Genomic DNA, 1,080,000 nt, shown 5'->3' with positions numbered 1-1,080,000 from the left:
TCTGCAGCAGACAGATGGTCATTTCCGGAGGGTGGGATTGTACTGTGTATCTGTCTGGAGGGTTTGCCAAATGGGATCCCAAGCTGTTTTGTTGCGTGCAGTAACAAGCTGTACCAGTGCATGCTCCGCAATATTTTCCCACCTCTCTGAAAGACTATACAGAACCATTAGAATGTGAACCAGCAGTTTCGAAGATTCAGTTTTTACCACAAGATCATAAGAATACTTAATGCCTGTTCACTAACAACACTATCATACTGATAATTGCATGAGTGCACCTTTAACTTTACTTTTAATTACACATTTTATTAATTACATAAAAAAAAGTTTCATTTTTAAAAAAGAATGTTAAGGTAGTCTAATATATAGATGATCTAAGGAAGAAGCAGTAAAAATAGATCACAAAAATGTTTTAGACAGTTAGAGGGGCCCAAATGTTTGCACAATACGGTATACATACATGCAGCTATATAAAATATTGATCCACTGTATATAAAATAAGGCTACATATTCCTGACATTTCTTCATCGTTTCCTACTTTTATGTGGAGCTGATGTGCCTGATCAACCCAGCTCTAAACCTGCACCTAATGCACAGTCAAACCCTTTGGTTCAAATCTTCTTTTATCTTTTCACCTTCGCTTTGGCCAACCTTGCCTTCGGTTCTCCTGTACTTCTATCACTCGTTTGCCAATATATTTGTCACTCCTATTTACATGTCCTAATACCTATGAAAGTATAGGAAAGTAGGTTGTAGTATCTCCCACTTTTGTTGTACTTGTGATTATCTCATTTCTTATTCTGTCCATTTTTGTAACTACACAAATTCATTTCAACACTCTCAATTCTACCACATCCAACTCCATCCCCTGTGCTCCCTTAACTATGTCTCAGCTCCATACATCATTGCTGGTCTCACCACCGTCTTAAAAACTGTACCTTTAACCTTTGCCTTAACTCTTCGATCAAACAATACTTCTGATACATTCCTCCAATAATTCCATCTACACTGCACTATTATGGATTATTTCTGCATCTAATTTTCCAACTTAGGCTACAAATGATTCAAGATATATAAATTTATTCACTTCTCCCTGCATTTTAACTTCAGAACCCTGATCAACATTAAATCTCAAATCTTTGTGTTAATCTTCAATACTGTTTTCCAAAGATCAAGCAAAAATACATTGACTATATGGCAATCTCAGGACCCAGAGGCCTACAAAAATCCAACCTCAACAAAAAGTAAAATGTTTAAATAAAAAATAAATAAAAATCGTGAGTGGTCTCCCCTAGACTTTCTTGTATTCTGAGATATGGGGAAAGATATTTGAGGATTAAACTGCAAGACAATGATTATATTGTTATTATGTACATTAAAGAACCATCAACAACAAATCAAATAATATATTGAACAATTATTACAAAAGTAAAGTTGAATAAATCTGCAGCTGTATGAATGGTAAAGTACCACTTCGAGGTAACAAATTGCCCAAAAGTTGACAGAAATCTACATTTTGTACCTAATACTGGTATGCAAAATTTGGTTGACCTAATCGAAAGCGTACTCAACTGATCGCGTTTACACATACACACAAAGACAGAGACACAGACATAATTCCAAAAGTGGTATTTTTGGACTCAGGGAGGTCTAAAATGTTGAGATTCATCAAAATCTCGAAACAGAATTTTTGGAGGATTCCAATACTTTCCCTATACGTCATATACGAGAAAGTAAAAAAGAAACAGGCACAATGTTTGATAATGGGAAAGTTCAATATCAGTGGTGGCAGAATAGCACAGATAGCATATCTGACTTCAAGTGAGTGACATTATGGTTTGAGTCCTGATTTTATGCTATTTTTAAATCTAAAACATTTTGTATAACAATGAATATGAAGAATAAATCAATTATTCTATCAATTACCATTTATATGACCAAATTATATCATAACTTAACATTTTTCATTATGGTAACATACAAAAGATACTACCATATTGTTTTACGAGGTGAAAAGTGAAAGTGTTCAGAGCACTGAGGCTTCACTCAGTGAAGAGCACTATACAAAAACAAACTGAATTGAACTGATAATTATGGGATACAGTAAACAAAAAAATATATATTTTTTCCCAAATAGAAAATATTTACCATGTACCTTAGCACTGTAACAATATTTAACCATTACCAAGGGTCAATGTTGTCAATTTTGGCTTTTCTGTAATGTCTGGTAATTGTAAAAGGGAGGTGGGCATCAACACACCCATTTTGTTATTAGATAGACATTAATAAATGAAATCAAATACCCCTACTGATTTTAAGCTGTTAAAGCCAACAGTTTAAAAAGTGCCATATTAAAAGACATCCTGTGACTTTGCTGCAGTTCATTGAAAGAAAGAGATATAAAACAATCGTTACATTCTTTACATCACATAAAAACTTTCAATTAGGCTTAATGATTGTGCTTAAATTAACACAAAATGACAGTAATTAGCCTGTTCATTATCTCAGTTGTAAAGAATCAACTTTCTTTTTTTAATCTTTTATGGGTAAAAGTTAGTTTTCAAATTAAAGCAGAACATGATACCTAACCTCACCTCATTATTAAACATAAAAGGTATAAACTAGCTTTGTTAAAGGTTAAACACACAATAACAAATATTTCTTTCCCAATTATTTTCAATTACCTGTTTCTAAATAACTTTTTTTATTAATTCATCTAAAAATAGTTTACTTACTTTTCTCTGTCTGTTTTGTAGATACGTGCTATTTCAGGAACTAATGGGTCATCTGGATTTGGATCACACAACAGTGAACAAATTGACAAAAGAACTGTAAGAAAAAGGAAATTAAGACTTTATATATGTAGTGCTTTTGTTCTAAGCAATATACAAATTATAAAAACTATTTATGTACTTAATATTCTATATTGAGACAGTTGTAGGTGAATCTCACAGTGAGTCACTGGCAGGTTTAGCAAGCCACCTCCATTACAGGCCTTAAATACATCAGCTAAAAAGAATCAGAATTTTTTTTCTTAATAAAATGCATCTGTATTTTTGTAACTTAAAAAAAAAAACTGAGTTAGTTTTATAAGTAATAATATCAGAAAAGTTAATCAAAAATATACAGTAAATTTTATCATATTGCAAGATTCCCTCCATGCACACCAATATAATCAAACATTCTTAAATTACTTTTATACATGAGAAGGGGAAGGGAAATTGAACATGGAAGCTTAACAGAGAATGCAAAAGATGAAAATCTTAAATGTAAACAGAACCAAATATCCTCCTTCATACTTGTGTGTATACTGCGAGTCAGATGCAAGAATAAACATAAAAACAAAAAGAAAGCAACCTTCTCAAATTTAGCAATGGTATGGGATGCAGTGATGCCACACCTATTGAGTTTTTATCCTCCCTGTGCTTTAAACTGTGTAGTCACTGCTGCACTGTACCTCTGAGGACTCTTTCTTCACCAATGTAACCACAAGGGAGGCAGGAATTCTGCTTGAAAGGGCAGACAATATAAGAGAAACTGAGGGAGAAAGGAGAAGGAGGGAGTAAAACAAAAGAGTAAGGAATCTTTTGCGTGACAGCTGGCTGGTCAAAGCCCAGTGATTTATATTTCTCTTAGTTTTGTTGGATATTAAAGACCAAGTATGGTACAGCTTAGCATCTACAGTGGTAACATTACTGAAGAACCTACAAGATATCAATGGAATTGACTAATGTAATGGTAGTAGACAATTGTTCTAGCGATACAGGGACAAGCACCAAGTTAGGGTTTCTCATCCCAGATTATAATGGCAAAAATCGACTTGTTATAAGACTGACTGTGGCATCATCGTAATCCTTCACTTTTTACAGTTAGCAAGTGTGTATATCACTTTATTTAATACACTCTCTATATGGCTGCATTTCACTTTATTCTTATTTAAGGAACCAAGGCAGCAATTTAAAATGATCAAGGCCATGTTCAACAACAATTACCTTAGGAAAGCCCCAAGAAATTGCTTTTTACTTTCCAAGCTTTAACCCAGATATCTTAGCATGTGGGGCACCAGCAAAGCAGTGCTTTGTGTGATGTGCTATTTATAGACAATGGACAAAACTACATTAACTTATAAATAATTAAATTAGGAATTAAGCTAAATTTCTGTGTTGCAACGCTTGTACTGCTATGAACTACAAATTCAATACTTTTTGGGGGAGGTGGACAGGTTACATAAATTAAAAAAAATTTAAAACAAAAATAAACCATGAGAGAGAAAATAAAACAAACAATTACAGAAGAATAGTCCCACCTCTACTACAACACAAATTCTTCTATGAACACCACCTAATTGGTAATTAATGTATTCTGTCTCCATTACCAAATCAGGATGTACAAGAAATGAGGCTTGCTGTTATGTGAAGACATTTACCTCTAAATGATGTTACATGCTTTACCTTTTGAGATGGTTAATGCGGGTGACCATTGCGATCGCAGAATATCGAGACAAATGCTGCCATTGCTGTTGATATTTGGATGGTAGATTCTTGTTGTAAATGCAACCTATGACGAGAGAGAAAACTGCTTAAGATGTAGGAAGATGAATATAAAAGAGCAGAAGCTACCTATAAACCTCACCTTTGGTGGCTTGAAAGGATAATCTGTTGGAAAATGAATTGTCAAGAAAAAAACACCGCCCTGGTAAGGACTGTCATTCTGTAAAGGAGGAAAAAGGAAAAAAAAGATTGGCACACAAACCATACTATGTGTTGGGTAATCACAGTCTGTCTTTTTCTGGCTATTCAATTCATCATTAAAAATGTATTAAATATTTCATAACAGCAACACACACCTGTTTAATGTGAAAAGGTAACTGTGACAGTGGATATCCCAAAGGGCTAAATTTTAAGATGTTTCAATACTCAGAACTTAAGATTTGGCAATTGCGTGAATGTTGCAGATATCTACTTCATAAAAGCTTTGCTCACATAACGTGGGGCAACAAAACATACTCATTATGAAAGGATAATTTACTACCATACAAACACTTAAGAATGAGTGTCATATAAAGTTGCATTAAATGTTCATTTTTAGTACATTAAATATTTACATGTTGGATTTCAGAAATTCGATCAGGGATTAAGTAAATAAAATTCTTAATCCTTACTCTTAAGGAGAAAAAAGAAAACACACTCAATCATATGAATTACATAAAACTGATAAAACTCTCACTTACTGGTCCCATTATTGTGGCTTGCCAGTGGAACACTACAAATTAAATTAAAAAACACAGTAAGAATATGCATTTCTGGAAAAAAAATAGAACCATTAAGATGTCATAGTCAAAAAAAAAAAAAAAGTAGATGTGAAAATATCAAACGTATTAGAAAAAATCTTCCTCAAGAAATGTTATTTTACAAATGGACTTGTTTAAAGCAGCAACACCTTTTCATATATTAAATATACCCTGCTTAAAATTTGGTAGCACTGACATCTCTCTGGATTCTGCACTCACTGGGGGAAAGAAAAGGGTAGTTTTACTTCCATATAAATAAGAGTTTGGTGACAAGGTCAAATATTTATTATCAAGTTATGTTGGTATTCTAATTCTGTGATGTTCAAAATGTCAAGGAAAGTTGATTTTAGCAAGGTGTCTGTCCGCTTACAATTAAATTTTTTACCAGAAAATTATGCATTTTGTTATGTTGTTTAGGGCTCTTGGATGATAGTAAATATTAGTGCAAGAAGCTTCTAAGATATCCACTCTGTATCTGGAGACCTACAGTGCATCCGGAAAGTATTCACAGCGCATCACTTTTTCCACATTTTGTTATGTTACAGCCTTATTCCAAAATGGATTAAATTCATTTTTTTCCCTCAGAATTCTACACACAACACCCCACAATGACAACGTGAAAAAAGTTTACATGAGGTTTATGCAAATTTATTAAAAATAAAAAAATTGAGAAAGCACATGTACATAAGTATTCACAGCTTTTGCTCAATACTTTGTCGATGCACCTTTGGCAGCAATTACAGCCTCAAGTCTTTTTGAATATGATGCCACAAGCTTGGCACACCTATCCTTGGCCAGTTTCACCCATTCTTCTTTGCAGCACCTCTCAAGCTCCATCAGGTTGGATGGGAAGCATCGGTGCACAGCCATTTTAAGATCTCTCCAGAGATGTTCAATCGGATTCAAGTCTGGGCTCTGGCTGGGCCACTCAAGGACATTCACAGAGTTGTCCTGAAGCCACTCCTTTGATATCTCGGCTGTGTGCTTAGGGTCGTTGTCCTGCTGAAAGATGAACCGTCGCCCCAGTCTGAGGTCAAGAGCGCTCTGGAGCAGGTTTTCATCCAGGATGTCTCTGTACATTGCTGCAGTCATTTTTCCCCTTTATCTTGACTAGTCTCCCAGTTCCTGCCGCTGAAAAACATCCCCACAGCATGATGCTGCCACCACTATGCTTCACTGTAGGGATGGTATTAGCCTGGTGATGAGCAGTGCCTGGTTTCCTCCAAACGGGACACCTGGTATTCACACAAAAGAGTTCAATTTTTGTCTCATCAGACCAGAGAATTTTGTTTCTCATGGTCAGAGTCCTTCAGGTGCCTTTTGGCAAACTCCAGGCGGGCTGCCATCTGCCTTTTACTAAGGAGTGGCTTCAGTCTGGCCACTCTACCATAAAGGCCTGATTGGTGAATTGCTGCAGAGATGGTTGTCCTTCTGGAATGTTCTCCTCTCTCCACAGAGGACCTCTGGAGCTCTGGCAGAGTGACCATCGGGTTCTTGGTCACCTCCCTGACTAAGGCTCTTCTCCCCCGATTGCTCAGTTAAGATGGCCAGCCAGCTCTAGGAAGAGTCTTGGTGGTTTCAAACTTCTTCCACTTATGGATGATGGAGGCCACTGTGCTCAATGGGACCTTCAAAGCAGTAGAAATTTTTCTGTAACCTTCTGCAGATTTCTGCCTCGAGAAAATCCTGTCTCGGGGGTCTACAGACAATTCCTTTGACTTCATGCTTGGTTTGTGCTCTGACATGAACTGTCAACTGTGGGACCTTATATAGACAGGTGTGTGCCTTTCCATATCATGTCCAATCAACTGAATTTACCACAGGTGGACTCCAATTAAGCTGCAGAAACATCTCAAGGATGATCAGGGGAAACAGGATGCACCTGAGCTCAATTTTGAGCTTCATGGCAAAGGCTGTGAATACTTATGTACATGTGCTTTCTCAGTTTTTTATTTTTAATATATTTTCAAAAACCTCAAGTAAACTTTTTCATGTTGTCATTATGGGGTGTTGTGTGTAGAATTCCGAGGAAAAAAATGAATTAAATCCAATTTGGAATAAGTCTGTAACATAACAAAATGTGGAAAAAGTGATGCGCTGTGAATAATTTCTGGATGCACTGTATGTACAACAATAAACTTCTGAAAAAGTTGTCCTTTCTTATTCAAACAAGGTGGCTTGTGTTTGCCTTGTTACAGACTCAAGACCTATTGTTTTAGGTCAATTATGGAGTAGTACTTATTCCCATATAATTCTGAGACATTCCCAATAATGACTGTCATAAAAAAAATCTGATTTACCTAGGTTTTCTGCAGTTTGCTTCAATTAGTTATGAATTCAGGCCTACTGAGTTACAATAATAATGTGTACACACACACACACACACACAAAAACAACACAATTTATAAAAGGGAGTGAATATAGTTGACTAATTGCCCTAAGTGCAGGCTCCAAGGGTTTCCTGGTGCTCAAACACCCCCAACATTTTATTGCTTTCCAGTTGAAAAAATCGTTTACCTAAGCTGGTCTGCTACTATTGTGCATTGCTAACTTGTCTGTTTAGTCTTATGTACTGGGTGTGGGGAAAGTCAATTCTCAGATGCACAGCGTTTCCCTGTATTGAACGATTCTGCATCAATGCACACAACTCCATAATCCACTTTTTATATGGGCTTATGAATGAACTGGAAAATATGTACAGTATAAACCATATCAGACAAAAATATAGTACAACAGGACTAAAGAGGTAAACAAAACAAACAGTGCATCCTCAGATCAATGGACTTCAGGAACAATGGACAACAACTAAATAAATATAGATTTAAAAAAAAAATAGAAAGTTTAATAACAAAAAAGTAGACATACTGTATACACAGTGAAAACACTAAACAAATCCACACATACACACAAATGTAACCTACTTCACAGCATGCATCAGTCCTATCAATCAGATCAAGACCCTGAGCCTGAGTCGAGTGCTGAGCTTGATCTGATTTTTTTCTGCCAAGTATCGGATAGGAATTGACTCTATTAAGTGTTTTATCTAAAAGTGTGTAGGTCAAGCCAACAATGAGATTTTACTATAATTAAGAATGAACTAATGGAGTTTACCATTAGGACACTGAAGTAAGAACTACTGAAAATGGGGTACTGCAGTCAGACTTGAATAACAAAATTATTGTCAATAGTAGTAGCCATTATTAATATTAGAATGCATTGGTCAGAGATTCCAAACTTTTGAATGTTATACATTCTTTCTTAGAAATGACTGCACAATATTGTGACCACGAAAAGATAGGAGGAAGCAGAAAGCATCTCCTGTGCTCACACTGAGTAGGCTTCATAACGCCAAATATTTCAAGTGTAAAGCAGACAGTCAGATATACTTGACAACTGAACTTAAAACTGAAAATTTCAAAACACCTTCACTGCTTTGCGTGTCACTGTGTTGTTTCATAGATGAATGGATCGGACTTCCATCTAACTTGGCTATGTTACCCTGAAAGTATTTTCAGTTGGATAGTTTATATGTGTCAACGATACAAAAGCAAAAAGGTTACAGTCTAATAAAGGTGAAAAATTTTTTTAAAATATGTAACTATTTTTTTTTCTATTGTGGGCTGCATGCACATTTTAAAAACACAGGTTTTTGCTATATACTATGATACCCACTATTCTAAATCTTAAGCACATTACTAACCTCGCCCCAAAACCAATACTTTTTATACAGTTGTGGTCAGCATGGATCCCCTTGTATTTTAGGTACATTATATTCAATATCTTGAGAAATTATTTGAATAGTGCCAATCTTTGATCAGAATATTAGACTGTCCAAAGTTACACAACTAAAGAGAATGTTTTCTCCAAGTAGATTCTAGCAAAAATAAATCTTGCCTTTTTACATTTATCCTTCAACAGTGGCACCCATCTTTGAATTTCACCCATAAAGCCTTTCTTGGTTTAGTGTGAAGTGTATGGTAGAGGCTGAAATCATCACCCCTTATTGCTCCACGTCAATTATAACTTCTCTATATGTTTTATGGGGTGTTTATGAACAGTTTACAAGCAGCTTTAAAAATGACTTTGATCATTTTTTCTCTTCCAAGCAGCCACCGTCTTAAAATTGGAAACAAGAACGGCAAGTGCCTCTGAAAAACTGTCCTGTACACTTCTGCATTATGGCATTTGGTGATAATAGCTTTTGGATGATCTAAGAAGGCTCTTTTAGTGTCAAAATATTCAATAAAAAAGCAAGAAAAGAAAATAACTTTACTAAAGTCTCTGTTGATGGTTCACAATTTTTTCCAGTTGTAAACTTTATTTACATAATCTTAGCGAGTCTTGAGCAGTCATGTAGTTTGTCATCCACAGTGACTCTGTCAGATCAATCTGTGACTCATCCCAACTAAATAAAACAGGTCTGATAAGGTCTTAAGTTAAAGGGTGTGTGTGTGTAATTCTGTGTGCAAAACAGCTGATAACTAATGAGCATTAATCTATAAGTAGAATGCATAAAATTCAGCCATGAAGAATTAGGAATGTAGAGCTTTTGGAATGCGCAAACAATGGTTGAGCTCGTCATATATGGAAGGTGTATTTAAAAGCACGGGAGTGTTCAGACAGCACGTTAATTATCAATCTCATGGCAGTGTAGAAATAAGAAAATGAGTCATGTAATTTGTCATTCCATTATCCTATTCGTATGACATCCACAAGGCAATAAGATGTGATACATTCCCTGACAAGAGGCCATGTAATGTGCCATTGGCTTAAGCAATAAAGCCATCATTGTCTTGTTAATCAATGGCTAATTCATGTCATTGGAGTACTTGAGATTTGTTCCAGGCAAATTTAAATTTTACAGCAATGAAAATCTAGCTCTTCATATCAAACCGATCTGAGTCAGGCAAAGATTTAACCTAATTGTGTGATGGCAACTTCTCATTTTTTTACTACTTTAACACACTTCCTTTTTGAAATTTTACTATATGATCCTGTGGTGCTCTGTACCAAACAAATGAGTACACATTGAGTAAAGCCATGTCAATGCTAACTTCCCCTCCCCCCATAGGTATTTAAAAACATATAACTAACACCAGTGTCACAAATGCTGACCAAACAACTGTACAAAGGCTACTTTTTGGAAACTGAAACCAATACATTGTAAACCATACCCCTCTTACTTAATGTCCTTTATGTCATAGTCAATTACTAAAAAGCAACATTCATTTTCACGGTAGGTATCCAGATCTGGCTCACCAGAATCACTGGACAGAACACAGGAATAATCCCTGGATGGAATTCCAGCATATTATACAACTTTAGACTAACTAATTAAGACAACCTGCACATCTTTAGGATGTTTTTGGGAGTGCAGGTAAAATGGAAAGACCTCTCTCCAATCAGACATAACCCTCTTCTATGGAAAGGCGGCCTTATTTGTGAGTTCTACTATTCCTTTAAATGGCACCAGGCTACATCTAACTGGTGCAAGATAACTTGTATACTACTGCTTTCACTATTGCAGCAGACAGGGAAAAACACAGCATTTTTATACAAAATAATGAAAATTTGTAACAAATGCCTGGGAAGCTCTTTCCTTTACAATGGTAGGGTGAAGAAAACAGGTGAAGTGTCTAGTAAACATACTAGCTGCTCCCCAAACTTACATGCATCATGCTTCATTATTTTCTCTCCTGTGCATACCCTTGAAGGCTGCAAATGTGCACAGTTGGCTAAATGAAAGTGAAAATGAGGTTGCTAATAAACTTGCATGAATGCTTGACGTTAGAAAGTTAAACCTGAAAACACCGGGAATCGAATGTACCTGGATGAAACATTGAGATAGCTTAACTGTTAGCTAAATTACATTCTTAGCCATCTTCTTGATGAATCACAAACAGTAAAACTATCAATATTAAAGAATGTGCACAATGACTAAGTATATATATATATATTTTTTTTTTAGAGAAGCTGCCATGTAAATCGACATTTGATATGTTACGACCATATGTGAAAAATTAGATGTGAACAACCAAAGGCTTGCCATGATGGACAGAGATGATATACCATTACATGAAATGTACATGCAATCAAGCATAGCTTTTGACAGTTTGGCTCTCCTGACAGATGACAGCAGGTTCCTTTAAATGGTCTATTCCTTGGGTTGTATAGTACTTTATGTTCTATGAAATGATACAATAGTAAACATGACCGTTGCTCTAAGTTCCAAATTACCATTTGAGCCTAAACACTACAGCACAATTAGGGATCACACAAGCACCTTTTTTTCCTTATGGCACACTTCCCACATATAGAAAGAGAAATCTAAGCACTTTTTTTTTTTTTTAAATGACCATGTTCTGAAAAACAAAAACAAAAAAAAACTAATACCACAATATAACTCTTGCTACTACTATTATCACTGTCACTCTGAAAAATTCCAATTGTTTGTATTTATTCATACAAATCCTTTCTATTTTGTATAACACTAATAATTCAAACAATGCAATGGAATATGTAGTTTTTTACTAATTCAGATTATGCAATGACATAACACAGGCAGTGTAAAAAGGCACAAAAGAGGTTTCATTACTGAAGTAGCAACTTTTAAGCTTAATACTGTATATTAATCTTTTAATATTAAATATTAAAAAGGTTTGGAGTCAATATTACAAGAAATTCTAGTTACGTTGCTGTATCCACAATAGGCATGTTTAATTGTTTGACAAAATTTTTGAACAATGCCAAATCAGAAATACACATACATAATGCTTAATTAATAATCAAACTGACTTTATGTAATGATGGAATGGCAACAGTCATCTTCAAGATCAACTAGTGCACTAATTATCAAAATAGGAAAACTCTACTTACTATCATCTCCAACAGGTCCTGCAGAACACTGAGCTGGTGGATCACGTGCCAAGTCATTTAGCTCCTTCACAAAAGTACAAAAAACAATTTATTAAAAAAAGTACTGTACACTTAAATTTATTTAAAAATATTAATAAATTTAACTGGTTAAATTCCTTCTGAGCATATTTAAAAGCAAGCTAAACATTGTAAATTTAATAAAAACACACTCAATTCAATTTGCAATATTTATATGAAAAATTTTCAAACAATGTAGTTAAAAGTGCTTTACAAGATGTCAAAGGGAAAGTTACAAGAAAAAAAATAAGATTAGGTAAGAGAATGAGTAAGTAACAGAAAATAAATCTATACAATCTTATCATAAAACATAGATATATAATTAGTAGAAGGTTAGCATCTTTATATACAATATCACAATGTAAATCTCTAAAAATGAGTCCAGTGATAAGTTCAGATGGCCAGTAGGACAGGAAAAAACAAAAGTTCAGTTTTATTAGATTTACATACATCCTTACATACCACAAAGGACTTTATAAAAAAGGTAATATAATCAAATGCAAGCACTGTATTTTAAATCAATATTTAGTCTCAGAAAGGATAACCACGTGTTAATTTATTGAATAATTTGATATCTATAGAGACAAACCTTAGAAAAACTAATAAAAATTGTTCTATTTTAAAACTTTCCAGAATATTTGAAAATAGAGCATAAAATAAACCAGGGCTTGAATTTTGGTGTGGCATTTCAAGTATTGCACCTGTTACTTAAAACGTAGAGTGGAAAACAAAATATCCCACTGCAGTTTCAAGATAAAAATAAGCTTTTCATTAATGTTACTTTCATCCCATTATGAAACTAGTCGAGAAATAAAAAAAAAAAAAAAATACACAATTAATGCATACTTAAAAAATGCAATGATGACAATTCAACTGTCAGTTGCAATCGTTTTAGCTTGTAATGTCATACAGTAAGATAAAATAGAGATTAAAGAGCTAATCAAGTGCCATACATAGCCCTGGTTAATAATAAAAAAAATTCTCTCTTATCCTCCTATTGTTATGAAGATGGCTTATAGTTCAACCAAACTTTCATATTTTTAGCAAGCATTTAGAGTTCAGGGTCTCTGGAAACATGGGCCTCTTCTGAGTGCACCTGGCACAAGATAGGATCCAGCCTTGGATGGGGCACCACACTCACCTACTGTATATTCAGACATCTGTCTACTATGGTGAGAAATTAGTTGCTTTAGAAGTTAAGCATTTGAAAATGTTATTCGTTGGGTTTTGGAAGTCAAAGTAATACCAATTAACAAAACAAGTAAAATGAAACCAGTGCATCGAAACCCCATACTATAAGTACAGTATTTGCATGGTATGGGATTAAATGAGCTCTCCAGTTAGGAGTAATTATTGTACTTGTAGTTCAATACTTTGGCTAATTCTGGATTAGTACATAGGCATAAGCGACAGCAACGTCTGTTCATTTATGTGAGGCAGGCCTGAAAGCAGAACTCTATTATTTTAATCTTTAAGAGGCAAGTTTAATTTCACAAAAATATCCTTAAAGTTGAAGCAAACCAAGAAAAAAAGAGATCGTGATTTGTAAAATCAACACAACAGGGGGTTCATGTACAAAAGGTGCGTACGCACAGAAATGTTGCGTACGAACGTTTCCATGGTCAAATCAAAATGTATAAAACCTAACCTTGGCGTAAAGCCACGCACATTTCCACAGTACCTCGTACCCTGGCGTGTACACAAGTTCTCTTCTCGGCACCCGGAGTCAAAGCAGTGCTACTGTTCATGTTTGGTTACCCTTTCTTTTTCAGATCCACATCCCTGACACAGCTTTGTAAATACACTGAAATTAACCGCATATTGTTTATTAGTTTAATGCATCTGATTGTAATTAACCAGTAACAATATAATGGTCCACAGAATGGTCAAACTATTCTAAATACAATAGCTGCTTTAGCATTGTTACTCTCAATGCACCTTTTCTTCTTATTTCAGCTGTTCCCATTAGGGGCTGCCACAGCGGATCATCTGTTTCCATATTACTCTCACTGCACCACTCAGAGTATTTATATCACTGTATCCGAGTGGGGAATCAATGTATAGACCTCGCGGTTCAGAAACAGATGTCAGTCCATCAGGTGCTCCTTGAAGAACTGTTTGTACTTATTAGTACAATTACCTCACTGTAAACTTGCACTCTAGTTATAATATTGCACAACCTGAGCCACTTTATAAAGCGCGTATTTACATATGATGACGATATAATTTTTAAGATGAAATGCAGCAAAATATGTTTATTATACAGATAAAACTTTAACTTCATTTAAATAATCTATATTGTTAATAATTAAACATGCCAGGATACGATGCTGCAGCGCTAGCGAGGAGCTTGCGCTCCGTTCACAAATTGTTCTTGCCTCACGCTGTGTTCTTGCTTGCGCGGGCGCGACACTGGAAGGACAGATGGATAGAATAATTAAACACGTACTACGAAGACATTTCAATGTTACTTAAAAGTTTTGAAGAATCGGCGTTCTGAATGGCTTAACGTCTACTACAGAGCTGATTGTGTGGCGATGGGTATTTGGAGAAAGAAAAGGAAGGACAGGAATTAGGGGTTAGTACGTTTGAAAGAGACAGTACTGCTACAATAAAGTATTTCATAGAAGGTCGTGCACGGCGCAGCAAGCATCTTATGTGAGACATGAACACTGCGCCACCTTGTTCCCATGTTTAATAACATGATTAACTCACGTATACATCTCAGTATTTTAATTATTCAGAGAGTTGTAATATCACAAATGTAATGGATTCTGTGTCCTGTCGGAGGAAGAGAAAGCCGGAAGCACGCAGTGATTCACAGACAGAGCACATAGAAGATCAAATACAAAACAAAGCATTTAACATGCTACTTTAGTTACAATGGGATTTGAGAAACTAGTAAATTAAACGATTTTAAGATGAAGTTTATGATGTTTTACTTTAATGACAAAATAAATTGTGTGATTAAAGTGGAAATTTCCAGATTAAAGTTGACATTTCAAGCTTCTAGCCACTGTGTGCATATTTTTTTTTTCTCTGTACCCTAATAAGCTTTCATATGACACTCAGACTGTGGGCTATGACTCGCCTTTTCACGGAGACTTTGATATCTGACAACTACTTTTTTATTTTGGGCTCTTTGCGACTTTGTGAACTTGAGCTTTCGAGTTTCTCCGACACTCAATCAACTTCCTTTTGTTGATTATATCACTGTTTAAACCAACAAGTAGAACATTTTTCTTTGCCTCCACTTGGTATTTGCTGAAATTCTTCTATTTCCCCCCATGCTTTTCCCCATTGTCTTTTCACGGAAGGCTGAGCTTAAGGGCTATTTATGCTGATTTGCATATTCAAAGAGGCGTAATTCTGGGAGGAGTTGGGGCGGGACAGCAGGTGCATGCACGTGCGTTACTTTTTATGCTGACCGGGATTTATTTAGCGGAAGAACGAGGAAGTTGGCGTATGCACAGATTTCTGCATCTGGAATTTTTTGTGCGTTAAGCACAATTCCGCTTTTGTCCATATGCCATGTTGTAGTGTGAATTCTACGCATGGCGTTATACCTGAGGCCCCAGGTCTCTGGATCAGGAGCGTCTTACGTGGGCTAAGGAGAAAACGGACTGGGATGTTGCTCAGTGGTCCAAAGTCCTCTTTTCAGATGAAAGTAAATTTTGCATTTCATTTGGAAATCAAGGTCCCAGAGTCTGGAGGAAGAGTGGAGAGGCACAGAATCCAAGTTGCTTGAGTTCCAGTGTGAAGTTTCCACAGTCAGTGATGATTTGGGGAGTCATGACATCTGCTGGTGTTGGTCCATTGTATTTTATCAAGTCCAAAGTCAGCGCAGCCATCTACTAGGACATTTTAGAGCACTTCATGGTTCCCCCTGCTGACAAGCTTTATGGAGAAGCTGATTTCATTTTCCAGCAGGACTATCTATGTAATGACCATGGTATCACTGTGCTTGATTGGCCAGCAAACTCGCCTGACCTAAACCCCATAAAGACTCTATGGGGTATTGTCAAGTGGAAGATGAGAGACACTAAACCCAACAATGCAGATGAGCTTAAGGCCGCTATCAAAGCATCCTGGGCTTCTAGAACACCTCAGCAGTGCCACAAGCCGATTGCCTCCATGCCACTCTACTGATGCAGTAATTCATGCAAAAGGAGTCCCAACCAAGTATTGGGTGTGTACATGGACATACTTTTCAGTAGGCCAACATTTCTGTATTAAAAATCTTTATTGGTCTTCTGTAATACTCAAATTTTCTGAGATACTGAATTTTGAGTTTTCATTACCAATAGGCCATAATCAGAAAAATGAAAAGAAATAAAACACTTGAAATATATCACTCTGTGTGTAATGAATTTATATAATATACAACTTTCACTTTTTGAATTGAATTACTGAAATACATAAAGTTTTCAATGATATTCTAATTTATTGAGATGCACCTGTAGACATATCTTGCAAAAGCGTTAGACCCGACAATTAGTTGGGCTGTAAAAGTGCCAACAGTGTCAAGTGTTGCTCAGGCAACGGTGCAGACATGTCTTCTCCTAGCCTCATAATGGTGTCTCATAAGAAATGTTTTTCAGAAGCCCAGGTATTGCACGCTTTTGACAGTGATATGAGAAGTGATGGCAAATGGAATCTGTCTTTAGGCAGTGAAATTGCAACGGACAGTGAAACCAAAAGTGATTCTGATGAACCCAAACGTGACGCTTGTGTCAATCACACATGTGCAGTGTGCTGTTTAAAAGCTGATCAGTCTGGAAAGAAAATCTGCAAGGAATCACGCTGTTATTGTCCCAACTGACACTGGATTGCCAATTTCACTGTGCTTCAAAATATACCACACAAACACAATTTGATAGTATATATGGTATTACCATTTTTTATTATTAATATTCAACATTATTTCTATCATTACACTTTCTACTGTACACTTCTGACTTTGTACGTTTAGTGCGTTGCAGGTTTTACAGAAGATCAGATTTAATAAATACGTAATTTTTTAAGCAGAAAATGCTTATTACTTGTTTTTTCAATAAAAAATACAACAACAACAAAAATAAAAAATATAACACTAATGAGGTTGATGACATTAGAGACCATAATGCTCAACATATTTTCCACTTTTCATGGTTTTAATCACTTTCATTAAAATACAGTTATATTTTAAATCTCTTATTTATATAGGTCACTCTCCTTTGAGTTGTTACGCTATGACATAACAGCCTTCACTTGTGCCTCCACAACTGAAGAAATTACTTGGGTGCTGGAGGGGATAGTTGAAAGAAGTAAATAAACTCACAGGAAACAATGCACAGTACGCCAAACCTGTGGGGCACTGCTGTGAGCAAGTATTTCTAATCCCGAGCAGACCTCCACATCAGAATTTTCTGTTATGAAAGTGTACTAGCACCCTGCCTCTAGCTAACATATCACTGATCACAACATTTCAGTAAATATGAAAATTACTTCAAAAGACCTTATTTAGTGTATGCTTTGACTGGGTTCTGCTACATAGTAGCACAACTGTGTGCATTTTTTTTAATAATGGATACATCATGTGCAAATACTTGGTACCAAAACCAAAATATTTGTATAGGTTAATATCCACCAAATAATGACAGCTATTTTTAACACTAGAATTACCAGAGCCTACGAAAAAACTCATACATCTGTCCCAACTTAAATCGCTTCAAACCTCTCCATCAGCATCTTTTGTTCTGTAAATGTGTCGATAAGCAGCAAGCGGCCTACTATCACATCCCCCACCGCCACACAGTTTTCTCAGCTCAAGTCTGTTTACCTGCGTGTCAGTTGCTTAGAGTTGTATAGAGTGAGAAGTCAAGCAAAATGACACCTTTTATAAATACTATATAGTTATTTGGAACACATGCATTTCATGTGTTCCGTGTCTACAACATTCTATATAAACACATCATTAAAACAGAAACGTTTTTCATGTTTTAGTAATAATTGACAAAATGTAGAAATGAAGTGTATAATGTGTGAAACCTGAAGTCCAAATACCAAATAAACACTTTCACAAAAGGTACAAATAACAGAACAAATGCGCTTCTATTCAAGAATATACCTGCAGAAAAAGAACCTGCGTTAAGGTGCGACATTGACACGCATTTGCTACAATCGCTTCAGTGGCACAATGGTATCAACTGTTGACTGATAATCAAAACTTCACAGGTTCGAGACCGGACAAGTCCATTTTGAGAAGTGCGCTGCTCTTATTCTTACATGTGTTCCAAATAACGATATAGCATGTATAAAAGGTGTCATTTTGCTTGACTTCTCACTCTATACATCTTTAAGCAACTGACACACAGGTAAACAGATTTGAGCTGAGAAAACTGTGTGGCGGTGGGAAGATGTGATAGTAGGCTGCTTGCTGCTTCGACACATTTACAGGACAAAAGACGCTGATGGAGAGGTGCGAATCGATTTAAGGTGGGACGGATATACGGGTTTTTCGTAGGCACTGGTAATTCTAGAGTTAAAGAAAAAGATGCCAGATTTCCTACACTGAAAAATGAGACAATGGTGGCATTTGATCCTATGTACTATAAATGAGAACTTTATGGACTTCTGGACATTCTGCATTAGTTTTAGAAAGAATGAAATTATCTTCATCCATTTCTTACTTACACATGCACCCATACTAAATGAATAACACTGACATTTTCTTTCCAATAACCGAAAAAACAAATACCACTTAATTAAAACCACCAAAAATAAAAATACCTGTGGCACATGAGTCATTAGACATTTAGATTATTCAGAAGCAATCGCATTTAAAAGGTTCTGTAGCAAAATGTTTGAGTACATGCAATAATTGATGAAAAATGTTGCCTTCCTTCCCATTTTTTTTTTTATAGTAATTGTGAAGCAATGTCTTGGCTATCTTTATAATTTTGCATTAAATGCATCTCACATAGACACTGTAAAGCTAGTACTTGCGTTGTCAAAAATAAGCTTATATCAGAAATGGTTAACTAAACTGCATCATCCATCATAATATCTGCAGTATCTTGCATCTCAATCACCTCCCATTTTATTCATATACTAGCATAGCAAAAACCTTATTATTAAAATGGGCACAATGAGTTTGTTTTGATCACATATAAATGTAAAGAATTATTTGTTATTACTATTGTGCATTTAGAAACTGTTCACCTGATATGCTAGCCTTTTTGTTTTTCTTTCTTTGTGCTTCTGGTTGCCTTTGTTCATCTAAAATACAGCCTTCTTGTGGACGCATGAAGGCACTGCACACAGGCACTGAAGCAGGATGTTTTGTTGTTTTACTTATACAGATGTGATGTATTTGCTTTCCCGGCTTTCATCACAATTTAGCCATGTGGATTTAAAGCACTTTTTTTTTTTGCATGTTTTGTCACATTGGAGGTTAGGCAGCTGTTAACTTATCATAGTTACAGTATTATTGTTAGAAATCGGTAGAACTATCGTTAAACCATTTTAGTGTCTAGCTAGTGTTAAATGTTTAAAATACTGACTTGTAAAACTTACTATGGAATAAACAGTAATTATGAATTGAGAAATCACATGGTGTGAAAAATTTCTAGATTTTAATCTACCAAAACAGTAGATCCATTATATTCAGGTGAAGGCTGGTTTTCGTATCAGAGCTATATTATACCTGAAAATGATAGAAATCTATTATTATATTATTTGTATTTAAATTGAAGTAGAATTATACCTTTTTCATGTTAACCTGCGTAGGATTTAAAAGTAAATGCATGATTCTGCATTCCCAGCCTTGTAAATAATAACTTAAATGCATCCAAATTATCTCATAAAAAATGTACTTCAATTAAAAAAACAGCAGGTTATTCCTTAACCTTGCAAGATGATAGAAATACAACATACGAATATTTTAATAAATGTTTAAAGTCACAATAAGGAACTATAAATTATAGATAATAAAAATCAAGAACTTAGACTGCAGATATTTAACACAAATATAACCCTATACTGTAATTTTTAACAGTGATTAAACAGCTAGCACTTAGAACAGCTAGATTATTACCTTCTCCAAAAAAGAAAACCTATTTGAACTAAACTGCTATAAACTAAAACATATTCTCAAACAAATTAATCAGCAGATGGCTAGACTATTAAATCATATCTCAAAAATTCTTTGTTGAAATATTTCCATCCCTTAAATGGCTGCTATGGATAAATTTAAGCACTGTATCTATTGATTTGAGCCCTGCATGTTTTAGAATTCTTTAAAATTAAAAAAAAATTGCTAGACATATTTTTGGAATTTATTAGCTTGGGTAATTAAGAAGGTATAAGAAAACACTACTGCAGTGCAAATATGACAGTGATTTTAAGATTGATTATACATGTAATTGTCTTATACATTGCAATTATGCACCCAAAACGTAAAAAAGACCCCTCTTCACCAGTTTGTATCCTGAAGTATTTTTCAAGAATACTCTTTTTCAAATACATTTCAAATTTTTTCTACTTTTATTGAATTTTGTTACTTTTGTTTTATAGTAATATTGGTTTTATGTTGTGTAATTGGGTCAGGGTATATTGTTAAGAACACCTGGTTTGTGTGATTGCTATATCCCCACAAGGGCTAGCAGCAGAGAAGGGGAGACGGTATCTGCTTCAGTGATTAGCAAAGGTGCAGCTAAGGTCTGAAGACAACCTGTCCACATGGAGGTAAAGCTGTATAAAACGGATATAACTAGCATGCCTACAAACAAAACAGTCAATGGTAGCTACACCATAGGTGAACGAAACTAATGAACAGAGGAACTTGCATGAGGATATACTTACTATTAACTACAATAAGGGCACCTGGTGTGGGTGGATTGCCATATTCCCAAAGGGGTTAGCAGCTGAGGAAACACATTTTGAAGAAGCAGTAGTGCAGTGAGAGGTCATTTGCTTTGGTGACAGGCATAGGAATAGCTCTGAAGACAATTATTTGATTTGCTTATGCAGAGCTAGAAAGTCTCTTTGTGTGAACCAGCTGTACACATGTGGTTCTATAAAGCAGCTATGTTAAAGTGCAGGTAAATTTCCACAACAATGCAATCCTTTATTCAGTTAAACATATAGCTTGTTAAAACAAGAGTCACAGACAAACGCTATAGAAAGATAAATGAACTGTGTATCCTCTGTCATACGGAGTAAAGCAGCATATTTAAAATACAAATTACCATTTCTTTGAGATTTTACATGTTTTACGGATTTACATCAGAGCACACATGTACATCTGAACTAATCCCACTTAATCACTTATTATTGATGAACTAGCAAAATACACACACACACACATATATACACATATACACATACATACAGATAAATATAAATCTATACTAATAAAAGGCGAAGCCCTTACTGATTGACTCATCACTAATTCTCCAAGTTCCCGTGTGGGTAGAAGGCTGAAATTTGGCAGGCTCATTCCTTACAGCTTACTTACAAAAGTTGGGCAGGTTTTATTTCGAAATTCTACGCGTAATGGTCATAACTGGAAACTATTTTTCTCCATCTACTGTAATGGAGTGGAGCTCAAAAGCCGTGGGGGCGGAGTTTCGTGTGACATCATCATGCCTCCCACGTAATCACGTAAACGGACTGTCAACGCAGTGCATAGAAAACCAGGAAGAGCTCCAAAAAGCGCTGAAGAAAACATGCATTATATAATTGAGAAGGCAGCGAAACAATAAGAAGCGAGCGAGTGACATATACAACCATATTCATGAGTGCTGCTACTTCGGAAACAAAGCACGATGTAAACCTAAAGTTTAAATTAAGTTCATAGACAGGCTCCGCTGGCGTTTGTCATGCCCACAAGTACTGCAGGATACAAGTTTAATGAGAGGACGCAGGATATAAACGAGAGTTTTGATCACTTTGTAACTAAGTTAAAATTGCACGTGAAGGGCTATGCTTATGCAAATTCCGAGAGACTGTGTTTGTGGGGGATTGACAGTTAAGGCGGGTGGGGAGTCACGTCATCATCTCCCCTCCCATTCACCTCATTTCGCTCTGAGCGGAGCTCCGCAGCTAATGCAAACTTTCAATTAAAATTTAAAACAATAATTACATTTTTAAAACAATACATTATTCAAATATACTTTAAACTCAGATTTGTTCAGGCAAGTTTCCTTTTACAGTATACTGGAAGTAAAATTGATGTGTATTTAAACTAAAAAGTGCAACTAAAAAAAATATTATTTTAATATTTATTATTATTATTATTTAAGTTTTTGTAAGTTGTTACCAGATTTCACTTATGCAGGTCTAGCCAGCAGTATTTGCATGAGCATACACATTAGCAGATGCGGGTGGGTAGCTCATATGTAGCTGGTTCCTGGTTTCTGTTCTGGTTTTAAAGTATTACATAAAAAGAGATTTACTTGAGATTACAGTAAGAAATACTATATAGAACCTTCCGTTTCCCAATAATGTATACACTTCTCCAGAAGCTTTTGAATTATGACAAAATAGAAAAGAAATTTCATGCTCCTTCTCAAGTAATGGAAGAAAAAACAAGCATCGATATCAATGTAGCCATTTACATGTAGACTTAGTCAAACATTTCAATTCAAATGAAGCTATGATGTATTTGCATGTCCAATCAACAGTGACATTTCAAACTTAACTGAACACTTTTTAAAAATACTGTTTTACTAATATGAAAGAACAATGTGCTTTGAGACTTTACTGACATACCAAAAGTTAAAAATCACACCATGTGTACATAAGACAGTCAATCAAAGGCTGAAAACAAAGAAAGATTCTGTATAACAGGGATGCACTAGGATCAAGTAATGTGGTGCTGGTATTTCTTACTTTTTAAAAATAAACTTTAAAAAAGTAGCACTTTTGCAAGTAACTTGTCTGAATTTTACCACCCTGTTTGAACCATATACATAACTATAAAGGATATTAAAGTGGTGTGAAATTCAAAACTGACTCTTCACTTCCTCAGCTTTATGCAATTGATTCTTGTAAATATTTATCAGATGTTTATTTCAGCCTAGAGAAATCCATTTCAAAGCACAAAAGTGCTTTAAGTGTGTGGTGTTTGAAGACATTCTTTCATACTTATCCATCTAAAAAATTCATCTCATTTGAATAGGAATTCAATTTGGGTTTTGACTTGTCAAAAACTCTCCCATTATTATTATTTTTTTTTTTATTCGTCGGTAAGGAACAAGCCACTCAGATGTAGTAAATACCATCAGAAGACTAATCAGCTACATGAAATGTCTAATTTAGTTTTCAGAGCTTGGATTTCAGCATGTGATTGCAGGAAGACACACCTTTCACTTTCATATCTAGCAGGATTAAATATAGATAGTAAAGTTGGGAAATCCTGATGATCTTTCAAAACAGGAAAGCTTTCTTTAATTGAATATTTTACCCCTTTACAAGTTAAAAAATGTAATCATATATGTTCATTTAGTGTACAAAAATGTACAGTTGATGTCAGAACTTTACATACACTTAAGAGTAAATTCCTTAAAACTCATTTTATAACCCTTTATATCACTATATAAAGTGAAATACTATGTCTGCGAACGGTTCCGGGACAGAGATCTTCCGGTTCCGGATGAGAGTACATTGTGTGGCTGCCGCTTCTCACTGGTGTCTTTTTGCTATTTTGCTGTTACTACGTCCTGTGCCTTGCTTTATATTTTAATGGACGGATTCTCACTGGATTAATACTGGAGCTTTTGTCAAGTTTTATTCAGTGCGCTGCCTATACTCCACAAGCCCTCTCCCCTGTACTCTCCCTAAGCCAGTATGGTTGGTGAGTAAGTCTACTTTCTTAGTTGTCAAAGATTTAGACTTTCTTAGCTGAGTTTGTTTACTTCTCAACTGGAGTTAGTTTATGGGTTCTGGCTAACATGGTGGTAACTATTATTGCTTTTTCTTAAGATGAGTACCTACTCTTCAACACAATTATGCGCTTAGCGTATGCACTCCAGACTGGATGCGGTGACTTATGGCTTATGCATGGAGCTTGGCATTGCTCTTCCGTGGTATATACACCACTCCTCTCTGTGTCATTTTAATATTACCTCTGCATCCGCCAACACTATTTCCACGATTTGTTCTGATAGTCTTTTTGAGAATACAGGTCTATCTGCAGGACAATTGAGTAGGCAGAATAATTGGCCAAAACACCTGTGGCAAATGCCAGATTGAAGTAACAAAGGTTTACAATCTGACATAAACCTCCACTGTGTGCACCTGAAATCACTGGAAAGGATTCGCTGCACATTATATTAATCTACAGGCCTCCTAAGCTTCAGCTGGATTTTTTTCTCTCAACTTTATGAAATACTCTTGTCTGTGGCATGTCTACTGCTGTTATTTTGCTTGGTGACCTTAATATTAATGTGGATTCTGAATGTCCATCTGCTTGTGAGCTACATTCAGAACAGGATTTTTTCAGTTTTGTGCAGCATGTTGGTTTTTCAACTCATGCTAATGGCCATATTCTGGATCTTGTATGTTGCACTGGTCTGCAGAATGTCTGTACAGCTGGTACAATTGTTGGTATCTCAGATCACAAGCTGATTGAACTTAGTTTCACTTAATACCTCCCTAAAATAAGTCTAAAATCTAAAATAACCTATCGTAATATCAAGAACATTGATCAGTTATCCTTCTCTGTTGTCTGTTGTTGCTTCCTGTCTCCATGATGCTTCTGGGTTGTCTTGCCCTCTGTAGATTTTCTCTCTAAATAATTCCACATTGTCACAAATTGTGGATCATTAAGCACCTATTAAATCCTTGACTGTTCCTACTACCTGGTCATCTCAATGGTTTACAACAGAACTGCGTACCATGAAACAAACTGGTCACCACTTGGAAAGGCTCTAGAAGAAAACTGGTCTGGCTGTTCACACACTGGCTTACACTGAAAACCAGAAGGAATACAGATGTGCCTTATTGGCTGCACGTTCAAAATACTATTCCACTCTTATTGATTTTGGTACTTGTCGCCAGAGATCTCTTTTTAATACAGTTAACCGACTTTGTCAACCTGCTATTAAACATCCTTATTTCTCTGTTGAGCACTGTAATCTTTTTTTGGACGATTTTCGGTCAAAAAATTATGAACATATATTAAGGTTTCTCTACTAACCATTCATCTTTGCCAATAGATTATACTTCAAAATCTACAGTTTAACTAAATTTAATCCCACTACAGCAACTTATATTGCTGAATATCTAAACTAAATCAATCTACCTGCCACCTAGAACCTGCACCTACTTTACTTATTAAGGCGTGCACCGACAATCTTTCTACTCCTATTTCTCACTTTATCAACTGTGTTGTTCCAAGTGATTTAAAAACTGCTGCTGTAACCCATTTTAAAAAAACCTGGTTCAGATCCATTACAGCTAAAATGTTATCACCCAATTTTTAATCTTCCATTTATGGCTAAGATCTTAGAAAATGTTGTTGCTGCTCAACTCGATGATTATTTAAACTTGCATAACCTGCTTGAGGCTTTTCAATCTGGATTCAGAGCTCTACATAGCACTGAAACTGCTTTACTTAAGGTAACCAATGACTTGCTTATAACCGCAGATTCTGGGATGGCCACTATTCTAGTTCTCCTTGACTGAAGTGCAGGGTTTGATACATTTAACCATAACATTTTACTGTCCCAACTTTCAGCTATTGGTATTTCTGGTGCTGCTCTTTCTTGGTTCACATCATACCTCAGTGATCGCCAGCACTACATCTTCATTAGGGAATACAAAGCTGCCACTACTTCATTCACACAGGGTATCCCTTAAGGGTCAGTTCTAGGTCCAATCCTCTTTAACATCTATGCGCTCCAATTAGGTGAGATTATTTATTGGTATGGTTTAAGCTTCCACTGCTATGCCGATGACACACAACGCTATGTAAGTGCTGATGCAACTACATCTTCACCTGTTGCACTGACTAACTGCATTCGGGAAATCAATCATTGGATGACAGAAAATATTTTACATCTCAATCCTGATAAAACAAAAATCTTATTACTGGGTACCAAATATGTCCTCACTACCCCTTCATCGGCTAAAAATTGACGTTGATGGGATCCTGATTGAACCCTCAGCATCAGTCCGTAATTTGGGTGTCATCTTTGATCAGCTTCTTACTTTTCAACCACACATTAGCTCAAGAGTACAGACAGCAGTTTTTCATCTCCGTAACATTGCTCATCTGCATTCTTTCCTCATCGTGAAAGATACTGAAATACTCATTCATGCTTTCATCACTACCCGTCTGGACTTTGCAATGCACTGTTTTATGGCCTCCCGACTAAATATATCAATAGATTAGTGCTGGGCAGAATACAGGTTCACACTGAAAAACGTTTTTTATTTTGTTGATATGGGTTTTTTTTATACCGCAATACTGGTTTAAATTGCCTAAACAATGTTCGGAATGTGGTGCAGCGGGAAGCTGTTTAAGGGGGACCTTTTTCACTGCTACACCTCTAAACACACACCACAGAGGTGTTGCGCGGGGGCTCTTTTTTACTGCTACACCTCTAAACAAGCATACAACAGAGTACATGCGTTAGTAGAGGTTTCACGTAGTGAAAATGGACAGAGAACATTCCAAAACTGAAGCTGTAGCAGACGATAAAGTTGAACATGACACAGAGTAACTTTTGCTGGAAAAAGGAGTCACGTCTGTTGTTTGGAGATACTTTGAATTTAAAAGGTCAGATGTGGACCATTATGTTCAAATGTGTGAATTTTCTCTCTATACTATACTGTTTCTATACTACTACTGCAAGCCAAGTTGTATTTTTTTCAATACTATGTAATAGTGTGACGTCATGCTGACTTTATTCTTGTAATTTGTTTTTAAAGTAGAACATCGTAAACTAAACTTCATCTTAAAATTAATATTTAATTTACTAGATTTTATCAAACCCCATCAAAAGTTATGTAGCACATTAACTGCTTTGTGTTGTGTTCCCGGAGCCATGTTAATCGCTACGTGCTTCTTAAACTGACTTTCTCTTACACTAAGTGGAGGCATAGACAGCACACAGAATGCATTAATTTCATGATATTCCTGCTCCCTGAACATGTAGAATGCTAAGATACAGTACATCTGGAAAGTATTCACAGCGCATCACTTTTTCCACATTGTTATGTTGCAGCCTTATTCCAAAATTGATTAAATTCATTTTTTTCCTCAGAATTCTACACACAACACAATGTGAAAAAAGTTTACTTGAGGTTTTTGCAAATTTACTAAAAATAAAAAAACTGAGAAATCACATGTACATAAGTATTCACAGCCTTTGCTCAATACTTTGTCGATGCACCTTTGGCAACAATTACAGCCTCAAGTCTCTTGGAATATGATGCCACAAGCTTGGCACACCTATTCTTGGCCAGATTCGCCCATTCCTCTTTGCAGCACCTCTCAAGCTCCATCAGGATGGATGGGCACAAAGTATATGTCTCAAACAACATGCCCAATTTATAGCTTATTGGTATAAAATCTGGAGGGATTATAAAAGTGAGTTTAAAGAATTCACTCAATTTCACAATTTCTGACTTCAGGTCAGGTCCCGTGAGCCAGATCAACCTTGTGGAATCACCCCACATGGCCGTAGTGCTGTAAATGACACTACCTCACAATGCAGTTAATGTGCCTCACGGGCATCCATGAGTAGCCACTCCCTCGACACAAAGTCAATCCAGCAGTACCCAAGGTTTCTCCAAAGACACACAGCACTGAAGGACACTAGTCTTAGTCTCGGGTCACTGGATGGCGTCCAAGTCTCGCAACCATATAGCAAAATAGGAAGCACCAGCACTCTAAAGACTTGGACCTTCCATCTTTCTGCAAAGATATTGGGAGAGCCACACACACATTCCATTTGACACCTTTAATTAATTCAGACCTTTTAATATTAGATAGATAGCCAGAACTTTTATTTTTGTCCTTTAATTAAAAGACACAGTTTTCGTTTGGACAGAGAGATTGTTTTAAATGCAGAAACTTACATTTGGAATTGGAAAAAGAAAAATTTTAGCTTAACAGCCAAATGCGTCTTTTACTCATTAACATGTATTCAATTGACAAGATCAATTAAATCGACTGTGTCATATATATATATATATATATATATATATATATATATATATATATATATATATATATATATATATATATATATATATATATATGTATGTGAAAGAAATGGTGAAAACTACTTTTTTTAAATTAAGTTTCACACATGCACATTACAGAAAAAAATGAAGATATGACAGTTTGTAATTACGAGGAACATTTTATTTCCATTAATGTCATATATATGGATACTTATTTTTAAAAAAACATAATTTTGTAAAATTAAGGAAGATTTATTTATTTTAGTAATTTTATGGTTACTGAACAATAAGTCTTCATAATTTTCTTTTGTTAATAAAAATACCACTAGTGGGTCTATAGTTTAATTATAAAAATATTCTAATATAGGACATCAGGCTTCCATTATGGTTATGCAGGAACTTGGAGTAAAAAGTTTTTCAAAGGGCTAAAGAAAAGAAAAAAAAATTTAGAATTGGTATCAGCCAATCTAGTAACATGAAATCAGTAATTGGAAATCGTCCTTATAAAGCCTGCTCAAACCATCCATGGTTAAAAGCCACATAAACACTGCATCAAGAGAATCACAGTAGCAAAATTGAGATAGTAAGCAGAATACAGCTTGGAGTGATGGTTGAGGTGAAGGCTGGTCGAATTGTCATAACTCCACCCACAACATAAGCTGTGGGGAGACATTTGAACAGACAACATTCTTACTTCAAGAAAAATAGTTCCAAGAATTTGTGATAAAATAATTATTATAGTTTCCTTTCATTATGACAAGGATACCTATAAAAGCAGAAGGTATGTTTCCTTAAATTGAAACCTTTGATGCTTTAAAGTGGATGTATTTGGTATTAAGGCTTTTGCATTCAGCTATGGACCCATGAACCCTTATTACATTGTAATTTGCAAGAATTGACAAGTTTTTTTTTTGTTTTTTTTTTTAATTTATAAAAAGCTCTTCACTTTAAAATTTTATGTGGCAAATAATTTTCCATGACTGTGAAGAAACAGGAAAAAAAAAAACACACTTATCTTTTAATAAAACTATGCTGAAAATATGTTGATCACCCTGTCGCCAATTTTGTAGTTACATGAACAACAACATTTATTTATATAGCACATTTTCATACAAAAGGCAGCTCGAAGTGCTTTTTTTTTGTTTTTTAATTGAGCAGTTAGACAATATCATACACAAGATCCAGAAATACAATACTGCCAGCTGAACACTCCAAAGGAGCAGCTGTTACCACTAACATTCATTATGTACACAATTCAGAATGACATCTACTACAGTCAGCAAGTTTTCAAAGCCCAGAAAAACCGCCAAATTCATAAACTAAAAATACCTGCATAACCCTCTGCGATTGGATTAAAAAAAACAAACCAAAAAAAAAAGGCTTTTTTTTTAAAGAACATGAACTAGATCAGACAATGCAAACGTTAGACTATGTACAACATTTTCCTCGAAATCCTACATTTCATCAGAAATCAAATCACCCACAAAATTGGCCTTTGTGATTCTTCAAGGGAAAAAAGTTGACAATAAGCAAAACTTTTCATACAAAAGGAGAAAAACAGTCACTCGGTTCTTTTTCGTCTTGCTTGTTCAAATATCCATTTCGAACTGGGCATCATCAGCTGGCATTTCTTTTTCAGGCTCTTCAATCTCCTTGAGTTCCTCAAGTTTGGAAAGTGGAGAGAGCCGAGGTACAGTGACACCAGCACCCTGTGAGAGGCAGCATGGAGGTGTCCGCGCAATTGGTGAATTTCTGCATTCAAGGAGGAATTTGCGGTCATAAATGATGTGGGTCACATGAAGCCACACAAAAATTTAATTCAGACCTTTCTCCTGACTTAGTAGGGATAAAAAAAATCAACCAGTTAGAGACGGTTCCCTCTCTTAACAGTGCTTAATTTGTACCACTTATAAAATAAAGTGAAATTTATCTGGGAGTCATGCCTGTACCTCTTCTTTGTGTCTAGTTAATTTGGATAACATACAAACAGATGGCAAATTAACTATAAGCCATAGAGGATTAATTTAAACCTTCATATATTAATGGCATATATGGCTTATTGTTTAATATATCAGAATGAATATCTCAACATTTCCTTCTGAATGTACAGTACATCAAGAATGTGCCTAAAATACTGTAGTGGAGAGTTCAACTTAAGGGACCTTCAGAACTGTTATTTTTAAAAACAAATTAGGTAGATTGCAACAATTTTGATATGTACAAACTATTCAGCCCAGTCCAATATGGTTTAATAATCACTTACTAAAGATAAAGTTGTGTTCCAGCTACATACAATCCTCAGATTGCTATGCTATGTTGCTGAGAGGGGATACACTCAGCTATCAGAATGAGTAAGATACAGAAGGAACAATGGTACAGTTGCTGGAAGATGTCTGGGAATATGATAATAGTGTACATATGGAAATTTGGGGAGAAAAGAAAAAAAAAAAAACAAAGACAACCATAATCGCTCAGTATGCATTGTGGGTGGTAATGCAAGATTATGGGGAAACACACGAGAGAGGCACTTATTTCTTCCCTATGTTAGGAATTCTCTAAATTTTTAGTCTGAGGGCCCAAATAACAATAATCGTTACTATCCTGGGACCCAAGAAGAGAACTAATATCATGAAGTCAGCAGACCCATAAAATAGAGCCATATATAAAACACTGTACATGATTTTGCTTATTTTCAAGCATCTCTCACAAGAACATTACCAAAAAAAAAAAAAAAAAAAAAGAAAATCAATCATATTTAATAGAACAGTTATCATTCAAAAAATGGAACAGATTCTTGAGATATATCACTGCCAGTGTAAATGTTTAGTATAAGCTTTAGTCATAGGACAGAAAAAAAAATCTGGGAGGAGTGGCATGAGTATATGGAAAGCCCAAGCCCAAGTGAGTAATGAGGATAGCTGAGAACAACTGAGGGAGGTCCCTGTCCAGAAGACTTTAAACTCCAACATCCAAAATTGCTTTTCTCACATCCCGGGGGAGACTGGGACCTCCATTGTGGAAGCAGCTGCAAACAGCTGCAGCCTGAAGGCCATAGGTGCCTCTAGAGATGGCAATCCCAAGGAACCAATGGTGGCTTTCTCATAGCTTCATTTTAGTGTAACCCCGATATTCTGCATATGCATTTAATTATAACTTTTTTTGATGGCTCCAAAATCAGTACTAACCCATACTTTGTCTGCTGTTCTTTTTCTGGTTTCCTGTGGTGGCGATCTGCACCCCCACCTCCTGGTCAAAGCACCGTGCAGTCCCTACATTGATGGACTGAAGGCCAGAGGTCCACATGAGCATCATCGTCTAATTCTTCCATGTGTAGCCTGAAAACCATGAGGACTGATTTAGATTATTTATGTTAGGTAGAATGCCAAGTGGGGGCTTAGCAGTCTCATGGCCTTGTAACCCCTGCAGATTTTGTTTTTTTCTCCAGCCCTCTGAAGTTTTTGATTTTTCTGTCCTCCCTGGCCATCAGGCCTTACTTTAATTCTGTGTTAATTAGTATTGCCTAATTTTTATTTTTTTCCTTTCTTCATCTTTCTTCACTTTGAGCTACATCATTTATATAAAAATGTGCTATAGACATAAATAATGTTGACAGCAGAGGCAAGGGATGCCATCAGGCTAAAAAAAAAAAAAAGGATGCATTCTGTGCAATGTTAGCACAGGAGACTCCCAAAACAGCAGAGGGGTACCGACAGGCCAAAAGGGCTGCAGCCTTGCAGTCAGGGGAGCAATAACCCAGGTGTAGGAGGAGTTCAAAGAGACCATAGAAAGAGACTACTGATTGGGCTCAAACAGGCTCGGGCAAACTGTCAGGCAACTCAGAAAGGGAAGGTAATGATTCACCCAAGCTGTTATCAGCAAGGGTGGAGAAGTACTGACTCAGACTGAGGATGTTGTCTGGCGGTGGAAGAAAAACTATGAGGATCATCCTGAACCTGATGGAAAACACTAGAAGCTGTTGGAGAATCAATGCCCATCTGCCGGAGGAAGGTCACTGAGGTAGGTTAAGCAACTCCACAATGTCAACAGCAGTGGGTTGGATGAGATCCAGCCAGAAACACTGAAGACTCTGGACAATATTTGCTGTCATGGCTTACACAAAATGTTGTGTGGTCATCAGGAGGTGTGCCTCTGGAGTTGCAGACCAGGGTGGTAGTCTCCATTTTTAAAAAGGAGGATAGAAGGGTGTGCTCCAACTATCGGAGAATCATACTCCTCAGCCTCTATGTAAAAGCTTATGCCAGGATACTAGAAAGGAGACGCCACACAGTCATGAAACCACAGATCCAGGAGGAGCAATGTAGATTCCATCTATGAAGAATAAATGGTGGACCAGTTTTTACCCTCCTGAGGATTCTGGAGGGGGGCATGGGATTACAACCAATCAGTCTACAAGTGTTTTGTGGACTTAAAGAAGTTATAGGACTGTGTTCCTCGGGATTCTATGGGGAAAGCTGGGAGAATAAGGAGTTCTGGGGGCCCTAAGGAATATTTTGTCCCTACATACTCATAGTAAAACATGAGCACTGTTACCAGTAGGTGTGGGACTCCACTATTGCTGTGCTTCCTGTCCTGTTTCAGAAACTGCCAAGCTGCTGGGAATTTCATACGCAACCATTTCTATTATTAACACAGAAATCTGAAAAAGGGGAACTATCCAGTGAGCGGCACTTCTTTGGGTGATAATGTATTGTTCATGACGGAGGTCAGAGGAGAATGGCCAGATTGGTTTGAGGTGACAGAAAGGCAACAGTAACTTAGACAACCACTTCTTACAACCTTGTTATGCAGAAAAGCATCTCTGAATGCACAACATATCAAACCCTGAAGCAGATGGGCTACAGCAGTAGGTGACCTCACCTGCTGCAGTTCCTATTAGCTACAAACAGGCAAATGAGGCTACAATTTGGACAGCTCACCAAAACTGGACAATACAAGATTGGAAAAATGAGAAGTCTTGACTTCTGCTGCAATATACAGATACAGTGGTGTGAAAAACTATTTTCCCCCTTCCTGATTTATTATTCTTTTGCATGTTTGTCAAACAAAATGTTTCTGATCATCAAACCTACATGGCCCTGTGTGAAAAAGTAATTGCCCCCTTGTTAAAAAATAACCTAACTGTGGTTATCACACCTGAGTTCAATTTCCGTAGCCACCCCCAGGCCTGATTACTGCCACACCTGTTTCAATCAAGAAATCACTTAAATAGGAGCTGCCTGACACAGAGAAGTAGACCAAAAGCACCTCAAAAGATAGATAGGATAGATACTTTATTAATCCCAAGGGGAAATTCACATAATCCAGCAGCAGTATACTGATACTATTTAATTTAATATTGTTTCTTTGTAATAAAAATGAAAAAAAGAAAAAAATTAAAATAAAATTAATGATAGCATTTACTCCCCCGGGTGGAATTGAAGAGTCGCATAGTGTGGGGGAGGAACGATCTCTTTAGTCTGTCAGTGGAGCAGGACAGTGACAAAAGTCTGTCACTGAAGCTACTCCTCTGTCTGGAGATGACACTGTTAAGTGGATGCAGTGGATTATTCATGATTGACAGGAGTTTGCTTAGTGCCCGTCTCTCTGCCACAGATGTTAAACTGTCCAACTTTAATCCTACAATAGAGCCTGCCTTCTTAACAAGTTTGTCCAGGCGTGAGGCGTCTTTCATCTTTATGCTGCCACCCCAGCACACCACCGCGTAGAAGAGGGCACTCGCCACAACCGTCTGGTAGAACATCTGCAGCATCTTACTGCAGATGTTGAAGGATGCCAACCTTCTCAGAAAGTATAGTCTGCTCTGACCTTTCTTACATAGAGCATCAGTATTGGCAGTCCAGTCCAATTTGTCATCCAGCTGCACTCCCAGATATTTAAAGGTCTGCACCCTCTGCACACAGTCACCTCTGATGATCACAGGGTCCATGAGGGGCCTAGGCCTCCTAAAATCCACCACCAGCTCCTTGGTCTTGTTGGTGTTAAGGTGTAAGTGGTTTGAGTCGCACCATTTAACAAAGTCTTTGATTAACTTTCTGTACTCCTCCTCCTGCCCACACCTGATGCAGCCCACAATAGCAGTGTCATCAGCGAACTTTTGCACGTGGCAGGACTCCGAGTCATATTGGAAGTCTGATGTATATAGATTGAACAGGACCGAGAAAGTACAGTCCCTCGGCGCCCTGTATTGCTGAACACAATGTCAGACCTGCAGTTCCCAAGACGCATATTGAGGTCTGTCTGTAAGATAGTCCACGATCCATGCCACCAGGTGTGAGTCTACTCCCATCTCAGTCAGCTTGTCTCTAAGGAGCAGAGGTTGGATGGTGTTGAAGGCGCTAGAGAAGTCCAAAACATAATTCTTACAGCACCACTGCCTCTGTCCAGGTGGGAGAGGGATCGGTGTAGCATATAGATGATGGCATCCTCCGCTCCCACCTTCTCCTGGTATGCGAACTGCAGAGGGTCGAGGGCGGACGGACCTGTGGCCTCAGGTGGTGAAGCAGCAGCCGCTCCATGGTCTTCATCAGATGTGACGTCAGAGCAACAGGCCGGAAGTCATTCAGCTCACTAGGACGTGATACCTTTGGGACAGGGGTGATACAAGATGTTTTCCAAAGCCTTGGGACTCTCCCCTGTTCCAGGCTCAGGTTGAAGATGCGCTGTAGAGGACTCCCCAGTTCCAACGCACATGCCTTCAGCAGTCGTGGCGATACACCATCTGGACCCGCTGCTTTGCTGGCACGAAGTCTTTTCAGCTCTCTGCTCACATGGGCTGCTGTAATTGTGGGTGGGGATGTCTCACCTATGCTGGTATCAGCAGAAGGATGGTTGGAGGATGCAGTACTCCGAGGTGAGAGTGGGTTACTGTGATCAAACCTATTAAAGAAGTTGTTCATTTGGTTTGCTCTCTCCACGTCTGTCTCGATGGCGGCACCCCGCTTTGAGCTGCAGCCAGTGATAATCTTCATCCCATCCCACACTTCCTTCATGCTGTTGTTCTGCAACTTCTGCTCCAGCTTTCTCCTGTACTGCTCTTTCGCCCCTGAGCTGGACTCGAGTTCCTTCTGCACGCTTGAGCTCATGCTGATCACCACCTTTAAAAGCCCTTTTCTTCTGGTTCAAAAGGCCCTTGATGTCACTTGTAACCCATGGCTTGTTGTTAGCATAGCAGCATACTGTTCTTACTGGAACTACAATGTCCATACAGAAGTTGATGTAATCAGTTGTGCATTCAACAGCCTCTTCAATGTTCTCACTATGTGACCCAAGCTAGACATCATGCCAAGATCCAAAGAAATTAAGGAACAAATGAGAACAGAAGTAATTGAGATCTATCAGTCTGGTAAAGGTTATAAAGCCATTTCTAAAGCTTTGGAACGCCAGCGAACCACAGTAAGAGCCATTATCCACAAATGGCAACAACATGGAACAGTGGTGAACCTTCCCAGGAGTGGCCGGCCGACCAAAATTACCCCAAGAGTGCAGAGACGACTCATCCGAGAGGTCACAAAAGACCCCAGGACAACGTCTAAAGAACTGCAGGCCTCACTTGCCTCAATTAAGGTCAGTGTTCACGACTCCACCATAAGAAAGAGACTGGGCAAAAACGGCCTGCATGGCAGATTTCAAAGACGCAAACCACTGTTAAGCAAAAAGCACATTAGGGCTCATCTCAATTTTGCTAAGAAACATCTCAATGATTGCCAAGACTTTTGGGAAAATACCTTGTGGACTGATGAGACAAAAGTTGAACTTTTTGGAAGGCAAATGTCCCGTTACATTTGGCGTAAAAGGAACACAGCATTTCAGAAAAAGAACATCATACCAACAGTAAAATATGGTGGTGTTAGTGTGATGGTCTGGGGTTATTTTGCTGCTTCAGGACCTGGAAGGCTTGCTGTGATAGATGGAACCATGAATTCTACTGTCTACCAAAAAATCCTGAAGGAGAATGTCCGGCCATCTGTTCGTCAACTCAAGCTGAAGCACTCTTGGGTGCTGCAACAGGACAATGACCCAAAACACACCAGCAAATCGACCTCTGAATGGCTGAAGAAAAACAAAATGAAGACTTTGGAGTGGCCTAGTCAAAGTCCTGACCTGAATCCAATTTAGATGCTATGGCATGACCTTAAAAAGGCAGTTCATGCTAGAAAACCCTCAAATAAAGCTGAATTACAACAATTCTGCAAAGATGAGTGGGCAAAAATTCCCCAAGAGCGCTGCAAAAGACTCACTGCAAGTTATTGCAAACACTTGATTGCAGTTATTACTGCTAAGGGTGGCCCAACCAGTTATTAGGTTCAGGGGGCAATTACTTTTTCACACAGGGCCATGTAGGTTTGGATTTTTTTTCTCCCTAAATAATAAAAAACATCATTTAAAAACTGCATTTTGTGTTTACTTGTGTTATATTTGACTAATGGTTAAATGTGTTTGATGATCAGAAACATTTTGTGTGACAAACATGCAAAAGAATAAGAAATCAGGAAGGGGGCAAATAGTTTTTCACACCACTGTAAATCAGAATTTGGCATCAACAACATGAAAGCATGGATCCATCCTGTCTTTTATCAACAGATCAGGCTGGAGGTGGTGGTGTAATAGTGTGGGGGATATCTTCTTGGCACCCTTTGACCAATTGAACATGTTTAAATGGCACAGCCTACTTCTGATTGCTACATCCACCAGGATAACGTGCCATGTCACAAAGCTCTAATCATCTCAAACTGGTTTCTTGAACATGATAATGGGTTCACTGTACTCCAATGACCTCCACAGTGGTCAAGGAGCACCTTTGGGATGTGGTGGAATAGGAGACTTGCATCATGAATGTGGAACTAACAAATCTGCAGCAACTGCATGAAGCTATCACGTCAATGTGGACTAAAATTCCTCAGGAATGTTTCCAGAACCTTTTTGAATATATGCAATGAAGAATTACAGCAGTTCTAAAGGATAAAGGGGGTCCAATATATACATATATACACACACAAACTCAAATATTTAATCATTTCACTCTATTCACTCATCATCATCATCCACTAATCATCACATCCTTGTGCTGCAAACGTTTTATCTTCAACATTTCAAAGTAGCATTGCAGTTCTTTCACCAATCACCTCAAATCTTGTTGGTGTCCCTTCCAGTTTTTAATAAGTGCCTTTTCTTGTAAGTTATCTCAGATTGACTGTTTAACCAGTTGTGGGAGGGAACATGGAATCATTTGGAATTTTATTTTATTTATTTATTTTAAGTATTTTTGTGCCGTAGTAACAAAGTGTTGCATCAACAGCGTTGTTTCACATAGTACTACAATATATACTGTAGTATACTGAAGAGAGGGCAGTGTATCACTCTGCACAGAATTTGCTCTTGGCCAAAAATTGGCTAGTTTTACTAAACAATTATGTGGCAAATATTCACAAACACGTCTGTGACCCAATATGGGTCATGACCCCATGTTTTAAGAAACACTGCCCTATATGAACATAGTGAGAACTGTGTCAGAATACTTGCCATTAAGTCAGATTTGTTCACTGTGGGTATCAGACTCTTAAGGTTGTCTCGTCACCCCTGTCGGTTCTGGTTTTCACAGACAGGATATCAAGAAGCAGACGTGGATTTTGGGGTTTCCAGCTGGGCAGGCAACAGGTAGCATCATTGCTTTGTGCAGATGATGATGTCCTCTTTGACCTTTGCCACACACATAAGTAATTCAGTGTGGAGTGTGAAGCAGTAGGGAGGACTATCATTACCTCTAAATCAGAGGTCATGGTTCTCTCTAAGAAAAGAATGGATTACTCTCCATTTGTGGAGCGGATAAATGCCCTTAGTGGGGCACAAGAATTATCTTGGGATCTTCTTCACAAGTCATGAAAGCAGGGAATAGGAGATCAACAAGCAGACTGGATCAGTGGTCTTTAGTGGTGAAGCAGGAACCGAGTTTAAAGATAAAACTCTCGGTTTACCAATTTATATATTTCCCTGCCCTCACCTATGATAATGAACTATGGGCAAAAATGTTTATTTGCAGGTTTGCTGTGTTGACACTGCGCAATGAGGTGAGAAGCTCAGCAATTTGGGAGAACCTCAAAACAGAGTCACTACTTTTGTGGATCGAGGTGGGGTGATCTGGCCATGTCATAAAGATGCCCCCCACAGACAGTTCCCCTGGTGTTGATTCAGGCTCATGAGAACCTGTGGCAGACCCAGGACACACTGAAGGGACTATATCTCTTGGCTGTATTAGGAACACCTCCGAATTCCCCAAGAAGCACTGGAATCTATGGCTGGGGAGAAGGGGACACCTGGGAATTCCCCAAGAAGCACTGGAATTTGTAGCTGGGGACAAGGAAGTACAGGCTGACGAGCCTGGCCTAGCCTGCTACCGCTGCAACACGCCCCAGGAACTGTGGTCTGAGAAATCAGATGAAGAAGATAGAGGTTATTTACAGTATTTATAATCAAGCCACAAGCAAAAATGGATTACATAGAAATATGAATATACCAAAAAAGCTAAAACCACCATGTAAACCTGAATAAAATAGAAAAAGTTAGGAACTTTTAATAGTTAATCATTACTGGCAGTGGAAACACTGACAAGTCACTTCATGTGCTTACAGAGTGGCACCGATAACAAGTACTTCATTATCTAGGCTATGGCTGGATGGTTTAATAATACAAATGCTCCTAGGAAAGAACAAAGAAATTTTATAAAATAAGTCAACATATTTTCTACAAGACTGAGCATAAATACAGATTTTTGTTTAATTACAGAATAGCCATTAACCAAAAAGAAATGTTAACATTTATCATACAATTACCGTAGATACTCGCGTATTAGTCAATCTCGCAGATAAGTTGAGTGTATTTTTAAGCCGAAAATTACGAAATTTGTTATGACCCGCGTATGTCGAGGGTTTTTTCATGGCCCGCTGTCTTAATAAGTACAGTCTTCTCACCAATACCTGCTACAGTTCGATTCCCCAGCATATCAAATGTCATTGGGTCTTCATCCATGTTACTGAGATCAAAGTCATGCCTTTGTCTTTGCTGGATAATACATTTATGAAAGGAACTGGCCTTTTCTTCTACATCTTTCGACAGCTTCTGCGCGATTTCTGTTCGCTGACGAAGGCACATCCCATATCTGTTCATAAACCGCGTACACCTGCCAGCCGATACATGAAATTCCAACAAAGGCTTATGTGATGTTATGGGTCCACAGCTCTCTTAGCAAAGGCCGTTTTAGTTTTTAAATAAATAATCTCCGCTCTCGCGACTTAGCGAGCCTCAGGGTGATCTGCGGTGTGGGCGTTTCTCACCTAGTGCACAGGTGAGGGACTGCCCATATCCGTGATTGTTCCTGTGGCTAATGTGCTGCAGCTGTTATGTCCTCTCTGCATATAAAGAAAAGCGAGAGTCAGTTAGAGAGGAAGGAAAAACGGAGTAAAAAAAACACACAAGGAAGAGAAAGACAGACGGAGGTGGCTGGAGAAAGCAAGAGAGAGAGAGAGAGAGAGAGAGGGTGTGCGAATGGGCGAGCGAGCGAACCGCGGGCGTGGAAGCCAAAACGGAGTAGAAAAACAAAAACAAGGAAGAGAGAGAGACGGAGGGGGCTAGAGAGAGAGAGAGAGAGAGAGACGGAGGGGGCTAGAGAAAGAGAGAGAGACGGAGGGGGCTAGAGAGAGACAGACACGGTGCGTTTGAGCGGAGCGTGGAAGCCAAAACGGAATAAAATAAATAAAATAAAAACAAGGAAGAGAAAGACAGACAGACAGAGGGGGCTGGAAAAAGCAGGAGAGAGAGGCGCGTGTGGCGCGAGCGAGCAGTGCTCGCAGAGCAGCTGTGTGGAAGCCTGGGTGCTAGGCGGGTTTTAAAGGATTGTTTTTCTATTTTATTGATTTTTAAACCTCCACGTTTGCTTTATGGATTATTTATTTAATGAAGAGTTCTTTCTAATCACTGCACTGTTTACTTTGAAGACTGATTTTGATTGACTGTTTTAAATAAAAGCACTGTGCCATTACCCAAATTCTATGGAAAATTGTGTTGCCCCGCGTATAAGTCGACCCTGTTTTTTTGAATGAATTTTAAGGCAAACATTTTTCGACTTATACGCGAGCATCTACGGTAATCTAAATTTTCCGAACTAGTCTGTATTTCAACAAAAATGAAAAAAAAATTGCAATGCCCAATTCTCAGTTACTGCAAGCATGTAGTTAACACAACAACCTCAAAACAGAATGCCATGTTCACCAACTTGAACCTTTGCAATGAAATTAAATTACAAATTTTCCTTAATTAAAAACTACTGAAATCATACAAATAGATACCTTAAAAGGATTACAACTGAAAATTACACAAACTTCACCCAAAAGCAGACAGGTCAAAAAAAACAACCTCTTAAGTTCTAAATACATACATATCACTACACCTTATTACTAGGAGGAAAAAAAAAAAAAACACCCATAAGCAAAATCACAAACATGCAGACTGCTATGTTCATTCATGCTAGGCGAGTTTACAGCATTTACTATGTTTTTCATGATGGCATTCAAAGCTGTTCGTATAAATGTAATTATTAGTTCACGAATTTCATATTAGAAATGTGTTCATTCAAATATATTAAACATGGGCTATGACTAAGTTCCTAAATGATACTAGCAAGTACCTTTTTCATGAGAAAGTTTCTTAAACTTTCATACATTATCAGGTTTGGCTTGTGATAAAAAATTTTGGTTCACTGCATAAAGACAGTACAACAATATTAACAACTTCTCCTGTATTTTTTAAATAACACTTTCAGTTCTGTAGATTGAGTTCCAGAAAACTAACGTCTGCCTAACACTACAAACAACCTTGGCTCAACCAAAATAATGCCATTTTTTTGTCCCTTTTTTGCTATAGGCTATGTATTCTATCATATGCGTAAACAATTTCTAATTCAAAATGCATTACAATGAAATAAGTAAAATGCAAAAATTGGTGCTGTCGATGTGTTTCCTCTGTAATATCTCTAGTAATTCATCAAACAGCAGACAGATGAACCACCAGAAACATTAGTATTACTAGAGAAATATAGCTGGTGTGTACAACAACAAATATCATGTCAAGTCTAGCTGGTGTGTACAACAACAAATATCACGTCAATCACTTTCACATAAATTGAAGGGAGATAAGAAAAAATCTGTTTCCCCCCCAGAGTTTCAAACAATGGACAAATACAACATACTTAATAATCATAATGTAATGATTGGTGGATCATATACAGGAATTTTGCTATATGCGACGCTTAACCAGGTATGGACCATGTAAATGCTAGTTATAAAAAACTTCTGTGCAAATTCACATTCATTTTAAATATAAAAAGGAACCCTGCAAGTAAACCCAAATACTTAAACTGCAAACATCAAAATTTGAGATGCTCCAATCGATCTGCCACCGATTTATATCAGCTAGTTTTCATTTCACTTGACTTGATTAGTAATTGGTAACTTGGCTGATACATCAGACATATATGCTGTCTAGATGAACTGTGTAAAAGAGAAGGGACCAACAGACAGAGATGTGCATCATCATCTGAAATTCAAAGAGAAGCTGCTTTAATGAGTTTAGAGCTTTTCATTTTGTCCTTTAATTAACATGAACACTCCTTGGGAGAGTGTGGATAGTGTATGAACCTGTGTTTAGACATTTACATTTTGAATTAAAAGAACAAAAAACAGATAAAGAAGAATTTGTCCTCACTGCTTTGTAAACAGGCTTGTTAGGTTAAGAGACAAATAGGGCTAAAATACTTGTAAACCCGTTAAAATATATTAGCCTTCTACCTTCTTGATAAACAGCTTATGAAGATTTTACTTAATCATGGCTTGTAATTGACATATTTTAAGGCATACATATTATGCATGAATGTTTTGAGTATAAAGTTTTGTTTGTTTAGAAAGTATTAAAGGGGATTTTATTTTAGTATTTTTATGACGACTTAACCCTTAAACTGCCGGAACAGGCTAGTAGGTTCCCAGTGCAATTTGCTAGTACACCGGAGCACAGTATATCTGGCGATACACATTTGGCGACATACATTCATTGAACTCCGCAACCAGTTAAAGTTGGTTTCCAGTGCAATCTGCCAGCACAGTGGAGCCGAGTATATTCGGTGATGTACAGTGAACAACCAGCTATAGTCGTTTCCCAGTGCAATTTGCCAGCACGCCGAAGCTGATCAGTCAGTGCCGTACATTTGTTGAGCAGCCAGCTCATGACCACTGCCGCTCCCTGTAGCATCACTGTCCCTGGGATTCAGCAGCTGCACTAGACTTGCCTGCACGCATCAGCGTTGACCTCTGTGTGCTTGCGTGCAGCCAGTTCAAGTGCAGCTGGCTTGGTGATTTACTGAATTTCATCAATGGTGTCTGTTGCACCTTGCACATATTGTTCCAGTAGTTTTTTTTTGTTATGCTCTTTGCATGGACAAAAAATGTGCTCCATTAAAATTTTACTTTTTCTTAGTGAATTGTGATGTTTACTTAAAAAAGTGCAGCAAAAAGTATTTGGTGTCCAGGGGTGCATTAACCCCCAAGTATGTAGCAGTTTAAGGGTTAACAATAAACCTACAGATTTCAATGCAATTAATATAAAAAAAAAAAATGAAAATAAAAAAGTACACGTAAAATCTGTGGCCTACAGTATAAATATAAAAATGGGAAAACACTAGTACTGATTAAATTCATTATGGACCACAATCTCTGTATGTTACACTTATTAGAAAATGCCAAAAAATAATGAATTTGCATCTCTAAATCATATGACTCCATCTGGAAATGTTTACTTACAGTCCGAGTCAGGGCAACAGTGTGATCGTAATTGTTAGATCTGAAATGATCATTAAAAGAATTGAATGTCAAGTGAGTTTCATTGTTTATCATTCAACAAAATACAATGAGTCTTTTAAAGTGATCTGACTGAATGTTCTCTTTTCACAGACAGTTTTTGTTGTGGGTGATTTAAAATCTACATTGTAGTCAGGCTGTTCAGACTGTTCACTTGGTATGTTTATAGCCAATTCAAAACATAGTTTCAAAAATCATAACTAGAACTAAAACGTTCAACCAATAACCCCAGTTATTAAACAATTTTCCTGGCTTCAAATTAAGTTTAGTGTTAAATTTCATGTCCTTCTTCTTAAGCCCTAAGGTGTGAATGGATTAGGCCCACCTCTGTTCTACTGAACTTAACCTGTGTCTATCCTCTGGGTATATATTGCAATTTTCAAGAGCTTTTAGCTATTAAACACTGAAACATACCCATGAAAATTAGAGAAACAAAATGGTCTTAGACCGTAAAAGGCTGAAGACCCATTTTAGCATAGCATGCTCTGATGGGAGATGCCGTTGAGGTTGTATTGTTCTCGTGAATTTCCTTCAAATTAAATGTAATTATTTTTGTTTTGCAATTACTAGGTCTTATCCGTTTTCTTTCTCTTCTTGGTGTCTGTGGCGGAAAATGCTCGCTGGAGAAACTGTCATTGCATAATAAGTACATATTCATATCTCTTCTATCCAAATTAAACTGTCATGTAACTACTGGAAGAACAATCATTATTAGAATGAAGTCAATATATGACAATGGGAATTTGGAGTTCAAAGAAAATTCCCCTTAAAAAAACACACAAACAAAAAATAAGAGAACACTGAATCATAACAGTCTAACACCAAGTCAATTAAGCTTCAGGAATATCAATCTGCTACGGCGGGCTGGTGCCCTGCCTGGGGTTTGTTTCCTGCCTTGCGCCCTGTGTTAGCTGGGATTGGGTCCAGCAGACCTCCTTGACCCTGTAGTTAGGATATAGCGGGTTGGATAATGGATGGGATGGATGGAATATCAATCTGTCCAGTTAGAAAGTATAAGTGATTGTAAATTAATTACACCTGCTTTGGCGGAAATGAAATTAACAACAGGTGCACTGGAGAGACAATAGCAAGACAACCTCCATAAAAGAAATGGTTTTGCAGCTGATAGACAGAATTAATTGCTCTCTCCTTATCCTTCCTGATTAGTTCTTATCTAGTTTTGCATTTTGTTAGTGTCCTTGTCGCTACTGGTAGCATGAAGCAGTACCTGCAGACAATTCAGGTTGCACATGTAGTCAGCTCCTCCAGGATGGCCATTCCATGTGTGCTGTCGCAAGGAGGTTTGCTGCGCCACCCAGCACAGTCTCAACAGCCTGGAAGAAATACTAGTAAATGGTCAATTACATGAGGCGAGCTGGACAGGGCTGTAAAAGGACATCAGCACAGCAAAATGACCAGTACCAGGCTCCCTTGTGGAAGGAGGAACAGAAGGAGCACTGCCAGAGCCTTACAAAATCACTTTTAGCTGGCTACTGGTATCCATGTTTCTGACCAAGCTGTCAGAAACCGCCCCCATGAGGGTAGCATGAGGGTCAATATTCTCTAGTGAGACCTGTGCTCACAGCCCTTCACTGTGCAGCCATGGTGAATGTTGTGCAGCCTGCAACAACATCCTGTATGACCGGTTTGATGGTGGGTCAGCAATATTCTGGAGAGGCATAGCTTGGAGGGTCGCACAGACCACCACATGGTAGGCAACGGAACTCTCATTACTGCTAGGTACCAGGATGAAATCCCCAGAGCGATTGTCAGACATTACGCTGGTGCAGTGAACCCTGGGATCCTGCTGGTGCAGGAGAGTGCCCTGGCTAATGTAGCCATAGTGTGTAGGCAGTTCCTGAATGACGAAGGTATTGATGCCATTGACCAGCATGCACATTCCTGAGACCTGAATCCAATTGGGAACATCTGGGATGTTACATATCGGTGCATTCAACACTGTCAAGCAGCACCACAGACTGTGCTGGAGCACACTAACAACAATTGGCTATATTATAAATCAGAAAAGGAAAAAATGTAAATTTAGTATTTAGAATACTGGAAATATTTAATGAAAGAGTAAAAAGTGAACATTTTAGCTATGAACTTTTATCAAGAAAGATATTGGCAATGGAGAAACTAAATCGACACCTGAAATGTTGCGTTTCTAACTTTTTTTAAAATGGAATACAATGTTACCTTTTATAGTTCAATCTGCCTTCACACTATAGTCTATAAACTGAAAAGAATAACAGGGCTGTAAAAGTTTACCCTCTGCATGATTCAGGACAAGTCACAAGTAAGGTCACGCATTTATAACGGTACTGGAAAAATACTGAAAACCCCAAATTTTAAAACAGTATGGCACCAGCACTGCATTTTTCTACATAAGAAGTAAATATCAGCTTCTCCCTACAAATGCCTCCCCCCACCCCCCATCCCACAATAAACACAACTTCGTTAAGGCAAGCAATTGTGCAGCGCAACAGGAAGTTTGGGGTAAGACAAGAGGATGTTTGGAGTTACCCGTTATTTGCTTTAGAACCGTTTTAATGCTGGTAATGATATCAGAAAGCCAATTCTGATATCAAAATCAAAATTTCAGTACTGATCCAGCACTACATACAAGTAGATATCCCACAGCATTATGGATTACTGTCAAATGCATATACACATCCTACAGAATATAAAGAGTTCCGAGTAGAGATAACATTGTGGAAAACTAAACCTTTCCCACTGAACAAGGTTTCTGTAGTTGCTAGAAACTATCCCATAAAAAACTGACATGACACTTTAGACATTCATAAGAATGAAAGGCTATTCTGTTCCCTGCTTCAGTATGGACTACAAGAAGGCACACTCCCTGTTATATATCCCGTTAGACGCTGTGATAATTTTAGGAGCAGAGTGTGCCTTGTCTGGAGCTGGGGGAAGAAAAGGCCTTCTTAATCTTACAATAGTGGCAATGGTACCAGGTGGACAGATAATGCTTTCTAAAACATGCAGTTGAAGGGCTACCTGAACAGATTTGGACAAAGTGACTCCAGAGACCTGAATTCATAGCCAGCTGATGGCTTACGCAACCTAGGCTACTGCCTAAGGCCCAGAGCTTCCAGGTTTGGAGGTCCACAATCAAAGTAACCCCCTTTACATGGACCACCTGCTTGCATTTTGGCAGTATGGTGCCACAGGCAAGCAGACCAATAAAAAGTGGGTATACTTAGGTGGGAGGCATTTGATTGGGTCACTCTTATAAAGTGACATTTTGTAGGTAGCTTATCTGATCACTAGGGGCCAGCAGGTTAGTGTCAACTTATCATGGTGATACCTGACTTGCAGCAAGCAGCATGTGTTTTCCTATCTGAGATAAGACGTGGCTTTAAAATATAAACTACAAAATTAGATATTAATCTGGTACCACCTTCCTATATGCAGCAGCTAACTATTAAATTATTTTACTAGGTAACCCACATAAGGGATTTCTCTACATCATGGAATACTCCACGAGTAAAGCTGCATCTCACTTTGAATGAAAGACAACTGATCTGCAAATTATTGAACTAAATCCATTGGAAATATCTACAAAGGAAGACTTGTCAAGTGTGAGATGACAAAACAGGGCTAGAACTAACACCACTTGTTCACTTGTTTAAAAAAAAAAAACACCATTCCCCGCTGTCATATGTTAAGTCTGTTGCATTTCCCCTAGCAGCCGCTTTTTCACATTTATTGATCAATCAGTCCGATCTTCACTCTTTGCTTCAAATAAGTAATTTATGCAAGAGCATATAGAACATATCGAGAGTGGTGCCAGCACCCACATGAGCTACCTTGGCAATACAATTTAAAATGAGCTCAATAATTCAAAAAATGAGAAGGTAATTGAGCATACAGTGAGTGACATCAAGCAGTCCAAATATTACTGCATTATTTTGTATTGCACACCTGATTTTAGCCAGGAGGATCAACAACATTAATAAGAGGAACTGTAACACTGGAGGAAGTTCCCAGGAATAAAAAAGCATTTTATGCGATTCTCTCCAGCAACATAGAGAACAAGGAGACTTTGTCTCCTTTTGCTTTGGATAGACTTAAGGAACTAAATATTCTTTTTGAAGACTGCAAAGATCAATCATTTGTTACTGGAACAAACATGAAGAGGAGAAACAAAGATGTGCAGGATAGACTGCTACAGAAAAAAATCCCTGAGCTTTCTTTGTGCCATGTGCTGCCCACAACCTAAGTTTAGTGGTAGCTAATGCAGCCAGCAGCTCAAGAGATGCTATTGCCTTCTTTGGATATCTGCAAAAGCTTTACGGCTTCTTTTCAGCTGTACCTCAAAAAGGTGGAGTATTTGAATGAAACAAATATCACAATACATGATTGCATTGTGCTATTCGAGGCCCCACAGAAAAACCTTGATACAGTCGCAAACTTGTGGGGCACTGCCTATAGTTACAATAGAAGGAAGAAGCTGTCTGCTTGAAGTAAGGTACAAAGAACACATAGGGATGACAACAGTGAACGCTGAAAAAAAGAAAACTGCGGTGTTTAAGGAAAGATCCATATGAGCGATGGGAAAGGCCCCATGGAAGACACAGAGAAGGAGGGCAAATGTAAAAAAGTACAAAAAGTACACATTTTCACAAAATGAATTTCTTTTATTTTGCAACTTTTCTCATTGCCAATAAAAATGATTTTTGAGTTTCTAGAATACAGTTGTGTTTTCAATTTGCAAAATGTGGACAGCCTTCTCATTTTATCCGTTTTCCCCCTCAAGAATAACTGAAAGTGATATCTGTAATGAAATACTTAAATCATAAAATAAAATGATTTTTTTGCCATATCGGTAAACCCTAACACAGATAAAAAATTGTCACCTGACAAGTGTTTGTGGGTGGTACCATTGAACTGTCACAGTATAAAAATACATTTTACTAGCGCCAAAATACACTCCTGGGCAACAAGCAATTCAAGCACAAGATTTTTCATTACCAAAATCTACTTCTGTTGCAGCAATCTGTATTAATGTTTTAAATAATGCCCGGTATGGAGTACTCAGACAACAGAAACTAATATTAAAATCACCAGCTCCAATGCATGATGAAAATTACACTAACCTTACTATAATAACAATTAATTCAAGATTTGGTCTTTATGGTGGATTACCAAGTGCTGAACAGCACTAATAAAATGATTACTGTAACGCAACAAATACAAGCGGTATTACTGGTAGGACACAATTTTCTGAGTCCCTATAAAAAGCAAAACGATCCAGGAGAATCTGCAATTTACTAAAACACATGGGGGTATGGAATCCGCTTTTTTTCCTAAAATGAGACTCCTGAGACATACCCATATGATATTCAGCTGATGTAACAATAATAAAGACATTAAAAAACACTGCTTCCAGCTTATTATGGGCACATATTTTTTCAGAAGCATTGATTTAAACCATAGTTTAGCAAAAAATGTATGCATTGTACATGTTAAGAGTAAACAAATGGATAATGGATATGTAGAATACACAACACGAGTTACTTGAGACCCCCTTCCCCAGATGTTTTGATATTATTTATGGTTGTACACAGGGCTGTGGAGTCATTAAACAAACCTTCAACTAACTCCTATTCATCCATTTGTAATTAGACTAATATATTTAAAATGTTAATTGAAAGCACTCAACATACAAGATACAATGCATTTTATCACTGCCAACACGAACCATTAGGCTACTTTTTAGCACTCTAAACTGTTAAAGTTGGGGTTAAAAGCCGTAGCAATGTTGGTTTAGCTTACAAATGCTGAGTAATAGTAAACAAAAGATTAAACTCATACAATTTTTTTTTTTAAAAATCTATATTTTACTTCAAAAGTCTAAAAGAAAAAAATACGAAATATATGAATTTGGAAATTTTAAAACATTACATTAATTTAGTCAACATTGGAAAAAAAGGACAAACTGTCTCCAGTAACCCAATAATTGCTTCCAGCTACATCTCCACAGCCCTGGTTGTATAGCAACCACTAGTTTGTATCATACATTTTATTGTCATTCTCCAAGAAAATATGAGATTAAAAATGGTTTTCAGTAATCACCACAGAACACATTGGGTAAGTAATGAAAAAATATATAATTTTGAGTGAAGTATTCCTTTAAAAACAAGTGGATATGGGCAGCATAATAACTTGGCAATAAGCAACATTGCCAGTTACTGCTGGGAGTTTGCAAGTATTCATTTGGAGTTTTTTTTTTCCCTGTTCTTCCCACATCCCAAAGACATGTATACATTGGCTCATGATCAGTTAATGCTGAGCAATCTAGGTGTGCAACACCTCAGGATTACTATACCTGGGCAGTCTTTAAATACCCTGCAAATAAAACTGTGGATATGAAAATTGCGTTGAGCATAAATATATTTATACATAGCATCATTTAAATGTGTAAAAAATTACACACGTCTAGGATAGCATTATAAAAAGAACACCTCTACTAAACATATTACAATACACATCAAGACATTACAACTTGATCAATAAGCACAAAGTAGTTTAGTGGTGTTGCCAAACAGTGTTTCATCCACAATTGGGGGCACATCAACATTTCTACACTCCACTTTAACATAGTGTTTTAACTACTGTAAAAGTAAATTATTCACGGATACACACACATATACATACATAAACACACACACACACACACACACATATATATATTAGCTGTAATTCTACAATGTCAAAATAAAAAGCCTGATATAAACTGGAGCAGACTCTCCTGCAGTTACAATGTTCGAATATTATTAATAATTATTATTAATATAATGTGTGATAAAACATCTTGTACATCAACCTCGGTGCGGGTTATTGTTGGCTTTGTCCGCCTCCGACAAAGTTTAGTAAGGCAAAGTGAAGGCATAATTTTAAGAGGCGTTATCTTACAGTCATTTTCAGTTTCGATTTTAGATTACAAAGTTCTGCCTTGTGAAATGCTTACAGATTTCTAGTAAAAAATATATACATACATACATAATATATATATATATATATATATATACACACACACAACCAACAGAGAAGGCCTTGGTAGTCACCCAATTTCAAAGTCGTGCTTTTCTGTTCTCTGGCCACATCCTCTTTCCACACACGTGTTCGTTTACGGAAGTGAATGACAACATATTTGAAATTATTTATATAATATTAGGCAAGCTTTTAATTTTCGTATTGTGACGCTCACAGTTATTGTAATCGCCAAAGACGGGCTAAAAAATGTAAGATCTCGGCACTTGAACAAGGCCCAACTTTTTTCATGAGAAGTTCTAATCATGACGATGCAGCACCTATTGGCTTAGAACTACTCAGGCATTTTACTGACTGGATTTCTACTCTTGCTGCCTTTTTAACGGTAACACATAAACCTTTTTCCTTTCAAATACGCTTCAAATTCACACAGAAGCAGACACTACAAAGAAGTAACCCCTTCTTGCTTTTTAGACTTCATCTGCCATGACTCTTAAACAGATGATACTAAACCCACATATTTTAAGTTAGTTAAGGAAATTCCAATCAACGGATACTAAAAGATAACATAATAAACCACTGAACCCACTCAAAGTCAAAATCTTAAGCTTGTAAGACAAAAGGTTTCTTCGTTACAGGAAAATAAAATCAGCAATAACTTGAAGGTCGTTTCCAATTAAGTATCACAGTAATCTCCGATTTTTAAGCGAGATTTTAAAATCCTTTGAGTTGTCTTCTTACCTTGTGAATTCTTTTCAAGGCCATTGTTGTTGCTTGTGTGGCTGTCACTGAAAACGTGTATTTTATTCGCTTAAAATGGCGCTTACTTCCTCCACTGCAGGCTCTCCTTCGATTGTAAAAAAAGTGGCCCACAATATATTAAACGGACTGACAATGAAGCAGACAGAAATGGTACATAAACTTAGGTCACTATCCACAGAAGTGTGGTTTTATTTGTTGTCGGCTAAATTTGACAATAAAGTCCTTCCTCCTGCAGGCAGCAGCTACCGCATTACCCAAACAACGCTGCTTCGCACCCTTCCGCCAGCCTCTGTGCAGAGCTCAGACTAATAGAGCAAACAGCCTACCAAGCGACGCCATTTCGGCTCTGAAAGAAGGGCCACATGGTCGTGTAGGCGGAGCCGATATGGCGCCTGCAGTCTGTTACTTCATCTTTCAGCATTGCTGTGTTTATAGCAGCAAGAGTTAAAAGGATACAAATTAAGCTAAGGTGACAGACCATGTTTCCCCTGTTTTTCCTTTTAAAGCTAGTACTCTTGTTTTATAAGATGACTGCATACATTGGTAGTACAAAACAAACATAATTAAAAAAAAAAAAATTATAGCAGTCAGAAGATGACCTGAGATACCGGATGGAAACCTGCAATATTACAAGAATACGAAATTCTTCAGGGCCATCTTAACAGCAACATAGATCGCTAGGCAAAGAAGTGAGCTTGGGCCCCTGTTTTGATATCAAAAAAGAAACATACATAGGCATCAAAAACATTGTGGGCCATTAAGCTCCTGGGTCCCCAAACCGGTTGTCCATTGTGTCCAAACGTTAAGACGGCCTATGACAGTTTTATAAGAGTGATGTGCAAATCTACCAGTGAATATCGTGTACTAAAATGGTAAGAAATAAATAATTTGGGCTTCTTAAAATCTTCAAAGTTTAAAAAACAAATGAATACAAAATTTATTTTACCTAAATATCATTTTAATTCATCGGAATAGCAACTAGTACAACTACACTAATTTTAGAATTGGCAATTAATTTAACACACACATCTCTTGTCAAAGAAAACTGAAGAACCTAAGGAATGCTCACACTAACAAGGAGATGACTCCAAAGAGATAGTGGCTTGACTGGAAACCTAACCAAGGCCTATAAATACTGTAAGGAATGACAAGTATGGGCTGGAATCCCGACTGGGACAGGGCATGGTTCACTACCCAGCCTGGAGGCCAATTTTAATTAAGAAACAGGGGAGACACAGTGTTCAGCGCAGTGGCTTCCCAGATATGCTAGAAGGCAGTACACTCAGACCAAGATTATCATACGGATACCTACAAAGCTTAATAGGAACTGTAGTCCTGTGAATAATATGTAGTAATTGGGCATTAAAAAGTTGGTATGACACAGGAAAATTACATCGCAAAAGGAGGTGACTATGTAGAAAAGTGATGTCATTTGTTTTTGAAATTTTCAATAAAAAGAGTTAAAAAAAAAGTGCGGAAACATTTTGAACATCTCTCATATATATATATATATATATATATATATATATATATATTGTGGAGGACTGCCGGCTTTGTGTTCCGGCCCTCACCCCCAGGCCGCCAGAAGGAGTTCTCCCGACAGCAGGATTGTGCCCCGAGTTCCAGCAGGGCCTCATGGAATATGTAGTGTTTTTACACAGCCCTGCTGGATACCATGGGGCCACCGGGAGTTGCTGTAGGGGGGCTCGTGGGCTCATGTGTGCCCTATAATGAACGACGTGCTCCCGGGTTGAAAAAAAGGACTGTTTACCCTGACCCGGAAGTAATAAAGAACTGTGGACTAATTGGGCAGGAACACCTCCGGGTCAGGGGCTATAAAAAGACTATGGGCCAGTCCAGACACTGAGCTGAGCTGGGAGGTAGGAGGGCAAAGAGTCTGGGCGAGGAGGAGAGAGAATATTATTGTTATTGTTGATTATTGAGTAGTGTGGAGGGTGCTTTGTGCACATTATTGTTAATCAATAAAAAGTCTTGGACTTTTATCCAGTGTCTGGAGCCGTACCCGAGGGTTCAAGGGAGCACTAGCGCCCCCAACTGCCACACTGCCACGGTTTATAGGGCACACATGAGCCCACGAGCCCCCCTACAGCGACTCCTGGTGGCCCCCATGGTATCCAGCAGGGCTGTATAAAAACACTACATAGTCCATGAGGCCCTGCTGGAACTCGGGGCACGATCCTGCTGTCGGGAGAGCTCCTCCTGGCGGCCTGGGGGTGAGGGCCGGAACACAAAGCCGGCAGTCCTCCACAATATTTACTAGCAAAACACCTGCGCTTCGCAGCGGCGAAGTACTGCCTTAAAATTTTTATTAAGAAGAAAATTAAACCTTTTAAACTGAGGGAAAATATACCAATAATTATTTGTTAAGGATCTCTTTGTATACCACATTTTGAGTTCGGCCCTCCGGTTGTAATATGACCAAGCTGTGCGCTGAGCTTACTCTTGAGCATGCAACGTACAGTTGGCCATGTGAACAGTAATCTTGTCTCAAATCTCACAGCTTGGATTGCTGCTGTCATAATCGGTTTGAGTTTCATGGTTTGTTTCAATTACGACAGTATTTGCAGGACTTGTGTTGAAGTGACATTCGGCATCTGTCAAGCGTTGTAAGCATACATCCGGTTTAATCAATAACTTCACATCCAGCTTTTAAGAGTTTAAACATTCATAAACATCAAAATGCCCACTACTGAAATTGTCACCTGTGAGTCTAAGATGTTTAAGAGGCACTGGCAGTTGTCGAAAGGTGTAAAATATTTGGCCATTTCGGTACACTTGAAAGCGACAACCGAACAATTCAGTGGCAGCCATCAACTCACATGCACAACCATAGGTGAAGGGCTTAAGCATTTCACTCTTATAGTGCTCCTGTGCAGTATAATTATCTCCTGTACCATCATCAGTCCACACCTTGAATCTGTCCCAGTTATTCAATACATAAGACACAATGTTCCTCCGGATATCAAGAGTGAGCCTGATATGGCCGTGCAATATGTAACACAGAGAATGGAAAAGGCAGGTGCCATCTCCGGGCATGGAAACCACTCAGTAAGTGACAGTTCTTTGATCGATGGTGATCACCTCGATAGACATGTTAATGGGAGTACGGTTACAATGATAAAGGAAATGGGTACCTGAACAATGTAAAGTAAGTCTAAAATACCCACACAATAACTATAATCGTAATAAACAAACAATAAAACAGCAGGGAAGCCGTGGATTAAATAAAAAGGCTGTAGTTATCAGCAGGGAGACGTGAATCCCGTGGCGAAGCAAGGAAGGGAATGTAGATACCGGAGCAACGGAAGGCCTTATATAGGCAGTCAGTCAACAACGTGGGAGGCGTTGGGATGGGGAGCCAGCACCACCTCACAAGGTGACCGAGCTGCAGGCTATGGACGTATATATGTATGTAAGTAGGATTCAGTTAGCGTTAGGAACCTGCGTACCAAATTTCTTGAAGATGGGCCCATAAGTAACAAAGACCGTTGAAAAGTTCAATATAGTGGCCGACAGTGGCATCATACCACCAAAATAAGTACGTACATTGGTTTCTGTTAGCGCAGGGAAGCCGCCTACCAAATTTCGTGAAGATGGGGCCATAAATAAGAAAGTTCAGCATGGCGGACATTGTCGACCGTTACTCGTAGAATTTCGAAATGAAACCTGCTTAACTGTTGTAAGTAATGCCCACCGAAATAAGTACCGAATTTCAGCCTTCTACCTACACGGGAAGTTGGAGAATTAGTGACATTGGAAAGTTCAATATGGCGGCTGTCTGTGGCGTCATACCACCGAAATAAGTACGTACATTGGTTTCGGTTAGCGCAGGGAAGCCGCCTACCAAATTTCGTGAAGGTGGGGCCATAAATTAGAAAGTTCAACATGGCTGACGCTGTCGACTGTTATGACCGTTATGACCGTTACGTGTAGAATTTCGAAATGAAACCTGCTGGTATTATTAGTCTTTTTTTCTACATTCAGAAAAGCACAACAGCATGATTTTACATTTATAAAACATTTAGAAATATTTCTGCTTTTGCTATAGATTTAAATGTTTAACTCTCTTTTGTTGATTTCATTATATTTTACCCTTTCTCTGTGCAGTTTTCCCCCTTCATTGTATCTTATTAATAACAATTGTAAAAGAGAGATCAGAAACACGCATAAAGGTTTGGGGTTTCCGGCCCCGTATACTGCAAAATTATCCACAATCAAAAAATTTGCGCGTGACATGACCGCCCTTCAGCCCAGACCCATCAGGTCGGGCGGACCGAACCGAGAGGTCGTGAATACGGGAGAGGGCATCGGCATTGTCCTGATGGTTACCCCGCGATGAGTGATGGTGAACTTATACGGTTGCAAATTCAGAAACCACCTGGTGACTCGTGGATTCGACTCCCTGTGTAGTGACATCCACTGAAGAGCAGCGTGATCAGTCACTAGAGTGAATTCGCGACCCAACAGGTAGTAGCGTAAATGAGTCACCGCCCACTTAATGGCCAAGGCTTCACTCTCCACTGCCGCATACCTGGTCTCCTGATCCAGCAGTTTCCAGCTCAAGTACATTACGGGGTGCTCGACACCATCGATACTTTGGCTCAACCCGGCGTCCAGGCCTGTGTCCGAAGCATCGGTCTGAAGAAGAAAAGGAAGAGTAAAATCAGGGGTTCTCAAAATCGGTGCCGAGGTCAGGGCCTTTTTCAAATCACTGAATGCTTGTCCCGCCTTGTCGTTCCATACCACGTATAAGGGAGCACCTTTCTTCGTTAAATCAGTCAAGGGTGCTGCCCTTTCGGAGAAGCGGGGCACGAACCGGCGGTAGTACCCCGCTAACCTCAAGAAAGCCTGCACCTGTCTCTTGGTATGAGAATGTCTTTTATTTTCGAACATTGTGGTTTCACCTGTCCTCGTCCCACCACATAGCCTAAATACTTGGCCTCCTTTAAACCAAAGAAACACTTACGGGGATTTATGCGGAGACCGGCCTTCGCTAGTGTCGCGAGGACAGCAGATACCTGCAATAGATGCTCCTTCCAGGTGTCGGAATAGATGACTACATCATCCAGGTAGGCGGCACTATAGGACTGGTGGGGCTTTAGCACTCTATCCACCAGACGCTGAAAAGTCGCTGGGGCCCCGTGCAGTCCAAATGGAAGGACCTTGTATTGCCAATGTCCACTTGGGGTGCTGAAAGCAGTTTTCTCCTTGGCAGATGCCGCTAAGGGAATTTGCCAGTACCCTTTTGTCATGTCAAGGGTAGTCAGATATCGAGCCGTACCCAAGCGCTCAATAAGGTCATCTATCCGGGGCATCGGGTAGGCATCGAACTTGGAGACTTGATTTAGACGTCTGAAGTCATTACAAAATCTCCAGGAGCGGTCGGATTTAGATACGAGGACGATTGTACTGGACCAGGGACTATGGCTCTCTTCAATAATATCCATGTCCAACATCCGTTGATCCTCAAGTTCCACCTCGGCTCGTTTTGCTTCCGGGAGTCTATAGGGTCTCTCCCGGACTATGACCCAGGGTGCCATGATGAAATCAGCGAAGTCCGGCCTGGTGCCTTGCTCACTACTTCAGGAACGGCCAAGATTGCCCGAGTTAAATCCTACCGTTGTAGGGGGGTCGCCGAGGTTAAGGGCAGGTGTGCACGTGAATAGGGAGAGGGATCTACGCGTCTCCGGAGACTCCTCCCTGTCTTTCCAAGGTTTTAACAAATTCACATATTAGATCCTCTCGCCCGGTCGACGGTTTGGTTGTTTAGCCTAATGATGAACGAGCCCCTTTCTCTCCTTAACCTCGTATGGTCCTTGCCAGTGAGCCAGTAATTTAGAGTGGGAGGTAGGAACGAGCAGCATCACTCGATCCCCCGTGTGGAACTCCCGGAGTACCGCGTTGCGGTTGTAGCACCGAGCTTGCGCTGCTTGCGCACGAGTCACGTGTTCCTTTAGGAGTGGCCTGATTTTATTGAGCCTGCCGCGCAGTTGCGCCACATACTCTAATATATTCGTGGATGGTAGGGCCTCTGCTTCCCAGCCTTCTTTTATTATATCCAATAGTCCTCGGGGTTGTCGTCCATACAATAACTCAAAAGGGGAGAAACCCATGGAGGCCTGGGGTACTTCCCGGTAAGCAAAAAGCACAAGAGGTAATAGTTGGTCCCTCTTCCTACCGTCCACGCTGACTACCTTGTGTAGCATCTGTGTAAGAGTCTGGTTAAATCGTTCAACCAACCCTGATGATAGACAGACGTCTTCAGGTGCTTAATACGGAGTTACCTGGCAACCTCCCTGAACGTATCCGAGGTAAAGGGCGTACCCTGGTCCGTGAGGACTTCTTTGGGTATTCCCACTCTAAAAAACAGGTTGACCAATTCCCGTGCGGTTTGTTTTTTGTATTAACGGAGCGCAGAGGAACCACCTCTGGATACCGGGTTGCGTAGTCAACCACGACCAATATATATTTATGGCCACGATTTGAGGGTTCCAGGGGTCCGACCAAATCCACCCCTATTCTGTCGAAGGGAATATCAATAAGTGGAATGGGGATGAGAGGAGCAGGGTCCCTCCTAGGTATCTGGCGTATCTGACACTCCGGGCAGGACTGGCAGAAACGCCGGACCTCCTCATTAATCCCGGGCCAGTAAAAGCGGAGCTTTATCTGCTCCAAAGTCTTCTTGGCCTCGAGGTGGGCGCCTAAGAGGTGAGCATGAGCTAATTTGCATATCTCCCGCCGGAAGGTACGCGGGACTAGCAGCAATTTCCGCACCTCACCCTCGTGGGTCGCAACTCTATATAACAGATCGTTCTCCATAACAAAAAAAGGTTTGCGTGGTATGGAATCGTCAGCCTGTGGACCGCCGGGGACAATGATAGCATTCCAGGCAAATCTCAGGGAATAGTCATTCCACTGTTCCCTTTTGAATGACGCAGGCGTGGATCGAAATTGCTATTCTAGGCTATTCAGATGGTCTTGTGTGTCAGCAACCAGGAGTGCTCCCTGACTCGTGCCCTCCCCGGCGGATACTTCCGGGTCATGAACCGTCGCCAGAGAAACGTCCCCCGGAGGACCTGCGTCATTAGTGTCTAGCCTAGAGCACGGCATGGGGACCACGGGAAGGGAGCCCTGCCCCTTCATAACCAGACCCAATGAGGCCCCGGGAGCGGTGTAAGTTCTACCGCAGATTCTGGGCGACCAGTCTTGTCCCAAAATCACCGGAAAGTGGGTTTGGGTAACTCGGCGACCGGCAAACGAGTCAAGTCCCCTTTCCAGGTGATGTAGCACTCCGCGGAGCAATAAGACCTGGTCTTCCTATGTACACAAGTGACTTGTAAATGTTGGGTTAGCAACTGTCGCGGTAAAACATAACGGCGAGCAACAATAGTAATGTTGCTGCCAGAATCAAACAGAGCCATCATCGAGTGCCCATTCACTAACACCGCTCCCGTATTAGGACTTGCCAGGGGATGCAACAGGGCACAGTACCTTTCTGTTGTAGCCCAGGTGCAGTCCATTGGCTCCGTGTTGAGCGGGCACGTAGGTAGGTGGTGGCCGACCTCACCGCACTTGAAACAGCGCGGGGAGGCCAGCTTCTCTTTAGGTTTCGGCGGCACTTCCGCAGCGCGTCGAGTGGGCTCGGGGTGCTGACACATCCCTGTCGGTACCCGCGAGCTTGCCTTTCTGACCCCCTGGCTCGGAAAACCGCGAGCTGACACTCGAGGACTTCCAGGAGACCCTGCATGTCCTTGAAAGGATGGCGCCAGACCTGCTGGGCGAGGAAACTTGGCATCGCGTTGACCAGGCCCTCACAGGCCACCTGTTCTACCACTTTCCGGGCTTGGGGACCTTCGGGCCCATAGCCAACGTCCCATCTTGCCCCAGAAGTCGAATGCCTGAGCTCGGGCCGGTTTGTCAGGGTCAAACTGCCAGTTCCTCCATTCACTCGCCTGCTGGCCCGGCGTAATGCCATAGCTTGCCAGGATCTCCTGTTTTAGGTTGTCATAGTCCGTGGCCTCCTCCTCGGGGAGGTCATAATAAGCCTGCTGTGCGGGTCCCTTTAGGTAGTGTGCCAAGATGGATGCCCACTCAGACCGCTGCCACTGGTTCTGGGTGGCCATCCTTTCAAAGATGCCCAAATATGACTCCATGTCATCGGCCTCCGACATTGGAACAAGGGAGGTGGCATCGGTCGAGGCGGGTCTGGTCTTACCGTCTGCGCGGTGGCCAACCTGGATTTTGTTTCTTCTAATTCACGGTTCGTCGCGGCTTGCGCTCTCGGTAGGGACTGGATCTGCGCTGACGGTCCTTGCAACACGGAGTTCAGGTCTTGTCCTTCCGACATTCTCTCGGACACTCTCTCCTGCTGACTATGCCACTGTAAAGAGATCAAAACCTCACATAAAGGTTTGGGGTTTCCGGCCCCGTATACTGAAAAACGATCCACAATAACAAAAATGTTCCGGTCAAAAAATACATAAACAGATTGGATATTGATGGCGCCGGAGGAGTATTTCTGTAGGAGGGGCCGGAAGTGGAGGAATGCTGGGTAGGAGCCGTGGTGGATGATGGGATTGCTGACGTCATGGGTAATGGACAGAGGAAGGGCGGAAGTAGCGTACTGCGGGAAGCTGTAGAAGGTAGGCTCATGGCGGCGGGTGTCTTTTTTTCTGTAAGAAACAAAGAGAGAAAGGTTAGTACCCCGCCACTCCCTCCTGGCATATGATTTCCTGATCGTATTAAGGTCCGTCCGCGGTCCCCTACTCACGCGTGCATGACACAATTAAAACCGAGCAGAGCAGACACCCAGGCAAGCAACACTGAATAATCAAAGGCTACTTTAGTATCAGACCCACTAATTAGTAAATAATGGATTAATTAAACAAATTAGAAGACCTAGAAAAGTAGAATGAAAATCAAGATGAAATTATTGTTAAAAGAAAATATATATATATTTTACCAAACTTAGTTTTCTTATTTCTATGTTGTTCCGAAAACACAGAACTTGGGAAATAACGCATCACTTAATTAGCCCAGGAGTCCAATTAAAAACAAAAACTGGTTGGAACAAAAACCTGCAGCGACAGGATATACAGTACTGTATACATATTAGTACAAGAACTAAGTTACTGAAATGACCATGGACAAAAATGGGTATTCGCAGCAACAGTATAATTTATTGGATTCCTTTTATATGGAGCATCTAAATATGGTGATTAAAAGGAAGAACTGATGTACTGCTTTTTCTTTCTCTGTAACAATAGTTTAATGTCTGAATGAAGTCTTTGAATTTACCAAGTTATCGGCCCTTGACACTTTTTTCTGAACTAAAGGCTGAAAACTCAGGAGTAGACAAAAAATGACCCATGTTTATGTTTTCACTGTCAAACCAAATACCATTATTTTGTTCTTGTATGTCCTTCCTCGTGTCCTTCCTGTATCTCAACAGCTCTTTGTTTGAGCAAGTTTGTTGAGAAATTAAAGTCAAGTCCTATTTTTTCTAACATTGAAATGTTTTGAAATGTTTATAGGCATGCTTTTGTTGGTAGCAATTGGGTATGAAAAAAATCATCTATTTTCCAGAGAATGTGTACTTCCCCAAAAATCCAAATACTAATAAATTGCTTAAAGTATTAAAAAGTCTAGTCCCAGATCAATATTCTCATAGGTGTGCTGGCCACCCAAATCAACTGTGGATGCCAAACATCACAACTCAGTCAAATAATGGCAATTCTACCAAAATATGAGCGAAGGCATGAAAATGAATCCATCATAGGTAATGAAACATCCAGTTCAAAGTACATCAAGTGCAACTGATGGACACTGAATATACTAAAGGGAAAGGGAAAAGTATAATAACTGCCAAATAAATTAATTTCCACAATTTTTAGAAAACTGTATGTGCTGCTTCAGTTGCAGCTCTAACGAGAGTTTCCTATACTAAAATACTGAGTCTCTTAAATAACGAGACTAATGGGTTTGCACCAAAATTTGTACAATGATCATTTCAGAGATTGCGTTGCTGAATGGTTAATGTGTGAGCTTACTTCAGTTTTACTTTGTCTGGACATTTTAAGTAGGCTTTCATCTTTGATCACAGCATTTGCTCTGTTATTAAGTTCTGTAAGGTGCCTCTTTACAGTTTTATACAGTGTAGACAAATAGGCACTGAAACATAAAAACAAGTAGGCTTTCAATGGTCTAGTCAAATGGCTTTATTCTCTGGGAACCGTAAGAGATGAGTTGTAGGCTGAGCAATAGTCTGGGTTATCAGCTTCCTGGTTGGATGGGGAAATGACAGACATATTACAGTAGCTGCTGTGTGACCTCCTTCCTGTGCATGGCCCTCAAAATCAGTTCCTGTATGCACAAAAAAGGATTTTAGTTCAGCTTTAAGATTAATTGGAAGCCAATCTATTGATTTAAGAACTGGATTTATTTAGTTGTACTTGTTGGTTCTGGTTATATTCAAATCAATTACAAAGTAGTCCTGCAGTGGGTTGGCACCCTGCTCAGGATTGGTTCCTGCCTTGTGCCCTGTGTTGGCTGGGATTGGCTCCAGCAGACCCCCGTAACCCTGTATTCGGAATCAGCGGGTTAGAAAATGGATGGATGGATGGATTACAAAGTAGTAAGCAATTTGAACAGCCTGACAATAAGCATAATAGTCAATTCTGCTTGAAAGAATTGAATAAGCAGATTTTAGGGACTGCAAAATTAAATGTTTATACCGTGTCAAAAGTAACACTTATTTTGGCTGTTTCAGCAAAGCTAAAGTTGTAGCCCTTTAAATTAGAGTTATTCCAAAATCTGAATCTGCTAAATTAAAATGAACTAGGTTCTAAAGAGGTTGTGCAAACATGAACAAAAGCCTGAAAACTTACAGAAAAAAAGTTTTTTTTCTCCAGGTTAGAATGTTCTCAGTTATTGATTTTCAGCTTGAGACTGCATGCATATTGTAAAACAGAGCATCCAAGCTGTTTTTTAAGAAAAAAAATTGTGAGATTCTGCCACTTTTGTCATTTAATACAGTATTCGTTTTTACAATGTTAATCCTGCAGTTGAAAGGGGTCAGTTGAATATTGGGCCAAAAATCAGTTTTTAATATTGTGAAAGCCTAAGTTATAATTTCTAGATACAACTGAGACCATTTTATATTACTTACAATAGTGTTCATTAAGAGGATGAGAAGGTTTGAGGTACTAATTTAATAATGAGAAATATTTTCAAAACTGTTGACTTGTTCCAAATATGTGAAGGAATATTAGATACAAATGCTGATGAAATCTATTGCTACAGACTTGGTAGAATAAGAAACATGTGAGAGCATAGAGGAGAAGGCAGCCTGTCCTAATATAAGCCATAAAGCAAAGAAGCTAAGAAGATACAGTGAAGAGAGAAGTCTGTGGAAAATAGGGAAAACTGCTGGGAAAGAGAAAAAAATAGTCAGATGGTTATCTAGGTTATCTTCATGATTTTCTCATAGAATGTCTTTTGAGACACTACATCAACACGAATATTAAAATTAAAATAACAGTCAAGCAAATTCTGAGAGGTAAAGATGTACATCAAATTTAAGAATGAAGTAACTATTAGATATACAAAAAGATAAATATATATTATAACAAGCAACAACAACTGCTCTCAAATACAGTACACACCAGAATGACTAAAAAGAAAGAAAACTTCACCCTTGGCAAGTGATCAAAAGAGCAGTCAAAGTCACAGTGAGGAAGTAAAGGTGTTTTGCTGTAGGTACAAAGGAGCCCTGGTAGCACTTTTAAATACTCTTCTCCAGAATAATTTGCGGAATGATAGTACTTTCACCACCATTATTTTATTACATTAAAAACTCATAACTGAATACATTTACAGGTTTTTAGTATTTTATTTTTCCAGTGATACACAGGTTTATTTTCCAGTAATTGGAATGGGGTGATTTTTATTTTGGTATGAGATCAGTGAATTGCCATATCATCTGAGCATTTTAGGACATAAAGAATTGGAGCAAAGTGCGTGTTCTTTTCTCCTTCCTTTTTGCTAGTTTGTACCTTTGAGAGAATGTGGCATTGTGGGAAGTAGATACCTTATTTTCATCCTTTCTGAACTGGAGAAATGTATTTACTGTATGCAAGCTCTATCATGACGTGTCTATCAGATGCAGTTTTACATAAGTACTCCACTTCAAATCAGTGGGGAGATATTTTAAGAATTGCTAAGATGTGTAAGCTGAATGCAAATGCATTAACACATACATCATTATTTGTTATATGTTATGAATTAATTAACTTGTTGGATATCAGTAATCTCCTTTCATTACATTTCTCATTATCCTTTTATATCCTCTTCCTAATACAGTTAAGACTATTGGATGTTTGTTGATATACTGAGTTTATTCTTCTTCATTTCAAAAGAATTAAAAGTTGATAGGATGCAGGTCGTGGATATTGGTATACTGGACCATTTCTACATATTTTTTGATGTAGAAATATGGCTAACTTCAACTAATGAAAAGCATATTGTTAAAAAATATTAATTTGATAATTTGCATCTTCATTGTTTCCTAAAATCCTAAACAATCACTCCAATTGCAGTGCTTACCTTAATATAGCTGGCAGTATAACCAGTATTATATGTTGGAAAATTGGAATGCTGTGGTTAGGGCTGCAGCTGACACAGTGAACCCTGAAAATACTATTAAGAAATCCTCTAGCACTGTCATACATTGGAAGAACAAAAGATTGTCTGATTTAAAGAGAACGTGCTGGAGAGATACATTTAATTGGAGAAAAACTAAATTAACAGTCCACTATGAAAATTTGGAGGCACAAATAACTGATCCAAGAGTTTTATCCTCAACTATTGATCAGCTTTTAAACCCAGCTCACTCAATAGAATGCCTCCTAAAAACTACTAGGGAAACTTGTGAGGCTTTTGCTATATTTTTTCAAACACAAAATGGATATTAGAAATAATATAGTACATCACCCCAAAGTTAATCCTATTGCACTCTGGCATGCCCGTTTAAGACAGTTAAATTATTTCACTGGAATAAATCTGCTCAAACTACGTGGAATAATTTTTCAACTGAAACCTTCCACCTACGTCTTTGACCCAACACCATCAGGCTTTCTCAAAGAAGTCTCTGATGTGCTAATTGATAGTGTACTTGACATAGTGAAATCATCATTAGATACAGGGTCTTCCCAGACTGTCTAAAGACTGCAGATGTTAAACCCCTGCTCAAGAACAATAATCTTGACTCCCATGTCTTTGACAGCTTTAGACCGATTTCTAACCTGTCTTTGTTAACTAAAATTCTAGAAAAGGCAGTTTTTAAGTAGCTACATGATTACTTGAATAAACACCCTATTCTTGACAAGTTTCAATCAGGTTTTAGAACCAATCATAGTACAGAAAGTACACTGGTTAAAGTAAATGATTCACAGGTTAATGCAGAAAGAGGCCATATACTGTATCTGTTCTTGTTCTCTTAGACTTAAATGCAGCATTTGACACCATAAACTACAGTATTCTTATAAATCACCTTAGACAATAGGTGGGCTACTCCGGTAGTGTCTTAAATTTGTTTCAGTCTTATTTAACAAGCAGAAAATTCTTTTTTAGCTGTAATGATTGTACTTCACAGATCCGTGAAATTGTATATGGTGTATCAAAAGGAAAGGTATTCTGGGTCCACTGCTTTTTTTAATCTACATGCTTCCATTAGGTCAGATTGTCTCAAAGCACAGGGTGAGCTACCACAGCTATGCAGATGGCACACAGCTGTATTTAACTATAGCTCCTGATAACATTGATGCTCTTGGCTCTCTGGTCCAAAGTCTTAGCCATATTTCTGATTGGATAAATGATATAACTTTCTTAAGTAAATAATCAAAAAGCAGAAATTTTAGTGATTGGCAAATATGGAAATAGTGATGGTATTAAAAAATTAACTTGATCCCTTAGGTTTAACAGTCAAGGAAAAGGAATTTAAGGGTAATCATTGACTCTGACCTAAACTTTAAATTGCATATTAACCAGATTACTAGGAATGTATTTTTTCACTTAAGGAATACAGCAAAAGTTGCTAAAAAATAAATTCACACTTTTGTTTTTAGTCAACTGAATTACTCTGTTGTGGCGAAAAATTGTCACCACATTTTTACCTGAAATGAAGGCTGTTAGCACACAGGATAGGCAAACAGAGTTTATAACTTTATTGCAATAAAACAATGACACTGACTCAACCCAGTTTGGCCAAATCAGATTGAGCCCCAAACAGTTCAGAACTCAAAGCTTATATAGTAATTTCTTATCACTCCGACCTCGCTCAAAATAGCTCATTTGCTGTTTTTCTCTGACTCCCCTCTGCACCTGTTCGGCCAATATCTTGAGTTCTCATGGGAACCATTATTATCTCCTGACTTCCCCCTGCAGCTGGCCTCCAGTATTTTTACTGTCTATTGTCCATCTTAGTTTCTGTTTTGCTTATTTTTTATTGACCAAGCCCGGTACAGACGTTCCCTCTCTTCCATTTATGGTCTTCCTCTTGTCACTTCCCCTTCCTTGTCCTTCAAGCTAGTTTATTTGGTGCCCAAAGCTAAGCTTTTATTAAAAAGAAATATGGCATATGCCTTTATTTAATCATTTGCTTGGCATGCTTGACTTGCTTTAATTTCTGCGCTAAAGTTAATTCTAATATATTTTTCTATATTTATTTATGCTAGTGTATTTTTTATTCTCCATACATTACATCATCTTTACCTTGGTAGTAGCAATGCCTTTTGCTGTTTCAGCCGATTCACTATTCCAACTGGCTTCTTACGTGCCTATCAGGCCCATTTTTCACTGATATCGTTCCTCAGCATCCTAACTTTTTGAACACAGGTGCACACGTCCCCCCTTCTCCTGTCCTCAATTTGTTCTGTGCATCATTCTTTTTCTATCCTGTCCTTCCTTTCCCACATTAGTAATTCTGCTTCAAGCTTAAAAAATAATGCAATATGACTGATGTTTTTTATTTAACTATTTGCTTGACATATCTTATTTGGTTGACATTCTAATTTATGCTAAATCTAATGTTTCAGAAGCTGTTAATTACTTTTATGGCTATTTATGCTAATATATACATTTTTCTGTTCCATATAATGCACTCCTAACAGGACTACCTAAGAAATGCATCGATCGGTTGCAATTAGTGCAGAATGCAAGAAGCTTAACCAGAAAAGGAAATCTGAGCAGATCTCACCTGTGCACATTATTACATTGGTTACCCATGTCATTTAGAATTAAAATACTACTAATGGTGTATTAACTTAACTAATCTTGCCCCTTCCTATATTTTGTAATGCCTTTCCCCCTACACTCCAAGTTGTTACCGTAGATCTTCTAATGGTGGTCTGCCAATAATTCCAAGAGCCAAGCTTAAAAGAAGTTGTGATGCAGGCTTTTACTGCTTTGCACTAAAAATCTGGTGTAAATAACAGATAGTAATTCGCCAGGCTAATACTGTAGAACATTTTAAAAAACTGCTAAAAAACATTTTTTTAATTTGACGTTTTTGAAGCTACATTTTAGTTATACTCCAAATAGACAATATAGTCTGTGATATAATAAACAGGCCAAAACCCAGAAAAAGAGTTGGGGAAGCTTCCCCGTATAATGTCCGGCGGGCAGAGTAGTCAAAAAAAGACTGATAAAGTGGTCAAAAATTGAAAAAACATCTGACAATCTAGTCAAGATAATCGGTGCTATTTAAATAATGGTGGCAGGAATGAAGTTGAGGGTAGAAAGGAAGCAATGTCATCATGGCTGGCTGGAAGTGATGTTATCAAGGTTGGCCAGAAGTGACGTCATCAAGGGTGGACTGGAAGTGATGTCATCTTGGCTGGCCGGAAATGTTATGTAATTAAGGGTGGGCCGGAATTGATGCCATCCTGGTTGGCGGGAAGTGACGTCATCAGAGGTAAGTCCGAAATGGCATCTTTATGAGGAGCCAGAAGCAATGTTAACAGATGGGACTGCCAGAGCCGGCCCTAGACAATTTCAGGTGCGAAGCAAAGGCCCGACCCCTGCAGCTAGGGGGTCCGGGGCAGAGCTCCGGCTGCCAAGCAATTTCCTGCATTCTGAGCTGCAGAAATGCGTTTTCCCGGCATCTACAACCATCACTTTTTGACGATTTCCATTTGACACTGACAACCGTAACCGTAACACACTGACAGGAGCCAAATTTGCAGGCTGCTTTATTTCTCTTAGCAGAAGTTCTTGTGCACGCTTATCAATGGTACATCCTGCCTTCAACTGATTTTGAAGTTCCAACCAATCCTTAAAGGCACGTATATGGTTGGCAGATATTTTGTGACTGCACACATCTCGGGACAAATTTCTCCAATCACCACAACCATCAGTAGTCAATTTGATCTGGAGGATAACTTGCAGTAGAAACAAAAAACTGCATTTTTGTTCTTTGAGTAAACATCCCAGGGCCTGTCAACAAATTCTCCATTTGGTAATTTTCTGGAATAAAAGGAATCAGAAAAATGGCGCCCATCATCATTCATCGGATATTTAATCCTGGTTTCACGAAAGGGCCCCTTTTGGACTAGGAAGACATGTTCCTTGTCGGTGATTGCTGCACCCCACAAACCTGGATCTCTCCAACTAAAGGAATCAAAATCATTATCAGCCTTGTCGTGATCTTTTTCTTTCTGGTTAGAAACCAAAATGTCTGGCAACATTGCTGAACCTGATGAAAAACCCATGTCCATGTCATCGGCTTCTGACTCCTCGGAGTCGGATACAGGTTTGTGGGGATTGGACAGCGTTGAGGTATCTTTGACTAATGGAAGTTCAGTCCTGGTGCTAGTGCTGCTGCTGCTGCTAGAGCTAACCGTTTTCGTTAGGAAGCGTTGCAAAGCGCCTTTTTGGATAGCGAAGAATTAATCTTTCGCTGCTTTTTCTTTACTTTTTCAGCACCTGATTTATATTTCTTTGGCGGTGGAACTGAAGACATTTGGAATACAATAATTTCAAACTGTGGAAATTCGGCAAGGCCTATCTACTATCTACAAGACGTTCTTTCTAACAAAATTGAAATATATTGATATGAAGGAAAGTGATGGCTTTACCAAGAGAAGGGCCCCTTTTATGTTCTGTCGAGAATGCAGTGTGGCAGAGCGTCCCTGACTGAAGCGTAAGTGAGCCATGGAGGCGGCAACAGTGTGCGGGCCTGAGTGAAGCGTAATGAAGATTGGAGTGCCGAGTGGAGATGTACACGTGGAGTAATTAGTTGATGGAATATGTTGCCCGTGAATTACATATATATATAAATTAGTAATAGAGGTTGCAGTGAAGGAGTCTGTTCCTCCATTGGGCCCTCCGCAGCAGCGTCGCATCACAGAAAAAAAAACTTTGGGTGCAGTGGGCCCCCTCCAGCTGTGGGCCCGAAGCGGTCGCTTTGTTCGCTTCGCCCTAAGACCAGCTCTGGGACTGCGGTGGAAAAAGAATAGTTAATCCTCTGTTGGTCTGTTAAAAAAGGGAGAAAGGCATTAGCGCTCCATTCTAATCCCTTATCTTTGATTATTTTATACTCACTTGGACCCTTTAGCTGCCCCCTAAGTGCACATGTGTGACAAGCAATAGAATTATCATATTCTTGAAGAATTTGCAGTCTTTACTAATCTCTTCTTTTGTCTGCTGTCTTTTCTGGTTCTTCTGGGGTGGCAACGTGCAGCCACCTATGATGCTGAAATTTGCCTCATGATATTGTATATAAGAACGCTACTCTTCTATAGTTATATATCTATTTTTTTTAAGATTGTATACATTAGTTTTTTCTTTGTTACTTATTTTTAATGTTCTTACCTTATCTTATTTGGTTTTCTTTTCTTGTAACTTTCTCTTTGACAAAGCACTTTGGATCTACATTGTTTGTAAGAAAATGTGCTATATAAATAAATGGTGTTGTTTTTGTGGTTATGTTTAATCTTAGTTTTTAAGGTCAAGCAAAACTAGTGTCCTACTTTTCCTGCAGGACAAACAACTATGCAAGATAATTAATCAGTAAAAGTTTGTACTCTACTCCTTATATAGTAAATAATAGAACTGTGATAATGGCAAAAAATATTTCCAAGTTGGCTGTACCTTATTCTACTGCTGAGACAGAATGAGGTAGAGAGAAAGGCAATGAAGGGAGAGATAGGTTACCTGAACTTCTAGCTATAAGGTATGCTCAGAAGGTCTGTAACTCTTGTGTTACGTCACAGAGGACTGGAAGGAGCCCGGTATTTTTCCATGTAGCTACCTAGACCCTGACTGAAGTATGTGGGACAGTGTGGCCACTTTAAAATGTGAAGCTAAGAAACTGGCTTTGATGGGGGCATGTCATTTAACCACTATTTAAAATTTAGAAGTTCAGGGAGATTGGGTTCTGCTAGAAGAAAACTCAAGCTGTTGTCTGGGCCAGTGTTGGACCTAATTTTGAAGTCAGTAGTAAAGAATTACTACCAGGAGATTGAGGCTGGAGTCACAAGTAATTAGGGGGGAAAAGGCATTGCAATCATAGGATGTAAGCAAACCCAAGAAAAATAATACTGAGAGCTTGTTTTGGATGAAGGCAGGTTTAGAAAAGTGATTGTTGGATGTGTGAAATTATAGTTGGTGAACACTGTCATATTACCAGAGCTCAAAACTTTCAAACTCTGTTATAACTATTATTTTTAAATAAATGATTTCACTATTCACAGACATATTTGGAAGAATAGGCTCAGTATGAAGTGTTGACTTGACACTTTTGCAAATTGGATATGCTCTAAATGTGACAGTCAGTTGATCATCCATTAAATAAATGGGTGAGCAGATTCTGTCACCCTGCATAACCTGAACATTTTTTACACAGGCTAGCATGCTTTATGCTGATACAATGGAGAATGATGGCCCTTTCAAGTTGCTTTGTGGTGTAGAGTGGGAATGCCATACTTTTTATAAGGAAAAGGGTTATGTATTTATGGGACTTAGCAATGCACCAAATATCTTTTAAATTATCTTATACTCTTGTGTTAAACTCTGTTTATGGTATATGTTAATATGGAGAAAACTAATTTTTCGGCAAGAGCTCTTTTCTGCCTTACAGTAAATCCTGCTGGGTCGGACTAGTCTCCTGTGATCCTGCCACAATGGATTAGATTAAGTAATTATCCTTTTCAAAATTATTTTAGTCAAGAAAATGAAATGTATTACACAGTTCTTTCTAAGTACTCCATCTAGTCCTAAAGTATAAGTAAATTTGACTTTGTTCTTGTGGCATTACAGCCGGGTCCCTCCCATGGCTGGGGTTCATATTCTTCTGTTATGCCTGTTTTGTTTCATTGTTGATTCTTTGATTTGTGTAAATGTTACTTTTGTAACAGCAAAATAACAATTAAAAACAATTATTCATTTCATTATTAAATCTACGAAGAAATTACAATTTAATGAAGATTTGTGAAGAAGAATAGTGGAAAAACATCACTCCAATGGACATTATGCATACACAGTAATGCCCCTTATGGATTGGCCAATACTTCAGAAAGGATTCCAATCCTTTGTCAATGATATATTCAGGATATTCAGGGATGTTTTAGTTTTTGTATACATCAATGATATGATATGATTCATTTGTAATCTTAGAAAAACTAGTAAAACATATCTGTGAAGATCTTTCTTATTTACCTAAAAATAAATTATAGACACAGCTATAGTCTTTTTTCTTTGCTATAGAATAACTTTCTCTGGATCAAGATTGGAAACCATCAACTTCTATTAAACAAATAAAGTACATTTTAGTTTTTAAAATTATTATAGACAATATAATAACCATTCCTGGGAACCTGTTTTTGATACACTTCATCTATTCATTTTTATGGATTTCACCCAGATAAACCAGATGTACAAGTATTGAGCCCACATATATCTAGGTTGCAGTTTGTCCATTTTGAATTCCTTTTTGTTTTTTTGATTCTCATTATTCAATAATTTTAGTGTTTTTCTGGTATCACCAAAATGTTTCTTATTTTGATTTGGTTGCCACCATTTTTTAGATCTTTGCATGGCTATAGCCATATTGTTCATGGTTGCTGTGCCATTTACAGTAGCATAATATCTTGCATCAGTTCATCCCACCTATATAAAACAGCACACATAGTTTCTGGCATTCTTGCTTGGATGTCATCGATCTGTACAACTTTTACATTAGGATTTAGTTAGGAGCAAAAATTACAAATAATGGCATGGCTATGTTCTTTTGGCTAAATTTTCAATTTGTTCTTTTGGTTTTATGTGTCCGTGTTAAGAGCAATGAGGATTACTATTCCCCATCTCCTTGCAGAAGGCATTGTTGCAATGAATAATTAAGAAAGTAAACTCAATAACTTAACATAATGTTAAAGTGTTTATAGCAAACTCAACTTAATCATCATATTAAAACTTTGCTAAGTTCTTCTTATATGCTCGATGCAATATCTTATTTAGAAAAATACTCTTTTTGTAAAGTATGTTGAATTTTCTTTGTGTCTGGTGCCACTAGTGTGATTTTGCCTTTGACTTTGCAGTTTTTATGTGTGTCCAGGTGGAGCCATAATTTTTCTATACTATTTTTTAGTGGTCTTTTAAGTGACCCATTAGTTGATTTTTCTGTTATGCAATTTTTCAGCTTAACCTTCATTATTATTATGAATTATGTTAATTACTTATCTAAAATACAACTTTGTACTTTGAACAGAAATTGAAAATTTTGAATACTCATTTTTATTTTGGGTTTTTCATTGTGAGTGTTTGATTTTTTAATTTTGAGATATCATTTGATCCTTTGATGGTTGTACTGTATGCAAATTTGTTAAATGATCTTTATTTTGAGCAATTTTGTTATATTATTTTTGGTTGACATTTTAACATCACTGGTGCTGGCAGCTTATGATAAACATGGTCTCTTCTGTGCAGCCTCATGTAAGGATTACTGGAGGCCATCTTCTTTCTTGGCCACCACCTAAAACAACTAACACAAGCCATGATCCTTCTCAAGTCTGCCAGTAGTCACATACCCAGGTCAATGAATTTAAGGAGAGGAGTTGTTGTCTTACATTTTGCTCTTTAAGTGCTTGATCATTTCTCTCTCACTCACTCATTCACTCACTCACATGTATACACACACACACCCTCTGTATGGCTTCTCAGGATGGCTCTGCCTCTGGTGACAGTGTCTCTCCCAGGTCTGCATAGCCCCACCAGTAATTTCAATGCATGCAACTGCTAAAAATGCTTGTGATTTTGGTTCTGTCTGTTCACTCAGTTTACTAACTTAGTCTGTTCTCAGATTATTATTTTTACCAACTCCTATGACTTTTTCTTCCCCAGTCATTTTTACTCCACATTTCTTAAAGATCCTAGCATACACGGAATTACACTATCCTGAAAATTTTTTGATATAAATTAATGATACTTCCATTTGTAGAGTAGTCAGCCTTGGAACAACATAATTTTAGATTCCCTCCACAGGGCCAGGATATGCTTCTCATCCAACAGTACTGTTTATTGCAAGGGTGTATCAGTGAACTTTATTAAGCTGTCCTCACATTCAAGCAGTTATGGAATCCAGTTTCTCTACCCAAATACATTAATCAGTGTCTTTGGCTTCTTAGTGGGACAATGATAAGACGTCTTACATTTGTGTTTCTGCTTTGTTTCCAGAAGCTTCCAGATATACAGATTTCTATTACACTGCTTCTACAAAAAAGAAAAATACAATGAATGAATAATTAATAGAAATGTGAAAACACTAGGAAATAAAAAAGGAAAGAGAAGGCATCACTCTTCCTTTAAATACATGGTGCCATCTCATTACAGTATATTGTATGAGGAGGGCTACCAGTCATAGAATGTTCCTTGGTACTCCGCAAAAGGCAGGGTGTATGATTTTCTAAGTGAAGTTCTAAACATAAGATTTTATTTTTGTTCTTTATCTAAAAGACCAACACTAGAAGTACCATATTCTTAAAAAACTGGGCAGAGATACCAAGCATACCTACATGTGTTGTGATCAATCAGTTTGGCTTCCATATCACACGAACAATGACAACCTTTCCTCTGTCAACACATGGCCTACACTGCACACATCATCATCACTTCTAATATAAACATCAGAGGTTATGATGATTAAATTATTACCTTTTATACTATATTTTATATAGTAGCATTTTTTGCAAGGCAGGAACCAACTTTGACTGGCATGTCAGCCCATTACATGGCATATTCACATGCAAGCCCACACTTACTCACAAGAAACCAATATAGAATCACCAGTTAATCCAAGATGCATTTCTCTGGTATTTTAAAGAAAGCACATGGAGGTGAAAAAAAATTCAGATTTGGGAAGAACATGCAAACAATAAACAGATAGTGACTAATTCAGGATTTAAACCCAAGTCTTCAAAAGTTGTGAGGCAGCAGTACTAATGCTTGTTCTGTTCTGCTTATTGTCATGTGAAATGTAGATTTTGCTCGAGTTTGTGGCGTGGGTGTTATGGCTTGGGCATGTATGGCTGCCATAGATACTGGCACACCTATCTTCTTTGATGATGTAACTGCCGACAGGAGTATAGAAACATCTTGGTGCAGGGTAGAAGGGTATAGGTTTATGGGGCATTGGGACTCCTTTTGGAACAGATGGGACCTGTTCCGCCGTGATGGGTTACATCTGAACCGGAGGGGCACCAATGTATTGGGGAGGCGTATGTGTAGGCTAGTCGAGGATTGTTTAAACTAGGGAATGGGGGGGCAGGGAGTTTAGGACAGGCCAGATTTAGATCTATACATGGAAGAACAAACAATGGTGTAGAAATAAAAATGCATAGTAATGTAAATTCTAAGCAAACACGTAAATGTAGATGGATTAACACATTAAAAATAGCTTGCCTTAATGCTAGAAGTATCAAAAATAAGGTAAGTGAGTTGGAGTTGTATGTAGCAGAGCATAATTATGATATTATAGCAATAACGGAAACCTGGCTAAATAACAAAGATGGGGATGAGTGTAACATAGAGGGATACACATTTTTTAGGAAGGATAGACAGAACAGAAAAGGAGGTGGGGTTGCTGTTTATGCCAAACAGGGTTTAAATGTAAGTCATCTTCAGTTGGATGATGAGCCCCATCTTAGTGAGGACATGTGGCTTCGCCTGGAAAATATTAGGGAAAAGGTCTTATTTTAGGAGTGTGTTATAGACCACCCAATTCAGACAGTAATTTCAACACACATCTTTTTAGTAATATCAAAAAGGCAAGTTTACAGGGAGATATTATAGTCATGGGGGACTTTAATTATCCAAATATTAACTGGGATAACCTTACAGATGGAGGAGCACAAGAGCAGGAGTTTTAGAAGTAATCAGCGACTGTTTGTTACCACAGCATGTTAAAGCACCAACAAGGGGTGAAGCCTGTCTGGATTTAGTATTCTGTAATAATCAGGATAGAATTGAGGGTGTAGAGGTGATTGAACCACTAGGGTCAAGTGACCATAATGTAATACAATTCTCAGTATTTTGTAAGAGTACAGATGCAAAGACTAAAATTGTTAAGTTGAACTTTGTTAGGGCTAATTTTGAGCAGATGCGACAAAGTCTAAGTAGGATAGACTGGGATAAGCTTTTAAATGTGGAGACAGTCGAGGAGCAGTGGAACAGGTTTAAAATGTTTTACATGTAATGCAGGACAGATACATACCTAAATTTGGAAGTAATAGGAAACTAAAAAAAACTCCACGATGGATTAATAAAGATTTAAAAAAGAAGTTGCAAAGGAAAAACTGCTGTATAAGGCATATAAGACTAATGACTGCAAAGAGAATAATAGCGCGTATGAGAACATGAGGGCAACCATTAAGAAGGATATCAGAGAGGCTAAAAGACAGTTGGAGAGGAATATAGCAGATAAGGAAAGAAGACCCCAAGAGATTCTTTCAGTATTTTAGTAGTAAAAGAACAGTTAAGGAGGAGGTCAAGTTCATCAGGAATAGTAAAGGGGAATTAAAAGATACAGACAATGAAATAGCGGATGCCCTAAACTTATATTTTTCTGAGGTGTTTACAAGTGAGCAAGTGGATAACCTCCAGAGGTAAACACTACTAAGGAGGTACTGAGGGATTTGGAAATTGTAGAGGGAGAAGTGCTGCTCAGATTAAATAAGATGAAATCAAACAAATCACCAGGCCCAGATAATATTTATCCTCGTGTTCTTAAGGAGGCTAGTGAGTTCAGATATAAACCCTTGACACATATTTTTAGGAAGTCACTGTGCACTGGAGAGATTCCAAAGGACTGGAAAATGGCAAATATCATCCCATTATATAAAAAGGGTGACAGGGCAGATCCAAGCAACTATAGGCCAGTAAGCTTAACAAGCATCACAGGAAAATTAATGGAAGGAATTATTAAGGATAAGATTGAGCAACACATGGCAAGGACAGGAGTTATTCTGAACAGTCAGCATGGGTTCAGAAGAGGGAGGTCGTGTTTTACTAACATGTTGGAATTCTATGAGGAGGCAACAAAAGGATACGATCAAAGTGGAGCTTATGATATTATTTATCTGGACTTTCAGAAAGCATTTGATAAGGTGCCACATGAGAGGTTGGGCATCAAGTTAAAAGAAGTGGGAGTTCAGGGTGATGTTTTTAGATGGGTGCAGAATTGGCTCAGACACAGGAAGCAGAGGGTGATGGTGCGAGGAACCTCATCAGAACTGGCGATGTTAAGAGTGGTGTTCCACAGGGGTCAGTGCTAGGGCGCTGCTATTTTTAATATATATAAATGATTTAGATAGGAATATAAGTAACAAGCTGGTTAAGTTTGCAGATGATACCAAGATAGGTGGATTAGCAGATAATTTGGAATCCGTTATATCATTACAGAAGGACTTGGATAGCATACAGGCTTGGGCAGATTTGTGGCAGATGAAATTTAATGTCAGTAAATGTAAAGTATTCAACATAGGAAGTAAAAATATTAGGTTTGAATACACAATGATGGTCGGAAAATCGAGAGTACACTTTATGAGAAGGATTTAGGAGTCATAGTGGACTCTAAGCTATCAACTTCCCAACAGTGTTCAGAAGCCATTAAGAAGGCTAACAGAATGTTAGGTTATATAGCACGATCTGTGGAGTACAAGTCCAAGGAGGTTATGCTCTACCTTTATAATGTACTGGTGAGGCCTCATCTTGAGTACTGTGTGCAGTTTTGGTCTCCAGGCTACAAAAGGACATAGCAGCACTAGAAAAGGTCCAGAGAAGAGCGACTAGGCTGATTCCAGGGCTACAGGGGTTGAATTATGAGGAAAGATTAAAAGAGCTGAGCCTTTACAGTTTAAGCAAAAGAAGATTAAGAGATGACATGATTGAAGTGTTTGAAATTATGAAGGGAATTAGTACAGTGGATCGAGACTTGTATTTTAAAATGAGTTAATCAAGAACACAGGGACACAGTTGGAAACTTGTTAAGGGTAAATTTGCACAAACATTGGGAAGTTTTTCTTTACACAGAGAGAGACTTGGAATAAGCTACCAAGTAGTGTGGTAGACAGTAAGAAGTTAGGGACTTTCAAAACTCGACTTGAAGTTTTCTTGGAGGAAATAAGTGGATAGAACTGGCAAGCTTTGTTGGGCTGAATGGCCTGTTCTCGTCTAGAGTGTTCTAATGTTCTAATGTTCTAATGTTCTAATCTTAACTGCTCAACTCCCAGTAAATGCATCCAAATTCATTGGATGGCACTTCATCCTACAACATGATAATGATTTCAAACATACAACTAAGGCTACACAGAAACAAAGAAAAATTCTTGAATGACCAAGCCATTCACCTGATTTAAATTCATTTGAGCATGCCTTCCATATGCTGAAAAACTTAATGGAATCAGCTCTCAAAACAAGCAGGAACTGAAGATGGCTATGTGAGAGGCTTGGCAGAGCATCACCACACAAGATCCTCAGCACTTGGTGATGTCTATGAATCAAAGACTTCAAGCAGTCATTGCATGCAAGGATTACACAACAAAGTATTCAATATGGCTGCTTTAGTATACCTACCATTGCTATGTCCCCAACATTATGGCTCCTGAAATGGGGGGATCATGTATGAAAAGTGTTGTAAGTTCTACATGATGTGACCGAAATGTATGGAAATACCCTTAAATGAAAGTCTGCAATGTGCACTTTAATCACGTCTGAATTGTTTGATTTGTAATTTTAAATTGTGGAGCAGTGGGATAAATCAAGGAAAAATGTGTCTTTGTCACAAATATTATGGAGGGCACTGTAAGTGTATATTTGAGGTTTGCTGCTTGCAACTGTCCTTCTTTGCTTTGTTTAGCTTTATAAATGTAGGTCAAGTGGAATACTTTTTAAATTGGTAGCCTGAACAGTCCATCAGCACTTAGGGAATCATCTGTGTCTGGGTCCAAGCTTACCAAAGGCATGATAAAATGATTCTGAAGTTTCAATCACTCCTTTGCTTTAAGAGGAAAGGGAGGAGGAAATTATTAAATGCATAATGCAAGTATATTACAGAGGCACTCAGGGAGTAAAATGTACGGTCCTTTGGGGAACCATACTCATTAAAAACATACAGTATAATGTGGCTAGTAAGACACTATTGTCCCAATGGGAACTACAGACAAACCCCCAGTATACAATACAAATCCATGATGCAATAATTGTAATATAGTTTCTGAGGTAAAAGACACAACAGCATATAGGGTGAATGCTATAGCCAAAATTTGTGCTGTTTATATCACTAATGAAGTGGGGTAGACTCTTTTATCCATGTAACGTTATGTCACTGTCTGCAAATCAACCAAACAAAAACCAAGCAGCCAAGAACAGGTAGCAGGTGGAGGGCATGGTTAGCAGCAGCCAGCACGATAACAAGGAGATTACAGTCAAAAGAAACACCTGACAAACATTATGACACTTTTTGAATTGTTTCTAAACATTTACTCAATGCATTTGCATACAATTTGATTATGTTTTTATACTTTACAAGAACTTTAAATAGACCTTAAACTATTTATATGAAAATACAACAAAGCAGTTTAAAGAAATTAGTTGTGGATTGTTAATATTTGTTATTACACATGTTTTGAAGAATGTCTTTGTGTAAAATAAAGTACATATATTTTTTAATATGTCTATATTGTTCCTATGTGAATACATTTTTACACGATTAATTTTTTTTTGATATTTAATATTTTTTTAGTTTTGCTCAGGCGACATGGACCATGGTCAAAGTTGCTATCAATTTTCCAGAGTTTAGGTTTTTCATTGTACTGTTTTTAGCTTTAAAATAGAACACACTAAAAATGATTTTTCAGTTGTAGTGTTTTTTTGTTAGGAACCCTTCAATGGATGTACAGCACATGAAACACAGGACGGCTACTGCTTTTATGCATTTTTTACTTTTATCTTGTTGTTTTCCAGCATCCTAAAAATAAGTCAAGAAATAGTGATAGCTGTTGTTTTTAAAACCAGAAATTAATTAAAATCAATGGTAGGCTGAAAACACTGTAAAAAAGATTGCTTTGCCTTCTGTAGCCTTTGAAGTTTTCAGGTTTAGTTTGTGGCATTAATCCTTCCATGTCCACAGGCCATCCCTCCATAATTCCACAGTGCTGTATGGATCCTTTCCTTGCTGTATGTATGCATACACAACAGTTTTGGTCCTTTCTAGCCCTTCCATTTTGGTCTGTGCAAGGTAGATAGCTTTTTGCGGTTCTTCCTGTAAATAATGGGAATAAAGCATGTGTGTAGTCTGGGACTATTTTATTTTGGAAATACACTGCATATTTTTCAGATGACTAGGTAAAGGCCAGAAATGTGTCACGAGCCAGTGATCACTGCTCACTTACAAGTGGAAAAGCATAGTGGTGTGCACAAAATGATTGTTTTATTTGTAGAAACATTTTAATAGTACACATGCCACTGGATGCCAGATATTATTGCCAAGATCAGGTTTCCTCTTACCACCTGCTGAGGCTCCCACACTTTAGAAGCAGACGTGCAAGCAACCTGAGCGTTTTAAACCTCATTGGAATCCATCCATTATTAGGACACTGTTCCCTGCCTTTATGACCTTTATACTCATTGATCACTAAACCCTGAAATCTCATTAAAAAAGAAAATCAAGACAGTAAGAAAGCTTTCCAGTTACAGTAAGAGGAGTACAAATAAAATTACACAATGACAACCTAGGAACATTTTAAGTAGCCTCTCACAAAATGCAAAACAAGGCTTAATTAATTTAAATGGCAAGCATACCTTGTGCCTATTGCCAAACTCTGGTATGTGGAACATTTATGAATAAAATAACTAAATGGACTTAAAACAGTTAAATTACTTTCTCTCATGTAACACACATTATCTAAATATATAATTCACTAAGGCAAGACACCCATGGAAAGGCAAGACACCCATGGAAAACACGCTGAAAGGGGAGTGGATTCACTAAGCCGCCGACATGCCACGCCCACCAACTCCAAGACCATTGGATACGACGACAACTCGCAGAGCCACGCCCACCAATTCGGATGCGACACAGAAAGAATGGCGTCATTTATATTCGTCTGTCGTAGAGGCCTCATGTACCTCCGAGCCACCTTGACTGTTCATAGAGGCATGTTTCTCACGGAGGTGAGTCACCATATGCAGTGTGTAAAACGGTTTGCAAGGGGTATCCCATGGGATCCTTAAAACAATCCTTTACAACTGAGGTTAAAACACAATGAAGTAAGCAGTCTTTAAAAACCGAGTTTTCGGTTACGACGCATGACCTTGTGCACCATAGCAAACTGTTTTACACGCTACATACAGCAATTCGCATCCACGACAAACATGCGTCTTCTTCACTCATGGACAATTATATGTTGCTCTCTCCAGACTTCCATCTTTTCATTCACTTTCTGTTGTATCCGCAAACCCTCCGTTTTTAGATAAATGTGTCTTTCCAGAAGTGTTCAACCATCAATAAATAATTATGCGGTGTTTGTTATGCCGCGGGTTCACTATTGTGTTGTATTTTGCTCTCTCCAGAGTTCCATCTTTTCATTCACTTACTGTTGTATTCTCACACCAACCCGTTTTAGACAACCGTGCCTTTCCAGAAGTGTTTAGCATTCAATAAATAATTATGCATGAGATTGAGCGTGTGTCTACCCGGCGCAGAGAGGCGTGAGTAAGCCGTTGAACCCCATTTGGGCTGCAAACCGTGGAATTCCCACTAAGTGCGACTTATACACTCCCACTGGTTACGTCCCTACCCTTTGTACACACCCCTCTCCCACCTTGCTACTACCGTGGTCAGGTGTCTTGGTGGATTATATATAGAAAAGCAGCCAAAACCGCACAGAGCAATGAAACGTCTACGTGAGTCACAGGTGCATCTGGACTGTGTAAAGACAACAACGACTCAAGTGACGAGTTGGAGGTGGGCACATGAGCAGGCAGTGCATACTGAACGAGAAATCAGCAGACTAGCATGACGGAGGGAGCTGAATGGACGTCCTTCTCCTCTCCTCCCGTTCCACACTCCGCGACTAAGTGCCGTGCATCCCCATCCCTCCTTCTGGTAGGAGAAGGCGCGATGGTGGTCCGCCAGTTTTCAGTCACAGATGATTGTGTGTTGGTTCGTTCCGTGCTTTGTTACAATGTTGCTTTTCTTGCTGATTTATTACATTACTGATTTTTCAAATGTTAATTTTCTCCCAGTGCTTAAAAATCATTAAAAAAAGTCCTGATTATGCGGCGTACCATGGGTTGGCTAGTACTATAATATTTTACTATGTTAAAAGTTAATTATGTTTTTAATTGTTCAATATATATCAAATAATAGGCATTTCTGTTGTAAAATAAAGTCAAACAGTAAATTTGCAATTTGTACTTTGATTTCAAATTTGTTTATCGCAAGAGTCTTTTTAAAAGCATTTGGTTGACATATTGGGGAAACATATTGGGTTTCCTCTTCTCTGGCTTGCATCTTATGTTCTTGTGTTCAAATAAGGCATATTTGACGTGTTATACATGTTACACCTTTCTGTGCATTCATAACTTCATAAGTCAGTCAGTCAGTCATTTTCCAACCCGTAATATCCTAACACAGGGTCACGGGGGTCTGCTACAGCCAATCCCAGCAAGCACAGGGTGCAAGGCAGGAACAAACCCCGGGCAGGGTGCCAGCCCACCACAGGGCACACACACACTCACACATCAAGCACACACTAGGGACAAGTTAGAATCGCCAATGCACCTAACCTGCATGTCCTTGGACTGTGGGAGGAAACCGGAGCACCCGGAGGAAACCCATACAGCCATGGGGAGAACATGCAAACTCCATGCAGGGAGGACCCAGGAAGCGAACCCAGGCCTCCTTACTACGAAGCAGCATCACGACCACTGCACCACCGTGCTCCCCTATATATATATATCCATCCCCCATGGCTCCACCCGGCTCCTTACTCCTGACATCACACTTTCTATGCTTTCCCCTCCCCTCAGCCTGCAGCCTCTGCCTCGAATTAGTGCTAGTATATCGCTCCTGTAAGCGAACTATGATTTTTAGTGCAATGAGAGATACTGCAAAATCACTAGCTAAATGGCTGTATGAAATGCCCTGAGGCTGGCGCATAAGCGAGGAGGGCTCCGCTCCCTCGCCTTGGCCTGCTGCGTGTCTGTCAGATTTGCGCAAATAAATCAGTACCACAAGTGAACTATGATACATAGGACAATGAGAGAAGTTAAGTATTGAATAGCGGACAGACATACAGACAAACAGACAGACAGACATTGGATTTTATATATACTAGGGGCCTTCACTTCGCTTTCCAACCCCCGTTTTTGTTTTTCCGGAGACAAACTTATTAGATTTTTTTTTCTGTAAAAACAAAATTTTGAATCTTTCCAGTCCCGATGTGCTGAATCTTTTTTTTTTTTTTTTTTTAATTTTATTAATTTTATTGCAATCATTCCATACAAATCAATCAATTTTTACAAAAAGTAAAATTAAGAACAAGTCGACCCCGACCCCTGAGAGAGAGAGAGACCAAGGAAAACGGCGTAAAACTTAAGGCTTGTAAACATACCTAAATTAATAAGTTTGATAAGCCAATAGAGATGAATGGAGAAGACAAAGAAATACAGAAATAATTGCTTCCTCTGTGCTTTAAGAGCTTATTTTAAAATATTACTGATTAGATCCTGCCATGTTTTGAAAAAAATATGTACAGATCATCTAACTGAGTATTTAATTTTTTCCAATATTAAATAGTATAAAACATCGGTTTCCCACTGACTTTAAAGAGGAGAGTTTGGGTTCTTCCAGTTTAGCAGAATAAGTCTGCGTGCGAAAAGTGTAGTGAATGCAATCACAGTTTGTTTGTCCTTCTCCACTTTAAACCCATCTGGAAGAACACCAAACACAGCTCTTAATGGGTTAGGAGGGATTGAGACACCAAGGCTGCCTGAAAGGTAGTTAAAAATTTTGGTCCAGAATGATGTTAATTTGGTGCAGGCCCAGAACACGTGACCCAGTGAGGATGGGACTTGATTGCAGCGTTCACAGGTTGGATCTTGCCCTGGAAACATTTTGGAGAGTTTTAGACGAGACAGATGTGCTCGATATATAATTTTGAGTTGAATAATTGTATGCTTTGCACATATGGAGCTCGATTGAATTCTCCGCATTGCTATTTTCCACTCCTTTTCTGATATATTAATTGAGAGATCTTTTTCCCATTGTCCTCTTGGATCTTTGAAAGAGAGGGACTGTAAAATGATTTTATATATATGGTGTCTGAGTCCTTGAGATTGAGCAATATTTTTTCCAGCATGGATGAGGGTGCAAGATGAGGGAAATCAGGAAGGTTCTGTTTAACAAAGTTCCTAATTTGAAGATAGTGAAAGAAATGTGTAGCTGGAATGTTACATTTGGAATGTAATTGTTCATAGGATGCAAAGACGTTGTCTATATAAAGATTTCTAAGCAAGTTAATCCCAAATTTTTTCCAGATATTAAAAACTGCTTATGTTTGCGAATGTTGAAAGAGGTGGTTCTCTTGCAGAGGTGCCACAGATAAAAGCTTCTCCATCTTAAAATGCTTTCTACATTGGTTCCATATTATAAGTGAATGAAGCACAATTGGATTATTAGTATATTGCCGATAACTTGCATTTATTAGGGCACAGAGCAGGGAATATAAAGAAGCGAGGATGTATTTGTCTCTAGGAAGAAACTGATTTGTTTGGATATAAATTCTGTACAATTCTGCGAGGTGAGTGTGTGGGGCATAATAACTTTAGCTCCAAGATCAGAGGTGCATGGTCAGAAATAACAATAGCATCATATTTACAAGATTTAATCATAGCCAAGAAGTTATTATCTATAAAGAAATAATCAATCCTTGAGTAGCAATGATGTACTGGTGACATGCTGAATCTTTTTAATGAGGACAGTGAGACATGTGTTTAATGAGTTTGTACCATAATTCAGGATAACTTTCTCCGTTTAGAATTTCAGCACAGAGAAAAGGATCTACATCATCAGCAGTTAATTATTTTTTTGCAAAGTATCCAATAAATGCATGTGAGGTAAACCACGTTTTTGAAATTCTTTTGACTTAAACTTCAAAGCCTTACAATATTTATATACTTCTGACGTATCACTTATGTACATATATTCAATCTCTATTCACCTTTTCGTTATTTCTCCAAGTAATAATTTCTCTTTCTTTGCGATGATTACTTTCTTTTTTTTGACACTGTCGTTTTTTTCTGCTTTCATATTCTGTTTCCCGCTTAAGTTTTTTTTGAGTCTTTTGAATTCGTTTTCATTATCTCTAACCTGCTCTGCATGTGTTTGGCCCCCTTGTTTTTTAACCTTTTTATGATGTTTTACTTTGTTTTCTACTCTGTCTTTTATTTCTGATCCTGCTTTTTTGTTAATGACACCTGGTCCGTGGTGATTATTTTCCCTTTTTCGAGTAATAATTTCCGTTTGTTTGCACTCCTGCGATCTTTAGTTTCTTTTTTAATACTTTCTAATTTTCCTACTTTCATATTCTTTAACTTTCTCCACATGTGTATCACGGCAACTATTTTTTTTTTTGAGCCTTTCGAATTCCACTGCTTTTATAATTTCTAACCTGCTCTGCATGTGTATAGCGCAAACGTCCCGATTGGACATGCTTTTTTTTCAGTTGCACTTGTTCCGGGCTGATAATTACTTTCCTTATTATCTGAATTTGCACCTAGATTATTCTTTTTCTTTTTTGTCTCTCAAACGCTTTTGAGTCTCTTTTCTCTGCGCTGCTTTCTTCTTCACTTTGTTGTGTATGTTTCATTTATAACGTATTGTCCTTATACACTTTATATGCGTTGAGAGCCCTGGATCTGTGTGTGCTCAAAGCCAAAATACGACTGAGTGTGTTTGCTGGCTGCCCTTGCTCTTATTTATTTGTAAGTAGGGCGTGTTTTACAAGAATCTCATGTTCTAAGTCATCGGGTAAATCTCTTGGCACAAAGTCTCATGTTTAAGGTCCCCGCAAGACGCTCCGTGGCCAGTCTCTCTAGTATCGTGGGTCTTTTAAGTGTCTTCCATGATCTTAACATGAAGATCACGTATCATCGCCCTATTCTCCAGGATTTTATTTTATAACTAGCAGAATACCCGCGCTTCGCAGCGGAGAAGTAGTGTGTTAAAGAAGGTACGAAAAAGAAAAGGAAAAATTTTAAAAATAACGTAACATGATTGTTAATGTAATTGATTTGTCATTGATATGAGTGTTGTTCTCCTATCTATCTATCTATCTATTTATCTATCTATATATACTGTATATATATATATATATATGTTGTTCTCATATCTATCTATATATATATATATATATCTCTATCTATATATATATATATATATATATATATATATATATATAGATATATATATATATACCAGCTTGCAGAAAGAAGTAGTGTGTTAAAGAAGTTATGAAAAAGAAAAGGAAACATTTTAAAAATAATGTAACATGATTGTCAAAGTAATTGTTTTGTGTATTTGGTGGCAGCGTCACAAAGTTTTTTTCGTCTAGCTGCATCAGAAAATGTACCACGACGTCTGACACGCCTCCTTTTTACTGTTTTCTCACAGCTTGGATTGCTGCTGTCATATATATACACACACACACACACACACATACATACATACATACATACATACATACATATATATATATATACACATATATATACACATACATATCTTCATATCTACATATCTATATACATATCTACATATACACATATATATATATATATATACACTAGCAAAATACCCGCGCTTCGCAGCGGAGAAGTAGTGTGTTAAAGAAGCAATGAAAAAGAAAAGGAAACATTTTGAGAATAACGTAACCTGATTGTCAATGTAATTGTTTTGTCACTGTTGTGAGTGATGAGTGTTGTTGTCATATATATAAACATATATATATATATATACATATCTATACATATACACATATATACATACATATATATATCTACATATATACACACACATACATACATACACACACATATATACACACAAATACATATATATATATATACATACATACACACACACATATATAAACATATATATACATATACATACATATCTACATATATACACACACAGCTATTTCGTATCAGTGCAATACGATGTTTGTTAAAACGGTTGACTCCCGCTCTTACGTGCAATAACAAATCAAATCATTCAGTTGTCTTTGCTCATATGTCATTTTAGAGCTGGACGCCTGGCATCTTTTTTTGGCCACAAGTTTGTTTCTGTTTGGTGTGAAGTTCTGTGTTGTGGAGATTCTCAGGATGGACTGCAGGTGCTCATCAGTGAGGCGACTCCTGTGTGCTGTTTTGTTAGTCTTTATCACTGAGAAGAGCTTCTCACACAGATATGTGCTACCAAACATGCACAAGGTTCGAGCCGCATGTAGACGGACTTTTTTTGTTCTTCAAAGTCACCAAAGCGCCGTGCAAACTCAGTGCGCAATAACTCTAGCCGCAATAACTTGCAGCATCATAAGGTAGACTTGATTAACGCGTAAGTGTTCGGCAAGGCAGCTGAAGCGCTGCATTATGGGATCTGTAGTTTATTGTGTTACCAGCGCTTCATATACCCGGGCCATTAATAACAATAATACAGTATATAAAATGATCTCACGGGCGGATATAATTACACGCCGGGCGGATGTGGTCCGCCCTTGAGTTTGACACATATGGACTAAATAGAACTTGAAAAGATATATTTTTTCAAATGTGATCGCGCAATTCAGATAGAGTTGACGTGCACTACAGCCTGCATGCCTCAATGAGTCATCCTCCCCTCGCTCTTACTTTTTTACCATTCATCTAATGAATACACTGAGTATGGCTTTACCAAAACAATCATTGATGGCGAATAAAGTATCCATTATTCGAGTATGTAGATCGGTATATATATATATACATATATATATACCCGCGTATCGCAGCAGAGAAGTAGTGTGTTAAAAAAGGTAGAAAAAGAAAAGGGAACATTTTAAAAATAACGTAACATGACTGTCAATATACAGTATTTGTTTTGTGTTACTGAGTGTTGCTGTCATCAAGGATTTGATTATCATTATTTCTTTCAATCAGGTTCGTATTTGTAGGATGTGTTGTGTTCAAGTTACATTCCGTGTTTGTCAATCGTTGTAAAGATGACAGGTTTCATTCATCGATTCGTTTCTTACTGCATCAATAAACAGCTCGTCTTCTTCTTTATCTGAGACCTGACACACTGCATGCACGGATTTTTTTACACTGTCTTCCTTTAGCGGGACATTGACTTTTTCCACCGTGTGCTTTGTTTCCGCAGTAGCTGGATTTATGAATATGCTTATCAGACGCTTCATATTTTTTGCTGCCTTTTCAATTGTGTAATTCGGTTTTTGTTCAGCGCTCTTTGGAACTGCTGCTTTTTATCTGTGCACTGCGTCAGTTCACGTGAGCCACTCGGTGTACATGCATCGAAGGTTCCCAGCTGTGCTGGTGCCATCTCGTGCTATGTCCATGGCTGTATTTAATGTTACCTTAGTCCTGGCACTTAAAACTTTCTCTCGCAGTTTCGCTGAGTTTGTGTCAAACACCACCCTGACCATCTCATCTTCCTCTCCATAAGCACAGTCCTTCACCCGTGAATATTTACCCGTGGCAGTTTGCTATTGGATTGCCGCTGACGGATGGCCTTATATGGGCAGGCACTAAATTACAAGCGCCAGCGCAGCCTGTCTATGAACTTAATTTAAAGTGTAGGTTTACATCGTGCTTTGTTTCCAGTAGCAGAACTCATGAATATGGTTGTATATGTCACTCGCCGCTTCTTATTGTTTCGCTGCCTTCTCAATTATATAATGCATGTTTTCTTCAGCGCTTTTTTGAGGTCTTCCTGGTTTTCTATGTACTGCGTGATTACGTGGGAGGCGTGATGATGTCACACGAAACTCCGCCCTCATGGCGTTGAAGCTCATCTCCATTACAGTAAATGGAGAAAAACTGCTTCCAGTTATGACCATTACGCGTAGAATTTCGATATAAAACCTGCCCAACTTTTGTAAGGAAGCTGTAAGGAATGAACCTGCCAAATTTCAGCCTTCCACCCACACGGGAAGTTGGAGAATTAGTGATGAGTGAGTGAGTGAGTGAGGGCTTTGCCTTTTATTAGTATAGATATATATATATTATATATATATATCTATATATATATATATGTTGTTCTCATACCTATCTATATATATATATCTCTATCTATCTATATATATATATATACCCGCGCTTGGCAGCGGAGAAGTAGTGTGTTAAAGAAGGAAAGAGAAAGAAAAGGAAACATTTTGAAAATAACATAACATGATTGTCAATGTAATTGTTTTGTCACTGTTATGAGTGTCGCTGTGATATATATATATAGCAAAATACCCACGCTTCGCAGCGATGTCATGTGTTAAAGAAGTTATGAAAAAGAAAAGCTAACATTTTAAAAATAATGTAACATGATTGTCAAAGTAATTGTTTTATGTATTTGGCGGCAGCGTCACAAAGTTGTTTTCGGTAGCTGCATCAGAAAATGTACCACGACGTCTGACACAACTCCTTTTTACTGTTTTCTCACAGCTTGGATTGCTGCTGTCATATATACACACACACACACACACACACATACATACATACATACATACATACATACATACATACATACATAAATACATACATACATATATATATATACACATACATATCTTCATATCTACATATCTATATACATATCTACATATACACATATATATATACATACCTATCTACATCATATATACACACACATACATACATACACACACACAAATTATATATATTTGTGTATGTATGTATGTATGTATATGTGTGTGTGTGTGTGTGTATATATATGTATATATATATATATTAGTTTTGTGTCCTTTGCAGTGTTAAGAGAGAAAGGCTTTGGTTTGGGATAAAAGGAAAAAAGGTTTAAAGAAAGTAAAGTTGCCTTTTTCTTTTATATAGTATAGAGAGATGTGTTCGCTGACGTTATGATCGCCTTTTGAGGACAGTCGCGGTGGGTCTTGTGTAGACTGGTGAGATGTCACCGCCATTAATCGGCTGTGATGGCACTGTCAGTCCTCCACTCCTGTGCGTGTCTTCATAATCCGAGCTGAGGACCTCATAATCGTATACTGTACGTGCAAAAGAAAGTGGGAATCGCCTTAATATTATTTTGCCGTGGTGTAGAAAAGGGGTCCCATGTTTGCACTTGTCTGGGCTATAGTGCAGGGGGAGGATGAAAAAAAATTAAAAGTGCTCACTTTGACTTAAGGCAGAAGCACAGTCAGCGTCTCAAAGGCCGGCACAGCTATGCACGCAGCTGGCTGCTCGACTTTTGCTGGGCAGGAGACCCCAATTTTTGCAGACACGTTCATGATATCAAAAGTCTCAGCGCTCTTTGGAGGTCATTCATATATTATATATATAGCAAAATACCAGCGCCTACAGCGGAGAAGTAGTGTGTTAAAGAAGTAATGAAAAGAAAAGGAAACCTTTTAATAATAGCGTAACATGATTGACATTGTCATGAGTGTTGCTGTCATATATATGCCTGCCTAAATAAGTCACCTCGCTTTGCTCTTACTTTTTTACCGTTTATTTAATCATGGGTAGTGGCGAAAAAATTATAAAATGGAAGGAGGATGGCTTTACCAAAACAATTATTGATGGCGAATCGATTATTCATAAAGCTTTAATTGGTGATCTGTTTTTCTGTGTTAACCTCATATTTTTTCATACTTCTTCTCAAACTAAGGTGGTGCGAGGGTAAAATGAATTGGGATGCGCTGATCAATGTAATCGTTGTACCAGGAAATCATGCATTGACAAAAGCTCCCCTTTGCTTGTAATGCAAAGTGTGATTAAATGCATTATTTTTAAAGCGTTATGGAGCACATGCATCGAAGCTTCTCAGCTGTGCTTGTGCTAAGAAAAGGAAAGATTTTAAAAATAACGTAACACGATTGTCAATGTGACCTTTTGTAAGTAGTGCCTGGAGGATTCAGTGTGGAGAAACTCTAGAGACAGCGTGTGTATTAACTTGTGGATTTTTCTGTGAGTATTTGGTGGCAGTCTGACGAAGTTGCTTCGAAGGCGGCGTTAGCTGAGCTCAGCTCAGAGCGAAATGAGATGAATGGGAGGAGATGATGGCGTGACTCCCCACCCGCCTTAACTGTCAATCCCCACAAACACAGTCTCGGAATTTGCATAAGCACACCCCTTCACCTACAATTTTAACTTAGTTACAAAGTGATCAAAACTCGTTTATATCCTCGTCCTCTCATTAAACTTGTATCCCGCATTACCTGTGGGCATGTGAAGCGCCAGCGGTAGCCTGTCTATGAACTTAATTTAAAGTTTAGGTTTACGCCGTGCTTTCTTTCCGAAGTAGCAGCACTCATGAATATGGTTGTATATGTCACTTTCGCTTCGCTTCTTATTGTTTCGCTGCCTTCTCAATTATATAATGTATGTTTTCTTAAGCGCTTTTTGGAGGTCTTCCTGGTTTTCTACGCACTGCGTTGACAGTCAGTTCACGTGATTACGTGGGAGGCGTGATGATGTCACACGAAACTCCGCCCCGTCTTTCCAGCTCAACTCTATTACAGTTAATGGAGAAAAATACCTTCCAGTTATGACCATTAGGCGTAGAATTTCGAAATGAAACCTGCCCAACTTTTGTAAGTAAGCTGTAAGGAATGAGCCTGCCAAATTTCAGCCTTCTACCTACACGGGAAGTTGGAGAATTAGTGATGAGTGAGTGAGTGAGTGAGTGAGTGAGTGAATGAGTGAGTGAGTGAATGAGTGAGTGAGTGAGTGAGTGAGGGCTTTGCCTTTTATTAGTATAGATACCCGCACTTGGCAGCGGAGAAATACAAAGAAAAGGAAACATTTTAATAATAACGTAACATGATTGACAATGTAATTGTTTTGTCATTGTCATGAGTGCTGCTGGCATATATATATATATATATATGTTGTCACGCACGCGCGAGTAGGAGGCCGTGGACGGATTCGAGCGCACCTGGGAACGTGTTCGCCGTCAGGGAATGGCGGGGTACTAACTTTCTCCCTCTGCTTCCTCATAGGAAAAAAGACCTCCCTCCGCCATAGCTGACTGCTGACCGCAGTACGGCACTTCCGCCCTTCCTCCGCCATCTTGCCCTGACGTCATCCTTCCCGTCCTCCCTCACGGTCCTTCCCAGCATTCCTCCACTTCCGGCTCCTCCCTTATAAAATGGCCACGGACGCCATGGTTCGGCGTCACGCTTATGAACGTTTATGTTTATTATTCTGACCTGTTTTCTTATTTTTGTCTGCAGTGGAATCCAGACAATATACGGGGCCGGAGAACCCCAAACCTCTTTGCTGTCTCCTGCTCCATTTATTACAATGTATATACACACAGACACACACATATATAAACATATATATACACATCAAATATATATATACATACATATATACATATACACATATACAAATATAGACATATATATATACATATATACACATATATATACACAGTTATATATATATATACATATATATATATACACACACACACAACATATACATATACATATATATACACACACACACATATACATATACATATACATATACATATATATATATATATATATATATATATATATTGTCATGCATCTTGAGTAGGAGGCTGGCGGACCCGAAATTGCTTCGAAGGACGTTTGCCGGTAGGGAATGGAGGGGTACTAACCTTTCTGCTCTCTCTTCCAGGAAAAAGATGCTCCGCCATCGTAACCTGACCGCACCACGTCCACTTCCGCCCTTCCTCCGCCATCTTCCCCTGACGTCAGGAATCCCGTCATCCCTCACGCCTCCTTCCCAGCATTCCTCCACTTCCGGCTCCTCCTATATAAAAATGGCCGCCGGCGCATGTGAAGGCGTCGCGCGTATGAACAGTTGTTTATTGTTTGTAACCCTGACCTTTGATTTGATTTATTCACAGTATACGGGGCCGGAAACCCCAACCCTTTACGCTGTGTTCTGTCTTTATTTTACAATATATATATATATATAGCAAAATACCCGCGCTTCGCAGCGGAGAAGTAGCATGTTAAAGAAGCAATGAAAAAGAAAAGGAAACATTTTGAAAATAACTTAACATGATTGTCAATGTAATTGTTTTGTCACTGTTCTGAGGGATGAGTGTTGCTGTCATATATATATATATATATATATATATTGTGAAACCTGGCCCCGGCACAGACAGACGGACATCATTTTTGCACCCACACACCGTTTATTTACACTATTTACAATCATATAAAATGTCACGTGCTCTCCACGAACCCCAGTGCCTCTTGCACTGATTTCCCAAAGTCCAGGGCCCACAGTCTCTGTGCCTTTGTCCTGGCAGCCTCCTGTCCGCTCTCCAGCTCAGTCCTTCTGCCTCCCGACTTCCACCAATCACTGGAGGGAGGCCCCTAAATAAGGCTCCCGGATGAGCCCCAGGTGCTTCCGCCATCTGCTCCTTGCCCGCCCCAGCGTGGCGGAAGTGTCGGCTGCCTTCCTGGCAGCTCTCCGGCGCCACACAAAGTCTTCCCCGGCACTTCCTGGTGTGGCGGAAGTGCCGGGCTCCGGGATAGTAGGCACCGGCGCGCCTGGCGGTGGCCACGGGTCCCTACAGGGCTGGGCTTCAAAGCCCTGTACCCGAGCCCCTGCCTAACCAGGACGGACGCCCCACTCTGTCTGGAGGAGGCACTGCGCCCTCCTCCGGTCCTCAAGCGTCCGGCGGGCTCCTGCCCGACCGGCAACCGCGCGGGATAAACCGGCATCGGGCGCCGCCTGGCGGTGACCATGGCCCCTACAGGGAAGGGCTTCCATGCCCTCAACCCGTGGCCCCAACAGAACCAGGACGGGCGCCTCGCGGTCTGGAGGAGGCACAAGCCCTCCTCCGTCCTCCTGCGTCCCGGCCGAACTCCCCGGCCAGCCAGCCTAATATATATATACATACATATATACCTGTATATATATACATACATATATACACATACATCCACATATATATATATATCTACATATACATACATACATATACATACACACACATATATATAAACATGTATATACATACATATCTACATATATACATATACACACACACACACACACATATATATATATATATATATATATATATATATATATTGTGGTGTTTATTCTTCCCAAAGAAGACAGCACAAACAAAAACAAAGTTTTGGGGACCGTCCCCATATATTGTCATCCAGACAATAAAGAATGTAAATGATTCAGAGTTTCCAAAAGTAAAACAGTGAACAACTTTCTTTGACAAAATGGCGGCTTTATACAGAACAGGATTATGGTACAGGAAATGGTTGGCAGGAAGTGACGTTGGAAACAGGAACCGGAAACAACGTCATCATGATTGGGCGGAAGTGAGGTGGATTGATGGAGCCGAAGTGACATCATCATGGTTGGCGGAAGTGACGTCGTCCGGCCATTTTGGAACCTGGAAGTGGAGGAACTATTTTTCTTCAGGTGTTCTGTTGACCAAAAGAGATTTGGGTAAGTACCACGTGATAACCCTCTATCTGCGATGTTTCACTCACCTTTAGGCTCTTTGACTGCCTCCTAATCGCACATGTGTGACATGACCCCCCCCTCAGCCCAGACCCATCGGGTTGGGCGACCTACACAGAGAGGTCGTGGACACGAGAGAGCATCTGCGTTGGCTTGCAAGGAACCTCTACGATAAATGACACTGAAACGATAAGGTTGAAGATCAAAACCACCTAGTGATGCGAGGGTTAGACTCCGATGAAGGGACATCCACTGTAAAGCAGCATGATCCGTCACCAGAGTAAACTCACGCCCCAATAGGTAGTACCTCAAAGGCGTGACAGCCCACTTAATCGCCAAGGCTTCTCGCTCCACGCAGCATACTTGGTCTCCGGTCCAGCAGTTTCCGGCTCAGGTACATAACAGGGTGTTCAGCACCATCAACGCATTGGCTCAGCACAGCACCCAAACCTGTGACCGATGCGTCGGTCTGGAGGGTGAAAGGAACAGAAAAATCAGGAGAACTTAAGACAGGTGCTGAAGTAAGGGCCAATTTTAAGTCACTGAATGCTTTATCAACCGAAATGTCCCATACCACTTTTAAAGGTGCGCGTTTCCTTGTTAAATCAGATAAGGCGCAGCTATTTCTGAGAAATGCGGTACAAAGCGCGATAGTAACCTGCCAATCCCAAAATGCTTGAACTTGCCTCTTATTCATCGGACGGGCCAATTCAAAATGGCATCAATTTTAGAACATTGTGGTTTAACAACACCCCCTCCTACTAGGTAGCCTAAATATTTGGCTTCTCTTAACCCACAAAAACATTTCTTCGGATTAATTCAAGACCAGCAGGCGCTAGCGTGGAGAGTATTGTTTGAACCTGCCATACATGATCCTTCCACGTGCTGGAATAAATGACAACATCATCTAGGTAGGCAGCACTATATGAATTGTGGGGCCGTAGCAGTGTGTCTACCAGGCGTTGGAAGGTAGCTGGTGCCCGTGCAAGCCAAAAGGAAGGACCCTGTATTGCCAATGTCCACTGGGAGTACTAAAAGCGTTTTTTTCTTTGGCGGAGTCCGTTAAGGGAATTTGCCAATACCCTTTGGTCATGTCAAGAGTAGTTAGGAATTGAGCGTTCCCCAGCCAATCAAGTAAATCATCTATCCGCGGCATGGGATACGCATCAAATTTAGAGACCTGATTAAGTTGACGAAAGTCATTACAGAACCTCCACGACCCATCAGGTTTAGAAACTAAGACAATTGGACTAGACCAAGGGCTATAGCTCTTCAATAACCCCAATTCCAGCATTCGTCTAATTTCCAACTCTACTTCCGCTTTCTTTGCCTCCGGGAGCCTATAAGGTCTCTCTCTGACAATCACTCCAGGGTCAGTAATAATGTCGTGAACAATCAGCGCAGTGCGTCCAGGTAACTCGTCCACAACTTTAGGGACAGACAAGATAGCCGTCTCGAGATCTTGTCGTTGTTTAAATGTCAAATCGGGGCCAAAATTAAGGTGGGCACATGACATAAAAGAGAACGAGGCTGATTGGACGAGGGATCAGGTCCCTGTCCTTCCATGGTTTCAGCAAATTAATATGATACACTCGTTCAGTCGTCGCGATTAGGTTGTTTAACCAAATAATCAACGAGACCTTTTCTTTCTTTAATTTCATAAGGGCCTTGCCAATGTGCTAACAACTTTGAATGAGAAGTTGGGACAAGCACCATTACACGATCACCCGGGACAAATTCTCGAATGGTGGTGTTTCGGTTATAATAACGGGACTGCGCTGCTTGTGCCTTTTCCAAATTTTCTTTTAGAATAGGTCTGATTTTCTCTAATCTATCGCGTAATTGTGCGATATATTCAAGAATATTTGAAGTAGGGAGGACCTCCTCTTCCCATCCTTCTTTTAACATATCCAAAAGCCCCCTGGGTTGTCTTCCATATAATAATTCAAAGGAGAGAAACCAGTGAGGTCTGAGGACTTCCGATAAGCAAACAAAGCGAGAGGAAGCAACTGATCCCAGTTTCTTCCATCCTCGTTAACTACCTTGCGTAACATCTGTTTTAAAGTTTGATTAAACGCTCCACCAACCCGTCAGTTTGGGGATGATAGACAGACGTTTTCAGATGTTTTATTCGGAGTAATTTGGCTACTTCCCTGAACGTCTCCAAGTGAAAGGAGTCCCTTGGTCCGTTAAAACCTCTTTGGGGATCCCAACACGGGCGAATATCCCTACTAATTCCCGTGCGATGTTTTTCGTATTAGCTGAGCGCAACGGAACAGCTTCCGGAAAATGAGTGGCATAATCTACCAGCACCAAAATATATTTAAAACCTTTTAACGAGGGTTCCAATGGTCCTACGAGATCGACACCGAATCGTTCAAAAGGGATATCAATAAGGGGAAGGGGAACGAGAGGAGCTCGCGTCCTTCTTGGAATCTGGCGAAGTTGACACTCCGGACATGAAGTGCAAAATTGCCGGACCTCCTCGTTAATTCCCGGCCAATAGAATTGGAGTTTTATTCTCTCTAATGTTTTTTCGGAGCCTAAGTGGGCTCCTAGAAGGTGAGCGTGTGCTAATTCACACACCTTTCGCCGAAAGTGCGTGGAATCAACAACAGTGCTCGCACTTCTCCCTCATGTTCTGCCACTCTATATAATAATTTGTTTTTAAGTACAAAGAACGGCATCGGTGGCATGGGATCCAGGGTTGTATAACCCTCGGTAGATACTATTGCATTCCTAATATTTTTTAAGGAATCATCGTTCCATTGTTCTCTTTTAAAAGACGATGGTGTTAATAGAAATTGGGCAGTTAAGTCTTGTATTGGGTCTTGTGCGACCTCAAGGGGTGTGGTTTCAGTCACCACGTCCTCGTGGAGCCACCCCATGATACAAGGCAGGGACCCAGAAAAAATTATTTTGTGGTTGGCCCAGCACAGAAGGAGCGCCCACACATTTGCCGCGGGGGCGGTGCACACGCAAGCCCTGACGAGAGATCCTACAGACCGCTACCAGACCGCTGAGGACTTGTTCTCACCTGGTGCGGAAGAAAGACAATGGACAAGGCAAGAAAGCAGCGGGCTCTGACGAATGTGCCAGGGCTGGAGGCACCCGGGATGGCGTGCCGCCCAGTGAGGCCATGCCGAGGACATTTCCTCAGACAGACGGGATCCGGGAGGTAAGCTCCCTGCTTGCCGGCAACCAGCCCTGGGTGGCCACATGTGTTTTGTGTTTGCAGAGCAGGGGCTGCCTGGATCCGTGTCAGTGGCGGGCGCATGTCGGTTTGCGGGGCTCCAGCGGCACTGCAGCGGCTGTGAGAGCTGCAGAGAGGGAGCCGCTGCAGCTTGAGAAAGCCCAAACACACCACGGCACCAGGAAGATGACAAGCAACATGGTCGTGGACCGGAAGTCCCCCCCCGAGACAGGCACGGGATTGGAAAGTGTGTCTTGCGTGCCCGCCAATGACTGCAGAGAGGCGGGACCAAGGAATGTCTATCTCGGGCCATGGAAGGACCTGATTGGGTCAGAGGAAGAGGCCCATGGGAAGTCGCTGGCGTGTGTTGCTGATGGACAGGTAAGCTCACCGTCACCTAACTTCCTGTCCTTTCCGGCTGCTTTGTGTGAGCTGGAGGCCTGCCTTCAGCCCGCAGAGCAGAAGCTTTCGCAGGTGCTGAGTGCCCTCCATGTGGAGTTGCAGAAGCTGGAGGGGAAGGCAGTCACGTACACCCAGGCGTTTGAGTTGGATGTCGCTCCCGCTGAGCGATCAAGTAGCGGGAGTGACCAAGGGAAAGCGTCTGGCCGCAGAGAGGGCGCGGAAAGGCAACCGAAGTCGGGAGACTTGGTGCTGGAATCCCCAATGTGGGCGAACTGGCCGTTGTGGGAATCCAAGTCTCCGAGGCTGGGTTGAGTGCCAGACCGAAGCCAGGGATCGGGAGGTCTCCAGTCTCGTGTGAGAGTGAAGGGAAGAGGGCAGCTGCAGCATGAGAGTGGCTCCCCTGTTGCGAAGCCTGGACAGGGAGAAGCAGGGGAGTTGCAAGTTAAATGATGCACCGGGCTTTTTGTTTGTTTGTTTTAAAGACTGTTCCCAAAGAAACATTTACCTCGTTTTAAAGGACTGTGTTTTTTTCTACTTGATTTTAACCTCCACGTTTTATGGATTATTTATTTATTGAAAGAAAGAACTGCACTTTATGAACACTGTTTATTTTGTTGACTGTTTTAAATAAAAGCACTGTTGCACTTTTTCAACCATCCCCCTGCTCAGATGTTTATTGCCTCCACTGACTAGCTCATCGGTAACATTACCGACGGTGTTGGGTTGAAGGACTCCCGAACAGCAATGGGAGTGTGGAGCCAGAACCCACATCGTCACATGGACAAGCAGTAGGACCTGCTTCGTTGGGGACCTGCCCTCATGGGACAGGCCGTTTGGCCAGAGGACTCTTCACTGGCGATTGGGTGCTGCCACAGCTGGCGGAGGCTATGGAGGTGCGAGTGGCTCTGACCAAAGGGGCACAAAAACCTCAGAGGAGGTGCCAAAGATGTAGGCCCCGGGTGCCAGTAGGAGGGGGAGTGCTGCCTGTGAGAGGTACCGGAGGATGGCAGATGGTGGCGTCCAGGTGGTGTCTCCACTCCTATTTCTGTTTGTTTGACAAGACCGGACCCTGGCGCTTCAGGAGTAGGACCCACTTCGGGAGTAAGCTGCCCTCCCGGGACATGCCGCTCCACTCAACGGGTCTTCGCTGGCGGTGGGGCACTGTCAGAGATGGCTGGGGTGGCGACCTTGCCGGGACGCCCAGGAAGACCGGAAGAGGGCTTACGTCCATCTCAGACCACGTGGGGGCACCCCTGTGCCTTGGGAGCCCTGGACGGATGTGGCAGAAGTGCCGGGGGGAAGAGAAGCAGGGACACCGGAGGGCTTCCGGGTACGCAGCCTGCACTTCCACCACGACTGGGTAGTGTCAGTGGAAAATTGCAGGGAAGCACCAGGAGCACATCCAGGTGGCCTGAAGAAGGAAGGCATTGTTGTGGCCAGGACTTTTGGGGATTGTTATGCACCTTGTAAATAATGGACTGTGTAAATAAATGTGTGTTGCGTGACATTAACGTGTCCACCTTTCTGCGTCCGGGCTGGCTATTATATATATTTACATAAACAAGCAATGGGTGAATCCAGAACTTTGACAATATTTTTCAAAGGCTCATTTTGCTTTCATAAAATGATGTGATCAAATGTGTCCAATATTCGTACTTTTTCAAAAATTACAATAATGTTCATCACAAATGTATAAAATCGTCAACCAGTCAATGTGGATGTAGGCCATTTTAGTTATGATGCAAAGTGAAAAAAAAATTATAAGTGAGTAGCCATAGAACCCTGATTATTTAAAATGACTCAGTACTGATATGCTTCTGTTTGTTCAAACAGCCTTTGTATTGTGTTTCAATTCACAAACAAGTGGACATTATAAAATTTTATACTTAGTGAATAATGAGTCAGTTCAGATCTCAGGCTGGTCACAGTCTGTGTGCAGTTTGCATATTCTCAAGATATCTCCATGGGTTTTTACTCGTGCACAAAGATGTGTGTTGTAGGCTATTTGGGATCTCTGGTACCTCCAGACCCTAATATTGGATAAAATGAGTTCAGCAGATTAAAGAAATTCTGATTGATTGATTGATTGTTTGGCCAAACTATATACTTAGAGTATACTGTATATAAAACACAAACTAGTATTAATTCATTTATAAATACCTGATTTTTCATAGCTTCTAATTATGTGTTAGTGTTAAATTACCTGCACAGCTAAACAATTTTAATGACTGAATGAATGACTTAATTAAATATAGTGTTAAGGTGTTTAATGTATTTCAGCAGAAAGTGTAAAACGGGTCAGAGTTTCCTTCTGGATAGCTCTACACAGAAATAGAGTGATGCAAGTTGCTACCCCAACGGCGGAACACAACAGTGACAAATTCTGGCAGTTTAATACAGCCAGTTATTTGCTAAAGCACACTAATATTTGCTTTAGAGCTTCTTACTGGTGCCCCATTGAGGACTGCTTCCTGCCCTGCACCAAATGCTGCTGGGATAGACTGTAGCCCTCCCACTATCACAATTTGGTTTAAATGAGTTTTGCAAATGACTGGACAATTAATTTAAAAAAAAAAACAAAAAACTATGTAATATAATACTTTTTATTATTTTCTCTTGCAATACTTGCTCTTCACATAATGGCTAAATTCCTGGTGTCTTTCAGTAATGTTTATGATATAGAATATTTGGATAATATTTTGAGTGAACATGTTTGCTGTAAAAGGTAATACAATCTCCTTAGTTGTGTTTATTTAATTGTTCTCCATGTAAAACCATTTAAAGCCACTGGGGGATGCTCAATGAATGAAGAATGCAGTATACAGTATGTTCATGTGGTTAACCCACTTAAATGATTTCTGAATAAAACACTCAATTTAGCTTTAGCAGCCCTGCTACAGCAGATAAATCTGGATTTAAAACTTATTGCTGACCCTAGCGTAATTGTTAATATTGTTTTATACAGCCTTCTAGTCACTGAAAATCTGTATAAACCAGTTAAATTGATTCTCATGCAAAGAAGTCCAATTTTTTGAAAACGTTTCTGTGGGTGTTGAACTGAAATTGTAATGGAATACTCTGAATGAAAACTGATACTCTGAACATATTTATCATTTTTCTTTTAGTTATAGAGGTACTCAGCAGCACAGGTATATATTATATTCATATTTTTCAAATGTGAATTTACAAGAAAGGCTTTACTTCTGCCCTCATGACCCTACCTGGATTAAACAGTTATTGATAATGAATGAATGAATGAACAGTAGGAAATGGAAAGAAAATGTAAAAAATTATGTAAATATAAAAAATCCATCCATCCATCCATTATCCAACCAACTACATCCTAACTACAGGGTCACGGGGGTCTGCTGGTGCCAATCCCAGCCAACACAGGGCGCAAATCAGGAAACAAACCCCGGGCAGGGCGCCGGCCCACCATAGAATATAAAAAATGTTATTATAATATCAGATCAAACAATCTAAGTTAATCATAAATATACTACACTGTATCCATGTTACATTACAACCATTTTATTTCTTTAGCATCAATACAATACTGCATGTCATAAAACAGTATTTTCCTTAATTTAGACAAAACTTTTTGAAAATTAAAACTTATTACATATACATAAAGGGAGCATAATTTATGGAACAGTTTATCTTTATGAAGGTTGTTAAAACTAAATAATGCATCTTTAGAAAGTAATGTTTCTGCATTCTAATGATCAAAACAGCTCAAAACTTGGAAATTGTCCATGTTGGGAAAACATAAAAAAAAATTAACCTACGGCATACCAACTAAATAAAATCTGTAAAAAATAATATGTTCTGATTATATTTTCAGACTTTAGCAACTGAATTGTAATTAACAATTAACTATACCAATAAATAACTGAAGGCTTTATTTTGATTTCTGTTACTTAAATCATAATAAAGGTGTTCATAAAATACAAGGTTTAGACTTTAACAGATATTTACTGTGTATATACATTCAGAGTTGATTAATTGACTTGTTGCTTTTTTAATTAATTCACTTTTAATTAAAAACATTCCTTACTTGTTGTGTTCACTTTAAAAACACAGTAGGCCAATGATGTTGGGTAACAATGTTCTAAGTAAATTTATTATATTCTTTATTCTGTATGCACAAATGTGTGCAAACGCATTTTTTTAAGCAGCAAGGCAAGATTTTTTCCAACATGCATGAATGCTAAATCTCTATGCAGCGTCAAGTTTTGAGTATTGTCAGGGCCGGATTTAGACTTGATAAGGCCCTAAGCTATTTGAGACATGGGGCCCTTTATAAGTCCAGATATTCTATGTAAGTGCCAAATATGATTTGTTTTAGGGGCCCCCAAGAAGGCGGGGGCCCTAAGCTATAGCTTGTGTAGCTTCTACATAAATCCTGCACTGAGTATTGTTTTCTCTGTCAAATACTTGTTTAATAGTAAAACATGTCTAAATTAAAAGGGTATCCAATTTCATGGGTATACTCAGGCCTTTGAGCTGGATAATAAACTTCAACCAAGTGAAGGTTTTTATTTTTACAGCTAGATAAAATTTACTTTTAATACATATACATGTATATTACATATTATACCAACATCAACTGAAAATGTAGTTTTCATACAGTTTAACACGTTTGTTATGCAAAGGCTGCACACAGGCAAGTTGAAATATGCAACAGAAACTCTGAACATGCTCCTATTAAGAGAAAGGCAACCCTTTTGAATGCAGTTTTAGAAAGATAAAACGAGCCCAAACTGCAACTACCTCACACAAACCTGCCTGTATAACATGGAGCTTACATTTTAAAATAAAAGCATAGAGAGATATGTAAAGGACTGAGGGAAATGAGCGAACTTATCACTCCATAAGTAAAAATTAGACATTTAGCCAATAATAGTGAATAAATATGAGGAGTTAAGAACACGATTTTCATTTTTTAAGTATGGATTTTACATGTTGTTTGTATTTTTTTTTTTGGTTCTGTGTGTTCACAAGTTCTCTCAAAAAATAACTGACAGCTCTAAAGTGAGACTTTGCAATGGACTTGCACCCTGTGTAGGATTGGTTCCTTTTTTGTGATCATTGCTGACACTGCTAACAACTGAATTTGGATTATATAAGTTAAGGTAAATGAGTTGATAATTTTAAAGGCCTATTACTGTCTAATATCAGAATGGCAATACCAATATCCATGGGCAACGTAGACATAGTTAATTGTTGTCATTTGGTAGTAGCAATGACATCTGCCATATCATTGGCTTTCAGGAAATTACACGTGAAATGAGACTTATTCAGATATATTTCTTCCTTTCACTGTCATCTTACTGTGACATTCCATGTCAATTTTGATCTGCCCTTTTGGTCTAATGAAAAGGATCAAAAAACTATTTGTTGTTGAAGAGGGGGATAGTCATCTTGGATCAACAATATCCTGATTCACCTTGCTTGTGTGAGTCATCAGGTATATGAAGATCAAGGAGTGCAAAGTAAACTGCTTGGAACATTTTCTTGCCATTTACCTGTGATATGTGTAAAATAAGGGCAGAGCAGTGGCTCTGAGGCTAGCAATATGCACCGGCAATGAGAAGGTTGCCGGTCTGAATCCCGAAAAACACCACTACTCTGCTGGGCCCTTGAGCAAGGCCTTTAACCTGCAATTGCTTTGTCCTGGGTATGACGTTAATCTGCATCCAGTCCTACAAGAAGGTCCTCCAACTTACTAGGAAAACATGGGGGTTGGTGGCAGGATTTACACTCCACTCATCATACAAAAACCTGCCCTGCACTGCTCTTGGGTCCCAATCCAGGTGGTTTGTCATGTGTTGGGTGTGGCAATGTGCTGTATTCAATGCTTGCTCACAACCTTATATTAAATGTGAGGCTTCTACTTATTTTTAATTTCATAAAATGGAGCTGTAACTATTCATACTAAATATGTTAATTAATATTTTTTCTGCTGTTTCTATTCATAGAGACTCTATTGTTAGTTCTGCTGTGTCTCATATCCAGTGTTCTAGGTTCAAACCCTTGCTTAGTCAATTTCTTCAAGGAGTTCACACAGGTTTCTACTGGTACACTGGTTTCCTTTCCACCTCTTAAAGACGTGTGTTGGGTTAACGTAGCCACTATAAATTGGCTCAACTTGAGGTTGAATGTCTGTGTGTGCATGAGTGGGCTCTGCAATATGAATATTATCCTGTCTAGTGTTGGTTCCTGCCTTGCTCAAAATTCCATTGGCACAGAACCAAATGACCCTAAATTAGATAGTGTAGATTTGAAAATATAATGTTATCTGTTATCTTGCTGCATAGGAGCAACTCAGTGTTACGGAGGTTAAAACTGGAAGCAGATAATAACTTGGCCAATGTCCCTGTGAAGTTTGCTCATTCTTCCCAAGTCAGCATGTGTTTTTCTCTGGGTTGTCCGTTTTTGGTCTCATGTCCCAAGATTAATTGAGTACTCTAAATTGCCCCCATTGGATTGTGCACTAGTTTGCACTGTGATGGATTGGCACCTTGGTCTGGTTCCTTCCAGTGCTGCAAGGATGGGATCGGACCCCTGGAATACAGAACTGGTTTAAGTTGGTTTGGTAATGGAAAGTGTAAGATAATCAAAGGATAATGATAAAGAGTGTTGGTAACCCTGCATAACTGAATGGAAAGAAAATGAAAAAAAAATAAATACACAATAATTGTGAAGAGGTCTTTTCAGGCTCGAGTTCAAGACAGAAACGTCAAATCACTTTTGGTTTTCAGTCCTCCCAGCAGGAAGAGGCAAGTCCAAGTGAACAGATAACAGAAATGATGTCAATGGTGTTATAGACGTCAAATATTAGGACACAGTCGCCAACACCTGGTGGGGCAGTAGAATTACAATCACTAGACTGCTTCACCTGTCCCCTATGCACACGTGTGTGAGAAGAGAAAAAAACTATATTTCATTTCATGTACAATTAGATGTAAGCAATGAACCTTGAGATCATAGAATATGGTTGTTTAGAAAATTGCAAAGCATAGAGTAACATATTTATATACTGTATTAGCTCTTATAGAATCTGTATATGAAAGGTACTGTATCTTGCTGCATATTAAAACAAAATGAGAGAACTACAACATAAAAATCAGGTTTGAGGAGGTAACACTTTTAAGAATTACATGTATCTGTCCAAACCGACTTGCAAATCAGAATCCAGTTGTTTACTTACTCATACAATGGCAGGAAAGATTAATAGTAGAAGTCATACTGTTATGTGTCCAGAGTACAAGTGAAATTCTTACTTGAATGTCTGACCAACATGCAACACGTCACAATTCTCTGGCACCATGATAAACAAGAATACATTAAGGCTAGATGACTTTCTAAAGACCACATAGTGTATCAGCAGAGTCCGGCAGTATATTAACTTGAATTCATTACAAGAATCAGGAAAAAAAACTGTGTAGAAACTGCTTTTAATTTTAGATTCAATTTTCTCTTAAAATAAAAATTCTCAATGCAATTCAATTAACCGTATTTGTTATATTAGCTGAAACCATTTCTACTCAGACCCACCTTTTTATTTTTATATGTGAGCCAAAAGATTATTTTGACTTCAAACACTTGCAAAGAGAAACCTGGGCAATAACCTATAAACTGTCTGCAGTTGCTAAGGGTAACCAAAGCATATGACTGTATGATACAGGAGGAGTAACACTTTCTGCATGGTAACTTGTATAAAGGGAGGCAAGTAAAGGAGAGAGAGTGAGAATGAGTGAGAGAGAGAGAGAGAGGAAAGAAAAAGTGCCATGCAAAAAAAGCTGGTGAGAAATGACGCCATCTTAAGTTTATAGACAAGATAACAAGAGAAGCATTAGCCATGCCTCAGTTAAAACAAGCACCAGTGAAATGCTAAGTAAGATGAAGGAGAAAAAAAAAGAATTCTACTATATTTTCATTCAAGTTGGAAATGCTGACGACATTTTAAAATATTTTAATTCACAAGAAGTTACTGGTGTGTTTACCAACCACCTAACTTGGAGTACTACTATTTAGATTTATGAAAACGGCATTTTCCTCTGACTGCAAAATCCAAGATGTCAGATATTGTCTTACCATAGCAACTGAAGCAGAGCCTAGAGCTTATTAATAAGTTGATATATGAGAGACAAAATTCTCTGCTGCCATTTAATATTATATTTTAAATTCTAATATAAATGACCAGCAAAATCAAAAGATTCACATCAACAAAGGTAATGATTATTCTTCAAATCCTACATTCAGTTAGGGGAATGTGTAGGTGTATTTACTGAAAAAAAAATCTCTTGCATGTAACTGAGTGGGAGGAAACTGCTTATGAGCTGAAGAAATACTGTCTGCCTGAAGTCTAAAATCTTGAGGGAATGAATAGTAGCGTCATTTGATTTGGGATCCTTCACAAATCCTACTTTTAAGAAAAAGATCAACAAAAGCTATTGTTGGTCTTTTTGAATCATGTAATTATTATAGGGTGCAAACAAAAAAATATATCAAAGACTATAAATTTGAATAACCAATCTAATGGAAATTTTCACTTTTTTCAGGAACAGTTTAGTGCTGTCTCCCTTACTGCTCCAGGGCAAAGGATTTCAAATCCAAACCAGTTACTGTATGTGTTGAGTTTCTTTGCTCTTCCTGTGTCCACGTGAAATGATTTTTGGGTGATCCATTTTAGATAGATAGATAGATAGATAGATAGATAGATAGATAGATAGATAGATAGATAGATAGATAGATAGATAGATAGATAGATAGATAGATACTTTATTAATCCCAAGGGGAAATTCACATAATCCAGCAGCAGTATACTGATACAAAGAAACAATATTAAATTAAAGAGCTTGGAGAAGGTGGAGGACTGCAGTGGATGCCTTGGCTGCAGCAGAGCTGGATGACACAGTGGTAGAGGAAAGCTGTTGTGAATCTCTCCATGATTCATCTGCTCAAGGAGTCACTGAAAACTTCATGGAACCTCTAGAGGGTGCTACTTTGTCTTATAAAGCAGCCGATTTCTGGTCTTGGCCATTCAGACTCGTCCTTCCCTCTGCTCCCACCTTGAGTGTGACTATTAAAGCCAGTGGATTACAGAGATTGGGTTCAGTTTTTACTGTTTTGCAGTTAAAGTTCAGGATCAGCAACTACAAAGTGGAAACAAATCAATTTGATGAAGGAGTTGCATCAATCCGAGCCACAGGTGGGAAATTCAATAGGGGGTTGGAAAAGGTTTGCATTTGTTCTTATAGTGTGATGGAATTTGACTGAGAATATCTTTAAATAATTTCATACCGACAATTTTTCTTCCCACATCAAGACAAAGTGATTGATAGCTTGACTATTGACTCTGAATTGGCTTCATATGAATAAGAGTGTGGGTCAGACCTCTAATGAACTGGGGCTTCCTTCAGTCTTGTGCCCAATGGATGAGGATCCACCACCTCATTACATTAAAGCGGATGTAAAAATGGACGGGAGTGTACAAAATTCTTCACTATCTTGCAGTTCATGTCAAGGGCAAAATCATTCCTTTTGAAAGAAATTAACATCCACTTTTTGCTATATAGGGTGAATAATTAGTAAAACTAATTGTTATAATTTCTGTATTTCCAAAATAAGAAAACAGCTGGACTACTTTGGCTAAACACTGATGACTAAATGACCATTTCCCTTATTTCTCAGTTTATCAAAGACATGTACAGTAGTTAATCAGTAGATCTATCCAATCTTAGTTTTTTTTTCCAGATCCTCTTTAGATCAGTAAATAAGAGCCAGAATGTGAGATTTTCAAATATTATTTTCAGATGTAATTCCAAGCCACATTTTCGAGTATTGCAGAAGCTTTTATTTTTGCTGTATTTCCATTGATCTAAAGGGGTGCCAGTGCCAGTAATGTAAATTAGGAACTACCAATAGACATCACTTGACAAGATATTTTGTCTAGAAAACAAAATCTTAACCGTACAAAATGTTAGGTGAAAATGTGATAAGTGGGATAGCAAGTACAGTGTATAAAATTGTTTCCTCACAGCTATTGAACTTGTGTTTAATTCCTTCATGCCTTGTTCTCTTTATGCAGTTTACATGCTTACTTTTTGTTAATTGAATATGTCATGTCAGGGAATGGGATCCTAGCCATTGCATCACTGTGAAGGGCCATTTGTTAACAACATTTGATGTTTAAAGGCACTTTCTCACATTACAGTGTACAGTGTCAATCATTTTCTGAACAGATAATATAATTTTGTTTCAAGAACATGGGCACTCTTATTCACAACACCCATTGTCAGAGTCACCAGTTAACCTGTCACATACATATCTGAGATAGATAGAATATGTAATTGTCACACTGACAGTGGCTGGGCTGGTATTAAAATTAAGTCTCCATGACCTGTGAGACTTTAGAACTACTACACCAACTAGCACAAAATGTGGTCAATAAATTGCATTATATTATACTGTGTTAAGTACATGGAATTACCCACAATCTTCTTATTTCCACACTATCACACATTAACTGGCCAAAATGTATCCCTAAATATTTGTGTAGCCACCGATGTATAAGGCAAAGTCAGGCACGGGTAAGACGCGTGTCAAAGAAATCTCACAGTCCAAAAGTTAATTTTAAAACATTTAGTGAAAGTTAAAAGCAAATAATCCACACAAGAATAAAAAGAAAAATAGTTACACACATAGAATAAAGGCAAAAAAGGAAAAAATGGATCTTCTATGAATTTAGCTTTTCTTGAGAAGCTTTGGTTATTTCTATACTTAAAGGTTCTTAATTTCTTCTTCTGTATGCCTTAAACATACGGTTCAACACTTAAATCTTCTATTTTACGAGTTACTTCACACTCAAAAGGCCCGTAGGCCGTTGGCACATAGACATGCGCCCAGGCACGGTCACGTGCGCAAGCATGAACAAGAGCACAAACAAGAACACGGTTAAAAACCGTATGCCTCTGTACCTTACACAAGGCGAGGCTAGACACTAACTGGAGATTATTGTTTTAGTCAAAACTGTTAGAAATGGCAGGAGAATATCATCACAATTCTATTCACGGGGGTTATAGGAACCTCCCATATCTTATGCATTATCATCTAGTAAAATATTCATGAATTTTATAGAACTAGGAAAATGGCTCTTACACATCTGGCCCCTAATTGTTTATGCTAGGGCAGAAATCAATTACTTAACTTTACTTAATAAGAGCCTTCATTACTTTACCAAACTTAAAACAAATCTTAAGAAGCTTAAACTTATTTTCTACTGTACTATAAAAACACAAATACTAAACTTAAAAAATTTTAAAGATTACTAACTCTAATGTATAAACACAAGCACTAAATTTAGGAAACTTTAAATTTACGTATGAAAAAAAAAAAAAAGAGTCATTTTAATCATTGTTGCTTCCTGGAGCAGGCACAGTTTGTTCACAAGTCTGTCCAGTGTGCTGGTCTGGATCTGCACACAAACTCTTCTGACTGCCCCTTTTGCAATTGGCATTGTCCTTACCCAGGAGTTTCAGGGTGTAGCATCTTGTAATTACACCCACAATGTCCAATTTCTTTATGAACTTGTTGCATAATGAGAGTAGCAATATGTGAATGATTGCAGGATGGTTTGCCTCTTCTGGCATTGCTGATTAGCTGAGCCTTCCTCGAACTCTCAATATTCCATCTTGGAGGACTGGGTCCAGTTTGTTTATTTTACCTGTCTTTACAAGCTGATTTTTGTGTGAGGCTTTAACTTCCTCTGGGTAAGCTTGTAGTTAACTGAGGCGAATAAGTTTGTCTTTTGCTTTAGACAAGTCATTTAGAGACAGTGGCTTTAGTCTCATTGTCGATTTGTATTCCTTCATATGTTTCGCGATCAGCATCTTGTGTCTTTCCGGGCTGTGTCCAGATTGGCTAACTGTATATTGAATTGCCTTTCTTTCTTCTTTCAAACGCATTAGCACTTCTTTAAACTTAAGGAACCAAGCTATTGTTTTCTTTAATTTGTACCATTCTGAGTAGTACTCTATAAGTCTTTTTACTGGTTCAGTTTTTTCTTCTACATTTACAAAATTTACTACGCACCTTTTGATTTCCGGATCGTCGCTAGTAGACAAGTCCACCTCATCCGGTCTCTTAGGCCATTCGTGCTCTGGCTGTAGTAGTAAATTCGGGCTTTGTATCCAAGTCTTACTTTTGAAGAAGCTTTCTATTGTCAAACCTCTTGATGCCTGATCCGCAGGATTTCGCGCAGATGCGACGCATCTCCATTGCGAGGGATGCGTGTGCTCTCTTTATCACTGCGCTTCTGTTGGCAACAAAGGTTTTGTAGCGTGCACTTTCATTTGCGATTGACTCTTGCAGGGGAATCTGCAGTTCACGTTTTAACATTTTGTCCATTTTGACTGCAACCACTGCTGCTGTAAGTTCCAACCTTGGTATAGTGGCAGATTTTAGTGGTGCCACTCTTGATTTCCCCATTAGAAATGAACAATGTCTCTCATTTTCTTTGTTAGTCAAAAGGAGGTAGGAAACAGTGCCATACCCGTTTTCTGAAGCATCTCCAAAATGATGCATTTGTGCAGTCATTATTTGACCAAATCCAGGCGGTTTAAAGCACCTGTCTACATTGTAATCCACAAGTAGCTGCAAATCGTCCATCCATTTTTTCCAATGCCGAACGTACTTAGCTTCCACTTCTTGATCCCAAGCATATTTTTCTTTACACATCTCTTAGAATAAGCTTGGCAGGCAATATGACTGGCACTAAAAATCCATGTGGGTCATATATTGAACTGACCACTGACAGAATGCCACGTCTTAGCAGGCTTATCTTGCAGCTTTACCTGGAACTTGAAACTGTCAGTCTGTGTGCACAATTGAACACCCAAAGCTCTTTCAACTGGTAGCAGATCATGGCTTAAGTCCAAGTCTTTTTGATCTAGTGCCCTGTCTTCTTCAGGGATTGACAGCAAAACTGCTCTGCTGTTACTTATCCATTTTGTAAGATAAAATCCTCCCTTTAAGCACAAGGCTTGAAGATCTTTGGCCAATTTTATGACTTGTTCTTCTGTAGCAACTGACTTTAAACAGTCATCAATATAGAAATTATTTAACACAGCGTTAACTGCTTCCTCTGGAGCTGTGCCTCTTGCATCCTCTGCTGTTCTACTTAAGGCATAAGAGGCACAACTGGGCGACGAAGTAGCACCAAAAAGATGCACTGTCATTTTGTATTCCTCAAGTTGTTTAGATTACCTTCAGGCCACCACAGAAAACGAAGAAGATCCATGTCTTTTTCTGGTACTTTCACTTGATAGAACATTGATTTAATGTCCGCCATGAGTGCGATTGGTTCCACTCTGAATCTTGTAAGAGCACCAATGAGTGTATTAGTTAAATCAGGTCCTTTCAGCAACTGTTCATTTAGAGAAAAACCTTGATAAGTGGCTGTACAATCAAACACCACTCTTATTTTGTTTTTCTTTGGATGATACACTCCATGATGAGGGATGTACCATTTTTTTTTTCTTTTTCAAGGTTACGCTGTTCAGTGGGTATCTTTATGGCATATCCTTTGTCTAAAATGTCTTTCATGAACGCTTTATAATCCTCATGGAACGTCGGATACCTTGTAAGTTTCCTTTAAGTCCAATAGCACGTTGTTTTGCAACACAATGATTGTTTGGAACTTTAAGTGTTTCATCTTTAAAGGGCAGATTAATTCAATAGTGTCCGTTCACTTGCAGTATCTGAGGCTATGCGCATGAATTTAATGTCTTCCTGTGACATTTCCTCTTTTTCCTCACAGTCGCGTTCTGGAAAGTCTATGTTGTATTGCTTGAGTAACATTTGTTCTGCTTCCTTTATTGTCACACAATGACTGAACATCTTTCTACACTTTCGTTGTCTGACTCCTTTGTATAGCAAGTAACAGTCCATCCTAGAACTGTTCTCGTTGAAAAAGGTCCATCTCCTTCGCTATGTATGATTTCCCATGGCTCCAAGAGTTTACGAGAGTCTGTACCAATTAATAAACCTACTTCTGCGTTTATTTGGGGTAGGTGCACATCTTTAAGGTAAGGCCATTTCATAATATCTTCTTGAGTAAGAATTTTATCTTTATTTCCAGGTATAACAGTTGCTGTACGTACCTCTGGTAAGTCATAAAACGTGTTTTCTTCTAGCCCACAGACTTGTAACTCTGTTAAGATTTTACATTTTAATGGTTTTTCTAGATTGTCTAGAGTGTTGAGATACAGATGCGATTTTCTTCCTGAGAGGTTTAATTGTTCTCTTAAGTTCTCTGTGCAAAATGTGGCTGAGCTACATGGGGCTATTAGAGCATATGTTTCAATATATTTTTCATTCCCTTTGGATTTGACTTTAACTGGGACCGCAGCTATGACATTATTTCCGGTCCCGGTAGCCATACAAGACTCTTGCGGTGTTATGGGCGCATTCGTAGAAGAAGCGCTTTTCAGTTTCGATTTAGAGCTCTCTTCTTTAAAGGATTTAGCTTTATCCTTTTCTTTATTTATATGTAAAATAGCTGGATGAAAATGAGAGCATATGCTACATTTAATTTTTTCTTCACAATTTTTGCTAAGATGTCCTTGTTTTAGACATTTAAAGCATAAGCCCTTGGATTTTAAAAAGTGAATTTTACCATCATAAGTTAATGTCTGAATTGCGTTGCAGTCATTAAGATCATGCTTTTTGTCACAGAAAAAACAGTGCTTACCGTGTATACGTTCAGTTGTCTCCTTTTTATTTCCTTTGTCAACAGTAGCAGCAAAATTAGAGACAAAGTTGCCACTTCTCATTCCGCCTTTTGCAGGATATTTTTCGTGATCAGTCTTTTCTTTTTCCCTTTTGAAGGTATAGCTTGAATAGCAAGCACCATACATTAGATCCAGAGAAGCTATGAGCCGATCTTCTAAGAATCTATATAAGTCAGCGAGACCTGGTCTTCTTCTTTCTTTACTTTCGATCTTTGTTGCTTTATTTTGCCAGAGCTCTCGTAGTTCTTGGGGAAGCTTTGATGACATAATGCGGATATTTAAGTTGTTTTCGAATTCGTGTCCGTTCTTTAAGCCCGACATAACACTTTTACAATTGCCAATGAAGAGCGTGTATGCCTTTAAGCTATCTACATCTCCTGATTTCAGTTGTGGCCACTTCCTGATTTTCTTCATGTAAGCATTTCCTATTTGAACGTGGTTTCCATAAAATGTTTCTAACATTCTTCTGGTATTTCTATATCCCTCTTCTGGCGGCAAGTATGCGTTATTCTGAGCAATGTTTCTAGGTTCGCCTTTGGTGAATTGTACCAAATACTCTAGTTTGTTACCAGGATCACTCACTTCTTGGTCGATGACTCGATCAAATGCTCTTATAAAGTCCACATATTTCAAGGGATCGCCGTCAAATATTGGGATCTTTTTGTGTGGCACATAAGGCGCTTGTGTCTTATACTGTTGTTCTTTCTGTTGATCGTAGCGCTTATCATAAAGCGATTGTTGAAGAGGTGCTGGCGCTTTATTTTCCTGCTGATAAAGTGATTGCTGGGGATTTTTTTTACTTTCGTTGTTACGTGAAAAGTCACGAATACTTGCTTCTTGTGGTTTTGTGCTTCTTACATCTGGTTTCTGAGGGACATTACTAGAATTGAGTTTATCTGAACTTCGATAGCGTCTTTTAAGAACTCCAACTTTTGCTTCGGATTCTGCTATAGCTGCCTCCAATTCCAATTGATCTCTTTTAGTCTTCAGCTGTGCTTTCAACTGTGCTTCTTCTATATCTAGAGCCTGTTGCTTTCTTTGATTCTCTGCTTTGATTAACAACACAGCGTGTGCTGCCTCTTGAGATCTGATGACACTACTAGAAGTAGACGTTGAGCTTGCATGACTTTTACTTTGAATGGAAATCTGTGGGATAATGTCTTCTGGAGAAACGTCAGGAATGTTATTCGTCGTTCTGTAATCCTTGAATTGGTTAACCGAAAGGTCAGGCTGTTGATCGAACCTTTTATTATGGCGTACTTCCAGAACCCGTTCCATTATATTTTCCGAAAATGAGAGCACGAAGGTTTGCTTTCTTTTATAATCCAAGGCAATTTCAAACTTTTAGTCCTAGGCAGGTTCAGATCTTAAGCAGGTTTCAAAACTTAAGGCAGGTTTTTAACTTTAGTGTATAGCCGCCGATGTATAAGGCGAAGTAAGGCACGGGTAAGACGCGTGTCAAAGAAATTTCACAGTCCAAAAGTTTGTTTTAAAATATTTAGTGAAAGTTAAAAGCAAATAATCCACACAAGAATAAAAAGAAAAATAATTACACAATAGAATAAAGGCAAAACAATGGAAAAAAATTGATCTTCTATAAATTTAGCTTTTCTTGAGAAGCTTTGGTTATTTCTATACTTAAAGGTTCATAATTTCTTCTTCTGTATGCCTTAAACATACGGTTCAACACTTAAATCTTCTAGTTTACGAGTTACTTCACACTCAAAAGGCCCGTAGGTCGTTGGCACATAGACAATGCGCCCAGGCACGGTCACGTGCGCAAGCATGAACAAGAGCACAAACAAGAACACGGTTAAAAACCGTATGCCTCTGTACCTTACACAAGGCGAGGCTAGACACTAACTGGAGATTAATTGTTTTAGTCAAAACTGTTAGAAATGACAGGAAAATACCAACACAATTCTATTCACGGGGGTTATAGGAACCTCCCATATTTTATGCATTATGAATTTTATAGAACTAGGAAAATGGCTCTTACAATTTGAACAGTAAAACAAATTTCACAGTTTTGGCTCTGTATTCCACAACAATGGATTTGAAATAAAGCAATGATTATGTGATTGAAGTGTAGATTTTCAGCTTTAATTTAAGGGGTTTACCAAAAATATCATATGTACCATTTAGGAATGACAAATATTTTTATACATGGTCACCCTATTTTCTGGGGCTCAAAAGTATTTGGACATTTGAGTGACAAGCTGTTCCATAGCAAGGTGGAAGCAGTTCCTTCATTATTTCATTAATTATTTAGCAGGTAAAATGTCTGGAATTGATTCCAAGTGTGGAATTTGCATTTGGAAAAGGTCACTGTGAATTCTCAATATGAGGTCCAAAGAGCTGTCCATGCAAGTAAAAATAGTCCATCCCTTTAAAGTGATAGCAGAAACACGAGGAGTGGTCAAATAAACTATTTGAAACATTCCTAAAAAGAAGGAATGCACCGGTGAACTCAGCAACACCAGAAGGTCTGGACAATCATGGAAGAAAACTGTGCTGGATGATTGCAGAATTCTTTCCTTGGTGAAGGAGAAACCCTTCACAACATTTTGCCAAACTAAGAACACTGTCCAGGAGGTATACTTATCATTGCCAAAGTCTGCAATCAAAAGAAATCTTCATGAAAGTAAAGACAGTGGGTTTAAGACAAAGTGCAAACCACTGGTAAAACTCAAGCATAGGAAGGGCAGATTAAACTTTTAAAAGCCTGTCCAGTTCTGGAACAATTTTCTTTGGACAAAGGAAGCTAAGATCAGTATATAACAGAATGTTGGAAAGACAAGAGTATGGAGAAGAGAAGAAACTCAATGAATACCACATCATCTGTGAAACATGGTGGAGGCAGTGTTATGGTATGGGCATCCCTGACTGCCGATGGAAGTGACAGTCACTAGTGCTAATAATGATTTGAAAGCTGGTATAAGTAGTACGATGAATTTTGAAGTGTACAGGGTTCTACTATGTGCTCAGATTCTGCCAAATGCTGCAAAACTGATACGATGACACTTCATAGTACAGATGAACAATAAGCTGAATCATACTGTGAAAGCAAACCAAGTGCTTTTCAACGCAAAGTAGTGGAAGATTGATCAAAGGCCAAGTCAATCAACTGAGCTCAGCTTAATTGGACATGCATTTCACTAGTTCTAGACAAAACTGATAGCAGAATGTCCAACAAACAAGCAGCCACTAAAGACAGCTGAAGTAAAAGCTTAGCAAAGTCTCACTAGGGTGGAAACCCAGCACTTGGAGACGTCCATAGGATCTAGACTTCGGGCAATCATTGACTGAAAAGGATTTTCAATCAAATATTGAAAATGATCATTACATTTAGATTACAGTCATGGCCGAAATTTTCGGCACCCCTGGAATTTTCCCAGAAAATGCACCATTTCTCCCAGAAAATTGTTGCAATTACAAATGTTTTGGTATACACATGTTTATTTCCTTTATATGCATTGGAACAACACAAAAAAAACAGAGAAAAAAGCCAAATCTGACATCATTTCACACAAAACTCAAAAACTGGCCTGGACAAAATTATTGGCACCCTCAACTTAATACTTTGTTGCATGCCCTTTGGAAAAAATAACTGAAATCAAGTGCTTCCTATAACCATCAACAAGCTCGTTACATCTCTCAACTGGAATTTCCGACCACTCTTCTTTTGCAAACTGCTCAAGGTCTCTCAGATTTGATGGGTGCCTTCTCCCAACAGCAATTTTGAGATCTCTCCATAAGTGTTCAGTCAGATTTAGATCCGGACTCATTGCTGGCCATTTCAGAACTCTCCAGCGCTTTGTCTTCAACCATTTCTGGGTGCTTTTAGAGGTATATTTGGGGTCATTGTCCTGCTGGAACACCCATGACCTCTGACGCAGACCCAGCTTTCTGACACTGGGCCCTGCATTGTGCCCCAATGTCTTTTGGTAGTCTTCAGATTTCATGATGCCTTGCACACAGTCAAGGCATCCAGTGCCAGAGGCAGCAAAACATTCCCAAAACATCTTAGAACCTCCACCATGTTTGACTGTAGGTACTGTGTTCTTTTCTTTGTAGGCCTCATTCTGTTTTCTGTAAACAGTAGAATGATGAGCTTTACCAAAAAGCTCTACCTTGGTCTCATCTGTCCACAAGATGTTCGCCCAGAAGGATTTTGGCTTCCTCAAGTGCATTTTGGCAAACTCCAGTCTGTCTTTTTTATGTTTCTGTGTCAGCAGTGGGGTCCTCCTGGCTCTCCTGCCATAGTGCTTCATTTTGTTCAGATGTTGACGGATAGTTCAAGCTGACACTGTTGCACCCTGAGTCTGCAGAACAGCTTAAATATGTTTTGAAGTTGATTGGGGCTGTTTATCTACCATTTGGACTATACTTCGTTGCAGTCTTTTATCAGTTTTTCTCTTCCGTCCATGTCCAGGGAGATTAGCTACAGTGCCATGTGTTGTGAACTTCTTGATTATGTTGCGCACTGTGGACAAACAAACATGAAGATCTCTGGAGATGGACTTGAAGCCTTGAGATTGTTGATATTTTTCCACAATTTTTGTTCTCAAGTCCTAAGACAATTCTCTGCTCTTCTTTCTGTTCTCCATGCTTAGTGTGGCACACTCAGACACACAACAGAAAGGTTGAGTCAACGTTTCTCCATTTTAACTGGCTTCAGGTGGGATTGCTATATTGCCAGCACCTGTTTCTTGCCACAGGTGAGTTCAAACGCGCATCATATGCTTGAAATAAAACGATTTACCCACAAATTTGAAAAGGTGCCAATCATTTTGTCTGGCCCATTTTTGGAGCTCTGCATGACATGATGTCAAATTTGGCTCTTTTTCTCTGTTTTTTTTGTGTTGTTCCGATGCACATAAAGGAAATAAACATGTGTATACCAAAACATTTGTTATTGCAACAATTTTCTGGGAGAAATGGTGCATTTTCTGGGAAAATTCCAGGGGTGCCGATTATTTCACTATGACTGTATGTTAGTTTGTCCAAATACTTTTGAGCTCCTGAAAATTGGATGACCATGTATAAAAATATTTGTCATTATTCAATGGCTCATATGATATTTTTGGTAAACCCCTTAAATTAAAGTTGAAATTCTACACTTCACTCACATAATCGTTTCTTTATTTCAAATCCATTGTTGTGGAATACAGAGCCAAAATTATTACATTTGTTCTAGTGTTCAAATATTTAGGGATACGTTTTGGCCAAAATTATGAAAATGGTGACACTGTCCAAATACTTATGGATTGGACTGTATTTAGGATTGGGCACTGCAGTTGTCTAGTGTTTCATCCATGGTTGTGTCCTGCTTTGCCCTCAATGCTGCACTGGATTAAGAGGGTTTGAAAATATTATATTTTCTGTTAAGTTAACCCTTCTAAGAGTATACAAGGTTGTTAAGGCAAGGGTGAAATTTAGTCACATGCTTCAAAGCAAGTGTACTTCTCTGATAGATGATCTTGGGTAGCCAGCCTTGACAGTTGTTGCCACATCAATTCATCTGACGCATCGCTTCATCATTATTCTCCAATGATATTATTTTCCATGCTGTAGCTAAATATATTTCTTTGACTGCTGGTTTGCACACTTATTTCAGTTCCATGCAACTAGACATGTAGGGTACTTTTTGTATTGTAAAACTATTCACTTATTTAATAAAAGTGACAAACATTTATTTTTAATCAGGAAAAATATTTAAAATAATATGACATTATTTCCATTTTTTCTTTTTTTAAAGTGTTTGTTATTAAAATTATCTTGATAATGATTCAAAGTTTTCTTCTTGTGTTAATAATGAAACTAATAAATATATTCATTAATAAACATGCATGGTAAACATAAAAAATATCAAGGGATTAATTTTTAGTATACCATTTTGCATGTTGATTTACAACAATAGCTTTTGAATTAATTCAGTAAATCCTCCATTTTGTGAAATTATATTTTTACAGCTTGGCTGCCTCTAGTGTAAAGTAAACAGAAGCTTATCTTTCACTATATCTTACAGTGCGTTACTATGGTGATGCAATAAATACATTTGCCAGAAGAGGATTGCTTTACTAGATCCCTTCAGCCCTTTGAATTTCCCATTCATAGATACACAACAAACGCACAAAACAGCTACTACTCATTTTTAATGGAATCAGCAATGCCTGGGACACAAGGACAAGTCAAGATGCTAAATTATTGTTGCCATAATGTTGCTGTTACTCATAGTCTGCACTATGCATTTTCCTTCTCTGTTATTAAACACTAATTAAAGTTTATTTGGAACAGCATGATGTTATCCGCCTCAGTATACTTAAGGTCTAGGATTGACTTAATTTGGAGTCTTCATGTTCTGTTCATGTTCATGTGTCAAAAAGAAAAATGCTATTTCATTTCCAAAATAATTTCTTATAACATACTGTCCGAATGATAGGAATTTCTTCATTTTCATAGTCTATTTTGTGTCCTGTGTACAGAAAAGATTTAAGTCAATGCATTTTTGTCACTGATAGCATTTCATTTCCCAAAACATACTACAGACCAGTGGCACTTATGTGTCACATCATGAAGCCCTTTGAGAGACATAGTGTGGACTATATGGGCTGTCTTGTGGTTGACCACCCAGACCCACTACAGTTTGTATATCAGAAAAAGATTGGAGTGGTCCATTTCTACAAGTACTTGGTGGTCCACAATAATGACAGGGTGGACTGGTCTCAGAACACAGAAGAATTATATAAAAAAGGGCAGAGCAGGCTCTTTTTCCTTAGTAGATTGTGTTCCTCTAATGTGGGAAGGGACATCCTCCACATCTCCTATATCTCTGTGATGGCCAGTGTGATTTTGTATACTGAGGTGTGCTGGGATGGAAATATCATTTCAAGACAGGCCCACCGAATCAACAAGCTAATTAAAAGGGCAAGCTCAGTTATGGGATGCAAGTGAATCCCCTGGAGGTCACAGAGAAGGAGAGAATTAAAACAAAACTGAGTTCCATTTTGAACAATGATGCACATTCTCTTTCTGACACACTAACACTGAGGACTTAAATTATTCAGCAGAAGTGTGTCAAGAAACGCTACCGGGGCTTCTTAATACAACCATGATTACACCTGCCTAATGCCTCACTGCTACTGTGACAGCCAAGTCAGGGAGAAATAAAGTTCTATCTATCTATCTATCTATCTATCTATCTATCTATCTATCTATCTATCTATCTATCTATCTATAAGACATGTGTGTTAGAAGTAAAATTGATTGCCAATGTGTCTTATGTTTATGAAATAATACCGTGTGAATTCATCCATTCATCTGTCCATCTTCTAAACCAACTTATTCAGAGCAGGGTTGCATTGAAGCTGAATCCTATCCCAGGGAGCATCAGGCACAAAGCAGAAACAATCCTTGGACAGGGCACCAGCTGATAGTAATGTGAACACATCCACAAACCCGCACACACACCCACACACACACCAGGGCAAATGTAGAATTGCCACTCCACTTAACTTGCATGTTGTGGGTTGTCAGATAAAACCACAGAACCCAGAGGAAATCCTTCTGGACATGTGGAGAGCATGCAGACTCCACGCAGGGAGCATCCATGACCTTAACCCCGGTGTCCTTTTTGCAAGGCAGCAGAACCACTACTACGCCTCTGTGCCACACTCAGAGCTAAAGCTACATAAACATCAAATTACTTTACTATTACAAAACTATAGAAATTGTCATTTCCTGTCACTTCACACTATTGGAAAGGCATAAAGCTTAAACAGAGGAAAGAAAATAGAAATCTGACTTCTTCACAGGTGTTAGCTGCAAAGGTGACTTAGCAAAGAGTCAGCACAGAATTTGATGGGACTGAGGGCAATGCTGAAGGAGTTCACAACAGCCAAGAGGTCCAGTTCTTTTGCTGGAACAGATAAAATATTTAAATTATTTTAGAAGTTCTTCACACATAGGAGATCAAAAGACTTTGTATTCTTTGGTGATAAAAGATGTTGATGAAAATGTCTTATGTGTTCAACTCTCACAGTTGAATAGAACCGGAAATATGAGGCAGTATAAGTGACATTTGAAATGTGTAGATTTGCTAATGAAGCATCTTGTATGAAAGAGTTAGATTTAATATATGCAACCAGAAGAAATCAGAAATAGTTATGGATGACTTAATCATTGGAGTAAGAAAAAATAGATTATTAGAGCAGCTACAATTAGATACACATCTCCACTTACCTTTGGAGGTTTTTGGAGGAAGATTAAAGAAATAAATAGCCTTTCTCCTAATACATGAACACACTGATCTAGATAATCATAAACGTCCATCCATCCTTCCAGCCACAAAAATCAGAAATCTGGGAAATAAACAAAATCATGTTTAAATGGAAATAACACAGATATCTGCACACTCCAAAAAAGCTGTGACTGCTGTATTAATTCAGCAGAAAACAAAGAAAAAAATAAAAGAGACTGAGATAAGACAATGCAAAAACAAGGGATGGGTTGTCAACACTGCATGATTCTTCACAAGCTGTTAGTGATCAGGATAGTATAGCAGATAGAATTATCAGAGTTTATTAGGTAAATGAAGAAAACAGAATTAAAATGAATAGATACTACACAGGTATCAGCCTTTTCTAGTAATCAATCAAAATATAAATGAAGCAATCTCTCTATTATAAAAAAAAAAACTTGCAATGAGACGTGATCTTTTGAAGAGAGACAGAGCGACACTTTCACATCTTGTGAGACAGGCAAGTCACATCTTACAACCTTTGGAAGCAAGTCCTGTGATACACATGCAGAGAAGGTTAGAGAAAATAGAAGTAGGAAAATTCGAAAGTTTAAAAAAAAATGAGAGCAAAGATTACAGTAGCACAAACAAGAGGAAAATATTACTTGGTGAAACAACACAACAGCGAAAAGATATCGAATTGTGTTTGAGGATGTCTGGGTGAAAAGAGAGACAAGGCATTGACTTTAAAACATTTGAAGTGCCACACGAAATGCAGATCACACCGCACAGGAGCAGCAGCAAGCCAGCAGCTGATCGAGCAAAGAGGTGGTTAAAAAAACAACTGTTATTTGATTCCCATTGCATCACCATTAAAGATGGGTTTCGGAAGGGGCCACCGTGTCTCTTTGGGGTGCGTTCAGCCCCGCTCTTCACAACGGAGTGTGGCGCTTGGCGGGGAGCGGGGGGGTGGTTGGGTTGCTAGGGGTTGGCGAGCAAAGCAATACAGTAAATATGATGAGATTTTTTAATGTACAACTGAAAGTGAAGAAAAAATAAAATATGATCTCTATATGTGATGTTACATTTCAGACTATATTTTTTGTTCTTAGATACGTTTCATCTCACTAAAGTATAACTAATCCCTTGATTGCTTACTTTAATATTGCTGTAACCAGGAAAAAGACTCCCTCTACACACATTTGTGATTCCTGACTTATCGTTGTACTGTTTGTGCAATTATGAAGTCTCTGGCACACTTCTATCATCATATCTTGAATATTTAAATATTACTTGTGGTGCATTAAACCATTTCAGATTGTTATTCATTTTTTTCTGATCTGTTTCAGCCTTTACCTAATAAATACTCTGGGAAAAGGCAAAAAATTTAACATCTAAATAACAGCAGTATTTGTATACTTATGACACTCATGTATCAGCTAAGAGGTCATCTTAAGGCCGTGTCACATTACGTGACTTTTGTGGTGATTTTCAGTCCTAGTGTTCATTTACACAATCTTTGTCAGTTGGAGGCAGTCAGCAGCGAGCTGCCATTACCCACTGTCGCTTAATGTGACATACCCCATGACTCACTCCAACTGGCCTGTGACTCATTTTATCTTTGTGCATGAGAGTGGACAACCAATAAATGCCAGAGTACAATGCATACAAGTATAATACAGTGTAGTGGAATAAGGAACGTGGACAGAATTAGAAGAGAAGATTATCAGACTGATGTCTTGTGTTTTATGTACCACAACAGAATGGAAAAAAGAAAAAAAGGGCAGAGATTGTGACTGAACTCGCTCTAGCTGTTAACTCTTCATACTGTACCTGCTGCTTCAGGTAGCATGTTATTGGGTATCAGAAAAAAGGCAGAGATAAACTGTGCTGTAAAGTCAACACATCCATCCATCCATCCATTATCCAACCTGCTATATCCTAACTACAGGGTCATGGGGGTCTACTGGAGCCAATCCCAGCCAACACAGGGCACAAGGCAGGAAACAAACCCCAGGCAGGGCGCCAGCCCACCACAGGGCAAAGTCAACACACTGTTTGTAAATTTGATATGCCCAGTAATTTTGTAAACTGATACAGTCTGGTGACGCAATGGCATTGCAATGAATGTATGTAATGATATATAACAGACACTGTTGTTGCAAAATGTCTCCCTCTTGTTCTGTTTATTGACATATGGTATTGTTACAACTTAGTTCAATACTGTAGCATTTAATTTTATTTTTGATTTTCTATTTGTTATTTTTTCCCATTCTTAGGTTGTATGTTGATAAAGTCATGGTTCTGCCATTTTAGTTTGGATTTTGATTGCTATGATACCGCACACTACTGCATGTGTGTTACTGAATGTTAGCTATCTTATTTATCCACATCTTGCAATTACACGCACATTGTAAAATTGTTTATATATGACATTTTTGAACAAAAAAACACTTAAGCTCAGCACTTGTTTTTCATGTGTAACAGTCTTTTTAAAACCTCAGGGGATGGTTTCCTCTCAAAGGACCAACTCACAGTAAACTTGCTGTTGGTTTTGTCATTATTTGCTTCCATGTTTATATTAGAACTCACATAGGTGAGCAGAAAACATATCCTTATCACAAGGAAAATAGTGCCAGGAATATGCAATAAAATGATTATTTCCAGATCCCTTTTGTTGTCACAAACATAAGTGGGCAACATGGAAGGCTTGGATCAACACTCGACAAATGTCTTGGCTTAAAAAGGTGATGTAATTAGTAAGCTATTCCTCCATGTCCTATACTTTTCACTATAAAGTGCCAATGCAGGCAAGATACTTTTTAAATCTTATATAAAGTGCTTAGCTTTAGAACACAATTTTTTATGGCAAATGCATATATACTATGTCTGTGAAGAAATAACTTTGAATTGAAAAATACCCACTGTGCCCTTTAAGGCCTAGCCTCATGCGCTATTTTTGTCTGAACTTTGTTTTAAAAGGTCTACATTTTGTTTAGTTTAAGTGTTTCTGACATTTTCTGTTTGATGCTGTTTTTGACTTTTGGTCTGATTTTCTTTTGCTTGTTATTTGATCTTATATAGCTGAACAGTTTTGCTTCCTAATTTCTAAGAACTTTGTTAATCAGCCTCTCCCCAATACAGAGTACTTTTCCTTGTTTGCCCATATAAGACACCCGCACCCCTCTAGTAAAGATACTGGCTTTTTGGGTTACTTTTGGTGAATGACCTAATGTTGTGAAATGTAGGAATTTGACACCTGGATTTAGTAAGGGTATCAGAAGAAAAAATACTTTACACATTTTGTTTTATTTTTGAGATTCTTGTTAATATGAATCACTCAGTGAGTTGAATCTGTTTTGTCAAGCAACACCTATCATATTTCTGGGTTTCCACAAATGTATCTGAAGGGCTGCAGTCCCATAATGTTAAGCTGTTGTGACAGATAGGGGGCGCTATCGCTCCCTTGAACCCTCAGACACCAGGTAAAAGTCCAATAAGTTGACTTTATTATTAGTAACAGTGCACAAAGCACCCTCCTCTGCACAATACTCATAAATAATACAATAATTCTCAATAACCACAATAATCAATCCTCTACTCTCCCAGACGCGTTGCCACCCTTCCACCCAGCTCAGCTCACCGTCTGGGATTTCCCATAGTCCTTTTATATTCCCTGACCCGGAAGTGTTTCCAATCCCTCAGTCCTTATGATCTCCTATCACTTCTGGGTCAGATAAAAATCCTCTTCTTCATCCCGGAGTGTAGGGCAGATAGTCACTGCTCCTCCTTGCAGCGCCTTCTAGCGGCCCCCGTGGTATCCAGCAGGGCTGTAAAGGAAAACTCCAATGCCCATAATTCCCTGCTGACATTCGGGACACCTCCATGCTGCAGGGAGGGCTCCACCTGGCGGCCTAGGGGTATTGGCTGGGATGAATGGTCGGCCATATTCCACACTGTGCTGTGGCTCTTTTTTTTATTTGTAATTTCTAATTTGTTTATTCTCATGCATGAGTTCTTTATTAGTTTTCTGACCTTTCAAGGTGTGTGAGCCTGTTGGATACAACTTATCAACACCTTGTTCCTTTTTTTCCTATCTGTACAGTCAGCCAGCTAACATCCAATTAGTAACTGTCTGCTTTCAATGCTACTGCCTTATCCTCCTAGGTATAACTGTTATGGCTACAGATAAAAGATCAGCCAAAAGGTGGTAAGATTAGATGGACTGGAAAATGAAAATTATTTGCAAGGGAGAGAGACAAAGAATAGTCATGGGAACAGGGTGGGTGGAAAGCCAAGTTCTAAAAGCACAAAATGTTATCCAAAAAAGTCAAAACTACCAGGGCCAGCACCTAATATAATTTCTTTGACTTTTAAGGCAAAACATACTGGAAAGAAAAAAGATTGTGTCTTCAATCCAATATATGGATTAAGGGAACAGTGCACCACAATCTTTTATAGGCGGGATGTGATGTCAAAAGGTGCCATGTTACCTCCGTATCACATGACTCACAATGGATATCGCAATTGCAAAAAATATGGCCACAGACATGTGGAAAAAGCGTCTAAATTGTGGCAAACATACAACAAACAGAACACCAATGCACAAATCAAAATAATAATAAATGGTATAAGCAATTACAATAACAAAGTAAAAATGTATGCAAAAAAGATTTTCAAAACCATGATCACAACAGCATTATGCATTGTGTGTCTTTCCAGTCTTTCTGCTGCCTAGTATTGCTGCTTTTTCTTCTGTGCTGTCTGCAATTAAGTTGAGGTTACTGCACCTAAAAACAGTTCAAATACTATAATAAATAAATACTCTTTAAAAATAATTTGGACCTCTGAGAACATGCTGTTTATGAACCCTGCTTTGCATTTTTAACCAAGATGTTGCCAAGTGTTTAGATACTTCACCCCAACACACAAATTATATCATAAGTCCAACAAACGTAAAGGAACAAAAACATTTCATTTTTATTCACCCAAATGGACTGTGGTAAGTACTGGTGAGTTATCAAGCTTAGGTCAGCTGGATTTTAAGTTTGTTTGTTTCCCTAACAACTATGGAATCTGCATAAACTGTTTTCCATTTTTATTGTCAACTGAATTTAGATTAGGTTCCTTTATTTTAATTTAATTTGTATTACATCTCTGTTTATGCCAAGATTAAAACCTGAAGCAATGTAAAAATTAAAAATACTTACAAACATTTTTTTTATATTTATATCACATACATACATACATACATACAGTACATAGAGTGGGTTTGAAAGTATTAAAATCCCTTACACTATCTACATACTTAATTGTGTTGTAGATTTAACCCTAATTGGATACAATTGCCCTCGTTACCCATCATTCTACACTCTTCTTCTTTTGTAGGCTGCTCCCGTTAGGGCTTGCAACAGCGGATCATCTTTTTCCATAGCCCATCATTCTACACTCAATTACCCATAATGACAACATGTCTTCAGAAAAGTTTGCAAATTTATCAATAATCAAAAACTGAAGTCTGTCATTTCTATAAATATTCAGACTTATTGCTGTAACACTCCAGATTGTGGTCAAGTGCAAACTGTTTGCTGTAATTACCTTTGAATTGTGTCTAGACCTTGATTGGCGCTCACCTGTGGTTAATTAAATCGACTGGACATAGATTATAAAAGTACACCAGAATACTTATGTACATGTGATTTCTCAGTTTTTTTATTTTTAATAAATTTGCAAAAACCTCAAGTAAACTTTTTTCACATTGTCATTATGGGGTGTTGTGTGTAGAATTCTGAGGAAAAAAAATGAATTTAATCCATTTTGGAATAAGGCTGTAACATAACAAAATGTGGAAAAAGTGATGCGCTGTGAATACTTTCCGGATGCACTGTATATAAGATCCCAGAATTCACACTGCATGTCAGGCTAAAAACCATGCCATGAAATTGAAGGAACTCTCTGTAGCTCTCCATGATAAAATTGAAGTGAGGAATCGATCAGGGCAAGGGTTATAAACCCATTACAAAAGCTTTGAGTGGTCCCAGAAGCACAGTGGTCACAATAATTTTGATATGGGGAAAGGTTGGAATCATCAGAAATCTTCCTAGAGTTGATCATCTGGCCTGAGTAACTGGGCAAGAAGGACCTCAGTCAGGGAGATGACCAAGAATCCAATTGTCACTGTAACAGAGCTTCAGAAGCCCTCTGCTGAGACAAAAAAAACATTCACAAGGATGATCAACAGCACTCAATTAATTAAGCAGTTATGGTAGATTGGCTAGACAGATGTCACCCTTCAGTTTAAGATATATGACAGTTTAAAGGACTCTGAGACAATGAGGAGAAAGATTGTCTGGTCTGATGAAACCAAAATATAAGTCTTTAGGCAAAAGTCCAACTACTATGTCTGATAACGACGAATTACTGCTCATTATCTGCCTAATATAATCCCTACAGTGAAGCATGATTGAGTCAGCATTATACTATGTGGGTGCTTCTTAGTGGCAGGGTCATGGAGACTGGATGAATGAAGCCAAATATAGAGAGGTCCTTGAAGAAAACCTGCTGCAGAGTGCACATGGCCTCAGACTGGGGCAACAGTTCACCTTTCAGCATTACAATGACCTGAAACATACAGCCAAAACAATGCTGAAGTGGCTTCAGGATAATTCTCTGAATGTCCTTGAGTGGCCCAGTCAAAGCCAAGATTTAAACGTCATAAAGCATTTGTGGAGAGACCTGAATTTGGCAGTTTATAGACACTTCCCATCCAGTCTAATGGAGCTTAAGAGAATCTGCCAGGAAGACTGGGATAAACTTCCCAAATCCACATGTGCAACCATTGTCAATACTTACCCAAGAAGACCTGAAGCTGTAATTGCTGCTAAAAGGGCTTCTACAAAGTACTATAATGTATTTTGGAATACATACGTGAAAATGAGATTTCAATTTTTGATTTTTAATAAATTAAGAAACTTTTCTGAAAATATGTTTTCTCTTTGTCATTATGGGTTATTGACTGTAGACTGATGAGCAAAAAGACAAATTTATTCATTTAGAATTAAATATACAACATAATAAAGTTTGCAGAAAGGGAAGAGCTCTGAATACTTTCTGAATCCATTATACAAACATGAATTATCAGAACCACTTAATCCAATTTAGGGCCGCAGGATCCTGAGGTTCTATTCCAGCAGCACCAAGTGCAAAGAAGAAAATAATACAGCACACAAATATGCAGATCCAAATTTAACAACACTGAACCAGTTTAGTGTTGCCAACTAATGTTGTTGGGTATTCAGGTAGAAAACTAGAGTCCTTTTAGGAAAAACTATTACAGATACAGGAAAAATGTGCAGACATCACATAAATAGCAACTTCATGGATCTATGTGACTGTAGTGATAACCACTGCACCTAGTGACATGCGGTGAGGTTCATGACTGGTGAGGCACTGACTCCTTCAGAGTGAGATTTACAAATATATGAACACCAAAGAGTAGCTTATTCACCATTCAATTGGCGGCATGCACATTGACTATTATTTTTCATATCTCATCAGCATTTCTTTGCATACACACATATGTACAGTACATATTTGGTTAAAAAATAACATTACATTTATAGCAGCGAGAGAAAGAGCGGACAGAGCACATTTGCTCTGCACCCTCCATGTGTTCTAAATTTGCCATTGCAGTTCCACAATTCATACTTATTCAATACAAATGAAAGTTTAAAGTGGTGTACAAAAAAACGGATTTCAATTTTGACCTTGATTGAAATATTTAGTTGTTTTTAAATGATGCTTTAATCAATTGTTCAACAAAAGGATAACAAAAAAAAAAGACTTTTGTTTAAGGTCAAAATTTAGTTTTTAAATATTGGATTGTTTTTTTTTCTTATTCTGATCCCATTTTTTATAAAATTGAAAATTGTTTATGGTCCTACCTTTATTTGTAAATGAAGTCCATGCACCTATCCTTATCCACGAAAATCTCCGTCACTTTCTCATAAAAGTCCTCCTTATTTTCGTTTAGTTTTAAATGTCTTAATCTTCTATTTTGGCAGTCAGTTGGAACAAAAAAAAAAAAAAATGGATCACTGCAGTGCACTTGATTTTCTGATATTGCTAACTTATTGGTGCCCAGAGCCTCTCCGTAGAAGAACAGTGGCAACATGCAACTGTTGGGCTCACATGCGCCCCCTTCAGTGCAGCATGATACTGTCTGCCTCACCTTGTACCTTTTCAGTGAGGTTTTATGTCTGATAAGCAAGACTAAATATGTCACACACATTCATTAAAGATCTTAGCCAGACTGTGGAAAGTCAGGGTGTATAATAAACGTGTTTGCAAACATTATATTGGTGACATACAGACAGACAGCAACAGACACACGCCAATTGCATTCATCAACCCCGTGTGTGAGGGATAGCGCAGTCCGAAGTGAGGCTCGGCTCGTTGCTCGAGCACCTCAGTTTTCTCCCCTGTATCTGAACAGGAAATGCACAAATTTAGCTATTTTGACTATATAAATGATAAAACAAATTTATAGCACAGACTAGTGGATACATATATTTTATGTTACCATTATTAGTTTTTTTACTTTTCATGATGACAGGTGAGGCTCTGCCTCCCCTGACCACAAGTCCCTGACTGCACCACCATGTTAACTCCTTTACAGGTACATATGCATATTACAGGATATTAGCATTTAGATATTTTTTGCTATTACTATGACATGGTTGAGGGAAGGGCTTTTATCCTTTAAAGACACTTAGAGATATGTCACTGAGAACTTTGATCTTCACGTTGGACTTCCCATGGCAATATGTAGAAAATTATGGTTCTGAATAAATTTAGTTGAACTTTGGCTCTTAAAAAGAAATTGGTAGAACCATTTCTGCAGCCAAAACTGGGAATAGTGTTTTCTTTTTGAGTGCCTTAGGGCTAAGATAATTCACATAGCCCAAATCCTCTCTGCCTGAAGGCGTGGGCTCACCAACCCAGGTCACTGGGTCAGGTTTAATGTTACATTGATAACAGCAAAGAGAAGAATTATTAGAGACATACATGGACTTGGCATTGGAAATTGATTATTTGAAAAGGAAATTAAGCTTATTTGGTAGTGAAGAAGTGTAAATAAAGATGGATTTGCCTCAATGCACAGCATTGACTCTAGATGTTGGTGTCTCTTTTTCTACTGGAGTTTATTAGCAGGAAACCCCGAGTTGGATACTGTACAAGGAAATCACATCAAGATCTACCCCATTTCAGACATTTGTACTGTTGTAACTTCTGGTAATCATTCTTAAACAATAACCTAGATTACAAGAGCCTTGAGAAGCCTTTTATTTACAGCATGAGCTAATAGGAGAACTTTTGCATTTGTGTGCCCATAGACTGCCTCTGTACAGGAAGCGATGTACTTCTTAGTAACATCAGCTCATTTAGTCCCCACCTTTTACGCACTACCATCACTACACTCCACCTATTCACAGTGCAAATGCTGCTGACTGCACCAAGTGTTTCCCCAAGGAATTTAAAAGACTCTAGATGCAGACCCCCAGAGCTCCACTCCATTGAGGAGGTTGTAACTTTATATTATACGTCAGTGATAACATGTGGTTACACTATGGGTAAGATTAGGGTGGGGGAGGGTTATCCAACTCAAATCAAGTATAACAAGTGACAAAAACCTGCAATCCAGTTGGTTGTCCAGTGGAACTACCGAATTCCAGAGCTGCAGAGGCCTGCTGCTGGACACATCTGGTGGAATCACACCACAAGCTATTCCAGTATAGACACTTGCACTGTGGTAACTGGTAGTTGCCAGTCACAAACATTTAATTACAAAGGCCCTCAGAAACAGCTCCTTTACTTTGTGGGCTAATAGGAGAGTTCCTGCCTCTGTGAACTTCTAAGTGCTGCAAGTGAAACACTTCCTGATGGCACTGGCTAAGTTGTCTCTTTCACTCAGCCTTCACCTTTTGTACAGTACCACTTTTTCAGTATTGGTAGACAAAAGAGTTACTTCAAGGCTTATTCATACCTATGTGTTTTCCTACATGTTTTTTGCAGCAATGTAATGCAGGTTAGCTGCAGTACTCCACTAAAATCCGTTACATTTTATGGACCCTGGTCACATCACTGCAAAGGTGTGGTATGTTTTTAAAAAAATGTGACTTCACTGTCACCGGCATGAATTCTTAAAAAACATATTTTTAGATATCTATATACATTTTACATAAAAAGATGAACTAAAAAAAATTTACTGTTTGGTAGAAAATATAAAATATGACAATGCACTGCAATTTTGCATGGCATGACTAACACGTGCAGGACAAAGCCATGCCAACAAATGCACAGAGCATCAAATGTGCTCATATTTAAGGTAAATCCTCACCTTTTCTACCATGTATTTATTTTTTAAATTACATTTCCAGTAAAATTTCTGTGATGGTAAATCACAATTCATGAGATGCGTTATTGAAATTATATTTACATGTACACTGTACACGCAATGGAGAAATTATTACTTTATTTTTCAAAAAATTAAACATTATTGAGAACAATTGTCTCATGTGCTTTTGCTGTTATGTGGTAATTTTCATTCTTCATGCCTTTTGCAGATATCCTGTTTTTCAGACTAGTCAAGTTCAGCTCTTCCTTTGATGAGTTCAGTGGTCTAACATGTGCTATTGTGTATGTGTGTTTTAACCTAACCAATATCACGTATCAGCTTTGTGTAGTAGTTTTATATTATCTGTCGTAAATTATTTCACTATTTATTAAGCCAACAGTACATGAACTACATCAATTTACTTGAATTTTTACCTGCATGCAGGGGTATGCTGAGCTACAGAATAGACATTCATTTTGTATGCTTGTTTATTATTTCAGTTTTATCTTTTTAATTTAACTTAATTATATGATCTTCTTTGTAACTGAACAGTATATTTAGTACTGGGTGTTGGATTAGTGTCACCTCATCAGGATTTGATCATCACAACCTGTGCTTAGCTTCTTCGCAGTGCTAACCTTAAGCATTGCATTGTGTTAGGTGAGGTTTTGTTTGTTGTAGTCTGTTGCATATGCATTCTCAGGCTTATTTTCTCAAAAATAAAGTCACAGTCCTGGAGAATCAAAAATACTGTGGATGTTATGTGTATTGCAACTACTTGTTGTATCCCATGTGCAAATCTAGTGCTCCCATGATCAATTAGATCTGGCAATGACCCTATGTGACATACTGCATATTTTCTGAATAAAGACACTCACACAAACATACTTCCATGTATATTAGTGTGTTTTGTTTCTGTAGGAAAATGCACAACAACACAGGAATCCCACAACTAGTTGTTCTTTAGCATCCTCCACTCAAGTTAACAAAGGAAAACCACTGTTTTTGTGTATTTGTCAAACAACTATTTCTCATACTCTGCTTTCTTGTAGCCAGTGGAAATATTTTTCTTCTACCAGTCCTATATAAAGGGTATATCTGTACTGCCCCTTACTCAAGAAGCCAGCTTCAGGAATTCATTAATGACTTTACTAGTTTTTTAGAAATCAGTCCTTCTGTCATCTTTGTAGGACTTAAATCATCTGCCTATTATAAACCCATTAACTTCTTCTCTGCAGCTCCTTTCATTCCTGGCATGCAAAAAATTCTCCACCTCTTTCACAGTTCTTTAGATTATGCTGCCACTGCAGTGCTAATTTCAACTTCTGTAATGAAGCACTCACAATAAGGAATTTCTTCTTTGATAGAAAATACTCTCCTTGTATTATAGACAAGGCCCTCAATCAAGCTAGGAGTACACCTTGTGATATCCAGTCTAAGAGGAACCCCAATAATGAAACCCCCATCCCACTGGTCCTCCCAATCCACCCTAGCACCCTCTTTCTCCCACAGGTCATCAAATATAATTTGCCTATTTTCCTTTTACCTAACCCTTTCTGGACCACCTAACCTATACAAAATTCTCATCTGCAGCTCACTTAAGAAAGCAGAGCCACATTCCTCACCAGGTACTGTGAGCTGTGTCATTTGTAAATATGTCGCCTGCAATACCTGTGTATTTGGTTGCTCTGGTAAATTCAATATTAAATAACAGGCTTCTTGCCCGTTTATAAATGTTATCTACTGCATTTCTTGTAGTACGTGTCCAGTCAGGTACATAGGTGAATCAGCGAGATGGCTTGCAAATCATTTCAGAGATCAGGTTCGAGTCTTAAGATCAAAATTCTTATAAAGCCTATTGTAGAACACTTCACATCTCATGATCATAACCACATTGAGCTCTCTCGTTGTGTACTTTCAAAGGTCTTTAAAGAAAAACAGAAAAAGCTAAGCTCATTCTCACCCTGTGACAACATATAGTATTTCTCCAGGCCTCAATGAGCGACTAATTTTATAATTTCTCTCTTTATCTTTTCTAATGGCAGTATTTTCATGCCTACTCTCATCTTTTGTCCTTTCATCTATCCTGGCATTGTTCAATCTTTCCCTCATATAAACGTTACCTGCTCATTCCTTTTCAGTTGCACACCTGATGAACAATAAGTCTTTAAGTCTTATTTAATTTCCTGCCTAGAAATAACCTCTAGTCTTTTTTTTCCTTAAATGCTGATGCAATCCTACACTAACTTCATCACAACCCATTACCTGTCAGAAAATCTTTAATAATACATTTTTTCTAACAATGTTCTCTGTTTATCAAACAATGCCTAAATAACATTATACTACATACATTATTTTGTAACACAGAAAATACCTGCAAAATGTTTAGTGTCTTAATGGTAAACACTTTAGAATGCTGAAAACATTTTATGAGGAGAACTCTCATTACACCCAGAATATTGCCATTGTTTTGAAAATGTTAAATGTATTAATAACAAAGCAAACAAGGGATAAAGAAACAAAGAAAGAAGAAAATGTTCAAAAACATGAAAAATAAATCTTTACTGCCAGTGTACCACCAGAACTGGAAACTAGCAGTCCACAAGGGCACATAGGAAAGCAGGACTATTAGATGAGAGGAGATATCACTGTCTGCCAACAGACAGAAGTCAAAAGCCAGAAGGTCAGGAAATTTTGAATAGCCAAAGCCCAAAATAGTTGCCAAAAATCACACAATAATCCTCCTTTTAAAGCTGGTTAATCACAAAGGTTTTTTATTTAGAAACCCAACACTTTGGTCATCCTCATACTCAGTTTGCTACATTTTTAGCCTTTTTAAACTTATTTTTCTTGTTTATTATTTTTATTATTAATCTACCAACATCATTTTGTTTCTTGTTTTGGCATTGTTGCTGACAGTTTTTTTGATCTTTACATGTTTGCAAGTAAATTCGGTTATGGCTGCTATGACTGTTGCCAGTCACATGACAAAGAAGTCATGTAATGCATTACAAGGTGTATAAGATAGTGGTGTACTACTTCTGGCATTCAGTCAGCCTTTTTTTGCTATGATTGTTCAATTTGTCAATACAGATAGTAGAGATCTATTAACAGGACCAGGCGATAGGCAAAAGTAATGTGATGTCAAAAAACAAAACTGGAATATAATAATGAATACAGACCAAAGAGAAGGTAAGGGGCAGTGCCATATCCATCTTCAGAAGCATCTCCATAATGATGCATTTGTGCAGACATTATATGACCGTGTCCAGTCAGTTTAATGCACCTGCTAACATTGTTATCCACAATTAGCTACAAATGACCCCACATTTTGAGACCAATATGCAACCCAAAAATCAAAGTAATAAAGAATTGCAAAACAAAACAGTTGCCATTAGGTTAAAGAAAAGCTAACTAAACTGTCTGCAAAAATTTAATAGAACCCATCATTATTCTGTGCACTTCCAGAATAAATAAATACCAATGCCTAACTGACAACCTGATGTTGCATCATAGGTATTGTCTTGATCAGTGGTTCCCGAACTCGCTCCTGGGGACACCCTGTGGCTGCAGGTTTTTGTTCCAACCAGATTCACAATTGGTGATAATAATCGATAACAACTGATCTCATTTAATTAGCTGGTCTTTTTCATTCTTCTCTTATTCTGCATTCAGAAAAACACAACAGTATGGATTTTACATTTAGACGACATATCTCAATTTTTGTCTAAAGCCATACATGCTTAACTCTCTTTTGTTATTTTCCTATTATTTTCCCCTTTTGTGTTGTTTGCTCCCTTCATTTATCCCTAATAGTGACAATTAACAACCAGCAGACACCCGGGATGATGAAAGCAGCAATGACTTCAGTGTCAGACCCGCTAATTACTAAATAATTAATTAAATAACCAGAACACTTTGAAAAGCAGAATAAAAATCAGGTTGAAAATACTGTTTACGACTTAAAAAAGCTATATATTTCCCATATAACTGCTTATTACATTTTAATAAAAATCTACCTAACTTACTTTTGTCATTTCTACATTGACTGACTTAATTAGGCTAAGAGTCCAATGAAAAACAGAAGTTGGTTGGAACAAAAACCTGCAGCGACAGGGGGTCCCCAGGACCGAGTATGGGAACCACTAGTCTAGATCCAGGCCTGGAGGGATGTCTCTTTTTCCTAAGCTAAAAGCTGAGAGATATAAAGGCAATGGTGACCTTAGGGCCATTAATGTTCACTGTGCAGTTCCTAATCTCTGATCCTAGCATGTGGTGTTGAGGTTTTATCAGCTATTGTCTCATAGATCTTTAATTAATACTGACCACAACAACATTCTGTCACTTTATCTTAATTGGATTACACCATTATCTTTACTCTATTAGCATCCAATTTAGGTGTTATTTTGACACTAGTGTGTACTTTAAAATGGCCATAACAAAATATCCAAAACATGTTTTTTCAATCTTAAAAATGTTTGCAAGTTATGGCATTTTGTAAATATGAAAGATACTGAGAAATTAATTCATGCATTTATTTTTAGTAGAATTGAAGATTGCAAAGATGATCTGCTGTGGTAACCCCTAACGGGAGCAGCCGAAAGAAGAAGAAGAAGAGAATTGACCATTGCAATGCATTATTCACTGGCTGTTCAAATCATTCTTTGGGAAGCTTTTGGTTAATTCAAAATGCTGCTGCAAGAATTATTACACAAACCAGAAAATTAGAACATATAACTCCAGTTCTCAAGTCCTTACACTGGCTTCCAGTTAAGCTTAGGGATGATTTCTAGATACTCCTTTAATGTGTCCTCACATGTTTAATTATTAACAATATAGATTATTTAAATGATGTTAACATTTTATCTGTATAATGTAATAAACATATTTTGCTGCATTTCATCTTAAAAATTATACCGTCATCATATGTAAATACGTGCTTTATAAAGTGGCGCAGGTTGTGCAATATTATAAGTTGTAATAAGGTTTCTTTTGAAAAAGAATAATATTTCCACAAAGAAAAAGTTTTGGGGACCGTCCCCATATATTGTCGTCCAGACAATCAAAGAAAACACGATTCACAGTCTTAAATAAAACAATGAACAATTTTCTTGAGAAAAAATGGCGACTTTATAGAGGGAAGGATTATGGGACAGGAAATGGTTGGCAGTAAGTGACGTCTTGAAACAGGAACCGGAAGTGACGTCATCGGGATGGGACGGAGGTGATGTGAATTGATGGAGCCGGAAGTGACGTCATCATGGTGGAACCGGAAGTGACGTCGTCACGGTCATTTTGGAATCCGGAAGTGGAGGAGTTATTTTTCTTCCAGTTTTCTGTCGGGCAAAAGAGATTTAGGTAAGTACCATGTGACAACCCTCTATCTCGCGATGTTTCACTCACCTTTAGGCTCTTTGACTGCCTCCTAATCGCACATGTGTGACATGACCCCCCTCAGCCCAGACCCTCGGGTCGGGCGACCTGCACCGAGAGGTCGTGGACACGAGAGAGAGCATCTGCGTTGGCCTGCAAGGAACCTTTACGATAAATGACATTGAAGCGATAAGGTTGAAGATTCAAAACCACCTAGTGACGCGAGGTTAGACTCCCGATGAAGGGACATCCACTGTAAAGCGGCATGATCCGTCACCAGAGTAAACTCCCGCCCCAGTAGGTAGTACCTCAAAGGACGTAACAGCCCACTTAATCGCCAAGGCTTCTCGCTCCACCAGCATACTTGGTCTCGGTCCAGCAGTTTCCGGCTCAGGTACATAACAGGGTGTTCAGCACCATCAGCGCATTGGCTCAGCACGGCACCCAAGCCTGTGGCGTCGTCGGTCTGGAGGAGAAAGGAATAGAAAAATCAGGAGATCGTAAAACAGGTGCTGAAGTAAGGGCCAACTTTAAGTCACCGAATGCCTTTTCAACCGAAACATCCCATACCACTTTTAAAGGTGCTCGTTTCCTTGTCAAATTAGATAAGGGCAGCAATTTCTGAGAAATGAGGTACAAAGCGCGATAGTAACCTGCCAATCCCAAAATGCTTGTACCTGCGCTTATTCATCGGACGGGGCCAATTAAGAATGGCATCAATTTTGGAACATTGTGGTTTAACAACACCCCCTCCTACTAGGTAGCCCAAATATTTGGCTTCTTTAATCCAAAAACATTTCTTTGGATTAATTCGAAGACCAGCATTAGCTAGCGTGGAGAGTATTGTTTAACCTGCAGACATGATCCTTCCGTGCTGGAATAAATGACCACATCATCTAGGTAGGCAGCTATATGAATTGTGGGGCCTTAGCAGTGTGTCTACCAGGCGTTGGAAAGTAGCTGGTGCCCGTGCAAGCCAAAAGGAAGGACCCTGTACTGCCAATGTCCACTGGGTACTAAAAGCGTTTTTCTTTGGCGAGTCCGCTAAGGAATTTGCCAATACCCTTCGTCATGTCAAGAGTAGTTAGGAATTGAGCGTTCCCCAGCCGATCAAGTAAATCATCTATCCGCGGCATGGGATACGCATCAAATTTAGAGACCTGATTAAGTCGACGAAAGTCATTACAAAACCTCCATGACCCATCAGGTTTAGAAACTAAGACAATTGGACTAGACCAAGGGCTATGGCTTTCCTCAATAACCCCTAATTCTAGCATTCGTCTAATTTCCAACTCTACTTCCGCTTTCTTTGCCTCCAGGAGCCTATAAGGTCTCTCTCTGACAATCACTCCAGGGTTAGTAATAATATCATGAACAATCAACGCAGTACGTCCTGGTATCTCGTCCACAACTTTAGGGACAGACAAGATAGCCGTCTCGAGATCTTGTCGTTGTTTGAATGTCAAATCGGGGCCAAAATTGAGATGGGCACATGACATAAAAGAGAACGAGGCTGATTGGACGAGGGATCAGGTTCCCTGTCCTTCCATGGTTTCAGCAAATTAATATGATATACTCGTTCAGTAGGTCGCCGATTAGGTTGTTTAACCAAATAATCAACGAGACCTTTTCTTTCTTTAATTTCATAAGGGCCTTGCCAATGTGCTAACAACTTTGAATGAGAAGTTGGGACGAGTACCATCACACGATCACCCGGGACAAACTCCCGAATGGTGGTGTTTCGGTTATAATAACGGACTGCGCTGCTTGTGCCTTTTCCAAATTTTCTTTTAGAATGGTCTGATTTTCTCTAGTCTATCGCGTAATTGCGCGATATATTCAGAATATTTGAAGTTGGGAGGACCTCCTCTTCCCATCCTTCTTTTAGCATATCCAAAAGTCCTCTGGGTTGTCTTCCATATAATAATTCAAAGGGAGAAAACCAGTAGAGGTCTGAGGACTTCCGATAGGCAAACAAAGCGAGAGGAAGCAACTGATCCCAGTTTCTTCCATCCTCGTTAACTACCTTGCGTAACATCTGTTTCAAAGTTTGATTAAAGCGTTCTACCAATCCGTCAGTTTGGGGATGATAGACAGACGTTTTCAGATGTTTTATTCTGAGTAATTTGGCTACTTACCTGAACGTCTCCGAAGTGAAAGGAGTCCCTTGGTCCGTTAAAACCTCTTTGGGGATCCCAACACGAGTGAATATCCCTATTAATTCCCGTGTGATGTTTTTTGTATTAGCTGAGCGCAAAGGAACAGCTTCCGGAAAGCGAGTGGCATAATCTACTAGCACCAAAATATATTTAAAACCTTTTAACGAGGGTTCCAATGGTCCTACAGATCGATACCGACTGTTCAAAGGGATATCAATAAGGGAAGGGGAACGAGAGGAGCTCGCGTCCTTCTAGGAATCTGGCGAAGTTGACACTCGGACAGAAGCGCAAAATCGCGGACCTCCTCGTTAATTCCGGCCAATAGAATCGGAGCTTTATTCTCTCTACGTTTTCGAGCCTAAATGGGCTCCTAGAAGGTGAGCGTGTGCTAATTCACACACTTTTCACCGAAAGTGCGTGGAATTAACAACAACGTTCGCACTTCTCCCTCGTGATCTGCCACTCTATATAATAATTCATTTTTTAATACAAAGAACGGCATCGGTGGCATGGGATCCAGGGTTGTATAACCCTCGGTAGATACTACTGCATTCCTAATATTTTTTAAGGAATCATCGTTCCATTGTTCCCTTTTAAAAGATGATGGTGTTAATAGGAATTGAGCAGTTAAATCTTGTATAGGGTCTTGTGCGACCTTAAGGGCGTGGTTTCTGTCTCCACGTCTTCTCGTTAACTGCTGGTTCCGCAGAGGTCGATGGGACATCAATTTCTTCACATTGGGTACCCATATGGGTCCGTGCTACTGTGGGACATGGCGTGGAGGCAGTCGGAGCAGTTTTCTCCATTACTAAGCCCAAATGTTTCGGAGGTACAGTTACGTTATTACCGCTGGTAATATTATTCCAGTCTCTACCCAATATAACTGGAAAAGGGGGATCCGGTAATACAGCCATGGCCATACTTGTTAGGTGATGATTCACGGATATTACGCATCTGGCGTTTTATAATACTGATATCCCCATGAATACATTTTAGACTAGTTTTATCCTAGTCCACTGTTGCGGTAAAGCGAAGCGGGTGGCAACAATGGAAATGTTACTCCCGGAATCAAACATTGCTCTTACCTTCCTGCCATTTATAATAACTGCACCTGTATATGGAAGAGATAAAGGATTAGTCACAGTGGCACAATACCTTTCTCCCTTAACTAATGAGCAATCCATGGCTCGATGGTACAGTTAGGGGACAGATGTCCAATCTCCCCACACTTGAAACAGCGGGGAAGACTAGCACCTCTGTCCCGCTTATGGACGGCAGGCTCGGGAGCTTTTCGGGTGGGCTCAGGAGTTGCCCCACATGCCTGTTGGGTTCGACGAGAGAACCGTTCCGATTTCCCTGATTTGCAAGCCGCCCAACGACGCTCCGTGATCTGGATCAAGGAGTCCATGTCCTCAAAATTATGTTTCCGGACTTGCTGGGCGATATGGTCAGGAGGGCATGCACAAAAGTCTCATGCGAGCAGTTCAGCCATTTTATGGGAATTATTGATATCGGGCCGTAGCCAGCGACATACTTTTCCCCAGGCTTCAAAGCCCTGGGTTCTTATGGGTCTGTCGGGATCAAACTGCCACTCCCTCCATTCTCTCGCCTGCTGCTCCAGGGATACGCCGTAGCGTTTGAAGACCTCCTTTTTTAAAGCGTCATAATCAGCAGCCTGCTCCTCAGTTAGATCGTAATAAGCTCTCTGCGCCGTTCCCTTCAGGTAGGAGCCAGTATGTACGCCCATTCCGACCTCGCCATGCGTTCCGCTTAGCGGTACGCTCGAAAATCAAAAAGTATGTCTCAATGTCATCTGACTCTGTTAGTGTTGCTATAGCAACAGGTGGTGGCGGCGACCTCCATCCGTGTACTTGCAGTAGCAGCAGCAGCACGAGCGTTGGCTTCAGCTACTTGGGTCCTTGTTTCCCCCATCTGTAGCTTCAGGGTTTGCAGATCTGTCATGATGGTGCTCAAAATGGAATTAAGGTCCTGTTCCTCCGACATCTTTTAAACTTGACGAAGAACAATCCTGCCGACTACGCCAATGTAATAAGGTTTCTTTTGAAAAAGAATATTTCCACAAAGAAAAAGTTTTGGGGACCGTCCCCATATATTGTCGTCCAGACAATCAAAGAAAACACGATTCACAGTCTTAAATAAAACAATGAACAATTTTCTTGAGAAAAAATGGCGACTTTATAGAGGGAAGGATTATGGGACAGGAAATGGTTGGCAGTAAGTGACGTCTTGAAACAGGAACCGGAAGTGACGTCATCGGGATGGGACGGAGGTGATGTGAATTGATGGAGCCGGAAGTGACGTCATCATGGTGGAACCGGAAGTGACGTCGTCGCAGCCATTTTGGAATCCGGAAGTGGAGGAGTTATTTTTCTTCCAGTTTTCTGTCGGGCAAAAGAGATTTAGGTAAGTACCACGTGACAACCCTCTATCTCGCGATGTTTCACTCACCTTTAGGCTCTTTGACTGCCTCCTAATCGCACATGTGTGACAAAGTGTAGTGCAAGTTTACAGTGAGGTAATTGTACTACAAGTTCTACAAGGAGCACTTGATGGGCTGATTGAGTACGTTTGTAGCTCTTGGGATGAAACTCTTTCTGAACCGCAATGTCAGTACAGGAAAGGTTCTGAAGCGTTTGCCGCATGAGAGCAGTTCAATAGACAGCATGGCTGAGGCAGCGTGAACTAGATGCTGTATACCAATAATTCTCTTTCCGATCAGGATGCACACTCAGATACAGTGGGATAAATAGTTTGAGTGGTGCATTGAGAGGAACAACGCTAAAGCAGCTATGGTATCTGGAATAGTTTGGCCATTCTGTGGACCATTATATTGTTATAGGTTAATTACAATCAGATGCCTTAAACTAATAAACAATATGCGGTTAATTTCAGTGTATTTGATAAAGCTGTGTCAGGGATGTGGATCTAAAAAAGAAACAGAAACCACACTGGAACAAAAGCACTGCTTTGATGCTGGGTGCCCGCAGTTTGCAAAACTGAGCAGAGAACTTGCATACGCCAAGCATTTAGCTAGCGTGATAATGTGCGTGGCTTTATGCCAAGTTTAGGTTTTATACATCGCGATTTGAGAGTGGAAACAGGCTTACGTAACATTTTTGTGCATACACACCATTTATACATGAGCCCCATGTGATGGAGAGGCAAAATATCAGGGCTGGGGGAAAAAATATCTATACAACAAAATTTTGTTGCCACAGTTAAGATATTGCAAGATAAAGGCATAGGATGCAAGACCATAAAATTAAAGGGGACAGAAAGAGGAAAGTTTTTAAATGGTTAGAGATGTTATGAAAGGACCTGTATATAATTAATTCACCAACTAACAAACAGCAACCTGAAATGTTAGAATAGAAAATAACAAGCAAGAGGCTCAAACTACTAAAGAATATTTTACTGTCTAAATGTTGCATGGATACAAACCACAAAGTGTCACCATGTTTTATAACAGAACTGTGATAATGTTAGAAATCATAACTTCTTGTGGTCAATGAGTAGCAATGGTGCCATTGTTAACAACAAAAAAGTCACAAAATGATAGCCCCATATCTTTAAAATACTCAACAAAAAAAAGGTCTGTGTAAAAAAGTACAAAACATAATGTTTAAAATTTAGAACATTTTTCTAATGCAAAATATAGTTTAAATAAACGTTTAAATAGCATTAACACACAGAACAATTAGCAATTCTGACAAAAAAGGTAAAAATGGCCAAAGATGATAATCCAAACTCAAAGCCAAAAGCTTTGACTTCAAAAAGTCTTTTAGTTTTTCGAAAACTGTAGCCATTTGTTGTCCAAAATCATGCCTAGCAAATAGCAGGTCATTACCTTTTATACTTCCTAGTTGATGACATCATGTCTGTTATGATTGGATTCCTTTTTCATATTTTTCAAAAAATGTTTCTGTATCGATTTTGGTAATCTGACACACATTTTGTTTGTTTATTTCACTGATTTTGTTTTTGACACCCAATTGTGAGTTGTCTCCATCGTTTTGATGGTTAGCAATTTTTTTGGGATTTGTCTACCATTTTACTTTTCCTGCATATTGCAATTTTGGAGTCCCTGCTGTTAGGGCAAATGTGCTCATTGTTAGGGCTGTGTCCTTTGAAGATGTGACATGACATAATGGGTTGAAAAGTTTTCCAGGAAATCACTTCCTCATTCAAGTTGCAGATTCAAAACCATTTTACAATTTCTCTTTCAAACTTTTTTTGCTAAACGATTTTAGGTTAGGGGAGACATGGTGGCGCAGCGGGTAACACTGATGCCTCGCAGTTAAGAGATCCGGGTTGGCTTCGCGGGTCCTCCCAGCATGGAGTTTGCGTGTTCTCCCTGTGTCTGCATGGGTTTCCTCCGGGTACACCGGTTTTCTCCCACAGTCCAAAGGCATGCAGGTTAGGTTCATTGGTGATTCTAAACTGTCCCCAGTGTGTGTGCTTGATGGATGTGTGTGTGTGTGTGTGTGTGTGCCCTGTAGCAGGCTGGCACCCTGCCTGGGGTTTGTTTCCTGCCTTGCACCCTGTGTTGGCTGGGATTGGCTCCAGTAGACCCCCGTGACCCTGTAGTTATGATATAGCGGGTTGGATGATGGATGGATGTATGGATGATTTTTGGTTAACAGCTTCTTCACTCTGATTTATTTACTACAAGCAGCTTTAGCGCTTGTACTTTTTGAACTCCCAGGCTTTCGGCTTTTCTCATGACTCATTCTCAAACCCAGTTTGCTTGAAAGCATTACACTGACAATTCAGTTCCTGGTGTCACATTATGGCAACAGCTTCACATTGCTAAGAACTATATAGCCATCGAGTCACAAAATGGCAGTGGCCACAATACACAAAATGGCCAAATTTAAAAACAAAGTAATAAAATGGCTACAAATAAACAACATAATATTGATAATAATTACAGTACATTATGTACAGAAATTGAAAAATGTATTTCCAAATCTCCCTAAATCCTAACATTATTATAATTCTGGTTTTATAATCTTATGCTATGATGTGTAGAATCCAAAGCCTGTATGGTGAAGATTTCACAACTATTTTTTTAAATTATTAGGAGCTTATAGATCATATCCAATTTGCACTGTATATGCCTGATTATAACAAAATAATGCTCACAGTTCACACAGTGGCTGCATATCTCTAAATACAGACGTGCACTGGAACAGGTGTGTTCAAAATACACTAAGGGGACACTTTTGTTCCAGTCATATCACCAGTTCTACATTTCTCTTGGTTTCTGCCCTTTAATCAAATGGATTCCTCCAAACAGGGAGTCTTATACCAAATTCTGGGGGCACTTCCCACCAAGCCCCATAATTACTTTTTGTTGCGGTCCGGTGCCGCTAGGATAGTTACATTTTCTTTGAAATTGGGAGTAACTGTAGATGTGAGTGGTGTTTTGAGGCAATGAAACTTGACATTCTCTAATCTGGATAGATAAAAGCTGACACACAAACGCTGGTGAATCTACCTTCTTCATATCTCACCATTACTTGTTTTTTTTATTCAGTTTATTGATTGTTCCTGCTCACGCTGAATTAGTATGCACCTTATGGTCTAAGATGTCAAAAAAAACCAGAGACATAGGTATATATGATATTTGTAATTATTCATTTTATGACCTGTATAGTAAATTTCGGAAAACACTGTGGCAAGGATGCAACATTATTCATATTCATTCGCATAACGTCTTGTACTTGTAATTGGTGACCGCGTTTTTTTTTTTTCGATCTTGCCAGTCTCCACGTTGCTGTGTGGGGCTGTTTCTTTTGTGCTCCAGGACATGCAGAGGAAAGAACAGTACAGAATGGTCAGTTCAGCGCTATATACAATCATCAAATTCAAATGTTAACAGTTCACACACACGCAAGGACCGTTCTTCCTACATTTACGACATGTGTACCTGTTGCAATGTACACACTTCTCTCTATGCTGTGGTTCCTATTACATTGAAAGGGTACCTGACACTGACTCAGTTTACTTCCTGGGGAAAGCGGCTGTCTTGGAACAGAAGTTTGTCGACGTTGCATCCTCCTTTTCTTTTTCCATCACCTTTTCAGAAAGATGCGATGACGAAGTTCCTCTGCAAGGTGCGCCATGAACACTCTTTTTTTCTCAGTGGCCCTCGTGCATGCCTCTTGCACAGTACATGTGCATTGATCGCTGCCAGGTCAAGCTTGTTATAGCACACAGCAACTGGCTACCTGCGTAAAAAGCTCATGCCTTCTGGTGCATGATGTCAACGCAGCACGGGGAAAAAAAGAAAAACAAATATATGAGACATTGGGTATAAACTTATGATACTTGTAAAAGTTAGCTTTTTTCGGTTTTATTCTCTCAATCACGATGAAGTTCTAACCCCCTACACAACCCCCGATCTGACTGTAACTAACAGCACCTATGAATTCACACCCGATCTGACGCTGTTCGTTTTCAAATAATATTGCATTAGTGCAATGTTGTTTTCTGATTGGTACTATTCAGGTCATAAAATGATTTCTTCAAAATGTCAACAACACTTATGTTCAAGTAGTGCTAGTGAGCAGTGTGTAGGCAACATTACATTTGTGTGTGTTTTTTCTTTCTTTTCTCCTGAGCTATGAAATGCTGCTTCAGTTTGCTCCCCCCACAAAAAGAAAAACTGTACCGCTGACCATATTCTTTTCACCAGTGACCACTGTCTCTTATCCTGTTTTACCCTCATCCTCTCTCTCGTTCAGCCCGGCATGTATTCCATCATTGTCTCCCTGGCTCACCCTTCTCAGGTCTCGCAGTCAGCAGAGACATCACCATATGTGGTCCCTTTTGCCTACGGATTTAGCCATGACTCTCTCCTTTGTCTGCCATGACACCCCAAACCGCCTCTCCCGTCATCTTTATCCTTAAAAATGCTGCCACCTTTTGGATCCCTAGGGAGACTTCTATTGTTCCCCACTACTCCGAACTGTTCAGTGGGGAACCGATCTACCTGTTGAACGTTCATTGCTCATTCCTCCAAGGGTCCTGACCGCTTACCTCCACTCCTGCGTACTGGCTGACTGGCTACTACCTTCACCTTCTACTCACCTACTCTTTCTTTCAAACTCATCACAACAGCTCATCCCACTGCTGGCACCAAAATGTGACACCCTGCACCTGGCACCTCTGCGCATGTTCAAACTCTGAGCATCTGTAATGCAACCGAATGCATCAGTGGTGTAAATTGCAGGCACATAACCCAAAAGATATTCAAAGAAAATAAATCTTTGTTAAAGTGCCAGCAAGAAAGAAAAAACTCTTGTGTTCTAGTGTGCACTTCAAATTATATACAGTCCTCAGCAATGACACTGAATTAATATTTCTCTGTTATATAAAAAATAAACCCTGGGACGAGACGAGACTTTTTAGCTTCCCACAAGACATGACTTTTTCAGAGAGATCATTTCAAGTCCCGCAAGACGAGACTTTGTGCCAAGAGATTTAAACACGCCCGGGGCCAGAAATAAAAGCAAAAGAGTAGATGACAATGTAGAACGTCATAAAGAGGTTCAAAAACGTTGGCACGATACACATGCAGAGTAGGTTAGAGATAATGAAAGTACTAAAATTCAAAAGTCTCAAAAAAATGATAGTAAAGATCACATTAACACAAACAAACGGAAATTATTATTCGATGAAATAACAGAACAGCGAAAAGAGATTGAATATATTGTTCGGATTTAACATTTAAGTTGGAGACTTGTAGATCTTCTAATTCATGTTGCCATCAGGGAAAAGTAGTGTTTCTTCCCAATGACGAGGCGTATCCATGAGAATTAAAAGATCTGTTGTTTTGTGAAAGTTGTCACACACGCGTGTTTAGGAGGCAACTAAAGGGCTTTAATTCCACGTTAGGCCAGGGTGTGGCAAAGTGTACTAATTCTCTTGCAGACCATTCTTGGGAAATCCCGCCTGTTTCTGGGGCAGTCAATGACGTCACTTCCAGTTCTGGACCTGATGACATCACTTCCTTTACTGTCCTTTAAAGCTGCCATCTTGCTTCCAGTATATCAGTTCTGTTTTGGACTCAGTTGTGTGAACATGTCTGTTCGTGCTAATCATTTTTGCAGCCAGGAAATATTATACCAGTGGCTGCCCCATACCTTTGAAATGTGTTTTTGTCATTCTTGTGGCAAAGTGAAATTTACATACAGAGATGCAAAGTGGCTGGTGCATAGCGCAGGCCAGGGGGGTTGGCGAGCAAAGTGAGCAGGGGACGAAGCCCCCTAGTGTATGTATATATATATATATATATATATATATATATATATATATATATATATATATATATATATATATATATATATATATATATATATATATATATATATATATATATATATATATACACACACACATATCCTCTTTAATAAAACCCCTGTGTGTGTCCAGGTGTCCGTGTGTGTGTGTCTTCTAGTGAAGTGCGCATGTGCTGGGCCACACGGCACGTGTTCAGTCTCTTCCTGTGCATTACCTGTGCAGAGAGAGAGACAGACACACACACACACACACAGGAGCACGAGAGACAGACACACACACAGGTGCACGCGAGACAGACACACACACACTGGCACGTGCGAGACAGACACACACACAAAGACACACGCACAGACGTGCGCGAGACAGACACACAGGCTCATGCGAGACATACACACACACACACACACACACGCACACACACACACACGAGACACACACACACAGGCGCGCATGAGACAGACACACACACAAGTGCGCGAAAGACACACACACACACAGACGCGCGCAAGAGAGACACACACACAGGTGCGCGTGAGACAGACACACACAGGTGCAAAAGAGACGCACACACACACACACAGGCGCGCGCGCGAGAGAGAGACAGACAGACACACACACACACACAGGCAAGAGAAACACACACACAGACACAGAGGCGCACGCTTAAGAGAGACACACACACGCTAGAGACAGACACACACACGCAGGCCCTCAAGAGAGACACACACACACAGGCGCGCACGTGCATTGTTGCAATGTTGCTTTTCTTGGTTGTTTATTAAATTACGGATTTTTCAAATGTTCATTTTTTTCCCTGTGCTTAAAACTCATTAAAAAAAGTGTTTTTAGCGAGCGGGTTGTAAGGCTATAGCATGAACTCTTGCAGTGTTAGTTTTCTCTGTTGTTCAAGGTTTTCTTAGTGTTATTCAATGTTTTTACATTTAGTTTACTATAATGCTGTGCATTCAATGATGTAATTAACTATATCTGTGCTTAAAAACTTAAAAAAATATATATTTACATACAGTTCATACGGTCTGGAACGGATTAATTGTATTTACATACAATCCTATGAGGGAAATTACTTCGGTTCACGACCAAATCGGGTTGCTACCAGAGTTTTGGAATGAATTATGGCTGTGAACCGAGGTTCCACAGTATTACTGTCAGACAAAATTACAGGCATTTTATGGAAATACAAACCAGTATTGCTGAGAGAGAAAATTAAAGGCACACAATACAGTGACGCATATTACAGCCAAATACAAGGTCCCTTGCCATTTAATATAGACTGTTCCTACTAATGTTCATGCACTACTGTTCTAGCGCCCGTTATTGTAACGGGCTTAATGTCTAGTATATATATATATATATATATATATATATATATATATATATATATATATATATATATATATATATATATATATAAAACAGGCGGCTGGCGTTCATGCCCAGCCGGGATGCCCCTGCACACTATATTCAGGGGGAGCAGCTCTGGACAGTGCAATACCTCCCCCTGGACGCTAGATGGCCGACCCCCTGTGGTGGAGCTGTGCCTCGGTTTCCCACAGGGCTCCCTGGGAGGTTTAAGTCCAATCTAGCCTTTCTATTCTTGAGGCTTATGAGTGGCTTGCACCTTGCAGTGCACCCTCTGTGTTTACTTTCATGCAGTGTTCTCTTAATGGAAGACTTGGATATCGATACACCGACCCCCTGGTGAGTGTTGTTCACTTTGCTGGCTGTTGTGAAGGGGTTTCTCTTCACCACAGAAATGATTCTGCGATCATCCACCACTGTTGTCTTCTGTGGAAGTCCAGGTATTTTTGCATTGCCGAGTTCACCAGTGCTTGCTTTCTTTCTCAGGATGTACCAAACTGTAGATTTTGCCACTCGTAATATTGTAGCAATTTCTCGGATGGCTTTTTTCTGTTTTTGCAGCTTAAGGATGGCTTCTTTCACCTGCATAAAGAGCATCTTAGACCACATGTTGTCTGTTCACAGCAAAATCTTCCACATGCAAGTGCCACACCTCAAATCAACTCCAGGCCTTTTATCTGCTTAATTGATAATGACAAAACGATGGACTTGCCCACACCTGCCCATGAAATAGCCTTTGAGTCAATTGTTCGATTACTTTTGAGCCCCTGAAATGAAGGGATTGTGTTTAAAAAATGCTTTAGTTGCCTCACATTTTTATGTAATTTTTTTGTTCAACCCACTGAATTAAAGCTAAAAGTCTGCACGTCAACTGTATCTGAGTTGTTTCATTTAAAATTCATTGTGGTAATGTACAGAACCAAAATTAGAAAAAAGTTGTCCCTGTCCAAATATTTATGGACCCAACTGTACATATATATTGTGGAAGCTGGCCCAGACAAGCAGACATGTTTGAATCACCCCACAAACACTTTTATTTTGGTGCTCCTTATTTACAATTGTGCTCTCAAGTTCCCAAGTCCCCAAAGTCCTGGCCACAACAATGCCTCACTCTCTTCAGGCCTCCTCCTTGCCTCCTCAACCAAGCTCTGTCCTTCTCCTCACCCGACTCCAGCCATCACATGAAGGGACGCGGCCCCCTTTATAAAACTCCGGATGTGCTCCAGGTGCCTCCCGGCAATCTTCGACCGGCACTCCCCAGTGTGGCGGAAGTGCTGGCTGCATACCCAGAAGCACTCTGGGTGTCCCCAGTCCTCTTCCTGCCAGCACTTCTGGGTGTGGCGGAAATGCTGAGGTACAGGGCTCTCCAGGCACCGGGGCGACCAGGGTGGTCACCCCTTCGTGGTCCGCAGGAGGTGCGTCCCGGCTGGGTACCACCCTCAGCCGCATGCAATATATATATATATATATATATAGTAAGATGGATGCTATGTGTAAAACACAAGAAGTCTTTTATTTTTCTTCACCTGTTGGACACGTCTTCCCTGCGAACCCCACAGGCATTACATAGTCGCAAAGCACTTAAATCACAGAATAAACCCTCTTCCTCTGGCACCACCACTCCTCCCAGACAACCTCCTCCTCCTCTTCCTCCCAATTCTGGGCCTGAGTGGTGGTTGCCGGCCCTTTTTATAGCCCACCCGAAAGTGCTTCAGCTGCTTGATCGCCTGCTTCTGATTTCACTTCCGGGCGGGGCTGTAGAGTTGTCCAGGCTGGTATAGGATCCCATGCGGCACCCCCTGGCGGCCTCCTCAGATCCCAACAGGGCTGTGGAGAACTCCATCTCCCATGGAGTCCTGCAGGAAACTGAGGCACCATCCTCAGCCAGGGAGGCTGCCACCAAGCGTCCATTGGGAGGTATTGAGTAGTCCATGATTGCTCCCCTGGAACATGTGTAGAAGGGGTGTCTTGCCCGTGCATGGGACCCAGCTGCCCGCCACATTGCCGGTCTCTCAGATGAGCCCCATTTTCTTCTTCCGGGTCCTCCTCTTTCTCTGGGGTGCACTGAGAGTCCGAGTCACTCTATAGGAAGAAGAGGGACCCTTCACCATCTGCACCCCTTTAAACGGCCGCGAGACCGGAGCTAGCAATCGGGGAAAGGTTGTTTGGCAGCCGACATCCACCAGGTGCCTCCTTGCCACGCTGTCGGTCATCGCAGCAGCGTATCATGTAATGGGCGGAGTGGCCTGGCAAGCAGTACTGATCATGACTGCGGCTGTTGTGCTCCGCCCTCCCCTTTCCTCTATGGGACAGGCCTCACTCACCTGTACCATTGTGTCCTGCAGCCTGGAGAATGACATACCACGCATCCAAAGCCACTCGATAATGGCTCCCAATGGGGCGCCAAGCTTCTTTTCTAATCCCTCCTTCGTTTCCTACAGTAACTGAAATACTTTAGTAAGGGACTGCAGGGGTAGGATGACAGCTTCCACCTCCCGTGCAGTCCATGAAAAGTTAGTGTTTTCAGTTGGTGATGGACTTGGGCTCCCCTCGTCCTCACCCGCCCACCGCAAGCCATCGAGGCCCTGCGGGATCCCCACATGCCCCTTCGGGTAATCCCAAGGTTTGGGGAGAAGGTCCATCGTTCCTGCCTGCCAAACTTCCTCAGCTTGGCAACTGACACATGCCCCCCCTTTACCTGCTTCAGGGAGGAGCTCCCGCTCCTCTAGCAGGGACACCATGTCGGGAAGGTCGTCCGGGCTCTCCTCTTCCAGCCGATGGATCGAGACGAAGGGAGGACACAGCTCAGCCTGGCTCTCTCCCGAGCTCGCTCTGTCACCACACCATGGACACACGTCCTCAGGCCACCTCAGGTGCTTTGTCTTTCGCCATCTAGGAGGTAGGCTGACGCGAACGCAGAAAAACCTTCCCGCAGCCCTTCACCCTTGGGCCCATCACCTACATATAAAATGAATGAATAAACTTTTATTTATTATTCAGCTGGAGGGCACGTCTTCCCCGTGTCCCCCAGCCACAACGCAGTCCCAAAAAGACAACCACACATAGTAAAGCACTCTCCTTCTGCACCACCACCACTCCTCCCAGACAACTTTGTCTTACTCCAACTGAAACTGTCAACTGAGTGGTGGTTGCTGGCTCCTTTTATTGGGCACCAGGAAGTGCTCCAGGTGCTTGATTGCCGACATCCGACTGCACTTCTAGTGCACTAGTGTGATGAAACTATTGCGCAGAAGGGTCCAGCAGCTCCTGCTGCAGCACCCCCTGGTGGCGCCTGCGGAACCCAACAGGGCTGCACAAAACTCCAACACCCATGAAGCCTTGGGGGAGTCTGAGGCACCGCTGCAACCCAAGGAGGGGCTGCAGGGATGTCCCAGCCGGGCATGGGCCCTGGCCATCCATCACAATATATATATCCCGTGTGTATGGGAGGCAGCTAAAGGGCTTGAGTAAGGGCAATTCCGAGTCAGAATGGCATGTGTCAGAGTGCACTGATTCTTTTTCTCACTTTCCTACAGACCATGCACGGGAGATTCCACCTGGCCCTGTTGACGTCACTTCTGGGTCCGACCCTATGGAGGAAGAACTTGTTGTCTCCAGCCCCTTTGATGTCATGTCCGGGCTCGAGCCTATGGCTGAAGATCTTTATGAGCCCGACCCCTTTGACTTCACTTTCTGTCTTCCCCTTTAAAAGCTTCCATCTTTTCCTTATTCCCTCAGTTCTGTTTTGGACTGAGTTTTGTGCACATCAGTGCTGTATAACATTTTGCGACTTAGCAGCCAGGATGCCAAATATACAGGTGGCTGCCCCAAACCTTGCTATGACTCTGTGTGAAGTTTCTGACAATGTATATTTATATATCTTATATATAAACATCTACGTGTGGAACTGTGTGTGTCTATCCGGCCCAGAAATGAAACTCCGAGGAAACAGAAAACTAAATGTCTACGCGTGGAAGTGTGTCTGTTTGTTCGGCCCAGAAGTGTGAGGCTACTACAGCATGAAGTTCAGAGAACCATCAAGGCCCCAAGTCAACGATTTGGAAGAAGAAAGTGACTCTGTTGCCAAAGTAAAACCGCAGAAAAAAGAGAGAAACTCTCATGCATGCGATACGAGCACATCGGCAAAACAAATCCTCCTAGGAGAGAGATGCATAGAGTAGCTCATATAGTAACAGGCAGTTTCTGGGTCCCAGAATAAAAATGACGTTGTACAAAAACCTGTTGACAGAGAAGGTACTGTTGTTCATTTTATAACAAAGGCTTAGGAAACAACCATCGCAGTATAACGAAAATAGCAAGGTGTATGGGAGGCTGCAGGCAGTGTGGGGAAGGGTTTGGAAGAGGATGAATAGGAATTAAGAAATACCGTGTCGGCTGCGTGTGGGCGGAACTGGTTTTAAAGAGGAGCCGGAGGCAGCGTGGGGAAGGGTTTGGAAGAGGACAAATAGGAATCGAGAAATGCCGTGTCTCGGCTGCGTGTGGGCGGGACCGGTTTTGAAGTGGAAGCAGGACGAACCACAAGATATATATATTTATATTTGTTGCTGGAAATCTACAAACAGAGGAATAATTCATCTTGAAACAGTTTATTATTCCTAAGCTTTCAATTCCTTTTAGAAGCCATTATCAGAGGAAAATGACTAGACATACAGGAATCCAAGGCAATATACAGTAAATAAGGATAGGCGGGTAGGTGGATATAGGATGTGGAATTAATGAGGTGGGGTTTGGAGGGTGTTAGTCATAAAGTCTTGTTTATTATGTGCATGTTCTTTTTTTCAAGTGTGCATATTCTGGGTTCACGTCCAAATGTCTGTTCATTTTTTAAACATAAAATAAACAATATTAGAAATAATATAGTACATCCACCCAAAGTTATTCCAATTGAATCCCCAGATTCCCTTTTTAAGCAAGTTAAATTCTTTCACTGGAATAGATCTATTACATTGAATAATTTCTCAACTAAAATCCTCCAACTGTGTCCTTGACCCAATACCAAAAGACTTTTTTAAAGAAGTCTTGGATGTCCTAATTGATAGTGTATTTGACATAGTTAACTCTTCATTAGATATGGTGGTCCTCTCTGACTGTATTTAGACTGCATTTGTTAAACGCCAGCTCAAGAAAATAATCTCTGCTCCTCTGTTTTTGATAATTTTAAACCAATTTCTAACCTTTCTTTCTTATGTAAAATTCAAGAGAAGGCAGTAATTGAGAAGCTTAATGATTACTTGAATAAACATTCTTTTCTTGATAAGGTTCAGTCAGGCTTTAGAACAAATCAAAGTATAGACACTGTAAATGATTTGTGGGTTAATGCAGACAGAGGTCATATATCTGTTCTTATTCTCTTAGACTTCAGTGTAGCATTTGACACCATAGACTACAGTAAATTGGGTGGGCCTCTCTGGCAATGTCTTAAATTGGTTTTAGTCTTACTTAACAGGCAGAAAATTCTTTGTTAGTTGTGGTGATTGTACTTTGGAGACCCATGATATTGTATGTGGTATACCACATGAAGCTGTTCTGGGTCAGCTGCTTTTTTCAATCTACTGTACATGCTTCCATTAGGTCAGATTATCTCCAAGCACAAGGCAAGGTGAGCTACCACAGCTATGTAGATGGCACACAGCCATATTATCTATAGCTCCAGATAACCCTGATGGTCTTGGCTGTCTGATCCAAAGTCTTAGCAGTATTTCTGATTGGATGAGTAGAAACTTTCTCAAACTAAATAAGGAAAAACAGATTAGCAAACATGGATATAGCAAGGGCATTCGAAATTAACTTGATACCATAGGTTGAAAAATCATGGGGGAGGTGAAGAATTTAGGGGTAATCATTGACTCTGACCTAATTTTTAAATCGCATATTAACCAGATTACTAGGGCTGCATTTTTTCACTTAAGGAATATAACAAAAGTTATACCTCTTATAACTGTACAAGACACTGAAAAATGAATTCATGCTTTTGTTTTTAGTCGACTAAATTACTGCAGTGCACTCCTAATAGGACTACCTAAGAAAGACATGAATCAGTTACAATTAGTGCAGAAGACAGCAGCCAGAATCTTAGGAAAATCTTAGCACATCTCACCAGTTTTAGCACTGTTACATTGGTTAGCCATGTCATTCAGAATTGACTTTAAAATACTACTAATGGTTTACAATGCCTTAAATAACCTTGCTCCATCCTATATTTTGGAATGCATATCCCCCTACACTCCATGTTGTGACTTCAAATGGAGGTCTGATTATAATTCCAAGAGCCAGGCTTAAAAGAAGTGTTGAGGCAACCTTTTGCTGTTATGCACCTTGTCACACACGTGCAATTAGGAGACAGTTTAATAAGTGCATGTTCCCGCCGGACTGGGTGTTGGCGCTGTCCTCTAACTCTTTCTCTTCCGCTCCTACAGAAAAAACGATAAACCGTCAACCTAACATCACTTCCGATTCCCAGTAGACCACCTAGCACTGCTTCCTGTTCCAGTCCCAAGAACCCACCTACTCCTGATGTCATATCCAGTCCCAAGATGCCACTCTACCATTACATCACTTCCTGTTCTCTGACTATATGTGTTAGCCTTTTTGTTAAACTCTTCAGTTCTGTTTTGGACTCCTGTCTGTAAAGATATATCTCCGTATCAGCCGTTTCAAGTATACAGGGTGGATTCCCTACTCTTTCACATGGTTTTGTGTCTTTTTTTACAACCTAAAATCTGGAATACTTTACCTACAAAAATTTGCCAAGCTAATGCTGTGGAACATTTTAAAAAACTGCTGGGACCTGGACTTTTTTTTTCCAACACCTGCACCTTGTAGCTGGGTTTTATTATTTCCAAAATGCTGGCTTACACATGAACTAAATACTTAAACATTATGCTGTGGTCACAGCCGTGGATTAATTGGGTTTGAAAATGCATTGATAGATGGCGTAGGGATTCCATTTGCAGCACAACACCTGTAGTCAACAAGTCTGCACTGCAGTTGTGGTAGACAAGATTACAAGCAAACTTTAAAGGTCTTTGAATAGTTTTGAGTTTCATATATATGTAATGCCATTAATCCAACCATTGATTTTCACTGTGTATTAGGAGACATAAACTAATTTCGGTGCTGATGTCTACCATTCATTATTATGTGGGCAGAAGCAGAGTCTGGAGTGGAAGTAAAGATTTTCTTTTCACAACTGCATTGCACACACAACATCTTTACCATCTGGCAAAACTTCACCACCCATCCCTTAAATTTGTCATGTTTCATCTATATCCTGTTTTTTGATGCTAAATTTGTATATCTTCTGAATAAGGTGAAATACAAAAGGGAGACTTTTTGAAGCATGAGACAAGGCAGGAAGATACGCTGCACCGGTATTGAACAGTAAATGTGAATAAGATTTATTATGAGTTGCTAAACTGATGAAATATTGGAAGGTCAGTATATTTGAATAAAATTTGTTATGAGTTCCAAAGCTGATGTAATACTGGAAGGTCTGCTCTAGCTGAAGTGCTTATCTAGGGAATGCAAGACTGCATTAGGTCTGAGCAGAAAGAGAGTGGCCTGGGAAATAATGGTCTTCTTGGCATTAGCTGCTAAAATACAACACTTGCTGTGTTATTTATCTCTCTTGACTTGCGGGGTTTTTCTTGTGCAATTTTAAGTCTCTGAGACCCAGATGCTTTTCCAAAGAGCTTTCAATCTTTGCAACTGCAGGCATGTTATTACGGTTGAATTCTGCCTTTATTACTCTGCACAGAATGCCATGTTTAAGAACATTTGTGTAACTGGAAAAGTGAAAAATTCTGTTCATTTTAAGTTCAAACATTTAACCTCTGGTGGATACATGCTGTACAGATACTCTTTATACTGGCAGATATCATAGGAAGAAAAGAACATTTCAGAAGATATTGGTTGCCTCCAGCTGGTGCTGTTTACTCCTAAATATTTCTTTTAGTGAAATGAAGCTTTAGGTCCTGATTGCTTGCTCATCTAGGAGCAGGCAGTGTAGAAGGTTGACAACATTGGCACATATAAATGGAAAGATGTCACATTTCCTATTCTTTTTCTGAAAAAATGTTGGAAATGTATGTAAAATAAAGCATTATTATTTATAATTTAAAGCATCAATATAGCAGAAAGTATTTTTTTATCAGTCTTATTCACAATGCCTCTTAATAGTTTATTTAACAAAGTTTAGCAAATCAGGGAGACTCCTAAGTCTTGGGATTCTGTTTTCTGCTGCCTCCAGGGCAATGTTAAAAAAAATAACACCCCTGTTACACAGTACTTTATATTATTATTTTAGTTACATATTACAATGTTTGACCAATTCTAAAAATATAACACAGTGCCATGCCCATTCAGACATCTGCATCCATTGTACAATCTTCAAAAAATGGTTCTTTATTGGCTCCTTATAGTTCTTTACTGGTTTATATGGTTCCTTGTAGAACTATTGCTTGACAAAGCACCGTTTAAATTTGAGACTTGTTTCATTTCATATGAATTTAGTTCTTTGTGCTTCGAAAATCCTCTTAATATGTGGAAAAGAGCTGAAATCTTTAATGTACAGTAGGCTACCTACTGGGATGTGCGGTCAGGGGAGGCACCTCACTGATCATCATGAAAGTAAAAAAACATAATAATGATAACATAAAATAAATTTTTCCACTGGTCTGTGCTATAAATTTGTTTTCTGTATGATGCCAATAATTTTGATCTTTTTTATAGTCAAAATCGCTGAATTTGTGCATTTCCTGTTCAAGTACAGGAGAGAAACGCGAGGTGTGGCAGTAACAAGCCTCACCTCACCTCAGACTGCGCTTTCCCATACACACTGGGTTGATGCATGCAATTGGTGTTTGCAGACGAGTTTATTATACATCCTGACTTTCCACAGTCTGGCTAATATCTTTAATGAATGTGTGTGATGTATTTAGTCTTTCTGATCGGACATAAAACCACAGTGAAAAGGCACACTGCGAGGCAGACAGTACTGTGCCACCATGAAGGAGGAGAATGTGAGCACAACAGGTGCGCAGAGGCTCTGGGTGCCAATAAGTTAGAGATATCAGCAAGTCAAGTGCACTGCAGTCCGTATATTTTTATTTTTTGTTCTGACTGACTACCAAAATAAAACAACAACAACAATTATTTATATAGCACATTTTCATACAAACAATGCAGCTCAAAGAGCTTTACATGATGAAGAAAGAGAAAAAAGATAAAATAAATAAGAATTAAAATAAAGGAACACTAATTAACATAGAATAAAAGTAAAGTCCGATGGTCAGGGAGGACAGAAAAAACAAAAAAAAAAACTCCAGATGGCTGGAGAAAAAAATAAAATCTGCAGGGGTTTCTGAGGCCTCGAGACCGCCCAGCCCCCTCAAGGCATAAAACTAACATAAATAATCAGTCCTCATTGTATTCAGGGTTCTCATGGAAGAACATGATGATGATGGTCATGTGGACTTCTGGCCTTTAATCCATCAATGTAGGGACATCACGGTGCTTTGATCAGGTGGTGATGGCACAGGTTGCCACCCCAGAAAACCGGAAAAAGAACAGAAGAGAAAGCAGGGGTTAGTAAAGATTTTGAATATGAATACCATGATTAATAATGATAATTAATTGAATATACAGAGCATCAGGATTAAACTAAGATGAAGCTATGAGAAAGCCATGTTAAAGTAATGTGTTTCTAACAGTTTTTTAAAGTCCTCCACCGTATTAGCCTGGCGATTTCCTATTGGCAAGCTATTCCAGATTTTAGGTGCATAACAGCATAAGGCCGCCTCACCACTTCTTTTAAGTTTAGCTCTTGGAATTCTAAGCAGACACTCGTTTGAAGATCTAAGGTTACGATTTGGGGTGTAAGGAGTAAGACATTCCGGAATATAAACTGGAACGAGATTATTTAAGACTTTGTAAACCATAAGCAGTATTTTAAAGTCAATTCTAAATGCCACAGGTAACCAGTGTAGTGACATCAAAACTGGGGTGATGAGCTTGGATTTTCTTTTTCTAGTTAAGATTCTAGCACCTGCACTCTGTACTAGTCTTTTTTGGGTAGTCCTGAGAGGTGAGTGTTACAGTAATCTAGTCGACTGAAAACAAAAGCGTGGATTAATTTCTCAGCATCTTTCAGTGATATAAGGGGTCTAACTTTTGCTCTGTTTCTTAAATGGAAAAATGCTGTCCTATTAATCTGATTAATATGTGATTTAAAATTCAGGTCAGAGTCAATAGTTACCCCTAAATTCTTTACCTCCGTCTTGACTTTTAATCCTAATACATCTATCTTATTTCTAATAACCTCATTATATCCATTATTGCCAGTCACTAAACTTTGTGTTTTCTCTTTATTTAGTTTGAGAAAATTATCACTCATCCATTCAGAAACATAAGTAAGCCATTGTGTCGTCAGACGCTATTGATAACTACAGTTGTGTGTCATCAGCATAGCTATGGTAGCTCATGTTATGCCCCAAAATAATCTGACCTAATGGAAGCATGTAAATTGAAAAGAGCAGCGGACCCAGGATAGAGCCTTGTGGAACACCATATAGAATATCATGGGTCTTTGAAGTATAATTACCACAATTTACAAGGTATTTTCTACCTGCCAGGTAGGATTCAAACCAATTTAAGACATTGCCAGAGAGGCCCACCCATTGACTAAGGCTAAGAATATTTTGATCAATGGTATTGAATGTGGCACTCAGATCTAAGAGGATAAGAACAGATAAACGGCCTTTGCATTTATCCACAAGTCATTTACTACTTTAACGAGTGCAGTTTCTGTACTGTGATTTGTTCTGAAGATTAAGACTTTTAAAAACTAAAAGAAAATTAGGAGGACTTTTACAAGAAAGTGACCGATATTTTCGCATAGAAGGATAGGCGCATAGACTTCATTTACAAATACAGACCGTTTTCAATTTTATAAAAAATGTTATCAGACTAAGAAAAAACAATCCAATATTTAAAAATAAAAATTTGTCCTTAAATAAAATATTATTTTGTTTTTCTTGTTATCCTTTTGTTGAGCAGTCTGTATTAAAATTGCTTAAAGCATTAGAATAAAAAGCTTTTTTAAAAAAAAACTAAATATTTCAATTAAGGTCAAAATTTAAATCCGTTGTTTTTGTTTTCCACTCTATACTTTATTTTTGTATTGAATAAGTATGAATTGTGGAATTGCAACGGCAAATTTAGAACACATGGAAGGTGTAGAGCAAATGAGCTCTCTCCACTCTCTCTCACCGCTATAAATGTAACATTCTTTCTTAGCCAAATATGAACCTTACCTATGTGTGTGTAAAGAATGCTGATGAGATATGAAACATAACTAGTAGTCAATGTGAATGCTGCCAAATGAATAGTGAATAAGCTACTTTTTTGGGTTCATATATTTGTAAATCTTGTTGTGAAGGAGTCAGTGCCTCACCAGCCATGAACCTCGCCACACGCCACTGGCTACTTAGCAGAACACTAACGATTAAGAAGACCTGGACTTAACCTGTGTTATTGTAAGCAGTGAAAGCACTTTTAAAATCATAAGCCATTGGGATTTCACAAATCTTTTCACTATTATTTACTGTATGATGCTTGTTACAGATTGTGATAAATAAAGGTTCTTTTGGAACCTTCATTTAAACAGAACTTTGTGGAACCAAAAGTGGTTCCCCTTTGGCATCACTCTAAAGGCCCACTCTTTATTCTTAAGGGGGTAAATGGACTGGTACGTTTCACTGGTTTAATGGACTAATTATGTAGTATTTAAAAACTATTGCATAAAAATAAGTAATACACTACAGCCGAATTATTAAAAAAATTAGTCTTGTATAGGCAGCACAGTTTTTCTCGCACTTCCCTAAAGTCAGATGTGTTAATGCAATTGTCAATTTACAGAGTGGACTCTGTGATGGAGTCAGGGTTGTTTTCTGCTTTGATGCCTGTAGTGCCTGGATGGGCTCTAGCCTCTTGCAGTCCTGAGATGGATGAAGTTGGGTTGAAAATGTAACATTTGTAAACCTTGGAAAAGCATCTTTCCCCCTTGTTCATTGGTCAAGAGTCTTGTCTTTAATTCAAAATGTTATTCCTTTGAGGCTTTAGTTTCCTGAATGTGATAATACAATACAGTACAATACAATTTATTTTTGTATAGCCCAAAATTACACAAGAAGTGCCGCAATGGTCTTTAACAGGCTCTGCCTCTTGACAGCTCCCCAGCCTTGACTTTCTAAGAAGACAAGGAAAAATTCTCAAAAAACCCTTGAAGGGAAAAAATGGAAGAAACCTTAGGAAAGGCATTTCAAAGAGAGACCCCTTTTCAGGTAGGTTGGGCGTGCAGTGGATCTCAAAAAGAAGGTGGTCAATACAATACAAGACACAGATCAGAACAAATCTTCAATCTATAATAATAAAAGGCAAAGCACTCACTCACTCACTCACTCACTCACTCACCACTAATTCTCCAACTTCCCGTGTAGGTAGAAGGTTGAAATTTGGAAGGCTTATTCCTTACAGCTTACTTACAAAAGTTAAGCAGGTTTCATTTCGAAATTCATAACGGTCGATAACGGTCGACAACGTCCGCCATGTTGAACTTTCTTATTTATGGCGCCATCTTCTCGAAATTTGGTAGGCGGCTTCCCTGCGCTAACCGAAACCAATGTACGTACTTATTTCGATGGTATGATGCCACTGTCGGCCGCCATATTGAAGTTTCCAATGTCACTAATTCTCCAACTTCTCGCGTAGGTAGAAGGCTGAAATTTGGCAGGCTCATTCCTTACAGCTTACTTACAAAAGTTAAGCTGGTTTCATTTCAAAATTTTATGTGTAACGGTCATAATGGTTGACCATGTTGAACTTTCTTATTTATGGCCCCATCTTCATGAAATTTGGTAGGTGGCTTCCTGCGCTAACCAAAACCAATGTACGCATACTTATTTCAGTGGTATGATGCCACTGTCGGCCGCCATATTGAAGTTTCCAATGTCACTAATTCTCCAACTTCTCGTGTAGGTAGAAGGCTGAAATTTGGCAGGCTCATTCCTTACAGATTACTTACAAAAGTTAAGCAGGTTACATTTCGAAATTCTACGTGTAACGGTCATAATGGTCGACAACGTCTGCCATGTTAAACTTTTTTATTTATGGCCCCATCTTCATGAAATTCGGTAGGTGGCTTCCCTGCGCTAACCGAAACCAATGTACGTACTTATTTCAGTTGTATGATGCCACTGTTGGCCGCCATATTGAATTTTTCAATGGTCTTTGTTACTTATGGGCCCATCTTCAAGAAATTTGGTACGCGGGTTCCCAACGCTAACTGAATCCTACTTACGTACATATATACGTCCATAGTCTGCAGCTCGGTCACTGTGTGAGGCGGTGTTGGGTCCCACATCCCAATGCATCCCACGTTGTTGGCTGCCTGCCTATATAAGGCCGTCCATCACTCCAGTCTCTACATTCCCTTCCTTGCTTCGCCACGGGATTCACGTCTCCCTGCTGATAACTACAGCCTTTTTTATTTAATCCACAGCTTCTCCAGTGTTTTATTGTTCATTTATTACGATTATAGTTATTGTGTGGCTATTTTAGACTTACTTTACATTGTTCAGGTGTACATTTCCTTTATCATTCCAACCACACGCCCATTAACATGTCTATCGAGGTGATCACCATCGATCAAAGAACTGTCACTTACCGAGTGGTTTCCATGCCCGGAGATGGCACCTACCTTTTCCATTCTCTTTTACATATTGCACGGCCATATCAGGCTCACTCTTGAACATTGTATCTTATGTATTGAATGACTGGGACAGGTTCAAGGTGTGGACTGATGACGGTACAGGAGATAATTATACTACACAGGAGCACTATAAGAGTGAAATGCTTAAGCCCTTCACCTATGGTTCTGCATGTGAGTTGATGGCTGCCGCTGAATTGTTTGGTTGTCGCTTTCAAGTGTACCGAAATGGCCAAATATTTTACACCTTTCGACAACCGCCAATGCCTCTTAAACATCTTAGATTGACAGGTGACGATTTCAGTAGTGGACACTTTGATGTTTATGAATGCTTAAACTCTCAAAAGCTCAAAAGTTATCGATAAAACCAGAGACTGGGCGGTCTCTAGGTCTGGAATCCCTACAGATTTTTTTTTTTTTTTCTCCAGCCTTTGGAGTTTTTTTTTTGTTTTTTCTGTCCAACCTGGCCATCGGACCTTACTTATTCTATGTTAATTAATGTTGACTTAGGTTTATTTTTTATTGTGTCTCTTTATTTTTCTATTCTTCATTTTGTAAAGCACTTTGAGCTACATTTTTTTTGTATGAAAATGTGCTATATAAATAAACGTTGATTGATTGATTGAAAACCGGTTGTATACTTACAACGCTTGACAGATGCCGAATGTCTCTTCAACACAAGTCCTACAAATACTGTCGTAATTGAAACAATCCATGAAACTCAACCCGATTATGACAGCAGCAGAGATTGAAACAAGATTACTGTTCACATGGCCAACTGTACGTTGCATGCTCAAGAGTAAGCTCAGCGCACAGCTTGGTCATATTACAACCGGAGGGCCGAACTGACAACGTGGCATACAAAGAGATCATTAAGAAATAATTATTGGTATATTTTCCCTCAGTTTAAAAAGGTTTAATTTTCTTCTTAATAAAAATTTTATGGCAGTACTTCGCCGCTGCGAAGCGCGGGTATTTTGCTAGTACAGTATAAAAATAAAAACTTTACAAGTAAGGACCAGAATTTAACAGTAGATGATATCACATAATATGATTTGGACATTATGATATGCGCTGATTACTCAAAAACTATATATTTAATATTATTGTAGCACAAAAGCATGCAGTTTTTAAGTTTTGAGTATATGACTATATAACTAAGGTGAGTATTATATAACATGAGTAGCATGAATTTTTTTTTTTCCCATGGATGTTTTTCGAATTGTTTGTCATTTTACAGCATTGGTCGCTATTGGCATCTATTATATCACAAACTTTTTTTCTCCATTCTGCATAAAACATGAGATTATTTTTTTCAGCCTACACTACAAGCTACATGGGAAACACATTAAGAAAATTACATTTTTGTGTGAAGCATTACTTTAAGGATGTTTTATGTGTGCTCTATCTATTTTGCAGATATACTCTTTGCAGTATGATGCTCCTGTTTCATAAAAACACAGAGCTATGGCGCAGAAAAAAAACAAAAAAATAATTTCAGTTGATTGCTGGTTTTGCACTGCCCAGCAAACACTTGGTTAGTGCTGCTATGGGACAGCTCAAGAGTCTTGTGTTTGAGTCTGTAGTCTGTGTGTTCTTTCTTAGTTACCGTGGCTTCTGACACCTTAAAATGGTGTCACACACGTGCGCTTAGGAGGCAATCAACAGGTCCAGAGGTGAGTGAATGGTTACAAGATGAGGGGTTGTATGATGGTGCTAATGCCTCTCTTTCTAACCCTGCAGAACTAAAGAAGAAAAATAATTATTACACACCTGAAACAACTCACAGTTCAGAAAACAGTTTATCACACATTTCCGGTCCTGCCATGATGACATCACTTCTGGCTCCCGTTGATGACATCACTTCCTGTTTTTACCATTTCCTGTAGCTATTTTGTCATTGTATAAAAAGTCGACAGAACTAGGGAATCCATTCCCAGACGGGTTTATCTATTCCCGGGAACACAGTGCACGGGTACCTCACATGTGAACAGTTTTAGAACGACCGACACTTATTTTTAATAAAACTATTGCAATATGTTGACAACAATAAAAGACTAACCTTATCTACAAGCAGTTCATGTTGTCATATAAGTACATGTATCTAGTTCAAGGGTGCCCACACTTTTTTGGCTTGCGAGCTACTTTTAAAATGACCAGGTCGTAATGATCTACCTACATTAAAAATGCTATATATATCTATATCTATATATCTCTCTCTCTCTCTCTCTCTCTCTATATATATATATATATATATATATATATATATATATATATATATATATATATATATACACTCATCTAAAGGATTATTAGGAACACCATACTAATACGGTGTTTGACCCCCTTTTGCCTTCAGAACTGCCTTAATTCTACGTGGCATTGATTCAACAAGGTGCTGAAAGCATTCTTTAGAAATGTTGGCCCATATTGATAGGATAGCATCTTGCAGTTGATGGAGATTTGTGGGATGCACATCCAGGGCACGAAGCTCCGTTCCACCACATCCCAAAGATGCTCTATTGGGTTGAGATCTGGTGACTGTGGGGCCTTTTTAGTACAGTGAACTCATTGTCATGTTCAAGAAACCAATTTTAAATGATTCGAGCTTTGTGACATGGTGCATTATCCTGCTGGAAGTAGCCATCAGAGGATGGGTACATGGTGGTCATGAATGGATGGATGGACATGGTCAGAAACAATGCTCAGGTAGCCCGTGGCATTTAAACGATGCCCAATTGGCAATAAGGGGCCTAAAGTGTGCCAAGAAAACATCCCCCACACCATTACACCACCACCAGCAGCCTGCACAGTGGTAACAAGGCATGATGGATCCATGTTCTCATTCTGTTTACGCCAAATTCTGACTTTACCATTTGAATGTCTCAACAGAAATCGAGACTCATCAGACCAGGCAACATTTTTCCAGTCTTCAACTGTCCAATTTTGGTGAGCTCGTGCAAATTGTAGCCTCTTTTTCCTATTTGTAGTGGAGATGAGTGGTACCCGGTGGGGTCTTCTGCTGTTGTAGCCCATCTGCCTCAAGGTTGTGCGTGTTGTGGCTTCACAAATGCTTTGCTGCATACCTCGGTTGTAACAAGTGGTTATTTCAGTCAAAGTTGTTCTTCTATCAGCTTGAATCAGTCGGCCCAATCTCCTCTGACCTCTAGCATCAACAAGGCATTTTCGCCCACAGGACTGCTGCATACTGGATGTTTTTCCCTTTTCACACCATTCTTTGTAAACCCTAGAAATGGTTATGCGTGAAAATCCCAGTAACTGAGCAGATTATGAAATACTCAGACAGGCCCGTCTGGCACCAACAACCATGCCACGCTCAAAATTGCTTAACTCACCTTTCTTTCCCATTTTGACATTCAGTTTGGAGTTCAGGAGATTGTCTTGACCAGGACCACACCCCTAAATGCATTGATTGAAGCAACTGCCATGTGATTAATTGATTAGATAATCCCTTTACGTTGCTCCACGGTGTGTGGTTTGTTTATGTGACAGCATGTAGATCGGGGTAATTGCATTCATGGCATTCGTAGTCTGAATCACAATCTGATTGTATGGGTGGTTACCTACAAGGTAACGCTTGTTTCGGCAAACATCCGACACGGTGCCCTCTTCAGTTGTAAGAAGCAGATCATAGAATGTTGCAAAGTTTTACTGTCAAATAATGCAAAGAGTATGCGACACGTGTTTCGCCTTAATTCTGGGCTCATCAGGCGTACACACTCACTGCACGTCAGCGTCAGAGGCAAAGCCACGATGTGTGGTTCATTTATTTGACTGCATGTAGATTGGGGTAATTACATTCATGGCATTTGTAGTCAGAATCACAATCTGAATGTATTGGTGCATTTGGTATTACCAGTGTGTTAGAAGGAAAGAGATCTCAGACTAGCTGCCCTGTATGTCAATCAAGTGACAAATGCCATAGGGAGGACATATGATAGACTAACGTTTAAAAAAAATGTTTTTTTAATGCAACGCGATCTACCTGATCAGATAATGATACACTTGTTCTAAACAACGCCCGTGCTTGCCATTGCTCTGAAACACCGCCATTTCAGCATTTACTGATGCATCCAGTTTCTTGTCATCATTCTGTAATGGCAAGTTTCTTGGCACAGATAATGCGGATGCAACAGACTGACGCATTGCAATTTCAAGTTGCTGTTCAAAGCTGTTGTCTGACAGACGTCAATGAAGTCTGCCCCGTCCCGGCATTCGTGAGCGGCAGAGTGCAGACTCTTCCTAGTCCACTGTACTCAGTCTTAGTCAGAGCTGAGAGACTGACGACTGCTGCTGGTTGACTGAATCAATCTGAAAAACACTACACTGTGGGCCAAAAAACCATGCCACTTAATTATTTTCAACTATAACTCTGTTATTTCTTGATCGATTTTTACACTTTTACACGCTATATATGCAAGCTTGGCCATTCCCGGTTTCCCTGGAATTACAGCAGTTTCATTCCTGGGAATGCGGGAATAAAAAATGTATGTCCAGGAATCGGAAGCCCGGGAATGGATTCCCTAGCCAGAACCTCCATCTTATGTTGAATGTCTGATAAAAATGTATTTATCATCTTGACCAAATCAAGTGCAATATTATATGGGGCAAATCCCCAACCCTTCATAATTATTTCTTGTGACTTATTATCATCACAATGGTTTGATTCTAAACTTCAGGTGTTGCTCTTTCAATTTCAGCAGTTTATAGCCATGGATTTTCCTGACTAGCAGGTGGTTACGAGGCTGTCAGTTTACTTAATGCTAAAATGTGTATTGCTGTATTTTCTCAGATTATGATGACGGCATATGGTATTTAATGGCAGTCGAGACAGAGCAGGCACCAGCATCCTATTGTTTGATTGTTTTTTGTAAGACGAAACAGTACATGAATTTGCACGTCTTGCTAGTCATTACTAAAAGAGGAACGTGTCAGGTAGGTTAATGTTAAAGCAGTCTGCACACGCAAAGGAAAATTCTAGTATGGCCTTACCAGAATTTTTGCACCACAAATGCTTCTTTTCCTAACTTAATTCAAACTGCTGATATGTCTTGGGTTCTCGGTTCAAAAATTACCACCTATGGTTTGTGGTATAGCAGGTCCATGGCTCAAAAACTGTCTGTTTTAATAAATAAATAATGAACATGCTGGGGAGTGAGAGTAGGTGCGAGCAGTCTGCCAAAGATGTCCTGTCTCTGGGTTGGCATAAGGCGGTCAGTGCATTGTCCAGGGCATTAATCAGGCAATCGCACCTGTAACAGCTCCCCGGCCTATTAAAAGGAACGAAAGATCAAAAAATAAGTAGTAAGAGTCAAGAAAAGAGAGTGGAGGTTAAAAGATGGGAGAAGAAGCAGGCAGGAGCAAGAGAGAGGAAAAAAACTGGTGAACAGAATGGAAGCAGGTGGACGGGATTGAAGCCCTAAGAGAAGCACATGGCCATCGCTCAGTAGTGAGTTGTGGGTTGCTCCTGTTGAGCATCTTTGGGAGGAGGACCAACCATTATGCTCTTGTGGTGCTCTCACCAGGAGGAGCCTTTGAGACATCAGTGGTAAGAGTACAGAGCGCCCGCACTGGGTGGAGCCTGGATAGGCAACGGTTCAGGCGGAGCAAAGCAAAGTGGTTGCCTGCAGAACCATGGGAAAGGTGGCGGGGACATGGGCCAGATGAGATGGGTGTCTGCACCTGCTGGTAGACGTCTCTCCAGGCTGCAATGTCTGAATAGGATAAGCCAGGGAGGTGTAAGAGCTTATGGCTTTTATAATGAGTGTCCTGCATTGTGTTGTTTTAACCTTGTTTTTAACTGATTTATCTATTTATTGATTTTAATCTCCACAAAAACACTTTTTATGGATTATTTATTGTACCTTTCTGAGCACTGCACTTTGGGACACTTGTTTTGTGGATTTTTTTTTTTTAGTAAAAGCACTTGCACTTTTCACCATCCCCTTGCTTGGTGTGTTTTGTCCTAATCTGCCATGCTCATTCCGGTCATGACTTTGACGGTGTTGGATTCAAGAGGCACCCAATAGCGAAGAGGGAGCTACTAAGGTCTAATTTTGGTAGGCAGTGTGATGTAGTTGATAAGGCTTTGAACCAACAACTTCAGAGCCTGAGGTTGTGTGTCTGCTGCTGACACTGTATGGCCATGAGCAAGCCACTTCACCTGACTGTACTACAACTGGAAAACAATAAAAGAAATGTGACCAATTGCATCTAAAATTTTGTATGGCACCTTAGATAAAGGCTTCATTCAAATAATAAGTAATAAAATATTATTAGGTCACTGGATCTGGATACTGTTTAACATGCTATACACAACTGTCAACAAGTAAAACATTTTTGCATTTAATCAATTACTGCTTTTTCCTAGTGACTTTTCTTTTGTTTCTAATTTACAGAAAAGCATATTCTTTTGAATTGAAATGGGTAATCTGTAGGAATAATGGGAAATTTGAGTATACTGTATGTTGTAGGAGGCACATAGGATGGACAAGCACCCCAGCCAGGAGTCAAAAAAATCTCTTACCCAGACAGGATGCCCTGTGGGAACATAAAGGCATCCCGGCCAAGAAAAGGAAGGGAGTCACACCTGGATTAAGCAGTTTTAATAGGTGGACAGACATCCCGGCCAGGAAGCACAAAATAAATGGACAAGTGCCCTGACCGGATATGGACTTCATAACTTCCCTGGTCACAATAGAAGAAGAGGGCAGGGAATGACTATATCTGGAGGATGTTTATTCACCCCAGATGCTAGATGGCAGCAGACCTCCTTATCAGTGCCCATTTAGTAACCAGCAGGGAACGCTGGGAGTTATAGTCTGGCAACACTTTCCTGCTGGGGTCCATGGGTGCTACAAGGAGGGCACTGCAGGGAGATGCACTACCCAGAATATGGGGCTTTCATATGACCTGGAAGTACTTCCAGCAGGTATTGGCCCTGGCACCAGAAGTACTTCCGGGTCCTCAGTGATAGAGACTACACTCTCTTTTCCAGGTGAGTCAGAATTGGGAGGATGTAGAGCAACACTTGACTGGAGGAAGGCCGTGCGTTTAGAAGAGCAGTGAGAAGAAGAGGGGTATTGTGGAGAAAAAGAGAGAGAATCTGTGATTTGTGCTTTGTGTTTACAACATTTTGAAGGTTTTTGTGGTGAATAAACCATCCATTATTTAAACCTGGGACTCTCTGTGTCTTCGTGTTGGGGTTCGGGGCCCACTGACAGCTTGGTTCCATGGCAATATTATTATAATTATTAGATGTTTATGTCATTTGTTTGTTTATGCTATTCACCCAAGTACATTATTTCTTTTTGTGTTTTTCATCAGTTGTATGTAGTCTTCCCTTTAAAGTCTGCAGATGCAAATGTATACTCGAAGCTGTTCTTGCAGTGAATATACTGTACATAAGTGCCGGTACCCAGTGTGCTACACTGATATATCAACAGTAGCTTTGAGCATCGTGACAGGATTTCTGTGGCTTCCCCATTAAACATTCAAGTGCCGATGCTGGGGTATTGTGTAATTTAAGCCCTGCAATTGAAGAATGGGGGTAAGACGAGTCATTTACCCTTATAGGTTTTAGCACCATGAGCAGGGGCCGGATGTCAACAGAGTGAAACAGATAATCAGGATGAGAGCCTGTACACATCTAAGAAAAACAAAAAACATCACTTACTAGCGATCTTCTTCCTTGAGCTTCACCCAACTTTTCTCTTTCCATTTCTCTTTTTTTTTTCCTGTCCAGGACATTACCCATCTTCAGTCATCTATCCACCCTATTGATTAGTGGTGCTATCTGTGTGGCCCATAAATCACTTCTACTCAGTCCTTCATTTGCATAAAGCATGGCCTCAGTGCAGCGAAGAGCATGTAAGTTAGCATAAAATTAATAGCTATCAACAAATAAAAAAACAAATGTTGACTAATTCTTTTTTTTATAATGTCACCAAATTTCAATCAAATCTTCCAAAGCATTTTTGAGATTTTAGGGTATTTATGCATTGTAGGAGGGGTTTATCCCCAATATTCATATAAAAAAAGACTCTTCCTTAGCTGATACCTATTGCCCTAGATTTTTGATTTTTTTTTTTAATTTTGATATACCCTATGTGACAGATTAGGACCATAGCGCTCCCTTGAACCCCTGTTCACGACTCCAGACACCAGGTAAAAGTCCAAACGATGACTTTATTAAATTGCCACAGTGCACAAAGCACCCTCTCCTCCACTATACTCATACAAATCACAATAAACACAATGATCCAATCCTCCAATTTCCAGACGCGTTACCACCCTTCCACCCAGCTCAGCCCCCCGTCTGGGAGCTCCCATAGTCCTTTTTTTCTCCCTGACCCGGAAGTGTTCCCAATCCCCAGTCCATGTAATTCAATATCACTTCCGGGTCAGGTACAAGTCCTTCTTCTTCACCCTGGAAGCACGTCGCTCTTCCTTTGACGCACTTCCGGGTTATAGGGCACAAAGAAGTCTTCGGTCCTCCTTGCAGCTCCCTCTTGCGGCCCCTGTGGTACCCAGCAGGGCTGAGGATAAAAACTACAAAGTCCATGACTCCCTGCTGGTCTTCGGGGCACCTCCATACTGCAGGGAGGGTTCCGTCTGGCGGCCTGGGGCCTGGGGATGACAAGTCGGCCAAATACCACACCTATTAATCCTTTAGATATCCCATTATGTCAAATTTAATCTTTTTAACTAAACAGGAAATAAGTGTTTTTGTTGATAAGGGAGGGAGTCAGTCAGTCAACTTTGTTTTTTTGTATATAGATAACAATATTTAAGCATATAAATGTGGAAGAAAATCCTTACTTGATCCTGTTTTATCAGATTCTCCTCTCATATTCTCTTTTAAACGTTTTGGTTACTCAAACATCCATCCATTATCCAACCCGGTATATCTGAACTACAGGGTCACGGGGGTTTTTGCTAATTACCAGAGAAATGGATATGACACTGCGATATTTGTTCCTCTTAATCGTTACAACAACAAGAACATTCTTGTATAGCTCAAAATCACACAAGGAGGGCCTGTTTTTTGACAGTCCAGCCTTGACTCCCTAAGAAGACAAGAAAAAATTCCCAAAAAACATACCCTTCTACAGTAGAAATCTTAGAAGAAGAAATCTTTGGAAAAGCAATTCAGAAAGTAACCCTTTTCTAGGTAGGTTGGGTATGCAATCAAATCAAAAAATGAGCTAAACACAATACACAAATCAGAACACAAGTGAACCTCTTCACAGAGCTAGGCAGCCAATCTATCATTGTCACTTCAGAAATATAATACAACAGTATAATAGTAATGGTACAAACTATAAGGTAAAATGCAAGAATAGATTATATCACTCACTAAATACAGAACTATCACATATAAGGATACAGATTTGTTCAGAGTCCTGGAGACCTCGGGCAACAAGCTGCCCCCATCCTACTGGAATTCCATACCTGAGTCAGTGCTGAGCCAGTCTGATGAAAGGACCCTTCTATCCGATGATTCCAGTGCTCCTTTATCTGAGATGACTTTTTCAAAGACAGGCAACACAACTTGCAGTATCCAGCCATTCAGCAGCTCTACTCAGGGTATGCTAAACTGAAATAGTGAGTCTTCAGCTGGGATTTAAAAGCTGAGACTGAAAGTGCACCTTATATTGTAGCAGACCATTCTATAGCTTCATGACCCTGCAACTAAAGGTGCAACATTACACGATCATAATTTATAGCCACATTAGATATAAGGTTGCCAAATTCAAGATTCTCTGGATGTTAAACTAGGCTATAGGTTCACCTTCCAACAGGACAATGACAAAGCAAAAACAACACAGGGGGGCTAAGTGTCAACTCTCTGAATGTCCTTGAGATGCCCAGCCAAAAGCCGGACTTGAACCCAATGGAACATTTCAGAAGAGACCTGAAAATAGCAGTCTACTGATGGTCTCCATCCAAGGTGACAGAGCTCCAGAGGATTGTCAGTGAAGAACAGTAGAATATTCCCAAATTCAAGTGTGCATTGCTCATTGTGTTAAACCCAAGAAGACTCTGTGCTGTAATCGCTACCAAAGGTGATTCATCTAAATCAAAAGTCTAAATACTTCTGCTATTGAGATATTTCATTTTTATTTTTAGTAACTGCAATTCAAAACCCCCATTTTCGAGTTCTCATTCTTGGGTATTGAGTGTTGCTTGTTGTGGAGAAAAACTAATTTAAATAATTTTAGCATAATGCTGCAGTTTAACATTATATGAAAAATATTAATTGGTTGGAATACTTTCTGAATGCATAGTATATGTCTGAATTGCCATTTAAAGCATAAATCACAGGGTCATCCTGATTACTGAACAGATGTGCCACCCACTAAAAGCTGCTGTACGTTCACAAATAATATTTCTTCTATTTCATTTGCAGTCTTTTGTGACATGTATGTTGTTTTTATTATTGTTAATATGATTCCTAGCATTATTGTTTAAGTAATCTGGCATTATTGGTGTTCTGTAAGTGATGCCATGACTATAATTATTTGGATAGGTTTATATGGATGAATTTAAATCATCATAGAATGTGGTTATGGTTACCAGAACGTAATTTATTTGCCTCTTTTCTGATCTGAAGGAAGAACTGTGACCCCAACCTGACTCTTCCTAGTAGCACAACCTTTATAAGGTCAGCCCAGGCCACTGACTCAGTGAATTCTAGACACAGATGAAAGCAACATAACTCAATCTTTTGCTCAAACCACATACAATCATCACTGCAGATATGTATAATTGGTTGACATTTCAAAATCATTTTTTTCCAGATGTTCCTAACATATGTTTTACATTTTAGGTGTTTGTGGCATATTTTAAAGTATTGGGTTGTTGAAATTACAACATCTAAGAACAGTCAGAAGCATGTTCTTTGAAAACATATTTATAGGCCTTGGCACTTACTGTGTTGTACTTTACGTATTGTGAAATAAACATCTCTGGGATATATGTTGATGTATGGAATATTTATTTATAGAATGAAGAGTATTCTGTCACAACTAGGCAACTGGCCAGAAAAATGATGAGCACAGAGGCCCGGGAAAAGAAATGTTAACCAAAAAACAAAGTGAAAGATCAAAACCAAAATCACACAGCTCCGCCATTAGCACCCTGTTCTCTTCACAGATAAGAGCAGGTTCACACTGAACACATGTGACAGACGTGGTACAGACTAGAGACTCCATGGTGAACGTTAAGCAGCCTGCAACATAATCCAGCATGACCGGTTTGGTGGTGGGTGAGTGATCGTCTTAGGCTAGGCAACAATACCCTGACTGTTCTTAGGAACCAGGATGACATCGTCAGAGCCATTGTCAGACCTTATGTTGGTGCCATGGACCATGGGGTCCTCCTGGTGCAGGACAATGCCCAGCCTCATATGACCAGAGTGTGTGGGCAGTTTACTGGATGATGATGGTATTTATACCATTGACTGGCCCACATTTGTCCCAGCTCTCCTCGTGTAATGACCCATCTACTGGTATCTCCTCCACGCTCTTGAGACTTTGCTAGGAGACACAGCAAACCTTCTTGATTTGGCACGCATGGATGTGCCATTTTGTAGAAGCTGGATTATCTGCGCAACTTGAATCGGCTGTGCGTACCACCTCATGCAACAAGTAGTGAAAACTGTAGCAAAACGCAAAACTAGAGAAGAAACAGGAAGGATAAGGAGAGAGCAATTGTCTGTAACCATCACCTGCAAAGCCATTCCCTTTATGAAGGTTGTCTTGCTGTTGCCTCTCCACTGTACCTGTTGTCACTTTCATTTGCAGGAAAGCAGGAGAAGCTGATTCACAGTCGCTTATGATTTCTAACTTGACAGACTGATATCCCCGAAGCTTCCCTTCATTTATTTGAGCAGTCTATATTGCCGATGAATTGTCTAAATTAAAATTGCAGCACCTCAACTTCAGAACTGAACAGATTTGAGATACAAAATGCAAATCACTATAACATGGAAAGAATACTCAACACACTCTGAATGACTTGAACTACACACCACACATCCAGTAGCAGCACTAACAACCATGCAGTATGACTTTCGTTCCACATCAGGATTCTATACTTCTATGAAAGAGGAACATCATACTGCTGGATTCTTTTTCACATGATGCATTCCTGATATTGGACTCTTTTTTTTGCAAATGATTGCAGTTTTGTGACCATTTGTCTGGCCTGTGCTGCATGGCCAGGACTGGGAAAAGCTTAAACATGACTCAAAAAAACAAAAACATGTGGTCTTTCTTTTAATACTTGGGGGCTTTGCCCCATTCTCGCTTTGCTTGCCAACGTCCACCATCTCAACCGTCCTCCCCACCCCGGCCTGCGCTATGCACAAGCCTCTTCCTGTCTCTACCACTCACGTTGTGAAGAGGGGGCTGAACGCATCCCAAGGAGATGCCAATGGTGATACAATAGGAAACAAATACAGTTTTTTTTACCTCCTCTTTGCTTGATCAGCTGCTGGCTTGCTACTGCTGCCGTGTCATGTGATCTGCATCGCACATGGTGCTTCAAGCGTTTAAAAGCCTGTACAGCAGCTGTCCTTTTGTCTCACTGTCTTGTCTCTCTTCTCCCCAAGACGTCCTCAGCTCCTGTTGGGGGTCCCATTCCCGAGGCACACCCCTATGAAGAAGAAGATTTCCTGTTCTTTTGAGAGACGGAACTGTCCCCTCTGACTACACATGGAGCTCAATTCACTCATGAAAGAGACTTATGTTTGTTTGAAGTGTCTAAATAACGTCTCTGTCTCTAAAATCTCCTGTGTATCTGTGCAAATCTGTGATCCAAGCGTGACAGCGTATGTGGATTTCGCTTTCACCAAACAACAAATCTTTTAATTCTCGCGGATACGCCTCATCATTGGGAAGAAACACTACTTTTCCCTGATAGCACCCCTGAATTAGACAATCTACAAGTCTCCAACTTAAAGTTTAAATCCAAACAATATATTCGATCTCTTTTCGCTGTTCCGTTATTTCATTGAGTAATAATTTCCATTTGTTTGTGCTAATGGGATCTTTACTATAATTTTTTGGAGACTTTCGAATTTTCTTACTTCCATTATATCTAACCTGCTCTGCATGTGTATCGCTCCAACTTTTTTGAATTCTTTGCAATGCTCTACTTTGTCATCTACTCTTTGTCTCACGGGACGTGAAAGTGTCTCTCTGCGAAAGTCATGTCTCGTTTCTCTGAAAAAGTCTCGTCTCTTCCCAAGATTTTTTTATCTATTTTTTTTTATCTTTTTTACATAATAGAGAGATGGGTGATGCCCTTCAAGCCTCATCACTATACTAGAAAATTCAGCTTGGACATGTGCACATACATACTCAAATGTATAAGGCACTTTCCCACTGCAGGAACTTTTTTCAGGAATCAGGGACTTTTTAGAATCACAGGAACTTTTGTAGCGTTCCCACTGGGGGAATTTGAGCCATTTGCTGCTCCTGGTAAATGCTTCCTGGTATTTTTTTTAACTTGTACTCCTGGGTATGTATCTTTCATTTAACCAGGAACTATCATGGGTGTGGCTCAAGTGATGAATTGTGTTGATTGGTTGACCACAAGCACTGACGCTATCTTACAAATCCATTTATATTTGAATTCTTTTGAATATGGAGTGCCACACTTCACACCTTCCAGGTGTGTTGTGGCATGCACCACATCAAAGCAATAATCTCCCCCATGAAGTCACAATCTCTTTGTAGCAATAAGGTTTGGTGGTCCTCTGTAAACTCCTTTGCATCGCATCAGTCTTCATACCTGTCTAACTCATTAAAACAATAAGTGTGTGTTACCCTGTGGACTGTTGAATGCACCTCATTTTTCACTGCATTTCTCTTCTTTGCATGTGACATATTTTGAATAACGGTTACAGTTCCAGTTCTGCGATGTGAACAAAACCCACTAAAGTGGTCATAGACTATTAATGGCCCTGCCACTACATCATACAGGAACTCACTATTAAAAACAAAGATCCTGCAGCACTAAAGCACCTATAGACAACACTGCAGGGCCAACTAGTCCAGCCCCAGCTGGAAATATGCTTACAGTGCCTGGCATGAAAACAATTTCACCTGGCAAGAGGCAGTATTTTTCTAGATAAGTAATTGCACTGAGAATACGTTAGAGAAATGGGAGAAAGGTAAGAAAGGCAAGCATTTAATTAATAATTTAACTTATTGAGGGAAGCTTATTACTTATTTTGCATGACATCTGGTGGAGCTATTGAATCAGAAGTCATTTAAATGAATTACTTTTCAGTGAGTAGGTGGCACAGTGGCACAGGTATAGCAGTACTTTCTCACAGTAAGGAGACCAGAGTTTGTGTCCCAGATCTCCTTACTGCATGGAATTTGCATGTTCTCCCCATGTGGGTTTCATTCCACAGCCCAAAGAAATGTAGGTTGGGTGGGTTGTTGACACGAAATTTGCCATACTGTGTGTGTGTGTGTGTGAGTGTGTTCTTTTGTGATGGACTGGCACTCTGTCCAGGAGTTTTTTCCTGCACAAGTTTTTTCCTGCCTTGTACACTATGGTTGCAGGAATAGGCTCCAGCCCTATGCAATGGTGCTCAGAATTTAGTAGGCTTAGAATATGGTATGGTATTGTGTATTTACATTAATGCTTTAAAGGTACAGTTTTAAAAATACAAGACATACATTCTTAGCTACAGGATATGATTAATAAATTTAATCAAATATTTTTAAAACTAATAATAATGATAATAATAATAATTCTTTACATTTATATAGCTCTTTTCTCAGTACTCAAAATGCTTCAGTGAATGGGTGAGCTATTTCAACCATCACCAATGTTCGGCATCCACATGGATGAATGGACGTCAGTCATTTTGCCCCAGTATGCTCACCTCACGACACGTTAGCTGTTAGGTGGTGAAGTGGTGAGAGAAAGAGCCAGTTAGAGATAGTGGATGATTATGGGTCCAGAATGACTAAGTGGGCAATTTAACAAGGACATCGAGATATATCCTAGTCTTTACGAAGGATGCCCAGGGATTCTTTATGACCGCAGAGAGTCAGGACCTCGGTTTTGCCTCTCATCCGAAGGACACCACTACTTTTTACAGCACAATCCCCTCACTGCTTCGGGACATTGAAATTCACATTTAGACCACAGGTTAAGCACCCTCTGCTGGCCTATAAATGTTAGGAAAGAGAAACCCTAAAATTATTTAGCATATTGTGACAGTAGATGGCGCTATAACAGCGCTTAACCCAACACAGACAGACGCAGGAGGCACACTTATAAAAACAAAATGTTTTATTTTCTTTTCTTCGCCTGTGGGCAACACCTTTCCCATTTCCCACAGGCACAACACAGTCCCAATAAGCACTATCAGAACACACAACACTCTTCTTCTCTTTTGTCTCCTCCACTCCTCCCAGCAAGCTTCACCTCCCTCCTCCCGACTCTGGCTCACCGAGTAGTCTCTATTGGCCCCTTATATAAGTCACCCGGAAGTGCTCCAGGTGTTTGTTGCCCCAATTCCAGCTGCACTTCCGGGTGTGGCAGAAGAACAACCCACACAGGCTCAGGAACAGCTGCAGCGGCCCCTGGTGGCACCCCCAGATCCCAACAAGGCTGTAGATAACTCCATCTCCCATGAAGCCCTGGAGGAGTCCGAGGCACCACTGCAATACCATGGGGGCTGCCATCTAGTGTCCTGGGGGAGGTACTGTTCTGCCCATACTTGCTCCCCCGTTCCTCTCAGTGAAGAGGCATCCCGGCCGGACAAGGACCCCGGTCATCTGTGACAATATTTATAAATAGATAATAATTAGTTTGCAAGTCTCTCCACCACACATTTTCTGTATATTTTAATATTTTAGTAGTGCAGACATGTTTGTTTAACAAGAAGTGGAGGTATCATATATTTTTCATCATATCTAGGTGACCTGGACTTTGACTTCTTTACAGAACATGAAAACACAACAGAACTTGACTGATATGAAAAGACACTATTTAAATATAAGCATACTGAATATTTTGTAAGTCCACCAAAGACATATATGTAACATCTAACCATGCGTATTTTTAATATGGCAAAATATTATGAGCCAAATTTTAATAGAAGATATAGAATAAATATATGTAGTTTGAAACTTCAAAAAAATGTAGATTAATAACATGTGCTAATAAATTTCTCATGCTGTTTTAAAAGAAAGATCTCCAAAAGTAATGTGATATGACCTCTTCATTAATTGACGTAAAACCTTTTGATTTTTAATACAATGGAAACATCTCAGCATTTCTCTTTCATTATTTATTCATGCAGCCAAAACTCAAGTGACATTAACCTGCTTAATTTTGGGAATCTTTTTGCAATTTAAGAAGTTCTCATGAATTGTATTGTTTTTGAGAGCTTAAGCACAATTTTATTACATTAGTAGAAACACTAATACATTTGCAAGATAAGTATATGGAGCTGACAGAATTTAATTTAATAAGCTACCTTGGTACAGTGTGGAAAATGTCATCCAGCACATATTCATATTTTGAATTAATGTTTCAGATATTACTAGTGTATTGCACATTTGACCAGAAGATGTTTAGTAAGAGGCAAAGATACCTCTGTTTTTGCTGTGAGGTCAAAAATAGCAGGGGCCATTTTGCCGAGCTAACCTGGCTATAACCTGTGATTTTCTGCCATTTAAGTATTCAAAACATGTTGAAATGTATCAAGGTGCTATTTCTTGCATCTTTGCAGAGGTCTAATTCTGTGTCTTAGGGATGTCATTTACCTAAAGGGGCATAAAAGAGCACCCAGAATGCAAATAACAATGACAATGACAGCTTCAGCTATGGTGCAGAGAGATGTAAAATAGAAAAGATTTTATGTCAGTAGCTGTTATGTTCAGTTCTGGGGCACACTGTGGCTGTAGGTTTTTGCTCAAAGCAGTTTCACATTGAGTCAATTCACCTCTAATTGATCTCATTGTTTTCTCTTATTCTTTATACAGAAAAAAACACAATTTTCTGTGATTTACATTTACAAGAAATATGTTTATTTTTCCTATAGATTTAAATACACAACTCTGTTTTGTGCTTTTCAAATTAATTTTGTTAGTCTGTGGAGTGTGTTAGGTTAATTGTACCAAAATAAATGACAATTACTGATGAGTGGAATAGATACCAGGGCAAACGACCCTCCATGTCTGCAGCTACTTCATTCTCACTCCCACTAGCATGCTTATTAGTAAATAGTTTTTAAAAAAACAGAACACCCACAAAAATGAAATGAAAAGCATGATAGTAATTATATAGTGGCCCTGAAGTGCAAGTGGAAAGGAATTAAAACAAGTGGTGCACACAAAATGAGAGATGGCACATGGAAAATAGGATGGGTGTCAGCATTAAATTATTGTGATTGGTGTTTTCTGCGACTTGGGGGACATTTCCAGTATATGTTTAAACTGGGTTTTTTAAACCAAGGAATATGTCTCCGAGGTTGATTTTTAGTTTCTCCTGAGAGATTGGAATGTTTTTTATGCTATCCCACAATCCCACAATGCTATTTTGTTTATGGCCACTGTCATTTTGCTGTGATCACATCAGGTGTTGTTATGGCAATTTATTTGGTGAGTGATTCTTTATTCCTGGGTAATGCATGGGTAATAAATGTCTCTTTGGTTTTTGTTAAATGTTTTTTAATAGGAAATATATTTGTTTGGTTTTTTGGTAACAACTACTTGTATTTCTGACCATGTAATATAAAACAAAAAAAAACGTGGCACGGACAAACTACAAACTTGCAAACATCAGACCCATCTTTACATGTTGTTTGGACGCAAATCTATTTCATCCTTCAGCATATTGTTTCTTGTATGTGTGTGACGATGTGGGTTTGCTGCATGCTCCCATCGTCTGTCCGGGAGTCCTTGAACCCTGCACCATCGGTAATATTGCCAATGGGCACGGCAGTGAAGCACAACAAATGGAGCAAGGGGATGGTGTTAAATGTGCAAAAGTGTTTTTATTAAAATCAATAACAAATTGTCCAAATTAAATAAAGTGCAGTGCTTTTCAAAAATCTTCAATAAATAAATAATCCATTTAAACAGTGGAGGTTAAAAATTCGATAGAAAAAACAACAATCCTTTAAAACAACAAGGTCAAAGCAACGCTGGAAGCAGTCCTTTAAAAACTCCCCTGCTTCTCCCATCGGGCTTTGCAATAGGATAGCCGCCATACCTGCAGCTGACCTTCTTTCCACATAACTGATCTGGTGGTCTTCTGATCCCTGGTTCCGGTTCACCTCACCTAGATCGAGACTTGGCTTCCCTGATGACCAGGACGCTCACATCAGGGAATTCACCGCCCAAGCCTCCCGACTCCCTCTGCCTTCTCTGCCTTACACGGCCACTGCTGGTCACTCCTGTTCCTTCATTAAATGCTCAGCGGGAGCAACCACTACCAACTGCCCTAGGTGTTGGCCAAACACACCTGCTAGGGCTCACTGTCCAGCTGCCTACGAGCACTCACTTGCTCACTCTTGCTCACGCTGGCTCTCTCTCCTCGCTGCTTCCTGCAACCTCCGTTCTTCCTTTTCTTTCTCGTTTTCCTCCCTAGCTGCCTCGCGCTACTCTTTATAATGGGGATGTGATTCAACTGTGGCAATCAGCAGCTCCCGGGAACAATTACGCATGTGGACCATTTCTCACCTTTACACTTAGACGAGAAATGCCCACATCACAAATTCCCCAGGACCCTGCTTCAGCCACACAACCACGCCCTCACTAAGCCGTGAGTGCGGGTGATTATTTATTTAAAACTGGCCTTTTTGATGGGAGCTGTGGACCCACTATACCACAATGTGCCATCTATTCTTCAAGGTTTGATGAATAGTGTTTTGCTTCACTCTGGTTATTTTTCCATCTTTCATCTTTTATAGCTTACGACAATGTCCGATTCTAATCTTGGTTTTTTTTGTAGCATCAATATGTGACAAAGTGGCCATTTTACTGTGTAAATAAACTGCTTATTACTCAACAAGCCCCCTTCCTTTGACACTTGATGGCCAGAAATCAGATCTTTTGACATGAGTGAACACAGCTAGGTTTAATTCCATCAGTACTGTTTGTTTTGATTTAATTTCCTTCTTTCAATCTTTTTTGTTTGTAGGTTCCCTTGCCCTCTTATTTATTCACTATTTATGTTTTTATATTAGCTGTAATTTCACCAACTGACTTTCCCCATGATTATATATTGAAGACTTTCCCTATTTTTACTAAGTAATATTTGTTTTGGTTTTAAATCTCTTCTTCTGACTTGTTGCTTTTAAATTGTAGTTTTGATTTTAGATTTTTGTGGTGTCTTTATAAGAAAAATCCTCATGCAAGCATTCAGAAAGAACTAATTTGTTGAATAAAGGAGAACACCACTTCAGTATATGGAGTACATCTGGTTTTTAAAAGAAAAGTTCAGGATTTTAAAGGGAAAAAAATATGTTGTGTGTGTGTATATAACCATCATATTGTTAAAAGTTATGATGCCCATTGCCAATTATATGAACACTGTGTGTGTGCTATCATGTAACTGGAGCAAGGGTATCATTTGTTATTCTCAATTTAAGAGGCTGGCATGCTGCTTTCAGTACCTTAACTTTAAGATGAACTAAGAAATTCAAAACAATTCCTGTCAGTTGCCTTTTTATCACAGAACTTTTGCCTACTAACAGTTTTGACCTTTGAGTTCTGCTCCTCATCTACTTGATGTCTGGGTTCTGATTGATGGGAGTTTCACTGTTTTTGGCTTTAGACTTCTGATTTGTGTTTTTTGTCTTTACGACTTTTTTTTTTATTTCCTGATCATTTTACTTTTTGTTTGAAAGACTTTGAACTGCTCGTTTTCATTATGCCAAAGTTCTTAATACTAAAACAAAAAAAAAATTGTAAGTGCAATGTTAATAACTCAAAACATTAAGAAGACCAAACTAAAACTAAATGGTCAGAAGACGACTAAATTATAAAAAGCAAAAAGGAGCATAAGTGTAGAGTTGGCATCTCAGACAAACTAGCTAATAATTCCAGTGTTACGCACAGACTGGTCTGAACCAGAATAAAAGAGAGGTAGGCTTGGAAGAATGGAAAAGCGCTTTCTGAAAAGGAATGCGAGACCTGATCAGAAGCCAGAAAGTCCAACCAAATCCTCAAACTAATCACAGGAACAATGAGAGAATCAAAGTCAGGAAATGAGCGGAATTTTCTGGTCGCTAAAGTGATCAAAAAAGGATTTCTCTAACTAAAAACAAACTCAAGCACCCTAAAGCTAGGATGAACTGAATGTTGCATTGCTGGCTTAAATAGTCATCACATGATGGGGTCAACATTCATCACATTGTATCAATCAGCATCGCGGCAAGCAAACAACTAACCCTTGAACCTTGAAAAAATACTGCAAAATGGTGACAAGATGGCCAACAAGGCTAACAAAATAGTGTCAAATTGATAGCTTTAAGTAAATAATATAAAAAATAAGAAAAAGGCAATGTGTGAAAATGAACTAAAGGAACCCAAAATTCACAGAATTGTTAAAAAAAGATTTTATTATAAAACGTACAGCAATTCACTTTTACTTAATGTCAAATTCTCTCCTTTTGAGTTGCAATATGCTCCTGTCAATGCTTCTCCCATTCCTGTTAGCATTTCTTGAACTTATGTTTTGTTACTGTATCTAGAGACTTCAATAGCTCTATTTTTTCCTTCATTCAGTCTCAATTTTATTTAATTTCAGAAACAGAAGAAGTCGCAGGGAGTGATATCAGAAAAATACAGGGGATGTGAATCAAAACCTCTTCATCTGATATGCAATGCAATGTGTGCAAGTGTGCTTTCTGAAATGTAGTTTTGTGTGTGACAACTACAGACATTTTTTTCTGTTGATTTCCTGTAGACACCTTAGTAATTCAATATAATGTCCCTGATAAATTGTTCATTAACAAGTCTGTTAATGCTGAAAAACAAAATAGGGCCTGCGCTGCCTTGAAAGCTTGCATATCTGTTCAGTTAGTCAAAAAAGGTGTCATTTTGCTTCACTTCTCATTGGATAATTAATCAAAAACTAACCTTTGACTTTGCTATGCTTAAAGAATCTTTGGTTTTCTCACTTTTTGCTAGGTTCTTTAGACTCTTGAGTTTTGTCATGTTTTGAATTTTGTTACAAGACTTGTTAGACTTTTCATTTAGATTAAAATTCCATCTCCTGGTGCAGCCTCTTCTTGCCATGTGCTTGCCACTTTCCACCTAGATGCAGAAAATGACCTAATTAGTGTTATAATGTGGAGTCCTTTATATGGCGAAAGGGGTGTGAGGCCTCAAAATCACTTCACAGCTCAGGTCTGGGCCTCCTTTGCCTTTGTGGAATAGACCTCACCACAGTAGACTTAATCCTAGTTCCAGTGGCTTGCCTCAGGCTTCACAGGCACAAAAAGGGCATTGAGCCTTAAAAATAAAGTAAAATGTCACAAAAAATATAACAAAAGCCCAACAAGAGGAGAGATGGCTGTAAACCATTGACTTGTATAAATGTTTTTATTTTTTTTCTTTCCCTTCCATCAGCTGGTCACCGATGATGAGGTCACCAAATGTTCACATCTAGCCCTGTCTGTTGTTAAATCAACTGCTTGCCGCAGACTAATGTGTAATTCAAGGTCTTCAATGATGTTATCAATCCAGCGTTTTTGTTGTCGTCCTCTAGATCTTCTTCCTGTTATGTAGCAGTGCATGACTCTTTGTGGTAGCTGTCTTCCGTCCATTCTGTTGACATGCCCAAACCACAGGAGTCGGTGCTTGCGAATTCGTTCACTTAGCGTTTGTTCTTGCTGTGGTCTGTTTCTTATTTCTTTCTTTCTTATTTTGTTACTTTAAGACGCGTCCATAGCCAGCTCATTTCTGCGACTTCTATTCTTCTTTCATCTACCTTTCTTAGGCACCAGCATTCTGATCCGTACAGCAAAACTGGAATAACCAATGTTTCAAACATTAATAATTTTGTACTGATTCCTATATTCTTGGATTTCCACAATTTGTTTAGTTCTCCAAATACTGCAGAAGCTAGTCCAATTCTGTATTCTTGTATAAAATAGGATCTCTATAAATATAAGACTTCATAACAAAAAACAGAAATATGGTCAAAATATTAAGCAGAGCAAGAAAGGCACAAAAAAAGGATTTCCCTGAAAGGCAATCCACAGCAAACACGTCCAATCCACAGACCAAAAGAAGAATCCAATAACACAGAGAAAGATAATTTAAAAATCATTAAATCCAAACAAAATGCAAAACTTATATGAAACTCCACTATAAATAAATCAGCTTTCAACTTAACATTGCATCACATACTCAAAGACATGAATGGAAATTAAGGGGGAGTGCACTTAAGACTGAAGTCAGGAAGCATTTCTTAATGCAAAGAATTGTGGGAATCTGGAACTACTGTAATAGAAGAATGTAGTTGAAGCAGAAACCTTGACAACCTTTCAAAAGAATCTGGAAGAGCTAATGGGACATCTTAGCCAGACAAACTGGATGGTCTCCTCTTGTTTGTCAAATTTCTTATGTTCTTATGTCCTATGAATCATCAGTGACTCCTGAGTTTCCTACTCAGGCACCACCCACAAAATACAAGGAAAAAACACATTCAAAGAGACAACAACAACAACATTTATTTATATAGCATGTTTTCATACAAATAATGTAGCTCAAAGTGCTTTACATGATGAAGAAAGAGAAAAAAGACAAAATAAATAAGAATTAAAATTAGGGAGCACTAATTAACGTAGAATAAAAGTAATGTCCATTGGCCAGGGAGGACAGAAGAAAAAAAAAAAAACTCCAGACGGCTGGAGAAAAAAAAAATCTGCAGGGGTTCTGAGGCCACAAAACCACCCAGCCCCCTCTAGGCATAAACCTAACATAAATTACCTCAATCAGTCCTCATTGTATTCAGGGTTCTCATGGAAGAATTTGATGATGATGGTCATGTGGACTTCTGGCCTTTAATCCATCAATGTAAGGACATCACGGTGCTTTGATTAGGTGGTGGTGGAGGCACTGATCGCCACCACAGAAAACCAGAAAAAAAACAGAAGAGAAAGTAGGAGTTAGTATGGATTTTGGAGCCACAATGAATAATAATGATAATTAATTGAATATGCAGAGCATCAGGATTTAACTAAGATGAAGCTATGGAAAGCCATGTTAAAGTAATGTGTTTTCCGCAGTGCTCCACTGTATTAGCCTGGTGAATTCCTATTGGCAAGCTATTCCAGATTTGGGGTGCATAACAGCAGAAGGCCGCCTCACCAATTCTTTTAAGTTTAGCTCTTGGAATTCTAAGTAGGCACTCATTTCAAGATCTAAGGTTACGATTTGGAGTGGAAGGTGTAAGACATTCTGAAATATAAGATGGAACGAGATTATTTAAGGCTTTGTAAACCATAAGCAGTATTTTAAAGTCAATTCTGAATGACACAGGTAACCAACGTAGTGACATCAAAACTCGGGTGACATGCTCAGATTTTTGTTTCCGAGTTAAGACTCTAGCAGCTGCATTCTGCACTAGTTACAGTCAATTTATGTCTTTTTGGGTAGTCCTGAGAGGAGTGCATTACAGTAATCTAGCCGACTGAAAATAAAAGCGTGAACTAATTTTTCAGCATCTTGCAATGTTATAAGAGGTCTAACTTTCACTATACACTCACCTAAAGGATTATTACGAACACCATACTAATACGGTGTTTGACCCCCTTTCGCCTTCAGAACTGCCTTAATTCTACGTGGCATTGATTCAACAAGGTGCTGAAAGCATTCTTTAGAAATGCTGGCCCATATTGATAGGATAGCATCTTGCAGTTGATAGAGATTTGTGGGATGCACATCCAGGGCACGAAGCTCCTGTTCCACCATATCCCAAAGATGCTCTATTGGGTTGAGATCTGGTGACTGTGGGGGCCATTTTAGTACAGTGAACTCATTGTCATGTTCAAGAAACCAATTTGAAATGATTCGAGCTTTGTGACATGGTGCATTATCCTGCTGGAAGTAGCCATCAGAGGATGGGTACATGGTGGTCATGAAGGGATGGACATGGTCAGAAACATTGCTCAGGTAGCCCGTGGCATTTAAATGATGCCCAATTGGCACTAAGGGGCCTAAAGTGTGCCAAGAAAACATCCCCCACACCATTACACCACCACCACCAGCCTGCACAGTGGTAACAAGGCATGATGGATCCATGTTCTCATTCTGTTTACGCCAAATTCTGACTCTACCATTTGAATGTCTCAACAGAAATCGAGACTCATCAGACCAGGCAACATTTTTCCAGTCTTCAATTGTCCAATTTTGGTGAGCTCGTGCAAATTGTAGCCTCTTTTTCCTATTCGTAGTGGAGATGAGTGGTACCCGGTGGGGTCTTCTGCTGTTGTAGGCCATCCGCCTCAAGGTTGTGCATGTTGTGGCTTCACAAATGCTTTGCTGCATACCTCAGTTGTAACGAGTGGTAATTTCAGTCAAAGTTGCTCTTCTATCAGCTTGAATCAGTCGTCCCATTCTCCTCTGACCTCTAGCATCAACAAGGCATTTTCGCCCACAGGACTGCTGCATACTGGATGTTTTTTCCCTTTACACACCATTCTTTGTAAACCCTAGAAATGGTTGTGCGTGAAAATCTCAGTAACTGAGCAGATTGTGAAATACTCAGACCGGCCCGTCTGGCACCAACAACCATGCCACACTCAAAATTGCTTAAATCACCTTTCTTTCCCATTCTGACATTCAGTTTGGAGTTCAGGAGATTGTCTTGACCAGGACCTCACCCCTAAATGCACTGAAGCAACTGCCATGTGATTGGTGGATTAGATAATTGATTAGATAAGTGATTAGATAATGAGACATTGAACAGGTGTTCCTAATAATCCTATTGGTGAGTGTATTTCTTAAGTGAAAAAATGCTGTCCTATTACTCTAATTAATATGTGATTTAAAATTCAGGTCAGAGTCAATAGTTACCCTAAATTCTTTACCTCCGTCTTGACTTTTAATCCTAGTGCATCAAGTTTATTTCTAATAACCTCATTATATCCATTATTGCCAATCACTAAAATTTCTGTTTTCTCTTTATTTAGTTTGAGAAAATTCGGAAACACAAGTAACTGTCAGTGAATCAAGAGTGTCTGGGTCGTCAGGCGCTATTGATAAATACAATTGTGTGTTATCAGCATAGCTATGGTAGCTCACGTTATGCCCCGAGATAATCTGACCTAACGGAAGCATATACAAGACAGCATACAGTAAACCAATATTAAGCAAAATTGACAAAATAACAAAAAAATGTGAAATATAATAATACAAAGACAACAAAATAAAATATATAAACACAAATTAATCTATGACAATTAGGGATCTTGCCCATTAACGTAACAAACAACAATGACATAATTAAAATAATGGGGAATAAACTAAACTAAAAGAGGAGCTGAAAGAAAAGAATAGTGAATTTTTAAAACAACAGAATAGATCAATAACATTTGGAAAGGTAGGAAAGAAACAAAACGAAAGAAAAATTGCAGGGTGAGACCCATGAGGACATTTATCAATACCAATTAGCCAATCATAGAGCTGCAATTCAATATTAATAACATGCAGACAAGATTGGAGGCCTAGTTGTTCTTTAACAAACATTATAATGGGTAAGACTCATAATTTTTGAAACTTTGATTATGGTTTGATTGTTTTAGCATCTCAGAAACAATTGCTTTCCTTCTATTTTATACATTACAGTACATAGAGAATACAGATTATAGCAGGATAAACAAAAAAGCATGCCCTGAGTTGCTGTAAAGGGAATAATTACCATTTTAATGAAAGAGGTCAAATGAGGATGAACAGACTGGTTGAGAGAAGAACAGCAAGTCCCATGAATAAATGTTAGGGGTGAGGCGCAACCTGGTTATCCCAATTTAATCAAAATTTTAAAATAATCAAACAAAAGTAGCTGTTCTGGGTCCAAAACAAAACACAAGAGTCCAAAAGCCAAACAAAGGAGAAGTCAGGCATTGTAGTGTTTCTGTCAGTCGCTAGGGTGGTGCTCCATCCTGCAGTGGGCTCTGTTCGCAGTGTGATGCCTCTTTCTGAAGGCCTCAGGATTTATAGGTGGGGGCCTGGAAAGGGTGAAGTCAATTGCCCTCACTGGGCATCTCCTCAGTATGGTGGAAAGGACATAGTCATCGCAAGCGCTCCCTCTTGACTTGGGGCAGTAGGACATACCTCACCTGAGCGTGGACAGTGATCAATTGACGCACTATGTGACACTATGCATAATGCACTCAAATAACAGCTGCCCAGCTATTGTGATAGTAAAAAGACAGCATTTGGAGCTCATGGCAGTTCTCCTGTCACTGTAGCTAACAAATTAGATTGCAGTATTTACAGTTAGTTATATCTTTAAGGCAAATGTGTTTTCTCCTATTGTTAAGATATTCTAAAGGTAATTTCTGTCACATCCATATATCAAAACCCCTAGAGACCAATGCCTTAATAAGGCCTTTGCATCATTTGAGTGGCTGTCAGGTTAAGGCAACTTGTCTCAAAAAAACACAATTTTATTATTTGCAGCTGTGAGTGGGTTTTGTCAGATCTGAAGAAGGTAGTGTGTTCAGCTGACACAATACATTGTTTGCCAAAAATCTGTAGGCAGATGCAGAGAGTAAGGAGAGAGTGCAATTTTTTTATTTGAGTTTTAGTTGATTGCTTCTTTGCAAGCCTGTTATGTTATTAATGAAACATAATGTATTTTCAAGTGACCTCAACTTATTTCTACTCATGGCCATTTTTAAAATGGCAGCATTGTTAACCAAAGCATCTCGGAAGGCAACAGAAAGCCCTATTTTTGCTTATCTGATTTTAATGAAATACTTGTACAAGCAGGAACATTCATCCAGGTTCTTGTCAGCTGAGGTGAACACCCATCTGAGTTCTTTTGATTAGAACCTAACCAGCCTCTTATTCTTTAAATGCAGACTCACATTTCATACTGTTATCATGTCTAAAGTTTTAATTAATTAGGCTTTATTCTAATGGCATTCATGCACAAGTATACAGAGGCATTAAATAACATCCCACCTGCACTTAAGTGTAACATACAATTAGTGGTTTTATATATACACTTGGGGGTTCAACATGGTGTGAAACAAGTCAGTACCTGATTGATTAGGGATTGAGTAAAAAATCCGCTAAGAGCAATAAATGCAATGATAAATAATAATAGACAGGACACATATTACTGCAAATTAAACAGGTTGGTGTTGAGATTTGAGAAGCATGATGGAAAAAAATGGTTTCACAGTCAAGATGCTCTGGTCAAAGAGTCCATAAGAGAGATGAGAGAGGTCCTCCACAATGTTGGAAGTCCTACGATCTTATGTTTCTATAAGGTGACCTGAATGAAAAAGGGAGAGATCCCAGTGATATTGTCACTGTGTTTCCCATCTGCTGCAGTGTCTAGAATTCTAGGGTCTTTTAATTCTGATGCCAGATCCAGCCAATCAGGACACTCTGTGGAATTTTTATCCAGTCAGTGAGTCTGGAATGCCTGTCACTAACCTAAGCCTATTAGAGAAATATTGCAAGACATCTGCAAAAAGTCTGTGTGCTATCATTGACAATAGTCTTAGATTGGATAAGCAGATAAACTCCGTAGTAAGAAGCTGCTTTTTCCAGTTAAGAATCATTTCAAAAATCAAGCCTTTTCTTTGTTTTGCTGATTTGGAAAAAGTTCTTCATGCTCTTGTGTCTTGATCATTGTAAGTCATTGTACAGTGGTGTCTGTCAAAGACTTTTCTCTCACTTCCAGTTGGTCCAAAACTCTGCTGAAAGGCCCTTAACTGGGTCTTGTAAGCGTGAGCACATCACTCCTATTTTGGCTTCACTTCATTGGTTTCCCGTCAGTCTTAGAATTGATTTTAAAATTTCATTGCACACTTTTCAATATTTAAATGATCTGGCCCTGGCTTATCTATCTGTCCTCCTTGTCTCTTATGCTCCTTCTCGATCCCTGAGATTGTCTGACCAGTTGCTACTGGCCTTACCATGATCAAGGCGAAAGAAATGGGTTGATCATGCTTTTGTAATGACTGCTCCTCAGCTCTGGAACAGCTTGTCGCTTCAGATAAGAGCAGCTCCAACCCTGTCAATTTTTAATTCTTTCCTGAAAACATATTTTCTCTCCCTGTTTTTTAGTTGCTCATGATGTTTTTATGTGCTGTTAATTGTTATTTGTCAATTGTTTATTGTTTTTATTTACTTGTTTTCATTAATTTTATCTGTCACTCTTTTTGATTTTATTTATCTGATTTATTTTTATTTATTTTATTGTTTTCTTGTCCAGCACTTTGTAAACCATTTCTGTGGCCTTAAATGTGCTCTATAAATAAATTTTGACCTGACTAGACTTTTATGGAATGTGGTGAAGGGATGGCACTTGATCTTCTCAGCTGCAGCAGGAAGTGGAGAAGCTCCAGCACGTTCTTTGCTGAGGAGATTGTATTGAGTGTTCTGATGAGGTCATCCCCCAGGTATACAGAGCAAAATGTAATGCTTCTGATGGACTCCATCACAGAGCCATTCATGTCCAATGGGGAGTAACAAGCATGACCCTTCCTAAAGTATACAGTTAACTCTTTTATTTTATTTTTATATTGTTGCTGTTGCACCAGTTTGCTAGCTACTATACTTCCTATCTGCATGTCACTCCCTCATCTTTTCTCATGAGGCCCATTAATGTTTTGTCAACTTTAATGTTGCTGTTTGAGTTGTACTTTGCAATGCAGTTGTTAGTCAATAGGGTGAATAGAAGTGGGTTCAGGAAATAGCCCTAGTGGGTGCTGGTGCTCAGTGTGGTGGTGTCACTTAATTCCAATGCCGACTGTCTGGTGTCTCTTGGCCAGGAAGTCCAGGATCGAACTGCAAAAAGTTATAAAAAAAGTGTTAAAGCCCAGTAGGCTTAATTTCCCTTTCAGCTTTGGAGGCATGATGAATTTGAACTGAAATTAATGAACAGCATCTTTACATAGGTGACATTTTTGTCCAAGGCTAGGTACATAGAATAGGATATTGTAATGGTTGGAGCAGTAAGCAAACTTAATTGAGTCATGTGTGTCTGAGATCAGTTTTAATATGCTTCATAATTAGCTGTTCTTGCTCCTACTCTGTTCAATGGTTGTATGAACTGGGTGTTGGGCAAGGTCGTGGGGTCCAGCAGCTGTGGGGCATCTGTTGGTGAAGAAAGATTCACGGATCTTGACTTTGCTGACAATGCTGTGATCTTCGCGGAGTCAATGGAGGCTCTGATCGGGGGTGAGTGTCTAGGCTTGCGAGTGTCCTGGATAAAAACCAAGATCCAGGCCTTTAATGACCTCTTAGGCACAGCCATCAGCAGTGTGTGTGTTTGCGAAGAGAGTGTTGACCTTGTTGAGAGGTTTACTTACCTTGGCAGTGACATTCATGTCTCTGGTGACTCTTCCTGTGAAGTCAGTAGAAGGATTGGGAGAGCATGGGGGGTCATGAAGTCGCTGGAAAGGGGTGTGTGGCGTTCCCAATATCTATGCAAAAGGACGAAGGTCCAAGTCTTTAGAGACCTGGTGCTTCCTGCCTTGCTATGTGGTTGTGAGACATGTACGCTATCCAGTGACCTGAGACGAAGACTGGACTCCTTTGGTACTGTGTCTCTCCGGAAAATCCTTGGGTACCATTGGTTTACCTTCATGTCGAATGAGCTGTTGCTCATGAAGTCCCGAATGAGGCACATTGCCTGCATCGTGAGGGAGCGTCAGTTACGGCACTACGGCCATGTGGCACCTTTCCTCGCGGGTGATCCGGCCCATAAGATCCTCATTGTTGGGGACCCAAGTGGATGGACCAGGCCAAGGGGTCACTCACGTAACACCTGGCTGCGGCAGATGGAGGGTCATTTCCGGAGGGTGGGACTGGACCGTCTGCCTGGGTGTTGCCAACCAGGATCCCGAGTTGTTTTGCTATGTAGTGGGTGTGGCAACGCACTGTACTTGTGCATGCTCCCCAACTTGACTTGACTTGATAATTAGCCTCATAATGACAAATAATTAGCCTCATAATGACAAAGTGTGAGTCTCACTCTGCATTATGGAAGGAGACAGTTAATTTCTTTGGAACAAGTATACTGGTGGTAGACTTGAAGTATTTGGTGATGACAGCCTGGGTTGGGGGCATATAAAAGATGTCTGTGAGGACATCTGCCAGCTGGCCTTCACAATTCCTGACCACATGGCCGAGTATTGCAAAGATTCAATTTCTAAAGAATTCTCCCCACTTCAGCAGGAGAAGTGATGTTTCTTGTAAGGACACAATTCATTTCCTCAAACTATGTATAGAAGTTGTTCAGCACATGAGTGCGGAGCATTAATGCCACAGGTGTGTGATGAGGTCTTATAATCATTAATCACCTGAATGCTCTGACATATTTTCCATCCATACATGTGCTTTGCTGTCCTGATAACTTGCCTTTAGTCTTCTGAGGAATTCATTGTCCCCTAATCTGAAGGCAACATCATGGGTTTTCAGTAGCCCACATACTTCATTGGTGATGATGGTCTTGGAGGCAGTTATATCATCTCTGCCTTTGTTAATGTAACTAGTGACAGATGATGCATAATCCTGTAACTTGGTGATATGTCTATGCATGGCAGTCTCCTTGACCATATTCTAATCTGTGGGATGAAAACAGCACTGAGGCAGCACTTTCTGGCCATATTCTCAGAGCTGACTCTACCACTTGGGTGAACTAGGTGGTTGTGTGGGAGCAGCATTAAGACAATACAGCCCTTGACTTACAAGCACTCAGGCTCCATATAACTTGTTCGACTCCCATTAACCCTATTAAATTGTCTTATTGTCAGACGATTTACACAAGTCCATTTTGGTGGTTTTCCATATCCCAAGATACACCACCATTATTTTCACAAAAGCACCCTTTTTTTATCTAGTGACCTTGTTTTTATACTTTTTTTGGGTGCAAGTTCTTAGTTTTACTTTTGTTTAGTATTGTTTTCCTTTCAGAAAGTTTGTTCTTTATCATTTTTTTCCATCTGCATTTTGACATTGGGTTGATGCAGATTATCAATACGCATATTCTTTTTTTCTTTCCGTGTCTTTAATTTGCATGCACAGTACATTGCAAGTACTAGCAGCTTTAGAATGATGAATCTGACAATATGAGAAACAACAATACTCCAAGGCAGCAGGTCAGCCTAATCGGTAAATTGGTCAGCCTGGACTTATAACATTAATATTTCTTGAACTGCAAATTTAATATTAGGAATGTTATGCCTGTTTTATTTTACTATAATGATTATTATTAATCTGTATTAGTATTCACCTGAATAATAGTGAATCCTCTTTAATAAAGCCCTTGTGTGTGTCCAGGTGTCCGTGTGTGTCTTCTGGTGAAGTGCGCATGCGCGGGGCCACACTGCACGTGTTCAGTCTCTTCCTGTGCATTCCCTGGGCAGAGAGAGAGACAGATACACACACAGGCGCGCGCGAGTCACACACACATAGGCACACGTGAGACACACACACACAGGCACGCGCGAGACACACACACACACAGGCACACGGGACAGACAGACACACACACACACAGGCGAGAGACAGACAGACACACACACAGACACAGAGGCGCGCGCTTAAGAGACACACACACGCAGACCTGCGAGAGAGACACACACACACACACACACACGTGCATTGTTGCAATGTTACTTTTCTTGGTTGCGGGTCATAAGGCTGTAAATTCTTGCAGTGTTAGTTTTCTCTGTTGCTCAAGGTTTTCTTAGTGTTATTCAATGTTTTTACATTTAGTTTACTATTACACTGTGCTTTCTATGGTATAGTTAACTATATTTGTGCTTAAAAAATTTTAAAAAATATATATTTACATACAGTTCATATGGTCTGGAACGGATTAATTGCATTTACATACAATCCTATGGGGGAAATTACTTCGGTTCATGACCAAATCAGGTTACAACCAGAGTTTTGGAACGAATTATGGTCGTGAACCGAGGTTCCACTGTATTACTGTCAGACAAAATTACAGGCATTTTACAGAAATACAAACCAGTATTACTGAGAGAGAAAATTAAAGGCACACTATACAGTGACACATATTACAGCCACATACAAGGTCCCTTGCCATTTAATATAGACTGTTCATATAAATGTTTATGCACTACTGTTCTAGCGCCCGTTATTTTAACGGGCTTAATGTCTAGTATTATAGAAAAACCCTATCATACAACGTAGCAGTTATTTGTATACTTCATCTATCTATATATCTATGATTCTTATAGCTTTCAGCAACCCAATCAGTGGATTCTAAACAAGAAAAAAGCAGTTTTGAATTTCAGTAATCTGTATTTTTATTAGTGTAAAAAAGTTTCATTAAACAGTATTATTAGTAGTATTTTTCTTTTTAAAATGCAACTACCATCAATCAATTGAATTGGGCGTTGGGCACCATTGTGAACTTGAACCCGGACACAGGCAGACAGACATCTTAAATTCACCACACACTTGTTTATTTACACTATTTACAGCAGTCCCGCGCTCAAATCCCCAGTGCCTCTTGCACCGATTTCCCCAAGTCAAGGCCTTACAATGCCTCTCTCTTCCTTCAGGCCTTACAATGCCTCTCTCTCTCTCTTCTGGCCGCCTCCAGTCCTCCCGCTAGCTCCGTCCTCTTCCACCCGACTTCCGCCCTAGACTGAAGGGAGGTGGCCCCTTATATACTGCTCCCGGATGAGCACCAGGTGTTTACGGCATTCCCTCCTTGGCCACGCCCCAGCGTGGCGGAAGTGCTGGCTGTCCTCCCGGCAGCTCTCCGGGCGCCACAATAAGTCTTCCCCCCAGCACTTCCTTGTTTGGCTCCAGGGTTCCTCAGGCTCCAGTGCGCCCCCAATACAACCAGGGCGATCGCCCCCTTGCGGTCTGGAGGAGGCACAAGCCCTCCTCTGGTCTTCCTGGGCGTCCCGGCCGGGCTCCATCCCCGGCCAGGGACCTTACGGGATAAACCGGCATCGGGGCGCCACCTGGCGGTGACCGCGGGTCCCTACAGGGTTGGGCTTCTAAGCCCTGTACCCGAGGCCCCCAACATAACCAGGACGGACGACCCCTCGCGGTCTGGAGGAGGCACAAGCCCTGGGCTCCAGCCCCAGCCGGGGACCACACTGGACATCCACGGAAGACAACAGTGGTGGATGATCGCAGAATTAATTCCATGGTGAAGAGAAACCCTCTCACAGCAGCCAACCAAGTGAACAACACTCTCCAGGGGTAGGTGTATCGATATCCAGGTCTACCATAAAGAGAAGACTGGATGAAAGTAAATACAGAGGGTGCACTGCAAGGTGCAAGCCACTCATAAGCATCAAGAATAGAATGGCTAGATTGGACTTGGCTAAAGAACGTCTAAAAAAGCCAGCACAGTTCTGGAAAAACATTCTTTGGACAGATGAAAACCAAGATCAACCTCTACCAGAATGATGGCAAGAAAAAAGTATGGAGTAGGTGTGGAACAGCTCATTATCCAAAGCATACCACATCATCTGTAAAGCACGGTGGAGGCAGTGCGATGGCTTGGGTGTGCATGGCTGCCAGTGGCTCTGGGACACTTGTGTTTATTGATGATGTGACACAGGACAGAAGCAGCTGAATGAATTCTGAGGTGTTCAGAGACATACTGTCTGCTCAAATCCAGATAAATGCAGTCAAATTGATTGGGCGGTGTTTCATCATACAGATGGACAATGACCCAAAATATACAGCCAAAGCAACCCAGGAGTTTATTAAAGCAAAGAAGTGGAAAATTCTTGAATGGCCATGTCAGTCACTTGATCTTAACCCAATTGAGCATGCATTTCACTTGTTGAAGACTAAACTTCGGACAGAAAGGCCCACAAACAAACAGCAACTGAAAGCCGCTGCAGTAAAGGCCTGGCAGAGCATTAAAAAGGAGGAAACCCAGCATCTGGTGATGTCCATGAGTTCAAGACTTCAGGCTGTCATTGCCAGCAAAGGGTTTTCAACCAAGTATTAGAAATGAGCATTTTATTTCCAGATATTTAATTTGTTAAATTACTTTTGAGGCCCTGAAATGAAGGGATTGTGTTAAAAAAATGCTTTAGTTTCCTCACATTTTTATGCAATCATTTTGTTCAACCCACTGAATTAAAGCTGAAAGTCTGCACATCAACTGCATCTGAGTTGTTTCATTTAAAATTCATTGTGGTAATGTACAGAACCAAAATTAGCAAAAAGTTGTCTCTGTTCAAATATTTATAGACCTAACTATATGTATTCACCATTGTTTGTTAATGAGACATTTTAGTTTGTGTGGAAATGGTCAGTCCATTCAGCCGAACGGCCACGTCTGGGTTGTTTTAATGAAGAAACAATTTAACAAAAATAAAAAGTCCACTGTCTTGCACTGTGCAAATGGATGTAGATGGGTGTACTCCAATTTGTTGTTTGATGGGTGGTGTGGAAGACGAATGTTCTCCTCCTTCCCTTGTACTAATTCATGTCTGAGAAGTAAGCTTTAGGAAACCATGTAATAGCATGCTTTGTTTTAGCAAACAGGAAAATATTTGTCCAAAGGACTCAAGGTCTAAGCATTCCACACTTGAGTCTGCCTTATCACGTTTTCCCTTAGCTTATATCTGAACGCCATAACAAAAGGGGCCAAGAAATCAAGTTGCCTAAGGGGCGTTGAAGGGGCTCAAGGATTGTGTATAATAAAGTGTTGACTGTTACATTTCATAATGATATTAAATCACGCATTCTAGGGGTATAAAAACTTGCCCCACCCAACAGACAGGGTTAAGAAGAGCACTGGCGCTGTCATGTATTATTGATTGTCTGCTTTTCTGAAACTCTTCTCACTGTGACTCTGCAAAATAAAGCTGCTTTATAACCACACCTGCTGTCTGGTCTGAAGTCTTCGTCCACAGTGGACACTGGAAAGCATAATGGACAAAAGAGGTGGCGTGGTAGGATTAGCCTTTAGATTGTTGTGGATGCTGGGCTGATTGCCACGTTTCTGTTTCTCTGAACACTAACAGTGGCACCTCCCCAGTCGTTACTGTGATCTTCAATCTCATTTCCATACCTGCTCAGCTATGACTTGGCTACACAGATGTTACACAGGTTCTCCATCACCAAAGCTTTCCAAAATTCAGAGGTGTCTGTCAATCAAAGATTTGTGAAATGGTGTTCCTGATACTGATCTTTGGCAAATGTTTTGTTGAATTATGACAAGAAATAACATTTAACATACTTGAAGATATAGATTCCCTAAAGCACTTTTTGCATTTAGATGGTGTTTTACTTGGTTCTGTTCCTATATGTGAAATGTATTTGGAACACAGGGAGAACCATTGGAAAGGAAATTAAAAATTCTAAATGCCTAACTGCATGGTCTTCATCTTTTTCACAAAGGAACTGTAAATGTAATGGGCAGGTTAAGCTACTGAATGTCCTTAGAAAGTTCTAGTCCAGTCAAAAAAGACTAGATTCAGTCACATGTCTCCAGGAGGGTATAAAGGGAAACAAGGAAGAAGGGAAGGGAAGGGAATCCAGTTCTATGGAGGTTAATACACAGGAGAGTTTCTGGTAGCTTTGAAAGTGAATATAATGCAATCTACAAAAATTCAATTTTTACTTACTTAGAATCCATAATGCTTTTTGTGGTAATGTTTGCATAAAGAAAAATGTTTTAGGATCATAGCCAGACACATCTTGTAGTATGTAGGTATCAAGAGCAATTCACTTCAAATCAAATGGAGACAGTAATGCATCTTTAATTGGGGTTGCCAACAACCATTTGTTTGTACAAACCTAGAAAAAGAAAGTTCATTTTGCCTTTATTTGGTGATGGAATCCAAAAAAGGGGCTGCGTCAGGCCCACAAATTATCCATCCACCTGGACTTCAGATAAGTAATCTGCATGAAACTATAGTCATATGAAAAAAATTGGGAACCCCTCTCAGCCTGCATAATAATTTACTCTTCTTTCAACAAAAAAGATAACAGTGGTATCCTAGGAACATTTGAGTACTGGGGTGTTTTCCAAACAAAGATTTTTAGTGAAGTAGTATTTAGTTGTATGAAATTAAATCAAATTTGAAAAACTGGCTGTGCAAAAGTTTGGGTACCCTTGTAATTTTGCTGATTTTAATGCATGTAACTGCTCAATACTGATTACTTGCAACACCAAATTGGTTGGATTAGCTCGTTAAGCCTTGAACTTTATGGACAGGTGTAACCAATCATAAGAAAAGGTATTTAAGGTGGTCAATTGCAAGTTGTACTTCCCTTTGAATCTCCTCTGAAGAGTGACAGCATGGGATCCTCAAAGCAACTCTCAAAAGATCTGAAAACAAAGATTGTTCAGTATCATGGTTTAGGGAAAGGCTACAAAAAGCTATCTCAGAGGTTTAAACTGTCAGTTTCAACTGTAAGGAATGTAATCAGGAAATGGAAGGCCACAGGCACAGTTGCTGTTAAACCCAGGTCTGGCAGGCCAAGAAAAATACAGGAGCAGCATATGCGCAGGATTGTGAGAATGGTTACAGACAACCCACAGATCACCTCCAAAGACCTGCAAGAACATCTTGCTGCAGATGGTGTAACATCGTTCAACAATTCAGCGCAATTTGCACAAAGAACATCTGTATGGCAGGGTGATGAGAAAGAAGCCCTTTCTGCACTCACACCACAAACAGAGTATGCAAATGCTCATTTAGACATGCCAGATTCATTCTGGAACAAAGTGCTTTGGACTGATGAGACAAAAATGGAGTTATTTGGTCATAACAAAAAGCTCTTTGCATGGTGAAGGAAGAACACCGCATTCCAAGAAAAACACCTGATACCTATTGTCAAATTTGTTGGAGGTTCCATCATGCTGTGGGTCAGTGTGGCTAGTTCAGGGACTGGGGCCCTTGTTAAAGTCGAGGGTTGGATAAAATTAAACCCAATATCAACAAATTCTTCAGGATAATGTTCAAGCATCAGTCACAAAGATGAATTTAAGCAGGGGTTGGATATTCCCCAACAACGACCCAAAACACAGTTCGAAATCTACAAAGGTATTCATGCAGAGGAAGAAGTACAATGTTCTGGAATGGCCATCACAGTCCCCTGACTTGAATATCATCGAAAATCTATGGGATGATTTGAAGCAGGCTGTCCATGCTCGGCAGCCATCAAATTTAACTGAACTGGAGAAATTTTGTATGGAAGAATGGTCAAAAATACCTTCATCCATTATCCAGACACTCATCAAAGGCTATAGGAGGCGTCTAGAGGCTGTTATATTTACAAAAGGAGGCTCAACTAAGCATTGATGTAATATCTTTGTTGGCGTGCCTAAAATGTATGCACCTGTCTAATTTTGTTATGATACATATTGCATATTTTCTGTTAATCCAATACACTTAATGTCACTGCTGAAATAGTACTGTTTCCATAAGGCATGTCATATATTAAAAGGAAGTTGCTACTTTGAAAGCTCAACCAATGATAAACAAAAATCCAAAGAATTGAGAGGGGTTCCCAAACTTTTTCATATGACTGTAAGTACTAAATGTGTGGCACTGGTCAGTTTTTGGATATAAGACCACCACGGAAAATGTTTGAACTGCTGCTGGAAGAGGTGTTGGTGAGGGCAGCAGGGTGAGCTTGCCCTGTGTTCTTTGTGTGGATCCTAGTGCTCCAGTGCATTAGAAACATACTGTGCTGTAGAAATTGACACTGTCTATGGTGTACAAAACATAGGTCCTTTCCAAAAAATGGGTTGTCTTCTAATATTCCAGATAAATTGTCCACCACACCCTGGTTATTCTGTCCCCCTAATCACCCCCTGTCCCTAATTGGCCTAACATCTCTCTCACGCCTAATAGCTAATGTGTGAAGAGCATACTGTCCCAAAAATGGTTGCCAATGCATCATTCAGGTGGATTCTGCACATTGGTGGTGGTTGAAATGGTTTCCCTATGTCTATGAAAAACTCTTTGAGTAGGTGTGAAAAGCACTTTATAAAGGAAATTAATTATTATTACTATTGTTAATATTATGTGTCCTTACTCTTGTGAACCTGGGATTCAACCTCAGATGTAAAAGGAGTCTGCAAAGATTCCCATTTCATTTTGTGATGGGCAATTCATACATGATTCAATCTTTTTGAACAATTCTTTTCAGTGAATAATATTTTTTGATATTTTCAATGCATTCAGTATCATCCAGCCATGTCCTTTAAGGGGTAAACTCAGAGATATGCAGGTGGATGAGCCTATGGTGTCCTGAATAATAGAATATGTGTCTGGCAGACCACAGTTTGTGAGACTCAAGGACTTTATTTCTGATACGGATGTGAGCAACACTGGAGAACCACAAAGACAGTCCTGTCTCCTTTTCTCTTCACTTTGTACACCTTCGACTATAAATATAACAGCAGATCATGTCAATTGCAGAAATTGTTAGATGTTTCTGCACTTATGATGTGTATTGATTAAGGAGATGAGACGATAGGAGTCAGGGGGAGAACTTATTTTCTTGGTACAAAGAGAATTGTCTGCATCTTAACATCAGTAAAACTAAGGAACTGCTTATTGACTTTCACGTCTATATCAATAATGACAGGTTGGACTGGACTCAGAACACAGAGGAACTATATAAGAAAGGGTAGAGCAAGCATTTTTCCTTAGGAGATTGCATTCCTTTAATGTGGAAAGTAACATCCTTCTCATCTTCCATAAGTCTGTGATGGCCATTGTGATATTCTACGTTGCGGTGTGCTGGGCTGGTAACATCACTTCAAGAGAGGCCCACCGAATCAATAAGTTAATTAAAAGAACGGGCTCTGTTATTGGACACACTCTGGACCCCCAGGGAGGTAGTAGCGAGGGAGAGAATTAAAACAAAACTGAATGCCATTATGAATAGTGCTGCACATCCTCTCTCTGACACACCAACACTAAGGACTTTCAGGCAATGAATTATTCAGCAGAAGTGTGTCAAGAAATGTACAGGGGCTCCTTTATACCAATAGTAATACATCTGCAAATTTTCTTACTGGGGCTGTGACAGTGTGTGAATATTTATTTATGTACTTATCAAACTATTCACGTATAAATTTATTTAAAGAGCTTTTATAAAAAGTCACATTTCCCCCTTGGACCAGATAAAGTTCTGTTTATCAGCTGGAACAAATCGGTTGGTGGAGCTCAATGGAATTAGTGCTAAAGTGAATGAGTGTCCTGCATTTCAACATCATTGTCTTCCACTTTGCTGCTGCTGCCTGCTGGTGGATGTATAAAGCGCTTGCGCAAGAGCCGCATGACTCATGAGCCTTGACTCATTTGGTTCGTGAATGAGTCACTACGCTAGAATCAGTCAAATTCACGTTAATTTCTTTTGTGAACAAGTCACTGAGAATCAGCCTAACGATTCTCATTCATTTAATTTGAAAGAATCATTACGAGTCACATAATTCTCATTCACTTGGGATTCTGTAATGTAATGTCTTATTTTAACATTTAATTATCTTAAATGTTTTATCATGCTTTGTGTATGGAAACAAGACAATGGCCTCCCACAATCCAAAGACATGCAGGTTAGGAGGATTGGCGATTCTCAATTGGCCCTAGTGTGTGCTTGGTGTGTGGGTGTGTTTGTGTGTGTCCTGCGGTGGGTTGGCACCCTGCCCAGGATTGGTTCCTGCCTTGCCTTGTGCCCTGTGTTGGCTGGGATTGGCTCCAGCAGACCCCCGTGACCCTATTCGGATTCAGCGGGTTAGAAAATGGATGGATGAACAAGACAATGGCATATGAAATACCATGTTTAATATATAATCATATACAGTATTTATAGATAATGATTTAAATACATATTAACAAACAATAGCATTAATTATGTACGTATATAAACACATATGTATATATATACATACATAATTAATATGTATATAGATAGATCGATAGATAAATAGATACAGTATATGAATGTAATGAAAGAATTATTAAAATATATATTTGTGATGTGATCAGAGGGGCCCACAGGAACTCACACCCACCTCCCCACCTTGAACTATAGTATAAGCTAAACCTAAAAATGAAACATATGAATCAAAAGAATTGATCGCTTAAACGCGTAGTTCAAAAATATCGATTCAGTAAATTGAATTGAAATGCCCATCACTAATTTCCCTTTGTTACAGGTACTCCTGATTGCAGATTTTGTATGTGGTACTTTACATCTAGAGAATACCATTGTAGTTAATATAAAAGTTAAGATTTAATATTAGATGGGCAAACTATGATGAGTGTTTACAGATTACTATAAGTTAAATACTTACTTTTTTGGACTCTTCGTTAAATTCTTTCGGATTCCAAAATTCCAGTAGTCATCTAAGCTTTACTTTTGTAAGTAATCTGTTTACTGTACATATCTGCATATTTTTTAATGTTGTATTCATGCATTAATTATATCCATTATAGGTCTAAGAATTTATTTCTGAGTTAAAGTTAAAGTAAAAAAATAAACAAATGGCTGATGTCTACAACAGCATGAATGACTATGTTATTAGCTGCTCCAAGATTAAATTATCAATCAATTCCTACACATTAGTGTTGTGCTGTAATTCTTATACATTGTTTCAGGGAGCTGGAGCGTACACTGGATAATGTAAGTATTAAAAATTAATGTAAGTCTAGATGAAAAGAATACTTTTTATGAAACCATCTATTCATCTTCTGAATTTTCTTATCACAGAATGCATTATTATTCATAAATGATATACTTATTATTTTTATTAGTATTTATAGGATAGTTGTACACACATCATACAAATGCTACACTATGAGAAGTTTATTTATATAGGTTAGATCAACAATTCTGGCACAACCACCATTAAATTGATTTGAAATGGTAAAAAAAAAAGTCTCTCAAATATAGCATCAAAATGCAGAAGGTTCAGAGAAAAAAAACAACTCAGGGCTCCCAATTAAGAGTTGGACATATTCTTCTTAAAAAGGTCCACTATTTCCAGAATATGTCCCAGCACAGTAACCCAACGCTTGCCAAATCTTTGCCCTGCATTTATATTTTTCACTTTTCTCAGTTTCCAGAAAGAAAAACATTAATGTTTATACCATTTAAAGACCTTTCTTATGTCTTCCTTCATTAATGTTCTTTCATACTGTTCCACTTCTTAGTTAACAGTACAACTATTAAATCTCAGTATCTGCCTTGTTAGTCCTTTTTGTGAGTAATGCAAAGAGATCCATTACCTCCAGATAGCATGATGGGGGCAGCGGTCCAGGTGGGGCTTTGACAGTTTGTTTTGTAAACATAACCTCTCATTTCCAATATACTGTAACCAAGCATTCTACTTGCTTTCTTGATGGTATCTAAATGTTTTCTAAAGGGGTGGCCTGCCAGTGCAGATGAGATGCCTCATTTTCATTGTATGGTTTGATTACTTGCTGTAAGGCGTTTACCTTGAAAAAACTTCATTCTTCTCCGTCCCATCCATATACCTTTATCTACAATAGAAACACAAGTTGAAACTGCATTCTAATTATGAATAATAATGATAAGAATCATAATGTTCTGTACTTGTTTTCTTTAACTACTGTTTATATGTAATTGTAAATGTAAATTTATTGCCGACACATGGCTTTTAAAGTTTTAAGTTTATAAATATATTTTATATGGCATACTTCAATAAATGTTGTTTTGCAGGCAGATATATACACCAGGGCAAAAAAGTACTTACAATGTGTATATTATTATTGTAATAAAGTGACCCTAAATCTTACTGGAAGTCCTCTCACCTGTTTTATACCAGGATCATTCCTCTCTTCTTGAATGTTCTAATTTTCTAATCATGTTTTCAACCTTATATAGACATACACCTTATAGGAAGGCATAGCTAACCAAACAAGCCCAATACTTTAATGAGCTGTTATTCTCATGACCATTCTGTGGGGATCACATGAATGTGCAATTATCTATCTATCTATCTATCTATCTATCTATCTATCTATCTATCTATCTATCTATCTATCTATCTATCTATCTATCTATCTATCTATCTATCTATCTATCTATCTACAGTGGTGCTTGAAAGTTTGTGAACCCTTTAGAATTTTCTATATTTCTGCATAAATATCACCTAAAACATCATCAGATTTTCATTCAAGTGCTAAAAGTCGATAAAGAGAAACCAGTTAAACAAATGAGACAAAAATATTATACTTGGTCATATATTTATTGAGGAAAATGATCGAATATTACATATTTGTGAGTGGCAAAAGTATGTGAACGTCTAGGATTAGCAGTTAGTTTGAAGGTGAAATTAGAGTCAGGTGTTTTCAATCAATGGGATGACAATCAGGTGTGAGTGGGCACCCTGTGTTATTTAAAGAACAGGATCTATCAAAGTCTGCTCTTCACAACACATGTTTGTGGAAGTGTATCATGGCACGAACAAAGGAGATTTCTGAGGACCTTAGAAAAAGAGTTGTTGATGCTCATCAGGCTGGAAAAGGTTACAAAACCATCTCTAAAGAGTTTGGACTCCACCAATCCACAGTCAGACAGATTGTGTACAAATGGAGGAAATTCAAGACCATTGTTACCCTCCCCAGGAGTGGTTGACCAACAAAGATCACTCCAAGAGCAAGGCATGTAATAGTCGGCGAGGTCACAAAGGACCCCAGGATAACTTTTAAGCAACTGAAGGCATCTCTCACATTGGTTCATGTTTATGAGTCCACCATCAGAAGAACACTGAACAACAATGGTGTGCATGGCAGGGTTGCAAGGAGAAAGCCACTGCTCTCCAAAAAAAACATTGCTGCTCGTCTGCAGTTTGCTAAAGATCACGTGGACAAACCAGAAGGCTATTGGAAGAATGTTTTGTGGACGGATGAAACCAAAATAGAACTTTTTGGTTTAAATGAAAAGCGTTATGTTTGGAGAAAGGAAAACACTGCATTCCAGCATAAGAACCTTATCCCATCTGTGAAACATGGTGGTGGTTGTATCATGGTTTGGGCCTGTTTTGCTGCATCTGGGCCAGGGTGGCTTGCCTTCATTAATGGAACAATGAATTCTGAATTATATCAGAGAATTCTAAAGGAAAATCTCAGGACATCAGTCCATGAACTGAATCTCAAGAGAAGGTGGGTCATGCAGCAAGACAACGACCCTCAGCAGACAAAGAATGGTTAAAGAACAATAAAGTTAATGTTTTCGAATGGCCAAGTCAAAGTCCTGACCTTAATCCAATTGAAATGTTGTGGAAGCGAGCAGTTAATGTGAGGAAACCCACCAACATCCCAGAGTTGAAGCTGTTTGGTACGGAGGAATCTCCAAGCCGGTGTGCAGGAATGATCAAAAGTTACCGAAATGTTTAGTTGCAGTTATTGCTGCAAAGGGGTTAGGGTACTGAATACTGAAATACAGATACTGAAAGCAAAGGTTCACATACTTTTGCCACTCACAAATATGTAATATTCGATCATTTTCCTCAATAAATAAATGACCAAGTGTAATATTTTTGTCTCATTTGTTTAACTGGTTTCTCTTTATCTACTTTTAGGACTTGAGTGAAAATCTGATGATGTTTTAGGTGATATTTATGCAGAAATATAGAAAATTCTAAAGGGTTCGCAAACTTTCAAGCACCACTCTATCTATCTATCTATCTATCTACCTATCTACCTATCTATCTATCACTTTAAAGTAGATACAGTTGAAGTTTATCACTTCCTTGTGGCAGACTGGCTGTAACCATTATATTTAGTGAGATTTTGGGGAAAAACCATAACTTTATATGACAGGAAAATGAGACAAATGTAGAACAAGCAACGGCCCAGTGGCTAGGTACTGTGCATTTTGCAGACTGTGTCTGCTCTACCTTTCACTTTCAAACAACTGTGTGCCTTATGATGTGATGAAAATCTATTTATCTACCGGAAATGCATGGCTGCTAATGCAATGTTTTGGCCCCAGTTAGTAAAACATAATTAACTTTTGGGCTTATCACTCTGTCATTAAAGAAAGTTTCCAGTTCCTAAGATTTTTCTATCAATAGCCCACCACTCTTCTAAAATTAAACCGTGGTGGGCCTGGGCATATTATTATAATGATGTGCTCTTTCGCTTGTTGGACATATCAGGGTTTTATCTGCAATGATGAAATAAAGTCAATTGTGTTTCACTTTGTTGGGACATTTTTAAACAAAATGCATTTAGCCTATTTTGATCTGCGTTCTCTGCTTTGTTTTATTCTTCTAATAGAGTTTAGCATACCTATCTGAAAACTGAGTTTTTATTTTCTGTTCACTTATGGCCTCTTTCATAAGGTTCTGTTCTGATTTCCCAACTAAAGCCTCCTGAGGTTAATTAACTTCAAATCTCTCACCATTTCGTGAGTCTCAGTCTCTTATACTTAAATGTCTTTGCCTTCCAATGTATTTTTTTGTACAGATCTTCTTGTAATAAACTTGCTAAGCACCTTTACTCTGGCTTTACTATTTACTGCTCTGCATACATTTTAGAAATTTGTTGCCACTCACCTTGCTTTTGTGGGTAGTACAGAAAAGGTTTGGCGTTACTTGTTTCTCCATCGGAACGCCGACGTAGTTGGACATAAACAGAAACGGGATTGTTGATATAAATGTCAAAGTATTTTGGTGTTTTGAAAACAATGGCATACTACAATTAGAAATTAGAAAGATAATTAAAATCAAAACATTTTTAGGCTTAAATAAAGTCTATACTTTAGAAAGATGTAAATTAAAAGCATTTTAATAAGTTATTCAATTTTATTTTAAGATAACAACAAATTCACTTAATTGGAAAATCTATTGAAAGGTGAACTGAGAAATTCTCCTTTAAGATTCTAGTTCAAGATATTTTTAAACATTTAAAATGACATAAATCTTAAAATGTTTTACTTGAATTTTGTTTTTTGGTTATCCTCTAAAATGTTAGGGTATTTGACCCCCTGATCCTCTTCTTTTGCAATGCCTGTCAATGTGGGTTACAGAATGTTTTTTTGAAAAGAGCAGAATGTGGATCTCATCGCAACAACAGCAGGTGTTTGCAGCATGTCATGAAGCAGAGTGAGAGGGTGAGACATCGTAGTACACAGCAAACAAAACTGAGTGCTTTTAATATACAGTTGTGAAGACAGATGTGGTATGAAAGCAAGCCAGAGTATTAGTGGTGATGAAAATGTGTTCTCGCCGAGTTGTTAGAGCTCAGTGAAGTGATGGCAGCTGCTTGTGGAGCTCTTTTTTTTAACTCTGAAAAGTCTTAGAGAATGCTCATCAAGTAAAATTGTTTCCATTAATACTAAATATTATACAATAACATCTGTAATATTTTCTGTAGAATGTTATGAATGCTTATCCTAATTTAGATTTGGCCAAGCTTCTGGTGCTATCAAATGCATAAAGCAAATGAGGAAATTCAGGTCAATTGACTCCCAAACATGGTGCTAGGAAGTTCACTGTGGCCTCTAGTTTAGCTGCAGCTAGTGACAGTAAGGTTTTAATTTTAAATTAGTGTAGATTTTAACTGTTTTTTATGTTCATTTGTATAGCGCTAAAGCGAACAGTATTTCACTTGGACATCAGTCTACTCTCATCACAACACCAATTAAACTAGTCCATTAGTGAAAACAAGTGTCTCAAAAGGAAAGCTTTACATTGCTTATTTTAATATTAATGACAATTTCAAATCATTCTCTTTTTTATCCAGCAATGTTTTATTTTGATATTTGTAAAATAAGCAATATCATATAAAATGAAAAACTGTTTATTAGATTTTTGTTTCTGACCTATCAATGAATTGTCCTATTGATTTGGATAACCCCAAAAGAAGACTAATAGATTAATAATTCATTATGACCTCCATTATGGTTGTGAACTTGGCATAACAGAGTGGCTTAGATACACACAAGTGATCCCTGGAACTATGCCTTCAGGGCCTTGAGTAACTGTTAGAGAGGGTCCAGACAATTAGTAATCAAACATCTGCCCACCATCATGGTTCAAATTAAAATACATGGAACCACTCCTGAAATTGGGATACCAGTGACTTAATGACTTGGTGACTTACACAGTTCAATCAGGCATACTCTAAAGAAGGGGAAGGGATTAGATGTAATGGCAGTTGAGTGACAAGCATTTATGAGATAGATCCAGACATTGTGGAACATGACATTGTAAAGTAGCTCACTATAGAGTTAAAAAGCTTGGGCAGGAGGTTGAAAGTTCCTGGCTTGTTATAGTTTGGCACACATATTTCATTAAGAAGGATGTTGTCTCTGTTCTGCTCTAGATTCACCCCAGAGAGGTAGACCTGGGTGGGTATGGTATACCTCTTAAGACCTGAGGAACACATATCAGTGAATGTTCCAATTACTTCCTGACAGTTTTGTTCAAATAACTTCTAGAAACTGTTCAGAGGCCATTAAGATGGTTAACATAATGTTAGGTTATATAGTGGCCTAATGTGTAGAGTACAAGTCCAAGGAGGTTGTGCTCAAGCTTTATAACGCACTGGTAAGACCTCATCTGGAGCATTTTGTACAGTTTTAGTCACCGGAATACAAAGAGAACATAGTAGTGTTAGACAGGGTCCAGAGAAGAAGAAGAAGGCAGATTCCAGGGATACAGGGGATGAATTATGAGGAAAGATTAAAAGAGCTGAGCCTTTTCAGTTTAAGCAAAATGAGATTAAAGGGAGACATGACTGAAGAGTTTAAAATTATGAAGAAATTTAGTACAGTGGATCGAGACTGTTTCTTTAAAATGAGTTCATCAAGAACATGGGGACAGAGTTGGAAACTTGTTAAGGTTAAATTTCACACAAACATTAGGTTGTTTTTATTCCCACAGAGATCCAAAGACACATAAAACATGTTGTCAAGTAATATTGTAGAGAGTAGGACTTTAGGGACTTTCAAAACTAAACTTGATGTTATTTTAGAAGAATTAAGTGGATAGAACTGGCAAGCTTTGTTGGACTGAATAGCCTGTTTGTGTCTAGATTGTTCCAATGTTCTTCCACTGAGAAATCAGGCAGATATTTATAAAAAAAGATCATCAGATGAAACATTGTCAAAAGGTTAAGCAAAGTTTGCTAATTAAAATTCAAATCCAATCTGTCATCAAAGTCTAAATGGAGTTCCAAAAATCAAATTCAACCCACTAGGGCTTTAGCCAGAAAATCATTAATCAAAATTAACTCAGCACAGTAAAGATTTTTATCCACAAACACAGATAACCATGATTATTAGGTCTTAATGTAGGCCTTTATAGCTAATCATCACTGACATTACACACTGCATTCTGTGAGTCATCTGTGCCTAGCAATGCTGCAGTTACTGCAGCCATAATCTTGGAACTCCAGAATGGTATTGCTGCAGACCAGAGACATTGTAGGTGGATTGAGGAGAATAACTGTCAATCAAATTTAAGTTCAGCACTACTTTTGGAGCTCTGGAGGTGTGTAGCTAGACCAGTATTGTCAAGTCCATGATTTTCTCACCCAATTGAGAAAAAAATCAGCTTTTGTGGGTTGCTTTTTTTTTTGGGCTACTCCAAGAGGTAATTCTAGCTCACCAACTCCTCTCCTCCTTCCAAGTCTAATATTTCTGACTGCTGCACACTATGGACATCGACGAGAACTAGCTCTTGGGCTCCATATAGGTTTTGACCAGCACTGACTGCAGCAATTTACTTTACAGAAAAAGTTTGAACTTCTGACTGCCATTGATGCTGGCAAAGAGAAAAAAGATGTCATCAAATTTCACATTCGACAGTCAGCTTTGTTAGCTGGATGTGCAGGAAGACTGCGCTTTGTGCAATCTCTATTATAATGAAATTCCTGTTAAAAGGAATTGTTTTTTCAGTCCCAAGCACTTCATTCTAACGCAATTTGACTTTTATTTACATGCCTAAAGACAGTAAAGTTGTGATTTTAGACTAGATAGAGGTTACATTCATATAGTAGGCTTCCTGTGAATAATTATGCAATATCATATGGTGAAATGAAATGCATCTGAAATGTCTACTGCCTAAATAATATTGAAGCAGTCACATCACCACATGACCTCAGCAAAGCTTGCCATCTTCTGTAGAGTCACCTAAATAAAAGGTTTCCTTTCTGTAGAATGCAAAGTGGCACATCATTTCATGTCTTCTTCTTGATAACAGATAACAGGCATTCTGCACACAGAACTGTGTTTGGTGAGGAAACCACACGATCATTGCAAAGACAGTCATGCACATATGCAGCTCTTGTTCACCCTCCATGCTGATTTTTCCAGGGGAAAAAATGTTTTTTCCCAGTGAGAGGTCCATGACACACTCAGAAGGTGTTTACATTTACATTTTAGTTTGCTTAAAAGTGCTTAACAAAGTGAAAAAAGTAACTAATGAAAACACTTTAAAGAAACCTGTACAACACAATGAAATGGACAAAATTTATATACAGTACATACATATATACTGCACAAAAAATGAAACTTCTGGGATATTAATCTGGTCAGTTAAGTAGTAGAGGGCATTGTTAATCAATTTCTGCTGCTTTGGTGTTAATGAAATTAAGAACAGGTGCACTAGAGGGGCAACAATGAGATGACCCCCAAAACAGGAATGGTTCAACAGGTGGATGCCACTGATATTTTTCCCTCCTCATCTTTTCTGACTGTTTTCTCACGAGTTTTGCATTTGGCTATGGTCAGTGTCACTACTGGTAGCATGAGGCGATACCTGGACCCTACAGAGGTTGCACAGGTAGTCCAACTTTTCCAGGATGGCACATCAATACGTACCATTGCCAGAAGGTTTGCTGTGTCTCTCAGCCTAGTTTCAAGGGCATGGAGGAGATTCCTGGAGAAAGGCAGTTATTCTAGGAGAGCTGGACAGGGCCATAGATGGTCCTTCACTCATCAGCAGGACTGGCATCTGCTCCTCTGGACAAGGAGGAACAGGATGAGCACTGCCAGAGCCCTACAAAATGACCTCCAGCAGGCCACTGGTGTGAATGTCTCTGACCAAGCAATCAGAAACAGACTCATGAGGGTGGCCTGTGGGCCTGACGTCCTCTAGCAGGCCCTGTGCTCACTGCCTGGCACCGTGGAGCTCGATTGGCATTTGCCATAGAATATCAGAATTGGCAGGTCCACCAATGGCGCCCTGTGCTTTTCAAAGATGAGAGCAGGTTCACCCTGAGCACATGTGACAGATGTGAAAGGGTCTGGAGAAGCCGTGGAGAATGTCATGTTGCCTTTAACATCATTCAGCATGACTGGTTTGGTGATGGGTCAGTGATAGTCTGGGGAGGCATATCCATGGAGGGACACACAGACCTCTACAGGCTAGACAATGGCACCTTGACTGCCAATAGGTATTGGATTTAAATCCTTGGACCCATTGCCAGACCTTATGCTATTGCAGTAGGACCTGGGTTCCTCCTGGTGCACGGCAATGCCTGGCCTCATGTAGCGAGAGTATGCAGGCAGTTCCTGGAAGATGAAGGAATTGATACCATTGACTGGCCTCCATACTCGCCTGACCTAAGCCCAATAGAACACCTCTGGGACGTTATGTTTCGGTCTGTGCGACGCCACCAGGTTGCACATCAGACTGTCCAGGAGCTCCATCATGCCCTGGTCCAGATCTAGGAGAAGATCCCCCAGGACACCATCTGTCGTCTAATTAGGAGCATGTCCCGATGTTGTCAGCCATGCATACAACAACATGCGGGGTCTATACAAACTACTGAGTGTGATTTTGCTGCAATGAAATTTTGGCAAAATAGACTAGCCTGCCGCATCATTTTTTCACTTTGATTTTCAGGGTGTCTTTGAATTCAACCCTCTGTTGGTTGATAATTTTCATTTCCATCAAACAATGTGGCATCCTTTTGTTCCTAACATATTACCCAGTCTCTATCAGTATAGATATCCAGCATGATGTTTTATCCATTGAGATCTGATGTGTTTTCAAACTGTTCCTTTAATTTGTTTCAGCTGTTTATATATATGTCCTAGTGTGCTTCGCTCACCAACCCCTCCCCCCAGTCAGCGATTCGTGCCACTCTGAACACAACCGAAGGAGACACAGTCGCTCCTCCAAAACCTCTCTTAAATGGGGGTACAATTAGAAACAAATATCAGTTGTTGTTTTGGCTTGTTGCTGCTGCCGTGCCGCATGGTCTGCATTTTGTGCAACCTCTTTTCACTGTTCCGTTATTTCACCGAGTAATATTTTCAATATGTTTGCACTAATGCGATCTTTATTCTTATTTTTTTGAGACTTATGAATTTTCCTACTTCCATTATCTCTAACCTGCTCTGCATGTGTATCATGGTGCTTGCTTCCAAAGGTTAGAAGTATGACGTGACTTGACTGTCACATGGGACGTGAAAGTGTCTCTCGGTCTCTGTTCAAAAGATCACGTCTCATCCCTGAGAAAGTCTCGCCGCAAGTTTTTTTTATAATAGAGAGATATGTAGTAAAAGTTAATATTTTGAAAGATGATATTCTGAGTCTAGGGAGGGAACAGAGCTGAGATATGGAAACAATAACACAATTTTTTTAAACTTCATTTTGTTAAAATTTGTTATATTTTGATAACATTCTTCTTTTATAATAGGTAATGTGTGAAACCTTTTCGGCGCTTAACACATAACCCTGTGTAACTTTAGAACATTATCTTTTCATTTTTATTTAAAATTGTATACAAGATTAGTGGTATACAGTTACAAAAATGTAAAAATGTCAGTAGTACTGCCTTACACTCCAGTGACCTAGTTTCAAATTCTGGTTTCAACACTGTTACTGTCACTGCTGTGGTGTTTATATGTTCTCTGTATATCTGTCTGGGTTTTTTCCAGATGCACCAGTTTTCTTTAAACATTCCAAAAATGAAGACTGTTAAGCTAAATGGGTAAGCTAATTTAACTGTTTGGCTTAGTGTTGTGTTATCAATGGACATCTCCTCCAGAGTTGATGTTTGCCACATGATTAATATCGCCAGGGTAGGATATGCTGCCACAGCTCTTTACTGAAATAAGTGAATGAATGGGTGATAAAATAAATTAAGCTCCTGTTTAAGATACATTACTTGTCTGTGAACGTCTGTGGGTCCAAATTTTCCAAATCCTTCCCAAAGCAGTTCATTTTCATTTTCTTGATAGAATCTCACCTGTATGTCATCTATGGGAAAAAATATAAATGAAACCTTTTTGTTTTCATCCTATTAGTGCATAGATTTTGAATAATTAGAAAATAGAACTATTTTTCTCTTCATATCATGATAATTTAAACGCTTTTCCAAATTTCCAAGAGCAAGAACACTGAAGTTAAAACATCATCATTACAGCAGCATAAGCATGGTGGGCACTGTTTGGGACACAAAACTCACATCTGTAATCCATGCAAGTGCTCAGCTTTGTGCTGTGCTGTTTTTGTTCTCTACTTCCAGTCTGCACAATTTGTAGTGAAAATAAAATAACTGCAACAGTGGTATAGTGCATACATTTATCTAATAACTGTTTACTTTCTACAGTTACTTCATTGATCGTGTTACAACTGACTACAAAAAGGGCTAAGTAAATACTTGAGATGAACGCATGTATTTCTGTAACTTGCTGTCTACATTACTGAAACAGTGCAAAGTTAAGGAGACCTTTTAATATGAGGCATTTGGGGGAAAACTAATTCATTAATCTGTTTCAAGCAGAAATAATAAACTGTTCAAATCAGTCAATTACTGCAGTATTCACAGTTGATTCAAAAGGCAATTACAATGTGTCATGGTATAACTAGGATTATTGCCCAGGCTAAAGTTTTTGTGTTTTTATTTAAATATAATTCTGCATATTATGTTATTTGTTCTGTTTTTGGTTTTGTTTTGTATTTGGTAATTTTATGATTTTCTTTGTTATTTTACTCTATGCAGTGATCTGTCTTTGCTTCCTGTCGGTAAAACTTAAGAAGGAGGGACCACCTAATCAGACAGCTGGGGTTGTGGCCAAAACAGCATTTGAGCCAAGGATACACTTCTTGTGTGTAATAATTCAAAAGCCTGAAGTTAAAATATGCCGATCAACAAAACCTGTATTTGAAATGCCTTATAAACCATCTTTTACATGGATCATGAGTGGAAAATGTTTTAGCTTAATTTTAAGGTGTTCGCGCTATTTTCACAACAGACCTTTTTCTTTGTACAGTAGTGAGAGATCTTTTTTGCAAATAAACTCATTCTCTATACTTTGCATGCCTAAGCAGAATATTGTTGTTGGCAAATCACATGGATGGAAAGGTCATTTGAGAAGGAAGCAAAGTAGCTGGACCTCGTACAATTACTCAGCTGGCCATATCTTTACTGAATGACAGGAAAAGATTTTGGTAGCTGATCAAAAGTGGCTACAGTCTGCAAACTGGTAAAAAACTAACACTATAAAATGGGTCAGGATACCAACTATTATTAAACTCTTTGTTTTTTGAATATTGATCTATCCTTCTTGATTTTGTCAACCACCTTCTGTTAAAACCATTTGACTTTACTTGCTTGCAATAGCTCTTTATATATTTTTTTTTAAATCAATTATGTTTCTTATTATTATTCAGAAAAACTATGTATGATATATTTTTCTGTGTATATTTTTGTGCTGATTGTATGTAAACACAGTAATTACACTTAAATATTTCTATTTCCTTTAATAGATAGTATTTATTGATTGCTACATATCGTAATGCTCAAGAGTTGTGTTTAGATCCTTTTACTTGACATTATCCTTAGTAGGTTCAACTTATCTTTATTATTATTATTTTTGGCAATTGTATAAGCAGTTTAACAATAGGTGGTCTCCTGCCCTCATTTTTCTAGTGTCAATTTCACTGCAAGACACCCATCATTATATAAACTGAATGATGTTTCTAATTAATGGTAGAAAACAAAGCCTACTTATATGCTTTTATTTTTATTTTTAAATGCTGCATTTCTAATTTTTGTTTTCACATTTTCTTAGTTTTACCTTAATATGTGAAATACCTTATATTTCAAAAAATATTTGGATGTTAGAAAAAAGTTTTTAATTTTTCTTCCTCCTCTGCTTCTCTTTTTCACTTTGTTTCAAAATAAATAGTTGAAGGATCAAACGTTTTAATATTTCACTTGGCATATTGTGTTCTGATGGTAATCAAGTATGATTCTAAGGTTTTACATTGCATACTATGCCCCCGTCTTTCTTTATCATTCCTAATTTGTGATGCTGCTCTGTGGCTTGGCTGCTAATTGTATACTCTTACACTACTTGCTGTTTGTGTCTTATGCCTATTCAAGTTTAGTCAAATTGTAAAGAACGATGGTTTCAAGCAAGTTGCGAGGCACAATACACGATTGTGATGAGCAGGGAGGTACCCATTTGTCTTATTTAAAAAGAAAATGTGGTGAGTGTTACTTGTTAATATAATGTCCAGGCGGTTCGGGGTGTGGTGGGTGAGGCAATGCGCTATCAGCTCATACTCCCATCCTCCATATAATGTGTTATTTTTGGCCCTCAATATAATTGACTTTAATGCTCCTGCTGTAAACCCTTTTCATAAATGAATGCATGCAAGAAGAACCGACACATTTGAGAATTATCAACAAGTTTGGAAATTAAGAGTAGCATGCCGCCATCTTATATAGGAGAGAAGAAATTACATAACATGACCAGTAAAAGGCAGAGCAACCATAAACAATATGGCCACCACACTCCAAAAATACAGAAGATGGTCTGTCAACCAAATGTTAGTACAAAATGGTTCCATAGTGATTTCACGAAAGTAATGATAAAATGATTCCAAAACTCTAAAATCATGACAATTATCACTTTATATTCAGAACAAGACTCAAAAAAGTATAGAATGTATTACTTTTTAATGTTACATTCTCTATTGATATTTAGATTTGCGAGCATTGGCATTATTAAACTTTTACCCTGACAGATCCCTGTTAATACAGATTAATCTTTCTTATTTCATAGGCTGTCAATTCTTTTTCGTATTTTTTAGAGAAGATCACAAAAGGTTCCTACAAAAAAGATGAAGAATGACCGACAACCTGTTGCCACCAGTCCTTAAAACATTACATTTGAACATTACAATGAGAAAAAGACATTTAACTTGATATAGCAAATTTAATCAAGATAAAATTTGAAGTCCCCCAAGTACTACTATCTACCAGTTGACTTGGTAACTAGTTCAATGTGTCTATGGTTCTCTGTGTGACAAAAATGTTTCTAATTCCTATATTAAACCTAACCTTAACAAGTTACTGTCTGTACTCACATGTTGTTCTTGAAGAACTAATTTTAAAGTAATAACTGTGATCTAGCATACAGATTCCCTTAATAATTATGCATATGTCAACCATGTCATCTTTTAATCTATGTTTAAAATTCAATCTTTTTACATAGCTCATACCTTGCTTTCTTGACTGGTATCAGCCTCTCTGGACTTACTCCACTGCTATTATCTCTTTTTTACAATTTGAAGACCAAAACTGCCTCTGGTGTCACAGATGAGACCTCAGAAGCATGCTTAAGCATAGCATCCCTCTACTTGTACTTAGCCATCTTTATTGCTCTTGTACACCATCTGTCACATGTACTCACAAATATTTAACCTTTGCACATGAGCATTTTAACCATGAAACCATGGTTCAAATGCAGAGATCCAGCTAACTATAATAACTGTTAAAAAGTAATTGCAAGTATGGTCAAATAACCAAGGCAAATAATAGTGTGATCCTATTGTTGTCAGTTGGAAGAATCCTAAACTTTTTATGGAGTGTACAGCTTGAATCCTTATATTTACACAGGGGACAATATATCCATCTAGCCATTTATCCATTCTTCCATTACAAAACTAAACTTATTGCATCTACGATCTACATGAAAAGTGGAACTACAACGTGAAACATTATTACCTTGTGGTGTTGGGGATTTGAGCAAAGGAAAAAATATCTATCAATATATATATATCATTTCACAGAACATTAACATTAGTCAAAACATAAAATCCAGTCATTGAAAAATCTATGCAATAAAGAACTGAAATGTGAAAGCATATTAAAAAAATGAATATGCAATTATTAGTGATCAGCCTGCATTGTATCTGGTAACTAATAAGACAGATTGCAATAAGTGGCAAGATTCTTCACACTAATAATTTTTTTGGGAAAGAACATTGGAAAGTAACTGCAATAAAATCTTACTTTAATGATCAAGCATGATAAAATTTCCATGTATTGGCTCTGTTAGGGAGATCTATTTGAAGCACTGTAATTCCTCAGATGTAAAAGGCATAGAATTACTGTACAGTAAAAGAAATTGACATAACTTGAACTCATTCACTTTTTTAATTTATGAATTGGTAGCACTAATTTATTTAAAAACCTCAATTCCCTTAAATATGTGTAATCTTCACACAGTTTTCTTATAAGTACCAAAGCATAAAAGTTACTAATCTCCCTGTTGAAGCAGAATGGCTGACAAATCATCCAGGCTGCGTCTTCTGTTCATACCTTTTTGGACTTTGTCACACAGGAGGAATACTTCTTCTCCTCCAGCCACTGAGCCTGAAGTCTTGTCCATTCTTAATATATTCAAATTTGATGCATTAGGAGCCTCTGTATTAAAAATACAAAAAGAGAAACTTAATAAGGCTATTTTAAAAAAAAAACCTTTATTAATGTTTCCAAATTTTAATTGAAAATAGTTTCACATTTATTTCTTATCTCGGGATTTGGATATTTGAAACCTATTAGGTGTTTCAGGTAAATTATCAGATAATTAGAATGTGAAAGAATTCCATTAGAATTTGCAATTAGTGAGCATCCATTTATCTCAGGACACTTTTTCTTAAATAATATTTATATTAAACAGAAATGTAGAGATTGCTCAGCTGCTTTTAAACATTATAGGTGCTTTGGTAAATGTGTTTGTTGGACTTAACATCACCTAGGCTCCCAAATAAAATATTTTCTTTAACAGAAGCTATTTTTTCCATGACATTTTTAAATAATGTTTAATGACATTTTAATATTTTGAACAATTTAACTGAAAGTATGTTGTATGGTTTCCATTAAATAAAATGGAGTTATGTAGGTATGAGTGGGTCCTCGTCTTCTTTTGTACTTTCTAGTATACGAAGTATAAGGAAAGTACTGTAATAGTCCCAAAATTCGATGTCAAGATTTTCATGAATCTCAACATTTTAGTGACCCGACATTTGCGCGATAGACATATGAGCGCCGACAAAATAGCGCCGATTAAAACGCGAAAGTTTCATTAAATATGAATTACTAGTTTAAAGCATATATAATAGTGTTTATTTTATAAGTCAGTATTATGAGACGCGGCATGCCATCAGCACGGCACGCAGATAGTCCTTAAGATCACTCCCTGCATATGTAGGAAGAATTGCAGCAAGACGTCTTGATAGTTGAGCGTATTTAGACTTGCTGGCTGCCTCACTGCTGGTAATTCCGCTTTGTATACGACGCGTTATGCCAACCCTAGACTTAGTTATTTGTACGCGGCATGCCATCAGCAGTTATAACAGTTATAACCTAGCACATAATGTGTACATAATGCGCACGTACGCGTCCCACTCTCTTGGCCTCTCTCGTGATTTTGTTGTGGTGATTTTGTCGGCGCGCATTTGTCGAAAACCAGTTAGCGGGTTTGTCAGCGTTCATTTGTCCGTCACGGTTTTGTCGGGGCTCATATGTCTATCGTGCTTTTGTTGGTGAACCGATCTGACATCTGTCTACTACCCTCCTTGAGAGCAAAGGAAAAAAAGATTTAATACTGAAGCACCATAACATTAGTTATGATTCAGCAACACATGGCCTGCCAGATTCTAAACAACAACTTCTGAATTGTTACTCATAAAGTGATTTTTTGGTAATTTTCAGTTAAAGAGGATGTCCTTTTGACATTGTGCTAAGGTAGATGTGTTTTCCATCTGAGCAAGACTAGACTGCATGGTAACAGTGTAGTGTAAGTTATCAAAATAGACTGTTCATAAAGCTGTAATGTCCAATCAGGTGTTAGACTAGGTATTATTGTGAATGCAAGTCTGACTGATAAATCAGCAAAGATTTCCAATGCATGATTCCCAATGAAGCAGGTGCTTGACAATGTCCCATGGGGACTTCAGTTGGATATGTTTTGAGTTGACAGTCAAAGAAGTGTGCAATGTATACATTTGTGTTGCGTTAAACCATGTTTCACACAGTATGAGTGTATTTTATTGGAAGTTGGCTTCTATTCATTATGTTCTAGTGCTACCTAAGATTATATAAAGGTACTGTATATTCTTTTTAAAATACTTGTGTAATCTGGGAATCCTACCTACATCTTAATCACAAATAGAACATTTTAAAGTAGACAACAAATGAAGATAAATATAATGTTTCTTTAAGCAAAGTCTCTAATTTGCCTGTAGTGAAAGAAATCTTTGTTAAATGGTTACATTTGAGGACTGCTAGCAAAGCCAGTTCCTCCATTTAGGAAAACTAGGCAGCTAGCAATATTTGGAGAGGGAAGGGGCATTTTACAATACAATCTTTCACGTATAAACACTTGGACTCAGTACTGTAGACTGATTTTTATATTGTTTTATATCATTTTTGCATACTAGAGATGTTTGGTCTTAATGTCTGACAGCATACATGAGGTCTTCCAAATTCCACGATACATCATACTCAGGTTCTGTAGTTTCCGGTGCAGCTACGTAGTTTTAGATTTCTTGTCATGGGTGCTGCCTTGTCATAAACCAGGCTTACAATATATATAATAATCCAACAGTAAAATTAACAGTGATGATCTTTATATATAATACGTTACCGTGGCTGTCCGTTTATCTGTCCAGGATTTTAAATCACCTGTAGCTCGCAAACCATTTAACCTATTGACCTGAAATTTGGTACACATATACTACGTGACGTCTACTATACGCTTTTGGGGTGATGATTGACTTCCAATGTTATTCCTCTTTTTATTTTTATTTTATTGTAGAATCAACTCTCGGCTGTACGCAGCAGGACGGCTGTGCAGCACATGCATACAGGTGCATTCTCATACAGGTACGTTCTCATTCCCTACCATCTTTGCCGTTACTTCCCCTACCTCTTCATATCTTAAATCATTCTTGAGGCAGATTGAAGACTTAAGTGCCAGCTTAACTGAAAAATTAAAGAAAACGTACTAAGTAATTGCAACACAAACGCGGACGAAAGAAGAAAAGAAGCAGGCCACTAAGGTGGAGAAAGGAAGAGTTGCTCAGGACGCAGCAAGCGCATCAACCTCTGAGCAAACAAATACTAAACATGCAGAAGAAGAGTATGAAAACTATGAATGCTCAAGTCAAGTGTATTCAGTGCACATTATCGTGCAGTGCACCATTACTGGTAATGATAATAAGTGTCAAACTGGCACAGAAGAAACAGACATGGAAATAAAAACAAACGGTCAAAATGGCAACATGACTACAAGTCTTGTATGCATTACTACAGGCTGATTTAATTCAAACTATAACCATCTTCTAAATGGCCTTACATTAACACTTGCATTAAAACATGGCCAATATTGTTCTCTATTTTTTGTTGCTATCTATAAGATTTCCTCCTATCATGCTGGAAAAACTCTCTGAAGTTATCCCACACTGGCACCTTTTTATGATGCGTTTGAGGAGAACTTCTTAATATAGTAAGCGTTCCCACACTGGCATCTTTTATAATATGTTCATCGAAACAATGGTGAGGTTATACTTAGGCAGGGAGCAGAACAGAAAGAAAGCTTGTGACTTAAATCATTTCTTGGATTAATGACATAATATTGTCAGTACCATAACAATGTTTATCATTATATATAGCAATTGTCAATAATAATTCATAATAATTATTTTGATTTATATAGTGCTTTTCTCTCTACTCACAGCACAAATTGGGAGCCCCTTCAACCACCACTAACTGCTTTAACAGTTATTACCTTTAATGGCTTAGCTTACAACTGAACTGGTTTTTCTGTTTTCAGGTCGGTGAATCTGCACTTAATAGGACTGTATTCAAAATCTCTACATTCTTCTTACACAATAAAAAGGTATTTGTGTAGTGACTTAAGAAAAGTATTTTAAATAACTTGTTTTGTTTCACAGATTTTAGAATTTCGTGGTTTGGCAATTGGTTGGCTTGCTAACGGTTCCCCAGCTTTTGTATGCAGTACTTACTTTGCCTGTTTTCGTTCCCACATGAAATAAGCACTTTTCACCTTTGGAAGCTGTGTATTCTGTCACTTACTTTTTAGTGTTTGCTAAAATGGGAAATGAGGGCACACATGAGTAAACTTAAAATTGGTGTACAGTGATCCCTCGCTATATCGCGCTTCGACTTTCGCGGCTTCACTCCATCGCGGATTTTAAATGTAAGCATATCTAAATATATATCACTGATTTTTTTCGCTGGTTCGCGGTTTCTGCGGACAATGGGTCTTTTAATTTAGGTAACATGCTTCCTCAGTTTGTTTGCCCAGTTGATTTCATACAAGGGACGCTTTTGGCGGATGGCTTAGAAGCTACCCAATCAGAGCATGTATTACATATTAAATAAAACTCCTCAATGATATACGATGTGCTTCCCGCGCGGTGCTTGATTGTTTGCTTTTTCTCTCTCACTCTCTCTGCCTGATGGAGGGGGTGTGAGCAGAGGGGCTGTTTGCCTAGAGGATACGGACGCTCCTCTACAAAATGCCACTTTATCGCGGTGCTTTGGCATACTTAAAACCATAAAAGCACTTATTGATTTTTTGATTGTTTGCTTTACTCTCGTGCTCTCTCTCTCTGACATTCTCTGCCCCTGACGTTTACTTCTTTGAAGAGGAAGATATGTTTGCATTCTTTTAATTGTGAGAAAGAAATGTCATCTCTGTCTTGTAATGAAGCACAGTTTAAACTTTTGACTAAAGGGTGTTATTCCATGTCTAGGGGGCTCTAATAATGTTAACAGTGTGGGAGAGTTTATAAGGGCTTAAAATTTATAAAAATAACCATACAAACATATGGTTTCTACTTCGTGGATTTTCATCTATCGCGGGGGGTTCTGGAACGCAACCCCCGCGATCGAGGAGGGATTACTGTACTCAGCATTGTGCAAATCAGTCATTTACGATTCAAATGCCTTTTTACTCTGTTTCCTTTTTAACAAGTTGCAATGAGGCTGATGGCCTTTAAAAACAAAGAGAATCTGGCAAAATTAACAAGCAAGTCAAAATCCTTTACATTTTCTTTGCTCCTGCCTTCTGGCATGGAGTAAGTGATTAAATGTTTCTGATTATTTATACTAAATGTTTACTACATTCTTTGTATTTTAACATCCCTAGTTTGTGTTTGTTCTTATTTTCCTTTGTATTTTTGATTTAATCCTTAAATATATAGAAGAACATTGGTATATAATTTGGGGCTTCATGATTCAGGCTGGTCCATTTTGACCTGTGCAGGCCGTGAAGTCTGCTTTTTGAGTTGGGGCTCAGGCTTGCTCTTGTTTTACAGGAGTGCTCATGAGTTTTGTTTAAAATCTGTTCTCGACTATGAAAACTGACACATCATAACAAACATTGATAAACCTTACTGTTAACCAAAGGAATTATGTTGTTAAAAGAAAACACAATGATTTACTTCCTTTACTAAATGGTTGAAAGGCAAGTTTTGGAAACATTTGGAAACAGCCAAAATGCACATAGGTATTGTAAGTCGAAGGGCATTGAGCAAAACAACAGACAGGACATCAGGGATGGAAATAAAGAAAAACAGCCAAGCTAGTTATGTTTAATTTAATTATAAGTTATCGTATATAGATCAGCGTCTTCTTAATATGTTTCTGCACCTGACTTATTACAAGGAGGCACCTGCTGGGCTGAGTTCCTACTCTGGGAATTAAATAGTGAACTAGATTTTTTTCTTCACAGGTTTGCATAAACTTTGTGACAGGTATTATAAAACCAGTTTATGCTTTGTCACAGAAGTGTATCCTTGCTATCTCTTAAAAATATAATAATGGCTGTTTCCCACAGTAAGGAAGCATGCATACTTTTCTCAACTCCACCGCTTTATGAAAAAATAATCATGGTTAGAATAATCTGTAGTTATGGCTCCCTCATAATGGTATGTTCAAATAAAATTACCTTTTGCTCTCATTTTAGCAACCACCTCTTTTTAATAATATCTGCACTGGTGTATTACATCATAAAAAAACAACAAAATTATCTCATGTGGTAAAAAGTGTCAATGAAAGTGTAGGTAAGCCACCGCCCAAACATATAAAAATAAATTCTGAGTTTTTCACTTACTCTTGAGTCAAAGACAGGGTGAAATAAAATGGAAATTCAGCACAGTCTGTTGTCATCAGTTACCTTCAATTTTATGTAAATAGCGCTTGAGAAGATGGTTGCTGCTGAAAAGTACAGACTCTTCAGCCTTTTCTCTGTTTTAATTACTGTCTTTCATCTCTCTCTGGAGGGACGTAAATTATGCCATCCCTTCTAAAATCTTTAATGTGACTTTTTACCTTGATAGGTGTAATGTATGCTTCATAAAGGAACTGTCATGAAACTGCAAAATAGACTGAGTGAATGAGCAAGAACATAAAGGATAAGGAGAAAATATCTAGAACAGACAAGAATGAACTTGAAAGCAGTAGAAAAATTATATTTGACAAGAAAGATTTAGACATACAAGATGATATGGTGGCAGCAAGAAATTTTTTCAGATAGGTAGTGTGAAAGGTATAGATTATCCTAATAAACTCTATAAAGGCTCTAAGAAAGAAGTGTATAAAAAAATAATAAAATAAAATAAAAACTGCATATTTAAAGCATAGAGTTGTGTCAATACATGGAGTGGGAGAAGCCCTTAAAAGAATTATGCATAATGATATTTGAACAGAAATGTGCACTTGCCAGAACGATTAGTGTAATTTTGCCAGAATTAGGAATAGTGTTTAAGATCTCAGATCTTCAAACACTAACACCCTCAATGTTCTGAGGGAGAAACATTAAAGAAGTGGTGATGCTGCCTTTTTATACTAATAGAATATTTGATCGACAGAGGTAGGCTTGGTTCTTGAACATTTCAGAAAATTGCTCAAAGCTTACTTTTTGAATTTGGTCTTTTCATTACTTTTTTTCTAACACAGTGATTTTATAAGACTAAAATGTTTCTTTATTATTATGCATTTGAAGCTTTAAATTTATAGTATTCACTGTAGCCATCATAGCTATTTTCTTAGACATAACTATTTCACAGTTTTCATTATTAATATTTAATTTCTCCAGCACAAATCACTACTTTTTCCTTCTCTTTTTATCATCCTGTGGTGGCACTTTGCACCACTAACCAAAGTACTCTGCAACTTTCAGTTTTGAATAGAATAAATGATACTACAACTAAGATGACATGTATGGCATCAGTTCTTCAAGAACACTGAATCATTCCAATACAACTCAGAGTCCTGCCACGTGCCAAGGTTCGCTGACGACACTGCTATTGTGGGCTGAATCAGGAGTGGGCAGGAGGAGGAGTATAAGAACCTAATCAAGGACTTTATTAAATGGTGCGACTCAAACCACCTACAACTGAACACCAGCAAAACCAAGGAGCTTGTGGTGAATTTTAGGAGGCCCAGGCCCCTCATCGACCCCGTGATCATCAGAAGTGATTGTGTGCAGAGAATGCAAACCAATAAATACCGGGAGTGCAGCTGGATGATAAATTGGACTGGACTGCCAATACTGATGCTCTGTGTAAGAGAGAACAGAGTCAACTATACTTCCCTAGAAGGCTGGCATCCTTCAACATCTGCAATAAGATGCTGCAGATGTTCTGTCAGACGGTGGTGGCGAGCGCCCTCTTCTACACAGTGGTGTGCTGGGGAGGCAGCATAAAGAAGAAGGACACCTCACAACTGGACAAACTGGTGTGGAAGGCAGGCTCTATTATAGGCATGGAGCTGGACAGTCTGACATCTGTGGCGGAGCGACAGGCGCTGAGCAGGCTCCTGTCAATCATGGAGAATCCACTGCATCCGCTGAACAGTATCATTTCCAGACAGAGGAGCAGCTTCAGCGACAGACAGCTGTCACTGTCCTGCTCCTCTGACAGACTGAGGAGATCGTTCCTCCCCCACACTACACGACTCTTCAATTCCACTGGGAGGGGTAAACATTAACATTATACAAAGTTATTGTCTGTTATACAGTACCTGCCTTTCACTCTCCACCGTGCATTTTTAACTTGCACTGCATTTTCATCAATATTTAATTAATATTGTTTTTAACAGTATGCTGCTGCTGAGGTATGTGAATTTCCCCTTGGGGATTAATAAAATATCTATCTATTTATCTATATATCTATCTATCTGTCTGTCTATAAACATTAATGAAATGAACATTAATTTATTATTTTTATTTTATTTTTGGTTTATTTTCTCCAGCATCTGTGCCAGTTAGAGTTTTTGCTCTCCTCTCTTCCCTGTCCAATTGACCATTGTATTGTGACGGTCCAGGTTGCTCCACTGTTCCTAGTGCTTCCAGGAGCCTCTTTAAGCCTCAACCATCGATAATCATAGGCTGAGATGAGCCAGGCAAATGAGGGCACACAGTCTGCAAGGGTTGGTGCAAAAGTAGTTCAGTGCTTTTATTTAAAACCAAACAGAAGTGTTCAACAGTGCAGTGCATTAAAAAATCTTCCCAATAAATGGATAATCCAATAAAATCCTGTGAACGTGGAGGTTTAAAGTCAACTAAATATATTCCAATAAAACGAGATTAAAATCAAGGTTTGCTCTTTGCTCCCCCCACGCCACAATCCATCAGGCTTTCGTGGGAGCCTCCCAGAGCACTTGCTCGCTCCTGCTCCATTACTGCTCAGCAGGAGCAGCCTCCATGACCCAAAAAGCACTGGCCAAGTGCTTCTCTTGAGCTCACTTTCCTGTCCTTCCTGCATGATTGTACCTGCCTCTGTCCTGTTCCTGCCCTTGTCTCTTCTCGTTCACCTCCATACTTCATCCTTGTTTTTATTATGTACTTGTACTTGTGCACAGGTTCCACTTACTGTATATCCTGTCTAATTGGGTACAGATGTGATACTCTGCTTCCTCCGAGGTGTGAATGCGGCACCCCCCTGGAATGACATGAGTTGGCGCACACCCACACCCGATTGGAGCCTGCACACTCTGGGACACGATTATTTATTTAAAAATTGCACTTTGCTGTGGACGCTTCATCACACACATATATTTTTAGACTGACTACTGGCTTTTGTCTTTAAAACCAAGATTTTCTTCTTTCTATTGACATTTCTCTCCTGTCTTTTGTAGTTCACTTTGAACTTCAGTTTGGAACAAAAATGCGTTAGAAATAAATGTTAAGATGCTTCTGATAAGGTTAGGATGAAAGTCAAGATATTCTGTTGTGATAATGTCAATTTGAATCAAATTTTAAAAATGTATCAGCTACAATGAGGAACTTTTAATTGATTAAATATAGTTTATTTAAAAAAAAACTTTTGGACACTAACAAACTGGATAAAAACTAAATGACATTCTGAAGAAAATAGAAGGGCACTGGAAGAAAAAAAGCTTATTAGCACACAATAGAGATATAGCTCAATAGAAAGAGGTGGACAGGTCTGGAGAAGTTTAAAGCAGGGTTAACTTACTTTTGTCTGAGGCAATAAAGTACAATATTGTTTGAGGTACATGAGGTGAAAAAAGAGGACAGACATGGTAAGGGATTCTGATGCTGCAAAATTCTAATAATTCAGAAGTATGTCATCAAATCTAAAGAAATGCTCAAAACAATATTTTTTTATATGTTATACATTTGCAGTGATAGGTGATAAAACCTTTTAATCTCATTTAGAGGAGAACAGACATATTTGTAACAGAATGGGACCCAATGGTGATTGACACAGGACAATAGCAAATGATACCTGAAACACCCATGAAAACAAAACCTCATGTTAGTCATGATACATAATCCATGCATCACATCAAACAGTTTTATGCTCACAATGTACAAAACACATATATTTTTTGCTAAAAAATATTTTTAAATACTGTAAATAATTCAGGAAAATGTCAACAAGCAAGAAGCCCCTCAGTAGGCATCACAATTTTGAATTGAAGACAGGACTCAAAACCCATGGATAAGGTGGGGAAACAGGTCTTCAATTCAAAAAAAGAATTTCTGAATGGAAAATTCCTTTAACTAATTACAGGCAACTGGTAATGTAGAGTTAATATTAAAGTGCTTAAAGATGTATTCAACAAGAAGAAGAGAACAAGGTTGTTAAGTAAGGCTGAAAATATGAAAGTCAAGAAGATAATTATGGCAGTAGTATAGAGTTGCATTTTTTGGGCAAACCCATTTAGCCTTATTTTTCCACAGCTTTGCAATTGTTAGTCTTCTTTTGTTTGTATAAATAAAGCATGTATTTATTAAGATTCTTCATTTGCCTTTGTTAGTTTAAGTCAGAGGTTTGTGGTTATCCTCTTTCGTAAATGTTATTTTTGTGTTTTTAAAGTATTTTTGGAAAGCCAGAGATGTAATCCTGACCTTTTGAGTTTGGGGTCAGGTTGCCTGGGGTAGGGCCTATTTCTGAGGGTAACCAGCAAGTCAGCAAGGTTTTCATTTATTTTGACGACTGAACACTCTTATTGACAGTTTTGTGTGACTGATTCACAATATATGGGATGCTACTTTAAAAGGCAAGTTTTTGATGTCCAATCTGAATTGTAAGAAAAGAAATACTTGCATTTTGCCAGGAGGAGGAATGTAGAAGCATATTAGAAGGAAGTGTTCAATAGGGCATCCTGTAAAAAGTGTGGTTTAGACTTATATAAGGAGGTTGAAAGATGAAAGAATCAGAGTAAGGTGCCATACCTTAGGCTGAATAATGGCCAAGGCAATACAGTGATCCCTTGCTATATCGCGCTTCGACTTTCATGTCTTGGAGCACAGTTTAAACGTTTGACTAAAGGGTGTTATTTCATGTCTAGAAGGCTCTAATAATGTTAAAAAATGTATTTAGAAGGTCATAAACAGGTTTTCTATGCTCTAACTGCGAAAATATTAGATTTATAAATAAAGAATCCTGCTTCGTGGAAATTCATTTATCTGTCTGGAGCGGATTAACCATGATAAATGAGGGTTTACTGTATAACTGTGTGGAGAATATTTATAAACAGTGTGGGAGAGTGTCTAAGGGCTTAAAATATATAAAAATAACGATTCAAACATATGGTTTCTACTTCGCGGATTTTCACCTATCGTGGGGGATTCTGGAACGCAACCCCCGCAATCGAGGAGGGATTACTGTACTATACAAAAAGGAACAAAAAAATGTTCAACACAGAAGAGTAGAGGGTTTTGGGAGACCCAACTTCACAGGTCCATGCCCCACCATTCCAGTAATATTGCTGGTCCTCTTGCCTACTTCTTCATATTGCTCTCATTGTTTCTTTCTTCTCTTTTGAGTTTTCTTCTTACATTCCTGTTTGTGAAGCCCATACCATTTCAATCCACTACTGACTCCACGCTAACCTAACAGGTGGTGAAAAGGAGGTTGTATGTTCCAAATAAAAGAAATACTTCTAAGAACAGCCTTGGACCCTAGGGTTATGGATGGCATCTGGAAACCCTGGTGGCCATCTCCTTGGATTCCATGAAGCAGGCCCAGGTGTCTCTTCTGTCTTGATCCCCAGCACCTATTTAAATACCTGACAACTCTTAGGTCAACTGACATTTATAATGGGTAACAGGTCGGCATGGGACAGTACGCTTAGCCCACAATGCAAATAATATTGCAATTTAGGCTTCACAATACAGTATTCCCACAATTTGAAAATTTCATAAAAGAAATGTACTGAAATGTTAATGTTACTTATTATTGGACATTCCTAAATCAAAACACTGTAAAATGAATTAAAAAATAGTTTTTAACGTGAATTTTTGTAAGCTTTTTTTTAATCTTTAATATAAAATTTTTGCAGCACAGTAACATAAGACATATTGCATGTTGATAAGCACGTGCAAGTAAGAATTTCATGGAACTCTATACCCTACAGACATTTTTGTTTTGTGAATCAAACATTGCTCCAACAATGGCTGCCCTTTTGTTTCCTGCTTGAATGTCTTAGTGATATGTTAGCCTTGTGTCCTGACTTCATCTGTGAAGAACTTATAATTTTACATTTCCTTTTAAGAAAATGTCAATGTCAACACTCAGCATGAAGCCGAGACTTCTCTGCTGTTACCGTATCACCGACACTTAAAACAATCCCTCTTTGGGAACAAATGTAGTGTAGCAGGGACAGACATGACCAGAAAAACAAGTATTGGGAATTTGGCTGCTTTCTCTTGCCACCATGCTAGAGGACAGCTGCAGTAAAATTCTTCCTTGCTGTAATCTACCCCTATTTCTGAATCAGTATCAGTGGATAGTGTATGAACGTCTTGACCACTCATTCACATCTGTGAACGGCAGTACCTGCAATTTGTAGCTTTGTGTTTTGCTGGTCCCAATCGATTTGAAAACAAGTTTGTGAACGCAGTGGTGCATCTATAAAACAATGTTGCTCGTCCGAGGATGTGACTTCCTAAACTAAGTATGTATGCAAAACACTTAACTTGCAGTCCTGGCTTGCAGTTCATGTACTGTACAGTGATGTCTATTATGTGTGCCAAAAACGTACACTTTCACATTATTATACCAAAGGTGAATAACAATTCTACCAAAGTGCAGTCAATCTAGCATGTTGGCATGTAACTTTGTTCTAGTTTTTGTTTTTAATCCCCTGCATTCAATAAAGCATGTTTTCATCTGAATTTGCTTTATTTCAGTTATGTGGTAATGTTGTACAGTACACAATATACAGTATATTAAGGCCAGTTTTGGTATTGCCAGTATTTTGCATCATGAAATTCCATAGAACTAAATTGTGTCTCATGCCTTTATAGCATGACTTCTCATCTGCTGCCTGTTGGGCTGAGAGAATCCTACTCAGTTACATAGGATTTCACTTTCCAGAGTAAGTAACTGCAGTACTACTCCCATTATTAATTCATAATGCCCCCTTGGGTGGTGCTTTATTAGCACAGAATTTGGATTTGAAAGTATTAACAGCACTAAGGCCAATTACAGTCTAATTATCATCCTGAAAAACTCTAATCCCAATGCCGTAATTTGCACCAACAATATCAACTGTGATTTCTTCACTATAGAATGTGGAACCTTAGCATAACTGCCTTCATTCCCATTTCTTTTTACCACTAGAATTCAGTGACTTACAATTAGTTAGTGAAATTAGGCAAAAATCCAGGGAATTATAAGTCTTAGTCTCCCTTTATACTGCTGATTAGATTATTTAGCACTAAATATGTAGACCCATTGCTTCCACATGTGTGAAGTATAATAGATGAGTTCCTCATGATTTCTGGGCCTAATATTAATGTGTGAGAATATTTTCTTCTGTGAAAACCCCATGTGAGTGAGTGAGTTTAATCTTGAACATTTTCCCTTTGTGGTCTTGCTTTAGTTTACATATAAGGGTGTTGTCACCGATTCTGTTCATAAGTTTAATGGACAGAATTTCTAAGCTGAGCCAAGGAGCAGAGGGGGTCGGTGACCTCAGAATCTCGTCTCTGCTATTTGCGGATGACGTGTTTTTGTTGGCTCCATCAGACAGTGACCTCCAGCTCTCACTGGAGCGGTTCGCAGCTAAGTGTGAAGCCGCGGGGATGAGAGTCAGCACCTCTAAATCCGAGGCCATGGTTCTCAGCCGGAAAAAGGGTGGAATGCTGTCTCTGGGTTGGGAACACATTACTGCCTCAAGTGGAGTTCAAGTATCTTGGGATCTTGTTCACGAGTGAGGGAAGAATGGAGCAGGAGGTTGACAGATAGATTGGTGCAGCATCCGCAGTGATGCAGGCTCTGCAACGGTGAAGAGAGAGCTGAGCCTAAAGGCAAGGCTGTCGATTTACCAGTCAATCTACATTCCTACCTTCACCTACGGCCACGAGCTATGGGTAGTGACCGAAAGAACGAGATCGCGAATACAAGCGGCTGAAATGAGTTTCCTCCGCAGGGTGTCTGGGCTTTCCCTTAAAGATAGGATGAGGAGTTCATTTATCCGGGAGAGACTCAGAGTAGAGTCACTGCTCCTCCGCATTGAGAGGAGTCAGTTGAGGTGGTTCGGGCATCTGGTCAGGGTGCCCCTTGGACGCCTCCTTGGGGGGTGTTCTGGGCATGCCCCAATGGGAGAAGGCCACGGGACAGACCCAGGACACAATGGAGGGATTATATCTCCTCCTGGAGGAGGTGGCTGGGGAGAGGAAGGTCTGGGCTTCCCTGCTTAGGCTGCTGCCCCCGTGACCCGACCTCGGATAAGCAGTGGATAATGGATGGAAGGATGGATGTTATAATTACACAGTGCTTTAAAAATCTATTCAGATTTTATTTTAATAGCCTTCTGGAATGTATCAAAGAAGAAAGAGCAAGCAGGGCTTATATCCTTTCACATTAATTGAGAAGAACTACTATTAAATTAGTGATTGTGCCTAAATTCTTATACCTCTTTCAGTACACTACTGTGAATATAAATAAAATGTTCAGAACATGGATTTTACATTATTGTTTATTTAGAATTCATTTAACGACTTACAGCTGGCAAATGCCTGGTTTTGCTCAAATTTCAATTTTAGTGCTAATAGTAACATCAATACATTAAAACTTTGGTAATATGTGTATCACACTGGACCCATGCCTGCATGGCAAGCCATCAAAAAAACTTCCTACACTTCTTCCTCAATGAAAGTATTACTTTTTGGACCAGTGTTCACAAAATGTCATAAACATAGCACAATTCATGTGTTTCAATAATAATTGCGAATCTCTTCGCAGTGCAGGCAAAACCTGAATAAGGAAGCATAATAGATGCAGTATTTAAAATACGGCATATGTTTGCAATCAAGACCCTTATAGACTTGCATAATAGTAATATAGTTCAATTTTATAAACAACTGTACTTTTAGTAAAACTTCTTACAAAGTACATTTTCCATTCACACAAATCAGAAATTTGCTTAAAGTAACACAACTGACTTCCTTAATCTTCCTTAATAACTTCACTAAAAAATGTTCATACTAATACACTCCAGGCTATCCCAGTACATTGTTAAAATGTAATTTAAGACTGGGCTGGAAACTGGAACTTAGAAATAAAATTTCATATAACAAGCGGAAATCAGGTGGAAACAAAATACATTGGCATGTGATAATGTGAACACAGATTTCTACATTGCTCATACAGCACCTCATCAAACCTCAGCTTACCTATGTTACATGTTCAGGAGTCACCCTCAGCCTCAACCATTCTGAGGAATCCTTCTTACTTTGATTTACTTCGTAAGTCCCCATCCTCTAAAAACTCAGTTTAGGGCAATAGCACTGTAGACGCAGAGTACTTGCTCAATAAACTATTGACATAGCCTTTCCAGCATTACTAGTTCACTGACACATTCTGTTTAATTGGAGGAATCCCAACCTACTAAATTGGAAAAAAAATACATTCTATATTACTGACAGAGAAAGTTAAGTTCACTTTCAATGGACAACTGAAGAATGACATGGAATGTGGATCTGGGAGTATTTTCTAGTTAGAGAGCTGAGCTGACATGCCAGTACTACTCCTGGGCCTGTCTTTAAAATGTGTCCTCCATCTCTGCCAAAAATTCAGGAGTGCAGAAGGACAATGCTCGCTTGGAAGAGGATGGAGCGGACAGGAATAGAGAGCTATTGTTTTGCCTCTTGCAGGGATTATTAGGAGTGCATTAACATATGGCTTTAAAATGTACTAGCCAACCCACGGGGTACCATACGCCGCATAATCAGGCCAGTTTTTTAATGATTTTTAAGCACAGGGAGAAAATTAACATTTGAAAAATCGGTTATGTAATAAATCAGCAAGAAAAGCAACATTGTAACCATGCACGGAACGAATCAACACACAATCGTCCGTGACTGAAAACTGGCGGACCGTCCTCGCGCCTTCTCCTGCCAGACGGAGAGATGGGGGAGCACGGCGCGGAGTGTGGAATGGGAGGAGAGGGGAATGACGTCCATTCAGCTCCGTCCGTCATGCTAGTCTGATGATTTCTTGTTCAGTATGCACTGCCCGCTCATGTGCCCACCTCCAACTCGTCACTTGAGTCGTCGTCTCGATGTACCTGTGAGTGACGCAGACTTTTCATTGCTCTGTGCGGTTTTGGCTGCTTTTCTATATATAATCCACCAAGACACCAGACCATGGTAGTAGCGAGGTGGGAGGGGGGTGTGTACAAAGGGTTGGGACGCAACCAGTGGGAGCGTATGAGTCGCACTTAGTGGGAATTCTACGGTTTGCAGCCCGAATGGGGTTCAACGTCTTACCCACACCGGGTAGACACATGCTCAATGTCATGCATAATTATTTATTGAATGCTAAACACTTCCGGAAAGACACGGTTGTCTAAAACGGGTTGGTGTGAGAATACAACAGTAAACGAATGAAAAGATGGAACTCTGGAGAGAGCAAAATACAACACAATAGTGAACCCGCGGCATAACAAATACCGCATAATTATTTATTGATGGTTGAACACTTCTGGAAAGACACAGTTGTCTAAAAAGGGAGGGTTTGAGGATACAACAGAAAGTGAATGAAAAGATGGAACTCTAGACTTTTCATTGCTCTGTGCGGTTTTGGCTGCCTTTCTATATATAATCCAACCAAGACACCTGACCACGGTAGTAGCGAGGGGGGTGTGAACAAAGTGCAGGAGCATCTAAGAAGACGCATGTTTGTCACGGAAGCAAATTGCTGTATGTAGCGTGTAAAACAGTTTGCTATGGTGCACGCGGTCGTGCGTCGTAACTGAAAACTCGGTTTTTAAAGACTGCTTACTTTATTGTGTTTTAACCTCAGTTGTAAAGGAATGTTTTAAGGACCCCATGGAATACCCCTCGGTTTTGGCTGCTTTTCTATGTATAATCCACCAAGATACCCGACCACGGTAGGAGGGGGGTGTGCACAAAGGGTTGGGATGTAATGAGTGGGAGTGTATGAGTCACACTTAGTGGGAATTCCACGGCTTGCAGCCCGAAAGGGGTTCAACGGCCTACCCACGCCTCTCTGCGCCGGGTAGACACACGCTCAATCTCATGCATAAATATTTATTGAATGCTAAACACTTCTGGAAAGACACGGATGTCTAAAACGGGTTGGTGTGAGAATACAACAGTAAGTAAATGAAAAGATGGAACTCTGGAGAGAGCAAAATACAACACAATAGTGAACCTGCGTCATAACAAATGCTGCGTGGCTCAGACGTGCATGTGGACTCTTACCACAGACGAAAGGGACTAACTGGGTGGTCGATGAGTTTTTGCGTCCGGGCAAATGGGCAGGAAGTGTGAATGCCTAGAGAGCAAGGGTAGACGCCGGCCGGTGAAAAGGAGTGTTGGTGGGCAGGAAAACGTCTTCCGTGTTCCTGCAGGAGCATCTAAGAAGACGCATGTTTGTCGCGGATGCGAATAGCTGTATGTAGCATGTAAAACTGTTTGCTATGGTGCACGAGGTCGTGTGTCGTAACCGAAAAGCCGGTTTTTAAAGACTGCTTACTTCATTGTGCTTTAACCTCAGTTGTAAAGGATTGTTTTAAGGATCCCATGGGATACCCCTCGCAAACCGTTTCACACGCTGCATATGGCGATTCACCTCCGCGAGAAACATAACTCTATGAACAGTCAACGTAGCTCGGAGGTGCATGACATGCACATGACATTAACCTGACCTGCACTGCACTGCATGTGGCCTCTACAACCGCCGAATATAAATGACGCCATTTTTTCTGTGTCGTCGCGTCCGAGTTGGTGGGCGTGGATCTGCAAGTTGTCGTTGTATCCAATGGTCTTGGAGTTGGTGGGCGTGGCTTCTTCCTGCGTGCGCCATAGGTGTCTTACTTGTCGGCGGGTTAGTGAATCCACGCCCCTTCCGGCATGCTTTCCATGGTTGTCTTGCCTTTCCGGTGTGCTTTCCATAGTTGTCTTGCCTTAGTGAATTATATATATAGATTTTGTCCAAAAAATTAATTTTTCTAGGACCAGAACTGGTTCCTGATGTACTGTATTTGTGTCAGGGTACTGAGTTATGAGACCCCACCTATGCTTCACAACTGTATGTAGTATTAAACTTGTTCCTTCCAAAAATTACCTTAAATGGTACATCAAATACATGATGACAGCAACCATTAGTTACTGTACCTTTCTAAACAAATATAACAGAATTTTTAAAAAACATTTATGAATTTGTATGAAAGTGTGATTTTTTTCATTATTTGATTCATTATTTGAGTCTGTTTTCTGAATAGATGTAAAATTGAACTTTTAAGACTCAGAAGAACAGGTGAAATACCCTTTGTGTTTATCTGCACTTGTCACATTATAGCTATGAAACATAGTATTTTCATTATTTTTCATACTCTAAACTTTTTTATTTTATTATCACTCAACATCAATTGATATTTACCATGTTTAAAGCTTTACTTGTGTTAATTTTCATCTAAGAGTATTTTTATATGCTTTTTGGAAGTCTTTTGCTTTGTCTATATTCTGTATAAGTATGGATAATATTAGTATTTAAATTAATTATAAATTACTGTTTACTGTAGATAAAGTGAAAAAAAGGTTTTCAAGAATATATGGAAAATATAAATATATAAAAAATACTTTTTGAACATACTGCTGTCATAGATTGGTCCAGACACAACTGGCTCCAGCATGCGAGTGAAGTGTCCATTCTCATCTGGTAAATAAGCAGTAAACATAAGACGTACAACTGAAAGATCCATTTTCTTAGCCCTCTGCTCTGCTGCTTTGCGGATGCTTTCTCGATCTTCTCCTGGAGGCAAAAAATACACAATCCCATGCAAAACTTTTTCCTATGAATGATTTGCTAATTAGGTGTTGACTAAGTGTTAAACTGACAGCCAGAAGCAAATCAAACATATTAGACCTTAATATATAAGAGGGTGGTTCTAAAATTTCAGGCACACACTTATGAATGAGCTACAGTTTACTTTGAAAAACCGTTACAAAATGCTATTTTTTAAATTGTGCAAGCATTTCCTTACTAGTAAGTTCTTTATTTTCAAGTAACCCACAGTTTTCCTTCATCCATCCTTGGATAAGCTGTTCTTCTAACACATCCACAGCAATTCTCCTTGGAACATGTAGGATTCCTAAATTAGGGAAGCTTAAAAACATGCAAAATTAGACTTTAGTATAATCATTTGAATATTGACTCAGTCACTGGATAAAGTTTGCAGTTTTCTCATGGTTTTCTCTGAGAACATTCCAAAGATATATGTTAGGTTATTTGGCAACTTAAAATTAATATGAATAAGTGTGGGGGTGGGACAGTGTGCTCTGTAATGAGCTGGGCCCCCCATTACACTGAACTGGAATCAGTGCAATAAGATTGAAATGATTGTAATCTTCTAAAGAGTAATGAATGTATGTTGGATTTCTAATAATGAAACTCCAAGTTACACAATATATACAGTACTACAGTATATACAGCAGTACAAAGAAGAATGGTGCTGAAAGCAGTATACTACCGGTATTTGTTCTTTTATCCTTAAGTCAATTTGAGAATTAGTAGAATCTATAAATACCTGTCAAGTGCATGTTCCAAATATTTCTGTTTTATAATAATTCATAATTTTGTAATATTTAATAATATTTGATATACATCACATATATCACATGCAAAGCATTAATATGTTGGTTTTAGGCTTTACCAAGCAATATTATAACCTACTAGCCAACCCGCGGTGTACTATACGCCACATAATTAGGCTGGTTTTTCAATGATTTTTAAGCAAAAGGGAGAAAATTAACATTTGAAAAATCGGTAATGTAATAAATCAGCAAGAAAAGCAGCATTGTAACAATGCACAGAACGAACCAACACACAATCGTCCGTGACTGAAAACTGGCGGACCGCCATCGTGCCTTCTCTTCCCAGATGGAGGGATGGGGTGGACGGCGCTCAGGCGTGGAGGGTGGAACGGGAGGAGAGGAGAAGGACGTCCTTTCTGCTCCTTCCGTGTAAAACAGTTCGCTATGGTGCACGCGGTCGTGCGTCATAACCGAAAACTCGGCTTTTAAAGACTGCATACTTCATTGTGTTTTAACCTCAGTTGTAAAGGATTGTTTTAAGGATCCCATGGGATACCCCTCGCAAACCGTTTTACACGCTGCATATGGCGATTCACCTCCACGAGAAACATGCCTCTATAAACAGTCAACGTGGTTCGGAGGTACATGTGGCCTCTACGACAGACGAATATAAATGACGCCGTTTTTTCTGTGTCGTCGCGTCCAAGTTGGTGGGCGTGGCTCTGCGAGTTGTCGTCATATCCAATGATCTTGGAGTTGGTGGGTGTGGTTCCTTCCTGCATGCGCCATAGGTGTCTAACTTGTTGGCGGCTTAGTGAATCCACGCCCCTTCCAGCGTGCTTTTCATGGGTGTCTTGCCTTAGTGAATTATATATATAGATGGTAAATTTGGAACTGAGGTGAAAAGTCATGAGCACTTTGTGTTATCAGTCACCCCCTATAATCCTTAGTCATATAATTTGATTCTGCCAGAGGCAGCAGAATTCAACAAAGGCAGTGGTAAAATTTAACATGCTCTCCAACTAGGCATCTTGTCAAGTCATGTAGTTTGTTGCCAGCTTCAAGCACTAGAAGACCAACAGAACGTGGCTACACCCTAAATTCTGAAGTCAAAAACAGACAGTGAACAAGATTAAATCCATTCTTTAGCACAGTGAAAATAAAATAAATAAATAAAGTTCCATGAGTGCAGTTATGTAGTACTAGCCTTAGATATTTTTAAATCCCAGGGCATTCAGTGCAAGAAATATCGCTGATTTGTTATTTTTATTTTGCACCAGTTTTATCTCTGGACCAAATGTACTTATAAATGGAGAGACAACAAAATTCTTTGTAGATATAGATTTATTTATATGAAACCCAATGCAGTCACAGCCAAAAGAACAAGTACATTTTGACAAGGAAACAGCATTAAAACACTACTCTCACTTACTCTTTTGCTAATATGATCAATTAACCTAAACTAATCTGAATGTGCTCAACCATCACATCTTGTTGGAGGTGAAGGGCAGTATATTATCTCCATAGCTGGGATCTTCTAACAAGACTACTTTTAACGTAGCACAGCTGTATGGTGTAGATGTAATAAACTTAAATGACCAATAAAGACCTGAAATCATTTACTTATTTGGTTGATGCCTTTACCCAAAGGTGTCTGGAAACATTTGAAACACAATTACTTATATTTCATTACTACATTGTTTTTCCAATTGCAATACAGGCAAGTCAAGTGACTTGCTCACGGTCACACAGTGTCAGTAGCATGATCTGAACCCACAACTTCAGGGTTAGAAATCTAAAGCCTTAACCACTACACCACACTGCCCCCAGTCAAATCATTGTATAGTCATGACTGTGTTGTGATAAAGTGCCCACATATAAATAAGCAATGTTCGACCAGACAAACTGGAATCCCAAGGTATTTGTGACTGACAGATGTTTCCACAAGGACAGAGCTCTAAGTCAAACTCTAAGCCAAAACCAGAATATTTTCCTAAATAAATAAAAGTTCTCCCCTCTTTGCAACCAATGTTTAGACATTTCATTGTGCATGTAGTCTTCTTTTATAGCATGTTAATAACCACTTAACCAGGCGGTCCCAACAAAATAAAGGTAGAAAATAAAAAAATAATAATCTAAAATGGCCAAAAACAATAGACCAGCATCATAATTAAGTGCCATCAGGTTGTATCAGGAAAGGTCAGCTTCCTACTGATTACTCACTTTTGCTTACAATTCTCTTATACAGCTCAGATTCATTATAAAATACATAACCTGGTGTTCTTTATCCAATGTGACTTTATTCTGTGTCGCAATTAAAATTGCACACTATACAGAATGCCTTATTTTATCTTATTTGAAAATATGCCAACCATTACAAATTACCAAAATGATTGAATAAATCGTGTCCAGTCTGTCACTGATTATAGCCTTGACTGTTAGGCAGTTATGTTTAATTTATATATGCACACAAGGCTGTAAACACAGCATACTAAATACATAGTATTGACAGCAGACACTTCCCTTTTGGCTACTGACTAAAGCAAAAAGGTTATTAGATCTGGTAATTTTTGAAGCTTAATTATTATTATTTTATGCAGGGTTCAGTAAGAAACAAATTACTGTCTAATTATTGGATTTCAAGATAATTGCACCAATGATGTCATACTGATCACTGGTCAGTCACACATTTGCTTCAAATGACCATGCCATTGCTGAGGATATGTGTTCATGTGTTCAGTACAGTGAGTGTTTCAAGTGCCTGAAATTTGCTCAAAGTGAAGACAAAATAAACTGCAGGAATTTTTTTAAGCATTTCTAAATATGTAAGACTGGGAATTCATATAGGACTGACCTATAGCTCATTTTGTGTAGTCTTTGTAAACAGATCTTTTGTTGCTGAATTTCAAGTTAAGTGAACTTTATTGTCATATGCACATTGTGTTTATAGTACAACAAAAATCTTACTTGTGTGTCTTCTCGGAACAGTTGTCAATAATACAATACCAACAAAAAACATACACGCATACAAAGTATATATACACACTGTTTGTTAAGTTTCAATATTTATTCTTATAACTGTCCAGCATTCTTATGGCCTATGGAAAGAAACTGTACTTAAATATAAATCTTTGTCTAAGATAAATACAACTGCTAAATAAATTAATAATATTAATAATAATCATAATAATCATAATAAATCTAGCTCACATAAATGGAATCTCTTGATCTATTGGACATCTCGCAGGCTCGTGGATATCTTATGACATCCTTCCATATGGAAGGCCACTAAAAATATCCATCCATCCATTTTCCAACTCGTTGAATGCGAACACAGGGGTCTGCTGGAGCCAATCCCAGGCAACACAGGGCGTAAGGCAGAAACCAATCCCGGGCAGGGCGCCAGCCCACCGCAGGACACACACATCCACTAGGGACAATTTAGAATTGCCAATCCACTTAACCTGCATGTTTTTGGACTGTGGGAGGAAACCCAGGCAGACCATGCAAACTCCATGCAGGGAGGACCCAGGAAGCGAACCTGGGTCTCCTAACTGCAAGGCAGCAGCGCTAACACTGCACCACTTTGCTGCTCCTCACTAAAAAATATCTTTTCATTAATTCTAAAGAATCCCTGCATGCTCAGCTAGAGTTGACTCATTCCCCCATTGAAGCACTTTAGGTTAACTAGTATCAGAAACATATTCTAGTCCAGCTGGAGTCTGCTCTATTATTGGTCGATTCCCCCTGGAATTTTCTAACTCCCTAACTTAGTCACTAATTTCAACCACAGTGATTGCTGCAACAAACTTATCAGATGGTATTATGGATTAAAAAGCAAAAACAAGCATCAGCATGCCTGACAAGTGTTAAGCCTCCTGGCAGATTTTTAAATAAGCCAAATGCTTGGAATAAGTTTATTTATAAAAGAAAATAGGTTATTCAGGTCCCTTAAGCCAGTGGCACCACTTCTCTAAAGCAAGCTTTGTTGTTAACAAATCGTAATCACCAACATCATAGTTTTGCTCTGAGTATGTTTTTTTAGGAAAGGGTACATGGGTATACCCTACCTGTGTCTTGAAATTTTCTTGTATAAAATTGTCCCCACACCTACACTAGGAGCATCTGCCTCATGTTTAGAAGGTATGGAGCTGCCAGAATGACTTAGAGTATATGGTGAGGTGAACAATTCTTTAAATGTAACAACACTTCTTGAGGTTTTTTTTTTTTTTAATGAGCATTCCAGGAACCATTTTAGTAAAGGAAGCAGCAGATGCAATAATGAACCAAACTTCCTAATAATTCTCAGATAATCATTGGCAAATCCAACATATTTCTGACTTTGATTAATGGAAGTAGGAGGTTCCAGGTTTCTATATTGACTTAATCTTGGTATAATCCACTTTTGGCTCAGAGTGCAACATTTCAAACACTAGAAAAACTACTGATTGCATGTGGGATTCACATTTCTCAAACTGCACAAAGATTATTCTTCTGAAGCATGGGCAAAACTTCCTTAACACACTCTATGCGTTTTCCTTGATAAATGAGAAAATCAAAATATTATCAATGCACAACACAAAAACTCCTAACATCATCTAAAATATATCATTTACACAAGCCTGAAACACTGCAGGGGTGTTAGCAGGACCACATGGCATCCTGAAGTGACTGATGGAAGCCAGTCTTTAAACTCAGCACCCTCACTAATTCAAACTAAATTAAATTAAGTTGACTCCATTACTTAAGTAAGCAAAGAAGAAATAATGGAAATGATAATTATTTTTAACTGTAATTTTGATGACCTCCCTACAATTAGCGCATGGCGGTAAACACTATGTCTACAAAAAAGCAGATGCTTATTTGACTGTTAAATGGTCTGATGAATCCATTAACTAGATTTTCCTTAATATAAAATCCTACATTCAGGATGTGAGAGGACATAGATTTTATCCCTTGGGTAGCACAGCACCTGGTAACAGATCTGTTGCACAACTGTAAGAATAATGTGAGTGCAAAATCAAAGATCTCCACTTACTAAATCCATGTGCAAGAGTGCTTCATAATCCTGATGTAATATGTCTGACAAAATAAAATGCAGATCTGTGCCTGTACTTATCAGGTATCCCATAATAGGAAAACATTCTTAACTGGCTCCAAAAAATCAGAGTGACGCAAATTAAGTCCTACTCTTAGGAGTAAGAGTATACGCATTTTATCAGTTTTCCTAATCTAGGAAGATACTCCTAGCTTCACCAGGATTTAGGAGAGCACATGAGCTTTCCTAACTCGCTAGGAGCTGCCAGAAGATGGCATTCAGGCAGAGAGCATCATACACATTCCAGTAAAGTGTGAAAGTTTTGAAAACTCTGGACAACAATGAACTCATAGAAAGATATTGATTTCACAGACATGGAATAATATCCAGAAGAAATCTTGCACGTTATGTGGTTGCTTCATCTACATGGAGAAGCCATGTGCTTTTGGTCAAAATGAAAATGTTGGTAAAATGTACGTTTTTTGGCCATGGGGAAAATGCAGCTTTGTAATAGTATGATTTGCATAAGTGACCACTGGCTTAAATCTTTGTGGGATACCACTCCCCACCTTCTGGCTCATTTTATTTTTATATGTGATGATCTTAGAGTGTAAATATATGCATGGACAACATAGGCATGACACCCTGGATCCTGTGATGGACTTAATCTGGTAATGCTATAACTCATTTTCTTAATTATGTAGATAATACAGAAGAGTCAATACTTGTTATTCATTATGCACCCAGCTATTCCTAATAATGAATTTATCAGTCACCAAACTGTATAAAATACCTGGTGGGACAATATTCAAAAGGAACGTCTCATCGCAGACATCTAAGTAGAGCACAGGCACTATATAATACATATCGTGAGAGATATCATATCAGATCTGGAGAACACCCACAAAGATACCTCTACAACATTCTGAAGGAATATAGTATGGAGGAAACAATCAGCATCTTTTACTGCATACTGTTCAAAACCCATGGTCTAGCAGTTTCTTCATCAGAGACAACAGACTGTGCTTTTTTTTAAAGATAATTAATAATATTTAAATATATGTTGATACATATTGTTCTATTTCTTATATTACACAGTCTAAATATTTCCAGCACTTGTCTTTTTGTGTACCATTGAGTTAAATAGTTCAGTATCATGCTATACTACTGTCCAAATATAAAATACAGTTTTGTTATTTTTTAATGGCATATTTGTGCTTTTTCATGTCCATAAGTCTATCTGATGTATATGCCATTCGTTTTGTAACACTACCTAACGTACTAAGTCTGTTAAGTGTTCTCAGGAGGTGGTCTAAGTTAGTGGACAACTTTACTCCCTTTCTCCAACTCCAAGCATCACATTGCAACTGCACTTAGTCTTGGTCTTGGTCTGCTGCTAGTCCAAGACTCTAAAGGACACTGTGCTAAATGCTAAATCCAAAAGTTAGTCTTGTTACCTTCGATATGTACTAAGATCAGACCAGCAGAGGATCATCTCTAGTTCCGAGCACACTGACATTGACCCTTTATGTTCTGTTGTTTCTAAAACAAATACTTTTTTTTTCATGGTGAAGACCTCCATAACAGAGTAACAAATAAAACGTGGCTCAACCTAATGCTCAGATGAATGAATCTACTAGAAAAAAATTTTGAATACAAACTGGCACCATTAATTATTTTGTGATGCTTTCTTATAGGTGACACCTGTTTACCATGATTCTAAATAAAGATTGCTCTGTAACGCTAATCCATCGCCAATGCATTATCTTAAACTACCAAAAGAAAAGCAATACTTTCACACTAATAAATTGTAAAACAACTTTTACACTTTATAAATTAATCTTAGTGTTTCTCATTTATTTTGGCAAAGAAAATCTCTTAATTTGATTAATTTGTTTTGCTGGACAAATAATTTCAACCCAGTCCCAATTAAAATAACTCCTGGTATTGGATCTGCTCTGGAATACTACACATATACAGTATGCATTATAATAAATAATTAAAAAATGTCTGCACCTCTAGGTCACTCATGTATAAATCCAAGTATTCTGTTGTGCAGACTGAAGAGGAATGATTAGGGTTGATTCAATCTTTGACCAGGAGATGCAAGAAATTTTAACAACTAAATAGAATCGTGGTTAAAAAACAAAAGGAAACATCAAATCTACCATCAAAACCAAGTCTGAAACCAAAGTAACTTTCTGAAGATATGAAGCAAAATCCTTCACTCTTATGTGGGTATTTCTCTTAACTCACAGTAATAACTGTGGTTTGTTTCTTTTTCTCTTCAATCCAGTCATTTGGCTGGTGACACACATCATCACTATAAAACAACATGGCACAGACCATCAAAAAAAAAAATCACAAAATTGTGGTGACCATGAAAAAAACATCTAAGATAATGTCAATTAAAAAATGTGAAATGCAAGTCTAAAATTCCAAAAATTAAATTCAATGAATCTAATGACGCAAAACACTTTCCTTATAATTTATTTCAGTGTTATCCATCTAATTTATCTAATCTTAAAAATCTGTATTGTAATGCCATCTTTATCGCCCACATATCAAACGTTTTGTTTATCAGAAAGATGTATCGTGAAATGTAGAAGAGTGCCATCTTCTTTCTACTACAGATGAGTTTTTAGTTGACAGGTAGAGGCTAAACACTACAGATACTCTTGAAGAGTATACAATGCTGAAGCAGTTGACTAACTAACGTCAGACTGTCAAATATGGTAGCATGGTTATTAAAATGGTCATTGAAAGGTTATGTTTGGATCTTGTGAAATATGGAAAATTCTTAAAAAGGGTAATAAAACAATACCCATTTTGAAAGAACCAGCAAACTCCATGGACAGTAAAAGGCACACCAGGTTGAGAACTGAAGCAGCTACCACCCAAGTAAATAGATTTCACTGTTTTTCAGCATTGTACTCTGCAAAAAAAATGAGAACTCCTGGCATTTTACTTAAAAATAATTTGGATTGATAGCTAGCAACTGACCAGTTTATCAGAATTTACCTTGCAGTCATATTGTCTGGATTTACATAGCCCACACAGACTCCATTTTCACATTGCTTGCCTACTACGCTGTCGGCATGTAGCAGTGGTGGCTCATCTGTAGTGACACATTGGACTATGATTTTAGCAGGTCCTTCATAGTTGAATATCTGAATAAAAAAATGAAAAAATTAGGATTTTTGACAGTGTCTCATCTTTTTTTCCACTTTTATTCATAATTACTCCTGTAACAAGAAGACTAAAATATTAATGATAACAAATGTCATCCAAGGAAAAAATGCTGCTTAAAGCTTTGCTTATTTAGTATGATAATTTGATCTACAGCTAGTTGGAAAAGACTAATCAAAGGTAATTGAAGTGGTGATGTCTTGTTGAAAACGATCCCATTTAAACAACTCTAACTAGAACTTTTTACTCTCAGCTTTAGTACTTTTGGACTAACATTTATTATGGCAATCCTAGAATTCTCTTTTTAGATGTAAAACGCAAATAATAAATAAAATACTGCACATTTTAGTTATACTTAAACCAGCTAATCATGCTGCATTTTAATTTATGAAGTACATTGTATCACTTGTATCGTACTGGAAAAAGCTGTATAAAAGCTGTATCATTATACTGTAGTTGTTCTGTCTAGCACAAAAGCAGATTGGATAATATTGTTGGGTTAGAAGCAGCACATAAATAGTAAAAAGGTGAGGCCTTCATAAAAGACCCACAAAAACAGGCAAGAGTCCAAAAAGGAATGCCCCAAAGTAAGTTTTATCATAGTGTAGCCTGACAAGCTTCACGCTTGTGTAAGTCTTAAAATGGAGATATGACTTTTAAAAGCACATCATGAGAAGTGAAACAAAATGACACCTTGGCTAACTGAACAGATTACAATATGCAAGCTGTCAAGGCAACTCAGGCCCCTTCTTCATGCAAGTTGTAGTAGGTGTCATTTTGTGTCACTTCTCATTGCATCCATAATGGCTAACATGGTACAACCCCTATTACTAAAGGTAAACCCTAAAATTCCAGTTTGTACAGAGACACATTCCTCCTTAATCTTTATTAAAGGTGGATGTATTAATATAATAGCAAAAAAAAAAAGTACTCAAAAATATCAAAAAAGGAGGCAAAGGCCATCTACAGCTAATAAAGTCCAATCTACAATCCTTAAATCATAATTCCAAGAAACAAGAGCACAATTAAATCACAAAACAGAGAACCAGACAAAGAAATAGCAATTATAACTCACCCACTTCCATACCACATGCAATGTACCAGGAGGGATTGCATTTCATATGTGCTTTTATTGGAATGGGACATCCTGAACAGTGATGGACTCACAAAGCACAACAATCAAGACAGAACATACTGTCATACACAGAAACTAAATAACATTCAAACATCAAAACTAAACACTAAACTTGTACTTAAAAATTCAAAGCCAATAATTCTTTAATCACAAAATCTTAACCATAAGCACTTGCTAAATATCTTGGTTTCTAATTGTATTCCCAGATGACCAGGGTTTTCACATGTTGACCTTTATATTATTTTGATGGTGATACCATTTTCAGCCCACTTCCACTCTGCTTTAGCTAGCAGTGTTGTGGCAACTGCACCAGAAAATGGCGGTGCCCATAACAAACAAAATGGCATCGGGAAAAGATGTGAATATGTTTCACATATAATAAAATAAAACTGAAACAAAAAAAAACTAATGACTAGAAATTAATTCAACAGTTCAAACAAAAATAATCTATTGAATAATAAAACACTATGGCCTGTGTATGTGGGTGTCCTGTCCCTCCTTGCAATCTGATTGTTCAGTTTGGCTTTGGGTGTGACATTGATCTGCATCCAGCCACGCATGTAGGCACTCCAACCCGCAGAGAAAAACCTGGGGGTTGGTGGCAGAATTGGCACTCCAGCCACTATAAAAAAAATTCATACTGTTCCACTACATCTGAACTAGTGTGGTGTTGAGGTGTCATCTGTTGCATAGCTGCACTTGTGTCCTAATCTGGGATCCTGAGGTTGTTTGGCATGTGGTGGGTGCTGCAATGCATTGTATCAGCACATGCTCCTAACCTCTCCTCTCTCTATTATTAATGTAACTAGCAAAATACCCGCATTTCACAGTGGAGAAGTAGTGTGTTAAAGAAGTTATGAAAAAGAAAAGGAAACATTTTAAATATAACATAACCTGATTGTCAATGTAATTGTTTTGTCACAGTTATGAGTGTTGCTGTCATCAAGGATTTGATTATCATTATTTCTTTCAATCAGGTTCGTATTTGGAGGACGTGGTGTTTTGAAGTTACATTCTGTGTTTGTCAACCGTTGTAACGATAACAAGTTTCATTCATCGAAGTGTTCACTACGCATATCGCTACTCGTGAATGTAAGATGTTTAACATTTACGTTAACGTACCATGGTGTGACGTAAGGGGAGCTGACTGTAAAAAGGCAAGGAGGCGCGTATTTTGAACGAAAAGTGAGAAGACAACAAAGGAGCGGAAAAGTGAGAAGGTAAACTGTTTAAATAAAGAGCTAGGAAGGTGAATGGAAAGAAGCAGCCAGCGGTAAAGCAAGGAAGACTTCATAATAAGGACGGTTCGGTGCACGTAGAAGGTGTAACCATAAGATTGTTAAGCCTTATGGTAATGTTCCCGCATGGAGGATTTAGAGAGATGCACTGAGAGAAGTATAATCTGAACCTCTCTACAGTTTTGTTTATTTTCGGGTTGTAATGTTCATCAAATTTACATATCATCTGGTCCAGTGGCGGACCATGCATTTCACACCTAGGCCTTCAGTAGTGCTCCGTCTGAATCAACCTGCCCCTCAAAAACTAATTTATGGTTGTAAAAACCACTTTAATATGCAGAAACATAGTATAAAGAGCCGCTGCATCGCAGATAGATAACTCCTGTAGCCACAATAAATGCCTTTATTGAATAGACAAACCAGGGGTGAACAAGTTCCTTTCTACTGCACATAAAAAACATCAATAATAACTCATAAACTTGCAATATTATTTAGGAAATTCACAACATTTTACTAACCAAAAATTTGGATTATTTGTAAACAAAATCCATCCTCCTCTCTTTCCTCAAAAACAGTTCAATTACTCTGTCGTACAGATTATCCATGCGCTTCAGTTCCATCAAAAAGTCCCTTTTTATCGCCATTGAAGCTAATGCTGAAAGTCAAACCTGCCCTGTCGTATTTCTGGCATAAGTTTTAATTCGCTTTAGGGCTGAAAATGTCCGCTCAACAGAAGCAGTGTACACGGAATGGTCACCGCCAAATATACCAATGTGTACAGCTGCCCCATGCTCTCATTCAGATTTTTCTGATAAAGGAAGTCAAGGAGATCAGTGGGAGATTTTCCTGCAAAATCATCCATGGCATACATTACAGTCAGTTCTGTTTTTAGCTGAGACAGATCAAAAACTGCTCCGTGGTTCTTGTGTTAAACTGGAGAAGGCTGCATGCGGGACAATTTTTCTTGTATTCCCGAAACTTCTGGGGGTTGAGGAGCGTGACAAACATCAGGTTTTCGTGGTCTTGAAATCTGGTCTGTGTCTGGCAAATAATATTGTCCAGAATTGTGCCATGGAGTTGATGGTAGTGCGCGCAAGGATCTTGCGTTCGGAGCGCCTACGGTGAATTCAGTGGCCTTGTAGAGTTCCTGATATCAGCTTCTATCCAATCAATGGGTCTGAATACGGTGACGTTGCCGTACGCCTGCTAGAGGGCCCTACTGACACCAACTCAAAATCTGATTGGTTGAAGGAACAGTTTAATCGACATTTATTCTGTGTTAGAGGGCTTGCAGAACGGATTGTGAAGGCCTCTCTGCAATGCAACAAATGATGGCTGAAATGTGATTGGTTAAATGCTTTAATACGAAAATACATGTCTAGAAGCAGCACAACCATCGGAAAAGCTATGAAAGGAAGCAGACAGACTATTTGGAATTATTTAATAAGTATTCATGGACAAAATATAATTAATATCAGTTTCTGATTCAGAAATTGGCACTTAAAAGTTTCTCTCGCACTTTCGCTGAGGGAGGGTTTCCGTAGTAGCTGCACTTATGAATATGCTAAGCACAGTCCTTCACCCGCGAATATTTACCTTATATGGGTAGGCACTCAATTACATGGGAGGTGTGATGATGTGAGACGCAACTCCGCCTCACACGGCGACCGAGCTGCAGGCTATGGCCATATACAGTATACGGACGAAAGTAGGTTCCAGTGATGACTGTTACACGTAGAATTTCGAAATGAAACCTGCATAACTTTTGTAAGCAAGCTGTAATGAATGAGCCTGCCAAATTTCAGCCTTCCACCTACACGGGAAGTTGGAGAATTAGTGATGAGTGAGTCAGTGAGTGAGTGAGTCAGTCAGTGAGGGCTTTACCTTTTATTAGTATAGATATAATAACAACAATTCCCACTATTTGTGTATAATTACAGAAATAAACGTGTTGATCCTATTAATTAAATAGCAGGAAATAATTTCCATAATGAGGCTCAAAATACCTTAATAGTTGGATATGTCTTTCTATTTTTCTCACTGGAGACTCCCTGTAAAACTCCATGCGTTGGTCCTTCACATCCATAGCGAAAGCGGAATCCTCTCTAGGAAAGAGTGAAACTTTAATAACGAATTGTAAATCTGCTATAATGCTTCTAATGCCTCACAATGAAGGTAATCTAAGCTGGCCAGTACATGACAATATTTACAGTATCAGTATGGTGAATTTACCAAAGTACATGCAAGATGCGATTGGACTGGTTTATTTTTCACACTTTAGTCCACTATTTGTAAGCAAATTTCATTGAAATAAAATATTTTCATGCATATTTTGGCCTAAATCTAAATCATTTATTAAAAAATCATATCACTTATAACTAGTGGATTTTGTATTAATTCCTTTAGTCTTGGTTTGTTTCATTTCAGATGTTGAAAATTAGGAGGAGTTGGAGGAGAACCCCCACACCTTTTTTCACATAGCAGAGGTGGTCTTGGAGGTAGCATCCCCAAAACCTAAACTAAATTCAAAGTTTATAAACTTCAAGTAGAAAAACTTTTTTTTAAATAAATAAAGTAAATGCCTGCCATAAGCAAATAGACATTTTGGTAATTTAGTAAAGAGATAATATGTAATCAATGTTGCTTTTTTATTAAAGTTTAACTACAGTGACTTTTGCATTTGAAAATTGTGAACTTTTAAAGCTTAAAGTTTGAACTTTGGATTGAATCGCAAAACACTTTCTTTGAAAGTCCAAAATGCTATCTGAATTTTTTGAACTTCTGAGCAGTTGTTTGCCAGTTGTTGATACCTGCAATAAAACTTTGAACTTTAAAAGTTTGAAGCTGAATAGTTTAGATTCACTCACAACCTAATCATCTCTTAAGACTAATGAGTGCAAAATGTCCACTAAATTTCTTAAGATCAGTTCCATTATTTTTCAAGTTACAGTGTTCATGTTTACTCCAGACGCACAAACACACCAAACCACAGACACATGGACACACATAATTTCAAAAATACTCAAAACATGTTTTGGGTATTTTAAAAAGTGTTTTTTGTTGATATTTTTCACTGTGACACTGATTTAGACCCATCCATCCACTTTCATGACCCGGCAAGCATAGGTCACAAGGGAGGAACAACATGTGGTCAGTGTCCCAGCCTGTTGCAGACTGGACACACACACACACACACGCACACACACACACACACACACACACACACACACTAGGGTCCATTTAACAATGCTAATTCATCTGACCTGCATGTCTTTGGACCGTGTGAGGAAACAAAACCTGGAAGAAACCGATGCAGACCTGAGGAGAACATGCAAACTTTACATGGGGAGCACTTGGGATGTGAACCCCAGTCTCCTGCTTGAGAGGCAGCATAGAACTGTCTGGGCATTTCGAATCTAGCCTATTTCTACAGATTTTGCTATGTGTCATGTTTGCACTTATTAAACTCAAATAAAACATTTTTATATCATATATATGTACAGTATATAGAATCACTGACAGTTATAAAAATGTAAATATATGGGGTTCTTTTCAAATCATTTCTAGTATGATAATTAATGAAGCCACACTGTTTTAGCGATCCTTATAAATTAAAATGAGGACATAATCAAAAAAGCTATGCAGCTCGGAGTAGAGGCTAAGGCGCTCACCTTAAAATTATTGGTTTACCCCCTGCCTCATCCTTAATGGATGACTTCAAGCAAAAGTCATTTAACCTGCTTAAGCTTCAATTGTAAAACAGAAAACACAAGAAAACAAAACCGCTGTAGTCCTGTACTTCAAAAGCCCCTTGGGACATTGCTCATTGTAGGACAAAGCTACTTTAAATAAAGGCTCTTTGCTGTTAAGAGGAGGCAATTCAGCTCTGATAGGTTGACAAAATACACTTAGTTCCACTATTTACTAGATTCATATCCAAGGCTGAAGGAAAACTCCTAGAGGAGTTTTCAACACATCTCAACACTGTTTAAGGCTCCCCTTAAGTAAGGCACAGCATTACAACAGCAGTTTAAAGAATATTTTATCCACATGGCCCTTTAAATAATGTGGCTGGACTGAAGGAGTTAAAGCTGCCATAGAAAATTTTGTAGCTATTCAAAATAACCAATAATTCTTGAAAAATATTTTATCATATATTTGGTAGGTGCCTCTCTCTAGAATCATGGTGGATGACAAGAGTTTACAAATTTACTTTTTATAGTAAAAGTGTAAGTAAATAAGGGGGCTTCAGGGGTTGAAGGAGTAGGATTTAAACCAGTGCCTGTGTATTTAAAAGTCCAGTGCTCTAACGACATTGCCTCTCATACACATACTGTGTTTGATGCCAGCGGGTGCAACACAATCATTCATTCATTTATTTTTTTTTAACCTCGACTTCCATTACAGGGACTTGGTGAGACAGAAATTGTCTTATTTATTCATCGGTACACAGCAGGAACCAAACCCTGCACAGGATGCAAGTCCACCTGAAGGCTCACCCTACATTCTGTCAATTCTCTCAGTGAACCTATTGACGTGACTTTGAACAAGCAGAATATGCAACCAGGAAGTTCAAGTGCCTTGACCCAGTATCTAAAAAATGTATGTTTTGCATGTACCCGTGTTGCTGATGTGACATAAAACAACGCTGCTGACATACCTGTCTGGGCTGTTCAGTTATCTTAACATATGGGCCCAGTCCTACAAAACAAATGATCAAAAAGAAATATGCAAGTTAAAATATTACATTGATATTTTTAAATAATTTATTGTTTGTTGTTTTCCAAAAATGAGAAAGGCAAAAAGTTTATATGAACAAAAAATTGTTTGTCACCAGTTGATCTCACTCAGGAAATTCATGCAAACTCTGCAAAGCAGAAAATCCTTTATAAAAAAATAAAGTCTACAAGACACCATAAATTAATTACAACTCTGGCTAAATAAATGAAATCCTTTGGTACTGTGAATACTGTTTGAAAGCCTATAATTACATCTGAAACACAAAACTACATTTTCTGCTAAATTAATTACCATCATGCATTGTATAAAGTTTATCATATAAAAGATGGCCCACCAATTCTAAATAAATTGTAAACTGTATTGTTATTTTTGTAAGTTGTATTTTACATTCCACAGTAAATTGGATGCACAACTCTCTTAAATATCAGGCGATATGCAAGCGAACAAGGGGTGTTTAAACACCCTGACTATACACATCTACTCATCAAACCCCATAGCTATTACAAACAAAGTACAGTGGAACCTCGGGTCACAAACATCTTTGAACACGTACAAATCAGCTTATGACCAAAACGTTTGCCAAACTTTTGCCTCTGTTCATGACCACACACTCAGGTGACGTACAAGCCAGTTTCCCTTCTGGTTCATACGCACCGATGATTTCCGCATGTGTTCAGTCTCTCCCTGTGCATTCGCTCTAAACTCTTTGTGCTCTATTTCGTTTCCCTTCCGGCTCGTATGCGCCGATGATTTCCACACATGTTCAGTCTCTCCTTGTACTGTACATTGTTCTCGGTGCATCACACAGAGGGACTCTCCCTCAAAACTGTAACCTCCTCTCAACCCAGCTTCCTCCTGTGGTATAGCAGGTCCACAGCTCCCGGACAGTTTTAATAAATAATCACCGCACACGCGGCTTAGCAAGTGGGCGTCATGGTGTGTGGCCAAAGCAGTTCTTGAGGAGTTCGTGATGTGAGCGTTTCTCACCTAAGTGCACTGGTGAGAAGCAGTCCACATCCGTAATTGTTCCCAGGAGCTGCTGATTGCCACGACTACTACGTCCTCTTCATAAATAGAAGCGTGAGTTGGCTAAAGGGAAAAAGAAGAGAACAGAACAGGAGGTTGTAGGAGAAGGCAGGAAGCAGGAGGAGAAAGCCAGTGCAGGAAAGAGAGAGAGACAGAGAGAGCGAGCGAGCGAATGAGCGAGCAACTGCGAGAGAGAGAGAGAACAAGCGAGCGCAGGCTCGCGTGCAGCTGAGCAGGGAGCCTGGGTGTTTGTCTCAGTGTTATTCAATGTTTTTACATTTAGTTTACTATTACACTGTGCATTCTATGGTATAATTAACTATTTTTATGCTTAAAAATCTTTAAAGAAAATATATTTACATACAGTTTATACGGTCTGGAATGGATTAAGTGTATTTACATACAATCCTATGGGGGAAATTACTTCAGGTCACGACCAAATCGGGTTATGACCACAGTTTTGGAACAAATTACAGTCATGAACCGAGGTTCCACTGTGCACTTATATAGCAAGTGTCAGAAACACGCACATGGGAGACAACGTAAGGATTTAACTGGGGGTAAGATGTAGAGTCAAGGGTTGACAAACGGTAGTTATTGCCTTTTCCAGAAGGAAAGCCCACCAGAATGAAAGACTAAGACTCCGCCCATTTCCGGTGCTACAACATGCTCTCCTGCAGATCTCATTTCTGCCTGAGATCCCGCCCTTTCCTGCCTTGTATCTATAAACCCAGAACACTACAACCTCCTGATCTGTCACTATTTTTGATTCAGTCCTTTAGGATAACTCGTTTCAAAGTTCATTTTGTTTGTTGCCGACAATATATGAGGTGGATCCTCCATACCATTATCTGCTTTCTTTGTTTATTCCACACAAGATAAAATAAATTTAGACTTCAAAGTCATAACAGATATGAAAGTGGAGATGTGAAGTATTATAGGATAGGCTCCACACCAGACCAGACATGACTAACACCAGAGCTCCATTTGTTAATAGGAGTGAAGACTTTAACGTTTGGTTTGAAAGAAACAGTAAACATTTCAAGGAAAAGCAAACACAGGAAAAGGGTTTCAGGTAATGGTTTTCTGATCATTATTAAAAACATTAGGTTCATAATAGTTTTTCAAAGCCAGATGTGATTCTGAAATGTGAATACACATCTGGAGACAATTCATTAAAAAGTGTGTAGAGAATATCAGCAAATTCCTGCGCTACAAAGACTTCATCCACAGAGCTTCTTCCTAAAATACCCATCACCAATTTCCTCAGTCTGTGCATTTCGCACAACTGCTGCTGTGGTTTTGAGGGAGAGAGCAAAAGATACTGAACAAAAGGCTTTCAACTTAAAAAGCTAAAATTGCTGTTATCCATTCAAATGTACAAGGTAACTGAGGCTTAATAATTCATTTGCATATTGTAATGAGTGCTGCCACAGTGGAGACAGACACACAGACACAGACCACCGTAGCCACCAGGCTGCACACATTTGAGAAGTGCCACTGTCTGCTACAATATCTTACTGTTATTTTAACTTTTGCATCACTATATGACATAACAACAGCACACAGAGTTTAGAGAAGCATTGTGGTCTATGAATACACAATGCGTTAAAACACTGTGATCATTTTGTCATGGCATGTTTGCATTTCCAGCCAGAGTAATGTTGAATTTCTTTAGTTACTCATTTAGACATGCAGTCAGAAGGTGGGTGATGTGCATCCTTGTCTGTGCTTTATTGGTGTTGTTAGGCAGATTTGTTGAGTTGTGTTGAGTACTGAAATCTGCATCTCCTGTGGCTCTTTGTTATCAGCTCTCTTAATGGCAGTCCTTTTGATGGAGTGTGACAGACCGTTTACTTGACATGCATATTTTACTGTTCGTATTTTCATGAATATAGCTGCCAGTTTTTCAAGCTTACATTGACTCCTTTACTTTTGTTGTAATGATCAGCAGAGAGCACACACAGCACCTGTGACACCATATCATTCACATTTACCATTCAAATGCCACTATTGTCACAAAAAGGTTTTTCCCTGGCATCAGCTTATGTTTATTTTTAAATCAGGTTGTGTTTATTTTTAATATGTGCTATGTGCTCTCTACACACGCAACACACATTTAAATGTTCAGTTGTCCTGTTTTAGAAGAATCTTCGATTGTAGACAGTTCATCGTAAATATAAGCTTGCTCTCTGCTAGACCAGGTTAATTAAATCTTTGGAATACAAAATCACCGTCCTTACTTTGTGGTGTTAGAATGATTTAAAAATATGACATTCAGTGAGCCATCTAATTGCACCCCATCCTCCCCCCCCACCCCTTCAGTTATAAGCAAAATCCATTCATGGCTGTCAGCTTCAGTGAGATTAGGTCAGTAATAATATTTTTTTCGTATAATCTGTAAATAAAAAGTATTGACCTCTTGGACGTTTTCACATTTTATCATTATGCAACACTGAAACATATTGGCTTTAATTTGGCTTTTATGACACTGATGAACAGAAAAAGACTATTTAGTGTTGAATTATAAAGACAGATCCTTGCAATATGTTCTAAATCAATTACAAATAAAAACACAGAATTATTAATTGCATAACTATTCACCCATACACCTAAATCACCACTGAGGCAACCAGTTGGTTTTATTAGTTGCCTTATTAGTCCAAGGGAGATCACTTGTCTGTAGTCAGGAGGGTTCCATTGATTGTAATAAAAACTTCTTGTCTGTAAAGTCCATCTTGTGGTGAGTCAGTATTTTGGTCTAACCTACACGATGTAGACAATAAGAACGGTCTAAGAACTCAGTGAGAGGGTGTTTAAAAAAGAGTAAAAAAAAAAAGACAAGAAAATATCCCTTGCATTACAGATAAAACAAGCATCTATATATATAATTCACTAAGGTAAGACACCCATGGAAAGCACACCGGAACGGGCGTGGATTCACTAAACCGCCGACAAGTAAGATACCTATGGCGCATGCAGGAAAGAACCACACCCACCAACTCCAAGACCATTGGATACGACGACAACTCGCAGAGCCACGCCCACCAACTCGGACGCGACAACACAGAAAAAACAGCGTCATTTATATTTGTCTGTCGTAGAGGCCGCATGCACCACCAAGCCATGTTGACTGTTCATAGAGGCATGTTTCTCGGCGGTGAATCGCCATATGCAGCGTGTAAAACGGTTTGAGGGTATCCCATGGGATCCTTAAAACAATCCTTTACAACTGAGGTTAAAACACAATGAAGTAAGCAGTCTTTAAAAACCGAGTTTTCGGTTACGACACACAACCGCATGCACCATAGCAAACTGTTTTACACGGAGGGAATGGAGTGGACGTCCTTCTCCTGTCCTCCCGTTGCACCCTCCGTGCCTGAGCGCTGTCCACCCCCATCCCTCTGTCTGGGAGGAGAAGGCACGATGGTGGTCCGCCAGTTTCCAGTCACGGACGATTGTGTGTTGGTTCGTTCTGTGCATTGTTACAATGTTGCTTTTCTTGCTGATTTATTACATTACCGATTTTTCAAATGTTAATTTTCCCCCTGTGCTTAAAAAGCATTAAGAAACCGGCCTGATTATGCGGCGTATGGTACGCCGTGGGTTGGCTAGTTAAGAAATAGAAAGCACGGCACAGCTGAAACAGGTCATTCACAAAAACTGAGTGACTGTGCATGAAGAAGACTAGTGAGGTGGACCATCAGGATACCTACATATTATAACTCTGGATGAGTCGCAAGCTAAACAGTCCCAGAGCTTGAGTAGTTTTGCAATGAAGAATGGGAAAAAAGTGCAGTGCCCAGATGTTCAAAGCTGGAGAACAGCAAACTGTGCACATAGACTCAAGCCTGTCATGGTTGGCAATGGTACATTTACTGACTGCTCACTTGAAGGTGAATCCATAATCACTTATTTTGTATTTTATATTTGTAATTCATTTAGACCTCTTTGCTGATATCTGTTTACACTTTGACATTAAAGAGTCTTTTTCTGTTGTTAAATGTCAAAAATGTCCAATTAAATTTGCTGTGACTCTATGTTGCATAATGAAAAAATGAGAAAACTTCCAAGGGGATCAGTCCTTTCAACTGACTTTGCACCATTGGCCTAATTATTAACATATGAAAACAGATCTGGGTCCCAATAAATTCAGTGAGGTGACAGAAGTTCATAATATTTGGTACATTGCTGCACCTAGAATTGTTACATCTATGCATCCATCCATCCATCCTCTTCCGCTTATCCGGGGTCGGGTTGCGGGGGTAGTAGCTTGAGTAGAGAGGCCCAGAATTCCCTCTCCCCGGAGACATAGTCCCTCCAGCGTGTCCTGGGTCTTCCCCGGGGCCTCCTCCCGGTTGGACGTGCCTGGAACACCTCACCAGGGAGGCGTCCAGGAGGCATCCTGATCAGATGCCCGAGCCACCTCATCTGACTCCTCTCGATGCGGTGGAGTAGCGGCTCTACTCTGAGCCCCTCCCGGATGACTGAGCTTCTCACCCTATCTTTAAGGGAAAGCCCGGACACCCTGCAGAGGAAACTCATTTTAGCCGCTTGTATTCACGATCTCGTTCTTTCAGTCACTACCCATTGCTCATGACCATAGGTGAGGGTAGGAACGTAGATCGACTGGTAAATTGAGAGCTTTGCCTTACGGCTCAGCTCTTTTTTCACCACGACAGACCGATGCAGAGACCGCATCACTGCGGATGACACACCGAACCGCCTGTCGATCTCACGACCCATTCGTCCCTCACTCGTGAACAAGACCCCAAGATACTTGAACTCCTCCACTTGTGGCAGGATCTCTCCCCCAACCCTGAGAGGGCACTCCACCCTTTTCTGGCTGAGGACCAAGGTCTCGGATTTGGAGGTGCTAATTCTCATCCCAGCCGCTTCACACTCAAGTGCGAACCGTTCCAGAGAGAGCTGAAGATCACGGCCTAATGAAGCAAACAGGACAACATCATTTGCAAAAAGCAGTGACCCAATCCTTAGTCCACCAAACCGGACCCCTTCAACACCCTGGCTGCATCTAGAAATTCTGTCCATAAAAGTTATGAACAGAATTGGTGACAAAGGGCAGCCCCAGCGGAGTCCAACTCTTACTGGAAACGGGCTCAACTTACTGCCAGCAATGCGGACCAAGCTCTGATACCGGTTGTACAGGGACCGAGCAGCTCTTATCAGGGGACCCGGTACCCCATACTCCCAGAGCACCCCCCACAGGATTCCCTGAGGGACACGGTCGAACACCTTTTCCAAGTCCACAAAACACATGTAGACTGGTTGGGCAAACTCCCATGCACCCTCCAGGATTCTGCTAAGGGTGTGGAGGTGGTCCACTGGACAAAAACCACAATGTTCCTCCTGAATCCGAGGTTCGACTATCCGATGGACCCTCCTCTCCAGAACCCCCGAATAGACTTTTCCAGTGAGGCTGAGGAGTGTGATCCCTCTGTAGTTGGAACACACCCTCCGCTCCCCCTTTTTAAAGAGGGGGACCACCACCCCGGTCTGCCAATCCAGAAGTACTGTCCCCAATGTCCATGCGATGTTGCAGAGACGTGTCAACCAAGACAGTCCAACAACATCCAGAGATGGGAGAGCCCACCTTAGAGTCCCCAGGCTCTACTTCCTCATTGGAAGGCATGTTAGTGGGATTGAGGAGGTCTTCGAAGTACTCCTCCCACCAACCCACAACGTCCCGAGTTGAGGTCAGCAACGCACCATCCCCACCATATACGGTGTTGACACTGCACTGCTTCCCCCTCCTGAGACGCCGGACAGTGGACCAGAATCTCCTCGAAGCCGTCCGAAAGTCGTTCTCCATGGCCTCTCCAAACTCCTCCCATGCCCGAGTTTTTGCCTCAGCAACCACCGAAGCCGCATTCCAATTGGCCTGCCGGTACCTATCAGCTGCCTCCAGACACCCAAAGGACAAAAAGGTCCTATAGGACTTCTTCTTCAGCTTGACGGCATCCCTCACCGCCGGTGTCCACCAACGGGTTTGGGGATTGCCGCCACGACAGGCACCGACCACCTTACAGCCACAGCTCCAGTCAGCTGCCTCAACAATAGAGGCAAGGAACATGGCCCATTCGGAATCAATGTCCCCCACCTCCCTCGGGACGTGGTCAAAGTTCTGCCGAAGGTGGGAGTTGAAGCTACTTCTGACAGGGGACACTGCCAGCCATTCCCAGCAGACCCTCACAACACGTTTGGGCCTACCAGGCCTGACCGGCATCTTCCCCCACCATCAAAGCCAACTCACCACCAGGTGGTGATCAGTTGACAGCTCCGCCCCTCTCTTCACCCGAGTGTCCAAGACATGTGGCCACAAGTCCAACAACACGACCACAAAGTCGATCGTCAAACTGAGGCCTAGGGTGTCCTGGTGCCAAGTGCACATATGAACACCCTTATGCTTGAACATGGTGTTTGTTATGGACAATCCGTGACGAGCACAGAAGTCCAATAACAAAACACCGCTCGGGTTCAGATCGGGGGGGGGCATTCCTCCCAATCATGCCCTTCCAGGTCTCAATGTCATTGCCCACGTGAGCATTGAAGTCTCCCAGCAGAACAAGGGAGTCCCCAGAAGGTATGCCCTCTAGCACCCCCTCCAGAGACTCCAAAAATGGAGTCCTCATGGGCTCACCACCTATGGGAGGGGCCAAGGAGGTCAGGTGCAGTGTGAGTTGGGTGGTGGCCGAAGGCGGGGACCTTGGCGGTCTGATCCTCGGCTACAGAAACTGGCTCTTGGGACGTGGAATGTCACCTCTCTGAAGGGGAAGGAGCCTGAGCTAGTACGCAAGGTTGAGAAGTTCCGGCTAGATATAATCGGACTCACCTCGACGCACAGCTTGGACTCTGGAACCAATCTCCTTGAGAGGGGCTGGACTCTATCACTCTGGAGTTGCCCCCGGTGAGAGGCGCCGAGCAGGTATGGGCATACTTATTGCCCCCCGACTTGGAGCCTGTGCATTGGGGTTTACCCCAGTGGACGAGAGGGTGGCCTCCCTTCGCCTTTGGGTGGGGGGAAGGGTCCTGACTGTTGTTTGTGTGTATGCGCCGAACCGCCGTTTGAAGTATCCACATCTATGCAGTTCATAATAAACTAAAAGTAAGAGTTTTGTTGTACTCATTAACACTAGAATTACCAGAGCCTACGAAAAAATTTGTAGATCTGTCCCACCTTAAATCGCTTCGCACCTCTCCGTCAGCGTCTTTTGTCCTGTAAATGTGTTGATAAGCAGCAAACAGCAAGCAGCCTGCTATCACATCCCCCCACCCCACACAGTTTTCTCAGCTCAAGTCTGTTTACTTGCGTGTCAGTTGCTTAGAGTTGTATAGAGTGAGAAGTCAAGCAAAATTACATCTTTTATAAATACTAGATCGTTATTTGGAACACATACTTTCATGTGTGTTCCATGTCTACAACGATCAATATAAACACATCGTTAAAACAGAAAAGTTGTTCATGTTTTAGTAATAATTGACAAAATGTAGACATGAAATATAACAGAACAAGTGTGTCAATGTTGCACCCTAACGCGGGTTATTTTTCTGCAGTTATATTCTTGAATAGAAGCGCACTTGTTCTGTAATATTTGTACCTTTTGTGAAAGTGTTTCTTTGATATTTGGACTTCAGGCTTCATACATTATACACTTCATGCCTACATTTTGTCAGTTATTACTTATTACTTAAGGTGGGACGGATCTACGAGTTTTTTTATAGGCTCTGGTAATTCTAGTGTTAATCACAAATTTGCAGTTTTGCAGAGTGACTACTGTTCATCAAATATGAAATCTGGACTAAGGCATCTTGTGTCCAATATATTTTACACAGTGCACATGGCGTGAAGCTCTCAAATGCACTGCAGGATTGGAAGATGTCAAAATAATTCAAAATATCAAAAAAAAATTATACTGTATGTGAGATGCATTAAGTATGATTAGAACAATGCAATAGTCCCTTGCTTGCATTGCACAGACTAGATGGAGTCGTACAGTACCAACAACAGACCATTAATTCAACACGGGGAAATCAATGCAACATCATGTATGTATTATACTGTACATCAGATGACATACTGTACTTCAGAAACTCGCAAGCACTTAGCTGGCAGTATGAGTGGATGTTTTGTAGCCTCATGGACTGAGGAAGTAAAAACGATCCCTGAATCTTGTGGCGTGAGATGGTTCAATACCATATGAAATAATACTGGTAGCCTTTGTATTTCAAAGTACAGTGTTTTGACTCTGTTGAAGTAAGAGCTATTGTTGAATCTTAACATGTACTTCATATATTGCACAATGGTATAAAACTATTACACAATTTTTGTGTGGTTTCAATTTTGTGAAATATAACTTAAGTAAGATCACTTACTTATTTCAGGATCAACTTCAGAGAAGTTCATTATCTGAATACTACAGCAAACCTCCATCTGAAATAAGAAATGGATGTTTTAATAATAAGTATCATATCCACAGTCTGATAAGTCATGTAGGTTGTGTTACACCGACAGTTTCTTTCAGTACAATTCCTGGCATAACATCTCTCTCATAAGGGAGAGTCCAGGGGATTCATTTCTACAATTGTAACATCCGTCATCTTACACCAGCATGTAAGTGGACCTTTCCTTTTGCTAGTAACAACTGAATTGTTTAGCAGTTTTCTGTGGGACTTCCTGTTGCCTTTTAAAACCTTGGTGGTGCCCTTGCCAGTCAGAAACCCCATCCCATTGACACAGTTTTTTTTTCCTGTGGGATAAAAAGCAAAACTGTACATGAAATTTAGTTCTTGAAGTTGATCTGAGGTCAGTATCAATTCTACTACTATTCCAATTTACAGAATGCAACCAAGTTGTGTGGAGACTCAGAGTGAATTTTTGAAGATCTATTCATCATTATCAAATTTTGCCAAATGCAAACAACAGTAGGTGAAAAGTGATTGATAATACAGTTCACTGAAACTACAAAGAGCCACCATGGTTAATACAATTTAATTGGAAATGTTTTTGAGCAAGGAAAGGCTAAGCAATGAAACTAATACATGTATTGGCATGACTAAAAAGCGGTCACCATATATTAGTGTCAACAAAGATTTATGGGGCCAAAAAAACAAAATGCACTCTGTCTTCCCTGTTATTACCTTTGCTTACAATGGTCTTCAAATGACCATTTAGGCTCTTACTCTAAGGCTCAGAAGTACAAGTATGTAGAGTTGCTGAAAAAAATGAAACTCTTAAAAGACAAAAAAGTGGAAAAAGATTTTAGGGAACACCCAATGATCCTTCCGCACTCCTTGGAACTTTTGCTAAGAAGAGCATTTTTTGTAATAAATATTTTTATTGATAAAGAATCTTCATCTGATTTTTTATGTTCACAATCCAAAAAGGCTGATGAATCCTTCCTCTTGTGAGGACTTTTTCATCCATCCATCCATTATCCAACCCGCTATATCCTAACTACAGGGTCATGGGGGTCTGCTGGAGCCAATCCCAGCCAATACAGGGCACAAGGCAGGAATCAAACCCCGGGCAGGGTGCCAGCCCACCACAAGACACACACACACACCAAGCACACACTACGGACAATTTAGGAATGCCAATGTACCTAACCTGCATGTCTTTGGAAGGAAACCGGAGCACCTGCAGGAAACCCATGCAGACACAGGGAGAACATGCAAATTCCACACAGGGAGAACCCAGGAAGCGAACGCAGGTCTCCTAACTGTGAGGCAGCAGCGCTACCATTTCGCCACCCATGAGGACTTTTTGCTATAGTTTATTGAGACTATGCTGGGTTCTCCCAAGTTCATCACAATTTCAAGCAGGCTGAATAAATTAGAAAGATTTGTTTAATTCCTTCACTTTCTGAATTGGCAGGTTCATTACACATCTTGCTGTTGCAGTGGTTATACTAAAGTCCTAATTTCAAGATAGGCAAAATCCCTCGTGAATTAGATTGCTACTGTTCCATGCCGCTTGGAAGTCTTGCTTGTAATTTTGCAATTCTGTAATTTTAAAATCAGAGGATGTAGATTTCATGTCTATGAAGCAGGATGCCATGCTGGCCTTGGTAATTCTATCATTGGCAGAACCATAAGAGGCTTCTCTGTTAGATTGTGGAGTTCAGAGTGGGGTCTTCAAAAGGAAAACTGTCATAACAGGAACGACTAGGCCCAGGTAAGTTCAGCATAATTATTTTTAATATGGTTTTTGAGGAATTATGATAGAGTTCTTTTTATTTGTTGTGGTGTGTAAATAAAGGGAAAACTCCAAACTAAGCCATTACCCTGGGGAATCATGTAATTCTCCCCAAAGTTTAAAGCTAAGGGTAGAGCCAAAGGCAAAGCCAATTTAAATATTTTAGGGAGCACAAAGTGTCTTTCCCTAATGGTCATAAAGAGTGGAAATCACTAATGGCAACCCCTTGTTCTTAAACAGCTTTGCATGTTTTGTGCTACAAATTGACACATATGTGGTTGAAGCCCCGCAACAGAAAAGGTGTATCTAGAAATTGGTTTGATAACAGCACTAAATGTAACAAAACAATGCAACAAAAAACAAATGCAATGAAAAAAATATTCACAACATACCAGAACACTGATCAGCTGCAATTCTTGGCAGGTGCCTGATTCACAAAGATTTTAAACTATAACCAATCACTACGATATCAGTACTTCCATCCATCCATTATCCAACCCACTATATCCTGACTGCAGGGTCACGGGGGTCTGCTGGATCCAATCCCAGCCAACACAGGGCGCAAGGCAGGAAATAAACCCCAGGCAGGGTGCCAACCCACCGCAGATATCAGTACTTGTCCAGAGTAAATAAGAGCTCAGCAAAAGGTGCTTGAGAGAGAAATAACCATGTAGAGACAGGGGAACATGTAATCTCCACAAAGACGATGAATGGACACTGGATTCAAACTTAAGACACAGGATCCATGAAGCAGCAGTGGTAACTACTGCATCAATGTGCATCCTAACAATTAGTATAATGTTTTCTGGAATGTGTGGTTTAATTATGAATAAAACGTATGTCAAAATTTCATTTATCATGGTACTTGACAAAAAGTTTATATCATTTAACAACAAACTGATTATTTTTTTTAACTATTTAAAAATAACATTTTCAAATCTGGGCGGCACGGTGGCGCAGTGGTAGCGCTGCTGCCTCGCAGTTAGGAGACCTGGGTTCGCTTCCCAGGTCCTCCCTGCGTGGAGTTTGCATGTTCTCCCCGTGTCTGCGTGGGTTTCCTCCGGCGCTCCGGTTTCCTCCCACAATCCAAAGACATGCAGGTTAGGTGGATTGGCAATTCTAAATTGGCCCGGGTGTGTTTGTGTGTGTCCTGCGGTAGGCTGGCACCCTGCCCAGGATTGGTCCCTGCCTTGTGCCCTGTGTTGGCTGGGATTGGCTCCAGCAGACCCCCGTGACCCTGTATTCGGATTCAGCGGGTTAGAAAATGGATGGATGGATTTTCAAATCTGCTTCTACCAACTGAACTGGTTTAAACAGGTTTGCTAATTTTATGTTATGTTATTAATTTTAAATGTATACTGTTGGTGAGAACTTGACAAGATTTTATAGGCCTATCAAATAAAACTTTGTTCACATTGAATTTTTATACTATCATTTTTTCCGCAGAGCCAATGGTGCAGGTGGAGGGCCTTCCAACCCAAAGGTCCCCCTCATCAGACCTCTACAAAGGCAGCTACAAAATATATTTTGAATTTTTGTGCATTTTTACATTAAACAAAACAATGAGAAGCTTCTATGTCATGTTGTTTGATGTTACAGTTAACAGATGTGTGTGCGGTAATACTTGAAATCTGTAAAGGTTAGCAAGTAGAAAAGAAAAAGTTGTATCATGATATAAAAATAGAATGTCTAAGCTCTTCTCAAAGCAAGCAATTGGCACAACAAACATTGCCAAACTATATCTAAGATAGCATCTATTCTTAAATCATCGATGGAAGATCGAACTTGCTAAATGCTACGAATGAGTTTCATAACAGGAGATTACTGTACGTCAGGCAAATCAAGCATCATAGCAAGCTTGACAGGAAAGGCTTCTTCTCCTTGTCCTCTTTGCCCACCACATCCGATTGCAGATGACCACAAGCCTGTTATTAAAGAAGTGCAGAGCAACCTAACAGCCCCTAGACCCAGGTATAAATGACAAAATGCATTATTTGAATAGAAAAAAGTAAATAATAATATCGGTTTCTAAAAATGTTTCATACAATAACACCATAATAGTTTCCCCCGATTTGCAACCCAGCAAATAGTGGAGATTTAATTAAATTTGATATCCTAGAAAATATTTCTTTGAATAGTTACTGACTTAAGTGGACAGGTAGGTAATTTTGAAATATAGTAGAATATTCAGGCAGTGTTTTTCTAGGGACAATTTTGCTCTACGCCAGTGCCGACAGCCTCAGTTATTTCCTGCACTGCACCCAGTACTGCTGGCATAGACTCTTGTTCATTGTATTCCTAAATTGGATAAAATGAATCTATTTGCATGGTGAACAGTTTTGTTACATTAATACATTTGCCAACCTGCTTTCACAAGTCATTGCTTTGGTTTTTCAGTGTTTGTCCTCATAACATGAATGACCTGAATAACGGACCTTTTATCTAGTAGTTACTGTATGAATAGCTACTATGTACTATATACTACTATGTACAGCTATACTGTAGGTGACACATATAATGGAGCCCTCTGTTTCTCTTCTAGCTGCGTTGGTGGTGCTACTTATGGAGGATTAGAAAATGCCCACTCGAGATTTACTTATCAAAATAAACATAATTTGTAAGTGCATCTCCAGTTTTAGGTAAGATATGCCTGTATCACGTATGCTATACGAGATTGGTTAGATATACACATTTTCTGTTGCATTGGTTTGTTTTATGTTTTGGGGAGCCTTAGGCAAGGTAATATACATGGACACAAATCACATAACACAGTTCTAAATTCATAACACTAAACTACCCTTTTTTTCTGGAATACTTAAATCTGTCATATGGCACAAATATGTCAGGTTTCATTGTCTTTCAGTACTCTGTTTCCAAGGAAGCTTATTTTGTCAGCAATGGCTATAATTATGTTTTACATAGCAGGATTCTGTGGCAGGCTTAATTTTTTTGTAAAAAGTCACAGAAAATCAAATTTAGCACATTATGGCAAATATGACTTAGTGTAAAGCAAAAAAGACTATTTTTTTAATTTTAGGTAATATAACTATATAAAACTACTAGCTGTGTTACTCGGCTTCACTTGGGAAATTTCGTAAAACAATGGGGCCTCAGTTATACTGCTGTCATTTAGTCAAGTGTATCAAAAGTACTATGTAACTAAGTGCTTTTTTGTATATAATATATGTAGTTTTATTTTTCAGGACTACTAAAAAAAACTAATACTATTGACAGGCAGTGAGGTGTAGTAGATAAGGCTTTGGGATTTTGAGCTGGAGCTTTCTGTCAACTTTCCCATTAGAACTTTAAGCACCACCATTTAAGAACGGTGCTGGAGTTTTGTGTGATTCAAGTTGATGAAGAGAGAATAAGAGAGTTATCTTTGGAGTTACAAGTGCCATGTCTGGGGGCTGGAGGTAGAATAGATAATTATGATGAGTGTCAGTAGGCTAGAAAGCACTTTCAGTATACATCTAAGTGTATCAGTAATCAAAAGCAAACAAATTGAGAGGTACCAGTCCACTTCAACCCCCGATGCAAAGAAGTTTGGGGAGCATTAGAGTGGGTGGGGTGTCACCATTCAAAGCAAGTAGATGCAGGAGGATAGTGGTCCCCTTCCAAAGTTTATAGATGCGAACGTATATTATAATGGGTATATTATAATATTGAGGGACCATTAAATTTAAATCTATGCCATCATTGCAGAAGCACTTCTAGGATTTACAGGGATCAGGGTCTCCATCCCTTCTGCGATTGCCATGCACAATCTTATATGTATATGAAATCGAAAAGCCTTTGGGATTTTGCAGACCTTCACTTAATGATGTAACATTGATCAGGGGCTATACTGTATATCATGAATAAAAAGATGAGGGGATTAATGCTATTGTCACATATATAATCTAGATAAAGATACAATAGATCATGGGTATCGGAGGACACCACTTCTGTCTGTACTTCTCTCTCACTCCCTTTATGCATCTTGTGAAGCAACACCTTTTTACAGCCACAGTGCCTGGCTCTGACACTTGAGGTACAGTGTACTTGGTAACTATTGACATTGCATCCTCTTTGAGCATCATTGAACTTTCTCCTTCCATTTCATACCTTAGTGTTGATGCCAAAGGTAATCATGTGTCTATCTTCCTGTCCAGGACACCACATCTTCTTCAGTTGTTCATCCACTCTATTCATTAGCATTGCTGTACATTACATTAATTGCTTCAACTCCATTCTTTGTTTGCATAAAGCACGCTATCAGTGAAGCACAGAGTATACAAGTTAGCAGAATATTAACAAAAATCAGTTTACTTATATCTACAACCTACTGTATTCTGAAGAAGATCATGATTTATTTATTTCTATCGCGACAATGTTTCCTTTCCCATTTCAGCACTGCTGTGTTAGGTTTTTGTTTTTACAGTCTCCATGGTGATCTTTCCCAGAATACCCAGGGTTGCACTCATTTGTGGTGTCAACAATACAAAGATCACCCCTCTGGGGTATCTGAGCTTGACAGATAAACCTTATTTTGCTGCATCAAATTTATTCTTTACTGCTTTTTCAAATCCCTGGTCTTGTTTTTTAAATTGCGTTTTGACTTTAAAGATTTTCTTGTCTCCCAGTTTTGAACTTTGGCCAATATTTTGACTTTTGATTCTCCTGGACATTTTCATTTCCTTTTAACTGTCTTTCATGAGTCAGTTTAACAGGACTCTGGACTGGAGATGACATCAGGCACCCCTCACTCTACTGCCATCCAGAACCAAGCTACAGACAAGTCAAATAAAAGTGTGTCATTCAACCAAATGTTGATGTTTATATGCATTTATATGTTAAGTGTAAGTGTAGGTTAAGATAAGTTAAGTATAAGTTTATTAGACTCAGAAAGAGTCTAATAAACCTATACTATCTTAGTGGATATCACATACTGCATAATTTACACAATATTTTTTGTTGAGTTTAGTGTGCTTTAAATGAAGCACTGGCACTTAGAGAAAAACACAAAAGCCTATACATGCTTGGCATTCAGTAATAAAACACAAACTCTGTGATAATAAGTGATGATCAGCAAATTTCTCCAAAACATTATTACGCAGCAAATTTGCTGTGTTTGTGTTCGCCCTTGTTCGTCGAATTGTTTACTGATAATTCGGATGTTTTAGGATAATTTTATTTTATTTATTATTATTTTTTTTATACCATTGCTTTGCGAGGCCAGTGTGACATCCTCAGGAGCTGTAACAACCAATATTGATGGAACCGACCCTCGGGTGTATAATGCTGATCATTTGCATTACAGACTCTGTGGGACGAGTTATTTGAGCTTATAGCCAAATGTGCAGGTTAATCTTTGAGTTCCATGTCAATATAGGAGATGGGGGTACGTGCCCTGTGCATGCACAATATTTAGCCACGTTGCGGGGAAAGAGTGAAAACATACCTTGAAGGAGCCTGAAACAAAACAGAGGAGACTCTATGAAATAATAATAATAATAATAATAACAAAAGATGTCTTACTATTTACAAGATGTTTCTATCATTTTGATAGAATATAAAGTGTAAAGCATCAGCACAGACATTTTAGAGAGCCTTCAGTGTGACTTCAAAAAACAGAATGAGACAGTGGTTTCAGTCATGACACGCCACTTTGAATTTTATGTCTTTAAAAGACCTACATATCTTTTCTGATGTTTGACTACGATTTCAGCATTTCCATTTTGTTTTGATGAAATATATGATTTTGTGTTTCTGACTGCATTCTTTCTTCTTTGGTCTCATGGACACACGGTGGTGCATTGCTTGGCACTGCTGCTGCTGCACAGCTCAGGTCACCTTTTTGGCCACAATAATCAGTCCAGTATAGTTGGCAAACGTTTCCCTGGCCCTCTGGGACACTTTAAAGACGGCTGCACCATTATAATCCAGTATAATCCAGTCAAATCTAGTTCGGTTAGTCCTTTCCCATTGACTTTAAGGCAGTTCGCCAAGTTCGGTGAATATTACAAATATTTCCGTGATTTCGGGTAACTCAGGCAATGTTTGCTCATCACTAGTGATAACACATTAAGAAATAACACAATCATCATTTGGCTCCCTTTCTTGGCACCAAGTGATTTGTCATGTTTTGGGTACATTTAGTAATTTTCCTGAGCTTTTTAGATGTTTTCTGCAGGTAAAATCCATATTTGTCTTGCTGGAGAATCTCTGGGTAATTGTATTTTCAGTATTGGAAGCTTTATTCGAAATATGAAATTTCTATTTTTTATTTTTACCATAATGCCATTTCATTTTTCACAAACATCCCATTTTATTGCTCAGTTGTAGTACATAATGAGAGGTTGCTATAGGGCTGTGCCCACACAGGTTGAACTGGATGGTGCTATCAACATGACACTCTATAAACCAGACTCATGGACTCATTCACTTTCCATGCTGGTATACAGTACATCAAAAGATCTCTTACACTATTTCAACAGTTGATTTCTTTGTTTACAACTCCTTACTTTGTTTCTGACTGCAAGATTTCCTGCTTCCTTTTTTACATGAAAGGACTATTGGTTTTTCTAGGTTTCAACCTTAGCCTGTATGACTATGATTCATTTTCTAATCCTCAGTCTGCTTGACTTGTTGCTGGCAGAACATGATCACAAAAATCACAGTCACAAATTCCTTTGAGCTAAGTCTGTCTTCACTGAATTGGACAAAAAGTATGGCACTGAATTATGTTGATGCTCATCATAAGTGTTGCAACTGTTGGTGCTCACAAGTTGTGCTATAAACGTCCATCACTGAGGTGTTCTTGACTGATTCGTTAGAGCTATAAACAAAACCATTACAGCCAACAGCAATATTTCTGTTTTATATCCTAACCCAACCATCAATATAAGCCACCAGCTCTCATCAAGCTCTCACCAAGTCTAAATACTGTATAATATCATATCTGTGCACTAGCAGCTAGAGTAGCCTTCAAAGTGGTCTCCTTGCATTGAGTTAGACAACATTACCATTGCTGGAAAAATACCTGGAACTCTGTTTCTGGAATAGTCTTGAGTTCCTTTGTCTCATTACTCAGAAATGTCTGAAAATCTTTATCCTTTCATGGTAGTTTTAATTTTTGTAAAGAGCCAAAAATCACAAGGGGCTCAGTCAGGTTATTAGGATGGAAACCTATTTCTTAGCCAGAAAGTCATGAACACTAAGCTCACCATGTCTTCTTGGAGCACTGTCATGATAGACTATCCACTTCTGATGTTGTTGTTCGCATCTTCTTCCCCTCCTGGAACCTTTTATGCTAGACACTCAAAGACACTTGACATTTCCATAGCATCCTCTCCATACACCACTTTCAACACCTCCACTACATTCCGGGCCATTCACGTAATTAAATTGTCACACCTTGTGCATTATTTTTAGAGGCCAAGAAAGAGTTGAAAAGATATAAAATAAATCTGGATCATGATAGATAGATATACAGTACATGTGCAAATGAAGCTTTACAAGTGGATATAAAGCGGATACACCTAGCATTCATGCATACACCATGGCTAGCTATAACTGTGTAGTGTAGGTGAAGCAAAATAATAAACAAAATTAGTATTTTTGTAGAAGTAGGCAAGTCTGTATTGGGCAGAAAGGTGGTGTTGAAATATTTTAGCACAGGAGTCCAAGATCTAATTGAACTATCTGCTCTGTGGGATGGCCAATCAGTGCCTTCAGACTGAAACTCTGTGAACACTATAATGTAACCACAAGGGGGCACCAGAAAGCCCCAAAGTAAAGACACAGCAATACACCACACGTTCTATGAATAAAATAAAGGCTTTTTATTCTCTCACAAGGCATTTCTTCACAAACCTCTCAATAATAAGCCACAAAATGCAATAAATGAGCAGATTCCAGTTCTTCCTCTTTCTCTCCTCCTCTGAGTTTTGCCTTTCTTTGAGGCCGGTCCCGGGACTGCATCCAGTGCCGTTTTGTTTCCTCTAGAAAGCACTTTCGGGCCATAGACAAAGTAGGGTGGTCCTCCCCTGACATTGCCCCTACCAATCCCATGGGACCCTTACAGGGCTGCACTTCTGGACTCCATTTCCCTAGCAGATGTCCTGACTGGGTTCTCATACAAGAACCACTGCCATCTAGCACATGGGAATGGAAAAACACTCAAGTTCCAGCCTCCGCTGGTCCTTCTATTATTTTATACCAGCTGGGAACAGAGTTATCTTTCTGCCCAGCTGGCTAATTTGTCCATCACTCCCTGGCCGGGATCCCCATTCTACTCCTCCAATACATATATATTACGTATATATATAATCCAACATCTGTCTATTTGACTAGTTCCCTACCTAGTGGCAGCCGGCCCGTGGGGGCCGGGCGTGTTTTCTTTTTTACAGGCAGGGACTTCCCGGATCCGCGTCAGTGGCGGGTGCATGTCGGTCTGCGGGGCTTCGACAGCACGGCGGCAGCCGCGAGGGCTGCGGAGGAGGAGACACTGCAGCTCGAGAGGCGCTGGCAACAACACGGCTGCTGGCAAGCACGTCGCCGCCGCAGAAGGGGACACAAGATGGCCGCGGACCAGAAGTCCCTCCCCCTGACAGGCACGCGATGGGACAGTGTGTCTTGCGTGCCCGCCAATGACCGTACAGAGGCGGGCCCAAGGAATGTCCATCACGGGCAGGGGGTAGTCCCGATTGGGCCAGAGAAGGAGGCCCACAGGAAGTTGTCAGCATCGGAGACTGATGAACAGGTAGGCTCCGCGCCGGCTGAATGTCTGTCTTTGTCGGCTGCTCTGACGAAGTTGGAGGCGTGCCTTCGGGCCGCGGAGCAGTCTTTGTTGCAGATGCTACGTGCCATCCGGGCTGAAGTACTGGTACTGGAGAGGAAGGCGCTCGCGGCGCTGAAGGTGTTTCGATCGACAACGGGACGGCGCGACGCTGGAATCTCCAGCCGGAGGTGTACGGCGGAGACAGTGAGTACAGCCGACTCTGTACAGCATGCAGGAGGGTCTGCTGAACATGGCTGTGATGCCAAAGACCAGCTTCAAGTAAGCAGCCCTCCGACAGGAGGTGCAGCGCCGTGGGCTGTATGCGCGGCGAGGGGGGAGTCCGTGAGGACGCTGAATGGACACGGGCTGCTAAGTGCCCCGGGTCCTAGCGCCCTCCGCCCCGAGTCGGCTGCAGTCTTGCGCCGCACTGTAGGGACGCAGATGGGAAAGAGGCGCTTTCTTTTTCATAAGGAGTCTCAAACCGTCATGGCATCCCAGAGTGAAAGGAGGAATAAGAGGCTGGGTGCCGATTCCTCCGATATGTTGGGACGCGGTGCTGGGTGCACGCGTCCGGGTAGTGGCCGCCCTCTGCGGGGGCAGAGGGAATCCCTGAGGCTGGCGGAGAGAGCGCAGGCAGTGCCGGCGGTTCCATCATCAAGAGGGACACGGAAGCCGCAGAGAGGGTGCCGAACAGGCAAGTGCCGGGGTGCCGAATGGAGGGGGGAATGCTGCCAGTGCGTGGCACAGAAAGGGTGCCTTGGCAGCGGTTCTGCCCCTGTGTTCTTCTCTATTGCAGGGACAGACCCCGGGCGAACAGTAGGACCCCCTTCGTTGGGGACCTGCCCTCAGATGTCGGACCGTCTGCTGAAGGATCTCTCTGCTGGTGTGCGGGTGCCACCACGGCTGGAGGAGGCTGCAAGGGAGCGAGTGACTCCGACCAAAGGGGCGCAGAGGCCTCGGAGGGGGTGCCGAACGAGGGGGGAGCGCAACCTGTGCAAGGCGCAGGGGAGCACCAAGTGGTGGTGCTCAGGCCGAGTCTCCGCCCCTGTCCCTGCTTGGAGAGTGGGACCGGACCCCGGCTGTCCTGGAGTAGGACCCACTTCGTGGCTGTGCTGCCCTTGTGGGACGGGTCGCTCTTTCCCCCGAGTGGTCTTCGCTGGCTGTGGGGCACTGTCAGGGATGCCAGGGGCAACGACCCGGCCAGGATGCCGTGAGGAACCGGAAGATGGTCAAAGCCCACCCTGGATCACGTGGTGGCCGCCTTCCTGGTTGTTCTGGGGGCCACGGGTTGAGGGCATGGAAGCCCTACCCTGTAGGGGCCCGTGGTCACCGCCAGGAGGCGCCCCAATGCCTTGGGGACCTGTTGCCCCAGCACTTCCGCCACACCAGAAAGTGCTGGGGGGGAAGACTTTGGGAAACACCCGGGGAGCTGCCGGGAGGACAGCCGGCACTTCCGCCACGCTGGGCCGTGGTCAAGCAAGGAATGCCGGGAACACCTGGTGCTCATCCGGGGACTGTGTAAAAGGGGCCGTCTCCATTCATTCAGCGCTGGAGTCGGGAGGAGGCAGGACGAAGCACAGATGAGGTGTGGAGGCGGCCCGAAGAGAGGCATTGTGGCCAGGACTGAGTGTGTTGGGGTGTATTGTGCACTGAACTGGGTCTGTGTGACCAATTTAATAAAACAACATGTCCGCCTGTCTGTGTCCGGGTCGAGTCCACAATATAAACTGCTCAAAAAAATTAAAGGAACACTTTGAAAACACATCAGATCTCAATGGGAAAAAGAAATTTTCCTGGATATCTATACTGATATAGACTGGGTAATGTGTTGGGAACGAAAGGATGCCACATCGTTTGATGGAAATGAAAATGATCAACCTACAGAGCCCTGAATTCAAAGACGCCCCAAAAATCAGAGTGAAAAAATTATGTGGCAGGCTAGTCCATTTTGCCAAAATTTAATTGTAGCAACTCAAAATTGTACGCAGCACTTTGTATGGCCCCTGTGTTCTTGTATACATGCCTGACAACATCGGTGCATGCTTCTAATGAGATGACAGATGGTGTTGTGGGGGATCTCCTTCCATAACATAATGTCCCAGAGGTGTTCTATTGGATTTAGGTCAGGAAAGTGTGGCGGCCAGTCAATGGTATCAATTCCTTCATCCTCCAGGAACTGCCTGCATACTCTCACCACATGAGGCCAGGAATTGTCGTGCACCAGCAGCCACTGTACCAGCATAGGGTCTGACAATGGGTCCAAGGATTTCATCCTGATACCTAATGGCAGCCAATGTGCCTTTGTCAAGCCTGTAGCGGTCTGTTTGACCCTCCATGGATATGCCTCCCCAGACAATCATTAACCCACCACCAAACTGCTCATGCTGAATGATGTTACAGGTAGCATAATGTTCTCCATGGCTTCTCCAGACCCTTTCACTTCTGTCACGTGCTCAGGGTGAACCTGCTCTCATCTGTAAAAAGCACAGGGCACCAGTGGTGCATCTGCCAATTCTGGTATTCTATGGCGAATGCCAATCGAGCTGCATGCTGCTGGGCAGTGAGCTCAGGGCCCATTAGAGGAAATGGGGCCCTTGGGTCACCCTCATGAAGTCTTTCTGGTTGTTTGGTCAGAGACATTCACACCAGTGGCCTGCTGGAGGTCATTTTGTAGGGCTCTGGCAGTGCTCATCCTGTTCCTCCTGCCCAAAGGAGCAGATACTGGTCCTGCTGATGGGTTATGGACCTTCTATGGCCCTCTCCAGCTCTCCTAGAGTAACTGCTTGTCTCCTAGAATCTCCTCCATGCCCTTGAGACTGTGCAGGGAGACACAGCAAACCTTCTGGCAATGACACGTATTGATGTGCCATCCTGGAGAAGTTGGACTACCTGTGCAACCTCTGTAGGGTCCAGGTATCGCCTCATGCTACCAGTAGTGACACTGACTGTAGCCAAATGCAAAACTAGTGAAGAAACAGTCAGAAAAGATGAGGAGGGAAAAATGTCAGTGGCCTCCACCTGTTAAACCATTCCTGTTTTGGGGGTCATCTCATTGTTGCCCCTCTAGTGCATCTGTTGTTAATTTCATTAACACCACAGCAGCTGAAACTGATTAACAACCCCTCTGCTACTTAACTGACCAGATTAATATCCCATAAGTTTCATTGACTTTATGCTATACTCTGATTAAAAAGTGTTCCTTTAATTCTTTTGAGCAGTATATATATATATATACTAGCAGAATACCCGCGCTTCGCAGCAGGGAAGTAGTGTGTTAAAGAAGGTATGAAAAAGAAAAGGAAAAATTTTTAAAATAACATAACATGATTGTTAATGTAATTGTTTTGTTATTGATATGAGTGTTGTTCTCATTTCTATATATATATATATATATATATATATATATATATATATCTATATCTACAGTATATCTATATATATATATATATATATATCTATATATATATATATATATATATATATATATATATATATATAGCAAAATACCAGCTTGGCAGCGGAGAAGTAGTGTGTTAAAGAAGGAAAGAGAAACAAAAGGAAACATTTTGAAAATAACGTAACATGATTGTCAATGTAATTGTTTTGTCACTGTTAGGAGTGTCGCTGTGATATATATATATACTGTATATAGCAAAATACCCGCGATTCGCAGCGATGTCGTGTGTTAGTTATGAAGTTATGAAAAAGAAAAGGAAACATTTTAAAAATAATGTAACATGATTGTTAAAGTAATTGTTTTGTGTATTTGGCGGCAACGTCACAAAGTTGTTTTCATCTAGCTGCATCAGAAAATGTACCACGACGTCTGACACGCCTCCTTTTTACTGTTTTCTCACAGCTTGGATTGCTGCTGTCATAATGGGTTTGAGTCTACATATATATATATATATATATATATATACATACATATATATATACATACATATATATACACATACATATCTTTATATCTATATACATATATACATATCTACATATACATATATATATATATATATATATATACTCAGCAAAAAAAGAAACGTCCCTTTTCAGGACTGTGTATTTCAACAATAATGTTTTAAAAATCCAAATAACTTTACAGATCGTCATTGTAAAGGGTTTAAACAATGTTTTCCATGCATGTTCAATTAACCATAATCAATTAATTAACATGCATCTGTGGAATGGTCGTAAGACCTTAACAGCTTACAGAAAGTAGGCATTTAAGGTCACAGTTCTAAAAACGCAGGACACTAAAGAGACTTGTCTACCGACTGTGAAAAACACCCAAAGAAAGATGCCCAGGGTCCCTGCTCATCTGCGTGAACGTGCATTAGGCATGCTGCAGGGAGGCATGAGGACTGCTGATGTGGCTAGGGCAATAAATTGCCATGTCCGCACTGTGAGATGCCTAAGACAGCGCTACAGGGGAGACAGGAAGGACAGCTGATCATCCTCGCAGTGGAAGAGCCCGGATCTCAATCCCATTGAGCACGTCTGGGACCTGTTGGATCGCAGGGTGAGGGCTAGGGCCATTCCCCCCAGAAATGTCCAGGAACTTGCAGGTGCCTTGGTGGAAGAGTGGGGTAACATCTCACAGCAAGAACTGACAAATCTGGTCCAGTCCATGAGGAGGAGATGCACTGCAGTATTTCAAGCAGCTGGTGACCACACCAGATACTAACTGGTACTTTTGATTTTGAGCCTCCCTTCATTCAGGGACACATTGTGAAACATTTTTAGTTTATGTCTAACGGTGTTGACTCTATTAGTGTTCATACAAATATTTACACATTAAGTTTACTGAAAGTAAAAACAGTTGAAAGTCAGAGGACGTTTCTTTTTTTGCTGAGTATATAGACATACCTATCTAGATCATATATACACACACATACATACATACACACACACAAATTATATATACTGTATGTGTGTCTGTATGTATGTATGTGTGTGTGTATACTGTATATATATATAATGTAGACAGGTGTGTGTGTGTGTGTGTGTGTGTGTATATATATATATATATATATATATATATATATACTAGCAGAATACCAGCTTAGGAGAAGTAGTGTGTTAAAGAAGTTATGAAAAGAAAAGCAAACATTTTAAAAATAACGTAAGATGATTGTTAATTTAATTGTTTTGTCATTGATATGAGTGTTGTTGTCATATCTATCTATTTATATTATATATATATATATATATATTTATATTATATATATATAGCAAAATACCTGCGATTGGCAGCGAGAAGTAAAAAGAAAAGGAAACATTTTAATAATAACGTAACATGATTGACAATGTAATTGTTTTGTCATTATCATGAGTGTTGCTGGCATATATATATATATATATATATATATATATATATATATATATATATATATATATACATATACACACATAAATATATATACATATACATATATACACATACTGTATATATACATACTGTATATACAACATATACATATCTACATATATACTGTATATACACATATATATACAAATCTACATATATATATCTACATATATATATATTAGGTGGGACTCGATTAAAAAATTAATCCAATTAATTAGAGGCTGTGTAAGAATTAATCTTGATTAATCGTATGTAATCGCACACGTAAATTTGCCCCAAATCGCAAATGTTTTTTTTTATTTAAAACGGTTTTAGTGGGCTTACAGAATCAAATAATAGACATGGACATGAATATTGTAAACTGAAGCTGTTTTAAAAAAAAAGCTTTAAACTGCATTTGAATTCAAAACAGAAACAAAAATATCATCCCTGGTTAAAATTGGGCAGACTTAAAAATAAAGTGGTAGTTTAAGTACTTTAAGTACATTTTCAGAATAGTATTGTCTTTAAATAATAATAACCAAAATTTCAACATAAAGTGCAGTTTTCTTCTTAAAAAATAAGTCGGAAACATAAAAGGTAATTTGACCAGCTTACTCTTTAAACTCTGAGTAACATTAGCCAAAATTATTTTGTACATTAGGCTAAAACAGTGTGATCATTGAACATTTTGTAATTAGATGTATTTAGAATTACTAACGGTCACGGAAGTCCAATGATCCCCAGTAAGAGCCACAAAGTCCGCTTTCTGTAATGCATCTAATTTTGCTTGCTTTTCAGTGTGCACAAAACCATGCTTTTATCAAGGCTTCGCCGGGTAGTCGAAATGATCAGTCGTGAGGAACGCGCTTTATTCCGACTCTAACATTTTTGTAGCTGTGATGTGTGCATCAGTGTAATGGATGTGCCAGGAAATCATGCATTGACAAAAGTTCCCGTTGCTTGGAATTGAAAGTGTGATTAAATGCGTTATTTTTTAACGCGTTATGGAGTACATGCATCGAAGCTTCTCAGCTGTGCTTGTGCTAAGAAAGGGAAAATTTTAAAAATAACGTAACATGATTCTGTTAACCTAATATTTTTCATACGTCCCAAACCAAGGAGATGCGAAGGTAAAATGAATCGGTAGCGCGTACATAGTCAGTACACCCTCTCGAATCGAACCTCAATGTCGGCGTTAGAGGCTTAAGACTCTACAATTAGCCACAGCGTGTGGCTTGTCTATGCTAAAGTATGTATTGTAGATCGGGTATATATATACATTTATATATATATACCCGTGTACCGCAGTGGAGAAGTAGAAGTTATGAAAAAGGGAACATTTTAAAAATAACGTAACATGATTGTCAATATACAGTAATTGTTTTGTGAGTGTTATTGAATGTTGCTGTCATCAAGGATTTGATTATCATTATTTCTTTCAATCAGGCTCGTATTTGTAGGATGTGTTCAAGTTACATTCCGTGTTTGTCAATCGTTGTAAAGATAAGAGGTTTCATTCATCGATTAGTTCCTTACTGCATCAATAAACAGCTCGTCTTCCTTTTTATCTGTGATGTGACAAACTGCATGCACGGGTTTTTTTACACTGTCTTCCTTTAGCAGGACATTCACTTTTTCCACCGTGTGCTTTGTTTCCGCAGTAGCTGCACTTATGAATATGATTGTATGTATAAGACGCTTCATATTTTTTTGCTGCCTTCTCAATTGTGTAATTCGGTTTTTGTTCAGCACTCTTTGGAACTGTTGCTTTTTGTCTGCGCATTGCGTCAGTTCACGTGAGCCGCTTGGTGTTCTTGCATCGAAGGTTCCCAGCTGTGCTGGTGCCATCTCGTGTAATGTCAGCTAAGACCCGGCACTTAAAAGTTTCTCTCGCAGTTTCAATGAGTTTGTGCCAAACACCACCCTGACCATCTCATCTTCCTCTGCATAAGCACAGTCCTTCACCCGTGAACATTTACCGGCAGTGTTTGTACTGATGGATGGACGGCCTTATATGGGCAGGCACTAAATTACAAACGCTAGTGGCAGCCTGTCTATGAACTTAATTTAATATAAACTTACGGTTCACGCCGTGCTTTGTTTCCGCATATGCATCATTTGCTTCATAATGTTTTTCTGCCTTCTCAATTGTGAAATGGCGTTTTGTGCTTGGAGTTCTTCCTTGTTCACTACGTACTTACGTAGGAGGCGTGATGATGTCACACGAAACTCCCCCACGCCATCTCCAACTCAAGACTCCATTACATTATATGGGGAAAAATAGCTTCCAGTTATGACCCTTATGCGTAGAATTTCGAAATGAAACCTGCCCAACTTTTGTAAGTAAGCTGTAAGGAATAAGCCTGCCAAATTTCAGCCTTCTACCTACACGGCAAGTTGGAGAATTAGTGATGAGTCAGTGAGTGAGTGAGTCAGTGAGTGAGTGAGTGAGGGCTTTGCCTTTTATTAGTATAGATACACATACATACAAACATACACACAGGTATGTGTACATATATGTATGTGTCTATATGTGTGTGTATAGCTTTGGTCACTGAGTGCAAGGGAAAAATAATAAAATGTAGTCTATAAGTTATTAAACAGTAAAACATTAACGCTTTTAAGAAGTACAGGTACATTGAGCACTACTGGAGTGGTTGCGGGTAAACTAAATTTTAAAGACTGTGTAACACAACAGGTAAGTAGTACTAACAGCAGCTAAAATGTATATGGATCATCTCTCGGTAGTAGATCCCTTTTGAAAGGCGCTACACGACGGCTGTGGTATAGAAATTACATTTTCTATGTGAACGTTCAAATTTCTGCCTCTGGTAATGTGCCTTACCGGCATTACCAGCAATTAAAGAAAATTAGATTTGTGTCCTCTGCAGCGTTAAGAGAGAAAGGCTTTGGTTTGGGATAAAAGGAAAAAAGGTGTAAAGAAAGGAAAGTTGCCTTTTTCTTTTATATAGTATAGAGAGATGTGTTCGCTGATGATATAATCGCCTTTTGGGGACAGTCGCGGTGGATCTTGTGTAGACTGGTGAGCCGTCCCTGCCATTAATTGGCTGTGATGGCACTGTCAGTCCTCCACTCCTGTGCGTGTCTTCATAATCCGAGCTGACAACCTCATAATCGTATACGTGCACATGAAAGTGCGAATCACCTTGATATTATTTTGCCGTGGTGTAGAAAAGGGGTCCCGTGTTTGCACTTGTCTGGGCTATAGCTCAGGGGGAGGATGAAAAAAATTAAAAGTGCTCACTTTGACTTAAGGCAGAAGCGCAGTCAGCATCTCAAAGGACGGCACAGCTATGCTGCTGCGGCTGCTCGACTTTTGCAGGGCAGGAGACCCCAGTTTTTGCAGACACGTTCATGATATCAAAAGTCTCAGCGCTCTTTGGAGGATATATGTATATATAGCAAAATACCCGCACCTCGCAACGGAAAAGTAGTGTGTTAAAAAAGTAATGAAAAAGAAAAAGGAAACATTTTAATAATAACGTAACATGATTGACATTGTCATGAGTGTTGCTGTCATATATATTCCTGCCTAAATAAGTCACCCTCGCTTCGCTCTTACTTTTTTACCATTCATTTAATCATGGCTTGTGGTGGAAAAATTATAAAATGGAAGGAGGATGGCTTTACCAAAACAATTATTGAGGGTGAATCGATTATTCATAAAGCTTGAATTGGTGATCTGTTTTTCTGTGTTAACCTCATATTTTTTCATACTTCTTTTCAAACCAAGGTGGTGCGAGGATAAAATGAATCGGGATGCACTGATCAATGTAATCGGTGTACCAGGAAATCATGCATTGACAAAAGTTCCCCTTTGCTTGTAATGCAAAGTGTGATTAAATGCATTATTTTTTAACGCATTATGGAGCACATGCATCAAAGCTTCTTAGCTGTGCTTGTGCTAAGAAAAGGAAAGATTTTAAAAATAACGTAACACGATTGTCAATGTGACCTTTTGTAAGTAGTGCCTGGAGGATTCAGTGTGGAGAAACTCTAGAGACAGTGTGTGTATTAACTTGTGGATTTGGTGGCAGTGTCACAAAGTCACTTCTGTAAGACTGCGTTGGCTGCGGACGCTCAGCTCAGAGCGAAATGAGGTAAATGGGAGGGGAGATGATGACGTGACTCCCCCACCCGCCTTAACTGTCAATCCCCACAAACACAGTCTCTCGGAATTTGCATAAGCACAGCCCTTCACCTGCAATTTTAACTTAGTTATAAAGTGATCAAAACTCTCGTTTATATCCTGCGTGCTCTCATTAAACTTGTATCCCGCATTATCTGTGGGCATGAGAAACGCCAGCAGCAGCGTGTCTATGAACTTACTTTAAACTAGGTTTACACCATGCTTTCTGTCCGAAGTAGCAGCACTCATGAATATGGTTGTATATGTCACTCACTCGCTTATTATTGTTTCGCTGCCTTCTCAATTATATAATGCATGTTTTCTTCAGCGCTTTTTGGACGTCTTCCTGGTTTTCTACGCACTGCGTTGACAGTCAGTTCACGTGATTACGTGGGAGGCGTGATGATGTGACACAAAACTCCGCCCCCCACGGCTTTCGAGCTCAACTCCATTACAGTAAATGGAGAAAAATACCTTCCAGTTATGACCATTATGCGTAGAATTTCGAAATGAAACCTGCCCAACTTTTGTAAGTAAGCTGTACGGAATGAGCCTGCCAAATTTCAGCCTTCTACCCACACGGGAACTTGGAGAATTAGTCAGTGAGTCAGTCAGTCAGTCAGTCAGTCAGTCAGTGAGGGCTTTGCCTTTTATTAGTATATATATATATATATATATATATATATATACTAGCAAAATATCCAAGCTTACGAGAGAAGTAGTGTGTTAAAGAAGCAATGAAAAGAAAAGGAAACATTTTGAAAATAACGTAACATGATTGTCAATGTATTGTTTTGTCACTGTTGTGAGTGATGAGTGTTGTTGTCATATATATATATATATATATATATATATATAAATATAAATATATATATATTTACACACACACACAAACATATATATATACATATCTATACATATACACATACATATACATACACACATACATACACACACATATATACACACAAATACATATATATATATACATACACACACACATATATAAACATATATATACATATACATACATATCTACATATATACACACACAGCTATTTCAGATCAGTGCAATACGCTGTTTGTTAAAACGGATGACACCCGCTCTTACGTGCAAGTCTGCGTGGATATTATGAACTATCGATTTGTTCAAGTTCTATTTAAATTTTAAATAGAAGGAATTTTTATTTAGTCGACAGAAATATCTTTGGTAGGAATGGTAAAACAGACAGGAATATTATTCCTGAATAAATCAACTCAAACCTTAAACAACTTATAATATTTTGCTCTCCATAAAAATATATCCTGTCTAAATTATACAAGTTAGAAATAAAGTAAACATTAAAAGAACAAACATTCAAATTTCTTTACTCTTATGTAATTTTATATTTTATAAAAATAAACTTAGATTTTAAATATCCCAAAAGATTTTGCTCTCCATAAAAATATATCCTGTCAAAATTATACAAATTCAAATATGAACATGCTGCATAACAAAACCTGGAAATATAAATAAAATGTGTTCCTTTCAGCAATAACAAATCAAATCATTCAGTTGTCTTTGCTCATATGTCATTTTAGAGCTGGACGCCTGGCATCTTTTTTTGGCCACAGGTTCGTTTCTGTTTGGTGTGAGGTTCTGTGTTGTGGAGATTCTCAGGATGGATTGCAGGTGCTCATCAGTGAGGCGACTCCTGTGTGCTGTTTTGTTAGTCTTTATCACTGAGAAGAGCTTCTCACACAGATATGTGCTACCAAACATGCACAAGGTTCGAGCCGCATGTAGACGGACTTTTTGTTCTTCAAAGTCACCAAAGCGCCGTGCAAACTCAGTGCGCTCAGTTTATCAGCAAAGTGCGTGTTTGGGAACACCGTAGTGACGACTTGGTTTAACATTACTTGGTAATAGGGAAAGTGGGGCAAGTGGTTGTGTCTCCCATAAAAGCAGCTTCAATTGAAATCACTTTGTGATTGTGCACGGTAAAACGTCCGCTGAAGTGTCAGATTCTTATTTAATTCTTCTGCTTTCTGTATCTTCTGCATTGCATTCAGGTCTTTCAGGTTACCCTGATGTTTTGTTTTATAGTGCCGTCTTAGATTAAATTCTGTAATTACAGCCACATTAGCTCCACAAATGAGACACACGGGTTCAGTAAACATATACTCAGCCTCCCATCGGTTTTTAAAGGCTCTATTTTCAGAATCAACTTTTCTCTTCAGCATCGTGTGAGCTAGCTTCGCAATAACTTGCAGCATCTTAAGGTAGACTTGATTAACGCGTAACTGTTCGGCAAGGCAGCTGAAGCGCTGCATTATGGGATCTGTAGTTTATTGTGTTACCAGCGCTTCATATACCCGGCTTTAATAACAATAATACAGTATATAAAATGATCTCGGGCGGATATAATTACACGCCGGGCGGATGTGGCCCGCCCTTGAGTTTGACACATATGGACTAAATAGAACTTGAAAAGATATATTTTTTCAAATGTGATCGCGCAATTCAGATAGAGTTGACGCGACTACAGCCTGCATGCCTCAATAAGTCATCCTCCCTTGCCCTTACTTTTTACCGCTCATCTAATGAATACACTGAGTATGGCTTTACCAAAACAATCATTGATGGCGAATAAAGTATCCATTATTCGAGTATGTAGATCGGGTTATATATATATATACATATATATATACCCGCGTATCGCAGCGAGAAGTAGTGTGTTAAAAAGCTAGAAAAGAAAAGGGAACATTTTAAAAATAACGTAACATGACTGTCAATATACAGTATTTGTTTTGTGAGTGTTACTGAGTGTTGCTGTCATCAAGGATTTGATTATCATTATTTCTTTCAATCTGGTTCGTATTTGTAGGATGTGTTGTGTTCAAGTTACATTCCGTGTTTGTCAATCGCTGTAAAGATGACAGGTTTCATTCATCGATTCGTTTCTTACTGCATCAATAAACAGCTCGTCTTCTTCTTTATCTGAGACCTGACACACTGCATGCACGGGTTTTTTACACTGTCTTCCTTTAGCGGACATTGACTTTTTCCAACGTGTGCTTTGTTTCCGCAGTAGTTGGATTTATGAATATGCTTGTATGTATGAGACGCTTCATATTTTTGCTGCCTTTTCAATTGTGTAATTCGGTTTTGTTCAGCGCTTTTGGAACTGTTGCCTTTTATCTGTGCACTGCGTCAGTTCACGTGAGCCACTCGGTGTACATGCATCGAAGGTTCCCAGCTGTGCTGGTGCCATCTCGTGCTATGTCCATGGCTGTATTTAATGTTACCTTAGTCCTGGCACTTAAAACTTTCTCTCGCAGTTTCGCTGAGTTTGTGTCAAACACCACCCTGACCATCTCATCTTCCTCTCCATAAGCACAGTCCTTCACCCGTGAATATTTACCCGTGGCAGTTTGCTATTGGATTGCCGCTGACGGACGGCCTTATATGGGCAGGCACTAAATTACAAACGCCAGCGGCAGCCTGTCTATGAACTTAATTTAAAGTGTAGGTTTACATCGTGCTTTGTTTCCGAAGTAGCAGAACTCATGAATATGGTTGTATATGTCACTCGCTCGCTTCTTATTGTTTCGCTGCCTTCTCAATTATATAATGCATGTTTTCTTCAGCGCTTTTTGAGGTCTTCCTGGTTTTCTATGTACTGCGTGATTACGTGGGAGGCGTGATGATGTCACACGAAACTCCGCCCCCACGGCGTTGAAGCTCATCTCCATTACAGTAAATGGAGAAAAACTGCTTCCAGTTATGACCATTACGCGTAGAATTTCGATATAAAACCTGCCCAACTTTTGTAAGGAAGCTGTAAGGAATGAACCTGCCAAATTTCAGCCTTCCACCCACACGGGAAGTTGGAGAATTAGTGATGAGTGAGTGAGTGAGTGAGGGCTTTGCCTTTTATTAGTATAGATATATGTTTGTATTGCACCATGAAGTGCATATGTCTGTGTTATTGCCTTTTGGTTTGGGATTTCTAAAAAGCAGTGTTAATGTTTGTAATGTGCTATCTGTTGTAATGGCAAATGCAATGCATTTTACTACTAAAAATGTTTGTAATGCACCATCTTTTAGAGTGACACAGACACAGCAGCCAAACGAACACACAGATACTTATTTTTTTATTATGGTGGATTTTTTTAAAATGATTGTTAGTTTGTGGCCACCTGTTGTATTTTGTTTGTGGCTATTGTTCTGTCTTTTGTTGTTTGAAGCATGGAGGCTCAAGTCACATTTTTGGCCCCAATAGTCAGTCCAACAGAGATGACAGACACTTCTCTAGCATTTTGGGAAACTTAAAAGACCATTGTAGCATTACAATCCACTTATAATTAATTCAGTTTCTCTTTCCTGTTTGACTTTTCAGAGTTTAGCGAAGTTCCTGAAAATGTCTGATTTTTTGAACTGACAGTGAAGGGAGTCATGAGTTTAAATACTTATGTTCCATGACTTTAAATCAGTATAAATGAGAAGGTCACATAAGCAGACATAACTAGACAGTATGTTCAATAAATATTTGTTTACATCAAAAATGTCATTTGTAAAAGTCATTGCTATCACCGGAAGTGCAAAGCAAGGCAGAAATTATTTTGTTTTTCAAATATGCCACACTGCACAGAGATGAATAAACTGTCTACCGATATTTCATAAGTGTTATGAAGACCAAAAGAGTCTTTTGTTAAGATCTTGCTATATAAGAGTAAATGAGTAACAGATGCATTCATATAGCACGTAAACTAAAGTGTTACCACCTCTTTTGCTGTCTGGGTAATTCTGATTGTTTTTTCATAGTGCGTGTACTCTCTTCAAGTACCTGCAAATACACCCAACCTACTGATATTTTCAGTTTTGATTAATTTGTGACTTTATGTCCCTTTAATTGAAAAGCAGATCATAAAATGAAAGGATGTTTACTACTTGCTTACTTAAACTTGGTTGTTTATGTAGATGGCTCCTTTTCTTCTGCATATCAATCTCCTTTGTGTTCACTGACCTGAACAGTGGGGAACAATCCCAGCCTTGGAGGACCAAAGTTGTTGCCTTCTTTTTACCAGCTTAATCAAGAAAGAATAACCTTAAATAAAATAATAGCCAGTGATGTTTAACTGGACATAGCTGCAGCAGACCACTGCACAAGTCTGCAAAGATAACTCTGCATTCAAGAGAAGCAATGAACCACTGCCACATCTAGGCAGAGTTGTAGGTGATAATGGAAGCAGATGCACTCTGGTGGAACATGGTTTTCTTAAAACTATCCAATAATTGTATTCTTCAAAGGTCAGATGAAATTTCATTTAATAATTTAGTTGCATTATTAGGCAAGCTGCTTGAAGGACTAATTCCTTGCATATTTAATGTAGTTTTTTTTCCTAAAAGAACCCTTTGTATATGTGTGCTTTCACTGTCTCACTGCTCAGGGAGTAACACTACCTGTTCACCTCGCTAGCTGATTAAACAATAGTCTTAATCATTTTTGTCATTTGGTAACATTGGTCAAAAGGTATTGAAAAAGCATCAATGTGATGTACCCATTTTAAGAGAGCTTCAGAAGTATAGCCTAGGGATGCAAGCCTAAGGCATTATTCTCACATTAACACTTTACCATTAGCACTCAATCTGACAGTATGTCTTAGAGCTGCAACAAGAGAATGAGATACTTCAACAAAAATGAAGAGAAGAAGAAAGCATCACATTTAAGGACTCTCAACCCAGACTCTGATGTTCATGTCCAAGGTAGCGAGGCAGCACTGGTATCTACCGTATCACAGGTTACCAGTTCTAATATATTTAGCTGAAGTTAGTTCCTGAATCTGTTCCTAGCAGGTTGGTAAGTACTGACTTGTGAAAGGACTATTTAAATTATAGTATGAAGAGCATTTTCATACAAAACATAAGCTCTGTGGTTCATATTGTACTCATGAATGCCCACAAGTGTAAATGTCCAAATGTTGACATGCTTTGGTAAGTTTATTTTGAAGAGACTTAATAACATGGGCCTTCTTCATGGTTGAACAGATGTGTTTTCTATCTACTTGCATTATTTTTGGTGCACATCTGGTGATATCTTCTATCTGTTATGTCAACATAAATATTTTTTTTCCTACAAGCTTTGTTTGTTGTATATGACCATAAATGAATGTCATGGAGTGACTGGCCACTATTAGCAGATACATTTAGTGAATGAATGCAAATAATAGGTAATTGACGAAAATGGCATAGTATATCCCAAGAATGTGGACTACAAATCCTGGCCAAACAGCACCAAACTAAGAGGAAAGGAAGCTAAGTAGCCAAAATAGCAGAAAGGTGAATAATCAAGAACATATTAAAAAGATAAAATGAAATGAGAAAGTATTGACACTGAAGTTTATTAAATTTATGAAGGGGGATAGGCACCAGCTCCCTGGGACCCAGAACTGCATAAAGGCTTTGAAAATGAATGGACGAGCAATAAAACTTCTTTTCAAATAATATGCAATAAACATTTTCCATTTCACTTTAACATAGAGGCACAATGGTTATTCCCACCATCTTGAAAATGTGGAATCAATCCTGTTGGTGTTGTCCATATGTGCATGAGTTTTCTCGGCTCAATATTAATACGTTAATCTCTTTAGCAGTTCTAATTTGAACCAAGACGCATGAGAGGATATGTCTGGGAGTGTGGACTGAAGTGGACTGGCATCCAGTTATTGGCCAGATTATGCAGGCTATTCATGATTGTTTAATTGGAAAATTATAACAGGTGATCACTACCATTGCAAGTAAGTCTGTATGAGAGATTCTTATTTTTGAAAATTATTATTATGAAATTATAAACTTAAAAAACACATTTTGTTGATATTGCATTTTACTGCACTTTTTAAATGATTTTCCGGCAACAATGCAAATTTTAGTAAAATGTTTTATACACTGAACCTCTGTTTTAGACATTTCTTGTTTTTCCATTTTTCTTTATCTTTAAGTCTGATTTTACTGAACTACAGAGTTTATAAATATTTTAACCCCATATAAATACAAAAATTTTCTTTCAGACGTTTGCACGTTCACCTCATTAACTTCAAGATTTTTTATTTTCAATTGTTTTGTCGTAACATGTGATAACAGAAACTCATACATTTAAATATTGATATATGCTGGGTTAATTATATTTGAAGAGGTTTCAAATATAAAATGACCTTAAGAACAATTGATTTCTCTGTCCATTTTCTGAGCAACCTGCTTATTCCGATACAGGGAATTGGCAGCTATGTTGGCAACATCCGATTCAAGGCAACAACCAGCTCTAGTTGGCATGCTAGTCTGTCAACAGGGCACACTGCACATGCACCAATATTCAAATTTATAGTCATCAGTTACCACACAGAAACAGTGTCTCTGAGTCCAAGAGAAAACCAGAACACCCAGAGAAATACGTTCATGTACAGATAGATCAGGTAGACTCAATTCAAACAAAAGCGGGACAGGATCTAATGATGATCATTATTATGTGGTGTGAGAGACTGTGTAAAAATTGCTAAGAAAATACAGAAAAGAAGGTTAAAATGGTATGCGTGTGCGATGACAATAAAGGAATAAATGTGGGGAGAAGAATCATGGATATGGAGGTGTCAGGTTGGAGGAAAAGATGATGAATAAAGAAAAAGTGGATGGACTGTGTGAAGGAGGACCTAAGGGAGAAAAGAAGGTAATGTACAGCCAATGAGAACGGAGGAGGTTGGTCAAATATGGTAACCACACAAGAGGGAAAAACCTTAGAAGAAAGACAGGTTGTGAGTCACTGTGCTCTGTGATGCAATGGTGTCCCATGTGGGTTTGGTTCATAACTTTCACCCAAAGAGACCAATAACAGCCAACAGTTCTTGTTATCCTTGCTTGAAGAAGTGGATTCAACTAGATGGATATTGTGATAAAAGTAGGAACATTCACTTAGATTTGTAAATTAAAATAAGATTAGATATTTTATTGGCCTTCATGTCTGAACTGTGATTATTTTGTGCCTCTGACTGTTTCGCAATGTGACAAAATAAAGAGAACTGCAGTAGAAAGATATTGGGCCAGTGTTAGAGTTCTTCATTTTAGCTTTTAAAAAACTTGTTCTGACCTCAATTGCCTTGATTGAAAAGGCATCCAGAAAATAAAAACGGATAATATCATAAGATTCTCATACCATCTTAATTTAATTAAAGTTTGTGGATGGACCAAGGCCTATCCAGGCAGCATTATGTACCAGGTACGAGCCAGCCATGGTCCTTTGCTGGGTCATTTAAACACTCACATCTACACTGACACAGGTCCATGGCATCAGAGATTGTCTTGCTGATTTACAAGAGGACACTGAGGATGATAAGATAGTCCTCCATTTTTATATGCAAGATCTTCTCATGGGAAGTCTCCAATGTTTTGAGATACTGTAGCTTTTGTGAGCTGGCTGTGTTGTAGTTCATAATGAAAAGGCAGAATATAGGTTTCCATACTAAAGTTATGGTCATGAATTAACTGTTTCTTCTGGTGACCAATAAGTCTACTTGCAGTTTTCAAATGCTGATATTTTTTCTTTGGTAACATTAACTTTATGGGACAAATCAATACCAAAGTAATTGCTACATTTTGCCATATGCAGGAACTGTTTTTGAATCTTCAATGTTTGTATTTCATTTTGAATATGTATTTCCAAACAAAAATATTGATCTTGTGTATTATGTTGTAAATGCACAATTTTTAAAACTGTTTTAGTGACATTACAGAATCAGAATCAGAATCACAGTTATTGGCCAAGTATGCTCACATACAAGGTGTTTGACTCCATTTTTTGATGCCTCACCAAGTACAGTTACATGACAGACCTACAAACACCTGAAAGGCAGTGTAAGACATTCTGAAATAAATAATTATTTAAGCATTAGCCATATGTACGAATATTGAAACATATTGGTATGGAGCCCAGAATGGGCAAGAACAGCTGAATTATCCATTTTTGAGATTGATGGCTATTTATCTTAAATTACTGTAAATCTGTTCTATGTTCATTAATATCAATAATGTGATCCTTAAGCAGCTTGCAAAATATATGGTAAGTAATTTCATGCATTTTTTCAATTATTGTTTAGAACCTACTACAGTTTTTCTCAGTTGCTTTGATGCATTTCTCACAACAGACTTAACATTTGCATAACAGCGAGTGCATTTCTCAAAACACTTAGTGCAAATGGCAAAACATCATGGATGACCAGCAAAAGCAGGTAACCTCTTCAAAATCCTTAATCCATGCCTCAAAAACAAGTATTTACATCGCTGAATATGTCAGTGCCATCAAAATGCCAAGTCCATGAATCATCGTCCACGGACATGACAGCCAAAATGTAAAGTCATGTTATTACAGTTTTTCTCGATTGGTTTGGCTCATTTCTTGAAACAGAAATTACATTCTTAAAACTATAAGATCATTTGGCCAAACAGTCTTACAGTTCTGCGCAACATTACAGCTCACTAGCAAAAGGTCATATCTTTCCCAAAACTGTTCATACATGCTTCAAAATAGATTCCTTTCCCATATAAAGAGTCAGTACCATCAAAATGTCAAAGATCTTTCTCAATTGCGTTGGCTCATTTGCATTCACTTAGTGCGTTTTTCCAAAATAACCTGGATGGTTTAGCACAACACCATGGATCACCTGCAAAAGCTCGTATCTCTCCCAAAATAGTTTACCTATGTGTCAAAACTAAATTCCTTTTCCATTTAAATAGTTAGTGCCCCCAAAATGCATCGTCCCTTTGGCATCGTGTAAGCACTGCAAGTCAAAATGCCTAGATGTTTTGTCACTATGGCAGAGGTCTAGCCAACAGAATACAATTATGTATAAAACTGAAAAAAAAAGGATTTTACAGTAAGAGCAGCCTCCAAAGTTTGACATCAGACACACTGCACTCCTACTTCCAAGGAAATTGTAATCATTTTCATTGACACACATAAAGTAACTTCCATACATTAGAGTACATAAAAATGTATACAGTATTCTGTACATGTACGAAATATAAACACAAACAAAAACAAGAAAAATTATATCTAGCCTACAGTAGGGCTTACAGTAAATAAAGTTTCACAACTAAGGTAACTTTCACTGGTTGTTGTCGTCACCGTCCCTCTCCTGGCCACCATCCTCATCCTCCTGGCCATCCAGCGCTGCTCTCTGTTTGGCCATAGATTCTCATCCACATCGCAGCGGATATTTTCCCTTGCGATGCAGCGAGGGAAGAAACGGCGAATGTCTCAACCATCCCCTACACTGATCCCCTGTAATGTCCTCACATGCAGCATCCATTGCATGGAGCAGGGATCTCTGGTCTTGAGCCTGATGTTCATAGACTTTCCACCTCCAAGCAGAAAAAAATTCCTCAATGGGATTAAGGAAAGGAGAGTATGGTGGTAGTAGCTCCATGAGCATCCTTGGATGGGTGGTGAACCAGGCCCTGATGAGCGGCCCACGGTGGAAATTTACATTGTCCCACACGATCACATAGTGTGGTAGGTGAGGCCCTTCGAGACCTCTCTCATTTTCTGGGATCAGATGTGTATAAAGACGGTCCAAGAAAATGAGGAGCTTTTGAGTGTTATATGGGCCTAAACTGGGGATGTGTGTGGCCACACCATTCTCAGATATGGCAGCACACATTGTTAAATTGCCCCCTCGCTGGCCTGGGACATCCACCGTGGCCTGACTTACATGCACATACTGGTACCGCAGCTCTTTCACTCTGTCAGAATTCCTCTCAAATGGTACCCTGTAAATCTGCTTCATGGTCATCTGATGCTTCTTCAATACCCGGTCTATTGTGGAGATGCTGATAGAGTTGACATTTTGGAATATGGCATTGTCTTGAAGGATTGCATCACGGATCTGTCTCAAAGTGAGAGCATTATTTGCAATCACCATGTTACAGATCTCTTGTTCTTGTTGTTCATTGAGAAGTTTTCTTCTGCCACCCATGTGAGGTTGTCGTCCAATCCTAGACGTAGAAGTCAAAGGACAACACTGTATGACAATTCGTAATGTATGCCGTATTTGTTACAGAATGAGTTACTGTACTGTAACATCATATTGCAACATCACATTGAGGTAATATATTACAGTACTGTAGGCCTACACACACACACACGGAATGAAGAGTTTATACATGTCTTGCTTTACAGTATGCACAGTACTGTATACTGTAATGACTCCATCATTGACTGAGTACATACCTGTTTTCCCTGCGAAAGGTTTGGATGATGGAGGAGACAGTAGAGCGAGGCACATTAGGCTGCACTCGGCGCCCAGCCTCTGCCATTGTCAGGCGATGGTTAACCACATGGTCTACAATTGTGGCCCGAGGACAGCCGGTGTCTTCGTGCTCCTCGGCCTCTTCCCCTTCTTCTTCTTCTTCTTCTTCTTCTTCTTCTTCTTCTTCTTCTTCTTCTTCTTCTTCTTCTTCTTCTTCTTCTTCTTCTTCTTCTTCTTCTTCTTCTTCTTCTTCTTCTTCTTCTTCTTCTTCTTCTTCTTCTTCTTCTTCTTCTTCTTCTTCTTCTTCTTCTTCTTCTTCTTCTTCTTCTTCTTCTTCTTCTAGCAGGAGGTTGCCCTTCTTGATTTACTTGGTGAGGTACCTCCATGTTCAAATGGTACTGGCCCTAGCCAAGCTCTATATATACACGTTTGGCAGCATTCACAACAATAGACAGCACCTGTCAGGTAACTAAACAAACTGTTTGGTTGGTCATCTGAGATGTGGGAAACTCCTCCTGCGTTGGTCAAGTTCTAATTTCACCTGATTGTCAATTACTGTCATGAATTTATCAAATGTTCCAAGAAATTCATATATGGTGTTCATGGTATTATGTTCTTGACTAATTTTGACAATTGAACAGACTATTGTGCATATGATGACTTACACGATGAAATCATGCTGACATGTTTTGGAGAGAACAACCATTAGACTGAGAATCAACTAATCAGTTTAGATCAGCAAGATCTATTTATTTGGAAAATGTGCTAAATGTGGGCTTATTGTGCTAACTGCAGGCTACTTGTACTTAACCATTTGCAAAGATGCACTGAGACACTTGAGACATGTACTAAGGCATTTGCAATTTGATGAAATCAATGAGAAATGCCATTCTGTTGTGAACATTTGCAAGGTGGTTTGGAGATCTGTCCATGTTATTTTGAGAATGTCATCTCGGTTTCAAGAAATGAGCCAAACCAATCGAGAAAAACTGTAATATAAAATTGGCACAATCTAAACATTTTCTGATGCACAAAACATCTACAAAACACCGATTGCAGGAGATTGATTCAAGAAGAATATTTTATTGATTGCACAGGTATATGGTGACATACCATGCACTGCACTTGGAGTCTAGCAAAAAATGCATTTCAATACTTTATGCATAACATATGAAATAAAGGGAAAAAAAATTACATACTGAAATGTGTATTTTGATATTGTTTGCCATTGATGATATTGTTCCATTTGCACTAAGTGTTTTGAGAAATGCACTCGCTGTTATGCAAATGTTAAGTCTGTTGTGAGAAATGCACCAAAGCAACTGAGGCTGATTGATCTAAGATCTCACACCTGCCCCGAATAATGTGTCACCTGAGAACAATTTAAGGTGGTGCAGGAATCATTAGTATTGTGAATACAAACCAAAAAAAGTTTTATAGAAACCTATAAAATACACTTGACAGCCAATGATATCTTGTTGAACACTTTTGACTGCAATGACTTACACAATGAAAAAATGACAAGTTTGTCTGGAGTGTAAGACTATGCAAAAGAGGGCTACACAATGCATTTTGATCATCATGACATAAGCAACCGCTGATGCATGATATAGCTGAGAATTGCGCATAAGCATCTGCCTGAGTGAACTAAAGCAATTGCAAAATGACGAAAACACCCAGAAATTGCTGTTATGATGTGCACAACTGACTAAAGGTTGTGGGAATTGAACGAGCAGTTTTGAGAACTGCAGTTCTGTTGTAAGAAATGCACCAAAGCAACTGAGAAAAACTGTAATTCAAGGCATGCACCACAACTATATCAGAGCCACTCAATTGCAGGGTACATGTCCATACTTACTAATGCCAAACCAATTTTAGTTGACAATCATCCTTACACATAAATCATTAGGAAGAAATCTATAGTAACTCAGAAAAGGCCAAGCAGACTTCAAAAAGAACTTTCATACTTCACACCAAACATGACTAGATATGGTATTTTCACCCGGGGCTGCATTGTGCTACCCCACACAGTAATTAAGCTAGTAACAAATACAGTGTTAATTCAGTGTTAAAAATGAAGTTGTTAATCTTAACTTAATGTTTAATAAAGCCTTTCTTTCTTTCATTCTTTCTTTCTTTCTTTCTAGTCACAAATTACAGTTTCCATAATTTCAAACACTGTCACGCTTGGCAAGTTTCTGTGTTTATGTTTCTTCTGGTATGACAAGAAAAGAGAAGTGAAAGAGAGAACACCTGCTTTCCATGCAGAATTATTGGTACTTGTAGTTTAGATTATGTATATTCAAATTATTTTTCCAAAGCTCAATAAAGTACACTTTAAGTTTGACTTAGGTTATAGATTTTCAATATTTATGAGTTTAAATATTTGTTTTCCTCCCATTTCAGAGCCAACATTGATTCTTTCATTGTAACTGGTACAGTAAAAAATGCAATTGCAACGTAAATTATAGGAAATTATACCAAATGTTTGATTGAATCTCCAGTCCATAATCACTTTTACAAAGAAAAAAATTAAATAGTTTTACAGCTATCAATATACTAATTAGGTTTGTTTCTGATCTTTGTAAATCTACATCATTATATTTAAATTGCTCATTTCAGTAATAAATACACATTATAAAGCACATTTAACTGTTCTACAGTATTTATTTATTTTATTTCCCTGTTAACTGTGCTTTAATAAAAAGTATCATGAGCAAAATATGCTAAAATATAACTAAAATGAAGCTTGAGGAATATATATAAAGTAGTCTTAGCAGCCCACAGAACATTATGTTTAAAAAATACTTGCTAAAATGTAATGGTAATGGTAATGTAAAATCAGAGCTTGTAAAGAACCAGGAAGTATTTTTTACTGTTTGCACTATAAAGAATGTCAAAAACGTTAAAGTAGATTTAGTCATTAACATACTTTGACATTGATCTATTTTAAATAGAGCTAAATTCTCAACCTAAAACATTAAGGCATGCATAGATAGATAGATAGATAGATAGATAGATGTGAAAGGAGAACTATAATATATGCTGGATAGACAGATAGATATACAAGGAGTTATATAATAGGTAGATAGGTGTGAAAGAAACCATTACATAGATAGTTACCCACCTTATTTGCAGTGCCACACATCATAAACCCACGAAGCACAAATAACCTTTCTGAGTGAATGTCTGAAACCAGAGATAAACTCTGACAGCTGTTCTGTTCAGCTGTGACTAGTTGATACATAATAATCAGAGTTCTAAATATCAGGTGTCTGCTTTTACAAATGCACAGTCGTGGAAATCATGAAGTTCTTTTTTTTCACTCTTTTTGACATATTAATCCAAAGAATTTATTATTCCATTTGAGCGGTATTTATTATTTGTTATGAGTTACATTAAAATATTCCATTTAAAATGTGGTTATACAGTTTATACAATTTATAAAACCTGTGAGGCAATGAACAGCTGAAATGGAGGAATCACTACAGGACTATGTTAACACCACAGACTGGATTATGTTTAGATGCCTGCTGTGACTCGATGAGCTGAGTGATACAGTAACATTTTATATTCATTTTTGTGAGAGTGTCTGCATCTGTTAAAGATCATTATTATTACATTTATTAAAAAAAACAATAAATTCTGCTACAATAGAGAAATAAAATAATTATGGAATAGCAAGGATTTTAAGTTTTAGCAGGAGTAAATAGGCTGAATTTAAGAACAAGTTGCAAAATAAAGTAATACATAGCAGAGGTAAGGTCTTCAGTTAACCATTGACTGAAAAAAAGTTAAACATACTGTGTCTGTCGATAATCTCTCACTACCAGACAAACTAAATGAATTCTATTGAACAGTTGATATGTAAAATAAGATCAAGCAGCAGGCTGAACAGAATCATTAAGATGTGAGCCTTCAACCGACCTTTATTATTTACACAGCTCATTGCTCGTATTAAATTAACTTCAGTGAACAATGTTTCCATGAATATACTTATAGTAGTAGGTTGTTGTACCATGTTAGTCATTATGGATGCAATGAGAAGTCAAACAAAATGACACCTTTTATTGGCTAAAAGAACAGATTACAGTGTGCAAGCATTTGAGGCAGCTAAGGCCCCTTCTTCAGGTAAGATCTCTTCTCATTACACTGTAAGATTTTGCTGGCTAGGATCATGGTGTAAAGTGACTTTGCAGCATACAGAACAATAAGAATGCACATGGCCCTGACCTTGTTTCCATGTGTCTACTGAAGCTTTGTCCTATTCAGCCTGCTGCTATTTTCATATTTTGATCTTTCAGTTAATTGTCAAATTTCCAAATTGCTTAAAGGTGGCCACAGTTGTATCTGTGTAAAAGACATCTACTGTGTGTTGTCTCAATGACTATTCAAATGTCACCTTGACATATGTCATAGTGAAAACATTTGAACAACGCATGGCCTATTGCAGAAATAGATCAATTGGAGATGCAGGGTCCCTGGGCTTTAATGACAATCTTTACCATCTAGATAGAATCACTGAAAGATTATTCCTGGATCTTTACATTGATTTACAGCTCTGTCGTTAACACAATTAGACGTATCCAAATTTTTGTCAAAGTGACTGACATGACAGTGCTTATTAGCTTAAATTGAAGGACAACCTGTCTAAGGCTATTCATCTACAGTACAGGTACACCACAACGTTGTTTTTTATCCTTTATTCGTTGTACACAAACATGTGTGTTTCACATACAAACTTGCCACCATCTTAAAACAAATAATGAAGAGTCTGTATGTAAAAATTAGGCAAATTAACTTGGTGTTGCCTAAATAATCTGGAATTAAATGGCAAGAAAATAAAAGAAGTGGTCCTAAATCACTTTCACATTTATATATCCATAGTTGTAGTGGTAACAGAGAATTTTGAATAGCACCAGTATTTTGAGTATTCTAACATGTCAGGACATCGCATCTGTTATGGTCAAGAAAGATCACCAGCAACTGTTCATTTTGAAACAGTCAAAACGTTTAGAGTGTTACAGGAGGTAATGGATATTTTCCACAGGTCCATTATTGACCTTCTCAATGATAGTTCCGTATTACAATCTCCCTGCAATCTGACTGCCAAGGAAAGGAAGCCCTTAGAGAGAGGGGTAAGCATTGCTTACAAAATCATTGCTCACCACATCCCACTGCAGATGTTAAAACCTTTTCTGATCTGTCAACTCTGTGTTCAGTCTCCTTCCGTCTGGAAAACATCTCAAGCCAATCTCGACCCAGGATGACTAGATTTAATATTTATTAACAGATATGAGATTCATTAACTTATCTTTTTATAAATAATTTAATAGATTTGCCTAGGTGTGCTTTTATTAAATTGGTTGATAGGAGGCTGATAGAGAATGGTTAAAACATAAGAAATTTAACAAATGAGAGGAGGCCATTCAGTCCATTAGGCTTGGTGGTTTAGCTAATAGAGAAGCTGAACCCAAAATCTCATCCAGATTTCTAATTCAGCTACTCATTTTTTCCAGATTCCCACTACTCCTTGCATGAAGAAGTGCTAATTGGTTTCTATCTTAACAACATTTCTCCTTGATTTCCAATGCACTCCCCCTTAATTTCTTAATTTCATTACTTTTCATTGTCTTTGTCCTTATGTTGTCAATGTTTACATTGATGTTTTATTTGTATGAGCTTCACCAAATTAATTTCAAATCAAAAGACGTGGATATGGCAATAAAGTATTTCTTACTTAAACACAAAACAGAAAGTTATGCTGAAGTACGACAATTCTTAATGAATCATGCTACTGTTTATGTTGTTGTTTTCTCTGTGTCATACGCAGAACAAACACAGATTTCAAGTAAAATTCTTCTTCACCTTGATGACTTTGTTATATTGTTTTTTGGATATATTTGTCTGCGATATCAAATGTGTGGCCTTGTATTCATTGTCTGTTGTTTCTTATACAACTATCATTAATCTGTGGCAAGCATCTAAGTAAGAATCTCATTGTACTGAGTATACAGGATAATAATCTTGAGGTGCTGCATGCTTGTTGAACTAGATTGCCGTAAATACAGTGTCAAGTACATTTTTATTTTAGCAAACCATAATTGCTTCCATAGTTAAAACAAAATTGGAGAACAAAATAAACCAGATCTATTGCAATTTTCCTTCTACTTCTCAATCATTCTTTCATATTAATTTTCCTGCTCTGGTTACAAAACTTAAACTTTGTTTTACATCTGTTGACTCCCTTTCTGTCGCAGAACTCATCATTAAAGCTAATCTTTCCCTCTGTCGGCTGTCCCTGCCTGCTTGATCTGTAGTCAATATTCCAATTGCCATAATAATTAATACATTTTTATATTTTAGTTGTGTTCCTATTGCCCTTAAAACCTCTCATGTTTGCAATATTCTTAAAAAACCTGAGTTGCATCTCCTTACAATTATAGACCTATCTCAAATCTTTCTTTTCTAGCTAAAGTGATGGTAAGCATGGTAGCTATGCAGCTTCAGACCTTTCTTAATGATAACACTTTATAAGCCCTTTCAATGTTGCTCCCATACACACCTCAGCACTGAGACAGCTCTTCTGCATGTTGTTAATGATCTTCTCCGGTTTGCTAATAGTGGTTCTCTCAATATTCTTCCCCTCCTTGACTTACGTGCAGCATTTGACACTGTTAATCATGATGTACTTATTTCCCATCTCTCCTCTTTTGGTTTTGCTGGCATAGCCTCGCAGTGGTTCAGGTTGTATCTTACAAACAGACAACATTTATCACACTAGGTCCACACAAGTCCTCCATCTCTCCTGTTATGTCAGGGTTCAGTTGTTGGGCCCCTTCTTTTTTTAATCTACATTCTTCCTCCTGGTTAAATTATTTGTAGCCTTAACTTTTACCATTATGTTATTGTTCAGTTATATCTTAATATACACTCTTCCACAGACTCTCCTCCCAATATATTAATGGATTGTAATTCAGATTTAAAACTTGGATATTGGATTACTTTCTTAAGCTAAACACTGACAAAACTGAAGTTTACTGGTCAGTCATAAATCCTTACTATCTAAATCATCTAATTTTTCGGTTGCTGTGGACAGTGTGCTTGTTAAACCTGAATTTTTGGTGTAATATTTGACCCATTACTTAATTGTGATTACTTATTTACAAGTCCCTCACCAAGATTGCATTGTTTCATCTCTGTAACATCACTTGTCTTCAACTGTTTCTTACGTGTAACAACACACAAACATTGGTTCATACTTTCATTATAGGTCAAAACTGCTATCTGCTGTGGATATCTGATTAGCTCTCTCTTTTTATCTAAATATTTTTCCCTCACCTTCACTTCACCTTTTCTAAATCTTAATGCATTCAGATTAAGTAAGTATTTCTCTTGTTTTATTTCTCACTCTTCTAACTGTGCACAACTCTTGAAACATAAGGGAATAACTGCATTTAATTTTCTTGTAGTTCCTCAAATCACAATTATTTGTTGCTGAAATTCATGATATTTTCACAAATACTACTATATATGTTTTTATTCACATCTTACATAAGTAAAGTGTTATTGGCATTTTTGTCAATGTTAGCTTTACAATACACTGCCAGAAAAAAAAAACTAAAAAGTTCAAAACATCTGCACTGACTGATAAAGTGCTTATTTGTATGTTAGACTCCATTCTACCAATTAACAGTTTTAGAGACAATTGGTTAGGTGTATGAAGGGTGTACTTCCAATCTTTCATTTGTTAATGACCTGCAAAGATTTGGATTTGGGTATTTAAGAGCTCATTTGCTAATTAGTACACAGTGGCACTGATGGAACTAATCTTCTGTAGCTTTTTCTGTTATTTGCACCTATGTTCGCTCTTAGATAATTGTCACTGTTTATATGCAATTAAAACAACAATAACTACAGGAAAAAAAGTCTTTTGAAAGGAGACTTTGGGCTGCATTAATTGTTCCTTGTTTAAGGCATGAACAATTAGTGTGCCATGAGAAAACCCTGTGTAAAATAATGTTTGCCCTGAATGCATAATCAAAATATAACAAAACCAGTAACAACGTACTGCATGACAACGTACAGTGAATACACTTGACTTGAGCATTCATAGTTTTCATACTCTTTCTCTGTATGTTTGGCATTTGTTTGCTCAGAGGTTGATACATTTGCTGCTTCCTGAGCAGCTCTTCTTTTCTCCACCATAACAGCCCACTTCTTGTTTTCTTTTGTCGTAATCTTTTCACGTTAAAACTGATTAAGTCATTGTTTGTGTTGCAATTACTTAATACCTTTTCCTTAATTTTTCACTTAAGCTGGCACATAAGTCTTCACTGCCTCAAGAATGATTTAAGATTTGAAGAGGTAGGGGAAGTGACGGCGAAGTTGGTAGGGATGAGAATCAGATGCTGCCTTTTGCCGAGAGCTGATTCTACGATAAGATAAAATAAAAATAAAAAGAGGAATAACCCTGGAGGTGAATCATAACATTCAAAGTGGATAGTAGATGTCAAGTAGTATATGTGCACCAAATTTCAGGTCAATAGATCAAACGGTTTGCGAGGTACGGGTGATTTAAAATCCGGGACAGACAAGTGGACAGCCACGGTAGTGTATTATATAAGAAGATTCTCACAACCCATTTGTAGTTCAGGACTGAAAGGTGTTCCTTAAAACAATGACAGACACATTTTTTCCTAGTCCTTTATTGGGATAAAAAGGAAAAAAAAAACAAGGAATGAATATTTGGTTCATTGCTTGTTGTGTTCTTGTGCAAAAAGGAGTAAGACAAGCCAGAAAATAAAAGAACTAACCTAACTTCAAGAATCCAAGACTTCCTAAACTGGATATCCTTAGGCCATTAGGGGTGACATATTACAAAGACAACACACATGTATCAAAGACTGAAGTCTGGTTCTATGACATGGAATGTAAGCACATGCAAATGTCCCCTTTAACATGGAGTCACACCAACCTGATACTCCAGCACAGTCCATAGCATGGCATATTGGTCTCAAATGCTCCTTACGACCCTCCTGTCTGCAACCACTCTTGGTGAATTTCTCTATCATCTACTGTGACATCCCAGTAAGCCAGCTTTACTTGTTGGTCAGTCACTGGTTTGATTTAAAGCAATACAGTATAGTTTCCTTTTAAAGGGTCAATTAACAGAATTTATTTAGCTGTTTGGTTCATTCTTCATCTTTTTTTCCAATTAGTGGCAATCTTCCATTGTTTTAAGAGATCCAAGGTGACCACCATGTCAAATAGAGCCATGTGGTTTGGAGTGTGTCATTAGGACTTTGTGTCTATTTTGATATATAATAAAAACACATCTGAAAACATAGATTCTGGATACTCCAGGACACACATTTAAAAGCACCAAGAAGAATTCTTTAGTTATTTTCTTCAATACAGTGCACAAAACACCGCACACTCCAGAATTCTCCAATACTAATAATAATTACAATAATCGATAATCACAATAACAATCCTCCACTCCCAGCAGCTTAGTCACTCAACCTCCCAACTCCGGCTCCGCTTGCTGGGTTTCCCATAGTCCTTTAAATAGTCTGTGACCCGGAAGTACTCCTTGTCTTCTTCTGGGTAAATGCCACATCCTCAGTTCTAAAATAGCCCGGAAGTACTGCGGGCTACAGTCGTTGTGACTCTGAAGTACTTCTGGGTTGTAGTAACAATACAAGTCCCCACGTTCTTTGTGAGCTTCCTCTGGCGGCACCTACGGCCCCCAAACAGGGCTGAGGAAACGGACTCCATGTCCCAGGATACCCTGAGGGAATCCGGGGAAGCTGCCACCTAGTGTCCCGGGGGAGGCAGAAAAGCCTGCCATCCTCCATTCTTCTTGAACAGCCGGCTGTCTATCACACCATGCTATTTTATTACACAAGTTGGAAAATTATATTGGGTTGTCAGACACTGCCCTTGTCTGGCTTAGGTCTTATTGTCAAATCAATTTCAGTATGTACAGAAATGTGCTAGCAGTGCTCCATCATTGTACTCAGAAGTTAAGTATGGTGCCCCACAGAATTCAGTACTAGGACCTTTACTGTTTTCACTTTACATACTTCCATTGGAAATTATCATTAGAAAATATAACATTAATTTTCACTTGTATGCAGATGACACCCAATTGTATCTTTATTTTAGGCCGAATTACATTTTTTCAACAGTAACCTTAATGAATTTTGTCAACGGGTCAAAGGTGTGAATAGATGAGAATTACTTGTAGCCCAGTTTTAGACTCTACTACAGAATGCCCAGGAGGGGGTAGATGGCTAGTTGGCCGAGGTCTCCAGGATGGTGACTGGGTTTGTCTTTGACTTTCTCTCTTATAACTGACTGTGGATCCTCCAGAGGTTTATTTTTCCCAATGATGGAGATGTTTGGAGCTTTTGATTCCTCTTCTCTGTTGTCAACTGGCCATAGCTCAACAATTAATGGGCAGATATTGTTGGTTTCCATTTATGTTAAACAGTTTCTACTTTTTTCTGTGTGTTTTAACAAAATCTTTATGTGTACTTATTCTGTATTTAGTAATTAGTAAAATGTAGAATTGCAAATTTATATGAGAATTTGTTACATCACTCTGCACTTGTACTTAGTGAAGAGCTCTATACAAAAATAAACTGAACTTAAATCGAAAGACAGTATATTATAATAAAAGCTAGAAATGAGCTGGGATCTTCATAAAGTCCTTTTTACAACTATAAGAGTTCAGTCAGAATACTCATGTGAGGAGAAATAGGCATAAGCGTATCTTGTGGACTTCTTATTGTATGCTTTTCTCCACCAGTCACTTTTAGCTCATTATATCAGATACAGTCTGCATACAGAGCCACTCCTCAATGTGCATCATCCTCAAACTCTGGCCTTTACGTTGTCTCACCAGCTGAGTTCTTATCCAACTTGAAGCTCACTGACCATGTAGCTAGGAAAGAGCTTTTAAACACAGGCTTATTTTTTACTTCTGACATCCCATATGACACCACAAAACCCTACTGTCATGATGATATAATGTTCCCTTGTAGCACCAGGTGTTTCTGCATATCCCCATCACCATCGTTGCTTCCTAAAAAAGTCCATGCCGCATTTTTCAGTATGAACTCTCAATATATGTACTCAACCTGTATACGCACCATAACAATTTGGGAAACCGTCAGTACAGTAATTAAAGTTCATTTACTCTGCTTCTTTAAAGCCCAACCTATCTATTTAGGGATTGTAGAATCCAACAATTCTAAAAATGACACCTGTTTTTTGTGTACAAGGTATTTTGAACAAAAAATGTTAACATTATGCTCTTTGTCTTATCATGGATGCAACCATTTCAAAGCAATCAATATTTCCCAGAATGATAATAATAATAATAACAACAACAACAACAACAATAATCATTCATTTTATTTATATAGCGACTTTCCTATGCTCAAGACATGGGAATCAGGACAGTGTCACACATGTGACATCACTAGAGCAACCATATAAAGGTCTATGCATGCATTTATGAAAGTTCACTTTTATTATTAAGTACTTCATGTTTTGGTTTATGATTTATAATTTAGAGGACAGATCAACTTGACTTTTAGTACTGAACTTTGCTCATTCCTCATTATGTCATTTTTTTCCTGGTCATTTTGATTAAAATCCCATACTGTCTTGCTCTGAGTAAGTATAGCATGACTATACACAGGGCAACATCTTGGCCAATTTCTAAATCTGATGCAGTTTGCAAGTTGCTGGCATTTGGGTTAAGCCACTTGTGAATGTAATATAAGGCAGCAAAATAAGTAGGCTGATGCATTCATAATAAAGGAAGAAGTCTGATGGCACAATACAGGATATCTGCCACTAGGAGGACAGATGACCGCTGCTTCAAACTGATCTTTCAAGCATTGTAGCAAGTCTAAAGATTCAGCGTTCTGTGTTAATGCAAGATTGACAGTAGCTGTTTGATGTGGCTATATTGAGAAGCAGATGATGATCTGTTAGACTGACTGAAATACTTGAGGAGGTCAGTCATTTTGATGTGAGAAAAGAGCAAATGCCTTGAGCAGTTTCAGCATTAACATAATTGGAAAATGTCATGTGTGGAAATGATGAAACTGGTAGTGTAGAAAGGGAAGAGGGTAGGGCTCAGCACAGGCATTGTAAAAATTAAATAGTACTTCTTCATGACAGTCTGTAAGATCTTCCAGACACGTTAAGCTTGTATCACATCAGGGCAGATCCAGTAATGCCTCTTTTGTTTGCTGTAGCTCAATCAGGAAAAACTGCAGATTCATTCTTTCTGAATGCTTCATACAAGTTATGGAGGATAAGAACATGTGAAAGGGAGGCAGGTCTGGGTGACTAATGTCCATAGTGACAGACAGAACAGGTGAGCAAGCTAGCTATCTTCACCAAATGATACTGTGGGCACTTGTTTGCATAGATAGGCCCAGAAAGGCTAATAAGTGTTAATTGTTTTGTGTTTTATATTGTCATTGTCGTTAAATCCATTTGTGGTACTAATCTTGTGTTTAATTCATATGGTGTAATTAGAAAAATAAAAAATCATATGCTCTTTTATATAGTGTGGATCATTGTAAAGAATGGGAAACCAAAGGCAGAATTAGAAACAGAGATTAAACCATAGTTGTATAACCAGCAAAATATATAATATAACCATATATAACCATGTACAGTATATCACAATTATATAACCATATATACACAGCAAAAACCTCAAGAAGCAGAAATTAAATTCATAGTCAAAAAGAAAGGAAACAAAATCAAAAACCTAAATACCAGCAAAATAAGAGATGTTACAAAGTAGTCTAAAAAAGTCTATGTTGAAGACGATGAAGATGAAAATTTCACAACAGTATTAAGATCCCACTCCCAATGACCTCACCAACAGCTCTTCCAGCACCAACCCAAGGTTTACTGGTTGGTCTCCCATCCAAGTATTGGCCAGGCCCAAACATGCTTAGCTTCAGGTGGATTAACTTTTTTGAAGTGCATTTGGTATGGCAGCCTTTTGGCAAGTTTGAAGGTAATGTCCTGCCATTTTGGACTGTAATAAATTAAGCTAATGTTTGGCATAGACAGCTATATATAAATCTGGTGAATTACATTATATTTTGAAATATTCCCAGGGGCTTCATTTTATGTATAATTTTAATTCCATATTTTCTAGGGTTCTGGAATGTGCATGCTTCAGTTAAGAGAGTTATCACTACACATTCTTGCAGTTAATGGTGAATGCTTGTGAGTACTGTACATACACATTTTTATAACTGCCAAATCCAGAAGTTACAGTAACAATTTGTGCTAAATGGGCTAATTCTTTTCATGATTTTGTGCTTAGATTGGGAACCGCAGAATGCCTGTTCCTGATAAACAGATTTTATCTTCATGAAATTCTGTCCAAAGGTTATTAAATTTATTTTTTTAAGCTGCAAACTTTGCCTCTAATTTCAACAAAAATGATGCTTAGAGGGGCAGCACGGTGGAGCAGTGGGTAGTGCTGCTGCCTCGCAGTTAGGAGACCCAGGTTCACTTCCCGAGTCCTCCTTGCATGGAGTCTGCATGTTCTCCCCATGTCTGTGTGGGTTTCCTCTGTGTATTCCGGTTTCCTCCCACAGGTGGATTGCATTGGCAATTCTAAATTGTCCCTAGTGTGTGCTTGGTGTGGGTGTGTGCACCCTGTGGTGGGCTGGCACCCTGCCTGGGGTTTGTTTCCTGTCCTGTGTTGGCTGAGTTTGGCTCCAGCAGACCCCCATGACCCTGCAGTTAGGATATAGTGGGATGGATGATGCTCAGAAATTACTGTGATATATATAGTAGCATAGGTATGCCTAGAACCCAATTTGTTGCTTCAAACATTCAGAGGTTGGAGTATATCTGGGTAATATATACAGGATGCAGTCCTGGGAAAGAGTAAATAGTTCTGATGCACAGTTAACATATCCTCAAACCTGATACACTGAGATTACTGCAGGGCTCCCTACTTCAGGACTGGGCATCTGGTAATGATATAAAGATAATTAAAAATCACTCTAAGCTGATTTTAATCTGTATTTGCATCAACGTCTAAAAAGCAGAACTGCTTTATCACATAATGGACTTGAATAAATGTCTCCCGGCAAGAAACGGTAAAAGCTACTAATTAGTTTTACTCATGCAAACACACCATCCTCAAATGTTCTCTTTTTTCTGTACTATTTTCTCAACAAAAGTGACTTATATCTACTAAAGAAAAATCAGATTTTGTTTTATGGTGTTACATTCTATTTCCAATTGTATTAGCTGTATCACTTTATCTGTTTTTTTAATATTTTTGTTAATGTACTGATTGGTTGACCACAAGCACTGGAATCTGTTAGTGCTTTGGACTTCGGATTGGTGAAGATAAAGCATTGTATTTTGTGCCACATAACTCTTCACTCTGCCTCCCTGGTGCGCTGTAGCATGCACTGCATTAAAACAAACTTCTCCTCCATGAAGTCATGATTATTTCAAAGCAGTAAGGTGGGGGGATCCCACATGAACTCCTGATCATGCCGCACTTTGCGCAGCATCACTCTCTATAGCCACCTCTGATGTGCACTGCACTATGCACTGAATTGAAGCAATAATCCACTTCATGAAGTCACAGTTGCTTTAAAGCAACGAGGTGTGAGGGGGTGTATTATTGTGATATTTCCCTCTACTTACCCTTTACTTGTTTTTTTCAGGGATAAGTGTATTCATCAGATTCATTAGCGAGTTGGTCTACTGTCACACCTTAAGATTAGCACACACACACATACATACATATAAGCATACACACAGATCCTAACCACAAAATTACCGTATGTAAGAAGTATACACATGCACGTTATTCCCTAGCACTTTAACCCACACAAGTACCGTATGAAAGACACGTGCACAGTCTGCTTTCCCTAGTACTCGAAGGGACTTACTTATCATAGGCACAAACAACATGCAATGTCTTAGATAATATCTCAGACCTAAATATTACCTTTGCTCTCCAAGAATGTACTCAAACATACAAAGGCTCAACATCCCTGGCTATAGGCCATTTATCAACCAGTGAATGTGTTACTTTAACACACTGTTCATTATTGGAAAGAGCTCTATATCCTCAGCTCGATAACCCTTGCAGATCGGATCATATGGCACCTTCTACTGCTCCAGGTGCTCAAAAAAATTACCTTATTACCTCAATCACTCTACATATGAAGACAAAGTATAGAAAGTTAAAAGCAATGTGTTATTTATTAAAGAGCAATAATACCAGTAAAGAAAAGCATAAAAGTAAATGTGGATAGAAAAGTCTGGATATATATAGTCTTTAAAAAAAATTACGAAAAGTTAAAAATGCCAAAGATGAATGTCACAGGGCAGCATTGATCTAGCAATCGAAGTTGTTCATGAGATCCTTTAGCTGACGATCAGATGAAAGCAGTTTCACATGGTTGGTGCCCTCTCTGTTCTCCTCTGTGGATGTCGCTCTCAGACAAGACATATTTATTATAGAATTTCCATGGGGGTTTCGTAACGTGATTATTACATACTCTGATTAGGCTGGCTAGATGAATCTGCTCAGATTGTTTAATCTATTAGAGTAGTCCATTTCCCAAACAATAAAGTTTTTGATGTTTTAAGAGCCTTCCTTTCCCAAGCTATAAACCAGTTTAGTCCTGGTGCTCATCTCTTCACAGGTGATAAAATCATCAATACAGCCTGAGGCATCTCCTGAATTCCTGCTCAGTTCAAACAGATGTTACTGTGATTGATACTGGCACAATGCACGAAAAAAGAATGCTTTGATGTTAAACTGCCCATGCAAGTGTCCTGTATTTAAGATTATCTTGTTTGGCGTGAGCAAAGTATACAGTATTTAAAATACAGACAAGAATTTTCATATTTTGCACGCCACATTGGGGGGGAGTTTGTGGCCCCACATGCACTTCCGCTTGTGCCACACTTTACTGTTTGCGTCGCACCAAATCACTTTTCTTTGCACATCACAAATTTTGCATAAAGGTTGTAGTTCCTGCTGTACAGTGAGAACGCGACACATGAAAGTGACCAGTGTCTGCAAGTGGCCCAGGGCCTACATCATAAAGGAACTGATTGCTTGCTGAAAACAAAGTTCCTGCAGTGGGAAAACGCTAACTGGTTACACGGTCCCTCCTTATATCTCGTTTCTTGTATGCTTTGCCATTTGTCTGTTGACTGCAGCTCTTCTTCTGCATTTCAGGTTCATTGCAGATTGAAAAACGGATCAAAAACCTTATAAGTCTTATAGAAAGGGACTGTAAAATGAAGTGCTATCCAATAGACTGAACATCTAAATCTAGTAGGCTGTATAGTTACAAAGCCAAATTTATAAATTGCTTTTGTTAATGCCACTTGCAATTTGATATTTTTGTTCTATTTTACTGCCAGAGATTGAGAAAACTCGTTTTTTTTCAGCTATGTCAATTAAAGGTGTAAGCTACAGTGATGGTCATACTTGGATGAAGTCTGAAGCTAGTGGACCATAGTCCTAGATGCACATGCATTGCAATTGTGATCTGTATATGCCTAAAGGTTTTAAATGTAAAAATATGCAACCATGATTAGTGACAAAGGTGTAACATATACAGTAACTGTGGTCTACAAGAAAAGAATGTGTGAACTTGATAAAAGCGGATTTATATTCTAAGGAGAAGTGTCCCCAAAATCCTTTCCCATAAAGAAAACATCGGCACTGCAATAGTGTAAGTAGAGACATTGAATTTTATAGTGTGACAAAGTAGGATATAATTTCTTTCTATCTACTGATTTATCTATTTACAGTATCTCTTTTATTGTACTGTATATAGTGCCTGTCTGTCTGTCTTAGCTATCAAAACATTTATGAATGGATATGTCAGGTCAAAACCATGCCACAAAGAATGATAATAGCCTTATGATATGAAAGTAATTTTAAATGATTGCAGAATGATAGAAATGTTCATTTGCAAGACAGCATCATAGGAAGGACTTTGATATACAATCTCATATACGGAAATGTATCCTTAGTATAAATGTGTCCTAACTATTAATGTATTACCATATGTTTACATGTTTCTGTAGCTATAAACTCTATCTCATGTTGATTAAAAGCAAAAATAATTTCAATAAAATATGTTATGATTCTATATTGCAAAACAATACATTATGAAAGAAGCCAAAATGCTGATTACTCTTTGTAGGAGCACCATGTACTGTACTTTAGTATATCGTTATTTATCAAGGGAAAGGAAATTTAGCATTCAACAGGGCTTCAATTATCGTAGTGCAATGTGAATATAAACATATTCCGTTTTTTTAATATGTAGTATCTAATACGCAAGATAAATATTTAACAAGACTAGCATTTTTATTTTGTAGAATGGTCCAAGAACAAAATAGTATTTTTTTTTTTACCATGCTAAAGTTATGCTTCAATCACAAGAGCCAGGAACATTACACAGTGGTGCTTAAACATTAGGCATAATTCAATGAGCTTCTATCAAAATACTGTCTGCCTCAGCTAACAAAAACATAACTTATCTTTAATGAAATAAGGATAAAAACAATCTTGCTGCCCACAGAGAACACATCTTAGCATAATGTTGTCTGCTGAACATGAAGGATAATTTGCAAGGGTTGCAAGGGTTGCTATGATCACCATATTGCTGTAAGTAGCTTACATTATTGCTGGTTCACAGTTGCATTTCACTGTAATGAATTGTTACCAATTCTGTCTCTTATGTGCATCTGAGAGAGTGAAATTATGGAATGGGGTTGTTTCAAGGACAATAAGCTCTGCTTTGTCTCGGTTTTGCCAATATAAACAGTTCAGTTGCTTTGTTTCTTAAGACTGTTGAAATCACTGTATCTATGGGACAGCTAATTTTCTGTGAGTATACACATTTCCTTAAACCAGTCAATCTCCTATATATATAGGGATTAATAAAGTTTACCTAATCTAATCTAGTTATAGTACAACAGACGTATTACTACATTTTAAGAAGTCAAAGTTTATCAATTTTACAGTTTTGGTTTATTAATTAAACAGAGAGAATGATAAAAATAGATGTACAATCTTCAAAATTTATAAGATGATAGGTAATTGTTTAACTTATAACTTTAAGTTATATAAAATAGTTCCTGCGTTAAAGGTTTTGCATCAACAAAATGTTTTTTCCAAAAATAAAACCAAACAGAAAATATACAAAGCATTACACATTCTGTCTAGAAAATTAAATAATAGACAGATTATGGCACTGGTGGCTAAGAGAGAGACCGTCACATTCACAATCCCCCTCTCTAGGTTTCATGAATGCAAAGTTTAAAGTAATTGCTCCAGAATGTCTGGGGAAATGTGAATATGTGACTGTGTAGTTTCCAACCCACCTTTCTTGGTCAATAAAGAAAATGATGACTTCACTATTTTTAACTTAATTCTAGGCAGACATAAAATAAATAAAAAATAAATAAATATTATAAGCAACATTTATGGACAACCTGCTGGCATATAAGTCTGTCCTAGATTCATTATGAAAAATAAATGCACATAGACATCTACACATGACAGAAAAATACAAGACAGAACCATTATTGTTAGCAATGTTTAACAAAGCTGATTTTAATGAATGATTGAAATGGATGTCTCGATTAAAATTTCAGAAAATTAATGAGATTCAGCCATTCATAAAATACACTCTCTATCAATATGTGCCAAGTACACCATAAATCAGTTAATATTGTTCATCATTCGCATGTATCAAGTCTAGGATGTACAAGGGACACGTCCAACATGTGAGTAATATAACCAAGTACTGTACTTGCATTACTAGATCAGATGTGCTGGAAATGCCATATACTTAAACCATTTTGAACAAAAATGCTTGCATATCTTTCAGATGGCTGTGGATTTAAAATAATTCCTAAAGCATTAGCAGCAATATTTACAATAATACCACATTGAATAAAAGTGGGATATGGAAAATCAGTTTTAACACACCTATATCACACTACTTTCACCACTTGCTTAATTTGAAAAATTCCAATACTAAACTTTGATGGGAAGGTGATGTTCAACTACATAGTATATATAAGAATATATATTAATTTAGTGCTGCTAAAATTTGGTATAAAAAAGTCAGTCAGATGTTGATTTCATTAATTGATATTTCATTATTTAATGACCTCTGCTCCAGGAAAATGTTAATATGGGTTTATCTTTGACTTACCTCAACATACAGGTATATCTACAGTAGCTTAACAGATTCATAGATCCTCAGGACAAAGTATTTTTAACTGCTAAAAGAAAATGAATGCACTATACAGGAATGTGGAATATGCACAATTGTACATCCGCAAATCCAAAAACGTTGCATAAAATATAAATAAAAAAAAAAAATGCAATGATTTGCAAATCTCATAAACCCATATTTTATTCACAGCAGAACATATAAAAAATATCAGATGTTTAAACTGAGAAAATGTACCATTCTAAGAAAACAATAAGGTAATTTTGAATTTCACATCTCAAAAGAGTTGGGACAAAGTCATGTTTATGACTGTGTAGCATTCCCTCTTCTTTTAACAACAGTCCATAAATGTCTGGGAACTGAAAAGACCAGTTGCTGTTCCTTTGGGAGAGTAATGTTTTCTCATTCTTGTCTTTTTTCTTGTATGTTATCAATTGGTGAAAGGTTTGGACTACAAGCAGGCCAGTTCAGCACCTGGACTCTTCTACCATGCTGTTGTATTAGATACAGTATGCAGTTTAGCATTGTCTTGTGGAAATATGCAAGGCCTTCCCAGAAAAAGACATTGTCTGGATGGGAGCATATGTTGTTCTAAAACCTGTATATAACTTTCAGTATTGATGGTGCCTTTCCAGATGTTCAGGCTAATACACCCCCATACCATCAGAGATGCAGGCTTTTGAACTGAGCACTGATAACAAACCAGATGGATCCTCCCCTCTTTAGTCCGGAGGATGCTGCATCCATGATTTCCAAAAAGATTTTCAAATTTCAAACCAAAGAACAGTTTTCTACTTTGCCTTAATCCATTTCAAATGAGCTTTGGCCCAGAGAAGATGTCAGCGTTTCTGGATCATGTTCACATATGGCTTCTTTGAATGATAGAGTTTTAACCTGCATTTGGGAAAGGTACAGCAAACTGTGTTCACAGACAATGATTTCTGGAGGTGCTCCTGAGCCCATGCAGTGGTTTCCATGGCAGAATCATTCGAGCTGCCTGGGGGCCCAAAGATCACGAGCATCCAATATTGATGTTCAGTCTTATCTTGTGCATGCAGAGATTTCTCCAGATTCTTGGAATCTTTTGATAATATTATGTACTGAAGATGATTAGCTATTCAAAATTTTAACAACTTTACGTTGAGGAACATTATTCTGAAATTGTTCCAATTGTAGTTTTTTGCAGACTGATGAACCTCTGCCTATCTTAACTTCTGACCGACTCTGCCTGCCTAAGATGCTCTTTTTATACCTAATCATGTTGCCAATTAACCTACTAAGTTGCAAAATATTCCTCCAGCTGTTTCTTTTTAGTGACCCTTACTTTTCCAGCCTTCTTTTGCCCCATCCGAACTTTCTTCAGATGTGTTTCTGCCATCCCATTCAAAATGAGGTCATATTTTTTATGAAAAAGTAAAATTTCTCACGTTCAACATTTGATATGTTTTCTATGTTCTATTGTAAATAAAATATGGGTTTATGAGATATGTAAATCATTACATTCTGTGTTTATTTACATTTTACACAGCATCCCAACTTTTTTTGGAATTGAAGTTGTAATTAGAAAGCTCACTTCACCAGTTAAACAAACAATATGAACTTAAAACCAAATTGCATTTCCAGTAATGCGCTTTACCTCATAACTGATGCAAAAACTGCAAAAGATTTTTTTGAAAATTACAAAACTGCTGTTTTTATTCCCAGTTATAGCAGTTCAATGCAGAGCAGAGTCAGCGTAAACAGAAAGGAGGATCACTTAAGTTATGCTGATGTGTAGCTTTTGGTGTAAATTAGCAATCCGTGTGCTTTATCTAACCACTGATAAAATACAACTACTTTTAATGACACAAAAAAAGAAGGAAAAAGTATTTCAAATCCTTTCATCTAAATCTAAGAGGGTGGGCCAATTTAGTCAAGGGGCCTTAATATTTTCCCCAAAAGGCAACCCATGGCAGTGGGCCTGGCCTATGATGAGGTAAAAATTAAAGGAGAAGGTCCATAATCCGTATAAGTCAGTTATTGTTTCACAAAGGTGGTACATACATTATGCATTTGCCACGCAAAATTGTCTTCCAAAGTTCAGTGTTTTGTACGAATTTTAAAAATACCTCTGCTGCACTGCCATTTTACATTAGAATTCACTGGGAAAACAAAAGCCTTAAAACTTACTGAAGCCATAAAGATATCTTTGCCTTAAGATTGAACGTTGTAAAAAGGAAGTGACTCGACACACGTAAAAAGGTTTGGGGCAGCCACCCGTATATTATTCCTAGCTGCAAAGGTTTGGTTTTCCAATCAAGAGAGTAGTTGATTGTGCAGAGTCCAAAACAGAACTGGTGAAGGTTTGAAAAGATGGCGGTTTTAAATGGTCAGACAGGAAGTGATGTATGTTAACTGGAAGTGATGTAGGTTGAACGGAAGTGATGTTTCTCTGACATCAGACTGGTAGCCAGGACCGAAAGTGACAATCTTCTGGGCGCCAGAACTGGAAGTGACATTCTTCTAGGCGCCGGAACTGGAAGTGACGTTTTTCTAGGCGCCGGAACTGCAAGTGACATTCTTGATTCAGATAGGTTTTCCCGCGGCTGGTCTGTAGAGATAGCAGGAAAAGGTTTAATGCACCCCGCCCTCCCCTGGCCTGGCGTGGAATTACCTTTACTTGGTCCACACAACGTCCTCCTATTCGCATGTTTGTGACATGGCGACATGTAACATTTTTTCGGGTTGATACGAAGCCCAGCTTTTGCCTATGTCCGCAATACAGCTTCAACCTGCAGTATGTGTTCCTCCTAGGTGTTGGAATAGATGACAATGTCATCCAAGTATTCAGCACTGTATGAATTATGAGGACGGAGCACTTTATCCACCTGACGTTGGAAGGTCGCAGGTGCCCCATGTAATCGAAATGGGAGGACACGATACTGCCAGTGACTGCTAGGGGTGCTGAACGCTGTCTTTTCCTTAGCGGAGTCCGTTAAGGTAGCCTGCCAGTACCCCTTAGTCATATCTAAAGTAGTCAAAAATTTGGCATGTCCTAGCCGCTCGAGGAGGTCATCAACGCGCGGCATCGGATAGGCGTCAAATTGGGAGATTTGGTTAAGCCGACGGAAGTCATTGCAAAACCTCCAACTTCCATCAGGCTTACTGACCATAACGATAGGACTGGACCAGGGACTATAACTTTCCTCAATTACACCTAGCTCCAGCATTTATCTGATTTCCAACTCCACTTCAGCCTTTTTTGCCTCGGGAATTCTGTATGGGCGTTCTCAGACTATAACCCCAGGTTTCGTCACAATGTCATGTGTAGCCAGGGATGTCTGACCTGGCTTTTCACTGACTACCTTAGGGACAGACAGGATAACTGCTTCAAGCTCCTGACATTGTTGGCGAGTCAAATTATCTCCGAAATTAAGGTGTAATTGATGAGCGAAGAGAGAGCGGAGCTGTCCGGAGGAGGGTTTGGAATCCCTGTCCTTCCACGGTTTCAGCAGATTGATATGATAAATCCGCTCGCTAGGTCGACGATTTGGTTGTTTCACCAAATAGTCGACCAGCCCCTTCCTCTCCTTAATTTCATAAGGGCCTTGCCAATGAGCCAGTAATTTGGAATGAGAGGTAGGAACTAAAACCATGACACGATCTCCTGGGTGGAACTCCCGCAGAGACGTACTCCATTATAGCATCGGGCCTGAGCTGCTTGCGCCTTCTCCGTATGTGTTTTTAATATGGGTCTAATTTTCTCAAATCTATTGCGTAACTGTGCGATATACTCTAATATATTTGTTGATGAGAGGGCCTCTTTCTCCCATCCTTCTTTTAGAATGTCTAATATGCCCTGGGGTTGTCATCCATATAGCAATTCAAAAGGTGAGAACCCCATGGAGGCTTGTGGAACTTCCCGATATGCAAAAAGGACGAGGGGGAGGAGCTGATCCCAGTTCCTTCCATCCTCATTGACTACCTTACGCAACATCTGTTTGAGAGTTTGATTAAACCTCTCTACAAGACCATCGGTTTGAGGATGATATACCGCGGTCTTTAAGTGTTTTATTTGAAGTAGCTTGGCAGTCTCCCTGAACGTCTGCGAGGTGAAAGGAGTCCCTTGATCCATCAGGATTTCTTTAGGGATTCCGACATGTGCAAATACCCCAACTAATTCCCGTGCGATAGCTTTTGAAGTAGCTGAGCACAGTGGAACAGCCTCTGGAAACCGGGTAGCATAATCTACCAGGACCGCAGTACTAACAACAGTGACCTCATCTGTCCCTCATGCCCTGCCACCCGGTATAAAAGATCATTATTAAGCACAAAGTGAGGACCCTGTGGCAATGGATGCGAGGTGCGTTGGCCGTCTATTAGAACAACTGCATTCTTTGCAAATTTAAGGGAGTCGTCATTCCATTGCTCCCTTTTAAATGAAGCCGGTGTCTGCCTGAATTGAAACTGCAGACTTGAGAGAGGATCGGATTCGACTTCAAGGGGCGGGTTTTCGTCCCGAGCCGTCGTAGCGCTTGCTGATGACGTCTCGGGTTGCGACGTCCCTGGTGTTTCTTCGTCATCACCAGAGGCCGAAGTCCGCTCCTCTGCCGACTGTAAACACGGCATGGAGGAAGTTGAGGGCATAGAATCAGCGTCCGTGACTAGACCTAGTGATCGAGGAGAAGAAGTGCCTGTATCAACGCTATTTATGTTGACCCAATCTCTTCCTAGTATCACGGGAAAAGGAGGATTATCCATCACGGCCACCATTAACTTTTTAACTATGCCGTCCTGACAGATGAAGCAGTTGGCGGATCGATAATACCGAACATCCCCGTGAATACAGGTAATGCAGGTCTTATTCTTACACCATTGTTGCGGTAATATCAAATGGCAAGCAACAATGGAAATGTTACTGCCGGAATCAAATAAAGCGATTACTTTAATTCCGTTAACTAGCACTTCTCCCGTATGTAAATAGGCCAGTGGATTAGCGAGAGCGTACCGTGCCTCCTCCCACATCACCCCGCAGACCCCTTTGTTGCTTTGCAGGGCCTGCCGGAGCGTCCTAGGGTCCACTCCAACATGCTTCGCATTATAACCGCAGGACTCTATATTAGGGATGCAAGAATGCCGGGTTCACACGAGTCCCGTTCTGACACTCCCAAGCCGGTTTCTGCCCTGAGGTGGTCTATTGTCCCGGCTAGCGCGACAATATCTGTATATCCCCAGGCTGGCTGGGCGATTTTTCCAGGTAAGCTGTTGAGGAGTAAGGCGCAGGCCACCTGCTCCGCTATTTGGTGGCTGAATTTTTTATGGGGTTGTAACCAACCAACCACCTTAGCCCATAAAGCCACGGCCTGTTTTTTAGTAGCCTTAGCTAAATTAATTTTCCAGGCCATTATGTTTTTCACCTGGCAGCCTGGGTTTCTCCCACCTTTATTAAAGGGCTTGCCCTTCGTGGGATAAGTAGGGGCAGTCCCCACACCCGGGAGGCCATAATAAGCACTCAATGCATTCCCTGACGCACTTGGCTCTAGTCTGTGGGTCCCAGGGCTATTTTTACCCGGACCTTTTACAGAATGATGGGTCGAAGCATATTTAAGGTTTCCCCAGCACGCCCCAACTGACGCCCACTCTGCAACTCGGGAGTGGTACTTACCCATCTGATGTTTTCTTGGATTATAAGTGTGTGTCGAGCCTAGGTTTGGGTTTGCCTTCCGTTCTCTCCAGGAGGCCATCATCCTGCCGACTACGCCACTGTAAAAAGGAAGAGACTCGACACATGTAAAAAGGTTTGGGGCAGCCACCCGTATATTATTCCTAGCTGCAAAGGTTTGGTTTTCCAATCAAGAGAGTAGTTGATTGTGCAGAGTCCAAAACAGAACTGGTGAAGGTTTGAAAAGATGTCGGTTTTAAATGGACAGGAAGTGATGTATGTTAACTGTAAGTGATGTGGGTTGCCCGGAAGTGATGTTTCTCTGACATCAGCCTGGGAGCTGGGACCGGAAGTGACAATCTTCTGGGCGCCGGAACTGGAAGTGACGTTCTTCTAGGTGCCGGAACTGGAAGTGACGTTCTTCTAGGCAACGGAACTAGAAGTGACGTTTTTCTAGGCGCCGGAACTGCAAGTGACATTCTTGATTCAGATAGGTTTTCCCGCGGCTGGTCTGTAGAGATAGCAGGAGAAGGTTTAATGCACCCCGCCCTTTCCTGGTCTGGCGTGGAGTTACCTTTACTTGGTCCACACAACGTCCTCCTATTCGCACGTGTGTGACAACGTGTATTGCAAAACAACTTGTCCATGTTGTTTTTAGAAGGTAAAAATGCAAAACACAAATCATCGTTGTGAGATTCTACAATTTTAAAAGGAGACTGTGCAAACTGCTGTCATTCCACAGCATCTTTCAACTTAGTGATGTGGATTCACCAAGTAAAGTCATCATTGTTACTGAAACTGAATGTTGCTGCCTTGATGTAAATTGCTCTCTCTGTTCTGCAGGCAATAATAACTGAAAAAGGCACACTTACAATCACTTATAATATGTCACTATATACCTTTAGAAGCTCATTTCACTCCTCAGTCCTCAGCTGTCTTTCCTGCCTCATAGTGCCAGGGCCTGCAATCATTTTACATGCTCTCCTCAGGTACAGTATTTATGGATTGATTGTTATTTGAAACCACTATGTGCTTTTTGACTACACTGCCACTTAGTGTGAATCTCATTCTGTAGGGTTTGTAAAATAAAAGAATACAAATAGCAAAAAGTAACTGCTGCTTAGGAAAAAATCATGATATGAGCACACGTCTGTCTGATGTTGCAAGAGATAGCAGAACATAACTATTTAAAAAATAGAATTGCATTATAAGCAGAATTTAACTTGCTGCTGATGGTAATTGGGTTGTCATAACTTCACTTGTGATGGAGTCTGTAAGCAGAGAAGTCAAAAGTGAATGTATTCTTACCTTAAGAAAAACAGTTCCAAGAATCTGCGATAAAATCATTATTTTTAGAATCTCTTTGTTATTTACAAGGGTGCCTCATAAACGTGAATGGCATATTTTCCTAAATCAAAACCTTTGCTGCTTCAAAGTGGATATATTCAATATGTTTTAAGGCTTGTGTTTTACAGCAGTATTCGTATCCCATGAATTCAAACTAAAATGCCAGTGCGGGCAAGATATTTTTTGAAATTTATAGAAAAATCTAGACTTCAGAACACATTTTCACATGGCAAATGGATATATGTACTATCTTTGTGAAGAAATAACTTTGACTTTGAGAATCACCAAACTTATCCTGTAAAGTACTGAGAAGAATGATCCTAAATTGTTGAACAGACAACAACAGAAAAGGATTTTACTTCATTGTAAGGCAAACTGAATATGAACAGAGTTTTCACATATTTTCATATTAGAAAATACTTGCTTATAAAAAGATAAATATAACTACATGGTAAACCCATTTATAAAATCTTCATGGTAAATTGTATTATAAAGGGTAATGAGCAATAAAACTGGATTTTGGCATAACTTATGGCGCTTTTCCACTGCATAGTACGGCACGACACGGTTCAGTTCAGCTCACTTTTGGGGGGTTTTCCACTGGGAATAGTACCGGGTACCTGATCCTTTTTTTAGTACCACCTCAGCCGAGGTTCCAAGCGCCCAACCGTTACCAAAACGTGACGTGTAAACTCTGCTGGTCACTGATTGGCCGGAGAAAATCGTCATTACTGCGTCACTGGCTATTCTTTTCTTTAAAGGTACACACACGCGGAAGTTTGTGTCCCGTCTCTCCATCGCTGGACGCAGTTTGTTGCATAAGTGGATGAATGTTTCTTCAGACATTCGAAAGTTCTCCAGCCACTGAGTGTTTGTAAAACCGGGAACAATCACATCCCACCACTCTGAAGCACGGTTAAATGTCCAAACAGATGGTCTGTTGCGGCGACTTTTTTGCAAAATGTGGAAGATCTGTAATATACAGAATCAGCATTTTAATGTTACACTGACAGCTAAGTTCATTTTATGCTTTGCAACAGTGATAAAAGTTAGTGATGTGCTTTTTTTAGATGCTTACCCTTGCGCGTCGTCGAGCTAAAGTGTTGTCGTTGTCTGCGTGTTGTTGTAAAAGTTCCACGCTGTCACGGCAGTAGAGGCGGCGCAACTATAACGACACGTGAATAATCCCGCCCACTCTAAAGCGGCACTAAACTGCAGTCGAAACGCAAACCGAGCCGAACTGAGCCGAACCAAGGTGAGCTGTACTGAACCGTACTATGCAGTGGAAAAGCGCCATTAGCAGGTTTAGGATTTCTTTTAGCTTCTTTTGTCATTTCTTGTTTTGTCATTTTCTGTTTTATTTCTTCATGGGGTGGCATGTTGATGCGGTGGTAGCACTTCCATGTTCTCCTTGTGTCCATGTGGGTTTCCTGCAGGTTTAATGCTTTCTTCTTATAGTCCAAAGATATGCAGGTTTGGTAAATTGGTGTTGCTAAATTATCACCCTGTCCTAGTATTGCTCCTGCCTTTCACCCAATGATTGCTAAGATAATTAATAAAATAAGTGAGTTTGGAAGATGGATGGATTTCTCTACTGCATCACCCCACTCCTTATATCATACTTTAGCACAGTAAAGTCAGGTTATTTGTTGACTCCAGATTTCCATGGTGTGAGTGTGAGCATGGTTGTGTGTGTGAGTGGGCCTTGTCCTGAGCCATTTTTCTCTCTTATCCCATTGCTGCTGGACAAGACCCCAGATCACTTCAACCCTGGATTGGTTGAAACTGGTTTGAGGATGTCCTGATATCTGGGAAACTATTTGACTAATAGTTTTATTGCTAGAAGATTTAGTTTTCCCAAATATTATTGAAGGCTGAGCTGGCAAAAATCACAGCATTTTTATCTGTAGATAATGAATTTTCCAAACCTCCTGCTTAAGTACTTCACAGCAATGTTGCAGTCAAGTTCCAGCCACACTGGGCCATGTGTTTGGGCCTGTACCAAATTAACATCAGTTTGGACAAAAACTCTCAGATAGCCAGGGAATCACAATCCCTCCTAGTTCACCAACAACTGTGATTGGTGTACTTCTAGATGGGCTTAAAGTGGAGAGGGACAAACAAACTGTAGTTGCCGTTACTTTACTATTGGCACGTAGACTTATCTTGCTCAACTGGAAGAATCATAACTCACCTCTTTTAAGTCAGTGGATAACTGATGTTACATATTATTTGAAATTGGAAAAAATCAAATCACATAGAAGATCTGTACAAAACATTTTCAAAACCTGGTAGGATCTGATAAATAACATTTTAGAATAAGCATTTAAATTGAGGAAGTGGATTCTCTCTCCTCTTTTTCTATTCTATCTGTTTATTTACATATTTTTACTATTATTAAAGTGCTACTCTGCTGACCTAGCTCTCTTTCTAATGGACGGGGGTCCATTTGTTTCAAACCAGTTTTGTTAAACTTGACTTGCTATGTATGGAATGATATTTTTTTTTGACTTTTAATAAAGTAAGATCTAAAAAAAAAAAAAAGTAGTTAGGTCAGATGTTGAGTCCTGGTTACACGGCTATGAGGTTTTCCAGTCATTCACATCTGGAATAAGCTGCCAATTGTATAATATACTATGATAATATTATAATATATAACATGATAATATGATAACCCAAGGAATACCTAAAAGCAAATGTTGTGACCAGATGAAAACAGACCAGGGATGCCAGCCCTGTTTAATCGCAAAAATAGAAATAAAAGAAATATTGCCTGTAGGTAGTCAGGTGGATGAGGCTTCAACTGCCCAAAATCACACAACAGCTGGAGCTCTGTCTCATTGAGGTTCAGGTTCAGAATGAATGCCTCCTTCCAGGGACTGCCTATTTTTATGGCATCTAGGGCATAAGGGGTGGAGCCTTGTCTGGGTGTTTGTAGGCAGGGCTAGGCATGGTTCTGGGACTTCTTCCCAGAACTGTGGTTGAGAGAGAAAAGATAGGTTAGTGCCAGTGCCCCCTCTTGTCCCAAGGTGGTATCACTTACTTTTTTAGAGCCCCAAAGGTGGTTCTCAGCCATACATGCGTGACAATGTCATTCTCCTTGAGTATTTTAAAAATTTTCATTTTATTTTTTGCCCACAAATGCTTTAATTCAATATTCTTCATTGAATCAAGACTTGTTTTTTCTGATACCAGAGATCACATTGTTGCCTGAATCATGATTTTTTTTGCTGCTTTCTTTCTTTTTTACCTCATGTTGTGTAAAATTAAGTATCACTGACACATTTTGAATAACTGAAACCAATTGTAAAACTTTCTTTGTGCCATACAAAAATAAAAACGTAATATGGTAGGGAATTTTGTAATTTCGTAAGGAACTTTATACTATATGCTTAATTTAAAATGCATTAATACTAATACTGAAAATCTAAAAGCCACCTCAACAACCAGGAAAAACATCCATTTATTTTATTATTGTGTTATTTTTTTCTGCAGATATAAATAGCTTTTTGGCAAGTATATTTATGTGAAATCCATTTTGTTCCTTTTCATAGTGCAAAAATGTCCCCAGATAGATGTAGCATTTCAACAGCTGAAAACATAAGGCAGCTTAAAGAATTGTGTTTTGTGAAGACACTTTTTGTTCTTTTGTTGGCAACGTGTTACACAAAATTGGCAAAAGGATAATTATTTTGCATTACCAATCAGTCTTTGTACATGCTTGCTCTTTTAAAATGTACAAATAATAATATAATACAACTCTCCATGCGAAATGCAAAGCATTTGAATGGATGTGGATGTTTGTTGGTGTTTGACTTCAAATAATGAATGCAATCAACTGAGTTTTTTTTCTAACAATACTGAGCTGAGGTATTGTTGCTGAAATAAAATGAGTCTACTAAATGTGTGCCTTTTGTGGGCAAATTAAATTGTAAAAATATTACCAGTTTGTTCAGTTAAAATCTAGAAAATGTGTAAAAGAAGTATTTGGTGTAAAGTGATTGTAAAATTATGTAGGTCTATTGCGAATATACAGTATAATAATAAAAATAAAAGGATATTTCAAAGTGTTAGGGTCCCAGGTGGGTAGAGTGTATGGCGAACGCCCCTTCACTTTATATTCAGGGGGAGCAGACATGGACTGTGCAATACCTCCCCCTGGACGCTAGATGGCAGCCCCCCTTGGGTTGGAGCAGAGCCTTGGTTTCCCGCAGGGCTCCATAGAAACTGGAGTTTGATGCAGCCCTGTTGGGTCCTGCAGGCACTGCCAAGGGATGCTGCAGCGGGGACTCCTGAGCCCTTGTGAACAGTCTTTTCACCACACCCAGAAGTGCAGCCAGAATACGGCAATCAACCACCTGGAGCATTTCTGGGTGCCTGATAAAAGGGGCCAGCAGCTACCACTCAAGGAGCCAGAGTCGGGAGGAGGAGGACGAGGTTGCCTGGAAGGAGTGGTGGAAGAAGAATAGTGTGCCTTTTGTTGTTGTTTTGTGCTTTGTGGGATTGTGCTGTGCCTGTGGGACACGGGGAAGACGTGCCCCACAGGTGAAGACAATAAATTTGTTTTATTTTTATGTGTGCCTCCCTGTCTGTTTGTGCCGGGTCGGGCACCGATATATTCTTATATATATATATATTCTTATTTTCTGTCATGTTTGTAATTCTGGGTTCCACCAGGAGTCAGTATAACTAGTAGCCAGCTAGCAGATTATAGGAAACCCCGAAGAAAAGTTTATTAAACAAGAGATAAACAGGTGTCATCAACATTGGTGAACCCAACATACCATACCCTGTATCACTCCCAATCCAAAGAGCCACCGCTCTTTTTAAACCCCTTGCCCAGCCAATGGTGTTTAGTCCTTTCAACCACTCAAATTTAAATTCTCCTGCGTGCATCACAGCACTTCTGGTATATACATTACAACAATGAATTTCTTTTTGAAGTTTCTCCTATTCCTTGATGATTGGTGTCACAGATGTGTGACTGGGGATCCTCTTCTGAGCTTGACTGAGGTATGCGATGTCTCTCCAGGAAGAGAGGGAGTGGAGATGCTAATGCTAAAGGTATCTTGTCTTTCCCCCACAGCTCCAAGAAGACACCCAGTGAAGTCACCCAAACCCAACCATGACACCCTTAGCAGGCCTTATCCCTTCTGTTCAGTACACTATAAAAAGGAATGGCCCCAGAAGGTGGCATCTCACTTATGATCAGGTCTTGAGTCTGAACAAGCTCCCAAGTGAGAACCAAGGAAATACGATAGAGAGAACAATACACAAGCTGATTTTGAGATAAGCATCTTTAATGTTGTGCTTCTGCGCACCCTTTTGTCATTTGTTTTTGTCACAATTAATCAAGGCTACCAAGTAGCCACCCCAATGATTCTCACTGTTGTGATCTGATTTTCTACCACTGGTCACACTGGAAATGACAGTTTACCTTGAGGGTGAAAGCGGTGTCATCCATCTTCTTCAGGGAAAGGTTCTTCCAAACTGAGGGCAGAAGTGCAACTGTGGTTAGTAATGGTGTAACATTCTTCTATTTTTCCCCCTATATGGCCCCTATAATCTTGTAAGAGACGTTCTAGTCCCCTATGTAGTGTCATTAACTCCACACAGATCCATAGCAAGGTTTGAGGCAGCCACCCGTATAATTGGTATCCTGGCTGCAAAGTCGTGAATATGTTGCACAGCACTGATGTGCACAGAACTGAGGGAATAGGGAAAAGGTGGAGGCTTTTAAAGGGGAAGACAGGAAGTGTGGTCAAAGGGGTCAGGCTCATAAGGGTCTTCATTCATAGGCTCGAGCCCGGACATGACATCATAGGGGCCAGAGCCGGCAAGGTCTTCTTCTATAGGCTCAGACCGGGAAGTGACGTCAAGAGGGCCAGGTAGAATCTCCCATGAATGGTCTGCAGGACTGGGAGAAAAAGAGTCACTTCTGCCACATCTCGGTCTGATTTGGAATTGCCCTTACACAAGCCCTTTAGCTGCCTCCCATGCGCACGTGTGTGACAGTATCTATATATTTACTTCTCTTTAAAAGGTTACTGAGAGTGGTGTTGCAGCTTATAAAGTTAAATCCCAATGTACTTTATTATTAGAATTCCACACATTCTGCCTGATCCAAATGTAGGTGGGTTTTTTGAACCCTGCTTTACCATGGTTTAGTTTTTCATACCTCAGTCCTTTTTCTAGCTTTTGCCTCCTTTTTTAAATCATTGGAAAAATAATCTTCGACACAGACATTCCTAAAATGATTCAAAAAATCTGAGACACTATGAACCGTAGACAGTGTCACACACATGTCAGTAGGAGGACGTTGTATTGACCAAGTGAAGGTAATTCCATGCCAGGCCAAGGGGTGGCGGGGAGCACTAAACTTTCTCTTATCTCTGCAGACCAGCTGCAGGAAAACCTGTCTGACTCAGCATTGAAGACGTCACTTTCCGGCACCCAGCATGATATCATTTCCGGTCTCGGTGCCCAGAAGAACATCACTTCTGGTTCAACCGTCCAGAAGAATGTAACTTCCGGTTCTGATCCACAGACTGACGTCAGAAGAATGCCACTTCCGGTTACCCTAAGTCACTTCTGGCTCCTACACATCACTTCTGGTTTGATCCTTTAAAGCCACCATCTTTGCAAACCTTTAGCAATTCAATTCTGAACTCCAACAGAGAAACATCTCTTGTTAAAAATCAACCAGTTGCAGCCAGGGATAACATATAGATGACTGCCCCAAATCTTTTCAAGTGTGTCGAGCCTGATCATTTTCACAACAGTTATTAACAATCAGACATTAAAGAGCACTACCATTTTTTCTTGCACGGTGATACCCACTTACATGAATAGGAGCCTGGGATTGCTGCTATGCTATCAAAGATGAATAATAAAAAAGTGGCATTCATAGAAACAAAAATGCACTAGCAATACTCTGAAAAAGTGATAAAAAATAATATTTTGAATTTAATAAGGAGTAGATGGGTGACATGATATGATATAGCACTGTCCAGTTTAGAAGCTGTTGATCTGTAATCTCATTTTATCTAGTTTACTATAAAGGACATTCCTAATGCAATTAGTACTAATATTAAGAGGAATTTAAGAAATCTGAAATGGCATATTTGTCAAGTTAGTTATTGTTCTGTACTTTAATGTTTTGATCAGCTTTAAGCTATACACCTTACTACATTTTAGCATATGCTGACTGGTAGGCTTGCAGTTTTGTTGATCTCCATTTATGCTTCTAATATAAGATGTTTATTTCCACTTAGCCAAGATGAACCTGTTTTCACTTAGATCACCTTCATTTTGAGAGGGAAAGCTTCATCTAATGTCTCTTTCGCATATGAATTGTAGTTGTAGATGTGTTGAACTTATGATTTCATAAAGAACAAAGTAAATGAAAAAAAATTAAATAATGTCTACAACAGATTAATTAAAAGGATAAATAATTAATTTTTGAATGCTAATTATGTGAGTGATAATTAAATTCAAAGTATATTAATCAGAGTATGCAGGACCTTTCCCAGTTTGGAAGCACCGTACAGAATCAATTAGTGAGAGTAAACTTTTACTGAGAGTGTTAATTTCCAGATGAAAGTCACCCATTAAGAATACTTTAGCATAACTGAGAAGTAATTTGAATAAAAAGTTGATAAATATATCGAGTATGACAGCTCGTGCAGCTGTGTCAGATTACTGGGGTCAAATCCCACTATTTACTGTACACTGGTAGTGTGGAGTCTGCACATCCTACCAATGTCTGCATGGGTTTTCTCTCACATCCCAAAGACATAAAAGTTAGACTGACTTGTGACTATAAATTGGTTTTGTCTTATGACTGTGGGGATGCCCTATAGTAGACTGGCACCCCGTTCCAGGCAAGGGTTCTGACTTGCAGTTAATATGGCTACTCCTGGCATAATATTGGAATAAACAAGTTCCAAAATCAAAGGATGAATATTTGTTATTTTGTTCTTTTTGCAAGTTCCTTAAATTAAAGAAACAGTGGTTTCTCATAAGTATATTTCATTAGTTATGTGTGAAGATTTAAACAAAATCAGAAAAGAGATCAAAATAAGCATTCTTGTGTGGTGTTCCCCTTATTTCTGTATTTTGATGTGACTTGTTCTGTTTCACACACTTGGTCTTTTGCTTGTAGGCTTTGTGGGGTGGGTGACAGGTGCAATGGGTTGTTCACTATTAGTGGGTTTGGATTGCTGACTGTATCTGGGATTGTTTGAAGTGGAGTTTGTAAGGGGAGTCCTGTTGTCTGTTTTGTTGGTGGGCCACAACTGTATTGTGTTACATGCCTCCTTTTTGGCTTCTTTACTTCCATTGAGTCTGAAATATTGTTTGCTACTTGTAGCAGTGAAAGTCATTACGTAGGTCCTGTTATGTGATGACTATTGTGGATAGATATCAGTTTTTTTAACAGGTCATTTCATGTTCTCTTCTTTCATCTTTCCAGTTTTAGATTTTTTCCCCAGTAACTTTACTCTTGACATTATTAAATATTGTTATGACATCATTACACCTTTTTTTAGTAGTCACCACAATTTTGCCACCTGTGGACACGGAAGTAACGTGACAAATGATGTCATTGTGTCCCACCTATTTATGATAGCAACACATATGGTTTAGTGTGCTATTGACCCCTTTCAGCTTTCAAATTACTCTTTGTCTTGTTTAGTGTGAGCGGTAGATAAAATGCACAATTAAGAAGGTTTAGAGTTAGGATTTTTTGTCCATCTGCGCTGACTTTCATTCTGATACGCATGGTGGTTTTGATGATTGACTCTCTAATTTTTTTCTTGGTTTTTGTCTTTCTGCCCCATACTCATTTTTTTTAATGTGTTAATCTCTTTTAATGTGTTCTTTATTTATTTTTTTGTGTAAATATTTGCTGCAAACTGAGTCACAACACTGAAGAAGAGTTCTGTTCGGAAAATTATGCTTTGCTTTATTTATTCCCCAGCTCTTTATCAGTCTTCATTTCTGCCATATTTAATTATTATAATCTTAAATCTGAAAGACTACACAATTATTATGAATGAAAATTAATTTCTGGAAGCCTTATTAAACAAGTATCCAGTTTCCCCCTGCCAATACATTCCACACTTGACCTTTGTATTATCGTGAAGTTTGTGGGACTTTCCAGGTACATTTTTCAGGTTCATCTACTCCCACCCTTCACGCACACACAGATACACACTCATACACGTAGCTATCTTATCCAGACAAAGTCTCAAATGGTGCTAATTGGCACTCACTCTGCAATATTCCACATGAGATTCCCTATATAGGGATTCACTGTCATGGCAATTAACAAACTGGTTATTATCGCAATACAGATTTAAACACAACTCTTTTGGTTATATACTATTTACCAAGCAAACAATGTCTTGCTTTTACCTCAGTTTTTATAATTCTTGAGGATTGACATCAATAGCCTTGTTAAACACTGCAGGCAAAAAAGCAACAACACTTGCCACCCCCTTATTATTTCAATCACTCTAGATTAAAGACAAAGTACAAAACATATAAACAAACCGTGGTATTTATTAATGAATAACAATATAAGAACACAATTTATTTCTTGTATAGCCCAAAATCACACAAGGAATGCCTCAATTGGCTTTAACAAGCCATGTTTTTTGACAGCCAGCTTTGACTCGCTAAGAAGACAAGAATAAACTCTCCTAAAAAAACCCTTGTGGGGAAATAAAATTGGATGAAATCTTAGGAAATGCAATTCAAAGAGACACCCCCTTCCAGGGAGGTTTGGACATGAAATGGGTGTCACAAAATGGGGTAAAAAACAATGCACAAAACAGAACGTGAGTAATACTCTGCACAGAGCTAGATGGCCAATCTATCACTGCCACAATACAATAGTACAAACTACTAGTAAAAACTCTGCAGTGGATTAATAAAGAGCTAAAAAAGAAGCTTCAAAGGAAAAAATAGCTGCATAAGGTGTATAAGATAAATCACTCCAATGTGAAGCGCATTGAGACCATGAGTGAACCCATTATGAAGGAAGGATATTAGGGACACTAAAAGAAAGAGAGGAATATAGCAGATAATACAAAAAATGACCCACAGATATTCTTTCAGTGTTTTAGAAGTAAAAGAACAGTCAAGGAGAAAGTGAAGTACATCAAGAACAGTAAACGATAATTAAAAAATACAGAGAGTGAAATAGCGGTTGCTCTAAACTCACGTTCTCACCAGTTAACTTAGATTAAATAGGCTGAAATCAAACCAACCTCCAGGACCAGGAAATATTTACCCTCAAGTTCTTAAATAGTTTAGCGAGTACATATGTAGACCCTTGACGCAAATTTTTTAGGAAGTCGCTGCACACTGGGGAAATTCCAAAGGTCTTGAAAATGGCAATATTATCCCGTTATACAAAAAGGGTGATCAGGCAGATCTAAGCAACTATAAGCCAGTAAGCTTAACGAGCATAACAGGAAAATTAATGGAAGGAATTATCAAGGATAAGATTGAGCAAGACATGGCAGGAACAGGAATTTTACTGAATAGTCAGCGTGTGTACAGAAGACTAACATTAGGAAGCAACAAACAGATATGATCAAAGTGGAGAATATGATTATTTATCTGGACTTTTAGAAAACATTTAATAAGGTGCAACATGAGAGGATGGGCATCAAACTAAAAGAAGTGGGAGTTCATGGTGATGTTTGTAAATTGCTGCAAAATTGGATCAGACAGAGAAAGCAGAGGGTTATGGCGCTTGGAACCTTATCAGAATTGGCTAATGTTATTAGTGGTGTTTCAGAGGGGTCAGTATTAGGGCTGTTGCTATTCTTAATACAGTACTGTATATATGAATGATTTGGATAGGAATGTAAGCAACAAACTGGTTATTTATAGATAATACCAAGATAGGTGGATTGGTAGATAATTGAGAATCTGTTGAATCATTCCAGAGGAACAGCATTTTTGTGGCAGTTTAAATGTAATGTAAGTAAATGTAAATTATTACATGTAGGAAGTAGAAATTTTAGGTTGGAATACACAATGGGAGGTCTAAAAAATGAAAGTACACCTTATGAGAAGGATTTAGGAATTGTAGTAGAATCTGTACTATCAATTTCCAGAGAGAATTCAGAAGTCAATAAGAAAACTAACAGAATGTTTAGTCATATAACACAAGGTGTAGAGTACAAGTTCAAGAAAGTTATGCTCAATCCTTATAATGCACTGGTGATGCCTCCTCAGGAGTACTGTGTACAGTTTTGGGCTATAGGGGATGAATTATGAAGAAAGATTAAAATAGGTAAGCATTTTCAGTTTAAGCAAAAGAAGATTAAGATGAGACATGACTGAAGTGTTTAAAATTATGACAGAATTAGTACAGTACAGTAGTAGATCATGACTTCACACAGAGAGCCATAGACACATGGACTGAGCTACAAAGTAGTGTGATAGACAGTAGGACTTTAGGGACTTTCAAAACTAGACTTGATGTTATTTTAGAAGAAATAAGTGGATGGGACTGACAGGCTTTGTTGGGCTGAATGGACTATTCTCGTCTAGATTGTTCAAATGTTCTAAAAGGCAAAATGTAAGAACAGATTATACCACTCACTAAATACAGAAATCACACATATGAGGATAAAGATTTATAAAAATACATCAAAAACAAAGTAGAAACTAATTAACAAGAATGAAACATAATAATATCTGCCCATCAACTAACTGTAAAACCAATTCTACAATTACCAAATAAAAATTAAAGGAAAATATAAAAGAAATTAACATAGATAGCTAAGTCTGGATAGAAACAGTCTTGAAAAACTTTACAAAAAATCAGAAATGTCAAGGATTGGATGTAGTCCTTGGCAGCTTTTGATTAGGTCAGAGTTATTCATAGGTTTCATTTTGATGTCGCTTCCTATGTCTTTGCTTTTCTGTCATCCTTTCTTTGGTCCCTTGAATAAGCAATATTTATGTTAAAATGCACATGTGGGATCCTGAGACATGTGACATTACACATTTCATTGGCTAGCTTGTCCTTATGATGAATGACACTGATCAGGGTGTTTTATTTTTTAAGTAAGTACCACCATACTTCCATTCTCAAACAATAAAATAATTTTGTAATTCCTAATTCTATGGCATCCATCCTTTCCTAGTTTATAAACTTATTTGAAACAGGTTCTTTGGCTCTGTGGCATGTATTTATCTTTTTTTTCTCTCCAACAATAAGCTGTAATTCAGACTAGTACAACACAGGAAAAATGTACAAGAAAGGATGCTTGCAATGTCTGTTAAAAAAGTCCTGTAAATGTACTTCATCCTGCTTCATTTGAACAAAATAATTAAAACTTAATATAATCAAAAATTAAAAATTTGACACTACACAGCATGTTTTTAATCTCAGTTTCTGATCGATTCTTTTCACTTGTTTAATCTCTCTGCTATAATATTTTCACTCTTTTCTACCCAGCATCACTCTCATTTTTAAATGACTACATATCATATCTGTTAGGAACTAATATAAGATTATATTAATTCTTTTCAGAGATATTTTTATTTTAATGTTATTTTAGTCATTTTTTTGTTTCTTTTGCACAAACATTTTGTTAATGGTTTTATTGAAGGGCACCACATTTTGAGTTTCATTTGAGTTTCCATATTACATTGTGGTCGATGATTTGGACATTTGGTAGTATGCACTGATTTGTGTCCAAACATTTAATTAAACAAAGAGAGAAACATTTGAAAGTTTAATACAAGAGCACTTCATTTAAAAACTACTTTTAGTGTTTAATGTGAAACTGAGTTTGAAAACAAACTATGAGTTCACATTTTAGGTTAATATTTTGGTTTTGGTGTTTAGTCCTTGGCTGTTTCTTGACCATTCTTTTGAATGTCCCCTAATCTGGTTCGTCTACCATGTTTTCCACCTCTCCTGATGTCAACAGTGGCCATGGTCACAATTGAGTGTAAGGTGTATATAGGCCCTATCTGATTCTCTCAGTACAGCAATGTGGCCTTCCTTCAATGGCCTCTATCTCTGAAAAGTCTGCTTTTATAATTTATCTGTTTCTTCTCTAAAAATTTCAATTATCAGCATACTGAGTTTAAATTTGTAAAGTGACTTTATCTCAACTTATGCATTTGCTATACCTTTCCCAACAGTCATTAATGCCCCTGGCACTGTTCTTAACACATTCTGGGACAGCTCCTCTGATTTCTGGTTTGAGATCTCTGACGCTGTCTTCTATTATCACTTTCTCTGTTAATTTTCCTTTCTTGCCTAATATATTTTTTTTCCAGGACCTTTTGCACTTTGTCTCAGCTTTGTTCCAACAAATGTTATTCTCCCTGGGTTATGATCAATTATTGGTAAGCCAGCACCAGCCTCTTTGTGGAAATCTTTGAACTCCTTTTCTTTTAATGTCTGGAAAATCTCTTTCTTTAATTTACTGTTTCTTGAATTTACACATAGATCAACAGGTCATCAGCCTGCAATATTAAGAAGTGACAATTTGCACTGTAATTTATTTGGGATCTTGATGACCGAAAATTGGTGTCATGGCTCTTAACTTAACGTTTACATTTAACTGTGTGTTATTTTTTTATTTGGACATGTTATGCATGCTGACCCTGTCCTAGGATTGTATGGCCATCATTGACCCTGAATCCTCTTAAGACATCTTATCACTTTTGCAAAAGTGCATTTTGCATGTAACATTGTAAACATTTTAATTTCAGCTAACAGCGCATGGCTTCTCTCCGTAGACAAAGTGATCACATAATTTATAAGATTTGTTAAGAATACTATTGTATCTCTGTCAGATTAATATCTTTTTATGAGTTCTTTGTTGGCCAGTGTTTCAAAAACATTCGACCTTTCCTGGAAAGTACATGCAAATTGTTGCCTGAATGCCATCTTCTGGTAGCTCCTAGCGTGTTAGGACAGCTCATTAGTTCTCCTAAAACTTTGTAAAAATAAAAGTGATCTCTTAAATTAGAAAATTAATAAAATGCTTTTACTACTATTCCTAAAACTAAGACCAAATTTGTGTCACTGAGATTTTTGACCCAGTTAAAACACTGATTTTTCAGTTTCTGGCTATAGCTTGGCATTCCTTCATGATTGTGACACAATACTGTAATACTGAGTTTATTACTTGAAAGTCACTGTTTTTTCTTATTTTTATCAAGTGAACATTCACTGATTTTATTTCTTGAATCCAATGTTACACATTCTTGTTTATCTACATATAATTTATCAATGGATAAATGAAAAAACACCAGTTATGATACATTTTAAATAATATTATTTGTGACTCTCATTTACAAGTCAGTAAATTTAGAATAACATGTCCAGAGATTAGCAAAGGTAACAGAAGCTTCAGAAATAAAATTAGATTCTAATATTAGGTGTGCACATATTAGCAATCATAACTGCCTTCAAGTCCTGGCTAAGAACCTTTACATATAAAAAATCGTTTGTGTGAGATTTTTCAAAGCGGTCTTGTTACCGACCATGTTCCAAAGATGTGCTGGTTAGGTTAATAAACCTAATATCAGGAATTGTGAATATATGAGCTAAATACATCTTGCAGTGGACTGGCATCTGTGTTGGGTTGGTTCCTCCCTTCTGACTTACACAGATCCAATACATGCCATACCTGTACTGAAATAAGTGGATTCAAAAGTTAAAAGGTGACTCCTTGTAAATATCAAATCCATGTACAGCAAGTTGCCAGTTAAGGTGTGTTCAAGAAGGAATGAAATAAATAAAAGCCTGGTTACATGATGATAGAGTTTGGTTTCAATTCTAAGTCCTGTAGGACCACTTACTGTACATTAGAATGTCTCACCTAGATCTGAACAGGCTCTCACTGAGTTCTCTTAGCAAAGAAGATGTGGATATTGTTATATAGGAGCACAGGGGAGATACCAGAGTTTAAAAATAGTAGGATATTGATGAAAATACAAGTGCATGCTGGGGTCAACATGCAGAGATAGAAATTACTTTCTACAGCTCAGCGTTGATGACTATGTTTTCGCATTTAACCATATTGAAGGTTATACTATATACTTATAAGGCTTGATCTTTGTTGAAAAACATATATTTTAACAGGAAATTAGAGTCTGTTCTATAATTTAAGCTGTAAACAACAACAGCATATGTAACATTTCTCTATACTGAACAGTGGATTCTGAAAGTAGTCAGACCCCCTTCACTTTCTGCTCACTTTATTGTGTTGTCGATTTAATTTTAATTGGATAAATTTAACTATTTCTGCCCATCAATCAACACTCAATAACCCATAATGACAAAGTGAAACCAGAAAGGCATACAAATGTATTAAAAATGTAAAACTGAAATCTCTCATTCAAGTAAATAGTCAGACCCTTAATTCAGTACTTTGTAGAAGCCCCTTAGACAGCAATTACAGCTTTGAGTCTTCTTGGGTAAGTCTCCACAACAGTGGTGTCGAAATAGAGTGCCAGAGTGACTGCAGATTTTCATTCTAACAATCTTCCTAATTAGTGACCACTTTTTGCAGCTAATTAACCTTGCCTTAGGTTTAATTCACTTGACTCAGGCCCCTTAGTTGTTTATTTTTTCCTTACTTAGCAGCCAAACAATAATGAGACACAAAACAAGCCACCACATGAACAGCTCACCTGTATCTACAACATAATATCTGAAAATAAGGAAAGGCAAAGATGTCAGTAAGGTCACCAAACATTTTGATGGTGTTCTTAGAAAAAACATAAAATCAACAGTTTTGGAAACTGAATGAGAGCAGCAACAAGCCATGGAATTAAATAATTGGTTTAATTAACAACTAGAATTTGCATTTCATTAAGAAACTGGTTCAGAATGAAATTGGTTGGAGTTTGATACCTCAATTTAGCTGATCATCTGTTGGCTTGTTTCACGTCTTCTGTTTGGCTGTCACACAATGAAGAAAAGAATCAATTCAGAGGAGAGAATCCTTAAAAAGCAAGCCTATTAAAATAAATGGAAAAAAGTTAATTAGCAGTGAAAATTGGTCACTGATTAGGGAGAAGGGTTAGAATGAAAACCTGCAACCACTGCTGCTCTCCAGGCCTGCAGTTCAAAACCCCTGCTCTACAAGATTTGCTCACCTAGATTTAGGCAGTTTATCCCATTCTTCCTGGCAGGTCCTATAAATTTGATGGGAAGTGTTTGTAAAGTTCCACCTTCAGGTCTCTCCACAAATGTTCTATAGGGTTTAAGTCTGGGGTTTGGCTTGGACACTCAGGGACAGTCAGAGACTTGTCCTGAAGCCACTCCAGTGTTGTATGGGCTGTATGCTTCGGGTCATAGTCATGTTGAAAGGTGTACCATGACCCCAGTCTGCTGTAGGGGTCTGAAGCAGGTTTTCTTCAAAGACCTCTCTGAATTTGATTGCATTCATTCTTCCCTCTGTTCTAACCAGTCTCCTTGTCCTTGCTGCTGGAAGCACCCTCATGATGCAGCAGTCACCATGCTTCACCGTAAAGGTGGTATTAAGCACCTATTACAGGAGTGCCTGGTTTTCTCTAAACATAGTGCCTGAATTTCTGCCGAAAAAGTTCAATTTTTGTCTCATCACAGCAGAGAATCTTTAAAATGTCATTTGGCAAGCTCCAAGAGGGGTGTCATATGCCTTTTACTCAAGAAAAGCTTTTGTCACAAACACCTGATTGATGGAATAGTGCTGAGAAGGTTGTCCTTCTGATAGGTTTTCCCATCTCAGTAGGTGACTTCTGAATTTCTGTTAGAGAAACCTTCCATGCCAATCAAGGCCCTTCTTGCCTGGTTACTCGGTTTGGCCAGATGGCCAACTCTAGGATGCATTTTGATGATTCGAAACATTATTCAATTGTATAGGCCACTGTATTTCTGGGAATACTTAAACTTTAGAAATGGTTATATACCCTCCTCCTAATCTATGCCTCAACACAATTTGATCATGAATGTTTACAGAGAGTTCCTTGAACTTTCCATGGTTTTTGTCCTGATATGTGAATTGTTGGACCCTATATGCACAGGTGTGTCCTTTTTGAACAATGTCCAATCAATTAAATTTTCCACAGGTGGACTCCAATCAAGTTCTAGGCACATCTCAAGGATGATTAAAATAAACATGATGCACCTGACCACAATTGGGAGTGCCAGGGTCTGACTACTTATACTGTATAAATGAGAGGTTCCAGTTTTTGGTTTTTAATAAATTTGCATACCTTTATGAAAGCAGGTTTACACTTCCATCCATCCATTTTCCAACCCGCTGAATCCGAACACAGGGTCACGGGTGTGCTTGGAGCCAATCCCAGCCAACACAGGGCACAAGGCAGGAACCAATCCTGGGCAGCGTGCCAACCCACCGCAAGACACACACAAACACACCCACACACCAAGCACACACTAGGGCCAATTTTTTAGAATCGCCAATCCACCTAACCGGCATGTCTTTGGACTATGGGAGGAAACCGTAGCGCCGGGAGAAAACCCATGCAGATATTCTTCCCATCTATCATCACTCAACCCGTAATGACAATTACAATTAAAAATTATAAATTAAAAATATAAAATCGATTAATTAAATAAATTTAAAAATTATAATGTGATTAATTGTATAGAGAGTGAAGGGGTCTGAACATTTTCTAAATCCACTATATAAGACAAAGTAATACACAAGTTTGTATCACACAGTTTAAAGACATTACGTTTTTACTCTACTCCCCTTTATTTAGATTATTTAAGAAAATCAGTGATAGCCAAAGTGTTTGTCTAAAACGATTTCAAACTATTTCATATTTTCATGTGAACTGTATTAATTCAAGATAACTAAAATTAGGCATTTGTCCTAATAATTCTCTTGCAAGAATGTTTTAATCTAACCTGTAATTGAGCAAATATAAAGTTAAGCAATTTTAGGGAACTGAAGGTATGTGGCAAGTATTTGGGGTGAATAGAAATCAAACATTTACAGCAACAGATCCTGAGGGAGTAACATTAACTATATTAGACCTCAAATAATCTATTGAAAAAGAATTTTTGGCATTCACTCTTACTCATCAAGCTCTGCCTTTTCTCCCTGAAAGCATTATGTAAAGCCTTTTTGGTATAATATATTGAGATATTTTTACATCTGGGTTTGCTCTGGTTTGAGATTTTTTAACCCTTTGAAGATTCTGCTATTTTAACAATCCACATAACTTATGTGCCCAATTCACATTCCTTTTAGAGGGGGAAATGGGAATGTGGCCAGGAAGGGCATAGAGCTTTTGTGGAAGCAAGAAATAGTTGGTGGAAGTGCAATGGAAATTTGTTAGTAGCGGCTTGCAGCAGGCACACCTCCTACTGCAATTCTTCAACAATCTCATTCATAAAGTGACTATTCATTCACTCCCTCTGATATTTCAGCATTTATCAACATGAATGTGATGTACAGTACAGTCAAATGTCATAGATTAGAGAATTTAAATGAAAAAAATGTTAACTGATGGGAATAATTTTCATTTTCAGTTGGATTCCTGTGATCTTATGCCAAAATAGTTTGATTACATCAGTGTAACATATTTACTTATATTCTTTGATCTTCTTAATCCAGTTCAGGGTCGTGTAGGCTGAAGCCTATTCTAGAAGCATTGGGGATAATACAGGTACACTCCTAAAAGAAAGAGCAAAAGTCCACAGCAGGGCCTACTCAATCACACGCATGCAAACGTCACACACCCACACACAAGCACACACATACCAAAAGCCAATTTGAAATTTCATGTTTGCCGTTTCTATTAATTAATAAACCGATCTACTGTGTATGTCATCTTTCAATCATAACACTTTTGAAATGAAAGCTTCAGTCTGACAGGAAATAGTAAAAGTACAGCAGACATTCATTTTGATAATGTAAAATACTGTATATTCACCTATAATTGTTTTTTGATAATTTAATACTGTATATATTCACCTATAATTGTTGCTTGAATGGTTGCTTGAAAGATACTGCTGAACAGTGTTTTTCTAATTTTTAGATATAATTAATTTTATTTTTTCACCATTTTCTGATTTTAGTTTTTATTTAGTTTTTCATTCTATTTTTTATTTGATGTTAGTCTTTCAGTAATTAAAGAATCATTTTCTGTTGATGTCAAAAAAGCCAAATGAAATTCATTGTGATTCAATGTTATATTACAGGGGTGAGCAACATCGGTCCTTGGGGACTGCTGTGGCTGCAAGTTTATGTTTCAACCTAATTTCCTAATGAGAAGTCAATTATTGCTGATCAAGCACATATTTCTCAAGCAACATTTGTATGTTTCATTTTAGTTATCTCGCTTATTAACATTTTCCACCCTTAATTGCTTATTTTTAGTCTTAAACAGCTGTATTGGCTGTTTTTAATTGCTCCTTATTAGCAATAAGATGCAAATGACAAAGGAACCAGCAGTTCTCCATCTAATCTGTCTCCAGTTGTAATTGTGTGAATTCATCATGAACTATCTAGTTTAATGAAATATTTGGAACTGAAACTGAAGAGAAAAAAGTGAAGGACTGAGAATTATTCATCTATTTTAGGCAGAGAAAGTGTATCACAGGGTGTCAAGAGAAGAGTTATGGTACTGTATGAGGAGGTTGGAATAGCAGAAAAGTATCTGAGGGTGATACAGGATATGTATTAAAACTGTGTGACTGTGGTGTGCAGTTGGTATAATAGTCTGTTTCAAGGTGAGAGTAGGATTACATTAAGGATCAGCTCTAAGCCATTTCCTATTTGCAGTGGTGATGGACAGGTTAACAGATGAGGTCAGACAGAAGTATCCATGGTCTATGATGTTAACAGATGTCATTGTGACCTGTAGTAAGAGTAGATAGCAGGTTGAGGTGAACCTTTAAAGGTGGAGGTACACACTGGAAAGAAGGGAAAGGAGAATCAGTAGGAGTAAGACGGAGTACATGTGCGTAAATGAGAAAGAAGGTGGTGGAAGGATGCTACAGCAAGGACCAGAGGTGGTGAAGGTAAACAAATTTAAATAGTTAGGTTCAAAAGTCCAAAGCAACAGAGTTTACGGCAAAGAGCTGAAGAAGACAATGCAGGCAGGGTGGACTGGGTGGAGAAGAGTGGCAGGAGTAGTTTGTAATAGAAGACTAACTGCAAGAGTGAATGGGAAGGTCTATAAAATGGTAGTGAGACCAGCAGTGTTGTATGGTTTGGAGATGGTGACACTGACAAAAACACAAGAGGCAGAGCTGGAAGTGGCAGAATTGAAGATGCTACGATTTTCAGTTGTGGCAATGAGGGTAGAGAGGATGAGAAATGAGTATATTATAGGGCCAACAGAGGTACAGCAGTTTGGTGACTAAGTGAGAGAAGCTAGATTGAGATGGTTTAGGCTTGTGCAGAGAAAAGATGAGAGGTATGTCGGGGAAAGAATGTAGAGGATGGAATTGCCAGGCAAGAGGAAAAGGGAAAGGCCAAGGATGAGGTTAAAGGATGTGGTGAGGGAGGACATGAAGGCAGTTGATGTGGCAGAAAATGATGTAAAAGATAGGGATAAATGGTGACAGATGATCTGCTGTGGCAATCCCTAAATAGGAGCAGCTGAAAGAATAAGAAGGATTCAAATCATTTGGATGATATCCCTGGAAAGGAAAAAAATCTACAATATAAGAATGATCACACATAGCACAATAAAAACACGAACAAGCCGTGAAATTAAATAAGATCTAGTATTAGTAAGGATTGGCTTCTAAATTAAAAATTGGGTTGGAACAAAAACCTGCATTCACTGCAGCCCTACAGGACTGACATTGCTCACCACTGTTGTATAACAATAAAATGTGAAAACTTCCAAAGGGGTGAATACTTTTTTATAAACCACTGTATCATCTGTTGTGGCAGTTAATATTTAATATTGTATTCATTGTGTTTGTATTTATTATCTGTTGATTTTATTTTGCTACAGTTACCAGCCTAAGGTAGACTAACAGGAGCTTCCTGCAGATGTGGGGAAATGCTGGTCATTCTAAATGTCTTCCTTACCACTTTATTCATTTTCTACAGCTTAAAAGTTTTATAGAAACAAATGCCATCCAGAACTCCTTTTAATGAACTTGAGTGCATAGGTATTCATTATTGCCTTGCTGAGTCACTCAGCAATGGGGTAACTGATGATGGAAGCAAGAATGAGTAATACAGAAATCTACTTTTATGACCCTGTACAATAGCAGCAGAGTGATTAAGTGTATTTCAATTGTTTTGAATGGCAGCATCAATTTTTAGAGACCACAATGCTCTCTCACGCTCTGAAAAGAATTAAAAAAAACTTTTCAAATATTTCCCAGTCCACCAAAGTAACATATATCCTTGTATGACTAGCAACATGGAACATAAGGTGATGATCTTTTCTGAACACCTCCCGCAGGGGCCTTCTGCAGTAGATTGAGTTGCAGATTACTTAGTCTCTGCCCTTAAAGGAAATGGCTCATAAGCAGTAGTGATATTTTCAAGCAAAAGGACTTACAAATCATGCTTACCTCTTTTAGTTTTGGTGGCTTTTATGAATGTAGTTTTTACTGTGTCATGCACAAACACTTTGGAGTCATCATCAGGGCTCTAGGAAGGAAAGCACTTCCACCCCAAACCAAGAGGAGGTGCAATTAATGCATTGTTCCTCTCTGTCCACAGTCCAGAAGCTTCAGGACCAGAAGAGCCATGACATGACTTCCACCTCCACCACAGTCTCCCACCACTTCTGGAAAGTCAATCTAAAAGGAATATGGCTACCGAAAGTCAGCGTTCATTTTGAACCAGGAGACCAACCTGGCCTCTAGGCATTCCCTACTTATTCTTTGGAAGCATTTCTGTCTTTTGCACCCTTGTGTGCCTTTTCATTTGATTTAACTCATTTTTGACCTTATTAAATGTGGTTGTCAGCAGACTCCCTAAAAGTCTTTTTTTTGAACCTATGTTTTCTTGTTACAGCTGATACAGCCTTATTGACTCATCTGTTGGACTAACCTTGAATACTTGCAGTGAGAGGGGCAGCACGGTGGCGCAGTGGTAGCATTGCAGCCTCGCAGTAAGGAGACCTGGGTTCGCTTCCTGGGTCCTCCCTGTGTGGTGTTTACATGTTCTTCCCGTGTCTATGTGGGTTTCCTCCGGGTGCTCTGGTTTCCTCCCATAGTCCACTGAAGATGCATTGTGCATTGGTGATCCTAAATTGTCCCTAGTGTGTGTATGTGTGTGCCCTGCGGTGGACTGGCGCCCTGCCCGGGGTTTGTTCCTGCCTTGCACCCTGTGCTGGCTGGGATTGGCTCTGGGAAACCCCCATGACCCTGTGTTAGGATAGCGGGTTGGAAAATGACTGACTTGCAGAGAGGTGTAGTGGTTAAGGCTTTGTCTTCCAATCCCTGAAGTTGTGTGTTCAAGTCCTTCTTCTGACACTGTGACTATGAAAAAGTTGGCTTCAACTGAAAAAAAAACAAAAAAAAAAGGTAAATGAAGCGTTACAAGGTGTTAAATAAATCTAAACAAACAATTCTTGGTGTTTAAAAATAATTTTAAAAAAATTTGTGCACTGCTGGTTTTTGCAATACAATATTGCGTCCTTGCAAATAAAAAATCTATAGCCAGAGATCACATCATTGCTTTGGTCAGGCTTGATATCACCACCCATTAGTACTCCAGCCCTCCACCCCATATGCACATAAAAAAAAATAAAAAACAAAACTTGCTACATTTTCATTTGAGGAGTAAATTAAATGACCATAATGAGAATGTGATGAGTTCTGCCACCAAATACTGTATATACAGTGAGCCCTGTACTTTCTCTCAGTCTTTAGGCAGCACCACCTTATAGCTAATTTGGATACATAATTAGCCATGTGCTGTCCTTATATATAAATATAAGAAATCTGGAAAATAAGAGGAGACCATTCAGTCCATCAAGTTTGTTTGTGAAGCTAATAGCTAAGCTGTCCAAATATCTTATTCAGATACTTATTAATAGACTGCCAAGGTTTCTGTTTCAACTACGTAACCTTAGTTTGTTTCAGAGTCAGAACAAGCTTTGAAGAAGCCTTACCCTTCCCTTCAGTATGCGATCCTTTGAAGTATTAAAAATATTAAAAGTGGCGGTTTGTAATGTGGGGTACTGGGGTGCTAGGACGGCTGTCACCCAAATAATTTTAAAACTCTACTTAAATTAAATAGGTTCATGTGAAATAATCATGATATGAATGTGTTTATTTCCACAATGTGTCTCATGTCATTGCATGTCAATATCTATTAAAAAACGGTTTAGACTTGCATTTGTTTAATTTCTGTGTGAATAAAATAAAATTCCATGTGAATACCTGTATTTCCGGGGTGAAGGACACAGGTCAAGTGAGAGTCCATGTAAGTCTTTGACTTTTTGGCAAACAGGTGATCTGAGGCTGCCCTTTCATTGGTTGCTTTCAGATTTTTCCTGGGTACGCAGCTCTCTGGGCCCCACATTTATTGGTAGTGAATTAGTGTTGTTTAAGATTTTTTATTATGATGTGATTGGATAACATATCATGTAACGTCAGTGGTTCACAGTTCACACCCGCCTTTAATGTTACGTACCAACAAATAAGCGAACACGACTTTAAGAAGATGGCAATTTCAGAAAGCAAAAAAAAATCTGTATATTCTTTAATGAAATGTCATTTCATAAAATTGTTCACTTGAAGAAGAAAAAAAGAAGATAAAGGAGCTTGGAGTGGAGTGACTTGACTTAAGAATTCAGCAGCGGGCAAGTGATCAAGGGCGAGTTTACACAGAGACTTTTTCCAACTCTTGGCTAACTGGGTGTGGTGTAAGTAATGGCTTTTTTTCTGTCCCAGTTTTCTGTTTCAAAGTGTTGGTAATGAAGTGTTGTGGACAACGACGAGAGTACGAGATCTAAAACATCTTTCTGAGAATTGCAAGTGCCTGAAAGAAGCCTCAGTCATCTATATACTGCGAAGGCGTGACCACGGGGGGGCTGGGGTGGGCACTGCCCCCCCAGAGAAAAGCCATGCCCACCCTGCGAAATGCTCTGTCTGTCCAATGAAAACTCTGGAGAAGAATAACCTTTAATTTTCAAAGTTCACTTCGCCGCACATTTTGCAGCACGTTTTGAACCTGTTGACCGCATTCTTTAATTAAAGCAGCATATACGTTCCATTCTTCTTTTATTTTCTGGTTGGTAACACCAAAGGCTATGCATATGTGGCTTATTAAAAAGCAGACATCTTAACCTCTGTCCCGCCGCAAGCTGCTGGCTCCACGGTTGAGCCCAGCACCGCTGCTACCAACATGGAGCACAGGGCACCCACGTCGGGAACTGAAACTCCAAAAGATGTAGATAAGCCTACACAATCCTCCACCTCTGCGCCCGTGTCGAGTACTCCAAACCTCTGCCTTCAACAAAATATACAGTCCGGTCTGCCTGACTTAAATATGGATAGCCCATCCCAGCCAATTTTAATTAATTATCCCAAGCGCGCATTCGGAAAGACACTCAGATGTTTTAGTGCAAGCTGGTATCAGTCTCGACCATGGCTTGAATATTCTGTTGTCCGTGATGCCAGCTTTTGCTTTGCCTGCTGCAAATTTAGTATTTCCAATTCAGACCGCGAGAACATATTTACCAAACACGGCTACACTAATTGGAAAAAGCTCTAGAAAGAGACGGTGGCGGCTTCCACAAACACGCATCTAGTATCCTGCACATCGGAGCTATGTCTGCATGGCAAGAGTATCGGCGCCGGGCAGAGACAGGTGAAAGCATAGTTCAACTACTGGCTCCAGCCAAAGATAGAAAACAATAGATATTATGCGAAAAGCATTGGGGAGGCCGTTCAGTTCCTTGCAGTCAAAAAAACTGGTACCGCGTGGTCACAATCACGAAGGTGGGGAGGAGGGACTTTTCCTTAAGTTCTTTGATTACACCATCAAAAAAGATGCCAAACTTGCAGAAATTGTAAAATACATCCCAGACAATGCTAAATATACTCATCCAATGTAATACAAAATGAAATAATTGAGACTCTTGCCAAAATGGTGGTAAAAGATATCAGGACCAAATATGAAAAAGCTGACTCATGGACTTTGCATTAAAAGTGATGGTACCAGGGATTGCTGTAACATTGAGAATTTGTCTGTAGTGATTAGATTTGTCCAGAACTCCATTCCTGAAGAACACCTGACTGGCTTTATTCAACTGATTCAATATTCAGCTTGATGCTGAATATATTTGTAACCAAATTCTGTCACATCTCTCTGAGCTAGGTTACAACCCAGACAATTTAGTGTGTCAGTGTTTTGATGGTGCTTCTGTCATGTCTGGGGCAAGGGGTGGTGTCCAGGCTTTGTTACAAAAAAAAGTTGGTAAGTACATTCCATATGTACACTGCTACAATCACCAGCTCCATTTAGCAGTGATCTTTAGCAGTGATACATGCAATGGAATCAGAACCTCTGTCTAAGAAGTTCTTTGACTGGTCAAATTCATTGAACACATTTTGTCACAGACATTATGTTTCACACACATACAATACACCCACACTGAAAAGACTTCTAGAAATATGATGGACTAGTCATTATGATGTCACAAAGTCCATTGTCAACAATGAGGAAGCTATAAGGGGGCTTCTCTCAGAGGTAGCAGAGGCTGACACTGCCCCTTTTGAAATTTGCATAGAGGCTTGTGGTCTTTTGACCCAATAAAAACTCAGAATTTCTTCAGTACAGGAAAATTCCTCCTTCATGTGCTTAGTGTGCTGAAACCAGCCAATGCAATTCTACAGGCACATGCAGTGGATTTGTGCACTGCTGGGGTGGTGGTGACAGCTTTACTGGCCGCACTAAAGGAGATGAGATGCCACTCATTCTGGGAGAAGCACTTCTCTCAGTGTGAAAGTAGGCCTACCAATTCGCTCAAAAGGAAACGTAAAGTTAATTCACAGCTTCAAGATAATATTGTTGTATCTACGCTTGGGCACGGTGACTCTGAGGAACAAATTGCTCCTAATCAGACTTTTAAAAGGGCTATGTTCTGCATTCTTGATAGAGCTATTGTGGAAATGGAGACAAGATTCTCTCAGAGAAATGTTGAATTTTTGAGGGCCACATCGCTTCTCCTGCCAAAATCAGAATTATTTCTTGATCATTCTCTCCTGAAACCACTTCAGGCACTTGCAGGCACAGAGCAAAACAGCATGAGCTTGCAAAATGAAATTGCTGTGGCAAAAGCAATGTTGATCAATAAACTGCCAGTTGATGCTAATCTCTCTGAAGCATGCAAATGCTTTCAGCAGTACAAAGAGGCCTTACCTATATTGCATTCGCTATATGTCACAGCACTCATCAATGGTGCGTCTTCAGCTGCATGCGAGAACTCTTTCTCTACTTTGAACCGCATTCTCACTTCACTCCGCCAAACAATGCTACATTCAAGGAAGAGAAATTTAGTCATTCTGGCACATGAGAAAAACATCACAGAATATCTAGACACGATTGAATTTATTTCAGAATTTGCCAAGAGTAACTGCAGACTGGTCCTGTAGATAATATCCAGGTTAAACACTGGAAACTGATATCCTATAGCCTCCCTAATGACTACAATGAGCCACGTTTCTGTTCTTGCTCTCATATGTTGTATACATTTGACTTTATTGATATTTACCTTGTAGATGTAGTTCTATATTTGTTCACAAAAAATAATAATACAAGTTCTATTGCCTCTGTTAATTTTATTGAACAATAGGTTATGATTTACTGTATGCCACAATTTTTGCTTTTATATGTTATATAAAACTATGTTGTTATTATTATTTGACCCCCCTACAAAAATGGGGATGGATGGATGGATATTTTTTGCCCCCCCAGACAAGACAAATGCCCACCCACACATGATGTTCTGGTCACACCTCTGATATACTGTGTGTATATATATATATATATATATATATATATATATATATATATATATATATATATACTCTAATTAAAGTTGTAAAATACGCTTTGTTTTGAAAATTTGTTTGCCGGAAAAATCAAATGAGGTACGCCTAAGAGCTGAGTTCACGTCTCACAGCCCCATTTAAATAGGAAGCTCTTCATTACATTGGCCGAAAAGGTCTATTTCAAGCACAGATCAGTACCATGATAACAAAATCATTTCAAGGACTTAAAAAAAACAAATAATTCTTTGCAAAGAAAGTATGGATTTCACAAACATAGAATTTGTAGCCCGATTCGATCGGGCTCCCAGTCGCTAGTATACATATATATATATATTGTGACAGATAGGGCGTGCTCTCGCTCCCTTGAACCCCTGTCCACGACTCCAGACACCAGATAAAAGTCCAATAATCGACTTTATTTAATCGCCACAGTGCACAAAGCACCCTCTTCTCCACAATACTCATAAACAAATCACTAACTACAATAATAAACAATCCTCCAGCTCCCAGACGCGTTGCCACCCTTCCACCCAGCTCAGCTCGCTGTCTGGGAGCTCTCACAGTCCTTTTATATTCACTGACCTGGAAGTGTTCCCAATCCCCAGTCCATGTGATCCTGTATCACTTCCGGGTCAGCTAAAAGTTCTTTTCTTCACCCGGAAGCACGTCGCTCTTCCCTTGACGAACTTCTGGGTCATAGGGCACAAATAAGTCTTTGGTCCTCCCTGCAGCTCCCTCTTGCGGCCCCTGTGGTATCCAGCAGGGCTGAGGATATTAACTACATACTCCCTGCTGGTCTTCGGGGCACCTCCATACTGCAGGGAGGGCTCCATCTGGTGGCCTGGGTGTATTGGCCGAGATGACAAGCCGGCCACATCTCACAATATATATATATATATATATATATATATATATATATATATATATATACATTTTTTTTAACTTTTTAACTTTTCAGAACCATAAACTGCAACCATATTTATTATATTTACACTCTTGAACTAAATTACCAAGGCTAGTATCATCAAAAAAACAAAACAAACAACAACAACAAAATCGAAGTATAATATCTCTTACATTTACCCATGATTCTACTTTACCCTGTTTTTGATAAAGCGTGCAAACAATGCAATGTTACTATCCAATGAATACACTGTGTAATTTTTTTTTTTTAAAGCTGTGGGGAACTTTTTTAGCATAGCAGGAGCAGGAGCAGGACCAACAGGATTTGTGGAGTTTTAACGCATGTTTTAATATAAGCCCATTTTAGAGATATTTATGCAGTACTTTGAAATAAGTCTAAACCAGTGCATTTAAAGTCGACATGTACAATCGTGTTTAATTTGACTTTGTCCCTGTTCGAGTCTCCTATTCTGCACCATTTTGAGGATTATTCTTTTGATTAGTATTGCAGGATTACTTTGTAGCCTACAATTTTTGCCCTCTTCTCTCCAATGTTTATGACATGTCGGTGCACATGGTATATATTCAGATTATAGAATTTTGTAACGTTTTGTTAATTTCTGGAATCTGTTTATGGTTCATTGAAAATCCTTTCAGGATGCAGAACAAAGTCTGAAACTAACAAAATTGTTTAGACAAGTATATGGAGATTAGTTTCGTATTACACATTTGAATTGTTTTTAATGCCTATTTTGTGTTTTATTGTTTTTAAAGTTAATCATCTTTTATTTTTTCATGGGTTTTTTTTTCTAAAGGTAAAATATTTTACTTTTTCCATTGCTCAGAGAATGCACTGTACTGTGAAGCTTGTAAAGCAATACATAATAAATGTAAAATTAAAATTAAAAGTATTGCCTCATGTCCAGTAAAGTGTAATCTCGGATTCGTGGGTTGGTGGTTAAAGGGCAGCGAAAACTGACAGGATATTTGCCCTGGATACACGGGGAAACAACAACAACAGCTGTGTCTGGAGCTACAACTTCAAATATTTTGTTAGTGGACATTTGTTGTATTTTGTTTGTGATTATCATTTTATCTGTTTTTTTTTTTTGTTGTTGTTTGAATCACAGTGGAGCAGTGGTTAGCACTGCTGCCTAAAATAATCAATCCAACATAGTTTTTACATGCTTTTCTAGCCCCCAGGGAGTTCAGTGAAGTTTCCAAACATTTCCATGATCTCACTGAACATATGACAAAGGAAACTCCACTCATCACTAGTCATTATCACTGTCATACATAACTTTTAGGGAGGTTAAATGCTCTCCCATGCATGAGTTTTCTGCGGGTTACCTGATCTAGTAATTATGAGTAAGAGTGCATATTATCACATCATGGCAAAAAACAAATATGTCGGCATGCATTGAAATTTGTCAGAATATTCAAAATTTACAGTAAAGTCGGGTAAAGGATTTCTTTGATTACAAATTTTGCATGCTATTTTTGTGACTAGCTGAATGGGTTCTCACTGATATTGTTACATAAATGCACAGTGTTCAGGGTTGTTGTGTGAAAGAACAGATCCAGTTGACGACTTTAAGATAAGAAACAAAGTCAAAATGAGTAAACCGTCAAAATTGGGAAGAAAAATCAAAAAAAGGTTAACTGGAATCAAAGGGAAAAGACAATGTCATGGCTAAAAGGACGTCATAACAAAATTTAACAGAAATCCTACAGTTATGCCTTGTAAAATGAAACTTGTTGAGATGATTCAAAGGCTAGAATATCCACTGTAGGATACAGACAAGTAATCAGGTCTCCTATTTATATATCACATCCTGAGACGTCATTGCCATGATGAAAGCAGTAATATAACCAAATTCAAAGTGTTGTTTCAGTAAACAAAAAATAAATGGTAACAAATCATTTTCAAAATTAAACTTGAAACTAGTGTCCAATATAGAATGTATACATCTGAAAATCATTAAGCACAAATGTATGTAAATCTTAACTACTGTATATTATACACATTGCATTGTAAGTAAGCCATCTACTTACTGATACACTGTTTTATTTAATTTTTTTTTTTCTTCAAAGAAACAGCTTCAATGACTAGCCTTCATTCATCGGGCATAATAGTGACAAAAAGCCACATGGGTTAACAAGGTACCAATCTGTAAATTCAGTATGCATAAACTTGTTACAGGGCTAAATACTTTTTGTCATCTTTATTGATCAACTTCGGTTCAATTATTTCTCTCAGTGTGTTGTCCTTTTACAGAATTATGAATTGTTAATTGTGTAAAAGTAACAACTTGTTGAAATAGAATAAAGGAAGACATGTAATTGAGAGTTGCTGACCCTCTGAGGTGAGACTTCTTTTTTCAGTTAAATATTTCCAGGGCACTTTTCTTTAGAGAGAACTTTAGACCTCTGTTGTGTCTCCATCTTGTTTTCATTCCACAACTTATGTCATCTTGATCACACCTGCTAAAACAGTTTTTTAATGATGGCTGTAAGGGCTGAGGGACTTTGTGGAGGGACTGCATGTAACCCCTATATTCAGCTCACTGGATCTCTGGAGTGGTTAGTGGTAGGTGCTGATAGAGGAGGGTAGCAAGTTGTCATAACCCTGAAAGGCATTTTGAAGTTTAGAGTCATGCTATTTTGGCTTGAGAATGCTTGAGCCAGTTTCCAGGGCCTTATAGAACACGTTCTGAAGGCGTTCTGAAGAAACACCGCTTAGTGTATATAGGTAACATGGTTATTTTCTCCCTTTCAGTAGAACAACATCTCCAGGACCTGGAACAGATCTTCTATAGACTGTAGCAAGCACACCTGATACTGAACATGAAGGACTGTCACTTCCTTCAACCCCAAATCAACTTCCTGGGGCATGTGGTGTTACCCAGAGGAATGGAGGTGGAGAAGATACTCACCATTAGGGGTGATTTTACACCCACTGACCTAAATGGAGTGCAACGCCCCCTTGGGTTGATATTACCATACAAGTTCACCAAGGATGGTTCATATTGCACCCCCTCTGATCCATCTGAAGAAAACAAGTGGTGCCATTTTCTAGGTGGAGTTGAATTTGAAGTATTCATGGATCACAATGCTCTGACTTGGGTGTTTAATCACCAGAAGATGTTTTCCCGGATCACCAGGTGGATGCTCCGCCTCCATTGTTTTCTTTCAAAGTGTTATACAGGAAGGCCAGTGGTAACATCATACAGGATGTATTTATATATCTGTTGTGACGGAAACTTCCAGGTTAAGTGCTAGGCCATTGCACGTGGTCTGTCTGCCAACCAGCCCCTGAGCTTACTACACATTGCTTGAGAATGATGCATCAGTCCTGTTTGCCAGGAGGTTAGCCAGAGGATGCAGAGAACACATTGCGACCAAGTGTACTTTACAGATCTCCAAGGTGTATTATATTGATCTATTCCATCTCCTCTTTGGGGGTTGAAGCTCCAAATAGTTGTGCTAGAGAAGTATATCCCAGAGTTTCTGGTATTCTATCACAATACTCCTTTCAGGGGACACCATGGCTGCATGATGACCTTGCTTAAGATCTTAGAAGTTGCTTGGCAGCTCACTGTTTGCAAGGATGATGTAGCATGTTAAGACCTTTAGCAAATGTCAGTAATTTAAAGCAACACCTGGTAGTTCTGCTGGAGTTTTCCAATGAGTAATTGCTGAAGGTCCCAGGTAGATATTAGTAATGGACCTTATGGAGCCACTTCCCGCCACACCTTCACAGAGGTATGTCATGATGGTAGTGATAGATCATTTCTTGAAATGAGTGAAGTTGTTTGCATCGATATGCTAAAACTAGTAAAATCTGATCCATCCTGAAAAATGTGATTTTTTTTTTATATACTTGTTAGGTTGTGGCAAATACTGTATATCATGTCAGTTCAAGGTCTGCGGTGCAAAAGCTTTGTCAAGAAGGAGCCCTACTTAATCTGGGGAGTACTAAAAAAGCTGTCCGCTGCATACCATCCCTAGGTTAATCTGTTGGAATGAGTGAATTGGACCATAAACACCATGATGGCCTACTATGTGGGTAACTGCCATCAGGACTGTGACAAATGGCTTCCTAAGCTTTGGTTTGCCTTGAACATTGCTGTGCATAAAGCTACTGGAGAAACATCTGCTTTGTTTGCACTGTGCAGACATTTAAAAGTACCACTAGACTGGCTTGTATCTCCATCTCCTGTCACTAAACCATATAAAAGCCTGGAACAAGCAAGGCAGGGAGTCCAGCAGAGACGGGTGAGCTTGACATCCAGATACACCAAATATTGCAATTTCTGTCACCGAGATGTGCATCCACCATCTTTTTATGTCACACAGCATTTCTTTCCCAAGCAAGCAAGTAAGTGAACAGGTTAAGAGCATGCACTGATTACAGGAACAGCCAGAATTATAAAACAAATAGGACCCATTAATTTCCAGATACAAAGGATAACATGGCCAGATTGCTGATTAGACAAACATGTGGCCATTGTCAAGACTGGAAGTTGGGGAATGTGGTGCTACATTATTTTTTTTTATCATTTGTATTGTTTTATTCAATTGTTTCTGTAAGCCATCTGTCCTTTTTACAGAATTGTGAGCTTTTCATTGTATAAAACCAAACACCCATGAAAATAGAAAGGGGGAAGACATAGAGTTGAGAGCTGTTGACTCTTGGAGGTGGGACTATCTAATTCAGGTAAAAAAGATTTCCAGGTTACTTCTATTTAAAGAGAACTTTATACCTTAATCTCCTTTCCATCTTGATTTAACTCCACAGCTTTTGCCATTTTGATTGAATGTGCTAAAATAGTTCTTGATGACAGCTACCAGGGCAGAGGGACTCTCAGAATCCACCACTGCACAGTTTTCTGTTTTCAAATATTGGTGAGACTGTTCTGTTTTAGTTTATGGTTGCTTCATAATTACTCCCATTCATTATGCATTCATATTACTTCCAAGTATTTATTTTCAATCTGGAATTTGTGTGTTTAGTTTAGGACTTTTTTTATATTGTAGTGACCTGGGAATGTGAGCGACGGAGGAATTAAATTAGCCTTTTAATGCCAATTGCTAATCAATAACCATAATAAATGGGAGTTGGTATTTTCAGCACTGTATTAACCAACAGTTTAGGTCTTCAGAGGTGCCACACACTTCCAGCTGCTTGTCCCTTTTGTCCTGCTCCACCTCACCCGATATCAGACACAACCTGTATGCTACACTTTTTCCCTAGCTTTCTGTGAGCCATCCAGATTCCAGGGTTCACTCCGATGTTTACCAGTGGCATCACATCAAAGCTCATGGGTTTCATCATCTGGGAGATGAGTCTGATCAACGTTCTCTATCTGCACTATCCTTACTTGCTACCTACAGGCTGCTATATAGCTTCCCCTGATACTTCCATCCCTCAAGACTGCTTGCTGCCACCTGAAGAACATATCCCCCTGATGTCCGTATCCAATGTTCGTTACAATATGTATTATATGTAATGGTTATTTGGGGGTAATGGGGGAGTATTTTTTTGTACTGATAATAAGGTGAGGTTAGGAGCATGCACTGATACAGCACGTTGTAACTCTCACCACCATCCCAAATTAGGACCTGAGTCTGTATTGACTATATACAGTATAGTGTTTTTTTAGCTGAGAGGACAAGAAAAGGCAATTTCCTGTTGTGAACATAAATATTTGGTTCTTATTTATTAATTTACTAATTTATTTTTGGGATACTTTATGTTGTCTGTATTTACATGCAGTATTTTCACCTTTATTTGCAATATATTCAGCTTTCACTTTTATATTTTGTGATTTAGTCTCTTTTTGCCATCAATTGAAGAAATAAGATTGGGAAACTTGTGAGTGCAGAGCATGGTTGACTTGGCCAACCAAGGTATTTTGAGCCAATCATTACAAACTGATTCCACTATAGACCAAGTCTATCCATAAACAGTCTTGACAGTAAATTTTACGAGTACCGAGTACAGATAGAATACATGTCATGGATAACAGACCGATTTCCTAAAATAAAATTTAATTTTTGTTCAATGATATTCTTCTGCTTACAGCATGGGCAACCTCAAAGCAATTATGGAGGGCCATTTTAACAGAAACCTGCCTTTGGACACTGAAGGGCCCAGCATGTTGTATAAATTGCCTTGTCATCTAAAGGAAGATATGGGCTGAAATCTCACTGGTTGGAAGATCGTGCATGTAGAGTTTGACACAGAGAAACAGAACTGGTAGTGAGTGATGGTATTTTATAGTGGGCCAAGTGTGTTAACCACTCCACCTGGTACATGTAATGCTAAGCCCACAGAACAACATAAGTGCATTTTTGTTCTCTGTTTTTTTATTTAACAATGATGTGTCACTCCCTGTAACTACTGTATTAATCCTTTGTGTATTTTTGAAAATGTAACGTGTAAGACATTTTTCAAAAGGGAGGTGTCAGTTTTGTCATCCTTGTTTGTTTAGTTCTTAACCAAGTTGCCACAAAGTCTCACATGGCTTGTTTTTAAAAGCCTTCAAGATATCCACCTTCACTATGCCACTTGGTAGTTTGTTCTAGATTTCCAGTAGTCCCACTGTCAACAAGAGCTTCCAGGTTTCAATGTTAAATTTATTTATTCTTAATTTTCACCCCTGTCCTCACGTGTTTTCCACATCAGTGATTCCCAAGTTCATTCCTGTGGGACCTGTGTCTGAGGGTTTTTATTTCAAATGTTTTCACATGTAGAATAAAGGACAAATGCTGGTTCAAAATTTGAGGGACAAAGACCGAACTCCTAACTTACAGAACAAACTTACAAACACAAAAATACTTGGCTACTGCTGTTAATAATTTTATAGCTACTTTAGTGAAGTATATCTCTGCAGCACTCTCGTTCTTCAGCTTACTTCGATGTCAGTCCAAAACAAAAGCCCAAGACTTTTGTCAGTTGGTACTTTATTTGGCTCTGTAGGGGCAGGGCATGGGAGAATTATGTGGTCAGGCCTCCTTTGACTACTGTTGTTCTGAATTGCAGAGGGAAAGAGAAGGTGGTAGGTGAAAGTGTCCCCCTCTCTTCTCCTACCATTATCACTTACCTCATTAGAGACATGAAGGTGACCCTTATGGACACAGTGCATCACTGTTACTTTTAACTTATCTCAATGTTTGTAAGTTGTCATTTTCTTTCTGAACTATTTATATTTTTGCCAAGACTTTAAATACTTGAGTTTCCTGGGCAAATTTCTTTTTAAATTAATTTTAAGGAAAGATGCAATTGAAACTACCTACCTGCTTAACTAGGACATCCTGCCAGCACATTTCAATTTGAAAATTAGGTCATATATAACATTTCACTCTATAGTTTGTTCTCCTATAACAGTTTAGAAATAGGAAATCCCATGTCTTTGAACATAATATCTACCCACGGCTCTTAATGTTAAACTATTTTTAACCTTTGGGTGGTACTTAATGGCATATGGGTATGTACTGTGTATCAGTGTGCTCATTGGTGTAATTGAATTGCTTACTAGCAATTACATGTAAATGAACCTGAATGATAAAAGGAGTGGTTTTCAAGGTTTGCTCTGGAGAACATTGCTGCTTGCGAAGCGCCGTCAACTAGTGTAATAAAAGGATGTCCATTTTGAAATTCATTTGTAACGATGACACAAGGCTCTTCCCTATTTATGGTGTATTTTCCCGTAGCATTTACCCTTTTCTATAGAACATGCACACTTAATTATGTTCTGAAGGTGGAGCAGTTACTTCAGTGCGTTGTTTACATATAAGAAACAAAAATGAGCAGAAAACATAAAACAGCAGTAAAGTAATTGGTCCATTTAGCATTCAATGTTATTTGCACCACTGTCTGCTCTGCTCATCGTTAATCAGGATATGAGGAGAATTTGGGAAGGATACTATACAGAAAGTGTCAAATGAAATGTAAACATTTAAAACTTTGCCAAAGAATACAGTTATTTACAAATTTCTTAGGCCAGCTTACTAAATAATGAAATTAATTTCAAGTTAGAATGACACACTGACTTTGAAATTTATTGGAGTAAAATTTAAAACGTCATAAGTGTACAGTCTATATTACTGTATTATTTATATATATACTGTATATAATATATTGGCCTATATAATACTAGCGAATGGGAGCCCGTTTGAATCGGGCTGCAAATTCTACGTTTGTGAAATCCATACTTTCTCTGCAAAGAATTATTTGTTTTTTTAAGTCCTTGAAATGATTTTGTTATCATGGCACTGATTTGTGTGTAAAACAGACCTTTTCGGTTGATGTAATGAAGAGCTTCCTGTTTAAACGGGGCTGCGAGACGTGAACTCAGCTCTTCGGCGCTGCTCATTTGTTTTTGTCCAGCAAACAGATTTTCAAAACAAACCGTATTTTACGACTCTAAGCAGAGTCGGAGTAATAATTATGTTGCCGTGGTCATTTTAGATCTGAGATTACCTAAAATTTAAACAATGACTGTTGTTAATACCCAGCCGTCATTACTCAGTTTGCCAATAGATGTCAGAAGGACGGATGCCAAAACCGAACTGCCCAAAGATTGATTTCGATGTACTAAGCAAATGGCGATACGTTCTAAATTACTTACGGTTCCGTAAGTCGACGATGTTAGTCCCGGAAAGTACGCCCCACCAAACCAATGTTCCAAAAACCAACCGAACTTACCGTGATCTGCTCGAACCAACACCGACTTACTATTGTAAGTATTGAGGCGAACACCATACATACGGATAGTATCAAATTATATATAAGGATATCAGTCAGTCAGTCATTGCCCAACCCGCTGTATCTTAACACAGGGTCACAGGGGTCTGCTGGAGCCAATCCCAGGGCGCAAGGCAGGAACAAATCTTGGACAGGGTGTCAGCCCAACGCAGGGCACACATACCCACACTAGGGACAATTTAGGATCACCAATGCACCTAACCTGCATGTCTTTAAACTGTGGGAGGAAACCGGAGCACCCGGAGAAAACCCACGGAGACACGGGGAGAACATGCAAACTCCACGCAGGGAGGACCCGGGAAGCGAATCCCAGGTCTCTTTACTGTGAGGCAGCAGCGCTACCACTGCCCTCTATTTACTTATATATGTATATATTTGTTTTCTAACAATGGAAATACGAAACAAAACAATGCATTTACAACATGCATTCACAAGAGAAAAACAACGTACCAATAATTTCAAAGCAACATAGTTCAGGTCTTAGTGTTTCATGCTTTCCTGAGATATATATGCTTTGAAATTAGCAAATACTACATTGTTTAAAATCGGACATCACACATTAGGTACTGGTATACTTTTTTATCCTAATCTAGAGTGTCTTCTGAAATAATACTGTTTATATTACTGCTGCAAAGAGAAACACAATATGAGCATAGTTTTGAAAAGGACAGTTTCATATGGAGAACTAATAGGATGGACTATTCCCAAAAGAAGAATTCTTATAGGATTAGTTTAAACCCTTTTTAATACTAGCCCGAATCCCAGGATATAAATACAGAACTGTACAAGACTTTCTCATTGGAGAAGTAATCATAAGATAGAAAGAACTCTTTATAAAGCAAACGTCGTTATTTGACAACTCTGAATGGGCCAGGTGTGTTTGTGTGCCCTGTGATAGATTGGTGCACTGTCAGGGTTGGTTCCCATCTTGTACCACAGCCAAGATATGCTTTAGTTTCTTGTAACCATGAATTTGGTTCCAAGGGTACAAAAAAGGCATATATATATATATATATATATATATATATATATATATATATATATATATATATATATATATATATATATATTTTTTTTTCTTTTTTCATTTTCTTTGTTGGGGGATACAGTGACACATCGGGATAAAGGTTACCTTTCATAATGAGAGTCACTATGATGTATAATGTATCTTACTATAAATCCATTACTTAGACGACGGAATCACTCGCCTTAATTCTTTAAGATCGGCTTTGATATTTCTTTGTGGTTTCAAGTCATAAATCATCTGGTGGTTCTTTCGGTGTAGTCTTTGGACGGCAATGCATTTTTTGAACGATTTTTGGGCGCATTTGTTACAGGTTTCATTCTGCTCATGACGTGAACCTGGAAGTCACGGACTCATCTATTTAGTTGAGTGCCGCCTTTTGACAGTTTCAGCAGGTGAATTCTAGGCTATTTTCCCACTGTTAAACATGTGGGGGGAAACGAGTTTCCCATGAATTCTGCTCACATGTAGGAAATGAATGAGGCCTGATTAATGCCGAATATGCAAGTGATACATAAATGCATAGATCTCTCCCTTTTTTAAATTTTGCTTTATTATTATTTTTTGCACCCTAAGAGTCACGGCTTCTGGGTTGTGCTCGCTAATGGCCACTTCCCCCGTGTGCGCGGAGTTGCCGCGTACGTGCCTCAACAATGGGCAGCAGTGGGGAGCAACATGCCATGAAATCAGAAAACATGGCGTGTTTCCTGGGAAACCCCGGCTTTGCTTCCACCTGATGGCAGTATGAGGCAGCCCCTGGAAGCAATTGCGTGGGAGTTCCCTAGTTCGCCATGTCAGGGTGGCGCAGTGGCTCAGGATCTCCTAGCATCCATCCATCCATCCATCCTCCCCCACACGGCGGCATCCATCCCCGCTCCGGGTAGCAGCAGCAGTGCCGAGGCGGAGAGACAGAGAGACACGCACCGAGTGATGCTCCTGCCCCAACCGCGTCCTCCACCAGCTAAAGCGCGCAACTGATAGGGATAAAGACACTTGCCACAAACCAGACTCCGCTCATGAAGATGTCTAACGTAGACATGGTCTTATCTACTACAGACAGGGTGGTCAAATGTAAGTACACGGATGCTTTTTAATCGAACCGCTTTAAGAATGAAATCAAAGGAAGCAAACAGGAAAACAGCACGACGGTTTGTTTTATTTTAAACCTGGACATTAACAGCGACACGAAGTCCATCCTGCGGGAAGATACTCAGATGTGTGCTATGTATGATAAATGTATGCACATTTTTTACATTGTTATATACGTAGATAATTTTGTTGTCATTGATTTACGTCTCATGGATACGCGACAAATTATGCAAATCTGTGCTCAGAGAGCATTTGCTCAGAAGGTGCTGGGCGAAGGCAGTGATGCAGCAGGATTTTGAGGCAGAATGGCAGCGGCAGAGCTGTAAGCCATAAAATACGTGGAGCGAGCGGCTGTGCACAGAAGGGCAGCTGAATGCAGCTTTTGTATGGTGGTTTGATTTGTGGCTCTGGAGTATCACATCGATTCTGTCCTCTCGGTTGAACGTAGGAGGGCAACCCGTATTATTATGGCGATGGCTTTTATTATTACCGGAGCAATGCTTTGAAAGTTAAAAGATATATAGGCTCATGTGTGGATGTACGCGTAGTCATATCCGTCAGTACTAGTGTGCGTGTGTAGTACGGTCAGCTTCAGGTACCGACCAGGTTATTCATGGCCACGGAGTGGCACTCAATCTGGGGCTAACGGAGTCGCCGGTCGAGCCGATTGTCTCGGCAGCGGCAGGCGCGCTTGTCTGATGTGCAGAAGCCGCACTGTTTAGCTTTGTGCCCCCTTTAACATTGAAAGAAGCTCCAGAGTAGGTACGGCGTGTTTTGCATGAAAATATATTTTTATAGAGTTAAGTGTATATACGCGTTTCGCCTCAGATTGCATAATTCGTAGAGGTTATCTAGTTCTGCACATTGTGAGAACTGTACATACAGTGTGATCCGGAAGAATGGAGGCGTAACAGTGACGAGAAGAGCGTTACTGTGAGATCTAGTTAAGATCGTCTCGGATTCTGATCACTTCACATTTTTATAATTGAAATGCGGTAGAATTAGTAATGTTCAGAGGATCACACAGCTCCTTATTTGATGCAGTGATAGGTGCCGTTTGCCGGAACGAAGAGCCTTGTTACAGTGTTAAGAATAGGACTTGTTCATTTGAGTGTACTGTTTGTTTTTAAATTTGATTTTTCAGTTGCCTGAGAGAGTATTGATACGCGTGCGGGGGCAGTGTTGAAGCAGAGACTGAACACAGATAGATAGACAGATAGATTTAGATAGATAATCTATCTATCTATCTATCTATCTATCTATCTATCTATCTATCTATCTATCTATCTATCTATCTATCTATCTATCAGCAAAATCGACCCTGTTAAACAGTGTTGTGTGTGTGTGTATAATATATAGTTGTGTGTGTGTATATATGTATATGGAAACTTTTTCTATACAGTATACACTTTTAGCACTGTAAGAATCTATCAGTCATTGTATATAGTGCCTTCCAAATTATTGTACTTTTATTATTTTTGAATAAAGTATACAATCAATAAGATTATTCTAGAAAATATAATGATTATTTGATTGGAATTACTATATGTATTTTTCATTTTTGGCAAATGCATTGTTTAACTGTACCTTAGAATTCAATTTTGAATCATCATTGAATAGAGTTTGCCAGCAGAGTTTCTAAAGCATTATTACAAAATGTGCTGTCATGCCCCATTGATATTATTAATCAAGTCATTATTCCAATTTGAGACTTTATTGTTTTTTGTGTGATGTGTAGTGCTCCTGGGCCAGGTCTCGGTGCTGCATGCTAAAATAAATTGTTTCTGTTTCATTATGTCCTTGGTTGTTGACAAAAGAAGTTTATTTCCTGTTAATTGTGCTGTTTCATTTTTTCTTCTATTTGAGATTTTATTGATGGAGAGGAGGACATACTTGTATGTTCAAAACACATAAACATCTTAAAGATGGAGCTTTTTAAAATTCTGTCTCATCTATCTATATAGATAATATAAATTTGAAACAACTCAAATCACTTAAACTCTCATATTAATATCTATTAGGACTAATCTTTTTGGTTACTTGTGTGTGGGCAGTTTTGATAAGCTAGTCTTCTGTAGAACTTTAAAGTGTGGAAAAGAAGAAAGAAAATTCTACTGGCAGCAGCTCTTTGGAGTCATTGATTGAATACCATGTACCTTAACTGATGACTGATTGGCTGCTAAGTGGAGCCAACAAGAAAAGGGCACTGGCGTTGCAGCCCTCCATATTTTAATACATTCTATTGCATCCTGAGCATAATTATCAGTGACATTTCTAACAAGTAAATGGTTGTATGCGCCCTAGTAAGGCTGAGGAGAAAGTGAAGGTAGATTATATTCATTAAACTATTTAAGAAATTTAGTATTGGGATTGAAATTGTGAGTGGACATACATTATTTAGTGACTGCTCAACACACATTGGACATCTCTTAAGATTTTTCTGCAGTACTAAGGAGGTTTTCCCATCATGCTGTATATATTCACTTTCAGTTAATATCCATTTGGGAATCGAAAATGTGTGAATGTGTAGGTGGCTGTGTGAGGAAGCCCTACAATGGTGTGGCTACATGCTGACTTGAGCCCAGTATTGCTGAGATAGACTTGACTCCAGTGACTTTGAACTTTGTACAGAACAGGAACCAATTCAGGAAGGGCCTCCAGTCCATTGCAGGGTAAACCTGTTCTTGCTAGGGGAATAAACAGTTGTATTGTATAAGGAAAGTCACAGAGAAAAACCTCTCAGACCCACAAGAGCATGTTTAAGCTCCACAAAGATACAGAATTTGAGTCTTGTGGCTGTGTCATGAAACATCCTAGTAATCTGGTATTATTATATAATCTGAGTAAAAGTAGGTGCTATTCGGTATTCTGTAGTGAACAATGAACTTGGTTGTAGAACATTAAATTCCCCAAAAAAGGGGTTAAATTAATTATTTAAATAACCAGCAAATGTGTTACTATTTACTCTAAATTGGACTAAGCGAATCTGAAAATGTTATGCAATGTCAAGCTGAAATATTTTTTTCTAATTTGCAAAATAAGACCAGTCTGTTTATCTACTTGTTACTGCTTGCATTTGCTTGGTTATGTTAGGACAAGCAATTATGATGATGGATGGCTGAAATTTACACTTTATACATTATACCCCAATATATACTGTATATAATATTCCAAACTAAATTCAGACTCCTTGTATGGAATCAATTTCTCTTCATTATAAGCGTCATGTTTGCTGCCAGATTCTGAGTTCACAGAGGTATATTATTTGTTTGAAGTTAGACAATTTCTCCCGTGAATTCTGTTTGGTTTAGCTTTGTAAAAGAATTTTTTTTTTCTTAATAGGGAACTTCTTAGAGCATACTGTGCTCTCCAGCCAATGTTGGAAGTATAATTTAATTTTTTTATGAATGAGTATTTTTTTTTTCTTTCAAGAGTAAACATTCTCTTGACTGGTCAACTTTTCTCAGCAGTGTTGTGTAGTTGGTGAAGTGTTGCCTGTTAAGTCCAAACCACTGAATAAATGTATAATTCTGAGCATTTAGTCTATATGTACACAAAAAACAACACAAACAAACTGTGGTAGAGTGATCTGTTTTAAAAAGCACTAAAAGTTATCCAGGAAAAAGCAGGGGAACATGTAGTACTACAATTGTTCCTTACCTTTCAGATTGTCACAGCACTACTCATTGAAGCTATGAAGGCATTCTTATATGGTTGACATCGAATTTGCAATACACTATAAGAAAAGGCACGCAAAGAGAGGAGACCTGCTGACTAGGAGGTTTTTCAAGCTCAAAGTGAAGATTCTGCAGGATGTTAGCATAAAGCACAGTGGAATTGTCTCATAAATATTGTCTGCTGTTACTTCTCATTTAGACCTTTGACGGTGAGATCTTTATACATGTAAGGATTTGCTTTCTGGTCACTATATGACCTCAGATTGAAGAAGTTAAGCTGTTAGCAATTAGTAATCTGCTTTGTGATTCAGCTGGGCTGTGTAGTCATTGGCAGTTGTGGAGTGTGTGAATATTTGCAATTACATTTAATAAATCATAGATGAAATTGCTACCATAAGTTATAATGAAAGTCATTATTTTGGATTTGTGATATGTATGTGTATATGTTTATAATATATGTATATGTATATGCGTATATATGTGTACATGGGGTGTATATATATATATATATATATATATATATATATATATATATATATAATGTGTTATTAGTGATTATGTTTGTTGAACAGTAAGTACAGGATTTGGAGAATTGTCCACATTTTTTCTAGAAGTTTTTTTTTTAAACTGAAAACTGTTTGATATAATGCAACAGTTGCATCTGTTCTGTGATTTTGTCCTTTCATTAATTCTTGTTTGCAACTGTTTTGCCCCAGTTAGGTTAACCATATTCTGGCATATTCTGGTAGAGTTTTGTATGGGTCCAGTTATTAAGAACCACATCTATTTAACTGCATCTGAACCACAGCTCTCAATTAAGAGTTAATTGAAGCTTTAACTGGAACCGATTCGCTAATTTAAGAACAGCAATCAAACCACACACGCAAATATTCATGATTAGAAACAATTACTAGTGTCCAATATCAGTAATCTGGGCAATGGTATTATATTTACATACCACGTTACAGGCACCACAAAGTTAGCTTGTATTCCTCTTCAGTATAACAGGTTAGGTGTTAATGAAAATCAACCACCCCCATTGGGAATGAAACATGAGGCATTTTTAGAGTTCTGTACATGTTACATGTCAAAAACTGTCATTTTTAACTGGCAAGTAATGCACCTTATGAAAATAACAGATGCATAATATGTAAACTACTATATATATCTAACAAACTATTCATGGATACACAAGTTCATAAACAGTTACTTATAATTTAAAATTTACAGAGATAATTTTAATATATGGCCCAACATATTTTTCTGAACTTAAACTTGCTTAACAATTCAAGTTAAAGGACTAGGTGCTGCCATAAAGCATAGCAGCAAAATAAAAAAAAAAAAATCCCTGGGCAGTCTTCCCACCTCTGCCTACTGTTAAATATACTGTGCACCTTGAATAGATATATCCCTTTGCACCAATTCCTCTCTCCAGGCAATACACTCAACTTAGTTCCTGTACAATGGTATTAACATGTTCATTTTAAGCAAAACTTTAGTTTTGAATTCACTGGTATTTCCTCACACTGCTCTTCTGGTTCAGATTTGGTGGGAGCCACAGCTTATCTCAGCAGCAGTGGGCAAAAGAAGGCATCAAACTGGACTGCATACTATATTATGGTGGGCAATAAACAAATATGTTTTAATTATTTCCTGTAGCAAACATGAAAAATGATGTTCATGTATTCTTTATCAGTGTTGTTACTACTGAAATTGTTTAAAGCGTTTTTTTGAGGCACTGTGGTAATGCGGTGCTTATTGCTACTGCTTTGTGAATCCAGCATACTGGATTCAAATTGTCAATGTGGTATGAGTGTGGGGTTTCTCCCAATTCCCCATGTCTGTGTGGATACTCTGTTTTTTACCTTTGATATCTCTACAAACCAGGCAATGCATGTAAGAATTTTATTGCACTCTCTGCATGTAGCAATAATGACCCTATAAACCTATAAGCTGAACCTTGTGTGAATGTGATTGTAGGTACGAGTGGGTCCTCGTCTTCTTTTGTACTTTCTAGTATACGAAGTATAAGGAAAGTACTGTAATAGTCCCAAAATTCGATGTCAAGATTTTTATGAATCTCAACATTTTAGTGACCCGACATTTGCGCGATAGACATATGAGCGCCGATAAAATAGCACCCATTAAAACGCGGAGTCAAAATTGCGCCGACAAAATCGCGAAAGTTTCGTTAAATATGAATTACTAGTTTAAAGCATATATAATAATGTTTATTTTAGAAATCAATATTATGAGACACAGCACGCAGATAGTCCTTAAGATCACGCCCTGCATATGTAGGAAGAATTGCAGCAAGATGTCTTGATAGTTGAGCGTATTTAGACTTGCTGGCTGCCTGACTGCTGGTAATTCCACTTTGTATACGACGCGTTATGCCAACCCTGGACTGAGTTATTTGTTTGCGGCATGCCATCAGCACGGCACACAGATAGTCCTTAAGATCACGCCCTGCATATGTAGGAAGAATTGCAGCAAGATGTCTTGATAGTTGAGCATATTTAGACTTGCTGGCTGCCTGACTGCTGGTAATTCCGTTTTGTATATGACGTGTTATGCCAACCCTCGACTGAGTTATTTGTTTGCGGCATGCCATCAGCAATACATTCTCGCATGTTCCACATGGTGATAGGAAACAACGGGTTGGCTCGTCGATTGCGTCTCAATCGACCAACGTAATTGTCCTCCCAGTAATCATAAACATTCTGAAGATTGTCAGGTCTACTCTTGCTCAGTTCATCGAAAGCGAACCCAACATCTTCCGGAGGAACGAAACTCAGTGCAATTAGCATCTTTGAATACAGTTATAACCTAGCACATAATGTGAACATAATGCACACGTACGCGTCCCACTCCCTTGGCCTTTCTCGCGATTTTGTCGTGGCGATTTTGTCGGCACGCATTTGTCGAAAACCAGTTAGCGAGTTTGTCGGCGCTTTTTTGTCCGTCGTGGTTTTGTCGGCGCTCATATGTCTATCGCGCTTTTGTTAACGTTTTAGACCTCCCTGACTTTCTTGTATTATACGAAGTTTTAGGGAAAGTATTGGAATCCTCCAAAAATTCCATTTTGAGATATTGACGAATCTCTACATTTCAGACCTCCCTGTGTTAGAAAATACAATTTTGGAATTATATTTGTGTGTCTGTGTGTGTGTTTTTCTATCAACTTTTGGGCTATTTTTGGGTACTTTACCTTTTATTCATCCAACTGCAGAGTTCAATGTATTGAACTTTTATAGTAATTGTTCAATATAGTATTAATTTGATTTGATATGTTATTGATAGTGCTTTAATGTACATAATATAAAAATATAATGTTTGTCTTGTGGTTTACTCCTCAAATATCCATCCTCGTAGCTGAGTATATGAGAAAGTCTAGGGGAGACCATTCCTGATTTTTTTTTCTCCTTTTCCTTTGGCAGTATTTGTTTCTAATTTAATGGAAAAATGTGTCATGGTTGGTGTGTTATTCAGTCTGGCAGCACTCAATATTTTAGTTTATCTTAACTGCCCGGAGATCTGCTCTGTGGCTGTAATAAACTTGTACTCTTTGCCACAATTTGCAAACAGTGTTTTCTTTTATATTTTTTTTCTTCCATCAATAATGACACTGAAGTGTCTCCCTGCATTGGAAGTAATGCCAAAATTATTATTATTACTTTGATACTCTTCCGGATTAATTTTGCTTTAATTTCATTGCCCATTTTGTATTAAAAAATACGCTGAAGGTGCCAGGAGCAGGTGATCGGCTTTCCTGTTAGATAATGGGCATCACATAGTAGCAGAAGTTTTGTTCAGCTCCTCCTAGTATTGTTTATACTAGCTTGCTGTGTTGTCAGAGGGAAGGGGAAAAAAGAAACATATTATAGAAAACAGCAATGCATTGTTATTGTATTGTGAAAGGTTTTTAACTGGACCCAATCTGCTTTTTCAAAATTTTGGACCATATCCGAAACTTCAAAAAAATAAGTCCTAAAATTACTGATCTAAAGCCTGACTCTGTCTTCTAGTGATTACTGTGTTATCACAATGCACATTACACATGAAACAGTTATGGGAAGGTGAAAAGATCACCATTCCACCAAGCAGTCTAGTTGCTAACTTTATAAATGAGAATGCTTGTTTTTGTGACTACTGCGTATTGTAGGACAATGAGTGTGTAAAAGCTAACTATTCATTTTCTTATCTACAACAAGGTTACAGGAAGCTGGTGCCTAACTTGACAGCATTAGATAAAAAGTGTAAAAAACACCGGGAGGGGTTGTTGGTCTAACTATCATTAGGATGTGGAAGGAATGCTGGTATAAAGTTACTTCATGGCTTGACTATTGTTCACTTTCTTCACTAGGTTATGCTTATGGTTGTTTGTGTCAATTAGTTGCATTTTACCAAAGTTTCATTTCTGCATACAAATTGATTTCTCTCTCACCCAAATCACAATATGTTTATTTTTTTTAGACTTTTTCTTGACTTCACCTGGTCATATGGCAGTTAATACAGGATGCTTTTCCTGCGACATTGTTCTTACTGGTTTTATTTCAAAATTATGAAGTCCTCCTGAGAACTGGGCTTGACTGGCCTACAAATTTAAAATAACTGACCCAAATAAAGTGGCACAATGTGATTTTCAAGCCTGAACATGCGTTTTTGATTATGCAAGGAATTAAATGGGGCAATCTACTATACATGCATAAAGTGAGAAAGTTTATTAAGGAAAAAATAACATTCTCACAAAACTGAAAGAAAACTTAACAGCAGTGTTTAAATTGTAACAGTTCAGAATAATTTAAGCTAGTTCTATAAAAAAGACTTTTTAGCATAATGTTCTCTGCGTCAATAATACATGCATAATGTACTGTAGACAGATATTATGACCAGATTTGTGAAACTCATCTATTATTTAATTTTCTCATTTTGACACATAGTGATCAGTCCAATGAATTCAGATACGAGATCCCTTATCACCTGCAATCACTCAGCAGTGTTGTAGAAAAACACCCCAATTAACTCTGATTCAATTCTGCATGTTTGAACTAGCTAGCTATGCACCAGGCATTTTTCCAAATATTCTCAACTGAAAATCTCACAAGCACTACTAGATGCTTGTGATGTAAGCACCTCTTCAGCATGGTAAACTAAATGTTCTATGCCTAACCCTACAACCCATTAAAACAAACTGATTAAAATGATTGAGTTAAAGTAAGGGTCATAATAAATTGCCCTGCAATGGACACCATCCTACTTGGAGCCTGAGGTTGCCTCTCTACATTACTAAAATGAATAAATCAGTTTGAAAAGTGGATGTATGAATGGAACGGATATGTAATAATCAATAATGGTCAGCTTTTGAAATGTATTCCTCTAGAATATAACTGCATCATTATTTGCTGCTTCTATAAAGATAAAAAAAAAAACTTCATGTGTTTGAATAGTAATCAACGGTTATAATTTTAAAAAAAGCTTTAGTTAAATAAACAACATCTTTAATATATTATTATCTGAAATATAATCACCAGGTTTGTTCTTTTTTATATAAATCAGAGAAATCCCATAGCTGTTTAAAACCAGGCTTGGTCTTTATTTTCAAGGTGTTTTCTATGGCTCTGGGGTGCGAGTGACAAGGTGGTGTATTGGTTAATGCTGCAGCCCCACAGCTCCAGGCAAACTATGACTGAGTGCTGACCTGGTCACTTTGCATGTTGTTCTAACCACAGGGGTTTTCTTTTTTTCAGTAGCTTCAGTTTCTCCCCCCATCCTAATGCAGATCAGACTAACAGGAAATTATAATGTTACCCAGTTTGAGCAAATTTTGGTATGTGAATGAGTGTGCTCAGCAGTGGATTGGCTTCAGCTCCCTGTGATCTTGTGATACTGTAGAATGGGTAGTGTCCGAAATGAATATTAGGTTGATGGATCTGTCATGCAGTTAGTACAATGTAGTTGATCGTGCATTGAAAATTACAATCAGTTGGAGTGATGAGGTAATAGGATAAGCAGTTTCAGAAATGATGGATGCATATCTAAATAGCTTCCCAGTTTTACTGTTGTAAGCTCTAAACCCCTTTTTTACATTCTTGCCCAGCCATAATTTTATGTTCTAGTGTGCTTGCATTTATGGGGCAATATGAGAGGTATTCTTTCACACTCAAGTAGTGAAATGTCCAAGGTTTGGGCTTACCCGAATTGAGCCAAGTTGTACTTTTGCATCACCTTATCCCTGGTGTACAAGTATGTCGGCAGCACTAATCATTTAAAGTCTATTTAGTATTTTTAGGAGACCTTGACGTATGTGATCCATCCTGTGGTTAGTTAGAATCACGTATTGCATATGAAAGGAACTGTATTTGTGTGTTACTTTATAGAAGTTGGAGGGACTCTGCAGCCAAATAATGCCTACAGGTGTCCACACTGAATTGAAAAATTATTAATATCCCAACTGATTTAAGCTAACCTGTGCAATAATTTCTGCTTCTCAGTTGCATCTTTCATGGCTACTGTGTATCACAATGTATCCGTTATTTACAGAGATGCTTCTCACACCACAAGCCAGATGCTGCTATTATATGCTTTCCTCTAAACTGACTTCTTCAGTTCCAGTACCCTTGTGTTGCTCAGTACTATGGATCCAGTACAATTTGTTCTAGATATTATAAAAAAAAAAATCTGCAAATTTATCAGATATCTGCTGTTAGATTCCTTTTGCAACATGAATGCAAGATAAAAATTAACATGCAGTCACCTTAGCTGGCTAATATTTATCATGTTATTAATGTATTTACTCTAATCATATATAAATAATTAAGAATTTTAGGCTGAAAATGGTGTGAGCGGAGCGTGTGCAATGTGGACCATTGGGGTAGACTTCCAGTCATTAATTCATACTGATAGTAACCACTTCTTTTGATTTCAAAACCTGCCTAATATATATGGGTTAGTAGGCAGCTTGGGAATAGCTTGAGAAAACAATCGGTCAGACTTTTTTTAGGGTAACTAAAACATGACATCAGTAAAACTGTGCTTGAAAGGAAAACTTTACAAGTTTACAAACAAGGTAAGACAAGTTATTCTTTCTTGTTTGTTGCATAGTTGGAGTGATGAGATACAGTTTTTGGGCTGTTTGAGCTATGACTTTCTACATTAGTTTATCCTAAAATGTGATAGTTATTAGTGTTGCTGTCTTGCAGCTCCAGAGATCTAAATAGGCCACGTGTGAGTGTGTGCATCAGTGTACCCAGTGTCAGCCTGGCATCCTGTTTAGTTTGGGCCTTTCTTCATGGCTGAAATCCTCTATAGGTTTTGTTCCTTCTCTAAGGACAATTTTTTTTATAGTGAAATCCAGATACCTGACCCTGTGTTGGTGAAAACAGGATCAGATTTAGAATTTCTGAGGGGATGGGATGTAATCTTTATCAAAATCTTAATATAATTGGAGAATGTGATCAAGCTAGTAACTCACAAATAATGGGCACTTTTTCATGATAGTATTTAAAACATTGATCAAATATATTCACTTTTATTTCTCAGTGTTGCTGTAGTTAATTCATTCAGTTATGTCATTTACTCATTTTGAAGAGTACATTTAAACTGCAAGGCTTTGTTCCAGACTTGTACACTCCTTAAGCCAGTGTTATGTTTAATAATTCATGCTTGGTGCGAGGAGCTGCACCACAAAAATGGAGACGCGTCCCTGCGCATACTAGCTGGTAAAAACCAAGAAAGTACATTCTGGATCATTCTTTGCCTGTTTTTACCTGGTCACCTTGTTCAAAGCTTCCATTTATTCCTTGCACCTTGTCTTCTCTGTGTGTTGCATGGTTCCATTCAGGGTGTCACTGTCAGACATTGTTCAAACAAACAAGTCATGTTGGCAGCTTTTTAGGACTGTAGTTTTTTTAATGCTGCTGGAATAAGCTTTGACCCTCCTTGATGATGAACTGGATAGAGCAGATACCTGCTCTAGCTGTATAAATGTAATCATTTTCAGTTCTTCAACACAGATCCTGGGTTTGGACTGTAACTATCGACTTGTTGGGTTCTTCCACATTCAACTGGTGAAAGGGGTCTGAGCTTTCAGGGAATATGGCCACTCTTCACTGGAGTAATGATTATTTAGTTAATTTCTCTCCACTTTGAATCCATAAGCAGGACTGTCTCCTTCTGTTAGTAATTGCTTGAAGCCATATGGTGTTTAGTTATCCATCCATCCATTATCCAACCCACTATATCCTACAGGGTCACGGGGGTCTGTTGGAGCCAATCCCAGCCTACCATAGGGTGCACAAACACACACTCACACCCACACACCAAGCACACACTAGGAACAATTTAGAATCACCAATGCACCTAACCTGCATATCTTTGGAGTACCCAGAGGAAACTCACACAGACACGGGGAGAACATGCAAACTCCACGCAGGAAGAACTCGGGAAGCGAACCCGGGTCTCCTAACTGCGAGGCAGCAGCGCTACCCACTGCGCCACCGTGCCGCCGTTTAGTTAACCAGTTCATTGTGTATATTTTTTTAATATAGAAAATGACCAATACAATCAATGTGAAATATTAAAGAGCTATCTACTCCTCTCAAGTTCATAAAACGTATGCATAAGTGGCTTGGTGTTGCAGTAGTTAATGATGCTCCCTCTCATTTCTATGGATAAGGCTACTATTGCCAATTTAAATATTCTTGCCTTTCCACTATAATTAACATAATTGAGAGTATTCAGCCAAAGGACTGAAGACCTATTCAGTATGACATGCCCTCACTATATAAAACCTATTTTGGAAAGTTGAGATAATGTGTATATGAAAGAATGGATTATTTGTGACATTAAGGTTTCTTAAGAGTTGATAAGCGGTTTGATTCTATCCTACATCAAGCTCATGTTAAATGTTTATTTTTGCACTGTAATTTCTATTTTACCTGTTAAGTTGTTACAACACTCTGAGTGTACATGCAGTGAAAAGCTCCATACAGAAATAAAGTTAATTTTTGGTACTGCTCATCCTGCTCACTAATCCTATAGTCCTCTGTCACAGCCTTGACATTATACTCACCAGCATCCTGCTTTTAAATCTTGCATCTCTCCTGTGATAAAGAAAATAATTTTTGTCATCTATAAAATGCTGCCAGAGACCAATTACTAATGCATGATATGATACAGTTAACACTTTAATATACATGTTTTTTTATTCCAAGATCATTATTTCTTCGACGTGCATGTCAAGAGTCATTATTTTACAATGCTTTGTTATCAGGAAAACATTATTTGTCATCCATAACACAATTATATGGTTGAAGTGACAGATAAATGTATTTTTTCTTGAATCTCAAATTTAAGGTAAAGTACAATACAAGCTAGTTATCAAAATAGTTTCACATTGACCGGGGCCACTGTTCCAGAGAAGAAACTCTTCTATCAGTCTTAAAATCTTTGAACAAGAACTCTTGTCCCATTTGCCCTAACAAGTTCATCTTTGCCACATTTTAAAGCAATTTCACACAAAAACATTTTTAACTGTGGTGGGTTGGCACCCTGCTCAGGATTGGTTCCTGCCTTGTGCCCTGTGTTGGCTGGGATTGGCTCCAGCAGACCCCGTGACCCTGTGTTCGGATTCAGCGGGTTGGAAAATGGATGGATGAACATTTTTAAACTCTTGAATGGCAGTTTGGCCCACGAACCACGTGATTCACTAACAGAAACTAAATCTGGTGTTTGTGTCTAAATAATATCAATTTTCAAATGTTTTTTGTCAATAACTAAATACCTGTTCAGTGGTTGTGGTGTATAGCCACTTAAGGTACAGTTGTAAACACTTCAAAAGGACCAGACAAAAAACATGATCACAAGTATAAAATACAGTATATCACCTGATAAAAACTATTACTATATATCATTTTTATTAACGATTTCCAAATTAAACACAATGTTAATGTTTTCTAGACATTCACAACATTTTAGCAGCTTAAAGAAAATAGGCCTGCAAAATAAATGACGGTTTTAGTGCATAAATCATTTGTTTATCCTTCCCCAAATTACTTTTCCTAGTATATATTGTGCATCCTGTGGGGATATGATAAAAGATACAATCTTGTAGAAAAACACTATTATGATATTTTATATAAATATAAAAGAGAGACTGACTTTAGCGCAACATATAGAGTGTTTTTTATTTCAGTAACCATTTTTTGCTTATAACAAAAGTTGGCAGGTGCAAAGAAGTCCTAGCTAAGCAGAACTAAGCATTTGTTGCCAAAGGAGGCACAACCACTTATTCCTTTGTGCCATGCTTACCTGGTAAACTCGATCAAGTGTAGATAAAGGATATTAGGACTTTATTCATGACTTCAGTAAATCCTGTTTTTGTAATTCTCCGCAATCTCAGTTCAAGCAAATTCAGCAGGTGCTTTGGAAATGGGACCAAGACAGGAGTTTGGATCAGTTTCATACTTTTACAAGTTTTTAGAGTGGATGACTGTGTCACTCTAATACATGTAGCTCTTCTTAAAAACAGCAAATGACTAAACAGCCAGACACATTGCTGTTTCTGATTTATGTTTTGTGTTTACCTTGAAATTTAGGTTTTTTGCTACATTATGTCATTCTGTAGTAACATCAAGGATGAAGATGAAGAAACAATTGTTTATTCAATGCAGTGCTTCTGAAAGATAAAATGTTCAAATGAAATGGCTTTATGTGTTGCTTGTATACTCAGCCAGTGAAGAGGGTGAATAAAACAAAAAAGAAAAACATCTGCCCAACTGGGCTGAATCGCAAGGAAGCAAAGATCTTTTATGAATATGTATAGGGTAAACTGTATTGTTTGGGGGATCTGATGGAATGCTGGCATGAGTTTTAATGCAGACTCCTGAATGACTAATGATAGCATTAGCTTGAGGTCGAAGTTGCCATGGAACTGTGTATCTTATAGTAGTTATCACTGTTGCACCAGAATTTATTACCAGTGATTATTTGACTGTCTATTGTGTCTCATTTAAGTTGCTTCAAGTGTTTGAGTCGTATCCATTAAAAAAAAAAAAAAATGTTTTCTGAACTTGCTAATTTAAAAATAAGGCTGTGAAGAGAAGCAGCATATCCCAGCAGCTTTGGGGAAAAAGCAGAAATCATCCTCAGATAGGAGACTGACTCATTATAGGTCTGGAAAAACAAGGCTTTGTGTTTCTAAATTAACCTTGCCACTTGTATTAGAAATACATACATTTCTGTGATTATTCTGTATTAAAAAATTGTGCGAATAATTTAAATTACATGATTGTATTGAGAGGCAGTACTGCAATATTGAAGTTTTTTTCTTGCAGTCCTCAGAAGACCTTTCAGCAAAACAGGGGAAATCTCAAGCACAAGCATTGTAGAGCTGCAGGCAAAATTAAATTTCATTAACATCAGTTAACATACAAAATGACTGAATAAATTAAAGAAAATGTAAGTGTAATCTACTTCTAAAAGTAGGCTATTTCAGAATGCTTTTATCATACAATGTGTGCGAAAGTGCATTGGAGTGTGTTTAGGGCAGGTGTTTTCAGCTGTTTGATTTGGATAGATGAACTTGGAACTGCAGTAAATTCTTGTTTAATGCTCACAAAAATTAATCAAGGCCTTTGTCTGGCAGGCATAGATTTTTTTTTCTTGTGATGAAATGCTATAATTGCCCACGTTTGTCTTTCTGCTGTTTGAGAAAGACCACACCAGTCATGTGTCTCAGTGTCTTAACATTATGAAGCTATTGTACTGTGACACAATGTAAAAGATAAAAGTGATATCTTGTCAATATGCTTCAGGTTAATTAGAATTAGATTTATAATATTGTTTGAGGATCCTGATGTGGAAGGTTAGTCAGTGTTTCTTATTGTGGTATCCTCTCCTCCCCTTGAAGTTATATAGGGTTCTTAATGCAATGTTATTCATACTGAGTTATACATCATTATATGTGTGTTTTATGCACATTCTTAATGTATAATAAATGATAAATAATTGTGTGAAAAAGAATATCTTTTTTTAAATAAGAACATTATCAAAGATAGGGGGAGCTCTTGTACCATTATTAAAATTGGAATCATACTAAGGAGACCAAAATGGTAAGAGTTAATGAAAATAAATATAAAGTGTAACAAGGGGCAAATCACTATATCAATAATAAAGAGCAACAATAATTGCCTAATGATTATATGGCCCTTTATAGCATCATTTTTCCTGTTCTTGACTGTTTTAGTGGTGATTATTCCATTTGCTCACATAGCCCAAACTTAAACATATCTTAAGCATTCCTTTAGCTCTCCTCCTTCCACTGATGCTGGCCAGTTTTCTCCACCACTCGGCATTACCCCTAGCTGTCCTCCCAGTTTTATTTTTGATTAAACTCTGTTGAAAACTTGTCTTTAAAGACCCATTTCAGGATCAATTTAGGGTTTTTTTTTACAATTGTTACTTGCATGTCTCTTCAGAATAATAGAAACCTTTCAAATTAGTGGATGGAATCTCCAACTGAATCTGCTGGTGTGAGTGTGAAAGGTCTTGAGCTATTTACTAGAATGTAGGATAGAGAAATGCAAATGTGAAGAATGGCTGAGGTCTTTAATCAGACTGTTCTTCTTAGGCAGAATGTGTTATGTATGTCTGGAACAGAAGGCCGCTGATACTATTCTGTGCTGCCTTCATTCCATGTTATTTCTAGGTTCAGGACAATACAATATATGTGGTAGGAACTTCAGAATGTGGCTCCCTCTGGTAGTGCCAGGTGTCTGTACATCCTTGAGTTACCTATTGTTCAGCCCCTGAACACAGACAGATAGACACCAAATGTCCAAAACACACACGTTTAATTTCTTTTCCTTAACACCACCACACAGTGCCTTAATAGCCACAAATGCTCACAGTCCCTTCTTTTCACAAGTCTGTCGCCGTCACTCCTCCTCTCACAAGCTCTGTCTTCTTCCTCCTGAATATGGCTCGACCAAGGGAATGAGGCAGCCTCCTTGATACTGTCCCAGATGTGCCCCTGGTGCTTCGTGACAATCTTCCAGTGGCACTTCCTGGTGTGGCAGAATTGCTGCATGAGCACCCAGAAGCACTCCGGGTGTGCCTAGAATTTCTTCCAGCAGCACTTCAGAGTGTAGCAGAAGTGCTGCAATCCAGGGTTCCACAATCCTTTGGGCGCCGCCTGATGGGGGCCACAGGCCCCAACAGGGTTGACCTTCCATGCTCTGATCCCATGGCCCCCATGCAGACCAGGGCGGCTGCCTTCTCATGGTCCAGGGGAGGTATTGTCCCCAGCCATCCACCATACTATAAACCCTAAAGGGCTAGGAGTTGTGGACAAACAGCAGGCTGTTTGCCCTACACTGGTTGGGAAATATTGATGCTTCTTATTTATACTTTCTGTCTGAGACTGTTGGTAGTTACAAAGTTAAAAACTCTGCCATGTTGTGTTCACTGCACTCAGACATTGTGTATTGACATTTTGTTACCCTCCACCAGTCCAATCCCCTTTTTTTGAAATCTGACAGTCATCATGACTTTCATCCTGGCCACCTATTAGAGACAAGAGAAATTTTGAAACCGCATCATGACTGTTTGAACCTACACTTCCCTTTCATCTACCCTCTCACAACAGCATATTTAAAAATGTAAAGAAACTAACTTTTGTTTAATTTAGCATAAAGCCAAGAAACGTTTACATGCATGCAGTCTTACAATCTTTAAAAAAAAAAACCTCTGCCCTCTTGCCATTTTTTTATCAGTTGTGCAGCCTGGAATTTTGTTGATTTAAATTTATTAGCTTTGCTTCAGAGTTAAACATTGCTTGTTTTACAGAGATTTTCCTTGACAAGAAGAAAATATTCCAATTATGCTGTCATTTATTTTTAAACTCGTACAGTTCATGGTTGAGGAGGGTGTCAGTATTGTGCAAATTGTGTAAATGGGTGCTAATGATAAATTAATACAAATTAAATTAAAAAAAAAAATGGTATTTTAAGTATTTATACCTAGGTCCAGTACATTGGTCAGCCAACCTTTGTCTTTAGTAATTCTTTGGGCCCTATATATTATGATGGCACAGTGTTTGCTAATTCCACTTTCAATTTAGTTTATTCATATCAAGTAATTGGAGAATAATAAAAGACAGTAACTTTCAGGTCTTGGTACAAAATTTAGATGGTGTTAAGTTGTGTCTCCCTATAAGTGAGACATTTAAGGAAATGTATTTTTCATTTTGATCCACTGCAAAGTTGGTCTGGCAGGATATTTTGGATCACCCTCCTTTCCCAACATAAACCTCTTCCTCTGTGTCAGCTTTCTGGCAAAGAGTTGAATGTCTTTTTATAGTATTTATTATTATTGCACCCGTTTAATCAGTTCTACAGTCCTGACAAGAGTCTTCCCACCATATTAAATAGTGTTACCATACTGGTTTGCACTCAGGCCTGGAAGGTGCTTAACACAGTTTCAGAAGTTGCAGGTAAGTATACTAGTCTACTTCAGATAAACAGACAGGTGAAAATAATTAAAATGTTGATTGAAACCACCTAATCTCTGAGCTTAGTTTATATCAATATCTGTCAACGTGATGACACATTATATTCTCAAGGTGTGTAAAAACTAACCAAGACACTACATAACGTTTAGTAGCTAGATGTCACTAGCATATTTTACTAATGATCTGAGCAGTACTCTGTCTGTTGGGCACTGTGGAAGGATTAGGCTATTTCTCACTTACTGTGGGAATAGCCACTTTCAAATGCAGAAGATTCTGTCAAGAGTGGGTGGAGAAGAGTTGGTGGAAATGTTATTAAAATGCCAGACACCAATGTGTGAAATGGCCAGATAGATGATATAGAGACATGGTTGAGCGAGCTAAGGGTCAGGATATACGAGTCTGAATAAAAACAAATAGAGCGGGTTAGTGGCTTTTAAAAAGGTCACAGCATGAGAAATAATTGTAGGAAAAGGATAAAAATAAAGCTTAGCTCAAAATATGAGAATGCCGATCCAAAACGCAAGGAACAAAATGAAAAACTAAGCCAATTGACCTGCAGAAAGGCCAAGCCTTAGTGACTTTGCTTAAACATTAGGCGGTTAAACTCAAGTGGTCCCAAGAGATGCTTAAGTAATTGTCCTTACTACAAAATGGCAAGTGAGACCCGTGTTAATAGTTAAAAATCAATCAATGGTCATGACCAAGGTTGTGGTCATATGTAAGGCATTACATGTATGAGTGACCCCAACAACAGTGCTAATTACTGCATTTACTTTCTGTTCATAGCTACTGCATATTAGCATCTATTCACTCTGTTTGAACAGACACAAAGTGTTACAGCTGTAGGACAGTGGAGTTCAGAGTGTCATGATTTGATGGCAAAAATACACAGCCATAGTTTAAAATGCAAATAAATTATTATTAAAGAATAACTGTTATATGATGCCTGTTATCAAATTAAGCATAGCAATTATTTAAATATATAATTTTTATTCATGCATAAAATAACCTTTTTAAATCTGTTCAATTCGGTTCAGAGTTGAGGTGGCTCTCAGCCTGTGCTGGAAACCTGTGATGCAAAGCAGGAGCTGTTTGGGGACAAAGTGGTGGTTGATTGTAGCAAGTCGTGAATATTATTTGTTTAGCAGGAAAAGCTAATTATTTGACATTTACAAAACTGGCAGTCTGTAAACCAGTCTTTTTTCATCCATAACAATATTTTGGTGTTGGCTCACATGTGACTTTCTCTTTAGGCTCTTGCATTTGCTACCTTTATGGCTTTATGTTTGATTGATTTTTATTTATTTATTTTCAAAACCTTTCACATCTTAAGTTTTCTTTTGCCCATGGAATTAGCTATTTTAGCTCACCCATGCACCATTTTTCTTGCACCATCTTCTGCCAGTGTGTCCTCACTAACCTAATAGAGGGTGCTTACAGATTCTAAGAACATTATCTTATTTGAGAATAACACACTTCTCCATGTGAATGTTATCAGGTGCCCCTTCCTGTTCATTTTTAATTTTAATGAGTATATGCTAATTTTTACTGTGACATCCAACTCGAGCAACATCATGGACTGGTATAGCGTTCTAAGGTGTGGCTAATTTAGAGACCTATCTCTTGATCAGTTCCAGAGATATGGTATGTTGCTGCCTTTAGAGTATTTTTTTTCTGAATTCATCTTATCCCTAGCATTATTAGTTATATATAACACTTGCTTTGGCTGTGGTTATGTAGCAAAATGTTAAATACATTAAAGCAAAAAGTAGAGTATGATTAATTCCTTTTTTTGAATAATAAAACATGTATTCTGTTTGATATTTAGGCTTTGTAAATGTCTTACAGTATGTGTGAAGGTAAGAAAAAAACAGTACTTTCCTCCAAGAATTTTATAAGTAGTAGATTTTCTGGATTGCCGGAGTGCACCTTTCATCACATATGCTGAAACACTAGAGATGAAGACAAGAAAGTGTTAAGGGATCATTATTATTTGGCAAATAAAGTACCTCGGTGATTGTTTTAACTTTTCCTTTACATGCAGGAATGGGATTTAAGAAATTACAGTAGCTAAGGGCAACTGATTTGGTTAAAAAATCAATAAATTAACTAAGAGAGTGTAGGCTGTGGAATGTACAAATCTGCACGATTGTCATCACTAACAAGGCATTAGTAGAAGATTGTGTGACTTTAACGTTACGGGTTAATTCCCAAATGTGCAAGTGAAGACAAAAGTAGCATGAGAGGCTTGAGTTTGAAACATGGTCAATATGTCCTTCAGTATTCTGATAATCAGTGTCAAAGGAGTTCTTGCCTGTTCCCTCACCAACAATCAAAACTGAAAAATGCTACAATTTTCCTGTTCATTTGAAATGCTGCATTCTTTTCTAGATTACTTTCACCCCAGAAAATTGTAAATGTGACCCCCTTGAGACCACTTTATAGCATTTCAATTTGCTGAACCACAGTATACAGTATATCTGATTTCAGGTCAGTCTGATTATATGGATCTTTTTAAAAGACTTTTTTGTGAAATCAGTGGCTGAATGTATATAAGGCTTGCTTAAAGGAATACATTTGTAGCCTCAAAGGGTGGTGGGTTTTACAGGTGCCAAATGTTGAGTCTTACAAGATAAAACCTCTGAGCAGTCTCTGACAATTTTATGGCAGGAAAACAAAGTATGTTTTTGAAAGTGAGGGAAATTAGAATATGAAGTAACTAAAAGAGCCCCTAACTTTGGAAAGTAAAGGGAGGTGACAGGTACAAGATGTCAGCTGAAGACAACTCATTCAGGCCAGGGGTGTTTTAGGATGAACTCTCACCTCCAAGTCACTGAGGTGAGAAAGATGCTGCTGTAATGAGTTTGTGCTCATAAATGTTAGTAGATTTTGGAAAATTAAGCCGTATAACGGATCAAGTTTGACTTATAGTTGGTCTAAGCCTGGATATGTGTGGGTATACCATGGGTACCTGAGGGCAGTCTGTAAAACAGCACAGAAATTATGAACATGGAAGGATGCACAAAGGGGGGCAGTAACAATTCCTTAGTAAAGTATGTTTTGTTTTCTTAAAAGCTGATGTATTATAACATTTTCAGAGTAATGTTGCATAATGGCTGTCATAGTATTAAGATTAGCTCCGTACTTAGCCATATGTTAATATAAAAAATATAGTTTTTATAAATTTTATGTTTAATTATATGAAATCAAGCAAATAATCCAAAATGTATTACAGTCATACAGCTGCTTTTAGTTCTGTGACAACAGTATTGCATACGCTGTCCTCATTTGCTACAAGTGTTTTTACTGATATGAGTTATGTTTGTGATTGTCTTCTGTGGCATAAGTAACATTTACCTAGGGTGATGATATTTTCTCTGGGAACATTTTTGTTTAAAGGTCTGTTGAGAGTTTACCTGACTACAGTGTGTATCATTGCTGTTTGAATTGTTCCCAGGGACTTTGAGGTAGGGTGGCTAATTGACACAAGATTCAGTAGGTCTCCAGGGGAGTAAAAACGGGTAAATCCTTTTGAGAAAACTAGCAGCAACTACAGTGGCTGCACATGAGCACCATTCTACAGCCTACTTTTGTACCCACAACATCTGCTTTGAAAATAATAAAAAAATCTGCATTTTTTATACAGATGCATAGTTATCAACTTACAACTGATTAAAATGTATATTCAGTCCAGTTAATTTACATATACTGTACTGTAGCTATGATGCAAGTTTAGGAATATAACTAACACTACAGTGGTAGACTGCTGTGTTTTTGTTCAGCTAGGAGAATCACAACCCACTTATCACCTAGTACTGTACAATGGGAAAGGGATATACTATCTTACTTCAAAAACGTGGAGCAATCCAGACTTTTTACAGTTTACCAGACACTTGTGAATGTCGTCTTCAGTACAGTTCAGTAAATGAACCTGCTGTCCCTTTTCTAACCTTTTGGATATTTTGGTATCTCTGACTAATTACTTTTTATTCAAACTTTCTCTTCTTTTCTTCTACTTTTGGCATGTGAATTTATTGCCAATAAATTAATTTCAAATAAACCAACGCATTATTTTAAAATATTTTTTAACTATTGGTATCAATAGCTAGTACCCAGTATCAATAATCAAACAATATTAATGCATCAAATTGAAATCGCTATTTTAAAGAAAATAGCAATATGGAATGTCAGTAATGTTGTCAGTTCTAGCAAAGCTATTTCTGAACCTGAGATTAAGGAACCAATGGATATCAAAGGAAAAATATATATTTTTTAAACTTTCCCTACATATTCTACATGTATGATATATACTATATAAAAATATGTATGCATAAATGAATATGCATTTGTAAATGTATGTGTATGTATATTGTAATAGGAAAGGACCAGGACAAGCTAAGCAATTGGTAAAATCCCTTTTTAATAAATGAAAAGAAAATAAATGCTAAAATAAACAGCGTCAGCCATCAGTTATACAAAAGTCAGTACCTTATAGAAAAATATACTCTGAGTAAGAGCTCCTTCTTCCTCAGCTACAGGTCCTTGAACTGGTCAGTTTATATTGGGAGGATTTCAGAAGGGGTGCGGCTGTGGAGGAAATGATATCAGAACTGCACTGGAAAGGAGAGAAGGTGTTAACAACCACATCCCTTCTTGGTAAGGAGTGACATTGTTTACCGTATTAGAACCCTGTAGGTTTTCATAAAGCTCTCATGTCTTATAATGTACAGAATATACATGTGTAAAAGAACACAAACAGATGGATCAGAGTGGCTATGATCATGGGCTATAAATTGTTCTGCAGTAGGCTTTGTAAGGTCTTTGACCTTAGTTGCTCAAATGTGCTCCCTCTAATGGCCTGGTAGTTACCTCCATGTTTCACCAATAAGTAGAGGAATAAACCAGAGAAGACCATTCATTCAATTGAGCCCGTTTGTTTAGCTATTAGCTAAGTTATCTTAATATCTCATTGAGATGCTTCTTAAAGGATGTTAAGTTTCCAGCTTCAACCTATGCTCAATGTAAGCTGTGCACCTTTTTTCAGGGTGTTGCACAGTGCTTTCAAACTGCCGCACAACTGTTATCCCTTTTGCCCTTCTCCGGCACATCACAGTTTAGCTGCTGTGCACTATTGCACTATTCACCTGCCCATGGTCATCCATTATTGTTAATGTACCTGCTGTGCTTGAAACACCACGGTGGACCCCAACCCACCAGCTCGTCAATTGTGTGACGGTGCTTTGTGTCAATCAAAGTTTCAAGAGGACCAGATACTCATAGACTTGATTTTGGTTCTTTGTGGATCCCACTCTACCCTCTGCTCGTCAAATCATGTCTTAGTGTCCCAAAGCTTCAAGGGGGAGCTTGTAGAATAAATCTGTATTAGATGGTGAGTATTAGCACATTTGTTATTCATATCCATTCAGTACAAAAAAAAAATTAAGAGGGAGTATTTGCTTCAACAACATGAAACCATAGTTTGTCCTTATTCCTGTGACTCTCTGTGGAAATATTTGCTTCCTGGATTCAGTCAAAGTGGACTTTCCACTGGTGTTCTCAAGTACTGTACATGATTCACCCTAAAGTTAAATTAATGCTCTATTGGAAGGATCATTCTGCAATATTGAGGTTTTGTTTGATGACCTATAGGAGACACAGAGTGTTAGGATGAAATGGGAGGGCCAGTGGGATTCAATTATTTGGGTTCTTTTGAGTGTGAATGTTGTGAGGTTGAGAGAGAGAGAGAGCAAGTACTCCTATTTTGCCTTTACATTTCCAGTAAGTTTATACACTTCAGTCATCCTTGAACATGATTCAACCACTTTTGGAGTGGTGTCTGTGTGTCAGGATGAGAGCTGATAGATACAATAACTCAAAACTGAACTACTTAACCAGAACAACACTTGGCACAGGTATTAGTACTGTAAAAAGTATGAAGCCAATTGATGTGCAATATCACCTTAGTAGATTTTGATCTAGAATAATTTTTTTATTTACAGCACACTTAGAAAGGAGGATATACATTTTTTTATCAAAATGTGATTTTTTTCCTTTTCATTCAATATTTTACTGCTAAAATCATAGCTTTGTAGGTAAGTGACGTACTGAACAAATACTTTTTTAAATTCATAATAATGTTCTTGAAAAAGTGCACACATGTGTGTTAAAATATGCCCACTGGCTATAAGCTGTTACCAACGAGTATAGATTAAAAGGTTGAATTTTGTCTTGAACTGCACAAAGAAATTCAGCTGAAGTATTTGACCTTATAAATCATGCAGATAATGTTACTATGGGGTTCAGATTCACAAACAAGTAACCTAAAAGGCAGACCTTTAATGGCAAGATAAGGACTGGGCACATGCCATTCTTTCAGAGGGAAGGCTGAACTGGAGAACAGCAAGGTCAAAGAGTAGCTTTTCAGTTGAATTTCTAGAAAGCACATCTACAGTATTAAAACGCCTACTTCCCTGGATGACCAAAGTGCGTTACATGGCTTTTAGTAGGCGTACTTGGCTAAATGGCCTTTTTGTGTTCTGAAACACCTTTTATTCGTTTGACAGTTTTGCTTGGTGGTAAATGCTAGAATGGATTTTTTCTTTCCATTTCACTTGGTGCTCTGCATTTTTATTTTATAAATGCACCCTGCATGTACCTGTCCCTTGCTCTGTAGATTTGACTGGACTGATTGAATACATTTATCACAATGCTGTGTGCAGCTGGCAGCTCCCAACTTAGGAACTTTTCCGACTCCACATATTTTTTTTTGCTGTACATGTGGTTAAAGTTTTTTTCACCTTGTCAGCCACAACAAGCTGACATTTTTGCTTCTGCTTAATAATATTTAATATTTATATAATATAATTATAATTAGATAGAATTACTTATTAATTAGAATAAATAAGTACAGCACAAGCATAGACCTATTTTACTTGGTCACCACATCTTTTTTTATTACTAGCCTGTTAATAGTGAGTCAGTATGGTGGTACATTAGTTATGTTTTCTGAGCCATAACTTGTTAGGTTCAATTTCTAATTTTATATTAGTTTTCTCCTTTATCTCTAGTTTTCTGTCATGTGACACAGACATGTGGATAGGGCAAGCATCTCTAAATGACACTCTTCTAAAAGCTCATGCAAGTGTAACTGAGTTTGTGTGTAGCTGGATGCCTTCTATGCAGTTGTTAGCCTTTCATCTGTTGCTTTCAACTTAACATTCAGCTTTAAGCAGCCATGACCAGGAAATGCATATTAAGAATCAGTTGCATATATGAGGCTGGGTATTGTCGTGCACCAGGAGGGACCCAGGACCCCACTGCACCAGCATAGTGTCTGACAATGGGTCCAAGGATTTCAACCCAATACCTAATGGCAGTCAAGGTGCTGTTGTCTAGCCTGTAGAGGTCTGTGCACCCCTCCATGGATATGCCTCCCCAGACCATCACTGACTCCCCACCAAACAGGTCATGCAGAACGATGTTACAGGCATCATAACATTCTCCACGACTTCTCCAGACCCTTTCACCTCAGGGTGAACCTGCTCTCATTTGAGAAATCCACAGGGCAGCAGTGGTGTACCTGCCAATTCTGGCATTCTGTGGCAAAAGCCAATCAAGTTCCACGGTGCCAGGCAGTGAGCACAGGGCGCACTAGAGGACATAGGGCCCACAAGCCACCCTCATGAAGTCTGTTTCTGAATGTTTGGTCAGAGACATTCACACCAGTGAACCTTCTAGCAATGGCATGTATTGATGTGCCATCCTGGAAAAGTTGGACTACTTGTGCAACCTCTGTAGGGTCCAGGTATTGCCTCATGCTACCAGTAGTGACACTGACCATAGCCAAATGGAAAACTAGTGAAAAAACAGTCAGAAAAGATGTGGAGGGAAAAATGTCAATTGTCTCCACCTGTTAAACTATTCCTGTTATGGGGGATCATCTCATTGTTGCCCCTGTACTGCACCTGTTGTTAATTTCATTAACACCAAAGCAGCTGAAACTGATTAACAACCCCGTCTGCTACTTAACTGACCAAATCAATATCCCAGAAGTTTCATTGACTTGATGATATACTGTACTCTGATTAAAAAGTGTTCCTTTAATTTTTTTGAGCAGTATATTTTATTGTTATCCATATTACAGTAATGTAATATCTTTAAAAATATGAAACTGTTTTTTCATGGAGTCAGTTTATTGATGTTTCTTTTTTAGTGTCGATATTGTGTTAAGTGATATTATTCTAAGCCCAGATCACGGGGGTCTGGTATGACTCCTTAGGGTAGTGGATTAGTAGTGTAATAATATATAAAAGCAACAGGAGCAGCACCTTTAGGTAGTACAAACTGTTTAAAACAACAACTACCTTAGCACCAAGAGAAAAGGAGATGGATTTGTCAAAGATGAGGTGCACCCTGTGGAGATGAAGAAGCTATCAAGAGCACAGATGACAGGGGAAAAGACACCTTTGTTTTTAGTGGCATAGTATGCTGCATAGTTCACTTAGTAATGATGTGAGAAAAAGTATATGTGTGTAAGTTGAGCTCAAGGGTTGCTTTTGTTTATTTTGTATTGTATTTTGCATTTTGTGAGCGTGATACGTTAATGTTAAAGATAAAAAAGTAAAGCCCTAACTTTTCACACATTTAACATGTTGCAATTAAAGAAATGTGAAAACAAGCTTCTGTAATTGAAACTGGACATTTTTGATTTTCTTCTTTCCCCAAGGAGAATACACAGCTGAATTAGCATTTTTTTCAAGATAAGGTTGTTGAAATATTCATATTTAGTTGAGGTAATTGGAAGTCTTGCCCATAAATAAATAAAGCTTATTCATTCATTTTCTGAATTTACTTCTTCTAGTATTGGATTGTGGAGAGTCAGAACCTGTGATAGGTGTATTGGGTACAAAGCAGGAGCACAGGGTGGCACATTCATGCATACCCAGACACTCAGTGATACAAGGTCAATTCATTCCCTCATTTTCCACACCAGTTTATTGCAATGCAAAGTCAAAGAAGGCCAGAACCATTTCTATGGTATGTAGTATGTAGTGCAGGAAGCACCTACGGGTATGATGACAGTCTATTGTAGAGCACGCTCCTAATGAGAAAAATTTAGAGCTGCCAGTCAAGTTAAGCTATACTCTATTTTTTTGCTATGTGGGAAGAACCTGATACACTCCAAATAAAATCCAGTACCCCAGGACACTGTAACTACATGAAATTTGAAAATGAGAAAAAAACAACCCATACAGGTACTGACTGTGCTTGAATTTAGACCCAAGTTTTATGAGCTGTGAGACCACATGTCATTTTGCTGCATCAGACAACTTTCTCAGACCTGTTTAGTCTAGTTCAGGGTCATGGGAGAAACAAAAAAACAGTCCTAGTAACACTGGATGCAAAACAGGACCTCTCATTGTCTTTACAAGACACCTTTCCATCACAGGGCCAATTTATGCACACATCTATTCTCACATGGGGTCAATTAACAATCACCAGTTATCCCAGCCTGCATGTTTTTGGGATGTGGAGTCAAAGCAAAGTACCTGGAGGAAAACTGGGTACATTAGGAGATTTCCACATGGATGAGAACCAGGTACAAGGTTTGAATTTGGGAACCTGGGTCAATAAGGCAGCATCACTATTCACCATGTCAGGCTAATGAAGAAAGACACATTTATTAAAAGAAGGAACGTGTTTAGTAATGCCCTATAAATAGATGTGTGTTAGTTGTCTAGTAACAGTTTTAGCCACTTTAACAAAAGACTAACCATATGTAAAATTAAATTCATCATGTCATCAGCAGTGTTAGTTGGATGCTTCCTCAGCTGGAATGAAAAACACAATCAAAGAGTAAAAAATGTACAAGCATGTTTGAATTTACAAGTCAAGGGATGGATGTAAATAATAAATGAAATGCACAAAGCCTCTTAGCAAAACTTCTGAATATCATGGCTCGTGAACACCATTTAAAATGTCAAACTGCCTGGCTGTGTTCCTTCTGTGAGATTAGCCATGAGGCATTCTCACTGTGCCAGTGTACAATTTAACCCATGCAACCATGGAGCAAGGCATTCTTTGCAAACATAACCCACATTATATTTTATAGAATTTATTTATATTGTGCAGAGTAGCAGTAGTACAGAGTACAGTGAAATGCTTACTTGAATGTTTGATAAAAATGTATTTAAATACATAACTTCATTTTATTTAGAAAAAGCAAATCGGCTTACTTGATCTACCTCCACCTTCCCCCAGTTTCCATTCATTCCGGTATTCTCCATAGTTTGTCATGGAGGCATTGCAGAACAAGAGCACAAACTCTCTAGGCTGAACTCTGTGCCCAGAAATGATAGGCCTAGTGTTTTCTTCCTGTGTAAGGTTATGTAGTAACATCCTTGTCTGGACAAATATTATGAGAGGAAGACCCTCTTGTCATTTTTGAATGTATCAGATGTACTGTACCTGAAGGCAAAGAAAATGGAAGATGTCTGTTAAAACCACGTTTTACAGATTTTCAACTACATTTCCACATTGGACTCTGATGAAACCATGTCCATTTCTTATCTTGTATTGAACACCAGAGCTATTTTCTAAAAAGAACACCATGATTACTCAAACAGATAAACCATAAAAAAATACTGCATACCAACAAATTTCCAGTTGTTCAGAAAACCTTATGACATGTTTTACAGGCTACAAACACTTAAAACAACAATGGAATTTCTGTTTTATAGCAAGTGCAATGGCATGCATACAGTTTGGTTTATAACCTTATTGCACAAACTTTGCATTATTTTAAATTGATTTATAAATTAACAAATAACCCGTAAACTCAAAAACACTTTGCCTTCCACCAATTCTTCCAATCCATTGTACCTGAGCCTTTGGCAGATGTGGACTAATCAGCTATTTATTGTTGTGACACCATGAATGTGTGACATGGTGCAGCAACATATCTAATGTCATTGTGGTCATGGTGTAGGAGTTAAACAGATCTACCATGTTGTTGTATTATCAAGAAAATGACATTCTTTTTGCATGTGACATTTCAATGAATGCTCCTCTATCTGTTTATCTAATAACTGTTAAAGAAGCAGCTTTAATGCACGCTATTGAAACTTTTTTCAGGGGGAGCAGCCATGGACTTTGCAACAACTCCCCCTGGATGCTAGTTGGCAACCTCCCTGGGTTGGAGCAGTGCCTCGGTTTCCCGCAAGGCTCCATGGGAATTGGAGTTGGGTGTAGCCCTGTTGGGTCCCGCAGGTGCCGCCAGGGGGTGCTGCAGCGGGGACTCCTGAGCCCTTATGGGCAGTGTTTTCGCCACACCCAGAAGTGCAGCTGGAACTCAGCAATCAACCACCTGGAGCACTTCCGGGTGGACTATAAAAGGGACCAGCAGCCACCACTTAGGGACCCTGAGTCGGGAGGCGGAGGATTATGCTTGCCAGAAGGAGTGGTGGTGGAAAGAGGAAGAGTGTTTTGTTTTGGTGGTCTGCTTTGGGACTGTGTTGTGCCTGTGAGACACAAGGAGGACGTGGCCCACAGGTGAAGAAATTTAAATAAAACATTTATTTGCTTTTATTACTGTTCATCCCGTGTCTGTCTGTGTCAGGTCAGGCGCCAATATAGCACCATTTGTTACTATATATATATATATATATATATATATATATATATATATATATATATATATATAACTCTCTTGATAAGTGCCTTTATTTTGGTTATGAAATATTTTGATTGACAAGGTGAAGGTTTTTGTGAAGTGACTGTAGCATGATATATTTACTATAAGTGAAATATTTCCCAAATTTAAGAGATACCTATTCATAAAATACATTTATATTGTAGTACTTGCATTTTCTGCACAGAACAAATGATTCTTGAGATTGCTCTCATGTTTTTAGTATTAAAATAGATATTTTATTGGAATTTACTTTTGGAAGAATCATGTAATTAGGATCTGTAATTGCATGAGAAAGTTGTATTGGATGGCATGTGTCAGACTTCTTAGTGATTGCATATACAATGGAGCACAAATGCCTAATAGTACAGTATGATTATTCTTTGGGATATGATGTACTTTCAAGGACACCATCCAGGGTTGATTCATGCCTTGCGCTTGGTGCTGCCCCCGGGGACATTATAATTAAATTTAGCACATTTGGAAATGCATATGTGCATGGAAGTGAAGTAGTTATACTGTATAGTAATCTGGGTTCTGTTACTTTGATAATGGGATAAGGAGTGATCTGGTTGCTTGAACAGTGAAACAACATCACTACCCTGATTTGATGAATATTGATCATTGCTTCTTTGGCTAAGGGAAAATTCTTGAGGCTCATTAGCCCAGGTTATTTGCTTTTTTTCCATCTGCACAAAAAAAAACTGTTTTTGGTTTCTGTCTCTTGGGGATATAACCTGTGGCGGGTGTTAGACAGTTGTTTTAAAATGTATTTTATGGTCCAACATAATATGAGATTATTACTGAGACACCTCATTTTAATGTGATTTTTTAATGTAAATAGTAATGGTGTGGGTATGTTTTATTCATAAATTGTTTAATTTGCATTTCTATGCCATTATATGATACTGAAAGTTCCTGGATTTTGTAGCTATTCCCAGAACATGGCTCTGAAACCAATAGGATGCAATGGATGTGTGCATATTAGTTGGCTTTCCTGAAATTTAGCATAACATTCTTGAGCCAGTCTATCCTGGCAGTACATGGCACTGGACAGGAGGAACCCCTGAACAGGCTGTTAGTCCATCGCAAGGATCACTTGTATGAACTCATTTAGATTACAACTAAACATGACAAGCACGTCTATGGAGAAAGCAAAGTACTTGGAAGCAAACCCACACATACATATATGTCTATATAATATACAAACAGTCATTATTCATCTGTTACATGAAGTATAACTTATTAATTAGTGTATGGTGTATAACTTTCTACATAGTATAAGATGGGTTTCTAGACAGCATTCAAGAGCTACACAGAATGTTCGCGGAATAGGGAAAAAGACATTGGCACTTCAGGTCTCCGCTCAACTCAGGTGCTCCAAATTTATACTGTAGCTACAGGTAAATGGGGATTACAAATAATTAGTTCTTGCTGTGAATTGGGGTTTAAATTGCTTTTTGTTTTTATTGGGCATCTTTTGCTATATTGGTTTTTGTATTATTCCATCCATTTGTTTTCTACACTCACTTGCTCACTAGGATGACATGGTTGTGCAGGATTTGGCACTCCTACCTGGGTTCATATCCTAAGCTTGTTCATGGTCTGTGAATTTACACATTCTCCCAGTGTCTGCTTGCGTTTTCCCCCAGGTGCTATGGTTTTATTCCCACATTTCCGCAAAGACATGAGCGTTAGGTTAATTGGTGACTCGAAACTGACCCTTTGTGATTGTGAGAGTGGGCCACGTGATGGACTGGTGCCCTGTCTAAGAGTGTTTCTTGCATTGTGCCCAGTACTGACAGAATCAGCTCTGTTACCATGGTTTTGAGAATGTCCTGTTTCTTTTTTTTTTTTTTAAAGTGAGGACCACTGGACTATAACAACAGCAGTAGATTATGTTAGGCCTAAGCAATATAGAGGTCTCTAGCTCAATGGAGGACACATGCATACACCTGCATTCAAGTCGATTTAAAGTTTCCAGTAATCTTAATAGTATGTCATGTCAACAAAAGGGCACCTGTATAAGCATCATATGATCTGTTTATGAGGAGGGTTAAGGATGATACAGATAGTGGAGGTTTTCTTCAAGGTCTTGTTAAGGAGTTTGCGTAGAGGAGCTGGTGAGATTTACGAATGGATTGACAAAGTGGTAGTAGTACTGTTGACAGAGTAGTTAAAGAGGAAGCTAAGTCCTTGGATGAAGTTTTCAATTTACTTCTCAGTCTTATGACAAGCTTTGGACTAATTAAATCTGATTGTACAAACAAATGGCTGAAATTAGATTCATATGCAGGGCGTTTTGATGATTCTCATTGTGAGAGTCTGGGATCTACTGTGATGTTTTGGGCACCTGACATGCATTAGCCTGATTCTCTTATGTTAGCCGTATGTGGGACTGTCCACTGGGAAGGTTAATTCTTACAGCTGGTATGGGAGCAAATACAGAAAGGAAGTTTGGTTTAACAATGTGACAATACCCCAAGCTAATGATACAAAAGACAAAAATGGATGTGATAAAACACTGCTCTGAACAAAATGTCAGTGTCAAGCATGAATTATCAGTGGTCATCCAGAGGTTTGGCGGTGCTTATCTCAGTATTGAGGAAATGATCTAAGACAGGAATTAAAAGGAGAAATCACATATATGTGCAGATACTGTGCTTCAGAATTTCTTAATCGATACGAAATGACAAGAAAAATGTATGTGTGTAAAAAATATAGATTGGCAATTAAACTGCTTACTTACCTTTTTAAATCTTTAGCATTTAGACACCAAAAGTGTATTATACTATAATTTATGTTTATTTAGTGGTTTTTGATTATTTAATTCTATAGAACTATTTCTCATTACATTTGTATTTTGATGCTAATATGGCAGCATGTGATGACAGGCCTATAGCCATTAAAAGGCTTTAAGTCAGGCCGTCAAAGCCAGTCACTCAGTATCAGCAGTGATCTGCCAGTGAGAGGGAAATGAGTGCAGGCAGCCTACACTGACTGGATCCTCCATATTATAAAAGGGAAGCCTACATATGGGATTTGACCTCAGGATTATGACATTTGTGTTTGAATCGCCATGATTCATTTAAAAATTATTCAATTTAACTTGTTTAGGTAAAGTGCACTTTTTTTGCCAGGGTTTATAAATAGTTAACATAAAGTTAAAGGCAAAATTCATATATCCCTACAGTACTTCATAATATTTAATATACTACATATGAACATATAAATCATGTGTAGATAGATTGCATTCTTGATTAAGTTTTTAGAACCCCCAAAAGTGGTAAAGTAGGTAAATAATAATGTAAAGGCTAAGCTACTTTGCAGTTGGCAACAGAGGACAGAAAAAAATCTAATTTATACAGAACTGGACAAGATTAGCATCTCGTGATCCACAATTCTTAGACACACTGACCAACCAACCCTTCCCAAAGTCCAGATTTTAATGAATTTGAGAAAGGTTTGAAGTTGGGTCAGCAACTTTTGATATTGTTGTATCTTTTGTGTCCAGAACATATATAACATGTACTGTCTTAGAGAGGAAAATAGTTTTATTAATGAACCTAGGTGTCCTGCACAGTCACTTTTCTCCAAGACCATTAGCACTTGCTCTTCAAGATTCAATTCTTTTGTCTTTGGGTCGCAGGTTGACTTAACAGCCTTTCATACTGAGAAATATGTAATAGTTTCTTGTATATATGTTACATACATGTTATTTTCAATTTATATTATGTATTTATTGCCTTATATCAACTTGAATTTAAAACCAACTTTGGATTTGGACTATATGTTACCTGATTGCTAGTTTATGACAATAAGCCTTTTAATTTTATTTTGTGTGTGGTATTCATTAGCACCGTGTTCATTAAGTTAATTGACAGAAAGCTTGCTGCTTAATGAGCGGTGGTCTTTTCAGACTTCTTCCAGGGGATTTCTATAAATGAACATAGCAAGAAAGATTCTTTTCAAGTGATATTTTCATGTTTAAAATTCTAAGGACAAAATGTGCATTTTAATTTATTCACAATGTACAAGAGAGATTTCCTATGCAAGAATAATCGGTGTGAAATTTTAATTCTCACTCTATGGGTTTGTTTGCCAGACATTTCATAGGTTAAAATGAAAAACATAAAATATCTTCACCTACAGGTGAAGAGGCACAAAGCCTTATGCATTATTAATCTTTGTAATATGCTGCAGTACTCTAAGAAACCTAATGACCCTCAACCTTTTTCTGTACTGGATTTCATTTTTCATTAAAAATAAAGAAACAGGCCATAGGTTCAGACGATGTCAAGTACTACAAAGGTTATCAGGGAATGTATAAATTGAAAAAAGAAACAGTGAATTGAGAAGCGAAGTGGCTCGTTGAAGAAAGCAGTAGCTTCAAAGATTTATATTTGCATTTTGGTTATAGTAAGCTATGCAATTAGTTTTATTCTAAACATCAGAAATATTCATCCATTCATTCTTTTTTCTGGTCCTGCATTTCAATTACAGGGTCATGAATTGACAAAGTCCACCCCAGCAGCATTTGGTGCTCAACCATGAACCATGAAAAGGCTGGCAGGCTTTTGCAGGGTATACTCATATATACAGGTCTAGTTTAGATTTTGTGAATGGATGGATTACAGGGGTGCCTGCAGGAAACCAGCTCATGTGCACATAAGGAGTAGATTTAAACCTGACACCCTGGAGATGAGAGGTAACAGTACTAACCAGTTTGCTGCCACACTGGAAATTTAATGTTTTATTGTTACATACAGTATGTTGTTTCATTCATTCATTTTATCAATTTTATTCTAATTTTCCTTTTAAAGGGTAACAGTGGCCACATATCACAGATGCTAATGGATACTTTCCCATTGGAAACATTATAGCAGTCACAATGAATACCTAGCTGATCCAACCACAATTTGAAAAATACTATCACCAGTTTACCACTTTATTTTTTTCTGTGGAGAGAAAGGACACTCTCCTTAATCCCAGCCAACTAGTAATCCATAGAAACAAATACTAAATCCATTGTAAAATAATAATAAACTGTAAATAACAAATAAACACAAAAAACAGTAATATACATTGATCAAAATAGCAAAAGCACATTCGATAAGCAGTCTTGAAAAAGTAAACATTAATGAGTGTAATTTGAGTCCCAATACCAGAAAATTAGTATATGAAAAATGAGGGTATTGATGAACAGCTTTTTATAAGGTCAAAACAGAATGTTCCTACCAGGTTCTAAAAGAATCTTAACGGTACCATCAAGGTGGTATTCTTTAGAGTTTCAGAAGCCTACTCCCACTCTGAGAATGCTGAAAATCTCCAAAGCACATAGAAGACCACACATAAAATAACCATTAGATGAAACTGGTCCTGATACTTCTTAAATACACGGCTTCCTTTCATCTGTTGTACAGTCTTAGTTTCTCCTTTCTTGTTCTTTTCCTTCACAGTTTGCCATTGCCAATAGACAAATAGAAAACAATTTTCTCCTAGACAGGAGGTTTCAATGAATGAGCACCACATTTAGGGGCAAACTCATTCATAGGAACAGATGGGAATAGGAGCACAACACAGTAGCACAGTAATGTATGTCTTCTGTCTCCTTCTTGGCAATTTTATTTGCTCTCAGGAAAACCTTGGGTCTGACTTCTGCAAACGAGAAATATCTGTGCCTGGAACATTCTTCATGGGGGATGCCAAGGTGGCATCAACATATACTAATACCCAGGTTTTAGAATGACCAGGCAATCTAACCAAAACGTTATTGGGCATGTGAAAGTAAAACTGTAGTGCCTGGAGGTAAACCCATACAGACATGGAAAGAATATGCAGACCCTCAACAGACCACAGCTAGATATGGAATTCAGACTCAGGATACTTTATCAGTGAAGTGGCAGTACTATCCACTGTCACACCATGCCACTCCTTAACTAGTGACAGCTAATATTTTGTTTGAAATTAGGTGGCAATTTTTTCTGACCAAGTGTAGGTAAGTGTTTGTGTTGGATGAACCAAAGGATGAGACAGAACTAGCCTGGTTTACAAAGAAGATACCAGGGATGGGTGTTCAGTGATGGGTCCTGTGCTGCTGACTGATGGAGCTCTCAATTTAGCTCATCCTGCAGAGTGCTTGCTACTGCCCCAGAGACTGTGGGTTTGCACCTCGCTACCAGTAATTCACCAAAGTGCAAATCTTTGAACTGTGATGCTAGTCCACATCAGTTGATGTAGCGATCTGGGAAATAATCAGAAAAAGGATAATCAGGAGGTCTGCAGCCAGTCTTTATTGCTTTTAGAATAGTCATATACAACCAAAGTGATCATAATGTCCACTACACAGATTGACTTTGTTTCAGTCCAATGCAAAAAAGTGTGAACATAGCTTTCATACTGATGAACTTTGCCATTGTATACAGTAGAAATGGGTTGATCGAGCATTTGCATTGCAAGCAGAATTGTATTTGTTTTCCCCCTTCTTTGCCTGTTTTCATCTCAACATCACTGAGTGCCAGTAAGAATGGCTGGAGAGGTGGGAATAGTGGGGATAATGGGAAAGATGGGTGATTTATACTTTGGCTTCTTATAACTATGGTCATTTTTGCTTTAGCAGACAGGCCTTTAATCATATAAAATGAGTGGTGGGTTGTCAATGTGATATGTGTAGCTCTACCTAGATAAGTTGTAGCAATTGAATTATAGTAAACTCTCTCTCAGTAAATGCATTTCATTTTTAGTTTGTCTTCAATTCAAGAGTATATTTTCATATCAAAGTGACTGGCAGGTTTTTCTCCAATAAAATAACTGAAATTCTCCGCCTGTCACAGGTTAGTTACTGTGGAGCACATTGATTGCAAGCGATGCAATTGGAAGTGTTCCTAACCTGCTTTGCTGTGTGGGAGTTTAGTTATTGTTGACAAAAGAAAAGGGGCTTTCTTTGTGTGCACCAGAGAATTTGTTACAGTTCATACATCAATACAAAGCAGATAGACTTTTACATATAGCTGAAAAAAATCTTTTATAGTTAGAAGTATATACACTTAAGCAACTGCCTGCACGTAATGTCTGACTAGCTAGCCCCATATAAATCACTGAGACTAGAGGTATGACTCATCTGCTTGTGTGTCTTGAGATCACTAAAGTTCAGACAGGCAGGTGGCTTCAAAAACAATGGGTTTCCTCACCAAGGCTTATTTTTAGTCAGAAAACTTAGTATTTTGTTCTTCAAAACTGTTTTATATTTTCACAGAGATGCTTTTGGCATATGAACATGTAAATGATTTTTTTCTTGTGTTTTTTATTAGAGGCATTGCAGCTATTTGTATTGTAATGTTTGTACACTATGCAGTACTTCACAGATTTATATATTCTGAAAGAACAATGCCTGGCCTTCACTTAGCCATATGGAGCAAGCATGATGAACACAGAATGTTCAGGCAATTTTTAATTTCGCAACTTATTCTTTCTGACATATTAAGGAGTTTTTAAATTTTCAGTAGATAAAAGAATCTGTCAGTCTCTCAAATCATTTGTTAATTCTGCTGTTTTCAGCTAAATAGAAAAAGAGATTCAGAGTTAAAGTGGATTAAGAGAATGTACTGATAAGGTTCAATTTAAAGTGTATGACTGTTTTCAGTTTCTGTGAAACTGTTGTCCAAACCACTGAAGGTTTTGTAATGTTATGTGTTATAGGTAACTAAAATGAAAATCTGTTCATGTGAAAATTAGACATGTAGTAAGCGAAAGATGCGTGTGGGTGTGTGTATATGGACAAGTCCCCTCTGCTCACGTTCGACCACAGCCATTAATTAGTACATGTGCGCACTTTTAAATTTTAATGGTGTTTCTATGCACCTCAGTTCTCACTACAAAAGACCTGTGTGCAGCAAACACCACTGCACAACATCAACATTGTGCTAATGACACATATGAAGAGACACAACGTTGAAAGGAAGCAAACTCCTTGGCTTAACAACATGCAAGTGAAACACCTTGGGAATGGAGGTCAAAGCTTGAAGTGTTCACTGAAATCATTGTCTTTGTGGAGGTATTTTCTTGAGACAAAGTGTAATAGGTCTCCTGTCACAAGTGTCTTCTTATGACAGTCAGTGGGCAGCAAGCACAGGTGGGTCCACATCCTCTGCCCTGGGTAATTCTTAAGAGATGACCGACACCTCTCCAAGTTCATAAATATAGTAAAACTGCTAGGGAGTCTTTGGGTTGTTTTTTGTCCCGAATACCACACTCAGCTAGTATCATACGTTTAGAGCCTTTTTTTTTTTCCTTTTCATCAACATTTTTCCTAAGAAAACTAATGTACACCTCAGCAATATTCGGTACAATGTGTATCAAAACTCAGCCATTTTACTGCAAAATATTAGTATCATTATCTGTTGTGAACAGATAACGTAAAAAGAGAATAAATTGTTGGGCCACCAGAAGGTGATCCCTGTATAATTGATGGGGAGTGAAGGTAGTACAACAATCAAGGTAATATCTTTCCAGATGCAAGTCCAAAACGAGACTGAATAAAGATGATGGTGGAGCAGGTTATAATGCAGAAGAGGTGGAAGGGGCAGGTTCATCCATCCATCCATCTGTCCTCTTCCGCTTATCCGAGGTCGGGTTGCGGGGGCAGCAGCTTAAGCGGAGAGGCTCAGACTTCCCTCTCCCCGGCCACTTCTTCCAGCTCTTCCGGGAGAATCCCAAGGCGTTCCCAGGCCAGCCGGGAGACGTAGTCCCTCCAGCGTGTCCTGGGTCTTCCCCGGGGCCTCCTCCCGGTTGGACGTGCCCGGAACACCTCACCAGGGAGGCATCCAGGAGGCATCCTGATCAGATCAGCAGGTTCAGCCAACTTGAAAACCACAAGTGACATCAGTCCTCATTGTGCCATTGGTGATGGTGCATCCCTCGATGGGGTGGAATTATCATTTTGCAAGCCCTGAAGATGTCTGCTAAGTGCACGTGTGTGACACTGTCTTTAAAAAAAATAAATCATATAACTCAGGCACTAATATATCCACAAACACTGCATAAAATTCTTTCTATACTTTAGTCAAAATTAACAGGAAAGTTCTGCCCCTTATTCAGTGGTTAATTTGAAAGGTCCAGGTTGCTACAGCAGCACCATGGATAATGGGCATTTTAAACATGGGTTGATTTTGAACTGTTTTTGAATTTCTTGCAGCCAGGGAGAAATCATTTCAGAACATTCATAGGTTGTTAAAATATATTTCCACATCTTTGGAAACCTCAAATGATGCTATCAGTGAGAAAAATGATTTTTGAAGGATGATGAGGTTATGAAAGTGAAGAAGAGGTTGCAATTCAGACTGGCACTTAAAGGGGGTACATTCTCTTGGTTTTTGAGGGCAAAAGGCTGTTGAAGCTGATGAGGACTGATTGATGGAAATGATTTTGACAGTTATTCTAGGAGTTTGTTTAAATAATTATATATTACATAAATAGGTAGCAATAAAAAATATTGAGCTGTGTATGTTTTTTGGTAACCCTTGCATGCTGTTTTGTATATTGGATATACCTTCAAAACAAAGTCTTCATATACTGTTCTACTGTAGATATATGGCAACAACTGTCTTCTTGAATTTATAATTTGCTTTGGTTAAAGTGACAGCTAAATAAATAAATGTAATTATATAGCATAATACAATACGCAGCATAACAAACTTGAGCATGAAAAATATCCAGTGTGGCTTTATAACAACATTGGTGGCCATGAATAACATTACATTGTATTTTTACATTGGTTATTAAACACGGTTGTTTTATTTGAAAGTAATCATGAAACAGTATAGCAGCATTAGATTTAGCATATAAAGGCACTGTTATCTTTCTGGAAAATTGACTGGACAATGCAACTTCAGATTAGTAAAATAATTGAGACAATACAGGATGATGATTAAAAAAATGTATGAAAACCAATAATGTAAGGTTCAGAGGGTTCATGTGGTAAATTTTTTTCTGTTCTAAATTACATACTGTATATGATACATGACAGCAATTTTGCCTGTTATGTGAAAACTGAGGGACTCCCAGTAAATCCTTTTGCAACCCTGTTCAAAATAAGTGAGACAGTGAATCAAAAAAAAAAAAAAGCGTGTGTGCATATACAGGTAAAATTCCATTAAAACGAAATCCCAGGGACCTAAAAAATATTTTGTTGTAACGAAAATTTTGTTGTAATGAGATTCTATATTTGTTACTATAGTACTTTCTTTAACTTGTGTCCAGGCATTTGCAATAATTTCAATAGCTTCTTTCGCGTTCATTTTAATCTCCTCCAGCCTACAAGTTATTCTGCTGAGAATTTTTCTCAGTATTTCTTTGCGATAATATATTTTCAGGGTGCGAGTAATGCCTCCAATACGCACATGTGTGACAATATATATATATATATATATATATATATATATATATATACTAATAAAAGGTAAAGCCCTCACTGGCTGACTGACTCACTGACTCACTCATCACTAATTCTCCAACTTCCCGTGTAGGTAAAAAGCTGAAATTTGGCAGGTTTCATTTCGAAATTCTACGCTTAACGGTCATAACCGAATCCTACTTACATTCATATATATGGCCATAGCCTGCAGATCAGTCGCCGTGTGAGGCGGAGTTGCGTCCCCCATCACCACGCCTCCCACATAGTTGGCTGCCTATATTGCGTCCCCCATACCCACGCCTCCCACGTAATTGAGTGCCTGCCCATATAAGGCCGTCCGTCAGCAGCAATCCAATAGACATACTGCAGCTAAATATTTGCAGGCAAATCAAAAAGTTAATACCGGGAATGCCTGTTAAACATCTTAGATTCACGAGTAGCAATTTGGGTGGTGAGATGTCTGTCGAGGTGATCACTGTAATATTTATATGCCATTGAAATGTATTATTATCAGGCATGGTTTAGGCACCTATGTCATCAGGAAGGCACCAGAAAAAGGGACCTCAAGGTTACTATTATGGAAGTTAATTTAGAGCAGTGATGCCATGAATGTAAGAGCTGTAATAAATAAAGTTTCCCTGCATACTTTAAAAGAAAGTCTCGCCATCATTTCATTTTTCACGATTTGTGAAAACAAGACATGGTGTCAGAATAGAGGACAGTCATGGATTTTGTTGTAGTTCCCTCGCCACGAATTGACAGGGATTCTCTTAACCTGCCGGGAGAATGGAAAAAAGTTCTGACAGCACGTGGAGCTGATGTTTTCTGGCCCGCTAAAAGGCAAAGACGAGAGTGAGAAATGCAGCTACCTACTCCTGTGGACTGGGGAAAAAGGGAGAGACATTTTTAACACATGGACTCTCACCCAGGAGGAAGCCAGGGTACTGAAAACTTATTATGACCGTTTTGTCATGCCTAAGACGAATACGATATTCGCGAGATACAAGTTTAATGAGAAGACGCAGGGTATAAAAGAGACTTTTGATCACTTTGTAACGGAGTTAAAATTGCTGGTGAAGGACTGTGCTTATGCAAACGAAGATGAGATGGTCAGGGATAGAATAGTATTTGGCACAAACTCAGCGAAAGTGCGACAGAAACTTTTAAGTGCCAGGTCTGAGCTAACATTAAATAAAGCCATGGACATCGCAAGATCACATGAGATAGCACAAGCACAGCTGAGAACCTTCTGACTGTGAACGCAGTACGCAGACAACAAGCAAGAGCTCCAAAGAGCGCTGAACAAAAAACGCATTACACAATTGAGAAGGCAGCAAAAGAATATGAAGTGTGTGACGCATACAAGCATATTCATAAGTGCAGCTACTGCAGAAACAAAGCACACGGTGGAAAAAGTCAATGTCCAGCTAAAGGAAGACAGTGTAAAAAATGTGGTAAATTGAACCACTTTGCTAAAGTTTGTAGGACTGGGAAAGGTAAACCCGTGCATGCAGTGTGTGATGTCTCAGATAAAGAGGAAGATGAGCTGTTTATTGATGCAGTAAAAAAGGAACAACCCTCTGAAGCTGAACAAGCCTTGGTAGACATATCAATAGGAAAGCAAGGTGTAAAGCTTAAGTTTAAATTCAGTTCATAGACACACTGCTGCTAAATATTCGCAGGCAAATCCACAACTTAATACCGGGAATGCCTGTTAAACATCTTAGATTCACGAGTACTGATTTGGGTAGTGAAAATTTCGATGAATGAAACCTGTTATCTTTACAACAGTTGACAAACACGGAATGTAACTTGAACACAACACATCCTCCAAATACGAACCTGATTGAAAAAAATAATTATAATCAAATCCTTGATGACAGCAACACTCATAACAGTCACAAAACAATTACATTCACAATCATGTTACGTTATTTTTAAAATGTTTCCTTTTCTTTTTCATAACTTCTTTAACACACTACTTCTCCGCTGCGAATCACGGGTATTTTGCTAGTATAATATATAATACACAGACACACACACTGAATAAAATATACCCTTAGTGATTTATGATGCGCCTGAAAGTTGATACCTTAAAATCTCAAAATTTAGGTGATGTTAATTCAGTGTTACAAACTATAGTAGCTTGTGTGCAAAAGTATTTAATGTTGCCTAAGATCCATAAACATGACCTATTTCTGGCCCAAACATATTTTTCCTTTTTTTAGCTATAGGTCTATCTCGCTCTCTTGTTGATTTATAATGCAGTAAAACAAGTTCCCTTCATCTTCTCCCTCTGCTGGAGTGAGCATCTGCTTTGAACATTTCCCAGGCAGCATGTGGAGTGAGCATATCCCCATTTAGAGCAGCTGAACACGGGAGGACACAAATATTTGGATCAGGAAATCCTTACTGTATTATTTAGCGGAATATCAACAGGAGTCCTACAGATCTGTAAGATTCTGACAGGGTTAGGTTACTATAGAGACAGGTAATGCTTTTGTTCTCATATTTTCTTTTCCAGATGTAAATTTGTTAAGGGTTGAGTTGAGGGCAAAGCTTAAACTCAAAGTTTTTATAATAAATCAAGTTTGAAACGTGAACAGAGTTCAAATCTAAGTTATCCCTGCTCATTTCATTCTGTCTTAAATGCTTATGGTAGTATACCAACAAAAACTTGCTTGTCAAGAAAATACAATTGAAGGTCCTTGGGTCAAAATGTGGTAGAAGTGCATCAAACTGAATTGGTGCACAGATCATCTAATATTTAGGTACTTTGTAGTAATTTTCTGGCACCCTGCAGGTATTATACTGGTTTTTCAATTTTTATGTAATATTGCTACATAACTATAGTATTTTTAATGGTTTTTAATCTTTTTCTTTGAAGCACAGGGGTTATATTGTGACATGTGTGGTCACTTAATACTACTACTACTACAACTACTACTTAACTAATACTAATACTACTAATAACTGTGACAAATGGTTACCTAGCTACTCTAGGACTTTCTATAATTTCCTTAATTAAGTTGTCGCAAGTATTGTTAGTCGATGTACAGGTAGGTGGTATAACCTGCTTGGCATTGCTGCCTGTCGCACCTCCTCCGGTGCCCATGGGTCAGCTGCAGGGTCTTCAGCTAGGAACCACCATTCACCAACGTTTTGCTCCTTTAATCGCTAGAACGCCTCCTGGTGGTGGAGCAGTGACAGGGACGTCTCCCTGTCACCCCCTGCAGCTGTTATTGGGGTTATTTGTTCTTTCCCCAGCTCCTGTCCTTTCTCCTCAACCAGAGCCAAAAGCTGCCTTTCTCTGCCTCTTCTGCCAGATCTTTAATAGCCTTTCTTAGGTTCCTTCCAGTCACCCCTGCGTCCCTCAGGAGGCGTGTGGTTGACAGCCCCACATACCCTCGGCATCCCACCTCCACTGGGTAGATGGTGGTCTTCCAGCTGGCCTCCCTGCACTCCTCAGCCAGCTCGAGTACTTGGCCTTCTTGCTCGGCGGCCTCTATCTCCCCTTCAGATGGAACGGTCAGCTCAATGAGGTGCACCGATCTTACTTTGGTGGACCACACCACAATATCAGGGCGGAGAGATGTAGTTGTTATCTCCGTGGGGAACCTCAGCTGTTTGTTGAGGTCAACCCTCATGTTCCACTCTTGGTCGGGGGAAAAAGGCCTCGACATCTCTCTTGGCCTGGTGTAACTTTGTCCCCCTTCCGTGACGAAGCTGGTACAGTCCTCTGATAGTGGTGGTCCTGTGCTGCCCTGTCGACGCCCCTCCAGCACCTCAGCCAGTTTCCTCAGGACTTGGTGCGTGCGCCATCTGTAGCGCCCTGGGAAAGTGCGATCTTGCAGCCTGACAAGATGTGCTGGAGACTTGCATTGGGCGCGTTGCAGAGTGCGCAGCTTTCCTCATTCCCAAACCACTGGTTGAGGTTGCGAGGACAGGGAAGCGTGTCGTAAGTTGCACGAATCAGGAAGCTGACCCTTGCCTGTGGGATCCTCCACAGATCCGACCAACTGATGTTCCGGCTGACGACTCCCTCCCAGGTTGTCCAGCCTCCTTGTCGGCCCTGCGACACGGCCTTGATCTTGTAGCGCTCTTCCTCTGTCCTCGACACCTCTGCCACCACCATCTCCTTCCTCTCCTTGCAGTTAGCCTTAGACCAGAACCGTGGCGCTTCTCCCCATCCTAGCCCTGCTCTTCCGACCTGGACTCTGCCCATGATCTCCTGGTGTTGCAGCCTGCTGATGGCTTGGTCAACCTCCGCTTGGGCATTCCACTTAGAAGAATATTGCTCTATAAAATGTTGTTTACATTGTGATTACCACATTTTTTCATTATAATCTAATCAATTTTAAAATAATAAAGACTAATGTCAGTATTTTCAATTTTAATGTAAGATTATAATGTCAGTAGCACTGCTGCCTCGCAGTTAGGAGACCTTGGTTCACTTCCAGGGTCCTCCCTGCGTGGAGTTTGCATGTTCTGCCTGTGTCTGTGTGGGTTTCCTCTGGGTGCTCTGGTTTTCTCCCACAATCCAAAGATATGCAGGTTAGGTGGATTGGTGATCCTAAATTGTCCCTTGTGTGTGCTTGGTGTGTGGGTGTGTGTGTGTGTGCCCTGCGGTGGGCTGCTGCACTGCCCGGGGTTTGTTTCCTGCCTTGCGCCCTGTGTTGGCTGGGATTGGCTCCAGCAGACCCCTGTGACCCTGTAGTTAGGATATAGTGGGTTGGATAATGGATGGATAGATGGATTACAATGTCAGTCAGCGTTGTTAAAATATTTTGTTTCATTTTTTAAGTATTCTAAAATGGATAAAACTAAGAAATATCATGCTTTTTTGGAAATGTTTCTGAAGGGGATGTCAGTACTCCTTGGTTTATTCACTACAAGCTACTTTTAACTTATTTTAATCCTGACCCTGAGCTATATAATTTAAACTTGATATCTGAACGGTAATTTACCTTAAGACATTTGTAACAAGTATCTGTTTTCAATTCTTATAAGACAGTGACTATGTTTTATGTTCATAATCACCCACATTTCCTTCTTTCACATGTAACGTTCCTTCTTTTCCTTTAGATAAATATTAGAACATAAGAATTTAGACAAATGAGAGGAGACCATTCAGTCCATCAAGCCCCATTGTTTAGCTAATAGCTAAGCTGTCCCAATATCTCATCCAAATTTTTCTTAAAGGATGTCAAGGTCTCTTCTTCTACTCCATATCTCAGTAGCTTATTCCAGAGCCCCACAACTGTTTGTGCAAAGAAATGCTTCCTGGCTTCAGTTTTAAATACACTTCCCCTTAATTTCCATTGATTTCCTTGACTACGTGATTCTCCCTTAAGCTGAAAGATTGTTGCAGAATCTACTTTATCAATGCCTTTGAGGACTTTAAGTACTTGGATTAGGTCCTCACACCACCTTCTCTGCTAAACAGGTTTAATTCCCTGAGTTTGTCATAGTAGGACATGTCCTTAAGTCCTGGGATACACTTGGTTGTTCTTCCAGTGCTGCTGTGTCTTTCTTATACCATGGTGACCTGAAATGCACACAATACTCTAGATGCAGTCTTGATATTGCATTATCTAGTTTGAGCATAATGACTCTTTACTTAAAATCAGCAGTTTTTATGATATTAATTAGCATATTTTTTGCCTTTTTAATTTCTTCTGTGCATTGTTTAGTCAATGAAAATGTTCTAGCAACATAGAACAATAAATCATTTTCAGAGGTTGCTTCCTGTATGACAGTGTCTGACATATTGTATTTATATCTTTGTTCCTTTTACCCATGTGTAGCATTTTGCACTTTCCTACATTTAAAGTGCATTTTCCAGCTGTTTGCCCAGTTATGAAGGAAGTCCAGGTCATTTTCAATTCTTTTTGCTGCTTTCTTAGTGTTTGCCATGCCTCCATTTTAGTGTCACCTGTGAATTTCACAAGTTTACTAACTATACCAGAATCTATGTCATTAATATAAATCAGAAAAAGTAATGGTCTTGGGACAGACCCCTGAGGGACCCCACTGATGACCTTGCTCCATGTGAAGCATTCTTCTCTATTTGTACTATTTGTCTCCTGCCGATTAACCAACTAAAGATCCAGATTTATAGGTTACCTCTGATTCCTACAGCTTCTAGTTTCACAATTAATCTTTGTTGTATGACTGTATCAAACGCTTTTTGTAAGTCAAGTTAAAGTATGCTTTTTTTTTCCAACCGTTCGGGTTGCTTTTTTTAAAAAAAAAAACCTAAAAGATTGGTTTGGCAGGATCTTCCTCTCATCAACCCATAGAAAATAACTATTTAGAATATAATTTTCATTTAGGTAATTTTCTATTTTATTTCTCATTATACTTCCATAATTTTGCATGGCTCCGAAGTAAGGCTAATTGGTCTGTAATTTCTAGGATCCATAGTTTTGCCCTGTTTGAAGAAGTCACATTTGCAGCTTTCCAGTACTCCATTACTTCTCCTTTCTGAAATATGCATAATAAGAGTTTATAGATGAGGTCTTTTTTTTTTTTTCAGTACAGTCGGTAAGATCTCATCAGGTCCAGGGGCCTCATGTATAATGCCGTGCATAGAATTCACACTATTACAGTTCGTACGCACAAAAAACCCAGATGCATAAATCTGTGCGAAAGCCGACTTCCACGTTCTTCCGCTCCATAAATCCCGGTCAACATGAAACGTAACGCATATGCATGTGCCTGCTGTCCCGCCCCAACTCCTCCAAGAATTACGCCTCTTTGAATATGCAAATCAATATAAATAGCCCTTAAGCTCAGCCGTCTGTGAAAAGACAACGGCAAAAGCACGTGGGAAAATAGAAGAATTGCAGCAAATACGAAGTGGAGGCAAGGAAAAACATACTATTTATTGGTTTAAAAAGTGGTATAAACAACAAAAGGAAGTTGATTGAGTGACATAGAGTGTCGGAGAAACTCAAAAGCTCAAGTTCACAAAGTCGCACAGTGCCCGAAATAAAAAAGTTGTCAGATTTCAAAGTCACCCTGAAAAGGCAAGTTGTAGCCCACCGTCTGAGTGTCATATGAAAGCTTATTAGGGTACAGAGAAAAAAACAAAATAGGCACACAGTGGGAAAAAAGCACAAAATGGCAACTTTAATCTCGAAATTTCCACTTTAATCACGTAGTTTCTTTTGTCATTTAAGTACTGTAGAACATCATAAACTTCATCTTAAAATTGTTTCATTTACTAGTTTCTCAAATCCCTTCGTAACTAAAGAAGCACATTAAATGCTTTGTTTTGTATTTGATCTTCTATGTGCTCTATTTGTGTGACTCACTACGTGCTTCTGGGCTTTTTCTTCCTCTGACAGGGCACAGAATCTATTACATTTGTAATATTACAGCTCTCTGAATAATTAAAATACTGAGATGTATATGTGATATCATTTTCATAATGATAGGAGATAAAGCATGTTATTAAACATGGGAACACAGTGGCATAGTGATTGTTCCTGCCTCACGCAAGATCTTCGATGAACGAATTTATTGCAGCCGTATTGTCTCTTTCAAACGTACTAACCTCCAATTCCTGTCCTTCCTTTTCTTTCTCCAAATACCCAATCACCACACAATCAGCTCTGTAATAGACGTTAAGCCATCTGTAAGCTTACAACGCTGATTCTTCAAAACCTTTAAGGAACATTGAAATATTTTCGTAGTACATGTTTAATTATTCTATCCATCTATCCTTCCAGTGTCGCGCTAGCCACAGCAAGAATACAGCGCAAGGCAGGAACAATCCTTGAATGGAGCACTAGCTCCTCGCTAGCACTGCAGCACTGTGTCCTCAAATGTTTAATTATTAACAATATATTATTTAAATGAAGTTAAAGTTTTATCCGTATAATATAATAAACATATTTTGCTGCATTTCATCTTAAAAATGATATCGTCATCATATGTAAATACGCACTTTATAAAGTGGCTCAGGTTGTGCAATATTATAACTGTATCGCAAGTTTACAGTGAGATAATTGTACTAATAAGTACAAAGCGTTCTACAAGGAGCACCTTATGGACTGATTGAGTGCGTTTATAGTTCTTGGAATGAAACTGTTTCTGAACCGCGAGGAAAGGCTCTGAAGCGTTTGCCATATGAGAGCAGTTCAATAGGCAGCATGGCTAAGGCAGCATGTGCTTGATGCTGTATCCCGATAATTCTCTTTCCAATCAGGTGCTGAGGTGTGATTCCCCACACAGATACAGTGAAATATATACTCCGAGAGGTGCAGTGAGAGTAATATGGAAAAAGATGATCCACTATGGCAGCCCCTAACAGGAGCAGCTAAAAGAAGAAAAAGAACGTGCAGTGAGAGTAACAACACTAAAGCAGCTATGGTATTTAGAATACTTTGACTATTCCCTGGACCATTATATTGTTATGGGTTAATTACAATCAGATGCCTTAAACTAATAAACAATATGCATTTAGTTTCAGTGTATATAATAAAGCCATGTCAGGGATGTGGATCTAAAAAAGAAAGGGTAACCACACAGGAACAGTAGCACTGCTTTGACGCTGGGTGCTGCCGGTTTGCAAAACCGACAGGAGAGCTTGTGTACGACAGGGTTGGAGCTACTGTGAAAATGCGCGTGGCTTTACGCCAAGTTTAGGTTTTATACATTGAGATTTGAGCATGAAAACATTCATACGCAACATTTTTGTGCTTACGCACCGTTTATACATGAGGCTCCAGGTGTTTTATTAGTGTTTTAACATATTGAGGGCTTGACGCACATCTGACTCCTTTATTTAAAGTTTATTTGCTATTTTCTTTGCCTTTCCAATTCCATTTGAGTTCCTAAGGTTTCTTAAATTCTCTTATATCGTCATTTTACTGGAGTAGTCCTGTAAAAATTTCTGGTCTTCCTTGCACGTGATCTCAAAGCACTTCTGGGTGTGGAAGAAGCCCCATGAAGTTGGGCCAGTCCCTGCAGTAACCACAGAACCTAACAGGACTGAGTCAAACTCCATGTCCCATGCTGTCTTGTAGGAATCCGAGGCTCTGCTGCAACCTATGGGGGGGCTGCCATTAAATACTCTAGGGGAGATGATGCCCTCTGCATGCTCTCTCCCTAGGTCCTTCTGTTCCGAGGGTGTCTTGGCCGGGTAAAGACACAGGCCATCTCTCACAGTAGATACTTCCTCTTCCCCATAAAGTCTGATTTCCTCAAGTTGTAAATTTTTGTTTTGGTCTGTTTTTAAAGATTATCTCAAATTTGACAATGTATTGATCACTACTTCTTAAAAGTATCAATATGTTCTGCTTTTGTTACTCTCTCTTTTTTGTTTGAAAAGGTGAGATCTAGACAGGCATTGTCACATGTTTTGTTGCCTTTAGTTAATGCATTTTATTTCTAATACTTCTCGCATTAAGGGGTACACAATTTAAACGAGGAAAGTTACTTTTTGTGTTTTTAACTGAGTTTTCTTTAGGTCAGGTTTATTTATTAATTTCAATCTAGTTTAAATGTCTTCTCACTTACCTAAAGATTATAGCTCCAATAATGTTTGTCCCTTGCTCTTGTAGATGTAGTCCATCAGTAAAGGAAATGTTTATGGTAAAAGGCATTCCAGTGGCTGATAAAGGTAAATAAAACCTTCTTGTTCACATCTTGCCTTCATCCATGCATTATGGCTGAATATTAAATTATGTTCATGTAATCTTTTTCCTGGTACTGGAAGGATTTCAGAGAAAATTATTGATTTTGAATTGGTCTTTAGCTTGTCTCAAAGTTCCCTAAATCTGTTTTGTAGAGAACACACACTTGTCTTTCCAATATACTGTAATTTGTTTCAACCTACAACCAAGGGATCTTCACCTGCCCTTGCCAGTAACTGGTCCACTTTTTGGCTTATGTGGGAAACTGTCAATCCTGGTAAGCAGCATACTGTGGTTGACTCCTGCTGTCTACTGCATATTGAGCAAAATATAGCCAGTAACCAGCTTTTAAGATTATTGTCATGTGTACTAATGTGAGTTCAACTCCAAACTTGGAATTAGGCATCACTTGGTGTCATGCTGAGTCCTCCCATGTAAAGGCACCAACAACACAGAAGGAAGTGCGCCAAAATCAGTTAAACCTTAGTTCTTTGATATTATTTTTGTGCATGAATTGTGCTTATTTTTTACATTTACACTGTGTTCCCTTCTTTGTTTAATTAAAGTCTACTAAGAATTTTGTGGTTCATTTTAGGCTTACGTTATCATGCCGATTATTTGTAAAAGAAGTCTCAATCCAATTTAGTTCAATACATATTATCATTGTTATAAACCTAACTTCTACATTTTTGAATGGTTTGACTACAAAAGGTATAATGGAGTAACTGGCACCATACACATACAGTATAGATATGTTACTCCCCCAGTAGTTGCTATTGCACCATCAGATAAGCTTCTTTATTGCTGAGTTGAGTACAACAATGTATGTCACTTCAAATACAAATTTAAATTTTATAAACAAAATGTGACTAGTATACTACTGGTATATGCCGCGACTTAAGATGATTGATGGTAAATAATACATTGGCATTCATTTTTAAGCTTAACAACTATAAGTGGGAGTGCGTTATGTACAGGTTTTTGTGGTATATCAGATGAAAGTCATCTTCTGGGATTAATTTTGAAAAAAAAGATATATTGGTATGTTATAAATTAGTGGAGAATGTTCACATATACTTGAACCAAAAGCGTGCAAATCTGTGTGATCGTGGGGGCTTTATTGGGTGTAAATTTTTGTTTATTAGGAACATGTTCTTCTTAGGTTTGCATATGCTGGATTTATGTCCAAATGTCTGTTGATGGCGTTCTCATTTGATAGCCAAGATTCAGCCAGCTCTCTGGCACTTTTAGTACTGGCTTTAAATTTTACTTGCACATTGTTCCAGTTAAATGTAGGCCTATGTCCTGTTGATTTCACTCCCTTATCACCACAAGGTGTCTGAAGGTGCAGCACGAATCCTGTGTTTTCAGAAATATACAGCTCTGCAGAGCATTTTGAAAAGTCTCTATTTTCAGGGTTTGAAAATGGCATGTTAATGTGGACAAAAGTTAAAAATGGAGACTAATGTCTGTGTTTTTAACCGAAAATGTAGTAGTGTGTATGTAGCCTGTGGTAAAAGGACACATATCTAGGGAATATAAAAAAGCAATTACTAAAATAAAGTGGACTATCTAGTGTTTTTATGCAATAATAACAAACTTTTTTGGAATGTTAAAAAAAACTGAAAAGTTTATATTTGGCTTTCAGACAAATTTCAATAGATTCATCATGTTATAAATAGTGACTAAATATCTATACAATAATAATTAAGAGGAATATAGTGTAAATACTAATTACAATCAGTGCTTATTTCTCCTCAGTAAATTCAGACTATTCAAAGTGGTCTAGGACCTCATGTTTTCTTTTATCACAACACAATCTAGTCTATCATCACTTTCAGCTCCATTGCCTACTTTATTGATATGACAAATCAAAATTTTAAAAAGCTCCAACAGGTTAACATGCAGGAAAATATATTGGTGCTGGTGAGGATATTTTGATATCTGTGCCACGCATTGATGATGTAAAAATCAGAAATAATCTTGGCTGTAAACTGACATCTATTATTACATGCTGTTTTGCTCTTGTGCTTGTGGATTAAACTGGGAAGACAAATTTAATGTTTAGTTATGTCAATATAACTTTTAAAATTCAAACCTTAGATTTGAAAGAGATCTCCACAAACATAGAAATGATACTCTAGAAAGTGCCTGGAGATGGGCACTTTGAGTAGTTGACCTCTCTTTTTAATGTATTTGTCTTGGGATTGGGCCATCTGACGCTAACAACAGACTACTTCTCATGTGACTCCTCATCATGTAAGAGAAAGAAGGAAATGCAATTAATTGTAACAAGAGGAGGAATGATTTGCATTTGTTATGGCGCTCAGGATATTACCCGTTGTATTAATTAATCTCATTGGGTTGGAAAAGGTTTTGTTTGTACTGTTTATTTTTGGACTATGCTTAAGTTACAGCTTATCTCACATTCAGTTTAATTTGCATCCATGTACCGAGACTATCAGAGAAAAAAATATGACAATAAAATATGAGACTAGTTTGTATTGTCTCATTTTTGATATTCCTGGATGTCACACAACATACCCATGAGAGCAGTTCTAGGACTTTGCACAGTTAGGAAAAGGTGCTGGTACATGGGAATACCTATTGATTTGAGCTGTGGTGAGTCCAGGAGTCAAAAGGACGTAAATTTCCCCTGGAAGCTGAACTACATTAAACATAGCTGCTGACTCGTGAACCTGATTTTATGATGGTTGGGAGGAAATTAAACATTGCTGTCTGGTGATGGCTTAAGTGTCTCACTTTGAAGTTTGCTATAGCAGTTTGGAGGTGAGATTTTCATGGACAAGAAGGGAAAGCATTTCACTTGCCCCTGATCACCTACTTTTAAGGGATCTTAGCACCTTTTATATAAGTGTCTGTTGGCTTCAGTAGATAGAATGAGAATATGGACTACAGGTCTTAGTAGCTGATTACCTTTTATTATGACTCTTTCATCCATCCATACATTTATCCATTGTCTAACCCACTGATCCAGTTTGTGCTTATGGGAAATGGGTGCCTGTCTTGGCAGAATTTAGTACAAAGTAAGAACCAATTCTGGATGAAACACCAGTCCATCAGAGAGTACATTCATACTTCTTAAATCTGATGATCACAGTAACAGAGTAGGCAAAACATTGAGTAACCTAAATACATTAACAGCATTAATGAGAATTCTTCTCAGTCAAAGCAAAAAAATGTAATAATGACCCACCTTAATAAAAAGGATATGTATCTGTGTGTTCATCCGATTGCTATGTTTCTTTCATTTCAACAGGTCATGCATCACAGACATTTGTTGTAATAAAATTCATTGCATTTGTCATTCCAACAGATCAGAAACATTAACACTGTTTTTACAAATTTCACATCAAATGTCATATAACAGACTTTTGCATTGCATTTGGCATTCTAACCAATGGGACATCAAATGTTTATAGTGATGCATTTTTTTACTACAAATGTTTGTGATGTGGCATCTGTTGGCATAACGAATGCAATGCATTTTATTTCTATATGCATCACAAAATACATTCCAATTCATGGTGCCCTGCAAACATTAATGCAGAATAAGCTAAGATCTACTTTGATTTCAGACCATCTTCAACGGTAGCACAGCTATTACAAAACATAAAAGTATGTGAGCATGCATGGAAGTAAAGAAGTAAAAAGGATTCATAATAAACTAAACTGTATTTAATGCTGCTGCTCTACAGCTCCAGAGTTTCAGGTTCAATTTCTGGCTTGGGATGTTTTTTTTTTTTGGTATTCAGCTTTGCTCTCAGTTCCTAAAGAAATTGGCTAATACTGTTGTATGCCCAATGTTGCAGGCTAGTTTTTAGCACCCCAAAATTCTACATGTTGATTAAGAATTTGTGAAAATTAATGGATGAGTTAATTAATTCATAGGTTCATAAATTGTCAAAAATATGATTGAGAGTTGGAGAATTGTCTTGATTCAAATTGTTATCCTTCCATTTTCTAAATTGACTTTTACATTACATGGTTACAGGGTTCAAAAGCACATTCAAGCAGCAATAGTGCAAACAAAATCGATCCTAAGGGTTTATTTGTCTCTATGTTCTGCATGCTTATTTTTAACAATATTTATAAGATTACTTACCAGGTTAGGAGCAAAGTGCTGTTTTGATTCTGACATGTTTTCAGGTAGAGCAAATGATTTTAGAATTAATGATTTTGCATTTTAGTAGGTAATGTAGTTAAAGTGGATAAAGCAATACAGTATAGCCTTTTCCCTAACAATATTTTAATGTTTGACCAAGAACGGATTGCTTAACCCAGCATTGCTTTGGTTTTAGGAATGTTTAAAAACATTGCCAATGCGCACCTGTAATTTTTAAGCTTTTTTAGAAAAACTAATAATAAACATAAAAGGTATGGAAGTGCTTTTAACTAGCATAATTCAATGTACGTTAATTTGATAGGTGATGTTGTTTCTTTAGATATGGCTATCAAAGTAAGAACTCTATTTATGGCTTACTTAGAGGGAACAGCATCTTTGTAATCCAGAGGTCCCGGTTCACAACTGGGAGAATGGGCAAATGCCACTTAGGCTGGGATTTGAATGTGGGACTTCAGAGCTGTAACGACCATGCCATTCTAAGTGCACATTATAAAAGGGGTGGAGAGCATAACTTGGCAGCACAATCTTTCATTTTTAATGTAAGCAGAAGTTCATCATGCATATTTTACTTGACAGCAGCACATCATAAATTACTTAGCAAAAATTAGATGAGCCTCTGTGTATGAAAAGACCAGCTATATAACGTACTTTAAAGTGACCCTTATGAAACTGTTTTATGATACTGCTTCATTTGATGTCATGTATGTTTCAGGCATGACAGAAGTAGCAGGACTAAACAGGCACCGACCATAATGAAGAACATGAGTAGGTGTATTTCATACCCAGTGACCATATGTGTGTACATTTACTGTCTTGTCTGAACATATTTAATATACTGTAGTGTTGTTTGTAAATATTACTTTATAATTAATTTCACTGAAGCTTAACATTGCTATTAAAATGCATAAACTTGTAGCAGTGTGGTCTCATTTTGACAAATTAGATTTTGTTAGATAGTTAATCCAGTAATCATCCAGCCATCTATTTTTAAATTGCTTTTTTCCATTATTGGGTTAGGGAAATCAAAGCCTTTTCTTGATACATGGCAGTCATCAACTCTAGATGAAATGCTGGTTCCTTACAGGTCACGTCCATGGGCCAAATTTCAGATGACATTGAGTGTAATGCACATATCTTTGAGACTGGAAGAACACTGCTGTGGACCTAGTTAGAAAATATAAATTCTTTGCAGATGTGTTCAGCCTCGGAAATTAATTCCAGTTACCAGACACAACACGCATGTACAGAAGGTGTCACAATAAGCTCTGCAAGCACTTGTGTGCTTCAGTCCTTCTCTGGATCTACTGTATTTAGAAGACAGAGGAATGCTATTAATAAAGCATCTTCACAAAAGGATGCAGGAGGCTGGTGATGTGTTGCATGTAGGCTGGACACGTAAGTAAGAATTTCATTTAACTGTATACACGTGACAGTACTACTATTACTACAACTATACTACTACAACTACACCAATTAGATGCAGTTTATACTAAAGCAGGTTTTAACACCTAAATAAATACTATAGCTTAAACATTGGATTTTAGATTTTCTGTCCATTTCTGCAGACATTATGGCATTTAGCTTTCCCTGTCTTGTTGGAGTGGGAGGCTGGCTGTGAGCATGTACTGTCAGGGACATCAATACTTTATTGCCACAAAAAATATTTCTACAGTAGGAAGAATTGAACACAATTCAGAACAAGATATACAAATAATGTAATGTCTGTTAAAATATTACTTTTGACTCACTGATTATGTGCTTATACTTTTGGGCTTTAGTGTAATATATATGAAAATATTACTTTAGAAGGCATCTAAATATCTGTGACACTCTATCACTTGGTGCAATGTGTTATGCCATTTCATCTTCTAATGAGTAATACTGTGTGATGTATATATCAGGTTTTATCAGTTTCTGCTGATGATAATGAAAATATCACAATTAGAGTAGCAAGTTTTCATTCCCAGGCTCATTTGGCAAATGACATTGGCTTTTATTGGCAAAATAATGTAACGAAGCATTGCAGCAGTTAATAAAATGCATGAGAAGCTCTTGCCTTTTAAAGTTGGCATCATTAGCAGGAATGTTGGGAAAGTTATATTTTAAAAGAGCCATATTGACAGAAAAATACAAAATGAACACAGTGTATACCTTATCAAACATTTGGAATCCTGACTCACTGTGGTATAAATACTGTATATTCCTTATACTTTTTACTTCTATTAATTTGATTTCTTTCTCATTCTTTTGACAATTCCTTGATTTGGTAGGGGAAATTGTAAGCTTTGCAGATATTAGTTGTAGGCATAGTCTCTGTAATTTTTATGCAAAGCATTTCAAAATCCTGTATTATATTATTCATTTATTCATCATTTAAGTTGAAAAATGGTTAATCATTAGGCTTTCCATTAGTGCCCTTGTCCAGATATTTTGAAGTATTTAATGGTCCAATAAAAATCTAATGACCCATTTTTTTAATGTATGTCACTTTCTGTGACAATTAAATTCAATTTATTTTATTCTTAAATGCTCTTCTGTTTAAGAGCCTATTGTGATATAAAATAATTACAAATATAGTATGAATAAAAGAATGCAACATTAACCCCAAAAGTAATGTTTATCATAAATAGAGAAACATAATAAAATATGTAAAAAAAATAGCAGACAATTACTAGTAGTACAGTGATTTTTTTGTTAGCATGTTTGACCATCATGTTAATTGTTGCCACATTCTCCTTTAATACGATAAACAAGAATAGAGTGAACTATGAATAATATTCAACAATTACTATCACATTTTAAAAGTTCAATCTAATTTTTATACTCAACAGTAACAAAGGTCTATGAGATCTTGACATTTGAGGGTGCAAGAAGAAACTTTTGACAGAGGTGAATGAGATTACAGTACTTTTTCTCCTCATAACACAAAATTAGGTTTGAGTTCAAGATGTGTACACAAATTAAATCATTGTACTCCAAGCTCACAATCACCAGTTCATATTTATAATATAAATATCAATATTGTTTTTTTCTTTTAGAACATGAATCTGACAGGGTATCTGTACTACCATCACCGTCACCACCTGCTTTCATAAAAAAATAAATAAAACAGGTATTCAAAGAATCGAAAGGGAAGCGTTAGAAAAAAATATATAATTTTTGTGCAGGTTGACATTATATTATTATATATATATATATATATATTATTATATGTTATATTACTGACCATACTCCTCACCTTTCATATGTACTTAATGTACTGGAGAAGTTTTACAAAGATTTAAAAGTCAAGATTAATTTCCAGTGAATAACCTTACACTCTATCTAAGTTTAACCAGTTTTCTTTAATGGTCTCATAGCAGTGGACACACTGTACCTAAAAAAACAATTACATGGTGATTTAAAGACCTACATTTAACTTTAGTGACCTGATGGAAAGTGTTCAAGAGGATACCTATTTCTGAAATTATACTTATTAGGTGTGGTAAAGACATAGCCAGCATGATGCCAGGGCCCTCACAGCACCTTACAGTTGGGATTGATGAATGAAGACTTTGGTTTAAAGAGACACAGGAGTGCACTTACTGCTGTGCACACAAATTTCTCTCTGAATAACAACTGTTTTGTTCATTGAAATAGTAGGATTTAATGTATAGTGAATGGAAAGCAAAACAGGTGAGTACGTACGTGCTGACGTTTGGTGGGTGTCACACTGAGGCTAAGTTTGATTGGTTTTCTGTCACTGCCTCACAGCAGTGGACATACCTAAAAAAAACAATTACATGATGATTTACAGGTCTGCATTTAACCTTACTGAACTGATGGAAAATATTAGAGGATATCTGCTGCTGAAATTATACAGTGCATCCAGAAAGTATTCACAGTGCATCACTTTTTCCACATTTTGTTATGTTACAGCCTTATTCCAAAATTGATTAAATTCATTTTTTTCCTCAGAATTCTACACACAACACCCCATAATGACAACGTGAAAAAAGTTTACTCGAGGTTCTTGCAAATTTAAAAATAAAAAAAAATGAGAAATCAGATGTACATACTGTAAGTATTCACAGCTTTTGCTCAATACTTTGTTGATTCACCTTTGGCAGCAATTACAGTCTCAATTCTTTTTGAATATGATGCCACAAGCTTGGCACACCTATCCTTGGCCAGTTTCGCCCATTCCTCATTGCAGCACCTCTCAGGCTCCATCAGGTTGGATGGGAAGCGTTGGTGCACAACCATTTTAAGATCTCTCCAGAGATGTTCAATCGGATTCAAGTCTGGGCTCTGGCTGGGCCACTCAAGGACATTCACAGAGTTGTCCTGAAGCCACTCCTTTGATATTTTGGCTGTGTGCTTAGGGTTGTTGTCCTGCTGAAAGATGAACCGTCGCCCCAGTCTGAGGTCAAGAGCGCTCTGGAGCAGGTTTTCATCCAGGATGTCTCTGTACATTGCTGCAGTCATCTTTCCCTTTATCCTGACTAGTCTCCCAGTTCCTGCCGCTGATAAACATCCCCACAGCATGATGCTGCCACCACCATGCTTCACTGTAGGGATGGTATTGGCCTGGTGATGAGTGGTGCCTGGTTTCCTCCAAACGTGACGCCTGGCATTTACACCAAAGAGTTCAATTTTTGTCTCATCAGACCAGAGAATTTTGTTTCTCGTGGTCTGAGAGTCCTTCAGGTGCCTTTTGGCAAACTCCAGGCGGGCTGCCATGTGCCTTTTACTAAGGGGTGGCTTCCGTCTGGCCACTCTACCATACAGGCCTAATTGGTGGATTGCTGCAGAGATGGTTGTCCTTCTGGAAGGTTCTCCTCTCTCCACAGAGGACCTCAGGAGCTCTGACAGAGTGACCATCAGATTCTTGGTCACCTCTCTGACTAAGGCCCTTCTCCCTCGATCGCTCAGTTTAGATGGCCGGCCAGCTCTAGGAAGAGCCCTGGTGGTTTGGAACTTCTTCCACTTATGGATGATGGAGGCCACTGTGCCTTCAAAGCAGCAGAAATTTTTCGGTAACCTTCCCCAGATTTGTGCCTCGAGACAATCCTGTCTCGGAGGTCTACAGACAATTCCTTTGATTTCATGCTTGGTTTGTGCTCTGACATGAACTGTCAACTGTGGGACCTTATATAGACAGGTGTGTGCCTTTCCAAATCATGTCCAATCAACTGAATTTACCACAGGTGGACTCCAATTAAGCTACAGAAACATCTCAAGGATGATCAAGGGAAAGAGGATGCACCTGAGCTCAATTTTGAGGTTCATGGCAAAGGCTGTGAATACTTATTTACATGTGCTTTCTCAATTTTTTATTTTTAATAAATTTGCAAAAACCTTAAGTAAACTTTTTTCACGTTGTCATTATATGGTGTTGTGTGTAGAATTCTGAAGAAAACAATGAATTTAATCCATTTTGGAATAAGGCCGTAACATAACAAAATGTGGAAAAAGTGATGCGCTGCGAATACTTTCCGGATGCACTGTACTTACTAGGTACAGTAAAGTTACAGCTAGTTCAGGTATCACCAACCTATACTGCTACTTTCAAAACAGTGCAAATCCAGATAAACTGAGCCAACTCATTATAATAATGAGTCAAAGTCAGTCATTGATAAAATACATCTTTATTCAAGCTGTGTAAAACATGGTCTAATTTAACATGAAATTGTACACTGTGGACATCTTCCTCAACCTAGATGATCCAAAATGTACCCAAGTCAATCCCTAATTATAAGCAATTTTATCAGATGTCTCCGGTCAGACTGCATGTTTCAGTAATGTCTGATATCCTAGTGGAATAAAACCTTTTCTTTATCAGATGGTTCTGGAATTCTAACAATCCTTAATCCTTACATAGCATTGTTTAGGGCAGTAGTATTAAATAGGCAAATTTGAGTCTGTATCCAGGCCCAACACAATTTAATAAGTTATTTTAGTTTTATCATCAGTATAGAGAAAAAAATTCAAGCACTACATAAGCTATCTGTCTTAAGTATTTGTTGGTTTGTGTTTTTGTATCTGGTCAAATCATTAAACCCGCAACGCTCTGAATGTGCATTTGATGACCACTGCTCAAGCCCCGAGTCTGACACTTTAGACAGCATTAGCAAGCTATTTGTCACTGGTTAAAAATCATGGAAAAAGTAAAATGGCATGTTCTAAAATCCTCAGTGTAATAAAAAGGAAACTTGACAGTGAATGCCATGCATTTAAGGATGAGAGGACTGAAAACTATGCCTTCATTCTTTCAGGAAAAAAAAACACAAAACAGATGCACTTTAGTTAGTATTGTAACAAATGGCAATGTGAAATGCCACTATGACACCAAATATAGATATTTTAAGGAAAGTTGTCCCCAGTGCTCAGACATAATAGCCACACAGTTAAACCACTTGAAATCATTGTCAAACTACAAGCACAATAATTATTTAAACAAATATACAGCAAGAGAGGGCAAAGGAGACCTCGCTATTAATCACATGGTTTTTGGGCATGTGTTTTTCTGATATTAAAAAATAATGTATATCAAAAGTGACAGAAGCCATGGTTGATAGAAAATAAATACTGCAGATTATATGACTGAAAAAAAATCAAAAACCTTGTTTAGATTCCAGTATAGTAAGATGAGCTGAAATAACTGCTGAAGGGTCACTTAAGCAACTTAGCCGTGCCATTGATAAAGCACAGTTCCTTTCATTAGCTGTGAATGGATCAATGGACTTCACAGCAAAAGGACAAGTGATGTTGTTTATTAGATTTTATGATTTAGAAAAGGCATAGTTTTGAGAACCTGTTTTAGGCCTGAAAACCCTTCATGATGAGACAGGAGGGGTAGGACCTTGTGAAGCAATAATGCTTATGCCAAGACAAAGAATCATAGACATGAAGCATGTGCTGTCCATAGCTGCTGATGGAGCACAATCCATGATAGAGAAAGAGAAAGGATGGTCGAAATGCTTGAAAGATCTCCACTCAGGCATGAAATTATGTCACTGCATAATCCACCAGTTTTGTGTGCCAATCTAGGAAAAATGTACTCGGAAGTCATGACAACAGTGCTGAAACTTGACAGTTATTTAAAAGCTTCATCTGCACTGCAGTAGTGTTTGCTGCACACATCCAGACAGAGGTTGGTGCAGCATTTGATGATTTACCACAATAACATTAGGTGGTTTAGAAGAGGAAGAGTACTGAAACATTGCAAGGTAATTCAGAAAGAACTGCTCCTTTTTTGTGTCGGAACAAGAGTGTGCAAAAGCTAAACAGTTCGTGAATTGTCCTCCAGAATGAGAGAAACTGAAAGTTGTAGCTTTTTTGTCTAATATAACATCCCACCTCAATGACAGAAATGTCAAGCTCCCAGGCAGAAACAACACAGTACTGTATGTGACCTCGTGTTAGTAGTAGCATATTCTTGCAGTGGAAAAACTGAAGGTATTTAAATTGTTTCCCAAAACATTTGATTCACCATTCGACAGAAAGAATTTTGCTGGATCAACATTATTATTGGATGGAATATTAAGGCCCAACTGGGGATTAAAGAGTACCCAGTTTGAGAACCTAAGAATTGCATTTCTTCTGTTTTTCTCTTGTCATCATCTGGCTGTGATCTGCAGTGAATACTGGAACAGTTCACAGTTTAGATTGATGTGTCTAGTATAAGAGTAAGTACCTCACAATCTAAGGTCATTCTTTGATCCTGAGAAGTGACAGCTTGTTTTCTCCAGGTCCTGGATAGGCATCCACGCCAAATAGAGGAGTTCAGTTATCTCTTTTTTTTTACCATTCAGGGAAGAAGTGACCATAAGATTGACAAAAAAAATAAGTGCAGTGGTGCAGTTTAGTGGACGTTGAACTGGACTGTATTGATAAAGTAGGTCCTCGACCAAAGATTTTGATTTACTAATCGGTCTAGTCCTCTTCCTCACCTATGGTCATGAGCTCTGTGTAGTTACGAAGAGAATGAAATTACAAGTACAGGTGGCTGAAATGAGCTTGCTGCACATGGTTTATGAGCCCACTCTCCGCTATTGGTTGAACCAGTTCTTCAAAAGGACCTAGTTGAGGTATAGTATTTTGGGTGTACTGTATAGTTAAAAACACCTTCCATGGATATAGTTCAATGCTCAGCGCAACTGTACAGTAGATTACTCAAGTTCAGTGCAGGACACATTGGGAAGGTTATATCTCCCTCCCTCCTAAGGAGGTGTGGAAAGAAGTTGCTGAAGATAAGGTCAGCCTAGCTCAGCATGTTGTTACTGTGACTTTCACCTGAAAAAGAAGAGAGAAAATGATGATGATAAAGTGATGCTGATAATGCATGAATTTGAGTGAGTAAGAAATCAGTTGTACTTGTAACTTGGGTCAATCAGAACGGAAGTAAAATTTCCCCCTGAGGACAAATAAAGTTCCATCTATTACTAAAGCTAATAATATTAAGGATAAAGGTAATAATTTGTTTAATAAAGGTAATAATCATTTTTTAATTATGTCTGGGAAATAGACTACTCTTCAACAGCATTTATCAAAAGTTTATAGGATACTTCTGAAACAAAGCACTCGAGCAGCAGAAATATCTGTACAGCATAACAAACAGTGTAGAGGGTGCATTCAGAATGAAGAACTCTGGGGGAATGCAATTTGCTAGAAGCAAATGAATTTCGTAGAAAGTTTTTATAATGAGTACAATAGAAGGCATGTTCTTTTAAAGCATACAGAATAAATAGTGGTAAAGCAAATGTGCAATACTTGTTGGTCAAAGAACAGTAAGTAGTTAAGAGAAGCTGAACCAAAAAATCAGGTCTTCACCTGTATAATAGCTAGTAAAAATGTGCTAGAATTATCTTTCAATTTTCTGACTTACACAAGTAGTCAAAAAGAAAAAAAAATTAGTTGTTTTTTGAAAAGGCCAGAAAAGGCTGTTATTTTCTTGTATGGTGTCCCATAATGAGTGCAGTCATGTCAGAAGTGAGAATGTGTAAGAAACTGCTTTTGAAAATGACATTGCATGGCATGTTGACTGAACAATGCAATTTTTCAGACAGGTGTCACTTCCTTTAAGCCAAATGCAAAGACTCTTGGACAGTTGCCTGTACACCTGATGATTAACCTCAAGGAAATCCCATTTGTGTCAAGACGGAGGAATCCCCATCCATTCACACATTTGCTTTGGTCTTTTGTACAATGATACAATCAATTGAGAGTAGGTTTGCAATAATAAAGATAGGTGCAACTCTCAAAGTAAATAAAGCAAGTTCTTTTGGAATTTGAATATGAAATGAATCAAATAAAACTAAATGAAATAAATATACAATTATAGTGTAAATATCTAGACCCCATTAGGTATACCAAGCTCAGTTTTCAATTTTCTTTACGCATTACCCATATATGAAATATAGAGTTTACAAATATCCTAAGCAGCTTTCAATGGGGTATCTAGTATTTTCTCAAAGGAAACAAATGCAGACTGGGTTTATTGAGCTTGTCAAATTTCTTCTTCAGTTTTTTTTTTCTATTGTGCTTTGATATTCTGTATATTATTCCACATTAATGCAATAACAGTACTTACAATTTTTTTTATTCTAAATTGTTTTGAAGTCAAACCTTTAACATCTACAGCAGTTTATATTTAGCGGCTTCTCAGAAGGTTTTGAAGTGCACAGCCTACATGATTATTTTAAGCAAATCCCTTGTTCAAGGACTTGCATCTCTCTTTTAGTCTTTGGTTCAGGGAGCTGCACTGATGGCGCTTTCCCACACCCACTTAAAACACCCCTTTTATGTGATTGAGATGCAAGTCCTTAAGCTAAAATAATATACAGTAACTAAAAATTTAAGAAGCAATTATTCATCAAAATTAGATTTCACCTTTTAATTAGGATTAATCAATGGGGACCTGTGGGAAAATATGCCTCTGTCAGCTAAATGCAGAGTGATCTGACCTAAAAACCATCTACCATTGCGTAAAATGTCTGTCTTTAATAAAGAATGGAGGAACAAATAGTCTACAATCAAAGTTTAGAAGAAAGCCTTTAGTGCAAAATGAGTAGCTAAACCCTAATTTATTAAATTGAGATTTGTTTTCAGCCATTCCTAGAATATTTCAGAAATTCATTGAAGAGTTATTGTGCAGTAAGCACGTTTTATTTGTTCAGAATGTTTTTGCCAATTAATTTCTTTACATCATGGTAGTTAGCAACATTGCCTCAGAACTCCAGTGTACAAGTTTAAAGCTCAGTCCTGGTGCTGTCTATGTGGATTTTGTTTAGGTTTTCTGACAACCGCAAACTGGCACAATCCGAGTAAGTGTGGGTGAGTGTACCCTACACTAGACTGGCAATACAGTGTTGATTCTGGTCTCAACTGCCAGAATAGACTCTTATATTCAGTATACATATAGCCTTATGTATATTTTCATTAATTGTATTATTTGTAGCTTTTCATAGTCTTTATTTAACAGTTTCAATTTATGCTCTAATATTATATAAATAATTGTACTTTATCTTTCTCCTGGTTATTTTAAAATATAAATCTAATTTTACATTATTCATGTGGTGCATTATAGACACATTTGGCATCCATATCAACCAGCTGGCCAACATTGCATAATTTGGTCAGGGAAAAATATTCAGATTTCCTATTTTTTTGCAATTTTTGTGCTTAGCTTAAATGTTAAGTTACATATTACATTGTATTTTAACTTGCCATTTAGATTTCTCAGTTACTGTACTTGTGTCTATGTCTTGTGTGCTCATTTGGTTCTGCTTGTTATGAAAGGCGTTATGTAACCTAAAGATTGCTTGACTGATGTAGCAATGTTACAGAAGCTGAGGTTTAAATCACCCTAATAAAACAGCTACTTTTTTACTCTCATACAATTCAACTAAATACTAACACATAACACCTCTGGTTTAATATCTTTCTGTGGGCGCTGCATCGCGTCTACTTTCGATTTTTAAGTGAGATCATTGGTACTAATTCAAACCACAAAGTCTTGAAAGGTGTTTATTAAGAAATCTAGGAGAACTGAAGCAAAGACACACATATTGAAGCTTGACAATATTACAAAACTAGAATAACTGTGACAAGGACAGGCCATTCAGTCCAACAAAGCTCACCAATAATATTATTTTGCTTTCTTTTTTTGTCACCATCGTTATAACTTTCTATCCAGTTTCAATTACCACATATAAAACATTAATGCAAAATGATTTTTAGCATTTTTTTTTTAATCAATTTATTTTAGCTATGGTACCTAATTATGATTAAGTTTTCATTTTTTGAGTAATATTTGTTTTCATTTTGTTTTGTGATCAACTATTTATTAAATAAAGATAAATAGTCAAGTTTCAATTATGTTGCCTATTCAAAATTTAATAAAATGAATGATATTCTGATTACATAGAATTTTTCAATAAAAGAAAGGCACATGTTTTTTTTTTGTCATTTTTACCATCTTTAAAACTAACTTCATCAAGGAGTCAAGAGCTTTTGCCAGTAGTGGGCTAATAAATCCATGCAAATCATCATTAATTGTCTTCTCTTTTTCTTGTTCTTGAATACAATTTCCATTTTAGCCTATGGCATGAGTAGCCGATGCATTTCTTTCAACCATTTAAGTAAAACATTTTTTACTGTCTGAGATACCAGCTGCAGAATATCTTTGTTGTGGGGTGAACTGTTCAGATTTTCTTTTTCTCTTTAGAAGGATTTGCAAAGTTCAGGGTGATGATTAAAGTAATATGAAACAAGCTAGAAAATGTACACGCTGCATAGCATTCAGGTACATTCAGGGACTATGATTTAAAAGTTGGTGCATATTACATTTTTCAGATACTTCTTTAAAGAATTACTCATTACTTTTTTTGTTTGTTAAATATTTTTGTAACATGTAATATATGCTATAAGATGAATTAAACACATTTTGTAACTGTGTTTTACAATATCATAAAGCTACAAATGAACCCCACATATGCCCAAGGGGGTTCAGTAGCTTTCATAGACAGCAACATCTAATTCAAGTGATGTAAAAATGGCATTGCTTGATGTGCTGTTGTTAGTTGTAAAAGGTCTGTGATTAAGTTTTGTTCAAATTACTTAAGCATAACATTTTTAAAATAAGTACACAATAGAGAATTAAAGTCTGTGTTTACGTCTCAAGGTTAAATTGTTGGCCACTTCAGAACAAAAAAGAAAACAGGGGCCTCATGCATAAACGCTGTGTATGCCCAAAAAATGCTGCATACGTCCATTCCCACGCTCACTTCAAAATGTATAAAAACTAAACTTGGTGTGATGCTACTCACATTTTCACGGCAGCCTCAGACCAGGCATATGCACATTTTTGCGTGGTTTTGTAAATGGGCGGCACCCAGTGTCAAAACAATGCTACTGTTTCTGTGTGATTTCCTTTTCTTTTTCAGATTCACATCCATGACTCTGGCTTTATCAAGTACACTGAAATTAATTGCATATTGTTTACAAATTTAAGGCACTTAAATGTAATCAATCTGTAACAATATAATGATGCACGGAATGGCCAAACTATTCCAACTACCATAGCTTTTGTAGACTTAGGAAGACTTAGTAAATGGAAGAATTGGAAGTCAGCGCATATTTAGAGATCATACCAATTTCTTGTACCATAATGATGACTGGCTTCTAAGTTGATTTAGTTTTCCAAGAGCTCCTTTTTGAGGTGTGTGCTGAACTGGGGCAGGCTTTACGAAGGCAGACTTTGAGGAGTTGTGCTGTACCTGTTCCTTTGCAAGTTTTTTCCAGTCTTGGGTTTTTAGCCACAAGATGTTTTTTCAACATGAACTGGCTGACCAATCAGGTGTTTTCAGTCATCAATGAGTCGCGCCATGCCAGCTGTATGGAATGTATTTTTCTTACACTGTGGTTGAACGAGCACATCAAACATCAAACTGTAATTCGCAGCAACGTGTGGTTTCCTAAATGTAATAGGAGTGGTTGACTGCACTCCATTGATATAAAGGCGCTTTCAGAGAATGAATCTGCTTATGTAAATAGAAAACATTTCAACCCTATTAATGTGAAAATTATCTGTGATGCTAAAATGTGTCTCATTAACGTTGTGGTGAGATGGCCTGGCTCATTCATTCTGAGAAATAGTATTGTTGGGAATAAACTTGAAAATGGTGTTGTGTGTGATGGCTGGCTTCTCAGTAAAATAAGACATTTAATATTACCCCTTTGGTCACAATTGCAATTTATCTGTATGATGTAACCATATAACATGGTTACTTAGGTGATACCGAATACATGCTGAAGACATGACTTCTCACCCCACTCAAAAACCCACTGACTGAATCAGAATGACGTTATAATGACCTCTACTCTAGGGCTTGGGCAGTAGTAGAACATTCTATAGGGTAGCTTAAGGGCCGTTGGTGCTGCTTGGATAAGACTGTTGGAGTGCTGCTGTATAGGCCACAGAAAGTGTGTCGCATTGTGCAAGCTTGTAGTGTGCTGCATAATGTGGCATACAATCGTGGCTTGCCCATTCCTGAAGAGATGCGGTATGATGAATCTCACCCTCACCCACCAAATGATCAGCCAAATCAGACCATGTTACAACTTTGTTTGAATGTAATTAGCATTTCTTTTTTTAACCAATTCATTTAATTTGTGGTCAATATCACATAGTACAGCATTTCTTTTCCCACATCTCTTACAGCCTCCACTATTACATTTTGTGACACCAGAACAGCATCCATCAGCAGATGGTTACCCAGCAGTTTCTGAGTCAGTGATGTGTGTGCAGCCAGCGCCTGAAAATGGGTTCACGACAGAAGCACCATCACTGCCTGGAGTTGCGTCCCCGGCACAGGGATCACCTTTTGTAATATTGTTTGAAACAGAATAAGCAGTAATACTGCATCTGCAGTCTGCTAGTTTTGTTTTATTAAACATGCAGATTATTTATAATATTATGGCTAATGGTAATCGAAAAACAAAATAAATCTCCCCCTCAACCGCTGGTAAAATGCCAGTTATAAGTGTCTCAATTGCAGTAGCTAGCTGCTCGAACAGTGTGAGCCCCGGAATTCTGCTCCCTCCAGAGGTGTTGAAACTTGGATGGAAGGCTGCAACTTGCCTTTTCACAACTTCTTTATTTTGGGCACTGTGCGGCTTTCTGAACTTGAACTTTTGAGTGCCTCCACCATGCATTACCACTCCATCAGTTTCCTTTTGTTGTTTGTACCACTGCTTAAGCCACCAAATAGTATGTTTTTCCTTGCCTCCACTTCACTGAGCTGAACCTCCATTTCACATTCACTGAAATTCTTTTTTATGTGTGCTTTTGCCATTTTCTTTGAACAGAACACTGAATGGAAGGGGCTATTTATATTGATTTGCATATTCAAATAGGCATAATTCTGGGAGGAGTCAGGGCGGGGCTGTAGGTTTATGCATGCAAGTTAAAATTCATGTTGATTCAGATTTATAAAGGGAAAGTGCATTGAACTTTGCTTATGCACAGTTTTATGCATCTGAATTTTTTGGTGCGTATGTTCATTTCTAGCTTTGACTGTACAGCAAGTTTTAGTGTAAATACTTTGTAAGGCATTATACATGTGGCCCCAGGTCTGGAGTCTTGCTGATAAATTGTAGTGTCAAAGGAATATTGAATTACTAGCAGAATACCCGCGCTTCGCAGCGGAGAAGTAGTGTGTTAAAGAAGTTATGAAAAAGAAAAGGAAAAATTTTAAAAATAATGTAACATAATTGTTAATGTAATTGTTTTGTCATTGATATGAGTGTTGCTGTCATATATATATATATATACACACAGACACACACACATACATATAAACATTTATACATAGACATACCTGTATATACATATAAACATATCTACATATACACATATCCACACATACACATATCTATAGATATATACATATACACATCTACATATATATACATATATACTGTAATGGATGGCCGGTTTCATATTCTGGCCCTCACCCCCAGGCCGCCAGAAGGAGCTCTCCCGAGAGCAGGTACAGGCCCCGAATTCCAGCAGGGCCTCATGGACTATGTAGTTGTTAAGCACAGCCCTGCTGGATACCTTGGGGGCCACTGGGAGTCGCTGTCGGGAGGCCAGTGGACTCGCTTGCGCACTATGACCCGGAAGTTCGTCACAGGAAGAGCGACGGGCTTCCGGGGTGAGGAAAAGCATTGTTTACCCTGACTCGGAAGGAATAAGGACTTGTGGACTGTTGGATTGGGCACACTTCCGGGACAGGGAGTATAAAAGGACTGTGGGAGCTCCCAGACGGCGAGCTGAGCTGGGTGGTAGGAGGGCAACGCGTCTGGGAGTGGAGGATTGGTTTATTGATTTATTATTAGAGTATTGTGATTGTTTATGAGTAGTGTACAGTGGAGGGTGCTTAGTGAACGTAATTATTGTAATAAAAATAATTATTGTTGGACTTTTACCTGGTGTTTGGCGTAGTACCTGAGGGTTCAAGGGAGCGATAGCGCCCCCTACTGCGACACTGGCGTAGTCAGCAGGATTCTCTGGCGTCTGTTGGCAGGGGACCTGCATTTAAAACAAATTGTGTGTACGCAGACGACCCTAAGAAGGTGAAAACACTACCCTCTACAGAGAGCGCTGCAACAACAGGCCTCCTTCAACATCGGTACGTGATGGTGAAAAAATCTGGGAAGAAGAATGGGGATCGCCCAGCAAAACAACCCCTAGAGAATACCGTGAGTATGTGGACTTACCTGACAGGCAGTGAGGAAGACAGGGCGCGGTTTAAAGCCGAGCAGAACCAACTGGGGCAGCAAACGGAATGCGGTAAGATTGCGACTCCAGAAGATTACTGGATCGCTTACGCTCCGAGGTGTGTACTGGAAAAACATCTGAAGCGCCGGAGGCATTTTTTTCATATTTTGCAGAGGCCTGCCTGCAGAAAGCAAACGGTGAATCGGACGACGCCTACCTCACACCTAGGCAAGATGGCTGCGATAGGAAGAAGTTGAGCCAGTCTAGGAGTCTCCAAGGTGAAAGCCTATTGGTTGACGATAGTCACCTGGACTATCCTGGGGCAGGACGGGTAAGCCATAGACAAAATACGGCGTCAACTGACCAGGAAGAGACGGTCCTATTCGCCGAATATGGGCACGTGATCTCCCCAGATGGATTGTGGGAAGGAGAAGGTCCACTATCTTGCATAGGTGAGGTCGTCGCTTCCTCGATGGAATCGAGCTCCCTGAAGGGGAAGGGTGAGGCAGGCGAAGCCCCAAATTCCAGCAGGGCCTCATAGACAATGTTGTTTTTATGCACAGCCCTGCTGAATACCTTGGGGGCCACTGGGAGTCGCTGTCGGGAGGCCAGTGGACTCGCTTGCGCACTATGACCCGGAAATTCGTCACAGGAAGAGCGACGGGCTTCCGGGGTGAGCAAAAGCATTATTTACCCTGACCTGGAAGGAATAAGGACTTGTGGACTGTTGGATTGGGAACACTTCCGGGTCAGGGAGTATAAAAGGACTGTAGGAGCTCCCAGACGGGGAGCTGAACTGGGTGGTAGGAGGGCAACGCGTCTGGGAGTGGGGGATTGGTTTATTGATTTATTATTAGAGTATTGTGATTGTTTATGAGTAGTGTGGAGTGGAGGGTGCTTAGTGTAAGAAAGGTCAGAGCAGACTATACTTTCTTAGAAGGTTGGCATCCTTCAACATCTGCAGTAAGATGCTGCAGATGTTCTACCAGACGGTTGTGGCGAGTGCCCTCTTCTACGCGGTGGTGTGCTGGGGTGGCAGCATAAAGATGAAAGACGCCTCACGCCTGGACAAACTTGTTAAGAAGGCAGACTCTATTGTAGGATTAAAGTTGGACAGTTTAACATCTGTGGCAGAGCGACGGGCACTAAGCAAACTCCTGTCAATCATGGATAATCCACTGCATCCACTTAACAGTGTCATTTCCAGGCAGAGGAGTAGCTTCAGTGACAGACTTTTGTCACTGTCCTGCTCCACTGACAGACTGAGGAGATCGTTCCTCCCCCACACTATGCGACTCTTCAATTCCACCCGGGGGAGTAAATGCTAACGTTAATTTTATTTTAATTTTTTTCATTTTATTACTATTTAATTTAATATTGTTTCTTTGTATCAGTATACTGCTGCTGGATTATGTGAATTTCCCCTTGGGAATTAATAAAGTATCTATCTATCTATCTATCTATCTATCTATCTATCTATCTATCTATCTATCTAGTGCACGTAATTATTGTAATAAAAATAATTATTGTTGGACTTTTACCTGGTGTTTGGCGTGGTACCTGAGGGTTCAAGGGAGCAATAGCGCCCCCTACTGCGACAATACATATACACATCTACATATTGTCAGGGATGCCAGGGGCCATGACCCGGCCGGGATGCCAGGAGGGACCGGAAGAGGGTCAGAGCCCTGCCTGGACCACGGGGTTCGCCTTCGGGTTGCTTTGGGAGCCACGGGTCAAGGGCTTGGAAGCTCTTCCCTGTAGGGGCCCGTGGCCACCGCCAGGAGGCCCCAATGCCTTGGGATTTGTTTCCCAGCACTCCTGCCACACCAGGAAGTGCTGGGGAAGACTTTGGACGGTGCCCGGGGAGCAGCCGGGAGGACAGCCGACACTTCCGCCACGCTGGGGCGTGGCCAGAAGATTGCCGGGAACACCTGGGGCTCATCCGGGTCCTCCATAAAAGGGGCCGTCTCCCGTCATTCAGGGCTGGAGTCGGGTGGAAGGAGGACGAAGCTGTGGAGAGTGGAGGCGGCCCGAAGAAAGGCATTGTGGCCAGGACTTTTGTGTTTGAGTGTTTGGGGTATTTGTGCACGTGACGGGGTCTTTGTGACCATTGATTGGGGTCTTGGTGACCTTATCATTATTGTAAATATTCTGTAAATAAACGTGTGGTGGTTTTGACAACAACATGTCCGCCTGTCTGTGCCCGGGTACCGTTCACATCTGGCGTAGTCGGCAGGATGCTCCGCCTGTTTCAAGGCGGAGACCTGTTCATAAAAACATTGTTGTGGACGGCCCGGTGCAGCAGGGGACCCCACCCACGTACCGCGGGTGCTGCGTGCACACAGCCCCGCTGGGTAAAGGAACCCCACGGACCGCCAGGGGTCCGCAGGAGGGCCGTTATTCCCTGAAGCGGGCGGGCGGCGTGCATTGGAAGAGTGCAGCGTTCTCCAACGAGCGCGCCGTTACTGGAGGCGCCCGGGACGGCATGGCGTCCAGAGAGGCCACGCCGAGGACGTTCCTCGGTTTGACGGGACCTGGGAGGTGAGTTCCCTGCCTATCGGCAGCCGGCCCTTGGGGGCCGGGCGTGTGTTTTGTTTTTCAGGCAGGGACCTCCCGGATCCACGTCAGTGGCGGGGGCATGCTGGGTTTGCGGGGCTCCGGCAGCACAGCGGCAGCCGCGAGGGCTGCGAAGGAGGAGACGCTGCAGCTCGAGAGGCGCTGGCAACAGCGAGGCTGCCGGCAAGCACGCCGCCGCCGCAGAAGGGAGCCAAGATGGCAGCGACCGGAAGTCCCTCCCCTGACAGGCACGCCATTGGGCGGTGTGTCTTGCGTGCCCGCCGATGACTGTAGAGAGGCGGGACCAGGGAATGTCCATCACGGGCAGGGGGGAGACCCGATTGGGCCGGAGGAGAAGGCCCACAGGAAGTGGCCGGCGTCGGAGGCCGACAGTCAGGTAGGCTCCGCGGCGGTTAACTTCCTGTCTTTGCCGACTGCTTTGGCGGAGCTGGAGGCGTCCCTTCAGCCCGCCGGGCAGCGTGTGTTACAGGTGCTATGTGCCCTCCGGGCTGAGGTGCTGGTACTGGAGAGGAAGGCGCCGGGCGCTGAGAACGCTTCTATCGACAACGGACGGCGCTGACGCTGGAATCTCCAGCCGAGAGGTACAGCGGAGACGGTGAGTACAGCCGACTCCGTAAAGCATATGGGAGGGTCTGCTGAAAAAGGCTGTGAAGACAATGAGCAGTTCCGAGTAAGCAGCCCTCCGACAGGAGGTGCGGCGCCGCGGACTGCATGCGCGGCGAGGGGGGAGTCCGTGAGGACGCTGAAGGGAACGGGCTGCTAAGTGCCCGGGTCCTAGCGCCCTCGCCCGAAGTCGGCTGCGGTCTTGCGCCGACTATAGGGACGCAGACGGGACAGAGGCGCATTTTATTCCATAAGGAGTCTCAAACCGCCATGGCGTCCCAGAGTGAACGGAGGAATAAGAGGCTGGGTGCCGATTCCTCCGATATGTTACGGACGCAGACGGGAAAGGGGCTCGTGTTGAGTAATACGGAGCCGCATATCGTCAAGGCGTCCGAAAGTAAAGGGAGGATTAAGAGGCTGGGTGCCGATTCCTCCGATAAGGTGAGACGCGTTGCTGGGTGCACGCGTGTGGCTGGCTGCCCTCTGGGAGAGCAGAGGGAATCCCTGAGGCCGGGCGGAGAGGGAGCGGGCGGTGCCGGCGACTCCATCGTTGAGAGGGACACGGAAGCCGCGGAGAGGGTGCCGATCAGGCAAGTGCCGGGGTGCCGGTTGGAGGGGGGACGCTGCCCGTGCGGGCACGAGCTGGGTGCTTTGGCAGCGGTTCTGCCCCTGTGTTCTCTTTGTAGGGACGGACCCGGCGAGTTGAAGGAGCCCTTCGGCGGAACAGCCCTCTGATGTCGGGCCGTCTGCAGAATGATCTTTCTGTCGGTGCGCAGGTGCGCCCACAGCTGGAGGAGCCAACGGGGGAACGAGTGGCTCAGAACAAAGGGGCGTGGAGGTCCCGGAGGGGGTGCCTACCGAGGAGGCCCCGGGGTGCCGGTAAAAGGGGGGAGCACAACCTGTGCGAGGCACAGGGATGCACCATGGGTTGGTGCGCAGATTGTGTCTCCGCCCCTGTCCCTGCTAGGAGTGCGGGCCGGACCCCGGCTATCCTCGAGTGGGACCCGTTTCGGAGCTCTGCTGCCCTCGCGGGACGGGTCGCTCTTGCCCACGAGTGGTCTTCGCTGGCTGTGGGGCACTGTCAGGGATGCCAGGGGCCATGACCCGGCCGGGATGCCAGGAGGGACCGGAAGAGGGTCAGAGCCCTGCCTGGACCACGTGGGGTTCGCCTTCCGGGTTGCTTTGGGGGCCACGGGTCAAGGGCTTGGAAGCTCTTCCCTGTAGGGGCCCGTGGCCACCGCCAGGAGGCGCCCAATGCCTTGGGGATTTGTTTCCCCAGCACTCCTGCCACACCAGGAAGTGCTGGGGGGAAGACTTTGGACGGTGCCCGGGGAGCAGCCGGGAGGACAGCCGACACTTCCGCCACGCTGGGCGTGGCCAGAAGATTGCCCGGGAACACCTGGGGCTCATCCGGGTCCTCCATAAAAGGGGCCGTCTCCCGTCATTCAGGGCTGGAGTCGGGTGGAAGGAGGACGAAGCTGTGGAGAGTGGAGGCGGCCCGAAGAAAGGCATTGTGGCCAGGACTTTTGTGTTTGAGTGTTTGGGGTATTTGTGCACGTGACGGGGTCTTTGTGACCATTGATTGGGGTCTTGGTGACCTTATCATTATTGTAAATATTCTGTAAATAAACGTGTGGTGGTTTTGACAACAACATGTCCGCCTGTCTGTGCCCGGGTACCGTTCACAATATATATACATATAATTTATACACACAAATATACATATATACATACATACAGATAAATATACTGTACATATACACACACACACACACATACATTATATTATATATATATATTTGCAGAGGAGAAGTAGTGTGTTAAAGAAGTAATGAAAAAGAAAAGGAAACATTTTGAAAATAATGTCACATGATTGTCAATGTAATGAATGTAATTGTTTTGTCACTGTTATCTATATCTATATATCTATGTATCTATATATAATGTATATATATATACAGTGGAACCTTGGTATACGTCCTTAATTCGTTCCAGACTCTTTGACTTATACCAAACAGGACGTATACCAAACAAATTTTTCCCATAAGAAATAATGGGAAAATGATTAATCCGTTCCCATGAAAAAAAAAATCCTATTGCTATTAGCATATTATACAATGATGGGGTTGTATAAAATAATTTAAACACTGCTTAATACTAAAATACATAAATACAAAAGCAATTAGATGAAATAAATGAAAATTTTACCTCACTTTACTTTTTAATAACATCTTTGTTTTACCACAATCGTAGATACCGTCGTTCTCGGCAAACGGTATGCAACAGCCATGTCCCGGATACGCATGCCACCTTCATACTTTTCAACAATCAATTCAAATTTACATGAAAAACACAAAATCACGTTGTGACGATGCAGGTTTGCTGTATGCTCCCATCTGCTGCCCGGGAGCCCTTGAATCCTACACCGTCGGTAATGTGCCTCACTGCTAACCTCATCGGTAAAGCAAGGGGATGGTGAAAAAGTGCAAAGTGCTTTTATTAAAACAATTAACAAAACAAGGTGTTCAAATTAAAGTGCAGTCTCCAAAGTTCCAATAAATAATCCATAAAATCAGAAGTGAAACGTGGAGGTTAAAAACAATAGAAAAAAAAACAAGAAGAAGCCCGGTGCCTTTTTACCTGGCGGCCCCCCTGCTTCCCAACAGGGGAATCGCCCTACTTGCAACTGACATTAACTCTTGCCTACTTCGCTCGCTCGCTCTCTCTCTCTCTCTCTCACTCACTCAACCTCCCGTCCGTTCTTTCTTTTTAATCCCCTTCTAGCTGACTCGCGCTTCTGTTTATCAAGATAAGCAGCCCCAGGAACAATCATGAATGCGGACGGTCCCTCACAAGTGCACTTTGGTGAGAAACGCCCACATCGCTAATCGCCCTGACAACCTTCAGCCACATAACCACCACGCCCCCTCACCAAGCTGCGAGCATGGTGATTATTTATTTTAAAGCTGGACTTTGACAGGAGCTGTGGACCCGCTATATCACACACGTGAAAGTTCACAGAGAGTTATAGCGAGGGTTGTTCACTGAATGCTAGCAACTGGCGCACAAACGGTCATGGGCAGTCGTGGCTTTGTCTCGAGAGAGGTAAACAAGGTTAGCACGTGAGTCGTATTCCAAACAAAGGTCGTATACCAAGCAACATTTTTCGTGTCCAAAGAGGACGTATACCAAGTTGGACTTATTCCAAAGCAGACGTATACCAAGGTACCACTGTGCATGTGTATACAGTATATATATATATATATATATATATATATATATATATATATATATATATATATATCCTTTGGGGTGCGAGCAGCTGTTGCTGGGGGTGCCAGAATCCATCGAGGAGGAAAAATAAAAAAAAAAACGGATGACTCTTGCTCTTATGTGCACTTACTGTAGTGCTGCGTGGGTATTATGAAGTATCGTATCTGTTCAAGTTCTATTTAAATTTTAAATATAAGTCATTTTTATTTAGTCGACAGAAATATGTTTGGTAGGAATGAAAGGTAAATTTAGTCAGCATTGCATAAATTTTTCTTCACCATAGAAATTTAAAGAGTAAATTCAACTTACATTCCTACCAAAGATATTTCTGTCGACTAAATAGGACCTATTTATATCCAAATTCGAGCTATTGAGCTGTCGCCTGCGCGACTAGATATGTCACCCTAACTTCGCTCTTACTTTTTTACTGTTCATGTAATCATGGCTAGTCGCGAAAAAATTAGAACATGGAAGGAGGATGACACTGGGTATGGCTTTACGAAAATAATTATTGATGGCGAATAAAGTATCCATTATTCATAAAGCTTCAATCGGTGATCTTTTTTTCTGCGTTAACCTCATATTTTTTCATACTTCTTCTCAAACCAAGGGGGTGCGAGGGTAAAATGAATCGGGAGATGCTGATTTATATACAGTATATTGAATATACTGAAATAGTTTCACTGCGTTCAATGGCGTCGTAGACCTTCTCATATCGGCTTCTATCCAATCAATGAGTCTGAATACGGTGACGTTGCCGTACACCTGCTAAAGGGCCCTACTGACACTAACTCAAAATCTGACTGGTTGAAGCAATAGGTTAATCGACATTTATTCTCTGTTAGAGTGCCTCCACGACAGATTCTGAAAGCCTCTCTGCCTGGCAACAAATGACGGCTGAAATGTGATTGGTTAAATATTTTAATACGAAACTCCGCCTCCCACGGCTATCGAGCTGCATTCTATTACAGTATATATGGACTAAAGTATATTCCAGTTATGACCATTATGCGTAGAATTTCGAAATGAAACCTACCCAACCTTTGTAAGTAAGCTGTAAGGAATAAGCCTGCCAAATTTCAGCCTTCTACCTACACGGGAAGTTGGAGAATTAGTGATGAGTGAGTGAGTCAGTGAGTGAGTTAGTGAGTGAGTGAGGGCTTTGCCTTTTATTAGTATAGATTAGTTAATGAAGTTTTCTTTAAAAATGTAAAAGTTCTATTTTTATATAACAAAAGGGATCCCAAAAAATGTAATGCCAAATAACCACTCTAACATGTATTTAGTGCAGTAAATATAATCGTCCTTCTCAGTTATAGTAATAATACCACACCACTCAAGTTACACATTTAATGCTAACATAAATACAATAGTGAAATTACAAAAAGAAATAAAAGTATAAATGCCAAGATGACCAATACTAGCATAATATCACAATCAACATTATTCTATGCAAAGAACAAAAAACTGCTTTAAGTTCCCAATCTAGCTGCTAATATTAGTAAATGCCCAATAATTTATTAAAATTATCCAAATAACTAAGAGCTTGGAAAGGAACTCATTATTGCATACCAAAGGTTTTAATACTAATCTTAATAATTTTAATTTCAGTCTCAATATACACAGAAAGCAGGTGTTTGGATAAATCGTAACCCAAGCTCACATAGTTGTATGTTATACTACTAAGCAACTCTTTCACCATACGCAAGCTGTGATCCTGTATTTGCTCCACAATTATCCTCTTTGTGTACTGTAGACTCTGTACACCATAGCATGGTCCTTGCTGTACGACGATCTGCCCATATATCAACTGCAGTTCCCTTTCTAAACCCATCCTCTGTTTACGGGAGCAGCACCTTTCCCAAGTAATTATTTATTTCAAGCAACTTTTAGATGTAGGTTGACAAATTCTGTTCTTTACAATAATGATGTGCAGGTAATGTAGCTATGAATGTGCATTTAATGAAATGTAAATACTTAATACACATTTGTTTACTCTGTGCTAACAGACTGTCCTTCTTATAATTCCTTTACTCTTCCATTTCTTTCCAGATAAGTGATTTTTTTTTGTTTTTTACATTTACATTTTACTTACCTCAAGCAGCAGGAAACATGAACTGATATATGAGCGGTTTGTGTGTGCACAATTTCTTCAGAGTTTTGACTGTTACTGGTGATCTAAGTGGCAGTCAGATAAGTAAAAATGGAAAATATATAAAATATTCAAGTTGGTGTATACACTTTAAGGTGAATTTAAAAACAGTTAACTAATCCATAATCCAAAGTTGCGAGGAATGTTTCTACATTTTATGATATATGTGTTTGCAAATATAGCAGTGGTTTTCAAAGGAAGGTTTTGAAATTTCAGACATCTCCACGGAAATTTCCCTGAAATTGGTCAAAATTTGAAAAAGTCCACTTCACTTGTGAACAAGTTGTTTCATGTGGACAGACAGACGTAGTTATCGCAGAAGGTACTTTTCAAATTATATGTGAACATACTTAAAGAATAAAAATTCACATTAATAACATGTTCTCATGACTTGCAGTTATAGGGAACAACTCATGAATATCGGCAAAGAAGGGCCAATAAATGGGGAGACATATTTTTCTTTATGCTTGAGATACCATACATCCATAACTTGAAAGGTACTCTTAATCATGATAGAGTGTTTATATCAAAATTTAACTTCACTGTTGTTTTATGCTACAATGAAATCAGATTCGTCAATTTTAGGGGCAGTTTAAATGATTGCTCTGTTTTTGGATTTTATTAACTAATGTGTTCTAAAAATTCAGGAACAAAATTTATGCTAATCTAAGAGTGTTTACTCTGCTTAATTCTTTGTACTGTTACTTTTTACAAATACGGTGCTTACATTGCTTATGATTTATACAGAAGAATACAAAGGATATAAGTGTAAAAGGAAAATCCATCTATTTTGAAATGCCTTTTTTGTGTGTATAGATAGATTTAAATATATAGTGCATATTTTATGATTTCTTTTCTGTTTTAAAATTATTTTTTGTATACAATGTGTGTATAGTAATTATTCAGGTTTTCTGATGCTCCATTATTTTCAGTTAAGGCAGCTTTCAACTTCCTAGTTTATAAAAGTGACAGATTTTAGTGCAATATTCAAGAATCTTGGGCTGTACACAATTGGAATGAGCTGTAATTGTTGAAATGTAAAGAAGTTAGCCAGGGTCATAAGTAAAGAAATAGAGAAAAAAATCGCTACAACTGCCAGTCTGCACTAGAATGTTAAATGTAGATTCATATCTGCTTAATTATTTCTTGGACAGCATTGAAATAATTTGTATGGCTGACAGTGGTAATTAGCAAGACTCCAGTCTTTTAATCAGTTACATGACACCGAGCAGTTGATGTCCAGTTTCTCAGAGGGACAAATAACTTTCAGTTTTAAGTGAGACTAGGCAATAACAAGACTGTGCTAAGATAGCCATCCAGCTTCGAGCTATTCTAGCATCTAAAGCAGTTGAACACCATCCAGGCCTTGCAATTGTTCCTCAAGAATGAGTCGTTCCAACTAAGTGATAGCTATAAGCTTGCACTGATTAAGTCCCTACCCTTTGTACATACTGCTCATCAATATTATGGATTGGATGGTTTGATGAGGTTTTTGTATCAGCCCTGCTGTGGTCATTTGGACCCTCTGGCTGAGTGCCAGGAATGCAATTGAATTTGAGTATCTGCAGAAAGTAAAAAAGTTATGGAGCATAAGTGCAAATATTTTATTTATTTTAGTTTTTTTTGTTTTTTTTTTACATGGCCGTTTTCTTTTAGAACATTCATTTTGTTTTTTTAGTTTTGTACACAATAAGCATCTGCTGCTGAACCAACAGAGTGGAAGCAAAGCTTACTTATAAAAACATTCAATAATACATTTGAAATGGTTTGAAATTACCAGCTCATTTAGAAAGACTTGAATTTTTTTGTCATGTAAGAGAAATCATTTTACACAATAGCGATTGATGAAGGATGCTTCATTTTATAAAGTGCAGGCACTCTAGTAGATTAATGAAATAAGCAAACATTAATCATATTAAACATATACTGTATTTCTTCATTTATTCTTCAAAGGTTTCTGTACAAATATAGCACGATATTAACAAGTTGTCATACCATGTCCATATCAGACTTGTTTTAAACTTTTTATTTAGTATAGAGCCATACACTTCACAATCCCCTTCTCAATTAAGTAATGGCTTGACATTTAATTTATTGTACTATATTCTGTTTGCTATGCAAATGGTTTTTATATCTTTTATGGGCTAATGCAAGAGCAAACCATGAAATAGTAATTAAATTATTGCTACCTTGTAGCAATGCTGACTTAGGTTTATCTCAATAATTTAGTGGAGTCAATAATTTAGTTTTGCCCAGTAAGGACTGCTTGTATTAAGACACAATAATTTATGATACTAAGGAAGGTCTACTTTAATTTAATTTTCTTGATTCTCAAGTTCACACATTTATAGCTGCTTACCCAGAGCAAAAATTATGATTTCCATTGTCTGTGAACATACACTTACTGGAGTGATAGACCATAAGACAAATAATAAGGATTCTTTACCACACAGTAGGTAGATGCATTCAAATGCAATGATAATAAACTGTTTCTGCATTCTTGAGCGTGAAGTTGCTTTGCTGAGGATTGATACTACATCCTGTTTCTAATAAAAATTGAATAAAATGATGTCTAATTAAGCTGTGAGTTCACTCAAAGGCAGCATTTGGCCTCTGATCGATAAACTAAATGAACTCAAGTCAGACACAGGGAAATCCTTGGAAATGGTCTCCAAATCCTTGGCATTAATACTACATTTTGGAATACCCAATTTTCCTGGAAGCTACTCCCCTCAACATTTTTTCTCACAGTAAATGTCTCTCTGAATTCAAGTTGTATCCCTTAATTGTATCCCTTTATCAAGATGCTGCTGTTGATGACCATTTAAAAAAAATTGTTAGTTGTGATTTTCATGACATTTTATTTTTAGTGTACTTGTAATAGTTTGTGGTTGGCTTCTACAGTTCAGGGTGTCAACTCCAAATGTCTTTGAAAGGTTTAAGATTGTTTGTGACATCCTGAATTAGACCTATTCCTGCATTTGTAACCATGCACATATGTATTCTTTGCTTACTTAAGCAGCCTGGGATGGGGTAATCAAATTATACCATAACACTGATTAACAAGTGCTCACAATTGTGTCAATCTGCCTAATTTAAAAAACAAAAAAATAAGACATTGATAAGATGACATGATTTAATCTTGAAAGAACTGATTGGAGAGCATGTGATATGCTCATTTCTTGATAAACGGACAAATCAAAAACAATAAAAGCATAAAAAGAAATCATATTGAAAATGTATTTCTTAGATTATTTAGGATGAGGAATGCAAATTATGATCTTAGATGTTCACGTACACTTTTTCCCCCTCCCCATTTGTTTTCTATTCATTAATACTACCATGAGGTCTACAGAAAGGTTTGTATATTTTCTTAGTTTATTTCAAATTTAAATGAATGTGTAGACATTGTCTTGAATAAGGAGGGTCAAAAAAGGGATAGATTGATGGTTACTATATAAAAATATAACTTTGGAAGCCAACATTCTCAGTTACTATATAAGTGAGACGTTCAAGCTACAGCTATACACCAAAGACTACAAACTGTAGTGATAATGTAGACAGCCTCCAAAATGAGATGGATGAATTTAATCACAATAATTAGATCAAGCTCTGGAGTTAGACTAGCTCTTATTCATTGATTTATGAATCTAATTTAAATTCCTTAAGTTGCAGAAGTGACAGTGAAATCTTTCAATGCTTGGCCTAGTCTCTGCTTTTTGTCTTACCAGCTTGTGAAGCACTTTGGCATGTACTGACGTAGAGTAGCTGGCCTACATATGGCTTTGACACATGTGAAATTTCACCTTTGTGCTGGAATCTTGTATAGTCTCATAAGCATTGAACTGTACAGCAAAACAACTTATTTAGTGGCTCTTTTATACACTTCAGCATCTTACTGGAAGACAATAGCTTCACAGGTATATTTAGACAACATTTAGAAGACATTAGCTGAAGAATCTTTAAGCAGTGCCATTATTTCCAAGAAACTCCTTTTAAAAATAAAGATATATTAATATAATGAGTTATGTCTATACAATAATACAATGTCTATGAATAGAAATAATAATGATGTCTTGTGGTAAATCTATTTCTCCCTAAAATTGCTATAGAATATAACTAAAGCATCATGGCTTTATGTGTGTGCACATATACTCAGCAAAAAAAGAAACGTCCTCTGACTTTCAACTGTTTTTACTTTCAGTAAACTTAATGTGTAAATATTTGTATGAACACTAAAAGAGTCAACACCATAAGACATAAACTAAAAATGTTTCACAATGTGTCCCTGAATGAAGGGAGGCTCAAAATCAAAAGTACCAGTCAGTATCTGGTGTGGCCACCAGCTGCTTGAAATACTGCAGTGCATCTCCTCCTCATGGACTGGACCAGATTTGTCAGTTCTTGCTGTGAGATGTTACCCCACTCTTCCACCAAGGCACCTGCAAGTTCCTGGACATTTCTGGGGGGAATGGCTCTAGCCCTCACCCTGCGATCCAACAGGTCCCAGACGTGCTCAATTCCTTTGACGATAAACACAAATCCGTCCATCACCCCTGGTGAGACAAAACCGTGACTCATCAGTGAAGAGCACTTTTTGCCACTCCTGTCTGGTCCAGCGAAGGTGGGTTTGTGCCCATAGGCGGCGTTGTTGCTGGTGATGTCTGGTAAGGACCTGCCTTACAATAGGCCTACAAGGCCTCAGTCCAGCCTCTCTCAGCTTATTGCGGACAGTCTGAGCACTGATGGAGGGATTGTGTGTTCCTGGTGTGACTCGGGCAGTTGTTGTGGTCATCCTGTACCTGTCACGCAGGTGTGATATTCGGATGTACCGATCCTGTGCAGGTGATGTTACACGTGGTCTTCCACTGTGAGGATAATCAGCTGTCCTTCCTGTCTCCCTGTAGCGCTGCCTTAGGCGTCTCACAGTGCGGACATGGCAATTTATTGCCCTAGCCACATCAGCAGTCCTCATGCCTCCCTGCAGCATGCCTAATGCACGTTCACGCAGATGAGCAGGGACCCTGGGCATCTTTCTTTGGGTGTTTTTCACAGTCGGTAGACAAGTCTCTTTAGTGTCCTGCATTTTTAGAACTGTGACCTTAAATGCCTACTTTCTGTAAGCTGTTAAGGTCTTAACGACCATTCCACAGGTGCATGTTAATTAATTGATTATGATTAATTGAACATGCATGGAAAACATTGTTTAAACCCTTTACAATGAAGATCTGTAAAGTTATTTGGATTTTTAAAACATTATTGTTGAAATACACAGTCCTGAAAAAGGGACGCTTCTTTTTTTGCTGAGTATACATTATAAATAACGTTCTGATTTCAAACATTGAATAAAAATATTAGAGACAGTAGTGGCAATAACAATCAGTGGTAGAGCATAACATATAGCATTTTACATTGCATTATGATCTTATAATTAAGAAATGTGGCTGCTTAAATATTGAAAACCTCGGTTCTCAGTAGCACAAATCCATATGAGGAAACAACATATTTTTATTAATAATGATCTTGACAAAAGCTCAAAAGACACCGTACTCTAAATTAAAATTAATGGCTAATGTAATCCATCCATCCATTATCCAACCCGCTATATCCTAACTACAGGGTCACGGGGGTCTGCTGGAGCCAATCCCAGCCAACACAGGGTGCAAGACAGGAAACAAACCCTGGGCAGGGTGCCATGGCACACACCCATACACCCACATACCAAGCACACACTAGGGACAATTTAGGATCGCCAGTCCACCTAACCTACATGTCTTTGGACTATGGGAGGAAACGGGAGCACCCGGAGGAAACCCACACAGACACGGGGAGAACAAGCAAACTCGGAAGCGAACCCGGGTCTCCTAACTGCGAGGCAGAGGCACTACCACTGTGCCACTGGGCTATTGTAAATATGTGTAAATATATGCACAAGAAAAAGCAAATAATACAGGGGAAAACATTAATAATTGACAAAATGCGCAATTTAATAATTATAAAAAACAAAACAATTTTAATCTTTAAATAACTTTATTTGAAGTCTAAGCTTTGTGGACTTCATTAAGTGGGAAGTTTGGAAGCAAGAGGACCCTTGCTGTAACAGGATCATTCCCCAGAGCTGTTAGAAGAAAGCAACAACAACAACAACATTTATTTATATAGCACATTTTCATACAAACAATGTAGCTCAAAGTGCTATACATGATGAAGAAAGGTAAAAAAAAGACAGAATAAATAATTTAAATTAGGGAACACTAATTAACATAGAATAGAAGTAAGGTCCAATGGCCATGGAGGACAGAAAAAAAAAAAACTCCAGACGGCTGGAGAAAAAAATAAAATCTGCAGGGGTTCCAGGCCACGAGGCAGCCCAGCGCCATCTAGGCATTCTACCTAACATAAATGACCTCAATCAGTCCTGATTGTATTCAGGGTTCACATGGAAGTGTCTGATGATGATGGACATGTGGACTTCTGGCCTTTAATCCATCAATGTAAGGACATCACGGTGCTTTGATTAGGTTGTGGTGGAACCGGAAAAAGAACAGAAGAGAAAGTAGGGGTTAGTACGGATTTTGGAGCCACCATGAATAATAATGATAATTAATTGAATATACAGAGCATCAGAATTAAACTAAGATGAAGCTATGAGAAAGCCATGTTAAAGTAATATGTTTTCAGCAGTGTTTTAAAGTGCTCTACTGTATTAGCCTGACAGATTCATATTGGAAAGCTGTTCCAGATTTTAGGTGCATAACAGCAGAACACCGCCTCACCCCTTCTTTTAAGTTTAGCTCTTGGAATTCTAAGTAGACACGCATTTGAAGATCTAAGGTTACGATTTGGAGTGTAAGGTATAAGACATTCCAAAATATAAGATGGAGTGAGATTATTTAAGGATTTAAACCAAACCAAAAGCAGTATTTTAAAGTCAATTCTAAATGACTCAGATAACCAATGTAGTGGCATCAAAACTGGGGTGATGTGTTCAGATTTTTGTTTCCGAGTTAAGATTCTAGTAGCTGCATTCTGCACAAGTTGCAATTGATTGATGTCTTTTTTGGGTAGTCCTGAGAGGAGTGCGTTACAGTAATCTAGCCGACCGAAAACAAAAGCGTTAAGTAATTGTTCAGCATCTTGCAGAGGTCTAACTTTTACTATATTTCTTAAGTGAAAAAATGCTGTCCTAGTAATCTGATTAATATGTGATTTAAAATTCAGGTCAGAGTCAATAGTTACCCCTAAATTCTTTACCTCCATCTTGACTTTTAATCCTAATGCATCGTTTGTTTCTAATAACCTCGTTATATCCATTATTGCCAATCACTGAAATTTCTGTTTTCTCTTTATTTAGTTTGAGAAAATTACTACTCATCCATTCAGAAACACAAGTGCGACATTGTGTCAGTGAATCAAGAGTGTCTGGGTCGTCAGGTGCTATTGACAAATACAGCTGTTTGTTATCAGCATAGCTGTGGTAGCTCACATTATGCTCCGAGATAATCTGACATAGCGGAAGCATGTAAATCGAAAAGAGCAGCGGACCCAGGATAGAGCCTAGTGGAACACCATATAGAATATCATGTGTCTTTGAAGTATAATTACCACAACCAACAAAGAAAACATTTAGTGTATATTTCAAATTCCCAGAAGCAGATGACCTCAGCTACCTAGTAGACTTGTATGCTTGTAGAAAATCAAGCAGGCAAGAAGAAGAAAAGCCATTCAGTGATTTATAAATTTGGAAGCATGGCAAACAGTCCTTAATCAGCACAGTTTGCATGGAATCAAGTTAAGAGTGAGTAAAAGGGAAGTCATTACTTATTTTATGTCATAATAGCCAAAAGATGAAACACTGTGTAGAATATCAGCAAGAGCTACGTAATCAAAATAGGTGGCGACAGAATTATCAGGGGAATTACCCACCAGATTTGAGATGGTAGATATCAGTTGTGGTATATGGCCGGCCAGTCATCCCAGCCAATCCCCCTAAGCCGCCAGATGGAGCTGTCCCTGTAGCATGGAGGTGCCCAGAAGACCAGCAGGGTTCCGAGTCACATGGACAAGAGGAATGATGTGCTTTCGGGGTGAAGAAAAAGGATTTTTATCTGACCCGGAAGTGTTCCTAGTCACGTGGACAGAGAGGGTGAAACACTTCCGGGTCAAGGACTATAAAGGACTGTGGGAAATCCTCAGATGTCGAGCTGAGCAGGGTGGAAGGGTGGCAACGCGTCTGGGAGTAGTGGATTGTATTATTGAGTATTGGTTATTGTTATTTATGAGTATTGTGGAGAGGAGGGTGCTTTGTGCACTGTGCAGTATTAATAAAGTCAATTATTGGACTTTTATCTGGTGTCTGACATCTTGGTCAAGGGTTCAAGGGAGCGGTGGCTAATTAGTGGCTAATTTCAGTCTTTAAAGAAATGTAAAATTGAATTGCAGTGCTTAATGTAACCTAATTGCTCACAAGAATCAAAGGGGAGGTGTCAATCATAATCCGTTGAATTTTTTAAAATTTGTACTTGAGACAGGCGTGAAAAATACAAGTAGGTGTTTCTAGCACAAAATAGATCTGACCTCTCAAACTCTACACACCCTAAGGGACCCATGACTAAAAATCTCAAAAGAGATAAGGGAACAATGAAAACTCCTGGTTAAAAAAGTCTTTCTTGTATTATTAATGTTTAATAAAAAATGGTCCAAAGAAGGAATAAAACAAGGTCTTTGTTTAAAGCAAAGGTAACCAATAACAAAATGTTGCTTTAAAACGTAATCCAAAAGTAAAATGGCCAAAGTCCAAAAAAAGTAATAAAGTCAAAAAGCAAGAGCAAACATTTGCATAAATCAAACATGGCAGCACTTATAGGCTAAGGGAATTAAAGGAAAAGAAGCCATACAAGAAAAGTGCCTGCTAATGCCCGAGTCCTCTCAGTGCATTATAAAGGTTGGTCCCTCAGCTGGGTGCCCTACCACCTTAGTTACAACAAACAGAGAACAAGGCACATAAGATAAAGAATTATTAAAAACATACAGTTATCACTGTCTACATGATCTGCCCATTGTGTATACAAAGAAGAATCTGAAGCTAGCCCCAATTTTGTATCTAGCGTGTTTTTTCCATATGATCACTACACTTGCTTTTTCTAGTGCTTATTTTCTTGAAAAATGTAATCTACTAGGTTATTTTGAATAGAATGGCTGCTTATGGAAGGCTGTCACATGTAGTCATATCTTAGAAACACATTAGGAGAATAGTTTAAAAAAATAACTGCAGCCATCGTGGTTAGCTACAGTAGGCTCAAAGTTATATATACTTACTGTATATAACCCATACTTTGGTTTCTGTTCCGCCCCTCTCCGCTCCCTTTTCTGCTCTCTACTGTGAAAGAAATGTAATGCATACCTGGTATCTTTGAGAAAAAGCTGTGGCTTCCAGGCAGGGATGTTGTACTACAAGGCCAAAGAGAAGAGTGATGTTCTGTCACACTAGGCAGACTATTTATAAATAAAAATATTATGCGGAAAATATTCCGTAGCCCAAGGAAGCTTGAAAGAGTACAAAAAGCTAAAGGAGTTTCCTGAAAGCGCAATCCCACAGCAAACAAAAGTCCCAAAATGCAATACAAAAAATTGTTAAAAAAAAAGGAGCAAAGGCATAAAAAATTAGAAATCCACAAAATCACATAGTTAATCAGAAATCCAACAAAACTTACCAACACAAGTGCATTCAATGCACCACATGGAACTGTGGGTTTTCCTCAGTTTTTATAGTACTGGGAGCAGTCACTTGACGGTGATGGGCAGGTGGCCTCTCCACAAAATACATGGTTCATAAAAAGGATACACGGACATATACAAAACTAGATTATGAACAATGTTAACATAACAAAATAAACAAAACAATCATAAATAAGGATTTTGAGTCCTTCTGGCTGAAACATTACAGATCTAACATAGAAATAAGAACTAAATCTCTATAAAACCATACTCCTCTGTTGGAGCTGCATTTCTCCCAAATGAACCTGCATATCTGAATGAGGCAGTCATTCAAAAATATTCTGTAAGTTTTTTTTTTTTTGTTCTGCTGCATTAACCTGATGCTTCCATCAGCAGGAAACACAATATTAAATTGTTTTTTTTAATCACTCATGCAGCAATGCAGGTTTATGACTGTAGAAGCTGGGATGGGTTGCAATGATGAAGTAGTCTGTTCAGCGTCTCCAAGTATTGAATTGAAAAAAACTTTAGAAAATGGGTGAACAATAAAATGTACTGTAACTAGGTGTGAAATAAAAATAAAATTGAAATACAAACTGCAGTTATTCTGTCGATACATTGTGTATTCCTTTACATTTGAGTGTAATACAGTTTATTAGAAAGGAAAACACAGTAAATTCATCCACCATACCTGTTTAATTCAGTTTCACAGTTGCAGAGAACTGTGAACTATCCTGCCAGCTTCAGATATAAGACAGGAACCAACCTTAGGTGGAATGCTCATACATTGCAAGGCATACTTACATGGATGGAGCCAATGTAGAGCTGCCTGTTAGGCTGACATGTACATACACCTTTGAGGCTTCAGAGGCAAGCCACGGTTCCTTGAAGACTCGAACCCAGAGGAAACAAACAATCTTCACCCAAACATTGACTAAGCCGAGATTCAGGCATAGCTTCATAGCGCTGGAAGGAAGCAGATGAAAACCACTGTGCCGCCATGCCACTCGCAAATATGAACTAACATTAAATGTAGTAATAATATGAAAAATACAGTAAATGTTGTTCTGTGTGATTATCAAATAATCAAGAGCATTTTAACATTGACCTATGCATGTTCACTTTTTATTAAATAAATAACAGTCAAGTAAAAATCTGTTACATGTTGTTTATCATTTAAGAGTTGTAGTTGTTTTCTTATGAGTCAAACTACTGTATAGGACTGAGAGAAGATGCACTTACTTTCTTACATGAGCACGTATTATAGCGAGTTCCTGCGCCTGTGTGCCATATTGTAAAAACATACTAGATAATTTGGTACTTTTAAATTGACCTGGTGTGCATTAGTGGGTATAGGCACTGTATGTGTGTATAAATGTGCCTTGTCATAGATTGGCACGCCTGTCTTTGGCCTGATGCTGCTAAATTAAGGTTTTGGCCCCCTGGGGCCTATGACTGGATAAGGCAGGTTTAGAAATAAGAAAGCTAAAAAAAACTAAGAATAGGATACAGAGAGATCAAGGCCCATGACCAGGTAATGGACAGAAACTAATCAAAATTACCTCTAAACAAGCTTATCTAAGTAGTGGTTCACAGAAGGGGATGAAGAGAAATCCTACAGCCTGACAACAGCATGCATATTATTATTATTTGAGTAGACAGGGTATATGAAGATATTTTAGCTCATGTGAATCTTAGAATCATAATAGGCTTGAGAATTGCATTGTGATCATTGTGCCATGTATAGTACAATGGTTGCTGGCACCCATGCCCTCTGCAAGATGAAAGCTAGAGCTTTACAGTGATTTTAAGCATGAAAAAAGAATTAAAATGATTCCTATCTAGTGATATGCATTTACATTTATATTTATTTGCTTGGAAAAACGATTTTATCCAAAGCATCTTAACAACAAAAGTAAGCATAATTGAGTAAGACTTGTTTGTTCAACAAGTGTAATAGGGCAGCTAACAAAAGTTGATTGCCACAAGTAAAAAGATGTAACAACTAATAATTCACAATCATGGGTTAAAATCAATAAAGCAACAACAAATTAACCAACCAACAATGTAAAAGAGTTTTTTTAGTTTTTTTCTACTTCTTCAATGAATTAGACGGATATTCACTGAACAGATTGCTTTTTAAATACATTGAAGAAGTCAGCAGTACGGATAAAGGTAGGCAGCTAATTCCACCAGTTGGGAACTACACAGGAAAAGAGTCTGGATTGAGACTTGACAGCACGCAGAGGTGGCATAACCCGACCCTATTCACGGGGGTGTAGGAGCATAGCACCTCACCAATGCTGACCCACTGACTATTCTTTAGGTAAGCATCAGTAGGCATCATTAATGCACACAGCTACAGGCAGCCAGTGTAGTGACCCAAAGAGAGAAGTGACGTGTCCGTCTCAGCTGGTTAAATACAAGACGGGCCACTGCATTCTGGGTCATCTGCAGCAGCTTAATGCGCATATGCCGGTACTCCTTCCAGAACCAAGTTGCAGTAGTCCACAAGTGACAAGACCAGACCCTGGACCAGAAGTTGTGCGCATGCTCTGTTAGATAAGGTCTGATCAGTGGAAATTGTACAACATGACCTTGCATGAATGAGAAATGGTAGAAATGTTGTCAGAAAAAGAAAACTGCTCATCAGTCGACACTGCAATGGATTTTTTCGTTCTTTATTTCGCCTTATATAATTTATTGTATTAGGAATTTCATTTTTGCATACCCCTTGTGGTCAGAGCACAGGGTCAGTCATTGTACAGCACCCCTAGAGCAATTGCAGGTTAATGGCCTTGCTCAAGACCCCAGCAGAGTAGGTTTTATTTTGGTAGTAATGGGGATTTGAACCAGCAACCTTCCAGATACCGGCACAGATCCTTTGCCTCCGAGCTACCACTCCGCCCCAATTCGGTGTGTACAGACTTGACAGTAAGCCAGACTGTACAGAGAAAGGGATCGCAAGAATTTCAGTTTTTTTACCAGGTTGAGCTGTAGATGGTGGTCCTTCATCCAGGTTTAGATATCAGTAAGACATGCAGAGACTCTAGCTGAATACTGTATTGTCCTTTGGAGGGAGCAACAGGTACAGCTGTGTATCATCAGCATAGCACTGATAAGAGAACTCATGGGATTGGATGATGGAACCCAGCAAGATAGTGTAGAGAGAGAAAAGTAGAGGACCAAGCATCAGTCCTTGGGGAATACCTGTGCATGTCCGATGTGCCTTTGACAACTCTCCTCACCAGGACATGCTGTAGTATCTGCCCGAGATGTAGGATCTAAACCATCTGAGGTGGCGGGAAATGAGCCTGAGCTGAGTGAGGTGTTAATGATGTGTGTGATTTTGGGATTTGAGGGGATAGGGTGAAGTGGACAGTAGGGGGGTGACTGGAGAAGACTTCGGAAATGTCAGTGGCAGAGAGTGGAGAGAATGTGTAGGATGTTGGGTGTTTTTGGATGGAGGCAGAATAGGTGGCAGCGACGCTGAAAACAGACTGCCTATGGCAGCCGTCCAATCCTGAAAAAAGTTGGCAAGTCATCAGCAGACAAAGAGGTTGGGGGAGGAGGGTTAAGAAGGGAAGTGAATATGTGTGTCGGTGGTGCTGTTAATTTTATGCTTACATACATCCTACTAGATAACTTCTAATAACATCCTAAAAGTGACAAAGACATATTTCATGTTATCTGACCATAACCACAGTGAATAGTTTGTGTTCTGTTTCAAGAGGTCAGAATCACCTTCATCCATCAATCTATCAATTTTCTGAACCCTTACACTTGGGGAATTCCAAAAAACACTTATTTTTAAGAAGTGACTTCAATTATCTTGTCTGTTCATCCTTTATCATCGTACTTATGCCTTTCTTACTTTAGCTGGCCTGCTGTACTGCATTCCCCACTCTCTACATATCCTTTTATGATTAGTCTGTTGTTCATTGTGTATTTATTGCATATAGATATAATGGTCCTCTGGCTGTTTCAAATGCAGTGTGTTAATTAATTTCAGTTTGTTTAAAAACTATTGTTAGTGTTGAGTGGATTAAAATTTTAAAGCAATAAAATATATACAGAATATGAATATAATTTTGTGGTGATAAGTCAATGAAATTACCATATAAATCTGTGTGGCTGATGTGCCTTTTTGTTTGTAACCACATGCTGACAGCTTTGCTATCCAAAGAAAGGTCATGTCTGTAATAATTACTCCAAAACAGGGTGAACACAGGTAACCACTGTGCCTCTAAAGCTCTACAGTGCATAATAGGCATTAATGTATATTTCTCAGTTTCATAGGCATTTCCATTTGTATTCTCACCATCTTATTATAACTGTTTCACTTTTTTTTAGAAGATACTAAGTAAAAATATTGGTTTCTATATATTTAATAAGTGTAAAAGGAAAATGATTAATTCAGCCTAAAAGTAAAAAAAAAAAAAAAAAAAAAGACACAACATTTCATAAATAAAGAATAAAGAATCCACCATCAGTCAGTCAAACCCAATTAATCTGTGGACATTCTATGAAAATAAAGAGTTTATGTATTTCATAGACCAAATCATAGAAATATTTGTTTGAACAAATAAAATGGAAAAATTAAAAATTTATCAAGATTTACTATAAACTGCACAGTCAGGATTGTATATGCTATTCTTTCAACTAATGTGCATGCATAGTGACAAAGTAAAAAGTTTTGTAAGGCCAAGAAAAAGAAGAGGTGGACACCTGGACACTAATGTACATCAGCATGTCCAAAAAATAAGCAGGGGATCATGCCAATGTAACAATTATATAATCGTTACTACATGGTAGTGGAACACTGCAAGATTTTAGGTCTGTTATGGGCTCATGTCGTCTATAACTCTATTGGATAATACAGGTGTAATCCTGTAACACAAATAACACTTTATAGTGCTCTACTCAAACTCAGAGGGGTTGATTTTTCATTTACTTTTACACTGTTGGCCCAAGTATAGATTAACAGAAATACTTTTGTAAACCTTTCCAACGTCTTAAAATTCACCAGTTTCTCTTCTCATATCCACAGAAAGCTCCATTTATAGGGTAGCAGGCTCGGTTAACAATTTTTTTGCATTTGTTTTGTTTCCTTAAGGACAGCTGACTATCATTTAATATCATTTATCTGCCTATCACAAATAACCCCATTAATACATGAATAAAGCAGTTTAATCGCAGGAGGTCACATAATATTGCTAACAAAGACAATTGAAGAAAGGAATGAACATAAAAGATAAATGATGGTTCACATATTACTGTGCTAAGTAAATGACAAACTGTTTTGGGATTTATTTGTATAATTAACTGAATTGAATGTACAATGTCCTGTCTTCTTTATTTGTAATTGTGAAAGTGATTGGTATCTGTTTTGGCCATATTTTCATTTTTTTTCTTGATCCAGCCTCATTCACCCACCGGGGTTAATTGGGTTTTGTTTCTGAGGTGAAAAAGATTTAAACAGTGAATCATGCGAATTTAAATTTAAAACGATAAATAAAATTTATTGGATTAAAAAACAAAATGAAAGGTTCTTTACTTAGAGTATAAAGCTATTGATATACAGGACTGAGTTGACGCTGCAACAAAAAATTCTCTGCCCACACTAACGTTTTCACGTCGTTTACGAAAGTATCTCAGTCCACAGTAGGATTGTAATGCCTCTGGCCGCAGGATTTATCACAAAACTGTGAAGACTGGAAAATGACTTGCTGTTTATGCATATATGCAGCATTCAAACTGTACAAAATGCAATTTAGATGGATACAGGTAAGCAGCACAGAAAGGGTAATGGAAAGTAACTTGTCTACGACTGGGATAGGATTTACTTCTGTAAAGGATGACCAGTTAGGGAATGAGATGTTGCACTGAGCTGGACCCGGTCATGGAAGGGTCATGTAATAAGCCTGAACCAATCAGAACACCATTAGAGTCTGCATTTTCAACTTCCAACACTGCAACACTGTGTGGTCAGTTTCAAAATTAAATGGACTTGGAGAGCTTTTTCAAAAGGTTTTCTTTTCTGGATTTAAAATTGCTGGGGTTGTGAGGATTAAAGGTAAAACTGGATATTAATACCTGCGTTTTTAAAAAGAGTGTTTTAAGCCTGATCTAAATGAACACAAGGTTTTGGTATTGAAGTGGTGGTGTAACTAGATGTCCAGTTTTCTGAAATTTCACTTCAGAGCGGAGAAACTACCACTTTATTTCTAGAAATTACAAGATAAAATATTTCAAATTAGACCTGACATGACTGTGGCTGAGGGTCATGCTTACAAGAGTACCAAAATGTGCTTAAGGTAATTAGTCTGTATATTCATGTACAGGCCAATATTTAACAAAACAAAAATTTATTTAATCATTTAGAATTGTTACTGGTAGAGCTGTCAAAATGGGTTAATTGGTTAAGTAGAAATTTGGAGACTATACAAGTAACCAGTGGGCTCTGTGATGGATTGATGCTTCAATTAAGATGCTTCTTACCCTGTAAGTACAACTTACCTCAGGTATTAACTAGATCAAGTCCAAAAACATCAGCCATCACACTGCTGATTTTAGTTATTCCTTTGTGTTGGGAATTTTGTCACACACAAACTAGTTTATTCAACTGTTAAGAAATATAACAGAGTTTTGTTTCTGCAATGTATATCCTAATTGAAGGGATTTCCGGACTGAAAGTGGGCCAGATGCACGGGTGTACTTGTCTTGATAGGGCTGTTACTGTATTAGGAGAGGGGGCAGTAAGTTAATTATCCACATCTACTACTCTGCACAGAATGGTAGAGCCTCCCCTTTTACAGATTGAATAGTTGTGTTTACTTTACAATCATTTTTAAGCAATTACAAACATATTCCAGTTCTGAATGGCTGCAAATGTAAGCACATTTAGACTTTGCTACAAAGCCAGTGAGGCCAGAATCGACTTTGTTTCCTGTGTCCCTGAATTAGAAAAAACTGAAAATATTATGTTTTATGTAACCAGCAAAAAAGTGACTGTCTAGTCCGTAATTACACAGGGAAGGCAGTAAACAATAAAGATTTTAGTTGCAGGGTTCAGTGACATAATCAATAGCAGGTCCCAAAATGTATGCACACTTAGAACATCTGAAACGCAACATCCCCTTTATATGTTTCTTATCAGTAACAAAAGAATAGAAGATAATTGTGGACAGAGAGAGAGAGAGAGAGAGATGCTAAACAAGGTCTCAGAGAAATAAAAACAATATATAAAGTAAATATATCTAGAGAGCTTGAAATTTGACAAAGAGTGAGAATGGGAGATGAAGGACAGCATGTACAGACTCTGTCTTGCCATAGGAGAATGATAAAGCAAAAAAAGTTAAGGAATAGGAGAATAAAGAGCAATATTTTGTTAAAGTTTAGGACTAGCTATGTAAAACAAAGGCAAAATTTAAGAGGAATGAAAACTGATGATAAGGTAACCTGAACTGTAATTTAAAAACCGCAAGTGGTGGTGGAGCAGGAGGTCTTAATGGAGCAGTGGCCGGCCTGTGTGAAACCTCGGAAATTTAATATTATCTTCTTTATTGAGTTATAGCTTTACTTATTTCTAATAATTTCTTAGTTTCATTAGTGCATTGCTATTCATTTTTAATGTTCAGGTCATTTATGCACTCCTAGTGAGTCAATGAAGTATCCATGAATCAACTTATCCAATATTTGTACAATAATAATTTTATTCTGTTCAGGAGTGTTTCAAAATTATTCAGAACTTTGTCCATGTTTTGTATCTACAGTATAGAGATAACAGAGTGATGGAAATAGCAGCAGGATGTTTAAGATGACGCTCACTTTTTACACATTTATTCTGAAAGTTTCCAAAAGAAATTTTGGAAGAATTTTTTAGGAGCAGTTCTTGAGAACATGAAGCCATTTTTGAGGAAAAAAGGTGCACATGAGGAAAGGTAAAATGTTGGCCCAAAAACTAGAAAGGTGGTGCAAAGATATGCATATTTGTTAAAGGTCCGGGTGATACATGTAAGTGCCTGAAAGGGTTGTTATTATTAATAAGAAAAAGATAACATCCGCAAATACTCAAGCAGAGGAGCTAAGAAGCATAAGGCAAGCTTTAACGTTTGCCAAGCTCCTAAAAGAATATGTTGAATTCATTAGTCCTGATATTCATCATGAAGTGCCAACTAAGGGGAAAGGATTTTGCCAGATTGAAATAGCAAGGCATATGGATTAATTGGGAACATAAATAAATGATAGTGGGCTGTGCTCTTCTTGGCCCTAGGTAGTGTGATGCAGTATAGCAGTGAAATTCTCTGCTCAATTTTAACCCTTGTTGAGCTTTTTAAACAATTTTTGCTTGCTTGCTGAAATTAGAACATTAGAAAAATTATGATGAGAACAGGCCATGCAGCCCAACAAGATCTTCTTTAATAAGATTATACAAAAAACATCAAGTTGAGATTTGAAGGTCCCTAAAGGACCGCTGTCTACTTGGTATGAGTTTATTCCATATGTCCTCATGTTCATATGCTTCTGATGTCCATGCTTCAAATCAGTTATAATGTTATTTTCAATTTATGTTGTCATTTATACAAACCAGAGCTATTTGAAAGCTACACAAATACTTGTGTTTATTTTAGAATTTGGGTGTTTTCGTGTTTTATTCCAGCACTGTACAAATGAGTGTATGTATTTATTTTTAAAGGAATGGTATGATGGCATTAAGGATTCGCTAAGATGCAGTGAGATGCTTTTATGATATTGATAAAAGAAAAAAATAAGTTAAACACTTCAGAATCCTCATTAAAACTCTAATTACAGGAGAAAGCCTTTAGAGACAAGACATTGCTCAGTCTGTATCTACATTTTTGATATGGGTTTGTATGCTTTATTTAGCACTGCATCTAAATTATTTAAGCATCCAGTGGCAGCTGTTTCACTGCACTGTGGTTTCTTACATAACCCGCTGTCCCTGTGTTCTAATAAAGAGATGCAGAAGAGCAGCATAAAGATACAGAGTGAGATGACTTGGATTCATGGATAATCATCCCACTGTCAGTTTGACACACAAATGTATTTCATTTTAAAAGGAATACTTAAATCTTTTCACATATACTGCTTAGAGCAAGTACCTTGCATTTTTATTCTAGTTTATGCAAGTAGTAAATACAGTAGTGTTCTAATTATTCGATATTAAAGTCTTAAAATAATTAGTATAGTATGTTTCCTTTATGACTTCGGCTCCTACAACCGAGTCACTGAGTAGTACCTACTTAAACAGACGTGAAATAGGAATTGCTGGTAATGGCTGGGAAGCCCAGTGACACTTCTGACATGCAGCCAGAGTGTTCAGGTTTTGCCACGGCACTTAATTTATGTATTATTAGGGGGCTGCGCCCCCTGCTCACTTCGCTAGCCCACCCCCATGTTTGGTTTACCGGATATACAATTTAACGAGATTATTATTTTCATGGGAACTGTTACATATGCATTATTTTCACTTTTACTTTAAAAAGTTTTGTATAAACAATACTTGTCCTTTATGTCCGGCCCCGGGCGTTATTACATCTCTTTCTCGCAGGATATATAGCGCTGCTCGCATTGTGAATGGGGGGCTGCTGAACGCACGCTAAGGAGATGCCTTCGGATCATCTGTTGTCTTTCTGCTGGTGAGCTGCCTGTTCTGCTTGTCACATGTCGTTGTTGTAATAGCTGGGAGCACATCATGCCTGTCTGCCAAAAGCAATCAAACAACTGCTAGGTTAGATGTCTGTGGACTTGTTTTAAATTATGACTCACTGCCTTGTCTCGCGTGACGTTGTAAAAACAATACTTGTCCTTTATTTCCACCCCCGGGCGTGGCTAAATCGCTTTCTCGCAGGACGTGTAACACTGCTTGCGTTGTGAAGGTTGGGGCAGCGTCGATCATTTTAAAATCTGTACAGCTGCTGTCCTTTTTGCCACTTCGTGTCTCTGCTGCTCGCGTTGTGATTGCATCTCCATGATAAAAAATATATACCTGATCGAATTGTGTTTTCTTTGAAATTAAACTTGTTGTTGCTTTAACACAGATTATGGATAGATTCTCATAGTATATGGTCCATTATTGTGTAAATCTATATTTTGTGCATTGAATGATGCAAAGGTGAAAATACTTTGTTTTCTGCTCTTTTGCCTTTTATTTCTGACCTCGCTTTGTCCTGCTATTTTTTCAGTTACACCTGGTCCTGATGATTTATTTCCTTTTGTTTGTGCTAATGCAATCTTTACTGTCTTTTTTTTGATACTGTAGTGACTGACGTAATAAAGTGTCACAAAAGTTTTACTTGAACAATCACCGATTTCGTAACCCCAAACACAACTTTCTAGACCCACCATGACACCGACCCCCCCACCCCCCACACCGCATCAATCAATACCCCGCTAACAGTCTTCTGTGCAGTACTCCACCCTGCCTCAATTGGACCTAGCAGTCACTTAAAACAAAAAAGGCTTCAACCTGACTGGGACGCTACAATACTTTCAAATTTTACTGCTTTCACATTCTTTACCTTTCTCTGCATGTGTATCGCACCATCATTTGTTTCTCTCCAACGCTTTTGGTACTCTTTTCTCTGAGCTGCTCTTTCTTCTTTGCTTAGTCATTGATGTTTCATCTAGAACGTATTGTCTTTATACGGTTTATATGTGTTGAGAGCACAGGATCTGTGTGTGCTACGTGCCTTTACATGACTGAGTCTTTTGCTGGCTGTGCTCTTATTTGATATTGTTTGTGTCTCATGGGTCTTTTAAGTGTCTTCCGAGAACTTCTGAGAAGATCATGCCTCGTCGCCCTGTTTTTCCTTTCCAGGATTTTTTTTATAATAGAGAGGCATGTTCCCTGTGCCTAGTTTTTATATAGGTTTCTTGTTTTCACTTTTATTGTGCAAGGACTTTGAATTAGATTGATTGCAATTTTAAATTGACCATGCATGAAAACGTGTGCTCTATGATGACCCTTCCTAGTATGGCGCTTATCTTTCAAGGTATCACAGATCTCACTTGGGGTATACATTCACACCCATGGGGCCAGTTTAGAGTCACCAGTTTAACCCAACATACATGTTTTTGGGAGGAGAGTGAAAAAATGGGTAGATGAGGGAGATCATTCCAACCTCACACGAATGAGCATTGGGTTTTAAGCCAGGATAATGAATCTGTGAGGAGACAGTTTTACCCACTGCATCGTCATGGCTCCCCCCATATGTTGATTAAAATGAATTTATATGTTGTACATACTTCATATTAAAAAACCTGTACTTAGGTAGGGGCAACAGAAAGTAAATTTTAGAAAACTTAAAGAGGCAGGTAACCACCAGATCTAAAAGAGTAGAAGATACATTTATTCAGAAAGTGAAATATCACTTGCTTTCTTCATTTTGGCACAATGTCCGAAGTTGGCTCCTGCTTTATACCTGATGCTTTTGGGAGAGGCTCTGGCTCTCTTTGAGCCTAAAAAAACTGGATTAAGTAAATTGATAGATAGAGGCATGAAAAAGAATGAGTGATGCTGAGTATTGATTTCAGTGTTGAGAAAACTAAAACTAAACTTAAATTAAACTAAACTAAAAGAAGTGGGAGTTCAGGGTGATGTTTTTAGATGGGTGCAGAATTGGCTCAGACACAACAAGTAGAGGGTGATGGTGTGAGGAACCTCGTCAGAATTGGCTGATGTTAAGAGTGGTGTTCCACAGGGGTCAGTGCTAGGGCCGCTGCTATTTTTAATGTATATAAATGATTTAGATAGGAATATAAGTAACAAGCTAGTTAAGTCTGCAGATGATACCAAGATAGGTGGATTAGCAGATAATTTGGAATCTGTTATATCACTACAGGAGGACTTGGATTGCATATAGGCTTGGACAAATTTGTGGCAGATTAAATTTAATGTCAGTAAATGCAAAGTATTACACATAGGAAGTAAAAATGTTAGGTTGGAATACACAATGGGTGGTCGTAAAATCGACCATACACCTTCTGAAAAGGATTTAGGAGTCATAGTGGACACTAAGCTATCGACTTCCCGACAGTGTTCAAAATGCAAACAGAATGTTAGGTTATATAACATGATGTGTGGAGTACAAGTCCAAGGAGGTTATGCTCATGCTTTATAATGCACTGGTGAGGCCTCATCTATTGTATTCCCATCTTGTATTGTGTGCAGTTTTGGTCTCCAGGCTACAAAAAGAACATAGCAGCACTAGAAGAGCAACTAGCCTGATTCCATGTCTACAGGGGTTGAATTATGAGGAAAGATTAAAAGAGCTGAGCTTATACAGGTTAAGCAAAAGAAGATTAAGAGGTGACATTATTGAACTGTTTAAAATTATGATGGGAATTAGTACAGTGGATCGACACATTTTATAGCGAGTTCATCAAGAGGGTAAATTTCACACAAACATTAGGAAGTTTTTCTTAATACAAAGAACGATAGACACTTAGAATAAGCTAACAAGTAGTGTGGCATACAGTAAGACTTCAGGGACTTTCAAAACACGATTCGATGTTTGTTTGGAAGAAATAAGTGGATAGGACTGGCGAGCTTTGTTGGGCTGAATTCCCTGTTCTCATCTAGATTTTTTTAATTTACAGTGGAGATTTAATGATGTTAATCCTGTGGCTTCTCCAACATGATCATATAAGCTCTATTTATTACCATATTTAATACATATATTTGTTAATAGCAGAATGGAAAATCAAGATTATTTTTAAATTTACAATATCAAAAGACTTAAAAGCAAATTACTAACTTTTGGATTCTGAGACAAATGTAAACTGAGCCTTGGTTCTAATTAACCAAATTGCTAATTAGAAAGTTAATTAGTCAGAAAAGTTTCTATCCAAAAGCCAGAGTTGTTTATTATTATTATTATTATTATTATTATTTTACAATTACCTCGTCTTGTGTATCATGTTAATCTGCATTCAGCCCTGCAACTTTGAGGGACAACTTGGAGGTTGGTGGCAGGATTGGCAAAAAAAACCTCACACTATTCCAGTGTGCTGCTGAAGTGTCACTCGCTGTACTCGGGCCCCAATCCAGGTGGTTTATTGTGTGGTGGGTGTGGCAATGAGCTATCAATGCAGCTCCCAACCCCCCAAGTGTAAAGAAAGGAAAATAGGCAAAATCAGAGGCAAAAACAGCAAGCCGCCTCTATTACGGCTTTCCAGGTATGGGATTAAAGATTCAGAAAAATAGTGTTGCCTTAAACGTATATAACAAAAAACAAATGTAATGCTTGGTACAGTATGTGCTTAAGCAAGGGATGCAAAATCTTGGAGAATGCTACCTTAGAACATGGCATTTAAGAAAATCAGACAAAGAAATCTGCTCAAATAATTTTATTTACCCTCTATATTGTGTAGTTTGCTTCTTCTTCACTTTTCATTTATAATAGGTTTAGGACAACATAATTATTCTATCTTTTTAAAAATGTTCAAAATAATTCTTAATGGTAGGTAGCAATATTTCATATCTATTTTAACAAGCAATTTACTGCAGAAAAAGCTGTTATCCCTGCCTTTTTTCAGTCAAATATAATTATTGGTCAAGTGGAATAACTCAGAAACTGTAAAATACAGTCATTTTCAGAATAAAGCAGCAAGTTTGCTTAAAGATATTGAAAGTAATTCACTGAGTACATTTATAAATGTTGAAAAGCTGAAAATAAATGGTGAGACAGTGGGCTTAATCTCTGCTCTAGTAATTTAAGGCCCAACCAGTTGTTCCTTCTATGTTGACTGTTTTTGTTAGGCATACTTGGCAAACTGTTTCTTTGAAAATTTCTTTTAAAATTTATAGTTGGAATTCCAGGATGGAGGCCATTAAAACAATGTCAGTGTAGATGAATGTTATGTTGAAAATTAGGAAACTAAGATAGACTTTTATTTATTATAAAAAGATTGAGATGTGGACATTTTTAATAGTTGAATAACATATTGCAAAATTCAATGAGTGCAGTAAATGCTCCTTCATTATTTATGTCATGTTCAGTTATGGCCTATGTTGTTCATTTAATGTAGAGAATGAAAGCGTCTTCTCCATATCTGGGAAAATGCCAAGGCAAAAAGTTAAGTCCATTAGGAGAAAACAAAAGAAATGATATAATCAAAAAACTTTGGCTATCCCACCAGGCCTGCCTAGCATAGACATTTTCTGTCTTTTATGTCAGGTGGGGTGGCTCTTCCATTTGTCCAACTACCAAGTTCTGTCAAAGCACACTCCCTTCTTACCTCTTTGTCTGTGTCTCATGATCCTGCCATCTGTTGTTGCTTATCTGTAAGCCTTTACTTCAAGAGATCTTCTAACACTAACTTTAGAAGTCTTTAGCTCCAAGAAAAAAAATTGAAATCCTATCCAGCACTCAAACACCAGAATCCTTTGTAGATCAGCTATATTTTTTGGTTAGAGAGATGGCAGGCTAGAGCTGCCTGTAGTTGCCTCCTTCAGCCTATTACAGCCCCCAAAAAAGGACATGTCTCCAGGGCTCTTCTGCTATGCATTTTCATAAAGGACAACACAGTACCATTTTTCTTTATGAAGAACTATCACTTGCATTCTGTAATCACAATGTTGTCCTTCCAGTCTTTCATGACCTTATTCTCTGTTCTATCTAGTCAGAAACCTAATTTCATAGTGGATTGTTCTGGAGGAATATTACAAATGTCCTCCTAAATGACACTCAAAATTTTCTTGCTCAGTTGCCTTTGGACATTGGGCTTTTGGGACATCTTATTCAGAGGCAGGGCATAACCTTTTCTATGGCCTCCTCCTTTAGTCTTTGGCATAGGAGAGATTTCTAGATATGGGATTATTCTATCATGCCAATTATGAGCCTTTTTTCTTCTTCTGTGCCAGTCTAATACAATATCTGCCACTGGCAACCCTTAACAGTGTGAGTTGATAGCTGATTTGCTTGTGCATGCCTAGTGGTTCAATGAGTCTCAGAACACTGACTGTTAATGACATGACTAAAATGGTGTCTCTTAGGCCATTTACTGATATGTCAGTCTGACTTACACTTCTGTCCATTAATTCAACTTTCTCATATGTCGGTATTCCTAGCACGTACGGTAATCTTGTGTATTGCTCTTCCATTTTATTTTCTGGTCAGTCTAGTTATTCTTCTTTCAAGCCTGTTATACTGTAAAAGTAGATAATCATGAGTCCCAGCTGAGGGGAAACAGCCACCATTTACTTCAGGTACAGTTGGTATTCAGGGAGCCTTGTCCTCATTGTGTAACTTTATTAAGAAACTTCTGTACACTGCAATCAAATATAATGCATATTGTGCTCTGGTGCTTTGGTTCTCGTATCTAGTCATTTTTATTGCCCAATTTTATTTTCCTTATTTCATTTAAAGCTTATGTGCTTCTAGATGGGTCATAAACCATTGTGAACAGGAACAACAGCAAGTCATCCACCTTGTAATAGTCCAGTTGCAGTTGTCTATTTAGGTGTTATGTAGCATTTTTCTTCGTAAGACCATTTTTTATAAATTCTGCAGTGTTTTGTTGATCACCACAGACCTCCTTTTTTGAGCAAGTTCCCTTGGTTACACTTTTCAGCTGTATACTTCTGATTCTTTTAACCCCTGAAGGAGAGCTCTTAAGGAGGCTTACAGCTGGCATAAGGCTCCAGTAAGAAATGCAGAATGTTTGTGACTGGTGAAGGAACGCCTACTTGCCACTATTTGGATAGAGTATTTTTTTATTTGATATAGGGACAATGTCCTTTAAAAATATATGTGGATTGAGGCCATTTATGCTGATTTATTTCGTTTTCAGACATTTCTGTTAACACATTCAAGTGGGCCTCAAGAAAGCAAATGTGCATGTGTGGGTCTCATGCAAAAGATCTGATTATTGCAGTATTTGAAAATTAACAGTCACCTAAAAATATTTTCCCCAAATCTTCAACTCACAAAAATATGCATTTAAGTTCAAAAACTGTTGGCAAGATGAATGAGGAAAAAGGGTAACTGTCTGTTTTAAGTAGTGTGATCTAGGTTACAGCAATACTGTTTAATCATGCAATTCCTTGGCACTTGCAAATGAGGAAAGCAAATGGTTGCTCTTCAAATCAAGCTGATGATACTACCATAAGAAACACCTACTCAAATGCCAACAAGAAGTAACATTGCAACAAGGTTCTTCTTTTTATTTTTTTGTCCTTTAATTCCCTGTGCTGTGCAGTAAATACATTCATTACTTTAATACTTGAAATTAGAGCCATTCAGATCAGCCCTATTTAAATGGTGTGGTAAGCTGCAAATCAGTAGAAAGTAGGCTGTTGCAAATCAGTATGTGTATGTTTTAACCTGGAATTAAATGAATGCTTTAAAATGTATTAAAATATATAAAATAGTTTTTAATAGATTGCAAAAAGCATATAGTTACTGACCTGTTGAAAGCCAGGAAAACATTAAAGTGATTATTAAAACCTAAGTCTGTAAGATTAGGGGGCTTCCAAATTACTGGTCATGTCACATATAACTATATAGTAGATTCTGAGATAATAAACACAGAAGCTTTAAATGGTTAAACAATAGTGTTCACATCAGTAAATCAGCAACAACAGAGTTCAAAAATACAGGACAGGTCAGTTTTAGGGTTTTGTCAAAGATAACTGACAAAAGACATTAAGGTCCATACCTACTGGACATGTCTGAATTTTATTGTTAGTAGATTCACACAATACTAAACATGCTAATTTTAAATCAACAGAATAGAAATATCAGCTTTAATTAGGTAGAAAACACCATACACATCATAACCAGCATACTCAAACAGTAGTGAAAATTGTAGCTTTAGATGGGCAGCAGGGCTCCATAAGTAGTGTCATGTAATTTCCTAACCTGCTTAATCCAGACCAGGGTCAGAGGGTTGCCAGAGCCTGTCTTAGCTAGCATAAGGCAGCAGCCCAACACAGGGCAAACACACACACATGGCACAAGTTCTACCACTGCACAACTGTACTGTAGTGGACCCTAATTATTAGCAAAATATACAAGCTACTGACACAACAATAATTCTTGCACTGCCCCTACTAGTAGAAGTAGACACATGATTGGTTGGGGATTTACCCATTTTGAAATATCGGTTGTGAGGCAAAATCTAAAGGAGGATGAGTCTTGATCTTGGTCACTGTACTGTTTACAGTATGTAAACAAATGTCTGTTCAGTTTTGACATGAATGGGCCATTCATGTCCAGCAGAGTTTAGAAATCCTATACACCTAATTTCTCTAAAATGACTTTGAATTGAGTTTTGAGGGTCCCCAAAGCATTGCTGTCTGTCAGTCTACCTGGTAACTTGTTCCATGTGTCTATGATTCTCAGTGTGAAATAAACTTTATAAAGTGTGTGTGAAATCCACAATTAACAAGTTCTCATCCGTCTGCCCACATCACTGTACCTTTGATACTTAATACAAAAATATTCATAAAATGGACCTAATAATCATATTGAAATATCATAACACAGGATAGTAAAATATTTTTTCCAAAAAAATCTTGATGATATAATCACATGTCCCTTGCACAGTTTGAGACCCACCATATGCAGCTCAGGACATGCACAGCCTTAACCAACCTGTATGCTGAACATCAGTGTGACCATTTGAGGACCCAGTCCAAAGCTGGTGGAGGTTGAATGGGATAGGATGTGTTCAGGAATCACATTTATAAAACACTGATAAGTATAGTTCTTATTAAAATAATGAATATTTGTTAGAACTATTCTCTAAAAAGAGAGCAAAGTGAAATACCTTAAAAATGAAATGGATATAAATGTAATGTTTTCATTTACACTATAGTAAAAATTAACTTAATAGTAACACTTGCTAAATCATGTCAACAAGCTGGTTTGCTGAAGTAGAAAGAAGGGGATTAAATAGGCAAAACTAGAAAATGGCCATGATTTACTGTTGCCAAAGGTCTGCTCTGGTTCATTTAACATTTACCAGGGTCAGCATTTGTAACTGAAAATATTTTTGTACCAGGAAATGCTTGAACCTCCAGTCTTTCAAGAAAGGTGGTTCATGTGCTACTTATGAATCACAGTACCCCATGTCACTCTGACAAGTGTGCCACAACCTCTTTTGTACCCTAACGGTGTGTATGATGCATTTATGATTAAAATGATCAGTCAGCTTGTGCAATGTGCTTCACTGTCTGCAGACATCACAGTGGTTCTTTTACTTTCAGCAATGCCAGATGCCCTCACTGCTGTTCTTTTCTTGTTAACAATGACATGCAGCTAAGCCACCTCTTGCTGTGAGAAGGCCCTGAAGCCCAATCCCATGGTCAAGGTAGCCCACAACTCCAATACTTGGGTTGTGTTACATGTACAGAATCCTGTCATAACCTCTCAATTAAGGCCAAGATTTAGGTTCAAGATCCAGTGGTTTGTCATGCATGATAGACAAACAATCCTTAGAAGTTTATATATTGTGGCCACCAGAAGGTGTTCCAGCTCCCCAAATACCAACACGCACAGGCTCAAACATAAGTTACAAGCACACAAAGGCTTTTTATTGTGGGAAACTCTTACAGCAACTATTTCCCAGGTTATAACCAAGCATAATACAGATAGCACACAGCAACTCAGTATTTTTGTCTCTGTGCCTCCTCCGTTCCTACTGGTAATCTTCATCCTCCTCCTCCTGACTCTGGCTCCTGGAGTTGTGGCAAGCAGCTCCTTTTATGTTACACCCAGAAACACTTCTGGTGTCCCAAAACCATGGTTCGAAAGTGCTACTGGGTGAGGTGGGAGCCCAACAAAGAACGGCTCACCAGTCTCTGCAGCACCCATGGAACTTAACTGGGCTGGGCTGAGCTGACAAACTCAAATTCCCAGTCTACCCTGTGGAAATCTGTGGCCTTGCCATACCCCAGTGGGGCTGCCATGTAACGGTTCAGGTGAGAGAATACCCTGTATTTGTCCTTTCATGCCATGGGCATCCAGGCTGGGTAAGGATCCCAGCTGCCCTTCATAATACATAGATATATACAGTATGCTACTTGTACACAAGGATATAATTTAATGATCTAGCACTCCCCGTATAATCATATTTAATGTCATAACCCAACTTGCATTTGCTGTAAAAAAAAAAAATTAAACTCCTTACCATGACATTTGCCCTTGTTAAATCAAGTGTAATCATAATTTTAGTTTTTAAGAATTAAGTTGTATTTTCTGTTGTTTACATTTTGAAAAGCAGGCAGTAATTACACGTCAATGCATGGCTTCCTGTGTGGATTTGTTATCTGCAAGTATGAACCCCACTGGTTGTACTGTAATGATCTGCTAAAGAAAGAAATAAGTGAGGAAGAACGCTTGAAGACTTGCACAACCCTAAGAAGCAGCTGCTTTAAAAAAATAGGAAATGTAATGTGAAAGATGTGCACAGTATTTTTTTTAATATATTTACATCACCTCAATGCCAGTTTATTTTAAAGAAAAATGCAATAACAAAAAACATTACAGTGATGCAGGCTATGCCCCCTTGCCCACTACCTAGAGGCAGCTCCCCCAGCTGTCTGAGTACCACTTGCATTTCAAATCTTAAAGAGAAACACATGGTATAGTGCAGAGGACTAACCTCCCAGAATCATCTGACTTCTTAGACTACATTGAGCATTCTGGTTAATTACTAGGTCATATTCAATGCTTTCATCTGTAAAGCAAATTACCATTTTCACATTTTAACGCCACTGACATAAGATCAACAGTGGTTTACAGCAATTAAAGTTGTACAGCAGCTTGTATCAGATGGCATGTCTTTTGATATTATGTTAGTCTGCTGAGCAGACCTGCTCTCCTGCTGTGGTGTCACCACATTTTTATAAAGAGGAATTATTAAAGGATTGCATGGGAACAAAATTAAACCAGAAGAATCATTTACCCTTAGTGTCATTCTCATTTGAATTTAAACCCTTGGTGATATCTTTTACTATTAGTCTTCAGACAGGTGGGCTTTTGTGTGTCTAATATTGGGATCAGAAACAATGCATTTTTTTTCTTTTCTTTCTACTGCAAGCATTTTTTGTTTCTTTTAATGCCAACCATGAACAGCACCACCATGTTATCACACTAGAGCAGTCAAAGTGATGAATGTGGGCCTGTCAAAATGCCTTTCTTGCCATTTGTAGTTTACAGTAATAATTATGCAGTTTTGGTTAAAGTATACAGAAAATGTTTTTTACATTTAAAAACTGTTGTTTTGGGTAGCTTGGTGCAAGGGCCCATTATCAAGCACTTATCAAAGGAATTCAATTAGGAAAACATTAATTTGTGATGAGTAACTGCCACAAAGACTTAGCCAAAAAACGTTGTATGTGAAAAATGCTTTATATACTTGTATATTATTCTCTTCAACACATACAGTCTATAGGAACAGGAAAAAAAACCTGAAGCGTTTAAGTAAATAGTAATAAACTTTCTGTGAATCATTAGAGCAAGGCAGTCTACGACATGGTCTTTAAATAGCAGAATGTGATGCAAATGAACTTTAAATATTTCTTCCTGAATCCTGTCATTTTTTTACATCCTTCACTCTGTGTTCACAGCTCCATTCCCACATTTTAATTCTTTCAGATGTGCTCAGTATGCAGGGGTGGGCAATATAAAGGTTTGGGAGTGACTGCTGACCCCTAGGGATTTATTTGTACTTGTCTTCCTGATTTTCTAAATCACACCACACTCTATCTTTCCCTTTAATCTGAGCTTCCCAAATAGAACACAGTGGGTTCTTGAAGTGTAAGGGTGTGTCAGGCTTGTTAAGGTTGTTAGGGATGGTACACCTCATCAAGCCCCACAAAATATCTCCAAAAAAGAGAAAGAGAAACATTCTATTAAGAGGAAAGGTTCATCTCATGCTAGTCTGGCAACACAGAGTCCAATAGTGGACTTGAGGTACTATACTTATACTTCAAGTACAACAGGCACAAGCACCAGTTTAGAAGGAGAGCGAAGCCAGACAAGCCTAGCATGAGGTTGTAAGGCCTCTTGGCCTCCAAGTGTTTGCTGCCTGGAGAAACTAAAATCAGGTCACTCAGTCCAGGGGGAGCTTTTGATGAACTGGTAGGCAATCCCATGTGAGAGGCCACCTGAGAGATGTAGATATGTGTAGGCAAGTGAAGGCTCAGTGGTGTAGTGCTTCCATGAGCCACAAGGAGAAGATCTAGACTAGTGTGTAATAAAATAAGATAGTTGCTGTCCCTGGGATAGTTGTGATCACACTGAGCTCTAACCTTGACTGTACAAAATGACACAAACTTGACAAGTCATAGGAAGGTTTAGGGCAGCCACCCATATAATTGGTATCCTTGCTAACAAAATCGTAAAAATGTTACACACCACTGATCTGCAGAAAAACCAATCCAAAACAGAACTGAGGGAATAGGGAAAAGGTGGAGGCTTTTAAAGGGGAAGACAGGAAGTGAAGTCAAAAGGGTCGGGCTCATAAGGGTCTTCAACCATAGGCTTGAGTCCAGATGTGACATCACAGGGGCCAGACCTGGCAAGGTCTTCTTTCATAGGCTCAGACCCGGAAGTGACGTCAAGAGGGCCAGGTGGAATCTCCCGTGAATGGTCAGTCAGTGCACTCTGCCACATCACGGTTTGATTCGAAATTGCCCTTATTCAAGCCCTTTAGCTGCCTCCCATGCGCACTTGTGTGACAAAGATTAGTTGTCTTTAGAATTTTTGGCACACAACTAAATTGGTGATAGTGGCCATTGCTCTCTTTTTATTTCTTCTGACCTACCATCAGCTCAAACATTCATGATTAGACAAACAGCATGTAAGGCGGAGGCGGAGCACAGGCCTGGGTCAGACAAAAAAAAAAACTGCCAAATGCTTAATAAGATTACAATATGAGGAAAGATTAGAGGAGCTGATTTTTTTTTTAGTTTAAGTACAAATTAAGAGCTATCATAGTATGTTTTTAAGATTATCGGTGGAATTATGTGGGCAGATGACATTTGTTACGGCAGATCAGATCAGATCAGGAAGACAAAAGTTTTGAATTAAGGCACTTATTTATACTCACTAATCATGAGGCTGGAGACTGGAAAGGTGTTGTATGCTCATTAGCACATACAAGAAAGAATGTCACTGTGCATGTGATATAAGAAACTCCACCCACAAACTCCATGTGTTCTCCCTAATAGTCATGTTGATACTTTTCTAATTGTGCCCATTGAGTAATGTTCTAAATTAGTCGATGAGTGACAGCTGTATTTGTTGTCAAACTGTTATGTTCATTTATCATGAGTCGGCAGCAGACTGGAACAAAAAAATACTAGCCTTGGGCTTGATTCAGGTTTTACTGAAAGAGAGCCTATTTCTTTTTTTTTTTTTTTTGAGGAAACAATGCTCATATTTACCTTTCAAATTTGATCAATGTCTCACATCAATCAACCTTAAAAAATGTGGGATGGTAAAACCCTTTGGGGGGAACAAAGACAAAATGAAGACTAATGGAACTCTCTAACCGTAGAATATGGAGGTTGGAAAACCCCTCCAGCGCACAAGGCTTGCCGTGTGATTGAGAATCCTTCATGCTTCTGAATTATTAATGTTGTATATTTTGGTGTAAATTGTATCCAAGAAAACCTACAAGTTTAAGATACAAGACAGTTCTTTACACATTGATGTCTGTTTGAGCATTTCAGAGACGAAAATGTCATAAAACTCCTAATCCGGGCAATGCCTCTCCCTCCACACTAAGATAGTGTGCCTATCAGTTAGCACCTGTATTGACAGAACTTTTCACTCAGTTTTTGGCTCAAGCAATGTCCCTGCGTGTTTCAAAGACTCCACAATCATCACTGTGCCTAAGAAGCAAAATACTTATAGGCATGTAAGTGATTACATGCCTGTAGCACTGACCTCTGTAATACTGAAGACTTTTGAATGTCTGATTCATCAACCATCTCAAATCTGTCACAAATTCTCTCCTTGACCTACAACAGTTTGCTTAACCATGCCAACTGTTCAGTTGAGGATGCAGTGAACATGGCTCTGCACTACATGTTGAAGTGTTTAGACTCACTAGCTACTAGTACTTAGGCTAGAATCTTATTGGAAGTTTTCAGTTGTACATTTAATGTAATCATACCAGAGCCTCTCCATAGCAAACGTTTCAGTGTGGATGTGGACTTATGACACATCTCTGGATCTCTGATTCTCTTATTAATGTATATCAGACAGTGAAGATAGTTGGGGACAGCGGCCCTAAGAACAGGTTCCCCTGAGGACTGTGTTCTGTCTGTTCTTCTTTTCTCTTTCTCTACACCAATGACTGCACCTCAGGTGACCCATCTGGTAAACTGCTGAAGTGATTGCAGACTGGGATGAGGTATAATTTTGGAGGGAGACAGATTATCTTAACTTGAATTTCCTGAAAACAGTAGAGATAACTGTGGGTTTTAGAGGAGACTACTCAGCTCCCACTCCCTGGTTATAAATAAATTATGCCACTGTCAAGCACGTGAAATCATTTAAATTTCATACCACAACTAACACTCTCAATCTGAAATGGGATAAAAACATAACTGTTCTTTTTAAAAAGGCACAGCAGCAGGTGCTCCTTCTCTTCAACTTAAAAAATTAACCTGCCATATTCGGTGCTGGTGTAGTTTTATAGAGCCAACATTGAAAGCATCTTCACTTTGTACGTAACAGTCTGGTATGGTGATGCATCTGCTCACACAAAACAAACTACAGTATGTTATTTGGAGAGCAGAACAAATTGTAGGAAAAAAAATGGACTCCATTGAGGTCCTGTACATATTACGGGTCAGGAACCAACTGGAAATATAAATAAAGACTACATTTACCTGAGCAACCATCTCTCTTGATTATTAACACTGAAGAAACACTAAACATCACTAAAGGCAAGCACTACTGTACTATACTGCAGTCACTATGACTAATGAGAGTCTCTGATTCACCACTGTCTTTTCTTTGTTTCTGTACTCATCCATTCAATATAAGTTATATTGGTTTTGTTTTATTTTATATAGGGCTTGCTTAATATATTACTGGGTAGGAGTGCACATGTACTTCACTATATTGTTTTATATGTATATATTTTTGCACATATTTTTATTTACCACTGTATAAAATGTTGCAATGGTGTCATGTATTACATACTATGTTTTTAATTGTATCTAGTTTGTGATATGTATGGGTGTAACATCAAGAGAAATTCCTAGCAACTATTTTGCTTGGCAGTTAACAAACTATATGTAAATAAAAAAATAATAAAGTTCAAGTTCACAAATTTTTTTGTAACTGATAACCAAGCTGGTTAATTGAAAAATGGTCACATATGTCAAAGGCTGTAAACAAAATGGCAATCTTTCAGTTTTCATAATAAACCCCCAACTATCCATCCATCCATTTTCCAACCAGCTGAATCCGAACACAGGGTCACGGGGGTCTGCTGGAGCCAATCCCAGCCAACACAGGGCACAAGTCAGGAACCAATCCTGGGCAGGGTGCCAACCTACCGCAGGACACACACAAACACACCCATACACCAAGCACACACTAGGGCCAATTTAGAACCCCCAACTATTTAAGTTTTTAAATCTTTGATTAAAACATATTGTTAGTTACTTGTGTTTAGGTAATCTTAAAATTTCATTCTTTGTCTTTGTTGTCTTTTAGTCCCTAATTGCATACTTAATATTATACATGCCAGGCTTTTACTGTACTTTTTGTTTTGTGGTTACCCTTTATTTTTAGTGTTTTATTTCCTCTTTTAGTTTACTCTTTTCTATTTTTTCTTTAATCCACTGCTAGGCTGTTTTAAATGTGTCAGATAAATAAATTTGACTTTAGCTGACTCAAGTTAAATTTAGCCCTATACCAGTTTGGTACCCCCTAATCCACCATTATTCTAAAGCATCATACTGTACCTAAAGAAATATGTGCAGTTGTGTATTTACATCCTGAGTGTATATAAACGCTTAGTAATGCCATAATTAGAACAGTAGTACTGAATAGAAGCCATCACCTTGTACAGTGTACAGAGTTGGTTGGTATTCACTGTTTTTGGCCTGAGATGTAACTCTTGCGTTTGGCAAATCGTGTTAGTGAAAAAAGAATTGATTAATCTCCAGTTATTTGATACCCATGAACAAAGGTTGCCTGGCTTACCCACAAATTACATTCCTTTGCCTTTCAGTCTTGGGTATCCTAGTAATATATACATTTTCTTTTTTTTTTTTTGGTGCTTATTGAAGGCAAATTTATAAGGCTGGATACCTTTCCTGTCAGCTATGTGTTTAATCACATTTTGTGACACCAATTGAAAAGGTTGTCTTATTCTAACCTAACATTATTGAGGTGTAAAACCCGACTAGTTTTGATTAACTGAAATGTCAAATGTCATTTCAGTTAAACAGTTCTTAACAAAGACAGCCTAACAGATTTGTGCTTATTCCAACTTGCGCCTTCATGTGATTCTTCTTGCCTCCTGTCTCTGCGAATATCAATTCTGTTTCTTTATCATATACCCACTCAAGCTGTTAAAATCCAGCACACATAGAATTTTAACACAGAATATTAAAAAAGCCTGTATAATCAGGACAATTTGCTTCTGTAATTAAAAATATTAAAATTAATTTGTTAGATTATTTAAAAGGTTTTTTAGTTGTCAAAATGACTTTAGGACCAAAGCTATAAAGCACTTTGTCATGTCTCAGCCTATGTTACAGCTACTGAGTTCCCAGAGTGGAATCACACCTCGGACATCTAGTGCATAAGACAGAGGAATAAGGGCTGGAATCCACTGCTTAATCTGTTCTACATTACATTCTGGTAGCTTCCTCACACATCCAATTGCAAGTCCTTTTCTTCTGTAGGTGGAAGTGCCATCATTGAAGCCTCTGCATTAGGCCTGTGCTGCCTTCCCCTTAGAAAGATATTTTGTTAGCAGTCCTGATGTCTTGTATTGCCAAGGAAAAGCTGATGGTAGTTGTTTTATATATTGTATAATGTTGTATAATATTAAATGATGATAATAGTGCAGAGTATTCATTATATTTACCCATACTGCAGGGTGCACTGTAACTCCTAAGATGCTGTTTTATGCCCAGTACACATTGCAGAATAATCTCCCCAATTTTAGGTCAGATGCAACACTTATGGCAGTTGCAAAAGGCGTTCCTGTTTCAGTCAGGTCTTAAATGATTATCTTCCAGTATTATCCTGTAATGTGAGGTATGTAGCCATTAATTTTAACCTTCTCAATTTACTTACAATCCACTGGTGGCAACTCCCATTTTAATATTTACAACTTCAAATCTTGTAGCATGGAATCAGTTTTTTTATATGCAGTGCATATTACATCGACAGCTAATGACATCGACAGAGGTCGACAGCTAATGATTTAAATATAAGTGGCAGTGAAGAAAGAAGATGTTTTCTTCTAAATGAGATGGACTGCAGAAATGGAAGATAAATAGAATTGTGAGATCATTGTAAGTGCTTCCGGTATCCCATAAAACTTATCAGAACCGATAAAGAAAGGAGTTGGGCAGGAGTTGTTACTTCATTGGGTACAAGATATTTAAGGTGCCATCTAAAAAATCTTCCCGTCTATTACAGGCATTAGCAGAACGTCCTAGTAAACAATATAAAAAGGCACTACTCATTCTAAATATTACTTTAAATTACTAGGACATTACAGTTGTAAACACCAAGTCCATGAATAGGATGTACACGATTGTTAGGTCAAAAGATATACTTCCATATATATATCTGCTATTGTGGAAAAAAGATAGCAAACATCAAGGATTTATCCATTTTCTGATCCCACATTTTCCATTTAAAATTCACAAGAATCCAAAGCCTATCCTAGCAACATCACTCAGGTACAACCCAATAATAGTTGGGATACTAGTACATCACTGGGAAATACACACCATTCCAGGATGCTGTTGATTGACTATAGCTCTGCCTTCAACACCATTGTGCACTCAGCCCTGGTCTTCAAGCTCAGAGACCTTGGTCTGAGCAATTCATTTTGTGGTTGGGTGTTTGACTTCCTGACAAATATGCCCCAGTCAGTGAGGATTGCAAACGAGAATACCTCCTTGTTCAATCGATTTTTTTTTTTTTTGCAATGCTGCTGCCTCAGCCCATTGTTAATCAGTCTTTTCACCTATGAGTGTGTAGCAAAACATCAGAGCAACAACATCATCTAGTTTGCGGATGACACCACTGTGATTGGCCTCATCCGTGGCAATGATGAGGCTTCCTGTAGAAGGGAGGTAAAAGATCTGACTTGTAGGGAGCCATAAAAACAAACTCTCCCTCACAAAACAAAGGAGGTCATTGTTAACTTCAGGAAGAACAAAGGCAATTATGCTCTACTCCACATCAATGGCTCCCCTGTGCATACAGTTAGCAGCTTCACGTTTCTGGGTGTCCAGATCACCAACTGCCTTTCGTGGTGTGTCAACTCCACCTGCATCCTCAAAGTCTCAGCAAAGCCTGTTTTTCTTAAGGCGGCCAAAAGGCTTTGGGGTGGGAGCCAAAATACTGTACCAGTGAACTTCTACCATTGCAGTATTGAAAGTATCCTGACTGGATCCATCATGGTGTGGTTTGGTAACCTGACATGTCAGCACCACAAATTCCCCCAAAGGACTGTCTTTACAGATTCTAAACTCAATTGGGTTGACCTGCCAAAGCTTCATATCACTTACTCCTCCAGGTATCATCATCACTGATGATAGCCATCCAGCTCATCCCCCATTTTCACTTCTGAAAGCGTCAGTGGTACCATCCAGTTTGAAGTAGGAGAAATATCCACAATTAATTTCATCTTATTCATATGTTTTGTGTTACTTTCTGCTGCCTGTTTACTTGTAAAATGTGAAATCTACGACAAATTGCTATGCCATTCTGAATGTGATGCATGCAATTGTACTTTACAGATGTATAGCTCTTGGTTAAACCTTGGTTTTGTAAAATGTTAACCTGCATGTAATTTGCATAGGTTTTTAAACCCTGCTTTTCTCATTTTATGTGTTTACCATCCATTCAGTCTTTGTCCTTGTATCATTCATGCTGAACAATTAATAATCTAGCGAAGTGTACATAAAATAAATATAATAGTAAAGTCCAGAACCTATGTGCTTTTGTCAATAAATTAAGCATCATATTTAACTTGCATTGTAGCTAATAGAAAAAAATAGCTTTTAGACATATGTCATAGAGATTGTGCTTATAAAATTATTGAAAGGCTTTCTGTTTGTTGCATTGTTCAACTTTTACTTTATTCATTCAGCCCAGTGGTTGTCCTTTCTCTGTCGGATTGCACTTACTGTAGCTGCATTCTAACTCCCATTGTGCTTTTATCTTTTTAATTGTGTTTAATAATGGCAAAAAATCATTTTCACAGAAGCATCAGTGCATGAAATATAAAGGCATGCCTACCCTTTATTCATTTGATCCATTTTAAAATCAGAAATGGTTGCAACCCTTGCACCAGTGAAGACCCAGTAGAAACCATAGTTTTATTTTCATTATTTATTTGTTTGTGGCCTGACCACACATAGATTAATCTTTTGAAAAGGTCTATACATAATATTAATATGCCTCTTTAATATGCAGGCACCAGGTTGACATGAAGCATCTGTCACTTATAATTAAAACTGTCAACTGAAGTACAAACTTCATCATCAGCCAGTGACTAAGGCGCTGAACTATGAAGCAAGTCTTTTAACTCTCCAACATCTGAATTGTGGAGAGGAGCAGTACTGTGTTTGTAAATATGGATGAAAACCTAGGAAGGATTAAATCACTTGGGTCTGTGGCTTAACTTAATATTTCTTGCATCATTGTTGTACATACAAACAACAACAACAACAGCAACATTTATTTATATAGCACATTTTCATACAAATAATGTAGCTCAAAGTGCTTTATATGAAAAAGAAAAAGAGAAAAAAAGACAAAGTAAGAATTAAAATAAGACAAAACTCATTAACATAGAATAAAAGTAAGGTCCGATAGCCAGGGAGGACAGAAAAAAACAAAAAAAACTCCAGACAGCTGGAGAAAAAATAAAATCTGCAGGGGTTCCAGACCATGAGACCGCCCTGTCCCCTCTGGGCATTCTACCTAACATAAATGATCACTCCTCATTGTATTCAGGGTTCTCATGGAAGGACTTGATGATGATGGCCATGCAGACTTCTGGCCTTTAATCCATCAAAGTAGGAACATCATGGTGCTTTGATTAAGTGGTGGTGGTGCAGGTCGCCATCACAGAAAACCGGGAAAAGAACAGAAGAGAGAGTAGGGGTTAGTAGGGATTTTGGAGCCACCATGAATAGTTATGATAATTAATTGAATAAACAGACCATCAGAATTAAATTAAAATGAAGTTATTAAAAAGCGTAAATGTGTTTTCAGCAGTGTTTTAAAGTGCTCCACTGTATTAGCCTGGCGTATTCCTATTGGCAAGCTATTCCAGATTTTAGGTGCATAACAGCAGAAGACCGCCTCACCACTTCTTTTAAGTTTAGCTCTTAGAATTCTAAGCAGTCACTCATTTGAAGATCTAAGGTTACGATTTGGAATATAAGGTGTCAAACATTCCGATATATAAGCTGGAACGAGATTATTTAAGGCTTTGTAAACCATAAGCAGTATTTTAAAGTCAATTCTGAATGACACAGGTAAGCAGTGTAGCGACATCAAAACTGGAGAGATGTGCTCAGAGTTAGGATTCTAGCAGCTGCATTCTGCACTAGTTGCAAATGATTTATGTCTTTTTTGGGTAGTCCCGAGAGGAGTACGTTACAGTAATCTAGTCGACTGAAAACAAAAACGCGTGAACTAATTTCTCAGCATCTTTCAATGATATAAGAGGTCTAACTTTTGCTATATTTCTTAAGTGAATAAATGCTGTCCTAGTGATCACTATTAGCTAACAAAAGTAATATCATTTAATATATTGCCATAGTGAACTTAAATTAAAATTCAAATGTTATAGTTTATCCATGCTATTGCAGTTGGACTATGTAGTATTACTAGTATACTGTATTATTGTTTAGCTAATTTGGCATTTGGGTACTTTTGATAACAGAGTATGGCAAGATTTGTTTATAGGTTACCTTTTAATTTTATTTATAGTAGGCATGTACTAGCCATTGTGGTGTGTGCTTTTTTTTAAGATGTTCATGCAAGAAGTACATAAATCAGCAAGTCAGTCTTGATAAAGTTTATCAGTCCACAATGGGAAGTCAACCGTGACACTCATTATTGTCTCTGGTTTATTAAACTAAACAATCAGTCTGACACTGCTAACACTACACCAGCTAATGTTGCTAGCACTTCATTTTTAGACTGTATTTTAGGAGCTGTTAACCTTCCTGCTGAGCCTGCCTAGCACAATATATATATACCCAAACGCTCTAGGTCTACAGAAGAACAGGCTGATTCTGCTATGAACTCAATCTGCAGTAATATATATGCTCATATTACTAACCAGCACTGAAAGAAAGAAAGAGAAAAAAGAAAAGAGAGAAAGAGAAAGACCAAAAAAATAAAAAATAGAAAAAAGAAAAAAAAGAGAGAGAAATAAGAATAAGAAAGAGAGAGAGAGAGAAGAGCAAAAAAGAGAGAGGGAAAGAAAGAAAAGAGAGAGAAAAAGAAAGAAAGAAAGACTTGATGGTACTCCTTTTCTTTCTGTGCATCAAAGTTGGACATAAAGAGTCACCATCTTTCTAAAATGGGGGTGTTATGTATAGTAGCTGAATATGAGGGCAAGCTCAGTTATGGGACACACTTTGGACCCCCTGGAGATAGTAGCAAAGGGGAAAATTAAAACTGAATGTCATTATGAACAAAGCTGCACATCCTCTCTCTGACACACTAACACTGAGGACTTTCAGCCAATGAATTATTAAGCAGAAGTGTGTCAAGAAATGCTATGGGGCTCCTTTATACCAACAGCAATATGCCTGCCTAATGCCTCAGTGCCTGCCAAGTCAGAAGTGTTTTACATTTTCTTCTTTTTTAGTCATTCCACTGTGTGTTTAGACTATTGTGTGTGTGTGTCTGTGTATATATAGTATATTTTTATTTAAAGAGCTTCTGTAAAAAGCCAAATTTCTCCTTGGGGACAAATAAAGATCCATCTGTCTGTCTATCTGTCCTAGGGGTGGATTAACACAAAAGTAAAAATTCAATACACAAAAAGAGTTCTGGAAAAAATCATGTTTGATTTCATAGTATATTGCTATATATATATAGAAGTAGTCAAGATCACACAGACAAGACAAAGGATTTTCCTCCAACACTGTTGATAGCAATTTGAATTAACTAACAGAAATGTCTGTTTCTTTCAGAGCTTCTCCTTTTCTTGCCAGCCTTCCTTATTTTTTGTTTTATGTGACCCGACTCCCTGGGGGCCTAACCCCCAACACCATTATGGTCAGGAGTGAACTCCCATAAGTGTAATGGCATAAGTATCCTAAAGTTACTCAGTATGTCCTACTTACTCATGAGATCAGTTATTTTCATCAGTGGAAAATACAACACATCTGTCATCTTGTGCATGCTTACAGTGCATTTTCCACAATATCTCCTTAGAGTCATCATTTTAGTAGAATGTAAGGTTGTCTTTTTTATATACCACACTACCTTGTCAATGTTAACATCTTCATATATTTATCACAAAGCTGCTTGTTCCTTCATGACATAAGGAGCCAACCCAAGGCTTGATGAATTTTCACCTATATAGTGTAGGTTTATACTCTGCCCTGCAATATTCAAACTTGAACCCTTACTATTTAAATTTACTCAGTCTCTGAAATACTTTATTTTCTCAAATTTTGTGGTTATAAAAATGCAAGTGATGATTCTGTAGATTGAATTGTTCAACAGTCATGAATATTTACCCAATTATGCCATGGGTACACAGATAGTTTGCTAAGTGCACTTAGTGTATGTACAATTTTATACCAGGAGACGATTATTTGGAAATACAAATAACAAAAAAAAAATCATGTAAGCCCTTGTCTCAAATCTTTACATTTTCCTTCCATTTCAAATAAATTAATCAGCCAGTAAAAATCCAAACTGGAATTCTCCTCTGACATGTTATGATGTTTGGCGTCCAGATTATGTGTGTTGGCGAGGATGTACTTTACTTAGTTGAGTCCAGCATACTGTGCATCTGCACGGTCCAAGGTGTTCTTTTTTTGCCATTGTACCTTGGTTTATTGTTTCTATATTTCCTTAAACTTTTTACAGCCTTTTGTGTCTTCTCTTGCTCAGACCTGCAGTTCAATCTGGTTGATCATCCATTTGGTAGAGTTAAAAAGAAACAATAAAATATACTATAATTCATTGTACACAATTTTAAAGAGGGTTCTCTTCTTCTATTTAAGCAATTAATCATAATTCAGGAATGACTTTTAGAGAAATATTGACTGCAACAAAAGACAACATCAGTTATTAGTGCATGTGGTGGAAGAAAACACAAACAGGAAAGCCTTAGTTATGATATGTGATCCTGTATGATGGTGTTACTTTAGGTTGAGTTCAGAAAAGACCTCTTCCCCTATTCTACTACAGTGGCAGGGTTTTTGTCTCCTGCAGAGGCACCACGTAAGATGTTACAAAGCTGATTCAAGCACAGTTCTTCAGGCTCCTTGCCATTTAAACTCACACATGTCTTTTGGTTGAGATCACTAAACCTGCATCTTTTCCAACAGAGAGATAAACAAGACTGTGCTGTTATATAATAACATTGTCTTTCATTGCTTTGCATGGCAATACTGAATTTTATAAGTATCAAATGAAGTAGAAGATGAGGTTTAGAAAATGCAATAGCTCAATAAATATATGAATACAAATTTTTAGTTTTAGATAATATAAACATTTGGCTTCATTTATTTAAATTTTGTATATTTCCATATTTGTTCCTGTGAATAAAGAATGCACCTGTGATTCATTACAAAAAATGTGTATAAATACAATTTGATTGTGTAATAGTATATATTTTGAAGAATCACACATGATAATAAACAATATAATTCATAAGTAACATAAAGAACAAGAAATTCCATATCTTTGGAATAGGATTGAGAAAAAACAAGAAAAACTCTTCTGTCTAAAGGTTAAAAACAACAAAAAAAAAAAACTTGATGATGGATATTGTTTCACTCCAATCTGTCAGGAATTCACTTTTCTTCTAGATTTTCTTAATTCTTTGCTTTTGCTTTAGTATTTTTTTAATCTGCTTATTCACTGTAAGCCCATGAGAAGTTTGAGCCTATCTTGACAAAATTAGTAGCTCACCAACATGCATTCATCTCTGGTCAGTTCAGGTTTGCCAGTGTGTGTATATACTGTATATGCCCAGGAAATGTGCAGTTTTCTGGTGATTTAATGATGTGGCCATTGAAATGGATGCTATGTAAGATCTCTATAATGGCCAATGACAGTTGGGTTAGTGTCAGAAATGATGACCATTCATCCATTCTCTTTTTAAAACCAATTTGTCCACTGCAGGGCATACTTAATCAGAATGTTGTTGAGCTGTAGTGAGCTGTAGGAGGACACCAGAGATTTACTTTTGGTTTTAAATACTGTATGCAAGATTGTGATTATTTTTAAGATCTATTCCAGGTTGGGATTTTTGAAAAGTAATGACACTTAGTTGACATTCTTGCACCTCCCTACTTTTAGGACTGGTGGGTTGGGTGTTTTGGTATAAAGAGGGATGTAATTTACACCCTCTAATTAACTCGGCAATACCGTGGACACATTGTTTGACTTCTAGCTGTCACTCCATAGCTTACAAAAGTGTATATAATCTGACATAAAAGCTAATATCTTGGTTTGTGAATGGGTGGCTCAGGGATGTGGAGGAAATTCAGGACCTTTTTATATTTTATCTCTAATGGGAATGTTCCTGTAGCCAATGTACCGGAATGGCAGATAGCAGCTTATCGTTTTCTTTCAAAAGGATGAGCATGAACTTGAAATACTCCTTGTCTCTGGACAACTGTATTTTCTGTATCTTCCAACAAGAGAAGACCAGCTATCATGAATTATTTGGTGCTTGTTGATTTTTATATGTACAGTAAGTGTGCAAAATATTCAAATGAAATTGGTCACTTGGCTAACAATAATAATCAAATTCAAATGTATTTTAATTTGTCGGGAATTATGAAAAAAACATTAAGTACTGATCAGCACAAGAGAAAAAGATCTACTGTAGCATTTTTATGCACAAGGTACATGATGTGCACAGCACTAATTTGAATTATTTCTTTTACATAAAAAGGTGATGAATTCTATTATTTGCATAAGAATTCTCCTTTGTGTATGTTACACACAAGTGACAAATAGGCCCCTTGCCATTTTTAATGTGACAGTCAAATGACAGGTATTCAGGAAGGATTGGAATGATAACCATGAATAGAGAATTTAGGATTAAAAGAAAGAAATGCAGAGTGCCATTGTGACAAAAGTGAAACAGACAACTTAGACCTTCTTCACTCATATGAGCTCTTTTACAGCATGGCTCCTTGCTGGGTCACCTAGATATGCAGACTTCACATTCCATGTAAAGTAGCATAATACTGTAGTTTGTATAATGGCTAAAGAATTAAAGTTTCATAAATAAATAAAAAATTTAAAGATGCTTCTGTAAATTTCAAGTTCCTATCCTTAGCTACACTTAATCTTGAATGCCACCACACCCCAGTTTTCTGCACGCCTGTTTTCCAGCACTGCCCCTGCACCATCAGGTAAACCCGAGTTATGACTAGCAAAATGCACTGCACTAATGATATCCATCTCCTTTCCTTGAACAGTCAGAAGAGACTGTAAATTCCAACAGTCCCTTTATTCCAAATTCTTACCAACTACAAATACGATTTATACTGCTGACTTTATTCTGCTGAGCTTTTTGGCTAATAAAACCTGCATTCTTTCAAATCAATTTTTAACGTCACCCATAGTTTATTTACATGACTAAATTATTAGAGCTATCCTAGTTGATAACTGAAACTGGCAGGCTATGAAGGCAGTCTTGAGCCGCTTTTTACTCATGCCTAAAATGAAAATGATAGAGGTGCATTATAAGTCACTATTTTGCATTTAGAGAGCACTTGGATGAAATATTTTCTGTTTGTGCTTAATTATTTTTGAAAGTTTTTATATTGAATGTCAAACAGTTACAAGGGGATTTAAAATTGGTTTATGTTAAGATGTTTTCCCTTATCTGGCAGGGTATGATACACTCGCTCGCCCTGGCTTTCTCCCATTCTTGCCCTTCTGCTCTCTCTCCTTTAACCTCCATCTTTTCTTCCTAAGTTTCCAGATGAACTCTCTCTCTTTTACTGGCATTTCCCTATATGCATCCATGGATGCAGCACCTCAATTGTGAGCGACAGAAAGCCAATGGAGCGATCAAGACAGATCATACCCACACAAGTAGGCGTGCTCTTTCTCAGTCACCCCACCAACCACCCATAGTCGCGTGAGCATGCACACCCATGGAGATCAAGCCAGCTATTTAATTATTCCACCAGTTGTACGGGAAAGCGCCATGCATCTGGTGGCACAGGTCCATGGCATGGCCCTATCACTGCACTAAAATCAAAAATAATAAAAGCATTAAAACCAAATCCTTCCCTAAAACAAACCCAAGACCCCTTTTGCAAAACCCAAACATTAAAAGAACAAGATCATTAAAGTGACAATTAAAACACTCAATCAATAAATAGTCCAATAAAAAGCTCAAATCTTAAAATGTCCTTCTCGGGCTTGACCTCTTAGGTTCCTTTAATAGTCGGGCAACTATCCCACATCCTGTTTCCTTCTCCAGTTCTTCATTCCTCATTACCTCAGCTCATCCCACCACTGCCACCAAATGTTGTGGTGTGGGTTGGCTTCATGGTCCCATTCTTCTTTTAGGGAAACTTGGACCTGCCACCATTGATAGTCATGAAACCGAGTGAGCCAGGTAGATGAGACATATGAATCCAGACAAGGGGTAGGTGTAAAAGTGAGCAAGTGCTTTTATAAAAAAAATATTTTTTCTAAGGACCACCACCCACCTCATAGGTATAATAACCTGTTAATCCCTCATATTCATATTGATTTCACCTAATTTACAGAGCTGTCATGTTAAGAAAACTTGTGATGATCAATCGCCATCTAGGTGTGGGTGCTGAGTATAGATGCATCTTGTGATGCATTTAACAATTTTGGTGTTGCTGTGATTTGTAATTATAATTGATTTTAATTTAATAGTTTTTGTTACAAAATAAACCATAAATAACCAAAAGACGGACACAATTGCTGCCAGAAAGCATAGTAGAAACTTATAGAAAGCATGAGGAGTATTTCACAAGTCAATAAAGGTGGTAGGAGTGGAAGTTTCTAGGAAATTGGCAGGGATTGTAATAAGTGAGATTGTTACTTTAAAAAATGAGACTTAAAAGAATCTGGCATGACCACATACTGTAATTTCGGGTGAACTTTTATTATCTGTTCCTTGTGGAGAGTGTTAGAGGTAAACAGAAAGAAGAGAAGCAAAATGACACATTTTATTGGTTGGCTGAGCAGATTACAATATGCAAGCTTTCACAGCACCTCAGGCCCCTTTTTCAGGCAAGGTGGGCTCCCACAAAAGCTTGCATATTGTAATCTTCAGCCTGAGCCTGGAACAGGGGAGAGTCCCGAGGCTTTGGAAAACATCTTGCATCACCCCAGTCCCAAAGGCATCACGTCCTAGTGAGCTGAACAACATCCGGTCTGTCACTCTGCTGTCACATGTGATGAAGACCATGGAGCGGCTGCTGCTTCACCACCTGAGGCCATAGGTCCGCCACACTCTCGACCCTCTGCAGTTTGCATACCAGGAAAAGGTAGGAGCGGAGGATGCCATCATCTATATGCTACACCGATCCCTCTCCCACTTGGACAGAGGCAGTGGTAGTGTAAGAATTATGTTTCTGGACTTCTCTAGCGCCTTCAACACTGTCCAACTTCTGCTACTTAGGGACAAGCTGACAGAAATGGGAACAGATTCATACCTGGTATCATGGATCGTGGACTATCTTAAAGACAGACTTCAGTATGTGCGTCTCGGGAACTGCAGGTCTGACATTGTGGTCAGCAACACAGGAGCGCCACAGGGGACTGTACTTTCTCCGGTCTTGTTCAGCCTATATACATCGGCCTTCCAATACAACTCGGAGTCCTGCCACATGCAAAAGTTTGCAGACGGCACTGCTATCGTGTGCTGCTTCAGGAGTGGGCAGGAGGAGGAGTATAGGAAACTAATCAAGGACTTTGTTAAATGGTGCGACTCAAACCACCTACAACTGAACACCAGCAAAACCAAGGAGCTGGTGGTGGATTTTAGGAGGTCCAGGCCCCTCATGGACCCCGTAATCATCAGAGGTGACTGTGTGCACCCTCTTCTACATGGTGGTGTCCTGGGGAGGCAGCATAAAGAAGAGGGATGCCTCACGCCTGGACAAACTGTTGAGGAAGGCAGGGTCTATTGTAGACACGGAGCTGGACAGTTTGACATCCATGGCAGAGCGATGGGCACTGAGCAGGCTCCTGTCAATAATGGAAAATCCACTGCATCCACTGAACAGGATCATCTCCAGACAAAGGAGCAGCTTCAGCAACAGACTGCTGTGACTGTCCTGCTCCACTGACAGACTGAGGAGATCGTTCCTCCCCCACACTATGCGACTCTTCAATTCCACCCGGGGGGGGTAAACGTTAATATTATACAAAATTATTGTCTGTCTGTTATACCTTCATTGTTATCACTCTTTTTTTTTTAATATTGTTCTTTATCAGTATGCTGCTGCTGGAGTATGTAAATTTCCCCTTGGGAATAATAAAGTATCTATCTATATATCTATTAACATAGTTAGCCAATATCAGCTGTTATTTTTCTTCTCTTCTCATTGCACCCATAAATGCATAACATGGTACACCATTCTAAAACTACAGAGGTCAATACATACGTTTTCAACAAATCTTAGTGTTTAACATCTGATTGCTTGTTCTTTGTATATTGTTTTTATTATTATTCTTACTATTCATGCTGTTATTAATAGCTGACTTGGTGAAGCTGCTGAAGTTTCCTGACCATATTACAGAAACTTCACTCAGGATGGATGTTGTCCTTTCTTCAGTGTTTTAAAAAAATGTTGCTGCTATGGAGCTGGCAGTTCTCTGGGAGGACCACATTTAGGAGGTGAATGAGATGGAGCTGGTTGAACAGTGGTGGAGGCAAAGCTGAAAGGCTTGTTGTGAGCCCATTGAAGTAGGGTGCAGGAGTTTTGTCAGCCACTCACTCTGCAGAGTCTACACTCTACTAGCCCTCCAGGAGGGGTGATCCATGGACCAGTGCTGCAGGGACAAAACCTGGAGTTGGATTAATCCCAGCTGATTTACCTGGGCAAGGGTGTTTGATATTGAAAGACTCAAAACACCCAAAGACCCGAGGTCACTGATGATGGATGTGTCTCAGTGTATCCTCAGAATATATGTCTTATCTACAGTCGTCATACTGTATTATTATTTTTGCTAGCAGATACCATTTAAAAAATGTTGGGAACAAGTACCTTGAATAGACAGATATATTACTTGTATGTGTGGTGAACAGCAAGTTGTTTCTGCACCCTAGCAGCCTCTCAGGGTGTTTTACAGGCTCCTTGATTTTCAAAGCTTACTTTGGCTAACAGCTTTTCATGTTGATACTGCAGTAACCTCTTCTATAGTCTGACTGCTCAGGAAAAGCTGGCAAAGCTCTCTCATTCCTTTAGTATTTTGAACGCGATGCTCTTCCACTTTTTGTAGTGTTTAGTTTGTTGCTCTTAGCTTAGTCATTGTCTGAGCTTCGCACTTCCAAGATGATACCTTTATTTTATGTTCGGTGATGGCATCTGTTTGAAATAATAAATATCCATAAGTAAAGATATTGCTCAGACGGAGTATAGTTTGTAAGTGTAACTGTGAGTGGACCCAGTGATCGACTGGTGCTTTGTATAGGGTTAGTTTCTGCCTTGTGCCCAATGCTGCCGTAGTGGACTCCAGCCCCAACAAACCTCGTACTTAATATTGGATTTAGCATGTTAGAGAATATCATGCTATTGTTATTACTGTATTTATTATAATTTTTGTTACCTTTATCCATCCTTCTTTTAAACCAGCGTTATACTGCAGCCTTCCAGGATTCCAGAACCCTTCCCAGGATTATGTGACTTAAGCTAAAAATAGTCCTTTGTGTTGCGATTTAACTTTTAAGTTTTTTTTTTATCCCCTCATGCAAACAAAGCAAATGCCATTGCATGTAATTGAGATTGTCTTGACATCACTGTGCTCATTAATTTCATCTTCTCAAATTTGTCCCTATTGTATAGTGAAAACAAAAATAACTCTAAAACAAAATACACATGAGGTTCATGCAGAAGCTTGTGAAGTGTTTACTGTACGAGTTTCAAATAACAGGAATAACCATGCTTGGGTCATACATCTTGGTATGTAGGCTAGTGTCACTCAAAAACACAAAGTAAGCTGTTAAAAGATTACCACAAGTGACAAAAAGAATAATCATGAAAAGACACTGTAATGTAATGACGAGCACAGTTCCAATATTTTGTATTGGTAATTAACAGTTCAAACTTAAGGAACAGTCAACAATTTTTTCTTCATTTGTATAGACAATATGCAAACATTACATAAAAGTAATTTGCAAAATCGTTGATATGCATCACAATGCCTTTGGACACAACCCTCATGTGCAATTTGTTTATGGATTTGCATTTTTGTTAAAAAAAATCCTGGAAAGATGTTTTGCCAAATATTACTGTAACTATAGGAAAAAAGAACGTGGATGGAAGGAAGAAACTGCATAAGGGATTTTTTGATATTGGTGATAGTGACGGTGTGAAATCCTAAATCACACGACTTCACTTCCTGTCTGGACCCCACAAGTCAAGCTGGTGAAATGGGGGGGGGTTTAAATTGGTCTTAGTCAGGACCTTAACACTGTACTTGCTGCTATGGGTGGCCTTACTAGGAGTTCATGATTCTCAACAGCATCACTCAGGGGATCATGGATCACGCAAACCACTCCACCATGTTGACACAGTGGAGGGGATATTTTTTGCAAAGAGAAGGCACAGAGTTACTACCCATATCACGTTGACCTTTCATTCTCTCCTCTTACTGTAGATTCTGCTTTTTTTTTAATGACCACATCCTTTTCCTCTGTTGACAGTTGTTTCATGTCTGGCTGTAAATGTCTTTTTTGATAAAGTTGTTACTTGTTCCTTCTTTTCTTGATTGTCATCTGATCCACTACTGCCTTTTACCCAACTTAACTGCAGCTATCACTTTCTGTTTTCCAGAAACAGAACAGCCGGTCCTTCTTATATAAATGCTCTAAGCAGCTGTGTAATATTATTTAATAACGTCAATGTTTCAGATGCAGTGTACTAGATCACTAAATTATCTTACTTTTAATTAATCTTTTTCTCTTTCAGAGGCACAGGCCTAATCTTATATTTCATTGCTTTTAAGAAACATTTTGCTTTTTCCCCCCCGTTTGTGAAATCTACTGCTTTTATAACATCTTTATTTCTAGAATAGAGGTGGCCTTAAATGACTAAGGGATTTGTCTGACATAGGCTTTTTGGTGTTAAGCTTTTCTAAAAACATTGTTTTAATTACTGTTACTTTCAATACTGTATTTGGTTTACTTTCATAAAAAATTCCATTGTGAATTTGACTGAAAATGAGAGCTGGACTCACACAAGACAAAAACTGAACTCTGGCTGCTATTAGCATCAGTGTATTACAATTAAAAGAATTTCAAACCTCTTACAAAACAGTTCTGTGAATAATTCATGCTGTGGGGCTACCGAATTGCCACTGACTCTGGACCCTTTATTAAAATGAAGTATTGATACTTGAAGTATCAAGAAAGTTTCATCAAAGCATAGCTCTGCCCTTCCAGCATGACAAAGATAGTAAAACTACTTTTGAGTTACCAAACAGATGATTAACTGTCAATAACATAGACATTTTCTATTGGATACCTCAGCCAAAACTCAAAAACCTGAAGGAAAGCAGGAACTTCCCTTTCATCTATTGCAGTTAGGATACAATGTGTCTCCCCATGACCTTGATCTCATTTAATTGGGTATATGTGCTAAAAGTATTGGAAAACCTTATTAGAATGAACATTGTTACAAGCAATATAGTTCTTAGTTGCTATCTAAAATCAAGGAAGCTAAACATGGCCAGTCAGTTCCCACAGTAGCTATGCCATTTTATGATTCCAATTGATTGTATTTGCCCCAAATAGTTTAAGTAAACATGTAACCGCTTAATGCAGGTGCTTGATAACATTACGTATAGGTTTGATTTTACCTTGGGTACATATTACACCATTTTAGATGAGATATATGTGAACAGTAAGCAATTGAATGGTTGGTATATATATTGAAGTAGAATGTATTTGGGGAGTCTTTTTCTAAAATTTTAATTGAGAGATCTTTTTCCCTAAGATCATAAAGAGATTAGTTCCATCCTGAATCTTCATCCAAGGTATTCAGTATCACCTCAGGGATTAGATATGAGTGAATGAAGAAGGAAGTTGGGTAGATCTGTTCAATATTTTTTCCATATCTTTAGTAAATGATGAAATAAATGAATTTCTTGCAAATTATTTATAATTATTATTATTACTAGAGCACAGACCAAGGACAACAATGAAGATTTAGGACAAGTTTTCTTTCCCTTACTAACCAAGCAGGTGTAATGTTGTGAACTTCTCCTAATTTCCAATATTTTATTGTACAAATAAGGGAAAGTTAACGACGCCCATACCTTTTACAGTTTTTGATATCTGTTGGGGGTTGGGAACATGCACGGTAGAGTCTCCTTTTTTTAATCAATGCCTGTTTTGAGCCCCAGATAATTGCTGTTACAATTTTGACTCAGGTTTTATTAATATGTGTAGTGATGCTCTGAAAGTGGTATAAAAAGCTTTGGAAGGATATTGATTTTAACAATATTGATTCTTCCAGACAAAGCAAGTTGGAGGGAATACCATCTACTAATTTGTTTCCATCATGCTACTGAAATTGTGTTTAAGGAGATCTGTCCTTGTAGTGTAATTATAATTCTCAATTATTTAAACTGTTCTAATAAAATCTGCAAACGTGATCAAGTTTACTCTAGCATTCAACAGCATTCTGTGGAAACACATGCTTTGATTGAAATGAATTTTGCTTTCAGAGATCTTATGAAAGCAAGTATGATCCTACATATTAAATTGATCGGTATGAACTCCTCAGACTTCCATGTAATCAAAATCCACCAGTTTGAATTCATGTGGTACTAGAAGCTTGATTTTTTTTCTTGTATATACTCCATGGATTTGATATACAAGAAAAAAGTAGCTGCCAGTCTTAAAACTGCAAGGTACTTGAACAGCACTCAGTGAACCATCTGGGATTAGAAAGTAAGACAACAGTATGGGAAGTATGGGAATGCTTATGATCCCTATTATCTCTGACTTTTTCTTGAGAATCACTGGTGATAATAAACAACCGCTGTGTTTCAGCAGATTTATTTAAAGTAATCCAATATTCTTTTAAAGATATGGACTAAGGCTTCTGGACTATTGAAAAGTCATTTAATCCAAGGAGATATATTGGAACCAAAACCAGATTTGCACAATGCGGTAAATAGGTTTCCCCATTCAGCTCTATCAGAGGCTTTTACTGCATCCAAAGATAAATGATTTTGTAGGGCAGTGGGGAAGAGAAGCAAAAGAGAGAGAGTTATTTTTTTCTTTTTTCGTTCTGCTTTATTATTTAATGTTTTAGTTATTCTACAGGCTACAAATGCCAGCAGTGAAAGAAACTGGTGATAAAGTTAAAATTTAAAACAACTGATGCCAGAAAATGTTTCCTAAAAGGAAGAAACAGTATACATCTCATCAATTAATATATTGAATAGAGCATTAAAGGCCTCAAACATAACCATAACAGAAAATGTGCTGCTACATATCATGTTTTTACAGGAGACACACTTAAAAGAGTTTTTACATGTGATGATTCAATTTCTAAGGTTTACAGTATTTAATGTTTTAAAGTGAAATTCCAAAGCTAAATTTAACTACATCTTATTATTTATTCTTTACTCACGCGATGTTGCTGAATTTGTCATGTGGCAGAGCCTTAGCCTTCAATCGATACAAAAAAAAAATAGCAGTAGCAGTAGTTAGTTTTAAATAAAGTAGGTAATAGCAGTTGGATCTGTGTTCTGGTTACTAATGTTGATTTTCAATTTTGTTTTTACTTTTTAGTTTCTGGCTACTTAGTTTCATTTGGGTCTCCCAGTATTCTGACCCTTGCTTGTTTTGACCTTGACATTTTGTTACTTAATCATCTCCCTGTTGCCTTATGTTCATAATAATTTTTGGGCATCCTGTGGGTCTTTTTATGGTATATGATCTGTACAAATCAATCTTAATATAAATGTATTGAATATGAGAGAATTCATGCTTAAGTAACAGTAATTCCCAGGGTGTGCACTCATAACCTTGTAACAGCTGTAGATTTTGTGTATTAACTTCGTCATCCAGATGTGTGAACACATTCTTTCTTTTCATCAGTACATTAGAGTGACTGAAGAATTGTTTTTTATTCATGATAACTTACAATCCTCCATTAAATTGCAAATATGAAGTTACTGTTATCTTTGACCATGCTCTGGTTATTTTGGACCTCAGATCATTATGTTCTATAAATCCAGTTTACAACTGCCATCCATCTTAGCCTATTAATGTAAGTCGATGAGGACTTTATAGAATTCATTTCCACACCAACTGAGGTTTTTTCAAGTATCAATATACCAATAAGAATATACCAATGTTTCCTATCATGCTACAAAATCTTATTTCAGAATTGTCCTAATCCACAACTGTACTCCATGATACATTACGTTCATTAATGGTACATGAAGGGTTCCCTAAAAGCTTTTAATTTAATAGATCTATAGGTGAGTGGCAATTGAGCCACTCCGGTTAGACAAAGACTCCTTTGCTTACATAGACATAAATAAGAAACAGCAGCTAAACAGAACTTAGGCATCTGAAAGACAGAATAAACAACTTATCGCATGGTCAGACCTATACAACATTTTAGGTGAGGCTGGAAAAAAAATACTTTATTCTATAATTGCAATATAATGTGTGTGTATATATACATATATATATATATATATATATACACTGCTCAAAACAATTAAAGGAACAACTTGAAAACACATCAGATCTCAATGGGAAAAAAATCATGCTGGATATCTATACTAATATGTACTAGGTAATGTGTTAGGAACGAAAGGATGCCATATTGTTTGATGGAAATGACAGTTATCAACCTACAGATGGCTAAATTCAAAGATATCTCGAAAAAAGTGAAAAAATGCAGCAGTCTAGTCTATTTTGCCAAAATTTCAATCCAACAACTCAAAATCGTACTCGGTAGTTTGTATGGCCCCCATTTGCTTGTATGCATACCTGACAACATCAGGGCATGCTCCTAATGAGACGACGGATGGTGTCCTGAGGGATCTCCTCCTCAATCTGGACCAGGGCATCACTGAACTCCTGGACAGTCTGAGGTGCAACCTGGTGGCGATGGATAGACCAAAACATAATGTCCTAGAGGTGTTCTATTGGGTTTAGATCAGGTGAGCATGGGGGCCAGTCAATGGTATCAATTCCTTCATCCTCCAGGAACTACCTTCATACTCTTGCCACATGAGGCTGGGCATTGCCATGCACCAGGAGGAACCCAGGACTCCCTGAATCAGCATAGGGTCTGACAATGGGTCCAAGGATTTCATCCTGAAACCTAATGGCAGTCAAGGCTCTGTTGTCTAGCCTGTAGAGGTCTGTGTGTCCCTCCATGGATATGCCTACCCAGGGCATCACTGACCCACCACCAAACCGGTCATGGTGAATGATGTCACAGGCAGTATAACGTAATCCACAGCTTCTCCAGACCATTCACGTCTGCCACATGTGCTCAGGGTGAACCTGCTCTCATCTGTGAAAAGCACAGGGTGCCAGTGGTGGACCTGCCAATTCTGGTATTCTATGGCAAATGCCAATCGAGCTCCACAGTACCAAGCAGTGATCACAGGACCCACCAGAGGACGTCGGGCATTCCGGCCACCCTCATGAAGTCTGTTTCTGATTTTTTGGTCAGAGACATTCGCACCAGTGGCCTGCTGGAGGTCATTTTGTGGGGCTCTGGCAATGCTCATCCTGTTCCTCCTTGCTCAAAGGAGCAGATACTGGTCCTGCAGATGGGTTAAGGACCTTCTATGGCCCTATCCAGCTCTCCTAGAGTAACTGCCTATCTCCTGGAATCTCCTCCATTCCCTTGAGACTGTGCTGGGAGACACAGCAAACCTTCTGGCAATAGCACATATTGCTGTGCCATCCTGGAGAAGTGGGACTACTACCTGTACCTCTGTAGGGTCCAGGTATCGCCTCATGCTACCAGTAGTGACACTGACTGTAGCCAAATGCAAAACTAATGAAGAAACAGTCAGAAAAGATGAGGAGGGAAAAAATGTCAGTGGTCTCCACCTGTTAAACCATTCCTGTTTTGGGGGTTGTCTCATTGTTGCCCCTCTAGTGCTCCTGTTGTTAATTTAATTAACACCAAAGTAGATGAAGCTGATTAACAACCCCCTCTGCTACTTCACTGACCAGATCAATATCCCATAATTTTTATTGACTTGATGTTATACTCTGATTCAAAAGTGTTTCTTTAATTTTTTTTAGCAGTACAGTATATATACTGTATAATGGATCCACAAGAGGCGGGGCCACCTGCCTGTCCATTAGCACAAGGAACTGCCTTCAGCCCCATAAAGGCTGGGGCAACCGACAATTCCTTTCTGGCTCAAATGAATGTGGCTTGAGAGTGGTGAAAATCTTTGTTTGTGATTATTCTAAGCTCATTGTGAATTTACAGGATTTTTGATGTCTCTAGTCTGTGTTTTGAATATTCTTTGGATTTATCATTTTGGCTTCTTAACCGTAGGCCTTTTGAGTTTCACGGAACTTGCTTCTGTTCAGAACATTTTTGTAAGTATAAATCTTTTATTTTATAAAGATCCTGTTTGCCCTATTACTAGTCGGGGTTTGATGGTAACATCCCCTTAGTGGGCATTTTTCAATGTTTTTGGCACTTAGGTGCTTGGGAACTCTTTAAATCATAACATTATATACTGTATATACTGTTGTTATACAGTATGTCATGTATGTATATATAAATAAATAATATAAAAAATTACATACAAAATGATTTCTGTGTCAAGGGCTACAACAATGTTTTTGATATCATCACAAAAATGATAGGAGTGCATCACGGCTACTCAATTCATCAAATCAAGCCTGGTTTCCCAGTATATTGTTTTCCTTGTCCTTCATTTTTCCCTTGCTTTTCTAACAATTTTGAACCTGAATTTTTGGTTTATTGTCGACATCAGCATGTGTTTGCGTGCATCTGTTTACCCACAGTTTAATGTGGGGATTTGCACATCATTTGCCAAATATCCAAACCCAGGAAGTAATTTAATGTGAAGGCGTCAAGCCAAGATACAAATTTTTAGTTGTGAAGAATTCTGAAATTCAGGTGAATATGATTCCATTTTTTATAGTTTCGTAGTCAATATTACTAATACACATTATAATTTTGAATTACCTGGGTGTTTATCTCAAACCAACATTAATGGGTTTTGTTTTTTCCAAGTGTAAATATTATGGATTATGTGAATACAAGTCTGTCACAGTCACACCACATTAAGATCTGCATTAGATTTATTAACCCCAGCTAACATATTTATGCTAGAAAATAAAGGAGAAAATGGAATATATTTTCCTGTGCTAAATGGCTTGATGCAATGTTATGCAATATATGCTTTTATTGTATATATGTGTATATATATATATATATATATATATATATATATATATATATATATATATATATATAATTATGTAAAAAAAATGAAAATGCATTATGAATAGGACATGTTGTTCATATTCTCAAACTTTTATGTGCTATATGGGTTAAACCTGCAGTCAAAGAAATCTCTTGGAAATATGAGTAATTTGCTTCTAAAATGCACCTGGCATCTTGCATCCCCTGGGAGTCTAACAAGTTAAAAGATTATTGTCTGCTGGTCATTGGGTGGGTGGAATCTTTTTTCTATAAAAATTAGGTTAGGTGTTAGAAAATTCAGTCTCTGTTTGACGAGGAAGCAGGATGACCCAGCTGTCCATACCACTGGTGTGTGATCAGAGTCTGGGCAGACTGGGATTTCTTAGCTTTCAGAGTGTGACTCCTTAAAATTGCTACGGTTGCTCAGCAACAGTGGCCATGGTTCCAATTCGTGATCTTTCATTTTTCATCTCTGTACAGACAGTAGCTGAAAATTTCCAGTCATTTTAATTGCAAGAATATTTTAAATGTTTAAGAAATGTCTGTCTTTTCCTGGAAAAATAAAAACCACTGGAAAGGTAATACAGATTCCACAATAATAGGCAAGCAGATACAGTTGACTGCCTTTTTAATCCAGGTGCAACAGGACCACATCATTCAGGACTATTAGTCTGCCCATCACGGAAATGAAAACAGGCTGGAAGGCATTAAGCAGAACTCTCCAGCAATACTGTGCCCTTGACAGATTGTAATGCTGTACAGTTAAATTAAAATAAAAGGAGCAATTGTAATATTTCCTGTAAATGATAGCTGACGTGACATCATGTAGTTTTTCTCTGGCTCTTCAAAAATTACTTTCTGAAGTCCTGCAGCATTATCTGGTTGTCAGATTTGCACATTAACTAGTACTTTTATTTATTTATTTATTTTTTTAATTCAAGTAATTTTTTTTAGTCCCTAGTGTATAGGTTATTGACAACCCGTTACCTCAGTCAGTTGCAGGTTATGGAATACATTTCTGTATCCAGGAAGCATGGTGGGGCAATGCTTAGTGATGCTGCTTTACTACCTTTAAGATGCTGGATTCGAATTGTGGGCCATTTATTGCCGTGTGGAGTTCACATGTTCCATCTATGTCCAAGTGGGTTTTCTTGTGGTACTTTAGTTTCCTTCCAATCTAAAATGCATTCATGTAGACACATGAGTTGCCCATAAACATTTATTAGATCCTTTGACACTGATATGATTTAGAAAGATGTTGCCAATGGATGTATTTATGGATATTGTATGGGAATGTGTTTAAGTGATTCTTCCACCTGACTGGTGCTGCTAGAATAGACTTCAGCTTGTGGCATCATCAATCAGAAAATGGGTCAATGGGCAGATTACAGTATAGAAAATGAAAACTAAAGATAAACACCGGCAAAAGAGCATAAAAGTTATGCTACATTTTTATTTGATGACACAAAGGCAACATAGCAGAAATTTCAGAAAGCAAAGAACTCATGAAAAGAAATAAATTCTACAGGTTTCCTAATCCTATGGGCAATGCTTCTTTCCATTTATCATGCAGTTAAGTCAAGCTTGTATTTTCAAAATAAGGTGTCATGGTTGCAGTGTAGACTAAGGTGCAATGTTCATGTAAGGTGACTTTGATGCCAGCAGGGTTATATGAATTTGGAGATTTTACTTTGTGGAGTCTGTGTTGTATGCAAGTTTCAGCAGCATTTTAGTTATTTTTCATCACATAAGGTTCAAGAAATAAATATTAGGCCTACAACAGGAATAAAAAGTCTGAAATAGTGTAAAACGCCCTAATTCAGGGTGTTCTTAAGAAATGTAATGATTTACATTTACATAATGTAATAAATAAGTATAGTTTTGTCAAATATTAGAAATATTGATGTGTGTTTCAATTTAAATGTTTGGAGTCTATAAATATTTTGATTGTATTAGAAATCTGCCGTTTTCATCCTCTGGTAGAGCTCTTTGGAAGGCTAGATCCTTAGTAAAGGATCAAAAATCAAAAGTAACATCATATTCTAATGGCTGAAAACAATAGCCCATATGTTAATGTTTGAAATTTGACATTTTTAACCTTCAAGGAGTGGCTTTGAGAGGGCTAGGACCACCAGTAAAAAAAACAAATATCAAAAAGATTTTCATATTCATGATCATCAACCTAAAAATAGCATAAAATGACACTCCACATGTCATTATTATCAATTCATTTTTTTTTTAAGTTTACATTTGGCCCCTCATAACCCATTAGGGGTGGAACCCCTGGGGTCATTTGATGCGTTGTGCACAATTTCAAGTCCATCTGATCATTTTTGTTAAAGACATCTATTGCTTTACCCTTTATCATAAGGTTGTAATTTCCTGCACAAAATATAGCCCACAAATGGCATACAAATTCATTTTTGGGGGGCCAGAAATAGGGGAAAACCCCAAAAGTTAAATCTCTTTCATAATCAGACATCAAGATGAGTCAAACAGTATATTATATGGGGGGATTTTCTTGCACTTGGTGAATCAGGGGATGCCAGAGGAAAAAAACGAAGTGATTTCAAAGGGTTTAGAAGTAATTCTTACGTACAAACACAATAAGTCTGTGCATAAATTGTTTACAAAAAAAGGGCAATATGTTTTTTTTTTTTTTGGAATAGATGAATTATATGTTCTGGTAGGTGTAACTACTGGTTCTAAAGACTAATGGAGATGGACTTGCTTGATGTAAGCATGCTGATCTACATTTTCCATGTTCCTTATCTTACAATGCCTAATCAGTCTTGTTGCCTTAGTTATAGTTATAATTACAATTTCAAGGTATTTGTTATATCAGGACCTAAGTGAGTAACCTATACTGTATGTGGCCAACCATGTGGCCCTGAAAAGAGTTATGTGTTAATAAAGGCTACATCTGTAGTAAGAAGCGACTTTTTGCCCACTACTCCTCTGATGATAATTATTCATTCTAAAATCTTAAATATTAATTATTACAAATAATTTTTTTTTTTGGCTTATTTGATTGTTTGGTAAATGGCTTCATGATACTATATACCTAGTAGAGGTGCTAAAAACTGAAAATTGTGCATTGGTTTAAAATATATATGGAAAAAAGTCCTTTTTTTCTCTGTTGCAAAACCTTTTACAGAAACACATTAGACTGCCACTATCCTTTGAAATTAGTCACTGTAGCGTAATTTAAGGCAACATTCAAAGGTGTTTATAAATAGTATATGGACACCTCACTAGCACAAAAAAGAGTGAAAGCCAGGAAGATAATACTGTACCTTTTTGTTGAAGTATGAGATATATTGTAAACAAGTGGCAGGTGTAGTAGTAGGGCTCCTGAACTCAGAATAATGCTAACAAAGCTAAAAATGAGCTAAAAACATGTCCTTATTACTAATGGACAAAAAAGCACAAAGAGAGGGATGAACAAAAATGTATGGGAGTGGTTCATAATAAACAGAAGAGACCACAAACCCTTCTACTTTTCCTCATGGGGCTTCTTACACATTGTCCACCAGGTGGAGCTGCTGGTTTACTTTCCGACCACTCCAGTCACTCCATTAATCTTGCTTCTTGTTTCTTTCTCAGTTCCCCTCACTTAGTGGGGCTCTACTTAGAGGCAATTTTATGCAGTGTCTAGGGGCCACTTAAGGCCAGGCCCTGGAATCACAGGATCAGGAGCAGCTCTAGATTTGCCACAGGATCACTAAAGCACAGCTCCTTGTAATAGTACCTGTTGTCCCTTCACCCCTGAGATGCTCATAAGCCCTAAAGGGCCAGTGGCTGTAAACAAAACTCAAGCTACCATCTGTATGTTTTGGACAGCACAGTCTTGTATTCATTTGAGTGATTAGGAGGTATTTTTGATTCTGATGCCTATCCCCAGGTGTATGTGGTTTATTAAGACACTGATGGTCATGCACTCCACAGTTGTTGCCTGTCACCCAGCATTGAGTAGGAGCAGTTACTGCACCCAACTCATCAGACAGTTCTGCTTAAGTGTTAGTCCCTGCCAGACACTTGTCTGGATCACCTGTTACATATAGAGTCAGTGTTGCTTCTTGGTGGTGCTTTTACATACCTACATTTGTATCTTCTGTTTTATGCACAATAATGAAAACAGCTAGAATTTTATTCCATTTCAGTATCATGAAAATAAGTTTAGACATTTTAAGTTTTTGCCCAAAAATGACCTTTTCATATAGTGCATTCTATTTTCAAAATTTTATATCGTTGAAACATTAATTACTGTACACCTATTAGCCTCAACATTAAAGTCACCAGCCTAATATTGTGTAGGTCCCACTAGGGCTGCAAAAACAGATATGATCTCTTGAGTCATGGAATCCAAAAGACCTCTGAAGGTGCTCTGTGGAATCTGGCACCATGATTTTTGCAGCAGGTCCTGAAAGTCCTGTAATATACGAGGTGGAGGCTCCATGAATTAGACTCGTTTTTCCTGCATGTCCCACTGGTGCTTCAACAGATTGTGACCTTGGGAATTTGAAGGACAAGCCAACACCTCAAACTATTCCTGAACACGTTTTGCAGTGTGGCAGGTCGCATTACCCTGGTAAGAGAAGACACTGCCGTTAGTGAATACCACTGCCATGAAAGGTGTATGTGGTCTACAACAACCTTTAAGTAGGTGGTATATGTCAAAGTAACATCTACATACATGTCAGGACCCAAGAACAGAACATTGCCCTGAGCTTCACAAGCCTTCAGGTAAACAACAAACACACACCCAGCTGTCTACATGACATAAAAGATAATGTGATTCATCAGACCAGGCCACCTTTTTTCATTGCTCGATGGTCCAGTTCTGATGTGCCAATTTTAGATGCTTTCTGCAGCTATGCAGACCCATATGCAGTAAGCTATGACACATTGTGTGTTCTGACACCTGTCTCTCGTGGCCAGCACCAACCTTTTCACCAGTTTGTGTTACAGTGGTTCTTCTGTGGGACTCCTACAGTAGCTTTTGTGTGCGATCAAACCAGACAGACTAGTCTTCGTTCCCCACAGGCATCGGTGAGCCTCGGGTACCATGACCCTGTCGGTGGTTCACTGGAGAGATACTAACCACTGCACAGTGGGAACACTCCACAAGACCTGCCGGTTTGGAAATCTCAAACCCAGTCGTTTAGCCATTACAGTTTGGCGCTTGTTAAAGTCACTCAGGTCCTTACACTTGCCCATTTTTCCTGTTTCCAACACATCACCTTCAAGAACTGACTGTTCACTTGCAGCCCAATCAATGTCATCCAATTCACCAGTCAGTGGTTTTAATGTTGTGTGTAGACTGGTGAATATAGTACAGATGGAAGATATAAGTATTTTTTAAACGTTCAGAAGAATTACTTATGAGCTCTTTTTTATTTGTTTGTTTTTTTTGTTTTTTTTTGTCTCGTGCCTCCTGATCACTGGTATGAGAAAACTATCACTTACAATATGCTGTTCGACTTGTTGTGAAGTCTTGTTATGCAAGAATTTACACCCTTAAGATAAACAGTAAACCAAAAGGTATCTTCAACAAGAATGATCAGAAGATCTTGAAGTTGTGCTTGACTTATCTACTAACTCCTGGGGTTGACATACTAATGTAATACAAGGGTTGAAAGTTACTTCTTTTCACAAAACTTCAAAAAAATGGGGATTAGTAATAGAGGCATGTGGAGTATCACTTTTTTGTAATTTCAAGGCTGCTAATAATGAATCCTTCTATTTAAAAGCAGTCGGGATTGTCCTTCCGTCCCGTGAGTGCTACGCAGGCGTGGAGTTTCACACACGCCCCGTCCATTTTGCAATGCACGATGGGATTTGTAGTTTTGTTTTTCCAGTTAAAAGATGATTTTCTACTCCAGACTGTGCGATATCTACTTCTTCTTTCTTACTATATAAAAGCGGTCAGGATTGTCCTTCCGTCCCGTGAGTGGAAAGCGTAGCAGTATTCCGCTTATCACAGACTTACTACTTGCAGCTTGCAGTACGAAGCGACATGATGTGAGCAGAGTTCTGGTGCTCCCATCGTTCCCTTGCTTTTGTGCGCAATGTGCTGGAAAAATAGACAAAATTATGTCTCTGGAAATAATTAATGTTGATGGAGTACAAATGCCTCACCGCGTAGTAAATATCAGGGGGGTTCAAAAGGGCGACCTCAATATAGAAAAAAAGTTAAAATATTATCACAAAAATAACAGAAACTACGAGTATTAAAGTAATACTGCTCAAATGCAATATAACTAAATTAATGAGTTTGTATAAAATACCAAATTGATCTACATATTGAATTGCCTTTAGAAGTGGTCAACTTAAAAGTCGGTCGCCTTAAAAGGCGGGTCAGCCTAGTGGGTTAATATTTATTGATAGTTGATTCTTTAAAGGTGTTCCTAGCCCTCTAAGAGCCACTGCCAGAAGGTTTCAAGGTCACTGATAACAAATATGGGGTTATTTTTGATTTTCAATTGTTTACTAAGGATTTAACCCTCTATGGACTTGATTACTGCGGTGGGCTGGCACCCTGCCCGGGGTTTGTTTTTCTGCCTTGCTCCCTGTGTTGGCTGGGATTGGCTCCAGCAGACCCCCATGACCCTGTAGTTAGGATATAGCGGGTTGGATAATGGATGGATGGATGGATGGACTTGATTTGGGGGTAAAATATGACCAAATTTCTGTTAACAATCAATATAATATTTAGAGTTGAAACATTTGAATTGAAGCCCACATTTTAATATTACATGTAACTTGCAAACGTAAATGCTTCATTTTAAACTTGTATGCTTATGTAGCTCCTTATTGGACTAAATAACACATTTAAGCAGAAAATGCTTCTGTATATACAATATTTTGAGTAGACATTCTGTCATTATTGGAAATTAGCTTTTCTTACTTAATGTATGAAAAACTTTTAATTTATATTTTGCTCTCACAAGACCAAAAAACATATGGTTTGCCATGTGTAAAAACTCACAACGATAAATAAATGGCAAAAATATTTAAAGCTGGCTGAGGGAAGGAGATGGAAGAAATAGCACACATGCTTGTACACACAAATATAGTAAGAAAATGAATGAAATAATATGATTATAAACACACGCATCTGCATTGGCTTTAAAATCTGTCATTTTTAAATGGGTTGTCCAATTGTGAGAGTCTATTGTGTGTTTATTAGTATCTCCATATTACCTGTATTCATTTCTGTATCCTGCATAGCTTTGTGCTATATGCTGCTTGAGAATATACGTGTGAGATTTAAATTTGTGAAATCTAAAGTGGCCTCCATTAGCCATACATTGATAGGAGGATTACACTAAGACATTTACTATTGATAAAAATTGCAAGCATACTGTATATTAAGACCTTTGACCAAATATTTGAATTCAATTTATGCAAAGGTGCAAGAGGCTAAAAGGTTCTTTAAAATAAAGCAGGGATATCTCACACAAAAAAGCTGCAATTATTTTTTTATTTCAAGTGCTCTTTATGCATGCCTGTGTAATAAAACACAGATAGTCTTACCACACAACAATGTCTTATTAAGTGCTGCAAGCTAGCATGGTCACAGTATTTGACTGCAATCAGGTCTGCAGTAATTGCTTCAGAGAAAATTTTTAGACATTTTGTGAATGAGGCTTAATCACAAGTCACATCTTAAGAACTGTGGAAGACAACTGATTTAGAGAAATTAAGATCTGATTTTAAGCTGTTTTATACAGAAATATTTAACAAAATGTACAATAAATAAATAATATGAATGTATTTATCCTAGTATTGGTATGTGTAAATTCAGGGTTCTCTGTTTTTACTGCTTGAACAAACTGTGGATCAAAAGTGAATCTAATATGTAGAGACTTAAAAATTCTTTGTTTTTTTCTATATTGCTGTACACAGCCATTCCATTTTTATCTTGTAACTTGATATTTCATAAGTGTTGAGAGTATGAAGCAGAGTACAAAATGAACTTTTAAGTCAAGGGACTTGAAAGGGGTTTTATAAGTAGCATAAAGCAGTGTGAATGAGAATGAGAGATGTTCTGCTCAAATTTAGCAGTGTAGCATGACATTAGGTGGATATTACACAACTCCTAAGGTTGGTGCTGTAAGAAGTGAATGTTGTATTTTACAGCAAATGAAGGCTAATGTATACAAAAATCTCAAAGTAAGACATAGTGTGTATGAAGATTTTCTGTCATGAATGAGTAAGGTGTTTTATGGTAATTTACACTCACTGCAGCTGTTTTAAAGGAAATAATATAAACCAGTACTTTGATATTTAGTCAAACACCTACTAGAACATAAAGTTTGCACTGTAAAATTAGTCCGTCTATCTTCTTTGTAAAATAAATGCTCCTTCTTGAAGCCTTGAATAACCTTTCCCACCGCTTCCAGCCACTACTGTCCATGAGAACATCTGTCCTGTTAATCCTATTGATCAGTCAGTAGCTCCTTTAGCACATACAGACTGTCCCAGGAATTTATTAGTAAATTTACAGGTCATGATTCATAGTCATTTTAGCATGATTTGCTAAGATGAATTAGTCCTAGGAGAATAAATTTAATAAAGTAAGTTTTTGATTAGGTCCATAGTGCAAATATTCATTATTTGAGGTGTTAAGTTAGCTAATTGAAAAAAAGTCTGGAAAGTGGATGGTGTCCTAAATAAGATATTTACTCTATATGCAAGCCAAAAAAAAAGAAATAGTTAGGGAATTCCAAGAAAACAGTAAAGATCATCAAATTCTTCCAAACTGAAGTTGTCATATATGAGTGTAGTCAACCTGAGAAATTAATAGATGTGCTTACAAGTGCGAACAACCATATCCCAGGATAGCAAGCTAACCCCACAAAGCCACGTGTTGTATATGTAAAAGTGGCCGAAATTTCAGAGGAATAAAAATAGGATGACCATATGGCACATGAGGTCCTGTGTATGAGATTTCACAGATGGCAATATGTGTTTTTCATTTCATTTTTTCTTATATTATTTTTGAGAGCTAGCACTATTCTTCCATTATCTGCATTTACTTATATACTTATATTTACATTATATATTTACATATATATATAAATAGATTATATTACAATTTACAAAGACAGTTTCGCTTTGATGGTGCTGATCACAGTCATTCGCAAAGATTTCCACTCTGCCATGAACCGAGGGGGACTCAAAGTGTCACAAACAGTGCAAGAAGAGAGGACGCCGCCCAAAACTGCAAAGCTCTCGACCCGGCGGAGCAGCCCGACATTCCGCGCCTCCCAGCGTCCACTTTATTCTCAGGACTCCGCATCGCTGAAGATGGTGTCGTCTTCATATTGTTTACAGCTAGGCACAGTTAAAAAGTAGAAAGACGCAAAGCTGTTTTCCTCATCTCTTCTACTATCATGTACTGCCAATTAAAAAAAAGTTATAATGTGTTAGTTTCCGCGACAGTCACGTGGACAAATAAATAAAACTTCTCTGTCAGAACACACCTGGCGGCGGATGGCTCAGTGCTAGAGTCCAGAGAGGAGGGCTGGGAGAGGGTGACACAGAGGCGCACTTCTATGGGATAGATCGGCGTGTTTTTGTTTACTTCTTTTCAATATTAGTAAAATAACTCACACAAATAATAACAATTCGTAAAGACAATATAAAAATGGCATCCACAAATGAAGTGATTAGTTCCTGTATTATAATGTTCTGTGGTCATACGTAATTTCCATTACATCTGTCTCTCGCAGGACATATAATGCTGCTCGCGTTGTGAAGGGGGGGGTGGCTGAACGCACACTAAGGATATGCCATTTGATCATCTGCTGTCTTTCTGCTGCTGGTGAGCTGCCTGCTTGTCACATGTTGTTGTTTTAAGAGCTGTGAGCACATGATGTGTGTCTGCCAAAAGCAATCCAACAACTGCTAGGTTAGATGTCCATCGACTTGTTTTAAATGATGGCTCACTGCCTTGTCTTGCGTGACGTTGTAAAAACAATAGTTGTCCTTTATTTCTGGCCCCGGGCGTGGTTAAATGTCTTTCTCACAGGACGTATAACACTGCTCGCGTTGTGAAGGGGAGGCAGCGTTGATCATATTAAAGCCTATACTGCCGCTGTCCTTTTTGCCACTTCGTGTCTCTGCTGCTCACGTTGTGATCACTTCTCCATGATCATAAATATACACCTGACCGAATTATGTTTTCTTTGAAATGAAACTTGTCATTGCTATAACTGGTGCTGGACCACAGATTCTCGTAGTATATGGTCCATTAGTGTGTAAATCTAGGTTTTATGCATTGAATGATGCAAAGGCGAAAAGACTTTATTTTCTGCGCTTTGCCCTTTATCTCTGACCTCGCTCTGTCCTGCTATTTGTTCAATTACTCATGGTCCTGATGATTAATTTCCTTTTGTTTACGCTAATGCGATCTACTATCTTTTTTTGGATACTGTAGCGACTGACGTAATAAAGTTTCACAAAAGTTTTACTTGAGCAATCACTGACTTCGTAACTCCAAACACAACTTTCTAGCACCCTCTCCAACCCCTCATCTCCCAGGTCTCACCAAATTTACCATATCAATCAATACCCCGCTATCAGTCTTCCGTGCTGTACTCCACCTTCCCTCAATTGGACCTAACAGTCACTTAAAACAAAAAAGGTTTCAACCTGGCTGGGACGCTACAATACTTTCTTATATATTATATACAGTATATATATATATATATATATATATATATATATATATATATATATAAATATATATAAACTCACAAATTATAATATTGACAGTAAAAGCAACAAATCATAATTGAAAAATAAGCATTATATTGAGTTACTTGTCAAAAGATGTAAATATCAGTGCTGACAATGACTTCAGCAACATAGGCATAAAGTTTATAGAATTATGATTCTGGAAAAGTAAATTTAGTATGTGCTGGTAAAACTTAAGAATACACAGCTTTTGTAAATCCATGATATACGGTATAAGAAAAAGTCCACTGTGTTGTTACATCACCACAGTGGTTTTCATACACATGGTGCAGGTCATGAGTGCAAATTCACTGACCTGCACTCAACATATTATGAACTATGACAATATGGTGATCATTTTCACAAAAAGAGGACAGGAGATGTCCATGTACACAGTCAATATTTCTGATGTTAATAAGTTAGATAGACTATGACATTATAAAATTTGCTGTCAGTGTGTTACCATACCATTTTCTTAGCCCACTTAATCCCGCGCAGAGTCACAAATTCATATAAAATATAAATTACAAAAGAAACACGGCTGAAGAAATGTCTGTCATTTTAGTATTTATATTTAATGTAAATACCTTCAGTAGCATTATGTGGGCCAAGGCTAATTCTAGAAATCTCTTGCCAGTGAGCTCTTTTCATTGCTTATACTTTTTACAAATGCATGGTACTTAAACTGAACTTTGTGGTAAAATGAAAGATAACCCCACCTTGAAAAAGTTACACTTATTCTTAATTTGTTAGAAGACATAAAATACAAAAGGATGTAAAATAACCAAGATGCAACTCATCTTTATATTGTGGTCATCATCCATATACTAAATGGATAAAAATGTTCTATTACTGTTCTTCTTGGAGATGTTGGTAATTTAGTGCAGTTTATCAAATGTGCTCATTTTATTTCTTTTAGATTTTATTTCTTTTTAGATGGGTAATTTTATCACTGCTTAGATGTTATGTGAGAATGTAGTTAAATATCCAGAGAACATACAATCAAGTGAAAGAGGTTTGCTGTGATGTATTACAGTGCATGCTATCCACAGGTTCTGAAAAGCATTTTTGAGAATTGTGATTTAGAGAACCTAATAAGCCATTTAGTTCTTTTCAACTTCTCAACAGTAAGCTTGGTTATAATGTTTGCCATTATTGCTAGAAAGTACTGCCTGTTCTAAATTAGCATGGCCTCAAGTGCAAGATTACTTTTGGTTTCTTTCCACTCTAAAGAGTCAGCTGGCGTAGTAGCAGGTTATTACAGTTGTATGGCATTTATTAACTGAAAGATTGCAATATATAGAAACCACTCGGAGTTCAGGCCTAGAGACATCTTTCCCTTTTTTGAACTGTCATATAACATGGGCTAAGAACAGATGGCTTTCATTTCATTAAGAGAAGTTTTATTGTTGCCATGTGCTTATACTACCCACTAGCAAGAAACAATGACACTCACCAGAGACCCCTGGGCTTTAGGTTTTGCACCCATAGTGACTTAATTTATTTAAGGAAGAATATGCTATTGAAACTCCATATTCTGTCTCTCTTACCCCTAATAATGACTCTTATTATCATCATTATTATTATTATTACTATCAATATAGGTTTATATGGCCATTATTGTCTTGTACACTGTATAGTGATTTTTAATTGTGTGGAGTTTTTTTTTATTATTAATATCATCATTCGTGTTGTTTTTCAAACACCATATTCCTTTACAGTCTTCCATTTCGCATCAGATACTCAAGGTAGCACTTTTATCTTCTGGATCAAGCATTAAACCAGAAATGTTGTACCTGCTTACTTCTGGTCAAATACAATAGCTCTGCACATAGCTTTTGTCATTTTTTTGTTTATGCTAATTACACATTAAAAAAGAATGAATATTTGTTTTTATTTTGTTTGTTTAAATGTGTTCACTTCAATTGTTTGAAATGAGTGACTAGCTCAACATAATTCAGGCAGATTAATTTCCTTTTTTATAGATAGGAAGTATTAGGGGGTTTTGTGCCTTGTCATTGTGACTGACGCCTCATAAGTAAAACACATAGGGGCAATACTGAACAAGCAAGGCTAATGGGACTGGTGACACCCTGCTACCAAAAACAAAGAGCAGACAACCTGATAGCTGGTCATTGGTTCCTAATGGTGTAGTTAAACCAAGAACACCTAGATGTCATCATGAGCAGGATTCTGTGGAGAGTTATGGGTCATACCTGAAGTAACTCTAGTGATGTTTAAACCCATTCCTTACCATTTCTAAATGACTCTGAGTTAAAAGAGGAGTTGGTTGAAGGTTCACAGAATCTGTAGAAAAAGTAGACAATAAGTTGTGATAAAGGATAGTTTTATGAAGATGTTTAGGCTATCCAACCAGGTAGTCAGTAAAAACATTGATGTAAAAAAAATGTCCAAGAGCATGGTTAAGCTTAGGGCTTGACGGTTTGCATCATTAGGAGGAGGACAACTTTTGGATATAAGTATTAATGGGTGATTAATGTTTTTTCACACTCATTTTTTTTTTTTTTGGTATTTGCTTCCATAATTTACAAATGTTATGGTGACATAATCATTAGCGTTGTTGCCTAATGGATCCAGCTTTCTAGGTTGAAATACTGACTGTATGGAATCTGGAAATGTCTTCATGAGCTTCTCTTTGTGTACCCTGGTTTTACATACATATCGTAAAAATGGTAGTTCTAAGATTGCATCATTTTGATGTGTGCCTGTGCATAACATGGCTTCCTGCCCAGGATTGGTTTTTGCCTTACCCCCAGTACTGGTGAGATATGTTTCACACTCCTTGACACTGAACTTGATTAGACTGGTTCAATGATAAATAGATGCATTACTCAGTATTTTACTTTTGGCCATAAGTATTCTGCTATCTTTTATATCTACAAAATGGCTATATCACTATAAACATCACTGCTATATTTTCTGTGGTCACCTTTCTTATGCACTGTTATGAGATCGAGTTCAAACATGGTGAAAAGGTGTGAGACCTCCAAAAGAACCTATTTAAGCAGGCTAGGACCTCCACTAGCCAGGCTAGATGAGACTCACTCCATCCGGCTCACTCCAAACTACAGGCTTCAGCCTAACTAAGCCCAAAAATGGAGGATTGGGATAAGGGTTCACAAATAAACTTAAATGTTCAAAAATGCCTTAGAAAAGGGAGGAGCCTCTGACAAATTTCAGCTTGCAATGAAAAGGCAAATGATTGTGTTTTGTAAATGAAAGTATTTTTTGAAAGAAAAAGAAATCATTACCTCAAAAAAGTAAAAAGGTTTTCCTAAAGCAAACAAATCTCAAAATGCTATTTTCAAGGACAGAATCAAATAAGCAGTAACAAAACAGACAGAAAAAAACAATGAGAAACAGTACACACTCTGAACTCTTTGCAAACTGAATGCACTGCTCCTGAGCTCCCATTTTCCCAGCATCTTGGGACAGCAAACCCTTGTGGGCTGACCTTTGTACTATTGTATTATAGTTCAATCTTTGTTTTTAAGATTAGTGATAGAACTCGTCACTGACTCTAATATGACATAGTTTTCTACTAAACTCGAACTGAGCAACCTGCTGTTCATTTATTTTTCAATCCTGCTATGCTGAGGCACTGTAGATGTACAGTATTTGATGTTGTAAAAGTCTTATCCCTATTTTAGTTCTTATTAATATTTGTAGAGGTTCCCTGGCTTTACAAGTAACATTGTTCTCATTTAAAAGAAAATCTGATGTAGAGATGTTTGACAAGGAATATTAAAACTGAGAATTCTGCAGATAATTAATTTACATCCTAGCCCTATCTTAAGCTCTTCAGATAATGCCATAATGCATAAAGTCATCTATTTAAAATAAAAGTGTAAGACACTGCATTAAATTTAAGTTAATCAAATATTTATCAGGAAATACTGCATAGTCCATTCATTTTGCCCAACCTTTTCTTCAGCCCACATATGCCATTACAGGATCAAAGGGAGCTAGACCCTATTATGAGATGGCCAGCATTTATTTAATTTAATTTATTTAATTGTTAATGTTTATATTTTGTTTGTGTTTTCATTCTATTTAACTATTTTTTCTAAAAGTATTGTTTTGTTGAGTTACTATTATGTATTACTACTGTGCAAGTTTTAAAAAGAATAATGTTGAAAATGTTTAATACTGTTAAACAGTACTACTTAGCCTATCTGTTGAGCTGAAGGAGTCATTGCCACCAGGAGCTGCAACTATTTAAAAGCCCAGCAATGCACAAGATGGCTGCTGTGACGTTAGGATTTACTTCTGTCTTTCTGATCTGATTTGGATTTTTCATTTGTAAGAACTTAAGTTAAGTTGATTTTCTGGCTTTGGATTTTGAGTTATTTAAGGATTTCTGTTTTTGGATCATATTCTAGCTCTCTTTGTTTCAAGTTTGATGCCTTTTGATACCTTTTGTTTTGATTTTTGTAATTTCTTAAATACTAGGGGGCACCGCCCTCTGTTCGCTTCGCTTGTCCACCCCCAGATTTGGTTTACTGAATATACAATTTAAAGAGATTGTTATTTTCATCTGAATTGTTACATATACATTATTTTCACTTTTACTTTAAAATTTTTGTAAAAACAATACTTGTCCTTTATTTCTGGCTCTGGGCTTGGTTAAATCTTTCTCGCAGGACGTATAATGCTGCTTGTGTTGTGAAAGGCGTGCGCACGCACGCTAAGGAGATGCTGTCGGATAATCTGTTGTCTTTCTGCTGCTGCTGCTCGCGAGCTGCATGTTCTTTTGGTCACGCTGCACATCGATCATTCAAAAACCTGTACTGCAGCTGTCCTTTTGCCACTTTGCATTTCTGCCACTCGCATTGTGTTTGGGGGGGTTGGGGGATTGAACGCATGCTAAGGAAAAGTAGTAGGATTGTCATCTGCTGGCTTTCTGGTGCTGCTGCTGCTGCTGGCAAGCTGCATGTTTTGCTTGTCACTTGTTATTGTTTTAAGAGCTGGGAGCACATGATGTTTGTCTGTCAAAGGCATTCCAATAACTGCTTGGTTAGATGTCCTTGAACTTGTTTTAAATGTGGTCTCACTGCCTTGTCTCGCGTGACATTAAAGTGTATCTCGCGCGGACATCAAATTGTCTTCTGAGAAGATCACGTCTTGTCTCCCTCCCAGGATTTTTTTTATAATAGAGAGATACTTAATAAGGAAGGATCAGTTTCAGCTGCACAAAGACTGGACTGGCCAAATATTTCATTCCAGCGTTACAAAGAAAACTAGAGGTATGGGAATTCTTACACATAGAACAGTCCCATTTGTAGCATCAGATGTAGTATCTGATCCTGAGGGGAGATATGTGATTGGCATAGGTAATTTATATAACTGTAAAGTGATTTTAATAAATATTTATGCATCTAATGTGAATGATAGGGAATTCATGTAAAATGTATTTGTATCCATTTCCAATGTGAACACTCATAAATTTATAATGGCTGGGGACTTTAATTGTGTTTTAAATCCAGACCAAGATAGGACTCCTGCCACAGGGTGATGACATCTAACACTGCAAAGACAAATACACAGTTTGTAACTGACCACAACTTATCAGACCCCTGGAGATTTCTAAACCCAAACTCAAGGGCATATTCCTTCTACTCACCAGTGCATCATTGCTACTCAAGAATTGATTATTTCTTTATAGATAACAACTTCTTGCCTACGATTAAATCTTCTAAGTACGATGCTATTGTTATTTCTGACCATGCCCCCTTGATTTTGGAGTTAAAATCACTATACCCCACATGCTCATCTTGCATATGGCATCTTAATCTACTTTTATTAGCAGACAAGGACTGTACAGGGTCTCTGTTTTTCACCCATTGAATGATTGTGCATTTCCCTGGAGTGCTCGGATATTGTTTCTCAAATGCCTAACGTGACAACTTAAAGGAGCACCATCAAAAATTACTCTTCCAATAAATATAGCAAATCAGTTTTTTTAGAGAAAAATAAACCCTCAGAGGTTTCTGCAGGAACACTCTGGGAAACCCTGAAGGCCTTCTTAAGAGGACAGATTATCTTATATCGTTCCCACTAAAATACTGTACATTGGAAACCAAGAAGGTATCAGAGCTAATCAATGGAATTACTAGAATAGATCAAGAACATGCCAGGTTTCCAAGTGAGATGCTTCATAGGAAAAGGCAAGCTCTACATTCAGAGCTGAACCTCTTAGCAACTAAAGAAATTGAACAACTCATACTTAAATCAAGACATCATTATTATAAACATGGAAAGAAAGCCAATAAGATCTTAGCTCAACAAATCCACAAGCAAGAAATTTGCAAGGCAATCACCAGCACAAAATGAGACAAAATTATTGACCATAAAAATATAATCCACACATTTAGAGACTACTATAAATCCTTATTCTCTACTGAGATTAAAGAAGACAAGACACAATCTAAGGCATTTCTGGACACATTACAGATACCACAAATAGATACTCTTGGATACTCTAATTGGATAAACCTCTGGCACTATCAAAATTACTAGATGCAATAAACTCACTGCAGAGTGGGAAAGCCGCAGGCCCTGATGGCTACCCCTGCCGAATTTTATAAAAAAATCTCAACTTACCTAGCTCCACTTCTATTAGTAACATTTACAGAAGCTAGAGAAAATAAAATTCTACCTAAAACTTTTCGCCAAGCATTAATTACTGTCTTTCCTAAACAAAATATGGACTTATTAAAATGTGCATTGTAGAGACCAATCTCACTTCTGAATAACAATGTTAAGATACACTACAAAGTCCTAGCTAGAAGGATGGAGAAAGTGCTGCCTTTGGTTATATCACAAGACCAAACTGGATTTATTAAAGGCAGACACTTAGCTTCCAATCTTCAATGCCTGTTTAATGTAATATATTCACCAACAAAGTCAAACACCCTGGAGATATTGGATGCAGAAAAAGCATTTGACATGATTGAATGGAACCACCTTTTCACTACATTGGAGAAATTTGGGTTTTACCTGAACATTTGTGCATGGATCAAATTACTGTATACCAATCTTGAAGCTTCAGTTTGTATTAACAACATCAATTCAGACAACTTTAAACTACAGCGTAGTACCAGGCAAGGATGCCCCTTGTCACCACTGCTTTTTGCAATCGTCATTGAGCCACTTGCAATTCACTGTCGAAATGCTATTGAGATAAAGGGGGTTGGTTATCAGAGAAGGACTGGAACAGAAAGTTTCTCTATATGCAGATGATATGGTGCCGTACTGTATATATCATACCCACAAAATACTGTGCCTGCAGTCCTAACAGCACTAACAAAATTTCAAAAGATTTCTGGTCTCAGAATCAATTTGAATAAAAGTGTGCTCTTCCCAGTGAATTCTAAAGCATACAATATTAGATTGGATACCTACCCTTTTATCATCGCAGATCAGTTTAAATACCTAGGGGTAAACATCACAAGTAGACATAAAGCTCTTTATCAACAAAATTTTGCCGCCTGTATGGAAAAAATTAAGCAAGACTTGCATAGATGGTCAACCCTTCATCTCAGTTTAGCTGGAAGAAATAACATTGTAATTTACAATGTAATTAACATTGTAACAAGATAAATATCCTTCCTAAGCTTCCCTTTTTATTTCAAAACATTCCAATATACATCAATAGATAATTTTTTAAGCAATTACACTCAACCATAACCTCATTTATTTGGAATTCAAAACATCCACGTATCCAAAGGGCGACCCTACGTAGACCTAAGACGGAAGACAGCATGGCTCTACCTAACTTTTAATTTTATTACTGGGCAGCAAACATACAAACTATAAAAACCTGGACATGGACAGAAATAGACAAGCACACACAGGCTTGTTCCGCAGTACTTTTTTATATTCCTTGCTTTGTACCCCTATAAATACAAGTTATCGTCAATATACTAACAACCCAATTGTGCTTCACTCAATCAGAATATGGAACCAATGTAGGAAGTATTTTAAGATAGATAAGCTTTTATCTGTGGCACCTCCGCACGAGAACCACCTCTTCCTACCCGCTCAAATATATGCAGTTTTTATACCTGGAAAACATCTGGGATTAAATTACTTAGATACCTGTACATAAACAATGTTTTTGCTTCCTACAAACAATTACACTCCAAATTTAAATTACCAGCAACACATTTCTTTCACTACCTTCAGATTCGAAACTCTGTTAAACAGAACTTGTCCAATTTTCCCCATCTCCCACCTGCCTCTATACCGGAAAAAATATTGCTCAGTCTTGAGGACTCAGACAGCATTTCTGTAATATATAAAACTATTTTACAGTCCCTCCCTTTCAAAGATCCAAGAGAAAAGTGCAAAAAGGATCTCTTACTCAATATTTCAGAAAAGAAGTGAAAAGTAGCAATGCACAGAATTCACTCGCGCTCCATATGCACAAAGCATAGAATTATTCAACTTAAAATGATATATCGAGCGCATCTACCTCATTTAAAATTATCCAAAATGTTTCAATGGCAAAATCCAATCTGCAAACGCTGCAATCGAGCTCCGGCCTCGCTGGGTCACATGTTTTGGGCCTGCACCAAATTAACATCATTTTGGGCCAAAATCTTTAAATGCCTTTCAAACAGCTTGGATGTCACAATCCCTCCTAATCCACTAACAGCTGTGTTTAGTGTACTTCCTGATGGGCTTAAAGTGGAGAAGGACAAACAAATTGTAATCGACTTTACTTCACTACTGGCACGTGGACTTATCCTGCTCAATTGGAAGAATCCTAACTCTCCTATTCTAAGTCAGTGGGTAACTGATGTTATATACTATTTGAAACTGGGAAATATCAAATTCACACTTAGAGGATCTGTACAAAACTTTTTCAAAACCTGGCAGGATCTAATCAATAACATTTTAGAATAAGCATTTAAATTGATGAAGCAAGTTCTCTCCCCTCTTTTACTCCATTGATCTCTATTCATTTATTTTTTTTCTATTTATTTGTCTTTACTAACAAAGTTTATAGTACACAATTCACAATCTGCTAAATAACTTTTACTTTTTTATGTGTAATTCTGGTAAAAGCCATTTGGATGGGAAGCAATAAAAGCTAATGATAACTTTATTGTCATTTGCTGTAATGCATTTTATTCTTTTCAAATATTGTGTAGTTGCCAAATATGAATTTTACTGGTAAGAATTACCAAGTGCTTCTTGTTCTGGCAGGCTTGCAGTAGTTTTGAGAAAAAGAAAAAGGAAAAAAACAAAAGACAAGTTCAGATGCTGAGTCTTTGCATAAAAAAATGTGAAAATGTGCCTTTCCATTTCAGAATGCTCTTTACATTTAACTGACAGCAGAGAAAAATGAGCAGAAAAGCACAGTTTGGCTTGTAGTAAGACAACCCGAGTGCCACTCCCAAACAGCCTATGTAGGCAAAGCTGAACACATGAGGCCCAAAGCTGCTCATTAACCTAATGTTTCAAGGTTGTTATGATGTGTAACCCAAGTGTATTGTTAAGAAGCCGTCTGAATTGCTGGTTCTGTAGCATGTGATCCCTTAAGATCAGAGAGCTCTGGACCAGCTGGGCATTTGATGTGAGATCCTATCTGAAATATGAGAAGCGAAATACCTGGTTATTGTGTTTGCTTCAGGGCGCTCAGCAGACTAATCGCTTCTGTCAGACTCCATGGATTTTGTGTCTGGGTTTGCATTGGGATCTTGGCTAGGTGGCTCCCAACGGATGCGAGGAAGCTTTAGCACATTTAAGATAGAGTTTGAAAGCTGATGAATTAGAAAGCTTCTCTAGCTATTTAGAAATGTAAATCAATGTCATTCTTGTGTACTTTCCAATAAAACATAACATAAAATAACAATTCAGGGTCACAAGGGGCCAAAGCCTATCCTTGCAGCATCAATCAAACAGTCTTAAGTTAACTGGTGAAGAAAAGTCTTTAAAAAAAAACATAACTCATATAGCAAAAATGAGCTCATCTCTTAGTGAGACATTGGACTATATTGTTTATTACTTACCGAGTACACTTTGAGGACCTTAAGTTAAACACTTGGGTACTGAATGCCTGGGGAGAATTTCTTAAATCACATATGTAATAGCGGTCTTCTGGGTGCACATTTATGAGGACTGCAGCAGTAGGCTAGACACTCTTCTGTGTGCTTTACAAACCACTTTCTTCTCTCCTGGCAGTCAGTGACATTCGGGAGTTGCTGCATGGTAATCATGGAGGTAATGCAGCCGTGGATAGATTGTCTTGATGGGAAACTCACTTATGAGCAGCAATTTTAAAGTAGTTCCTGTTATCAAGCTAGCAAATAGAAAAATCTCCTTTGAATGTGCCAATTTTGGCTGGTAAGCGGGCCTAAAAGGCTGCAATTTAAGACTTGTTAAAAGTAAACTAACTAGATGTTTCAAGAATATTTTCCCCATTTTGAAATGGGTTCTGAATGCAGGCCTGTACAATCAGTCTTTTTTGCCATCTCATTTGTTCATCCATTAATTTGTGTAATTGTGCTTTGTGATCAGTAGAGGGTGTCTTTGAGTTGACCTGGTTCAAGCTAAGAATGGTGCTACAGTAGTCTATATAAAAAGTAAGATTAATCAAAAATACATATACTGGACAATTAAACTTCAGAATTAAAATATAAAGCACAAAATAAACTAAGAAACAAACACTTGTTCCAAACATCAACTTCATAATTTTCTCCATCTCTGTCTCATAATACATCTGATAAATCTTATCACGTTGCCCCTCGCCTCTGTTCCTCTTCCCTCCAAGTTCACCAAGACTTTGACCGCAAACACTTTTAAGGCCCATCAAGGGAATCACTTCTGGTGAAACCCTTCTAGAAGTTTACATACAGCCCCAAGTGTCCCTGTCCCAGGCCTAGTAACCCCTCAGAGGCCCGACTAACATAACACCGAGCAGTGAGACTTACATCACACAGGTGGCCTCCCTAATAAGAACTAATATTCCCAGTACATATTTGTCACCCTCTTCTGTTCTTCGTTTACTTCTGTGCTACTGCTACCAACTTTTTATGGGTGCCTTACACAATTATGAGCTATAGTGCTTCTTTATGGTGGCCACAAAAAGTGTCATTCATGCACAGTCCTGCTCTTTTCCTTTTTGCTGTAGCACCAGACAAAACAGCACCCAGTTTATGGTAGGCTAAAGTAGGCACAGGGTTTGGTTTTCATTGTACCCAGTCATTTTAGCAAAGGCTTATGTGTGTTTTTTACTGTATGTGTTTAGTTTAGTTTTTTGTTTTTGAGAACAAACTGAGAATTCTGTATGAGACTAACATTGGAGCTACTTTTTCTACATTGATTTTTAAAAATTTTCCAGAATTGTAACTCACAGACCTGTATTCTGGCTGGACTCTTCCATAGAGATAGGGTGAGAAGCACACAAATCCAGAAGAGGCTCAGAATAGAGCCTCCACGCGGAGAGGAGCCATTTGAGGTGGTTCAGACATTTATAGGCATATCCAGCTGGGAGAAGTCCAAGGGCTCGCTAGGAAGATAATATTGCTCAGATGGCCTGGGAACGCCATGGATCCAACATTATGAGTTGGCAAGTGTAGCTTCAGAAAGGAAGTATGGGCCTCACTGCTAAGTCTTGCATATTTAAAACATGCACATTTAGTTGATTATCAGGTGCTTTAATCCACACCGATTTACAAAAGAGTTCAGCATAACTGAGTAAACATCACTCTTAGAACTGTTTTGAAACAAGTGTTACAGGCCGAGGTTATAACACTGATCTTCACAAGTGAAGAGCTTTAAACTAAACAGAATGCTAAGCTGGTTAATCTTTACTTATTTACAGGAACCTATTAAAGCCATAATAAATTAAACAGATTCACAGAACAAGATTGTCTTCAAACAATTCTTAAACACATTGAAGGAGTGAGCAGTTCAGATAGAAGTGGCCAGCTCATTACATGAAGAGTTTGGATTGAGATTTGATGTCATGCAGAGACCACCATCACCAGACACCATTTACTAGTAGATCTGAGTGAGTGAGAAGGAGCATTGAACCTCATGAGGGCCTTCAGAATGAATAGGTGCTGGCCTATTGATTAGTCTGTAGACAAGCAGAGTTTGAATTTAATGTATGCTACTACAGGGAGGTAGTGCTGTGACCTGAAAAAGGATTAGCATGCGCCTGTGTTGGTTGGATGAACACAAGATGTGCCACTGCATTTTAAATCATCAGCAGTGGCTTGATAGCACACGCAGCCAGTGCTGCGACCTGTAAAGAGAAACAACATGCCCCCATCTCGCTTGGATGAACACAAGATGTGCCACTGTTTACTGGTACCTCTGCCAGTAACTTGTAATAGACCAGGCATGATGACAAGACCAAAGCCTGGACCAGATATTGTGCTGCATACTCAGTCAGATACGGTCTGATCTTATGCATATTATATATGTGAATAACAGATCATTGCCGTGTGATTAGTGACCGATAGCTAGTCACTGATCACCACTCCAAGGTTTCATACTGAATTGATGGTGATTTGCCAAGCTGAACAGAGATTGGGTGGCTGGGATTCATAACATAATATTCTCAAACCTGTTTAGTCAAATTCAGGATAGTTGGGAGATGGAGCATATCTTTGCAAAATTGGATAGAAGGCAGGAACTAACCAGAGCTGTAAGACCTAACTTAATGCAGGTTAAGTTTTAGAGCAGTGTCTAGAATTTTGAGTTCACAGTCTAAGTGCAGAAACAAGAAACATCTGAGTAGTCCTGGATACTTTGACTGACAAGAAAGGCAAGTTACAAGCATTGTGTAAGAAAATGACAACTGGCTGCCAGTTTATCTCTGCATGAACCAAGTTGAGTAACTGAGCTTGAATTTGATTGTCATCTTCTAACAAAGACCAAAGGGCGTTTCCAGTTTCTATAAACACTTTTAGGAAAATGTGAATACCATTTGCTACACAGCAAAATCACCAGTGTTAACACTTTAGGTGGGTTCACACTTTCTGTATATACATTTTTAAAGGAGAGGCAATTAAACACAGGCAGTGTTCCTAAGTACTTGATATTTGTCATGCATACAGTGAAGGAAAGTTTTACTTGAGGTGTAAATTAGATGGGAAACTAGAGTTCTGAAATGTAGGTATAGATCTCTACTTCTGAAGAAACAGTGGAGATGCAAAGAATACCAGAGATACAACTATCAAAAGGCAAACTCACTGTGTGTGCCTTGAAAGCCAGCGTTAGTACCCAATGTTGAACTGGCATCACTGTCTCGAGTAAATAATGCTGACATGTCCACTGACAAAATAAAAAAAGCAACTTGCTGTAAACAGACAACGGTGGCTGCCAAGGGGGTTTAAGCATGGCCAGTAGCTTTATCCACATATTCGTACTTCTACATCCATGAGATTTCTGGTGAAACACAATGTCTGGTCAACATAAATATTTGCTGCATAAATAACACTGTGCAGTGAATATAACCCATGAGTAGGTCTACAGTGTCTTCATTGTATAAAATTACATCATTTGTTTTCAGTCCATCCAATGATTAATTTATTAAGCCTGCTATTCTAAAATAATCAGGCCACCAAATTATAAGCAAACCCATCACCCAATCATCCATTTTCTGACCCTGATCATTTCGGTACAGAAGCACGTGGGACCAGTGTTTATTTCGAGAACTGATACCAACACCAATGTTTTTGATGTAAATCCTATTTCAAACATTAATATTCAGCTCTATGTCCTTGTGAATTTATTAAAGTAACTAATAATTTTCACAGTTTTGCTGATTCATTAATCTCCTTAAAGTTTTGCTATGTTGTGCATTCTATGCAGTCTCTATAACATTAGACTGGGCAATAATATATAATTGTTTAGTTTCATATTTATTTAAGAATTTAGCCAATTCATTCATTCAGGACCAGAGACATACATAACCACATTGTAAAAAAGATAACATCTGCTGAACCGCACCTTTAGAAATTTTTAATTTGCCATCATTTTCTAGCAATTATACAGTAGGCCCATTTCTTTAATATTTTAAAAATAATTTTTCCAATGAGAAAATATCAATTTGTTGTAGTACAAGTAATGTATAAAATGAAACAAATTAAACAATTTTCAGTATCCTTTTCAAATATAATTATCACCTACAATAAAATAAAAGGGTATAAAAATAAGTGCAAAAATAGATGTTTTGATCCTGAGGAAAAGAAAAATCTACATTGCGTGCCAGTCTTTGGGCTGATAATATGAGCTGAGCCCAAAGGAAGTTGTGTGCCTGTAAAAAATTAAAATGTCTAATTTGGCCAATTAAGTTAATTGAGAGCTCTGGTCAGAATTTTAAAGGAAGATACTAGAACCCTTGAGGACTTAACGAATGACATCACTAGGAGCAGATCTGCTCTTATCACTAGAATATTTGGTGACAATAATTATTAACCTTCAGGTTACTGCTGCAACTTTGATATTTTGCCTCGAGTTTAACTTTATGAATTCAGTTACTCCTATATTGCAATTAGTTTGTAATTTTTAATAGCAAAATTGGTGTATGAGGCATTTTTATATGATTAGCACAACTATGTGACCATATTACAAATGCAGAGTATTTGCCTGAAATATTCAAAAAATAACCCTTACACCTACCATAGATTTTTAATATGTATGTTTCAGTAGCAACAGGACTCCTTTTCCAGCAGTTTGGAATGGTCCTGGCATCTATTATTATTACATGTAACAAACAGATCATTGTAAAATAACATTCTCACACTTGTGTAATATAATTAAGTGGGACAAGGAGGCGGAGCATCTGGCACACAGCAGATACCACCCTAGTCAAGGCACCACTACTTCACAGAGTTGTCAATGTAGAGGACACTAGATGCCATTTGCAGCATGCTATTATATATATAAATAACCAAAAAATGTAAATAAATGTAACATTAACCTTCATTCTGAAAATAGACCTTTTGGAAAATCCTAAAAATTGCTCATTTAGTAACAACTTTAAAATATACTGTGGGCTGTAGATGCAGCCTCAATGCAGTGTTTCATTTTCCTAATAAAGTACTTTCATCGCCATAACTAAGGTTCATTTGCTCTGTACATCTTCAGATTATTGTTCCCATAATTTTGTGAGCTGTTGAATGTTTCATCGAGAAATAATTACGTAAAATCCTTTTGCAATGCTCGATATTGTTTCTGAGTTCTGCCAGGGGAATTCATTAGATGAACAAATTATTTCCTTTGGAGAACCTTCAAATATATTACTTTAGAATAAACAGTTATAGTTCACAAATGTTATTAGGATGGAAATGATGTGTTATGTGAAACAAGAGAAATGAAAAGAAGGGTGAAACCTGGAAATGAAAACATGAAGATTGAAGCGAAAGACATAACTAGGAGGACAGGGAGAGAGAAAATAACAAAGCCAAAATATTTAATCAAACTTGTAGAAGAAAAAGACACAACTGAAAATTAAAATAGAAATTCAGAACTAAGTAGCATGACACATTGAAGTGTTTTTTTTTATCCAAACAAAGATAACGAAATATGCATTGTGCAGTATATACTGTAGCATGATGCACTAAAAACACACTCACAGAAAGCGGGGCAAATGTCTTGACAACCAATTCACAAAATTCATTGCACATCGGAAAGGAAAGTAGTGACCCAGTAAATAAGGTACACAATGGAAAATGAAATACATCTTACAACAGTGGTGGGTCTCATCAGTTATGGGAATGAGTCAGCTAACAGAATGGAGATACAATAATTGGCAGACTGGAGCAAGTGCAACAATCTTGTCTGTTAATGTAGATAAGATCAAAGAGATGATGGTTGACTTCAAGAAGGCCCATGCTATCCACAACTTACTGCAAGTTGAGGGTTCTGTGGTGGAGCTGGACAAGGGCATCAGATTCCTTAGTGTGCTCCTGGCAGTTGACCTTACTTGGTCAGTTAACACCTCCTCCATAACCAAGAAGATACACCAACACCTCCATTTCCTTCGGTGGCAAAAGAAGTCAAGCCTACCTCCCCCCATTCTCACCACATTTTACCAGGGTATCATCAATTGCGTCACTGGTATGGGAACCACAGTATCTCTGACCGTAAGGTCCACAACAGATGGTGTACATAGCAGAAAATACATTGCAACCCCTCTGCCTTCCATTATAGACATCTGTACAAAATGTTGCATTTGCAAAGCCCACAGCATTATGGAGGACTGCTTCCACCCCTCTTATGGTCTCTTTGCCCCACGTATGTCTGGCAAAGGGTACTGTAGAATTCGAACCAGTTCAGCCAGGTTCTGCAACAGCTTCTACCCCTAGACTGTCTGGACTCTGAGCTCTGGGATGCCTCTCTGCCCTCAGGTCTGCTCCTAGTAGTTTATTTATATGCAGTAATTAATTGCACCTGTTACCACTGTTGTGTTTTATTATTAGTTGTTGTATTATTTATTACTATTTCAAATTATTGCTATCTATTAACTTACCTATTATTTATTATTAAATTATTTGTTTTTACCTGTCTTGCACTTGTCCTGTGTTTATGTATATTTTGCACCATGATCCAGGAAAATGTGCATGGATGGTATGACAATAAAAACCACTTGACTTGACACTTAATTTGATCTTTCCTTAGAGACAGAAAACACTGAACATACAGAACCTCAGCCCAAATTCAAAACAAAAAAAAAAAACTCAAGTTAGCAGCATTCTAGAAGAGATGAATCTATTTGGTCCCTTGCCATTTATAACAGGCAAAGCCACATTTTTGCTAACCTAGACCAGCTGCTTGCTGTCACTCTCCGTTACATTGTACAGTATTACTTAATGAATGAGTGTTGCCACAGTAATGTTTCAGAAATTTCATTTTTGAAACAAAACTGTGATAATGTAACAGTCAAGAACAAATCCTGTGCTTCCCTTCATGGTCCTGCTATTTTTCGCATTAGGGTGAAGTACTGCAGCCCATCCTCACCTTCATAAGATGACACCTTCTCAGAACGCTTCCTTTCTTTAGCTTCTGAGGATGGAAATCAAGAGTCACTCTGTCAAGCTCAAGTCAAGAGTTATAAAATCAGAATGAGCTAATTAGAGAAGAACCCAAACAAGTATTTTCATTGATTCTAAGTTCCTAAATTAAAAGTCCACAATCCAAACAGGAAAGGAGATCAAAAAACACAAAGACTGGCGATCAAAATCACTGTGTATAATAAAAGAATTGAAAAATGCAGGCAGAAGGTTCAAAACACTAAACACAAGGGGAGACCGCCTGAGGGAGCTTGGTTAAAGGCATTTACAGGACACAATACTAATTAAAGTATGTAAGACAGGCTGCTTCCTTTATTTTCCTCATCCTTTCCATGAAATAACTAGGTCTAGGCCCCATCTTGACAACTATATAATACTAGCCGGAGCCCACCGTAGCATACGGCGGTGTAAGAATAAGAATGGAAAACAGTGAGAAAGGAATTCAGTATACCAAAGGCTTAGGAAACCACCGTTGCAGTATAACGAAAATAGCAAGGAGCGAAACCAATGCCTATCGTCGAGAGAGTACCTTCCTGTAGCAGGCTACTGAAAACATAGACATATATAGATAGATGCTCTATTCACTGTGTTGCCCAGTCGACACGATAAGTCAGTGCGTCCGCCGTATTGCGAGTGGTAAAAGTGCCATTTAAACTAATACAGGTAGACGTGGAAACCGGGTTTTCTGATGAAAACACAATAACGTTTAATCGTTTACATGCAATTATTTATATCCATTTATACACTAAATGTGTGCGTATCCCATGGTCTTAGAGTTGGTGGGCGTGGCTCCGTGAGTTGGTGAGCGTGGCTCTCTGTCTTGCGTGCGCTCTCTGTCTTGCTTGCCCTTAGTTAGAGTTGGCGGGCGGGGCTCTGTGAATTGGCGATCATGGCTCTCTGTATTGCGTGCGGTGTAAAGTCAACGTGGCTCAGAGGTGCATGTGGACTTTTGCACAGATGAAAGCGACTGAGGCTGTGTTTGGTGAGTTGTTGTGTGCCTCGAGAGTGACGCTGGACTCGGGAGGATGGTTATAGTTGGCATGCGTGGCTCTGTCATGCGTATCCCATGACACGGTAGAAGGGTTACATTTGGCGGGCGGGGCTCTGTCGAGCGTATCCCATGGTCTTAGAGTTGGCGTGCGGGACTCTGTCTTGCTTGCGCTCACTGTCTTGCGTGCCCTCAGTGTCTTGCTTGCGCTCAGTGTCTTGCGTGCCCTTAGTGAATTATATCCATAGATAACAAAATATACCCCACGTAAACAGCTTGGTTTAAAGAATGGTGAACCACTTATATAAACAGTAACCAAAAATGAAACAAATAATACTTTTAGTGTTTCCAAAAACATGTATTTTATTAATCACTTTCAAAAAGGACGTATATTTAAGGACAGAGCTACGTTGGAGATAATGACTGATGATGATAATCAGTGGTAACACTTTAATCATCTTCAATACAGTTTCAGTGAAGTGAGCTTTAAAAAGTATTAGTCCCCTGTCTGATTTTTCATAGTTTCTTTGAAGATATTCCAATGTAAATGATAATGAGATGTTCAGATGATATCTAATATTCAATAACAGTAACCGCAAGTGAACAACTACAATATTTTGATATTCAGTCAGCTTAGTTTTAACAAAAAGTTACACAACAGCTACTTTCTCTTATAAAAATTTAATTGTCCTCTTTAACTCAATAACCAGTTCTGCCTTTAGCAGAAATACCAGCAATGTGAGGTTTCCTTTAGCTAAGGGTTAGTATCTCAAAGTACTGTTAATGAAGTTTGCTTCACACTTCCTTGAAGAACTCAGTGACACAGAGTAGGCTTTGTCTAGGCCATTAAAAAAAATTCTGTTTTTTCCTCATAAGATCTGTTGTTGACCTACTTGTGAGTTGGAGATCATTTTTTTGTAACATGACCCAGGTATTCTACAGCTTCAGCTTACATGTACTGTATATTTCTTTCCGACAGGTTTTGTTGTGAGCACATTTTTTGCTTTTTGTCATTTGTTTTATTTCATTCTTACACTAGTAATGCAAGGACCTTCAGAAAGGTGGTGCATGCTCCTCTCACGAAGAACAGCACCCCAGGTCTCTCTGCCAAGGTGGCGGCAATGTCCTTCACTGCCATCCGATGTTGCCGTGGCTCTTTTCCTGAATGACATACTACATATTTGTGTGGTAAGCCCAATAACAAGACAGAGGAAGCCCATACCTTTAGTTCTTTGGTCTTATCTGACAGTGTTTGCCTGGTGCTTGCTATAAAAATAATCAGATGTCCTGTGCAATGTGCTTCACTGCCAACAGAGCTGGATGCAGTGCCTTTTCTTATACCCAATGTCATGTGCCCATCCCGCTCTGCTTTTTCTATTAGGTGCACATGTTGCTCTTTTTCTGTCAGCTACAGTGCATGACTGTGTCTAGGCTTGCTGTGTGTGGGTCTGGAAGTCCAATTTCATGGCTGAGGCAGCTCGCATATCCAATTTTTTGATTATGTTATGTGTATCAGCCTCATTAAGACTAAGGTCATGGTTGAAGTCCCAGGGATTTGCAAGTGTTTGTGTGACAGACAGACAACCATTGACATTTTACACGTAAAAATTAAAAAGATTGTTCTAAGGATCTGAGAAAGCTGACACATAATGATATAATGATGTGATCTTGTGATTCAATAAATGTGTTACATTGCTATTTTATGTGGTCATGGTAGCTGTTTCACCCCACCTGTAAAAGTAGGATGTGAACTCCTTCATTTTGACACGACTCTTTGCATCTAAACAATTTCATTGCCTGAGCTTTTATACTTTGCATTTTGGTAGTTTATTTTGTGTGCCTAATTTTGCTTCTGACATTTATTCTACAACTGTGTGTATGACTTGGGCATTTTTTTTCTCTCCAAGCAAATAAAAGCAAGTCAGTTCATACTGAACATCAAGATAATAATGATTGTGTTTATCAACATTGAAAAACTTGTTAATAATAAGTTTATTCCCCGTGAACAAACTGTTAATCAGCAATACTACACTGATTTGCTTACGTGTCTGAAGGAAGGAATCAGAAAAAAAGAAAGAAACGTATGCAAAACTTCATTTTGCAGTATGACAGTGATCCTGCATACACTGTGTTATCAGAGTTTTTGACCAAAAACAATGTGGTTGTTGCCAACCAAAAAAAATTCACCAAGTCTTGCTCCCTGTGATTTCTTCTTCTTCCCACAATTAAAATTGAGACTGAAGGGAAGACAATTTGCTATCATGGAGGAAATTGAGGAAAAAAAATCAGGAGGGCCTAGATATGGTGACAAAAGACGAGTGCACCAAAGTTTCCAGCAATTGAAGAATCGCAGGGACACATGTATTGCATCTTAAAGAGAGTATGTTAACTAATAGACTAAATTAGAATTGCTGTAAGTTGCACAATAAAGGTTTTTCTTTAACAATCCCTGGATTTGATGCCCCATATGCAGTTCCTACTCTGTATATAATTTTGTTTTATTATTATTAATTTTTTAGAAGCCTGTTAGGCAGTTTCAAAGATTGGTAATGCCCAAATCATAATACTACCAGGCACCAAGCTTGACCACATTTGACAGCATTCCATACGTCAATATACAAGATATTGTTTATGCTTGACTTCTTTCTGTCTGTGAAGGTATCTTCTATAGATCCTTAGATGTTGTCCTATCATTTTTTGTGTTTCTCATAAGAGATTTTACATTTTTATGGGTTAGATTAGACGAGGGTTGATCACTACTGAGAGGACTCAGTAGTATTCCAAACTGTTTTGGACAGCATGGGTCAGGATATTGTGGTTTTGAGCCCCAGCATTTTAAAAAAGTTCCAGAACACACTCTGGAGGTAGTAGCAAAGGAGAGAATTAAAACAAAACTTAGTGCCATTATGAACTAAGCTACATGTCCTGTCTCTGCCACTAGCATGGAGTACTTTCAACCAACAAATTACTGAGCAGGTATATGTCAAGAAACACTGCTGGGACTCCTTTATACCAAGAGCAATATGCCTGCATAATGCCTCACTGTGATTGTTACTGTCAAGTCAGAAGTTTTTCTTTCTTTTTAGACTAGTGGGCTTTGCCCCCTATTCGCTTTGCTTGCCAACTCCCCGGCCTGCTCTACACGCCAACCACTTTGCGTCTCTGCCGCTCACATATGTGGATTTCACTTTCACCAAACAACAAATCTTTTAATTCTCACCGGATACGCCTCTTCATTGGGAAGAAACACTACTTTTTCCTGACGACAACATGAATTAGATGATGTACAAGTCTCCGACTTAAAGTTTAAATCCAAACAATATCTGATTACTTCTGTCTTAACACCTATGTCCATATATTCTCTTTTTGCTGTTCCATTATTTCACCGAGTAATAATTTCCATTTGTTTCCGCTAATGCAATCTTTACTATCATTTTTTGAGACTTTCGAATTTTAGTACTTTAATAATCTCTAACCTGCTGTGCATTTGTATCGCGCCAGCGTTTTTGAACCTCTTTACAACGTTCTACTTTGTCATCTACACTTTGTCTTTTATTTCTGGCCCTGGGCGTGGTTAAATCTCTTGGCACAAAGTCTTGTCTCGCAGGAAATTAAATTATCTGTTTGAAAAAGTCATGTCTCATCCCAAGATTTTTTTTTTTATATAATAGAGAGATATCTTCCTTTTCATTCATTCTGGGGTGTGTTCAGACTGTGTGTGTTTCTATCTATATGTTTATCTGTCTGCCTTTTTTTAGACTGAGGGAAAGTAGCTTCAGGAACTGTGGCTTTGTAGAATCTGTGTACTACCAGCTTCATCCTGAAAGTAACCATAAAAGTTCTTCAGGTTTGTATTGGACGGTTATGCTGTTAAATCAGCCTGACATTTTAACAAAGTATTCAAATAGTGGTCTATAATTACTCCATCTCTTAAACCTGGATGATTTTTCTTAAGGGGGATGTAATGATTTTACACATGTGTGAACATGCAGACAATACGGTCTTTTAACAATAAATATGAAAAGAGTTCCAAACTTTAATGTCATGTTAGTCCTTTATAGACAGTTACGAGCCAGGACAATAACCATCCAAATTCATTGATAGGTGCATGTACCTTTTCACAATCCTGTATACTTTTTTATATTGATTCTAATTAGAAGCAAACAACATTGCATACAGTCAAATCAAACTTAAAGTAAAATTTAGCCCTCACCCAAGAGAAAGAGAAGACAACAACCAAAGCTACTCTTTGAAAGCAGCAAGAAAGGAAGAGTATCCTTTGCCTGAAATGGAACCTTTTTCTAATATATTATTGATTAGCCTAGACCCAGCAATTTTTTTAAAAAGTTTTGGACAGATCCTCTTAAGTGAGAATTTGATTTTTTCCAATTCCAAATAGTATAGAACATCAACTTACTTACGACTTGAAAGTGGTGGGGTGGGATTCTTCTTGAACAAGATGAAGTCCATGTGCTAGTAGTGAGGTAAAGGCAATTACAGTTTGTTTGTCCTTCTCCACTTTAAGGCTGTCTGAGAGTACACTAAACACAACTGTTAATGGGTTTGGAGTGATAGTGAAACCAAGGCATTCAAAGATTTGTGTCCAAATTGTTATTTTGGTGCATGCCCAGAACATGGGACCCAGTGAGGCTGGAGCTGGATTACAACATTCATAGGTTGAACCTTGCCCTGGAAACATTTTGGACAATTTTAAATGAAATAAATGCACTTGATAAAAGATTTTAAGTTAAATGATTGAATCCTTTGTGCATATGGAGCTAGTGTGTATTCTGTGCATGGCTGCCTTCCACTCCTTTCTGAAATATTAAGTAATCCTTTCCAAAATGAAACCTGGGGTCTTTGAATGGAAGGGACTTTAAAATATTTTTATAAATTGTAGAGATGCTATCTAAGTCTTCAAGACTGATCAGTATTTCTCCTGGAATAGAACTAGGTAGAAGGTGAGGAAAATTGGGCAGGTTCTGTTTAGAAAAGTTTATAGCTTGAAAGTAGTGGAAGAATTGTGTTGATGAAAAGTTACATTTGAAGCGTAATTGTTCGTACGATGCGAAGGCATCATCTGTGTATTAGTCTCAGAGTGCTTTAATTCCAGACATTTTCCAAACATTATTATATATGTCTAAGAGGGTGGAAAAAGGTGGTTGTCATGTAGATGTGCAACAGATAAAATCCTCTGTCTTAAAGTGCTTCCTACATTGCTTCCATATTCTGAGAGAATGAAGGGCAATTGGATTATTAGTACATTGATGATAATTTATATTAACTGGGACACAGAGCAGGGAATATAAGGAAATACTGCAAGATTTTAGTTCTAGTAATTCTTGTAAGCACAATTTACTAGTCTTATATTAAACAAATGTTAGAAGGTTAGAAGTGTCTACCTTTAATAAATCTGGTTTGGTCTTGTGATATTACAGAAGGATGCACTTTCTCAATTCTTCTAGCTAGAACTTTGAAGAGTATCTTAACATTTTTATTCAGAAAAGAAATTGTAAGATGCACATTGTAGTAAGTCTTTATGTTTCTTAGGAAAGATGATAATCACTGCTTGATGAAAAGTTTGAAGTAGAACTGTGGATGACTTTAGCTTCTATAAAAATTGCTAGTAATAGTGGAGCTAACTTATTTGAAATTTTACAAAATTCCACTGGATAGCCGTCTGAGCCAGCTACTTTTCCACTTTGGAGTGAGTTTATAGCATCTGGTAATTCTGAAAGCATCAGAGATTTATCCAGTTCCACATCAATAAGAATATCTAGCTGTATTATTAGTAATGAATCAAAAAACTTAGACTGTGTCCTATCTTCTTTAAACTGAGTACAATTTAAGGACTTGTAATACTCTCTAAATGTGCAAGTTATATTTTTATGGTCAATACTTTTGTTTCTGTCTGTGTTGGTAATTTCTGCTTGTGGATTTGTTGGTTTAAGATCTTATTGGTCTTCTCTCTGTGTTAATAATGATGATGTGATTGAAAGATGAGCTGTTCCATTTCTTTAGTAGTCGAGAGGTTAAATTCTGATTGCAAAGCCCGTCTTTTTGTATAATGTGCCTCATTTTGAGACCTGACTTATTCTAGATCTACTCTGGTAATTTTGCTGATTAACTCAGATGCCTTCTTGGTTTCCAATTTATTTTTGTAAGAAAGATATGAAATAATCTGTCCTCTTAAAAATGCCTTCAGAGTTTCCCAGAGTATACCTGCTGAGGCCTATGAGGATGCATTTGTCTCAGGAAAATAATCAATTTGCTTGGATATGAATATTGTACAAATCACATCGGCTAATGACAGGGGGTTAAGTCGCCAGCTATGAGATAAGTGTGTAGGATGCAGTAATTTAAGCTCCATAATCAGAGGGGAATGGTCAGAGATAACAATAGCATTGAACTTACAAGATTTGATAGCAGACAAAAAATTATTGTCTATGAGGAAATAATCAGTTATTGAGTAACTAGTAAGAAGGAGTATGTTCTAAGGTTAGGATTTAAAAACCTCCTTGGATCTGATAAGGTAAGGTAATCCATTTCAAACTGTGTAATTATCTTTGCAGTGTTAGATGTTATTGCATCTGTAGCTGAGGATCTATCCAGGCCATTATAATTTTGTGAGTGTTCATATTAGGGATAGATGCACATACATTTTGGAAGAAATCTCTATCATCGATGTTAGATGCATAGATATTAATCAAAATCACTTAATTCAGATATTATATTTGACACTACAAATTGAATAGTTATGTGTATTAAGTTTCCCACACCCCTAGTTTTCTTTGCATAGCTGGAGTAAAAACGTTGGCCTGTTCACTCTCTTTGCAAGCAAAACTAATCCTTGCTTAATAATTGAGTCTCATGTAAAATACTATCAGGCATTTAGACCTGTTAAGTGAAAGAGTACTTTATTTCTCTTTAATTCATTATTGATGCCGTTAATATTCCAGCTCACAAAGTTCGCTATTGGTAATAGAAACATTGCTTCTGAACTTATGTTGACATTTTCTAGTCTTAGGTTAAGGTCATGCATTGTTGCATGTTATAGCTTTGACATAGATTTCATATTATTGCCAGGCGTTATGGCAATGGAGCCTATTGTTATGTCATTGTAGCATAGATTTGCTCTCTTTCTCTCCCCCCTTCCCTCCCATTTTGCCTCTGCAAGTGAGACAAACAACACTTCACAAAGAGATATCAATATATTAATTAAAAAAAGGAAACAGATGGCCGAAAAATATAATATACTTTATAGTTATGGGAAATGTCACATTACAAACGATCGAGGTCCAAGTCTCCAGTTATTTTAGAGAATAGTTCATCTATAAGTTTCACTGGGTTTGGACTGTCCCATTTTTTCAGGAAGACCTTCAATTCTGATGTTCTTCCTTTTATATCTATCTTCAAGCACAGGTAGTTTGTTAGCAGGCATTTTGCATCCTGATTTTTGCAGCCATTGCTTTTTCATAAACATTTGCTTAACATCTTCAAGCTGAGTAGAAAGTATCCCAATTTTACTTTCAGACTTTCTTGCGTTTTCCTGTATTTTATCATCAATTTTTTGTATAATCAAATCCTCTCACAATGAGTAAATACAGGATACCTCCGAATGATAATAAAAAAAGGTAAAATAACACATCTTCGAAGGGAGATCCCTCTACACATCCATCTCCTAAAATGGACGAGACCAGTCCTGCATTCTTTCTAAACACTTGTTTAAATCCTAAATTTATTATTTGTTTGAGGTCCCTTAAATAAAGGGTGTATGTTCCTGCCATTAGATTATGTTAAGAATTTTTGGATGATCTCAAAATGTTAGACTAACATGATTAGGAGCAATCGATGAGTGAACCTACACTTGTACTTTAGGGAAAGCCATGTCATTAAGCTGAGGGGATGTCATTGGGATTTGCTGAACAGGAGCACAACCTGCAAACAGACAAGAACATTATCTTTAAGTATGTTGTCGCAATGAACCGACTGAGCTTTCTCATTATGTATTTTAAAAGACTATGCAAATAATATAATCTGTAAGCCTCTATGAATCTGTTAAAACTTGCACATCTTACACTTTTATAAGCACTTGGCAAATCAAATGTTAAAAATAAATATATAATAACATGTTAAGATGGTACATTTTTCAAGGTTGTTTTATTGGAAGTAAATAAATTATTCATGCAACTAAATGCTTTAGGAACACATTTCTAAAAGCATTTTATACAAATGCAACTGGCATTAGTGTAGAATGATTATTTAAAGCTGTCATGTTGAAACTATACTAGACTTGCCATGTTTCTTCTTTTCTTTTCATATTCTTCCTTTAATACAATTAGTTTATTTAATTACAGAAGAAGCAAAAATCTGCACTGATGCTAATCATATAAAACATTCTGAGTTGGGCAAATATTCAGTTTGTAGCAAATTAATTCTTCTATTATGTGTAGCCTAACTGCCACATGATCAAGAATTTTAGTGTTTCGAATGGAGAGGTCAAGACATAACCTCAAAGCTTCAAAGATGAAATCACAGTAAGGCTGGATGAAGGAGTGAATGAATGTAGTTTTAAGAAATTAGATAAATGTACATAAATCAAGCTCCTTGATTAGCCTTGGACATTAAATACAAAATGGGTCTGCCATTCTAGAATTTCTTTGTTGGTATAAATTAGCTTATCTTAGGCTGAAGCTGAAAAGATTTTCATAGATAGTATATTGTAAAAATAAGATGAATCTTTAGCTGTTGTAACAGGCTAGTACTCATTCGTATTGAGAATAGAGTTATGGAAAATGGAGAGGTGGTTATCTTTTCAGTAAGGAGATAACTCTGAGAAGTTCAAGAATGTTATAAGACAATATAAAGAAAAAACTAGAGAGGGGGTTAAGGTGCAGAATACAGCTGAACTGTGTGATATAAATATAATGATGACATACTGCACACAAATACAGAGAGGAATGCTGAAAGAGCTGGTATTGAGTTTACACCAAGCATGGAACTAGAGGTAAGCACTAAGAGGTATAAATGGATTTATTTCAGATCTGAATATAAAGGATAAAGTTGTTGAACATTATCGTTACTGATAACATAGCAAGATATATTTATTTAGTCGATTTATTAAGTCATGGAAGAATATAGAGCAAGAAAACCCTGGCAAAAATATATAGTATATGAATTTGCCAAAGGTAAGATGGAGAACATTCGGCAGATATAAAAAAACAACAATACAGGTGATTGTGCTTTGAAAGAAGGAAATACAAGTATGATGGTTTATACCTAATCGAGATGGCCTAATCATGCTCTTTGGGAATATAGTTGGGTTTTCTTCCCACTTATTGGTTCCTCCAAAAACCACCACCTTTTACTTCTCTGAAATTGCTTGAACAGTTTATTTGATGGCTATTCAGTAGTCTCTTTACAAAATATTAACTTCTGCTAAAGTAATAATTTTCTTGATTGTGGCATTGAATTCAACAAAATTATGTCCCTAATTTCTGAAAAACCTGTTTAGGTTATAATCATGACATTCTGGTTTAAAGGCATCATTTAGAAAGAATAAAATTTAGACCTTCATTGCTCTCCTCATCTACAGCCACTTTCCATAGTTCAGCTGCACATATTCAGCCTCTTATTCATTCAGCTGAACGTGGGCAAAGGAGACTTCCCTAATCCTAGCTACATAAGCTTACCTGTGCTTGTTGCTTAAAAATGTTCATATTTAAGATTGGGTCAATTTCTTATGGCATTCACCATCTTATTGTACTCCTTGAGCACATTTCTGTCCCAAGGCACGTACTTCTGAGGATGGCTGGCCAACTGTCCTCTGTATGCAGCATAATGTATGATTTGACTAACTTTCAAAATCCTGGGTGCACAAAATCTCTGTAGAATTGTCTAAAACTGCTAGGATCCCCATCATGAAAGAACATGTATTTGTTATATTCTTTCCAAACAGTGTTTTCCAGGTAGTCTCCCCCAGCCCAGTTTTCAGAGTTGATAGTCCAAAATTTGGAGTACTACTGCTCTGCTCATGTCATTAATTAAAAATATTGGCAAATGCAAGGTTAATTTCACATGTTTTTTGAGCCTTTTAAGTCAATCGGGCAATCAGTCTTTAATTTGTATAGTGCTTTACAAATGAGTGAGTCCATTTGTTTTGACAAAAATATAATATGATAAATGCCATAAAACCCACTAGATCACATTGGCAATTTTTATCTCACCTATTTTTAACCTTTAGTCTGGCTAATTGTACTTTGTAAAAAATAAAAAAGACCCAATTCATTTATTGACTAATGGATTGATTCATGTTTAGAATGGTTTCTTTAAAATACATATTTTACTTGACATGTCATCCTTTATTCCATGATGAAAAGAGCAGTGATATCCATATTAGGTATACAATGGAATACAACATTTATTCGCATTGTTTTTATATAGAGAAAAAGAAGACAAAGAAGAAGAAGAAAAACAAAGTATGCATAAAGAGAAGCATTATATTTAACACTGAGAGAAAAAGACTGTAAATAAATCCAATTGAATAAATTAAAAGAAGGACACATGTAGTGATAGTTTGATTGAAAGGGTACTATATAAAATGAACAATGAGATAAATTCAAATAAGGATGGATGGTAACATGTTCCAAGATTGATAGATGGATTTCTGTAACTGTCACTAGAAAGCTAAATCAATAGACAACATGAAAGGCACCACATGCTATAGATCAACGTGTCCAACACCGATCATTTAGGGCTACAGTGGCACATCTGCTATAGATAGAGAGAAAAAGCACTATGTAAAAATAAAGAAGGATGGATGGATGGGGTCCAATAGAAAAATAACTATATAATAATAATGTAATATTAAAAGCAAAGTTGCATAAATAGACAGAGGATGATGAGAACAGTATGTGTTATGCAAAGAATGAGGTTACATTCAAAATATTGTGAAAAATTCCAAGGAATGCGCTCTGTAAAACATAGAGAGATAGAATAATGTATAGATAGAAAAGAAACTGCACTTGTGCGGATACAGTATATCAGAAAGAAGGTATGTAAAAATGAAGATTTAGATAGATGAATATTACACAAATTTATTTTAAAATAACTGAAAAGCATTGTGTTGGAAAATAAATGAAGAATAAACGGGTGTATTTTAATAAGTGACAATCATTTGGTTCAGCCATATCCCAATGAAACAACTTTCCTCAAACAACACTTCCAAATCGTGGATGCCAGAGTCTGAACTGCATGATCAAATGTAACTGTGCAGAAAGAAAAAAGTACCATCTCAAAAGGTTGCCGATAATTGCTATGCATAGCCTCCTAATTGCTACAGTTCAAGATCAAATGTGTGCAACAGAACAAGCAGAAACCTAAGTCAAAGGTACAGCATGCTTATGGGGCAGAGATAAAACAAAGAGGAAATAAATTGTCACAGACTTAATAGAAGAATGTCACTGGGACAGGTGGGCCTTTGAATTGTTGTGACAGCAATTAACTGAGTTTTTGAATGTGGGCGTTAAGAGAGGGCACACATAGTGACCACAAAGGGTAATGTAGCACAGCACTGCATGTTACGTCAGTTTAAATAAGGCAAGCTGGATAGGCAGAGTTATTATGGTGTACCTGAATTCAAAATATGCAAGTGGATAATCTGAAAAGATTACACTGACATGATCACACAAGGTATTATATACTCCTGGCTACTAGAATGTGTCAGTACTCTTTAAGTGGCTTTTTGAGTTAGTTGTAGAGAATCGGTATACATCTTTTTTTGAATTTGCAAGAATGTCATTGAAGAGGGAACGGCAGCAGCCAAATAAAATACTGCAAAAATATACCAGTATATCTTTTTGTATGGAATAGAGAGACTAGATCTAATAAAACTGCAATTTCATGACACTTCAATATACTTTATTAGTGTTGCTAATAAGATACTTGCAGAATGCATTTTTATTAGTTCTCCCAAAGCAAATTTGATGAGATTCATGCAAAATGAGACTCAAAGCAGATAAATATTTGCGTCTAGGGCCAACATGAAAGTGTTCATATTTCTTGAGCTTCATATCCTAAGCTGCACAAAAGTTAAAACAGCACTGTAAATTATTTTTGGGATCTAAATTACCTGAAGTCATAGTAGGCTATAAATGTGCTTTTGATGCTTTCTGGTTTTTAAATAATTAAAAACTGTATATGAAGCAAATTAAATAATTTATTTAGTTTGAGGCACAGAAGCTCTTTATCAGTAGACTCTAAGATTCCTGCGGAAATGTTATTCTTAAATACGGCCCCCTTCCAGAAAACTGTCATTATCTTTTGCTGGGCTACGAAGTTGCAACACCATTTTTTATTACATGCTCCTTAAAACACTTAGAAAGTATGGTTTAATTATATATAAATTGTTTCTTATTAAATAAAAATATACTTCACTGGCAGTCCTACTAAAGCTTACATAAAAAATCTATTTTAACATCTTGCTTATATTCAGTTTATCTCCCCTATAAGTCTTCTCGGAGCACACATATTAATAAGGTTCCATTATACAGAATATCAATATTTATGCAACTCTAGCAAGGCAAGTATAAAATAATTAGTTGATACCAAGTATAGAGCTCTTAAACTGTAAAGTCGGCAAGCAGAGTAAGACTAAGTGTACTGGGAGATAAAAGGATAATGAGACAGAAAAGACAGAGAAAACGTAAGAGACACTTTACAGTGAATGTTTCAAACAATGGAGAATTAATAAAGTTAATATAGAGGATGTGGGATTAGCCATGAAACCAAAAGGTTGCCGCTTCAATATCTCCCCCTAACTGTGACCCTAATTATGTCACTTGTACATCTATGTATGATTGTTAAAAGTAATGTAAAGATCCACCATCTTGGAAAGAGGTGTCAGCCACATACATAATATTAATAATTTAAATGGTGCAGTAGATTGAACTTGTTCTTTGCAGACACAGAGACCTGAGTTCAGACCCGTGTCTCTGAAGACTGCATGTCCTCCTGATTTTTTGTGGGTGTTTCTCAGGGACGTCGGTTCTCATCACTGTTATAAACATGCAAGTTATGTTGACTGTCAGTTCTAAAAGGCATGCAGATTAGGTGGACCGGTGGCACTAAATTGGCTTTAGTGTGTGTGCTCACCCTGTGATGGACTGCTATCCTGTCCAAGGATTTCTCTTGCCTTGTGGCTTATGCTTGCTGGGTTAGGCTCCTCCTACCTGCAACCATAATCAGGATTAAGCAGGTTTAGAAAATGGTATGATATTGTGAGTATATTCATATCTATCTATCCACATTTCCTGTCCAGACCAGGCGTCAGAGTAGCACACAAGCCTACAAACATTCTGCATACAGTCCTTTTTAATGTAATAGCAGGAAATTGGCAGCAGATTCATGTGATTCATGTGCAGCTGTATACGTGGGACAAACATCAAAAAACACATTCCACACATATGCAAGAACATCACAATGCAGTCAAAAGAAAGGACCTCCAGTCTCTGAATTGCATACACACAAATTTGACTGGACACACACTTAAATGGGACTTGGTGCAAGTAAAATGTAAGGCTAATACTAGAAGTGCCAAAGAGCTGGCTTAATCGTGCCTCTATAATGAAAACACCATTATTAGACATTTGGATATGAACCCAACATATGCAGGCTTGAAAAGAACAACATGCAAATAATAAATAAGACTTTATGACTAACACCTTCCAAGCCCCACCCCATCATTCTCTACATCCACCTACACTCCCCTCATTATTTGCTATATACGAGTATTGCCTTGGATTCCAATAAGTCTAATCATGTTCCTCTGATGATTATTCCTGGTAGGAATCAAAAGCTTGGAAATAAAAAACTGCTTTAAGATACGCAATTCATTTTCTCCCTTTGTGAATTTCCAGCTACACGATATGCAAACTGTGTCACAGACCTTCGCTTCCATACATATCTATCTATATCTATAGATACACATGCATATGTGAGGGTAAACCAAAAAAGTAAAGGTAATTTGAAAATTATGCTAATTACAACAGATAGAAGCTGTTGCAATACAACAGATTTACAGTCGCTTATGGGTAGTTTGAATATGCTCTGCCATTAGTATAGCTGAAGCCAAGGCCAAATGAACTTGAATGCTTCACTGCAGGATTGCACCATTGAGGAGCATACTGTAGTGAGATTTCTTTGGGCAAGGATGAATGAAGCATGTTAGCTTGTTTTGATCAATACACGTTTTGGTTATCCATCGTTTGTAAACAATACCCCCCAAGTTGTCAGGCACTATGGCACGTGCAGATCCATAGCTGATATTTAAATGTGCAATGTAATCCATTTGTCTTCTCTGATGAGGGCATTCATCATGTCGATGTGGGCTTGTGTGCACAGTGTTGATAGTCAACCACATTTCAGCTTTGTGTTTTACACTGGTTCTTTCAGTTTTAAACCTTTCTACCCATTGATCAACTATTTGTTGAATGATGTTGTTTTCATTTCCATACTGAGCCTACATCCTTCACCGAATTTCAACAGGTTTCACTCTCTCTGTCCAAAGAAATCTCACTATGGCATGTTGTTCAACAATGGTGCAATCTTGCAGCAGAGCATTTGTGTTCATTTAACTTTGGCAACAACTAGACTAACGGCAGAGTGCTACACTGCATGAATTTGAACTAACTGTATGCCCTTGTCAATTTTATATATCACACCAGCCTCTATCCATTTTGTTTTTCCATTTTCAAATTGCCTTTTGCTTACCCCTGTGCGTGTGTGTGTGTGCGCTGTGTGATCTTTGGGACAAAAACCAAACCCAAAGTCTTCCTAGCAGTTTTACTATATTCATGAACTTGGAGAGGCGTCAACTAACTCTTAAGAATGAGGACATGGATCCACCTATGTTTTCTACCCCACTGGCTTTCGTAAGACAACACTGGTGATACCATATCTTAGCCGTATCACTTGCATATAAGCCTTATTAATCTTTGTCTCAAGAAAATACCTCCGGATAGACAATGTTTTTAGTGAAAACCTCAAGCCTTCCCCTCCATTGCTAAGGTGTTTCACTTACACATTGTTGGGGTACAGCATTTGCTTCTTTTCAACATTGTGTCTCTTCATCTGTGTCATATAGCAAAACGTCATTGTTGCATGGTGGCATTTGCTGCACATGGGTCTTATGTAGTGAGGTGCATGCAAGCACTGAAAAAATGTAAAAGTGTATGCATGCACCATCTAGTGTATATGGTTGAGTGTGAGCAGCCTGCTTCATACACACACACATAAGAGTCTTTCTTTTAAATATGTCTAATAGTATATAATAAAACACTAAAGTCTATGCATCTAGTTCTTCTGAGCAATCTGATTGGTCAGTTTGGATTGGGTGTGATTGGTCAGTTTGGCTTTTGGCGACAAAAAAAGGAAATGCAAATGTGAAATGCACGTGTAGGGAAAACAGCATGAGAGGCATGCAGAGAGTAGCCTTCAAAGACACCAAGTATAAAAACGTACAGGTGTGTGTGTGTGTGTATGTATGTATATATATATATATATATATATATATACTAGCAAAATACCAGCTTAGCAGATGGCGAAGTACTGCTTTAAAATTTTTATTAAGAAGAAAATTAAACCTTTTTAAACTGAGGGGAAAATATACCAATAATTATTTGTTAAGGATCTCTTTGTATACCACATTGTGAGTTCGGCCCTCCAGTTGTAATATGACCAAGCTGTGCGCTGAGGTTACTCTTGAGCATGCAACGTACAGTTGGCCATGTGAACAGTAATCTTGTTTCAAATCTCAAAGCTTGGATTGCTGCTGTCATAATCGGTTTGAGTTTCACGGTTTGTTTCAATTACGACAGTATTTGTAGGACTTGTGTTGAAGAGACATTCGGCATCTATCAAGCGTTGTAAGTATACAACCGGTTTCATCGATAACTTCACATCCAGCTTTTGAGAGTTTAAACATTCATAAACATCAAAGTCTCCACTACTGAAATCGTCACCTGTGAATCTAAGATGTTTAAGAACCGCATTGGCGGTTGTCGAAAGGTGTAAAATATTTGGCCATTTCGGTACACTTGAAAGCGACAACCAAACAATTCAGCGGCAGCCATCATCTCACATGCAGATCCATAGGTGAAGGGCTTAAGCATTTCACTCTTATAGTGCTCCTGTGTAGTATTGTTATCTCCTGTACCGTCATCAGTCCACACCTTGAACCTGTCCCAGTCATTCAATACATAAGACACAATGTTCCTCCGGATATCAAGAGTGAGCCTGATATGGTCGTGCAATATGTAACAAAGAGAATGGAAAAGGTAGGTGCCTTCTTCGGGCATGGAAACCACTCGGTAATTGACAGTTCTCTTTGATCAATGGTGATCACCTCGATAGACATGTTAATGGGGGTATGGTTGGAATGATAAAGGAAATGTGTACCTGAACAATGTTAAGTCTAAAATACCTACACAATAACTAAAGTGTCGTAATAAATGAACAATAAAACAGCGGAGAAGCCGTGGATTAAATAAAAAGGCTGTAGTTATCAGCCGGGAGACGTGAATCCCGTGGCGAAGCAAGGAAGGGAAAGTAGAGACTGGAGCGATAGACGGCTTTATATAGGCAGGCAGCCAACAATGTGGGAGGCATTGGGATGGGGACCCAACGCCGCCTCACACGGTGACTGAGCAGCAGGCTATGGACGTATATATGTACGTAAGTAGGATTCAGTTAGCATTGGGAACCAACAGCGTACCAAATTTCTTGAAGATGGGCCCATAAGTAACAAAGACCATTGAAAAGTTCAATATGGCGGCCGACAGTGGCATCATACCACCACAATAAGTACGTACATTGGTTTCGGTTAGTGCAGAGAAGCCGCCTACCAAATTTCGTGAAGATGGGGCCATAAATAAGAAAGTTCAACATGGCGTACGTTGTTGACCGTTATGCGTAGAATTTCAAAATGAAACCTGCTTAACCTTTGTAAGTAACCTGTAAGGAATGAACCTGCCAAATTTCTGCCTTCTACCTACACGGGAACTTGGAGAATTAATGACATTGAAAACTTCAATATGGCGGCCGACAGTGGCATCATACCACTGAAATAAGTACGTACATCGGTTTTGGTTAGCGCAGGGAAGCCATGTACCAAATTTCGTGAATATGGGGCCATAAATAAGAAAGTTCAACATGGCGTACGTTGTTGACTGTTACGCGTAGAATTTCGAAATGAAACCTGTTAACTTTTGTAAGTAAGCTATAAGGAATGAGCCTGCCAAATTTCAGCCTTCTACCTACACGGGAAGTTGGAGAATTAGTGACGTTGGAAAGTTCAATATGGTGGCTGACAGTAGCGTCATACCACCTAAATAAGTACGTACATCGGTTTTGGTTAGCGCAGGGAAGCCACCTACCAAATTTCCTGACGATGGGGCCATAAATAAGAAAGTTCAACATGGCGTACGTTGTTGACCGTTATGCGTAGAATTTCAAAATGAAACCTGCTTAACCTTTGTAAGTAAGCTGTAAGGAATGAGCCTGCCAAATTTCTGCCTTCTACCTACACGGGAACTTGGAGAATTAATGACATTGAAAACTTCAATATGGCGGCCGACAGTGGCATCATACCACTGAAATAAGTATGTACATTGGTTTCGATTAGCGCAGGGAAGCCGCCTACCAAATTTCGTGAATATGGGGCCATAAATAAGAAAGTTCAACATGGCGTACGTTGTTGACTGTTACGCGTAGAATTTCGAAATGAAACCTGTTAACTTTTGTAAGTAAGCTATAAGGAATGAGCCTGCCAAATTTCAGCCTTCTACCTACACGGGAAATTGGAGAATTAGTGACGTTGGAAAGTTCAATATGGTGGCTGACAGTAGCGTCATACCACCGAAATAAGTACGTACATCGGTTTTGGCTAGTATGACGCCACTGTCGGCCGCCATATTGAAACTTTCCAACGTCACTAATTCTCCAACTTCCCATGTAGGTAGAAGGCTGACCCTCAAATAAGGCTGAATTACAACAATTCTGCAAAGATGAGTGGGCCAAAATTCCTCCAGAGCGCTGTAAAAGACTCATTGCAAGTTATCAAATGCTTGATTGCAGTTATTGCTGCTAAGGGTGGCCCAACCAGTTATTAGGTTCAGGGGGCAATTACTTTTTCACACAGGGCCATGTAGGTTTGGATTTTTTCTCCCTAAATAATAAAACCATCATTTAAAAACTGCATTTTGTGTTTACTTGTGTTATATTTGACTAATGGTTAAATGTGTTTGATGATCAGAAACATTTTGTGTGACAAACATGCAAAGGAATAAGAAATCAGGAAGGGGGCAAATAGTTTTTCACACCACTGTATATATATATATATATATATATATATATATATAAAGTTTATAGTGTATGTATGCTGCAAATGTGTTACATGCTTTGTGTTTTCTGTTCTTAATTATTGTCCCCTCTTCTTAGGAGACATGCAGATACAGTAAAATGTATTTGTACTGAATACATATAACATTAAACTTGACTTGAAAAGATGTATATTAGAAAAGGAAGAAATGAATGATTGAATGAATGAATGTATGTGAAACAATTGATACAAAAGCAAGAAAATGGAAGATGTTGAATGGTTTTCATTTACAAAACAAAACTTACTTCAATAAATTAATGGTTTTCAAAAAAACTTCATTAATTCCAGTGCACAATCAGCTGCTTTTTAAACATTATTCTTTTACTTAAGAATGCTTTAAAAAAATCAAGATACAAATAATGAATTTGAGTGCTTAGCAATTCAGTCTGTGTAGACTTGTGCAAACTGAAAAAGTAGGTTAATGCCACCTTCTCTTCTTGTCACTACCTAAGATTTTTTTTCTTAGTAATTTAAGGATGTCTGAATGCTTCAACAAACATTGGTCATTTATATTGACTGTCCATTAATTTACAGTTTGGTCAGCACAGCTCTTGTTAGGAATGTTTTTGACTCTCATGGCGCGGTGGCATTTAGAAATCACATTTATTAGCTTGTTAGGCTGAACTCTTTATTGTTCCCAGGGGGCAATTTAATGTAAGGAAAATCCATAAGCAAACAAACCACATAAACAAGTAAAAAATTACAATTGCTGAAAGGAAAGAACAGTAATCATTGGGCCAGCAAGTACTGTATATACAGTAGCCACTGCTATAATTAGAACTTATTTTTTTTAAGAATTGGTACTGTGACATTGCATAATCCAATTTTATAAATGAAAATATACACAAAACATGTCACATGAATGCAAGGCTGACCATAGGATTGTTACTTTTTTACATACTATAATTTGTCCGTATGTTTCAGCTGATTTTTAATCATCAGCGTTAGATTTATTAAGCAGTAGAAAAAACAAAAGCAAATTCAGCTTAAGACCAATTATTTTTTGTGACTAGTAAAAAATCATGATTGAAAATTGTTGCTCATATTTCTATAGGACTTATAGGTTTAATTTTTTAAATATTTGTTTCAAAGAGCAATCTAATATTTTAATAAAACATTACAATTGCATACTGTTTTATAAAGAATTGGAAAAAGCAATTAAAAGGATGACTATTATGTTGAAAAACATACATGTTATGGTAGCTGAGGCAGAGAATCTTAAATTGTCATATTTTTCAAGTAAATATATAAATAAGCACTTTATATTTCTAAACGATCTATAGAGTCATTGTGTACAGTACACTATTCTATGTTAAACATACTGGCTTTAATCTTTTGTGTAATAAGTGTCAATATTTTATGCAGAATTATTATGGGAATAGAAGGCTTTATCAGGCAATACTGCATTATTAACAGTTGAGATTTATTTTTAAATGAGTACAATAAAGAGTAGTAAGAATAATTATTGAAAAAGACTCCTTTGAAAATCTCAAAAAAAGTAATTTTGCAAACACATCAATCATTTATATTTCTTAACTGAAAATATACAATATCAAGCTAAAAACAGCTTATATGTCCATTACTCTTTGTTTAGATAGCAAATTATTTTAAAAATCATAAAAGCTATATATTGTCTTCATATCCTGGAGGTGGCAAATGATCAGGATCAGGCCCAGGTCGATTTCTGCCTATAGGAGCAAATGGATCAAAGCGAGCTCCTGGTGGAACAGAGCCTGGAGGAAGACCCCCCTGGGTACCTTGTGCAGGATCAAAGCCACCTTTTGGAAAACCGGAATGCAATGGATCAACTATCATTCCCCCTTCACATCCTCCAAAAGGATCCAGGTCAGCTCCTCCTGCTGCAAATGGATTTGGGTTATCAGACCTTATTGGATCTGAGTTCCGGGGTGAACCACGTGCAGAACTGGGATGTGCATCTTGATCAAATTGGGATCCACTGGACTTTCTGCGAGTTTTCCTAGAGCTACCTGTGGAATCTGCCCTTTTAGAAACAGTGGGTTGAACAACTAATTTTACTAGATTTTTCAGTTGTGCCATATTTTTGTAAACCCTGCCAAAATCCTGAAGATGTTCTATATCAATGTGCTCAGTCAGATTTATTGTCAAATTAGCAACTTGTTCAGATCTGGAGGTTAACATATTTATAATGAGACTTGTATCAACTAAAACTGCTTTTATGAGGATTTCGTTCTTTTCATCATCTGACTGATAGCGTAAAGTGTATAGTTCCTTGCTACTGTTCCAGTTTTCAGGCAGAAGCTCAGATTTCACATCTGTAGTCGTTGACCTGTCTCCTATACCCAAGCACCTAAAGTCAGCCTGCAACAATTCCCAGTGCACAAAGCACACTATGGCATCCTGTGGAGTGGTGATGTCATGGCGGACAGAGTGGTAGAGCACCTCCAGTCCTGCCATCTGTACCACAATGATTTGTTTATGCCTTCAGATTAAATGGAATCCCAGTATGCTGCCATCAAAAGAAAAGTACACAGACTCAAACAAAAGTCTGGAAATGCTATTCATCAAAAGACATGCAGTTTCATTCCTACCTCATGCAGCGCACTTAGCCAGAACATATGAGCCGAGTGACACACACAAGAGTGAACATTGATTCTTATACTGACCTTATTGATAAAAAAAAAACAAATCTCATGAGATAATGAAACCCAACCCACTTCTGAGGGGAGGAGATATCAAGAAAGAAGGTGGGTGGAGCAAAGAGAAGATGAGTGGGTGTGGCAGTTATGATTTTACCAATGAACTACAAGTGATTTGATCCAAGTAAAGAGAATTATGCTTAAAAAATACATATATATAATGTTAATTAGTGTAACATTTATAGTAAAAATGCATATTACAGGAGAGATACCCAGTGGAGATAATGCAGTTTATAATTAAGGTTAATATTTTAATTAGCAATGTATAATTCCAATGAATTTTTTTTAAATCCATCTTCTCAATCCGTTGATGTGATGGCTTTTACAGCACAAGTCTATTAGAAGAAACATATTGTCATTTACAAGTAATATGGACAGAAGCTTATTTTGTTCAAGGCAATTATTAATGTGTAATGAACCCTGCCAACCCTGTAATTAGTTTATGCAGGTTTAAAGATGTATTGATATTATAATGTTCTTCATTCACAATGAGAAGAGTCAACATCATGGCAAAAGTGGTTAGCAGTCAAGATGAACAAATCGACAAACTGAACTAGCAGGTAAAGCGTGGTTTGCCACTTTTGCACTTTTTTTTTTATGTCCTAACGTCTTATATTAGTGCAAAGCCTTCTGTGTACTTAGAAAAGGATGTTGCTTTGTTTTCAAAGCGTATGACAGTGCTAGCATATTTCATTTTTGCTACCTGTCAACCTTATGATATGGTTTTGGCTTTATGCGATTCATTAGTTCCTACCCGCTTTATCTTTCTGTTGTAGTATTTGACTGATCTGTAGGTGTATTATGCTGACATAAAACAATGTACTGCAGTTGTTTTTAATATAAAATAAATGAAGCAACCATTATAAAGGGTTAAATTTACAAGCACAATATTCATTACTTGATTACTTTAGTAAAGGATTTCTGAATGGCTTACTTATGTGAGCAATGTGAGTAAAATATTTCCAAATTGACAATTAACAAATGCCTAGGATTTCAACACTCTGGTAAGTTACCATTAACATTCTAAATGGCGTCACAAAAAAAGCCAACAACTTCTTCAGGAAATAAGACATGGCACAATAAATGTCCAAATTAGATTCCTTGACTTCAGAAACCAGAGGTCCAGAAACTTGCATAGAAAAGTCACAAACACGTTAATAAAATACACAACTCACAATACTTGTTGTTTTTATCCTCTTTGCACTTGTCCATCCCAGTCATGAATACTGATACCCCGGCAGAACAGGAGGATGCCAGGGCTGTGGGTACCCAGGACATAACAGTCAAATAATGTGAAAAGAACAGGTCTCACCCTGGTTTAGTGGGGTCAGATGTGTATTCTCAAATGAAAATACACATGTGGGAGAACTTGATAAAAAGTTTGTACTGAATAGTGGCAAAGTCTGGTGCTGAAAATGTTCTGCCCACAAGATTTCTCCATAAAAACCCATCTCCGGTTACCTGTATTCTATGCACTTTAAATATTAAGGGTTGCAGTGTCTAATTCCTCTTCATGTATTAGACAAAACTGTAAAATTATTGTGGAAGACTGAGAGAGAGAGAGAGAGAGAGAGAGAGAGAGAGAAACTGAACATGAAAGAAAATAGAAATTCAAGGTGACTAAACCTTAATGATGAATGTATATGATGTTTGACAAGTGCTTCTGTCTGCAATGATACCTTTCTGTCATTTTTAACATTGCATCACTGTACAGCATAACAACAGCAAACAGAATTTAGATAAATGTTGTGGTCTGTATATACTAAGTGTTAAAATGCTATGGCTATATTCTGACGTGGCTGCTGTGAAGCCTTGTCTGTGGGTCTACTGGAGTGAGTTGAGTAGTGTTAGGCTCATTTAATGATTTTGAGTGTTTTGAATATGTTTTCTGCTTCGGTGTTATGGCCCAGAATCACACTGCTCTTTTACTCTGACTTCCCTGTACTCATTCCATACTGTTCACGCACACTTCCCTGCTCCCTCTCCTCTGCACCTGTGCTGCAGCTGCCCCGTGTGACTCCTGCACTCCGTCACCAATGCCGAGCAGAACTTTCTAGTTCTGCCATTCCACAACTTTCCATACTCAAACCCGTCTCACGCACTTCTTCCACCCTTTTACTGGGACTTCCTCCTCTCGCTTAGATGTTTCACTTGTATAATATACTGTGCCTTCTGAAGCACAGTGCTTAGTAGCTGTTCAGCCACATGGCCCTCTGCATCTCCAGCCTGATCAATACATTATTATTGATATGTAATGTCTGTCTATTATAAAAAAAAAATCTTGGAAGGAAACGGTACGTGATTTTCTCGAAGACACTTTAACGTCCCGTGAGACAAGACAGTGAGACAAAAGGACAGCTGCTGCACAGGCTTTTAAATGATTGACACGCAAGCAGAGCACGCAGCTTGGCAGCAGCAGCAAGACAGCAAAACAGCAGCTGATCTGATCGCATCAACTTAGCGTGCATTCAGCCCCCCCTTCACAACGCGAGCGGCAGAGATATGAAGTGGCTGGTGCCCAGCACGCCCTGTGGGGGGGAAGGGGGTGAGCTAGGAGGGGGCATAACCCTCTAGCTAAAAAAAACACGAAAATGCCTTTCTGAGCAAAGCACTTCCTGAGGTGTTTGCCCCGCTGCTAACCCTAGATACATACAATATATATATATAAATGCAAGGGAAATGTATGTGCAGATTTATAAAAAGAGCCAAATATAAATTTCCGTTGCATTCACAATCAGCTACAACATTTAAGCCGCCTGTCAAATATTGGGGTGGTCCAATCTCATACCATCAGTGAGGAATGGACTCCACAAGACCTCTAAAGTTGTCCTGTGGTATCTGGTACCAAGACATTACAAGCAAATCCTTGAAGTCCTGTAAGTTGTGAGGTTGGACCTCCATGGATTGGACTTGTTCTTCTAGCACAACTCACAGATACTTGATCGGAAATCTGGAAAATTGTGAGGTCAAGTAAACACTCTGACATGTTCCTCAAACCATTCCTGAACATTTTTTGTAGTGTGGCATAGCACATTATGCTTTTGAAAGAAGCCACTGTCAACAAGGAATACTGTTAACACAAAGGCATGTACATGGTTGTCAACAATCTTTAGGTAAGGTGGTACATGGCAAAATAACATCCACATAAATTTCAGGACCCAAGGTTTCCCAGCAGAACATTGCCCAGAGTATCACACTGCCTCCACTGGCTTTCCTTCTTCCCGTAGTGTATCCTGCTGCTATCTCTTCATCAGGAAACCGATGCACACACACCCAGCCATCAACACAATCTTTAAGAAACCAAGATATATGAGACCATTCCACCTTCTTTCATCACTCTATGGTCCATTGCTGACACTTGTGCCCTTTGCAGGTGCTTTTGCTGGCAGAGAGGGGTCAGTATGGGTACTCTGACCAGTCTGTTGCTACGTAGCCCCAAAAACAGCAAACTTCGATGCACTGTGTGTTCTGACATCATTCTCTCATGGCTAGGGTTTTTCAGCAATTTGTGCTACAAGTACAGTAGCTCTACTGTGAGCCATATAGGCTAGCCTTTGCTCCTCACATGTCTCAAAGAGACTTGGACACATACAACCCTAATAATTGTCATTATTTGCACCACTTTTTTCAGGTACTAATGACTGCATACAACAAACACCCCACAAGACCTTCCTTTTTGAAGGTGCTCTGACCCAGTTGTCTAGCCATCATAATTTGGGCCTTGTCAAAGTCGTTCAGATCTTACACTTGCCCATTTTTCCTGCTTGCAACACATCACCTTCAAGAACATACTGTTCACTTACTGTCTAATACATCCCGCCCCTTGACAGGTGTCACAGTAACAAGATAATCATTGTTATTCACTTCACCTTTCGCTGGTTTTAATATTATGGCTGATTGGTGTATATAGAAGTAGTTCAGCTTGTAATGGAAATATGTGACTTTCTCTCTTTCAGAGAGGTTATACATCTGGCAAAATATGAAGGTAATTCTCTGTGTGTGTTTTGTTCTGTACAAAATTTTATCTGCTGACACAGGTATACAAAGATTAGAGAATTGAAGAATATGAAAGGAAAACAGGCTTGACTAGCATCACAGTGATAGATGTGTTAATGTTTCTACCTTTCAGCTCCATACTGGAGTAAATCCCAGTCGAGGCTTAGTTAGTATGTAGTTTGCACACTGGGGCTGGGGTATCTTGAATTTCAAGAGGAATTGGCATATGTTGTTTTTTTAACCAAGGTTTAGACAAAAATCATACTACTCTTCTGAAATCACTGCTGCCTTTTTTAACTTTGTCCTTCTGCCAAACTGTCAACGTTGTAAGGGCACAGAGCCATTGAATTGCTCCATTACCTGCCAATGATAAAGTGTATCTCTCTTTTTAAAAAAAGAGAACTACTTCTACCCAATTAGTTAAAGAGCAAGGCACACAGACAAGTGAATATTCAATCCGAGTGAAAATGTCATCCAATGAGTTGTTTCAGTGTTGAACAGCCAGCGGGCGAGTCCCATCATCAAGGAAGGAGAAGATAACATGGACATCGTTTAAGCTAGCAAATTTGAATCTCACAGAATTAAATCAATTAATTAAAACAGAAATGAGTGCAAAAACCCTACAGAAAATAACCTCTCAAATCAATGTTCTTGCAACAGAGTGAAGATTGTACAAATTGTAGCACTATGCAGGATTATATTTTTCACATGTTCAAAGGCCATGTGCTGTAACAGGCAGAAAGAATTTTAACAGTGACAAGACTTAGAGTGAACTGTAATTACGGATGTAGGATGATGTGGGTCAGAAAATTGCCTCTTGTCTTGTTTCACTCCAGTGTCAGAGGTTTGCCTTACTTTATAAGCTTGTCTGAATTTTAACTGCCATTGATATCTGCTCTTTCAATTTTGGGCATAATGTCATTATTGACACCTAGGAGGAAAATGAACAGTCCAATAAAAAAAACCTATTGTGACTGAACTCACAAGGAGAGCAGGTTGATTATCTGCAATAAATGGCTATGCCAAGATGTTATTTGCGTCTACAGTATGAGAAGGGCACAGAAAGGAGACAAGTGGTCATCTTCAGTTGTTATATAGATGGCAGAACTTTGCAGGTGCTGCTCTGGATTCCAAACAAGGATGACTGGTTTTGTAACATTTGCAATCTTCTTCTGCATCTTTTTACTGATTTAATGGATGTATGGTGTTTTTTGATCAAGTTACCTGTTACTTGTTAATACAGGAGGGCTGGTTTGAAATGTTTAATATGTTTTGTAATGCTGAGTTTCATTAGCAGAGCAGATCACTTAACCATCGACTTCTAGCACATCTCAAGGCAACTCAACACAGCCATATTTAACTTAACATCAAAATATTCTTATTATATAAGATTTAGGGCACAGATAGGGTGACTAGTAGGGGGCACTGCAGCACCCCAGACACAAGTCCCAGGTGCAAATGCAGTTTATTACAATCAAACATTATAAAGATAGCTTTACAATAATGGCACAACACAATTCTTTCTTTCTTTCTTTCTTTCTTTCTTTCTTTCTTTCTGGGCTTTGTTTATTCTGCACACCCAAATCCAGCTTGCCTGGATGAGGTCTATTGGTTTGTTTTATCTATGACCTGGGAGCACTTTTGGTGCATTGTCTGCTGGAAGCATTTCCATGTAAAATGACATTCCATTAAAATAGGGATTGTGAATCCCAGCAGCGCCCCTGGCAGCTCTCACCTAACCCCTTGGGACCTCAGATCCCAGTATGCCTTGCATATGCCCATGTGGTAATCCTAACCCAAGGTTGCTGCTGTCTAATGTATGAGCATGTAGTCAGAGCAGGTTAACTCCCCCCAATTCTACCATTATATTAGCCTCCCGTCCAGGTAAGGAACCCAAACCTATCCTGGCAGGGGCGCCTGTGTAAGTAATCATCTGGAAGGGAACATCCTTTCTTCCTGCTTTTTTTCTTCTCCTGCCTTTCTGGCCATGCAAAGAACTGGAACCTATCCCTGCAGAGATGACAGCCATTGCCTGCTGTCTGTTACGACAGATAGACAGATGGATAGATGCATGTAAATGTAACATTCATCCATGTAACTGTCTTTATCAGTATTGGATTCAGGCTTGTCCATCCAATGGCACATATGGTTTCTCATGCAAATAGTGAACCACTGTGCCACTGTTAAACATAAAACATTGACCAACCTGTTTAGTCCAAGACAGGGTTGAAGGCATACACATTTTATCTTAGATGCTTTGGACAAGAAGCAGAAAGCAAACCTTTAAGGGGCACAAGTACATCATAAGATCCACTCAAACATATTCCACTCACACATACTCACACATAATTGCAATTTCTTCCAACATACATTATAGGTCTAGGAGGAACACAGTAGTGCCCACAGAGAAAGGAAGAAATACAAAAGCCATATAGGTAGCAACCAGGCCTGTGAATCCAACTGAGAAAGCTGAATTGATGATGCAGCAGTACTAGCCATTGTGCCACCATGCCACCCGCCCCTGAAAACATATCAGCAAAGTGCAAACTATTTTAAGTGCTTTCAGTAAGTATAATGCCCTACCTAACTACAAATAACTAAGAAATGTAATTTTACCATAAATAACAGGAAAACCTATGTTGTAGCTATGCTTGCATATTAGTGTTAACATAAACAAACCATCAGAAAATACTATGTGAAGCAACCCAAGCATTTGCAAGGAAGCACCAGGTTTCATTAATGACGTGGTTACCAATCACCCACTTTCTGGCCTCTGGACTTCACTGCGTTGCAATGAATATAGTGACCTACAGGGTTACAATCAAGTGCCAATATTTACAATTCCACAGCTATTCATCTTGGGACATACCTTAATGAAACCACTTCACTTCTGTGGCAGCTGCTTAAAGGATGAAAGGAAGGATGATCTTCTTTAGTTACAAATTCAAAAAAAATGCAAATGATGTGTACAGATAAAAAAAAAATCTGTTTAATGACTTAGGCTGATTCAGTCACAAGCCATAAAATCTTTGTGAAAGTAATAATGCAAATAAATCAGTGTTCTAGTGTTATCTTAAAAATATCATACTTTAGTTACAATAAAAAATATTGTGCGTTTCATTTAGTGTTATGTGAAACCAATGGAAAATATTACAATAACTTGGAGGAAAATGCCACTGGAGGACTGTTCTCTTTTCAGTCAGAGGAGGAGGCAGGGAGGGTCGTCCTTCTTCTGAATGGGACCCTGGTCTGGACCAACTGTACAGTACATGAAGAAGTTGTTGCCAGGTTTCAGTTTTAATTAAAATATATTTATGGATCAGTTTTTCAGTATATGCAAACTAAAAGAAGGAGAAAAAAAGTGTGAAGTGTTTTTGCAACCTATTACACTTCTCCCTGTTGTTTTGGGGATTGGCTCTGGCAAAGCGTGACTCCTAGTAGATTGAACAGGTAATGAAAATGGATGGATGGATGGCCTGATGAAGTCTGAAGATTAATATGACACTCTGCACAGTATATTAGACTTCCATTAATCAGAACTTAAAAAAAGCTGACAGAAATGATCTATGTCATAGATTTCCATTATGCTTATATGTCACATAGTAAATTATTAATGGTGTACTGTATATTTGGATGTGGACCCTTGGCACTTCTGCATAATATGAGTGGAATCTAGAAAACAATGAAAGGTGTGACTAACAGAGAAGAAAGAGTAAAATAAATATACAAGATATACTTATATGTTGTGATGCATGGCAGATCTGGAACCCTTTAAGGCAGAAGAGCTGGGACCCCAATGAGGCTCCCCAGTAAATACATTTCAGTGCAGTCGAAACGGTCCTAAGAGACTCCAAGAAAGTGAGAACTGCACAGTATAATGCGAGTCTGAACAAGGCCAATGGTAAACAAAAGTGTAGCCCCCCCACAAAGGTGCAGTGGGGTGGTGCCAAGCATGTTTGACTATGTAAGTGTATTTTTTTATTTTTCTGGATATGCCTCTTAATGCTAGGCATTTTAAAGCAGTGAATAATTTCACTTATTTTAGTAGTCTTGTTTAATAGGTCATTTTCTTGTCAACACTGGCAATATCTTTAGGAAGATCTGAATCAATGCCTGTGGTGGGCTGGCGCCCTGCCTGGGGTTTGTTTCCTGCCTTGCGCCCTGTGTTGGCTGGGATTGGCTCCAGCAGACCCCCATGACCCTGTAGTTAGGATAGAGCGGGTTGGATAATGGATGGATGAATCAATGCACTCACAGAGATGTATGACAACATTGAACTTGCCCTGTACCCTGTTACTCTACAAAGGAATCAATGGTTTTGAATTCTACTGGGACCCCTTTTATGAGGTGATTTGGGTGGGATGACAAGGTTGTTTTACTCCTTTTAGTATTTGATCTGCTATTTTTTTCCAAAAATCAATTTTGGTACCTGTTGCTTTCATGTTCAAAATTTAACATCAGAATAACAATTCACAAAAAAATGACCTGTCCAGAATTCTATTCATATCTAGGATGCATACTTGGAGTCTAAGCTCAAGTCACATGACGTAAGCTGTGATAGTAAGCATGTTCTATAGTTGTATTTCAACTTGTTTTATGATTGTTTTCAGTTTAGCATTACAAATTTGAAGTCTGTTTATTTTAACTAATTTTGAGAAAGTCTATTTTCTTTAAGTTTTTGTTTTGCGGAGCTCCAAGTAGCATCTTGTGACCATCTTAGTTGTGTTTCTGGCATCCTGAGGATGTCATCAGTCAGTCAGTCATTTTCCAATCCACTATATCCTAACACAGGATCACGGGGGTCTGCTGGAGCCAATCCCAGCCAACACAGGGTGCAAGGCAGGAACAAACCCCAGGCAGGGCATACACACACACACACCAAGCACACACTAGGGACAATTTAGGATCGCCAATGCACCTAACCTGCATGTCTTTTGACTGTGGGAGGAAACCCACGCAGACACGGGGATAACATGCAGACTCCACGCAGGGAGGACCCAGGAAGCGAACCCAGGTCTTCTTACTGTGGGGCAGCAGCGCTACCACTGCGACACCGTGTTGCCATCCTGAGAAGGTAATGCTATAAATATGGCAACATCACGACTCTCGGTATTCCTCAGTGGATACACGTAATTCAGTTCCAATTTCAAATAGGCTCTAGCTCTAGGGTTGTGTTTATTTCATTTGCTGTTGACTTTCATTTTGGGTTTGCAATTTGGTTTTGGTAGGACGATCTTTTTCAGTAAAGGCCCCTGCCTGTCCTTGACTACGATTTTTGATCTGTGTGGTCATTTCTTGCTGCATCTTTTGCTCACCTTAATCCCAGGAAACTCTGTATCTCGTAACAGTCAGCATTGTCTGTATATTAAGTCAGAAAGAGAAACAATAATTCTCTGGCAGTATAAAAGAGCAACTTTCAAGAGCCTGTTATTATTTGTTACTGATTAATTTTATTTTATTTTATTTTTGGAATATTTTTTATTTATATTTACACCGTTAATAATTTTTGTTGTTTTCATAACAGCACTGTGTTGCCATTTTGTTTACCTTTTTCATGTGGCCATCACCTGTTTTGTGCAATTTTCTTGATTAGAACTGACATGTTGTCTATAACAATTGTTGCTGGTTGTGAGATGATGGCTGCAGCATGAACCATCAACACATCTCCTCTATAGCAGGTGACTAGGCACTCAGTAAGGTGTGCAAATTTTCAAATATGAAAGGGAAAACTCAACTAAAGTCCTACAATTAAACAAAAATATGTTAGGGAATTGTATGTTGTTTTTTTTTTGCTCACTCTCTGTGATTTCTCTCGTAGTTAATCTTGCTTTCAAGGGTAGCACTCTGGTAGACTGTTTTGTCTCCCCTGAAAGATGCAGCAAGCCCAAGCTGCTTAATTCACCTTCCAGTCCTTTTGTGGATGTTCTTTTGTCAAATAGGAACTTGACAGCAACCAACTTGGAGTAGTGGCAATAGGGACAAAACAAACTGCTCTGCCATCAAGCAAGAATTGCTGCAGATAGTCAGTGCAGACTCAACAATCCATTTATGAACGAACATTCAGAAGGGAACTGTATACTTAGATTTCTGGTGCAGAGCACCACAGAAAAGGCTCTTGCTAACAGCTATTCACAAATCAGCACAGTAACTATGGATGCAGAGCCACATACATCAGAATGTTGAGATATGGAAATACTGTATGTTATCTAGTCTGGTAAGTTACATTTCTGCTTTTACTCCCTTGATGTGAGGTAACGGGTACATTGTAAACCACTTGAAGCTTTAGGGTGCTGAGCAAGGTGCTGTTCAAGTGTGAAAAGATTCTTTGATGTTCTGGGGGTTGTTTCAGTTATGAGGCAATGGGTTGTTTGGTTGTGTAAACACTGCACTTCAGCCAAAAGGGCTGCATTGGGCTTCTGGGTGACACTGTGCTACCTTTTGTACTTCATCTCCATAGTCAACACAGAATTGCGACCCTGGTATTCTAAGGTGACAACAGTGTGTCATTGGCACAAAGAATACTCTGAAGCATTCCACAGATGCACAAAATCTGAAGCATTCCACAGATCCACAAATCCACATATTTAAATCCCATAGAAAAATCTGTGAGACTAAGTATTTGGAGCAATGAGTGTAACACTGGTGGAGCCATCCAACTAATGTGGCTGAACTACAGGATTTGGTCCTGGAAGAGTGAATAAAAATTGATGTCACCTACATCCGCAAACTGGTGCTGTCCATGACAGACAAAACTGCAGCTGTTCTTTGGTGCCCCAGAGGAGTTATACAGTCATGGCCGAAATTATCGGCACTCCTGGAATTTTCCCAGAAAATGCACCATTTCTCCCAGAAAACTGTTGCAGTTACAAATGTTTTGGTATACACATGTTTATTTCCTTTATGTGCATTGGAACAACACAAAAAAACTGAGAAAAAAAGCCAAATCTGACATCATTTCACACAAAACTCAAAAACCGGGCTGGACAAAATTATTGGCACTCTCGACTTAATATTTGGTTGCACGCACTTTGGAAAAAATAACTGCAATCAAGCGCTTCCTATAACCATCAACATGCTTGTTACACCTCTCAACTGGAATTTCCGACCACTCTTCTTTTGCAAACTGCTTAAGGTCTCTCAGATTTGAAGGGCACCTTCTCCTAACAGCAATTTTGAGATCTCTCCATAAGTGTTCATTTGGATTTAGATCCTAACTCATTGCTGGCCACTTCAGAACTCTCCAGCGCTTTGTCTTCAACCATTTCTGGGTGCTTTTAGGGGTATGTTTGAGGTCATTGTCCTGCTGGAACACCCATGACCTCTGACTCAGACCCAGCTTTCTGACACTGGGCCCTACATTGCACCCCCAATATCTTTTGGTAGTCTTCAGATTTCATGATGCCTTGCACACAGTCAAAGCATCCAGTGCCAGAGGCGGCAAAACATCCCCAAAACATCTTAGAACCTCCACCATGTTTGACTGTAGGTACTGTGTTCTTTTCTTTGTAGGCCTCATTCTGTTTTCTGTAAACAGTAGAATGATGAGCTTTACCAAAAAGCTCTACCTTCGTCTCATCTGTCCACAAGACGTTCACCCAGAAGGATTTTGGCTTCCTCAAGTGCATTTTGGCAAACTCCAGTTTGTCTTTTTTATGTTTCTGTGTCAGCAGTGGGGTCCTCCTGGCTCTCTTGCCATAGTGTTTCATTTCATTCAGATGTCAAACTGACACTGTTGCACCCTGAGTCTGCAGAACAGCTTGAATATGTTTTGAAGTTGATTGGGGCTGTTTATCTACCATTTGGACTATACTTCGTTGCAGTCTTTTATCAGTTTTTCTCTTCCGTCCATGTCCAGGGAGATTAGCTACAGTGCCATGTGTTGTGAACTTCTTGATTATGTTGCGCACAGTGGACAAAGGAACACGAAGATCTCTGGAGATGGACTTGTAGCCTTGAGATTGTTGATATTTTTCCACAATTTTTGTTCTCAACTCCTCAGAGAATTCTCTGCTCAACAGAAAGGTTCAGTCAACTTTTCTCCATTTTAACTGGCTTCAGGTGTGATTGCTATATTGCCAGCACCTGTTTCTTGCCACAGGTGAGTTCAAACGAGCATCATATGCTTGAAATAAAACAATTTCCCCACAATTTTGAAAAGGTGCCAATCATTTTGTCTGGCCCATTTTTGGAGCTCTGTGTAACGTGATGTCAGATTTGGCTTTTCTTCTCTGTTTTTTTGTGTTGTTCCAATGCACATAAAGGAAATAAACGTGTATATCAAAACATTTGTAATTGCAACAATTTTCTGGCAGAAATGGTGCATTTTCTGGGAAAATCCCAGGGATGCCGATAATTTCGGCCATGACTATATGTAATTAGATAAGATATAGCTGGGAAGACCAGTTTTTCTGTGTGGTGAGTTTATGATCCCATTATCTCCTCATCTTCCACAATTATGTGAGAAATTACATAAGCGACTATAAAATGTATCCTTACCTTGAGAAAAATAGTACCAGGAATATACGATAAAATGATTATGTCCCTTTTGTTGTCACAAACTTGCATTGGAAACACGGAAGACAAGTTTTCTTTTATCGAAATTCAAAAAGGACGTATTTAGTACATTTTTATGCTCTTATTTTCTGTTGGAGCCCCATAGTATTCATTGCAAAATGCCAGAACTGGATATGTATATATATTTTTTTAATTTATAGGAAACGTTTAACTTTAGAACACAGTTTCATGTGGTAAATACATATATATTGTACCATGTTTGTTAAGATATAACTTTAACTTGAAAAATACCAAACATATCCCTTAACAAAATTCAGAGCCTATTTTATGTGCAGGCCTGGATTTACTAAAGTGCCTCTGAGGTTATTCTAAGTAAAATATTTTGCACAATAAATATTTCTCTTTTGGTACTCTTATATGGTCTGTGTCATACAACACTAATCCATACAGTACTTAATAAATCAAAGCATTTTATTTTGTGTGATTTAATTCAGTGAGCCACAAAATCTATACTAATAAAAGGCAAAGCCTTCACTGACTGACTGACTCACTGATTCACTCACTCACTCACTCATCACTAATTCTCCAACTTTCCGTGTAGGTAGAAGGCTGAAATTTGGCAGGCTCATTCCTTACAGCTTACTTACAAAAGTTGGGCAGGTTTCATTTCGAAATTCTATGCATAATGGTCATAACTGGAACCTATTTTTGCCCATATACTGTAATAGACTGCAGCTCAATGGCCGTGGGAGGCGGAGTTGCGTGTCGCGTCATCACGCCTCCCACGTAATTGAGTGCCTGCCCATATAAGGTCAATATTCGCGGGTGAAGGACTGTCCTTATACAAACGATCTTCGATGCATGTACTCCGAGCGGCTTATGTGAACTGACTGTGAACGCAGTACACATACAAGCATATTCATAAGTGCAGCTACTGCGGAAACAAAGCACACGGTGGAAAAAGTCAATGTCGTCAATATTCGCGGGTGAAGGACTGTGCTTATGCAAACAACCTTCGATGCATGTGCTCCAAGCGGCTCACGTGAACTGACTGTCAACGCAGTACGCATACAAGCATATTTATAAGTGCAGCTATTGCAGAAACAAAGCACACGGTGGAAAAAGTCAATGTCCAGCTAAAGGAAGACAGTGTAAAAAAAACCCATGCATGCAGTGTGTGATGTCTCAGATAAGAGTACCGATGGGTAGTGAATGAAACCTGTTATCTTTACAACGGTTGACAGACACAGAATGTAACTTGAACACAACACATCCTCCAAATACAAACCTGATTGAAAGAAATAATGATAATCAAATCCTTGATGACAGCAACACTCATAACAGTCACAAAATAATTACATTTACAATCATGTTATGTTATTTTTAAAATGTTCCATTTTTTTTTCATCACTACTTCTCCGCTGCAAATCGTGGGTATTTTGCTATATATATAAATATATATATATGTTTAGATGTATGTGTGTGTGTGTATACATATATATATATATATATGACAGCATATATATATGCCAGCAACACTCATGACAATGACAAAACAATTACATCATTGTTACGTTATTTTTAAAATGTTTCCTTTTCTTTTTCATTTCTTCTTTAACACACTACTTCTCTGCTGCGAAGCACAGGCATTTTGCTAGTTAACAATATATGAGAATACAGGAAATGAAATACACTGCCAAGAAAATGTATAATGCAAACTAAAAATGTATATAATTCTGCACTTTAACAAATTAAAACAAGTCTTTTTTATTTTTATTTATTCCGTTTTTTTACTGTTTCAATTTTTTAATGTTTTGGGATTAATGGGCATTTCTACAAAAATATGTCTTTTTTATTTGAAGTTTCACAAAAAGCATCTATATATATAATTCACTAAGACAGAGAGCCACGCCCGCCAACTCTAAGACCATGAGATACGCTCGACAGAGCCCCGCCCACCAACTGTAACTAAGGGCAAGCAAGACAGAGCGCACATAAGACAGAGAGCCACGCCCACCAACTCACAAAGCCCCGCCCACCAACTCTAAGACCAAGGGATACGTATAACAGAGCCCCGCCCACCATCTCTAATCCTACTTCCATGTCCACCGTCGCTCGCGATCAAACAGCAATAATTAGCAAACAAACAAAGATAACTGGCAGTAACATTGCAAAATTCACAACTGGTATGCCAGTTTGAAAAGATTTTTGTTTTGAGGGTAGTTTTAAAATGTGTTATTGAATCGACCTGATGTATATGAGAGAGAAGAGAATTCCTGAGTTGAGGAGCACTATGAGAGACGCTCGAGCTCACATAGCACAGAGTTTGATGTATTGTACAGAAAGTACAGCTACAGATGAGAAAGAGTGAGCGAGACGAGTGTCAGTCTGTAGGAGATCAGTGAGGTTGTGGAGAGCTTTAAATGTTAAGAGCGGTATTTAGTATTGTATTCTGTAATTAACAGGGAGCCAGTGAAGTTGAGAGAGAATAGGTGTAGTATGTTCAGTGGATTTAGAACAGCAGGTTATTATCCTGGCAGCAGAATTTTGAATAAATTTTAAGCGATGGATAAGTTTTTGTGGGATGACAGATAGAATACCATTACAGTAATCTATACGTGAGGTGACTCGGGCATTAACCAATACTTTAGTATTGTGTTGTGTAAGAACAGGACAAAGTCTAGAAAGGTTTCGGAAATGGAAGAAAGCAGTCTGAGTCACAGCCTTTGCTCAATACTTTGTTGATGCACCTTTGGCAGCAATTACAGCCTAAAGTCTTTTTGAATATGATGCCACAAGTTTGGCACAGCTATCCTTGGCCAGTTTCGCCCATTCCTCTTTGCAGAATCTCTCAAGCTCCATCAGGTTGGATGGGAAGTGTCAGCGCACAGCCATTTTAAGATCTCACCAGAGATGTTCAATTGGATTTAAGTCTGGGCTCTGTCTGGGCCTCTCAAGGACATTCACAGAGTTGTCCTGAAGCCACTCCTTTGATATCTTGGCTGTGTGCTTAGGGTTGTTGTCCTGCTGAAAGATGAACCGTCGCCCCAGTCTGAGGTCAAGAGCGCTCTGGAGCAGGTTTTCATCCAGGATGTCTCTGTACATTGCCGCAGTCATCTTTCCCTTTATCCTGACTAGTCACCCAGTTCCTGCCACTGAAAAACATCCCCACAGCATGATGCTGCCACCACTATGCTTCACTGTAGGGATGGCATTGGCCTGGTGATGAGCGGTGCCTGGTTTCCTCCAAACGTGATGCCTGGCATTCACACCAAAGAGTTCAATCTTTGTCTCATCAGAACAGAGAATTTTGTTTCTCATGGTCTGAGAGTCCTTCAGGTGCGGGCTGCCATGTGCCTTTTACTAAGGAGTGGCTTCCGTCTGGCCACTCTACTATACAGGCCAGATTGGTGGATTGCTGCAGAGATGGATGTCCTTCTGGAAGGCTCTCCTCTCTCCACAGAGAACCTCTGGAGCTCTGACAGAGTTGGTCACCTTCCTGACTAAGGCCCTTCTCCCCTGATCGCTCAGTTTAGATGGCCGGCCAGCTCTAGGAAGAGTCCTGGTGGTTTCGAACTTCTTCCACTTACAGATGATGAAGGCCACTGTGCTCATTAGGACCTTCAAAGCAGCAGAAATATTTCTGTAACCTTCCCCAGATTTGTGCCTCGAGACAATCCTGTCTCGGAGGTCTACAGACAATTCCTTTGATTTTATGCTTGGTTTGTGCTCTGACATGAACTGTCAACTGTGGGACCTTATATAGACAGATGTGTGCCTTTCCAAATAATGTCCAATCACCTGAATTTACCACAGGTGGACTCCAATTAAGCTGCAGAAACATCTCAAGGATGATCAGGGGAAACAAGATGCACCTGAGCTCAAGTTTGAGCTTCATGGCAAAGGCTGTGAATACTTATGTACATGTGATTTCTCAGTTTGTTTTATTTTTAATAAAGTAAACTCAAGTAAACTTTTTTCACGTTGTCATTATGGGGTGTTGTGTGTAGAATTCTGAGGAAAAAAATTAATTTAATCCATTTTGGAATAAGGCTGTAACATAACAAAATGTGGAAAAAGTGATGCGCTGTGAATACTTTCTGGATGCACTGTATGTCTATGTTTTCCGTAGCCTGCTACAGGAAGGTACTCTCTCGACCATTGGCGTTGGTTTCGCTCCTTGCTATTTTCGTTATACTGCGACGGTGGTTTCCTAAGCCTTTGTTATACTGAATTCCTTTCTCACCAATTTTCCATTCCTGTTCTTACACCGCCATATGCTATGGTGGGCTTCAGCTAGTTTTCAATAATATCTTAAAATGTTACTTTTTTTGGTCACATTTATTCTATTTTCTTGCAGAGCACAGTGAGCTCCATCAATTTTCAAGACAAATTCATCTAATTAAGGGCACAACACGTCAAAAGACAGCATGGAAGATACCAGACAGCATTTAGAACCAATAACAAATGTCCCAAAGATCATCAGCATTGCAATGAGTCAGACAATAAGCATTAATATCATAGGCTGAATAAGTAAAAGTCAGTTTTAGAAAACACAAGCAGGGAGATACTGATGAGTCAGGATTTGAATATCAGGACCAAAGGAGCTTTATAGACAGGTTTTGAAGAGGTGCCCCAAAGGTGAAGGAGAATTAGTAATGTCATAAACTATAATGAGCAAATCAGGGTAAGCAGCCCTTTCAGTTACAGGAAGACTTTTTAAGTAAATAGCCGTAGCTAGACAAAAGGTCTTCTGTACAGTTTTAAACATTAAGGGGACGATCCAAAGTTATTTTTGTGATTTGTTCATTCTGTCTTTCATGATTTATTTTCATTTACATGCACAATGGTGCACTTTTTTTTTTCAAAGCTTATGTTTGATTTAATTTCATTTCCTGTACCTAGCCATCATCTGTGAGGAGTCTTCATGTCCTCCCTCCATCTACATAAAAAAAAACAATTGTCCTGTCATATATTAGTACAGTAAACTCACATCTATAATAATAGATAGCTCAACTAATGCAAATCTGTTTTGGTGAACATCAAAGCTAAATCTGCTTGTTACCTCTTAACGTGTCAATTACAATTTTAAATAATTTTTAAATTAGGCAGATATTACCTGCTTGCTTCAGCTCTCTAACTGGAATTTTAAACTAATTATGCAACAGCATGTTATTTCTTGTACATAGACAGATTTTGCATGACGTAATTTTGTTAAAACAGTAAGTCTGTCTTGACCTGATATAAGAAAAATCCTTGCATCTCTCTTGTCTTTCTAAAATGAGGTGTGCATACAAAAACACTTTTCTACAGTTTTTTTTTCCCTTTTTCTTGTTTATGTTTACAGGAGTTACTTTACTTAAACTACCTCCCCATTAAGGGCTGCTTCCTGTCTGACACTCAATTTTGCTGTTTTAGATTCTAACCGCCCATGACCCCAAACTGGGTAGATGGCTGCAAAAACATTGAAGGAAGAATAATTTTCTTAATGTGTCTCTTTTACATTTATACTGACAGTTTCAGGATCTTCTGGAGGTATGAAAAATCAAGCTAGAAATAAAGGTTTATGAGGACACTCTATTGAAAAGGTCAAACATTTCTTCTACCTTGGAGGCCTAATCAGAAAAGACTCTAAATGACACCAAGAACTAAAAATATGGATAGAAATAGAAAAGTAGACATTTTACAAAAAATGTAAGTGTTGCAGAGGAGGTCTAAATAGCAGTCTGAAGAAAAGTCATTGGTGTCAACCATACTACATTTATGGGACAAAATATATGCAATGAGGAAGACAGACATCAAAGGACTGAAGCATCCGGGTTATGGTCCATTCATTGAATCCATTTAATCTGCATGTGTTATAGTTTTCCTGATGAAAGAATTTTAGGCAGTTTTTTTTTTTTAATTTTGCTTTCTAGTTAATTTTTTGGATTTGGTGACAGTGTTACTGACATGCCGATTCTGATTTTTTTTTTCTTCTTCTAGTCCTTACACTTCACATCTGCTAATAGGTTTCTTTTTAGCTGAATGAAACCTGGGGCTGGAATTTGTCTTAAATGGCACAATGCAATATAAAAATTCTTAAGTTATGATAAGTTAATATCTAATATACTGTATCCAATAAGAAAAAAATAGTATATTTCACTTAAATCTTTTGTGGTTGTGAAAATGACACTCAACACTTGGTGGAATTCATACTAATATGTGCTAAAATATTGGGGCAACATCTAGTGGTTTTGCTTTCAAGAACTTGTCACTGAAGCATTAACATTGTGCTTTCACAGAAAAAAATGATTTATTAAACTTTCCTGCATTGACAAAACATGTTGAACACTTTTACTTCTCAAATACTCATAAAAGTGCAGATTTAATTACTAAAAAGGTATAAAAATCCTGCAGTGCTCTCAACCAACACCTTTCTATTTTTTTTAAATGCCTGTGGCCTTGTTTCTTTTTCTTTTTCTTCTCTTGTTTATTGTGGCTCAGACCAGACTTATACTTCACATGAAGACAAACATTCCAGACCAGGATTGCATAAAGTACTTGCAGTTGCATGAAAGCATTGCAAACAAATGTAATGAGTGATTTTAGTTGAGCTTTCTGTAATACAAAATTCTTTTAAACTTTGATCTATAACAAAAAGAAAGACGTAAAGCATGGGTTTTTCAATTTTCTCTATGATTACATCATTTAGTGCACAATTGCAATATAAAATTTTGTATAAATCAGCCTTCTAACACATATGGACAGCTGAAGGGGAAGAGATAGAGGCAGACTAAATTGTAGCCATGGTTTCCCAGACTCATTTATAAAATATTGCATGAATTTTAGTATGAAAATATGCATATATAAAAAAATCAGATTTATAAACCTGGCATATGCACATTTCTACACTGATTTGTCCTTTATAAATCTCGATCACCTTGTAAAACATCCATATATGGAACATGCTAATCAGCCTTATACATATGCAATCACATGGCTGCAGAACTTCATTGGCTAGTAGAGTAGGCCTCCACTTGACACATCGAGACAACACTACTGGCATTCAAGAAGATGAGGCTGAACTCTACAACTAAGAGTGCCAGATTATAGGTGGCATTACAGAGCCTTTGCATTCTGGGGGTCAGAGAAGGGTGTAAGGTGTCAGCGTCTGACCAGGTAGCTGCAATTACCTGGCACATGTAATGAAATTCATGGTCTTGTCCAAATTCCCATATCTTAGACAGCTCAAGGAAAAGCAACAAAATTCCTGATACTTTTCCTTAGTGTATCAGTCATACATCACAGCAGAAAATATTCCAGAACCATACTATGTTGATTTTACCTCATCTCCAGTCAATACAAAAGAGAGTCAAATAAATTTATCTACTGATCTGGTTTGAGCATCTATCTCTGGGACATAAAATATTTAATTTATGATTCTTGTTTCAACTTTTCGACACTATTAAGCAGTGGCTGCACGTGGGTTTGTCAGTTGAATACAGAGTTATAATCCTGTTTATTTTCTAAATACTGTCAGTTGCATAAAATTAAGATTACATGATTGTTTGTAGATATAGGAAGGAAAGTTAAAGAAGGCAAGAAACTATGGAATGATTGTTGGAGATTATCAAGTGGGGCAGGCTGATTTCTTGCTGGAACAGAATTAATCTCCATTAGTTCTCTTGGCCTTCCACACCAACCTCTTAATTCATCCCAGATTTCTGTTTCTTTAGCCAAAATTGTTCCAGTGGATCAAGCCATCCTGTCAGGACAACAGATGGCTTGCATTTCTGCAGATATTGTATTTTCATTTAAGCATCAGGAGCTATTTGGGCCTTCAAAGCTGGCATCCAATTTTCCCACTGTAGTTAGGCTTTCTGGGGAGACTGCAGGAACTAATAGATCTTTTGAAAAATATGACATAATTGCAGATTTTATCCGCTCTGGATTAATATTCTCTTCCTCAATTTCGTCCTGCTCAGCTTTCTTAAAAGAGGTGAAAATAATAGCTGACTTTATTATCTTCCGCAGTTCTTCTATATTCTTGTAGACTTTGTTAAAATTGTGAAGGTGATTTGGATTTACAAACTCCAACAGCTCAAGTGTCAAGTCAGGAACTTCTTTTTGCCTTAGTGCTGCTAAATTAATCAGACGATCCTCTTCCATGATGGCTCTCATGAGAAGGATGTTTTTGCATTTATGGGACTGATAACGTAGGGTGTATGTGTTTTTTCCTTTGTTCCAGTTGACTGGCAATAATTCAGATCTCTTGTCCTTAATCCCTGGTTTTTCTCCATTCCCAAGACACTTATACCCAGCCTTCACCAGCTCCCAATGCACAAAACATACCAGAGCATCTTGTGGGGTGGCAATGTCATTGATGACATAGTTGTAGAGCACCTCTAGACCTGCCATCTTCAATATGATGACGATGATTGCACACTGTGGAGTGAAAGGGGAGAAACATCTGCAACTGAGATGTCTTAACTGTGCATTCACCCTGGAAAGAATGCAAATGCCAACTGACAAAAAAGAGCTGTGCTGTGCATATTTGAATTATTATGAGTCATGTGAGAATTAGCCCCTCCCATTGCTTAGGGAAGCATTTCTATAGGACAAAGGAGGTGGAGAAAGGAGCAGTCAGCTTGGAGGACTTGGAGGTTCAATTTATGAATGTGGCACAAGTTTAAGAGATGATTTGCCATCTTTTTATTGTTCTGTAAGCCCCTTTCATGCAAATGCGCCATTTAGAAGCATTTTTCTTTCACATCTCTAGTTAACTTAGAGAAGAAAGGCAAAAAACTGTCTAATCTATGTTGTAGGCAGAGGTGTAAAATAATAAAATACAACTGCTTCATTATTTAAGTACATTTTTAAACTAATTGTACTTAAGTAAATTTCATTTAGGGCTACTTTTGCTTTTACCCCGCTACATTTTTAGTGCTTACTGCTTAGTTCACTGCATTTTCAAGCAAATCGTCTTTACTCATTGCACAGACCAAAGTATTATAAATGTATAAAAGAGACTGATCAGGTGTGTTGTTCACTTATTGCAGCGTTGCTCAGATACGGCCAGTAGAATGCCATATATCATTCAAAAATAAAAGCGCAATGGCTCTCCTTTCAGTGCTGATTTGGTAGGTTGTTCCCAGCTTCCTGCACACTACTGAGACATGAAAAGTGAATGTGCTCTCTCCCTTTGGTTGTATTTGAAAACCACACCTAAAGACAGCTCTGCTTTAAATTTAATGTGAGAGCTAATAAAACTTTCCTTCAACCAGAGATAAGTATTTTTGTTGCTACACTATGGAATCTTTCTGTCTGTTTATCTAACTTGAAGATATATTTACCTTACTGATGATATGTTGTCGCAATAGCAGTCCTGTTTAGTATAAAAGGAACTACAGGCTCAGACATATGATATATGTACTGGTTCGAAGAGCCGATTGAGTGAACCTACCATCTTTGGGATTATCACTGAACATCTCTAAGTCAGTATCCTTCTTAAACATGGCGAAATACGCCTGGTGGTGGATCACTCTTTCTAATTGATAATGGCTTTGATAGGTTCTTGCAGTAACTAATAAAGTGCAACTAGCTCTTCACTTGTGATGACTGTCCTAAACAGTTCCCCAAACAGATGTTACTTGATTGTGTTGAGCTCGTTTGTAAAGTTTCTTTCAATACAACCATCTGCTAAGCAAGCAAATGTAAATTATTGGCTCATGTGTCAATGAAGGATGCAGCTATCTACGAGGAATAATGTGAATCACAGGACACATTGATCATAGATACTTTGAATAAATAAAACCTTTTCCTTCTCATTTTATAGGCAAAAAATGACTATTTTTCATTTTTACTACTTGATGCTTATGACAAGCTATTATAAACATTTCAAACAGAGCCTAAAAAATGTATATAGTACATGAGGGTTTTACAGTGGCATTGATTTTCAAATTTTTTTCAGATTCCATTATGGGTATTGTCTGTGTGGAGTTCTGTGTGCATCTATGTAGGTTTTTATCTAATTTCACTAGTTTTACTCCGCTATCCGAAAGTATAAATTTTATGTTAATTGGCAATTTTAAAGTATCCCAGTGTGAGCGAGTAAGTAATTACAGTAAGTGAGTGGGGGTGTGAGCAGGAGTGTACTCTGTGATGATCTGGCATCACATTCCGTTTTGGTTTGTCTCCTGTGCCCAATGATGTCAAGATAGTGTCAGGACCCAAAAACCCTGAACTAAGTTTGGTGTAATGCATAAATTAATTTATATGTATATGTGAGTGTGGGTGAATTAACATCCCTTTTTATTCACGCAGAATAAAACATTAAGACAGTCAGACATAGAAAGTCCTCCAAATCATGCATCTAATGAAATTCTTCATTTTTCACAGAAATTCCATTAAAAGGTTACAATATTTATTATAATTTCACAGAGTTGAGTGTAATAACAACACTAAATGAACCGTATCTACATGTACTTTTTAGATTTTTGCTTTTGTTTTTTCATAAACAGTTTATGAGAGGAGCACAGACCTCAGTCATTAAAGGAGACATTTAACCATAATGGCAGATCTGTGCCCTCAGTATAAATAAGCCTGTACTGTCGGAACAGATTACTTTGATATTATGTCATCCAGTCGCTATAGCTGCATACTTTATATATCAGAATTTAAGATTAATCTAAATTCTGATACTGTATATAAATTCATAATACAAATTACTTTGTAACATCATTTGTTGCATTTGAATGCTTACAAATACACAAACATTAAACAATTTTAGAGTTCCTTTATACTAATAACATGTAGTAGCACTCCAGAGGTATCTGACAGCTTTGCAAAGTTCTCATTGATTTCATAAAGTGCTGGGTCCTACTTGTGTGTACTCTGGTGAACATTAAGACTAAGGCCGTTGATAGAAACCCTCCTGCAGTGGGTCACACGTATCAAGTGCCTTTGGATGAACCTGCTTTCACAGTCTGTGTGTTCCTAGGAATGACCTTTTGATCACTCTCAAGAGACGGGCTGCTTCACGGTGGGCTTTATTATCACATATGCACTAACAACATGGGTATGCAGAGCTGCATGTTGTATCTGGATATCCTTCTTCCCACATATTGTATTTAAATAGAATGCGATGTGATATTTCAGAAGACACTGATTTCTAAACTAGATAAGAACTTGTGCTATATTGGATTTTAGTTTTCTTCAATGCAACCCTAACTGGGTTTCTTTCATATGACTGGCACTCTTGGCACAGGTTGCTTTCCATGCCCTACACTCCACAGAGACAAAATAACAAATGTGTTACATAAATGTGTTAGAGATGGGCTCTTTTATTTTGGTGACATGACACACTTTTGTTTCAGTGGATAAGTGGTTAAGTGAACTTAGTCTGTTCCAAAATGCACACTCATAGTTAAAAGTCAGGGTCCTCACTTAAACAGATAAAGTTGTATAAAATGGACATTTGGGGAACTGAGGGATACCAATTATATTAAGAGCAGGTGTGGTCATTGATTTAACAAAGCAATTAACATCCTGTCATTGTGCTTAAGATTATGTACTGTAGAAAAAGGCTGGGCAGACTCAATATGTTAACTCGCAGAGGAAATTTCACTGACTTTGAGGTGATGGTTGAGACATGTTAGAAAGAAATCTTTTAGAGGAAAAGACTGCTCAATTTACAGATATTTCGCAAGAAACTATGGCTGTGGTGTTAGTAGCATTGAAGCCAGAAAGAATGAATATCAGTCTTGGTTAACTGGGGAGAAAGTAGAAAGACAATCCTTGCCCATGATGCATGTGCATTGGCTGAAAATAAAAGGAAGAACAAGAAAAGCTGCCTTGACTCATTTCCCTATACGAACAAAGCATTTCCTCAAGTCCAGACAAGTCCAAGTCACAGAGGCAGTGTATTTACCTCTTATTACCCCCAAAGCTGGGTCAAGTAGTAGAAGGTCAGATAACTCCATATGGCATACACTACAAAGGAAATGTATCGCCCCAATATGCTTTTTCCATTTTGAAGGGTTACTTTGGCCCAGAAGTACACATTTTGAGGGTATGATATACCTTTATCAATAAATACCAAGTTGTCTGATGTGACCATATTTCTGTGATGCTACTGGGACCTTCCGTGATAACAAATGACATTGTATGGTCAGTGAAAGAGCATGTCAACAATGTAAACCATATGCTATGGTCATTGTAGTCACTAGATTTCAACCTGTTTGGGCACTTACTGGAAATAATGGCATGGCACTCGAGAGGTGATTTTTCATCACAACCTCCAAAACACCAAATGATCAAATTCTGATAAAAGTGTTTTTTCCAACCAGTACAGATTCATACATCCCATAGTGATTGCTCTTGCTGGCCCTTCATAATATTAGGACATGTGTCCTTTACTTTGTCAGTTACTGGTAATTCATTGTTCAAAGTCCATTTCTTCTACCTGTAAAACTGAACATTGTCACTGAAATTCTGAAATTCCTTTAACCTTACTATGAGAGAAATTAAATCTCTTCAGATTTACTTTAAGCGTTTTCTTGAGCTATCTGGAATGAACATAAGAAAGATGGTTGTATAAATAGAAAGCTGTAAGATTGTGTAGATTTGTAGTATGGGCTGGTCTTTCTTTCTTTCTTTTTTTTTTAACCACTACTTCCCAATAACCACCCATCCATTTTTAAAATAATAAAAGCAAGGTTCATAATTCAAGCTATATAATTCTTTCTGAAGCAAAACATTAATTATTAAAGGTTTCAAGTATGCATGCAGATCACGTTGACTTTCCCCTTCAAAAAATGTGTTTCCTTTTCTATCAGAATTTCAAATTTGGTGCTCAGCATTTCTAGGTCACATTTACTTTAATGCAGGAGAGAATGTGATAACTGCAATGGTGTGACATGTTATGTACGTCTCAAGGTATCTGACACACTAAATTAATCTTCAATTTGAAACAAGATTACCTTGGTTAATGGATACCTCTCCCTGTTACTGAAGACGATGGAACCAAATTAATTTATCCAGCTGGCTGACAGTCAAACGTAGAGTTTTATTTGATCCCCCTATTTTTATCTGTTAATCAGCTCAGTTCACAGCGGTAGTTTTCTGTGGAAAATAAATTAGCCCCCTTTCGGGGGGTAGACCTTTGTTGAAAAATTTTTGGGGTGTTGGAAAAATTCTTGAAAAAAGTGCAATCAAGCTCCAAAATACAACATGCCAATAATTTTTAAGAAAATGAATAGCTTGATGCTGTATTTATCTCAGGCTTCTAGTTGTCCTTTATAAGGAGGTGCATTCTCTGATAAAGTTGTCCTGTTTCAGGATAGTATGGTTTCTTCTCTCTCCACTGCAGGCACATTTGACCTAAAAGGCTCATACTGTAACCTTGTGGTAATTAGACCACGTTAAATTAAATTTGATTAGGTTGCAGCTGATGAAATACAGTATGCATGCCATAAAACAGAGTTCATGTACAGGATTTGAGATGGGGCAGCAATGAAGAGCCTGATCTCTGATTGTTTTAGAATGATTTCCTTGGAAAATGTAAGCTGACATTAAAGGGTAGCCGAAAATAACAGTCAAATACCTCTTGTCGCTGGATTCACTATCACAAAGATCGTAAAGCACTGCAGAGGGTGGTGAAGGAGGCACAGAATATTACCGGCACCCTGCTGCCATCTATTCAGGCTGTACAAAATACTCGCTGCCTTATAAAAGCAAACACGATAATTAAAGACCTCAGCCATCTCACTGTAGAGAACTACTGGCACTCTTTCACTAGATTCAAGGACTGTTTCTATGCACAGATTGTAAGATTGCTGAACAGTCAATTATAAGAATGCTATGAATACTTTTGATTTATTTTTTTATATTTTGTATGGTATTTTTGGAAACTGCTCGGAGTAGTCATGTTAATAAGAATTTGATTGTACTATGTATGTACACATGACAATAAACTTGACTTGACATTGATTCATATTATGAACTTCTTAACTCAAGAGCTTATTGGATATTCTTCTTCATCTTTTCACACTTCTGTGGTGGTTTGATGTTCTTGATCAGTCTTCTCAAAACAGTTCAGTCCTCGCCAACAAAGCCCTTTTCCTTCAGACCTTCTTTTACTTTATTTATCCACCTCTGCTTTGGCTTCCCTCACTTTCTCTCCCGCTGTACTTCCATTCCCATCACTTTTTTACCCACATATTCATTGTCTCTCCTCATCACATTTCCATACCACTTCAACCTACTTTCCTTTACTTTTTTTGATATCTCTTCCACTTTGTTGTTCCTGTGATTGTCTCATTTCTTATTCTGTCCTTTTTTTTGTAACTCCACACATCAATGTCAACATTCTCATTTTTGCCATATCTAACTTCTTCTCCTGCACTCTCTTTACTGCTCATGTCTCAGTTCCATACATCATTGCTGGTCATACCACTGTCTTAAAAATATTACCTTTAACCTTCACCATAATTTTTCGATAACACAGTACTCCTGACACGTTCTTAAACTTCTTCCATCAACACTGCAGTGTATGGGTTATCTTTGCATTTAGTTTTCCACCTCAGGCTACCACTGATTTTAGATATTTAAATTGTCCCGAGCCTAGATAAATAGAAAGGATTAGCGTCAGGAAGGGCATCTGGCTGTAAAACTTTAGCCAAACCGTAATGTCAGAATCAATCCAATCAGCTTCAGAAAGATTTATGAGAACTTCAGCATTTATTCACTGAACAAAGTATAATAGTCATAATGTCAGCCAAAACAGATACCACACAGAAATGAGACCTTTTATTGTTTTCATGCCTGCAAGCTTCTGACTTAATAAAAAAAAAACAAAAGCAGAGTTCCTACAGAACGGCAGTAAATGAACCCTGGTCCTTGAGGCACAACTGATGGAATGCCATTCTGATCTCAGCTTTATATTTAAATGTCTTTTCAGTTGGTTTACATGGCTGTTTCACAGTTCCAAAGTCCTGGGTTTGAATCCCAGGAAAGGCACTGTTTGTCTGTGTAAACTTTGTACAATCTGTGATAATATTTGTGAGACTGTGTCCTGTGATGGATTGGATATTCTTCCAGAGGTGGTTCCTGCCCTGCACCTTTTGGTTTCAGAATACATTTTGGGCAGCATGACTCTGGAATTTGATAATTGATGGATTGATGAAACAAAGCATTTCCCTTTTTAGGAATAAAAAGCAAATAGGGGCTAGGTCTGCTCTTGACTATCATGACCTACAACTGCCTGAAGAAGATATGATGTTAAATTCTTATCTTCCTCATTGAGCTGTTTGGAATATAATATTAAAACATATTATTTAGAAGCCTTCTTCCCACAATTATCACAGCATATTCTTGCAGGAAATAAATATTTTATCACCTTTTTAAAGAGTCATCCCACAAAGAGGCAAACTGTTCCTGATATTTAAATGATTTGGTTTGTATAAAACATGCTTGTTAATACAGTTGGCCTACATTTATCTTTTTTTACTGTCGCTTTTACCTAATGTGATTTACACATCATGTATTTATTCAATCGTAGAAGAGGCAGGTTAAGTGACTTGCCGAGAGCCACAAAGTGGGCCAGTGTGGGGAACTGAACTGGCTGCCCTGCAACTAAAATGGGTCAAGGCAGATACAAGAAATGGATGACCAGATGGCAGCACAGTTCTGCTGCCTCATACATGTGAAATCCCAAGTTGAAATTCCGTGAGGAGAAAATCTGTGAGGATTTTTGTGTATTCTCCCAGGGTATATGTCGGTTTCTTTCCAGCTGCTACAGTTTTTCCTCCTAAGATTACAAAGACATTCATGTCATCTTACTTTGAGGTTCCATTGGTCCCAAATGGGAGAACATGAGCTCATGCAAGAATGAGCCCTGCCATCAACTGGTGCCCATTGCTGCTGAGTGAGGCTCCTGCACCTAAAGGACTAGACAGTTCAGGTGTACTTGAGGATGGGTGGATTTTCATTACAAAAAACAGCATTTTATTTCCTATTTTTATAATTAGTAAAATTCAAACTCAAACACTATACACTGCATTCTCATAGAAATTGCATAAGATTTGTATACTTTGTGGTTCAAGATATAATTTTATCTTGATACATCTGGGATTGAAATATTAGGAATTGTAAAAAGGTTTCGGTCTTTTCACTTATTGCAGAAAATGTAATGGATAGGTCACTTTATTTATTGTGTTTAAGCTACAGTTCTGCCAACACAATGGCCATCTGCAGATGGGATCAGATTCTCCCATAAGATGGAAAATACACATGCGTGAAAGTCTTACAAATGAACGCTGCCTGATGTTCTTGAAAATAAAGACCTTAAAGCTATTAAGGAGATAAAAGAATGATCAGGCATATGGCAGTTATTTCCCATTGTCGATGTTAAAACAGGAGTGAAGCTGCCATTTTTTTTTGTGAATTACTTCACCCAGTAGCCACAAGGCAGAAACCTCAGAATGCTTTCAGTGAGAGCACATGGAACTGAGGTTGGTTCTGTTTGAGGGTGGGTGGGTGGAATGAAACGTTTAGAGATGTTTAGAAAGTAGGCAGGAGCACAATTAAAGAAACAGTTCTAAACTGTTTATAGCATACGACTTACTTTAAAGACAGGTAACAGAACAAATTTTAAAATATTTGACATGTTTTGCCTTATGTATATCCTCAGCATTCCTCTTGCTCCTTTCCTTTGTACTCTCCTGTGTCTCCCTGTGCTGCTTCTCTCGATCATGTTCCTGTAAAGCCTGCTTCTTAGACTCTGTGCTTTTGACTTGAGTTGTTCGCCTCCTGTCTGTTTTTTGACTACCACCAATGATAGATGGGCCTCCATTACCTGCTATGAAAACATCATTCATATTCTTGCAAATACTTCACATCTTTCAAGGCGAGTCTCAGTGTTCTTCCTAGGCCTTTCCTTAGTTTTCCTTTGTGTCTCAGCCTGTCTTGCCCAATGCTTCCTGTCGCAATCACATTTGACGGAGCAACCAAAGTAAAACTGACTAATCGGATCAAAGCCGAACTGTCCACTTAGATTGCTTGGTGGTATTGGACACACACACATACACACACACCCTGACAGTAGTGTTTTATTATGTAGTAGATGACCTCTGTGTCATTTCATAGCAGTATTGTTGCATATGTAATTATTTTTGCTACTAATTGTGGTGTTCTTATAAAGCAGTATATGTGTTTAATGATGGATTGACTGATATGACACAGTGCTTATGGGCTCTAAGACTACATTACTGTCTACATTAAGTCATCAGTGTGTTTTTGCATAACCTTCAGCTGACTGATACCCTTATTAGAGTGCGTACCTGTAGAAATAACCTCCATGGTCTCTGGACGCTTTTCAGTAACTATTAAAAATTAACAGTCCACTGACTTTATCAAAGCTCGCCCAGTTCATATTCTGTAAACCTACCTAATATTAGAGAATGTTCTGTAGGGAATGAGGTTTTCTTCTTGTCACATTTTTTTTTCACAAGGCTTGTTTGTTTCTGCTTATTTATGTATCAAGCACTGACAAGTGATTTACTTAAAAATCTTTTCAGAATGTTTTGTTTCATTTGTTTGGTAGTTTTCATCTTGGATGCTTGGCTTTTTATTGCAAGCTCTTTCTTCACAAAAGTTGAAGGAGATAAAACTACTGTCAGAGACGAAATGATTAATTTGATTAATGTGCAGAAAGGATCAATGTGTTCCCTGGTACTTATTTCAGTATTACCCTAGCAGGTACTTTAATAAATGCAGTTATTTCTTCTGGTAAATATTCACAGTGTGTTCTGCTTGGTGTGACACTGATATTTAATTTATAGAGTATCCATCCATCCATCTATCTATCTATCTATCCATCCATCCTTGTTAGACATATGGACAGGAGTCAGTGTGGCTCACATGTGTGATTGTTATAGTGTTTCCAGTGAGAAATAACAATATAACATTATAAAACTCTTATTTAAACCTCTGTACAGCAAAGGTATTCCTACAGGGATGGAAGCTTGCTCATACACATAATACATAATATTTTTTTAATAAGCTTTTATTTATTTTTTTTTTTGTAGCCGTCCCATTTCCTTTAAGCCATCGTCTTACAATGAAAGAAGTGTTTGACTGCGAGGGAAAGCCACGGGTTGACCTCCTAAAGGCTCATCTGACAAAAGAGGGTCGTGTTGAGGAAGCAGTGGCCCTGAGAATAATCAATGAAGGTGCTGCCATCCTTCGCCAAGAAAAAACTATGCTGGACATTGAGGCTCCTGTAACAGGTAAGTCCATTTTCAGAAGCTAATGTGTTTTTTTTTTTGTGTGTTGACATTAATAAGCTGCTTCTTCCTTGTGTGAATGCCATTTTTATTCAATTACCATCTAAACCTAAATTATATGTGTAACTGTAATTAAAACTGAAACCTTCTGAGACTTCTCAGTCTCAGTTATCTTTCAAGTGTATCAAGCAGTAGCAAATAAATTAATCATAGATGTAAATACATTTTCACTTACCAGCATCTACAGATTGATTATATGGAGAAACATGATGAACTTTACTAACAGTATTGTAGTATTTTAGCCCGAGTTTGTTACATGTTGACCAACGTTCATGCACCCTATGTTTAGTGCATATACATGTGTGAAAATATGTACACCCTATCCACTTAAGCATGATTATGAGTGATGCCTGCACAGTCTATCAACTCTAGGTACTCCAACTAGGAACTCACAAGCTTTGGCTTAAACAGACCAGATAAGTCTTCTCTACACACTGGAGGCTGGTACACCTTACCTATGTCCACTTAGTATGTGCTGCTCACTATTGAAGACTTTTTTAATGAGACACATAAGTGTGCAAAGATTGTCGCGAGACCATAAAAAGATCAGGAGGTGATAAATGCAGATATACTCATATTCAAGACCTGGGAGTTTGTAAACATAAGGCAACCAAGAAACCAGAGGGCAAAATAAGAATCAAAAGTGAGGGCTAAAAGGAAAATCATAACCAAAAATAACATCTGATACTAGGGCCTACTTGGTGAAAAAGCTAGACATTTCAAGACATTGTTTATCCTCTGAAGGATAGAGTATAATGTGACTGCTACCATATTTACAATATCACGTCCTTGATTTATCAAAGCCACAGTCACAAATAAAACTTCATCAAAACAAATTGAATCTAAAAATAAACCATAGAAACTGAATACTGCTAATATAAAAATATAATCAGTCAAAATACACATACAGAACACATTCATTATCACAGTGGGAAAGAAGCAGCAATCTACCCATACCAGGTGCCCTGTGTTTATTTTATTACTTCAATCACCCATGATGTGCAAACAAAGTATAATAGTTTTAAAACAAAGCAGAATATATTAAAATATATGAATATTAGAAAAAAGCAATGAATAATATAGAAATATAAATTAATATATTGCTTTGTTGAGTATCAAAATCTGGATGTAAAGCCCCCGTGGCCATCCAAAGGCTTCACACCAGCAAATAAAAAGGAGGATGCTTTTAATAATGATATGAAAGCTGAAGAACTGCACAAGGAATAGTATCTGCATGAGGAAGTGTCCTTAAAGGCAGTTTGTTGAAATTTGTAAGCCAAGCTGACACATGGATGATATCTCCCTGCTCTAGCTGAATGGAGTTTCTTTCTGCCACCATGAGGCTGTTTGTTCTTTATGCCTATATTTCTGTGGTGTTTTGGAACCCTTGATGTTTTCTTCTGGTAATTGGCTAATCGTTTTATTGTTTGATAGCTTTACTTAGCATTTCGTCTTATATTTTTTACAAAATCTGTTTATGTTCACTCCATTGTCTTGCCTAGAACTAGAATGAATTAGGAGGCTGGGAGAAATCTGTGAGGATAGAAGATATAACATGGTCAAAAATCCAAGCCAAAATTCTAAATCAGAGATCTAATCTATCTTTCACCTAAGCCAATACAGAAACCAAAGTTTGTTGTCAAAAGTCAAAGCCTAAGATCAGTATAATGAAAGTATACAGTATGCAAAGTACTGAAAGTATAGAAACACTTCCAGCATCATCACACTGAGCACTGGAGTGCCGCAGGGCTGCGTGCTTAGTCCACTGCTCTTCACCCTGCTGACTCACGACTGCACAGCCACGCACAACACCAACCACATCATCAAGTTTGCGGATGATACGACGGTGCTGGGACTGATAAGCAGGGATGATGAAACAGCATACAGAGATGAGATGGAACGGCTGTCTGCATGGTGTGAAAACAACAATCTATCTCTCAATGTCAACAAGACAAAAGAGATAATCATGGACTTCAGAAAATCACATCCTGCCCACATCCCACTCAGCATCACCAGTTTAGATGTGGAGACTGTTAGGAGTACCAGGTCCCTCAATGTGCACATAACTGAGGAACTTGCGTGGATGCATAACACCTCTTCACTAGTCAAGAAAGCCCAGCAAAGACTATACTTCCTGAGGCAGCTGAACCGAGCAAGTCTCCCCCCTTCCATCCTCACCACGTACTACAGAGGCACCATTAAGAGTGTTTTGACCAGCTGCATCACTGTCTAATATGGCAACTGCAACATATCCGATGGCAACTGCAACATTTCCGACCGCAAGTGCCTGCAAAGGATAGTGAAGATAGCAGAGAACATTATTAGGGTGCCTCTCCTTTCACTACAGGAAATATTTTACAAATGCAGTGTCCGCAAGGCCTGCAGCATTGTGCAGGAACCCTTACACCCCTCACATGGACTTTTCACACTTCTGCCATCCAAGAGAAGATACTGCAGCATCAGAGCCAGATCTGCCAGGCTGCAGGATAGTTTTTACCCCCAAGCTGTCAGACTCCTTAACACCATGCTGCCCCCTGGGATCTTCCACACTGCTTTAACCACCTCTAAAAACAGAACTTTTATGCATGCAAGCCACTTTCCTGCAAAGACTAGTGTGCATATAAAAAAGAACTGAAAATCTCATACTGACCTCTAATTATTTTGACATACAGTACTTGATATCCTTCTGCTGTGAAACATTCTGACCTATCATTGTTTACACATGTCTTAAACAACTACTTTCATACACTAATAATTTCTGGAGAGCAGTGGAAGCAGCCTGAAGAAGAGAAAGGCAGTGTGAGAAAGGCCTGGACTTTGAGGTGAAGTGGGTTGTGTACACTTTATTAATTGTAAATAGTTGTAAATAAACGTGTGGTGGTGATTAAGAACATGTCTACCTGTCTGTGTCCGGGGCATAGTCCACAGTATCTAGATTGCAAATACCATACATTGCATCAATGTTCATATTGCTTACTACACATCAATATTGCTGCTACTTCTTTGTCTTGTCTTTCCACAATGTCTTGTCTATGTTTTAATTTTAAATTTAAATTTTAATTCTATTTTTAATAATTTTTAATTTATTATTTGCACTTCATGTTGTTACACTGTGGACCCTGAACTTCGCAATTACGTCTATCTGTATACTTGTATATGACTGAGAAGTCAATAAAGTTCGCTTTGACTTTTGAATTGAAATTCATCCATTAATTCTCAGGTTTTATCTGTAATCTCAGATGGCCTGGATCAGTCTGGCCATCTGGTCAGTCTGATGCAGACTTCTTAGACACAATACATACATAAATCAAGAAATATGCTGAGCTATGCTTAATGAGTAAAGTATTCTGTGAGTATGAATAGCAAAGTAAAAGTTCAGGTTCATATACAGTTCATCATAGTATTGAGTTGCTAATAAAATTTTAACTTCAATACCGCAACCAGCTTTTAGACATCAATACCGGTACCAAAACGGTTCTTAGATGCTTAGTTCCCCTGGCTCTCACACACACATAACTTCCTGCTGCTACTTACACATGTACCTGCCTACTTTGTCACACTCATAACAAGGAGATTGGTGGTCCCTCTAAGTTTCCAGCACATTATATAAAGATATTGTTTCATAGAGTGTTGTCTCTCAAAGTGATTTGAGCACAAAGATTGTCATATATTATATTGGAGAGCTTGGGGTTAGATTGGCCTTGGAGATCTAATCACTCTACACACAACATCAATGTGCCTGCATGCAACAACTTACTTCTTAGTACTGAAATTAGCATAAAGCTTGTGTAGTACCATTTTAAAATTTGTATAGTTTGGTATACTGGTATTCAGCACAACACTAGTTCATCACAGCAAGTCTAAAGATTATGTAGCTGAGGCAGACTGCAGCTTGCTTTTAAATACAGTACATGTAGTTCCAAAGCTACAAAGAGAACATTGGTAATTTTTTTTAAAGAAAGCTGGAGTGGATTTGAGGTTATATATTAGTAAAGGTGCAGGCAAGTGTTGAGGGTAGATAATGCCACAAGCTGTTTATGTAACAAAACAAAGACAAAATCCCATGGTTTTGTTTTTTAACAAAAGCTAGTCACAACTTATATATTTAATTTTGCAAATATAACAAGTAACAGTAATATAATTCTCTATTTCACAAAATTGCACTTACAAGCATGGATCAGATTAACTGATAAAAAAGATACTTTTCTATGTCAATCCAACCAATCCCTAAACAGATTAAATGTATAAGTATAGAACACTGCATTCAAGTGTGACATTTGAAAGCATAAATTGTACATTTCAGTTGTTCCCAGTGCTCCTGAACAGTATCTGCCCCCTTCATGAACCTGTAGTGAGAAAATAGGTTTGGAAAACAGATACACATGCATCAGAATTTCAGGTATTGATATAAATTGTATATTCTCTTCCAAAGTGACCAGTCTCTGTGTGACGTACTAGTAACAAATTAAAATCATGCTGGGCACCTAGTAAAATATTCCTTAAATAAAGACTAGCAGTTGTAATACCTTGAGAGTATGCCTGATTTGTTTGGATGTATAGCATGTAGTTGACAAATTACCAATGCAAGTAACAGTAAACCTCATCTAATTCTTTTTGCCAAAAAAACAATTTTATTATATTATTATTACTGTAAAATAGCAATTATAGAGAAGTATAGAGAATTGTAATCCAGTTATTAAAATACTTCAAAATCCATAGAAGTCAACAACTACAAAATAAAAATGCCACCTAGCTAACAAGTACATTTTCTACATCCAGTAACTTAACCACAAGCAGGCATTAGTGAGCTTAGAGAAATGGATTATGTTGAACAGCCCTCAGGGGTTGTGTTGGTATTTACCCTTTATGTAGTCTATTTAGTCTGGACAGATTAATTTAGCAAATGCTGGATCTACTGAACAATCTTTATAAATCAGCTTTATCTCACAGTTTAGAAGAGATATGGGTCTAAAGCTGCAGTACAACAAATTGCATTATCCTTTGTATTATTAAAACCTAAACAGATAAGGGCTATCACTGGGTTATACAAGATTGTACAGCTTTAGGTAATGCTACTTGCTATGTCCTACAAAAAAGTAATAATGTGACTATTGTAAAACACAGGAACACATCAGAAAGAGATGGAGCATATAGGTGAACCCCCTATATTGTGATGTACAAAAACAGAATCAAAAGGGTCAGAAAAAAAGATGCAAGCCTTCTTCAGACTGCCCAAGATGGGGAGGATGCTTGTTATCATGGCTTATAACCGGACGGGGTGGGTTCAGGAGGTCGTAAACCGAATGTGACGTCAAGGATGGAAAAACCATTAGTCATCTTTCCTGCAGAGGGAGGAATATAGAAGGCATGAGTGCCACCCTCTGAATTGGAGTGTAATAATTACTGAAAGAGCCCTGAGGCTCACATATGTAATATATATTATATATAGATATAGATAGATATAAATATATAGATACAGATATATGTTGTAAAATAGGCCAATTTTTATATTATGAGTTCAAGTGGCAGTAAGACGAGTTTCCTGCCGGATGAACACGTAAGTAATGTCAAAGATGTAGTAGCTGTCAATCTTCCATTTTGCAGAGGGAGGGGAAAAGAAGGCATTAGGACACTGTGCCAACCCCTGGTCTGATGTAATTAAAATCACCAAAGCCCTTAAATTGTCTCCCATGCTCCAGTGCATGATTAATATGTGAATGTGTGTGTGTGTGTGTATATACAGTATGTTGTGAAAATAACCAGCCTCAAGACAGGAAAAACATTTTTAGGGCAGTCACCCATATATTGTCCCTGGTGGCAAAATGGGTAAATGAAAGAGCACTATGTGCATCGTCTAGTTCCAGACTGAACTGCCTTAGTGTTCCAAACATGGTGGCTTTAAAGGCCAGGACTGGAAGTGACATGGTGGAACTGTGGGCACCGGAACCAGAGGTGATGTCTTCAAGGTTGAATTAGGCAGGTTTTCCCATGTTTGGTCTGTAGAGATAACAGAAGAAGGTTTAGTGCTCCCCACCACCCCCTGGCCTGGCAATGCCTTCCCTTCACCCATATAGCTTCCTCCTACTCGCACGTGTGTGACAATGTATACATAATATGTTGTAGTTTGCCTGTGCTGTTTGTTTTGGTTGAATATTTGTTATACAGTATGTGTAACCAGTTTTTTGTACATTCTGCTCCATTTAAATTTTTTATTTCTTTTTTTATAGTGTGACAAGTGAAGTTTTGTAATAGTTCATTTTGCCTTTAAGAGATGCTTTGCTTTCCAAATTTTGCACAGATTTACCAAAGCTGGAAGAGAGCATTTGGGAGTTTTATGCAAATTTTACAATTTTTGTAATTTTCCTCCTGGCTTTTTGTATGCAAAAAGATAGGAGTTACATGCCTAGTGTTAGAGTAAGTGGGCTGTTAGATTTGTAGTTAAAATCTGTTTGTAAGTTGACAAGAGATTAAGAAGTTGTGCTTGGATGAATTTTGACTATACTTGTTTGACTCCCTGGTTGTTCATTTACAGTATAAACAATTTGTAATAGAGACAAGTTTCTCCAAGTTCATTTTAGCTACTTTCCTGCACAAGCACTATTGTTAAATTACTGGGTGGGCATTGTTTCTGGAAAATATTCATGTTACTCATTTATAAGTTCTTCTTATTCAATAATAAAGCCTTCATCTATAATTTGTGGAAGTTTATTGAGTGCAGAAAAAGGCAGAAAAAATATTTTACTTTATATATTACTTTATTTTGGGCATTTACTATAGATATATAATAGTATACAGGTGGTCCTCGGGTTACAATGTCACGACATTTCAAGTTTACAACACTCACTCCCATAAAAACTTTTTAAAAATTGAGACGTGAGAAGGAATACAGGTATAAAGATTTTTTTTACACTCTTTTTTCTGTTACTACAGTACGGTGTACAGTACAGTATATGTATGTCCTTTTCCTTTTTCTGTGGCTTAGTTGTGTTTTTATGTTCTAGATTATGATTTTGCAAATGTGTTAGAATAAGTAAGTGACATAGGCTAGGGTATGTTTCGACTTACACCAAAATTCGGGTTACATCACTGTTGTAGGAATGGAACTGTGTTGTAACCTGAGGACCCCCTGCAGTAAGTTATCATTGTTATTAATACAATAGTGAATGAAATAGTTAATTTAGTACATTATACAGTACATCGAATGCTGTTCATAAATGTTTTTATTTTTTAGCATTCCAACTAAGTATGATATGCCTCATTAGGATATTAAATATTTTCTCTTAATTTTTATTGCACAAAAGTTAATATACAAATAGCATAGATTGCAGACTAAAGTATGGCTAAAGGAAATAATTTTACAGCAGGCATATTAAAAGATCAAGAGTTTAATTGAAAAGAAGACTTGACTAGTGCTACCCACACAAGGTTTTAAACACTAAAGTGTACAATTTAAAAAGTTCATGTGAAGCACATTTCTCTCATGAGACATCCCTCTGGATGGCTGGCACCTGCTACATATATATACAACATGTGGTCACATATTCAAATTCTGCAACATGATACCCAAAACTACTTTATAAATCTCTCCTTAAATTTGATTCTAAAAATGCTTGATCATTCTTCTTCAGTGCTGCAGGTGTGGATATCAGGGGCAAAATGAACATCAGGTGAACAGAAGGCCAAAAGTCCCTAACACCTCAAATATGGATGAAAAGGGTCCTTGAGAGGTTAGTGTAGGCATTTGGGCATCTCACGTGGATAAGATCTTAAGTTAAATGAGGTCTACTACTTAGTTCTGTATGCAAGGATTTAGAAAGTTTGCCAAAATGGGGTTGTACAGCTCTGACAGCAATGAAACAGAACAGGAAGTAGTATGACTTGCTTATCTGGGAGAGGAGGATAGGCTCTAAAAGGCCATCATTAGTTCATTGATATGTTATAGTTATACTGGCAAAAGGCATCACTTAATGGCACTCAAAAACTTTATAATGTTATCACTGCTCATAGTATAAGTAAGACAGGTCAAACCACCCTCTATCACCACTTAGTTTTTTGGGTCAAAATGTGTTATCGTCATCTAAAATATTTATTTTTGTTATATAATCTCTACATATAATGCAATAAAACATCTGGGCCCTCATGCAGAACACCTTGCAAAGAATTCATACTAAAACATGGCATACAGACAAAACTAAAAACGTGCATATGCACAGAAATATTCAGATGCAAAAAACTGGATGTAAGCAAAGTTTTAAGCACTTTCCCTTTATAGATCCCAATCAACATGATTGTAACGTACATGCACAAACCTATATCTCCACCCCATCTTGCACAGCGTGGCGGTGGCACTCAGAAGTTTGAGTTCATAAAGTTGCACAGTGCTCAAAATAAAAAAGAAGTAATCAGATATCAAAGACGACACAGACAAGCAAGTCTAAGCCCATGGTCTGAGTGTCATAGGGCCACAGAGAAAAAGAAAAAAAAATAGTACAGTGAAGAAAAAAAAGGTCTATATCGAGATTAAAGTCAAAATTTCGATTTTAACCTCAATTTCCACTTTAATCATAGGTTTATTTGGTCTTTACAGTAGAACGTTGTAAACTTCATCTTAAAATTGATGTTTAATTTAATAGTTTCCCAAACCACATTGTAACAAAAGTAGCATGTTAAATACTTTGCATTCTAAGTGTTCTCCGACACAGTCATTAATCGCTACATGCTTCTTAAGCGGACTTTCTCTTACACTGACAGAAGCGCACAGACAGGGATTTCCACACAGAACACATTACATTCATGATATAGGTCTCTGGACATTTTAGAATACTAAGATGTATACTTGATATCATTTTCATGATGAAATGCCTGGTGTCCCTTGCAAGGATTATTTCTGCCTCACACATGATGCTTGTTGGGACAGGTGTTCTTATTCTGGCTGGAATAATGCATAACAAATATTTTTCAATGTTTCTTAATATTTCTGAACACTCAGTATTCTACATTTATCTAGTTCAGCTAGTTTTACTATAACAAAGACAATTATTGTGTGCTTATTGGTCATGTGGGGAATGAAAATGGAAGGATATGAACTGGGGTTTATTAATTTGGTACATTACATAAAGACACCACGGTTGCAATAAAGAAGAACATCCAATAAACATCCATTAAATTCCCAGGACACCTTGCCACGATATCTCTAAAAAGTGATTGCAAAAGCAGCTGTACGTTCAATTCAGAGAACATTTTATGAACAATTAGTGTCTGCAATAAATATAAAACTTAGACCGTTGATTCTTCAAAATTTTTAAAGAGCACTGAAAAATCTTTGTTATACATGTTTAAATACTCTGTCCATTCAGAAACGATGCCAGTCCCAGCAAGCATCAAGTGCAAAGCAGGAATAATCCCAAGATGGGGCACCAGCTCATCATGGGTTGAATATAAACACACACATACTGTGCACTAGTAGTATTAATTTAGCATCACCAAATTCCATAACCCACATGCCTTTGGAAGGAAACTGAAACACACAGAGGAAACTTACTAGGAAAAGATACAAACTTCAGGCAGGGGATACCCAGGGTGTAACACCCTTACTGAGAGGCAGCAGCGCTTCTGCCGTACCACCGTACCTCCTGTATGTTTAATTATTAACAGTATACATTATTTAAATGAAGTTAACAATTTATCTGTAAAATGTGATATACACACTTTAATGCATTTCATCATAAAAATGATATCAGCTATACATCGTAGTATTCTAACAGCACACAGGTCCAAGAGGATAGCTCATGGAAATCTAAATCGACTTAGAAGCCAGTCATCATCATGGGACAAGTATCATTACAGAATGATTCCAGTCAAGTCTCTTAAATTTGTAAACGATATACAATTAATTTTGGTGTATAATGGATGCAAATATGAAAAAGAGAGGGAAACCACATAGAAACAGCAGTACTGCATTGATGTTGGATGCTGCCCATTTACAAAACTAAGTAGAAATATGTGTTTGCAGGGTCTGAAGCTGTCATGAAAATATGTGTAGCTTTGTGCAAAGTTTAGTTTTTATACATCTCAGTGTGAGAGTGTAAATGGGCTTATGCAACATTTTTGTGTCTACGCATCATTTGCACATGAGACCGCAGGTGTCTGTACCCAGACATGATGTGGTGTAGCACCCATAGAATACAGATGCTACAATGTCTGATGAATAGTGGAAACAAGAAACACAGATGTAAGAACTAGAATGTCCAATGAAAAAACGGCAACAAGAGCCAAAGAAAGATGTCTGAAAGAGTAGTCTGATGAACAAATGCAACAAGACGCACGAAGAAAGAGGGTTGTAAGGGCTAGCATATGTGGTGAACAGAGGTTTGTAAATCCACAATGTGATTGAAACAGATGGACTTACCCTTGTACCACTAATCCTGTTTTAATAAATGGGTATTTCGCTAGGTTAGTGTAAAAACCTAATATCTGGAGCTACTTTCTTGGTTGTAGTTGAATATGTTATTTGCCATATGTAACTATTCATTCATTCATTGTCTGATCTATCTTATTCCAGTATTGGGCCCTAGAGAGTTGGAGAACTGACTGCTAGTCAGGGATGATATAGTCCACAGGATGCCACATACACTCACATACAAGTTTAAATAACATGTACTATTTTGAGGTGGCTTATAAAAACTGGACTATCCTGATATCATCAATAGTGAACAACAGTTCTATTGTGGCAACCCATACACAACCAGTACACTTGAACCCTGATTTGAATTTCATCAAGTAGTACCAATTAAAATATCCCAATGTAAAAATTAAAGAGGAAATATGCTTAAAAAGGAGATGAAATTGTCCAATGTGCAACACAACAAAAATGTGGCAGGCACTAAAGTATGTAGTACAATACGTTTGATATTTTACAGATGTAGATAGCAGTCAGACAGTTGGAGTGCCCCAGCTGTTCATGACACATGTAGAGTGGTCTTCAACTGCTGGCTGATTATTCCTTTGGAAATAGAGGATGCTTTATTCAATTAACCATTCATTGAACCCACTCAATGTAATTAACATTTATTGTTTGGCTCTAAATATGTTGTCTATGGGTGGTTTTTTTTTTCTTTTTCTTTTTTTTCCCCAAGTTCTTAAAAATAATCGAAAGCATTTTAAAGACAAAATTTCATGGCTAAAAGATATTTATTAGGACCAGATCAGTTGTAATGCTAAGTCAACCTGTGATATCTTCTTCTTTTTAATGAAGTATAATACATCACAGCTAATTTTGAGAATAAAGTGATTTTTTGGGCTTAGGAATGCTCTGTACAATATTAATTGATTCTACACTATTAAAATTGACGTTTACCACTGGACTGGTTTTATAAATTGTACTGTATATCCTCTATATTAATTTAAAATATATATATTTTTATCATCACATTTCTAGATATATATTTACTTCTTTGAAAGATTCAGTACATTTCAATTACATTATACAGGCACAGAATTGATTGGAATTTATATTATGGACTGACTTAGAAACCAACTCTGAACAGACTTAACCCTTGAAGAAAAGTCTGTGGTTGGTGTTCTTAATGGCTTGTCATGAGGGATGAGTGTAGACACTGTGTGAACACTCATAATATTAAAGCTTTATGATAAATATAGAATGTATTTAGATTAGATCAGATAAACTTTATTAAATCCCAAGGGGAAATTTAGCCCCTTTAGGCAGTGGGAAAATGCACCAGATATAATATTAGTGTTGCTTTAATGACAGATAGATAGATAGATAGATAGATAGATAGATAGATAGATAGATAGATAGATAGATAGATAGATAGATAGATAGATAGATACTTTATCAATCCCCAAGGGGAAATTCACATACTCTAGCAGCAGCATACTGATAAAAACAATATTAATTAAATAAAAATACAGTGCAACTTAAAAAAAATGTAAGATGGAGAGTGCAAAGGCAGGTATAACAGTCAAGAACATTGTATAATAATGTTAACGTTTACACCCCCAGGTGGAATTGAAGAGTCGCATAGTGTGGGGGGAGGAGCAATCTCCTCAGTTGGTCAGTGGAGCAGGACAGTGACAGCAGTCTGTCACTGAAGCTGCTCCTCTGTCTGGAGATGATACTGTTCAGTGGATGCAGTGGATTCTCCATGATTGACAGGAGCCTGCCTGTCAAGATGTCAAACTGCCCAACTCCATGCCTACAATAGAGCCTGCCTTCCTCACCAGTTTGTCCAGGTGTGAGGCATCCCTCTTCTTTATGCTGCCTCCCCAGCACACCACCGCGTAGAAGAGGGTGCTCGCCTCAACCGTCTGATAGAACATCTGCAGCATCTTATTGCAGATGTTGAAGGACGCCAGCCTTCTAAGGAAGTATAGTCGGCTCTGTCCTTTCTTGGACAGAGCATCAGTGTTGGCAGTCCAGTCCAATTTATCATCCAGCTGCACTCCCATGTATTTATTGGTCTGCACTCTCTGCACACAGTCACCTCTGATGATCACGGGGTCCATGAGGGGCCTGGGCCTCCTAAAATCCACCACCTTGGTCCTTGGTTTTGCTGTTGTTCAGTTGTAGGTGGTTTGTCACACCATTTAACAAAGTCCTTGATTAGCTTCCTATACTCCTCCTCCTGCCCACTCCTTATACAGCCCACGATAGCAGTGTCGTTATCGAACTTTTGCATGTAGCAGGACTCTGAGTTGCATTGGAAGTCTGATGTATATAGGCTGAACAGGATTGGAAAAAGCACAGTCCCCTGCGGCTGCTGACCACAATGTCAGACCTGCAGTTCCAGAGACGCACATACTGAGGTCTGTCTGTAAGATAGTTCACGATCCATACAACCAGGTATGAATCTACTCCCATCTCTGTCAGCTTGTCCCTAAAAAGCAGAGGTTGGATGGTGTTGAAGTCGCTAGAGAAGTCCAGCAACATAATTCTTACTGCACCACTGGGTCATATATAAAAGGAGCAGCTCTGCCTCACCCAGGTGGAGGATGGACAAAACTCATCTGGGAGGAGTAGAGAAAGAGAGAGATAGAGGAGAGGATATGTTGTATTGTATTGTATTTTCTACAAGAAGGCTGTGTTGAAGACATTTTATTGTAGTGAACCTTTCATCTGAACCCAGGACTTGTGTCTGCGAGGTTTTATCTGGGGTTTGGGGCTCTGTGGTGTCCCCTTCAGGTCACAGTGTATATATGGGTCCACTCTTTCCATATGTATACTGTTTTAAGTGTTTGTTTGGCACTTAAAAGAGTTCATTTTACACTACTGATTTTGCTGATAAGATTTTGTTGGTACGAATGACTGTGATAACTTGTAGGCTCCAGCTCAATATAATTCCAAACTGGAATAACTGTTTCAGAAAATGAATAAATAATAGTCTTGACTTGAAAAATGGGCACATTTGGTAAGTTTTCAAGTTTTTCCTCCATTCTCCATTCCCTCCATTATAAATCAGCAGGAAAGTTATTTTTTTAATTTATAGAAAGCGATTAACATTAGAGCACAATTTTGCATGTCAAATTAATATATAGCATGTTTATGAAGAAATAACTTTGACTTGAAAATACCAAACTTTACCATTAAATTCCACATTGTATTATCGGCAAGGGCTGTTTTCTAATTAGGAAACTGGTTGGAATGAAAACCTGCAGTCAGTGTGGCCCTCCCTGTTACATGTGATTAGTCATAGAGAAGAGGAACTTATCATTAACATCATCATCAGAAGATGAATCTCTGGTACAATAGGAACTTGGGCAAGTTTCTACCTTTTTGCTTAGTTTTTGGTTCTTCAACTGTATCCAGCTGGCATGGTTTGGAGAAAAGATCCAAAGGATAGATTGCTTGATAAGTCACAACAAGATAGCACTTAAAAATGTAAAAATTGAGATAAATAAACAGAAAATGCAAATTGCTGCAACAGCCCTTTACCACATTTTCCAATAAATAGTGTGTGTGTCCCTCTCTCTCATTTTTTGTTTATTTCCAGAATATTCTGCCAAGTTTTATGTTACTATCATTTATTGTCAGCTATTTATTGCCAGGTTGACATAGGATGTCATGTATTGGTGGCAAAATTAAATTTATCAAACAAGTCTATTTACTTCATTAGAGGAGGCTAGGTATTATACTCGAAGGCCTATTGTGGGGCACATTTATTTAAAAGAATCAATGCTCATACCTGGACAATTTAATGTCACTAATTAAACTAGCACTCACGTTTTTCAGAGACCAAATACACAATCACAAACAAAGAGAATCAAGCTCTAGAGCCAAGAGGCAATAGTGCCAAAAAGAATATCACCTTGTTGCTTGGAAATTAAAATTAAGATTTTTAGTCTTCATTTTAGTAATGACTATTCACTCTCAAGAGATTAAATAAAAATAGTGAGCCTCAAGAAAATATACATATATGTATTAATTTTAAAACCATGTGAAAAAATATGGTGAAGTTTTTTCTAGATACAGTATGTTGTCAAAGCTCATGAGAATTTCAAAAACTCTGCTAATTAGGTCCTGAAGAGGTGGAAGCTCAGTTCTTGCTAATGTAAATGTTCATTAAAAAAAGCAGCTGCTTTTTGAGAGAAATGGCAAACTATTTAGAAATATAAAAATATCGCCTTGCTTTGAAGTTCACAATGCAACTGATTGCTTACTAGGACAGAGGAAGGCCATTATTACCTCACCTTTTAGTTAGACTTATTAAAGTGTAGAAAGTGTACATCTTCAAAAAAATCTATATGGCATAAAATCTAGAAGAGTATCTATACTAATAAAAGGCAAAGCCCTCACTCACTGACTCACTCACTCACTCATCTCTAATTCTCCAACTTCCCGTGTAGGTAGAAGGCTGAAATTTGGCAGGCTCATTCCTTACAGCTTACTTACAAAAGTTGGGCAGGTTTCATTTTGAAATTCTACACGTAATGGTCATAACTGGAACCTATTTTTCTCCATATACTGTAATGGACGTTAGCTCGACAGTCGTGGGGGGGCGGAGCTGCGTGTGACATTTCACGCCTCCCACGTAATCACGTGAACTGACTGTGACCGCAGTACGTAGAAAAGAAGGAAGAGCTCCCAACAATAAAACAGCGGAGACCCATGGATTAAATAAAAAGGCTGCTTAGTTGGCGAAGCAAGGAAAAACGACGGCCTTATATGCCGTTTGTTTATAAAACAGTGGAGAAGCTGTGTAAAGGCTGCTTCACAAAAAAACAGCGGAGCGCCTTATATGGGCAGGCAGTCAGCCAAAGAAGGGAATCAATAAATAACTATAATCGTAATAAAGGAACAAAAAATAGTGTAGAACCCGCGAATTAAATAAAGGAAATGGGTACTTGAACAGTAAACTAAGTCTAAAATAGCTACACAATAACTATAACGATCGTAATAAACGAACAACAAAACAGTAGAGAACCGCAAAGCAAGGAGAATAAAACAGCGGAGAAGCTGTGTAAAGGCTGCCTCACAAAAAAACAGCAGAGCGCCTTATATGGGCAGGCAGTCAGCCAAAGAAGGCAATCAATAAATAACTATAATCGTAATAAAGGAACAAAAAAATAACGGAGAACCCGCAGATTAAATAAAGGAAATGGGTATCTGAACAGTAAACTAAGTCTAAAATAGCTACACAATAACTATAACAATCGTAATAAACGAACAATAAAACAGCAGAGAACCGCAAAGCAAGAAGAAAGGACGGACTTATATGGCATTCGTTTATAACACAGCGAAGAAGCTGTGTAAAGGCTGCTTCACAAAAAAACTGAGAGCGCCTTATATGGGCAGGCAGTCAGGCAAAGAAAGGGAATCAAATAACTATATTTGTAATAAACAAACAAAACAACAGCAGAAAAGCCGCAGATTAAATAAAGGAAATGGGTACCTGAACAGTAAACTAAGTGTAAAATACCTACACAATAAATATAACAATCATAATAAATGAACAATAAAACAGCGGAGAACCCGTGCATTAAATAAAAAGGCTGCTTCGTTGGCGAAGCAAGGAAAAAGGACTTTCTTATGTGTCGTTCGTTTATAAAACAGTGCAGAAGCTGTGAGAAAGCTGCTTCCTTGGCGAAGCAAGGAAAGGAATGAACACACCGTAGCGAAGAATGGCCTTATATGGGCAGGCAGTCAATTACATGGGAGGCGTGCTGAGTAGCGCAGCAGTCTTACTTATGAATATGCTAAGCACAGTCCTTCACCCACGAATATATTTTACACCTTTGGAGAACCGCCAATGCCTCTTAAACATCTTAGATTCACAGGTGACGATTTCAGTAGTGGACACTTTGATGTTTATGAATAATTAAACTCTCAAAAGCTGGATGTGAAGTTATGAATGAAACCGGTTGTATGCTTACAACGCTTGACAGATGCCGAATGTCACTTCAATACAACAAATCCTGCAAATACTAACGTAATTGAAACAAACCATGAAACTCAAACCGATTATGACGGCAGCAATCCAAGCTGTGAGATTTGTAACAAGATTACTGTTCACATGGCCAACTGTACGTTGCATGCTCAAGAGTAAGCTCAGCGCACAGCTTGGTCATATTACAACCGGAGGGCCGAACTCACAATGTGGTATACAAAGAGATCCTTAACAAATAATTATTGGTAATTTTCCCTCAGTTTAAAAAGGTTTAATTTTCTTCTTAATAAAAATTTTAAGGCAGTATTACAGCAAAGCTGGTATTTTGCTATATATATATATATATATATATATATACTAGAGAATACCAAGGCTTCAAGAGAGAAGTAGTGTGTTAAAGAAGGTACGAAAAGAAAAGGAAAAATTTGAAAAATAACGTAACTTGATTGTTAATGTAATTGTTTTGTCATTGACATGAGTGTTGTTCTCATATCAATCTATCTATATATATACATATGTTGTTCTCATATCTATCTATATATATATATATATATATCTATATATATATATATATGTTGTTCTCATATCTATCTATATATATATATATATATATATATATATATATATATATATATATATACCCGCTTGGCAGCGGAGAAGTAATGTGTTAAAGAAGGAAAGAGAAAGAAAAGGAAACATTTTGAAAATAACGTAACATGATTGTCAAAGTAATTGTTTTGTCACTGTTATGAGTGTCGCTGTGATATATATACAGTATATATATAGCAAAATACCCGCGCTTCGCAGCGATGTCATGTGTTAAAGAAGTTATGAAAAAGAAAAGGAAACATTTTAAAAATAATGTAACATGATTGTCAAAGTAATTGTTTTGTGTATTTGCCGGCAGCGCCACAAAGTTTTTCGTCTAGCTGCATCAGAAAATGTACCACAACGTCTGACACGCCTCCTTTTTAGTGTTTTCTCACAGCTTGGATTGCTGCTGTCATATATATATACACACACACACACACAAACACACACACACACATACATACATATATATACACATACATATCTTCATATCTACATATCTATATACATATCTACATATACACATATATATATATATACCTATCTACATCATATATACACACACATACATACATACACACACACAAATTATATATATGTGTGTATGTATGTTTTATATATATATATATATATATATATATATATATATATAATGTAGATAGGGGTGTGTGTGTTTATATATATATATACACATACATACATATATATACACATACATACATATATATACACATACATATACTTGTGTGTATGTTTGTATGTGTCTATATGTGTGTGTATAGCTTTGGTCACTGAGTGCAAGGGAAAAATAATAAAATATAGTCTATAAGTTATTAAACAGTAAAACATTAACGTTTTAAGAAGTACAGGTACATTGAGCACTACTGGAGTGGTTATGGTAAACTACATTTTAAAGACTGTGTAACACAACAGGTAAGTAACTAACAGCAGCTAAAATGTATATGGATCATCTCTCGGTAGTAGATCCCTTTTGAAAGGCGCTACACGACAGCTGTGGTATAGAAATTACATTTTCTATGTGAACGTTCAAATTTGTGCCTGTGGTAATGTGCCTTACCGGCATTTAAACAAAATTAGTTTTGTGTCCTCTGCAGTGTTAAGAGAGAAAGGCTTTGGTTTGGGATAAAAGGAAAAAAGGTGTAAAGAAAGGAAAGTTGCCTTTTTCTTTTATATAGTATAGAGAGATGTGTTCGCTGACGTTATGATCGCCTTTTGGGGACAGTTGCGGTGGGAATTGTGTAGACTGGTGAGACGTCCCCGCCATTAATAGGCTGTGATGGCACTGTCAGTCCTCCACTCGTGTGCGTGTCTTCATAATCCGAGGTGAGGACCTGATAATCGTATACGTGCACAAGAAAGTGCGAATCGCCTTAATATTAGTTTGCAGCGGTGTAGAAAAGGGGTCCTGTGTTTGCACTTGTCTGGGCTATAGCGCAGGGGGAGGGTGAAAAAAATTAAAAGTGCTCACTTTGACTTAACGCAGAAGCGCAGTCAGCGTCTTAAAGGCCGGCACAGCTATGCACGCGCGCTGGCTGCTCGACTTTTGCTGGGCAGGAGACCACAGTTTTGCAGACACGCTCATGATATCAAAAGTCTCAGCGCTCTTTGGAGGTCATTCATATATTATATATATATAGCAAAATACCCGCGCCTCACAGCGGAGAAGTAGTGTGTTAAAGAAGTAATGAAAAAGAAAAGGAAACATTTTAATAATAACGTAACATGATTGACATTGTCATGAGTGTTGCTGTCATATATATGCCTGCCTAAATAAGTCACCCTCGCTTTGCTTACTTTATTTACCGTTCATTAATCATGGCTATTGGCGGAAAAATTATAAAATGGAAGGAGGATGGCTTTACCAAAACAATTATTGATGGCGAATCGATTATTCATAAAGCTTGAATTGGTGATGTTTTTCTGTGTTAACCTCATATTTTTTCAGACTTTTTCTCAAACTAAGGTGGTGCGAGGGTAAAATGAATCAGGATGCGCTGATCAATGTAATCGTGTACAGTACCAGGAAATCATGCATTGACAAAAGCTCCCCTTTGCTTGTAATGCAAAGTGTGATTAAATGCATTATTTTTTAACGCGTTATAGAGCACATGCATCGAAGCTTTTCAGCTGTGCTTGTGCTAAGAAAAGGAAAGATTTTAAAAATAACGTAACACGATTGTCAATGTGACCTTTTGTAAGTAGTGCCTGGAGGATTCAGTGTGGAGAAACTCGAGAGATAGTGTGTGTATTAACTTGTGGATTTTTCTGTGAGTATTTGGTGGCAGTGTGACGAAGTTGCTTCGAAAGACGGCGCCGCGGAGCTCAGCTCAGACCGAAATTAGATGAATGGGAGGGGAGATGATAATGTGACTCCCCCACCCGCCTTAACTGTCAATCCCCCACAAACACAGTCTCTCGGAATTTGCATAAGCACACCCCTTCACCTACAATTTTAACTTAGTTACAAAGTGATCAAAACTCTCGCTTATATCCCGCCCCTCTCATTAAACTTGTATCCCGCATTACCTGTGGGCATGTGAAACGCCAGCGGTAGCCTGTCTATGAACTTAATTTAAAGTTTAGGTTTACACCTTTCTTTCTTTCTGAGGCAGCAGCACTCATGAATATGGTAGTATATGTCACTAGCTCGCTTCTTATTTTTTTTCGCTGCCTTCTCAATTATATAATGCATGTTTTCTTAAGCGCTTTTTGGAGGTCTTCCTGGTTTTCTACGCACTCCGTTGACAATCAGTTCACGTGATTACGTGGGAGGCGTGATGATGTCACACGAAAATCCGCCCCCCCACGTCATTCCAGCTCAATTCCATTACAGTTAATGGAGAAAATTACCTTCCAGTTATGACCATTAGGCGTAGAATTTCGAAATGAAACCTGCCTAACTTTTGTAAGTAAGCTGTAAGGAATAAGCCAGCCAAATTTCAGCCTTCTACCTACACGGGAAGTTGGAGAATTAGTGATGAGTGAGTGAGTGAGTGAGTGAGTGAGTGAGTGAGTGAGGGCTTTGCCTTTTATTAGTATAGATATATTTATATGACAGCAACACTCATAACAGTGACAAAACAATTACATTGATTACATTGACAATCATGTTACATTATTTTCAAAATGTTTCCTTTTCTTTTTCATTACTTCTTTAACACACTATTTCTCGGCTGCAAAGCGTGGGTATTTTGCTATATATGTATATGTTTATATATGTATATGTGTATATATATGCATATATATGTATATATATATGTGTGTGTGTGTGTGTATATATATGTTTATATGCGTGTGTGTGTGTGTATATATATATATATATTGTAAAGGACCGAGGAGACAGTAGCAAGGGTTGGGGTTTTCCGGCCCCGTATATTGTACACAATCAAAAAAACGGGTCAAAATTACAAACAAAACAGTTCATAATGCGCGACGCCGACTCCTGGCGTTGCGGCCATTTTATTGGGGAGGAGCCGGAAGTGGAGGAATGTCGGGAAGGACCGCAAGGGAGGATGGGAAGGATGACGTCAGGGCAAGATGGCGGAGGAAGGGCGGAAGTATCGCACTGCGGTCAATCCAGGCCTATGGTGCAGGAAGGTCTTTCTTTCTATGAGGAAGCAGAGGGAGAAAGTTAATACCCCACCATTCCCTGGCGGCGAGTGGTTTCCCAGGTGCTATCGAATCAATCCGCTGCCTCCTACTCTACAAGTGCGACACCATCCCCCTTAGCCCAGGACCGCCAGGTCGGGCGGACCTAACCGAGAGGTCGTGAATACGAGAGAGGGCATCGGCATTGGCCTGAAGGGTGCCCCCCGATAAGTGACAGTGAACTTATACGGCTGTAAGTCCAGGAACCACCTGGTGACCCGCGGATTCGACTCTTTGTGTAGGGACATCCACTGAAGTGCAGCGGATCAGTCACCAGAGCGAATCGCACCCAGCAGGTAGTACGGAGGTGGGTCACTGCCCACTTAATGGCCAAGGCCTCCCTCTCCACTGCCGCGCACGGGTCCCCGTCCATCAGTTTCCGCTAAGGTACATCACAGGGTGCTCGACACCATCGACGCTTTGGCTCAGCACGGCACCCAGGCCTGTGTCCGGCGCCGGTCTGGAGAATAAACGGAGCCCAAAATCGGGCGTCCGTAACACAGGTGCCGACGTTAGGGCCTTCTTTAGGTCACTGAACGCTGTTCTGCTTTGTCGGTCCACACCACGTATAGGGAGCCTTTTGTCAGGTCAGTCAAGGGTGCTGCTCTTCGAGAAACGGGAACAAACCGGCGGTAGTAACCGCAAGCCCCAAGAAAGCCTGCACCTGTTTCTTGGTACTCGGACGGGCCATTCTAAGATGTCTTTAACTTTGAGCTCTGTGGCCGCACCTGTCCTTGTCCCACGAGGTAGCCTAAATATTTGGCCTCCTTTAATCCAAAAACACTTCCGGGGTTTATGCGGAGGCCGGCTTTAGCCAGTGTTCGGAGGACAGCTGCGACCTGCAGTAGATGCTCCTCCCAGGTGCCGGAATAGATGACAACGCCATCCAGGTAGGCGGCGCTATAGGACTGGTGGGGCTTCAGCACTCTATCTACCAGACGCTGAAGGTCGCCGGGCCCCGCAGCCCAAATGGGAGGACCTTGTACTGCCAGTGCCCGCTAGGGGTGCTAAAGGCCGCTTTCTCCTTTGCGGATGCCGCTTAAAGGAATTTGCCAATACCCTTTGTCATGTCAAGGGTAGTCAGATATCGAGCCGCACTCCAGCCGCCAAGGAGGTCGCCAATGCGGGCATGGGGTAGGCATCGAACTTGGAGATCTGATTCAGACGCCTAAAGTCATTACAGAACCTCCAGGAGCCGCCTGGCTTGGAGACGAGGACAATAGGGCTGGACCAGGGACTATGGCTCTCTTCAATTATGTCCATGTCCAACATACGCTTCACCTCCAGTTCGACCTCTGCGCTTTTGCCTCCGGAGTCGGTAGGGCCTCTCCCGGACGACACCCCGGCCCGTGACTATATCGCGCTCAATCAGCGGTCCGCCGGGTGACTCGCCACTACCTCGGGATGGCTCGGAGTGTTTGGGCTAACTCCTGCCGCTGCTTGGGGTCAGCTCTTCGCCGAGGTTAAGGGCAGTTGTGCTTGCGAAAAGGGAGAGTGACCTACGGAGCTGGGAGCTCCTCTCTCTCTCCAGGGCTTTAACAGGTTGACATGATAGATCCTTCACCGGTCGACGCATTGGGCTGTTTCACCAAATAGTCGACGCAGTCCTTTCTCTCCTTAACCTCGTAAGGCCCTTGCCAGTGAGCGAGCAGCTTCGAAAGTGGGAGGTCGGACGAGCACCATAACTCGTCCCCGGCGAACTCCCTGAGGACGGAGTTGCGGTTGTAACACCGGCCTGCGCTGCTTGCGCACGAGTCACGCGCTCTTTTAGGAGGGGCCTGATCTTTGTGAGTCGGTCGCGCAGTTGCGCCACGCATCAAAATGTTAGAGGAGGGAAGAGCCTCGCCTCCCAGCCTTCTTTAGGATGTCGAGGATTCCCCGGGTTGTCGCCCGTATAGTAATTCAAAAGGGGAGAAGCCGTAGAGGCCTGGGGTACCTCCCGGTAGGCAAAAGCACGAGCGGGAGGAGCTGGTCCCAGTTCCTGCCGCCCGCTGACTACCTTGCGGAGCATCTGCTTAAGCGCCTGATTAAATCGCTCACCAACCCGCCAGTTTGCGGGTGATAGACTGACGCTTTCAGGTGCTTTATCTGCAGTAATTTGGCTACCTCCTTGAACGTATCCAAGTGAAGGGCGCACCCTGGTCCGTGAGGACCTCCTTGGGTATGCCCACGCGGAAAACAAGTTAACCAGTTCCCGCGCGATGCTTTTAGTATTAGCGAGCGCAGGGGAACCGCCTCTGGGTACCGGGTGGCATAGTCCACCATGACTAGGATATACTTGTGGCCACGGGTTGAGGGCTCCAGGGTCCCACCAAATCGACCCCTATCCTTTCAAAGGGGATGTCCACGAGGGGAATAGGGACTAGAGGAGCACGGTCCCTCCTAGGAATCTGGCGGGTCTGGCACTCCGACAGGATTGACAGAACCGCCGACCTCCTCATTGATCCCAGGCCAGTAAAAGCGGAGCTTAATCCTTCCAGTGTTTTTCGCCCCGAGGTGGGCCTAGGAGGTGAGCATGTGCCAACTCGCATATCTCCCGCCGGAAGGTACGCTGAATTAGCAACAACTTCCGCGACCTCGCCTCATGGGTAGCCACCGGTACAACAGATCATTCTCAAGGACAAAGAAGGGTTCCCGCGGTGTGGATCCGCCCGCTGTGAGCTGTTAGGCAGAACGATCGCATTCCGGGCAAAGCGCAGGGAGTCATCATTCCACTGCTCCCTCTTAAAGGAGGCCGGCGTGGACCGAAATTGATGGTCCAGGCCGCCGAGAGGGTCTTGGGGCCTGGGCCCGGGAAGAGTTCCCTGGCTAGTCCCTTCTCCGCGGAATCTTCCGGTCAAGGTCCGTAGCCACGAAAGGTCCCCGAGACACCAGCCCATAGGGCCTGCCCTTGTGCACGGCGTGGAGGCCGCGGGAGGGGTGCCTTTTCCCCTCATGACAAGATCCAACGAGGCCCCGAGCGCGAATGGCTTACCGCTGATTCTTTTAGACCAGTCTTGTCCCAGAATCACTGGGAAGGGGGTCAGGTAACACAGCGACCGCCATTTGATTGGTTCCCCTTCCAGGTAACATAGCAGTGAGCGAACGATATGACCTAGTCCCCCATGCACACAGGTAACCAACAAGTGCTGTTTTAACCACTGTTGCGGTAAGACGAAACGGCGAGCAACAATGGTAATGTTGCTGCCGGAATCAAACAAAGCCACCACGGCGCGCCCATTTAGCAACACCACTCCCGATTCGACTCGCCAAGGGATGCGGCGGGTACAATACCTCTCCGATGATGTCCAGCTGCAGTCCATAGGCTCCGGGCGATGTGATGGGGCAGTTTGGCAGCAGGTGGCCGGTCTCGCCACACTTGAAACAGCGCGGACCCGCCTCTCTGGCTCTGGCTGGCGCTTCTGCAGCGCGCCGAGGGGCTCGGGTGGCCGCCCGCCCCTGCCGGTTCCCGCGAGCAGGCTTTTCTGACCCCCCAAGTCGGAGGACCGCCAACTGACGCTCCAAGACGTCGAGGAGGCCCGACATGTTCTGATAGGCGTGTCCCCGGACCTGCTGGGCGAGGGAACTGGGCATCGATTGACCAGGCCTTCACAGGCCACCCGCCGACCACTTTCCGCCTGCCGGGCTCTCTGGCCGTAGCCAGCGCCCATCTTGCCCCAGAACTCAACGCCTGGGCGCGAAGCGGGCTTTTCGGGTCAAAGACCCAGTTCCGCCATTCGCCGCCTGCTGGCCCGGCTAATGCCGTAAGCGGCCAGTATTTCGGGCTTGAGGAGGTCGTAATTAGCGCCTCCTCCTCAGGGAGGTCATAATAGGCCGCAGCGCTGGTCCTTCAGGTATGGCGCCAAGATGGACGCCACTGACCGCTGCCACTGCTCCGGTGGCCGCCCTCTCAAACATGCCCAGGTAGGCATCGACGCCCTCCGGGGCCCATCGGTACCATAGGATGAGGCGGCTGCCTGGGCGGGTCTGGTCTCGCCCGCTGGGCTTCCACTAACCTGGCCTCGTGGCCTCCAGCTCCCGGTGGTAGCGGCTTGCGCTTGCTGCAGGGCCTGGAGCTGGGCGCTCATTCCCTGCAGCACGGTGTTCAGGTCCTGTCCCTCCGCATTCCGGGATCTCTATCCTGCCGCTACGCCACTTGTAAAGGACCGAGGAGACAGTAGCAAGGGTTGGGGTTTTCCGGCCCCGTATATTGTACACACAATCAAAAAAAACGGGTCAAAATTACAAACAAAACAGTTCATATGCGCGCCGACTCCTGGCGCCGCGCCATTTTATTGGGGAGGAGCCGGAAGTGGAGGAATGTCGGGAAGGACCGCAAGGGAGGATGGGAAGGATGACGCCAGGGCAAGATGGCGGAGGAAGGGCGGAAGTATCGCACTGCGGTCAATCCAGGCCTATGGTGCAGGAAGGTCTTTCTTTCTATGAGGAAGCAGAGGGAGAAAGTTAATACCCCACCATTCCCTGGCGGCAGTGGTTTCCCAGGTGCTATCGAATCAATCCAGCCTCCTACTCACAAGTATGTGACAATATATATATATATATATATATATATATATGCCAGCAACACTCATGACAATGACAAAACAATTACATTGTCAATCATGTTACGTTATTATTAAAATGTTTCCTTTTCTTTTCATTACTTTAACACACTACTCTCCCATGCTGGTATTTTGCTATCCATAATATAAAGAATAACAAGTCATGAAAAATGAGGAGTTGGTTGAAGGCAAAGATAATTTATTTACTCCAACTTCAAAATATTAGCAATGTCTTCTCCAGATGCCTTGATTAATTGATTTATAGACTATTAGGAGTCTGTGTCTGCATCTTTACTTCCTTTCATTTCCTCCTCATAAGGATTACACAACTGGTAATATAAGCTCTGCCTCTTACACTGGAGCACACATTGCAGCAACTCTGTCAGTGCCGATATATGGGAGAAGTCTGCAGCTCCACCTTTCCTTTCTGCTGGTTTTTGCCAAATGCCACTTCATAATACACCAGTTCATGCATACAGAACCTTAGTTTCATGGCTGTGTAACACACATATTTGCAAGTTGAAGCTTTTCAAGAACTAACCAAGTATTTGGACAGCAAATACACTGTCATATCAGTGGCTTAAAAAAATCAATAATGTGATGCTAAATCTGAGTGCTTTTAGCCGAAGAACCCATGTTAAGCTATAATTTACTTACTTTGTCTGCATCTTTCTGCCTGAACAGTTATTGGGAAAATATAAGCAAAGCTATGCACTGGGTGATTTCATTTTGGATATAATACAGTATATTTCAGTGTTTTAGGATGTTACAGTATTTCTTGTTACTATTTCATCATACACATGCTGCAGCTCTGCTTAGTCATAAAAGACCCCTGGGCATTCTTTGTAAAGAATAGGGTGTACCCCAATGTCCAGACTAAATTATCCACCTTGTGCGACTGTGCAGGTCTGCTCTTTGCTCCTACTTCCATAATGGGAGCTTCTTGAACCCGACAGAACTGGATGAACGTGGTAGATGACAAAACACACCAAGCAAGGGGCTGGTGAAAAGTGCAAGTGCTTTTATTAAAATAAATCCACAAAACAAATGTTCCAAAAAGTGCAGTCCTCCAAACAGCCAATAAATAATTCATAAAATGAGGTTAAAATTCAGGCAAGAGTCTTTTAAATTCTCATCCCTGGTGCTTCCCTCTTAAAACCGATGCCTCTCCGGCTTACCATACTCAGAACTTGCAGCACGGAGAGATATTTACCAACAGGCGCAGACATCTTTCGAAACTGGCCCATGTCCCCACCGCCCAATCCACGGCGTTCCATGGGGAGCCACCGGACCCTGCTCCTGCACCCACCACTGCTAATGCAGACTCCACCTGGTAAAAGCGCCCTGTCCTCCCGCCACTGCCAGTCACAGGCTCTATCCAGTGAGAGGATCCTCCCGAGTTTTACAATCACTCCTGCTCCTGGCTACTTAGCAGGAGTGATCCTCATGCCCCCTCCTGAGCGCTGGCCATGCGTTACCTCCTGGGGCACCATTCCCATCTGCCTGCTTCCACTCTAAGCAACAGCCGGCTGCTGCTCCTGTATTTCTCTTAGTCCTTTAACCTACACTCTCTTTTGTTCCATTTCTCTTTCTCACACTCCCCTTTATAGGCTGGGGAGCTGTTGCAGGTGCAATTCCCTGATTGCCATCCAGGGCTGATAATAAGGCAATCAGACTGCCCACACATGCCGGCAAGGCAACGCACGGATGGCTGACCACCTCGCACCAATCTGGAGACTGGGCGTCTTTGGCAGACCGTTCTCACCTGCTCCCACTTCTCAGTGTGAGCACGTTCATTATTTATTTATATGACCAGTTTGTCTGAGCCGCCGACCAGCTATACCACACCTTGGATTGATCATTCAGGCCTTCTAATCATCCCCTGTTCCTAATTGGCTAACTACCTCTCACCCCTTCACCACCTAATAGTTAATGCGTGGTTAGTATCCTGGTACAAAAATGGCTGCCATCACATAATTCAGGTGGATGCTGCACATTGGTGGTGGCTGAAGTGGCTTCCCATTCACTATACAAAATGCTTTGTGTAGTGAGAAAATTTCAATATAAACATAAAGAATTATTATTTGCAGATTCTCTGTCATGTTGTATAGCAATGGAAGTAAATGTACATATGTTCTGGCTCCTTGTGACACTAACATTGGACCAAGCAGAATACATTTGGGGTGAAATTTAAATTAAAAGCAAAACTATAATGTGCCAATCACATATTGTGCACCTTAGCAAAACAGTCTCAAGGACATGAAGTAGCTTCCCATTTTAATACTGGTGAAAATAAGGGAGTCTTGTGAATCTTTTCCAATATAATATTACCGTCTCCATTGTATTCACCTAGCGCAGAGAGACAAATATTTTTGTTGACTCATAAATAAATGTCTATGAGGATATTGGTTTGAATAATGAGGAGTTTTATGTGGTTATGATTTAAGGATGTTGAAAATTTGTTCTTTCGCTCATCATCGATCTACTGCATTATGAGCTGAAGAGAAGCCATGAAAGCAAAGCAGATAATATTTAAGATAGTGATGAGTGTTCTTTCTGTTTGTTCAAGACATAATTTGATTTACTGCAATGCCTTCTAGTAATCCAGTAATGCTTTCTAATCCACTGTTTTAAGATTAATAAATGCAGAGGTGCTTTGCATTGACTAGCCATCTTGTTTAGCCCTCTGGGCTGTAAACCTTGTAATCCCATTTCTCTAAACTTACTTTAACACTTTAAAATGAAAAAATGTGCCACTGAATAAAAATCAAATTCCAAGACATAAGAATAAATTAAAACGGGCAGTTGTTAATTGCATAAATAATGATTAGCAGGGGTTTAAACCAAAGACAAATTATTTTTTAATATGATAAAAAGGTGAATAACATGAGAGAGTCAATCATTGGCTCAGTGTGTTTTTTTTAAAATAATATTAATGAATTCTTGCCTTGTTTTAGCAATGTTTTGGACATATCTTCTAAGCGAGAATTTGATTTTCTCTAATGTGAGATAATCTAGAGCAGGTATGGAGAACTCCAGGCCTGGGGTGCCACAGTGGCTGCAGGTTTTCATTCTAACCCGTTTCCTAATCAGTGACCAGTTTTCACTGCTAATTAACTTTTTCCCCATCACTTTAATACCCCTGTTAGAAGAGTTCAGCCCTCTGAATTGATTTCTTTCTTCATTAAATGACAGCCAAGCAGAAATGAGATGTGAAACGAGCTAACAGGTGACAGCTAAACTGGGGTTTCAAACTCCAACCAATTTCACTCCAATCACTTTGTTAATGAGAAGCCAGTGCTTGCTGTTAATTAATTTAATTCCTTGGCTTGTTGCTGCTCTCATTCTGCCACAGCACACATTTCGAGAACTGTTTTTTTATTCTTTCTAAGAGCACCGTCAAAATGTTTTGGTGACCTGAGAGATCAACCTTACCAAGACCATCACCTCTCTTTATTTCAGATATTGTGTAATAGGCACAGGGGAGCTGGTCATGTAGTGGCTTGTTTTGTGTCTCATTATTGTTTGGCTGCTAATTAAAGAAAAAGAAACAACTATGGGGCCTGAGTCAAGTTAATTAAAAGAAGCAATCAGCAGCAAAAACTGGTCACTAATTAAGAAGATGGTAAGAATGAAAACCTGCAGCCACTGCGCACACAAGGCCTGGAGTTCGCCACCACTGATCTAGAGCGTTGCTGACCCGCTACGTTTTAGAAGGTAGGGTGGGATTCTTCCACTTGAGCAAGATAAGTCTGCATGCTCATAGTGCGGTAGAGGATAAAATCAGTTTATCCTTTTGTGCTTGAATGCCCTCCAGGAGTATGCCAAACAATGCTGTTAATGGATTAGGAGTGATTAAAACATTGAGGCTGTCTAATAGGGTGTAAACGTTTTTGTTCAAAATGATGTCAATATAGTGCATCTCCAGAACTCATGTCATAAAGAAGCTTGAGTTAGATGGAGGCACTAGTAGGTTGGGTCTTACCCTGGTACAATTTGGACAAATTTAAGCAAGGTAAATGTGATTGATCAAAGACCTTTAATTAAATTATGTAATAAAGAGCTAGAGTGTATTCTATGTATGGCTCAGTTCCACTTCTTTTCTGGGTACTTTTGATTTAAAGATTTCATTTAAAGTTAGGAATATGACTTGAAAACCTATATCATGTTTCTGCCTCTAACAAAGTATGACGGCCTTGTGATAAAAATGGCAGTAATGAGAATCCACAGAATCAATTTTATGATTCACATTATACTGGTTATTCATTTTTAATTTAAAAAACATTGTTTACTCAAAACCATTTAATCCAATTCAGGGTTTTGAGTAGCCAAAGCCTATCCCAGCAACACTGGGTTCAAAGTAGGAGACAGTCCTTAGCGGGCACTAGTCCCCACTTCCTCAGACACAGAATTAACACAGTACAGGCTCAGAGCCTATAAACAGAAATTATTTTTATACATGAACAGTGGCAAATTGTTCAAAATTCCAAGTTGTGACAATTATTAATGTGACAAAAGGGCAGAGACTGAATACAATTTGAAGGCACTGTAGATGGGTAGGTAGACAGAGAGATTGAACCATATTTAATGATTCAGTAGATAGATAATGTGACCACTAGGGGGCATTGCAGCGCTCCAGGCGCAACTGCACAGACAGAAGTCCTGGTATAATAAAAAGGTTTTATTCTCACAAATGCCTTTCGAAAATGCTTAACCAGTGGTACAAGCACAACACAATTCTTTCTGTGTCTCTATCTCTTTTGTTTTTCTCCTCCAACACCTCCCAGGCAAGCTTTGTCCATCCTCCACACCCAACTGAAGGACTGACCTCCCATCCAGGTAAGGAACCTTGCCCCATACCAGCTGGGAAACCATCACAAACGCGCTGTCCATCAAGATAGATAGATAGATACAGTAGATAGATAACCACACAGAGTTGTTGTATCTGCCTGCTGTACAATAAAATATATTTAGTGGAGTATGAAGTTAGTTTACTTTCATATACTTTATTTTCTAGAACATCATACACATAAAACAGAAGAGTAAAGGTGAACTCATAGCATGTAGGAGTTGGGTAATAATACAGTGGGAGAGACTGGGTGCCATAAAAGTAAATAAACGTTCCCGATAGCTACTTAACGATCCAGCAGAATTCCTTCAGCTAAATAGTGAATCACATACTGAAGAAAAATGGTTTAAATTTAGTGTATTTAATACTGAAGCCATGAAACACTTCTTCATGCAGTGAACTGTGGGAATCTGGTGCAAACTATTGAGTCCTGTAGTTGAAACATACATCTTGTGAACCTTTAAAATGTTTCCTTACAAGTTAACTATTAGCTAGGAAATGAGCTTGATGGATAGAATGGTGTTTCGTTTATCAAACTTCTGTTCTTACTGTATTTTGTTATTGACAACTGTAATCTAGCATAGCGTATGGTATGCCTCATTCAGCATTGCAACCTGTTTTGTGGCATCCATGATCTTGGATTGGATTAAATGAGTTTAGTAATGGGTATATGAATAGAAGGCCTGACAGGAGACGTTTAGAGTGTGAACCCAAATAAACACAGTGAAATCATGTTTGGGGCTGGAGTTCAATGCCTTTGAAGCAGCTGTGTCATCAGGTTGGCTTTAATTTCCGATTTTATTGGAAACCTGATCATATTGCTCAGCCTGATCAGGAGAACGGGCAAATCAGTAAATTCCTTTAGTATGGTTAAATATGTTGCTGAAATGAACAGTGTCAACGGCACCCGGGCACAGACAGGCAGACATCTTGTTTTGCACAAACCACCACACGTTTATTTACAATATTTACAGTAATTGGTCACTAAGACCCCAGTTCATTGGTCACACAGACCTCAATTATGGTCACTCAGACCTCAGTCACGTGCACAAACAAACCCCAAATAGTCCTGGCCACAATGCCTTGTCTTCGGGCCGCCTCCACACTCCTCTTGCTTCGTCCTCCTTCCACCCGACTCCAGCCCCGAATGAACGGAGACGGCCCCTTTTATAGATGACCCGGATGAGCACCTGGTGTTCCCGGCATTCCTTCTCTGACCACGCCCCAGCGTGGCGGAAGTGCCGGCTGTCCTCCCGGCTGCTCTCCGGGCGCCATCATAAACCTTCCCCCCAGCACTTCCTGGTGTGGCGGAAGCGCTGGGTTAACAAGTCCCCAAGGCATTGGGGTGCCTCCTGGCGGTGACCACGGGCCCCTACAGGGAAAGGCTTCCATGCCCTTGACCCGTGATCCCCAAAGCAACCCGGAAGGCGAACCCCACGTGATCCAGGCCGGGCTCTGACCCTCTTCCGGTCCCTCCTGGCGTCCCGGCTGGGTCATGGCCCCTGGCATCCCTGACAACAGTTATATTGGTTTTAAATCCATCCATTTTTAGTCCCATGTATTCCAGTTATAAATTCCCAATAATTGACTAGAACGAGTTTATTAAAATTATTAGCAATAATTTGAGTAGTGTAAGGTGCATTACAATTTGACCCCAGGTATTAAAATAAAGCCACCTAATTATAAAGGTGCCAAATTGTTCAATCATAATGTGTTTTTACTTTCACAAACTAAACCAGTAATTTGGATATCAGAACATTTATTCAGAGTACACTTTTGTTTAACCTGAAAATCTCAAAATGAATTAGAATTTTTAATTAAAATGAATTGCTAATTGTTGTTAGGTGTAATGTTTAGAAGACATATTAAAATTACTTTAAATTAGTTTTAATAAAAGAAACGTGTAATCTCACATCTATGAGCAGTCTGCCGAGGCTAATCAGAAATTTTTTTTCATTCTCATTTGATTTAGGAAGTCTCTGGTGGAATCTGTTTGACTACTGTGAAAATTAATTTTATGGGTGAACTGCTTTTCAAACCTCTTTAGCTTTTGACAATGTGTGAATGCTTAACTAACCAATAGCCTTTGGTTTCAATTTGGGTTGCTTTGCTGTAATGTCATGAGGTCGCTATGGTATTTTTATTATTACATTAAAGTTTATCTTTTTTTTTTATTATTGCTTTTAAAATGTTACTCATCACTCCCTTAAAAAAGTATTTCTTTTGTAGGCCCGTGTCTCATTTATTTTGTAGCAGACACGAAGATTTAAACATTTTTATGTCAGTAATTTTTATGGTGCAAAGTCTAAGATTCAGTGTCTTAATGCCTCACAGTTTGCAACATTATGTCATTTCACATTTTTAAATTAACAGTAATTTATTTAATAACAGGTTCATTTCTGTTTTATTGTTCATCAGCATATGATTATGTGTATACAGTAAATGCCATATCAGTATTATAGTTTACTGCTATCATTTTATATTTCTAAATGTCTGCACATATTCTGAAATTAAATTAAATTTGAAAACAGTAGTAAACTGGGCCCACATGATTTTCTGGCTATGATTACGCTTAAAGTGAACTAGTTATGGTGTCTAGGTGAGGCGCTAGTCCACTACTGAGCATGCCCAATGTGCTTTTCTACTCTTTGGTGTGCTGAGCTGGTAACATCACTTCAACAGAGGCCTGCCAAATCAACAAGCTATTTAAAAGGGCAGGCTCAGTTATGGGACACACTGTGGACCCCCTGGAGGTCATAGCGAGGAATTTAAACAAAACAGAGTGCCATTATGAACAATGCTGCATATCCTTTCTCCGACACAGTAACATTGAGGACTTTCATCAGAAGTGTGTCAAGAAATATTGCTAGGACTCCATTCATATTTACGGCAATATGCCTTTATAACGCCACACAGAAACTGCTCTTTTTATCTTTAGCCAAGTCAGAAGTCTTTTTTCTTTTTAGTAATTCTTGCATGTATTTAATTGGATGTTATTGTTGTCTTTTATAATATTTATTTATTTATTTATTTATTTGTTGACCTTCTGTTAAATCAACATTCTCTATCTATCTATCTATCTATCTATCTATCTATCTATCTATCTATCTATCTATCTATCTATCTATCTATCTAAGCCCACTTTCTCCTAGGAATATATATATAAAGGTATGTCTGTCTGTCTGTCTGTCTGTATGTCTATTTGTTTGTCTAATATTTACGTAATTTGGATGTGGAAGAAAACTAGTGCATCTGGAAGATAAACCTGTGTTTATATATTGGGAGCAGATACACATACTACTCAGGCACCACTTAGGCCAGGAACAAGATCCAGATGCCTGGAGCTATAACGCAACAACCTAACATGTCATCCTAACATACAGTATGTCTTTTGAATATTAATATTCTTAAAAAAACTTTGATATATGTAAGTAACAGAAAATCTGTTTTAAAGCAGGCCATTTGTGCCATATACATGCTAAAGCATAATCTGTTTCTAAATCTACTGTACTATAGCTAACACTTTGGCATTGAAAGCTCCCTTTTAAGAAGTGCTCTGCATCAGCGACGTTTTAATTCTTTACAATAGGTGACTGCCTGCAATAAGTTATACATCCAAATGACATCTGCTACTCTGTTAAATATTTTCATACTTTTCATTTATTTATCAAAACCCCTTAATCCAGTTTTTTTTCATGGAATGGCGAAGTGTTATTTTTGCAGCCGTTGGTGCAAGTCTGGGAGTAGCCTTGGAAGAAATGCTACATTATTGCGGGGTATGATGATTTGCTCACCCATTTTAAAGTCAGAAGTCAACCTAATATGCATGTTTTATGGGATGCAGGATTAAAATGGAGTGATTCGAGTGAAATCCCAGACACAGGAAGATTGTGTAATCTCCAAAAATACAATAACCAGGCCATTATTTAGAACCAGCCTCCAATCATAAACACGAAGCGAGGGAGAGAAAATCATAGGCTACTATACATATGTAATAATAATAATTATATTTCACTACATTAAATAGCCTGCTATTGACAAAACTTGACAAAATAACAGATATTCTGTAATAAAAAAGATGAAATAGTGCAGTAGCCAGCATGCTCTTGGTGTTCATGGTGGTCTGTTAGGTTGCATTTGTCATCCATCCATTTTCCAACCTGCTGAATCCAAACACTGGGTCACGGGGGTCTGCTGGAGCCAATCCCAGCCAACACAGGGCACGAACCAATCCTGGGCAGGGTGCCAACCCACCGCAGGACACACACAAACACACACCAGGGCCAATTTAGAATCAGGACCACCTAACCTGCATGTCTTTGGACTGCGGGAGGAAACCCACGCAGACACAGGGAGAACATGCAAACTCCACACAGGGAGGACCCGGGAAGTGAACCCAGGTCTCCTAACTGTGAGGCAGCAGTGCTACCCACTGCGCCACTGTGCCACCCCTAGCAAATTTTTTTTTATTAATTTTACTCATACAACAAGTACTCAATTTTTAGTATACACTCATATTAGGTTTAGATAGCTTACAAAACTGAGCAGAATAGTCAAACGAAAAACTGGATATAAGACAAAAGTTGAAAATTTCCAATACTGAGTTTCTTTAGCAGTGGTCTGAATATAGCTTTAATTTCACATGGTATTATAGAAAGTCCAGCCTATGCAGTACAGACAATTCAGCTTAGTTTTACCACTGTGACTTTTCTCTAGCACTACTCTAGCAGATTTAGAATTGAGGGGACAATTAACCTACTGCCCCCATGGTTGGCATCAATGCAAAGTACCATTTTAAATATTTCCTCTTTGTGTAAATATTGCTTTTTGTTTCTTGTTTGAAAAAGAATCATGTTCATTTACTTCCTTTCATATACAAGACATCCTAGCAAAAAAAGATAGATAAGTAAAACACAAAACATCATTGGGAACCAACAGCAGAAGAATGCTCTACACTAAGCAATATATAAAGAAATACACAAATGCAGGTTGGGTCATTTATCTAATTTTAGTAATGAATATTTCTTCAAGTGTTATTTGGTTTATTATTATTACTGTGTCAATTCCAGTACTTTTACATTTTAAGCAAAGCCAAGTGAGGAATGTGTCTACGATATGAGTGTATCTGCTATTACTGACTGAAACATAACTGACAGAAATACAAGCACAGCAGAGGGTTACTCTCCGCCATCTGTTCATGAAATTCCTTCACTGCAGATTTTAACTGGGACAGAGATACAAATGCAGTGAGAAATAGGTGAAGTTGCAAAAGCACTTTGACGTAGCCAACTTGGATCCAAAATAATCCCTGTAACAGAATGGAGGGCCAACAACTGAGAGAGGTGACACAGACTGTAATTAGCCACTAAATTATGTAATTTAAATAAGCACTTCCCTCACTACCTTTAGGTGAATTATTAGTTGAGAGTAAATATACACCAAGAACCAAAAAAAAGGAATTGCATGTTTGTTTGTTTTTTCTTCTTTTCTTAATCTACAGTAGTTTATGTTCACACACACCAGTCTGAAAGCCTGCCAAGACTTCACATCCAGTAAAAATGCAGAATACTGCTAAGCAGTGAGTGTTAGATCAGGGAACAAAATCAGAACACATAAATGACCTTTCAGAAAGGTACAGGTCAGTAGATGAGTTGCCAGCCAAACTGTCCTGCATGTAGGGTAGAAGCTGGACCTGGACAGCGTCTCTTTTTTGTCTACTTGAGCACTGGACCATCTTTACCTGCTTTCTTTTAGTGGGGAAATATCTTGTCTTTTTGATAAATAAACCAGTTTGCTTTGCCTAACTCCTCACTTCTGGCTCTGCCATGGCTTCTGTTTTCACATTTAAAGGAGGCCTCTCTGAGAGAGACTGTGGCCACAATTAAACACACTTGCCTGTTTCTTCTCCTAGCCAGGTAGTACAGCCCATGATGATCATAGCACTGGTCAAGATGAAATGGCAGTTATACATTTTTTTTCCATTGAAAAAGTCTCAGATTGAAGTCATGCACTAGAATTCTTCACACATTGTGCCCACATAGCTGTAGAAGCATTTGGGTAGAGAATGGTGAAAGAGCATAAAGTGGTAGATCCTAAAAAGTGTCTGTGATATTTTGAAATCCTAGTGTGAAGTGTATTTTTTTTCTTAGCTGACTGCATTAAAAATATTAATTAAAAAGATTAGGTCTGCCTAGGAAATCAAAGATATTGTATGGTTAATCTGTATCATGAAATGTCTGACTTATAACCTTGGATCAGGCATTTCTGTAAAATGTGTTTTTTTTACATGATGAGAAAAAGGTGCACCTTTCTTGCAAACCCTTAAATGTGTGCTCTGTTGTCATCAATGATATTGTCATCTCACTGAAATACCATCTTGTGATGGCACATATTCTTATTTACCTTCTGTTTAATGTTGCAAAGGACTTCTAAAGTGTGCCGTAGTGTCTCTGTCTGCCATAGGGTCTTACATTCTGCCTTGGGAAATCTTTCAGCTTTCATTTCATTTTACTACTAAACTTGGGTTTCTATTACTTCAGATGGAGCCTTATAACAAGTATGGAGACCACCCCTACACTTTTAAATATGGAATCCACTAGAAACTGTCATGTCTGCCTGGGCCAGAATAAGTCATTATAGTTTAGATCACATGGAATCTCCCACCAAAAGAAGTGTCACATCAAGCTAGCAAAATATGTAGACTAAACATTTAATTGTACACTGTAGGTTTTACTCCAGGGCATTAAACTGTTAATGTTCATAAAGTCATCTGTCTGAGCAATAAACATAGGCACCTGCATGACAAACCACTTTGAGCTACCAACTGAGTACTACTGAACGTCCAAACCTCAGCTACATTGTTACTTGTTTTGTCTACGATACTGTATGTTGCTCATTTATTTGATGTTTATCTATTTATTTCTAATTTAATACAGTTAAATATTTATTAATATTTACAGCTTTTTAATTTTCCACTGTACTGTTTAATAATTTGTTTCTACTGTGTTGTTATATTATGTACTTTTATTTTTGCTGCATGTTTCTGCACCAGTGGATCTAGCAGCAGTGATCAAATTTTTATCATGCAAGCATGAACAGGTCTGTTACCAAGCAAACCTGATACTGTATGACCTGCTTCAGTAAAATTCCAAATGCCAAAATGGTAGATAAGACAAACACCCCCTGAAACCTGCCCTCAACCCTGCCCCAGAGAAAAAAAAAGGAGAGCAACACCCTAACCCCATATCTTTAAGGATAATTGAAAGTATGCTAGCGGTGAATTGATTTCTAATTATCTGGGTGCATAATAGTTGTGTTTGTTCTTGTCAGATTTTAATTTTACTTTGTGATGACTGGTTAATCCTTTCCACTGAAAGTTTAAGATAAGACAAATTAAGAAAGGTAGCTTTACAATAGGAAAAGTAAGATGCATGGATACTCTTCTACTAGAATTTTAGTGTTATTTTACCTACTTTTGTTTCAAGTAAAATGAGCCTTTTCTGGTTTAGGTTAAGAGGTAATAAGGAAAGATCAAAGAGTAGAAATATGCAAGGAGAAAGAGGCATCTTTTTGGAGAGCACAGAGAACATAAATTTAAAATGGCTGCACAGAAGTTAACAACTGTAAGGCAATTCCAGAAGATATGAATAAAGTTACAGAGAATTTGACCATAACAGAATGGATAAAAAGGATCCGGAGACAACCCCATGATATAGCACCTTTAAGGGGAGATATGCAGTGGCATGCAAAAGTATTCAAATCCTTTGAAAGCCATCATATTTTTTACATAACAAAAGATTTGTACGCATATTTATCAATGCAGTATTTTTAATGTGAAAATGTACAACAATACATTTCCAAAGTCAATATAAACCATTTTCTCTAGATATTTAGCTGAAGAAAAAAAACTCAAAGGTTAGTGTTTGCTTAAGTATTTAAACCTCTGTGTATTGGAAGCACCAGTAACAGTGTATTTTCAAAACAGATTAAATCCTGTTCATGGACATAAGGAGAATATCATGCTTTCCATATAAAAAAAAAGATATTGTTTTAGTTAAAAAAAAAACAGAAACACACACACATCAGATCTCAATGGGAAAAAATCATACTAGATATCTATACTGATATGGACTGGGCAATGTGTTAGGAATGAAAGGATGCCACATTGTTTGATGGAAATAAAAAATTTAAACCTACAAAGGGCTGAATTCAAAGACACCCCCAAAATCAAATTGAAAAAGTGATGTGGCAGGCTAGTCTATTTTGGCGAAATTTCATTGCAGCAACTCAAAATCGTACTCAGTAGGTTGTATGGCCCCCACGTGCTTGTATTCTTGCCTGACAATGTCGGGGCATACTCCTGAGATGACGGTTGGTGTCCTGGGGCATCTCCTCCCAGATCAATGGAGCAAATACCGGTTCTGCTGATGGGTTAAAGACCTTCTATGGCCCTGTCCAGCTCTCCTAGAGTAACTGCCTGTCTCCTGGAATCTCCTCCATGCCGTTGAGACTGTGCTGGGAGACACAGCAAACCTTCTGGCAATGGCATGTATTGATGTGCCATCCTGGAGAAGTTGGATTACCTATGCAACGTCTGTAGGGTCCCAGTATTGCCTCTTGCTACCAGCAGTGACACTGACCATAGCCAAATACAATACTAGTAAAAAAAACAGTCAGAAAAGATGAAGAGAGAGAAATGTCAGTGGCCTCCACCTGTTAAACCATTCCTGTTTTGGGGGTCGTCTCATTATTGCCCCTCTAGTGCACCTTTTGTTAATTTCATTAACACCAAAGCAGCTGAAACTGATTAACAACCCCCTCTGCTACTTAACCTTTAATTTTTTGACCAGTATATTTATTAATATTATTAAATTATATAAATGATATATTATTAATTATTAAATAATTCTATACATAGTTATTATTTTTTTATTTGTTCATTATATATATTTGTGTTTATTTAATTATTTATTTCTTGAACATACCAGTTTTGATTCAAGGGTCTAGTAGGAAACAACATTTCTGTACCCAAGCCCTGGCTCATAATACAGCCCCTACATGAAATTGAAGCACTTGAGAAAAGACTGAAGAAGCCTCTTGTTTAATGTCTTGTCCTATTTAATCACCTGGCACTATTTCTCAGCGTCTGTCCAGTCCTGTAAGTGAATTAAAGACAAATCCTCTTCATCCTTCCTGCACATAGCTATAGATTTTTGTGACAATAATGACCCAAAAGTAAACTAGTAATCTGAGTAATTCTACATTTTGGTTGCATAGGAGGAAGGAATGTGATATGTTTTGTGGCAGACGAGCAGGGACCTTGCCTCACCGGGATGCTTGGATCAGGGAAGGACCGGGAAAGGGGCAATATATTCCCTGGGCGCAAGAGGGTAGCACCCCTGATTTCCAAGGACCATGGATACGGAGCTGGGAAGCTCAACCTTGTGGGGGTTCGTGGCCAAACCCAGGGGGCGCCTGGATGGTTCCTGAGCCCTGGAGGACAGCACTTCTGCCACACCAGGAAGTGCTGCCGTTCCAGGAACTGTGTACGGCTGGAGTGCTTCCGGGTGCAAGGGCAGCACTTTCGCCACACCAGGAAGTGCTGCCGGAAGACCATCACCGAGCACCTAGGCACATCCGGGGCATGATAAAAGGGGCCAGCTCACTCCCTTCGAGGAGCCAGAGTTGGGAGGCAGGAAGACAGAGCATGCGAGAGAGGAGTGGAGGCAGCAGTAGAGAGACAAAGGACTGAGTAGTCATGCATGAGTTGCTGGAACCACTGTTGTAAATATTGTAAAATAAACCGTGTGTTGTGGACATTGGTGTCGTGTCTGTCCATGGCCGGGCTATCTATTACAGTTTCTAACTATTAACTTCAAACTCATCCTTCTTTAGAAAGACCTGGCTGTCATTTTTGGTCCCACCTGTGTTTGACCTGAAGCCTAAATTATTACTATGTGTCAGCTGGGAGACAGAAAGAGTTCATTTGTGTACATAATGCTGAGTATATACTGTACTTTTCATAATATGAAAAAAGTGTTTGTGTGCTAAACATGTGGAGGGCATAAATGCGAACTAGATCATACAATATCTGCTCTATTGACATGAATAATATAAGCTATCTTATGCCACAAGGTATAAAAACTATGTCAATAGTTTATCGATAAGGAACCATAATCAGTTGTTTTAGAACGTAGAACATTTGACAAGTGAGAGTGGCCGTTTGTTCTTTAAGTTGGTTTGATAACCTAATAGCTAATTTGTCCCGGTATCTCATTTTGAAATCTCTGTTTCAAGTGTACAAGTTTGACCTTTTGTTTGAAGACGTGCAGTCTCATTTCAGTTGTGAATGTGCTTCTATTTCATTTCTGCTGGTGTGGTTAAGTACTTAATCATTTAACTGGTGAACTTTAGTGATGCCTTTGAGAATTTCCACCTAGCCCTGTCTGTTCACAACTTAACAAGGTTTGTACCTTGTGGCCTTCAGTCCTGAGACACATTTCCTACTAAGAGCTCTTTGTCTTTTTGTTAGCCTGGTGGCCTAAACTATCACAGTACATACAATTACACAGTTTTTAACATTTTGTATTCTCATTGCTTTTTGCGCTATAACTCAATGCTTTGTTTGCTTTGTTCTTGCTTCTGCATTTTAGATAGATGGATAGATAGATAGAACAAACTTTTTTGTCCCGAGGAGGAAATTTGACATACATAAATAGGCTGATTATTAAATAAATAAACATACACACTTTGGTCTGAACACACACCAGAATTATTATAAAGCAAGGAAATTAAAAAGAAAGAAAAGTTCTGACTTTGCTGTCACAATGAGGCATTATGCAGATTTATTGCTGGTGGTATAAAGGAGCCCCCATAGCATTTCTTGACATACTTTTGCTGGATAATTTGTTGGTTAAAAGTCCTCAGTGGTGTGGTGTCAGAAAGAGGATGTGCTGCATTGTTCATAATGACACTCAGTTTTGTTTTAATTCTCTGGTTTGCTACGACCTCCCAGGGGCTCCTGTAACTGAGCCTGCCCTTTTTAATTAGCTTATTGAATTAGTGGGCATCTCTTGAAGTGGTGTTACCACCCAGCACACCAGAGCGTACAAAATCACACTAGCCTTTACAGAGTTGTAGAAGATGTGAAGGATGTCACTTTGCACATTAAAGAGCCTGCTCTGCCCTTTCTTACATAGTTCTCCTGTGTTCTGAAACCAGTCCAATCTTTCATTAAAGTGGATCCCCAAGTACTTGCAGGAGTGGACCAACTCTACATCCACTCCTTGAATAGTGACTGGATATAGAGGCTCTATGATGCAATGAAAGACAATGACCAGTTCCTTGGTTTTGGTGATGTTAAGATACAGACAATTCTTTTTACACCAAGAAAGAAATCTCTCCACCTGACTTCTATACACTGTCTCATCCCCTTTATCAGTACCCCCCATAAGTGCAGAATTACCTGAGAATTTCTGCATGTGACATGCTCTGTTGTTAAATTTGTAGTACAAGGTGTACAGAGTGATTAGAAAAGGATGCAGGACTGTCCCTTGTCGTGCTACAGTGTTGTTCACATCCACATCAGGTACACCACCTCAAAAACTGCAGTCTTCCTGACAGATAGTCCATTATCCATGACACCACAGGCTCATCCAACTGCGTATCTCTGAGTTTACCCCGTTACGGGGATGGTTGGAGAAATTAAAAAACATAATCCTTACAGTGCTGCCAGTTTTGTCCAGATGGCAATAAGCCTAGTAGAGCAGATAGATACAGTAATTGTATTCTATACTCTAATCTTTGTCCAATACGTTAACTGCAGTGGGTCCAGGGTGTCTACCACATGAGGACTTGTATAGTCTAAGACAAGGCTGTCAAAGTTGTCCATGATGTGAGATATAAGTGCCACTGGTCTGTAGTCATTGGGTGAAGAGGAACTGTCTTCCTTTCAACAAGAAAAATGAAGGATGTTTTCCACAACAGTGGCACATTTTGAAGCCTTAGGGACAGACTAAACAGGTGACAGAGGACACAATGGAGTGAGTCAGCACAGGCCTTAAAAATCTGAGTACTAACTCCATCTGGTCCAGCAGCTTTTCGTGTGGTTAACTTCCTCAGTTGTTTGCTTACTTGTTGTTCCGATTTGGACAGTCCACACTTATAGTCAAAGGCAAACTTTTTATTGGCCTTTCCAGTTGACGTGGTAGGAGTGTTTGACGTACTAGGGATGGTGTGAACAGACTGGTCATTGGAAGAAGGTGGCAGTGTAAGAGAAAATCTATTAAATAAATTGATTCAGGGTGTTAGCTTTGTCTACATCCCCTTCTAAAACATGAACCCTGGATTGCTTGAGCCTTGTATAATGTATATACCCAGTCCATTTGAGATATCCATCATGTTATTCTGAGTGAGTTTGTTTTTTATTTAAGCTTTGTAACCATCCTTTCCTTCACTCAGCTTTTTCTTTAGCACATGCTATATGTCCTTTAGAGCCTCTTTGTCACCAAATTTGAATGCTCTCTTTGTCTCATTCAGGAAAACGTTTAGCTCCTTAGTAATCCAGGACTTGCTGTTGGGAAAGCAATGAACTGTCTTTGTGGGTACCACTCTGTCGACACAGCAGTTAATACAGTCTGTGATGCAGTAACTGAGTCCATAGGTATCATCCTCATGTGACTCGAACATCATTTCCCAGTCTGTTATTTGGAAGCAGTCATTCAGAGCCATTTAAGCCTCCAAGCTTCATTTCTTCACTATTCCAGTGGTAACAGGATCCCATTTAATAACAGGCTTGTGTTTGTATGTGGGAATAAGATGAACCAGGTTGTGGTCAGAGTTGCCTAAAGGAGCCAGTAGAATACACTTAAAGGCATCTTTAACATTTGAATATAGCAGCTTGTTGTTTCCTCGAGTATGGCCAATCACAAACAGATAGAAGTTTGTCATTGTTTCTTCCAAAGTCACATGGTTGAAGTCACCACATATTATAACTGCAGGGTCAGAGAGACTCATCATTACAGTGTTGGGGACAGAATGAATCATTACCATTGCTAGGTCCCCATTTGTGGCAGGAGCAATATAAATGTTACTAAGGATGATGTAACTTATCTCCCTGAACAAATTCTGACAGCTAGAATTTCAGTGTCTGTGTTACAAACTGTTATAACTGTAATATGCTCTCTTTTACACCTTTCCTCTTCACATAGATGACCAGTCCCCCTCCTGTCTTTTTTCCACACCATGCTGGGTCTCTGTCTTCTAGAATAAGATGAAATCCGTTTGGAATTAAAATAGTTTCAGGTATATCTGGTTAAAGCCAGCTCTCTGTAAAGCCCAAAATGCCACTATACTTGTATGCTCCATGGCCTGCTTTAAGCACAGAGAGTTCATCCATCTTATTTGACAGTGATCAAATATTTCCTGTTACAATAAATGTTGGACCAGATCTAAAACCTTTTTGCTTTGCTTTTACTCTCACGCCGGCATGTTGCCCTCTCCGTGTGTGGACAAACAGCTCCTGTGGTGAAGTGTAACTGAACAGCTTAGGTGCTTGTGATCACAGTGCAAGTACCTGATTACAGGACTATTAAATACACCCCACTTTTATTTTGTCAGTGTCTCTTACTCTTTCAGGTGTTGCAGGTATACTGCAGCCTTTGAATCTTCTTCACAACTCCATCCAATTTCACAGCAGGTTTTGAAGTGAAGTCAAGACAAGCTGTCTTCTGGGTTTGCGTGCATTGCAGTTTGTCAGCAAATTTAAAATCTATTTAAAATCTATTTATCTGATTTATAGTGGCTGCTGTCAGTGACAAGCCAGAAGCCAGATCAATTCCAATTTTAAATAAGAATAACATTGAGAAATACCGAGCTTCTATAAAAGGGCTGCTGCTTGCACAGTGCCTGGAATGGATGATTACTGACTGTTGAGCCAAACTGAATCCCTGAATCTTTTTATCTTAAAGAAATGTTATACTGAACTTGACATGGGCTGGAGTCCAATCCAGGTTTGTTCCCTGCATTGTGATCATTTCCATTAAAACAACTTATTGTGGCCCAGAATGGGATATAATGGGATTAGAAATTACAAGGATGCTTTAAGGACATAGGCTGTTTTAGTAATATGCTGCTTTTAGCATCCCAAACAGACAGACATGATAACATGTACCAGATGAACTGCCCTCCTGCGGGAGACAGTTTGATCTGTACCAGCCATTGAAAGGCAGGTAGACAATTAGGGCTAATTCAGGCCGCTGGTCTGCTCAGGTAGATGTCACACTGTTTCCTAATGAATGCCCAAAGGATAGAAGAAGATGGAGGAACGACCTGAGAGGGACTGTAAACATGGCTATAGTCATCCCACAAGTTGTCAGTGAGAGTGAGAGCCCAGGTATGTGTCTTTTAGCTATGGTGAGAATCAGTGAAGTTTTCTATAATTTATTGAAACGGTTCCACACAGCATAAAGACAAAAATCAACAATTTCTTTTGTGTATTATAATGGAAAACATTTTCAATTTAGAAAGTGTGTCTTTAGCATTGCAACCGCAGTGCTAGAGTAACCAAATATTGAACTAGTTTGAGCACTGCAGGACAGGTATGACCGTGACATAGGTTACATCAGTCAAACAAACAGGCAGTTTATTCCAAAACTAATGTTTCATTACTGTGGCTGTCCTAAATCAATGTGGAGCCCAGCTTGTCTGTGATGGCTTGGCCACCACTGCATATTACTTATTGTTATATAGGTTTTCTATTCTTGTGTTATTTTTTTCATGCAATGTTATTATAATGAAGGGCACAGTTACTGCTGTCTTACAGATCCAGCGTGCATACTAATCCCTTATTTGGTTGCTGTCTGTGTTCAGTTTGACCCTTCTCCCCTTGTGGGTTTTTCTTTGGATTCCCCTGTCTTCCTCCCACATCTCCAAAGATGTGCGTGTAAGGTAAATTAGTTCCCAATATGAGTTTGAGTATAGATGTGCGCATGAATGGGCTCTGCGGTGGTCTGCTGTCTTATGCAGGGTTGGACCCAATGCTGCCAGTTTAGGCTGTGGCCCACTGCATCGCTAAAGTAGATTAAGTGGGTTCATAAAGTATGTTGTTATTTTATTTTGTTAGTGTGCCCTCCCTTTGCTCAGATTGCTTTAGAATCAATTAGTTCTTTTATTATTTTATTTACAGTATATACTTAGTATGCTAATTTTTTATTCATATTACTTTTTTGAAATCCTGTTAAAAATGGAAAGTGTGCTGACACAGAGGACAGCACTGCTGCCTGACAACTGAAGGTGGTCAAGCTAAAATCCTGGGTCAGATGTGTCAAACTCAAGACAAAGCAAATTCAGCAGGGTTCACTCATCACTATATGTGGCAATATATGGGTGACTTGTGACAATAACATTTCCATTCAAAATGTGTAGATCAAAATTCTTTATATGAATGTAATAAAAAAAATACATACAAAAATAAAGAAGTAAAATAAATAGAAAATTACACACTTAAGATAAACAAATATGGAATAAGCAGGGTCCTTAAGTATGGCTAATTGTTCTTAACTAAACAGATTTTTTAAATCTGTCTAATGATTAAATGGTAAATCCGATGCTATGGTCAGTTGGCCAGGGATAAGAGGGAAATGAAAACTCCAGCAAGTGAGATGAGGCAAGAAAACAAACAAAAAAAAACTTCAGCGTGTCCAAAGCCAAAAGACCACCCAGTCGCCACTGGACATTCTACTGAAAATAAAACTGCTAAATAAGTGCTATGATCTTAGAAGATAAGATACAGAGCCATTCAATAATATTCTCCGACAAAGTTTAAAGATGTTTTAGTGCAAAAAAGTATTTTAAACAGTAATAAGGTCTCAACAAATATCCAGACTGTTCATATTCCGTGGCAAGTGCTACCCAAAAGTAAGGAAATATTTCAGAATTTTTTTACACTAATTGACTGTTAATATTATATTCATTGTAAAGTTACATTACAAATATAACCCAAAAGTGTATATAATCATAATAAGCATTAGGGAGCTGGCTGTGTTCCTTAGCTTAAACAACTGTAATTACAAAAAATAGTCATTTGCTTTGCTATTACATGGTAAGACAGGAGATGTACAACTATCTGTAGAACTGTACATTGCACCTACAGTACAAAAAAACACTTGACTTCATACATTACATCACGGGTTATTGCACTTTATCAAGGAACTGATTTGTAAAATGAAACTACAGTACTGTATTGTGTCTCGTGTAAATCCACAAAGATCTTTAGTGACATGTGCAGTTATGTTGTTATAGATTTCGGTGTTTGCCAACTGAAAAAATACTCCTGAATATGCCAGTCATGTGTCTAGGCACCGAACAAAGTTTGACGTAACCCAGTGAGTAGTCACTGCATATCGTTACACAAACACATGCATGTGTCTGCAGTGAAAAGTCATAGGCTGAGATACTGTAAGGTACATTGCCTGACAAATAACTGTAGAGTTTGAAAAGGTCAACACGTCACATGGAAGCCTGCATTTGGTTTTGAATGTATGAGGTGTATATTACAATTTAGATTTCTAATACAGCAGGCCTGAGTAACACTGCTGTCAAACAACTCAAGCCTTCTGTGTTTGAATCCTGGCCTGGTCATTGTCTGAGTGTAGATTGCATGAATGAATGAACTGATGCCCAGTTTTAGTTTGTCCCTGATGCTGCCCCTGTACTGACCCTGTACTAAATTAAGCACATTTGATGATGGATAGATTTCCAAAAATAAAAATTTTCATAGTAGTGACAGAAAACATTTCAATTAGTTTGAGTGCAGCACTTAGTGTTTCTGCGCCAGAAAGACTAGTTATCATTGTGTTATAAAGTATAACGACAATAAATTGAACTGAAATACAGACATTATTGCTGTAACTTTAAAATTCATTTGCAAACAGTTTCAATTTTGTTTTTAAGTGAACCTTACTAACCCACCTCAACATTACATTTTAGCCTTTATCAGGCCATATGGCCCCCAGTACAAGCTGCTTTCCAAGCTTTCTTCACTCTCAAGTCACAAGGTAATGCAGAGATTGTATTTTTGACAATTTGGCACTTACCCTCCCTATGGTACAGACATTGAGCAGGGCTACTTGCAGTTAGTTTCATCTACTGCCTGTGTGGGTGCAATTTATTTCAGTGATTACCTAGAATTGTATAAGCTTTAATCATAACGGGTAGAGTGCTATTTTAGTATGGCCAAGGGCTAGATATAGCTTCAAATACTGCCCAGTTCAACACATTTCACTTTCTACAATTGACCATAAATTAATTAAGTATTAATCATTGTTCCAGGTGGAATGTTGTGTTAGCTGTCACACATGACCAATTGCAGTTTCTGTAAGGTCTGAAAAAGGTGCTACCCTTCAAAGAACAGATGTTAAAATTATATCCCGTAAAAGGGCAGTCGAAAAAGCAACCAGGAAATGAGTGCTTAGGCAACATAATGGTCAAATATGTAGGCCAGTTCATAACTAAAAAGTCTATACAATAGTAAAACAAATAAAGCAATTCTAAGTCTTACAGGATTATGCCACTGGTGTAAGCCTGGCCTGAGTTATGTTACAGCCTGTTTTATTCCCTAGTTAATGTTTATCTTCTGTCCTATGGACATGTTCATTGTTTTTGAGTTATTATTTGTCAGCTGCTTTTTGTATCTATCAAAATTTTATTCATAATGTTATGTTTATTTAATATATAAGTTGTTCTCTTATGTTCCTCGTGTTCTGTGGGTGGAATGCCAAGAGGCAGGTCCACGTTGATGTCACTGATGAGGGGCCTCCATCTGTCTTTATATTCTGACAGAAGACTTGGTTCCCAGTAGCCGTTCACTGGATTTTACGTAGTGAAAATAAACAGTGTGTTGATTTTTCTGCTTTTCTGAATCTTTATCTATTCTTTTGGGATCTGGACTTGCTTTGTGTATCCTTTTGTGGCACATCTTTTTAACTTTTTTCCATTTTTTCTTTTTTTTTTTGTTTATTCTAAATAAATCTTTCTATTGTAAAGATTCTTCATTATTCAAGCTAGAGGTTTTACAGTTTATCCACTCTGCCTCTGGAGTTTGGGGTCAGGCTGGCAGGGGTGAGGCATATCTTGAGGTAGCTCAGTGAAGGTCTTGGCTTAGTTTGTGGGTCTTTTTCAAGGCTGTCCACCCTTTTCGCTACATTTATGTCACCTGTTCACAATAGTCACGATGCAATTAAATTGTTTTAGGGGTTATACTGTACACTTGTACATCCAATAAATTTAAACACTGTACCATAAATGTGGCACAAGATTTCAGGGTTGTTATTCTTGACACTTTTATTGAAATTCATTTAATTGGATAAATTCCCCCTCACTAATTTACAACTAGGCTACAACTCATCAAAATTGATTATTTGTTTTTCTCTCCTCCACGGCTGACAGACTTTGCTTATATTAGATGTGTTATTATATTCTGGGCTAACCCTGTACTTTGTAATCACTTAAACTGTATATTATGCAATTCTTTGTAAGTCTCCTTGGATAAATGTTTCTGCTAAATCGATACATACATAATGCAAAGTTGACTGAATGACTTATACTTTTACTTATCGAAACAAACATGATTTCCCATTTAGTTAAAAAGCTGAAATTTGGGCACTAGGTATCTGCTAAGAAAGAATATTTCAATATATCAGTATTTAAAGGTAACTATACAATAGGAAAACTAAGTACGCCAAATACACTTTTGCATTTGAGTTTTGTTTATCAGCTCTGACAAGTGATCATTCAGAGAAATAGGACTTGCAATTCATTAAAATGTGGCAAGCAGAAGAGCGCTACTGAACAAACTGTAGCTGTACTGTAATGGAAAAGAGAAATGGGGAAGGTGAAGAAGGGCAGCTACCCTGCACAGATAAATGAGACAGGGTTATGAGTTGCAATGAAAATGAGCTGTGATGTGGACAAAGGACACTTGGACAAAGTTCAAAGAAGGCGTGGTTAGCAAATAACCCAAGGAGGCCATGGTAAGCTAGAAATTATCTCTAAATGGTAATTTGGCTTGCAACAGCCTCCTTGAGTACAACCAATACTCCCTGTTCTGTCAGCTTATTCTTACTTCTTGTGATACAATACAAAATTCATACAAATTCAAGAGCCCATTTCAAACCCTGGGTACAACACTGTGGTGTTATAGGTCCACAGCTCTCTCTCAGCAGAGGCCAGTTTTTTAAATAAATAATCACCACGCTTGCGGCTTAGTGAGGGGACATGGTGGCTGTAGCGGATCTCAGGGCGCTCTGCAGTGTGGGTGTTTCTCACCTAGTGCACAGGTGAGGGACTGCCCACATCAGTGATTGTTCCTGGGGTTGCTAATGTGCTGCAGCTGCTATGGCCCCTCTCAATATATAGAAGCATGAGTCGGCTGGAAGGGAGAGAACTAAAAAGAAAAGAGAGACGGAGGTTGCTGGAAGGAGGCAGGAGAAAGCTGGTGAGAAGAGAGAGAGCCGCTCGCAGGCAGCTGTGTGGAAGCCTGGGTGTTAGGCCGACACCTGGGTGTCGTAGTAGTGGTCGCTCCCGCTGAGTGAGCATGTAGCAGGAGTGACCAATAAAGAAGAAAGACTGTCCGCGTAAAGCTGGGATGGTAGCGGGAGTCGGGAGGCTTGGTGGAGAAGTCCTTGGTGTGAGCGTCCTGGTTACCAAGGATTCCAAGTCTCAGGCCTGGGATGAGTCCCAGACCGAAGCCAGGATCGGGAGGGCTCCAGACATGTGTTGAAAGAAATAAAGGACAGCTGCAGAGAGAGCGTCTCACCGGCTGCAGGGCCCAAACAGGATAAGCAGGTGGGACGCTAGTGTAGAAGAAGCACCAGGCATGTCATTGTGTTTAGAGAGGACTGCTTCCAGCGTTGTTTCAACCTCGTTTTTAAAGAATTGTTTTTGTATTGTTTTTAACCTCCACGATTTTCTTTGTTTTAATGGATTATTAAATGAATGGATGAATCACTGCACTTTAATTGAACACTTTGTTTTTGTTTGTTGACTATGTTAAATAAAAGCACTTTGCACTTTTTACATCATCCCCTTGCTGTTGTTACCTCACTGTCTCGCTCATCTCAGTTATAACTGTCGACGGTGTTGGGTTCAAGGGCTCCCAAACAGCCGATGGGAGCATGAAGCTGAACCCGCATCGTCACAAACACAAGTCAGAAGAAAAAGCAATACTTAGTCAGTTTAAATGCTTTTGCAGCTCTATAAAGGGGGTTCCCAATGGGCAGAACATAGAGGAGGTGGACATTGTACATGAAACACACAAATGTGCAGCCTGTAAACATCAATACTGTACGCAATATGTTAAAGTAAATCTTGATTCAATGTATATTGATTTTGATCTAAAACTTTTCAACAGTATAAGATTCAGATCAATGTGCTACATTCAATTTGACTGAAGCTACTATTTTTGCAGGATCTGCTTCAGGTTCAAATTATAGTTATACAGGGTGGCGCAGGAAAATGGGAAATTTTGGAACTAGGTGTTGGTCACCCAGGGTGTCAGCAATTGGTTGGGACTGATGTGACCTCGTTTAGAACCACTTGCCATTAGTTATAATGGAGTAGTGGAGTGGTGCACACTGAGCATTTGCTGTTAAAGCCTTTTATAAGAATGATGATAGTGTGACTTCTGCGCAAAGGGAAGTACAGTGTCATTACCAGTTAGGACATCATTATTGTGTCCCGTCTGCTCATGCAATTACAACATGGGAGCATACCATATTTCCCCAACAAAACTCTAAGATAAGCCGCCCCATGTTATTAGCTGCCGCTTTACTAAATTTACCAATCTGAAGTAAAAACATCTAATTTGGCACGCCCCTGTAGGCCTTTGCAACTCTATAGTGACATTATAGTTCAGCGTGAACAATTAAACGGATAAAATTTTGCACTTACCAATATCATGCCCAAATGCAAGTCCTACATTGCAGAATTTAAGCTCCAGGTCGTTGCTTTCATGAAAGAAAATGGCAATCGTTCAGCTGGATGCCATTTTGAAGTAGATGAAAAACAAGTGCAAAATTGGCGGATAGATGAGGAAGCTTTGCACGTGCTTCTGCCACATACGCGTGCAAGTCGTACAAGTAAAGCCAATTGGCCAAACTTGGAAAAGCGACTTAAAGAATGGATTCTCACACAGCATGAGGACAATTGGATAGTTTCAACAATAGCCATCAAAATGGAATCAACAAGGAATGGCGACTGAAATGTTTTTAGACAGGCCGTCCCATATACGCAGGTTTGTAAAATTAATGTATACGCTGCGGCCTATTGTTGGGGAAATACAGTAGTTTCTAAGAAACGGGTTCAGCCTTATTACAGATGTCCCCAGGTGGTGTTCAAATGGCCCACACATCAGAGAATATTGAGGCTGTTCAAGCTGCCATTGTGAGGAGACATCGCAGCTCTGTTCAACGTCATGCATCATCGCTACAGTTGAGATGATGAAGTGTGCAAAGAATACTGCATGAGTTGAAGTTCCACCCCTACAAACTGCAGATTGTGCAGGAACTGAAACCCAATGGCCACGTGTTGTGTCAACAGTTTTGTGAACAACTTTTGGCTAAAGTAAACGAGGATGGCAATTTCATTAACAACTTGTGGATGTCGAACGAAGCCCATTTTCACCTTAACAGATACGTTAACAAACAGAATTTGCATTACTGGGCACAGGAAAATTCTTTTGAGCTTCACCAGCATCCATTACACAGCACCAAGGTTACAGTATGGTGTGCTGTGTCATTACATGTTGTCATATGCTCTTACTTTTTTGAAAATGTGGAGGGCATTGCAACCACAGTTACATCCGATCGGTATGTTGCTACAGTATGCTTGAAACATTTTTTGTGTGGAGCTTGAACTTCGCACATCTGAATATTGAAAATATGTGGTTTCAACAGGATGGAACCACTTTGCATACTGCCCAACAATCGATGGCAGCTATTCAGTGATTGTTTGGAAGGTGCGTCATTTCACACAGCATTGACATTCCATGGCCTTTGAGTTCCCCAAATCTCACTGTTTATTTTTTTCTGTGGGGACATCTTAAAAGCCAAGCGTACTGCACATGTTCTGCAATCATTAATGTATTAAAAAGGTGGAAGTCACTGGTATTCTTCTTGATATGTTACAGTGAGCAATGCAGAATTTCCACAACAGTCTGTCAGAATGTGTACAGAGACACACCTTCATGGTGTTTTCTTCAAAACATAAAATGAATATTGAATGAATATTGATTACCATCATTAATTGCATATCCTGTACAATAAATGTCATCATTAGATGTATTTTGTAATGTGTTTATTCATGAATTGAGCGTCAATTGAAAATGTCCCGTTTCCCTGCACCATCCTGTATGTAAAACTCACATTATTTCTTCTAAGTACCTGTTTCAAATTAAAATAATACAGTTTCCTATAAAATTGTGTTTTGCAGTGACCATCAACAAAAGTAAAATAACTAGGAATAGCAAGAATTGATCAATGGCAGGGAATTGTATTTAGTAAGAGTAATAGGCTCCAGTGAATTAATTATATGAGCCCCTAGGGCTACAACAAATACTGTATACAGAAAACTAACAAAAGAATTAGTTACTGACATAGTAAGTAGATTAACCTCATAGATTAACCCTCAGCACTATATCCAAGCCTTGTTGTCTTAAAAAGTTTCCCATGCAAAACCAGGGAACACAGCTAGTAAAGAATAATAATATACCAGTCGAATTACATGACATAACATATCAAAACATTTCATAAGTTGCATAATCCAATTTAGGGTCACCTGGGGCAGACCCTATCCCAGTAGCATCATGCATAAGGCAAAAAACAACCCTTGACAGAGCATCTCTAGCATGGCTCTATCACACACACTCCCACACTCATATCCATATGGGCCAATTAAGAAGTGACGATCAACATCTTTAGGAAATGAGAAGAAACTTGTGTACTCAGAGGAAATTTCACAGAGGAGAATAAGCAAACTCCGTATAGACAAAGAAGGAGTTCTTGTTCTTACTATTGTTCTTCTCACACTTCTGTGTGGGGTCGATGTACTTGATCAACTTTCTCCATAAAGTTCAACTTTCTCCTTCATCTCCTCACCAGTCAAACCCTTTTCCTTCAGGTCTTCTTTTATTTTATCAGTCCTCCTTCACTTTGGCCTTCCTTGCTTTCTCTTCCCCTGTACTTCAATTTCCATCACTCATTTGCCTGAAAATTCATTGTCTGTCCTCATTGCATGTCCATACCACTTCAACCTACTTTCCCAACTTTCTTAAATAGCGCTCCCATGTTTGCTCTTTGGTCTGATTGTCTCATCTCTTATTCTGTTTTTTTTTTTTTTTGTAACTCTACACATCCATTTTAACATTTCCATTTCTTTTACATCCAACTTCTCCTGCATTCCCTTTATGGCCCATGTCTCAGCTCCACACATCATTGCTGATCTTACCAGTGTCTTAAAAACCTTACCTTTTAACTTTCACCTTAATTCTTTGATTGAACAATAGTTCCAATGTCTTCATCTAATTCTTCCATCCACACTGCACTCACATAGACCGTGATGGAGTGTGAGACTCAAACTAAAGCTGTTGGATCCATGAACCCGTAGTGCTAACTGCCAAGCCATTTTGCCACTCCATATCCAAATTACTTTACAAAAGTAAACTGTATTCAGTCTTTACCAATACAGTAGTGGCATTGCTATGCCACCCAAGGACAGTTTTAATGGAATACCTCACTGGGGTCACAGGAATGATACAGAAGACACCTGTGTTCATTGGGCTTACTGCTATACTTATACTCATGCTATATTTTATGTGCAGCAGATTTCTCAAAGGGGATTTACTCAGTAATAAAGTCTTAAATAAAACCATCGTGTCGAAAAACATAATGAGATACACATGCTTTCATTCCTGTCAAGGATCCAATGTTTATATTATATACAGTAAGCCTCCTTTTCCCCTCCGACAGAAGCAAGCGACTTTTAGTGTGTGATTTTCTGTCAAAAGGAGACCTCTGTGAATCCAGATCTATTCCAGTGGTTCCTTGACTGATGACAGCTCTAAATTAAATAGTGCAATCTGACTACTTGTTTTCCTCTGGTTACATTTATCTGTTCTTAAATATGGCTGTCAAAATTCAAGTACAGAGAATTGGGTAAAGGACGAAGTGCAATATTATTTATTATTTTAACTCCCATAGTATATCAAGAATGTATTTAAATAATCTTATCATTTCCTTGCCATAAAATGTGCTTTCCTATTTCCTTTATTCTAACCATATTGCTTGTATTCACATATTCCTGTTACTCCTATACATATATCATCTATGTAGAAATATCAAAACATTGTTTTATTGAATATAAAAATAAAATCTCTTTTAAGAAAGTGTTGATACTTGTGTTTAGGCTACATTATACTGGCTTCATGCTTTCTTTTAAAAGACTGTAGGGTCTCTTTAAATTAACAACATCTCTGGCCTGTTCAGAAAACCACAGAGACTCACTGAAATGTGTCTGTAGCGATTCTTGTTGCCTTACCTGTTGTTTTTCTCTGCTTGTTTAGAGAAAATTGCTCCATGTCTGATTTTCTGTTCCTGTTCAGTTCACATTATAATTTGCCTTTGCTTTTCACACACTCCTCAGATGCTGTTGTTTAATCCTCTTCAGCGACACAGAAGTAGGTCAGCCCTCCTAAGAACAAAACCTCTCATGCTGATTTAATGGTGGAACTGATTCATATACAGTAGGTTGCTAATGTTAACTGCTGCATGCGCTGTGACATAAGTTACTCCTTCCCTGCCATGATAATCCTCAATGAGAACAAGTGAACATCTTAATGTTCTTTGTTTTATTTTTATATTGTGTCACTAGCCTTGCAAATGCTGTAACACAGGGAAGTAACAAAGAAGAAATCTGAAGAAAGATATAAAACATAAAAGCCAATTTGAGTTTCCCTTCAGTGTTTTTGAATGGATTCTCACATTCTCACTTATCACCCTTTATTTTGCTTCTCGCCTAACCAGGCCATTTTTCAGTCTTGCTGTCTGTCCTGCTGTGTCTAGGGAGCAGGTTCATTTTTCACATTTGTTTAGTTATGGCATTGTGTAAAACCGTCTTAAGCAACACACCAAGTGACCTCTGATCAGTCCAGTTGTAATTTGACCAAGGGCAGAGCCCTAATGTATTATATGCTTAGAGTGGTAGTCTTTCTCATAAGTACTCCTTGTGGCTTATGCTTTTAGGTTGTCCCAAAACCAACTGGTGCATGTGAAGTGAGCCTTCATCCTCTGTTTAAACATGGACATCTCTTTATAATGGCTGTATATTTTTTGCTGCAATAGAAATTAGTATAATTTGTGACAATTACCTGCTGTAAAACTGCAGGCAGGGAGTGGAAAATGTGTAGGTGTTGTGATGTGATCTAAGAGCATGTCACAAACTTATCTGCTATAATTATGACAGAAAAAGATGAATCCATATCAGAGATCTCCAATCTCTGCAGTGCTCTACCTGAATAATGGGATCCAGCCAATTACATTATGCCATTTGTCTGCTGTCATTCTTGTCATTCTTCCTCCTTATTGTTTGAGGCATTGTTTCTATACATCTCTCAACATCAAGATCAACTAACACAATAGGAAACTATTAATTTATGTCTAATATCACAATCAGAGGTCACTACCTATATTTTAAGCAGCTTAATGGACCCATGATACATTTCAGCCCCAGCTACACCACAGAGAGCTGGACACCCAGAGAAAATGTGAACAGGCTGCTAAAACATTAAGCCAGCAGGCCTCTATTGAATCCCTTACTCTTCAGTTATGATGTCCCATAAATCAGAGTAATGGTGGGAAAGAGAAAGATGGTTCAACCCATACTGTCCACTGGCAGTTCAACTGCAGTCCAACTGAAATGAGCTACTCACCCGCATTTCTGGTCTTTTCCAGAGCCGTTGATCCCACATGAGAGGTGCATCAGGGCAGAGAAGTCATCTGCAATTAGTCTGGGGATATTTGCACTGGTAGCTGAAAGTGTTTTTATATTAGTCTGTATTGTCACAGTATAGGGGTGTGTGAGTGTGAGTATATGTGTGCTCTGCTATGTTGTATTCAGAGTTGATTCTTGCATTGGACCCAGTGCTGCTAAGATAGGCAGTAATCTGGCTGTTCTATAACACCATAATTTATTTTTATCCCAAGTTCTTTGTTATTTGAATAGGTAACCTTAATGTGATGAGCCATATTGTGACAAAACAATAAATATTTTAATTTACTCTCATATGACCAACTTTTGTTTTGTATAATCATGCCTGTAATCAAACATCCTTGTATTTTGTCACAGAGAAAGCAGAGGCACAAGACTATCTTCTCCAAGGTAGTTCGCTAATATGGTCGTTGCATCAGACTTTGCTGTCACTTATTGTCCAGTTGAAGTGTAAGACTGATAAAAATAAAAGGTGAAAGTGCTTGGATCTCTGCCATTTCAAACAGCCTGGCCCCAAGGATCATCAGGCTGAATAGCAAGCTCAAGTGTTTGGGAGAAAGTGGCACTCCATTCCACAGTGATGGTGACTCCTTTGGATTCCCAAGTGTAGTGTCAGTGTTTTTTTTTTAGCTTTTTCAGACCCTCTAGAAGTTGACCTGGTCAGTCTAGATACCCTTGTAATAGAACAGCAGCATAAGGCTAGAAAGGTTCGAGATCACCAGGACTGGTAAATTATTACTGTCTATTAACCATTTCATGCCACCTGTTATGATGTATCATTCAATACCATCTATGGTATGTTTTGGGCTCCTTATGCTATCTTTGTTTTTTACTTCTGTTTATTAATTGATTAAATGAGGTGTTTCTGGGCAAGAATTTCAATATACTTGTGCCATAAGGCAAACAAATAACAACAAAGTGGTTTAAATTCAACAACATTAACTGTTTTCACATTGGTTTTATGAATGTTGTCATGAAACTGTAATAACAGGAAAGTTGATATTGCCTTAAAATTGCATTAAATCAAATTATCCTAGCTGCTGTAGGTATATAGAAAATGTTTAAGCTTCCATGTGTGTTATGGTCACAACTGCTTTTAGAGAGCTACTTGTCAAGTTGAGCTAAAAAAGGAGATAACTGGGCATGGAGTACTTGAGCTACTAATACTGCCAGAGTACTTGACAGTCATATGAGAAACTAAGTAGGGCAGATAGTGAATCCTTGATGTTCTTACAGTAATTTCAAGTTTTCAGTCTGAAGTGGTGACCTGTTGGGTAGGCCAATTGGAGTACCCCCTAGGTAGACATCCAAATCTTGTGACAGAGTGCGTACCTCAATGCGTTCTGACAAATGCAAAGATGTAGCGTTCTGTGTGAGTTGACAGGTAATAGAGCTGATGATTTGAAGGGTTCACAAAATTAATGAATTAAGTTACCATTAACAATCTTCCATCTCTGTCTGTGACTTGACTCATGTTGTACTTGACCAGTCTGGAACACCACTGGCTCACATTCCATGATTTTTTGCTAACATATTAAAAGACCTCTCTGTTAGAACCATAGGTATGATCTTCTTAAGAGGCAGTAGAAGTATACTGCAAAAACTGCACCCAAATCTGCTTCTTAGAAGTAAATCAAGGATCTTTCATTCTCATTCCAGCATCCGTACACAGAAACAAACTTTGATACTTAACCATACAAAGATAAGATGCTCTGTGTAAGAAAGGTCAGAGCTGACTATACTTCCTTAGAAGGCTGGCGTCCTTCAACATCTGCAATAAGATGCTGCAGATGTTCTACCAGACGGTTGTGGCGCGTGCCCTCTTCTACGCGGTGGTGTGCTGGGGAGGCAGCATAAAGAAGAAGAACGCCTCACACCTGGACAAACTTGTGAGGAAGGCAGGCTCTATTGTAGGAATGAAGCTGAACAGTTTAAAATCTGTGGCAGAGCGACGGACGCTGAGCAGGCTTCCTGTCAATCATGGAGAATCCACTGCATCCACTGAACAGTGTCATCTCCAGGCAGAGAAGCAGCTTCAGCAACGACTGCTGTCACTGTCCTGCTCCACTGACAGACTGAGGAGATTGTTCCTCCCCCACACTATGTGACTCTTCAATTCGACCCGGGGGGGGTAAACGTTAACATTATTCAAAGTTATTGGCTATTTTTGCTTGCATTTTTATTACTCTTTAATTTAATATTGTTCTTTGTATCAGTATGCTGCTGCTGGATTATCTGAATTTCCCCTTGGGATTAATAAAGTATCTATCTATCTATCTATCTATCTATCTATCTATCTATCTATCTATCTATCTATCTATCTATCTATCTATCTATCTACTGATAGCTATTGTATGACTTTCATGGCAGGTTTCCTGGTGACTCTTTCCAATAAAGCCATCCTCACATTGCTCGACTTCTAATGGTGGGGTATATCAAATTTGCATACCAGAGTTGTTGATCTTATCACAGGATGATATCAATTTAAATGACTGAAATTTGCTGCCCATGTCACATTTACTGACTGAGTGCTGATCTTTCAGCACTGCAGTGCTCACCTGTTTTTGACAACCAAAAGCATGCTGTCTGATAGACCCGGCACTGTAGATAGGGTTAACATCTACGCAGCATCTTTAGCTGCATTTCTTTTTTTTTTTTTTCATCAGACAAGCTTCTGTTCTTTTTGTAAGGTCCAAAACACCAGTGTTCCTTATTCCTTGTCACTCCATTAAATGGATTATACAGTACTTCCAAATAAGCATTCATTGGCTTTCAGCTGTCATGCACACAGAACGTATCCCTACAACTAAAGGCAAAATCAAGCCGGTTTAATTTTATGGGAGTGAGTCACAGAATAGTGGAAGTGACTCACTGGGTATGTCACGATAGGCAGGGTGTGCTCCGCCGGCTGTCTCTGACTCACTAAGATTTAAATCACTGGAAAAGTTACATAATGTGACATAGCTTTAAGAAAACGAATAACCACACAAAGTCACCATCTTTTGAGAATTCCTATATGACATCAACATACTTGCGTGTTCTCCAGATGTGTCTCCATCAGAAAATTTGTGGAGCAATATGAGATATCCGTTATAGTTCATGGCATGTTATCTGTAGACCATTGATGTCATGAAACAGCAGTTTGGAATGCTTTCTTCAAAGGGCCACATAACATCGTTTCGCACTTGCAGGATGCCAAGATAGGATTTACCGTAGCTACCTGTTTTTTTTTTTAATATAACACTAATCATCTATGCATGTAGCCTGATTCTGGACATATTGTTACTTCCTACTTCTCCCATTTAATGGCAGTTGTTTTGTCACATGACTTGATGATAGTTTGAACCTCTACTTTGGGGTGTGGCTGTTTTTTGTCATAGTATGGGTCATGCAGTATAATGGTAAGCCGTGAGGTGGCAGCAAAGTGTCATATAAGAAAGTAGAACATTTTAAAAGCTTCTCGTGATTGTAAAAAGTAAAAGTTCCAGATGGCAGGCATATGCACAATCTTCAATGTCTTAATCCAAGTAAAAGCTATAAATTTGTGAAAAAGGATGAGAATGTGAGAAAGGTTTTAAAGGAGAACTTTCCAGTCAGCCTAACAGACTTCAAGCATACTTTTTCATGTAGCAATATCACCAAGTGCTTCCTCAGTTGCTTTCATTAAGTTAGCCTTTATACACTATGCCAAACCTTTGGAAAATGTAGTTGAGATTTGAAGGCCTAAAGGCCTGTCATACACATTAATTTGTCTATAGTCTATGTGAATAAATATTTTCTAATGTTTGTGTAAGATTTGCTCTATTATCTTTCATCTGTAATCTTACTGAAGAACACCTTGTAAAGTAACACCTGACATCTCCCCTCCTAATTCATTTCATAATTCTGAAAACATAAGTCTTGTCACTTTTCATTTCCTTCAAATTGCCATCACAAATCATGGCTCACAGTCCTGAACTTCTACCAACACTATTATGACCAATTTGACATAGGGACATGAAAGCTGCACACATCCAGTTGCTCATCTTAATCACTTCTGAACACTTTCAGTGATGAGTCTATTAGGACTCAGCAGCCTTTCTTCTGAGGTGTAATTTGACGTTTCTAATGTTTACTTTCCACATGTAGAAATTATAAAAAGCTTTTTAAAGATCAAGTCAAATAATATCGTATGCATCACTTATCAGGCTTTCTCATAAAATTGGAAAAATTGAAGTCATCAGCCTAAATCCACATTGATGGTTTCATTAATACTAATTAATAATACTTATTAATGTATTAGTAATACATTTGTTGTACCTGAAGTGACAATCTGTGCCACAAGGCTTATTCACACTTAGACAAAGCTGGCGACACTGTGAGGATTCTGTTTTTTGATTTATCCAGTGCCTTCATTAACATCCAGCCATCCCTGTTAAGGGGTAAACTCAGAGATATCCAGGTGGATGACCCTATGGTGTTCTGGATAATGGACTATCTGTCCAGCAGAATGCAGTTTGTGAGACTCAAGGGCTGTCTTTCTGATATGGATGTGAGCGACAGTTGAGTACCACTAGTAACAGTCCTGTTCTGTCTCCTTTTTTCTTCACTCTTCTCAGACTATACATATAAAATCAGGGCACTTGCAGAAGTTGTTGAGATCCTCAAATGATTTTGCACGTACGGGGCATATTGATAATAGAGATGAGAAGGAGTTTACAGTTCAGATGGAGAACTTTGTTTCTTGGTACAAAGAGAATTGTCTTCATCTTAACAGTAGCAAAATCAAGAAACTGGTTATTGACTTTCACTGCACCAAAGAACCTCTATGTCCAATTACTTTGTACAATTTAGGGAGTGGATGTAGAAGTGATTCACTCCTTCAAGAACTTGGGGGTCCACATCAATGACAGGTTGGACTGGTCTCCTAACACAGAGGAACTGTATAAGAAAGGGAAGAGCAGGGTCTTGTTCTTAGGAGACTGCATCCCTTTAATATGTGTAGTGACGTACTTCATATCTTCTACATCTCTGTGATGGCCAGTGCAGTTTTCTACACTGTGGTGTGCTGGGCTGGTAACATTTCTTCAAGAGAGGCCCACTGAATCAACAAGCTAATCAAAAGGGCACTTAAGGGACACACTGTGGATCCCCTGAAGGTAGCAGCAAAGGACAGAATGAAGCAAAACCGAGTGCCAATATGAACAATGTTGCACATCCTCTCCATGACACACTAACACAGAACTTTCAGCCAACGGATTATTCAGCTGAAGTGTGTCAAGAAATGGTATGTGTAACCATTTTTAAGACATGATTCCAGTTATGAAAGTAATACTGAGCAGTGTGCTGGAAACAAGACCTACAAGTAATATAAAAGATGACAAGTTACTAGACTTTTGAAACAGCTGACTACTGAAATGTCAAACACCACTTTGAGATGTTTACATGAATATGGGAGACAGAACAGAAGAAAATGGTGCTGAGCCCAAAGAAGGGACAGAGTTGTTAGACAGAAATCTAATAGAAGAGAAATGCTGTTGAAAGAAATGTCAGTGGGGAAAAGAAAAATCATTGCCATTTAAGTAAAACTAGAGAGAGAGAGAGAGAGAGTACTGAATGCAATTAAAGTAAAGGATTTCTTATGAGGCACTGGATGGAAGAGACAACGTAAGGAAAGAAAAGAAGCAAATCTTGTAAGCAAAGGGAAAAGTGAACAGCTAAAGAGCAAATTCTAGATTTGTGTTAACTTTACAGATATTGGAGATTCATAGAGTACTGTCCCTCAGTATAATCTGATGATTAACTGTAAAGCAGTGCAATTTGAAGTTGTGACTGTGTCCCCAAAGAGCATTCCCAGCTATGGGATTCTTTTCTAACATATGCCTTCTGGCAGCATTCAGTGGATCTGTAGAATTGTTGATAGTCAGATAGGACTAAATTTACTGTAAATATAATATGACTGGGAGTGGTGCAGCGGTTGGCACTGTCACCTCACAGCTTTTGAGGCCGAGGATCAATCACCGACTTGCAATTTTCCTATCAGGAGTTGGCAAGATCTTCTTATTGTGTGGCTGTTTTCCTCCCACATTCCAGAGGCAAGCAAGGTACATTAAGTGCACCCTGTAAATTGGCCTGGACACGAGAGGAATGAACTGCAGCACAGCTTATGATGTAGGGCTGAGAATTATACATATTTGGCATATTTCTCTGTAAAGGTACATAGACTTTTTTGAATTAGACTAGAGGCAATGTGCATCTGTATGCAGTGCACTGAATTTGTAATCTGCTCTTTTCTCACCTTTCTCTGTTGTTAAATGGGTATAATTTTGCCTGTCAAAGCATCTTGTAACCAACAGAGAAAAGCATTCCTTGTAACAGAATCAAGTGTTTACTGTAAAGCGTTAAAAGTGAAACTGCTGAAAGGTGACTCAACCATAAACGTAATTATTTATGGAGTGTTATGAGAATCAGTTGTGTTTTGTGTCGTAACAAATCACATTGAGTATGAGTGCTGACATTGTCCAATGTTCCTTAGTTTTCTTTGTTGGTATATATAAAGATTGCCAAAAGAATTGTCTTGGAGTTTGCATAATTATTATAGTCATACTTGAGGGATCATGGGATTTTTTTTTTTTTTACTCTTTTCCTATTTAGTTACAGATTTAGGCATTGCAAGTGATAAATACCTCATACATTTTGGCGGAATCTTCTCATTACTGAAAATTAAAATAGTAAGCTGGGAAAAGAAGTTAATATTTATATGTATATATCTATGGATCTATGGATGTCACTCTAAAAGTGCTGTATTCAGAATCTCCTAACTGTTAATAAGGGAATTTGATATAAATGAAAGAAGTATAGAGCAGCAGTTCTCAAAATCAAACATACAGCAGGCTACCTACAGCCAACAGTCACCTCATGTTAACCTCTGTGGTGATGAGGAGTCTGGAGAAACAGGTCATGATCCACATTAACCACAATAACTGCCACTTCTTTTAAAGAAACATGTACTCCTAAATATTATAAAGATTATACCAAAGAAAGAAGATGAGCAAAAGTGGTCTGGGTGATGTATCATCAGCACATTTAGACCCAGTCAGGTACTGCTTGTTAATATAGATGTAAACAGATGTACTTTGATTTAGCTAGAAATTGTAGCCATTTTCCCTCCACATTATGTTGAGTTTGGTCCTAAGGTAACTGCTGGCCTTCCCAACCCACTGCAATGTCACAGAAAAGAAAAGCTGATAAACAAGGAAGACAATTTTAAAGAAATGCAAGGCTGAAAATACAATTGTGATGAGCATAACAGTTCCTGTATGTTATGTTTGTAAAGTAGTTGTTTGTTGTCCAGGCCAAGTTGGGTATATATTATAAAGTGTAATTTTTGGTCCTCAATAAAACTGAAGCTCGTTCATCTGTATACATAAAGGAGAGTTGGGATGCGAGAGACTGTGTTTGTGTGTTTGTGGAGGGATTGAGAGTTAAGGCCGGTGGGGGAGTCACGTGATCATCTCCCCTCCCATTCACGTCATTTCACTCATTTCATTTCACTCCGAGCTGAGCTCCGCTGCTGACGCGGTCTTGCAGTTCTTTTTCCTTAGTTTTTAGTGCTTTCATCTTTACTAATTTACTGTTTAGTACACGCGGTACTTACACAGTCACTCATAAAAGGGGAGAAGACTCCGTGTAAGAAATGGGTATTGAAACTACCTTGGAAGGCATGCAATCAACGAGGCCATTAAACAGATCTCAAGAGAGGTCTTCCAGGTTGGAAAAAAAACGCTTGGCTGCCAGAACCAGGTGGTTAAACAAATCTAAAGAAGACAGGATTTCTAGATTGGGAAAAGGGCGATTGGCTGCCGAAACCAGGCAGTTAAAAGAATCTGAAAAAGACAGGACATCTAGATTGGAAAAACCATGGTCCGCTGCCGAAACTAGCCGGTTAAATGTGCAGCAAAGCCCGCCAGGTCTGCTAGTAATTCATAAAACCAATTAAATGCCATCTTTTCATCTCAGTAATTAAAGACGTTTACTAAAATACCCTAACTTTATAAAGAAAAAAGTTTCCAAATGTCACGTTTTTGTACAGCTGCTACACATTTTGAACACTGCCATGTCCTGCAGGTCAATTTTGACCCACCGTATTGCTATATCTCTTAAGCTTCTCTAAAAGCTAAGTTTTCCCCTTGGGACAATAAAGTAATGTCTATCTATCTGTTTATCTATTTTAGTGGTTCTACACTTCAATTTTAGTCCATTTTATTTTCCAATTGATGTTTTTTTTTTTTACACCCCATAAAAACATTCTAAATGTTACCTGTTCTAAAACTTATGTAGAGTAATCACTGCTACAGGTTAAGATGATCAATCAGTATAAAATAGGTTCAGGGTGAAAATTCTGACATCCAGAGAATCTAAAAATGGGCATCAATTCTGGGTCAATTATATTCTCATAGAAGTAATGAGGCTGCCTCCTGAAAGTTCATCCCCAGTGGCAACCTGAGTCCCCTACTAACAGGCCTGTCTGTTTAGGCAGCAGCTCCCTGACAACCCTGCAGGAGCCCAGTCTGGTAGCCTTAGAGACATTGTGCCCCAATACAGTATTATGTGTAGTTAAATTCATCTAAAGCATTCAGTATTGATTACAGAATATTTTCACCAGTTGCTATTAGGACTCAACTAGAAGCTCAACCCAAGATCAAAGTATTGTACCACGATGATGCCAATGCATTCTTTAAAAAGACCAAATTCTTACAATACACCAGTGTGCACATGTTCCCAAAAATATACAATATATTGTAGCATAACATAAACATGGGGCAAATAAAACGCTGGAAAAAGTAAAATTATTCTTTTTTATTCGGATTTTACATAAAGGCAAAACACCTGTGAATAAATAATGTACTATGATGGCAATAGCAATAAAAGCAACAGCTCTCAAAAATGATGGAGTACTACACGCATAGTGCACAATTTAAAAATCCCCACAGTCCATTATTATCTGACAGTAAATAGTCTCAAGTAGGCTGTTCTGTAATGATTGTTTGATGTCACTATTAGTCATTGTTATCATCTAAGTGTACAGTTGTTTCCCAGAGGGTATAATTCATGATTCTCAAAATGTCAACACAGGTATCAAAATATTAGCTATTCAGCTCTAAAATAATCAAAATGATAAAGAACATAATATTTATAGAGTAACATCATATCAATAATACAGATGGATAAAAATGCCTGTGTCCTGCATTGTGTATTTGGTTTACTGGCTGGCTCAACATATTTTATGTTAGGGTCATCTTCACATAAACAGTTATGCTTGAAAGTTTGTGAACCCTTTAGAATTTTCTATATTTCTGCATAAATATGACCTAAAACATCATCCGATTTTCACTCGTCTTAAAAGTAAATAAAAAGAAAACATTTAAACAAATGAGACAAAAATATTATACTTGGTCATTTATTTATTAAGGGAAATGATTGAATATTACATATTTGTGAGTGGCAAAAGTATGTTAACCTTTGCTTTCAGTGTGACCCCCCCTTTGCAGCAATAACTGCAACTAAACGTTTCCGGTAACTTTTGATCATTGTGCACACCGGCTTGGAGGAATTTTAGCCCATTCCTCCATACAGAACAGCTTCAACTCTGGGATGTTGGTGGGTTTCCTCACATTAACTGCTCACTTCAGGTCCTTCCACAACATTTCGATTGGATTAAGGTCAGGACTTTGACTTGGCCATTCCAAAACATTAACTTTATTCTTCTTTAACCATTGTTTGGTAGAACGACTTGTGTGCTTAGGGTCATTGTCTTGCTGCATGACCCACCTTCTCTTGAGATTCAGTTCATGGACAGATGTCCTGACATTTTCCTTTAGAATTCTCCTATATAGTTCAGAATTCATTGTTCCATCAATGAAGGCAAGCTGTCCTGGCCCAGATGCACCAAAACAGGCCCAAACCATGATACTACCACCACCATGTTTCACAGATGGGATAAGGTTCTTATGCTGGAATGCAGTGTTTTCCTTTCTCCAAACATAACGCTTTTCATTTAAACCAAAAAATTCTATTTTGGTCTCATTCTTCCACAAACCATTCTTCCAATAGCCTTCTGGTTTGTCCACGTGATCTTTAGCAAACTGCAGACGAGCAGCAATGTTTTTTTTGGAGAGCAGTGGCTTTCTCCTTGTAACCCTGCCATGCACACCATTGTTGTTCAGTGTTCTCCTGATGGTGGATTTATAAACATGAGCATTAGCCAATGTGAGAGATGCCTTCAGTTGCTTAGAAGTTACCCTGGGGTCCTTTGTGACCTCGCCGACTATTACATGCCTTGCTCTTGGAGTGATCTTTGTTGGTCGACCACTCCTGGGGAGGGTAACAATGGTCTTGAATTTCCTCCATTTGTACACAATCTGTCTGACTGTGGATTGGTGGAGTCCAAACTCTTTAGAGATGGTTTTGTAACCTTTTCCAGCCTGATGAGCATCAACAACTCTTTTTTTGAGGTCCTCAGAAATCTCCTTTGTTCGTGCCATATACCTCCACAAATATGTGTTGTGAAGAGCAGACTTTGATAGATCCCTGTTCTTTAAATAACACAGGGTGCCCATTGACACCTGATTGTCATCCCATTGATTGAAAACACCTGACTTTAATTTCACCGTCAAACTAACTGCTAATCCTAGAGGTTCACATACTTTTGCCACTCACAAATATCTAATATTCAATCATTTTCCTCAATAAATAAATGACCAAGTATAATATTTTTGTCTAATTTGTTTAACTGGTTTCTCTTTATCTACTTTTAGGACTTGAGTTAAAATCTGATGATGTTTTAGGTGCAGAAATATAGAAAATTCTAAAGGGTTCACAAACTTTCAAGCACAACTGTAATTTTATCTGAATCCTGTAGGAAAAAGTCTTCAGATGGCACAAGGAAATAACAGGACATCTCCGGAAACTATATAAAACACATCTTCTCTCTTGCAGGCAGCAACTAGTAGGCTGGGCATGAGCCATCAGGTAGCAGTCAGTATGAGGGACAGGCATTACAGAGTTTAATTTAATTTATGTCAGAAAAAAACCTTTAATAGTTGTGAAGGAGAGAATGAGACATACACACCAAATTTTATTTGTCCTTCTTCTAAGTTCAAGTGTCAACAAAAACTACTGAGGGACATCAACATGGAGTCTTCAACATCCTGTACTTTCAGGATAAATCTCATTTTCGAAATTGAATAATGATCCAATGGCTAGAGAGTCCTCTGTAGCCATTTGGTTCAGTATGCACATTCAAAATAAAACTAAAAGGGGTAGCAAAGCATAGCAGAGGTTAGGTTATCAATGGAATGCAAAAGGGATGAGCATGGAAAAAGATTCTCTAAATTAGTAGTAGTATTGTCACTTGTGCAGAGTACAGAACACCTACATGTCCAGCCATCATGCCACATGGTGCCATACTACATTGCTGTGATAAACAAGAATGTATTAAAATACAGAACTTCTGTTTATTAAACAAAAATCCCATATCAGCTTATCTGATGTACTCCTGTTTAATAACATGAAGCAAAGACTGGTGTTAAGAAAGAACACATGGCATACATTTTTGACTTTGACTCTGTGTTTTGGAGTAGAATCCCCTGGCTTGGCTGACAGATCTGTTCATATATATATATATATATATATATATATATATATATATATATATATATATATATATATATATATATATATATATATATACATATTACATATTTATTAATATGTGTGTCTGTTTATGTATACACACTCAAAGTAGTGTTGCCTAGGGTTTTAATTGGAAGAGGATTGAAAAGCAAGATATTCATCAAGTTCTCTTGAGACGCCCAATACCAAAATGGGACTGTGCCAGTCCAGTACAGCATAGAATCACAGGGATCCGCAGTAATTTTAAAATGAAAAGAACAATTTGGCAAAATGAAAGGAATCTGTACTATTAGTATGGATTCTCATTTGTCATATTTCGTTAAGGGCATGACCTCTTGTTCTATCCCTAAGCCAAACTGGTCGGACTGTCTTTCATTTTCATCCAGTCAGCTCTAAAATTCATCTTGACAGTGTAAAGAAGAGACTTGATGTTCAATAACATATTCAATATCAGTAGTGCTACTATCACTACATCAAGGTGCCATAGAGCCTGTACTCTTAAATTGGATTATCCCCAAGTTGTCCTTTGATTTACATGAACATATGTAAGTGCTTGTATGAATAATTACACACTGACAGTACAGTAAGGGGTATGTTATCCCAGACATCATCCTCAATACAACTTTCTGAAGCCTGTGACACCAAAGCATGTGGCTAATGTGCCATTTCTACATGTCAGTAGGCAACCCAACCATTATACTGTATAACATCTGAAAATAAGAAAAATGTGAATGCCAAAACAAACAGTATAACCTAAGCAATCTCTAGCTCTAAGTGGCATTCAGCAGAGGATGGCATGAAATACCTGTTTCAAGGTCTGCAACACTTGGAGCACAATGAGGGTTCAGTCCCCCAATGCTGAAATACATACAAACAAATAGACAAAATTCTGTTATGAATCTGAAGTGGGAAAATTTATTGTATTTAGACTAAATGCAATCTCTGATCCCAATTCATTAAGAGCCTTGAGTTAGTTGTGGGGTTATGACCATTTCAAGTGGTTAGCACTTTTAACTACTACAAAGACAGAGCACTGGGATGTTTTGATGGTGTTTTAATGATGAGAGGTTATGCTTGTGATTACATCTTTCAATAAATAACAATGAAGAACATAAGGCCCCACCCAGTTCAGTATGGAGAGAAAAAAATTAGAGGAACATTTTGAATAAGTGAAACGTTAAACAGGACATACAGGACTCGAACCCACCGTATTTGCTGCAAAAGTAACTTCACTAACCTCTACAGCTTGTGTGATGCTGTTTATCTGAGTCTGGTCACACTTTAGAATTCTGATCCTGAGGCACCCAGTGGTGAAACCAGTGGGGCCAATTCCATATTTATATGACAAAATCTTGACATGATCAAAAGTTCCTTTATGGTAAATTTCACAGTTGTGGCTTGAACAACAAAGCTCTGCATCAAGAACAAACAAACAGGAATTGTACCTTAAAGAAAGAGAGAGGTATACAGTGTGATAAAAAAATAATTGCATGTAGAATAAATGTGCATGACATCTAGGATACAGAGTTGGTAATAATTAAATAAGACATTATTCCAGAACCACGAAAAACAAACGAGCATCTCTCCATCATTACATGGAGTCATGAAGGATGGTGTCCTGTGAAACATCCAAATCATTGTACAACTGCTGTTGCAGGGAGATAGAGGGTAGAATGTCCCCAAGTATCCCATACACACTCTTTTGAAGATGAATGCTTGTATTTTATCAGTTTTTCACTAATGAAACCAAAAGGAAACCGACATGCCAGAATGAGAAGCAATTGGTGTATGAGATGAAACTCACAATGTACCTTTCTGTCACCCTGTTTAATGTCCTGCATCATGTCACCAAGAACCATGGTAGTGTCCACTAACTATACCACTACACTCGACTAAGGGAGTGACTATATCAAATGTTTGTGCTCATAAAAGATTTAAGTTTGGAAGTAGCAGAATTCTAGTATTGCATAGAGTCACCAGATGATTCATGATTCATGATGTAGACAGATTGTAAACATGATGATTAGACAGAGTCAAATTATAGGGGTCTGGGGTCTTTCATCTACAAGCAAGAAGAAGTATAGCAGGTTCTGGGCCCAAACAAAGAATTCACGCTGGCACACACAGAACATGATATGTGAAATATCTGGGAATGTAAGAATATGAGGTGGTGGTGGTGGTGGTTAGGACACAGGAATTGATAGCATTGAAGAAAGTGAGGAGGAAACTAGAGAGCAGAAAGCCAGAACATGAGGACAAAACTAATACATGTGGATCAATGAACCTGAGACACCATGGAGGCAGAAGATACAGAAGGTTGTAATTGGATTATGAGACATTAGTAAGTATTCTTGTTGGATGGAAGCTAAGTATGGACAGACATTTTCATGCAAATGACACAGGCCCTTGTCAAAGTATCACTTTTGTGGACTATCTAACAGTAATAAGCACTATAGTGGTATCCAGATATGGTTGGAAATGCTGACCCTCACCATTACTATTCTATAGATTGTGGTTTGAAAATAATGTCTGGACTTATACCTATTGCTCACATCTTCTCTCCATGTGAAAGCTGATATGGTCAATTCCCAAAGGGTAGCGGATCTCCTAGGTGTAGATGATCATATTACACATCAGGGTGTTCAATACCTATGCATTTACTAATCACAACTAGTCAAAGTCAGACCTCTGTGATTTGTTGCCCTGTGGTCCAGGGTGTTAATCACTGATCTCCAAAGTGTGACACATTTGTAAGATGGTCAACAACATTGAACAGTGCATTGTGAAATTCTGCCACATAATGTGTGTGTGTTAGTCTTAGGGATCTTTAGATATGTAGATCTTTTTTAAATTGCATCAGAGGTTTCCCACAACTATTGTCATCTAAATTGTCTCAGTATAACAATAGGCTGCTCTGAATACCAGTTCTGGCAAAAACTAGTGAGTCGTCCCAAACTGAGCTCATATAGTTGTTTCTATTAAAGATGAACTCATCATCAAGGAATTGTATGTGTTCTCTTATAGAAGCTCACCATGATGTAGTCCTACTTGCTTACTGCCTACGTATGATGAGCCCAACATGTGGCCTTCTAGTGGTAGCTGTGAACATTGCATCACATTGTACTGTAACTGTTTTGTTTTAGTCATTATTTTAGAAAAGAAAAGAAAAGAAAATACTTCATTTCTAGGAGCTGTTTATAATTAGATCAGCAGGAATAAAATCATGGCTTTTTTATTTATGTTGAAAGTTTAATTTGGGTGTAATATTTCTTATCGATTTTACAGTGTATGTTTCAGTCATTGCAGTATGTCTCAATCTTCATACATCTAACATGCCAAACAGAAACCATCTAAAATGCAGTGAATGTCCTAAAAAGATGAATTAAATGTGATGTATTTATTCTGAAAACATAACTTGTAATTTGCAGAGCTAAAGCACATTTTTGTTAAAATACAGTACATTTTAGTTGATATATTTCTTCATTGCTCTACCAGTGCAAAACAATATGTGTGTTCTTCTTAGCATGAACAAAATTAATTTTAATACTATTAATGGCACCAATTATCAAGAGAAATGTGGAGAGATGTTTATGACAGGAAGTCTTTAAAAATAAAACGTGTGTAGTCCTAGGAGAAAAGCTAAAATGCCCACATTTCCTCAGTGTGATGAGCATTCTCTAACATTTTCTTTTTGAAATAATTTAACTTCCTTTTGAGGCGTCTTGAAATCCATTAACACCTGTAGTGACAGTTACTTCATCCAAAACCTCTCAAGGAGGCAACACACGACAAGAGCCTTATCCATAGTTTTTTGAGGCCGACAGTCATTATTTCACTCTGTTCTCTGTGCATTTCACACTATTAAATTGAAAATTGTCACATGGAAAAAGAGATTATAGTATATCACGAATAACACTAAAAAGTAAGCCAAAAAAAAACAAAATCTGCCCACGCTCTTAAGGCTGAGTTATGCTTTTCTGGATAGCTTGAGGCAATTCAAAGTTGTGGTTTTATTTAATTGAAGCTTTAAAATCTTTGAAATGTTCAGGAGAAAAAAAGTAGGTTAATATGCAAAACGAAGACTGGGATTTAAACAAGATGAGCAAACCTATAGCATGAACCAACACTTCAAACAAAGACAATTTGGATTTTCCTTTTACCATGTGTGTATTTAAAATACAGTCAGATGCATCACAAAGTAAAACATTTCCATTATAAATGTATTGCTTTTTTCAATATTACTGTGATTTCCCTTTTTTTGAAAACAGATAGATTAACTGTAGTCGTAGTAGCACTAGTAATAATGTTATTTGTAAACAGTACAGTGAAATTCTTACTTCTATGCCCAACTGACATGCACTTCTCCAGCACCATGATAAAAAAGAATGTATTAAAGTCAGAGCTTCATTTTATTTACTAGAAAACAAAAATCAGCTTACCTACTATCATAACAATGTATGTTTTAGGAGACAAGATACATTCAAACTAACTTACATTATATGAATGTAACAGACTTTTTTTCACATTTTCATTCAATGGGTTTCAGAGTTAAGAAAGGAAAATAAAGCCTATTCATTCCTGAAATATATTCCTCACAAAACAAAATAAGCCCAGAAATACATTGTACAAAAAACTCAATTTATTTCTATTCCAAAACTGTAGGTAGAAACAATTGAATTATTTGTACACCATGGCAAGGAGCCATGCAGATTATCAATGGTGTCCTGTTGCATATCCACCTAAGAATTATGCAAATGTCAATTTAGGGGAAATAACAGGCCACAGAGGGTGATGAGCATTCCAGATTGCCCCACATAATAATACAGGATCTTTTGCCTTTTCAGTTTTCTGGACCTTCTGACTTTACTGTAGTACTGCATTCTTGAAAAAAAGGAAAATTTCCCCCCAAACATACTAACACTAAAAAGTTTTCTTTCAGATCATCTATGTGTCTTTTATTTTTTAGATAAGATTAGCTAATAAAATAATATAGAATAATAAAATAGAAAATTTGTCTTAATAGCTCATCCACATATTTTTAAAATTTATTAAGGTGTCCGCTTCAACTACATGACTCCAGATTCCCATGACTCATTATGTAAAGAAGTATTTCCTGGCATCAGCCTTAAATAACTCCCTCTTAAATTCCAGTGTTGTCATTGAATACCTGATTCTCTTTTTAACTGGATGAATTCTGAAGGATCGATGCCTTGGAGAATCAGGCAGATTTAATGATCTGGATTAGGCCTGGCCAGGATTAAAGGGGTTTAATTCCCAGGGCCTGTCAGAGTAGAGCCCACCCTTTAGTTCCAGGATTTGCTTAAATTGCTCACCTCTGCACAGTGTCTAGTGTGATTATTTCTTTGTTGTAGCATAGTGATGAGAACAGGATGCAGTAGTACAGATGCAGTCTCAATGCACATTCTAAGCATGAGTATTTTGTGCTGCAGCTCCATAGTTATAGATATTTCCAAGATTTACTTTGATGTAAAATCACTAATGTACTATTACTGTATTGGTGGACTACTGTGTTCACAGTTGATAGGTTGATGAGTCAAAGTTTTTTGTTTTTTATTTTCAGAAATGTACAATGCGCAATTTTTGAATCAGATTCTCATCTTTTACCTGGTGTAGTTGCATGTAGAGTTGTCATGCTGTAAGTTGAACGGATCAACTGTAGTGTCTTCAGAATACCTGGATGTTTAGAATTCTAGTCTTCCACATGCTTAATTTGTTACTTTCTTGCTGGAAATAATTCATCTCTGGGCTGAAATCTGACCTACATATTATTTATGGTATATTACATTTATACATTTAAATACATCTTTGTGTTACCTGTACATATTATGCACTGATGCAGCATAAAAACACTTTGATTAGCATGATCAAAACTTCATTATGCTCAGCTCAAAACCATCCTGAGTATTATCTTGCTGGGCTGAATGGTCTGTTCTGTAGGGCACAACCTAAAATGAAAATATTCAACTTATCCGAAAGTGAATGCTTACATTTTTATCAAATTAATACATTTTGAATTTGTTTTAAATTATATTTAATGTTTTGTCAGAAATTAAGGTTCTTTAAAAAACACTTCAAATGTTAACATTACATACTGTTCTCTGTCTGTGAAGCTGGTGTGTCTGCAAATAGTGTCCTGTGCTGAAAGTTTTTGCATCTGTTCAGGGTGGTGAAGAGAACATCTTTTTCTAGTCGAGTGGGTTAGCAAATCAGACATGTGACATAAAATCTCAAAATCCATTTGAGAAGAACACACTCGGCAGAAAGTTAAATGTTATGGAATCAGGACCAGATTATACAAAGATTCTGATAAAGCAGCAGTTGGGTGACTTTGGCAAAGTTTATTTGAGAACGTTCTGTCAATATGAGGACAAGTTCGTTCTTGCAAACAACCTGTGACAGAGATACTGAGAGGACTTCAAATCCCAGCAGTCAGCCGTAGAGCAAGGATTGATGGTGGGGAATCACCCAGTTTTAAGAGAGTCTGCATTCAGGGGGGCTGTGTATGTCTTTCTGACATCTCAATACATGTGTCACAAAAGCTGGACATCCTGCTTAATGCCTAAACTGTACAAAGTGACGTGGTTTTTGTTTGCACAGTATATATCTGTGAATGATGTGATTTGTCTACTTAAGATATACATATCCAAAGTAATATTGTTCTCCATAACTGATTTATTGCATATTCCGTTGAACCAGAGTTAGATTTCAGTTCTCAGCCAACACTGAACAGTAACAGGGCTTTATAATTACAATGGGGTATTTTGTATACTACTTGAAATTCCATAATATTAAGATATAATATCATTGTCTACATGTTGTGTTACACCAGCCATCCCTTTCTAAGGAAATGATGCTACACCTCTAAGAACAACCCTCAGCTTTGTCTTCTGAAACTTTTATTTTCATTTTCTATCTTTATGCTCAGTGTAACTTTTTTATCTTAAAGAAATATTGCTTTCTGTAGTATGTAAATTGTCATTGTGCTGGGTGCTTGCAAGTCTGACTGAGGGGCTGGAACCAATTGGTACTGCATTATTTTAGACTTGTACTTAAGATTTTAGCATATTTGCAACCTGAACTTTTAGTTTAGTCATGAGGATACAGCCCTTATTGTCAGCATCAAAATGAGGACCACTTAAAAGTTATGAAATGCTTGGTACCATTTGCTTTACTAAAGGTAGGCACGGTAATTTAAAAAAAGAAAGCCGATCAAAATTAGGAATGCATCAAGCACAAGACAATATGCTGATCAGAACAGGGATGAGAAGGACTGCCTGATGGCACTAAATGTGAAAAAGCCACCATGGAAGTCTTGTGTGTGCTACTTTCACTTCACATAAAAGAAGCTAGCAGTACGATGCCTCTTTCCACAGCAAGACTCTGAACTCCTTTGAAACAGAACAGATGTTCAGGTGTTTTTTTTCAGTTGTTTGCCGACCATGCACTGCCCAGTAAACATCTGGTTACACAGTGGTTAGCACAGCTACAGGAAAGCCCAGAGTTGTACAGTTTGTGTAATCTCCATGATCTGACCGTGTTAATGGGGTATGTCCCTTTTCATTTCAAAGCTAATTGATACTGAGTTTAAGGTGTTGATGTTCCAGTTTAGGCAAATCATGGGAAATATATTTATCTGGGCAGCAAGTGGTTGCAAGACTCTCAGTTTACTTACCTATATTATGCAGGGGTGTGCATTATTTTTTTGAGCTGAAACGCTAGATATAATTTATTCTCACTAAATATAGAAATCTTAGTTAAAGCACACAAGACCGCTTAAATATTGTCTTACAGTATTCTGACAATTTTATGTTTCAAAGTATGAGAAACAGTTCTGCTTGACAGTCCTACCCAGAACTGGTCCTCTTAATAACATCCATATATACTGTATATTTAATTGAGGCCATGGCTTTCAAATTACATCTTTTACACTAGTTTTCTGATTCTATCTTCACTATGTCAACATCATTATTAGTATACTTCATAAAACCACATTAACTTGGCCTAAAGACTTTTAATGCCCAATTTTGGGTTTGTGCCTAATTAGTACTATGGTAGTCTCTGGACACACATGATGCCTTGGTGGTATGAGCAGGTTGGAGAAATAATGGATGGATGGATAAAGTCAATTAAACAGACACCCTAGAGCAACTTATACCATAATTAGTGTGTTCCAAATCTTTTCTGACTGTGAAATTCTGAAAAATCCTTCAGTGTTCACTCTCTAAAAAAGCTGGTACCAGCAACAATTATAATTCAGTCTACAAATTTCACTATAAAAGATGTTTCAAATTCTATGAATATCTGGTCTATGTGAAATTGTCAAATTTGTCAAGTTCTCTGTTATTCTTCACTTAAACGATATGTTGGCAGGTTTCTTTTGTTTCGATTTTATGGAGCTGCACTTAATGTCTGTTGCTAGGTAACCCACTAACACATGTCATTCTGTTCTGTGGCAGTGAAGTTAAACTTTTAGATTGCCAGGTTTGCCTGATGATGATGATGCAGTAGTCTCTTGGGAGGGACTGGGTCAAAGTGTAGCCCTTCATCCATAGCCACAGTGTCCCGACCTTCCTGTGAAGCTTTGTGCCAAAGAAAGAAAGCAGAGAACTTGGCCTTTAAGAAACTGATGTTATGGATATTGAGTAGTGTTTGTAAAAATTCTCTAATTTTTGGATAACTAGTGTATTACTACCAGTGCCTTTTCTGCTAGAGGCTTACATAAAGAAGTGTCATTTTAGGTTTATGCCTGTGATGTTCTGGGTTGTGAGGACTGTTTGGTGCTACATTTGGGCAGATTGGCCTCTGTAGTCTGCCTAACAGAATTGATTGAAGATGTTATTATTGACCTGCCAATAAAAAAAGCCTGGGAAGCATTGTTAGGATCATGTTTTAAACATTTTTTAAGTGTATTCAACACCATACAGCCTGTATTGTTATATGGGGGTGCATCTGGACAACAGCTGGGAATAGGCTACCAACACTGAGGCTCTGTAAAAGAAGGTTTAGAGTCCCGTCTCTTTTAGCATGTGCAGTCTTTTGTGCTGCAGTTCTTCGATCAATAACATGACTACAGGTGAGACCAGAAAACTGAAGAAACAAACTGATCTGGAGTACTGCCTCTGTCCTGGAAGTCAGATTAGTCTCTATGTAGGAAATAGTTAAGAGAAGCATACTTATCAAACTTCATACTTATCAAACATTCTGGACAATGACACTTATCCTATCCATGGTATTTGGACCATAATATCTTTTGATTTATATTAAACAGTTTTTACAATACAATACAGTTTACAATATAAGCTAAAATCTACTGTGTTGTGAAAAAGTATTTGCTTCCTTTGGCATATCCTCTATTTTTTGTACTGTATATTTGCCACAATGAGCAGCTTTAGATCTTTAGACGCAATGTAATATCGTATAAAGAAAACCTTAGTAAACATATAACACCTTTTCAAAACTGATACTTAATATATTTCAGTAATGAAGTGTACTGCCCATATGAGAAGCTAATTGCTCCCTTAGTTACTCTCTCAAACAGCTAACTTAAGTTAATTAGTCTCAGCAGACTGAACACAGCCACACCTGAGTACAGCCAGCCCTGTTGAATCGAAATCCCACGGTATATTGACCCTTACCATGATAGTGATGTTTCTAGAAGAACACTGTGTCTTGATTAAAGGAAATTCCAGATGACATGAAGGAAGAAAAAGTTGCTTAAACTTAGTAAATGGTTATAGATCCATCTCTAAAGTTCTGAGAAGCACTTACACTACAGTGACAGTTGTTTTCTGGAGAACATTTGGAACAGTGAGAAACTGTCCTAGAAAAGACATAGGATCTTAGAAGAACATCCAAAAAACCACAGGACTCTACTGCAAGTAAAAATGGAATTCAAGGCAGAATTTCCTGCTATCCAAGGCATCTGTGTTTGTCTTCATTTGCAAAGGGACAGATGGATGATTTCTAAGCCTTTGAGAATAATGTTCTATGGAAGGACGAGTCAAAAGTAGAACTCTTTGGATGAGACAGGGCCCACCATGTCTCGCTTACAGTTAATGCAGTGTGCAACAGTAACAACATCTCAGCATCCTGCTTCACTATGTTTCATCAAGACATAGGTACATTGCTTTAATTTGTGGATTTTTTTGGAGTTTCTTTATATTTTTCTTTCCCCAAAAAGCACATAATGCCGGTTGTTGATTGGCACTGTGTACTTAATGGTGATATGTAGGTAGACAACAGTGCTGGCTTTTTAAAAATTCAAGTATGTGAATTGACAAACATGTAGTAGATATGTAGTATAATCAGTTTATTTTAGATGTATGTCACATGTGGTGTTTACAGTAAAACAAAGTGCATGTTTTATGAAGTATATCATTCTGGCCTGCTTCACAGATTATGTCTAATTGAACCTCATTATAGGTGGTGATAAGACAAACAACTGATTTTCCTTTCATATGTTTTGTGCTTGATTTTGCAATATTGAAACTCACTGAAAACAGTTATTTGGGAGCTTTCAAAGGCTTTTTTGTAGAAAGAATGGAACGGTGCCATAAGGATATGACAATGCTGCATAAGCCACTTTTGGATCCATACATTTCTCAGGAGATGGCCCATATTAAAATAAACCAGGGAAAGGTGTCTTTCATAAATGAAACATAACTAAATGTAATCCAAGGAGGCAAAGAAAGTGTTGTTACAAAGTGATTGAACGGCAAAAAAAATGCAAAAGCCGCTTTGTTTGATGACATCCTGCTTTTGCTGATGCTCCTATTTACACAGTCTGGGCACTGATCAAATCATCCTGCTAGGAACTGTTGTACCGGTGTTGGCATTGCCAATGCGATAAATATCTAGGGAGCATGGGGAGGGGGTTTATAGATACAGTGCAGCCAAAAATTGTTTGTACATTGTGAAAAAATTATCAAAAATGGAAATGAAATTAAAAATATTGAAGAAAAAAATTAAAAATTGTCTCAATCCTATTGAGCACCTCTAGGATGAAATGAAAAGGAAATGCTCAGCAGACCCACCAAGCAACAAACAGAATTTGAAAGACATGCTCCAGCACACATGGAACAGCCTTGACCCAGCCATTTGCAACACCCTTATTGAAAGCACGCCCAGGAGGCTGCATGCTGTTATTGCTGCCAAAAGGAGGGCACTCCAAATACTGAGCAGGACTTTGAGAAAACTCCAATGGCCAAGTGTACAAATAATTGTTTGAAAGCAATAAATTACATAATTTGAAAACACCTCCAGATTATCTTTTGAATAAAAGTCTGTCTTGTTTCTTTACATAACACTTAAGTAATTGTAGCATTTTAGACAGTTTTTAAAGTTTCCTCTTCAATATCCTCAATTTCACATACATTTTTGACCATTTTTTCAGTGTACAAATAATGTTTAGCTGTACTGTATAACATGTGAAATAATTTTCTTTCTGGATCAATTGTGCAAATTTGACTGGTCGAGAAATAGCATCATTTAGTATGGCACCATACATACTGAGGAGGCATTTTCTCACAATTATGACTTAGTATCTCGTAATTAAGAGATAAGGATGTTGTAAATATGCCTTAGCATCTCATAATCACAAGACAAGATCTTGTAATTACGAGATAAGGATCTCGTAATTATGACTTAGTATCTCAAAATGACAAGATAAGAACTCATAATTATCTAATCTTATAATTATGAGATCTTCATGTAATTACGAGATCTTACGAGATATTAAGTCATAATTACAAGATCTTGTAATTATTAGGTACTAAGTCAGAATAACAAGATCCTTATCTCATAACTATGAGATACTAAGTCATAATTTCATGAAAATGCCCCCCAGTGTTTTTTCTATAATGAGTGCAATGGGATTCCATAGTTTACTGCTTCTTTTCACAAAGTGAAATTCTAAGTTTTCCTGCCGAGTCATTTTCTGGAATCACTGGCACATCATTATTGGCTTAAAATAGCCCAGGTCTGGAACCATGAGGTCCCCTGGTTTCACAGTCTGTGCACATGAGCACCGACGATGCTCAGCCAGCCAGTGTTGTGCAAATCACCATTAGTGTGTGTCGGCATGTTTCTTTTCCTGTCAGGTATGTAACATGAACAAGCATTAGAGCAGTTGGTGCAGGCACCTCTCATGAAGTATAACACTCCCTGTCACTCTGCCGAAATGACTGTAATGGCGTTCCGTTGCCAAGGTTGGCTTCATGCCAGACTTATGACGTGATCACTCAGCTGTAGTTGATGTATCAGTGATATCACATATTGCACCAGTGGCCTGTCCTATTAGTGGTGCACGGGGGCACACCCTTAATCTATGGGTTGCGTTCAAATCAGACCAGGGATATGAATGGTCAGCCGCACTTGCCGCGTCAGCTATGAGGCTTATCATGCTGTGGTGCTGTTTCCTGTCATTGGTGTGCACAGCTGTATTGTCAGGTAAGTTGAATATCAGCATGGTGCTCTGCTGTACATATCCTGTCAGGCCATACATGCAGTGACATGCTGCCCCATCTGTGCCAGCTGTGAAAAAGACTAAAAGCAGAATTTCACTCCTGCTGTGCTCCGATCTCCCAATTCTTGGGTTGCACTGCATGTCATAGGATAACCTATCAATTGAGACCAGGATCAAGCTTCAAAAGCCAGGGGTGTGTAAATTTCTGCATGACAGACAAACAACCCGTACAATTTTATATATATTGGACTATCCTATCTGTGCCAAATTCACTAGTTAAAATTAAATTGTCTCAGGAAACTTGAATTTTTTGTCTATGATAAGTGAAGCATTCAAGAATGTGCTCAAAGGCATATTCTTCATATTACATGATACTGACTTGGATAACATCCTAGTAAAACTATTTATCAATTTACTACTTAGCAAACGATATTGTAGCATTCAAGAGTATAAAATAGTTTTTACTGCTGGATCTTTAAATGGTTAAATCACATGTAGTCAAATTCATGATCAAGCCTTCATCATGTAAGTAGTAGCATCACCAATTCCACAGCTCTGTTAGTTGCATTGTCTGTTTCTTATTCTGCCTGATGCTTATAAGGTAGGTATTTATTTTAATTCGTTTCAGATTTATTGCATTTTGTTTTTGTCATTGTTTGTTTGATACATAGTATTTTGTTCTATATTGTTGCTTCATGTTTTTACACCAGTGGAACTAGCAACAAATGCTTATTGTATTGTAAAGTTAATTGAATTGAGTTTATTTCAAATTGTGCAGATATCTGCAAGTCTATTTTGAGTAATCTTCAAACTGTTCATTGTATTTAATATTCCTTCATCTATCCATAAAATGGGTTGTCAGGGGGTTCATGTCTTATACCCAATGCCACTAGAATAGGCTCCTTTTCACATGACCCTGTACTAGATTGATCCGATTCAACAATTAGATGAGTGAATGGATGTTCCTTTGTGATGTTTCCTATAATTTCCGTACAGACTGGCAACATTTAATTTTCTTGAGCTCTGTGCACTTATTGCAAAGGCAGTCAGAAATGTAAAATATTATTAAAATTTCCTTTTCAAATCATGCAGTCTGCTGACTCTTCAACAAAGCATCTCAACTTCATAAATAATAAGTATTCAGCATGGATGTATAAACAAATGAAATCTAAACACTATTGTTTAGTAAAATAATTTTTCATGCTAGAGTGAAACAGTTATTCAGAGGAGTATTTTTATTAAAGACGAAGATGTGAAAACTACAATATCACATAGCTTCTCTTCACTTTACATTGAATGCATAATTCAGAACTTCATAAGACTGTTAAGGCCGATGCTGAATTTCAGATATTAAATTAGAGATACATGAATTCATTATTTTGTACATTTGCAATGTCAGCAGCAGCATATGCCAAACAGGGTCTTGCCCCCAAAATTGGAGGCTAGTTCATCAGAGTTTTGAAACCATTCACATATAGAGAAAGCAGCTTAACTGAAAGAATAGTGTGGGATTTTTGGAAGAAACTGCTCTTTACAGAGCAAATACATGCAGCAAAACAGGGATTATTGTTAGACTTGAATTCTGGTCCCAAATGCTGTGAAGCAGCAGCACTTTCCAACATCTCATGTTATTTTTGTGGGTTTTTTTTCTTCAGAATTCATGTTTCTTTGAAATACTTTCACATAATGTGCTTATTCCAGAAGAATCAACATGGTAACACGTCTATGATCTAAAGGATATCATACATGGATATTGTGAAGAAAACACAAAGAGCACAGATAAAGGTTTGGGGACTCCACCCCATATACTGTAGAGAAACACTGATATAAGTAGTCATAAAGGACTGAGTCAAAAAAATAGACTGAGGAGGGGAGTGCAGGGTTGAGGTTTTATAGGAAGAGGGCAGGAAGAGGCGGGTTTTCAACCAGAAGTGAGGTCTGTTGGAGGGCGTGAAGTTGATGAGGAAGTGGGTGGAGTCTCATTTGTTTTTTCCTTCCAGAGGCCTATAGAAGAAGAAGAAAAGACATTAGTACCATTTATCAAGCCCTGTCTCTGGCTTTTAGTCCTAGCTAAGTTCTTAGACTGCCTCCCATGCGCACATGTGTGACAATATAAAGAAACATGATTTCAGAAACTAAAACACTGTAGTTATAACTAGATCTGGTTTCCATTCTAGTAATCAAGCAGAATGTTGAAAATTAGTTTCATTTGAGGTATCTTCCTTATCATTCATCCAATCACTGAAAAAACTTTTTTCCTTGAGTAGTTCACTTTGACTTATAGCCTATCTTGTCATCATCAGGCACGAGGCAGACGTCAACCCTCAATGGATCACAACTCTCTTCTAAGGCATGGTCACAATTTCTCTTTCATGGTGGGACAGTTTAGAGTTGTTATGCACAAGTTTTGGAAGTGAAGATTGGAGTAGTAGTAGAAAAACCCCACACTCTTGGAACTCCTAGCAAAAACATTTATGGCAGTATCATCAACAACACCAACAGCTGCTATTTTTGATGATGAGAAATAGTGATACAGTATTAATTATCCAAATATGAAACACAGAAACTAAATATTTCGATGAGAACAAGGACAAGATTTTGTAGATTTGCTAAATGGCTGTTTTGCAGTTTGTACCACAGCATTTGTCTATACTTCACAGAGTAAAGAGAATTGTAAGGAAACGATGTTCATTATGTTATTAAAACATAGCACGTAAGGTTTACAAAAGAAAACAGATTAGTTAAGTATATGATTATATGATTTGTTCAGTAAGGTAAAAACTAAGTTGTCCTTCTTGGTTCTTGAAGTGACATTAGACTCATCTATTGCAGGTTTCATTACTATAGCAAAAACCTACCTCATATATCCTCTGTGTTTCATTATGAGGGGTTGTGGGGCTGCAGAATATTCTGTCAGCATCAGGTACAGGACAGTAACTGACATTAGACAAGATGGCCACTTGTGGTAGGGCGGCACTCTGCCTGGACCATTTTCCAGTAGTACAGTATTGACCTTTAATCAAACAGGCATATTTACAGGAGGAAAACCTGAGTGCCAAGAGGCATAAGAGTAATGTGAAAAAAGACAGTGACCAGATCCAGAATGTTGTGAGGTCGCAGAATCAACCACTCTATTCCTAAATTAGGTCTACACAAATTCCATTTCTACTGAAGACTGAATGGAAAGAGCAAGATTCAAAACGGGCACACCGTTTGGTCCAGGGATGCACCTGTTTGCTCATGCCTTGGCAGTTTCAAAAGCCACAAAGTCAGTTTCCATGAGCAGTGATAAAAATGGTACAGTACTACAGCCTGACATTTTATTAGCCTTATTATAATATTCTGCACATTCTGTGATGGAGGGTAGCACTCGGTCAAGAGAAAAGGTAAGAAGCAAATACTGCTTGCAGAGTTTTGACCTCCAGAAATGAATTTCTGCACTCCAAAAAGATGAAAGTTACTCTTTCTTTTGTTTAATATCCATTAAGTTTGCAGTAATTCACAATTTATGTTGTCTGACTTGGTGTACTATATTTATAGAGAAAAGATAACCACAAACCTTTCCATGATGAACTGCCATTTTCAAGGTGTGTATTCATTCATCTACTTAAATATTTCACAGTTTCATAGGAATCGAAATCCATTTCTGAACACACTGTGGGCAAGGAAGGTATTATTCTAAAACAAAACACCAGCTCAAGTCCATAACAAGTGCATACATTGACTACTTTTTCATACTGTCTGTTCGATTATGTATATTCCTATCTCAGAAACACAAGTACAAAACAATAATGATAGTTTGTCTTCTCCTGGTTGCTCTTGCTTCAGTGGCCAAAGCAATGCTTTCTTTTGAAATTTTACACGCCCATTAGTGAAGTTTTACAGGAACAGCAAAACGAGGTGCAATCTGTGTTTCTGAACTTCTTTCAAAACCTTGAATCTGAGCTTCAATGATCAGATTAATCAGATTATTGACCATATTGCTGGCTTTCTTTAGCTAGAAACACGTGTTGTTTTGTGCACCTTAGTTTTAAGATAAACTGGTTCTCCACAGCGCAAGATTTCCTCACCAGAGAAAAGCAGGACATAGCCCTAAAATTCAAGGGTGCATCTTTCATGGATAGTAAAGTACTTTGTTAACATATTTCTAGTTAATATTTAGCCATATTCCTGTGTCTACATACAGTATGTCTAACTGCCTGGATGATCATTAGTGTAAGTCTTATAAAAGTGCATTTTTAGTCACTACCATTATAGAGGATGTGATATGGTGCCTCTTGATAGTCTAGAACAGGGGTAGGCAAAGTCTGTCCTATTGGGCTGCAGTGGCTGCAGGTTTTCATTCCAAAACAGTTGCTTAATTAGAAACTAATACTTTATTTTCTTTCCAAGGAAATCATCCTAATGATTTGAAGCCTAAAATTGATCATTTTAGTCTGTTACATTTTTCTTTTAAGTCTTTTAGTAAATCAAATAGTGCATGATGAATCCACACAGGTGCAAATGGGAACAAGTTAGATGGAGAACTGCTGACTCCTTTGTCATTTGCATCTTATTGTTAATAAGAAGCCATTAAACACTGTGTTCAAGACTGAAATAAGCAATTAAGGATGGGGAACCTTAACAAGAGACCACTAAAATGAAGAATCAAAATGTCACTTGAGCAATAAGTGCTTCCATAACAATAACTGACTTCTCATTAAGAAACTGGCTTGGAACAAAAACCTGCAGCCACAGTGGCCCTCCAGGACTGATGTTGCCTACCCCTGGTCTAGAATATGTAAAGTTACCTGACCTTGGTAAAAAGTACTGTTATCAGCTATAGAGAGCAGCTTATTTAGCAGATGGCTGTCATCATTAGGTTCATAGTACAAGTCTCCCACACAGAAATTCTTTTTTTTTTTGACTGAGAAAAGAGTTTAGCCTAATTGTAACTTTGGGGAAGGGTTGTGGTGACATGTAGAATAAGGCAGAGTGACTACACTATAGTTATCTGATTTGTACTCCTGATGAAATTAAAGTCTGTTTTATTAGGGTAAAATACGTTGTCAGCTGGGTACACAAAATTATCAAAGATTAAATATAAAACAAATTCAAAAGAGTAAAACTATACAGATGGTTGAAGATTGGTGATGAAATCAGGGAAAGAATATCACACCAAAAATTAGAAAAACAGGATAACTAATAAAATAAAGAGATTTCCTAACAATACATAAAGAGACTGTGGAAACAGTTAAAAAAAAGAATAGTAGGTTTGTACAGAACAAGTGTAAAAGGCATAATTAATTTATTTATTACACTGGTAAATGCACAACTGAAATACCATGGACAGTTTTCGACTCCACCCAAAAGTAAGATGATATTTGAGAAAATCAAGAGGTGACATGCTAGACTAATTCTACAACTACAGTGTATGAATTATAATCAATGACTAAAGAAAATGAATATTTTCACAAGTAAAATATAGCCTGAATAAAGACCGGAAAAAAGTTTTAAAACATTAAAAGTAGTTAATACCAGCTTTCATTGTAAAGACATTTTTCAGAGCATGCACAATTAAAAACTAACTTTTGTAAACAGGCCAGCTAGTGCAATTGGTGAAATTAGTAACTTGAGGACAGTTTTTAATTTAAATAAATATTGTTTCAAACACAATATGCAAACAGAAAATAACCAGTTTACTGATGCCTGATTCTGCTTGCAATAACACACATGGTTTGTTTTTCATTAGCATAGTACACTAAGGTCTCTTGACAATTTGGAGGAAAGTTTAAAATTTTGTTCATTGATAATTTACTCCATTTATGTATGGCACAAGGAGTTTACTTTTTGAGATGTTAGGTGCCAGCAGTTTCAAACCTGCCTATCAATTCTTAAATGATATGTACAAGTATGTGCACACAGTTACCCACTACATTCATTATTGAGGGAAACCAACTCAGGGCAGTCTTACCTGGGGGCCTTGTAGCTCTCTTCACATTCTTTTTAGTCTTGTTGTCTGATGATCCACACTTCTAAATAAGAAAACCAGCAAAAATGGGTCTATTATTGTGACTGTTATTTGAGCTAGCTCAGTGGACACTCGACTGAGTGTAAGAAAGAGGGATATTTCAGTATCTTTGAAAATTATTTTTATATTACATCTTTTTCTTTCTCTGCTGTCTTGACTGTAAGGGGAGGGAGGTCTGATCTAATTTGAAAAAGATGATGCTCTGTAGGTCTAATGTATATGTCTTACTGATTTGTAATTCATTCTTTGTAATGCTACTCTTAAAATTACTAAGATATAATAAGGACTAATAAAAGTATTCACAGTATGGTCCAAACGTCTGATAGGTACACTTGTTATATCAGGTCTTCTCAGCTGGGATTTATTGAGTCTTCTTCCATTTTTAAAAAAGGGTGAGATTGCAAAAAATATTCCATATACTGTAGATATACTTAATCCTATTTCAAACAGTCATAGCCCATAGTTGCAAAGCCTTTACCTATGTATAACACAAAGTGAAAATGTGGACTATGCTTTGAATGATACAGTATTTGTACATGTTTAAACTTTCCTTTGAGAGATTTTAGGGTCATCTCCATTAAAAAAAAACTCTTTTCAGCAATAAGAAAATCCCTGTTAATTGATTTTTGGTTTCTTAACCAGTAGGATGGTAAGAGGTTGATTTTTTTTCAGTCTGTACTGAGTGGCAAATTTGATTAAGATCAGTGTATCCATTCATAAGTTATATAAGCCACAGATGTGCACAAACACACATGTTTTACATTGCAAATGGCAAAAGTCCTGCCAGGTCCATAAAAATATATTTACAGATATGCAAAATTTTTTGTCTGCATTACAGCAGTAATGTAGGCACATTTGACCATATTTCTATTATGCAGGGGAAATTAAAAAGATAACATTGCTTCTAACTCTTGGATTGCAATGGACCTGACCAATCCAGGCAGACCGGTCCCACATTATGACCACCAATGACTTATCTGGATGACTGTTTAATTCCAGGATCCCACCCACGACTCGCCATCTCCGAGTTATTGTACACCTGTTAAACTTTCCTCACCATTCAATAAACAAACAGTGAGACAAAACATGAAACTCTTAAAATATGTCATCTATGTATATAATTCACTAAGGGCACGCAAGACAGAGAGCGCATGCAAGACAGAGAGCCACGCCCGCCAACTCACAGAGCCCTGCCCGGCAACTCTAAGACCATGAGATACACTCGACAGAGCCCCGCCCACCAACTGTAACTAAGGGCAAGCAAGACAGAGAGCGCACACAAGACAGAGAGCCATGCCCACCAACTCTAAGACCATGGGATCCGCTCGACAGAGCCCCGCCTGCCATCTCCAATCCTACTTCCATGTCCACCGTCGCTTTCGATCAAACAGCAATAATTAGCAAACAAACAAAGATAACTGGCAGTAACTGTGCAAAATTCACAATTGGTATGCCAGTTTGAAAAGAAGTTTTGAGGATAGTTTTAAAATGTGTTATTGAATCGAGCTGATGTATATGACAGAGAAGAGTTGAGGAGCACTATGAGAGACGCTCGAGCTCCCATAGCAAAGAGTTTGATGTGTGGTACAGAAAGTACAGCTGCAGATGAGAATCTGAGCGAGAGAGGAGTGTCAGTCTGTAGGAGATCAGTGAGGTTGTGGAGAGCTTTAAATGTTAAGAGCGGCATATAGTATTGTATTCTGTAGTTAACAGGGAGCCAGTAAAGTTTAGAGAGAATAGGTGTAGTATGTTCAGTGGATTTAGAACAGCAGGTTGTTTTCCTGGCAGCAGAATTTTGAATAAATTGTAAGTGATGGATATGATTTTGTGGGATGACAGATAGAATACCATTACAGTAATCTATACGTAAGGTGACTCGGGCATTAACCAATACTTTAGTACTGTGTTGCGTAAGAACAGGACAAAGTCTAGAAATGCTTCAGAGATGGAAGAAAGCAGTCCGAGTCACAGCCTTTGCTCAATACTTTGTCGATGCACCTTTGGCAGCAATTACAGCCTCAAGTCTTTTTGAATATTATGCCACAAGTTTGGCACAGCTATCCTTGGCCAGTTTCGCCCATTCCTCTTTGCAGCACCTCTCAAGCTCCATCAGGTTGGATGGGAAATGTTACTTATACTGATGGAATTATTTAATAATAATAATAATAAAAATATTAATTATTATTAATATTATTATTATTTATTTAATAATTGCCATTATTAGTGTATAAATGGATATAAATAATTGCATGTAAATGATTCGCCAAAATCTGTTGTATGTAAACGATACTGTTTAAAAAGTTATTGTTTTTTCGTCAGAAAACCTGGTTTCCACGTCTACCTGTATTAGTTTAAATGGCACTTTTACCACTCGCAATAGGGCGGACATGCTGACTTATCGTGTCGACTGAGCAATACAGTGAATGCGGCGTCTATCAATTGTGAAAGATAGGGGGCGCTATCGCTCCCTTGAACCCTTGTCCAAGACGCCAGACACCAGATAAAAGTCCAAAAGTAGACTGTATTTATACTGCACAGTGCACAAAGCGCCCTCTCCTTCACAATACTCATTAAATAATAAACAATAACCACAATAATCAATCCTCCACTCTCAGACACATTGCCACCCTTCCACCCAGCTCAGCTCACCATCTGGGAGCTCCCACAATCCTTTTATACTCCCTGACCCGGAAGTGTTCCACTCCCCAATCCATGTGATCTCCTATCACTTCCGGGTCAGGTCAAAAGTCCTTTTCTTCACCTCGGAAGCACGTCATTCACCTTGTCCATGTAACTCGGACGTACTTCCGGGGCATAGGGTAAATAAACGCTGTTCCTTCCTGCAGCGCCTTCTAGCGGCCCCTGTGTTATCCAGCAGGCTGTAAAGGAAAACTCCAATGTCCATAATTCCCTGCTGGCATTCGGGGCACCTCCATGCTGCAGGGAGGGCTCCACCTAGCAGCCTGGGGGTATTGGCCAGGATGAATGGCCGGCCATGTTCCACATTATATATGTCTATGTTTTCCGTAGCCTGCTACAGGAAAGTACTCTCTTGACCATTAGCATTGGTTTCACTCCTTGCTATTTTCGTTATTCTGCGATGGTGGTTTCCTAAGCCTTTGTTATACTGAATTTTTTTCTCACCGTTTTCCGTTCCTATTCTTACAGCACCGTATGCTACAGGGGGCTTCAGCTAGTATTGAATATTACCTACAAATCAGTAAAAATGCACACAATCAAATTTCTTTCCTCTCAGTCCTTATTCCATTATAACATTTCATATTCTTTGCTGGAAACTTAATGAACACTAGAGCAGACACTACAGCTCTTGTCCCAATGACGTGGTGACACAGACATCCTGGCATCCATTTTCTTCAAGTTGTAGATATCTTAGAATGTATACGGCCTTTTGGTGACCTGCTTAATCCATTCTGTTTATCCTGCTCTGTTTGGCTTCCCACTTTCAGTTTCATACTGCAGTTAATGAATGGCAACTCCGTAACAAAGTTTCAAATGTTTTATCTTTAGTCCTATACTCTCTCGATCACTGAATTCAGGAAAATAACAAGTACAGTATGAATCTGTGGAGCCAAACTATGAATGAAAAGCATCATCTTGTTTTCCTTTGAACTTCTCTCCATTACTTTCTTATGATTTGGTTTTTCCCTGCCCTCTAGCAAGCCTGCTTTTTTACCAAGTCCTTTAGTCATCTGTTGCAGTCATTGCCACATTTCTCATTTACATGGCAGGCAAACTGGGCCAATTTTGAGAATGTTAAAACGATAAGTGAAACCTAAATCTATGTGGGCAGCAGACTTCTATAAAGCAGAATTCTATGATGATACTTTGAATGGTTCGTGTGGTTGATCAGTATATGGGGAGGCACTGTAGCTAAATAAGCATTTAAAAGATGGGAAGAATTAACTGCTTTCAGCTATACTTCACCTTAATTAGATTCAAGGGCAAGAACATCGTGACAAAAGAATCTTCCCTGAAATATTTTATAAAGGATGTGCATTTCTGAGAAACAGGGCTGTTCGCTTCACAGGCTACTCAATCAAAAACAATGAAAACAATTGCAGTGGTCCAGTGCCACTAAGATTCAAACCATTGAAGAGACAGTGATTAATTTATTTTTTTGGTGGAGATTCCAGGGACGCACCCAGCTTTGGCCCGATTCTCACACACTCACAAGCAGAAACAAAAAACGCCAGAGGTGATAAAACAACAAATAAAGAATGTATTAAACAATAATAAATAAATGAAAACAACGATCCCACCCCAGTTCCCCTTACAGTGATGTACAATAAACATGAAAACAAACCACAACAATAAACATTCACTAAAAAGTCCATGGAAAACTGCAATGGATGAAATGCAATGATGGAGATAGATTGTCCAGAAATCAGCACGTTGAATGGAAATGTAAAGATAGTTCTACCGGTATTTCCTGACGAAATGAAGACGGATGAATGGGATCGTGAGCGCTGCTTTCTTCACAGGATGGCAACAAATCCTCGGACAGTCCTCATATGCAGGAAGACACCAGACAAACCATAGCCCAAAACAAGAGACAATCCAGGACAAAACAAGAATCCACAGGAGTCAAAACTGAAGGTAGGCAGACAGGAACTTCAGACATGAAACACAAAATACTTCTCTTTTTTGGTATCACTCTGCCCCTTTTAAATGTCGCACTGGCCTACTTGTACCCAACACCCCCTGCACCCTAAGTAGATAACCAATAAGCGTCTCTGCAGGGACTGCTGGGAGTTGAAGTTTCAATCAGGTGCAAACAGGTGATTTACAAAAATGTATCATTGTATAGCATGTCTGGAATAATGTGGTGTTGATCTTTGGATGAGGGAAAACATTCTTAGACATCTAATTGTCAATTTTTTTCTTCAAGTATAATGTTTTAATACATTAGAATTATACTTGACTAATAGCATCATATAGATCCCAGAGGAAACACTAGCATGATTGCAAAAGACACACAATTTGGAAAACTGGTGCCATCTTGTATGATTCCGAGAGTAAGGTGAATTTGAATTATCAGCTTTTGAATGAAACTTAATACGTTTTCAAATGGTCGATAGTGTTGTAAAGGGTGTCCTGAGATTTTTCAGGTAAGCAAAACAGAACTTTCAAGGTACAATAGTTTTATTCACTAGTCATGGCACATCATTAGTTGCACGTTGATTAACATATGCAAGTAAGAATTTCAGCGTACTCCACACACTTGAAAACAATGACCATATAAACCTGTTATGATTTAATTCTAGAAATATACAATTGCCTGTGTCATAGTGAAATCTTTTTTCAGTCAAAGCATCAGATGCACGCATAAAGCTCAAAAGATCTGTACTGCAGTTGGAGAAGGTTTAGCTGAAGAAAAGTTAGACTATCATTACTTCCAGAGAAAATGGCAAATCTCAGAATTTCTGCTGTAATCTGTTTTCACTTACCAGTGCATAAATGTAATATATTTATATCTCCAGGTCAGACAATTTGACATGGAGACTGGTTGTAGACTCTCAGTTCATATATGAGCTACTTCACGCTCCAAACCTTCACGCGAAAATTACTTTTAAAACACATTGAAATGAGACCATTTTAGCCATTATGTAAGCAAAGCTCTTTGATAACGTATTAAATATTTTAAAACGTTCCCTGAAATTTTCACATTTCTTAAACTTATGTTATAATACATTAAAATATCAGACACTAACCTGAAAAGAAAGGTGTGAAGATGAAAAAATACAACTGCTAATTTACTTATTTTTACAGCATTGCTTTTTTTATTTAAAACAACACTGATGTCCCAAGTACCTATAAAAATAAGGTGGATAATACACAGTTGACTAATTTTTCTTCAGGTTTCTTATTTAAACATTTGAAGAGTGCTGTTGTCAGCTATTATGATCTATCCGCCCTTCCAGTTACTGCATCCTGGGGAGCCGCAGCTTATCATGGCAGCACTTCTCCAGCACTGGGCGCACTCATGAACACATCCAGATTCTCTTAACACTAGGCCAATTTAGATCTGCAAATCAGCTTAACAAGGATATCTTTAGGGTATGGAAGGAGTATTCTAATGATCAGAATAAACCGTTCCAGTCTAATTAAGGGCCAGCCATGGCTCCCATTCTGAATGGTCAGTTAGCAAACAGAAAATTTGGCTCTTGCATTGTTTTGCTGCCACAGCATTTTTCAGTAGCGGTTGAAACTTCTCCTCTGTCATCTGAATGCATGTTTAGTTATTTCTGCTACTGAATTTAAATAGTGTGTTTCAGTCAAGGTCACTTTATTTCTGTTAATAATTTCTGATCTGTCACCCTTGTTCTTTAGAAATTCCACACTAATTGAATTTAGGCCCCTTCTTTGTTGCTGTCTCATATACTTATTTCAATTTGGCTAGATTAACTGTAAATTTAGTATTTTGTGTCATATCTGAGTTGATGGCTTTCAGTTTTACTCAGCTCTCAGTACCAATTCTGCTGAAGACCTATCTTTACTCTTTCACTGTTTAAAAAAAAATCTGCACCTTAATGAATTCCAGTGTTTGGCATCTCCGTGTTAGTAAAGATGAGCTAATGTGAGAAACACTGTGAAACTCTTTAGCTTAAAAAATACAATGAAATGAGTTCAATGAATTTCCCCTTAGAGCATGCAGGAGCTATATTTTGATGCACATTTTCAACTTATCCACACATCCTCTGATTGAACCTTGAGAAAAAGAAGAAGCAGCATTCAAGTTCACAACTGGCGACTTCACCAATGACAGTTAACCTAATGTGCAGGTCTTTCGGGTCTGGGAGGAAATTGGAGTACCAGAAGGAAAGCAGAAATACTTTATACAGTGACTGGATTAGAAATAAAACCAGGGTCTCATAAGGCTGTGAAAAAGCAGTACAAATTACCATAGCGCCATTATAAACACACATATCAGAATCCATTATTATACAAAACTCTAAAGACCTTTCTGGCACTGAAACTCTAATTCACTCTTTTATTTTTTTTATTGTGAACTTATGATACTTTTTCTATAACAGCCATCTCAGGCATTTCTCTGCGTAAACTCAACATGGTGCAAAATTCAGTTGTCTCCTGATTCACACAAGGCTAGCAAAGTCCAGCTTGAAATCATTTGTTCTTCCTTCTTGTTGATTAGCATATTAAGTACAACATTTCATCTTAAACATTACAACTCTAAATGTCTATTGTATTTGTCATCTTTAATATCCCTGTATGTACCTATAAGAGCCATTTGTTCTGTTAATAGCCACATTCTGTGTGTTCCATTGTCAAGTACAAAACTAGTGTGGAATGTTCTTGTAAGTAATGCTGTACCTCATTCCCTCATAGTGCTAGGAAGATGTATGTAAATCAAGAGAAATCTGTTCGGTCTGTTCAGAGCTATTCATATAATCTCTAAATCATCCTTTAATTTTGATGTTTATATATTTTTGTTTTTTTTACTTATTCTCAACTTATTTATTGCATGTTATTTTTAGACACTTCTTGTATTTTATGCTAAGTACCTTTTACACTTTTTATGTGAATGAGCACTAAAATATAATCTCAGACACAAGAATAAAAAGATAGGATTGAAATGCATGTTACCTGCACACAGTTTAGCTGTTGCTAAAATAAACGTTTATTTTATGTAGACCACTTCAAGGCACTTTACAAATACAAATACATGATAAAGCTCAAATCGCTGAAGATCATAGAGCAGACCTGAGGTAGGAGTTGAATCTCATGATTTAGGCTTCAATTTTTTGTAAGGCACAAAACCAGACTGTCAATTAAAATAAATAATTAGTTAATACATGGCATCAGAAGTCATCTATTGATAATACTGTTTATTTACATAATTCCAAAAGTAAATACCATAAATATGACTGAAATTACTGAAAAATAATGTTGACAAATGATGTGGCAGGGCTGTGGGCTGGATGTGGTTCTAAAATTTGTAAAGACAGCTTTTGAAATTGAATGGCTTTCCATCTCATATTCCTGGTGGTAGCTTAAGCTTCTAAAGTAAATCATTTTTTTCTATAAGCAATGGATATACAGTAATTACAGTTTGATAAATACAAATGCATGGTAAAATTTTATAGTTAGCTCATATAATATGCCACCTTTAAATATTATTAAAGTGAATATCTCGGTAAGTGGGAGAAAAATGTTATTAAAGTGTGTGGCAGTAGGGGGCGCTAGTGCTCCCTTGAACCCTCAGGTACAACTCCAGACACCAGGTAAAAGTCCAAGACTCTTTATTATTTTTCACAGTGCACCAAGCACCTTCCACACTACTCATAAATCCACCAATAACTAACTCACACAATAAACTCTCCTCCTCGCCCAGACAATTGCTCCTCTACCTCCCAGCTCAGCTCATTGACTGGACTGAGGCACCGCCCTTTTATAACCCCTGACCCGGAGGTGTTCCTGTCCCAACAGTCCACAGTTCCTTATTCCTTCCGGGTCAGGGCAATCAGTCCTTTACTTCAACCCGGGAGCACGTTGTTCCTTCCCGTCACATGACCGTGACGTACTCCCGGGTCATAAGGCACAAAAGAGCCCATAAGCCCCCCCACGGCGACTCCTGGTGGCCCCCAAGGTATCCAGCAGGGCTGTGTAAAACCACTACATAGTCCATAAGGCCCTGCTGGAACTCGGGGTACGATCCTGCTGTCAGGAGAGCTCCTCCTGGTGGCCTGGGGGTGAGGGCCAGAGCACGAAGCCAGCAGTCCTCCACAAGTGTTACTTTTTTACTTTAATAAAACATAATCTGCGTGTAGGCTCAGCAACTGAATAACTGAGTTGTCACATATTACTGTGTAATGGTAAGTTGCATAGCAAAATATAAACCATGAAGTAAATACTCTTATTAACTTAGAATAAGGAGCTGATATAAATCTAAATGTTTCATATTTTGTTTGTTGGTATTTAAGAAATAATCATATTTCAATGATCAGTTTTTTGAACATTCTATTGGCGTTACAGACTTGCAGAGAGCTAGTCTTGCTAATGTTGAATACAAGGCAGGAAGCAAACAGGACACTAGTTTCTCACTGGACATATTATCATACAAGCCCAAACTCATAACTTGATCCATGAAAAGGTGTCTCAGCCCAGGCCCCCTGCCTGAAAGGTTGGGGTGTCCTCATTAATATTAAAAACCGGAGCCTTAGCTAAACCCAACACAAATTATTGTGTTGTAAATAATGTTATATGCACACAGTGCAATAAAGTTATTACTATTGTGTCTGATGTTCTACAAATGAAAACAAATATTGGCATTTGGTTGAATAACACCCTTTTTTTAATGAAAAGCCTGGCTGGTTCTCTCTAGGGGGATTGTTGAGTGTAGGTGTGGTTAGGTTGAATTGGGGAGAAGGAGCTTGATGTCCCTGTCCAGACTGACACACACTAGACTACATTAGATTCACCAGCTAACTAAATATCCATGATTTTTGAAATGTCAGAGGCAATTGAAATACTTTGATACAGTCAGGTCCATAATCATTTGGACAGTGACACAGTTTTCATAATTTTGGCTCTGCACACCTCCACAATGGATTTGAAATTAAGCAATCATTATGGGATTGAAGTGTAGACTTTCAGCTTTCATTGAAGGGGATTATCAAAAATATTATGTGAGCCATTTAGACATGGCAGAAGTTTTTATACATGGTCTCAATATTTTGTATTTGGACAAACTAACATAATCATAAATGTAATGATCATTTTCAATATTTGGTTGAGTGACAGCCTACAAATGTACATTTTACGTGCTGCATTGTGCACAGGGCTGTCAATGACTGCCTGAAGTTTGGGACCCATGAACATCTCCAAGCGCTGGGTTTCCACCCTGGTGATACTTTGCCTGGCCATTAGTGCAGCTGTCTTCAGTTGCTGCTTGTTCGTCAGAGTTTCTGCCATCAGTTTTGTCTTCAGCAAGTGAAATGCATATCCAATTGGGTTGACTGAAAATTGTGTCACTGTCCAAATACTTATGAACTTAACTGTAAAGCCTCATAAACACAGAAAGAATCTGCAAAGCCCCCACTTACAGTGGTTGGGCCTGAGCTTTTAAAGAGCCTGGAGCTTTGAGACAACATAATTAACCACTTCAGAGCTATGAGGAAATAAGTACTCACCCTCAAAAACAGGTGCATCTTTTACCTTACGTGAACACGTCCAAATCTGATTCTTATTTGAATACTAGCAATATATTTAATATGCCTAAACTAATAAATAATATTGAAATATTATAATGTGAAATTATTCAATCAATAAAAATGAACAATGCAGTTTAACTGGGCAAAAATACTGTACTTCTGAAATAATTTAATTGAAAATTCATAGGTTATAGGAGATTCTGTCTCCTTGTGATTCTGTCTAAAACTAGCAGATAAGGCGAATGGATGTGCTGATCTTCAAAGCCACTTTTGGCAGCCATGTTTTATAATAACAATGTGGATAATTTTTAAATAAAGGCAACATGTATCTTTGAGCCAATAGCTTGCATACAACATCTCTTACTTCCTCAGCCCAATCTGTTGCAATACAGGAATGGACGTGTGCTCTTTTTAACACAATCTAATAGGTATCTACAGCATTGTGCTGAATTGACCACCCATGTTTATCTTTGACCAAATAAGACTGCTCCAACCGATCTAATCAAATGTAATATTTCTAGCCTGTGCTGATAACTGGCACACCACAAAGCTACATTTTGCAGGCACACTACATTTCCACAAATCATGCCAGACATTTTTACTGTAAAAATAGCTTGTTTAAATAAAACAAACAAACAGCCTGCCACAGCATAAGACACATAGTGAGTTCCTAATTTTGTTATCCCAAATTGTCACATGGTGCTTCAAGAGAATGAGAAACTATGCAGTTCAAAGGCAATAATAATAATTTTGTGTAGCAAATAAGAGATAAGATATGCATTAATCTCCTTTCTGATTTTATGCAGTCAAAGAGCTGAGCATTTTAATTTTTCTCTCATAGTTGTTTGTTACAGATATATACACACTGAACAAATTATTAGGAACACCTATACACCTACATATCTGTGCAATTATCTAATCAGCCGGACATGTTGCAGCAGTGCAATGCATAAAATAAGCAGAAACAGGTGAAGAGCGACATTTGATGTTCACATCAAACACAAGAATGGGAAAGAAAGTAACCTCAGTGGTTTCGACCCTTGTATGATTGTTGGTACCAGTTGGACTTGTTTGAGTATTTCTGTAACTGCTGATCTCCTGGAATTTTCACACACAACAGGCTATGGTAACTCAGATAACCAGTTTGTACAAATGAGGTGAGTAGAAAAGCATCTCAGAATGCACAGTTCGGAACTTGACATGGATGGGAAACAACAGCAGAAGACCATGTCATGTTCCTCTCCTGTCACTCAAGAACAGAAAGCTGAGACAGCAGTTGACACAGATTCACTAAAACTGGGCAGTTGATGACTGTACAAAACGTAGCCTGGTCTGATGAATCTTGATTTCTGCTGAGGCATATTGATAGTAGGGTCAGAATTTGGTGCCAACTGCATGAATCCATGCACCCAACCTGCCTCTTGTCAACAATACAGGCAGGTGGTCATAATTTAATAGTGTACAGTTTTTTTGTAATGGTTTTTGGCACATGTTGGGTCTGTTAATACCAATAAATGATTGGTTTGACCTATTTGAGTATTACTGATGACCATGTGCCTTCATAGTCACACTTTGTCCATCTTCTATTGGCTACATGATAATGCATCATGTCACAAAGCAAAGTTGTCTCAAACTGGTTTCTTGAACATGATAATGAGTTCAGTTTTCTTCAGTGTGCTTCCCAAACACCAAATCTGAATTCAGTAGATCACCTTTGGGTGGTGGTAGAACAGGAGGTACGCAGTATGAATGTGCAGCTGACAAATCTACAGTAATAGTGTGATGCAATCGTGTCAACATTGACCAGAATCCTGTGGATTTCATGCCATGAAGAACTGAGGTTGTTTTGAGAGCAAATGTAAGCCCTACCTAGTAATAGTACAGTGCCCCTAATTATTTGCCGAGTGTATGTATCTGTGAGAACCTAGATTCTCAAATGCCATTTTTCAATTATAACCTGGAAAAATCTGAAACCAGGCTAAGCTAGCTTCCTGAATTATTGTCACTGCTGCTTTCGTCAAAATCTCCATGGAGGAGTCACCCATAAAATTGTTGCTGGCTTGGTTTCTGCTTTTTCAACCTGGTGCACATTTAACAAGGCCACGGTGACTTTCCTAAAGCATTGTTGCCAAGTATTTGGTGAGCTATTTATAAATAATGTATATCTTTAATTTCTCAGTTGATAATGCAATGGTTTACATTTGGTCCCTGCATTCAGCTCCTGGATTACCAATTGTATGTGGAGGCTTGCATGTTTTCCACTGTTTGCTTTTTCAGGACATGACATTTTTATGTGGAAGCTGTGTATCATGCATTAGTCGTTAACTCTAAGTTGTCCAAGTAAGAATGAGTATTATGTTGAGAGATTAAATGTAATGTACGTATTGATCACAACCTGAGAATGCCAAGAGGTCAGTTGGTATGTGTGTCAGTGGTAAGAATGTCTGTCACAACATTTAGGGTGTAGCCTTCCTGCCAAGTCTGTGCAGCACAATGGCCAGATAAATACAAAGCCTTTTTCACATCTACCTTTAAGAATACTAGGCTCATCCTCAAGCTATATATTTATCGTAATCAGGTAAGAAACTCTGAAAATATATGGACGCTCGATGATTTTTTTGTGGATTAAAAACACAAGTAGAGCTTTTGAAACTATATGGCATATATTTTCACCCTTATCAGCACTGAGTTTTGCAATCACTTTCTTATGCAATCCAGACAGTTAGTAATGACGATGCATTCATGAAGTTAAATTGCCGCTCACTCCAGGAGCGATGCTCAGTAAGTACAAGAACATCTGCCGTTACAAATTGTGTCAGTTTAGCTTATTACTCATTCAGATGGAGATCCCTATTTGGATATAAATGAAGATTAAAGTAATCAAGGCTATTACCATATTATTGTTGCATATGTAGAAGTACAAATTATTTTAAAATTAAAATTAAAATAGCCCCAGTGGAATGCAAACTGCTGTTTTTGTGATTCTCCTTGTCACTCTGTAATTATTAACGGAACATTTAGATGATGGGTTGCTTGTCAGAGGAGGACGCAGTAAATCCTAATCCACCTGAGGCACAGTGTAGTACAGTACTCATAGGTTTTATTATTTTCCATTTTTCCAAAAATCAGAACTGAATGTGATATGAATTTTAAAAAGTCATTTTTATTTGGTTCATATTGATAGACAAAGTGGACTGTCAGTACAGAAAATTCTTCATAATGTTGCCTCAGCTCCTTAATGTTTGTTCTGTAATGTAAATTAAATAAACATCAGGATCTGTGTTTGCAAACAAATAAATAAATTGACATATTTTAATATAGGTTTATTAAAGTAATTGCATTTTTGGAGCTGCACACCTGCATGCACAAAACATTCAGTCTTTCATTCCCTGAGAACTCAGCTTTTAATAATTCTCTTTTAGGGGCATCAAGTTATTTAACTCTACTTTCCCTGACCAAGAAGAATAATAGGAATTAACATTCTGTCTTTGTTCTTTATCTTTTTTAAAGCCTTGTGCTTTTAATAGTGTCATCTGCTGCCTAGATTTTAAACTTGTACTGATGCCATCACATCTTTATTTCTGCTTTAAAAGACTGAAATAACATATCCTGACTGGAAATCTGCATGCTAGCTTATTGCTTTTGATATTTAGTATGTAGTATTCATAATATCATCATTAACTTTATATTGTATATAGTGTTGTGGTGATCTCACATATTTTACTGTCTGTTAAATGTTACTATTCTATTCATGGCTGTAACAACAAGACAGTTTCCTACCAATTATTTCTCTTAAATTGTTAAAAGCAGTGAAGGCTACTACTGACAGCACTTATCATTCCCTTTACTTTGAACTTTTTGTTGTCGTAGTTTAATTCAAGACTTCTCCACCTGATGAGTTATATCTATATATGTGCTGGTGAATATAGGAGCATATTTGCTGGTCCACAGGATGCAAAGAATAACTAGTAGGTCTCCTCACATTATAGAAATAGACATTGAGTATAATTAAGGATGGTTACTAATATGTTCAGTGTGGTCCGGAAAGGCTAGCCACAGCACTAACATTGGATTAAGTAGGTTCAGAAATTGGAAATTTCAAAATCTAAAAGACAATGTATTTCTTGTTATGTGCCTTTGGAGTATTGCCTGTAAAACACAATGGTGAATGAGAAAATGCCTTCAACTTACAAGTGAAGATTGCTTTTAAGATCATTTGACATTTAAGCATGAAATTTATTGGTATGTTTTTTTTTATATTCATGAACTGTGTTTTATCATGTTCCTCTTTTAATCTCATGAGTCTGTGTATTAGTGTACAGCACTATTTTAATGGTTAAAACTTGCCAAATCATGGGCTGTGAAACCCCACGCACAAGGCTACTTTTCAGCCTATTGTAGTTTGTGATATTACACTTTCCATAACTTATCTAGTGAGATTTACTACAAAGGAATGTGGTGCATGGTATGTTTTGGTCAAAACATCCAAATCAGAATGAGATTGTATTCTGTACAATTAATCTGAACTGGACTGATTATACCACATTACATTTTTTGTTAATCAATAAAACACCATTGGCCACAAGCATGTGGTTACCAAGTTCGTAAATCCACAACACACTCTGTGTTTTGTGAATTTGGTCGTAGCATGGTGAGTGCATGTACAATAAGAAAATACTGAAGAAATTTAAAAAAATACAGGTTACACAATAGGTCTAAACCATGAGAAACAGAATAAAGTGGCATAACCCAATTAGTTTCTTCTTCTTTTTTTTTTTTTGAACTGCATACTGATTCACTGTCGTTTAGGATATGGTAGTGAGAAAGAGAATAAGGATTGGGTGTTTGAGTGCATAAAATTGTCTAATTAATGTATTGTTTCTTGAGAGTAAACATTCATTCAAGTTCATAATATGATGGGCCAGTTCTACTTTTAGAAATTAATGCTAATGCAGAGGTTTGATTCATAGCAATTTTAAATGAGCTTTGAATTATTTGTAATCATCTTTATGACATTACTGATGTACTTTAGGTGCTGTCTTTTGTGTACTGCCACCTCTAACCCGCCATGCAGCCCCTTACTGCAGATTCTTTCCGTGGTTTATGAGCCACATAAGATGACTGTAGCCTTTTCTCAGCAAGAAACTGAAAGCCTAAATTAAATATGAAACAAACATTTGGTAGCTTTAAAGGCCAAACAGTTCAACATAAATGTAACCTGTATAGATAAATTTATTATAAAGAATTAAGGGTTAGCTGTGTTATGATAACCAAAAACTCCATCTAAATGGTCTGTCCTGTTTTTAAGCGGTGCATAGTGTTAATTTAAAGTGCATTTGGGAAAATGAAATCAGTTAAGTGGACCAGTACAGACTACCCTGCTAGGATTTTCTACTTGTCTTACTGCTGGTGAATTAGCATTAGGTTTAGGGTTTCCAAATCTAGTTTTAACATGTATTCTTCACTTACTTTTTTTTTTCTTACACCCTGTGGCCAAAACTAACATTGACATCGACAGTAATGATAGCAACACACAACATTGTGTTTACAAGCTAAATTGGGCAAGAATATCATTTTCAATCTGTTTTTGTTTTTAATTCCACATGAAATATTATACAAGCACTGATTAAAAACCAGGTGTCAGCAATCTTAAAAATGCATCTAAGTTTTTGCTATAATAATACTTTGATGCAAGGAAGTAGAATGTTTCTCTTTATTGGTGGTGGCAGGGTAATTTGTTCTTCTCTCTCTCGCAGCTCCAGTGACAAAGATCTGATTAAAAGCTCAGACACTGTGTGGCTATGTCCCCTGCATTCACTAAACACACTGATTTATGCCATGTGCTGCCTGCCACCTTAGGCTCCAGTTCCCTCTTGTCTGTTCAGAAATTGAATATTTGGGGTAAGGGTCTTAATAAACCACTTCTACATCTCTTCCATTTTGATGAAATATCTTTGTCAAAGATATTCCTTTTCCTAAGTAGCTGTTTTTTAAAACACTTTGATCAAAGTCAGTGCTGGTGACTCTGGGGGTGCAGTATTATGTGGATGCATTGCACCGTTTGTGAAATTGTGAATTACCATACAGCAGATCATTTCAGTAGCACTAAATGTTCTAGGCAACAGAAGCACTGAGGCTAGCCACACTCCCACTCTGGTGATCTCGGGGACTCCAGCAAAACTGCTGTTCATATCCAGCTACACATCACATTCTCTACCAAGTGATCCTCGAGTATTAAAACTGTGCTTGGATGGGAAGCTATTAAGTAAATCTTTTGATCCTTAGGATTTGAAAGGCGCAAGCAACAGCTAGGTATTAAGATTCAGGACAATTCGTAATGGCCGTGAGACTTCATTGTAATCTTGAATCTTCAAAGAGAAGAATTTCTTTCTATCGATTTCTCTTCTTCTTTTGTTTAGCTGCACCAAAATCTTTTTGACAATTACATTTGTAATTATTTGGTAAGGACTCTTGAAGAGTCTGCATTTTCAGTAAGTTTAAAAATATGAATAAATTAATGTACACCTTTTTAACACTTTTATAACAATATTATAATTATGAATTACGTTCATATTTTTATAAATACAAGCCACTAGTTACATATAAGCTTTAAGTATGAAAATTCAGCAAATTCACGCTTTGTACTATTCACTTTACTGTGCTTTTAAATCATTGCTATTCCCACTTTTGTTAATGGGTCTCTTTTCACCACTTCTAAAACAGCACATTTAGACACATCTCGGTGGAGTGAAACAAATGTTTTTCTGCAGCCTTTTTCTGCAGGCTTTATTATGTAACACATTTAGCCAAAAAAGAAGAAATAACATGGCAGAGTGAGATGAAAAAAATAATGCTACGTTTTGGGGGAAGAAAAGAGTCAGAAGTAAACTGACTCATTAGCTATTTAGTAAATGACAGTAGCATTTTATGAAAATTAATAAAAATGCCTCTTTTTAATGCATTAGCAGCCATAGAAATGCATACAAATAATACCCAGGATTGTATGATTACATCCTAAATAATAAAGCTATGTATGAAGCATCAACAAAAATTATATTATATTATATTGTACTAGGGAGTTCGCCCCCTGCTAGCTTTGCTCGCCAACCCCCACGGCCTGCGCTGCGCGCCAGTGACTTCACGTCACTGCTGCTTGTATTGTGAAGAGAGGGGCTGAACGCACTCCAAGGAGATGCGGCCGCTCCTCCGAAACCCGTTCTTAAACGGTAATACAATGGGAAACAGTTTTTTTTTTACCTCCTCTTTGCTTAATAAGCTGCTGGTTTGCTGCTGCTGCTGTGCCATGTCATCTGTATCTTGCGTGGCACTTCAAACATTTAAAAGCCTGTACACCATCTGTACAACTCTTTGTGTTTTATTTCCAGCCCCGGGGGTGGTTAAATCTCTTGGTACAAAGTCTTGTCTCGTGGGACGTGAGTTCTTGATTTTATTTAGTTTATAATTTAAAAACGGAATAAGAATCTGAAAATCTAACAACATCACATTAAAGTTCGATAAATTCTAAAAAGAATGATACTTTTAGGTTTAGGATTTTATATTGAGAGAGTAGATTATATTATATTATGCTCCATGATAGTCTTGTGCTTCATCCACAGTTGGTTCAACTGGTGCACCCAGGGCTACCAGCATATACTGTAGCACCCCACACAACTAGGGAATTAAGCCAGCTCATAAAATGAATGGGCTACATTATTCATTCATCCATTTTCTAATCCACTTATCATGAATAACATTTTTAAACCACATGGGGCAGTTCAGGGTCAAGGAGGAGCAGGAACCCATTCTGGTCCCACCAAACACACAGCCAGGAACAGCCTTAGATAAGGTACCCATCCGTTATAGGAGCACAGTCTCACAGCAGGCTAGTTAATCTAACTTGTGCATTTTGGAGATGTGAGAGAAAAACCAACAAAGGGACAGGAGAATCTGTAAACTTTACATAGTCAATGACCAGATGCAATATTCAAATCCAGTGTGCTGAATCCTAATCGCTACTCCAACATGCCTTAAATTGTATTATACGACCATAAGCTGGTTTGAGAATATTATGGAATTCTTGTTTATCATGGCACTGGAGTGTGACAACGTGTTGCATGTGTTTTGGATGTAAGAATTTCACCGTGCTCTGTAAATGTGTCAATATTATGATTATATTTAATTTGTTTTGAATCATGTATCTAAAGTAATAATAATAATAATAATACATTTTATTTATATTGCGCTTTATATTTAATAATCTCAAAGTGCTACAAAATAAGAATAAATTAACAAACAAGATAATCTATAGAAATAATTTAACAAAATGCCTTTCTAAAAAGATACGTTTTTAGGTTTCGTTTGAAAGCTTCAGTCGACTGTTGGGCTCTCAGGTAGTCAGGGAGAGAATTCCACAGCCTCGGCGCCACCGAAGAAAAGGCCCTATCACCCATACTGCTAAGCTTAGTTCTAGGAACTTGAAGAGTGTTAGTATGAGCAGAGCAAAGGGTGCGTAAGGAAGTATGAGGGATAAGGAGTTCCTGTAGAAACAGGGGAGCAGATCCATAGATGCACTGATGGGTAAGGAGGGAAACCTTGTACTGTACTCAATTCTAAGTGGTACAGGGAGCCAGTGAAGGGTTTTCAAGATAGGAGTGATGTGGCTATGCTTTTGCACCCTCGTCAGGATCCTGGCAGCGCTGTTCTGAATGTACTGGAGTCTCTGGATAAAGTATGCATAGCTTAAATATACATTGCAGAGTTTTAAAATCACAAAAATGCAACAATGCACCAAACTCTTAGGGGGATTAGTTTCAAAGATTTTTAGTCATCTTGATTGGGTGTGGACAATGGCTGCCTACGTTTCCCTTTAGCACACCAATTTCCTCTTGCCTTCTGTCTCTCTGCTTTATACATTTACAGTACTTCCCGATAACAGTTCATTTTTCCCAAGCGGAGACCACAATTCTGCTTGAGTAACAATACCTTAACATTAACCTCAAAACACCTGTATCCAGCAAGGAGACATGCTGCCCACAGTGTGCATTCCTTATGATGTACAGTTACATGGTTTAAAAAGGCAGGATCAGACAAGTTGCAGTTATTCCTCCCTTGATATTCCTCCTGCCACTTATAAAGAAGACGGTGTAGTGCTGGCCCCATCTTCAAGCTCTGTGACAATGGTTCCTTTTGGAGTTAAGGAATGAGAGTCCTATAACTGTTAAACTGGGTGTCATTGTTGTTCCCATGCAATCTCTTACCAGACCCTTTTCAGTCTCATTCTCACACCTATATTCTATTCATGCTCCACAAAGGCCTGATCATTCATTCCTAGTGCAATTTTACTCTCTTCTGTTTGCTCCTCTTTCTCAAAACCAGAAATCTACACTTTGGGTTCCAGCAGTGGCATTTTTGGCATCAGAATTCTGTTGGGGCCATACCAGAATTTTTAAACAGCATGTGTGTAGATTTCTGTAATGCATAGTAAATATTAAAATGTCTAACTAATAATGTCTGTACCTCTTTTGCGAATGACTAGTGAGATATGAAAGTTCAAACACCTGTCGCATTACCAAAAAAATACAGAAAATCATTCAAACAATTGGTTGCTGGTTCTTGGTCTATCTCAACTGGCATCACATCATTGTGATACCCTCTGACATTATCTTCATCTGACAAAACACAGATTTAAATGCCAAGTAAAGTGAGAGCCTTGTAGCCACCTGCTGCTTAGAAAAATATATTGGATATGAACTAACGAAATTGAAATGGCAGCACCTCAAATTTAGAATCAAACAGCTTTGAGATGAAAATGGCTTGACAAGCCACGATAACATATAAGGAATGTGCAGACTACTCAGACTATACATATGATAGCAGCATTACCTACCATGAAGGAAGACATTTGCTTGTCAATCTGATGCCAACAAACAGTTGAAAAAAAAAAATTTCTTCATACACACCTATTCTTTCTTATAGTTTGCAATTCTTCGAATATCAGACTGCTGGCTTCCTTTCCGCATGGTGGAATGAGCACATATACACTTACATGGCTTTTTCAAATTTAGCACAGCCCTCCTCAGCATAATATGTTTGGAATGGTACATTCCTGGTATTAATCGCCTCCCTTTTTTTCTTTTTTTTATTACCGTAATTACCTTTAAGGAAGCAAACAATGCTGGACTTTTCACTGCTGTGCTGCATGATCGCAACTGGGGAAAGCTAGAACTGGAAGGACAAATATAAGATGTGAAAAAGGGACAACAGGGCAATGACCTTCAAGTACCATTGCTAAACTGGAAAATTCAGGTTGCACATGCAAAAATACACCCAAGAGTATAGAGACCAACTGCAGGGCCAACAAAGCTAGCCCTATGAGTCGGAAACAGACTTGCAGCACCTGACATATACTGCATTTACATACTGTACACACATTGAACATATGATCGAAAGTTTTAAAAATACCTAAGAAGACAAAGCTGAGGGTTGTTATAAATATTAATAATAACTAGCAACACTCAGAGCTCTGGTCCTTAGAGAAAGGTGGATCATGCGAAATACAGTTCCCCGGGTCACTCCGCCAAGGTTGTTGCAAAGCCCTTCTTTGCTATTCACCACAGCACTCCTGAATCCTAATAATGTGGCAGAGGAAGCCTGCACCTCTAATTCTTTGGTCATTTATGACTTTCTGTTGTGCTCGGAGTGTATGACTGACACTTGTAATGAAAACGATCAGTCAGCTTGTGCAATGTACTTCACTGTCTGCAGAGCTCACCAAAGTTCTTTTTTTTTTATTTTATCTGATTCCTGCCTGTGGCTCATGCTGCTATGCTTTTTCTGTCATCCATTATACGTGGCCTCATTCACTTGTTATGAGAAGGACACAAAGCCCAATTTTGTGGCCAAGGTAGCCCCATGTCCAATTCATGAGTCATGTAACATGGAATAAACTCTCAATGAAGACCAAGAACACAATTCAAGGCTCAGGGGTTTGCAAGTTATTGTATGACAGACAAACAACCCTCTAACATTTGAAATATATACATTTAAATTACTAAGCTTGTTACTTATTTTGTACAATATCTAGTGGTGCTTTTCCTCAACTGCTGCTTAACACTTGAATCCTACACTTCAAGTCAAGATTATACTGTAACATATGAAAACATTTTCTTTTTTAGCTGTCTGTTCAGTATTTCTTGCCTCACATTTCCTCTGTCATTCTAAATTTACACAGATCATTGTAGACACGGAACATGCATGAAATGTATATATTTCAAATCATAATCTTTCATTACCTGTATAATTTCTTACAAACTGATTGCAAGATAAACACTTCAACACACACTTGAACTGTGAGGGCAATGCCTGCATCTGACTGAATGTGGGGTGGGGGATGTAGCAGGCTGCGTTCTATTATTCCACACATTTGCAAAACAAAAGCGGGCTATTAGCGTAGTGATGAGCTATGAGTTTCTTGGTGTATGTCAGGAAAGTTTAAGGAGGTTAGGAACAATAAAAAAAATCATAAGCTTCAGGAATTCTACTGTTAATGCATAAATGTCATTGGGTTCCAGCCATGTTGCTTGGTCATGTAGCCACATGACAGTGGACAAAGTAAAAGTGATTGAATAACACTAGAATCCCCAAAGCCTACGAAAAAACTTGTAATCCCGGGCCACCTTATTCAGGGAAAGATCCCATTCGTCCGAAGGGAGAAAGACTTTCCGAGACTAAGGTCATAAAGTTTATGAAACTATAACAACTGCTGCATAAAGTGCGACAGGAGCTTCAACCTACAGCTAAAGTCTTTCACGTACTGAAGTAGCATTGCACATGCACTCTGTCAGCATGCCTGTGTCAATCAAACACAGGAAGCTCTGCAGTCTACTTGTAACTTTACACTGTAGGGAGATAAGTAAACAAATCAAGGTAAATAACATTCAATGTGTCTTTTATATGAGTAGCATATACTGTAAATGTTTTTCATATAAAGACCATCACAAAACATAATTACAAACAGAACTTTGCACGATACCTTGGCGAGCTCGGCATGCCCTGCTGTTTCGCAGATTGACCAATAATATATACTGGCAAGACGACACCCAACCTCTTGCTGCATCCTAACAGTGCCATCATTCACCTTTACCCCAGTGCAGGTGCATTGTTCTTATGTGTGAGTTGATGTTTCTTGCTGGGAGGGCTTCTGTTCTCTTTTTCCATAGTAGAACCCTTACAGCTTACTACTCAAAACAGTAATTCTGTTTAGCGGCCGGACTCAAAACCACGACCTATCGATTATAAGTCAGCATTTCTTACTGCTGCTCCACCCAAGCGGTTGTGTCAGCGTCATACCCTAACCAGATTTCTTTTTCGTTTATATTTATAAAAGTGCACTTGTTTTGGTATGTGTGTTTGTTAAAGTGTTTATTTGATATTTGGACTTCACTCTTCATTCATTTATGTCAAAATTTTTTCGTTAGTATTAAAACATGAAAAAAGTTTGTTTTAGGTATGTGTTCAACATTTCCTGCATTTCTTGCATTTCCTGTCATTCAACATTTACATATACACATGATATGCATGTATTCCAAATAATGATATAATATTTACCCTATACAATTACTGGCAACTCACACCCAGATAAACAAGACGAGCTGGGAGAATATTTTTCCTGAGTTGCGCTGCGGCAGTGAGGGAATGGGATAGCAGGCTGCTTGTTGCTTGTGCTGATTAACACATTTACAAAACAAAAGATGCTAATGGAGAGGTGCAAAAGAAATTTAAGGTGGCCCGGGATTATGATTTTTTCCGTGGGCTTCAGGGATTCTAGTGTTAAAGAATAAAAGTGGTAAAGTAATGAAAAAACATCTAAATATTTTCTTTCTTATAAGCAATTTTTGTTTTATCATTGCAATCCGGAGTGTTGGGATCATACACATTTAGACACATTTCTAGAGCATCCAAAACTAGCCACCCCAGTCTTATAAATGCCATCACAGTAAGACTTGGAATGCTGCAGCTTTAGGAAAATAAATCAGTCCATTTTAAGACCAATTTTACCCTTTCCCATAATTTCATCAGCAGCATTAGCATGTTCAATTCAGATACCTATCTGTCATAATTTACTGTTTCTGATTTTTTTTCCTTCTGCTGAATTGTTATTTTGTAGCTTTTGTTGATATCACAGTTTCCTAATAGGAGAGCCCTTGAATTCCAATGTACTTCTTGTTATAGCTGCATTATTTCCTAATACTATGAAAATAAACACTTACCTTGTACAGTATTTCTGCATAACTGCCATAGTACATCTTAAACTTCCCGAGCATTGCTGAATTATAACAGTTTGAGAGGTAGACTACTGAAAGCATTCAGTTGACTTTAAGAGATTGTATGGGTACAGTTTTGTTAATAACTACAAAAGATGAAAACGTTTATACAAATTTGAAACCTCAGTTGGTGCAGTTGTGCTCTCAGTGGCAGAGCAAGGTCAGCACTGATAAATTACATCATTGAGTAAGCACACATTATCAAGAAGGCAAATACATGCAGCAACTTGAGTCAGTCCCCTTGGACTTTCCTGAAGAATCCATGTGCAGAACATACAGCTACTTCAGAAGTGAAATTAAGCTAGTAGGGTTGTTTGAAATAAGGAGGTAAGAAGACGTTTTTTTTGCCCATACCAGTTCAGTCAGTGCAAGTCAGTCAGGTCCCAGGCTGTTTTGATGATTTTGGAGTGGCTGCTGCAGAAACTACAATATTTTATAAGCACTGTTATATTTATCTTTCAGGACTACACAGAAAACCCAAGAACCCATTCCTACATTCAAACAAGGAATATACTAGGTACACACATTTCCTGCTGTTTCTGTCAAATGAATCAAACTTTCCTCAGCTTCTACTCATTAATTCTAATATACTTCCTAGTCCTTGAAAGTTTATCTTGTTTACATTTTTCAGGAATGTGAGAATTATATGGGCTGTAAAACAAACTATAAAAATTATGTTACCCATGTTTTTCTAAAAATAGTTCTGATTTTAAGAGCTTTCATTATCGTTGCTCTTTATCATTTCCAAATAGTGATTGATAGGAACATTTTTGCATCATTTAATTCAAGCAAATTCAGTAAATGGGGCTAATGAAAATGAAGGTGCAGTGGGCAGTATCTCTTTCCCTCCGTCCCTTTAAGTTCAGTACGGTGTACCTTGTGTATACAGTTTGTTTGCTCTCCCTTTGTTTTCATGTTTCTTACCCAAAATGTTTTGTTAGATTGAGAAGGATAACAAAATTGCCCCAATGAGAGTTTATAAGAAAAATGTGATTTTGTGTATCTGCTAGATCCAATCGGGGCTCTAACTAGTGTGAGCCACCAGGGGGGCGTACAGCTCCACAAACCTAGACCCAACAGACACAGAGCCCAGTATTGCCACACAGCACCCATTTATGTTAAGTTTGAAAGCGATTTTACTTTGCTCCCCACTACACAACATAGTACAGTATAAAGCAGCAATACACTGATACTGTCTTCTTTCTTTTCCTTTCCTTTCCTTCTTTCGTCTCCACTCCTCCTCCAGCCAGCTTCGTCCACCTCCTCCCGACTCTGGCTCCTCGAATGTAGTGAGGCGGCTCCTTTTATTCTACTCCTGTGAGTGCTCCAGGTGACTCACCAGTATTACCTAGAATCATTCCCAGGTGTTGTGGAAGTCCATTGTAGAGCTCTGCAGCTCCCCCTGGCAGCCCCCATGGAATCCAACAGGGCTGTGCCAAACTCCAAGTCCCGGCGTGGCCTGTGGGAATCCGTGGTGCCACAGCCTCTCCAGAAGGGATGCCCTCTAGCATCCCAGGAGAGGTAGTACCTTGGAGATGCTGTCTTCCCTGGTATTTCCATCTAGCTGGCATCCTGGCTGGGTAATGGCCGAGGTCGCCCGTCACACTAGTTAAATCCTCGACTAAGATAACGTCTGTATGGAAAATGGATAAATCGATGAAAACATTTACAAATAATAGATTTGAATCTCTATATCACATCATGACCTATTACAAATTTGACTTTGCAGTAAAGAAAGGCAGTATCAAAAACATAAAGCCATATGCTGTAGATATTGGAACTTAAAAAGACATGCGGGTTGTCTGATTAATGACTTTAAATTGGCTTGTTTTTTGTGAATCTGGGTACTGAGGTTTCCTCCCACAGTCCAAAGACATGCAGGTTAGGTACATTGGTGATTCTAAATTGTCCCTAGTGTGGGTGTGTGTGTGTGTGTGTGCGTGCCCTGCAGTGGGCTAGCGCCCTGCCCGGGGTTTGTTTCCTGCCTTGTGCCTTGTGTTTGCTGGGATTGGCTCCAGCAGACCCCCATGACCCTGTAGTTATGATATAGCGGGTTGGATAATGGATGGATGGATGGATGATGTACCCAGTGATACACCAACACCCTGTCAAGGACTAGTAGATAGGATATCATTGGGTTTCTGTTGTTCCTGGAACCACATCAAAGTAGGGGCTGCATAGAAAGTTGTACAGTTCTCCTGTTTTAAGTAAAAAAGGCCTTTCTTTCATCATTCATTAAAATTCATACAAAATCTTAGAAGCTTGAAGGAAATAAAAAAAAAATCTCTTATCATTTAAATTCCTTTAGTAAGCATAATTTTATGAACTGTTATTAAAGCATTTTACATTGAGTTCTTTTCTGCATTCAGACCCTGATTTATGATGACTGAGATTTTTAAGCACATTGGTTGCAGGTTGAAGCCCTGGAATGATAGCTGTAATGTTCCGGGGACAAAAGAAACCCAACGACAGGGATGTTTTCTGCCTTACAACAGATGTTGCCAAGTCAGACTTCAGTGCTCACATCACTACAGACTGTATCACTGAAACAATTAGAGGTAAGGAGACTTAACTCACAGTTCACGTGAGCAGATCAGGTGTGTAGGTAATAACTATGAAGACTGAACAGATCAGAGTGCTTCCCTAATGTGTCAGGTTTTAAACACCTGATGCTGACTTTTGTCGCTAACAAGATACAAGGCACTGAAGTGATGACAAACGGGCATACTGTAATCTTTGCAAACTTATACGTACAACCTAGTTTATTAACCCTATACCGCAATTTTACTATAGATTTATGCATTAGACAATGTGTACCCCTGCTTAAATTCATTGGACTAAGTATTGACTGCATATGTAATGTAAAATTCCCAAGTGAGCAGTGTGAGACAGAACAGGTGGTGTGAAAGTGAGGCAATGGACAGTATAGAAAAGATTGTTAAATTCGACACTCTCAAGTTAATTTCGTTCCTCCTGGTATTTTTATTTCTGCATATTCCGAGATTTCAGCTGCAGCTGCTATCTTTTGCAGTCAAACGTTCTTTCTCCCCTTTATAAAATCTAAATGTTGTGCAGGAAGATTGTGTTTAGTTGTGATAAAATTGTGGTAAAATTCTTCTTTGGTCATTTTTTCCACACATCACAAAAACATACAGTAAGGTCAAGCTTCCCAATTCAAAAATCTATTACAGAGTACTCTGACAAAATAGTATATATACTGTATAGTTTTAAAGTATTATGAACAAATCCTCTTGTGTCTTTAATCTGTAACTAGTATATCAGAACAAGTGTTTTTGAGAACAAGCCAATAAGCTTTGTGGCAGATGCCTGGGGGGTGGGAGAGAACTGGAAGAGGGCCTACACCCACCTCAGACCACATGGGGGCGACCACCCTGGTTGCTATGGGTACCACAGGTACAGAACTTTGAATCTCGACCCTGTAGGGGCCCGTGGTCACCACCAGGGGGCACCCCAATGCCTTGGGGACCCTGGACCTCAGCACTTCCGCCACACCTGGAAGTACTGTGGGGAAGAAGTGTAGGGTCACCCGGAGTGCTTCCGGGGACACAGCTGGCGCTTCCACCACACTGGGGCATGTCGGTGGAAGATTGCCGGAGCATACCTGGAGCACATCTGGGTGCTTATAAAAGGGGCCACCTCCCTTCAAACAATGACTTGAGTCGGGTGGAAGCAGGAGGAGGTCTGGAAGGAGGCGAAGGGGCGGCCTGAAGAAGTGAAGGCATTGTGTGTGTTGGCCAGGACTTTGGAGACTTTTGGGGACTGTGGCACTTTAATGTAAATAAACGTGTGTGGGGTAATTTAGACTTATATGTCTGCCTGTGTCTGAGCCAAGTTCCACAGCTTAAAATAGTTCCTTTCAAAAGTTCAATTCCTTTCAACTTCTTTTATGCAAAACAATGAAGAGCGAGATTTAAAGTTCCACAAAGTGACACATTCAACTGGGGATCAACAGAGTTCTATTTTAGCAGAAGAAACTTAGGAAAATGTATGTAAATAAGATGCATGAAAACCTTTTGCAATGGCCAAAACTGACCTTTGATTTTTGTGCATTTCAGCTGAAAATGTGTCAAAAAAGAGGATCAGTTTGAAAAACAGCCTACTGTTCATCCTCATCCATGTCTATTATTTTTGCAGTACTACTTTCTGGTAGAATGGAGTTTGAAAGAGAGGAGTAATATGGTAAGGAATGTGGCCTTGGATGTGGTTTCCTGTTCCTGTTTTAGATAGATAGATAGATAGATAGATAGATAGATAGATAGATACTTTATTAATCCCAAGGGGAAATTCACATAATCCAGCAGCAGTATATTGATACAAAGAAACAATATTAAATTAAATAGTAATAAAAATGAAAAAAATTAAAATAAAATTAATGATAGCATTTACTCCCCCGGGTGGAATTGAAGAGTCGCATAGTGTTGGGGAGGAACTATCTCCTCAGTCTGTCAGTGGAGCAGGACAGTGACAAAAGTCACTGAAGCTACTCCTCTGCCTGGAGATGACACTGTTAAGTGGATGCAGTGGATTCTTCATGATTGACAGGAGTTTGCTTAGTGCCCGTCGCTCTGCCACAGATGTTAAACTGTCCAACTTTACTCCTATAATAGAGCCTGCCTTCTTAACAAGTTTGTCCAGGCGTGAGGCGTCTTTCATCTTTATGCTGCCACCCCAGCACACCACCGCGTAGAAGAGGGCACTCGCCACAACCGTCTGGTAGAACATCTGCAGCATCTCACTGCAGATGTTGAAAGATGCCAAACTTCTCAGAAAGTATAGTCTGCTCTGACCTTTCTTACATAGAGCATCAGTATTGGCAGTCCAGTCCAATTTGTCATCCAGCTGCACTCCCAGATATTTATAGGTCTGCACCCTCTGCACACAGTCACCTCTGATGATCACAGGGTCCATGAGGGGCCTAGGCCTCCTAAAATCCACCACCAGCTCCTTGGTCTTGCTGGTGTTGAGGTGTAAGTGGTTTGAGTCGCACCATTTAACAAAGTCTTTGATTAACTTTCTGTACTCCTCCTCTTCCCACTCCTGATGCAGCCCACAATAGCAGTGTCATCAGCGAACTTTTGCATATGGCAGGACTCCGAATCGTATTGGAAGTCTGATGTATATAGATTGAACAGGACCGGAGAAAGTACAGTCCCCTGCGGCGCCCCTGTATTACTGAACACAATGTCAGACCTGCAGTTCCCAAGACGCACATATTGAGGTCTGTCTGTAAGATAGTCCACAATCCATGCCACCAGGTGTGAGTCTACTCCCATCTCAGTCAGCTTGTCTCTAAGGAGCAGAGGTTGGATGGTGTTGAAGGCGCTAGAGAAGTCCAAAAACATAATTCTTACAGCACCACTGCCTCTGTCCAGGTGGGAGAGGGATCGGTGAAGCATATAGATGATGGCATCCTCCGCTCCCACCTTCTCCTGGTATGCAAACTGCAGAGGGTCGAGGCGTGGCGGACCTGTGGCCTCAGGTGGTGAAGCAGCAGCCGCTCCATAGTCTTCATCAGATGTGACGTCAGAGCAACAGGCCGGAAGTCATTCAGCTCACTAGGACGTGATACCTTTGGGACAGGGGTGATACAAGATGTTTTCCAAAGCCTTGTGACTCTCCCCTGTTCCAGGCTCAGGTTGAAGATGCGCTGTAGAGGACTCCCCAGTTCCAACGCACAGGCCTTCAGCAATCGTGGCGATACACCATCTGGACCCACTGCTTTGCTGGCACAAAGTCTTTTCAGCTCTCTGCTCACCTGGGCTGCTGTAATTGTGGGTGGGGATGTCTCACCTATGCTTGTATCAGCAGAAGGATGGTTGGAGGATGCAGTACATTTTAATGCAGTGCATTAAAGAAGTTGTTCATTTGGTTTGCTCTCTCCACGTCTGTCTCGATGGCGGCACCCCGCTTCGAGCTGCAGCCAGTGATAATCTTCATCCCATCCCACACTTCCTTCATGCTGTTGTTCTGCAACTTCTGCTCCAGCCTTCTCCTGTACTGCTCTTTCGCCGCCCTGAGCTGGACTCGGAGTTCCTTCTGCACGCACTTGAGCTCATGCTGATCACCACCTTTAAAAGCCCTTTTCTTCTGGTTCAAAAGGCCCTTGATGTCACTTGTTTTGAGATTAACCATGATTTTATTTTAAGTGCATTATTTAGGAAGCCTCAAAAATAAATACCCACCAGTAAATGTAGTTAAGATTATTTAAATCTTTATTAATATAGAGCTTTGGATGAAACTTGCAAGCAAGTCTAAACAAAGGATTTGAAAACAATCTAAATAATTTAAATCACTAAAACAAATATCCATACTTTCAGTTTTTTTTTTTTAAAGTATGTCTAACAGAATTCAGAGTTACAGTGGCTGGAGACTATTCCAACAATAGTGCACTGCAGAGAATCCTAGGTCATTTGTTTGTGATGTACTGTACAAAATTCGTGTATATGTGAAAACAAAAATACATAAAATAAAAGATTTGCCTTGAGAGTTGTCATAGTGCTCTGCACTGTTCAAGAACTAAATAATTTCTGTTATTGCACTGCATTTCTGGGGTGGCAATGATAGATTGGCCATCTAGCTCTGTGAAGATGATTAGTTGCGTTCTGTTTTATGTATGTATTTACCCCACTTTTTGACACCCACTGCATGCCCAACCCAACTGGAAGGGACCTCTCTCAAACTTGTTAAGAAGGCAGGCTCTATTGTAAGTTGGACAGTTAGCGACAGGCACTAAGCAAACTCCTGTCAATCATAAAGAATCCACTGCATCCACTGAACAGGATCATCTCCAGACAGAGGAGTAGCTTCAGCGACAGACTGAGGAGATCATTCCTCCCCCACACTATGCGACTCTTCAATTCCACCCGGGGGAGTAAATGCTAACATTACTCAAAGTTATTGTCTGCTTTTACATGCATTTTTATTACTATTTAATTTAATATTGTTTTTGTATCAGTATACTGCTGCTGGATTATGTGAATTTCCCCTTGGGATTAAAAAAGTATCTATCTATCTATCTATCTATCTATCTATCTATCTATCTATCTATCTATCTATCTATCTGAATTGCTTTTACCAAGATTTCTTTCATTTTTTTCCCCCTTTTCTTGCTTTCTTAGAGGCTGAGGGGCTACCCAAAAACAGGGTCTTGTAAAGCCCATTGACACATCCCTTATGTGATTTTGGGCTATAAATGAAATACACTGTTGTTGTTGATTTGAAAGTGAAAACTGACAATTTTCTCCATTATTCCATACATTTTCCAGCTTCCTTAATCCAAATTTACAGTGTATCCCACCAAAAACAAGGAGGGGACCAGTTCTGAATAGGGAGACAGGTAATTCCAAGAAGTTAAATTGTAGTTAATAACTTGTCCTCATTAAACTTTAATAGGATCACCTAATTTAATAAAGATATAGTGAGTAAATACACAGGCTGACATGTTTCATTTCACCCCGTTGCTGCTACAAATGCTTGAAGAAGTTGTAATGACATTTCCCTTTCTTTCATATGCAGGATGTAATTTCCAATGAATTAATTTGTTGCATAGACTTGATGAGAGTCTTCTTTTAAAAGTTCAACAACTTTATTTCAAACAACAATAACAAATTAATCTTATAACAGTTTATAAATATTAAGACACGGTCAAAGTCTATACTGCTCCATTTCATTCTGCCCACCAAAATTCCCCCCTCTCACATCTGGAATGACACAACACATATCTCGCATGCGCACAAGAACTCTCACTGAAACACATGAAATCAACAATGGTGCATTTACACATATTTAAAAACTACTCGTTTAAATTAAAAGGTTCACTTACATTACAGAAGTGGGTGGTTTTTATATATTATCCTACTGTAGAAATGGTGTAAGTTGACCGAGAATTATTTGATTTATTTTTGTCAGCAGATAATATATAATTTCCATAATATTGATATAAAAATAAACAGTAGTTAATGCTGTTTAAATTATTTTGGCATGTTAAAGTTATTTTAAAATAATATGCTATCCAAATGATTTTTAGATATAACAGATAACTGTTAATTAATAATTGGTATGATTAAATTCATGGATTATGACCATGCGCTGCATATACCCTAAGATAGTCTAGTATCCCTCCATGACTATCGCCAGTTTGCAATACTGCTAAGTAATGGCAGAAAAGATTTGAAACAGCTGAAATAAAGCATTTGCAACTATCTATGTATGCTAAAATGTGGCTTGAACCCATGTGCGGGGTGCTTGCCTATCCTTCTCCCAACAATTTCTATTCGCCACACTCTCTAGTCAAGGATTTTGTGTCTGTGAGGAGACTTTAAAACACTTCCTGGAGGTTCCAGCCAAATCCCAGAACCACTTTCAGCGTCTGTGACACTCTTGTGGTTCATGATGTCCCTGCACCTTAAAGGGTCAGGACTCCAGGGCAGCTCCTAGCACAGTCCTGTACACTCCTTTCTGGGTCTCTTTACCCCCGAGCGTTCCCCCTTCAGTGTTTCTTGCCAGCCTCATTCTCTTTTTAAGGAGAGTGTCAAGTGTTCCTGGCATGTGTAGGAATTTGTGCCTCCAGCATCCTCTGTCCTGCTAGTATTTGTGACCCTGGCACCAACTTGCCAGCAGGGCACCCCTGTACTCCAGTAAGTGCACCAAATACTCATTTGACATACCAATTTATTACTGCTTAATGTTGTTTAACCATTTTTAAAATACTTTATCTTTTAATCTGATTCAGTTTATTTCTAAAATGATATATAATGAAGCATAACTGTCTGAGCAAATTTATAGTTCAACAAGTTTTGATAATATTTTCTGTTTTGTGGCTTGTCTAATTGTATTTGGTCATAGATGCTAAGCTTCATTGAACATAGCATAATTGTAGCAGGGAGATCATGAACACAGTAAGTAGTCAAAATCAGTATTCCTTAAATGTCTGCAGCAGCCAGTGCTCTCATTCTAACAATACTATGAATGAGCAGCTCTAATATTTAACTGTGGGCTGTCAATCCCATTTATCAATTTTCTGCTGTTATCATTACTGAGTTGTTGAACTGCAGAGACCTGTCGTACAAGTACAAGGATCTAGTCGTGGATGGGATGCTGGTCCTTCAAATGCCAGCCATAAGCTTATTGGCATATTGAGTCTCTGGTTAACTTACCACACTATTCTTAAGGATGGTGGAAAAGGAAAGTGTACCTCAAGAAGAATATGCCATCTAAAAATCAATAGTGACCAGGCAAGAATTCACTCCTAGGACTGTGGAGCTATGAGGCAAAAGAAACACTAGTGCTAGATCAATACTAAAGTGTTGCCTTTAGTTTTGATACCAGCTTTTGTACCAGCGCCGAAGCAAATAACAGATAACTACCCCAACTCCAGCTCCCTGGTTTGTCCACATGCACGCCTAGCTACTCTTTTGCAACTAGGAGCAGGGTGTGGGAAAGGTGGTTGGTCCCCTTCAGAGTTTCCATCACACTAATATAAATGAATAGCTTCACAGAGCAGTCCCTCTAGATATTTTGAGCACAATGACATATTTATATCATACTGAGAAGCATGTTGGGGGTTAGGGTGGACTTGGTGACTTCACCCTTGGACCACTGATCAAGTTCATGTACAACAGCGTCTGAGGTGGCTGTATGCAACCATTTACCTCCAGTACAAAAATTAGCATAAGGGTGGTATAGCATCATTTTAAACATTGGGGTTTTTCGTACTTTTTCAGTACCAGTATGCCATGCAACATTAGGAAGTACTTTTGAGTTCTTAGTCATCTACTATATGCATCTTTCTGGGAAGAAACTGGGGTCTAGGGAAACCAGTCAGATGGAACATCAAAGTAAAAACAGTTAATGAAGTTTAAATTAATAAAAACTAATGCAAAACAAAAGTATTTTCTGAGGTATTTAATTGTTAAATATACTGAAGTTTTCCTAAGGGTTTTTCCACAACAATTTAGGTAATGGCAGCATAACTGATCATGTGGTACGAAAGTGGATTACCATGGTGTCAGACAGAGGCAGCATGTTGTACATTGCTTGGACATGCAAGAAGAATTTGTGCTCTGTACATGTGATATGGCAATACTACTTTCACTAGAACTACACCAAATCAGACAAACGACTTTAGGCCATAATGGCTGGAAGGAATTTGTCCAGCATTGTACTTGCACCTAGTATTACTTTATTAGGATACACTACAGTGCTCGGAGATGAGACAATTCCTCAAGCTTGATTTGTAACAATGTCAAGTAATATGCGTCCATCCATCCATCCATTATCCAACACGCTTTATCCTAACTACAGGGTCACGGGGGTCTGCTGGAGCCAATCCCAGCCAACACAGGGCGCAAGGCAGGAAACAAACCCTGGGCAGGGCGCCAGCCCACCGCAGGGTGCGCACACACACACCCACGGGACAATTTAGAATCGCCAATGCACCTAACCTGCGTGTCTTTGGGAGGAAACTGGAGCACTCGGAGGAAACCCACGCAGACACGGGGAGAACATGCAAATTCCACACAGGGAGGACCCAGGAAGCGAACCCGGCTCTCCTAACTGCAAGGCAGCAGCGCTACCCACTGCGCCACTGTGCCGCCCAGGTAATATGCATTTGAAAGGAAATAATAAGCTGATTTGAGATCACATGTAATGGCACAAATTAATTTTTAAAGAAAAACACTGACTTTTAAATTTCTTGCTGAACAATTTTTGTGTTAGAAGAGACACAAAACTTCCACATACAGAAAAGGAGTTGGTACTCAGTAATAAAACAGATTTATTCTCATTTTCTTTAACTGTTATTAGCAAAATGTAAGAGCAAAATAGAAGATCTGTCTCAGATGGAGTCTCCTGTGATGGATGCCACCCTTTTCCATAAAATTATATCACAGCAGGTTGTGCTTTCTTTCATTCAGAAACTCTGCTCCTACTCAGACAAAGGAAGGAGAGTTTAAATAAGGAGAATGACGCCTATAGAGCGCCCTCCACATGGAGTGCAGAAATATCTCACCCCCACCCCCATATTTCTAGTTTTTCATCACACTTAGATTTGTCAGGAAAACCTACTCGTTTTATGACCAGGTGAGGTGAGTACTTGCTGTAGGCATGTAAGGGAAAGGTGAAGAACCATTTGAATTAATTGAAAGAAAGGAAGTTATTCTGTAAGATGGAGAGATGTGGAATATTTAATTTATTGCAGATCTGAAATATTCACAGAACTGCTATTTGTGATACAAGTGAGAAGCAGCGCTCACAGCTTCTCCGGTATAAAATGTAGCATTTTTTCCACTGGCAGCACTTCTCCCCTTAAGCCATACACAAACTGTAAATTCTCCCACACACATCTGTGGGCTTTGAGCAATGCTACCAGATGAGCGCATGTGAGGGAGTCGAATGTGACTGGAGACGTTTTTCTCTGCGTTTTTAGTTATTTAGGGCTTTCAGCACCGCACAAGCCAAATGAGCAATTAGCTGGAAATTCATTTTGGAAACCCAGTTGCTAGGATACAGGTAAAAGGAAGGACTGTGAAGGCAAAGAAGGGTATCATTCTGTTTTACCAGTTCATTATACAGCTCAATTTGAATTATGGCTACATCATGGTTTATATGAAGCAAATTCATTATTTTCTTTAACTCATGATTGTTTCTGGTATGTCGTCTTTCAAGACATTTATTTTCATAAAAATAAATTGTGGTAAAATGTTCTGTACAGAAAAATAAGTAATAAACCCAAAACTATTGTGAAGATGCCTGTGGTCAATCTTTTATCTTATAGTTTAAGAATCTTGTATTTTATGTATTTGTTTCTGATCTCATGATCTCATTTTCTCAGTTTCTTCCATGAAGCCAGGCAGTCAGGTCAAAGGCACTATGTTTGATATTTACAGTAACTGTTGATTTGTTTTTATGCATATATGTTTAAGACTATAAATGAAGAAAAAATAATGTTCTTCATAAAAGTGTAGACATTATTTCCACACATGCTGATAAATCTGCATTGCCTTCTTTTTAATTGGAAAAAATGAAAATTTTAAAGGAGCCCTAGAACAATAATATGTATTCTTATAGCTATAGCCATATATGCCTGTCCATCTCAGATGATAACAGTAGTTAATTATATGAGGAAGGAAGCAAAAATTAAAGGCAACTTACCCTTTAATACAGGTTACTGTGAGCAGATGAACATAAGTAATATCACTTCTCAACATAGTCTCCCTGCAGGTCGATGCACTTACTGTATTGTTCCACTAACTGCTTCATTCATTGTTGAGAAGAAGCTTTTTGGCTGCTCCTGAATCCACGTCTGCACCACTTGCTCAGAGGAGAACATGCCACCACACAGAGCCTCTTTAAAGTGGAGAAAAGATGTGATAGTTGAATGATGTTAGATCATTAAGCTGTTTGGCTACCCATTTTATGTCAAACTTTATGGTACCCCAAGTCATTGTGCACTAGGGCACATACAGATCCATAACTGATATCCAAATGTGCGGCAACAGCAGAGAGCGTAATTTGTTGGTCTTATCTGATGAAGGTATTGTGAGTGAGAGATATTGATGGTATATCAGATCAAGCTTCATCGGTTACACTTGTTCTTCCCACATTAGGTATTCATCCATCCATCCATCCATCCTCCAACCCGCTTAATCCAAACACTGGGACACGGGGGTCTGCTGGAGCCAATCCCAGACAACACAGGGCACAAGGCAGGAATCAATCCTCGGCAGGGTGCCAGTCCACCGCAGGACACACACAAAAACACATCCACACACCAAGCACACACTAGGGCCAATTTAGAATCGCCAATCCACCTAACCTGCATGTCTTTGGACTGTGGGAGGAAACCCACGCAGACACGGGGAGAACATGCAAACTCCACGCAGGGAAGACCCGGGAAGCGAACCCGGGTCTCCTAACTGCGAGGCAGCAGCGCTACCACTGCGGCACCGTGCCGCCCTTAGGTATTCATATCCATACATAAACTTCTCATTTAGTCATGCTGCTTTCACTTTTGTACTGAGCCAACATCCTTTAGTGAATTTCAGCAGGTTTCACTCCCTCTGCCCAAAGAAATCTTAATATGGTAAGTTGTTTGACAATGGTGCAATCCCACAGTTGAAGTGTCCATGTTCAGGTGACCTATGGTTGAGCCACACTGCGGCAGAGCGCTGAACTCTGCATGTTTGAACTTGTGAATGTGTTGTAGTGCATCAGCTCCATTTACTTTTTGATTTACCCTCCTATTATACCACTCTCAAACCCATTTAATACTATTCAGAGTCTAGTGGCGGAGCAAATTCCAGGATCACTGAGCGCAAGTCAAGAAACAGGCATGGACAGAGCTTCAGTCCATCTCATAACCCAATCACATGCACTCATCCCATGCTCAGCCCATTGAGAGATGCCAATTAGTCAAACCTGCACTTCTTTGCAAAAGTTAGGAGATACAGGGAGAGCAACTGAACACAATTTCAATTTTGAATTTGTGAAGTAGTAGCACTCATGCCACACCTAATAACAACAGTAATAATAACAATGATAATTACCTACTTGTTATTTTTACACTATTCTTATTCATCTCTCAGCTGAGTAATTTATTCAGTCTGATTGTTCTCCCCTCATAGCATGTATGGACATATAAGCAACTTTGTGATGATACTGTGTGTCAATTTCCTGAATTCACTTTCCAATATATAGTTATAGGAAGCTGAAATGAATCACTGCTCTTGTACAGACCAAGAGCCATCTTTGTGAAACAAATCATAAGGTCTCATTATCATCAATACAAACTGATATATGCATACAGTCACTCAAGTTGTGCCAACTTAGTGTCTCCAATGGACTTAGCAAGTCTTTTAAATGTAAAAGGAAAATTGAGAATGGGAAAGCATGTAAACTCCACATAGCGAGTGCCTACAATTACACAGATCTCTGTGAGGGAGCAGCATCAGCCACTGCATTATTTTCAGAAATTAATTTTAAATGTGAAATACAGAAATTACATTATTCTATAAACATATTGCTATCGTCAAAGTCAAAAGTGTTTGTTTTTATTGGATCTCGGGCTACTTCTCAGTTAAACAGACAGATCATCTGCTTGTGGTGAATTTTTCATAATCATGAGGATAATTTTATTGTATCATCTCAGTAATTAGTATCAATAATTATGTATTAATATCAGCACATTAACTTGCTTTGATTTCATGCACACATTAAACACATGAAATAATATGTTGTGATATCACATCTGCATACATCTTTTCTGTACAGTGCATCTAGATGTTGTCTTAATGTGGCCTAAACAGCATTAGCAATAATGATAATATGCAAAGTTTATGTCTTGTAGCTGATTTTCTTCCTAATTCAAAGTGTAGCCTTTTGGGGACACTGCATTCACACAGGATTATTTGCTTCCAACTGTTTCATGAACATCTCTTTCACTTTATTTCTTTACCATTAATATATCTATATCTGTACAGTAAAAAGCACAGTTCTGAGAATGAAAGGATAGATTCATTTGACTGTTCTAAAATATTGTACATTTTTTTGTACAATAGATGCAGAGGCTGACAGTTTATTCCATATTTCATCATGTAAAGGAAAACTGACTCTGTCTGTGGATGAAGCAGCTGGGGTTAATGCTTTGCTTTATGAACATTTGGCTTATGCTGCCACCTCTTGGGAATGGATTAATGTGCATAGATCTAGGCATTAGTTTGAATTGTACAAAAATCAGAGAGAACATTTATAATCATACATCTCAAACAGTGATTTACAAGAAAATTAAATGAGTTATGTATTCATTTTTTAAGTAAAACATTAATAAATGAAGTAACATATATTTCATATTTGTATTTTAGGTAAAGAAATATATGAATGTATAAATATTTTTTTTTAATTCAGAAAACCATAATTTATTTCAATTATAAAAATATTTTTTGTCAACCTTAAAAAAAGGGGCCACTTGTATATTTTTATGCAAACATGTAACATGTTTGTCAAAGTGTTTTACTGTTATAAATTAAAATTTATTATCTATATTATGAGAGGTGATCCGAAAAGTTTTTATCCTGGCCTATTTAGAAAAACAACACGTTTAGTTTATCAGCATTATGAACACAAATACACATTCACAAAGCTCTTCTATGCCACTCGAACAGTACTTCAAACATTGTTTGTAGAACCACTATTATAGAGCTGACTTGACATTTTCATCACTGGCATAGTACGTCTCATGGACGTAGCCATTTAAATTGGGGAACAGGTGGCAGTCACATGTGGCCAAGGCCAGTGGTTAGGGTCGGAGTCGCAACTCATCGACTTCAGTTTTACAGGTAGCCTCTGAAACTTGTGCCATGTAAGATTTCCACACCACTTTCCTGATTGCTAGAAATGATAAAGCAAATCAGTGAAATATTGGCCAGATATGTGGCATTTTGAGGTGTGTAATGAATATGGACTTATACCGTTATTCTCCACATGATTTTTCCTAACACTTAGTTGAATCTTGATTTTTTTTTGTGTTTAAAAATCACAATTCTTTCTTTGTTTCAAATGTTTGGTCTTTGAGTCATACTCAAGTCAGGTCAGGTTAAGGAGCATACACTGGTACAGCAGGTTGCCACAACCACCACATGGTGAAATAGCTCCGGATCTTGGTTGGTAACTCCCCAGGCGGATACGTGGTCCAGTCCCACCTTCTGGAAATGACCCTCTATGTGATGCAGCCAGGTGTTACGTGGGTGTCCCATTGGCCTGGTCCAGCCATTCAGGTCCTCAACAAATGAGGATCATGCGAGCTGGATGATCCTCTGGGAATCACGCCACATGGCCGTAGTGCCGTAACTGACGCTCCCTCACAATGCAGGTAATGTGCCTCATTTGGGTCTCCATGAGCAATTGCTCATTCAAAACAAAGTCAAACTAGCAGTACCCAAGGATTATCCAAAGAGACACAGCACCAAAGGTGTCTCTGATCACTGGATAGCGCCCATGTCTCGCAAACATATAGCAACACTGGAAGTACCAGGACTCTAAAGACTTGGACCTTCATACTTTTGCATAGATATCGGGAGCGCCACACACCCCTTTCCAGCGACCTCATGAACCCCCCATGCTCTCCCAATCCGTCTACTGACTTTATAGGAAGAGTCACCAGAGACATGAATTTCACTTCTGAGATAAGTAAACCTCTCGACAAGGTCCACACTCTCTTTGCAGACAGACACACTGCTGATGGCTATACCTAAGAGGTTATTAAAGGCCTGGATCTTGGTTTTTATTCAGGACACTTGCAAGCCCAGACTCCTCACTCAGTCTCTCAAGAGCCCTGATCAGAGCCTCCATTGATCAATGAGTCATACTTATGTTTCAAGTTTCATCTAACACTTTGTATGTTATTTTCTCATGTTCATGTCAATTTGAAGAATGGACTCAGCTGACCCATAACTAATCTCTGTATTGTGTGCCATCTACCACACCATTGTTCACCATTGCAATTTACTTCAGCATGCCAAAATGTTCTTCTGTTGTTAATGTCGAAGGTCAGATAGAGCTTAGGTCATCTTTGAGATTCGGTCATAAAGGAATTCTGAAGTTCATCTGTTGAATGATTCACATGAAGATGACTGGTCATAATAAATAATGACTCATCTACAAAGACTTTTTAAAGGTAAAGTGTTCTATACCATTAAAAATCCAATCATAACCTGATATTAGACTTTATATTTTTCAGCAACTATATTGACTTGCTACTGAAAAAAGGTACATACACACTAAATCTCAAATCCTAGAATATTTTAGTATATAGGAGTTAATTTTTGGTCACCTATAAAATCAAGTAAGTAGAGTCATGCTCAAAAATGTTTTAATCACTCCTCCTATTGTTGTTAATGGTGTCACAATAGCACAGAGGTGAGCACTTCTGCCTTACAGAAGCATCTTCATGGGTTTAGATCTCAGCTGCTGTCTTTCTAGAGTTTGCCCGTTTTCATGTAGCTGTGAGTCTTTCTCCTGGTAATAAGTTTTGGTGATTAATCCTCAGAAACATGTTAATTGGCAACTCTTAGTTAGTAAACTATATATCCTGTGATGTTATGCTCAAAGTTGAATAGGCACCAGCTGCCCATGACTCTGAACTAAATTTATCAGATTAAAGAACTGAATCTTACAATTTGTTTGTGTTGTACATTTTAAACCCCAGCCCAGTTACTATCATGTGGAATCTGCATGTTCCACCAATGCCTGTATAACTTTTCTTTGGTTGGCTCTATTTTTTTTCCTCCTATACAGTTAAGACATACATATTAAAGTTAACTGACCACTCTTGTTTGGCCATTTTGTGGGTTAATATGCATTCTAGTGGACTGTCACCTCATCCAGGGTTGGTTCCAGTCTTATTCCTGATACAGACAAATCAGACACTGGATTCTTACAAACCTTACCTGAGTAATTGGGTTAAAAACAAATTGATAGATGCAAAAATCTGACATGTTAGAAGAGGAAACCTTTATACAAAACACCCTCACAAAGTCCTATACAGGCTGTAATCCCCAATCATCACTTTGAGCAGCTTGCCTAATTCTCAAAACGTATGTCTTCTCCCTCTCTTTCCTTGAATGCCACAGCACAAAAATACTGGAACTTAAGAGTTACTCAGAAATGCCCAGGCCTTCCACTGATTCTGTCATTTGGCAAAGAACTTCATATGGCTAACATGCATCTCTATACTCCCTGTTCTGAAGACTGAGCAGTCTTCCATCTGGCAGTAGACCATGTGCAAATGCTAGCAGAAACATACAGAGTTAGCCTACTTACTACGGCAGAATAACAAACACCTGTACTTGCTTATGTCCAAAACATCAAGTTATTAATGGAATTGTACTGATATATGATCTATACATACATCAAATGATTTTTGATTTTACCTGTAATATTACTAGTAGTAGGAGTTTCTTCAGATGTGGCAGTACGGTGGTGCAGTGTTTATTGTGATCAAGAGTCCTGACCTAGACAGACTATGTGATGTTTTCATTACATTAGCATTAGAACAGTTGTGTCACGAACAGGCCTTTTAGCACCACTAGCTTGTCCATCCTATTCCCCTAGATTGTCCAAAAAACCTCAAGGTCCTGCTCTACACCACTGTACTTGGTAATTTATTCCACGTGTCTTTGGTTCCTTGTGTTATAAAAAAAGGTCTAACATTTGTGCAAAATCTTTCCTTAAGTTTTCTTTTTTTATTATTTAATTTTATTTGTATTATTTGAAGAAAACACCATTCCATACAATCATGTGGAACCTAACAGACCATAATTCACTCCCCGCCCAAGAGAAAGACAGGAGAGACTACCATCCATCCATTATCCAACCCGCTACATCCTAACTACAGGGTCATGGGGGTCTGCTGGAGCCAATCCCAGCCAACACGGGGCGCAAGGCAGGAAACAAATCCCGGGCAGGGTGACAGCCCACCACAGAGGAGAGACTACAACATGTGCAAATCCTTAAAAAAGAAAGGAGAATGTCCCTGTCTCCACTATACATGCTTATTCTAAGATTTGATTAGTTAGGTCTTGCCATATTTTAAAAATGTTTTGAACAGATCCTCTAAGTGAGAATTTTTTTCCCAATTTCAAATAGATTAGAACATCAGTTACTCACTGACTTATAACAGTTGGGCTGGGATTCTTCCAGTTAGCAAGAGTCTTAACATCTACATGCTAGTTGTAGTGGTACAAGCAATTACATTGACCTTCTCCACTTTAAACCCATCTGAGAGTACACCAAGCACAGCTGTTAATGGGTAAATAGTGATTGTGAACCAAGGTTGTCTGATAGGCATTCAAAGGTTTTTGTCCAGAATAATGTTAATTTGTTGTGAGCGAAAAACATGTAGCCCAGTGAAGCTGGAGCTAAATTGCAACATTCACAGGTTGAATCTTGCTCTGGATACATTTTTGACAATTTTAAACAAGCTAAATGTGCTTGATAAAAGACTTTAATCTGGATGATTGAATGCTTTGTGCATATAGAGCTGGAGTGTATTCTGTGCATGGCTGCTGTCCATTCCTTTTCAATGATGTTAAGTGAAAGATCCTTTTCCCACTGTTTAGGATCTTTGAAGGGAACTGTTTTTATACAGTATATTGTTGAGATGCTGTCTAAGTCTTCAAGACTGATCAGCATTTCTTCTGGAACAGAAATGGGTGGTAGGTGTGGAAAATTTTGCAAAGTTTCTGATTTGAAAGTAGTATTTATTTTGTCATTTGTTGATATTTTCTGTTTTTATTTGATTTTATATCCAATTTGTATTTTTTCATTTAAGCATTTTTTAATATAGTGTACTTATATACTTGAATGTAATTCAGATCACATTAGCACATGTAGATGTTTTTCTTTAATATACATATGCATGCTTTATTTATTTTTTTAAATTACTTATTTTTTTGAACATTTATATTTTTAATTGTAACTTTCAACTCTTATCTTGGCTTTGCAATGGCATTATGATATAGTTTTCTACATGGACTGTGGACATGGACATCTAGACTGTGTTGTGCCCTGTGTGGAAGGTTCATGTACCCTCTCTTAGCCTCTTCCTCTTCTTCACGCCTGTTAGTTTGTCCTATTTGCCATCTAATTATGTTATATTCAGTGATTAACTAGAGTTCTTACTTTGTACAGCGACACATTTATACAACATTCAAATGACCCCACTTTGATTAAACAGTAGTAAGAACATTTTGTCTTCTTTCCCATTAATCCTTACCTGATTATCTTGCCACAGCAACTGATTGCCAGTTGAACTGAGGGCGTTCTGATTTTCTCTGAAAATGTTAAAATGCATTACATAAAGAAATGTTGTGTATCAGTATGGCACAGTAAACTGGGTCAATCTAATTTCAAAGAAACAGGTAAAGCAGAGAACACCCTTACCACCAAATGATATTAAAAGAAATAATGAATAAACAGCCTGGGCAACCCCAGGAGAAAGCTGCAGCCCAACCATCAGGCCAAAAATCAAATGTTAGAAAATCAAGGTCTCAATGTCATCAACCGTCTATTTCTTAATGCTGGAGAAGGATGACCCATTAATCTGTGACACAGAAAGTCCAGGAAGTATCAGGTTATAAAAGAAGGCTTTTTGGAAGAAAGAGTGATGTTTTTAAAAATGATATTTCATGATAGAGTGGTAGAGGCTGAAAGGTTGCATTGCCTAATTGAGTGCAAAGGCTTACAGGCTCCTTTACGCAAAGCATTACACAAGAGTGACTGCAGAGAAAGGGAACAAGCAAAAAGTAAGCAGGAGGAGAGGAAAGAGAAGATAACAGCACTTCTCATTTTTTAAGAAATGATGTAAAGTGCATAATTTACCAGAGTTTGAAAAAAAAATTAGGTAAAGCAAAACAACCCTCCCTTTGTGTTTCCCCACAGACTCCTTTGTCACCATGTGGAAACTGACACCATATATCAGAAGTTCCGGGTGTTTGCTTCGTAGTGTGGCAACGAGGCTATAGAACGCAGACCTGTCCGGGTTCACACAGGTCCCGTTCTGGTTCACCCAAGTAGGTCTCCACTCTGATTTCCTCTATGATCTCTATTAGAGAGACCATGTTTTTAAATGGCTGTCCCCATCCCAGCTGGGTAAGATTGTCAGAGAGGGCTCTAAGCAGTAAGGACAGGCAATTTGTTCCACAATTTGTAGGGAGTTATTTTGTTCTGGCCATAGCCAGCACCCGACTTTGGTCCATAGGCAGTATGCCTGTGGAGCAGTGGGCAATTGAGAGTTAAACTCCCATTGGAATAGTTTGCTCACCTGCCGAACTGGGGCATTCCCACCTTTAGCAAAGGGATTTTCCTTTGTGGGATTTAGCAGAGCGGTGTCTTTTCTCGGGAGCCCATAATAAGTCCTGCATGTGTTCCCTTTTAAGCCTAGCTCTCGCCCGTAGACCCCTTGATCACATGCCCAGTGATCTAGGGTACACCCCTGGATCGAAATCGCCCCCCAGGTTCTCCTTTCCCACAAAACCCGTCTCCAGCTCAACAACTCAGGAACGGTACTCTCCCACCTGGCCCATTAAAGGCTGAAAGTCTCAATGGTGTGACAAGGCTGTCTTTGGGTTAGCTCCTGGTTTCAAGAGGAGGCATTCATCCTGCCTACTACACCAATGTGAAAATAATCAGCCTAGACACACAGAAAAAGGTCTGGGGCAGCCACCTGTATACTTAATTCCTGGCTGCAAAAGGGCAAATACAAGTAAAGTTGTGAACAGGTTTGAGTCCAAAACAGAATTGAATACATGTGGAGGTTGTCTTGCTTTTAAAGTAGGTCTGTGGAAGTGACATCACCTGGGGGCTGGAATTGGAACTGCGTTCTTGGGGCTGGAACTGGAAGTGACATCTTCAGAGCCAGACTTAGGCAGAATTTCCTGTATTTGATCTGCAGAAATATCAGGGGAATGATTAGTGTACCCCGCCACCCCCTGGTTTGGCATGGACTTACCTTTGATTGGTCCCTCTAGCTGCCTCCCATGCACACATGTGACATTATACAGTGGTGTGAAAAACTATTTGCCCCCTTCCTGATTTCTTATTCTTTTGCATGTTTGTCACACAAAATGTTTCTGATCATCAAACACATTTAACCATTAGCCAAATATAACACAAGTAAACACAAAATGCAGTTTTTAAATGATGGTTTTTATTATTTAGGGAGAAAAAAAACTGGTTGGGCCACCCTTAGCAGCAATAACTGCAATCAAGCATTTACGATAACTCGCAGTGAGTCTTTTACAGCGCTCTGGAGGAATTTTGGCCCACTCATCTTTGCAGAAATGTTGTAATTCAGCTTTATTTGAGGGTTTTCTAGCATGAACCGCCTTTTTAAGGTCATGCCATAGCATCTCAATTGGATTCAGGTCAGGACTTTGACTAGGCAACTCCAAAGTCTTCGTGTTTTGGGTCATTGTCCTGTTGCAGCACCCAAGATCGTTTCAGCTTGAGTTGACGAACAGATGGCCGGACATTCTCCTTCAGGATTTTTTGGTAGACAGTAGAATTCATGGTTCCATCTATCACAGCAAGCCTTCCAGGTCCTGAAGCAGCAAAACAACCCCAGACCATCACACTACCACCACCATATTTTACTGTTGGTATGATGTTCTTTTTCTGAAATGCTGTGTTCCTTTTACGCCAGATGTAACGGGACATTTGCCTTCCAAAAAGTTCAACTTTTGTCTCATCAGTCCACAAGGTATTTTTCCAAAAGTCTTGGCAATCATTGAGATGTTTCTTAGCAAAATTGAGACGAGCTCTCATGTTCTTTTTGCTTAACAGTCGTTTGCGTCTTGGAAATCTGCCATGCAGGCCGTTTTTGCCCAGTCTCTTTTTTATGGTGGAGTTGTGAACACTGACCTTAATTGAGGCAAGTGAGGCCTGCAGTTCTTTAGACGTTGTCCTGGGGTCTTTGTGACCTCTCGGATGAGTCGTCTCTGCGCTCTTGGGGTAATTTTGGTCGGCCGGCCACTCCAGGGAAGGTTCACCACTGTTCCATGTTTTTGCCATTTGCGGATAATGGCTCTCACTGTGGTTTGCTGGAGTCCCAAAGCTTTAGAAATGGCTTTATAACCTTTACCAGACTGATAGATCTCAATTACTTCTGTTCTCATTTGTTCCTGAATTTCTTTGGATCTTGGCATGATGTCTAGCTTTTGAGGTGCTTTTGGTCTACTTCTCTGTGTCAGGCAGCTCCTATTTAAGTGATTTCTTGATTGAAACAGGTGTGGCAGTAATCAGGCCTGGGGGTGGCTACAGAAATTGAACTCAGGTGTGATACACCACAGTTAGGTTATTTTTGAACAAGGGGGCAATTACTTTTTCACACAGGGCCATGTAGGTTTGGATTTTTTTTCTCTCTAAATAATAAAAACCATCATTTAAAAACTGCATTTTGTGTTTACTTGTGTTATATTTGACTAATGGTTAAATGTGTTTGATGATCAGAAACATTTTGTGTGACAAACATGCAAAAGAATAAGAAATCAGGAAGGGGGCAAATAGTTTTTCACACCACTGTATGTATATATGCAAATATTTATAGATATTAAATAAATGCAACAAGTTGCAATTTCAGTGGATTGTGTCTCATATTTTGTAAAAACTCGCAAAGTATTCTCATCCTCCTCAGGAAAAATGATTGTTGGTGTTTATATTAGTTTGATGTGTCCAGATCCAGTTAATAGCATACAGTAAAGTATGTAACCTAGTAAAGTCAACATCAGAGTAAAAAGCATTATTTCAGAAGGAACCCAGTGAACATACTTCAAACCAATGCAAAATTTTAAGACAATAGTACTCCAGTACAAACAAAAAAAAAAAAAACGGGTTGTATTGTAATATTTGAAGTAGAGTAACCTACATACAGGTATATGTAAGTGCTAGTGGTAGTCTTGGAAATGTAAAGGAACTCAAAGACTTACAGCCACAGCAGGATAATAATTAAAAATGTTTAGCTGAATCCAGTGTAAACCACAATGCAAAACAATTTCAGGTAGATGCGATACCCTGCAATCGTTTTTAATGATAATTAGTTTTTGATTATAATTCCATTAATCATGACTCTCATTTACAAAATAAATCACACAATGCTATGGTGGTCAGGTATGTGAATAATTATTTGCAGTATTTACAATTACAATATGTACAATATAATGATTAAATAAGAAAACTCAGTAAAACTTTGCCTTATTAACTATTATAGAAAGATATTGATAAATCATGTGGTGTCCACATCCCACATGTGAAATTTAGGAGTTTCTCAAAGACAGTTATTAATACTATGTTTGCATGAAAAAAAAACACATTTTAGCATATACTGTACATACGCCAGTTTAATCTTCACAGCATCCTAAATGTGTTTTTTCTTATTTATTCAAAAAAGTAACACAAATATTTTACTATAGTTTTTGTTAGATCACATGTATTACCATTAGTTCATATAAACTGAACAGAAAGTGCCTCTTATAAGCTGTTTTGCAAACACAGGCTGTTGTTTGTATGTTAAATGGTTTTGCTTGCCATGTCAGTTTATATGTCTTTATATGTTTTCTCTTTGTAATAATGTAATGTGATTCCATATAGTCCTGTTTCTGTATGTAAATATAAAAATAGGCAATATAAATGAAGAATTTTAACATAGTAAATGTTCAAAATCATAACATCCAAAGGTAAAAGGCTTTATAAGGATGATGTATCCATTATAATTTTATACACAATATCTAAAAGTTTGTTCTTGTCTTTTATAACATTTCTGTACCTTTCTCAAGTGAAATAATGAATTTCATATTCAGTCAACACATGGGAAACATATTGAAGACGGCTTCTGTCTTTTGCAACCAAGTGGTGTTTTCTTCATAAAAAAATCGTTATATATAATGCAAATACTACAGCTGTTGCACTCTCCATTTCAAAGAAAAGCTGCAGAAAAGAATATGTTACTACTTAGTGAGGTCAGACTTCATCAGTGTAATTTGACCATTTGATGATGTGACGTATGATCCACAGTTGTATCCTCCATACTTCTTCATTCCATCCCACTGCTTGAAAGAAAGCTTTTCAGCCTCATTGAAATACAGAGCAAGGGGGTATGGAATGCTCTCTGCTTAACAAGTGGCTCAGGTATATTTAGATCATCAAATTACACATGGATTATATTAGCATGCTTAAACTTAGAGTTATTATTGTCACCTAGTGACTTGGATGTGTTGAGTCATGGGATAAAATACCAATAACCCTGTATATGCTTTTTGCTGATTACATTCTGTTGTGTAACACCAAAAAACAGGAAGCAGAGAGGAAGCTGGAAAAATGGAGAAGGGCTTTGGAAAATAGAGGGTTGAAGATAAATAGGCAGAAGACAGAATATATGTGGTGTAGTGATGATCAGGATTCAGAAGTTAGCCGGCATTAACAGCTATTCAAAAGAGTGGATACATTTACAGTATATATCTAGGATCACTGGTACCCCAAGAGGGAAAACTTGATGCAGAGATAGCCCATGTAGTGCAGTGTGGATGGAACAACTGTAAGAATGTATCAGAAGTATGGTTTGATCAAAGGATTAAGGTGAAAGTTAAAGGTACGATTTTTAAGACAATGATAAGACCAGCAATGATGTTTGGAGCTGAGACATGGACAGTAAAGGGAGTGCAGGAGAAGTAGTTAGATGTGGCAGAAATGAGAATGTTGAGATGAATGTAAAAAGGACAGAATTAGATATCAGACAATCAGAGATACAATAAAAGTGGGATAGATATCTAAGAAAGTAAAGGAAAGTATGTGGAAGTGGTATAGACATGTGATGAAGAGATACAGTGATTATGTGGGCAAGAGTGTAATGGGAATGGAAGTACAAGGGAAAGAGAGAGTGAGGGAGGCCAAAGTGGAGATGGATGGACTTAATGAAAGAAGATTTGAAGGAAAAGGCTCTGACTGGGGAGGAGGGACAGGACTGAGCTGTATGGATTAAATACATCTACACCACATATAAGTGGGAAAAGATGAAGAGGAAGAAGTAGCTTATCAACCAATCAAAACTCATGTGAAGATGTGCAATTTTTCAGTTTTACTGTGCTATACTGTGCATCACTGAAACCTAGCAGTATGTTTCTATGAACCACATCATTACCCAAGTCTTTTTTGGCTTATTAGGTGACATGTACAGTATGAACCTAAAACACATGTAAAGGTATTTTTTTCCCAATAAGGAACAATTTGTAAAGCAGTTTATAATTTTTTAAAAGTCATCATTTATATTGGATGCAAAATCTTTGCACACAATAAACTATCATCTGCCCAGAGAACATTGTCTCACATGCCTCATTGCATATCTAGTAGAGCTCTAGAAAGTTTCAGTAATGAAAACAGAGACTTCTATCCTAACCTCCCACACAGGTCATGTTTGCTCAGTATTTTTTTCCGACAGTTGATTCATACACACTGATCACAGAGGGAAATGCTTTTAAATGCTTTCTTGCTGACCTGAGATTCTTAGAGACTATCTGTAGAAGTTTCTGTGAAAAGAAATTTGTAACCCCTCTAGGGTCACATTGGCATCAGTAATCCTTCATCTGCGAGCCTGTTGAAACTCTGTTCATTGTAACCTGATATATTACCACTCACCTTTATTGCATAAGGCAAAATATACCAAGTTCTGATCTTGTTCATCCTAATGCAAACTGTGATTTGTTTATAGGATAAAAATAATCCAGTTAGCTGAACTTGTTTTCTTCCATAAAGTTGCATTTCTCTAGATTTTTCAAACTAATCATTTTAAAGGGCTACTAAATTACCACTTGTAGTTAAGAGTCTGAATTGCCACTTGAGCAAGAGGACTTCTTACTAGCTCGGTTGACTCAGAGCATTTGCAGCAGAGCCTCACAGAAATGCCGTTGTGTCTTATTCATAGATTAGTACTGCAGGCCCCCCTCCACTTCCATGGAGCCCTGGAGTGAGGAAATGCAGTAGCAGTTCATTCTCTACACCCCTAGTAAGGGGTACAGTGAATTAACTGTTTTCTTCATGATAGTGGCCATATTTTTATCTGTATTGTGAACTTTTGAACACTTGGATCATAACTGTGGATGTCATTGTGTCTTCCTTTTTTATACAATTTTTAATGTATATGCTGTGAATATCAATATTTATGAGTATATATAGCCTGCATGTATTTATAACTATTTCATTTAGTGGTTTTAATGATAGAATATTGATGCATGTTCTTCACCCCCTGAAGTCTGCACCAGTGTTCACAATGTTATTTCATTCCGTAATGGAAGCCAAAAAACTATTTAATAAGGAGTTATTGAAAATTTGGTTGTTACACAAATCAGTAGTTCTTCACTTTTTTTGGGTGGATTAGAAACAGTAAGTGTATCCCTGTGAACTGGGATTAGAATAGGGTCAGCATGCATGTCATAAACAGTGACCACAGGAGGCTAGCATCAAGAAGGGCATTTGGCTATAAATATTTATGTTCCAATACATCCTGAAATTTGGGGGCAGCTGGCTAACCTGAAAAAATTGCTGTTACACAGTCAGAGAGAGAGACAGAAAGCTTTTTGCTTTGTTCGTAAAGGAGTAGAAAATATATATTTTTTTAATTTTACAGGTCTGAAGCTGTTTATTATATAATGCCTGTACTAGAAGAAGGAGGCTTATAACAACAGACTCGTTTAAACTGTTTGTAATCTGTTGTTTCATCTGACTGAATATTGTACTGTAAACTGCCCTGTAGTTGTGTTTAGTGGTGCTAAATATGGGTAATTGTGGGGTCTTACTGTGGCTGTGCTATATAGTTTGTTTTGTGTGTTAAATGCATCTGCTTTATTATACTTTTGTTTTGTAAACGTATAATTCATCTCTTTAATGACTATTCATTTTGTATGGTGTCTCTTTTGGAATCAAACAGATATTTTTGCCTTAGGGGTTGGCATTGCTCTGTTCTTTGAATTATTCACCCTCCAAATACTAGAAACAAATATACCATTTTGCCAAGTTATTGGTTAGGATGATCGGTAATTACAGTTTGTCTCCCATGCTCATGGTATGGACCACGTTCACATCTAGTGAATGACTTGAGATAAGGACACTGACTGCATGAAGTAAAATGCAACTGACTCTAAGTAGTTGTCATCATTTGGATCCTAAAAATGCTGTAATTACAAACTGACTGATTTATGGTATTTTTCAAGATCTGCAGAGTCACTGGTGGACTAGGGTGAATGTGGCATTCAAGTGGGCTGCATGTGGCAGGATGGAGTGTTTGATTCAGTTGATTTTTCTGTTTTCATATATTGCTGTCTATACTGGAGAAGTGTGAAAACAAGAAAAACAGGCTGTCAGAATTTCATTTTCCAAGTTCTTATACAAATTATTACATTATATTTTGTTTTTACCCATATTAAAGGCAAAAACACTTTATAGGGCATACACATTTTAAGAAATACAATCTATCAAGGTTTACCAAGTGCATGGAACTTTGTTTTTGTTAGAATCACGACCTGTTTGTGAAAAAATGTCTAAGACACCAGCACATTTCACAGTTGAAGTTGTGTTTTGATGTCTTTTCTGCTCACCAGGCTGACAGAAGACCTAGATATGTAGAGCTTATTTAAGTAGAGCAGGCTGTGATTCATCCTCTGAGTTTATTTGTTTCATTGCTCTGGAGCCTATAGAAAATGTGTCTTGCAACATACTGTAAGTGGTATTAAAAACCACTTATTCAGATTTTTTTTATTAATGTTTTCTAGTGACCACATTGGGCAGCTATTATTATTAAAGGACAAAGTTAACTGTTCTCTCATTCTTCTGTCTGATATAATGATTCTTGCAAATAAAGGCAAATGACTCTAGTTCTTATTGTCCTTTTACCCATGTTTATGCCTATTACTGGCTACCTTTTCATTGGCATGTCTGTCAAGTGGTGTTCCTGTTGTTTAGATCCTTTTTTTCAGTCTCTTTTTTTCAGTCTCACTTTCTCATAAAACATAGCAGCACATTTGATATATTCCTAAGATTTTCATTAAATGTGAAACCATTAGCCAAAATTTAATGTTTTTTGATCATTTGTGTCATGTTATAGGCAGGGCATGTGCTCCCTGGCTTTAGATTCTTTTCTGTGTTTTGTTTATTCTGTAATGTATTACTTTAATGTATTTATTATATTTATATATTTTCAACCACTTTTCTGTTGAATAATTATATACGATCTATGTATTAGATGTTCTCCTGTGTCCCATGTCTTTTGTGGGTGGATCCTCAAGAGGTGGGTCAACCCTGACATCACAGCTGGAGGACCGCCCTCAGCCAATATATTATGATCCTGGCGAATGGAGCTTTCAGTAGTTAAGGACTGCTTTTTCATTTTAATGTTTTTCTGGTTTTGGATTTATTGCCTCTCTTTATTGGTTTCTGATTTCTGGATTGTGGAAATGAACTTGTTTGCTATGGCCTACCTTTTTTAGTTTTCCTTTTTTGCCTTTTTTCTATTTTTGTTCTTCTTTGGCTTATTAAAAAAATGGCATTTTTGGTGTTTACAATATTTTAATCATTTTATGAGTATTTGGAACTCTTACAGCCAGTTCCCAATTTTGGGTCTGTACAGACCTGTCAGTAAAGGCTTTGTGTAGGCCTATTTTTAGACAGTTTCACTATTTTGAGAATGATTGAATCAATAATTTGATGCATGCGAATCATGGTCCTTAAAATGAACTCCTGCTTAACTCAAACCTGTGAGACAAGTACGCCTAAAACTACCTCCAGCTATCCACCAGTGTCTGTCTGTAAAGGAACTCAGGCAAAAAAATGGCAATTATTTTATCCCTTAATCAATATAATTAGTTTATAATATGTACATGGTTTAGTTTTATCTGAATGTTTTGAAAAGTTGTTACTACCCTTGTAAGAAGTTCAGTTACTGTGGTGTGAACGGAAAAGGACATGAAAGCCATGGAAACCTATTTCAATATTTATTTAGTATATAGGAGCATCAATAGTAATAACTTTATCTTTATGTTTTTGGAAATTGAGTTTGTTTAGCGTAGCTCCATTCCCATAAAATAACCAATGCCAGAACCCAATTTTGCTCTGGTGGTTATTTAACATTTTATTCAGAGTTTCAAACAGTTCTTTTAATACACAGCACTTCATAAATGTAGACCCCGGGACCATTAAGTTAATAACTAGAATACTTGTATTCTCCATCCATTTCATAGCCGATGGAAACAGGCATCTAACAATATGCCTATGGTACTAAGTCCTGGCTAACTTTCTTGGGGTTCTCATTAGGATGTGTCTGTAGCAAACGTTTGCACTTAAATATGGGCCGAGTGAAAAAGGTGTCATGTTAGGTGTTTGTTTGAAATTGTGTGGCAAGCTGCCCTTTTTAAAGGGTCAGATCAAATACTTGAATAGAATAATCTGTACAGCCAGTATGAAGTCAAAGCAAGCTGCAGTCAGCTATACTTAGTACACAGAGAGCATTTAGAGGTTTTTTGTTCTGGTTTTAATGTTTTAACCTTGAGATCTTTTATTTTAGGTCAAGTATATAGCAGAAGGACTGCGTGGATGGCTGCCTCTCTGATGAGCCATCTTCTTGAAAACAGATTACATTAAGGCTGTCTTTTCATCTGTTTATTTAATATACGTGTAACTGTAGGAGTTTCCACAATGCAAGCATATCCTGAAATCTGCAGATGTCTCTCTTATTATTGGTCTTTTAAAAGATAACACAGAGTGTCATGGACATATTGTTGATGGTTTTGTTAAGTAATTTGAACAATCATTATTCTAGTTGATTTAGGAGTTCTGATGAACTGTAGTTACTGCAGTGAACCGCTAGAATTCAATATTCTTAATTGTAAAACATCAAGGCATGTTTTCTGATTATAACATAGTAATTGTGAAACATTCCTCAAAGGTGTTTGTTATATTTGACTAGAGCTGATTTTTGTCCACTTAAAATGCTAAGAAGAATATCACATCTTCACTTGACACATCCTGTGATGTTTAGGTTGCTTATTATGCAAGCATTTTGTACATTTTAGAATTAGTAAACCATTGTTAGTGAGTTTGGACTTTGTATTTACAAATAAGTATTTACTTATTGCCTAGTGTATTCTCTAGCCTTAAAGAATTTCCTGGGGGTCCTGACTTCCACAGAGAGGGCAGTATTACCATACTTCAGCTTGAAAATAATCATACCCTGCCCATGAGGTATTACAAGCCTGAAAGTTAGTAAATCACCTCACCATCTTTTAACAAAAAAACATTAACTAGGGGTATTTTGAATGTAATGGCATAGTTATGCAGTTATGTAAGGAGATGCTACAAAATCCCCAATGAAGCCTTTGTGTAGCTTCTTTTAATTATATTTCACCATTTTTTTTTTTTTGGTTGACATCGTTTGGATCACTTCTCTACATTCTTATAAAAAGTGAATAAATCTTGATATTAATATTTGGATTGGCATAGTAAAGGTATAAACTGAGAACTAAAAGTATGTTAAAGTTTAATATGAGTCTCAATAAAAGTAAGAAATACCGACAATGAAAAACTACAAGATCAGGATTGAGCACCCCTAGTATACAGAATCCATGAAAAAGATTTCTAGGGGGTTCAAAGGTTCCATCCATCCATCCATCCATTATCCAACCCGGCTATATCCAAACTATAGGGTCACGGGTAGATTTTGATGCAAGGGAGTGAATAACAGACTGTTGTTCCTTCTCCAAATTTTATGTATCTAACATCTTAATGTCCCTTCATATCAAACCCATTTCACTCACCTCCTCTTGTTCTGCTTTAGAAGAAACAGCCAAAGGGTTGAAAGAGGACTAATACTTTGGCTTCCTCAACACCTAACCGGCTTTAATTATTCTACATGCTTCATCGTGCTACACCAAGGCCAGGAGAACTCCGGCAATAATTTGTAATCATTTTTTTTGTGTTATCCCCTGTGCTTCACCACCATCCTCAATGACGAGGGCCTAGGAAAACAATTCTTTTAACATTTTTGTTTTAAGTTTCTCCTGTTTGCTTAATCTAGATTTAGAAAATCCTGCTGAAAACTGCATAACTTTTAACATCTTATTTTTTCTTTTCTATTTCAGTTTGTGGAGACATACACGGTCAGTTTTTCGACCTGATGAAACTGTTTGAAGTTGGTGGATCCCCTGCCACCACCCGCTACCTCTTCCTAGGAGATTATGTCGATAGGGGGTACTTTAGCATTGAGGTGAGAATAACCTTGTGGCGCTGTTGATCATGTAATTGTATGCATGGCTGACTGTATGTCATGAATTGTTTCTAAAATATTAAGTGTACATGTAGAAAGACAGTATGTGTGTGCATTTTTTACAGTGCCCTATTTCTGTTGGTATACTAAACTGAGAGACATGAACTATATCTACAGAAGTAACAAAGTCAAGTTGAATGAAATAGGTTTTTTTGGCCCTGAAAAATCAATGAAAGGGTTGAAAGAAATTTATCTGAATACATTGCTTGAGCAATTTACATTTTCTAGATTAAAAACAAACATCAACATGTTAGTGGCATTCTAAGTTTTGAGATAAGGAGTACTTTCTTTTAAAAAAAATTTTGCAAGACTCTCTTTAAGGATGCGATAAACAGACAAGAGTTCATGCTTTTCATGTCCTATTTTAACAAACAGAAAATGTGACTCTATTGCCTAGTAGTGGGTGCAATATATTACTATGACAATATTCTGTATTGATTGCAAAATATAGTGTGTTCTTCATATACTGTACTGTATTTTATAAGAAGCTTTAACATATATGCAAATTAGAAAATATATAAAGCCAAAGTACACAATGTATCATTATGGTTGCTATTTTTTTACATAGAGCTGGACCTAAGCGGCTGCATTTGGACAACTAGATTAACTTTTATTATTTAATGGAAATGGAATATTACATGCATCTCCTTTTATATTTCAGTGTGTTTTATATCTCTGGTCACTGAAAATCCTCTATCCAAAGACATTATTTTTACTGCGAGGGAATCATGAATGTAGACATTTGACAGAATATTTCACTTTTAAACAAGAATGTAAGTATACATCATAAAAAAGTATATACTGTAATTGGTTACCCAAGTGGAATGAGTTTTCAATGGGCAAAAAAGGCTGTAATATGGTACAAGACAGGGTCCGACAGTGAGTGACTGAAGTCAGTGTTGTGTTTATATAGACTGCCCAAGTCTGTAAGGCCCTTAAATGTAGCCAGTTCTCTATAAGGAGTTTCTCTGAAGGTATCAGTGCATTGAAGGTGACATAGCAGTCCAGAAATTATCCACTTTGATTCCCTAAAATTGTCTGCCTGACACAAGAGTACCACCACAGGAGGCAACTGATGACATGTTGGGTAAATCAGAGAGCAGACAGGCTTGAAGTTCTGCAGTTGATGGCAGTAGCTAGAAGATGACAACACGGTATGACATCCCTGACCCTAAAAGCCCTGGTGATGGCCTTATAACTAACCCTAATGTGGTATTTAAGAGGATAATTCCTGCTAGTGTGCAATGATTCTAATTTCAGAAGAATAGTAGGGTGAAGGAATTTTGCTAATGGGGCCCATGAGTATAGAAAACTATATAAAGACAATGTGGTGAATGGGTAAGCACTTTACCCGTTATTTAGTTACAAATTTTTGTTTTTGTGAGCATTTGACTTTGTATTCCACCTATTTCTTCCTTGTTTTTTAATTCATTTCTAAATATCATTAGATATTTAGAACTCTTCGATATTTTTTATATTATCCAGTCCACTAGGAGGAACCCTCCAGTAATACTGATATACACATCTGTATATAATATATATAAAGCTCAAAAACTGTGTTTGTATGTGTGTGTATATATATATATATATATATATATATATATATATATATATATATATATATATATATATATATATATATATATATATACTGTATATATATATACAGTATTACATACACACACACACACACACGCACTCATACAGTGTATGTATGTGTGTCTGGTACACAAATCCAGGATGTTAGATCAGTCTCTGGCAAAATTTGTATGCCTCTTTCATTTGATCTGGGGAGACTGTAGACTATGTAACAACCCAAAATTCTGACCCTGGGGTATACCTTTAGGTTGTTTTTTTCCCTTTTTACTACAGTTTAAAGGACAGTGCCACCTGCTGGATCAAAGCAAGCAAGACACCAGAACAAACTGATAGCAGTTCTGGGTGCTGCTTCTTGTTTTATATATAATTTAGTTGTAAGGTTTTGCAAGGTATTTTTTCATTTCAACAATGTTATCATGCATGAGCACAGTTGCAGTGTGAAGTGGAATATGCCACTTGATCAGATTTTTGAATTCTCTCTTCTTGTGTTCAAAAGAAAGGGAAAGCCCTGTGAAGCTACAATACTCAGATTACACAAAAATGGCAAAGAGGACACCCCTTTCTTTGACATCATTAATAAAGCACATATTCACATACTAAATAAATTAAATAAATAAAATGCTTAGGGAAGCATACAGTATTTTCTTCTTGCCTCTCACATTATTCAGCCCCACACTACACACTATAGAATAACATGTCTGATTCAGATAAGCTCAGCTGGTCATTTCTGTCCAACACAGCTAAGCCTTTGCAATTGCAGAATGATATCTTTCAACACCGGACCTGTGAAAGTGCTGCTGGGTCCTTCTGTTAGCAATGAAAATTTTAGCACCAGGCAAGAGCAAGACTTCAGCATGGCCACAGGCATAATTTCATATGTACAGGCCTATACTGCCACCAAGTGGATTATAATGCTTTGATTTTTTTTCTCTGAAAATGCACATAACAAAGCATTTCATCATTTAGCAAGAAAAGAAAGGAAAAAATACCTGGTAGCACGTACTGAAGCTACTTCTATTGCCCAAGGATATTCTGAGTGCATTTCCTTGATCTCTGGGTGCACCTTTCATGTAGAACTATGCTATTTTTTCCCTTGATATCATTTTCCTTTGGTTTCTGAGCTTCATAAAAAAAATAGAAGCATTAGGAAAAAATGAAGAAAAAATGCCTAGAAAAGTTCCTGTGGGTAAAAAACAGGCACAAAAAAAAATTAGGGAGGTCCTGTGGGTAATTAAAAAAGACGCATTGTTTCCTCTGAATTTGTCTCTGCTTTTTTCAGGTAAAATAAAATATTCGGAACAAGTGTATGACTCGTGTATGGACGCCTTTGACTGCCTGCCACTGGCAGCCCTGATGAATCAGCAATTCTTGTGTGTGCATGGAGGATTATCACCAGAAATACACACCTTAGATGACATTAAAAAGGTAAATCTTTTAAAAAATTCCAGCTTCCCTGTGTGATATGCATAGTATCAGTCAAAGAAAGGCACAACTTTCTGTTATTATGTTTATTTCAATATTTAATCTAGTCTTGGGAACACCTGATTTGCCTTTGATGCTACTGTGCTGACACCAACTGTCATTTGCTTCTTCTTTGTCTTGGCTCTAGTGCAGTTTAATAAAAACTACTTTTAGTGCTGCTTTCGAATAATACTAATAAACAGAATGTACATGTTTTATGAGATATTTGCTTTGAAATTTTATAACCTTTAAGTGAAAAATGTTGCTTTATAGATGTTAGTGATGGCTTGACATACGTAATGCATTGTTTACAATGTAATTATGGAATAGCCAGTCAGATGTGAGTGACTGTGCAGGGACTTCATTTTGTTCTGTGTATTTGTTGTACAGTATGTATGAGCAGTGTTAAATGAGGCAAACAATATGGATGTGCATTCTATAATTGGCATTACTGTAGATAGTTGAAACAAAGAAAAAAAATGAATTACATGTATAAATTACAATAAGCTACCTAATGAGCACCACAAACCTCCATAACCCCAACTCACCCTAATTGGTCCAAAGTTTGGTTACCCTATCCTACAGCATTTTACACATGCAAACATCTAGTATATTAGTATGCATGTATATATTTTTTTACAACTGGTGCTAAAGCAGGAAACTTACCTGGGATAACAGAACTGTCAGCCCAGGGAGACCACGCTGTCTGTGACATTGCCTAGGGCTATGCTGATGTCAAAAGATTGGACTGGAAAAGAGCAAAAATAATGGCCAAGAAGCAGACCTCTTATTCCTTGCTTGGAATGTGGAAGAGTCAGGGTACCATCACTCCTGTAAAGACATTAGCAATGCCATTTTCCACCTGAAGCAGATTTCAATGATTGTGCTTCACTCCGTCACAAGTAAAGAACTACTGAGGCTCCCCATGTATAAAAAGTTGTGATTGTTTGGGAAAAGGCAAGACCAAACAGTCCCAAAAGTGGTTTTGAGTGCTGGAGGTCTGACATATTTTGTTTTAGGGCTGTTCTAAAGAGTAGTTGATGGCATAGGAAAGAGTTATAATATCTTTTACAAACACTAAAGTATTAGTTAAAATTCTTAGTCAAAATTATAAAGTTGTAAGCAAACTAAAGCTATATCTTTTTTGTTTAGTCTTTATTTGATTTAGTTTAAAGCTATCACAGGTGTTTATTTGAATGACCAAAATTTCAGATGTGTGTTTTATAGTAAAGATGCAATGACATCAAGCATTGTGTCAGCCCATATAGCTAGCAGTAGACATCACTGTCATCAAAAATATGGTGGATCCCACGAAAATAGTGTTCAGAATGACAGCCCCCATTGAGAAACTCAAAACAAAATGCCAGTGTGATGACATCGCAGACATCTAAATTAATAACAATCTATACATTCAAAAATTATATAAAGCAGACATCTAAATTAATAACAATCTATACATTCAAAAATTATATAAAATGAATCAGGACTCTATTTAATGAGTTCCTGGCATGAGGGATGGTTGTGATGGGAAGCCAATATAGAGATGTTGCAGGAATGAAGCACAATACCACATGTGGTCAAGACTGAAAATGGGGGTGCCATAGTTATGGGTTCCAAAAGGCTAATCCCTGTCATTACTTCTTTCGTCTGTCCCCAGAAGTAAGAAATCATGAATTGTCACTGTAACCTCTTGCTGAAGACTCAAAGGGATGTTTGATAATGAGTTACCGTGGTCACTAAAGTTGAATGCTTGGTTCAGGTGTACAGAAGGGTACCAATGGTTAGTCTCTGTAAGCAAGGATGCCATATTTTATCCTGATCTTATAAACTGCTTTGGGTAAAGGCATTTGTCATATTTATAATAATAACAATATCAGGGAGCATGCGGTGGCAATCCATAGGACACAGTGGCCGAAAGGTGTCAGGGAGAGGGTGCTCTCACCAAAATTAAAGGACAGCAAAGTGCAGGCTGCAATTCCTTTACCTTAACTATGAAACTTGCACAATATAGCTGAAGGGGCACCTTCAAAGATGAAGCTGGGATAGGAAATAAGATAGATGCAAATTTAACCCAAGAGAATTGAAAAATAATAAAGACACTACCATTACCTTTCTATAACATCAATATCTAGGTTTTGAAGGGTAGTAGTACTTCAAGATGCATCCTACCAGAACACAGTTTTAAAAGAAAAGAATTATCTGCTGTAGCTGTATAGCTTTGGTAAATAAACTAACTCTATATGTCATATCTAGGCCTTATTTGCTAAAAAAGAAAACACCCAAAAGTTGATGTGCTGTTACAGGAAGAGAATATTATAGTCGTGTATAATTCGGTCAACCACGGACAAGGAATATTGTGTGTTGGGAACTTCACAAGACACTCGGCCTTCATTGACAGAAATAAAGCAAAGGTTTTCCTACTGTGTTATAGCCGTAGTTCTAGTGTTGTCCTTGCTTGATCATGAAATCCATATTAACAAAAAAATTCCGACAGGAACAGTACAGTTAGATGTATGCAAACATCCTACTGAAAATGCTTCCTCTTTGCTCCTCATTTTGTGTTTTAATTTCTGAAAATACTAATTTGTTTTTACTAAATTCTAAGCAGGGGAAGTTTATATTGAAAGAAAAGGATAGCTGCCCAAGAGAAATGGCCAGAAGGAATTGAGAACAACATAATGAAGGGACACACAGATGTTTGAAAAGAAGGACCACAGTGAAGATAAAATAAAAATGGGCCTATGAGAAAATCAAAATTGAGACTGGTCAGTTTTTATTTGGGTATAAAACCTGTATTGAAGGTTACTGGCTCTCAAGAAACATTACAAATCATTTGTATGGATTTCAGATTTGCTAGACTCATGGATATGAGCATCAAGATATTAAAAATAACAAGACATTTGACTCTTTTAACACTGAATTTATTTTAGACAAAAATTCCATTTTAAAGCTTATGAAAGCTTCTCAGGCCATGCCTGAAGTGTAAATTTCAAATATATTCCTAAGGTTTGTTTGAATTCTTTTGTCTCTGAGTTACCCTGTATGCATATATTGTACTCATTTGCATTTAGTCACCTTTAACTCTTTCAGGGCTGATGTCGACTTTTGTCAAAATGAGGAGTTGATGATGGTAATCAACTGTAAACTGTGACAAAACCATCCGTTATGTTGGACTCTCATTACTAGAAGGAAAGTTAGATTCATTGGTTTGACTTAGATTCCATGTGCTCACGTGAGTAGCAAGGCGCACACAACAGCAAAAATGGCACTGACATCTGGCGAGAGATCAAAATACTCTGTGGATGATGTCTTGCCTATTATCTCTGAACTGGACTATGACTTATCAGACTCAGATTTTGATATAAGTGATTGAAAACGAATGTGAGGTTCCAGCTTCAGCTGATCGGTCCCCAGCTAGTTGTGCTACTGACAATGTTCGCCAGGGAGGACTGCCACTTAAAAATCAGATTGTAATGCACTGCGACCGTGACTGCCGCTGCTGAAGTCCCAGCCATACAAAGACAGCCTGGAAGCGAGTCTGCTGCACATTCTTAGCAAATTGGCAGCCACAGCATGCAGCAACAGACGTTTTATGTTGATTTCATTGTGAAACCATCGTTTCTTTGGAAAAAATATTCAGCCCTCAAAGAGTTAATAAATATTTATTTATATAGTTATTTTTTTTATTTATCACTACATTTACCATTTTGTTGCTAATACTGTACTATGAAAAAAAAGATGTGATTATCTGAGCGTTCTCTTTACAAAAGATGTATGTTTTACTAAACTGGTTGAGCAGATAGATAGATAGATAGATAGATAGATAGATAGATAGATAGATAGATAGGGGAGTGGATCACATACATTTTGCCCTAGAATTTTATTCTATGTCTACTGCATTAATGTGAGGGAACAAAAGTACAAATTTCAGATTTCCAGTCATTCATTTTTCAAAAAAACTATACATTATAAAGACAATTTTCTGTTTCATTAAAGACAGTAACTTACTAAGTAAAAGCTCACTTTTCAGATCAAAGCATGTTTACTCTATAAGCCTGCAGCCCAGTGCATGACTAAACAAATATAACAAACAGGTGCTAATGATCAATGACATAATGAGTTGATTGAATCAGACCAATTAACAGAAACACAAATGGATACAGAAGGAATCAGACAGGGCAAAGAACAAACAAACTAAAAGGTGAAGGTGTGGCCAATGTGTTTAGCCTTCAAATTTCAGTTCTTACACAATGCTAAAGGTATATGTTCTGTGAGCACTGCATACTGTGCCAACAAAGGCAAATCTTTAATAAAAAAAAAAAGTTAAACATTGTATTATAGGTAATACTTCTTATAATTTAAAACTTTGATAGCATGTTGCTTTTTAGTTTTTCATTTTTTCCATTTTAGATAATTGCTATATAAATAAATGTCAAACATTTAAGGTTAAATGCGACTATATAAAATAGACACCAGCCTTATATGGGATGCCGGTCTATCCCAAAGTACATACAGGTTGGTTTGCAGTAATTATAATAACTGTAGGGTGTATAAACAGCAGAAATGCTCACATTAATGATAGCATGTGAAATATCAACAAAATGTAAACATTTGATGCCACAGAGTGACAGAAAATGCATACCAGGTCTACAAATAAATCTGAACAGAATATTAAAGAGAGACAAAGTATTATATTCCATACAGATTTGTTATTTCCACCAAGGGTTTAGTTTCTTATTGGAATGCCGATATGTACTGTACATACTGTAGTACTTGTTTAAATTACATTCAGTATTGACACATGAACCTACTTGTAAATATTGTCAGTTCCACTAATTGATGGATGATCTGCTCTGTGCAGCATTGCGCTGCAGGTTTAATTTTTCTGGGACCTAATTTCAACCAGATTACTTACTTCTTGGTTTTTGATGCTACTTGGATAGTGACTGATTTGCAGCAACACTAAAATTTCATTAAGAGGGTTAAGTTAATTTATTGGATTGTCTAAGAATGTTGCATTGCATAGTTGTAGTCAAAACTGCACTGTACAAAAAGTTAACATTGTTTTCTTTAATCACTAACGCCTTCCTTTTTCAGAAACCATATACAGGACATCATCAGTAAGAATGATTTAACTTATATTTTCAGGCATACGCATTTGGATATGGTAGTTACACATGGTAGGCAGGTATTCCCAGTATGCCAGTCAAGTAGGATCATTTTTAAGTAAGACTAGGCTCTGCAATGACAGATTCATAGTAGCTCTTTCCTTTTTGGACCTGCCTGGGTTTGTTTGCATTACGTGCTGATTTGGTTTTGAGGCTCCCTGTCAACAGTTTAACTTGGGCTGCTCAGCAGTTTGCTTAGTAACTGATGATTTTTTTTTTCTTTTCATTTTTCCATGCATCAATACCAATAAAACACTATGCTGTTATGTTAAGAATTGTGTACTCGTGTTTGCATATTGCTAGTGTTCTGTGGGACTTTCATTAAAAAGAATAAAAGTCAAGCTAGATCTACTGCTGTAACTGCCTGTTAACAGTTTCACACAGTAATTATAAGCTGAACAAAATTCACAGCATAACCAACAATAAAAATGTACGGTCACCTTAGCTATGTGAATAAAGAGACTGTGATGTAGATTTTTGCTTGGTATGGACAAAAGGCAGTGTGTCTGTATCCAGAATAGCAAAGAGAGTTCTGGTAAATGTCAAATTACAAAGGAACATTGAAACGCCAACCCTCAAGGGCACTCTTTGACTTTTAGTAGAGTTGTAGGCAATAAAACTTATATATACAGGGTTAGACACTTTTTGATTGCTAAGGGTATTGTGGATGAAAAAGGAGCTGATTTTCAGAAAACACTAAAATCGCTTCTCAGTTTACTTCAGACTGAAAAGCTAGAGTCTACATTAAAACTGGAAAACGTTTTTGAGCAATTTTATTGTCCATAATGTCAATATGAAAGTAGAATTAAAAGACAATGGGTAATACTACTGTTTATTGCTAAGAACATATCTTCAGTTGTATTGTAAATGCTAAGTAATAAAATACTGAATATGAAATTAACAGATCGGCTAAATACCAATTGATATATGAACTCCTGAAGATGAGAATTATAACGTACAGTATATAGTTACCAGAATTAAAATATTTCCTCTATCTACAGAATAATTGAAAAAGTAGCCCTCATATTGTACACACTGACATGACCTTCATGACAAACCCATCTGTTAATTGCCGTGTTGACTTATGAGAACTTCTTCCCATTCCATCCCCAGTGTCAGTAACTATCTCTGTGGTATGGTCAGAAAGGTTTCTTCAATACACTACATTAGTAACAGCACCAGTAGTATGTCTCCTTTTTACCAATTTCTGAACTGTGCTTTTCACAGAAAATCTATGGGATATTGCTTTACAAATACACTAAGTGTCCACTTGAAAGAGCCTTTAAGAACTTACAGCTTCATAATCAATATATGCTATTCCAATGAATATAGCATGTCTTCTCTCCAGGAAGCACAGGAACTTCCCATTGGACTTACTTGACTACATTCGATGTTTCAAAAAATCCACGCACGACCTTGTATAACTGCTCGACTCATTTAGCCACCATGAATGTTCCATCTCAGTAATATTGCCTGTATTGATATTTTTTTTTGACTGTAAACATACACCACTTTAAAAGTTAATTGGATATATTGTTCAATAGATTCCCTTTTGGCATGACACTGGAACCTACCTAATGGAACCTTTGTCCCAATAAAAAATGATATGGGTTGTCCCGGGTTATTTAAGACAATAAAGCCGTACTATCCACACTAACACTGAGTATTTGGGTTACACATTATTTAATTGAAATGGTACAAATAGATAGATATTATCAGCCTTCAGATGAATGCCAGAGGTATGTGGTACATGAGCTGCATAGGGTATCATCAACAATCTAGTAATAGTTTGAGCTACAGCTTAAAGTGTATAGATTAACTCTTTCAGGGCTGATGTCGACTTTTGTCAAAATTCAGGGGTAAACTGTGACAAAACTCGTCCTTACGTTTTAGTTCAACTCTCTTTGCTAGAAGGACTGTTACATAGCTTTGTTGATTTTACTTTGATTCCATACGCATGCATGAGTAGCAAAGAACAAACAACCTCTAAAATGGCATCGACATCTGGCGAGAGACCAAAGCGAATGTGCAAAGCAAAATATTCCATGGATGTTTTATGTAATTCCGTTAAACAGGACTCTGACTTGTCAAACTCTGAGTTTGATGCAAGTGATCTGGAGATGGTTATCGAAAACGAAAGTGAGGTACCAGCATCATCTGATCGGTCCCCAGCTTATTGTGGAGCTGAACACTTTCGTGTAGCTGATGCGCCTACAGCAGCGTTCACCTGGGAGGACCAAGACTTATGATGATAAGAGGTACAAACCATATTGCGTCACTCTGCGAACGCCACCCACCTGCTGTGTGAAGACAACCAGGCTGCTGGCCCACTGTGCATTCCTGCTGGCTATTGAGGCGCCCCCCACAGCCACTGCTGCCAGAGATGCCGAACAGGTGCCAACAGCAGCCACAGCACATAGCAACAGACATTTTATGTTGACTTATGTGTGAAACCATTGCTTTGCATGCTTTTCAGAAAACTGAGTTTTTTGGAAAAAATATTCAGCCCTCAAAGAGTTAAATAGTACTGCCCTACTTGTCTACAATTACTAAACACATTTTATTTCATTATTATTGATAGCAATGTCCCATCCATAAATTATTTCATGCAGGGTTGTGGGTAAACAGGAGCCTATCCCAGCAAGCACACGGCGTAAAGCAACAACAATCCCTGGATAGGATGAACATACCCAACACACTTATGCCAATTTTGCATCTTTTGACTGTGGGAGGAAACCAAAGCACACAGATGAATCCCACGCAGACAGTGGGTGAATATAAAAACTCCACATAGGGAGAACCCAGGACATTATCTCTCAACTATCTTTATTGTTAGGAAGCAGCACTAGCACTTTATTGGTATAGGTACTATGTAGTTCTTTAAAAGAAACAAAAAGACCCACGCAGAACTCTGTTAACAACTGGTGGGCAATCTTTTTGAAAGAGGGGTAAGTGATGTGACTGAGAGAAAAGTCTGATGAGAGTGAACTTCAGGTTCACGTGACTAGGAAATGGGGACACAGTTTATAGTATGTCAGAGGCCTTGAAGAAGTTATTACTCCCTTTATTCTGCTAATTAGAACAGTATGGTATTGGGTGTCATTATTAAAAATTACTCTGATAAGTGACTTAGCTCTGGCAGATAGAGGATTTGTTTTTATTAGAAAGGTGGATTGTGAAAATTCACTTTTATAGCTGTTGAATTAGACATCTCTGAAGTATATTCTGTTATTTTATTAAAGGTATTTAATGCAGAAAAAAGATTTTACATTTTTTCCCATCATTTGAATATTTTAGTATGTTTTGCCATTTGTGAACCTCTAGTTAGGACAAAGGGGTCAAGTATGGACCTTTTTGCAAGCGTGGGCTCTAAATTAGTATTCCTTACCGTAAGTGTTATCAAAAATGTTGACCTGCTATTATGGGTTTTGTTTTTATTTTGAGAAAATAACTCCTTGTCTCTTTCAGTAAATCAATAAGTGTACTCCATTCTGTAGAGTTAATGATAATGTGTCTGTTTTAGGTATTGAGGTTACAGTGACTACCCAAGAGGAGAGGAAAGGTTTTAGCTATGTTTAAGAGAGAACAGTAAAGTAGGTCATATCGATACATTGAGGTAATATTCAGCATTGATTTCAAAAAGCTTCTAGTGGAAACTAAAGATGGCTGGTCAAGTTTTTTTAACTAGGCCATGGATATGAACAATAGCATGTATTTGGCACAGAAATGTTGTAAAAGAAGAAGCAGTTTAAGTCAGTTTTAGAGGGAGCATGTCTGTGATCTTTATTGGAAAAAGAAAAAAATGTTTACGCCTTTCATGGGGTAAAATGAATTATGCCTTAAAGGTGTAAGCAAGTTACATTTTTCTTTTTCTAAAAATTGTCACTTTGAAGGATATTAAAAAAAGTTGTCCTTTAGCTCTTAGACTTCAAATATTTTACTGCCACTTTAAATCCTATATTCTTTTCTGTCCTGTGCTTAACTATGAAATACAACAGAAGCTCTCTTTCTCCCTAAATGATTATATTTTACTCAATTCCAAACTACTTGTTGGGTTTTTGGGGGGGTTGTCTTGTTGATTAGCTGATTAGTTGATTGAATGGTGTGCTTAGATTAATTACATGTGGTCAAATGGGACTTACTCTCGTATCTTGAATAGAGGCATGCAATGGAAGTGACCAGAAGTATCACGTTAACCTTAAACAGGCCTCTCCACAAGGCATACATCTACTAGAGAACACTGGCTTAGCTGACTAACCAGGCAGAACAAAGTGACATTAAGATGAACAAAAGAAATTGTGAGACTTGATGTGTATTGCTAAAAACACTAGAAATGGCAGAAGAATCTTGGCCTGACCGCTTTAAACATAGCTATGCTAATCCTTCAAGAAAAGTGTGCTTTTCTTCGCGGGTTATTTGCTGCTGTTTGTTTTATGTTTTGACTCATTTTTTACTCATACTGGTCTAACGAAGCTTGACATTAAATGGAATACAAAATAGTTGAATTCAGCAGGAATTTAAGTTACCAATGCTTTAAAAACCGTGAAGAATCCAGGATAGAAATTAAACTACAGAAAGCTTTGGATAATCTTCTACTCCTAACCTGTCCATCTAGCTGCTGGTATTGTGTATCGCATAGAGGGAGAATGTTGTACATCTGTGGCTTTGATGCCCTGTGTACTTAGTTTGTATTAATATGACTAGAGTATGCAATCTAAATGTGATCTTCTTGATCAACAACAATGAAGTAACTCTCAATCATTTTATAGTTAGACAGGTTTAAAGAGCCACCAGCGTTTGGGCCCATGTGTGACCTATTATGGTCAGATCCCTTAGAGGACTTTGGAAATGAAAAGACCCAAGAATATTTCAGCCACAACACCGTCAGAGGCTGTTCCTATTTCTACAGGTAAGACTATTGTTTATTAATTTTGTCAATATATTGTTTTGCTGACAAATTTATTGACGGTGCCAAGCTGCTTAGCAGTTTTATATACACTTTTTTTCAGAATCAGAAGTCAAAGATTTGCAGAGGAGAATATCTAATAGATTTTCATTCAAAAAATCTATTATTAGAGAGCTCAGTAGTTGTTAGGAAGCAGGAATTCAACATTCTGTTGAAGATCTAGGCCCTCTTAGGCATGTTGTTCTTTTTGCAGAGTTCTCAGATTTTGGTATGTCTATTTATCTATTTGTGTTACCCCACAGTGTTTTTGGTAGCAACCTTTGCATTATTGACTTGCATTCTGCTTCAGTCCTGTGACCTTGGTAAATGTGATTTTATGTTTTTCCCCTGGCCCACCATAGACTGTAATTATGTAGTTTATGGCCACACATTTTCATCTCATCAGTAGGGTAAAAGGAAGAAATGTATATTTGTACTAGGGCATCCCCCCGCTCGCTTCGCTCGCTAACCCCAAGTCACACGCCAGCCACTTCGCATCTCTGCTGCTCACATTGTGAAGAGGGGGGCTGAACGCAACCCAAGGAGGCGCGGTAGCTCCTCCAAAACCCCCTCTTAAAACGGTGATACAATGGGAAACAAATACATTTTTTTTTACCTCCTCTTTGCTCGATCAGCGGCTGGCTTGCGGCTGCGGCATCTGCATTTCGCATGGCACTTCCAACATTTAAAAGCCTGTACAACAGCTATCCTACTCTTTGTCTTTTATTTCTAGTCCCGGGCACAGTTAAATCTCTTGACACAATGTCTCATCTCGCGGGATGTGACTTCTTGATATTTTTTTGTTTATAATTTAAAAACGGAATAAGAATCTGATAATCTAACAACATCTCATTAAAGTTCAATAAATTCTGAAAACAATGATACCAAACATATATATGTAGGTTTTCAAATAAGCCAGACTTAAAGCATGACAAAAAAGTCACATAAAATTGTTGCACAAAATCGTTGCACTTTTAGGCTTAGGATTTTATATATAGAGAGTAGATTTTTTTAGCCCAGATGAATCTTGAGAATAGCAGGTCCAGAGAAATTCAAAATTTAACCTTTAGTACATTAAAAGTAACTAACAATGTCCCTTTTTCCAATTGAAATCAGAGGCTTAGTGAATGAAATGCAAACAACAACTGGATGTTTAAAAGGAAGCAACCTGTGTAGGGCCGGGGTTGTCTTATACGTTATCTTGATGAAATGATCAAGATAACTTTATTCCATCAGGCAATGTACCAGAATCACAATATTTTCCCAACTCATTTGACACGTAATACATTTTACTTACCTATGCCCAGGGTTAAAAGCCGAGTGGCAGAGTGTTGCCAGCTGTTGGAGGAGCTGTCATGTTCACTAGCAGATTGTGAGCCTATGTAAAACAAAGTGGAGGTCTTGTGATATTCATTTGGTTCTTAGTGGACGCATATATAAAATATGCATAAAGCATTTAGCAGACAAAAGCTCCAGCAGGCTGTCGGCACCAGCATTCCAATAGAAAAAACCAAGGCCCTATAAAGTGCAAACAGCACGGCAAACCAAGGTTAGTGTGAAAATCACAACAGGAATGGTATGACAAGAAGGTAGTTATTTCAGTTGTTTTAATAAACAAATCTGTAATCCAAAAAAAACAGGAAGATAGTATAAAAACAAAATTCATAAGGGCAGTTATGCAAAATCTGAAAAGCAGACAGAGAGTCATAAACTGTCAATCAGAACAGATAAAAACATAACATCAAAAGAGTAAATCCACAACAAAAGCATAAGACAAAGGAGATGAAAACTCAGAAATCAAATGAACTCCTAATGGTATCTGCCACACTGGTAAGCAAACTCAGTGGTGAAGTGATAAACCCTCACAAATTGCTGTCTTTGTTTACCTTTTCCAACTCACTATGTGATTACTGTAAAATAAACTGCCATAGATAACAGCAGGAAGGGCTGGAGCAAATAGCATGCAAAAGGAAGGGCTAGCCAAATCCTTAGAAATGTTCTGGCCTAGGCTCCAACTGTGATTGTTCTTTTCAGGTGTTTCTCAGGACATTTAAAGCACGCATGCTCTCTCCATATATCGTACCTCATTCATTTCAAGCTGTACTTAACTGGTCTAGATATCTAATGATTAAGGCTAGGGAGTTAATCGAAGGAGTACAGTAATCCCTCCTCGATCGCGGGGGTTGCATTCCAGAACCCCCTCGCGATAGGTGAAAATCCGCGAAGTAGAAATCATATGTTTGTATGGTTATTTTTATATATTTTAAGCCCTTAGAAACTCTCCCACAATGTTTATAAATATTCTCCGCACAGTTATACAGTAAACCCTCGTTTATCGCGGTTAATCCGCTCCAGACAGATAAATGAATTTCCACAACGTAGGATTCTTTATTTATAAATCTAATATTTTCGCAGTTAGAGCATAGAAAACCTGTTTATGACCTTCTAAATACTTTTTTAACATTATCAGAACCCTCTAGACATGAAATAACACCCTTTAGTCAAAAGTTTAAACTGCGCTCCATGATCAAGACAGAGATGACAGTTCTTTCTCACAATTAAAAGAATGCAAACATACTGTATCTTCCCCTTCAAAGGAGTGCCATCAGGAGCAGAGAATGTCAGAGAGAGAGAGAAAAGTAAACAAAAATCAATAGGGCTGTTGGGCTTTTAAGTAAATGAAGCACCGTGATAAAGCCGATGCAATGAAGGGATCAATGTGAAGGTAGTCTTTCTGCATTTTTCAGAAGAGCGTCCGTATCTTCTAAGCAAACAGCCCCTCTGCTCATACACCCTCCGTCAGGAGCAGAGAATGTCAGAGAGAGTGAGAGAGACAGAGAAAAGCAAACAATCAAAAATCAATACGGGCTGTTAGAGTTTTGAAGTTTGCGAAGCACCGCGCAGGAAGCATATCGTATATCATTGAGGAGTTTTATTTAATACGTAATACGTGCTCTGATTCGGTAGCTTCTCAGCCTTCCTCCAATAGTGTCCCTTGTATGAAATCAACTGGGCAAACAAACTGAGAAAGCGTGTACCATAAATTAAAAGACCCATTGTCCGCAGAAATCCGCGAACCAGCGAAAAATGTGTGATATATATTTAGATATGCTTACATTTAAAATCCGCAATGGAGTGAAGCCGCGAAAGTCGGAGCGCGATATAGCGAGGAATCACTGTAATACCTTTCGACATGGCTCTGAGAATGCAGTGTGGCTTCCATTGTTTGTGCCTCCTTGTCCTTTTTAGTGCTTTGGTATTTCGTTTTTGGGAATTCTAGTCATGATTATGGCTTATGGTTTTGAATTTGCAGTTTTGGATGAATTAGTATTTAACGTTTAAAGTTTTTGAAATCACTGAGCATTTTTTAGATTTATTTTGTTTTATAAGAATAACTAAATATAGTATTCAAGTATTGGTTTTATGCGTTGTGAAAGATAAAATATTTCTGAATCATTATATCCCAGTAGTGTGTAAAGATCTTTAACTTGTTCATGAATAATCATGCTTTCACTTAACCTCTGTAATGATGTTCATTAATAACTGCATACTATTAGGAGTGGCTGTACTCCAAAGCATGATATGTAGTATGATCACCTTGTTATTATACTGTCGCTTCAGAATTTTTGTCATTAGAGTTGGGCAGTCATTTAATATAACTTACAGCTACTACAATTGGAGATGTGCCTGACACAAAGAAAGCTGTGGGAGGAAGTGGCTGAAGGAGAGCAATTTTGTTTGAGACTTTCTTATTAACTTTATTTTTATTCTGATTTTATGTGGTTTTCTGCATAGTAAAGTTTACTTTTTCTTGAATTCCATTTTTACTTTCCCACATCCACTACAGGGCCTTGAGTTTATTCTAAGATAAAGGCAGGGGATTAAAAATGAAGAATTTAGATTATCATTTAGTCACTACAGTGATTGTGTAATACAAATACGCCAAGTTCATTTTTTTTTCTACACTGCAATCAGTATAAATTATTTAACAAGATAAAATGGCCTGTAACAATATGGATGTTATGAAGACTGGCCAAGCAAACTATGAATGTGTGTCATCTGTTTCCATGTCTAGGGAATATAACATGGGCCCCTGGTGATTTGCAGATTCATTTGTCTTGCTCTATTTTTTTATTTTTTTTTTAAACTTGCAAACGCATGTCACATCTAATTGCATATAATTTTACAGCCTTAGCCTACTTTGTGAGCATCAGGGGAATTAAATAAAGAGGACACATACCTATAAATGCCTTACACTTTCAGGTATTAAGCCTTTCCTTTTTCTACAAATGTTGTTTTTTCCAATTTTAATATTTTAAATGCCCATCAATTTTGCAGCACCATATGCCACCAGAAACACAGTAGATGAGAACAGTCCAACCTCACAGATTGGTTGTATATGCAGACAGCTGGCTTAATGCAATCCCCTGAAGAGGCATTCCGTATCATAACAAAAAGCCTGCCATTCCATCTAATCACACCATGAGCCATTCAATTCACATGGTGATGCTGCAATCTAAAATGGATTTATTACTGTATACACACCATTGCACCCATCAGTTGGCTCCTTGTGATCTAAGGCTGACTTCTTTGCGTCGGTTTTACAGGGAGACATTTTCTTAAGAAGCTTTTCTTCTTATTTTTTTTTCAAAGGCACAGTGTTCCAGTCAACTCTGGACTCCTGGTGCTGTTTCCGTGTGGGTGGTGCGTGAAATGGTGTGATATGCTTTCTGTGTCAGTGTACAAAATATACTAACAAGTTTATGTGTTTGTTGTTTGACTTTCAGAAAACGAGAGTTTAATCAAAATTCCTTGACAACTGTTAAATTGCTAAACACAATATACTGTACCACAGTAATCTATATGAAGCGAAATGTCGCTGTTACTTTTTATACTTTGCCTAAATTACAATAGTGGGATTTATAAGATTGTGCTTTAACAAGTGAATATCAAAAGCTTCATTTATGATTTTCTAAAATCACTAATAGCATTAATAACATCTGCCAAGCAACAGAAAACAACATTGTTCTTCTTTCAAATATTCTCCTTGTGCATCATTCAAACTTGCTTGCTCTTTCTTATTCAGCTTCACTGTTTTTTTAAGGGTGTCTCACAAATTGCTTCCAAAAATCCATATGTTTTAGGGTTGCAGAGAGCCAGAAGCAAACCTAGCAGGAAAAACTTTAGGCAGGAACTCGCCTTAGTGGCATATCAGTCCGGCACAGAGCATGTCAACACTCACATTGGGCAAATTTAAATTTGCCAGTTAACCTCACCTTTGCTTATTTAGAGTGCCTGTAGAAATATCATAAACATGGCAAAAATGAGCAAAATCCACACAAGAGAGTGAACTGCCCAGTGCTCAAATTCATATCTAACCATTGCACTGCTCTTTTGCCGAAAACATTTCACATGTTATATTAAATTAGATGGAAGTGAAATATTAAAAGTAGATGTTTTCAGATAGCAAGAAGAAACTCACACACAGTTACAGTATGTCATTGCACAATTTAATTTCGGGGTGAAATGCACCATTTGTTATCTTATGCAACTGCATCACAGATGGAGTCTTGTTGTTCACTTTAACTGCAACCATTCTTCATAATCAGTAAGTGTTCCCTAACATACTGGTACCCTTTCCAGTTTTGGTTACTTCGTTGAGCGCAGTGTTGCTCAGAATCAGATTATGTGGGTTCTAAAATGGATGTACAAATGCGGTTTGTGGTGTTTTCTCAAACAGTTTTGTGGCAATTCTGTGTTACTGTTATTATACTCACAGATTTCATATTGTGACCCAAGTTCACTTTCTCTCTCTGTTTCTCTTTCTCTCTCCTTTTTTTTCCTTATGCAGCTACCCTGCTGTATGCGAGTTTCTACAGAACAATAATTTATTATCAGTTATCCGAGCTCATGAGGCACAAGATGCTGGGTATGTTAAAGGTTTACCTCCATTATTGTGTCGTTAGCCTGCACTGCTGCATCTTTTATTTTCCCAGTTTCAGTACTAACCATGAAGGATGATGCAGACACTTTTAGCATATGAGGAATGCATCTTAAATTTTCTGAGGTGAGAGTCATTCAGTATTAATAAAGGTTGTATCTGGAGCATCCCCAGATTCTTATACAGCATCACTCCTTTTTCTTACAACCATACTGCCATTCATTAAAACTCCAAGTAGTCCATTAGCTTCAAACAGCACTGAGATTAGGAATGAGGAATCTAGGTGATCATATTTAAATGTGCTTCATGTTTAAGTTTCTCATATGCACTGCAGTTCAGAGATATTACTTTTGCATGTTGTCTGACATGCACATAAAGAAATATATTCAAAAGAAATAATCATAACAGCAGACATATAATAATAACAGCAACCACAAGTACAATACAAAGTGAATGGAGAATTTGAATGACAAAGCATTGCCATTGTGATAAATTGAGGAAATAGATAGGAGCTAGAAATTATTGAGGCAGAAAATCTTTACTGTTTTGCAGTGTCTATGTTCTTTTAATTTTTGTGGCAAACTGTTATGATTTATCTGTACTAAATTGTACATTTACAATTTTTAAATTCTGCAGTGTTCTCCTTTTGTTTTATTTTGGGTGCTAATTTTATGTCATCATCCTAAAAAAAAGAACAACTCACCTGCTGGTAACAGAAGTGAGGAGCTGCTAACTGTTTTATTTCTTTTTATGTCTTTCCTCATCAGCTATAGGATGTATCGGAAAAGTCAAACCACAGGCTTCCCTTCCCTAATCACCATTTTCTCAGCACCAAACTACCTTGATGTTTACAATAACAAAGGTGAGTCTCCACCTAGCATTTCTATACTAATGGCAGAGTTCTTTGCTTTTTTCATATAATAACACGTTATAGCCACTTTGTATGAGAAGTAGTTCTGATGTTATGCCACAAAAGCCTTCCTTGTTGAATTTTGAATCCATTGAAATAGCTACTTGTGTTTTTGTATGGAAGAAAACATATTTTTGCCTTGTGTAGAGGAAAGAGAAGGCAGAGACTAAGCAAACTCCCAAAGTATTAGGCCCTATGTCCTCTGCTGCCCTACACCTCTAAAATTCACAGACAGTTGGTAAGTGCAGCGAAGTTTTGTCATAAATAAATTAATAAAGTAAAAATATGAAAAGTAGGTTCCTTTTCTGATATCATGAATAGTATTCCTAGAAGCAAAATAAACACAGTGAAATGTTTATAGGTCAACCAGATCAAAATGCATGAAATGTAGTATTTCTCTTTTATTACTGTGTATATTTTGTGCATTTTTTATGAATGTGTTCAGTGAAATTAATTTATTTTTCCAATATAGGGGGTCTGACACGAAAACAACTAACAGTAACAGGTTTATTATTGTAGCTGGGTCTTTATGGGTGTGAGAAATGTTCCTGCTGTAATTTGATTTTTTTTTATAATGAAAATGTGTACAAGTCTGTTGATGGGAACGGGGCTTAGGCATTAAACATTTATGCTAAGAGGTTATGGTTCATTAAATGGCCACACCTAATCCTAGGCTAAATGCTATTAAACTCTAAAAATCTTTAATTCATAAATACTGCACATTTTATAAAATAAGTACAACTGACAATAGTCCTAAAACTGCATTTATGGTTTAAATGCAAGTAGTGAGATAAAAAGGAGCCACAATTTAGTGATGACTCAAGTTACTGCGACCAATACAGTATTCAGCTTTAGATTCTTTATGGAGACATATGGTCTCCATATACTTATATTAGATGGTTTCATATTATCTACTGTTAATAATACACAGGAAAAAATGACTAAAGTGTAAGTGAATAAAATGTCTAGCATGACTTTTGCCTAGAGACATTTATCTGTGAATAGCTACCTTTTGCACGTCTATAATATTACAAAATAAATAGCTAGACATCTGGCAAGTGTTGTTTTTATGATGCCACACATTTTGGTGCCCTACAAAATGAAACAAAAATCAATCAATTCAATAGAATTGTCTCTGTTTTTGTATTGAAAATGATTAAGCTGTTGCAGAAGAAAAAACATTTTTTGTCATTAAGCTTTAGATCTGTAATATGTTAAAGAAACAATAGATGGTCCTTCAAGTAGCAATGTTGTGGGTACATTAAATGTGTGCATTATTTATAATGTGTGTGTACATTTGATGAGCTTTTATATTAAAATTATATATTTTTTTCTTTATTTGCATTACCCTCATTTGTGTACCACAGTTCCTCATTCATTGCACAGTTCTCATTGCTATGAATGTTGATAAATTATGAGACTCCACTTGAGCTGGAATTCTGGTATTTGTTGATTTGTTAGTTTTCCAAAACTATGTATTCCGTTTTAGGTTTCTACTAAAACATAGGACAGGAACCAACCTTGGACACAAAATTAAGCCATTAGGGGTACACTCACTCTTAATCATACACAATCTAACTAATCTCCATGTCTCAGGGATGATTGCAGTATTCTGAGAAAAGCCCCTTAGAATTGGGGCAAACATGCAAATTACACACAGACAGTGACATCACAATGATTTTCAACAAAGACTCTGTCATGACCATTTGGAGCAAACTGTGCTTTTCGCTGGGGAAGGTGTTAGATATTCTTTTTACTGGTGAATAGCAAAGGCAGATCTAAACATAGCTATAGTATATAACATGGTTGCCAGGAGCGTGTGGCCATGCCTCTGTGATGTCACTTGTCTTGGGCCACACCCCCATGCAATGGATTGCAACAAGGACATGCGCAATGGGGTGGCTGCAGTGGCACAAGCGCATGTCTCTTTCCTGTAATTGGCCCAATTGCCCTTTTCTTCTATTAGTACGTAATTGATTGTTTCCAAGTGCAAGTGTATGCCTCCTTTTTGTTGTTAAGGTGGATATGCCACTCTGTATTGTACCATGTCACAATAAAGTATGGTCTATGATAATTACTGTTATTAATTCTACAAAAAAATATAAAATATTTGTATCGTGGTCGAGTAGGTTTGTGTTATATTTTGACATAGCAGGTAGCTGTAATGTCTGCATACATGCTTCATATATTCACTTTGCCTATAATACCCTCTTTTCAGCTTGTTAGAGATTTATTAAATAAGTGTTTTTCACAATGCATTTTCTAACAGTTGAAAGGTCTGAGAAACAAGCAAAGCATCTTAAAACCACAGGTGTCTATAACGGTGTGTCTCCCTGTCTGCATGTGTGTCTGCTTGGTCCTAGTTGAAAAGAATGTGACCCGACATTTGCGCGATAGACATATGAGCGCCAACAAAATAGTGCCGATTAAAACGCGGCGTCAAAATCACACCGACAAAATCACGAAAGTTTCATTAAATATGAATTACTAGTTTAAAGCATATATAATAATGTTTATTTTAGAAGTCAATATTATGAGACGTGGCATGGCATCGGCACGGCACGCAGATAGTCCTTAAAACCACGCCCTGCATATTTAGGAAGAATTGCAGCAAGACGTCTTGATAGTTGAACGTATTTAGACTTGCTGGCTGCCTGACTCAAGAGCACCTGGCTGCAGCCACTGTGGAGCTCCACAGTAAGCGGAAACACGTGACCTCCACAGTCGGCGGAGACCGCCTTCAAGCATTCACGCATGCGTTAAACAGATTGGGCTGCACCGTAAAGTGTGTGATGACGTAGCCTTTCAATACGCACGCGCACGCAGATCGGGCAGGCAACGAGAGAGGTCTGGCTGCGGCCACTGTGGAGTATGGAGGAATATTTCGGACAAAATGAAATAAATAAATAAATGCGTAAATAAATAAAAGTACTGTGAAATGTGAGCATAAATAAATAAATGTATCATGAAATGATAGCATAAATAAATAAATGTGTCACGAAATATGTTTTTCGTTGCTTATTTATTTATTTAATTTTGTCCGTAACATTCCTGCAAACCGTCATGAAATACGGCTTGAAATAAAACTGTCACTTTCACTCGTCAAAGTTGAGAGGATGGGCTCTAACACGCCCTCTAGTTACTGATTGGTGAATCGATAGCACAAGAATGAATTAGAAAAATGCTTACTACTGCCGATGAAATGGATTCTGCCGAAGATATTACGTATTTCAGAGAGAGAATTGAAGATTTATCGGAAGAAATTACAATGTTGGCGGCCCTTTAGACTCCGATATGGATGAAACTATTTTTGAAATTATCAAAGAACAGGTGGAACGGACTCGACTACACTCCAGTTCAGGTGACGCAGTTCCCTGCTCTGGACGTCCATCCTTTGACATTCCAGCTGAGTCAATTGAACACCTTCTGTTATGCGGTTTAAAAGTACGACAGATTGCAGATCTATATGGTGTATCGGAGAAGACGATCACAAGGCGAATGAGCCAGTTTGATATACGGTAAACTGCAACTAATATTTTGAACTGAGTATTTGACCCTTGTTTTACGAGTATAAAGTCAGGTGCATATTCGCAGCTACTTTTCAAACAACTGTACAGCTCTGATCAGTGGTAAAGTTGTTCAGTTCAAAATATTAGTTGACGCTGCTTTGGGCATTCCATGTCAAAGTACCTAAACTAATACAGCCGTTGCAGCTTACCGTATATCAAACTGGCTCATTTGCCTTGTGATCGTCTTCTCCGATACACCATATAGATCTGCAATCTGTCGTACTTTTAAACCGCATAACAGAAGGTGTTCTATTAACTCAGCTGGAATGTCAAAGGATGGACGTCCAGAGCAGGGAACTGCGTCACCTGAACTGGAGTGTAGTCGAGTCTGTTCCACCTGTTCTTTGATAATTTCAAAAATAGTTTAATCTAAATCGGAGTCTAAAAGGGCCGTCAACATTGTAATTTCTTCCGATAAATCTTCAATTCTCTCTCTGAAATACGTAATATCTTCGGCAGAATCCATTTCATCGGCAGTAGTAAGCATTTTTCTAATTCATTCTTGTGCTATCGATTCACCAATCAGTAACTAGAGGGCGTGTTAGAGCCCATCCTCTCAACTTTGACGAGTGAAAGTGACAGTTTTATTTCAAGCCGTATTTCATGACGGTTTGCAGGAATGTTACGGACAAAATTAAATAAATAAATAAGCAACGAAAAACATATTTCGTGACACATTTATTTATTTATGCTATCATTTCATGATACATTTATTTATTTATGCTCACATTTCACAGTACTTTTATTTATTCACGCATTTATTTATTTATTTAATTTTGTCCGAAATATTCCTCCATATCTCAGGGTGTTTTACAAAGACGCCTTGAAATAACATTAAAAACATCACTACGAACAAATGTATTATAAATATGAACTATAGCAGCAAGCAACTTACTGTAAAAAAAAATTGATCAAATAGATTGGTTTAAGTGATAATAGCACATTTCCTTAATTTAAGTCTGTGGATATAAAGTTAAACTTATTTGTAAGATTAATAGCCATTGGAATAAATGAGTATTTGAACCAGTGGCTTTATGCTCTTCATTTCTTCGGCATCTGACCTGATTGCACAACTCAGAACGAATTAAAGAATTTTAACAAGTGGACAGTAACAGCACTAAGGACAGGGACAGTCAGCGACACAGTGTTCTTTTCTTTTTTTTGAAAAAGGATCATACATTTCTTTAAAAACTGGTTGGATACGTTAGGTTTTATAAACCTGATGCCTTAAGACAAATGGCAGTTTTATTAATAATAACTGATGTCTAAAGATATCTTTAAACAAACACAATTTCCTCATAAGAGGGAAGTTGCAACAATAGATCAAAACGGAAAGGAAACTTTATATGATTTACATGAGTGGGAAAATAAAACACTACATACTTTATATAATATATATATAGTACAGTACCTGCCAAATAATACAAAGAGTACACCGCATGTGTTTCGCCCTAATTGGGGCTTATCAGGTGTGCACACCTAAGCTTCCTCTTACGGCGGTTGAACATTGGACATCAACGTTACGCCACAAAGGCTGCTTCGTTTATTTTGCGCGATTAATATTTTCATTTTGGTCAACTAATGTGGAACTAAAATTAATAATATACTGTAATGTCAAATTGTACATCATGCACAGTTCCGATTGGGCCGTAAAGTGGATATTTTTGTTTTTAATATTTTTTTCATTAAACGCATGCGGTGTGTGTCACTACGTGATTCCCGTTGCCGGCCCGATCTGCGTGCACGTGCGTATTGAAAGGCTACGTCATCACACACTTAACGGTGCGGCCCAATCTGTTTAACGCATGCGTGAATGCTTGAAGGCGGTTTCCGCCGACTGTGGAGGTCACGTGTTTCCGCTTACTGTGGAGCTCCACAGTGGCTGCAGCCAGACCCCTCTCGCCTGACTGCTGGTAATTCCGCTTTGTACACGACGCGTTATGCCAACCCTCGACTGAGTTATTTGTTCACGGCATTGCATCAGCAGTTACAACAGTTATAACCTAGCACATAATGTGTACATAATGCGCACGTACGTGTCTCACTCTCTTGGCCTCTCTCGCGATTTTGTTGTGGTGATTTTGTCGGCGAGCATTTGCCGAAAATCAGTTAGCAGGTTTGTCGGCGCTCATTTGTCCGTCAAGGTTTTGTCGGGGCTCATATGTCTATCGCGCTTTTGTCGGTGAACCGAAAAGAAAGAGACTGACAAAGCTGAGGATGTTTAATTCTGCATACACCTGACTAATGAATAGTGCCCAAGCAATGATGGGCATGTTCAATGGGTATGATGCTAATTTAGTGTTTCCAGCACTGTTTCGGTTTCCAAAAATTAATGTCTTATTTACTGTATTAGCAACTACTGCTTAACAAAGTATTCTAAGCTCAATTTGATTATGTCCAAACTCAGAAATCTATATGGAAAGAAATGGCTCTCTAGTCTTCTGATTCTGCTGGGAAACATGTCTCTATTAACAAAGAGGCAATCGTTGCAGTCAGTGAAAACATTGTCCAATAGAAAGATTCTCCTACAAAACCCAAAATATGACAACACCTAGAAAACAAAAAGGTGGTATTAATGAGAAATCTTAAAACATAGTATATAAAAACATTTTACATTGTACTTCAAGGTTCCATATCAATACATTTACTTTTCTTTGTTTAAAGGCAAATGATAGAAAGAATAGTGATCTATGGTATCGAATGATCAGTTCTAGTGGCACTTTATGGAGGATGATGTGAACTCTTGCTGTTAAGGTCTCTTTGGTATTTCACATAACTAGATGGAAATTCTTTTATTTGCAGTTTAATTTTGTTAAGATGGGTTACTGTACATTAGGAAAATAAATTAGAGGCTTTGTAGTCTTCTTTCTGATAATCTAATGTAATAAGCAATCATGGACAATTATTTTTGCTGGTTTGAGAATATTGTAAAGCCCCTGAAGTTAAATCCAAATGTTCAGTGAAATTAAAAAAACAGAACTAAAAGTGTGCACGAATTTGTGTCCAGTATGAAGATACAACAGATCTTTTCCTGTATAATGCCCTTTCTGTCTCTTTGACCCACTGCCCATCAAAATGTCTGTGTAAGTCTGTGCATCCCAGTGGTGACACTTGATGAATTCATAACTATGTGGCTCAACCAAAGAAAATCTAAAATAACAAAAATAATATAGAAACTATAAGGTTTCATATTAACTTCCGACTCTGTGTGGGAGCCATACTAACCTCTGTATCACTTTGACTTTCCTACTGAAATTGCTATGTAAAATAAAGACTGATTAATTGAATCTGAAGCGCCTTATCATATATATTCTCCAAGTTATGATTTGTCAGCTACAGTATTAAAATGTATGACTGTTCAAAAAGCATTTGTAGATGTTAGGTATGGTACAAGTCCATATTAGTGTCTTTGAAAAATACAAAGTTTGGTAAAACCTACAACTTCACTCCCACCCTTCACCCTTTCCTCTACACTGAATGTTCCCTCATGCTTATGGTGCACTGCAAGATGGTGATCTATAAAACAGAAAGACAATATAGGATAGCAGTACAACAAATGCAGCATGTGTGGGCACACATTCCGTCATCTTCCCTTAGGGTCTGACATGATTTTTCTTTGCTTGTTTCACATGTTCAAGAATGATGTCTTAAATTCCTGATAATGTACACTTCTGCGGTGGGTTGGCACCCTGCCCAGGATTGGTTCCTGCCTTGTGCCCTGTGTTGGCTGGGATTGGCTCCAGCAGACCCCCGTGACCCTGTGTTCGGATTCAGCGGGTTAGAAAATGAATGAATAATGTACACTTTTTATTTCAGGTTTCCTTTCAGCATGTAATTGACAGCATATTAGACTGCTGTCTTTTGTATAGGACTGAACACACTTGCATGTGTATGTTAAAAGCACAAAGTAATGAAGTTAAGAGTTGTTTTTTTTTTGTTTTTTTAAGCAATTACCTTATTAAAATGGCAAAAGATATTTCAGCTATGAATATGGTGTTTTCCACTTCTCTTATCAACTTTTTTGTGACAATGGTTGATGTTGTGTTGCAGTGTTTAATTCTTCTGGTTTAATAAATCTCAGAACTGTTAATTTTAATATTTAACACTAAGCAGTTGTTTATCAGCCTTTTTCATTGCTCTTGCAAACATGCTGATTTGAGTTTATGCAAATTTGGCAGTGCCAGCAGGGGTTATTCATATTGTAAAAATCAAGGGACTTTGGGACCATATTTGGTTATTCGTGTTCTGGTCTCTGTCCAAAGTGCTGAAAAGTAGCTGCATGATGCAGATACTCTGAACCATCTTCCAAGTCACCTAAATGTTATTTATTTGGTAGCTTGTTTGAGCAAAAGAAATTAAGCATTATTTCATTGATTAAGCCAGTGGATTTTTAACTATATTTAGTATGCAAAGCAATTAAATGTTTAGTTAACAGTATATACAACTTGGGGCAGTATTATATAGTAGTATTTTATGTGCCTCATATTTTAATACACTGTATGTCTAAAGTTTTGAAACAGATGGTGAAGGACATAGTCTCAATAACCTTCAAAAATTCCTCTACTCTGTAACTGGAATGATCAAAAGTATCAAGGCAAAGGCATTGAGCTTTTCATTCATTAATTTTCATATTCTTATCAGTAAACAGTAACGAGCATAGCATGTGTTTAAAGCGAGGAATATGTCCTGGATAAATTACCAGTCTACAACTGGACAGGAATTGAAAAAATTATCAACATAAGGTAAAATGTGAAATAAATTCCAGAAACTGCAAACAAGTAACATCACACTACATACAAGAGCTGTTCAACTAAGCTAAAACTGAAGAAATCAATCCAACAAATAATTAGAATGTGTGATATCTGACTTACAGCAGAGGTACCACAAGCTGAGGATTCTTACTTGTTATTTGCAGGGATTCAATTGAATATAATATTTTATTCATACATTTCAAGTAGGCTAATCCGTTCTTCACCAAATGGGTGCTATTCCATGTTTTAGAAAATGAAGATAAACACCCATTTTGTGGTATGATAAATGTAAATGCTACAATAAATATTTCTCTTTCTCTCCACACTCCTAGCTGTCTGACACTTGCAGTTTGCAGTTTTTTTTTTCCATTTTCAAAGTGCACAGTTTCAGTAAATAGCTGTGAAACTTAAATATGAGCCACATATCTGAAAAGCCCATTGCCAAGTATTACATAATGAGAAAAAAAGGTTAGTTGCTCCAGCCCAGAGATTTTTTATCATATTTACGATCCATGGCAGAATAAGATCTATTTTTAACCTACCTTTCCCTAAATCACAGGTAAATCTGCTTTAATAGTGAAAATAGTTTAAAACATGATTGCATGTTGGGTGATACTGAACATTTGTTCTGCTGCAATTATGGATTTTGAAGAAAAATATATAAAAAATGTAAGTTTTAAAATTGAAAGTAATTTTACAATACTGAGGCCCCTAACAATGACTGAGACAGCTGTGGTATGCCTCCCTTTGATTCATCTTTTCTAAAATGCATGTGAGTATGATTCATTTACTTTCATTTCTCTTTCATATTGCATTACTCACAAACTACAGCAGGATATCCCTAGCTTGAAATATGCTGTATACTAGTGGGGAATGTGCTGCCTTGTACTTTCAAGCCAATCTCTTTAGCCACTGGAGCGCAATAGCTACCAAAACCAGAAGGTCGTTTGATATTAAAGTTAACTTGTTTACACTTTTAAATCAACATAAAATGAAACAATCCTTTTATTCAGTATGGCCTTAATCTTTGTATATTTAATGCAGTTTCCACATTAATGCATTTTATGTTTTCGTCCTCCAGGATCAATACCGTTATGGTAGTTGGAATACATAGATGACACAACCATTGATGATGTATTTGCGGAATGTCACATAGACAGTGAGTTTTCTCAAAATTGCAGGCTGCATCATTTTGTCATAGTAAGAGGCCAGAGGTCTCATTTGTAAAACTTTGTTGGATTCAAGCGTTGTAAGTGTGTGTATATGGTAAGAACCCTGCCTGATTGTCACTCCGAAACAATATCTGGACTATGCTAATCAACCTTACACATACTTGACATGATGCTGCAAATATTCAGTGGCTGGTAGAGCAGCCTCCCTCTTGAAGTATCACTGTTCTATGCTGTGCTCCACAACTGATTGCAAAGAATGTGCAGCAGCCACTCCTTTGTATTCTATTGGTCTGGGAAAGACATAAGGTGCCATCATCTGAGTGGTTAAGGCATTATGAAACATTGAGGGTTTAGCCAGTTACCTTACCAGCAAGCCAGCCAACAGGTACATTGTCTACTTTGCCCCAAAATAAATGAATCATGGGCAGTCTCATCATGGCTTCACAGATGACGTATGCAGTAATGGAATTTAACTGCTTACATTGATAAAAGTAGCTTCTTTCTCCTAGTTGGCCTTATTGAAATATGAGTGCAGTAAAGTGCTCTGATATTACGAAAACCGGACACAGCTGCAGATTTCCTTTTTTCGTTCCAACTAGCAGTGCTAACTATTTACAATGGGTTGAAATCTATATAATCAACATAGACCATAGCATTAATGTTTGCAGTTCATCGTCCACTGGGATATATTTTGTAATGCAAGCAGTGATGAAATTCATTGCATTTGTCATTAGAACAGGAGGTGCATCACAAACATTTGTAGTAATAAAATGCATTGCTGCAGACATTTGTGATGCACCACCTGTTGGAATGACAAATGCAAAGCAAGTGTCTCTGAAATATGCCATTTGGTATGGGATTCTTAAAGGCCGTGCTAATGTTTGTGATGCACTGCCTGTTGGAATGGCATTTTATTACTACAAATGTTTATGATGCTGTACCTGGAATAATTTTATTTAAGTGGATTTTTTTTTGTTGGCAAAAACATTTAATATTTTATGCATGTGTACCCACACCATATGAATGTAGCTCATTGTTGATCGGTTAATAGCTTCCAGTTCAGCGGGTATGATGGAGTGAAACTTAGCTGAGATATTTCTGACCTATCAGCTAGTTCCCTGAGAAGTGACAACAGGTCGTCTATATAAACTGATGACAAATCAAACAAAGTCCTTTGTTGCAAATAAGCTACATTGGCTGTCTTAAAGGGGATCTGAAACAGAGTCTGTACTTCATATTCATAACTTTTGAGGTTAAATATTTTAAGACCCAAATCTTTTAAGTAAATGTAATAGTAAATTTACCTTAATTGTACTTAATTTGAATACAGTAGAATGTAGCTTTAACATAGATAATGGAAGATTGATTTTACCCCATAAGCTAACAAATTAATGGAATGTTACTAATATTCAGCCATTTTTCTGCTTTTAGTCATTGCAGTGCTCTCAAGATTGTAGTTAGACAACTAGAATGAAATATTAAATGCTACACAAAAAGGCATTAAGGGGACAGAGGTTTCTGAATGAATGTACGTATATCAAATCTAGGTCTTAGGGTATGTGATAACTAAAAGAAAATCAAAGCCGAATGAAAGAACCTAGACAAGAAGATCTTTTTTTTTTTTTTTGCATTATTAATTCTCTTCATTATTTTTTATGTGAAACGTTTTGTTTAAATGTTTAAAATGAAGACACTTGGACAGAGTAGTGTTTTTGTACAACAACTGCTAGAAAGCCTTTCTGGTAGATGCATTTTGAACTATTTGTAAACCCTTAACAAATGCAGCTACAAATACCTTTGTCATGTCAACACACAACATAATAACGGCTTGGCGATCAGTTATAATATGTGCGAGTTATCATTAATATGGTTTCCCTTCTTGATCAAGGGTGTTGTCATTTCCCAGTTTCTCCAAAATGCTGCTTATGCTCGGGTCAGAGATGCCATAAATATATGCAACCTTTTCTGTCAAGTTTTCGTTTGCAAATCCCAACGTTTGAGTGGAAAAGAGGAACATTTCAAGCCTTTTTTTTGTGTGTGCGAAAGTTTTTTATATTTGTCCCCTGGTGCCTTGCAATGATAGTTCCTGCCTTGTGTCTGTTGCCTTAAATGGTAAAGAGGTGAAAAATATACATAATGTCATAGATCTACTCGTAGCCTAAAACGATAACACCTTTGAACTGCCCCACACGTTCTCCTGCACCATTACCTAATGTTAGATGTGCCTTCACACATTATCAATAATGATCTTTAAGCAAGGCTGACTTTGTAGAAAATCACTTAACTATGTGAGGTTTTGAAGACATGTAACCGAGAGAGGCTGTGAAGGAACACCCTGAGCAAGTGTGACAATAATCTGTAAAACTCTTAATAGTCATAACCTATAACCCTAAATTTAAACATAAAATATAACAAATTTATTTATTAAATGCAAGAATGCCTTTTAAATAATTTACATTAGGAATAAATAAAAAAAATGAAATCCATAGAATTAATAGAGAAAAAAGAAAGTTTTCATTAAGCCATCCAATGAACCACCTCCCAAAAGAAGCTCAAAAGCAACAGTAAAATGTAAAGAAAAAGACAGGAACTTAACTCTGAATACACAACTTTCAAAAAGTATTTGGATGAGATATTGGGGTAATTTAAACTATTAGCTAGAATCCAAATGCAAAATGGATTCTGAAATGCAAAATATAACACAGATGAGGCACTGTTAATGCCCTGGCACATTACACAACTTTTTCAGCAAGTTTCAATCACAAACTTCATTTACATAACCTTAGCTAGTTAGATTTAGATTCAGCACACTCTCTCAACTTTCAGTTGAGTAGTGTAACATACCCAGTGACTTGGTCAACCAAATAGCAACCAAACCAAGCAGGTTTGATTTTGTCTTAAGTTGTAAGGGTGGGCTCTGGGTGTGTGAGAGTTGCGAACCAGTGAGCTCTCAGCCGAAAATACATTGCTTATAATGCAGCTACAAGGAATAAGAAGATCAGGGGCCCCATGTATAAATGGTGTGTATGCAAGAAAAATGTTGCGTAAGCCTGTTTCCATGCTCAAATCTCGATGTATAAAACCTAAACTTGGCGTACAGCCACGAACATTTTCACGCTAGCTCAAACCTTGACATACGCAAGTTTTTCACTCAGTTTTGCAAACTGGTGCCACCCAGTGTCAAAGTAGTGCTACTGTTCCTGTGTGGTTTCCCTTTCTTTTCAGATGCACATCCCTGGCGCGGCTTTATCAAATACACTGAAATTAACCGCATATTGTTTATTAGTTTAATGCATCTGATTGTAATTAACCTGTAACAATATAATGGTCCATGGTCTGGCCAAACTATTCCAAATACCATAGCTGCTTTAGCATTGTTACTCTCACTGCACCTTCTTCTTCTTCCAGCTGCTTCTGTTAGGGTTGCCACAGCGGATCATCTTTTTCCATATTACTGTCACTGCACCACTCGGAGTATTTATATCACTGAGTGTCTGAGTGGAGAATCACAGCTCTACAGCAGCTGATCGGAAAGAGAATTATCAATATACAGCATCAAGCACACGCCGCCTCAGCCATGCTGCCTAATTGAACTGCTCACATACGGGAAATGCTTCAGAGCCTTTCCTGTACGGACATCGCGGTTCAAAAACAGTTTCATCCCAAAAACTATAAACACACTCAATCAGTGCATCAAGTGCTCCTTGTAGAACTGTTTGTACTTATAAGTACAATAACCTCACTGTAAACTTGCACTGCAGTTATAATATTGCACAACCTGAGTCACTTTATAAAACGTGTATTTACATATGATGACGATATCATTTTTAAGATGAAATGCAACAAAATATGTTTATTACATTATACAGATAAAATGTTAACATCATTTAAATAATCTATATTGATAATAATTAAACATGTGAGGATGCTTTGTTGCAGCGCTAACTAGTTCAGGGATTGTTCCTGCCTTGAGCTGTATTCTTGCTGGGGCTGGCGTGACACTGGAAGGATAGATGGATAGAATAATTAAACATGTACTGTGAAGATATTTCAATATTCCTTAAAAGTTTTGAAGAATCAGCATTCTCAGCTTACAGATGGATTCACATCTGTTACAGAGCTGATTGTGTGGTGATTGGTTACTTGGAGAAAGAAAAGGAAAGACAGGAATTGGAGGTTAGTACGTTTGAAAGAGACTTTACTGCTGCAATAAATTAGTTCATCGAAGGTCATGCATGGCGCAGCAGCATCTTGTTTGAGACAGGAACAATCTCTGGATATGGCGCCAGCTCGTCACTATCACTGTGCCACCGTGTTCCCATGTTTAATAACATGCTTTAACTACTATCATCATGAAAATAATATCAAGTATACATCTCAGTATTTAAATTATTCAGAGAGGTGTAATATCATGAACGTAATGGATTCTGTGTCCTGTCGGAGAAAGAGAAAGCCCGTTTAAGAAGCACGTAGTGATTCACACACATAGAGCACATAGAAGAACACATACAAAACAAAGCATTTAACGTGCTAATTTAGTTACGATGGTATTTGAGAAACTAGTAAATTAAACAATTTAAAGATGAAATTTATGATGTTCTACTTTAATGACAAAATAAAATATGTGATTAAAGTGGAAATTTCGAGAATAAAGTTGACATTTCAATCTTTTTTCTCACTGTGTCCCTATTTTTTTTTTCATTTCTCTGTACCCTAATAAGCTTTCATATGACATTCAGACGGTGGGCTACGACCGCCTTTTCACTGCGACTTTGATATCTGACAACTTCTTTTTTATTTCGGCACCTTGCAACTTTGTGAACTTGACCTTTCAAGTTTCTCTGACATTTTATGTCACTTGATCAACTTCCTTTTGTTGTTTATACCACTGTTTAAAGCAACAAGTAGTATATTTTTCCTTGCCTCAACTTGGTATTTGGTGAAATTCTTCTATTTTCCCCCATGTTTTTGTCATTGCCTTTACACAGAATGCTGAGTTTAAGGGCTATTTATATTGATTTGCATATTCAAAAAGGCGTAATTCTGGGAGGAGTTGGGGTGGGGCAGCAGGCACGTGCACGAGCATTACTTTTCATGCTAACCTGGATTTATGTACCGGAAGAATGTAGAAGTTGGCGTTTGCACAGATTTATGCATCTGGATTTTTTTTTTGCATGCGCACATTTCCACTTTTGTCCTTACGCAATGTTTTGGTGTGAATTCAACGCATGGCGTTATGCATGAGGCCCCAGGTGTTTTGGACTTCACAAACATAAGAGGGACTCATCTATGTGATATCTGATGTTTTACATACCACCACAAAAAGGGATAAAAAAAGGCCAGAGATTACAGGTAAACATTTGTACAGTACTATTGAATGTTCGCAAAAGGAGAAAGCCTTGTTGCACTTTGAAAATGTGAAACTGCACTGGAAAGTCATCATGGAGTCGTGTAAACTGTCATGCCAATAAATATTGAGTCATGTTATCTGACATCCTCAGGCAATGAGATCACCAAATATAGTCATCAAGTTTGACATACCCTCCAACTATAAGTTGTGTAATGTGATGCCAGTTTTAGAGTGCACACTCTTTTATTTGCTCCACCACCTTAAGGTGCTGGTCTCAAAAGCAAAGCCTGAAAAAATTGGAAAGAAGTCAGAACACAAATGGAATGGAGGAGATTAACAGTTGTAAATATGTGGCATGGTAACACAGTGGTTATGCTGTGGCTTCATAGATCCAGTGTCCTAAATTCAAATCTCACATCTCATTAATATCTATGTGGAGTTTGCATGTTCTAACAATGTATGTGGGTGGGTTTTCCTCCTATAAGAAGACATGCAGTTTAGGTTAACTGACATCCTTAAATTAACCCCAGTTTGAATGTGTCAGTGAGTGGGAAATAAACTAGCACCCTGTCAAGGGCCATTTTTTGCCTTATACACGCATGAACCTAATCTGGATTAAAAGAGTTTCCAAGAATAAAAAATTGATTTACAGTAATCAGAATTTTAAATTCATATCACTTCACCAGACATTAGACTTCAATTATATTTCCCCTTTATTTGGCCCAGACCTCATCACTAGTACTCCCACCATGTTATAAGGAGACCTATAATATATAGTGTCACATACCCCAATACTGAAGGAAGGAGACTAGTCTCTGGGTGTGAATCTTGCTCATTCAAGAGTGAACAGTGTTTCACAAATATGGTTCAACTTTGGATTGTGTTTTATCAGTTCTTGTCTTTCAAATCTCAAATTCAGTGGAAATAAAATGCTCTTTCTTTTCCAAATGAGTCAATAAATTAATTAAAATCAATTTTTTATATTGTGTTTTATCAAGAACTAGCCGTTCCCCGCGGATCCGCTGGCCTAGTAGTGAAAATGGACAAACTTTAAAAATCAATAAACAAAAAGGTATAGCTAACTAAGCGGAGGCAAGTTACGCTCCAAAATACAGAGGTAGACCGACTCCCCACTCCTGACGTTACGCTTCACCCTTCCCTCGGCATGCAGCCTCTGTCTCAGATTAGCACAAATATATCACTCCTTCAAGTGAACTATGATTCTTAGCGCAATGAGAGTAGTCGCAAAATCAATCGGATTGTTCAAGCAAATTCTAGAAAAAAACCCAATCTAAATCCATTAAGTAGTTCTCTTGTTCGCTAGCTAAGCGGATGTCAGATACACCCTGAGGCTGGCGCATGAGTGAGAAGGTCCCCGCCACTCTCCCCTCAGCCTGCTGCGTCTCTCTCGCATTAGCGCAAATATATCGCTTCTTCAAGTGAACTATGATACTTAGCACAATGAGAGATGTCGCAAAATCAACCAAAATGTTTAAGCAAATTATAGAAGAAACACCCAATCTAAATCCGTTAAGTAGTTCTCTCGTGAAAAGCAGACAGACAGATGTTGTATTTTTTACATATAGAAATATATAAAATGTGCTTTACCAAACAGAACAGTAGAAAGCACATAAAAAATTAAACAAGGGAAAAGGTTATATTAAATATTAAAGCATAACATCAGAAAAAGAGAGTGGAATATTGATGTGAATATTGAGAAAGGCAAACTTTTACATTTATTTTTGGTGCTGAATTAAATACTACTAATATTTAATACTACTAAATAAAAGTGCTTGAATCCAGTTAAGTAGATAACCAGGGTAACTTATTCATCTGAATAAGCAAATAATTAGAGAAGCAAATCTGTCTTTACTAAAAGCTAAAGCATAAAAACAATAAACTATATATACTGTACAATCAGCATTCAAACCAGTAGTGTTACCTTAGCTAAAGTGAAGATGAGTAACACATTTCATAGAATTAATATCCAGGAATGTCTATAATAAATGGTTAAATAGGGTTGATAAAGAAAATGTACTTTATTCCTTATGCTCAGAAAGAAGTTCATCAGATTCACTGTAAATCTACAAGAATCAAATGTTTTTATCTAATCTTTCTTTGTTTATAGATTTATGGATATGTCTGTGAGCATTCCCCAAGATGGAGTGGCATCGCCCGCCTCCAGGATTGAGCACTGGCTCTTCATGACCCTGAACTAGATTAGCAGATTAGAAAAGACTAGTAAATTAATGGATAAATTGTTATAAGTAACTTAATTTTTTTATCTGTCTTTTGACTCAAATAGTATCAAATTTAGGTTGTTTCTCTATAAAAAATATACAGAAAAATAAATGTATTTGTTTGTTTTAAGATGGTCAGATCATTGGATTACTGTTCGTCAGTTAATTAAAAATAGTACACCTAGGATCATAACTAAACAAGGTGAAATATACCATTCTTGCTCTCATCTCTGTAAATTGTCTTTAAGTTAAATTTAGAAACACTTTGAAATTCCAACCTTTGTTGTATAAAGCTATGATTTTTCCCCACTTTGTCTTACATAACCCATTAATTAATACTCTCCTTGGTGTACCTACACACAAGGTGAAGTCATTCTTAAAATTTCAAGAGTAAATAAAACTACTGTAATAAATAGAACTTTATTAGTGACCCACAACATCTGGAATGATCTTCCTGACACTATAGCAGGTACCTCACTTGTCACCACTTTTAAATCAAGTGTGAAGATCCATTATTTAGAATTGAGTCATTCCTCATATTGCATTAGGCTTGTTTTTGACTATAACTGGACCATTTGTAGTGACTTTACTTCTGAGTAAACTAGACTGATTCAGCTATTATATAACTGTTGTAAAAGATGCAACAGTAAGCAGCATAAAAGTTTGGGGTTATCAGGCCCCATATATTGTACACAATCCACAATTAAAGAAAAACTTTGGTCAAAAATACAAACACAAATATGTTCATATGCGCGACGCCATACTAGGCGTTGGCGGCCATTTTATAAGGGAGGAGCCGGAAGTGGAGGAATGCAGGGAAGGAACCGTGAGGGAGGATGGGACTGATGACATCAGGAAAGATGGTGGAGGAAGTGCGGAAGTAAGCGTACTGCAGGAAGGCTTATGATGGCAGAGCATCTTTTTTCCTGGAAGAAATCAAAGGAGAAAGGTTAGTACCCCGCCACTCCCTGCTGGCGAACATCTTCCGAAGCGGTTTAAGGTCCATCCGCGGTCTCCTATTCGCCCGTGCATGACACAACCCATAAAGACCGTCAGGTCGGGCGGACCTAACCGAGAGGTCGTGGAGGCGAGAGAGGGCATCGGCATTGGCCTGAAGGTTGCCGCGACGATAAGTGACCGTGAACTTATAGGGTTGTAGGTCCAGAAACCACCTGGTGACCCGTGGATTCGACTCTTTGTGAAGGGACATCCACTGAAGCGCAGCATGATCAGTCACTAGAGTGAATTCGAAACCCAACAGGTAGTAACGGAGATGAGTCACCGCCCACTTAATGGCCAAGGCTTCCCTCTCCACTGCCGCATACCTGGTCTCTCGGTCCAGCAGTTTCTGGCTTAGGTACATCACGGGGTGTTCAACACCATCAACGCTTTGGCTCAATATGGCGCCCAAGCCTGTGTCCGAAGCGTCGGTCTGGAGGATAAAAGGAAGCCCAAAATCAGGGGTCCTTAATACAGGTGCCGACGTTAGGGCCTTTTTTAGGTCACTGAATGCATGTTCCGCCTTGTCGTTCCATACCACGTATAGGGGAGCGCCCTTCTTTGTTAAATTGGTCAAGGGTGCTGCCCTTTCGGAGAAAGCCTGCACCTGTCTCTTGGTATTCGGACGGGGCCATTCCAGGATGTCTTTGACTTTGGAACATTGGGGTCTCACCTGTCCGCGTCCCACAAGGTAGCCTAAATATTTGGCCTCCTTTAAGCCAAAAAAACATTTACGGGGGTTAATGCGGAGGCCGGCTTTAGCCAGTGTTGCGAGGACAGCAGAGACCTGCAATAGATGCTCCTCCCAGGTGCCGGAATAGATGACGACGTCATCCAGGTAGGCGGCACTATAGGACTGGTGGGGCTTCAGCACTCTATCCACCAGACGTTGAAATGTCGCTGGGGCCCCATACAGCCCAAATGAGAGGACCTTGTATTGCCAATGTCCACTAGGGGTGCTAAAGCCCGTTTTTTTGTTTTGCAGATGCCGTTAAGGGAATTTGCCAATACCCTTTCGTCATGTCAAGAGTAGTCAAGTATCGAGCTGCACCCAGCCGCTCAAGTAGGTCATCAATGCGGGGCATCGGGTAGGCGTCGAACTTGGAGACCTGATTCAGACGTCTAAAGTCATTACAGAACCTCCAGGAGCCGTCTGGCTTGGAAACGAGGACGATAGGACTGGACCAAGGACTATGGCTTTCCTCAATAATGTCCATATCCAACATCCGTTGCACCTCCAGTTCCACTTCGGCGCGTTTTGCCTCCGGGAGTCTATAGGGCCTCTCCTGGACGATTACTCCGAGGTCCGTGACTATATCGTGCGCAATCAGCGAGGTCCGGCCCGGTGACTCAATCACTACTTCGGGGACGGTCTGGATTGCCTGGGTTGCCTCCTGCCGCTGTAAGGGGGTCAGCTCGTCACCGAGGTTAAGGGCAGACGTGCTAGCGAATAGGGAGAGGGATCTACGAGTGTCGGGAGACTCCTCCCTGTCCTTCCAAGGTTTTAACAAATTGACATGGTAGATCCTCTTGCTCGGCCGACGATTAGGTTGTTTAACTAAATAGTAGACGAGCCCCTTTCTTTCCTTAACTTCGTATGGCCCCTGCCAGTGAGCTAGCAATTTGGAATGGGAGGTAGGAACGAGCACCATCTGTGGTATAGCGGGTCCACAGCTTACTGAACAAAGGCCATTCATTTTTAAATAAATAATCCCCGCTCTCGCGGCGGCATAGCGAGAGGGCATTGGGCCATGGCGAGCCGCGGGATGCTCGGGGTGTGGGCATTTCTCACCGAGTGCACAGGTGAGGAACTGCCCACATCCATGATTGCTCCCTGTGGTATAGCGGGTCCACAGCTCATTGAGCAAAGGCCATTCATTTTTAAATAAATAATCCCCGCTCTCGCGGCGGCGTAGCGAGAGGGCGTTGGGCCATGACGAGCCGCGGGACGCACGGGGTGTGGGCGTTTCTCACCGAGTGCACAGGTGAGGAACTGCCGATATCTGTGATTGCTCCCGTGGCTAATAGGTTACAGCTGTCATGGTCCTTCTTCATTTAAAAAAGAAGCGTGAGTCGGTCGGGAGAGAAATGAAAGAAAAAGAGGGAGGAAAAAGAACGAAGGAGAAGGAAGAGAACAGAGGTTAGAGGGAAGGATGAAGCAGGCGAGCAAGTCGGTGCAGGAGGAAGCAGGCGAGCGAACGCTCGCAGGCAGCTGAAGGCCGCCTGGATGTTTGGCCAACACCCGGGAGAAGTGGTTGTGGTCGCCCCCGCGGAAGATTGTTTTGTAGGGCGGGAGTGACTCGGAAGGCGCAGGACTCTCCGCAGGAGTCGGGACTTGGGACGCGGTGTCCCTAACATGAGAGCCTTGGCCGTTAAGGGATTACCAAGTCACTGTCTGGAGGAGCCGACCGGAGCCAAGCATCGGTGAGGCAACTGACAGCAGTAGCAGTAGTAGGAAGAAGGTCAGCTGCAGAGTGAGTGTCTCCCTTGTTGCCGGGCCCTGATGGGTGAAGCAAGAGGGACGCTAGTTTTACATGAAGGCACCGGGTTTGTCAATTGTTTGTTTTTTAAACTGCTTCCTGATCGTTTTAACCTCGTTTTAAAAGGATTGTTTTTATAATGGTTTTAACCTCCACATTTCTTTTATGGATTATTTATTTATTTAATGAAGAACTTTAAATTACTGCACTATTTATTTGAACACCTGTTTTGTTGACTGTGTTAAATAAAAGCACTGTTTCACTTTTAACCATCCCCTTGCTCAGATGCTCAATTTGAAGGCAATACACTGACTAGCTCATCGGTAACATTACCGACGGTGTTGGGTTGAAGGGCTCCCGAACAGCAATGGGAGTGTGGAGCCAGAACCCACATCGTCATACTCCCGTGGCTAATAGGTTACAGCTGTCATGGTCCTTCTCCATTTAAAAGAAGCGCGAGTCGGTCGGGAAAGGAAGGAAGGAGAAAAAGGGGGAAGTAGTGAGGAGAAGAAGAGGGAGGAATGAGAGGATGAAAGAAAAAGAGTAAGGAAAGAAAAAGGAAGAAAAGAAAGAGAGAAGGAAATGGAGGTTGGAAGCAGGAAGGAGAGAAAACGCAAGCAATGTGGTGCAGGAGGAAGCGAGCAAATGCTCGCATGCAGCTGAAGGCCGCCTGGGTGTTTGGCCAACACCCGGGAGAAGTGTTTGTGGTCACCCCGCAGAAGATTGTTTTGAAGCGCTCACCGATGTGCCTGCGCCATTAGGGCCTGCTCCAGAGCACGCCGTGGAAAACGCGGGAAGGGTGCCTCGCCCCCTCATAACCAGACCTAGTGAGGCCCTGGGAGCGGTGTTTGTCTTTCCGCGTTTTCTGTGTGACCAGTCTTGTCCCAAAATCACAGGATAGGGGGGTTCGGGCAACACCGCGACCATCAAGTTGTATAACTGCCCCTTCCAGGTGATATAACAGTGAGCGGAACGGTAAGACTTGGTCTCCCCATGCACACAAGTGACTTGCCAATGCTGTTTAAGCCACTGTCGCGGTAATACATAACGGCGAGCAACAATGGTAATGTTGCTGTCGGAGTCAAATAAAGCCACCACCGAGTGCCCGTTCAATAACACCACTCCCGTGTTTGGACTTGCCAGCGGGTGCGATGGAGTACAGTACCTTACCGCGGTGGCCCAGGTGCAGTCCATCGGCTCCGAGGTGGTGTTGAGAGGACAGGTCGGCAGTAGGTGTCCGGTCTCACCGCACTTGTAACAGCGCGGAGAGGCCGGCTTTTCTTTAGATCTCTGCGGCGCTTCCGCAGCGCGTTGAGAGGGCTTAGGGGTGGCCGCCCGTCCCTGTCGGTTCCCACGAGCTTGCCGTTCCGACCCCCCGGCTTGGTAGACCGCGAGCTGATGCTCCAGGACTTCCAGGAGTCCTGGCATGTCCTTATAGGGGTGGCGCCGGACCTGCTGGGCGAAGTAGCTTGGCATGGCATTCACCAGGCCCTCACAGGCCACTTGCTCCATGACCTTCCGGGCTTGGGGACCCTCGGGCCGTAGCCAGCGTCCCATCTTCCCCCAGAAGTCGAAGGCCTGTGCTCGGGCCGGCTTTTCAGGGTCGAACTGCCAGCTCCTCCATTCGCTCGCCTGCTGGCCCGGCGTGATGCCGTAGCGTGCCAGGATCTCCTGTTTTAAGAGGTCGTAACTCGCGGCCTCCTCCTCGGGGAGATCATAATAAGCCCGCTGCACGGGTCCCTTCAGGTAGGGCACCAGAATGGACGCCCACTCGGACCGCTGCCACTCGTTCCGGGTGGCCGTCCGTTCAAATATGCCCAGGTATGACTCGATGTCGTCAGCCTCTGTCATAGGCACCAGAGGCGGAGGCGTTGGACGAGGGTCGGGCCTTACCCTCCGGGCTTCTGCCAACCTGGCCTTGGTTTCCTCCAACTCCCGGGTGGTAGCGGCTTGCGCTTACTGCAGGGACAGGATCTGGGCATTCATCCCCTGCAGCACGGTGTTGAGGTCCTGTCCTTCGGTCATCTTTTTCGGACTTCTATCCTGCCGACTACGCCAGTGTAAAAGATGCAACAGTAAGCAGCATAAAGGTTTGGAGTTATCCGGCCCCATATATTGTACACAATCCACAATTCAAGAAAAACTCCGGTCAAAAATACAAACACAAATATGTTCATATGCTCGACGCCATACTAGGCATCGGTGGCCATTTTATAAGGGAGGAGCCGGAAGTGGAGGAATGCTGGGAAGGAACCGTGAGAGAGGATGGGACTGATGACGTCAGGAAAGATGGCGGAGGAAGGGCGGAAGTAAGCGTACTGCGGGAAGGCTTATGATGGTGGAGCGTCTTTTTTCCTGGAAGAAATCAAAGGAGAAAGGTTAGTACCCCGCCACTCCCTGCCGGCGAACGTCTTCCGAAGTGGTTTAAGGTCCGTCCGCGGTCTCCTATTCGCGCGTGCGTGACACTGTCCAGACGCAATTCTGTCTGAAGAGCCATTTACATGGTTCTAAGATGTTGTGGAACCTTAAGTCCAGAGCGCTTAATTTCACCAGGCTTACCCTTACAGGCTGAACAAAATATTCCATTAAGTTGGGATGTGAGTTAGGATAAAGGCTCACTGGCAGTGCTGTGGTTGTAGAGGAAAAGACTATATTATTAGGAGTGTTTATTGTGGTTTGTTCATGGGAAACTGAACAAGCTGGATAGATAGGAGTTAACGTATTGAACAAGATAAGAGCATTGACCCTCTAATACAACCCCAATTCCAAAAAAGGTGGAGCACTGTGTAAAATGTAACTAAAAACAGAATTCAATGATTTGCAAATCTCATAAACCCATATTGTATTCAAAATAGAACATAGAAAACATATCAAATGTTTAAACTGAGAAAATGTACCATTTTAAGAAAAGAATAAGGTCATTTTGAATTTGAGGGCTCAACACGTCTCAGAAAAGTTGGGACAGGGTCATATTTACCACTTTGTGGCATTCCCTGTTCTTTTAACAGTCTGTGAACTGAGGAGACCAGTTGCTGGACATTTGAGAGAGAAATGTTATCTCATTCTTGTCTGATACAGGATTCTAGCAGCTTTGCAGTCCTGAGTTTTTTTTGTCAGATTTTTTTGTTTCATGATGCGCCAAATGTTATCAATTGGTGAAAGGTCTGGACTGCAGGCAGGCCAGTTCAGCACATGGACTTTTCTACTATAAAGCCATGCTGTTGTAATATATGCAGTATGTGGTTTAGCATTGTCTTGCTGAAACATGCAAGGCATTCCCTTAAAAATATGGGAGCATATGTTGCTTTAAAACCTGTATAAACCTTTCAACATTGATGGTGCCTTTCCAAATGTGCAAGCTTTCAATTCCATAGGCACTAAGGCTCCCCCATGCCATCAGAGATGCAGGCTTTTGAAATGAGCATTGATAACAAGCAGAATGATCCCACTCCACTTTTTAGTCTGGAGGACATGACGTCCATGTTTTCCAAAAAGAATTTAGAATTTCAATTTGTGTGACCACAGAACAGTTTTCACTTTGCCTCAGTCTGTTTTAAATGAGCTTTGGCCCAGAGAAGATGGTGGCATTTTTGGATCATGTTCACATGATCATCATCTTCTTTGGATGATAGAGCTTTAACCTGCATTTGTGGAAGGCACAGCAAAGTGTGCTCACAGACAACAATTTCTGGAAGTGTTTCTGAGCCCAGCCTGTGATTTCCATAGCAGAGTCATGCAAACCGCCTGAAGGCCCAAAGATCACGGGCATCCAATATTGATTTTTGACCTTGTCCCTTGCGCACAGACATTTCTCCAGATTTTCAGAATCTTTTGATGATATTATGTTTTATAGATAATAAGATATTCAAAGTCTTCACAACTTTACATTGAGGAACATTGTTCTAAATTTGTTCCACAATTTGTAGACGCAGTTTTTTGTAGATTGGTGAACCTCTGCCTATCTTTACTTCTGAGAGACTCTGCCTCTCTTTTTATACCCAATCATGTTACTGACCTGTTGCCAATTAACCTACTTATTTACCAAGTGTTCCTCCAGCTGTTTCTCTTTAGTACCACTTACTTTTTCAGCCTAATTTTGCCCCATCCCAACTGTTTTATGACATGTTGCTGCCACCAAATTCAAAATGAGGTAATAGTTTTCATGGAATAGTAAAATGTCTCACTTTTAACATTTCATATGTTTTCTATGTTCTGTTGTGAACAAAATATGGGTTTATACGATTTGCAAATCATTGCATTGTACTTTTAAATCATTCTTCTTTTGTATTTTCTTAATAGAAAACATTATTAATATGTACAATGTATGTATAAGCTATTTTTGTTCACTTTGTCCGGCATTGATGGCTCCCATATCATATACAGTATATTGGTTAAATGGCAGTCTAAATTGGCCTGATGTTTTTTAACATGCTCAGCTGTGCACCATGTTCAGGTGTTAAACATACCAAATACTTTACTCTCAGAAGTATAGCTATGAACAGTTTCCCCAAGTTAAAACAGAGTGAAGCGACTTTATACATCAGATGAGCTGTTTGAAATCAGCTCTAAACATTACTGAAACTCAAGGTAGAAATGTAAGAACTAGAGTTATACTATTATACCTTCTAGTTCTATAGCGTTTTACCGTTTACTGGCAGTCTAACATAATCAATCATTGAATACAGTGGTGTCGTCAGCTGTGCTAAAAGTCATTATTAGGATTCGGTGTTAAGTTTGTTTTTATTCTTTGACTATGGCCGGACTGAAATTTTTTAGATTTTAAGGTAACATATTTTTTTCAAGAGAGAGCAAACAATAATATGAAATAGGTATACAGTTATCCCTTGTAATATGGAGGAGTTAGGGGTGCAGGACAAATGCGAAAATTTGCAAATACGTTTTTGGCCAATGATTCCTATATATTCTAAGTTTACTGTATTAAATAAGATGTGCAAGATAGAATGATCCCTGCACAAGAAAATCACATATGAGGCTGGCTGCTGTGACAAAGATGCGTGGCGTCCCCCAGATAAAGTGCGTAGTTCTACAGTACTTAAGTAAACTAACTTTTTACAAAATTTAACTTATGATAAATGTGTGTATACATATGATAGTAAACAACAAAAATGACTAATATTATAGATACAAATAAATCCAAAAAAAACCTAAGTACAAAATAATAAATATTCATGACAGAGTCCAGTCTCACAGATGCACGTAGTATACAGTAGGTATGAAATCAAATCCCCTGTGAAACAGCCTCCTGAAAGTTATGTAAAATTTGTGCAACCATGATACCAATATACAGGAAGATTTGTTGAAGTTGGGAGCACTCCAAGACAAAGACCTTTTCCAACCCAGACAAAATCACATGATCAAGAACATGAATCCACAGAAAACTGTAATCCATTGGATAATTGTAATCCAGTTGTGCAGTGAAGCATTGGAACAAAAAGACATCTCTGATTGTGACCCTGACAGCTTCTTATGGCTCCCTAGTGCCCTCATCTTTCACCTAGCAGCCCTCGTGGTAACCAGCGAAGCTGCCCAATGATGCAGTAGTCCCAGGGTTGCTAGGATGTGCAGCCCATTTAAGTAGCGCTGCTGCAGCATCATCTATGGTTTTCTGCAATAGGTCACAAAACTCGCAAAATAATTCTATTTAATTATTGATGACAAACCTGTGAACATGCTCTGTGGTTAAGTTTTTGCGTTGGTAACTAGAAGGTTGCAGGCTCAAATCCCCTTAAAGGCATAGGGGATTCTACTCCATTGGGCACTTGAGCAAGGCCCTTAACCTGAAAATTTCTCCAGGGGTGCTGTACAATGGCTGACCCTGTGCTCTAACTCTCAAAGGTCATGTGAAAAGACAATTTTTCCATGGGGATTAATTAATTGTATCAAAATCAAAAAAAAATGTGAATCACAAGGAAGGACCTGTATCATTTTTGGAATGTTGAAGATTTAAATCAATATTTTATTACAGCAAAGTTTTACATGTCATTACCTTGAATTAGTGAAAGTGCTTTGAAAAGATTCATTATATTTACCATGAGATCTTCAAGTATAGGAAGTTTTTCAAATCATATATTTAGAACTGAGTTCCGTGGATAGATTGGTAATTTAATTTTAAAAATAAGTACTGTGTACTTTTTTGCCATCTACATGTTACTTTACCTACCAACCTTTTCAGCTCAATGATATTTCTTCATTTTCTTAGTCTCTGTTCCACAATTTGTGTTCTCAATGGATATGGCATACATGTAACTGGCTTCAGGTATAAAGAATATCCTGGTGTCATGATCTCAAGTGGTTTTTGATTGATCTCTTTGTTGGTGTGTTTTACTCATATTTTATAATCTTTCAACTGTGTCTTCGATTACATTATTTAATGTTTGTATGCTACTCTGAATGCTATTGAAGTCTTCCCATAACAGTGATGCTGGACTATATGTACATTTAGTACTATTTGTTGGTTTAAACAGTGGTATAAACAACAAAAGGAAGTTGATCGAGTGACATAGAGTGTCGGAGAAACTCGAAAGTTCAAGTTCACAAAGTCACATAGTGCCCGAAATAAAAAGGAAGTTGCCATGAAAAGGGGAGTCCTAGCACACCATTTGAGTGTCATATGAAAGCTTATTAGGGTACAGCGAGAAGAAAAAAAAATAGGGACACATTATGAAAAAAACTCGAAATGCCAACTTTAATCTCGAAATTTCCACTTTAATTACGTAGTTTATTTTGTCATTAAAGTAGAACATCATAAACTTCATCTTAAAATCGTTTAATTTACTAGTTTCTCAAATCCCAAAGTAAATAAAGTAAAGCACATTAAATGCTTTGTGTTTGTATGTGTTCTTCTATGTGTTCTATGTGTGTTAATCACTACGTTCTTCTTAAACAGGCTTTTTCTTCCTCCAACAGGACACAGAATCCATTACATTTGTGATATTACAGCTCTCTGAATAATTGAAATACTGAGATATATACTTGGTATCATTTTCATGATGATAGGAATTAAAGCAGGTATTAAACATGGGGAACATGGTGGTGCAGTGATTGTTCATGTCTCACGCAAGATACTTGCTGCGCCATGAGCAACCTTCAATGAAATAATTTATTGCAGCAGTACTGTTTCTTTCAAACGTGCTATTTTTCATATGAGAGCAGTTCAGATAGGCAGCATGGCTGAGGCAGCGTGTGCTTGATGCTGTATACCGATAATTTTCTTACTGATCAGCTGCTGTAGAGCTGTGATTCCACACTCAGATACAGTGATTTTCACACTCTGAGTGGTGCAGTGATTGTAATATGGATTAAGATGATCCATTGAGGCAACCCCTAATAGGAGCAGCTGAAAGAAGAAGAAGAAGGTGCAGTGAGAGTAACAACGCTAAAGCAGCTATGGTATTTGGAATACTTTGGCTGTTCCATGGACCATTATATTGTTACAGGTTAATTACAATCAGATGCCTTAAACTAATAAACAATATGCGATTAATTTCAGTTTATATGATAACGCCGCGTCAGGGATGTGGATCTAAAAAAGAAAGGGAAACCACACTTAAACAAAAGCACTGCTTTGACGCTGGGTGCTGCCAGTTTACAAAACCGAGCAGAGAACTTGCGTACACCAGTGTTTGTGTGTGTGTGTGGCTTTATGCCAAGTTTAGGTTTTATACATTGAGATTTGAGCGTGGAAACAGGAGTATGCAACATTGTTGTGCGTGGGGCCCCATTATTTCACTGCTCTGCCGCAGAATCAGGTCTCAACCAATGCAGCCTGGCCCTAAACTCAAAAGAAAGTCCTCAAGGCCTGCACAATTCCAAAATAGGATTTAGGCTTAAAATGCTACAAAATACTCTTAATGCACAATAATACCCTTTAAGGAAAAGAATAACCAAAAGCACCTGTCTTAAAGAGATAAAACAAAGCAATGATCTTAAAACTACAAAGGATTCATTAATTATCAGATGAACAACAAAAATGGCAAGGTACGGAGAAAACAAAAACACAAAAAATATAAAGAAAAAAGGGTTTGCTTAAAAAAGCTACCCAAAGCTATCAAGTCTAATCCATAATCCTGAAATCCTCAAGCATCAATTACTGTAATTCATTATATATTGATCTTCCTCCCAGATCTCTCAGTAAATTGCAATATATCCAATATTCAGCAGTCAGGCTAATCAACCATATCAGGAAATCTACACATGTCATCTCTGTTCTTTTCCAGTTACAATGGCTTCCTGTAATCACTTGTGTTCAATTTAAACTCCTCACACTTACTTTCAAAGAACTCAATGGCCTTGCCCCCTCCTGCATTTCACCTTTTCTTCAATCTTATTTCAGGTCCTCTGATCCCAGTTTTTTTCTGTTCTTCTCACAAAATAGTCCTCTACTGGTGCAAGGTTATTTAGTGGGGCTGCTCCCAAACTGTGGCACACTCTTCCTCAATCTCTCCACAATTGTACAAGCCTTTTCTTTTTCAAATCCAAACATATCTGTTCAATGAATATTACAATTTCTTTATTAAGACCTAACATTTTATATTCTTTATGTAAAATTCTTATGTTATGTTTAAGCTATTTATACTTTTTATTTGTATTGTGACCTTGGGTTCTGTTCAAATACAACTTTGGTGCAAATGAAAGTGACAGGTACACTGGGGAGGCAACAGCAAGACACCCCACAAAAAGGGAATGATTTTACAGGTGATGGACACAGACAATTGCTCTCTCCTTATCCTTCCTAACTGATTTTTCTCTAGTTTTGCATTTTGCTAGTGTCCTTGTCACTACTAGTAGTATGATGTGGTATCTGCAGCCGATTCAAGTTTTACAAGTAGTCCAGATCCTCCAGGATGACACTTCCATCGCAAGAAGGTTTGTTGTTTTTCCCAGTACAGTCTCACAAGCATGGAGGAGATACCAGGAGATGGGCCATTACATGAGGAGAGCTGGAGAGGGCCATAGAAGAGCATCAACTCAGCAGCAGGTATCAGTATCTGCTCCTTTGTGCGAGGAGGAACACTGCTAGAGCCTTACTAAATGACCTCCAGCTGGCTACTGGTGTGCATGTTTCTGACCAGCTGTGAGAAACAGACTCCATGAGGATGGCATGTGGCCCTGACGTCCTCTAGTGGGACATGTGCCCACAGCTCGTTACCATGCAGCTCAATGGGCATTCACCAGAGAATACACAATTGGCAGCTCCAACACTGGCACTCTGTTGTCCTCACAGACGAGAGCAGGTTCACTCTGAGCACATGTGACAGATGTGAAAGAGTCTGGAGATGCTGTGGTGAACACTATGCAGAATGCAGCATCATCTAACATGACCAGATTAGCGGTGGGTCAGTGTTGGCCTGGGGAGGCATATCCTTCAACGGTCGCACAGACATCCATGTGCCAAGCAAGTGGTACCCTGACTGCTTTTAGGTACCATAATAAAATTCTCAGAACCATTGTCAGAACTTACATTGGTTCAGTTGACCCTGGGTTCCTCCTGGTGCAGGGCAATGCAGGGACTCATGTGGCTAGAGTGTGTAGACAGTTTCTGGATGATGAAGACACTGATGCCATTGACGGGCCCACACGTTCCTTAGACCTGAATCCAGTTGAGAACCTCTGGGACATTATATATTGGTGCATCTAATGCCGCCAAGTAGCGCTACCAACTGTCCAAGAGCTCAGGGATGCCTTGATCAAGATCTGGAAGGAGATCCCCCAGAACACTGTCTATAAGCAGCATGCTCAGACATTGTTGGGAGTGCATACAGGCACAAGGGGGCGTAACACACTGCAGAATCACATTATGAATTGTTATGATGAAATTCACACAAGTTGGATCAGCCTGTGCTTTCAATTTTTGACTTTGATTTTTGGTGTGATGTTGAATCCAGTCCTCAGTGGGTTGGTGATTTTGGGTTTCATTGACTGTTATTATATCATATTTTTCTCAACATATTGAACAGTATTAATTAGTAAAGAATTTTCATTGCAATCCAATATGTGATTTAAGTGTTCCCTTCATCTTTTTTTGAGTGTTATATTTAAACAACACATTATTAGCAAAAATTACATAATAACAAAAATAAAATATGAAAAATAATTTAAAAACAAATGTAAAAAGCAAAATAAACATGCCAGGGAACAAGACCTGGCTGAAACATAACAGGCAGGAAGAGAATCATTTTAAAAGCCCTGAGAGTATTTCTGTCGTAGTAGTTTGTACATCAGAGAAGCACCTCTGGGTTAGATAACTCCTTCAGCATTCAGTGAATCTGATTTCCAGGACCCCAACCCAGTGCCTTCTGAGGTCAACAGGACTAATCACAGTTCCCTTGCTCCCCTGCTGGAACTCAAACCGCAGCAGTACTAGAGGAGCATTGTCCCTTTCATTGTTACTTTCAGTCACCACCTACAAGTCACCCATGCTAGCATATCCCCTTTACAAACCCTGAGCCTAAACATCCCAACCCTTTTTTTGCCAAGGAAAACACCAGTATGACCCATTGTACACAAACTTAACTAAAAACTCGTTTTGCATTTGGATGGGACATTTTACATGTAGATAATGAAATTTTAGAGTAAGTACAGGCTCACTGATGCTTATATTATAAAATGAATATATGCTGTATAAAATATTAAGGATTATGTCAGTGTCTCACGTGATTACTTGTGAATTATTGGGGATAGCACCTAATCTTCATCATAATTGAAAGCTTATAATGTGATACAAGCTGGTGGAGAGAGAAATATGGTTGGGGCAACCTGCACAAAGTTTTTTGGGTTTGCATCTTTCCTACAGCAAATTGAATAGGGAAACTGATTAAGAAGGTGACATGGCAGAAAGAAAAAGGAAGCCATCAACATCTGCTGAGTGTGAAGAAGATTGCACAAGCAGCGTCAGTACGCCAGTTACTAGCATTCAGTTAACAACCCGCGCGCTACCCTTGTTTACCTCTCTCGAGACAAAGCCACGACTGCCCACGAGCGTCAGTACGCCAGTTGCTAGCATTCAGTGAACAACCCGCGCAATAACTCTCTGTGAATGTTCACATGATTTTGTGTTTTTTCGCATAAATTTGAATTGATTGTTGAAAAGTATGAAGGTGGCATGCATATCTGGGACTTGGCTGCTGCATACCGTATGCCGAGAACAACGGTATCTACTATTGTGAAAAACAAAGACGTTATTAAGAAGTAAAGTGAGATTAAATTTTCACTTATTTCATCTAATTGCTTTTGTATTTATGTATTTTAGTATTAAGCAGTGTTTGAATTATTTTATACAACCCCATCAATGTGTAATATGCCAATAACAATAGAATTTTTTTTTCATAGGAAAGGATTAATCATTTTCCCTTTATTTCTTATGGGAAAATTTTTTTGGTATATGTCCTGTTTGGTAGTCCAAGGATCTGGAACGGATTAAGGATGTATACTGAGGTAGCACTGTATATTGTAATGAAGCAAAATATTATACTAACATATCACCATCAAAAGCATGCTCAGTAGGAAATCTGTACCTTTTCTCCATGACTATGTGGGTTTTAACCAGTATTCTTTCTCATCCCAATGTTGTGCTTTTTGCCACAGGTTAATTGTTCACTCTAAATCGGACCAGTGTGAGTAGTAGTGAGTGATATGTGTGTGTGTTTGTACCCTGGACAACCTCTATAAGGTTACTTGCTCCACACTGGAACATGCAGGGGTAAGCTCAGGCTCCCTACACTGGATTTTTTGGTATTTTTAATATGCCAAATACAACAAAGTAAAGGTGCATTTGGTTGCACAGATTGTATTATTTCAAACTAATTTAGGTTCTCATTGTAGCTGATCATGATCCCAGATCCAATTCCTGTATTTGTTTCTCGGATTTGATGTGTGCTTGACCTATATTGTGTGCTCCTGTATGTAGATGTTGCTTTGTTTAACTATTTGTTATTGTGTTAGAGCTATAAACTAATACAAGTGCTCTTGTAAAAAAATTAATTGAACACTTTGGCTATGCAGGGGGTCCGATGTGTTTTCAAACCTGTTTAACCCTGCTTAGGTTCATGAAGTCTAGAGACTATCCTGATAGCAGCATATGGTCACACAAAATGGACACAGAAATTCTGTTTCAGGTTTAGGCCCTTTCCTGTCTGGGTGCCAATGGGATGCCAATCACTACTGCTTTCAGCTGTGTTATTTATTTTGAAAATGATGTATCCAAAGCTGCCTTTCTTCACACTCTCTGCATCAAAAAATAATTAAAAAAAAGTGTGGAATAGATGATGAGTCATTTGAAGATGGAATTAGCAGTAAAACCCAAGCTTAAGGTGACCTTTATAATATAATTAGGAAAAATTTGGCATTTAAATTAATATTTGTCAGTCTTTTCTGATGTATTTGAAAATAATAAATCTGCAATGATAATTCTGCTTCTTACACAATATTATTTGTGACCTTGTATTAGGTTGTTTGGGTAGAAAGACAAAATAGTAGGAGGAATATGGCAGCTTTTACATTTTTGCATGTTGAACAAACAGAGCTGCTGCAGTTGTGTATTAAAGAGACAGAGGCACATCTAATCATACCATCTCATTATCTTCTTTTTACTGGATTGAAGTTTGCAGCATGACAACCAAAAGTTCAAAGCCAATTGAACTTAACCCCTAAGTCTTTGGGATGTGATAGAATAAAGGGAGAGTGCGGTATCCCAGGTGGGAGCTGGGACTGATCTAGCCTGATATTGCACATACACATGCACACCACTGCAGCTTAGGGGATCTCCTATACACAGAAATAGGGAACGTCTCCTTTTATCGTTTACTAAGGTGCAGAGATATTTTTTGATTTGATATACTTGATGGGAGAGCATATTTTGAAACCCATTGGGCCTGGCCACAACACCTCAAAGCAAAGAGCCAAGCACTCCAGATAGGCTTTGACTGGATTGTGATTCAGACCTGGAGCTGTGAGGCAGCAGAGCTAACTACTGTTGCACTGTAGATATACAACCTTCAGAGATGTCAGAGCTTTGCTCACTTTAAGAGTTTTAATTTCTGGAGCCATTTTGTTCAAGGCATTACTGCCCAGGCTGCCTGCAAAGCCTAACGTCCACCTTGTCCCCACTCTTTTGTTGTGTGATATACAGGCCTACCATTAGAAGGGAAAAATAATGTCAGAAACTCATAACTTATTCATCATATTTCTTTGCTATTAGAAATCAGAAGGAAACACAATGTAATAATGAAGCGACCCCTGCTTTTGCTGCTGTTGCATGAATCCATATACTGACGACTATGTGGGCGGCTTATTATTATTCTTAAGACTCTTTTGATTCAGATTTCCTCGGCCGAGAAGTGACAGTTATGCTTCCTCCCCCACTTCTTGCAAATTGGCGGAAAAATGATTTGATCAGTGAGAATGTGCCTTTGGGACAGGCAGATTTACATTAAAATGCTGGGCAGTGCTTTATAGGTACATTAACTGTAAGTCAGACCATCTTTCTTTCCTTCTTGACCAATATAATTTCATTGCTGGACAACATAAAGACACCTGCTGTGTAGTAAGATATAGCTGGCAGTCAAGTGTGGGTTAAGAGAGCTACATTTTGAATCCAGGAGAATGCATTTTCGATTAAGGCATTTGATTGTGTGCTTGAAGCTGCTCTCTGAGGTAAAAGAAGATGCCATTTATAAAACCTCAGCATGTCTGAGAGAGTACTAATGGCACATGGTGTACAACTTTAGGACAGTTTGTTATAAAAGAACTTTCCAATAAACAACACCTAGAATTTCCTTTAACCACACTTCTGCACAGAATTGGATATTGCTTTGGCTCCCTGTTCACTCATCTGTCATAGACTTCAGAATTTATAAAAATGTAAACTTTAAAAACAGCAATGGAATTAAACATTTCATTTAGCCTAGGTTTATACTATTCATTATTTCAGTGATTGGCAGAGAAGGTGATGCAGTGCGTATTCCTGCTATCTAATAGATCCAGTGTTCCGGGTTCAAATTGTACATCCAGGTATTGTTTATATGAAGTTTGCTTATTCCCATGTCTGAATGGGTTTTCCTCCTTGAACTCCAGTTTACTTCCCATATGCTGAAAGATGCACTGGTTTAGTTGATTGTGGATTCCAAACTGGCTGTGGGTATGGGTTGGTATATAATAAAATGGCACCCTGTCCAGAGGTGTCTACTGTTTGGAATCGAGTTCTGCCAGAACAGGCTTCAGCTCCCAGTGACTCAAACTTGGATGAAGTGGGTTTGAAAGTATTATTTTAGTGATGTATATAGGTCAATGACCAATTTTAAAGTTACTTAATAACAGGGATGTTTTAATAATACCACTCATACCTGGATTATGGATTTATTTTAGTGAGCACTGCTCAAATATTGCCTTTGAAAAACTATTTCTAACCACATACAGCATTTTCATAACTTATGTGCCAGATTGGATTCAAGTGGAGGAAGAGGTACTGTACAGCATTCTGGAACAATTCCTCTGTTTGTTTAATGAGGGATAAGCACAGTCAGTGTTTATGACAAGCTGAATGAAGACATACAACACTTTTCTGTACCCACTTATTCTATGGCAGCATCATAAAAATAATGTAGCTGCATAAAGCACAAGGTAAGAATCAGGTGGGGTGACAGTACATCACAGGGTATAGTGATAATTAAATATTATGAGTTCATCTGATTTGCACATCATTATCATGTAATTAAGCTACAGCGTCCAGCGACAAAGGTGGCACAGTAGTAGCACTGCTGCCTCACAGTATAGAGACCGGGGTTCATGTCCCAGGTCCTCTCTGCATGGAATTTTGCTAGATCTAAAACCTAATGCCTCAACTACTTCATTAAGCCATGCACTTTTTATGTAAGAGTTTTTGTTTAGTTCATGCCTTTAGTGATACACAACATAGTACATTTTAGTACAGTACATTAATTTTCATGAAATTTTTGCGTTTGAAGCATTGCTCATGGTAGCACAGGAAGTCAGAGGTGAGAACTGAACCTTGATGTTTTTATACCTTAGCCACCGGACCACATTGTCTGACCCCTACCTTTCTGGTCAGGGTAATGGGGAATCAGAGCCCATCATGGCATCAACAGGTTTAAACCAAGAACCGAGCAAGTAAGCAACTATTTTAAAAGGCAATAAAATGTAATTAAGAGGGTAAGGTGGGGTCACTTCCACCGTAAAATGCCCATATTCTGGTTTTATTCTCATTGAACATGCCTGCTTTATTGAGATTCTTGTTCACCCGTGTTCACATGACACTTCTTCAAATTTGCTTAGTTGGAGTTTATTAAGGAAGTGTGTGCTAGAGTGCCTTGTGATTATCAACTAGCTCCTACCTGGTAAATTTTGCTGCTTGGAGAGGCTCCAGCTCTCTGCAACCATAGCCAGGAACTGCCACCTCATAGGAAATGCTTTTGATGTGGAATCTGCCCAGCCTTAATAAATAAAAAGGTTTCCTGAGAGAATTGATTACTTTTTAGGGTCAATAAGAGTAAGTTAGTCATAGATTGTTTAAACTAGGGTATGAATATAACATATAAGATTACACATTTTTTAGGAAGGACACACAAACAGAAAATGAGATGGGGTTGCTGTTTACATCAAACAGAATTTACATACAAGTCCTCTTCAGTTGGACAATGAACCCATCTTAGTGAGGACACGTGGCTTTGTCTGGAAAGCATTAGGGAAAGATACCTAATTTTAGGAGTATGTTAAAGACTGCAAAATGTCTAAACACTAGCGTGGAGAGTCGCTCGCATACTGAAGATTCCATAGCTGTAGGTGGTAATTGCCCCCGCAAGTTTTGTGGCATTACACATATACTTTGTCAGCATGCCCATGTCGATCAAACACAGGAGGCTATGCAGTCTACTTGTGACTTTACTTTAGTAAATAAATCAAGGTAAATAACATTCGATGTGGCTTTTATATAAGTAACAAATAAATGTTTTTTTTTATATAAAGACCATCACAAAACATAATCACAAACAGAACTCAGCATGCCTTGCTCATCCTCATCTGAGTTCAATTCTGTTATAGCACATCTTTATTTGAAAACAGCAGTGTCAGATCGGGAGGAGCATGAACTTGACTGAGAGAATAAAACTGAAAAAAGATACCCTTTACAAGTACCATATATTTACACCGGCTGTTACAGACTTAAAACAAATATATGTTTTTATTGTGTAATAGTAGCAATAAGAGCAGCTCACTATTCAAAAAGTTAATTCTGGGAAGCGGCCGGGATTCGGGATTAAACCCACTACCTTTTGACTATGAATCAGCATTTCTTACCACTGTACCACCAAAGCGATCATGTTGATGCTGTACTCTAACCCGATTTCTTTTCTTCGGTTATATTCCTGGATAAAAGCACACTTGATTTGTTATACGTGTACCTTTTGTGAATATATATGTAAACTTCAGTCTTCACACATTATACATTTCATGTCAAAAATTGTCGTTAGTACTAGAATATGAACAAAGTTTGTGTTTTAGGTATGTGTTCAACATTTCTCCTATTTCCTGTCATCCTACATTTACATAGATTGTTGTAGACACAGAACACACATGAAATGCATGAGTTCCAAATAACAATATATTAGGGGGGATGGGACAGCAGTCTGCTTGCTGCTTGTGCTGATTGACACATTTACAAAGCAAAAACTGCTGATAGAGAGGTGCGAAGGAATTTAACGTGTGCTGGGATTACAAGTTTTTTCATAGGCTTCAGGGATTCTAGTGTTAATAATATATACCTACATTTTCTCTAATAAAAACTGGCAATTAGCATGTTATAAATTACAAGTACTGTATAACAGTTTAACTTGGATAACACTATCACTGAAAATTTGAAACAGTATTTTAAGTAGATTTTGTTCTGTTTACATGCTGACGTTTATATTTGGTAATCACAGATGTGATTATGATAATAAACAAGTCTATACTAAATGCTTTTTCTCTAATATTGCAACTGCATGTTTAAAAATTAATATTTTAGATGGAGTATTGATATTTAAGCAGTGTACTGTATAATGCAGGGAGTGCTTCTACCCACATCTTGTGTTACTCTTTAAAAGAAAATGTTTGTTAGGCCTTTTTGCGCCCTACCCATCACCCAATTGCCTGGGCATCTAAAAGAAATCATACTAAAGGATACTAAGCAAGTTAATTTACTAGTAATCACTTGCACTTCCAAGTATCAAGAGCTGAGGGAAACCTATGGCAGACAGTCTTGGTTGCTGGGCTATCAAGGTAACCTGTGCCAACTAAGAGAAGTAGAGGGTCTTGTCACAAGTATAATGTTTCAAGGTGCAGGATGTCCATACGTTAGCTTCACTTTGTCAGGGCAGGTGCCTACAGTAGTATATCACACATACAGTATACCACTCAACCCTTGTAGGTATTTACATTATTTAATTAGTTAAATACATGTGTGCATCGACTCTGACTGGCTGGAGACAACCATTATGTTTACTGGTGCCTTCTTCACACCCTAAACTACATGCCAGGTGCAGGTGCAGGTGCAGGTGCAGGGTACAGTCCTGTTCCCAGTCTTATCCATCCTATCTACTAAATGGTATGCCTTGCCCAACAGATTTCTACTGAAAACTTGAAGCATTTTTGGGCCTATGGTCAGCTTTTCAGCGATCACTTCTTCCATTACATTACATTTCCATAATATTTTATGCAAATATGTTAACACTTTTGTTATTTTTCATTTTTTAAGCATTTGTCTTTATCACCTTTCAAATCTTAACAGTAAAACTGGATCCTTTTTTACTTTTTGATAGTGCAGTTCTGGCACCTTAGCTGATTTAATCATAGTGATCTGTGGTGAGGACTGAGCCAGTATTTTTAAATGTTAGAGCTCAGTATTGGGGCAACCATTCTGAAAAAATATGGACATTACATACAGTAAATACTCTAAATACCTTGCTTGAAATATTACATTCTTATTTCAAGAAACGTCTATGAGGATAAGAAGCTTTTATAGAAGTTCACCTTCTGAAACTCAGACTCTAATTACAAGACTTAAAGTGCTAAAACCAACTATGGTGTCAGAGAAATTGTAAAAAACTTCCAAGTGTCAAGTATATAGTCTGACATGCAAATAAGAAGTTCACTTATATGTGACAATACTTCTGCTACTACATACAGTATACTACCACATTCTTTATTATTTAATTGAATGTATTCTTATACAGTGCCTTCCTTACACCTAGATTGGTGTGTATTATAGAAATTAGAACACAAAGTTATGGCGTAAAAATGAACAACAGTATTAGAAAATATACAGTATATTTAGTTTAAATCTTTAAAAGATTTCAGCTACCCACAATCACACATGATTAGGTGGATCAGAAAATTGATTGAAGGGAGGTGCAGAAAATGAAAAATTCATGTAATTAACCCTGCCTTTTGCTAGGTCTTGTGTTTCATTGCATTTGCAGTACTTTCTTATTTTTTATCTATGTTTACTTCCTAGCTGACTTCAACGATTTTGCCTTTTTTTTAAGCTAAAAGTGGTGAGGACAATGTTGTGATATGTCTAGTGAGACTGAGAGCCACTAGACCCATCAGATTGATTGTTTAGCTACAGACTGCAAAACAAACCAAAAACAAAACAAAAGAATGGTATTTTGGAAGAACACATTTGTATTATTACAGCTCATATTTGTAAAAGATGATGGTAAATGGCAGTATATTATGAAAATGCTGGATTTCACACTGATAATAATCTTGTTTGGAATGTTAATGTGAAAATTGTCAACACTAAATACAATCAATTTTGTTCTCATCTGTAATCTCTTTTAACACGGACATTGCCACTGCCTATGAGCCAGTTTGACATCACACTTTTTTTTTTTAAAGGGGCTCAAAATCAAGTCGAATGAAGTGACTTTATTGTCATACTACCCATACACAATACTGCAGCATACAGTGGCAAAAAATAAAATACAAAGTTTTAAGAGATGCCAGCAAATTGTAAGACAGCCACCCAAGATCATGGAGGTTGACACAAATTACTTTGTGTGGGTGTGGTAGAGGATATTAATGAAGAAATCACGAAAAGTTTGCATAGAACAGCCACCCATTACATGTAGCACTTCAAGGATATATAAAATTTCTTTTTTGTATAATTTTTTGATGTAATAAACTATTATGCTTATCGTATTTTTTAAATAGGTTTTTGTGCGACTCTAGGAAACCACTCCTTTAGTTTATGAAACCCAATAATACCACTTCTGCAAAATCTATTCACCTAAAATGCTACACGTCCTCTAGGAAATACCACACAACATTGTTTTCAGTATCATATGTAAATCATCTGTCCCCTGGTCATGTTTATTGATACGTAGCTTTTATGCTTAAAAATGCTATTTACATGAACGTGCTATATGAAATTGAGTTTCAGTCTGACAAATGACTTTAATCAATCAAGACTACGACTACCAGGATTCAGAAGCTGATAGATGTGTGAACTTATGTTGCTGACATTTTAAGTCATCAACAGTAGTCTGAGATTTATGTCTAAGTTTGTTTGTGATAAATTGATTGTTTTTTGGGCTTAAGTGTAATGGAAGGATTATCAATGACCTTTTGTTGTATATTTATCTTGGTGTTTTATTTCTAACAGTTTCACCAAATTAAATTCCATGCATCTGGTGTTAGCATGGCAATAAGGTATATATAATTTATTACAGGCTACATCAGACAACACGCACAGAATGTTTTCTTACACTTTAGAGGCTGACGAATGAACGGGAGACTACTTCCTATAATATCATACTACTGTTGTGCTTTAAACAATAACTACTCACAGGAAGCCATTACACAGACACAATAGTACAAGTAAAGCAACTCAAGTCAAGTTCTACTGAAAATGTAACACGTTTTGAACTGTTTTGCATCATTTTTGTTAAAATCTACACAGCAAGAATATGTTGCCTACACAAACTTTTGTTTGACATCAATGCAGAGTAATAAATCTTGCTGCATTTGTGCTTTTTTATCATTAGCTGCAGTACTCAAGTATGAAAATAACGTAATGAACATCCGACAGTTTAACTGCTCACCTCACCCGTACTGGCTTCCAAACTTCATGGATGTTTTTACTTGGTCTTTGCCTTTTGTTGGTGAAAAAGGTAAGTGAAAATATACTTACACTTCAGGAAAACTATTACTGTTTCCTTCAATTCAACTACTTAACATTGAGTAAAAATACATTTACACATTTTTTTCAGTTTTTCTTTCTGATTTTATTATTCTTGAAAAATATATTTTTAACATCTACTTTACTTTTCAGTTTGTAGTGTCTACTATATATTTTACATCACCATTAAGTACAACTGTAATCTGTAGAAGCAGATTGTTGCTCAGATCATAGTAATCTGAATCAGATATGTACATTTATACAAAAGTGACCCAACATTGTGTAGCAAAGTAAGATGTAAATAATTGTCTTATTGTGTGTGTGAAAATGTAAAATGTAAAATTTCATAGTGGTACATACTCACAGCCTCATTTACAAAACGATCTGTATAAACTAATTGAGTCTTTTGCAAGTACTCCAGAATATGTCAGTATGACCAGATCTCACTAAACACCCAAGTCCTGTCTCGACTTTGGTGTTTGCAGCTCTGTCCCCCTTTCTGTCAGTTTCACCTCATGGTGCTGGCCCTGCAGCTGCCTGCACTGATGCCTAATAGCTGTGTCATAGTATTTTTTCACTGTGAAAAGACAATAAAAAGTATAAAATAAGTATTTGGCAACAGATGTCTTTTCTGAAAGCTATCATGTCACATACAGTAAGTTGCTCTAACACTAATGCAAGTACAACTGCCTTGCATGTGAATAACAAATGAAAGTATGTACTGCATGCTTTATTTACACCAAGCATTTAGCTTTTGATCTGATGACATAATACGCTTATCTTTAAAGAAACGGAGTAGCAGCAATTTAAGTCAACATAAGAACCAGAAATGTTCAGCGTTGAAAAATGGAAAATTACTTTGCTCTTTATAATTACATGTCATCGAAACATTAGCAGGCTATTCACAATTTAGTACTATCTTAAAATATGGGAACCTAGCAAAAACATATATTTAAGTACATGAAAATTTATTTTGAGATTACATGCATTTATTGTTATTCATTGCTGCTATAAGGATAATTTTTTTCCATTTTTGTTTTTAATTTGTATACCAACATTTTTGGCTAGAGAAGTTTTGTAACTGTTAAAAATACTGCTGTATATCAAAAATGGATATATTTACAGATGACTGATGGTTGATTAGAAAAGTGCATGTGAATCCAGTAAATATTCCTTATATGAAATGGTTCTGCTTGAAGCAAGTATAATAACATAAAAGTGGTATAAAATAAATATGGAGTCATTGGTAGACTTTGGCATTTTGCTGTCTCTTGCTGATGAGCAACTCACAGCCTTTCAATAAGTAAAGAAACAGAGTTCAGTAATATCTACTGTATAGTTGGGTTTTGATGAATAACTTTAAAACTCAAATTGTAACAACAGCAATAGTTGCTTTTTATCACAATATTTTAATTTTGTTTCACACCGCATTGATAATACTATGGAGTAAAATGTGTTAGCTATTGCTTCCCAACAACCAGCCCATAGAATATTTTGCTGGTCCTCGAAAATCAATGAATTCTCAGGTTGTTTTTTAACCAATGTGAGCACTTTTCAGATGACATTTTCAACAAGCAATTACATTCCTCTCTCTGATCTAATGTCAGTAAATGGAGAAATTAAATTCCAGGGGGTACTTCACCCCCCCAACCCCCTGCTATCCAATCTAATGTTGGTAAATCTGAACTCTCAAATCTCTACTCTGTTAGGAAATCACAGTTAAAAAGAGAATACTTGCACTTGGGTGTCTCCACTTCAGATACTAGTTGGATAAATTGTGATATAGAGTGAATAATTTTATTATATTCTCCACATCCCTGCTCCAGAAATATTTTCTCAGTCTTCTTCAAGTCCATAAGTCAAAAAGGTTGAAAATTGATGGTCTGTCCTATTTGTCATTATTGAAAATTTTGTACACTTAACCAACAGTTTTGCTGTTTTTTTCCCATTTCCCATCAATGATCTTTCTTATAATTACATGGGCAGAAAACAATTTAAAAAGTGACATAACTGTTCCTAAATTGTCCCTAGTGTGTTCTTGGTGTGTGGGTGTGGGTGTGTGCCCTGCGGTGGGCTGGCACCCTGCCTGGGGTTTGTTCCTGCCTTGCACCCTGTACTGGCTGGGATTGGTCCAGCAGACCCCCTCCAGCATGACCCTGTGTTAGGATATAGCGGGTTGGAAAATGACTGACTGACTGACATAACTGTATGTGCTGCCTTCAATATGTAAGAAAATGTATGTGATCATACATCCTGCCAGTAATCAAGTGCAATTAATTATACCATAATTACCCATACTTTATAATTCAGTGACGTATACTCATTTCATAAATGTGGCTTTGAATTATCTTTTGCCATTGTTTATGATAGAATTTATATTCACATCCACATATGTTCAGATAAATGAGGGTCTTTGTGTCTACTGGAAGCAGACAGTGATTAAATAAATTTGTTGTTACCCCATTGTAACAATCGCCTTAAAAAGAGTACGATTGCTACACTTTCTCCACTTGAAATGGTACCAGATGATATTCAAAAGATACATCAGCATTAAAAATATTCAGTCCTCGACCCCTCTTCCCCCTTCACTGTGCCCGTTACACTATGCATCACAATCTATCACCTTTCTCTTCATTTGTTGATGGTAAAGAACATTGATGGTGTTGATTAATAACAAATTATATACCATATACAGTAGATGGTAATGTCCAGTCATTTTATACAGTCCTTTATCTCACACATTGACTCAACAGAAAGTGTGTAATTACTTATTATTTTTTTACTTATGTGATAACTGTAATGTAACTCAGAATTTTTTTCATATTTAGATCTTTTGTTTTGAAGCTTCTCTCATCCATTGTTTGTGATCTCATGTTCCCTGCTTTTATCATATAAATTTGACAAAAAAGTCTCTCTTTTCAGTTACAGAGATGCTGGTGAATGTCTTAAATATTTGTTCTGATGATGAACTCATGAATGATGGCGATGAAATATTTGATGGTAGGAATAAATTCAGTATGCTGCAGTTAACTTTTATAATTTTTTTCAGTTGTGGCAAAAAAGGAAAAACCTTTACAAATAAGTTTAATGTCATTGTCCTAGACTAGTTGCAGTTTTAATCACAACTATAACTAATATGTGTTTGCTAATGACCAATACTAGCGTTTTCTTCTGTCCAAATGCTGATTTAGTCACTGTGAAGGACCAGATAGAAATTCCAGTACTACTTCATGTTTTATATGGGAATCGACACATTTTTGTTGCTGCTTTTCCCTAAATACAACTGTAGTATTTAGTTTTACTGACAGAAGATGATTCCTCCAATATGGGCTTTCTTCATTCATCCATCCAACCATTTTCTAAACCCATTCATTCAGAGAAGCATCACAGGAGCATATCCAAGCAAGCATGAGGCACAAAGCATGCACAATCCCAGTCCATAGTTTGGTGAACACACACACACATACACACACCCCTAGAGCCAGTTCATCATCGCCAGTCCAACTAACCTGCATGTCTTTTGAACTGTGGGAGAAATCCAGAGCGCCATGTAAATAATATGTAAACAGCGCAGAGGGGGCATCTAGAACTTGAACCACAGCCTCCTTCTTTGAAGGCAGCAGCACTACCACTCTACCTCTTTCTTCAATTAATTCTTCTTTTACTAGCAATTAACCTTTACTAATTTATTTCTGTCTTCATTTAGCTAATGCTGCTGCAGCACGAAAAGAGGTTATTAGGAACAAAATTAGAGCTATTGGCAAGATGGCCAAAATGTTTTCTGTGCTAAGGTATGTGGACATAGTTTTTTCGTAAAGTTTTACAGAGTATTCATGAACTTTAATTTTTAGAGTAAAATACTTTCAAAAAGTGTATTTTTTGTCAACACTATATGGACATTCACTAACCAAAATTACTGATTTTTAATCTTCAGGCCTAAAAACTTACATTTACCATGAATGTGATCCTATAAAATGCAATTTGTTTTTGAATATCTTAAAACACTACAGTTATTTACAAATATCTTGACAGCTCATATTGACTGTATACAGTATGCTGCAAAGTCAAATTACTAGGAACAACCCTCTAAACTATACATTAGGTCACATCTTTTTTGATATGATAATATTGAATACATTTGACTCTATGATAATAGCTGGTGACAGACTAGCCAATGGAAGCACCTCAGACCTTCTTAAGTTTCCAAGTGTAATAGTTTTTTGTTAAGGTGTAATGATTCACAGAATGTATGATGTGATTTAAAGTGATATAGTGCTACTACAATCCAATATATTTTCAGTACAGCAAAAACAAGGAGTGTCCAGAGAATGTGCCTTATATTTTTGTTATAGATTTATTACAACAAAATTAGAAAAGTATACTATTTGAAGCCTTGGAAGCAATAGAGTTTCTCAGCAGAATATGTAGCACAAAACAAAAGCAGTGCATAATAAAGCAACAAAAACAGTCCAATATGTTGACAAAAAACAAGGGTAAAGTTTGTTGTCGGGCCAGGTTTTCACAAACATGACACTCAAAGGGGGGCTTATCTAAAGCACATACTTTTTGCTTTGCACCCTCCCATTACCTATCATCTGTGGGGGAGGAGCAAAAGCTTTAGATTCGTCAAAAATTTCAATCTGCAGTTTTCGACAGATCTCAACATTTTAGGCTCTCCTGATACTGAAAACTGGGTGCGTGTCTGTCATAGTTTCTTGAGGACGGTCTAGAGCAGTGGTGGCGAACCTATGGCACGCGTGCCAAAGGGGGCACTCAGAGCCCTCTCAGTGGGCACGCGCGGCGTCGCCCGAGCACAGAGTTCGTTACTATAAAGCCAGAGGAATGCGGGCCAGGCTGCTCCCTCACCGCTCCCCTCTTCACGCGCCGGAGGACTTTTCTCACCTCACCCGCCCTCTGCCCAGCAGCCCAATGGGAGCGCTTCCTTCCTCTCCTGTCTGGGGTAAGGCGGGCGGCACACATGCTGCTTGAGGGTGCGGCACGGACTGCAGCCTTTTGAGTCTGTGATTCCCGTGGTAGGGTTGGAGGGGATGTGGTATAACGGGTCCACAGCTCAAAATTGAAAAGGCCAGTTTTAACAGATAATTGCCGCACTCGCGGCTTAAAGGGGGTTATGGTAGAGTGGCCGGAGCGGTTTCCGGGAGCTTTGTGATGCGGGCAGTCCTCGCTTAAGCGCACAGGTGAGGAGTCATCCGCATCTGTAATTATTGCCGGGAGTTGGTAATCGCCACACCTGATCCACGACCCCGTAATATATAATGGAAGCTTTGGGGGCGGAGCTTAATAGGGAAGACCTGCGTGAAACATTTGAGAGGATCGAAGGGATGACAAAGGACAGCACAGTTAGTTATTAAAATGAAATCCTTAAAGTGTGGAATTCTCTGCCAAATAATCTTAAGTCAATGAAGGCACTTGAGATTGCTTTCCTTAGATAGATAGATAGATAGATAGACTTTGTTTGGAACATCTTATGCTTGTGTGCAGCTGTTTTCAGCTTTGAATTAAATCAAATCTGACACCAGAAACAGACTAACAGATGACCTGAGTGCTGCATGTGTTGCTCTCAAGCTTACAAAGTATGAGCCAAGGTTAGACAAATTATCAGCATGCATACAACAGCAAAAAGCACATTAATTGTTCAAAAGCATACCGAATGCAAACTTTTACCTTTCAACAAAAAGTTGTTTGTATCATTGAAAGCTCTGTTATTATGTTTTTCTTTTAAGACAAAAGATGTTAATGTATGAGTTGCTTTTCTAAACTAAAAGCTCAGTAGATAGATAGACAGACAGAGCATCAGTATTGGCAGTTCAGTCCAATTTATCATCCAGCTGCACTCCCAGGTATTTATAGGTCTGTACCCTCTGCGCACACTCACCTCTGATGATCACGGGGTCCATGAGGGGCCTGGTCCTCCTAAAATCCACCACCAGCTCCTTGGTTATGCTGGTGTTCAGTTTTAGGTGGTAGTCAGATTAAATTGCCATGTTGGCACTTTGCGATAAATAAGTGGGTTTTGGATTGCAGTTTGGGCACTTGGTTTCTAAATGGTTCGCCATCACTGGTCTAGAGCTAAAACGGTTGGACGAAAGAATACCAAACTCAAAACGTAAGCCTGTTAAAAGATGATGATATGCTGATTAGTTTTTGAGCCAAATCATGCAAGAGAAAGAGGCACTCTGGAGGAACCCTCAAATACAGTAATTCTGCAATTAATTATGAATTCTTCTTGGCAACTGCTATTGTAAAGGCCTATTTTATGATTAGAAACATCAACATCAGAGCGGTAAATAATTACTGGGATGTTATAGAATAGTTTGGTTAACTTGATTCCTAGGACACAAAGCCTACTGAAGCTTTTGGCCAAATTTTTTAAAATTGTTATTAGATAGTGTGTTGTTACAGTCAGTTAGCCTAGAGCTTCAAAAGTCTAGAGCAACAGCTAGCACTTTTGACAGTTCTCTTTCAAGTTGATTTTGTTGGCATTGTGTCCAATTAAAGAATTACATTCATACTAAATTGTGGGTGAGATGGATTTGTGTAACATGACTCAAGCACATCTAATATGTTCTTGAAACCAGCATTTTCTAGTAAGGTAGAGGGTCTCATATCTGCTGCTATAAACATTCTGATTGCTGTAACAATTTCTTTAGCCCTGATTAAATCAGCCAGAAAAGGCTGCCTAAAACTTCTCGGGAAGTTGATGATGCTTTGTGTGTTATTCTGGTTCCATCGACTGACAAAGATGGGTGATGTCTGTGCAAATAAGTGGGCATGTTTGTGGTATTTGCACTGGTGTATGCTACTCTTATTTAGCATATTCAGAACTCTAACTTTTTGATCCTCCACTTAATGGCCATCACTGTCATAAATTATAAGGGGTCGAAAGTGCTACCTAATGTGACATCTTACAGATACTGAGGAATCTTCAAGTTCATGTTCCTGCTAACTGTAGCAATTGCAGTCTTCCACAAAGTAATCTAGCAACTCACTGCTTGGTTTTTTTTTTCTTCTCCTATAGCAGGTTTGATAGGAAATAAGGTTTTTCAGAGAGGGAGTGGCGGCTCTCACAGAACTTACTTGGTTAAATTTTTAACACACTTCATGTAACACATGCAGCATGTTATTTTACAAGCTATATTTTATCTATTCTGTACAGCGTGTTGTTAATTTTGCCCCACGTTTTGAATCGAGAGTTTGATATTGAATGATATAAAACAATACAGCATATTGTTACACCCCTAGTGTTTAGGATGTTTAGAAAGTGCATGAATAAAAACTAAAAAACACTTTTTGGTGATAACGTGGTTAGGAACAATTGAAATTAGGGGATGCAGAACAAGAATAGTTGTGCAGACTGACAATTAGCCCAGAAATGCAGAAAAATTTGTTTAGTGTATGGTTGGCGTGAAGACAAACTTACCATTATGCCTAACAGTCCTTATTCTAGATAGGATATAGCAGGAGTCAACTCCACTGTGATTAGCAAACAAATAAAAAAGAAAACATACTGTACATAAGAACTACACTAGAAAACTAGCTATGGGCAAATGAAGAGTTAGAAAGCATTGCCTGATCAGACTAATCCCTTATCCGTTTGGACCATATACTGTATATTAGGGAAGCAGGGCATGTCAGAAGCAGTATTAGGCAATGGACCCATTATGTCTGATGCAGATTAGTTGGTTGGAGGCCATTAGTTCTACTTGTGACACCAAAATGTATGTCCAGATGGATTCAAAATGATCTGAGGGCAAAAACATGGCCAGTCAAGTGTATACAGTTGACTTTAGTACATATTGCTTAAGATTCTCATGCAATCACTCCACATTTTTAAAAGTTCCCTGTTTTTCTGTCTATTAAACTGTATTTTAAAAATGTTTATATTGGATGTGTTATCTTAAAAATCTATTACTGATCTGTATTTCCAGGTAAAATATTACATTTTATCTTTTGGCTAATAAACTTTGTTGGTCCAACTGTATTTTTTCAATAGAGAGGAGAGTGAAAATGTTTTGACGTTAAAGGGTTTGACCCCGACTGGAATGCTGCCAAGTGGTGTTCTGTCTGGAGGCAAGCAAACATTACAAAGTGGTGAGTACACCCGCTAACTTGCAGTCTGTTCGTTTTTAAAGTAACCAATAAATTGATATCTGAAAAACAGCACATATCACTAGTGCAAGAATTGATCATCCTGTTTTAAAATATCTGTTGATTTCCCCAAGGGTCTCATAGTGCAAAATAATACAAGTCTCACTCAAGGTCCATTTGGAAAGTTTCTCTAGGAAGGAAGACATATCATTGTTTGATTTTTTTACCTTTTCCTTTATCATTTATTGGTATGTTTACTTTGTTTAAATTGTTTTGCTATACAAAAATAAATCAGTCCAACAAAAAACATTTGTACATTTTTTAAAACTCATTTAAGATTATGATTATACAGTATATATACTTGGCAGTTATTTCAAAGTATTTTGTTTCCATATTGACTCTCCAGCAGTGTAACAAATTAACCAGGCAAGAAGGAGAAAATCAGAGAAGAAATACTGCAAATACATTAACTGGTGAATGAGGCAAGGCTATGAGCTATTCTCCGAGTTATTCCCCCTGCTCTTTTGTCTGTTTATTAATATCCAAAAAGGCACCAGCCCTTAATTTCTGTACATTATTGTATATGTCAGCAATACTGTGACATATATTCAACTACTACATTACTCTTCTTATTTCAGCAATAGTACCATAACTTGGTATTAGCTTACAAAAAATATTGCCAAATATACACTGACTTTCTCCAAATCTTTCAGTAGCTTTGTACTGTCTTTATACAACAGATTATAAAGGTACATTTTGTGATTAAGAAAATCTTTTGAATAATCTATAAGATGGTGAACAAAACAAATATTTGTTAAATCAGTGAAAAGATAGGTTAAATGGTTGCTTGTGACTGACAGCACTTTAAGCCATTATGCAGTGCTATCATGAGGTCAGCCATTTTGTTTTTGTCATGCCATTTCTAAGCAAATAAAAAAGCAAAAATGTAAAATAAAAAATTCCAAAAGCAGAATGATTTGAATAAATATTGAGGTTATAGTGTAACTTATGTAAAAAGGTCAAATATTTCAGATTTTATTTTTTTTAGTAATTACAAGTACATATGTAAAACTTGGAGTTTGGAGTAGGAATAATGTTACATGATATTTTCTTTTTTAATTTTTCAGTTAATAGTTTTAGATTGCTACCTCCAAAACAAAGTACTGCAATAAGAATTTAATAAAGTAGTTAATTTAACCATGTTATTTATGATGCTCTCATGCCACCTAGTGACCAAATCACAAACAGAAAATTCTGGATTTTTTTTTGGCCTTTGGCACACTATATTAATCCCTGAGGGGATACTGTCTTAATAATTAGAATTCAGACTTCTGTGAAGATTTCGAATTTGGAATATTCATATTAAGGTTTCTTCCAATTTTCATTTTTTCTTTTATACATTTTCTAATTTATAGTACATTTTTATTTTAATTTAGTCAACCGTGCACATTCTTAAATACTGATGAACAGGGCCAGCCATGTGTTTGGTCCCATGTTAAAATGCCACTAAGAAGCTTGTGACATATCATTTCAGACCCTTTCGCATGTAACATTTTGCTGAAGGGTAAAGTTAAAAAAAAAGGCAAGTGCAGAACATCGAGGTGTGGGTTCTGACACTTTATTTCTTCCAGGTTACAACATATCTCTAGGCAAGGTATGAGAATTTTCCGAAAGTAGTCTAATTCCTTTATACTTTAGTGTTCCAGCTTCATCTGGTTTATTAATATGAAACTTGCTTTAGCCTTTGACTGGACTCGTATCTTGATTAAACAATTCATTTCTGTGGAGATTGTGATTCATTGCTCACGGACTAAAAAATAAAGCACTGGAGCCATAAAGAGAGTTACAGATTTTAGACACAAAAATGGGTGACTGCAGCAGGAGTGACGGTAGCAACTGCCCAGAGAAGCATTACAATATGTGTCCCTGCTAAACAGAAAAGGACAGAGTCAGTTTTTTGCAGGTATCAAGAGTACCTGAAAATATTGAAAAAGACAGAGAGATAAGTCACATATGTGGAGATTCTAGAGCTGCCCTGAAACTGCAGCCTAGAGTGGCCACAATACTTTTGAGTTAACCCTTGGCACTCACATGTAAGTTGATTGTTTTTGTTTTATTTTACATAGCAACTTTCATAGGCCTTAAAGTGCAGTACCAGATCTGAATCTTTTAAAATCTCTAATAACAATGTGTTTGTTGTTCTGAAAAGGTAAGCTAATGGCAAATATTGGGACAGAATAAATACATTTGTTAGGGAAATATAGATGCGTCTAAGATTTTGGGCCTTGCATGAGGATCTTCATTGATTGATTTCTGCTATTTTTCTAATGTGTTTTTTTTTATAAAATAGAAATTGTACAGGCTTACATAATATGTTGTGAAATTTGCTCCTCTTTAACAGTCTATTAATACAGGAGCTACAAATGTAATCATATTTAAATGTACCAAGAATTTAAATAGAATAGTGTATACAAAAGGCTGTTAGTCAGACATTTTCAAAGAATACACCCAACACAGAAAATGGGAATTTGAAACATCTTAAATAATTTTAAATGTTCATGTTTTCATAGTTAGGATATTATTTAGTATTCCAGTAGCTATAGTCATTTGAAAAAGTAAGTATACCTCTTGAATTATGTTGACATTAAGATTTGATTATCATTTAAACAGTATCTTTAGATAAAAGTGTTATTGAAAAAAGCAATGAAAATTTGAGTTTGCAATAATTTATTCAATGAAAAATTAACAGATATGCCATTTCCATCTATGAAAAACATAAGCACACCTTTCGCTCTAATAGCTTGATATTGCCCCCTCAAGTGGACATTTCCTATAACTGTCTACAAGTCTCTTCCTTCAGCTGGGAGAAAGTTTTTCCTACTCCTCCGTGCAGATTTTTTAAGTGGTGTCTTGCACACACAACCTATTTAAAATCCCCCCACAACATCTCAATGGGATTTAGATCCAGGATTTGACTTGGCTTTTCCGGGTCCTAACATTTCCACCACCATTCTTTACAGATGGTATCAGATTTTTCTGGTCAAATGTCTTTGATTTTCACCAAAAAGGTCTTCTGATACTATAGACAAATACCTATGTTTTCCATATCTGTCCACAGCACAATGTTCTGTTGTGTAGGTGTTCATGAGCAAACTTTAGTCTTGCCCTGTTGTTCTTTGTGGATAGCAATGGTTTCCACCTGACACACCTCCCATGCAGATATAATTTTGTAGCCTCTTTCTAAAGGTAAACTAATGCACTTTGACATCAGCAGAGGTAAGAGCTACCTGTAGGTCCCATGATGAAACGTTGGGGTTCTTGGAAACTCCTTTTAGCATCTTACACTCTGCTATTGGCACTGGTCTGGTCAAGATGTCATTTGTTTGAAATCTTCTCCACTTGTAGATGATCATACGAATAGTGGAATTGGTGATTTTCAATTGTGTGGAGATCTTTTTAAATCCCTTCCCAGATAAACAGGAATCTATAATCTTCTTTCTCAAGGCCACAGAGAGCTCTTTCAGTCTAAACATGGAGATAACACACACTTCATCGACAAACAAAAATATAAACTAAATGTTTGAAATTTAAATAAGAAAGGTTCCTCCATGATCCTTAAGAATTATGTTATAATAATTTGTACCTGATTCTAATTTTAGGTATTTGAGGTAGTGATTAGTAGGGCTGTACTTACTCTTTAAACATGTGAAATTTGCATTTAAGTGCGTTTATACAATGAACGAGAATGTAAGACGTAAATGTGGTGTGAACGATAAGGGGCGCTCTCGCTCCCTTGAACCCCTGTCCACCACTCCAGACACCAGGTAAAAGTCCAAATGTTGACTTTATTTTTCTTCCACAGTGCACAAAGCACACTCTCCACCACAATACTCATATAAATCACAATAATAACAAATAACCAATCCTCCAGCTCCCAGACGCTTAGCCACCCTGCCTCCCAACTCAGCTCGTCTGTCTGGGAGCTCCCACAGTCCTTTTATATCCCCCGACCCGGAAGTGTCCCCAATCCAACAGTCCACAAGTCCTTATTCCTTCCAGGTCAGGGTAAACAATGCTTTTTCTCACCCCGGAAGCCCGTCGCTCTTCCTATGACGAACTTCCAGGTCATAGGGCACAAAGAACTTCGGTCCTCCCTGCAGCTCCCTCTCGTGGCCCCCATGGCATCCAGCAGGGCGGTGCATAAAAACTCCATTGTCCATGATGCCCTGCTGGTCTTCTGGGGACCTCCATGCTGCAAGGAGGGCTCCACCTGGCGGCTTAGGGGTATTGGCCGGGGTACATGGCCGGCCATATCTTACAGTGGTATTATGTTTTTTATATTATATCACCATCTGAAGATACTGTTTAAATGAAGATCGATTCATGATATGTCCACATATCTAAAAAAGAAAAACATTTCATGGGTTGTACTTACATTATCACTATTTCCATCATCAAGAATGCTGAAAGGTCGGTTTTCAAGTTTCTACTGATAAATTTGTTTAGCATTTGTTTAAATTGGGACTATATTGACTTTCAGTCTCTGCTGTTTATGGCTATGGGTGGGGGGGGATGTCAGTCTTTAAGTAATTGTTGAGGTTGGTTGGAAACTCTAAATTGGCCTGATACATGTCAGTGTATCCTGTGTTGTTCTGGCAGCCTGTTCTGTGTATTGAAATAACAGGGTGGTTGAAATAATATTGTCTCAGTCATTAGTCCAGGTTCTCTTTGGACTCTAATTTGTGTTGCTGTGCTGTAATATTCAGCACTAGCTCATTGATTCGTTGAGCCGACTAGTACCACTGTGTTGAAATAAGCCTGATATTTTTTATGATCAATTACCGCTTTAATTAAATTTCATCGTGTGTGATTACTAGACATGCTGAGCAGTACTGACGCAAATATTAGGCAAAAACAGGAATTTGTCACAAACTGATACAGACTTTTAATTAAGTCATGTTGTTGGTGCTCTTTCTTTGATCTTTTCAGTCTGTTGCAGCTTTATGTGGCTGTTAGAATGCTTTTGTCCAGATAATATAAATTAAATCTCCATAACAACTTTCTTCATTATGTAACTATATATAAGTTTCATTACTAAACTACTTGTCTATGCTCTTCTTCAGACTATAATGAATGATCCTTAATCATATTCTGAGTAACTACTTAAGTGTAACTTATTATTAAAATGTCTACTGATACTTGCTACAAGTTAGAAAAAGATGTGTACACTCAGTGGAGTCTTGTTGGCTCACTTTCTCAGGTACAACTGCTTGTTTATGCAAATAGCCTGTTCCTACAAACGGTATCTAATGTAGCAGAAACTTTATATAATAACATGCAGCCATATACATTTTAATTATTGATAGGGCAAACCTTAGAATGGAAAAAACACATCAGGTGAACAGCAGTTCTGTAAGCACAAGTACCTTGTTTATAAGAGGTCAGAGGAGATGAGAAGACTCTTTCAAGTTAAACAAAGGATTACAAACACTTAACTCTTTACAACGGTGTTGTACAGAAGGGCATTGTTGGATGCATGACCCATTGGATGTGCATAAACAGATGGGCTGCAGCAGAAGAAGACCACACTAGCTTCAAGTCCTGTCAGCTGCAACATGAAAAGAAGACTAAAATGGACACATGGCCATCAAATGACGAAGACTGGAGAGATCATCTCTTGATCTGACAAATCTTGACTTCTTTTGCAACATGCAGATGGCTGGATCAGAATTTGCCATTAATAGCATAAAACCTATTGATCCATCCTGTATTATGTCAAGCATACTGGTAGCATAATAGAGAGGAAAAATGTTTTCTCAGAACACATTAGGCTTCATAGTACAAATTAAGTGCCACTTACAAGCTACAGCATGCCTAAGAATAGTTACTGACCATTTTAATTCCTTTACGCCCACAGTCTACCCTCCCTTTTACAAATGAATACTTCCAGTAGGATAGTGTGTCATGTCACAAAGCATGCAACACCCTGACTCCTTTCCCAAACCTTCAGTATACTCCAATGACCCTTGCAATTAACAGACTCTAAGGTCAATATTGCACCTTTAGAACACATTGGAATGGGAGATTTGCATGAAGATGTAGTTAAAAAATCTGCAGGAAATGTACAATGCTGTCCAGTTAGCACTGACCAATATCCATAATATTTTCAGCAGCTTGTTGAATCCGTCTCTCAAATAATTCAGCCTATTTTGAAGGCAAGATGGGTTCCCACCTGGTATTATATACTGTAAGTTTGCTTAATAAAGTGGTTACTGAGTATATTATTGCTTTTTCAACTGTACACTCAAAGCTTCTGGCAATGTTTTATAAGGACTGTCATGAATTCATGAATAAGATATCACAATAAAAATAATCTGAACTGTAGGCTTCTGTTTAGCTTTGTGTTGAAGTGTGTTGTACATGTTAAAAGCAATGGAAATTACAATTCACAGTTACTAACCTGATGATGTGTCATTTTTTCAAACTTTTCAGCTATATGTAGAATGGGAAATTTCTTCCAGACCTCAGGCTTTAATTCTGTGGAGAAACAAGTTCTTCATAAAATAGGAAAGACTGTTGTCTGCAATGCCGGAATATTACCTGTGTAACCTTCTACATAATAATCATCAAAATGTGTAGTGAATAGTAAACTAGTCTGAGTGCAAGTCAACTGCATCCCATTTTACACTGATAATAAATGTACCTTCGTACTTCAGTCCTGAGATTTCATGTTTGTTTTCTGCTTTTCTTCGCATGCAATTCTTCTCTTCAGCTACAATTGAGGCTATTGAGGCCATTGAGACTGTTGAGGATGGGGAAGGTAATGCTGTGTCTAATTGTGGTAGTGTCGTGTACTAAATGTGGTGAATTCCTTTATCAAGGCATCTTATGCATTGTTTATCACTGCATGCTTTCTTTTTTTTAAGACATTTTTAATGAACTTCACACATTTTCAGCTTTTACAGTAGATGATCACATCAATACATTAGTTACATATATATTTATGTATATGTAATATATAATGTGTGTATAATTAATAATATATAATATACACAAGTATATTATATGACTATGCAATAGGTGTGGATTATAAAACCATTAAATATGACTATTTTAAGATTTCTTTTGTAGCTCTCATAAGCACAAGTTAATACTCTGACTTGAAAGGAGGCACACCACATAGTAAAAAGAGAAATACAAAATTAACTGTTCACAGGTAAACACATATAACAGTCAACCACACATCATAGGAAATCATTTTTAATAATAATAAGTTGTTAATCTCAAAAATGAGTGACTCTTATATGGCACATTTCTGGAATTTCAAATCACAGTTCCCAACAATCATGTAAAATACAAAGTTTAAAAGCAATTCTTAAAATGACTTTGTATTTGGAGGCAGATTGTCCTAACCAGTTTTCTTGCATGTATGTTGGTGATTTATCACCCAGTCATCTACAGACTGCTTCAAATTATACTTTTCTTGGCAATTCAGTTAGACTGGTCATCATAGCTGGTCAGTCACATCTAATATTTAATAGCCTGTGTACATTTACACTGATATTTCTGTTAATTAGCTTGTATTACCTATCAGACTGGAAGGTGAATCTGTAAAAGTATGGGACAGAGAACAAAAAAGAAAGGAAGGAAAACAATGGAAATGCGTATTTCTTTAAATTGAACATCAGTATTCATCGGTTTTCATTTCCCAGCAGGGTTTCAAAAGTGAAGAATAGTCTTCCTATGCAAAAAAGTCATGGTATTTGTAGAGCATCTGCAGTTTCATTACTAGGAAAAAAAATGTTTTCATAAAGGCCCAAGGTCAGTGTGAGAGAATTATAAAATAATTTAAGTACCTAGGGTCTTGAAACAAGCTGGTAAGGACTTATTGATATACAGTAATGTCTAATTGTATTCTGGTGCTATCCATGAGAAACCAATAGCATTATTTAAATTAACTTCAAATACCATTACTAATATAGATGCGGTGCATTTACCTGAATAAATCCCAGATCCTGTCCTTGATGGCCTTTGAAAAACAAACTGTGCAACCCATCATTTTACCTTTTAAATTTGTGGATTAGTCAATTATAACAGGGATGGTGTCTGACCACCTGTCTGATATAGTCACCATTCTGGGGTAAATGTGTCCTGCAGGGATGAACTGATGATTTTTATTTTAATTTCTCACATAGACAAAGTGCATAGTTCTGGTGAAACAGTTTTTCTCTAGGAATATTTCCACTGATCTATGCTATGCACATTTATTATTTTTGCCATTTATTGTGCTATCCAGTAAATATGCCTTCACTGTTTAATTTATTTGTGTGTATGTGTACTACATATCAAATAAATGTAAGGCTTTAGGAAAAATGCTAAAGTGTATTTTTAATACAGTGAATGCAAGTCCAAAGCACAATTGAAACACAGATTGTGTTGTTTTCAAGTATAGCCTAGAAATGCATTGTGAATTAGAAGTAGGGAGTGGATCAGTGACCTGGTAGTTTAAGAACCAGGCTCTTAACTTGAAGGGCGAATTGCCACCTTTTACAATTCAAAAACATAACAACTGATCTGTTTAGAATGAATACTGGAATTTAAGAACATAAAAAGTTTCAAAATAGAAAAGAGATTTATAAATAAATATGAATCTCAAAATGCACAACTGCTCATTTTTAGATATACATTAAGCATTTCATTTATTTTGTTTACTGAATTCCAAAAGCAAATGCTTTCATAACATACCCAATATTTGTAATCTGCTTCAAAATCAAAAGGAACCAAATGAAATATTAACTGATTGTTTGGGTCAGCCATTTGACTTCAGGAAATTGGAAGTTCGATGAGGCTGAGAATCTGAATCAGCTAAATAAATGTGCCTCAGCATCATAATAATAATGCATCACATAATGTCAATGAAATTACCTTAAGAAAAGCCTATTGCATAAATCCAACATATTGTACTGGACTTTTTTAGTGCATGTGAACTCTGTATGACTGACCTCAGAAATGTTAACATGTCTATTATTTATATAATTTCTGTCAGATTTAACATGCTGTAGTTATTATGTTAGTGAATAAGAATCTGAAAATTTGGATTTTGAACATGAGGTAATAATTTGTAAAAAGAATCACAAGAGAGTAACATACTGAAATGTTGTCAAAAATGTGTAGAAACATCTGACTGTTATTACCTATACAGTAAATGCAGATTTGACGGAAGATACACACTTGTCCATAATTATGCATTCTCATATATTTCTTAATGTACTAGAATAGTATCATATCAGTACATATGCTAAAGAAAACCTAGAAATTACATCATTTCATTCTCCTCAAATTGAAAACCAACTGCGGAGTTTCTACTATGCCAAACCCAAAGAGCGTATCCAGTGCCGGATTTAGACTTGATAAGGCCCTAAGCTATTTGAGACACGGGGCCCTTTATAAGTATATATGACAATTGCTCACTCGGACAATTTGTTTTGGGGGCCCCCAAGAAGGCGGGGGCCCTAAGCTATAGCTTATGTAGCTTATACGTAAATCCTGCACTGAGCGTATCACATATGATTTGGGGATAGCTAAAGTTATTTTTATTGATGTATAAATGCTCATATGATTGTAGGCTAATAAAAATTAAGTTTGCTTTAAGAATTACATGAGTTAACATTATTCAATCTATAATAAAAGAAAGCTTATCATCATCATACTAAATCTTATTATGTATTGTGCATGAGCTCTATGAGCTCTTTATGATCTATGCAGACAAGTGGCATGGAGTTTTTTGTAATTGAGATGGACTGAGCTGGTTTGCTAATGGCTGACAAAATATGGTTTGTGTCTGTGCCAAGCGCTCAAGTCCTTTAATTTTTAATACTAAAAGATATTTGTAAAACTTGGTGCCTCAATAGATGCTGACAGGCTATTCTGGCATTGAACTAAGTGTATAAACCTTCAGCCTTCATAAATCTGCATTGCTCAGACATACTACCATCATATTTAAAGCTATAATAGGAGAATAACTGGAAAGTGATTTCAAGTGAAATTCTCAGTGCAGTAACCCATTATAGTCAATGAATGCAGGGCTTAACATTAACTTTTCAGATCGTGTTGCATATAGTCAACAAAGCAAAAGATACTTTGACAATGAAAACTACACGAGTGTGACATTCTCTATAGGTTTTAAAATAAACACAATTATTTCCCATGCACTCAAAAATCAAGCAGTTGTGTAATAAATGCTCTTTATGCTTATTTTTGTCACTGTTTTCGCTATTCCAAAGATGGATTATTTAAAACATGGTAAAATTTCAAATGAGGAATTCAAAGTATTAATTGATTCTCAGAAATATTTATAATAATTTTATACATATCTTGTTATGTAAAATTTTGCTATACTCTTGCAAAACGCATTACCATTTCAAAGATATTCTTTAGGCGTTACAGTATACTCTATCATTTAGTTTTTAAGAAACAAGAAAAGCACAGAATTGAGAGAAAAAAAACATTACAACTATTACATTCAAGGATGGCTGAAGTACTAGGAGTTTCTTAAAATATTTTCTTAGATTATTAAAAATCTGAGTGGAAGGCTACTTCACTCAAAATATGTACGGCTAAAGTAAAGTGAAAGTTCCGTATAGTGGCTTTCGGCCACAAAATAACCTAAAAAATCGACCTTTATAATAAAAATGAATGCCCACTCTCTGTTTGATTACAATGTAACTTAAGAAAACTAATCCAAAAAATATATGAACTCATCATAATCAATAGAATTTTTGAACACCACGTCAGATGGCATTATACTGTAACAACCTCAATTAATTACATGATATAATTAAAAGAAAATGTGTTATTTGTTCACTCAGTTTCAAAATTGTTGAATTATAGAGGAAATTTGAAAGGGGCAAGTACTTTTTCACTGTTCCATGGATAAGTGCTTTTGAAATTGGCAGTACTCCCAATATATAGTGACATTTTGGGCAATAATCATGTAGTGAATGGAAGCTTCTATCTTACACAGACAAACAAATAAAAAGAGCTCCACATTTGTTTGTTATAATTGTCTTTATCGAAGACAGCAGCTAGAATTTGGCACAATACTTTATCATCCAAGCCTACAATCTTTTTTATGAAACACAAATCTAACACATAAGGTTTATCAAAACTGATTTTTGTGCTGGCAAAAAAACCAAACCCAGTAGTGAATCTAATGTGAGTCAGGAATCAGCTGAACAACATAATCAGTTGCTTAGTATTATCTAAAGAATACAGTAAACTAACATGAATTTTACAGTGTTTCACATAATCGTATGGTACTTCAATTAAAAATATTTTTATTTTTCTGTGTGTATTAGTCCAAATTGTTCTAATACACTGATTGTGTCTTCCAAAATCTGCGTACATTAAATAATTCCTTCAGAGCACATTCTCCTAACAGAATCTCAACATTTTGAAAGATTTACAGTTTGATGAACGGAAATATTTTTGAAAAAACATTTAAATCTATTCAGTCTGCTTTTTGATTGTATGTCATTTTTAGTTTGGCTAACATACCGGTAAGTAAAAAAAAAAATTATATGCATTCAACATTTTACACACAAAATAAAACCTTTCCGCTACACTGTTAAACGTGTGTCTCCTTAATTTTTGTAACTTGTTTTATTTTTTATTTTTAAATATTTTCTGTGTGTCCAATGTGTTGTAAAAGTAAATATAATCCTAATCATTATCAATAGGGTGACTCACTCAGTTATATTTATCTTTGATAGTCACATAAAGCTTATTTTTTTTCCTAAGACTGCAAAACAAGTTTAATTCAGGTAGGCACAACTTACTTTGAAATTTTAGAATGCTAGGTTACATCTCATGGTAAAATGATAACACATCACTGTTAGAGAACTAACGAGAGCCAATCGTGCATTCACATAGACGTTAGAACTGGTTGGATCAGAATTTCAAAGCTGATTATTCCCTGATGGCTAAATCAACAACAACAACATTTTGTTTCTTGCGTAGCCCAAAAATCACACAAAGAATGCCTTAATGGGCTTTAACGGGCCCTCTTTTTTGACAACCCCACAGCCTTGACTCTTATCTAATCAACCATTAGAAGCAGGAACTCCTCCAGCAATGTATGCTTTAGGTTTCCATATTTTGTGTTAATGTTAGATGTGCACTGTGTATTGTATTGTGTCCTCATTTCCAAGTTTCCTGTTGTAGATACAGTATTTTCTTTTGTGCATTTGGCTCAGTCCATCTTTTCGAGCTTTGTGCTATAAGTAATCAAGTGCTGTGCTTCCTTACTTTCTCAAGCTTCTCCCAGTATGTTTTAACGCTAAATCTGAACAATGATTTTATCTTAATATGCAACTAAGTGAGATGAGTATCTTACTCTCAAATTAAGCTGATCCACTTTGTAATTATTATTTTTTTTTATTTTTAGTCGAGCTTTATAAGCGATCGTGTCAGAGATCTATTAAAAGTAGGTAACTACTTTATCTTTTGTTTTTTTTTTGTTTTTACAATTTGCAAAAAGCAGACATACTTTTTGTGTAAATTTGAAGTAGAGAACTAAACCAGAAAACAAGCTTGTGGAGTGTGGATGGGAGATCAAGAGTGTTCTGCTTCATTAAAACTAGTATTGGGTCCTAATTTGAGTGAGTTTCATCTTTCACATGGGCCTGTGAAAACCATTTCACCAAGTCAATGTCTTTCATTTTACAAAAAATGAGTTTAGAATAGATGAACGAAAAAATAAAACTGAAATTAAGTCAGAATATTTGCTTGAAATGGAGCATAGCGACTACTTCTACTTCTCATTAGAAGTTCTAAAGTACAATACTAATGTGCGCGCTTCTACAATACTAATTAGTATTGTCAATACTGACAATACTAATGTGCGCGCGTCTAGTTAGTAGTTTTTAGTGTGCAGGAAATTGAAGGATTATAATATTTCATCCAGTTACTGTACATAGTTTGGTGATGTCGCCAGTATTGTTTTATCCCTTACTGTTACAGTGCTGTCAGCACATATACAGTCATTACAGTCATATCTTTACCTTTTTCCCCCCCAGATCATTGTGCTTTTTTTTTTTTTAAATGAAATGTTGTAGAAGTGTGTTTTGCTGTTCGTTTGTTTTTATTTTTTCCTATTTTTTTTTTCTTGATTTAATCATGAAGCGATTGATAAATTGTGAAAATTCCAAAATACCCTACAGAAGAAATTAAAACCCTGCGTTTGTGCATCAGTCTTTTTCCTGTACAAAACAGCTAATACTGATATAAACAGGTGCATTTGTAAAAGCATCTTCCAAGAATAAGAAAGTATAGGGTGGTCCAGATCTAATTATGCAATTTTCATTATGCTATAACTTATTAAGTTTATTGCATAGAGAATTCACAAAAAATTCTTTTTGTTGCCGATAGATGGCAGCACCTGCCCTGCATTCCAAAATGGCGGGGAGACGGTTGTCAGTCGAATAGCGGGTGCAATGTGTTCGCCTTTTTTTAATAATTGCATAATTAGATCTGGACCACCCTGTACCAAGTGGATTTCATGCCCAAACTTTTGCATACTTGATTATCGTTAATGTAAAAATTATAATAATTCCAAATTTTCTCATTTTATTTCATCAGGTTTTTGCTGAGGACTTTTTCATGCGTTTTATTGCCAGATACAAGAAACGTATATGTATCTGTTGGGCTATTTCACACTTCATTGAAGTGATTTTGCCCATTCTCTCCCACTTTATCTGACTAACTCTTTTTATAAATTCTCCCTAGCAATCCGAGGATTTTCGCCACAGCATAAAATTAGCAGTTTTGAGGAAGCAAAAGGCTTGGATCGCATCAATGAGAGAATGCCACCAAGGAAGGATGCAGTTAACAACGTTGGTCATTCTATGGGAAAAATGAATATGTCCGAGTCTAATGGGACAGATGATAATAGTAATATACAGTGATTGGGTTTGTGAAATTCCTGAAGAGCTGAACTTTGTCGTTTAAGATCTCCAAATGAATATTTCTGCTTGAACTGAAATTAGACATCTTCACAACTCACCCTACTTTAGAGACGTTTTCGTCGTCTTGCTGCAAAGAGAGAATATGAGCTAACTTCTTACAGGGTGACACTGGACAAGTAAGTGATACCAATTTCAGCAAGAAATGTATTCAGACAGCAGTCTGAGACTGCATAGGCATTTCTTTGTTCTCATGCCCCTCCCAAACCTCTCCCAGAATTAAGAATGATTTGATGTCATTTTCTGTAATTCATTAAGTCGCTTCACAATAATGCATTCATAGGTGCATTTGCAGTATTCTGCACCTTCTATTTGAAAATTAAACAAAGATTTCATTCATAAACATCTTATACAAATGACCTTGCTGTTGAATATGTTTTGCTACTAGTATTACTAAAGGGGAAAATGAAATGTGTACAATTTCAATAATATTTACAATGTAATCTTACCAGAAACTTATGTTTTGTAAAATGACTTTTATCCGCCCCCTTGTTTTCATTTGCAGAAGAGTTGGCAGTTCTTTTAATAAGCCAATGTCAATCATGTTGCTTCGAGTCAGCATTAAATGCAGTTTCGTTGCTACATTGTCACGATATATCTATTTGTTTTTCACTTGCCTGTAATTAAAAACTGCACACAGTATGTTTTGCAAACCTATTTACCATGCAGTAAATGAAATATTAATAATTTGTACAGCATCTATAGAACGCATCTATGCATGCGGTTAAGTTTCTTATTGATATGTGAAATTATATTTGTGCTGTGTTTCAATATAGTAGTTCTGAATAATTTCCCGCTTTATACTATCTTTGTAAATTCAGTTTTTAGTTATTGGTTTTTGCTGTACAGGCATTGAAGTTCTTTTCAGAAATGTTGAATTTAACTGTATTTTTTATGTTCTGTTATTGTACAGAAGTGTTCAATAGTGTGAATGAACATATTCCGTGAAAAGCAACATTTTCGGCTGCCAGTGCATGATCGCATGGTTTATTAAAATGTAAACGAACTAGGCACGCTGCCGTGCCTCACGTATAAAAAAAAGAAAGAAAAAACTGAAGCTTACCATTTGTTTCCTTCCACTCTTTTACAATCCTTGTTTTGTCCAAATGTGTTTACTTTAAAAGAAATTTCATGGAACTTAACTTGTGGCATTTTTCTTGTATTTTTTCTGGACCTACGTTTTCGCATATGCCTTCTTAAACACGGACATTGTAAGCATGCCCTATGGGAAGAAACACTTTTTTACTCTTGAATAAAATATGCATGAATCATTTATGTTTTTGTCTGTTTATTTTTCATAATGCCAAACTCTTCTCTCGTTAAAAAAAAAAAAAATAAGGGTTACAGCTACCTGAATCCTATTCCTACCAATGGTCTACATTGCCCTTATTTTTTAGACCCCCTTATGAATGTTGTCCTGGGGTCCTATCTACACAGAGTAAGTGTCGCTCACACTAGTGTTTGGAAAACAATCATTTTGACACATTTTAGAGAATTGCACACCCTGGGGAGACTACCTAACAGGCTTTCCCTTTCCACGTTTTGTGGTTTGAAATTCTCATGTTGAATGAAAACGTAAGAAATGAGGAAGTCTGAATATGCAAATGGGTTGTTATCAGATTGGCAACTATGAATAGGGCTGTTGAAAAGTATACATGCATGGGTTCTGTGTCCAAGAATTAATGTAGATGCCATTATGCAAGATAACTTCATTTTTATTTATGCTAGATTCTCAAAACCATGAGACCACTTGAAATTTACCAAAAACATAACCGACTGTTTTAATCTCTTCCCAGTGTGCCTGAGCCTTGCCAGAAGGAAATGACTCACTTGTACTGTATTTAAACAATGGTCTCACTTCCATACTGAATCCAGGCAAATACTGTACTTGGTTCCGGGCAACATTAAGACTTGGTGTATATTTATCTTAGGTGTAGTAGATGGTACCAATAGCCATGATAAAAAATACAATTTCATATTGTCAGCTGTGAACAAATCTATCAACTGGGCTACGCAAAATTAGTAAGACAGAGCAAGAAATAAATTCAAAACTCATTGCCTTGCCTGGCACTAAATAACATGAAAACACATTGGAAAGATGAAAACAGAAGGGCTTTTATGAAATGCCACTTGGTGTAATTTTAAAACACTAGTAACCATCTTCCTCAGTCTTAAAAGCAACATCCAGTGGTAACACCAGGGTCGGGTCTGTTCAGGGAAAAGAGAGCCCGACTCTCAGAACAAATTCTGGTTTGCTATTGCGTAATGTCACACCAGTGGATAAACTGCTTCCGGAATAAAGGATTTCAGTCAGCTCACACAATCCCAGATAAGTTGATCTGGAATAGCAGGCCTTCATTGCAGAATTTTAAAGCCCTTACAAGTCAAGCATTGAACAGTCAATCAACCACAGACTAAAGTCTGAGAATCAGAGGGAACAACCTTCACGCTAGCAAAACAAGAGGTGCAGGTGTCCGTGCATTAAGATTATCGACATATTCGACAAAGGAGGAGGAACAAAGCAGCAGCAGCCAATGAAAGGGAGACGATGTGGAAGAGTATAACTAATAGAGTGAATGCATTAAACAGTTCATTAGTGAAATCTATACAAACTGTGTTGGTACATTTTTAAATTGTGCAAAGTGTACAAAAGGTAAATGTGAAGATATTATTCTGTTTGAAAAGTTATATGCTCACATGTTAACATTGCATTCTATTTTTGTAATATCAATGATAGCTAAAAAGTCAAAGACCTATGACATTAAGTGTTTGGCATATATAGCGTTGCTGTAACTGTCGTAACTGTGAGAGATGTCGAACATCATCCATCTTGCATTGAACACTCTGTTGTCTGGTAATCGCATGCCAAAAGAAACAAAATGTTCATTATTGCCATGTACAAATCAATAACAGAAGACTCACAGTGCCCACCCTTTGAACCGTAACCAGTCCTGTTAAAAAGTAAAATCCCAAATATTTGGCTTCAACATTTGCACAGTAATTACGCATGTGGCTCCTCGTATTATTTTACAAATGGATTAAAAAGACACATTGATATTTCACTGAGTGTTTGATATTCATATTAGCACTTAAATAATCATAATCATTAAAGCTATCATATGAACTACAGTACAAGGCAGAAATAATATTGTGGCCTTATTCCGTTACAGAACCTCACATCAAAACTGCATTATTTAGCATATTGTGTGCAGGTATTCGCTGAAATGGAGACTCTTGTGATGTTTTTCTTTAAAAGTCGAGGGACACCACAGAAGGGCAGAAGGTGGTCGGCTTGTCCCAATAGCCAGTCTATTATCAGTTATTTCTCAGAAGTTAACAACATAGTTGTTTAAATCTGATTGCCCACCCTTGTTCTCTTTGGCGTCTCTATTTGATGGTGGTTATTTATTTCTGTGTGTGTGTGAGCAGATGCCGCTTCAATGTCAGGCAACCTTTGGCAATCACTTAGCCAATATGTGTGGCATCTCAAATATTGTGAAGAAAACTGCCCTTTACAAAAAAAGAAAAATAAAATGACCGAAAATGTCCATGATTTGCATCAGCAGGAATTCCACAATAGAGGAAGTGAAAAAGATGCACAAGCATTCACCATAAACTGAATTCTGGTTTTTAAAAGGGCCATCATGAAAAGATGTAATTTTCCAATTGGGCACCAGGATGCAAGAAATAATGACTGGTAATCTGGGATTTTCCAGCTAACGGCTTTTTGTTTTCTTCAGGGTTCTGTAATTATCAATTGAAAAGCATGTGTCAGCCATTATACTGTACTTCTTTATAACCAGTAATAAGTGTGTGAATGTGTGACTAACTAGTAGCTGGGGGGAGAGAAAACATGAAATAGAATGGGGAGTGTATAAGGTAGTACATAACAATATTATACATACTTTAGAACCCAAAACATTGCCAGGTTAATTAACCCAGAAATTTGAAAACAATCACTAAAAAATACTTCCTGGTTAAGAAGAAGTGTGTATATGGTTGAGGTCTGCATAAGATATCGATGAAGTCTGAAAGTTTTTAGTTTGTTCATAAGCTGATTTTTTTTTTAAATGCTATAAAACCCACTTTCAAATCTATTTTAACCTCCTTGGTGTTAACCCCAAGCGTGAGTCAGGCTCAGAATTCTATATAAATGTGGTTAAGACCAAGTCAAACTCTAGGTGATACGCTCTAGGTGATACGTGATGATCTACTTTACACTGTTAAGCCTGAATAACTCTCGGGACGGTATTCTGCTGCCATCTAGTGGACATAATATCACAATGCAAGTAAGTCATGAATCTTTCTGTGCTTTCTGCATTATGGTAACTCGTCAATACTTATAAGGAGGGCAGAGCCTCCAACCAAAAACACAATGCCAAATGAAAAGCCGTCAAACCAGTTGTAAAATGAACTGAAACTGAACCATTGCTCAAATCGAGCGATAGTGACAATGATGTGAATCGGTCATTAGACATTAACACGGACCAAGAAACTGATACACGTTCAGTAGATTATGACGTACAGAGTTTCAGTGATGTTTGTTTTTGGTGTTGGTTTCATACTGCTACTGACAATTCTGCACCTCCTTGTTATCCATTTATGAGTAGCCCAAGCCAGGTCTTGTGATCATGATTTTCTGGACCATTTACAATTTGTCAGTGATATCTGGGTGGAGAAAATAGTTGCTAAAATGAACTGTTATACTGGGCAATGTTGGAAAAGCCACAATAAACCATTTGCTTGTCACAGTCATTTGGCTGATAACATGTGGGAGTTTTCTGTCTCCTGATGCTGCAGGGCATAATGGATAAACCAGTCCAGATATGGTACTGATCCACAAACTGGCTATTGTAGACACCTATTTTTGTTAATGTTATGAATGAGTGCTTTTTTTCCACTCCTTATGAAGTACCTGCCTTTCCCTAATTATGATGACAGTCATGAAGCCACCCAGCACTGAAACTGTACAAACTGTGTGATGTGTATCAGGCAATCAACAAAAATATGCAGAAGATGAACTAACATAAGTATTAACAAAGAGTTGCATAGGTTACAAGGGAAGACTGACATGGATACAATACATTGCTTCCAAACGGGCACCATTCAATATCACATTCTACATGCTGTGTAAAGCAAGTTCTGCGTACATCTAGAACTCAAAACCTTTCATCGGCATAGGAACCTGGTGGGTTGGCAAGTACTGTATGGTCAATATGATCATGTGCAGGGCCTGCACTGACATTCATCCCTATCATGCACAAGCAACAGAAAATATATTTCAAAACGTTTCTTGACATTTGCTCAAATGGCATTTGCTCATGCTTGTTTCCGACCATATCACGTATACTACATCTGTGCAGCAGTGGATACTAGACAAGCGTTTCCTACTAAGATTATGCTGATGTTTTAGTCTTTACAAATTTCTGTTACACATAATATTTTTTCCAAGGGTAAGCAAACTGCTAAGGAGATTAATTTAAGTATATGCAACAGCACCTTCTACTTTCAGCAAAAAATGCTTAACAGTTTCCCTAGAGTAGCTTCCTTGATTTAAATCTGCCCAATTTTTAGACATTTTTCAAATAATTAATCTTGCAACATACACATAAAGTTAAACTTTGCCCCAATGGAAGTTTGAATGAAATTGTAACAGTTTTGCTTTTATCATTAATAATCTCTCTCATTCGTCAAATATCTCAATGGCCTTACTGTCATCATAAAGAATATATCTTTTTTTCTTTTTTTTTTCCCAAAGAAAGCAAAGCTTTGTCTTGGAGCTCAATGTTGTCCCTTCAACACCTTATCCTCAAATGTGAGTTTACTAGTAAAGCGAAGCTTCCACTTTCTCGCTTGAACCAAGGATTCCTGTATTAGGCCTCAGGGTTTTGTTCTTGAATAAAAAACATTACTAATACATCTCCGGTATCTGGCACTGTTCCACTTGACTATAAAATGCCTACTTTTATCCATCAATCCATTATCCAACCCACTATATCCTAACTATAGGGTCACGGAAGTCTGCTGAGGCCAATCCCAGCCAACACAGGGCGCAAGGCAGGAAACAAACCCGGGGCAGGGCGCCAGCCCACTGCAGGCCTACTTTTATACCAATTAGAAAAAAGGATTCATTTGCAGCAGCACCAATGAGCTAGGCAGTGAGGCACAACAAAGCAAGGGGATGATGCAAAAGTGTAAAGTGCCTTTATTTAAAACACCAAAACTCAAAACAGTGTTCAAATTAAAGTGCAGTCAGTCAAATATAAGTAATTAAATAAATAATCCGTAAAAACAAGTGAAAAGGTGGAGGTTAAAATCCATTAGAAAAAAAAATACAATGAGGTTAAAACAATGGCTGGAAGCTGTCCCTTTAAACAAATCAGCACGGTGCCTTTCTTCTACTGGGGACTTCCCTGCTTCTCCTGTCCAGGCTATGCACCAGGGGAGCCACCCTACCTGCAGCTGACCTTCTCTCTGCCTTCTACTGCTGGTTCGTTCGCCTCACCGATCCCTGGCTCTGGTAGGCTTTACCAAACTGCGACTTGGGCTCCCCAGCGACTAGGGCACTCACGCTGGGGCTTTCACGTCCCAAGTCCCGATTCGCGCTGCCTTCTCTGCCTTATTGCGGTGAGCCATCCTCCTTCGGGTCACTCCTGCTCTTCAAAATGCTCAGCGGGAGCGACCACAATCGACTGCTCCCAGGGTGCTGGCCAAACACCTAGGCTGTCTGCTCAGCTGCCCGTGACCCTGCGCTCGCTCGCTCGCTCGCTCTCTGTTGCACCGGCTTTCCTCTTCCTGCTTCCAGCCTTCTTCTCCTGCAATCTCCTTTCGTCTTTGTCCTATTCTTTTCTTATTTCCCTAGCCGCCTATTACGGGGATGTGGATCAGCATCAAACACTCCTGCCCCTTTTTACCCTCAAGATATTTTACAGGGCTCGTCAGTAGTTGATTGCCTTACCCATATTGATGCCTGACTGAGACAAAACTCTCTGAAACTTCAGGAAGACAAAATTGATGTGTTTTCTAATAGGTGCTAAAACATTACTTCTTCCTGTGAACGCATTCAGCACATTATCAAAGCTGCACTTTAAAAGGTCAGGACAATACCTCAACTAACTTGCAGTGTGGACCAGTGGGGACTGGCATGTACAGTCTGTAGACACCATAGACGAAAAAACAACCATCACAATAATTTATAGGATCAAAGCAATGCTATTTGAAACGTTCTTAGTTAAGCACTCAAATCCAACAAAATAACAATGAGGCTTTACCAACATACTTAGGCTTTGAATCCTGTGTTGACTTAAAAGAAATGAGTAGAAAAGGTACTGTTTCTGCCAAAATATTATCCCTAAAGTCAAAAAGGGAGGGATATCTTCATAGCCCCAAGTAAATCACACCAATTTATAGCTACGCAGCCAATTCAGTTTGTCTGCATGCACTATGTAGGACAGCACAGTGGCACAGGAACATCATTACAATCATTTAGTGTAAATAGCACATAACTGGTCTTTCTTTTAATTCAAAGAAGATTAATAAGTTGTAATATTTGTTAATCTATAATAATAAAAGGCAAAGCCCTCACTGACTGACTGACTGACTGACTGACTCACCACTAATTCTCCAACTTCCCATGTAGGTAGAAAGCTGAAATTTGGCAGGCGTATTCCTTACAGCTTACTTACAAAAGTTAAGCAGGTTTCATTTCGAAATTCTACACATAACGGTCATAACAGTCGATAACGGTCAACAACGTCCGCCATGTTGAACTTTCTTATTTATGGCCCCATCTTCATGAAATTTGGTAGGCGGCTTCCCTGCGCTAACCGAAACCGATGTACTTACTTATTTCGATGGTATGACGCCACTGTCAGCTGCCATATTGCACTTTCCAACGTCACCAATTTTCAAACTTCCTGTCTAGGTAGAAGGCTGACCCCATCTTCACAAAATTTGGTAGGTGGCTTCCCTGCGCTAACGCAAACCGATGTACGTACTTATTTCGGTGGTATGACGCCACTGTCGGCCGCCATATTGAATTTTCCAAACGTCACTAATTCTCCAACTTCCCGTATAGGTAGAAGGCTGAAATTCTAGGCGTAACTGTTATAACGATCAACAACCTCCGCCATATTGAACTTTCTTATTCATGGCCCCATCTTCACGAAATTTGGTAGGCGGCTTCCCTGCGCTAACTGAAACCAATGTACATACTTATTTCGTTGGTATGACACCACTGTCGGCCGCCATATTGAACTTTCCAACGTCACTAATTCTCCAACTTCCCGTGTAGGTAGAAGGCTGACATTTGGCAGGCCCATTCCTTACAGCTTACTTACAAAAATTAAGCAGGTTTCATTTCGAAATTCTACGCGTAATGGTCATAACGGTCAACAACGTCCGCCATGTTCAACTTTCTTATTTACGGCCCCATCTTCACGAAATTTGGTAGGTGGCTTCCCTGAGCTAACTGAAACCAATGTACGTACTTCTTTCGGTGGTATGACGCCACTGTCAGCCGCCATATTGAATTTTCCAACATCACTAATTCTCCAACTTCCCATATAGGTAGAAGGCTGAAATTTGGCAGGCTCATTCCTTACAGCTTACTTACAAAAGTTAAGCAGGTTTCATTTCGAAATTCTACGCGTAATGGTCATAACGGTCAACAACGTCCGCCATGTTGAACTTTCTTATTTATGGCCCCATCTTCTCGAAATTTGGTAGGCGGCTTACCTGCACTAACCAAAACCAATATACGTACTTATTTCGGTGGTATGATGCCACTGTCGGCCGCCATATTGAACTTTTCAACAGTCTTTGTTACTTATGGGCCCATCTTCAAGGAATTTGGTACATTAGTTCCCAACGCTAACTGAATCCTACTTACGTACATATATACGTCCATAGCCTGCAGCTCGGTCACCGTGTGAGGCGACGTTGGGTCCCCCATCTCAACGCCTCCCACATTGTTGCCTGCCTGCCTATATAAGGCCATCCGTCGCTCCAGTCTCTACATTCCCTTCCTTGCTTCGCCACGGATTCACGTCTCCCTACTGATAACTACATCCTTTTGTTTAATCCACGGCTTCTCCGCTGTTTTATTGTTTGTTTATTACAATTATAGTTATTGTATAGGTATTTTACACTTACTTTACATTGTTCAGGTACCCATTTCCTTTAACATTCCAACCCCCATTACCATGTCTATCGAGATGATCACCATCGATCAAAGAACTATCACTTACCGAGTGGTTTCCATGCCCGGAGATGGCACCTACCTTTTCCATTCTGTTTGTTACATATTGCACGACCATATCAGGCTCACTCTTGATATCCGGAGGAACATTGTGTCTTATGTATTGAATGACTGGGACAGGTTCAAGGTGTGGACTGATGACGGTACAGGAGATAATTATACTACACTGGAGCACTAGAAGAGTGAAATGCTTAAGCCCTTCACCTATGGTTCTGCATGTGAGTTGATGGCTGCCGCTGAATTGTTCGGTTGTCGCTTTCAAGTGTACCGAAATGGCCAAATATTTTACACCTTTTGACAACCGCCAATGCCTCTTAAACATCTTAGATTCACAGGTGACAATGTCAGTAGTGGACACTTTGATGTTTATGAATGTTTAAACTCTCAAAAGCTGGATGTGACTTTATCTCTGAAACCGGTTCTGTGCTTACAATGCTTGACAGATGCCGAATGTCACTTCAATACAACAAATCCTGCAAATACTGTCATAATTGAAACAAACCATGAAACTCAAACCGATCATGACAGCAGCAATCCAAGCTGTGAGATTTGAGACAAGATTACTGTTCACATGGCCAACTGTAAGTTGCATGCTCAAGAGTAAGCTCAGCGCACAGCTTGGCCATATTACAACCGGAGGGCCGAATTCATAATGTGGTATACAAAGAGATCCTTAACAAATAATTATTGGCATATTTTCCCTCAGTTTAAAAAGGTTAAATTTTCTTCTTAATAAAAATTTTAATGCAGTACTTTGCCACTGCGAAGCGCGGGTATTTTGCTAGTATTTACAATAAAAGCCACCCCAAAACCAGAGCAAAGAAAACTATTTGGACATAATATGAAAAGAACATTTTTTGTGTGGGAAAAATTACAGTTATTGCACAAAAATAATGACTGCATTCCACCAGTATCATTGTGCTCATAAGTACTTCAGGCTCTTGTGACACCCAGTGAGAGAGCAGGTCAGCAAGCATGTAGCGTGCTGTCAAGTGTCGAAAACTAAATAGGTGTTATATGGATGTAAACTACCTCACAACACACAAAGTACTACATGTATGTTGGTAATTGCTCTCAATAGATGAGCAAAGCACGCACTTGTATAAGGACAATAATGCTCTCTCTCTCTCTCTCTCTATATATATATATATATATATATATACAGTACGTATATATATATCCATCCATCATCCAACCCGCTATATCCTAACTACAGGGTCATGGGAATCTGCTGGAGCCAATCTCAGCCAACACAGGGCGCAAGGCAGGAAACAAACCCCAGGCAGGGCGCCAGCCCACCACAGACAACAATTTTATGTCACATTTTTTGTCACACTTTAAATCAGGCTTATTTTAAAACCAACATATATATGTTTGGTATCATTCTTTCCAGAATTTATAGAACTTCAATGTGATGTTGTTAGATTTTCAGATTCCATTTTTAAGTTATAAACTAAAAAATATCAAGAACGAGACAAGACTTTGTGCCAAGAGATTTATCCATGCCCGAGGCCAGAAATAAGCCAAAGAGTAGCACAGTTGCTGTACAAGCTTTTAAATGTTCGAAGCACCACATGAACAGCAGCTGATCGAGCAAAGAGAAGGTAAAAACAACTGTATTTGTTACCCATTGTATCACCGTTTAAGAGGGGGTTTCGGAGGAGCGACCGCATCTCCTTGGGTTGCATTCAGTCCCCTTCTTCTCAATGCAGAGATGCTAAGTGGCTGGCATATAGCGCAGGCCAGTGGGGTTGGTGAATGAAGTGAGCAGGGGGTAAGCCCTCTAGTATGTATGTATATATATATTTTTTAGTTTTTTTTTTTAAGTTGGTGGGAATAAGGTTCTGTATATTGCTATGAACTGTTACTTTATCAACAAGTAAAACCCTATTGTGTTACTGGTATTTTCATCACAATCTTACAGCAACATCATAGCAGCACATTTTAATAGCAATAAATAACTGATATTTTTGGCATGAAAATTCTAGTGGACCACAAGAACCTGTAAGGGAGACAAAGACGACTATCACAAAAGGGGGAGCCATTCTGAGAAGCTCTGCAGAAGGGGTGTGTTTGTGTGTGTGAATCTGTGTGCGAGAGAGTGACAAAGAGAGAGCTGCAGTATCTTTAACTAATGAATTAATTTAAGAATATTTAGTGAATTCAATAAATAAAACTCCCCAAACACCTGACACAACAGGCACAGGCTCAAAACTTTATTTTCAAGGGGGAAATCCTTTTCCTTTGTTCCCTAACAATGCAAAGTATAAAGCACAGTATGAAGAAAACAGCACTTTATCTTCTTTCTTTCTCTTCCTCTTTTTTCTGTCTCTTCTGCCTCCAGTCCTCCTGGCAAGTGTCGTCCTCTCCCTCCCAACTCTGGCTCCTCAAATTAGAGAATGGCAGCTTCTTGTATAGCGCATCTGAAATTGCTCCAGATGTCCCATGATCTCCTTCCAGCAGTACTTCTGGGTGTGGCAGAAGTGCTGTAGTAAAGGGCTCAGCAGTTATCTATGCACACCCTGGCAGTGACCACGGACCCCAACAGGGCTGAGCTTCCAAGCTCGTGGCACTAAATCAAGGCAGAGTGGCTTCCCTCTGCCATTCTGGGAGAGGTACTGCCCTGTACAAGCCCTCTCCCCTGGTCCTTCCATCATGAAGGCATCCCGGCTGGTTATGAGCCCCAGCTGTCCATCACAATATCTACCATCATACCTTCCTGATGTGGTAACAATTGGCTAATTCAATCTTGCCCATCCTTTTCCCTGCAGTGAGGGATACTTAAGAGAGTTGGTGAAGCACATAGAAAACAGCACCAATTAGAGCTACTTAGTATTTTAAATTCATTAGACTGGGTATGTGAAGATTTGTTGTGGGACTTGTCTCTAAAAGCTGGTCTTACTCTTGGGAGGCATATTTATTGAAATGTTTTTTGATATTCTTTATATATTTTTGGATATTACTAATTATTTTTTCAGATCATATTTTTTGTGGCCTTGTAGGCCGAAGTCTCCCAGTTTCCAGGAGTCAGACTCCCCTAGGGTGAGATAATTAGGATTCTGGCCTATTTTTTGTGTATATTTTTGAAGGCCTCACCCATTTTGCTATTATGTGGTGCTAGAATCACAACACAGCATTCTTGTACTAGGCTTCTCCATTTTCATTTTGTGAAATTGGATGCTGGACTGTGAAGACATTCAAGACATTGACTTACATACAGGTAAGAAAATTCTAGTTAAGTGAGTAAATATAAAGTGATTACAAGAATTTAAACACTACTTTGTTATGGGAAATGTAATTAGGCTATAATAATGCATTGCTGTGTACCATGTTAGTTCCTAATTTTAACATAACAAACTAAACAGAAGAAAACAGAACATATGTAATGGCGCCCAAACCAACACAAAACCCACTGCAGCCTTCCACCCTCTCCTAAGTGGAGGAAAACAAACAAAAAGCTAATGTATAATAGGAGATGTACTGCATGTAGTATGGTTTATGTTTGTAAAAACAGAAGTTCCAAAAACAAGAGATCATTCAGTGCATCAAGTTTGTTTGGTTATCTAAGTTGCCTCAAAATCTCATCCAAATACTTTTTAAAAAATTGTCAGTTTCTGGTTCCACTACGTGAGACATAATGTTGTTCCAGAATTTTAAGCCTGGTTTATACTTACCGCGTAAAGCCACAGACCAGAAAGTGCATGCATGTTGAGCAACCAAAATGGCCAGTCTGATTGGCGCATTGATTGGCTTTTTCAAAGAAGGCTCAGATGTCCTAGTTGATAGTGTACTTGACATAGTAAACTTATCATTAGATTCACGGGTCTTCATTGACTGTCTTAAGCCTGCAATTGTTAAATTGTTTTTGATAACATTAGACCAATTTCTAACCTACCTCTCTTAAGTAATATTCTAAAAAAATCAGTAATTGAGCAGCTAAATAATTACTTGGTTCCACATTCTATTCATGCCAAGTTTCATTCAGGTTTTATAACAAATCACAGTACAGAGACTGCACTGGTTAAAGTAGTAAATGATTTGCAGGTTAATGCGAATGGTTTCAGTGTATCTTTTCTTGTTCCTTTAGACTTAAGTGCAGCATTTGACACCTAAATAACACTATTTTTATAAATCACTAGATTAATATAAATAACTCCTAATAGGACTATCTAAGAAAGACACCAATCTATTGCAATTAGTGCAGAAGGCAGCAGGCAGAATCTTAACTAGGTAAAGAAAATTTGAACACATTTAATCGGTTTTAGCATCATTACATTGGTTAGTCATGTCATTCAGATCTGACTTTAAAACACTATTAATGGTTTACAAAGCCTTAAATTAACATTGCACCATCCTATATTTTGGAATTCCTATCCCCTGCACTCCAAGTCATAACCTTAGATCATTGAATGAAAGTCTGCTTATTATTCCAAGAGCTAAACTTAAAAGAAGCGGTGAAGTGGCCTTTTGCTGTTTGGAGAGGTTCTTTTGTAATTGTAATTTTGTAATTGCGGCGTGTTACATAACCGAAATCTATAGAGATATTATAATAAAAGACAATACCCCTCCCTTAATGATATGGCGGCAAGAAATCACATAGGAGAAATAACAGCTTTCTTTAATGATGACTTATGCTGCATAACAGACGAAGGAAGCCAATTGCAAGAACCCAGTTCGGCAGTGGTGGCCCGATGTGTAGATTCTGCCGTTTTTGCCACTGCTACAAAGGTGTGCCGGGCAATGTTCCAAGGTTTTATACTCTTTCTTCATGTGCAGGCCCCCACTTAGGTGAATAATACAATTCCAAACAAGGCAAAAAGTATACAGATTCATGCTGACTCTGACAGACGAAAAATAGTGCACGCTTCCCCAGCTGTCTTTATCTGTCTTGTCTTATGCTTTGCCTAGCAGCTCTAAATGATGAGCCCCTGTGCTAAATGTGTCAACTGTTCATGTGATTAGAAAGAAAAATAGATGTATAAAATATATTTGCACTGAGCACTGTGAAATATTAAACATATACACTTATTACAGGATCATTCTAAAAAACACTGCTAAAACCCATTATTTTATTATGGTATTTTTGTAGGTACATTTTAAATGTAATCCTGACAGACTATATGGGCATAGAATCTTCATATTTTTAAGGGATCCGCAATCCTATTATTCTCTGCTGTCTTTTGTGGTTCTCCTGTGGTGACGATCTGTGCCACCAACAACTGATCAAGGCACCATTCCAGCCCCCTCCTTTGATGGACTGAAGGCGGGTGTCCCAGCTCTCCACAATACCAACATCATCTAATTCTATCATGTGAAGCCTGAAAATAAGGAGGATGGATTTAAGAATCATTTGTGTTAGGTCGAGTGCCCAGTGGGGGCTGGATGGTCTTTTTGGCCTTGAAAGCCCTGCAGATTTTGGCTTTGGGTTTTTTTTCTTCAGCCTAACTGAAGTTTATTTTTGTTTTCTTCTCTCTCCCAGCCATCTGACCTTACACTTTTCATTGTTACTTACTCTTTAATATTATTGCCTTATCTTATTAGTTTTTTGTTTCATGTAAAACTTTCTTGTTGTCCTTTTGTAAAGCACTTTGAGCTACATTGCTTATATAAAAATGTGCTATATAAATAAATAGTCATACAGTGACAATGTTTGGTCAATGTCACAGTGCTAATAATGTCACAGCAGAAGATATGAGACTCTTTTTATTAAAAGAAGAGTTGTACCTGCTATAAACGACTTTAAGAGGAAGAAAAGGAGAATGTGGAGTGTCAGACTTATTGACAATGAACAAAAGTCCAGTGTAATACTCTCTTAAATAGGGAACCTACATGATGAACACATGCATTTCAAACGTTTTTGCAGGTCTTCTTTGCATTCTGATGACCTGTTGAGTTATTTTCTGCCCTTCATTCATCATTCTGGCAGCAGCATAACCAGCCTCTCCTTGAAATTCACCATTTTGGATACATGACTGCCACCTCCACTGCAATGCATAGTGACAAAAATTTTCATGTGCAGCAAGCAAGTCAGACTCATGCAGGGGTGTGTCTCAAAAATCTGACATTATTTTAGCCGTGTGGCCCTCACACCCTGCGTGGGCACTTCAAGTATAAACTAAGCTTTCTGTAAACCGGGGCACATTTTATAAGTTGCCTTGATTAAAGGTTGCTGCTGAATAAATAATGATGAATCTGACTAAGGGGTTTTGCTGAATCATTTTGGATGAAAATAAAGTAACTCTTATATGCATTACACTGAAAAAAGTATAACACTGATGTTGTTCATTCAATGTAAATTTTCTCTTTCAAGCAGTTTAAGATTAGTCATTTAGTGTTGTAGCTTGAAATATTTGGTTTCAGATCTCAATCAAAGTAAAAAAAAATATTTTTACCAAAGTAAGTTATCGTGGAGGGAATAAACATAAAAATCCTATTTCAGTTTACCTAATATTTTAGGTTGTTCGTGTGCATTGTTTGAGGGGCTGTTTGTATATTCTTCCGGCCGAACTTTCCAGCGTGATGGCTTTCCAACTGCCAAACAAGAACAACTTAAAAAATGATTTACTTCAGTATAAAACAAATGAATTGCACCCAATCACTCTAAATGATTTGCCTTAACTTAAAAATTGTGGGATCAATAAGCTAAAAAGAATTATATTGGTTCAGTTTGAAAATATTAAGTGTGAATCATTACCTTACTTTTTTCAGTGAGCAGACACTGAATAACACCTTGGTTAGGACTGATGGAGGATGAATAAAAATTAACACCTTGGGCATCCTAAGATTGCATGTCTCAGAAGAAAAGACTTCAACTTAGATAAAGAAAGTGATTTTATTATGTGAGGGTATTTCACTAAATGAGTCATTTAAATTGAAACTTGCCTCAGAGACACTCCCAAATGCATTTGGCTGAATCTGGATGTAAGTGTTCACCAAGTGCCAACTGTTCCATTTTACTTTTAATAAACATGGTTATGCAGAGAAACTGCACAGGAACATGCTGTAATTCCAGTAAGTAAATTAATTTGTTTTATATTTTGTCTTTGTAGTTTCATTGTTTTGTTCAGAAAGAAGAATGTTTAAAGATATGTCTGAGACTTGTGCAGTTTTACAGTCAATAAAGAGTGAGCTCACCATCTAGTTAACTAAAATGCTAAATTGATTCTGTAGACACAAAATATAACTTTATTTTTGTTAGGTTTTCTATTTTAAATGTTATTTGGTCTTCATTATAAAAATGATGCAACAAATTTAAAAGAGTGTGACCCTGATGCTCTTTTGTAACAGTGTAGTGCTTTTAGTATGTTTTATCTTTCCACATCTATAAGAAAATAATATCTTTCCAATCAGTAGAACTATTGTTTAGTGGTAAAATCACAGTTCATGACAGGTTTATAGGATAATTAGATTAGAAAACAGATGGAAAAATGGATGGATATTGAAGGCCAGCTTAGCAAGGTTACTTTTAGAGGAGGGATTGACTTAAGAGCAATGGACATCGGAATATCCTATGAAGAGTAGGAAACAAAGATCTACAAAAGGAGATGGACAGTCAGAGGCATTATGCTTTGTTACTGCAGGGGCTGCTAAAGACATAGATGTTCTAAGGACATCATCCATGGGGGAGTGTCAAGAGACCAGTCAAACCTTTGCAGACCAGAGGAGACACAGTATGCTATAAGGGACAAGGTTGCTACCCAATCCTGAGAGCTGAATAGTCAGGAGATACCACAGGAACACAACCCTTTAATAACACAATGTGTTCAACAAACTGGTTGCTCCATAGGCTGTTAAACACCAGTGAACTGAAGACCAGAAGTTTGTATGGGTCATCTCTAATTCCAGTTGTGACTTTAGCCTGGAAGTAACCTCTAGGTTGAGTTTAAAAGCCAGTCCCTGATAGAGACTCACTGAATCTGTAGGCAAGCTGTGGCACAGGCTCAAACGCCAGAGACATAGTGCACCAAAAAATCTGAATAAGCAGTAGAGGAGTATGAGGTTGACATTACTTATATTTTGAAGGTGAGCAGACCACCCCACCACCAAACAGACAGAAACAGACCTTTACATAGCCGCAGACATTTACTTGGTGCTTCTTTTTATTTGTTCCTATTGTGTTTTCTCAATGTGTTGGATAGTAAATGTGTTCTAGGCAAGTTTTGAAGGTTGATGGCTTTCCCTTGAACCGAATGTTACTTACATCCACTTTTTAAATGAAATAGTTCACCCTAGCTCTAAGCCTGCAGTCTCAAACATTCTCTTTTTTTGCAATACACAAGGATACTTTTTTCTGTCATAGGCACATGGGAGTTTATTCAGTCTACAAGTTTGAGCTGACATAAACAAAATTGATTATGGCATGATAGCACAGTGGTTAACACTGCTGCCTAGATAGATAGATAGATAGATAGATAGATAGATAGATAGATAGATAGATAGATAGATAGATAGATAGATAGATAGATAGATACTTTATTAATCCCCAAGGGGAAATTCACATACTCCAGCAGCAGCATACTGATAAAAACAATATTAAATTAAAGAGTGATAAAAATGCAGTTCAAGTTAAAAAATGCAGGGAAGAGAGTGCAAGGCAGGTATAACAGTCAATAACATTGTATAATAATGTTAACGTTTAAGGGGTGGAATTGAAGAGTCACTTGGTGTGGGGGAGGAACGATCTCCTCAGTTCCTCAGTCTGTCAGTGGAGCAGGGCGGTGACAGCAGTCTGTCGCTGAAGCTGCTCCTCTGTCTGGAGATGATACTGTTCAGTGGATTCAGTGGATTCTCCATGATTGACAGGAGTCTGCTCAGTGCCTGTCGCTCTGCCACGGATGTCAAACTGTCCGCTCCGTGCCTACAATACAGCCTGCCTTCCTCACCAGTTTGTCCAGGTGTGAGGCATCTCTCTTCTTTATGCTGCCTCCTCAGCACACCACCACGTAAAAGAGAGAGCTCGCCACAACTCTCTAATAGATCTTATTGCAGATGTTGAAGGATGCCAGCCTTCTAAGGAAGTATAGTCGGCTCTGTCCTGTCTTACACAGAGCATCAGTATTGGCAGTCTAGTCCAATTTATCATCCAGCTGCACTCCCAGGTATTTATAGGTCTGTACCCTCTGCACACTGTCTCCTCTGATGATCACTGGGTCCATGAGGGGCCTGGGCCTCCTAAAATCCACCACCATCTCTTTTGTATTGCTGGTGTTCACTTGTAGGTGGTTTGAGTTGCACCATTTAACAAAGTCCTTGATTATGTTCCTATACTCCTCCTTCTGCCCATTCTTGATGCAGCCCACGATAGCAGTGTCATCTGCAAACTTTTGCACGTGGCAGGACTCCAAGTTGTATTGGAAGTCTGATGTATATAGGCTGAACAGGACCAGAGAAAGTACAGTCCCCTGTGGTGCTCCTGTGCTGCTGACCACAATGTCAGACTTGAAGTTTCCAAGACGCACATAGTGAGGTCTGTCTGTAAGATAGTCCATGATCCATGCTACCAGGTATGAATCTACTCCCATCTCTGTCAGTTTGTCCCTAAGGAGCAGAGGTTGGATGGTGTTGAAGGCGCTAGAGAAGTCCAGAAACATAATTCTTACTGCACCACTGTCTCTGTCCAAGTGGAAGAGGGATCGGTGTAGCATATAGATGATGGCTTCCTCCGCTCCAGCCTTCTCTTGGTATGCGAACTGCAGAGGGTCGAGGGCATGGCAGACCTGTGGCCTCAGGTCATGAAGCAGCAGCCGGTCCATGGTCTTCATCACATGTGACGTCAGAGTGACAGGCCGGAAGTCATTCAGCTCACTAGGACGTGAAACCTTTGGGACTGGGGTGATGCAAGATGTTTTCCAAAGCCTCGAGACTGTCCCTTGTTCCAGGCTCAGGTTGAAGATGTGCTGTAGAGGACTCCCCAGCTGCAACGCACAGGCCTTCAACAGACGTTGCGATACTCCATCTGGACTCACTGCTTTGCTGGCATGAAGTCTCCTCAGCTCTCTGCTTACCTGGGCTGCTGTAATTGTGGGTGGGGGGAAACTTTCTCCAATGCTGGTAATGAGCAGAATGATGGGTGGAGGATGCAGTACTCTGAGTTGAAAGTGGGTTAGTGTGGTCAGACCTGTTAAACAAGTTGTTCATCAGGTGTTGCTCTCTCCGCGTCTCTCTCGATGGAGGCACCCCGCTTCGAGTTACAGCCGGTTCATCCCATCCCACACTTCCTTCACGCTGTTATTCTGCAGCTTTCTGCTAAATGCATCAAGCATCCAGGGTTTGAATCCCCGTGCCCTGTTTGGGTGTGTGGCTAAGCAAGAATGAGCCAAGAATTTGACTGATGCCTCAACCAATATCCGTTATTTTGTTATTGCCCTGCACCCAATGTTGCTGGTGGTGGGCTTCAGCCTCAAATAATTAGAGGTTTGAGAATTAAATTCTTAATTATTTCATTTTCGTAGCAACAGTTAATTAGAAATGAGTGATAAATAACACAGCTAGCATTTAATCTGGCACCATTTTTACTTGCATGTGTTTGGGTGTATTAGTAAAATAATCAAAAATGAAAAAATAAGAGAAAGTAGCAAAGTATAATAGACACCTATGGAAATTCCAATTGGAACACAGTCATTCAACTGCACATACCTGGCCAATTCAGATAGCGGTGTGCCAGCCACCTGCGGCTAGGAAGCACCTCCAAGTGGCCATGCCCATGATTGTGCCAGAAACGCAGAGAAAAACACATTTCACAAGCCTTCAGAAATGCCTACGTAGTACAGACCATGAATGCAACACTCCGTGTAGCACAGCAACTATCAATCCACAATGCAGCACACTGTAGTGTGTCTATAAGTGGTGGTAGTAGTCTATGAAATTGTCACAACAAGGTAAATCTCCTCATGCTCTTTTACCATTTGCTCCCCTCTCATGCTAATCCTGTCACTCAGCTCTCTAACAAGGTAAATTTCTTGGTTTGAAAATCTGTCCCAACTGATTTTGTAATTGAATAGCCCTGGCATATACCATTAACACAAAATTCTTTTAGAATTTGAGCACGGCATGAGTCTACAGCATCAGTAACCCATCACAATCACCCTATATTTTCACTTTGTTTGGTTTATACTCATATATACTGTGAGGTCTGGCTGCTGCAAATAAAAGACAGCAGCATCCAATCCATCAGGTCAGGTGAGTTTGGGGAACATGCACTGGTACAGCACATTGCCGCATCATATGCACACATAGTATATACATTTGTATAGAAGAAATGAAAATAGCAGCTTCTGTCACTCATAACATTCCTGCGTAATGGCTGGTGTTAATTAACCAGTAAATGTCACCTTTATCTAAAAACATCTGTGATTTATTGAGCCAGATAAACAATGAACAAGTAACTCAACATGAAAGAAGTGAGGTATTGTTTCAGTTTCCTCAGTCAGCTTATCCACATTAATAAGAAACACTCATGGCACATACAGCATTAAACAGAAAGGATTTCAAGATGCAAGCAAGACTTGAAGGTATCCAAGCTGGGGACCTGAGGGGTGGTGTTCTGCAGCAGTTTGCAGATGCTTTTGGGACAAAAATATCACTGTAGGTTGTGGTAGAGCAGCTTTGAATTCAGAAGGATACAAAACCTCAGTGCTTTAGTCACAAATCAGGGTAGGGGTAGCATTAGTACAGTGCCAGCACTAGTGAAGTGGTAGTCAGGACTTTGGGAGAAACCTTTATTTTATTAGTCAATCTATTTGCACTGTCATCTTTGGTAATAAGCTTAGAAATGTCAAATGATATTCAGGATATGAGCAACCAAAAAGAGGTTTCTCAGCTTCTGGTGTGTTGGGGGGGTGGGGGTGTGTGGTGATCAACTTCTAATAAAAAGCAGAGATCACAAAAATCCATGAAAATATCAGAATAGTGCCTTTGCTTCTCTGTACCAAAGAAGCATGGACATCTGGAAAGGTTAGTCCCTTGGTGCCTCCGACAGGAAGTGGGAAGCATGGATTCTTTTTCTCATTGTGTTTCTCTCTCTCTCTCTCTCTCGGTGGTCTAACCACAATTGGAAATTCCCGAAAAAAGCTGGAGTTTTTCACTTGGCGTAAGAGGGTTTGGTCTGTTATTTAGTTTCTATTTCTACTACAACATATGTCTAGGAAATGAAAGGAAAGGAAACTAAAAGTATTTCAAGTGCACACTACTCATAACCTCAAAATGTCCACTTTATTCCTTAAACACATAATAATTCTCATTAGTTACAGAGCACCGCCCTAATATTAGCTCATCCCTTTTCTTAAACATACAAAGTTAACTAATGGTATGTCTGCTTAGGATCGAAAAGATTTGTTTTTTCCTCAAATCAATAAAAATGACCCATGCTTTAATGTGTAGTGTACTCATATTTATGTTATAGTGATATTTCTCACCGCTTCATTAAACTGCATACAAAAATGTTTACATTTTGTAATGCATCATTTGCAGTATACATATCATAGTTATTCAAAATTCAGTTTAGTACAGGGATTTACATTTTTCTACCTAGAGGCATGTTTTTTGTTTAGCAGTGATGAGTATGGCCTCACAGTTTCAGCAATCCAAGTTCACTATGAGGTTTTCTTAGCTCCGGACTTGTTTTTTTTTTTTAAGTGAACTAGGACGACCAGATGCCTTTTTTTCCTAAGGACAGTCCTTTTTTTTAGCTCTAAACTACCGGTCCAGCCAGGATTTATAAAATTCCTAATATCGTCCAAGATTTTGTTTTACTCCCTACTCAAACTGTATAAACAAACATTGGCCTATATACTTTCATTTATGTGCTACTGGAAAATATTTTGAACCTGACAATTTGACTCAGCGTTGAGCTCTGTGAACAGGGCAGAGTCATTTTAAAATGAAACACCAAATCAGAAGTATCCAACACGGTATATCCTAACTACAGGGTCACGGAGGTCTGCTGGAACCAATCCCAGCCAACACAGAAAACAAACCCCAGGTAGGGTGCCAGCCCACCGCAGGGTACACACACCTAGCACACACTAGAGACAATTTAGAATCGCCAATGATCACCTAACCTGCATGTCTTTGGACTGTGGGAGGAAACCGGAGCACCTGGAGGAAACCCAAGCAGGCACAGGGAGAACATGCAAACTCCACACAGGGATGACCCAAGAAGCGAACCTGGGTCTCCTAACTGCGAGGTAGCAGCGCTACCACTGCGCCAACCCAAATCAGAAGTACAAAGCGAAAATGTAAATTTACACACAAGTCAGTAAATAAATACCATGTTTTCGATATAGCTGCAGTGAGTGTGAAGCTGAATGCACAAGCTGTAGAGCAGACACATACTGTACATGGCAGCAGCAAGTAAGGAGACTAGCGACTTACAAGCTCATGTTCACTGTTATGGGAGAGAACTTGTCAGCAAAACGTTAAGACTATTTTGTGGGACCAGCAGGGAAAACAGAGGATGCTGTCACTGAACTGAGAGTGCATTTCACACAGTTATGAATCACAATAGTTAGATCAGTGGGGAGCCTAGTGGATGACGTACCCAAACTAGGGAGTGTGTGGCTATTTTTATGTCCATGAGAAATAATAATGTTTAACTTATTCTATTATGTTCCAAAATGTTTAATTAAAGTTGGTCATTTTCACAACCAGAATGTCTAAGTTACAATGGATGTAACAATCTTCATTTGCCCCTTAGATGTTAAGATTTGTTTTTGAGTTAAAAGGAAAAAATGTTTTTTTTCCTTTTTCTCATTATGGAAAAGAAGTAATAATACTGCAACTATTGAAAAAGCTTACTAAGAAGTTTAAATTTATGGAATATTTGATTAGAAGAAGCATGTGTCAGTTACCCCAATGTCCCCACCAATACCCCGTCCTCTTTTTAAAACAGCAAAAATATATGGTTATGCTAAGAGCAGCCTGGTTTCATACGACATTTTGGTTAACAGGCAACTGTAAACTGAACCAGTAAGAGCAGGTGTGAGATGGTGTCCTCTGTAGAATGATGGCTCCTGGCTTTGGCCCAGTGCTTCTGGAATATGTTCTGTCTCCTCATGACCCTGTAATGGAAAAAGTAAGAATGGAAAAATATATAAACTCAAGAAGATCATTTCAGTTCCCATTTACAAAAATAGAATCTTAAGGTGCTTTAACAACAAACAACACTTTCAGTACTAAGAAATCTGAAAGCATTCATATTTGGCTTTGTCACTCTTGCCAGGTTTATTCTCTGTCTACATCACTGTCTACTTGTACAAAACTCAGGAAGGAGGATCTAAACTGGTAAAAATCAACGTGCTGTTGCTCTAGTCCTATGGCATGTCTTTAAAGCACTTAATCACCTTTTTGATATAAAAATTCAAATCACTAATACCATATGTGTTTACATTTGATAATGCAAGATGTCAGCATTTTAAAAGTTGATGTAATATTTTAATATCAATATTATTAATTTTTATATCACGTATAAACACACACTTTAACAAATGTAAGAAAGGATACATTATTTGGTTCTTCTTTTAAAAGGCTGAGGGTAGGAATTGCAGTATAAAATGACTTTATATTTTAAGTCAATATCACACTTTTAAAATCTGATACCACAGTTCAGAACATCAATATCACGGTTTGAAAATATGAGAATTTCATATGTACTTTTTAAAGTTTGACCGTAAGTGCTTTGGTCCAATATCAAGATTAAAATTATGAAAACTTGACATCAGATTTTAAAAAATATATAAATGTTCAGAATCTTTATTTCAAAATTAAAAACATAGACAATGAACACTACACTTCACATACGACTGAACACCCTTCTTTCAATCAGCTCCATGTCCCATGTGCTCCATGTGTGGAGCTTGCATGTTTTTCTTGTGTCTGCATCAGTTTCTCTAAGTGTTCCAGTGCCCCCCCACAATTCAAAAACCTGAAATGTCAGGTGTACTATCGTTGTTAAATTGGCTGTAGCATGAGTACATGTTGTTCGCCCTGCGATGCACTGGCTCCCTGTCCATGGATTGTTCCTTCCTAGAGCTTGCTGAGATAGCCTACAACTTCTCTGTGATCTTGCCCTGGATACACAGGTTAAGAAGATAGACAGACTGATGGAATATGATCTCTATTAAGGACAACTGTGCATTTAACAAAAGTATCATATTCGTTAAATTGAATGTCCAAGTTGCAAGATTCGAAAATTGCATTTAATACCAAAATGAATATATTTCTAGTTGTTGATATTGTAAAAAGTTGATAACATTTCATGAAACATTGAAAAATCCGATTTCAAATTTGGCAGTGTGATAATACCAAATTAAAAAGGAATGATATCATTAATGATTTAAAGTTAAAACGACTAGTTGCCACACGAAGCTTTCGGAGGCACTGTCCTGCCAGATAAGTAACCTGAGGAAAGACACGCCTTAAAGGTAACAACACAACACAGAGTAGGGAAAAATTCAGTCACCCCGTTTGCGATTGTTTTTTTGTCAACACCGCCTAGAAATATCTAATTTGCATAACCCCACCCATCCCTAAAAGACCTCTCTTTCAAATATCCAATCAGAAGCACAACTCCTCTCAGTTATGGTTCCCTCACTAAATGAATTTACTTACAGCTCCTCGGAGATTTAAATGAAAAAAGGTGCGGAACGATGTTTCAGGTTAGTAAAAACAGTTCACTAATACAGATAAACATGTGTGTTCATTTACCGTAGCATTACTTGTTTTTAATTTGAAAAAAGAAAAATTCCACTCATAATTACTTGTATGTCCTGTCGAAGAAACTGTATGCGTTATTATTTTAGACAATTTTGTAATTGGCCTCATGTGGTTCCGGGGAGCAGACGAAACATGTTACGTGCAGACTGAACATTATTAAAGTACACAACAGTTACCAAAATAAATAGAGTATTCCGTGTGACGACTTAACATTAAAGTCATATGTTGCGGTTTTAAAACTTGACAGCAAACGGAGTACCTTTGTCTTTCAGTATACAGTTTACAGTAGTGAGTAGGCGAAACACAGTTTATTCTTGTGTTATTTTTGTTTATTAATTAATTCATTATGTATTTGTGTTATTGGTCTCTTATTTGTCTTTTTCTTATTAGTGTTATTAAAGTGTGTTTGAGTGTAGCCATCATAACCTGCATGTCTTTTTACATACGAACAGCCTTTTTTTTGTATCAGACTGCTGCTGGATTATGTGAATTTCCCGTTGGGATTAATAAAGTATCTATCTATCTATCTATCTATCTATCTATCTATCTATCTATCTATCTATCTATCTATCTATCTATCTATCTATCTAAACCTACTTTTGCCTACCCTTGTATTTTAGTAATACATACTGTCTGAGTGTGAGACTGGAAAACGAAACTAACGTCCATGTTGTCTCCACTTCGAAATTTGCTCAGATCGATTTGCACAGAGAGAAATGGCGTTTATGTCACTAAGGTTAACCATCGAGAGACGTGCTCCGTTTTCATCTGCAGGTGAGACGTAATCCGGTTAATTCCTGCTTGGGGACAAATAAAGTATAATCTTATGTATAAATGCATGCTAGGTAATACGTGGGACGTTCAAAAAGTTTCCGCACTTCTGTATTTTCGTTGGAAACGGTAAAGGCGGGAGGAGTCGTAATTGGGCATTAAAAAGCTGGTACGACGCTGGGAAAATTGCATCGCACACGAAGGTGACTTCGTAGAAAATTGATGCAATTTGTTTTTGAAACGCTTAATAAATAGAGTTTAAAAAATTGCGGAAACTTTGAACGCTCCTCGTATATATTTATAGGGGCAGACTGTATACCGAGTCTTCTTAGGGTGGAGAAACAGCGCCCACCTCATACCTCCTGTCTTTATTAATTTCACTGCAAAATTTTAAGTCTCTTCGGTTTCCAAGTAATCAGAAAATCACAACTTAGTACGAATATCGTCCATTGCTACAACGTTTTTAAGCGTGACTAATAAAATAAAGGCAGCAATAACGTCTTACTATAATTTGGGATAAACAATTAGCCATCTACTTTATGTGCCCGCGTCTTTTCATTCAGGGCTGTGGAGACTCGTATAATATAGGCGGCTGCATAAACGTATCCGTCCACTCAGAATTATTTTTCCAAAGAAAAGCAGTTTCAATCGCTTATCTTCAAAGTGTTATCTGTTAAAGCTTTATTTAACTTTGCACCACCATGTTAAAGCAGATTCGGTTAATACTACATTTTATTTGGGGGGCTCATAGGTAATATCTGATTAACTATGAGACCCCAACTTTTCTTTCTCATCTTTCTATTTTAAGAGCGAATTTTACCTAAGAGATAAACACACAGAGTCTTCCAAGGCAGCAGTGGTACACAACAGGATCAAATACTGGACCATATGCTAGTCCGGTCCTTCTTTACCCTAATGCGCGGGTTCAACAAAGGTTGATTTTTTCCATCCATGTTCGCAAATGGAAGGCAATTTTTGTTGTTAATTAAATGTATAATTTAATTAGGTCACTTATTCCTGTTCTCATCAGACGACTTTTTCGGCGATCTTTCAGTTGTAGCCTTCATTTACATAATCTTAGCCAATCGGAGGTAGCTGGCAGCACGCTCCCATAAATCCGATCACCGAATGTGTCATACCCAAAGACTGAGACCAACTATTCTAAATAAAATAAAAGAAGTTTATTTTCTCCTTGTTCACAGGAGTGAGCTCTCTGCGTGTAAGAGTTGAGAACAAATAAGCGTTAAGCCGACAGTATAGAATTTAGCAACACATAATAAGGAACACGCGTGTTTTGAACCTGACAAATGAAAGGGCCAGGATACCTGGCAGTTTCTCAAACTAAACCAATTTCTGCATTGTTTTTTTAATTATCCATGTCAGTTTTTTTTAAAAGATATTTCTAAAGTCTTGACAATAATGCTTTTTTTACCCCGTCAGTTTGTATAAGTTTTTAAATGTATTTTAAAGTCATACTCTTTCTTGTAATCACAGTGCTGTACAGTTGACAGCAGTTGAGCATTATTCTTTTCTAGCGCTACCTTTACTTTATATGAATTCTTTCTGCACGTGTATGTGTAAATGACAAAAGCAACAGTAATTTTTGATTGCATTTATACATCTGTGCAACAAAAGCTCTGAAGAAGTACAGGACATTTCTAAATCACACCTATTCATCTATTGTCTGAACCCACTTTTTCTTTGACATGGCTTTATCAGACTTGTGCCTCTCCAGTGCAAGTCTTTGTGGTATTGGATGAAGCTGGAATATATACAGAAGTGTTTAGAGAGAAGGTGCAATATACAATTTGCAATGTACATATACAATAACTGTTCTTAACACAGATTCTTGGAGTTGAGCTAGCAACATTGCTGCAAAACTGTAAATCATAGGTTGCATATTTCAGACTTTGCAGACTAACAGAAAGAAAGAGGCACTCAGAAGATGATCAACCAGAAAATCACTATTTTAACAAAACTGAAACAATTCTTAAAAGTTAGCAACAGAGTATGAAATCGCAAAACGTGATCATCTGTTAATATGCAGTGATAGGCTGGGAGCATCTAGCAAAAACTCTGTCAAATGAGTATAACAACAACAACAACATTTATTTATATAGCATATTTTCATACAAATAATGTAGCTTACAGTGCTTTACATGATGAAGAATTAAAATGAGAAAACACTGATTAACACAGAATAAAAGTAAGGTCCAATGGCCAGGGAGGACAGAAAAAACAAAAAAAAAAACTCCAGACGGCCGGAGAAAAAATAAAATCTGCAGGGGTTCCTGGCCACAAGACCGCCCAGCCCCCTCTGGGCATTCTACCTAAGATAAATGATCAGTCCTCATTGTATTCAGGGTTCTCATGGAAGGACTTGATGATGTCAGTCACATGGACTTCTGGCCTTTAATCCATCAATGTAGGGACACCACAGTGCTTTGATTAGGTGGTGATGGCGCAGATCGCCACCACAGAAAACCCGAAAAAGAACAGAAAATAGAGTAGGGGTTAGTACAGATTTTGAAGCCACCATGAATAGTAATGATAATTAATTGAATATACAGAGTATCAGGATTAAACTAAAATGAAGTTATGAGAAAGCCATGTTAAAGTAATGTGTTTTCAGCAGTGTTTTAAAGTGCTCTACTGTATTAGCCTGGCAAATTCCTATTGGCAGGCTATTCCAGATTTTAGGTGCATAGCAGCAGAAGGCCGCCTCACCACTTCTTTTAAGCTTAGCTCTTGGAATTGTAAGCAGACACTCATTTGAGGATCTGAGGTTACAATTTGGAATATAAGGTGTCAGACATTCCGATATATAAGATGGAGCGAGATTATTTAAGGCTTTGTAAACCATAAGCAGAATTTTAAAGTCAATTCTGAAAAACACAGGTAACCAGTGTAGTGACATCAAAACTGGAGAAATGTGTTCGGATTTTCTTTTCCTAGTTAGGATTCTAGCAGCTGCATTCTGCACTCGTTGCAAACGATTGATGTCTTTTTTGGGTAGTCCTGAGAGGAGTGCGTTACAGTAATCTAGTCGACTGAAAACAAAAGTGTGAACTAATTTCTCAGCATCTTTCAATGATATAAGAGGTCTAACTTTTGCTATATAGTATAGTGTGGAACATGTAAAGATAACCTTAACTTTAAACAAGATGAGTTTCATGCTTTCACTTAAAACAGATTTGACAAAATACAACTAATACTGCAGGTTTACTCTTGGGGATCCCATAACTCAATAAATCTAAGACACTACACTAGAAGGGTGTCCAAATTCAGCAAGTAATTGGGCAAAAATGCGCTTAGGAGTTTGTAGCTGCACAAGTGTTTGTCCTGATTTTCCTCAGTCCATATTTTTTACCCATTTGAGCATAACATATATACTCAGCAAAAAAAGAAACATCCCTTTTTCAGGACTGTGTATTTCAACAATAATGTTTTAAAAATCCAAATAACTTTACAGATCTTCATTGTAAAGGGTTTAAACAATGTTTTCCATGCATGTTCAATTAACCATAATCAATTAATTAACATGCACCTGTGGAATGGTCGTTAAGACCTTAACAGCTTACAGAAAGTAGGCATTTAAGGTCACAGTTCTAAAAACGCAGGACACTAAAGAGACTTGTCTACCGACTGTGAAAAACACCCAAAGAAAGATGCCCAGGGTCCCTGCTCATCTGCGTGAACGTGCATTAGGCATGCTGCAGGGAGGCATGAGGACTGCTGATGTGGCTAGGGCAATAAATTGCCATGTCCGCACTGTGAGATGCCTAAGACAGCGCTACAGGGAGACAGGAAGGACTGCTGATCATCCTTGCAGTGGAAGAGCCCGGATCTCAATCCCATTGAGCACGTCTGGGACCTGTTGGATCGCAGGGTGAGGGCTAGGGCCATTCCCCCCAGATGTGTCCAGGAACTTGCAGGTGCTTTGGTGGAAGAGTGGGGTAACATCTCACAGCACAGGTGAAAAGTCGACTATGAAACCTCGGACTATTATCATTTTTTTTTTTTCAGTACATCAAGTATCTGAGTCTGCCAGCAGGTAAAGGCTTGCGGTTCTGAGTGTTACCAGATTTCACTTTTTATGAGAAAACTGATAGTATCTGATCTATTTCTAACAGCTTTGTAATGTCAAAAAAGTACCCTGTACATAGTTACTTTTTCTTAAAGGCCAACAAAGAGCTGCATCTAATTATTACAGTAAGCAAGAGTATAAACTATGCAAAATACTTTTAAATTTACATAAAATCTGTGTTAAAGAATAAAACATTACAGACCTCATAGATTTTTTTGTCAAGTATTCATTTTGTTTTTTTCAGGTTAAATTGTCCTTCTGACCTACTGACAGAAATGTAGTTCCAGAACTACTATTAAAAAATAATGCATGCATTCTGTTTGTAAAGATGTACATCTTCTTCCATGTAAATCAATCAATCAATCATTCAACATTTATTTATATAGCACATATTCATACAAAAAAATGTAGCTCAAAGTGCTTTACAAAATGAATAGAAAAATAGAAGACACAATAAAAAATAAACATAAGTCAACATTAATTAACATAGAATAAGAGTAAGGTCCGATGGCCAGGGTGGACAGAAAAACAAAAAAACTCCAAAGGCCGGAGAAAAAATAAAATCTGTAGGGGTTCCAGACCAAGAGACCGCCCAGTCCCCTCTGGGCAATCTACCTAACATAAGTCAAACAGTCTTTGTATTTAGGGTTTTCATGGAAGGACCTGATGATGATGGTCACGTAGACTTCTGGCTTTCAGTCCATCAATGTTGGTGCATCATGATGCTTTGAGTAGATAGCAGGCCGCCACCACAAAGAAACCGGAAAAAGAAACAGAAGAGAGAGTAAAATGGTCTGTGCTTGTGTACTCAGTGCAGTAAGTCAGAAATTCTTTTTGTTTAAGCAGTTTCTTTGGGTGCTTTGGATCTATCCAGGGTTGATTGTAGATAAAGGTCATTGCTTTGTTTGAGCTAGCCTAAAGAATTTTTAATGGCAGTGTTAGGCCGGAGTTATACTTCACATGACGCATGCTGCAGCGGACGCTCCTGCTACGCAAGCGTTGTAGTGTTTATACTTGGGCGCGTACTTTATGTAAATCTGGAGGAATCCACCAGGTGGCAGTGCGAGATATTATCGCGGTGAGAACATGTTCGGCTTCTCTGTGTTGTGAATTGCCTAAAACACCTATTAAATTCCGATAACACCTTACCGCAATATCTCTGAAAAGGATGTTTATTGATTAAATCCATAAATCCAGGGATGTATGTGTCCATTCCAGGAAGCATTGGGCACGAGTGAGAAACAGTCCCTTGACGAGGCCTCAGCTCATCGCAAGGTGAATACAAGCACACACATACACTAGCGTCATTTTAGCGGCACCAAATCCCCAAATCTGCATATCTTTGGAAGGAAACTGGAGCACAGTGTGGAATACCAGCAACATAACTCCCTGCGAGACACCGTGACACCCCCATGTGTGTAATTATTCCCCCATGTGTGTATTTATTAACAGTATTCATTATTTAAACGAAATTATATGTAAAATGTAACATACACATTTTAATGCATTTTATCATGAAAGTGATATCAAGTATAAATCTAAAGATTCTAAATGTGCAGAGAGTTGGAATATCATACATTTAATTTGTTCTGTTTGGCGATCTATTGCTGCTTTCCGCTGCTGAAGCAAAATGCCGACATACAGATGCATTCGTGGTGCTTTTATATTCAAGCGTCACATATTCCCGATCATAAGACACGATACATTTTAAAAGTCTCACATACCATCTTTTGTGCCATCTATTTTTATTGTTTTACTTTACCTGCTGTCAGGTCCAAGAAGCTCATAGCGATTAAAAACTGGGATGACGTTTACGACCGTCTGCTTTAATGATAAAGTAAACTACGAGGTTAAAGTGGACATTTCGAGATTAAAGCCGAAATTTCCACTTTAATCACAAAATACACGTTTTCACCGTGTCCTTTATTTTTTTCTCAGTGGCTCAAATATAACGCTATACATTATGTTGCTGTTGTTAAGTTGCAAAAATTAAAACATAAAAAAGACATATATAAATGACACGATACATTTTAAAAGTCTCACATACCATCTTTTGTGCCATCTATTTTTTTTTTTTTTTGCAACTTCACATCGGCTACATAATGTATAGCGCTGTATTTGAGCCATTCATCAAACAGCAAAGTGCGCACATCGATCCCCGAAGGATCTCCATAGAGGCTTGCTGTCACATGTAGATAGTAAACAGAGACTCTGACGTCCACGTCCCCGACTTTTAGCACACTCGCCCCGACTTTTGCTGGTACTGCAACTCGCGCGCGCTAGTTAATTTCTGAGGACCTGCTCAGAGGACGCGTGAAATGAATGCTGGGAACGCGTGGCAGCCATGATGCGGGCGCGTACACGTTCTGAGCGTGAAGTATAAATGAGCCCTTAGAAGCCTGCAAGTTTTTGAAACATCAGGGAATTCTTGACCTGTGCTTGTATCATTTATTCCTACACATTCTAAGTCTGCAGTCTATTGCTTACTTTGTATATACAGGTAAAATTCCGTTACAACAAACTGCCAGGGACCTAAAAAATATTTCACTGTAATGAAAATTTGGTTGTAATGAGATTCTGTATTTGTCACTATAGTGCTTTCTTTCACTTGCGTCCAGGCATTTGCAATCATTTCAATAGCTTCTTTCACGTTAATTTTAATCTCCTTCTGTCTACAAGTTATGCTGTCAAGAATGTTTCTTAGCATTTCCTTGCAATAATACATTGATGCCCAAATCCAAAGGCTGAAGCACTGCTGTGCAATTGGGTGGGAGCAATTCAACACAGACATTATCTACTGTAAATGTGAAAGCATGTTGTGGGCAGCAGTTACCAATCAGAAGCCAAATCATACTTTTCTTCTTCTTCATATTGTGAGGATTCTGAACTGTTTTAGGATCCCCCCACCCAACGGGAACGACATGCTGAAGTGCGTCCCGAAGCGTGATTGCCGCGTCTGTGGAAGACTGTCCGTTGCCGGGGCAGGGCAACAGTAGGCTCACAGTGCTGCAGTGAAGCACCAATAGAAACAAATCCTAATGTCTTGCACCCCAAAACATGAGGCTTAGTCTCAGTAATTTAGCAAAAACAGCTTTATTCAACTTGAAACAAGAACAGCAGGGTTATTTATTGTAGCAGAATCTGCCACTCTCCTATACACAGACACAGCAATCAGGCAGGGACGTGGCCAGGTTAGTGACCAAATTATATTGTTCCCTGCATTTACAATGTTCCTTGCATCATCCATCAAGAAATCTTTTCTGTTTGCTTCGGTGAAGAGCCGCCCCAGAGCTATGAACCTGCTGTTGCTCCGGCAATGGATATACAGTCTTCCACAGACGCGGTGATCGGACTTCGGGATGCTCTTCGGCATGTTGTCCAGCTGGGGTATGTCCCAAGGGAATTTAGAAACCTCAGGTTTTCTTGAATGAGTGCCGCATTAATAACAATGTTTCACTGAACCACATAAAAACGGCTTTTTCGGCGTCTTCAAATGCAGCAGGTCGCATACATTTGCAACACGAGAGTTTTCTTCTTTTTCTGCTCGGTCTTTCAAAAATGTTGACAGCATCGATAGCGAAATTCTGAATTTGCTAGCAACGTCTTTTTTTCTTTTTGCCGCATTCAGGAGCTGCAAAAATTTTATGTTTTATTTTCTAATATGAACTGTTATCGTTTTTTTGTGTCTGCCGTTTCTATAGGAGGGTGACAATGAGTTAAATTCCAGTAGATGTTTTTCATATGTTGACGAGCAATAAGCAAAAGGTATCACTGAAAACCACCGAAAACAAAAACCGCAAAAAACAGTACAGGAAAGTTCGAAGAAAGAAATTTTTTTTTTATAGTGTTTCTGTTTGGGGGATCGTTGTGCACAACTGAGCTGCGACCACAGAACTAGCTGCTCTGCGGATGATTCATTCAGGCATTTCAAGGTCTTTTGGGCACTTCGTTGTAATGAAAGTATCTGCTGAATGTACTTTATAGTAACAAGATTTCTATAGACTCTGTCTTATGCGGAAACTGTCGGGACCATAAAAATACTTCGTTGTAATGAAAATTTAATTGTAAAGATTTTCGTTGTAATGGAATTTTGCCTGTACTTGCTAATGTATCATTCTGCAAAATAAGGATATAATGGGACTCTGTATGCCACAATATACTTATACTCTGCAAAAACCTTAAATACTAGTTGATTGAATTACTTTTTTTTTTTCATTTGACTAAGGTCAATGAAAGGGTCATTTTAAACAAAATCTCTAGTCCGAAACAGCCAAAATCCTGAAATCTTTTATTATCTGACCATTATTTTTATTATAGTTGAGTGGTGCACATGACTTTGCTAGTGTTGAATCTTTTTTTTTTTTTTATTTTCTTATTTGCATTCATTCATTGCTTTCATTATTCTTAAATATTGATGTCTGAAATGAAGGAGAAGAGCAAAATGTACATTGTACTGTCTGTTGCATGTGCACACATATAATAATTTATCTTCCTGTAATTCCAGTTCAGAGCCTAAAAGTAATTTTAGTGTAGGAGGTTTAAAGTTTCACTGCTTCTGAGCCTTTGCATTTATTTCAAACATTTATTGGCATTGTCCACATGATCAGAACACGATCCAGCATGTTTTTTCGTTTTTTTAAGTTTGTGAATAGTGTAATGCAACTTTACTTGCTGAATTTTTAAATCAACTTAAAGGTATCTTGTTACAAAAAAATTTAAAAGTATCAATTTATATTATAAACATGAAAAATTCTGAGTGATTCCAACTCTACTGTATATCCATCCTCAGAAAAACATAGCCATGGCCACTGATTGATTTAAAACAAACGTATATCCTGTCTTCAAAATTAATAAAAAAAAGATTAGTTATATAACTAGTAAGCACTTTTAATAGCATACGAAATAATACTGGAAAAATCACAAGGCTTGCATATAAAGTTACTGTGAAACACAGGATCATTTGTAGGATTCATAATAATTTTAAAAAATAAATCCCAGAGTGCTTAATTTGGAATCATCTAAGGGAATATGCCTGTAAAATTCCATATGTAATCATTTATCCCTGACCACTTATACAATACAATGTTACTTTTAACACTATTATTAATTTTATTAATAATGTAAATATTGTTTGCTGTTCAACATAACAACTACATTTCTGGAATTTCTAATCTTGTATTTCTGCAATATGAATGAACATTGAAGACATTATGAAATAAGAAAATATGTTCCATGTATTTTCAAAGAAGGCCTAGAGAAGATTATTTGAAGAACAGTTTATTACCCAGTTTTTAGGAAACTTTATATCAGAGTAAGTATTAAATCATTTTAATCAAATTAACTTGCAACTTAAAGTTATTTTATACTGATGTATTCTTATAAACTACAAGTGCTGTTTATAACTGTTTCGATTTAATACATCTTGATTTTTTCTTATTATTGCCGTAGATCTTCCTGTTGCCTCTCTTGAGTCTTCTTTGCCAATAAAGTTTATAGGTGTGACTTGATATATGCTAACAGTGTACTGTCTTTGAGCCTAGTGCAAAAGGTTAATGTCTCAGAGTAGTGGCTACCATTATCATTTAGGCTGAAAACCTTATACAGAATCCTTTATAATAATAAAAAAATTTTATATAGTACATGTTGTGCATAGGTACATCAAAAGTTGCTTCACAAGCAGTACAAGCAATAATAGAACCTATAAACAGGTGTCCAAATAAACATACATTAAAGGCATTTAAAAGACAAATAATAAAATAGGCTTTTAAAGTTTCCTGTTTTTAATAATAAACACTAAACCTTAACCAGCAAATACTGTCTCCTCATTATGATACTCCAACAGAACATTCAAAATTTTATCACAACTTGTTAACATGGTATAATGGAAGCTGCAAAACAATCTATAGATGGCCCTGTGAGACCTAACAATGTGGTTGCCATATACAGGAGTTCTGTTAAACTATTGAAAAAAAAGAGACAGTGTACTTAGAATATATTAAGACAACAGAATATTTATAAATATAAAAAAATTATCTGCATTTTGAAGAAAGCAGTATTACTTTACATAAAATCAAAGCGTTTCAACTTCAACTTGGTTTTACAGGATAACTAAAAGCAGTACCAGAGAACACTACTCTGTAGCATAGCCCACAGTTTCTAAACTGACTTTAGATTATATCCACAGTAGGATTTGCCCAGTTTTCACCTGTGGTAGGTGAAAAACTGTTAGTAATTTCAATCAAATTCAGGAATGTTACCAGTAATTTTTGCAGAGTTAAATAGGATAAACACATGCCGCTACAACCTGTTACTTAATGTCATTTGTAGATTTAGCCAACCAGTTTTAAGTTATGCTCTTATTCGCGTCACAGTATCTTGAATTTAGTAGTCTACCATAGTAAGAATCTTGACATTTCGAGGAAACCCCTATAAACACAACAATTACATGGAAACTCCACTTAGTAGTCACCCATACTTGTCAATGAACCTAGGCCTATGAGATATAAATGAAATGTTACTTAATAAGTTTAGTTGCGGGCAAGGTTTGAAATATCCCAGGATATGCTTCATAACTCATGTACTATTAGATCTAATACATTACTTCTAACATATGCTATCTGTACATGAACAGGGCCTGTGAGTTACCGTTGCAGTGTAATACTGGTTGAGTATCCCTAGTCCGTGTTTTATAAAACATTGCTTGAATTCAAGCGTGAAAATATGTGTATGCCAAAAAAACATGAAAATACATATACGAAAAAGTCTAATATATGAAACCCGTCATATGCATATTTCTGTGCAATTTACCTTTATACATCTCAATCATCTTGTAAAATGTGTCCCATGTGAAGCTTAGAGCACTGTGTATCAACAACACACAATTGACAATCTCAGGGTTTAGGGGATTGGGTACCGCCAGGAAGCATTGAGCACTGCTAAGCAATGAAACATAGTCAACAAGCTTTGTCCCCCATGAAGTTCAAAAGTTCTGCCCAGCACTGAGGGAACACAGATTGTAGTGCCTCTCCTCAGTGTACTGTGTTAATAGAATGTCACTTCTTACGGCTAACAAAATCAGCGTGATTGACTCTGGGTGCCCTTGTTGCAATGCAAGTTCAGTAAAGTGCTCTGATTTCCTTAGAAATAACGGACACTGCTGCCAAATGCCTTTTTATGTTGGCAGAATTATGTTATAATAACCACAGGAAAGGGGTGTGTGGCATTCCCATCATCTATGCAAAAGGAAGGTCCAAGTTTTTAGAGTCCTGGTGCGTCCTATCTTGCTGTACGGTTGTGAGACACGGACAATATCCAGTGACCTGAGACGAAGACTGGATTCCTTTAGTATTGTGTCTTTTTAAAGAATCCTTGGGAACTACTGGTTTGACTTTGCTTTGAATAAGTGGTTGCTCAGGGAGACCCAAATGAGGCACATTAACCTGCATTGTGAGGGAGCTCACTTACTGCACTGCTCCCATGTGGCCTGTTTCCCCATGGGTGATCCGGTTCTCAGGATACTCATTATATAAGACCTAAGTGGCTAGACCAGGCCAAGGGGATGCCCACATAACACCTGGCTGCGGCAGATAGTTGGTCTTTTCCGGAGGGTGGGACTGGACTGTGTGTCTGCTTGGGGGGTTGCCAACCAGGATCCCAAGCTTTTTCGTCATATGGTGGTTGCAGCAATGTGCTGTACCAGTGGCTACTCCCCAACCTGACCTGACCAATACCAAATACCCATACCAAATGAAAACTGAATGAAGTGGCTCAGTGGTCAGTTAATGGCTTCTAGCAAAATGGACATGATAAAAGAGATATTCCTGACCTATCGACCAGTTGACAACTAAAACTTTTGACTAACGAAAAAAACAAAAAAGAAATTCAGTGCAAATAAGCAGCATTGGCCCTCTTAAAAGACAACTAAAATAGCATCTATACATCATACTTGCGGTTTAATATGTTTGTCACATAAACACACATTATAATAATGGTGATATGATTTATTATACACTTGAGTTATAATTTAGCTGGTTTGGCTGCATTTCCATACTTGATCAAGGGTGTCCCCATATATTCATAATGTACTATATAGGTAAATATTTAAACATCCGTAAATATCCTAAATTCTTTTAGTCCCCTGCATTTTGGATTAGGGATACTCAACCTTTAAATTAATAATAATTTTTTTGGTCTCGTCCGATGCGAGAGATGGACGTCTGAAGTGGAGCTCCGCTAGCAGCGGTGTTATTTTTCATATTATTTGCTTATTATCCTGAGATATCTTGTATTTATTCAACCTGAGAGGGACTGCTACAGTATATGTAAGCACATATAAACATGGCCAACAAGAAGGGGGGTCCGAAAGAATCGAAGACTAAAGCTACATCCAAGCTACGATCAGCAAGCCCTAGTTCGAGATACGGCCTCTCAGAGACAGACCTGGATCAGATGGGCGAAAGTACAGACTCCTCGGGACCACGGTCCGCTACATCGTCGCCGGCTGAGAGTGAAAAGGGGAGCGAGGGTACAATCGTGAGTGCAGATCTGGATAGCTCGCCGATCGGAGAAGATCACCTGAAGCTGGAAAGGGCCTTGAAGTCCGCGGCTTCAATTACGCAACTACGCAAGCCGGGAGCAGCAGGGACACCGGCTTCAGCAGAGCCTGCTGCTTCATCTTCGGTACAAAAAAGCACAATTGAACTATCTGAACTGAAGGTGCTGCTCGCTGAGCTCACGCAAGATATAAAGAAAAGCGAGAAGGCTAATGAGAAAGCAACGGCAAAGGCACTTGAGAGACTGAAACAGGATTTGAAACAGGAGATGGAAAGGCTGCGTCAAGAGGTGCAACTTGAGCGACAGGTGCTGGGTAAAATTGAAGAGCGCATTCAGGAAAACTCGGTTAAACTGAGCACGCTTACTGATCAATTGGAGGATCTCAAGGAGACATTCACGTATCGGATTGAAATGGCCGAAAAGGCAGCTGCCAGTGCCGAGGAAAAAGCAGTTAATGTCAGCTCCGAATGCAAAAAACTCGGAGACAGACTGGCTGCTTTGGAAGATGGGAGTAGAAGGTATAATGTCAGAATTGAAGGTCTGCCTGAGAATCGAGAAAGTTCAAACCCTGTGAAATTCGCAGCTGAACTTTTTTCTAAAATAATCGGGAGGACTTTAAAGCAGAATCTGAGATAGCAGCGCTTACAGCGTCGCGATCAAACACCGTTAGACCCGACCAAGATCTTTTATAGTTCGTTTTGAGCGATTATCATTTAAGCTAGAGGTGATGGCACTCCTCAGAAAAAGGAAGATATTATATATGAAAATAACCACATTCGTATCTTCCTGACTTCTCTCCAGCAACAGCTACTAAGCGCAGCCTTCTATAACATTAAACAGCGGTTACGGCAAGCCAGCGTCAAATACAGCCTCTTGTATCCGGCAAAACTGAAAGTGGAATGGCAGGGTCAATTCTATGTCTTCACTAGCAAGGAAGAAGCAGAAAAGGAATTAAGAAAGCTGATCCCGGACTATTCTGATACATAATAGTGAGTCATGGCGTTAATGATATAGCAATGATTAATAATCTACTGTCTGATCTATTTGTTTTAAAATACGGGTTTTATCAGCATATATTCTCATTATTACTTAGTATTACTAGGGCTATCTGTTTATGTTTTATTGTGCTTAATTACTTTTTTTTTTTTTTTTTCTTTTTCTTTTCTAATTATTTCATCTTACCCTAAACGAGACTGTTCAATATCATACCCTTGGTTTATTGTTATTGCTATTACTGCATTAAGACTTGTTATGCTTATTCTGGACACATTTTAACACCATCCCCGGGTTTATTATCTGGGTGTATCATCTTAATGCACTAAAATTGCTGAAGACTATATATATATTTTAAGTGCAAAATTCTTTTTTTTTTTTTCTTTTAAAGACTATATTGGTAACAGATATCTCTATCTTTTAACCCTAAAGCGCCGCTGCATGGGGCTTGTTTTGCTTTGGACGTGCTCTGTCTCTGGGTATGTCAGAGGACTGGGACTATGTGAAGTGGGTTTTAGCCTCATTGGGGAGGCAAAAGGGAGGGTGGGGGTTAAGGGGGAGAGAAAGAGAGCAGGCTTGATCTATACCTAATCTATCCTCAAATCTTTATAATTATAACTACCAACGTAATAATAAGCTGCATGGCAACAACTCTAGGGGAAATAGGAAATTAAGACCAAAGCTTTCTCACTTCCAGTTAAGACTATAAAATGACATCAAAAACTCAGAATCAGTGTCTCCATGATGGGACAGTTAACCGTAAGCTGGAATGTTAAAGGCCTGAATCACGAATTAAAGAGAAAGAAAGTACACTCTCACCTAACAGGTCTAAATGCTAAAATAGTATTTTTACAGGAAACCCACTTACTAAGCAAGGATCAGTTCCGGCTGCAAAAAGACTGGACTGGCCAAATGTTCCATTCTAGTTTTACAAAGAAAACTAGAAGGGTGGGAATTCTCATACATAGAACAGTACCATTTGTAGCATCAGATGTAGTATTGGATCCTGAAGGGAGATATGTAATGGTCATGGGAGACTTATCTAACTGTAAAATGATTTTGATAAATGTTTATGCACCTAATGTTGATGATAAGGAATTTATACAAAATTTATTTGCATCCATTCCCAATCTGAACACTCATAAAGTTATAATGGCTGGGGACTTTAATTGTGTTTTAAATCCACTTTTAGATAGACTTCCTCCACAGGGGGAACAGTATCTAACACTGCAAAGATAATTACAAAGTTTATAACTGATCACAACTTATCAGATCCCTGGAGGTTTTTAAACCCAAATTCAAGAACATATTCTTTCTACTCACCAGTACATCATTGCTACTCAAGGATTGATTACTTCTTTATAGACAATAACTTCTTGCCTAAGATTAAATCTTGTAAATACGATGCTATTGTTATTTCTGACCATGCACCTATGATCTTGGAGCTAAAATTACTAAGCCCCATACACTCACCCGCAGATGGCCTCAACCGCTTCTATTAGCTGACGAGAATTGTACTGAATTTATATCCAAACAAATCAAATTCTTTCTAGAGACAAATACATCCCCGAGATCTCTGCAGGAATACTCTGGGAAACTCTTAAGGCCTTCTTAAGAGGACAGATTATCTCATATCTTTCCCACAGAAATAAATCCGAAGCCAAGAAAGTAGCAGAGATAAAAAGCGAAATTACTAAAATAGATGAAGAACATGCCAGACTACCAAGCGAGACTCTACATAGGAGGAGGCAGGCTCTACATTCAGAATTAAACCTCTTGACAACTAAAGAAACTGAACAACTAATTTACAAATCCAGACATCATTACTATGAACATGGAGAGAAAGCTAATAAGCTTTTAGCTCAACAAATTCACAAGCAAGAAGTGCAATGCAATCTCGTAATTACTAACACGAATGGAGATAAAATCATCGAACACAAAAATATAATGCACACTTTCAGAGACTACTATAAATCCCTATATACTACTGAGTTTAAAGAAGACAATACACAATCTAATGCATTTCTGGATACATTACAGATACCACAAATAGACGCTTTTAGTGTGGAGGAACTTGATAAACCTCTGGCATTATCAGAATTACTAGATGCTATAAAGTCACTCCAAGGTGGAAAAGCAGCAGGCCCTGATGGCTACCCTGCAGAGTTTTACAAGAAATTCTCCGCTCAGCTAGCTCCCTCCTATTAGCAACATTTACAGAAGCCAGAGATAACCAATCTCTTCCACAAACCTTTCGCCAAGCACTAATCACTGTCTTTCCAAAACAAAATAAGGACTTATTACAATGTGCATCATACAGACCAATTTCACTTCTGAATAACGACGTTAAAATACTCTCTAAAATCATAGCTAGAAGGATGGAGAAAGTGCTCCCCTCGTTAATATCACAAGACCAAACTGGATTTATTAGGGGCCGACACTTATCTTCAAATCTTCGACGCCTGTTTAATGTAATATACTCACCAACTAAATCAAACACCCCAGAAATATTATTATCATTGGATGCAGAAAAAGCATTCGACATGATTGAATGGTAATACCTTTTACTACATTGGAGAAGTTTGGGTTTGGCCCAACATTTGTGCATGGATTAAATTACTGTATACTAACCCAGAAGCTTCAGTTTGCATCAATAACATTTGCTCAGACTACTTTAAACTAGAGCGTGGCACTAGACAAGGATGCCCTTGTCACCACTGCTGTTTGCATTGCCATTGAACCACTGGCAATACATTGTCGAAATACTGATCAGATAAAGGGGATTAGCAGAGAAGGACTGGAACAGAAAATCTCATTATATGCAGATGACATGGTACTGTATATATCGGACCCAGAAAATTCTGTGCCTGCAGTCTTAGCAGCACTCACAGAATTTCAAAAGATCTCTGGTCTCAGAATTAATCTGAATAAAAGTGTACTCTTTCCAGTGAATTCTCAAGCATATAATATTAGATTAGACACCCTACCTTTTATCATTGCAGAACAGTTTAAATACCTCGGGTAAACATCACAAGTAAACATAAAGCTCTTTATCAACAAAATTTCGCGTCTGCATGGAAAAAATTAAACAAGACTTGCATAGATGGTCAACCCTTCATCTCACACTAGCTGGAAGAATTAACACTGTTAAGATGAATATTCTTCCTAAGCTCCTTTTTTTATTTCAAAACATCCCAATATACATTAATAAATCATTCTTTAAGCAATTAGATTCAACAATAACCTCATTTATTTGGAATTCAAAACATCCACGCATCAAAAGAGCGACCCTACAAAGACAAAAGGCAGAAGGTGGCATGGCTCTACCTAACTTCCAGTTTTATTACTGGGCAGCAAATATACAGGCGATAAGAACCTGGACACAAATAGAAGAACATACACAGGCTTGGACCGCAATAGAAGTAAAATCCTGCAGTACTTCTTTGTATTCCTTGCTCTGTGCTCCAATAAACACACGTTATCGGCAATACACTAATAACCCAATTGTGCTCCACTCACTTAGAATCTGGAACCAATGTAGAAAGCATTTTAAGACGGAGAAGCTTCTATCTGTGGCACCTCTGCAAGAGAACCACCTCTTTCAACCTTCACAAACATATGCAGTTTTAATATCTGGAAAAATTTGGAATTAACTTGCTTAGAGATCTTTATATAGACAACGTCTTTGCATCCTATGAACAATTACATTCCAAATTTAACATTCCAGCTACACATTTCTTTCACTATCTTCAAATCAGGAACTTTGTTAAACAGAACCTTCCAGATTTTCCTCATCTTGCACCCTCATCCATGCTGGAAAAATATTGCTCAATTTCAAGGAGTTAGACTCCATCTCTACAATATATAAAATCCTTTTACAATCCCTTCCTTTCAAAGATCCAAGAGGACACTGGGAAAAGATCTCTCAATTAATATATCAGAAAAGGAGTGGAAAGTAGCAATGCAGAGAATTCACTCAAGCTCCATATGCGCAAAGCATACAATTATACAACTCAAAATTATATATCGAGCACATCTGTCTCGACTAAAACTCTCCAAAATGTTTCCAGGGCATGATCCAACCTGCGAACGTTGCAACCAAGTCCCAGCCTCACTAGGTCACATGTTCTGGGCCTGCACCAAATTAACATTATTCTGGACAAAAATTTTAATTACCTCTCAGACAGCCTTGGACTCACAATCCCTCCTAACCCATTAACAGCTGTGTTTGGGGTTCTTCCAGAGGGTTTAAAGTGGAGAAAGACAAACAAATTGTGATTGCATTCACTACACTGTTGGCACGCAGACTTATTCTGATAAACTGGAAGAACCCAAACTCTCCTCTTTTAAGTCAGTGGGAAACTGATGTGTTATATTATTTGAAATTGGAAAAAATCAAATACTCAGTTAGAGGATCTGTACAGACTTTTTTCAAAACATGGCAGGATCTAATCAGTAATATTTTAAAATAAGTTCATAAAGCACAGAGAATTTTTAATTTAGGTATGTTTACAAGCCTTAAATTTAACGTTTTGGCTTGCTCTCTCTCTCAGGGTGGGGATCGATCTGTTCTTAACTCAATTTTTCTTTTTGTAAAATCTTGATTGCTTTGTATGGATTGTAATAAAATTAAAGAAAATAAAAAAAAAAATAAAAAAAAATAAAAAAAAAATGAATAACCAACTTCATCACCACATTATACCAGTCATTCAGTGAGATACAGCATCCAGTCAGAAAAACAACCTGATCGATTCCTGTAAAATGTAAATGCTATCAAAAAATTAGGATAACCATCACCTTTGTCAGCCTCCTGTCTGATATTTATAGCTCTTTGAATGTACTGTTTTAATAATATTATTATTAAATATAATCTTTTTCCCTACCTAGATGTCATGCCACTTGAGTGACTCGGACAATCCTAATATTGTTCCAAAGCCACGTGGAAATTCTCCAAAAGTCATCGCTACAGCCCTTGCCATTTTGTGTCTATTATACATTTACATCTATCAAGAAGAACACGATGTAAAAAATATGCTAAGAAATAGTTTTTGTATTACATTTTTTTCATATACATCAAAAGGAATATGTAATTGTGTAGAGGAACGCAGGCATCATTTTCAACCAAGGTGAGTTTTGATGGTGTAGAATCATAAAAGCTCTGTGGCACTTTTATTTCTAAGCAGGTCAGTTTTAATTTTAGCAATTTCACTTTTTGTAAAGCTCAAGTAGTCTGGGGATTCAGCATTCTGAGGAGATGCACAAATGGCTCCAGTTATGCAGTATTTTTAGTTCTATATTTTTAAACAAAAATTGTTGTATCAGGTTTCACTAATAGTAGATTATTTTGCTGCATAAGAGACATTGGAGACAAACACAGATGTGCTTGTGTGGAGGATATTCAATAGATTCAGGTGCTATGATTTATTGCATCCAATAAGCCATGTATTACTGGGTTCTTCTATGAAGAAATCGGTTCCTCTGCATTGTGCTACTGAAAAGGTATTCATAGGTTTACAATCCAGTTCCTCAATTCACGTGTAAACTGTATTTCCTTTTGCCAGTTGCCCAGTAATACTGTTTACCTTCAGCAGTCAACCAATACTGATTTATAGTGTTACATTTTTAACAGGAATTGATAAAATCTAACATACAGTAGTTCAAACTTTCTCTTATGTGCATAGCCTTATTTTTCCTTTAAATTAGCATTCAAGTGTATTACATTTTTAATAGATTGAACTGATTTTAACATCACAGCCAATTTATCATAGAATATGTTAACTCTTTTAGACTTGATTTGCAAAGTTTTCTCATTTATTTCATATACAATAATTTTTTGATTTTTTCCAAGGTTATTAAATGATGGTGCATTCTTACACGATTTATTGTGTAACCTTATGTCCTTTGGTATAACATCTTTTATTATGCTGGTACATGATACTAACACATCAGTATACATTTAAATTAATTAATTATAGGAAATAAAGCATTGTTTGATTTGTGTTAAGTAAAAGAGCTATTAATTATTTAAAAGTACTATTGGAATGTTTATTGTGCATAATAAATTTAAATAAAAGGAAAACCTAACTTGTTCCTTGATTTTGCAGGTATGGAGGGAGTTATCCGAAACTTTTGAAAGCCTGCTTCTTCGGGAAAACTGTTTTTTGTATTTTTCTGGCTATCTTCATTTTGCTTTTCACACCATTTAAGGTTCAAGACATAGTGCAGATCAGTCTTGGATGCTGTTGTTTTCTGATATTCTATGTTGCAGGTTTTTTTGTAAGTAACTGATTCTAAAAGTACAGCATTTCTTTAATTGAAACACTTGTCTCTTTAGGTATGTTTTGTAACATTGTACAAGTAGTAGTAGAAATCACAGAATTTTTAAACGTGATATTTGGTCTGTAAAGCCTAGTTTGATATTTATTTCCACATGACTGAAAACTGTTTGCTTTCTTGATATGTTCATTTTCATTGCTCTTTAGTGAATCTAGTGTTTTCAAGCAATTTACTGCTTCCATTGGAAGTTGTTCAAATGAAATTCTTTATTAAATGTTGGCATAATTTGTAGCATTAAGATCCAGTTCTGTCTCTATTATTAACAATAACACATTTTATTTAAATGTGTTTTTTTTTACACTGAAAACCACACCCACCTGTCCATTTAGTAAACACTGTTAATCCAAATTTAGGACTGCAGCGAGGTACAGCATATCCTTGCAGCATCAGATGCAAGGAAACTGCACTGGACATGGCACCAGTCCCTTACACTGCGCACTCACGAATACATACATATCAGTCCTACCAGTAATATTTAGACAAGTCAGTTACCATAGTCTGCAATTCTTTGGTAGTAGTTGTATCAAGGTAAAAAACGATTTACATTCCTAATAGACTTTGACTAAACCATTATTCAACCCGCTCTCCTGGAGATATGACATAGAGCGTGATTAGCATTTCTGTCTTCCAGACCACCTTCTACTATATAAGTAAAAAGTCACTAACAGGGAGGTCATTCATGATGTTTATGTAAATAGCTAACCCAAGACACTATACAGTACATGGGAGATAGCCATCCAACTTTTTACTAAGCCCACATGACTTGTTGTGGTACTGATGATAATCACAAGCTTTTTGCACTTGACTCGTGTTGTTATCTCTCAGATAAATCAGGATACCTAAAAGCACGAACTGCCTGCTTTTCATTTTTCAGTCGTTCTAATTATTACATTACCTTTACATTAACTTATTTGGCTGATGCCTTTATCCAAGGCGACTTACAACATTTCTGATACAATTTGATACATTTCTTTTGGTTTTCCAATTGGAGCACAGGCAGGTCAAGTGACTTGCTCGGGGTCACACAGCATCAGTAGAAGAATTTGAACCCCCACCCTCATGGTTTGAAGTCTACTTCATTGTACATTTGTTTTCATTTTAACACATAATTAAGGGATATGATAAGATGAATGTCTGTTTTAGGGAAACCTTTTAATATGCGTCCAGATCTCATTTCTCCAATAGTTTAATTTAACAAAAAAGAGTAAAGACTTACATTTGAATTTTTGACACTAAAGGTAACAGGCATTACCACTTCAAATGCTTTATTTTGGTTCTTTTAGTAAATCAGTATGTTCCCTTCATTAATAAAGGTGCCATCATCCCAAAGGTACAGCATGTGTTCAAAGAACCAACTGATTGGCACTATCTTACAGTTGCTGCCTTTGTTTGACTATTAATATGAAATTGGATTTAAATAAAAGACTGTGTATATCACCTTACACCAAGGTGTTTATATTTTGTATGATGATATCTGTTTCTATCCCACCCATCTAGGGTCCAACTGAAGTAGAGATATCTCAGATCTGTGAAATAAATAAGAAAAATGTTGCTCACGGCTTAGCTTGGTCATTTTATATTGGATATTTAAAGAAGGTCCTACCTAGTGAGTACAGTACTACATATTTTAATTAAAATATATATTTTTTAGTAATTCAATATGATTATTAACCGGAGGTGTTTTATATTGGGAAGTGTCTAAGCTAAGCACCAACTCTAGTCAACAATTCAAGAGGCAAACAAACACAAACAAACAAGTCTCATGCTTATTTTAGCAAATACAAGTGTATGGTTTCCTGTGAATGTTTCTACTTGTCAGTTTAAATTTGAACAGTTTTTTTTTCAATTTGTGTGAATAATGTTCCTATTTATGCACTTTAGAAAAGCTATTGAAGCAAAACGTTATCTCTGTCCTGAAGAACATTAGGCAAGACCTTTTGAAGTTGTCTGTATTTTGATTATACACAATACATCCATCCATCCATTTCCTAACCCGCTGAATCCAAATAGGGTCACGGGGGTCTGCTGGAGCCAATCCCAGCCAACACAGGGCACAAGGCAGGAACCAATCCCGGGCAGGGTGCCAACCCACTGCAGGACACACACAAACACACCCACACACCAAGCACACACTAGGGCCAATTTAGAATCGCCAATCCACCTAACCTGCATGTCTTTGGATTGTGGGAGGAAACCGAGCGCCGGAGGAAACCCACGCAGACACGGGGAGAACATGCAAACTCCACACAGGGAGGACCCGGGTCTCCTAACTGCGAGGCAGCAGCGCTACCACTGCGCCACCGTGCCGCCCTACACAATACAGTATTAGTTAATATTGTTAAAAAAAGAATATTTTAAAATGTTTCTATTTTCCATTTCTATAACTAAATCCTTACTGAAGACTCATGTGGAATTATATACTCATTTATTTGGAAAAAGAAACAATCTTGATTGAGAAAAGTCACTCCTTCAAATAGCTAACACAGAGAGAGGATTGACACTAGTAAAATTCCTATCTACCTGGGTAATAAATATTTGGACAGTGGGGTTCAGGTGTTAATTCTGTCACATCTCTTACTGGCATTGGCTTTTAAGGAAAAGAGCATGTAATTTCTCCCTCTGCATGTGCTAACAAAAATTTAATAGCTGAAATTCATTTGATATTATTATATATTGTGTTTTAATGTGAACGTCAGTTGTATCCTTAAAATCAACTCATATGTTTCCTCTTTGTAGCAATATCTAGTATTTAGTTTCTCACATAAGCATGGCATTTTAGTATCATTTGAACAGCTCTTTGAATAATGCAATTTGCTATAAAGATATTATTTGAAAATCAGAGTACCTTATCTTTTATAGAAAGATCCATTGTGTACAACAGAGAATGTATTGTTAAACAACCATACAGATAACAGGAGTTCACAAAACCATCATCATGCTTAACAAGATAACTCACCCTTCTACCAAAAATAAATCTGCTTAAGTAGTTCCTTATTGTTTTTAAGCTTCATTTTAGAAGATTCAATGTAGCTGGTCTTGTTGACATTTGGAGTATCTGTACATTCCTTCCAACATCACATGCAGCCGGAGAGTGCTTTGGTCAGATGACGCCAGTGCAGAAAACCTGAAAACAAAGAAAAGTAAATGTTATAATTATTGCAGATCTATGAAGTATAGATCAGTACATATAATGATCTATTAGAAGTGGTGCTAAACAACAGCTATGAAAAAGTCAAATTAAAAAAAACTAGGGTTTTAAGAGTTTTTAAAAATACTTCGCTGTATTAACCTAGTATATCTCTAATTTTAAGATATAACATATACAGTTATGTCCATAAATATTTGGACAGAGACAACTTTTTTCTAATTTTGGTTCTGCACATTACCACAATGAATTTTATACTGTAAATGGAACAACTCAGATGCAGTTGAAGTGCAGACTTTCAGCTTTAATTCAGTGGGCCTGAACAAAACGATTGCATAAAAATGTGAGGCAACTAAAGCATTTTTTTAACACAATCCCTTTATTTCAGGGGCTCAGAAGTAATTGGACAGTTGACTCAAAGGCTATTTCATGTGCAAGTGTGGGCAAGTCTGTCGTTATGTTATTATCAATTAAGCAGATAAAAGGTCTGGAGTTGATTTGAGATGTGGTGCTTGCATGTGGAAGATTTTGCTGTGAACAGACAACATGCGGTCAAAGGAGCTCTCCATGCAGGTGAAAGAAGCCATCCTTAAGCTGTGAAAACAGTAAAAACCCATCCGTGAAATTGCTACAATTTTATGAGTGGCAAAATCTATAGTTTGGTACATCCTGAGAAAGAAAGCAAGCACTGGTGAACTCAGCAACGCAAAAAGACCTGGACATCCACGGAAGACAACAGTGGTGGATGATCGCAGAATCGTTTCATGATACAGGTGGACAATGACCAAAAACATACAGCCAAAGCAACCCAGGAGTTTATTAAAGCAAAGAAGTGGAAAATTCTTGAATGGCCAAGTCAGTCACCCGATCTTAAACCAATTGAGCATGCATTTCACTTGTTGAAGACTAAACTTCGGACAGAAAGGTCCACAAACAAACAGCAACTGAAAGCCGCTGCAGTAAAGGCCTGGCAGAACATTAAAAAGGAGGAAACCCAGCATCTGGTGATGTCCTTGAGTTCAAGACTTCAGGCTATCATTGCCAGCAAAGGGTTTTCAACCAAGTATTAGAAATGAACATTTTATTTCCAGTTATTTGATTTGTCCAATTACTTTTGAGCACCTGAAATAAAGGGATTGTGTTAAAAAAAGGCTTTAGTTGCCTCACATTTTTATGCAATCTTTTTGTTCAACCCACTGAATTAAATCTGAAAGTCTGCACTTCAGCTGCATCTGAGTTGTTTCATTTAAAATTCATTGTGGTAATGTACAGAACCAAAATTATAAAAAAGTTGTCTGTGTCCATATATTTATGGACCTAGCTGTATACTACGTTTTTGTTTGGCTTTTGGAGTAATAAGGAAAAAAAATTCTTATGGATCTGAGATTACAATAAGGAATATAAGGGGACTACAAAGTATAAGAAGGAGAAGGATTATTCGTAGCTGTATATACCATTAATAGGTTATTAAAATCAATTCTAAAGGACACAGTTAACCAATGTAATGATGCTAAGACCAGTGAGATGTGCTCAAAAATTAAGCTTTTTATAAATAATAGTACTTGTACATTTGGAGAATTGATAGACGTACGAAAAGGTTGTCTTGTATTTACTGCTGCATATAAAGGTACAAACATTTACTAAACATGTCCTATTTTTGCTACAGGATTAGAAAACTCAATTAAGGCTTACCATGCAGAAAAAGGCAATTCAATTCTACGATACAAAGATACTCGGAAAGTGCACATTCTGATTCCATTAGACTGTCACATTCCAGATGAGATAAGCAAGGAAGATGATAATATACATTTTCTTGACAACCTTCCTGACACACAGTTAAATGTTGCTGGAGTTATGAAACGAAGCTACAAACACAGTGTCTATGAAATTTTTGATGAAAGTAAAAGGGTAGGTTTATCACATTTTTTTCAATGTGGAAGAACTATCTGGAAAATGGAAAGGCAAATATTTTTTATTGATTTTGTCACTAATTTCTCTTTTTCCAGCAGGGGATGCTAGCCTCCTTGGAATTTAGTCCTTTTAAATATAATGACAGAGTTAATGTTGCATGTAAAACACAGTGCTGATGGTCAATAAATATAATGACAAGCACCCAAAATTGTCATCCATATGGAGGTTTTCTTTAGCTTATGATGGCTTGGTTTATCCAGTGGTAGGCCATCCCACCTTCTGGATTTCTGTGTGTTTGTTGTAAAAACAACTAATCAGATAAAGACAAATTCCTAAGAGTATTCAGAATACATTCAACATTCCTAGTCTGACAAGAATTCATGTGTTTTTCTGGATAAGCTCCAGCCTGTTCATTGAATGTCCTATCACATGCAGTATTTACCTTTCAGTTACAAGGTTTGTTTTTATAACAAATAACATGTTCTCTCTATATAAAAATAAATCAATAAACAAATATACTTGCAGATCACACTGGCACATAAATGAATAATAACAGAAACTAAAAGGGGAGCTTAATAAATGCCAGTTTGATTTGATTTAAATAAAAGTAAATAGAAATATTTCTTGCTGTTTACACTGGTCACTACGAAAAGTATGCTAATTTCAGTGTTCTGTTGGTTGTGTATTTAAACAGTTTCCTGTTTCAGTGTTTATCTCTTCTGAAATATTCTGAATTTATTTTATAATGTTAAAACTTTCAGTTGAGTTAAATATGAAAGAGAGGTTTTTTCCTAAACTTAAGTGTTCTCTTGTTTCCATGTTTTAGCCTCATTACTGTATTGTTGAATATGCAACACCCCTAGCGTCCTTGTATGAGATGTCCAAAGATTCACAGGCAGCCTTCAGCAGTCAGGACCGACTTGAACAGACAAAACTATTTTACAGAACACTGAAAGATATTCTTGAGGACTCCAAGGAGTGCGGAAATCTCTACAGACTGGTATTATTAAATGGTAAGTTGCAAAGTTATTATCATAAGTGAAAATTAAAACGAAGACTCAAACTTTTAATTAAAAAATACTTTTGTAAACTGAAATAAAATACTTAGCAAAACTGATGAAAAGATGAAAAACTAAAACTATACATAACTGTTACAGTAGCTGAAAACACTAACTGAAATAAAATAATAAATTACCAAAAATATGTTTAGCTTTCATCACAGTCGGCTTAATGCATGGGCTAACCCTGGACTACAGTGACCCCAAAATTAATTGAAATATTTAAATAAATAGTTTTTCCTTGTTTTTCAAAGAAATATTCCCACCGTTAGATTGATCAATCGAAACCTTTATAAATCTTTTACCATTGTCTCTGACATAATTCTTTCACCACTAGTCACACATGCAATCCCCAAGGTTTTGTGTCTGCTGTGAGCTGTAGCTAGTAATGGAGGACAGTGTTTGATACAACATTTGCTTCATTGGGTTGTGCTGAATAGTAGCCATTGGAACATAAAGCTTCTGAAGAAGAAAGTGATCTGTTGTGTTATAATATTGACAGACTAATAGATTCTCATTCTAGTGATAGTAGAGCAGGCATGTCAAACTCACTACCATTGGTGGGCCGCTTTGACTGCCATTGGTGGGCCGCTTTGACTGCCATACGTCCGGGGCGCACTGTAACAAATACTGTTATAATATTATACAATGCTTTCTTTCCAATATTGAAACAGCATACAATTAGAGTCTTATAAGGACTTATCTAAGATGCTATTATTATATTATATTCATTGCTTATATAGGAGTCTTACAGTGTGAGATCTATTTATTTTGTCCCGACACTTGGCATCTCTTGTTAGTAACCAGTTTGTCAATATCAGGCTTGAAATCTTGTGCAGCTACAACTTTTATGAGGGATGAAAGGTGCTCGACAGTACGTCTTGAATGATGTGAGGTTTTGGTAGATTTCATTAATGAAAACAATTGCTTACAAAGGTAAGTGTTTCAGAACATAGACAGTACTCTTGATGCCAACTTACGGATCTGCACATACGAGGGTGGCAGGTAAGCATTACAAGTCTGGCACACCAACTTCGTTGTATTTTGCCTTGAGAATAGAATTCAATCAATTCCATTTGGATATTCTCAGGCGCATTCTCAACATCGTAAGAGAATGGCGCAAAGTCCTGTTCGTGTGAACTGAAATCACGAAAACGCTCACTGAATTCATTGCTCAGTAATTCAAGTTGGAAAACAAATCCTTCAATAATCTAATTTTACTTTACTAAGTTTACTTCAAAGTTTATATTGTAAAATAAGCCGATACGCAAAAAGCCACCTGACCTACACTAATTTTACAAACTCAAAATCACAAAAATATGTTAATAAACAACTCTCCAACTTCTCTCATCCATTTCAGATCTTCAGCTATAGTCTGCACTAACTGTTCGTTACAACACTAGCACAAAATTACATAAAACTAGAGCAAAAAAACGTGAAAATATGCGAGCTACAGTATTACTACTCGTGATGGTCAGTTCTGCTCAGTGGCCAGTCTCAGCAGCCCAGCCAGTAGTGTAACCTAGCAGGGCAGCTCTAGGCTCGTGGAGGCCGTGGGCAGAGAAAGAATCGGTGGCCCCTTTGCCCGCCAATGTCAATATTGTATCTTATGCACGGCGGATGGCCACGTCCTTTGCGGACACTGCACAGCCGCCTCGTGCTCATGACATGCTGCTGCGTGTCCATAACTTGAAAACCAAGTGGCAGCCCATGATATTCTCATTACGGCAGAACATTATAATACTACATATAGCTTACTGTTCCAACTCTAGCGACATTAGTAAATACAGTGTACTAATTAACGAGAAACACAATGTTTTTCAGCCACATTGCCGTCAGCTGTGTCGTTATTTTCTCTTTCTGTTTTATATTCAATATATATTGGCATGGCGGCCCTGTGCAGGTGCACAGTTTGCACATGCCTAAAGCCACACCTGCTGCCTATGGAGGAATATTTCGGACAAAAATAAATAAATGTGCAAATAAGTACTGTGAAATGTGAGCATAAATAAATAAATGTGTCATGAAATGAGAGCGTAAATAAATAAATATGTCATGAAATGAGAGCATAAATAAATAAATGTGTCTTTGTGACTTTGCCACTGATCAGAGCTGTAAAGTTGTTTGAAAAAGTAGCTGCAAATATGCACCTGACTTTAGACTCGTAAAACAAGGGTCAAATATTCAGCTCAAAATATTACTTGGCACTGCTTTGGGCATTCCATGTCAAAGTACCTAAACTAATACAGCCGTTGCAGCTTACCGTATATCAAACTGGCTCATTCGCCTTGTGATCGTCTTCCCCAATACACCATATAGATCTGCAATCTGTCGTACTTTTAGACCGCATAACAGAAAGTGTTCTATTGACTCAGCTGGAATGTCAAAGGATGGACGTCCAGAGCAGGGAACTGCGTCACCTGCACTGAAGTGTAGTTGAGTCCGTTCCACCAGTTCTTCGATATTTTCAAAATTAGTTTCATCTATATCGGAGTCTAAAAGAGCTGCCAACATTGTAATTTCTTCCGATAAATCTTCAATTCTCTCTCTGAAATACGTAATATATTCGGCAGAATCCATTTCATTGGCAGTATTAAGCATTTTTCTAATTAATTCTTGTGCTATCGATTCACCAATCAATAACTAGAGGGTGTGTTAGAGCCCACCCTCTCAACTTTGACGAGTGAAAGTGACAGTTTTATTTCATGATGGTTTGGAGGAATGTTACGGACAAAATTAAATAAATAAATAAGCAACAAAAAACATATTTCGTGACACATTTATTTATTTATGCTCTCATTTTATGACATATTTATTTACAGTATTTAGGCTCTCATTTCATGACACATTTATTTATTTATGCTCACATTTCACAGTACTTTTATTTATTTCAACATTTTATTTATTTAATTTTATCCGAAATATTCCTCCATAGCTGCCCGCTGCTGTAGCCTAGCACTTCAGTTGTGACGTTGCGGCTCATTAACTTTGGTCAAGGGTCGTGGCTATACTAGCAGATGACGTTTCCGGTACCGTAATGCCATGGAAAAACACACTTTTGTCAGAAGGCAGAAATGATTCGATCACAAACGATAATAATAATTTTGTACAAGTTCAGTGCTAACTAGGCTCTGTCATGCGGGCCGCACAGATTTCTGTTGCGGGCCGCGTGTTTGACATGCCTGTAGTAGAGCATATGAAGGTGATAAATTTGTTCAACCAGTAAATTATAATGCAGCTTTTTGATATGTATGATGTCTCAAAAGTTCTGAGCAACTTTTTAATGCTGTCCTTCACTGAATCTCCAAGAACGTGTGACAGTAGAAGACAGGTGGGCACACTGGACAAGTTAATGTGACAGTGCAAGATCATCTGTTGACATGACAGAAGAAAGGTGAACTTCTAAAATTTTGCAGTAGAACCTTTCATTGCCAAACAAGAATTCCCTTTCTTGGGGTTAACTCTGTTATTCAGTGTGTACTCTGTCTGCATCTCTGTGTTTGGGGTACATCTCGAGGCACGTATAAAATTAAATACATTTTTATTTTTCTTCAGCTATGAGACACGTCTTCCTCGTGTCTCACTAGCCCAACACAGTCCCAAGCACACAATACACTTTCCTCTTCTCCCTCCACCACTCCTCACCAAGCTTTGTCCTCCTTCCATCTGACTCTGGCCACTGAGTGGTGGTCGCTGGCTCCTTTTATAATTAACCCGGAAGTGCTCCAGGTGCTTGATCCCTCATTTCCTGCTTCACTTCCGGGTATAATGGATTGGCTGCCCTCACGGGCTCAGGAGTCCCAAATATAGCGCCCCCTGGTGGTACCTGCTGCACCCAACTCCAATTCCCAGGATGCCCTGCGGGAACCCGATATACTGTTTCACCCCAAGGAGGTGGCCAACTAGCGTTCAGGGGGAGGTATTGCAACGTCCATGGCTGTTCCCCTTGAATATAGTGTGCAGGGGCGTCCCAGCTAGGTAAGGGCGCCAAGCCCCTGTCACAGTGTGTACTGTGTCTTTACATCTCTCTCAGAATTTCAATCTATGTATAAGTTATGGCCTTTTAGACATAATTGTGCCTGAGCCCAACAGTGACAGTGATGGTTATGAAGTCTGTGAGGCAGAAGGGGTAGATCCAGGAACCGTAAGTGATGTCATGTTTTTTAGGTTTGCAGAGAGAAGGGGAAAAGAGTTACAAGCTGATAAGCCCTGAAGTTGTCTCCCATGCACATTTGTGTGACAACATGCAGAGCAATTGAAGCCCAATTCTAGGCTGCATATGTGGTCTGTTGTCAGTTATGACGAGTTACAGGCTTTCGTAGCTCTTTTTGTATTTCAAGGCATAATTCAAAAGCCTGGAGTTGACATAGGCCAGTCAGCAGATCCTTAGTGAAAAATGTTTCAGGTTACTAATATACAGAGAGATTCGCCTGAGCCTAGATATCCAAACAAAATGTTGTTGTTTACAGATCACTTATGCTTTGGATAGGTCATTTAGCAATCAATCAATCAATCAATCAACATTTATTTATATAGCACATTTTCATACAAAAAAATGTAGCTCAAAGTGCTTTACAAAATTAATAGAAAAATAGAAGACACAATATAAAATAAACATAAGTCAACATTAATTAACATAGAATAAGTAAGGTCCGATGGCCAGGGTGGACAATAATGCAATAAGTACCTCATACCAATACTGAGTTGGCAGTATCTCTGCTGAACTACAAGCAAACTTTATTGTTAGCTTGATAAACGTACTTAGCATTGGCAATCTGGGAAAAAAACTAATATTGTTAATTTTTTTTCTTTTATTGCTTTTATTTTTGTTAAATTTTACAAACATGCATGAAAACGCCGGATATTGTCAAAATAATTCAGGGCCACAATAATGTTTTTCAATAATTTTCCCTCATTCTCCTTTTGCTCTTTCTCAATATTCTGTATATGGTTGAGGATTTTACTCTCTTTGTTCTTAGTATTTGACATATTGTACAATGCTTGTACAGTACATGTTGTACAAGAACTTATGGTTCTTGTGTTGTGCTCTGATGGCTATCAAGTATAATGTTAAGCTCATTTTCTCTGTTCTTTAACTACTCTGTCCATGTTTAGTGACAATTCAAGTCTACATTACTCTTAAGCATTGATATTACATATTTGTTTTACTGTGGTTCCCTCATTACAGATTTTTGTTATCATCTCTCTCAGAACACAGTAGAATCTATTATGTGATTGTTTTTCATGCCTTTTCAGACCTGCAGGTGACAGAATTCTGTATATAAACTTATTATTTATTGAGACGATATAACAAGTGAATAATAAAGTCCTGTATGGGTGTTTTTGAATACAACATTGAAAGCAGCAATAGTAAATGCATTGTCTTACAGCAGTAGAGTAATAATTCCAGTAACCAAGTTAATCCACAGAGGTCATAAGCCAATTTGTGATGACTACTTCTAAACAAAGAAAAAGAAAGTTTGGTAAGCGGCAACACTCAGAGTGCACATGCAAGTCCAAGTTCACTAACATCATGCTGGCAAAGTGCAGCAGCTTGGGGAACAAAGTAAGTCAAACACAAAAAAATGCAGAGGAGCACAAGTTAATTTGTATTTTGAAATTGGCATGCCCACAAGACTATGTGACATGCCATTGTTTAGAAAATGTACTCCTTCTCTAAGTCCTATTTTTAACAAGCTGTGTGCTGCATGAGTAAATGTTATGGTGGCAATGTAGATAAATAAATTGTACAATGGAGAAAGATGTATCCTTGTCCGTTACGTTTTTTGCTATATTAGGTTACTTCAGCCAATTGTTATTTGCTTTATTCTAGTTAAATATGATTTGATAATTTGCATGAAAAGTGCATTTTGTTAGTTCAAATTACTGAGAAATATAAGCATCTTCAGAAATTGCTACTAAGCAGATCTGATTTTGTTTTTGATTGTTTTAAATGGGACATATTTATAGGATTCTACTAAGAAGAAACTAAGAAGAAACAAATATTACAACACTTCTGTGTGATTGTGATCTAAAACTAAACTCCATAATATCTCTTTCATCATATCATAATTAACTATAACTAAACTGAAACTATTATACTGTATATAAATAAAATAGAAATGTGTTTGTGAAATAAAAACTAAGCTAAAAATAAAAACTGAGCATTATGAACAACCACAACAAAAGTGAATTTCCAAAAATCAGAAATAATATAGGAGTAAAATGAGAAAAAAAGCAAACTGGTAACTTTTCTTCATATTGCTAAATTTACTGCATGATATACAGAGTGATGTCTTGTCAAATTGTCGGGTGAAGTGAAGTTTGATAATTCAGTGTTTGACAATAACAATATTAATGCTAAAAATAATGAACAGTTTTACCAGCATGTTGTTTTGTCTCACTCCTATGTCAAATGTATTTTTAGTATTCCACAGTGCATACAGCATTAATCATTAGATTTCTTTTGCACCTTCTGTTCGCCTTTATATGTTTGTTTGTTTTTCATTTTGAAAAGGCATTGTCATGGTGCCTGAAAGGTGCCTTTGAGTCAGCAACCAAAACATGAGCATACCATATATAAATGTTTTAGTTTATCCTTAGAGGATTTTCCCCTTAATCATTGCATGTATTTGTACACAGGAGAGGGTCCCAACTGGAGAATAATTTAACAGAATAAGGGAACTCTGCTTCTGATTAAATATCTGTGATCTTTTTCTCTAGATAACAAGAGAGGTGAAGATCCTCACTATATTTCCAAAGAAATTATTAAACATCTAAAACAGCAGATAACTGAAGAGTATTCTGTGGAAGAAGAAGGTCAACAGCTTCAAGACAATTTCTCTACAGAACTGTCATGCGCCCCTGAACTAATGATTAGTAATGACAGTAACAGTGATTTTCCTCGATCTCTCAAACCTTAACTAGAAAATGTTTTTCTATCAGTTTATAAAATGTAAAATTCTATATGAAACTTAGAACCTTCAACATCAGCTATTTTTTTTTATAAAAAACAAGTTATTTATTGAATGATGTAACATAGGGGTGTGGGGGGCAAATGGAAAATGAGTAACCTCCATGCAGACTGTGAACAGGCCTGTGATTCAAACCAAAAATGCTGAAACTTTGAAGACAAAGCAATACCAATTATTATGTCACCCCCAGAAAAGGAAATTCATTTCACCATCTATATGGAATGTAAATTACATAAATATCAGGTAATAAGCACATACATAAACAGTTGTAATTGTAGTGATGAACATACTGTATGCAAGAGCCCATTACTGTTATCAAACGCAACTGACAAAATATAATTTAGCATACTTCCCGTAAAAGAGTCAAAAAGAGAAATGGCATGTACAGGTGTTGGCTATTTCTTGACTGATATAAATATGTCAATTCTCCTTTTATTTCCCTAAACAAATTGTTTCTCTTTCATTCTTTGCTTTGTATTATTTTCTACTTAAATCAATGTCCTTAACCTTTCCCCCTAAATACTGAATTTTCATAAATTTTTGAATATCCTGTTTTAATTTTCGTTGTTGTACTCTATATTCCACTGGCTCACTTTTTCTTTGTAAATTAAACCTTTTTATACATTCTACTCCAACCTTTGTGTATTCCTGCTTACTGTTAACAGGTATGATCCTGAAATACAAGTGGTATAGGGTCTGAGATCTAGGATTGATAGCTCTTCTTGGCTTCAGTGGCTAAGGTTGAAGGCTTGCCCTGTGACTGCACATACAATTAAAGTATCAGTAGATGTGTACTACAGTAAGTATCATTCCAAACCACCATTAACCTTAAAAATTGTAGGTAAGTACTGGTATCCCTTCCAGAGCTTCCTCCTACCTTGCTGCTGCAAGTACACGAAAGTGGATTTATAAGTTATGTGTAGCTTGATCCTTACACAATAGGTGGTCTCTACTCCATATTCAGAAAACTACTAAAAATTACATGCTTTTTTGTTTAGCAACTGATAAGTCTGTACATTCTGTACTTTTACAATTCTAGGATTCCAGTGTTAATAGATTCTTGCATAATTGTTACATTAATGTCAACAAAATGTTTTTTTGGAAAATCCAGGTCAACTTGTGGTAGTTCAGGAACACAAAGATATTGTTCTGTTAATGGATCTGGCTGTTTTCTGCACTACACTGAGCTGTTCAGAAAAGTCATTAACACTTTTTATATAAAGTGTAATGTGATGAGTGAGTATCCATTGAAAAGTGAAAAACAGAATAAAACTTTTTTTATTATATACTGTTTTTTCAGATTTGAGCATTTGCTGAGCTATGTGTTAAAAGCACATACAGAAACAAAAGCTGCACATTTTAGTTGTGGTAGTGACAACCTGAAACACATGAAAGAGCCTGTTACTGTTACCAAATGCAACTGACAGGAGGTCCTTTGGCACACTTCTAGTAAAAGAGTCAAAACTATGTTTATATTTACAGTATATTCTATTGTAACACATCAACATTTAACAAGTTGTGCCATTCTAGGGTTTAAAAACTTTTTCTTTGCACTTTATTGTGAGATGATATGCCTTGACACAGAACAAAAAGGTTTGGGGCAGGTACCCCATGGCTGAAAAAAAGGCAAAACTGAGCAATAGGTCTTTACAGACAAGAGTCCAAAGCAGAACTAAGGTAACAGAAGGAATATGGCGGTTTTAAAGCCAGGCAGTGGAGATGACATCATCTGGGGCCTCATGTATAAATGGTGCATACGCACAAAAATGTTGCATACTCCCATGTCCATGCTTAAATCGCGATGTATAAAACCTAAACTTGGTGTAAAGCCACGCACATTTTCACGGTAGCAAAAACCCGGGTGCACGCAAGTTCTCTGCTAGGTTTTGCAAACTGGCATCACCCAGCGTCAAAGCAGTACTTTTGTTCCAGTGTGGTTTCCCTTACTTTTTTAGATCCACATCCCTGATGTGGCTTTATCATATACAATGAAATTAACCGCATGTTGTTTATTAGTTTAAGGCATCTGATTGTAATTAACCTTTAACAATATAATGGTCCACGGAATAGCCAAACTATACCAAATACCATAGTTGCTTTAGCATTGTACTTTCACTGCACCTGCTCCCGTTAGGGGTTGCCACAGCGGATCATCCTTTTCCATATTACATTCACTGCACTACTCGGAGTATTTATATCATTGTAGCTGAGTGTGGAATCACAGCTGTACAGCAGTTGATCGTAAAGAGAATTATCGGGATACAGAATCAAGCACATGCTGCCTATTTGAACTGCTCTCATACGGCAAATGCTTCAGAGCCTTTCCTGTACTGACCTCGCGGTTCAGAAACAGTTTCATCCCAAGAAGTATAAATGCAATCAATCAGTCCATCAAGTGCTCCTTGTAGAACTGTTTATACTTATAAGTACAATTACCTCACTGTAAACTTTCAATACAGTTATAATATTGAACAGCCTGAGCCACTTTATAAAGCGCGTATTTACATATGATGATGACATCATTTTGAAGGTGAAAATGTGTTTATTACATTATACAGATAAAATGTTGACATCATTTAAATTATCTATATTTTTAATAATTAAACATGTGAGGACATGGTGTCACAGTGCTAGCAAGGAGCTGGCGCCCCGTTCAGGGATTGTTCCTGCCTCGCGCTGTATTCTTGCTGGGGCTGGCATGACACTGGAAGGATAGATGGATAGAATAATTAAACATATATTACGAAGATATTTCTATGTTCCTTAAAAGTTTTGAAAAATCTAAGTTCTAAGCTTACAGATGGCTTGATGTATATTACTGAGCTGATTGTGTGGTGATTGGGCACTTGGAGAAAGGAAAGGAAGGACAGGAATTGGGTACGTTTGAAAGAGACAGTACTGCTGCAATAAATTATTTCATCGAAGATAGCGTATGGCACAGCAAGTATCTTGTGTGAGACAGGAACAATCTCTGGATGGGGCGCCAATACATCACTTTCACTGCTCCACTGTGTTCCCATGTTTAATACTTGCTTTAATTGATATGAATACTGAAATGCTATCAAGTATACATCTAATTATTTAAATTATTCAGAGAACTGTAATACCATGAATGTAATTGATTCTGTGTTCTGTCAGAGGAAGAGAAAGCCTGCTTAAGAAGCACATAGTGATTCACACACATAGAAGAACACATACTGTACAAAACAAAGCATTTAATGTGCTACTTTAGTTATGATGGGATTTGAGAAACTAGTAAACAATTTTAGGATGAAGTTTATGATGTTCTACTTTAATGACAAAATAAACTATGTGATTAAAGTGGAAATTTCAAGATTAAAGTTGAATTTCAAGCTTTTTTCTCACTGTGTCCCTGTTTTTTTTTTCTTTTCTCTGTACCCTAATAAGCTTTCATATGACATATGACACTCAGACAGTGGGCTACGACTTTTCACGGTGACTTTGATATCTAACGTCTTTTTTATTTCGGGCACTGTGCAATTTTGTGAACTTGAGCTTTCGAGTTTCTCTGACACTCTATGTCACTCGATCAACTTTCTTTTGTTGTTTATACCACTGTTTAAACTAACTTATAGTACGTTTTTCCTTGCCTCCACTTGGTATTCGCTGAAATTCTTCTATTTTCCACCGTGCTTTTGTCATTGCCTTTTCACAGAACGCTGAGCTTAAGGGCTATGTATACTGATTTGCATATTCAAAGAGGCATAATTTTGGGAGGAGTTGGGGAGTGGCAGCAGGTGCATGCGCATGCATTACTTTTCACGCTGACCGGGATTTAAGTAGCGGAAGAACGTGGAAGTTGGTGTATACACAGATTTATGCATCTGGATTTTTTTGTGTACGAAAATTTCCACTTTTGTCTGTACGGCATGTTTTAGTGTGAATTCTACACACGGTGTTATGCATGAGGCCCCTCGAGAGGAACCAGAAGTTATGTCATTGAGCCTGGAACTGGAAGTGACACCATCAGGCCAGGAATGCAAGGATAAAAGGTAAAGAAAAGTTAGAAGCTTTTGAGTTTGATGCTGATATAAGGGCCTGTTTTAAGTCACCAAATGCAGTTTCTGCATTAGCATCCCATGTTTGGGGCCCTCTTCTTTGTAAGATTAGTCAAGGGAGCTGCTCTTTTGGGAAATTGGGGTACAAACTGTTGGTAGTAGCCCGCAAAGCCGAAAAAAGGCTTGGACTTGCCTCTTGCTTTTCGGACGGAGCCATTTCAATATGGCATCTATTGTGGAACAAACACACTGGCCCAAATATTTGGCTTTGCTTAACCCAAAGAAACATTTCTTAGAATTAATCCTAAGACCGGCTTCCCCTAATGCCTGCAATACAGCTTGGACCTGCTGTAGGTGTTCCTTCCATGTGCTGGAATAGATGACCACATCGGCCAGGTATGTAGCACTATATGAGTTACGAGGTCGGAGCACTTTAATCAACAATTTGGTTGTTTCACCAAATAATCAATGAGCCCCTTTTTCTCCTTAACTTTGTATGAGGCTTGCCAATGACCAGTAATTTGAAGTGGATGGTAAGAACAAGAACCATGACCCGATCACCCGGGCGGAAATTCCACAGAGACATGCCATGGTCATAACAGCGGACCTGAGATTATTGTGCCTTCTGCATGTGAGCTTTTAGAAGGGGTTGAATCTTCACAAATCTATTGTGTAACTGTGCAATGTACTGTAATATATTTGTGGAGGGAAGGGCCTACTCCTCCCAACCTTCCTTTAAAATATTGATTATGCCCCAAGGTTGCCATCCATACAATAATTTAAATAGTGAAAACTCTGTAGAGGCTTGTGGGACTTCCCGATATGCAAAAGGGATGAAGGGGAGGAGCTTATCCCAGTTCCTTCCAACTTTACTGACCAACTTATGTAGCATCTGTTTGAGGGTCTGGTTAAACCACTGTACTAGACAATCGATTTGAGGATGATGCCTTAAGGCAGCGGTTCCCAAACTGTGGTGTGCATACCACTGGTGGTATGCGGAGCCTTTTCAGGTGGTACGAATCGCGGTCCCTGAAATTTTATTTATCTGTGCAAAACCCTTTATGACAAGCCTGTTGTGAGCAAAAACCAATGAAACTGTATAAATACAATAATACATGGATTCCCAAATTTAGTGTGGTGTGAAATTTTGTCATCTGAATAAATAAAACCTATTATTCGAATCAGTATTTAGTTCATTTAACGCTACCATAATTTCGTTTCACGGAAGTCAACTTCTAATTCTTCACTGTTTGAGCTTTTGGTCACTATGAAAGCACAACGGCGACACTATTTAGTCTTGGTAACTCTGTCTCACAGAAACCGCTCGCGTTTGTTGTTACGCATGCACTGCCGCTGTATTGCATTGTAATCACTAGATCTAAACACAAAGCCGATACCATTTCGTCTTTGGTAACTGCGTCACATACAGGCCGAAGGCAGGATTTAGTTTCGGGGCAGAATTTATCAATTTATGTACATGCACAAATTTTTTCATTAATTTTATGCATAATTTCTTCCAATTCTTTAACTTTTATTCAGATTTCGGGGCGGTTTAGACCCGAACTCCCCCCCCCCTTACAGCTCTCCCTGCCTTTTAGCAAGGTGCGGGTGGTACGCAACACAACTCACTTAATCTCAGGTGGTACTTGACGTCCAAAGGTTAGGAAACCCCTGCCTTAAGGTATGTTAAGTAACTTGGCCGTTTCCCTGAACGTCTCCAAGGTAAAGGGCGTCCCTTGGTCCATCAGGACTTCATTAGGGATGCCGACTCGTGCAACGACCGTTACCAATTCCTGTGTGATGGCTTTGGATGTAGCTGTTCAGTGAAACAGCTTTGGGATTGGGTAGCATAATTAACTAAGACTAATGTATATTTGTGAATTCTAGCTGAGGCTTCTAGGGCTCCCACAAAGTCGACCCCAATACATTTAAATGGGACATCAATAAGGGGAAGTGGAAACTAAAGGAGTGTGTTGACTCTTCCCGTTGACAATCCAGGCAGTACATGAAAAACCGGTGGACCTCCTTATTGATTCTTGGCCAATAGAAACGGAGCTAAATACGCTCATGGGTTTTTTCGGTGCCTAGGTGGGCTTCTTGAAAGTGGGTATGTCCCGGTCACAGACCTGCCGTCGGTAGGACCATGTGACTAACAGCAGTGAATGCACCTACCCCTTCTGCTCTGCTACCCGATAAAGAATGTCATTATTTAATGCAAAGTGAGGACCCTCTGGTATAGAATGTAGAGTGTGAACCATTAACCAGAACTACTGCATTTTTTGTAAATCTAAGTGAATCATCATTCCATTGTTCTGTTTGTGGACTATGGCCGGCCAATACCCCCAGGCTGCCAAGTGGAGCCCTCCCGGCAGCATGGAGGTGCCCTGAATGCCTGCAGGAAATTATGGACGTTGGAGTTTTCCTTTACAGCCCAGCTGGATACCTTGGGGGCCAACAGACAACGCTGCAGGGAGGCCCAGAGACTCTTACGTGCCCTATAACATGGAAGTACGTCTTACTCACAGCAACAGGGGAAATGACGTACTTCCGGGATGAAGGAGAGGACTTTTAATCTGACCCGGAAGTGATAGGAAGTCACATGGACTGATGGTGTGGAAACACTTCCAGTTCAGGGAATATAAAAGACTGTGGGGGATCCCAGACGAGGGAGCTGAGCTGGGTGGCAGGGTGGCAACGCATCTGGGAGTGGAGGTTTATTGTTATTGTGGATTATTGTGTGTTTATGAATATTGTGGAGAGGAGGGTGCTTTGTGCAGTGTATATTAATAAAAAGTCAAATTATAGGACTTTTACCTGGTAGAGACGCACACACATCAGGCTTCACACAGAGGCCGTTCTTTTCCCCCAGAGTGTGAAGCTGCCCAAAGTCCTTCGATGACCTCGATAAGATCAGTCATATTTTTAAAAGGTTGTTCCCAGGCCCGCTGGACGAGATACTTGGGTAGTGCGTTAAGTAATAGCACGCAGGTAATCTGCTCAACTATTTGTTGACCGTTATTCAGCTCTGTTCTTAGCCAGCACCCAGTTTTGCCCCACAGGCAGAATGCCTAGTGGAAGTTTGGTTGTTCCGGACCAATCTCCCATTGTAATATTTCCCTTGCCTGCTGGCCCAGGGATCCCCCATCTTTCACAATTTGCTTTGTCTTTGTGGGGTTCAGGTGGTCGGTCTTCTCCCCTGGGAGACCATAATAAGCCTTGTGCATGTCCCTCTCCGAGCCTGGCCCTATTCTATTCACACTCCCACCAGACTAGCTTTGGTTTTGAACCCTGGTTTGGAGCTCGTGCCAGGTTCCCCTGACCCACAACAGATGCTTCAAACCCAGCCACTCAGGTACAGTAATCTCCCACCTGGACTCATAAGGACTGGAGTGCAGCTGGGCTGGGCATCAAGGCTCCTTTTAGATCTGGCTCCTGATTCCTCAAGGAGTCAATCATCCTATCGAATACGCCAATGTGAAATGATACACCTTGACACAACAAAAATGTTTGGAGCAGCCACCCCATATACTCGAAAGTTTGGCTGAAAAAGACAAAACTGAGCAATAGTCTGTAAGTACTGGCATTGCTTCCAGAGCTGCCTCCTGCCTTGCTGCTGGAAGGATACGAAAGTGGATTTATAGATTACAGTATGTGTAGTTTGATCCTTACACAAAAAGTGGTCTCTACTCCAAATTCAGAAAACTACTAAAAAATGACTTGCTTTTGTGTTGTTTAGTAACTGATAAGTCTGTGCATTCTGTACTAATACAATTCTAGTATTCCAGTGTTAATAGATTCTTGCATAATTGTTACATTTATGTCAACTCTGTTCACAAAAGTTATTTTTTTCTTGGAAAATCCAGCTCAACTTGTGGCACTTCAGGAATACAAATGTATTGTTCTGTTAATGGATCTGGGTGTTTTCTGCACTACACTGAACTATTCAGAAAAGTAATTAACACTTGTTATATAAAGTGTAATATGAAGAGTGGGTATTCATTGGAAAGTGAAAAACAGAATAAGAAAAGAGAAAGACTTTTTTTTATTATATACAGTTTTTTCAGAAGTGTTAGAAGCACATACAGAAACAAAAGCTGCAACTTTTAGTTGTGGTAGTGACAACATAAAACACATGAAAGAGCCTGTTACTGTACCAAATGCAAATGACGGAAGGTCATACGGCACACTTTTAGTAAAAGCTATGTAAACTATGTTTATATTTACAGTATATTCTATTGTAATTCATCAACATTTAATAAGTTCAGAAATTCTAATGATTAAAAACTTTTTCTTTGTAGTTTACAGCGTGAAATGATATGCCTTGACACAACAGAAAGGTTTGGGGCAGCCACCCCATATACTTCAAAGTTTGGCTAAAAAAACGCAAAATTGAGCAATAGGTCTTTACAGACAAGAGTCCAAAACAGAACTGAGGTAACAAAAGGAATATGGCGGTTTTAAAGGCAGACAAGGGAGATGATATCATCTGGGGCCTCATGCATAACGCTGTGCGTAGAACTCACACTATAACATGACGTAAGCACAAAAGCAGAAATGTGCGTATGCACAGAAAAATCCAGATGCATAAATCTGTGAGTTTGCCAACTTCTTCCGCTACATAAATCATGAGTAACGCTCGTGCACGCGCCTGCTGTCCCACCCCAACTCTTCCCAGAATTACATCTCTTTTAATATGCATATAAATAGCCCTTAAGCTCAGTGTTCTGTGAAAAGACAGCGGGAAAAACAAGAGGGAAAATGGAAGAATTTCAGCAAATACCAAGTGGAGGCAAAGGAAAAACGTACTATTTGTTGGTTTAAACAGTGGTATAAACAACAAAAGGAAGCTGATCGACTGACATAGCATGTCGGAGAAACTCAAAAGCTCAAGTTCTCAAAGTCGCACAGTGCCCGAAATAAAAAAGAAGTTGTCAGATATCAAAGTCACCGTGAAAAGGCGAGTTGTAGCCCACCATCTGAGTGTCATATGAAAGCTTATTAGGGTACAGAGAAAAAAAAGGCACACAGTGGGGAAAAAGCACGAAATGTACATAGTTAATTTTGTCATTAAAATAGAACATCATAAACTTCATCTTAAAATCATTTAATTAACCAGTTTCTCAAATCACATCGTAATTAAAGTAGCATGTTAAATGCTTTGTTTTGTATGTGTTCTTCTATGTGCTCTATGTGTGTGAATCACTATGTGCTTCTTAAACCGGCTTTCTCTTCCTCCGACAGGACACAGAATCCATTTCATTCGTAATAATACAGCTCTCTGAATAACTAAAATACTGAGATGTATACGTGATATCATTTTCATGATGATAGGAGTTAAAGCACGTTATTAAACATGGGAACACGGTGGCACAGTGATTGTGCGTGATCTTCAATGAAATAATTTATTGCAGCGGTACTCAGGGGTGGCTCTACGCTCATGGCGGCCCTGGGAAGAGAAAGAATCGGTGGCCCCTTCGCCCGCCAATGTCAATATGGTATCTTATGCACGGCGGATGGCCACATCCGTTGAGGACACTGCATAGCCAACTTGCGCTCATGACACAAGCGTTTAACTTTTGCTGAAATTTGCTGTGTCGTTATTTTCTCTTTCTGTTTTATATTTAATATATATTGGCGTGGCGGCCCCTGGGATTTGGCGGCCCTGTGCAGGTACACAGATTGCACATGCATAAGGCCGCCCCTGCAGTACTCTCTCTTTCAAATGTACTAACCTCCAATTCCTGTCCTTCCTTTTCTTTCTCCAAATACCCAATCGCCACACAATCAGCTCTGTAATAGATGTTAAGCCATCTGTAAGTTTATAATGCAGATTCTTCAAAACTTTTAAGGAACACTGAAATATCTTCGTAGTACATGTTTAATTATTCTATCCTTCATGCCAGTCCTAGTGAAGCATACAGTGCAAGGCAGGAACAATCCGTGAATGGAGTGCCAGTTCCTTGCTAGTGTAGCGACACTGTTTCCTTTAATTATTAACAATATAGATTATTTAAATGAAGTTAAAATTTTATCTGTATAATATAATGAACATATTTTGCATCATTTCATCTTAAACATGATATTGTCATCATACAGTATGTAAATATGCGCTTTATAAAGTGGCTTAGGTTGTGCAATATTATAACTGTAATGCAAGTTTACAGTGAGGTGATTGTACTCATAAGTCCAAACAGTTCTACAAGGAGCAGTTGATGGACTGATTGAATGAGTTTAGAGCTCTTGGGATGAAACTCTTTCTGAACCGCGAGATCCTTACAGTAAAGGTTTTGAAGTGTTTGCCATGTGAGAAGCAGTTCAAATAGGAAGGATGGCTGAGACAGTGTATACTTGATGCTGTATACCGATAATTCTCTTTCCGATCAGCTGCTCCGAGTGGTGTAGTGAGAGTAATATGGAAAAAGATGATCTGCTGTGGCAACCCCTAACAGGAGCAGCTGAAAGAAGAAGAAGAAGGTGCAGTGAGAGTAACAACGCTAAAGCAGCTATGGTATTTGGAATAGTATGGCCATTCTGTGGACCATTATATTGTTACAGGTTAATTACAATCAGATGCATTACACTAATAAACAATATGCGGTAAATTTCAGTGTATTTATAAAGCCATGTCAGGGACGTGGATCTGAAAAAGAAAGATAAACCATACAGGAACAGTAGCACTGCTTTGATTCTGGGTACCGCCAGTCTGCAAAACCAAGCGGAGAACTTGCGTACAACATGGTATGTGGTGCCGTGGAAATGTGCATAGCTTTATGCCAAGTTTATACATTGCGATTTGAATGTGGAAACGTTCTTACGCAACATTTCTGTGCGTACGCACCGTTTATACATGAGGCCCCTGGAGAGGAACCCAGAAGTGTCATCATCAGACTAAGGCAGAATTTCCTATGGTTGGTCTGCAGGGAAAAAAGCGAAACAATCATTGCAGTCTGCACCTCAAATTACCTTCTTTTGAGCCCTTTAGCTGCCTTTCATGTGTGCATGTGTGACAACAGCTTTGTGCAAAAGAAATAAAATAGTATGCATTATGTTTATTTTTTCCCAATGTCATAGAGTGTAAAATTAAAAAGAAACAAATATGGCATAATTATAATTGAAAAGCTAATACTTAAAATTACACCTTAAGCATAAGACATGATTAAAATGTAAAAAAAAAACCAAAGTGCAGTAATCATATTTTAACATTTAAATAATTGTAGTGTAATTATGTGTTTTAAAATACATAATTGCATCTATATTTATATTTAAGCAGTGATTAGTTGCAAATATCAAGTAAGTGTTTCATCATGCAAGAATATTTTATGGGTCAGTGTATTACCATATATTCATTCACACAGTGATGCATTAAAACACAATGTCAGCAAAACATTCTTTGTAATATGAAAATATTGTACCTGTCTTCTGTAAAATTTCCAGTCCACCTCATTAGGTTTTTCTTATATCCTAAAATTACAAATGTCAAAACACTAAACTCTTTGCTACATTTTAATGAATGGCTCTGTAAAAAAAAAAAAAAAAATTCAATATTTTCTCCTTTCCTCTTCACTCTGTACATCTACAACACAGTTCATGTAACTTACACACATTCTCAGAAGATTCTGCACTTATGGGGTGTATTGATAAAGAGGACAAGGAAGAGTATAGAAGTCAGGGGGAGAACTTTGTTTCTTGGTGCAAAGAGAATTGTCTGCAACTTAACATCAGCTAAACAAAAGAACTGCTTATTGATCCTCACCGCACCAAACAGCCTCTATGTCTGGATACTATTGAGGGAGTGGATGTAGAGGTGGTCCACTCCTACAAGTACTGCAGGGTCCACATCAGTGACAGGTTGGACTGGTCTCATAACACAGAGGAGCTACAGTATATAAGATGGTGCAGAGCAGGATCTTCATCTTTAGGAGGCTGCATTCCTTTAATGTGGGAAGTGACATCCTTCACATCTTGTACAACTCTCTGTTGATCAGTGTGATTTTCCACCCGGTGGTGTGCTGGGCTGGTAGCATAATTTCAAGATAGGCCCACAGAATCAAAGAGCTAATTTAAAGGGCAGGCTCTGTTAGGGGACATACTCTGAACCCCCTGAAAGTCAAAGCTAAGGAGAGAATGAAAACAAAACCAAGTGCCATTATGAACAAAGCTGCACATCCTCTCTGTAACAAACTAACACTGAGGACTTTCAGCCAATGAATTACTGAGCAGAAGTGTGTCAAAAGGTGTTACAGCACCTCCTTTATACCAACAGTGATATGCCTGCATAATGCCTCACTGAAAATGGTACTGCCAAGTCAGAAGTTATTCTTTTCCTTCTTTTTAAATTATTCTTTCTTTTCAGTCATTCAGATGTGTGTTTAGACTATAGTGTATGTGTGTCTGTGTAAATATATTTAAGTATTTATTTAAAGAGCTTCTGAAAAAAGCCAAACTCCCCTCTAACCCAGGACAAATAAGGTCTGCTCTATCTATCTATCTATCTATCTATCTATCTATCTATCTATCTATCTATCTATGATCTCAGCCAAATATTGATCTTTAATTGATGTAGTTCAACCTAATATTAATGAGGATAGAATTTTAATTGTTTACTTAATTCATTTTAACAATGTAAATAATGCAGTCATCAATAATTCTGACCAGTCATTTAACTGCTGAATTTTGATAAAATGTTTCATTCTAGTAGTATGAACCACACATGGAATTTAAAATGTAGCTCAAAACTGGAAAGAAATGTACAAGGAAACATCAAATAATATATTTTTTGCTTTTCATTTGCTTTTTCAGTATTTGTAATTTTATTTCCTCCATTGAAGGAGTTCTAAAGTAGCACAACTAGCATCCAGTATTTTCCCACATTGCATTTTGAGTTGCCTTCTTTTGCCACATTCTTGACATTGCTGGGTACAATTTGACACAGATATTGTGATATTGAAGAGACTGTAGCAGTAAGATGTTTCTTTAAGTGTCTGTTATTTCTGTTGTGCTATAAAAAAGCACTGTCATGAATGGTGGTGGCACAGTGATTAGCACTTTTTCCCCTCATCGCTCCAGAATATTTAGGTTCAAACCCTGGCAAAGTTAATATGATTTTGTTATTATACTGCAGTCAGGTTTCACCCTCTGGGTCAGGTGTAATTTTTTTTTAAACATTATTTTTTCTTTTTGTTTCTCCCACTTTCTATATTGTTTTTTTTATTTTTTTAATATTGTCTTCTTTAGTAATGTTTAGTAATAGTTTATGTTTTATGTCACTTCAGTTATGTATTGCATTTACAATGTTCCTTATTTTTTGTATGTTGAACTTAAATGAACAGGGACTGCTCCCAAACTTACACAAGTTTGAAAAATCCTCAGGTCTGGCACTGAGAAGTTTGGATCCGCTGTTTGTTCAGCTGCTTTTGGATTTTGGTTTGAATTTAGCCTATGAGAATAACTTTATGTATTTTTCTGTATTTGGAAAATTCATCTCCCTATTTATAAAACTTTGCAATGCATTCAAGCATGAAAATCTACATACGCAAAAAAAAAATAACAAAACCAGGAAAATGTGTGTACCAAAATAAACCAGATTTATAAAACCTTGCGTATGCACATTTCTACACATTTTACACTTACTAAATCACAATGTGAGTACGTGAACGCACCTCAAACCCTACAACCATATATAGACTATGTTTTTCAGTGTTGCATATATGGAATCACAATGCTGCAGACCTTCACTGGCTGATAGAGCAGCCTTCCACCTGACACATCCAGGCACCGCCACCTGCATTTGAGGATAGGAGTTCCATGGCACTGTTTGCGCTGCATTGAAGTGCCTCTCTGCTGCACTCAGGGTTTGGGGAAAGGTGTAAGGTGCCAGTGTCTGAGCAGAAAACCAATGTCACTTGGCACATGTAATGACATGGTTGTTTTAACAATTAATAGTATAGGCCATATGATAAACTGAGGATTCAGCTAGTTACCTTACCAATAAGACAGCCATCATGTAGAGTACCTTCAGCAACCCGTCTGATTTAGTGCTACTTTACCTCAGAATAATTGAATTGAGGGTAGACCCAGGCCACTGAGCCATAACATTTGTCAGTCTCATCTTGGCTGATGATTTGTGAATTAATGAAATTTAACTGCTTAATGTTAACAAAAATAGCTTCATTCTCTATAGGTGCTCTTATTGCAATATGAGTGCAGTAAATTACCACCAGTTATATTAGGAAAAGTAGACACTGCTGTTCTTTTTATGATGACCTGTACACGCACACAATATGGAAACTGAATGTAGCACCTCATCAGTTGTTTATGGCTTCCAGCACAGCGGGTATGATGGAGCTGAAGCTTGGCTGAAATATTTCTGAACTGTTGGCCAGTTCCCTCTGGTAGGTGTTCAGTGCCAGAAATCCAACTGCTGTTAAAAAATGAATATGAACAGGCATAGCACAATTTTGGGTTGTCTGGCTTTCTATTGCCAAGGCAAACTCAGCACATTATTCCTAGCTCATAAGCCAGGCATCATTATGGGCAAAAAAGTCCTGCCAGTCCCTGAAAGCTCATTTTCTTTGTATATGACCATTTGCATAGTCTTCAAGCAGTGCCAAACAAGCTGTTGTTTGTTAAACCATTAAACTATAAATAGGTTATAGGGTGTGAGATTTAGAGCTTTCTGTACATAGCGAGCAAGTCACGTCTGTTTTTACTGTAGTTTGGTTTCTGAACCTGAGAAGTGACAACAAGTAGCCAATATGAACTGATGAAAAGACAGAAACAGTTCTTTAGTGCAAATCTGCAACACTGGCCCTCTTGAAAAGGAACTAAAATGGAGTTTACACATCACATCACTTTTGAGGTTTAATATATTGTTTTTCACATCAACACACATTATAATGACAGCTCAGTGATACTCATTTTATGCATGAGTTGTCATTTAGCTCATCTGGCTGCATGTCCCACTTGTCTCATAATATATAACGATGGGTCAGAGTTATTATAAATATATGCAAGTTCTTCCATTCATTTTTCTTTTATAAGTTGCATACATGCATTTCAAGCCTCTTTTCATGCATACTCAAGTTTTATAAATGTGACCTCAAGACTGTTACATTGTAAATGTATTTAGGATTTTTGAAGATGTACTCTACACCAGTGAGGTATCTCATTAAAGAGATTAAAATAAATATTTGTCATGTTATTAAAATTAAAAAGATCATTTTGCCCAGTTTTCATTTGCATTTTAGTAGTCTTGCTGGTAGACTCGTAGAATTTTGTAAAATCAACTGTCACTACAAAACTTTAAAGCCAGTATTCGAAGTTCAAAGGATTTTGTTACATGCACATACTTTGTTTCATTACCGTACTGCATTGTGTGGCTGGTTTGACTGTACTCCTTTGTAAGGGAGATCTGTCAATGCCAAAGGATTGCAATATTGTCATTCCTGCTAGATCAAGACATGCATGTGAGAGTACAAATGGGCACTTAAGTATTGGCAAACAGCCTAGAAAGGCTTTAAGTATTACAGGACACAAACACAAGAAGAACATGTATGCTCCACACACCATGAGTAGCTTACAGTTCAAGCGGAGGACCCTGAACCTGTATGGTTTAGTACAGTGCCATCATGCTATTTCTGTTTTTTTCCCACTACTTTTAATTATTTTGCATTAGCTCACTGATTACTTTACTGCACTATTGCTTCTGGGTGGTTTTGGCGGCCCAATGCTAAATGCTACTGGCTCAATGGCCAAAGCTATACTTGGACACAATGTGGCATTTTCATGATCTTCCAGTTTTGTGGGTGATTCCTGTTCTTAGCTGGCCTTCCTAGAAACTAGTTTCCACCCAGATCTAAAGATATGTAGGTTAGGTTAACTGGTGTATTATCATGGGGTTAGTGGATCTTATCAAGTTTGTTATGGATTGGCCTACTGTCACACCCTAAGCTTAATGCACAAACACATCCATCTCAGCACAGTTTATGTGTGATGCTTGTACAGCCTATCACTCCTCAGTATTCCAAATACAGATTCGCTTTAACATGAACAACACACTGGTGCCCTTGGATATAACCAACAACTAAAGGCTATCTTGGACTCCAAGAATAACATAAACTAGGGGTTCTGATCTTTTTGTCTTGATGTACCACTCTCAAAAATGTAATTGTTCTGAAGTGCAAACTTTTTATTTCCATCTAAGATTGTTAAGTACTGAACTGTTAGTAAATAAAACTAAAGGTGACATTTCTTTATCTGCCTCAGAATATAGTATTTAGATTTTACCAAAGAATTACAGATAGTTTTTTGCATGTTTTTTAATGTTTCTAATCTGCAATTTTTTTAATTAATTAAGTTATAACAACAGTATAGTTTAATATAACATTACAGATTTACAAAAAAATTACAGCTCAGGGCTTTAATGTGTATCAAAGAGGGCAATATAAATCTACGATAACAACAAATGGTGGCATTTTATTGGGCTTTGTGGGATTAAAGTGTGGGGTTTGTAAAGAATGATATGATCATCTTGGGCTACCTGATATATCTTACCATGTGCGCATACTAAATTTATTCACATAGACTTTTTGTTTTTAATTTAAAAAAGTACAGGTTAAAACCAGTACTAAAAATTTAAAATATGATCATCTACTCTATATATATAAAATCAAAAGCCTAAAAGTGCAACGATTATATATGATGTTTTTATGTCACGTTTTTTATCGTGCTTTAAATCAGGCTTATTTTAAAACCTACATATATATATTTGGTATCATGTTTTTCAGAATTTATCGAACTTTAATGTGATGTTGTTAGATTTTCAGAATCTTATTCCATTTTTAAATTATAAACTAACAAATATCAAGAACTCACGAAACTTTGTGCCAAGAGACTTAACCACACCCGGGGCTGGAATTAAAAGACAAAGGTTAGGACAGCTGCTGTACAAGCTTTTAAATGTTTGAAGTGCTGTGCGCAAGCCAGCAGCTGATCGAGCAAAAAAAATGTATTTGTTTCCCATTGTATCACCGTTTAAGAGGGGGTTTCAGAAGAGCGACCACATCTCCTTGGGGTGCATTCAGCCCCCCACTTCACAACGCAAGCGGCAAAGACACGAAGTGGCTGGCAAGTAGCGCAGGTGTTGGGAGTTGGCGCGTGAAGGGAGCAGGGGCCGAACTCCTAGTATCAGTATAATTGATTACTCTGTTAATGAATGTAGTTGGTTTCAGAAGATCTACACCATGTCAAAGCAAACCAAGAGTGCAAAGAAGGAGAATGAGCAGCCTAGTAAGACACAGAGGCTGAGCAGAGGGACATTATTGCCATGGGGAGGAAGCCTGAAGCCACTGGCGCTAATGAGAGCGGCAGTTCCTGACTCATCTTTATGTTGCTTTCTTCCATTTTGCTAATGCTCTGGTATCATAAGCACATGACAGCAGCTGCACAAGTCATCTTCTGATGCCGCCAGTATGTGTTCTTTTCTCCTCGATCTTCATTGTATTTTACTTGATTTTATTTCTCCTGCTGACCTTAACTGCCCACTTAAAAGACCAGTGCCTTTTTTCACCACTCTCCCAGTCATTATGCACTGTTATACTCAATTCTATATTTAATATTTTAATCACTTTGGTGCAAATCATTTAAAATGCATTGATACGAGAGGTGCAAAGTGCCTGCACTGAGTGACAAATACAGTTATTAAATAAACACATTTAAATGTCTAATACTGTAGTTATTGTGACCGGGTAGACAGAATTGCACGAGCCACTGTAAAATGTTGGGCACCAACCAGGTGTCCCTGTTTCAAAGGCACAAAATAGTAAACAAGAATTGTGCTTTGTGGCACCAATAACAGAAGTCACTGCAAGTTGGCCTGCTTAACAGGAACAAGTTCCTCTTTTGAAAGTTCAGGTATTTCTCAGGTACCTGCTCCAGGCCCAGTTCAGGTCCACTGCTTTCATTATGTCTCTTCTCTTGTGGTGTACCCACAGTCACGAGAAAGAAAGCTTATAGAAGTTATTTGTAATATACTAAACTTAACTGCAGCCCTAGGCTTACTTGCCATGACCCTGAAATTTGTTTCCCACACTACTATTGGATGAAATATAGGAATCATGGCTTGAGGCGGGTCACTTTGCAACAACATTACTCAGACATCACATATTACTTGTATATTAATTGAATGAAAGTGATTTCTGTTTACAAAAGCATATGCATTCTGTGATGGGGCCTTTATCGCAGCATGTGTGCAGTTAATTACATACAAGCAGCAATCGGTGCAAATTACCTTTTTGATGTTGGCTTCCTCACCCTGATAGTAAAGATGTTGCACGTATCTGGGTCACATTTTAGTCATACCATCTCATACAGATGACATGACATGGCTCATGGATGACTCTGAGATTCCTGACCAGTCAGCCAGTTCATGCTGAAAAGCAGCCATTGCCAAAAATATCACACAGTTGTTAAAACAAGTAGCAGAACTGTGATTTCTGTGTGATGGTCTCTATAGTGTAAGCTGCAATTCAGCACACATCTATCTCCAAGAGGGTGGAAGTCTAAATTGGCCTATAAACCTGTCATCATCATGAGCCTGATAACTTGCCATTGGCAATATCTTCCAAAAGAGCTAACCCTGCCGTTGTGTACAACACACTGTCTGCGTTTTTACAGACACTAATAAGGCAATTAGGTATTATTGCCAGTACTGAAAGCAGCTATACTGAGAAAACATGTCAGCTAACTGACAAAATTGGTTCAAAAAATCAAAATGTCACCTTGAAATGAATAATGAAACAAGATTTTCTATTTACTTCATTATCTGACCGCCTGGTGTCACTAAATTTCCAGCACCAAAAAAGTAGGCCTAGGACTTTTGAATGGTCATAACATTAAGCCCACTTTAATGCCACATTTGTGTTTTATAAATCCTGAGTTTTGCATAAGAAATGACTTATGTACATTTCTAAGCATAAGCAAGCTTTATACATGAGGTCCCTAGGCCTTTAGTTACACTGTTATGAATACCCTGGGCATCAGCCAGCCCAAACCCCGACACAAACATACAATCAAAGTCCCGGGTGCAAATAAAAGAAGGTTTTTATTATAAATACCTCCAAAAATGTTACACAAGCACAAAAACACTGGTTTCTCTCTCTCTCTACAATAATCCTCTTCCCACCGCACTGCCCTCCTCCAGTCAAGTGTTGCCTCTCTAACTCCCAGCTCCGACTTGGCAAGCTTTGTCACCCTCCTCCCAACTCTGTCCCTTGGAGTAGTGGCTGCTGGCTTCTTTTATAATGCACCCAGAAGTGCTCCAGGTGCTTGATGACTTATTTCCGGCAGCACTTCCAGGTGTGGTGGAAGAGCTGCTCTGTAGGGCTCAGCAGCAGCTACAGCACTCCCTGGCAGAGTCCATGGATCCCAACAGGGCTGCACCACACTCCAACTCCCATGAAGCCATGCGGGAGTCCTAGGCACCGCTGCAACCCAGGGGTGCTGCCATCTAGCGCTCCAGGGGAAGTAACAGTCTGGATAGGCTAGCTCCCCTTGTCCTCCCAGTGTGGAGGCATCCTGTCCGGGCAAGGACCCTGGTCGCCCGCCACACTACATTATTACCATTTTAAGATTAGATGGATTATAAATGCTTAGCATTGTTGTCCCATGTATCAATCACCTATTTGAGGTGTGTTGTAACTTTTTGATAAAATTTATCTTTACTAATCTCCTATCCTAGTTTCCTCCTGTTGATGAACTCATTAATAAAACAACAACTGGCATCCAAGCCAATTAGCCTCACTTAATTGCAAACATTTCTTTTGTACCACCTCAGGATCTCTGCTTGTTTGTTGCTACGGGACTGTCTCCTATAGCCTGAGATGCCAGCTCATAAAAGAATATTTCTATTGTCTGAGCACTCACCTTAGTCCTCGTGTTTGTCACAATCAAAACTGCCATAAAGAACCCTAGAGACCTGAAATATAGTGAACACAAGTCTGAAAGAAGCCCACCAAATCAGACAGGCAGACAACAAGTTAAATATACATGATACATTACATATTTATTAAAAATGGCCCTCTTTTTCCAGCCACAGACCTGCTAAACCACACAATTCAACCTCTTCTACAACTGGTTTGACTGCCCTGCTTCGTGCTTTAACTGACATAAACTCACCAACCTCCACCCCCTCTTTCACAACTGCTCAGCCAACCTTCTCCCAAGCTGCTAGCAAAGATCATGCAGCCCTCCCTTCCCACTGGTATAACAGTACATGAGAAGGTGCTAACAGCCCTGCTGCTTCCCTTCTCCATTTCTCATACCATCACTACTGACTAGGTTAGAGGAAACCTGAGGTGACTGTGACCTAGGAAGGCAGCTGGCCCAGACAAGATGGTGTCTTAGATTTCTATGGGCCTGTGCTGCTGAACTGCATCTACAACTACATCTTCAACCTGAGTCTGTGACTGGGGAGGGTCTCCACATTGTGGAAGACCTCATGTCTCATCCTGGTTTCCAACAAAAACTGAACTTAATGACTTCAGGCCTGTGGTCTTAACATCCCATATTATGAAAACCCTGGAGTGGCTACTTCTTCATCACTTCAGACAATAGGTGAATCATGCACTAGACTGTTTGTCTATTTTCTACCTTCTCCACTGGGCCCACTTGCATCTGGACAAAGGATGTAGTGATATGAGGATCATGTTGATTTTTCCAGTGCTTTCAACTCCATCCAGCCCCTCCTACTGAGGTACAGGCTGTCCAGGATAGGAGTGGACTCGCACCTGGTGAAGCAGATTACAGATTACCTTACTGGCAAACCTCAGTTTCTCAGACTGGGGAACTGCACATCATAGACTGTAATCAGTAGCACAGGAGCTCCACAAGGAACTGTTCTTTCTTCTTTACTCTTCACATGCCACATTAATATGTTCTCAGATGTCACTGCTATTGTGGGGTGTGTCGAGGTGGACAGGAGGAAGACTACAGGTGTCTGGTGAATGACTTTGTGTGATAGTGTCAGTCAAACCAACTGTTATTGAACAGTTACAAAATCAAGGAGATGGTTATGGACTACCATAGGTCTAGACCACCACTGAGACCAGTGTCTATTGAAGGGGTCAATGTGGAGTGGGTCAAGACCTATAAATATCCTGGAGTGCAGTTGGATGATGAGCTTGACTGGTCAGAAAACACAAAGGCTCTGTACAGAAAGGGGCAGCGCCTGCTCTATTTTCTGAGAAAACAGGGCTTCTTTTACATATGTAAGAAACTCCAGCAGATGTTCTATCAGTCAGTGGTTGCAAATTCTCTCTTCTGTGCTGTGTGTGCTATGGGTAGCTTAAAGAAGAGAGATGCTGATTGTACTGGCAAGCTGATCAGGTGAACAGGACCGGGGGTTGGCATGGAAATGGGCACTCTGGTGACAGTGGCAGAGAGGAGGACACTATGCAAGCTGCTATTATGGACAATGAACATCCACCACTATACACCAACATAAGTAAGCAGAAGAGATTGCTTAGTGGTAGGCTGCTATCACAGAGCTACAATATTGACAGATACAAAAGATATTTTGTCTCCGGAGCCATTAGACTCTTTAATTTTTCCCAAAAGGTGCAGGGGGTGGTTGGGTTCTGGGCCTGATGCTCCTTCTCTGCTCTTGTGGGGACTACTTCATTAGCTATATTAGCTATGCACTACAACTGATATCCCATTACTTGGTCATCACCGTATAATCTTTATCATAATGTGTCACTTTGAACATGTTACCCTATCAGCAAAAGCCATGACACATTATTTTACTTTATTTTATTTTATTATTATGACACTTTTATCTGTCACATTAATATTATGTGCTACCTGTCTCTTTGGTATTAGTATTATTTGTACAATTCCTATTGCACTGACATTATTTTATGCACCATCTTCATTACCTGTATTGGACTGTAAGATTCCCACCCTAGTGTACTGTGATTGCATTTACTTAATGTTATCTGTATAGTGTGTACTTAAATGTTTGTATCTAACTTGGTATAATTCCTGGCTAATGGTACTTTAATTTCCCTCTGGATTAATAATGCATCTATCTGTTGTAACCACAGAGAGCCCCAAACCACATACCCTGCAATACACCACGCATTAATAGAATTAAACAAAGGAAATTTATTCCACAAAGCACCTTCATAGATCTACTCCCAGCAATGTACTACCATTATACAATAAATGAACGCAAAAAATCACCAATTCTTCCTTCTTCTCTCCTCTGCTGAGCGTTGCCCACTGCCTCCCAACTCTGACTCGTCCATGTGTGGCAGTGGGCTTCCTTTTAGGCGAGACTCGGGAGTGCTTTTGATGCCATGTCATATCCTCCAGGAAACACTTCTGGGCCATAAGAAAAGTAGGGAAGTCCTCCCTCAACAGCACCCTCTCTTGATCCCTGGGACCTTCACAAGGTTGCACTTCCAGACTCCATCTCCCAGGCACCCCTGCAGGTGTCCCGACTGGGTTCCCATACAAGGACCACTGCCACCTAGCATATGGGGAATGGAACCTCTCCAAATCCTTGGCTTTTCTCAGTCTGCCTGCTATAGTTTACCAGCCAGTCTGCTTGTGTCATTGTACTGGCAACCTGTCCAGGTACAGTGGAACCTCAGTTCACGAATGTCTCGGAACACATACAGATCGGTTTACAACCAAAAAGTTCGCCAAACTTTTGCATCTGTTCACGACCACACACTCGGTATACGAACAAGCCAGTTTCCCTTTTGGTTTGTGCGCGCTGATGATTTCCGCACGTGTTCAGTCTCTCCCTGCGCATTCCCTGTGCAGCGAGCGAGAGAGAGAGCTAGAGAGAGAGAGACACACACACAGGTGCGTGAGAGAGAGAGACATACACACACAGGCACGCGAGAGAGACACACACACACACAGGCACGCGAGAGAGACACACACACACACACACAGGCACGCGAGAGAGACACACATGCGCACGAGAGAGAGGGCTGGGCGCATAAAGCAGAGAAGACAGTTAAAAAATGCACTGGGCTTGTTTTTGTTTTCACTTGTTTACAGCGATCGGTTCGTAGCGTGCATTGTTGCAATGTTACTTTTCTTGATGGTTTATTAAATTACAGATTTTTCAAATGTTCATTTTTTTCCCTGTGCTTAAAACTCATTAAAATAAAGTGTTTTTAGTGAGTGGTTCATAGTGCTATAGCGCAAACTCTTGCAGTATTAGTTTTCTCTGTTGTTCAAGGTTTTCTCAGTGTTATTCAATGTTTTTGCATTTAGTTTACTATTGCGCTCTGCATTCTATGGTATAATAAACTATTTTTGTACTTAAAAACTTTAAAAAATATATATTTACATACAGTTCGTACGGTCTGGAACATATTCATTGTATTTACATACAATCCTATGGGGGAAATTACTTCGGTTCACGACCAAATCGGATTACAACCAGAGTTTTGGAACAAATTATGGTCGTGAACTGAGGTTCCACTGTAATAGGATATCTTCCGGCCAGAATGCCCATTCTCCTCCTACACTATCTATTGTCTTTATAGCCCATTTCCTGCACATTACTTTACACCCAGTTGTTTTAATTCACACTGTAGCTGTGTTTGTTCTGTGTATGTCTTTTTGACATTTTCCTTTTAAAATCTGCGAAGTAAAATTTTAACTTCCTCTTATTTCTTCCTCTTTCTAATATCCTTCTAAACTCCTTCGAATGTCTTCCTTTTAAAGAGTGGTCATAAAAGCAAAAAAAAACTGTAAATGATGTACTTTCAAATAAACCAAAGCTCCCATTTCACTATAGTTATCCAATTAAATCCATCCTATTGTTTCCCCCGTATCAGTCTGATTTCTTCCTTACCTACTGTGCATTTGTATGTGTGGAGTTTGCCTGTTCTTCCCATGCAGATTTTCTTTGGATCCTCAAAATTCATCAAAACATCTAAAAACACAAGGAGATACATTCACTTTTGACTATAAATTGACCCAAGGGAAGCATACAAGTGTGCACCAGTGTAATCTATTAGAAGCTGGCATCCTCTCCAGGGCAGGTTACACCATTGTATTTTATGAGACTGGGATAGACTTTGGTTCACTGAAAGCCTGTAATGAAAACAGCAGGTGTGGAAAATAAATGTATACATAGGTATAAGTTATACAGTATTAGGGCAGCACAGTGGTGCAGTGGTAGTGTCACCTTTCTTGAAATAAGGGGAACTGGGTGTGTGTCCTGTATGCCGTCTACATTGAGTTTGCATAGTCTCTGTATGTCCTCCTCTTGGGGCTCCTGCTTCCTATCAACATCAAGGGACATGTTGGTTAGGTGACTTGGCATTGCTAAATTAACCCCTAATGTGTTTGTTCCCCCTGTGTGAACTGGCGACATATCCAGGGATTGCAGTAGGCTCCAGCTTCTCTGCAACATTACTCAGGAGTATGGGTTTAGAAATTGGATAACCTCATAGATGAGGTTTAAGTCTGCAATTTAAAGACAATCTCCACATACAGCAATCATCTACTACATGGCAACCCCATTAATCCAACCTCATGTTAATCTTCATGTGGAGGAAAAAATGTCACTTTTATTGGTACCCAAGTGTTGGTTCCTGCCACGTGCCAAGTGTTGTCAGGATGAGTTCTTGCTCCACTCATCACTAACATGGATTAGGTGATAAGTAAATTGAGATAGGTGGATGGGTGGGTGGATGTTCCTCCTTGTCTCTCTGCAATTATCAATTTCTGGCAAAAATAAACAAAGCCAAAAAGATACCTTCCTCTTGCTAGTTTCCATTTCGCAAAGGAAGCCAAATAAACCATTTAAGAATTTAAGAATGTTACAGTATAGAGGTCTTTATAAAGGGCCTCATTTGTAGTAAGTTGTATAGATCCTACATAAGCAGAGAAACCACGGGTAGATTTTCAAGAAATCATACATTTAAAACTGAAAGTTGTGCACTTCATATTCATATTCTTCAATTTGAATGGTTCAGCAGATATTCGTTTGAGCACACAATTCAGAGCTAATGAATATAATAGCAGTGTACATTTATTAAATAATCTTTAAAAAGACACTTATTATTTTCGAACCTGCATTTTAACAGCACAGATATTGCTGTCAGGAGATCACAGGTCTCCCTTATCTTATATTAGGCCATTTGGGAAACCACCTAAGCTATCCTGTACATTTAGTTTTGGGGTGGGTGGAGGGATTAAGTGTTTATGGTAAAGGGCCACACCACCATGCAGTTAATATGGCAATTTCAAAGAAAAAGTGATCAGGCTGGGATTAGGAACCACTGCACCACCATGTCACTCAGCTCTTGAAGTCTGTACAGAAACATCTGCTGGATCCTTATAGGTTTGGACACGATTTGTTGAGAAATAATGAAAACCTAAATGTTTTACCTAGGCATATTTTAATATTTTCACATTTATGTGAATGTGAGATAAAATAATAAGACATAGATGACCACACTTTATATAGAGAACATTAGAAGTTGATTTTATTTAATCTGTATTATTAAAGAGTTGAGTTTTTTTAAATGCAAAAAAAAAAAAAAAGATTTTTTGGTTTATTTACTCATTATTGTCATGTGTAAAGAGGACAATTACATTCCTAGCTGCATGAGCTAATCCGCATTTTAGTATTTTCACATTTATGTAACTGAGGTGGGCTAGCGCCCTGCCCAGGATTTGTTCCTGCCTTGCGCCCTGTGTTGGCTGGGATTGGCTCCAGCAGACCACCTTGACCTTGTGTTAGGATATAGCGGGTTGGATAATGACTGACTGACTGATATTTATATAATTATGAGATATAATATTAAGACAGACAATCACACTATACAGAGGAAATGTTTGAAGTTATTTAAAAATCTTTAGTTTTTGGAGAGTGGCGATGTGTTGCGTGCTGATTTGCGCATGCAAGTAAAAACATTTTCTTCTCTAACAGATTTTCATACACAGGATGTGGCACAAAGTGCTTTACAAGAAACGAAAAAAATGTAAATTTGATAAGGATAAAATAGACATATAATTAGTAGAAGAGTCATTATATAGTGTAAAGATTCATTTTTAAGTATCTAAAGATGAGTAACGCTAAAAGACCACCCATTCCCCACTGGCCATTCTCCTTAACATAAATGTACGTATGTAGTACTGAAGTTCATTGAGATTCACGTGTTTACGATTTCCGGATTCATCAGTTCACAGGATGGTTGTCAATAATTAAATGGAAATTATGTTGTGAATTTTGCGAATAGTAAACGAGAGAGATGTCATTCTCACAGTGCTGTGCGTTTGATTTTAAGACCGTATTGTCGACCAATAAATGACGGAGAGAGGCAGAGCTTCAAGTCAAACGCACAGCATTGTGGGAATTAAATCTTTCCTGTTTACTATGAATGCTACTTTTTCTGAAGTAGCTTTTGATAATATTTTAGCAAAAAAATGCGCACATTTTGACCATACAAATTGATATCGGATATGTGGACTTTGGAGCACAAATGATATTAGATTTTTTTCTTTTCTCTGTGGACGTTTTTCACATCGTTCGGTGTGGTTCAGAATTAGTCGCCGCCTGGCGTGGTTGAGTTTTGATGTTCAGGGTGTTCTTACTCTTCATAAACATGAGTTAAAAGACAGACTACATGGGGTAAGTAACATTTAAAAAATATCCAGTTTTTGGCTGGAGTGTACCTTTAACGAGTGTATAATAAAAGAGCAGGAAATCAATGAGGCTGTTGCTGCAAATTGACTCTGCATGTTACTGTTGTAGTACAGTACAATTTACGGTACAGTAATTACATACCGTTTTATATATGTATGTACGGTGTATAAACTGTACTGCATTGTCAAGAGTCTGTGTTATTGGTAAGTCTTGTGGTCAGCATTACAGTATTAAGAGGTGAAGTGGGGGACCCCAAAACATATTTGTGGATTTTCGCGAATCGCAAGGAATAATTATATTTAAAGGTATACTCCACCAAAAAATGTTTTTTTTATGTAACTTACCCTGTGTAGTTTGTAGTGGTGGCTGAGAAAAAAAAATATAATGATTTCATGGAGAAATAACTTATTAAGATTCAATGAGGTCTTGTGGTGACCAATTCTGTATAACGGCAAGCAATGTGAAAAACATCCATTTAAAAAAAAAAAAAAACAAATTCTCACATAAAAATGGAACTCAGATTTCCTTTTCCAAAAGTGTGAAAAATTAAATCAAGAAAACAACTAAATGTTTATGAAAGTTAAACACACTGTATGTACATGTAGCCTTTTCCAATCCTGCCTTTTCAGCTAAAGGTTTTTTAAATGACAAACTAGAAGTAAGTTATCTCAATTACATTCGATTCAGCGTTGTCACACTGTAAGTGGTATTTACAAGAGCACCGTGTGTCGCTCAAGCTCTGTTCCCGGGACAGTTTCTTAGAGGACTTTAGAGACTTCCTCAGGGAACCCAGTCTTTTCCATAAAGTTAGATGGGGAACTGTGGTCTTCTCCATATCTTGGGGTAGGACTTCTCTGTACCAGTTAATCCGCATCTGCTGAAGCCGAGGGTGGTACTGCACTAGCAAAATGATGATGACAGCAACAAGAAGAAAAAAGACCACAATGGCAACAAGAATAGGAAGAGCATCCTTCTTTGGAGTCTCTCTGTTGGATACTGGACTTGTGCTGGAGATGGTGCTATTCATATCTTGCATGGTATCTAATTTATATAAAATAAGAAAAATAAATGTTAGTATTCAGTCAGTTTTCCTGTAATTGTTCCTTCCACATTAACAATTATTTAAGCTAACATACAGATATAATCAAATAGATTTGTAATTATAAGATCAATACTTGAAAATCTAAAGGCTTTGTCTTTTAATTTAGTGCTTGTGACAACCATTACACATACAATGATGGCACTAAATGCATTCCATAAGCCTTGAGTGAAAAATATAGTTTTGCTGAGGATAGATTTTCTCCCTCATTTATTTTACAGACTAGGATTTTTTAAATTTGTTTTTGCACTTGAAATTGTTTTGATATAAAATAATCTACATGAAGATTTCAATGTTCAAAACTCACAATACAGAACTGTTCTTTAACCAATGTTTAAAATAAGAAAATACACTTGAAAAAAGTATTCAAAATGTGAACTGCCAGCAATAAGGACACTCGAGTGAAGAGCCAGCAATTAGAAAACCTGCTCCTTTTGACTTTATTCTAAACACACACTGTATATATTTTTAATGGCGGCTGTAGATTGATTTTGAATTTTAAATTAAATTCTGTATATTTACTGACCTGAACCTTGTATCTTCTAGATCATTCTTTAGAATCTTAAGAAAATAGATTGTTACTTACACTTTTTGTAGTTTATTAAACCTGGAGTAGGTAGGATCGGAACTGACAAACAGCCTAAGGCCAGGTTTATACTTCACGTGTGCATCTGTGGACACTACTGCTACGCAAGCAGTGTACTGTTTATACTTGGGCTCATACTTTATGTAAATCTTGTGGATTTCACCAGGTGACAGAGGTATCATCACGGTGAGAAAACAACGTTCAACTTCTCTGTGTTGTGAATTGCCCGTAACATTCATTAAATTCCCAGGACACCTTGCCACAATATCTCTGAAAAGGATGGATGTTTAATCATTACATCCATCAATCCAGGGATGTACCCATTCCAGCTAGCATCAGGCGCGAGGCAGAAACATTCCTTGGACGGGACATCAGCTCATCGCAAGGTGAACACAAGCACACACATACACTAGTGTCATTTTAGCATCTCCAAATCCCCAAACCTGCATGTCCTTGGAAGAAAACTAGAGCACACTGTAAAAATCCACCAGGAAAACATACAAACTCCAGGAAGGGAACACCAGGGATGTGACTCCTTACTGCGAGGCAGCAGTGCCACTGTGCTGCCCACAAATGTGTAATTATTAACAGTATTAATATTTAGATGAAGTTAACGATTTATCTGTAAAATTTAACATGCATGCTTTAATACATTTTATTATGACAGTGACATCAAGTATACAGTAATCCCTCCTCGATCGCGGGGGTTGCGTTCCAGACCTCACCGCGATAGGTGAAAATCCGCGAAGTAGGAACCATATGTTTATATTAGAATTAGAATTAGAACAATCTAGACGAGAACAGGCCATTCAGCCCAACAAAGCTCGCCAGTCCTATCCACTTGCTTCCTCCAAGAAAACATCAAGTCGAGTTTTGAAAGTCCCTAACGTCTTACTGTCTACCACACTACTTGGTAACTTATTCCAAGTGTCTATCGTTCTTTGTGTAAAGAAAAACTTCCTAATGTTTGTGTGAAATTTACCCTTAACAAGTTTCCAACTGTGTCCCCGTGTTCTTGATGAGCTCATTTTAAAATACAAGTCTCGATCCACTGTACTAATTCCCTTCATAATTTTAAACACTTCAATCATGTCACCTCTTAATCTTCTTTTGCTTAAACTGTAAAGGCCCAGCTCTTTTAATCTTTCCTCATAATTCAACCCCTGTAGACCTGGAATCAGCCTAGTCGCTCTTCTCTGGACCTTTTCTAGTGCTGCTATGTCCTTTTTGTAGCCTGGAGACCAAAACTGCACACAGTACTCAAGATGAGGCCTCACCAGTGCATTATAAAGGTTGAGCATAACCTCCTTGGACTTGTACTCCACAGATCGTGCTATATAACCTAACATTCTGTTAGCCTTCTTAATGGCTTCTGAACACTGTTTGGAAGTTGATAGCTTGGAGTCCACTATGACTCCTAAATCCTTCTCATAAGGTGTACTCTCGATTTTTCGACCGCCCATTGTGTATTCAAACCTAATATTTTTACTTCCTATGTGTAATACTTTACATTTACTGACATTAAATTTCATCTGCCACAAATCTGCCCAAGCCTGTATGCTATCCAAGTCCTTCTGTAATGATATAACGGATTCCAAATTATCTGCTAATCCACCTATCTTGGTATCATCTGCAAACTTAACCAGCTTGTTACTTATATTCCTATCTAAATCATTTATATATATTAAAAATAGCAGCGCCCTAGCACTGACCCCTGTGGAACACCACTCATAACATCGGCCAGTTCTGATGAGGTTCCTCGCACCATCACCCTCTGCTTCCTGTGTCTGAGCCAATTCTGCACCCATCTAAAAACATCACCCTGAATTCCCACTTCTTTTAACTTGATGCCCAACCTCTCATGTGGCACCTTATCAAATGCTTTCTGAAAGTCCAGATAAATAATATCATAAGCTCCACTTTGATCGTATCCTTTTGTTGCCTCCTCATAGAATTCCAACATGTTAGTAAAACACGACCTCCCCCTTCTGAACCCATGCTGACTGTTCAGAATAACTCCTGTCCTTGTCATGTGTTGCTCAATCTTATCCTTAATAATTCCTTCCATTAATTTTCCTGTGATGCTTGTTAAGCTTACTGGCCTATAGTTGCTTGGATCTGCCCTGTCACCCTTTTTATATAATGGGATGATATTTGCCATTTTCCAGTCCTTTGGAATCTCTCCAGTGCACAGTGACTTCCTAAAAATGTGTGTCAAGGGTTTATATATGTACTCACTAGCCTCCTTAAGAACACGAGGATAAATATTATCTGGGCCTGGTGATTTGTTTGATTTTATCTTATTTAATCTGAGCAGCACTTCTCCCTCTACAATTTCCAAATCCCTCAGTACCTCCTTAGTAGTTGCGTTTACCTCTGGCAGGTTATCCACTTGCTCACTTGTAAACACCTCAGAAAAATGTAAGTTTAGGGCATCTGCTATTTCATTGTCTGTATCTTTTAATTCCCCTTTACTATTCCTGATGAACTTGACCTCCTCCTTAACTGTTCTTTTACTACTAAAATACTGAAAGAATCTCTTGGGGTCTTCTTTCGCCTTATCTGCTATATTCCTCTCCAACTGTCTTTTAGCCTCTCTGATATCCTTCTTAATGGTTGCCCTCATTTTCTCATACGCGCTACGGTTCTCTTTGCAGTCATTAGTCTTATATGCCTTATACAGCAGTTTTTCCTTTGCAACTTCTTTTTTAAATCTTTATTAATCCATCGTGGAGATTTTTTTAGTTTCCTATTACTTCCAAATTTAGGTATGTATCTGTCCTGCATTACATGTAATATGGTTATTTTTATATATTTTAAGCCCTTATAAACTCTCCCACCCTGTTAACATTATTAGAGCCCTCTAGATATGAAATAACACCCTTTAGTCAAACGTTTAAACTGTGCTCCATGACAAGACAGAGATGACAGTTCTTTCTCACAATTAAAAGAATGCAAACATCTTATCTTCAAAAGAGCGCCGTCAGGAGCAGAGAATGTCAGATAGAGCGCTTGCTAAGAAAAGCAAACAATCAATACGTACTTTTAAGTATACAGAAGCACCGCGATAAAGCGGCATTTTGTAGAGGAGCGTCCGTGTCCTCTGTGCAAACAGCCCCTCTGCTCACACCCCCTCCGTCAGGCAGAGAGAGTGAGAAAGATAGAGAGAAACAAACAAGCACAGCGCGGGAAGCATATCTTATAGCATTGAAGAGTTTTAGTTAATATGTAATACGTGCTCTGATTGGGTAGCTTCTAAGCCATCCGCCAATAGCGTCCCTTGTATGAAATCAACTGGGCAATCAAGCTGAGGAAGCATGTAACCTAAATTAAAAGACCCAGAAAAGCCGCAGAAAGCGGCGAACCAGCGAAAAATCCATGATATATATTTAGATATGCTTACATTTAAAATCCGCGATAGAGTGAAGCCGCGAAAGTCGAAGCGCGATATAGCGAGGGATTACTGTACATCTTTTAGATTCTAAAGACCTGGAATATCATACATTTAATGTGTTCTGTGTGGCAGTTACTGCCTGCCACTGCTGTCAGCGCAGGAGGAAGCCCCAGAAGCATGGAGCAGTTAACAACTGGGTCGTTTTTAAGATGAAGTTTACAACATTCTGCTTTATTGACAAAATAAACTACAAGATTAAAATGTAAATTTCAAGATTAAAGCCAAAATTTCCACTTTAATCACAAAATAGACCTTTTTTTTTTTCCTCTGTGGCTTAAATACGCTTTCGTACATTCTGATGCTATTATGAAGGTAAGAAAAAAAAAAAGAAAAGACAGCACAGACGATGGTATGTGAAAAATGTATTGCATCATTACAATAGGGAATGTGCGACAGTTGAAAAGAAATCTGAACACACTGCACCCTCCAATTTTTTGCTGGTACTGCAACTTGCGCTCACATCAAGTTAATTTCTGAGCACATGCTCAGAGGATGTGTCAAATGAACACTGGGAACGCATGGCAGCCATGATGCGTGCATGTATGTGTTCTGAGTGTAAAGTATAAATGTAACACATACGCAAGTTGCAGTACAATCATTAAATATAGGGATGTGTTTAAGTTTTTGTACGTGACATCAACATCGTTGCTAATTATCAATGTGTCGGTAAGCCACACTGCAGCTCCAGTAGGATCAATCTGTATGCTTCGATGTTTGATGAATTGTTTGATGCTGTTGAGAAAATCATTTAACTTAAATGCTGACATGCAAATGTACTTTTCATCATCCATTTGTCGCATAGGCAATACAAGCATCGCATATTCCCCAATTTAATATGATACATTTAAAGTTTTTTTTTTTGGACCTTAACAACAGCATCAGAATGCAATGAATTTATATTTTTAACATTTTTCTTCTCTCAGCTCACAACAGAGGGAATTTGAATGTTGCTTTCTCACCTGAATAATGTCTCGCAAAGCCACGCACACAAGTATAGCCAGTTGCATTAGTAGTGTCTTCAAGTGCACGCGTCACATAGCATATATCCCAGGCCTAAGAAAGGCAAACACTGTTTGATTATCCTTGTATTCATTGTTAATTCAATGTGAAGTGAGGCCGGTGTGTGATGGCCAGATCAGGAAGGCAGGCAGGCAGAGCAGAGCAAGAGAGAGAAAAACCCAAAGAAATTGACAAGAATCTCTTTGGACTGAACACCAATCTGCAGCAACTCTGTGCCCAGGCTATAAAAGACTCATCTTCCATCACCTTTAGTATTTTTAATAAGACACTTTTTTATACTGTTTGATTGTATTAAGGTATATTGTTAAGAGCACTTGGTGTGGGTGATTGCCATATTCCCACAGTGATGCGTTCAATACAAAGAAGTGCGGTAAGTGGGTACCTGCTTTGTTGCTGATTGGCATTGGTGTAGCTCAGGTCTGAAGACAACCATTAGGTCTGCTTATGCACAGCTAGTAAGTCTCTTTGATTGAGGCCACTGTCCACGTTCAGGTAAGGCTGTACATGTGGAGTGTTATAAAACAAATACCCAACACTTATATAAACAATATACCTAACAGTAACTATAGCGTAGGTAAACCAAATGAAAAAACCTAGGAACCTCCATAATAATATATTCAAGGTATAGTGATAAGTTCACCTCGTGTGGGTGATTGCCATGTTTCCAAACCGGTGAGCAGGCACTTGCTTTGGTGATTAATCATTTGATCTGCTTATGCTGAGCTAGTAAGTCTCTTTGCTTAAAGCAGCTGTTCATGTACAGACAAGGCTTTACACATGGGGTGCTATAAAGTAGCTTTATTAAGGGAAAATTTCCCCACAATACAGCCTCATAATGTAGAATCATAATAATTGCAATCCTTGGGGCACTAATTTTTGTTTTCACTTTATGCTTTTTTACTGCAGGTGATAAATGGATCAATTCAGAACAGCAGTAGCACTGGCATACTTCCTTTTAGTCATTGTTTGTAGAATGACCAGTTACATTCATTTGTGAAATTTTAAAACTTGTATTGTAAAAACAAACTAAATGTACATAATGATGGCCAATTCAGACTTGAGGAAGCCTTCATGGGTTTGTTCACCTTAGATCTGCACAGTCTAACTGTTGAACCTGATATTGTCAATCCAGGCTGCAAGTAGAAGATACAGTCAGAATTTCTCAAAACTGTTATGGCTGCTGTGGAAGAATTGTCAGCTAGATAGAAAACAATGCCTAAAAGAAATACAGAGTAGACTTCCAGACATAATGAAATTTACATTGATCCTTGTACTGTGTGTATATTCATAAATACTCTTTATGTGAAATGTTCACATATCTACTAACTAATCTACTAACTCTGAAAAATGAGCTAAAGGAAGGGTCCTGCATTCACAGTCACTCTCGATCTGTGCAGACAGAGGGCATCACTGCACTGATTCTGTTTTTTGATTCTGTAAAATTACAGTAAGTGAATAAGATACAGATGGGCTGAGGAAACAATTCCTTCACATGTACTGTATGCTTTATATCAATCTCATTGCCCAAACTGGAGAGCTATGTGGTCAGAAAAAACTAATATGAAGAAAGCCCTCAAGGGTATTTAGACTACAAAATGGTTAGCAGAGACCCAGCCTTATTATTTTTCAAAAGTATTAATAAATCCTTGCCAGATTCCACATGTGTTTCTGCATTAAGGACCAGTGAGGCATAGCCCCACCAGATATCATGCAAAATAATACACTTCCCTCAACAATTTAACTTCTATTTATAACAGCCCATAACTTTGTTGTCTTAAGAACTATTGTTATCATTTTTCATCATATGGCCAGATTTTTTTTTTTTATCCAGGAAAACATTTATTTTGGTTCTATGTGGATCAATTGTCCCTGCAGTGTTCTCAGGTTACTTTTGGGTGTGTGTGGGCATGTGTATCCTGAACCGACCAAGTGATGGGGCTTGAAGGCTAGAGCTCCGCATTAAAATGAGGGCATTTTTTGGATTGTGTGTTTGTAATTTAAGTTCAAGCTTTTTCCAGTGAAGGCTATGCAGCACAAGCCAGTGAAGAAGTATAAAAAGTTCAGTACCATTTGCTCACTTAAAGATGATAAAGTGTATGACAGTACCGTGATGGGGTTGAGAGTAATCCTGAACTTTACCCACCATAACAGAGCAATATTTGAAGAAGGCAGCAAGGAGTTCTAAGTCTTCTCCTCCACTATGCAGAAAAAAATCCGGCAGTATGATACGTCTGAGTCCTGTCATCGAAGAAACAGGGGCCTCATGCATAACGGTGTGCGTAGAATTCACATCAAAACATGATATACGGACAAAAATGGAAATGTGCATACGCACAAAAAATTCAGATGTACAAAATCATGCATAAGCCAACTTCCATGCGCTTCCGCTACATAAATCCTGGCCAGTGTGAAAAGTAACGCTCGTGCATGTGACTGCCGCCCCACCCCAACTCCTCCCAGAATTTTGCATATTTTAATAGCCCTTTCCATTCAGTTTTTGGTTAAAAGACAATGGCAAAAGCAAATGGTCAGATATCAAAGTTGCCGAGAAAGGGTGAGTCGTAGCCCACCATCTGAGTGTCATACGGGAAGCGTATTAGGGTACAGAGAAAAGAAAAAAAGGGACACTGGGAAAAAAGGTTGAAATTTCCACTTTAGTCACATAGTTTATTTTGTCATTAAATTAGAATGTCATAAATATCTTAAAATCATTTCCTAGTTTCTCAAATCCCATCGTAACTAAAGTAGCACGTTAAATGCCTGTTATTCTATGTGTTTTTCTATGTACTCTATGTGTGTGAATCACTATGTGCTTCTTAAATGGGCTTTCTTTTACCCCAACAGGACACAGGATACATTACATGATATTACAGCTCTCTGAACAATTTAAATACTACTGTACGATGTATACTTGGTATCATTTCATGATGATAGGAATTAAAGCACGTATTAAACAAGGGGGCAAGGTGGTGCAGTGGTAGCGCCCTGTCCAGAGATTGTTCCTGCCTCCTGCAAGATGCTTGCTGCGCTACGCGCAACCCTCAATAAAATTATTTAATGCAGCAGTTCTGTCTCTTTCAAATGTATTAACCCCCAATTCCTGTAATTCCTTTTCTTTCTCTATTTAACAAATCACCACACAATCAGCTCTTTAATAAATGTCAAGCTGTCTGTAAGCTTAGAACACTGATTCTTCAAAACCTTTCAAGAACATTGAAATATTTTTGCAGTACACGTTTAATAATTCTGTCCATCTACAGTATCCATTCAGGGTCATGCGAGTCCCAGCAAGCATACACAGCGAGGCAGGAACAATCCCTGAATGGGGTGCCAGTTCATCGTCCACCATGTCCACAGATTTAATTATTAACAGTATACATTATTTAAATGAAGGTAAAAATTTATCTGTATAATGTAATATATATACTTTACTTCATTTCATCTTAAAAAAGATATCAAGAGCTCCAAGAAGATAGCGCTTGGAAATCTAAATCAACTTAGAAGCCAGTCGTCATCATCTGTAAATACGCACTGTCTTCTATTGAATTGAATTGAATTCCATTATTGTTATTGTATTGTACAATAAGATTCAATATGCAAATCCTCCATAAACTTATTTTCCTATAAAATGTTAAAATAACAACAATAATAATGATAATACAATCAAAAACGATGAAAAATATGCAAATGAAAGCATAAGTGGCTCAGGTTGTGCAATATTACAACTAAAATGCAAGTTTACAATGAGATAATTGTACAAACAGTTCTGTCGGGAGCACTTGATGATCTGATTGAGTGCATTTAGAGCTCTTGGGATAAAACTGTTTCTGAACCACAAGGTCTTTACAGGAAAGGCTCTGCAGCGTTTGCCAAATGGGAGAAGTTCAAATAGACTGCGCAGATGTGTGCAATAAATGTTCTCCTGGGTAGATTCTGTATCGCAATAATTGTCTCCACCTTTGACACAATCTGCCATAGAGGTTTCTGATAAGCTGCGGAATCTGTGATTCCTCATTCAGATACAGTGGATTAAAATATTCTGAGTGGTGCACTGAGAGTAACAACGCTAAAGCAGCTTTGGTATTTGGAATAGTTTGGCCATTCCATGCACCATTATATTGTTACAGGTTGTTTACAATCAAATACCTTAAACTAAAAAACGATATGTGGTTAATTTCAGTGTATACTGTGTGCACAATTATTAGGCAAGTGAGTATTTTGACCATATCATCATTTTTAATGCGTATATTCCAACTCCAAGCTGTATTAACTTGAATGCTTATTGGATTTAAGCACGTCAGGTGATGTGTATTTGTGTAATGAGGGAGGGTGTGGCCTAAGGAGATCAACACCCTATATCAAGGTGTTCAGAATTATTAGGTAGCTAGTTTTCCTCATTCAAAATGGGCCAAAAAAGAGATTTAACTGACTCTGAAAAGTCAAAAATTGTAAAAAGTCTTTCAGAGGGATGCAGCACTTTTGGAATTGCTAAGATATTGGTGTATGATCACAGAACCATCAAACATTTTGTTGCAAATAGTCAACAGGGTCGCAAGAAACGTGTTGAGAACAAAAGACGCAAATTAGCTGCCAAAGATTTGAGAAGAATCAAACGTGAAGCTACCAGGAACCCATTATCCTCCAGTACTTTCATATTCCAGAGCTGCAACCTACCTGGAGTGCCCAGAAGTACAAGGTGTTCAGTGCTCAAAGACATGGCCAAGGTAAGGAGGGCTGAATCCCAACCACCACTGAACAAGAAACATAAGTTGAAACGTCAAAACTGGGCCAAGAAATATCTGAAGACAGATTTTTTTCAAAGGTTTTATGGACCGATGAGATGAGAGTGACTCTTGATGGACAAGATGGATGGACCTGTGGATCAGTAATGGGCACAGAGCTCCACTCCAACGTGGAGGTGGGGTACTGGTATGAGCTGGTATTTTTAAAGATGAGCTAGTTGGACCTTTTTGCATTGAAGATGAACTCAAAATCAACTCCCAAGCCTACTGCCAGTTTTTCGAAGACACTTTTTTCAAACAGTGATACAGGAAAAAGACCATGATTTTTATGCAGGCCAATGCTCCATCACTTGCATCAAGTTCTCCACTCGTGGCCAGCCAGTAAAGGCCTTAAAGATGAAGGAATAATGACATGGCCCCCCTTCCTCATCTGACCTAAACCCTATCGAGAACTTGTGGGCACTTCTTAAAAGCTAGATTTACGGGGGAGAAAAACAATACACCTCTCTGAAGAGTGTCTGGGAGGCTGTAGTCACTGCTCCACAAAAAGCTGATCGTCAACAGATCAAGAAACTGACAGACTCCATGAATGGAAAGGCTTATGACTGTTATTGGAAAGAAGGGTGGCTATATTGGTCATTCATTGATTGATTTATTTTTTTTGGAATGTCAGAGATGTTTATTTGTAAATTTTGAGGTGTTTGTTTATTATTCTCACTATAACAGATGAAAATAAACAAGTGAGATGGGAAAATTTTCATTTTTCCTTTAGTTGCATAATAAATCTGCACACTAATAGTTGCCTAATAATTGTGCACACATATGTATTCCCCTGATGATGTTCACACTCACATTTCCGTTGTGAAACATTCAGGTTTCAGGTTTATTAACATTTTGGATTGACTGATAGCAGTGTGTTTGTTCCATATTAAAATTAATCCTCAAAAATACAACTTGCCTAATAATTCTCCACTCCCTGTATTTCATAAAGCTGTGTCAGGGATGTGAATCTAATAAATAAAGGGAAACCACAATGGAGCTAGCACTACTTTGATGCTGGGTGCCACCAGTTTGCAAAACTGAGCTGAAAACTTGTATACACAATGCTTTGAGCTGGCAAGAGAATGTGCGTGGCTTTACAACAAGTTTAGTTTTTATAAATCGTGATTTGAGTGTGTAAATGGGCGTACACAACATTTTTGTGTGTACGCACCATTTATACATGAGGCCCCATGTCTGTGGAAAATTGTTTCATCCAATTGTTTGCCAGTATTGGGCTGTGCTACAAGCACATGGCCATTCATTGGTCGGTGCTGCTACCAGACAGCCCAGCGTCTAGTGTTGGAGTTGTACAGTGTTTAAAGTTCTTTCTGTGTTATTGTAGTTATTTGTTTCTCAACTTGAGGTGTTGCTGTTTCAATTTAGGCACTTCATAGCTAATTCATTTTCTTGAGCAGCAGGTGGTGCTGTTTTTGTGGCATTTAAATCAATATGGCTGTACTTTCTCAGATGATGTCAGAGAGTATCAGAACAATACGATACCAATTGAGACAAACCAGCATTCCAAAGTTTGATTTTTTTTGTGATGTGAAAAGTGTGGGAACTTGCATGTCTTTCTAGCCATTAACAAAAGTGGGACAGATGTGATTATATAGGTATGTTAATGTTAAAAACAATTCTGCACATATACAGTATATTTTGGTATAGCCCCACCAGATTTTTCATGCCAAAAATGCCAGTACTACAGTAGATTAATTCATGTAGAGAAAATTGTATTTTTTCCTAACTTTATGTAAAATAAGGCTTTCGTTTTCACTGAGAATAGAAAGAGCAGTTAGAATTCCAACTGACTAAGATGAGACATTAATTTATTTATTTTTACTAGCTTCAAGTTTTATTCCGTTGGCAATACTCTCTTTCTCAGGGGTGGGGGTTGATTTGTTTTCAATCCTATTTTTTGTAAAAATTGATCTATTTGTATGGAACGATTACAATAAATTCAATAAAATGAAAAAAAAAAAAAGATTAGACATTAAGCAAATGATGTATTGGAAAATATCACAATAGTTTTTTGTGACAAAATTGTGTCCTATCAGGTGTTACTCAGAATAATGCTGTTAAAGAGTTTTGAGTAATTTTTTGTCCAGAACTATTTGCAAAATAAGCATTTTTTTCCAGTATACTGCATGACCTAGTGAAATATTTGTTGAGACTGTTCACAATTCAGGTCCTAACCCAGATATACAATACTTCGAGTAATTGTAGCCAAGGTAAGTGTGTGTGCGATGTACAATGTTTAGATAAATTACAGCATACTTTGTACACTTTAATGAGCAGGTTATTTTATGGATGTTCATCTTCCATTTGCTATCTGAAATTCTAATTAAAGAATGCCATTCTCACTGTTGCTTTAGATCATTGTTTGGTGTACTTTTTAAATTAAACAAGTAAAGTCTAGCAGCAATGCATTTATAATCATTGTTAGCAGATAGTATGGGTTATGTCCTGTGACCTAGAAGAGGGAGTTGCAGTACTCCAGACCATAAAAGCAAGTTCCAGGATGCCAGAAATACCTGCAAATGGTTTCTCAAATGTATGCACAAGCACAATATACTTTTTCTCTCTGTTCTTTTCTTACTCCACACCTCCCAGGCAAGCTTTGTCCTTCTTCCACATGACTCCAACTCACCTGGATTAGGCAGAGAAGCTCCATTTATCTGTGACCCAGGAGTACTTCCAGTGCCAAAGTATTGATCATGGATCCTTGCCACACCCCCTGGTGGCACCCATGGAAACCAACAAGGCTGACCCATGGGACTACAGTTACCACCATCCCTTGTGGGTGTTCATACTGGTTGCGCTGCTCAGGGATGCTGCCACCTAATTTGTTGGGGAAGGTTATAGCCCTAACAGATTTTTCTCCCTGTCCTTCCATGACACTATCCTCCCAGACGGGTATAGTTCTGTGGTCCAACTCTGCTAGAATACCAGCATACACCCTTCCACACTAGCATCTTCTGTCAACCTCTTACGTAAGACAGAGAACACTCTACTACTCTACCTCTCCATTTGCCACCTGGGTCTTCTGACCAGGTAAGGGAGTCTATGCATGCTGTCCATTATAGTCCACACTACTGCATTTTCATTGAAAAACTATGTTTTTAAACAAAGTCTCATCCACACTCTCATTTTCATATATTTTACGAAAGTATCTACATCCACACTAAAACGTTAGAAAATGCACATGATGCATTCATTCACCTACAATGGGCATGTGTGCCGCCTAGATGTCTTATGCCAGGCATACACTGCAATTTTTAGAACTTGTGGTCATGTGACTACTCACGTGTTGCACAATAAAGTCTCCAGTCATGCTCATACTTTACAAATGTGATCAGTCCGATTGACATGCCACAACATGAATGCTCAAACTATCCGTGTCCATGGCTCTTTTAAACAGTTTTACCCATTGAAATTTTGTAATAAGGCTTTACCTATTCAACAAAAACATTATGGCCACATGCTTCTCAAAATGGCAATAAAGAAAAGAGCTGCATTGCTGGCTGTTTTACAGTAGTGTACTCTGAGAGTACAAAGAATAGGATGTAACTGGACATGTCGATGATTGAGACACAGACAATATGGTCGGTCTGTTTTACAGAGAGACCTGGAGGTACACAATATATGTAGTTTACCATTATGTGTGTTTGATTTGGTTTCTTCCATTAAACATTTCCTAAGATACTTTTGTCATTCTCATTTAATTGCATGTGTGGTGATATATGATATTTAGCTTTTTGAAATTTTTAAGACAACAGCAGTGTACAATGACAGAAACTCTTACAATGGTTCAACAGTCCAATGGTGGGATGCAATTGGCTATCGCAACCCATCTCATACTGCACATGTAATGGCGGCCAAAAGAAGCTGAAACACGGGCCGAATCAAAAAATCATTCTTAAAATTGTACTCAAAACTGGTGATCCTTGAAGGGATGCTAATGCAAAACTATAATCAGTAAATTATTTGCCTTTTGGACATGTATGAAGTATTCAGACTGTACAAAATTTAATTTAAATGCCTTAAAGTAAGCAATAAAATAAGTGCCATCAAAAACAACTCTTCTATGTCCACTGTGCTGGTATATGTATCATCCATGAAGTGTGACCAATCAGGGAACGAGTCATTGTAATGAGCAGGATCCTATCAGAGAAGGGCCACATAGAATGCACAAACAAATCAAAGCAAGATTATTCTACTGTACTGAGCTGGAGTCCCAAGCACTAAAGAGTTCTAAAGCACATAGTCCCAAAAATGTCCACTAGGTATAGAAACCATCAAAACTGACTAGAAACAAAAGGAAACAAAGAATCTTTACATGTTAAAATATTTATTCTGGATATGAAATACATTAGACTATAGATAGAGAGATACACACAACTATAGTCTGAACTCAAATCAGAAGGACTAAAATGGAAGAAAATTAAAAAGAAAGAAAACCTCTGACTTGCCTGTTGTATGCAGGTGTATTGCTATTGGTATAAAGGAGCCCCAGTAGTGTTTCCTCACAAACTTCTGCTGAATAATTTATTGGCTGAAAGTCCTCAGTGTTAGTATGTTAGAGAGAGGAGTACTGCATTGTTTATAACAGCACTCAGTTTTGTTTTAATTCTCTGCCCGGCTACTACTTTTAGGGGGTCAACAGTGTGTCCCATGAGACTGCTCTTTTAGTAAGCTAATTGATTCGGTGGACCTCTCTTGAAGTTGTTATCATCCCATCACATCACAGCGTAGAACATTGCACTGGCCATCACAGAGTTGTAGAAGATGTGAAAGAGGTCACTTCCCACATTAAAGGAACAAAAACTCCTAAGGAAAAAGACCCTGCTCTGCCCTTTCTTACATAGTTCCTCTGTGTTCAGAGACCAGTCCAACTTTTCATTGATGTGGACCTCCAAGTACTTGTAGACGTGCACCACCTCTACATCCACTTGTTGAATAGTACTTGGACCTAGAAGCTCTTTGGTGTGGGGAAATTCAACAAACGCTTCCTTGGTTTTTCTGATGTTAACATTTAGACTATTCTTTCTGTACCAGGAAATACAGTTCACCACCTGACTCCTATACTCCTGTCTCATCCCCCTTATCAATATACCCATAAGGTCTGAAAGTGACATGACCTGGTATTATATTTCAAGTTGGAGGTGTACAGAGTGAAGAGAAAAGGAGACAGAACTGTTTTCCTTGTGGTGCTCCAGTGTTGCTCACATTTGTATCATAAACAAAGTCTTAAGTCTCACAAACTGCGGTCTGCCCAACGGATAATCTACTATCCAGAACACTAGATCAATCCACCAGCATAGCTCTGAGTTTACTCCTTAATGGCTGGATGGTACTGAAGGCACTGAAAAAATAAAAAAACAGAATCCTCACAATGCTGCTAGCTTAGTCCAGGTGAGAATACGCCCTTATGGAGTAGATAGATAATTGCATCCTCCACTTCATTTTTTATTCCATACACAAACTGCAGTGGGTTCAGGTGGTCTAGCACAAGAGAACTCATATAGTCCAGGACCAGCCTCTCAAAGAAAGGTGTTCATGATGTGAGGTGTAAGTACGTATCTTCTTTGAAACAGGAATAATGCAGGAAGTATTCTACAGCAGTGGCACTTTCTGGATCCTGAACAGGTGACTGAGGACACCACAAAGTTGGTTAGCACAGGCCTTAAGAACTCAAGGACTGACACCAGCTTGTCCTGCAGCTGTTCCTGTGTGTGGCTTCCTCAGTTGTCTCCTACCAAAAACTAGAACAGAAAACAAGTCTTGTCCGTTACGGGAGATGGACGTCTGAATCAGAGCTCCGTTAGCAGAGGCTTATTTTCTCTCTTATTTCTTATTATCCTGAGTGTTGTGATATGGGATTTTGCATATAACTTGATAAATGTTTTGTATGCCTTTATTTATAATTTAGGCAAACCAATGTAATTTAGAGGTATTCATGTTTGCTACCCCCCCCCCCCCCTTTACGACTGTCTCTTTGTAATTTTATGACAGGATTTGGGGGGATGTCTTAAACCAGTTTTCCCCCACACAAAGCCAGGTTAGCTTAACATATGGTCTTGGGGGGTTGAGGTGTTAAAATGTACTATTTCTCTCATTGGTCTGTGATATGGCTGTTTGGAATTGGCTTGTCTCAGAGGCCTTTAAGTACCATGATGTCCTATTGGTTCTAGCAATTGGAGAGAGCATCTATAAATGTACTTGATCAACCACATTCTCTCTCTCTGACCCACATATGATGAAGAAGCATCTCTCTTGCTAACCTGTGATGATGAAGACAACACAATGAAGAGCACAGCTCAGCAGACATATTGAACAGACATGTGGCTGAAAGCTGAGCACCAATGATGCCTTAACTAGAGACATTTTAAGTAACTGCAAGTCTGTGTGCCACCTGAATTGCACATCACCATTTTATCAGGTTGTAGGGTTGCCAATGTTCAAATGTACTTTGCATTTTGTTATTATTTAAGAATATTATCAGTAATACATTATTTTATGTGTAACTTAACTCCTGCTTGTCTTTTTACTACATCTAATTGCCTGAGGTTATAGATATAGAAGGGAAGGTGGGGATAAGTTATATACAGTGGTAAGTCTGTGAGATTAGGCATTCTAAGGCTACATGTTAATAATACAATAGGGGAAAGTAGAGCAATATATATTACTCTACCAAGATAAAACACTGAGGTATCCTGTATTTACTCAACCCGAGGAGTTTCTACTACAGTATATAAATATGAGTAACAAGAAAGGCGGTCAGAAAGAAATGGAAAAGGAACCTAAAACTACACCCAAGTCTAGACAGACATCAAGCCCAAGTACAAGGTACGGCCTTTCAGAGACTGACCTGGAACAGGCAGGTGAAAAAACAGACTTCCCAGGATCCCGCCCCACTGCAACATCTTTAGTCAAGAGCAAAAATGGGAACAAAGGTGCAAGTGATGCAGGTCATGATAGCCTGCCGATTCCAGAAGATCACTTGAAACTAGAGATGGTCTTGCAGTCCGTGCATCCATCTAATCCATGTGAGCCAGAAGCATCAGCTGAAGCTGGGGTTAACACTTCACCCGCAGAGCACGAAAGCCGAAACGATTTGTCCGAACTGAAGGAAATGATCGCAAAATTGGCCACGGCCACGAGTGAGCTCAAGAAAGACATTCAGAAAAATATGAAGTAAGAAATAAATGGCTTGCTCAAGACAAACGAGAAGCTGCGGCTGGAGCTGCAAGAGATGCGGCAAGAATATAAAGACTTGGAAAAAATGTATATATAATTGTTTTGATGCAGTCTTTAAAGATATGCTGAGAAAAAGTGAGGAACACATTCAGGAAAATGCATCTAAACTGAGAGAACTTGCCGATCAGCTGGAAGACGTTAAGCAGACATTCACGGCTCGAATTGAAACAGCGGAACATTTGGCATCTAACGCTGATGGAAAAGCTACAGCTGCGAATTCCGAATGTAAAAAACTCGGAGACAGACTTGTGGCTGTGTAAGATGGAAGCAGAAGGAATAATTTAAGAATTGAAGGTCTACCTGAGAATCGTAAAAGTCCAAACCCAGTGAAATTCGATGCTGAACTATTCTCAAAAATAATTGGAGAAGACTTTAAATCAGATAGCAAGATAGCGGCAGTTTATCGCATATGTGGATCAAATACCTTTAAACCTAGGTCGTTTATTGAGAGAGATTGCAATTTAAGCTTGATGTAATGGCACTTCTCAGACACAAACAAGAGATTATATTTGAAAATAACCACATTCGTATTTTCCCTGATTTGTCACCCTCAACAGCTGCTAAACATGCAGCTTTTTACAACATTAAACAGCGGTTACAGAAAAACGATATCAGATACAGCCTCTTGTATCCTGACAAACTGAAAGTGGAAATTCAAGACAAATATTACATCTTCTCCTCCACGGAAGAAGCAGAAAAGGAATTAAGAAAGCTGATCCCGACGCTGTTTTGAAATATGAAAGTGAGTTGCATCCTGTCATGGTATGGCAAGAAGATGTTACCTGCTGTCTGATCTACTTGCAATGATACGGGTACCATAACTATACATCCTTTTCTCTTCTCTGACACTTTTTGTTTTGTTTTAATTATAATTGTTGGCGTTTGTATGGAAGAAATTAAAGCAGTTTTTTTTATTATTAATTTTATTGTAATCATTCCATACAAACCAATCAATTTAAACAAAAAAATGATTGAAAACAAATCATCCCCCACCCCTGAGAGAGAGAGCATGGCCAACGGGGTAAAACTTAAGGCTTTTAAACATATCTAAATTGATGAGTTTAATAGGCCAATAGAGATGAATGGAGAAGAAATAGAAATGCAGAGATAATTGCTTCCTCAGTGCTTTAAGAGCTTATTCTAAAATATTATTGAGTAGATCCTGTCAGGTTTTGTAAAAGTTCTGTACAGATCTTCTAACTGAATATTTGATTTTTTCCAATTTCAAATAGTATAAAACATCGGTTTCCCACTGACTTAAAAGAGAAGAGTTAGGATTCTTCCAGTTTAGCAAAATAAGTCTACGTGCCAAAAGTGTAGTGGATGCAATCACAGTTTGTTTGTCCTTCTCCACTTTAAGCTCATCTGGAAGAACACCAAACACAGCTGTTAGTGGATTAGGAGGCAGTCTGAAAGGCACATAAAAATTTTTCTCCAGAATGTTAATTTGGTGCAGGCCCAAAACATGTGACCCAGTGAGGCTAGAACTTGATTGCAGCATTCGCAGATTGGATCTTGCCCAGGAAACATTTTGGACAGTTTTAGGCGAGACAGATGTGCTTGATATATAATTTTGACTTGAATAATTGTAGGCTTTGAGACATATGGAATTCGAGTGAAGTCTCTGCATTACTACTTTCCAGTTATTTTCTGATATATTGATTAAGAGATCTTTTTCCCATTGTCCCGCTTGGATCTTTGAAAGGGAGGAACTGTAAAATAATTTTATACATTGCAGAGATGGTGTCTAAGTCCTTGAAATTGAGCAATATTTTTTCCAGCATAGACGAGGGTGCAAGATGAGGAAAATCAGGCAGGTTGTGTTTAACAAAGTTCATAATTTGAAGATAGTGAAAGAAATGTGTAGCTGGAAAGTTAAATTTGGAATGTAATTGTTCATAGGATGCAAAGATGTTGTCTATATAAAGATCTCTAAGCAATTTAATCCCAAATTTTTTCCAGATATTAAAAACTGCATATGTTTGCGAGGGTTGAAAGAGGTGGTTCTCTTGCAGAGGTTCCACAGATAACAACTTCTCCATCTTAAAATGCTTCCTGCATTGGTTCCATATTCTGAGTGAGTGAAGCACAATTGGGATATTAGTATATTGCCGATAACTTGCATTTATTGGGGAACAAAGCAGGGAATATAAATAAGTACTTCAGGATTTTACTTCTATTGCGGACCATTCCTGTGTATGTTCATCTACTTGTGTTTTTATAGCTTGTATGTTTGCTGCCCAGTAATAAAACTGAAAGTTAGTAGAGCCATGCCACCTTCTGCCTTAGGTCTTTGTAGGGTCGCTCTTTGGATGCGTGGATGTTTTGAGTTCCAAATAAATTAGGTTATTGTTGAATCCAATTGCTTAAAAATGATTTATTGATGTATATTGGAATGTTTTGAAATAAAAGAAGCTTAGGAAGATTATTAACATTGTTAATTCTTCCAGCTAGATTGAGATGAAGGGCTTACCATCTATGCAAGTCTTGTTTAATATTTTCCATAAAGACAGCGAAATTTTGTTGATAAAGAGCTTTATGTTTACTTGTGATGTTTACCCTAGGTATTTAAACTGATCTGCAATGATAAAAGGTAGGGTGTCTAATCTAATATTATATGCTTGAGAATTCACTGGAAAGAGTACACTTTTATTCAAATTAATTCTGAGACCAGAGATCTTTTGAAATTCTGTAAGTGCTGTTAAGACTGCAGGCACAGAATTTTGTGGGTCTGATATATACAGTACCATATCATCTGAATATAGAGAAATTTTCTGTTCCAGTCCTTCTCTGATAATCTCCTTTATCTGATCAGCATTTCAACAGTGAACCGCCAGTGGTTCAATGGTGATTGCAAATAGCAGTGGTGACAAGGGGCATCCTTGTCTGGTACCACGTTCTAGTTTAAAGTAGTCTGAACAAATGTTGTTAATACAAACTGAAGCTTCTGGATTGGTATACAGTAGTTTGATCCATTCACAAATGTTTGGGCCAAACCCAAATTTCTCTAATGTTGTAAAAGGTATTTCTATTCAATCATGGCAAATGCTTTTTCTGCATCCAATGATAATAATATTTCTGAGGTGTTTGACTTTGTTGGTGACTATAATACGTTAAACAGGTGTCGAAGATTGAAAGATAAGTGTCGACCCTTGATAAATCCAGTTTGATCTTGTGATATTACCGACGGCAGCACTTTCTACATCCTTCTAGCTATAATTTTTGAGAGTATCTTAAGATCATTATTCAGAAGTGAAATTGGTCTGTATGATGCACATTGTAATAAGTCCTTATTTTGTTTAGGAAAGATGGTGATTAATGCTTGGCGAAAAGTTTGAGGTAGTATTTGATTGTCTCTAGCTTTTATAAATGTTGCTAACAGGCGGGGAGCTAGCTGAGCGGAGAATTTCTTATAAAATTCTGCAGGGTAGCCATCAGGGCCTGCTGCTTTCCCGCCTTGAAGTGACTTTATAGCATCTAGTAATTCTGATAGTGCCAGAGGTTTATCTAGTTCCTCCGCACAAAAAGTATCTATTTGTGGTATCTGTAATGTATCCAGAAATGTATTAGATTGTCTGTTGTCTTCTTTAAACTCAATAGAATATAAGGAAATAGAGTAGTCTCTAAATGTTTGCATTATATGTTTATGGTCAATGATTTCTTCTCCGTTCATGTTGGTGATTACTGGGATTGCACTGCGAACTTCTTGCTTGTGGATTTATTGAGCTAAGAGTTTATTAGCTTTCTCTCCGTGTTCATAGTAATGATGTCTGGATTTATACATTAGTTGTTCAGTTTCTTTAGTTGTCAAGAGGTTAAGTTCTGAATGCAGAGCCTGCCTTTTCCTATGTAGAGCCTCGCTTGGACACCTGGCATGTTCTTCATCTACTGTATTCTACTAATTTTGCTGGTTAGATACATTACAGATACCACAAATAGATACTTTTAGTGCAGAGGAACTATGCTATAAAGTCACTTCAAAGCGGGAAAGCAGCAGGCCCTGATGGCTACCCTGTAGAATTTTATAAGAAATTCTCCATTCAGCTAGTTCCCCTCTTATTAGCAACATTTACAGAAACTAGAGACAATCAGATTCTACCTCAAACTTTTCGCCAAGCATTAATCACCATCTTTTCTAAACAAAATAAGGACTTATTACAATGCGCATCACATATACCAATTTCACTTCTGAATAATGATGTTAAGATATTCTCCAAAGTCTTAGCTAGAAGGATGCAGAAAGTGCTTCCTTTGGTAATACCACAAGATCAAACTGGATTTATTAAAGGCCGACACTTAGCTTCCAATCTTCAACGCCTGTTTAATGTAATATATTCACCAGCAAAGTCAAACGCCCCAGAGATATTATTATCGTTGGATTCTCTTCCCATTTTTTTTTTAATTTATTTTTATTTTTTTCTCTGCCTATTAAACTCATCAATTTATGTATTTTGACCAGCTTTAAGTTTTACTCCGTTGGCCATGCTCTCTTTCTCAGGGGTGGGGGTTGGGTTGATCAATCCTATTTTTTGTAAAAATTGATCTATCTGTATGGAATGATTACAATAAAATAATAATAATAAAAAAAAAAACTAGAACAGAATCATAAGAATTTAAACAAAAAAGGGGACACATGCACCTGGCGCCCCTTCTTTTTATTGGCTTCTGGCCACATGGTCTACTAGTCTCTTCTTAGATGATGTCAGGCTGTCCACTTAAATGGAATGTCCGTTTCCTCCCCTTGTCTTCCACTGTCTGCCTGGATATTTATCTTTTTTAATGGCAGGCTCCTAGTACTGCGTGTTTGGTTTGGTGAAGTCAGCTTTCCTGTCAGATTTGTTTTTGCTTTTAGTCTGTTTTTTTTTTGTTTTTGTTGCACTCTGTACGTGATTCTTTATATACAGTATATATGAAGAGATTATTCCTTTTAAGTAGAGTTTCACATACAGATGGTCTTGTTATTTAACCTTTATAAACAAGCCATTTGTTTTTTTAAAGAATGCTTTATAATATTCAAAAACATTTTGACTTCCACTTATTGTAGTTTTTTCGTATTTTTCTGAACCCTCCCCATCCCCTGCACTCTATCTTTTGTTTTTATTGTTAATCTTATTACTTTTTACAGGAAATGAAGATTCTGAAAATAAATAGTTTTGGAAGGAAATTGCTGAGGGATTTGCTACTTACTGCCTCCTACCACATCAAAGCCAGAGTTTCCTTGATATTTTTTTAAATATTTCCATGCATGTAATAATATAGTGTTATATTTCCAAATAACTTTATTAAAATTGTTAATCAAAATAATTTTAAAACAGGATACTCCACTTTACATGGAGAGGCTGGAGGTTTTTAGAGTGCAGTATTTCATGTGTCAGTGTCGCTAGACTTAATTCTTAAATGCTGAGTTAAGCTCTGGATAAATGGGTTTGAAAAATGGATGGAGGCCCACTTCATACCCTAATATGCTCACAGGTGTGACACAAAAAGTCCTAACAGTTTTCTGGTGCATTCTAATATAAAGCCTCATATAAACAGCACTCTTGGGTAAATCAATACATTTTGTGATAATTTAGATGGGGTTGATTATGCAGTTTTTCCTGTGCATACACATAGAAACTCGGTGTGTCTGTTATACCAGTGGAAACGTTTTGACCTTCATCAGTTCATTTCTCTTGCTGTTTTCCACTATCTGTTTGCACCAAAGAAATGCAGCTTCCAGTGATCTGTTTTTCAGGGGCTGAAGGTCAACCAGGGTCTGACATTTTTTTTTGTTGTTGGAGGAAATGGACATAGACAGGGGTCCATCTCCTTTTTTGTGATTAACACTTGCCTGACCATTTTGAACTTTTCAATCCATTTGTAGACACTTTGCCATGGTAAAACACCGTCTCCATACTGTGCAGAAATCCTTCTAAAGATTTCAGCTCCTAGTACTTACTCAGCCCACCTTCAGTTTACTCTTACTCTATCGACTCTGTCTCACCTGTTTGAGATCAATTGACTTCTTTTATATTGGACCCAGGTGTACTTCCAGTGCCATAGCTCTGAATGTTGGAGACATTTCAGAGTCAGGTGGAAGCCCCACAAAATAGGAAAATCTCCCAGCAGCATCCTCTGGTAGCACCCAAGGACTGCAAAAGGGTTGTCCTTCAGGACTACGAATCCCATGGATTCCTGCAGGTGTCCATACTGGGATCATGCCGGAGGAGCAGTGCTCTTGACAAACAGTCTTCCCCAGACCATTGTCACAAAATATTAGCTCGCTATGGACTTACCACCAACTACCAGCCCAGCATAACTGGGACTGGAAATTTGATGCTGTGAGGGCACAGGCCACTAGGGGTGCCAAAAAACTGCCCCACCCCTTCCAGTCAGACCGTCATAAATGCTGGGCTTCCCAAGACAAGGTGTCACTTTTGGCCCAAGGAAGCCATGAGATGGAACTCTGTCAAGCCTGACCCATTTTATTTTTTCAAACCCCAGATCAGGGGACAACTTCCAAGATGCACCTTTTTCATTCTGTTTTTTATTATTTTTCCCTCGTCCTTATTGGTGTTCCAAATATTTCCACTGTTCATGTCTGTCATTGCCACATCCGACCTCACCATCCATAAATGTTCCACCACAACTACGATAATAATCAAGAATCATCCTAGCCAAGTTATTCCTCCATATATAGTGTCCATCCGTTATGGCTTCACATGTGTGTGCCAGTCCAATTCTTAGGGCACTTACAAAATATACTGTGTATATATATATATATATATATATATATATATATATATATATATATATATATATATATATATATATATATATATATATATATATATATATATATAAAATCCAAAGTCTGTTTGTCTGTCCGCTTTTCACAAGAGAACTACTTAACAGATTTAGGTCAGGTTTTTTTCTATAATTTGCTTTCCGGTTGATTTTGTGACTTCTCTCATTGTGCTATGTATTACAGTTCGCTTGCGGTATCGATTTATCTGTGCGAATCTGAGAGACACACAGCAGGCTCAGGAGAAGGGGGCAGGGTTCGCTTGCGGTATCGATTTATCTGTGCGAATCTGAGAGACACACAGCAGGCTCAGGAGAAGGGGGCAGGGTCCTCCTCACTCATGCACCAGCCTTAGGGAGTGCCTTACGTCCGCTTAGCTAGCGAACAAGAAAACTACTTAATGGATTTAGATCATTTTTTTTCTATTCCGGTTGATTTTGCGACTTCTCTCATCATGCTTAGAATCATAGTTCGCTTGCAGGAGCGATATATTCATGCTAATCCGAGATAGAGGCTGCAGGCCGAGGGAAAGGGGGAGATTGACATCAGGAGTAGGGAGCCGGGTGGGGCCCTCCTCACTGTCCTGTTTCACTACTACTCAGGTGGAGCTGCAGGGGACAGCTAATGTATATATATATATTTACTGGGGGGCAAGCCCCCTGGCACCTTCGGCACCCAACCCCCAGTTGCGGCCAGAATATTAGTAAAATCTGTAAATGTACAAAAGAAGAATTATTATTTATTGGAGTGAAAATCACAAAATTCTATAAATATGTAAAAGAAAAATTAATTATTTAACAGAGTAAAAATCATGAAATGAGAATAAAATATTTACTCTCTTACTGATTAGAGTATCCTTGTTAAACTGAGGTCCACTATGCTAAATGAAGAGACTAAATAAATGATCCATTCATTTTAACTGACAAAAACCATGACTTTCTTGATATTTTACTTTATAATTTAAAAAACGGAATAAGAATCTGAAAATCTAACAACATCACATTAAAGTTCAATAACTTCTGAAAAGAATTATACTAAACATATATATGTAAGTTTTAAAATAAGCCCGATTTAAAGCTTGACAAAAAATGTGACATAAAAAGTCACATAAAATCGTTGCACTTTTAGGCTTAGGATTATATATATAAAAGGCAAAGCCCTCACTGACTGACTGACTGACTGACTCATCACTAATTCTCTGAGTTCCCGTGTGGGCAGAAGGCTGAAATCTGGCAGGCTCATTCCTTACAGCTTACTTACAAAAGTTGGGCAGGTTTCATTTCGAAATTCTACGCGTAATGGTCATAACTGGAAGCTATTTTTCTCCATTTACTGTAATGGAGTTGAGCTGGATGGCCGTGGGGGGCGGTGTTTCGTGTGACATCATCACGCCTCCCACATAATCACGTGAACTGACTATCAACGCAGTGCGTAGAAAACCAGGAAGTGCTCCAAAAAGCGCTAAAGAAAACATGCATTATACACTGTGAGTGGAAAAAAAACACACCACAATGTTTTTCATCACATCTTCAACAATAGTTGGCTGATTTACTTAATGTTTCATACAAAGTGTATGTAATATGTTTTCCAACAACAGTTGTATTAATTACTCACATCAAACAAACAACATCGCTGCACTAGCTTATTGAACTTAAGTCTTCGTGTTTCGGTCTTCTGTACTGAAACCCATTTTTATCTGCAAATTTAGCAAGGGTCAAACTTGTTTACAAACTTTATCGTCTGTGTTTGCACATATCCATGGCAACCAAATTTATAAATAAGTAAGATCTTATACTGCTTTGACCAGGCTTTGACACAAGTTTATACAATGTTCCAAATTTTATCAAAATCGGCCGACTATTGTTGAAGATGTGATGAAAAACATTTTGGTGTGGTTTTTTTCCACTCACAGTGTATAATTGAGAAGGCAGCAAAACAATAAGAAGCGAGCGACTGACATTTACAACCATATTCATGAGTGCTGTCACTTCGGAAACAAAGCACGGTGTAAACTTAAAGTTTAAATTAAGTTCATAGACAGGCTGCCTCTGGTGTTTGTCATGCCCACGGTAATGCGGGATACAAGTTTAATGAGAGAACGCAGGATATAAACGAGAGTTTTGATCACTTTGTAACTAAGTTAAAATTGCAGGTGAAGGGCTGTGCTTATGCAAATTCCGAGAGACTGTGTTTGTGGGGGATTGACAATTAAAGGCGGGTGGGGAGTCACGTCATCAACTCCCCTCCCATTCACCTCATTTCGCTCTGAGCTGAGTTCCACTGCTAACGCCGTCTTCCGAAGCAACTTCGTCACACTGCCACCAAATACTCACAGAAAAAGCCACAAGTTAATACACACCCTGTCTAGAGTTTCTCCACACTCAATGTATTCCTCGCGTCCCCTTTATCCCCTCTGATCTCCCATTTTAATTCAGATGCCTCCAATTTCCAGTAAGGCTCTGCTGCGCGATGACAAGTCATAAGTCTCAGGGACAGACCCTACAAAACGATGCCATTGATTTCAGGCAAGATTGCTTTTCTCCTGGACAACTATACTTGCATTCTCAAAAGTGATCTCGCGCAGCTTCGTCATATTACAACCGGTGCAGCCATAAACTTTTAAGTGCCGGGTCTTACTTAACATTAAAGTAAGCCGTGGACATCGCAACATCACACAAGAGAGCAGCTCACGTGAACTGACTGAACGCAGTACGAGTGATCACTTCCATGCATCAAACCTGTTCAAAAAACGCATTACACAATTGACAAGGTGATGGCTTTATATGGCGTTCGTTTCTAAAGCAGCAGAGAAGCTGTGTGAAGGCAACTACACAAAAAAACAGCAGAGCGCCACACTCTGAATGTATTCCTGGCATCACCGTTATACCCCCTGATCTCCCATTTCAATTGAAATGCCTCAAATTTCCAGTAAGGCTCTGCTTCGCGATGACAATAAGTCTCAGGGACACACCTTACAAAAGGTTGCCATTGATTTGAGGCAACATTGCTTTCCTCCCGGACAAAACTATACGTTGCATTCTCAAAAGTAATATATATATATATATATATATATATATATATATATACATACACACACCCCGATCTACATACTGTCAAATAAACGAACCACACACCCTAGCGCAACATGAGAGGCTACGCCTTTAGCGCTGACGTCTGAGGTTCGATTTGCGAGAGTGGGTGCAGTGAGTGTGTACTGCCTGTAGACTTTAAATTTCTATGGTGAAGAAAAATGTATGCAATGATGATTATATTTAACTTTCATTCCTACTAAACGTATTTCTGTTGACCAAATAAAAATTACTTATATTTAAAATTTAAATAGAACTTGAACAAATACGATAGTTCATAATACCCACGCAGCACTAAGTGCACGTAAGATTAGGAGTCATCCGTTTTAACAAGCAGCGTATTGCACTGATATGAAATAGCCTGCCCATTTAATTATTTAGGAATGGATAGATAAATTAAGATTTTGTACAAATAATGTTTTTCATTTTTCTTCCTCAATGGATTCTGGCACCCTCAGCAACAGCTATATATATATATATATATAGATATATATATATATATAGATATAGATATATATAGATATATATATATAGATATATAGATATATATATATAGATATATATATATATAGATATAGATATACATATATAGATAGACAGATATATATATATATATATATATATATATACACATATATATATACACATATATATATATATACACATATATATATGCCAGAAACACTCATGACAATGACAAAACAATTACATTGTCAATCATGTTACGTTATTATTATTATTAAAATGTTTCCTTTTCTTTTTCATTACTTCTTTAACACACTACTTTTGCTAGTCTATATATATACTAGCAAAATACTCGCGCTTTGCAGCGGAGAAGTAGTGTGTTAAAGAAGCAATGAAAAGAAAAGGAAACATTTTGAAAATAACGTAACATGATTGTCAATGTAATTGTTTTGTCACTGTTGTGAGTGATGAGTGTTGTTGTCATATATATATATATATATATATATATATATATTTACACACACACACATAAACATATATATATACATATCTATACATATACACATATATACATACATATATATCTACATATATACACATACATATACACACACACATAAATACACACACACATACATACATACACACACATATATACACACAAATACATATATATATATACATACACACACACATATATAAACATATATATACATATACATACATATCTACATATATACACACACAGCTATTTCAGATCAGTGCAATACGCTGCTTGTTAAAACGGATGACTCCGCTCTTACGTGCAAGTCTGCGTGGATATTATGAACTATCGATTTGTTCAAGTTCTATTTAAATTTTAAATAGAAGGAATTTTTATTTAGTCGACAGAAATATCTTTGGTAGGAATGGTAAAAACAGACAGGAATATTATTCGTGAATAAATCAACTCAAACCTTAAACAACTTATAATATTTTGCTCTCCATAAAAATATATCCTGTCTAAATTATACAAGTTAGAAATAAAGTAAACGTTAAAAGAACAAACATTCAAATTTCTTTACTCTTATGTAATTTTATATAAAAAAAACTTAGATTTTAAATATCCCAAAAGATTTTGCTCTCCATAAAAATATATCCTGTCAAAATTATACAAATTCAAATATGAACATGCTGCATAACAAAACCTGGAAATATAAATAAAATGTGTTCCTTTCAGCAATAACAAATCAAATCATTCAGTTGTCTTTGCTCATATGTCATTTTAGAGCTGGACGCCTGGCATCTTTTTGGCAACAAATTCGTTTATGTTTGGTGTGAGGTTCTGTGTTGTGGAGATTCTCAGGATGGATTGCAGGTGCTCATCAGTGAGGCGACTCCTGTGTGCTGTTTTGTTAGTCTTTATCACTGAGAAGAGCTTCTCACACAGATATGTGCTACCAAACATGCACAAGGTTCGAGCCGCATGTAGACGGACTTTTTTTGTTCTTCAAAGTCACCAAAGCGCCGTGCAAACTCAGTGCGCAGTGCGCTCAGTTTATCAGCAAAGTGCGTATTTGGGAACACCGTAGTGACGACTTGGTTTAACATTACTTGGCAACAGGGAAAGTGGGGCAAGGTGAACTGGTGCATTTGTGTCTCCCATAAAGCAGCTTCACTTGAAATCACTTTGTGATTGTGCACGGGTTAAAACGTCCGCTGAAGTGTCAGATTCTTATTTAATTATGCTGTTTTCTGTATCTTCTGCATTGCATTCAGGTTACCCTGATGTTTTGTCTTGTAGTGCCGTCTTAGATTAAATTCTGTAATTACAGCCACATTAGCTCCACAAATGAGACACACGGGTTCAGTAAACATATACTCAGCCTCCCATCGGTTTTTAAAGGCTCTATTTTCAGAATCAACTTTTCTCTTCAGCATCGTGTGAGCTAGCTTCGCAATAACTTGCAGCATCTTAAGGTAGACTTGATTAACGCGTAAGTGTTGGCAAGGCAGCTGAAGCGCTGCATTATGGGATCTGTAGTTTATTGTGTTACCAGCGCTTCATATACCCGGCTTTAATAACAATAATACAGTATATAAAATGATCTCGGGGCGGATATAATTACACGGGCGGATGTGGCCCGCCCTTGAGTTTGACACATATGGACTAAATAGAACTTGAAAAGATATATTTTTCAAATGTGATCGCGCAATTCAGATAGAGTTGACGCCAAGACTACAGCCTGCATGCCTCAATAAGTCATCCTCCCTCGCTCTTACTTTTTACCGTTCATCTAATGAATACACTGAGTATGGCTTTACCAAAACAATCATTGATGGCGAATAAAGTATCCATTATTCGAGTATGTAGATCGGGATATATATATACATATATATATATATACCAGCGTCGCAGCGAGAAGTAGTGTGTTAAAAAGCTAGAAAAAGAAAAGGGAACATTTTAAAAATAACGTAACATGACTGTCAATATACAGTATTTGTTTTGTGAGTGTTACTGAGTGTTGCTGTCATCAAGGATTTGATTATCATTATTTCTTTCAATCAGGTTCGTATTTGTAGGATGTGTTGTGTTCAAGTTACATTCCGTGTTTGTCAATCGTTGTAAAGATGACAGGTTTCATTCATCGATTCGTTTCTTACTGCATCAATAAACAGCTCGTCTTCTTCTTTATCTGAGACCTGACACACTGCATGCACGGGTTTTTTACACTGTCTTCCTTTAGCGGGACATTGACTTTTTCCAACGTGTGCTTTGTTTCCGCAGTAGTTGGATTTATGAATATGCTTATATGTATCAGGCGCTTCATATTTTTGCTGCCTTTTCAATTGTGTAATTCGGTTTTGTTCAGCCTCTTTGGAACTGTTGCTTTTTATCTGTGCACTGCGTCAGTTCACGTGAGCCGCTCGGTGTACATGCATCGAAGGTTCCCAGCTGTGCTGGTGCCATGAGTGAGGGCTTTGCCTTTTATTAGTATAGATATATACACACACACATATATACATACATATATATATACATACATATATTATACACATAAATCCACATATACAGTGTATATATATATATATATATATATATATATATATATATATATATATATATATATATATATATATATATATAGTCTTTGGGGTGCGAGCAACTGTTGCTGGGGGTGCCAGAATATTATGAACTATCGTATCTGTTCAAGTTTTATTTAAATTTTAAATAGAAGGAATTTTTATTTAGTCGACAGAATTTTATTCCGGAATAAATCAACTCAAACCTTAAATAACTTATAATATTTTGCTCTCCATAAAAATATATCCTGTCTAAATTATACAAGTTAGAAAAAAAGTAAACGTTAAAAGAACAAACATTCAAATTTCTTTACTCTTATGTAATTTTATATAAAAAATAAACTTAAATTTTAAATATCCCAAAAGATTTTGCTCTCCATAAAAATATATCCTGTCAAAATTATACAAATTCAAATATGAACATGGTGCATAACAAAACCTGGAAATATAAATAAAATGTGTTCTTTTCAGCAATAACAAATCAAATCATTCAGTTGTCTTTGCTCATATGTCATTTTTATCAGAGCTGGACGCCTGGCATCTTTTTTTGGCCACAAGTTCGTTTCTGTTTGCTGTGAGGTTCTGTGTTGTGGAGATTCTCAGGATGGACTGCAGGTGCTCATCAGTGAGGCGACTCCTGTGTGCTGTTTTGTTAGTCTTTATCACTGAGAAGAGCTTCTCACACAGATATGTGCTACCAAACATACACAAGGTTCGAGCCGCATGTAGACGGAGCTGGAGCATTTCTGCGGGAATGGAGTGAATAAACTGTGCGGGCCGTGCAGTATCGTACTTTGCCTTCAGTGTGCCATTACACTGCAGCTCAATCACCTCCATCTGAATCTGCACAGGTGCAGTTTCCACATCGACGGCAAATGGGTTGCGAAACAACTCAAAATTCTTTTTTTGTTCTTCAAAGTCACCAAAGCGCCGTGTGTGTCAGTGCACAGTGCGCTCAGTTTATCAGCAAAGTGCGTATTTGGGAACACCGTTGTGCCGACTTGGTTCAACATTACTTGGCAACAGGGAAAGTGGGGCAAGTTGCACTGGTGCATTTGTGTCTCCCATAAAAGTAGCTTCACTTGAAATCACTTTGTGATTTTGCACCAGTAAAAACGTCTGCTGAAGTGTCAGATTCTTCTTTAACTCTTCTGCTTTCTGTATCTTGTGCATTGCATTCAGGTCTTTCAGGTTATCTTGATGTTTTGTCTCATAGTGCTGTCTTAGATTAAATTCTGTAATTACAGCCACATTAGCTCCACAAATGAGACACACGGGTTTACCGGCAATGTCAGTAAACATATACTCAGCCTCCCATTGGTTTTTAAAGGCTCTATGTTCAGAATCACCTTTTCTCTTTGGCATCGTGTGGGCTAGCTTCGCAATAACTTGCAGCATCATAAGCTAGACTTGATTAACGCGGTAAGTGTTTGGCAAGGCAGCTGAAGCGCTGCATTATGGGATCTGTAGTTTATTGTGTTACCAGCGCTTCATATCCCTGGGCCATTAATAACAATAATATATAAAATGATCTCGGGCCGGATATAATTACACGCCGGGCGGATGTGGCCTGCGGGCCTTGAGTTTGACACATATGGACTAAATAGAACTTGAAAAGATATATTTTTTCAAATGTGATTGTGCAATTCAGATCGAGTTGACACGCACTACAGTACATTGAGCCCGCGTGCTATTGTGGTTTTGCCTGCGTGCCTCAATAACTTACTTTCCCCTCGCTCTTACTTTTTTACCATTCATCTAATGAATACACTGAGTATGGCTTTACCAAAACAATCATTGATCGCGAATAAAGTATCCATTATTCATAAAGCTTCAATTGGTGATCTGTCTTTCTGTGTTTTTTTATACATCTCAAACCAATGGGGATGCGAGGCTAAAATGTATCGTGAAGCGCGCGTACATACTCAGTGCATCCCCTCTCAGGAATTTAACCTCAGACGCCGGCGCTAGAGGCGAAGCTTCTGTTATTGTGCCACGGCGTGTGGTTTGTCTAGCTGAGCATAGCAGTGTAATTCGGTTTTTGTTCAGCAGTCTTTGGAACTGTTGCTTTTTGTCTGCGCACTGCGTCAGTTCACATGAGCCGCTGAATATGGTTTTATATGTCACTCGCTCACTTCTAATTGTTTCGCTGCCTGCTTAATTATATAATGTATGTTTTCATCAGCAGTTTTTGGAGCTCTTCCTGGTTTTCTACGTACTGCGTGATTACGTGAGAGGCGTGATGATGTCACATGAAACTCCGCCCCCACGGCTTTCGAGCTCAACTCCATTACAGTATATGCAGAAAAATAGCTTCCAGTTATGACCATTATGCATAGAATTACGAAATGAAACCTGTCCAACTTTTGTAAGGAAGCTGTAAGGAATGAGCCTGCCAAATTTCAGCCTTCTACCTACAGGGGAAGTTGGAGAATTAGTGATGAGTCAGTGAGTCAGTCAGTCAGTCAGTCAGTGAGTCAATCAGTCAGTCAGTGAGTCAATCAGTCAGTCAGTCAGTGAGGGCTTTGCCTTTTATTAGTATATATATATACTAACCCAAGCTGACGCAGCCTGCATTTAACGTGAAAATAATTATTCCACGATGCCCCTCAAGAAGATTGTTGCCTCAAAGAAAAAAAGAAAAAAAAAAGGAAGCCAATTAAGAAATTAAGAAAGAAATCATAGATAAACATGAGCGTGGTGTAAGAGTGACGGAACTGGCGAAGACTTACGGTCGTTTAACATCAATGATCTGCACTATTCTGAAGAAGAAGGAAGAAATTAAGAAACTTGATGTGGCCAAAGGAGTTACCGTGACTTCCAAGCACCGTCCAAAACTCCTAGAAGATGTTGAGAAGCTGTTGTTGGTGTGGATTAATGAGAAGCAGTTAAAAGGCGATTCAGTGTCAGAAGGTATCACTTGCGCTAAGGCTAAGAAGCTGTACTTGGACCTTCTCCGAAAAACACTAGGTACATCAGCTGAAGATGAGGAGGCATTTAAGGCAAGCCATGGATGGTTTGCAAAATTTAAAAAGAGAACCAGTATTCACAGTTTGTGCGACATGGGGAGGCTGCCAGCTCTGATACAGCTGCTGCTGATAAATTTGGGCAAGAGTTCCAACAATTTATTACTAGTGAGGGGTTTATTCCCCAGCAAGTGTTTAATTGTGATGAAACAGGTCTTTTTTGGAAGAAAATGCCTAAGAGGACCTACATCACGCAAGAGTAGAAATCTTTGCCTGGCCACAAGCCAATGAAAGATAGGCTTACCTTCTTGTTCTGCGCCAACGCAAGTGGAGACTGTAAAATCAAGCCGTTGCTCGTCTACCACTCAGAAAATCCACGAGTTATCAAGAGGGGGAAGGTGCAGAAAAAACAACTGAATGTGATATAGTGGGCCAACAGCAAAGCCTGGGTAACACAGCAAGTTTTTGGCCCCTCAGTGAAGAAATACGAGCGCATCTTCACGAAAATAAGTTGCCACTCAAGGTTTTGCTTGTCCTTGATAATGATCCTACACATCCTCCAGGGCTTGAAGACAATTTGCTGGAGGAATTTCAGTTCATCAAAGTCAAGTTTCTTCCTCCCAACACCACTCCACTTCTCCAGCCCATGGACCAGCAAGTAATTTCCAACTTTAAAAAGCTGTACACGAAGGCCTTGTTTCAAAGGTTTTGAAGTGACCGAAAATACAAGCCTGACCCTCAGAGAATTTTGGAAGGATCACTTCAACATCTTAAATTGTTTAAACCTTATTGATAAGGCCTGGGAAGAAGTCTCAGTGAGGACCCTGAATTCGGCATGGAAAAAACTGTGGCCTCAGAGTGTTCCTGACTTTGGTTTCGATCCTCAACCTGTGGACAAAACAATGCAGCTAGTCGAAGAAATGGTATCTCTGGGGAAAACTATGGGTCTGGACGTGGATGGTGCGGATCTGGATGAGTTAGTGGAAGGGCATAGTGAAGAACTTACAACGGATGAACTTAAGGAACTTCACAAGGAGCAGCAGCAAGAGGTGGTAGAAAAGCTTTTGTTAGGGGAGGAGGGAGCAAGGGATGAGGTCCACTGTTCCAGTAAGATTAAAGAGGTGTTGGCAAAGTGGGAAGAAGTAAAAAATTTTTTTGAAGAAAATCACCCTAATAAAGCAGTGTGTGGGTGCACCATGAACTTGTGTAATGACAATGTAGTGTCGCATTTTAGGAGCATCTTAAAAAGAAGACAGAAGCAAGTGTCATTAGATAAGTTTTTGGTAAAGCAACCTGCAAATAAAAGAAAGCTAAGTGATTCTGACCCAGAACCTGCTTCCAGTGGGGTAAAATTCCCAAGAAGAGAGAGCCTTCCTGAATCAATGGGGGACTCTCCTTCCCCACAGTAACCCGTTTAATTTACCAGTGTTATTTATTAAAGGTAAACTTTAATTACTTTAATTAAAGGTAAACTACAGTATATATTGTTTATCAGTGTTATTTGTTAGGAAAATTGATTTTTATGTTGATATTTTTGGGGGTTTGCGAAACGGATTAACTGGATTTCCATTATTTTCAATGGGGAAGTTTAGTTCTAGATACAAGAAATTCACTATACGAGCTCAGTGCTGGAACGAATTAAACTCCAGGTTCCACTGTATATATATATATATACATATATATATATTGTGAAAGGCGCTATATAGTGCCCGACCCGGAACAGACTTACACAGAGGCATGTGTAAAAATCACACAGGCTTTATTAGTTTTCTTCAGCCTTGGGGCACGTCTTCCCTGTGTCCCACTGGCCCAACACAGTCCCAAAAGCACCACAAACAACTCTCCACCTCGCTCCACCACTCCTCCCAGGCAACCCGGTCCTCTTCCTCCCGATTCTGGCTCTTTAGTGGTGGATGCTGGCCTGTTTTATAGCCCACCCGGAAGTGATCTTGGTACTTGACCAGATGGTCGCGATTGCACCTCCGGGTGGGACTGATGACTTGTCCAGCCGGGTTCTCGAGTCTCTGCAGCACCCCCTAGCGGCCACCCCAGCTCCCACCCAGGTTGTGGAGGACTCCATGTCCCATGGAGACATGCGGGAGACTGGGGAACGAACATCGGCCAGGGAGGCTGCCACCAAGCGTACCGGGGGAGGTATTGAGCTGCCCATGGTGGCTCCCCCGGAACATATGCAGCAGAGGCGTCCTGGCCAGGCATGGGACCCAGCTGTCCATCACAATATATATATATATATATTGTGGTGGGCTGGCGCCCTGCCCAGGGTTTGGCTGGGATTTGCTCCAGCAGACTCCCGCGACCCTGTGTTAGGATATGGTGGGTTGGATAATGGATGGATGGATATATATATATATATATATATATATATATTTATATATATATATATATATATACAGAGAGAGAGAGAGAGTATATATAATAGAATAGAATTGGGCACATGTTGATTGCATTGAAACAAGACAATTACCCCAAGTGCCACCCTGCTCAAAAACTGATAAGCAAGCATCTGATGAGTTTGAACACACAAAACATCGACACACAGCTCTGTTTTCTTCTTTGATTCCACTCACACATTTTTGCTTCCAACAACCAGACAACTACACCTGGTCAAAGCTGCAATGGCAAAGCGCAGCAAGAAGGGTAAAGTGACAAGGAGGAGAGAAGATCATCCAATGAAGAAACCAACTGCACAAATAATACAGAAAATAGTATGACGGATGCAGATGAAAATTATAAAAATGAGAGGCGATTGTGCAGCAAGTGATGGAAACATCTGAGTCAATGGCCAATCACAATTTAACAGTGTTGGCTCATTCAGTCTTAAAACTTCACCAATTCACACAGGTTTTAAAAATCAAACACTCACCTTGCTGTCATAACCACTTTTATTGATCATATGCTAAATCCTTGGAATTTGTGTGTGGATGGTGGGGGGTCCAATAACATGTTTGCCCACCCCTGGGTTTGCAAGAAAATGTTGCAGCAGCTAGTGGACATCTCTTCACAGATGTATCAGTAGCAGCAGCCCACCCACATGGGAAGGAAAGTGAGTCTGAAAGGTTTCAGTAAGATTTGATAACAACGGCATAGAATTTTAGAGAAGAAAATATACATACTTGCCCCACACCACCATTAGTGCATGCCTTGGTCACAGTTATAGTGAAGAGTGTGATGGGAGATAGCAGAAAGTGTCAGAAATGGCAGATGGAATGATACCAACAGTATTCAGAGAAACATTGCTTTACCCTTAAAGTGTTCCTGCCTTCTGTGCTCTTAACTGAACAATGCTTGTATGTGGCAGGATGGGGAACTGGTAAATGGCTCCCAACTGATTTACTCCATATCATAAAATAGCCATGCATATGTCCCATGAAAAGGCTGTGATGCTGTCCAGATGTACCATGTTATGTGGTTTTAGTTTGCAGATTGCATATCCATCCTTATTAAACTGATACCACTCACCTTAGCTAACTTATTAAATATTCCAAAGTACCAGACTAAGATTTTAATGTCCAGCCAACACCAGAGCACTAACAGGACCCCGTTATTACCATGTAGTATTTCACACAATGGGTCCAAATGCTATGTGGCAACAATGTACCACTGAATTAATCTCCTAAATTTTTTAATTATTTTAAAGCTTTAAATTAAAAATGAACATTTACAATTGTTCTTATTTTGACCCTTACAATGCTGCATACATGTCAGAAAACGGCTGCCCACTTGTCATTAAGTGTGTGAGGTGCCTGCCGCCATCAACTACCATCTACAACCTTCTTAGATTAACATTCCCTTGAAGCGATTGCTCTGTTACGTTTGCCGGACTTTGCCACATTAATGCACTCTAACATATTATAATTTAACATTAGAAAAAATGATCCTTACCTGCAAGATGCAATAGTTTATACTGTCTTTCAACATCAGATCTATTTTCAATTTTTTATGTTCCCAATTTAGAAACAAGTCAGTATCTCTGTTTTATAAGCAGTATGACTCCTGGACAAGTACAGAATTTGTTGTGTGTGTTTTTTCTTCCCATGGGATTAGTAGACAGATTTCCCATAAACCTCAATATGAGATTTTTTCAGTGAATTGAGTTCTAAACAAGACCTTAATCTATGGATTAAAGCTTTTTTCTCATTCCAGTGATTTCAGTTGGGTCATAGAAAATGTGAGAGCTTAAGATTAATAAGGTGACCATATTATTGTATCTCTCATGTGCATTATAACCAAACACAATCTTTCATGACAGAATACTTTTTGACACAATTCTAGTTTTAAATGTGTCTATTCAATCCCTTAGTTCACCCCCCACTTGGCATTAATCATACAGGAAAGCAGAACGTTTGGGGGTTGTTCTGAATATCTGTGAGGGTGAATGCAGGGAGCAGATGGTAGCAGGATGTGGCTCAGAATCTGACAAATTGGCAGAAATTAATAAAACGTTCGACTGCTGCCATCTGCATTCCATTTAATCTATAAGTCATCTCCTTCACGGGCCTTCCTTTTCACACACAGCATCAGCAGTGGCATAATCTACACTGGTAAGTATTGGGCATGGGGAACACTCCCAGTCTGAGTGGGCCGCTCCAGTCCACATTCAGGCCAAGCTTGAGGACCTTATTCACCAAATATGCTCATGTTTTGAGTATGCAGTGAAACTGAACCACCCTGTTTATGGGGTTCACTGGAGTAATGGAGAGGATAGCAGCCTTTCTGGAGATCACCTGTCCCTCATTATGGGTCGGACAGGACCATTTAGGGCTACACTAGGAAATAATGGCCTGTTATCTGTGGACCCTAAAAGTAATTCACACCTGAAGTAATTACTGGCCAGGACTTCTGAGGTCTTTCCAACTGAACAGTAAATGTGCTTGGAGCCAGATGATCAAACATTGGCAAAGCAGAAGGAGATGCCTCATTGTGAAACATTAGTATTGATGGTGAGACAAGGTAAGCAGGAAATTCTTTACATATGTTTGGGCAGAATGACCACCCACAATGCTGTAGTCAGGTAGACACATTGAGGTTTTATCATTTTCCTTTTTTCTCGATGAGATTTACTTTTCCTTGTAACAAAACCCACTTCTTGTGTTGTATTTAGGCTTTCTTAGTTGCTATTTGAGTCTGGAGATGTCTCAAGAATATTCCCTACTGTTCACAATACCCAAGTAACTTCAATAGGTTCATCTTATAAGATACATCAGTTCTCAGAGGTCCTTGCATATTCCTCATGAATAGTGAGATCAGAAGCTTAGTATGGAAACCTCATTTTGTTGGTAATGTTACAGTTTTTGGCCATAGGGAAAATGCAGCTTTGCAACAGCAATGATTTGGGTATGTCGCAACCAACCATTTCTCGGATTTTGCATCATACTTGTGTGAGGTAACACACAGATTAATACATTTCCCCACCACTCCATGTGAGGTAATGTTAAAGCAAGCTGCATTCATACAAATCACAGTTTTTTCTGGAGATGTTGGTGTGACTGATGGCACACACATAAACATCATTATGCCAATTGTGGATGAGCACACATATGTGAATTACAAGTGAAATTACAGCATTAATTCATAGGTGGTCCTTGATGCAAACTGTATTATAGTAGCTAGCATATTACCCTGAAGATAGATGGGGCTGAATGAATGATTGACATCGAAATATCACACAGGTTTGCCGAGCTCTGCATTTTATGAACCACTGGAGCATTCTCGTTACACTTAATAAGCCCAAGAAGGCAGGCAGAGACTTGAAATAGAGCCTCACAGAAGATAAGGGGAGATCATGGAGAGAGACACGGGGTGCCATATATCTGTGGAAGATGAGTCGGAACACTGGAAGAGTGAATACGTTCAGAAACAGCAATGGAATAGCCAAGGCTAGTTAAAGTACATTATATATATGTTTGTGTATATATTGTGATGGACAGCCGGGTCCCATGCCCGGCCGGGACGCCCTGCTGCTTATGTTCCGGGGTAGCCACCATGGACAGCTTAATACCTCCCCTGGGACGTTAGGTGGCAGCCTCCCTGGCCAATGTTCATTTCCCATTCTCCTCCGTGGCTCCATGGGACATGGAGTCCTCCACAGCCTGGTTGGGAGATGGGGTGGCCGCTAGGGGGCGCTGCCAAGACTCAAGAACCCAGCTGGACGAGTCATCAGCCCCACCCGGAGGTGCAATTGGGACTGTGTATTGCCTGTGGGTCACGGGAAAGGCGTGCGCCCACGGGTGAAGAAAAAATAAAAAGCCTGTGTGTTTTGTACATGTGCCTCTGCGTAGTCTGTGCCGGGTTGGGTGCTATATAGCGTCTTTCACAATATATATACGTGTATACTGTATGTATATATGTAGATATGTATGTATATGTGTATATATGTTTATGTGTGTGTGTGTATATATATATATATATATATTACAGCAACACTCATAACAGTGACAAAACAATTACATTGACAATCATGTTACATTATTTTTAAAATGTTTCGTTTTATTTTTCATTACTTCTTTAACACACTACTTCTCCGCTGCGAAGCGCGAGTATTTTGCTAGTTGTTAAATAAATGTGCCCATTATCATGCTTATTATCATGCTGCACTCTCAGTCGGTGTATGTGTCTCACACTTTCCACCTCATGCTTGATACAGGATAATTCTTCATGTTGTTGTGAATGGCCTGGTTCAACACATGACTCTAGAGTACTTCATGAGAGTGGCATAAACCTTTTATTTGAACATAATCATGTCCTTCTCAATATTATTATTATTATTATTACAGTAGTAAATACTTAGCATTAGTATCAGAAAACTACACTGCTTTGTTTTGACTGTAATAAAAGCACTGAAGCACTTCTACACCTACCCCTTGCTGTATGTGTGTTGTGTCCTCATCTGCGGGCTCATCCCTTGGGTATGTTTTTGGCAGTAGCAGGTTCAAAAGGCTTCCTAGATCAACTAGGAGTGTGGAGCTGACCCACACCATCACATTCCCCCATATTGTTTTGTGGCCGAAAAATGCCAAACTCCTGTGTTATTACAAAGCTAGGGCATAGTTCTCATAACCACAGCAGGGTTTCTTAATAACTCGACTACTCTCCTGCTTCCGCTCATTTGTGCTGCATTTTCAACTTCTACCAGTTTCTCCATGTCAATAAATATGGCTGCTCTGTGAGTCAAAGAAGTGCAAATCTGAAATACAAAAAATGAGAGCTGTAATAGCCAATCTTAAAATGTTAATTAACATTTCAATAACAAAATATCATTTTCTTATAGCTACGTAAAATATGGTGTCGTCTTTTTACCCTTTATTATTATGAAATAGAACTTTCTTTTCTTAGGAAATAGTCTCATTGCTAGCATGGACTGTTAGACAACTTTGCAAATAACAGATTGGCCTACAGTTTTCTGACTGTTTTAATAAGAACATTTGAAAGTACAATTGTATGACCAAATACAATAGAGAAATATTAAATAAGACGAGTATGCCTTAAACAGAACTTTCTTTTAACAAGAACCTTTTTTTCTTTAATATCAACTTTTTCTCTTTTTTATGTGAATTGTTTTGCTTTGAAATTTTACTAAACCTTTGTGAGATATTTGAAAATGCATCACACTAGTGCCAGATCTGACCTATGAAGCAAATGTAAAGCTGCAGAACTTTGGTAACTTGGTTTAAATGCAGCTACAGAGTGATAAGCAGATAATGGAAACATGGCCTGAAGGATCGAACATTTTCAGTCATTATTGTCACACACACACACAGAATACAGTGCGATGCTTACTTGCATGTGCTGATTGCCACACTCCAGCACCATGATTAGTGAGTAGAACTATCTTACCTCAAAACTTCTTGTCATTTGTACCTAAAAAATCTCAGAACAGAATATAAATTCTGTTTTTCATATTACTGTATGTGCTTCATGTTGACATTATATATTTGTAGTTAACACCATAGGCATACTTTTAGTAACTAAACTAAAGTAATTAACAAAAGCAAGAAGTGTTCAAAGAAATTCCATCTACAACTGTGACAATGGGCGATTTATTTTATTAAAAACAAAATAAAGATATGTTTATAAGAGTACCTTGCATTATTGTGATTGTGTAGTTAAATTAGTTAAGTTTGTCCAAGTGCGGTACTGTCATCTATTTGATGTATTGTTTATTACAGAGCCTATGAGACATAGCCTATAAACAATGGTGTTGATGCCTCACAGGAATTTATTTTCTATGGCACTTAAATATTAATATCCTCCATGACACCAACCTGTGAATCATTCAGACTGAGATGTCTGACAGCAAAGACAGATGTAAAAAACAGGGAGAGAGGTGGGAATTAAAGACAAGCCTGGGAGGTCAGGGGACTGCGCCACTAGTTTGAAATGTTGAAATTAAAATTAAGAATTATTAGGATGTTGTGAGGGTTATATATATTGCCATGGCAGTGTTTTTGCTAAATGCAGTTCCACTGGGCATGTACAAATGATTGGTGCCTAATGTGTTCCCTAAAATGGCCTAAAATGAATTTACAGTAAATCTGGAACAGACGTGCGAAGAAGAGATTGTATTAAGTTTGTCTCCATGAGAATGAATTATTCTCCTACCTGGCAAAAATTATGGAATTACTACTCTTGAAGGATGTTCATTCCACTGTTTTACTGCAAAAGCAACAAAGATGGCACAAAACTATTTTATTTATCAGCTGAACATTCTGGCATTGTTAAATATATCTCAAAAATGTAAATGATATGGTTGCAATTAATGGCGCATTTTTTATTCATTATATCAGTAGTGACATATGTCCTTGACAGGTACAATGGCTATTGTATATATATTATATGTTGTGTAAATATTTATATATATATTTAATTTTTGTCAAGCATGGGTCACAGAATTGCACCACAGACAGGAAGATGAGTCCAATAAAATAACTATTGTTGAAAAGGCAGAAACAGTCCCAAGGCTTTATTCAAAATACAAGTTTTTCTTCAGCACACTGCACACACAAAGTGCAGCAATTGTTCCAGTTTTGCTCGCTTCTTTAGGTTGAAAGAACACAAAGTCTTCCTCGTCAAACAGGTTCAACAGATGGGAAGCATTGGCTTGGTCAGACACATCCTGAATAAGAGAGGACAGGAGAGAGAGCAAAAGTGTAAGTGAAGGCTCAGCTTTAAATGTTCTAAGCATCATGTGACAAGCACATTACTCTGTAAGGGCGTCACTGATCCCACACAGGGCTTCTTAGAAGTGTGTTTTCTTGTCATTGAAATACTGTTTAACAGAGTTTCTGTGTGTAGCTGCTGGTGACAAATGACAAGAATGCCACTGTCTTAGTCACTATGTCTAACACCACATCACAGTCTAACACCAAGTCCATGAAGCTTCAGGGATATCAACCTGTCCAGTTAGGAAGCATAAGTGATTGTGAATCATCTTCACCTGGATTGCTGCAAATGAAAGTGACAACAGATGCACTGGAGAGGCAACAGCAAGACAACCTCTATAAAGGGAATGGTTTTGCAGGTGGTGACAACAGATAATTGTTCTCTCCTTATCCTTTCTGACTGATTCTTCTCTAGTTTTATGTTTTGCTGGTGTCCTTGTCACTAGTGGTAGCATGAGGCGGTGCCTGTAGCCAATTCAGGTTGTACAGGTAGTTGATTCATAATCAGGAGGCCATAGTTGATGGAGTACATAACTCTAGGTTCCTTTCCCATTTGGAACAATCATAGAATGGATGGCCTGGAACAGATTTGCTATCAAGCGATAGTTTAACCCCCAGGTGTTACTCTAGCATCGCCCAGGTTTGGACTACCACATGGTTTCATAGGACTTATAGTTCAGAAGGGCAAACTTGTCAGCATCTTTAGGTACCTCAAGAGGGTGCTGCTAGAAGAAGGTCACCCTACTTTGGTGAGCTTCTGCATAACCTGGAACTGCTTCTGTCATGCTGTGTTTTGAAGTCCTGGGTCCAACATAAAAGGAGCCATCTCATCTCGCTTAGCGGATCCAGAGTCAGGAGGAGAGGGCAGGTCTGGTGGTTCAGTGGTGCCTCCTTGTGATGACTATATATATATATATATATATATATATATATATATATATATATATATATATATATATATATATATATATATATATATATATATAAGGGAAGCATTTCCAGCCCCAGACAAGAGGAAGTTCTAATGCTACCATTAACTTCTCCTTCCTTCTCCACAGCCAGGAAAAATCACCCAAAAGGAAGACTGACCCCTGCTCCCACCCCCAGAAAACCCTGCCTTTTCCAGTCCCAGCCCTATAAAGCCAGCCCATTGCTTGAAAGTGGCATCAGATGCCAAACAGATCCTAACAGAGCACAGATATCTGACAAGTTTATTTGGTTACTAAAAGCCCTGTTTTGTTACTTTTGTTTGAGTCATTATCAGCTGTCTTTTCATTGCAATTTTAAGGGGTTACCGGGGTGGTGCTCCAACCTTTTTTTGACTCCACAACTTGTCCACCTAGTAGGCCACCTTTACTATATATATACTATATACTATTACTATATACTATATATATAAATGTATAAATGTACTATATATATATATATATATATATACATACTATATATACATACAGTATATATATATATACAGTATGTATATATATATATATGTACAATATATATATAATATATATTTTCTTCATTAAAGTACTGCAGGTTAAGTGACTTAGTCAGGGCCAACAAATCAAGACAATGAAACAGCCAACTTATGTTTTATAATGTAATGATTTGACCACTAGGCCACACTGCCTGCCTACAAATATCATTTCATTGCCTCTTAGACAAACAGAAGAAGACATCTAAAGAGACAGGTTATGTGTTGTGTAACACATTACTGGAAAATTAACAAAAATTTCTGGCCATTTAACTCCTCACACCCATCTCATTACAGGCATTGGATGAACAGTGGTTTTCCGTGCTGTTTTCCCAGCTGAATTCCATCTGCTTCCTCCCATTCTTAAGCAGGAAACCCTAATATAATGGAAACTTGTTTCTCTACCCACCTTTTCCAAATCAGCAAATGCAGCCAAAGGCTCATTTCATCCGTGGCACATTTCATGCTGAGAAACTACACCAGAGAAGGATGGCTTTCCAAATTGGAGTTTTCTTACTAATCGTCTGTTTACTACATGCACAAGGTAAGCTGTCTTATACCGTATACTATACTGGCAAAAACTTCAATGCTCCTCTTTGGTCTGTCTTACATAATGTCAAAGACCTTCCCATAGCAACTAAAGAGATGGTTTTAAAAAAACAAAAGATATAGACAATACAGTTGTACAGGTATATCTTCAGAAAGGACATTGACATTCCCGTAACAGTAGCAGTAGTAGTTGCGTTATCATGTGCACAGGTGACAGTGAAATTCTTACTTGATTGTTGACTGGCACACATAATAAGATCTGCTCCTCTAATCCCAAATTTGACCCCAAAGGACTAGGTACTTACAGGAATTTGTTCCAACGAGTTCCATAACCAGTGATTCATTCCTTTTATTTAAACAACTTGTTATAACTCAATGATCATTTTCTTCTCTTGTTCTATAGAAAATAGGACACCACAGTGACTGATTTACTGCTCTATGTTATTTAAGAAGATTTGTATTTTTTCATAGGTTTTAATAGTTTCTCTTTTCTTTTTATTATTATTTTTAATTTCTATATATTTTTTTTTGTATTTTTGTAGAATGTATTCTTTTAACTGTAAGAGAATGTGGGCTGTGACAGCCCGGTAGTCCATCCTGAGCTGAGTCATGACTTACACCTTATGTTGTCATAATAGGGTTGGATCCCCCAACTGAAACTAGATAAAGCAGGTCTGGATTATATGGATGAAATTAAACCCAAGCATGTCCATTAACACAGAGCAGATTAGACATAGACTCTGTGGTTGATGGAACGAACGCTAAAACATTGGGGTGCTAACATGGTTGTCCACCGTTTAATTGATGCAAACGGAAAAAAACAAAAGATGTGCTTGATGGCACCAAAACAAGCAAATATCAGAGTCCTTGATTCACAAATCTTTCTTGGCTAACAATGCCTGCTAACATCATTTTGGGAAGGAACTCCATCCTGCAGTGTGTTCTTGTAATGAGTTTTGCCTTCTTCTGGGAGCCTCGGGATGGATATGTAGTGGAGGCACTGGAAGGGGTGGAGTCGATTGCACTCACCAGGCGTATTCCCAGCACTGTGGATGGAACAAAATAGCATAAGGTTAGTGCAAGCGCCCCCTCTCGGCCCGGGGTGGTATTAGATACCTCAGAAGAGCCCAGAACAAAACCATTTACCTGAGTGTTTGTTAGAGATCAAAATTTTAAATAATCAAAACATTTCATAATAAACAGAAGAAACATGTTGACGAGATTGATTAAGAAAAACATGTTAATTTCTTTTTGCAACACCTACAACTGCTCGTTCAATTTATATAAAAAATTAAGAAAGCCTGTTGAACATAACTAGATTAGGTCTTTAATGTTACATACACTGAAAGAGCACAGTGAAATTCTTGTGCCACAGTTAGGTGTAGGGGAATATATACCGTGCCATGGTGAGGAAAACTCGAGGAGCCCACAGTAAATGATGGGGGGCCAGCCAAGCAACCCTGTTTAATGGCAGAAACACCAAAGTATTATGGCTTGTAAACGAAAGAACAGTTGGCCAATTCAGCCTTTAAATAAAACAATAATAACCACAAGAATATGGCCAGCAATAAGGCACATCAGGTTTCATACAGCTAGAGAGCTCCTTCCGCTTCAGACTCAGAGGTCAAAATGGGACATAACACCCCTGGCATGCCCCCTTTTATTTGTCCTGACCAGGAAGGAGTATGGCCTTCTCCGGGCTCCACTGGCACTCCGTTCTGCAGATGGTAGAGAGAGAACAGTTAATGACAGCACCTCCTCTTGGTCTGGGGTGGAATTGATTACCTTAATTAAGCTCTGAAGGTGATTCCCAGGTGCACACATGTGACAACAAGAAGATGTATAAGTAAATAAGTACTGTGCAGTAAAAAAAGAGTAGCAGAAAATGGCCTAACGTACATTGTGCAAAACAGAACTGTAAACAGACATATAGAGTAGATTGCATATTTTAACAGTAGCGAAAACAAAAGTGCAGGTGGCTGTACAGACTCTGGTAGAATTGACCAAAAAACAAATTTGAAAATGAAAATGAGATGAGTGGTTAGAATCAAAGATGATGGATTCAGCTCTCCTCAGACATTTGGTGTAAAAAATGGAATGAAGCTGTGGAAGATCAGCCCCAGTAATTGTAGAAGCACAATAAAGGCAGAAAGTAGTATGTGATAACATGTTTAATTATGATAAGAGGCCAAAATTTTGTTGGAATGAGTCACTACAACCATAGCAGACCCCGAAACATTAAGGCAACATACAGCCCTATATAGTTAAAAGTGTTTAAATTAATGATATATTCAGTGCAAAAACCCATTTGCAACTTTCATGTTCTTAATTTTTACCTCTAGTATTTTCTTTTTTTCTTTCAGTGTTTTAGATTTTAACAAATCTTCAGTTAAATGTTGTATTAATAATATCATAATATTCTCTGTATCACTGGATCCAATTCAGGACTGCATGGGAGCCAAAGCCTGGCAGCATTTTTCACATGGTAGAAAACCAACCTAGCCATGGTACCAATCAAAAGCACACACATACACATAGACAGGCCGATTAGGAACGATCTACATGTAGAAGAAGCAGTAGTAGTAATGGCACTTGTGTTAACTGTAGTGTCATATGTACATAGTACAGTGAAATGTTTCTCTGTGAGGGCTTAAGAAAAACCCAAACAGACACAGGAAGAACATGTAAACTGCACACAGACATGATCTAGGTGCATGGATTCAAACTCAGGATGCTGGATCTGTGAGAAGGCATCACAAACCAATGCACTATTGTGCCATCCTATTACTAACTTGAATAGTAACGTGGATGAGAGCTCATTTTGAATAACTGTCACAGCTAATACTGTTTCCCAACAAATATTACTTTACTGGTGAGTCAACAAATGGAGAATATCTTTTGATTTGTACTCGTATGTAAACTGAATGTAATGACACTGAGCTGTTCTCTCGTAACTACAAAGATTTTAGTATATTTGGAATGCCAGCTAACACTAAAAGCTAAAGTACTGCTTCAACAGGCAACAGAATAAGGAAAAGCAATGCAGTACATTTTATGCAAAGGAAGCATGTTTCTCAAGGTAATACAGGTTTAGAAAATGGATGGATGGACTTTTACTATTATTGTTGTTTGGAATGTATTGAATAATTAATATATTCAAGAACACTCCTATGGATATACTGGTTGGGTTGACTGGCACTTGGAGTTAACCCAGTATGAGTGCCTGCATGTGCTCAAATGTGTTGCAGTGGACTGACAGTAGAAAAACCTCTGGTGCCCCCAACTTTGTGCCCAGGAATTGAATTGGGCAGGTCTGAGAAAATTATGTCATATTTCTGCATTCTTCTTCTAGGACTAGCATTAACCTTTCGAAACATCTTGAAAACGTCTTATCCCCCAGACTTTGAACATTTTGAATGGAGCTGTTCAGTTAAACAAATACATAAAGAGAAATTGTTGCCAGCGTTGGAAACTTATTTTTTTCGTTTTTTGTCATATCCTCTGACACTTACAGCTGTGTTTTTCAAAGTGGGGTCCGACATGGCAAAGTGGTCTGTAAAATAACTGGAAAAACTTCTTAAGTAATTAATAAATATCTTGGTGAACCAGTCTTCTGGTTAGTCTTTTCTCCTATGTTCTCCGTTTGACTTCTTTAAAACAATCACCATGAGACATCCGATTAGAATGTCAAAAATAACGTCCTTTGGTAACAAACTAAAAAAGTTTTAAACAGCACAGAAACGTACCAGACCGGACGGAGGGCCGTGTGTGCAGGTGGTGACGTCAGCGTATCCCATACACCGACAGCCAATCAAAACCCGACTAGCTGCCGCTGTTGCCTTGGAGAGCTCTGTTCTGCGCCGATCTTTCGTACACGTCAGCTTTTAAAGGGAATAGGACAGTAATCGATGAGACTTAACATTTTCTCACATGCAGACACCCCTTCCGGCAAGCATGTGCATAAGCACACAGGTTTATGTTTTTTGCCAGTCGTTCCCTTAATTTTATGACCCAATACCAATCATTAGGAAGCCTTGCGCCACTCATTTTATATACAGTATACTGTACTGCTGTAATGAGCGTCCGTAACTCGTTGCACAGAAGCACTGGAAAAAAAAACTTCAAGTAACGAACAGATTGTTGGATCAAGCATCTACATCGCCAAGTGAAAATAAAACAGCTACATCTAAAAAAGGAAAATATGTCGATATACAGTATACTGTATATATTTGTCTTTGTAAGTCCTTATTTTCAGCACTGGCTGCTATTAAGACAAAGTAGAGGGCCCGTTTGCATTGGAAGGACGATCTCAGAGTCTGCCTATCATTCATCACTCTCAGAATTGAGAAACTAATGCAGAGACAAACGTACCCATCTCACTAATTTACCAGGTACATGATCACTAAAATTATATATATATATATGTGTAGTGCAGTTCTAGATCGAGGTGTTTTACTTTCAATTGTCCTATGCATTTTTTGATAGTAAATGATTTGTCTGTTTTTCCTTATGGGGAATGGGGGGTCTGTAATACGCCCCGTCCTTCTGAAGGGTCGCTGGTCTGCAAAAGTTTGAGAGCCCCTGACTTCCTTATATTCATGTATAGTAAACTTAAAAGTAATATATGTTTAAAATTAATTGCACAGCTCATATTGCAAACAGCCTCCTGACAGTCAGAGTCCTTTCCTACCCCGGACTGTTATGATATCTTTCCGCTAATGTATTATTAATACAATTAATATCTATTACTCACTGTCATTTTTTTTAATTAATAATTTTCTCAGTTTATTTAGTTAGGATCTACTTTCATTTTGTATTACGTATTTTACTTATGTGTTATCAATATAATTTGCATTTATTATTCTTTCTATCATCATGTTTTAAAATCAAGAATTTTCCCAAATATCAAGCTAGACCTCTAATTCATTTTTTGCTTTATGCATTTCACGTTTCCAGTAGTGGGTTGATGGAAATGTTATTTTATATATTTACTGCTCAAATACCCAGGGTTTGTTTCCTGCCTTGCGCCCTGTGTTGGCTGGGATTGGCTCCAGCAAACCCCCGTGACCCTGTAGTTAGGATATAGCGGGTTGGATAATGGATGGATGGATATGGGAGACATCACCTTCGATCTTTCAAACACCAGATTGAATAATCAAAATCGTGGCAAACCCAGCAGCAGTGGTAATTACCTTTTTTTTTTGCCAGGTTCCATTAGCAGTACAGACAAAAAAATGAAATCTCTGTCTGTTCGAGTAGATGATATTTGAATTAAAGGAAGGTTTGGAGGTTAGGTAGTTATAAATATGGTGACACTTTCCTAGTAAGAATTTTGCTGTTCTCCGTGTCTGACAATAATGACCCTATATATATATATATATATATATATATATATATATATATATATATATATATATATATAAATGTATGAAATCCTTATATTTTCTCTGGATGTACATATTCCATTACTCTGTACATGTGACAATAATAACCTACAACCCAAAATAGTCTGTTCCCAGTAATTTCAATTGTATGGTTTTCTTAATATATGACCTTAAATTGAAACTGCTGCGTATCATCCACTTCAGCAGAAAAAAAGAGAAATCTTTTTACTTTAATAATATGAATTTAACATCTATGAGGAAATTTAAAAAGTAAACTATTAATTTATTAGAATCACACCACAAAGGTATATGATTGTAACATATAGGCTAACAGGTTGCAGATTAAGCAAATTATTTTTTTAAATAGACACTACATTGGTCCAGTATCGTCATTTTTGAAGGGGCAGAAGTAAAAGAATGCAGATAATAATAAGTGATAGAATGGTATTTCATTTCCTGCTGGTAGCTTATGAGAGATGCATCTGAGATTTTACAGGTAAGCAACACAGACGTTTCAAGGTAAGGTAGCTCTACTCACTAATCATGGGGCCACAAAATGGCAGCATGTTGCCTGTTGATTAGCACATACTGGTAAGAATTTCTCTGTACTCTATATGTGACATAAATATAGAAATGTATGAAATCCTTCATTTTTTCTGGATGCACATATTCCATTACAGGGTCCAGGAGAGCCCTGCTTCACGGACAAACCTACATTGCATTGCCACCATATTCATCTTTGCAATGTGTAATATTCACAGGAAAACCAGGCAATCATCCATTCTTGAGGATGTTACATAAAGATTATCTGTCAACATAATGACATAAGAACACAATGTTTCTTGTATCACCTCATGACAAAAATGATCAAGACTCTCTAAATAAATTGTGCATGTACCGCACAGCTCCAAAGCAGTTTAAATACATTCATGGAAGCATCTAGCCATTCAGGTGACCAAAGCCTATTCCAGAAGCACCAAGTGTAAGGCAAGAACCAACCCTGGACATGGCGCCTGTTCAAAAAAAGCCATATCACATTCAAATGAATAATTAAATTGATTTAGTCATATCATATTGAGTTTATAGCTCCCATAAACAATGTCAAAGAAGAAGAATTTGCAAAATGGATGGATAGTTGGGAATCATGTTGTATAAACCAAAAAGTTAATAGTGCGATCTTATTATCTTGTATTGAAAGTCTCGTTTGTCCTGCTATTGCTCTCTGTGATAAGCGCTACATACAATACACATTGGCTAAGCTAAGTGTGAACAGACGTCAGTACATTGGCACTGGATGGCACATGGTCAGCTCTTGGCCAGGTCATTGTCTATATACTCTTTGCATATTCTCTCCACAGCCATGTAGACTTTCATCTTGCTTTTTGATTTACCTCTACACCCCAAGGATATGTGTGTTAAGTTACAACTCACATTTGAGTGAGTGCAGGTGTATGAATGAGTGTCAGTTAAACAGATATTAAGGACAAGCATGTCTAATGAGTTTTTAAGCAATTCTGAGCCCAATCAGCATATATAATTTGCTTTGTTATGTCCGTCTGTGCATTACCATCTAAAACAGGTATTGAAAATTATTGCACCACTTTATCAACAATTGAGTCCTCAAAGCCATTTCAAATGAGTGGTCACAGGATTCCTGTCCTCCCCGTTTGCCACGACGATTAACAAATCTCAAGGACAGTTGTTCCCACAGTTTAAGGTTTATATTTCAGAACCAGTCTTGGACTCTCATGAGTGAAGAACACCTTGAAAATGACTGTGTCTACATCATCAACGCACAGGAGCACAGCAATACTTTATCTGGCCTCTGTGCCTTTCTCTGATTGATCTGCCTGGTGGGACATCCTGAGGGTTCGTGGGATCCCCTTGAGGTTGCTGGATATCATGGCTGGCCTGTACACTGGTACTGTGAGTGCTGTGCACAGTGGAGGCAGAACCTCTGCGTTTTTCCCAGTTGATTTTGAGGTTTGTCAGGGGTGTGTTCTTGCTCCTACTCTGTTCAATGCTTGTATGGACTGGGCGTTGGGCAAGGTTGTGGGGTCCAGCAGCTGTGGGCAATCTATTGGTGAAAAAAGATTCACAGATCTTGACTTTGCTGACGATGCTGTGATCTTCACAGAGTCAATGGACACTCTGATTAGGGTGCTTGAGAGACTGAGCGAGGAGTCTGAGTGTCTGGGCTTGCAAGTTTCCTGGATAAAAACCAAGATGCAGGCCTTTAATGACCTCTTGGGCACAGCCATCAGCAGTGTGTCTGTTTACGGAGAGAGTGTTGACCTTGTTGAGAGATTTATCTACCTTGGCAGTGACATTCATGTTTCTGGTGACTTTTCCTATGAAGTCAGTAGACGGCTTGGGAGAGCATGGGGGGGTCATGAGGTCACTTGAAAGGAGTGTGTGGCACTCCCAATATCTATGCAAAAGGACGAATGTCCAAGTTTTTAGAGTCCTGGTGCTTCCTGCCTTGCTATATGGTTGCGAGACATGGATGCTATCCAGTGACCTGAGATGAAAACTGGACTCCTTTGGTACTGTGTCTCTCCAGAAAATCCTTGGGTACCATTGGTTTGACTTTGTGTCGAATGAGCGGTAGCTAATGGAGTCCCGAATGAGGCACATTACCTGCATTGTGAGAGAGCGTCAGTTACGGCACTTCAGCCATGTGGCGTATTTCCCTGAGGGTGATCTAGCTCATAAGATCCTCATTGTTGGCTTGACCAGGCCAAGGGGTTTCCCACGTAACACCTGGCTGTAGCAGATAGACGGTCATTTCCAGATGGTGGGACTGGACCGCATGTTTGCCTGGGGTATTGTTTTGTCATGTAGTGGGTGCGAGGGCTGTTATCAAAGAAATCTTGAACAATTAAGACAAATTATTTAAATTAAATATTCAAGAAATGTACATTTTAAATTTTGCTTTAATCATTTTGATAGGTATTTTACTAGTTAAAACATAAAAGGTGAGATTAAAATAAAAATTTAGGATTGCATTTTATTGTACTGGCAAGTCAAAAGTGTAACTAGCAGTACAAAAGTGGTTACCTCCTCAAACACTGGAGTGGAGGAAGAATGGCATAACAATGTGGCCAAATACTCTAAGTGATGAAATACCCAGTGCTGTGCTGCTGGTTTCCTGTTGACGATTCAAGCGACCAGAGACCAGGCTTCGCTTATTTCCTTTATTTGTGGGAAACCTGGCTAATAACTTGAAAAGGGTGTGTCAACTTTCAAATGAAATTGCCTGCTCCCAGTCTCAAGTAAATGACTAATGTTTTAAGAATTGCAAGCATGAGCTACGTGATTCATCAAATGCACACATGAACTTTTCATCCAAAGCTGAAACTACTGCCATCTGGCCAATGTGAAGATTCTCATGTTCTCTACTGATCAGTACACTACAAGTGATAACTTTGGAAACATTACAAAATTACAGGAAATTACCGGTAATATGAAAATATTAAAAATACAAATTATAATACAGACCGTCAGCCTATCACAAATGACCCTTTCAGGACAGTTCATGCCTAATTCAGGGAACTGACTCTCTCGGTATCCCTGTGATTCACATCATGAGTGTAGAGGAGTACATATGTATACATCCCGGCCACAATACCCCCAGGCCGCCAGATGGAGCTCTCCCTACAGCATGGAGGTGCCCCGGATACCAGCAGGGAATCATGGACAATGGTGTTTTCCTCTACAGCCCTGCTGGATACCACAGGGGCCAACAGAGGACGCTGCAGGGAGGCCCAGAGAGTCATATGTGCCCTATAACCTGGAAGTACGTCATAGGCAAAGCGACAGCGGAAGTGACGTACTTCCGGGGTGAAGAAGAGGACTTTTTATCTGACCCGGAAGTGATATGAGATCATGTGGACTGAAGGTTCGAAACACTTCTGGGTCAAGGACTATAAAGGAATGGAGAAACACCAGAACGGAGAGCTGAGCAGGGTGGAAGGGTGGCAACGCATCTGGGAGTGGTGGATTGTGATTATTGAGTATTGGTTATTGTATTTATGACTATTGTGGAGAGGAGGGTGCTTGTGCACTGTATTATAGTTCAAATAAATAATTATTGGACTTTTACCTGGTGTCTGACGTATTGTCCGAGGGTTCAAGAGGACAATAGCGCCCTCTATCTGTCACACTAGTATATATAGTATACTAGTCTAGTATATTGATTTGATCAACATTTGATATGTTGATTTGAGAATAGATGGATAGAGTCTTGTACCTCCTGTGACTTTTGATCTCCTGCATGTGTCCAATGTGTTTTGCTGTTGCTTGATTTGTGTTCTGACATGATACTAAAATGTTCTACTTAACTGTCTTATTATTTGGTTCCTCCTTTAACTTGAGTCTCATTGGGAACCATTGTTGAACAACCAAATACCCACCTCTTGGTAGCTGTCTAACCAATGGGTTCAAGTGTGTCAACTCTAGCCTGGCCTAAGCAGCATTTGGGTACTGTCTTAAATTTCTACTGTTGTTGCAAATTTTCTGATTGAAATCCTTAGCATAGCAGTTCTTAAATTACAAAGTATTTGTCATGTCTGAAAATGTGTCAGGGGTTGTTGGCTTTTGGGTCACGGCTCACTGTTTTATTTAATGGGTAAAGGTTGCATACTGTTTGTAAAGTGTCTCACAAAGGGTTGCCACGGGTTGTTAAAGTAATCAACATGACTGTCAGTGGCCATTCCTCAAGGGGGAACCACCTCAAGCTGATGGTCATCGTGGAATGGGTCTTGAAGACACTAAGAAAGACAAGTCTGGATCATGAGAAAAAAAAGTTTTAAAAAATCCTGCTTTAAATACATACATCTTCAGCTCATTTAATCCAACTCAGGATTGTGGAAGGCTATTCAGTCAGCACTGAGCACAAGGGAGGAATTACTCTGGATTGGGCACCAGACCAATGCAGGGTACACACGGGCCCCACTTGTGGCCAATTTAGAGTCATCGATCCACCCACCCAGAAACGTTAGCAACGTATAAATCAGCAAGTACTTTATGAATGACACAACTCGTGCTGTCAGATGCGAGTGCCGAAAAGCTGAGCGCAAGTGGAAAAAGGACAATTTGCATGTATCATTTCAAGTACTGAAAGACTGCTGCCGTCATTATCAGTTTATTGTGAAAGATGTCAAAAGAGTGTACATGTCAAATATTATTCTGTCACAAACCTCGTGTGTTATTTGACACTATAGATAGGGTTTTAAATGCTCCACAGAATGCCTGTATGGAACCCTCTTTTGAGATATGTGAGAAATTTTTGCACTTCTTTGTGGATAAGGTGAATAATGTTAGGGCTCATATACCTCTCACTGTTTATGACCCCTTAGCCGTTCTCCCCTGCTCTGCTGTTTTTTATCAGTTTGAGCCGGTGACTCTATCCTGTCTATATGAGATTGTTGGTCAATTGAAGCCCTCAGGTTCTGCTTTTGATGTTGTCCCACCGTCTCTTTTTAAAGAGATTATTTCTGTTTTAGGGCCATCTGTTCTTGCTATTATCAATAGTAGCCTTTCCTCAGGCATTGTTCCTAATTTGTTTAAACATGCCATAATGCAACCATTGATCAAAAAACCAAACCTAGATCCCACTGTGGTAGCCATCCATCCATCCATTTTCTAACCCGCTGAATCTGAATACAGGTTCACGGGGGTCTGCTGGAGCCAATCCCAGCCAACACAGGGCACAAGGCAGGAACCAATCCTGGGCAGGGTGCCAACCCACCGCAACTGTGCTAGCCAATTTTAGACCAATTTCCAAGCTTCCATTTAGTGTGTATATTCAATTGAAAGCCTTTTTAGATGAAAGTGATGTACTCGAAGTGTTTCAATCTGGTTTTAAGCCATTTCACAGTACTGAAACCGCATTACTGAAGGTTTTTAATGATATACTTTTGGCAACAGACTCAGGGGATTATGTGATTTTAGTTCTGCTCGATTTAACAGCTGCCTTTGATACTATAGATCATAGTATTTTATTATCTCGTCTGGAGCACTGTGTGGGCATTCATGGTACTGCCTTGGCGTGGTTTAAATCATACTTGACTCAAAGAACTTTTTCAGTGAAGCTAGAAGAATTTAGATCTTCCTCTGCTTCACTATCGTGTGGGGTTCCACAAGGCTCCATACTTGGTCCTTTGCTATTTTCTTTGTATCTCCTACCTCTTCGCTCTATTCTTAGAAAACATAAAATTGCTTTCCATTGTTATGCAGACGATACTCAGGTTTATGTACCCCTCAAACGCAAGGATGCTTACTCCATGCAAACTTTGGGTATGTGCCTAGAAGAGGTAAAAGCTTGGATGGCAGTGAACTTTTAAATTTTAATGAAAATAAGACAGAGGTTATAGTTTTTGGTCCTGGGGACACCAGTGGGTCTATTTCTACTTCTGCTCCTGTGGATTTGGGTCCCCTTGCACAATATGGTACGCCTGTTATTACAAATTTGGGTTTTAGGATAGATTAGAATTTTAGACTGGACGGTCAGATCAGTGCGCTGGTGAAATCTGTTTTTTTTTTAGCTAAGACGTTTGGCGAAGATAAAAAAAAATTATTTCCAAAGATCAATTTACAACAGTAATCCACGCCTTCATTACAACCCGACTGGACTATTGTAATTTATTCTATGTTGGTGTTAGCCAGTCCACCCTGTCTCGGCTGCAGCTGGTGTAAAATGCTGCTGCACGCCTTTTAACTGGCACGCAAAAGAATGAGCACATCACACCTGTATTATCCTCACTGCACTGGCTGCCCGTTCAGTTTAGAGTTCATTTTAAGATTCTTTTATTTGTTTTTAAGTCCTTAAATGGCCGTGCTCTGCCCTACCTCGCTGAGCTGCTGCATATGCACTCTCCTTCCCGCTCACTCACATCAGCTGGTCAGCTGCTTCTGGATGTGCCTAGGACTCAGCGAAAACTCTGGGGGGATAGGGCTTGTGGCTCCATGGCTTTGGAATTCACTGCCGATCCACATTAGACAGGCCTCCTCACTGCCCATTTTTAAGTCTGCTCTTAAGATTTACCTTTTTGGTTTGACATTTGATCCTGTGTGAGCAGTTGATTTTACTCTGTGTAAACTCTGTTTAGTTGTTTTTACTATGTTTTAATTTGTTTTATTTATTGTATTTTATCTACTTATTTATTATTTTGTCTTTGTTTAAAATTTATTTTAGTCTATGTTCAGCACTTTGGTCAGCGGCTGTTGTAGGTAAAGTGCTTTATAAATAAAGTTGACTTGACTTGACTTGACTTATGATACCTAGCTTCACTGTGTAAGCATTATGACGTAGTCTGTGTGGCTTACAACAACAACAACATTTATTTATATAGCACATTTTCATACAAAAAAATGTAGCTCAAAGTGCTTTACAAAATGAAGAATAGAAAAATAGAAGACACAATAAAAAATAAAAATAAGTCAACATTAATTAACATAGAATAAGTAAGGTCCGATGGCCAGGGTGGACAGAAAAAACAAAAAAAAAACTCTAGAGGCTGGAGAAAAAAATAAAATCTGCTGGGATTCCAGACCAAGAGACCACCCAGTCCCCTCTGGGCAATCTACCTAACATAAATCAAACAGTCCTCTTTGTATTTAGGGTTCTCATGGAAGGACCTGATGATGATGGTCACGTAGACTTCTGGCTTTCAGTCCATCAATGTTGGAGCATCATGATGCTTTGAGAAGGTGGTGGTGGCACAGGCTGCCACCACAAAGAAACCGGAAAAAGAAACAGAAGAGAGACATAATTTTTGTTGCAATAACCTGCATAATCTCATTTCCTGCATGAATAAAATGCTGGGACTTTTGTTTTCTACCAAATAGGCATCATGCAAAAGTCCCACTCCCTTTCTTCTTCCTTACCAGTTTTCCCACTGTTTAGCTGCTGTGCTCCTAACATCAGAGAAGCATTTACACACCTTTTTATTTTTTACCTCTGGTTTCAAGCATAATACCCAAAGGATCAGCAGCTCTCTGATGGTGCTGCCCCCTGCGAGGTCCTCTTACCATTAGCAATGTCAGGCAGCAATGCTACTTGGATGAACACGTCAATAACTGTCTATCTGAAGTTGAAGGACACTCCAAAAATGTGCATGATGGAAACAAAACTGAGAGGTTCCTGCTATAACAAGTTCAGTCTTGTCTTTGATACACTTTCTTTATTCCCAACTATAATTAACAGCCATTTCTTACTTTTAAATAACAGAGCTATCAGCCTCTAACAACTGAGTACTCTCCTCAACCATGTGTCATCCCTGAGATGCTATTTGTTCACTTTCTCCTGTCTGTGACCCTGTATCAGAAAAGTCACATTTTTAGCAATTATTTAATTATTTCAATGATGAACTCACAAAATAGCCATTAAATCAGTTCATGGATGCCATGTTGGTAAAAATACCCATCCATCTATTTTCTGAGCTCAATTTTTCCATTAAAGAGTTGAAGGGATACAACTTATCCCAGATGTAAAGAAGGCACCTGGACTGGCAGTAGGTGACACAAGTCAACTTCATGTGTACATCTTAGTGATGTCGTATTATGATTTGCAAGGTTCACAAAACTAAAATAAAGACTTTAGCTCAAAAATGAGATCTTAAAAATCTAATGAGAATTAGAAACATAAAGCAGGCCTTATCTTGAAACTCAAAAAGCAGACAAAATGTATAGAACTGCCAAAAAATGTAAGAGAGGAACCATTAAACCCGTGGCCCAAACAACAAATGAGCCATTGTTATGGTAATATTGAAGCGTATTAAAAAATATTTAAAATCACAAACAAGAAGAATTAAAAACCACGAAAAGGCAAATACAAACACCTAAATAAAGCTGGGCAATTGGGTGCAAGTCCAGACACTGCTGGGACAAATCAAGAACATTCCTAGAGCTGTCTCTAAGCCACTCCTGGGTTGTCTTGCTTTGCCATTGTCCTGTTGAAAGGCGAACCTTCAGCCCAGTCTAAGGTCCAGAGAGTTATGGAGGTGGTTTTTATTAAGGATATCTCTGTACTTTGTTCAGGTCAGTTTTCTATCTCCCCTGTCTAGTTTTCCAGTCCCTTTCACTAAAAACAACTTCATAGCCTGATTCTGCCACTGCCATGATTCATCATTAGAATGGTACTGTGCACGTGATGATGATAGTGCTTAGTTTCCCCCAGACAAGACAGTTAGAACTGAGGCTACATAGTTCAATTCTTCTTTCTTCAGACCAGATAATTTAACTGTCTGCGAGTCCTTTAAGTGCCTTTTTACAAACTCCATTCATGTGTCTTTTACTGCAGAAAGACTTCCATCTGGCCATTCTGCTATAAAGCCCATATCGGTGGTGTATTGTAGTGACGTCTGTCCACCTAGATGTTTCTCTCATTTTACAGCTACACAGACCAGTGGGGTCTTGCTCATCGCTCTTACCATGCCCCTTCTTCTCTGATTGCTCAGTTTGGCCAGGTGACCCACTCCAGGAAGAGAAGAGAAATTTATTCCAAATTTTAAAATATAAAGGCATCTGTGCAGTTGGAAACCTTCAGTGACACAGAAATCTTTTTGTATCCTTCCCTATATCTGTGCCTGGACATAACCCTGTCTCTAAGCACTGCAGGCAGTTCCTTTGGCCACATGGCTTCGGTTTTATTCTGATACACACTGTCACCCGTTGGCCGTTCTATAGACAAGTGTGTGCCATTCCTATCATGTCCAGTCAAGTGATTTGGCTACAGGTGGATCCCAAACAAGGTGTAGAAACATCTTAATGATGTGATGTGAATGATTCAATAGAAAGGGAGCGAGACTTCAAGTGTCATTGGAAAGGATCTGTATACTTCAATGTGATAGTTCAGTTATTTATTTTTAATATTTTTTAAAGATTCTAAAATCCTCTTCTGGGATATGAGAGGAAAATAAATTGAAGTGATTTCAGCATAAGGTTGTTACATAATAAAATTTTAAAAAGTGAAAGGTTCTGAAGGGCACTGTCTATCATCTGCGTAGGGATTTTATACTTACTTTGATTCTGATTATAAGCATTTGAAAATAACTTAATTGGCAAGTGCCACCCCTAGTACGCTTTAATCAAGTCCATAATTACCAACAATTCACTTGTAACAGTTGACTGTTACCATCATGTCACACATTAAACTCAGGAGATGGTGCTGCTGATAACAATACCGAAATTTAATGAAGAGGAAGGGAAAGTGTGCATAAAGCATATATTTTTTCTGGGGTAACATGAAGGTGCAGTGTTTGGCTTTGGTGTCTCACAGCTCCAGAGCCCTGAAACAAATAAGACTTCCTTCATTACCTGTTTGGAGTTTGCTCAGTTTCCCGAGTCTCTCATTCTCCAGACAAGTACTCATTTCTTTCACATGCCATTAGGTTCATGCAGACCACTTTATCTCCTTCTGGTTTCTAAACAAGGTCAAGTGCGAGAGTGTGTCTTATAACGGGCTGCATTCTGCCTAGGCTTGCTCTTGCCATATGCAGATGTTGTGGACAGGAGCTCCAGATCTCTGCCATTTTCTAAAGATTAAAGTGGGTTCAGAAAATACGGTGTGTATTATTTTCTTAAATGGCATGAAGTTTTGCAATTTAAGATGCAGGTCAACGTACGCACAAATCCATAAGGAATCTGGTATATTGCAGCCATAAACTCTGAATTTCTTTAAAAGAATATTCCAGAGAGATGGAAACAGTGGTGGAAAAGTAAAGTAGCCAGAAATATAAGATACGAAGAAGGATGATTTTGAGTGAGCAGTAGAATAATGGGTGTGAAGAGAAGCTGCTGCAGAAAATAACTAGCATGTTCGTTATTTTACTTTATTGATGGGCATATACTGTGAGCCTAATATCAGCAAAGCTGCACTGTCTATCCAGTATTTGACAGTTCAGAAGGTGGTACAGAAGGTCACCTGAACATTAGCTGGTATCTACAAACCGGATTCCAAAAAAGTTGGGACACTATACAAATCGTGAATAAAAACTGAATGCAATGATGTGGAGGTGCCAACTTCTAATATTTTATTCAGAATAGAACATAAATCACGGAACAAAAGTTTAAACTGAGAAAATGTATCATTTTAAGGGAAAAATATGTTGATTCAGAATTTCATGGTGTCAACAAATCCCAAAAAAGTTGGGACAAGGCCATTTTCACCACTGTGTGGCATCTCCCCTTCTTCTTACAACACTCAACAGACGTCTGGGGACCGAGAAGACCAGTTTCTCAAGTTTAGTAATAGGAATGCTCTCCCATTCTTGTCTAATACAGGCCTCTAACTGTTCAATCGTCTTGGGCCTTCTTTGTCGCACCTTCCTCTTTATGATGTGCCAAATGTTCTCTATAGGTGAAAGATCTGGACTGCAGACTGGCCATTTCAGTGTCCGGATCCTTCTCCTACGCAGCCATGATGTTGTAATTGATGCAGAATGTGGTCTGGCATTATCTTGTTGAAAAATGCAGGGTCTTCCCTGAAAGAGATGACGTCTGGATGGGAGCATATGTTGTTCTAGAACCTGAATATATTTTTCTGCATTGATGGTGCCTTTCCAGACATGCAAGCTGCCCATGCCACACGCACTCATGCAACCCCATACCATCAGAGATGCAGGCTTCTGAACTGAGCGCTGATAACAACTTGGGTTGTCCTTGTCCTCTTTGGTCCGGATGACATGGCGTCCCAGATTTCCAAAAAGAACTTCGAATCGTGACCCGTCTGACCACAGAACAGTCTTCTATTTTGCCACACTTCATTTTAAATGATCCCTGGCCCAGTGACAACGCCTGAGCTTGTGGATCTTGCTTAGAAGTGGCTTCTTCTTTGCACTGTAGAGTTTCAGCTGGCAATGGCGGATGGCACGGTGGATTGTGTTCACGGACAATGGTTTCTGGAAGTATTCCTGAGCCCATTCTGTGATTTCCTTTACAGTAGCATTCCTGTTTGTGGTGCAGTGTCGTTTAAGGGCCCGGAGATCACGGGCATCCAGTATGGTTTTACGGCCTTGACCCTTACGCACAGAGATTGTTCCAGATTCTCTGAATCTTCGGATGATGTTATGCACAGTTGATGATGATAGATGCAAAGTCTTTGCAATTTTTCGCTGGGTAACACCTTTCTGATATTGCTCCACTATCTTTCTGCGCAACATTGTGGGAATTGGTGATCCTCGACCTCTACCCATCTTGGCTTCTGAGAGACACTGCCACTCTGAGAAGCTCTTTTTATACCCAATCATGTTGCCAATTGACCTAATTAGTGTTAATTGGTCTTCCAGCTCTTCGTTATGCTCAAATTTACTTTTTCCAGCCTCTTATTGCTACTTGTCCCATCTTTTTTGGGATTTGTTGACACCGTGAAATTTTGAATCAACATATTTTTCCTTTAAAATGATACATTTACTCGGATTAAACGTTTGATCTGTCATCTACGTTCTATTACAAATAAAATATTGACATTTGCCATCTCCACATCATTGCATTCTGTTTTTATTCACAATTTGTTTAGTGTCCCAACTTTTTTGGAATCCGGTTTGTAATTATTTATAGAATGAGACACTATGCTCTGCTCTCTACCAGTCTAAGGTACAGGTATGCAATTTCTGAAGCTGCATAATCAAATATGGCTGCAGGAGGATAATGGGATTTGGGATACAACCAAAATTAATTAAGGGTAATTCAGACTTTAAATCATATGTAAGACTTTACCTTCAGTAAATGTTTAATTATGGCAGCATGGGGTGCAAACCAGAAACCAACCCTACATATAATGAGTAAAGAGTTATTGGCAAATGAACTGGTTAAAAATGATTTAAAATTTCTAGCTATGTCTGTGTAGGTTTTCCTCTGGGCTCTCCATTTTTCTTCCGTCATCCCTAAAAATATACAGATTTGGCTCATTCATGGCTCCATATTCTGTCACTGTGGGTATGTATGTGGGACCAGAGATGGACTGTCATCCTGCCCAAGATTGTTTCCTGCCTTGTGCCCAGGGCTGCTGTGATAGGCTTAGGCTCAGTAGACCCTAGATTAGTTTTATTATGATTTTTCATTTTTTGCACATTAAATACATTTTTCTGGTGGTATTTTGTGGGGTTCTGTTGGTTTTTAAGGCCAGAAGGCAAGTTTCTGTTAAGAGTTTCTCATTTTTCACTTCAATGAAAAGGTTAGAATTATCATTATGTTGTGTGAAGTGCGTCACTGCCAAAATGATGATCCGTTTTGAGGGGCCTGGCCTCAGTCATCACCTGTTGTGGTTTCATTAACAAAGCGCTTTATAACCCAGAGGCAATTGGGGAGCATTTGCCAAATATATGGATATTCCTAAAAAGTATAAAATGATCCTTTAATGTGTGAATTCTTAGTGTTTCAGGTTGCTGGCTTTGTGTTTTGCTTCTTCAATTTATATTCTAGCTTTTTGCATTGGTTTTGGCTTGTCAGTGTTGATCCCTGATTGTTTTCTGAATTTATTTTATCTTCAGGATCCTTTCCCTTTGAATTTTTGCCTGCCACCTACCATCTAATGGCAGAAGAATTTAAGCAAGTTTGAGGATGAATAAGAGGAGAAGAAAAGGAAATAGTTCAAACTCCACACCACATTTCCCAAATTTATTTTCCAAATCTGTGGTTTGATGACAGTAAACAACAGTGAAAGGCAAATCTAAATTCATACATAATTCAAGGTTCACCAACATATACAGTGATGTAATAAATAAAAATTAATCAAATATTTTTATATGCACCAAAATTACCCTCCCTTGTTTCCTGCAAAATAAACATTATATACAACACAAAGTCTGGATTGAAACACTCACTGAGAAACAGCTTAATAAATAAGGACATTGGCATGAATCTCCAAAGAAAAATATGTGCAACAAATAACTGAGATGATGGTAGATGGTACTATCCCAAAGTGAATGAAGCAAAACAATCTCACCAGTCTGAGTCCAGTGTTTTACAAAAATCCATCCATCCATTATCCAACCCACTATATACTAACTACAGGGTCACAGGGGTCTGCTGGAGCCAATCCCAACACAGAGCGCAGGGCAGGAAACAAACCTGCAGGGCACACACACACACCAAGCACTCACTAGGGACAATTTAGGATTGTCATTGCATCTAACCTGCATGTCTTTGGATTGTGGGAGGAAACCGGAGCGCCCGGAGGAAACCCACGCAGACACGGGGAGAACATGCAAACACCACGCAGGGAGGACCCGGGAAGCGAACCCGGGTCTCCTAACTGTGAGGCAGCAGCACTACCACTGCGCCACCGTGCCGCCTGTAAAACATTTGATTCACAATATTTTTATTACGCTGTGTCATTATTCACTTGTCTAAAATAAAAGCAATGTAGAGTAAACATCTGGTAGTTGAGTCATGCAACTGGACTTCTTTCTTGTTAGGTAGATACGTTTCACTGCTCATCCAAGCAGCGTTGTCAGTCTGAGGAATGTTGTTAGAGACCACAATTTTATCCTCCAGGTTAATACAGGAGAAAGTAGGGTGAAATGACACCTTTTATTGGCTAACTAACTAGATTATAAATGCAAGCTTTCGAGGCAGCTATGGCCCCTTCATCAGGCAAGGTTAGTTTACTTAGTTTAGTTAGTTAGTTTCACTTCACACCTGCCCTGAATAGACTTGTTGAGGAAGGGGGAGGTGTGGGTAGATGTCACCGTCACACCTTTTACAGCCCCTCCTACCCCATAGAGTGGGTCGTTAAAAGTGGTCCACATGGTGGAGGTGTGAATTGGGCCTGATTTTCCTGGGGATGGATGAAAGGGCAGCATGATAAATTGAAGACAGGTTATACCTAAGGCCTCCACCTCTGTTGAGTGAGGGGTTGTTGATTTGCACATGCAAAGCTTCGCTCACCCCTCTCTCAAACCACTTGTATTCTCTATCCAATATCTGGAAGTTAGTGTCCTCAAATGAGTGTCCTTTGTCCTTCAAATGGAGGTACACAGCTGATTCTGGCCCCGAGGTGCTACTCCTTCTGTGCTGGACCATCCTCCTTTGTAGTGGCTGTTTGGTCTCTCCAATGTACAGTTCAGGACACTCTTCGCTGCATTGAGCGGCATATATTACATTGCTCTTCTTACTCAAGAAGCCTATTCAGGGCAGGTGTGAAGTGATACTAGCCTGGAGGATAAAATTGTGGTCTCTAACAACATTCCTCAGACTGAGGAAGCTGCTTGGATGAGCAGTGAAACATATCTACCTAACAAGAAAGACATCCAGTTGCCATGACTCAACTACCAGATAATTTCACCTGGATGACTGAGAATCTTCACAGACATAAAGTAAACATGAGATTATAATTTTATAGCCAACTATACCTGTATACAGTATAGCCAAGTATTTGTATAATGTGTTAAGTTAAGAAAGCCAATATTTATGTGCTTTTTAAATGTTGACCCTTTTGTCATTGCTTGGTGAAATGCAAGTGTGCTCCATTCATATACACTCCAATAACTAACAATTTGACTGCTCTCATGAGTGCAGAATTTGTTTATTTTGTATGTGATTGCATTTCATAATTGCATATACTCCTTGCTGAGTTGGAACCACAGATATTACGTCTTTGTATTCCTGGATTCAGCATGGTTTCATGAATAGAATCCCAGATTAATAAACTGGACGGCTTGTTCAATAATTAAATCCATGAATCATGGAAAGCATCTATAGTAGGGAGGGCTGGAGGGAGATTGAGGTCCATAGAAATTGTTCCAGCTCTTTGTATTTTTATAGGAGACAGCACAAGTGGCAGTATTTGATAAAATTATAATGACGATTCAAAGTTGATTCATTCAACATTGATTTAAAATTGCTACAAATCATGACACTGCATTGCCATTAAAACATAAATTATGAACTTGAATAAACAGGTATCATCAAGAAACGGTACAAGCAACTAGTGCCTTCCTCAGTCATTCTCTTTGTACTATATTCTGAACAGTAACTCAGCACAACTCATGCACTAAACAATCAGGTTTCATTCGGTTTCATTGTGCCTTCTCTGCCTTCTGTGACTTATCCCAGATAAATGGGTAGGGTCAGTGTCATGAAAAGTATTTGGCTACAAAAATCACAACTGTAAAAAATCGACCCCGTACAGAAGTGGAAAAAGATGTAGAGGAAGTAAAAGAGGAAATAATGATGTGCAGGTGTACAATAGTGTTGGCTTTTTCAAAAATGTCAATTTTGCTTTGATAAAAATTGGTGGGTCTACAGTTAATTTCATAGTTATTGTTATACAGAGAACAATAAAATTCTTATCTGCATTGACCTTGTCTGCTGACATGAATCTCCGGCTGTAGGTTATGCAAAATATGACATCACACAATAGTAGGTAGTGGAGAGTGAAATGGACAAGTTCACTTTCAATAATTCAAAGTTCAAGGTTTTTTATTTAGTCTTTTTACATAAGAAAACATGAAATTTGCCTTCTCAGTTGCATCCAATAACAAACAGAAAGAAATAAAACAAACAGAGTGAAGACTGGTTAAAAATTACATAGAAATTCGAAAATAGTTTACATCATTTGAAAAAGGGAAAAGTTAATTTAAAAATACTTCTAGCAATTTTCACCTAAAATGAGTACATGATACACAAGAAAAACCTTATTAAACTAGAATTTTTTTATTATCTCCTTATATATTCCTTATTAAAAAATGTATGGCACTGGGGAGAAATAAATTTCTGTAGCCATTTGTGTAGGTTTTCAAAGCGACTGTCCTCCCTGATTTACTGAAGTTAACTTCTGTGTGTAAAGGGGGACTGTCATCATTTGAGATCATTTCCAGTTTCTTCAGCATTGCTTGCTAACTCTTCTTCTTCTTCTTTTGGCTGCTCCCGTTAAGGGTTGCCACACAGATCATCTATCCGCATGTGGATTTGGCAAAATTTTACGCCAGATGCCCTTCCTGACGTAACCCTCCCCATTTATCTGGGCTTGGGACCGGCACGAAGAAACACACTAGTTTGTGCATCCTCTGTGGCAGGGTTAGCATTGCTTGCTAACACACACTAACCAAACCATATATGTCAGCCCCAATAATTTTAGCTATATATTTGGTAAACTGCTGGTGCTTTTTTAAATTTTAGTTTGTTAGTTAAGCTGAAAGTGATGACAGACTGATTCACACTGTGATAAAAAGGACAGCATGAGGTCCTTGTGCACTTTAAGAGTTTACAGAGGAGAAATAAGCACAAATTGCATATAGAGTATATGGTGTTTTTGTATTTGTATCCCAATTAAGATGGTTATCAAGGTTAATTCCTAAGTTTTTATATTCAGTCACTATTTCTACCTCCTCTTCCAGAGAAATGATGAGTGGATGTGCAGATTTCTGTCTCATATTTTAAAATAAAATTTCTTTGGTCTTTTGAACATTCAGAGTGAGATGGTTCTTATTACACAAGTTTACCGAACAGTCCATTTGATTCAAATGTTGGTTTTCATCCTGCTATGCTTTTAGCATAATGTCATCAGCACCCCACCTTAATAAAAGGACAAGTATCTGTGTGCCTGCCTATGTGTCTGTCTGTGTTACCATCCGGTAACAATGTCTCTGTCATTCCAAAAGCTGGCACATCACAAATATTTAGTAATAAAATGCATTGCATTTGTCATTCCAACACTTCACTACCCCAGCGGTTCTCAAACTTTCGTATTTTGCCCCCATCCCTACCTGGAATAATTCTGCGCCCCCTACATAATATAAGATAGATGAGAATAACCCATGATACAACTAGCAAAGGTATGATACTCGTACGATGTCGCGGTATCCTATCATTTTTTCTTCCGTATGATTTCAATGTGTTTGGCTAACTTTAATGAAATATTTGCAATTTTTTTTTTTTAAGTGCTTTAATAACTGTTAAAATGCCTTGTGTGGTTTTTGGTAGTAATTCTAATCCCAAAAACAGAGAATACATTATTTATTCTTATTTAATTATTTTTTTATGTAAAGAAACGATTAAATATGCTTTAATTTTTAAAAATCTCGTAAACAAGGATACCGATGAAGTCAATCTGCACGAGACGAACGTATTTTTGTCCGACAAATATTATACCGCTGTTAGTTGTATAATGAAAATTACCCAATATGCAGTAAATTATTTAACTCAATTTGGCAATATTGGCTACGCTGCCAATGTGGTGCAGTCGCGCCGCATTATCACCTGATCTACTGTTACCTGAATGTTCGTGACAGATACCGATACATCTCGAACTTTCTGGATTTAAAATACGCGACAATGCTTTTACTGTGATTATATGCTTGCAAATTTAAATTTGAAATAAAAATGTAAAAAATTAATTTTGATGTCTTATTCATTTATTCAATGCCCCCCTTGTACAGCTTCTGCGCCCCACAGTCTGAGAACCGCTGCCATACCCAATGGTATATAACAGAGACATGTACATTACTGGTGCACTGCAAATGTCATTGCTGAGGTCTACTCTAATTATTTAGATTTCAATCCATCTTACTTGGGTAGCTCAGCTAGTACTTGATAATGGGGTAGTGGTCGTTGTTAAGTCTCAGGTCAGAGTACAGAGTAAAAGGTAATGGCGATAAGACACGTTCCTGATGACTTTTTGTGTTTGAAAGAATGACTTTTGAAAAATGTGTCCTGTACTTTTACTGTCTGTTAACAATTTAAAAGAAAGCCCTGAATCTGTAATGTAATAAATGGGTTATCATTCATTCTTTTCAATTTTTCATTCAGTATGTGAGACAGAGTGGTATTGAACGCTGAAGAACATCCAGAAATATTGCTCTGGTATATGAACAAGGCTTATCGAGAATAGTATAGGCTTGATGTAAAGTAACCAGCAGAGTTCTTCCATGTTTCTCTTTGTACAGTAAGCAAATTGGTGGTGATCTTGAAATGACTTTGTCTCAGTTTTTCACCAAATGTTGAAAGCATAATGGAGGTGAGGGCTACAGGTCTGTAGTCATTCTGACTGCTTGGCCTAAACACCTTAGGAACTGGGGTAATGACTGACTGTTTCCACAGCTCAGGTACAGTACCACAGGTCAGGGACCAGTTAAAAAGCAAACAAATAAACTGGAGAGCGCTGTTTAAAGCAGGAGCTGACCTGATATGCTGTCTGGCACCACTGCTCTGTTGGTTTATACCTGCTGCAAAACTTTCTTCACTGCAGTTAAACTCACCTCCATCTCAGCAGTATTTCTGGTATTTTTGCACAACTGCTCTCATACCTCTGCATTTTGGATACTGAAATCATTGGTTTCAAATCTTGTAAAAAGTCATTTATTCGTCCACTAACAGCTTGTAGTCTTCCTGTATTGAACAGTTCACTTTATTTTTACAATTCAGTCCTGTGAACAGTTTCAGGCCTTTCCAAGCCTGCTTTATATTGTTATCACTACACCACCTCTTTATTTCCATGTACATCCATTTATTTCATTTAATTTACATGTTAATACTTTGCTGTGAATCTTGCCTTTCTCCTACCTTATTTTCCTGAGAATCATGTTGTTTATCCAATAGCTGTGCTTTAATCTCTTTAGTGATTACTATTTGTGTACACCTTGACAGTTCTTTCCTTAATTATCACAGATTCACAAAATTTCATGCATTCACTGACAGTGTAAGCGGCCTCATTCAGGATGTCAGCAAATCTCAGTCAGTACAGGAGAAGCACAGATGACCATACAAGTAGAGCTGCTGGTACTGCATATGAGTTAGTACCCGCTCACTTCGAAAAATGCAGGAAAATTCTGGCACTCCCTTCTACAAACTACAAAATGTAGAAATGCCAATACTACCAGTGAGTACAGACCCACCTACAGTGCCATCTGAAAGTGGTTTCATAAATTTTAATCTATGTATTTGAGCAGCGGTTCTCAAACTTTCGTATTTTGTGCCCTCCCACCCCCCAAAACCCCACATAATATAAGATAGATGAGAATAACCCATGATACAGGGTTACCACTTTTAATACAAAAAAATAAGGGACGCATACTGCAGCGGGGGCCACATCCCTTGGGGGCCAAGCGCAATTTCATTCTCAAATACGGGACGATTCCGTATTTTAAAGGACGGGTGGCAACCCTATGTCGCGGTATCCTATCATTTTTACTTCCATAAGATTTGCATGTGTTTTGCTCACTTCGATGAAATATTTGCAATTTATTTTTTCAAAGTGCTTTAATAACTGTTAAAATGCCTTGTGTGGTTTTTGGTAGTAATTCTAATCCCAAAAACAAAGAATCAATTATTTATTCGTATTTAATCATTTTTTTTATATAAATAAACGATTAAATATCTTTTAATTTTTAGAAATCTCATAAATGAGGACACCGATGAAGTCAATCAGCGCGAGAGGAACGTATTTTCGTTCGACAAATATTATACCGCTGTTAGTTGTATCATGAAAATAACCCAATACGCAGTGAATTGAATGTGAATTATTTAACTCAATTTGGCAATATTGGCTACGCTGCCAATGTGGTGCAGTCACGCCACATCATCACCTGATCTACTGTTACCCGAATGTTCGCGACAGATACCGATACGTCTCGAACTTTCTGGATTGAAAATACGCGACTATAAAAGCAGCAGCAGCGGCGCCGCTCGTCATAGAAACAAACTTCAAATGGAAAAGGAGCTCAAGAGTGCCTATCTCGAATATCAAAGCAAACCTGGACAGGCTGTGTACTTTAAAGCAGGCACATATTAGTCATTAGATCTATGCCTTAGAAATGTTTTATTTGAATTTTATTTATAATGCAATCGTTGTGATTATATGCTTGCAAATTTAAATTTGAAATAAAAATGTAAAAAATTAATTTTGATGTCTTGTTCATTTATTCGACGCCCCCCATGTACAGCTTCAGCGACCCGGGGGGCGCCCCACAGTTTAAGAACCACTGTGTTACAGCAAAAGACATGTTTGTTGAATCATTGAGAGGTGTAAGAATAGCAGAAAATGTCAAAAGGGTGACACAGGCAGTAGAATGGAGCCCTCGGTAATCAGCATTTAACATTTCAAACTGGACTGCTTGCCAAATGCTTCATCAAGATTTATCCTTATAACCTGTATAAGATAGAAATAGCGTATACAACTTTTAGTCATAATTTAGCTCTATGACTCAACTTATCATTTTTTATTCAGCACCATTAGTCAAGCAACTTAGTTTAGTTACCAGTCACACTATCCATTCAAAAATCATTATAACCACATGCCATTCGCCAATTTGCAATAAGCAGTTATGCTGGAAGTGATATACTGTACCTCTGGAATCTATTCCCTGTTTTGAATGATAATATTTAATTAAATATATATCTGTCTTCTACTTTTCTTTTTTAGTTATATTCAGGTGACTGCATGCATGGATGGAAACACATTTACTGTTTTTTATTATATGACTATTGTTGTTTGTCTGTGTGTGGCTCTGCTGTCACTACACTGATCATCCTCTTTTTGGGTCCGAGTTTGGTAACATTTATCTTCTTTGGATCCCAAGAATAAAAAGTTTAAGAAGATGTGTTTTAAATTAATCATTAGTAGTAGTAATAGTATTACCTAGCTCCCAAATCACCTAGACTGAGAGGCTAAAGTATGGCGTTATTTCAGTGCCACTATTCTGAGCGCACGTAAAAAAAATATTGCAAGTGCAAGTGTTGCATTTTGAGGAGAAATTTATTTTGAGCGTACAAAAGCTGAATTTGAGTGAACAAAATTCATTGCTGCGTGCAAAAAATGTATTTCAGTGTTTGCACTTATCCATATACACACACACAATAGCACCCCTCTCGCTCAGTTTTTCATTTGCGCTTGCTCGCAATGTGTTGCTTGCGCTCACAACATTCTCTGCTGCAAGCGCTCAACTCTCTGTACACCGTTATAAGTGTGCCACAAAACCAACCAATCACAGACTTGGTTTCAAAAATTCTGATTGGCTCTTACGGTCTCCAATCAGCTCGCTAGCTGCTGCATTCCGGAAACAGTCCGAAATGTAGCTAAATCCAGCTAAACTCAATTAAACCCCAATTTGCGGATAATATCTTTAATTATTTTATTTTAAAATATATTATTTGTTAAGACTATCGTTGGTGTAGTATAATGTAGTTGCATTATACAACCATGCCAACTGACTGTTTCCGGAATGCAGCAGCTAGCGAGCTGATTGGAGACCGTAAGAGCCAATCAGAATTTTTGAAACCAAGTCTGTGATTGGTTGGTTTTGTGGCACACTTATAACGGTGTACAGAGAGTTGAGCGCTTGCAGCAGAGAATGTTGTGAGCGCAAGCAACACATTGCGAGCAAGCGCAAATGAAAAACTGAGCGAGAGGGGGTGCTATTGTGTGTGTGTATATGGATAAGTGCAAACACTGAAATACATTTTTTGCACGCAGCAATGAATTTTGTTCACTCAAATTCAGCTTTTGTACGCTCAAAATAAATTTCTCCTCAAAATGCAACACTTGCACTTGCAATATTTTTTTACGTGCGCTCAGAATAGTGGCACTGAAATAACGCCATACTAAAGAAAAAGATCACTTGATATCTTAGTGTGTGGATCAGAGCTCAATAATTAGTTAGCTATGATTTACTTATTTTATATAAGTTACCATTTCAGGAGAGTTGTGTGCTTAAGTTTGTTTATTCTGAAATGCAGAATCTTGTGTTTTTAATTGCACACACCAGAGATTAAAAAAAAAAGTTTAAAAACAAGTTGATTTGTATAAAGTGCATATGCTTAAAATTATTAGATAGATAGATAGATAGATAGATAGATAGATAGATAGATAGATAGATAGATAGATAGATACTTTGATTATCTTCCTGTACTCCTCCTCCTACCCACTCCTGATGCAGCCCACGATAGCAGTGTCATCAGCGAACTTTTGCACGTGGCAGGACTCCGAGTCGTATTGGAAGTCTGATGTATATAGGCTGAACAGGACCGGAGAAAGTACAGTCCCCTGCGGCGCTCCTGTGTTGCTGACCACAATGTCAGACCTGCAGTTCCCGAGATGCACATACTGAAGTCTGTCTGCAAGATAGTCCACGATTCATGCCACCAGGTATGAGTCTACTCCCATCTCTGTCAGCTTGTCCCTAAGGAGCAGAGGTTGGATGGTGTTAAAGGCGCTAGAGAAGTCCAGAAACATAATTCTAACAGCACCACTGCCTCTGTCCAGGTGGGAGAGGGATTGGTGTATCATATAGATGATGGCATCCTCCGCTCCCACCTTCTCTTGGTATGCAAACTGCGGAGGGTCGAGGGCGTGGCGGACCTGTGGCCTCAGGTGGTGAAGCAGCAGCCACTCCATGGTCTTCATCACATGTAGCGTCAGAGCAACAGGCCGGAAGTCATTCAGCTCACTAGGACGTGATACCTTTGGGACTGGGGTGATACAAGATGTTTTATTAGTGTATTTTTGCATATAGTCACCCCTTATGGCTATTTCAGTTTTATTGGAAGTAGTAGATTTAATTTATTGAAAATACATACTATATCCTTTTTAAAGTGTTGAGAATTGTAATATTGTTATTGTTTTATTGCATTATAAGCCTCATTTAAATCATACTAACTTCATCACTTAAGTAGCTTTATGACCTGATTCTATGTTAATTTTACTCAGCTAAAAATTTGGACGAGTACTTTTATTTCTATGTGAGCAATACTATTTTAAGTAAGATCAATTTAAGTATACCAATTTAAATGCTCAATCACCAAGTCACATTTTGAGAGACTCTACTATATGCTGGTAATAAACCAGGTAATAAAGTAGAGGCTACTACTGTATAATTCATTATGCCATAATCTAAACTGAGCTCAGGGCATCTGTAGACACTCACATCACCATAGCAAAATGTTTTCAAATAAATTGTAAGACTAACAGTCTGCAATGAACAAAATGAGATCCTATAACTGCAGACCTCTTATGCTTCAGCTCGTGTCAAGCAGAACCGAAAATTCATTTATGGCAGGGAAGGCAGGTGAAAAGCCTTCCTTTTAAAATATCACTGCTTAGATTATGTTAACCTCTATGAAAAAAAAGCCATTTGGTGGCAACACAATAACACCTACCACCAAATAGCCTTATTGCCACCATTAAGCATGGTGGTGAAGCATTATAGTTATTGACGTTATTTCGCCCCATGGACTTGGATGATTCATTGCCATTGATGGAACTGTAAATTCAGTTATCTTAAATATACTTAAACATTAGGAGGTGTAATTTCAACGCTGAGTTTGCCTACTTACACTCAATCAGAGTTCAAGATACTACATTATTTGGAAACCTTCTAATCTAAAATTGTTCAAAAAAAGTATTAGAATCTGAGTTGCATTGTGTGATAAGTGGTCCGGGGTGCTGTGCAGATAGTAAAAAAATAATCGTGTCCTATAAAGTGCAGGCTCAGAACAGGTGCAGATGTGCGCATGACGGCACTGCACTGGGGTTGATTGCGGTGCTTGGCTGATCACTCATTCACGTACAAATGCGTCTCAGAGTGAGTAGAGGGTCATATCTGCGTCCCATCAAACTAATTTACGAGAAGCCTGCATGGAAAAGGAGAGAAAGGGAGAAAATCAAGACAGAAAAGGGACAAGATACAGACGAATGAAAAAAGCAAGAAGGAGAATGGAAAAGGAGTTTAAAGAGGAAGTGTGAACAAATGCAGCTGGACCAGGAGCCATAGGGATGCTCAAGAAAGGAAGCAGGCAGCCTGGGAGGAGAGACAACTCAGAGGAGCACAGGGCTGAGCATTTTTGGGGTTGCTGGATTGGCCCGATGCTCACTCTCATGTAAGGCTGGAGACATGCAGCAAGCGCAGGAGCAGTGAGGTTTGGGGGCACCCGTGGGACTGCAGGGACCTAAGCCTGTGAGAACAGGTTGGCTGTGCCTGTTGGCAGGACGTCTCCTCTGGCTGCAGGACTCATATTGGGTAAGCAGCGGTGACGGCGGCTTTAGAAAGGAGGCACCAGGGACTGAGATTTTAGAATTGTTTCCTGCCTTGGATTTTTAACCATAATTTATTGGATTTATTTATTAGAATGTTTTAACCTCCACAGATTTTGACTGTTTTTTTTATTATTTAATTATGTATTTATTAAGAAGATTACATTGTGCTATTGAACAAACCTTGTTTGGATTTTATTAATACAAGTACCTGGCACCTTAGCACCTGAACCTTGCTGTGTGTGTGTGTCCTCATTTGCCCGGCTCATCTTGGATCATAATTATCAACAGTTTGGGTTCAAAAGTCTCCCACATGGAACAGGGAACATGGAGCCAACCTGGACAGTCACACATTGATATTAATAAATGAAAAATAAGCTGCAAATACACTACAAACAGGCTTATTTTGATATCTGTGCGCCATCTACCACTGGCTGTGAAAGATATAATACTTATTTAACATATTACAAGTATAATATGTAAATAATTTGACCATGAAGCAAAGACGTTGGGCAGATGCTAAAGGTGTCAAATCAAAGAAAAATTAAGATTTGAATGCTCATATTAAAAATAATGAAATATTCAAATATATTTGGCTGTGAGCTAAAAGTCCCAAGTGTGCATTTGTACTTGACATGCCTTTTAAGTTTCATTATTGTGAATATTTTTATTTTTTTGGTGGCTGTGTGCCTGCAGCAGGTACTCACGACTCAATCACAGACACAGCCTTCAAATGAAAGTGACACTTGCAAACACAGCGTTTCACAAATGCAGGTCTTTCTGTACGTACAAAGTGATGCGCTCGAAGGCAAACGTGGACTATCCATGTGCCTGTAATGCACATACTGTATAAAACCCAAGCAAAATTGCTAACGGTTACTTAAGTTAAACCCACTCATTATTTTATTATACTCCCAGCTATATGGCCTTTTGGCCCTTGATCACACATGTAAGGTGGTTGCCCACTAGTCTTTTATATAAATTGAGCTAAACGAGTTTGCGCGTATTTTATAAGTGAAGTCACTGAATGTACTGCTGTATTGTAATAATCTTTCAGTTTTTCCTCCTCATTGTAAGTTTTTATTTATTAAGCACTTTTATTCACAGTAACTTAAAAAACTACAAATACACAGCAAAATGTAAATAAAACTTAAAGTGGCAAAATCTATAGTTTAAAAAATAAAAAAGCACAACTAGTGAAGGCGGTCAGAGTATATGGACCCAGTTTGACAAGTTTCTAACTTTAATATCATAACACAAAACTGCCAAAGAGTTCTGTCTTCAGTTCAAAAGCTTGGTCGTGTTTGAGCACACTTCATTCATGGCAGTACACCGGAAGTATTTATTTAACAATATTTTATGAGAAAATGCATGTGTTTTTGATACTGGCAAGTATACGCTTAGATAACTGAGGTGTGGATACAACACAAGTAACATGAGTTTTTTTCATGAGCATTTTAATATTATTTGCTGTTGTATTGGCCCCATGCTGGTCCTGACTTGTAGCTTGTTGTATAATAAAGTTTGTGATCTTCATTCTCAATCATTTTGTTGGCTAGTATCCTGTGGTAGTCCTGTTTTCACTTTTATATTCTTTATTGTGAAGGCCTTAATAAAATGACTAGAATCCCATACACTCACCAGGTACTAAACACTTCCTCCCCACTTGTTCGACATCTGTAACCTCAAGCATTTAGACAGAATAAAGAAAATAGGCAGGAGTTAAGTTACACATTTAAATATGTATTGTTGATAATATGCCCAAATATATTAAGGAAGCCGTATACAATATGAATGTTGGCAAACCATACCCTACAGCCTAAGTAGCGGTGCATTTTGTATCCATAGGTGGCTTTCAGCTTATCTTCAGTCTAGCATGCTTCACTACCACATGGGTTTTGAATAGTGTATTGAAACAGGCCACATGCCTGTCTCAGTATGGCTCCCGAGATAGACTTGCCTTCATCATGGTCTTCTATTCATGGCCTAATGGTGAGAGACAGAGGTAAATGCAAGATGACCAACTTTACACCATTCTTACCAGAAAACACAAACCAGTGGGGTGTTGTGGTACAGCATGACCTCCAATTCAAAACCAATCATAACCAGCCATACTTTAGACTAACTGAATTAATATTCCAGGCCCTTCCTGACCAGAGACCAATGGAAGCACTCAGGTACAACTCATCCCCTAGTTGCTTTGTTTAGTCAGTTTATGGCCTTCCTGCAATGGATGGCTTATAGACTCTAAATCCAAAGACGGTCACCCTTGCCAAGGTGGTCTGATGCTCTAACCCTTCACTATAATTTCGTCATCCTAAGTCAGTCCTAAAGACAGTGTTGGCTAGGTAAACCTCGAAGTACCGCTGTTCTCATCAATAAAGAAAAAACATGCCTCCTAAAATACTATCTAATATTACATTTGCTTTGTCTTCCTTACAAATAAAGACATACATATCAACATATATGCTAGATATCACTACAACACGTTATGTAATTGTGTTCCCTCCAACTCAACAAATAATAACTACAGACACAGAGAATAACTCAGGCATGCCATTTTACTCAGTTATGGACTTCAGATACAAACACTTCTTTTTTTCTCTCAAGGCAATGCAGAAAATATTTGTTTATGTAAATTGGGGTATTATCATTGGTGCATCATAAGGGCAAAATATGTAACAGTAATAATATAAATGTTTTGTGTCAGGATTAATATATCGTACTCCTTTTGGAAAATAAGTAATAATACACAGTTTCCTTGAAATGAGGAGCAATAATATTACCCTTTTAGCAAACTACTTAATATACACACTGATTTTTGTGTCTTTTCATTTTTTTATTTTTGCAGTCATGTTGTATGCCATCGTCAGTCACAAAACACAGTCGTAAAACAACAAACTACACATGTCACTGCTCAAAGAATGTACCTTCTCCACTACAAAACCATACTGGTTCATATATTGTGGCAGTGTTGGTTCGTAATTTTGGTAATATAGAACATGGCTTTGTGATCTCATGGTAACATACAGGTGCATCTCAATAAATTAGAATATCATCGAAAAGTTCATGTATTTCAGTAATTCAATTCAAAAAGTGAGACTCATATTATATAGATTCATTACACACAGAGTGATATACAAAGTATTTCAAGTGTTTATTTCTTTTCATTTTGCTGATTATGGCCTACAGGTATTGGAAACTCAAAATTCAGTATCTCAGAAAATTAGAATATTACATAAAATCAATAAAAAAAAGTATTTTTAATACAGAAATGTTGGCCTACTGAAAAGTATGTCCATGTTCGCACTTAATACTTGCTCGGGGCTCCTTTTGCATGAATTACTGCATCAGTGCGGCGTGGCATAGAGGTGATCAGCCTGTGGCACTGCTGAGGTGTTATGGAAGCCCAGGATGCTTTGATTGCGGCCTTCAACTCACCTGCATTGTTGGGTCTGGTATCTCTCGGCTTCCTCTTGACAATACCCCATTGGTTCTCTATGGGGTTTAGGTCAGGCGAGTTTGCTGGTTAATCAAGCACAGTGATACCATGGTCATTAAACCAGGCATTGGTACTTTTGAAAGTTTTCCTGCTGGAAAATGAAATCAGCATCTCCATAAAGCTTGTCAGCAGAGGGAAGCATGAAGTGCTCTAAAATGTCCTGGTAGATGGCTGCGCTGACTTTGGACTTGATAAAACACAATGGACCAACACCAGCAGATGACATGGCTCCCCAAATCATCACTGACTGTGGAAACTTCACACTGGACCTCAGGCAATTTGGATTCTGTGCCTCTCCACTTTTCTTCCAGACTCTGGGACCTTGATTTCCAAATGAAATGCAAAATTTACTTTCATCTGAAAAGAGGACTTTGGATCACTAAGCAACGGCTCAGTCCGTTTTCTCCTTAGCCCAGGTAAGATGCTTCTGACGTTGTCTCTGGTTCAGGAATGGCTTGACACAAGGAATGCAACAGTTGTAGCCCATGTACCGGATACTTTTGCTTCTTATTGCTTCACAATTCTCTCAAGGCTGCGGTTATCCCTGTTTCTTATGCACCTTTTTCTGCCACATTTTTTCCTTCCTCTCAACCTTCCATTAATATGCTTGGATACAGCACTCCATGAACAGTCAGCTTCTCTAGCAATGACCTTTTTTAGCTTACCCTACTTGTGGAGGATGTCAATGACTGTCTTCTGGACAATTGTCAAGTTACTAGTCTTCCCCATGATTGTGTGGCCTACTGAACCAGACTGAGAAACCATTTAAAGTTTCAGGACACCTTTGCAGGTGTTTTGGGTGAATTAGCTGAGTGGAGTGTGACACCATGAGTCTACAATATTGAACTTTTTCACAATATTCTAATTTTCTGAGATACTGAATTTTGGGTTTTCATTAGCTATAGGCCATAATCAGCAAAATGAATAGAAATAAACGCTTGAAATATATCAAGTGTGTGTAATGAATCTATATAATGTGAGTTTCACCTTTTAAATTGAATCACTGAAATAAATTAACTATTCAATATATTGATATTCTAATTTATTGAGATGCACCTCTATAATGGAGATTGTAACAGGTTATGGGCCCTGGAGGGAAACAGGAAGCCGATGAAGCAGGCTTTGCTTTGACGGAGATGAAAAGAATTAAAAACTATGGAAGACGAAATTCTTGGGACATCTGTGGTTCAAAGAAACCATCTTGTCTGAGCCACTGGACAACACAGATAAGGACAAAGACAACAGTGAGAATGAGGAAGCTTATGCTGTGTTAATTTAATTTTCAGATGACAAAAGTTTGCCTTTGATTATGAGAGATGCAGCTGACGGTGGTAGTAAAGCACTTAAAATACTGAGAGACTATTACACGGGTATAGAAAAGCCCTGAATAATTAGGTTATATACCAAGCTAACATCTCTTCCAAAAGCTTCAAATGAGATTGTGACGGACTGCATCGTTTGTGCGGAAACGTCCATTACAGCACTGAGAAATACTGGAGAAATTTGAAATGATGTACTGTTGATAGCAATGATTCTGAAAGGTTTGCCAGAATCGTTTAAGCCATTTGCCATCTATATTATGCAAGGTGAGGGAAAAGTTACTTTTACAGAGTTTAAGACACAGTTACAAAGTTTTGAGGACACAGAAAAATACCGCTCTAGCCCAAATGGCAACAATCTGATTAAAGTGAGTAACTCGACTTCAAGTGTAAAAAAGAGAGACAACTCTAACATTGTCTGCGACAACTGCCGACAAAATGGACATATAGCAAGAGCACGTTCAAGCAGCCTAAATGAAGGACACTCGCTATATTGTAGTTTTTGTAAGAACTTGACACAGAAAGACGCAACATGCGGACACATAAAGAGAGACAACATGGAACAAGTACTAGATGACAACTGACACACATTCGCTTTTAAAATAAGCAAGGTCCAATTGAATGGGTTAATACCAAAAGGACTAATGGTTAATACTGGAGTTACATCCCAAATAATTATGGACATTGGACAGCTTAAGAGTTTTGATGACACATTCAAGCCAGAGAAATATTTCATGGAGCTTGCGGATGGGAAAAAGACAAGCAGAGTGATGCTGAGAAGAGGCAATGCAGAGGTTTTTCTACTTTACAGCGAGGGGAACCAAGTGATGACAACGTTGAGGAATATGCTGTACATACCTTCATACCCTCAGGACATCTTCTCTGTGGAAGCGGCAACAAACAGCTCCAATGGTTAGACAGGGAGCAGCCATAGTGCATATTACCCCAAAAGAGATAGGAAAACTCCTCACTACTTGAGGACTACGTTTCAGATTTTGAGTGTGGTGATCAAATACTAACAAATACTAATTATTGTTACAGGATGTATGGTGTGCTGCAAACCTTTAAAGAAGTGATAAACTCACCCCAGTCAGATAATTGGCTAAATGCTATGAATGAAGAAATATTCATGAAATTTTCAATGAAGAGAAAATTATACATTTACTTTGACCATATTATCAGAATGTAAAACTTCAGTGGAGAGTCGATGGGTAGACACAAAGAAAAACAATGTTGATTGTTCAGAAATATACACAGCTAGATATGTTGCTGAAGTTTACAGTGAGGTCAACGGGACTGATTACAAGGAAACTTTTTCTCCAACTGCATACATTACATCAGTATGAATTTTACTGCAAATGGCAACACAGTATAATCTAATTCTTCATCAGATGGACATGAAAACATCCTATTTACATGCTCCAATTGATGGTGAGGTATAGATAGAGCAACCAGAGGGTTTTGGGGGCAAGTCAAAAAGAAACAGGAGGCTAGTTTTCCAGTTGAACAAGACGCTGTATGATCTGAGGCAATCTGGTAGAATTTGGAAAAAGATGCTGTGTGATCATCTGATTGAAAATGGGCTTGAACAAAACCCAGCAGACAATGTGTGTCAAAAAAATCTGAAAGTGACAAAGTTATCCTGATTATATGGGTAGGTGATCTCATTACACTATGTAACAAATTTTTATTTTTATTTTGTTCCTGGGTACAAAGTGTGTTTTCCTCACCCGTTATGCCTAAAAAAAATAGAAGATAGCTGTTGTTCCACAAAAACTTTGCTTTTGTGATCAGGACAATGATATTTTGAAATTTGTTTTCGAGAAAATTCTCGATTCGCATTCAATACTGAGTAGTCTTCTAGAATATTCTTGAACTGTTAGAATTGTCCGGAAGTTTCTGGAATTTTCCAGAATCATCTAGAACTTTCAAGAAACTTTTAGAACTTTCTAGAACGTTCTCGGACTGCCCAATACTAGTCATACAAGTATAAAAGTACAGGTGACTCGAACCAACATTTCGGTTTATGTTATTTTTTTGATTTGATTTAGATGGCATCAAGAGGTTGCTTGCACCCAGCAGATGCATTTTGCTACGTCTGTGGACAATTTATAAAGACAAGAGCGAGAAAGTATTCCGTGAAAGCATGTCGTAAGATGTGTGAGGCCTACAAGGCATACTTCGGCATGCCTGTCGAGGATCAAGACAAGCCCTGGGCACCTCATTTCACATGCGAATATTGCAAGAAAACTCTTGAAGGTTGGTACAGGGGAGAAAAGAGAGCCATGAAGTTTGCTATCCCGTTAATTTGGCGGCAACCGACTGACCACTCAAGCAACTGCTACTTCTGCATGGTGGATCCTACCAATTCGCCAAGCTGCTGAACAGGACGGAGAAAACGGCTTGGAACAGTTTCGTTACAGTGGTTCACGGCTTCCTGGGTAATCACAAGGCTGAAAACTATGTGCAGTTGGTTCGGACTCTCATAAAGAATTACGCCAAAATGGGATGCAGAATGTCTCTCAAAGTTCATATCTTTGACGCTCATCTTCACAAATTCAAGGAGAACATGGGAGCTTACTCAGAGGAGCAAGGCGAGCGCTTTCATCAAGATATACTGGAATTTGAACGTCGTTACCAACGACAGTATAGCGAAAACATGATGGGGGACTACATTTGGGGGCTTCTTCGAGAAAGCAATTTTTAGTACAGCCGCAAATATAGAAAACCTAATCATTTCTGAACCTTTTTGAGTGGTTATGACTGTCTTTGTCTATTTACCATGCAAGTGTTGTTCTTTATCAGACCGCATGAACGAAAAGATAAAAATTCCCTTGTTTTGTCACTATAAATATGAAATTTTCTGGGCTGTGGTCATAAAATCAAAGTTTGTGCTGAATGTAATAGTTTTTCCATAGGCTTTAGACATAAGCAATTGAAATATAACTCTTGGAAGCCAGGAACAAAAATTGTGTTACATAGTGGTGCCAGTGATGAAACATTGTTATGGCAAAAATGGGTCAAAAGAGTTACGTATCAAAGATTCTAGAGAAGTTTGTTCTATGAGTATGTTATGAGGTGCTTAAAGGGTACTATTAATTACGAGTTCTGCTACAAGAATTGTGGTGAAAACCTGCAACTTGAAGTGTATAGTGATGCTGATTGGGCCTCTGATGTGACTGATAGAAGGAGTACAACAGGGTACTGCTTTAGTCTACCTAAAAATGGTCCATTGATTTCATGGAAGTCAAAGAAACAGTCCACGGTTGTTTTGTCTGCATGTGAAGCAGCACTGGCTGCGACTACACAAGAGACTATGTACCTTGTGCAGTTACTGAAAGGGATGGACAATGAATGTCAGTTTGAAACAATAAGTATCTTTGGGGACAATCAAGGGGCAATAGTTCTCTCCAAGAATCCAGTTTGCTGTCACAGATATAAACATGTTGATATCAGATATCACTTAATTCGATCTGTAGTCTATGAAGGTAAAATAGTTCTTGAGGATTGTCCAACAGATAAGATGGTGGCAGATGTTATAACTAAACCTGCAATGAAGTATAAGTTGACATAGGTTTATGTTTGGAATGTAAAGTCATGATATATGAATATGTTAAAGATCTAAGGAAACATTGTTCAATATATACTGTCACAGCTGGCAGAGGCTACAACCAAAGGGGCACGAAAACCTCAGAGGGGGTGCCAAAAAGGCAAGTCTCTGGGTGCCGGTAGGAGGGGGGAGCACTGCCTGTGTGAGGTCTCCGCCCCTGTTTCTGTCTATGTTGCAGGACCGGAACCTAGGCGAGCAGTAGGACACACTTCAGGGGTAAGCTGCCCTCGTGGGACATGCCGCTCCAACCGACGGGTCTTCGCTGGCGGTGGGGCAGTGTCAGAGATGGCTGGGGGGCCGGGATGCCAAGGAGGACTGGAGGAGGGCTTATACCTCCCCCAGACCATGTGGGGACGACCGCCCTGGTACCTTTAGGTACAGAACTTTGAAGCTCAACCCTGTAGGGGCCTGTGGTCACCACCAGGGGGCGCCCCTATGCCTTTGGAGCCCGGGACCTCAGCACTTCCACCACACCCGGAAGTGCTGGGGGAAAGAGGAGCAGGGACACCCAGAGAGCTTCCGAGGATGCAGCCTGCACTTCCGAAATACTGGGGAGTGCCGGTGGAAGAATGCCGAGAACTACCTGAAGCACATCCGGGTGGATATAAAAGGGGCCGCCTCCCTTCATACAATGACTTGAGTCGGGTAGAAGAAGGACGAGGTCTCTGGAGGAGGCAAGGAGGCGGCCTGAAGGAAGAGAAGGCGTTGTGTGTTGGCCAGGACTTTTGAGAACTTTAGGGTTGTGAGGCAGTTTTGTAAATATGGAACACTTGATTAAACGTGTTGTGGGTGACATGAACATGTCCACCTGTCTGTGTCCGGGTCGGCTACCACAATACAAAATATTAGAGCAAGTGGGGTTGTTGGTTGGTAATTTTTAGTAATATAAATCGGGGTTTTCTGCTCTCACGGTGACGTAATATTGGTGTTAATGATGGAAATGTAAATACATTTTTTTTCTTCTTCTGAACAATGAAAAAAGTACTGAGTGTCCATGTTGTTTTTTTTCCTCTGCCAATTCAATTGTATTAAAGTATAAATCCCACCCTTAACCTTGGCAACAGAAAGACTTGCAGCCTGTATCCACTGCGGACTTGCACCTGCTTTTAGATTCTGCTTTCTCAAGGTTGTCTCCAGCAGTAAAAACATTTGCCAAGTATCTTTATAACTCTTATAACAAAATAGAATGTGAACTAAAAATTACTTTTGATGAGGTGCAATTAATTTGGATTACCACAGACATTAAACTGCGCAAAAAGAGTTAAACATCATCATCAGCCACAGTGAATCCAAAAATTAGCATGACGCCTGTGATAATTTTCTTGCATTTCTAAATATGTCTTATTGATAGGTTTCTGCTCCCAGATTGTACACAGCAACCTCTTTTCTGGTTGGCGGTACGATTGAGCCCTGCAAAAGGGCCTTGTACGTGTACTTCTTGCCTTACACACTGTGCTGCTGGAATAATAATAGCACAAGTTAGATTACTTGTAACATTAAAAAATAATCATTTACTACATTACTTTTAACATGTTACCCTACTGCTCTTGAGATTGTGTTGCTGAGCTTAGTAATGTACTTTCAACTTGTCAACATAAATTTAGTGATTTCAGAAATATTGCAAAAGATTATTTTAGGCAGGATCAGGTTCGATTGCCCAAAAATTTGCCTCTGAAATGTACTGTAGTGTCCCAGCCAGGGTGAAACCTAGCAACTGAGGGACTGTTGGGTCAAGTGGGAAGGGCAGAGAACAGCACGGAGAACTGCCATAAGGGAAATGATTGAGGCTATTGGGGCCATCTTAACATATGGGCATAATGGGCACTGGCTAGGGAGGCCAGGACCATAAGGACCAATGATGTTTCTGTTTTTCTATCAAAACAGGGGCCCCAGTGCACTATTTTACATGGGGGGCTATGATGCTGTTAAGAGGGCCTTGATGCTAAAAGGGGGAAGAAAAGGGGAAGCTGGAAACAGAGGCTGGGGTGTCAGAACGGATAATGGGAAGCTGTGGTATATAAGGGTGAGGTATCACCGCAGGGTAGGCAGTTTTCTTTTAGGGCGTCCTTCAGAACTATAAGATTTATATATTACTGTTGTGGTGGACGGCCGAGACCCATGCCCAGCCGGGACACCCCTTTGACATTAGATCTGGGGGAGCAGCCATGGGATCCATGCTACGTTCCCCAGAACACTTGGTGGCAGCCCCCCTGGGTTGCATCAGGGCCACTATCCTGGAAAACTGGAGGTCATCCCTGTTGGGCTCCTTGGCCACCGCCAGGGGGAGCTACAAGGCTTCCTGACCCCGTGTGGGCGGTAACACAGCCACACCTGGAAGTGCAGCCTAATTTTGGTTAATTGCCACCTGAAGCATTTCTGGGTGGGCTATAAAGGGACCCTGCAGCCACTACTCAGAACGCCAGAGTCGGGAGGAGGAGGAGAACTTTGCCTGGGAGGACTGGGGGAAGAGGAGTGATTTTTGAGTGTTTTTGGTGTTTTCGTTTGGTGTGTTTTTGGACTGTGCTGTAGCTGAGGGACACGGGGAAGACGTAATCCCCAAGCAGAAGAAAAATAAAATCTTCATTTTCATTTTCACCTGTGCTCCTGGTGTCAGTCTGTGTCAGGTCAACGCCTATATAGCACCTTCTGCCACACTGTAAATAGTTCTTGTTAAATGTACCTTCATTTTGTTTTACGTTAGTATATTCTTTTTAAAATGTTAACTGTTCTGTAATCACTTCTTTGTCCCGCTGTGTTTTCCTTCTGAACCTGTTACAGAATGGCCGCTACAGTATTTAGTGGATGCTTCTACCCATGGCTGATAAAATTTAATATGAAGCAAATACACATGAGTGCAATGGACATGTACAGACTACAAAATCCTTAACAATAACCCAATTCAGGGTTTACATAGCCACATTATTTGTGGAAAAGTCTACCTTCGTTAATAAGATTTCTCAATAGCCAATAACTCAATTTCTCTAATTGGAATAAGCGTTTACAAGGCAATTTAGAAATCAGGTTTCTGTGAATAATCATGTTACTGATGTACACGTGCTATATGATGCGATTGCTACTGAAATCGATGAGGTTCATACTTCATAAACCTGTGTTATTTGAAAAATGCAACCAGGGTAATATGCCTCCATCGGTTCCTCTGAAACGTAAGCATGTCTTCTTACAATACAAGACACTCGTCTCTTGTAGTGCTACTGTCAAAAGATTATTCAGCTATTAAAGTTGTGGGCTCTGCTCACACCAAAGAGTATCACTTTTCTGATTATTGTTTGAAAAGAGCTTCTTATGAAATGTAATAACGACTTCATATTTTTTAAAGCATAAACATGAATACTTAGATCCCTGATATTTTGGGAAACCGAAGCTAGTATTTTTGCTTCATTTTCACTTTTGTTGACTTGGTGAAATGTAATTTGATTGCAAAAAAGTAAGAAACCTGTCACATAACATTGAAACGCTCACAATTACATAATAAAAAGAACTCTCAATTTTAAATTGATTGCTTTTAATATACAAAAATGAGGACACCATTGTACGTCAGAGTTTAGCTGTGCTCCTTTAATTTAAGATCAATAACGAAATGCCTTTTATTTATTGTCTTATATTAAAAATAGATATAATTGCTTGTCTATGAATGCACATTCAGTTCCAGATGTGTCCACAAATGTATTTTATTATTTTAAAGGACTTGTTTTTTGAATATTTTTGAAAGTTTCATACTTATTTGTGAGATAATAAATATAATGTAATAGAATACACTTCTTAATAACGAGTAATATTTTTGAATGCTTTTTATTTCTTTTTAAAAGTAACATGTAATATTTAATATACAGTATTACTATTTAAAAGTAACTTACCCTACACTGCAAGATGGGGGTGATGACCTCTGATTTACAATAAATCAAGCTAAAATGCTCATTAGTGTGACGTCACAGTGATATGTCAAGAGTAAAATGCTGAGCATGGCTGTGTGCCTGCAATGCATTTTCTGTTGCCTTTCCGGCCGTATTTTTGATTTTGTATGGCAAAACTCGACCCAGTTGTTGTGATTCTGAAAGGACTGTTGCAGTGAGAGTTTAGTACCAAACAATTCTGGAACTTAAAGCTTTCTGCTACCTTTAAGATGAATAAGCTGAACACACAGAAAATCTAGGAAGGAATGGATTCAAATGAAGAAATTTTAATTTTTGAATGATCCAGACAAAGTTCAGAAGTTGGCTCAATAAAAACGTAATGGACCTGAAGTGGGCTGTTCATGTAAAACAATTTAAAAAAAAATGGATCAGCTCAAGCAGTTTTGAAAGGAAGAATGGGAAAAATACTTTAAAGTAAAAGTGGGAGTCTGATTAGTAACAACAGGAAATGGCTGGTGGGTGTGACAGCTAGCAAAGGATGTGCCACCACCTGTTAAATGAAGGTTTTCTTACTTCTGCATTTAAAGCAATATTTAATTATAACTTTCTATTTGCACTGTATACATCAATTTCTATAAACAATGTAAAGAGTTTGTTACATAAATAATTTCTTTTAATAAACTGAAGAATAGATTTGATTAAACATAAGCATTAATACTAAGCACTTACCATTAAATTAATTTCCCTTGGGATTAATAAAGTATCTATCTATCTATCTATCTATCTATCTATCTATCTATCTAAAAGAGGTGTAGCATTCTGGCAACATGCAACTTCTTTTTGGTTGTTTCTTGGCATTGTAACAAGGGCATTATATAGGTGCCTGACCCGACACAGACTCACACAGAACACATGTATAAAAATAAATAAACTTTTATTTTTCTTCACCTGTGGGGCACGTCTTCCCTGTGATCCCCACAGGCACAACACAGTCCCAAGTACACCAACCCAAAACCAAAGAAATATCCTCCGCTCCTCCCAGGCAGCTTCGTCCTCCTCCTCCTCCCGACTGCAGGTTTCTTTTATAGCCCACCCAGAAGCACTCCAGTTGGTAATTGGCCTAATTAGGCTGCACTTCCGGGTGCACATGGGCTCATTAAGCCATGCAGCTCACTCATGCAGCTCCCTCTGGCGGTGGCCCCGGAGCCCAACTGGGATGAGCTCCAGTGTAACATAATTGTGGCCCCGATGCACAGGGGGGCTGCCACCAAGTGTTCCGGGGGACAAAATGTGCATCCCATGGCTGCTCCTCCGGATCCAGTGCCAAAGAGGCGTCCTGGCCGGGTATGGATCATCCTGCCGTCTACCCCAGCATCCAGAATTTACCAGTATGTTGGCACTGAGTTAATATACACACTTTTAGTAAATAATAAAGGTCTCTATACTAACGCTGGGTAGAGTCTCATTTTGCTATCAAATCAGCCCCTGTTCTTCATGGTATGAATTCCACAAGATACTGAAAACATTCCTTTGTGATACTGGTCCATTTTGACATGATTGCACTACACCATTTATGCAGATTTGTCAGTTGCACATTTATGCTGCGAGTCTCCCATTATATCACTTCCCAAAAGTGTTCCTATTGGATTCAAATCCGGTGACTGAGAAGGCCACTGAAGAACGCTGAACTCACTGTCATGTTCATGAAACCAGTATGAGGTTACTTTGCTTTGATGTGTGACATGCTGCATTATCATACTGGAAGTAACCATTAGAAGATGATTAAATTGTGACTATGAAGGGATGCACATGGTCAGCAACAAAACTCAAATAAGCTTTGGCATTCAAGCAATGATTATTAACTGGCCCAAAGTGTGCCAAGAGAGCATTCCCACACAATTACACTACCACCACCAGCCTAAATTGTTGACACAAGGTAGGTTAGGTGCACGAATTCATGCTGTTGGTACCATTTTCTCACCTGTATCTGCAGGATTTTATGCATTGTCCTGCTGCCACATAATTGGCTGATTAGATAATTGCATGGATAGTTAGATGTTCCCCATAATTTGCTCAGTGAATACGTGTGTTTTTTAATGGACCCCAGAAGTAGCAGAACAAGGATCCAATTAAAATGATACAGACAAATCAGAATTCAACAGCAAAGCCCCCATTCAAAGACAAATTTCAAAATGCTTTATATCCTCATGTAACAGGTAGTGTGAGTCTGGAGCAAACTGATCACAGGTATTCTTAAAAATGATAAGTTGCCTTCTTCTACTAACCAGGTAGAAAGAATACTGGGACAGTTAGCCATAATGCTAATCTGAAATTAGATTAACCTAACCTTGTACATGAGCAATGCCAAGTTCATGCACTGCTACACATACATGATACATTCAGCCTTAAATTACAGGCAGAGAAGCACAGAAAGCAAATGATGTCCAGGACAGTGCTGTCCCTTTACCCTCTCCAAAAAAGCTAGAATTGAACACTACACACTACACATTCAAAGGTTATAAAAATTAATAATGACAAATAGAGAACATCTAAAATTAATAAACATCACTACATACAAAAATGAAAAATGAACAAAAGGCAAAAAATTTGTGATCTGCAACAGAAATATCAGGCACAATACAGAAACCAACATTGGCTGGGAAATCAGTCTGTCACTGGAAACACAAGCACACACGCATCCACACTGGAACAAATGAGACTTGACAGTTAGCCCAACTTACATGTCTTTGGAATGTACAAAGAAAAGCAAAGATGGAAAGAATGTGAAAAGCAAATATGGAAAATGTCTACACTGGAATTTTGATAACCCAGGTCTCTGAAGCTGCAGGCAGCTTCTTGAAACACTGTGTCACACCTAAGGGTTACCTTATTTCACTTCTTTTCTACATTAGTCATTATACATTGCAGTATTTGTTCCTGTTTTTAAATTCTCCCCTAGCCAAATTCATTTCACACTGCTTATTCTCTGTGTGAAGAAAAGCCCTTCTCTTAGAGACACATAAACACATGTGAGCAGCTTTTTCACCATCAATCAGGTGTACGTCTCTAGTCTTCAAACAGCACGTGTATCCAGTCAGGAGTCTGAATTACGTTAATTAAGATCCACCTGGGATCTTCCTCACTGCCTCAACCACCTCTAAAACAGAATTTTTACACATGCAAGTCACTTTCCTGCAAAGATGAGTGTGCATATAGAAAAGAACTGAAAATCTCATACTGACCTTTAAGTATTTTGACACTCTTGATATCCTTCTGCTGTGAAACATTCTGACATGTCATTGTTTACACATGTCTTAAACAACTATTATCATACACTGATAATTTCTGTATTATCTATATCTATTAATTATTATTTATTTATTATATTACATATCTATTGACTATATTTATGTATCTAGATTGCAAATACCATACATTGCATCAATGTTCATATTACTAACTACACGTCAATATTGCTGCTACTTCTCTTTGCACAATGTCTTACCTTGTGTTTTAATTTTAAATTTAAATTTTAATTCCATTTTTAATTTATTATTTGCACTTCATATTGTTACACTGTGGACCCTGAGCTTTGCAATTTCGTCTATCTGTATACTTGTATATGGTTGAGATGACTTTGAATTAAGTTCTAAAAGAATCAATGGATGAAACAATAGCCACTGTATTGTATGTTAAATTATTGAAAAAATACTCAATGAATTTATGTTAAACCATGCTACTGAAACGTATTAGTAAATATATGTGATTTAAAGTGAGGAATGACATGCTGGAGAGAAAAAATGTTGTTGAGGTACCAACACATCATCCCCATTTAATTCTCAAAGGCTCATTTTGTAGAAACAGGCACTCTGTTGTGCAAATGAAATCAAAACCAAAGAAGTTTGCTCCTTAGGGCTTAAGCAATGGTTTTTCATGGTGGTAGGTCACAAGGATAGAGCTCTGTCCCATAGGGTGCTCTGATCATAGAATAAAGCCTCCTTCTGGCAGCCTCGAAACTTATTGGCAGTGGACCAGAAGAGGTGGAGTCAGCTGCCTTCACTGGGCATCTTCTTGGCACTGTGGAGAGAAGTGAAGAGGACATGATTGGCACCAGTGCCCTCTCTCATCCCAGGGTTGTATGACGTACCTTAGATGAGTGGGTGACCCTTTGACATGACTGTGTGACAATTGCCACCTTAGGATTTCATTAAACTGTCTTTAGTTTAGATCATCAAGATCCAAACAAACATACTGTTATGCCTGTAAGTTTAATATCATTATTTCATTTAAACTTCACTTAAGGGGTTGTGGTACCAGTGTCCTGAGCTGGACAAATCTATTCTCAGGAACTTATTGCCCCTACTCCAATGGAAATTCCAAAAAGAAATATTTTTCTAGATAGGAAATTGCATTGAGCATGTCATGAAAACTGAGAAAAAAGAATTCTGACAACTAACCTGCGTCTGCTAATGAACATTTTAACAATATGTTCAATCATTTAGATTAGTTTACTACTTATTTAATTTTTGCTAAGCCGCTCCACCCGCTGGGGATGGGGGGAGGGGAGTAAGTGTCCCTCTTGTCCCTAATGTAGAGATGCCACTAGGCAGTCTGTCAACCTGCTTAGTCCTGAATCGAGTAGGTGGCATTGAGGGGCCTATCCCAGCCAGCATTATAGCGAAAGGCAGGAACAAACCATGGATAGGGCACCAGTCCATTGCAGGGCCACCACTTATATTTGATGCAGAGAATGTGTGAAAAACAGTTTAATTAACAATCTACTTTATGTTGCATTCAAAGCATCAAAAAAGACATCAGAATTACAGAGACTCATTAAAGAAACTGGAAACTTTAGTCACACTATCAGACTTTGATTTATCAGCGGAAATGGCATCCATTACATCACATGCACACTCACATTATGACACAAACTATGTTGTGTAGCCATAGCAATTGCAACATCAGATGTCCATGAAAGCTTATTTGATGCACAATGTAATCAACAAAGAGATAAACAAAAATACAAAGAAACAGTGATTAAATAGCATTAACTAACTGTAAATCCCGACAGCAAAAGACCTGCCTTCCTTATAGTTACAGACTTCCACATTCCTTGCCTTCTGTTGTTTTTTTATTTGTTCCTTTTTCCTTTTTGAAGTCATTTATCATTAACTTTCTTTAACAATGAACCCAAGGGGGCAGGGCCTCCAATGACTGGCACTTCCTCAGCAGTACAACCAATTATGACTGTCAACTGAAGGTTGTGGCGAGTGGCTGGGGGTGGTACCCAGCTGGGATGCCCAGAAGGACCGGAGGAGGGTTTACGCCTCCTCCAGACCACAAGGGGGCGACCGCCCTGGTGGCTTTGGGGATCACGTGAACAGAGCTTAGAAACATAACCCTATAGGGGCCCGTGGTCACCGCCAGGGGGCGCCCCAATGCCTGAGGAGCCCTGGCCATCAGTACTTCCACCACACCCGGAAGTGCTGGGGGAAGAAATCCAGGGACACCTGGAGTGCTTCCGGGTGCGCAGCCGGTACTTCCACCACACTTGGGAGTGCTGGCGGGAGCTAATTGGGAGTCACCTGGAGCACATCCGGGTGTGTATAAAACGGGCCGCCTCCCTCCATTCAATGGCTGGAGTCGGGAGGAAGAAGGACAGAGCTCGGGAGGAGAGGAATGGAGGCAGAACTAGAAGAAGGAAAAGGCATTGTGAGGCCTGGACTTTGGGGGAGTTTTGGTGTTGTGTGTGCACTTGTATATAGGATATTGTAAATAAATGTGTGTTGTGGTGTTTAACACAATGTCTGCCTGTCTGTGTCCGGGCCAGTTTCCACAATGTCTATAAAGTATAAGAAGAAGCTGCAGCCTGCAATCCCTGTATTATGCTAAGCAACATCAATCTCTCCAACTAAAGTTATAATTTTATTTGTTTAGTTTTTGTGTTGCCTTTAATATTTTTAATTTTTTTGAGCCAGCTGAGAGAAAATGGTCTGCCTTCACTAACTAGAGAAATATGTCTGCCTAGTATTGTTTAGGCATGCAGTAGGAATAAAGGGATGATTGCTTAATAATAACATGGGTGTGATCAACTATAATATGACTCTGTGAACTTGAATTTGAAATTGAAAAGCAAATAACAATACATAGACCATAATTAGAAATAAGGAATGTGCCCTAATGGCAACATATGGTTACTGGCTCAATCTCAGCCTCCAGTTTACCTGCCTGTGTACCACTTGAAAAATTTAGTGTTAGAGGTTTATTTGTTTCTAAAGTGTCTTGGGTTGAATACACAGAAATCCACTGAACATATATGTAATATAATGTAGAAAAAACAAAGAAAAAGATAATAATTTGGGGCACCCTTAGACAAATCTGTATATTGTAAAGCACAAACACAACAACTCTGAGTTAACATGTGGTGAGAGTAACATCTTTGCAAATGTGAATCTATCATTAGACAGGAGAGTGATGGTGATGGTGCCAGTTATGAAGTCAGTTAGGCAGCAAAGGTGGGTCCAGGAATCCTGAAACCAGAAGTGTTTTCATGTAGTGGCAAACTGTTGGTTTCTGGATCTGAAGAGGAGAACTATTACAAGACAGTGCTAACTTTAGGCTAAGGGTGGATTTACACGTTGACAAGTCCTGAAGCTGTCTCCCAGGCTTGTGTGTATGACAATATACTGTATATTTTAAAAAACATTTTTGTTATAGACATTATTAGATTTCATTTTCTATGAAATGCATATTGAAAAGCATGTTATAATTTCATATTTTTGACTTTTAAACTAGCCTCAAAGCTCTGTATTCATTCTAAGTGTTTTATAACATAACCTAACATGTTACCTTAATTTTACAGGTTCTGACAGAACATCAACAATAACACCACCATCACAAGGGACTAACAGCAACACAACTCCAATCTCAGGTACTTGGTTTAAAAATAAAAATTATTTACCTGTGTACCCATTTTCTTATCCTTGTTATTTCATTGCATTGTCACATTTGAAAGCATTGGGTGGAAGGCAGGAAGTTCTCTTGGATGTAATGGCCATTTATCATAGAGCACATCATTGGGTACACTTACTCACACCATCACGATTTAGCCAGAAACTAACCCAATATGCTACACACAGGGTGAATATATACAAAATTGAGACAATTCACAAAAATGCAAGGAGAACATGCAAATTCCATAAAAGCAATGCCTGGGCTGCTAGAACTGTGATGGACACTGCACCTCCTTACTGCCCCACAGCTATCTAAAGGATATGATGCATTCTTCACTGTGAAAATGTCATAAGTGAACTTTCATTGTCTGCTAATATGGCTTTAACCACAATCACTTCTGTCTCTAACCACACACCTTTAATTACCACTAATGTCTGAGTTTGCCTAATTTCCTCATGTCTACAAATAGCCAGGAGCTCCATGGCAGGTTAGTATAGGAACAAAACTAGAGGTAAGGCTGTATTGTGACAGGGTGTAAGTCTACATTGAAGTGACAAAAGTGTTATTACAGTATCCACATCTGCTGGGCCATAGATGGATTATGTAATGATGGGTTAAAGGTTCCTGAGATCCTGAGATTTGACATCTAGGTCTTATGGAAATGTTGTTCTTAATGTTCAAGTGTTGCTGCAAGTACAACTAAACCCATTTATTTATGCATTTTTACAGCAGAGGTTTATATTTAAAACAAATCCAACACATCTGCTCATCAATTATCTTTGTACAGCAGAAACCTTACAAAAATGAAATAATTTGCAATATACTCAAAAAATCTGTAGACATATATTTCAATATAAACTAGAATCTATGTAGTTCAAATACTGTATATATTTTAAGAATATATCTAAAACATCATTATACATTTTCTGTAATATACTGTAACAAACCTATTTCCATATACAGTATATTGTGTATAAAACATGCAATATACTATATGCTCAGCCCCATGTTTCTAAAAGACCTTTTGTGGCTTAACATTTAACCTGAAAAAAGTTAAACACAGGCTCCCCAATGAATCCAATTCACATTAAACTCCCTGTAACTCATTATATTTTGTCCAAATAAGTAGATGTGTCAGCATATGTAAACTGCAATGGATTACAGGCTGAATTATGTACTATAAGCATGATAGTTCTTTTGACATTTTAAGAAAAATGGTAAAAAATTACAGTGCTTCTAATTTGTTAAATGTAAATCAGTTTGATATTAGAGATGAATGCGTAATTTGTAGCAGTTAATCACCTGTTCACACAGTTTCAATTTGTGGAAAGTTGTGGCATTATGAAGCATTCCAGAATGCAATGCAACAAGCTACAATCAAAATGAAAAGTAAGAAAGATAAAGAATTAAAAATCTCTTTAGAGACAAATGATTTAAAATTTTAATTAGCATTTACAAACTAAGTACTGTGCTGATGCAAGTTATAATTTTGTTACTTACTTATCTGAAGTTAACAACAGGTCTACAATGTGCACTGTGTCACAGTGTGATTTGCTCTAAGATCACTACCCGGGTCCTCCCTGCGTGGAGTTTGCATGTTCTCCCCGTGTCTGCGTGGGTTTCCTCCCACAGTCCAAAGACATGCAGGTTAGGTGGATTGGCGATTCTAAATTGGCCCTAGAGTGTGCTTGGTGTTTGTGTGTGTCCTGTGGTGGGTTGGCACCCTGCCCAGGATTGGTTCCTGCCTTGTGCCTTGTGTTGGCTGGGATTGGCTCCAGCAGACCCCCGTAACCTTGTGTTTGGATTCAGCGGGCTGGAAAATGGATGGATGGATGTATATACTCTAAAATATATTGCATATTTTAATTACAATTTATAGCATATTTATAAATATACTGTAATGCTAGGGGGCTTTGTCCCCTGCTTGCTTTGCTCGCCAACCCCTTCACCGACCCTTCCCCCCACGCACCCAAAGGAGACGCGGCTGCTCCTCTAAAACCCCTCTTAAACGCTGATACAATGGGAAACAAATAACTTTGCTCGATCAGCTGCTGGCTTGCTACCGCATGATTTGCACAAGCACAAAGAATGGATTCTTATGTGGTAGAAGAAACACAGGATGATTATATGAAGTGTTGGGGTGCTGGCCCTTTTAATTGCAGTGGCAAAAAGCAAACAAAATAAGCATTCAAGAGTACAAAATCTAACATAAATAGCCCCTTTGGTTCTTTTTAAAGTGGCTCTTATGAGCGGGTCACAGCCTCAGAGCTCTATCCTTAATACAGTCTGGGTCCAAATGAGACACCAACATTCAGGAGTATTGGGCTCTTTATAGCTCTCAAGCCAGAAGGGGCGGCGTTAGTCAGGGGCGTAGCTATGGTTTTCAATGCCCGGGGACAACTGAAGATTTCGCGCCTCCTCCTGTTTGCCAAAATGCAATGGGGAAGGGAAAGAAAATTTTTTAAAATGTATTTAAAATAATAGTATTTTAAGAAAAAAATTTCATACAAGTCTCCGAAAATGATAACGCCGCCTCGTGTTCTTTAAAATCTAAATCCGTCATTAGTTTTTGTAAGAAAAATTTCATTTTCCGCATTTAAAAGTGATTTTAAAGAAAGTATATAGCAAATTATAATGCAAAATAATTCTATATTTATAAAAACTGCATTACTTACAATTTATTCGTACGAAAATATAATGGGGAAATGTCTAGACTTTTGCAGCCATCTACTAGAATACTTCACCACAGCCCAATCTATTTTCTATCAAACACATAAACACAAATCACTTGGCACACAGAAATGGCATTTGCAAAAACTTAGACAATGATACACTAATGCCTCATGTCAGTCGTGCGACCTGTTTAATAACGTCAAAAATGTTTCTGGGTGGGAATCAAGCATGTTAGAGTAGTGGAGGGGATAAATTATTGTCTGTTGGGTATATAGAACTAATACGTGCCTCGAAATCAGAAAGAGACAAAAAACACAGGAAAAAGATATCCTCATACTGATGGAGTGATAGACTGAGTATGCAAATGTTTTTTATTTACTTTTTAGTGCATTTAAGAATGAAAAACATTTCATTGTAAAATTTCGTAACATCAATTTGCCGCCCCCTGGATGCTGCACCCGGGGACAGAAGTCCCCCCTTGCCCCCCCTAGCTACGTCACTGCCGTTAGTTGCCCTCAAGGGGCTTCTTCTTGTTTCTGTACAGGAGAAAAAAGACACAGTTAATGGTGACACCTCTTTCTGGCCCTGACAGGATACTGAATACCTTGGATGAACACTGAAGGTGTTCCTCTGACACTCATGTGTGACACATGTCTGTTTAAGATGATCACTTTGCAAAAGCTACCCAAGGATATCTTTGTGATCTAAGATCCTTGGGCAAAATCCTTTTGTAATCTTACACATAAGAAGATGTTTAAAAAGGCAAGCTGTTCTTTACGAAGAAAAATATACATTTGACATTTTAGTCTAGGGTGGTGAGTGGTAGTGCAGCTACCTCACAGTAAGAAGACCAGGCTCCATGTCCCTGGTGTGTGTGTATGTCTGTGAGTGTGTTCACCCTGTGATGAACTGGCACCCTACCCAGGGGTTGTTCCTGCCTTGTGCCCTATGCTTGCTGGCTCATGTGGCTCTGCTCAGCACTAAGTGGGTGTAGAAAATGGTATGGTATTTTTAGTCTGTCATTAGGTTGGCAGTGGTGGTGTGCCAAGTTTGTCCTTAGTGTCTAATTCTGGCATTTTTCTTTGATGAGTTCATTTGCACATATGACCCCTGGATTTAGCTGTTTTCCTTAAACTTTTCCACTCTTTTTAGCTTGTGTGAGAACAGACCCTCCTCTGCCTCTACCACACCTTTTTATAATATTTAGAATGTCTCTTTAAATAACATCATTTGCCACTTTCATTTCCTCACGCCACAAGCTCAATTACATGTTAGCATAGAAAGAGAGGTGTAACAGGGTGTAAGCTAGCACTGATGTCATTACCTCAGCCACTTGTGCAAAAATGAATCAGAAGAAGGCATAACAATAACCCTGTTCTAATTAGAACATTTTCAAAATTAGTACATTTTCTGTGTTCCTATACAAAATCCACCCATACACTGTATGAACATCCATATATTCATCCATCCATTTTTCTAACCTGCTTACCCAAGGCAGCATTGTGTGCAGCTGTAACCTGTTTCAGCAAGCACAGAACACATGGCAGGAACAATCCCCGAACAGGGCATCAGTCCATAATATTCAAAAATATTTTCATATCAGTAGACCAATAATAGCTATTCAGTGCAAAGTATGGTTTCCGTACCCAACTGATACAGCAACGTGGCATTTACTATACGAATATTGCATCAGCTAAGTTTTGTCTTTTTTCCTCCAGTATTTATTCATAGATGGGGTGCCTGTAGGAGAGATGTGTTCACAATCTATGTGAGTAAATCAAATGATTTAGAGTCAATCAACAGCAAATCATGCTAGGATCCCTCAGGGATGGCAATGTACTGAAGTTATGGAGGACAGGAGTCAAAAGCAAGAGAGATATATTATATGCTGCAGGAGCAGTAGTATCTTCTCCAGGATAAGCACACTCATGTTATCCTTCAGGAATATTAGGATAGTATTAAGGTCAAACCCGACTGGAATTCAGTTGATGGAGAAGATCTGAAAGCAGCAGTGAGGACACATCATTTGCTTGCACCCAGGAATGTCATCGCTATCTTGGGATGAGGGAATCTAAGCCAGTAAGACTAACGTCTTATACGACCATAGCTGAATGGCATGAATTTTACATAGAAGTTTGAAATGGAATGATAATTTGATCAAATGGTGGACATCTGAATGGCAGCAGAAATTACACCAGAATTAAAGGAAAGACTGAGAATTTATAGGATTAATATAGCAGTAAGACTTGCACTTAGAGGTGAGAGTAGATAAAAACAAGCATTAGATAGTAGGAAAGATGGAAAAGGGAGGTAGTCCAAATGTAAAAAGAAAATGATGAGACATTTCTCTTATTTTTAAAGAAGAAGTGAAATCATCATATTTTACAGAAAATTACAAACATGTCCCTTTTTTGGAATGAAGTATCTGACTGAAAGCTTTGAATAAAGGGAAATGAGGTAAGGTAGTGTTGCTATTTATGATGCTGAGCTGGAATTTCTAGTTCTGCATTCGGTCAGAGGAGATATTGTTTTTGTGTTTAACATCTCCTCACCTGTCACAGAATAATATCTAGCATAACTTCAACAAAAATACTTATCTATACAGAGAACTGTAGAAATAACTCATACCTGAACAGAGTGCTTATTCCCTTTTCGACAGTACGTTTATTATCTTGGGATCCTTCTGTAGGGTGTTGATGCAGGCCATTAGTTAGCACTACTGCCTTACAGCTTTGTGAACAAAGCTCATCCTTGTGACTGTGCATGTGGGTTTTATCCAGGTAGAAGACATGCAGAACAGGTTAATTGGTGACTATAATTTGGGGTGTATGATAGAGTGTGCCCTGCTGTGGACTGGTGTCCCACCCAGGCCTGGCTTCTGCTTTGCACATTGTATAGGGTACAATTCCCATGTGCCTGAAATGAAATATGTTGGTTTTATAATGTACTAATTAGAATGTACTAAAATGCTGTGGCATAAATCTAAACTATTATTGTATTTTTAATCAACACATGAACACTAGCATTTCTTTATGCTAACCATAACATTTAACCATATAAAAAATATATACAGTATTTTAAAATTTGACAAAATTTGACAAACCATTCCTCTTAATTTTTCTCCTCAAAAACAGCTCAAAATAGGCAAGTGTAGCAGGAAACTGTAAGGAGGAAGAATGGTACAGTAAGAATATGGAGAAACAAAACAGATTTGTATTAGTGTGTGTTGCACTTGTTTCCATAGTCAAGATTCTAGACATATTTGTAAAGAATATAAATTGTATTTGTAGTCTTCTTCCAGTCTATTGTTTCATTGTCCATACATTTACACAACAAAATGCCTTTAGCTTGAATAAGTTGGCTTCAAGTTAGTTAGGCTGGATTAGCTGGGGTTTGACAAAGATGCAAGCAATCACGTACATGATGTACACAATGACACCATTTGACTGGTTGCCATAATTTAACAATACCATATACAAAATGGCATGTCATGTACTCTTGGTACTATTTGGCAGATACTGTATAACATATCTATGATCTGCTTCTCGCCACTGTGAGGACCTGGCAAATGTTTGCCGACTGGCTGACCAACCATAAGCATTTCCTGGTAGGTAACCATCCAAATAATCAGATTGTGATTCAGACCTAAGAATATATTACTCATATCTTTACCCTGTCAAATAAGCGAACCAGCTACCGTGGTGCAATATCAGATGCTTTGCTGACATTCAAGGTACGATCCCCGTAAGATGATCCCAAAGTGTTTACACCTGTCGAGTCCCAATTAGGATGAAACACGTGTTGTGTACTCTTTGTATTATTTGGCAGATACTGTATAACTTTTTATACAGGCTAAAGAAAAAAAAAAGCTGAAACATGTTTCATGGTCATTACATGTCATTTTCGCACAACCTTTCCACCTTTTAACCTCAATGTCACTAGAAAGCAACATGATATCAATTCAAAAGAACTAAAAATAATTATGTAACACTTTTGGGTGTTTGTGTTGACCACAATAAATACTGAGAATTTTTACATATTCAAGCATCTTGAAAAAGAATGTGGTTTTTACATTTGTTGGTCAATAACTCATTAATGGTTGGTCGGAAATCTGCCACCTCTTTTCTGAATGTTCTTTTTATGACAAATAAAAAAGTCATATTCAGATTTTGTCTAGGGTTAGTAGTGACTGAAGTCTTTTGAGATAGCAGAAGTGAAAGATCCACGAGGATTGCTGCACAGGGAGGAGGAAGGTGTGGGTGCTGCTCAACCTTCATTTGTCTCAAACTGATAGAGTTGTATAATATGACTATGGTGCATTCTATGTGTTCTATTACATTTCAATATTATTACTTTTAAGATAATCATTATTATTATTTTATGAATTGTTCTTTGCTGTAAAATTAATTTAATTTCTTTAAATCTTACACTTAATTTCACAGTAAAATTTTGAAGGGGATAAGTTCCAAAGCACAATATGCTAAATTATACTAAAAAAATGTCTTCTGCTATGATGATGAGGTCATAAGTGTTAAATCTGATTTTTATTTATTTTACAAATGTAACAAGTAATCATCAGGGCAAAGACAGGTAGAATAACTAGTAGTATAAAAAATCTTTTAAGTGATCCTATTTCAAATATTTTAACTGACCACAACTACCTCCCTGTCTGCAAACCCTCAATGAATAACCCTGTGGCCAAAACATTCTTAAGTACTTCTGGAGCAGAAAAAATATAAAACCCTGGTGGTGCCATTGAGGGAATCCCCCAGTGGTTTCATGTGTTCTGCTACTTCCCCAATACCATTAAGTTATACTTTGAAGAAACAGATTGGCTGTCCTGTTCTCTTGTAAGATCATGCCATTCTGCTATATAGTGACCTGGAGAACTGTCACATCATGACAGACAGTCATACCATTCCACCAGAGACCCAGTGCTAATGCTTCGGACACCCCTTCTGCAGTGTGTTGGCCTGAGGGAAACATTCCAAATTCAGGCTTGCAGATGTAGTCATAGTATTGTCACATATACACAGTATGCCTTATATTAATAATTTTGTGACATTTATTAAATATTTTGGAGCTAGCAACGGTCCCATCAAGGCTTTGCTACATATCTTCTTGATTTGGTTTACTGTCACTCTCCATTTTTGTGGGTTTTGTCTATCTCATCCTGTACAGTATCTCTAGATTGATATATGAGTGTCATGCAGCAGTAATACTGTATATATATTGCATAAGCTTAATTCTGTACCAATCTAAGATTCAGCACCAACCCTGAATTCAAACCTTGCCATTCCCAAACCTTATCTGAGGCAGGACAATGCTTAACTTACTGAGGTAAAGAGACATTTCTGTAGCTCCAGAAGTCATGGTTTCTCTTGTAAGGGTGGTGGCGTTGGTGGTGTTAGAGTTGATGTCACTACATCATTTTGTAATGTGATCACACACTAACCCTTTTATTGCATTCAGTAGGTTTCTGTCTATCATATGATGGTGAAAATCTGTGGTAACAATTTATTACTTTCATTAGTAAAGCTTTACAAACCTTTATAAAGGTGGAATAGTTTTAACTTTAGGTAGTATAAAAGTTCTACAGCTAATAAATAAATGATTTGTAAAAATATAAAAACACCTCATAAATTATTATTTATTTAAATTATCAATATATGAATTATAATTTAATGACATTTTTAACTTTTTAATGTACATGAACTAATGATTTTTTTAATGACTTATCTAGGTTATTATAAATTATAAACCATTACAAAAATGACTTCTCTTATTATGAAAAAGTATGTATTCTAAAATTTTATATTTTTATGTTAAAGCATCAACAAAAGCAGGTGTTACATTAAATGACACAATTTCATCTGCGTCACCATCTATGAAAACACCTGGAATGACATCCACTACAGAGAAAATAACAGGAAATGTAACATCTGCTAAAAAGGAACTGTGTGGAGTGATGTGTCAGACGACTGGAATGCCAGCATCTGATGAAAATAGTACATCTATTACAACCTCTCCTTCAACTAAAACATCCAGACATATGGCAACAATGGAAATGACTTCAACAGTCAACCCTAAAACATCAAACATCAATGTGTCTACAACAGCTACCAGCTCTGAGGACCTTGACCACCTACAACATCAAACAGAAAGTAAGCACAGTGTCTTAAAAACTGCATTTTTCATAATCTTCACAAATAATATTATTTTTGCAAAACTGTCTGAAGTATTCTGCTTTTTTTCTCATAAGAAACCTGGACATCAAATAAAAAATTATATTCTGCCCACTAACAATAAAAAACATGGCTTTGCAAACGGTGAGCATTTATGGAATTTATCAAGATAAAACTCATAAACACACTCTGTGTAAGCTTTGATAAAAGACAGGGTTCAGTCTGTTTGCTCAAAGTTTGAAAAAGAGAGCCTTATTCCCTATAATTACTTACTGGCCATGTGCTTTTGAACTATTAGTGCTCTTCAGTGCCCAATTTTCTTCTCATCTCTTCTATAGCTCTTTTCCAAAATTCACTCGTTTTTATAAGGTAGCATTTTTATTACCACATCCTGGGTCTCCAGGTCCTGTAGGTTATTAATACTCAGTGGTTATTGTGTAGGTAATTCATTGTGACATGGGAAATAAATGGGAAAAGAGCTGAAAAGAAATTTAACAGCAGATATTTGAAATCATGAACACTGTTAGCCTTTCTGAAGATGTTATTTATATTTACTAGGGGGTTCTGCCACCTGCTCACTTTGCTTGCCAACCCCTGTGCAGGAGCTATGTGGTAGCCACTACGCAGCTCTGCCGCTCACATTTGGGGAAGCGGATGTACAATTTAAACAGATTGCTATTTTCATGGGAACTGTTACATACTGTATGTATAATAGACCTAACTATTTTGCATTACAGTGAGTAATTAACCATAGTAAAACATAATAAATTAAAAGAAAATTATGTTTCATGTTGCGTTAGAGGTATTCGTTGCATTATACGTTTTCATTCTGTTTGGCTTTGAAATTAACACGCAAATATTTTTTAAACTTACATTTTGTGGAACCTGGTCCAGACACAGATAGACAGACATCGTTTAAAGTCACCCAACACACGCTTATTTACAATATTTACAAATAGTACGAAGCACACAACCCAGTGCCGGAACACCAATCACCTCAGTCCAGGCACTCAATAAAATGCCTTCTCTCTCAGGACCACCTCCACTCCTCTCCTTCGACTTCCATCCTCTTCCACCCGAATCCAGCCTTCGAATAGAGGAAGGCGGCTCCTTTTATATCCACCCCAATTTGCTCCAAGTGTCCTCCAGTAATCTTCTGCCGGCACTACACTGTGTGGCAGAAGTACCAGCTGTGTACCCAGAAGCACTCTGAGTGTCCCCGATCCTCCCCCCCACCCCCAGCACTTCCAGGTGTGGCAGAAGTGATGAAGTCCAGGGCTCTCCAGGTATTTGGGCGTCCCCTGGCGGTGACCATGGGCCCCTACGGGGTTGAGCTTCAAAGCTCTGCACCCATAGTCCCCAATGCAACTAGGGTGGTCGCCTTCTCGTGGTCTGGAGGAAGCGTAAGCTCTCCTCCGTTCCATTTGGGTTGTCCCGGCTGGGTACCACCTCCAGCCGCATGCCACAACTTTTACTATAAAACTTCAGTAAAAACAATATTTGGAATGAGCTTTTCATCAGTATCGGTTTGAATTTTGATTCCGTATTTGCAGTTACATCATGACAATGCAACATATAACTGTCAGTGAGTGAATATTGTTTCTTTCTCTCTAATAAATAAACTGACTTTTTCAAATGATTGTCCCTGTGATTTGTTAATTTTCATAGCAAAAGCTTTTCTAACGGGAAACTGTAAACGTTTTAATACGAAGGGCATATCAAGATCTCCTTTGGTGTCTAATGTTTTCCGCGGGAGATGTACTACATTACCTTTCTTGTCGCCTGTTAAAATTTTACATGTCAGAATTGTTCTACCAATTTTGAATACAACTAATCTTGTCCTATTGCATAGCCCATCACTCATACATAAATTGCGCAATAACATTACGATTCATCCTTCTTTCAACAGTAATTCAGCTGGTGGAAGACCAGACGGTGTTAACGGTTGTAGATATTCTACGGAATATTGTAAGTTGATGTTTTCATCTTCCGCACAATCACCACCAACAGTTTCAGCATAGTCTATTGATACACGTTTAACCAATTTGCTATGTAACCGTTCGGTGCTAGCACGTGTACTCATTTCTTCTTCTGATAACCCTTTGGGATGAGATTCTTAATTAAGATTTGGACATAATAAGTCTTCTTTTATTGGGAACTTAAAGTGAGGAAAACGTAAAAAAAATTAAGAGCTTAGAGCACAGGAGTTATGTCTGATAAAAGCATTCACACAAATGAGAGGTGAAGGGACCATGGGCGTGGTCTGTTAACCGTAAATGGTTGAGAGGAGGGCAGGACTTGATAAAATCTCTTGGAAATAGTCTTATCTCACAGGAGTTGAAAAAATCTCTTGGAAATAGTCTCATCTCAAGATTTTTTTTATAATAGAGAGATAATCATAGTACAGTAAAACCTTGGATTGCGAGTAACTTGGGTGTGCAAGTGTTTTGCAAGACGAGCTGAAATATTTAATAAATTTTAACTTGATAAACGAGCAAGGTCTTGCAATACGAGTAGTCCAAATACGCTTTGTCTGCTGAGCGTCACATGATCACAACTGAGCTGATGGTTCTCTCTCTGTTGCTGCGGGATTATGGGTAATCATCTCCCATGCTCGGTCTCAGTCAGCGTGCCTAACTCGTTAAGCCAACATCCGTATGAGCGTATACTGATTACTATAGAATTGTGACCACGTGTGTGTGTTGTAATGTGTGAATTCCTGTCTTGCACCCCAGAACACAAAGCTGAGTCTCAGTACTTTAGTAAAACCAGCTTTATTCAGCTTGAAACAGGAACAGCATGCTTATTTATTGTAGCTGGATCTTCCACTTTCCTATTCACAAACACTGCAGTCAGGCAGGGTCATGACCAGGTTAGTGGCCAAGTAATACTGTCACCTGCATTTATAATGTTCCTTGTATCACCCATCGACGGCAGGCGCATATAGCATGTCCATGATCTTTCGGATTCGCTTTTGCGGCAAACTGCTACAGCGCTGGGAGCCTGTGGTTGCTCTTCTGTGTGTCATCCCATCGGGGGAATCCTAAAAGAGTTTAGAAACCTTACAGTGCATAAAGAATTTTTTTAATTTTGTGTCTAAGTGTAGTGACTCTTCAGGTGAAAGCAACTGTCAATCGAGAGGTACCTTGTTTAAGTTGCAAAAAAAAAAGAAAAAGATTCCAGTGAGCCAACTGATAGCAGTGATTCCTTTAGTTAGAATGAAAGTTGTCCTACACAATAACCCTCTTCCTTCTCTCCTCTCTCTCGTCTCCTTCACACCAGCCACAATTCTTTTCAAAGGTAAAGGTTAATTTGTTTGATGCATTTTTATCTTTTATCCTTATATTGTGTATTAATCATTTTTATATGAATAGTTTTGGGTTGTGGAACGAATCATCTGAGTTTCCATTATTTCTTATGGGGAAATTCGCATTGATATATGAGTGCTTTGGATTACAAGCACGTTTCCGGAACGAATTATGCTGGCAAACCAAGGCACCACTGTACACTGATAAACCCCAAAACCAGATACAAGGGACTAATGGATTTAATAACCCTTATAGGTTTTGAAGATTTTAGAACAGAGATCATTCTCTCCTATTTAACAATTTTCAAGATGTACCTGATAATGTTCAACTTCAATAAAGTTCAACTTCAAATTTTTTGTCTGTTACACATATTACAGTGAAGTAAGACAGCATGAATTACTTGTCCAGAACAAAGAGGAGCTCTGTTCCAGTCATATTTTCTATTGCCTTCACCTCCCTCTTCAGTGCTTTTCTGTCATGAGCTGAGCAGGTGCCATAGCGGGATGTTAACCAGCTACTCAGTATGAACTACAGTGTGAACAGATGGAGACTTCCATTCTTTCCTCAGACTTCAGAGAAAGTAAAGGTGTAAGTGAGCCTCCTTGATGATAGCAAAGATGTGTTTTGCACACTTCAGGTCATCAGTGATGGTAAATCTAGGAAATATAAAGCTGCTAATCCTCTCTATAGCAACTCCGCCAAAGCAAAGTGTGGTCTGCCTTCTGGATTCTATGACCAGCTCTTTGTAGTATAACACACTTGTGTTTTATTTTTGACGTTTATTTCTCATTCACACTTAGTTTGTAAAAATTTATTAAATTTTGTACCATCTTGATTTTCTTTGTTTAAGTGATACCATCAGGATATTTCACATGACTTTGATTATTGTGTTTGTGATGTCACAGAATTGGCAGTAGTATGTTTTAGCCCTCAACTTGAAGAGTTGAACCTGTTCAGTGAGACATTCTAAATTGGTGCAATATAATGGCTCTAGTCAAGGCTCTAGTTACCTGCATGTACCTGCAGAATCTGCAAGTTATAAAGGAGACACACAAGCAACGCAGGGACTATAGCAACACTTTCAAGTGTACTAAAGAAGAAAGAGCTGTGCTTCAGCCAGGTCAGAATCACACTGTACAGTAAACAACAAGGTGATGTCACTGTAGCCCAGAATCTACAAGCAAGGCTGCTAGAAAGGAAAAACAGGAGCCTCAAGCAGCCTTACACTGACTAAAAGAGGAAAGAACGTTTTTGACATTTCTGAGCACACTAGATCTTGACTCACTAATTTGGCATCAAAATAAGTGTGCATATTGTTATGGAGATAGTATATGGTGTCTATAGGGTGGTCCAGAACTAATTATGCAATTTTCATTACGTTATAATTTAAAAAGTTTATTATGTAGAAAATCACCCGAAAAATCCTGGACCATCGAGAAGTGTACAAACTGACGACATGAAGAATCGTCTTCGCGTCAAACTGGAATCGTCCCCGCATAAATCAAAGTCATCCAGATGATCTGGATCTGCATAATTAGATCTGGACCACCCTGTAGTTCTGTTGCCTCACAGCGCCAAATTCCCAGATTTGATTCATTTGAGCTTGGACATTCTGCATGGCATTTCTCAATTTGTCCAGGTTTGGGTCTTGCCATGAGTACACTGCTGCTGACACTGACTTCTGCTCCCCATGGCTCAGTTATTGGACTAAATGGGTTAATGACACAGATTTATGGATGGATGGAATGGCAGACTTTATCTCCATCGATTAAACAGATGGTAAATTAAGACAACAGAACTTTAGTGAATTGCCCCTAATTAACAAATGCAATCAATATTTCACCTTCTCAAACATATTTCGCAGGAAAGTAAACTAGTGGAGATGTAATTTTTTTAATAACACTCTCATTTTGGTCTCCATTACAAACTGTGCATAGTGGTTCAGACTTTGGATTTTACACCTTGAGGTTGTGAGTTCAAATCCAGCTACTAACACTGACTGACCATGAACAAGTCACTTCACCTACCTGTGCTCCATTTGGAAAAACAAGTGAAATATAACCAAGCCCAAATTCTATAAGCCACCATGGATAAAGGCATCTATCAAATATGTAATTGTTAACAGTTGGTATGTCATAAGCTTCACTAGTTAGATATAAAACAATAAAAAATGGCAGTAATGTATTATTAATGTGTTAAAATTTTTAATAATTTATTACTGTTAATGACACAGTTAATAAAATGTTACAATAGGTTAATACCTTCTTTATGATGCGTCTATCTAGCTGATATAACAAATACCTAAACTAAAGTGGAATATATTTGGTAAATCTCATAATATATAGAATATAGACATAAACTGGCCAAAGCAGAAAAAAATGTAAATGTTTTTAAAGGATATGCACTGTAATATATTTAATCAATCATAGTGAGTCACCAAGATAAGAAGGAATAGAAAATGCAAGAGTGCTGGGTTCAGATCCTACCCTGTTCACTACCTTTATGACGCTTGCACATTCTACTGATGTCTGTATAGACTTTCCTCTGGTCCTCCTGTCTTCTTTTCTCATCCCAAACACCTACAGGTTAGGATAATTGGCAGCCACAAATTGGCACACTATGACCGTGTGTGGGCATGTGCTTGATGGTTGGTTTCCACCTTGCAAGCAATCTGGCCAGGATGAGCACAGGGCTGGAAGGAAAAATGGATGGAAGAATATAGGATCAGTCCCAACCACTGGCTGTTTGGCAGGGCCATGCAGAAAAACATCTGTGGTTTAAGACAGGTTCTGTCACTGAACTCTGCCTAGGATATTCTAGTGAGTAGGCAGCTCTTACTCTTTAAAGATTTCAAAAGATTCTCGTAGAGAGTGAAAGGACCACATTAATGGGATTACAGATATGGACAAGAGTTGGCTAAAAATTCTGCAGGAGTTATATACTACTTTTCTAGGTTCGCAGATTGAACACCACCACTAAACTTTAACAATAATAATGACTGTTGCAGTCTTTTTTTAATAGAAGAATTAAAATGGTTACGACTCAAAGTGGGGAAATAATAAAGTCAGATGAGATATTTTTGGCCGCAAGATCTCCTCCAAATGACTTCTGATATCCTTGTTCCCTTAAACCTTCAGTTTCCACTAAAAGTTTGCATCTCTCAGGCAGCTTTTACACTGCCCACCTTAAAACAATAAACTCTCTCACTCTCTTTTTCTTTCTAGTGGTGGTCTTGCTCAGGGTTTTTCTTTCTCTGCCTCTTATGCCATGCTCTTCCATTTGGGTAGGCCTTATACCTGCATTCTGGTCAGACAGTGGCAATGTGTTGTGTGTTGGTCAGACATGCAAATAAAAAATTCACTTTACTGTGTACATATAATAATAAGCTTGAACTTGGGCTTGAGTCATGTGACCCCAAATAAGACACTTACAGTATCTGCAGGCCAGCTCTAGGCATATGCCAAGCATACACTGCCTAGGGGTTCTGTGAGTTGGGGGGCACCAAAACCCATCCATTTGCTCCTTCCCACAGATGTGTGTCAATTTCCAAGGAGGGCACTACCCTTCCATTTCACAAGCAGTTTCAAGCACAGTGATTTCCAAGGGGACAGCTACTCGATTTGACATCATGAGTGCACTGATCTACTAGGGGGATTCGCTCTTTGATGTTGTTTATAAATCGCCCAACACTGCCTAGGGGCAACATGTAGCCTTGAGCCAGCCCAATGTATCTGACAGGTACTTCAGTCATTTAAAAATGCCATCTATTAAAAAAAAAGCACTATAAAGCCTTTTGAAATTATGACATATTTAAGGCACTGAATTCAATAAAGCAATTATACCCTTGATTTTGCTGTAGATAGACAAGGCCAGATGTTTGCTTTTTATCTTTTGTCTGTGTGTGCTTACACTTGTTATTTGTCTTGACAGGCCATAATGTACAGTATTTATGTTTTTGCAGGCATATCACAGAACAAAACTAACAATGAAACTGATGTCTCAGTATTTCCTGCTGGACAAACAGACAACAAGCTCAAAATGGTAGCTTTTGGTAATTATCAAATTACATAATGCTGATAAAAACTATAAAAATCAGTTAAATGAATGGTGATCTCTAATAATGTTACAATAAACAATTTGAAACAATTAATGTATTAGTAATGTTTATCTGCCCACTGCATACTAAATTTCATATATAGTAAGCATGCTGTTGAACTATTGTAATGCTTAATTCATTTAAAGTATTCTGTATTCTTCACTACATCTTGTGTTGATGTTCCATTGCCTTCGTCCTGCATTTTCTTGTGTGCTCCACGCTTATCTCTTATTTTTTCTTTCATTTGTTAAAGACTGCAGTCAGAGTCAGGATCCACTTATCCAAACATTTGAAGCCACTCAGCAGAATTATTTCCCAACAGCTCCTGCCAGTGAATCCCCGTTATGGCTGGATGTACAATCAGGGTGTGTTCAATGCACAACCCTGGGGTCTACCTGCAAAGGGGTCTTCCCATATGCAAGAGAAAAAAATGCCTAAAAGTACAGCGCAGGCACTCACAACAATCTGCAATTCAGCACACAGCACTACTCCACTTCAGTCCTCACGATTATAAACCTATCTTTCAGACTTAAATGAAAAGCTTTTAAAAAAAATTATATCGGTCCTGGCTGGTTGATATGGGTGGGGAATGATCAGAGCAGATGTCCCATAGGTCACTTTTATGAGATTGTATATTTGATGTGTTACTGAGCCACAAAATGAAAAAGACTGCATAGGCGGTAATTCAGAATGACAGCCCAATAGTGCAGTGAAAAGAAGGAATGAAAAAATGAGTATTTGAATAGATAGATAGATAGATAGATAGATAGATAGATAGATAGATAGATAGATAGATAGATAGATAGATAGATAGATAGATAGATAGATAGATAGATAGATAGATAGATAGATAAAAAGGCACTATATATAATGATAGAAGTGTCTGCTACCTGGACAGATAACCCAGATGAGCAGACATACTGCTCATAATCACAAGCTGACCCTTAGCACTTACTGCTGCTTGTCTTCCTCCTGGGTTTGAGCTCCCTGCAATGCCACAGGGCTGATACACAAGAAACACAAGTGCTTGAGCTAAAGATGAACTCCTGTACCCCAGAGGGCTATATTTGTCAACTGTGCATCATATTTGCATATTAATATATATTTTAATTGTTATGACTGTGACATTATAGCTTCACTTAAAGACCATGATCTCAGATGCCACCATACAGCACTAGTGTTTGATAGCCACAGCCATGTTGTTTATTGTTGCTGGACTGTTTGCTAGACATGTGACTAGAAGTCATGTGACATACTATGTAACTACTCCTTATTTAAAATGACTGCGGTCAGCTATAGACATCCAAGTTTTTGGATAAATTCAAAGAATCAACTTTGCATGTTTTATGCCTTATTTTTGGTTAGGTTTTTCTTCTAGCTAGTTTTGGTTCTTTACTTTTTCTTCTGGATTGTAACTGCTGATTTTGTCATTTCATTTTTGTTTGCTCTGTAGACAGATTTTCCTTTCTCCTTTTTTCTCCATTCATCCTCTGTTCCATTTTTTCACCTTTATATTTTTACAATGTATACATTTTCCATCCTTAGGGCTAATGTAATCACTGTACCAAAACAGGTTCACACTTTAAGCACCATTAGATTAGAGTATTTTATTATGTGGTTAATTATTTTAATGAGAAAGATTACTTTTTTTTATTTTTTAGGGGTAATTAGTTTTATTCTGCTTCTGATAGTTGTCATGGTCATCCTAGTCAGTGTCGTGAACTTAAGAGGGAAGTGCCGAGGATCTAAAGAGGCAGACGGTATCATTTTTATACTTTTATATGGCTAATAAAAAAAAAATTGATTTTGTAACAATGAAAAATAAAATTAGAACTTCTAAAAAATATTAAATGTCATTGATATGAGTTTGACTGACATAGTTAAATGAGACATAATATGGTTAAACTCTGAGCTATTTATGATGTACTTATATCTTTGTTAAATTTATTCCAATTAACCATCATTGGTTGAATTCATAATTTTTTGCTATTTATTGATGCTTGATTGTTTTTGTTTTTTTTTTCTTTTGCAGGAAAAAAGATTGGTGATTCAGTTGTATCTGAAAGGTACCTTAAACTATTACAACAAATATTAAAAGAAAAGCTGCATCTATATAAAATTGCATTATACTGAAAATATTTATTGATACCAGAACAAGGAAAATACGCTCTTTGAGATAAGTGCTCAACAGTCTGATTCACTTTCAGATTTTGCTTAGTTCATTTTCTTGATAAAGTCAAGCCTATGTCACAGTATGCAATTTTTCCAGAGACTTTCAATCGTAGCCTTCAGTTATTTAATTTTAGCAAGTTGGAGACAGTTGGTGGCATCATCCAGTGAATCCAGTTGGCACCATCCTTCGGGGAAGGTAGTTAACTAATCTGACATACCTAGCCACTCACTCCAACTAGATAACTATTCGCTCCGATGAAATTTGATTTCGTCTTTAGTTGCAGGAATAGGCTCTGTGGGCATGAGAGCTGACAAACAATGCATGCTAATTTGGAAGTACAATGCATAGACTGCAGCAAAGAAGAATAAAGAACCCTTGTGTTCTGGATTACTAAAACAGAAGAGAAGTTCATCTGACTGAAGTGTCTTATGTTTTACATACCATGACAGAATAGAGAAAAGAAAAAAAAATTGCAGAGAATATGGCTGAACTCGCCATACCTGTTAATTCTTTGAATTGCACCGACTCTGACACACTATTGACTGTCACAAAAGGGGGCGAGCATGACTGTGTTAGAAAGTCATCATGAAATCGCTATATTTGACACACTCAGTAATCATGTAACTTGACATGGTCCATTGATAAGATCAGCAATGGAATTGGCAAGTCTGACATTTCTTACAGTTGTAGACTTTATAAAAATGTGTGACTTCTTTAGACTTGTGCGGCCAGTGTGAAATCAGAGCGTACTTTTAGTGTATTTTTCCTAACTTTGTTCTATATTTTTATTTTTGCTCTCCATTGTTTCTGGCATGTATTTTATTATACATTCCTGTACCATTCACAAGTAATGCAAAGCCACTAATGCACTACTAAAATACTTCAGCACTCTTCAAAAATGTATTCACAATTTAATAAAAGACATTGGTTAATACATTTTTATTAGTTTTAAAGTGCTACAGTGGTTAGCACTTCTGCCGCACAAATCCAGTCTCATGGGTTCAGATCCCTTGCCTGTGTGTACACTGCATGTAGTCTGTGTGAGAGTAGCATACCAGAATTTCCAATAATTTGTAGTCATTAGCACTCCAAAATCCTTAGGGGGAAACTTACTTGCATGACCAATAAAGATAAACACTGCACCTACATTAAAATCAAAGTCAACTTCCTGTACATTTGCTATTTACTTTGCTTATTCCGTGCAACACTTGAATTGACAGTGTAGGTGCAGAATGAATAGATAGATAGATAGATAGATAGATAGATAGATAGATAGATAGATAGATAGATAGATAGATAGATATGAATTGAAGAAAGGTTATTCCTCACAGTTTTGCCCTGCCCCTCCATTTTCCTTATTGCTTAATTTTGTACAGATGGCTATAGCCAGTTCTTTAACATTCACTGAGTTGTTAAGAGTGTGCAGTTTCACTTGAAAATGCGTTCCATCTCTAATTTGACTGCACTAGTGTCAGGACTAGCTGAAATAACTAACAAGGGGGTTTCCTTCCGTCTCCGCACTGCCACATTAGATCAATCCTGTTGCCTTCCTGCTTCTTCTTTGATAAAATGGGGTTAGGATGATTAAAGTTTAGCCCAAAAGTAGCCATTATGACTAGTTGTGTCAAATGTGATTTTTTTTAACTAATTATAGTTCTCCCTAATAGCCCCTGAATGGGAGGAGAATGGCAAGGAGACTGTGGTTCAAATCCTGGGTGCTCCCTTTGTGGAGTTTGCATGTTCTCCCTGGGTCTGTGTGGGTTTTCTCTAGGATTCCTCACACAGTCCAAAACATGTAGGTTAGGTGGACTAATGATGTAAATTGGCCCCTGATGTGCATGAGAGTGTGTGTGCTCACCCTGCGATGGGCTGGTAACCAGTCCAGATGTTGTTCCCACCTTGCACCTGATGCTTGCTGAGTTGCTTCCACATGCTCCTGGTTTACAAAATGGATGGATGGATGGCACATGGGAAACTGGCATGTCTCTTGTTCTAGTAATGTTCCATTTGATCAGTGTCACAGACAAAACTAGAGGTTATATTTTGGAGAGGTACTGTAATGGCTGTGCTTTCTTTGTGTGTCCTTATTCTAATTCTCTCAGGGCCACTTAACCTTTGCAGCCTTCTGTGTCCTGAACAGCTTTGTGATAACATTTAGTGCTTTCATTTGATATGCATTGTAAATCTGCATTTAAGAATTTTTTTCAGTATTCTTTTTTTGTTTCCCTTTAAGGTGGCTGTCATTATAAAAAGCACAAAGATATGTAGTAATGGTAATCATTCTCAAATATCATGTATATGTTGTTTGTCTCATGGCTTTTCAGATATATTACTTCTTTTATTTACCCATGTTTTACCTTGTCCAAGTATTGTTAGTGTTTGATTCTGTACCCACTTTGGCTATACATCTTCAACTGTCCATTTTAATTAACAGATGCAAACAAAACACCAATTAATCTAATAAGCACTTCTGCAAGAGGTGGAGAAAAGCAGGCTTTCAGAAAAAAACTTTTAAACACAATGACCAGTCTGAGAATCTGACCAGTGCACCACACGCTGTAGGAAGGAAAACATTAGAAGGCATTTTGATTTAAGAACAGCAGAGTGTTCAAGCTCCTGTTCTTTGGTTTCTCTGTTGTTTTTTCTCTAGATATACTGCAGTTTATTCCCCCAACCCAAATATGTGCTTTTTAAGTGAACTGGTGATTCTGAATTGGTCCAGTGCCTGTGAGTGTGACTAATGTTATGCATGACTGTGCAAATTGACATACACAGCCTAAGTGTGCCATTATGGCAGTCAGGCTACCAATGGAAAATACCCAGATATGTAGAGATGTCATCGCCATTTCTGATGGTATTGAAGAGATAGCCATTGCCAGCTTGGTTTTGAAATTTTTTTCCAGTAAAGCTTTTTAAGTCTTTTTTGTCACAGTGTTTTTATTCCCCCAGTTTTCTGTGATTGTGTCTTTTGTAGCTATGTGATGTTTTATTTAATTTGTAGTAGCTAGTGTAACAAGTAATTCACTCCAGACATCATAAAGGTTTAGGGCACCCACCCGTATATTGTATCCTGGCTGCAAAAGTTTTAATTAATTGAACAGAGATGTTCACAAGACCGAGTCCAAAACAGAACTGTCAGACTGAAGGTAAGCTGGCGGCTTTGAAAACCCGTATAGGAAGTGACGTCATTTGGGCCGGAACTGGAAGTGATGTCATGGGGAGTGGAACTGGAAGTGACGTCATCGGGGCTGGAACTGGAAGTGACGTCATCCAAGGTGCCGGAAATGGTCTGTAAGGAACTGAGAAAGAGAGTCCGCACATCCTGCCGCTCCCTGGTCTGATGTGGTATTACAAGAACTCAAGCCCTTTAGCTGCCTCCTATTTGCATGTGTGTGACACTGGATTACTGCTCGTTTTTGTCCGCGTGAAGACATTTGTGTGAAGGAAATCCTTAAGGGTTAATCCACAGCAATTTTGGTTAATGATAGGACCAGACTCTTTCCACCAAATGTTGTTTCATTTTCTGAGGTTCTCAATCACAAGACATGCAGGTTAGGTGCCTCGGTGATCCTAAATTGTCACTAGTGTGTGCTTGGTGTGTGGGTGTGTGTGTGTGTGCGAACTGTGGTGGGCTGGCACCCTGCCCGGGGTTTGTTCCTGCTTTGACTGGGGTTGGTTCCAGCAGACTCCCGTGACCCTGTGTTAAGATATAGCGGGTTGGATAATGACTGACTGACTGTAAAACATTAGTGAATTAGAGGCACATTACATTTTCTGTGTCCCATTTTAAACTCTCTTCAACCTTTCTTGAACCTTTCTCTTGTTCTTTGGATTTGGAGGAGGATAATGGGAGACAGAAGGCTCTGATTCGATTGTATCTAGTTTTCATTCCCATTTGAAACTTGAAAGGAGATGATTATCAAGGTGTAGCCAACATTTAGGGAAGTGTCCAGTTCGGAAGTTTATGTTGGCATCACCTGATCTTGGGTAGATGATTGTGTGGTTCTGGCATTTGATGTTTCACTGTGGCATGCGCAACAAAAGCCAAGTGAAAGGAAACAGAGATAGCAGCTCCAAATGTGAGGTCATGGTTATCTCTCTTGGAAAATGGTATGGTTGTAGCCTTAGGTCAAAGGTAACATCTGTCCCACCCCAGAGCCATTTGAAGATGTACCTCAGAATCTTATCTGCCAGTGAATAATGAAATTAATAATAAAAATGAGTGATGGCTGCTGTTCTGCAATTAATGTTTGGGACAAACCTTTCTAGTTCCCAAGCATTATATTAAAGTTACAGGTGTAAATTAATGCCTCTACTCCTCTACATTAAGAATAGTCACTCACAATGATTACATCAAGGATAACTTACTTAGGGAATCCCTAAATCCATCCATCCCTCCATCCATCCACCCATTTAATCTATTTTCTAAATTTGCTTATTCAGGGCAGGGTCATGGCAAAGCTGGAACATATCCCAAGATGCATTGGGCACAAGTTGGGAATAATTCTTGGATAGGCATATCAGAGGATGAACACACACACACACACACACATACACACGCTTATCAGGGACCAATTTAGCATCACTAGTCCACCTATACAAATATTTACAAAAGAATTCTACATTATATCTTAACTGGTAATGGCATGGAATTTTCCAGGAGGAGTTGAACAATTTTGCTGTAGAAAAAAAAATTGGGTCCCCCTACTAAACTTTTACCACAGTGGCCCTCCGAGGGGTCAGTGGAGTAGTAAATGGAAGGTTATTTATTGTTTTATACAGTGCACTGTTAATACAATGAAATTCACTGACATTTCTCAAATTTAGAATTAATTTACTTGCTTAGCTTCATCCTAACTGATGCCACAACACAAAAGTTATTTCTGCATGTTTATGACTGCCTTTCTTCATAAACATTGTTAATATGTTACAATTTGATCATGTCAGACAATGAAGGCCAAATATTACTTATTTTTATAATTAAGAAAAACTATGTTTTATACACAAAATGGATATACACCTATATTTTAAAAGATGTTGCCCACTTATTGAGCCAAAAATACATTTTTTTTAATAAGTAATTGTACTTACCGGCTGAATAAGCCATCTCATTAAAGGAAAATAAGTTGACTTTTTTGGTTTTTCGTTACTTTAATAATGGTACCACCTACTGGAAATTCAGAGCACTACATCACCATCTGTAATTAAATAAAATATTACATCAGATTTTTGCCTAAGAAAGTACAGTAGAATGTTTTAGAAAGATAAGGTAGTACAAAGAATTTTATGAAAATATTTCTGAATTTAGATATCTTTGACAGCCTGTGTGAATATTTTATATTTTACATTTCCTGCAATTTGTGTTTAACTTTTTTTTCTATAATATAATAAATTCTTATTAATTTAATACCTGCCATGACATTGCATGCTTTGTTTTTTTCCCCAAATATGTGGTATTTTCTGTGGTTGGGGTTGGGTTAGTATTTACCAATAAGGCACTCTAGCAGATATGGTTTTACAGACCTCTACACAGACTAATTCTTATTCCATTTCAGTCATTCTTACTTGAGACTAGAAAAGCTTTGTATGTACAGGTGACAAAAGAAGGAAAGCGATGGTATAGAGAGAGCAGAAGCAAGGTCTCGGCTAATGGTTTGATGCCTATTAAAATGATGGAAGGCTGCCACTACTTTTATTTTACATTTTAATGCCTGTGCTCAATTAGAAGATCTGACACTACCTTAAAAATTAAATTCTGTTTTGTCTAAACAAAAAAACTGGAAACTGATTTATTGCTCAATTGCATGCTGCATGTTCAAGTTGACGAGAGTTGCATTTATTTATGTTTACAAGTTATTCTCATCTTTGTCTTGACATTGTGGATCCCTTTAAAACTCTGTTGTAGATAAAGAGCAGCTGGTTTTTAAATGCTATTCTGATTTTAATGTCATCAAATGTAGCAGAATAGACTCAAATGTCACCTGTGTTAAGTGTGTTGATAATGTAGACGCAAATACAAAAGGCAAAGTTAAGCTATTTATTGTGTGTTATTGACATTAAGTGTTAAATACTGTTTGCAGTGTTTTGTAAACCTCAAAGAATTTCAGAAATAGTTGGCAAATTACTAATTAAATATTGAATACAAATTTATCTGTAACATGATCCAAATTAAAATATGATCTATTATTTTACATTTCTACAGATCACACCTTTCTTTTTAGTAAAGATTTTTAACTGTATTTTCCTTTAAAAATTTAGTACTGAAGAATTTAACAGACAGTTTCTGTTCAGAAGCCTTCAAAAAGCTAAATAATATTTTAGAAATTGTCAGTCAGTCATTCATTTCCCAACCCGCTATATCCTAACACAGGGTCACGAGGGTCTGCTGGAGCCAATCCCAGCCAGCACAGGGTGCAAGGCAGGAAACAAACCACAGACAGGGCGCCAGTCCACCACAGTGCACACACACCAAGCACACACTAGGGACAATTTAGGACCGACAATACACCTAACCTGCATGTTTTTGGACTGTGGGAGGAAACCCACACAGACACAGGGAGAACATGCAAACTCCACGTAGGGAGGACCCAGGAAGCAAACCTGGGTCTCTTTACTGCCAAGCAGCAGTGTTACCACTGCGCCACCGTGCCACCTTACAATTGTTGTCATATTAATTTAATGCAATTGCAATACTTGACTACCAACTTCAAGTTACTAATCTGTAAACACTACCTATACTTATATTTTAATTTTTATTAATTGTAATATTTGTAATTTTATTTTAGCAATGCTACAATCAATGGAGAGAAAGAAAGTATAACGCTGATCTCAATGAAAAGTCTGATCACAGAAACAGGTATTGCATATTCATTTTGACCTTTTTCTCTTCAGCCTATGGTAAAATGTTCCATTGCTGCATTCTAATGTACTGAACTATTCAATATATTCAAATCTGAAACCTAAATGTAAGCTGTCATAAGGCACATTAGCGCCCAGCTTGACTCTCCCAGTATTGAGCCTAGAGCGGCAGAATCAAGTTACTGGCTGTGAAAGGCATAAAATACCTTGACTTCATCTCTCAGTGGACTATTAATGTAATTGCTTACTGCATTATGTTAATGGACTTTGCCTGGTTGATGAAATCAAAAATGCTGGCGCTTGCTGTGTCATGTAAGGACTCACTCGTAATATGCGATGGAAGCTTTCAGCTTTTACTATGCATTTCGGAGCAAGAGTGATACAACCCGAATGTGCCTTCACAAGTTATATAATAGAAAACTATACAGCCATTAATGTTAGTGCATTTTTAGCATTTTAAGTATTAATCAAAAGTGTCAGCCCATTCAAAACAAGGAAAAAGAAAACTGAATTCACATTTAATATACAGTATGTGAACTATAACTCAGCTGTCATGACTTATATGCAAGAAGAAAAGTAACAAAATATAATGCAGTATGTACTAATATGGGTTGAAAAAGAAATAAATATTTTATTAGGATGGGGATTTTTTCATTATTGCTTAACAAGGGAAACCAGTGTATCATTAAACCTATAATGAAAGGAGTCTAATGAAAAGAACTGAAAATACAAGCAGCAGAGTTATAAATGATGTTTAATGATATGTACAGTATATGAGATATGTAAAAATTCTAACAGTGACCCCATGAGCACACTAAAATATTCCAAATACCAGAAAGATCAAACTATACAGCACAAAAAATGCAATTTTTAAAAACATAAATAAAAGGAGTTAATAACAATAAACCCTTTTCATCCCATCTACACAGATACTGGTTACTCCTAATCACTCTGTCCAGCTTTCCACCAATCCTTTTTTCTTTGATTTGGCCATTTTAGTCATGCTCTTTGTTCAATCATTCCTGGCAGAAATTATCATTTAACCCTCACAATGGTCAAGGCTGAGATAAAATCCTTAGGGACTTACCTTACAGTGCACAGTCTGACTTTCAAATGATGTTCATGAGACCTTACTGATTGTGCCACCCGAAATAATTTAGAACCCCTAGGGGAAAAAAAAAAGTCTGCCATGACTCACATCGCCAAGGTGTGCACACCCTAGATGGCACTCTATTATTCAGCCCTGCTGCTAAGCATTTTCCTTTTCTGGCCTCATTTATCTTTAATGCTTATGTAGGCTGCATGCCACTATTAACTGCAAACTTCAAGTTTGGCCATGTCTTTAACTCAGAAAACTCATATGCATTATATTTATTTCCATGAACATTATCTGAGAGCACACCTTTCATCCACAAGAACATCATGTAGATTTCATTCCCAAATGGCAAGTGCTTTGAAGCACTAGTATGACTCTTTCAGATACCTAGCAGGCCCATCCACAGCCACTCACGTCCATGTACACTCTACTTACCACTATACTCTCTTCCCATCTGTGCTTACTGATTGATGTCCATTGAGGGAAAACTGCCAAACCACAAATTAAACTATTCATCCTCAGGAAGACCATGGATCCCACTGCTGACACTTTGTGACCATGAGCAAGTCACTTTATTTACCTGCCTGTGCTCCAATTGCGCAATCTAATTGTATCTCAACTGTTGTAAGTCACCTTGGATAAAGGCTTTGTCCAAATAAGTAAATGTAAACAAGTTACTTTAGCTCCGTGAATCTAAAGTCTTCACCAAGCTAATTACTTGTATTTTTGTCCTTTATAAAACACTACAAAAATGCCGTTTTTCATGTTCCAGGCTTTCAGAAAAGCACCTGTACAAAATGTTCCTTTTGGCCATTCTCTGAAATGTCACCATCCTACAGACAATCTTAGATGGTGTGTAAAAGATGCTTTATGTACACCGAGGCACAATGTATGCTACCTGGAACCCTCCTCTTTTTACACTGCAGACCATGCCTAGACTGAAATAGAGTGAGAAAATCACTCTGATCGCTGATTCCTTGGGAAAGGTGGCCTCAAATCAGTATTGGCTTTGGAGAAGAAGAAACCAAACAATAAAAAAGGAACTAAACTGTAACAGGAAATTTAACTACTGAGGAGATAATTTGAAAATGAAATGACTTTGATTTGTCAACCCACCCCCTTTTAAACCTATATGACAAACATTGCTACTGCCTTGCCTTTAGTTTAGTTCATGGTCACAAAGACCAGATTTTTATTTTGTTCCACCATTTTTTATTATATTTTAGTTTGTATAATTGTTGCAGAGTTATCTTCACTGTAATCCATCTTTTACCAGAAGCTTGTGCAGTTTTATGTCAGTGAGTGTCAGGCATCTCAGTGTACCCACCATTGCCACACCATCTGCCCCTTATCTTTACCTATGACATTGGCCATTGCCCAATAAACTTTTTATTCTTCTGTGTTCATACCTGATTTTCATTTCAGCAGTTTCTACTTAATAAAAAGTCTAAGTGCTGAATTCTACAGTAAGTACGACAGAAGTAAAATCATTCAGAAATATGGCAAACCCTTAGATGAACTGGAAACATTTCTTCTTTTGCTGTATATTTAATAGTTAAGACAGCACACATGTGTATCAATGTCTGAACCTAGTAAAATGCCTTATTCTTTACATTCCCTTTTCCAGCAATAAAGCTTGTTGTCAACAATTTAACAGTTTTCAGCTCTCACTTATTAAAGTTTTTGTTTTGAACCACAAATAAAATAAGAGAGTCAATGAGAGTGCCATACAAACATAGTGCAGCAACACAAAGTTACGTACTGGCACTCTGGAGTGGCAACTGAAACAAATGCCTGAAAAAACAGAATCTGTGGAGTTTTCTGACTGAGTGTACCCTGTAATAGACTTTCATTACTTCCAAGTGTAATTATTGCCATGAGCCCAATGCTGCTGAGATAGACTGCCACCTGCTTCATCTCTGAAAATGAAATGGGCAGGTTTTATAAATGGTGGAGTTGTTGAAGTGAGAGGTTAAAATGATAATGATGAACTTGTTTCCTGTTGTTAGCTGTGAGGAAGCACTCAGCTGACAAGGTTGCTGGGGCAAAAACACTACTAGGATCACACAGAAGTGTTTGGGGGACGGAGGAGCTGTTTCAGAGTCCCACATTAGACCACCAGGAAAGAGGGAGGGAGAGAGAAAGAGAGAAAGCACAAAGACCCTGAACTTACAACTATGGAAATGCAGGGAAAGAGACAGCAGTTGAGAAGCAACTGATTTGGTAGTGTGGTGGGCAAGCTAAAACTCCAGACAGATGGGGGTCCAAGACCTCATAGTTAGGCCTAGTCTGGCACCAGGTTTTATTTTTATGGCATTGATTAGTTTTCCCCTGTGTCATATTTGCTTAATAAAGGCACCATTTTGATTTCTATAACAAGTAACCATCCAATGTGATCAATCAGAAGGCAGGATCTCAAAATGAAAAACAATAAATGGTGGTATAAAAAGAATCATTTTTAGCTAATTTGTATTTTCCTGATGTTAATTATGTGTGCAGATCACTACTATGAGGATGCCATCCTCTCATACTGCACAAAATACTCACAACATCAAAAAAGCACAAGTTATTCATAAAGAAGACTGTGAATTATTCTTTCTTAACTCTAATAGTATTTTTATCTTACATAATTTTTAATTTGTGTTACACTCTTTCTGATGTATAAAGGCAATTAATTATTCTTTCTTACCTCTAATAATAATTGTATCTTCTAAATACACTCATTCTGACGTACAAAGTATTTTGCGGTTATGCTTAATATTAAAAATGTAGCTAATTAGTAGTGTGGGGACGTGTTGCATGTTAGTTAGTATATGCAAGTAAGAAATTCACTGTATTGTATGGGACCATAAGGAGCATATAAACATATAAACATGCAAACATCCAGTTAAATAACCATCAACAGCTCAATGTGAAAAGAAGAAATATAAAAAAAATCCTATGACAGCATTTTACAAACTTTTAACATACATATTTCTTTTTGATTTCAGACTGCTCATAACAACTATAAACAGTTAATTAAATAATTCTATTTGCAGTAACAGTTTAACAATTTCAATAAGTAACTGTGTTAAGGTTAATCAGTTACTTTAGTTTTAATCAGTCACCACACTCCTCGGGTTAAAAATGTCAACTGAACACACAGCAGTCAAGATCCTATAGGAGCACACCAGATACAAAAATGTAAGAAATGAGGCTAAGTCAAAGTCCAAAACCGAACATGTTAGGCTCATGGATGACTATGGGCTGACCTCATATGAGTGTGTTCTGCCATGAATTTGTGCCCCCCTTCTTTACGGAGACATGCCTTGTGTATCTGAACAGGCATGTTCCACAATGAGCTGGTGTTTCATCCAAGGTTACTTTCTGTTTTCTACACAATGCTGCTGGAAGAAGCTGTCCCTCACCGTAACTGTAAAAGTAGGAGTGGGTCCATGAAATTGTTGACATCTTCTGTGGTTTCTTTAAATCATGTTAAATTGGTAATACAAATACAGTAGAAGATAACAACTTAATTTTAATTTTCAACAAATTGTGTACCTACAGACTCTCCTCGGATGTCATGCATATTCAGGTCTCCAGAAAGTGAAGATGGAGACCTTAGTATTGATGCTTACAGCGCCAAGGTAAGAGTGTCTTTAAGTAACATCCTACCTTATACAAATAGCAAAATGCAAAACCAAGCAATGATGTGAAATACTTGAGACACAATCCGCAAATTGATTATTTTTCTGGTTGTACTGATATTATGAGGGACATGGGCTCAAGACAGTTGAAATACTTGTTAAAGTAAAACTGTGCAGTGCCTTAACGTGAAGATTTATCAAGCTGAAATGATACAAGTGTGGACAAAATAACTATTTTGGCACTAAATATCGAGAGATTTCTAACTTGTTGGATGAAACAGCAATCTCTCAGAAAGGAAACTGCCTTTGAGCATCACAGTCAGCACTGGCTCCTCACACTTCAAAGTGTAGGTTTCAATCCGTGTTTAGTCTCAGTCTGTGCACAGTCTGCATGTTCTTCCATGTCTCTGTTTTTGTCTTTCGTTTCCTGTCACATGTGATAGACATATTTATCAGGTTAACTGGTGACTCTGAAGTGCCATGGTGTCAATGAGTGTGAGTATGGGCATGAGGGTCCCCTGCACTGGATAGGCACCCTATCTAGTGTTGCTTTCCAACCTGATTCCACTGTTGCATTGGCTACCTCTGATCTTGGACCATACAAGTGGGAGAAAAAATGGATTGATGGATGGTATTCTTAAGCCTATTCTCAGACCTCCAGTAATTTAACTCTTCTCAATTCTGTTTTGTTTTTGCAGTACATATAGAGCCAAATCAAGACATCCTTTCTAAAGAAGACTGAGGATCTGTGTATAATAAACAAGGAAAAATATACCATTTATTTAAATGAATGAATTTTTTAAAAAGCACTTTTGTCTGTACTCTGCCTTGGGAAATTGGTTGCAAAGGTTTTGGACTTTTTTACAGAAATAAACATTTTTCCTTCTTTTAAAAGACATTTCTGAACCTTGAATAAAAAATGACAGCCAAATAATAAATAATAGTAATAAGAAACATCAATTGAGAGTAACAGTTGATCATTTCTTTTAAACATTGCTCAATAAAATGGATTTCCTAGAGTGACCCTGTTCGTTTTTTATACTCGTTATTATGAAGACCTTAACAAATTGCCCCAGATCTCTGCTACAGCCCTTATATGTTACATTACCTTTTATATCTGTGACCTCAGGCAACAAGACAGAGTATCAGAATAGGCAAGAAAAAAGTTACACATTTATTTATGTACTATAGATAACTAAGCACAAAACATAAGCAAGCAGAGTACAAATGTGAGTGATGGCAAAATAACATTAAGGAAACCTGGGTAATAATCCTCTTATTTAGCCCACCAGGTGGCTGTCTTGGTCATTTCTCCTGCATGGTCTTTGAATAGCAAGAGAGAGATGGTGTGGCCTCTTCTCAAGATGCAGAATGGCAAATGTTTCTCTTCCACCCTGTCTTTATCTTATGCTGTGTTCCATTTACCTCAGAAGTCATATATCAAATGTCACACATGAGTTGACCACGTTCTAATAAAACATTTGGAAAACCAATACAGATGTTATCAGGAAAAACTTTGTTGAGATTGCTCTTTCAGAATACAGGCACCTACTGAGCAAGTTGGAAATAATGCATTATGCTGTATTTTGCTCATCAACACACCGTAGCAACATGTTGACAGATAGAGGTTGGACAGTACTGTGTGTGCATAATACTACAAATTTCACTTCTGTTGACGAGTGGTGCAGCCATCTTGGATTTTGAGGTCAGGGTTGGTGAGGCTCTCCCTACATTTTGATTAGAAAATCTGATTGAAATCTGGGGGTTGTACCAGTTGAAACGTCCTACAAGGAACTCAGAAACTTTCACTTCCCAATTCAAATGGGCAGTGGTAGCGCGGCTGCCTCGCAATTAGGAGACCCGGGTTCGCTTCCCGGGTCCTCCTTGTGTGGAGTTTGCATGTTCTCCCCGTGTCTGCATGGGTTTCCTCCGGGCACTCCGGTTTCCTCCCACAATCCAAAACATGCTGGTTAGGTGGATTGGAGATTCTAAATTGGCCCTAGTGTGTGCTTGGTGTGTGGGTGTGTTTGTGTGTGTCCTGCGGTGGGTTGGCACCCTGCCCAGGATTGGTTCCTGCCTTGTGCCCTGTGTTGGCTGGGATTGGCTCTGGCGGACCCCCGTGACCCTATTCGGATTCAGCGGGTTAGAAAATGGATGGATGGATGAATTCAAATGGAACACGGAATTAGTTTTGCTTTCTTGCTGTACATTCAGGACCAATGTGATATTATAGTGCAAGATAACTCTACTTCAGCCAATTCCTGTTTCAGGATGACTCCACATCATTTCAATCCCCAGTCTGATTGCCCTTTCATCTCAGCCCATCTGTATTCCCCCAGGCAAGCTGACCAGTCGGTTTCAGAGATATTATCATTACTAGTTTTAATCTGTAATAATTACAATTGGTTTCTAAAGTATTTTTTTCTCAAGTACATATTTTTATCATTAATATTATTACACCATCCTCATGATGTGCACTTACCCACCACATGTCCAAGCACAATACATTCTATCCAACATTTCCAAAGCTTGCTTACCACCTCTGGCCTATTTTCTTGCCAACAGCTAAGATTTTACCAATAATTGCTCACCACACTGTAAGCTCCACTGTGCTAAAACAAGAAGGTGTATTCCAGCCCCCTATGGGTATCACATCTAGGCTGAAACCTAAATCACTTATGGGCTCAGGAATGCTGTGAAAGTCAGAAGATTGCTCTCCGAAATAAATCCCCACAGTAGTCATAGGTCTTCCTGCAGAGCTTTACCCCAATTTATATTTAAATTTTCTGAGGCCTGTCCACTATAATACACTGGTTGGGGCCCATCTACTGGTTTGGAATGACTTATTAAAAGTGATAAAAGGGGGCATCAAAAGAAATGTGTAATTGTAAAACATTTTACCTATGTCTTGACAATGATCTGTTGCAAATATACAAATAACAATTACATAAATTGTGACATTAAGCACAACAAACAAAATTGCTTTAATTCACCGTAAAGACATGGATTCCATGTATTATTGATTTTAATATGTATGTCAAATCAGTTTAATTAAACTGATGTGTTATTTCAGAACTCTAGTAATTTCATTTAATGCATGTTTTGCATTTCCTCTTCATGTCGATTTCCAAGTCAAATGCCATTGGAATTTCATGAATATGTCATCTCAGCAGTACAAGGTCATCATTTCCATTGGGGGAGCTCATCAAAAGAACTTTGTTGTGCTTCTACAACTGGCCCACAAAAATAAGGAAATGTTTGATGAGTGATATCGATGTCCACAGAAGTGTTGATTTCTGGCATGCCGTGTAAAAAATGTGCTCCCACATTTTTCAGATCACATCAGTCTATTGTATATCTGTCATATGAAATTAATGCAAATAAATGAATGGAATTTTCTGTATTATTAATGATAAGTTAACTGTACCCTCCTCTGTACTAAAATCAAACAATGTTCCACTTTGTGTGTGCTGTTAGAGTTAGGTTACTTGACGACTCTATACTTGCCCAACATAAGCGAGTGTGGGTATGTCCTGTGATGAACTGGCAACCACCCAGGATTGGCTCCCATCATACAGTCAGTAGGTATCAGATTCCCAGGACTCTGAACTGGATAACTGGGATAGAAAATGAACAACATATTGCATGTTGGTTGGATATGACTTTGTTGACTTTACTTTGTGAAAATAGCACTGCTACTATATTAAATTTTACAAAGCTAACAGCTCAGCAAAATTCACAGGATAACAAGGTATGTATATTAACTGTGGCAGAAGTACCATACTATACCATAACATTCTCAAACCCACTTAACTGGATTGAGGGTTGCAGGGACAGTAACTAGAGTAATAATACTAAAACATTTACTAAAATATAAAAAAAAATGATGTAAGATGTTGAGAACAGTTCAGGATAAGTTAAAACTCTTCTAAAAAAACTTTTTCTGAATTTTGCTCTAAATATACTGTGTTTCTATTAGAACCAGCAGCATCTCTGCATTAGGGGCAAATTGGGAACCATTGCCAATCTCTGGGCAGATAGCATTGGTTGTGCAAAAATAAAATAAGTAGCAAACTTGCCTTAGTAATGTAACGTATTGTTAAATTGCTTATACAAAACTCAACTTTGTCATCATAATCTAACTTTTATGATTTTCTCTGATGTGTTCTGTCCTATTTCCTACCTAGAAAAATATTCCTTTTCCGATTATGTGGAATTTTCTTTGTGCCTTGTACCACTAGCCTGGTTTCCAGTTGCTTGGACAGACCATTGGACCCTGCTGTGTTCTCAGCATATGCTTGCTTATGTGTGCATGAATGTGTAGCCTGAACTTTTCTGTTTCAGCTTGAGACTTTTGAAGAATCCCACCAGTTGATTTTTTGTGATGAAATTTAAAGGGTATGTGAACTTGCACAGCTCACTATTTTGCAGTAGTTGTAATTATTATCATGAGTTACTTTGATTATTTAAATTCAATTTGATCTAGCATTTTGCCCATTGAGCAAAAATGGGAAACGCATGAGTATTTATTTGTTGCATTTCTGCTTTCAGTATTGAGCACTTGGTGTTGCTGTTGATACTTAGATATCTTTTAATATCGTTCTAGAAACTTGATTCTGTTCATCTGGACATGGTTCTTTTCCAGGGAGATATGTTACATCACTCATCCAAGTGACTTCCTCAGTCTCAATTGGCTGCAGGTTTCTCCAACTTTATGAAGAGTACCTTTGCATAGTGACCGAAACTAGCACCATTGACTAACAATGGGCCATGTGATCAACAATATGCAAAATGCCAATTGATCAATGGCCATGAGTATCATTCACAGAGAGTTGGGGAATGGCTGCAATCACAGCATTGTAAGATGGTGAAAGATGAACACTTAGGCCCCCTCCTCGGTTCAGAGATGGTCGTTCCTTTTCACGTAAATGGCCTCCTTGACTCCTCGCTCAAACCAGCATTCCTCCCTGTCCAGGATGTGCACATCTTCATCACTGAAAGAGTGACCACTGTCCTGTAGGTGTAAATAGACTGCGGAGTCCTGGCCTGACGAGGTAGCTCTTCTGTGTTGTGCCATCTGCTTCGCCCAGTGGTTGTTTGGTTCCCCTGTTGTATAATTCACGGCAATCCTCCTGGCACTTAACTGCGTAAACTATACTACTATGTCTGTGCTGGAGCACCCGGTCCTTGGGGTAGACCAATTTTTTTGCCGTAGTGTGTTTTAAGGGTTTGAAAGCCACCGAGACCTGGGGCCTCGTGAATAAACAGTGCGTATGCGCAAAAATGTTGCGTAAGCCTGTTTCCACACTCAAATCGCAATGTATAAAACCTAAACTTGGCGTAAAGCCACACACATTTCCATGGTAGCTCATACGCTGGCGCAGACAAGTTCTGCGCTCGGTTTTGCAGACTGGCGGCACCCAGCGTGAAAACAGTGCTACTGTTCCAGTGTTGTTTCCCTTTCTTTTTTAGATCCACATCCCTGACGCAGCTTTATAAATACATTGAAATTAACCGCATGTTGTTTATTAGTTTAATGCATCTGATTGTAATTAACCTGTAACAATATAATGGTCCATGGAATGGCCAAATTATTCCAAATAGCATAGCTGCTTTAGCATTGTTACTTCTTTTTCTTCTTTCAGCTGCTCCTGTTAGGGGTTGACACAGCGGATCATATTTTTCCATATTACTCTCACTACACCACTCGGAGCAGCTGATCAGAAAGAGAATTATCGGTATACAGAATCAAGCACACGTTGCCTTGGCCATGCTACCTATTTGAACTGCTCTCACACAGCAAACGCTTCGAAACCTTTCCTGTATGGACCTCGCGATTCAGAAAGAATTTCATCCCAAGAACTATAAACGCACTCAATCAGTCCATCAAGTGCTCCTTGAAGACCTGTTTGTACTTATTAGTACAATTACCTCACTGTAAACTTGCACTACAGTTATAATATTAACCTGAGCCACTATGTAAAGCGGATATTTACATATGATGACAATATCATTTTTAAGATGAAATGCAGCAGAATATGTTTATTATATTATACAGATAAACCTTTAAATTAATTTAAATAATCTATATTGTTAATAATTTAACATGTGAGAACACGGTGTTGCTGTACTAGCAAGGATCTGGCGCTCCATTCACGGATTGTTCCTGCCTCACGCTGTATGCTTGCTGGGACTGGCATGACACTGGAAGGATAGATGGATAGAATAATTAAACATGTACAATGAAGATATTTCAATGTTCCTTAAAAGTTTTGAGGAATCTGTGTTCTAAGCTTACAGATGACTTAACATCTATTACAGAGCTCATTGTGTGGCGGTTGGGTATTTGGAGAAAGAAAAGTAAGGACAGGAATTGGGGGTTAGTACGTTTGAAACAGACAGTACTGCTGCAATAAATTATTTCATCGAAGGTCATGCACAATCACTGTGCCCACGTGTTCCCATGTTTAATAACATGCTTTAATTCCTATCATCATGAAAATGATATCAAGTATACATCTCAGTATTTTAATTATTCAGAGAGCTGTAATATCAAAAATGTAATGGATTTTGCGTCCTGTCGGAGGAAGAGAAAGCCCAGAAGCACGTAGTGATTCACACACATAGAGCATGTAGAAGATCAAATACAAAACAAAGCATTTAACGTGCTAGAAACTAGTTAATTAAACAATTTTAAGATGAAGTTTATATATGTTCTACTTTAATGACAAAATATACTATGTGATTAAAGTGGAAACTTCAAGATTAAAGTTGACATTTTGTGCTTTTTTCCCCACTGTATGCCTATTTTTTTTTTCTCTGTACCCTAATAAGCTTTCATATGAAACTCAGACAGTGGGCTACAACTCACCTTTTCACGACTTTGATATCTGACAACTTCTTTTTTTTTTTTGGGCACTGTGCAAATTTGTGAACTTGAGCTTTTGAGTTTCTCCAACACTCTATGTCACTTGATCAACTTCCTTTTGTTGTTTATACAACAGGTTAAAACAACAAATAGTAAGTTTTTCCTTGCCTCCACTTGGTATTCGCTGAACTTCTTCTATTTCCTCCCGTGCTTTTGCCATTGCCTTTTCACAGAATGCTGAGCTTAAGGGCTATTTATATTGATTTGCATAGTCAAAGAGGCGTAATTCTGGGAGGAGACGGGGCGGGACAGCAGTTGCGTGCACGTGCGTTACTTTTCACGCTGACCAGGATTTATGTAGTGGAAGAATGCGGAAGTTGGCGTTCGCACAAATTTATGCATCTGGATTTTTTGTGCGGAAGCACATTTCCACTTTTGTGCTTACGCCATGTTATAGTGTGAATTCTATGCAAGGTGTTATGCATGAGGCCCCTGGTGTTTTGAAAAAATGCATCTCAGCTGTTCCGATACTCCTGACACATAAGGGATCACCAAAGGTTTTCACTTAGACAGCAGTTGTCCTTCCTCTCTCCTGGATTGCTTAGAGCATTCTTATATTGTCTTTGATTGTTGTACATTATGAAAATATTTTGATAGATCTTCACTTTTGTGATTTTATGACATTATTTGACTGACATTTTATCATCACTGATGCTGGTAACCTAATGCATTGTAAAAGGCAGTGTCACTCCCTCATCTGAGGTTAACTGGAGACTGTCTTCTTTCTTGGCTGCCCTCCCAACACCATTGCTGCTGCATCGATCTTCCACATCTCCTTCCAAATTGCTCCAATGATCGTTTTGGTGTTGTGTCCCCTACCTGCACATTTATGCCTCTGGCTCAGCCTCACACTTCTCATTTGGGGTCAGAAACAACACCATCTGTGTTCACTTTCCACTGACTACATGAGATGAGCCGCTCCAAGCCAGGATCTTTCATGAGATTGCCAACAACCACATGCCATATAAATTGGATTTAAGCAAAGGAGTGAATTGTGGAGACTGCTCTTAATCTGCTTGATCATCTCTCTCTCATACTCACACAAATCTGCCCACCCACCTTCTGCATAGCTTCTCAGGATGGCTACATTCCTTCTGCCAGTGTCTCTATCTATCCATGCTCACACACACACACACACTCACCCTCTGCACAGATTCTTGGTATGGCTCCACCCCTTCTGCTAGTGTCTCTCTCACTCTCTCTCCATTTCTCCATGCTTACACACACACTCACCCTCTGTATAGCTCCGCTCCCCTTTTGCCAGTGTCTCTCTCGTTCCCTCTCTCCATGCTCACACACTCACACACACACACACACACACACACACCCTCTATAAAGCTTCTCAGAATGGCATTATCTGACAGTATCTTCCTCTCTCACGCTCACACACACACACACACCTACTCAAACCCCCTCTGCATGGCTTCTTGGGATGACTCCAACTGTTCTAGCAATGTCTCTGTCTCTCTCCCTCTCTCTCTCAGATCCACATTACCCCACCAGAATTTTCAGGCCTAAAATGCTACTGCTTAGGACCCCAGCATTTCCTATAGATAAGAATGCTTGACACTGGGAGTGTATTCTATTCATCAATTGCTGTACTCACATTTTTATGCCCATTTTCAGGTCATAAAAATAAAGAACATGTCTAAATGTTGAGCTGCTAGGAGCATAACATAACAGACACTTAAGTGTTAAAATAAATGAGGGTCATGGTTTAAACACATTAAAAAAATACAATAAGCAATTACAGCAGCAACCCTTCTTAACATGGATTTCTTACATTAAGTGATGCTCCATCCACGTGATAGAGCATTTTATACAGTGGGAAAACCCTATAGATATTCCCATTTTTTTCCTCAGGGACTGTTTTACAGTATTCTTTCAGTAAAATGCACACAGAAAGCAGCCAGGCTCTTCTGAAGCAGTGTAATTCTAGCCTCAAGTGGCATCCAATGAGCAGTGAGTCATATTGCGTCAATGTTAGCGGCTGCTTTGCCTTGCAGGGCTGAATCAGGTATTCTGGGGGAGGTCACATGCGTCCGCTTTGACAGAAAAAAAAAAAGCAAAGGAGAGGAAATTTACAAGGCATGTTACATCATACTTCTAAAGAAAGCTGTTAAATCATAAAATGTGGTTTAGAATTCAGTCAAAATCCCTCTATTTTCATGATCCCACTTAGCCCTATGTGAATTGTGCTCTGCTTTTATCATCCTGCCTCAGTCCTTAATGGTTGTAAATGTAAGAGTGCCAAAGTCTAAACTGAAACTGGTTCTATTTGCCTTTCATGAGACTACTTTGTAGCCTACCCTATGATTCAGCATGTGTCATTCTTTTTGCTGAAAGAGAGAGGCAATAGCACTGTTTCAGCAGAGTTGTACAATAATGTTCAACCCCGTATTTCAAAACTCTTTCATTTCCATTGAAATATGTTAGAGCAGTAACTGCCCCATGCACCATTCACGTAACATGCACATAAGGTTGGGAGCATGTGCTGATAGTGCATTGCTACACCCACCACACAACAAACCACCTGAATTGGGGCCCAAGTACAGCAGGTGACACCTTAGCACCATACTGAACAGTGTGAGGTTATTAACAGTGGCTGGAGTGCCAATCCTGCCACCAAGCCCCAAGTTTTCTCTCTGTAAGTTGGAGGACCTGTTTTTAGGGCTGGATGCAGATTGACATCATCCCCAGAACAAAGCAATTGCAGGTTAAGGGCCTTGCTCAAGGTTCCATTTTTGGCGTTTAGCACTAATATAAATACTGTTTACAGTACAGCTTATTAAAAAAAAAGGAAACTTACAAATATTCACTTGCGTTTCTGCTTTCAGTCTTGAATATTTGATGTTGATACTGAAATATCTTTTATCTCAATCACACAAAGGATTAAAAAAACAAGTACTGCTTAATAATTTCTCAGAATGCAAATAAAATATAGAGTTCAGTCATCATTCATACTTTTAAACATTTTAGAACTTATCAGTAGTGTTTTTTCCTTGCCTAAAAATTATTTAAAAAAAAAAAAGTATTGTTTACCTTGCTCTGGTATTTATCATCAGAACCTAATTTGTAATTATGTCTTTCAGAAAGGCATCTTGCTAAAGAAATAAGTATAAATCATTGCATGCTATACACAGTAAATAAAAAAAAACAGATAATCAAATTCAGGACAATGCAACTATGAAGCAAGTTTGTTGAAGGTCACTTTCTAAACAAATGGTGATTAAAACAAGAAGCTCTCATGTGGGATGGGAATGGATTTCCTCTGTTTACAAGTCAGTTCCTGCTGGATGAATTTAGTGCAGTATCTTCTCAAGTAACATAACATTCTCAAACCTGCTTACTGTATTCTTACAAAAAGTACCTACCTTTGATTAATTAATTGGGATTAATTTACTATATACTCTCAAACAATTTGTATACCTACCCTTTCATTTTCAAACTTGCTCAGTCTTCTTCAGGCCCATTGGAGCTGCAGCCTATCCCAGCAGCATTGAGTGCAAGACAGAAATCAACACTGGAGAAGGTGCCAGAACATTGGTTGCCATATACTCATCAACACTCGGTCATGCTGTGCCAGTTTAGAGTTGGGAAGTGACCTAGAGTTAATGTAAAAAAAAGAATCTGCAAATAAGGAAGAAAGTGTGCAATGCCTTTTTTAGATTTGAACAATACAAAATCTGAAATGGCCATTACGTTGATTTTGGTAAGACAGGGAGTGGGAACAGCAAAGTCAAATGAGGGTTCAACAAGCATACAGTGGTTTTCTCTCTGCAGACCTGTTTGGTTGTATTTTTTGTGAGTCCTCTTGAATAAATATGTAAACCATGATCAGGTCAGGTCAGGCTGGGAAGCATGCACTGGTACACCCACCACATAACGAAATAGCTCAGGATCCGGGTTGGCATCCCCGGTTCCAATCCCACCCTCTGGAAATGACCATCTATCTGCCACAGCCAGGTGTTACGTGGGTGTCCCCTTAGTCTGGTCCAGCCACTCGGGTCCACAGCAATTAAGATCCTGTGACCCTCAAGGAATCGCACCACATGGCCATAGTGCCTTAACTGATGCTCCCTCACAATGCAGGTAATGCACCTCATTCGGGACTCCATGAGCAACCGCTCATTTGATACAAAGTCAAACCAGTGGTACCCAAGGATTCTCCAAAGAGACACACTACCAAAGGAGTCCAGTTTTGTCTCACGTCACTGGATAGCATCCATGTCTCAAAACCATATAGCAAAACTGGAAGCTCCGGGACTCTAAAGACTGCTCTAAACCATGATGGTCACTCAGTATCCTTCTTTACTTAAATGGCATATTGGGAACACAAATTTGATGTTTAAATAAGAATTCACAGAAAATTATTAATAGGAAATAAAAGATGATTTTTTTTTTTAATCCAGGTAGACCAGTTAGATGTTGCAAGGTGCCAGGGAACATCATAGCAGGAATGAGCAAAAGGCAGATGCCAAAGTCAAAACAGGGAACCTGTCCAAGCACAAGCACATTCACTTGCATACCCACATTCACTCATATAGGACCAGTTTACAGTCACCCATGTCTTTGGGATAAACACCAGAATGCTCTTGAGAAAAATCCCCACACACACACACAAACCTGGGCAGGATCTGAACCCTATCACCTGAGGTGACCAAAGTGCCACAATGACTCAGAACAGTTAATTCAAGATTTTGTGTATCAGGGTCTGATGGTTCAAAGCAAGGGGGTGTTCAGTGATATAGTCAGGATTTGGGTCAAATGGAGCTCTTCCGTGATCACTGGATTAGTCACCGATTTTATGAACCAATTTTCCCGATCCCTATGTGGCTGCTAACTTTAAGATTGGGAGAAATCAGTCAAGAGGAACACAGGTGGAATACACACTCATTTACTCATAAAAGGTCAAGAATCAAATGCAGGTCTGGGGACTGGTATGGAGGCAACACTTACCAACGTGCCAGCCTTGAGTTCAGCACCCTGTATTCCAGTGGGATGAATGGCAGTATTTCAAGGCGCTATACGAAATAATGATTGGCTCAGCGGAATCTGACCAAAGCACCTAACTATGGAGGTGGGATATCTCGAGGTCTTCCGTGAAGCCGTCTTTATGCAGAAAATTTGCTCAAGCGACCAGCGCTGACTGTGCAGTTACATTCCCGCTACTTAATCGCTTTCAAACTGGACCTTGTTCTCTTCATCCGTGGGTTTTCCAGATCCATGTTTTTCCTCCTTCTGATGAAATCTTAATCAATTCTTACTTTTCCAGAACACTCTAAAAGACGTGCCCTCGCGGCGCCTCCAATCACTTCGAGCAAAAGCAGCATAGCTCTCGCGCTTGCCCCGCCCCCTGTGCGTCTGTTCTACGACTTTCGGACAGAGGAGCCCAGCTGATGCAATGCGACTCCTTATATAGCTCCAATCTCCAGTCACTGGACGCGCTTTCATTATAACAGCGGTGATTTAGAGGTGCTCGTCTTGTGTGGCAGTCGATGCTCTGCTTCCATCCTCCCGAGTAATGGGTTCTGCTGCGAAAGAAGGCGGCTTCCGAGAGCTTATGAAGCGCGTCTTACACCAGTTTCTGACTGCCAAGAAAGAGAAATTAATCGAAAGTCCATTTGAACGAGACTGCGAACAACATCAAACGACGGCATTTTTTGGTGAGTCTGAGATTACCTTTTGCTTCTGACAGGTGGCATTTTTTAAGAAAGTTTGGGTAGCGAATCTGTTTTGTTACAGGTCTGCCAGGTATTTGGAGGTTTTGCCTTCTAAATCATACTCCTGGAGCGCAGAACATCCGTTCCATTAATCTAAAGGACAAGAATGTTCACCGTTCTTAAAATGAATTACCTGTAGCGATGCATAAACAATCTTTGCAACCAGGGATTTTGCGGGTGTCCAGGTGGAATTGCTAGCTTACCTTATTTTCGTGTGACGTTTGTAGTCGTTGCCCATTTTCACGGAGCTGGCGTACTGGATGTGCCTGTTCTGATACACTAGGTTACGATTCTCGAGCGCCTTCGTCGCCATATGAGTGGCGACCGACTGTAGGTACAATCGTTTTCGTCAGTAAGACAGTTCTTGGCAGATTCATTTTTATACGCGTTTAATTGAAATGAAGTTGCTGTCATAGGTTATTATCCTGAGCCAATTATTTGAAATGAATCACAGCACTGGAGGGGACACAATAGGGTCCAAAACGACTCACTCATATCTGGTTAGTAATTCTTTGATTATAATAGGAGGAAACTGGCGCGGCAATAAAGAGAATATTAAAACCACTCCATTCACCATATGATCGGCTTAATCTAATGGTTACAGTGGTGTATTGGAGCCTACTTGTTTGTTCACACGAAGTTCGGAGTCCACGAATAACCAAAACAGGAACGTCTTTTGGATGTGGTGGGAAAACCCACACAAACATGAGGAGAACGTGCAGTTTCCACACAAACGATGATGGGCTCGTGGTGTGAAACAACCGCGCTAACCACTGCTCGATCGGAAAATCCATTCTTTTTCTAAAACCGTTTATCCAGAGCAGGAACGCCGGAAAGCTGGAGTCTACCCCGCTAATGGTCAGCTGCAACAGTTTTTTTTCTAATTAACCCACTTCGAACGGTGCTTATCATGCCAGCCTTTTACGGTGCGGTGTAATAACGCTAAGCCGCCTGAATTGCAGAAACCCTCCTTTAATTCTTCGGTGGCTTGTGTGGGATCATTATGTTAAAGGCTTTAACTTTAGTTAAACTCACGGATTTGTTTTTTTTCTGGAGGGGGCGTGGCCTCAAATCAGGTGAGGCTGATGGTTTTTACGTTATCACGTGATGTTTTCACAAACTCAAACCCGCTCTGCCTGCATTTTTAGTTTCCGTACGTTTCAGATCAAGCCTGTAAGGAACTGTAATTTAAACCGTTTGTCAGCCGCAAATCTTGGTGCTAATAAAGATTTATTTATTTTTTAAATGCCTGCAAACGGGAGTTCTCAAGCGTTTCACAAACCTTACGTCACACGGGGTCTGTTTTAAGGAGGCTTTCCACTTGCACCCAGTGCATTATTGCTGTTAGAGATTACAATTGTAATCAGAATTCATACGCTGTTAAATATAACCTGCAATATGTATACAGAAACGCGTGTGAAAGTAAATTTCAGGAAATCGAAAGAATTTAATCCAATCCCAAGTTCATAGGCTGTCGATCCAGTGCACCAGACTTGGGCACAAGGTAGAAACTATCCCAGGATAGAACAAAAGCTTCATAGTGGGAGACTGTCACAGTGGGAAGTCTTAGATCAACCAAACTCGTGTATTTTGGATGTGATGGAAACCTGTGTAACACTTGAAGGAAAAGCCCACCGGGTACCTCAGAATCGGCGGACTCTATAAATTTTAACTTGCCTAGGATCTGAACCACATCTCAAAGAGCTGTGAAGCAAGAGCGGTAACCAAAGTGTTTCCCATCTTTATGTACTTGGGTATGGTGGTGTGTTTTTTTTTTTATAATACAGATTGGGTTCATAAACCACCCATATGTGAAATGGAAGTAAAGAGGAAGACTGGTCCTAGATTGGGTCTGTGCTAGGTTAGTTGCTTTGCAACATATAAAGGCACTCCACAGTGCACCATGATTCCAGCATAAGACAAGCAAATCACAGATGACAGACCCATTGTCATATCTATTGTGGTGTCCTCCTTCTAGATCAGCAGGGGCGATCTAATTAAAATAGTAGTAGCACCTATTGGTTTCACTGGTCACGAAGAAGAGTATTTTTGCTTTACTAACAAATCGGAACAATTGCTGGAGTTGTTTTGAACAGCCATTCCAGTAGCTTGAATTGCAGTATGCTTCTACAAAAATTGTGGCATTTTCCTTGATTTAAATACACACTGTGTGATGCATCACTTCAAAAATAATTTCATGTGCTGCTGCTTGTACATTTTAATTTGACAGTGGTAATCTTACAATCCTTGAATGCAATGTCCATCAATTATTCAAATCTGATAAGTCTTTTTTGTTTTTTTTTTTTAATTGCAGAGTCAGAGCTGCTGAACTTCCCATTTCCAGGTAACTGCATGTTACTGGAAGAAGCAATGGATGCAGTTCAGTCACAACTAGCAGGGCAAATTGAACTGTGCTTATCATCTTCAAAGAAGTCTCAGCTCCACTGCCAAGAACTACTGATACCCAAGCATTTGTGCCAGAGGATAGCACGTGATATCATGTACATGTCTGCCAATGAACCTTGTGGCCTTCGTGGAGCGGTCATTTACGTTAACTTGGAAGTGGACGGGTTGTGTAAAACCCTGGGCAGAATCCAACAAGACAGCAGTGTGCCTCCTACTTTCGAGCTCACGTTAGTTTTTAAAGCGGACAAAAGCAACTGGTTTAGATTAAAACATTTTTTAAATGTTGGTGCCTATTTTGGCCCTGGATATCATAAAGTCCTCAAACTCAGCCCTGGCTTCCGACTGGTTAAGAAAAAACTTTACTCTTCTGATGGCCCAGTAATTCAGGAGTTTTAAACATGAACTGTCTTGAAGTCCTCCCCTTCCCATGAAGACTTTCCAAAATTGGTTGAGCTTTTTTTTTTTAAATTTCAGTGTTTTAATCTTGGTGCAGTGTCATTTTTATATGAATGTCTAGTTAGGCTGTCAGAACACTAAATGGAGACTGGTTTTTAGTTCCAGGTTAATGGTAAAGGAATGGACACTTGAGCTTTTTAACTTTGGTGAGTTTTGATCAGGAACATTAAAGTTTCAGAAAGACCTTGAACGTGTGGTGTTGAAAAATTTGATGGGTTTGGAGAACAAATCTGCTAGTTGCAGAAGAAACACAAAGAAGCAATTTTTTTTTTTCCTCAAAAAAGCACTTTTTGGATGGAGTTTTTAATATACCGTCTATTTGGTTACACAATTGTGCACTGTGAAATCTCACAGATTATGCTTTTACTGTATATTTTGAATTGTGATGTAAGGTTGTGCTCACATTAATCACTATGCACTACTTGTTTTATTTGTCAGATGTCCAGTATATGCAATTGGAATAAATTATTTTTTTTTATATTTGTCAGGTGTGTGTGTGGTTTTTTTTTTTTTTTTTGCCAACTACTAGCTGTTTAAATGTTTGCTTACACAAATATTATGTGACTCTGTAAATAACACTATTTGGTGTCCACTACTTGAGCTTCCCCAGCAGACTGCTTTTTAGCATTCCCCATGTTTACAGGATCACAAGGATGAATTCAACCAGTGTGGAGCTGGCGCTAGATTCACTTGAAGTAGTCCACTGGATCATACAGTAATTGTGAAATCCGTTGGGAGGTAAGACAAAGAATGTGAAATATTGGAATGTAGTGGGTAAGGTGCAGCGATGGTAGACTTGAATTATGTAATTGATTTTAAAATGCTAGTACTAAAGTAATAAGTAGGAGGTGTTTTTGACAATTCTAATGCTGGATGGAATGTTTACCACATATCCCTTGAATAATGCTAGTTCGAACTTGCACTGAATTTAGAAAGTGTTCAGACCCCTTTACTTTCAGTATGTTCCTTGTGTTGCAGGTTTGATTTTTTTAAAATAGCCATTTTGCCCATTAATCTACACCCCATATCTCAAAATGAACAAAGTGAAAGGGTGTTTTCGGGTTTATTAAAACTTCATTTGTATAGATATTAAGATAATTACGTGTGGCACTCGCAAGGTGTGGTCTGGTGCATTCTGTTTGTGTCCATTATCTTTGAGAAGTGCCTAGAACATGACGGAGTCCATCTGCAGCAAACTGAAATGACAGGACAACATTTAGAAAAGCACACACCTGTATAAAAAAGGTCAGATAATTCACACTTAATATTAGGACATAAACCAAGCTATGAAGTACAAGGAACACCCATCAAATTGTGGTGAAGCCTTATCTCCTCAAGGGTATGGAAACATTTTTAAAGCTTTGAGTGTTCCCAGGTGTACAGAGACCCAAACAGTTTTGAAAAGGAAGAAGTTTAGAACCACCAGGATTCTTCCTAGAATTGACCATCTGGCCAAACCAGGTAAGAAGGGTCTTGGTCAGAGAGGTGATCAAGAACTCAATGTCACTCTTAATAGAACTTTCAGAAGGCCTCTCCTGTGATGTGTGAACATGCTGGAAGGATGACTGTCTTGGGAGCACTCCATCAATCAGGTGTTGTTAATAGACTAGCTAGATCGAAGCCACTGTTGAGTAGAAGGCACATGACAGCTTGCTTGGAGGTTGTCAAATGACATTTAAAGGATCCTGAGACCATGAGGAGAAATCTCCTCTGCTCTGATAAGGGAAAAAAATCAAAACTCTTTGGGCAGAACTGAACTACAAGTACTATACCTCGTGACAACCAGGAACTACTCCTCACCTGTGTAATACCATCCTTGTAGTGAAACTTAATTGTGACATCACCATGCTATGGAGGTGCTGGTCAGTGGCAGGGATAGGGAGACTGGTCAGAATTGAGGGAAGGGTGAATGCAGCCAAATAAATGCAGAGAGGTCCTAGAAGGACTCTTTCAAAACATCTCGCACGAAGGACTTGTACTAAATCTGAACTGACACAGCAGTAGACACTAGATCATCTTTCCAACTGTATTTTGATATTTTGGTGTTTGTTTCAGTTACACTTTTTTCTTTTTGAAAATTTTGAATGTTTTGGTTCATTTCCAGGGTTAAACAATGTTAGGAAGGGTAGAAGGATTCGCATGTGTGCTTCAAATGCCAATGGTGTTAGCTGTGGCTTTATTAATATATGCTGCGTGAATTCTAAGCTAATAAGATGTAAAAGCTGAGCACCCAATGGCAAGGGTGAGGTTTATAATTTTTTCTGCATAAATGTGACTTAATATATTATGAGATTTTCATCCACATAATTAAAAATAATCATGGAGAACATAAGGCATATAACACAGAAGCTGCTCTGCTTTTTCAATCATTTATTGGTAAAGATTTGATTGCATTTTAGGTCAAAAGTATGCAGCTCCTGAATTATCTTGTACCACTGTAGTTGTCCACTTGCCAACCAGAAATGTCTGACCGCAATTGTTCCAAAAGAAAAAAAAAACTTTATGATGATGACAGCAGAGAAGTGGATGAATGATGTGGGATGAAATATGAGCCAGAGCATGAAAGTATATTCTACAAGTGTCTTATTTTGTAAGAGTACTGTATATTAAAATATGTGAATCATAAGCTTCTAGCATTGGTGGTTTATGGTCCTTCACATCCAGCTTAACCAGGACCACAAAAACAAGCATCATGTTATCATGGAACTTTTCTTGTTATATAATCCACTACCATGGCTGTCCGTAGTAAGAAAAGCACTATATAAATGTAAAGAATTATTATTGTTTGTCTGTCCAGGGTTTTAAATCACCTGTAGCTTGCAAACCATTTGACCTATTGACCTGAAATTTGGTACACATATACTACGTGACATCTACTATGCGCTTTAGGGGTGGTGATTGACTTCTAAGGTTATTCCTCTTTTTATTTTTATTTTATTTTATTGTAGAATCAACTCTTGGCAGCATCCAGCAGAGCAGTTGTGTGGAGCATGTATACGGGCACCGTTCTCATTCCCTACCACCTTCACCGTCACTTTACCTACCTCTTACCTTCACATCTTAAATCATTTTTGAGGTAGATTAAAGACTTAAGTGCCAGCTTAAGTGAAAAATTAAGGGAAAAGTACTAAGTTGTTGCAACACAAACCCTGACTTAATCAGTTTTAATGTGAAAAGATGCTGACAAAAGAAGAGAAGAAGCAGGCCGCTAGGATGAAGAAAAGAAGTGCTGCTCAGGAAGCAGCAGGCGTATCAGCCTCTGAGCAAATGAATGCTAAACATACAGAGAAAGAGGATGAAAACTATGAATGCTCAAGTCAAGTGTATTCACTGCACGTTATCATGCAGTGCACTGTTACTGGTATAAAATAAGTCACTTGTTTGCCAATCTGAAGAACTACTTCTGTGGGACGTAATATGTTAATGATAAAGATGTCAAGTATGCTGAAAGAGAGCAGTCACACTAGCAACACAAAGTGTTTTATGTCAGTGACAAAGAAGAACTTTGGGAATGTTATAATCGGCATAATAATGCTCAGACAGATTATGTTTAACAAATAAAACTTGTTTGACTTTTGATGGTAGCCTATTTCACTTAACGTTTGATAAGTATTATGTTTATTTGCCAAATTTCCCCAAAGGACAAATAAAGTTCTATCTAAGTTCTAATCTATCTATCTATCTATCTATCTGTATATGTATACATACACACAAACACATGCCTATAGTAAATGTATGATAAGTAAGGAAAAAAAAAACATATTTTGGCCCAGTATGAGTGAGCGTGAATGTGTAATGAATCAGTTATTCCAAATGCTGGCAGGCTACACATCTGTCTTCACAACATGAACTCCGCATGCTAGTTGGAAAATGGATGAATGGATAGATACAGGTTTTTACAGCCTCAAGTTGCTCCCACTGCAGTATCCGAATGCAGGTCCTGTGTTCTCCCCAAAGCACCAAACCAAAGAATCATTTACTAGAACTGAATGCACTATGTGCACTACCATCATCATCATCAAGCCCTTCCGTGAGAACCCTAAATCCAAAGAGGACTGTTTCATTTATGTTAGGTAGAATGCCCAGAGGGGACTGGGCGGTCTCATGGTCTGGAATCCCTACAGATTTTATTTTTTCTCCAGCCGTCTGGAGTTTTTTTTGTTTTTTCTGTCCCCCCTGGCCATTGAACCTTACTCTTATTCGATGTTAATGTTGATTTATTTTGTTTTATAATTGTGTCTTTCATTTTTCTATTCTTTAATATGTAAAGCACTTTGAGCTACTGTTTGTATGAAAATGTGCTATATAAATAAATGTTGTTGTTGTTGTTGTATGTGGGCATTTGACTCCTGGTGCTCACTTGTATCAGTTTCACTGGAAAGTCAAGTCAAAAAAAGCAAGCCCATTGTTTAGTGCTTAGTTCTTAGTGAGTACATATGGCTTTTCTAGAAAGCTTTAGGGCAGTGTTTCCCAAACTCAGTCCTTGGGACCAACTGTGGCTGCAGGTTTTTGTTCCAACCAGATTCCTAATCAGTGACAACACTTGATAACGCTGTGCTCATTTAATTAGCTGGTATTTTTTTTCTCTTATTTGACATTCAGAAAAAAGCATGGCAGCATGGATTTTACAATTTTAAGACATTTACAAATACTTCTGCTTTTTCTATAAATTTAAATGCTTAACTCTCTTTTGTTGATTTCATTATATTTCTCCTTTTCTCTGTGCAGTCTTCCTCCTTCGTTGTATCTTATTTATGACAATTAAAAATGAGCAGATACACAGGCAAACAGCACAGAATAATCAAAGGCTGAAACTACTTTAGCGTCAGACCCACTAATTAGTAAATAATGGATTAATTAAACAATTAGAACACCTTGAAAATATTTTAATATTTTTTTTTTTAGCAAACAACATAGAAACTAGTTTTCTAATTCCTTTATTGTCCCCAAAATGCAGAACTTGGGAAATAACAGTTCATTTAATTAGCCCAGGAGTTCAATTAAAAACAGAAGCTGGTTGGAACAAAAACCTGCAGCCACAGTGGGCCCTCAGGACCGAGTTTGGCAAACACTGCTTTAGGGGAAGATGTCTTATTTTAGGAGTGTGTTATAGACTATCAAAAGCAGACAATAATTTCAATGCACATCTTTTTTGGTAATATTAAAAAGGCAAGTTTACAGGGGGATATTATAGTCATTGGGGACTTTAGCTACCTGAATATTAACTGCGATAACCTTGCAAATAGTGGAGTACATGTTTTAGATGTAATCAGTGCCTGTTTTTTTAATACAGTATGTTAAAGCACCAGCATGGGGTGAAGCCTGTCTTGATTTAGTATTTTGTAATAATCAGGATATAATTGAGGGTGTAGAGGTGATAGAACCACTAGGGTCAAGTGGCCATAATATAATACAATTCTCTGTGTTTTGGAAGAGTGCAAATGCTAAGACTAAAGTTGTTAAGTTTGACTTTGGTAGGGTAAATTTTGAGCAGATGCGTCAAAGTCTAAGGAAGATACACTGGGATAAGCTTTTAAGTGTGGAAACAGTCGAGGAGCAGTGGGACAGGTTTAAACACATTCTACGTGTAACGCAGGACAGGTACATACCTAACTTTGGAATTAGTAGGAAATTTTTAAAAAATTGAAAGAGTTAATAAAGAGTTTAAAAAGAAGCTGCAAAGGAAAACACAGCTGTATAAGTTGTATAAAACTAATAACTCCAATGTGAATCGCAGTGCGTATGAGAGCTTATAACTCTATATGTTCAATTTCCTCAAAATAACTATTCATGGTGGCTCTGAAATCCGTACTGACCCCTACTCTCTCTTCTGTTTCTTTTTCCGGTTTCTTTGTGGTGGTGGCCTGCGCCACCTCCACCTACTCAAAGCTTCATGATGCACCAACAATGATGGACGGATTAAAAGGCAGAAGTCTACGTGACCATCATCATCATCAAGCCCTTCCGTGTGAATCCTAAATCCAAAGAGGACTGTTTCATTTATGTTAGGTAGAATGCCCAGAGGGGACTGGGCGGTCTCATGGTCTGGAATCCCTACAGATTTTATTTTTTCTCCAGCCGTCTGGAGTTTTTTTGTTTTTTCTGTCCCCCCTGGCCATTGAACCTTACTCTCATTCGATGTTAATGTTGATTTATTTTGTTTTATAATTGTGTCTTTAATTTTTCTGTTCTTTAATATGTAAAGCACTTTGAGCTACTGTTTGCATGAAAATGTGCTATATAAATAAATGTTGTTGTTGTTGTTGTTGAGAGCTTGAGAGCAATCATTAAGAAGAATATTAGGGATTCTTAAAGACAGTTAGAGAGGAATACAGCAGATAAAGTGAAAGACAACCCAAAGAGATTCTGTCAGTATTTCAGAAGCAGAAGAGCAGTCAAGGAGTAGGTGAAGTGCATCAGAAATAATAAAGGGGAATAAAAAATACAAGCAGTGAAATAGCAGTTGCTTTAAACTCACATTTTTTGAGGTCTTCACATGTGAGAAAGTAGATAACCTCCAAGCAGTAAAACCAACAACTAAAGAGGTACTGAGGGATTTAGAAATTGTAGAGGGAGAAGTACTGTTTAGGCAAATAAGCTGAAATGAAACAAATCACCAGGACCAGATAATATTTACCCTTGAGTTCTCAAGTAGGTTAGCAAGTGCATATAGAAACCCTTGACACATGTTTTTAGGAAATCACTACATACTTGGGAAATTCCAGAGTACTAGGAAATGAAAAATATTATCCTGCTGTAGCTGCGACTTTTCCAGTTTCCCAAAATCGAACAGCTACTGAGTTGGTGAGGTAGGATCCAGCATGAGTTAAAAAAATAACAAGAAATTTCTCAGCCCGATAAAGTCTGTTTTAAAAAGGTTTAGTGGAAATTCAAAGCAAAACAGTTCACACAAAAATAGAGAAAAAAATTATTACACATGCAGAATTAAAGGGCAAAATGGGAAAAATGTTCCTTCTTGTTAGATTTCAGTTATTTTCTATGCTTAAATGTTGTTTTATTTCTCTGTGGCTTTACTTAATACATTCAGCACATTCTATATGGTACGGTACAGCACAGTATGAAATTGTATGCCCTTCATGCCTAACCAAATGCATTTGTAGTCAAAAGGGACAAGAAATAATAGAACATTCCATTTCAATTTAGCTTATGGGGGATATAACAGAATCTCCCATATACTAAGCATTAATATATATGCAAACATCTTAAAATAACTATGAAAATAGTTTAACATAACCTAATTTAACATAACCTTAATAAATAACAAATGGCTCTTACGCCTGTTATATACAAAGGGTGACAGAGCAGATCCAAGCAACTATAGGCCAGTAAGCTTAACATGCATCACAGGAAAATTAATGGAAGGAATTATTAAGGATAAAATTGAGCAACACCTGGCAAGGTCAGGAGTTTTACAGAACAGTCAGAATGGGCTGAGAAAAGGGAGGTCGTGTTCTACTAACATGCTGGAATTCTATGAGGAAACAACAAAAGGGTATGAACAAAGTGGAGCATATGATATTATTTATCTGGACTTTCCAAAAGCATTTCATAAGGTGCCACATGAGAGGTTGGGCATCAAACTAAAAGAATTGGGAGTTCAGGGTGTTGTTTGTAGATGGGTGCAAAATTTGCTCAGACACAGGAGGCACAGAGTTATGGAACCTCATAAGAATTGTCTGATGTTAAGAGTGGTGTTCCACAAGAGTCAGTGCTATTGCTGCTGCTATTTTTTAATATATATAAATGATTTAGATAGGAATATAAGTAACAAGATGGATGAGTTTGCAGACAATACCAAGACAGGTTGATTGGCAGATATCTGGAATCCATAGAATCATTACAGAGGGAAGGACCTAGACAGCCTAAAGGCTTGGGCAGATTTGTGTCAGATGAAATATAATGTAAGTAAATGTAAACTATAACATGTAGGAAATAAAAATGTTAGGTTTGAATACATAATGGGATGTCTGAAAATCACAAATACACCTTATGAGAGGGATTTAGGATTCGTAGTGGACTATACACTGTCAACTTCCAGACAGTTTTCAGAAGCCATTAAGATGTCTAACAGAATGTTAGATTATATAGTGCCTTAATGTGTAGAGTACACGTCCAAGAAGGTTATGCTCAAGCTTTATAATGCACTGTTGAGGCCTCATCTAGAGTACTGTGTGCAGTTTGGTCTCCAGGTTACAATAAGGATATAGAAGCCCTAGAAAAAGTCCATAGAAATGCGACTAGGCTTATTCCAGGGTGACAGGGTTAAATTATGAGGAAAGGTTAAATGAGCTGAGCCTATACAGTTTAAGCACAAGAAAATTAGAAGGAGATATGACTGAAGTGTTTAAAATTATGAAGAGAACTAATACAGTGGATCAAGACTTATTTCAAAATGAGTTCATCAAGAACATGGGGACACAGTTGGAAACTTATTGAGGGTAAATTTTGCACAAATATTAGGAGTTTTTTCTTTACAAAGAGAATCATAGACACATGCAATACATTACCAAGTAGTTTGGTAGACGGTAGGACTTTAGTGACTTTTACAATTAAATTTGATGTTTTTTGAAAAGAATTAAGTGGATAGGACTGCAGTATTTTGTTGGGCTGAATGGCCTGCTCCCAACTAGATTGTTCTAATGTTCTACTTATGCAGGATGCATCATGTATAAAAACTGCTAATTCAAAGTCCAACAATATTAGTCAGTTCTCAATAAATGTTCTGCCAGCACTGAGACAGGTTTGGAGGAAACACTTTTGCCATTAAGATGAGTATATTTGCTCGCGAGGATGTCAACAATCAAATGTTGCAGGTTTGCATTGCAAATGTGAGAGAGATGTGACTCACTAGAATGGTTACACTGTCATATGACAGTGATCAAATTCTAACATATAACATTAATCTAAAACCATAATACCCAGTTCGAAGGCCATTCTATTCGGGATCATGAGTATTGTCACACATGTACGAACAGAGGACCATCTCACAGGCTCTTCCCAGACTGTCTTAAGAATGCTGTTGTTAAACCCGTGCTTGATAATTTTAGACCTATTTCTAACCAACCCTTCTTAAGTAAAATCCTAGAGAATGCAGTCATTATGCAGCTAAATGACCACCTCAATAAACATACTATTCTTGATAAGTTTCAGTCAGGTTTTAAAGCAAATTACAGTACAGAAACTGCACTCGTTAAAGTAGTAAATGAATTCTGGGTAAATGCAGACAGAGGCCGTCTATCTGTTCTTATCCTCTTAGATCTGAGTGCCACATTTGATACCATTGACTACAATATTCTTATAAATCATCTTAGTCAATGGGTGGGCCTTTCTGGAAATGTCTTAAATTGGTTTGAATCCTACCTGGCAGGTAGACAATTCTTTGTTAGTTGTGGTAATTATGCATCAAAGACACATGATATTCTATTTGGTGTTCCACAAGGCTCCATCCTGGGTCCACTGCTCTTTTCGATTTACATGCTTCCGTTAGGTCAGATTATTTTGGGGCATAACGTGAGCTACCACCACTATGCTGATGATATACAACTGTATTTATCAATAGCGCCTGATGACCCCAACTCTCTTGATTCACTGACACAATGTCTTACTTGTGTTTCTGAATGGATGAGTAGTAATTTTCTCAAACTAAATAAAGAGAAAACAGAAATTTTAGTGATTGGCAAAAATGGATATAATGAGAGTATTAGAAATAAACTTGAGCCATTAGGGTTACATTTCAAGACAGAGGTAAAGGATTTAGGGGTAACTATTGACTATGACCTAATTTTAAATCACATATTAATTAGATTACCAGGACAGACTTTTTTCACTTAAGAAATATAGCAAAAGGTGGACCTCTTATAACATTGAAAGATGCTGAGAAATTAGTTCACGCTTTCGTTTTCAGTCGGCTAGATTACTGTAACGCACTCCTCTCAGGACTACCCAAAAAAGACATCAATCAATTGTAACTAGTGCAGAATGCAGCTGCTAGAATCTTAACTAGGAAAAGAAAATCCGAGCACATCTCTCCAGTTTTGATGTCACTACACTGGTTACTTGTGCCATTTAGAATTGACTTTAAAATACTACTTATGGTTTACAAAGCTTTAAATAATCTCGCTCCATCCTATATTTCAGAATGCCTACCACCTTACACTCCAAATCGTAACCTTAGATCTTCAAATGAGTGTCTGCTTATCATTCCAAGAGCTAAACTTAAAAGAAGAGGTGAGGCAGCCTTCTGCTGTTTTGCACCTAAAATCTGGAACAGCTTACCAATAGAAATTTGCCAGGTTGATGCAGTGGAGCACTTTAAAACATTGCTGAAAACACATTACTTTAACATGACTTTCTTATAGCTTCATTTTAGTTTAATCCTGATACTCTGTAATAACCTCTAGGGATGAGAAGGGTCACTACTACTAATACTCCATAAACCCCAAGCCTCCCAGAAGGTATAGAAAAGAATATTCTTAAAGGTGATGATTTGCATATATTTAAAGAGAATCATAAAGCATGTATTAGAACAATTATTATACAGTCTGATGCACATTAGCATAGTAAGGGTTAAACCATAAAAAGCCGTCGCTTGTCTATTTTATTATTTTACTCTTTACTGCTGCTAAGCTTAAAAACTTCAGTCAAGGACATCGTGTACTTTTAGAGGGCTAAACGGACCATTGTTTTAAGAAATGCAGCCATTGAGGCTTTGGCCAAGAGAGAAAACAAGATAAGCCGTTTGCTTCCATTTGCAGCAGCTGGGCCTCTGCCTCCCTATCTGCTTGCCTGGACAGGTGATGAGAAGTCAAGGAAAATGCAGCTTATAAGAAACAGTGTTATTGTTTTAGGGGCGCAACTGCCCCAACCTCTAGCCCAATATCTAATGTGTGGGTCTGCCTGATTCCGACTTACTGGTGGAAATTGATTTGATAAATAAGTTTTGGACACCTGCACAGGGTATGAAGTAATGATGGCAGTTTCGCTCAGGTGGTTAGGTATGATGGTAAGTGCCAGAAGAAGGAGAGTATTTTGCATAAGTGATGAGAATTGTAATAAATGTAAGCTTTCTGAATTTGCTAATTGTTCATTTCATTTCATTTGGGTCTGTGTATGCATTACACAATAAAATTTGATTCAGCCTTCCTGAAACTCCATGTGCCTTCTTTGAGCAGCATGTTTCTGCCACAACAAAGGAGACGTCATTACTGGCACAAGCAACCTGCAGGATGGAGCTCCCCTACCACAATGACCTTGGCTAATCAGTCTGATAAGCCATATCTCTTTAAATTGGTTAATCCACATAATGGGAAGAATACACACTGAAGAGCATTATACCTTTTATTTTTCATTTTGTGTCCTTGGGCAATAAATGGGAAGAGCTCGTTGGCACTTCAGATTTTCTTGTTTCATGGAGCTGTCATTCCTGTACCCATCCATAGTGTTTAAAGCACAAACATTCTGGATCAATGGTTCCTAGTAGCACCTGAGCAAGTCACATTTTGTAACGTGAATTCATCTATTATCTTAACCTTGAGCCCTCTTATACACTGAAATGCATCCAGGGATGTTCTTGAAACCAATGAATGTTTGATTTTTGTCGACCATTTTATCACCCAGATGGAAGTGTAAGTGATTTTGCAAAAAAAAAAAATCTTGCATGTCTTGTGCAAGGAAGGCAAAATTCTGACTAGGTTGAAAAACTAGCAGATATTTTTCAAAACTGCTGAGTCCAAATGTTTGTCACCCTAATTGTATGCTACTGGAAAAAGCAGTTTCAACAACCTTGTACTGTATATTCGTACTTTTTGGAGCTGTTTCACTTCATACATAGCCTGAACACAATGAATCAACTACAAGAGTCTTTTTGCTTTTCATTGTACTGAACATGAACGTGTGTGTTTGGGCCTTGTGGGCACATCTTCAGGCTGTCGTCTATTTGCATATCGAACTTACTGCTTTGACATCACATTCTCATCCATCCATCCATTCATCCATTTTCTAACCCGCTGAATCTGAATAGGGTCACGGGGGTCTGCTGGAGCCAATCCCAGCCAACACAGGGCACAAGGCAGGAACCAATCCTGGGCAGGATGCCAACCCACCGCAGATCACATTCTCATGTATGTCTAAATCAATGAAAACAAAAAAAATATAAACTAAGGGTTTTCATAAATGAAGAAGGCCTCTAAATGCCTACATTTTTTTATGTCTATAAAGAAAGAGATCAGCAGAATTTTGAATAAAATAGTCAGGATACCCAATAAAGGTTTTAATAAATCAATGATTATGGTCTGCCATATAATAAAAATATGATATGATGGACTAGAAAAAAATGTCAAGGACCAGACTAAAATACAAAAAAATAATAAACTGGCTGTTGCTGCCGCTGCAGAGATTTGGGAAAACATTTGCTCACTAATAAACTTTCAAAATAATGTAGAATTACATAACATGACCTTTAAAAAACTAATTGTTAATTCAAGTGTAAAAAAGACAGCATGTTTCTCATAAAATCTGCTTTTCTTGCCCACATATTGTTTCTTAATATGTCCCAAAAATTCAATCTAATTTATTTTTGTATAAAACCTTTAACTGCATGCAGGCTCTGAGTGCTCACACATATTTTACCATTATTTTGCAATTAAATAGTGGCATGGTGGAACAGTGATTAACGCTGCTACTTCATAGTTTTAGCATTCTGGATTAAAATCCTGGACTGGTCCTTTCCATGTGGAATGTTCATATTCTCCCTGTGATTCTGTGGAATTTTATCCAGGTATTGTGTTTCTGACATTTTGTAAAGCACTTGCAGATACATACTTAGCATGAAAATATGCTATAGAAATAAATGTTATTGTTGCTTTTTTCTCATATGTTCAAAAACACATGGATTAGGTTAGCTGGTGACTATAAATTGGCCCCCCAGTGCGAATGAGTACAAGCATATGCGTGTGTGTGGATGGATGTGCTGGTTTCCTCCTACAGTCCAAAGACATCCAGGTTGGGTGGACTGAAGATGCTAAATTGGCCCTTAAATTGGTCCATGTGCTGTGATGGACTGGCATTCTGCCCAGGACTGGTTCCTACTTTGCACCTAAAGCTTCAGGGATAAGCCACAGCCCCCAAAGACTATGCAATGATAATGGACTAACAGTAAATGGTTAAACCTTTAACTTGAAAACTTTTTTTTAATTTTATTAATTTTATTGTAATCATTCCATACAAATAAATCCATTTTTACAAAAAAAATAGGATGAAAACAACTTAACCCCCACCCCCTAAGAAAGAGAGTATGGCCAGCGGAGTAAAACTTAAAGCTTGTAAACATACCTAAATTGATTAGTTTAAAAGGGCAATAGAGATGAATGGAGAAGAAAAAGAAATGCAGAAAGAATTGCTTCCTCTGTGCTTTAAGAACTTATTCTAAAATGTTATTGATTAGATCCTGCCAGGTTTTGAAAAAATTCTGTACCGATCCTTTAACTGAGAATTTGATTTTTCTCCAATTTCAAATAGTATAAAACATCGGTTTCCCACTGACTTAAAAGAGGAGAGTTAGGATTCTTCTAGTTTAGCAAGATAAGTCTGCATGCCAATAGTGTAGTGAATGTCATCACAGTTTGTTTGTCCTTCTCCACTTTAAGCCCATCTGGAAGAACACCAAACACAGCTGTTAATGGGTTAGGAGGGATTGTGACACCAAGGCTGTCTGAAAGGCATTTAAAAATGTTGGTCCAAAATGATGTTAAGTTGCCGCAGGCCCAAAATCTGTGACCCAGTGAAGCTGGGACTTGATTGCAGCGTTCACAGGTTGGATCTTGACCTGGGAACATTTTGAACAGTTTTAAGCGAGACAGATGTGCTCGATATGTAATTTTGAATTGAATAATTGTATGCTTTGCGCATACTGTATAGAGCTCGAGTGAATTCTCTGCATTGCTACCTTCCACTCCTTTTCTGATACATTGATTAAGAGATCTTTTTCCCATTGTCCTCTTGAATCTTTGAAAGGGAGGGACTGTAAAATAATTTTATATATTGCAGAGATGGTGTCTAAGTCCTTGAAATTGAGCAATATTTTTCCAGCCTGGAGGAGGGTGCAAGATGAGGAAAATTGGGCAGGTTCTGTTTAACAAAGTTCCTAATTTGAAGATAGTGAAAGAAATGTGTAGCTGGAAAGTTAAATTTGGATTGTAGTTGTTCATAGGATGCAAAGATGTTGTCTATATAAAGATCTAATCCCAAATCTTTTCCAGATATTAAAAACTGCATATGTTTGCGAGGGTTGAAAGAGGTGGTTCTCTTGCAGAGGTGCCACAGATAAAAGATTCTCCATCTTAAAATGCTTTCTACATTGGTTCCATATTCTGAGTGAGTGAAGCACTAATGGATTATTAGTAAAATGGCGATAACTTACATTTGTTGGGGCACAGAGCAGGGAATATAAAGAAATACTGCAGGATTTTATTTCTATTGCGGACCAAGCCTGTGTATGTTCATCTATTTGTGTCCAGGTTTTTATAGCTTGTATGTTTGCTGCCCAGTAATAAAACTGAAAATTAGGTAGAGCCATGCCACCTTCTACCTTAGGTCTTTGTAGGGTCGCTCTTTGGATACATGGATGTTTTGAGTTCCAAATAAATGAGGTTATTGTTGATTCTAATTGCTTAAAAAATATGTGTTAATGTATACTGGAATGTTTTGAAATAAAAAAAGAAGCTTAGGAAGAATATTCATCTTAACAACGTTAATTCTTCCAGCTAGAGTGAGATGAAGGGTTGAGCATCTATGCAAGTCTTGCTTAATTTTTTTCCATTCAGATGGCAAAATTTTTTTGATAAAGAGCTTTGAATTTACTTGTGATGTTAACCCCTATGTATTTAAACTGATCTGCAATGATAAAAGGTAGGGTGTCTAATCTAATATTATATGCTTGAGAATTCACTGGAAAGAGTACACTTTTATTCAAATAATTTCTGAGACCAGAGATCTTTTGAATTTCTGTGAGTGCTGTTAAGACGGCAGGCACAGAATTTTGTGGGTCTGATATATACAGTACCATATCATCTGCATATAGAGAGATGTTCTGTTCCAGTCCCTCTCTGATAATCCCCTTTATCTGATAAGCATTTCGACAGTGAACCCCCAGTGGTTCAATGGCGATTGCAAATAGCAGTGGTGACATGGGGCATCCTTGTCTGGTACCACGTTCTAGTTTAAAGTAGTCTGAGCAAATGTTTTTAATACAGACTGAAGCTTCTGGATTGGTATACTAAGTAGTCTGATCCATGCACAAATGTTTGGGCCAAACCCAAATTTCTCTAATGTAGTGAAAAGGTATTTCCATTCAATCATGTCAAATGCTTTTTCTGCATCCAATAATATATTTCTGGGGTGTTTGACTTTACTGGTGAGTATATTACATTGAAAAGGCATCAAAGATTGGAAGATAAGTGTCAACCCTTGATAAATCCAGTTTGATCTTGTGATATTATCGAAGGCTGCACTTTCTCCATCCTTCTAGCAATGATTTTTGAGAGTATTTCAACATCATTATTGAAAAGTGAAATTGGTCTGTATGATGCACATTGTAATAAGTCCTTATTTTGTTTAGGAAAGACGGTGATTAATGCTTGGTGAAAAGTTTGAGGTAAAATTTGATTGTCTCTAGCTTCTGTAAATGTTGCTAATAAAAGGGGAGCTAGATGAGTGGAGAATTTCTTATAAAATTCTACAGGGTAGCCATCAGGACCTGCTGCTTTCCCGCCTTGAAGTGACTTTATAGCATCTAGTATTTTTGATAGTGCCAAAGGTTTATCGAGTTCCTCCGCATTAAAAGTGTCTATTTGTGGTATCTGTAATGTATCCAGAAATGCATTAGATTGTGTGTTTTCTTCTTTAAACTCAGTAGAATATAAAGATTTATAGTAGTCTCTAAATGTGTACATTATTTAACTTGAAAACTGAAAACTACATTTAAACACAGGGTAAAACAGCAATTTTCAACTTGGTTAATATTAAAAAAAGTCCTTTAACACTGAAATGTGCTCAGCCTACAGTGGATAAGAGGAAAACAAAAAGTCCAGTCAACAGCATCCCTTGCCAAATGAGGACAAGGCAAAAATCAAATCCAGGGGGAGCACCAGTCTATCTCTGAGCTCACTCAGATATATATCCACAGTCACTCGTGTCGGGTCAATTAACCTAAAGTGCACATTCTTGGAATTTGGGAACAAAACTGAGGTACCAGGAGAAAAATATGCAATGAGAACATATGAACTCGATACGAAGAACAATCAGGCCAGGGTTCAAATCAGTAGCCTAGAAATGCAAAACAGCAATGCTAATCAATATACCATTGCACCAGTACAAAAAAATATTTTTTTAGTTCAAGCTCTATTACTTAAGATTTACCACTTTACAGTTTGATCTTCTTTCACTTTAGTTATTTTGTTTTATTAATAATGGCATTCTCAAGATCCATCTGTGACAGCTTAAGCACTAAGTTCCCCAGTTGCTTCAGTAGATGGCCCTGCCCAAATAGGCTCCACACAAAGAGGATAAGACAGAAAACACTAAAAATGAATAAATACAGTAATATAATACAGAAATGCATAAGACAATACACAATACTAAATAAATAAAAATGTAGAAAGAACAAAACCAACAACATAATCAATAACACAGTATACAAGATAATATTTAAAAGAAAACATACGTGAGCCATTGATGAGACATGGCTAAAACATAACATCACCTTTCAGCTTACCCCAAAGCTCTGGCATTACTTCATTTTGCTGGTTTCCTTTCCAATTTACTTCTCCATATTGGAGACTTCCTTCAGACATTATATGCTGCAATTTAGTGTAACTTTGTCTTGCTCCGTCTTCTTTACAACCAAGTCTGCTGCCTCATTTTTCTCTGGGTTTCTTCTTCTTCATTGTTACTGATAGTATATTCTCTGATGATACCTCTCTGTCACCCTACAGATTTAAAGATGCTCCATATCCGGAGATCAGAGAACAAGCAGTGGCCATGCACACCAAACCCAGACACCATGGAGTGCCCTCTAGTCCTGACAACCCTCTCAATCGAATAGCCTGTGAATGACACATCCTTTCTACCTATTAGATTAGATTTGACTTTATTATCATTGTACAGGTACAGCAAACTGCAATTTAGCATCTAACTAGAAAGTGCAAATAGTAGGGTAAGGTGCAATAGACAGTGGGTGCAAATAGTACATTAATGTACAATAGATAGTAAGGTGCAATAAGGCAGCATACCAATGAGAATATATATTTATATGATATTTGAATCTATAGGTTGTAGTATATACAAGGAAGAGTAATAGATATGAATACAGATCAGTAAGTACAGATACAAGATATGAATATAGAAATATTAAATATTTTATATACAGAATAGATATATGTAAGCCAATGAAAATATACATTGTGACAGATAGAGGGCGCTATCGTCCTCTTGAACCCTCAGACAATACGTCAGACACCAGGTAAAAGTCCAATAATATGACTTTTTATTAATAAACAGTGCACAAAGCACCCTCCTTTCCACAATACTCATAAATAACAATACACTAATCAATAATCACAATCAACCACTCCCAGACGCATTGCCACCCTTCCACCCAGCTCACCTCGCCGTCTGGGATTTCCCATTGTCATTTTATATTGCCTGACCCGGAAGTGTTTCCAATCCTTCAGTCTATGTGACTTCCTATCACTATCACTTCCAGGTCAAATAAAAAGTCCTCTTCTTCATCCCGGAAGTACGTCATTTCCCCTGTTGCTGTGACTAAGACGTACTTCTGGGTTATAGGGCACATATGATTCTCTGGGTCTCCCTGCAGCGTCCTCTAGGTGCCCCTGTGGTATCCAGCAGGTCTGTGGATAAAAACTCCAATGTCCAGAATTCCCTGCTGGCATTCAGGGCACCTCCATGCTGCAGGGAGAGCTCCACCTGGCGGTCTGGGGGTATTGGCCAGGATGACTGGCTGGCCATAGTCCACAACATAGAGTACTTTCATTAGTTATTGATAGTTGGCCATTGAGTGGTAAGGGTCGAGAGTTCAGAATCATGATGGTGTTATGAAGGAAACTGTTCCTGAGCCTGCTGGTACAGGACCAAAGGCTCCTGTTCAACATTTTCAATGAATGTAATAACCATTACATTTTTGCAAACAAAATTTAAAGAGTAAATAATTAAGATTTAAAATCCAAGCAGTATTTTTATATATATGGAGCATAAAATGTAATTCTGTTTAATTAGCCAGTTCCTCGCAAAGTTCTCAAATAAAATTTAATGCTCATATACAAAATATGTGTTCAATAGATTCTTTTTTGTTTGACAATATCAACATTCATTGTACTTAAAACTAAATATTTTTCCTCAACAAATTCCCAGACAGTCAAATTTCATTAAGAGTTTTTAAAAAGATGTCTTTTATTTTGGATGGACATACTCTCTGTATTTAGATTTTTTTTCTTTTCTCACAGAAGCTGAAATCAGAATTGCAAAATTTCCAGTTTAAACATGAAAAAATCACCTAGGTACACCTTACCTCACAGGTTTATTTTAAATTTCTAGTTTAATAAATAAAAGTTAACTATTTTGGCAATACAACATTATTATCTCTCAAACTGCTCGCATTTACTAATTTCTCACCCACATTTCCTGGTGAAGACTATGATTTCAACAGGTTGAGCAGGGCTCATCAGTCCTAGCTAGTTCAGTTTGGGAATTCCCAGGGGTTCCCAGGTTTCTTACCTGAAAATTGTACTTCCTCCATAACTTCCTGTGTCCTACATCATCCATGCTGAAGCACTTCTAGAAGGAGGCACACAGAGGGTATTCTAAGTACTGTACATAGATGCCCAAACCACAAAGGTTTGGCTAAAGGAGCAGGTCTAAACTGAGGCCTTAATAAATTGTGATTCTCTACACCCTGTCACTTGACCAATTATGTTCATCGTCAATCATTACACAAGTCCTGTGACCATAAACAAGGATAGTTACATGAACTGACTGATGAGTTTTCTAAGAGTACCTAGCTCTAGCTCCACCACCATCATCATTCAGTAAAATACTTGCAGAACTACTGCTTCTACACAGTTCATGGGTCTGACCTTCTTCTCTCCCTTCACTTTTAGATGTGTTACAATTTTGGGTGGATGTTCCCTAAAACCCTGCAAAGAATTAGAGACAATGACCATAGCTTAGATGTGTTGGTTCTCATTAGAATCTTGTCACACTTAGTTGTGAACTGTTGCACAAATTCATTCGACATCAATGGAATAACACCATCTGCTAATAGTCCTCAAAATGGATACTCAACAACAACAGGTTTCACCTTGATCCCATGTCTTCAAAAATCACAAATGGGATAGGAGTCAAATTTTACTTTTATGGATCGTATATGCTCAATTTAAACAGCTGTGACTTAATGAAAGGCAGCAACCATAAATTTGGATTAAGCTCATTTAGGAATTGTCATGCTTATAGCAGAATCCAGAGAGAATCCTGTGATGAATGGCCTTAGAGTCATGTGAAAAAGTATGCACACCTTATGAAGAATATGTGGACATATCAAGATTTGATCTTCATTAAAATAGTATCTACCTGTATAGCAAAAGGTGACAAGAAACATCATGCTACATGTACATTTTGTGGTCAACTGTATAACTTCAAGAACATAAATGCACATTTCTAAACTGGAAAAAAGTAAGCACAATCCTACATTTACTCATCCATCTATCTATCCATCTTCTAAGTCGGCTTTATCCTGAGCAGGGTCATGGGGAAGCTGGAGCCTATCCAAGCAAGAACAGTTCAAGACAGGAACAATCTTTATACAGGATGCCAGCTGATTGCAGGCTGAACACAGAAATACACACCTGCACACACACATATGCTAGGAGCCAATTCAGCATCATCAGTCCATCCATCCTGCATGTCTTTGGACTGTTTGATTAAACTGGAGCATACTGATGTATATATGGGGGGAGCATGCAAACTCCACACATTGTGGACCAGAGACATGAACCGCAGCCACCTTGTTTTTGAGGTAGCAGCACTACCACTGTGCAACCTTGCCCCCCATCATTAGAAAGGATTTTGTTTGAGCCTGTCTTATTTAATCTTTAGACATTTAGTTTGGTTCACTCCTTCTTGCTGTGTGTTATCAACATGCCTAGATGAAAAGACCTCCAGGAGGTTTTCAGAATCAACATTGTAGGACTCCAGACAGAGATTTCAAAGATCTTCAAACAACTGGACATCAAATATTCCATCATCTACAGATCTAATTTACAAATCATCTACAAATAGAAACAATTTCAAACAACTGAAATATTGTCCAGGCCAGGTTGCACCGGCAATTTCAGCCCAAGAACAGAATGCAAGATGCTGAAAGAAGTCTTGAAGGACTCCAGAATTTCATCACAGGACCTCTAGGTAGCTCTTGTCACTGTTAATGCCGAAGTGCAAGAGTATATCATTAGAATGAGACTGCACAAGTTAAATCTAAATAGATGTGCCAGAAAGAAACCAGAAAGAACATCAAGACAAGGCCATATGTTTGCCAGTAGACACCTAGGCAAGAGATCACAATTTCTGGAAAAATGTGCTGTGGACAGATCTGTGTCTGACAGAAACCAAAGACATCAATTGACATAAGAACCTGATAGCAGCTATAAAACATGGTGGAGTCAAATGTTCTGGTTTGGGCCTGTTTTGCTGTATCAGGACCTGGGCAGCCAACTATGACAGAATCCATTAGAAATTCTTCATTGTATGAGAGGGTGCATGAGGATAATGTGGGATCAGAGGATTGAAATTCATCTGAAAGCGGACCTTACAACATAACAATGGCCATTAATATACCAGTAAATCCACCAAGGAATACCTCAAAAAGAAATAATTGGAGGGTTCTGGAATGGCAAAGTCAAGGCCTGGATGTGAATCCCGTTGAGATACTGTGGAAGGATTTAAAACACAGCACACCCCTTAAACAATGCACACACTGAAAGAATTCTGCATGTAGGAATGGTTATTAGAGCCAAGGGATCACTTACATTTTCCACAGATGGCATATCAGTTCATTTTTGTTGTCTTTTTTCAATTACATTACTTTTATATAAAGATATTTTTTAAATGAAGATCAAACTTTGATACAGTATGTCCACATATGTTAAAAAATAAACATTTCATTGGGTGTACTTACTTTTGCTTCACCACTAAGAATTTAACCCTGGTTGAGAATATCGGTGCCATTTAAGAAACTATTAAAAGGGGAATATTGTGACTGACAGCTAAATACTGATGTCAACATTGAGAAAGATTATTACTCAATTTGTAAAAATGAAAAAAAAAAAAAGAGCACACAACATAAAAAAACATAAAAGCATCAGGGAAAAAATATCCAAACAGAGTAAGCACAAACAAAATGAAATTTAAGAGATAGGAAAAGGCATTAAAAGATTCCAAGTGTGGTGGTCAGTTTTAAATATACCTGCCAATGGCAAAATGGATTTGTGACGATGTGGGTTCTGGCTCCACGCTCCCATGGCTGTTTGGGAACCCTTGAACCCAACACCGTCGATAATGAAACCGATTGAGCTAGTCAATGGAGGCAAATAACTGAGCAAGGGGAAGGTATACAAAAGGTGCAACAGTGCTTTTATTAAAAGAAACAATCAAAACAAAACAGTGTTCCAATAAATAGTGCAGTTCATTCAATAAATAATCCAATAAAAGAACGTGGAGGTTAAAATCAATAAATAGAAAAAACAATCCTTCAAAACGAGAGGTTAAAAATCTTCTTTAGGAAGCAGTCTTAAAACAACAAACAAGCTCGGTGCTTCTTTTAACATGTGACTCCCCTGCATCTCCCTGTCCAGGCTTCGCAACAGAGGAGCCACACTCTCTATGCAGCTGCCCTCCTACAACACACATTCGAGACTGGAGACCTCCCGATCCCTGGCTCTGGTATGGCACTCATCCCAGCCTCGGAGAACTTGGTTTCCACCAACGACCAGGTCGCCCACGTTGGGGATTCCAACCACCAAGTCTCCCGACTTCCGCTGCCTTTCCGCGGTCTCTCTGCGGCCAGTCGCCTTCCCTTGGTCACTCCCGCTACATAATCGCTCAGCGGGAGCGACATCCAACTCAAACGCCTGGGTGTTGGCCTATTGATTTTTGCAGCACTTGGTGTTTTGTATTTCTTGGCCTAGTTTTATGTGTGTTTGCATATAATGTGAAATAAACCAACATGTCTGTCTGTCTGTCCACATAAAGGAATTTAACTTCCAATGGACCATTCATCCATCTTCTTAACCCTTTCCAGGGCAGGGGCACCGGGCAGCTGGAGCGGAACCTAGCAACCACAGGGTGCAAAGCAGGAACAGCACTTGGACAGGCGATGTTGGACCAATGGATGGATTTTCTTCAAATCTGCCAAACTTCTTCTTCAAAGAAATTTGTAAAAAAAATAGATTGAGATATCTCAAACACAGCATGCTGCATATTTGTTTTAAAATTTAAAAATCTCCCAACTGTTATCATTTTGATACGAAAAGACCTTCATGCTGTAGTTTGAGACCTTCAAAATGGCCTACAGACAACAAGTCAGAAACCTAACTGGTCTGCCTAAAAATAGGTGTCTCCCTAGTGGAGCCTGACCCTAGGAAACTGGGAGGCTTTCAGTCTCAAAATGGAGAACAGGCGTTCATGGAGAAGAGGATTTATTAACAAAAAAATGTAACAAGAAGTCAAGCAATATGACACCTTTTATTACAACTCAGGCCCCTTCATCGGACAATATGTAATCACAACTTTTAACAAAAATAACAAAATACTTCAAAAATATCAAAAAAGAAGGGAAAGGGCATTACCTAAAAGGTCATCATAAGCAAACAAGTCCCAATGCAATAAACAGGAAGCAGAATCCTTAAAACAGTGGCAGAAGTAACAAAAACTGAAAATACAAAGGAGCAAATAATTAAAATGACAAATCACCAAATGACCAAGCACATTCACTAGTTGGTGATGGACTGCATCTCCCATAAGGCTCTTGGAATCTCCCACAAAACACAGGGAACATAAAGACATTTAAAGAAACAGTACATACTTACTATATTTTTAAATGAACAAACACAATACAGTAATACATTAAATATACCAACTAAATGATAAATGAACAGAGACACATTATTAGCAATAACTATCTTTTTATATAATATGCTACCATGGCTATCCGTTTGTCTGTCCAGGATTTTAAATCACCTGTAGCTCACAAATAGTTTGAACTATTGACCTGAAATTTGGTACACATATACTATGTGACGTCTACTATCCGCTTTCGGGGTGATGATTGACCTCCAAGGTTATTCCTCTTTGTATTTTTATTTTATTATAGAATCAACTCTCGGCAGCGGCCAGCAGGGCGGCCGTGCGGTGCATGCATATGGGCTCCATTTTCAGTCCCTACCACCTTCGCCATCACTTCCCCTACCTCTTCATATCTTAAATCATTTTTGAGGCAGATTGAAGACTTAAGTGCCAGCTTAAGTGAAAAATTAAGGAAAATGTACTAAGTAATTGCAACATCAGTTTTAATGTGAAAAGATGCTGACAAAAGAAGAGAAGAAGCAGGCCGCTAGGGTGGAGAAAAGAAGAACTGCTCAGGAAGCAGCAAGTGTATCAGCCTCTGAGCAAACAAATGCTAAATGTACAGAGAAAGAGAATGAAAACTATGAACGCTCAAGTCAAGTATATTCACTGCATGTTATCATGCAGTGCGCCGTTACTGGTACTAAATAAATCAAACTGAAAAATTAACAAAAAGGACAAAGAAAACAAAAATAAACATAAGCCACGGAAGGAATTCTGGATAAAACATAAAAGCAATGTTCTATGTAACTTCAATTACAGATTAGTTTATTGTTTCAAAGTTACTCTTAGCAAGGATACTACAATTTGTATAATTTACATGCTTTCCTCTTTTAGTCATCCAGCATCCACTCCTGATGGCAAAACAATCAAATGCCAGCAAAAGAGAACAGGGAATGCTTAAAAGCAACTATCTCAAAGAGCCTTAAGATCTTGAAGCTGATACTAAACAAAATAGCTCAGTAAAGTAATGAGGAATATAAACCAGCAGTAAAATCTTCCATTGAATTCTGTACCTCACAAGAACCAATGGAGTACACTGAAAATTGATTATATACTGTGTCTCTTCTTAGTAAGAGTGAGCATCCTAGCAGCTGTATTCTGCACTAACTGTAGCCAAGATAAGACAGACAGATTGAGACACAACAGAAGTTCATTGCATTATATAACAATGAGAGTATACAGGCATGAATTACTTTAAAGACAGAAAACACTAGAGCTTTGAAAATAACTTGAGATGATAAAAGCTGCTCCCAACAACTGAATTTACCTGACTCACAAATTCAATTCACCCAATCCCAGCCACCATAAAAACCACTCCATCTGAACTAGTGTGGTGCTGAGGTGTCACCTGTTGCATGGCTGCACTCAGGTCCTAATCTGGGATCCTGAGTTGGTTTGTCGTGTGGTGGGTGCAGCAATGCGTTGTTATCAGAGCATGCTCGTAACCTCTCTCCTCTCTCTCTCCTTAATAGTCAAGTTGGGTATAATACTATACTATAATATAATAACAGTTATTTAAATTATTATCAAACAGCTAGAAAACCATAATTGCAGAATTAAAGAAAACCATTAACCAGAATTCAAATGAACTGGGAGACCACAAAGCATGCAAGATGATCACAAGGCAGTACGCAAGGCAATTTACAGATGAACATAACAATATGGAGATGGAGATTCATGTCCTGGGTGTGCCATAGCTCCATGCATGAAATTTGAAAGTTCTCTTCAAGTCTGCATGGGTTTCCTCCAGATACTTCAGCTTCCTCCCCCAGTCCAAAGATATGCATGTTGCATGGACTGGCATTGTTAAATAAGTGTGTGTGTGTGTGTTTGTTTTCACTCTGCAATAGACCGGGTGCCCTGTCCAGGGACTGTTCCTGACTGTGCCTAATGCTTGCAGGGAAAGGCTCCATCTTCCTTGTGATGTTGCTATGGATTAGCAAGTTTGGAAAATGGATGGATGAATGGATAACAATTGTGAATGTATTCAGTCTTTGTACTTTTTATGAACATAAGTCATTATTCTGAATTATTTTAGTAATAAATCACTTATCTTAATGGTAAGCTTACAGTATCCAAACTAAAACAACAAATGCAAAATAATTTTTCTTTCCAAGGTAAATAAATGCCTAACATGTCTTTCAGTTGTCACATTTTGCCTTATAGTTACTCTAACACCCTTAGAATTATGAGTAAAAATCACTTGATATCTGCATGTTGAGATACATGCTTAACACTTCCAGGTAAAAGCCACCAAATACCAGAAAAGGTTAAGTCAAGTCAAGTTAAAAAAGGGAAAATAAAAGATTTACATTTTAAAGGATATGCTTGGTATTTTGCAAGTCAGTTATTTCTTCACAAACATGGTATATATGCATTTGCCTTTAGAAATAGTATTCTTAATTGAAGCATTTTTTATAAATTTGAAAAAATACATAGCTTTATAATGGAAGTTATAGGGCACAGGGCTCAACTGGAAAACAAAACCCTAAAAACTTACTGGATACTTCCATTTTTTTTGATCTGCATCTTGAGATTACATTAACATTGTAAACCAGCTCATACAAGTCATTCTCAAAGAAGACAAACATCAATATAATGAGATTTAGCCATTTTAAATGAAGACCGGGTGTGTGCTCTACTTTAGTGCAGGTCTTCCTTAGCAAAAACCTTGAAAGAAAAAACTTATTACGGCCACATGCTTGGCATCATGTTAATTTACTTCTGTATTAATGTGGGAACTCCAGCTATATGAAACCTCTGCTATCACACAAGCAAATATGAAACTTATCCTTACCTTAAGATTAATAATACCTAGAATATGCGATAAGATGATTATTTCCAGATCACTTTTGTTGTTATAAGCATGCTTCAGAAACACGTAAGGCATGTTTTCTTTCATCAAAACTTTTGCCACTTCAGAGAAGTATTCTATAAGCTTTTACACATTTGTTTTCCGGTCAAGCCCCATGCCCCATGACTTCCATTATAATTAAATTGATTTACAAGTTCTGTAAATTCAGTTCATCCTGGTTCATTTGAGTTAAAATTAAAACTTAAAATGAGCAATCTTCAGTTTTAAAAATTTAAGATTTTAAAGGACAAAGGTATTGTACATATGAAATCAACTGCAGACCTGCAAGTTGCTGTTTCAAAATTAATCAGAATGACATGTCACTCCTGCAGAATGGTATAATTATTTTATTATTTCATATTCAGTCCCTATACCTTTATACATGCAAAATTGGAATGACTGTCAAAAGTGAAATACAATTCAAAAGTCAAAATACAAGTTATGAATTCATAAACTGACAGCATAGATATTGATTTCAAAGATATAATTATTTGTCATTTCAGGACTCTTTTATTCCACTGTAAATCTTCACTTCCCATTATCTTTATGCATTTCAATTCAATACTTGACCAGTTGTAAAAAGTGAAAATGTTAAGGTTCACAAATTACATAATGGTTGTGAATTCATCATGAAACACATAGTATGTTACTGCTTTTTAACAATAATAAAAAAAGACATATATTTCCTTGATAATTTTAAACCTCTGGAAAACTTCCATCCCTATGCGTTCATATAAGAAAATTGTATGGCAAAATTGTAAACACTGAAACAAAAGTTTTACAAATTAAATGCGCTTTTGTGTAATTAAATTGCAAAAATTATATTTTCTCATTGGAATGCATATATAGTTTTAACATTGATAGGCAGTGAAAAATGAAATTAACTAAATACAAATTACTTTTATTTTAAAATCGTCAATGTACATAATGTTTGAGTCCTGGACACATCTATTTAATTTAAGACCGCCAAAAGATGATGTTTTGAATTCGAGACACGTTTATTTACTTCAAAATCGTTCATCTATATTGTATCTATTAATATTACCTACTTTTATATATTAATTATGGACTTTTACTTTGAAGACAAAAAACTGCAGTGCTATTCAGAAATCGGGTGACATCTACGTGTAAGAGTCTGAATGATCAAAAGGCAAAATATGAATTATATCTACCTGCCTAGCGCCCGGTACTTGCTGGAACAGGCTCCAGAACACCCCCAAGCGACCCTGGTCTGGATTAAGTGGGTTAGAAAATGACATGATATCACCTTAAAAAAACTTTTTTTTCAATCATTGTTTTAGTTTCTAAAATTGTTTTAGTTCCTAAACTTGCTATTCACATACATGATTTATTACTATAAATATTTTAAAATATACAAACACAAACTACAAGTTTTTCAATACCATAGAGTTTATTGTACTGTATATATATTTTGTACCGACTTCTAACACGTTTTGCCTGTTAACAAAAAAGCGTGAATAAATTAACCTTATCCTAAATAAGTTCACATTCATTATTTAGTCTTCCAAGATTCGGAACATCAATGAGCGAAAACAAATATCCAAGCCAACTTTACTGTTCCTTCTAGATGTGGCAACCCAATGTTACACACAGTATTTCGATACAGCATTTTCATGCTGTATTGTGTGTGTGAAATCCTGTTTGTGAATTGAACCGCCAGCCGATTTCTTTGAAGAGCAAGAGTATAAACTTTCTAGACGGTAGAAAACAATCAATTGCGTAACTGGCAAAGTGGAAGTGGTTTATGCCATTAAATCTAATTAATTGCTACCTGCTAATGATTTTTTTTACCTCTGATTAGAAGAAATGTAGCAACGGGTCAAAGTTAAACTGCTGTCAGTTACTGGTTTCATATTTTGTAAACATAAAACCCGTTATCTACTATAATGAAAACGTGCATTTGCTAATGTCAGTCTGAGCTCCACGGATCTTTATCTGAAGTATTGCAAGTAGAAGACGCGGCAATGATTGCAGCATCCCGGATGAAGACATACAACCTTAAGGTCCGAACATTTATATGATGCTGTCAATCGCGAGGCAGGGTCATATCTGCTTTAACACGAGCTCGTTGCTAAGGCGACGCTGCTTCCAACCATTTCCGTTTCCTGTGCACCAGAAAAAAAGATGCCCGAAAACGTCTTGGATTGGGTGTCAGGTTTCGTATTTACTTAAGCTAAACGAGGATTCATCATTTCCACCTTAATAAACGGAGCAGAACAGCGTGTTTCTGATTACAGTACCTGCCTGTCAAAATGGAGACTCCGAAAGGGTAACAGCAAAATAGTATGGAATACTAGCACTTAAATAGGTGTGTGGCAAAAGCTGAGAGCGCCCTGGCCAACGAGACGTCAACCGACGATTATTGTGTGGAGGACTCATAAGGAAAAATAACATGGAAAAAGAAGAAGCCGAAAGACTAATAGACAAAGCGAAGGTTTGTCTGCGGTCTGGACGAAGAGACAAGGCGCTGCAGTTGTTGTACGAAGCTCAGAAATTATACCCGAGCGTTCGTGCTAGAGGTAAAGTGACAGACGGAGGTGCACGAATTCATGTAAAAATAGATTCCGCCGCGCCAAGCAGTTTGTTTTAATGGTGCTGCGCGCATGCCGCGGCCGGCCGCTGGGTTCTTGGCTCGTTTGCCCTGCAGTGTTTAGCTTGCTTTGAACAATGTTGACTGTGCACGCTGCTTAAACACAGTACTTATTGAGGGGGTCGAATTTGTACTTGTTTTGTATATTTCAAGAACAAGGCTTGACAGTACTGTATGCCCCTTGTAAGCCAGTCATGGGTTTTAATTTGTTTTATTGACCTATTACAGCTTTTCTAGCTGATTTAGGTATAAAAGGAGTTAGCATTTTTAGATGTGTCTTTCTGTTTTAACTTACTGTTTTTCTTTTGTTGCACATTCAGAAAAATGTGAAGAGTGATTAAGAAATTAGCTGGTAATGCAGTTAGTCACATTGCCTCACATTAAATGCTTGATCATTAATATGTAATTACTGAATGACTTATCACAGTACTGAAAAAAATTATTGTACTAAGTTGTGTTACTTTTATAAACGCCTCACCTATTAACGCACATCTATCCCTACCAAAGTGAATCGGCCTAACAGAACTGAGGGTCAGTGGTTGTCAGAAAGTGTTCAAGCGGTTCAAGACACACCCCAATCCTGTATGGTAAGCCCATCCAGACGGTACACACAACACCTCTTACAGGGGTCAGTTTTGAGTCACTAAATTATCCAAACAGGGATATCTTTGGAATGTGCTAGTGAAAGCCAAAAGAATCCAGAGAGAATTAAAAAAAATAATAATAATACATAGGCAACAAGGAGAATGAATGTACGGCCTTGCTCACACAGATTGTGCCTAAACTAGGATTCTGTCTTGGAACCTTCTTGTCTAGTACATTGTTGTGGGCAACTGGTGCCTGAGCTTGCAAAAAAGTCAATTCAGAGCAGGAACCAACCCCTGGTGTTACACAAGGCAATCAGTGTACATTTTTGCACTCTTCTTTTCCAGTAACTCTAAAAATGGTTTTGGAACCCTAGGAGTTAACCCTCACAAGCACAAGGAGGAAGGGCAACCTCCATACAGAAATGATCCAAGCCAGAATCATTAAGTGGCTGCACTTCCTGCTACTCCACTGATATATATATATATATATATATATATATATATATATATATATATATATATTTATTGTTGATGCCAATGTTATTTATGCTGACTATGCATATGTGTACCATATAATATACATTATATGGCCAGAAGAATCCAGACATGTCCTTGACACATTGATTACATTTTCTGTGTAACCTTCATAGAATGAGAAGTTTTCGAAGAGCAGTGACATTTAACTTAGTACTGCTGTATTGTATATTGGCACTTTTTTAACATGTGTGTACATCAAATATTTGCAATGCTGTCATACTCACCCTTGTAGTGACAGGCCAAACACACTTACAGAAGGGAAAGACAGAGTTTTAACCATGTGTTAGAAAACAGTTGTCTGCCCTTGGTTGAAGCAATCATTTCTGTGTCCCAAACTGCCTCTAGAAAAAGTGTCAGCAAAAAGACTGTTTGTCAGGAGATAAACAGTGTGGTTTCTATAACAGCTTGGAATCTGATGATCAGCTTGCACAACGTTAAGCATTGGCTAGAGTCATGTCATGCTTGCCACTATTGGACACTAGTGACAGTGACAATCCAATGGATGGGTCTGGGCTTGGAGTATGTTACCTGCCTTAATCGCAATGACAATTGTAAAGTGTGGTGAAGGAGGAGAAATTATGGAGTGGGGCTGTTTTCCTTGGTTTAGGATAGACACCTGAGGTAAAGTGATATTAAACATGCAAGGAAATTCCATACAATTTGTGCTTCCTTCTGTGTGGCAACATTTAAAGTATGTTGGTTTCTGTTTTAGTCTGACAGTGCTGCTCTCAGCAAGCCAGAAATCGTGAGCAGAATATACCTGACTGGCCACCACAGAACCCTAACCCCACTTTAGTGTGACACCTTTTCAATAAATTGGTGCTCCTTTTTTCCAAACCAGACATGAATGGCTGAAATTAATAAAGTCCATGCAGCAATGTTCCAAGAAAAGAAGAAGCATTATAGCAGAGAATGGGAAGAGGTTCTCTATTAGTAACGTTTATATCAAAAGAAATGTAGAACAAGCAGGTGTCTGGATACTTTTTAGACATGTGGTATATATATGTGCTTTCTGCTGACAGTTCAAATACATGCTGTCAAGTTAGTTGACATATCTAAACTTCCCTGATGTGAGTGTATAACTGTATATGTTAGTACAGGATGATGGTTGTGTGGTCTCTTCCTAGACATGGGGTCTATTGCAATGAGTCACTCTGTGAACATCTGTTGGTAGGAGCTGTATGAACATATCATGAATGGATTCTTCTGATGCCATGTAACTTGTAAAGTCCACAAAACACATGTTGAAACCAGAATGATGTTATTGTAAGCATCGAGCAATTGACTTTCTTGACTATTTTGCACTCGCGTGGCTTTTGTAGCTGTCCGCCTAACTGATGACTTTTGGACCATCTTGCTAGTGACATGAGGCAGTCTGCATCTTTTTGATGGAGACAGTGTAACTGTTTGAGTTTCTAGTTTAAGAATTAGTTTGTTTATGACAACAGCAATGTTATGCTGTGACTTTTTTTTTAATTTAATGAGCAACAAAGCTCTTGATTCATTATTGTGCTAATCACAGATTGTAGTACAGTACGTGTGTAAATATGTATATTGCACATGTTATTTTTCTTGTCTGTAACTGTCATTCTGAATAGTGAATGCAGGAATTCATTTTGTAATATTAACCAGTAAGTACTGTATTTATGGCTGGGTAACTTGTATTTTGTGACTAGTTCTTCTTGAATCCTTCTTCCTCTAAAGTGAGGGTAGGTTCTTTACAGGGTCAGCACCGGGGAAAAATTTGAGGACGGCCATATGTCGGTGGAAATGGAGCAGTTGAAACTACCAAGCAAAACGTTTCTTACATTTTCAGTCCCAATAAACACTGAAGTGACATCTGGGTATTATGTTTTGTCATTATAAAATAACACACATTTTTAATTCATTAAGTGATAGTATCCTGCTACTAAATTTAATTGAAAAGTAATATAGCTGTTTGACTTCAATAAATTTACAGTAAAGATAACCCATACAAAGATTTAATGTTAATACAAAATTAAAGCTCTGTTTGTAACTACTGTAATTCTCAGCTCAATTCACTTGCTAAACAAAAATTACACAATCAAAACAAAAATAAAATGTGTAAAGCAGTTTACCCAATAGCTAATACATAAAATAATTCACTCAAAAGAAAGTTATGAAGGCTGCTGTTTTTATTCCCATTTGTAATGTTTCAGTACAGAGTGAAGACCTTGTGAAATGTATAGATGAGGGCTTACAATGTGCAGATATGTCAGTTTTGGCATGAATTACTGACCAGTTACCTGACCTAATAAAGTACTATACAAATATTTTTAGGGTACAAGTTAAGTATGTGGAAGTGTGTTTTGAAATACAATATGTCACTGCAGCTGTTTTCTTTCCAATTGCTGCTTATACACTCCAATGCAACAGAACAGTAAATATTTTATGGAATTTTGCTTAGCAAATTTTTGTGAGAGGTGAGAAAGCACATTCCATGTTCTGCACCTACCAACATGGCCTCTTCATATGCAGTAAAGCATTTTATCTTTTGATGTTGTACTGCTTGCACTGTCATCTCAGATAAAACCCGACTATTTTCCAACAGCAGGGCTAACACTGTTTGTTCTAAACCCTCCTCTTCTGATCCTAGGCAACATTTAAGGAGTCAGCATAGTCACCCTTTTCGAGTATTTGTCAAAAGGAAAAAATATCACAATGTTAACTTTTGTGTATTGATTTCTCTTAAATATCAAATTGAAAATTCAGTATACTGGCCAGCCATCCCTGTAAGAACAAGGTGATAAGAGTGACTCCCTGTTATGTGTTCATCTTTCTGTATACCAGACACAGCAAAACCTTTGTTCTTTACCAAGTGAGATGCCACGTTGTACATTCTTCATTTTGTTAGACCCTGAAAATTTGCACTTGATTACCTAATAATTTAAGGCTATTATTATGCCCTTAACAGTTCACATTTAAAGGGTAAAATGTTTGGTTAAAAGACAAGAGAATTACAAAATGTTATGGCAATTTAAGCTAATAACTACATAAAAACAATCAAGAAATTCCTTTGTCTTTGTAGAAAAGTTGGCCTGATGATATGATGATTATGTTATGACAGAATTGGTAAGCAAGGGTTCAGCGAAAAGTAGGTATGCTTGAAATGATATATACCTGCATGAGGGACTAACAGAACTGAGCAATTTTAAATGTCCATTTGCTCATTTATGTTCATCCTTTGACAGTTAATCATCTTCACCTTATTACTACTTCATGCCCATATAACTCCAGTGTTCAACTAAGGTACTAGAAATTTAACAGCATCTATTACAATATACAGTATTTTAAATATTGAGTTTGTAGTGGCTTTTAAGTTCTGTCATGCGAGACCCCTGTGGCTGCAAGTTTTTGTTCCAAGCCGCTTCACAATCTGTGAGTCATTTTACAGCTACTTGATCTCATTTTCTAATTAGCTGGGATTTTTTTTTATTCTGCATTTAGAAAAGAGGTAATTTGAGGTGTACATTTCTAAGAAATGTAAAAATATTTACAGTTTTGCTGTAGTTTTAAGTTCTAAACTTTTTTTTATCATATTCCTATTCATTTACATTATTGTTCACACCAAGTATGGAACTTGCTGTCTTAATTGTATCCTAATAATCGCAATCAAAAACGAACAAAATAGACTCAAGGACAAATGAACAGCATGATGAAAGTCTTGACACCATAAATGAAAAAACTGGATTTGTTAAATTTTATTAGAATGCAGCAAGCATTTGTGTATATGAGGATAATTTAGTGTCTTTGTTTTAACTTAGTTGAAATCATCATCATCATCATGATTTGTATTCTGCTTTTCTACTTATTTAAGCTGTTGTTTACCAGTGACCACAATAGTGACTCTGACAGTGAAGGACATGCACCCTTCCAGCAGTCAGTGTCCTTTTCCCTGATGTATACAAGTTGTGTATTGTTAAGATGAACTAATACAAAAACAGACTTAACAACTTAAAACTAGAGCAACAATATGAATATTTGTGAATTACTTAGAATGTAATGCTTTTTTAAAATGCAGAATAAAGAGAAGAAACAAAGACCAGGGGCTTTATTTATAGAGCAGCTTCCCTCCTGACATGTTGAGACTCCACCTTGTGTTTTCAAGAGCATCTAGCTACGTTTCGCAACTGAGAGTACGAGATTATGTGCGGCATTATATAGTGCCTTTCTTCTGCTTTCTCAGGGTCAGAGAAAGGCTTAAGGTGCCAGCACCTGAGTGGGTAGCCACTATCACCTGGTACACATAATGACATGATTGGTGATACAATGAATCATATAGAACATATGAAAAATTTAGAGTTCAGTCAATTACCTTTACCAACAAGCCAGACACCACATACAGTACTGTCACTTTTGCCACAAAATAAATGAATTGCAGGTTGACCCAGGCCACCACGTGGCGATGCTATGCATGCGCCTATGGACACTATTACTATGCAAGCATTTTACTGTTTACACACTTGCGCATAATTTACATAAATCTGGAAGATTCCACCAGGTGACAGTGCAAGATATCACTGTGAGAAAACAACATTCAGCTGCGCTGTGTTGTGAATTGCCTAAAACATCCAGTAAATTCCCAGGACACCTTGCTGCAATATCCCTGAAAAGGTTGGATGTTTAATGATTACAAGCCAGGGATGCAAGCATTGGGTGCAAGGCAGAAACAATCCTTGGACGGGGCATCAGCTCATCACAAGGTGAATACAAGCACACACATACACTAGTGCCATTTTAGCATCACCAAATCCCCAAACCTGAATGTACTTGGAAGGAAACCAGAGCATACTGGGGAAACACACCAGGAAAACATGTAAATTACAGGTAGGGAACACCAGGGATGTGACACCCTGTGAGGCAGCAGCGCTACTGATCTGCTACTGTGCCGCCCCCACGTGTGTAATTATTAACAGTATTCATTATTTAAGTAGTTTATCTGTAAAATGTAATAAACATGCTTTAATGCATTTCATCATGAATGTTGTATCAAGTATATATCTAAGGATTATAAATGTGCAGAGAGCTGGAATATCAAATTTAATTTGTTCTGTGTGGCAATTGCTATCTGCCTCTGCTGTCAGTGCAGGAGGAAGCCCCAGAAGCACATATCAACTAACAACTGGTCGGTTTTAAGATGATGTTTACTACGATTTACTTTAATGACAAAATAAACTATGAGATTGAAGATTAAATTTTGAGATTAAAGCCAAAATTTCCACTTTAATCACAAAATAGACCTTTTCACTGTGTCCCTAGTTTTTTTTTTTTTTCTCTGTAGCACAAATATGCTGTCATACATGCTGTATATTCTGATGTTGTTGTGAAGGTGCAAAAAAAAAGACAAAAAAGATGACACAGAAGATGGTATGTGAGACCTTTAAATGTCTTGCATCATTTATGATAGGTAATATGTGACACATTTGCAAAGAAAATTTCCACGAGTACAATAACTTGAACTGGTTAGTAGTACCACATCTGGCTGTAGTTAGTATCTATTCCAGTTCACCACATGTTTATAACCAAACTTTATCCTTTACTTGTAGGTCTGCTTTTTGACCTTCCATACTTTCAGTGTTCTTCCAGACCAGCCACTCAGTCAATCAGCCACATGTCAAATACTTAAGATCAGGGAATATGGGTCTATTCAGTTTTAAGGGATTTTGTGTTCTCTTTTAGGATTACTAATTATGCAAAATAAATTGTAGTAAATGTCAGAGTGATTTTTCTAGGAAGTTATTGCAATAAGATCATTTCAGTATTAAAATGAGTAGGACCAACATTCACTTGCTTGAATTTTTCCAGGACTTTAAAGTACTTCTTGGATCTTTCACCAACACATACTTTCACTTATACATTCCTTTTCTATCTAAGCATATCTTGTTTTGGCCTCTTTGAGAGTTCTAAAACTGTATGCCACAGGTTTTTTAAGTGCGCATGCAGCTTATCTGAAGTTGCGCCCTGCCTAAACCATACCTATTGACATATTGTAAAACAACAGTTCCCTGAAATGCCTCTTACTGTGAATGATTCCATATTCACACTTAATTTTGATTTCTAAGTTCATTCTTTTAAGAGTTGATAAAACTGGCCTTGTTTTGGTACGTTTCTTCAGGCTTTCAGTGTTGGTGACTCAAACTCGACTTTTTCTAGACCTGTTTTCATGTCTGTTAAGATTCAGTTGTCCCTAGAAGTTTTTGCAGGCTTAATCCTGATATAGACTTCTTGTTAGATTCAGTTTGTGTCATTCTTTTCTTGTGCCATTTTTTTGCATCATTCATGTATATTGCTACACTTTCAGGGTCTTCTAACATTTCTCTTTTGGCATTCCAATATAAAACATCTTTAAAAAACTCTTTTTCTCACATTATGCTGCATCTAATGAAGAGGATGCAGTGGCACTTCACTGCACTACGTTGCTACAATCTTCTTTTCACTTCTCTCTTTCCTTCTTAAGTGACGTCTGTTCCAAATCATAATTTCCCTTAATATATTTACGTCAACAAGGGTACATTACCTGATGTCATCTTTCTTCAGTACTGGGACCTTTGGTACTGTAAAGTTTGCTATAATACTTCAAACTTCATTTTTTTTCCCATGAGAAGAGTTTTCTCTGTGTGAACTGCCAATGGTCATGCATTTAACTGCTGTTGATTAATTTTAAATGTATTTATAATCATAAAGTGTGAACAATCCATTTCTTGCCAGTACCAGCTATAATGTATTCTGTGTTTTTATGTGCTTATCTGTTATGATTTATCTTTTCCAGTATTTTGCCATGAATTGCGACATGATAGTTGCAATTTTGTTTTTCTGATTTTAAAGTCTTCATTCACTACGTCTTCATCCGTTTGTGTTTGCACTGCTTGTTTTTTCTTTATATGTACAGTACAGTAATCCCTCGCTATATCGCGCTTCGACTTTCGCGGCTTCACTCTATCAGGCGTTTTTTTAAATGTAAGCATATCTAAATATATATCACAGATTTTTTGCTGGTTCGCGGATTTCTGCGGACAATGGGTCTTTTAATTTATAGTACTTGCTTCCTCAGTTTGTTTGCCCAGTTGATTTTATACAAGGGACACTATTGGCGGATGGCTTAGAAGCTACCCAATCAGAGCATGTATTACATATTAACTAAAACTCCTCAATGCTATAAGATATGTTTGCCGTGCGGTGCTTGATTGTTTGCTTGTCTCTGCCTCTATCTCACCCTCTTTGACATTCTCTGCGCCTGACGGAGGGGGTGTGAGCAGAGGTGCTGTTTGCACAGAAGCTGTTTGCCTAGTGGATACGAATGCAGCTCTAAGAAATGCCGGCCGCTTTATCACGGTGCTTCCAAAAGCACACTTATTGATTTTTTTTTTTTTTTGATTGTTTGCTTTAATCTCGCTCTCTCTCTCTCTGATGTTCTCTGCGCCTGACGGAGGAGATGTGAGCAGAGGGGCTGTTTGCACAGAGGCTGTTTTTTTTAGAAGATACTGACGCTTCTCTAAAAAATTCCGTGGCAAACTTAAAAGCAGACGTATTGATTTTTTGATTGTTTGCTTTTCTTTGCGATCTCTCTCTCTCTCTCTCTCTCTGAAATTCTCTGCTCCTGATTGCATTCTTTTAATTGTGAGAAAGAACTGTCATCTCTGTCTTGTCATGGAGCACAGTTTAAACTTTTGACTAAAAGGTGTTATTTCATGTCTAGAGGGCTCTAATAATATTAACAGTGTGGGAGAGTTTATAAGGGCTTAAAATATATAAAAATAACTATACAAACATATGGTTTCTACTTCGCAGATTTTCATCTATCGCGGGGGGGTTCTGGAACGCAACCACCGCGATCGAGGAAGGATCCCGCGATAGGTGAAAACCCACGAAGTAGAAACCATATGTTTGTATGGTTATTTTTATATATTCTAAGCCCTTATAAACTCTCCCACACTGTTTATAAATATTCCCCGCACAGTTATACAGCATAAACCCTTTGTATTCTCTTAGATATTATGTAAGATTTATTGAAATTATGTATGTCAACACACTGTTTATATACAGTAAAACCTAAATATTATTTTAAAGATATCGAGCATCTCAGATATCACATATGTTACAGACATTACGATAGACAGGCCACCAGCAATAAATACATAAAATGCAAGAAAAATTGTATACAGTAAATGTGTGTACAGTGACACTAAATGTACGTACATGTACTAAGTACTGTAAGTAGAAAATTAATTATGGTTACTCATCAACAATGACACAACGACTTGTCCGATAACGATGAGTTTAATTTTACTGTACAACAAAGGAGAGCGTTACAGCTCTTCTAAAGGAGCCTCTTCAGGCGACTGTGTAGCACCGCCGTTGTTCTTCTTCTGGCAGTCTTCAATCCAAATCCCTAAAGCGGATTCCATCTGGACTACTGCCTTATTACGTCCACTTACAACTCATTTTGCCCTGGTTATAAGGACACTGCGGCCATAGATCTTATATTCTTTTCCTCCTTTTTAAATAAAAAGAATCGTGGACTCATTGATGCCATAATGGCGTCCTACAGCGGTGTAGCTTTTCCCTTCCTTCAGCATATCCAAAACTTTTACTTTTTCGGCAATCATTAGCATCTTCCGTTGGCGCTTGGGCATGGCCCCTGAAGCAGTAGCAGAAGCAAATCGTTTTGGAGCCATAATGAAGGGCTTGACTACGCACAAAGATAAACACAAAAGTTAACTCTTTACACAGTGAAACACGTTGATGCTGAATGAGCAAGACAAGACTTTCTGGCTAACGCCGCGGAATCGAATTTGGCGCTCAGTCGCTGAGCCAGTCAGCACACAGGAACTTAACTGCATGCTCTGATTGGTTAGCTTCTCAGCCATCCGCCAATAGCGTCCCTTGTATGAAATCAACTGGGCAAATCAACTGAGGAAGCATGTACCGTAAGTAAAAAGACCCATTGTCCGCAGAACCTGCGAAGCAGCGAAAAATCCGCTTTATATATTTAGATATGCTTACATATAAAATCCGCGAAAGTCGAAGCACGCTATAGCGAGTGATTACTGTAGTCATTTAGTGCTTATGAACTTTTTTTCCATTGCTTGCAGACCAGCTTCCTCTGACAAGTGGTAATGAGCTAATGAGTTATCCACCAATGACTAAACTTTTTTTATTCAAAATACATTTATTTGATGAAAAGCATGTTTGACTTTATGGTTACTGAAATCTCTTTATGCTTAACAGGCTAAAAAGAGCTGTAATAAACATTTGTTTGTTTTTTTCTATAGGCCTTTGGCATATATTGAGACAAGAAAGGATGCTTATAAATTGTACTCCATTTAGGGTTGGTTAACTTTCCTGATGCAATATCAGAATCTCAATTTGTCCCATTTCTCACTAACAGATTAACATTTCTTTTGTTTTGTGTTAAAGGAGACGACACAACTTTGTCAGTTTTGGATTGTATAGTGTCTATCAATGCTTAAATAAATAAGTTACTGGCGGACCATATATTACTCCTCCATAATGTAATGGCCATTGTTCGAGATTTCTGCATCAGTTCAATAAGTTCTTTTGCATGCCATGTAAAATTGGATTGCCTTTTTATTTACATTCATTGTTGTTTCCTTCATCATCAATGTAATCTTGTTTATATGTGCTTCAGAGTTACATTTGCAGTCTTTGCTGAAAGCACTTAAATTATACACGAAGCTGTTGGTGCAAGGACCCTGCAAATGACCAACCTTCTGTTCAGGGCTGTTTTATGCCCAGTGTTGCTGGGATAATCTCTGGCACCTTCACAACCCTGAATGGGATTAATTGCTTTTGAGAATGAAGTGAGATGGAATTTTTTGTGCATGTGTGTGATGTGAAAAATCCTCTTATGTTAATATTTCACATACCTTTCTGAATATGTATGCAATTCATTTTTACTGAACTAGCACTTAGTAGCTAGAAATTGTTAAAAGTCTGGAAATGATAGTAATGTATTAAGTAAAGTTTTGTCAATTGGTCCCAAGTTAAAAATGAGCTTCAAATAGCAATTCAGCTCTCATTCTTAGCAAATATCTCCTTGCTCTGCCTTCAAACTAGCAAGATTGACTGTATACAATTATTATTAAATTCTATTTATTAATGTCCCATTGTTTATTTATTGGGATGATTATGTATGTTTGTGACTCAGATTTCAGAAACTTTTACTTATTTTAAGAAATGTCTCTTAACAGTTATTTTAACAGTGGCACAAGTATGTACAAGAATATTTACATTTAAAAAGGTGATATATTCATTCCTTAAAGTAATACTGAATTTACTGGATATGGATATTTTGGAGAATTGTTATTTATTATTACGTAAATTTTCTTTCTTTTTTTTCTTCTTTTTTCAAGCTTTAATTGATGCAATTACCAGAAATGGTTGTGCACCTGGTGATGGACATAATATGCGAGACTTTCCAAGTGGGAAAAAAAACAGTGCAAGTGAAGAGCCTTTACCTCAAAAAGGTGGAGATTCAAAGAGTTATACAGAAGAACAGCTGCAAGGTGTTCAAAGGTACAATTTAAGATGTCTATAAAATATAAATCTGTAATTTTAAAGATATAACATTTAAGGCTGTTTTTAATATGAACTGTCCCCGTGAATACAATCCCCAACATTTTAGTATCCTTCAATCCTCAATTTTTGTTCTCTCATTTCTTATTTAATAGTGTATTACATGACCTTCCTCATGACAAACATTCAGAGGTGCAAATGATCCAAGGTAGCTGGCTTGTTGTTGGCCATCTCTTTATTTGCACCTAATCTGTAGTAGTATGCTGTTTAAAGCCAATGTCACATTATGCAACTTTTTGTTCTGGGGGTAGAGTATGTCAAATTTACCAACTGCAAATAACTGAGATCACTGATCTCGTGCCTGCACTATTTCAGATTACAAGACTGAAAATCACAGCCCATGTCACATTTACCAATCAACCAGCATAGTCATGCCCACCACATTTTCTGAGAGCCAATAGCATGCTGCCTGACAAAGCTGCTCATGTAACGGTGCTTTACGAAGTATTTACAGCTGCAGCAAGTTCAGCAGCAGTCTCAGCCCTTTATTTTTTCCATTTTCTTTTGGTATGTAAATCAGGAATCTTACAGACTAGATTCTCTTCTGTTTTCAAGGTCCACAGCCTCTGTGCTTCCAGACAGAGCTGGTGCTGTACAAAGGGTTAATAGCTGCAGTGAGTTTAGCCACAGTCTCTGCCCCTCCGTTTTTTCAATTCTGCTTTAGTACATAAAATACACGGCATCCAACAGACAAGCTTCTTTTCTGTTTGTAAGGTTCAAAACACCCATGTTCCTTATTTTCATTGTTACATTTTTTGCATTATACAAGCATTCATCGACTGTCTTCTCTAATTATCACAGAACCACCCCTATGACTAAAGACAAAACCAAACCTGTTTCGTTTTTATTGTGGTGAGTCGCAGACTAATTTAAGTGATTCACTTGGTAAATAACATGAGATGATTGACTTCACAGGGGCATGCCACTGACTGTCTCCAGCTGCCTCTGACTCTCTCTGATTATGAAAATAAAGGCCATGAGTGAAAATTACTGGAAAAATTGCATAATGTGAAGTAGGCTTAAGGATAACAGAAGCAACTATGAACTTTGAAACTTTGCAAGAAATAATCAAAATGAAGAAACAAAAAAGTGAAGAAGTAACATGTTCCTTGAGTACTGTGTAAATGTGTTAGGCCACCAAAGAAAACTAGCTTTAAAAAATAACAATCTAGACAGCTAGTGTTTAATTGCTCATGAAAACAATACATTAGAATAAATACAATTTAATATTGATACAATAAAAAGCAGCACAAATGTATTATTATTATTTAATGATGATACTCAAAGATGTCTTGAGCAACGCATGTTCAATTTTCAGATTTCTGTTCAAGGCAGCCATTGTTGTGCTTCCAGCAAGGGCACACCTAATTCTAGACTAACACCATGTGAGAGATATAAAATCATAGTTTTGCACCAACAAGTCTATAGTCAGTTAGTGGTAGCACTTCAGACCAGATTTTCATTATATTCTGTTCACATGGTCTTAAAAATTTTGAAGAAATTAGGCAAACTGATCAAAGAACATTCTGCAGAAAACCCAAAAATGTGTCTGCATTTGCTCAACAGTTCTTAAAGGTTATTTCCTTAAAGCACAGAAACAGAAATTCAGTGAAGTGCTTTCTCGGTATCTGGCAGAGTCATTTGGCACCGTAATACACTATTCAGCGCTGCACAGAAATCTTAATAGAAGTAGTCTTGTAGGGAATTAGACTTTGTGAATTTTATTTACTTTTCTGAAAATGTTGTGGGAAAATCAAAGAAAAGTGCTGAGCATCACGATATTGGCTTTTGCAGTTGAAGTTTTGTTAAATATCGAGTTGTAAGTTCGATATATTGCCCAGCTGTAGTGACAACCAGTGTCAGAAAGTCTTATGGAGTTATGAGTGCAAATTTGACCTTTTTAGTTCACAAAGACATCAGTATGTTAGAAGAAGAGTTGGTAAGGAATACATCTGTGTGGCCATCTGTGAAGCCTAATAGCTTTGCTACATCACATTTCTGTCATGGTCTGTATGTTCATTTCAATCAACAGTGTAGGGGATCTGGTCAAAAATATGGCAACTGGTAAGAAGTACAAACTGATATTGGTTCTTCATGATGTACTTTTGGGAAAAAATATTTATTGGCAAAAATTTCATCTTTCAAAATAATACTAAACACACTTCAGTTACAACTAAGACCTATTTGGAGTAGATGTCTGCAGACAGAACATTAACAGTATTAGACTGGCAACCTTAGAGCCATGACCTGAACGTAATAGAAGCTGTGTGGGATCACTTGAAAAAGGAAAAGAATAAATGGCAGCCAATGTCAAAAAGGTGAATTTTGACAAATTCATAATTATTTCTTTGCATTGTATTAATATTTAGTTCTGTATATTTTAATGTTATATAATGATTTTACAAACAAATAAGCATGTTTGCACAGTACTGTTTGTATTAAAAGTTGTTAGATCAAAAGCACTACTGTGAATTTCAAATGGAAATAAAACCAACATTATTGAAAGTTCCTGAAACTGTAGACCAAGAACTGATTAGATAAATTCTCCAAGTTCAGTCAACATCTAGGACTGAAGAGTGGTTTAAAACAAACCTTCAGTCACAGGATTACCCAAACCTGTTCTGTACTAGTAGGCAGAGTTTTTGTACCATCTTACTAGCCTTTCTTAGAGTCTAGAAAGTACATATTTTAAACTGGCTATACATATTTGATGTTCACATACAGCATTATTTAATAAAAGATTACGGTACATCTTACAGCAGGCTAAATATGTTGCTGTGACTGGGAAAATGAAACTCATTGCTGCTTCTTTCAGCATTATTAAGGCAGCATCTCAAAATTACTGAAATAATAAGTAACATCTTGTTTAATTTGACATTAAAAAGGTTAAAATATATGAAAGTTCATGTTTTCCCAAAGTATTTTTAAATCCAGAGAACCTACTGCTGAGTCAGCAAAACATGGCAGTCATGTCCTGAGTGTAGCATATAATGTATTTTACATTGGGTTTTGGAAAATGAACTTATTGCATTATTAAACTTCTATCACATTAAATAATTTTACCGTAGATGTGTCAGTACAGTACATGGTGTAATTTCAGTACTGCAGTGTAGTATAAATTATAGTATTTTCTAGTTTCATAATTTGAAAGGTTTTATTTTTTAGGATAAAGAAATGCAAAGATTATTACGAAATTCTGGGTGTAAGCAAAGATGCCAGTGATGAAGATTTAAAGAAGGCCTACAGAAAACTAGCACTCAAGTTTCATCCAGACAAAAACTGTGCACCGGGCGCAACAGATGCTTTTAAAGGTATGGTTACATGTAACTATATATCACATCACATGCAGTAAATGAAAACTATGTCCTGAAAGCATTTTGTCCAGCCATCAAATGTTAATTATAATTTCAAATACTACAGATGTACACAAGTACCAGGTTTAACTTCAGGAAGGGCAAATAGAAGGTTGAGACTGATGTGATGACAGAAATAAAATAAGCACAATGAAATATAAAAAGCAGTTAAAATGGAGCACGAATGAAAATGAAAACTCGGGTAAAGAAAAATAAACCTCCATTTCAAAATTTCTTTATGTGACATAGCAGGTTATGGCATGGTTCATCCTATCATTTCTCAACATTTTGGCAGTGGAATTTATTATAGTTGAATACTGTGTTACAGGGCAGTATTGGATTAGGATACATCACTAGTTTTTAATGAACAGAAAGTCAATGTAATAATTCTGCTTTGATTAAATTATGCATTTGACTATTCTTCTTACAAACAAGTATTTATTCAAACCTAGGTTAGAAATGCTGGGTGCTATATGTACATTTGTACTGTATGTTCTAATTTTAGGTGCATTTGCATATGATATGAAATACACCTATTGCTGTTGCCTTGTCTGTTTGTTTGACTAAATAAAACAACTCTGCTCCCAATTTTGTTGAAATCTGGAACACTTATTCAGCATGGAAAGTTATCCTGTTCAGATTGTGTTGAGGTGTCTTAAATACAGAGCAATGTAAACATTTTTGAAATATCACTCTTCCCTTGATAATTCGCCTGTCAGGCATTAATCACTTTAAAGAAAAATGTCTTGGGAATAGTGTAAAGTCGATTTGCGTGTAGTAAAAAGAAAAGGCACTTGCTTATATAAAACTTTATTGTAGAGTGCATTTCCATGAGGATTTTAACTCTTGGCTTTGGCAGACCGTGTTGTATAGTGCTGGCGGCTTGGTGGGCATGCGTCCTTTTCAGGCCCTATGGAGTGTAAATGTATCCAGTCAAAATGTCGAGCATCTCCATAGCCATCTGCCATTTAACAAACTAAGAAGCATGGAGTGTTTCATTTAGTTAAGAAGCATGCAGTGTTTCATTTAGTTAAAGCATGTATGCATTAGTTTTGAGAAGGGGGTCCCAAGAGAAACTCCCAAGGTAAAGTTCTGGCAATTCTAGTGTTAAGTGTTGTGGGCATAAGCAGGCAGTCAGGGAATGACCAATTAAATTCCATTTCTCTTTTCCCCCTTTGTAGTGGCAGGAAAAAGGTAAAACCAGTGACCTATTTTTTTTCCTCCATTATGTCTCATTGTATTTGGTAATATGCGTGAACACCGCGGCCAACTAAGAAAAAAGTCATTTGCAGACCTTTATGTTGGCTGGAGTAGCCAAAGTCATCATTGCTGTCCCTGAAAAGGCTAATTTTAAAGCCATTAAGGAAAGGTGACAGTTCTTTTTCATCCTCATTAATGAGAAAGGAAAAATAGTTAGTTTTTTCCTTGCTTCAATGGATGTTTAAAAGTTTCAATCTATACTAATAAAAGGCAAAGGACTCACTCACTCACTCGCTCATTCTCCAACTTCCCATGTAGGTAGAAGGCTGAAATTTGGCAGGCTTATTCCTTACAGCTTACTTAGAAAAGTTAAGCACGTTTTACTTCGAAATTCTACGCATAACGGTCGACAACGTCCGCCATGTTGAACTTTCTTATTTATGGCCCCATCTTCATGAAATTTGGTAGGTGGCTTCCCTGCGCTAACCAAAACCGATGTACGTACTTATTTCGGTGGTATGACACCACTGTCGGCCGCCATATTGAATTTTCCAAACGTCATTAATTCTCCAACTTCCCTTGTAGGTAGAAGGCTGAAATTTCGCAGGCTCATTCCTTACAGCTTACTTAAAAAAGTTAAGCAGGTTTCATTTCGAAATTTACATAACGGTCAACAACATCTGCCATGTTGAACTTTCTTATTCATGGCCCCATCTTCACGAAATTTGGTAGGCGGCTTCCCTGCGCTAACCGAAACCAATGCACATACTTATTTCGGTGGTATGACGCCACTGTCAGCCGCCATATTGAACTTTCCAACGTCGGTAATTCTCCAAATTCCCGTGTAGGTAGAAAGCTGAAATTTGGTACTTATTTCGGTGGTATGATGCCACTGTCGGCCGCCATATTGAACTTTTCAACAGTCTTTACTTATGGGCCCATCTTCAAGAAATTTGGTACGCGGGTTTCCAACACTAACTGAATCCTACTTACGTACATATATATGTCCATAGCCTGCAGCTCAATCACCGTGTGAGGCGGCAACGCCTCCCACGTTTTTGGCTGCCTGCCTATATAAGGCTGTCCATCGCTCCAGTCTCTTCATTCCCTTCCTTGCTTCGCCACGGGATTCACGTCTCCCTGCTGAAAATTACAGCCTTTTTATTTAATCCATGGCTTCTCTGCTGTTTTATTGTTCATTTATTACGATTATAGTTATTGTGTGGGTATTTTAGACTTACTTTACATTGTTCAGGTACCCATTTCCTTTATCATTCCAACCGTACCCACATTAACATGTCTATCGAGGTGATCACCATCAATCAAAGAACTGTCACTTACTGAGTGGTTTCCATGCCTGGCGATGGCACCTATCTTTTCCATTCTCTGTGTTACATATTGCACGGCCATATCAGGCTCACTCTTGATATCTGGAGAAACATTGTGTCTTATGTATTGAATGACTGGGACAGGTTCAAGGTGTGGACTGATGACGGTACAGGAGATAATTTATACTACACAGGAGCACTATAAGAGTGAAATGCTTAAGCCCTTCACCTATGGTTCTGCATGTGAGTTGATGGCTGCCGCTGAATTGTTCGGTTGTCGCTTTCAAGTGTACCGAAATGGCCAAATATTTTACACCTTTGGACAACCGCCAATGCCTCTTAAACATCTTAGATTCACAGGTGACGATTTCAGTAGTGGACACTTTGATGTTAATGAATGTTTATACTCTCAAAAGCTGGATGTGAAGTTATCGATTAAACTGGTTGTATACTTACAACGCTTGACAGATGCCGAATGTCACTTCAACACAAGTCCTACAAATACTGTTGTAATTGAAACAAAACATGAAACGATTATGACAGCAGCAATCCAAGCCGTGAGATTTGAAACAAGATTACTGTTCACATGGCCAACTGTACGTTGCATGCTTAAGAGTAAGCTGAGCGCAGATAGATACATATAGATATACAGTAATCCCTCGCTATATCGCGCTTTGACTTTCGCGGTTTCACTCTATCGCGGATTTTAAATGTAAGCACATCTAAACATATATCACAGATTTTTCACTGGTTCCGCTTTCTGCGGACAATGGGTCTTTTAATTTAGGTTACATGCTTCCTCAGTTTGATTGCCCAGTTGATTTCATACAAGGGACGCTATTGGCGGATGGCTTAGAAGCTACCCAATCAGAGCATGTATTGCATATTAACTAAAACTCCTCAATGCTATAAGATATGCTTCCCGCGCTGTGCTTGTTTGCTTCTCTCTATCTTTCTCGCTCTCTCTGCCTGACGGAGGGGGTGTGAGCAGAGGGGCTGTTTGCACAGAGGACACGGACGCTCCTCTACAAAATGCCTCTTCATCGCGGTGCTTCTGTATACTTAAAAGCATGTATTGATTTTTTGATTGTTTGCTTTTCTTTGCGAGCGCTCTCTCTGACATTCTCTGCTCCTGACGTGCTCCTTTATGACGGCGCTCCTTTGAAGATAAGATATGTTTGCTTTCTTTTAATTGTGAGAAAGAACTGTCATCTCTGTCTTGTCATGGAGCACAGTTTAAACGTTTGACTAAAGGGTGTTTTCATGTCTAGAGGGCTCTAATAATGTTAACAGGGTGGGAGAGTTTATAAGGGCTTAAAATATATAAAAATAACCACACAAACATATGGTTTCTACTTCGCGGATTTTCACCTATCGCGGGGGGTCTGGAACGCAACCCCCGCGATCGAGGAGGGATTACTGTATATATATATAATATATAATGTGTATGTATGTACAGTATATATATATATATATATATATATATATATATATATATATATATATATACACAGTGGTGTGAAAAACTATTTGCCCCCTTCCTGATTTCTTATTCTTTTGCATGTTTGTCACACAAAATGTTTCTGATCATCAAACACATTTAACCATTAGTCAAATATAACACGAGTAAACACAAAATGCAGTTTTTAATGATGGTTTTATTATTTAGGGAGAAAAAAATCCAAACCTACATGGCCCTGTGTGAAAAGTAATTGCCCCTGAACCTAATAACTGGTTGGGCCACCCTTAGCAGCAATAACTGCAATCAAGCGTTTGCGATAACTTGCAGTGAGTATCTTACAGCGCTCTGGAGGAATTTTGGCCCACTCATCTTTGCAGAATTGTTGTAATTCAGCTTTATTTGAGGGTTTTCTAGCATGAACCGCTTTTTAAGGTCATGCCATAGCATCTCAATTGGATTCAGGTCAGGACTTTGACTAGGCCACTCCAAAGTCTTCATTTTGTTTTTCTTCAGCCATTCAGAGGTGGATTTGCTGGTGTGTTTTGGGTCATTGTCCTGTTGCAGCACCCAAGATCGCTTCAGCTTGAGTTGACGAACAGATGGCGGACATTCTCCTTCAGGATTTTTTGGTAAACAGTAGAATTCATGGTTCCATCTATCACAGCAAGCCTTCCAGGTCCTGAAGCAGCTAAACAACCCCAGACCATCACACTACCACCACCATATTTTACTGCTGGTATGATGTTCTTTTTCTGAAATGCTGTGTTCCTTTTACACCAGATGTAAAGGGACATTTGTCTTCCAAAAAGTTCAACTTTTGTCTCATCAGTCCAAAAGGTATTTTCCCAAAAGTCTTGGCAATCATTGAGATGTTTCTTAGCAAAATTGAGATGAGCCCTAATGTTCTTTTTGCTTAACAGTGGTTTGCGTCTTGGAAATCTGCCATGCAGGCCGTTTTGCCCAGTCTCTTTCTTATGGTGGAGTCGTGAACACTGACCTTAATTGAGGCAAGTGAGGCCTGCAGTTCTTTAGACGTTGTCCTGGGGTCTTTGTGACCTCTCGGATGAGTCGCCTCTGCGCTCTTGGGGTAATTTTGGTCAGCCGGCCACTCCTGGGAAGGTTCACCACTGTTCCATGTTTTTGCCATTTGTGGATAATGGCTCTAACTGTGGTTCGCTGGAGTCCCAAAGCTTTAGAAATGGCTTTATAACCTTTACCAGACTGATAGATCTCAGTTACTTCTGTTCTCATTTGTTCCTGAATTTCTTTGGATCTTGGCATGATGTCTAGCTTTTGAGGTGCTTTTGGTCTACTTCTCTGTGTCAGGCAGCTCCTATTTAAGTGATTTCTTGATTGAAACAGGTTTGGCAGTAATCAGGCCTGGGGGTGGCTACGGAAATTGAACTCAGGTGTGATACACCACAGTTAGGTTATTTTTAACAAGGGGCAATTACTTTTCACACAGGGCCATGTAGGTTTGGATTTTTTCTCCCTAAATAATAAAACCATCATTTAAAAACTGCATTTTGTGTTTACTTGTGTTATATTTGACTAATGGTTAAATGTGTTTGATGATCAGAAACCTTTTGTGTGACAAACATGCAAAAGAATAAGAAATCAGGAAGGGGCAAATAGTTTTTCACACCACTGTGTGTATGTATATATATATATATATATATATATATATATATATATATATATTGTGTGTGTGTGTATGTATATATGTATGTATATGTGTATATATATGTATATATGTGTGTATATATATATATATATATATATATATATATATGACAGCAGCACTCATAACAGTAATAAAACAATTACATTGACAATCATGTTACATTATTTTCAAAATGTTTCCTTTCATTTTTCATTACTTTAACACACTACTGGGGTAGAAAAAATCTGTCCTAAAATGTGCTGGAAAAGAGTGTTTTTAAATAGCAGATTATTCTTTGTTTTACTAATAACAATACAAGTGCATTATTTAAAAATATGAACAGACTGATATTTTAATGTACTGAAACATCTGTAAAATACTGCAAAAGGGCATAGCATGTCTATAGTAACACAGTGCTGAAATCAGTGCAAAGTTAAACTGTGTTTGTTCTTTCAAATGTCAGTTTTTGTCTTTTTCAAATACATTAGAAGTGTATTTGAATATCTTACAAATGATTTGCCAATGCTGTTGCATATGTAAGATACTGTATCTTAGAAATATGCTGGTAAATTGCCAGATCAAGGATGCAGACCTGGTATGATTCCTGAGAATCTGTAGTTTTCTGTAATGTGTAAACAAATCTGTCAGATTACTGGGTCAAACAAGCAAATCATCTAAACAGCTGCAAAAATACTGATGCTCATTGAAGTGAGACTGAAATAAGAGATGTGGGCACAAACAAGGTTAGCTGTTTACAACATGTGCCCATAACTCAGAGTTACATACACCACTTATTCCTTCTATTACAACATCTTTCATTCACTGCTTGCAGACTGCACTTAGAATGGTATCAAGCTTGAATAGCTCTTACTACTGTGGGTGCTGTAGACCTACAATGAGAATCAAGTTTTACTTTTCCCTCGAGATTAATGTGCCCCCAATTACATGGAGATGTCACAGATAGTGGTACAGTCTGGAGAAACATTCCCAAACCGCGTACTGCCAGCAAAAGCCTCATGGTGTGCGGCACGATTGCCTATGTTAAGCAGTTATCTCTGCTTAATAATACATTGAGGAGACCCTGTTACTTAATCTGTGGTATATTGTTGTATGCCTGGTAGGCACCATTTTCCTAAAGATGATCGATTATGTGCACTGCAACCATCTTCTGATAGAACCTTCTTGACATTAGCATCATTCCTTCTACCCAGACTTGTCTGTAATAAAGCAAATGTGAAACATTCTTTAATGCCACCTACAGCACACTTCCCTTTTCCATGAACCATTATCACCCCGAAAGAGCTGCTGAACAGCGCTTTGATGGATATGAACCAGGACAAATGAAGATAAAAGATATCTATTGGAACCTGTTAGAAACATTTGTTTTGGTGAAAACCAAGCACATTCTAAAGTAAGAACCTCATTTCCCTGTTAAGTTTGGTGGTGCAGGTATCAAATATTAGGCTTACTTTGTGGCACTGGAGTTTAGACTTGCATAAATTTAATAGAGCCATCAATTCAACCTTATCAAAATATTGCATAATGACTGTTGTCTGACAATTTTTAATGTATCTCAAGGTACTTGGCATTTTACCTACACAACCACTAGGTCATGGTTTTGAAGTTGAGCCTCAAGTTTTGTATTTGGTGGCATCCAATTGAGTCACTGGATCATAGCTTACAAATTTGTCATGTAGACAACAAGAGAAACAGCTGAGGAGCAAACACTCTGTACAGAAAGAATCGAGAACTAATCATAAATTAAGAAAAGAATAGATAGTCAACAATACAGGAGGCACGAGACCTTGGGCATAAGAAACAACAAGACAGCACAGACTAGTAAGTAGAACTCCCTTAAATACGTTCTTCTTGAACAAAAATATAAAGGATTAAGTATGTTTCTTATTGTTTCCTCAGAAAATAAAAACTGTCACAAATGTTATTTATTAAACTGACAGGTGAACATTACCCTTGAACCTGTGACTAAGCATTAACCTGTATTAATGTATGCTTTAATATTGTAAACAAATATATGTGAGATGATGCAGTATTTATTTTATGGTCTTGGTTTAGTTTGTCACCAAATTGTGTAATACTTATAGCTGAAAAACTTCTGGTAGAGTTAAGGGTTGAATTTTGACACTACCAATCTAAAGCATAAAATGTCTTCTTTTAAGTTGTTCTGTACACTATTTGAATGTTCAAGATTTGTTAGCCAGTTTATTAGCCAGCGAAAGCACAGTGAAGAAGCTGTCTGTTGTTACTGTTCTGCCTTTGGCCAAAAACTGCTCCATAAGCTTTATGACCACAGACTCGGAAAGTCTTTGCACTGGGTTGTAACTCAAAACGCAGCTCTCAACAAAATGTTGCCAGATATCCAAAATTGCAGCAAATCTGTCATTTTTCACACGTTCTGCATTAGTATCGTTGTTGTCAAAGCACAAATGCCACATGATAGTCTGATAGTGGTCACGGGACATCGTATCTTTGATTGCCAGTACAACAAATAGTTCTGAGCAGGCATCAGTCACTGCACCAACTGTGGTCATCACTGTTCTTGTGAAAAGAATGGAGATAAACGCCATCAACTCAGAGAGGCAGAGGCAAGTTCGTTGTACCACGTGAACGTCACTGACAGAATAAAGTTGAATAAGAAAAAGAAAAAAAAAAAGCTCTAACTTCTGCAAGTAGCCAAAATTTACACCGGTTGTTACAAACTCAAATGTATGTTTTTATTTTTTTATAGTAATAATAATAGTAGCTCACTACTCAAAAACGCAGAGCACCTTGAAAACTTGCAATTTTTTGGTTATAAGTCAGCAGTTCATACCTCTGCACCATTGAGGAATACATATTGACTTTCTGTCGATTGAAATTTGAGCTTGGGTTTTTTAATTCCTTGACAGCAACATGTAAATTGAACATTTTTTTTTTCTGTGGTTATATTCTTGAATAAAAGCACACTTGTTTATTTGATATTTGGACTACAGTCTTCACTTATTAGTATAACATGGAAAAAGTTTCTGTTTTAGGTATGTGTTCAGTATTTCTTGCCTCACATTTCCTGCCGTCCTACATTTACACAGATCGTTGTAGACATGGAACACACATGAAATGTATGTATTCCATATAACAATATATTAGTTACCCTATACAACTCCAGGCACCTCACACCCAGATATACACACTTGAGCTCTGAGAATTTTGTCACTGACATCAGCTCCGTCAGTGGGGTATGGAATAGCATGCTGCTTGTGCTGATCGATACATTTGCAAAACAAAAGACGCTGATGAGGAGAGGTGCAAAGGAGTTTAAGGTGGCCTGGGATTATGACTTTTTTCATAGGCTTCTGGAATTCTAGTGTTAAAGTTGAATAATCAGATTTGGTTCTAACCATTCACATACACACACACACACACACACACACACACACACACACACACACACACACACACATTATCCAAAGCAAAGAAACGGTTCTGAAGCAAAGTATCACTTTTTAATGTATTTAATGTACCTCTTTACCCCTGTAATGTAAATGTTAATATCTTGGGTTTTTTTTATTTTTAAAAACAGCTATTGGAAATGCTTATGGTGTGCTGAGCAACCCAGAGAAGCGGCGAAGGTACGACCAGTTTGGGGATGAACATCAGATGGAGAATACTACGCACAGTGCCCCTCATCACAACTTTTACCAGGAGTTTGAAGCTGATATTACTCCCGAAGAACTGTTTAATGTATTTTTTGGGGGAAGGTTTCCTACAGGTCAGTTCTGCAGGTCAGGTATCATTAGAGAACTAATATAGAACAGTAATTACCACTGCAAACTTTTTGAACCATAGCCTGGATTCGGTTGTATTCACTTGGTACCTTGCTTTCCTCTCTTATGCTAGAGATGTGTGTGTAATAAAAGTATACAGTGTATGTATGTATGTATATGTATATACAGTGGGATGCAAAAGTTTGGGCAACCTTGTTAATAGGCATTATTTTCCTGTATAAATTGTTGGTTGTTACGATAAAAAATGTCAGTTAAATATATCATATAGGAGACACACACAGTGATATTTGAGAAGTGAAATTAAGTTTATTGGATTTACAGAAAGTGTGCAATAATTGTTCAAACAAAATCAGGCAGGTGCATAAATTTGGGCACCACAAAAAAGAAATGAAATCAATATTTAGTAGATCCGCCTTTTGCAGAAATTACAGCCTCTGAACGCTTCCTGTAGGTTCCAATGAGAGTCTGGATTGTGGTTGAAGGTATTTTGGACCATTCCTCTTTACAAAACATCTCTAGTTCATTCAGGTTTGATGGCTTCCGAGCATGGACAGCTCTCTTTAACTCACACCACAGATTTTCAATTATATTCAGGTCTGGGGACTGAGATGGACATTCCAGAACGTTGTACTTGTTCCTCTGCATGAATTCCTTAGTGGATTTTGAGCAGTGTTTCGGGTTGTTGTCTTGTTGAAAGATCCAGCCCTGGCGCAGCTTTGTCACTGATTCCTGGACATTGGTCTCCAGAATCTGCTGATACTGAGTGGAATCCATGTGCCCCTCAACTTTGACAAGATTCCCAGTCCCTGCACTGGCCACACAGCCCCACAGCATGATGGAACCACCACCATATTTTACTGTAGGTAGCAGGTGTTTTTCTTGGAATGCTGTGTTCTTTTTCCTCCATGCATAACCCCTTGTTATGCCCAAATAACTCAATTTTAGTTTCATCAGTCCACAGCACCTTATTCCAAAATGAAGCTGGCTTGTCCAAATGTGCTTGAGCATACCTCAAGCGGCTCTGTTTGTGCTGTGGGCGGAGAAAAGGCTTCCTCTGCATCACTCTCGCATACAGCATCTCCTTGTGTAAAGTGCCAATGGTTGAACGATGCACAGTGACTCCATCTGCTGCAAGATGATGTTGTAGGTCTTTGGTGCTGGTCTGTGGGTTGACTCTGACTGTTCTCACCATTCGTCACTTCTGTCTATCCGAAATCTTTCTTGGTCTGCCACTTGAGCCTTAACTTGAACTGAGCCTGTGGTCTTCCATTTCCTCAATATGTTCCTAACTGTGGAAACAGACAGCTTAAATCTCTGGGACAGCTTTCTGTATCCTTCCCCTAAACCATGATGGTGAACAATCTTTGTCTTCAGGTCATTTGAGAGTTGTTTTGTGACCCCCATGTTGCTACTCTTCAGAGAAAATTAAAGGAGGAGGGAAACTTACAATTGACCCCCTTAAATACTCTTTCTCATTATAGGATTCACCTGTGTATGTAGGTCAGGGGTCACTGAGCTTAACAAGCCAATTTGAGTTCCAATAATTAGTTCTAAAAGTTTTGGAATCAATACAATGACATCTGTGCCCAAATTTATGCACCTGCCTGATTTTGTTTGAACAATTATTGCACACTTTCTGTAAATCCAATAAACTTCATTTCAGTTCTCAAATATCACTGTGTGTGTCTCCTATATGATATATTTAACTAATATTTTTTATCGTAACAACCAACGATTTATACAGGAAAATAATGACTATTAACAAGGTTGCCCAAACTTTTGCATCCCACTGTATATGTGTATGTATTTATATATGTATGTATGAATATATAATATGTATGTGTATATGTTATCGGCAAAGTATGAAAAGCCGGCATTCTATAGAATACCTAGGCATTGTATATAATGCCCAGCGTTTTTAGGCAATGTAAGAAATATGAGAATTACACACTTTCCCTAGGCATTGTATATAATACCTAGGCATTCTATAGAATGATAAATGCTATTTAGGCAAAGTATGAAAAAAGGTCCTGATAAGGCTATTATATAAATGACGTGCATTCCTCAAAAATACAAATGTTATTCTGAAAAAATAATGAGAGTGCCATTAAAAAAAAATTATTCAAAATACATAA

At 38.3% G+C, this 1,080,000-nt stretch overlaps 8 protein-coding genes and 1 long non-coding RNA gene across 21 annotated transcripts in view; 5 read left to right on the top strand and 4 right to left on the bottom strand.

The window, feature by feature from the left end:
- The window catches only part of ube2d2 (ubiquitin-conjugating enzyme E2D 2 (UBC4/5 homolog, yeast)), a 56,698-nt gene extending 5,291 nt beyond the window's left edge, over window positions 1-51,407 (bottom strand). The window contains exons 1-7 of one of the 2 annotated variants that reach the window (XM_039773986.1): window positions 51,079-51,407; window positions 12,167-12,230; window positions 5,231-5,262; window positions 4,633-4,710; window positions 4,452-4,557; window positions 2,736-2,829; window positions 837-839 (exon numbers count right to left, since the gene is read on the bottom strand). In XM_039773986.1, the coding sequence (XP_039629920.1) occupies window positions 837-839; window positions 2,736-2,829; window positions 4,452-4,557; window positions 4,633-4,710; window positions 5,231-5,262; window positions 12,167-12,230; window positions 51,079-51,102 (401 nt within the window). In that variant the 5' untranslated portion in view covers window positions 51,103-51,407. The remainder of the gene's footprint in view (window positions 1-836; window positions 840-2,735; window positions 2,830-4,451; window positions 4,558-4,632; window positions 4,711-5,230; window positions 5,263-12,166; window positions 12,231-51,078) is intronic. The other variant, XM_039773987.1, reaches the window with a different exon arrangement.
- A 151,076-nt stretch (window positions 51,408-202,483) lies between these two features.
- Window positions 202,484-295,816, bottom strand: LOC120543143 (nuclear factor NF-kappa-B p105 subunit-like). Of its 2 annotated transcripts, XM_039776026.1 has the most exons (11): window positions 295,751-295,816; window positions 261,258-261,315; window positions 251,758-251,798; window positions 249,104-249,202; window positions 244,557-244,705; window positions 235,948-236,069; window positions 235,557-235,715; window positions 217,246-217,350; window positions 212,797-212,888; window positions 206,229-206,367; window positions 202,484-203,187 (listed from the first exon to the last, which is right to left on the bottom strand). In XM_039776026.1, the coding sequence occupies exons 1-11, from the start codon at window positions 295,772-295,774 to the stop codon at window positions 203,105-203,107; spliced, it is 1,071 nt and encodes a 356-aa protein (XP_039631960.1). In that variant the 5' UTR covers window positions 295,775-295,816; the 3' UTR covers window positions 202,484-203,104. The 2 variants fall into 2 exon arrangements, with proteins under 2 accessions (XP_039631960.1, XP_039631961.1); XM_039776027.1 differs by lacking the exon at window positions 235,557-235,715.
- A 61,472-nt stretch (window positions 295,817-357,288) lies between these two features.
- On the top strand, window positions 357,289-799,521 carry ppp3ca (protein phosphatase 3, catalytic subunit, alpha isozyme). Of its 6 annotated transcripts, none has more exons than XM_039774410.1 (15): window positions 357,289-357,672; window positions 573,440-573,640; window positions 715,158-715,282; window positions 716,004-716,115; window positions 718,221-718,366; window positions 728,340-728,479; window positions 734,367-734,444; window positions 735,224-735,318; window positions 775,985-776,110; window positions 779,041-779,118; window positions 779,825-779,909; window positions 784,133-784,230; window positions 791,000-791,047; window positions 796,673-796,711; window positions 798,013-799,521. In XM_039774410.1, the coding sequence occupies exons 1-15, from the start codon at window positions 357,618-357,620 to the stop codon at window positions 798,189-798,191; spliced, it is 1,605 nt and encodes a 534-aa protein (XP_039630344.1). In that variant the 5' UTR covers window positions 357,289-357,617; the 3' UTR covers window positions 798,192-799,521. The 6 variants fall into 6 exon arrangements, with proteins under 6 accessions (XP_039630344.1, XP_039630349.1, XP_039630345.1 ...); XM_039774415.1 differs by lacking the exon at window positions 357,289-357,672 and adding an exon at window positions 357,701-357,837; XM_039774411.1 differs by lacking the exon at window positions 357,289-357,672 and adding an exon at window positions 357,952-358,012.
- LOC120542611 (proteasome inhibitor PI31 subunit-like) lies at window positions 541,807-542,619 on the bottom strand. The gene has a single exon (XM_039775185.1). It carries the CDS (start codon window positions 542,617-542,619, stop codon window positions 541,807-541,809), a length of 813 nt encoding a protein of 270 aa, XP_039631119.1.
- Window positions 799,522-823,058: 23,537 nt separating the features above from the next.
- sting1 (stimulator of interferon response cGAMP interactor 1) lies at window positions 823,059-857,681 on the top strand. Of its 5 annotated transcripts, XM_039773997.1 has the most exons (9): window positions 823,065-823,160; window positions 823,839-823,992; window positions 833,282-833,387; window positions 842,510-842,748; window positions 843,727-843,898; window positions 845,456-845,564; window positions 848,770-849,011; window positions 849,841-850,027; window positions 856,796-857,681. In XM_039773997.1, exons 4-9 carry the CDS (start codon window positions 842,510-842,512, stop codon window positions 856,993-856,995), a joined length of 1,149 nt encoding a protein of 382 aa, XP_039629931.1. In that variant the 5' UTR covers window positions 823,065-823,160; window positions 823,839-823,992; window positions 833,282-833,387; the 3' UTR covers window positions 856,996-857,681. The 5 variants fall into 5 exon arrangements, with proteins under 5 accessions (XP_039629930.1, XP_039629931.1, XP_039629934.1 ...); XM_039774000.1 differs by lacking the exon at window positions 833,282-833,387; XM_039773999.1 differs by lacking the exon at window positions 823,839-823,992 and having other exon boundaries at window positions 823,066-823,160.
- A 71,536-nt stretch (window positions 857,682-929,217) lies between these two features.
- ecscr (endothelial cell surface expressed chemotaxis and apoptosis regulator) lies at window positions 929,218-1,010,167 on the top strand. Of its 2 annotated transcripts, none has more exons than XM_039774174.1 (9): window positions 929,218-929,513; window positions 979,038-979,106; window positions 987,634-987,966; window positions 995,257-995,346; window positions 997,083-997,151; window positions 997,424-997,457; window positions 1,004,350-1,004,420; window positions 1,009,065-1,009,144; window positions 1,009,843-1,010,167. In XM_039774174.1, the coding sequence occupies exons 1-9, from the start codon at window positions 929,396-929,398 to the stop codon at window positions 1,009,849-1,009,851; spliced, it is 873 nt and encodes a 290-aa protein (XP_039630108.1). In that variant the 5' UTR covers window positions 929,218-929,395; the 3' UTR covers window positions 1,009,852-1,010,167. The 2 variants fall into 2 exon arrangements, with proteins under 2 accessions (XP_039630108.1, XP_039630107.1); XM_039774173.1 differs by having other exon boundaries at window positions 929,219-929,513; window positions 997,053-997,151.
- LOC120542058 lies at window positions 930,072-1,021,359 on the bottom strand. The gene is made up of 5 exons (XR_005636135.1): window positions 1,021,032-1,021,359; window positions 1,019,506-1,019,677; window positions 1,005,510-1,005,587; window positions 1,002,656-1,002,762; window positions 930,072-930,564 (listed from the first exon to the last, which is right to left on the bottom strand). It is a non-coding gene; the product is annotated as an uncharacterized LOC120542058 (long non-coding RNA).
- Window positions 1,021,360-1,021,502: 143 nt separating this feature from the next.
- On the top strand, window positions 1,021,503-1,025,142 carry si:ch211-39i2.2 (uncharacterized protein LOC449866 homolog). The gene is made up of 2 exons (XM_039774175.1): window positions 1,021,503-1,021,738; window positions 1,024,110-1,025,142. Exons 1-2 carry the CDS (start codon window positions 1,021,597-1,021,599, stop codon window positions 1,024,595-1,024,597), a joined length of 630 nt encoding a protein of 209 aa, XP_039630109.1. The 5' UTR covers window positions 1,021,503-1,021,596; the 3' UTR covers window positions 1,024,598-1,025,142.
- A 27,702-nt stretch (window positions 1,025,143-1,052,844) lies between these two features.
- dnajc18 (DnaJ (Hsp40) homolog, subfamily C, member 18) overlaps window positions 1,052,845-1,080,000 on the top strand; it is a 64,152-nt gene continuing 36,996 nt past the window's right edge. Inside the window, exons 1-4 of the mRNA XM_039774822.1 lie at window positions 1,052,845-1,053,265; window positions 1,064,855-1,065,017; window positions 1,068,243-1,068,388; window positions 1,077,661-1,077,849. Coding sequence (XP_039630756.1) covers window positions 1,053,139-1,053,265; window positions 1,064,855-1,065,017; window positions 1,068,243-1,068,388; window positions 1,077,661-1,077,849 — 625 coding nt within the window. The 5' untranslated portion in view covers window positions 1,052,845-1,053,138. The remainder of the gene's footprint in view (window positions 1,053,266-1,064,854; window positions 1,065,018-1,068,242; window positions 1,068,389-1,077,660; window positions 1,077,850-1,080,000) is intronic.

This window comes from Polypterus senegalus, chromosome 13 (assembly GCF_016835505.1).
Source record: "Polypterus senegalus isolate Bchr_013 chromosome 13, ASM1683550v1, whole genome shotgun sequence".
In the NCBI taxonomy this organism is placed as follows: Eukaryota; Metazoa; Chordata; class Cladistia; order Polypteriformes; family Polypteridae; genus Polypterus; species Polypterus senegalus.
This window is presented reverse-complemented; position numbering and strand designations above follow the sequence as displayed.

What these genes read in the sequence shown, in the direction of transcription:
- sting1 (XM_039773996.1), top strand. An exon ending in AGGCATCATTTTCAACCAAG is followed by an intron (nt 842,749 to 843,726) that starts GTGAGTTTTGAT and finishes TTGATTTTGCAG; the next exon opens with GTATGGAGGGAGTTATCCGA. An exon ending in CAGACTGGTATTATTAAATG is followed by an intron (nt 850,028 to 856,795) that starts GTAAGTTGCAAA and finishes CTTTTTCTCTAG; the next exon opens with ATAACAAGAGAGGTGAAGAT.
- ppp3ca (XM_039774409.1), top strand. Translation starts at nt 380,478, where the DNA reads ATGATATCAGAACTGCACTGGAAAGGAGAGAAGGTGTTAACAACCACA. An exon ending in CATTGAGGCTCCTGTAACAG is followed by an intron (nt 573,641 to 715,157) that starts GTAAGTCCATTT and finishes TTTCTATTTCAG; the next exon opens with TTTGTGGAGACATACACGGT. An exon ending in TGATGTTTACAATAACAAAG is followed by an intron (nt 735,319 to 775,984) that starts GTGAGTCTCCAC and finishes TTTTATCATTAG; the next exon opens with CTGCAGTACTCAAGTATGAA.
- LOC120542611 (XM_039775185.1), bottom strand. Translation starts at nt 542,619, where the DNA reads ATGGCAGGACTGGAGGTGCTCTACCACTCTGTCCGCCATGACATCACC.
- ecscr (XM_039774173.1), top strand. Translation starts at nt 929,396, where the DNA reads ATGCAGCCAAAGGCTCATTTCATCCGTGGCACATTTCATGCTGAGAAA. An exon ending in AGGATCTAAAGAGGCAGACG is followed by an intron (nt 997,152 to 997,423) that starts GTATCATTTTTA and finishes TTTCTTTTGCAG; the next exon opens with GAAAAAAGATTGGTGATTCA. An exon ending in GATTCAGTTGTATCTGAAAG is followed by an intron (nt 997,458 to 1,004,349) that starts GTACCTTAAACT and finishes ATTTTATTTTAG; the next exon opens with CAATGCTACAATCAATGGAG.
- si:ch211-39i2.2 (XM_039774175.1), top strand. Translation starts at nt 1,021,597, where the DNA reads ATGGGTTCTGCTGCGAAAGAAGGCGGCTTCCGAGAGCTTATGAAGCGC. An exon ending in TCAAACGACGGCATTTTTTG is followed by an intron (nt 1,021,739 to 1,024,109) that starts GTGAGTCTGAGA and finishes TTTTAATTGCAG; the next exon opens with AGTCAGAGCTGCTGAACTTC.
- LOC120543143 (XM_039776026.1), bottom strand. Translation starts at nt 295,774, where the DNA reads ATGATGTGTGGCACTGCAAATAAG. An exon ending in TAACTGAACAGCCCAGACAG is followed by an intron (nt 249,203 to 251,757) that starts GTATGTCAGCAG and finishes ACTCTTTCCTAG; the next exon opens with AGAGGATTCCGCTTTCGCTA. An exon ending in TGAAAATAAAGAACTTACTA is followed by an intron (nt 235,716 to 235,947) that starts GTAAGGAAATGC and finishes TTTTGCCTCCAG; the next exon opens with GAGAAGATCGAGAAAGCATC.